General features: G+C 37.3%; 5 protein-coding genes, 1 long non-coding RNA gene and 3 other non-coding genes across 17 annotated transcripts; 4 read left to right on the forward strand and 5 right to left on the reverse strand.

The window, feature by feature from the left end:
- Positions 1-231,458: 231,458 nt before the first annotated feature.
- On the reverse strand, positions 231,459-511,757 carry LOC116759631. Of its 2 annotated transcripts, XR_004351518.1 has the most exons (8): positions 511,693-511,757; positions 510,192-510,358; positions 500,205-500,292; positions 436,565-436,639; positions 429,914-429,970; positions 349,764-349,793; positions 244,496-244,593; positions 231,459-232,130 (listed from the first exon to the last, which is right to left on the reverse strand). It is a non-coding gene; the product is annotated as an uncharacterized LOC116759631 (long non-coding RNA). The 2 variants fall into 2 exon arrangements; XR_004351517.1 differs by lacking the exon at positions 349,764-349,793.
- Positions 501,408-501,480, forward strand: TRNAG-UCC. Its single transcript has one exon. It is a non-coding gene; the product is annotated as a tRNA-Gly (tRNA).
- Positions 511,758-515,673: 3,916 nt separating the features above from the next.
- On the reverse strand, positions 515,674-936,812 carry DNAJB9 (DnaJ heat shock protein family (Hsp40) member B9). 8 transcript variants are annotated; one of them, XR_004351515.1, is made up of 9 exons: positions 936,457-936,746; positions 934,793-935,019; positions 933,597-933,863; positions 896,453-896,570; positions 753,285-753,395; positions 685,523-685,701; positions 613,025-613,118; positions 532,335-532,397; positions 515,674-515,910 (listed from the first exon to the last, which is right to left on the reverse strand). XR_004351515.1 is itself a non-coding variant. In XM_032643623.1 (5 exons), the coding sequence occupies exons 1-5, from the start codon at positions 936,510-936,512 to the stop codon at positions 838,515-838,517; spliced, it is 678 nt and encodes a 225-aa protein (XP_032499514.1). In that variant the 5' UTR covers positions 936,513-936,746; the 3' UTR covers positions 838,500-838,514. The 8 variants fall into 8 exon arrangements, 6 of the variants coding, with proteins under 6 accessions (XP_032499514.1, XP_032499518.1, XP_032499519.1 ...); XR_004351516.1 differs by lacking the exons at positions 515,674-515,910; positions 532,335-532,397; positions 613,025-613,118; positions 685,523-685,701; positions 753,285-753,395 and adding exons at positions 765,594-768,815; positions 768,931-769,094; positions 770,667-770,841 and having other exon boundaries at positions 936,526-936,745; XM_032643623.1 differs by lacking the exons at positions 515,674-515,910; positions 532,335-532,397; positions 613,025-613,118; positions 685,523-685,701; positions 753,285-753,395 and adding an exon at positions 838,500-838,524.
- Positions 674,564-675,118, forward strand: C9H7orf66 (chromosome 9 C7orf66 homolog). Its single transcript, XM_032642572.1, is given in 3 exon segments — positions 674,564-674,662; positions 674,821-674,955; positions 674,957-675,118. Coding segments are annotated over 3 exon segments (396 nt in total).
- On the forward strand, positions 681,375-681,481 carry LOC116759928. The gene has a single exon (XR_004351590.1). It is a non-coding gene; the product is annotated as a U6 spliceosomal RNA (small nuclear RNA).
- Positions 840,622-840,751, reverse strand: LOC116759900. Its single transcript, XR_004351570.1, has one exon. It is a non-coding gene; the product is annotated as a small nucleolar RNA SNORA20 (small nucleolar RNA).
- A 139-nt stretch (positions 936,813-936,951) lies between the features above and the next one.
- THAP5 (THAP domain containing 5) lies at positions 936,952-945,377 on the forward strand. Its single transcript, XM_032643620.1, has 3 exons — positions 936,952-937,143; positions 940,866-941,058; positions 941,808-945,377. Exons 1-3 carry the CDS (start codon positions 937,064-937,066, stop codon positions 942,720-942,722), a joined length of 1,188 nt encoding a protein of 395 aa, XP_032499511.1. The 5' UTR covers positions 936,952-937,063; the 3' UTR covers positions 942,723-945,377.
- Positions 945,378-975,091: 29,714 nt separating this feature from the next.
- GPR141 (G protein-coupled receptor 141) lies at positions 975,092-1,038,746 on the reverse strand. The gene is made up of 3 exons (XM_032643621.1): positions 1,038,322-1,038,746; positions 979,780-979,919; positions 975,092-977,866 (listed from the first exon to the last, which is right to left on the reverse strand). Exon 3 carries the CDS (start codon positions 977,850-977,852, stop codon positions 976,938-976,940), a length of 915 nt encoding a protein of 304 aa, XP_032499512.1. The 5' UTR covers positions 977,853-977,866; positions 979,780-979,919; positions 1,038,322-1,038,746; the 3' UTR covers positions 975,092-976,937.
- Positions 1,038,747-1,097,851: 59,105 nt separating this feature from the next.
- On the reverse strand, positions 1,097,852-1,149,752 carry LOC116759140. Its single transcript, XM_032642573.1, has 5 exons — positions 1,149,711-1,149,752; positions 1,138,656-1,138,982; positions 1,127,994-1,128,048; positions 1,101,453-1,101,513; positions 1,097,852-1,098,691 (listed from the first exon to the last, which is right to left on the reverse strand). Exons 1-5 carry the CDS (start codon positions 1,149,750-1,149,752, stop codon positions 1,098,538-1,098,540), a joined length of 639 nt encoding a protein of 212 aa, XP_032498464.1. The 3' UTR covers positions 1,097,852-1,098,537.
- Positions 1,149,753-1,153,433: the final 3,681 nt, after the last annotated feature.

The raw sequence follows: 1,153,433 nt of genomic DNA on the forward strand, positions 1-1,153,433 counted from the left end.
AAATCAAAATAAAAATTCTAACATACTATTTTGGAGAAATTGGCAAGCCCATTCTAAGTGCATATAAAATTTCAAACAACCTAGAATAGCCAAGGTTATTAAAACAAAAGCAGTAACAAAATTGAAGTGCTTACACTTCCTGATTTCAAGAATTGACACATATAGTATTCAAAACAGTGAAAGAGGAATTTAGATCAATGGAACAGAATAAGTGAGTTCAGAAAGGACCCATGAATATATGGATTTGTATTAAAAAAAAGTGAACATCAAACTTTACCTCATACCTTACACAAGGGTTTACCAGTCTTGTCGCTTGTTTAAGATCAGATAATTCTTTGCTGTAGGATTTTTTTCTGTGTATTTTAAAATGTTTGCCTGGCCTCTATCAGCTAGATACCTGTAACAAACTCTCCCCAGGCATCACAGCCAAAATGTCTACAGACCTGGCCAAACACCCCTAGGGGGCAAAATCATTCCCACTGAAAACCATTGCCATACACAAAAATTATTTTGAGAAGGATTTATATGTTAACATAAAATCCAAACCATAAAATCTTAGATAAATATTTAGAGAATATCTTCATAATAGAGATAGACAGAAACTCTTTAGATAGGAACTAATTAGTATGAACAATAAGAGAAAATATGAAAAACCAGATTTGATCAACATTAAAAACTTTTGCTCTTCTATCACAGCTTATTTTCAACATTTAACTGTCAAACCAATACCACATGATAAAGAGGGGAAAAAAAGCTAATTGTCTCAGCAAATTTTGTGCATTACTGTCTGTGAATTGGCATATGGTTATATTTATGTATAATATATATTCGTATATATAGAGAATTATATATATACACACACATATGTATATATGTATACATATGTGTGTGTATATATACATATATGAAAAGCCAAGAATAGCTTTATCTTTAAAAAGAACAGATTTACAGAATGTATACTACCAGATATCAAGTCTTATTAAGTGATTAAAATAAATTGGCATTGGCACAAGAATAGACCAAAGAACAGTGGAACAAAATAAAATCCAAACATATATAGTAACATTTTGACAAAGGTAAAAGATGTGAATTTGCAGATTCAAGAAGCTAAGCAAATCCCAAATGAGATTCATGTCTAGGTCATGACAACACAAATCCAAAGAAAGCTTGAAGACTATATTAATATCAGAGTAAGTAGTCTTCAGAACAAGGAAAATTACCAGGGCTAAAGAGGGACAATACATAATGGAAAACATATCAAGAGAAGGCCAGCATGGCTGAAGTGCAGTGAGCCCCAGAAGGAGGTAGGGGGTCATGTCAGAGAGAAGCAGAGGGGGAAGCCGGAGAAGACAGTGGGGAATGTGCATTTCAGCTCAGCCAGTTAGGCTCTATAGTCCCCATATTTATACTCTACCTGGTATTAACTCTCAGCTTGAAAATGGATGCCTTATATTCTGCAAAACATTTGTAGAAATTTGGACCTTCTGAACTCTTTGCAGAGTCTGCAATTTTTTTCATTGTAGTTGATTTACAATATTGTGTTAGTTTCAGATATACAGCAAAGTGATTCAGTTATATATTTTTTCAGATTATTTTCCATTATAAGTTATTACAAGATATTGAATATAGTTTCCTGTGCTATACAGCACATCCTTGTTGCTTATCTATTTTATATATAGGAGATTGTATCTGTTAATCCCATACTCCTTATTTATCCCTACTCCCCTCCTTTTCCCCTTTGGTATCTATACATTTGTTTTCTATGTCTGTGGGTCTATTTCTGTTTTGTATATAAGTTCATTTGTATCATTTTTTTTTTTAGATTTTACATACGAGCAATATCATATAATATTCATCTTTCTCTGTCTGGCTTCATTCACTTAGTGTGATGATTTCTGTTGCTGCAAATGGCATTATCTCATTCTTTTTTTATGGCTGAGTAGTATTCCATTATATATACACACCCTCTCCAGCATTTATTATTTGTAGACTTTTTGATGATGGACATTCTGACCAGTGTGAGGTGATACCTCATTGTAGTTTTGATTTGCATTTCTCTAATAATTAGTGATGTTGAGCATCTTCTCATGTGCCTATTGGCTATCTGTATGTCTTCTTTGGGGAAATAGCTATTTAGATCTTCTGCCCATTTTTTGATTGGGTGGTTTTCGTTTTTGATATTAAGCTATATGAGCTTTTTGTATATTTTGGATATTAACTCCTTGTCAGTTGCATCATTTGCAATATTTTCTCTCATTCTATAGGTTGTCCTTTCGTTTGCTGATGGTTTCCTTTGCTGTGAATTTATAGGTCAACAGAACTACCAGTTTGGCCCTGAGGGACACGTCAGGGCCAAACTGGTATTCTATCATGGACTGATAGAATTTAAGTTCTCAGTATAGGTTCTCTTAGACCATCAGCCTGGTCTTCGTTAGGAGCCAATGAAGAATTTTTGAAAAAACAAAATATTATTTAGGTAAGATTATACAAATATATAATTGGCTATTACTACTACTACTGCTATTACTGCTACTACAGATAATATAAATAATGATAATAATCATCTCGTAAGTTTCTTTTTTGTTGAATTATAATTGATATACAGTATTATACTAGTTTCAGGTATTTGACATAGTGATTCAATCTTTTTATATATTATGGAATAATCACCACAGTAAGTCTAGTTACCATCTGTCACCATACAGAGTTATTACAATATTATTGACTATATTCCCTATGCTATGCCTTACATTCCCATGACTCAGTTTCTTATGAGGGAAATGGCTATTAATTCTCTGCAACAAAGGCACATAAACCCTCACAAATTCACCCACAAATTATAAGGTAATAGGCTAGGAAAGATGGAGTGATTGTTGTTATATATTCATTAGATATAAGTATTTGGCCACCCAGGGGTAGGCCTCACCAAGAAAGCACCAAGTATCTCTTAGACAAGGTGATGATCTCATAATAAGTGAAGTTCAAATAAGCCCAAAGTCTAACATTAACGAAAGGTTTTTTTTTTTTTTTTTTTTTTTAGCGTTACGCGGGCCTCTCACTGTTGTGGCCTCTCCCATTGCGGAGCACAGGCTCCGGACGCACAGGCTCAGCGGCCATGGCTCACGGGCCCAGCCGCTCCGCGGCATGTGGGATCTTCCCGGACCGGGGCACGAACCCGTGTCCCCTGCATCGGCAGGCGGACTCTCAACCACTGTGTCACCAGGGAAGCCCTAACGAAAGGTTTTGATTTCAGTTTTATTAGGGAGACACACACCCACATTTACATACACACAAATCCTCCTTGTTATCTTTATTAAAAGACAAACAAAAACGTTGGAAAGGATTCAAGTTCATATTACCAACGAAAACCATTTGTACTACTTGTATCCACTGTTTCCAGTTGTCAGTTGTGCTCTTTTCTCCAATTCACAGAGGATAGCAGATGAAAATGACTAAATCCAAGTATAAGTTTCCCGCTTTCCCAAAGTAGAGCATGCCTATGAAACCTTTTCTAAGCTGAAATGGTGTGAAGCAAAAAAGCAATTACCTTAGGACACATCTTGATAATGGCTTCATAAAATAAATTGAGATCAAGCACGTAGGCTCACAAACACAGTTCAAAGTTAAGGAGGCTTAATGCTGAGATGCTGAGTGTAGTTTTGGAGGAGGGAGCTTAGGGATGCCAGTCTCACTGCCTCTTATAACACCTGCTACAAAACAAACACTGAACACTCTCATCACTTTTTGCCTTTTTTTGGAAAAGCAAAAATCCTCTTTAGATTTCTTTTGGTTAGTGAAAACATGTACTAATGTAGGTCTTTTGTAAAAGTGAAGTGACATAAAGTGAAATTTCAAAAAGTGGGGGTTCCATGTAATAACCAAAACCTCACTTGTGAAAACAGATCCCACTGCCAGCTTTTCCCAGGTGTTATTAGCCCTTAGCAGTGTCTCCTATTTAAAGAACAAAGGTGTTTGTGAAGTTTTTTTTTTTTTTTTTGCGGTACGCGGGCCTCTCACTGCTGTGGCCCCTCCCGTTGCGGAGCACAGGCTCCAGACACGCAGGCTCAGGGGCCATGGCTCACGGGCCCAGCTGCTCCGCGGTATGTGGGACCTTCCTGGACCGGGGCACGAACCCGCGTCCCCTGCATCAGCAGGTGGACTCTCAACCACTGCGCCACCAGGGAAGCCCTGTGAAGTTTTTACTTTACTCATTACATATATATCTTTAGCCAATTTCCACTTTTCTTTCTTTCCTCTCCTTAAAGTTTAATGATTCAGACTTATTCAGAACTTTATCTCTCAGTGCAATATTTTATCAGAAAGTTAATGCCAAAGAAGTCAAAAGCATTTCCCTACACACTTCAATCCTCCCTCTCGGATTCATCCGTCATTTTCATATGTATTCACAGCAAAACTGAGGCACAGGGCTTTAAGTTCTGTTTCTCATGGACAACTTAGAGGTATAACTCCATCCCTGAAACTTTTCAAAAACCATGAGAAAAAATGCCCCTGTTTCCTCCAAATTGGTTCCTCTTCTCTGCACACACTGTCATGAACAGAGGTGAAAAAATATTGAAGTTTTGATCTCATGCATTGGTAACATATAGTGATATGAGCAGTGTCACTTAGGAAGCAGAGAGGATCAGCTCTGAGAACTGCCAGAAGGGCTAGTAGCTTGGACCAACACAGTTAAGTTACTAAGTTGGCAACTATTTTGTTCAGTTATTTGCCATATTAATTATAGAACTTAGATAGATAGATGATAGACTACTTGGCAATTGCCTCCGATTAATAGATTACGTTGGAGAAGTGACATAAAAAAGGACACCATATCCTTTAGGTTTTTATGCATTTTGCAATTTGAAAATGGGAATGAACTCTTTTAATTTCAGTTTCACAATTTAAATTAACTCACTCAGACAACTAGACTTATTACAGTGAGCCTAAAGAGGTCAAGAATAGATTTCTCTAAAATGCTGATGCCCTAAGTAAAGGAGAAACAAATTTCCTGAATGCAAGAGTTTAATATCATAAAAAATCTATTATTCCCAAATGAATATATTAATACATGTTGGTAAGAATAACACTTTTTGTTCATTTTGGTCAATTTGAGAATTTAAATTTGACAATTTAAAATTGTCACAATTAACTTGTCAAAATTATTGTCAAAATTGTCAAATTTAACTTGTCAAAATTATTTTTCAATTCAAAGTATATACTTGAGAAATGACAAAAGATTTTTACAAAAGAATAGAGAGGAGCCTTTTTGCCATAACACATTCGAAGACAAATCTACTGTACATAAAATGTATAATACTTGTATATCATTAAACAAACAGATGAATGAATAAAAATATTGAGTCCAAGGATAGACCCAAGGATATGTGGAAACCGCATATGACCAAAAAGTGATGGACAATGAATGTTTAACAACCAGCTCTCTGGGGCTGAAATGAGGTGAGGGGAGCCTGATGTAGTGATTTCTAGTTTCTATGATATAAATACTCCTACCTTGGTCAATATTAACGTACCAAGTGTGATGACAATCAGATTCTCCTAAAAATTAAACAGTTGGTGTTTGCATCACACCACTAGCAAAGGTCAGTTGGAAATGATAATTTGCTCAGTAAGTGGAGCTGGAATAATTGCCTATCCAACTTAGAGAAAATACAGTTAAATGTCTAGCACAATTGCACAAAAATAAAATATCTATTGTTTAAGAATCCACATGTAAAATATTCGTATTTTATTACCTGAAAAATGTAAAACTTGGTAACCAAAAAGGTAAATATACACTAAGAAAGTTAAATTTCTTTAGTCTATTACTTAATAGACCAGGAAAGAACCTACAGCATTTATTGAAAATGAAAGTTAATATCCCTAACACATACATACAAAAAGCTCTATAAATTCAAAAGCAGAGAAAATTCAAAAGTGCCCTGAAAATTACAAGAAAAGAAGAAAAGAAAGAAAGGAAAAACATTCTTAACTTCATGGTAGATAAATCATAGTGAAATGCCATTTTTTTAAGCATATTAGATCAGCAAAGTTTTAAAAGACTAATAACACCAGTATTAAATGGAGAGATGTGTATACTGGGACATTTTGTGGGGAAATGTGATCTCCTCACTTATTCTATAGTTAAAAATGTAGATACTCTGACTTAATAATCCTATTTTGGTTTGTGTGAGGTGGAGGTGGGGACATCTCTAGCCTAGAGGAAAACCAAACAGACAAACACAAGTAGAAAAGGGGATGTCTACGTGGACATTTTTAAAACAGGAGTAAAAGATTTGGAAACAGAATGCGTATATACCAATAGCATAATGTTTGAATTAATTATGGAGGATTAACATTGTAAAATATTACCCAGCTACTAAACTGAGTTATATCTCTCACTGTTGATGTGTAAGGGACATAAATGATATACTAAAAAAAAATAATGGTGCACTGTATATTTGTAAAATCCTATTCTTCTAAGATAGCAGTAGGTAAAGTGCCTATATATACCTGTATATGTTGGCACACTTGCATTTAAACATGGAGAAAGATATGGGATACCTATATTAATAAAGGTAAATTCAAGGTAGTTATATTTGAAGAGGGAAGGGAGATTATTACCATTTTATTTTTGTCATCTCAACACTGGCTTATTAGAAAGTGCATATATGACTTTTATAATTTAAAATAGACTGAAAGTTTGAAATAATTAGCTAGATCAATTACATTAAATTGGAAGATTGCTATGACATAGTATTTTATAACTTAAACCAAGTGAATATAATAATGTATTATGAACAAATAGGCTCATTTCAAAAACAAAACCAAAAGAAACTGTGTATGTGTGTGTGTGTGTGTGTGTGTGTGTGTGTGAGAGAGAGAGAGAGAGAGAGAAAGAGAGAGAACACTAGTGTATGTTAATTTTAATTTATTATTGTTATTTTATTCCTCTGCTTTCTCGAGTGGTACAAAAAACATGATAGAAAGATTCAGAAAAAATGCAATCTTCTATATTTGTGAGAATGTAATTGGTACAAGCATTCTGGGGCTAATTAGGCAGATACATATGAAATGCTTAAAAATGTTTATACTTGTTTCCCAAAAATTTAACTTCTAGTCATTTATCCTGGGGAAATAATCAAACATTTATATGGCAAATACATTAAGCAAAGATTTAGGCATTAGTGTGTCACCACTTAGCAAATATTTATTTGCTAAGAGATTAATTGATTAAATGCACTGTTGAAACTGCCAGGACAGATACGCAGCTGGTACTCAGCAACAATACCAGTTGTTTATGTTGGCATCTGTTTCTGTTATTTGCTTTATGGTCATTTGTTGATGGTTGGCAACTACAACATACCAGTTGTTAAATGTTCTAAATATTACCCCCAAAAATAACCTTCTGAGAATATAGTATGCAACCTTTAAAAGTGATATAGTAGAGAATGGTGTTTCCCAACTTTAGTTATTTGCTATTCCACATTCAAGATTTTTGCCATATGCGTGTGCCAACTGAATTAATATTTTCTTAATATATCTTCCTAAATCTACTATCTTATCAAAAGTAGAAACCAATATTGCTTAATATGAATGAAGAGTAATGATAAAAAATAATCAAAACAAAAATTAATTTTGAGCTAATAAGCCTGTTAAGGCATTTTTTAAAAGGGTGATTAGCAAAAATTAGATAATTATTTAAGTCTAAGACACTCTTCTTTATATCATCTGAATGATCAGAATAATTAAAACAGAAAGTGGCATAAAGTTTTGCTATATGATTTAATATTATTTAATGCCTTGTCCTAAACAGCTTGAAATTCAATTTTGTAATTATAGCGTCAGCAATATGTATGCTATTTTTAAGGAAAATCTGAGGTAGATTAAAGATAGAAGGCATGTATTTGACTTCAAGTAACAGAAAACTCAATCACAATGGCTTTAATAATTTATATTTATTTTTCTCTTAATAAAGATAAAATAAAGGAACCTAGAGGTAGGCAGTGCTGGCTTAGGTTCAAGGATGATACCTCTGTGATCCTCTTTGCCTTTCTCTTATTCTCCCAGGATGGCTACCATAGCATCAGCCTTCACATCTATATGCAAGTCAGAAGAAGGTAAGGGAGGGGAAGGGAAAGAAGCGAGCCAGTTGCATCTATCTTATTTAATCAGAAAATCAAAAGTTTCCTAGAACCCCTCAACCCCCTTCTCTCAAACCTTATTAGTCTGAACTAGAGCATGTGCTCACCCCAGATGCTAAGGAAGCTGGAAAATTAGGTAAAAGGATCTCTGTGTGTGGTTTGCACCAATTCTCATCCAGCCTCTTGAATTTCACAAATACGCTGCTGCTTCATACTATGTCCTTTTCAGCAGAAAAAAAGGGATAAATGTTAGGTAACTAAGTTGTAGGTAACTAACGATTTCTACCATAACCTGCAAGGTATTCATGATATATTTTAAAGTTAAAAAAGTAGTTTGCAAATGATATGTAATGTATGATTTTGTTTTTCAAAAGGATTTTGTGTGTGTATATATACACACATGTGTCTTTATGAATGAAAATGTATGTGGTTCTCTATGTAAAATGAAATGATGGTTGACAATTTTTTAAAACGTAACTCTATTTTAAATACTAGATTTATAATATTTAAGCAAAATAAGATCGACATATTTTGTTGGATCAGATTTTGTTAGATTTTTAGAAAATAGTCCAGGTTTTCTGAAAGGTTTTGGTCTGCTCACCTCATATCTTAGTGTCCCCACCACCAGAATTTCTGTCTCCTGCATGCAGCCCTGAGAGTTTCTTAACTGGGGTAAGAGGTGTTATATGCTTCTTGCTCAACAAATGCGTTGTTTCATTTGGGAAAAATTAAACTGTAGATCAAGATCTGACTTCACCTTCTATTTATCCCTTCATAGCAGCATAAAGGGCTGTGAAGCTAGTACAGGGCTTACAGTTTTGACACAAGAGCTTTCTCTCTTATCTAAGTCTTCCAGAATCCAGATTTGGTGACCTTTAGACACAATGTAAGCTACATCTGTTTGATTTAACAATTGTATAAATTTTATTACTGTTGAGACAATGTATACTGCAAGAAAAATAATGGATTTCAGTGTCACATCTGTGTGTATTTATATGAATTGCACATCTCTGTTGTTTTGTTCAGTTATCTGAGGGGTTGTCTGGCTGATGGTACCCTGGGATTTTAGTGCTTTTTAAACATTCTGGGTAAGAATTTCTGAAAACCAAGTTGATATTAAAACAAGGTCACTGGTCCCTGTCAGTAGTTACAGCTCACTCCAGAGTCAATGAACGTAAAAGACCACTTGATCTAGCATTGGATCGCTACTTTTTATTTAATGCCACTTGGTTTTCTTATTAACTGGTGGAGGCAGGAACTTCTCAATCTTTTCTGAAATTTCAGACAGGTTTAAGGCCAACTTCAAAATAATGGCTATCTTGGCAACTCTGTTGATTAGACCTCATTTATTATATAACACAGAGGCACAAATGTATATCTATCTATCTATCTATATATTCATATATAACCACGCAGGTGGAGAGAAAAGGGTTGCCTAAACCAGTGCATTAAAAGCTTTAAGCATGGTCTAACTATAAGCCATAACTACAATTATTTCACATTCAAAATTCAAAATAAAACATACTTCATCCTTTCACACACCTGTTTTCTCTCTGCCCTGCTTATCCCAGGGGAACATCTGGACTCAGTATTTAGAAATCATTATGTTAGTGAAATGAGCGCCAAGGCAGCCAGCATGAGGGAGATAAGATCCAGTGAATCATTCATATCCAGGAGTTGAACTGATTCATTTTGGAGCCACTGAAGTGGACACAGGGCTTTTCATAGAAGATCAGCATAAAATACCTTCCAGTTGTCAAGCCAGATTGAGAAAAGAAGCAAATTATCTGAGCATCATTTCAGAACGTGTCAAAAGAAATGCCAACCGAGTGGCAGCAGAGGTTTTTGAGTTTCTAAACTGCATGATTTGTCATAACGGAATTTTAACCATTTTATTTTTTATAACTTATTGCAAGGATGGAACTATTACAAGTATTTCTTCCTTATGCTGACATTTGAATGATATTTATGTGTAAATATGTGCTTCACTTCTTTATGTGGAATAATGAACTCCATAGAATTTACTTTTGAATATGATCATTGAAGTATAAATTAAAGTTTTAATGAAAGGAAACTGTAGTGACAAGCAAGAATCTGCAAAAATGACCCCAGATTCTTATGTCAGGTTGCCTTGAAGGATTCAGGCTCTAGAGGGAAAGTCCACTTCCCACTTCCTTGGATGCTGGCTCTTGTGCAGTCTCCTTCCTCTGAGCATGGGCTGCACCTAGTGACTTGCTTCTAATCAAGAGAATAATGGCACAAGTAATGGGGTATCACTTCCAAGATTAGGTTACAAAAGGCTGTGACTCCTGTCCTTCTAGCTCTTGATCTCGCTTGCTTTCTGGTCTTTTGTTTTTTTGCTTTGCTGAAGCAAGCTGCCATGTTGAAGAAGCTCATGAGATGAAGACCTCGGAGGGGCTGCTGCCCAACAGCTAGTGAGGAAATAAACCTAACAGCCCACAGACGACTGAATCCTACCATCAACCGCTAAGGGAACATGGAAGTGGCTCCCACCCTAATTATAACTGGAGATGACTACAACCCTGCCTGTGCGGGTTCCTAAGACCCAGCTTAGTTGTGCCAGGATTGCTGGCACACGGGAACTGTGATATTACAAATGTGTATTATTTAAACTGTCAAGCTTTGGGGGAATTTGTTATCTAGCAATAGATAACTAATACACCCACCTAAGCTCCTGTGTTCCTCAGGTCTCCAAGTGCTCAGCAACTCCTGTCTCACAACTGGCAGCTGCTGACACTGTGTTCAGTTAGCCTGGTGACCAGTAAATCTGTCTGTATAAGGCAGCTTCTACACTTGCCCCATGCTTAGGTGAAGTTGTCTAGTAGCAGACTCTGACATGGGTTAAGGATTAGCCTGTGCAAGTGATTTACTAAAGAAGCCCTCCTGAAGAAGCATGTAAAGAATTGGGAAAAGCTAGTTAGGGAAGAAGACAAGCCAAGATGTGATTCCAGGCAAAGTCTGGAGGGGAGTAGCTTTAGCCTGGTCCCACAGAGGAACTCTGGAGTATGTTACTCCTCAGATTTGTCCTGCATGAAGGCAAGAGAGGTGGGCCTTCATATGCTCGCAGCTGTTAGTCATTAACTAAGGGCAGCTTGATTGGGGATGGAGATAGTGTGGTGGGATGTAAACTCCCAGGTACTTTTTGCTCTTTGTGCTTTTGGAGGGGCCTCAGGTACTAGCTGTTAGAGGCAAAAGCACACCGAAGCTGTAGAAGGGGAGTGCTAAAATGGTAAAACATGTTTGAGGAGATCTGGATGGAGTACCATCAGTGTTTACTGTCACGCCCTGTAGAAAGTTGTATTGAAGTGCAGTACATCTAGCCCTGCCCTGATGCAAGCGCACCTCCCCGCAGGACACTGAGAAATGGGGGACCTGTGCCATCACTGCTCTTCTCTGTGATTTCCAGCCTAGGTAGGTAAGACTGTGGTTTTTCAGACCTGAAAACTTGACAGAAACTTTACATGATGCCCTGAATTTATAATGAAGTTCTTTCGAGGCAGCAACTTGTGAACACTGGGGGCTTAGCACAGATGTGGGAGGAGAGCACATCTGCACTGTGCCTCTGTAATCTGAACATCCAGCATCCTTCACACAGAATTAGAACCAGCAGATTTTATTTAGTTTTTATAATTATATAACTAAATTATCATAGTCATAGCAATACACGTTATCCTCCTTATTTCAAGCATAGTGTGTTTGGTTATCAATCAGTGGGTCTTCCAGTTTCTAAAGGAATTTAGCAAAGTGAAAAATTCTCCAATAGATACACTCTGTAAACTGAGCTACACGCGTGAGTCTCCTGAATGCCTGTATGGCTGACTTTCCACAGACCCATATGCTCAGTTCCTGTAAGATTCCGGGACATCAAAGATGGGGCTCCTCCCTGAATTCTAGTCAGAGAATATAGAAATGAAAAACATGAAAGCAGGAGTGAAACAAAACAACAAATGAAACAAAAGAGCAGCGTGTGTAAGGACACTCTCACTCTAGCGGGTAATGTCTTCCACATTTGCCTTCATCTGATGTCAATCTACAGGTTGATGCTGACACACAATAGAATCTCAGGTGCTGTCAAGCTACCTTCAGTCCCTGCCAGTCCATCTGTCAAAAGAAGTCGCCTCTTGAGGGGATGGGATATCAGAGAGAGAGACCAGGGAGCTGACCACCACTCCACATTGACCCAGAATTGGCAATAAAATGAGCATTACAAAAAAAAAAAGTCACCTCTGAGTGCTAAGAATGGCTGCACAGTCTTGGCCAGAAAACTGATGTCACTGAGGGGAGGACAATCAAAATGTTTAATAGATCAAAACTGACAATCATCCCCCACTTATTTGCTGGCTATGAAGAAAGAACATTTAATACAACTTTGCCTGATTAAAGGGGGTTGCAAGTGCTCTCTGACAGAGGGTTAACCCCAGAGAACACAGTTTTCAGGCACTTTCCCAGACAAAATAGTCAGTGAAGTGTGGTTTTAGAACTGCTAGCCTGCCAATTTGACATTTGAAGTCTACAGATTGATCTGACAAATAATTTTAAACCATCACCTTTTAATACATTGGCAACTTTGAGTAATTTTATTGTCTTTCTCTTTTTCTGTATATCACTCTATTAAGATAAAAATTTTGAGTTTTACTTGCTGTCAGAAGAAAAAATTGGGGAACATTTCCAGAAGCCAGTAGGTGGTGGTTCAGGAATGATTCCAGTGAGAAAGAGAACAGGATAAAGGAGAGTATGTCAGTGCACTCATGAGAGCTACATTTACACTCTGAGTGTCAGCAGTGTAAACATTTCTGGGATGGCCCAAAGCAGTCCTAAAACTTTAGGTAGAAACTCTGCAAGAACTTTATTTTACTTAAAAAAATTTTTTCCTTTTACTTTTCTTGTTTGTAATCACAAACTGAAAGACCGTCAGATGTTTCTCAGGAGGCACCTTTTTGGCTAAAAAGCCAATATGCATTGATTTTTAACAGGGCTTCTCACAGCATTTTTGTACGTGGATAATGAATCAGATGATGATTAGCTTACTGCCATCATAGACATTTCACTTCCTCATTATCAGTATCTCTGGGCAGGTTAGACCTCTGGTTCCCATAGGCTTTCTGGAAAAGGCTTGAGTCATTATTTTGAAGCACCTGCTCAATTGTTATCTTACTGCAATCATTTGCCTGCCATCAGATTGTCACAAGCCTTTAGAACACACAACTGATATTGTGAATGTTAATACTGGCTCAGTAAAGTATTGTTCATTATCTATAGACATGCATTTTCACCATTTAATGGGCCCTACAGATTGTACATTTCTTTGTTGTAGATGCTATTTTATAAACATGTTCTTCAGAAAGTCTAGTCCTTGCACTAATGCACCAAATTGAAAGAATAGCTTGGTAAATATAATGAAAAGGGTTATTTTATTGTCACTATAATGACATACCCTTGGAGAAACAAGTATTGATTTTACCTACAACTAATTATCTGAGAGACCAAGAGGGAATAAATTGTAAAGCAATTCTGGGTTGTCTGGTATTAGTGTGTATCAACTGTGAGAGAATAAGTGACTCCAGGATTGGATCCTTCTCTCAAGGAAACAGCCACCAATGAGATCAGCCATACAGTTTTCCAAGGAAAGCTGTATCCCATAATTATTTTTCCTATTTTACTGCTTAGAAAATGATCCCAAAAGGGTATCTCAAAGACAAAGTCCATCAATATTTTAAAACTGAAAACTTTTCACTATTAAAAAACCTCATAAATTAATCATTTGTCTTGAAATTGTACACTGTACACTACAAGTTATCTGTATTAGTACCTTATATACAGAATATTTTCCAACACTTAATTATCCTTGTTTGATTTGGAAACTAAAATTCTGCATGTCACGTCAAAGGGAAAAATTAAACATACCCTTATATTCTTATTTTCTACCTATTAAAAACATTTTCCTGTTTATCACTGCAAAAAGACCTAAAAAATATACAGTTTACTTACATAGACTCTTGATATTTCATTTTTTCTATATCACTATACACAATTTTATGACAAAATTCAAGTTCTAATAATTTTTAGCTTGAAAAGATCTTTGTAACTCTTAATCCTCAGCCCTTTGTGTGAATAAAATTGTTAGTATCAATATATCAAGGACTGCTTGGTTAACATAGTTTTTAAAGTTTTGTTAAGATTCCATTTCAAATAAAGAGCATACTTTTATATACCAGGTATAAGGCACTGCCTAAGACAAAATTATAATAATAATAATTAGAATAATTTCTATCCTCATGGAGTTTAGGGCAGCCTTGCCAACAAAATTTGCAAGATAGTGTAAGTATAAGAGCGAAGGTATGTCTGGTGATCGTACAATAGAAGGAAACATCACCTCTATGTGGCTGGAGTCATTTATGGATGGCTTTGTGGAGAGGCACTTGGGCTGGATGTGAAACATGAGCAAATATCCTACAGTGAGTGAGGGTTCAAATGTATTCCAGAAAAAGGGAACCTGTAGGTTCAAAGACATGGCACAGGCGAGGTGACTTAGTAGGGCATTGCAGAGAGGGCCTGAGGATTAAATGGTGCCTTAAACTACTTGGACTGCTAAAGTGTCCACCAATCCCAAGATTTTTGGCTCATTGAATCTAATTTATCTCTAAGAAAACCAGGCTTTGGCGGGGTATGCAATACATCAGTGAAATCTACATAAGTACTCTTGTTAACACAACTTGGAGATGATGGTAATAGACAATATGATTCTGAATATGATAGTAATGTTGATGCAGAGGGAAATAATTTTTACTTGTTTCTGTGGTGAAGTTTATTCTGCTAAAAATATCACCTGAGGAGTTCTAAAAATGTATATTCTTCATACAATACCATAATTATTGAATAAAAGTTTGGTAGCATAAGAAATTACATTTTTAATAAACGTTTTAGTTTATTGATAATGTAATTTTGGTCATGTGGTCCTTGGAACACACTTTGAAAAACACTGATCTAAGGAAAATTAGCCAAAAAGACAAACCAAATAAAAAACTAAAATGAACACAAATCAAAACTACAATGAGATACCCCCTAATACCCATTAGGATGGCTACTATCAAATAAAAACAGAAAATAACAAGTGTTGACAAGGATATGGAAAAATTGGAACCATTGTGCACTCGGTGGGAATGTAAAATGGTACAACTGCTGTAGAAAACATTATGGCAGTTCCTCAAAAAATTAAACATAGAATTACCATATATATGATCCAGCAATTTTACTTCTGGATATATACTCAATAGAATTAAAAACAAGGTTTTGAGATATTGGTATACCCATGTTCACAGCAGTATTATTTTATGATAGCTCAAGCGTGGAAGCAACCCAATTGTCCATAGATGGATGAATGGATAAGCAAAATGTAGTATATACATCAAAGAAATATCATTCAGCCTTAAAAAGGAAGAAAATGTTGACATATGCTACAACCTGGAGAAATCCTGAGAACATTATACTAAGTGAAACAAACCAGTCACAAAAAGACAAATACGGTATGATCCCACTTATATGAGGTACTTCATATAGTCAAAAACATAGAGACAGACATTAGAATGATGATTATCAGGAGCTGGGGGGAGAATAGAATGAAGAATTATTATTTAATGGGAATAAACTTTCAGTTTCACAAGATGCAGAGTTATGGTGATTGGTGGTGGTGATCATTGCACAGCATTATGAATGTATTTAATATCATTGAACAGTACACTGAAAAATGGTTAAAATGGCAAATTTAATGTTATGTGTATTTTATCACAATAAAAAAATTTAAAAACAAACAATAAACAGGAGCAACAATCTGTTGTATACATGCCAAGAACATATTCAACATCATCTTCTCCATAAAGCTTTTTGAAACAGCTCTAGCCAGAGTAATTACTCAGTCCCTCTTTTTTGTCTTCCCATGTCATTCCATTCATAGTAATTATTGCTTTCATCACACTGTATTAAAATTACCTTTTACTTCCATATCTACCCAGCTATATAATTCCTGAATACAGGCTTATCTTTATAAATCCAGTCCCTAGATTAATGCATAATGCATAGTTGGTACACAATAAACATCTATTGAATTGATTGCCGATAATTATACATTATAATATAAAGACTGACAAGATAGAAAAAAAGAAAAAAAGAGTTGAATGAATAAAGAGAATGAGTTCATTAACAAGCCTCAGAGTGATGCAAATGGCTTTCCTCTCACTGACTGCAAAAATGCCAAAAATAATTTTTAGAACATCATTGCTATGTTCTTGTATGTAATGTAATACTGAATTTTAGTGTGGTCAAAGAGTTCAGAATCAAATTTTTTACTGTCTTTAGTAAATTAAATGTAAATATCAGAGCACCCACCAACTTTGCAAAATTACATCCTTGGAGCTTCATCAATATAGTTATGTATAAATGAAAGAGTGATTATCTACTTTTAGATAAGCTATTTGTTGGATTTACAGTGGATAATTTCCTGGAAAATTGTGGGAAAAAAATGCTTTGCAATAAAATAATACCTTAAATTCAGTGGCGTGGCAGACTATGCAAAGAAATTATGCAAATTAATTTCCAAAGGGCAAAGTAATTCTATACAGAGGATAAATAACCTTTTGATTACATGAAAAATTTTATGTATCTAATTTGCTTAATGATAAGATGCACCTCTACAAAAAGGTGTGGACTGATCCCAGCACTGAACGGACAAAGATCACCTTGATGTGGTTTCATTAGATCAGGGATATTTTAGGACTAAGGAAGGTTCAGAAGCTGAAGTATAAAACAGCTAAAATTAAAGATGATCTTTTAACATGAAACAATAAATTATTCTGTAAATGTTGGCAATAAATACATGAACAGCAGAAATTTAAAAATCTATTGTAATGTATAATACTGCTAGAATGATCCCAACTTTTCCGTGAATACAAAACAATCATTTCAAGAAACTATGTTAACACATAACTAAAACTTTTCTAACGTCAAATTCCTTAAGAACTAATTATGACCCTTGTTTTTCCCAGAAATTTTTTCTTTACATTTCCATAGACTGGTGGAGTCAATTATTTCTCTATATACAAGAAAAGAAATGCATGTCTAAAACAGATTGATCATGACTGATTATCATCTTTATCTGTGGCAAGATACTGATACTTAAAAATTACCACTATAGGGCTTCCCTGGTGGCGCAGTGGTTGAGAGTCCGCCTGCCGATGCAGGGGACACGGGTTCGTGCCCCGGTCTGGAGGATCCCACGTGCCGCGGAGCAGCTAGGCCCGTGGGCCATGGCCGCTGGGCCTGCGCGTCTGGAGCCTGTGCTCCACAACGTGAGAGGCCCGCGTACCGCAAAAAAAGAAACAACAAACAAACAAACAAAAAAATGCAGTTTCCCCACAATGCTGCACCAAATATGGTATATAACAGGCAAGATGCTGAGGCTCAGGATCCTGCTAAAGGCTTTGGTAACTAGCACATAAAGATAATGTACAATGAATAGTCAAGAAATGAAGAGTTGAACTTGAGAGGGTAATTTTTATCCTTTTTTTCTGTTATGGTAAAGTGTGGAATCTTTAAGAATGTCATCTTAATAGGAACAATTAAAAAATTGGATTTAAACGAATTCCATAGTAAGTTTTACCTCCTTCCAGATTCTGTCTTTCAACCATATTAGTGTGCCTATCTTTTTTTTCTTTATAGCTAATTATGATAATTATTTTGGATATTAATAAAATCATCTGTAAAGGATCTTTGTTCAGATTCTATTAAATGGGAGTTAGTTTCTTCAATTATTCACATAAATGTTTGTGTGGAGATTTCTTATAATCCATTATCAAATGCAGAGAAGCTTCCTGTATATATTTTTATATACACATACATATACACAAAAATCCAAACGCATAAGTAGGCACAATTATTTATACCCAAAAATTATTGTTTTCCATTGACATCAGATTTCTCTAAAATGTCCAGCTTTCTTTATGCATTTTAATTATACGAACAAATACTGTATTTGCCATTTTGCCGTTATGCACTCCTTTGGTAAACTGGTGTGAAATGATGCATTTTCCTTGTCATTCAGTTCAAAATAATTTTTAATTTCCTTTTTAATTTCATCATTGACCTATGAATTATTCAGGAGCACCTTATTCAAATTCCAGAAATTTGAGATTTTCTTACATGCCTTATTGCTCCTGATTATTAGTTTAATTACTTTGTTGTCAGAGAATACAATCTGTAGGATTTTAACCTTTTAAACTTATTGAGACTTATTTTAAGGTCCATCATGTGGTCGATTTGGGGAAATATGCTATGTGCTCTTTAAAAGAATGTGTGTCCTCTAGTTGTTAGATGGAGTTCTATAAATGTCATTTAGAGCTAGGAGGTTGTTAATGTTCAGAACTTCTTTATCTTTACTAATTTTTTTTTTTTGCGGTACGCGGGCCTCTCACTGTTGTGGCCGCTCCCGTTGTGGAGCACAGGCTCCGGACGCGCGGGCTCAGTGGCCATGGCTCACGGGCCCAGCTGCTCCGTGGCATGTGGGATCTTCCCGGACCGGGGCACAAACCTGTGTCCCCTGCATCGGCAGGCAGACTGTCAACCACTGCGCCACCAGGGAAGCCCTATCTTTACTAATTTTGTATCTAGCTCTATGATTCTGAGAGAAAGATGTTCAAATTTTCTACCATGATTATGAATTTTCTGTTTTGCTGTTCAATTCTACCAATGTTTGCTTCATTCATTTTGAAGCTTTGTTATCGGACACATACAAATTTATAATTGCTGTATCTTCCTGATGAAGTGTACTTTTTCATTATTATGAAATCCCCTATTTTTTGCTAATAATAATCTTTGTCTTGAAGTCTACTATTTTTGATATTAATATAGCCATTCCAACCTTCCTATGCTTGTTATTTATTTGAGTAGTGTATATGTTTCTACCCATTTCATTTCAATCTATCTATTGTTTTTAGCAAGCAGCCTATAGTTGGGTCTTGCTTTTTTATGTAAACTTTCATTCTCTATATTTTAATTATAGTGTTTAATCAATTAGTACATAATGTAATTCCTACTATGCTTTGATTTAGGTCTACTATTTTATTATTTGTTTTCTATTTATCCCTACTGCTTTTGAGCACTTGTATCCCCTTCTCTTCCCTCTCTTAGGTTACTTCATTTTTAGTGTTCATTTTAATCTACCTACTGTCCCCTTGGCTCTATTTTTGTGTTACTTGTAGGGGTTGCTAAAAATTCCATCTGATATATTTCATGAATCTCGCCTCTGCCATTCTGATTTTGAGATGTACTCTTCCTTTCGCACTTTAATTTCTATTGTGAGCATGTTCCACATTTGGAAAGAGAACTAATTTTCATAAAAATCTATGGTGTGACACAAAAAATAGTGAAGGTAAATAAGGAAACTAAGGCATTCTACAACCAAATATTTGCAAAGACTTGTCATGAGAAGGAAAAAAATATATGCATACATACTATATGACTGTTAAGGAAAAATATATTAATTCAATGCCACCAAACTGGTAGCATACTTTGGTATAATCTCGATAAGTATGAAAGAATTAAAGAAAGGACTAGCTAGAATAACTCTATATTCATTGCTAAGGAGTTTGGGCTTGATTCTGAGAAGATGAGTGACATGATAACATCTTTGTGTTTGAAAAGGTAATTTGTATCCAGTGTGATTAATCATTGATTGATAGTCTGAGTGGCTATAAACAGGAAGTCAATTGGAGGATATTGATAGAATTAAGATGAGTGATAATAAACAAGGATAGAGAAGAGTAGGTGAGAATGGAATAGAAGAGGGAATGATTGGGAGGAGTGGGAATCTATTTGAATATATTAATCTGGAGACTCTGTAGCAATAAATGTGTATAGCTCAAGAGAAAAGATGAGATACTAATATGAGGATTATTATATAAGGCCTTAGATATTAGAGTTATGGCATATACAGTGAGAAATAAAGGGAACAATGATATTTAATAGGTAGATAGAGTAAGGGGAACAGAAAACAGAAAAATACATAATTTCATTTAACATGTGTTTCCCTTTCATATTACATACACATATTTATTTCATTTTTTTTCAAATAACCTATGAGAAGCATAAATTGACCTTTTGAATCTCAAAATTTTTGTTTTTCACTAATATCTGAAGAAAGAATAATTCTTTCCTGTTAATATCTTGGTTAAATCAGGGAGTGGGAGAAAAGAAAGAGAGAGGGATGAATTTTGTATGTTTGCAGTATAAAACTGAGGTAAGTAGTTGCCACAATAATACTATATTTTCTCAAAGGTTTCCATGTACACAATATTTTTTTTTCAAGGACCCACCTGATTTTTGTCAGAGTCATCCATTTAGACTAAGTAATTACTTTCAAGAGGCTCTTGTGTATGCAGATGTCTTACCTCTTTAGTTTGTAAGTCATGATGAACAATTTTGTGTTAGTTAATAGAGAATTTTGAAAAAAATTGGAGGGAATGTGGCATATGACATATATTTAGAGGAGAAGGCAGGTAAAACAGATCCTAGCTCTGATATCCTTCTTGGAGATAAGCCTGTTGAGTTAGGCAGTTAATTGGTAAGGCCTAGACCACTGCAAAGCAGTATGCTCTGGGAAACAAAGCAGTGTAGTTGTTCAAGAACCTAATGACTTTCATTCAAAATTCTGATTTTATCACTTCTAGCTATGTGAAATTGGACAGGTAACCTCTCTGTGCCTAATCCATGAAACAGAGATAATAATGGCATCTACCTCTCAGGACTATTAGAAGAATAAAAGGAAATTTGGGGGGTACAGACTATTTAACAGAGTATCTCAGTAAATGATGAGTTATTATTAGAGAAGCTGAAAAAAGGGCTAAAGATAGTTCAAAACAAAATGGACACATATTGAAAAAAAATCACAGTATAAATTAAACTAAAATATTGAGGGATTATAAAGTGAGTGAATGAGAATGGATAAATCAGAGAGACTAACAAACAATACATGCAGAAAAATAGGACCTCCCAGTGCCTCCTCATACACAGTAAGTGATCAGTGCTAGTAAATGAATGACTAAAAAGGTAACATGTTTATGCCTGACCATACATTTGAAACTAACATAGTAAAGAAATGAAAAAACAAAAAAAATACATAATTAGTAAAACAGGGGAAAAGGCAGATATGTTTTTTTTAAATTACACTTACTCTTTTATGAACCATTGACAAACTATATGCATCTACTCCTAAACTATAGACTAGGTAAGATGATATTATCATTGAAAAAATTTGAGTAGTGTGACAATCTCTAGTAGCGTGACACAGCATCTTTTTAAACTGTCTTCCCATATAAGTTAATCATATCCAGTAATATTTGTGAGGTTTCTCATATGGCATTACCAGTGGTGGTCGTCTGTGTTAAAAATGTGAATTTAGACGTTAATGTCATTTCCATAGTGATCTGTTCTTCAATAAAAGAGCCAAGAAAAATTTTTTAAAAGGTGTCAAGTTCTTCATATTAACTTATCCAAAAAACTCAAGTATTTATCTAATGTCAGCAAACCAAACACCAAATACAATTTCCATGCTTGACTTTCAGTATAAATGGCATTCAGTCTAAACCAATTTTAGTTAAGAAGGGCTGTTAAGGACAGCCTGAGTTTTATGTATCTGAACATGTTTGTGTTTAAATTTATTACTATTCTGTAGTATGATATTAAAAATTCTGAAATTAGAATGCATTGAAAATCTTCTTTGACGCAAATCACTCCCACAGTCCTTGAGGCAGTTATTCATGAATTGCAGTAAACTGATGATTTTGCCCCACATTGCTAACATAAGATGACACAAACCAGATTATATTTAATTTGATTTTGTTGTGTTCATACAGCAGTTCTAATTAACAATCAAATAGCTGAGATTCACCTCTCAGGCGAAGCTACAAAACCTTTGAGAGAAGAGCAAGTTGTTAGCTGTCACTAAATTTCGCTTCTGATTCTTTCCTTTGCTCTGTCAGATGTCAGAGCTATAAATCAGGAATTCGAAACCCATATCAAAGAAAGGCAAGCACATGTTATGGCAAGGCTCGTGCCAACACTGCATCAGGACTCACACCAACACAAAGACTCCTTGACCCGAGGTGCCGTGCAACCTTCCATTGAGATGCGAGACATTGACCTGCTCTTTCTGTCATTTTCAGTCACTCCTTCGGGTTCAGCAGGGACCCATTAGGTATAAAGATCAAGTGACAAAATAAGCCTCCAATCATGAGTGACTACAGCACAGGCACATCAGTATGTCCACTGTATGTCATTTTGACGGGGCTTGTCACACAAGGGTAAAGACTGATATTAATAAACATTTCAATAAATGATTTTTTAAAAATGGTTCTTTTCTATATACCTTCACAGGAGAGTATCAAGGACAAACAAAGGTAAATACTTTAAACTGATACTAGAGGAAAAATATATTGAGTTGGAAAAGAAAATTTTTCTTAAAAAATATTTGTGAAAGTGATATTCACCCTCTCACTTACCTCCTTGAAAACTACTCATTGGTGAAAGCAAATGCAACATTTTACATGTATTTTGTTGGTAGGACCCCTCCAGAACTGAAGTCACACAGGCTTGTTTGTATGTCTGTCCTAACTGTTGTCTGTCACTCAGTCATGTGTTCTGTGTTGTTTCCTTTCCCCCTCCTGGGTATCTGTTAAGCTTCAAAGGGATAAAGGAAAGCAAAGCTGAATATCAGGTTGAGTGTCAGCAGCTCCTCTTCAAGCAGTGTAAGAGGCATAGTAATGAGTTTGTGAGCAAAAAGGGCGGTATCTTTGCATGGGATTTGACTCTCCTGAGAACGAGTCTTCCTGAAAATGAGTCTTCCTGAAAAGTGGCACATTACACTGGCATGCCTATCTCAGTGCTGTCTCACAATTTACCACCATTTATATCTGCAAGGCCAATTCGGAACTTCTGCAGGTTCTGGTCAGCCAGAACTTTCTTTGGAACATGCTGTAACTCCTGTATTGTATGAGAGAGCAACAAAAAATAGTCAACAGAGCCAAGAATAGAAAAATTTCAGTCATTAAAAATGACTTAGGCTTCAACAACATGATTCCCTAAAGTAACAAACATGATCATTTTAATATAATACCCATTGCTACAGAAAAAAGTAGCTTCAAGTAAAAACAAAAAAGGTATCATAAACTTAAAACAGTGTATCTAACGACACAATGATAAACAGATAAAACTACACAGTATTTGGGTGGTACTATATGAAATTGTTAATATCCAACTGGTTTTTTAAAAATGCCAATTTCATATGGTTTGATCTAATATGAAAATGTTATCTGTATGAATATCTTCAAAGATCATATGTGCATCTATCCGTTATGCTGTTAATAGATCATTTTCATCACTAAACATCAAGATAAATCATTATATTTCAAAATTCTTCCAAAGTAGGCATCTTCATCAAATTATTTATAAAACTGCTTCACTTTGTTTTATTTGTTTTGCTCTTTCTCACCTGTGTGTCTATGGAAACGCTTGATGGCATTTAGAAATTGCATCTAATTCATATCGTGTATCACTTGTAGGAAAGAAAAATCTATTTTATACGACCTGAGAAATATACCTCAGTTTGGCTGGGAATTCGAACATTGTTAGTGAAGGATTATTTACCAGAGAGCAGGTAAACTTCCCTCAGAAGTCAAAGCTTGAGCCAGTTATGCTGAAGACACAACCCTCTAATCAGAGCAGTTACAACTGGGAGATAATTAGGATTCTGGTCTCTGACATCCTGCACAACGGTTAGATGTGGGGCTTGAAAAAATGCGCTTCTGACACCCAAATCCTTTATTACTTCGTGAATAAATGTTAACCCCCTGACAAGAGTGCTAGGTGGGTGATATCTTCTATTTAATGTGGTCACTGCATAACTGACAGGAATAAAAATGTCCCCTTGTTTCATGTCACACTAATTCAGTTATCAGGTTACCACAACAAAATGTGAAATTATACAATAGATGTGTGAAGTACAGTTCACAAACAGCGTGACACACTGGTCTCATGGTACAAGCAGTGTGAAGAATAAGTTACTTGCTACATGCATACACATCTTTATATATAAATGTCATATTATAGAAGTGTTTAGGTACTTGTAAGATAGAAATGAATTAAAGTACCCCCCCATTCTTAACGTATTTTCAATCTCTTATGAAACTGCATCTGACTTTTGTAACCTTTTACAATATAGACTTGTTAATTACCCACCTAAATATTAATTACCCATCTACATATTTATTAAAAATAATATCCTTAAGTTTTTAATTTTCGTATTTGTTCTCTGAAAATAATAACGTGGATTTCTACTCATCAAGGCTCACCAATCTGTGGCTACTGCTGAATGTTCCATCTACCAAAGCAGAGATCGACACTGGGCCCCAGCTACCTGGCGTCAGGTTGATTACATTGGACCACTTCCACCATGGGAAGTGTTTCGTTTTTACTGGAATAGACGTTTACTCTGGATAGAGATTTGCCTTCTCTTCATGCAATATGTCTGGTAAAACTACCATCCATATCCACCATCATGGTATTCAATTATGCATCATGAATTCCACTTCCTTATATGTGTAATAAGTTTTTTATAGGATGCTGGTCACTGTTTTGTGTACTGATTTCATTGTTCTTCTTCAAAGGATATTGAACATTTGTTTGCTTCCTTGTATCATCTTGATGATGATGGTGATGACGGCAATGACAATGACAACTTTACCCTAAAGTAGCTTTCCTCTAGGGAGAGTTTTAATCCTCCTCTTAAAGAAAAGAAAAGGATGTTTGGGGATTCTCTACTAAATGTCTCAGGTGTTGAACAAGGTTTCTCTACTCTGTTTTGTCAGCTCTCTGACACCTCCCAATCCTGTGCAAGCTATAGGAAATATTCCATTCATAAATTATTGGTCATTGTTTTCTTCTCTGGTCATTTTTCTTTTCCTGACCACACAGAGTCTTGCCTTCAAATGCCCACATCAGGATTCTGCAACAAGTCAAAGGAACACCTACCTATGCAGATTTGGTAGTTACTTTTCAGTGTGTCTTCCCCTTGACAAATGCATTGCTGCTTTAATTCACCTAAACCCTAATCTCTATCTCTTTAGTTTAGCAAGACCACAATGTTCTGCATGAGTTCCCCTTCCAATCTGTGCTTTGGTAAAACCCTACTCTCAAAAAGTTAGTTGCAGGGCTTACTTCATTTATTCTCTACTCTGAGGGCTCATAGTCCTATGTTGCCTTTGTCCAGTGCTGGAAAACAGGATTTATTTTTCATTTATTTTGCTCAGTTTTCTATTTGTTTATGAGAGAGGGCTAGTTTAGTTCCCATAGTTAATATTTATGGTCAAAAGAGGGAGTCCTAGAGAATAATTTTTATTTTTATTTATTTATTTATTTATTTTTGCTGTACGCGGGCCTCTCACTGTTGTGGCCTTTCCCGTTGCGGAGCACAGGCTCCGGACGCGCAGGCTCAGCGGCCGTGGCTCACGGGCCCAGTTGCTCCACAGCATGTGGGATCTTCCCGGACCGGGGCAAGAACCTGTGTCCCCTGCATCGGCAGGTGGACTCTCAACCACTGCGCCACCAGGGAAGCCCTGCACAGATATTTCTTATTTTAAAACGTTTTAATAATGAAATATACAGAAAAATTGTATGAAGACTACATGTAGTATTTAAAGAAAGATACTAATGTGAACACTGCTGTAATCCTGCTGATTAAGGAACAGAACTTTTGTGTTCCTTAGATACCAACCACATCATCCAATTCCAAGCTACTGCATTCTCCCTCCAACCTATCACATCTCTTTTCTTCTCAAAGATAACCCCTACCTTAAATTTTATGATAATAATTTCCTTGATTTCTATAGATTTGTTACATAAATATGTAGACATAAGCAAAAATTAATGTTGCTTATACCTAATTTCTATTAATGGAATAATAATGTGTGTATTTTTCTGAGATTTTCCTTTTTGCTTAACTTATTTTTGAAATTTATTCTTTTTATCTCATGTAGCTGTAGTCATTCATTTTCAACACTATATAATATTCTATTGATTGTGTACATTGTCACTGATTATTTTAATACTGATGAAGATTTGGGTTGTTTTTGCTATTGTTTTTGTAATGAATATGCTCCTGTAGCTCCCCTGATGCATTTGAAATAATTCCTCTAGGATCATTTCATAGGTAGGAGTTGGATTGCGGGACACCAGTGATACACATGAATGCTGAATTGTCTCCAATATGGTTACCAGTCTGCACATTCACCAGCAGCATGTGAAATCCAATATATGAAAATCAAGTCTTTCTGAAACTCCAATCACATCTATGTTGAAACTTCTCTTTCTGTGTATGAGTGATTTTTATGTGTTCCATGACTGGCTTCAAGATGGATCAGTTATTCATATCTATCTTTGAATAAATTTATACTTTCTTCTCTTGAGTTTAACATGCTGAGTAAATCTATCCATTGAGTTACTATTACCAATTATATACATATATGAATATATTTCACTCTTTATGCTCTATTTGGTTTATTTGGTTCTATTTGAAATCTGCCTCTTTTACTTTTTACTATCAATATACCACAAGTTTATAATCAAGGGTCTTCTCCTGACCCTTTTATATACTTTGCTTGACTCTCTTTTTGCACAAAGTTGATTCTTAATTCCAAATAATTTGCTTTTTCTCTTGCCTTTTTTGTTTTTAATATGATTCCATGCAAGTAATTTTACACTATTTTCCTTATGCTAATAGTCTTCCTTAATTGCCTTGAGATATTTTGTCAAGTACCTCTGTTCCCACATTTTCTCATTAAAATTCCTCTTATTAAAATTTAATGTTCTATAAAATATTGCTCATTACATTCACTCTGAAATTTTAAAGACTTTTTAAAAGTCTTCATCTCCTTTAAGCTATCAGTTTCATTTGGTTAACATAAAAGTATAAAAATAGTCAGGTATCTATCTATATATCATTTTTATTTATTTTAATTTTTTTATACATCTTTATTGGAATATAATTTCTTCACAATGCTGTGTTAGTTTCTGTTGTACAACAAAGTGAATCAGCCATGTGCATACATATATCCCCTATCCCCTCCCTCTTGTACGTTCCTCCTACCCTCCCTATCCCACCCCTCTAGGTGGTCACAAAGCACCGAGCTGATCTCCCTGTGCTATGCTGCTGCTTTCCATTAGCTATCTATTTTACATTCAGTAGTGCATATATGTCGATGCTACTGTCACTTTGCCCCAGCTTCCCCCTCGTGCCCTGTGTCCTCAGGTCCATTCTCTATGTCTACATCTTTATTCCTGCCCTGCAAATGGTTCATCAGTACCATTTTTTTTTGATTCCATATATATGCATTAGCATACGGTATTTGTTTTTCTCTTAAGAATTAGAAAATATAAACAGACCTATCACAAGTAATGAAATTGAAACTGTAATTAAAAATCTTCCAACAAACAAAAGTCCAGGACCAGATGGCTTCACAGGCGAATTCTATCAAACATTTAGAGAAGAGCTAACAGCAATCCTTCTCAAACTCTTCCAAAAAACTGCAGAGGGAGGAACACTCCCAAATTTGTTCTATGAAGCCACCATCACCCTGATACCAAAACCAGAAAAAAGATACCACAAAAAAGAAAATTATAGATCAATATCACTGATGAACATAGATGCAAAAATCCTGAACAACATACTAGCAAACAGAATCCAACAACATATTAAAAGGATCATACACCATGATCAAGTGGGATTTATCCCAAGAATACAAGGATTCTTCAGTATACTCAAATCAATCAATGTGATAAACCATATTAACAAATTAAGGAATAAAAACCTTATGATCATCTCAATAGATGCAGGAAAAGCTTTTGACAAAATTCAACACCCATTTATGATAAAAACTCTCCAGATAATGGGCATAGAGGGAACCTACCTCAACATAATAAAGGCCATATATGACAAACCCACAGCAAACATCATACTCAATGATGAAAAACTGAAAGCATTACCAGTAAGATCAGGAACAAGACAAGGATGTCACTCTCACCAGTCTTATTCAACATAGTTTTGGAAGTCCTAGCCACAGCAATCAGAGAACAAGAAGAAATAAAAGGAATACAAATTGGAAAAGAAGAAGTAAAACTGTCACTGTTTTCAGATGACATGATACTATACATAGAAAATCCTAAAGATGCCACCAGAAAACTACTAGAATTAATCAATGAATTTGGTAAGGTTGCAGGATACAAAATCAACGCACAGAAACCTCTTGCATTCCTATACACTAACAATGAAAAATCAGAAAGAGAAATTAAAGAAACATTCCCATTTACCATCACAACAAAATGAATAAAATACCTAGGAATAAAACTACCTAAGGAGGTGAAAGACTTGTACTCATAAAACTATAAAACACTGATGAAAGAAATCAAAGATAACACAGATGGAGAAATACACCATGTTCTTGGATTGGAAGAGTCAATATTGTGAAAATGACTATACTACCCAAAGCGATGTATAGATTCAGTGCAATCCCTATCAAACTACCAATGGCATTCTTCACAGAATTAGAACAAAAAAATTTTACAAGTTGTATGGAAACACAAAAGACCCCAAATAGCCAAAACAATCTGGAGAAAGAAAAATGGAGCTGGAGGCATCAGGCTTCCCAACTTCAAACTATACTACAAAGCTACAGTAATCAAGGCAGTATGGTACTGGCACAAAAACAGAAATATAGATTAATGGAACAGGATAGAAAGCCCAGAGATAAACCCATGCACAGAAATGTCACCTAATTTATGACAAAGGAAGCAAGACCATACAATAGAGAAAAGACAGCCTCTTCAATAAGTGGTGCTGGGAAAACTGGACAGCTATATATCATTTTTAAATTAGAATGTAAACCATTTTCTTCACTCCTAATGTGGTTTATAGGCATTTTCACTTAAAAAATTGCCTTCCAAAATGTGTCACTTCCTTTCATATGGTTCATCTAGAAATAATACTACACTTTCTTAACAGTATCCAGAGCTGATAAGGCTTTGAAAGATTTGTCATATAATACTAAATAAATCTGACATATTGTTGGCAGGCATATGCCCTGTATATAATACTACTCTAAGTAACCAAATATGACATAAGGTGATACTTAATTGCATATGCTCCTTTTCTGAGATAAGGAAAATACTGCCAATGAAGGTGACTATGTTGTGTCTGTGCTATATATTTAATAAGAGACTAAACATCAGTGATGATTGAGGAAGAAAATTAGACATTAAAAATGACAGATTTCTAGGGTTAATAACATAGTTATTTGTTTTTGTCCCTTGGAAATAGTAAAACCTAGCATATCACTTCACATTTCATTGTTTTTTGGTCAATATAGTTCACAATTTTAAAACCTAAATATTAGTTAATCAATAAAAGCTGCATTAAAAATGAACCTCAAAATGCATAACTCAGCATATAATGTGTAAGCATGTTGTTAATTCAAAAGTTTACTGATTTGAGGCAAACTTTCATTTGAAATTGGATGACAGGCATTTGCTATGTAAAGTAACACCAGTTTTGGTGAGGGTGATTTGAATCTATGCTTGGTAGGAATCACTGTGTCCAAGGGTAATTACAGTAGACATGAAAACTGTAAAAGTAAGCAGAAGTTCAAAATGTTGTAATTTAATCAAGTTGTAAACTTATCTGTTTGCTAGTCTTGTTTCTTTACTCACTCACTCATTCATTCATTCATTCATCCTGTATTCCTTCTATACCTCAGTCAGGCAGAATAATGGAAGACATCCTGCATAAATATTCTAGTTTTTATAGGATCCTTTGCTATTGAGTCTGTTTGTTAAAGACTCACAGGGAATTCTTCCTTCCATACTTTCACTACATTTTCTTTAATTAGTGGGATATTAATATGACAAGTAATTTATAATATCAGTTATGCTCAAATGCATAACTTAATATCTTCATGGTGGAAATGATACACTTTTCTCCTAAGCTAAAAACTGTGTTAAAATTGCATATAATTACATTAATTTAAGTAAAGGCAGTAAGAAACAGTCAATCTTCTCTGGCATAATATGTCAGATTACTAAGAAGCAAACAAATTTCTTATTGAAATATATAAAATTACTCTTCATGATTCTCAAATGCATGTTCAGCACAAACATTACTATTTCTGTCAAGAAAGTTACCATGTATGGCCCTTTGAGCAAAGTACCTCTGACAATAAAGGAGAGTTACTCAGGCTTCCCTTGTGGCGCAGTGGTTAAGAATCCACTTGCCAATGCAGGGGACATGGGTTAGAGCCCTGGTCTGGAAAGATCCCACATGCTGTGGAGCAACTAAGCCCATGCACCACAACTACTGAACCTGCGAGCCACAGCTACTGAAGCCTGTGCGCATAGAGGCCACGCTCTGCAACAAAGAGAAGCCACTGCAATGAGAAGCCCATGCACCGCAACAAAGAGTAGCCCCCGCTTGCCTCAACTAGAGTATGTCCATGCGCAGCCATGGAGACCCAATGCAGCCAAAAATAAAATTAATTAATTAATTAATTAATTAAATTTATTAAGAAAGGTGAGTACTCATTAAAGCTCAAAATCTTTCAATAGGTTGATCAAATTTAATTTAGATAACAAATTCTAAGATGATTGTAAAATGCTACTTAAGTAAATATTTTACACATGGTAGCTAGTTGGTTTAAGAAAAGTCTGAGAATTAAAATTATTATGAGGATAAGTTCTATTTACATATTTAAACTCAAAATATTAGGCAATTTCTATGGAAAAGTCACATATTAGTAAATATATTTAGAGTTTTTATTTGCAAACTCTGCCTCATGTTTGGACAAGTTAGTATGAGATTGAGCTGCCAATCCCCATTAAGACATCAGGGGCTGAAATCGTAGACATTTTGTATGCCAGTGCTGGACTACTGTATCATGACCGTGGACATGTTTGTATATTGCCAGCCCATGCTGTCTATTCTTGGCACCATTGAATACAATAAATCTTCACCTCAGAGGCTCTAAAATGCATTATATAGCTTCTTTTTAAAAAATACTACCACAGCTTCCTATAAAATAGGCCTGCTTGTAAAACCTAAATGATGCCACAACAATAGACTTCCTGTCAAATAACGTGTGACCAAGAAAAGAGTAATTGACTTCACTAGCAATGCAGTGAGCTTTAGATGAATTGTATTTGTATATAAACATACGAACCTCCTTCTTATAAACACGTTTTATCAAGTAAAGTTTGTTGAATAAATGCCTTTATTCTGATAACTTTGAAAGGAATTTTTTAATATTCTAATAGAGTTATCTAATATTTAGAAAGTGAATTTTACTTCATTCTGAACTTTTAAAAATGCCTTCATTTTGGCACCCTATGACTGCATAATTATGTAAAGGTGTGATTGGATCTATTATGAATTCTTACTCCTCTAAAGCTTAGAAATGTCATGAGCATTACTCTGATTAATAAGTAGAGGAAAATCCCCTATACTTATTCTGAAGAATACTTTTCTCACTCGATGTTTTTTTTTTAACTGTTTTTTCTTATATAAATTTATTTATTTTATTTATTTATTTTTGGCTGTGTTGGTTCTTCACTGCTGTGCCTGGGATCTCTCTAGTTGCAGTGCACGGGCTTCTCATTGTGGTGGCTTCTCTTGTTGTGGAGTACAAGCTCTAGGCATGCAGGCTTCAGTAGCTGTGACACAGGGACTTAGTTGCTCTGCGGCATGTAGGATCTTCCCGGACCAGAGCTCGAACCCGTGTCCCCTTCATTGGCAGGCAGATTCTTAACCATTGCACCACCAGGGAAGTCCCATCCTCACTCAATCTTGTAATCCATGTGTGTCACAGCTTCACTAAGAAAGGGCAAGCTTTCATCTGTGTTCCTTCTTCAGTTCTTATCCATTTTTTTAATAAACATGGGCCATCATTACCATCATCCAGACCTTTTACGGATAACATGTAACTGACTTAATAACATATGTATAACTTTTAAAAATATTCTTCGGTATCTACAACCAGTACAGTGTTCTGTTTATTTATTTATTTATTTTTGCGGTACATGGGCCTCTCACTGTTGTGGCCTCTCCCATTGCGGAGCAACAGGCTCCGGACCCGCAGGCTCAGCGGCCATGGCTCACGGGCGCAGCAGCTCCGCAGCATGTGGGATCTTCCCGGACCGGGGCATGAACCGGTGTCCCCTGCGTCGGCAGGCGGACTCTCAACTACTGTGCCACTAGGGAAACCCCAGTGTTCTGTTTAAAAGAGGAGCCAGATAAAAAATGCATCCTTCAAAAACACAAGCTTCTGTCACTAATTATCTGTGATTTTAAATGTAGATGACATATCATTTACACTCAAGCCTCATTATGATGCTGTTCTTCAGGTGTGAGTGAGGGTTGCTCATCATAGATAAAATTATCTAGTATTGGGGAAATTAGTAATGATGTTTTAAAAATTCTATTCTCTGACAAGTAGACACCTGGCAAGCATATCTTTCTGGTAAGACAAGGTAGAATAAAGTTTCTTGAGGCATTTTCCCATTATATGGCATCTTGTACCACATATGTAAGTGTTGGAAATGGCTGGAAGTAAATTGAAGAACTGTTTTCCCCCTTAAGGGCTGAACTATAACCGTCCTGTGACCCACAGACATCTTTAGGTACTCAGAAAAGTACCTATATATATTGAGGCATTGAAACTAATGTGTTAGATTACATTAAATCAGCGAGTTCATGGAACTCACAGTAGGTTATATTTCTTTCCCCCCAAAATGCTAGTTGAACAGTTGATAATACCCTTTAATAGATGTTTGAAGGACACATGTTGGATGGTGGTTGGCACTTGCAATGCTCAAGATTTTCTTTTCAAGTCAGAATGATTGACATGGTTTTTGGTTGCGAATATTGATTTAAGCTTTGAGATTGCCTAGTTATTAAAATAAAGGCTGAGTCTAATACCTTTTAATAGAGGGAAAGACAGTTGCAATGTAACAAATATTCTTGGCAGCTCAGACACTCATTTTCTTCTGCATTATATTGCCAATGGCAACATTTTAGTCAAATTAAAAAATATTTTATCACTTTTCTTGGTTGAACTAATACAGACTTCATTTTTTTATAAAGGTGATTATAAGTGTTAATCTCCCTGATGAATTCAGAGTATTTTGCTACTGAGAATTATCAGTCACAAGTGATAATTTACCTTTAGTGGATTTGATGATACTGAATCCACTGGTGCTTCACTAATAATATTTTAATAAAAGATGGAAGAGTGACCTAAACTAATTACAGAAGAAGAACATTTCAAAATAGAAAGATATCAGAGTTCTAGGAAGGAAACATATGATATTACAATATAGTAATTGTTAAAGAATTATTAACTGGGAAAATTTTGATGAAACCTCAGCACAAAGATCTTCTACAAAGTTTTTCAGAGCCAGTGAAATATATATGTATAATGCAGATATACATGTATAGATGAACAAAATGTAGATGTATGAAATGCAGATGTATAGATCTTGCAGATGTGTACGAAATTGGTATGCTTCACCTTTCATATTATTTTCAATTCAAGCAAGTGACTTGCCTATGTTACCCAATGGCCAGTTTCCACATCGACAAATAGGAGATAATAATGCCTACTTTATTATATGAACATTTTAATTCAGTATATTTCAGAAGTGTTTTTAAAACTAGGTTATTAAGTTGTCATTATTTTAATTATTACTATTATTATTAGAGTTGTCAATTCTATACTTTATTCAATAATGGAACACAGCTGTTCAGGTATTATTACTCCAAAATGAATTGCTAAAAACCATTCTACGCACGAATTTTAAAGTGACATCTAAACGTTTTATCTTAGCATAGATAGTTGAAATTATGATATTATTTAAGTATTGACAGCAATGGAACATAAATACTATAATAAATTGATATCATCATCATTCATTTAAAAACACAGAAACAAGTTATTATTTAATGGTAGGAAATTTTATGCCATTGATTTTGTCTCCTTGAATTTTTACTCCCATTCTCATTCTGAAACACTAATTTATCCCAATGTATGATTTTAAACTTGAAGGTTTTCTACTGAACATCTTATCATACTTTTCTATAGATATTTATTTTAAAATTTTAATTTCCTGTAGCCATAAAGCTCTATATATTTTTTAAAGTGACTTTTTATTGCAGTTATTATTTGTACTTTATTTAAAACAGCAAAATACATTATGAATTCCAATAAATACTATTTTTATAAAGTAAAATTCATTTGAAAAACTATTTTATGAGATGACTGTGAATTACTTGCTTGAAACAATTGCGGAAATGTTCCTTTATTTGCCATTCTGGAGATTTTTCCACATCAGGCCAAGCACTGAAGGGAGTTTTGAGATTGCCTTTTTTTAAAAGGATCGCTGTTAAAGGGAGAAGGGAAAGGAGAACCCGCAGGGCAGACAATTTTTCAGGCTGATCAGTTTTATAATAGACTACAAATAAAATGTAAGGATATGATATCTGACTTCTTTTAAATTATTAATATTGATACTTTAATAACCCTTTTGTTAAAACTTTAGGAGCTGCCAAGGGTACAAATTAGAAAACCATTTTCGTAACACTCCGTTACTCCCTCAGAACATAAAACCTCTCACACTCTATTGATTCTGAACAGTCAATCATCTTTCCAGTCTGTTTTCATCAGTGACTGAAATTGTCTCAACTGTAATTGAAATGGAATAATATAATTCAAGAGAGGTCAGGTGGACCCAAGTAAGTCTAACGTATGTAGAACCTAGTCAGATCAGCTACGGAGAGAACATTTGTGTGTTTGATTATGCTCTCCAATTCTCTCTAGCTCAGAGAATTTAAAGTCTCTGAAATACAGAGATGGAAAGAGCCACCATTGTAATTAACAGAAGACAGTATTTATTGAATAACCTATCACATAGGTGGCTTGGCAGGAGGCTCTAAAAACCCTCAGGTTTTAAATCAACATAGAGTGGTAAGGAACTAGCTTTAAGTCCAAAGAGCAGCCTGAGGAGAAGAAATCTCCGACAACACTGTTATGAGGGCCTCAGCAATTATTTTATAATATGATAAAGAAAAAACTGAATTTAGAATCACATACCCATTGAAGTATATGTTTAGTTCTGTTTCTTTGATTGTATAGTTCAAGCAGAAACATTTTGAGCTCATGTATAGTCACCTTTGCAGAGGAAGCCAGGATGAAGGGAAGAGCTCCTCTGTAATTTAAAAAGTATTTTCAAACCTTTGTATTCTGTAAGACCTTTGAATCATCCTAATTAAAGGGCTTATATGCTCCTTCGTGGCTCTTGATTTATATTCGTAGATTTTGGGGTAAAACTCAAGGAAATAAGCAATCACCTGGGCCAACACTCTCATTTGCAAAAGATAAAACGGTAAACCTGCGATAGTAAATGCCATCTCCAAGATCACACAGTTAATGGCTAAACTAAGTTAAGAACTTGGCCTCAGTACAGTGCTTTTTCCCTTTGTCTTAATGCTAATGTAGTAGTTCTCAAAATGTGGTCTCTGGATGAGCAGCATAGAAATCAACTGGGAACTTGTTAGAAATGCAAATTTTATAGCTCCACCACAGACTGGGTGGATCCAAAACTCTGGGTCTGGTAACCAGCAATCTTTACTTTAAAAAGTCTTTAAGTGGGGTCTTTTCTGGTGGCGCAGTGGTTGAGAATCCACCTGCCGATGCAGGGGACATGGGTTCGTGGCCCCGTCCGGGAAGATCCCACATGACGCGGAGCAGCTGGGCCTGTGAGCCGTGGCCGCTGGGCCTTCTTCAAGTGATTCTGATGTAATATAACATTTGAGAACCACTGTTTAGAAAATAGAGATCAAAACTTTAAAACAATTCCTAACAGGGATGTCTTAGATGTCCTTGGTTTTGGTACACTGAGGCAATGTTTATGTCCTGTCTCTGGAAGGACATTGGTCACCATCTTGTCACAAAATAGAAGTTGCACCATGTAGTGTTAAAATTTTGACCTATAAATATGTTTCTATGTCCACCTCTCATGCATTTCAATTTCTATATTTTCTTTTTTTAGAATCTTTATTGGAGTATAATTGCTTTACAATGGTGTGTTAGTTTCTGCTTCATAACAAAGTGAATCAGCTATACATATATATATATCCCCATATCTCTTCCCTCTTGCATCTCCCTCCCTCCTACCCTCTCAATCCCACCCCTCTAGGTGGTCACAAAGCACCCAGCTGATCTCCCTGTGCTATGCAGCTGCTTCCCACTAGCTATCTTTATTCTTCTCTGTGGTAGTTATTTCCACTATTTTATCTTACAGGTCACTTATCCGTTCTTCTGCCTCAGTTTTTCTGTTATTGATTCCTTCTGGAGACTTTTTAATTTCATTTATTTTGTTGTTCATCCTTGTTTGTTTGCTGTTTAGTTCTTCTAGGTCCTTGTTAAACGTTTCTGGTATTTTCTCCATTTTATTTCCAAGATTTTGGATCATCTTTACTATCATTATTCTGAGTTCTTTTTCAGGTAGACTGCCTATTTCCTCTTCATTTTTTAGGTCTGGTGGCTTTTTGTCTTGCTCCTTTATCTGCTGTGTGTTTTTCTGTCTTCTCATATTGCTTCATTTATTGTGTTTGGGGTCTCCTTTTCACAGGCTACCGGTTCGTAGGTCCCATTGTTTTTGGTGTCTGCCCCAGTGGCTAAGGATGGTTCAGTGGATTGTGTAGGCTTCCTCGTGGAGGGGAATGGTGCCTGTGTTCTCGTGGATGAGGCTGGATCTTGTCCTTCTGAGGCCAGGACTGCATTCAGTGGTGTGTTTTGGGGTGTCTGTGACCTTATTATGATTTTAGGCAGCCTCGATGCTAATGAGTAGGGTTGTGTTCCTGTATTGCTAGTTGTTTGCTGCAGGGTTTCTAGCACTGTAGCTTGCTGGTCGTTGAGTGGAGCTGGGTCTTAGTGTTGAGATGGAGATCTCTGAGAGATTTTTCACCGTTTGATATTACATGGACCCAGGAGGTCTCTGAACTTGGGTCAGAGTCCTGAACTCGGCTCTCCCACCTCAGAGGCACAGGCTGGACACCCAGCCAGAGCACCAAACCCTGTCAGCCACACGGCTCTGAAGAAAAGGGAGAAAAAAAGAAAGAAAAAATAAAATGAAATGAAATTATTAAAATAAAAAATTATTAAAAATAAAAAAACTTAAAAGTAATAAAAAAAAGAAAGAAAGAAGGAAGAGAGCAACCAAACCAAAAAACAAATCCACTAATGATAACAAGCACTAAAAACTGTACTTAAATTAAAAAAAAAAAATTAACAGGCAGACTCCTCGGACAAATGGTAAAAGCAAAGCTATAGAGACAAAATCACACAAAGTCCACCACCTCAATTTTTGGATGATTTGTTGTCTATTCAAGTATTCCAGAGATGCAGGTTCATCAAGTTGATTGTGGAGATTTAATCCGCTGCTCCTGAGGCTGCTGGGAGAAATTTCCCTTTCTCTTCTTTGTTCGCACAGCTCCTTGGGTTCAGCTTTGGATTTGGCCCCGCCTCTGTGTTTAGGTCACCTGAGGACGTCTGTTCTTTGCTCAGGCAGGACGGGGTTAAAGTGCAGCAGAGGCCAACGTGACATTGCACCAGCCTGGGGCGCACAGTGTATTCTCCCAAGGAAGTTGTCCCTAGATCACGGGACCCTGGCAGTGTCGGGCTGCACAGGCTCCCAGGAAGGGAGGTGTGGATAGTGACTTGTGCTCGCACACAGGCTTCTTGGTGGCTACAGCAGCAGCCTTAGCATTTCATACCCGTCTCTGCGGTCCACGCTGATAGCTGCAGCTCGCACCCGTTTCTGGAGCTCGTTTAGGTGGTGCTCTGAATCTTCTCTCCTTGCACGCCCCGAAACAATGGTCTCTTGCCTCTTAGGCAGGTCCAGACTTTTTCCTGGACTCCCTCCCAGCTAGCTGTGGTGCAGTAGCCCCCTTCAGGCTGTGTTCACACAGCCAACCCCGGTCCTCTCCCTGGGGTCTGGCCTCTGAAGCCGGAGCCTCAGCTCCCAGCCCTGACCCACCCCGGCGTGTGAGCAGACAAGCCTGTGAGGCTGGTGAGTGCTGGCCGGCACTGATCCTCTGTGCGGGAATCTCTCTGCTTTGCCCTCTGCACTCCTGTTGCTGTGCTGTCCTCCATGACTCCGAAGCTTCCCCACCCTGCCAACCCCCGTCTCCGCCAGTGAGGGGCCTTCCTAGTGTGTGGAAACTTTTCCTCCTTCACAGCTCCCTCCCAGAGGTGCAGGTCCCATCCCTATTCTTTTGTCTCTGTTTTTGCTTTTTTCTTTTGCCCTACCCAGGTACATGGGGAGTTTCTTGCCTTTTGGGAAGTCTGAGGTCTTCTGCCAGCGTTCAGTAGGTGTTTTGTAGGAGCTGTTGCACATGTAGATGTATTTCTGATGTATTTGTGGGGAGGAAGGTGATCTCCACGTCTTACTCCTCTGCCATCTTTAAGGTCTTCCCCTTCTATATTATCTTGTTTAAAAAGATTTAAAACTTTGAATTTTAACAATGCTTTTTATAAAGGTCTATGTGAAGAAGAAATAATGGCAACAAACAGTAGCCAGAAGGCAAGGAAGACTGTACCTCAACTCTTAACACATAAATGTAACAGGGTATGTTTTTATATGTGATAGAAGCAGGGATTACCTCTACTACCAGTCCTTCACGAAGGGACAGCCTTATGCTCAAAAGTGAGAAATATTTCAAAAAGCTATTTGAAGGGAAAAATCTGATAACGTGTTTTAATATGTTTCAATACATCAAAATTACATTTTTTAAAGTTAAATGTATTTTGAAAAGAAGACAGTTATAGTAATTGTTCAAAAAAAAAGTGAGAATGATATTGAAGTTCTATGAAAGGATCCTGATTTTGGAATTAATTTTTTGTTTTTTAGAATTTGTGACATCAAGTAAGTTTGCTTATGGAGAGACTGATTTCCTCACCAATATCCAAGGAATATGTGTACAATATTGAGAGAACAGAATGAAATATTTTATGGTATTGGACAAGTGCTCATATAAAGTGCAATAATCTTTGATGCTCAGCTACTATAACTATAATCATATTTATAATCAAATAGAAATTTGAAATTCTTGTTTTCAAATCTTTACTTAATTTACTGAATTATTTATTACTGAAATATTATTATTTCAAATCTTTACTTAATTTACTGAATTATTCCTATTATACCATCATTTCATAAAATAAACATAACATTAGCATACAATACAAACGGATTCTTCATACATTAAAAAATGATATTTTTAAACTGTTAACATCTGACATTTTAATATTTTCTTTATAGCCCCAAATTTTTAAGCATGAAATGTGTTGTAATTGAATGAGTAAATTATCTAAAAATGCCTTTAAGAATTATCATTTTTTTCCTAAAAATGAACACATCCATACACCTTTCTCATTCCTATTTATTTTTACTGTTCAATAAATTTAAGGATACATAAAGAAAAAATGAATACAGGCTCTTTAGCTATCTTTCACATATGCTTCCAATATACAATTTGGAAGGCAAAAGAGTGGTTGGTAGCTAAATTACTGAATATATTTCCTTGCAGTAAAAAGAAAAGTGCCTTTGTAGAAATGCTGTGGAATTTTCCTATTAAACATAGTGGAATAATTTCTTACCATCTGTAGCATTCATTTAAAATATGTAAACAGTGGTATATTTGCCATCTGTTTGAAAGACTTTTTATGATACTTTTGAATCTGTCATTCAAGGATATCACCATTTTTATCATCTAAGGCTGATGCTTAAAACTAGGATCAATGACATTTCTGGTAGCCAGACTTGCATGCTGTGGAAGTGAAGCAGCAAAGGGCTATAAAGATGGCCAGTAACAGCCATCATAGTTCTGTTAACATCAATAAAACAGTACAGAATAGCTATTTAAAAGCATTTAATATCTTGCTGAAGGTGAAGAGAAGAATATCTGCAGAATGAGTCCTGCATATCAGCTTACTCCAGGTAGCTATTAAACAGGTAAATTACAATCCAAGACCTTCCCACATCCTTGGAAACATATTGAAAAATGATACTGCCCATAGAAGTTTTCACCAGGTTTTCTACCCAACCTAATTTTCCAAGATAATTAGTTTCTCTGCATATTTGAGGAAGCAAAATATGGACTAATTAAAAGTTTACTGAATAGATAAAGTCAAAGTGTATAGATATAGACATTTATCTTCAAGAAAATGCCAGTGGATCCATTATGATTTCCTGTGCTGAGGTGGCATAAACACTGAGATACTCATAGACTAAGTTTCCAAGGATAAGTTAATAGTTCTTATGGAATTAAGAGACCTACCAAGTTTTGAGGCTTGGAATAGTTAGACAAGAGCAAAACAAAATCACTCCCTTATGATAGGACATTATTTAAAAAGAAAAGTTATTTTAAGATGAGTTTTCTTCAAATTATAAAAATCTCAGTAATTCTTGGGTAATGGTTCACCACTTACTATTATTGGCCTGGCACAGGGTAGTGAGGCAAATACAGATTAAGGTCAGTAGAATTAAGAACAGAACAGAGAGGAGAGAAGGTCATATCCTTACTGAACTTCACTGAATTGTAAATAGAGCTTCAACCTATGTTGACTGGTCTTCAAATTAATGTCTAAAAAGTATTTTTTCTTTTTTTTTTTCCAGTTTTGGACTTCAGACATCTTTATAAAATTCTCTTTTAAAGATGAACTTTAGAGATTCCTGTTATATATGCTGGACTTTTCCTGAAGTTAAGGATTGGGGTTTCCTAAAGCATTTACTATTTCATGATGGTTGGGTATCAAAATAATACAGAATGACTTTGAAATGCAATTCACTACTATTAGAAATCAGATTCAAGAATGGTCTGTATACAAACACAGAGAAAAAATATAAACTTAGTAAAATACATATTAAGACTGTCTATAAAATAAAATGTTTATGTGATATTGTGGCTGTGTATTGTCAACTGAAAGAAAAATGCACAGCATAAGAGCTGTGAGTTGAGTTTTATTCAGGGTCTTACTGAGGACTATAGCTTGGGAAACAGCCTTTCAGTAAAGTAGCTCTGAGAGAACTGCTTCCAAGAAGTTGGGGGAGAAGTCAGTATATATACAATTTTGCTGAGGGAATACATGCAATCAAGCATACACTGTAAAAGGTTATTGCTAGTTACAAGGAACAGCGATCTCAGTTAATGATTTTTGTGCTTTTATGTGTACAGGAAGATTCAAGAATCTGGGTTCATTAAAGTTCTTCCTGAGATTTATCTATCTTAGAGGCCTGTTTTTCCAAAGCAAAGAGTGCCTCATGCTGTTTTTCTTCCTGAATTCCTTTCAGGGTGTCCTGTTGGTCAGCAACTGCAGTGGCTATGATTCAGTCTTTGCAGAACCAGATGGTGAGCAACATTCTTTGTTTTACAGTATTATTGTGTTACTAAAAATATATATATTTAAATAGCCATTTATATCTCCTCTTATGGACATGGGTTTTGTTTTCATTGTAATTTCCCCAAACCCAGTTAGACAGTATGTTTTCCAACAAGATGTCTCTAAAGTAAATTTGTCATCCCAGAGGAGGATGTGGTTAGGATAGGTTAGCTCTCATAATATACTGATACATTTATTTGAATGTAGTAGTTTATTTGGGAGAAGACACAAGGTAGATTTTCAGGCAATATCATTTTATTCCTAAAATATCAGGGAAAACATGATATAATAATGTAGTACAAAGGACTACAGTAAAATATCCTGACATAAGATAAATGCACAAAAATGAATCATTTTCCTGTATAATAGACAGTAGAAATTATAAGAAAAATGTGAATTCATTCAAAATGACAATGAAATATAATTAAAAAAAAAAAAGCAACTAGGAATCAGAGTAACAAGAAAAGATGAAAACTTTATCCAGAAACAAAAAGGCTGAATAAAAGGAAAGACATATCATAGATTTGGATGAGTGATAAACCATAATAGATTAAGTACACTTTAAAGTCTCTTTGGGAAAAACAGGAATGGTGATTCTAAAACTATTTGGAAGAATACTCATCATAGCTCAGGCATTATTGAATATGATGAATGCAATATTGTGACTTATAAGAAATACATACACTCACATGACCAAAATATATTTCTCATATGTATTTCATCTTCATCCACAGTTCCTGGCATACAACTCTCAAAACCCTTGGAATTTCCTAAGTGTTGACAGTGACAAATGTGTCTCTTGTTATGTTAATGAAGTGACTTTTAGACCCCACCTAAAGATGGGGCTGGTTGCCAGAAGAGCCAACCGTGAAATTAGAGTGGAACATTCAGTCCCACCCCCTGACCTCCAGGGAGGGGAAGGGGCTGGAGTTTGAATCAAATGCCAGTGGCCAGTAATTAACTGATCATGACTATGTAATGACGCTTCTATAAAAACCCAAAAGGATGGGGTTTGGAGAACACATAGAGTTTGGCGAGAGTGTTGCTGCTGGAGAGGTCATGGAAGCTCCTCACTCTCTCTCCCACACCTTGCCCTATGCATCTTTTATCTGGCTGTTCCTGAGTTTTATCTTTTTATAATAAACTGGTAATTTAGTAAGTGAAATGTTGCTCTGAGTTCTGTGAGCCATTATAGTTTGTGAGCCAAATTAATTGAACCTAAGGAAGAAGTGGGTTGTGGGAACCTCTGCTTTATAGCCAGACAGTCAGAAGCACAGGTAGCATCCTAGGCTTCTGACTAGCATCTGAAGTGGGGGGTGGGGGCAGTCTTGTAAGACTGAACCCTTAACCAGTGGAATCTGACGCTATCTCCAGATAGAGCGTGTGAGAATTGAGTTGAATTGAGTTAAACTCTTGGACACACTATTGGTGTCTGAGAATTGTTTGTTAGTGTGGGAAAACCCTCCCCCTGGTCCCCCCACGTGCACATTAGACTTAGCTCCAGAACTCTTTTAATGAGGTAGGAAGGGAATTTATTCGTTCTATTGGCTATTTAAACATACAGTGATTAAAACACTGCAGTATTCGCATAAGACTTGAAAAGTGGACAGAATAAAAGAAATTGCCTCTAACTGGATATTAATATATATAATAACTTAATATTTAAATAAAGAAAATATGTTTGACTAATAATGTTGGGGAAATTGTGCTATATTTAGGAAAGAAATAATTTAAATCTTCACCAGAAACCACACAAAATAAATCTTTGATAGATATATTAAAGAGCTAAAAATGAAAGTTGAAACCGTAAAACTCTAGAAGAAAGCTTTAAACAGTTAAATTACCATTGAGATAGAATTTTCTAAATATGCCAAAGAAGTTATTCAATAATATTAAAACTGTTTTAAATTATGGTACATTAAAAATATATCATAAAAGCTAATAGTAAACATATTTGCAATAAATAAGACTTTGCTTAATATAAACAGCTTTTAAAAAATCATTAAGAAAGCACTGTAAGAAGTAGTGTCACACTGACCAGCTGGCTGAAGGCAAAGGGAATGCAGAATGGGTGGTAGAAAAAGGGAATTTGTAAATATCATCTGTGGCTTTGTGACCAGTTCCAGAAATAAAGTAGCAGATGTGAATTGTTTCTTCAAAAAAAATAGTGTCAGTTAACATGAAAAATAATAATTCACAACAAAAATGGGAAACAAACAAGAAAAAGCATGTAATTTTATTGATAATTAAAGAAACGGAAAAAGGAATGAAATTGTGTCATTTGCAGAGACGTGGATGGAACTAGAGACTGTCATACAGAGTGAAGGAAGTCAGAAAGAGAAAAACAAATATTGTATATTAATGCATATATGTGGAATCTAGAAAAATGGTATAGATGATCTTCTTTGCAAAGCAGAAATAGAGACACAGACATAGAGAACAAATGTATGGATACCAAAGGGGAAAGGGAAGGGGGGGTAGGATGAATTGGGAGATTGGGATTGACATATATACACTACTATATATAAAATAGATAACTAATGAGAACTGACTGTATAGCACAGGGAACTCTACTCACTGCTCTGTGGTGACCTAAATGGAAAGGAAATCCAAAAAAAGAGGGCGTATATGTATATGTATGGCTGATTCACTTTTCTGTACAGCAGAAACTGACACGGCAGTGTAAAGCAACTATACTCTAATTTTAAAAAAAAAGGAGTTTATAACAATGAGAAAGGGCTTTTTTTTTCTTGTTATATTATAAAGGTTTAAGAATTTTACATGCTGAAATCTAGTAATTTCAATTTTAGCAATCTTCTCTAATAAGCTGAGGATCCAAAAATTATTACAGTATTAAAGAGAAAAATTCAAGATTTTTAAGACATCCAAGACTAGAAGAATGAATTTAAAACTGTGGCACAAACACAAAAAAGAATGCAGCCATTGAAAATTGTAATATTGTCTTTTCTTCATCTTTCCTTCCATTCCTGAACAATTTGGACTCAAAATCATTAGGTAAGGCAGAGAAAGGTAAGCATTTCAATATCTATATATTGAAAACCACAAGTTTGTTCCAATATCTTCAATTCTAATCCAATACCACATAGTTTGTTTTACTTTTTCCCTTTCCAAATTTTTCAATCCGTTTTCCTTCAGTGAAAAACCAGCTTTCACTATCCTTCACAGATATAATTTCTGTGTTTAAAACACGTCATATGGGGAGAATTTCAGATGCCCTGAGTGGGATATTGGTGGCCAAGTAGGGTAGGGAGGGCATCTTTGGTGTCAGAGCCTGGGCAGCATAAGGATGGTAGGGTTTTAGAGCTGGAGAGGGGTAAGGAGAGCGTATATGTATTGGGTCAGGGTGGTCATGTGTGAGGTGTCAGAGTCCAAGTGAAATGAGAAGGGAACCTGGCTCAGGGTGCTAGAGCCTGAGCAGGGTGAGCAAGGCATCCATGTAAGGGAAGTAGATACAACAGAAAGTATAGCTGTGAGGGATAGTGAAAACTGGTTTCTCACTGAAGGAGAAGGCATTACCAAATTTGGAAAGGGAGAAAAGCAGAATAAAAGCAGAATAAACTACTGGTATTGGATTAGATTGAAAGTATTGATATGAACTTGTGGTTTTCAATATATAGTTATAGACAAGTGTAGAAATAAGTGTGTGTGTGTGTGTTTGGAGGAAAGAAAGGAAAAGGGATGGTTACACTGCATTTGTGTGGAAGAACATTCTTTTTGGTAGAAAGTACATAAAGAAATTTGGAGGTGATAGGGTATAAGGTCAACACTGTACTTTTAAAAAATAAATTAAAATATTTTAAAAATTTCAGTTTTTATAACCTAAAGATTGTTTCAAAATTTTAAAAATATGATTTTAAAAACACTTAATAGCATAAGTAAAGTGTTATATACATATAAAACCCTCGTATATGTATGTGTGGGAACATTAGAAGTTTAAATGATGGAAATAGTTTTCCACGTAGATGGTCAGAGCTTCAGTTCTCTATAAACTTAGAGCAATAATGAATGTTAACCAGCAATGCCACATGCATTATTAATAAAACTGTTTAGTTTATGAGTATGCTCCACATTTCCCTTCAGCTGTGTTTTATTATGAACTATTACTCTACGAACCAAACATTAATGAGAGCTACAGTTTGAGATTTTCACAGTTTGGGTTGATGGATTTACCCAAGACTAAGCATATGATTTTTGTTTGTTTGGTACACCAAGCAATTAACTACAGGCATAATAGAAAACAGGTTAAGAGCACACATGGTGGGTTCAGTTAGAACTAGTTTGAAGTACTAACTCCCCCACTTAGCAGCCATGTGACAATTTTGAAGAGGAAGGTTAATCTCTCAGAGGGGGTTAATAAAACCTTTATCATAGGCTTGTGAAAGAATTAAATTTGCTAATATATGGTATCTATCATATGATAAGTACCCAATAAAATACAGTAATAAATTATTGTGATCTCTATATGAGTCAGGGAAGGCTAGTTGCTGTAACAAACATCTCAGAGGTTTAACAAGAAAAAAATATTTATCTCTTACTTTACAGTCTAACAAAAGTCAGAAGGGAAGCTTTGCTCTGTTCAGTCATTCAGGAACCTAGACTCTACTCATTGCACACCTTTGTCATTTTCTGATGTCTTGGATTCTTTGTAGTTAGCTGTCACACAAAAGCAAAAATGAATAACATGTGGAAGGTATATCCCCTCTTAATAACTCTGGTAAGTGTTAACACATAATTTCAGCCCATGGTCCATTGACAAGAACTAATCACAAAGCTCCACGTAGTTACAAGGGCCCTGAGAAATGAGGTCTAGTGGTAAATCCCGGATGAAGAGAAAGAATGGATATTATCGAGCATTTGTGGTCTTTGTTACAATCTGCCTTTCTGGTCTCCAAATATGTAACTCCTTTCTTTGCAGAGAGAGGTCATCCAGCCATCCTTAAAACAGACAACTCCAAATCCCACTAGGTTGCTACACCAGTTGGAAGTACAGGGTTGTTGAGAGACAGTTCTCCATGAGTTTCTCATGTTGCTGCACATTGTGTTTCAGCCTTTGTTCCAAACTGTCATGGATGTTTGTAGAGCACACAAGTTGGGAAGATAGAAACAGTGTCTCCCTCCAGGGCAGAGGTCAGAATTGTTTGCTGTCCAGAAGAAAATACAGGTAAATTATTATTATTTTTTTTACAAAATCTTGGCTAATATTTATTTCTGGGTAACCTTTGGGCTATTGATAGTTTTCTTTCACTTGTACTGGATAAAGTAAATAGGTGTTCATTTTATAAATATTATTTTGCACCATACCTACATATTTACTCACTTTTATGTAGGCATGTTATCTAATTTTTTAAATATAAAAAATGAAACAACTTGGAAAGACATGTATATTTTTCCACAAATACCTATCAGTATCCTGCACTATAATCTATTAGTTAAATGGAGAAAATCCACATGTCCCTTCAATAAACATAGAAAAATCTGTTGATAAAATTCAACCTTCATCCATGATAAAATAAAGCCTTTTCGTGAGCTAGGATTAAAAAGGATAATTCCTAAACCTATTAAGGTTATTGATCAAATACCTCCAGCAAACATTATACTTCAATAGTGAAATTTTTTAAGCCTTTCCTTTAAAATCAAGAACTGAGTGAGAGAAAGACATTGCCAGTCACTCCTCAAATAAATATTATACTAAAGGATCTAGTTAAGGAAATACAGTTAACAGATAGAAGATGAGTTTAAGTAAATTATACTAGCAGAACAGAAGTATAATTTTAAAAAGGAATTTATTTCACAATAATAGCTTAAAATAAAAATGTGTGCCTAGAGTTAAATTTAACAATAATGTTTGTGAATTCGTGGAGAAAATAATAGAATTTTAATGAAAGACATTAAAGAGATACAAATAAATTAAGAGATAAACTATTAAGTTGAACTATATGATACTGCTGTTTTGGCAGGTCAAAAATAGTCAGATATCAGCAATTTCGTATGGTTCAACTTAATATATCCATGAAGAAGACACAATGTTATGAATCTGACATTTCTCCCAATATTAATCTATATACACATTTCTTTTCCAATCAAAACCTAACATAAGGTAATTCTAAAGTCTGTAAAGTTTCAAGAAAATATTTTTCTTAGACTATAAAAGGACATTATTTGACTCTACCAAAAATTATTATAAAATTATAATAATAACTAAACAGTAGCATTGGTATATGGGTAGTCAAACAGCCAATGGTAGGATACTAAGATCCCAGAAGCAGACTCCCCAGTATTGCCAATCTTGGTATCAATCTCAATTGCCTCTGAAGATCAGCTGGAGGAAGAATGGACTGTTCAGTGAAGGATGGTTGCACAACTGGGTATCTATTTGGCAAAAGATTGGTTTGTATCCCACTTTAGACTGTACACAGAAATCAAATCCAGACAAAAAAAATCTGAAAATGTGAGAAACAGAACTTTAAAGCTTTTAGAAGTAAATACAGGAGACGATGTCACAAAATTAAGGTAAGAACTTATTAAACAAGATATAAAAAGTACAACTCATGCTAAAAAAAAGTTACACACTTAAAGCCTTCATTCATCAAAGAGACCATTTTAAAATTAAAATTAAAAGCCACAGATTTTTTTTTTTTTTTTTTGCGGTACGTGGGCCTCTCACTGTTGTGGCCTCTCCCATTGCAGAGCACAGGCTCCGGACGCGCAGGCTCAGCGGCCATAACTCACGGGCCCAGCCGCTCCACGGCATGTGGAATCTTCCCAGACCGGGGCACAAACCCATGTCCCCTGCATCAGCAGGTGGACTCTCAACCACTGCGCCACCAGGGAAGCCCCCAAGCCACAGATTTTTAACATATAAAACTGGTAAAGGCATTGTAGCAGAATAAATCATTTACTCTTACAAATGAGGGTGGAAAATTAACCAAATTAAAAGTTGGGCAAAAATCAAGGCCGTGCATTTTAAATGAGAGAGGCACACATAATATATAACAATACAAAAACGTGATGAAATTTATGGGAAAATTTGTGGGAAACACAAATCAAAACAATACTAAATTACAATTTCACATGAATCAGATTGACAGAACTTTAAACATTTTTCCCATTTTAGGGGTTATTTTTGGATGTGGTGCATTGAGAACTATCACACAGAGCTGGCAGGAATGTATATTGGGAAACATTGTAAATAAGCCTAAATTCAACCAGTGAAGTTGATGATGTGAGTCTTATGGCCCAGCCAGTTCATTCCTAGGCATATACCCTAGAGAAATTCTGCCCCAGATGCCCAAGGAGTCATATAAAAGAATATTCATAGCCGCATTATTTGTAATGTCCAAAAAACTAGGAACAATCCAAATGTTCATCGCCAATCATACTTTTCACATGAAGTTCAAAAACGTGCAAAACTACATCATATATATTTTAAGGATACATACATGTGAAACAGTTCTTTAAAAAAGCAGTTGTATGATAAATACAAAAGTGGGGATCATGGTTATCACAGAGAAGAGGAGTAATGGACCAGGGTCAGGGAGGAGTACACAGAGGGTTTCCCTAGTATTGATAATTCAATTACTTGGATTATATTATTATCTATACCTTATAAAGGTATTAAAACATTCCCATGTATTAATGAAATGTTTCACAATATATTCTGAGAGAATGAATTATTTCCCAGAAGCCCAAAGTGGGTTAGGAGACAATAGTTTCAAGTCACTTTAAAATCAATTCCACTTTCTTGGCTCTCATAAATCCAGCTGTCTTTAAGCATGATTTAAAATCCAGGCCAGCCCCATCCCTGACATGGCACACAGAAACACTCATATGTCTTTTGTTCTACAACTGTTTCACTTATAAGACACTTAAAGTATAATCTTAAAGTAATTTTGTCCCCCTTTGTCTTTTTTAAATTAACTCAATGGGTTATACAATATCTGAGATTTGCTTCAGTAAATCCAAAGCTGGCAGTATAGATGAAACAAGCTGAGCATAAGTTGATGACTGTTCTCATTGGTGATAGGCACATGTGAGCTCATTGTACTATGATCTCTACTTTTCTATATGTTTGAAATTTTCTGTAATAAAAAGTTTAAAAAATTAATTCAGTGGTCAAAATTTTTCCTTGAGTGTACATGAAAACTAAGTCCGCTGACTTTTCTGACTACTCATACGGAATAAAAATCATATGGCTGCTTTAAATCAGGAAATAATGTCTCAATTCAAAAATTCCAATTGCAAGACCTGTATGATAAAACTCTTATATTATAACCTTAAATCTTCCCCTCCCAAGTTATGATATTCTGCAGGCAAAAGGCCGGAAAATAGAGTAGGGTGGTATTGTGGTTCATTTTTCTTTTCCTATTCATTTGTCCATTTGCAAAAAGAGGATTTTTATCTCCCTCAGGTTTAGTTTAGAGAGGAGAGTAAAAGGGAACAGAAAAATTCTTACTTGACTGCTGCTGTTTTTCGATGGCTTTATAGTCTCTGGGTATTGCTGGTATTTAAAGCCCACTCTTGTAGGGCACTTTTGTATGGATTTTTCAGAGGTCCCACTGGGAATATCCACTGCATTGCCCATGAAGCATTTTCCTCTCACATTCACTCCTCTCCTCATCTTGTTTTTTGCTGGTCCACTGTACTCTACAGAGACCCCTTCAGATTAAAATACTAACAGGCCAACCCTCACCCCTTTGTAGCCCACCACTCATTCTGGGAAGCATTCATGTATTTTTTTCTCCAATGAACTCTGGAAATACATACACCTCTTGTTCAACTCTCTATCAGCTGCTGGCTACATCATATATATAACCCTTGTATTTTTCAGATAGAAGCCAGACAGAAACCCACCATTCAACATTGTAGGTCATGTTATTAAACTTTCTCAGAAGTTTTGTTGAAAAGTCTCCTCACCAGGCTTGAACAATTTCCGCTCTTACTCTACAGGTCTCAATTGCTGTCTCCAAAGAAATCCTCTTTATAAATCTCCCTTTCTTCATCTCAATAACATGAATGATGGCTTTTGATTTGCAAAACCCAGTTTCGATTTTTGATTTTGAAAATGTCCCTCTCAGGGAGACCCCACACTGATATCTAATCTCTTTCAATTTACTGTTCTGTAATGAAGAGATGCTGAAGCAATCTCGGGGCTGATTTGGATGGTCTTTGAAAGACGACAGTGAATGGAAATATAGTCAGCAGAATTAAGATTAGTAAATAACATGATATTTTAAAAAATAGAGCCTTCTGGAAACTAGAGCTAAATGGTAAGAGTTGCTTGTTTGAATTGCTGTCATGGATTAGCAAACATATTTTGATTAATATTTAGGCAATAAAAAATGAGGAAGAGGAGTGGGCTATTATTAATAAAAACAGATGTGTTCATACATATGGATCTAAATACAGATCATTGCCAGTAAAAGCAGTTATGTTTGCTTTACTAATCATGAGATTAGTAAAGCATTTCACAATTTCTTTGGTACCCTCAATTTTCAGATTAGGCTTAACATATGTGCTGAAAGGCAGTAGTATGAGATATTTCGTATAATATTGTTACAAAAAAATGTTAATTATGACAGTATAGAAGGAAGTCACACATGGAATACTTTAATACTCATCATTTTAATTGATGATTTAGGTAAAATATATCTAATGTGCAGATAATACATTAATATATTTTAATTTTTATGTAAAGTGTAACTTGCTGCATAACTAAATTACCAAACTTCATTTTTCACCATTTGTTGTTTTGTCCTTGACCTTTGAAACTTAACTGTTTAAAATAGCAAATTACCTCTAGGGCAACTGTTGACTAATTAGTTTCACACACATTATTTGATTAGTCTATACTATTAATAGATAGCCTGTATTTCTCAAACATTCTCGAAATCAAATTTTTAGCTCACTTACACAATAACAAATCCAAATGTGTGGTGATATAGCAAACAAGGCTAATAAAAATGAGACCTTGCAAATGAGCCAAGGTATTTTGATGAAATGTGTTCCTCCTGGAATTTGGAGCACATGGTACATTGGAATGCCTGCCATGTGATAGAGGTTCTGTGGAGGAAAACCTAACAGTAATAGATGATACCTCTCCTTTTTTGTTAGTAAGGTTTTTTCCAAAGGTGTTTGTACTCTAATAAGTTGTAGCCCATATGGCATTTACACTACCAAAGCTAGTTAAGTTACCTTTATTGCTCTGCTGTGAGCAAGACTAAGTGCTTCCTCCAAGTCTTTTCCAAATATAAGTTCAGACAAAACTTAGGCATTTTTGAAAACTGAGGTAACAGAACTCTATATTGAGTAGATTGTTAGGCAGAGGAAAAAGTCCCACCCTGATATCCTCTTATCTAATCAACACTGTTCCACAAACCCATCTATATTTTTGAATTTTATAGCATTTAAGAGAATAGATTAAAATAGAAAAAAAGAAGCAAGAAGAAGACAAAAATAATAGGAAAATAATTTTAAAAAGCAGAAGTGGCAGCAGTACAGCCAAGAAAAGCATGAAAAGAAAAATGCTCAATTTATTGATAAAAATCTTTAGAAGTACCAAAGTCAAAACAAGTAAAACATAAGTGTGTTTCTACTCTCCCTTCCTCTTCATACGGCTCCCAACTCACAGGCCTGAGACATTGCTTCTAGATGAACAGCATCACGAGAGACATGTCAGATTACCCAGTGACTTATGCTGTTCTTTCAAAGAGTGATAATTGTGCAATTGTGCTTTTTAAGTCAGCGGACTGTATATTCAATTTTGTTCTGATCTAAAATGCACTGTCCAAAAACACCTCATATTGCAGACTTTGTGAACATGGAAACTTATTATACAGTGAGAACACAGTCCAATTAACATTGAAAAGCGGTATCATTTTAATCAACATTTTCCATCTGTCTATCAAAGGCATGTGGCTCTGTGTGTGTGTGTGTGTGTGTGTGTGTGTATGTATGTATGTGTATGTCTGTGTGGTTGGCATCATCTCACTGCATTGCTTAAATAGCATAAAAAAGGCTAAATCATATACATTTCAAAAGTACACTTAGCTCAAGAATAAAAGTAATTAAATACTTATTATGTCAGAAAGTTAGAATATCTCTGGAAATCCTAGCCTTGTGACCATAATTCATAGGTATAACTCTGGGAAAAAGGAACAAATTAAATAATTAGATAAAAGCCAATACACCCTAAAGCACAGAAACATCATGACGTGCTATAATCAGGGTCAGGTTGGGAGACGGGTTAACAGGAGGAGTCATGAGGCAAAACAAGTGCTAAATATGTTTATAGGCTGATCAAAATAAAATATTTTTGTATTAATTAAATTCCACTTGATAATAAAATATATTATAGAAACTTTACCCCTATCTGGGTAAACCAAACAATAGAAAGAACATCTGCTGGATAGAAAAGAGAGGTTATTTTGATTTTCTGTTTTTGTGGATTCTAAAAGTTCAAAAGATCTACCCCAAATTGTGCAAAACAATAGATCAGAATGAAGTATCAAGTAAGATGCTATGAGAAAGATTAATATATGAGAGATTCAAGTATTTATGTGATCAGATTGTTCTGAAATCTGAACCTATGTTGGGACTGGAGCACAGGGTCTAGTTGTCAAGGTTAAATTAGATGAAATAACTTTAGTAATATAGTCCAGGTGATCCAAATGGCTTGGCAGTTAGTAACAGTGTTAATAAATGGACTTTAAATTTCCCAGTCCTTAAATTCCCTGGAATAAAAGAAAAGGGAGACAGTAAGAGCTTGAGTGAGACCATTAAAATTCATTTCTGCACTTAATCTGGTGATGAACTCAGGGGAAAATAGCCTCTGAATCTATGTTCTTTAAGTCAAGCTATAATTTAATGTAACCTGCTCAATAACTTTGAGGTTTCTGGCTTTCAAACTTTCTCGACCACAAACCAAAAATATATATTTTCAGAATCCAGTCCATATGCGTGAGCACACTACTATTGAAAACAGGTTTCATGAAGTGGCGCTGACTGTGGTAAAGAGCGTGACTCAGCATTGATATGTGGCCACTGACAGCCTGCATACCCCAACATTCTCCCTTTTTTTCTTCCCCCACATCCCTCCTTTTGAGCTAAGAGAGGTGTGGGATTTCAAATCACCCGAGGCCCTGTCTGCCTATGGGAATTTTTGCCACATCTCCCCTCCTTAACCACTATAAAAACCCTATGCCACTCCCCTTTCATGACTCTCCCAAGTCATTTTTTAGCTTGCTTAGAGCTCTACTCTCCCCAGAAAGCCTGTTATGTGTGTGATGTATTTTTTCGTACTTTCCCGTTGCATGTGTGGCATCATCAGTCACCACATCTGAACCAAATTTAGGGGCTGTTCCATGTCTTTAGAGTGACCACAGCACTTACCTAACGATGTGTAATGAATTTTCATATTTTCTATTCCATTCCATGGTATTTCATTTAAAATAATACTGATCATAAACTTCTACAGTGATTTTATAACCCATTAATTGTAGATTTCATTTGAAAATTCTAGTTCAAGATAAGGAAAGCATAAAAATTCTGACTCTAAATGATTTTCAGGTCTTCTGATTTTTAACATATTATATACTTGGATAACAATAAGACCTGGCATTCCAAACATATTCCAACGATGGCATATCTAAGCATAGCAAGACTCCAGCTTTTCCCACCTCACTGTTACTCCAGCCATACTATACCTGTCATGAAGGTGACAGAGCTGTGCTTCTCGGAAGTTCGTAATCACCTGATGACCTTATTAAAATGCAAATTTGCAAACAGTAATCTTGGGTAGGAGCAAAAGTTCTGCATGTCTAACAATTGTCCAGCTAGTGTCCATATTGCTTGTCCATGGAGCATACTTTGAGTAGAAGGTTAGAGAAGATCGCTATGGAAATCTCCCTCCGACTGTGTGTTGTCCCTATGCGTGTGCCTCCTCTGTGCTCTAGTGCTGAGTAGCTGTGTCCCAAACTCTTCATTTCTGATATGTAGACACTTGCGTTGTCATGTCCCTTATTTCTCTATCCGTGCATCCTTTATAGTATCTGAATCATTTAACAGTAAGTTGTACACATGATGCCCTTTTACCACTGAACACTTCAGCATATAGTTCTAAGAATCACAAGTCTCATATAATCGAATTCAGGAAATTGACATGAAAACAACACTGTTATCTAATTTACATTCCTTATTCAAATTCTAATTGTCCCTCTAATGTTCTTTATGGCAAAAGAAACAAATTTCTGGTCCAGGATCCAAGCCAGGATCCCATGTTGCATTTAGCTGTCATTCCTCTTTAGTCTTCTTTAATCTGGAACAGTTCTTTACTCTTTCCTTCTCTATCATGTCCTTGACATTTTTGAAGAGTGCAAGCTCTTTATTTGTAGAAGTTTGTCTGAAGTATCTTCATAATTCAATTCAAGTTATACATTTTTGGCAGGAACACCAGAAAAGAGACGTTGTACTTTTGGTTAATCATTCAGCAGGAGGCAAATGGTACCTATTTATTCCATTACCAGTAAAGTTAGCTGTGATCACCTGGTTACAGTGGTACCTGCCAGGTTTCTACACGGCAGAGATGCTGTTATTGCACTTGTAATTAATAAGTATTTTAGGGAAGGTACTGAGGATATTCTGTTTCTTATAATCCTCTCAATTTAGTAACTATTGATATCTCTTGTCTAAACAATTTTTATTGTGTTCCTTGCCAAATGGTAATTTTCTAACTTCATGTTTCATTCTGCCTAGGTTGATATTTTTACTTTTAATAGCATTTCAAGATGACAGTGCAAGAAAGTTGAAAACTGTCTTGAATGTTTCACTTTCAGCAATTATCATGCATCTAATCATGTAGCAACCACTTGAGGAATGTATAGAACCTAAAGAAGGTAAGTACTACCATTACTATGAAATCAATGTTATATGGAAAAGTTTAAATGGCTTTTGTGAAGTCATAGGGCAAAAGTACTTAAAAACAACAATAGCAATAAAAAACAAACTAAAATAAAAGTCTATGCATGGACTGATTTCACACCATCAGCCACCTGAGAAAACCTGACACTTTGTTGAAGAATCAGCTAGAGACTTGGGATCTATGAAATGGGTCATAATCAAGGGATTCAAGAGCCTGAATCCTTTTATCCAATTATATCCTGCACACAGAATAGTCATCCTTGTCTAAGGTGGAAAGGTCATTAGATATGCCCAGAGCAATACTTTCCCTCTTAGACACTAAACTAAGTGAGAATTGATTTTACCAAATGTGTGCAATTATTTGTGAAATGCTCAAACCTTCATATCACTGCCCCTGAAGTTTTTCAAAGATTACAAATCATATCCAGCTCCTTGTTGGATAAGAAATTGGTTTAACTTACAAGTAAGAAAATCTCCCTAACAGACACCCCCAAACAGCCATTGCCAATGGGGATATCACTTAAAAGTTAGCAGAATGGATGTTCTCTCCTCATGATTACTATCATATGTTTTATTGATTTAAAAGGCATCCTCAGAAATAAAGAAGAAAAAAAATCCTCAGTCTTTCCTCCAGCCGCTCATGTAAAATGCCCACAGAGCTGTAACATCTGCTTGGCAGTATTAGCATAATACATTCGAAAATCGAGTTATCAGAGGCATTTCAGTCCACGGTTGCATTGTTTTTCTTGTTAATGTCCTATAGCTAATGTAATATTTCATCTCTTAAAAAGCAAAGCTCAGGTTATCTGATTAAGTTTGGCACCAAGAAGAATAATGACCTGAATTTTCTGAAGACGTGAGTGATATATTTGTGCCTAGACAGAAACCACCAAATGATTATGTACTTATTAAGCAAAGCTGTACTAGATAAGAAACTCTATTTTTACTGTATATAAAAAGATTTTAGAGATCGGGAATATCAACTTATGGATAATGATCCCAGATCCCTACTAGCCAGAGGACCAGAAATGAGTACTATTTTGATGTATGTTAGAGTGAACACAATGACATATTTCAGGAGAAACTGATGTGAAGATATATATGATATTTCAATGTTAAAACTCAGGCACATCCACATAACATCCTAAGAAACAGATTGCCCCCTTGTGTGAAAGGTAAGCAAGTCCACACATTTCAGTACCCACTGAGGGCATTGCTGCAGGGTAGTAATTCATTCACGGTGATGATACAGACTTAGGAACAGAAGGTAAAACAACACTTTCTATTTCCGTTCAAGAAGATAAAGGGATTTACGGTATATCTAGAAGGATTTCCTTCAAAATATGTTTTGAAAATTAAAAGAGAATTTGCTGCTCAAAGGGTAAGCTAGAAACTGGACACAATCGTTTTGTCCAAAAAAGAGAATGATTAATTATAATGTTTTTCTAAAAAGAGTGAAAAGAATTACAGCAAGATATCAAAAAAAGGTTGTTTATGTATCTTTCTTCTTTGTCTTTCATTCTTTTTATTTTTTTCTATATTTTTCTCAATTTCTGTTATCACCTGACTAGAAATGTTATCCATAACTCTCACCTTTGACAATTTGGAAGGTTGATTTATTAGAAATGGGATATAACATAGTAGAAAAAACAAAGTCATTACACCTTAACTTCCAGAAAACCCTTCAGTGAAAACAGCTGGCATACTTCTTCTATGGAATTGCAGCATATTCCTTTGTTGAAATAATAAAATATTATAAAATAACTGTGAGCAGGTACAACATTTTAAAATCCACATAGCTAAAGATGTTAAACATAAATTAATTAATTAATTAAATAAAATCCACATAGCATTTATGTATTAAGCATTAATTATAAATATACCTGATCATATGCAATTAACTATGAAAACTATTTTTTAAAATATATGTGATTATGTTTGATTTACTTTGAAAACCATATGGAAATTGAGGTAAAACTGAGGTCTGTAATTCTGATTTTTTAACATCTCCTTACATCAACTACTGCCAACAGAAAAACAAAACAAACTGACCACAAGCCTCATTGTTTAATCACTAATAAGCAAATAAGCAATAGATAAGTAAACAAGTAAACAAACAGATAATGAAACTAGAGACAGAAAAGGCACAGAGCTACAGAGAGGTAGGTTGGCCAGACAGGAGCCCCCCAACCAGCCAGTACCAAGGCCATGCCTTTGAGCACAAGGAACAGCTCTCCTGGCTGAAGGACAAAGATTCTGAGTTCCACAAGGTCCTGCAGGAGAATGACCAGAGCCTGCTGAACTTTAGCGGGACAAGAGATGGAAGTAGGCAGCAGGCAAAGCAGCCCCTTACTCCAGAGCTGTGCCACCAAGTCGTGCAAGTGTTCCAAGCTGTCCTGGCCACCACCGAAGGAGACCAGGAAGGTACCGAGGCTGGCAAATTCCAGGTCATCGACAGTGCTGTGTTCAGTGCTCTGGTCACCTTCTCCATCAGAGCTCTCTTCGGCTGCCTCCAGAAACTGTTGTTTGGAAAAGCCCTGAAGGACAGCAGTTGAGTGCTGCAGCCATCCAGCAGTCCGTTGGGTGAGGGAGGGTGGTTCCATCTGGACCTCAGGGCTTACCAAAGCTCAGTCATGCAGTCGGTGGCCGTGGTGCCTCATGCTGCCCACAAGGACGGTGGTCCTGTGCAGCAGGAGTGAAAAGAGGCTGCGAGTGCTGGCCTTCCTGGTCCTCATAAGAGTCTGCGGCACAAGAAGGATGCCTTCCTCATCCAGTCCTCAGCAAATGTACATCACGTACTTGAGAGACTTCAAGTTCACCTCTTGGAGCGCTCTGCCCCTCCTCAGCTTCGTGCAACGGAACCAAGCTGCTGGCCCTGGGCCCCAGTGTCGGCTACCAACGTGCCTTCCTCTACACCCGCCAGCTTGCCGTCCACCTGGGCAACACTGTGACCACGTGCAAGAAGAAGACACACCAGTCAGTGTCTGACTGGCCCTTGGTGCACTGCCTCTACCTGTGCTGCTGCGCCCTCAGCACTGCCTGCCCCAGGAGGCTCTCCAGCTCTTGATTTAACCCCTCTCTACTAGTTTCTTAGAACTCTTGGGTTTATGTAATATTTACTCTCTACATAAATGCCAGTTATTTCTTTTGAGTGTGCTTTTTAAAAAAATTAATAAATTTGTTTTGTTTTAAAACCACAACCTAAGCATTATAGCATATGAAATAATGCATATGGAACAAAAAAGCCACGTGGCATTTCGCTTGCTGGGAAGGCAGGTAGCTAGGTTTACTCACTAGCTAAATGTGCCTCTCACAAATTATTGGGGAAAATGTTAAATCTGCAAATGTTGCAATTAGTACTAAGATCAGTGAGGTAATCATTTTTATTTCTTTTCACTGGATAATGAATTGGCTCTAGGCTATTATATTTCTGAGTGCACTGCCTTCTTTTTGAGTCTTGGCCTACATTTATGAAAACATTTGGTCAATGTACATCTATAATTTTCCCCAGCCTTTCACAGCTAGTAAGTATTCTGAATCAAACTTTCAATTCTCTTATTCAATTTATCACACATGTCAGACTTCCTTGAGAAAGCATTTCAACTTTCCTTAAACAGATTATCTTTATTTCAAACAAGGTTTTACTTATTTAAGTGATTATTGTTGATAAAATTTTATATGGAATACAAAAAACTTACTCTTATATAATTATTTTGCATTAAGAACTTTTTAATCCTACTCTACCCAGACTAGTAAAGATGCTGCCTTTCTTTTTTTTTTCTTCAAAAAACATCTCAAAAGCAATTAGCTACAAAAGTTGCCCTTGACAATTTGAAGGGATCTTTAAAATGTAAATATCTCTTGAAAAAGGAATAGTTGTAAGTCCCATTTTACAAATTAGGGAATTAGGAGAAGAGGGGGTAGGTAATTTGCCAGGCCTCTGTCTATTCACTTGCCATCTAACCAGCCTTTCAGGATACTGTTGGCCACACGTTTTATTTTTTAAGTTGAACCTGCTGCAAGTCCTGCTTTATTTACAAACTGCACTACAAAAGCAACATGTGACTAGGAAAAATTACCAGATGCAAACCACCACTTAGACAGTATCTCAGAATAAAGGAGAAAATAAGATAAGAAGCACATTTAACTTTCACATTATTTAAATAATGGTGTTAAGTATTCATTCCGCATTAATTGGCCTACCTATTAGGGGATGTTTGAAAACTATTAACATTAAAAGCCCAGGACATTTTAAATCTTCAATAAAATGTATTATTACATCTAATTTAGATATTTAAATGCTCATGCATTAGTGATCTTTTGCACCTTAAAATTCAATCCCACCTTTAAAAAACCTGATTTCATGCTATGAATCTAAATGTCAAATTCCTATACTTAATTTCATTTATCCTTTCAAAGACAAAGGAGATGTTGGGGGTGGGGGGAACACTGGCTAGAAGTCAGGACATTTGACTTTTGTTTTGAACCTGCTTCTAACTACAGTGTAAAAAAAAGGTCATAGAATCTCCAATGGTCTTTGTCTTCTTCTCACGTGTAAACAAGTAAACGAGTGCTAGAGAATTTCTAAGGTCTCTTTTGTCTAATCCATTATATAAAATTATTGTGCCTGCATAAATATACATCTTTCTGTCTTTGTTTTTTTTTTTTTTTGCGGTACGCGGGCCTCTCACTGTTGTGGCCTCTCCCGTTGCAGAGCACAGGCTCTGGGCACGGGCTCAGCGGCCATGGCTCACGGGCCCAGCCGCTCCGCGGCATGTGGGATCTTCGCGGACCAGGGCACGAACCCATGTCCCCTGCATCGGCAGGCGGACTCTCAACCACTGCACCACCAGGGAAGCCCAGGAATGCCTATTCTTGATACAACCCTTTGAAATGAATAGTAACCAAATACATGCAGGAGGACTAGACCAATTAAGCCTGGTAGTATTTTAGAATTTTATTCTCCCTTCTCTGATCCTTAGATCCTCCTAGTCACAAATTTTCCCAAGCACAGACCCATTTATTGTGGGTCTATAACTAGTAATGAGTATATCTAGACAAGTAAGTCACTTTAGGATTTAGGTCTTTATAAAAACAGAGATCTCAAATAAGACCTATTGCCTGTCTTGTTGTTTGTTTGTTTTGCTTTGTTTTCTATTCTATACAGGAAGACTAGCTACCTTGGTTCCTTCCTTACAACTACTCAAAAAGTCATTTAAGAGTCTCAGAGGAAGCATTAGAGATCCCTGCAAGACCAGGGCATATTTTCAGGGCATAAGAAGCTTATAAAAATGAAGATTCCAGTGCCCCAAAGGCTGATTTCTCCAGGACTCTGCATTTTAAAATGGACTATTCTCTGTTCTTTTACAGATAAATTCACTATCCCTGGCTTTATTCAAACCTGTGATTTTGCCTATTTATGAATTGACTGAATAGACTGGCCATGAACACCTTCTTTCATTCTCTGTTACCAGAAATTTACCTCACAGTGTGCATGCATTAGGGACTAATGTTCAGGGCAGTGTTTTCCATTGAGGTCCATGAACCACCTGCATGTACCTGGTATTCCTGTCAAAATTTCAGGTACCTTGGCCATACCCAACAAATGAGGATCACTGGATGGAATTGGCATTGTTTCTGTTTCCCCATGAACATCTAATACGCAACCAAGTCTGGAAACCACTTCTCTAGGGCATTACTTCTTAACCCTAGTTGCACATTAGAATGACCTGAGGACATTTTCAAGTATACTCTACTGTACTCCAAGCCCAGTGTTCCTGATTTATTTGGTCTGGGGAGTGGGGATGGGCTTCCATCAGTATTAAATGTCCTATAGTGCTTCTAACCAGTTTTCTGGCTAACATAGCCTGCAACTGGTGATCACAAAATGAGTCTCCCTATATGAAAATAATCAGGTCAACATTGGTGCTTTGCCATCCTGAGTAACAGCACTTTCTACACCTTAAACCTTTTTTCTCATGTTCACCTAATAACTCCCTCTCTGCTCATTGAAAGCCAAATAGATTCTGTCATTATAATTGCAGACCAGTGAAGAAATGTCCATCTTCAAAATCGAAAGAGAATAATTCCCAGCTATACTCTCACATATCTTGCTTTTGGATTCATTATCCTTAGCCACTGTTCCTTGCCTTCACAGGATTGTTACTATATTTCATTTTGGAGAAATGGAGCATATTCCAAGTGGAGGAAATGGTGCAGTAAGGGTAGTCTTCAGGAAAATGTCATAAGTGACTTCTTTTAATTCATGAAGCAGGTCATGAATAATAGTAGGAAGACGTGAGATTCTTATTCTATTTCTCTCTGTGTCATTTTAGCAATCATACCATGCAGCTTCTTTGTCAAAAGAAAACAGGCAGCATTATCATTATAACAGGTGCAATAACAGGTGCAGTTTGATGGATAGCCATCATATTAAAAAGCTCTGTCTAAATCACAAAGACTATAAATAAAGTAAGGGCCCTACCAGAGGTAGATGTAAGAAGGAACTCTGTAGTTTATAAAGTATAAAGGAAATTGGCTTCTATTTTTTTTAAGTACATGTTTTAGGATAGGGTTTATAAAGAAAGAAAAAAAAAAAGAATAGGCATTCCTAGGCTTTTTCACAAGGTCAAAGTCAATACCTCTAAACTTTAATATATGTGTGAATCACTTGGGCTTCTTTTTAAATTGCAGATTCAGTATGTGTGGGATGGGGCCTAAGATTCTGTATTTCTAACAAGCTGCCAATTATTGCTGATGCCGCTGATCCATGGACTGCTCTTTGTGTTGCAAGGATCTAGACAATTTCTGTGTTTCTGGCACTAGCCCACATGCTTAACCCTCCTCATTTTCTGATTAATCAGATTATTGAATTCATCTAAAACAAACAGACTGCCAGTTATTTCTCTAGCAAAGATGGATTTATTTCAGATCATTAGAGAATTGAAATGTGTGGTCGGCTGCCATGGTGAGCCACGTGCAAGTCCTTGCACAGCAAGGCAAGGAGAGTGCTTTTAGAGGGGGAAAGGAAGTTGGGAGGGATATAGTAAACAAAGAAACCATGGCTTTTAATGGGCTGAGTTCTTCCCAGGGAACAAGAGGAGTGTTTCTTCTTCCTGTTGCATTCTGATGTTGTCTCAGGACATGAGAGCTCCCTCTTTTGATTTCCTGACTTTATTTAAGTACGGTTTTTGTTTATTAATTTTTTACTGACCATAGAATAAATTCCCCTGAGGGTATATAGATGCATCCCTGACGACTCATCACACCATCCTCTCTTGGGTTGGACTTTAATATTCTTCACTTCTGGGAGCCCCTCAGTGTTTCAACATCTTAGTAGTCACTCAAAATAATTTATTTTACAAATGCTGTAACATTTGTGATTTACAAATGCTGTAACATTTGTGATTTACAGAAACCATGTGAAGTCAGTTCAACTTTATCAGGTTTAAAAAAGAAAAATCAAAGTTCCAGGTAAGTTTCAAAATTTGTCCAAGGAGTTTCCATGGCTCAACTCATAAAATCATAAGGACTCAATTCCAGGACGTCCAATTTCAGCTTCAAAATTATTTTCCCTAAAACCACAGTTTCCTGTGTGAAATATTGGGTGGACCAAAAGGTTCATATGGTTTTTTTCCATAGGACGGCTCTAGTAGCACTTAGTTGTCTTTAACTTTATTCGAAACAGTTTTGGTAGATTGTATGTAACAGCTGTCATACTGCATTTAAAAAAGGACATCAAGTCTTCCCTGGTGGCGCAGTGGTTGAGAGTCCGCCTGCCGATGCAGGGGACACGGGTTCATGCCCCGGTCCGGGAAGATCCCACATGCTGCGGCGCGGCTAGGCCCGTGAGCCATGGCCACTGAGCCTGCGCGTCCGGAGCCTGTGCTCCCCAACGGGAGAGGCCACAACAGTGAGAGGCCCAAGTACCGCAAAAAAAAAAAAAAAAAAAGGACATCAAAATTCGTGAATTTTTGTGTAGCCATTTTAATATTGAAGATGGAAGGAAAAAAAGCAACATTTTCGGCATATGCTTTATTATTTCAAGAAAGGTAAAAACACAGCTGAAACACAAAAAGATTTGTACAGTGTATGGAGAAGGTGCTGTGACTGATCAAACGTGTCAAAAGCGGTTCGCGAAATTCCCGTTGGAGATTTCTCACTGGACAATGCTCCATGGTCGGGGAGACCAGTTGGAAGTTGATAGCGATTAAATCGGAACAATAATTGAAAGCAATCAACATTATACCACGCAGGAGATAGCTGACATACTCAAAATATCCAAATCAAGCATTGAAAATCATTTGCACCAGCTTGGTTATGTGAATTGATTTGGTGTTTGGGTTCCACATAAGTTAAGTGGACAAAAACCTTCTTGACCATATTTCCACATGCAATTCTCTACTGAAATGTAATGAAAACGTTCCATTTTTAAAACAAATTGTGACGGGTGATGAAAAGTGGCTACTGTACAATAATATGTAATGGAAGAGATCGTGGGGCAAGCGAAATGAACCACCACCGACCACACCAAAGGCCGGTCTTCATCCAAAGAAGGTGATGTTGTGTATATGGTGGGATTGGAAGGGAATCCTCTATTATGAGCTTATTCTGGAAAACCAAATGATTAATTCCAACAAGTACTGCTCCCAATTAGACCAACTGAAAGCGGCACTCAACGAAAAATGTCTGGAATTAGGCAATGGAAAATGCATAATCTGATAACGCAAGACCGCATGTTTCTCTGACGATCAGGCAAAAACTGTTACAGCTTGGCTGGGAAGTTCTGATTCATCCGCCGTATTCACCAGACGTTGCACCTTTGGATTTCCATTTATTTCGGTCTTTACAAAATTCTCTTAATGGAAAAAATTTCAATTCCCTGGAAGACTGTAAAAAGCACCTAAAACAGTTCTTTGCTCAAAACGATAAAAAGTTTTGGGAAGGTGGAATTATGAAGTTACCTGAAAAATGGCAGAAGGTAGTGGAATAAAAGGGTGACTACGTTGTTCAATACAGTTCTTGGTGAAAATGAAAAATGTGTCTTTTTATTTTTGCTTAAAAAACCGAAGGCACTTTTTGGCCCACCCAATATAATGTTCTAATTCTCCTTACCTATTTGGACAACATATCAGCATTATAAACAAACAAGACTCCCATACATAACTTTATAGACTTGGATATAAAACTCTATATAGATTTTAACTAAACTTCACAATACCCACATGAAGTACCATTATTTTCACATTAGTATAAAAGAGGAATAAAACAGAATTGGAAGTCACCTAGTTTGCCTGACGCCAACAGAATGTGGAATATAATTTATGATAAATTCAACTCAGTCATCACCTTCCTTAGTCACACATTTTATAACAGAGAAGGTATAAATTGTTCATAGGGGGATACCTGTAAAGCTCATTCTGTGGGTTACACAGAGTGTTAACTTACCTAATGAGCCCCTTTTAGAGGGAGCTGGTTATTATACTCAGTGGGTAATAGTGTCTGTCACAATTTACTATGTAACACAAAAATTAAAGCAAAACTTAACATTTTTATAAAAAGTAACACCTATAATACAATGTAATATGATTCCTAGTGGCTTCAGAAGAAAATGTGTTTTACAAATATCAATATAAATTTAAAGAGAAATTATCCTTCACATTTTATTTATTGCTATATTTCTAAATTCAATGGAATTCCCATCATTAAACAGATGTTTCCACTAGAGGAAAAAACACAAAGAAAGAGGGAATTGAAGGCAGAGGTCTAGAATGAGCTCATTAACTCTGTACCAAATTATTATGGGAAAATGAGGCCTCATGAAACCTTTCTGGCCTCATGAAACCTTTCCACTAGATTTAGGTCTTTTCAATATATCATCAAGCCAGTGATTTGAAGCACAGTTAATACTAATATGTTTCATTGGTGGTTATTTTTACCCATTCTTGCACTGTCACTCTAGTGGCTCTGAGTGGATGAGATTTCGTATACTGTCTATAGAAAACCTTAATGCCAAATTTCTCAGACATTGTTCACATTATTTGAAGTTTATTGGCAAGGACTTCATCCTTTCAGGACAGTGAGGAATTAGCCATGTTCCATGCCTTGGTGCAGTAACCTCCAAGTACTTTCTTCCATATGTAGTGGTAATATTATCCTTAGTTATTTTTGTTTTTTCTTTATAGCAGACTTACTAAATTTGAAAACTGGAAACCATGAAAAATTATCTGAGACAACAAAACAAAGAAAGGATACATTACGTAGTGTTAGTAGCAGTTTTGGCTGTAGAAAAAAGATTGGAATAATGTGCATCCTCAAAAAGTTGAGAAGGGAAAATAGGTATGTGTGATATCTGGAAAACATTTTATACTGTATCTGATATTATCATCCTTTTTTCCCTTCGTCTTTTATTATTTTTGCTTTCATTTTGCTCATTTTACTTTTGTTTTATACTAAGAGTAGTTTCTCTATCATGTGAAAATGAACTTTTAGTTGAAATTTTAAAAAATATATGTCATCACAGTTACATTACATTGAATAATTCAAACAAATTGCTTAAGCAAATTTAAGCCGCTTTATTCCCGGAATCATTTAGTCAAGCATAATGAAGTTAACCCAGCAGAAGTGTACTTTACTTATGGTTTAAACACAACTGAGACACATTAACATTATCAAGCCCGTGGAAAAAATAATGAATTTTGCTTTGTTATGATGCATTTCACTTCCAACTTCCAAGGACAATTACTGTGCACTTTCGTTTATGATGTAGAGTGTTGTCTGTGACACTTGGCCATTTAGAACACTACATTAAATTGACTATTGTAAATTATTTCCTTTTATTTAGAAGAAAGAAAGAGACATTGAATATAAAATGTAGAGCTTTCTAAATAAAATGGGACTTTATGAGTTTGTTTCCTGTGTTCCAAATTTCTACATTTTTCTGCTATTTCATTTTAAAAGAACTCTTCATTTAAAAGAGTCAATTCCCTTTTGAAAATGGGTCTCTGGACCCATAAAAAGCAAAAAACATTTTCATTACCCGAACATTGGCCAAAAATGAAATAGCTGTAAAGTATAATTATATGCATGTACTATAAAACATATTTCTAGTTTGATACTAGTTTCGGGTAAATAAAATTCCCAAGACACATTTGCTTCTGTATTTCGTAGACTTCTTTATATGCTCCCAGCCAATTTTTTCTTTGAAGGATGTTTGTTAGTTTGAATATAAGGCATATAAACAAACTTAATTTCCAATGTCAGTAAATTGTATATCAATATGTATTAACACTAAGAGAATTCGGAAACATGACGTGGTATAAGAAATAAGTAAATGCCACATTACTGGATGTCTACAAAAGGCTACCTTTCTCCTAACACAATGGTGCGTGCATTACAAATAAAAATAATAGTTTGTGCTGAGATAATTGTCTAAAGAATTTCTGAAAATCTCAAATGACCTCAATATGGATCATGCCTCAAATACAAGGGTGTTTGCTACCAAATTCCTGGTTGAAAATGCAAATGCATAAAGAATACTAATAAGTTATTATATAGCAAAGGAAGATAGAGGCCTTCCTAGTTTCTTTGAACAATGTAGGCTGCCAGCTTTATCATGCCAGTCCCCAGAGCTATTTGGGGGAAATTTTTCTTTTTCTATAAAATTCCATATGATTCTTATTCTGTGAATACCAGCCAGGTCTAGATATGCAATTGCTAAAATGATTGCAGTGTCAGGCTTCTTTTTTTCTTTCAGGTGACACCAATCTCAGTTTTCTTGGGCAAGGAGATATAGACTAGATATAGCCTCTCTCAGCTTGCTAAAATACTATAAAACAAATATCATAAAAATCCAGTATGAAAGAATAGATATTGTATTGAATGTTGGAGGACTTTGCATTAAGGCATATGGATCTGGAATAAGAAAATAATCTTCAAAATACAACCACAATTTTTTTCTTGTTGTACCTGTTTCCACATTAAAAAAAAAAAACAGATGTTCAGGAAAAAAAATCAAAGTGAACACTACTCCTCCTCCTTTGTCTTTCTTTCTCCTCTGACTCACAGAACAAAGATATCTAACAACAAACTAAACAGGAGAACTCTTTCAATAATGTGTGGAAACTGATTCTGGGGGCAGCTAGAGCACATGTTCCAAAGAGATTTTTATCATCCAAGGTTTGAACCATATGAAATTGTCAGTATCTGAATGCTTTTTGCCAAAATGACAGAATAACTCACTTTAATCTATTATGCCCTTTCAGAGGCACCAATTCCCAAAAACCACAGGATATGAAAGAAGAGGAAGTGCTTAGAACTATTTCACCCAAAGTGAGGTAATGCCCTTGAGTTTTGTTGGGAGTAGGCGTTATTTGTTTTCTTAAGAAATTTTATCTTTCTGGAAGAAAGAAATTCATAAGGTCAGAAATAGAAAAGAATAAATATGAAAAATAAGTAAAAATCCTGTTCATTTTTAAGAAAAAATTACAAAGTTGGCAAACCATTTATCTAACCTAATCAATCAAAAACTGAGAAGTCAAAAATACACATGGTTGGTATAATTTTTAAAATATAAGAAATTAATTAAGATACTACTTTGCAGACGTGTCTGAAGTGAAATTGAAAATTGTATATATAATGGATAATTTCAAAGGAAGATATGCTGTTAGTCAAAATCTACCCCACTAGAGATAGAAAGTTCAAATAGACCATCTCCCACTGAAGAAAATTTTATTAATGAACCACCTAAAAATAAATCATCAGGCCCAAGTAGATTCAAAAGGAAATTCTGATTATTGCAATGCTACACAAGTTGTTCCAGAGAATAGAAAATGAAGGGAAATTTAGAAACTCTTTCTTTTTAATGAGTAAAATAAAATGAGATTATGATAGCACACACACAAAAATAAATTAATAGGCCAATATCATTTATAAATATTGGTTTTAAAAATTATATATACTATCAGAGCAAGAAAACAATGCACTATGATAATGTGAAATTTATTTCAGGAATTAAAGTTTTGTTTTTAATAGGAAATCCATTCATGCAATACATCAGAAATCAAGAATTAAGTATGCAGAAACAAACAGCAACAATAATATACATATTATATATGTATAATATATATACATATATAACAACTATATATATATATATATATAATTATAGCAAAACTATCACAGTATCACCAAAGAAGATGAAATATTTTGGAACAATTTTAATAAGTCATCAAACCTGTGAAAGGAAAATTTTTAGGCGTTCATGAAAAGCACAAAAGTAGACTTGAACAAATGGAAAAATATCCCTTCGTTCTTGGATAAGATGAATCTATATCATAAAAAGGTCAGTTCTCCCCAGTTTAACTTATACATTTTATACACTCTCAATAGAAATAGCACTTTTTGAAGAAGGCAGACAAATTGATGCTAAAGTTCATATAGAAAGAAAAACAGACAAGGATATCTGGGAAAAAAATGGAAAAAAAAAAAAGCTATGCAGAGGGACGGGGAGGACTAGTCCTGCCAGATATTAAGGGATTTGAAACCTCTGTAAATAATACAGTATTGTACTGATACGTGAATAGAGAGGCCAGTGAAACAGAAACCATAGTGACATACATACATACATATATATATATATATATATATATATATGCAAATTTAGTAAATGATAAGCCATTTCAAATCACAAGGGAAAAGGTGAGTGTTTTAATAAGTGGTACTGAGGCAACAGAATAGCCACTTGGAAAAGTGAGCAAATTAAATTCCCTATCACAACATATCCAAAAATATGCTCCAAATAGTTCACAGATCTAAATGTAAAAAATGAAACCATACAGGTCCTGAAGAAAATATAGGTGAATTCTTCTGTAACCTGGCACTGGGAAAGGTTTCTAACTATGACGTAAAATCCAGATGGACAAACAAACAAATATTTGACTAAATTGAGATAATAAAAAATATCTTTGCATTGGAAAGAAAAATAATTACAGACTAAGAGACAAACTTGCAAAAGTATTATATAACTCCACGAAAAAATATTTACAACATATCATAGGAATAGGATACTATGCACAATACACATTTTTTTAATTTAAGGGAAAAGTACAAAAATCCTATAGAAAAAATGAGCAAATGAAATTACCATAATTTTAAGAAAAAGATATTAACGCCATCCTTAAACATATGAAAATATATTCACCTTCACTCTTAATAAGAGAAATACAAATTAAAACCAAACTGAGACTTCAGTGTTTTCCCACCAAGATTAACAGGAAACAGAAACAAAATAAAAAAACAAACTTGAAAATATCTTCTGCTGGTGAGGCTGTCACACATTGCTGGTGGAAGTGTAACATGGTATAATTTATATGGAGGAGAATTTGAAAATTATCTCTTGATCCATCAATTTCTTTGACAGGGATTTGCTCTAAAGATTCAACCCTATCATAAGAAAATACAATTGCACAAGATAATTCATTGAAGCATTATTTACATTGGAAGAATATTGGAAATGACCTAAAAGCCCATACTTGGGATATTGGTTGAATATACTAAGGTACAATGGAGTCCTAGGCAGTTATTTTAAAGAATGAGGAAGATCTCTATGATCTGACGCAGAGAGATTTCCAGGTTATACTGTTAATTTTTTTAAGTGCAATACTGATTTCATATCATGCCAACTTTTGAGTAAGAAATAAAAGGGGGAAATAAGAAAATGTCCATCTATCTACTCATCTATTGTGAAAAAGAAATACAAGAGATAAACTGGAAAATGAAGTGAGTTAATGTCAAAAGTGGTGTGAATGTGGACTGGCTCGTGGGTGGAGTAGCTCTTTTTGTAGCGTTCATTTTGTAGTTTTGATGTTGGGAACCACAGTACATTCTACACACTTAAAAAACTATAAGCAAACTAACAAAATGAGGAAATAGCCCAAAAAATCCAGAATAGAATGCAAACAGAAACATATGAACCTAAACAAATTCCAGATTGATAGTTTAACTTTAGTAAAAGGAGAGAAAAGAGTACTAGCTCAAGTAACTTTTGAACTCACTGTTTTGAGTCCATATACTCAATCTAAAGATGGGGAACAATGTAAACATACATTGAACTCTAATTAGAGTTTTTTTCCTCAATGGTATGGGTTAGCAATTCTGAAAATACATTTTGTGTGTGGCTGGCGGAAATAAATGATAAATATATTGAGATTGGTGGGATCCAGATTCCTTACTACCGGATAAGAGAGTTACTAATATGGTTAGAGGATGTGCTGGATGAACTTTGGGTTGTTAAATTGGAATTGGAGAGATCAGTATTAGCTCACCGTTTATGGTTTTAAGAGAGATAGCTGAAGACGCAAGGCACAGGATATTAGCTCGGTGCTTTGTGACAGCCTGGAGGGGTGGGATAGGGAGAGTGGGAGGGAGGGAGACGCAAGAGGGAAGTCATATGGGAACATATGTATATGTATAACTGATTCACTTTGTTATAAAGCAGAAACTAACACACCATTGTAAAGCAATTATACCCCAATAAAGATGTTTAAAAAAAAAAAGAGAGATAGCTGATAGAAAATGAATAGATGTATATATCTTTTAGCTCTGTCTTCTACTCAGTCTAGAAAAAAAAATACCACAGTAGCATTGAGCACAGAAATTCTCAGATCTGTTTCTAAAAGGAACCGGGGCCCTTTGAAAAAATCGGTGATTCCAGAATCGATACAGGACAGTACAAACCATTAGAGGTAACCAGAGAAGAACAACAGTCACTTAAATACACTGAGTTGTCAAATAATGAATAAACAAACAAACAATAAAGCAGTCACCATAGGAGAATATTTGAATTCGTAACTTAGGAAAGTATACAACACTTATCCTAAAATAAATATATTTTCTTTTTTAGAAAAAAGGTCATCTACAAGAGAAAAAAGAACAACAAAAACATTTCACTTGTGATTTCTCCTTAACAACAATACAAAGAGGTAACGTAACAACACCTGCAGTATTTTGAATATAAGGTATGGTGCTCCAAAATAAGTCATCTTTCAGTTATAATGGAAAGAGAAAGAAATTCATATCAAATTCACCTGTTCTATTAAGTCATTCACCTGTTCTATTATGGACATCATAATAACCATATTTATGGCCAAAAGGAAGTGTCATTTGGCTATATCACTTTGGTTATATCGACCCATCATTATTTGGCTTAATTGAGTAGTTTACACACTGCATATTAACTCATAATATGTTAAAAGTTAAGGGAAAGTAAAACCCTGTAAAAACAATGGCAGTGTTTTATTTAAAATAAGTACTAAGTTATTTATTGAAAAAAAAAACCTGTTTCATCTAGATTTTTTCCTTACTTCCAATTAATACACCTCCACCTTCTCAAAGATTATATTATTCTCTTTCTGGAGGGCAAGGATAGCAATCCTGAACAGATCACTTAATAAAGATGCTTCTGTCAACTCAATAAAATAAAATTTTAAAAAATAGAAAAAAAGGAAAGATGGCAGTCAGTAAAAATATATGTGGCAGGTGCAGGTATAATTTCCTTAAAATATGATATAACATTTCTTATTACATACATTTTTAAATAATTTAAAACTTTAAAAATCAATAACATCCCTCTATTATTGCAGTAAAACATAATGTAGAAATAAATGGTGTGAAAAATAAGGAAATAAATGATGTAAAGAACAGGTGATTATCTACCCAGAGAAAAAAGATAATCATTTAGCCAATTGTGAGAAAGTTGCTGAATTCAAGAAGAACATCAGATCTCTAAAGCTTCCTACTCACCAAACATAATCAATAGAAAATATAATTTAAAATCTCACAGTAGCAACAAAAATATATAGTACATAGTTATGAAGTAAAGAGTAAACATTCAGCACGGTAATGGGAAAAAAATACAAAATATAAGCATGTATAGGACCCAAATAAATGTCGAAATATAGCATGTTCATGAATGGGGATACTTAATGTTATAAGTAATTATCCCCCAAATTAATCTCTGTGTTCAATGTTTCCCTGTCAAACCCTAAATTTTAATTTAAGGATGGTAACAAAGGGAAGATAAAATTCACATAGAAAAGTGTATGCAAAAATAGCAAACCTTTTTGAAAGAGAAAAATCATAGAACAAATGTAATATGAAACTTTAATAATTGAAATGCCATGGTATTTGTGTGTATTAGATAAATAGATCATATATGCATGTATAGAAATGTATTACATTAGAAGTGTTCTGCTTAGAAAGAACAAACTATTCAGTAAATTATATTGAGACATTTTGCTATGTATTTGCCAGGTAGATTCAGGTTCTAAATACAAAGAGCAACACTATAAAGTATTAGAGGAAAATATAAAATAATATCTATAAGACACAGGGTAGGAGAATTTTTTAAAAAGTAATATTTAAAAAGCAAAGCTCTAAGAATCTAGCTACATCAAAATTTCAAACAAATCCTGTGTATGAAAAACCACCATAACCAAAGTGAAAAGATTAGCTATAGACTTAGAAAAAAACAAACTTGAATCCAAAATTTATTTATTTATAGCTAAGTTAAAGATAAGCAAACAAATAAAAAATTGCTGAGGAATAAAAACAAATAAGTTGCCTATAAAAATTGCAAATATACATATGAAAAAGTTGCTCGATCCAACTAGGTAACATGAGCATTCAAATTAAAATACCTATGAAATGATATCTCTAACCCATTATGTTGGCAAAAATCAAAAAGCTTAAGAATATAAACTATAGGTAAGTATGTAGAGAAGGATACAGCCGTACAGTGCTGGTGGCTGTGGAACTTCATGCAGTCACTTTGAAGGGCAGTCTGGCAATATTTAAACATTCTGAATATACATATTGCATAACAACAATTCCTTTTAAATTTTCCTACACCAGAGAAACACTCATATATACACCGAATGAAGCATGTACAGGACACTAATTTTAAACAACCCAAATTACTATCACAAGAGAAAAGCCTAACTAAAATGTATTTTGTACAATGGAATAATATGCAGCAGTTAAAAGCAAGAGGTAGATCTACATGTATCTACATAAATAAAACTTCAAGATATTGCTACAAACGAAAAGCAGGTTGAAGGACATTTCATAAAGAATAATAATGCTTATGAAAAACAAAAACACACACACACAATCTTATGTTTTTGTTTTGTTTTGGCTGTACCACACGGTATGTGGAATCTTTGTTCCCTGACCAGAGATCGAACCTGTGCCCCCTGCATTGGAAGCACAGAGTCTTAACCACTGGACTGCCAGGGAAGTCCCCCAAACAACCTTATATTTTACATGTATGTGTATGTGTGTGTATGTGCATATATTAAAAGTTAGGTAATAAAAATCATAGGATTGAAGTTGGTGATCTGAGGGCATATATGCTTTATCTGTAGTATTTTATTTTTATAGTAGTAATTATTCATGTATTACTCACCTACGAAGGACAGAAAGAGATAGTATGAAATAGAAATATGCATGTTTTTAATCATATGTAATATATGCTAAGTCATGTATACTTGAGAAAGGCAAATTACATCAATCATACCTGTTTTATCTATTACCCTCATAAAGATTATAAACATTAATTATATACTGGGAAAAGTTCTGTTAAGAGGTACTTTCAAACCTTCTTGGTAGGAGTATATATTGCTGTATCTTCTTTAGACGATAGCCCTCAGGGTAACTTACTTTGCACCGTAAGCACATTTATAGTCTTAGAGTTTTTGTTTTTTTTCTTTTTACTGCATGCATGTGTCAATGTTAACAAAATATAAAAATAACAATTAACTATTAAATAATTAAAATTAAAAATTAAATAGAGCAAGAATAACCATGTATTGCATAGGTAGAGATAATACTTTTAATCTTGAACATATAAATAAATCTTAAAAACCCAGAGAATCCATTAGTATTGTGAATGATTAAGGATATCTCTAGAGTAATATTGTAACAAAGATACTTTACTTGAACCAAGCTGTAATCAAGCTCCTGAACCTTCCCCTAGGCCCATCTGTGCACTTCCTTGTAAAATCCAATCCCTGCTGAGTCAGTTTAACCAGAACCCTCACCCTGGATACCTGATCCTGGTAATATCTGATCAAATTCTTCATTTTCCACCATCTCCCAGGTGATGTCTGATCATCCTGGACTGGTAGGTAGGTTTAGCCAGAATCCCTCCTTACCGCTCAGGTTTCCTGTTAGTAGTTTTTCATCCACTGACCCACATCCTGCTCCTTGGTTCTAAATTCCCACTTGCCCATGTTGTGTTCATATGTGAGACCAGTTCTATACTGTCTCTTTTCCCCTATTGCAATAGTCTTGAATAAAATCTGTTTTTACTACTCTACTGCCCAGCTCTCCTTTTTCTTTTAGAAAAGGATGACCACACACACACACACACACACACACACACACACACACACACACACCACATAATCAAGTAGGAAAATACAAAAGGGAATCACCTCATTGAAAATGGCAACAGAAAGGTATTTAGGGATCATTTTAATTTATAAAAGATGTGTGAAACAAATTGGAAGAAAGCTTTAAAAGCTGACTAAAAGGAAGACATATTAAGTCATCACATACCAGGACAGGTTTCCCAAAGTTGGCTTGTGCCCAGTATCCATTCTGGTTCATTGTTGGTTCCATTCTGAGTAGTCAGTATCTATGCTACACTCTGTTAAACATATTTTAATATCATCCTGACTTAGAAATATATGAGAAAATATATGTAAATGGAGAGAGAGAACATGAAATATTTTCCTATATGTGATTTCTGAGTTTATTCAATACCCAGTGATGGAGGATGAGAGATTGACCTTTGCTGGTAAAAATATAAATCCTTTCCTCAAAGTGAAACTTCCTATACATTTGTATTTCATTTTAGAGCTAAATACTTTTTAAACACTTAGGGTCAAAATTTAGTATTTTAGGAGTTGAACATAGCATTTGTCTTATGGGGAAAGAATTGTCGTTTTTTAAAAGAAAATCTTGATAAATCATTCGGAAGAGGGTGGCTTTGTTGTTTGGCAGCCAAAGTGAAAAAGGCAGTGGCCAAACAGTGTTGCTTAGCAAGGAGCCAACATTTGGGGAAGATGGAGAAAACAAAGGACAGATGAGAAGAGAAAGCACAAGAGAGGAGGAGGTAAGATGGCATGAGGTTGGGGTACTGTGTAAGAAATCTGTAGTGGTTGGGGGCTACAGAGACTGAACATTGTTGGCCCAGGAAGGGCCCAAGATGTGGTGGGACTGACTCAAATGTAGTATGCAAACAGCAAAGGTCCAGAGTTGCCAGGAATTATGATGGAAAATTCATCTGAAATACCATTTCAGACTTCCAAACTTTCAGAGGTCTACTAGAGGGACCTCAAAGAAGACCTGCAGACCTTGGAAATAATGAGATATTAAGTTTCAGATCCAACTACTTGTGTGACGTCATTCTCAGCCACAAGGTCTGGGGTACTTTGGTTTCCATAAACCTTTGTATGTTGATGCTATTATTAATGATAATAACAACTTAGTTCATGAATTGCTGACAGTAAAAGATAGGTGAGATAAAAGCTAAACAAAGGTGGCAATTTTAACATCCTGAAATTCTCTGAACAGTGAACAAAGTCTACCTCAACTCAAATTGCACAGAGGAAAGTTAATCACCAGAAAATTAAAGTCAAGCCTACTCATCGGCTCTGTTTATGCCAGTGCTGCACAAGTGTCAGCTTTGTGGCAAGGAGGAGATGTAGCAATCAATACAAAAAGTAAACAAGTAAGTCTGAATGGAATCAGAGTGTATCCTAAACACCTGTCCTCTCTGGTCAACAATAGATCAGTGAGACAGTGAGCTGGGGGGAGGGGTGTGTATGCACGAACACCCATGTGTTCACGCACATGCATGTATGTAAGTGCAGAACAGGCTGGGGAAAATTCAAACATTAAGAGCCGTTAAGTGACAAGGTACTGCTAATTGTCAAGACTTATTTTTAAAAGTTGCATATGCTCTATTAGATGTAGGACATTTTTCTTTCTTCATTCAGTCCTGTATTCGGTCTTTTCTTCCTTTATTATGTGTTATTTCTAAAGTAAAAATTACAGTATGAATCTATTAGGTACTATTTCTAAAGTAAAAATTACAATATGAATCTATTAGCTGCTCTTTCAAAAAAATTAACAGTATGAAATTAATTAAGCCAATCAGAGGGCACAGGCAATGTTCCTACCCTCATGGGCCTTATCAGTGTGTTCAGTGCCTCAGAGAAACATAGCTGGGGTGTCTTGGGGATATGGGAGAAAGATCTCTGCTCTCACAGAGTCACACATTCATATCTACATACATTGTGGCTTTGTGGTTACATAAACAAAAACACACTTTTTAAAGATGAATTAAAAGGATGAGTACCTCTTTTGATATTAAGAATATATAAGCAAAAATAGCAATGAAACCTATACACTCTTTCTCACAGAGTAGGAAGGAAGCATGGTATAGCTCTCGTTAGTATAAGTTTAAGTGAAATATAATAAAAAACACTATTTACATTAAATAAACATCTTCAAGTAAATTCAAGTGTATACAATTTTCCACTTGTGTGTGTGTGTGTGTGTGTGTGAGAGAGAGAGAGAGAGAGACAGAGAGAGAGAGAGAGATAAGGGGCAAGAAGAGGATAGAACCACCAAAACATTGAGCAGTGCACCTATTCCAAGCACAGTAGGAGTGTTTAGAACAATTCTGTGAAATAAAATGCATTACCTGCATTTTACAGATGAAAGAACACTTAAGAGAGGTTGTAAAGACACTGGCGGATTTACATTTCTAAAATTTTCAGCTTGAAAGTGACTTTGAAAATATGCCGAGTATTTTCTTATTAGCTTAAAAAATCTGTTAATTGCAATACTAAAGTTATAGTGTGGCCTGAATTTGAAAGAAAATAACACATTTCTGCCTGACTCCATGTAGTGCTCTATTTCTTAAAACCTTCACAAGTGGAAAAGGCCTGACAAGACAAAATGAGTGCTAGAAGGAATAATTGTTGGAAGGATTAGTGAAAGTAGTGTCCCCATTTTCAAAAAGTATCTATGTCTAGCAAAACAGTCAGTCATATCCATAGTAATTTGGTGGTGATTTCAAGGTTTACCTAACGAAAACCGTGAGCTTCAAGGTCTTCAAGTATCCTAATACGATCACTCTAAAAGTTCTGAAAGAATATGCTTTTTAACTGACTTAATAGATCTGATTGCTTAAGTGAAGTAAATGTCAGACTAAGACATCAGGAGGACTTGGATTTTTCCTCTTACCCATGTTCACCCAGCAGAAAGGATTGGTTTTAAGAAATGGGTCACTGGTTTTGACCACGGATGGAGATGCAAAAATGTTGTCTCATTAAGCGCTATCCTGGCACCAGCTGAGACTAATGACAACAAGTCAGCAATGTGACAATGCAGAACACATAAGAGAGATAAAGAGAACAGAGCAGGAAAAAGAGGCCAAGGACTAAATGAGACATAAAAATTGTAAGTGGAGACTGACTATGGTAAAAACAAAAAGTTTTTAAATGGCATCTTTGAGGAGAAATTAATTGGATTAATAAATAAATAGATAATAACTGAGTGCTAAAATACTTGACTTTATTGTAAACGAAGTATCTGGAATCAGCTAAACCAAATCTTTCAGGGAATGTCTTGGAGAACATTTTAAAATGAAGATATAGGAACAATTTCCGACTAACATACGATTGCCTTTGCAAGAAAGTGGGTGATTACAAATTATTTGATGGTGAATGAACAGTTTCATCTGTAAAGTATTTTAAGAAAGCCCCCTAGCAACCTGTGTTTGCTGTTAATTTGCTTTCTAAATTTTTCTTTATAGATACTCTAAAGGAAATATTGTATAACCTCTTTCAAAATTATAAAGAGTATAAACCGTTGAAATAGAAATTAATGAGCTTTCACTATATTACATTTGTGACTCAGGATAAAAAGCTACTTAACTGCTAGAATAAGCAGAGAATTTAATAAATATAGTAAGGCTCTGGGTATTCTGCTGAGTGAGCCATGCTAAAAAAACATTTCCATCTCCACTGTCTGGGCCATCACTCTTGCATTGGCATTTGCCAATGAACTCTAGTGGCTGGATTAGTGAGTTGAGACATCCATGACGGTATTTGAATTCTTAGTAAGACACAGGGTCTGCTTAAATCACTTCACCTGTGTGTGTTGGTTTTGTGAGCTCCTTGCCCATAAGTATGCTCAGAGGGTTAATTAGACCCTTTTCTGTGAGGATTTTATATTTTCTCAGAAAAAGCTACTGCAAATTTTAGTAATATCACTTTATTATCTATTACCTATTATTCCCCCATTACCTATTTTTCTTTTCTCTAACACCTTGTGGAGGAAAAAAAATTGTGAAGTTTCCAGTTGAATCTCCATTGAGATAGTTACCAGTGCAAGGAAAATTCTTTATGGTGTCTACTTTGGTGATAGTACCATGTCGCCTGTCTTCTCTTTTTCCACTTGCCTATCAGCCTGATCCCTACGTTTTTCTTTGTTTGTTTGTTTGTTTTTGTTTTTGTTTTTTTTCCTTCAGAGAGACTTCAGATACATTGGAAAGTGTCTCTTCTTTGTAGTTATTGGGCATGCTCAGCCCTGAAGTCATTTTGAGTTCCTCCTGGAATCTTAAAATTTTAATAAAATATTTCAGATAACAGGTTTTTCTTTTCATTTGCATATCTCTTTTTTTCAAAGATTCCCCCTGGGAAATAGACATGAAAAAGTTTTTTTCAAAGATATGAAAAAATTTTCCTACTTTTAGTAAGAGATTTTTTCTTTTTTCCCAAAATCAAGTAAAGATTAAGACCTTCCCCCTTTGTAGAATTAAAATATCAGCCAAAGCAATGGCTGGGAGGAAAGGAAAAAGAACAGGATGTCGCTAAAGTAAAAACTAAGGACTTCATGAATCTAAGTAGAACATAGTAGTGAAATTTAGTTTACTTCCTCATGAAAAACTGAATTAGATTAGAACTCTAGATTTAACTTCAAATATTAACTGGTAAACTGGATTTCCTATCAAGATGTCACATGCATCAAAAGTCACATATGAAAACATGTAAGTGTATTACATTGATCAAATAGTTTTCTTAACATTTTTAGTGAGTCAACTTTTCCCTATAGAAGGGTAACTCACACAAGAGTTTGCAGGTAATTTATGTCCTTTGCAAATGGAACGATTTCAATATATAGATTTTAATTTATATCACATGACTTTAAATAACAAGGTTGTTTATCACATGTACTTTAGACAATGAGTTTCCTGAATATGAGTGAGATACAAATCTCTAAAAAAATCTTAACAAAGACAATAATTTTATAAATACCTGTGTAATGAACAGTTTAAAAATTTCTAGCATTTTATCCTTATTAGGTGAGAGAAAAGCAGAGAAATAATCAGGAAAGACATAGAACTGCATTGGAGGATGGAAAAAGCATGTGCTCTGGAAACAGAGATCTGTGGCAATTTGGATTTAACTTCTGTCTCTGCCACATGTGAGTTGAAGAAGCATGGCATCTGAACCTCAATTTCCTAATCTTGTATACAGGCATAGCCACTCCAGATCATGACATTGCTTCCTTTTAAAAAAAAATACTTTAAATGATTTAATATCATTTCAAGGTGCCTGTATCTCTCAACTTTGAGCTGTAGGTAGTAGTATGGAGAAAAAAGAAGGATCTTCTATTATGGTACATTTTAGAGACAACATTGGGGCTGCTATCCCGATCCTTTCAAGAGAGGAAAGCCTATTTTGGCAATGGATATAGCAAGAGAAATGTAATTAGATGGATTCAAATCATCTTTTGATGCCAAACTTGTCACTTTCTCTATGAAGTTTTCTCAGATCTTATTAGTTTGGTTTATTTGGTTCAAAGTAAATAATGTTTGTTAAATTGAGTTGAATTGAAATTGTTCCACTGACACTTGAAATTGTTCCAGCCATTGAAATGCAAGTCCAGGTCCAATCTTGTAATTCTCATTATTTTCCCCCTCTGATTTCTCTCCAAATTTATTGGTGAATATTTGTCACTAAAGTCCCAGAATGTATATGTGGGCATATCTTCATGTCTGTCAGTGGGACTTCAGGTGGCCCACGTGCTCTGTTCTGATGGCGTTTTCATAATTTAGATAAAGACATATGGGAAAGAGAATGGACATCGCTAGAGAGATGAGCATCGTTGAACTGCAGTTCTGTTTCACTCCTGAGGGGGAAAACTATTAATTACTATTATGGTACAGATTTTCCAGATTATAAACCCTCATCTGCTTTCCTTAGAGTTTTATTTACTGTGAAGTTAATAAAGCTTAAGCTTCAGGGCTCCTCAGTTAGCATGGCTTCTTCTAAGGCCCAGCACCTAATTTTGTTTTTTGTGATTTTTAGTTTTTTGAAAAAGAAAAACCCATAATTGTTTAAGATTCAAGTTCTGTAAAACCTGGATCTGCCCCAAATACCAGATAAATGGTGCTTCTTCTGAAAAAGATTTCAGAAGCTGCTGTTGCTGAAAATGACAATTATTCATAATCATAATTTTATTATTATTTCTCATTAACTGTCTACTGAGGCCCTTTCTTTTTGCTAATTACTGTGTATATATTTTATAAACATGATGCCCAAGCCTCAGACTAATTGTGCAGTATAGGAAAATAAGGGAAATGTACAGTGGTAAACAGGAGCTGGCAGGGATTCAATCCATGGTCTGCCTTACTCTAAAATGTTTTCTAAGTATCCACACCACATCATTCCTTGGTGTGGTAAAAGTGGCTACTTTAAAGCAATCCTTTTACATGTCACTAGGCACTAACTAAAAATCAACAGAATAGCACAGTGAGTTGGCATACGGCTTTTAAATTGTTTATTTAGTTATAGGTCATGTTATGTCAAATCACTTCTGACTTTAAAACACCAAATAATTCATTTACAAGTTGGGTAATAGTCTGTCAAGTCTGCATGCTGGAAACATTCATTAGTGGAAGATGAATTAACCAGTCAACAATGTAGTTAAATGCTAGTATCTGTAAGATCTGAAAGGGCGAGTGTTAATTCAAATAATGTTAAATGGTATTCATGGGATAAGTGAACTATACCTAACACTTTAAAAATGACACAGGTATGGAATGGTTCAAAAATGCTCCCTCAAGTATACTTATAGAGACACTACAGTTTTATTTCTCACTTGAGGTGGCTTTCCATTCAAGACATTACACTTAATGTGTATGTGAACATTTGTGAATCTGGCCAATGGAAAGGATTTTCCATAAATTTTTGAGTGATAAAAAACCCTGAGTGTACAGTAATCTCATTCTTTCAGACTCAGAGAGCTCAGTAGGCTGTTAGCTTACTCCAAGTGGCCCCATATATCTGGGATGAATTCACATTTTCCAAGCTGAGGACACTGATACATAAAGCTGGAATGCAAATTAATTATGTTGCAATGGACATCTAAATGCCAAAATGTCTCCTGCAAACTCATGTTCTTTGGATAGCCCATTTTTTCCCAGTAGGAAAGCTACATAAAATCCAAATTACGAATATAAAGAGAGTGAATAAGCATGGTATCAGAAAAAGGGTAGCATTAGATGATTCTAAAATCTACACTTAAACTTCCCAGCACTTGGTTCTTAATAAACATTTTTGTTGAGATAATATTTGTTCTGCCATTTGTTTTTGATTGTTTTGTTTTGCCATGTGGATTTCCCCACCAATCAGGTTATGACCAGAGAATGAGAATATGACTCATTTCCCTGGATAGTAATTGCAAAGCCATTGTCCACACATGCCTCTCTGATTCTTTTCTTGTGCTTTCAAGATTCACTGACTCCCTTTCTCCCATCCTTTCTTTCTATATACTTCTCCCAACTCAGCCACTGGTCCCGCTGCACATTCTACTTCTCAGTGAATGGTAGGTCTATTCATGTTCAGTTGCAAACCTGAGAGTCAGCTTTGCTCTTTCTCTCTCACCTCCTACATTAATTTATCCCGAAGTTGTCTATTTTTGCCTCATAAATACTTAAAGTATATTCACTCCTCTTCATCTCTACGGTCATCCAAACCAAGCTACTGTCTTACCTAAGTTAGCACAGCAGCCTCCTAATTAAACCCTCATCTACTCTATCCTTTTCTACTCAGTTCCCTCACTGCCCATGGAGTGTTTTACTTTTCCCCAAAGATAAATTAAACCATGTCACCTCCCACGTTTCTACTTGCCCAAACACTTGGATGGCTTCATTTGCTTTTGGATACATACAAATATTCATCATAGCCTATAACATTTTGCAATGGGCTGGTCCCTACTTGATACTCCCATTTTAGGTTACACTTCACTCCTCCTTTCTCTCGGGCCTCTAGCCTCACTGAACTTCTTTTCATTCAAAGGCCACACTCCCTTGTCATAGGGTACTTACATTCTGTAGGAATCACCCTGCCACTCACACACTCACCTGTAATTAGTTACCTATTAGAAAGACATTCCTGGAGTGTAAAATGGGCAAAAGGCTTTTTAACAGATTTATATCTCAAAGGGGCAGAGAAAGAAATTACAATTATAGATTTTCAAAGTGAGTACTCTAAGAAAAGGGAGGCCAGAGACCTAGAGGCAGGAAGAATTCTATCTAAAGTTTGGTCAAGTTGAGGGAAACGTTAAGGCCAGCTTGGTCAATGCACTACTCCCCTGATCAGATTGCCCCAAAGGTTTCTCATCATACTTTATTTATTTATTTATTCATTCATTTATTTATTTCCTGGGTTATTTTTTTTGGAAAATTTATATTACTATATATTTTTGAAGTATAGTTGATTTACAATGTGTTAGTTTCATGTGTACAGCACAGTGATTCATATATTTATATATATATATATATATACATACATATTTATATATAAATTCTTTTTCAGATCAGATTCTTTTCCCTTTATAGGTTATTACAAAATATTGAGTATAGTTCCCTGTGCTATACAGTAGGTCCTGGTTGGTTATCTATTTTACATATAGTAGTGTGTATATGTTAATCCCAACCTCCTAATTTATCCCTCCCCACCCCTTTCCCCTTTGGTAACCATAAGTTTGTTATCTATGTTTATGAGTCTATTTCTGTTTTGTAAATAAGTTCATTTGTATCTTTTTTTTTATGATCCACATATAAGTGATATCATATGATATTTGTCTTTGGCTTATTTCACTTAGTATGATAATCTCTAGGTCCATCCACGTTGCTGCAAATGGCATTATTTCATCCCTTTTTATGGCTGACTAATATTCCATTGTATATATATACCACATCTTCTTTATCCATTCATCTGTAGATGGACATTTAGGCTGCTTCCATGTCTTGGGCTATTGTAAATAATGCTGCTATGAACATTGAGGTGCATATATCTTTTCAAATTATAGCTTTATCATCATGCTATAAATTCAGTTCAAAATACTTACTATGTTTCTTAGTATGTTCAGGCTTCTGTAACAAAATAAGACAGACTGTATGGCTTAAAAGACAAATATTCATTTCTCACATTTCTAGAGGCTGGAAGTCTGAGATCAGGGCCCCAGCACAGTGGACTTCTGGGGAAAATGACTTTCTGGCTTGTAGATAGCCACCTTCTGGCTGTGTCCTCACAGGATGGAGAGCTGAGAGACAAGCCAGCTCTTTCCGGCCTCTTCTATAAGCACACTAATACAATCATAAGGGCTCCACCCTCATGAACTAATTACGTCCCAAAGGCCCATCTCCAAATACTGTCACATTTAGGATTAGGGTTTCAGCATATGAACTAGAGGGGAACACAAACATGCAGTCCATGACACTATACCCACAGGGCCCAGGAAGAGCTGAATCCTGTCTCTGTCACAGTCCTCATTACTACCATTTTCCCAAATTCTCACTTTCACTATATTCTCATTATACCGCCTTTCATTATGCTCCATAAACATGCCAAGTTCATTCTATTCCTAGACATCTTACACTGGCAATTTCTGTGGGCTCCATAAAGGCAAGGACTTTTGTATCATTTTCACTTTCATACCTTCATTGCTCTGAATAGTGCTGAACACATAGAAGTTGCTTAATAAGGTTTGCTGATTGAATAAATGAAATTGAGTGGCTGAATAAATTAATGAATAACTCAAAAGTATTATGATTAAATTTGCTGGTTTGGGGGCCTGACTGGCCCCCAAAGGGCCTTTGCCAACCTTTTTATCATAACTGAATTATTCTGGCAGTTTTGATTATGAGCAGATTTTATAGTTTAACCCTCACATGAAAATTGTATTTCTTTACACTCAAGTGTGTGGGTGAAATATTACTTGAGTCTTTAAGTACTTAATACCCTCCGATTAAGGACAGTTAAGTACCATTAAGGACTGTATGTAGGCAAAGTAAGCATATAAGCGTAAACAAATAATCATGTTCTGCAATATGTAACAAAAGAGCATCATGGGGTCTGCAGAGGATCAGAGTCAGAGCCTCAAGTAACCACCTTGGTTGGAGGCAGAACGTGCAGCGGGCGTCAGAGAAGAGAATGGGACGGCAGAGTGACCTGCACAGAACGTGGCTTCCAAGGTACCAAAAATGCCACTGACTATCCTCAATGGTACACTACCTTTGGGAAGGGGCAGCTAGATTCCATACTCTAAGAATCTTGCTGGGTATACTAGAAAATGAAAGCACAGCATCCCTAACATGCAGTGGTGTCTTCACCAAGGATAGCATCAAAGCACAGAAGTAAACATAGGTTCCAGCATTTAACAGCTGATATACTTCTTACTGATGACATAAGTGAAAGAGGTAATTTTTTCGTTAAAAAACATGCTGCATTTATCAACACACCTTGAAATTTGAAGTGAGAATAAAAGCTTAGGTAAGAGTAAACACTTAAAGAATTTGAAGTTGATTATTAACCCAATAAATAAAAGGCTGATTTAATGTATGCAATACTGATTTTTCTGACTTCTTTCCAAATATTATACCAAGGACTACAGATTGTATTAATTGCTCAAAGGGCCTATTAATTTACTGGTCATCTTTGGAGTGAACTGATATCAACAGCAAGTAGAGCCATGAATAGAATGAAGACTGATCACTAAGCATGCTGGGTCTCTGCTGTGGCTTTGATATTAATCACCCAGAGAAGACTTTTATATAGAGAGCTATTGCCTAAAAATGGAAGGTCCAGGTCAACTTAATAAACACCTAAACAGTGAAGACTCTGATTGAACTAGCTTGGTTCATATATCCTCATTGAAATAATCGGTGAGGATGGTAAGGTCCTTTTACTCATTCATCAGGGATCATATGCCTGCATTTGCAGCCAAGGACCTGGAGATAGGCCTGGCAAATTGACATCACCGTGGGTTTACCATAGGAAAGAATCAAATCAAAGAAAAACAAGAACAAGAACACGCACAGATGTGTAACGGTATCCATCAATCACTGTGATATTGAGATAAAAATCTACGAGGGGTGGTAGCTGAGGCAGGAAGGTTAGCAAGAAAAAAGATATATTTGGGGGGACTTCAAACCCAGCCTATAATATTATCCTACCATAGTTAAATAAAAACTAAAATGAAGCAAAACTGAACTAAACCTAGTCAAGATTGTTTTATATATACATAGTTTTCTATATATACACACATACATATATATAACATATATATGCATATATAACATATATTTGTATATATAATATAATCAAACATATGATATATTTACATATACATTTGTAATACCAAAAATATGTAACATCCATTCAGCCAATCTGTGTCTTTTGGTGGGAGCATTTAGTCCATTTACATTTGAGGTAATTATCGATATGTATGTTCCTATTCCCATTTCCTAAATTGTTTTGGGTTCGTTATTATAGGTCTTTTCCTTCTCTTGTGTTTCTTGTCTAGAGAAGTTCCTTTAGCATTTGTTGTAAAGCTGGTTTGGTGGTGCTGAACTCTCTCAGCTTTTGCTTGTCTGTAAAGGTTTTAATTTCTCCATCAAATCTGAATGAGATCCTTGCTGGGTAGAGTAATCTTGGTTGCAGGTTTTTCTCCTTCATCACTTTCAGTATGTCCTGCCACTCCCTTCTGGCTTGTAGGGTTTCTGCTGAGAGATCAGCTGTTAACCATATGGGGATTCCCTTGTGTGTTATTTGTTGTTTTTCCCTTGCTGCTCTTTATATGCTTTCTTTGTATTTAATTTTTGACAGTTTGATTAATATGTGTCTTGATTATTTCTCCTTGGATTTATCCTGTATGGGACTCTGTGCTTCCTGGACTTGATTAACTATTTCCTTTCCCATATTAGGGAAGTTTTCAACTATAATCTCTTCAAAGATTTTCTCAGTCCCTTTCTTTTTCTCTTCTTCTTCTGGAACCCCTATAATTTGAATGTTGGTGCGTTTCATGTTGTCCCAGAGGTCTCTGAGACTGTCCTCAGTTCTTTTCATTCTTTTTTCTTTATTCTGCTCTGCAGTAGTTATTTCCACTATTTTATCTTCCAGGTCACTTATCCGTTCTTCTGCCTCAGTTATTCTGCTATTGATCCCATCTAGAGTACTTTTAATTTCATTTATTGTGTTGTTCATCGTTGCTTTTTTCATCTTTAGTTCTTCTAGGTCCTTGTTAAATGTTTCTTGCATTTTGTCTATTCTATTTCCAAGATTTTGGATCGTCTTTACTATCATTATTCTGAATACTTTTTCAGGTAAACTGCCTATTTCCTCTTCATTCGTTAGGTCTGGTGGGTTTTTATCTTGCTCCTTCATCTGCAGTGTGTTTTTCTGTCTTGTCATTTTGCTTATCTTACTGTGTTTGGGGTCTCCTTTTTGCAGGCTGCAGGTTCGTAGTTCCCGTTGTTTTTGGTGTCTGTCCCCAGTGGCTAAGGTCGGTTCAGTGGGTTGTGTAGGCTTCCTGGTGGAGAGGACTATCCCTGTGTTCTGGTGGATGAGGCTGGATCTTGTCTTTCTGGTGGGCAGGTCCACGTCTGGTGGTGTGTTTTGGGGTGTCTGTGGACTTATTGTGATTTTAGGCAGCCTCTCTGCTAATGGGTGGGGTTGTGTTGTTTGGCATAGGATGTCCAGCACTGTAGCTTGCTGGTCGTTGAGTGAAGCTGGGTGCTGGTGCTGAGATGGAGATCTCTGGGAGATTTTCACTGTTTGATATTATGTGAAGCTGGGAGGTCTCTTGTGGACCAGTGTCCTGAAGTTGGCTCTCCCACCTCAGAGGCACAGCACTGACTCCTGACTGCAGCACCAAGAGCCTTTCATCCACACGGCTCAGAATAAAAGGCAGAAAAAGTAGAAAGAAAGAATTAGTAGAAGTAGAAAGAGAGAAAGAAAGAAAGGAGGGAGGGAGGAAGGAAGGAAGCAAGGAGGGAAGGAAGGAAAAAAAGAAAGAAGATAAAGTAAAATAAAATAGTTATTAAAATAAAAAATAAGAAAAAAATTTTTTAAATAAAAGGAAGGATAGAACCCTTGGACAAATGGTGGAAGCAAAGCTAAACAGACAAAATCTCACACAGAGGCATACATATACACACTCACAAAAAGAGGAAAAGGGGAAAAAATCATATATCTTGCTCTCAATGTCCACCTCTTCAATTTGGGACGATCCGTTGTCTATACATGTATTCCACAGATGCAGGGTACATCAAGTTGATTGTGGAGCTTTAATCCGCTGCTGGGAGAGATTTCCCTTTCTCTCCTTTGTTCTCACAGCTGCCAGTGGCTCAGCTTTGGATTTGGCCCCGTAGCCGGAGGGCGTCTGTTCTTCGCTCAGATAGGACGGAGTTAAAGGAGCCGCTGATTCGGGGGCTCTGACTCATTCAGGCCGGCAGGAGGGAGGGGCAGGGAGTGCTGGGCGAGCCTGCGCGGCAGAGGCCGGCGTGACGTTGCACCAGCGTAAGGCGCGCCGTGCGTGCTCCCGGGAGAGTTGTTTTTGGATCCCGGGACCTTGGCAGTGGCGGGCTGCACAGGCTCCCCGGAAAGGGGGTGTGGATAGTGACCTGTGCTCGCAAACAGGCTTCTTCGTGGCGGCAGCAACAGCTTTAGCGTCTCATGCCCGTCACTGGGGTCCGCACCTTTAGCCGCGGCTCGCGCCCGTCTCTGGAGCTCCTTGAAGCAGTGCTCTTAATCCCCTCTCCTCGTGCACCAGGAAACAAAGAGGGAAGAAAAAGTCTCTTGCCTCTTTGGCAGGTCCAGACTTTTCCCCGGACTCCCTCCCAGCTAGCCGTGGCGCACCAACCCCCTGCAGGCTGTGTTCACGCAGCCAACCCCAGGAAGCCCGAGCCTCAGCTCCCAGCCCCGCCCGCCCCGGCGGGTGAGCAGACAGGCCTCTCGAGCTGGTGAGTGCCGGTCGGCCTTGATCCTCTGTACGGGAATCTCTCCGTTTTGCCCCCCGCACCCCTGTTGCTGTGCTCTTCTCCGCGGCTCCGAAGCTTTCCCCCTCTGCCACCCGCAGTCTCCGCCCGCGAAGGGGCTTCCGCGTGTGTGGAAACTTTTCCTTCTTCACAGCTCCCTCCCACTGGTGCAGGTCCCGTCCCTATTCTTTTGTCTCTGTTTATTCTTTTTTCTTTTGCCCTACCTAGGTACGTGGGGGGTTTCTTGCCTTTGGGGAGGTCTGCCAGCCTTCAGTAGGTGTTCTGTAGGAGTTGTTCCACATGTAGATGTATTTCTGGTGTATCTGTGGGGAGGAAGGTGATCTTCGCGTCTTACTCTTCCGCCATCTTCCCGGAAGCCCATATATATTCTTTAGCAACTTAATATTGTTATTCATCTTCTAGCTATTTCCACTGCTATATAGCATTCCATTGTGTGGATATTCTATGCTTTAATTGGCCTTGTCTGTCCTTGTTCGTTTATTAATATTTAAGGTAAAATTTGCTTTTTTCAAAATTTTTATTGGAGTATAGTTGATTTACAATGTTGTGTTAGTTTCTGCTGTACAGTATAGTGAATCAGTTATACATATACATATATCCACTCTTTTTAAAATTCTTTTCCTATATAAGTCACTGCAGAGTATTGAGGAGAGTTCCCTGTGCCATACAATAGGTCTTTATTAGTTATCTATTTTATATTAGTAGTGTGTATATGTCAGTCCCAATCGCCTAATTTATCCCTCCTCTCGCCCCACCCCGCTTTCCCCTCTGGTAACCATAAGTTTGTTTTCTACCTCTATGACTCTATTTTTGTTTTGTAAATAACTTCATTTGTACCCTTTTTTAGATTACACATATAGTGATATCATATGATGTTTGTCTTTCTCTGTCTGACTTCACTCAGTATGACAATCTCTAGGTCCATCCATGTTGCTGAAAGTTGTGTTTGATATTAATAGAATTATACAAGGTTTATTTTGGTTATTGTATACCTAGTATATAATTTTTTCCATACTGTCAACTTGTATTTACCATTGCATTTTATGTGTGTATCTATAAACAACACATTCGTGGAAGATCTTCTTTTTCACAAATACATTCTGACAACCACTATCATTTAACAGGTGACTTTATTTAACTTTATTGCGAGCACCATATGTTTGGATTTGTTTCTACAACTTATATTTGTGATTTCTACTTACTCTGAATTTTTTTAGTTGTCCTTTTTCACATTTTATATATTGCTTTAGATTGGTAGAGGGTTTTTTGTTTTCTTTTTTCTCTTTCTGATTTTGAAATGATATAGAATGTCTCCAATCTTCTAGTAATTTATCCTGATTTCCACTTACCAATATTATATGTTACTTAAAATGTTCTCCTTCTTCAGAGATATCTGTGGAAGGTCCTTCAGTCTGATAATGTTAGCAATAATCTCTCTGAATTTTGATTATCTGAAAATGTCTATATTTCTACATCTTCCTTGAATAATATTTTACTTTGACAGAAAATCATGCATTTTCAGTTATTTTTCTTAGCTCTTTTAGAATATTTCTGTTTTGTTAAAATTCTGTCCTCAGTCTAAGAACACTCTTTGTCATGGCATTCTCCTTTTTTTTTTTCCTTTTCTGGTTTATTTTAAGATCTTTGCTTTGTCTTCAGTGTTCTGCAGGATCTCTGCAATGTGGTGTAATTTATATGTTAGAATCAAGCTTGGGATTTTGTATGCTTTTTAAATCGGATGATTCATTTATTTTATTTTCTAAGTGTCTTGTCCTATGTTGCTTTCTTTAATTTATGCTGACAATCCCCATAATATTTCCTCATATATCTTTGTAATTTTGAATTGCTCACTAAAGCTTAGTGGACCTTCATATGCCACAGTATCATAACGCATTAATTGAAGGTTAGTTTCTCAATATAAGATTTAATTTTATTTCTGCCAGATAGCACAGGAAAGTTACTATAAGAGATTCAGTTTTTATTTTCATTTACCAGCTTGAAGTTTCCCTAATAACGTAAATAGTATCAATTTAGTCACCCAATTGTGTGAGACAGCAAGCCAGTGGTTATGATTTTTTAAGAGACATTATTTTTTTCCTAGCCAGAGCTCAGTTGGAGGTGGAAAAAAAAAAAAAAAAAACACCTTCTTATCTCATCTTTATGATTTTTTTTCCTAATCTAGTCTCATTATTTGAGGATACCAACTATAAGCAGTTAGTTCAGATCCAGCTTTCCAGTTCATGCTACCCAAGGTTTTTACTGCTGTCCCTGTATTATTTATTTAGTTATTTATTTAGCTCTTCTAAGGAAAGCAGCCACGAAGATACTTTGTATGCCATGTGCTTCATTGCTTCCTCTTTTCCTAAGACAAATTGCTACAAGTGGGTCGGCTGGTTTACTTCTGTTTTGTATTTACTTACTTGGCAGTGCTGTGCAGTATGTGGAATCTTAGTTCCCCAGCCAAAGATGGAACCCGTGGTCCCCGCGCTGGGAGCTCAGAGTCTTAACCACTGGACTGCCAGGGAAGTCCCTATCCCTGTATTATTAATTAACAGTTAATAACTGTCAATATTGAAGCTTCATTATGACCAAGGTTGACAAATTCATTTGGTATAGTTAAAAACCATTCTGATTTTAAGCAACTTTTTTTTTTCAATCCCTGGAGATTTCCCTAATTCAATACAAGGTTAATAATGTATTTAAAAGGAAATTTGCTTTATTTTATCCAGAATTCCAGTTTTATTTCTGAATATCTAAGGTGCCACTGCCATAAACTAAATTCTGTTTTTATTTTTTCTTTCTCTAAGACTAATGCTTGTGACCTAAGAGGATTTCAAATTCTAATCATGAAAATGCTTCAGTTGGATTGCTTGAATTATGGAGACATGAAAATATTCTTAAAATAAACTTTTATATTTATAAAATATTTAAAGCCCTGTAGATTCATGAAACTAATTGTTTCATACATTAAATACAGGGACAGATTCTGATTTTCAATTTACGCTCTTTTTCTAAACATCAAAAAATGAGAGATTAGGGAAGGTTGAGTCAACCTGGTTTCTGTACATATTTTCACATCTCCCTTGTGCTGCTGTGTACTTATTCAGGTTCAGGAGAAATTAGTCAAAATCATAATTGTCATCAATCTAAATCACAAATAAAAAATTCACCATTAACTTCCAAAGGAATAATTTTTGGAATTTAAGAATAAACCTTGGATTTAAGAAATCGACTTCTGGAGTAATTAGAGTTGTAAAACATCTTCTACACTTAGGAACTTGGGATCTCTTTAGGGAGACCCTGTTAGGCTAAAAGTGTAAATAGCAAATAACAAAATGGAAAACTTTTTGAGAGTGACTATACCATTTTACATTTCCACCACTAGCATGTGAGTGTTGCAGTTGTTCTGTGTTCTTGCCAGGAATTAGCATTATAAGAATTTTAGCCATTTTTAATTTCAATTTTAATTTTTACATCCTAATAAGTATGTACCTAATAAGTATGTAGTGGTATCTCTTCATGGTTCTGATTTGAATTTTCCTAATGATTAATAATGAACATATTTTCATGCATTTATTTTTGATCCACATATTCTCATTTTTAAAAATATCTGTTCAAATCTTTTGCCTATTTTTTACTTGGACTGTTCGCTTTCTCATCGTTGAGTCTTGAGAGTTTTAAAATACACATACATATATATATTCTGGTTACAAGTCTTTTGTAAGACATGTAGATTGCATATGTTTTCTCCTGTCTATAGTCTGTCTTTTCACCCCATTAGCAGTGTGTTTGGCAGAGCAAAAGTTTTAATTTTAATGAAGTCCAATTTATCATTACTTTTTTTAGTGAAGTATAGTTGATTTACAATATTGTGTTAGTTTCATATGTACAGTAAAGTGATTCAGTTATATACATATATTTTTTTCATTATAGGTTATTACAAGATATTGACTATAGTTCCCTGTGCTATACAGTAAATCCTTGTTGTTTATCTATTTTATATATAGTAGTGTGTATCTGTTAATCCCATACTCTTAATTTATCGCTCCCCCCCTTTCCCCTTTGGTAACCATAAGTTTGTTTTCTATGTCTATGAGTCTGTTTCTGTTTCGTAAATAAATTCACTTGTATTTTTAGATTCCACTTATAAGGATGTCATATAATATTTGTCTTTCTGTCTGACTTACTTCACTTAATATGATGTTCTCTAGGTTTATCCATTTTGCTGCAAATGGCAATATTTCATTCTTTTTTATGGCTGAGTAATTTATACTATATATATGTATATATAGATAAACACATACATAAATATCTCTCTATATAAATTATGGATCATGCTTTTATTGTCATGTCTAAGAATTCTTTGCCTACCCTCAAGTTTCACCTATATTTTCTTCTAAAATTTTTATAGTTTGTTTTACATTTAGACCTATGCTCTGTTTTGAGTTAATATCACATAAGTTGTAAAGTTTAGGTCAGGTTGTTCCCACTCACCAGTTTTATGGAGATATAATAGAAAAATAACATTGTATAAGTTTAAGGTGTACAGTGTGTTGACTTGATACACTTATATGTTGAAATATGATTACCACTGTAGCATTAGCTCACAGCTCTATTATGTCACATAATTGCCATTTCTTTTTTCATTTTTTTGTTTGCTTTTAAGTTTTTATTGTATATTGGAGTATAGTTGATTAACAATGTTGTGTTAGTTTCAGGTGTACAGCAAAGTGATTCAGTTATACCTATACATGTATCTATTCTTTTTCAAATTCTTTTCCCATTTAGGTTGTTGCCATTTGCAATGGTTGTTACCATTTTTTGTGGTAAGAACATTTAAGATCTACTCTCTCAGCAACTTTCAAGTATATAATACAGTATTGTTAATTGTAATCACCATGCTGTGCATTAGGTTTCCCAGAACTTATTTACCTTATAATTGTAAGTCTGTACTCTCAGTAGGTAAGGTTCGTGCCCCCTTCCCCTGCCCCCACTTTTGCACCTTTGCCAAAAATTGGCCATATTTTTTATGTTTCTACTTCTGGATTCTCTCTTCTGTTCTAATGATCTATGTGTCCATCACTTTGCCCATACCACATTGCCTCAATTATCTTATTGCAACTTTAAAGTAAATCTTAAAATCAGACAGTATGCTTCCTCCAAGTTTATTTTTCTTTAATATTATAAATATGTCATTTCCTGTCTAAACTGATCAACAAAGTTAATATTAACTCCCCCAAAATATCATCAGATAGTTTTGCTCTTGTGGTTATTTGTTTGTTTTGTTTCTGTAGTTCCTGTGTTGGTGATAGGGGTGTTGATGGCAATATAATTTAAAATTATATAGAAGTTCTCATTAAAAAAAAACATGGGAAGAGAATAAGCAACATTTTGAGAAAGAAATGTAACAGGAGTAGAATGGAACTACAAGCTATTAAAATGTATTATAAAATTATATTAAGGAAAATAGTTTGTTACTGGAGAAGGAGGTATTGGCTGAACTGGTAACAAAATATAGTACAGAGCTATGCTATAAACATCAAAACCTGTGGGAATTAGAATGTAGTAGAGATTGTGTCTCAAATCAGTAGGAAACAAAGGGGTTGTTGAATAAATAGGCAACTGGCTAATCATTTGGAAAAACAATAATGTTATATTACCACTTTAATAGCATCACCAAAATAAATCCAGGTAGATCAATGTTTTGCATACAAAATACAAAACCATAGAGTTACTTGAAGTGCTTTTATTTGAGTATCACCATTGAGTACAACTTTTAAATTATATTGTGGCAAAACCAAAACAGAACAAAAACCCAGCATCAGAAACAAGTACTAAAGAATAGAATTAGAAAGGTAATTGCACATATTGAGTGGCATAGGACTAACTACCTTAATACTTTGTATTTGTTTTTCTTTGCTGTTGTAACAGAATGCCACAAACTTAGTGGCTTAAAAAGAACAAAAATGATTTATCTTACAAAGACAGAGACACACAGAGAGAATGACATGTGATGACGAAGGCAGAGATTGGAACTATGCAGCTGCAAGCCCAGGGATACCAAATATTACTTGGAAACCACCAGAAGCTGGGAATAGGCAAGGAAGGATTCCCCTTCAGGTTTCAGAGGGAGGATGGCCCTGAAGACACCTTGATTTGGGACTTTTAGCTTCCAGAACTGTGAGAGTAGAAATTTCTGTTGTTTTCAGCCACTCAGTTTGTGGTACTTTGTTACAGCAGCCCTAGGAAATGAATACACTCTTCATGTGGGTGGAAAGGGTTTCTTTATAGGGTCTTTTTCAAATGATTTGAGTGAAAAAAAGTCTAGTCCCTTTTATCTGTAGTGTAGTCAGACATATTGGTAAAATATAGCAAAAAAGAGTATAATATTTAAACATTTTTTTCAGGAAATTGCCTCTACCGTTGAATGTAGTTTTGACATTGAAGCTTATAAACGAACCCCACAGAGTGATTCTGTACTAGCATGTAGAAGCATACATTACTGATGCCTATTGCCATTTATTTCCTTGTGTTTACAGGAAAAAAAAAATTCTAAAGCAATTTATTTCATGGCATTTTTTTCACGTAAGTTGGTATTATGAGTAGATTAAATTTCTTTGGACTTGTGAGCAGGAATGATTAATTCTAGCCTTTCTATTTCTAGATGAACATTATTCCATTAGCAAAAAAAACACAAAAACATTGTGACACCTAGGTATAAAAAAAAATGATTTCACAGCTCTGTCTGCAGCTTGTGCTAATCTAAGTTGGGTCAGACAGGTAAATATTTAATGCAGTGTCATGGTCTTACTAATACTAATGATAAATCCTACATCTTATACTTTAAGCCTGTTTCTTGTTCTTTCTTTGATTATAGAGAAGAATATCCAGTCATCCCAGAGCAGGCTTTTTACGTAGTGGTCAAACAGTAAATATTTAGTAAACTGAAAATAGTGCATCCCATATTTGAATATCACATATACCTACTTCAATGTGTCGACACAATTCCAAATATTATACATCTTTTTAAAAATAAAATAAAACAAAGCAGCATTATTTAACAAAATAGATTCATAGCTATACCAGTGATTTATATTTTTCCTCTCACTTTTACAAAGAAAAAGCTACTCCTTATGCTGATTATATTCAATTTGGCACCAAAGATCTGCTCTCTACGTTGTTCTGCTCTGCTCTGGGTACGGGTTGCTGACCCCTGGCTGCATCACCCAGACCCCTTTGTGACTGATGTGCTATGTGATTTGACCAAGGAGAAGCAGTACCACAGGACATCAGAGAGCAGGAGGAAAGGGAGATTAGGAGTAGTACATGCTTGGGACTTCCCTCGTGGTCCAGTGGTAAAGAATCCGCCTTAAAATGCAGGGGACATAGGTTCGATCCTTAGGGAAGTAAGATCCCACATGCTGCAGGGCAACTAAGCCCGCGCGCCACAACTACTGGGCTCGCGTGCCTCAGCTAGAGAGCCTGCGTGACACAAACTGCAGAGCCCACGCACCCTGGAGATTGTGTGCCACAATTAGAGAAGATAAAAACCTGCACGCCACAACTAGAGAGAAGCCCACGTGCTGCAACAAAAGATCCTGCATGCCGCAACTAAGACCCCATGCAGCCAAAAAAAAAAAAAAAAAGAGTAGTACACGCTTTACTTCCTCCTTGCTTTGACACCTTCATTTGGTAGCTGTTGAATTCCTAAATGACTGTAACTCCCATAGTGAGACCCCTCCTCCAGGGTCTTCATGGTAACAATTTCTGATGGCTACTATTGACTAGAACTGATTAGAGACTGCCCCATTTCTACAGTCATGCACTCACGAGACCCCACAGGAGTCCCCACGAGTAACCACAATTAAGAAGTGACTTCTAGGGCTTCCTTGGTGGCGCAGTGCTTGAGAGTCCGCCTGCCGGTGCAGGGGACACGGGTTCTTGCCCCGGTCCGGGAAGATCCCACGTGCTCCGCTGGGCCCGTGGGCTATGGCTGCTGGGCCTGTGCTCCGCAACGGGAGAGGCCACAGCAGTGACAGGCCCGCGTACCGCAAAAAAAAAAAAGGAAATGACTTCTACTCATCTATTTAAGTAGTCAGTATAAAATAGCTACCTAATATATCAAACCTTTAAAATTTTTCATTTTATATATAACATTTTCATAATCAACCTGAGTAAAACTAGGATGTTTTGAAGGTGAAGAATTTTACTCGGCTTCCACAGAATCTTTTTTGTTAATATGCCAGTCTGGTGGGTCATAGTCAATGTTTCTACTGATATAAAATGTTCAAAGTTTACTGACTGGTTTTATTTTTTTAACTGGGATGTTAAATTGGCCTTGTTTATGGATTTTAGATCTAGAATATTCTTTCTACGATTGACTTAACATGCCCTTACTGACTCATCAGATCCAAGTATTTTATTTTTAGACCACCATAAGATAAAGCCATTCCCCAGAGAACATATTGCATCTCTCAGGTTTCCCAAGACTCTGCTGAAGGTATTGGTTTCTGCTCCTACTAAGATGATAATGGACAAGTCATCATTAGGATAAGAGAGTTAATCTTCCTTTGAGATCCACATTGTCTTGGAGGCATCCAGTAAACCTCTTGAATTGTGGTAGATTTGCTTCCCAACTTTTCAATAATGCAGAGAGTACAGATTGGCTGTTGTCTGCCTCTTTGTACTGAGGAACAAATAACCCCAAACCTTCACCAGTGTTGCTGGTAGGAACAACTTTCCTAAGATGTTGCCTTTCTTTTCTTCTCTCCAACAACATGTCTCCAGTCTCCTAGGGGGGTTTTGGCACAATTTCCTATCTTTAGTCCACTCTTACAATAAATGACCATGAAATCTTCCTGTTTCTGGTTTACTATTGAATTAAAATTCTTACCACAGTATTTTTATGTGATATTTATATTATATTCATAAATATTAGATAAATGGAATAATAATTAAATGAATATATGTAGTGCTGTATAATATTCATTTTAGTCCATTGCCCCTTAGGAAGTTTAAAAAAAAATCAAGTAATCAAACAGAATATGCCTCTTAACTATTAGAGGAGTCTATGTAATGCTTATACAAAAGTGTTTTGTTTTATGAGTCCCAAATTTCATAAACATGAAGGAAAGATAGTAAAGTAATATAAATAGCATTAAATATCTTCTTTCTAGGCCTTATTTTTTAAGGCACACGAATAACTTAAAATGCACTCATTTCAGAAAGCTACTTTACGTAATTTGATATAATTATTTTTAATGTAAGTTCCTTGAGGGCAGTAGTTATTTCTGATTCATTTTACTTATTCCCTCTTCATAAAATAGTGTCTTGTAAAGAGTAGGCAATTGTCAGTTGAATGAAATAAAATTAAGTATAATTGTTATTGTTGATACTCTTATTATTTATAAACAATACTTCACATTTATGGTCACTTTTTTTCAAAGCACTTTTGCATAGATTATCTCATATGATGCATCGATCAATTGATTCATTCAAAAAATAATTACAGAATTACAATTACACAGTTAAAACAAGCTTAGAGTGCAGAGTAGAAGATGGACACATAGATTTTTATAATACTGCATGGTGTAGGCTGGGGCAAATGACAAGAAGATAAAATCAAGTCTCAGGATAAAGGAATTCCTCCTGAGTGAAGGGACACCAAAAGATGAGTAGAAGTTAGCTTGAGAAAGAGGAATGGGAAAGTGGAGGTGAGCAAGTGAAAAAGAAGTAGCATATGTAAGGGCTTTTAACAAGATAAGCTACTGTGGGAACTGCAATAGGTTTTCTGTATATCAATGTCTTTATTTTTAAAGTGGGAGTAATAATAGTACTTTCTAATTATAGTAATAGTTTCTAATTATAGTAATAGTGAGGATTAAAAGAGTTTATATATGGAAGAGGGCTTCCTTTAAGTGTTTGTTAAAAATCAATCGATCAATCAATCAATGAATGTTTGCCTGGATTTTAGGATATGAAAGGAGACAGTTACAAGATAATCAGTTGGCAGATAATAATAGAGTGAGCCAGTAGAGCTATTATTGGTTAGAGCTATGAGTGAGGAAATGGGACAGGAAAACATCAATACATTTGATAGGTATTCTGGAGATAGAGATGATGGAGTTTGTTAATAGAATGCTTATATAGAGTGAGGAGTAGGGAGAAATGAAAATGACTTGCAGATTTTGACTTGGGCAACACAAAATAAAATGCTAATCACAGAGCCCTTCATGATCATTTCGTATTCATCTCTCCAGACTTTTTTGTATGCTAAATCAAAATTTGTTTGATTTTTTCCCCCTCCCTAGAACTTTTACACATGTGGTTTCCCATCCTTATATTCTCTCTTGCTCTTTATTTTTTTACCTAATTTCAGTTTACCTTTCATATCTCAGTCTATTTATTACTTCCTCAAAGAGAGCTGCCAAATTCATCTTTCTTTCAGTTACAGTCTCTTTTATAGGACATTGGATAACTATAATCATTTATATAGTGTTTATTATATTAGGAGTTGCCTTCCCTTCTAGATTGTAAATTACACGGGGGCAGAGGACATGTTGTTGAAATAGTATCATCACTGTATCATTGGTGTCTAGCACCATGCTTGGCAATAGCATGTACTAGTAAATATGCGTACTGACTGATTACCTGTGATAGAGAAGATAGCAAGAAGGGAGTATAGATGGAAGTTGAAAAATTCAGATTTGGATCTACAAATAGGATATATAATTAAGATAGGAAATCCTCACTTTGTATGATATTGTATCAACTGAAACTCATGCATATAAGAAACATGTCCTTAGTAACATGGACATGGTTCCATGGTAACCATGCAAAGTGCAGACATGGTTCTAATACATATGTGTTTCAGTTAATACGATACCATGAAAAGCAAAGACTGCCTGTAGTTTATTTTGTAATAAAAGACATGGGTGTGGATAAGATTGTCTGAGGAGAATGTGCAAAGTGAAAGCTATCTATCTATCATCTATTTATCTATCTGCCACCTTATTCAATAAGAAGATCAAAGGGGAGAGGGAGGTAGATCAAGGAGAAGAAGGAAAAGTAGAGAGATCAGAATTTTTTTTCATGAAAGTCAAAGGAAAAAAAGGTTTATTAGGTAATCCCAGTTTGGAAAGAAACTGGATATATGAGTGGCCATTAGATTTCAGCGTGTGGGTGGGAAGTAAATGGAAGAAGAGGAAATAAAGAGTGAGTAAATAACTCAAGAAGCTGGATTGGTAGGAAGAGGAGAAGAGAGGATGATCTCTGAAGGACAAAGTTTCTGTAGGAACATTTGTGCTTGGTTTATTTTTGTTAAAGATTAATGAGAATCAAAAGTATTTAAATGAGTATTCACTTCCTTAAGAAGGAAGGAGATGGTGAAATTAAGAGGATTGTCCTGAAAAGAAATGAGCTTTCAAGCCATTGTAAGACATGGAAGAAACTTAAATGCATATTACTAAGTGAAAGTAACCAATCTAGAAAGGCTACCTACTGTAAAATTCCAAATATATTTCATTCTGGAAAAGGCAAAATTATAGAAACAGTAAAAAGTTTGGTGCTTGCCAGGGATTGGGGGAAGGGAGAGATGAGTAAGCACAGCACGGAGGATTTTTAGGGCAGTGAAACTACTCTAAATAATAATATAATAGTGGACACATATCATTATACGTTTGTCAAAATGCATAGAATGTGCAACATCAAGAGTAAACCTTAATGTAAACTATGGACTTTGGATGATAATTATGTCATTGCTGGTTCCTCAGTGATAGCAAAGGTACCACTGTGGCGCAGGTGTTGATAGTGGGGTAGGCTGCCTGGGTGGGGGGGCAGAGGGCATATGGGAAATATACCTATACTTTGTACTTTCTGCTCAATTTTGCTGTGAACCCAAAATTTCTCTAAAAAATAAACTATTTTTAAAAATGAATAGAATGAAGCTATAAAATAGAAGAAGAAATTAGCAGTCTCAGGTCACTGAAGAAGTAGCCAATGAGGATATTCAAAGTGCAGGTAATTTTTCGTAAAACTAAGGTCATCTTTCCCACTATATCAGTTAAAAATGAGGGAACAGATGAGTTATGATGTAAGTAATTTTATAGTTGCAAAATGTTTATAAAAATAAAATATTGGGAATTCCCTGGCGGTCTAGCAGTTAAGACTCCATGCTTCCACTGCAGAGGGCACAGGTTCGATACCTGGTCAGGAAATTAAGACACCACAAGCCAAGCAGTGCACCCCCGCCCTCAAAAAAAAGACGAAACATTGGGGATTTCCACTTTTCTATTAAAGAAGAGACAAAAATGAGGAATGAAGGGGTTGAGTATTTAAGAAGAGTGGACGTATTTTGGAAATACCACTGTGGACAATTCCCTATCCAGGAAATTGAGGGATTATTAGACAGTCTTGGAGTCCAACTGAAGTTCGAGGACATGGATTTATAGTAGCACCAATGTATGAATGTATATAATTTTTTTCCATTAGGACTCCAGTCCCAGCTAAGGAAGAAAGAAAGGTAATAGCTGAATTAATCCCCAGCTGGGGATTTAACATTTAGTATGGACAGTGGATTCAGAGGACAAGGGAACTGAGGACAGTTTCAAAATATTGAAGAGATGGATCTTTGGGATGTCTAAAGAAGAGAATTAAAAGTAAAGACTGATAGGGAGAGAAGAGAGGAATCATGAAACTTACTTGTCTTGCTGCTGTGACATCCCCAAAAATCCAAATTTTTTTTTTCCTTGAAACAACCCTATGAGATAGGCAGAAATAACATAATGACTACCATACTGAGGAAGAAACGGAAGAACAAAGATATAATTTGCCACAAACCTCATATGATCTCTGCTGTAAGTGTTATACTCAGGACTGAGCCCCAAAGCTTCCACCTCCAGGCCTTAGACTTTCTGTTTCCCCAAATTGAATCTCTAGCAACAATTTATGAGCTTACACTCATCTGACATAAAGCAGGTATGTTTCTCACTGTTTTCTGGAGGCTTGTAAGTGTCACCGTCATCTTTCAGATAATTATCTGAGTGCTGATAGTGATAACTTACTCTTTGCAGGACATGACGCTGTGCATTCAATTCTAGCAACATTTCCTTCATTCTTTAGGTAATAGTACACATTCACAATGTCAAATTATTCTAAAGAATGGAATTTTCATGAAGAAGAGTTTAAAATGTTATAATTAGTTATATGCTAGATTCCTAATTTCAGGTGTGTCTCTGTAAAGCCTTTAAATAGAGAACTCAGTATATGAGAAAAATATACTTGAGGGCTGACTTCAAATCTACTAGGAAACCGTGAGGATGAAAGACAGGGAGCAGTGGGAGCTGACAGGAGGAAGGAATGAGGAACAGTAAGGGGTAGGTGGTGTCCATGAAACTAGATCTGCATTGTTTGGTTAGAGGAGGAAACCAAAAATATCTAGTAGGTGTAATGGTTCAGTAAGGAACACAGAGTACGTTCTATCACCTTAGGCTTCCGTGGAGATAGAATAATGAAGTTCTCTTTTTAATGTGGCAAAGTGGGTTGGTCATTGACCTTACTAGAGGATTTGAAGTCTGAGTTTGAAAGTTGAGTGGTACATGTAAAAGTAATATTTCAATTTATATCATTTTTGGCCAGACTTCTCAAACTTAAAAATTAATAATTTGCATTTAGGCATTATACTCTTGCTGTATTTACTTGTATATATTCAGGCCTACAGGCTTTAACTAATTTTGAGAATAATAATAACCAAAGAGTTCAAGTTGTATTACAAGGCAGCATTTGCCAAGACTCAGCCCAATAGGGGGAACTAACAGTATTGTAGATAAAAATCTACACTGCAAAAATTCTTTTAAAATATTTATTGAAGATTATATGTTACACAGTTTACTTTCATAAAATGCTAATTGATGTTGGACAATAGTCAAAAAAGTAAAAAAAAGGGGTGACTTTGATTTTAAGTGATTAATAATTTGGGAAAACTGAAATAAATGGAATTAAGCAAGATACTCTACTACAGGATTGCAAATTCTTCAGTAAGTTAAATATAATGTGTGAATTACCAAGAGAGGAATATAGTTTGACAGTATGCAATATTTCCTGTACTTACTTTCCCGATTAATACTTTTCCTCGAAGAACATCTCAGGGGATCAAGTCTCTGAAGAATATATTGTGAAAAATGCTGCCAGCGTCATTTTTTGCTTTCCTTGATAGAAACCTTTTCTTTGCTTTGTGTTCAAGTAAAGCTCAGTTGGATGTAATAGGAACATGAGACTGTACATGCCTTTAGAGGCAGCATGATCATAAATTTTGGCCAGTGTGCAGAGAGCTAGCAGCAGCAGCAGAAATTCAGGTCCCAAGAGGATCTTTCCAAATATTCTAGTCAAGTCCTGTTCCTGTCATTACTGGTCTGAGGAGTCCACACTTGTTTTAGCATGTTACTATCTCTTAATTCCTTTCTTCAGACTCCATTGAAAAATTATCACTCCTTTTCCATTCCAGTTTCATCTCCCACAATTCTTCCTAAGTTCCTTACATTTTAAAAGCGTTGGTGATAGGAGTGATAGAGGTAGAAGGAGCAGCTTAAGATTTCCCTGAGGTCCCAACAGGCTTTACAAAGTAACATTTAAACTGAATCCTGAAGGCAGAAAATCAGAAGGTAGTTCCCAAAACAGAAAGAACATGCAAAAACAATCAGAAGTACGAATGCATTGGACTACAAATATGGTCAGTATAGTTGCTGACCTGTCTTTGGGCTTCTGGAGACAGATGGGAGGAAATTGATGAGATGAGCCTGGAACAATATACGGAGATCAACTGATGAAGAGCTCTTTATACCAACACAAGGGTTTAGAATTTATTCTGTGGCCAATTGAGAGCCATTGGAGAGGAAGGGATCACCGTAAAATTAAGGAAGTGAATAAATATGGCCATACCTTGGAGATATTGTGGGTTCAGTTCCAGACCAACACAATAAAGCAAATATCACAATAAAGTGAGTCACTTGATTTTTTGGTTTCCCAGTGCATATTAAAGTTATGTTTACACTATGCTGTAGTCTGTTAACTGTGAAATAGCATTATGTCTAAAAAAAACAATGCACATACTTAATTTAAAAATACTTTATTATTAAAAATGCTAACCATCATCTGAGCCTACAGGGAATGGTCATAATAACATAAAAGTTCACTGATCAAAGATCACCATAACTGATATACTAATAACGAAAAAGTTTAAAGTATTTTGAGAATTAGTGTCAAAATGTCACACTAAGGCACAAAATGAGCAAATGCTATTGGAAAAATTGAGCTGATAGACTTGCTCGACACACATCTTCAATTCGTAAAAAATACAGTATCTGCAAAGTGCAATAAAATGAGTATGCCTTTAAACAAATTATGTACAAATGGATCTATATGGTAGTGACAGTAAAATTAGACTATTTCTCTTTTTGTGACATCTTCAACTAAATGATTTTCTGAACTAACCAAAAATTTTATTGAAACACTTTTCCTTTAGCAGCCATGAAATCATTTTGTTTACATCATCTGGCCACGTACACTTGATTTACACATACTCCTCATACAGTATATTCCCAATTCTTTCTCATTATACCGGAAAACTGTATCTCTGATTCTTTACCACTACGGTAAATACAATGTCATTAGTTTGTTAATAATTTAAGCTGAAATGTTTTTCAGGAGGATGTGCATTATTTTACATAAGTCTAGGTCTTATGAAATGAGGACCCCTAGAATTATAAAGTCTAAATGTTTTTAAAGAAGTACAAGGCTACTTTCTGATTTCAAATCAAATAATTTATTTTTCTGAAATTGTCTACTGTGTTTAGTAAGCTGCTTCAGTCATCTTGCTTTATTATTATTATTAGTAGTAGTATATGAAGCATTTAAACTCTAGCTGAAATAATCTAAGATAATTTCTGGTCTTTTTCCTTGAGTTTTCTGCAAAACTGCTACATGTGTTAAAAGTTAGGGGAATAGTAAATGCTGCTAATTGAAAACAGCATGCACATTTACATTAGAGTTATTACATTTTTTTATTTTTAGTTTTTTTTTTGACATCTTTATTGGAGTATAATTGATTTACAATGGTGTGTTTCTGCTTTATAACAGAGTGAATTAGCTATACATATACCTATATCCCCATATCTCTTCCCTCCTGCATCTCCCTTCCACCCTCCCTATCCACCCCTCTAGGTGGTCACAAAGCACCGAGCTGATCTCCCTGTGCTATGCGGCTGCTTCCCATTAGCAACCTATTTTACATTTGGTAGTGTATATATGTCCATGTCATTCTCTCACTTCGTCTCAGCTTACCCTTCCCCCTCCCCATGTCCTCAAGTGCATTCTCTATGTCTGCGTCTGTATTCCTGTCCTGCCCTTAGGTTCTTCAGAACCTTTTTTTTTTTTTTTTTTTAGATTCCATATATATGTGTTAGCATACAGTATTTGTTTTTTTCTTTCTGACTTACTTCACTCTGTATGACAGTCTCTAGGTCCATCCACCTTGCTACAAGTTAACTCAAGTTCATTTCCTGTTATGGCTGAGTAATATTCTATTGTATATATTTGCCACATCTTCTTTATCCATTCACCTGTCGATGATGTTTAGGTTGCTTCCATGTCCTGGTTATTGTAAATAGAGCTGCAGTGAATATTGTGGCACATGTCTCTTTTTGAATTATGATTTTCTAAGGGTATATGCACAGTAGTGGGATTGCTGGGTCGTATGGTAGTTCTATTTTTTTGAGGAACCTCCTCAAAAAAAGGAACCTCCATACTGTTCTCATAGTGACTGTATCAATTTACATTCCCACCAACACTGCAAGAGGGTTCCCTTTTGTCCACACCCTCTCCAGCACTTATTGTTTGTAGATTTTAGATGATGGATTCTGACCGGTGTGAGGTGATATCTCATTGTAGTTTTGACTTGCATTTCTCTAATGATTACTGATGCTGAGCATCCTTTCATGTGTTTGTTGGCAATCTGTATATTTTCTTTGGAGAAGTGTCTATTTAGGTCTTCTGCCCATTTTTGGATTGGGTTGTTAGTTTTTTTGATATTGAGCTGCATGAGCTGCTTGTATATTTTGGAGATTAATCCTTTGTCAGTTGCTTCATTTGCAAATATTTTCTCCCATTCTGAGAGTTGTCTTTTTGTCTTGTTTATGGTTTCCTTTGCTATGCAAAAGTAAGTTTCAGTAGATCCCATTTGTTTATTTTTATTTCCATTTCCCTAGGAGGTGGGTCATAAAGGATCTTGCTGTGATTTATGTCACAGAGTGTTCTGCCTATGTTCTCCTCTAAGAGTTTTATAGTGTCTGGCCTTACATTTAGGTCTTTAAGACATTTTGAGGGGTTTTTTGTGTATGGTGTTAGGGAGTGTTTTAATTTCATTCTTTTACATGTAGCTGTCCAGTTTTTCCAGCACTACTTTTTGAAGAGGCTTTCTTTTCTCCATTGAATATTCTTGCCTCCTTTATCCAAGATAAGGTGACCATATATGTGTGGGTTTATCCCTGGGCTTTCTATCCTGTTCCATTGATCTATATTTCTGTTTATGTTCCAATACCATACTGTCTTGTTTACTGTAGCTTTGTAATATAGTCTGAAGTCAGGGAGCCTGACTTCAGGCTCCTGTTTTCTTTCTCAAGATTGCTGTCACTATTTGGGGTCTTTTGTGTTTCCATACAAATTGTGAAGTTTTTTGTTCTAGTTCTGTGAAAATTGCCATTGGTAGTTTGACAGGGATTACCTTGAATCTGTAGATTGCTTTGGATAGTGGAGTCATTTTCACAATGTTGATTCTTCCAATCCAAGAACACAGTATATCTCTCCATCTCTTTGTACCATCTTTAATTTCTTTCATCACTGTCTTATAGTTTCTGCATACAGGTCTTTTCTCTTCTTAAGTAGGTTTATTGCTAGGTTTTTTGTTTTTTTTTTTTTAGGCTCTGGACACGCAGGCTCAGTGGCCATGGCTCACGGGCTCAGCTGCTCTGCGACATGTGGGATCTTCCCAGACCAGGGCACGAACCCGTGTCCCCTGCATCGACTGGCGGACTCTCAACCACTGCGCCACCAGGGAAGCCGCAATTACTAGGTATTTTATTCTTTTTGTTGCAGTGGTAAATAGGAGTGTTTCGTTTATTTCTCTTTCAGAATTTTCATCATTAGTGTATAGGAATGCAAGAGATTTCTGTGCATTAATTTTGTATCCTGCTACTTTCCCAAATTCACTGATGAGCTCCAGTAGTTTTCTGGTAGCATATTTAGGATTCTCTATGTATAGTATCATGTCATCAGCAAACAGTGACAGTTTTACTTCTTTTCCAATTTGGATTACTTTTATTTCTTTTCTTCTCTGATTGCTGTGGCTAAAAATTCCAAAAGTATGTTAAATAATAGTGGTGAGAGTCGCCAACCTTGTCTTGTTCCTGATCTTAGTGGAAATGGTTTCAGTTTTTCACCCTTAAGAATGATGTTGGCTGTGGGTTTGTCATATATGGCCTTTATTATGTTAAGGTAAGTTCCCTCTATGCTTACTTTCTGGAGAGTTTTTATCATAAATTGGTGTTGAATTTTGTCAAAAGCCTTTTCTGGATCTATTGAGATGATCATATGGTTTTTCTGCTTCAGTTTTTTAATATGGTTTATCACATTGATTGATTTGCGTATGTTGAAGAATCCTTGCATTCCTGGGATAGACCCCACTTGATCATGTTGTATGATCCTTTTAATGTGCTTTTGGATTCTGTTTGCTAGTATTTTGTTGAGGATTTTTGCATCTATGTTCATCAGTGATATTGGCCTGTAGTTTTCTTTTTTTTGACATCTTTGTCTGGTTTTGGTATCAGGGTGATGTTGGCCTCGTTGAATGAGTTTGGGAACGTTCCTCCCTCTGCTAAATTTTGGAAGAGTTTGAGAAGGTTAGGTGTTAGCTCTTCTCTAAATGTTTGATAGAATTTGCCTGTGAAGCCATCTGGTCCTGGGCTTTTGTTTGTTGGAAGATTTTTAATCACAGTTTCAATGTCAGTGCTTGTGATTGGTCTGTTTATACTTTCTGTTTCTTCCTGGTTCAGTCTTATAAGTTTGTGCTTTTCTAAGCATTTGTCTGTTTCTTCTCGGTTGTCCATTTTATTGGCATGTAGTTGCTTTTAGTAATTTTTCATGATCCTTTGTATTTCTGCAATGTCGGTTGTTATTTCTCCTTTTTCATTTCTAATTCTTTTGATTTGAGTGTTCTCCTTTTTTTCTTGATGAGTCTGGCTAATGGTTTATCAATTTTGTTTATCTTCTCAAAGAACTGGCTTTTAGTTTTATTGATCTTTGCTATCATTTCCTTCATTTGTTTTTTATTTATTTCTGGTCTGATCTTTATGATTTCTTTCCTTCTGCTAACTTTGGGGTTTTTTTGTTCTTCTTTCTCTAATTGCTTAAGGTATAGGGTTAAGTTGTTTGAGAGGTTTCTTGTTTCTTGAGGTAGGATTGTACTGCTATAAACTTCCCTCTTAGAACTGTTTTTGCTGCATCCCATAGGTTTTGGGTCATCATGTTTTTATTGTCATTTGTTTCTAGGCATTTTTTGATTTCCTGTTTGATTTCTTCAGTAATCTCTTGCTTCTTTAGTAGTGTATTGTTTAGCCTCCATGTGTGTGTATTTTTTACAGATTTTTTTCCTGTAATTGATATCTATTCTCATAGCGTTGTGGTCAGAAAAGATACTTGATATGATTTCAATTTTCCTAAATTTACCAAGGCTTCGTTTGTGACCCAAAATATGATCTATCCTGGAGAATGTTCCATGAGCACTTGAGAAGAAAGTGTAATCTGCTGTTTTGGGATAGAATGTCCTATAAATATCAATTAAGTCCATCTTGTTTAATGTATCATTTAAAGCTTGTGTTTCCTGATTTATTTTCATTTTGGATGATCTGTGCATTGGTGAAAGTGAGGTGTTAAAGTCCTCTATTTTTATTGTGTTACTGTTGATTTCCCCTTATATGGCTGTTAGCATTTGCCTTATGTATTGAGGTGCTCCTATGTTGGGTGTATAAATATTTACAATTGTAATATCTTCTTCTTGGATTGATCCCTTGATCATTATGTAGTGTCCTTCTTTGTCTCTTATAATAGTCTTTATTTTAAAGTCTATTTTGTCTGATATGAGAATTGCTACTCTAACTTTCTTTGATTTCCATTTGCATGGAGTATGTTTTTCCATCCCCTCACTTTCAGTCTGTATGTGTCCCTAAGTCTGAAGTTGGTATCTTGTAGACAGCATATGTACAGGTCTTATTTTTGTATCCATTCAGCCAGTCTGTGTCTTTTGGTTGGAGCATTTAATCCATTTATATTTAAGTTCGTTATCTACATGTATGTTCCTATTACCATTTTCTTAATTGTTTTGGGTTTGTTATTGTAGGTCTTTCCCTTCTCTTGTGTTTCCTGCCTAGAGAAGTTCCTTTAGCATTTGTTATAAACCAGGTTTGGTGGTGCTGAATTCTCCTAGCTTTTGCTTATCTGTAAAGGTTTTAATTTCTCCATTGAATCTGAATGAGATCCTTGCTGGGTAGAATAATCTTGGTTGTAGGTTTTTCCCTTTCATCACTTTAAATATGACCTGCCACTCCCTTCTGGCCTGCAGAGTTTCTGCTGAAAGATCAGCTGTTAACCTTATGGGGATTCCTTTGTATATTATTTGTTACTTTTCCCTTGCTGCTTTTAGTATTTTTTCTTTGTATTTAACTTTTTTTTTTTTTTTTTTTTTTTTTGCGGTACGTTGGCCTCTCACTGTTGTGGCCTCTCCCATTGTGGAGCACAGGCTCTGGACACGCAGGCTCAGTGGCCATGGCTTATGGGCCCAGCCGCTCTGTGGCATGTGGGATCTTCCCGGACTGGGGCACAAACACGTGTCCCCTGCATTGGCAGGCAGACTCAACCACTGCGCCACCAGGGAAGCCCTGTATTTAACTTTTGATAATTTGATTAATATGTGTCTTCACATGTTTCTCCTTGGATTTATCCTGTATGGGACTCCATGTGCTTCCTGAACTTGATTGACTATTTCCTTTCCCATATTAGGGAAGTTTTCCATTATAATCTCCTCAAATATTTTCTCAGTCCCTTTTTTGTTCTCTTCTTCTTCTGGGACCTCTATAATTCAAATGTTGGTGCATTTAATACTGTCCCAGAGTTCTCTGAGACTGTCCTCAGTGCTTTTCATTCTTTTTTCTTTATTCTGCTCTGTGGTAGTTATTTTCACATTTTTATCTTCCAGATCGCTTCTCTGTTGTTCTGCCTCGGTTATTCTGCTATTTATTCCTCCTAGAGAATTTTTAATTTCATTTATTGTGTTGTTCATCATTGTTTGTTTGCTCTTTATTTCTTCTATGTCCTTGTTAAACATTTCTTGTATTTTCTCCATTCTATTTCCAAGATTTTGGATCATCTTTACTGTCATTACTCTGAATTCTTTTTCAGGTAAACTGCGTGTTTTCTCTTCATTTGTTTCATCTGGTGGGTTTTTACCTTGCTCCTTCATCTGCTGTGTATTTCTCTGTTTTCTCATTTTGTTTCACTTACTGTGGTTGGGTTCTCCTTTTCACAGGCTGCAGGGTCGTAGTTCCTGTTGTTTTTGATGTCTGCTCCTTGTGGGTAAGGTTTGTTCAGTGTGTTGTGTAGGCTTCCTGGTGGAGGGGACTGGTGCCTGTGTTCTGGTGGATGAAGCTGGATCTTGTCTTTCTGGTGGGCAGGACCACGTCTGGTGGTATGTTTTGGGGTATCTGTGAACTTATGATTTTAGGCAGCGTCTGTGCTAATGGGTGGAGTTGTGTTCCTGTCTTGCTAGTTGTTTGGCATAGGGTGTCCAGCACTGTAGCTTGTTCATTGTTGAGTGGAGCGGGGTCTTATCATTGAGATGGAGGTCTCTGGGAGATTTTTCACTGTTTGATATTACATGGGGCCGGGAGGTCTCTGGTGGACAAGTGTTCTGAAATCGGCTCTCCCACCTAAGAGGCTCAGGCCTGACAGCTTACCAGAGCACCAAGACCCTTTTGGGAAGTCTGAGGACTTCTGCCAGCATTCAGTAGGTGTTCTGTAGGGGTTGTTCCACATGTAGATGTAGTTTTGATGTATTTGTGGGGAGGAAGGTGATCTCCACGTCTCATTCCTCTGCCACCTTGAAGGTGCCTCTCTATTATATTTTTAAAAATTTTCTTGCTCATTGGAGAATATTCCTGTTTGTTATTTTTTGCATACTCATACCTAATATCAGGATAAAATGTTTTACAAATCATTTTGCTTTCTGTGTGACATCCTTCAGGTCAAGGAAGTGTTTAAATCAGCCAACTACATATGTTCTTTCAAATATTCACAATATTCACAGATTTGATTTAGATTCAATGAAACTTGTTCATTTTTAGTTAAAGAGTTCCGATCTGACTTCCACTATGGTGTAGGAAGAGCCTCTGAAAATTCACCCTTCTGTAAAATCAATGATACTTGGCAAATCTGTCAAAATCAACTTTTTCAAACCTCTGGATATTAACTAAAAAGTTACAACAATGAGGAGTGTTTATTCAAGAAAAACAGCTGAACTCAGTATGAACAGTAAGCGTGTGGCATTTTAAGTTGCTTTGATGGGTTCTGGGTTTCTGAATCAAGATTCCAGTGATAATACCTCAGGGTGGGGGCTTACTATACCAATTCCTTCTTCTCTTTCTGTCTTTCTCTTAGCTCTGCTCCGTAAGCCAGGCATGCCTGTAACAGGAGTCTTTTGTATACTTCCTCTGGTCAATCCCCCCAAAAGGTATTTTTCATATGTCTTATAATCAGAAAGTTCCAGTCATTTTTTAGCACTTAGGGTCTCAATTTGGGTCTCAATTGGTGATCCTTAAAAATCTTGTTCTGTATCTTATTTCAATGAAAATCTGGAACAGCCTTGCTGAATGATGCCATTTTGATCTGATAGTCTTTTCTGAGTTATAAAAAAATGTGTAGTGAGCACTGAAGGGCATTCTAAGAGAAGTATAAGTAAAAAGGTTTTGTAGCATTAGAGACTATTGAATGTCCTTGTAACTCTGTGAAGAGGGATTTGACTTACTTCATCATGTAGATGTTGGTAAATGGGGAAAGATGTGACTGGAGGTAGGCAGGCCACCTGCTGATTTTTTGCAAATTTGTGAATGTATATTTTCCACTTGCAAATATAACACCAACTAGGTGAAAGTGCCAATCTTGCCCTATTGGAGAACCATATAGATTATTCCATAATTTCAGCCACATTAGTACTAAAGTAGCGCTACCTAATTTAAGCCATGATTGTTTGTTTTGGTTTGGGTAGATTAGAACTAAAACTGTTCTACCTGAACAAGTTCTGAGGATGTAGGATCCTCCTAGAGTCTATTAATTTGAACTGATTTGTAAATTGCTCTAACTGACCAAATTGCTCTAACTGACCAAATCGCTGAGGGAGTAGTTCATAAAATATTGTACTGTGCTCTGAAGTTTGCTTCTAAAGAGCCTAATCCTGAATTTTGGAGCTCAGTGAGAAATAGACATGATTATAGCCATGGAAACACTGAACTATTTCACCTCAGAACACACTAGACTACGTGCAAAGTCTACCAAGTTCACCCATTGCCACTGCCACTTGCTTTAGTCTGATTTCTTGGGGCATGAGAGGAATTGATTTCTCAAATTCTTCATTGGATCTCTAAATGTTGTACTGCCATGATACAGTGATTATACCTTTCCCAATTCATTCCTATCCAAAGGATCATTGTATAACCTTTTCTGAGTCCTTACTATGTATTGAGCATTGTGTATACCCAACCCTTCAATGACTATCTCTTCTGAAAATACAATTCTTTTTGCTTAAGAGCAACTAAAGTTAAGCCAGGTAAGCCTAGTTATTAAATGACTCAGACTCATGCTTCAGTAAATGTCATCTGAGTTGGAATGAAAAGAAGTACTGCTACAATAGCATTCTCAAGATCATAGATCTCTTATCAACCTGTCTAAAGTAACTTGAATAAGTAAAACATTTGACAGCAAAGATTGTGCCAGCTCTTTTTCTAGGTGATGTTTTAGGGAAACTCCTCCACTCCTAAGTAAACAACACATTAAATAAACAGACCTGATATATTTTTGCCATCATAATAGCTGCTTCAGATAAGAGAACCATAATATAATAATTTAATATATTTCCTTAATGTATAGTTTCTTTAAAGACATTTTTCAAATATTAATTCAAAAATCCTCTAAATATGACCGGAAATACCATAGCCTCAGCATTATCTACCAAGTAATTTGTTCAAAAGTTTATAATAGGGCAAAACTGAAGCTACTTTTAACTTCAAATTCACTACATTATACTATAAAACTTAATTACGATTTCATTCATGAATGAACTATCAATATATATCCTGCTCATAGGCTTTTTGTTTTTGCTGTCTTATAGACACACACAGATAGATAAAACCTGTCCCTGTCCTTAAAGAACTTTAGAATCTAGTGCTATAGAAACATGCATGGATAAATCAATAATTGGTTGATTATGATACTTTATATAGTGGAAGGGGAAACTAAGGGATCCAGGTGCAAAGGATGGAGTATTCATTCAGATGGAGAAAAAAAAAGGGCGGGGGGGTGGTTCTATTCCTAGAATAGATGGCACTAGAGCTAGGCTACCCCATGAAGAAAACAGAAAAATGAGAGGGAACAGCATGCCTTTCAGTTGGGGAAAACATAAGGCTTAAAGCAGAGAGACAAGCAGAAATACTCAAGAATACTAACACTTTGCATCAATTTATAGTGCATATAACAGTAATATGTCCTTTGAAAACACAGGATTTTTTTGTCAATATTGTACATTAAGAGACGCCAATAAACTGAGGCATATTTTCCTCAATAAAATATGCTTTCATTTCTTAAAATTTGCTTAACAAAAGGAGTTCAAAATGTTATATACTGTTTTGCTACAGCTCCTATGCTTTTCAAAATTATTTATTATTTGCAAAATATTTATAAAGGACTTTCTAGCCCTTTGAAATATAATTATTTGGACACAAGATGTCTCAAATTCAGAAGCATCAAAGTACATAATACCGTTTTTTTTTTTACATCTTTATTGGCGTATAATTGCTTTACAATGGTGTGTTAGTTTCTGCTTTATAACAAAGTGAATCAGTTATACATATACATATGTTCCCATATCTCTTCCCTCTTGCGTCTCCCTCCCTCCCACCCTCCCTATCCCACCCCTCCAGGCGGTCACAAAGCACCACGCTGATCTCCCTGTGCTATGCAGCTGCTTCCCACAAGCTATCTACCTTACGTTTGGTAGTGTATATATGTCCATGCCTCTCTCTCGCTTTGTCACAGCTTACCCTTCCCCCTCCCCATATCCTCAAGTCCATTCTCTAGTAGGTCTGTGCCTTTATTCCTGTCTTACCCCTAGGTTCTTCATGACATTTTTTTCCCTTAAATTCCTTATATATGTGTTAGCATACGGTATTTGTCTTTCTCTTTCTGACTTACTTCACTCAGAAATGCAAATCAAAACTACAATGAGATATCATCTCACATCAGAATGGCCATCATCAAAAAATCTAGAAACAATAAATGCTGGAGAGGGTGTGGAGAAAAGGGAACCCTCTTGAACTGTTGGGAATGTAAATTGATACAGCCACTGTGGAGAACAGTATGGAGGTTCCTTAAAAAACTACAAATAGAATTCCCATATAACCCAGCAATCCCACTACTGGGCATATACCCTGAGAAAACCATAATTCAAAGAGTCATGTACCAAAATGTTCATTACAGCTCTATTTACAATAGCCCGGAGATGGAAACAACCTAAGTGTCCATCATCGGATGAATGGATAATACCATTTTTTAAAATTTCAAGTTCCCAGTAGGAATTGTAGCTGTCTCCTATTTTGTGGCTTAGTGCCAAAAGTAATTTTATTAGTCAAATGAAGTTAACACATTTTCATTTTAACTAAGGGCAATTTACTTCCTGGCGGTCATTTACAGTTTCCTCTCTTAATGACTGATTTAGTAAAATCTAAAGATAGCCCAAGGCTGCTACTCAGCAGGTCATTAACAAGTTGTAAATGAGAGGGACATTTAGACCATCACTTCAATCATACGTGTGTATCTATATTTAAAAAAACAACAACACTGAATTATGTTAGATAATGAGAACTCTTACCTGAAATACCTATTTTATTCCCAGTGGCATGATGCCCTATAGTCCAGATAACCTAAAGGATATTTTGGTAAGGAGTAAGACTTAAGATTGTATATTTTTTTGTTTTGCTTTGTTTTATTTGGTTCTTTATCACAAAGTGAATCCCATGTAATTATTACCCATATCAAGAGAACGAATAGCAAATGGCACCCTCAGAAGCCCATTCTTCATGTTGTCCTGTCTAAACCACTTAACCCTCCTTTCCCATCCTAAGGTAACCACTATCCTGATTTTACTGAAGTGCTTCCTGACTTTTCTTCATAAAGTAGGTTGGTTCTTTAGATACCAACTAAGTATATATGCCTAAGCACTTAAAAACATAATTCAACAGACTAAATTTGAAGATCTAACTGCCTTTATTTAATGATTCATGAATCGGGCAGCATCCCATCTTAACAAATAGAAAGGATTGCCAAGGAGCTGCACAAAATGAAAGGCTTTTATTGTTGGAAGGAGGTGGGAAAAAGAAACTTCTAGCAAAGAGTGGATTATTTCAGGCAAGGTCACCTTCCTTTGGGGGACAACAGGGGTCTGTAAGGCAGATTACCTCACTAGTGCTGAGCAGGTTGTTCCAGACAGACTGGTTAAGATTACTTTCCAGCGAGAGGCTGAAACTGAAATTAGGTTAGGTATTAAGTCACCATTCCATTCGGTGACATGCACTTAGCACAAGTGACTCTCTTTGGACCTGTTACGTTTTTTTTTTTTTTTTTTTTTTTTTTTGCGGTACGCGGGCCTCTCATCGCTGCGGCCTCTCCCGCTGCGGAGCACGGGCTCCGGACGCGCAGGCCCAGCGGCCACGGCCCACGGGCCCAGCCGCTCCGCGGCACGCGGGAACCCCCCGGACCGGGGCACGAACCCGCGTCCCCCGCATCGGCAGGCGGACTCTCAACCACTGCGCCACCAGGGAAGCCCCTGTTACGTTTTTTTAACAACACTGTAGTTGAGTGTCTCTTCATTCTGAACATTAAATGTATAGAATCACACAGTTTATATTTTTTGTCTGGCTTCTTTTGTTCAACATTGGTTTTATAAGATTTAATTATGTTGCTGCATGTTCGTTTTCATTGCTGAATATTATTACATTTTATTAAAAAATCTCTATCCATTTTAATATTGATGGAAAATTCAGTTTATGCTGATTAAGCATATTGCTGCCATTGGACAGTTCTTCGAGCATGTGTGCATGAATTGCAATGGGTTACATATCTAGGTGTATAATTTTGGCTCTTAGAACATGTGCAGCTTCAACTATAGTGCTAAACTTTTGTCATATACCAGTAGTTTATGTGAGCTCCTAATGCTATATACATCCTTAACCAGTATTCGACTTCCATCAGACTTTTAAATTTTATCCATTCTGGTGAGGTATCTTATTGTAGTTTGGGCCTCTCACTGTTGTGGCCTCTCCCGTTGCGGAGCAGGCTCCAGACACGCAGGCTCAGTGGCCATGGCTCATGGGCCCAGCCGCTCCGCGGCATGTGGGATCTTCCCGGGGCTCGAACCCGCGTCCCCTACATAGGCAAGCGGACTCTCAACCACTGCGCCACCAGGGAAGCCCGATACTTACTTTATTGTATGTTTGTTTATGGTGTATAGAAATGTATATGAGTTTTGTATATTGATCTGGTACCTAGCAACTTTTTAGGCCTTTGTAATCCTATTCATAGATTTTATTTTTCTTTAATAAGTTTTATGAACATGATCATATTCTCTGAAAATAATGACTTTTTGTTTCTTGCATGAAAATCCTTACAAAATGTATTTCTGTATTTTGCATGCCTCAGTGGCAGGAAATAAAATGTTATAAAGCGGAACTAAGGGCAAAGTTTTATTTTTTCCCCAGAACGAATAACAAAATTTATATAATGCTTTTTATTCATCTATTGATATGATCTGACTGTTTTCTTCTCTATTTTGCTAAAATGTAAATTACTTTGGTTTTTAGAAAACATTAAGACAATCTTGTATACCTAGAGTCAAGAAAACTTTTCCACGGTATTTTATCCTATTCATGTATTGATTCAAAATACATGGTATTTCTATACTATTCATAAATATTTTGTTTAGGAATTTTGCATTTAGTTATTTAATGAGTTTGGTTGTAATTTTACTTTCTTATATAATCTTTAAAAATTTTTAGCATATAGATAATGCTGACCTCAAAATATAGAGATAAATTGTGGTTCGTGTATAAAATAAATATGTCTATGGCAGTTTTAAAGGAATAAGCTAAGATGTAGACAAATCTCCAAAATATACTGGAGTTAGAAAAAGGCTCAACACAGTATGATACAATTTTATAGTGTTTAGATACAAATAATCCAATTATGGAACATCTACTCGATATAAATACAAATATGTGATTAAAGTGTAAAATCATACATAGGAATGATAAACACAGAGATGGTTACAACTAGGTAGAGATAAACAGACATGAGATTGGAGAGAGAGACCTCAACTTTATCTGCTTAATTTATGTTTGTGTTTAAAAAATATTTGAAGCAAATATGGCATAAAACTGAACGGTAGATACAGGGTTTTTGGTATATTTTTATATCTACATTTGAAATATTTTAAAGTAAAATAAATTAAATAACAAAAAACAAAGTTAAAAAATAAAAATGAGCACTTCTTTGTATACAAGAGACTAAATTAAATGATATATGAAAAGCACCTCATTCAAAGCCCACCATATATTACCAAAGACATAATCACATGATGGTTCCCAATAATAATATTATTTTCACACGAATCCATAGGATAATGAAGAGCAGTAAATTAATATAAACATCTTTCCATATTTTCTCCTAAACTCCTAATGATATATTACTAAATTTATATGAATGATTGGTATAAAAGGTTTGAATACTTTGCTTCTTACTTAATCTAGGATTAATGAGGACTCATTCAATTGCAAGCTAATGGACTAAAATAGAACCTGCATATCAGTAAAATTACTGGATTATCTAATTGACTAATCCAGGGAAATTTTGGTTCTTAAACACAGCTTGGTCCAAGAGGTCAAATGACATCAGGAATCTGCTGTTTTCCTCTTCTTGGAGCCTCAAGGTGGCTCCAGGATGCTCCACACTCACATGCTCGCTGTCTTAGTTTGGGCTGCTATACCAAAGTACCATATACTGGGTAGCTTGTAAACAACAGACATTTATTTCTCACAGTTCTGGAGCCTGGGAATCTGAGATCAGGGTGCCAGCATGGTCAAGTTCCGGTAAGAACTGTTTTCTGGGATGCAGACTTCTGACTTCTCTTTGTATCTTCACATAGCAGAGCAGAGAAAGGAAGCAACCTTTTTCCTGACTCTTATAAGGGCACTAATCCCATTCATGAGGGCTCTACTCTCAACCTCATCTAATCCTAATTACCTCCCAAATGCTCCACTTCCTAATATAAATTGATTGATTTTTCTTGAAATAATAATCACTTGTAAATTTACTTATGTAATTTCTTAGGTAATCTGAATTTAAACATTTTAAAACGCTGTTTTAAAATACTCACTAATTCTATAATGAATTTCCTTTACTCAATCATTAATCTAATGGTTAATAACACAGATTTTTAAGGTCCATATACTAATAGGAGTTGTCCCTTTGGAAACGTGGCATATTTGCTTGCTATACACCTTTTCAAGTACTTTTTTATGCTCTGTGTCAAAATATTGAAAAATGTGTAACAGATGCATCATTGAAAATTCTTTAAATAAAAAACAAACAAATGCATTTAAATCACATCTAACTTTTTTATGATGCAACTGTGAATTAGGTCCTTCTTTTATTGGTAATTAAAGTGTGGAGCAAATGGTGTAGACTTTGGCAAAGAGTGATAATCTCTCCAAACTAACATGTTGTCAACTGTATTCATAAAATAAGGATCTATTCTCTTGATCAAGGGTACGTTTTAAAGGTTAGGAAGTAGACTTCCCTGGTGGTGCGGTGGTTGAGAGTCTGCCTGCCGATGCAGGGGACACGGGTTCATGCTCCGGTCCGTGAAGATCCCACATGCCGCGGAGCGGCTGGGCGCATGAGCCATGGCCGCTGAGGCTGCGTGTCCGGAGCCTGTGCTCCGCAACGGGAGAGGCCGCAACAGTGAGAGGCCTGCGTACAGCAAAAAGAAAAAAAAGAAAAAAAAAGTCTATAAAACATAGTTCATGTTAATGAAAAGAGTAAAAATAGAAAATTTAAAGTAGATGATAGACAACCAAAGTAACACTTATGACAACAATTAAAAATGGATTAAATTTCCCTATTAAAATTCAAAGACTGTCTGAATGGATCAAGAATACAATCAGACTTCGTGCTCTTTTAGAAGTGGTAAACCTAAAGCTGTGTGAACAAAATGGATTTAAAAATATATGTGTATGTCTCTGTGTGTGTGTATAATGCCAAATGTAGAGTGGTTTATTATATGTATATTTAATTTTATATCATACAAGCATCACAGTCTTTCAATTTCCTATTATATTTTTTTAAGAATCAAACAACATTCAGGGTATTATTACTAATAGTTTGCTTAGTGCACAAATCATTAGGTACAGGTACTACAGCAACAACAAAATAAAATTAGATATTATCCATAAATATTTATTGATAAAAGATCAAAATGTTGGATGTGGCTAACACCTAACATGTGTTTACATGTAATAACAAGAGAGCAGATAAAATCAGGGCACAATATCCGACATGAGGGATCTGACAGGAGGAGAACCAGCATCCATTTTACCACATTTCTGAAACAATTTTAGCAAAATGTTAAAGATAAAATATTCTATTTTTACCAGCATCCTGAATTTAGGAAGAGTATAAAACTTAATCATTTGTTTTCTTTTGTTCTTATAAGCTTTAAATAATATTTGAATAAAAGGAGCAAATTGTTATAAAAAGAAAGTGTTGATTGTATGGTGTTCACTGTAGATAGTGTTGGTGTTTTCAAATAATAAGGATAAATAAATTCATTAAATCAAGATCAATTATTTTTAGAAGGGTATATCATTTATTAGATTTACGTAAGTATTTTCCACTTAGAGTTAATTAATGTCATTAATATTATAAAAAGAATGTCAAAAATTAATACAATATCAAATATAAATTCATATTATTGTCAAGCTTAAATTAAAACATCTTATTGCTATTTTAATACCTTTTATATTTGAGTCATTTTTGATACTACTTTCCGAGTTAATAAATGAAAGTTTCTTAGTAACCTATTCTTGAACTGAGGTTGCTTGTCCATCCATATTTGAAGTAACCTTTCTTCAATAATGGGAGGAACGCCATTCATCTTCCTCCCCAATAAAGATTTACATAAAACCTTTTTTTTTTTTTTTTTTTGCATTTTTTTCCCCTGTAACAGCTGTGCCTTCTCCTCAAATACCCCATAGGAATAGTTTTAGCATGATAAGAACAAACATCCTGCTGTGTTGTATTACTTTCATATACTAATTACAACACAAGCTGCAAGATCTACTTGGTCTCACACTTTACAGGTGAAAAATAAAATAGGTTCAAAATAAACATTTTATATTCTTATTCTAAGGAAAAATGGTGGGGGCTGAGTCACTGGAGCTAAAATAAACAGAGTACTAGGAGAAGGGTCTTTTGAAGCTGTTATCCATTTCTAATACACTATGTTGCAGAGGAGTTTAGGAGAGAAAAGTTTTGTATAATAAATAGGCAAACAGAAACAGTTTTAGTTCTTAAAAGAGGTTTAAATGAAGAACAGAGATGATGATGATAAAGCATAGTTTGTAACTCTGTAAGTCCTCAGGTGTGGAACATTTACGAAGTAACTGCATATTAATTTGATAACGTTTTCAGAATATTTAAATTTCATGCAATATGATAAAGGAAATATTTTGCCTTCATAATAAAATGCCTTTACCTCCTTCAAATTACTACCATCATCTCATTTAAAGATATTTTTAAAGTTCTCCCACATTGTAATGCACAATAAATTATGTGATATTCATTCTACTAATTATCTGTTGTTTATGTCTAGGAAAATATGTTTATTACTTATGATTCATTATCTTCACTATACTTATTGGAATTATTAATTTTATATGTCTAGCTCTGTTTTGAAATTACCATTTATTTCCTGAGAAGAAATTTTTCCTGGGGTGGCATATAAAAATATTTTTCATTTTTATTATTAGGACACTTCTCATATACTCATTAAATTGTAACAGAGTAATTATGTTTCCATTATTTTCTTGAAATTAGATGGTGGAAGAGGATGTGTTGTTACATTATAACATTCTTGATGTAAATCATGAATTATCTTTTATTAAGGACCAGGTATAAAATAATATTTTCAGACTTTGATACAGATTTGGAAATGATACAAATTGTAATCAGTAGAAAGAGCAAGATAATATAGTAGTAAGCTTGCACATTTAGAGTATAAAACATTGTCCATTCTAGATAAACATGATTCACTAGTAGTATTTTTGCACATAATCACTAATACATTTATGCATTTTATGCATTAGTTTACACAGTAATTTGTAAAAAGTTCTGTTGTAGATTTCTAAAATAGTTAAAGAAAGCCTCTGAACGTGAGTTAAGTAATAATATACTATTGTCCATGACATCTTGAAAATAGTCAACTGTCTAAAAAACTTATATATTGGTCCACTCCAGGAGAATGTGTAGGGGAAAAAACGAGATGAATAGGAATAATTATTTACACATATGAAAAGAAAATTTTCTTGGCAAAGACCATGGAATTTTATAAGGAGGATGCATGAAACTCAGGTCTATGAATAACATTAACCCATTTATCATCAGAAAGCATTGTAGATTTATGTTTTATTTCATAATCTTTTTGTTAGCTCTGTTTTCTTTGTTTTATTTCTTCAGTAAAGTCTTTTTGATGATTTTTCATAAAATCGCCCTGCTTTCTCTAAACTAGTGGGGAAAAGGAGGGAGACATTTTTAATCATGGTTAAGTCTGGAAAGTAAAGGGAAGAATTAGCCCTAAAAATCAGAGATCAGAGTCATGAGGATGCTGAAGACCTGCTGGTGGGGACCACTGTTTCTCCACGAATTCTTTTTGCCAGTTCATTGAGAATATGTGAGGTGTGTGTGAGTGAGAATACTCATGATTTCTTCCCCTTCCTTCTTGAAGATTTGGTGACTGATCTGGACTCTAATCCTGGTCACAATATTTACTAAATTCAGGCACAATTTAAATTTTGCTTAAATTCACAATTTCATTCTTACCTCAGAACTACTTGAAACATATAATGTATATTATTCTAATTTTACATATTAAAAGCTTTAGATTTCAATGCATAAGTAATTTTTACAAAATAATAAAGCACTGAGATCTGATTGTCTTCAAGGCAATATGTTGGTCTATTTCTGGTCATTGCATTGATTGAAAAATATCCTACAGTTCATATTCCTTTAACTCCTACTGCTCTTTTAATCAAGCAATTTAAATAAGTACATTTTTATTATATCCAAGATGCTTAGAAAAGTAAATTTTAATATACGTGATTCAGAATAATTCTGTATGTAACCTTATAATTAATTGTGAAAATAATTTTAATTTAAGGATTCAATTTTAAATGAATGTCAAGTTAACTCAATCTATAACGTTATGTGCCAGAACTTCCAGAGTATTGATTTCCAACAGAATTTATTATGTTTTGTAATTTAACCCCAAAAGGGATTTGCCTCCTCAAAATTCTTCGCAACAACTCAGTGAGATTATTTTCGGAATAAATAGTAACTAGTCCTATTATTTATTCCAAATAAAGATTGCTTCTAGTGATTTGGCCAATGATTTTAGAAAAACCTAAAGATTACACTTCTAAAAGTAAATTAAGCTCCTGCATTAGATTATAAAACACTGAGGAGTTTGGCATTACCAATTTAACCATTTTTACACTACTAGAAATGTGTTTAATTTCTTATTTATTTTATAAACTAATTTCTATAAAAACGGCGAAATTTGGAGTTTTGAGGACTAAAATGGAATATTTTGACACGTGATCTGGGATCATAGTGTAAGTTGATGAATGAAAAATGAAGGGATAGAGGAGATTCATTTGTTCATCCAAGAATTATTTTTTTAGTATGGTCTATGAACAAGAATTTATACTAGTCTTTGGGGATGTATAGACTCCAGGCCTCAAGAAACTGGCAGTCTAATGAGTAGAAAGTAAACCAATAATTAAAAAGAGTCATGGCAATAAATTTAAAGTATTTAAATCTATCATTAAAATAGAAAAACAACACCAAAATTTAGACAGACACTGCTTCCACAAAAATTCAAATAATTAGGTAAATACAGGATAAAATATACACCCGCTACAGGCCTTTAAAGAAAACAAAGCAAAATATAAATATGAATCTGAGGACTTCCCTGGTGGTGCAGTGGTTAAGAATCCACCTGCCAGTGCAGGGCACACGGGTTCGATCCTTAGTCTGGGAAGTTCCTACATGCTGTGGAGCAACTAAGCCCGTGTGCCACAACTACTGAAGCCCACGTGCCTAGAATCCGTGCTCCACAACAAGAGAGGCCACCGCAATGAGAAACCTGTACACCACAACCAGAGTAGCCACCGCTCGCCACAACTAGAGAAAGTCTGCGCACAGCAACAAAGACCCAACACAGCCAAAAATAAATAAATAAGTAAATTAAGAAATATATACATGAATCTAGGTAGACTCTGAAGTAACTCTACTAAATGGAAGTTTTTATTATTTGAGAAACAAAATTTATAATAAGCCATAGTTGTATGTAATTAACATGTATAAATGAATCATTGAACTCTTAGGAAAGATTAACAATTTTAACATAGCTTTCTCGGTATTTCACTATTAAGTAGAAAAATAAATGAGATAGCTGAATTAAGTAATTATTAACGATTATATGGTAATTATATGTCCAAATTTTCACCTTCCAATGAAAAGATAAAGCTTTTTATAGTGTCCATTAAGCATTTACAGTAGATGGTTACATGAGTGACCTTAGAGAAATTCAGTAAACTAAAAATCAGAAACTCTGAAACAAAGCTTTTGGGAAACAAATGAAGATAAGCAATCAAATTAAACATTGAAAATCATGAGTTATAAAAGCAGTAAAACAATAAAATGAATAAGTCACTCCAAGGGCCAAGTCCTTGTAAAATAATGTAATTGTCAAATAATATTCAAAAGTCAAAGAAAAAGGAGATAACATGAGTACATATAATTTGAAGGTAAAATAGATATTATTATTGGAAAATACTGTGTGCAATTCTAAAACAAAACAAAAAATCAGGACATAATGTTTCCATGAGAAAAAAAAAGGTCAAAAGTTAAAAATAGAAAACATAAGTTACATAGTACAACTGAAAGAAAAATTTAAAGCTATCAAATTCAAACTATTATTCAAACTGAAATAATAGATTGATAATTTGAATTATCAAATTCAAACTATTCAGACTCTGAAAAAGACTATTTCAGAGTTTCATTCATGAGCACTTTTATTTTTTCAGCTCCTCAGAAATAGCTTCCTTACATGCTTAAAATATTATTACACTGAAAATAATCTTATTTTAAAAAACAGCATACAAAAACATTGGAATAAAATTAAAACAAAATGTACATTGATTTTGCAGAAAAAAGAATAAATAAAATTTTAATAAGAATTATAAAGGAGAATTAAAAAATGTAAAAAAAAGCCAATTCATGTGGTTTAATTCAATATTGATACAATTTTTTTCAAATTACTGCATATAATCAAAGCTATTCCAACTTTAATAATTTTGAAAAATATTTTAAAGCTTAGAAGAATTTCTTTTGAAAAATAAAAAAGTGCATTTGCATAGATGTAAGTAAATGCTATGTATGCCATAATAAATGTTAGCTAATCAGAAAGCTCAAAATAAAAAATATAGCCATTGAAGACATAGGAGTTTCACACTACTAATAGAAAGTGGTGACACTATATTTACAGTGAGGGAAATATTGATAAAATATTAAACAATATCAATTTGCATAACAAGGTGGATAGTATAGTAATATGCTATTGCACTTTGTATGCATGTGTGTGAATGTGTTTACATCTGTGCGATGTTGTACTGAGTGAGTCATTTCCTATTGGCCCTCAAATGATGGCTAGGGTCAGATACTTTCTTGGGCTTACTAAGAGGAAAGAGAAAAAAAGCAAACTCTGAAAATGCATCTCCGCTCAAAAATCTTCCCCTGCACCCTTCCCAGGAGAGGACCGGGAAGAAGAGAGAGCAGGAGGGACCAGGGCATTATGGGAAAGGTAGTGTTAGTGATGATAAGTGTTAGGGGCGAGAGGTAACTTCCTTCCCTCTCAGCAGGGGAGGGGGTTTGAGTCCCACTTCACTCAAAACCAAATGAATGGGTAGCTCTAAGAAACTGTCTGGTAGATACTGAGAGTGCTTTTCTAGAAGGAGATGAGCATCTTCTTTCCCACTGAAACTCAGGCTTCTCTATTGCAACTGAAACAGTGAAATGTGGTGACAAAGTTTCTGCAAAAACTGGGCCTGTGTTTCTGGAGTTTGGAAGAAAGTATGAATTTTGAGGCTGAAGACAGTATCTTGTGTGAGGTTCCTGAAGGTAGAGGCTTTTGAGAGTAGCCAGCAATAGGCTGGAAAAGATCTTTGGGATAGTATGCCTGAGATGAGGGCAGCAGACACCCATGCCAATCTCTGCAATTCTTGGAGAATAAAAAGGGCCTCATAAAGGAGTATAGAGCCCAGCGTAGGGGTAAGAGCTTTTGGTGCCCGAGGAAGTCATGCCCTGGACAGAGGCTAGGGTGCTGATCAGGGCCAAAAAGGGAGATGGGTTGTTCTCCCTCAGGTGTTTCTGTATGACTGGGAGCGAAGCTATTGATACAATCTACCTCAAGAAATCATACACATTGTGAACTCAGAAATCACACACCAGTGGAGACCACCAGAATTACATAAGATATTAAAATCTTAAAATGTACTGAATACTGAGTTCAATTTTAATAAACAAATGTAGGGAATTTAAGGGAAGAGATAGCTGAGAGAGAAGAATTAAACATACTGTTTCTGAAGATAGAAGCCGTAAAACTAAAAGTCATTATGTTGATTATTGAATGAATTGTGACTCCTCAATAAGCAGGTTATGTATAGGTAGCATAATCATATGTCTACATGTTCATGGAAAATATTCTGGTAAGTTACAAACTAAATTGTTAATGGTGGCTGGTTATCTCTAGGAAGCAAGATTAAAGAAGGTGGTATTGTAAAGGAAAATGTATTTTCAGATTGTAAGACTTTTTTTTTAGAAATTTTAATAACAAAATAAAATATATTAATTTTACAATTGCAGATTAATTGAAAACAACTTTACAAATTCAGTTGCATAACATTCAAAAAGAACATATGCCTATGAATGAAGTGGAATAAGTTCTGTCCTGCTTTTCAGAAATAGTTGGGTTTCTTTACATTTAAGTAAGCACTAATGTAGTAGAAAGGGAATAATTCCACTAATTAAAACTAGTAGAGTATTAGCTAATACTTAAAAAGCTAACAGCTTCTATTTGTTAAGGACAAGAATTTTTGCTTATTATTGCCTTGTCATGAACAGCTACTTCTCAATTACATGTGATAATGAGAGACAAAAATTGCATGGGTAATTTAAAGCCACAATAATACCCTAATGTAATTTTAGATAGTATTTTCCATCTTTCCCTCTTTATAAGCTCTTGACAGTACTACTAGCAATTGCAGGTACTAACTGGTTCAGGTTTTATAGCCTCTCTGTCATCTTCCTCCCACACTTTGATGAACCTATTGACTTGAAGTGAAATGATTGAAAAGTAGTCATAGACAGAAAAAAAAAAAGGAGAAGAAGCAGGGAGACTCTGTGAATCCAGTACCATATAGTCAGGCTATGAAACCCAAAAGTTAAATATAAAATATTAATTGTCCTGAATTTATGTGACTATTTCTCAAACATAATGTTATGCATATGTCAATAGCTCACATTTTATTACTAAGGCGGTTCTCTAATTACAGCTTCTCAGATCTCTGTTGTCAATTATGGTATTAAGCTGCATGGGGATGTTTTAATGATGGCAAATTTGATAAATGGACACTTTTTATTGTTGTCTATTTCTTCCATCAGTTCGGTTATATCAATTCCAACCCATATAAAATCAACCATGGGTAGTTAAAATGGCTTTTTGAGTGAGTAACATATTCAGTGAAATGAAACTGTGTCACCATAATTGTCTCAGCACTAGGACAGTCTTTTCTAGTGGTGGCAGCTTCTCTCTCCTTCTGTCTCTTATTCTGTTGACTAACTAGGCTTAAAGATAAAGACTACCTCACCTACCCGCACTGGCTCCTCTTCATAACCTCTCAGTGCTCGCTTTTATTCCCTGTCCTTTCTCATTCTCTTTCAATCGTGTATTAGAAACATGAGTTGTGCTAGTTTTCATTTTCTTCACTTCTCCATAGGAATATAGTTAGGTTTCCCCCTTTGGCTCTCCTTGGAGCATATAAAAAGGCTACTCTTCTCCATTTATTAAGCTTTAAAAAAATTCTAGCCAACTAATTCTTATTCAACTCTCCAGTAAGGTTTTGCTTCCCTTCACTGCAGCCAACTGCCATTTTCAAAGATTATACTCTTGTCAGGATTAACGCAAACATCTTACCTTTAGTTATTAATGGAACTAAAATTTAAAATATTGCTTTCCTCTTATTTCTTTTTCTGTTTTCAAAATCTCAACCCCGACCTGAATTCATTTCTTATCACTTCTGTCTGAATGATAGTATTACTTTGGTTCAAGGGTCCAATATATTACATTAAAATACCCTTCTTTACCCAACTACCTTGGGCTTATAAAAGAGCAAGTCACTTCAAAAAATTATTGATATTTAAGGAATACCTCTCACCAGTTCTATAAATCGCAAAATAAAATATTCTGATAAATTCTGGTTTCCAGGAAGAGTCATCATCCTAACACTACAGTCTTTGTAAAATTTGTTTTGTTTTACTTTTAATAACCTCTCCTGACCACCTGATGTATGAAACAAAAAAGAGATAACTCTCCAGCAGCATATTTTGGCTAAATAAAAATTGTTGTAGCCAATATGTTAAAATGTACAGCCTGCGGATGTAAATAAAACACAATTTTATTCAGTGAGGAAGCTTGTTTTTTCTCCCACTGGATGAAAATGTGTGCTGAATCTAGTGTGACAGACGGTTCTAGATTTATCTCAAGTTATAAAACATAGTCTCAATTTAGCAATTAGAAGCGTTTAGTGTAAGATATTAATCAATATTTCTAACTTCATTCAAAGCATGACAATAGCACTTTTACGCACACAGAAAAAAAAAATAACAGTCACACACAAAAAAACCTCTTAAAAAAATCTGTTGCCTCTCTAAACCTGATACATTTTTTATGCTCTTGCTTGAGGGGTTCCTGAGAATCTTGGCTCCGAATCTTTTTTCATTTTCTTTGTAATATTGACCTGCTGCCTTCTTTGGCAATTGTTGCTTCTTGGTGCCTAAGTTGAAATTCCAATTTTGACGTCCTCTTTCACTGACATTTGAATGGCTCAGAAGAATTCCTTCACCAGTGAGTGTGTACTGGTAATATCTCAAATATCAAGAGAAACTTTCTAAAATACATAAAGATATAACTCACGTCAACTTAGCAGAAGAGTTAAGTGGTTTGTGCAAGACAATGTAAACATTAATTCAGATATGCTAAATACTTCACAGGTTGTCCAAAGTTATATTAGCCTCAGATTCAAAAGATGAAAACTACATACTTGGCATGAGAATAGGCTGTCAAGAGGAACAAACCTATTCAGATGTTGGGAGAAATAAATCCAGATATATGGTTTCTGATATTTCAAATAGTCAATGAAAAAATCTTAGGGAAATTAGTAGAGAGCTTGAGTATCTAAATTGAGCAAAGTGTCCTCAAAACAGTCACAAATTCTATGTGAACTACACTGATTATAACGGTACAAAACTCAACCAGCCTTCTTAACTTGAAGTTCAGAAAAAATATAAACAAATAATACATCCCTAAGGTCAAAATAAAAAACAATGTAGATCTGTTGAAGATTAAACAAGGTTTGCCTTATAACAAAAATTTAGCAATCAAAAAGTCAAAACTTTACTAACAAAAGGCTTTTTACCAAAGAACTACATAGATAAGTCCAATTAGACCCAGGTATCTATTTTCAGACATAAAAATGAAGAGAGTAACAATTTTCCAATTGTTACTGAAGCTTCATAATGTTGACAGTTGATAATTTGGTATGTCAATATATCAATATGAGATTGAGAGATTTTTTTAATGAATGAGCTTGTTGTAGCTAGGATCTTTTGAGGTTGAAGAAAACAAAAGTTCTACTCAATAAGAGGTAGGACGGTGTGTGTTTTCAAATATAAAGAGAATCTCATGGAACCCAAGGGGAGAAAGTATGTTTAGGCTTTAAGTGAATTGGAATTGAAGGACAGCAATTCTGGCCTGACCAAAGAGCTATATAACCACTCTAATTTCTGATTTTCTTTTCATATGTATGCCATTCTCTTTGCTCATCTGTTTTCTTTTTCCTTCGCACATGGACTACTATAATTACTGGGACCAGCATTAAACTATTGTGCTTCTGCTGAGGGTTTATACATTGGTTATTCATCTCTCTTGTAAACTATCTGCTAGGTTCACCCCAGCCGATTTGGTCCAATCTGCTGTTGACAAGGAGACGCGGAGTTTTCTGATACTTACGGTTTCCCCTTCTAGAAATATGCCTATTATTGGTTTGATTTTGAATTGAGACATAGTAGTGTTCTGTCAGTTGTCATGCTGTTAGATTTGAAGGATCTTAAAATTTATTCACTTTATGCAACAGTCCAAGGATAACAGTTTCACAAATGCACATTAAGGAATGGAACTAAAAGACTACTACTGGTTTTTACCAATATCCCTCTCTGTTCTTCTCTGGAATAGCTCTGATTTTAAATAGTACGTTACCTCTCACTCAAGTAGAGTTGACAAAGAGAATTGCCTCAGTGCTGTGTGGACAAAAGAATTAGACTTTCTTTATTCTAAAAGTGTTGTTCATGTAAAATAGTTTTTCTAGAAGTAACTGAAGATATGAAAGAGCAGTCTTGATATGGTGTTATATTTTTGCCCAAATCTAACCCTTACGATTCTCCTCTTGGAGTTAAATTGATATGGAAATGAGAAACTGCATATTAGAGTCTTTACCACAATATCTGTCTCATAATAGGTATTCAGAAGATGTAATTTGAATTAATATGAATCTGTATAACCTTGGATATATTTCACCATCTTTTCAAACCTCAGTCTCTTAAATTATTTCTCCACGTGCCCAATGCCAAGCATGTTCTCTCTTCTTGCTGTCAATATCTGTGTTTTTCCCTATAGGGTATGCTGGAATTTGCACACACAATTTAATTTAGCTTCAAACAGTTCCTCTCTCTGGACTACATTGGAAAAAGCTGAACTACTGGGAGAATGACTAGGGAATTTATAAGTATTGGGTCACTGAGCCAAAACCTCTCCCATACTCTCTTGTGTCTACTTTCCTAGCACCATGAACTTTCACACAGTAGAGAACAACCTGTTTCCTGGGTTCATGGCTTTCTCCTCTGGCACTCCCCTTCACTCAGTTATTAATAATTGACACTTTAGGTTTTGCAACTCCCCAATAATATCCAAAGCATGGATTTGTGACATTCATAAAAATTATATTTAAGAGAATTTTATCCACTTAGGTTTCATTAGATTCATTTGTGCCAATATGAAGACTGAGTTGCTGCTTCTAGGAACATATCTCCTCTCAGTGTTGACATATTGTTATAAACAAAACAAATATACCAGACCATTAGGATTTTAGGCTTAACAGACCAGTATTAATTTATGATACTCTTGCCCTCTTCTGGGGGGAGTAAAGTTTCCATTATCCAGAAAGTCTTCAAGGAAATATATTTATTTACCTCTACACTCACTGATTCTGCCTGAGAATTCACACACACAGACACACACAAACAAAACTACATTAATTGGTTCATTAATTCAACAAATATTTGAGTTCCTTGGAAGACTGAGGAAAGAGAAGACATGTAAACAAATCATGGCAAGACAGAATCATATGTGCTAGAATAGAGTTTGTACTTGACAATAACTGGGAGTATGATGGATAAAGAGAAATGTTCTATCCAAAAGCTTCTGACTTGAATATATAACAAGCAAGTTAGGTTATTCACAAGTACATAAGGATCTGCTTTTTTAAAAAAATTATCTCTGCATGCTTTGGTAGCATTTGTATTTTTTTAAACTAGTTAATTAATTAATTAATTTATTTATTAATTTATTTATTTTTGGCTGCATTGGGTCTTTGTTGCTGTGCCCAGGCTTTCTCTAGTTGTGGCGAGTGGGGGCTACTCTTTCTTGCAGTGTGCGGCCTTCTTATTGCAGTGGCTTATCTTCTTGCGGAACACAGGCTCTAGGCACACAGGCTTCAGCAGTTGTGGCACACGGGCTCAGTAGTTGTGGCTCGTGGGCTCTAGAGCGCAGGCTCTTTAGTTGTGGTGCACGGGTTTAGTTGCTCCACGGCATGTGGGATCTTCCTGGACCAGGGATCAGACCCATGCCCCCTGCATTGGCAGGCAGATTCTCAACCACTGTGCCACCAGGGAAGTCCCAAGGATCTGCTTTAATTACTCCAAATCCCTGAGTAATAATCAATAATCAATTAAGTATTTATTATCTCCTGCATGCCTAGCATGGTTTTACAAACTACTGAAAATATAAAATAACTTTAAAGCATGATATTTGTTCAAAAAAGTGTTTATATAGTCCATCATATTTAGCAAATTACTCTATAGGTATATCAATTGAGAGCAAGTATTTCTCTAATTCAGCTGCCCTGGTTAAATTTCTTTGCTTAGGAGATGATTCCAGTAGGACCATAGTTTGACGTTTCCAATTTGAACATATCAGTTATCTTACTGTCAGATATCTTGGCCATGCTACCCTTGTGAAATTGTCCCTTTAACCTCACAAATGCTTTTAAGCCAAAGAAAAACTGAAAGAGGGCCAATAATCCAACTAAAAATACTCTGGGAACCCTGGAGCAACCACTTACTTTGCCTGGAAAGGGCACAAAGGGTCTTGATCTGCTGAAGTCAGTAACTTTAAAAGATATTCCAGAAATTAAAAAAAAATACCTAGAATTTAAAATTGAGATGAGATACTTTGTCTGTTCTTAACAATCTATAATGACATTTTTCTTTGTAATGATAACACATGTTATTAATGCTAATATGTCTAAGTGCTGACAGTGACCAAAAACTGTTATAAATATTTTACATTCTAATTCTAATCCTCATATCTACCCTGTGAGTTCCGTACAATTCATATTACTATACCCATTGTAAAGATGGGATTTCTGAATCATTGGGAAGTTAAGTAACTTATCATGTATCACACTATAGTAGGTGATGGAGCCAAAGGTTATGACCTCAGGCTGCCTGCAACATTGTCAACCCAGTACTAACCTGCAAAACTAGCCAAATTAATATGGGCCTTGTTATGGAAGGGCAATATAAGCACAAATTAGTAAGGACAGAGGAACAGAGTGGAATACACAGAAAGATATCAGTAGAATTTAGAGAAAGCTGAGTGAGAATTGCAGAACAAATGAGAGGAAAGACATTTCTGCCCCTTCACTAATCCTAGGGTATGGAGATTTGGAAATTTATATCAGAGACCCACAGTACTTTTTCTGTAGGAATAATGATAGCAGTCATAGCAATATTGCCTACTAACTTTTGAGGGCTTACTGTATTCCAGACTCTGGGAATTAGCAGGTGTCCAAATATTTCAGCATCATGCTTTTGAAAGAACTGGTGGAAACTAGATTATAGAAAGGCCAGAATGAAGCAAGAAACACATGAAGACATTTTCATTATTAAGAGCAGAATGAATGATAGCATGGAGTAGGAGATAACAGTTGAAGTAGAGGGAAGTGAACAGACTTGAGAAATGGCTAGGAGATAAAATGGAAAATACTTGAATGGATTAGATACAGTTCCCCGTGAGAAAGAAAGAGAAAAGACAACCTTCCATGATTATGTCTTGAGTAGCTGTGTAGATGATGGTGCTGCTTCATGTTTTGGATATGTTAGTGTGAGGTTTTATGAGAAAGCTAAATGAGGAATCAAAAGACAATTGGTATGTGGATCCCAAGCTCAGAATCCTCTTCTGGATTACACATTTAAAATTCATCATTATTTAAATGGTATTTGACACCAAAAGAGTAGATCAGACCACCAAAGGAGAAGATGTGAATAGAGTAAGAAGAGCACATATAATTTCACTTCATCTTTAAAGTAATCTACGAGGTAGGTTTATTAAACTCATTTTGCAGTTAATAAACTGAAGCTCAGAGTTCAATGAGATAGTAAGTGATTAATCTGGGACTCAACCCCATATGTGTTTGATTCTAAAGCTTATACTTGCATCCATAAACTAGATTATAATCAAGTAGTTATATTTATGATTGTTAACTTATATAGTGTAACATGTATCTAGTTCTTTTGTGCTAAATAGTGTATAGTCGGTTACACTTGAATAAAAAACTCAGGTTTTATTATAGTTAAATATTTGAGCTGAAAAGTTCTACCTATTTCAATCAAATTACTTTAAAAGGATATATTTCATCTCTGTGTGCTGCACTCTACGTATTGAGCACAAAATACAACCAATTCTCTGCTTAAATTAAAAAGAAAGAAAAACTCTTCATGGAGGTCATCACATAATTGGAAGAAATAGGTAACTTTTATAAAGTAATAGTGAACAAACTTGCTAACAAGTGACCAAGGTGGTCTTAATGTTCCCCTCAACATGACTAAACTTTAGCGAGGTTTCCTCCTGATTCTAGGCCCCTAACCCACCTTCTCTTAAAGGATTTACATTGGAAAACTTGCAATTGTGAATTCTTTCTCTGCCCTTTTGAAATATTTGTCAATGTTCTCCCAGTCTTCTGCAAGTGTTACAACCCAGGAAATGTCTTTTTCAGGAAACTGAGAACCTTCTCTTTGAAATGTAAACATTGACAGAGAGAACACCCCATTTCCTAGTCTCTGTGGAAGGGTAGGAGCCTAACTTCCATGACTACTGATTAGCTGACATAGATGACCTAATCACAGTTAATACATCTGCAAACTCAGGAATAACTCAATGCGCTTGCTGTACACATCCCAAATCCCATTGATCAACCTGCCTCCTCTCCCCAGTGCCTTCCAGTACTTTTCCATAGCTCTGGAAGATGTTCTGTGCCTTGTACTATGTTTAGCAGCATCCTTGATCTCTACCCACTAGATGCATGTAGTACTCCCTCAGTTATGAAAACCAAAACTGTGTCCAGACATCACCAAGAGTCCCTTGGGGGGCAAAATTACCCTGTTTGAAAACAACTGGAATAGACTGAAATAACGTCTTTGTATGTAGTTATGTTTCCTCCAACTGTTTTGATTTCCATATTGAACTTTTTGCATCCCCACAAAGCTTAACAGTCCTACAAATGATCTAATTTTATAAGTAATATACAGACCCATGGCACACATACATGTGAAATGAAACAATTACATACTGAAGTTTATTAACCAGCCAGCACAGTCAAGAAAGCTAGAGCCCCCAGTTATTCCATTCACACATCACTGTGCTCATGAAATCAGGTGACTGGGTCAATTGAATGTACTCACCAGCAGAGTATGAGTTGCTTTGGTTGTTGGGCCCACAGAGTCAGAAATAGTCTCAAACTTGAGAACTTACCTGAAAATATGTGTGTATGTTTGTAGAAATGAGTTTATAGTTGTCAAAACTCTTCAAATTTTTCTTTCATAGATATTTGCAATCACTTTTTTCTAGTCACTTAGTTTTACTTTTGAGGTATTCAGGCTCAGCTCTTATCAGGTGTGGGCTTATCTTATTCCCTAAGGATGCTTTCTTTTAAATTAGACAGCTTAGTGTAGAGAGCTTCCTAAAAATGATTTAACTTTGCCTACCATCTTTGTTTACCAGGATGGCTTAGAAAAATCTCAATACCTAAAAGCTTTTCTCTGCTATTATTTCATCTTCTTGCCCAGAAATATTGGTTTAAAATTCAGTTACTCTTTATCAGATAAACAAAACTTAAATATATCTACAAAAGAGTTTCTGTATTGCTTTAATAAACTTATGTAAATATGTCCAACTGATGACAACACTTCAGTCAAATTACAAATATAAAACATCAAATATTTGTAGTTAAAATTTTGCTAAAATGAGTTTTAAAAGATTCCTTTTGCTAAGTGTAGTTTACAGTAATGTTTCACTCTGAATAGTAGCCTAAACTTTGTTGGAATTTAATGTTGATGTCAGTAAATTGGTTGTACTGCTGACTGTGAAACAAAATTGTTAATTATTATAAAAAAGGGGATGCAAATGCAAATAATATGGAAATGCTTGGTCTCAGCTAGCAGAACTAAAAATCATCTAACAACAAATAATACCACATCAGCAGCTCTTAGGTGTGGAGATTTTTGGCTTCCATTCCAAACGCCTTTTGAAATTTTTCATATGTAATTCATGAGATTTCCACGATTCATTTCCAGGACCAATACGGTCCTTTGCACTTAGGAAAATGATAAGCTATTATATTTTATTTTTCTGCTGTTTTGAGATAAAAAACATATTTCCTGCTGGTTGTATATAAATGGTTTGTTATACTTTTTTGAAATAGAACAGTTAGAGATACATGAAAAGCATTTGGCAGAGTTGTGTGAGAGAGCCATACGTTATTTTTCAGGGCAAATGAAAATTTGTGTCTGCTGCACTGGACCCTTAAATCTCCATGTACCCAAGTAGGAACTATTTACTAGTCCTCTCCTACGTAATGGGAAATGAAGTATCCTTGAAACAAGATCATTTATAGAGAGCATGTTGTCTGTGCATGTTCTGAAATGATTGACCTTAAATCGTGTTCATTAAGATGGTAGTAAAGAGATAGCTATATTTTTTATTATTGGGGATATGGAGAATGAATAAAATGAACAGCACATTCATTTGTCAAGATTAGGTTGCTCAGCAATTCATGGAAGAAAAAATTTCATATGCCAAAAAAAATTAAAAACCATTCAACCTCTACGTAATCAAAGAAAGGCAAATTAAAATTTCTAACCTATCAAAGTTGAAAACATCATACTAAATGATGTGGAGAATGCGGAGAGATAGGCATTTTTGCTCCCTGTCAGCCTAGTAATCTATACAAACTTCCTGACCTAGGGACACTATTTCAAATAAATAAATGTAGGCAGCAATTTCTATAAAAAGATGATTGAGGTAACAATATTAGTCACAGAATACTGAAATACATTTTTGTTTATTTTTTGATAGCATATTATTCAGCCATTAAAGTCATGCATTCAAAGTATATTTAGTAACACATGAAAATGGTAATGTTTTAAGTGAAAAGACTATGATTCCAAATTTTAAAAAGGAAATTCACTAATATTATATGAACAATAACAACAAAAGGAATTTAAAAAAATAACATCTGAATGCTAGCAATGTTTATATTTGGTTAATATAGATAAGATAAGAGGTGGTTTTGGGTTCTTGTATATATTTTTTTAAATTTCCTAGAATTTAGAAAATGGATTTATTACTTTTAAAAGCTAGTAGATATTTGGTAAGGAAATTAATTGTATGTTTGAGTGAAAGTCTATTTTGTACCAAGGAAAGTTACACAATTTCCAGGAGAGGTTTACACCTGGACTTTATAGGAGCTGATTTCAAAGTCTTTTGAGGATTGAAGGCTGAACTTCAATAGGAGTAATCTGCATTCTTTCCAAAGATAAACAAAGTCAATAACTGCCTATTGGAATGTGTTCCAGTTTTCTTTTGTATTTTTAACGTCTCTTTAGGCATAAGGATGGGATCTTATGGTCTATTACATTTCCATGTCTAAAGTTGATATACTGTTTTTATTTGAGCACATGTAAGTGCTGAGGAGCACAGCTCAAGCAGTTGAAAGTAGATGTGTTCTTATAACATTGTCACTCAGTTATTCTGAACAATTTCTGGGTTGCATCTTCATGAAAAAATTGTTTAATGATCAATCAGCTGATAATTTGATTAGCTCTTTTCTCCATATTGTTAAACAAGGAATTGGAAACCAACTGAGATAATCCGAAGAACTGGATTGTCAAATCAAATTTACCTGAATCACAGGTCTTACCTAGTATCAAGTTTTCCTAATAATTTCAAGAATATTTCCCATGCACAAAGCAGAGGAGATGTCCTGAACCCCTGGAGTAGCTCCCCAGACTCCATCTGGATCTGACATTTTCTGGAACAGATTAATGTATAAAGTTTATAAGGAGGGTTTATAGTCACTCTGTTTACATACAAATAACTATTGGGTTCATGCAACATTTACATTTTACACCCGGATAGTACATATAGTTAATATGACATTTTTCCAGAGAGCCTCTGCCCCATAAATCCACGGATTGCTGGTTTATCATAAGCAATCCTAGACAACAAGGAATATTCTGCCAAAATTCCATAGTTTAGAGTTCTCCTGCTAATAACACATTTTTAATTTGTATGCCACAAGGTCTGTTATTAACAAAGAAAACAGACTGGGTTACCTGCTTTTCTCATTCCTAAGACCCAACCACCCCTACCTACCCTGTAAAGGAAGTGAATGGACTGCAGATTTTGCTGCAAAAGTGAAAAAAATGTCTACCATTACATAATGGGAAAGGCCAGTTTTCCTTCTCAAAAGAATCAAATTATCCTCCCAGTCAGAAAATAATTTTACTGTCTTTTTCAATCAAAGCAAATGTTAATAGCATTCACTTTGCTACCATCTCATTTCTAAATGCACATTATAAAGATGCAAGTTTAAAGTCCTATATTTAATCATATTTACTGTTTTAAGGAAATACCCAAAACTCATGTTAATCTGAATTCAATACGTTTTTGCAGCCAAACATTTCCCAAACTATAATTTAAAATGTGACTATCTTTTTTTTAATATTAATAGATGTTTTACTAAGTGCCTACGATGCCAGAAATGTACAGATGTATTATTATTATATTTTTATCTTAACAGCATCTCTAAGAGATAGGTATTACATCCTCATTTTTTTTTAACATCTTTATTGGAGTATAATTGCTTTACAATGGTGTGTTCGTTTCTGCTTTACAACAAAATGAATCAGTTATATATATACGTATCTTAATAAAGCTACTTTAGAGCCTAGTCATCACAGCATCCTCATGTTTAAAGATAATATCCAAAGTTTTGTAAATCCCCTTACCAATCATATTCTTAGGAGGTCTTGGAAAGCAAATAATGATTAGATTTGATGTTCTTTTTGCTGGAATAGTGTATGAAAATGACTAACTGACTGTGATAGGAAATACTCATGAACTGATCAAACTAAAAGACCTATATTTTATGTATCTCCGAATTTGCCACCATCTGTCATACAACTTCTAAATTTTTATGTGCTCCATGAAGTAGAATAGTGCCTTTAGGGAATGTGTAGTAAGATAAAAAAGACATAAAACTGTAACCTGGCTTTATGGTATCTTATTTATAAAAGGCTCAGCCGACATACGTATATCAAGTTATCTTTCTGTTGTGCACTATGGAATTTTATACAACTCTGGGAAATGCATCACAGTAATTTTAAAGACATATAAGAATAGGCCTTTTTTCGGTGAGATGAGAGAAAAGAGATTATGAAAGAGAAGGTAGGAAAAGGGAATGGTCAAGACCTCTCCAGCATAGGTGTTCCTTAGGTAGAGCAGTTTTAGAAAAGAATACATATGGAAGTTGATGTTAACCATCTGTCCACAACTGTGTACTCTGTGGTGTGACTTACCATAACTCCAATGATATAGTTTACAGACCACTGTGTTAAAGTACTAGATTATCTAACAAGGTATTTTAAAATGTATCTGATTAGATAATCCATGACTGTCAGCCTCTAAACAAACATCACTCTATTAGTTCTCCAGTAGGGACCAGAGCTTTGAGGGAGTTCTGATCTAACTCTGACGATCTACGATGAAGGGGAGAAAGACCAAAAAGTGTGGAAGAGTACCTGAAATGACAGTATATGGCCTAAATTACAAATTTACTCTCTATTCAGTCTTTTTTTTAGAAGACTAAAGCTAACTGATACTCCAAAAGATTTTTGAGTAAAAATCATGAAGTTAAATCTCACAGCTCTTAATCTCAGTGTCTGATATCATACAACATAAAAGTGCCAGTGTTGGAACCTTTGATTACGTCCAATGTTCAATTAAACAATACCCAACAGGAATGTATAACACATTTTCATATATTCTATGGGCCATTTCTAGACATTATGGTATTTTTTCTTTGTCAGTAAGACTATTTAGGAATTACTCTTTCAATGAAAATTTTTGTCCTGTTCCCTCTCTCTCCCAGAAAGAGCTTAAGTCATTGGATGCATAAAGATAATTAACATGTGCCATTTCCTACTTTACAGTATAAAGATATGCCAAGACTAAAATATGAGCTCTGATGCCTTTAGTTTGAGAAAAGATTACATATTAAATTAAGTGATCTAGATTGTTGCCCACTAAAAACAATTTATACTGTATGTTATAAAAAATAAATTAAAAATTGTCTAAAAGAGGCAAATTCCCACTTTTCTATTCTACCACTCATTATTTTGTTTCAGATAAAACTTTGAAAGAAAAAAATTGCTTTCCACAATTTGGAAGGATTCTGCTATTTTCTCTACCAATAAAAAAGGAAGGATGTTTGTGTTCAGAATGATAATCACTGAAAGCTCCTGGCTTCTGCTCTCTTCAGATTAATCTTACAATAGTTATTTCCTTGAGCAGCAATCAAATACATAATATTAGCATAAAATCATAACTTTGCTTTTCACTTTTGCCAATATTAAGATTATGCTGGAGTCATGGGCAGATTTATAGGCATCCATCCTAGTAAATACATTTTAGGTGCTAAAAATTACTCATCAGCTTTTTATTAACTTTTATGTCATAAATATTCAGACACATAGACACGTGGTCAAAATAGGCACTGCTTAATCTTACAGTAGCATGGGGAATTTAAATAGAATTTGTGTAATATTTGCAACTATTTAGAAATTGGCTTTAAGAGTAAAACATAATCTTCTAAAGAAAGGAAAAATATGGTCAGAGGATAAGAATTTAAATAAACATGACTTTGGGGGATAAAAAGTTGATATGTGATTGAATTTGAGGATAAACTAATTTATAGTGAGAAGGACCTATATATATATTTATTTTATGCACATAATGAAAACAGGTAGAAACATTTAGGAGCAGTCTTCTGAAATCTGAGAGTGTCTTAACTTTCCTAAAACTATGAAGTTGTTTTGTTTCCTTTCACATTTATACTTCAATAATAATAAAAGTATGATAGTAACTTCTTCCACGTTTGAATAACAGCATTATTGATATTAAATGCACTAGGTTATAATAAGAATTTTTACAAAGAGGTACTAATTTATTAAAAATCAATATTTTAAGTAAGTTGGAAAATATATCACATAGTCAGGAGATGTACTTGATTTAAACTATGCTGACTTTTTTCCTTCATCTGAGAAGACAAATGAAAATATATGAAGGAATTAATTCACTTTTAAATTCAATAACATGTGTCTGGTGTCCACCAGGCACTCTTCTAGATCCTGGAGATACACTGGAGTACAAAATAGATAATGTTCACACCACGAGGTACTTATATTCTACTGGACACAAGTGATAATAAACATACAAGCAAATAAATAGTGAAATTTCAAGTAATGATAAATGCTATAAAGAAAAATAATGCAAGGGAAAGGAGAATAAAAAGGAGTGAAATGTTAATAGGGTGGTCAAGAAACGCCTCTCTGAGAAGCAGGTGTTTGAGCAGAGATCTAGAAGATGTGTTGGAGAAAGTCAGGTTACTATTTGGGAAGATTTGCAAAAAAGAAAACAGCAGAGGCCCTGTGAGTAAAAGCATGTCTGAGGGGTAGAAAGGTCATTGTAATTGAAGCATACAGAAAAAAAGAGAAAGAGGAAGAAAATGGGTGAGAATGGTGCTGAGGGTAAAGTATGCAGAGTATTACAAACCATACAAAGGGCTTTAAATTTGGAAAGAGACCCTAGAAAGATCTTACATTTTAAACCACTAAGGTAATCCCCAAATTAAAAAAAAAATTACAAGATAAAGTGCCAATATCTGTTATAAAATAATTTTCACTTAATGTCCTACTCATTCATATGAGGTTGAATGGATTTTGTAGATTTTCGAACCAGATCCATAGATATTCAATATGTTCGGATACAATAAATAAATAAGACAAAATATAAAGAAAGTTCAGATAAAAATTAATTTAACTAAAACTGCTATGATTTCATAAAAATGAATCAGTTGTTTTAAACAGACTCAACTAAGCAGAAAAAACACAACTGAAAGAACTTTAGGCTAAAAAGTGAGGTAAAAGTTCCATGAGGAGAGGGACCCATTCCAAAACACTTGCCCAACCTATTGAAAATGAGCACGAAGTTTAGAGAGAAAAATCAAGTGGAATTAGGTATATGTAAATGTGATTCCCCATCAATTAAGAAATGGCAACTTATTGTGCTGAGTAAATGGTTGTTTTAAAAAGTGCCAAAATTTCTTAAGTAATAAATATTAGAAAATAAATGCACTTTGCAAACAATTAAAATGTAAATTTGATATAAAATTAATGGAGAGTTAGGAGGCGTTGAATGCAATACCAGATTGTGAGTGATAAATAGCAAATCTGTTGCTCCCAAAGCTATCGTCACTGAAAATGATTCCACTCAGTAAAAAAGTGAAAGAACAATTAATGATGTTTTTTTTTTTCTAGAATACAAAATGTAACTGCTATTGAATTTTCATAGCAAATCCAACTGTAATACATACAAATTGTTTAGCAAAATTGACTTTCAACTGCTAATAGAAACATGGACTGCAAAATATCACATTGAGGACACACCTGAAGGATTCATGAACTAGTTTGCTGTCTGTAGTACCTGTTACTGCAATGTGATTATATTTTAGCAGTTAGCTCAGATTACAGATTATTAACCCAATGAAATTTGAGAATATACTTTGCATAAAGGCTATTCTAGACTAAAATCTCTAACTACCATTTATTCATAATTATTTTATCAGAACATTGTTTAGTAATCAAGAAACAAAGTCAAGTTAATTGCCCTACTATGATAGTTTTTCTCACAGATGTCTTATGGAAGGAATTTTCTTACTTTCTATATTCCATTTTTAATCTCAGTTTGTTGCTTTTATACATTTTGTTTAGTCTGTTGAACACCCAAATCCTTTAGAAGATAACTGCAAACAGGTAATAATAATCGACATTTATTAAGAAACCGAATGTGTGCTAATGCACTGTCCTAAATACATTGCCCAGGATTCTTATTAAATCCTCATAGCTATCATGTGAGTTGTAGTACTATCATTGTCTCCATTTAACGCATAAGAAAACTGAGGTGAAGAGGACAAATAACTTGCTGATATCAGAAAAATCAGTGAGTATATGGCACAAAGTTTCAAACCTAGGTGTTCTGAGCTCCAGAGCCAAAACTTCTATTTGCTCTTCTAAGCCGCCTATCAGGGGAACAAGGCACAGAGACTGGGTGACAAGGCTGGTGGATGTTTGAGTCGCCATCATGCCAGTGCAGAGGTTACTCTCCATAGGCACATAGCAATTTATATGAGTAATGACCTAATTGCTTTGATGATGAATTAGCTAAGTCCTGAGCTCATTACAATATAATTATATTAAATTAATAAATTATAAAAATAAAAATGAGTGCTGTCATAGAAAACCACATATATTTTATTTGGGTCAAGGATATCAGGGATCTTATTCCTACACATGGAGATTAAGCAATGAAGATTAAATGATTATTAGAATAGGTAAGATTAAGGAATGAAGATTAGGCTTAATTTTTTTTACTGTTTAGGTGGATTGTTACCTAAATAATAAATATTTGGACCCTGGGCTATTAGAGACAATAGTTTTTTAGTGCTCACAAGTGCTCCTTTTACAAATCCATCCATGATTAAGGGTTAATACATTTCTTGATTTTGAAAAATCTTTCTTTAGAAGTATTCTATAGAAAACAAGAAAGAACATCTTCACAAAATTAATATCCTTGAGAAATCCAAAACAGAGGTAATTACATGTTTAACTTAGTTTCAATTGAAGTACTTATTATCACACAGCTGTTTACTATTAAGAAAGAGCTCTTATATCTGAGCCCATTCACTCTCTGGTATACAACTTTAATTCTATTATATTTAAACACCAGTTGTGTAGTGATTTTTGAAGAATGTTGAGTGTAAAGAACTACTTTACTATTAAATCTCATACCATAAGACTGTAATACTTATTTCAGAAATAATAAAGTGGTTCAAATAACTAGAAGCCTGTGTGGTAGGTATCATTTAGTAAGATTCATCCCTTCCATATCTAACCATGTTGTTTACTTCTAAGCAAAAGACCAAGTGGTATATTAAGGGATAATATAACTATCATCATAATGTAAAATTATGTGGTATAATTTTTATTTTTATCTTATTATTATAACTTTGAGTTTTCAACTCTCACTATGAAGATCAACCATTTTTAATATTCCCATTGTTCCACATAAAATAAAATATTTTAATGAATGCTATCTCTTAATGCAGTATAAATTATAGCACTACAGATCACAAGCAGGGCAGTAAAAAAACGTGTTGAGGAGCAGGTTCAGCTACAAATGTAAATGTACAGTTTTCAGAAAATTAAAGCACACTAATGTTAACGTTAGCAAATGCAAGAAAGTTTTAGGTCTTATGCAGGAAACTACCCTGATGTATAGACAACTTCACTGTGTCAAATAAAAACGATTGCTGCATCACATGCTATGAAATAATGAAAGCAGGAAAAACGTGGCCAGATTATAAAGCTTCTGAGCAAATTGAAATATATAGCAAAATTATATATTTGGCACATAGTAGGCACACAATAAATATTTGTTAAATGAATAAACATGGAAGGTGGAAACATATATAATTATTTTTCTCTCAGTCACTGCACACTCCAGGGAGTGAGGTCTACAGATTGACTCCCCAGAAACCTCAAAGGGGCCCTTTATTACGTTAGTGAATTTCTTGTGATACAGGATCTAATGGTCAACTTTGAAGACTCTTCAATCTAAATGTCTCAAGACACTGAGTGCATCATCTCTCAGAGACCAATTATCTTGATTAATGGGATTACTTGTAAACACCAGAACGCTGATGTACTCATTTTAAATGACACGTTTCATCACATAATCTTTGCATTCTTTCCCTGTAGGTAGATGTATACAGGAAACCAAATCATAAACTGAAGGCTGATGAGTGGTCCTTGAATTACAATAGGGAGAGCTGGAAGAAGCAACCGTTAAAGGCTTTGGTCTATGACAGTCTGATATGTCCATTTTCCAAGGAGAATTCTTCTTGCTTAGGGGACTGGCAGTTGAGAACTACATCAATTAAAGCCTCCTCTTGTGGATATTACCACTAGAGTTTGCCACTACAAAGTTTTTTAAAGATTCAAATCACCATTCCCTTTCTGATTAACACATTTTTCATTAAATCTAGTGAGTAATATCAGGCCTGTTTGCCTAATCACCCAGCAAGTGGTTTTGTTCTGCTCTATTATCTCTTGTACCTACAACTTGAATTTAAAATATATCTCCACTGACTAAAACACATCTTGAGGAAACGCTTCTTATCCTTCTCAGATTACCACATCTATCTGAAAATTAGTACATTTCTACCACTGTGCCATGTGGAATCATTTGCTATATTTGCGTATACCTGTACCTACAGGTTTCTGCTTTTACTTATAAGGACCTAAGTATTATGGGAGGGAGAGGAATACACAGTTTTTAAGATTCATTGACATCAAAAGTTCTTGCATCCCATCGACCTCTTTGGAATCCCAATAGCTAGCTATACAATACAAAGAAAATTCTCTCTCTGCCCAGCCAGTGAAGAAGAAAGAGGGAAGAAATAGATGGAATTTTGATCACTCTTTAACAGATTGATCGTTATGTCTACTATTCTCCTTGGCATAAGTATCATCAATGTAGTAGCAATCATATTTGGTTAGGGGTTAGATTATTCAGAATGAGGTGTTTCCTATCTCTGTCAATTTTAATTGTGTAACATTGGGTGCATTACTTACTCTCATTTGTAAATGGGGTTACACAGTTATCAGAAGTTCTTAATTCCTATGCTGTGGCATTGACATAATCCTATCAGTATTTATGACTAATTAAAGCAATGATTCTTTTTGTTTGTTTTGTTTTTGTTTGCTTTTTTCTCCCCTTCCAGTTTTACTGACATGCAGCACTATATGAGTTTAAGGTATACAGCATGATGATTTACCTTACATACATCATGAAATGATGACCATGATAAGTTTAGTGAACATCCACCATTTCAAATAAAGTTAAAGAAATAGAAAAAAAATGCTCTTCCTTGTGATGAGAACCCTTAGGCTTTACTCTCTTCACAACTTGCATACATAACATACAGCAGTGTTCATTATGTTAATCATGTGGTACATCACATCCTGGTACTTATTTATCATATAACTGGATGTTTGTACCTTTTGGTCATCTTCCTCCCCCCTCTCCTCCCAGGCCTCTGCCTCTGTTAAACATAAATCTGATCTCTTTTTCTATGGGTTTGTTTGTTTTTGAAATGTAATTGACCGACAATACTGTCGGTGTTAGTTCCTGGTATACAACATAATGATTCAATATTTCTCTACATTTCAAAATGATCACCATGTAAAGATTAGTACCATTGTCACCATATAAAGATGTTACATAATTATTGACTATATTCCCCACACTGTACATTTCATACCCATGACTCACTTATTTTGTAACTTAAAAGTTTGCACCACTTAATCTCCCTCACTTAGTTCTCTCCTCCAACCTCCTCCCCTCTGGCAATGATTTGTTTGTTCTCTGTATCTCTGAGTCTGTTTCTGTTTTGTTATGTTTGTTCTTTTTTTTTTTCAGATTCTACACATAAGTAAAATCATACAGTATTTGTCTTTCTCTGACTTATTTCACTTAACATTATACTCTCTAGGTCCAAATGGCAAGATATCATTCTTTTTAATGACCAAGTAATAGTCTATCATGTAAGTAATAGGCCATATATATATGTATATATATACATATATATATAAAATCTTCTTTATCCATTCATCTATTGATGGACACTTAAGTTGCTTCCACATCTTGGCTATTGTATATAATGCTGCAATGAACATAAGGGTATCTATTCTAATTAGTGTTTTAGTTTTCTTTAGATAAATACCCAGAAGTGGAATTGTTGGAACATACAGTAGCTCTATTTTTAAGTTTTTGAAGAATCTCCATACTGTTTTCCATAGTGGATGCACAAATTCACATTCTCACCAATAGTGCACAAAGATTCTCTTTTCTTCACATCCTCACCAAAACTTATTTGTTGTCTTTTTGATAATAGCCATTCTGACAAGTGTGAGGTGATAATGTCATTGTGGTTTTGATTTGCATTTCCCCGATGATTAGTGATGCTGAGCCTAACATCATGTGCCATCTGTATGTCTTTTTGGAAAAATGTCTATTTTTTAATCAGGTTGCTTGTTTTTTTGATGTTGAGTTGTACGAGTTCTTTGTATATTATGGATATTAACCCCTTACTGGATATATCATTTGCAAATATCTTCTCTCATTCAATAGGCAGCCTTTTTGATTTTGTTGAGAGTTTCCTTTGCTGTGCAAAAGCTTTTTAATTTGATGTAGTCCCATTTGTTTATTTTTGCTTTTGTTTCCCTTGCCTGAGAAGACATATTCAAAAAAAAAATTCTAAGACTGATATCAAAGTGTATATGGTCCATGTTTGCTTCCAGAAGTTTTATGGTTTCAACTCTTACATTTTATGTCTTCGATCCATTTTGAGTTTGTTTTTATATGGTGTGAGAAAGTAGTCCAGTTTGATTCTTTTGCATGTAGCTGTCCAATTTTCCCAACACCATTTACTGAAGAGGCTGTCTCTCCCACATTGTATATTCTTGCCTCTTTTGTGGTAGATTCATTGCCCATATAAGTGTAGGTTCACTTATGCCCTAGGAGTGCCCTCTATGTGGGCTGCTTAGGTCTTCTTGCAGGTGGCTTGCTACTGAGGACACTCTGGTAGGCATGACTGAACCCCAGTCTGGTTGGTTACCAGGACCTACCTCGTGTGGAGGCTGCCAGCCACTGGTGGGCAGGGCTGAGCCCTTGCATGGCTGACTATAGAACTCTGGGAGTTCCCAGGGGTAGTGTTGGCCCACTGTTGGGAGGAGTTTGGTCCTGGGGTGACTGGTTGCAGGATTGGGGGTCATGGAGTTAGTGTCAGCCTGCTGGTGGACAGGGCCAGTTCCTGACTAACATGGTTGGCTGCAGGGCCCAGGATGTCCCGGAACAGTTGACAGCCCACTGGTGGGTGAGGCCAGATCCCAGGGCAGCTGGCTGAGGAAACCAAGGTGTCCCAGAGTGGTTCCTGCTTGCTGGTTAGACCGGGTCTTTTTTTTTTTTTTAAGACATCATTTTATTTTATTTTATTTTATTTTATTTATTTTTTGTGTGGGGAGCAGCACCACGCGACATGTGGGATGTTAGTTCCTCAACCAGGAATCAAACCTGCGCCCCCTGCATTGGAAGCGCAGAGTCTTAACCACTGGACCGCCAGGGAAATCCCTGGGCCAGGCTTTGACACAACTGGTTGTGGAGCTACAGTGGTCCTGGGGCTGGTGCCCACCCACTGGTGGGTTAGGCTGGGTCCTCAGCCTGTTGCTGGCCCATTGATAGGCAGGGCTGCTTCCTGGGCAGCTGAGGGCTCAGGGGTTCCTATGGCAGCTGGCTTTCTGGTGGATAGGGCTGTATTCTCATGCAGCTTGCTGTTTGGCCTGGGGCATCCTAGGACTGGTGCAGACAGGCTGGTGGGCAGGGCTGTTTCCCAGCACTAATAAGCTAGACGGGGGATTCCAAAATGGCCCTTTGCCAGCACCAGTGTCCTTATGGTACAGTGAGCTCCCCAAAATAGCTATGCCACCATCTATGTCCCCAGGTTGAGTCTTAATTGTCTCGTGCCTCTCTGAAAGGCTCTGCGAGATCAAGTGAGTCTGACCCAAGCTTCTTGCAAATTAATGCTCTGCCCTGGGTCTCGGAGTGAGATTTTTTGCACACACTTTAAGAGTGGAGTCTTTCTTTCCCACAGCCCTCTGGTTCTCTCAAAAGTAAGCCCTGTCGACTTTCAAAGCCAAACGTTCTGGGGGCTTGTCTTCTCGGTGCAGAACTCCTGGGCTTGTGGGGTTGAACCCCTCGTTCTTTGGAGAGAACCTCTGCAGTTGTAATTATCCTCCTATGTGTGGGTCTCTCACCCGGGAGTATGTGTTTTGACTATACCTCATCTCTGTCCCCAGTGAGGTTCCTTCTTTTTATCTTTAGTTGTAGAAGATCTTTTCTGCTAGTCTTCAGGTCATTCTCATCAATAGTTGCTCTGTAAATAGTTGTAATTTTGGCGTGCCGTGGAAGGAGGTGAGCTCAGGGTCTTTCTACTTCTCCATCTTGGGCATGCCCTTAAAGCAGTGATTCTGGAAAAGGTAGTGAGTATGTAGAACACAAACCAGGGGAAGAGAAAAATGTGTTAGATTCACAGTGTAGAAGAAGGAAACACATATATTTTTGATAAACCCCTAACTGAGGAAGGCTGGGAAAGATTTCAGACTTTTTTCAAATGCTAGCACTTTCTAGAACTTTCTTAGGTCACAGAATTCACAATATCTTTTATATCTGAGAGCTAAAGAAAATGTATACAAGTGGATATCAGGAATTAGTATGAGACAGCAATTTGTGGTAGGCATTTGTCTCTTCATTTTTTTCCTATATTACACTTTTGCCTAAAGATTTTTGAATGAAGGAATGATTGCTTGATGTGAGATCATTTTATAACTCATGGGTTAAAATATGTGGTGGTATGATACAATCTATGAGTAATGATTTGAAATCAAATTAATTTGGTTTAAAATTCTATTGAAAAGATTAATATTTTCCTTAAGGTGTTCCCATTCTTATGACAAATAACTGAATTTATATACATAAACAATTGCTTGGGAAATAGATAGGCATTAAGTTATGTCTCTGGCCAGAAAGAATTAGAAATCTTTCCTTTGTTACACTTATGACTGATTTCAAACAAGGAAGAGAGAGTCACATGTGAGGCAATGGGGAGTTCAAGCCTCAGAGCAAATATTTTCCAGTTTTGTTATAGCAAAGGTTAGTCATTAACATCTTTTGACCTCAGTATATGCATTTATAAAATGTAGAAGAATTAATGAGTACACACAGAAATGTGATAATTTTTAAGTTGTAATAATATTAATAATGTGTAAAGTGATGCTTGGAGAATAGACAACCAACATAGGAGGATAATTCTTTCTCTTCTTCCCCTCCACCACTCCTCCACCTTCTTTTCTTCTTCATCCTCCTTATTATTATGAATGTCTGTATTCCAAACTGGGAGTTTTGGTGAAAGGAAGAAATTAGTTAGACTCTAATACATGCCATAACACCTCTATACATGTGTCAACTTAATAGAAAATAGTGGCTCTAATTAAACTGAGTAGTCCCATCTACAGAAATAATTTAAAAAAAAATAATGAAAAGTACATTGCATCATTGACCTATATGTATGAAAATATCATCTTTCTTCTCAAATTAGATCCTCTTTCTGACTGCCCACTTTCTGATAATGACATAAAAATCTTTCTATCACCCAGGATTAAAGTTTCAGGTTTATATATATATATATATATATATATATATATATTTTTTTTTTTTTTTCCCCCTTACTTTAACACATTCAGTCACATGCAAGCCTGCAAGAATTAATGTGAATTATAACTACTCTTTCATTTCAGATTCCACAGCTACTATTTAATTTCTGGCACTCATTTTCTCTCACTTAGACTTTTACAACAGCTTCCTAAATGTTGTGCTTTAGTGAGCACTGGCATCCTTACTTCATATCCTTGGAGGAACAAACCAGAGCTGCACAAAATTTCAAATGATAGATTGATAACTGATGAAAAGATCAGACATAAAGACTGCTAAATACTTAATTAGGGATTTCTGCATGCTAGAAATCGTCTTTTTTAATATTTGACAAAACTTGGAAGATATCTGATAGTTTAGATTTCACCCAGCTAATATTTCCCAATAAATGTTTGGTAATAAAGTATAATTTTATCAGTGTTCGGTGATGCCAAATATGTTAGTTTTATGATTGAGTGTCAAAGAGAAGTCGTAATAATGATCTATACAGACATTCATTTAGGTTTTTAATTTTTATATCCACTCTGTCCTTAGGCTCTTGTTTTCCCTTGTCATCATTCACAACATATTCCAAGTTCTATTTATTTTAATGGTGTCACAAAGGTAGAAAGTGAAAAGATGTTACATTGCTGGATGGCTGGATGAATAGATAATTGACAAATAAAGGTAAAACCACATGATATATTTTTCATTGCATGTCATAGATTTCAAAAGCAGCAAGTGTTAATAGCTAAAATAGTCACGTAATTCCAAAGAGTTTGAAATTATTCAGATATTTAGAATTTTAAATTTATATTCTATTTACTTCCAAAAATATTTGAGGTAGATGCAAAAAAATAACATCTACCATAAGTTTTCAAAAAAAATAAATTATGCACTGAATAGGAATAATTTGATTAGCATCACCAGAGTGGCTACTTCAGTCAAACTTGTGTACTAGACCCACAGTAAAAACATCTACTCTGTATTGAGTTCTTAGCTATAAAAATGAATAAGAAAAAGTCTTTGCCCTCTAATTTTTATGGTGTAGTTCAGGAGAGAGACAGATATAATAATTATAATGCAGTATATTAGCACATGTATTAGTGTTCACTATATAAGAAATAATTCAAAATCTCTGTGGCTTAACAAATAAGAAACTATTTCTTGCATCTAGCCTTGGATTGGTTTCGTGGCACTGCTTCAGGCTTTGGAGCATCTGGGCCTGTCTCCAAACTGTGGATTGGAATGAAATCTGTTTCATATTTCTCCCATTATTCTTTTACTAGTGGTCACTTGGGGCATATTCTTTTCATGGGGAATGACACTAGCAGAACAAGCCAACCTATGCAGGCACATTAAAAACCTTTGTTGGCTTCAAATCTGTCATATCCCATTGACCAGAGCAAATTGCATGGTTAAGCTCATGCAGCAGTGAATTCATACAAACCTCAAGAATGAAAGAGATTTGAGTAAATACCTGCCAAACAATAGCCCAATTCATCACAGCACTGTTTGGAAATGAAACTCTTAAGTTAGCTGACAGTCTGAGGCTGGACTTTTCTGTACAGTCAAATGGTAACTTTTGAATGCACCTGTCTTTCTTTCTCTCAAACCACCTCTCCTGCCTTGGTTTCTGCTTTAAATGACAAGAAGTAATAATAATCAGATGGGGCCCCTCTCTAGGACACTGATTAAGCTCCATTTATTGGTGTGCATTTTGGTAGACACTTGATGTGGCTCTCACTCACCTATACCTTACCCAGTCCAGCCCAGCTACCATGTTGCCTCTGATACTCATGTATTTCTTATTACCTTAGAAAAATGATTCAGAACAAGCTAGCTAATAATGAGATAGGTCACCTTATTCATCCTCTCTCTCATCATTCACTGAACTTGCTCATGGTTAAAGCTCAACAGATGGCTGATGTTAAGAATTTTGGGACTCCCCTGGTGATGCAGTGGTTAAGAATCTGCCTGTCAATGCAGGGGACATGGGTTCGAGCTTAGGTCTGGGAAGATCCCACAATGCCTCGGAGCAACTAAGCCCATGCACCAAAACTACTGAGCCTGCACTCTGCAGCCCGCAAGCCACAACTACTGAGCCTGTGTGCCACAACTACTGAAGCCCGCATGCCTAGAGCCTGTGCTCCACAACAAGAGAAGGCACCGCAATGAGAAGCCTGCACACTGCAATGAAGAGTAGCCCCTGCTCACCACAACTAGAGAAAGCCCACGTGCAGCAACCAGAAAATAAAATAAAAGTGTTCTCCTTAAAAAATAAAAAAAAGAATTTTGAATTTCATGTTAGAGGAGAAAGAGCCTTCACCCCTCCATTGGCAAATGCCTATATAAGTAAAACAACAAGACAAAAAAAAAACCCACCAAAGTTAAACAGGCAAGGAAGATTTTATTCAAGACTGTTGCAACAAGGGAGAGAGATTGACCTCAACTCCACTTAAAAAAAATGGCTGGGCTTCCCTGGTGGCGCAGTGGTTGAGAGTCCGCCTGCCGATGCAGGGGACACGGGTTCGTGTCCCAGTCCGGGAGGATCCCACATGCCGCGGAGCGGCTGGGCCCGTGAGCCGTGGCTGCTGAGCCTGCGCGTCCGGAGCCTGTGCTCCTCAACGGGAGAGGCCACAACAGTGAGAGGCCCACATACCGCAAAAAAAAAATGGCTGTAGAGTCTTTAAGATCTGGGGTCTTAGGCCTTATGTGTTTGCTTCCACAAAAGCAAACACAGAGGGCTTCCAGGTCCTTAAAAAAGACAGTCTCGGGAATTTCTGAGTCTTAAAATGAGAAAGAGACTTTTATATTCATTTCAAAGGGGCAGAAAAAAATTTGCAATTAGAAGTTTTCTAAAGTAAATGCTCTAAGGAAAGGAAGGTCAGGGGCCTATAGTCAGGGGTAAAAAAAAAACCCTAAAATTTAGTCAAACTGAGGGCAATGTTAAAGACATTCTGGGCAAACCACAAGTTTGGATTTAGGGACTCCAGTACTAGGGTCTCAGGCAGAAGCCCAGCTCTAAAGCAGTACCTTTTTGACATTTGCTGTTTTTGCTCTTGAATACATCTCCTTCAAGGAACTTATGAGAAACAAGGTGACTGTGACAAAATAAGATCTAGTTATGTCTGGGTGCTGGGGCTATATAAACATCTTCACACAAAAGCAAAACTAAACAAAACTCATACTTTCATGAATATTTTTCAAGTAGTTGAGAGACATGAGCTCACTTCTGTTTCCTATTATGTACAAAAATGATTACTGAGTAGTGTGGAGAACAGACACCCTGGAGGCAAGAAAATCCTTAGGAGGGAAAGAGAACTTTTACTAAAACAGTAAGAATTGTGGATGGAAAGAAAATAGCATTTTAAAAATGAAGAAACTAATAATATTAAGAAAGAGGCTGGTTTATTGCAATATGAAGGCTATCAAGTTTTTAATGTGGGTGGCTAGGAGAAAGGTTGTTAATTCCTTTATATTTAGTAGCAGTCAGTTATTTTGCAAAGATCCATTAATATTTGCTACCCAGAATGATATCTTAGGTGTGGCAGAGACTATTAGGGGTCACCAATTGAATAGGTCACTAAATGCAGAAATTTCTACCATAGCATAATAAAGATAGTTTTTCTTTCTCTGCTAAGTTTTTTTCAGATGATGGGAAGATTACTTCCTCTTATAATACTGCTTTCTGTTAATAGGTGGGTTTAATTTTTATATACTTAAATGTTATAATAAAATGAACTTTTCTATTCTTATGACAAAATTTCTATACCTCCTACTACCAGCCTAGATCTTCTTCTGTATATCCTCCACTTTTTAAAAAAAACGAGACTGCTAAAACCAAATACATTACTTTAGAACTAGCTGAGGTTTTCCCCCTCTAAATTAAACTGCTGGTCTTAGCTTTAAGTCAACTATAATTCTTATACAGTTTTTTACATATAACAGTTATGTCTTTTCTCCAGAAACCCATAATGGTTTTGTGTTTTGTTTTTGTTTGCTTGTTTGTTTGTTTTTACCTATTAGTGTCAGTGAATATTAGTTTTTTCTGGGTTTGAAATGACTTACCTGTGATTTCTTCTGAGGGTTTAGTTTAATGTTCTGTATATGGAACTTTATATTTGCTTTCATTTCAATGGTTGGTTTGTTCCCTCATCCTCCTTTGTGGTATTCTGTTGGCCTAACTGGCATCTTTGATTCCATAAAAACTGTTCAAAACATTTTTAATTCCAGATTTTATTGTTTGGTTCATCTTATTTACTAAATTTTCATCCTCTCTAGTAAGCCAAATGTAGATTGCCATTTCTCAGATTCCTTCACATTTTTCTTTAGGCAACTGATGGCTTGAACTTATGACACTCTGCTTACTTACTAACAAACACAGATCCCGCGAGCTGTTCATATATTTTCTGAGATTTTTAGATAACATGTATTTTTTCCTCCTCCTCCTGTAAATGATTATAGAGTTTTTCATTCTTTGGAGGTTTCTGAGAGAGCTGCCTTTTACTAACTTATACACCTTGTCATTCACTCATTGCTAATTTGGACTGAGCACAAAATGCTAGGCATTAGCACAGATAGGAACAGACTTTATAGGAGTTCATATCTTAATAGGACACAAGAAGTTAAACATATATTAGCAAGGACATGTGGTAAATGTTATTACAATAGAGACACACAGGGGTTGAACAAAGGGGTCAACAAAGACTTCTCACCAGAGGAGGGCCTTGCCTGTGAAAAACAGGGACTTTGTCAGTTACTGGAAGAAAGAACTTTTCTGGCAAGCTAATTTGCACTTGCTAAGTGTTACCTTTTTCATGTAGCACACTACAAACTTTTAAAACAATATTCTAAATATCTTGCTTTCTTGCTTCATACTTTGTCATAATGTCTCTGGCCCATTTCCCTGGTTGTCTCTCTTCTTACAGTTAAACAAATAGTCATATTTTATATATTTTGTTGAATTCATTCACCTTATTTTATATCACCTACCTCCAAATCTCATAAAAATTGCCTATTCTAACAAAGATACTCATGAAAGATGCTCAATTTGTTTTGAAGAAAGGAATCAACTTTAGTCTGATTATATTTTTGGACAGCATAATGGAAAGAAGGAAAGAAATTAGGAGAGTGACGTCAGCAAGATGGTGGAATAAGTATTTTCAGGGCTCGTGCCCCACAGAAACATTGATTTTGACAACCACCCACGGATGAGAGTACCATTTTGGGAACCAGGGACTCTGGCAGAGAGGCCATAGCACTCTGTTGGAGCAAAAAAATCGATAATAGATGCATTTAATAAGGTAAAAACAATTTCACTTTACCCATATTACTCCTCCTCTATAGGGTGGCACAGCTCAGTGTGAAGAGAGACTCCAACAAATCTCTCAAGAGAGATTTCTCCCACAGGGAAAAGTGAGGGTAGTGAGCAGTGGCTCCCCCAGCTATGCAGAGCACTGCCCTAGAGGCCCACTTCTTTCTTGCCCCACCCAGAACATTGAGATCAGCATGGCTGAATAGTTCAGGAGTAGCTGGGAGCAGGAAAAGGGGTGGGAGTTCACAGCAGCTGGGGTGCAGAACTCAACAAAGGGCCTTGGTTTCTACCAAATGCCTTGTGGACTCCACTAAGAGGCCTTCCTATTAATCTCTTAGGACCCATCACCTGCAGACCACCCCCACCTCAACTAGGCCACATGTGCCCCCAGCACTCCAAGGACCCCTCCCCTGGTAGCCAGTGCCCCAGCAGAAGGTACCTACAACCTCTATAGAATCATGCATGAGCACATACAGATAGCTAGTTGACTCTGCTGGATTGGGGGAAGGCACATACCCTTAAACACTTCATGGCGGTGTCCAAGGAAAATAAATGGGAGGCTCTCAGCAGTCAAACTGGCCTTGTGGGATTGAGAGAAGGCATATGATCTCATATACCCCATGGGTACTGGGTATATGTACAAAGGAAATGAAACAAGGATCTCAGAGGTGCATGAACTCCCATGTTCACTGCAGCATTGTTCAAAAGAGCCAAGATAGGAAAACAACCCAAGTGCCTAAAACAGATGAACACATTTTAAAATTGTGAGGTTATATGTATATAGAACACATATATACATATAACCTCACATTTTTTATTTGTTCATATATATAATATCTAAATATATTTGTGTGTATATATGTAAAATATTACACACACACATATATAAAATGGATGTTATTCAGCCTTTTTTTTTTACATCTTTATTGGCGTATAATTGCTTTACAATGGTGTGTTAGTTTCTGCTTTATAACAAAGTGAATCAGTTATACATATACATATGTTCCCATATCTTTTCCCTCTTGCGTCTCCCTCCCTCCCACCCTCCCTATCCCACCCCTCCAGGCGGTCACAAAGCACCGAGCTGATATCCCTGTGCTATGCAGCTGCTTCCCACTAGCTATCTACCTTACGCTGGTAGTGTATATATGTCCATGCCTCTCTCTCGCTTTGTCACAGCTTACCCTTCCCCCTTCCCATATCCTCAAGTCCATTCTCTAGTAGGTCTGTGTCTTTATTCCTGTCTTACCCCTAGGTTCTTCATGACTTTTTATTTTTTTCTTACATTCCATATATATGTGTTAGCATACGGTATTTGTCTTTCTCTTTCTGACTTACTTCACTCTGTATGACAGGCTCTAGGTTTATCCACCTCATTACAAATAGCTCAATTTCGTTTCTTTTTATGGCTGAGTAATATTCCATTGTATATATGTGCCACATCTTTATCCATTCATCCAATGATGGACACTTAGGTTGTTTCCATCTCCAGGTTATTGTAAATAGAGCTGCAATGAACATTTTGGTACATGACTCTTTTTGAATTATGGTTTTCTCAGGGTATATGTCCAGTAGTGGGACTGCTGGGTCATATGGTAGTTCTATTTGTAGTTTTTTAAGGAACCTCCATACTGTTCTCCATAGTGGCTGAACCAATTCACATTCCCACCAGCAGTGCAAGAGGGTTCCTTTTCTCCACACCCTCTCCAGCATTTATTGCTTCTAGATTTTTTGATGATGGCCATTCCGACTGGTGTGAGATGATATCTCATAGTAGTTTTGATTTGCATTTCTCTAATGATTAATGATGTTGAGCATTCTTTCATGTGTTTGTTGGCAGTCTGTATATCTTCTTTGGAGAAATGTCTATTTAGGTCTTCTGCCCATTTTTGGATTGGGTTGTTTGTTTTTTTGTTATTGAGCTGCATGAGCTGCTTATAAATTTTGGAGATTAATCCTTTGTCAGTTGCTTCATTTGCAAATATTTTCTCCCATAAAAATGAAGAAAGAAAAAAAAATTGCCTTTTGCAACAACGTGAATGAACTTGGAGAATATTTTGGTAAGTGAAATGAGGCAGCCACAGAAACACAAGTACTACATAATCTCATTACATGTGTAATCTGAAAACACTGAACTGATAAAAGAAGAGCATAGAATTGGTAGTTGCCAGCAGCTGAAGCGTGGGGGTATGGGAAGATGTTAACCGCAGGATACAGAGTTTCAGTTACAGTGAATGAGTAAGTTCTGGAGATCTAATGTACAGCATGGCAACAATAGTTAATAATACTGTATTGTATACTTTAATTTTCAAAGAAAGTAAATCTTAAGTGTTCTTCCCACACACACACAAAATGGTAACCATGAGGTGACCAATGTGTTAATTAGCTTGATTGTTGTAATCATTTCACAATGTATACGTATGTTAAAACATCATGTTGCACATCTTAAATGTATACATTTTTATTGTAAATTATACACCAATAAAGCTGGGGCAGGGGGACGAGGAAAGAGGGAAAGACATTTCAAGAAATGTATTATGTATTTTTTTTTTTTTTTCGGTATACGGGCCTGTCACTGTTGTGGCCTCTCCTGTTGTGGAGCACAGGCTCCGGACGCGCAGGCTCAGTGGCCATGGCTCACGGGCCCAGCCGCTCCGTGGCATGTGGGATCCTCCTGGACCGGGGCACGAACCCGTGTCCCCTGCATTGGCAGGCGGACTCTCAACCACTGTGCCACCAGGGAAGCCCGTATTATGTATTTTTTAAAATAAATATTTCCAAAGAACTTGATTCTCCTCTTGAAAGTCTACGCTGAGGTACACATTTCTTTTCAGTGTAGTCTTTTCTTTATGGATGAACTATGTCTGTGAAGCTGAGTCTACTTAACTGACTTGTTGACACACCACAATGAAAGAAAGGGATGCCAGTATATTAGAACTAAAAAATCTTGCCTTTGAATGTTCATGACAAAACAAAAGCCACAAGAAAGCAACATCAGCAGAACATACAAAAGAAGCAAAAAAGAATTGCCAATCATTCCATAACCTTAAGGAAATTTACTCATTGTAAATAAAATGAAAATTCATCCTTAGAGCTGGCAGAAAAGAACAGTGCTGAAATTTGGTCCCCCAATGGAATGACTGCTTCTTCGACAGAGTAACAAATGAAAATTGGATCAGGGACACATTTTCAATGAAAAAGACACACTGCCAGATGGCTTCTTGGCAAAGGAAAGGGAAGAGTTGATTAAACTGTCATGTGATGACTTCAAATTCAGCAAAGTGCAGCTTAACAACTTCTTGTTGAGAAGGATAAAGGAGGACCTTCAGGTACGGGGTATGGTTTTGATATTGTTAAGGTTTAAGATTACTTTGCAGTTTCATTGATTTTCTGCAGTGCTTTCAATAAGGAAAAACACAAAATGAATCTCAACCAAGAGCAAGATTTTCTGTTGAATAGAACTTGGGTTTCTCTAGAACTAATTCTTGGAAATCTTGATGCCAAACACTCCTTATAAAGCACAATTTTACTTTTCAAGAAAAAATATAGTGTGCATGTTCATTTACATACACTGCTATTTCAGCGTGAATTAGGATTTGCTCCCCTTATCATACCAGATAAAAAATGGCGATACTATAAAACTTGTACCAACATGCAAACGTCCCCTAAGGACTTATTATCCTTGCTTGTCTGTCCCCTCTCTCCTTTCTTTTAACAAATCACTAATTTGCTTTCATAACTGTACTGGCCTATGTGCAGGAGTTGTCAATTAAAAGGTTTCCAACCCACCTAGCTTAGGCATGCCAACAGCAATATGCTATATCCTTGGATTCAGTACTTGGTCCAGGGGTGGGCATATAACTCAAACAGAGCAGTCAACATCAAGTTTGGAACTGGTATGGATGCTGGGAGGGGATCTCTTTCCCCCTGATGCTCCTGGATACTAAAAAACATGTTAGCCAATTGCTGCCACATAGTGAGAGCTTGCCTGAGAATAAAGCAAAAGGCAAAAAGCAAAGACAAAAATGGGAGGAAAAGAGAGATATAGTTCTGAGGGGACTGTATCCATGCCAGGCTCCTGCCTTTCTTAAAAGCACCTCTCAGGCTTCCCTGGTGGCGCAGTGGTTGAGAGTCCGCCTGCCGATGCAGGGGACACGGGTTCGTGTCCCGGTCCGGGAGGATCCCGCAAGCCGTGGAGCGGCTGGGCCCGTGAGTCATGGCCGCCGAGCCTGCGCGTCCGGAGCTTGTGCTCCGCAACGGGAGAGGCCACAGCAGTGAGAGGCCCGTGTACCACAAAAAAAAAAAAAGCACCTCTCATCTTATAATTTTCAATTATACAAGTCACTAATATTTTTCTATTATCATTGGAATTTTGTCATTAAAAAAAAGAGTGTCTTGACTAATACACTAAGAATCTGTGTTTGGAAGGTGAATCACTTGCATATTTGTTTAAGAAAAAAGATATTTACATTGAACGAAGTAAACAGCCTTCCAGAACAATTTTTCTAAAAAAACAACATCCACATTTGTATGTGTGTATGTGTGTGGTCTGCAGAGTCTAAGATCTTTGAGGTAAGAGACTATATCACACAAATTTCTATCTCCCCATAGTCTAGGACTCATGACTCTTTTTTTGTAAAATAAATTTATTTTTGGCTGCGTCAGGTCTTTGTTGCTGCGGGCAGGCTTTCTCTAGTTGCGGCGAGCAGGGGATACTCTTTGTTGCGGTGCGTGGGCTTCTCATTGTGGTGGCATCTCTTGTTGCGGAGCATGGGCTTTAGGCATGCAGGCTTCAGCAGTTGTGGCACGTGGGCTCAGTAGTTGTGGCTCGCAGGCTGTAGAGCACAGGCTCAGTAGTTGTGATGCATGGGCTTAGTTGCTCCACGGCATGTGGAATCTTCCCTGACCAGGGATCGAACCCATGTCCCCTGCACTGGCAGGTGGATTCTTAACCACTGCGCCACCAAGGAAGTCCCTCATAAGACTTGTTGAATCTAATTGAATACTGGATTCCTTGCATAAAAAACTTTATATACAAACTTAGCAGGGAACACAGTTTGTATCTACTGAACTCATGAGTAAACTATTTATCACACTGCTGTTTTTTTGCCTTAAGTTTGTGGGGTTTTTTTTTAATGTTTTCACGTTCTTGTCTGACTCCATAATAATAGACGCTGAAAAAAAAATTAGATATTAGAGAGTATCCACAAAACTTAAATTCTTCTATTTACATTCTTCTAGAGAAAATCCCATAATAACACAAATGAGCATTTTCATTCATAATTGTGATAATTCATGAACATTATCATAATACTGTGCTTTTACTTAGCATCCTCTGTACTACTTAAAACACATTTATTCGTACTTTTTCACTTTTCCTCTGTACCTTCTTTTTCAATGAACCTTCTGCTCTGTGAATAATATAAATGGTAGAAAACAACTTGGCTACAAAGTAATCAGTAAACACCAATCAAATGAAAAATGCCCTTGCTGTTGTCGGGCTGGTATTCTCTGGAAGTATAAGCAATACATATTTTACTGAAGCTTTCATAGTGGAGATGGAGAGAAGATTTTCATTATTAACACTGAAATTTTCAATTAAGAAAGTCCAGGGCTTCCCTGGTGGCGCAGTGGTTGAGAGTCTGCCTGCCGATGCAGGGGACACGGGTTCGTGCCCCGGTCTGGGAGGATCCCACATGCCGCGGAGCGGCTGGGCCCGTGAGCCATGGCCGCTGGGCCTGCGCGTCCGGAGCCTGTCCTCCGCAACGGGAGGGGCCACAGCAGTGAGAGGCCCGCGTAACGCATAAAAAAAAAAAAAAAAAAAAAAAGTCCAGTTAAGCATCCTCGCTCAATTTTCAAGTCTCTGTTTTGAAGTCACAGAGCCTCTTCTCTCTCCTCTCCCTTTACAGGGCTTACTTACCCTAGTTTTTCAACTCACCTTTCTTGCCTCTTCTCTCTTTCTTATTTATACAGAACAGTTTATACCCACCACTGGCCACCATCACTCCACTCATCTAAAGGATCAACGTGCCTTAAAACATACTTCTCAAAGCTTAACGGGCATATGAATCACCTGGAAATCTTGTTAAAATGCAGATTCTGAATTAGTGGGTTTGGGGAGGAAAACAGATTTTCTAGTTCTAAAAGCTGAATGACACAGATGTTTTAAGCCTGGGAACCATCCCTTGAGTAGCAAGGGTTAGAAAATTGAGGATGATCACTGATTACCAAAAGTTGTTTCCTCCCTCTAACATAGGTCTGTGCAAGTATATTTTTATGAGACAAAATTTGCTCATCTGTAAAATGGGAATAAGTACCCTCTCCTGCTACACAGTAATTGTGTAGTTCAAATAAGCTTTTGTTCTGGAAGAGTTTTGGAAACCATAAACAGTTACATAAATATAAGGGGTCATGATTTTTGAATTCTGTATATGCCATCATTTAACAAATAATTATAGGTGATCTACTAGTGAAAGGTCCTGGGTTAGGTGATGAAGTTAAATCAGTGAACAAACAATGCAGTTTCTCTCTCTATAAAATTTATAATCGGTAAGAGAGCAAAATATTATGATATTACAAATTGAATTATTTAACTATAAATACCTTCTAATAAGAAAAAGTGTATGAGAACACTTGATGGTTGTTTTAGATCAATCTAGGAGTGACATTTCACCTGATTTTAGACACAGGAGTAGTAATTAACCTAAAAAAGAGAAGAATAGTGAATACCCAGGCAGAAGGAACTAAACACGCAAACACTCTGCAATAGGAATCACATGGCTTGTTCATGGAACTATTTTTTTTTTTTTAATATTCTGCCCTTTGTGATTTGTGTTTCTTTCGCATTTATTATGATGATGTATTTTATAATTGATTGAATGATTTTTTTTTTTATGGAAGAGTAACTGTGAAGTTAATCTACCTTCAAAATTGTAGAGTGGTTCTCAAATCTTAATTCACATGATCAGTTTATTGACTGTGTACAAGGGAACAACATGCAACCTACTTCCCCAGGTATCTTAACGGCAGATTCACTTTGTTGTGGTAATAACTCACTGTATTGGAAGAGTCTTTCTGAAACATCCTTTTATTTGGTTATAATTCTGAATTCTTAAATTCAAAGTTCTTAGAAGTTTATTTTAGGAACAATGGAAAGGAAACATGAGAAAGAGTTGGAAGAAAAGAAAAGTTTTATGGGGATAATTCATATGAAAGATAAAAGGGAGAGGAAGTAGGAGTGGGTAGGGAGCCTTCAGATCCAAGATGTGTTTGTAAGACCTGTGAAAGTAAAGATGAAAGGAAGGAGAATTTTGTAGTAAGGACAGCTCTGGGAAAGCCTCTGCTAGCCCAGTAGGAGGGATGATACAAATATTGCTCCTATACTGGGCAGAAATGGTGAGTCCTTGCAACATCACCTTGCTCAGAAAACAACCTGGCTACAAAGTAATCAATAAACACCAATCAAATCATTGTCTGGGACTGTGAGGGGGTGTGTGGTAGCAGAGGGGGGTCTAGAAGGCATCTTTAGCTACAGGTTTTCAGCTAAGTGACCAGTGCAGAAGTTCCCTCTTGAAAAGAGATCTGAATGATAATGCTTCAATGTCTACTTCACAATTTCAATCTCTCTCACCATTTGCTCTCTATTGTTTTTTTCTCATCAAATGTGTGACTCTGGGTACGTTTTGAACAGTGCCAAATTGTGTCTTTTTACTTATTACACTTTTTTTTCCCTCAATACCATTTGACTTCTCACTCTATTTATGATGCTTTCTCCCCCTGCCCCCCCCAAGGTATTTTGTTTTCATTTGGAGCTTTTGTGTTTCTAGTCTTGCTTAAGAAAAATCTTACTTGCCCCCAAATTATATCATTTTCTGCTAATATTATTATTTACTAATTATTGAATTTTAAATCTTTGATTTATTGAAATTTATTTTATGATGTAATTCATACTTGGTAGACAATATTTTGTTACTTCCAGATAGATAGCCAATTATACTACCACCATTTATTAAATAAACTACCTTCTCCCCATTCATTTAAAACAACACATTGTCACATAGTTTCTCCATGCTTCATTTAGATCCTTTTGTGAACTTTTATTTATAGACTTGTAAATTATTTCTACTCCAGGTTCATACTCTATTAATTAGTAACCTTATAGTAAGTTGTAAATACATTGTGTAGTAAGTTCCCACTCAATACTCATTTTAAAAAATGTGAGTATGAAAGAATAAAAGAATTGGTAAATTCTTTTCACCCCCTAAAAAAACTATAAAATTGGGCAAAATCAGCAAAAATCTTTCTGAAAACTACTAACAATAAATGGAAAAGGCTTTATTTACGAAAAGCTGCCAAAACATTGAATAAGATCCATGCGAGACAGTGGCTTTTTTCCATGGACCTGGTCTCATCCCACTCCCAGCTTGGTTAGTGTGGTGCTAACCATGTAAAGCAGAGGCTTCACTGCATGGGGAGTGCTGCCATGACCTGCAGGTTCAAAGCACAAGCTGTGAAGGGCGTTGTCAGTAAAGTAGCACATTCAATAGGAAACAAATGAGAAAAGCCTTCAATTCTGCTATCTTTGGATTGTAGTCCCATGTGAGGCTATCAATGGACCTGCCACTTATTTTACCGGGGAACCGCAGGAATGAAAGAACATTATAAAAGTGAGACCAACTCTTAATTCACACCTGGTGTACTAGCAGGCTGTGTGCACATGCAGGGGAGACCCAAGGGGACATGGTTAAAAGCAAATGCCAAAAGAGACTTGAAAGCTGTCTGAACTTTACATACGCTCCTTAACTAAACACACGTCTATCTGCAGAGGGTGGAATCTTATGGGCTCATGGTGTTCAGCACAACCTCTAACCAATCATTGGCTGACCAGTGAGATATGTGGATACAGGAGCAACCCCAGGAAGTCAGGGGAGTTGAAAAAATTAAAAATGAGAAGAAAAATAACTGAGCAAAGACATCAACTACTGCAGCATCCAGAGCAGGTACAATACATGACCTAATATGTCCAGTTTTCAATGACAAACTATGAGGCATACAAAGAAACAGAATATGTGAGTTACGCAAGGAATAAAGCAGTCAATAGAAAGTGTTCCTGAGAGAGTGCAGTTGTTGAATATAACAAAGACGTCAAAGAAGAAATTATAAATATGTTCAAGAATTAAAAGACATGCTTAAAGGTTAAAGAAACATGTGGTCAATTAATCAACACTTAAGGGAATCTCAATAAGGAAACAGAAACTGTCTAAAAGGAACCAAATCGATATTCTAAAATTGAAAAGCACTATAACCAATATGAAAATAGATTGGTCCCACATCATATTTTAGATAGCAGAAGAGAGAATGCTCAAACTTGAAGATGAATCTTTTTAATTTATCCAATCTAAAGACAGAAAGGAAAATATTTTTAAAAGAGGAATAGAGTTTCAAAAACCTATAGAACAACATGAAACATATCAACATATATGTTCACAGGAGTCGCAGAAGTAAAGGAGAGAAAACTATTTTAATAATAGGGGCTCAAAATTTCCCAGATTTGTTGATAAACAGTTTACAGAGCCAAGAAGATCAAAACACTTCTCATGGGACGAAGAGAGATTTACATCTGGGCACATCATATTCAAACTGCTAAAAGACAAATATAAAAAAAAAAATTGAAAGCAGCAAGAGAAAAATGACTAATTATGTACAAGGAAACAACAATATGATTCATGGCTAGCTTCTCTTCAGAAGTAATGGAATCCAAAAGTCAACGAGATGCCTTTTTCAAAGTGTTGAAAGAAAAAATGAAAACCTGTCAACCCAGAATGTATATGTGATAAAACTACCATCAAAAATAAAGGAGGGCTTCCCTGGTGGCGCAGTGGTTGAGAGTCCGCCTGCCGATGCAAGGGACACGGGTTTGTGCCCCGGTCCGGGAAGTTCCCACATGCCGCACAGCAGCTGGGCCCATGAGCCATGGCCGCTGGGCCTGCGTGTCCGGAGCCTGTGCTCCGCAACGGGAGAGGCCATAACAGTGAGAGGCCGGCGTACCGCAAAAAAAAAAAAGGAAAATAAAGACATTCGCAGATAAACAAAGATTAAGTGAATTCATTCCTAGCAGAAATGCCTTAAAATGTGTTAAAGGAAGTTTTTCAGTCTTAAAGTACATGACATCAGATGATATATCTACAGAAAAGCATAAAGAGCACTGTAGATGGCAAAAACATAGATAAATATAAATGACTGCAAATGTATTTTTTCCATTTCCTCTTAAATAGTTAAAGAAAATATTGTTGCAAAGGCCAATGACTATAACACTATATCATTGAACTTACATACATAAATGAAATATACATGAAAATATTAGTATCAAAGAAGGAAAAGAAATAGAATCATACTGGAGAAGTATTGCTATCTATGTCCAGAATTAACAAAGTATTAATCTGAAATTGACCATGATAAGTTAAAATTCATATTGTAATCTCTAGAGCAACCATTAAGAAAGTAACTTTTAAAAAGTTCTAAAAAACAACAGAGAGATTAAAATGGTACAATAAAAAATTTTAATAATCTCAAAACAAGGTAGAAAAGTAAAAACAGAAGAACAAAAAAAGACTTGACACATTAAAAAAATAGCGAAATGACAGAGGTTAATCCAATCAATTATAACATTGTATATAGATTAAACACTAATCCAAAGATATTGTTAGATTGGATTAAAGAACAATATCCAATTATAGCCTGTCTACAAATATACACTACAGATTCATAAACACAAATAGATTAAAAGTGAAAAGATGGGGGCTTCCCTGGTGGCGCAGTGGTTGAGAATCTGCCTGCCAACGCAGGGGACATGGATTCGACCCCTGGTCTGGGACTATCCCACATGCCGCAGAGCAACTAAGCCCATGTGCCATGACTACTGAGCCCACGTGCCACAACTGCTGAAGCCCGCATGCCTAGAGCCCGTGCTCCACAACAAGAGAAGCCACTGCAATGAGAAGCCCGCACACCACAATGAAGAGTAGTCCCCGCTTGCTGCAACTAGAGAAAGCCTGTGCACAGCAATGAAGACCCAACACAGACAAAAATAAATAAATAAATAAAATAAATTTATTTTTTAAAAAAAGTAAAAGGATGGAAGAAGTTGCATCATGCAATCAGTAACCATACATTAAAGAGCTGAAATGGATAGATTAATATCAGGACAGACTATAAGACAAAAGATATTATTAGAGACAAAGAGGGACATTTCAAAATAATAAATGGGTCAATATATCAGGAAAATATAATGCCACTAATATATATGAACCTAACAACATGGAGCAAAATCTAAGAAAATTAAAAGCATACATAGGCCACTTAAAAATTTTAGGTAGAAATGTCAATACCCTCTATCAAAAATAGGTTATTTTTGAAAACTAGATAGAAAATTAGTAAGATTATATAAGATTTGACCAAAACTATTGGTTAATTTGACCTAATTGATGTTTATAGACTATTCTACCAGACAAGAAAATAATACTCATTCTTTTCATATATACATGCATTCTTCAGGATAAATTTTAGGCTAGGCCTTAAACCAAAAGTCAATAATTTTAAGGGATTGACATTATTCAAATATTGAATTAGAAATTAATAATAGAAAAATATTGAGAAACTCCCAAATACTTATAATCTCAGATCATATCTCTAAATAACACATACATTAAAAAAGAAATAATAAGGGAACTTTAAAAGTATTTTTAACTGAATGAAAATAAAAACATACGAAAATTTATGGGGACAGATAAATCGATTCTTGGAGGGAAGTATATGGTTTTAAAAAAGTAAAAAGGTCTTGAACAAGTCATCTAACGTCCACCTTAAAATATTATGAAAAATAATTAAGCCAAAATTAGGCAGACGAAAATAAAAATCAGACAGAAGTCAATCAAATGGAAACAGGAAAAAAGCAGAGAAAAATCAAGAAAACCAAAAGCTGATTCTTTGATATGATCAACAAAATTGAAAAATTGTAGCTATACTGACCCCATCCCCTTAACTCTCTCCTTGTCCAAACAGGTTCCTCTAGGCCTGTCAAAGGCTCCAAACATCATCCCTCTCTGCCACTGATGCTTCAGGCACCATTAGATTTGCTAGATCTTACGGCCTAAGTGGCACAACAGCTTGTACAGCAGCCTGGACCTTTTGTAGAGCCTTCTGTTCTGGGCCCCACTCAAAACTAGCAGCTTTTCTGGTCACTCAGTAAAGGAGCCAGAATAACACACCCAAATAGTAATACGTTGCCTCCAGAATCCAAAGAGGACGACACTAGACATTCTGGTACTTTTTTTTTCTTTCCTATTTTTTTTTTTTTTTCAGTTGTAAGAGGGGTCAGATGTAACAACTTATTCTTCACTTTGGAAGGGTATCTCAACCTACCCTATACCACCCAACAACCCAGTGGTATCATTGAGTAAGAAGAATTCACAAAAGATGAACTGAGGGTACATATAAGACAAGAGAGGTGTATCAAATTTAATCAGCAGTAATGAGTTAAGTTCATATATTGAGGAGATATTTTTCAGGTCAGCTACTTGGTGGGAGGAGAAAAATCAAAGAGGTAAAAGGCAGTACTTTAGAATACTTGGTGTTCTTCTAACCACGGAAATGAGTGGAACCTCGAGTCTCAAAGGAATCAAAACAAGTTAAAGATTTGGGTCAAATCTGCAATGGGATTAAACTGCTTTTGCCTACCACAGAAATGGAAATGGCTCCTTATGGTATTAATGTAGTGAGAAAAATAAATGAAATACACAAAATATTTTGAGCAATATGACTTTTTAAGTAAGTCTTTTGTTGATGCTCAATATTTGATGTAGATGAATTCAAAGCTACTCTCACAAATGTAGAATAGAAGCTCAGACACCTCTTCTGCACACCTCCACCTTCCTACTGTGGAGCCGCTGATACACCTCCACAAAACTCCCCTTTTCCTCTTCCTTAGCTTTACCATTACTTTATGTCTTCTGATTATATTAGAATTTTTACCTTTTGTTAGATGAAAACACCAAACATCAGTAAAAACTAGAGTTTAATAAAAGCCTTCTTTTTTTTTTTTTTGCGGTACGTGGGCCTCCCACTGTTGTGGCCTCTCCCGTTGCAGAGCACAGGCTCCGGAAGTGCAGGCCCAGCGGCCATGGCTCATGGGCCCAGCCGCTCTGCGGCATGTGGGATCTTCCCGAGCTGGGGCACGAACCCGTGTCCCCTGCATCGGCAGGCAGACTCTCAACCAATGTGCCACCAGGGAAGCCCCCAGAAAAAGCCTTCTTTTTAACTAGAGTTAAAAAGTTGTTGACAATACCAAACATGTTTAATGAATTGAAGTGGTTCCTGAATTTAGAAGACATACGTTAATAAGAAAACCATTATAAATCTGTGAATTAGTATACTTTTCACCTCTTAGGACAATTACATTTAAAGGAATGATTACTTAGAGGAAGGAGTTGATATACTGCTTGATTCTCAGGTGTTGGATTGTCAGGTAACAGGTGTAGCTGGGAGAATGCTTACCTATACATTATTTATCACTAGAGGCTATACTATCTTATGCCTCATGTGAGCAATCCAGTATATAAATAATATGTATTTTTCCATTAATTTGATTCCTTCTCTGCAGTTTCCATACTTTAAGGTTAATTGTGACAGATTCAAATTATAAAATAATATTAGAGATAATTCACAATATAGTGTTAGCTATAGAAATTTTCTAACATTTGAATTCCCTAAGCGTGTGAGTTTTGGGGGAGCATTATTACTGCACATGAGTTTTACCTTTAGCTTCAAGTAAATTGGTTACATTGTGTATTTCACTGTAGCATTTTCTGTCTCCTTGCTTTCATTTAAGATGACACTTTGATCAAAGGTGACAAAACATGAAATTATGGCCAGCTGTAAAAATGTCACATGCTATTTCAAAGTCCTCCTGCAGTTGGAAAATTTTCTGATTATCTGGACCCACCAAGGGAATTAAAATTCAGTGCGCTTGACATTACAGCATGTTTTAACAAGAGCACAATTATATTCCTACCCTGTTCCAATATAGAGTTGCCTAGTCAGAACTGTCAGAGAAGCCCATGGGGGATAGGAACTGTCACCAAGCATCAGCTCACACAGGAGAGTAAAATGAAGTCAACGGTTTCTTCCTTTATAAAAATCAATAATTATATTTTATTTGAAAATATGTGCTCCTACGCCCAGAGCAAGCCCTGAGAATGTAAGAAAATCAGTCTATTTTCAAGCTTTATGGCGAAATCCTTTACATAATAAGAACTGTTAGCTGTTTTCTCCTCTGTAAAAAGAAAAAAAAATTCTAGGACATATGCAGCAACTGTCACAATCGTGAAAAATAAGACATTTTGAAAATATGTCTGCAAAATTACCAGCTTTATTTTTATGGAGAGAGAAAAAATGTACTTTGTGGGCTTTAATTTTATTGAAAAATATTGATTGAACACCTACTTCATACCCGGCTATTTGCTAGGCTCTGGAGTACAAGAAATGCATAAATACATTTTCTGCCCTTGTCAAACTCACAGGCTATCAGAGGAGACATAAATGCAAATAAAATTAATTCCCTAGTCAGAAGGAGAACAAAGATGAGAAATAATTATGACTCAAAGATGATAAGGCTGTCGCATAGCACGGGTTCAAAGTGCTTAGCCTAACACCAACTGCACAAAACTTAAGTCTACAAAAAATAGACTTGTGAAATACACAACGTAACCAATTTACTTGAAGCTAAAGGTAAAACTCATGTGCAGTAATAATGCTCCCCCAAAACTCACACGCTTAGGGAATTCAAATGTTAGAAAATTTCTATAGCTAACACTATATTGTGAATTATCTCTAATATTATTTTATAATTTGAATCTGTCACAATTAACTTTAAAGTATGGAACCTGCAGAGAAGGAATCAAATTAATGGAAAAATACATATTATTTATATACTGGATTGCTCACATGAGGCATAAGATAGTATAGCCTCTAGTGATAAATAATGTATAGGTAAGCATTCTCCCAGCTACACCTGTTACCTGACAATCCAACACCTGAGAATCAAATAGTATATCAACTCCTTCCTCTAAAGGTAATTCTCACTGGGAAACTATCAAGGGTTAGTTTAGGAGAATGAAATATTTAGGACCACCACAAATGTTTATAATACTATATAATGTAATGGTAGGGAAGGAAGTTATCTGCTCTCAAACCTCCTAGGTTTGGTACACATTTAGTTGTGAAGTGTTAAAATATTTGCAACCTAGTTTAGTCTGTTTGGGCTGCTATAATAAAACACCAAAGACTGGGTAGCTTATAAACAATAGAAATGTATTGCTCTCAGTTCTGGAGGCTAGAAGGCTGAGATCAGGTGCCAGCATGGTTGGGTTGACTTCTTGAATCCTCATATGGCAGAAGGGAGCTTTGTGGGGTCTCTTTTATAAGAGCACAAGAGGCTCCACCCTCATAACCTATGTACCTGCCAAAGCCCCTACCTCTTAATACCATCACATTGGGCATTAGGATTTCAACATATGGATTTCAGGGACACCCAAACAATCCAGACCATAGCAGAACCTAATGACTGGATTGTAAATTTTAAAGCTCCTTATTTTCCTGCGACCTCAACGTCTCCCTAACAGGCTATAAGCACCCCTCCCAGTTGACCAGGTACACTAGTATGATAAGGCTGACCCCTGCTACAGGTTCCCCTTCTTGCCCTTCCCTGACCATGACCTAGTGACATTCAAACACAACAATGAAATCCTCTGGCACCTTTTGCTGAGTACTCCACCCTGACCCTCACTTGCCCACGGGTCCTCACTCTCTCTCTCAGCTCCCCACCCACTTGGCTGAGCCAGCTCCCTTGGTGCTCCCTTCATGAGGTCCCTTCACGACCCTGTCTCTCTCGGACCTGGGGTATAAGAAACCTTGTTTTCTTGTGGCCACACCTGACTGACCATCTCATGAAAGAATATAGGACAATGACACAGCAGGGGCTTAGAGATTTTTCAAGGAGATGGAAGTAACCTCTGGATAGGCAATCTAATGAGTTAATGTTATAGATGAAGAATTTAAAACCCACGAAGATAGTGACTTGATCAAAGTCTCCAAGCTAATGAGTGACAGTGGCTCTTTTATCTCAGATCTTTTGATAGGTACCTAATTCTTCTCTGCAAATACAGTAAACTGCCTCTATAAATATCCGATTTTCCTGTGTCCTCTCTTGATTTTTACAACAGGTTACTTCTGTAAAGTAAAATAGTAAAGACCAATAATTATTGCAAAGATTATTCACACACACTAATAAAACTCTCGGTCAGTTAATCTGCTCAAACAAGTTTGGATACATTAGTGTAGAGTTACGATTTTAACACTTCATACATGTAAAACTAACCAGTTGTCTATGTAATTGCAAATGGCAAGAAATTCTTTTCCTTCACTTCTACTTTTTTGTTGTTGTTGTTATTGTTGTTATCTATTATAGTGTAACTAGCTACCCTATAATTTCGTGGTCTAAAACAAAAACATGTTAGTATATTTCATGATTTTACAGATGAGGAATTTGAGCAGGGCTCAGATTAGTGATTTTTCTGCTCTGCATGACATTCACTGGGGCCATTCTACAGTATTCAACTGGTGGATGGGTAAATCTAGAGGGTCCAAGATAACTTTAACTACATTTTTGTTTTATTGGCACAGATAGTGAGAAGGTTGGTCTCAACTGGGTCACTTTCTTTCTCCATGTAAACCTCAGAGCCTCTCCACGTGGGCTCTTCAACAGGGTCATCGGACTTCTTACATGGCACCCTAGGGCTCCAAGAGATGTAGGGGGAAATCTGTCTGTCCTCCTAAAGGCTAAGCCAGAGCTGTCATGGTGTCACTACTACCATGCTCTATTTGTTAAGGAAGTAGCGAGGTAACCCCAGATCCTTGATAGGAGAAGTGTCAATGTATTTGTACTCATCCTTAATCTTGCACAATACATTATCAGCAAAAAGGTTATATTTGAAACTTTAGCAGTTACATTCTTTTCATTATCCTTCTGATTTAGAATATCTAAGCTTTCTTAATCAATGTTTAATCAGAATTTATAGTAGTCTTAAGACATTCTAAATTACTCATGTTGAAATAACAAAAGCAGTCCTTTTTATTTTATGCTTGTAAACTATCAGATACACTTTAGTTTTATTTAAACTTCCTGCTTAACAAGGCTTACATTTTTTGTTGTACTGTGTATTGTTATGTTGTAGGTTTTTGATACCACTGAGACTCAAATTCAGGTAGATTTGAACTGAAAAGCCTTTTTCACTGCTTGAGATTAGAGTATTTTTTAAGTGATTTTGTGAAATAGATAATTTTTAATTTAATGGATGTGTAACAAAATATCTATCTAGATATTTTATTACTAAAACTCAAACTGAGAAGTAAAAGAGACTATGCAGATATTTGCAGATATGCAGATATTTCTCTGACAGAAGAGAACCTTGGAAGCAGCTGTAGCCAAAATCATATTTTCTCACATGAAAGGATGTGAAACCACCACAAATACTAATAGTATCTGAGAAAGAAGCCAGGTGATTACCAAGGCTAATCAGCATTTCTAAAAACTCAGATAAAGCTGAGACTGTAATAGGATTACATTTTCTGCTACTCAAGCCCTCAATGTTTGCATATGAAACTGGTAAGGTTTACAAATTGGGATAGCTCTAATGAGCCCAGATTTGTGCCAGTAACCTAGAAGCTAGAACTTTTCTTGACTTTTCTTTCTGCAAAGAAAAACTAGCAGAAAAAAAAAAAAGCCTCCTTCAAAGTATTTGCTTTGAAATCTCATGATTAGATGAGACTCAATCTGATATCAAATCAGAGAAAGAGAGAAAAATCATTTCAGGTGCTAATTATAGGAAATTCAAAATACAGGGAGAATAGTAGAATACTTTACTTTTATTAAATTTACCTTTAAAAAAAATTCCAGTGTTGACTAAAGTCACATGAGGCAGAACCTAGGTAAAAGAAAATGTTTTCTCCTAAAAAATAGAAAAGGATGTTACAAGATATTACATAAAAATATATACTATTGAATTAAGAATGCATACCTTGTAAAAGTATTAATATATTAACAGAATATTGGCAAAATAGAATAGCATGACATTCAATATTATGGAGCCATTTCCTCATAGTTGACCAATTAAATTTCAGTTGAGCAGAATCATTTACTATTTCTGAATGTTGAGCATCTAAATGCTAAGTCTGATTGCAAGAGAGTTGATTGATTTGACACGTCAAAATGGATCAACTTGACTGAGTGTGAGTCATTCTAACCAGTTCTTCAGTAACACATACGAATGGTTATTTGTGCAAAAATAACCATTTCAGTATATTTTAACTCTTAAGTTAAAAAACCACACTCTCCCCCTCCCCTGCCCAGAGAATCAATTCTAAGCACATGAAAGAACATTGGACTTTCCCTCTCCATTAAAGGAGCCACTAGCCACACGTGGCTATTTAAATTTAAACTTAAACGAATTAAAATGAAATAAAATTTGGTTTGTAATTCCTCAGCCATATTACTCCCATTTCAAGTGCTCAACAGTCCCATGTGGCTCATGGATCCCATATTGGACAGCATAGATACAGAATATTTCCATCACAGCAGAAAGTCCTATTGGACAGCATTGATCTAGAGAATTTCATTGGCTGAAATTAAGCTTTTGTGTATTATATTAGAGACTATCTAATTATTAAGTCTTGTAAGAGCCTTCAAAGATATAATAATATTGAACAAAAAGTTGTTGATATTACCATATTACCAGTTTTAACTTTCTACAAATGGACAAATAAAAGATAAAAATATAGATTTTCCCCTTAATTGGCTAAAAATAAAAACAGGCATAATTCTAAATAGTAGACTAGCATATGAAAATAAGCACCAAAAAAAAAAAAAAAATAAGCACAACATAATTAATAGTCCAATAAAATGGATGTATTCATGATGACTTTTTAAAAATCTGTAAGATTAACCAAACCTTAAAAATTGGCCCTCTTCATTCATAACTGGTGTGAATGTAAATTCAGCAAGAGATCAGATATTATCTTTTGTGGTTAAAAATATACATTTTTGACCCACCTGTATGAATCTATCCAATAGAAATTAAGGTCTTGTTATAGAAGGAAGCATATTCAGAATAATTTCTAGTGGCAAAAACTTGGAAACAACATGAATGGACATCAATAAAGGAATAGTTGAATAACTTACAGTATGTTCACCATATAAAATTATAAAGTGATTTTTAAAAATATGTTAGATCTTCTACCTTTCATGTGCAGAGATCACAAAGTACACAAACATGACATACTTTAAAAAAGTGAATGAAAAAACAAAGCCACAAGAATATGTATAAGTGAAGAATAATGAGGAAAAACAAGAATAATTATCAAACGTAAAACTAAACTGTATTAATATACAACTGACATGAACATGAACGAAGTTGTGGAACGTTATATACTGTGCTTTTAATATCACTTGTGTCTGAGAATTAAGAAAGGGGTTTACAGGAAAGTTATCAATTTTGTCTTTACATATTCTTGCATTGTTTCTCTTCTTCCAAGAAGCATCCATCATTTTACAATTTAAAAATATTTAATTAAAAACAGTGCATTGTGAATCTCCTATAAATAAGCCCACTTAGTAAATTGGGATACAGCAACAAATATTAATAGATTAGACTTAGATAGAACTTTGTAATTTATAAAGTACTTTCATATATATTTGATCCTTACAAGGACCTTGTCACGGTGCTTATTAACTGAAAGTATATCCAGTTAATAAATGGTGGAGCCAGGAGCAGCATCCAAGTCTTCTGAATCTCTGTTTCATCTTCTTTCCACAGTATCACAGCTCCTCCAAAAAATATCCCCAAAGAAAAAAATTTACAGATGGAGAAATTAAGTCCTAAAAAAGCCCATATGTCAGGTCTTTCCAATTCTATTATTTTAGTACTTGTCTCCGGCACCATCCTCTCTTCTCCAACCAAAATCCTTTTTCAACATTTCTAAATAAAGATGAGTTTGTAATTAGGATAAAAAGCATATGTGTGAAGAATTATAATATGTTTGTATCAGAGATGTATTTTTATGTATAAGATAATGTTTAAATGTTGGAAAAGTATTTTTAAGTGAAATACAGTGTTCCTTATTTTATTCATTTGCATCAAATAGTAGCACCCTTGCTATTTGCTTAGTATTAACTGACAATTCTATAGATACCAAACAGAATAGACTGGTATTGTTAAAGCCAGGAGTGTCCTTAGACATCAAGTATTAGAGTAAAAAACAGCATCTCTTTTAAATAATAAAAATTAAAAGGGAAGTGGTAAAGCCAGGAAGGCAAAGGTACAGAAGGAAGTGGGGTAGCAAACAGAGTAGCATCATTTTTCACCTTCATTTTTCAGATAAGGAAAACTTGTCTATGAAAAGTGGATTTAACTTACAAATAATGTGGTTTAAATGTATGAGGTCCTGTTTTGTTATAATAATGAGTAAACTGAGGTAGATATATGCAATATTTATCCAGAAGAAAAAAGTAACATTTTAAAATAGCAATGAGCAAACAGCAGTAGAAGCATATATAATCTCTCATACAGAATGAATCAATTCAAATGTCAGAAAGCTTTCATTGTGCATTACGCTAAGCTGTGAGGGTTATCTGATGTCTGTTTTCAGTATTGATAAATAATGTCATTTTTTAAGTTGGCCTCTTTGCAAAGAAAGGACACTGAACATGACCTGTTCTAAACTTCAGTTGGAAAGGACTGCAGAATAATGCCATGCACTTTCCATTCTTAAGCTGTCTTTTCGGGTCAGCCTTTGTCACTTTGTTTTCATTGCACGTTCCTATTTGCTTTTAGTCTCCACAGTAACTAGGCATATTAGGGAGCTCAAACACTTATAAATATCATAAGCCACATGCTCTCTTACCCACAGGATTTCTGAAAAACTTCCAATGGGAAAAATGGGCTGGAATCCAGGGCCAAAATCCCTGAGCCCAAGTTGATGCAAATAGCAGGAAATAAAAGAACAGGGGAAAAAAGAAACCGAGGACGTTTGATTAGCAACTCTCAATGATTACTAAACGTAACACCTTTTTTTCCAGGTGATTGGAACCATTCAACACCCATTACATGAGTTTTGGTATAAACTTTTCTTTGAGTTATTTTGTCCATACATCTATTTTCACAGATGAATATAAGTCATGATAAGGCATTTTTAAAGCAATACATCTGTTGAAGTTGAATGTATAATGCCTCTTGAAAAATAAAAAGGAAGGAGTGGTGACCTCATGAATAAGAGGGGAAAAATAATTTGTCAAAAGTAACATCTGATTAGGGCTCAAAGAGTGGGAAAATAATTGAGATTTTCAAATGTTTATAGACAAACCAGTATGGGCTCTTCAACTATAAGAAGGAAACTTTTGTAGAGGTGATTTACCTCCAGTTCCAAGGAACCCAATGTAATGTCCTGTGGAGCCATAATACTATCTACTATAGATTTCCAAATTCAGATGGGAACTCTGCAGACACCAGTAGACAAACGGAAAAGAAGTAGAAATATTCCTACAGATATTTAAATTATTTACAGATGTCATTTAAAAGGCAAGAGTGAAAGGTAAATTTTAATATCGCATGTGCTGCCCATTTATGATAAAAACCCTGAAGAAAGTAGGCATAGAGGGAACTTTCCTCAACATAATAAAGGCCATATATGACAAACCCACAGCCAACATCATTCTCAATGGTGAAAAACTGAAAGCATTTCCACTAAGAGCAGGAACAAGACAAGGTTGCCCACTCCCACCACTCTTATTCAACATAGTTTTGGAAGTTTTAGCCACAGCAATCAGAGAAGAAAAAGAAATAAAAGGAATCCAAATCGGAAAAGAGGAAGTAAAGCTGTCACTGTTTGCAGATGACATGATACTATACATAGAGAATCCCAAAGATGCTACCAGAAAACTACTTGAGCTAATCAATGAATTTGGTAAAGTAGCAGGATACAAAATTAATGCACAGAAATCTCTGACGTTCCTATATACTAATGATGAAAAATCTGAAAGTGAAATTAAGAAAACAATCCCATTTACCATTGCAACAAAAAGAATAAAATATCTAGGAATAAACCTACCTAAGGAGAAAAAAGACCTGTATGCAGAAAATTATAAGACACTGATGAAAGAAAATAAAGATGATACAAATAGATGGAGAGATATACCATGTTCTTGGATGGGAAGAATCAACATTGTGAAAATGACTCTACTGCCCAAAGCAATCTACAGATTCAATGCAATCCCTATCAAACTACCACTGGCATTTTTCACAGAACTAGAACAAAAAATTTCACAATTTGTATGGAAACACAAAAGACCCCGAATAGCCAAAGCAATCTTGAGAACAAAAAATGGAGCTGGAGGAATCAGGCTCCCTGACTTCAGACTATACTACAAAGCTACAGTAATCAAGACAGTATGGTACTGGCACAAAAACAGAAAGATCAATGGAGCAGGATAGAAAGCCCAGAGATAAACCCACGCACATATGGTCACCTTGTCTTTGATAAAGGAGGCAAGAATATACAGTGGAGAAAAGACAGCCTCTTTAATAAGTGGTGCTGGAAAAACCGGACACGTACATGTAAAAGTATGAGATTAGAACACTCCCTAACACCATACACAAAAATAAGCTCAAAATGGATATAAAGATCTAAATGTAAGGCCAGAAACTATCAAACCCTTAGAGGAAAACATAGGCAGAACACTCTATGACATAAATCACAGCAAGATCCGTTTTGACCCACCTCCTAGAGAAATGGAAATAAGAACAAAAATAAACAAATGGGACCTAGTGAAACTTCAAAGCTTTTGCACAGCAAAGAAAACCATAAACAAGACCAAAAGACAACCCTCAGAATGGGAGGAAATATTTGCAAATGAAGCAACTGACAAAGGATTAATCTCCAAAATTTACAAGCAGCTCATGCAGCTCAATAACAAAAAAAACAAACAACCCAATCCAAAAATGGGCAGAAGACCTAAATGGACATTTCTCCGAAAAAGATATACAGACTGCCAACAAACACATGAAAGAATGCTCAACATCATTAATCATTAGAGAAATGCCAATCAAAACTACAATGAGATATCATCTCACACCAGTCAGAATGGCCATCATCAAAAAATCTAGAAACCATAAATGCTGGAGAGGGTGTGGAGAAAAGGGGACACTCTTACACTGCTGGTGGGAATGTAAATTGTTACAGCCACTATGGAGAACAGCATGGAGGTTCCTTAAAAAACTACAAATAGAACTACCATACGACCCAGCAATCCCACTACTGGACATATACCCTGAGAAAACCATAATTCAAAAAGAGTCATGTACCAAAATGTTCATTGCCGCTCTATTTACAATAGCCAGCAGATGGAAGCAACCTAAGTGTCCATCGACAGATGAATGGATAAAGAAGATGTGGCACATATATACAATGGAATATTACTCAGCCATAAAAAGAAACGAAATTGAGTTATTTGTAGTGAGGTGTATGGACCTAGATAGAGTCTGTCATACAGAGTGAAGTAAGTCAGAAAGAGAAAGACAAATACTGTATGCTAACACATATATATGGAATCTAAGAAAAATGTCATGAAGAACCCAGGGGTAAGACAAGAATAAAGATACAGACCTACTAGAGAATGGACTTGAGGATATGGGGAGGGGGAAGGGTAAGCTGTGACAAAGTGAGAGAGTGGCATGGACATATATACACTACCAAACGTAAAATAGATAGCTAGTGGGAAGCAGCCGCATGGCACAGGGAGATCAGCTCTCGGTGCTTTGTGACCACCTAGAGAGGTGGGATAGGGAGGGTGGGAGGGAGCCGCAAGAGGGAGGAGATATGGGAATATATGTATATGTATAGCTTATTCACTTTGTTATAAAGCAGAAACTAACACACCATTGTAAAGCAATTATACTCCAATAAAGATGTTAAAAAAATATATATCTCATGTGCTGAATTCACTGCCAAATTTTTATTTCTAGAAGCATGAGAGAGAAGTTTTGATGTTTTATAAAATTATACAAATATTATGCTAAAAGTTTGGTATCTACAGAATCGTCAGTTAATACTAAGCAAATAGCAAGTACATTAGATACTTATTAAATCTGTGGAAAATGTTATCAACATCTTTGGTTTTAACAATAATAGGTGAAACAATCTACACTCTAATTTAAATATTCAGTGCAATTCTGCAATGACTTATTAGTGCTTATCAACATAGATGTGAGGGTCCTTATATTCATCGTTCATTAAGTCTGGGCAATAGATTGTCACTACCTGATAGATTTGTTCACTCCAGCTTAAATATTCTGAGCAGGTTCTGTGGCTACAGTATTAAGATTGTGGTATACAATCTTATACTTATTACTTATTGTGTGGTTGCAGTATTAAGCTTTGTCCAATTAGTGGCCCTGGAAAACACTGGGGACATAGGAATCTACTCTCTGCCCCTTTATTCCCTGAGACTGAGTTGCTGGCCAATTCTCTGGCAAGAGACAAGCATCATCTTCCCCTCCAATTCATGTCTTACTTATCCTCAAGGAGAACATAAGAATGCCCACTTCCCCTGCACAGGGTAGGGGAAACACAAGAATCAGCGTAGGTAACAGATACTTGTTTTATTGTGAGGCTTTAATGTATTTACATACCAGGTGATTGCAAGCCATCTTATGAGGGAATGAGCAAAGTCTGAATTGCTTTCTTATTTCTTAATGCACTGATAATTCTACTGCAGATATGAATTAATTCAGTTTCTTTGATTCTATGCTCTAATTATGGAGGCAAGCTATATACATATGAGTAAAATAACAATCCAATGCAATATTTGAACATGCTATAGATTGGAATTGACAGTTATTGATAAAGTCTGTTAATTTATTCCAATTATTCAAATTTCCCTTAGCATAATCATAATATTTAAAAATATATTTTATAGTTAGGTTTATTATTTGATTATTTCCTACACCCTTTATTGTTCCAAGATGACAGAGGCTTTTGTTTTTCTTATTTACTTGCCTGGTAATAATATATATTCAAGGAATATTTATTGAATGAATGAAAGAAGAGAAATATGAATGTGTTCTAGAGTAGCAAGAGAAGATGCAACACTTGAGAAAAAAAGGAGAAAATGAAATTTGTTTTAGCTGCAGTGATTTTTGAAGAGTAAAGGTGGGAATGCTCATGGTGTGTTCAGCAGACGGTGATGAGATCAACCTGACTTGAGCAAAGGTTTTTAGAAGAAAGCATGAGGAGAGAGGGTTGAAGAATTAATATGGAGCCAGATTACCAAGGGCTTTGAAAGTCAATTTAAATAACTGATTGTGCTCTGTAGAATTAAGAGTAGAAGTGACATAGGGACCAACAGATACTTATCTCCCAGTTTTGGTAAAATTATAACTGTATATTACTGCTCATGAAGCAGAAGGGGAAAATAACCTTTGTACATAATCTTCACCTTATATTAAGTCCTCCGGCTAACTGTGGAGTGAAAAATCCAGATTCATAAAAGGTCAAAACCTTGAACAGATTTCCAATATCTTGTAGCAGTAAAGGCAAAATGTCTGTTAAAGAAAAGAAAAAAGGAAAAGAAAGAGATGCATCATTAATATTCTCATATAGTATTCCATGGTTTACAAAATAATTATAGAAGTAGAATGAATCTCTAGGTGGAGTTCAGAAACCTCTATAGGCATTGAAAGTGGGTTAAGGAAGCTGGGGCAGACCAGGTTAGGGATGGTTGTGACCTGGAGACAAGGCATTCAGGGAGAGTCTCAGCAGCACAGGGGCAAAGGATAGAACCTGACATTTACTGAAGGACTGCTGTGTGCAAAGGACTTTAGATACACAGCCTCAGTTAACGTGTATTTGATGAGCTCTAGGCAAGTAGGAACTATGTTACAAGGGGATCTGGTAGAGTAATGGAGACTCAGACACTTCTATAAGGTCAAGATCTGAAAGATGGAAGTAGGTGTCAAGCAAATGGTGTGAGAGAGGACCACAATAAAGCACTCAATAGAAAATGGCAGGGCTTCCCTGGTGGTGCAGTGGTTGAGAGTCCGCCTGCCGATGCAGGGGACACGGGTTCGTGCCCCGGTCCGGGAAGATCCCACATGCCGCGGAGCAGCTGGGCCCGTGAGCCGTGGCCGCTGAGCCTGCGCGTCCGGAGCCTGTGCTCCGCAACGGGAGAGGCCACACCAGTGAGAGGCCCGCGTACCGCAAAAAAAAAAAAAAAAAAAAGATAGCCACTTATAACGGTTTAATACAGTTTGTAATGAGTTTCAAGACTGATTTTGTTTTCTTTTTATCTAGCAGGACTTTTGTTCCGTGAATTTTGTCCAATGTTCACAGCTCAGAACTAAAGTCCTTCAGTGCTCATTTTATATTCTAAAATGAACCATAAAGGAAATGCCACCATTTAGGGCTCAGTATTTTCCTTTAGGGCATACAGATTAAAACTTTAGGCATGGAAAGTTAAAGTGACTCACCCAGGACCACACTTAAACTAAATAGGATATGTCGATTTAAACCTAGACAATCTGGCTCCAGAGCTGTTCTGTTAACCACCATGACTGTTGTTTCCATGGAAGGTCCATGCATGTCTTCAGTGTTTATTCCTAATGGACTCATTTGAGAATATAACTTTATAGTATGTCCATATCTGTGTATACATTTTACTTCTAATTACCATGTAGTAACATGTGGTACTGAAGTACCATGGTTTATTCAGAAATTCCTTCATTAATGGAGTTTCGGATAGTTTCTAGTATTTTGCTATTGCAAACCATACACCAATGAACATCATTGCACACATAGCTTTGCTTTGGAATCCTAAGAAGTGCTAATATAGAAGTTAGAAGTATATTAAATCTTGATAGTTTCTGTAAAATGGACTTGTAAATATATGCATCAAATTGTACTCTTTTAATAGTGTATGAAAATACCAGATTTTGTACTCTTATCAGCATTGTTCATGATCATTTACTTTTTTCTTTAATATGATCAGTTAAAAATTGAATCTCATTAAAAAATTATTACCCATGCACTTTTTAATATTAAGGATAGATTTTAAGGATTTTTTTAAATATTTGCAATTTGTGTTTTTTCTTTTGTATATATATATTTCTAATCGAAACATTTTCCATTGGTAGCTTATATTTTCCTGATTAGTTTATGGAAATTTCTTACATATTAAGGATGTTGATCCTCTGTTATATATTGTAAATATTCTATTTGTATCATTTACGACCTTTATTTATGGTGCTTTTGGTTATACAGAACCTTTAAATTTTATGCAGTTACAGCCATCATTGATTATAGAAGCTGTGGGTAAAATTAAGACATACTAAACTGGAGAACTATATTCTTTTTTTTTTTTAATTTTTATTGGAGTATAGCTGATTTACAATGTTGTGTTAATTTCAGGTGTACAAGTGAATTAGTTATACATATATATACTCTTTTTTTTTTAAGAGTCTTTTCTCATATAGGCCATTACAAAGTATTGAGTAGAGGTCCCCGTGCTATACAGCAGAACTGTATTCTGAACAGCATTTTGTTTAAAGGGAGGCCATTGCTAGCCAGCTCTAGCAGAATTTTGATAGAGATGCAAAACTACTTGAAGTTGATACGATTAGAGCTTTATAAAATGAGTCTACTTTTGTCAGGATTTTACTGCACTTTTGTCCTCTCACACGTGCAGGTGAAGAATCTCTCTTAGGATTCTAATAGCAAGCAACTAGAGAACTCTGCAAAATTAAGATAACTGGTTCTTAATGGAGAACTTTGGAATGGAAAAGAATTAATGAATGAGGGAGTGGAGCAGATAAGCAGTATAAGAAAATAATGCCTGTGCTTTGGATGATATTAGACAAGGGCTTTTAAATTTAGACGCTGGTCAAAGTATCTACTTGGATTTGTTGGTAAGGCAACTGAGTCTTTAAGGCATAAGAGTGAAAACTAATGCTTTAAAACTAATGCTTTAAAACAGGGTCCCCAACCCCCCCGAAAAAAAGCGAAGCTTCATCTGCCGCTCCCCATTGCTCCCCATTGCTTGCATTACCGCCTGAACCATCGGCACCCCACCCGCGTCCGTGGAAAATTTGTCTTCCAACAAACCGGTCCCTGCTGCCAAAAAGGTTGGCAGCCGCTGCTTTAAAACATTATGCATGTGCAGGGTGCACAAAGATAAAGTTCACATATGCCTTTGATAATATCAACTTGTGTTAAATACTATATGTATGTTTTGGTATCTGACAGGAGAAGTTACTGCTTGCTGTCCTCCTCTTCAAAATGTACTAGGCTATTGCACATTTTCACTTCCAGATACATTTTAGATGGTTTGACAAGTTTCATAAAAGTCCTCTAGGGATTTATAGAGTAATTGAAGGAGAAATGACACTTTTACAATAGTGAGTTCTCCCTTATAGGAATGTGTTCTTTCAGTTCATTGAGGTCTTCTTTTACGACTTTCAGGAAAGCTCTACAGTTTTTCTTTTTCATTTAGACATGACCATTTTTTTGGTTATTTGTGAGTTCTAAAGTGGTTCTAGTGTGTGTGCTACACTTTTTAAATACTTCTTTCATTTTCTATTTGATAAAAATGGCACATAGGTAGAAAATTTTGTGTTAATTTTTAATTTGGCCACTTGTTTATTTTAGATGTCTAAAAATGGGAAATTAATTTTCTTGTTTTTTCATTATAATTAAAGTGTTTGAAAATAATTGCAATTTTGAATTCTGCATCCCAATATTCATATCTTATCTAGTAAAGTTCCATTTTATTTCTAGCTTGTCAATTTTTTTAATTATATAAGTGTTGAATTATCATTGTTAATGTATTGCATTCTATTCACTTATTTTCTTTCACTTGTATGCCTGGCAAGTTGATGCTGGTAGTTGATGGGAGGTTTCAAATCCTTTCAAGACTTTTTCCATGTTGGCTTCTCCACAGGACAGCTTGATTGCCCTCATGATATGGTGGCCAGCTTTCCCCAGATTACATGATCCAAGGTCATGGCAGAAGCCAAGATGGCCTCTTGCTCTAGCCCTGGAAATCATAAACTGTCACTTCTGCTACAGTCTGTTTGCTTGAATCAGTAAATCTGCTCACATTGAAGGGGAGGAAAATTAGGCTCCAACTTTCAAAGAGTGTCAGAGAATTTGTGGACATATTTTAAAGCCAGCATATTATACCCCTATAAAGTACAATATATATAGTTGCACAATTAATTTTTATGAATGGTATAGCCTGTGTATTTTTCTGCTACATTTTATTCAATGTTTTGTGATCCATCATCTATCTATCTCACTATATTTCTATCTACCCATCCATCCAACCAACCATCTATTGTTGTAGTATTTTTATATAAAATTTCTGTATACTTTCATTTTATGAATATATATTATTCATTTTCCTGCTGAGGAAATTTAGTTCAAGAATTTTATTTTTAACCTCAAACAATGGTGTTATAAATGCTTACATATATCTTCTTAGGCAACTATGTGAGATTTTTTTGATAGGATATATATCTAGGAGAGAGATTTCTGAGTAACTGTTTTAAAATTCCATCTTTACAGATATAGTCAAATTTCTCTCCTCAAGCAGCATATTAGAGGACTCATTGCTTTACATTGTCACACATTTGATATCTCGTCTTTCAATTTTGTCAATCTTAAAGTATGTTACTATAGTTTTCACTTGAGCATCTCTGATTGCTAAGGAGGTTGATCATATTTCAAATGTTAATTTACCAGTTTGGATTTTCTCTTCTGAGAGTTGACTTTTTTTCTTTTGCCCATTTTTCTAATGGTTTTTTACTTTTTATATTTATTTGAGGAAATTACTTATATTTTGTTATACAAACACTTTTCCCTTATGGAGTTGAAACTGATACTTTTAGTTCTGACTTTATGAGTAAATAGATCTCACAGTCAAAAGAGAAACAAACACTTTTCCCTCAAGATTAAAAAACAAAACAACAAACAGGGTTAATCTGTATAGTTCTGGTCCCAAAATAAATGAAACCTTTAACATTTACCCTAACCTACTGACTCGCTAGTAAAAGCAAGTTTATTCCCCATTTTTGCAATATTGCTATTTGAAGCTATGTCACGATTTTTGTGGTTAGGGTAATCATGAAAAAACCTTACTTTCCGGTTGGCCTTGCATACAACATCACTGCTGAATACACTTATAATTAATTAGATTACCTATAGTTTTTTTTAGACTATCTACACAGTCATATCATCTATGAGTAATCTTTGTATTCTCTCTTGTTTGTTTTATTTTTCATGACTTGCAGTACAATTTTGAATTATGATGGAAGTGGACATTGCTATCTAATTCTCAATTTTAGGAGGAAGGCTTTCAACATCTAACTATTAAGCTTGTTTTTGCTGCTTTATTTTTTTGTATATAAACTTTAATAACTTAGATTGCTATTGTAGTTTTAGCTGATTGAGAAATTTTCAATCATTAGATTCTTTTTGCATTCATATGATTTTTCTCATTTATTTTATTAATATTATAAATTACATGGTTTGATTTCTTTCATCAGTTTGGTAATTTTCTTATATATAGATCTTGTATATATTTTGTTAGATTTATACCTAAGTATTTCATTCTGTTTGGGTCCTAATATAAATGGTATTGTGCCCATTCTAATTTGTAGTATACTATTAAAAATTTTTGAAACAGTTTTTTTTTTCTTTTTCTTGGGGTTTTTTTTTTTGCGGTAGCGGGCCTCTCACTGTTGTGGCCTCTCCCGTTGCGGAGCACAGGCTCTGGACGCGCAGGCTTAGCGGCCATGGCTCATGGGCCCAGCCGCTCCGCAGCATGTGGGACCTTCCCGGACCGGGACACGAACCCGTGTCCCCTGCATCAGCAGGCGGACTCTCAACCACTGCGCCACCAGGGAAGCCCTGAAACAATTTTAAATCTACAGAAAAATTGTGAAGATACTACAGAGAATGCCCACATACCCTATACACAGTCTCCTCCATTGTTATTACTCTATATTATAGAATGGTAAGTGTGAAATAATCAATGAAACAATATCGATATATTATTATTGACTAAATCCATACTTAATTTGAATTCCCTTAATTTTTACCTATTTTCTTTCTGTAACAGGATATTGTATTACATTTAGATTCCTCTTGGTTGTGACAATTTCTCCGAATTTTCTTGTTTTTGATGACCTTTGCATTTTGGGGAGTACTGGTCAGTTATTCTGCAGAGTGTCCCTCAAGATTAGTTTGTTACTTTTTACATGATTAGACTCTGGTTGTGCATTTTGGGGAGAAAGTCCAGAAAGGAAAAGTGCCATTCTCATTACATCATATCAAGGATACATTATCAGCATGGCTTAAAACTGATGTTAACCTTGAGGTCGTTTGGCAGGTGTTTCTATTGTAAAGTTACTTCCCTCCACTTTTTCACAGTGCTGTCTTTGGAAGGGGGTCACTATGTACAGACCACACATAACGAGTGGGAAGTGACACTTCACCTCCTTGAGAGCAGAGTATTGACAAAAATTATTTAGAGTTTTTTGCATAGAAAATTTGTCTATTTGTCCTCATTTATTTAATTCAATCATTTGTATCAACATAAGACATAGATATTTATTTATACTGTGGCATATAATTCAACTCTGCTTTATTTATTTTGTTTCAAAGTGTTCCAGCTTTGGCAATTGGGAAATCTTTCAGTTAGCTCCTGTATTCCTTTGACATACCCCCATCAGTGTGTATGTACTACTTCGGGGGAGAGGAGGCATATCTATATCTTCTGGCACTATACGATACACCAGGCTCATCTTGTATACTTCCTGCCCCAGTCCTAGAATCAGCCTTTTTTTCCAGGAGGTGCTGGTTCCTTTTATTGGAGAATGGCATTAGAAACCACGAGCTGGGCAGTAGATGTGCCTGTTGCTTCTGGGCCCACTCAGCTGACAGAACAAGGAAATATATGCATGGATACTACTAACCCATGTATTTATACATGCTTATAACTATTTCTATATGTAACCATCTGTATTTATGTTAAGTCATGAGTTCATACTGATGTCACCAAACCTTATCCATTACCACATAGAACATTCCTTTGTTTATCTGTAACTGCTTACTTCAACACTGAGAAACCTGGCTCTCACTATCCACCATCCATTTTCTTAATTGTTCAGTTCCAGTATAAATATTATTGGTTTTAACCTTGTTAACCCATATCCCCGGGACACAAATTTATCAAGGAGAGTATAGCGCTATGCAAAGTTTCTTTGCCTTTAGTCTTACAGACTAATTTACAAAGTTACTAAGGTTAGCACCCTTTTCCCCCATTGGCAGTGATATTGTATGATGCATTTATAATGCATTTATATGATTTTTATGTATATATTTCCATTTCTGTACCAAAATTCTCCATCTGTGTTTTCATATTCTGACTGTATTAAACATAATCTTGTGTTTTGTAAGATAATCTCCTTTATGCTTCTCCTGTGGTCCTCCTTTTATTTTCTGTTTGTTGTTGTTGTTTTTACTCAAATTTTGTCCTGTTATATACTTGGCGACTTTTGTTTATAAGTTAAACATTACAAGTGAAATGTTTTAGAGATCATTTGAGCTTCTGGATAATGTTATCTTTCTCCAGAGAGGATTTACTTTTTCTCTGGCAGGCAGATGACAAACCGAATTAATATAATCAGCACTTGAAATTATAACAGCTGGTCTTTATTCTCTGGTTTATTTTCAGTTCAACTTTAATCGTTATTTTATAGCCCTTTAGGTTCCCAAACCTCAGTTATTTACAAGAACTTTTCCTCATTGGCAAGTCCTGATTTCCACACTCCCCTGCCACCCGCCCTTAACCGCATGAGACTATGGAAAGTTCTGCTCAAGTTTTCAACTACTTCTCGGTTACAGCTTTTAATATCACCAATCAACATGCTGGAAAAGCAGCACCCAATGTCATTTTTACCTCTTTTGACTTCCAGTTTCTCCTAAATAGTGGCTAAAAAAATTCATATTGCTTAAGCAGCTTTTGGATGGTCTCAAGAAGATGGTTTTTAAATATTTTTGAAGATTATTGCATATGACTGTCCCATCCATCATTCCTAGAATAGCAAGCACTCACTCCCACTCCTTCCTGTATCTCTACCCTAACATCTGGGATGAATTTTCTTCTTCCAGAATCTTTTAAAAACAATAAAACAGGGCTTCCCTGGTGGTGCAGTGGTTAAGAATATGCCTGCCAATGTAGGAGACATGGGTTCGAGCCCTGGTCCAGGAAGATCCCACATGCCGCGGAGCAACTAAGCCCGTGAGCCACAAGTACTGAGCCCACGTGCCGCAACTATTGAAGCCCACACACCTAGAGCCCGTGCTCCACAACAAGAGAAGCCACCACAATGAGAAGCCCGCACACCGCAATGAAGAGTAGCCACCGCTCGCCACAACTAGTAGTAGCCACCGCTCGCCACAACTAGAGAAAGCCCGAGCACAGCAACGAAGACCCAACGCAGCCAAAATAAATAAATTTATAAAAAGAACAATAAAACAGACCCAAAATGGAGTTGCTTAGGCTAAGCCCTATGTCACCAAACTGAGACTTAATTACAGTTTGGACTCTCCCAGAAATGGAATCTTAAACTAGACAATCAGGAATCGTCTGATCAGCACTAGTGAGGTAATCTGCTTGATAGATCCCTGCCATCCCCTACAGAAAAGTAACCTTACAATAACCAACCCACTTTTTTGTCCAGTATTAACTACCTTGTTCCTGCTTCCTCCTGCCTATAAAAGTCTTTCATTTTGTAGAGCTACTTAATTACTTTCCATCTGCTAGATCAGGTGCTGCTTAATTCATGAATCATTGAATAAAGCCAATAAGATCTTTAAAATTTACTCAGTTGAATTTTTCTTTAAACATACTTCTATACTGAATGTTTAGATCTTTGGGCTTCTAGGTTCATGGGTGGCTGCACCTACTATTGGATTCTCTGCCTTAGGTCTCTACCTAGGTTTATTTTCAAACTTCTTGCTCCATAAAGATGAGAAAATCTGAGATCCAGTTCACCAGGTTTAGCAAATGCCATCAGGAAAAAAATTGATTCATTTTTCTCCATACCTCTCTAACTCCAGTCTTTACTAGATTAAGTAGCTTGTCATTTCTTCAATGCTTTGAAGAAGATATTTTTCTTACTCCTTTACCAGTAGCCATATTACATTAATGAAAACAAAATGCTTCTCAAATCTTATCTTATTATTTTACATTGTTTTTCCTTTTCTTTTCATTATGGAAAAAGTCTTAAGTTTGTCTGCTATTTCACTGAATCATGTTTTAAAATTTTAAATCTGTATTCTCTGTTTCTCATTTTGGTTTTAACTTCTTTTTAAAATTCCACTCAATTTTTCCTTATTTAAATGGTTCCTAATCGGGACTTTTGATAAATTGTATAGATGCAGTTTCTTCTTAAATATTATTGAGAACAGATTTACACATTTTCTAAAATTCCTTTTGTTCTTCTAGTTCTATTTCATAAGATAATCTTAGAGAGTTTACACAAAGGTTTATTTCTATTTAAGTATGTTTTCTTATGTTTAGTGAAGCTTTTAAAATTATGTTTTAAAGAGAGTTTTCTTTTTCAGTAGAAAACTTAGATAATTTCTATCTGGTTGCTTCTATTCCTGTTTTGATATGTTCAAATAGTTCAGTCCTAACAAAACAAAATAGAAATGCTTAGCTTGGCCATAACATTACATTGCTAATTTAGAAACACAGAAGTTTGTTGGGAATAGAGTGGAAGCCAATATTAGCTTGCCTTCTGTGTCAATTAATTTTGCATTTTGTGTGGTAGCATGGAATTAGTGTTTCCATCCACGTCAGAATAAGCTTGTACAAGCACTGCCACAGAATCCAAATTCAGTGCAACTGCCTTTGTCTGGTGTGCTTCCCAAAAGTGACTGAGGGAAATGTTTGTATTGCACATGCCCCATAACTTGTCTCTGATTCTAGCATTTATTAATTGATAAGGTTTTTAAGTAAAGCTCTTCCAGGTTTTCTCCCATTTACTTTCATGTGGTATATTCCTTTGTATTACCAAGGAGCCAAAGTAGTGTGTCTCCTTTCACCCATTTGGTTATGTCCATACTGTTTGTGGGAGAAATTAATCAGAATCCCAAATCTGTGGGTATTACTTTGATATACTTTTGAATTTATTAAAATCTAATTTTAATGAGATTTTTTTTTCGAAGTAGGGGCAGTGAAATTAGATAAGTGTGTTCAGGTGTTATCTGCGAGTATACAAAATATTTTATTTTAAACATTGTTTTTATCTAAACTGATGACTTAACATATCAAAGTAACATAGGATATTGCTTTTTGAAGGAAATTAGATGTCATCAATTCCATCTTTATGAACATAGTTATTTTTAAAATTCTTATTGAAAGAACTCTTTTAAACATAAATGTATATGCACATATATACAATCATATAGTATTATTTACATACATTAAAATAAATATAGGGCTTCCCTGGTGGCACAGTGGTTGAGAGTCCGCCTGCCGATGCAGGGGACGCGGGTTCGTGCCCCAGTCCGGGAGGATCCTGCATGCTGAGGAGCGGCTGGGCCCGTGAGCCATGGCCGCTGAGCCTGCGAGTCCGGAGCCTGCGCTCCGCAACGGGAGAGGCCACAACAGTGAGAGGCCCGCGTACTGCAAATACATAAATAAATATAAGCAAAACAAATCGATAAGTTATTTATAATATTTTTAAACATTCTGAGATTTACTATTTTAAATATGTTTGCAATTCAGATGCCTGGTGACTTGTTTAAATACTTGATAGTCTCTACCTAAATCCACTGGAGCAGTTATTTGATTGGCTATCTGCCCCTGAATTTGTCTAATCTTCACAACTGATGCATTCAAGTTGTTCTTTTACTATTTTCCAGCAGACTCTGGAGTCTGTCTTGTATAATTGCCAAGGGAACTTGGAGAACTAATTTCCAATTTGCCTTCCTGCTGTCTACTGTTGATTGTGTGCCCCAAATAGTCTAACTGTGTTCCTTTTTTATGTTTCACCATCATCTAATAGAGAAGAATTTTAGTGAGGCATGCAAACCTCCTACTAAAAAATCAATTTAGATGTTTATTAACAATGTGTATTCCAGAGTCTATACTATACTTATTGAAACAGAATATCTTGGGAAATAGTGCAGAAAACTAAATATTTACCAAGTTCACTGGGTGATAATTGTGCACAGTGAAGTTGATATCCACTGCCACCATGATTGAGAGCAAGTGTTGGAATTAGACAGATGTGGGGTCCAAGGAAATTGCTATTTACTATATGTAGGATTGTGGAAATGGACTTAACATGTGTGGCTCATTTTACATATCTGAAGTACAGTATAGTATAGACTGTAGTACAGACTAGATATGAAAATATAGTAAAGTATTACTTATAAATCTTTTAGTACAATTCTTAGAACCAATTACATTTCATGAAATATAAGATGCCATCAATTTAAAGATGTAAGATTATTTTATGTATAGTAGGAAGAAGAGGAATTACACTATGACATGATACTCAGTAATCACTTAGACATTTTATTTTGTATTTATTGAAAGTTATTTTAAACATGTATGTACATATATCTAATCATATAGCATTATCTGCATACATTAAAATAAAACAAGCAAAATGAATTGATGGAGGCATGTCTAAAACTTCTAATTCATAAGTTTGAAATTCATAAGTCCATCTTCTGTTCTACCAGCATCATGATACAAACATTACTGAAAAGAATGGTCAACTGTTGGCTCAGGGGGTTTATTTTTCCAGCCAGTGACTTATTTTTCTAGTTTGGGTGCTAGAAATAAAATAATTTTACCAGAAGGTATCAACGAAAGATTTTCAAATTATACCATGACTAACATTCTTTCTCCAAATTGGTCCCAAGATGATTTTTGATTTAACAGTTAAGTGACTGCAATTGTCTGGTCAAACTTTCATGAGTAACAACCATGTTTACTCAGACAATTGACAAACGTGTCACAACTGACATGAGGCTGAGAGTGACTGAAAGATTTAGTAGTCAACCCAAATACAGAGATATGACAATATGGGGGAATTGTGCATTATTATTTGAAAAAAAGAATTAGGGAAGGACAGTAGTATGTGCTCAAGAAAAATGGTAAGCAGATAGTAGCTGCCATTGTTTTTTTTTTTTTTTTTTTTTTTTTTTTGCAGTACACGGGCCTCTCACTGTTGTGGCCTCTCCTGTTGCGGAGCACAGGCTCCGGACGCGCAGGCTCAGTAGCCATGGCTCATGGGCCCAGCCGTTACGCAGTATGTGGGATCTTCCCGGACCGGGGCACGAACCCATGTCCCCTGCATTGGCAGGCGGACTCTCAACCACTGCGCCACCAGGGAAGCCCATAAGTGGTTATCTCTTAAAAGAAGTGTCAGATTAGAAGTTGACATTCTGTTATTTTCTTTAATCTGTTGTCTTTGGACTTTATAAGTATATATAATCAAATAATATGAAATTTATATAGATTTTTTAATAAAGGTAGAAAACAAATCATAAACAATTAGCAGGAAGTACACAAGATGGACTCTATGACCGCAGCAAGATTTTGTTTTGTTTTGCCATACTACTTTTTTTTCGTCCATAGACTATGGTTTGGCTGTTAAGGGATGAAGTTTATAATGTACTATGTGGCTCCTGGATGCATTCAGATGCTTAGTTCATTCTGTTGCACAATGATTTTTAAAAGAAGGACCTCAAAGTCCATTTCAAGCTCATCTAATACGCCGAATAAATATTGGTTAACTTATCATTTCTCTAGTCTACAGAACTTAACATTTAGAGTTAAATTATTTTTTCTAAAGAAAAAGGGTTTATGACTTTGTATATGTTTGGAAAGTCCAATTAAAAAGATTGTTGGCTAGTTGCTTCTTATGTTTATAAAGGCTCAGCAATAAAATCTAATTTTTTTTTAAAGAAACTCTGAAGGACTAACGACTAGCTCTATTTGTGCTCATTTAAAAGACTTTTTTATTTTTAAAAATATAGACACTTCTATATTTTAAACACTCAATTCTCTGATAAAGCATGACCAATATGTGAATTATCAAATTGCACTCTATAGATATGTACTAGGGACTTATTTTATAGGACTAGTGGATCAGAAATATAAAACACTTCCTATTATAAACTGAATATTGTTACATGTTTAAGTTAAAATTTTAAGCTGCCTCATGAAAAATAATCTTTACCATTTTTATCCGCCTTGTAAACATGTATATGATCAACTTATGAGTTTTTATTAACATCTAGTAAGATATCACTACATTTAAAATTGCTTTTAGGGAATTCCTTGGTGGTGCAGTGGTTAGGACTCCATGCTATCACTGCCATGGATGGCCCCGGGTTCAATCCCTAATCCGGGAACTAAGATCCCAGAAGCCATGTGGCATGGCCCAAGATAAAATAAAAAAATTAAAATTGCTTTTAAACAAATTAAAGTTATAGCAGAGATTATCAATGTAAACACATATTTTATGTTGTACATATTAACACATTTTACAAAGCCTAATATAATGTGGTCTTTTTGGAGGAAAAAACATATGAAAATGTTTTGTTTCATGCAGTATTTTGGTAAGGAAAGTGGAGTAAAATCCTAAGATGTCAGAGCAGTTTCGTAAAAGCATTTGAAACTTGAAAATTGGAAATTAATGAAGGTTAAAAATTAATGACATAAAAAGATATACTAAGACATTATAATCTTAATGAAATATTTACCTAATTGATGATGGTTAGACATGATTAATAAAATTAAATTAAGCTAACCATATTAGAGTATTTTGTTTTCAATTAAAATAAATGAATATGAATGTCTACAGATGATGCTAAAATATTTAATCACTTTTCTTTTTATGTCAATGCATTGAATACTATGTTCTTTATACATCTTATCTTTCTGTCATGTAATGTATATTTGAGAATATATTATTCACATTCACTTCTAACTACCACTTTAACTCTGTTCACCCATAAGCTTCATGAAGGCAGAAGTTTTGTCTTAATAATTTTATACACTATAACATGATAACCACGATGAGTCTAGTTACCATCTAACTACCATATACAAAGTTACGACAATATTATTATTTTTTAACATCTTTATTGGAGTATAATTGCTTTACAATGGTGTGTTAGTTTCTGCTTTACAAGAAAATGAATCAGTTATATATATATACATATGTTCCCATATGTCTTCCCTCTTGCCTCTCCCTCCCTCCCAGCCTCCCTATCCCACCCCTCCAGGCGGTCACAAAGTACCGAGCTAATCTCCCTGTGCTATGCGGCTGCTTCCCATTAGCTATCTACCTTACGCTGGTAGTGTATATATGTCCATGCCTCTCTCTCGCTTTGTCACATCTTACCCTTCTGCCTCCCCATATCCTCAAGTCCATTCTACAGTAGGTCTGTGACTTTATTCCTGTCTTACCCCTAGTTTCTTCATGATACTTTTTTTTGCTTAAATTCCATATATATGTGTTAGCATACAGTATTTGTCTCTCTCTTTCTGACTTACTTCACTCTGTATGACAGACTCCAGGTCTATCCACCTCATTATAAATAGCTCAATTTCGTTTCTTTTTATGGCTGAGTAATATTCCATTTTATGTATGTGCCACATCTTTTTATCCATTCATCCGATGATGGGCACTTAGGTTGTTTCCATCTCCGGGCTATTGTAAATAGAGCTGCAATGAACATTTTGGTACATGACTCTTTTTGAATTATGGTTTTCTCAGGGTATATGCCCAGTAGTGGGATTGCTGGGTCATATGGTAGTTCTATTTGTAGTTTTTTAAGGAACCTCCATACTCTTCTCCACAGTGACTGTATCAATTTACATTCCCACCAACAGTGCAAGAGGGTTCCCTTTTCTCCACACCCTCTCCAGCATTTATTGTTTCTAGATTTTTTGATGATGGCCATTCTGACTGGTGTGAGATGATATCTCATTGTAGTTTCGATTTGCATTTCTCTAATGATTAGTGATGTTGAGCATTCTTTCATGTGTTTGTTGGCAATCTGTATATCTTCTTTGGAGAAATGTCTATTTAGGTCTTCTGCCCATTTTTGGATTGGGTTGTTTGTTTTTTTGTTATTAAGCTGCATGAGCTGCTTGTAAATTTTGGAGATTAATCCTTTGTCAGTTGCTTCACTTGCAAACATTTCCTCCCATTCTGAGGGTTGTCTTTTGGTCTTGTTTATGGTTTCCTTTGCTGTGCAAAAGCTTTGAAGTTTCATTAGGTCCCATTTGTTTATTTTTGTTTTTATTTCCATTTCTCTAGGAGGTGGTTCAAAAAGTATCTTGCTGTGATTTATGTCATAGAGTGTGGTGCCTATGTTTTCCTCTAAGAGTTTGATAGGTTCTGGCCTTACATTTAGGTCTTTAATCCATTTTGAGCTTATTTTTGTGTATGGTGTTAGGGAGTGATCTAATCTCATACTTTTACATGTACCTGTCCAGTTTTTCCAGCACCACTTATTGAAGAGGTTGTCCTTTCTCCACTGTACGATCCTGCCTCCTTTATCTCTGGGCTTTCTATCCTGTTCCATTGATCTTTCTGTTTTTGTGCCAGTACCATACTGTTTTGATTACTGTAGCTTTGTAGTATAGTCTGAAGTCATGGAGGCTGATTCCTCCAGCTCCATTTTTCGTTCTCAAGATTGCTTTGGCTATTTGGGGTCTTTTGTGTTCTCATACAAATTGCGAACTTTTTTATTCTAGTTCTGTGAAAAATGCCAGTGGTAGTTTGATAGGGATTGCATTGAATCTGAAGATTGCTTTGGGTAGTAGAGTCATTTTCACAATGTTGATTCTTCCAATCCAAGAACATGGTATATCTCTGCATCTATTTGTATCGTCTTTAATTTCTTTCATCAGTGTCTTATAATTTTCTGCATACAGGTCTTTCGTCTCCTTAGGTAGGTTTATTCCTAGATATTTTATTCTTTTTGTTGCAATGGTAAATGAGACAGTTTTCTTGATTTCACTTTCAGATTTTTCATCATTAATGTGTAGGAATGCCAGAGATTTCTGTGCATTAATTTTGTATCCTGCTACTTTACCAAATTCACTGATTAGCTCGAGTAGTTTTCTGGTAGCATCTTTAGGATTCTCTATGTATAGTATCATGTCATCTGCAAACAGTGACAGCTTTACTTCTTCTTTTCCGATTTGGATACCTTTGATTTCCTTTTTTTCTCTGATTGCTGTGGCTGAAACTTCCAAAATGATGTTGAATAAGAGTGGTGAGAGTGGGCAACCTTGTCTTGTTCCTGATCTTAGTGGAAATGCTTTCAGTTTTTCACCATTGAGGACGATGTTGGCTGTGGGTTTGTCATATATGGCCTTTATTATGTTGAGGAAAGTTCCCTCTATGCCTACTTTCTGCAGGGTTTTTATCAAAATGGGTGTTGAATTTTGTCGATAGCTTTCTCTGCATCTATTGAGATGATCATATGGTTTTTCTCCTTCGATTTGTTAGTATGGTGTATCACATTGATTGATTTGCGTATATTGAAGAATCCTTGCATTCCTGGAATAAACCCCACTTGATCATGGTGTATGATCCGTTTAATGTGCTGTTGGATTCTGTTTGCTAGTATTTTGTTGAGGATTTTTGCATCTATGTTCTTCAGTGATACTGGCCTGTAGTTTTCTTTCTTTGTGACATCCTTGTCAGGTTTTGGTATCAGTGTTCCTCCCTCTGCTATATTTTGGAAGAGTTTGAGAAGGATAGGTGTTAGCTCTTCTCTAAATGTTTGATAGAATTTGCCTGTGAAGCCATCTGGTCCTGGGCTTTTGTTTGTTGGAAGGTTTTTTTTTTTTTTTTTTTTTTAAATTTATTTATTTATTTTTGGCAGTGTTGGGTCGTCGTTTCTGTGCGAGGGCTTTCTCTAGTTGCGGCGAGCGGGGTCCACTCTTCATCGCGGTGCGCAGGCCTTTCACTGTCTCGGCCTCTCTTGTTGCGGAGCACAGGCTCCAGACGCGCAAGCTCAGTAGTTGTGGCTCACGGTCCCAGTTGCTCCGCGGCATGTGGGATCTTCCCAGACCAGGGCTCGAACCCGTGTTCCCTGCATTGGCAGGTAGGTTCTCAACCACGAGCGCCACCAGGGAAGCCCCCTGTTGGAAGGTTTTTAATCACAGTTTCAATTTCAGTGCTTGTGATTGGTCTGTTCATATTTTCTATTTCTTCCTGATTCAGTCTTGGCAGGTTGTGCATTTCTAAGAATTTGTCCATTTCTTCCAGGTTGTCCATTTTATTGGCATAGAGTTGCTTGTAGTAATCTCTCATGATCTTTTGTATTTCTGCAGTGTCAGTTGTTACTTCTCTTTTTTCATTTCTAATTCTATTGATTTGAGTCTTCTCCCTTTTTTTCTTGATGAGTCCGGCTAATGGTTTATCTATTTTGTTTATCTTCTCAAAGAACCAGCTTTTAGTTTTATTGATCTTTGCTATCGTTTCTTTCACTTCTTTTTCATTTATTTCTGATCTGATTTTTATGATTTCTTTCCTTCTATTAACTTTGGGGTTTTTTTGTTCTTTCCCTGATTGCTTTAGGTCCAAGGTTAGGTTGTTTATTCGAGATGTTTCCTGTTTCTTAAGGTGGGCTTGTATTGCTATAAACTACCCTCTTAGAACTGCTTTTGCTGCATCCCATAGGTTTTGGGTCATCGTGTTTCCATTGTCATTTGTTTGTAGGTATTTTCTGATTGCCTCTTTGATTTCTTCAGTGATCACTTCGTTATTAAGTAGGGTAGTGTTTAGCCTCCATGTGTTTGTATTTTTTACAGATCTTTTCCTGTAATTGATATCTAGTCTCATAGCATTGTGGTCAGAAAAGATACTTGATACAATTGCAATTTTCTTAAATTTACCAAGGCTTGATTTGTGACCAAGATATGATCTATCCTGGAGAATGTTCCATGAGCACATGAGAAAAATGTGTATTCTGTTGTTTTTGGATGGAATGTCCTATAAATATGAATTCAGTCCATCTTGTTTAATGTATCATTTAAAGCTTGTGTCTCCTTATTTCTTTTCATTTTGTATGATCTGTCCATTGGTGAAAGTGGGGTGTTACAATCCCCTACTATGAATGTGTTACTGTCAGTTTCCCCTTTTATGGCTGTTGGTATTTGCCTTATGTATTGAGGTGCTCCTATGTTGGGTGCATAAATATTTATAATTGTTATATCTTCTTCTTGGATCGATCCCTTGATCATTATGTAGTGTCCTTCTTTGTCTCTTCTAATAGTCTTTATTTTTAAGTCTATTTTGTCTGATATGAGAATTGCTACTCCAGCTTTCTTTTGGTTTCAATTTGCATGAATTATCTTTTTCCATCCCCTTACTTTCAGTCTGTATGTGTCTCTAGGTTTGAAGTGGGCCTCTTGTAGACAGCAAATATATGGGTCTTGTTTTTGTATCCATTCAGCCAATCTGTGTCTTTTGGTGGGAGCATTTATTCCATTTACATGTAAGGTAATTATCGATATGTATGTTCCTATTCCCATTTTCTAAATTGTTTTGGGTTCGTTATTGTAGGTCTTTTCCTTCTCTTGTGTTTCTTGCCTAGAGAAGTTCCACTAGCATTTGTTGTAAAGCTGGTTTGGTGGGCTGAACTCTCTCAGCTTTTGCTTGTCTGTAAAGGTTTTAATTTCTCCATCAAATCTGAGTGAGATCCTTGCTGGGTAGAGTAATCTTGGTTGCAGGTTTTTCTCCTTCATCACTTGAAATATGTCTTGCCACTGCTTTCTGGCTTGCAGAGTTTCTGCTGAAAGATCAGCTGTTAACCATATGGGGATTCCCTTATGTGTTATTTGTTGTTTTTCCCTTGCTGCTTTTAATGTTTTCTTTGTATTTAATTTTTGACAGTTTGATTAATATGTGTCTTGATTATTTCTCCTTGGATTTATCCTGTATGGGACTCTCTGTGCTTCGTGGACTTGATTAACTATTTCCTTTCCCATATTAGGGAAGTTTTCAACTATAATCTCTTCAAAGGTTTTCTCAGTCCCTTTCTTTTTCTCTTCTTCTGGAACCCCTCTAATTCGAATGTTGGTACGTTTCATGTTGTCCCAGACATCTCTGAGACTGTCCTCAGTTCTTTTCATTCTTTTTTCTTTATTCTGCTCTGCAGTAGTTATTTCCACTATTTTATCTTCCAGGTCACTTATCCCTTCTTCTGCCTCAGTTATTTTGCTATTGATCCCATCTAGAATATTTTTCATTTCATTTATTGTGTTGTTCATCATTGCTTGTTTCATCTTTAGTTCTTCTAAGTCCTTGTTAAATGTTTCTTGCATTTTATCTATTCTATTTCCAAGATTTTGGATCATCTTTACTATTATTATTCTGAATTCTTTTTCAGGTAGACTGCCTATTTCCTATTTGTTAGGTCTGGTGGGTTTTTATGTAGCTCCTTCATCTGCTGTGTGTTTTTCTGTCTTCTCATTTTGCTTATCTTACTGTGTTTGGGGTCTCCCTTTTGCAGGCTGCAGGTTCGTAGTTCCCGTTGTTTTTGGTGTCTGTCCCCAGTGGCTAAGGTTGCTTCAGTGGGTTGTGTAGGCTTCCTGGTGGAGGGGACTAGTGCCTGTGTTCTGGTGGATGAGGCTGGATCTTGTTTTTCTGGTGGGCAGGTCCACGTCTGGTGGTGTGTTTTGAGGTGTCTGTGGACTTATGATTTTAGGCAGCCTCTCTGCTAATGGGTGGGGTTGTGTTCCTGTCTTGCTAGTTGTTTGGCATAGGATGTCCAGCACTGTAGCTTGCTGGTCGTTGAGTGAAGCTGGGTGTTGGTGTTGAGATGGAGATTTCTGGGAGATTTTCGCCATTTGATATTATGTGGAGCTGGGAGGTCTCTTGTGGACCAGTGTCCTGAAGTTGGCTCTCCCACCTCAGAGGCACAGCACTGACTTCTGACTGCAGCACCTAGAGCCTTTCATCCACACGGCTCAGAATAAAAGGGAGAAAAAGTAGAAAGAAAGAACTAATAGAAGTAGAAAGAATGAAAGAAAGAAAGTAAAGGAGGGAGGGAGGGAGGAAGGAGGGAAGGAAGGAAAAAAGGAAGATAAAGTAAAATAAAATAAATTAAGGTAAAATATAGGTTATTAAAATAAAAAAAATAATTATTAAGAGAAAAAGAAAAAAAACGGATAGATAGAACCCTTGGACAAATGGTGGAAGCAAAGCTATACAGACGAAATCTCACACAGAAGCATACACATACACACTCACAAAAAGGGGAAAAAAACCAGACATCTTGCTCTCAAAGTCCACCTCCTTAATTTGGGATGATTTGTTGTCTATTCATGTATTCCACAGATGCAGGGTATATCAAGTTGATTGTGGAGCTTTAATGTGCTGCTTCTGAGGCTGCTTGGAGAAATTTTCCTTTCTCTTCTTTGTTCTCACAACTCCTAGGGGCTCAGCCTTGGATCTGGCCCCGCCTCTGCGTGTACGTTGCGGAGGGCATCTGTTTTTCGCTCCGACAGGACGGGGTTAAAGGAGGTGCTGATTTGGGGGCTCTGGCTCACTGAGGCCAGAGGGAGGGAGGGGCGCAGAGTGCGGGGCAAGCCTGCAGTGGCAGAGGCCGACGTGACATTGCACCAGCCTGAGGCCCGCCATGCGTTCTCCCAGCGAAGTTGTCCCTGGATCACGGGACCCTGGCAGTGGTGGGCTGCACAGGCTTCCCGAACGGGGGTGTGGATAGTGGCCTGTGCTCGCACACAGGCTTCTTGGTGGCAGCAGCAGCAGCCTCAGAGTACGACAGTATTATTGAGTGTTGAGTGTATTCCCAATGCTTTACATTACATCCCTGTGATTTCTTTATTTTGTATCTGTAAGTTTATATGCCATAATCCCTTCACCTATTTTGCCCATATCCTTACCTCCTCCCCTCTGGCAACCACCACTTTGTTCTCTGTGTCTATGATTATTTGTTTTATTATGTTAGTTTGTTTTGTTCTTCAGATTCCACATATATGTGAAATCATATGGTATTTGTCTTTATCTGACTTGTGTCACTTAATATAATGGCATCAAGGTTCATCCACGTTGTTACAAATGGCAATATTTCATTCTTTTTATGACTGAGTAGTATTCCATTGATTGATATACCATATCTTCTTTATCCATTCATCTATCAATGGGCAACTATGTTTCTTTCATAATTTGACTACTGTAAATTATGCTGCAGTGAACATCAGTGTGCATATGCACCTTTCATGTTTTCATTTTTTTCAGCTAAACACAGAAGCAGAATTACTGAATAGAATGGTGGTTCTATTTTTTTTTTGAAAAATCTCCATACTGTTTTCCATAGTTGCTGCATCAATTCACATTCTCACCAACAGTGCACAAGGGTTCCCTTTTCTCCATATCCTCACTAATGCTCGTTATTTGTTGTTTTTTTGATAACAGACATGCTGATAGGTATGAGTTGATATCTCATTGTGGTTTTGATTTGCATTTCCCTGATGATTCATGATGTTGAGCATCTTTCATGCTTCCGTTGGCCATCTGTATGACCAACCTTTTAATTTGGAAAAATGTCTATTCAGGTCCTTTGGCTATTTTTTTTTATTTGTTATTTTTAATAAAATACTGAAACTTGCAAATTAATTTTTTACAAAGTTGAAAGATTCATCAAGCTAAACAATTGGAGAGAAACACTATCAACATTATTCAGTTCTTTTAGCTTTAAGAACTGTTTTTTTTGCCATCAGTTTGACTAGAGAGATTAAGACTCATCTATTAAGACATACTATTATATTTACTGAAAATGTTGACAAATAATCACATATATCCTTTTTATGAGAACTCAGGGGCATAATTTCTTTAAGGCAATGATATCAAGAAAACATGTACTTCTAGTTTTCTGGTGTGCTCTAATAAGATTATAAATAATTATGTTGACTCTGTTCTGATTGAGTGGAAAATCTAAATTAAGGTTTTGGCCTCTTAATTAAGGAAAATTTGAAATACATGTAAGATTAACTGAATAGTCCATGATACTTCCACTTATCTATCATCAAACTTCAATAATACTCCAGTCTTTAGTTTTTGTTTCATCGAAATTACCTCCTTCTCCCCATAATTACCATTATAATCACAGTTATTTTATGTAAAATTTACGTACCTTAAACTGCACAAATATTAACTATACAATTTAAATTTTTTTTCAGCTTTGAGGTAAAATTGAAAACACTGTATATATTTAAGGTGTACAGTGTGATTGGTTTCCTATAAATATACATTGAGAAATGATCACCACAATCACACTAATTAGCATTCATTACCTCATAGTTTTTTTTTTTATTATGTTACCTTTTTTTTATCTCCCCCCCTCCTCCTCTCTGAAAAGCACCTGTTTGTTCTCTGGCTCTATGAGTCTGTTTCTATTTTGTTATGTTTGTTCATTTGTTTTTCAGATTCCACATATAAGAGAAAACATACAGTATTTGTCTTTCTCTGACTTATTTCACTTAGCATAATACTCTGTAGGTCTATCCATGTTGTCACAAATGGCAAGATTTCATTCATTTTTTTACTACTAATATTTCAAAGTGTGTATGTGTGATATATATATATATATATATATATATTATACATACACTACGCATACACTGTATCTTTTCATCTGTGGATGGACACAGGGTTTTTTTCCATATTTTGGCTATTATAACTAAAGCTGCAGTGAACATAGGGATACATGTACTTTTCAAATTAGTGATTTTGTTTTCTTCAGAAAAGTTCCCAGAAGTGGAATTGTTGGATCATGTGATAATTTTATTTTTAATTTTTTGAGGAATCTTCATACTGCTTTCCACAGTTGCTATACCAATTTACGTTCCCACCAACAGTGCATGAGGGTTCCCTGTTCTCCACATCCTTACCAATATTTGTCATTTTTTTTCTTTTTTTTTGTGGTATGTGGGCCTCTCACTGTTGTGGCCTCTCCCATTGCAGAGCACAGGCTCTGGACGCGCAGGCCCAGCGGCCATGGTTCACGGGCCCAGCCGCTCAGCGGCGTGTGGGATCTTCCCGGACCGGGGCATGAACCTGTGTCCCTTGCATCGGCAGGCAGACTCTCAACCACTGCGCCACCAGGGAAGCCCCGTTTTTTGTCTTTTTCATGTCAGCCATTCTATCAGGTAAAAGGTGATATCGCATTGTGGAGTTGATTTGCATTTCCATGATTATTAGTGATGTTGATCATCTCTTCATGTGTCTGTTGGCAATCTGTATGTCTTCTTTGAAAAAAATGTCTATTCAGGTCCTCTGTCCATTTTTTAATTGGGCTGTTTGTGTTTTTAATGTTGAGTTGTATGAGTTTGTATATTTTGGATATTAACCCCTTATTGGGCATATCATTTGCAAATATTTTCTCTCATTCAGTAGGTGGCCGTATTGTTTTATTTATAGTTTTTTCTTCACTGTGCAGAAGTATTTTAGTTTGATGTATTATTAGTTTATTTTTGCTTTTGATTCAATTGCCTGAGGGAACGTATCAAAAAAAAATACTGCTAAGACTGATGTCAAAGACCTTACTGCCTGTATTCTTCTAGGAGTTTTATGGTTTCAGGTCTTACATTTAGGTCTTTAAACCCATCTTGAGTTTATTTTGTATATGGTATGAGAAAGTAGTCCAGTTGGATTCCTTTACATGTAGCTACCCAGTTTTCCCTGCACCATTTATTGAACAGGCTATCTTTCCTCCATTGTGTATTCTTTCCTCCTTTGTAGTAGATTAATTGCCCTTATAAGTGTGGGTTCATTCCTGGGCTTTCTATTCTGTTCCATTGACCTTATGTCTGCTTTTGTGCCAGAATCATATCATTTTGATGACGGTAGCTTTGTATTATAGATTGAAATCTGGGAGCATGATACCTCCCACTTTGTTCTTCTTTCTCAAGATTATTTTGGCTATTTGAGTTTTTTTAATGTGTGTTTCCCCTCACTCTTTCTTTGGGGAGAACCTCTACAACTGTATCCTCCCACTTGTGGGTCACCCACCCTGGGATACAGGCCTTGACTATTCTGCATCTCTGCCCCTCCTACACAACTCATTGTAGTTTTGTCTTTATATCTTTAGTTGTGGAAAATCTTTTCTGCTAGTCTTTGGGTCATTCTCACAAATGTTCTGTAGATAGTTGTAATTTTGGTATGTGCATGGGAGGAAGGGAGCTCAGGGTCTTCCTACTCTACCATCTTGGCCATCCAGCTATTAATTATACAATTTCATCATAATCCTGTAACCCAGAGCTTATCATGATAAAGAACATTTTCATTTCCTTTCCCAGTACACTGCATTATGTCTTACATTTAATGACTGAACATGTCCTTATGGCATATAAACCTGTTTTACTTGCTTCTTCCCTCACCCACTTTCTTAGTTCTCCTTCACCCAGATGTCATCTACTTATTTTAACATATGTGTATGTGTATATATATATATATATATATATATATATATATATATACACATATATATATTTTTATTTTTTTGAGAAAAGTATATAAATAAATTAAAGGGGAATTTTAATGGGTTATTCCCAATTGGATTTAAGTTGATACATCTTTAAAGAAAAAAAATTTCTAAAACTACTGTAAAGGTTCTACAACATAAATGAATATGCAGGAGGAATGAGGGCACATATTTTTCCAGGAAAGCTGTTAAGAATTTATCAAATTATGATGTAAAAGCATATTATTACCTTCAAAATAAATTTAATCTTAATTGAAAAGTAGTCAGACCTAATTTAATGACATTTAAAAGAAAACAAATTATGTTCTTTATGTAACTAGCGTATGTTGGAACCATTTACTCTCATTTTTAGTTGTTTACACTTTGATCTCAAAATCTATACTTAGCATAATAGGCTACATCTTTTCATAACAAGGCTTGTTGCTTATGATTAGTTAATGTCTTCTAACTAAGGTAATGGATTACTTTGGTTCATTAATTTTAAAGACTTTATAAAATTTCAACATGTTCTCTTCATAACATAACTTTAAAATATCTATATCAGAATAAAAATTACTTCTTAAAATTTGTTTCTATAATATTTGCTTAATTAATAATAATAATGAAAACCAAAATAAAATTTACCTATATGTTAATTTCTATGTATCAAGCTCTATTCTAATTGCTTCAAATATATAACATTAAATCCTTGTAATAGCTTGGTCAGGTATATGCAACTATTATCACCATTTTGTGGTTGAGAAACTGACCTATCTAGCCTGGAAGTTAAACATTTAATCTCTGCAAACTAATGGCATGGTGTTGAGCCTCAGCACCAATACTTACTAGCCATGTGACCTTAGTCAAGCAATTTTATTGTCCATATAGTCAAAACTAGTACATGACCTCTCTCTCTCTCTCTCTTTGGTGTCGCTTTCTCAGGATTCTCCATATAGCTTGGTTTTTGTTCTATGACAGAGATATACATAAGCTTCACAATACAATCTGTCTTTGCTTGTTATCAATATTTGGCATCATTGATATGCATCTATCATTGCCTAACCTCCCTAATGAAGTTTTGTATTATTTTTATTTTTTAAATTTTTATTTATTTTAACATCCTTATTGGGGTATAATTGCTTTACAATGGTGTGTTAGTTTCTGATTTACAACAAAGTGAATCAGTTATACATATACATATGGTCCCATATCTCTTCCCTCTTGCGTTTCCCTCCCTCCCACCCTCCCTATCCCACCCCTCCAGGCAGTCACAAAGCACCGAGCTGATATCCCTGTGCTATGCAGCTGCTTCCCACTAGCTATCTAACTTATGTTTGGTAGTGTATATATGTCCATGCCTCTCTCTCGCTTTGTCACAGCTCCCCCTTCCCCCTCCCCATATCCTCAAGTCTGTTCTCCAGTAGGTCTGTGTCTTTATACCTGTCTTACCCCTAGATTCTTCATGATGTTTTCTTTAAGTTCCATATATATGTGTTAGCATACGGTATTTGTCTTTCTCTTTCTGAAATACTTCACTCTGTATAACAGATTCTAGGTCTATCCACCTCATTACAAATAGCTCAATTTCGTTTCTTTTTATGGCTGAGTAATATTCCATTGTATATATGTGCCACATCTTCTTTATCCATTCATCCGATGATGGGCACTTTGGTCATCTCCATCTCCGGGATTTCGTAAATAGAGCTGCAATGAACATTTTGGTACATGACTCTTTTTGAATTATGGCTTTCTCAGGATATATGCCCAGTAGTGGGACTGCTGGGTTATATGGTAATTCTATTTGTAGTTTTATAAGGAACCTCCATACTGCTCTCCACAGTGGCTGTATCAATTTACATTCCCACCAACAGTGCAGGAGTGTTCCCTTTTCTCCACACCCCCTACAGCATTTATTGTTTCTAGATTTTTTGATGATGGCCATTCTGACTGGTGTGTGATGATATCTCATTGTAGTTTTTTTTTTTTTTTTTCTCATTGTAGTGCATTTCTCTAATGATTAATGATGTTGAGCATTCCTTCATGTGTTTGTTGGCAGTCTGTTATATCTTCTTTGAAGAAATGTCTATTTAGGTCTTCTGCCCATTTTTGGATTGGGTTGTTTTTTTGTTTTGAGCTGCATAAGCTGCTTGTAAATTTTGGAGATTAATCCTTTGTCAGTTGCTTCACTTGCAAACATTTCCTCCCATTCTGAGGGTTGTCTTTTGGTCTTGTTTATGGTTTCCTTTGCTGTGCAAAAGCTTTGAAGTTTCATTAGGTCCCATTTGTTTATGTTTGTTTTTATTTCCATTTCTCTAGGAGGTGGGTCAAAAAGGATCTTGCTGTGATTTATGTCACAGAGTGTTCTGCCTATGTTTTCCTCTAAGAGTTTGATAGTTTCTGGCCTTACATTTAGGTCTTTAATCCATTTTGAGCTTATTTTTGTGTATGGTGTTAGGGAGTGATCTAATCTCATACTTTTACATGTATCTGTCCAGTTTTCCCAGCACCACTTATTGAAGAGGCTTTCCTTTCTCCACTGTACATTCCTGCCTCCTTTATCTCTGGGCTTTCTATCCTGTTCCATTGATCTTTCTGTTTCTGTGCCAGTACCATACTGTCTTGATTACTGTAGCTTTGTAGTATAGTCTGAAGTCAGGGAGCCTGATTCCTCCAGCTCCATTTTTCGTTCTCAAGATTGCTTTGGCTATTTGGGGTCTTTTGTGTTTTCATACAAATTGCGAACTTTTTTGTTCTAGTTCTGTGAAAAATGCCAGTGGTAGTTTGATAGGGATTGCATTGAATCTATAGATTGCTTTGGGTAGTAGAGTCATTTTCACAATGTTGATTCTTCCAATCCAAGAAAATGATATATCTCTGCATCTATTTGTATCATCTTTAATTTCTTTCATCAGTGTCTTATAATTTTCTGCATACAGGTCTTTTGTCTCCTTAGGTAGGTGTATTACTAGATATTTTATTCTTTTTGTTGCAATGGTAAATGAGAGTGTTTCCTTGATTTCACATTCAGATTTTTCATCATTAGTATATAGGAATGCAAGAGATTTCTGTGCATTGATTTTGTACCTGCAACTTTACCTAATTCATTGATTAGCTCGAGTAGTTTTCTGGTAGCATCTTTAGGATTCTCTATGTATAGTATCATGTCATCTGCAAACAGTGACAGCTTTACTTCTTCTTTCCTGATTTGGATTCCTTTTATTTCGTTTTCTTCTCTGATTGCTATGGCTAAAACTTCCAAAACTATATTGAATAAGCGTGGTGAGAGTGGGCAACCTTGTCTTGTTCCTGATCTTAGTGGAAATGCTTTCAGTTTTTCACCATTGAAGATGATGTTGGCTGTAGGTTTGTCATATATGGCCTTTATTATGTTGAGGAAAGTTCCCACTATGCCTACTTTCTGGAGGGTTTTTATCATAAATGGGTGTTGAATTTTGTCGAAAGCTTTCTCTGCATCTATTGAGATGATCATATGGTTTTTCTCCTTCAATTTTTTAATATGGTTTATCACATTGATTGATTTGCATATATTGAAGAATCCTTGCATTACTGGAATAAACCCCACTTCATCATGGTGTATGATTCTTTTAAGTGCTGTTGGATTCTGTTTGCTAGTATTTTGTTGAGAATTTTTGCATCTATTTTCATCAGTGATATTGGCCTGTAGTCTTCTTTCTTTGTGACATCCTTGTCTGGTTTGGTATCAGTGTTCCTCCCTCTGCTATATTTTGGAGGAGTTTGAGAAGGATAGGTGTTAGCTCTTCTCTAAATGTTAGACAGAATTCGCCTGTGAAGCCATCTGGTCCTGGGCTTTTGTTTGTTGGAAGATTTTTAATCACAGTTTCAATTTCAGTGCTTGTGATTGGTCTGTTCATATTTTCTATTTCTTCCTGATTCAGTCTTGGCAAGTTGTGCATTTCTAAGAATTTGTCCATTTCTTCCAGGTTGTCCATTTTATTGGCCTAGAGTTGCTTGTAGTAATCTCTCATGATCTTTTGTATTTCTGCAGTGTCAGTTGTTACTTCTCCTTTTTCACTTCTAATTCTATTGATTTGAGTCTTCTCCCTTTTTTTTCTTGATGAGTCTGGCTAATGGTTTATCAATTTTGTTTATCTTCTCAAAGAACCAGCTTTTAGTTTTATTGATCTTTGCTATTGTTTCCTTCATTTCTTTTTCATTTATTTCTGATCTGATTTTTATGATATCCTTTCTTCTGCTAACTTTGGGGTTTTTTTGTTCTTCTTTCTCTAATTGCTTTAGTTCCAAGGTTAGGTTGTTTATTCGAGATGTTTCCTGTTTCTTAAGGTGGGCTTGTATTGCTATAAACTACCCTCGTAGAACTGCTTTTGATGCATCCCATAGGTATTGGGTCTTCGTGTCTCCATTGTCATATGTTTGCAGGTATTTTTTGATTTCCTCTTTGATTTCTTCAGTTATTAAGTAGGGTATTGTTTAGCCTCCATGTGTTTGTATTTTTTACAGATCTTTTCCTGTATTTGATATCTAGTCTCATAGCATTGTGGTCGGAAAAGATACTTGATACAATTTGAATTTTCTTAAATTTACCAAGGCTTGATTTGTGACCCAAGATATGATCTATCCTGGAGAATGTTCCATGAGCACCTGAGAAAAATGTGTCTTCTGTTGTTTTTGGATGGAGTGTCCTATAAATATCAATTAAGTCCCTCTTCTTAATGTTTCATTTAAAGCTTGTGTTTCCTTATTTATTTCATTGTGGATGATCTGTCCATTGGTGAAAGTGGGATGTTAAAGTCTCCTACTATGAATGTGTTACCATCGATTTCCTCTTTTATGGCTGTTAGTATTTGCCTTATGTATTGAGGTGCTCCTATGTTGGGTGCATAAATATTTACAATTGTTATATCTCTTCTTGGATCGATCCCTTGATCATTATGTAGTGTTCTTCTTTGTCCCTTTTAATAGTCCTTATTTTAAAGTCTATTTTGTCTGATATGAGAATTGCTACTCCAGCTTTCTTTTGGTTTCCATTTGCATGGAATATCTTTTTCCATCCCCTTACTTTCAGTCTGTATGTGTCTCTAGGTCTGAAGTGGGTCTCTTGTAGCAGCAAATATATGGGTCTTGTTTTTGTATCCATTCAGCCAATCTGTGTCTTTTGGTGGGAGCATTTATTCCATTTACATTTAAGGTAATTATCGATATGTATGTTCCTATTCCCATTTTCTAAATTGTTTTGCGGTTCGTTATTGTAGGTCTTTTCCTTCTGTTGTGTTTCTTGCCTAGAGAAGTTCCTTTAGCATTTGTTTGTAAAGCTGGTTTGGTGGTGCTGAACTCTCTCAGCTTTTCCTTGTCTGGTAAAGGTTTAATTTCTCCATCAAATCTGAATGAGATCCTTGCTGGGTAGAGTAAATCTTGGTTGCAGGTTTTTCTCCTTCTCACTTTCTGTATATCCTGCCACTCCCTTCTGGCTTGTAGGGTTTCTGCTGAGAGATCAGCTGTTTAACCTTATGGGATTCACTTGTGTCTTAGTTGTTTTTTCCCTTGCTGCTTTTATATGCTTTCTTTGTATTTAATTTTTGACAGTTTTGATTAATATGTGTCTTGGCATATTTCTCCTTGGATTTATCCTGTATGGGGACTCTCTGTGCTTCCTGGATTTGATTAACTGTTTCCTCTCCCATATTAGGAAGTTTTCAACATAATCTCTTCAAAGATTTCTCAGTCCCTTTCTCCCTTTCTTCTTCTGGAACCCCTATAATTCGAATGTTGGTGCATTTAATGTTGTCCCAGAGGTCTCTGAGACTGTCCTCAGTTCTTTCCATTCTTTTTTCTTTATTCTGCTCTGCAGTAGTTATTTCCACTATTTTATTTTCCACTATTTATTTTCCACTATTTTATTTCCTTCCTCCCTCCCTCCCTCCTTTCTTTCCTTCTTGCCTTCCTTCCTTCTTTGCTTCTTTCTTCCTTTCTTTCTTCACACTTCTACTAATTCTCTCTACTTTTTCTCCCTTTTATTCTGAGCCGTGTGGATGAAAGGCTCTTAGTGCTCCAGCCAGGAGTCAGGGCTCTGCCTCTGAGGTAGGAGAGTCAACTTCAGGACACGGGACAACAAGAGACCTCCCAGCTCCACATAATATCAAACGGCATAAATCTCCCAGAGACCTCCATCTTAACACCAGCACCCAGCTTCACTCAACGACCAGCAAGCTACAGTGCTGGACAAGCTATGCCAAACAACTAGCAAAACAGGCACACAACCCCACCCATTAGCAGAGAGGCTGCCTAAAATCATAATAAGGCCACAGACACCGCAAAACACACCACCAGATATGGACTTGCCCACCAGAGAGACAAGATCCAGCCTCATCCACCAGAACACAGGCTAGTCCCCTCCACCAGGAAGCCTACACAACCCACTGAACCAACCTTAGCCACTGGAGACAGACATCAAAAACAGCGGGAACTACGAACGTGCAGCCTGCAAAAAGGAGACCCCAAACACAGTAAGATAAGCAAAATGAGAAGACAGAAAAACACACAGCAGATGAAGGAGCAAGATAAAAACCCACCAGACCTAACAAATGAAGAGGAAATAGGCAATCTACCTGAAAAAGAATTCAGAATAATGATACTAAGGATGATCAGAAATCTTGGAAATAGAATGGACAAAAATGCAAGAAACAGTTAACAAGGACCTACAAGAACTAAAGATGAAACAAGCAACGATGAACAACGCAATAAATGAAATTAAAAGTACTCTAGATAGGATCAATAGCAGAATAACTGAGGCAGAAGAACGGATAAGTAACCTGGAAGATAAAATAGTGGAACTAACTATTGCAGAGTAGAATAAAGAAAAAAGAATGAAAAGCACTGAGGACAGTCTCAGAGGCCTCTGCGACATGAAACGCACCAACATTCAATTATAGGGTTTCCAGAAGAAGAAGAGAAAAAGAAAGGGACTGAGAAAATCTTTGAAGAGATTATAGTTGAAAACTTCCCTAATATGGGAAAGGAAATAGTTAATCAAGTCCAGGAAGCACAGAGACTCCCATACAGGATAAATCCAAGGAGAAATATGCCAAGACACATATTAATCAAACTGTCAAAAATTAAATACAAAGAAAGCATATTAAAAGCAGCAAGGGAAAAACAACATCTAACACACAAGGGAATCCCCATAAGGTTAACATCTGATCTCTCAGCAGAAACCCTACAAGCCAGAAGGGAGTGGCAGGACATACTGAAAGTGATGAAGGAGAAAAACCTGCAACCAAGATTACCCAGCAAGGATCTCATTCAGATTTGATGGAGAAATTAAAACCTTTACAGACAAGCAAAAGCTAAGAGACCTTATATATGCTGTCTACAAGAGACCCACTTCAGACCTAGAGACACATACAGACTGAAAGTAAGGGGATGGAAAAAGATATTCCATGCAAATGGAAACCAAAAGAAAGCTGGAGTAGCAATTCTCATATCAGACAAAATAGACTTTAAAATAAGGACTATTAAAAGGGATAAAGAAGGACACTACATAATGATCAAGGGACCGATCCAAGAAGAAGATATAACAATTGTAAATATTTATGCACCCAACATAGGAGCACCTCAATACATAAGGCAAATACCAACAGCCATAAAAGGGGAGATCGACAGTAACACATTCATAGTAGGGGACTTTAACACCCCACTTTCACCCATGGACAGATCATCCAAAATGAAAATAAATAAGGAAACACAAGCTTTAAATAATACATTAAACAAGATGGACTGAATTGATATTTATAGGACACTCCATCCAAAAACAACAGAATACACATTTTTCTCAAGTGCTCATGGAACATTCTCCAGGATAGATCATATCTTGGGTCACAAATCAAGCCTTGGTAAATTTAAGAAAACTGAAATTGTATCAAGTATCTTTTCTGACCACAACGCCATGAGACTAGATATCAATTACAGGAAAAGATCTGTAAAATATACAAACACATGGAGGCTAAACAATACACTACTTAATAATGAAGTGATCACTGAAGAAATCAAAGAGGAAATAAAAAAATACCTAGAAACAAATGACAATGGAGACACAACGACCCAAAACCTATGGGATGCAGCAAAAGCAGTTCTAAGGGGGAAGTTTATAGCAATACAAGCCCACCTTAAGAAGCAGGAAACATCTCGAATAAACAACCTAACCTTTCACCTCAAGCAATTAGAGAAAGAAGAACAAAAAAAGCCCCAAAGCTAGCAGAAGGAAAGAAATCATAAAAAATCAGATCAGAAATAAATGATAAAGAAATGAAGGAAACAATAGCAAAGATCAAGAAAACTAAAAGCTGGTTCTTTGAGAAGATAAACAAAATAGATAAACCACTAGCCAGAATCATCAAGAAAAAAATGGAGAAGACTCAAATCAATAGAATTAGAAATGAAAAAGGAGAAGTAACAACTGACACTGCAGAAATAAAAAAAATCATGAGAGATTACTACAAGCAACTCTATGCCAATAAAATGGACAATCTGGAAGAAATGGACAAATTCCTAGAAATGCACAACCTGCCAAGACTTAATCAGGAAGAAATAGAAAATATGAACAGACCAATCACAAGCACTGATATTGAAACTGTGATTAAAAACCTTCCAACAAACAAAAGCCCAGGACCAGATGGCTTCACAGGTGAATTCTATCAAACGTTTAGAGAAGAGCTAACACCTATCCTTCTCAAACTCTTCCAAAATATAGCAGAGGGAGGAACACTCCCAAATTCCTTCTACGAGGCCACCATCACCTTGATACCAAAACCAGACAAGGATGTCACAAAGAAAGAAAACTACAGGCCAATATCACTGATGAACATAGATGCAAAAATCCTCAACAAAATACTAGCAAACAGAATCCAACAGCACATTAAAAGGATCATACACCATGATCAAGTGGGGTTTATTCCAGGAATGCAAGGATTCTTCAATATACGCAAATCTATCAATGTGATAAACCATATTAACAAAGTGAATGAGAAAAACCATATGATCGTCTCAGTAGATGCAGAGAAAGCTTTTGACAAAATTCAACACCCATTTATGATAAAAACCCTCCAGAAAGTAGGCATAGAGGGAACTTTCCTCAACATAATAAAGGCCATATATGACAAACCCACAGCCAACATCATCCTCAATGGTGAAAAACTGAAAGCATTTCCACTAAGATCAGGAACAAGACAAGGTTGCCCACTCTCACCACTCTTATTCAACATAGTTTTGGAAGTTTTAGCCACAGCAATCAGAGAAGAAAAGGAAATAAAAGGAATCCAAATCGGGAAAGAAGAAGTAAAGCTGTCACTGTTTGCAGATGACATGATACTATACATAGAGAATCCTAAAGATGCTACCAGAAAACTACTAGAGCTAATCAATGAATTTTGGTAAAGTAGCAGGATACAAAATTAATGCACAGAAATCTCTTGCATTCCTATATACTAATGATGAAAAATCTGAAAGTGAAATCAAGAAAACACTCCCATTTACCATTGCAACAAAAAGAATAAAATATCTAGGAATAAACCTACCTAAGGAGACAAAAGACCTGTATGCAGAAAATTATAAGACACTGATGAAAGAAATTAAAGATTATACAGATGGAGAGATATACCATGTTCTTGGATGGGAAGAATCAACATTGTGAAAATGACTCTACTACCCAAAGCAATCTACAGATTCAATGCAATCCCTATCAAACTACCACTGGCATTTTTCACAGAACTAGAACAAAAAATTTCGCAATTTGTATGGAAACACAAAAGACCCCGAATAGCCAAAGCAATCTTGAGAACGAAAAAAGGAGCTGGAGGAATCAGGCTCCCTGACTTCAGACTATACTACAAAGCAACAGTAATCAAGACAGTATGGTACTGGCACAAAAACAGAAAGATAGATCAGTTGAACAGGATAGAAAGCCCAGAGATAAACCCACGTACATATGGACACCTTATCTTTGATAAAGGAGGCAGGAATGTACAGTGGAGAAAGGACAGCCTCTTCAATAAATGGTGCTGGGAAAACTGGACAGGTACATGTAAAAGTATAAGATTAGATCACTCCCTAACACCATACACAAAAATAAGCTCAAAATGGATTAAAGACCTAAATGTAAGGCCAGAAACTATCAAACTCTTAGAGGAAAGCATAGGAAGAACACTCTATGACATAAATCACAGCAAGATCCTTTCTGACCCACCTCCTAGAGTAATGGAAATAAAAAACAAAAATAAACAAATGGGACCTAATGAAACTTCAAAGCTTTTGCACAGCAAAGGAAACCATAATCAAGACCAAAAGACAACCCTCAGAATGGGAGAAAACATTTGCAAATGAAGCAACTGACAAAGGATTAATCTCCAAAATTTACAAGCAGCTCAATAACGAAAAAACAAACAACCCAATCCAAAAATGGCCAGAAGACCTAAACAGACATTTCTCCAAGGAAGATATACAGAATGCCAACAAACACATGAAAGAATGCTCAACATCATTAATCATTAGAGAAATGCAAATCAAAACTACAATGAGATATCATCTCACACCAGTCAGAATGGCCATCATCAAAAAATCTAGAAACAATAAATGCTGGAGAGGGTGTGGAGAAAAGGGGACACTCTTGCACTGCTTGTGGGAATGTGAATTGGTTCAGCCACTATGGAGAACAGTATGGAGGTTCCTTAAAAAACTACAAATAGAATTACCATATGATGCAGCAATCCACTACTGGGCATATAACCTGAGAAAACCAAAATTCAAAAAGAGTCATGTACCAAAATGTTCACTGCAGCTCTATTTACAATAGCCCGGAGATGGAAACAACCTAAGCGCCCATCATCGGATGAATGGATAAAGAAGATGTGGCACATATACACAATGGAATATTACTCAGCCTTAAAAAGAAATGAAATTGAGCTCTTTGTAATGAGATGGATAGACATAGACTCTGTCATACAGAGTGAAGTAAGTCAGAAAGAAAAAGACAAATACCGTATACTAACACATATATATGGAATTTAAGGAAAAAAAATGTCATGAAGAACCTAGGGGTAAGACAGGAATAAAGACGCAGACCTACTGGAGAACGGACTTGAGGATATGGGGAGGGGAAGGGTGAGTTTTGACAGGGCAAGAGAGTCATGGACATATACACACTAACAAACGTAGTAAGGTAGATAGCTAGGGGAAAGCAGCCGCAAGGCACAGGGATATTAGCTCGGTGCTTTGTGACAGCCTGGAGGGGTGGATGGGGAGAGTGGGAGGGAGGGATATGCAAGAGGGAAGACATATGGGAACATATGTATATGTATAGCTGATTTACTATGTTATAAAGCAGAAAACTAACACACCATTGTAAAGCAATTATACCCCAATAAAGATGTTTAAAAAAAAAAAAAAAAGGCTAAGAGAATTGAGCACCACCAAACCAGCTTTACAACAAATGCTAAAGGAACTTCTCTAGACAAGAAACACAAGAGAAGGAAAAGACCTATAATAACGAACCCAAAACAATTTAGAAAATGGGAATAGGAGCATACATATCGATAATTACCTTAAATGTAAATGGACTTAATGCTCCCACCAAAAGACACAGTTTGGCTGAATGGATACAAAAACAAGACCCTGATATATGCTGTGTACAAGAGACCCACTTCAGACCTAGAGACACATATACACTGAAAGTAAGGGGATGGAAAAAGATATTCCATGCAAATGGAAACCAAAAGAAAGCTGGAGTAGCAATTCTCATATCAGACAAAATAGACTTTAAAATAAGGACTATTAGAAGAGACAAAGAAGGACACTACATAATGATCAAGGGATCGATCCAATAAGATATAACAATAGTAAATATTTATGCACCCAACATAGGAGCACCTCAATACATAAGGCAAATACTAACAGCCATAAAAGGGGAAATCCACAGTAGCACATTCATAGTAGGGGACTTTATCACCCCACTTTCACCAATGGACAGATCATCCACAATGAAAATAAATAAGGAAACACAAGCTTTAAATGAAACATTAAAGAAGAGGGACTTAATTGATATTTATAGGACACTCCATCCAAAAACAACAGAAGACACATTTTTCTCAAGTGCTCATGGAACGTTCTCCAGGATACATCATGTCTTGGGTCACAAATCAAGCCTTGGTAAATTTAAGAAAATTCAAATTGTATCAAGTATCTTTTCCGACCACAACACCATGAGACTAGATATCAATTAAAGGAAAAGATCTGTAAAAAATACAAACACATGGAGGCTAAACAATACACTACTTAATAATGAGGTAATCACTGAAGAAATCAAAGAGGAAATAAAAAAATACCTAGAAACAAATGACAATGGAGACACAACGACCCAAAACCTATGGGATGCAGCAAAAGCAGTTCTAAGGGGGAAGTTTATAGCAATACAAGCTCACCTTAAGAAGCAGGAAACATCTCGAATAAACAACCTAACCTTGCACCTCAAGCAATTAGAGAAAGAAGAACAAAAAAGCCCCAAAGCTAGCAGAAGGAAAGCAATCATAAAAATCAGATCAGAAATAAATGATAAAGAAATGAAGGAAATAGCAAAGATCAATAAAACTAAAAGCTGGTTCTTTGAGAAGATAAACAAAATAGATAAACCACTAGCCAGGCTCATCAAGAAAAAAGGGAGAAGACTCAAGTCAATAGAATTAGAAATGAAAAAGGAGAAGTAACAACTGACACTGCAGAAATACAAAAGATCATGAGAGATTACTACAAGCAACTCTATGCCAATAAAATGGACAATCTGGAAGTAATGGACAAATTCTTAGAAATGCACAACCTGCCAAGACTGAATCAGGAAGAAATAGAAAATATGAACAGACCAATCACAAGCACTGAAATTGAAACTGTGATTAAAAATCTTCCAACAGGGGCTTCCCTGGTGGCGCAGTGGTTGAGAGTCCGCCTGCCGATGCAGGGGACGCGGGTTCGTGCCCCAGTCCGGGAAGATCCCACATGCCACGGAGCGGCTGGGCCCGTGAGCCATGGCCGCTGGGCCTGCGCGTCCGGAGCCTGTGCTCCGCGACGGGAGAGGCCACAGCAGTGAGAGGCCTGCGTACCACAAAAAAAAAAAAAAAATCTTTCAACAAACAAAAGCCCAGGACCAGATGGCTTCACAGGCGAATTCCATCAAACGTTTAGAGAAGAGCTAACACCTATCCTTCTCAAACTCTGCCAAAATATAGCAGAGGGAGGAACACTCCCAAATTCCTTCTACGAGGCCACCATCACCTTGATACCAAAACCAGACAAGGATGTCACAAAGAAAGAAAACTACAGGCCAATATCACTGATGAACATAGATGCAAAAATCCTCAACAAAATACTAGCAAACAGAATCCAACAGCACATTAAAAGGATCATACACCATGATCAAGTGAGGTTTATTCCAGGAATGCAAGGATTCTTCAATATACACAAATCTATCAATGTGATAAACCATATTAACAAATTGAAGGAGAAAAACCATATGATCGTCTCAGTAGATGCAGAGAAAGCTTTTGACAAAATTCAACACCCATTTGTGATAAAAACCCTCCAGAAAGTAGGCATAGAGGGAACTTTCCTTAACATAATAAAGGCCATATATGACAAGCCCACAGCCAACATCATCCTCAATGGTGAAAAACTGAAAGCATTTCCACTAAGATCAGGAACAAGACAAGGTTACCCACTCTCACCACTGTTATTCAACGTAGTTTTGGAAGTTTTAGCCACAGCAATCAGACAAAAAAAGGAAATAAAAGGAATCCAAATCGGGAAAGAAGAAGTAAAGCTGTCACTGTTTGCAGATGACATGATACTATATGTAGAGAATTCTAAAGATGCTACCAGAAAACTACTCGAGCTAATCAATGAATTTGGTAAAGTAGCAGGATACAAAATTAATGCACAGAAATCTCTGGCATTCCTATATACTAATGATGAAAAATCTGAAAGTGAAATCAAGAAAACACTGCTATTTACCATTGCAACAAAAAGAATAAAATATCTAGGAATAAACCTACCTAAGGAGACAAAAGACCTGTATGCAGAAAATTATAAGACACTGATGAAAGAAATTAAAAATGATACAAATAGATGGAGAAATATACCATATTCTTGGATTGGAAGAATCAACATTGTGAAAATGACTCTACTACCCAAAGCAATCTACATATTCAATGCAATCCCTATCAAACTACCACTGGCATTTTTCACAGAACTAGAACAAAAAATTTCGCAATTTGTATGGAAACACAAAAGACCCCGAATAGCCAAAGCAATCTTGAGAACGAAAAAAGGAGCTGGAGGAATCAGGCTCCCTGACTTCAGACTATACTACAAAGCAACAGTAATCAAGACAGTATGGTACTGGCACAAAAACAGAAAGATAGATCAATGGAACAGGATCGAAAGCCCAGAGATAAACCCACGCACATATGGACACTTTGTCTTTGATAAAGGTGGCAGGAATGTACAGTGGAGAAAGGAAAGCCTCTTCAATAAGTGGTGCTGGAAAAACTGGACAGATACATGTAAAAGTATGAGATTAGATCACTCCCTAACACCATACACAGAAATAAGCTCAAAATGGATTAAAGACCTAAATGTAAGGCCAGAACCTATCAAACTCTTAGAGGAAAACATAGGCAGAACACTCTATGGTATAAATCACAGCAAGATCCTTTCTGACCCACCTCCTAGAGTAATGGAAATAAAAACAAAAATAAACAAATGGGACCTAATGAAACTTCAAAGCTTTTGCACAGCAAAGGAAACCATAAACAAGACCAAAAGACAACCCTCAGAATGGGAGGAAATATTTGCAAGTGAAGCAACTGACAAAGGATTAATCTCCAAAATTTACAAGCAGCTCATGCAGCTCAATATCAAAAAAAAAAACAACCCAATCCAAAAATGGGCAAAAGACCTAAATAGACATTTCTCCAAAGAAGATATACAGACTGCCAACAAACACATGAAAGAATGCTCAACATCATTAATCATTAGAGAAATGCAAATCAAAACTACAATGAGAAAAAAAAAAAAAAAACTACAATGAGATATCATCACACACCAGTCAGAATGGCCATCATTAAAAAATCTAGAAACAAATGCTGGAGAGGGTGTGGAGAAAAGGGAACCCTCTTGCACTGTTGGTGGGAATGTAAATTAATACAGCCACTGTGGAGAACAGTATGGAGGTTCCTTAAAAAACTACAAGTAGAACTACCATATGACCCAGCAATCCCACTACTGGGCATATACCCTGAGAAAACCATAATTCAAAAAGAGTCATGTACCATAATGTTCATTGCAGCTCTATTTACAATAGCCTGGAGATGGAAACACCCTAAGTGCCCATCATCGGATGAATGGATAAAGAAGATGTGGCACATATATACAATGGAATATTACTCAGCCATAAAAAGAAACGAAACTGAGCTATTTGTAATGAGGTCGACAGACCTAGAGTCTGTCATACAGAGTGAAGTCAGTCATAAAGAGAAAGACAAATACCGTATGCTAACACATATATATGGAATTTAAGAAGAAAAAAAGTGTCATGAAGAACCTAGAGGTAAGACAGGAATAAAGACACAGACCTACTGGAGAACGGACTTGAGGATATGGGGAGGGAGAAGGGTGAGCTGTGACAGGGCAAGAGAGAGTCATGGACATATACACAGTAACAAATGTAAGGTAGATAGCTAGTGGGAAGCAGCCGCATGGCACAGGGATATCAGCTCGGTGCTTTGTGACCGCCTGGAGGGGTGGGATAGGGAGGGTGTGAGGGAGGGAGACACAAGAGGGAAGAGATATGGGAACATATGTATATGTATAACTGATTCACTTTGTTATAAAGCAGAAACTAACACACCGTTGTAAAGCAATTATACCCCAATAAAGATGTTAAAAAAAATATCAAATGGCAATTGATAAGGACTCTGCAGAAAATTTCAGCTAGTTAATGCGGAAGGATAATTTAAAGGGAAGGTAGCGAGTCAGGGAATATCTCTCTAAATGAATCACAAGAATAATTAACCATATGAAAATCAACATAAAAAATTCCTAATAGATGAACAGTTGGCGCAAAAACCCTAAGGTGAGATCTAACTTTGAGAAACAGAAATAACAGCTATGTTGCTAAAGCAGGTAAGAGAAGAAATGGCATGCATGGCACCAGGGAGGTAGGCAAAGGTTACCGTCACATAAAACTTGATGTATCAAGAAAAATAATTTGCATTTTACTCTAAGTAACCCTTTGGAAACCCATTGGAAATTAATGGATCACCACTGTTCTTACGAGAAAGGAAAAATTTCTTAAAAATATTTGATATTTTATGCCTGTTAGAATGCACTGTATTATTCCATCCTTCTGCATCATACTCTTCCTTGCTTTGGGTTCTACAGCATAGCTGGCTATCTTTCAGTCCATTCAATTTCCATGATTCCTCAGACCAAAAGGCATTTGACCATGCTGCTTCTTTCACCTGAGATAACTGAAGTTATAAATAAATGAGTGGATTATTTTTAGACATTGTAAGAAACCAACTCATACCCAGACTTCTGAAATAATAAAACAACTGGAAAGGGGAAAACAGGAGACTTCCTCCCAACCTCACTTCTTACTTCAACATTAAAGTCAGTGCCTGTTCCACCAGAACCACTTTCCATCTCTTAGTCTCAATACTTATTATGTATTTGTAGATCCGACATTTCTCTGTAAAGCAACACAGCCTGAAACAGAAGGGAATCTGTGACGGTACATTTTATTCTGAGTTAAGTCATGTAAAGTAAAAACAAGATGAGCATACAGAGCTGTACACTCCAGAGAGAACTGTGTTTACATGCAAAAGAAGACATACAGATTGGTTTAAATTATGACAGGAACCAGGAATGAAAAATATATAATTCTCACCTTAGGCAAACAGAGCTGCATTCTATAAATGCCTAATATAAAGTAGGGCCTATGTAAGAGTTATCTAAATAATTTAACTTAAAAGTAGTGTAAAGATACATGCAAGTACAGAACATAGACATCCTGTCAGCAGCTTCTTGGTCAGAACAGATGTCTACTGCTTCAAGGCTACACAGACTTGGGAGGTGAAGGTGTGTGTAGGGCTGGGCGGCCTATAAAATATTCCACAACAAAGCATAGAGCCATTTTCTTAAAATAAGCAGAAGTAAACCTATAAAAATATTTATGACAGGAAACAATATGACGTGTAAAACTATATTAATTTTGAGTTTTCAGAATATTTTAAAAATTCATGAAATAAAATATTAAAAATGAAATTTAAAAGAGTATTATGATATATATGCAACAATGCTAAGAAATTAAAGATGAAAACAGAAAAAATATTTTCATGAGTTAAGAAAGAACAGAATGAACCAACACAAAGTCAAATCAGCAATTTGGGAAACAGACTGAAAATATCTTTAAAATATGATAACTATGAAAGACATAATGGATATCAAAAGCTGATAACATATAGAAAATGTACAGAGAATATAGTTTCACATCATGGGTAAACTACATTTCTGAAAAATAAGCTTGAATAAGTAAAATAGAAAAATAAAGAAAAAAACAAAAGAAATATTCAAAAATATTCCCACTGTGTGTGTGTCTGTGTTTAACCTACTGACTGTAAGAATTCACTACATTCTAGGCTCAAATAATGCAAAAATAACATGAGTTTGACATATTCTGGAAAAGTTCTACATTTTGATAATAAAGAAAATAAGATCATAAATTCTCATGCATAAAAACATAACCATTTTTAGGGAATATAAAGTAATTCTGGTTTATTACATTTTCATAACCTACCATCAATGTGTAAAGACAGTCTAAAGAGATTTTTTAATATGCAAAATAACACAAAATTTAAAAATGATCTTTGTTACCTGGTCCCAAAAATTCCCTAACTGAAAACATTAACTCTAAAACAGAGGAGTCTGGATTTATAGAATGGCATAAGCCTGATTCTCTCTCATATCATCATCTCTGTGATGGCTATTCGTTATATTTAAAATTAAGTTTAGATCACTCATTCATTCAATATATTTTCTGAGCACCCATTAGGCCAAGGACTATGCTAGGCAGCAGAATAATGACAAAAATAATGAGCAATATGGTAACAGAAGTGCAAAAGGAAAAGACCAATATTGAATCTTACAGGATGATTACATAAAGTTAATGATACAAGTGTAGAAACACAGATCTTACTGCAAAGAAAGAAACTGTGGAGCAAGAGAGTATTAAGCTAAATTTATCTTAGATTAAGAGGGAGTCATAAGTAATGAAATTGTTCTTGAATATGGAAATTTTGAAAATCGTAAATTTAATCATGTGTATTATTTAAAGCTATAGTATAAACTCAATCATTTAAGATAAGAGCAAAAAAGCAAAGATATACCTTTATAATAAATACTATAATTAAAATAATTTTAACTATCATGAAAAATAATACATAAAAGACACACTAGATATTAACATACATTAAAAAAATTACCCATTAAGAGAAAACATATATTTTATTTGCAGATAAAGCAATAAACTGTAAGAATATATTATTTTTTTGAGAAATAACTAAAGCACAAAATTAAATAAAAATGTAAAAATGGAATGTTATGTGAAATAATTTTGAATATGGAGAATTTTAAGAGTTTTTTTATATGATGCCTATGAGAATGGGTATAGGTAAATAATATCCCTAAATAGCTATCCTTGTTGGTACTATAGGTGATTTTACAATTTGTAATTTCTATATTTCCATTTTTTTCTTAAAAAGTATATACTTTAAGATTAGTTTAGGAGTCGAAATTTTTATGAAAAAGCAAACAAATATCTCTGGCTTATTTATTATTTTGTTTGAGCAGAATATTTCTCATCTGTCTTGCTTAATTAACTAGTCAAGTCAGTACTTTGTTATTTTAGCAAAGATGAATAAATCTAGGAATTAATGGCTATGCACAGGGAATATTCTTAGATATCATGACCTTGATTTTAATGTGTCTCTAGAAATGCTGGATATTAAATGAGCTGGAACTTGTTTATTTTTCATCATTTGAAGAAATATTTATTCTTACCTGATATACTTGCCCCCAAAGCTCTTGAGATTTTTTGTTCTACTTTCCTAGCAAATGACAACTTTGAAGTGTCTATTTCATTTGAAAAGTAGTGCATACATTTCAAATGTTTAAATACGACAGGAATAAACATCATTATGATTCCAGTTTGAGGTACAATTTAAATGTTAAAATGGTTATTTTAATCATTTTTTTATGAGGCCACTTTAACCAGTCATCAACTCCCCCATTATCCTCTAATTCCTGCGTTCAGACAGCAGAATTTTCCATTTTTGCAAAACGTTCTCTTGCCCCATGGCATTTCTGATAATTCATCACCCAGAACTAATTACTTAAAAATCCTTTACACATTTTCCATTTGCTAAGTTCCACCTTAAAGTCTGCATTACCAGAGAATTATTTTTGCTTCTCTTCCCCTCTCTGCACAAAGCCTTCCTGGCCCCTCTCCCCTCCATTTATTCCTGAGATCTTTTAATTCCTCTTCTCCTTTTAATGTTGAGAGGTTAAGTTTAGCACCCGTTTTTCTCCACAGACATGCATGTCCCAACTCATGCCAAAGCTCAGCAAAGCAAAGAGGGTTTCTAATGAACAGGACTCTCCTGAATTTTATGGCATTTTATTAAGCATGAATTTTGATTCCTCTCCCGAAACACAAGTATCTTCCTAAAATATAACATACTCCCCTGAAAGGGAGTTCAGTGAATTAAGATTTCTCTGTCCTCTTCCGCCACTGTAATAGAGCCCAGTAATGCTTAAAATGTGGTTCCTGGCCTAGTGTCAGCGTCACCTGTGACCATGATAAAAATTCAGATTCTTGGGCCCTAAACCAAACCTACTGAATCAGAAATTCTAGGAGTTTCCCCATTGATTCTGATGCCTGCAAAAGTTAACAAGCAATGAAAATAATCTGCAGCCACACAGAAAAATCGTAACATGTATGGACTCAAAATATACTTCTATGGGACTGGGTCATATTAAGAATGGCAGCACAGGGCTGGGAACAGAGGTGGAGAGGTACATTCAAAGTTGAGTTCTGGTCACGCTGCCCTGAACTTGCCTCATCCCCTGCTTCACTCTTTAATAGCCCTCTTGAGCCTGTTTGTCCTACTCCACTTTCTTCTTCCTCCATCACACAGTTCACTTTAACTCATTGCTGGATGCCTACATACCTGACCTGGATTCAAATCTACCTGAAACTTTTTCTGTGCTTTCCACAGGCAGGGCTCACCCTACTCCCAGGTGAGACTGACCAACTGGTCCAGTTCTCTATGTATCATTTTCCTAGTTTCCCACTTCTATAGCCTTAAACCACCTGGTAACAATTTTTATGGTGTTTCACTGAATGCCTGAGGTCATCAGCAATTCTCTCCACCCTGTCTGGATTGGAACGCCAACATCTTCTGGCACTGAGTAACCTGCTGCATCTCTGAGCTATTTCTAGCCCTACAGCAGCCAGTCTTTGTTAGATCTTGCTGAGTTTTTTGCTCTGTGCATGCACAGGCCAGCCTTTGGCCACATGCCTGAAGGTAAACCCCTGCCCCCCCGCACCAGACCTCTTATGCATTCCTCTGCTCAGCAGCCGTTCCTCGTGTACTCTGCTCCACAGTCACCTCGGAAGCTTCAAACTTTGATCTGTACCACCTCAGCTTAGCAACGCTGTTCTCTTCTTAGGCTCTATCTCCACACTGTCCTGTCAGAGTTCCCCCAGGGAGAAAGGCAACACAAACATGAGGCTTAAACTGTATGTCTCACTTCTCTTGAGGATTCATCATCCTTTGCTGTCTGTTGTCAAACGCCCAGTATGGGAACATAGTCAAGTGCCAGTTAACCCATCAAGGCTGAAAGAGAAGTTCTGAGTCTTGTTTTGAATTTTATTTTTTTTCAAGCTGTAATCTTTCATGTCTGTCTTTCATTTTGACTATATTTAGCAATCCATAACTTTCTAATTTGCTAATTGTAAACGTTTTGGAATTTTTTTGTAGACTAGACTCCCTAAGAAAAAGAGCCTGAGCTAGAAACTTGGTGAAAGTGATGTATGGAGGGGAGGGCTCTCAGGAGAAGGGGCGAGAGGGAAGCAGGATGCGGAAGGAGAGCAAGTCAGGAAAGGTGTGGTTTTGCCCGGAGCACTGCCTTTCGCCTGACCCCACAGGAAGCTCTGGAACACGAACTAAAGCAGAGTCATTCTCCACCGTGAGGCAAGCGGGCCAGATTTATGTACCCTCATTTCAATCAGTTGTTGACTGATGGCTGTCCTGGGAAGTGCTGGTGGGTGCTTTCGGGGTGGGAATGTATAACTTCCCAGATAGGTTTGCTCCTATTTAGCTGAGGGAAATCCTCTGATACAGGGGTTAACTTTGCGCCTTTGGCAGTGAACATTTGTCCTGCTGGTGAAGAGAACGTGAGCAGACAAAGAAAAAAAGAAAGAAGAGGAGAGGAGAGAAGAGAAGAGGAAAGGAAAGGAAAGAAAAAGAGAAGGGAAGGGAAGGGAAGAGAAGGAAAAAAGAAAAGAAAAAAAATCCACTAAATTCTTGTAAACCAAATAAATAATTTGGGGATATAGTGAGTATAAATAGCATTAGCTACTTTTGTTTTGTTTTTTTGCGTTATACGGGCTTCTCACTGTTGTGGCCTCTCCCGTTGCGGAGCACAGGCTCCGGACGCGCAGGCTCAGCGGCCATGGCTCACGGGCCCAGCCGCTCCGCGGCATGTGGGATCTTCCCGGACCAGGGCACGAACCCGTGTCCCCTGCATCGGCAGGCGGACTCTCAACCACTACGCCACCAGGGAAGCCCAGCATTAGCTACTTTTTAAAAGAAACCTTTTCAGGGCTTCCCTGCTGGCGCAGTGGTTAAGAATCCGCCTGCCAATGCAGGGGACACGGGTCCGAGCCCTGGTCCTGGAAGATCCCACATGCTGTGGAGCAACTAAGCCCGTGTGCCACAGCTACTGAGCCTGTGCTCTAGAGTCCTCAAGCCACAGCTACTGAGCCTGCATGCCACAACTACTGAAGCCCATGCAGCTAGAGCCTGTGCTCTGCAACAGGAGAAGCTACTGCAATGAAAAGCCCACGTACCACAGTGAAGACCCAACGCAGCCAAAAATAAATAAATAAATAAATTTATATTAAAAAAAAACCCAAATACTTTATTGAATGTCTAAAATAATATTTAATGTCAGTTTTATTAAATATTAGAGAAAGTTTTATATTTCTACTTAAACTGACTGAAAAAGTTTTGCTTTAATAATATCCATTTCTGAGGTAAAATCTCTCAGAAAAAAACTAACATTGATTCCTTAAAATTAGGAATTCAGATTTTTACAAGGAGAACAGACTAATCAATGTTTTTTTTATATGAAAACATGTATTCCCTTTGTAAAAAAAAAAAGACATGATCTCCAGAGAATTCCTAAAGTCACTGTTTGTCTTTCTACAAGCGGTATATAAATTCCTTCCTGTTGGGTTTGCCATTATGATTAGCATCATTGTTGGCGATATTTGCCGTCATCTGCTTACTTTTTTCTCATGTATTTGGAATGCTTATGAGTAAAAGTCTTCTTTTTAAATATAATTTGTAAAAGAATATTTTGAAAAATCCCCAAATCAAATTTTCATACTTAACACAATTATTGAAAATACTTATTCAATATGTTTATTCTAGCTGATGTTTACTATTTATTGAGCATCCACCAGGTTGCATGCAATGCCTTTTCTGTATTTTTTCCCCTTTCCCAAAGAAATGGAAGTCATTTAATTCAAGAATTCTTACCAAAGATGTATGAATTTATGCACACTTACGATCTTCTGAGGATGATCTATAACACCTGTTTTCAACTAAATTGAAGGAAATACCCTGTATAATGCATGTTCTGTCAGAAAAGCAATATGGGAAATGAAAGCTAACATTTCATGAGGCTGCTACGTCACTTCATATTGAAAGGTACGTCAATCAATCAATCTTTGAAAAAATTACTGGTAATCATTTTATGTGAAGTACTTTACTACATGTTTAAAGGGAAATACAATATGGAAACCTACTTCCCAAAGTTTTTGCATTATAATTGGTGGCAGCCTAGCATGATAGGAGCCAAAAAGAACAAAAAGAAATGCTTCCCCTGTATACCTGTGGTACTTGTCAGATAGTCTTAGGATATAGGTAGAGGGATGCTTCACAGAGGTAAAAAGACATCAATCTATTAAATGATGAGAGAAAAAAGCTGTAAAATAAGTTTCACAAATTAAGTAAATCTTCACACACCTACAACCTTGAAAATATAACTTTAGGAGTTTTCAGAGCAGAATGTTGCAAACCTTCTAAGAGGATTCATAATGTCAGCCCTGTAGCCTGAGACTTACATTAAAAGGCTTCTGTGAACATTAATCCACTTCTCAATGAGTAGTCTTGACAGATTCAAGAACAAAAATCAAGGATTGGTCAATTGTCATTCTCATTCCTTCCCTGGCAATTCATTTGGCATTGTGCAGACCTATCCAGAGAGCTTAGCATGAAACACTGTGAAGAGTGCTTGAAATTGAAACGTTTGAAATTTCAGAGGACTTAAATGAAGTTGAGTTAGCCTGGCCTCATTTTCCTGGTCAGTAAAGGCTTTTTAGACAGTAAAAACCTACATTTTAGCAGTGTATTCTACATAAATAAAAGAATCTTCACATAAGACATCTATTTTAATTAAAGCTGGAAAACCGAGTGCTTGAAAAACAAAACTATCTCTTTTCTCAGCTTTCTGGTCTGGAGGTACTTTCCTGAATTTAAAATCAGAAATGTTTAAGTGGTAACAGCAACACATTGGCAGACTTCTCCATCCTTCTGAAATACCAGAGTCATTTACATTTGATATGCTCTAGTATTTTTAGTGCTCAATCCACCTTCTGAGTAGCCGGAGTGTCTTTCTAAGAATTCTGCCAGAAATCAAAAATGTCACCATTTGTAATCTGTATTATGTTTTAGGCAGCTAACAACTGAGAACTTTGTCTTTGTCTTCACCTGATGATTTGGAGTAGACTCTGTCAGGGGGCCAATGACAAGTCAAGAGAATGAACTGGAACTGGAACTAAGAACTAAGAATCTGGGAAAGGAGAAAACAGGGATGGTGCTCAGTCAGCATCCTTATTAGAGAATATTAGTTAATCCTACTAGCCTAGAAAAGCAAAATCAATGTACAAATCCAAAGGCAAGGAGAGGGTACGAAAAATGCAGATACAGCCGGAGCCCAGATCTCTGAAATAGAAGGGCAGTGAGATGGTTGTGAAGCAAGGCTGACCCAGAAAAGCTACTGCAAGTGTGACTGGAGTGGCCTGCTTACTATTCTTTGCTGTTGAGACATGCAGCAAGTTTCAAAGGGTCAGGCTGCCTCAGAGGTATGAAGTCAGGATATAGAGCTAATAGGCAAGTTGGAAATCTGTGCAATTAGATAATGCAGTAAAGGCTTCAACTGTGATATATATATCCTAATGAGAAAAATTCACATTTATTGTAGTGCCTGGTATAGGACTAGATTCCAGAGCATTTTGTCATTGTTAAAATCCTTGCTTGTCAAACTTTCATTATATATTGACCTCATTTTGTTAGTTAAGAGTTAAGTTTTTCACTTAAAAATAAACAGAATTATTTAGTATGCCCTACACTAAAGCTACTTTCCATGATCTTCCATAATATCCATTATCATAGCAGTCATATCTGCTATGATGTGACTGACCACTTGGATATGGTACCTATATTGCCATCTACTGGAAACTATTTCAAATTACATACGGAAACACCAGACCACAGAGAATGCTGCTATAAAAGAGTTCAGTTCTTTATACAGTGACATAATGGTGAAATTTCTGGTAGACAACATGGTAAAAATAAGCACTATGTGATAACTCTGCTTTCAGTTCTTAATGAATACAAACAGCCTGTGTGAATTTCTTCACTCAATGTGCCGGACGTGATTTTGTACAATCAACACCTCATCACCTGATGGTTCTAAATGTTCTGTTTTTGACACACAGGGATGCTTCAAAGTTTTATTAATAAAGTAAAAGACTGGACTTCCCTGGTGGCGCAGTGGTTAAGAATCCGCCTGCCAATCCGCCAGCAGGTTCAATCCCTGGTCCAGAAGATCCCACATGCCGTGCAGCAGCTAAGGCCATGTGCCACAACCACTGAGCCTGTGCTCTAGAGCCCGTGAGCCACAACTACTGACCCCGCGTGCTACAACTACTGAAGCCTGTACACCTAGAGCCCGTGCTCCACAACAAGAGAAGCCACTGCACTGAGAAGCCCGCGCACTGCAATGAAGAGTAGCCCCTGCTCGCCACAACTAGAGAAAGCCTGTGCGCAGCAACGAAGACCCAACGCAGCCAAAAAATAAATAATAAATACATTTTTTTAAAAAAGTAAAAGACAGGGGCTTCCCTGGTGGCGCAGTGGTTGAGAGTCCGCCTGCTGATTCAGGGGACACGGGTTCGTTCCCCGGTCCGGGGAGATCCCACGTGCCGCGGAGCGGCTGGGCCCATGAACCATGGCCACTGAGCCTGCGCGTCCGGAGCCTGTGCTCCGCAACGGGAGAGGCCACAACAGTGAGAGGCCCGCGTACCGCAAAAAAAAAAAAAAAAGAAAAAAGAAAAGTAAAAGACAAGTTTGAATTTATTCCATCAGGAAAATTATGAATACTTTTTAAATTCATGTTTTATTCTAAACACTGGTATTCTGATGTTGTGTCTTCTCATAATGTTTATACTCAAAGGAAATAGAAAGGAAATGCCTTTCCTTTGTATAATTTAAGGTAAAAAACAGTGTAATTTAAAAGTAAATTTAAAAAGTATAATTTAAGGTAAATAGCATAAATATTTGAAAAACATGTAATATTATGCATAAGAATGTAGACTTTAAAATTCATTTTGTTGTATTTTAATAAATTGGGCCCAGAAAGACATAGTGATTAAAATCACAACTATGTTATGGTAACATTTAGGATGAGAATACCATGCCTGGAAAAGAATATGATTTAATTTAACCTTAACCACACAGTGACTTTTTACAGGGTTCAATTTTCATTAAATTTTTTAAATAAGATCTTGAGGATCTGGAAACTATTTAAGCAAATCAAATTAAATATTTTTTGGTACCAATAATGTATGATATACAATTTTCTACAAAAGAAGTATGATTTCTTGTTATTATAAAAATACGCTGATTCCACATAAAATGTATCAAAATTTACTCCAGTATTATATTAGACTTTGTTTTATATAATAAAGTACCATCATCAGAAAACTTAATATATTAAGTTTTCTGTACAAGAAAACTGTACAAGAAATTTTTCTGTACAAGAAATTTTGCATTCTTCTTCATGGAAATTGTTAAGAAAGCAAATTGCTCAATATCTACCATCTATCCATAACTGTAAATATTACAGAAATGATTTGTACTCACAACAATGCTACATATGTCTCTGTCTTCTGATCTTTGAATTATGCTTCTTAAAATATATTGCATCAGTCTTGAAGAATTATATGATGGCAAAGATCCTTGAAAGTGTATCTGATTCCTCCTGTTGGCTTCAGCTGGAAATGCATGAAAGTAATAGTAGATGGGTGAGTCTTATTATTCAACAACTACACAGTAGCAGAAACCACAAATTCCCTTCCAAATAAGTTCATTCTTAAATTCAAAGACCTTTTCTATCAAAACAGTCCTTAATATATGTGACTGGGTTCATGCTGCTGTAGGTTAAAATTATTTCCTCCATGGAAATAGAGAATGACATGACATTGTATATTTAGGATATTATCAGTGAGTTCCCCGGAATGACATCTAGTCACAAGAACCCTTGCTAAAAATCTCTTTCATGTCAAAATTAATGTTCAAATATTAATTATATAATTATATGCTAGTCTCAGCTTTCTCTTTTAAGGAATAAATCTGGTTACTTAGTCGCATAGATCCCATCTTGCATTACAAGATTGTTGTTTTGAAGCTTAAGGGAAGAGTTTCAGTATCCTGTTTTAGCTTCAACATTCTGAGGAACAAATTATGAGTTCTTCACCTGGATTTCAGTTATTGATTTTCCCTGGTATTTTGGATTCAATTCTTTCTACAGTGAGACAACAATAGACTCATTTCCCTACGATATTTACCCTTGGCCATGCATTGGTTAGTATTACAGAGAAATGCTAAAGAGTATAATATCCAGCCAAAAAGTTCAACTTGGAGAGAAAAAGGCTGGAATTCTAAAGACTCCATTTGCCTTCCCTAAAGTCATGAAGAAAGGCAATGACAGCATCTTATAAATATTTCCCACTGCCATAGAACACTGATCCTGCATAGAGGTCTGGGTTTATAACTGAAATATCTCTATTTTAGGATAGAGCATCAAGCTTAACGACATAGTTCAACTGAACTGGATCATCATCGGATTTGTGACATCTTCTAGAGATGTCCAATCAAATCTGTCACTGGTACTTGTGCCTGCACCATTTTTTTGTAGTCTTCTTGATTTCCTATTTAATTATTTCAGTCTAAGAAAAAACAATTTACCTTCCCTAACTAAATCAGCCCGGGCTGGCATTTAGAAACTCATTCCAAATGATCTCTTTAAAGAGACCAATGTCATACAGTTTGTAACAAGTTCTTTTTTGTTTCATTCTCTCCCCTTCTATTCCCTTTGGTTTCACTGTATCTACTCCAAAATGCAGTAGTGCTTAGAAAAAATACATCTGGATTATACAGCAGGTCATCCAATTAGAATAATAGATAGCTCACTCACTAAAACATTTACCCAACTGAAGGATGCATCTAATCAGCAGGTCTTTCAATAACACATGCTGCACTGTGCTAGGGGTTACAAGTTCACAGATAAAACGTGTTCTATTACAAGAAGTATATATTTTGGAGGACAGTTTTGCCTGAAACATATATATGTATTTGGTCCTTTGAATTAATATCTTCTTAAAATACAAAATGCCTTATTTTGTGTCTAGCATATTTTAATCAGCATGTTTATACACTCCATCTGTGTTGTATGTGTAGCTGAGGTTTGCTGATTTTCAGTGCAATAGATGGTTTCATGAAATAATTATATCACAATCATTTATCCATTTCATTCTTGATAGCCATTTATGCTACTTACAGGTTTTAGCAATTTTAAATAACACTGCTATGAATATTTTGTGACAAGTCTTGTTGCACATGTGTACCCACATATGTTGGAAGCAGAGAGGAATTTCAAAATCCTGGAAAATATCTACCTTTAAAGTTAACAGATTATATCAAATGGTTTTCCAAAGTGTTTATACAAAAATTTACTTCCATCAGCAGTGTATGAGAGATACTGTTGCTTTATTTAAATTTTTTTTTTCCATACTAAAGTTTCTTTTTAGTTTCTTATTTATTTTTTTGGTGAGGTATAGTTGTTTTACAATGTTGTGTTAGTTTCTACTGTACAGCAAAGTGAAGTCGAGTTCCCTGTGCCATACAGCAGGTTCTTATTAGTTATCTATTTTATACATATTAGTGTATATATGTCAATCTCAATCTCCCAGTCCATCCCACCACCAACCCCCCACTGCTTTCCACCCTTGGTGTCCATACATTTGTTCTCTACATCTGTTTCTCTATTTCTGCCTTGCAAACCAGTTCATCTGTACCAGTTTTCTAGATTCTACATATATGCATTAATATACGATATTTGCTTTTCTCTTTCTGACTTCATTCTGTATGAAAGTCTCTAGGTCCATCCACGTCTCTACAAATCACCCAATTTTGTTCCTTTTTATGGCTGAGTAATATTCCATTGTATATATATGTACCACATCTTCTTTATCCGTCTGTCAATGGGCATTTATGTTGCTTCCATGACCTGGCTATTGTAAATAGTGCTGCAATGAACATTGGGGTGCATACTGTTGCTTTAAATTCTTGTAAAAACTTGGTATTGCCAATCTTTATAGCCCTTCAGGAGGGTGTTTAGTGGTATGCTGTAGTAGTTTTGATTTGCATTCTCCAATGATTAATGAGATTGCACACTTCTTGTATTTTCATTGGCCATTTTGATATATCGTGTTTTGTGAAGTGCCTGTTCAAGTCTCTTGCCCATTTTCTTTTGGATTCTGTGTTTCTCTATATTCTGGATATGAGTCTTTTCTAGATTACGTGGATTGCAAATGTTTTCATTAATTTTCCTTTCTCTCTTTATGGTAACTTCCGATACATAATTTTAACTTAGTCCAATTTCTCAATCATTTTTATTATTAATGCTTTTAGGAGTCCTGTTTAAAAATATTTCTCTACCCAAGATCATAAAAGTGCTCTTTTATGTTTTCCAAAATCTTTCATGTTTGTGCCTCCCAAAGTCTGTAGTGCACCAGCAATTGAAGAAAGGTCAAGTTATTTTTTTCCCCATAGGGATATCCACTTGGCATTGTCCCATTTTTTTGAAATGAAAATCTTTCCCCACCGGTCTACAGCACCACCCTTGTACCATATAAAATTGTATATATATTCATGAGGCTGCTCTGATATAGCTGTTCTGTTTCATTGATTTATTTATCTTAGCCAGTACTTTCGTAATTATTCTTGCTTTATAATTAAGCATATATATCTGATAAGAGAATACCCTTTGCATTTCCAAACCAGTATCAGTTTACCAATGTTCACATAATAATAACCTGCTGGCATTTTTACTGGGATTACATTGAATATACAAATCAATTTGAGGGAATGTAAAAACATCTTTAAATTATTAAATCTCTTCATTCTTGGACATGGTATACTTAACAATATTTCTAATGCTGTGAGAACTTTTCACAGGATTTATTGCAATGTATTTAAAATACTTCGATGCTATTGCAAAGGCTATATATACATGCATATAATTTTACTTCTACTTTTTGACACAGTATCCAACAACCTTGTCAAATTTGCACATTAATTATAATAATGAATATGTGTATTCTCCTTTTCCATTCTTTTACCTTTTAAAAAATTGCCTTATTGCACTGGCTATGATTTCAGGTATAATGCATAATAGAAGTGTTAAGAGAGGATATCTTTGTTTTAGCCTTAATCTTGGAGAGAAAGTATTCAGTAGTTCACTATCAAATACAAAGTTTCCTTGATGTTTTCTGTGCCTACCCATGATCAAATTAAGGAAGTTTCTTCTGGTCCTAATTTTTTTTTTAATCATATATAGATGTTTAATTTTACCAAATATTTTCTGTACTAATTTAGTAGATTATATATTTGTCCTTTATTTTGTTAATATGAAAAATTAAATTGGTTATTAAAGGTTAAGCCCACCTTTCCTTCCTGGAATAAACCTAATTTGATCATGATATGTCATCCTTTTTATATAATACTGAATTGGATATGCTTTTATTTTGCTTATAATTTTTGAATCTATGTTTAAAGTAAAGTTGATCTACATTTTACCTTCCTTGTAATGTCATTGTTGGGTTTAGTTTCAAAGAGTATCCTTACCTCATAAAAAGATATGAAAAGATCTCTATGTCATGGGAGTGTTATTTCTTTCTTAACCATTTAGTAGAACTGGTGAAACCAAGAAGGACTGTACTTTTATTTGTTGAAAAAAATTATATATTCAATCACTTTAAAATTATAAGATTAGGTAGATTTACCATTTTTCTTTTTTTGCTGTGTCTGGTTTATATGCATTGTTTTCTTGCCTAATATCTCTCTCTTCTCCTTTGTTTCTGTTTTCGTATATGATAGACGACTCGACTATTGCCCTTAGGTTTTTAACTTTCTCTTCTGCGCAACCCATCATTTTGCGTCTCTGGGCTTTCTTCTAGCTATATTCTCCTGACACTTCTTCCAATTCATTAACCGTTCTTCAACTGTAATGAACATGAAATTACATTAATCTATTTAGAACGTAATTTTAATTGTTTTATTTTTTAGTTCAATAGCTTCAATTTGTTTTCTAATGTATTTTCTGTATGTATGTATATAACTCACACACCTAATTCTTATACATGCTCTGCTAAAGATCTAATTTTGTGCTTTATTTCCTTAAATATATTAAGAATAGTGATTGCATAGGTTGTGTCTGACAACTCCATTAAATGGTTTCCCTGTGGATCCTTTTTTATAGTCTGTTTCCTTCTTCTCCTCCTCCTTCTCCTCTTCCTCCCCTTTTCCCACCCATTCCTCCCCTTTCCCCACCCCTTCCTCCTACCTCTTCCTCCCCTACCTCTTCCTCCTCTGCTTCTTCTCCTTCTTCTTTTTCCGTCCTTTCTTCCTTCCTTCCTTTCTTTATGGCTGCATTGGGTCTTCATTGCTGTGCGCGGGTTTTCTCTAGTTGCAGCGAGCAGGGGCTACTCTTTGGTGTGGTGCGTGGGCTTCTCATTGTGGTGGGTTCTCTTGTTTCAGAGCAAGGGCTCTAGGTGCGCGGACTTCAGTAGTTGTGGCTCGTGGGCTCTAGAGTGGAGGTTCAGTAGTCGTGGGGCACAGGCTTAGCTGCTCCGCGGCATGTGGGATCTTCCTGGACCAGGGCTCGAACCCGTGTCCCCTGCATTGGCAGGCAGATTCTTAACCACTGCACCACCAGGGAAGTCCCTTTCCTCTTCTTCTAATTTTGTTTTTACTTTAAAATTTTTGTTCCTTCATGTGCCTGTATTGTTTTGATTTCATAAAATAAAGAAATAAATGGAAACCTAGGAAGATATTCTATTCCAGTAAAGAAAGTTTATACTTGCTCCTGGCAAGTGAGCAGGGACACAGCAATTCAAAGCACCTTGATCTAATGTCAGGATTGAGAAGGTATACTGAAATAGCTTTAAATGCCAATCTCTCCCACATTTACCCTTACTTAAAATATATGGGAATTCACCAGTATTATTCTTCTTTGATGCTCTGTGAATACCAAGTTCTGTCTCTGAGTCATAGGAGGTTGTAGAAACTCTTGTTCTTATTCTGGTTTTGAGATGTATCTTCAGAAATCAGCCCCCTCAAATATGAGGCTTACCTCCCTGGATTTCTTTCTTCTCCCAGACCTGGACTCCATGATTCTTCACTGCCTCGATAGCTCTGCAATGTCTTCCAGGTGAGTTTTAGTATATTTTTACCTAAGACTGAAAATGGTCTAATTTTCTAGACTGCCATTACCCTAAGGCTGAATATATTTTTAAATAGATAAAATTAATAGAGGTAGTAAGAAAGCAAATGCAAAACAAAAAATTCCCCATAAAATTATACTCTTAGAAAATAGAGTACCATTTTCTCTGTGACATGACTTACGCTTTCCTTAAAAAAAGTATTTTGTCAGTGTTCCTATACCTCAAAATTAACTTTAAAAAATGCTAATTGGAGCTATTTTCTAGAACTGGTTCCAGCTTGCATTTTCAGTAAATTCTTGTGGGAGAGAAGTTCATAGAGGAGCTCTCTGAATCCACTTCTATTTAATGGATTTGTCAGATTCACTGAGTCTTCACTGCTCCTTCTGGAAGATATTCTGACTGATACACCCAGTATGCTGATTACTCATGGTTAGTAGGCTCTTCTAAATGTGCTTCTGTATTTCTGCCCACATTTGTCAGGTTGCAAAGCTTGTTTGTATCATAAACTGCTGAAGTTTGAGGAACATAAAGGTTACTTTTTATTGTTTACTCAGAAGTGTTCCTAAGCATTTTTCTGTATCTGGGTTCACTGTCTTTGTTTCCTTACAAATAAGGAGAATGGAAGCAATCTTGAGCAAATGCTTGTTATGCCTCACCTTTTTTTTTAAAGTAAAGCAACTGCTCTGTCTCTAGCCACTGGTGTCCTGGATTTCTTTTTTAAAATTAATTAATTTATTTATTTTTTGGCTGTGTTGGGTCTTCGTTTCTGTGCGAGGGCTTTCTCTAGTTGCGGCAAGCGGGGGCCGCTCTTCATCACGTTGCGTGGGCCTCTCACTATTGCGGCCTCTCTCGTTGCGGAGCACAGGCTCCAGACGCACAGGCTCAGTAGTCGTGGCTCACGGGCCTAGCTGTTCCGTGGCATGTGGGATTTTCCCAGACCAGGGCTCGAACCCGTGTCCCCTGCATTGGCAGGCAGATTCTCAACCACTGCGCCACCAAGGAAGCCCTATGCCTCACCTTTAAGTAGTAATATGATTGATTTATTCCTTTTATAATCTGGGGGTAAACTGAAGAGCTAACATTACAAGCATGTGAGCACGTGCACGCACACACACGCTTTACTCTCTAGTGTCATCTGTTTTTTCTACTAACTTAAAAAAAAAAAGTTGATGCCACTTCTGTGTTCCTGACGTCCAAAGAACATATTTTTAGAACACATACTTTCTCTTTCTGTGTATTTTACTAACCTGCGTACATCTGTATGAACTTAAATATTTTTCCAAAACAACTAACATATGCAGCATTTAGAAAGACAATTTGAAAAATTTTATACATAGATATATGAACTTGTAACAATTCTTTAAAACCTGTCTTGCCAATTTTTTCTTTATATCACCTCACTAAAACAGTGTTTAAAGGTATGATTCAAAACAGGTGACTTGCAATTTTCCTGAAAACTCAAAGCCCACATGATAGTTAAAAAGCTTTCTACCTTATCCATTTAATCATTTAAGTTCTACTCTTGAGAAACCCACTGTGTAATTTTATGTAGTATAAAGTTAACATTTTTGGTGAGATTCAGTGAAGCTATATTAACGGTAAGTCAAACTTCAGAATCAGGTACCTCATTTTCATCAAGCATTATGTGGATGATGGTCTTCTTTCTCCCTGTAAAATGTGTGCTACATTTTCATTAACCATAAAAATACACTAAAAACTCATAATTATGGCAGTAATGATGACTTTTAAATAGTGCTAAGAAGTTTAAAAGTATAAAACCTCTCAAGACTTATATAATATGCAAAATAAATTATTATGCCACTTCACTTAGTGAATATTAAGTAAGCTTCTTTAGCTACTTGTGCCATCAGTTTATTTCACTCAGCTGAATAGTCTAATAATATTTTCATTAAATATTTATATGAACAATCAAACACTGTAAATGAAGAGCATATCCCTTGACATTCAAGATGGTTTCCAGGGTGATATCAGCAGTTTGTTATGTAGGTAGGGCTCATTTGCTATGGCTTAGAATTATGTTTTCCATTAGCTTTGAGTATCATATGTCTGACCTTAGAATAAAGGCTATTCATCATGTCTTCTAATTTCTAAATTTTATTTCTTCATTGAGAAAGTACTGACAATAGAAAATTAAGTGCATTTAAAAGTTGGGGTTATGTTTACTAATTCAGCCAAGGAAACTGATGAACACAGCTCATATTTTAAAGCATTGGAAAATATATTCTTTGCTGTTATATGTTTAATACCATCCTGTTCATCTCACTTATATTTCCATTAAGTAAAGGTGAATCTAATATTTGACTTCAGCTTTATATGTGATTTTTCAATTTATGAATGCATGATAGCATAGTGACTGAAATTTAATTGTCACATTTAATTTTAAATCCTGCAAGGGTAGTCACGTGCTAAGTCTGTACGTTTCTCCTCCTGAAATACTTGTATTACTTTCATGGCTATTTGAGATCACTGGAAGTTAATATCAAAATGATCCTGTACATTATCTAGATTATAAATCTAGAAATTAGATTCATATCACAAATTTCAAATAAATACAAAACTTCTTGGGTTGACACTTCAAATGCTTGGAAGAAGTTACAACTAAAACTTAAAAAGGTAAAAATTATTAGCTTCAACATCTTACGGAAAAACCTGAACAAATCTTTTGGCCACCCCAATACAAACAGGGACGTACAAAAAAAGTTCTATTTGAAGCAAATTAAATATGACTTATTTGCATCTTTTGTGATTAATGGGAAATTTAATTTAGATTATTATAGGGCTAATCCATACGCAGCTCGGGGCCATGTGAAGGCACTGAACGTCCTTCACATCAGTACTCTCTGTTTGCTGATATGGAACACCGTCCATAACTGCACAGCTTCTGTAGTCTGATTGTTCCACTATTTCTATGATATATTTGGGTGTAGGGCATATATTTGATAAGGACAAAAACCCTGATGTCTACCATCAAGCCTCTCAGTCACAGTAAATAGGCAATATCCTCCAACTTCTCCAGGATATTGCAAGAGCCCGACTTATTATCCCCACTTGTTCTGGAAACCATAGACCTTAGACCAAGCCCGCTCTTCCCTATAATAATGTTTCCAATTCCCACCCTTTAGTCACTAATTCATCATGTTCCATATATTTCTTGAGAACACAGCATAATGTCCTCCATCAGTTTTGTCTTATAATAGTTCGAGTGACCGCATAATTCGTCATCCAAACCAGAGCATTTTGGGGGTAAGAGGTATTAATAATCATGAGAAGGCAACAAATACAGCTGGCTGTCTTACATTAGGCTCCCCAGAAGCAGACTCTGGTTTATATTAAAGTGATTTTTTAGGATGTATTCCCAGGAAAACCTGGTAGAGGAGTGGGGAAGTAGAACTGTGATGGGAAAGAGGCCTAGCAAGCATGCTGCAGCAGTGAAGTCCCATGGTAGTACACTTACCAGATAAAGTACAAGATATCCAGTTACAATGGATTTTAAATTAAACAATAATTAATTTTTTATGGTATAAGTATGTTCCAAACACTGTGTGGGACATACTTATACCAAAAAACAATTCCTTGCTGGCTGTCCTGTTTTTTATTTGCTAAATTTGGCAAACCTACCCAAGAGGTCTTGGGAGAGTGAAAGAATATGGATCACACCTGGGAGGGCCACGGGACAAAGTATATTTAAACCTCCATATCCACCAGTCACTGGTGGAGCACAGCTCTGGATGAATATAAATTCCCAGGCAATTGCATCTTTCTGGGTACTCAGGCAAAAGAGATCGATCATAGGAGTCTGAGGGCAGAATTTCCACAGAGAGACACAAGTGCTAGCTGTTGGCACAGAAGCCACACTGGGAGCTTCCATTTGCAAAGATGGGAAAAAAGAGATCTGAGGGGGTATGGGCAGAGCACTGACAGCATCCTATTATCCCAGGAAAACTGACATGTGTGGTCGTCCTGACAATAGCTAGTGGTCTATGTTTAGGGCTTGAAAGCGCTCCTGAGACTAAGAAGAAGAAACACTTTTTTGGAATTGGATGGTAATGGGGCTCTTCCAGAACACTGGAAAAAATAGTATACCCTCCCAAACATCCACAATTTTACATCTCAATGAATTACCATGCCATCAAAATTAACTGGGACATATACTCTCCATTTTGTAGATAATGCAAGTGAATTTATTCCCTAAAGATTATTTTAACTTAACAGAAATTAAAAGGTCATGAAATGAAGTTTCTTGCTTTATTTTCGGACAAATTTAGCCATTTATGATAGATTATCATCCTGTAAGTAGGACTAACATGCACATTACTTAAACACTACCTGAAGATTAATTGGAGCTTCATGTGGTACAGAAGGCAATGGCTCTCCCAATTAAGAGTAAAAAAAACTCAGCGTATGAGACATAACTTGGAATAACCTTCCATTTCTTTTCAGGTTCTTCTGGTAATTCCATATCCTGAACTTAATGTATAGGCCTCCTAGGTAATTAGGTTGCTAATTACTATTGGAGTTTCCTCTGACCCTAAGGAATTGTACAGTTAAATTTATTCTAAAAGTTAACTACAGTTTTCTGACTCCTTGGGGGTGAGTAAGTAAGATAAGAAGTAAGATAATGAAAATTTGCTTCCAGGTTCAGAAGAAGGCCTTCTCCTATAATATATAATGCCTGATTATTCAACATAAAAACATCACTCACGGGCTTCCCTGATGGCACAGTGGTTGAGAGTCTGCCTGCTGATGCAGGGGACACGGGTTCGTGTCCCGGTCCGGGAAGATCCCACATGCTGCGGAGCGGCTGGGCCTGTGAGCCATGGCCGCTGAGCCTGCGCGTCCGGAGCCTGTGCTCCGCAACGGGAGAGGCCACAACAGTGAGAGGCCCGCGTACCGCAAAAAAAATAAAACATCACTCTTTTACATAGATAATTTACAGTTTCTATCCTACCACTGAACTTGGCTATCAATTAGCTTGTTGAATCTATTAATGCATGCATGTAAATATGCATGTAGTATATAATAGTAGATGGAATAGTAAGTGGTAAGATAATTAGATTGATATCCTTGAGACATTGCCTAATAGAACTACCTAACCCATCAGGATGCATCTTTCTTTTAGGAAATATGAAAGGTAACTTTCAGTCCAGAGCTCTAATTAGGGTATATACTTTCTGGGGAGCCAGAATGTATAGATCCTCCTCTCTTCATAGCCATGAGACCAAAGGTATGTTTGTCATTGCAGGATACTGAATGTTCTTACAGAGAAAAAGTATGTGATGAGTGGTTCCTTGAGGAGAAAAAAAAAACAAAATAAACCCTCCGCAACCCATGATTTATTTGATTATATCCACGTTTTTTAGCTTAGCCTGCAAGATCCATCTTGACCTGGCTCCCGCCTTTTCCTGACCTCACGTTCTAGTGGTCCATTTTTAAACACACACCATTACAGCATACCCCAAATTAACATTATATCTTCCCTTTGCTAAAACTGCTCCATCTCACTGGAATGTGCTCACTACATCCCTGCCTCACATCCCCTGGCTAACAGCTACTTATCCTTTAATACTCCATTCAGGAAACACACTTCAGGAAGTCTTCTCTGTTCTTTCCCAGACTTGGTTAGGTATTTCATCTATTCTCCCATAATGTATAGTGCATATACTATCTTCACAACCTGAGGCATTGGTGTACTTCACCTATGTATGCATCCCTTTCCCTGGAGAGGAAGATATTTGAGCAGAAGATGAGATCCAACTTTCTCTGCATTCTCTAAATTTAGCAGAATATCCAGGGCACATAGGAGGGTTTCAATAATAGTTTATGGAATGGACGAATGAATGAATTAATCGCATACTCTGGCTTGCTACTGAAGCTGAGAATAAATAACCATGAGCTGAGGATAAGAAAATGTCAAGCCTTCAGTTTAAATACAGCTCTATTTCATTCTAAGTTGATTCTTAAATAAGGCTATAATGCAGATAATTGTTAGCTGGTAGATTTACAGTATAAAGTATTAATACCATCGTTAAATTAAAACATGAAATTCACTATAGAGATTTTTTATCGGTCTACCATTAAAAAAGAATATTAGATACAACTTTTTACATCCTATTTTAATCATTTTTCATATTCATACATATTAAACATATGCATATACATACGAAAGCAAATGAATGATTACAGTAATATTACTATGAGAATAAAATAATCATTCGTGTCTACTTGTCTCCATCACCTTATGTCTTAAGAGCTAAAGGAGACAGGATTAACTTAACTTCTTTAATTTAAGATTTAAAGGAGACAACTGATTAGCTCTGTTAAAATCAATTAACAATGATATTTAGAATGTCAGAGTAAATTCAAACACTCTGATCTTACGTTTTTCAAATCCCATGAGAAGAAAATTTCATTTAGTCTAATCAGAAAAGTAGAGGTTGCCTAAGATCAATAAACTTAGATCTGGATTCTAGGAATCAAGGACTGCGCGCCTATCATAAAGCATTCGACTATTATTCTCTCTTACTATTTAATTAGAAACTGGTAATTGTCATTTTGCACATAAATTAAATTCTTTGAGGCACATTAGATGATACTCTAACATTTAAATAATGCTTTTTATCTTTAACATAATTTATAGACATGAATTAAGTAATCTTCCAAAGAGGCTACTTGAAAATTTTATCTCCCTTGAAAGTGATTATGGTTAAAATTTCCACTTAGTGGCATTTATATAATTGTGCAACCATTACACTTCACAGCTAAACTAATCCATCATTTTTTCCCCCAGTTACCATTTACTCTGATACTAAATGAGATAAGCATTAGATACTTACATAGTAATTTTATCAGGAACCTGGACCAGTGGACAGTTTTATCCTTCATATCTAGTTCTTGTGCTTCTGGGGGAATTCCCAGTGATGCCATTCTATTCCTTGAAAATAAAGTAGACAATGGTCTTTAATACCATTCTTTAACAGGAAAAAATGTTCACCGTTAACAATATCACATGGGTACCATATTATTAATGAAATGAAAGGAAGAACTGCGTTATATGTTATCTTTTCAGTTGCACTGGATGAACAGAGACACACTCAGGCAAAATGCAAATAATGGGGATTTATTATGAGGGTATACTGGAAAATAGGAAAGAAGAAGAAACATTTTTGTGAGTGTCACATTAAAAATTCCCTCAAAGAAAGATACAAGTGGCTTTTTTTGTACTCTTGTCTAATCCCTACACTAAGCCATAGGCTACTAGCTCTTTGATCAGTCAGCTGGTTATAGACCAATCAAATGTTGGCCAGAAAGGCAGGGTAGCATGGTACGAAGTATGGCAATCTTTGTATAAAGATTTTCTCACCAGAGAGCTGAATAACCATCAAATCTTTAGCAAATGTCCAAAGGGGACAAAATAAGTAGCAGGCATCTGAGGTTTATCAGAAGAAAGGCAATACAACTATCATTTAAGATGAAACTTCAGAGTTTTTCCAGTACAAAAATCATAATTTATGGAACACTATGTAAGATGTGCATTACATATATCAATTATTTTATTTAATCATCAACAACACTGGAAGGTAGATATTGCTAACCTCACATTACAGATAAGACCCCCAAATTAAAGGAACTTGATCAAGTTCACACAACTAGTATTAGAACTAGAATATCAACTGAGGTTTGGCCGATATTAAATCCAATTCTTTCCTCAATGGTACCACACTTTCACAGGAATTATTATAAAATCAATTAACGGTTATGGGTTGAACCTCATGGTAATTAGTCATATGCAACAATCTCTCATTCTTATTAACTTGGAGCATATTAGAGTGGGATATATTCTTCTGCTATTTGGGAGAGGGTGGAACAAAGTTTACACATTCATGGATATGAAAGAAATAATTATTTTTCTTTGGCTCAGAACTAATGGGAGGCAAGTCAGGTGCACTCAGCAAAGACAGGATCATTAGAAACAGAGCTGTCCTTTGTCCTCTGTCACCCAGGCTGGTGCTGCTTCTTTTTTTTTGCGGTACGCGGGCCTCTCACTGTTGTGGCCTCTCCCGTTGCGGAGCACAGAGTTCACCTGCCGATGCAGGTCCGTGCCCCGGCCCGGGAAGATCCCACATGCCGCACAGCGGCTGGGCCCGTGAGCCATGGCCGCTGAGCCTGCGCGTCCAGAGCCTGTGCTCCGCAACGGGAGAGGCCACAACAGTGTGAGGCCCACGTACTGCAAAAAAAAAAAAAAAAAAAAAAGAGGTTGCAGCAAATCTAGTCCTTTAAAGAAATCCTGCCTTTTCAGCCTATGGAATTCTGCTTAAAATGTGTTTTGCCGGGGAGGCTTCCGAGAAGATGGCGGAAGACTAAGACGCGGAGGTCACCTTCCTCCCCACAGATACACCTGAAATACATCTACACGTGGAACAACTCCTACAGAACACCTACTGAACGCTGGCAGAAGACCTCAGACCTCCCAAAAGGCAAGAAACCCCCCACGTACCTGGGTACAGCAAAATAAAAAAGAACAGAGACAAAAGAATAGGGACGGGACCTGCACCAGTGGGAGGGAGCTGTGAAGGAGGAAAAGTTTCCACACACAGCGGAAGCCCCTTCACGGGCGGAGACTGCGGGTGGCGGAGGGGGAAAGCTTCGGAGCCGCAGAGAAGAGCACAGCAACAGGGATGCGGAGGGCAAAGCGGAGAGATTCCCACACTGAGGATCAGGGCCGACCGGCACTCACCAGCCTGAGAGGCTTGTCTGCTCACCCGCCGGGGCGGGCGCGGCTGGGAGTTAAGGGTCGGGCTTCAGTCGGAGCGCCAGGAGAGGACTGCGGTTGGTGGCGTGAACACAGCCTTCAGGGGATTAGTGCGCCACGGCTAGCCGGGAGGGAGTCCGTGGAAAAGTCTGGACTTGCCAAAGAGGCAAGAGACTTTTTCTTACCTCTTTGTTTCCTGCTGCGCGAGGAGAGGGGATTAAGAGCGCTGCTTCAAGGAACTCCAGAGACGGGCGCGAGCCGCGGCTGAAAGCTTGGACCCCACAGACAGGCATGAGACGCTAAGGCTGCTGCTGCCGCCACCAAGAAGCCTGTGTGCGGGCACAGGTCACTATACACACCCCCTTTCCGGGGAGCCTGTGCAGCCCGCCACTGCCAGGTTCCCGGGATCCAGGGATAACTCCCCGGGAGAACGCACGGCGCGCCTTACGTTGGTGCAACGTCACGCCGGCCTCTGCCGCCGCAGGCCCGCCCCGCACTCCGTGCCCCGCCCTCCCCATAGCCTGAGTGAGCCAAAGCCCCCGAACCAGCGTCTCCTTTAACCCCGTCCTGTCTGAGCGAAGAACAGACGCCCTCCGGCGACCTACACGCAGAGGCGGGGCCAAATCCAAAGCTCAGCACCTGGGAGCTCTGAGAGCAAAGAAGAGAAAGGGAAATCTCTCCCAGCAGCCTCAGAAGCAGCGAATTAAAGCTCCACAATCAACTTGATGTACCCTGCATCTGTGGAATACCTGAATAGACAACGAATCATCCCAAATTGAGGAGGCGGACTTGCGAGCAAGATTTATGATTTTTTCCCCTTTTCCTCTTTTTGTGAGTGTGTATGTGTATGCTTCTGTGTGAGATTTTGTCTGTATAGCTTTGCTTCCACCATTTGTCCTAGGGTTCTATCCGTCCATTTATTAAAAAAAATTTTTTTTAAATAATTATTTTAACACTTTATTTTACTTTATTTTCTTTCTTTCTTTCTTTCGTTCCTTCCCTCCTTTAGAAAACAAATCATCCCAAATTGAGGAGGCAGACTTTGAGAGCAAGATTTATGATTTTTTTCCCCTTTTCCTCTTTTTGTGAGTGTGTATGTGTATGCTTCTGTGTGAGATTTTGTCTGTATAGCTATGCTTCCACCATTTGTCCTAGGGTTCTATCCGTCTGTTTCTTTGTTTAATTTTCTTTCTCTTAATTATTTTTTTTTTTAATAACTTTATTATATTTTATCTTACTTTATTTTATTTTACTTTATCACCTTTCTTTTCTTCCTTCCTTCCCTCCTTCCTTCCTTCCTCCCTCCCTCCCTTCTTTCTTTCTTTCTTCCTCTCTCTCTCTTTCTACTTCTACAATTCTTTCTTTCTACTTTTTCTCCCTTTTATTCTGAGCCGTGTGGATGAAAGGCTCTTGGTGCTGCAGCCATGGAGTCAGTGCTGTGCCTCTGAGGTGGGAGAGCCAACTTCAGGACACTGGTACACAAGAGACCTCCCAGCTCCACATAATATCAAATGGCGAAAATATCCCAGAGATCTCCATCTCAACACCAGCACCCAGCTTCACTCAACAACCAGCAAGCTACAGTGCTGGACATCCTATGCCAAACAACTAGCAAGACAGGAACACAACCCCACCCATTAGCAGAGAGGCTGCCTAAAATCATAATAAGTCCACAGACACTCCAAAACACACCACCAGATGTGGACCCGCCTGCCAGAAAGACAAGATCCAGCCTCATCCACCAGAACACAGGCACTAGTCCCCTCCACCAGGAAACCTACACAAACCACTGAACCGACCTTAGCCACTGGGGACAGACACCAAAAACAACAGGAACTACGAACCTGCAGCCTGCAAAAAGGAGATCCCAAACACAGTAAGATAAGCAAAATGACAAGACAGAAAAACACACAGCAGATGAAGGAGCAACATAAACACCCACCAGACCTAACAAATGAAGAGGAAATAGGCAGTCTACTTAAAAAAGAATTCAGAGTAATGATAGTAAAGACGATCCAAAATCTTGGAAATAGAATAGACAAAATGCAAGAAACATTTAACAAGGACATAGAAGAACTAAAGATGAAACAAACAACGATGAACAACACAATAAATGAAATGAAAAATACTCTAGATGGGATCAATAGCAGAATAACTGAGGCAGAAGAACGGATAAGTGACCTGGAAGATAAAATAGTGGAAATAACTACTGCAGAGCAGAATAAAGAAAAAAGAATGAAAAGAACTGAGGACAGTCTCAGAGACCTCTGGGACAACATGAAACGCACCAACATTCGAATTAGAGGGGTTCCAGAAGAAGAGAAAAAGAAAGGGACTGAGAAAATCTTTGAAGAGATTATAGTTGAAAACTTCCCTAATATGGGAAAGGAAATAGTTAATCAAGTCCAGGAAGCACAGAGAGTCCCATACAGGATAAATCCAAGGAGAAATATGCCAAGACACATATTAATCAAACTGTCAAAAATTAAATACAAAGAAAACATATTAAAAGCAGCAAGGGAGAAATAACACACAAGGGAATCCCCATAAGGTTAACAGCTGATCTTTCAGCAGAAACTCAGCAAGCCAGAAGGGACTGGCAGGACATATTTCAACTGATGAAGGAGAAAAACCTGCAACCAAGATTACTCTACCCAGCAAGGATCTCATTCAGATTTGATGGAGAAATTAAAACCTTTACAGACAAGCAAAAGCTGAGAGAGTTCAGCACCACCAAACCAGCTCTACAACAACTGCTAAAGGAACTTCTCTAGGCAAGAAACACAAGAGAAGGAAAAGACCTACAATAACGAACCCAAAACAATTAAGAAAATGGGAATAGGAACATCAATGAATTTGGTTAAGTAGCAGGATACAAAATCAATGCACAGAAATCTCTGGTATTCCCTCACACTAATGATCAAAAATCTGAAAATGAAATCAAGAAAACACTCCTATTTACCATTGCAACAAAAGGAATAAAATATCTAGGAATAAACCTACCGAAGGAGACAAAAGACCCATATGCAGAAAATTATAAGACACTGATGAAAGAAATTAAAGATGATACAAATAGATGCAGAGATATACCATGTTCTTGGATTGGAAGAATCAACATTGTGAAAATGACTCTACTACCCAAAGCAATCTACAGATTCAATGCAATCCCTATCAAACTACCACTGGCATTTTTCACAGAACTAGAACAAAAAATTTCACAATTTATATGGAAACACAAAGACCCCGAACAGCCAAAGCAATCTTGAGAACGAAAAATGGAGCTGGAGGAATCAGGCTCCCTGACTTCAGACTATACTACAAAGCTACAGTAATCAAGACAGTATGGTACTGGCACAGAAACAGAAAGATAGATCAATGGAACAGGATCGAAAGCCCAGAGATAAACCCACTCACATATGGTCACCTTATCTTTGATAAAGGAGGCAGGAATGTACAGTGGAGAAAGAACAGCCTCTTCAATAAGCGGTGCTGGGAAAACTGGACAGGTACATGTAATAGTATGAGATTATATCACTCCCTAACACCATACACAGCAATAAGCTCAAAATGGATTAAAGACCTAAATGTAAGGCCAGAAACTATCAAACTCTTAGAGGAAAACATAGGCAGAACACTCTATGACATAAATCACAGCAAGATCCGTTTTGACCCACCTCCTAGAGAAATGGAAATAAAAACAAAAATAAACAAATGGGACCTAATGAAACTTCAAAGCTTTTGCACAGCAAAGGAAACCATAAACAAGACCAAAAGACAACCCTCAGAATGGGAGGAAATATTTGCAGATGAAGCAACTGACAAAGGATTAATCTCCAAAATTTATAAGCAGCTCATGCAGCTCAATAACAAAAAACCAAACAACCCCATCCAACTATGGGCAGAAGACCTAAATAGACATTTCTCCAAAGAAGATATACAGACTGCCAATGAACACATGAAAGAATGCTCAACATCATTAATCATTAGAGAAATGCAAATCAAAACTACAATGAGATATCATCACACACCAGTCAGAATGGCCATCATCAAAAAATCTAGAAACAATAAATGCTGGAGAGGGTGTGGAGAAAAGGGAACCCTCTTGCACTGTTGGTGGGAATGTAAATTGATACAGCCACTGTGGAGAACAGTATGGAGGTTCCTTAAAAAACTACAAATAGAACTACCATATGACCCAGCAATCCCACTACTGGGCATATACCCTGAGAAAACCATAATTCAAATAGAGTCATGTACCAAAATGTTCATTGCAGCTCTATTTACAATAGCCTGGAGATGGAAATAACCTAAGTGTCCATCATCGGATGAATGGATAAAGAAGATGTGGCACATATATACAATGGAATATTACTCAGCCATAAAAAAAACGAAATTGAGCTGTTTATAATGAGGTGGATAGACCTAGAGTCTGTCATACAGAGTGAAGTAAGTCAGAAAGAGAAAGACAAATACCATATGCTAACACATATATATGGATTTTAAGAAAAAAAAAAATGTCATGAAGAACCTAGGGGTAAGACAGGAATAAAGACACAGACCTACTAGAGAATGGACTTGAGGATATGGGGAGGGGGAAGGGTAAGCTGTGACAAAGCGAGACAGAGGCATGGACATATATACACTACCAAATGTAAGGTAGATAGCTAGTGGGAAGCAGCCGCATAGCACAGGGAGATCAGCTCGGTGCTTTGTGACCGCCTGGAGGGGTGGGATAAGGAGGGTGGGAGGGAGGGAGACGCAAGAGGGAAGAGATATGGGAACATATGTATATGTATAACTGATTCACTTTGTTATAAAGCAGAAACTAACACACCATTGTAAAGCAATTATACTCCAATAAAAGATGTAAAAAAAAAAAAAATGTGTTTTGCTCGGCTTCACTGGTGGCGCAGTGGTTGAGGGTACGCCTGCCAATGCAGGGGACTCGGGTTCCTGTCCCGGTCCGAGAAGATCCCACATGCCACGGAGCAGCTGGGCCCGTGAGCCATGGCCGCTGAGCCTGCGCGTCCGGACCTGTGTTCCGCAACGGGAGAGGCCACAACAGTGAGAGGCCTGCGTACCACAAAAAAAAAAAAAAAAAAAAAAAAATGTGTTTTGCCTTACGAGTAATGTAATTTCAGCTACTGCTTACATTTATATAAGGCACTTTACTTCTATGATACTAAAAAGCAGTGTTAGTCACTCTAGACTTCCAAGCTATGACCTCTCTAAGATCCCTCTAGCTAATACCTATGAACATATTCCATACTCTGAATCTCTTTTCCTCCCTTCCTCCCCTAGAAAATATAATTGCTATTTTAAAAAACCACAAAGTGGTAAAAATAATTTATTCATTTCCAAAAAGGAACTTAAATGCAAATACGATCTCTTTTGCAAAAGTTAAGGGGTCAAATGAATAAGATATTCTATCAAAACCTCAACTATTAAACATTACAGAGGATAGTCTACTTATTCAATAACATTACATGACTAGATGGCCATCACAGGTATTTCTTCTGCTTCCATATCACACAGAAAAAGGGAAACTTTGAGATCATGATGTATTCTTGGTCCCAACATACAACAGTGGTATAAGTCCTCTTGTGATCTAGTTGCCACAGGGTTTCTTTCATCTCTCTCGAGAGCTCTAAGGCACACTAGCTTCTTTTAAAAATTGAGGTAAAATAGTATATAACATTGTATAAGTTTCAGGTGTACATTATAATTCAACATCTGTACACCTTATAAAGTGATCACCATTAAAGCTCTAAAGTTACCATGAATCCTCATATGCTTGACCACCTTCACTCTTTTTGCCAACCCCACGCCTCCTTGTCATCTGGTAAACACGAATTGTTCTCTGTAGCTAAGAGTTTGGTTTGGTTTGGTTTGGTCATTTTGGATTTTTTAATATTCTACATATGAGTGAAATCATAAGGTATATGTCTTTCTCTGTCCAACTTATTTCATTTAGCATAATACCCTCAAGGTCCATTCATGTTGTCAAAAATGGTAAGATTTTACTACTTTTTTATGGCTGAGTAGTATTCTGCTGTGTGTGTGTGTGTGTGCAGGCTTATCTCTCCTGCATGGGATCTAAGGGTTGGGGTGCCTGATGTGGGGCATAAATTCATCACTCTTAGGAAAAAGTTCTGTATTTTTGAGCTCCCTCCCAATTGTGGATTCCTCACCTGGGGTGGGAGTTTTTGGCAAGACTGTGTCTCTGCCTCTACTACCATCTCAATGCTCCCCTTTTATCCTTTGTTGTGGAGGCTTTGTTCATCAAGTTTTCAGGTCTTTTCAGAGGAAACTACTCCATATGTGGTTGTAGATCTGTTAGTCCATGGTAGGAGGTGAATTCAGGATCTCCCTAAACCACCATCTTAAACCACTGTCTAAGACCTACTAGCTTTTTATCTTAAACTTCCCTTTCATTCTCCTTTCTCTTTCATCCCAGACACGGCAGTAATTTTAACCTTAGGGGTAGAAAAACCTGATGCTGACTGTTCAAAAAAATCTAATCCTTTTGCCATATGGAATAGTTGAAAATATCAAGAAAAGAAGCTTCCATCTGTTTACATCTCAAAATATTATCCTCACATACTTATTCAAATTGATCTCTTTTCAGCAGATATCTTTGCCTGCTGGAGACAAAAATGCCAAAGAAATTGGGAACATTTGACATCTTATACAGTAGATCCTTTTTAAAATCATGGTTCAAATCTTTTAAAGCACTATAGAAAGTACATAGTGCAGTTCCTAAGACATAGTAAATATTCAATTAATATAATATTAATGAATATGTAATTAATATTTACATATTCTTTTTTATTATTATAAGTCTAGGTTTACAATTATTTTGAGTAGGATCTGCCATCAGGGGAATGTGACCCAACTTCAAACTCCACTTACTTCCCAAGGCACCCCAGCACCAATATTACCTGTTTCTCATTGTTTCCAGTCTCTTAAACTGAACTTTAAATTTCCTCACACATTTATTCATACAGTCATTCATCCAAGAAATATTCAGTGAGGTGGCAAACTCCGCAAAAATAGAAAGAATAAAATGTTACTGTGTTATTAATAATTAACACAACCCTACATTCATAAGATTACAGTCCATTGACAGAGAGAGGTGTTACCAAATAATTATCCAAGTGTGAAACTGCTATTATAATATGTGTTAGGAAGGAAAATTACAAGAGACTATATTTTTAAGGAAGTCAGGGAAGGCTGAGCTGTTTGACCTAAGACCCACCCCCCAAATGTCTCAGTCTCCTTCCTCAGATACCAACTAGATAAAAAGGGAGGAAATAACTCTCTAGGCAGTAAGCATGATATATACAAAGGCCCTGGGGTGGAAAAGAACATGCCCAGAACTATGGATTGTAAGGTAGAACAACGACAAGAGAGGAGCAATATAAGGCTGGGGAGTTAGATATGGGTGACAGCACCCAGGCTCTTGGGATTTAACATGGACTTTAGCTTGAGATCCACAGTACAACTGAAGATTGAAAACAAAATGCGGATCGAACAAATGAAAGTGGGATTACCTGGGAAATGGCACTTTTCACTTGCACTGCAGAGATACAAAGAGCTGAGATGTAAGCTTGCAAGAGAACAGAATGGCAGCAAGGAAAAATGGTAGAGTGTAGAAATATTTAGGAAATGAAGTCAAGAGCAGTGCTAATAGATTTCATATGAGAGAGTGCATGAGAAGGAGGTGTTAAGGATGATGAACAGATTTCTAGTCTGGGATCTGAGTTTCAGGGAATAGGTTGGGAAGAAGTGTTTTTAAACAAGAGAATGATGTAGGCAGTGCCTTTCCATTCTTAACTTGTTTTACTCATGTGTGTAAAATAGCTACTACTCTGATGGCAGGTGGCCCATAATTCTCTCTCTTTTTATAATTATTCCTCAACTAGAAAAAGTACAAAGCTTAGTTTGATTTTGCTTCCTCTCTATGCCCCATATGATTATTTTATTCTACAGGAGTAATCTAATCCACTTAACAAAATCATATAATGTTAGCAACTTAAAAAATCTTATGAGACTTCTCATGCCATTTTGAAAGAGGAAAAAAAGTGAAATAATTACACAAATATTAGTAAAGTCTATACCAGCTTTTTTTTTCTTTGGCTCACATCGAAAGCAAAATATCTGATCTATCAGTACTTTGGAACACATGGATTACTGGAACATGTGGCAACATTAGAAAATTCACCATTATCCCCAAGCCTTTAACGTATTTTTTTTTTTTTCGGTACGCGGGCCTCTCACTGTTGTGGCCTCGTCCCGTTGCGGAGCACAGGCTCCGGACGCGCAGGTTCAGCGGCCATGGCTCACGGGCCCAGCCACTCCGCGGCATGTGGGATCTTCCCGGACCGGGGCACGAACCCGTGTCCCCTGCATCAGCAGCGGACTCTCAACCACTGTGCCACCAGGGAAGCCCCTCTAATGGTATTTTTATGGACTGGATTTCTATCAGTATTTTATTCCAATTCAATCTCACACCCTGTAAAGGAGCGAACACGAATTTAAAGTCATTGCTTACATTCAGCGTCATAGCATGTCCAGAATAAAGTTTCATTATGGGCCCCACGTCCAATATCATAAACCCATATAAACATATGTCTCATTTCAGAGTAATAAAGATGTCTTTTACTAGAAAATGGTGAGCGTGATTCTTTCCGAAATATGTTAATAATTAAAGAGCGAGTCTGTTTTGAAGATCAGTAAATATGTATTCCATACAAAAATCATAACTTTACAAAAGTGTAATCCATGTTAAACCCCATCTCCAAGTTTCACCAAGCATACGTTCTTGCTTTATAAGTATATATATGACACTTAAATTACATGGTTATCATTTTCACTGAGGATATTTGACATTTATAGGTTGTGGTAAAAACAAATTAAGTAATTCTGCTGCCTTAAAAAAGACAAACCCGCTACAAAAGCCGGATGTTCTTTGCTTTCAAAGGAGAATAGTTTTTGGTTTCCGAATGTGAGGAGTTTTTACTTATTTTCTCTTACATACATAAAAATAAAGGAATTGTAGACATTGATAGGGCATTGTTTACTAAATTTTTGTAAATAGGCTACATTAGTTCTTGGCTGATAGGTAATTTAAGAGACAAGTCATTCAGTGACTTAAATGAAATAAAATAATTAAAGCAGGTCTTTTTACCGGCACAAGCCGTATTGTTATCCTCAGGTTGTTCTGCTGAAGCTAGATTTATTTTGTATTGTGGTTTATGACCAAAGGTTAGAGGTGTCTCTGAAAGAACAAATTTAACTACTCCTGTCACCCAACCTGGGTTCTTTTGTACCTTTTCAAGGGCATTACAATAGAGTTTTGTGTGAACATGATTGCCTTGGGAAAGCCTAGGTCTAGATTTTCTCTTTAAATGATAGACCAAAAAGGATAGCTTGAATTTCAGGTTTCCACATTCTCTTTAGGAAAGGAAGGTGTGAATTCGATCCCACAGAAACTTCTAAAAATCACATTTAACCTATGGTATGGCAGAATGCTTGCTACAGATTCAGGCTCTGAATTTTAAGATAAGTATCCTTGCAGAGTATCTGCAAGTTTTGTGCATTCCAGTAAATAATCCAAGCTTATATGGGAGAGGGGATTCCTCTGTTACAAATTATGTTTCTAATTTTGAATTTTTTAATAATCACTCTGTAAATCAGAGAAGCCCTAAGCGATACCCTGTCTTTAATACATCATTAGGACTATACATTGTGACAGTATTATTTTATATCCACCTATCAGACTCTATCCTATCATGATCTAAAGCCATTTAACTGGGGAAATAAAAACAAAATGGTAATTAGTCAAGAAGAGTCTCAGTTTTACTGCAGATGGCATGTTTGTGACTCAGGGCAAGAAATTTGAAAAAAGCATTGATGCATCCAATGCAGTGAGGGTGATGGGAACCTTGTCTCCTAATTCCCACCATTTCACACTGCCATCATTTCTTGTTCCTTTCAAGTTGTACATTTTACCAGAAGTGCGGTTCATGCTATTTTTGTGGGTACCAAAGGCCCTTTTTGTTTGTTTAACCACAAGCCCTTCATTTACTCAATAAACATATTAATTATTTTTATATGTACTACTGAAAAAAAGAAACATTTGACATCTAGAAGAGGTAGGCTTAACTTTAGCTTTCACTCTTATATCGCCATAATATGTCTTGCTACTTAAATACTGTAGGATCCCTTTGCCCTGGCACAGAATGTGAATAAAGATGTCTCAGGTTTAGTATAAGAATTAATGAGACAGACAGAATATATTATAAAACCTTATAAATCTAAAAAAAGGGAGAGGGCTTTTCCTATACTTAGCAAAACTTTTAAAATATGAAAAATATCTCAAATGGCTTTTCATTTAAAAACAACATAAACTGCCTAAAAATTAGCAATAATGAAAATATTACATTTAATAGCTTATATGACACAACTAAAGCAGTACTTGGAGAAATACTTAATAGCCTAACCATTTACATTACTAAACAGAAAAAAAATATAATGAATATCCAACCTAATAAGTTAAAAGAGCAATAAGAAAAGGAGAAAAAGTATATTGAAAGAAGTAATAAATGGCAAATATTGAACTGAAAAATAGAAATTAGTTATCTAAGAGATGAGTATATATGGAAAATAAAGAACAAAACAGATAATCATTATCTAATTTTAAAAAAGGAAAAAGACAAATACACCAAACATAAAGACACGAATTTTTCACAGAAGATGAACGTTAAAGAATTATAAATTACTTTGCTCCATCTCTGTAAAAATTAATTTGCAAATGTAGGTAAATAATCTAAGATAATCAAGATAGCATAAAAAATTGAAACCTACAGATTACCATAGAAGAAATAGAGAAACTTGTCAAAGAATAACTTCTCACCTCCCGTCTCCAGACACACAAACACATTCAAGTTAAAGCATTAATCATAAATAGATTCTTCAGGAAAGTCACGGAATTCTATCAATTATTTAAAGTAATGCGAAACTATGTTATTTGCATTGCTCAAGAGAATCTTTAACGAATGCAAACATAGGTAAAAGATAAGCAAAAAAGAGGCAATTTCCCCTAAATGCTAAATTAAATATTAGCAAACAGAATACAAGAACAAAATAATAATAATCCATTATTAATTAGAGTCTTACTAGATTCTGGTATAATTCAATACTGAAGGACTATAATAACATAATCTGCATAGTAATATAGATTCAAATATAAAATACTTATAATCACTTCTCAAATGTTAAAAGACATTTTAACATTTTTTAAAAGAAAAATTTAACATCCACATTTGCCTTAATAGTACATATAATAAGTTTAAAATCATGGATTATTATTTGACATTAGAAAATATAGATATGTTTATACACATATTTAGATATAAATCTAGAACTTTATAGTATTAATGTGGATATAGATTTTAATGTGCAAACCAGTGTTCCTGTTAGATTTAGAAACAGTGCAAGGATATTCACTACTACCACTCTTGTTTAACATTTTTGGACATAACAGCTTATGTGATTAGACAAAAGAGAGAAATGAGGTAAGAAACAGGTGAAACTATCATTATATACCCAAACAATATTGTGTGCCTGGAAAACTGAAGTAAATCGACTGAAAAACTGTTTTTAAAATATATTCATTTTCAGTGGAGGGATTAAGCATAGAGAGATATATTTTTAAAGTAATGTTCAAGATTCACATAGAATAAATTATAAAAAACTCTCTTGTGGGACATAAAAATAAAATTTGAATCGATTAAAAGCAATATGCTGTTTCTGGCTAGAAAGGCTCAAGAAGATAAAATGTTAAATTTCCTAAATTAATATTTAAAACATAATCCTGTTACCAATAAAAACAGCAATGTAATTTTTTTTGAACAAGTGAATTCTAAAGTTCCTACACATAAACTTTAAAATAACCCAAGAAAGAAAAAGAAGAAAAAGATCAGTAAACTTCTAGAAATCCTATTAGTCTGGTGCAAGATTAGACAGAGAAAACCACAAAAGAGGAGAAAATAAAGAGTCTTAAATTAGAATCTCATACATGTATGTAGGACTTTAACATAAAACATCAGTGATTTTTTATTATGGGTGAAAATAATGAATTGTTCAATGAATGGCATCGGGAAAAATCCATGCATCTTGAGAATATACAAAGCTACTATCTATAGCTTACACTAGAACTAATTCTTGATGGGTTCAAGATTTAAATATTAAAAATAAACTGCAACAGTATAAGAAGAAGGGACAATTTCAGCATGAGAAGACCATCCTAAATTTTATACAAAAAATGGAAGCCATGAAAAGTAAAGGTATGTAAATTACAATAAAGCAGTCTCCTTGACAATATATGTCATTACAGAATCAAAAGCAAACATCAAAGAGAAGCAAAGCAAAAAACAGCAAAAAGCAACATCACCTAACAATATCTGATAACAAAGGTATGGTTCCCCTCAGATTTCCTTCAAGTTCATTAAAAAAAATACCAGAAACTGGTAATTTGTAAAGGGCAATACAGTGGCAGTTCACACAAAAAAGAAAATATATATGAATAATAAAAAGTTAATCTTGTCTTTTATTCCAATATCATAGTGGTCTACTGCCCTTTGAAAACTCACAGATACTGAATAAATTACAATAAGCGTATTTTAAGATGCATTTCTAAGTTCATAGTAAGTTAAGGAAAATCCAAAGAACCTATTTAGATGAACAAAGATATCAAATTGAAGAAATAAGCAAATACTAAAGAAAGGACAGATATCCAAATCAGGAAACTAGAGCATTAAAAATTAAGATGCTAATTCTCAAAGCTCTAGTTAAAGGGCTATACATGTATGGAAAAAAGTAAACTAATCTTGGACAAGGAGAATTGAGAGAAAGCCCAGGTCCTCTAGCAGTACTGTCCAATAGGACTTTCTTTGTGGAAGTGTTCTATAGTTGTGCTAGCCAATATAGTAGCCACTAGCCATGTGAGGGTGAACTTGAAATATGCCTCGTGAAACCAAGGATATAATGTTTAATTTTATTTAAGTTTAATTAATTTAAATTTAAAATGCCACACATAGCTAGCACATAAGTTATTGGACAGCACAGCTAAGGAGCCTCAACATTAGCAAAAGATGGGGCTACAAAAACGTTTCTTCCTGTGTAAATAACTTATATTCTTAAAAAATATCAGACACATTTATTTATTTATTTATTATTTTTTTTTTAACATCTTTATTGGGGTATAATTGCTTTACAATGGTGTGTTAGTTTCTGATCTATAACAAAGTGAATCAGCCACACATATACATGTGCTCCCATGTGTCTTCCCTCTTGCGTCTCCCTCCCTCCCACTCTCCCCCTCCCACCCCTCCAGGCTGTCCCAAAGCCCCGAGCTAATATCCCTGTGCCTTGCGGCTGCTTCCCCCTAGCTATCTACCTTACTACGTTTGTTAGTGTGTATATGTCCATGACTCTCTCCTCGCCCTGTCAAAACTCACCCTTCCCCCTCCCCATATCCTCAAGTCCGTTCTCCAGTAGGTCTGCGCCTCTATTCCTGTCTTATCCCTAGGTTCTTCATGACATTTTTTCCCCTTAAATTCCATATATATGTGTTAGCATACGGTATTTGTCTTTGTCTTTCTCACTTACTTCACTCTGTATGATAGACTCTAGGTCTATCCATCTCATTACAAATATCTCAATTTCATTTCTTTTTAAGGCTGAGTAATATTCCATTGTGTATATGTGCCACATCTTCTTTATCCATTCGTCCGATGATGGGCGCTTAGGTTCTTTCCATCTCCGGGCTATTGTAAATAGAGCTGCAATGAACATTTTGGTACATGACTCTTTTTGAATTTTGGTTTTCTCAGGGTATATGCCCAGTAGTGGGATTGCTGGGTCATATGGTAATTCTATTTGTAGTTTTTTAAGGAACCTCCATACTGTTCTCCATAGTGGCTGAACAATTCACATTCCCACCAGCAGTGCAAGAGTGTCCCCTTTTCTCCACACCCTCTCCAGCATTTATTGTTTCTAGATTTTTTGATGATGGCCATTCTGACTGGTGTGAGATGATATCTCATTGTAGTTTTGATTTGCATTTCTCTAATGATTAATGATGTTGAGCATTCTTTCATGTGTTTGTTGGCATTCTGTATATCTTCTTTGGAGAAATGTCTGTTTAGGTCTTCTGCCCATTTTGGATGGGGTTGTTTGTTTTTTTGTTATTGAGCTGCATGAGCTGCTTGTAAATTTTGGAGATTAATCCTTTGTCAGTTGCCTTCATTTGCAAATGTTTTCTCCCATTCTGAGGGTTGTCTTTTGGTCTTGATTATGGTTTCCTTTGCTGTGCAAAAGCTTTGAAGTTTCATTAGGTCCCATTTGTTTATTTTGTTTTTATTTCCATTACTCTAGGAGGTGGGTCAGAAAGGATCTTGCTGTGATTTATGTCATAGAGTGTTCTTCCTATGTTTTCCTCTAAGAGTTTGATAGTTTCTGGCCTTACATTTAGGTCTTTAATCCATTTGAGCTTATTTTTGTGTATGGTGGTTAGGGAGTGATCTAATCTCATACTTTTACATGTACCTGTCCAGTTTTCCCAGCACCATTTATTGAAGAGGCTGTCCTTTCTCCACTGTACATTCCTGCCTCCTTTATCAAAGATAAGGTGTCCATATGTGCGTGGGTTTATCTCTGGGCTTTCTATCCTGTTCCACTGATCTATCTTTCTGTTTTTGTGCCAGTACCATACTGTCTTGATTACTGTTGCTTTGGAGTATAGTCTGAAGTCAGGGAGCCTGATTCCTCCAGCTCCTTTTTTCGTTCTCAAGATTGCTTTGGCTATTCGGGGTCTTTTGTGTTTCCATACAAATTGCGAAATTTTTTGTTCTAGTTCTGTGAAAAATGCCAGTGGTAGTTTGATAGGGATTGCATTGAATCTGTAGATTGCTTTGGGTAGTAGAGTCATTTTCACAATGTTGATTCTTCCCATCCAAGAACATGGTATATCTCTCCATCTATTTGTATCATCTTTAATTTCTTTCATCAGTGTCTTATAATTTTCTGCATACAGGTCTTTCGTATCCTTAGGTAGGTTTATTCCTAGATATTTTATTCTTTTTGTTGCAATGGTAAATGGGAGTGTTTTCTTGATTTCACTTTCAGATTTTTCATCATTAGTATATAGGAATGCCAGAGATTTCTGTGCATTAATTTTGTATCCTGCTACTTTACCAAATTCATTGATTAGCTCTAGTAGTTTTCTGGTAGCATCTTTAGGATTCTCTATGTATAGTATCATGTCATCTGCAAACAGTGACAGCTTTACTTCTTCTTTTCCGATGTGGATTCCTTTTATTTCCTTTTCTTCTCTGATTGCTGTGGCTAAAACTTCCAAACTATGTTGAATAAGAGTGGTGAGAGTGGGCAACCTTGTCTTGTTCCTGATCTTAGTGGAAATGCTTTCAGTTTTTCACCATTGAGGATGATGTTTGCTGTGGGCTTGTCATATATGGCCTTTATTATGTTGAGGAAAGTTCCCTCTATGCCCACTTTCTGGAGGGTTTTTATCATAAATGGGTGTTGAATTTTGTCAAAAGCTTTCTCTGCATCTATTGAGATGATCATATGGTTTTTCTCCTTCAATTTGTTAATATGGTTTATCACATTGATAGATTTGCGTATATTGAAGAATCCCTGCATTCCTGGAATAAACCCCACTTGATCATGGTGTATGATCCTTTTAATGTGCTGTTGGATTCTGTTTGCTAGTATTTTGTTGAGGATTTTTGCATCTATGTTCATCAGTGATATTGGCCTGTAGTTTTCTTTCTTTGTGACATCCTTGTCTGGTTTTGGTATCAAGGTGATGGTGGCCTCGTAGAAGGAATTTGGGAGTGTTCCTCCCTCTGCTATATTTTGGAAGAGTTCGAGAAGGATAGGTGTTAGCTCTTCTCTAAACGTTTGATAGAATTCACCTGTGAAGCCATCTGGTCCTGGGCTTTTGTTTGTTGGAAGATTTTTAATCACAGTTTCAATTTCAGTGCTTGTGATTGGTCTGTTCATATTTTCTATTTCTTCCTGATTCAGTCTTGGCAGGTTGTGCATTTCTAAGAATTTGTCCATTTCTTCCAGATTGTCCATTTTATTGGCATAGAGTTGCTTGTAGTAATCTCTCATGATTTTTTTTATTTCTGCAGTGTCAGTTGTTATTTCTCCTTTCTCATTTCTAATTCTATTGATTTGAGTCTTCTCCCTTTTTTTCTTGATGAGTCTGGCTAGTGGTTTATCTATTTTGTTTATCTTCTCAAAGAACCAGCTTTTAGTTTTATTGATCTTTGCTATCGTTTCCTTCATTTCTTTTTTCATTTATTTCTGATCTGATTTTTATGATTTCTTTCCTTCTGCTAGCTTTGGGGCTTTTTTGTTCTTCTTTCTCTAATTGCTTGAGGTGCAAGGTTAGGTTGTTTATTCGAGATGTTTCCTGCTTCTTAAGGTGGGCTTGTATTGCTATAAACTTCCCCCTTAGAACTGCTTTTGCTGCATCCCATAGGTTTTGGGTCGTTGTGTCTCCATTGTCATTTGTTTCTAGGTATTTTTTTATTTCCTCTTTGATTTCTTCAGTGATCACTTCATTATTAAGTAGTGTATTGTTTAGCCTCCATGTGTTTGTATATTTTACAGATCTTTTCCTGTAATTGATATCTAGTCTCATGGCGTTGTGGTCAGAAAAGATACTTGATACAATTTCAATTTTCTTAAATTTACCAAGGCTTGATTTGTGACCCAAGATATGATCTATCCTGGAGAATGTTCCATGAGCACTTGAGAAAAATGTGTATTCTGTTGTTTTTGGATGGAGTGTCCTATAAATATCAATTAAGTCCATCTTGTTTAATGTATCATTTAAAGCTTTTTTTTCCTTATTTATTTTCATTTTGGATGATCTGTCCATGGGTGAAAGTGGGGTGTTAAAGTCCCCTACTATGAATGTGTTACTGTCAATTTACCCTTTTATGGCTGTTAGTATTTGCCTTACGTATTGAGGTGCTCCTATGTTGGGTGCATAAATATTTACAATTGTTATATCTTCTTCTTGGATCAATCCCTTGATCATTATGTAGTGTCCTTCTTTATCCCTTTTAATAGTCCTTATTTTAAAGTCTATTTTGTCTGATATGAGAATTGCTACTCCAGCTTTCTTTTGGTTTCCATTTGCATGGAATATCTTTTTCCATCCCCTTACTTTCAGTCTGTATGTGTCTCTAGGTCTGAGGTGGGTCTCTTGTAGACAGCATATATGAGGGTCTTGTTTTTGTATCCATTCAGCCAATCTGTGTCTTTTGGTGGGAGCATTTAGTCCATTTACATTTAAGGTAATTATTGATATGTATGTTCCTATTCCCATTTTCTATATTGTTTTGGGTTCGTTATTATAGGTCGTTTCCTTCTTTTGCATTTCTTATCTAGAGAAGTTCCTTTAGCATTTGTTGTAAAGCTGGTTTGGTGGTGCTGAACTGTCTCAGCTTTTGCTTGTCTGTAAAGGTTTTAATTTCTCCATCAAATCTGAATGAGATCCTTGCTGGGTAGAGTAGTCTTGGTTGCAGGTTTTTCTCCTTCATCACTTTCAGTATGTCCTGCCACTCCCTTCTGGCTTGTAGGGTTTCTGCTGAGAGATCAGCTGTTAACCTTATGGGGATTCCCTTGTGTGTTATTTGTTGTTTTTCCCTTGCTGCTTTTAATATGCTTTCTTTGTATTTAATTTTTGATAGTTTGATTAATATGTGTCTTGGCGTATTTCTCCTTGTATTTATCCTGTATGGGACTCTCTGTGCTTCCTGGACTTGATTAACTATTTCCTTTCCCATTTTAGGGAAGTTTTCAACTATAATCTCTTCAAATATTTTCTCAGTCCCTTTCTTTTTTTCTTCTTCTTCTGGAACCCCTATAATTCGAATGTTGGTGCGTTTAATGTTGTCCCAGAGCTCTCTGAGACTGTCCTCAGTTCTTTTCATTCTTTTTTCTTTATTCTGCTCTGCAGTAGTTATTTCCACTACTTTATCTTCCAGGTCACTTATCCGTTCTTCTGCCTCAGTTATTCTGCTATTGATCCTATCTAGAGTACTTTTAATTTCATTTATTGCGTTGTTCATCGTTGCTTGTTTCATCTTTAGTTCTTGTAGGTCCTTGTTAACTGTTTCTTGCATTTTGTCCATTCTACTTCCAAGATTTCGGATCATCCTTACTATCATTATTCTGAATTCTTTTTCAGGTAGATTGCCTATTTCCTCTTCATTTGTTAGGTCTGGTGGGCTTTTATCTTGCTCCTTCATCTGCTGTGTGTTTTTCTGTCTTCTCATTTTGCTTATCTTACTGTGTTTGGGGTCTCCTTTTTGCAGGCTGCACGTTCGTAGTTCCCGTTGTTTTTGATGTCTGTCTCCAGTGGCTAAGGTTGTTTCAGCGGGTTGTGTAGGCTTCCTGGTGGAGGGGACTAGTGCCTGTGTTGTGCTGGATGAGGCTGGATCTTGTCTCTCTAGTGGGCAGGTTCACGTCTGGTGGTGTGTTTTGGGGTGTCTGTGGCCTTGTTATGATTTTAGGCAGCCTCTCTGCTAATGGGTGGGGTTGTGTTCCTGTTTTGCTAGTTGTTTGGCATAGGTTGTCCAGCACTGTGGCTTGCTGGTCGTTGAGTGAAGCTGGGTGCTGGTGTTAAGATGGAGGTCTCTGGGAGATTTCCACCGTTTAATATTATGTGGAGCTGGGAGGTCTCTTGTTGATCAGTGTCCTGAAGTTGGCTCTCCTACCTCAGAGGCAGAGCCCTGCCTCCTGGGCTGGAGCACCAAGAGCCTTTCATCCACACGGCTCAGAATAAAAGGGAGGAAAAGTAGAGAGAATTATTAGAAGTATGAGGAAAGAAAGAAGGAAAGGAGGAAAGGAAGGAAGGAAGAAAGAAGCAAAGAAGGAAAGAAAGGAGGGAGGGAGGGAGGAAGAAAGGAAGGAAGGAGGGAAAGAAGGAGAAAATGTAGAGAGAATTAGTAGAAGTATGAGGAAAGAAAGAGGGAAAGGAGGAAAGGAAGGAAGGAAGAAAGAAGCAAAGAAAGGAGGGAGGAGGGAGGGAGGGAGGAAGGAAGGAAAGAAGGAGGGAAAGAAGGAGAAAATGTAGAGAGAATTAGTAGAAGTTTGATGAAAGAGAGAAGGAAAGGAAGAAAGGAAGGAAGGAAGAAAGAAGCAAAGAAGGAAAGAAAGGAGGGAGGGAGGGAGGAAGGAAGGAAGGTAGGAGGGAAAGAAGGAGAAAATGTAGAGAGAATTAGTAGAAGTTTGAGGAAAGAAAGAAGGAAAGGAGGAAAGGAGGAAAGGAAGGAAGGAAGAAAGAAGCAAAGAAGGAAAGAAAGGAGGGAGGGAGGGAGGGAGGAAGGGAGGAAGGAAGGAGGGAAAGAAGGAAAAAAGACAGAAGAAAGAAGATACAGTAAAAATAAAATAAAGTATAATATAGCTATTGTACTAAAAAATATTTAGAAAGAAAGAAAAGAAAAAAAAAAAAAACAGATAGAACCCTAGGACAAATGTTGGAAACAAAGCTATACAGAGAAAATCTTACACAGAAGCATACACATACGTGTTCACAAAGAGAGGCAAAGGGGGAAAAATCATAAATCCTGCTCCCAGAGACCACCTCCTCAACCTGGGGTGATTCGCTGTCTAAAGGAGGGAAGGAAGGAAGGAAAGAAAGAAAGAACGAAGGTAAAGTACAATAAAGTTATTACAATTAAAATTAATTATTAAGAAAAAAAAATTTTTTTTTAAAAAAAAACCATGTACGGATAGAGCCCTAGGACAAATGTTGGAAGCAAAGCTATACAGAGAAAATCTTACACAGAAGCATACACATACACGTTCACAAAGAGAGGCAAAGGGGGAAAAATCATAAATCCTGCTCCCAGAGACCACCTCCTCAACCTGGGGTGATTCGCTGTCTAAAGGAGGGAAGGAAGGAAGGAAAGAAAGAAAGAAAGAACGAAGGTAAAGTACAATAAAGTTATTACAATTAAAATTAATTATTAAGAAAAAAAAAATTTTTTTTAAAAAACCATGGACGGATAGAGCCCTAGGACAACTGTTGGGAGCAAAGCTATACAGAGAAAATCTTACACAGAAGCATACACATACACGTTCACAAAGAGAGGCAAAGGGGGAAAAATCATAAATCCTGCTCCCAGAGACCACCCCCTCAACCTGGGGTGATTCGCTGTCTAAAGGAGGGAAGGAGGGAAGGAAAGAAAGAAAGAAAGAACGAAGGTAAAGTTCAATAAAGTTATTACAATTAAAATTAATTATTAAAAAAAAAATTTTTTTTTTTTTTAAAAAAAAAAACCATGGACGGATAGAGCCCTAGGACAAATGGTGGAAGCAAGAGTATACAGACAAGATCTCACACAGAAGCATACATGCACACATTCACAAAAAGAGGAAAAGGGAAAAAAATCACAGATCTCGCTCCTAAATTCCCCCTCTTCAATTTGGGCTCACTCCCTGTCTATTCAGGTATTCCACACTGCAGGGCACATCAAGTTGATTGTGGAGCTTCAATCCGCCGCCTCCGCGGCTGCCGGGAGAGACCTCCCCCTCTCCTCCCTGCTCTCACAGCTCACAGGAGCTCAGCTTTGTACCCGGCCCTGTCCCTGCGCGCAGATCGCTGGAGGGCGTCTGTTTTTTTGCTCGGACAGGACGGGGTTAAAAGAGCCGCTGATTCGGGAGCTCCGGCTCACTCAGGCCGGGGGTTGGGGGATGGGGGAAGGAGGGGCACTGCGTGCGGGGCGGGCCTGCGGCGGCAGAGGCGGCGTGACGCTGCGGCAGAGGCCGGCGTGACGCTGCACCAGCCTGAGACCCGCCGAGACACATTTATTTAGAAATAGGTAAATATTTCTTGAAATAGTCCCAAAATGTGTAAATAATTTTAAAATGTTGAAAAATCTGATTATATGAACTTCTGTTTATCAAAAACACCACAAAGAGTAAAAAAGAAAATATACATAATGAAAAAACAATTTTACCTAAATTACATAACTTTTATAAATAAATTTAAAATATGCAACCCAATAGAAAAAAAGTATATATATTAATAGGTGTTTCCTAGAAGGGACAACTAAAGGAACAATACATGAAAAAAGTTTAACAATGCCAGTTTTTGGTAAGGATGGAAATAAAGATCACTCTCACTAACTGCTGATCTGTTGATAATACGATATCTTTACATAGACACACACACATGCATGCAAGACGTTGCAAAACAACATAGTACATAATAACAGGCAAATAGACTGAAAAGGATTTCTTACTTATAAAAATAGTTGTAAATACATTGGAAATGTCCTGATTAAGCATTCTGTTCTCATATCCACAATTAAGTTCTATAATGTAAGTAGATTAAACATAAATCAAGAGCAAAGGTCACTAATGAAAATGATACTAACAAAAAAGAAACAAAATTGTATGCATGATATGATTAAGAGTTCAAACATAACATTTGTGTTTTACCATCCATAAAAACTGAACTATACTACCAGCTACTTGAATCCTATTTTATCAAATTATTAACAGACTTGGCCTCATTTGGTCAAAGACTAAATTATTAAGATAATAATTAAACATGAAATTGAATTATTTGTATATATCCTTTCTATAGTGAAAAAAGAGTGTGTTAATTTCTACTTTAGAAATTGAAGGTCCACTGAAGCTCAGTTCTTACAAAGAAAGTACTTTTTCATCAATAATTAAATCTGATAAAAATATTTGCAAATCTATGCAGAGAGACGGCAGGTTCATTAACAAAAGGTTATGAAGGTTCTTAAACTTACTCCCAAACGTAATTTCTTTTGAACATTGAACAAAAAAATAAACATATGAAAATCATGGAAAAATCGGTACTCCTGAAATGCTGAGTCCATAATTATTCCTGAATGACCAAGAACTTGTTCAAATAAAGTAATTTTTATACTGTTTTAGCATCCTTTTCAAATCTCTATTGCTATTGGAAACTTTAGGTTTACATCAATTCTCTAATACTTTTAAGTCTGAATAAATTAAATATACTGTTTTAGCATCCTTTTCAAATCTCTATTGCTATTGGAAACTTTAGGTTTACATCAATTCTCTAATACTTTTAAGTCTGAATAAATTAAATACCCAGGCATAAAAATATGACTATGAATATACTCACATATATACACATAGTTCTCAAAGAGCTTAGCATTTAATACATTTTAGAAATATTTCCAATGATATTTTGGTTTTTGCTCTAAATTTGCCTTTGTCTGTAGCATTTTAAAAACATTTCTCAAATATGACATTTCCAGCAGCAGTTAATTTTCTTTTTACTTATATAGTGCATATGTGCCAAACAGGTGTCCAACTTCCTGACATTCATCTCATGTACACTTCATAGATGTCCTTATTTGCAAATGGTCACTATGAGGTTTCTTTATTTAGCATTATATTTCATGAAAGATTAAATCCTTCTACTGAAGCTACTGCTCTACAGTTTGATTAGTGACCTCTTCACATTACAGCAGTAATTTCAGGTCACATAATGGTTAGAAAAAGCTCTTCCTTTATAGCCAACTCACTATTGTACATAGAGTTTTGGTGTCTACAGCAGGCAGATGAAGCCACTGACTTGCATTAAGAAAGTGTACCTTAATTAGAAGTATTCCAATGTATCTTTGTTTCACTTGCCATCTTAGAAAAATTCTATAATTTATACTCAGTTCTTCTAGAAACAACCTGGCTCACTGACAATTCTCCCCTCTTGTGGTATTGCTATTTCTGGCCCATCATTCCTTAATTTTCTATTTGACCTCCTCCTTCTCTACCTGACCTCTGAATTTTGCAGTTTCAGTGCTTAGTTTTAAGTCTTTTTCTGTTTTTAATCTGAAATGCTTCCCTACAAATTAATAAATTGATTTACAAATGTTGACTAAAGACCTTCTGTGAGCTATATATGATCTCATTGAGTCTTGCTGTTTATAACTAATTATGTTTATTTTCGTATTTTAGTTTAGCATTTCCCTTTGAATTTCATTCTTGTAGATCTCTGCCTAAATAATATCTCCACTTTAAAAACTGATAGATATCTTATTCTCAGTATATCAAGCTGACATTCAAATCAAACAAAATATATTGATAAAACAACCAAAAAATAGAGAATTTATAAGAGTAAGTTCAAGCTCACTCTTAATTGAGAATGCAAATTAAAATAACATCGAAATACCATTTCTCAACCAACAGACTGACAATAATTTTAAAACATGACAATATTTTCTCTTCATGAGGCTGAGGAGAAACAGGCACATTCATTCATTGCTACTGAAAATGGAAATCAATACGAACTTCAGAGAAAAATTTTGGCAATACACAACAAAACTTCATGTGTGCTTTCTTTTTGATCCAGTAATTACATTTCTACATATCTACTGTGAAGATTCACCTCTAACAATATAAAAATACATAAGCACAAAGTTATTCATTGCAGCACTGTTCATAACTGCAAAATATTGGAAACCTAACCTATGGTAAAGCCTCACAAGGCTGCAGCACATGGGGAAAGACCCAACCAGCGATCAGCAGACTCCCTGATTTGAGGAGATAAAGGTGAGAGTCTGGGGAGACCAAAGTAGGTAGGGTTGACAGCACAGAGTGCTAGTGAAAAAGGGCTGCCCAGAGAGAGAAATCTAGAGGTCCACAGATAAGCCCCCATAATACTCATCAACATGTGTGTGTGAGGAAACTCCCCAAAGCCAGGGAAAGAATCACCCAGAAGACTAGAAGTAAGCATGTTAGCACTCACATGGGGCCAAAAATAGTGCCTGTTCCCACTGACCTAACTGGAAGACCTCATGATTCATGGAGCACTTAGAAGTCTTGACTCAACTGTGGTGAATAATTAGTGATAAACTGAGCACTGATCTGTTTCCACCTAAGAAATCTTAAAAGGAAGATCTAAAAGGATCTATTCCCAGATAATTTATTTGCATCCCAGAATAGAGCTCAACGATATTTATAGGAGTTGTAGGAGAAGAAAAATCTCTTCTTCTACTCATCTAAGGTTCTCCAGCTGGGGCCCTGTAAATTAGACTGGCCAAAGACAGATTAGCAAAAGAAAAACAAACAGGCATATATTAACATGCATGGGATGCATGTTAACACATGGGAATACACAAGATGAGCAACTCAAAGGTTTGGTTAAAACTTGGGCTTATATAGCATCTTAGCAGAAGAACAATACATTTTTTAGAGAAGTGACAACAAAGGAAAAACAGAGGGAAAAGACCTTGGGTCTCTAAGGTTGGCAAATTGTGGGAAGGCGAATATCTAGGAAACTAATGATAGATAAATCCAGTTAGTAAAGTGTGTTATATAAATTCCTCTGGTGCTGTCACTAAGCTGATAAAGGTCTGAAGTTGTCTCCAGTGATTAACTTTTGTACTTCCTGGTAGAGAGGGGAAGAGAGCATCTTTGTAAATGTATGTTCTGCTATTAGGCAAATAGGGGAGGACAGAGAGATTTCTTGTATCTGTTTCTTCTCAACTGCTTTTGGCTTAAAATTATCCTTATGCCAAAATGAAATATTTCGGAGTGTCATACTCTGTCCCCCTACACAACACAAAAATATTCAGCACTGAATAAGTCGGGATGTTTCATATCAGAGGGTAGCAGCTCTGCCAAAAATTGGGGCTGGCCAACCATAGAGAAGAGTCTAGTTTCAAGGTTTCTTCTTAAGCCATTTGTCTCATTTTATGGATTGAATTGTGTCCATCAATAAGATATATTGAAATCCAGATCCCTCAATCTGTGAATGTGACCTTCTTTTGAAACAGGGTCTCTACAGATATAATCAAGTTAAAATGGAGGGTAATATTGGATTAAGGTGGGCTCAAATCCAATGACTGATGTTTTCATAAGAGGGAAATTTGGACACAGATTCATTGGGAAAAGGCCATGGTGAAGACAAAAGCAAAGATTGGAATGATGAGTCTCTAAGCCAAGAAACACCAAGGATCCCTGGCAACCATGAGAAGCTAGGAGAGAGGCATGGAATAGATTATCTCTCAGAAATTCTGGGAGGAATCAACACTGCTGACATCTAAATTTTGCACTTTTAGCATCCAGAACTGTGAAAGAATAAATCTCTGTTGTTTTAAGCCACATGGCTTTTGCTACCTAGTTAAGACAGCCCTAGGAAAGTAACAATTAGAAAGTGTAGAATTCTGGAAGCGTTCACTGGCCCTTTTTTTAATAGACCATGCTAGTAAATTTTGCCTAAACAGAGAAGATGTGCAGTTAATTTGTAGGGTACTGAATTGCTCTTCATTATGGAGAGTGGGGAGATTTTTGTTTTAGGGAGAGACAACCAAAAAGAATGGAAACAAGAAGCTTACAAAGCTGAGACTCTTCAAAGAGAGATGAATTGTGAAGTTGTCCAGTGATTAGATATGGCTACTGAGTAACTTTGAAGTTCTATGCTGTTCTGTGCTGTGCTATAATTGCTACCTATACTCATGACCCTTGGGGTTTTGGTCACAAATTGCATATTGTTACGCACTCATTCTCAACAGGGTGGTTCTATGGGAAGGTGGAGGAAGTTAACAAGGGTCTGGTAGGGATAAAGAATAATGGTAAAGGATCTGTTCAGCAGGAGACAAAATGGAGATTAAAAGTAAGAACTGAGTTACAGACGAATATATGAAATAGCACTTTTCCCTAAAAAAAAAAAAAAAAAAATCCCTGGAGGTCTGAGGAAGAAAACTGGGCTCCCATAGCATATTAAATAATGGTAGAATGAAATTTAATGAAACAGTAATTGGACTTAAAGGTCATGACTCCATCAACATGGAGTCAAATGGGAGTCTGCAGAGTTGATAATTGAATTTCTTAAGTGTCTTTTGCTGTCAACGCCCTTCCTGAATAAATTGGTTTTAACCTAGTTTTATTTTTTCAATTTTATTATACTATTTGGTTTCTATCATGTCTAATGGGGGTCATTCTGTATTTTGATAATTTTGCTTAGCTATGCTATGTTGATTTTGTATTTAGCTCTCAGAGTAAAATATCATCTAATTTGCCCAATTTCTAAATAATCAAGCCTACTTTATCTTACGTTTCTTTTTTCCATCCATTTGCCCCACTCTGGATAACCAATCTATTTTATGTTTCTATGAGTTTGTTTTGTTTGTTTTTCAGATTCAACATATAAGTGAGATCATACAGTATTTTTCTTTCTCTGTCTGACTTATTTCATGTAGTATAATGCCTTTGAAGTCCATCTATGGTGTTGCAAATGGCAGGATTCCCTTCTTTTTATGGTTGAATAATATTCCATTGTATGTGTGTACACACACACACATATACACACCACATTTTCTTTATCTAGGCATCCATTGGTAGGCACTTAGGTTATTTCCATGTCTTGTCTATTGTAATTAATGCTGCAATGAACATGGGGGTTCAGATATCTCTTCAAGATAGTGATTTCATTTCCTTCAGATATATACCTAAGAGTGGAATAGCTGGTTCATATGGTAGCTCTATTATTAATATTTTGAAGGACCTCCATCCTGTTTTCCACAGTGGCTGCACCAATTTACATTCCCAAAGACTGCTTTATCTTTTGTTCTATATATTAACATAGATGTTACAGCATTTTAGGGTTCATTAACATGTCAGTGTACATACGTTTACTTATTCCTTACAAAAATACTTGAGTTTTTAGTGAAGTTTTTGTCTTCCTCTTATACATTAAAAAAAAAAAAAGGGAGAGTCAGAGAATGATCTTCTGTTTTCACAACGCTGGAATGTGGCAAAATTAGAATTTAAACTCATGTTCATTGGCTCCAATTTCCATGGTCTTTCAACACACTATTTCTTGAAAAATTTACTCATGAGTTTCACTTACTAGGATATAGTTAATATTGTTAAGTTGGCTAGCCAGTGATGTTTTTGAACCATGAAATTCTTTCGCTCTGTAGATGAAAAAAAGAGCAAAGAAAAAATATGTGTTTTTCTAACTTGAAATAAGGTAATCCCTAAGCATATAAAAGAGTATTTCGGAGGAATTAGTAGTTATACTAATCAAAATAATTCCCCACAAAGACCATCTCAAATTTCCCAATGAAAGACAGTAAAAACCTAAATTTCAAGGATAAATTATCCTTGAATTTACAATTTTTATACGTCTGAGTTGTTATACATTTTGACAGACATTTCATTAGTGTTGAGAACATACATCAAGTGTGCAAATTTGACTTTAAAGAATAAACAGAAGGAAGAAATGTCTTTGTGTTGGAAAGTTATATTTACTTATAAGAAAACAAGGAAGTAAATGCAATGTTTCTCTAATTCTTGATCCATTTATTATTAAAACAGTAACTTACATGTCTGAATGTCTGATTTCACAGACATTACAATTATTTTGAATTATACAAGCCTACAGGGTGCCTTGATTAAATCAAGATGTCTTTCAGCATAGGACAATGTGCCACTGATTTTTGACCTTCTAATGTTCTGAACTGTCAGAAATTTAAAAAATGACCTTTATGCTGTAATTCATTTGCCATTTTGTGGCAATTTCATATTTTCTTAGCTTCTGAGGGTCATATACCCAATGTAAATTTCTATGAGAATAAGGGAGTCATTTAAAAAATCATATTTTTCAGGCTGAATGAAGGCAGCTTTATATATTGAACTAAATCTGAAATGTCAATTTAGTTGTTTTTTTTTAAATATTGGAGTATTTGAAATATGTGGAAACTTCAAAAACATTTAATAAGAAAGAGATGCATTTCAAAGTTTTGTGTCCACTGTATAAATGAACATATGAGGCTAAGTTATTTTTTCTCCAGCAAAATAATACTTTCATTAGTTTAAACAATATTACTACACACAACTTCTTAGAGAAAACCAGATGAAATAAAGTGAGGCTGTGTTCTAGATATTTTGATTGTTCTGTGGTACACAGAATTGGTTTAACTACCATTCTCTTCCACAAATAGTTCACAAAACAGAACACATGACTTAAAAATTCAGGCATTTCACTTATTTGGCAATAAATCTAATTGAAATGCAGTAGTAATTATTTTTATTTTATAAAATAATGTGCAAGATAATAATGTGTATTTGAAAAAGAAATTCCACATTGCCATAACAATGTAATGAAAGTGGTTAAAGTTGGGGGCAGCTACATGTAAAAGAATGAAATTAGAACACTCCTTAAAACCATACACAAAAATAAACTCAAAATGCATTAAAGACCTGAATGTAAGGCCAGACACTATATAACTCTTAGAGGAAAACAGGCAGAACACTCTTTGACATAAGTCGCAGCAAGATCTTTTTTGCCCCACCTCCCAGAGAAATGGAAATAAAAACAAAAATAAACAAATGGGACCTAATAAAACTTAAAATCTTTTGCACAGCAAAGGAAACCATAAACAAGATGAAAAGACAACCCTCAGAATGGGAGAAAATATTTGCAAATGAAGCAACTGACAGAGGATTAATCTCCAAAGTACACAAGCAGCTCATGCAGCTCAATATCAAAAAAACAAACAACCCAATCCAAAAATGGGCAGAAGACTTAAATAGACATTTCTCCAAAGAAGATATACAGCTTGCCAACAAACATGAAAGGATGCTCAACATCAGTAACCATTAGAGAAATGCAAATCAAAACTACAATGGGGTATCACCTCATACTGGCTTGTAGAAATCTACAAACAATAAATGCTGGAGAGGGTGTGGAGAAAAGGAAACCCTCTTGTACTGTTGGTGAGAATGTAAACTGATACAGCCACTATGGAGGACAGTATGGAGGTTCCTTAAAAAACTAAAAATAGAACTACCATATGACCCAGCCCTCCCACTACTGGGCATATACCCAGAGAAAAATCATAATTCAAAACGATACATGCACCCCAATGTTCATTGCAGCACTATATACAATAGCCAGGACATGGAAGCAACCTAAATGTCCATCAACTGAGGAATGGATAAAGAAGATGTGGTACATATATACGATGGAATATTACTCAGCCATAAAAAGGAATGAAATTGGGTCATTTACAGAGATGTGGATGGACCTAGAGAGTGTCCTACAGAGCGAAGTAAGTCAGAAAGAGAAAAACAAATATTGTACATTAACACATATTTTAGAATCTAGAAAAATGGTATAGATGATCTTATTGCAAAGCAGAAATAGAGACACGATGTAGAGAACAAACGTTATGGAGACCAAGGCAGGTAAGGGGGGGAGTGGACGAAGTGGGAGATTGGGATTGACAGATATACACTATTAATACTACGTATACAATAGATAACTAATGAGAACCTACTGTATAGCTCAGGGAACTCTACTCAGTGCTCTGTGGTGACCTAAATGGAAAGGAAATACAAAAAAGAGGGGATATATGTATACATATAGCTGATTTATTTTGCTGTACAGTAGAGACTAACACATCACTGGAAAGCAGCTATAATCCAATAAAAATTAATTTAAAAAAACCCAAAGTGGTTAAAGGTGGCCTTCTGGACAATTATGATGTTAAACACCCTTGATTAATTCTTCTTTAAATAAGGAAACATAAGCTCTGTAAAACTAGTCCCTTAAAATCATAACAAATATGAGCTCATTTCGGAAATAATAAAAACAAGAGAGAATGAGGAGTCAGGTATGCAAGCTGTGAAGCATTTTTTTCCCCAAATTGTGATTATATTCAAAATTGAGAAGAGAGAATGAAAACATATTACAAATTCAAACATGTGGCCTAATCCTAGGCATCATTTCTCCCCTCTCAATTCTTTGCTTTCTTCTGAAATCCACTTGTGTTCTAATTCTATCTGACAGATCAAAGAAGCAAACAAAAATTAAGAAGAAAGAAAAAAGGAAGGAAGGGATGAAGGGAGGGATAAAAAGAAGTAGAAAGGAAAGAAAAGAGAAGAAAAGGGGCAAAATGTATATTTTTTGTTTTTTGCTTTTATTTTTGTTTTTTTATTTATTTTTAAAATTTTTATTGGAGTATAGTTGCTTTATAATGTGTTAGTTTCTGCTGTACAGCAAAGTGAATCAGCTATATGTATACATATATTCCCACTTTTTTAGATTTCCTTCTCATTTAGGTCACCACAGAGCACTGAGTAGAGTTCCCTGTGCTATACAGTAGGTTCTCATTGGTTACCTATTTTATACATAGTAGTGTATATATGTCAATCCCGATATCCCAGTTCATCCTGCCCTCCCTTCCTGCCTTGGTGTCCATAAGTTTGTTCTCTACATCTGTGTCTCTATTTCTGCTTTGCAAAGAAGTACATCTGTACCCCCAAAAATGTACATTTCTAACTATTGGACAAACACAAATGCCCGTGGCATCTGGGACCTTTTGTATACACTTAGCTAACTTACAGAAGAGACCTTATAAAGAAATTTAATAGATTTTCATTTTATAGAAGTTTAATGAGTCTTAGCATTAAAACAGAGTTTGTTCTCCACCAGAAGGGTACTGAAATGGCTTCTCTCTGTTCATTTGTTCTCTATTTAGCAGGGGTTTTTTTTAGGGCTTCTTTTACCACATAGGGAGAGTTCAGTTAGGCAATGAGCTTTGGGACCCATGTCTTCTGATGGGCCTATTCCTATGTGCAAATGCAGACAGCACATGAGATTTCAAAAAGCTGCTCTAGCATAGGTACCAGAAAATACCATCTAATAAATTGCTGCCTTGCCCCATTTCAGCTCAACCTTAACTCCCTTAACCTCCCTGGCTCTTCATTTTCATTGGATTTGAATATAGAATTATATAGCACTTCCTGGTCTCTAATACGTTCCTCAATTGGAACTTAGTGTCCTTATTGCTCTATGGTAATATGCCAGCCCTTCTGAAAACATTTTTTAAAAAGGCTTCTATCTCTTGACAAGCCTTTGCTATCTCATCTGCACTCTTCTAGCTATATGTGCTCTCTGGTTTCATCACTCTTTTCAGGTCCAGTGTTGTTCAAATTGGCAAAGTTCTTTGAGAACAGAATACTCCAGAAAATTCACAGCTTAAGTTCAAGCAGTAAGAAAGGGATAGGCTAAGTAGAAATGTGAGAGTGCTGGTTTGTCACTTCTTTCTATTGACCCTCTGCTTCCCCATTGTCTTCATGTGCTGTCTGGCCTCGGAAGGATTTTCAAGACATTTTCTTTATCCTTCTTCTTTATGAAAGTTCGTCCTCAGCTGGTTCATTGTCATTTTAGAAGTTAACTGACAATTAATCCTCAAAAGTCTTACTTTGCTTAATTAAAATACTTCCTACCATCACCAACAATGTTAGCTGCATTATAGCAGTTGATCACCCTGGTACATAAAGATTTAATTATTTAAAATTTAACCATGAACTCAGGATGATGACTATTTAGAAGACCAGGACCTTCTTAGAAACACATATATCGCACCATGGAAGCACCTCCTCTACTTATCCTGAGGGCTGGACTTTCTACTTTTGCTTTAACAGACTTTTACCAATTTTTCAGACTTTCACAAATGTGGAGAAAGGTATACAGGTGTATGGACCTCTCAGACACTAAAAACATATTGGGAATTGGCTGGAAGTCAGAGTTATGCTCAGACACAAACTACTAAGGTTCAGTCTTATTTTGCATCTTTTAAAATCAGGAAGGAAGACAGTCATATTTTCTTCTTCAACTTTGAATTTCACATTCCTTTGAAAGGGAAAATGCTTGGTATCTTTGAGACTGGTAAAAGATATCCAGAGTATGTCTATAAACTCTCTTAGGTCAGGAACCATAACAACATAATTCAGTACTGGAGCCCCAAACGTACCTCGAGTACATGCATATGGTAGACGCCAACTATGTTTTTTGTTGAGTTAATTGTCAAATGTAACATCAAATGATGATGGACAATGTGGTTGAAAGTGGATTATTGATTTAGAATAACTAGGCTAAAAAAAAAGACTCCAGAATATACAGGATATTCCCTAACAAGAAGCACAGGTAGGGGGGTTGACAAGAACTTACCTCATTAATTATTAATTGAATAGCTGTAATAATTTAGACAGTATAGTACTAGCACAAGGTCAAACAAATTCAACAGTGGAACTGAATAGAAATCTCAGCAACAATCTACATATTTGGAAACTGTATTTATGTAGAAGTGGCATTGAATAACAATTCCCTTGGGATTTCCTGGTGTGACGAGCATTTTTTGTTCTAATAAGGCAATGCTTGGTGGACTTCCAGGATGGAGGCTGGTCACCAGAAAGATTAAGCTATGATTAGAAGCTTGGAAACTTTCAGGCTCCATCCCCTAACTTCCAGGGGCTAAAAAATTGAGTTAATGATGAATCATGCCAATATGAAGAAAACCTCCATAAACATCCCAAAGGTAGGAGTTTCAAGGAACTTCTGGGTTGGTGAGGTCATGGAGGTGCTGAGAGAGAAGCATGCTCAGATAGAGTGTGGAAATTTCATGCCCCTTCCCACATTCTTTGTCCTATGCATCTCTTTCAATCTGGCTATTCCTGAGTTACATATTTTTTCTAACAAAACTGGTAATCTAGTAAGTAAACTGTTTTCCTGAGTTCTGTGAGCTGCTCCAGCCAATCAGCTGAACCCAAGGAGGGAGTTGTGGGAACCTCTGATTTATATCCAGAAGCACAGGCAACAGGTACTTGCAATTAGAGCTGAGGTGGAGGGTGGAGCGCTTGTGGGACTGAGACTTTAAGCTATGGGGTCTTATGTTATCTCCAGGTAGACAGGGTCAGAATTGAGTTAGAATTGTTAAGGACACCCAGCTGGTATGGCAGAGGAATTGATTAGTGTAGGAAAAACCCACATACATTTGGTAATCAGAAGTGTCAAAGGTGAAGTGCTCTGTGGGAGTAGTAAAGGAGAAACACACAGGAAGAGTATAGTTTTTTCTTAACAGATCTGTTCTTTGAAATTTGTTTAGATAGCTCTATGATATATTATGTAAATAATCTGATGATCAGCATATACATTAAATGCTATAAATTTTCCTGTAAGCACTGCTCTTGCTGCATCCCACAAATTTTGATAATTTGAAATTGACAACTGATTAATAATTTGACAATTTTAAAAACATTGTATTTGCACTTTCATTAGTTCAAAGTTTTAAAAAACTTCTATTGAGATTTCTTCATTATCCCTGTATGCGTTGTTTAATATACAATATTTTGGAATTTTCCAGCTATCTTTCGTCACTAATGTTTTTAAATCTGTAATAAAGGTTTTTTTAAAAAAATTTTATGTGGAGTATACTTGATTTACAATGCTGTGTTCGTTTCAGGTACACAGCAAAATTAATCACTTATACATATTACATATATCCACTCTTTTTTTAGATTCTTTTTCCCATATAGGTCATTACAAGTATTGAGTAGAGTTCCCTGTGCTATAAAGTAGGTCCTTATTAGTTACCTATTTTATATATAGTAGTGTGTATATATCAATCACAATCTCCCAGTTTATCCTTCCCCCACTTCTACCCCTGTAACCATAAGTTTAGCTTCTATATCTGTGACTCTATTTCCGTTTTGTAAATAAGTTCATTTCATTTGCAGAACATGAATGGACCTAGAGATTGTCATACTGAGTAAAGTAAGTCAGACAGAGAAAGACAAGTATCCTATGATATCATTTATATGTGGAATCTGTTGTTGATTTTTAATTCCATGTTGATATGAGAACAAACCTTAAGTGATTTCTATTCTTTAAAATTTTTAAGGTGTGATTGTATGGCCCAGAACATGGTCTGTCTTGGTGAATGTTCCATGTGAGCTCAACATCATGTGTATTCTCTGTTGCTTGATGAAGGTCGTTGATAGATATCAATTATATCTAGTAATTGAGTGTATAGAGTTCAGCTATGTCCATACTGATGTTCTGCCTGTTGGATCTGTTCATTTCTGATAGAGGAATATTGAAGTCTTCAACTGTAACAGCGGATTCACCTATTTCTCCTTGTAGTTCCTATCAGTTTTTTGCTTCGTGTATTTTAATGTTCTATTGTCAGGTGCATACATATTAAGGATTGTTTATGTCTTCTTGTTGGTATTGACCTCTTTATCATTATGTAATCCTCTCTTTATCTCTGATAACTTTCTTTGCTCTGAGGTCTGCTTTGTCTGAAATTAATACAACCACTCACTCTTTTGATAGAGTTTGCATGACATACTTTTCATCATCCCTTTACCTTTAATCTAATGTGTCTTAATATTTAAAGTGGGTTTCTTGTAGACAAGATATATTGTGGTCTTGTTATTTTATCAACTTTGACTATCTGTCTAACTGGTGTATTTAGACCATTGACATTTAAGTGATTATTGATATGGTTGGATAGCTATCTACCATATTTGTTACTGTTTTCCACTTCTTGCCCTTGTTCTTCTACTTTTGTCTTCTACATTTTGTCTGCCTTTTGTAGTTTTAATTGAGCATTTCATATAATTCCATTTTCTCTCCTTTTGTTGAATACCAATTATACTTTAAAAACAAACTTTTTTAAAACAACTGACGTGCTTCTTCTTTATGCTGATGTTTACCCCTTGTGCCTGTTTCCTTCCTTCCTGATTATGAGCATGTCTTTTCTTGCTCTTACTCTGTGGAAATCCTAAGGGACTAAAAGTGAGACGCTTTAAACTACAGAAGATTCATGTTTGCTTCTGCTATGATTCAAGAGGTTTTGGTAATGACTTGAGGCTTCTTGAATCTCCTGCTAGGCTTCTGCACACTCTGATACACTCTCATATAGTAGCATTTAATCCCACGTTTGGCATGGGTATCTATACCTTGGACGAACTCAGCTTTCAGGTTAACTTATTCTTAACACAGCTTCCTACTCAAGCTTCAACTTATAGCTGTGTTGATTGCTTAGTTGGGCCCTTGAATATGTTCCTTATTTCTTGAAACCCAACAATGTATTTATATGCAAGATTTAATTGTTTTGTAGGAGGAGGACTCTTCGGAGTGTCTTATCTATCACCCTGCTGGTAACTGACATGTATCATTTTCTTTTTAATTCTATGAAATTTCAAATGTTAATTTGTTCAGTCAAAAGGATTACATACATCTCACTCAAATTTTCTTTAAACTTGATGAGAATATATTACCATCAGCATTTTAAATTTGTAACTCCTAAATTAGTTCAAATCCCTGTGACTGAGAATGTATTATTTAAAATGTGTCATACTGGTGACTTAGGTGATTGTTTAATCACAAAAAATAAGATAAGAAAATAGTAAAATAAGTACAACCTTCCTAATAATGACTTTTAACATGTAGCCAACCTACAAGAAAAAAAAAAGCAATTATCTTTCTATGTTGGGTGTTTGGCACCATGAATATACAACCTATTTTGCTACAATAATAGTATCTTCTTCAAAAAACAAGACTTCTTATAAACTTACATGATTTAATATTTGCTTAGTTATATTTCTATTCCTTTTTATTATGCACTTCCTGGATATTAACAGAATTTGCAAACACCAGAGTCTTGAGTATCACTATCAATTTGCATTAACAAAAAACTCTTCTTCATACTATCTATAATTATTTCATGCCTCATAAATCCAACCTGGCGTTTTGCTAACTAGAAAGTCCTAGACTACATCAAAGCTGTAGTGTCTTCAAATCTCCAGAGGTGGGGCTCAGGAATGAGCATTACTAAATCCAGGATTAAGCTCCTCAGATGATATGAGCCATATTATAAACTACTGTTCTTTGCAATATGAAGAAATTTGTTGTCATAATGATTAAATAACTAGATTTTACAAGACTAATCACTGAGCATTGTTTCAAAGAAACAGAACTAATGAATGATTTTTAAAAATCTTTGTACCTGAATTTCCTTTTATTCTCATTCTTTTTCCAGGCCAGGTCTTCCAAAAGTCTTGTTTTTAACTATGTAGGAATTAAATTTTCCTTAAGAAGAAGGACTATAAAATCAACCAGTCTAGAAAGGAAGTCTGTTTTAATCCCCAGCTGGAGTATAAAAATACGCAATTGCCTCTGTATTTATTAATGTTTTGTTTTTCTCACACAGAAATCCTGGTGTGTGACATGAAAGAATCAGGACCTTTCTGGCCCCTGATTGCTTACTGGACCTCTCAATACTCTGCTTAGGTACCTCCAGCCTCACACTTTATCCCTGTTCCTATCTTACTTTCCGTGGCAGAGCCTCTAGGTGCCTACCAGGTATCCATTTACATCTTCTTTGATAAAAGAATACTTTTATTCAGGAGAGTAAGTTCATCAAATTTCCAGCAAATGTTTCATCTTTTAACATTGGTTTTCACAGACTATTTTATGGTTGGGTAAAAAGTTATAGCTTATCCACAAATTCCCCATATCATATAGACAACAATGTATCCAATCACTATATATATATGTATATTGTACATGTACACATATATATGTGCATGTATACACATATATATATATACCCATAGATATTGAATTATTAAACGTTTTTATTATCTTCTTGTAGAAATTAGCAGTGCCATAAAATAGAAACCATAACATAATAATTCATTTGAAAAGTGAGTGATCTTTCTTTTCTTCAATCTTTCTTCAGATCCCACTGTATATTAATAGAGAATTTATTCTTCTGTATCCACAAACTATCTCTTCTTAATTTAAATAAAAACTGTATAAAAATAAATGCTATAATCATAGCACCACTATTAATGATTTATAGCAAAGGCTATATTAAATTATGCTCAGAAAGAATCTTTGGAAGGGTTCCTTCAATCACATATTGCTCATTAAAAGGAGCCAAATGCATCCAAGTGTGACTTTTGGCTAAGTTGTTAATGAGAAGGCAGTTCAATATGAGTTAATTACAGTTATGATATCTTTTATAAACAATTATGATAACTTTAGCACTCCATCATCATTAAGATGTAAACAGTTCTCGTAGACTGGTTTGAATTATATCAAGCCAATGAATTCAATTTTTAGCCGATCACACACACATCTGAGAGATTAAGGAAGTAGAGTTTCTTTCTGCCTTCCTTTCAGCTCTGTGCAGGCTACCCTTGGGAGATCACATAGGGATGGTCACAGTCACCCACCATTCCCCCCCTCTTCCCCACAGAAACAAAAAATGACAACATTAAAATAACAGCTTTATTTCCCCTATGAACTATCATAAAGAACAAAGGAAGAAGAATGTACTAACTTTCATATTTGGTGACTCAGCCTACCAGACGTACAGACCCCAAGCTTAAATATGAGGAACACAATAGTAGCATGCTGAACCAAGTCACTGAGTGGAACAGAGTTCTCCCACAACTTAAAGGTTTATGCATGCAGTAACAAACAGTAAATGCTTACTGAAAGAATGCATGATTGAAACAATATAAATCCGAAAACCACATTTAAGGAACCATACTATACTTGCAGTTAGAATTCTGGATTCAAAACAGGAATGTAAAGAGAAGCCTCAAAGAATCAAATCCAATATTCATGATATTGAACTGAGTTAATAAAATGTCTTAAGAATGCTAGACTTCATTTTTCAGTTTCTCATAGAAACTTCTTTTCAACTTTTTTTTTTTTTTTTTTTTTTTTTGCGGTACGCGGGCCTCTCACTGTGTGGCCTCTCCCGTTGCGGAGCACAGGCTCCGGACGCGCAGGCTCAGCGGCCATGGCTCACCGGCCCAGCCACTCCGCGGCATGTGGGATCCTCCCAGACCGGGGCACGAACCCATGTCCCCTGCATCAGCAGGCGGACTCCCAACCACTGCGCCACCAGGGAAGCCCCTTTTCAACTTTTTAAAGATATCTTTTCCATCAGTCTGACAAACCTTTGCAACTATGATACTGTTTTCTCTTTCCTGTCATTCAAGTTTGCCCCGAACACGTCAAATATTCATAACTAAGGGCAATCCTGATGGCTATTGCTTAAAAATCAGGGGTGATGTGATAAAAATTGTGACTTTTATATGTCCCTTCAGGATTGATCCAAAGAAGACACAGTATTATATATACATCTTTCAAGACTTAGTTGAAAGCTGACATCCTGTATTGTGGAAAAATTAAAACTTTTAGATAGAAAGTGAGCATATCTGATTTAAATAGCACAAAGCAATATACCAAAATAATGAGAAGATGTTTCTAGGCACTCTTAAATGTAGATACTTGATATTTGCCCCATCTGACATGAAGAGTTCTGCTGACTGGGCCATATTTGCTTACTCTGATCTTATTCAAAATCTGTTTGACATCTGACACATTTATAAGGAACAAAAGTTTGTAAGCATTGTATCTATTGGTACAGATGAGTGGAATACAGAAAACATAGAGATTATAAATTAAGAAAGAAAAATGAGTGCAAATGCTTTGGTATCTTTGTAGTAGCACAATCTTGAGGACAAACTTCCTTATAATCAAGCAGGATCAAGAAGAATGAACTGTTCTGCCAGAAATTGGATCCCAGATTACAAGGAAGTAATGCACTGATGATTACTAAACTGGCACTTTCCACATATTCAGCCGTGGTTCTTTGCAATGCCAATGCACATCTCTGCTCCCTCACACAATACCACTGATGACTCCATAATAGCAGCAACTTTTTGAATCAGCCATATGCATACACATGTCCCCATATCCCCTCCATCTTAAGCCTCCCTCCCACCCTCCCTATCCCACCTCTCTAGGTCAACACAAAGCACCAAGCTGATCTCCCTGTGCTATGCAGCTGCTTCCTACTAGCTAACTATTTTACATTCGGTAGTGTGTGTATGTTGATGCTACTCTCACTTCGCCCCAGCTTCCCCCTCCTACCCCGTGTCTTCAAGTCCATTCTCTATGTCTACATCTTTATTCCTGCCCTGCAACTAGGTTCATCAGTACCATTTTTTTTTTTTTTTTTGGATTCCATATATATGTGTTAGCATATGGTATTTGTTTTTCTCTTTCTGACTTACTTCACTCTGTATGACAGACTCTAGGTCCATCCACTTCACTACAAATAACTCAATTTCATTTCTTTTTATGGCTGAGTAACATTCCATTGTTTATATATACCTCATCTTCTTTATCCATTCATCTGTCGATGGACACTTAGGTTGGTTCCATGTCCTGGCTATTGTAAATAGTGCTGCAATGAACATTGTGGTACATGTCTCTTTTTGAATTATGGTTTTCTCAGGGTATATGCCCATTAGTGGGACTGCTGGGTCATATGGTAGTTCCTTTTTTTTATTTAATGAGAAGAGCTTGTTAACTCATTGAGCAATGAAACCAGAATTATTATGTCTACTTTACTTTTAGAAAGGCGAACTTTTACCTGTTTGCAGGCATGTCTTCTCTTGCTTCCTTCCTTTCTTCTTTCCTTTCTCTCATTCTTAATAATAATGGCTATTGAGCATCTTCTACATCCCAGATGATATGCTATACACTAAGTGGTTAAACAGGTCCCTGTCTGCATAGAGCTTAATTCTAGTGGAAGAAGGTTGATAACAAACTATTTATCATGTTTTGGATGATGGTGGGTGCTATGATGAAATTTAAAGCAGGGTGAAGGGATCAGACAGTATTCTTGGCTGGGGGAAAGCAGACACTATTTTATATATAGTGGTCAGGAAAGGCCTGACAGGATGATATCTGAGCAATGACCTGACAAAAAAGAAATGATGAGACACATGGTTCTCTGGAGGAAGAATATCCAAAGCAAAGAGAACAACAGATGCAAAGAGTCAAGAGAATGCTTAGCTTATTCAACTTTCAAGTATAACAAAGGTTTACAAGGGTGACACTGGGAGGGGAAAATTCAAAGAGATGATAGACAGAAATTTTCTTTGCTATTTCCCTGTGGCAGCTGGGGTGGAATTTTTCTAGGCTGCATTTCATAATATATGCCTTTGTGGCTCCTAGCTTTCTCATGGCAATTCAAATCCTGCTTCCTGTACTTCTCTAATCAGTGGTCAGGATTATTATCCATGTGGTTGTATAAAGAGCCTTATACTCCTTATCTAAAGTCCATACCTGGTTCCAATTTCCCTATGGGCATCCTGGCTTTACATCTAATCAGTGTTCTTTGTTGGCTTTTCTGCTCCATTTCAAACACTTGTGGATTTTCCCATTCTTGATTTCAAGCTTAGCTATGCATCTAATTTATTCAGCTATATTCTATATGTTTGAGGCATGAAGTTGAACTCCTTGTGATAATACATTCTACCATATTTACCTAAAAATAATTAATACCTTCATGTCAGCTGACCAGTGGATCTAACTGTTTGACAGAGTTTACTATCTTCATAAAAATATATTTTTAAAGAATCAAATTCTGATATCTAAACTTTATTCAGGAGTTTATAGAAAACACAGATACTTGGTAAATCCATAGTTTAAGCTTACAGAAGCTGTCTCTTGAGCACTGGTTCTTTTTTCTTGCCAAATTCCATAAAATGTGAAAATTTATATAATATAGACCAATATAGTATGAGCAAGATGGGAAATGTTTGACAGCCAGATGTCCCAACTTTTTAGCTAAGATGTAAGATATATTTGATCATGTCAATAAATATGTAAAATAGGTTACCATGTATCAATATAAGCAATTTTAAATATGAAATATAAGAATTAATTAAAAAGAAACTAACCCAAATTTGTGCCACCATTCCAGTACTGAAAATTCAATGTTTTATTTTCTGTTGGAAATATAATAGTTATAACTACATTTTCAAAGTCCACACTATAGGGAAAAAGGTGACTAAATCAATGAAGCTCAGCCTGTGTCCTCATAATTCATTGAATTAAATGCCTCCACCAGACTCTACAGAAAATGAAACCTAATTTCATCAGAAACATTTACAGATCCATCTAGCTAATTCACTTAATAGTGAAAACTGAATTGTACCTCATGGTATTGGAGGAATGTAAATTTGGGGATTACTAAAGAAACAAAAACGCTCAGAAGTAATAAGTATTGACTTGCTGTCAGGTAGCAATCACAGAAATGGCTGGTAAACAATATACTAAGTGGTTGTAGAAACACTGTGCTATTAACTGCCTTTTCAGGGTGACATGAGAAAGCGATAACAAGCTAAAATCATGCTTTTATTTGGCGACACAAAAGCTGATTTATCCAACATCCATCCATCCAAATTTCTAATTATTCGAGATGCAGTCTTCTTAATGACAAAATCCTGACCTGCCATTTAGCTACTAACCTTAGGAAAATTATTTAATGTGTCTCTCGGTTTCCTCAACTATTAAATACAGATAAGGATAGTGCTTCTTCATAAGTTATCTACAGGGAACACATAAGTATCAATAAATATATTTAAGGTGCTGAAACCAGTGTCTGATACATAGTAAGAGTTATAAAAGTGCTACCTATTACTATATTTATTGCTTTATGTGGTATGGACTGGATTGGGGGAGCATTATTACTACCTATATAGGCATTGTATGATAAAGATGATGGGGGACTTCTCAGGCCAGGCATCGTTACCTGAAAACTGTATACAAAGACAGACTTGAGAAGATCACAGACCAGAGATAGGAGCTCACTGAAAGACTGAGAGTTAATAATAAGATTACAGAATACCTCCTCTCTCCCATACCTTATCACCATATCAACAGGTTCTAGTATAATTACAGTGGATTACAGCTGAAAGAGCTGCAAAATGCAAACACTATCTGTGGAAAAGTATTTATAAAAACCCAAAGTTAAGAAGAGAGACAAAAACAAGCACACTAGAACAAGTTGGAATATCTGGCAACTATGACAATAGCAAATACTAAATACAGACAAACATCTAACCAGATTAACATAAATCTTCACACCAGAGGCTTATTTATCTCAGTTCTTTGTTACCCAAAACAAGTTGTGCAACTTTCAACAAAAAATTGCAAGAAATTTTTTTTGCCAAAAGACAAGAAAAAAGCATGGACTGTAGGAAAACAAATACCATGAGTAGATTCAGATATGACACAAATGTTGGGGTTATCAGATAAGGAATGTAGAATAACTATGATAAATATGTTAAGGGTTCTAAATGAAAAAAATAAATAATATGCAGTAATATATGGGTAATGTAAGTAGAAGTATGGAAATCTGAATTTAGAATCAAAAGAAAAACAAAACAATTTTGTTTACTGAAAACAAAACAACTTTAAAAACCATGACACAGAAATAAAGAATGTCTTTAGTGGGTTCATTAGTAGACTTGAAGTGGTTGAGGAAAGAATCAGTGAGTTGAAGATATAGCAATAGAAACTTGTAAAGTTGAAATGTAAGTAGAGAAAAGAATGAAGAAAAAAATCCAAGAACTTTGGGAGCAAGTTCAAAAGATGAATTAAACAAAAATTTGCAAAACCAGAAGGAAAAACAACATACAGAGCAGAAGAAATATTTGAAGTAGCAATGACTGAGACCTTTCTAAAATTAATCGTGGACAATAAACTACAGATAAAGGAAGACCAGACACAGCAAGAAGATAAATGGCAAAAAAAAAACAACCCAACCTAGACCTATCATATTAAAAGAGCAGAACACCAAAGAGTAAGAGATTACTTTGAAAGAAGTTGGGGGGGAGAGGGATTACCTATAGAGGAATAAGTTTAAGAATTACAGTAGGCTTCTCTGAAAAAAATGCAAGCATAAGAAGAGGGCGTGCGATATTTAAAGTGTTGAAAGAAAAATCATCAATTTATAATTCTCTATCGAGCAAAGCTATCCTTAAAGGTGAAGGAGAAATAAAGACTCTCAGACAAACAAAAGCGGAGAATTTATCACCAGCAGACCTTCCCTGAAAGAAATCTTCAAAGAAGTTATTCAGAGACAAGGAAAACACAGGTCAGAAACTCAGATCTACATAAAGAAAAGGAGAACATTGGGAAAGGAATAAATAGAAGTAAAACAATTTTTTTCTTGTTCTTTATTTCCAAGTTTTTTGAGGTATAATTAACATATAATGCTGTGTAAGTTTAAGGTGTACAATGCAATGACTTAATATGTATATATATTACAAAAGGATTACCACAATAAGGTTAGTTAATACATGAATCATCTCACACAGTTACCTTTGTGTGTGTGTGTGTGTGTGTGTGTGTGTGTGGTGCGTGTGTGTGTGTGTGTGTGGTAAGAACTTTTAAGATATACTCTCTTCTCTTAGCAACTTTCAAGTAGACAATACATTATTGTTAACTATAGTCATCATGCTGTACATTGTATCCCCATGACTTGGGGGATAACTGAAAGTTTGTATCCTTTGACCACCTTCATCCATTTCCCCATCTGGCATGCCCTGGAAACCACTAATATACTCTCCGTTTCTATGAGTTTGGTTTTGTTATATTCCACATATAAGTGAGAACATACAGTATTTGTCTTTCTCTGTCTGACTTATTTCACTTAATATAATGCCCTCAAGATACATCCATGTTGCTGCAAGTGGCAGGATTTCCTTCTTTTTTATGGCTGAATAATATTCCATTGTGTGTGTATGTATACCACATTTCCTTCATCCACTCATCCATCTATGGACATTTAAGTTGTTTCTACATCTTGGCTATTGTAAATAATGCTGAAATGAGCATAGAGGTGCAGATATCTCTTTGAGATAGTGATATACTTCCCTTCAAATATCTACCCAGAAGTGGAATTGCTGGATTATATGGAGTTCTAGTTTTAATTTTTTGAGGAATCTCCATACTGTTTTCCATAGTACCAATTTACATTCCCACCCACAGTACACAAAATTCCTTTATCTCAACATCTTCACCAGCACTTGTATCTCTTCTCTTTTTGATGACAGCCATCCTAACATGTTTGAGGTAGTATCTCACTGTGGTTTTAATTTGCATTTCCTTGATTGTTAGGGTTGTAGGGTATCTTTTCATGTCCCTGTTGGCCATTTGTATATCCTCTTTGGGAAAATGTCTGTTCAGGTTCCTTACCCAATTTTAAGTCAGATCATTATTATCTTCTGCTATTGATTATATGAGTTCCTTATATATTTTGGATACTTACTGCTTATCAGATATACAGTTTGCAAATATGTTCTGGAATTTTATAGGCTGCTTTTTCATTTTTCTGATCATTTCTTTTGCTGTACACTTTTTAGTTTGATGTATTCCTGCTTGTTGATTTTTGCTTTTGTTGCTTGTGCTTTTGGTGTCAGATCCGAAAAATCATTGCCAAGACCAATGTGTGACAAGGAGCTTTGCCCCTTATTTTTTTTCCTAGTAGTTTAACAGTCCCAGGTCTTACATTTAAGTCTTTATTCCGTTTCTAGTTAATTTCTGTGAGTAATGTTAAGACAGGAGTCCTATTTTTTTTATTCTTAATTGACCCAAAAGTTAACTTGTTTAAAGTAATAATGGTAACAAGGTATTGAGTGATTTTAGCACAGGTAAGTAAAATGAATGACAGTAAAGTCATAAGGGATAGGAGCAAGGAATTGAGAATATTTGGTTATAAGACACCTGAACCATAGGGTAAAGGATAATGTGCTTTGAAAGAAGACTTATGTTAATCAAAAAAGTATACTGTAAACTCTAGGGAAACCAATTAAATATTTGTAAAACATGTACATTTGATGAGCTAAGAGAAGAAACAAAATAGGAACACATAATATGCTTAATTAAAATGAGAGAAATTAGAAAAAGAAGCCTCTGACAAGAATTAATTTAAAAATTACATAGTTAATATTAACACAAACATACCAATATCAGTTTAAATGGAAATGTTCTAAATACACCAGTTAAAAGATAAAGAGTTTCAGAGTGGATAAAAAAACAAAACCCAACTATTTGCTATTTAAAATAAAACTATTTTGAATTAAACATTCTGATAAGCTAAATGTAAAGAAAGCTGTAAGGAGTTACCAAGCTAAGACCAATCAAAATAAAGCTGGAAGAGCAATATTAGTTTTAGACAAAATAAATTCAGAACAAATAGAGTTATCAGGGATAAAAAGGACATTACAAAATGATAAAGGGGTCAATTCTCCAAGAAGGCACAACATTCCTAAAAGGGTATGCACCTAACAATAGAGCATCAAAATAAGTGAGACAAACACTGATAGAACTAAAACAAGATATAGGTAAATGCACTATTATAGTTGGAAATTAAAATGCTCCCCTAGTCAGTAATTGATGGGTCAAGTAGGTAGAAAATCAATAAAGAGAAAGTCACTATCAATCATCTTGGTCTAATTGGTAATCTTAGAATATTCTCTGTTATTCTCTTCAATAACAGCTGAATATTCATTATTCTCAAGTTCATATGGAACACTCATGAAGAAAGACAACATTCTAGACCATAAAACATACCTTAACAAATAGAAGGAATAGAAAACATACAAAGTACATTCTCCAACCACGATGGAATTAAGAAATAGCAAAAACAGCTGGAAAATCACCAAATATTTGGAAGTTAAATGGTACATTTTTAGTAACACATGGATCAAATAAGATGCCTCAGGAGGAATTAAAACAAATTTTGAAGTAAATGAAAATAAAAATATAACATCAAAATTACTATCATACTTAAAAATAGTGCAGTGCCTAAAGGAAAATGTATAACATTTAGTGTATATAATATAAAAGAAAGATCTAAAATCAATACCCAGTCTTCTAATTTAAAAGACCAGAAAAAGATGATCAATTTAACTCTAAAGCAAGCAGAGGAAAAAAATAATTAAAATTAGAGCACTAAGCATGAAATTGAAAACAAGGAAACAATGGAGAAAAATCAACAAAACTAAAAGGTAGTTCTTTGAAAAGAACCACAAACTTTATAGAACTCTAGCAAGGTTAACAAATATAAAAAGAAATAAGACATAAATTATTAGTATCATAACTGAAAGAGGGTCATTACTGCTAATTCCCTGGATTTAAATGTTAATAAAAAATACATGAACAGCTTTATGTCCACAAATTTGATAATTTAGATAAAATGGATCAATTATTTAGAAGACACAAAGTACCAAAACACACACAAAAGTAAATTACTTGAATAATTCTATATATTGTAAAGAAGTTAAATCATAACCAATAGCTTTCCTAACCAATAAATCACCAGACTCAGATGATTTTACTGGTAAATTCTAGCAAATATTTAAGGAAAAAGTGGCACCAATTCTCTAAAATCTCTTCCAGAAAAAGGGGCAGTGAGACAACTTATCTCTTCCTACTGCATAACACAGGGACCTGTACTCAGTGCTCTGTGGTGACCTGAATGGGAAGGAAATCCAAAAAAGAGGGTGTATATGTATACGTATAGCTGGTTCACTTTGCTTACAGTAGAAACTAACACAACATTGTAAAGCAACTATACTCCAATAAAAAACTTTTAAAAAAAGAAAACTTTTCCCTTTCTCTGAGAAGAGCATTGCCCCAATACCAAAACAGATTAAGATACGGTAAGAAAGGAAAACTACAGAACAATGTCTCTTATGAACATTGACCAAAATATCCTAAAATATATCAACAAATTGAGTTCAAAATGTATAAAAAGTGCCATACACCGTGACCAAGTGAAAACTTATTCCAGATATGCAAGACTGGCTCGATATTTGAGAATTAATCAATGTAATCATATTATCATATCAGTGGAGTCATAAATGCATTTAGCAAAATCCAAAGTCCATTCATGATAAAAACTCACATCAAACTAGGAATCAAGGGGAAATTCTTCAATTTGACAAAGAACATCTACATGAAACCTACAGCTAATATATTAAATCATGCAAAACTGGACACTTTCTTCCTAAGATCAGGAACAAACAAGGATGTTCTTTCTCTCCAGTCCCATTAAACATTGTACTGGAAGTAAATAAAACACAATAAAAAATAAAGAAATCAGAAGACAAGAAAGATCAATAAAAGATGTACAGATAGAAAGGAAGAAATAAAACTGTCTCTATTTACAGATAATATGACCGTCTATATAGAAAATTTCACAGAATTGACCCCTTTACCCCCAAAGAAAACCCCTCAGAACTAAAACAGCAAGTATATCAAAGTTTCAGATTACAGGGTAATACATAGAAGTCAATGGTTTCCCTATACCAGTCATGAACTAGAATTCTGAATGTTAAAAAACACTCTTTCAATAGCATCTTATAAAATGAAATACTTAGGCATAAATCTCACAAAATATGTGTAGGGTTTATATGCAGAAAACTTCAAAACACTGAATAAAAAACAAAGAAGACATAGATAAATGAAGAGATATTCTGTGCTCATGGACTGAAGCTGCAGTATTTTTAATGTGTCAGTTCTTCTGAAATTGATCTCTACATTCAACACAATTTGGGAAGAGGGAAGGAGGGAAAGACAAACTAGGGGTATGGAATTAACAGACACAAACTACCATACACAAAACAGATAAGCAGCAAGGATTTACTAAATAGCACAAGGAATTATACACAATATCTTGTCATAACCTATAATGGAATATAATCTTCACAAAAACTGAATCACTATGCTATCTACCTGAAACTAACACAATATTGTAAATCAACTATACTTCAATTAAAAAATAGGAAAAAAAAGAAAAAAATAATGTGGAAAAGGGAGGGGGTCATTATGATCCCCTCCTGAAAGTAGTATGTATCACTCTGACCATATTTCTTAGGCCAGCCCTCAATCATATAGCCCTGGTTAACTGCAAAGGAGTCTGGAGAATGTAATCTATCTCTGTTCCCAGAAAGAAGAGGAGTACATGAAAAATGATGAACTCTAGGGATCTCTTCCACATATATGACCCATTGCTAAGAAATCACGATTGGATCAGATTACAAGGACAAAGACATTGTCTCTAAAAGGATTCTCTTAATACACAGAAATATTTGCTGTAAGTACTACTGGACCCTTGGAATTCACAAAGAACCAAACTGAAATGAAGGGGATATGAGGAAAAATAAATTTAATTAAAGGAAGGGGAAGGTAATCAAGGTAATCCTGGGGATTAGGATGACAGTGGACTAGCAGGCCTGGTTTCAAAAGATAGAACACTGGAGCAAAAAGAAGGTTGGCCAAGAAGGGAATCCTCATAGAGGACAAACATCACTTACTCCCATACTTTCCAGAGGCTCGCTGTAAACAAACATTTATTAATGCAGAAGCTCCTCTAGAGATGAGTGTCTTACTCTTTATTGACTGTAATTTCCTGTGTTCTGTTACATTCACACCACTCAAAAATGTTCTGAGTTATTTTCCAATATCAGGTATACTTCCCCCAAGCATTAAAATTCCAATAAATGCATAAATTTGTTTTTAAAAAAATCTGAGCAAGTTATTTTCTAGATATCAACAAATGGATTCTAAAGTTTATATGGAAAGATAACATACCTAGAATAGCCAATACAGTACTGTGGGAGATGCACAGAGCTGGACTCACTACACCCAATTTTAAGAGTTATTATAAGACCACAGTAATCAAGATAGCATAGTATTAGCAAAAGAAAATACCCATAGATTAACAGATTCTGGTAGGCAGGTAATAAAAGATGTGTAACTTGACCCCACTGAATTTCAGGAGGCTGAATCACACAAATTAAAGCAAATGCTCCGGGTGTGCCTTCCATTGTAAGTTGACCAAAATCCAGTTTTGAAGTAGGAAAATGTGAATAATAAAAAATAAATAATGAATAAATTGAAAGAAGAGTGGTTGGTGTTTATAGGTATTGTGCATCTATTAGCACCTGTCAATTTTTTTTCTTCTTCAAATTTATCTATAACTTTACCAATGCTTTTTTTTTTCCTACCACTGAGGAAGGTGTATCACCTTCGGACTAATAGTTGTACCTGATCCAGCCACCAGTCTTCTCTACAGTTGCTACTACAGTTTTCTTCTTTTCTCTCCCCTCACTCCTTTACCTATGGGCATGACAGGAGTTTGTGGAGGGTGGATTACCATGCAGTCCTTGCAGTCAAAGGAAAATAGTATTAAACCCCTGTTTCACATCCAGCTAAATATCAATTGTCAGGCAGGTGTTTAACATGTGTGGATCAATATTAATTTTTCTATCTTCTCCTTAGCCTACAAACACATTCAAGTACATTCTAACATAACCTTCCTTTTCTCTCTTTACCCCTCCTGAAGCTACCAGTGAGAACAATTTTCAAAGAGGTGGCAAACTGCCTGCATATATTGTATTTCCTCTCCACTTCTTCATCCTCAAATCCCTGTGGATACCATTCACTCCTGCTGGTCCCTCACATTATTTAAAAAAAAAAAAAAGTGATTAGTTACTTTCTATTTTCAAATACAAAGGCCTTCAGCTTAGTTGTATTTACTCTGAGATAGTTTTGCTAATTTTGTTTTAATAAACAAACAACTTCATTCCCTAAATCCCTGAGTGAAAGAATGTCATTAGTTCTCCCTGAATAAAACATATACTAAAACAAATTCAATCCATCCATCTGACCCCAGTTGATTAAAGTACCTTGACACAAACTATGATTCTTTAAGAAAAATACAAACATCTTGATTTAAAAGAATTTCCGGGTTATATATTCAATTAGTTATTCTAGTGGAATTAGGCTTAAGGCTTCTCTTCTTACTGACTCAGCATGTTGTTTCATTTTTAGATATAAACACAGTAATGCAAAGTACACCAGAACTGCTCTACTTGAGGATGAGGCTGATACTAAAATTATTTATTTCTTTTGAAGTAGAAGTGAACACCAATAAAAACTATTTTTAAATAATCTTAATGGTAATGTCACATTTATGAGAATCACTCTGTTTCAATGAACTACAAAAAGAGACAAAGGCAAGTGAAAGTCAATGGGGATAGAGGTAATTTTTTAATTTTCGAAGGTGATAATATTAAATCGTATCCAAAGTGAGATTTTAGCATTGATCATATTCAAGGGATTTTTGTCAACATAAGTGATGAAATAAGAGAAAACATCTCGTTAAAATATCCAGCTTCGGGCTTCCCTGGTGGCGCAGTGGTTGAGAGTCCGCCTGCCGATGCAGGGGACATGGGTTCGTGCCCCAGTCCGGGAAAATCCCACATGCCGCGGAGTGGCTGGGCCCGTGAACAATGGCCGCTGAGCTTGCGCATCCGGAGCCTGTGCTCCGCAGCAGGAGAGGCCACAGCGGTGGGAGGCCCGCGTACCGCAAAAAAAAATAAAAAATAAAAAAAGTTTCAGCTTCACGTATGGTAAGGAATTGTCAACAACCATGTTAAAATTTATTCTCTCCATGTTTCTTTTTCCTGGTATTCGAATATTAAGCCTTTTAAAATTAATTGCAGCATTTGCATTATACAAGTCAAGGTCAAATGTAAAAGTGACCAATCTCTTTGGACAAATTTTTGAACTTGTTTTGTATGCCCAACAAAAAAAGTGTTGAAATAAATCATAATTATTATGGTGCCAGTTATAATTGTTGTTACAAGCAGAGCAACTTGTGACAAAGGCAACTAGCTCTTGCTGCAAGCTACCTGTGTGCCATTCACAACAGAAACTTTCCTTATATTATCCATGGACCCCTCTCAACATCCCTGTGTGGAAGCCATTAACTCCACTGAGAGAAGAGAAAATTGCTTGACTTGCCCCAAGTCAAATATCCAGTATTGGCAGCTTTGAATTCGAACGAGGCTGGTGCAACTTCAGTCAATAGGTATACAATACATTCATTTGCTAAGGAAAGGGGAAATCTGGGGGTTACCTTGTGTGACAAGAAAATAAAGAATTCACACTTTTCCTCCTCCTCTGCTAAGGAGAATTCAGACTACCTGCTCAATTTCTGTCTCTTCATTGTTTAGAATCAGGGTGATGATCGGGAAAATTGAGAGGCAAAAAAATCAACGTTAGTTATTTTATATTTTAAAGTATGGAAAGCCACTGGTGGGTCTGGTGCCCAAAAGGGAACGGAGAGGAGGAGTGAAGAGAAGATTTCACTGGGGCTGAGTAGATAAAGAATTTTCTGGGATTTTAACAAAAGATGAGAAGGCTCGGGGTTCCCTGGTAGCGCAGTGGTTGAGAGTCTGCTTGCCGATGCAGGGGACGCAGGTTCGTGCCCCTGGTCTGGGAAGATCCCACATGCCTGAAGCGGCTGGGCCCGTGAGCCATGGCCGCTGAGCCTGCGCGTCCGGAGCCTGTGCTCCGCAATTGGAGAGGCCACAGCAGTGAGAGGCCCGCGTACCAAAAAAAAAAAAAAAAAAGATGAGAAGGCTCAGAAGAGTTACTGTAAGACTCCAAGAGAAAAGAAGGAAATAGGACCTTTAAGAACTTTTTCTTTGCATTAGAAAAATAATCCCCCTTTGTTGTTTTCTTGAGACTGCATTTAAGATCTAAATGTTTTAAGATTACTTTTAGACACAGGCAGGACATTTCTTAGCATACAACACTGGGTAAAGAATAGGTCATGTGGAGACTTAGCTTTATTTTGATTACAGTAGACATCTAACTAGCATTGAGATGGAACTTCACATGTGAAAATACCTTCCCCTCTCTTTGTATTACAACCAATGCCTCTGGCAACCAGTATAGGGCACTGAGCCTGAAATGACCTACTCTCCAATGGCTGCCTCCCCTAGCCCTTCTCCTGAAAGCTGGAGACCAACTGTTTTGGGGGTGGGGGGTTGGAGAGAGAATTTCTAGTCATCAAATTCTTCTCCAAGCATTAGAAATTTTATCTAAGAGGTCAGGTGTCTGGCAACAGATGACAGTAGTCTTAGAGAAAAATGTGAAAGTTTCATGTCAGCCAATCTGGAGATACAGAAGCAGCCCTTTGTGAGAACTTTTACAGTTCCACTTCTTATGTATCAGACAGGAAAATTGAGGGGAAGATGCTTTAACCTGGAGTCTTGAAGTATAATGGGACTCTACCCTCAGAAATTGTTGTTTATGGAGAAATTTCATTGATGCAATCTAGTTAAAAACCAACTGAGATGATCAAAGTGAGCAGCTGAGATTGCTGATAAGACTTGGTATATGAACGTGGGAGATAATTTATCTAGGCTGGGCAAGTACTGTACTACAATGCATTTGCCGTTGCAGCCTGTTCAGAGTAACACACAGGATCCTCAAGGACTCAGCATACGTGATATATCAATACTTGCTCCACCTGTGCTAAGCAACCTGAAGGACCACTGAACCTTCTTCTGAGCCCTGCACCTTCCGACATCAACTAACCTCTTACCAGAATCTGCTGTAGCAAGCTCACTGAGGGACATTATTCACTCTGCACTACAGAATCATGTTCAAGCTGGCCAAATGCCATGATACACTAACAAGCAAAGACAGATATCCTACTAGGTTTGGAAGGAATACTTCCACTGCTTTCTCCCTTTTTTCCTTTTTCTCCTTTCTCTCTTTTATTGCCAAACCTTTTGAACAAGTTGTCTGTTCACTATCAGTGCATTTAACCTCCTGCTTGCTCTTCAATGTTCTTCATCTTTCATCATAAATGCTTTGCTGAGTTAGCTCTTCCTAATTTCACACAAGAGTTCCAAGTTGCTAAGTTAAATATCATTTTCTATTTTCAACTCCTCTTTCTTATATTGATTTCTGAAGACAACATTTATTCATGTGTTCATTCAGTTTATTCTACTAATACTTTTAAACACCTACCTTCAAGAAACTGTATTCTAAGCAATGGGAGTAAAGAAATGATCAGTAAAGACAAGGCTGATGTTCTTGAGAAGCATATATTTTCATGTGGGAGACAGATATTAGACAAATCATAAAATTATGTTTAATTAAAATCCAAGTTACGTCCTGTAAGGAAATGAAATTCAGTTCTTTTACAAGAGGCTGGTCTATATTGAGAGTTGAGGTCAACTTTCCTGAAATAGTCTTGATCTGAGATCTGAAAAGTGAATAGAACTTTACCTAAAGAGGTAAGGGGATGGGCACACTGAGCAAAGGATTAGTGGCAAGGGCATATTTTCCTGTACACTTACCCTCAGGAAATGGGGGTGGGGGGTGGGATGTAAGTGAAATGATTAAGAGGGAAAATGAGAAACATAGTTATAATTTACGTTGGCATAGGTTTTAATTTTGTGCCCCCTAACATGAGCAGGTAAGTATTCTTACCCTCCATTTTAGAGATGAGGAAACTGAGTCACAGAAGTTTCATAAATTGAGTTCACAGAGGGTTCACAGGAGCAGTACCCTGATTAGAAGCCTCATTTCTGAAGCTCAATGAGATGTGTAAAGACAGAATAAACTGGTTAGTAAAATGAGCGGAGAGACAGAATCTCTTTAATGCCTTGGCAACTGCACTCCTAGTTAGCTGGAAAGGTGTTTCTCCACGGTCGAGTATCCAAAGGCAAATCTACAGCACCCACTAGGAAAACCTGAGGAAATCCATCCCCACCTTATTTGGGATTAGGGTTTTCTGAGAATGGTGTGAGTTTCAAGTTAGCTCATTGCCTTTAAGAACTTAGATTCTGCCAAAGGCAGAAAGCATACAAGCCTGTAAAGAGAATGAATCTCTGACCAAATTCCTCTGGCACAGAGATTCCTCCCTACTATCCGTTTGTTTCCTTGAGAGAGTCTGTGTTCTTCCTCTGTTCCTTTTGTTCTGCTTGGCATTCAATTTTGTTTTTTCAACAAGATACTATCTTCTATATCCTTCCTTTATTATCATGTACCCAGCCCATAGGTAAAACCTTTCTCTGCTGCTCTCACCCCAATCTAGGCTCCTGGAGCACCACATCTTTGTTAAGTACAGATCAGACAATGTTAATTTATATGCCACCTCTTTTCACAAAGATATTAAGGCTGGAATCATCCATGTTATGACTATTTTAATAGTGCTTGGTAAAATAGAACTAACATAGCTTTAAGTATAAGACTATGAGGAAAGGTAGAAGTGGAAAAAAACATTAAAATCCTGAAAAGATTGTTGGATGACCAGGGTTGAAATTAATCACTTGTCCAGTTAACAGTGATCTAACTGCTCTAGTTCTCACAAATGTGAGAGAACATGAACTGAAAATTCATGGGCCAGACTATGATGAGATGAAGGAGGAATTAGAGGCCACCTGTCACTTGATGAAATAGTTTGTCTGAAGAATCCATGGCACAGCAAAGAAGAGTTGCCTTAGGAATGGAGCACTAATTTGGAATGTGGCAGGTTTCACAAGAAATGTTCGGATTGATACTGAAGGTGTCCTCAGAGAACATACAGTTTATGAAAATGTTACAATCTGCAAGTGCCATCCGACCCCCATCCTCATTAATCACCCTAACCTTTCTGTCACCAAGTGGTTCACATCCGCCAATCCTACATCACACACATTCGTAAGAGGGTGTCACACGTCATCTCATCAGCATGATCCAAAAGAGTCTGAAAATCATGACGGTTCTATCAAGTTGACAGTATATTTTTTCAGAGTGTAGAGAGACAAAAGAATAGATTAACTCCCTTGGTAACTCTTACCTAATAATTTAGATTTTTTTCCTTAAAATTGAAAAAGCTCTAAATACTATTATACAATGTTCTATTGCTCTACAGTAATGTCGAAGCTATAGAAAGAAGATTTTACATTAGGGAGAGTAATGTTGTTTGTGCCCTAATGGGTATAGTGTACTAGGTACTTCTGTATTAATTCAGTTTTTATTCTATTATTTCTATATCCTAAAGGTGCACAACTTCCAGTGTTGTTTCAGATTATACATGCCTTAAGGGCAAAAGGAGTGCCAGTAAATATAAAATAAAAATGGTTGAAATGAATTTTAAAGGGGCTGTAGCCAATAACTTATTTATCAAGATAGATCCCCAAATGGTTTCTAATAACCAAATAAAAGAAATAAATACCACTTGACAAGTTTATTGCTTTCACTGACCACCCCACCACCACTCATTACCTCCTTGCCACACGTTGTTTTTCTCATAATTGGATTGGTTAGTTATATAAACTGACTTAAGAGGATTAAAAACTCACCTATCTACTGCTCAGGACTTGAGTTCAGCTGTAAATTCATCTATATTTGGACTTATTTTCACTTGAAGTCTTGTTCTTCAAAGAATTAAATCTGAGAGAACTGATAGTAAAATGCAGGTTTTACTCTTCTGGGTCCCATGGGATATGTGTGTGTGTGTGTGTGTGTGTGTGTGTGTGTGTTTGCATGTGTGTGCAGGTGGGGTAGGAGAAGAAAGTAAAAAACAAGTTTAAAATATTCTGTAACTGAATTTTGAAAATTAATTATTGAATATGAGAGAATTTTTTAGAAGATTTTGATAGCTTACTATACTAGACTATACTATACTATACCACACCTTGTCGCTCAGATTACAGGGAAGTTCCATGGCTTGTTGGTTGAATCACCCAATTTAGAGAACTCACTAATCCCAGGAGTTGAAAGTTTCTTTAAATGTGATCCCATAATATTTGAATCTATACCTATGCATTGCTTTGAAAGTGTAGAAATATGGTCATTTCTAGAGCATAAGCATTTCATGATTTAGATACCAAAGTCAAATTCCATAATCTAATCATAATATTCCTTTAGATGATCTGCATTTAAATGTGAATCAAAATAACTAAAACATAATTCTTGTGTTAAACTACTGTGTGGTAGACAAAAATTAATGAATAGACATGGTTATTTCTGAAGAATGTCTAAAGTGAGGGGGGGAAGTGTTATTTAATTGGTTCACTTTATTCACTTTGGGTTTTTCCCTCTATCATGAATGAATCTGAAATATCAACTAGCATTTCTCCCATAGTAGCAGGTGAGCCTCTAGAGTACTATTAAGTCAATAAGTATAGTTGTGTGATTCCAAACTTAGAACCGAGATAACTTCGTTCAGAATATTGGCTTTGAGACAGATTAAATTTTACTTAAATGCTTTAGCAGTGTTATCATTTTCAGAAACAACCATTAAAGATATTTTTTTAGTCCTTCATAATTTAAACCATCATTCTTAAATGACTCATTTTTGCTGTTGTCTTGAATGGATCCATGGCAATATCTGGTTGCATGGACATTTGCCATTGGTTCAGGGTACTCTGCATGTAAACAAAAGTCCTGTGTGTGGGAGGCTCCTTCAACCTAGGAGGCAAAACCTCTTCCCACACAGAAGTCAAATTGAGATACTTATATGCCTCAACTCACTGGAATTTTGGATTCAAGCACCTGCACTGGAGCTTTAATTTGAAGCCAGTGACATGAAGAAGTGAGAGTCACACAGCATCCATTCTGGGACAGATAGTGACAGTGGCAGTGGAATCCTCTTTGCTGTAAGAGTGGAGCAGTTCTAACGCAGAGGCAAATGGCTTTGGTGGTATCAACGGCATTGTTAGCATAGGCTGTGGTGTATGAATCCAGCTGCAAGATCAATCCTGGGGTCTAATCAAATTGGAAATTGTTCCTTGCTGATTAGCCTCAAATCCTAGCTCTCCAGCTCCCCAGAGATTCCTGTGACCATCTACAGAATTCTTTTCATAACTTTTTAAAAAACCATGGACTACAGTTGATTTCTGTTCTTGAAATTAAAAGTCCTGCCCAATATATCTGTGACTGAATAAGGGAGGGGGAGAGGGAGAAAGAGAGAGACAGAGAGAGAATGAATGAGAGAAGGAGAATAAAGGTACATTATTAGAGATATTACTAAGCTATTTGCTGCTTTTATTTTATTTTATTTTTTTGCAGTACGCGGGCCTCTCACTGTTGTGGCCTCTCCCGTTGCGGAGCACAGGCTCCGGACGTGCAGGCTCAGCGGCCATGGCTCACGGGCCCAGCCGCTGCGCGGCATGTGGGATCTTCCCTGACCGGGGCCCGAACCCATGTTCCCTGCATCGGCAGGAGGACTCTCAACCACTGCGCCACCAGGGAAGCCCTGCTGCTTTTATTTTTGGCATGACACCAAAAAATTTTTAAAAGTTGTATTGCAGACTGTGACTTTGGGCAAGGCTACTCATGTCTGTCAGTGACAGCCCTGGGGAATCCATACACATTATATAAGGGCCGAGGAGATAATTAACTCCGTGCCTCTGAAACATGTAACTGAGAAAACATTATTGCAATTTTATCCTTTTTTCTAGCTCTTATTTTTCTTGTTCAATAATGAAAACTAAACTCTGCAAAATACACTTACTTATACAAAATTTAAACAGACTTTACTTTGAAAGCATTGGAAAGAAAACTATAAAGAGCACCTGATTTAGAAAACAATGCACACAAACACACATGCGCATGGACACACGGGAACTCTAGGGAGGCCATTATACTGATACTTATGTAAATAAAGTGGTTAGCATTAAGCACTCCCTGTGACCTTTAACTACTTAAGGCTACTACCCCCATCAGAACTCCTAATCGAAAATATACAATATGAAGAATTCAGAAGACTCTAGATCCAGTTAAAATAATATAAACTAGCATAGTTTTACCAAGGGATTGTTAAAATCCATGAAATCTGGGAAATGTTCCAGAGTCCAAACTAGAGAGTCTGAGTTTGAAACATTTATTGAAAGTATAATATTCTCAGCTAGCGTGCAAATGGGACCTACGCAGACGATTCAGCTAAAGCGTTTGATCATGATATTCTTGGGATACAATCCCTGAAAACCTTTGTTCTTGGATTTTCTTTGTCATAAGCAGAAGACATTTCGGGGGATGACAGTAAGACATGGCTTCTCTTAAACAAGTGAGCGAGAGCAGGAGAACAAGAAAGAAGTCACAGTCTTATGGAACCTAGCCTTGGGACAAATATCCCACCATGTCCCCTGTATGCTATTGGTTATAATTGAGTCCCTAGGTCCAGCCTACTCTCAAGGGGTGGGATTATACAAGATAGTGAGTATCAGGAGATGAAGATGATTGGGGGTCATCTTAGAGACATCCTACCATATTGCCTTATAAAACTTGTTGGAAATTCAATGAGCTAATATATGTAAAGTGCTTACAATAGTACTTAGGAAAAGTAGTTCTAGGTATTGGTTTTATTATTTGTGATTAAAGCTGACCATAAGGCAATAGGGAAAGATAGATTCTGTTGGAACTGAAGAATGCATGTACCACTTAAAATACTTAGGTCCATATGTTATTTAAAAAACACTCTTTCCAGTGAAAGATACCAATATAATTTTTCAATACTGGAGGTGCCAGTTTATGACTCGCAGCCAAGGCAATGAAACCTTTTAGTGAAGCAAGGATAGTTCCTAAATTCTAAAAAAAATAACTTTGGTTATTTTAACCTTTTTATTTTGAAATGACTTTACATTTTTAGATACGTTGCAAAAATAGTAAAAGGATCCCAGATCATAATAATGGATATATGTTTTATACATTTGTCCAAATTCTTGGTGAATGAACACCAAGAGTGAACCCTAATGTAAACTCTGGACTTTTGGTGATTATGATGTATCAGCGTAGAGTCAACAGTTGCAACAAATGTACATTCTGGTGGAGGATGTTGATAATGGGGTGGAGGTGGGCTATTCATGTGTGGAGGCAGGGGTTATAGGAGAAGTTTCTGTACTGCCTTCTCCACAATTTTGCTGTGAACCTAAAACTGCTCTAGAAAATAAAGTCTTTCCAAAAAAAAGAACTTCAGCATGCCCTTCTTCCGCATGTCACCATTTGCTTTCTCTCTGTATGTTTGTGTATATAAAAATATACCTGTCTGTATAAATATATATGTGTACATATATATTATTTAATATCTTCTTCTCTACCTCTTAATAAATTTAAAACATGATCCCATTATTCCTTATTATCAATACTTCAGTGTGCATATCCCCAAAATACTTTTTCTCACACAAGAGCAGTATAGTATTCAAAATCACAAAATTAACACTGACATATTAGATTATCATCTAATTCATACAACTCACTCAGTTTTGTCAGTTATTCCAGTAAGGTCATTTATGTACCCAGAACCACATCGCATTTAGTTGTAATGTCTCTTTGATCTCCTTAAAATTGGAACAGCTTCTCAGTGTTTCCTTGTGTTTCATGACTTTGACATTTTTATTGAATACTGGACAGTAATTTTGTAGAAAGTTCCTCATTTGGAGTTTGCCTGATTTTCCCTGTGAATAGATTGTTCCTTTTTTAAAAAAATTTTTTTGGGGGAGAGGAAGACCAAAGATGTGTTATTTCCTCCTCAGGGCATCATAACAGAGGGCACGTGATGTTGCTATGTTTCATTATTAGTGATATTAAATTTTTATCACCTGGTTAATATCATATCTGCCAACAATCAAAAACATGCCTCTACTGGATTTCACTTCATCTCTGACTCCTTCTTTAGGGCTAAGCCCAGAGAACTGTTACCTTCTCACACTCAGAACCAACTTGATAATTATGATTCTGTGCTAGATAAATGCTGATAACCTAACCACCAGCATGATATTTTAGATAATGTAATTGAGGACTTCTATTTGGGGGTTCCCACAACCAAACACTGGTTCAGTGATTTTCTAGAATGATTCATAGGGCTTAAAAGCAGTTGTACTCATAGCTATACAGCTTATTACAGCAACCAGCAAGGGAAAAAGACATAAAAGACATATTAGGTGAAATCTAGAGGAATACATGTGCAGGCTTCCTAAGTTCTCCTTCCAGCAGCAAAGCATAGCAGTACTTATACAGCGTTTCTGCCCAGGTAAGGCCACTTAAAACTCCAAAATTATTATTGTGGTTTGGTAATAAAGCCACACTTTGCCTTTATGACCAGCCACAATCACTGAAATCCCAAACTTTCACATGGAAAGTAGATGCTTACCATTAATCGCATTGTTTATATATACAGTCTAGAGAGGTTAGACAACAGAATTCACTGACTCAGGCACACAAAGCAACCTATCACCCAGGGAAAATTTCAAAAGCCAGCCAAGGGTCAGCCCTGCAAGCAGGCTTTTCTAATAAACAGCACTTCCATGTTAACTCTTTCCTGCACACCTGCTAAGGTGCAAGATGTTTAAAAAAATGACCCTCCCATAACATTACGCTCCTACAGATCTGTAGTATACCAGATATGAAAAAGATAATAAAATAGTCTTCAGATTCTTAATATTTACATGATGTTGACCTTCAATTTTCTTAGGCAAAAGCCTTTAAAATTCATGTATTGAAGAGAACAATAAAACCAGATACTTCCTTCAGGAAAATGTATCATGGCCAAATGGAAGAACATAAAATGACTCTTGATCATACAACTCAATAGCTAAAAAAACAAACAATCTGATTAAAAAATGGGCAAAGGATCTGAACAGACATTTTTCCAAAGACATACTGTTGGCCAACATGTACATAAAAAGGTTCTCAACATCACGAATATTCAGGAAAATGCAAATCAAAACCACAATGAGATATCACCTCACAACTGTTAGAATGGCTATTATCAAAAAGACAAGAAATAACAAGTGTTAGCCTGGATGTTGGTGGGAATGTAAATTGGTGGAGCCACTATGGAAAACATTATGGAGGTTTCTCAAAAATTTAAAAATAGAACTACCATATGATCCAGTAATTCTACTTCTAGACGTTTCCAAAGAAAATGAAAACAGTGATTCGAAAAGATACATGCACCCCAATGTTCATGGCAGCATCATTTTCAATTGCCAAGATATGGAAACAACCTAAGTGTCCATGGATGGATGAATGGTTAAAGAAAATGTGAAATATATATATATATATATATATATATATATAAAATTATTCAGCCATAAAAAGGAAATCCTGACATCTGTGACAACACAGATGGGCCCTGAGGGTAGTATGTTAAGTGAAATACATCAGAGAAAGGTAAATAGCATATGATTGCACTTATATGTGGAATATAAACAAACAAACAAATCCATAGATACAGACAACAAATTGGTGGTTGCCAGAGGCAGGGGGGTGGGGTGTTGTTGAAATGGGTGAGGGTGGTTAAAAGGTACTTCCAGTCATAAAATAAGTCCTGGGGATTTAATGTACAGTATGGTGACTATACCTAAAAATATCATATTGTACATATGAAAGTTGCTAAGAGAGTAGATCTGAAAAGTTCTCACCACAAGAAAACAGAAAACTATGTGTTGTCATGGATGTTAACTAGATCTATCATGGTGATCATTTCCCAATATATACATATATTGAATCATTATGTTGTACACCTGAAACTAATACAATGTTATATTCAGTTATATCTCAATTAAAAATGACTTGATTATTTATAATAAAGCAAATGTTTACTAAGGTTTTACTTTGTGCCAGGCCCTGAATTAAGGCCGTTATATCATTTATTTTGTTTAATCCCTATACAATCCTATAATTCAGTTACTATAATGCTCCCTATTTTATAATTGGGAATCTGAGGCTTAAGGAAATTAACTCATAGGCCTATAGTAACCCAGCTGGAAAGGGTAGAGGAAGCGAGGCAGTATGACTCCAGATACCGAGCATATAACCTTTAGAGAACACTGCCTCATTTGTTCGAATTAATAACGCAAATATATTCTTTTTTTTTTTTTTTCTTTTTGAGGTACTCGGGCCTCTCACTGTTGTGGTCTCTCCCGTTGTGGAGCACAGGCTCCGGACGCGCAGGCTCAGCGGCCATGGCTCACGGGCCCAGCAGCTCCGCGGCATGTGGGATCTTCCCGGACCGGGGCACAAACCTGTGTCCCCTGCATCGGCAGGCGAACTCTCAACCACCGCACCACCAGGGAAGCCCGCAAATATATTCTTTTATAGCCCAATTCTTATTATCTTTTCTTCCCCATTTATATATATTTTTTCAATCTTTACTTGAATCTGGGAATATGAACTATTCCACATGACAAGTTCTGAGACTGAGAAACATTATGTGCCATCAGTTATATAGTTTTCAAAGAAAAATAAGTATTCACAATTTTATGAGCATCCTCATACCTATATTAAATACAGAAAAACATTTCATGAATACTAATTAAACACAAAGAATATTAAATTTAAACTTGAATTGCCATCTTTCAAGAGTTAGCCATTTCTTCCAGTGAGTATTTGTAACATAAGTAACTACTTATAAGTAATATGTTTTAAATTCATTTGGCAAATGTACAATCAAAAGTCATGATTTTAGTTTGCTTACCACATTTTTTCTAAAACACAATTTACCTCCTTTTAAATCCTTCCTAATTCCCAACATAATTTTGGAAATTGCAGTTTATGTCATGTTGCTTGAGTTAAAAATTATAATGCAGCAAAAAATGTCTGAAGTTGCCAAGCAGTGAATTAAAGTACTCTTCAGGAGGAGACAATAAGAAACTTAAAAGATAAGTTATGTCTGTAGGGGGTAAATTGTCCTTGAAAGAAATAAAGGAAGCATAAAGAGGAATTAATATATCTCTTGGGTTCAACAATATTAATTTGTCTTAACTGTCTTTGAAGTCCTGACCACAGTGATACTTTCCTAGGTGCATTTTAATTAGTGTGATACTGTCTCAATAAGCTACCCAGAATTCAGCAGAGAACAAACCATTATCTCAAAAGCATTTGTCATAGAATATATTACAACATGAATTAATAAACTGGGGCCCATATGAGAGCAGAAAGTCTAGTATTTGAAAAAAATTAGAAAATTATTTCCATTGTGGTTCACAATACCCTCAATAATTTTTAATATATACCATATTTGGGGAAAAAAAGCATTTTGTGAGAAGAGGTGGAGGAAGTATTTTCCTATTAGTGTCTTAACTGTCGAGATTTTATATAAATATAAGGTTTTCAACATCACAAGTGTCTTTCACCTCCAAAAGTCCCATCTTTTTCATCATTTTAAGTACTGAATCATCCGCACTTGTGGGTAAGCCATCTGCTAGAAGCAATAATTTTAGGAAAGATGTCCCAAAACAGCTTCCCATAGTTAGCTGCTGGCTGCTCTGGCATTTGGGAGCATAATCCTTTTAAATTGAAATCTGCCCTCATAGGTACAGGTTTCCAGATCCTCAGAGCGTCATGAGTTCTATATATTTGTGATGAAGGTCAAATTCGAGAAAAGGGACATTTAAGCTGAAATTTAGCTGACTTTCTTTCTCAATTGCGTCATTAAATTTCAAAGTCCAAATAATCAAGAATATGCTGAGATTCTTAATGAAAACCCAACATTCATCTTTTGGAAACTATTAACATCCATGATTCATGAGAAAATGAATGAGCATATACTCCCTAAATTATAGATGAGTAATCTATCTTCTCTGTGCTTACATTTTGCCTTTCAGCCTGATCTTCACACCTCCTCTCTTGCAGTGCACATTTAAAATACGTGATAAGTCCTTAACACTGAGTGCCTTGGTCAAAGGAGCATTGTACAGAGTGGGAAAAATATCCTAGACCGAAACACCTTAGCTTATTCAGAATATTTTAATTAAAAAATATCACTGAAGGAAAAAAAATCCACCACAAGCAAAGATAATACTCAAGGATGGTACAATTCTCATTGATCCTCTTAGTTTTTGACTCGTGGCTGAACCGTTTGCTTGAATCATGACACAAATCATGTAAAAGAAAAAGTTTTACATTGTTATAAACTAAACTTAATTATAATGGCTGTAGAGTTCTTCTACATATATGCAGTTCGTGTTTTGACATCCTTGTAGTAAGAACAAGTTAAACTGATAAGTAATATGAAAACTTGTATAGGAAAAAGGCTTAGAAAGCCCAAACATCACTACTTTGAATGCAATCATGGGAGAATTTTATCTAATTTTGATTTTTCAAATTATGAATTGACAATACATTTAAAGATGCTTTTTCAATTCTTTATACTACAGAAATATGAAAACAATCTGCACCTAATAAATTTATTGTTTTCTAGAATCAGAGACTTCCTGAATATTTATTTTCTTAGAATAGCATTAAAAATTTTAATTTATGTATTATACATATCAATTTCTCTTTTCATGAATAATCTTTAGCCTAATAAATTATGTATATACATACATATTTTATTTTTGCAGCTCTTTTCGGGTTTTTATTAACTACTCATAAATTATTTACAATTAAATACCTAGAAAATCTAAATAAATAATATGAAATGTTTAATATCATCTGGTAGAGGAAGTCATTCTCTTCTCCTAGCATTCCTATTCTGCCTATCATATTTGGGCATTTTACCCTTCTTCATGTACTGGGAAGAAAATCTTCTAGCTTCTCTCCACTTCCTCATTCATTCATAATCCTGGAAAATTAGTGACTTAGCTGTTGATTTTAAGGAAAAAACTGAGTATATGTGGGTCAGCCTTTTCTCTTTCTTTTAGATAATCTGTACTCAGGGTGAAGAACACTGGCATCCTTTGTTCCTCTATTTGGAAAGCTTCTAATGAAAGACTCTTCATCTGCAAGGTGAAAAGCATGTCATATTGGATGAGTAATTTCAATTTATATATGAAGAATAAAAAGAAACTGTGATCTAATAAAGCAGATATGTGGTGTTCCATTTACATTACTTCTGTAACTAATTTCTCAGTTAGTTTGGACCTCAGAAAAGAAAGGTTTGCAAATCACCAGGATTTCATCAAAAAAAAAAAAAAAAGTAAAGTAAAAATTTCTAAGAAGCTATGAATAAGATAAACCTGATACTATTAAGACTGGGATTACCTTTTCAGAAGGATGTATAATTGACTAAATTTAAGCACAATTAATCAGTTACCTCAAGAAAGTCAATTCTTTTTTAAAATAATCATTATACAATTATCATTATCATTTGATCACGTTTTTCTGACAATTTAAAAATGCCCGCCATATGCCTATTCATTAAGTTATTAATCTTTACAACATACTTATGAGGTAATAGTGAATGTTGAAGAAAAATAGGAAATGGGTTTAAAACATTTAGAAAGTGAAAAGAAGATCATTTACTCAAGCTAAAAATTATTCTTACTATGGCCCTAGCCATGTCACATGTTTTCATAGATGTTATTTGATTTTCATATTTTTAAAATTAAACAAGATATAACTATAAATATTATTTTAAAGAGACTCTGATACCAATAACACTTACCATGTTTAAGGTTACAGTTGAAAATAAAAAGGCAAAGTTGACACGAATTTCCAATTAAAGAAAATATCAGATATTCACGTGAAAATTTAAAAAAAAATTATGTTTTTATTTCTGAAAAATTTAAAACCACTCAATAATATTTATGCATCTATATCTGGAGAATTTTAAGGCACTCAGTGAAGCATATTTGTAATAAATAACATTTAGGATCCTAATAATTTTCATGTGGTAGCTCGTCTCCCAATACAGTCTTCCCATAGACCATACCTCCTGGTGTTCACATCCTTGTGTGGTATTCTTTACCATAATCTGAGCTGGCCCTGTGTTTGCATTTGACCAATAGATCAGAGTGAAGCTAGTTCATAAGGAGACTTGGGCCTCTTGGAACACTTGCTGTTGTGATGCAGCCTCACAGATACCAGCAACAATTCTGTGCAAAAAGCCCAGACCACGTAGAGAGGTCACATAGTCTAAAGTCCACCTAGTCACTTTAGCCGATAGCACAGGCTGAGATCAAAGCCAACAACAAATATTAGCTGCCAGGAATGTGAATGGTACATCTTGGACATTCATCTGAATTAAGCCCTTAATGTCTCCAACTGTTATCTAATGGCAACTGACTAAGAGAACCCAGTGCTCAACTGAACCCTGTCACGCTACACAATCATGACAGATAATGTTTTGCTTAATGTTATTTTTAGCTAGTAAGGTTTCAGACGATTTGTTATGGAGCAGAAATAACTGGAAGAAAAAATGGTACCTAGAGTGGGGTCATATAACTGAAAAAACCCACAAAACTTTAACTATATGACTTCAGTTTTAGGATTGGATGGTTAATGGAGGCCTGAAGGGCATCAAGAGGATTATTAATGGAAGCTGCAAGGACAGTATGAAATTTTTTCTTAGAAGCTGGAAGAAAGATTACCTCTACTATATAAGAAAGGAATTTAGAAAACTGTTGCTTGGGATAACATGGAAAATAGAAAATATATTAAATAAACTGGTACATTTGGCTAAGATTTCCACTCAATTGCAAGTGCCAACTGGTTTTCTTTTGCTGTATATGTTCTTTTTGCCAATTCTTTTGTTTTATTTCTTTCTCCTAGGTACTGAAATAATTAAAACTTCAGAACATTGTTTAATAGATGTGATAATTAAGAGCATATTTGTTTTGCTCCTGACTTCAACTGAGTAATTTTTCACTGTTGAGTATGATACAGATTTTTATTTTGAAGTAGATATTTTAATCACATCTTTATGTCTCGTTTAAAAGTGTGTGTTTAACTTTTTTCACATATAATCAAAAGGGATGTTGAAATTTACCTTATTCCCTATATATATGTATATATACATATATATATATACACATACATATATGTGTATATATATATATATGTATATATACATATATATATATATATATATTTTTTTTTTTTTTGTGGTACGCGGCCTCTCACTGCTGTGGCCTCTCCCGCTGCGGAGCGCAGGCTCCGGATGCGCAGGCTCAGTGGCCATGGCTCACGGGCCCAGCCGCTCCGCGGCACGTGGGATCTTCCTGGACCGGGGCACGAACCCGCGTCCCCTGCAACGGCAGGCGGACTCTCAACCACTGCACCACCAGGGAAGCCCTTCCCTATATATTTTGAGCATTAAAGTAATCACACAAATTTGATTAATTTGATTAAAATGAATAAAGTTATCTTAGTGAACTGTCCTTATGTGCTATTTATATTGTCATCACCATTCAGTAAAAACATAAAACACGTTAATAATAATAATGATAATCACTAGGAAATATTACATCCTTTCTTTAGCCCAAGCATTCTTCCAAGTATTTTCATACTCATTTTGTTTAACTTTTACAAGGTTCCTATGAATTGGGGAATATTCTAGTCTCTATTTCATAGCTAAGTAAGCCAAAGTGCAAGTGACTATGAATCTTGCCCAACTTTACTCACCTGGGAAATATCACATTCGGAATTTGAGCTAATCACATGATTCTAGAACTTGAGTGCTTTAATATTTCATTCTACTTAATTTTTATTTCCCAAGTAGCAATGAGCTAAGCCAGTCTTGGAATGGCCAGGTCTAAATCCTTTTGCAAAATGCTTCCCAGTTATATCTGTACCTCTGAGAACGACTCTCACACATATCCTTTAACGACTATGGCATTGTCAGTTACTATGCAATGTGTATTCTGTTCTTTCTTCTCTCTCTCATTCTGTCTCTTGTTACCAAAACCGTTAGGGAAAAAAACAAAAACAGATTTTGGTTAAACCCAACAGATTGAACCTGCATGTGTGCCTGAACTCTCTTTGCATGGAAGACGTCAACATATTTTTGGAGGCTGAAATGGAAAAGTGGTAACTGTTTAAACAAACCAGAAGGAAGTCAAAATCTAAGTAACTATAGTAGGTGTCAGTCAGGTGTGGAGTGTGTGTGTGTGTGTGTGTGTGTGTGTGTGTGTGTGTGGTGGGGAAGGAAGTGGAACTGGAGCTAGAAGCCAGAATTGATGCAGAAGACCCCAGCAAGGCTTCAAGGATAAGGACTGTAACACTTTCTAGGGTTTATGAGAATTCATACTTAATTCCTTAGATATTCTAGTCTATAACCAGGGTTAAGTATCATTGTTATATCGTTTAGGTGGTAGGCTTCAAGCTGGTGACTATATTCTCTAGTACAAAATGTATTAACCAATATTCAAACTGAAAACTTTACATATGCACATAAACACATATACATATACATGTGTATATCTTTGTGTGGGTGATGTGGACTATATGGTAATAAAAGAAGATGAAAAGAGGACTATGAGTTCATTATGCTCCAAAAAGTGAAGTAATCAAATGAGGTCATTTTGGTGAGAAAAGAAGGTCTTAGTAAAGCAGAATATCTCAATAAAATTAGAGTATTTCAATTATAATGTAGCCACTAGCAAATCTCTGTGAGCAAGAATATGACACTAAGAAATATCCAAAAGTAGTATAAGATAAAGTCATGCCTTCAAGAAGCTTATAACGTAGATTAAGATACAAATATAACATGGAGAAAATCATCACAAAATTAAATTCTAACTAAAAGATACTAAGTAAGGCTCAGAAATAATGCCACATAACAGGTAATCCAGAGTTACCTTATGGAAGAAGAGGCAGCATTAGTGTCCTTGATCATTAGGTTTTAAATAGGTTTTAAATAGATAAAGAAAAGAAGCACATTCCAAATAAGAGGGAAAGTAAGAGCTGTGTATATATTGAGGAACTGAAATCACCTCTGCTGTTTTAGATTTTGTATGCTATCAAGTGCAGAGGAAAATGAGGAATAGTGATAAAACAGGGAGACAAGATTAAACTAGAAATCTAACTATATCTAATATTTATCATGGTGATCTTTTATTCTTTTTTTAGAAGATCAGTGAAATTCAGATACTGTTTCATTTAGGACATTAGTAAAATTTTTAAAACCTCATATTGATACTAATGAGAAAAAAAGCAAAAGGCATGAAAAATCATTATCAGCAAGAAAAAGGGGACATGGACATAGATTACGTAGACCTGGGTCTACGTAATAGGGTAATAATGACAACTTTTTGCCAATTAGAATATGTTGAAGTAATGGAAATTTCTAACAGTATAACTTTCCAAAACTAAAACAAGAAGGAATTAAATCTTGAATAGTCCTATTTTCTTTTTTTTAATGTTTATTTTTTTCTTAATAGTCATCTATTTTATACACATCAGTGTATACATGTCAATCCCAATCTCCCAAATCATCCCACCACCACCCCACCACACACCGCTTTCCCCGCTTGGTGTCCATACCTTTGTTCTCTACACCTGTGTCTCTATTTCTGCCCTGCAAACCGGTTCATCTGTACCATTTTTCTAGGTTCCACATATATGCGTTAATATACGATATTTGTTTTTCGCTTTCTGACTTACTTCACTCTGTATGACAGTCTCTAGATTCATCCACGTCTCTACAAATGACCCAATTTTGTTTCTTTTTATGGCTGAGAAATATTCCATTGTATATATGGACCACATCTTCTTTATCCATTCGTCTGTTGATGGGCATTTAGGTTGCTTCCATGACCTGGCTATTGTAAATACTACTGCAATGAACACTGGGGTGCAAGTGTCTTTTTGAATTATGGTTTTCTAAGGGTATATGCCCAGTAGTGGGACTGCTGGGTCATACGGTAATTCTATTCCATACTGTTCTCCATAGTGGCTGTATCAATTTACGTTCCCACCAACAGTGCAAGAGGGTTCCCTTTTCTCCACACCCTCTCCAGCATTTGTTGTTTGTAGATTTTTTGATGATGCCCATTCTAACTGGTGTGAGGTGATACCTCATTGTAGTTTTCATTTGCATTTCTCTAATAATTAGGGATGTTGAGCAGCTTTTCATATGCTTCTTGGCCATCTGTATGTCTTCTTTGGAGAAATGTCTATTTAGGGCTTCTGCCCATTTTTGGATTAGGTTGTTTGTTTTTTCAATATTGAGCTACATAAACTGTTTATATACTTTTCAGATTAAGCCTTTGTCCGGATGATTCATTTGCAAATATTTTCTCCCATTCTAAGGGTTGTCATTTCGTCTTGTTTATGGTTTCCTTTGCTGTGCAAAAGCTTTGAAGTTTCATTAGATCCCATTTGTTTATTTTTGTTTTTATTTCCATTACTATAGGAGGTGGATCAAGAAAGATCTTGCTGTGATTTATGTCAAAGAGTGTTCTTCCTATGTTTTCCTCTAAGAGTTTTGTAGTGCCCAGTCTTATGTTTAGGTCTCTAATCCATTTTGAGTTTATTTTTGTGTATGATAGTAGGGAGTGTTCTAATTTCATTCTTTTACATGTAGCTGTCCAGTTTTCACAGCACCACTTACTGAAGAGGCTGTCTTTTCTCCATTGTATATTCTTGCCTCCTTTATCAAAGATAAGGTGACCATATGTATGTGGGTGTATCTCTGGGCTTTCTATCCTGTTCCATTGATCTATATCTCTGTTTTTGTGCCAGTACCATATTGTCTTGATTACCGTAGCTTTGTAGTATAGTCTGAAGTCAGGGAGTCTGATTCCTCCAGCTCCGTTTTTTTCCCTCAAGACTGCTTTGGCTATTCGGGGTCTTTTGTGCCTCCATACAAATGTCAAGACTTTTTGTTCTAGTTCTGTAAAAAATGCCATTGGTAACTTGATAGGGATTGCATTGAATCTGTAGATTGCTTTGGGCAGTACAGTCATTTTCACAATATTGATTCTTCCAACTCAAGAACATGGTATATCTCTCCATCTGCTGGTATCATCTTTAATCTTTTCCATCAGTGTCTTATAGTTTTCTGCATACAGGTCTTTTGTTTCCCTACGTAGATTTATTCCTAGATATTTCATTCTTTGTGTTGCAGTGGTAAATGTGAGTCTTTCCTTTAATTTCTCTTTCACATTTTTCATCATTAGTAAATAGCAATGCAAGAGATTTCTGTGCATTAATTTTGTATCCTGCAAATTTACCAAATTCATTGATTAGCTCTAGTAGTTTTTTGGTGGCATCTTTAGGATTCTCTATGTATAGTATCATGTCATCTGCAAACAGTGACAGTTTTACTTCTTCTTTTCCGATTTGGATTCCTTTTATTTCTTTTTGTTCTCTGAATGCCGTGGCTAGGGCTTCCAAAACTACGCCAAATAATAGTGGTGAGAGTGGACATCCTTGTCTTGTTCCTGATCTTACAGGAAACGCTTTCAGTTTTTCACCATTGAGAATGATGTTTGCTGTGCGTTTGTCACATACGGCCTTTATTATGTTGAAGTAGGTTCTCTCTATTCCCACTTTCTGGAAAGTTTTTATCAAAAATTGGTGTTGAATTTTGTCAAAAGCTTTTTCTGCATCTACTGAAATGATCATATGCTTTTTCTTCTTCAATTTGTTAATATGGTATCACATTGATTGATTTGTGTATATTGAAGAATCCTTGCATCCCTGGGATAAATCCCACTTGATCATGGTGTATGATCCTTTTAATGTGTTGTTGGATTCTGTTTGCTAGTATTTTGTTGAGGATTTTTGCACCTATATTCATCAGTGATATTGGTCTGTAATTTTCTTTTTTTGTAGTATCTTTGTCTGGTTTTGGTATCAGGGTGATGGTGGCCTCATAGAATGAGTTTGGGAGTGTTCCTTCCTCTGAAATTTTCTGGAAGAGCTTGAGAAGGATGGGTGCTAGCTCTTCTCTAAATGTTTGACAGAATTCACCTGTGAAGCCATCTGTCTTGGACTTTTGTTTGTTGGAAGAGTCTTAATCACAGTTTCAATTTCATTAATTGTGATTAGTCTGTTCATATTTTCTATTTCTTCCTGGTTCAGTCTTGGAAGGTTACACCTTTCTAAGAATTTGTCCATTTCTTCATGGTTGTCCATTTTGTTGGCATACAGTTGCCTGTAGTAGTCTCTTACGATGCTTTGTATTTCTGTGGTGTCATAACTTTTCCTTTTGCATTTCTAATTTTATTGATTTGAGTCCTCTCCCTCTTTTTCTTGATGAGTCTGGCTAATGTTCTATCAATTCTGTTTATCTTCTCAAAGAACCAGCTTTTAGTTTTATTGATCTTTGCTATTGTTTTCTTTGTTTCTATTTCATTTATTTCTGCTCTGATCTTTACGATTTCTTTCCTTCTGCTAACTTTGGGTTTTGTTGGTTCTTCTTTCTCTAGTTCCTTTAGGTGTAAGGTTAGATTGTGTATTTGAGATTTTTCTTGTTTCTTGAGGTAGGCTTGTATAGCTATAAACTTCCCTCTTAGAACTGCTTTTGCTGCATATCATAGGTTTTGGACCATCGTCTTTTCATTGTCATTTTTCTCTAGGTATTTTTTGATTTCCTCTTTGATTTCTTCAGTGATCTCTTGGCTATTTAGTAACGTATTGTTTAGCCACCATGTGTTTGTGTTTTTTACGTTTTTCCCCCTGTAACTGATTTCTAATCTCATAGCGTTGTGGTCAGAAAGGATGCTTCATTTGAGTTCAATTTTCCTAAATTTACGGAGGCTTGATTTGTGACCCAAGATGTGATCTGTCCTGGAGAATGTTCCATGCACACTTGAGAAGAAAGTGTAATCTGCTGTTTTTGGATGGAACGTCCTTTAAATATCAATTAAATCTATCTGGTCTATTATGTCATTTAAAGCTTCTGCTTCCTTATTAGTTTTCTGTTTGGATGATCTGTCCACTGGTGTAAGTGAGGTGTTAAAGTTCCCCACTATTATTGTATTACTGTCAATTTCCTCTTTTAGAGCAGTTAGCAGTTGCCTTATGTATTGAGGTGCTCCTATGTTGGGTGCAAATAGATTTATAATTGCTATATCTTCTTCTTGGATTTATCCCTTGATCATTATGTAGTGTCCTTCATTGTCTCTTGTAACATTCTTCATTTTAAAGTCTATTTTATCTGATATGAGTGTTGCTACTCCAGCTTTCTTCTGATTTCCATTTGCATGGAATATATTTTTCCATCCCCTCACTTTCAGTATGTATGTGTCCCTAGGCCTGAAGTGGGTCCCTTTTAGACAGCATATATATGGGTCTTGTTTTTGTATCCATTCAGCGAGCCTGTGTCTTTTGGTTGGAGCATTTAATCCATTCACGTTTAAGGTAATTATCAATATGTATGTTCCTATGACCATTTTCTTAATTGCTTTGGGTTTGTTCTTGTAGGTCCTTTTCTCCTCTTTTGCTTCCCACTTAGAGAAGTTCCTTTAGCATTTGTTGTAAAGCTGGTTTGATGGTGCTGATTTCTCGTAGCTTTTGCTTGTCAGTAAAGTTTTTGATTTCTCCATTGAATCTGAATGAGATCCTTGCCAGGTAGAGTAATCTTGGTTGTGTGTTCTTCCCTTTCATCACTTTAAGTATATCATGCCACTCCCTTCTGGCTTGTAGAGTTTCTGCTGAGAAATCAGCTATTAACCTTATGGGAGTTCACTTGTATGTTATTTCTCATTTTTCCCTTGCTGCTTTCAATAATTTTTCTTTGTCTTTAGTTTTTGCCAATTTGATTACTATGTGTCTCGGCATGTTTCTCCTTGGGTTTATCCTGTATGGGACTCTGCACTTCCTGGACTTGGGTGGCTATTTGCTTTCCCATGTTAGAGAAGTTTTCGACTATAATCTCTTCATATATTTTCTCAGATCCTTTCTCTTTCTCTTCTCCTTCTGGGACCCCTATAATGCGAATGTTGATGCATTTAATGTTGTCCCAGAGGTCTCTTAGGTTGCCTTCATTTCTTTTCATTCTTTTTAGTTTATTCTGTTCAGCAGCAGTGAATTCCACCATCCTGTCTTCCAGGTCACTTATCCATTCTTATGCCTCAGTTATTCTGCTACTGATTTCTTCTAGTGTAGTTTTCATTTCAGTTATTGTATTGTTCATCTCTGTTTGTTCTTTAATTCTTCTAGATCTTTGTTGAACACTTCTTGCATCTTCTCAATCTTTGCTCCATTCTTCTTCCGAGGTCCTGGATCACCTTCGCTATCATTATTCTGAATTCTTTTTGTGGAGGATTGCCTATCTCCATTTCATTTAGTTGTTTTTCTGGGGTTTATTTCTTATTCCTTCATCTGGTGCATAACCCTCTGCCTTTTCATCTTGTCTATCTTTCTGTGAATGTGGTTTTTGTTCCATAGGCTGCTGGAATGTAGTTCTTGCTTCTTCTGTCTGCTCTCCGTGGTGACCTTTTTTAATTTCTGTTTATTTAACATTACAACCCCTGAGTTACTCAAAAAATTTTACATAGTGGCAATAACATGTATCGTATGGGATGGTAATTCATTATATATAAATTGAAGTGGTGTTTAATAATAATAATAAACAATGCATTTAACACGTATATAGAATGATATATTATTTCACTTATATATTACAAATATATAACTTAATATATTGGTAAAATAATTACAGAAATTATAAATGAAAATAGAGAAAGAAATTATACTGCAGTGAAACTGATTTTCTCTCTGTAACTCCATAATTAAAATATTTCTGGCCTCAGAACTTTTGGGGTTTGTTTCCTTTTTGTTGGTTTGTTTGCTTGTTTTGTTTTTGTTTTTTCTTACTACACTTTTCCCTGCTATTGTCATGGCTAAATCCTTCTCATATTTCATTTCAAGTGTAACATCTCCTCTTGAAGGAGGACTTTGCTGACTTCTGTAGCAACTAATGTAGCATGCCCAGAAGTTGCTACCCCAGTCCCTCTCTGCTTCCTTTAGAGCAGTCAGCTTGATGGGTTTGTACTTGTTTCTACTCCTGTGTTTGTCCATTCTCCATACTAGAATGTAAATACTAGGAATAGAGCAACCAAGTTTGTTTTATACAGCAGTGAGTGCTTTGAGCACAGCACAATTTTTGGCTCAGAGAGATACCAAAAAAAATTCGTTAAGCAGATAAATGAGATCTGTAATCACTCATCTGTCTTGACTTTCAGAGGTGCTTTATCCATAATATTTCAACTTTTTTGCCCTGAATGAATTATTTAAGAATCTATATCAGGGATGACCTAAGTAAATTATCCATATTCCACATTATTCTATGACAGTAAAGAAATATATAATCTTTCTTCTCATGACCTAGGGCCCTATCTATTAAGTTAAGCTGCTTCCCTAGATCTATGTGAAGCTGTGGAGACAGACCCCAAAGCCAGGCTGACAGGATAACTAGTGAGTGAAGCCTCTTTCAATATGGAATAAAGCTCTCAGATCACCGCCCTTGTAACAACCCAATTTAAAGTTGAACATTATTGAATTAAAACCTTGAAACTATAATTGAAATATAAAAATCACAATTACTATTTTAACTGTGAATTCCCTCTGTTTTCAATAAAGTTATCACCATTTGAGACAAGAAGGGGACAGATGGTTGTGGCAAAGGAGAGTGATACATACAAATGTCTAAATACACAAGAATGTAGATTTTTAATGTGATTTCCTGCTTTAAAACAATGCTAATGTTTTATTGTTTTAGATTTTATTTGAAATGATCCTTGAAGTCTACAAGTGTCACATTAAGAACTTTATGCCTTGAGTGGCTGTTACAGAAGTTGAAATAAATTTCTTAAGATATTCCAGAAAACCCTCCAGCTTTTACTGTATTATTGTTACTAATATCCTGTGTAGAATAGTTTTGCCACTCAGCTGGGAGTATAAGGAAACTGAAAACAATATGCATGCCTAATGTGCTAAGTGAACTGCAATAAACCATGCTACATATCCTGACCACCCCAGTAAATCAGATGTTAATGGGTTTTCCTATTTATTAATGTTGTAAAATTGCCTGAAATGTTCCTCTCAATTTGAGGAATTGAAGATAACTTTTGCTCCCTTTTCTGTTACAGAAAAATGTAATTGAAAAAATATATTTTTTTCAAATACAAAAATTGAACATATCCAGAACAAGTGGGCTCTTTAAAAAAATCATATTGTCCCCAAATTATTCATCAAATGCAACTATATTAAGGGTTTTGGAATTTAGAGCTAGTTTGTAAGGATGTATTGGACAATTGTTCGCACTGATATTGAAGCACAGACATTTGTTGTTTTGTTCTGTTTTTTGCCAGTTGGTTGCTGCTTTTCATGAAGGCCTACTTAGGCTTAGGCAGAGAAAAGCAGGGATCAATGGCACAGATTTTAGCTATAGCTCCAGCTAGCTAGCTAACAGAATAATTCTGTTGATTAAAGTGGATAGACTGAAGAGAGATTTTTCTAAAATAAGTTACGGAAAAAATAATTCAAAACAAGTATTCCAATATCTAGTGGCCTGTAATTACACAGAGATAGCACTAATTAATTTTTTAAAATGATTACTAAGATTTTAATATCTAAACATCTAAGTTGTGAAATGTCAAAGTTTGCATATGCATATGCATGTTTTCATTAAATTGAGAGGCTGTTATTTTAAAAATAGAGATATTATTGTGCTTCTAAGGAGATAAGGTTTTAATAAAATTAAAACTTTCTTGATGTCAACTTTGGTGGGAAATTCAGAGAAGACACTTTTTATGGGTTTTAGACATTTACTTTTTATACCTTTTCTCCTTTGCACAATCTGACTACAACTTTCCATTGTTTCAATTCTTGGCATTTCTTACTCTATTCAAATTGTTTCTTGAACCTCTCGATTATTTCCATGTTTGGCTTCTGACTTTTCCCTCCTAATCAGATTTCCTCTTCATGACTTAGTTGTCCCCTTAAGTACTCTTTATACCAAGTCACTCTCTTCCCTCTACTTCCACTGTTCTTTTCCCTCTATTTAAGATCCCCTGATTCTCTTTCTTTTCTTGCTACTCTAACCCTGGGTCACTCCCACAATCATTTTCCCTCTTGCTGACCAAGCCCTGCTGGAGAAAAGGACATGACCCTAAAGATTAGTGAAGCTAAAGATCTATAGTCTCCAATATCAGTTAGACTCTCAAAACTGCAGCCAAAAGTATGCTCATTCATTCATTCCTTTATTCATTAACTCATCATTAACTTATCATTCAGTCTTTTAGTCCATAAATCTTTACTGAGCCACAACCATAGACTAGGCATTGGTCATACTACGGTAAATAAATTTAAGTCCCTGGGCTTCCCTGGTGGCGCAGTGGTTGAGAGTCCGCCTGCCGATGCAAGGGACATGGGTTCATGCCTCGGTCTGGGAAGATCCCACATGCCACGGAGAATTAGGCCCGTAAGCCATGGCCACTGAGCCTGCACGTCCGGAGCCTGTGCTCCGCAACGGGAGAGGCCACAACAATGAGAGGCCACAACAGTGAGAGGCCCGCGTACCGCAAAAAAAAATAATAATAATAAAAATAAATAAATTTAAGTCCTTGCTCTCAGATATATAGTTAGACAGATCTATATTTAGATAGATAGATAATCAGACAAATATAAAATTATTTCAGAAATCAACAAGTTCCAAGAAGAAAAATTAAGTGGGGCAAGGAGACAGAGTGATTGGATTGAATATTAGTTAGTGAAAAGATCTCTGATAAGGTGACATTGTACAGAGATCTAAGAAGACAGAGAGGGGGCTCCCCTGGTGGCGCAGTGGTTAAGAGTCCGCCTGCTGATGCAGGGACTGCATCCGGGATGATCCCACATGCTGCAGAGCGGCTGGGCCCGTGAGCCATGGCCGCTGAGCCTGCGCGTCCGGAGCTTGTGCTCCGCAACGGGAGACGTCACAACAGTGAGAGGCCCGCGTACCGCAAAAAAAAAAAAAAAAAAGAAAAAAGAAAAAAGAAGACAGAGAGAGGCATATGTAGAATTGAGGGAAGAGTTTCCTAGGAGAGAGAACAGTAAATTTCTTTGCTACACTTGCATAATTACTTTAAAAAATTCACCAGTGGGCATAGTTATTAGGAGCAGAGGCTCCTAAGTCCCCCTTCCTAAATTTGAATCCAACTACATCACTTACAAATCAGGTGCCCTTGAACAAGTTAATTGATTTCTACCCTTCTCTGTAAAATTTCTGTAGTATTCATCCCTATCTCTGGGAGAAGATAGCAATTGTGACTATTAAGTGAGTTAATATATGTGTAAAGCACTTAGGCAAGTTCCTGAAACATAGTAGATACTCAATATTATTTTAGCTCTTAATCCCACGGGAGATCATTCATCCTTACCAAACTTTGTTTTTCTGTAGGATTTATCTCCTTTATTCATTTCTATAATAATACTGTTTCTTGGCTTTCATCTTACCTCTTTTTATATTACTACACAGATTTTTTTCCTTCAATTTGCCAATAAATAATCCTTAAGCCAAACACTCTTTCAGAGGTCATTACTTTAGTTTACATATATATCCAAGAAGCTTCCTGTTCTCAGCAGTCTTCCTTCCCTACACAGGATAGGTAATTTTATATAGTCTTGATCCCATAGTTATACGAATATTTTTCATGTGCTCATGACCACTCAATTTGCCTCTGTAGCTCAGACTATTCACCCTGAGCCACAGACTCCTTAATCCAACTGCTAACTTGACATCACCATTTGGATGTATCCAAGATATATCTAAGTAACATTACAACCTTAAATAACTACAACTGTTACTCATTCCCTACTCCTTCCTTAAATCTGCTCTAGACTTGAAGCCTTTCTTATACCAGTAAATAATACTACCAGTTTTTACTTAGGACACAATTCTTAGAATCACCCTTGACTCCTCTGTTTCCTCACACCTCACATCTAACACATCAGCAGAGCTCCTTAGTTTTACCTCCAAAAATAGCAGAATTTATCTATTTTTTCCTTTGGTATGCTGCACGGCTTGCAGGATCTTAGCTCTCCAATGAGGGATTGAACTCGGGCCCTTGGCAGTGAAAGTGTGAAGTCCTAACCATGGGACTGCCAGGGAATTCCCAAAAAAACAGCAGAATTTAACTGAAATCTCTATTGCTATAATCAGAGGCCTGGAATACTGCAGGCTACTTTGGCTACTTTTGGCTACTTTTCCCCCATTGTTAACTCCCCAACCAAATACAACAAAACTTCTGCACACAATAAGAAAAATAATTCCTCTAAATCAAAAATGATGTCATTATAATTCTCTGCTTAAAAGAGCCTTCAAATGGTTTTCCATTGCCACTAGAATAAAATTCAAACTTCTTGCCATGGCCTTGAACGACTATAAGATTTAACCCTAATTTAAATGTCCAAGCTTATGTTCTTCCATCCACTGTGTCCAGCCACATGGTTTTTATTTGTGTCCTTTTAACACATCAAATGTCTTTTGATCTCAAGGTCTCTTGACGTATTGCTTCAACTACTTGGAATGTTCTTTCCCTGGAGCTTATATGGCTGGATCCTTCTCATCATATAAGTATCATATCAAATGAAGTCGTCTCCATGCCAAGCATACACTTAGCAGAATGATATATATGGAAGTATTTAAGGGCTCTGCCAACATTTCCTGGACTCAAATCTTAATTCTATTATTTACTTGTGTAAAGGCACATGCAAATTAAAAATAAGAGGCTTAATTCTTCCTGTTGAATATAAGGAAGATTCAGTATAAGCAACCTCTCCCTCCCTTTTCTTTGAGCATTAACTTTAGAAAACTTGCAACTGTAAGTTCTTTCTCTGTCTCTCTAAAATGTATGTAAAATTTTTGAAAAGCTAAGTAAGAATTTTGTCAGATTTATAACCTAGGTATGCCTTTCTCACAGACCTGGGAACCATCTCTTTGATACGTAATTATCACAGAAGATAGCATCCCTATTTCCCAGTTTCTTTGAAAGCTTAGGAGGCTAACTTTGGCAGGTGTCACACTCCAAGTTGCAAAACTACCTCCTGTCATAAAGATATAAGAAGTTTATTCTTCCTTTGGATAAGGCTAATTAGTTGACACAGAAGGTCACCCCAACTACCCGGTGAATTTAGGGTGAACTATGTGTGACAAAAGGTGCCTTCAAGTCCCCTTGCTCAAGGGCTAGTTAGTGTTTATCTTGAAGACATATCTGTAATGGGTTGTATCTACTTGACTACAGATACGGTGAGATTTCTTTCTGTCTTTGCAGTCTCTTAGCAGAATGCCTGTGATGTGCATCACATTCTGGTTTAATACTCTTTCAATAATTAAACTGTTTTCTTTCTCTTCTACTGTTGGAGAAAATGGAGAGGTTGTCTGGGTTAGCAGGAAATTTTGTTTTTAATTATTTTCTCAACACTTACTAGTTGTGAAGCAGCAAGTTACTTAACATTTCTGCATCATTTTCTTCATATGAAAAACCAGGAGTAATAAAACCTCTTTTCTATAATGAAACAAATTAATTAAACCATGCAATGAAGGGTATCTATTACAATAAATGTGTTTGATAATTATTAAGCATTGCTATTATTCTAACAGCATAATAAAATCTGTAGTAATACAAGAAATTATCTTTATGCGTTTTAATGTTCACCAGTTTATTATATGTCTCCTTCCTCAACAAAACTCTGCCAATTTCTCCTTCAATGTACTTCAAGTGCCTATCCATGAACAACAATAAATATTTATTTACTGATGTACTAAGTAAGTTTGAAGAAACAAACTAAAAGATGACAAACACTATTAAAAGGGAGGCATTTCCTCTACTTCCTTTTACACATCTTGTAAGTAAGAGCCTATAAAGATGTTTTAAATATTTTATAAATATTTATAAAAATATTATATACAAATATATGAAACTTAAAAAACATGCCTTAGTGGTCATTTATTTTTAGGAAGAGAATCTTAACAGTTTTAATAGCTTATGAAAATTATATCTTTGAATCATCAATAATAGAATAATATATTCAATGTCATTTGTTTTAACAGAAGAAAAATTGTAACATACTTCAAACAATAACAATTTTTTAAAAGTTTCAGTGCTTAAGGAATGCTTCATTTGCTTGGAAGTTTCACTTGTATGAGAAATATCTTATTTCAAATAAGAACAAATAAATTGGGTATTAAACGTTTTGTTTGCTTGCTTCCTCAATTACAGACATACATATACATGTGTATCTTAAATGTTCATGCAAGCATATATGTATTGATGCCTATTAGTAAACACTTTGAGTTTTAAACAAAAAAAAATTGGGTTTTGCATGTTCAAAGCAGAAAAAAGTTAAAATTCTACTTGCATAGCAGTGATATAGTCTTTACAGTTTAATGAAAATGCAAATGAGCTAACAGTTTAGATGAATAATACATGTCTTTATAGCTGTATGTACTAAAAAATATTCCTCAAATAAATGAGTTATAAATTTCAGCTCAATTTCATCATTTGGTGATACCGTATACACTTTACAGGATATAAAAATTGGTTATTGTCTCATACTAGTTTAAAGGCCCCATTTATAAAAAAAAATTAACATAAAATAATTATTGCTAGTAGCCATTTTAGAATGCCTTACATATTCACTGTATTATTCACATAAGAGAATCCTGACACAGTTATCACTACTAGAGTATAAACCCAAGTACTCCAAACTCCCATTTCTCATCAGATATGTATTTCTCCTCTGTCAAACTCATAGGTCATTTTCAATTTTTGAACTTTGAACTTGTACTTTTGCTATGGAAGAAAAAATGACAAAAGTAGGTAATCAGTAAGTAGATAAATAATATTTATTTATTTTTATTTATTTTTTTTTTTGCGGTACGCGGGCCTCTCACTGTTGTGGCCTCTCCTGTTGTGGAGCACAGGCTCCGGACGCGCAGGCTCAGCGGCCATGGCTCACAGGCCCAGCTGCTCCGCGGCATGTGGGATCTTCCCAGACCGGGGCACGAACCCGTGTCCCCTGCATCGGCAGGCAGACTCTCAACCACTGCACCACCAGGGAAGCCCAATAAATAATTTTTAAAAACAAAACTTTTTAATCTAAATATTACAATTGGCCTTTGCTTTCATGTAAGTCTTTGAGGTTTTATGCTATTACAATTGGCAGAGAGATGTAGGAACTTTAATTTCTTACACCTATTTCCTTTATAGTTGCTGCTTTAATTAATGGAAGTCAGTGTTCACTTTCCTTAGGATTGGAGACATATATTAAATCTCCTCAAACATTCCTTGCTCAGCGATGTGAATGCTTTATACAATGGTAACTACGGCCAACAGTAGCTCTTGTTGCTATTTGTTATCTTATGCCCAGACCATTGTGTGCTAAACATGTTTCATGTTACCTACATGGCCATACCTGCTTGAAGGGGAAGAATGAAACCCATGTACCTTGCTGAAGGGTGTAGGCTTGATGGTCGTATTTTTTGTTGCATGGACCTATGTACTAGCCCTACCACAGCTAACTGGGACAAGATTTGGTCCCTTCCAAAAAGCTTGGTTTGAAAAAAATGAGCTAGACTTATGAGATTCTCTCTCATTAATCTGAACTAAGAGGTAACAAAATATCTGATTAGCGATGGGTGTCAAAGATGAAAGAGTAATTTCTTGAAAGTAGATTAAGGGTCATGGTAAGCTGAAGCCATGTTTACACTGAAGGCATGAGAGAAGAGAAACAATAAGTAAGCAGAGGTAGAAAATAAATCAGGGAGGGCGGAGTCAAGATTGCAGTGTAGGAAGAGGCAGAGTTCACGTCTCCCCACAGCTAGGGTGTCTGCCGGATGCTGGTGGGGGACTCTGACATCCAAGGAGATGGGAAGAATCCCCAAGCGAATTGGTAGGACATGGGGGGACTGAGGAGGGAGAAGAAGTGGAGGCCAGACAGGACTGGTGCCCCTGAGGGGTAGCTGAGAAGGGGCGGGGTTCCCATGCCTGAAGGGACCCTCAGGGGCTCAGATCGGGGGTAGCAGGCCCAGCGTTTCCCTTACCCAATCAGCCAGGGAAGTCTGCCTGGCTCTCAGGCCAGGTCCTACTCCCTCAGAGGTCCCATCCAGGCTGGGTTGGTCCTGGGGACGTAGGAGGGAGGCCAGGAGAGGCAGGTGGGAGGGGCCCTCCAGGACCGGAGGACTGGGAGAGGAGCAGAGGACATTTGCTCCACTGACTGGGGCCCAGGGAGACTGCTAAGCTCCCAGGCTGATCTCCCACCCTCCAAAGTCCACTCCAGGCCATGTGGGTCCTGGGGACAAAGGAGGGAGGCCTGGGAGATCAGGAGAGGCAGGTGGGAGGAGCCCTCCAGGACAGGAGGAGCAGGAGAGGAGTGGAGGGTGTTTGCCCCAACCACTTGAACCCAGGAAGCCTGCTGGGCTCCAAGGTGGGGTCCCCGGCCCTCTGAGACCAGGGGCCTAGACCCCTTCTTTTCTGTTGAGCTTACCCATCCACACACCCCAGGGCCTTTTCCAGCCCTGTGGGTCCTAAGCATAGGCCCCACCCACCACCCAAACCTTGACCCTGCTTAGGCCCTGCCCTCCATAGCCAAGGCCTTTTCCACATTTTTTTTTTTCTCTTCCTCTTTTTTACTACTGTGGTTCTCTTTTACCTTCTCGTTGCTGTTTCATCTATATTTTTATTTTTTTTCTAACATATCTGTTAGTTTCCTAGTCTAATTTTATTTTTTACTTTGTTATTGTTTTTTTTTTTTGCTGCCCTGCGTAGCTTGTGGGATCTTGGTTCACAAGCTGGGGGTTGGGCTGAAGCTCCTGTGGTGGGAGCTCTGAGTCCAAACCACCGGACTCACAGAGAACCTCAGAACCCAGGGAATATTCATCACAGTGAGGTCTCCTGGAGGTGCTCATCTCAGCACAAAGACCCAGTTCTACTAAACAGTCTACAAACTCCAGTGTTGGAAACCTCAGGCCAAATGACCAGTAAGACAGGAACACAATCCCACTCAGAAAAAAAAAAGGAAAAAAAAATGAGATGGCAAAAAAAGATTTCACAGATAAAGAGGCAAGGTAAAAACCTACAAGACCCAATAAATGAAGAGGAAATAGGCAATCTACCTGAAAAAGAATTCAGAATAATGATAGTAAATATGATGCAGAATCTCATAAATAGAATGGAGGCACGGATTGAGAAAATACAAGAAATGTTTAACAAAGATCTAGATGAACAACACAATAACTGAAATGAAAAATACAATAGAAGGAATCTAACAGAAGAAAATAGTTGAAGAGATTATAGTGGAAAACTTCTCTAACATGGGAAAGGAAATAGTCACCCAAGTCCAGGAAACACAGAGAGTGCCATATAGGATAAACCCTAGGAGAAACACACCAAGACACATATTAATCAAACTAACAAAAATTAAATTCAAAGCAAAAATATTAAAAGCAGCAAGGAAAAAAAAATAACATACAAAGGAATCCCCATGAGGTTATTAGCTGATTTTTCAACAGAAACTCTGCAGGCCAGAAGGGAGTGGCAAGATATACTTAAAGTGCTGAGAGAGAAAAACACCACCAAGATTACTCTATCAAGCAAGGATCTCATTCAGATTTGATGGAGAAATCAAAAGCTCTTCAGACAAGCAAAAACTAAGAATTCAGCACCACCAAACCAGCTTTACAACAAATGCTAAAGAAATTTCTCTAAGCAGGAAACACAAGAGAAGAAAAAGACCCACAAAAACAAACCCAAAACAATTAAGGAAACTGTAATAGGAACATACATATTGATAACTACCTTAAATGTAAGTGGATTAAATGCCCAAACCAAAAGACACAGACTAGCTGAATGGATACAAAAACAAGACCCGTATATATGTTGTCTACAAGAGACCCACTTCAGACCTAGGGACACATATAGACTGAAAGTGAAGGGATGGAAAAAGATATTCTATGCAAATGGAAATCAAAAGAAAGCTGGAGTACCAACAAAATAGACTTTAAAGACTGTTACAACAGATAAGGAAGGACACTACATAATAATCAAGGACTCACTCCAAGAAGATGATATAACAATTATAAATGTTTATGCACCCAACACAGGAGCACCTCAATACATAAGGCAAATACTAACAACCACGAAAGGGGAAATTGACCGTAACACAATAATTGTAGGGGACTTTAACACCCCACTTACACCAATGGAAAGATCATCCAAACAGAAAATAAATAAGGAAACACATGCTTTAAATGACACAATAGACCAGATAGATTTAAATGATATTTATAGAACATTCCACCTGAAAGTGGCAGAATACACTTTCTTCTCAAGTGCACACAGAACATTCTCTAGGACAGATCACATCTTGGGTCAAAAATCAAGCCTCAAAAAATTTAAGAAAATTGAAATCCCATCCAGCATCTTTTCTGACCACAACACTATGAGATGGGAAATCAATTACAGGAAAAAAATTGTAAAAACCACAAATACATGGAGGCTAAACAGTGCACTATTAAATAACCCAGAGATCACTAAAGAAATCAAAGAAGAAATAAAAAAATACATAGAAAAAAATGACAATGAAAACACAATGACCCAAAACCTATGGGATGCATCAAAAGCAGTTCTAAGAGGGAAGTTTATAGCAATTCAATCTCACCTCAAGAAACAAGAAAAATCTCAAATAAACAATCTAACCCAACACCTAAAGCAACTAGAGAAAGAAGAACAAAGAAAACCCAATGTCAGTAGGAGGAAAGAAATCATAGAGATCAGAGCAGAAATAAATGAAATAGAAATGAAGAAAACAATAGCAAAGACCAATAAAACTAAAAGCTGGTTCTTTGAGAAGATAAACAAAATACATAAACCCTTAGCCAGATAGATCAAGAAAAAAAGGGAGAGGATGCAAATCAATAAATTAGAAAGGAAAAATCACAACTGACACCAGAGAAATACAAAGGATTATAGGAGACTCCTACAAACAACTATATGCCAATAAAATGGACAATCATGAAGAAATGGACACATTCTTGGAAAGGTACAATTTTCCCAGACTGAACCAGGAAGAATTAGAAAATATAAACAGACCTATCACAAGTAATGAAACTGAAAGTGTAATTTAAAATCTTCCAACAAACAGAAGTCCAGGACCAGATGGCTTCACAAGCAAATTCTGTCAAACATTTAGAGAAGAGCTAACACTGACCCTTCTCAAACTCTTCCAAAAACTTGCAGATTTTTGAATGAATCCCAGATTTGAGATTCATTCAAATAATGAATCCCAAAGTCATTCTATGAAGCCATTATCACCCTGATATCAAAACCAGAAAAAGATATCACAAAAAAAGAAAATTATAGACCAATATCAATGATGAACATGGATGCAAAAATCCTCAACAAAATACTAGCAAACAGAATCCAACAACATATTAAAATGATCATACACCATGATCAAGTGAGATTTAACCCAGGGATGCAAGGATTCTTCAATATATTCAAATCAATCAATGTGATACACCATATTAACAAATTAAGGAATAAAAATCATATGATCATCTCAATAGATGCAGGAAAAGCTTTTGACAAAATTCAACACTAATTTATGATAAAAACTCTCCAGAAGATGGGCATAGAGGGAACCTACCTCAACATAATATAGGCCATATATGACAAACCCACAGCAAACATTGTTCTCAATGGTGAAAGACTGAAACCATTTCCATTAAGATCAGGAACAAGACAAGGATATCCACTCTCACCACTATTATTCAACCTAGTTTTGGAAGTCCTAGCCATGGCAATCAGAGAAGAAAAAGAAATGAAAGGAATACAAATTGGAAAAGAAGTAGTAAAACTGTCACTGTTTGCAGATGACATGATACTATACATAGAGACTCCTAAAGATGTCACCAGAAAACTACTAGAGCTAATCAATGAATTTGGTAAAGTTGCAGGATACAAAATTAATGCACAGAAATCTCTTGCATTCCTATACACTAACAACGAAAAATCAGAAAGAGAAATTAAGGAAACAATTCCATTTACCATCGCAACAAAAAGAATAAAATAACTAGGAATAAACCTACCTAAAGAATCGAAAGACTTGTACTCAGAAAACTATGAAACACTGATGAATGAAAACAAAGGTGACATAAACAGATGGAGAAATATACCATGGGGATATATGGGGATATATGTATGCATATGGCTGATTCACTTTTTTGTACAACAGAAACTAACACAGTATTGTGAAGCAATCACACTCCAATAAAGATCTATTAAAAAAATAAAGAAAATAAATCACAAAGAAGAGTTCATGTAGAGTATGAGTCATGTCCCAAGTTATGTCCATGGTAGGGTGCCCAAGTTGCTATGATTGAGTCCTTAGCATAGCTGAGTCCAGCATTAATATGCAAGCTAAGCTTCATGAGAGTGGGCTTCATATAGTCTCTTCTTTGTGGATTTCTGTTATGTTCCATTTATATTCTCACAATAAATAACACTGGGCTAAACCTAGCTTCATTAGTCCTTTCTTCCCTGAAACAAAAAAATATCTAGGGAAGACACATGTTTAATGTGACATTTCAGCTCAAAGTAAAATTCACCTTTTCAAGCAAATGTAGAACTTTCAACAGCGTTCATTTGAAATTTATCATTGCCATGTTATACAACCCCAGGTGGTGTTTCATTATGTCTTTGAATCACAGAATTTTAAGTCGAAAAGTAATATTAGATATCTAGTTTTATGTTATCATTTTAAAGGACCAAAATTTAGAATCCCAATTACATTTTGTGATTTGCCCAAGGTTATACTTCTCTAAGTCAATTTAGCAGAGACTAGAATTCAAATATTCTAATACCTAATAGGGAGGTAGGAGGGAACAAGAGATGGAAAGAAAGAGAGGAGAGACAGACACAGAAACGGAGAAAGGAAGAGAGAGCAAGAGAGACCATAAATATGTGATATTAAAAAAACTCACTTGGAAAATTTATTTGTGTCTACCCAGAAGTATATTCCAATTTTGGTATTTCTTTGTCACCACAACCACTTATTTAGAGAGTGTATCTTTCTATTCTGATATATGAAACAACTAGGACTTTGACATAGGGTGTCAATATCATCATGGTAGAGGAGCAGCAGGTCTTATCAAAAGAAAAAAAATAGAATGAAAAGAATAGTGATTGTCTTAGATAAACTTGAAGGAAAGCAAGTGTTGAAAACTAGACATTAGTAAGATTATTAGAGTCTTTGTGAACCTTATGAGAAGCACAGGTACATATCACATATTTCTACACTGAATCATTCATATTATTGTGTATAAATATATATAGTTATATATATATATAACTATATACATAATTAGAGTACATGTCTATGATTATCAAATCAGTTTAAAGCACTTTTTATTGTCTCTAATGCAATGTAAAAGCTTGATACATGTAAAGTGATTTTTAAACATTACAGATATAGAGACAATAGATAGATATTAGATAGACAGATAAAATGTGATTGTATGTAACTTTACCCTTTATTGTGATACAATGATACAATAAGTTTCCTTTCTTTAGTTTGTTTTCTTTGTATAATTTCTCAGTTTAACTTCCAAATAGAATGATTTTTTTCCACTAAAGAGCTTCTGTTTTTAACCAAATATATAATATTTCACTTCTGATCATACTGGCCTATTGTTTTTTATAAGTTGATTTTCAGCTTATAAGTTTACTCAAGGCAATTTAAGGATAAAAGCTAAATTTATTGTCATGATAGAGAGGCATCACATGGAATCAAAGGCAGGAAGTACAACTAGATATCATAAAAATTGTAATCAAAATTAAATTCAGAATCCCAGAATATTTCTAGTTCCATATAAGTTAGCACTTGGCCTATCCCTGTGTCAATAACATCAACACAACTGATACACAAGCCAGGGAGATGGGTATAAAAAATGAACTAACAATGGAGCTCCAAAATATATGAAACAAACAAAAAACTGAAAGAATTAAATGGGGTAATGAATAGTTTTACAACAGCTGGAGGCTTCAATATCCCGCTTTCAGAAATGGAGTTAACAACTAGACAGAATACCAATAACAAAATAGAGGACTTGAACAACACTACAAACCACCTAGACCTAATAGACATATTCAGAATATTCTGCTCCAGAAAAGTAGAATACCTTTTTCTCAAGTGCACATGGGACATTCTCCAGCATAGGTCACATGTTAAATCACAAAACAAGTCTAGACATATTTTAAAAGAATGAAATTGAAATTATCCAACATATCTTCTCAAACTACAATGGAATGAAATTAGAAATTAATGACAAAAGAAAAGATGGAAAGTTACAAATATGTGGAAATTAGACAACACACTTTTAAACAACCAAGGGATCAAAGAAGAAATCAGAAGGGAAATGAGAAAATACTTTAACATGAATTAAAGAAAAAACATATACCCAACACATCAAAATTTACAGGATGAAGCAAAATGACTGCATAGAGGGAAATTTATAGCCCTAAATGCTATGTTAAAAAATGGAAAGATCTCAAATCAATAACCTAACTTACAACTTAATAGAAAAAGAATAAAATAAATCCAAAGCTAGCAGAAGGAAACAATAAAGTTTAGAGTGTAGATAAACAAAACAGAGAACAGAAAAACAAAGGGAAAATCAACAAAACCAAAAGTAATAAAGTTGGTGTCACATATGAGTAGAACATGATAGTATGCAATGAAATCTGAATTCAGTGATACATACTATAATAAATGATGCATTGGAGGAAGTGTACTTTTAAATTGAGTGCAAATTCTATAACAGCTTCAGAGAAGAGATTGCTATGATTTATGTAGGCCAAGAGACTATTAAAAGGAAATTTATAGCAATAATACCATGAGGAAATTTAAAAAAATCAACTAGTGATGTTCATAGGAGGAACAAGGAAGAGAGTAGTGTAACAATGTAACAAAAGGAAGTTCACACTGAAAGCAAAAAAAAAAAAAAGATTAGGTTATAGATCTTAGTTTATATATTAGTTATTCTGTGATTGATTTTCACTATATATAAAAATTATTGGCCAACAAAAGAGCCAATACAGACATAAAAAATAACGCAAATTTCAAATGTTGACACATTGAAATTTTTCATTTAAAATGTTTTATTATATATCTATTGTGTCATTTTCCGCTGGTTATGTCAATTTCAGAAACACACTTTTAAATATTGTTATGAATGTGTGTGAGACTAAATACATAGCTCTTCATTTACTCCCATAGAAGTGCTAGGGAGGATTTTCGTAAAATGTACCTAGGAGGTTGGAAGGGTGCACACCAGAGATGATTTTTAGCAGAATACATTTAATAAACTGTGCCTTTCTATTTATTACATTATTGTCAGAAAAGGATTTATACTTCAGGGGAAAGCCAAGGTACCATCACATAGAAGGCTAGGCAACAATAGGAAAGGATGTCAAAGCTCAAATTAAAGATAGCATTCATAAATTAAGGATGGGGCAGGAAAAGTTTTGATGATTCAACATGTAAATCTAGTTGTGAAGTCAACCTATCTAGCTTCTTGGTCTATTTGTATTTGTTATTTATGCTTTTAATTTTGGCTTAGACAGCAGCGGTAAGTTTACTAAAAGAAATAAATATAAGATTCTCTCTGGGTTTGCCTTAGGGAATCAAGCTGATTTCGTACATCTTTTCCTTGAACTGGATTAGACCTTTTGAAGATAAATATAACTGTGGAATGGAAAAGAGACTGTTGAAGACCTAATGTGATTAGTGTTATCTTCAAAGCAGTTATCTTTCCTTCTGAGGTAAAAATGACTTAGGTTTGAAGTTCAGCCCAAAAAAAACTTTTTTCTAAGTGCTACAAAAGAGAAATTTTAACAGTTCTTAAGGATTATATGGAAATCCTGGAGAGCAATAATGAGAAAGGAGTAAGTAGAACAATAGCTACTTCGATTTAGACTTAAAAAATAAACTGTAGAGCTTATTTTTCCCATTCTTGAATACATACACAGTTCCTGACTACATTTCTATAAGACTTATTTTTGTAGCCTGATCAGTCAGCGACTATAAACTTTTCTGATGGCAAAGACCCAGAACAGCCAAAATCATCTTGAAAATGAAGGAAAAATGTGGATGATTTACATGTCCTGATTTCAGGTCTTACTCTAAAGTCAGAAATCAAACACTGAAGTACTGACAAAAGGAAGGACCAAAAAAAACCAAACCAAAACAAAACAATAACACATAATAGAGAATTCATAAATGGAATATATACTGTCATATGATATTTTGATCAAGGCATCAAGTCAACTCAACTGGATAATAAAAGTCATTTTAAACAAATGGTGCTGGAAACACGGGATATATACTAGGAGAAAAAAGAGAAACTCATTTCTTCATACCCCTCCCCCCCAACACACAAAAAACCATTTGAGATGGATATCATAGACCCAAACAGAATATCCAGAATCATGCAGCTTCTGAAAGAAAGCAACCTTGTGAAAATTTCTTCAACTTAATACAGAAAAAGCACAAATGAAAAAAAAAAGGTAAATTAAACCTTATCAAAGAAATCTATGCTCATTAAAAAAAATCATTAAGGAAATAAAAAGCAAACCACAGACTAGATATAGTATTTGCAGCATATATAGTAAGAAAGGACTCATAGATTGTTAAAAACTACAAATAATGAAAAGATAAATAACAAAAAATGGGCAAAAGACTTTAACAGACAATTCTCAAAAAATATATGCCAATGACCACATGATAAAGGACTCAAAATCATTAGTTACCAGAGAAATGAAAATGAAAACCATGATCAGTTATAATTTAGCACCCACTAGAAATTGCTAATGTTATTTAAAAAATGACAACACTGAAGTTTGTGGAGCACCTGGAATTTTATATATTGTTGCTGAGAGTGCAAGATGGTAAACACTTTGGATAAGCATTTGGCAGTTTCTTTTAAAGTTAAATAGAGGAGGAGCTGAGTCCTGAGGTAGTTCAGTTTTTAGAGGTTGAATATTTAAGAGGGAACAAGTGAAGGAGAGGAAGGAGGAACAACCAATAACGGCAAAGGAGAATCAAAAGATGAATTGAAACACACAGGTGAAGAAAGTGTTTCATGAATTGTGTCAACCGCTGCTAATAATGAGTGGGTAAGTTATAATTTCTTGTAAGAGTCAGCCTTACTACTGCATGACAAGATCTCAGATACAAAGGTGACTTCAAAGACTATGTGAGCAGTTTTAAAGTACTCTTTATGATTCATTTGCCCAGTAATCAAACTCATGTACTCAAATAGGAAATTTTAACCCTGGATACACATTACAATGGTTGGGATCTTTTTTTAAAAAACACTGTCTCTCAAACAGAGATCTGATTTAATTTTCCTGAGATGGAATTGAGCTTTGGTATTTTTTTTCCAATCTTTCTATATTACTCTAATATGCAGCCAGGATTGAAACCACTGATTTTGATCAACTCAGTGACGAGAATTCATTAATTCTTGAGATAATTTATTTTATTCTTAGACTTCTGTGATATGCTACATCAAATCTTTCCAAAAGCTTCTCTCCTTTATAAAAATATTTCAAATTCTTGTAGACATTGATGACATGATATGGATCGGATTGTCCTCATGCTCCTGATTGCTCTTTTCTGAAACTACCTTAGATGATCAATGTCTGCCATGAAGTGGAATCAAATAGGAAGCTATTATAACATAGGAAAAACAGAGCAGTGTCCAGACTCAGACCATTGCCACAGGTATGGTCTAAGTAAGGTTCCCATCGTGAACACAGGGGTCCATTAAAACAACCTGTTTGTTTGTTTGCTTGCTTGTTTGTTTTAATTATGGAGGTAACATTACAATGGTGATTTTTGTTTTTATTGGAGTATAGTTACTTTACAGTGTTGTGTTAGCTTCTGCTGTACAGCAAAGTGAATCAGCCACACGTATACATATATCCCCTCTTCCTTGGATTTCTTTCCCGTTTAGGTCACCACAGAGCATTGAGTAGAGTTCCCTGTGCTATACAGTTGGTTCTCATTAGTTATCTATATTATACATAGTAGTGCATATATGTCAAACCCAATCTCCCAATCCATCCCACCCACCCCCAGTCCCCCCTTGGTATCCATACGTTTGTTCTCTACATCTGTGTCTCTATTTCTGCTACAATGGTGATATTTTTAACCTACTATCAATTATAACCTCTAGAAAGTTATCACACCTTATGAAGCACTGTGTCCTCTGTTTTATTCTTCTCTACCAACTAGGATTTTGGTACTAGTTATAGACCTTTCTATAGGACTCCCCTAAAATTCATCTTGTTGAAATTATCATTAGAAATAGAAATGAATATAAATTGCATTCCTTGTCTAGTAAGTGGTTTAACAGATATCCTCTCATTTGAACTTTATAACAACATACCTCAGGCTAATTGCTTATTTACTATTTATATTATTTCCTTTATCTTCATGATTATTTTGTTGATCACTTCTTTACAGCAGATTTGAATATTCTTTAACAATCCAGCAAATATATATTATAGCCACTGTAACCAATATCTAAGATATCATTCACAATGTATATGTCCATAATAGATTATTAATGGAAGGATCAACATAAAACAACAGGGCTCACAGGATGATCCCATAGAGTACAGTGTGTGCCTGTGTATGTGTACAGGCTAGTATAAGAAGAGTAAAACATAACCTGTAAGTATATGTATCACATTGTCAGCAATAGCTATCTGTAGAAATAAAAGGGATTTTACTTCCTATTTTCATATTTCTATAATGTTTTTAAATTTACTTTTTTAATTAAAAAAAACCCAAAAGTATAAAAAAGACTTCATAGCAAAAAGGAAAGGTACAGTAGGACCAACTTCTTCATTAGGTACAGTAGGCACAGTGCCTACCACCCACAATACCTTTAGGCATCCATGAAAATATTTTAACTTCTTTCTAAATTAGAGGAAAAAATGAACTTTTAGGTAAAATAAAATAGTTTAGTATAGAATGTTAATATATTCATTTTTATACCAATGCAGTTATAAAATATAAATTTAAAATTTTTTGTGGAAGAAGGGGCCCATGGAAAGTCATAATTCAGCCCTGGGTATGGGCTCCTCTTGGAGAGGAAAAGCACCCTGAAGCTGTTACCTGTCAAGTACACAATCAGGCATTCCATCCTAGAAGTCACAGGAGAAAAAGTCTCCAGATCAAGTTAAGATGTTCAAATCACAAGGTTTATTGAATCAATTTATAACATACGGGGACTTCCCTGGTGGCGCAGTAGTTAAGAATCCGCCTGCCAATGCGGAGGACAAAGGTTCGAGCCCTGGTCTGGGAAGATCCCTCATGCAGCAGGTCCAATAAGCCCATGCGCCACAACTACTGAGCCTGCGCTCTAGAGCCTGCGAGCCACACCTCTTGAAGCCCACGTGCCACAGCTACTGAAGCCCGTGTGCCTAGAGCCCGTGCTCCACAACAAGAGAAGCCACTGCAATAAGAAGCCCGTGCACTGTCCGCTTGCCACAACTGGAGAAAGCCTGGGTGCAGCAACGAAGACCTAACGCAGCCAAAACAAATTAATTAATTAAAAAAAAAACCATATGGCAAAGCAACATAGATTAATACGTTATGGTAGCTTGCAGGTGGGATAGAAGGACCATAATACCTCAGTCTCTCCCTCTCCCTCTCCTTTTTCCCTCTCTCCCTTCCTCCTCTCCCTTATCCACCACTTTTCTCTTGAATCAGCCTTCCCTGCTATAGTATGGTAATAAGGACTAGAGTTGAATTCAGTCAAGGTAGCTCAGTGGAAGGAAGGTGACTGGAACCAACACACAAGCTTATCTTATGGAAAAGATGCAGGGGCAAGTCTCCTGGCCAGTAGCTGTAGCTCCTATAACCTGCTATGCACCTGTGGCTTGTTTCTACATGTCTCAGTCAGAGGCTACATGGGGCCAGATGGGGAGCACCAATGAGTGCCCGATTTAAGGGTGATATAACTGTCATAAAAATGTGGTGCTCCTTGAATAGCTAATACTTGCTCATTGTATCTCTTCCTCTCTATGTCAGCACACAAATGAACTACTTACCTCATCTATGGCTAACATGTTTCAGGCACTTCTTGTTTGTCATCTATACTTCATTTTACTATCCTCTATTGCTCATTTCTCTTCCTCTCTATAATACAGTGGACTATTCTTAAACAAAATAAAAAACACACAATAAAGTCACCTGATCTGATCATAATAAAATTAAACAAGAACTCTGCAATAAAAATTTGAATTAAATGACAATAATTGCAACCATTTTAACAAGTTAAAAATATTTAAACCTATGAGTTTTTAATCATTAAAAACAACCATAACAAAAGTCCTGTCACCTTTGGAGGATATAAGTAAAACCAACTAAATATTTTGAAAAATTGTTAAATAAGAGTAAATAATCTCGTATGTTATCTTTATATAAAAACTGTTATTTTTATATAACTAAATTGTAACTAAATTGTTAATGAGGAAAGTTTCTCTTTGTGAAAGCATCACAGCTAATAATTAGGATTGTTAAATTGGATGTCATCTTTTCATAATCCCTAATGAAGTGAAAGATGTTGGCAATGATTATCAATGGCTAATAACAGAGAGATGGGGTGGGATGTGGAGAAAGAGAGAAGAGAGAGAGAGAGAGAGAGAGAGAGATTTTTTTTACCTCTGGAAAAAAGTATGAGACATTATCTCTGTAGTGGTTTTGCCAAAACCTTGAACTGGTTTCTGATCAAACTTGTAAGTCTACCTCACAGTTTATACAGAAAAAAACGGTAGGTAACAGAGAGAAACATGTTAATAGATATGTGGGAAGGTAATCAACAAAATCCGGATTTAAAATTTCTAAGGACATGTCACCTGGCTTCTTCAATTACAAACAAATGTGAAAGAAAAATAGGTACAGAGGAAGAACATTTTCCAAAAGAGAATTAAGAAACATACCAATCATTCTCAATTTGCAAATGAAATTATATAATTTCCAAAATTTGCTTCAAAGTAATTTTGGAGAAGTAGAGAGTTAGGTCATCAATAAAGTAAGATTGGCCATGAGGGGATAATTTTTGAAGTTGAGGACATGGGGATATTATATTATTTTCTTTACTTTGTATATCATTGGCCTTTTCTATAGTAAGAAGGGAAAAAATAAACGAGAACCACACTGGATTGTTTCTATGTCCTGAGTAACTGTCAGTTAAGAGGGAAATAAAAATAGACAATTTGGTTTCTCAGCAAATAATGATAAAATAATTATAGGAGAAATGCATGAGTTTAAGTCAGGCTGAAGTCATAAATTTATACTCTAATACGGTTTTCTTATATAACAGAAAGAAAAGGGATGAGTTATTTATTCATTTTCAGAATGTAAAAGGAGAAAAAATACTATTCAAAGAAAAACAAAAAAGGGAAAAGCAGAAACATTTAAACTAGATTATCGAAAGATATTGTAATCGATACTTACACTCAAGGAAAGAAAAAAATTAGATAGACCCTTGAGAAGTCTACCAAAAAGTAGAAATAATGATAATTAGAATGAGAAATCAAATATAGTGACATGAAATACAGGAATTAAAAATCATATTAACACAGTTGAAAATATTAACAAGGGAATCTTGTTAGTATTTCTGAAATAATCTATAATTGCATCTTTTAATGTATGCCAAGAATGAAAGTCCAGCTCAATTTTTTAAAAAAATTATTCATATTTTACATTAACACATCAATAAAAGCCACAAAGGAATTAGAGATTTCTTATAAGACATTCTTCTAAAAAGCAGGAAAAGAAGACTATTCCCTAAATACAATTCTGACTCTCTATTTCAAATTAACAACTACATTCTGCCTCCTTTACAGTTCTTGGTTGTGTATATTACTGCCAGCCCCTAATGTCATAGTGCTAGCTGTACTTATTTCTTCCCTGAAAAAATTTTACTTTAATACTTATTTCTTTCCAGCCTCATTCTCTCTATGTTTATTATTGACAGTATTCAACAAGGAAAATATACTAAATTTGCTTTTAGTTTCCTTCAGAATAAAGTCTATAGTCTTTAGAACGACTAAATTGATTTATTTTTAATTTACACATCAAATATTTGAATATCTATTATGTGTTTGGCCCTTCATTTATGTCTCTGGTTCTATTTCTCAATTCTTTGTTTATAATAGCATAAAAGAAGAACAGAAATATGGAAACCTTCTCAATGTCATAAGTGGGTGAATTGTGTATTCTACCCCTCCAACCTATATCCTATTTTATTGTTTTCTTTATGCCCTTATAATCACCTGATATATATTATATCATTATTAGTTTATTGACTGGCTTGCTTTATAGAAAGCAAGCTCTGTACGGTGAAAGCATTTATGGCCTTTACTGCTGAATTCCTAGGGCCCCGAAAAATGCCTGGCACATACAGGTGCTTAATTAATAGTTGTTGAAGAACTTCAATAGATAAATAATAAGTAAACCATGATATATCCAAAACCAATAGGATAGCATCATGGTAATAAAAATCATGGTTGCACACATGGCAAGAAATAGTTGTTTCTTATTTACTTCAAAAGTTTTAATTTAGTGTTTTCTTAGAAAATTGAAAAGGTTTTAAGTATTACTTAAAGGTTATAAGTATTACTATGTAAAAAATTTACAATTACACAACACAAAACTATGTATAGATAAAACAACTGAAAGGGGAAATGTCAGAGTAATGTCTGTTTAGTATTAACATATTAATGACACCCTTACATTAGTGATGAAATAATGAGCAACAGGTCCTCTACTTTTTCTAAAAATTTTAAAAATTTCCTTTCAGATTTATGAACTGTTTATAACATGAAATATCATGATGTATGTAATATATTTGAAATCATTATAATTAATCTTTTGTTTTCAACTACTGTACTAACTTTCTTTAGGTGAAACTCTCTGGTTCTTTGTTATCATCTAAGGTCTATAGATAAGGTAGGTTTTATAGAACATGTGCACAATAAAAGAAACCAAAGAACATAAATGTGGTAATATGAAGCCTAAACAACTTGTTTTCTCAGAGTAAACAGACATTACCCTGTAAAAATTGGGGAAATGTTTTATTCATTTTTATAATACAGACACTTGCTCTATTAAACATCATAAACAGAACTGCTTTAACATTAATTTAAATCATAGAGTTTATGATCCTTTTATAGCAAAACCTAAAGATAAAATGCTGTAAAAGTACCCAGTTACATGACAACACATCTATGCAAAAATTATTGTGTTGATTTTCATATAAATCCGAAAATTAAGATTGCTCAAAATCTGAATTAACTAAAAATTATCCATATTTGGTCTATTTTACAGATTTTCAGGGGCAGCATTATTGAAAATAAAATCCTAGCCATTCTAAATGTAACTCATTAAGTGAAAACAATAAGTTACAATTGCATAAAAATATACGCAACTATATATACCCCTCACAGTAGGTAATCTAGTTCTTTTTTATCCTTATTTGAGTATACTTTTATTGGCATACAAACATAAATCATAATAGTGACTTTTTGACTATTCATGTCTTTCTTTCTCAGACTTTTCTAAACAATGTCCTGCCTGGCATGTGGCCACTTTAGGATGGGGGGATGAAAGGAACCTCTTTGAGAAGGCTGCATCTGAGCAGAGACCTGAAGAGGCCCTAATAACATGCAGTTATTTTAAACAAATTACTTAATTTGCTTTCAATTTGCAATAATCATAAACTTTTAGAACTGTAATTGACCATAAATATAATCTAGTGGAATTTTTTTATCTAATACACTGAAATTAAAACCAAGATGCTATACAAATAAGCAAGATGGCTGAATGGTAATGAAAACAGTTGGCAACTTTAAAAATGCCAATAATTAAAAATTTTTTTTCAATAATTAAATTCTCAACTATACCGGATGTTCCTTAAAAGAATAGAGCAATTGTTATATTTCCTTGTACCCTATATACAACACAGAACTGTGCCCTATAGTACAGTAATTAAAGTTATAGATTTTATAGTCAAGGAAACTTGGGTTTAAATCCAATTTTTGCCCCTTACTAAACATACAACATTAGAAAGGTTATGTAACTAATTCTAATTCTCAGTTCCTTCATCTGAAAGAAAGGAATTAAAACAGTAGTTAGTTGTAAGTTTTAATTATAATAATATTCTCAAAAGTATTTACTATTCTTTAGTAAATAACTTCTATTATTAATTTAGTAAATATTCAATAAAAAGTTAACAAGATAGGGAGGGTGGGAGGGAGGGAGATGCAAGAGGGATGAGATATGGGGACATATGTATATGTATAACTGATTCACTTTGTTATAAAGCAGAAACTGACAAACCATTGTAAAGCAATTACACTCTAATAAAGATGTTAAAAAAATAAAATAAAATAAAAAAAGTTTTAAAAAGTTAATAGATTTTCACTAGCACTAAATTGACATTATATATCTTATGTAAATTATTTTAAGATATTTATAAATCTTATTTATATTTATAAATATTTACAATCTTATTTATGAGATTATAAATCTTATTCCAATAATATACTAGATTTTGCTTATGAGAATAGTACTAACATGTATTAAATGTTAATAGAATTAACATTTGTTGAAAAAATAAGCACAGGACATAAATATGTTATATATTTAAGGCCTTGTGAGTGCATTTCAACTTGAAATACAATACATACAAATGTGTTAGAGTTACAATCTATGGATTAAAAGCAAGAAACAGGCAATTTTCTGGTGTGATATATGGATGATAAGTGACAAAAGATATAAATTTTTAATATGATTTTTCTGCAAAACAGCCCAGTGCCCTTCTGAATACAGCCATCATCTGTACTGTTGCTTCTTATCTTGGCATCTGAAAATCCTTCCACAATGAAATTCAAAGATGAGCCTTAATGCATAGATCCCAAATAACACGAGCTATTTATTATTAGGAACAGCTCAGAACTACTATAATAAATTGTATTTCCATCACATGGCATTTAATGTCTACTTTTCTCTTTGGTAAAATGAGAAACCTTAAATATTTCTTTTCTGAATAATAAACACAACAGATATATGGCTTAAAACTGAGAAAATATATAAAGCTTAATTTTTTCTCTAACAGGAAATGACAATAGGTCAAGAATATTTATATGTTTTATAAACGACTATGACACTGAAATTTAAAGATGGAGCAATAGCAGTCATTCTTTTGGTCAAAGACTGGTTGAAGGGAATTTTCTTTCAGTGTGGGGATGCTTCCCACTGAGCATGAGACTTTACCCTACCCCGAAGTGTATATATATATATATGTACACTTTTTTCAGGTTTTATACCAGGAAGAAAATCTTGTGTTTTAGAAAAGAATTATAGAAAAGTCTCAATATTGAAGTAGAAATGTAAAGTTCTAGAGACATATTTACTCTAAGAAAGTATGTCCTTTTTTAGTTATGGATACCTAATTATAGCCACATATTCATTAATTTCATAAGCAGATTCAGCATGATTTTTATATACTATTTATCAAGGCATTTGAATCTAACCATCCAGTTAATCTGACCAACACCATTCTCCTCCACTCATATAATGACTCTAATGTTTATCTTTAGGATAACTAACACATTTAGCTGCAGAATAAATATAACAAGTGGATAGAGAGACAGACAGATAGAATGCAGAATAAATATCACAACCAGGACTTCCCTGGTGGCACAGTGGTTAAGAATCCGGCTGCCAATGCAGGGGACACGGATTCGAGCCCTGGTCCAAGAAGCTCCCACATGCCGCAGAGCAACTAAACCCGTGAGCCACAGCTACGGAGCCTGCACTATAGGGCCCACAAGCCACAACTACTGAAGCCCGAGTGCCTAGACCACGTGCTCTGCAACAAGAGAAGCCACCGCAATGAGAAGCCCGTGCACCGCAACGAAGAGTAGCCCCCGCTCGCCACAACTAGAGAAAGCCCGCGTGCAGCAATGAAGACCCAATACAGCCAAAAATAAAATAAAATACTAATAAATAAATAAATAATTAAAAAATATATCACAACCAGATAGGTAGATACTTACAAAATAATCCCTGCAAAACCTAAATATTTAAGCTAAATTTGTATTAACTTGAATGACTCCTCTTCCTTTTAATGCTAAATACACTCCTAAATATACTGCTTAAGTTAATTGTTATTTTTCCCAATTTCAACAACTTCTAGGCTTTGGAAGTCTTTCATCCTAGTCTTTGACATAAAGTTAACACACAGCCACTTATTTACTTTTTTGACTGAAAGCAAAAGCCTCTCCCCTCCGAAAAATAATAATGACAATAATGACCTTTGAATTTAAAACAAGTGCCCTAAATGTAAACTGATCCACCCTTATGCAAATGCAACAAAGTTATATATTCATAGACTCAAAAACTCATCTCATTAAGCTCTTTTTTTGGTACTACATGACTTTTTCCCCTGTGAGAAGGCACTCTGTTTTATGTAAGTAGCTTTGTAATGGCCTCTGACCAAAATTGTAAACATCTGAATTTCTGACCTGAATTACATATCTCTATTACTAACTGCTTTACATTGAATATAAGCCTGTTAGTAAAAATTTAAATAGATAGCATTTTTTTTTTTTTTTTTTTTTTTTAGCGGTATGCGGGCCTCTCACTGTTGTGGCCTCTCCCATCGCGGAGCACAGGCTCCGGACACGCAGGCTAAGTGGCCATGGCTCACAGGCCTAGCCGCTCCGCGGCATGTGGGATCTTCCCGGACCGGGGCACGAACCCGTGTCTCCTGCATCGGCAGGTGGACTCTCAACCACTGCGCCGCCATGGAAGCTCAAGAGATAGCATTTTATACAACTATTTAAAAATATTTTACCCAAACATGTATTCAGTACTTTCTAGGCAAAAATGAACATTTTCTCTTGAAACCAACTTCAACAGGGAAAGTGACTGCAGATCTTTTTCCCTACTGTTGCTTCATGACAATAATCACCTACTGATGAAGGTAAACAAACTCTCTGGAGGCGTAGGCAAAAACTATGCCTTCTATTTTCTATTTCAGTGAAGCTACAGCCCATATCTGCAAACAATCCCACTCACAAATAGGTTCTTATGATTCAGAACTTCTAATAAATTAAGGTCATTCAAAACCAACTGTACTAACATCTCTCCTTGAAAGTGAGTTAAGTTTACATAGAAGGCAAGTTCATGCTGAACTGAAATTATAAATCAAGCCATAAAAAAAAGTGTGTGATATTATGGACTGGTTTCAATGAGATGATTTGCTCATTCTTTTTGCTAAGGTCAAAACTAAAAATCAATAATTTTGAATGCACATATCTTCGAACATGAAGTAAGATCCAAAGACATGGTTATCTCAAAGCTGACAGTTATCACATAGATGCCTTACAAAAGTTATCATTCCATTAAATAAACGGTTGTTTTTTAATGTGGTATAAAAAAGCAAAAAATGAAGGGGAAAGAAAAATACAAAAACAGCACATGATAGCCTAAATATATAAGGAAATTAATATTTTATTCATAATAAAAGATTAAAAAGTATTATAAAATTTCTAGACTTCTCCAGTTATGGAGTCCTTATATCAATTGCCCATGAGCCAGATAATTTTGAACTCTTAAAAAATTTGTACTTAAAATTCACTTTTGATCATTCCACATCCATTTTCCAATAATGGGAATAAAACTATATTCACAGTGAGCCAAAGAAAGGAAATCTGGTTAAATATGAGACTACTGTGCTTTTCAAATAACCTCTTCTAATATCCCTAATCCAGGATACATTAATTCTCATTGTCTCTGCCATTCTCTTATTTTCAGAGGTTCAGAGAATAGCGATAAGAATATAACTGATTCTTTCCCAGGTTTATTTGGAAACCAACAAGTAGTTATATAAATAATATTTATATACATAAGTGATATTTATACATATAAATTCTTCATTAACTCTCCATATTATGACAACTCCTTCAGGGTTATTCAAGATAGAACTTTTCTTCTCTCTTGCCCATCTATGATTTTGATTCCGGTTTCCAAAAAGAACCTCTCTCTTCAAGCAAAATTTTGCCTTCCCATGGGGTGAGGGTTCAGGATACTCACATTAAATTCGGCATAGAAATCTAAATGTTCAAGACAAGGTTACCCACTCTCTCCACTACTATTCAACATAATTTTGGAAGTTTTAGCCAGAGCATTCAGAGAAGAAAATGAAATAAAAGGAATCCAAATCAGAAAAGAAGTAAAACTTTTACTGTTTGCAGATGACATGATACTATACACAGAGAATCCTAAAGATGCTACCAGAAAACTACTAGAGCTAATCAATGAATTTGGTAAAGTAGCAGGATACAAAATTAAGCACAGAAATCTCTTGCATTCCTATACACTAATGTTGAAAAATCTGAAAGAGAAATTAAGGAAACACTCCCATTTACCACTGCAACAAAAAGAATAAAATACCTAGGAATAAACCTACCTAAGGAGGTGAAACCCCTGTATGCAGAAAACTATAAGACACTGATGAAAAAATTAAAGATAATGCAAACAGATGGAGAGATATACTATGTTCCTGGATAGGAAGAATCAATACTGTGAAAATGACTATACTACTCAAAGCAATCTACAGATTCAATGCAATCCCTATCAAACTACCAGTGGCATTTTTCACAGAACTAGAACAAAAAACTTCGCAATTTGTATGGAAACATAGAAGACCCCGAATAGCCAAAGCAATCTTGAGAAAGAAAAACGGAGCTGGAGGAATCAGGCTCCCTGATTTCAGATTATACTACAAAGCTACAATAATCAAGACAGTATGGTACTGGCACAAAAAGAGAAATATACATCAATGCAACAGGATAGAAAGCCCATTCTTTTACAGCTACATGTAAAAGAATGAAATTAGAACACTCCTTAACACCATATACAAAAATAAACTCACAATGGATTAAAGGCCTAAATGTAAGGCCAGAAACTATAAAACTATTAGAGGAAAACATAGGCAGAACACTCTATGACATACATCACAGCAAGATCCTTTTGGACCCATCTCCTAGAAAAATGGAAATAAAAACAAAAATAAACAAATGGAACCTAATGAAACTTCAAAGCTTTTGCACAGCAAAGGAAACCATAAACAAGATGAAAAGACAACCCTCAGAATGGGAGAAAACATTTGCAAACAAAGCAACTCACAGAGGAACAATCTCCAAAATATACAGGCAGCTCATTCGCTCAATATCAAAATAACAAACAACCCAATCCAAAAATGGGCAGAAGACCTAAATAGATATTTCTCCAAAAAAGATATACAGATTGCCAACAAACACATGAAAGGACATTCAACATCATTAATCATTAGAGAAATGCAAATCAAAACTGCAATGAGGTATCACTTCAAACCAGTCAGAATGGTCATCATCAAAAAATCTACAAACAATAAATGCTGGAGAGGGTGTGGAGAAAAGGGAACACTCTTGCACTGTTGGTCGAAATGTGAATTGGTATAGCCATTATGGAGAACAGTATGGAGGTTCCTTAAGAAACTACAAATAGAACTACCATATGACCCAGCAATCCCACTACTGGGCATATACCCTGAGAAAACCATAATTCAAAAAGAGTCATGTACCAAAATGTTCACTGCAGCTCTATGTACTATAGCCAGGAGATGGAAGCAACCTAAGTGTCCATCGACAGATGAATGGATAAAGAAGATGTGGCACATATATACAATGGAATATTACTGAGCCATAAAAGGAAAAGATATTGGGTTATTTGTAGAGAGACAGATGGACGTAGAGACTGTCATACAGAGTGAAGTAAGTCAGAAAGAGAAAAACAAATACCGTATGCTAACACATACATTTGGAATCTTAAAAAAAAAAATGTTTCTGATGAACCTAGGGGTAGGACAGGAATAGAGACGCAGATGTAGAGAATGGACTTGAGGACACAGGGAGGAGGAAGGGTAAGCTGGGACGAAGTGACAGAGTGGCATTGACATATATACACTACCAAATGTAAAACAGATAGCTAGTGGGAAGCAGCCACATAGCACAGGGAGATCAGCTCGGTGCTTTGTGACCACCTAAAGGGGTGGGATAGGGAGGGTGGGAGGGAGATGCAAGAGGAAGGAGATACGGGGATATATGTTTATGCATAGCTGCTTCACTGTGTTATACAGCAGAAACTAACACACCATTGTAAAGCAATTAAACTCCAATAAAGATGTTAAAAAAAAAACAACAGTAGTCTTAATGAAATAATTTTCATTCTTGTCATATGGGAGAAAGATCCGATTATTAATCATGAAATCATGCTAGAATTAGAAATCAGAAAATAGCAACTCTATAGTTGAGATTGAATTAAGTTAAGTGAGAGAATAAACAGAAAGGGAAGATGAGACCTAGGTGTTTTGTCTGAGCAGAAGGGAGTAGGATGGGACAGGAGAGAAAAAGGCATTCAACTATAAAGAAGGTAAGAGAATGGGGAGTGAATTAGGGATACGGGAATCTAATCTTGCAAAATTCAGGTATTTATTTTGCTGTTCCTTATTATTGACTTTGGCAGTAATATCCAGGCTGCAGAGGACTATAAAAAGAAGAGGACTGAGATGTGCCTGAGAAGGACTACAAAGGGTGAAGGCTCGAGATACAGATTCATGATCCATTTGCATCAAGATCCAGGATAAATTTCTGAGCATTATTGATAATGGAAGAGGGTAGGGCCAAGAAGAGAAGTAACTAGTTACATAACAAGTGAGAGTAATGTATTTTTTTAAGTTAATTTATTCTTTCAATTTTAACTTTTACTACCTCTATTTTTAGAAAAGAGGCTTGTCCTTAGATCATCTTGCCATTTCAAACTTGCTGTACTATTTCTCTGTCATGTCACTTCATGTTGAATCTTTCAACATCCAAAATAATACTGACCCAAAACTATATATGTCAGATTTGTATGAAGTGTTCAAGACAATATAGAGGATTGGCATCATGGCCTGGAAAACTACTTAATATATAAATACCCTCTGTACAGATCTCTGGTTTTGAAATGTCTTTATCTGGGAATTGTTTATTCTTAATAACATAAAAGAAATGTAGGCATTCACTGAGTTTTGGGTAGGCTGAATTAGAAGCTTCTAAGATTCTATATGTTTATGAAATAAAGTTGAAAAAAAAGGATAAGATTTTGTTATCAATATGGGGTTTTTTGATTACCAATGTTGTAAACAGAAGGTTTGCTTTATTATTATTAATAAGCACTTTGGGGAACTAATATATTATAAGTGGTTATTGTGTGTCAAGTACTATCCTAGATGCTTTATGAACATCTCTTTTAATATTCAAACATTTTTTGGAGATTAGATATTATTAATTCCATTTCTAGAAGATTAAAGTGAGATTCAGAGAGGTTAAATACCCTTCCTGCAGTATTTCCTTTGTCCCCGTTAAAAGGTGGAGGCCTGCTCTTGTTTGCTCAACCCCGTTCCCTTTTCCTCTCTTGCACTTTACTGACCCTCCCAATCCCCAACTCCTGATACTATCTTACCTAAAACAGTTCAGCATTCTCTTCTTTTCTCTCCCAAACCATGCACTCAAGATCTCATTTTCTAGATCATAATTTCTTGATATCTTTTCTCTCATTATGTTCCCTGATTTTATCTATTGACATACCCTAGACTACCCATTTAGCTTATTTACCTTAATACTTATGAGATTGGTAAGTATAATTCAATATTTTTAAAAAATATTTAAGTTTGTCTCAATTAATTTAATCGTTCGTATTTGGAAAATTATGCCTATGTCTGTGTGTGTGTGTATGTTATGCCTTTTATTTCATTTATGCCTTAGCTTCAGGTATACCTTTAAAAATTATGTCTAACGATTACCAGTACTATGAAGATGACATGCTTAAGAAATGTAATTTAATTAGCTGATAAGATCAGTGAAGTGGTAAATTAGTCAGCCATAGATGAAATATTTGACACCTGTCCTCAAAAGAAGAAAAGTTATTTTCTGAAAGGCGTGTCAGCTTTAACACTGTCATTAAAATGGTCTCATGGAATAGAATTTTAAAACTCAAAAGTACCTTAGAGAGGATGAAGCTGAGACAAGTTCATGGGTTGCAGATCACTCTCGGGGCAGAGCTTAAGAGTATTATCAGGTACCACTTGGTATTGTTTCAATGTGTAGAAAATGTATACAAACTGGAACCCATGAGTTTTTCAGTTCTATGGGTCAAAGCGCAGTATTTCTCAACAATTGCTATGGAACAGTCAGTAATGCATTAAATACAAAATAATGAAATAAATTCAGTATTTTTTTACAATTTTATGATCAGAGCTATTTTAATATGCCTGGAGAAGTCTTAAAATCTATAGGGAAAAGAGAAAGGAAAGCTCAGACACATTCTCTCTGGGTGTGAGAAATCCATCTTAGTTTCTCCTCTTCTCATGCCTGGTCTCTCCTCTTTTACTCCCTTGCCCTTGCCTTCTGGTCTTTTTTTCTGTTTCCCTCATTCTCATTCTCTCTCTCTCTCATTGCAATCAACAAACACATTCCGTTAAAATTCAGCCAGTACTTTACTGAAGCCGTACCACTCAAAATTCATTTTAAAAAAGCTCTTGACTGAAGATGTCATTAATTGCCCTAATTAAATAAGCCTCTATTGAAATATTCCCACTTTGTGCAAGTATGCTAGGCACTGGAGAATAACATGGAAATAATATGGTGCAACTCAGCTACAAACAAGGGAAAGAAGATAATATATATCTTTCACTGTAAATACTGAAGTATGATAAATGATTTAAAAGTGATTCAAAGTACAATGGAAGCGAGTTGGGAAATTTATAGTATTGAGTTATTCAATTTGTATTTCATATGTTTCAATTTTAATGCACTTTTCTTACTATGTGCTGATAACTGAGGCAAAGCTTGAGTCTGTTTTATTTACTCCTCATTATTTTTAATGCCATATAAATGAACTCATTAAAAGTACTCAAAATATTTAATTTTAATCAATATTTAATTGTCAAGTTGTAGAATATTTCCCAACCAGAAGAGGAAGAAGAAACTGTCACCAACTGATGACAGATTTTGAGAGCCACAGAAATTTAAAAAATAGTAATAAAAGTAAATAATGTTTTAGCCTCCAAACACTAGGCATGGGCTTTTCCTATTGGTTTTGCCATTCTGAATGGGTAGCTGAATACACTGAAATAAGAATCTAAACACACCTTAACTTTGACAGGTTAGGCTTATGATACACTCTGACTTCTGTTTACCTTCTAACTCACTTGCAGGGCTCAAACAATCCTTTTGCCTATTTTATTGACAAAATCTTAACATCCCCAAAATGGTTTGTTTTACTTGTACAGAATTGAACTCCAAGCAAATAATCCAAATGTTTAATCTGGTCTAGTTCAGCTGAGATAACATAAAAATAACCCCAAATTGAAGTACTAACGAAAGTATCTACAGAAAATAGGCTTACTTTAAGCTAATTAAAAGCTCTCTTTTTTTTGCGGTACGCGGGCCTCTCACTGTTGTGGCCTCTCCCTTTGCGGAGCACAGGCTCCGGACGCGCAGGCTCAGCGGCCATGGCTCAGGGGCCCAGCCGCTCCGCGGCATGTGGGATCTTCCTGGACCGGGGCATGAACCCGTGTCCCCTGCATCGGCAGGCGGACTCTCAACCACTGCGCCACCAGGGAAGCCCCTAAAAGCTCATTTTAAGGGGAAAATTATAAATAAAAATCCATTGTGTTGTATGGACTTCAAAGGACATTAAGTTTTGGTTGGGATTTTTCTGTTTAAAATATGATTATGCAAAGTAAAGAGTCTTTAAGATCTCTCTTAAGCAAATTTGCTTTTGCTAAGTTTGAAAATATTTTACATGCTGCATGTCATGTTCCTGCTGATCAAAAAGCTAAAGATTAATACAGAATATCAATACTTCAATATCGAATCCATGATTCACTTGGTTTCCACATAGAAATTATTTTAAAATATAATAAATTGATATTTGACATGTGTACTTACTTTTCAATACTTAAAATCTGTTTACACTTATGGTGGGGTATTATAAGCTAAACATAAGAAATAAAGAGCTTGAGATAAAAATCCAGTGCTAAATTAAAGTAAATAAAAACCTCTATTATTTCATTTTAATGTTTTTAGGATTCTAAGAGACTCCAGGGCTTCCTACAGTAGTTTCTCTTTACAAGTGCATTACTTATTTTTACTTATGCAATGTGAAATTAGGTTACTCTAGTTTGTTTTATTAGTTCCATTAATTTTAGTGTAATTATTTTATATAGAAGACAGAGAAAACTGATTTCTACATAAAATAATAAAAGCAAAACATACATATGTTTTGTAAGATCTAAAGAAAATGAAATAATTAGACAAAGAACTATTATAGTACCATTAAAAAAACTAATTTCTAAGAAAAATGTACATTAATGACAATAAAAATGAGAGACATTTGCATGGGTTTTAATACATGTCAGAAATGAAAATATACTCAAAATTGTAGAAATATATTTCTTAACTGTAGACAATCCCTATACTGGTGATTTTTGTAAAACAAAAGAGAAGGAGAAGAATAAGCATAGTAGGATTAGAAAGGTTCTTACATTTTCTCTTAGTATTATATCTGGAGTTACTTGATGTTCTTAAATATTTATACTTAACATTCCTATGAAATGCTTTTTGAAATGCAGTAAACAATGTATTTCTTATTGTGAGGAATATATACCTGAACACAATAATGACTATACACACTGAAATTTAAATTATTCATTTGTTATACTACAAAAAAATATGGTTCAATATTTACGCAATGCTCTTGATTCATTATTAAAGCCCTTGCTTCAACATTTGATTGAAATTAATTCTGAGTCCAGTAACACTATAATAACATTTAGTGTCAATCATTTTAAAATTGTTCTATGTCATGAGGAAGAAAAGCAATTATCAGGCCTAAGAATTAGTAGAAGTGTCAAGCAAGTAAATAACCTGTCATACAGCTATTAATACTGATTAATCTCTGAAGCACCATCCCTTTCATAAATGAAGAGGAAATGTACAGGCCATTGAGACCAGCAAACATTCCCAAAAATATAAGGGCAGCTTGGTCCTAATCCAAATTTCTCTCATGTTGCTCTATGAACACATTTAAAATATCATTTCTAAAAATGTTTGTTTTATACTATTTTACTGTAAGTGGGACATCAAATTCATTGCAGAAAACTAAAGGTGTAGGTCATCAAATAAGAAGAAAGATGGAGGGAGGAAGAAGAGAGAAACGGGGGAAAAAATTATCCTACCAGCAAGGGTATTGGTTTTTTGTTATTTGAAACGGAGAAAGATTAAATAGAAAGATAAATTATAAAGAAAATAATCTGTTTTTCAATTGGTCATTCTACATGATTACCTTTTCATGTTGATAAAGTTTAGTCTGTAAAATCATTTTTAATTTATGAATAGTATTATATCACATGGCTATACCTTGAATTCTCCAACTATTATGATTTATATTTAGGAACTATATTTAAGTTTAATGTAGTTTTCTACAAGTATAAAAACTTTTCCTGCAGCTTTTATGATGTATGTGACTAATGGTTCCTGAAAATGAGTAAGAAGCATCAACCTAGTATAGTAATACAGTTCCCTGAGGGAAACATGGTAAACAAGGAAAGGTGAGTAAAATAGTAACTGCTGACAAGTTGTCTCTGAAGTGCTGGAGAAGCCCAAATGGTGTTTTTAAAATAACTTTTTCAAAATTGGTCTTTGGCTCCAGAATTTAAATGTAAAACCCTGGCATGTCATTACAATATAGCTAGCAAAAATAAAACCATATCTGAATCCTTGTGTTATAAGCCTTTCTGGGAAATATGAAATATATAAGAACATAAGTAAACAGGCAAGAAAGCTGCTATTTATTTCCAGTACTCAAGATGGTGACCGCTTAATGACTTCCAGATATTGCTGTTTTTGCTCTCAGAGTTGGACTTGGTCTTGGCACATGTTCTATGGATACTGTTAAGTAAGTTTTGAAACTCTCAGCAGCATGCTTTAGAGGAAAGGGCGTGGGTTCTAAGCTCAACTAGGCAATTGTAATTATAAAAAATATACTCTCCTAGTAAAAATATTACAAAGCATTCACTCAAAAATGGTTTTATGTAATGTTGGCAATATTCTTGAGAGGTATTAATTATATCATTTAGGTTGTAAGAGAGAATTTTTGAGGCATTTAAAACATAAACTATAAATTGAGAAATAATAACTTATCGAAGTTATCATTTACTTTACTTAACCTCATGCTACTATAAATAACATAAATGAACAGTGAGGGAAAAGGGGAGGGGGGATGTGTGACGGTTGTTCTTCATGAATTCTTTTCTAAGGGAAAAACTATTCATGTGCTTTAAAATGGCAAAGTGTCAAGCCAATCTATAAACAGTCCTGTAGACCAGTGTCTCATAAACCTTGTTCCAAAAGGTTCCCTTAGAGTTTCCTATATGTGTGTGAGTGAGTGGAACTCAGAGCCAGAGGACCAAATCGAACCAGGGCAGTTCAACCTTATCCTGGTTTCATGTTTACTTTGTTTATGCACTTTTGCTTTAGCAAAGATTTCTTAGACTTAAAGACTTTTAAAACTGCCATTTTTAACAGGGCATATTATAACTTTACTCCATGACAGTGGCTTTGAGAAAATTTAGGAAGTTGTTCCAAAGGTATTTAGATTTTCACCATGCTGTGTTATGAGTTCCTAAGTATGCAGATGTTGTAATTCATTCATTCCATTCTTCATTAGCAGGCTGCATAGGAATCTCATGTCAAAGGAAAAGGATATTCAGAAACACTCTTTAAATGGCGAATGTGTAAATTATCAAAAACATCCATTAAGATTACATGAATGTTTAGAGTTTTAAAGATAGTTTCTATTGCTTTCCTATTTTCAATCTAATATTTTCAAGTGACGAACTATCCTGTTTCTCACCAGAGACTTCTCAATCAAGAGGTAAACTTTATGCTTTGAAAACTACTTCCTCCACAAGCAATTTAGTACTGAAAATGTATTTCATTAATTTCTCTTTCCCAAATTGCTCCAGCAGCTTGAAAGCATGAACCAAGTTCTCCCAACTCCAGCCTTGGTGGATGAACCTCTCATATTTCTAAATGCTGATTCTCTGACATCTTGAATAAGAGAATTAGATAAGCCAATTTTTCAAAGGCATAGAAGAAAAAAATCATATTAGTATAATGTCACCTCTGAGAATTTAATTAAAAGCATAACAATTACTTTATTATATGATATTAATAAAAAATTTGCTAGAAGATTTCCAGCAGACTGAAGCTTTAAGTAATTACTTGAACCAACATTTTTATTAAATTAAGTCATTTATAATTATGAATTTGACTCCTAAGCAATTTTCATTACAATATTAACATACTCATAAATTTTATAAGGATAAAAAGCTCAACAGCAAATTTGTTATCTATGAAATTCTTCAATTTATATAGTTATAATTTATAACTATGAAGTTCCTTTTTGACAGGCAAAAAACAATCACAGATAAAAGCAACAATGCTTCCATATTCCTTAGAAACTTGAAGGACTAAGGCTAACTTTGAACATATTAAACATTCATAAGCCATTAGGTATTATATGCAATGTGATTTTTAAAAAAACAAACAAATAAAACTGTAGCACTAACCCAGTCCTGTAGACTAGTATAAACCAGTTGGCTCATGCTCTAAGTCATTTTCACCCATTAGTTTCCTGGCTGATTCTACTAACTGCAGTCCCAAGTTCTTGAATGGCTATATGTTCCCCTATCTAGGAGAAATGTGATTATTTGAACATATTTCACATAGGTCAAAGGATAATCCCTAAATCAAAGTGATTTGTATAACAACCAAATGATAAATAATTACCTAGGTGAGAAAATGCATACTGTCAAGTTATCGATATATGAGTAGTGTGTTGAATATTGGATGGTATATAAATGGCAGGAGGGAAGAAAAGAAGAAAGTGAAGGAAGAAAAATTAAGGAACAAAGGAATAAGATCATACTTATTGCAATTGTATGTGTATAGGAGGCCATCAGCATCTACGTAGTAAAAATTATCTATGAGAGTGAAGAAACAGAAGGTGGGATTAAGTAAACAAATCAAATTTACAAATCAAGTAAAGATAATTTAAATATATAAATACTTGCCTTACTCATCTCCTACTAGGAAATAAAGTATGTATTTAAAAAAATAGCTATTTGCTTTACTTCTCCCTCATTTTTTTCGTGTGTGTGTGTGTGTGTGTGTGTGTGTGAGAGAGAGAGAGACAGAGAGACAGAGAGAGATGGAGAAGGAGGTGTGTGGTGAGGGAGGGGAGGAGAGGAGGCATGGATGGGAAAGGAAATACTAAACAGAAATGGTAGACACAAAACAAACCTGGGAATAAAAGAAGGAAATGTGCGGGCTTCCCTGGTGGCGCAGTGGTTGAGAGTCCGCCTGCCGATGCAGGGGACATGGGTTCGTGCCCCAGTCAGGGAAGATCTCACATGCGGCGGAGCGGCTGGGCCCGTGAGCCATGGCCACTGAGGCTGCGCGTCTGGAGCCTGTGCTCCGCAACGGAAGAGGCCACGGCAGTGAGAGGGCCGCGTACCGCAAAAAAAAAAAAAAAAAAGGAATGAAATGTGCCAAAATTGACAGAACATTTCCATCATAGAAACAAAACCTGACATCCTAAATCCAACAGTAATTATGCCACACATTTTTCCCACTCAGGGTCATAACTTAGTTTATGCAAGTCCTTCAGACTCCTTTCCCTTGCTCATCCTCAAAGGCTTTCCATTAACAAGGTCATCAGATTCAACCTTCTTGCAAAGTGCACCTCATTCCAAAATTTCCATTCTTTCCAAATCTCCTTTCTAACAAAATAAAGAGAAAAGTGAAAAGAAGAAGAAACAAAATAACTTCCTGTCACTGAAGTCAATCTCCCTAAGTTACAAATAAATTTCAATAATCCCCAGGAGAAACACGTTAATACTAAAAATGGCTTGGTGTCTGATGTCGTGAGTCTTCCCTTTTCCACTCAAAGCTGTTTACATATTCAGAAAACCTCAACTACCACAGACTTATTTCCTCACCTAGATAGTATGGAAACAGAATCAGATCACCTGCAAATTACCTTCTGTGATTATGTATATTGAAAAAATTTGTATTTAGGTGTGTATGTAAATAATTGTCTCTTAAGAAATGACATTAAAATACAAAGAGAGTGAAGAAGGTATTATTTGTTGACTCTAAAGTGTTCTTGGGATGGTAATGGTCAAGTCAGAAGCATGCAGGAATTAGAGATCTGCAGTCAATAAAGAAAACAGAAAATGAGTAGTGAGAAAATCAGAGGAAATACCTATTTGATAGAGTATTACAAAGACAGCTGAAAAGTAATTTCTTTCTTCTACTAGCTGTTAATTTATCAGATGCTGTATAAATGTACCCAATTTTACCACTTTCACTTCTAACTAGAAAGTAAGAATTTTTCCAAAACATGAAGGTGAACATGTAAGGCTATTCCATATATATCCAGTGATGGTAGGTAGAATTTCATATTTCCCAAACTATTCATGTACCTTTCTATCTATACAGTTATCTTTTTCTTTCTTTCTATGTTATCTATCTATCCACCTCTATTTAACTATCTAGTCACATCACATTTGAATTGGGCATGACTTCATTCAGATTCCACAATGGAAGTTATTTTAAAATAATCACTCCAGCAAAGGATTGTGCTGATATCCAGAATCACCTCACAACAATTTCAGGACTTCCCCAAAGCCTACCCAGAAGTCTGGTAGACACACAATGGAAAGGCTAGCACCCAACAGGCTTTGACAAATGAACATTAAAGCCTAGGGTCAAATGATCATTTCCAACAATGATAACCATGGCTCTAAAAGACCAGAAATAGGATTGGTCTGCACACTGGGATGAGTCCTGCAAACAAAACGACAACAACAAAAAACACCCAGCATGCCTTGGTAGTTTCTTAAAAATAACTATCCCAGATGGGTTAACTGTTTTTATCTTACTCCTCAAAAGAGAATATGCATCTTAGAAACACACAACCTTAGAACAAGTAGCCCCTCTCTAATTTAAGGTTATCTATCAGCTTCATACTTGCTGCCTTCACAGGGAGTGAGTGGGACAGCTCAAAAAAATAAATAAACAATAAAAATAAATTTTAACTTAGGGAAAAAAGTGTTTATAAGAGTGTATGTACCAGAGTCAATCAGAAAGATAGCATTTGAGAAATCTCTTCTTCCTTTGGACACTAGTCTTTAGTTGGAAGAAAACTGTAAGTTGATTTACCAATAAATTGATTATTATACAAATTGTGTCACGTGTGAGATGAATAAAACCATTTATTTTCTTCAAAACAGAATATATATAAATGAACGTATTTAATATTTCATTACTAATCATTAAATGTTTCAAAGCAACACATACATACTTGGCACAGATTGTTCTCATTTTTGGTGCCCTATGTTTGCTCTCTTATTCTTTGGAGTTCCTTGCTCTTCCTTGTTACCTTCTTGGATGGTTGATATTTCCTTGTCTGCCTTTTAGGTGAGGAATGCCAGTAATTACAACTGAATTAGAGTTCTGCTTTAAAAATATAGATGATCTGATACACCAAGAAATAATTTCAAGTTTTGGCACTTCTTAATTAAAACATTTTTTTAAAGGATATACAGAGAGCATGACTGCACAATTCATGTTAAAATGCATTTTTCAATGCTATATGTTCTCATAAGCTTTCACTTTCATTATTGACAGTGACTTTTAAAACCATGCAAAAGTATATTTATATGTATCCTTATTTTGCATTACCACCATAACTTTACAATAAACATGTATACTTCAGCAGAGTTGGACCCCTAATACCTTAAAAAATAGATTGCTTTAAAAATGACAAATTATATATTGCACATTTAATAATAAATAAAACCTCAGAAATTATTCCTTAAGTAAATTTTTTCTAGCTTTAGTATTTTCAGCTTTAAGTCACGCTTTGCTTGAAAATTATGTCAAAGAAATATAAATATCACCACTTTTATACATGGGAGGAACGTAGAAGCCATTACATCTTTGTGATTTAGACCTACTTTCTGCAGAAATTCTGTATATAGGCTAGAGGGGGAAAAAGAAAGGTTTGTCATAGGTCTATCTGAAATACCCAAAGCTCTGCTGTACTTTCTCTCTGCACTTTGGAGGTATTTAGGGAGAAAAATGTGTCTTCCATGCAAAAGAATTTGGGAAGACTTTATTTTAAAAATGTCTTTCCATTCAGTGATTTAATGTATTTCCCCTATTTGAATAAACTCACTTGCAAAAGTTGGTAAGGGATTTTCTTAAGTACCAATAGTTAATCTGGAAAAATATTTTTAATTGTATTGCCTGTTTGCATAGGAATGAACAAGAGATTTCAAATAATCTATTGGAAATTCTTTAAAGGAAATTGATAATGTGCATGACCTAGGCACAGATTTATGCTCTTCTAATTTGATAAATGTTTCATCCAAATACCATAACAAAATTTTGTTTCTATTCAATTCTCACTTAATTGAATTTTTACTCCTTTGTAGAGCCCAGAATCACCACAAGCTCATTGACCAGCTACCATTTTCTCAGTATGCTTTGCTTCCAAATATTTCCTTTGTATCCTTGAATTTATCCATATCCAATGTAATTCCAAAATCAGGCAAAGGATAATATTTTATGCATCTGCATGACTTCTTATTGAGCCCCGCTTTGCTCCTCAGATGACCTAGATTAAAAAGTCAGTAAATATTCTGCCACTCTTGGCTGATAGATTAGACCATCCAGCAGTGAATGTTGTCAGTAACTATGAGCATATCCAAACTGTTGCATGTGTCCTCTAATAGTATTTTGGAAATTAGCTCTCAATAATGAAAGAAAGCACTCTTGGAAGATGAGACTATATATATATATATATATATATGACACTAAAAGTTGGGGGTTTTATTTGTTTAATAGACTTCTTAGAATAGACATAATTTGCTTACTGGAAACCAAGTTTTACAGAATGAGATCCACCTTTCAAAGTTTTCTTCTATTTATATATTTTGCCACTAGATAATTCTTACTCTTCCGCCATCTTCCCCCTCTCCTCCATAGATAATTCTTTAATGCTGATTTCTTAGTGATTTTCTAAGGCCCCAAAGAAGACTTCATTTATCAAAATATCAAAATCACTAATTAGCCCAGTGCTCAACCTTTGAAAAGATGTGTAAATTTTGTTTTTTAAAAAATTTAACGTTTCAAAGAGTTTGTCTAATGCCATTAATTCTCCATTCCTCTTCGGATTACAAAACTGCTGCTCTTCCTTGATATGACAGATGCTGTTCTTATTGCACCAATATCCCCTTTCTCATTCATCTACCATTTCCTTGCTCTCAGCATCATATCTCTATGCCTAAATAGTTCTCACTGACTGCTGATACCTGCTCATTGTTTGTATGATCAGGACAGAAGTGCAATAGAAGGAATGCTCCCCATAAATATAGCTCCACTGATAACTCACATGCGTTGGTGTATGTTCTACATCATTTTTCAGAGCCTTTCAATGACATTAAGCTCTATTTGCTTATAGAGGCAACTTATTTGATAAAATACTCTTTATTGGCCTCCTATATTTTGCTGTCACACTTCCTTACTTCTCTACTGGCATTTCCAGGGACTCTCTTCCAAATAAGTTTCTTGTACTCAAATGCTCTTCTCAGGGTTTGTCCCTGGGGAAACTAAGATACTTATCTTTAAGATGCTTGATTTTCCCCACATTTCTACATCACTCAAATTGGGATGTAACATTGTATGTTTCACGTATATTTGGATGGCTACTTGGTTCACATTAAATCCTTCAAAGGTCCTATCTGTGCTATTATGATTCTTCTCTCCCCACCATGGCTGGCTGGCCTAGTAATAGAAGCTTCTGACCCCAGCTGGATCAATCTTATTTCTTCCAGAAAATTAAAACTTGAATAAAGGACCCAGAGACTGGACTGGCTGAGGCATGTTAAAGGTCGTGTCCTAGAAAAAAGAATGAAAAACTCCTTTATTGAGGTCCGAAAGCTCAATAAAGGCTTCTTTACCAAGGCTTGCTGCCTCTTCTTCAGTACTATGAGGCTATCTCAAAACATTTCAATAACCCCCTCTCCCAGAGTTGTTTTCTGTTGCATGAAATGCCTCGCTCATCCCTTTCTTTACCCCCCAAAAAGAATATTTAATGCTCAAAAGCCACAAGTCATTGGTATGAAATTCCTGATCCATTCATCTCTCGTACCACCTAGAGTTCCCCTAACACTTTTCCATTTTTATTTTGTTCTTTTATTTTTTTTTTTCCCTGCGGTACGTGGGCCTCTCACTGCTGTGGTCTCTCCCGTCGCGGAGCACAGGCACCGGACGCGCAGGCCCAACGGCCATGGCTCATGGGCTCAGCTGCACCGCGGCATGTGGGATCTTCCCGGACCGGGGCACGAACCCGCGTCCCCTGCATCGGCAGGCGGACTCTCAACCACTGTGCCACCAGGGAAGCCCGATTTTGCTCTTAATTAATACACATGTTAATAATTCTAGCCACCTGGAATCCTTCTTGGAAATAGGGTACCCATTTTGGATAACCTATAATCATCAAAGAATGAAAATAAGGTTTGAAATCTGTCAAACACTATTTATTATCAGCTAAGAAACAGATGATTCATTTAAAAGATTTTTCCTGAGTGCTATTTTATGATGGCCACCATGCTGACTAAATGTGACAGAGATGAACGATCTGTCTGCCTCATTCTATTCTTGTTGTGCAAAATGATTTTTTTTTGGTTTCTGAATATTTACTTACAATGTTCAGTTAAATCTTCTCCTGTAAAGTTAACAGGCAGACTAAACTCTAAAGTTTTAGCTCCAATTCTAAATTCCTGGGTAAAGAACTCTGACAGGCCCAGCTTGGTTCAAGTGCTTACCCCTCCAGCACCCAGTGAAGGCTAGGACAGAAGAGTAATACTGTATTTTACAAAATGATTGCAGAGGCCTCATCACTGTTATGAGGAGGAAGCTGGGAGTCTGTAGGATGTAGCACTAGGAAGAACTTCCAATAGGTGTCTGATTATTGTAGACAGGGTTTCATACATCCTAGGTTTCCTGAGACATGGCTCGTTTGAGTCTGTGTTTTAGGTATAATTACTAATACTGCCCACTTTTGCTCTCAAAAGAGTTCTCCCTTGGATTATATATGTGACTCTAGTTATAGAGATCATTGAGGGCAACCCTATCCTTTTACTTGAGAGGACAAATGAGACCTAGAATGGTTATGAGACTTTTTCAAGGTCATCCAATTAGCAGTATATTTATCAGTAAAATTCAGGTGTGTAGTACACCATTTTAGTTATTAGTTTATAATTTTGAGTCCATTCTTTCAGTATTCTACCTTGTGATTGACAGCATGGTGTCATGATATGGTTGGTTAAAGTTCAGCTGAATTGAGTAGTCAAGGAGCAGAGCAACCCCAGCTCCATTCAGCAACATCAGGATCAGAATTAGCATCCTAAACAATGAGCCAGATAAAGATAACACTGTCCTGCAGAACTTTTCTTGGGATGTACATCACTAATATAAAATACAGTATAATTCAAAGTCACTGTTTTTGGTTTGTTTCCTTAACATTGTCTGAATGAAACCTAGCCTTGACTCTATCATTAAGCATTTGTGCTCTTCTTAAGAAAACATTCAGCCTAAAAGTTTAAGCACTAAGGGCAGCCACCCTTCCAACTGGCTAATGAAACCAGAGTATAGTATCTGAAAATGACTCTCAAAACAGACATCTTTACCATTTCAAAAAATATAAGACATGTAGCTTTTCGGAAGAACATATCCCACTTCTGGGGAAATGACCTTCTTCTGAGGTTAGTTAGTGTAAAGAAAATCTGTAAAGTAGGAAAAGTTGGTAATATTTCAATACTCTAAAACCGTCCCTACTCCATATCCTTTGTGACACCATTTTGCCATCCTATCCTCTTGTCTCTGAGTTTTTTGTTGTCATTTTTTACTTTGAAATTTTGTTCTCTGGAAATGAATTTTTACATTTCTATAAAGGATAGATGACTATTAGGCATTCTGTTATTTCTCCCAAGATTGTTGCTCTATAAGTCTTATCTATAAAGCCCACACATTTGGAACTCTAGGAATTAAATTTTAAGCATTAGCAAAATGCAGTATTGTTTGGGATAGGAGAGACTTTGAACTCCTCTAGCCATGCCAAGTGTGTGCCTCCCTAATCTATCCACTTTCCACCTATTAGAAAACTGATTCTGCCTTCCAGCTTAAGTTCTATGCATAGCTAGCAAAGCTGAATGAATACTCCTTTCAAAATATTCCAAATTGGAAAATTAACTTCACAGATTATCGGTTGCAAAACACCCTAAAAATATGGCAGAATGATCAGTAGCTACTATACATTTCAATGCCAGGAGCTGAGAAAAAAATCACAGGCAAAAGATGGAATTTAGATGAGTTCCCTAAGGGAAAGCTTTAGATTTTTGCATACTGATAGATGATTTTCAGAGGAAGCTGAATTATGACTTTTCCCAATCAACTCATCCTTAAAAACGTCAATAGCAGCACAATACTTTGAACATGCTCACTTAAACATATGCCAGCTGAAACTGTGAACAGAATGAGCTGGTGAGCAAGAACTTCAAGTTAAGAAGGAAATTTCTCACACTTCTTACGTGCCACTGAAAATAAGAAAAATAAAAGACATGTTAAGACCCTAGTCTCATTTCTTATTATTAATTGCTATGGTGGGAACGTAAACATTTTGATTTCTTATAACTATTGTTCTGTGGTTTGTTGCATTTTGAATAGCGGAATGTGCTATAGAATCAATGAAAATACCTTACTGAAATTTAAATGACTGTCAGATTTCAGGGCTAATTTTTTTAACTTTTTGGTCCTCATTTTTGAACAAGATAATGTGTGTAATTATAACCATAACCTACTTACTTCATGGGAAGATTATAAGGAATAACTTGATGTTACCGATATTCCCTTTAGCAATCTTAAGAAAAAGTAAGTATAAGATGGCAAGGTGTATTTCTTAAAGGGTGTCGAAATGTAGAAAATTCACAAAAGGAGTAGCTTCAGGGGTAACTAAATTAAGCATCCACAAATTAGTCTGGAATTTTCAGTAGTGCAATTCAGAAGAACAATACCAGTGACTAAATTGAAAGTTACTTTGGGACTCCTGGCTGAGTTTACTCTTCTATCACCTATATATTTAGCAGACCTAAATAAATATTTATTTATTTCTAATTAATGTGTCAAATTATAATCCAAAATATTAAGAGTTTGCTTTCTTACACCTTCCAAGCTATTTTTCAGCTCAAGTTATAATTGTCCCAAGCTATTTTGAGTTTACAATTACAAAAATAAAGACTGGCAGGGGCGTGGATACACAGGTGATTTCCTTTAATTCCTCTCTTCCTGAATCTTGTTGAAAGCATAATCGATAAGGGTATTCTATAACTGTAATACTTGAATTGCAATACTTGAATCAATTTTCAAATTAAAGATTTATTTCCTAGCTGTCTGAACCACTGAACTGGGAGTTGTCCACTCTGTGACACCTGGGTTATACTGTTTTTATGTCTAACTTGAGAACCATATTCTTGAGGAAATATAGACTTAATTAAGGAGCTTAGAAAAATATTCTCCACTTTTTAAATTATTTGCAAGTTATTTAGCTCTACTAAATCACAGGGGAACAGGCCAATTCCATATGATTTAAATGGTTTTAGATAATGACAGTGTGCTCCCATGAGGTGGTGAACAGTAGAGAAAAACATCTTTAGCTGGGAGCCTGAAGACTTCACTTCTAGTCTTAACTCTGGCATCGTGTAGCTGAAAACAAGTAATTTTTCCACTGAATGGACTTATATGTCATCAGTTATTAAAAAGAAACAGTCATTTGGGATTACTTCTACAGTCACTTCCATGTGAAAACAAACAAAAACTATGGTTCTGCTATGCAGAGCACAACTAAAATACCTAGTTGATGCTAAAGAGTCCTACAAGAGTAGCTCTAATCGGTGAATATTGATACTAAGATTTGCATCTAACTTATCAATTGTTCATGTGTAGTTTGGTTTGTAAACTCTGTTTCTTTCAATTTATTACATATTTTACTAGAAAATCCTTATTGATACTATTCCCTAAAAAGTTATATCTTCTCCTAGAAAGTTCCTCTTAAAGGCAAAACTTGAATCTCAGGATTGTTCAACATTCAGCATTCCTAGTCCTCAAATGATTGAAGTACCTTATTATCTTAGCTATTTTTCTCCACTTTCCCTTATTATGTTTCAATTTAAACTCAATGACTTAACTTTGGTTTCTTTCCTTCCCTTTGTTATATGCTTTTCCCCCTTTATTCAAAGTATCTAGAATTTGGGAAGTATTGAAGGAACAGAAGGAAAACACAATCTTGCTCATTGTGGAGGAAAAATACCACACTTTTTTTCTCTATGTGAAAAGTGTATTAAGACATCAGAAAAATATGGATAAGGAATTTATTAGTAAAAATTAGAAATTTTTGTCTACCGACTCAGTTATTCAGTTTGATTTTCTAAGTCACAAAGTTTCTTGCATACTTATTTCAAAGATTATAGTACTCTTTGACTACTACACCAAATTTTTCAAAATTTCTTTTGTATTTGTTCTAACAAACAATGTACCTCCTTTTGACCAAGTTTTGTGTTTTTCATGTATTAATGGGTCTGTTTACATAGGGACAATTTTCCAGAACGATGCATTTTTGAAGAAAAATATGTTGTTAACCAGTCTAGAATTTTGCTAGGATTTTAACATTAAACTCTAAGGTCCTGAGAACAAGAATTGTCAAATAAATAACTCATTATATAATTTGTTAAATGTTAACATATTTATTGAATATCTGCTACTTCCAGGAAATGTGTTAAACCTTTGCTTATAAAGAGCTGAAAAGGACACATAATATATTGGCTTATACAAAAATTACTTTATATCATCAGTATCTCTAGGCACAGTGCTTGATTGACATGTGGTAGTAATAAGGTTTCTTAAGTGAACTAACTAAAAACACATCATTCAGCTCTTTATGCTCTTCTATTAAAAATTTTTTTAAAACTACCATAAAAGTATAACAAACAACTCTATGCTCACAAATTTGATAATGTAGATGAAATAAAACAATTCTTTGAAATATACAAACTACCAAAACTCAGACATGGTAAAGTACACAATCTGAATATCCTTATATCTATTAAAAATTGAATCAATACTTAATATCCTTGTAAAAAATAAATCACCAGATCCAGATGGTTTCACCAGTGAATTCTACCAAACAAATAAAGGGGAAAAGGGATATCAATTCACAAAAATCTCTTCCAGAAAATAGAAGCAAAGAAAATACTTCCTAACCCATTCTATGAGACCAGCATTACCCAAACACCAAAACCAGAAAGTCAAATACAACAGTATATGAAAAGAATTATACACAATGACCAAGTATACAAAGCTGGTTCAACATTCGAAAGTCAATCAATGTAAGATATCACATCACTAAAGAAGGAAAATCATATAATCCCATTAACTGTCACAGGAAAAGCATTTGACAAAATCATATACCCAATCATGATGAAAATTCTCTGTAACTAGGAATAAAAATAAATTTCCTTAGTTTGATAAAGAACATCTAAAATCTACTGCTAATATCCTACCTAATAGTGAGAAGCTAGACACCTTCTGCCTTGTGAACAAGGCAAGGATGTCCCCTCTTACCACTCCTACTCAGTGTCATACAGGAAGTTCTGGCTAGTGCAATAAAACAAGAAAAAGAAGGAAAATTTACACAAATTGGGAGGGAAGAAATAAAATTGTCTCTATTCATAGATAGCATGATTGTCTATGTAGCAAATCTTAAAGAATTGTCCAAAAAAGCACTACAACTAATAAGTGAGCATAAATGAGGCTCAGGACACAAGATTAATATACAAAAGTCAATTGCTTTTCTATATACCAGCAATGAACAACAGGACTTTGAAAAGTATACAAAACAATAACATTTATAATAGCACTCAAACAATGAAATATGCATAAATCTAATGAAATATGTATAGGACCCATAAGAAGTATGAAACGCTGGTGAAAAAAAATCCAAAAAACATCTCAATAAATGGAGAGATGTTCTATGCTCATGGATGGAAGACAATATTATTAAGATGTCAATTCTTCCTAACTTGATCTATACAGTCAATGCAATCCAAAACAAGATCCCAGCAAGCTATTTTGCAGATACTGATTCTAAATTTTATATGGAAAAGAAAATGTCCTAGAAGAGTCAACACAATAATTAAGAAAAAAGTTGGAGAACTGGACGCTCATTTGCAAAAAATTAAAGCAAAAATAAAACAAAACAAGACAAAATTACACCTTACATAAAAAACTAACTCAAAATGGATCTTACATCTAAAATGCAAAACATAAAACTTATTGATAAAGACATAGAAGAAAGTCTACAACCCTGGTTTGGTGATGAGTTTTTAACAAAATACCAATAGCCCAATCCATGAAGAAAGGTAAATTGGGCTTCATTAAAATAAAAAAAAAAAATTCTGCTCTGTCAAAATCACTGTTAAGTGAATAGAAAGATAAGCCAAAGGCTGGCAAAATACACTTGTAAAACATATAACTGATAAACAACTTGAATCCAAAATATACTAAGAACTCTTAAAACTCAAATGAAAACAAAACACAATTTGAAAATGGGCAAGAGATCTGAACAGACACATCTTCAAAGAAAATACACAGATGGCAAATAAGAATATGAAAACATGCCAACAGTGTTTGTCATTAGTGAATCACAAATTAACGCAATAACGAGATAGTCCTTCACACCTATTATAATAGCTAAAATGAAAAAAAAAAACCAAAACCCAACAATATCAATGTCTGGTAAAGAGGTGGAGTAACAGGATATCTCACTCATTGCTGGTGAAATTGCAAAATGGTACAGCCACTTAAAATGACAAATTGTCAGCCTCCTCAAAGACTAAACATAATCTTAACATACAATCCAGGAACTGTGCTCCTAGGTATTTATTCAACCAATTTAAAAAATAATGTTCACACAAAACTTACACGTTTATAGGAGGCTTTAGTTTTTGGTGATTATGGTAAAGCTGTTATAAACATTCAAATGTAGCCTGTAGTGGCTGGAAAAAGGTAAGAAAATATATCTCTTGTAGAGCCTCCATAAAAAAATGCAGCAGCCCTGCTGACACCTTGATTTTAGCCAGTAAAATTATGACATATTCCTGACCTAAAGAAATATAATTAGTGTTCTTTAAGCCACTGTGTTTGTGGTAGTTTGTTATAGCAGCAATAGGATACTAATACAGTGGTGGCTGATGGGATCTAGGTTTTTGTGGGATCTAGGTTTTTTGCTGTTGGAATACAAAGTTACAGATAAATAGGAGAGATGGCTAAAATGATCCATGTGATAATGGGTTAGAGTTAGAGACATCAGTACAAACTCATATTTAGCTTAATATACAGATGGCTACATGTAGAAATATGTATATATATGTGAAAATACACATATTAGTACAGACATATATATCTTCAGTACTGTTAGCTTGAGAGGACTTAGAAACAATGACACACCAGTAATAATGAGCACATCTAGCACAAGATGTTGGCTTCTAATATCATTCTGCAATACAAGGAGTCAGAGCTCCTTGAGAAATGGCTGATACTAAGACTGGGACAGGAAATACAGAAGATGAGTCTGGAACATTTTAAGAGCCAACTAAAAGGACTCCCAATGGCCAAAGCTGGAAAAAAACGTGAGCAAAAAATTGAATTAAATAGTATTGGATTTATAAACCACAGTATAAAACAAATAGCCCTTACTGAGAAAAATAAATGGTTTATAAATAAGGGGGGGTGGAATAAACAAATGTATCACATTGTAAGAATCTCAAACAGTTAATGTAGGTATTTTGTCCTTAAGGAGATAGTATATAACTCTTGACTCCTTAAATGTGGGCTGCACATTGTGGCTTTCTTCCTAAAAGTATAGCAGAGAAAGGAGAAATATGACAAACACAACCTCAAGTCAGGTGACCAAATTAACATCAACGATAATAACTCATTTGATATTAATTGCCCTTGATATGATGTGATGAAAATTCCCCCCCCCAAATACATTATCCTGATATAATCATGAGAAAACCAGCAGGAAAATTCCAACTGAGGTACATTCTACAAATTACCTGACTAATATTCCTCAACAGTGTCAAGGTCCTCAAAGTAAGAAAAGTCTAAGAAACAGTCACAATCAAGAGGAATTAGGGAAAAACTAAAGAAATCTTAACAAGTTATATTCTTTAGTTAATAATAATGTATCCATATTGTTTCACTCATTTTATAAATATTCCAAACTAACATCAGATATTAACAATAGGGAAAATGATGTGGGTATATAGGCATTCTTTGTATTATCTTAATAGTAATTCTTTAAATCTCAAACAGTTCTAAAAAAAATCAGATGTTTGTCCATGAATGCACACACATGAAAGGTATTTTGCCTCTGGTCAATGAAAAACTGAACTGGTCTGTCTTTCTGGTCATCTCAAGAACCCTTGTGTCCTTTATAAACTGATTCATCTAGAAAAGCTAAGCCTAGAGATTTGATATTCTTCATTTCCTATTTGTAAAGCATATAGGTGGGAATAACAATGACAACCTCATTAAATATCATCAAAGGGCAGGAGACATTTTACCATATGATAAACATGCTTTCATCTACTATATAAGTGAATAGGTATTATTCCTATTTTACTGATAGGTGTTATTCTTATTTTATTGGTAAAACTAAAGTTCAAAAAATCTAAGAATCCATGGAGTTGCCTCAGTGACTTGGGATAAGGAGGCTTTTCAAAATAGCTAAAATTTCCCCTCCTTTACCAACAGGTTTTGTATGTAACATTTAGTGAGAAAGTATTCTCATGACCAAAAAAAAAAAATACTTGTTTACACTGTAAGACCTTTTAGAATGAAAATTACTGATGAAGGTAGGGAAAGATACAATACTGTTAACAAACCAAAAACAAACAGACAGAGCAAAACAACAAATTTATAAATCAAGCTCTTCCACAGAACTAAGGAATCAGAAAGCTAAGGCTGAGTGCCAGGCAATTTTGCATAACCCTAGAAAATAGAGTAAAACATGAGACTTCCCCTCAGGGACATATTTAAAACAGAATTATTTGGTAATATGTCAATAGTTATACTAAATTGCACTCACCAAGTATGATGTAACCTACTTAGTTTGGTTAATCTGAAGTGAACTTGAAAATCCTTTGGATCAAGACCATTAAATGAGAAATAATGATTTATAAACTATCCCAGATATTGTTCAATACTGAAGGGAAGTGTTAAAGTTCTCTTGTCAGTATCTGCAGAGCACGGGTCTCTAATGTTAGCAGGCGAAGTTGGAGATGCTATATATTCAACTCCAGAGCTGAGTCTCTGTAAGAGTTAAGGACTTGCCTATAGGACTTAACAAGGCTTTCCTCTCGCCTCTTCAGAAAAAAAAAAAAAAAAAAAAAGTTTTAACCTTTAAATAGCTCTTAATAGAAAAACAAAGTAATGAACATGAAAATAGTATTTTTGTTTCTCTATATTTTTAATGGTCAACTTTTTCACTTAGATCATTCTACAGGGAGGCTATATTTAAATACTCAAACAAGTATATTCCATATATCCCCTAATTCAGTATCTCTAGCAAGAGGTAAATCTCTGTTTGTACCGGTATGTATGTGTGTGTTTAAGTCATACAATCAGTGCTGAAGCATTAAAGAAACCCTATGCTACTTTCAAAACACAGCAGCTCTATCAGAGAATTTGTACACATATGTTTCATGGCTGAGCCAGAAGATCCAAAATAAACTTTTGTTTCTTAGGCAGTATGTATCTATATTTCAAATTACACACACACACACACACACACACACACACACACACACACACACACACACACCCCTATCAAACCATACACATTTTATTTTGGGAGATATCATTAAGCAACAAGTCACTCAGCTTCACTACTGACGGTGTTGTTTCTGATTAGTTTCCCTTGGCCAACTCCCTATTTATAATAGTACTTTATTTTTATTTTAGACATATGTATGAAAGCTGTTTTAAAGTCTTTGCCTTCTGATCCCATCATGTTTCATTTCTGAATCTGTTTCTATTAACTAAATTTCATTCTGATTATGAGTTATATTTTCCTGCTTATTTGCTTGTCGAGTAATTTTTTCTTGGTTGCAAGATATTAGTGAATATTATGTTCTTGAGTGTCTCTATTTTGCTGTCTCTTGTGGAAGAGTATTCAGCTCTCATCTAGGAGATGATTCACTTATTGGTGGTCCCACACTCTGGCAACACTGAGGCAGGATTAATTCATTGCAACAATATAAAGATTCCTAAAGGTGAGACTACTTAAATGAGGCATGTGTTCTTCAACTCACTAAGATGCTCACACAGTCCTAGGGGCATTTAAGCCTGTGAATCTCGATCTATATGATGCCCATAAGCTTATGTGGCAGACTTCCATCCCACACACCTCCCATTTACCCCTCTCTGCAGTCCCTACCCTTACTATATCTATAGGAATAGAGTCTATAGCATCCTGAATTTCTGTCTGCTCACAAACATAATTGTTAACGCTGACTGGGCTGGAGGACATTATTTTTACTCCTAGAGGGGATATAATAAGAATAAATAAAGAAATCTCAAAGAGAAAAACATTTCTGAAAACCTTTCATTCTAAGTTCTCGGCAACTCTTTCTTTCCTTTTATTTAGAAATTACTTCCAGTGTCAGTAAAAACATATCAGCAGCTGCAGGGCTGCTTTTCTTTTCTTACAAATGATGGTGAGACGAAATTCCCTATTGGGCTGGATTATTCAAATTAGCCATAACTCAAAGTCCTTCACAATGAGCTCAGGAATTTATTACATGATTTATTCTGCAACTGATGTATCATATTTCTAATTTAATTTTTATTAGACTAATGCTAAAATTCCTGAGAACTCCTACACATCAGCCAGTTCAACCATGCACAGGAGTGCAAAAAGAAAGGTGATATAAAACTAAAAATATCATCTTCCTTAACAATCAGATAGAACACTTACATAAAACTCATCAAAAATAGGTAAAATTCAATGTTTTAGAATACAATTCTTCTACTTTTATGCTCAAGAAATAAATACATTTGCAGGACAGTAGGTGAATAAGATTGAGTTATGATAATATCCATTTTAGAAAAGAAAGAAATCACCCTCCTGTGCATTGTTTACAGTTTTAGGGAAAATGCAGGTGAGCAAGAAGAACATCTCTCCTTCCTTTCTTTCTTGAATGGATAGAAGTGACCATATTTTTTCCCATGACTTTTTTTTTTTTTTTTTTTTTTTTTTGCGGTACGCGGGTGGCTCTCCCGTTGTGGAGCACAGGCTCCGGATGCACAGGCTCAGCGGCCATGGCTCACGGGCCCAGCCGCTCCGCGGCATGTGGGATCTTCCCAAACCGGGGCACGAACCCGTGTCCCCTCATCGGCAGGCGGACTCTCAACCACTGCGCCACCAGGGAAGCCCCATGACTTTTTTTTTTTTAACTCAAAAATAATCCTTTAATCTGATCTCAACAAACTGCTATAGAGAACCTTTCAACATTATGAAAATATCCCTGAGAAGTACACCATTGGCTGAGGTTGCGCAACTGGAGGTCCACAGTGCTAGGGGCCAACGTAGTTTCACAGAACATGAAATGCAGCATGCATTGCCCTCATTTGCATCGACCATGGCTTCTACCCGCAGCAAATTCTAATTAGGATCAGCAGGTAGAAAAATTCCTGATACTAGCAGCATTAAATCCTAAAATTCTATTTTAAAATTTATCTTCACCATGGAGTTTTCGTGTGTGTGTGTGTATCTGAAAAAGAAATGTTAACTCAAACAGTTGCTTCAAAATTTGTAGGGAACATTTTTCCCACTTACTTCAATAGCTGCTTCATCCACTTAGCATCTTAGAGGAAAAAAAGTCTCCAAGTGACAATTTTTCTAAGATAAAAAACAATACAAAGTTTCTTAATGAGGTAAGCCCCCAGAAATAATCTATTTCCATTTCTATGCTATTTTTTTTGCTATGAGACAGAAATTTTTTCAGAAAGTAACAAACTTCCAAGACACATTTCTTTGTAAAAAAAATGGCTATCAGTCAGTGTCAGCTTTTACTTCCCTATTCCCCTAAAATCAGCAGACGACAAACTTTGAGTTTTTCAATACCGTGCAAGAGAATTCACTCTACCTAAATACGTAAAGTGTAGGAGACACTTTCTATATTAGAAACAAAACTTTGCCAATGGGAACATTTAATATAATTAACCTATTTATTTGAAACAAGTCATAAAGTCCCTCTATATTGAAAACTATGGAGTCTGTTTGTGTGCTTGCGTTACCAGGAAAACACGACAAATTGAAATACAGATTTGGTTTAAAATATAAAACCGTCATAACCTTGAGAATCAGGACATTTCTTCTAGCTGAACAGAAAGCACAGAATTGGCCCATTTTCAAAACATACATCCCATCCTATCTTCCACCTGGATTATATACACATCAAAATTCTCTAAAGATAGGGCTATGTAAGCAAATAAGGCATCTGAGAAACCTAAACCATAACGATTTCAGTTCAACTTCTACCCAAGGAATAAAATCGTTCAAGATTTCCTCACCAACTTATTAAAAGGTTAAACAAATAAGTTCAACACACATTTATGAACACAATTCAAAAAAACTTGAAGAAGGAAAAGGTCAAAATATGACTTTGAGGATAGCCTTCTCTGAAAGCCATTATTTTCTCTCCTAAATGGTCACAACTTCATTCCCATTTCAGACATTTTGCAAAGCTGACCTAGTGAGCCTTGGTTCAGGATAACAGACTTCCAGGAAAGCTGGAGCTCCCACTGTTCTCCATCAGAGAGACTTCCAGAATGCCCCTGATTCACTTTATTTGCTTACAGACTAGATGACTTAATTAAAAAGAAACTTGTTTTCCTTTTACTCCAGTTTATAAGCCTTTCTAGTCACTAAATGCCAAAAGTGCCCAGTCTGGATAATGGCTTCCATGGCTTCATCACCAGGAACTACTAATCCAACTGAGCTTAGAAATACTCCCCAAACTACTCTTCTTCCCACCCACCACCATAGACAAAGGACAATTTAACTGCATGCCTGGAAAATCCCCTAGACAAGCTGATATGCCAATGCCTATTTGGACCCTGAACATTTGAACTAAATTCTCAATCAACACTGGAAAAATCTGTAAGCCATTCTTTGTACAACTCATTTTCAATAAAATGACTCAGAAACTGGCAGTATTACGAGTTCTATCAATTGACCAGGCTGTGACCAGGAAAAGACCACCTTCAATCGTATGATCGAGACAGGCTTTTCAGTAGACCATGAATTACAATCCAAACCCAATACACTATACCAATTATTATAGCTACTGGGCCCAGATCTCCCCTGCAATTTCAGTAGCTAGGCAGGTTTTGAGCATTTTAAAAGGAAGCCGATAAGCAAAAGCTACAAGAGGACTTAATGTAGTATAAGGAGCCAAAGTCTAATTTCCCCCGGAAAAGAGAAGTAAACTGCTATTGATAGAATAAGTAAGAGTTTTGCCAGGTTGGGGCAGAGAAAATTGGGACATAAAGATGCTGCCCAGAAATTACTCTTCTAACCTGAACTCCAACAGCTACCTTATATGAAATCAATAATCCAGTCAAGTTAGTTTTTTTAATATTGCTTGAATATACTTTCTGCCTCTACTCATGATACAGGCCAGACTTTACCTCAAACTACCAAATTTACGAGCACCTTTCAATATGCAGCACTAATGCCACCTTCTCTAGGAAGCATTAACTGATTTTTCCAGATGAATATGGCTTATTCCTTTCTGGTCATTTCTGATGATTTTAACTTTTCATCACAAGTTACCACTTATTAAGTCAAGCTTTAAAGAAAGGAAAAAAAGAAGTGCGCTTAGAATGATATTTCTTTACAGTATTATACTAAATAAATAACCAAATAAATAAAGGTAATAGTTCTCTACATGTAACAGGTTCTCAACTAATGTGTGTTGAGTGAATAAATAAAATTGACCTGTGAAAGACTGCTACCTAAAAGTAATGTCAAGATATTGATTGTTTAGACATTTCTTGCCTGCTATAACAAGAAAATACTGCAATTCTCCTTTCAGCCAATTAGTTAATTTCTAATTAGCTAAAATAGTTAATTTAGCCAATATTGTATGTCAGGGCACGCATCATATATTAATGAATCTAGAATACATAAGACAGAATCTCCTACCTTCAAGGACATGATAAATATAATTTTGCCTCTTAGCTATACTGGTATTTTTTCCTAATGTATCTTAAGCCTTGTAGGGTGACCCAGTTTTTAGAACCATCATCGTCTTACCATTGTTGGTAAGTAAGGCTATTCTATATCATGAGTGATATCCCTAGTGCCAGTTACACTGTCTTCTTACTTTAGAATCTGCAACGTTAAAAAAGACCTTGAGAGTTCATTTAATCCACACCCTGGCTTAGTCAATCAAGATCCGACGGGTAAGTCAGCTAGAAAAGCAAATTTCACAGTGTCCCATGAAAAGTTATTCTGTTTTAAGGCTTTCACTACCTAGAAAAGATGTCTTCCTTATACTTAATCAATGTAGAATACAGAGGAAATGAGGAGGGAAAGAAACTATTCTTTAATAATTACATTCAATATTCAAGGCAGAGCACTAACGGCTTTGCTTTACATGTGTATATTAAACAATCCTTGAAAAAGCCAATGTGCTTAAAATTGTCACTATTATGCCCATTTTATAAATGAGATAATTAAGGACTGAAGAATGTCTGCATCATGCTCAAAACTACACAGCTAACAAAGAACAAGTTAAATTCTCTAAAGAAAACTATTGGATTCAAAGAAAGGAGTAGGGCAGAAGCCTTCAATTCAGTTACATTTTTCAGAAACTCTCTGAGAGTTCTCTCTCCTGCAGCAAAGAGCAAGTTCAGTCACACACTTCTCCGCAGCATTATTCCCTCATATTCTCCACTTTCCCTTAGGAAACCTACAGCCTGCAAAGGGCATCTCTACATATTCATCAACTTATCTATATAGTAAACAAAATTTATTCAGTACTAATTACACATCTATAACTGCAAGAGCCTCTGATACACTGGTCAATAAGACGTGCATTCCTCTCCTCAGGAAGTTGAAGACAAGCACAGTAGACAGACATAAAAGAAGTAATCACACTAAGATAAAATTGTTAACTGTGTCATGCAACAGAAAGAACAAAAAATTATATAGGGTGTTCTCAAGTAATATAACAAGACAACCGTCTTAAGTTTGGGAGCGTAGAAAAGACCTCCTATGGAAGATGATGTTTAAAGTGTAGAATAAATGAGAGTTAACCTGGCAGGAGGGGGGTAATGTGAAGATAGCATTAAGAAGGGGAAAAGAAACAGTCCAAGTGTAGGAAATGAAATATATAAAAACCCTGGAGTAGGAAAAATCTAACATAATTGGGGAATAGAGAAGAGGTTAATATCTAAAGCACATTGATCAAGACAGAGTGGTACAAAACACAGCAAAGAGGCAGGCAGCAGGGGCCATACAGATAGAATTGTGCATTCCATTCCAACAGGACAGGAAGCCATTGATAAGTTTTGAGCAGACGTGTGACATGATATAATCTAAGTTTTTAAAGTGATTACTCTAAAAAATATGGCAGATATTTTCTCCAACCTCTACTAAAACAAAAATAAAACATATTTTTAAGTCCACAAACCTGTAAGGACAAAGAACAGGAGAAAAGATGATGTCAGCAAAATCTGAAATCTGGAAGGATAAGTGATGACGGATTTTGAACAATTAGAAAGCTAATTCTAAGTCATAAGAGGTGAAAAGTGCCGAGTAATTTGATTTGCACTTCAGAACTCCCCTAATACTCTGATACTTCTGAAAGAAGTATGAGAATGGTACCAGAAACAGGAAAACATGCTGGGGAAAAAACTGCCCACTCCCACCTCACCCTAGGCCCTTGCTACAGTATCCCTCCCCTACTTTTCACAACCAGGCCACTGGCCCACCTCATGCCTCATGCTTGGCAGAAATAGGAAGTATATTCTTTGGAGAAATTCAAACAGTCTCTGAACTAGGAGAAAACAGGCCAACATACTAATACAGAAAACACGGAGACTAATGGAAGTTTAAGTGTGGAGTATCAAGACTACATTTTCTTCATTTTATTCCTTGAGCACTGGCCAGGTAATTTGTTTGCCACAGTTGTAAGGGTAAGGCTTATAGTCTTCTAATCCAAGTGACTCTGTGGATTCAGAGAAAAGATTTATAGATTATGATACTGGAAGTTTTTCCAATGAAACAGCCCTGCTGGATCACCCTATAATGAAACCTTCAGATGACAATTTCTTCACATGCAATACCTTCCTGTAAGTATGTAGTGCTGTACTTTCATGTATGACAGAAAGCCAAAAAGCACTAGACATCATAAGAAATTGTCTAACATGAAAGACAGGGACTAACACCACAAACTGAAATAAGGAGGAGGAAAGACAAGCTTGTGAAGAATGTTGAAAACCACACACACACACACACACACACACACACACACACACACACACACACACACATTTTATCAATATCCTCTGAGAGTTAAGAGAAAAATATCCACAAAGTAGTAACTGAATGTTATACAAATTGAAAATCAGAAGGAAAAAAACAGCCCATGGAAATGAATAATGACAGCATAAACAAGAAACTCAATAGAAGAGTTAGCAAATGAAATTGATTAAATCAAGAAAGAAAAGAGCATTAAGAAAAGGAAACAAAAAATTGGAAAAAATATTAAAAAATTGGTTCATTAATCAAGTAGTTTCAACATATGAATAATGGTAGCTCTATGAAGATATTACAGGAAAAATAGGGAAAAAACAATAAGTGATTCAAGAAAGTTTTCCAGGGTCAAAAATTTTTCCACATTAAAAGAGCTCACCGTGTATCCAGAAAAAAGGATGAAATAGATTCTTGTTAAAATATATAATTCAGAAATTTCAAAACAGTAAGTCAAAAAGAAGAGCCTAATAATCTCCCTGAGGAGGATAAACTTAGGTATCATAATCCTTGGATTAGAACGGTTTCAGATTTCTCAGAAATCTATGAATAGAGAAAACTGGTGTATTCATTTTCTACTGCTGCATAACCAATTACCAAGACTAAGGATTTTAAAACACCACATGCTTATTACTTCACAGTTCTACGGGTCAGAAGTCTACCAGGCACGACTGGGCTCTCCGCTTAGGTTGAAATCAAGGTGCCAGCTGAGCTCAGTTTTCATTTAAAGGTAGCAGAGAAAATCTGCTTCCAGGCCCATTGCTGTTGGTGGCAGAATTCAGTTACTTTTGGTGGTGGGACTAAGGTCCTTTTTTCCTTGCTAGTTGTCATCCAGAGATTGCTCTCAACTCCTAGGGGCCACTCCATTCCTTACTACATGGCTTCCTCCAGTTTAAAAGCAACAACAGTGCACTGAAACCTGCTCATGCTTAAAATATTTGTCTTCCTCTTCTGTGACCATCCAAAGAAAACTGCTTTTAAAGGGTTCATTTGATTGGGTCAAGACCACCAAATAATCTCCCTGTTTAAAAGTCAACTGCTTTGTGACCTTAATTACAGCTGCAAAATTCTTTTATAGCTAAATTAGTGTTTGATTAAATAACAGGAGAGAGTGTTGCTGAAGAAAAAGTCTACTCATGACACTGTTAAAATAGTAACGCAGATTTTATTCAGGACTAACATGAAAGGTAGAGGATGAAAGAATACTGAGGAAAGCCTAGATTGCCTTGAAGAAATTGGAAGTAAAGGTGAGCTAAATAAATCTTCATGTTCTGTAGTTTAAGGCCAAAAGATAATTTCTGAAAAAGCAACAAGGAAAATGCAAAAGATAAAACTGGAAATGCAAAAAGTAGTCCCAGCATCATAATTATTAGGTAAAGAGAGATAACTAAAAACTGCAGGATAATTGATAAGTTTGAAAAGTGGTTGCCTCTGTGGAAAGGAGATTGAAACTGGGGGTGGGAAATTCCCTCAGTTCTGCTTTGTGTGTGCTTTGTTTTGCTCTCTTATAAACTTTGTAGAATAATTTGACCCTGTCAACTAAATACATGTATGGCTTTCATAAAAATTGTTTAAAATCTAAATGAAAAGATTACCATGGCTGCTCTATGGAAAATGGGTGTAAGAATAAGAGGCTATTATAGAGATGTGGCATGAAGTGATGGTAGCATGAAGTGGCATGATACTGATGATGGTGGAGAGGAGGGAATATCTAGATTAAATGTGAGAAGTTAGGCATTGTAAGATGTCAAAAGTGACTCCCAGTTTTGTGCATGAAGGACTGTATGAGAAAAGGTTTTTACCAAGATGGGGGTTATGCTCTAACTACAGGATTTGAGGTAAATAATTTTTTTTCTTGGGTATGCCACACTTGCAAGATTTCTGTGAAACTGTGGAGGGGAGATTTCACACAGACATTCATATATATGAGAAACTCAGAAGAGAATTCTTAACTGGAGGTATGTGTGGGATTTTTAGTAATTAAATATTATTCAAAGATGTGCAAATGGTTAATATCACTTTTATATAATACAGACAGATAAAAGATGAAAATTCAAGACTATATTGTCAGAAATAAAATATATGAAAGAAGAAAATAGACACAAATAAAGACTAACCAAGAGGGGCCAGAAAAGGAGGAAGAAAATGAGAAAAATACAGAACCATGGAAGCCAATATAAAACTGTGTTCAGATAACTGGAAATTGTCAGTGATGTCAAGTACTTGTTAAATGTCACATAGAGTTAATACTGCAAAGTGTTTATTATATTAAGCAACACGGATATGCATTTGTTTAGCCAGAGCTGTTTTGGTGGAGTAGGCGGACAAACCAGGTTAAAGTGGGTTGAGAGTGAAGGGAAAGAATGAATGGAACTTTTACAAGCGTAGGGAAACATGCAATGAGTTTGGCTGTAAAAGATGAGTATGTATGCAAGGCAACTTCTGGAGGGATTATGTGGTTGGAGGGGATCATTTTAAATCCAGATGACAACAGCATACATTAATGCTGATGAGGAGTATTCATCGGACAGGTGGCTGGGGAGTGAGGACCCTGGGAAAGCTGAAGGGGGTGAAGACCAGAGTATATGCAAGTGTACCGGAGCTGGAAAAGGAGAGTTTATTAGTCCTTTGTAACAAGAGAGAAGAATGGAAGAATGGATGCGGATGCAGGTGTCTTTATAGAGTGTTGTAAAGGCAGAGGAATTCCTGCTTGCTAATTTTTCTACAATGTACAAGAAATAGTCATTATTTCTTGTATAAAGAAATAATATGTATATAGAATAAAGAAAATAAATGTACCAAGGTAGGTTGCATGGCACTTTTGAAACCCCATTTGGGATTAATACAGCTTTATATAATGATAACAATATGGTAATAACTAATAATTAATAACAATGGGGGAGAGCGGTTTGGAAGAATATTTTACATCTTAAAAGATAAGGGCATATTTTCTTTTTTTTACAGGAAGAGAAATAAAGATTTAGAATATTGCCCCCACTTTGTGGGCCTAAAATATATGCAACTCAAGTCTTCTAGGCATACCAGATTTAACAAGAGGTAGGTATCTGATCCAAAATCAGCTGTTCAGTTTCTCTCTCCTGGCAATTTCCATTTGGGAAACAGAATGAATCACTCAATCATGGAGCTGAACTGAAAGCTCTGACAGTCTGGGAGCTGAAGGTGCCATGGAATAGCCACGATGAGTCAAGAATGCAATGATACGTAAGCAGGGAGAGCCGGGCCACAGAGAGAAGCAGGAGAATCAAGCTGACATGCAGAAAGAAGAGATAAGAAAGCATGTGTCCCAGAAAGGCTGAGTGAATAGTTTGGTAAAGAATTTCAAGTTCCCAGGAAACCCTCCTGAGCTTTCATGAGGTTGCTAACATTAAAATATAACTGATTTTAGATAAGTTAATTCTCACTGCTTTCTATTCTATGCAACAAAGCACCCCTGGATAAGAAAATTAGAGGAGATTTTCATCCTGGTTATGTTTATTTCAATGCTATGTTAAAATTTATATCTCACATAGGAGTTGATATAAAATTTATCTAGACCCGTAGTATATGTGAAATAAGGGAACATAGCTTTCCACATAGGAATGGAGGTAACTCATTTTCAGTGGACTAAAATAGGAGAGGATAAGGACATTTCCCTTTTTTCCTGTTTGTTTAATTGTTTTTAACCTTGTTCTGTCATTATTTCCCAAAACAATGTATAGATAATCTTGTTCTCTCTTTTGTTTACCAACGATGACTTTAACATTGCTGAAAAAAGATCTTTTAGATATGTGTTATATTTATCTAGAAAACAGTATCTTACCTGTCATTTAAAATAACTGAAAATTAACCCACATTTTTAATTAGAATTGTCACATGAATACATGCTATCCTCAATTCAGGCTGTTAGCAGTAATTTATTTGTGTAGCTGAACAATAAATTGAAAAGAAAATTGCAAAGCGTCCCAAAAAATAGATGTCGGTTGGATGTTTCATTCATAGTGCAATTACTGAGATTACATATACTGAGAGTTGCAAAAGGCTGATAATGGGCATATAAATATTAATGAAAAAGGTAAAATACTACTATTCATAAAATATTATCATAAACAATACTTCAGGGGAAAAGGGATATTGGGTTCTTTCATAAGGTTTTGTAAAGATTGAAATTCAAAATGATATCTGAGAGAGTGTACTGCAGAATACTTCTGAAACAGGGTAATTTTATGTCCATGTATTACTACTTCAATCATGAATTACCTAATTTACTCACAGAAAGCATTTTCGAATTGCTACATGTGCTTTTTCTAATATATGAAATAACTGCAAAGTTTTACACAAGAGTATCCTTGTCAAATTAATAGTTGGTGAAATTAAGAAGTGGAAATTCCTGCTAAATATAAAAGGATTATTTCAGATTTCAACAACAAAGAATATTGTGAGATAATTCTATTCTACTCAAGATTAAACATCATCTCTAAAATCCCTATAGATTTTATTTTTAACATTCAGATCTAAAAGTGATTTATACGTATGTAGCTGTGCTAGTAGTATCATCATCACACAATAACTTGTAGAAATTCAGATTCTCAGTCCCCAGCCCGTGGTCTGTTTTAACAGTGATTCTGATGCATGCTGAAGTTTTAGACTGAAAGTCAGGAACTTTAAAGCAGCAGGGATTTTAACAGGAAGACAGAGGAGTTGTAATGTGAAAGTATCAGTGATAGGAAGAGAAGCACGCTCCTGATCCCTCACCTGCCCGCAGATGCTAGGATGTTAGGAGAAGAGCAGCTTCAAAGAGAAGCTCAGGAAACAGCCAGTCCTTACGCAAAACTTGAAAGTGGAGGGAATGGTCAGTGAAAGAGTAGAGGCTGGCGGGTAGCTGTTAACTATAAGAGTTCCAGGGAAGAGAAGGGAAGAGTTTTCAGAGAGAGGAATATGGGAAATGGCTCTAAGGAAGAAAAATAGTATGTAATGGTAGTGTGGGAGACTAACGAAGAAATCCATACTGGGAAATGTATAAGAACAATCTGGATGCGCTGTCTACAGGCAGCACTGTACAGTACAACAGCACTTAAGCACTCAGATTTTAGCAATAACTCCCTTGATTGGGTTTTGGTTCTACCATGTGCTAGACTGGTGACTTTTGGTTAGTTTTGGGGTTTTTGTGTGGTTTTTTTGTTGTTGTTGGGGCAGGGTTAAATCTTCAAAATAGATGGGAAAAACAGTAGTTATCTCACAGAGTTGTTGTGGGTATTAATAAGAATGCTAATGTGTTAAGAAATGACACATATACATCATGACTTGGATGGGGAAAAATAAAAGGAGTAGAATTCTTTACTTTCTATAATTATATTCAAATTCTTCTGAAGTCCCAATTTATGTGGATGGTGGAAGGGATTACGGGGGCAGAAAATTGAACTAGCCAATTAAAATTAATTGTTTCTTTTGGATGAACTGGAATCTTTTCAGTAATGAGCCTTTCCAACTTATTTATCTTTTCTCCCCAATATGGCACAGGTGTGTCTCCATGGAAAGAGTTAAAGGAGCAGCTGATATAAATTCATAGTGCTCTTTTCAGTAATTCTTGGTCACTGGATACTCTGGTGGCAAATGTCCACACCAATCTAAGTCAACAGCGTGTTCAGCTTTCAGCCCATTCTCCAGGCACAGCCCCACTTTACTGACAAGGTCCCATCACAGCTCTCATGAACTCTGCAGATACTGGGTCTTAGTCACAACTTTCATCAAGATTAAAGATTCAGCAATCTACCTGATGGTCTCTGCTGGGGAGCCCCTTCAAACCTTTAACCTTGATAGCCCCAGAACAGCTCCACCAACTCTCAGCTCCCAGTTCCAATTCTGAGATCATACTAGAACATCCATGTTTTCAAAACCTAAGAGCCAACGGAAACTCAGGTACTCTTTATGACCCTGTAAACACGCTATTCTTCCATTTCTCTTCTGGTTCAAAGACACCTGCCTAGTGGTCACTTCTCACAGTTCTAGGCAGAAATCTAGGTCTAAGACCCCCAGCTTTTCACTTCCCACATAAACTATTTGGGATTTCTACCACCTCCAGCCCTTAAATGGGACCTCTTCCCCATCCCTTCCTTTATCCTCTCCACCATGAGAACTCTCCCTCCTTTCTCTCATGTATATTCTGAGGTCTCTCTGCCTTTAACTTATAGTAAAAGTTTGGTGATCTGAGCAATCCTGACCTGTCTCAACTAGTTTGAAAATGTATAAATCCCCTTCTTTCTCTCAATAAAGCCTGGTTTTATTGTTTCAAGGGAGAGTTTTGAAAGCCAAAGGTGGTCAAAACATTCCATGTTGAAAACTGACTTGGGTGATGTCTCATATTTTGACCGTAATGATAGAAAGGTCATAGGGAAATAAAATTTAAATGAGCATGGGAATTTAATTAACTTGGTTCACTGCTTTCAAAATACCATCCTTGTTATCTAAGTGATATCTACTGTTTATCACTTAGTAGCTATCAGGCACTATGCTAAGTTCTTTACAGATATTATCTCATTTTTTCATCACAATAGCTCTATAAAGCATTATACAGATGATAAAACTCAGGCATGTAGACGTTAAGTTGTTTGTACCAGGCAACAGTGATTAATTTAAAGAGCCAAGGTTGAATTTAAGCAGTTTGACAGTGCCTAAATTCTGAAAAGTAAGGCTCTATTCCCTCTGTGTATGGAACAGAGTATTTAATAAGTAAGAGCTATTATTACTAGTATTACTGTTCTTGTTTGGTGACTCTAATTGCTACAAGTTAGTATATGCGATTTTAAAATAATAATTTAGTATTTTGGTTTACAGATTACTCTTTCATGAATTTGGTTAGTTTGACTCCATCAGAGAGACTGATCATGTCTTGGAACACAAAATTATAAGGAGAATATGGGAAAAAAATGATTTATAGCTCCATCTTTAAATAAATTAAATTGCAATTACACTATTCCAATCCCACCAGTTGTCACTACAAAATAAGGTCACATTTCTATTAAATACCTAATTGTAATGGACTTTCAGCTATCTTTGCCCAAACTGGGACTTAATCACTCTCTTTAGATGTACAGGAGGAGTGTTCTAAAAGGTTCACAGATAACTGTGCTATAGAGAGGAGGGGTGAAAATGAATAACTTTCTAGGGACAATCCTAAATTATACAGAATTCAGAGGAGAGAATATTTTCACTACACTATTACCTTGAAAAAGAAAATGGCAAAAGAGGACCTTTTAATCTTCCTTCTAGTTCTCTGTGTGAAAGCTATAAAGAAACTACAAATCTTTATTTAAGGATATAACACTTTGAGAGAATAAATGAGCTGATATTTCATATTATTCAAACGCAACTGTACATATAGAAACATCAATTCTCCCTCATTTTATGCCATAATTTAACGCAATTCAAATGGGTTTCTTTGGGAGTCACTGAAAAAAGTGATTTGAAAAAAAAATCAATAGTGACTATATCAAATATAATTCAGAAAGAAAAGACTAATGTGAAGAATCTACTTATAAAAAAAAATCTCAGTACATTATGAACACATAACAGGTAATATAGAGTAACACTGTCCCCAGATAAGCAACTATACGAACAATACAGACTGGAAAAGATTACCCAGAAAGAGATTCAATTACCTATAAGAATTTATTATACAGTAATATAGACATCACAAATCAAATGATTTGGTAAATAGATCTGAAACAACTAACTTGCAATTTTAAGAAAATCAATTGGTATTTTATTTCATACACCAAATTCAATTTAAGATGAATTACTCTTTTGATATTTGAAACATTCTATTAGGGAGACTGTAGAGAAGGGACTGGGCAAAGCTATAGAAAACCACAAGTTGGGAGACTAGTAAGCAGACTAAATGAGACATGCCAAATGAGAAATAAGGGGTAAAAAGATGAGATGAAGTCCAGAAAAATAGAACTTGATGGTGAAATATATACCTGAAATATGCAGTTTTCAGACTTTAGAATGTAAATGAATAATGGTTCTTTTAATTGAAATAGGTCAGACTACATGGAGAAATGCTTATGGAACAAAGCCTTCGAGTTCAGCATATGATGTATATGATGCTCAGGACTGGAGTTGATAATAAAAGTCCAGAATTCACATAATATATCTGGGATGGAAATAAAGACTTCTGGATTCTGCTTCTACAGAGAATCTGAAGACAAAGAGTGGATAAAATGACTCAGGAAGAGGATATAAGTGATAAGAGAGCCAAGCGTAAAATCTCACAGTGGTGGCAAGATTACAAGCCAAGTATAGTGTACCAGAAAGCAGAATAGTGGGGGACTTTAACACCACACTTACACCAATGGACAGAGCATCCAACCAGAAAATTAATAAGGAAACACAAGCTTTAAATGACACAATAGACCAGATAGATTTAATTGATATTTATAGGACATTCCATCCTAAACAGCAGATTACACTTTCTTCTCAAGTGAGCATGGAAGAGTCTCCAGGATAGATCACATCTTGAGTCACAAATCAAGCCTTAGAAAATTTAAGAAAATTGAACTCTATGAAGCATCTTTTCTGACCACAACACTATGAGATTAGAAATCAATTACAGGGAAAAAATCGTAAAAAACACAAACACATGGAGGCTAAACAATACACTACTAAATAACCAAGAGATCACTGAAGAAATCAAAGAGGAAATCAAAAAATACCTAGAAACAAATGACAATGAAAACACGACAATCCAAAATCTATGGGATGCAGCAAAAGCATTTGTAGGAGGGAAGTTTATAGCAATACCAGCCTACCTCAAGAAAGAAGAAAAATCTCAAATAAATAATCTAACTTCACACCTAAAGGAACTAGAGAAAGAAGAACAAACAAAGCCCAAAGTTAGTAGAAGGAAAAAAATAATAAAGCTCAGAGCAGAAATAAATGAAATAGAAACAAAGAAACAATAGCAAAGATCAATAAAACCATAAGCTGGTTCTTTGAGAAGACAAACAAAATTGATAAAACATTAGCCAGACTCATCAAGAAAAAGAGGGAGAGGACTCAAATCAATAAAATTAGAAATGATAAAGGAGAAGTTACAAGAAACACCGCATTATGCTAAGCCAGTTATGCTGACTAAAGCCCTGTGCAAAGACCTCTTGTAAAGTGAAAAGAAAAATCCATGGAGAAGTTAAAAAATTCCATACATTAATACACAGAATTTGGCTGCAAGTTCTGAAATGAAATACTGAGAATGATTGTGTTGTAAGACAAGTTATAGCAAAGCTAGGATGGCTGAATAGTGGCATAAGATAACCTCAAATGGACACTTGCTGAAATACTTAATGAGATAACCCATGATAAAAGGAACAAATTTAGGGCTTCCCTGGTAGCGCAGTGGTTGAGAGTCCGCCTGCCGATGCAGGGGACGCGGGTTCGTGCCCCGGTCCGGGAAGATCCCACATGCCGCGGAGCGGCTGGACCCGTGAGCCATGGCCGCTGAGCCTGCGCGTCCGGAACCTGTGCTCTGCAACGGGAGAGGCCACAACAGTGAGAGGCCCGCGTACCGCAAAAAAAAAAAAAAAAAAGGAACAAATTTAATCAAACACTGTTGGACAAACTTTTCTTACTATCAGAGGATATATCCAGTTCATGCCCTATAGCCAACATAATCCTGGAAAAAGGTAAAGGTTGGACATAGACAAGAACTATGTTCTGACTCCATTGAATGAACATCTCCAAATATATTTTTGACAATTTTCTTCCCCTATGGAATATGAAAATATTCTAGTGATAGTATATATTTTTCTGGATGCATAGTCTTCAAGCCCCAAGTGCTACCACTATTACCTCATCTCCTATCACTTCTAAATTGTCTCAGACTTTTAGAATTTTCCATGACATACATCATACCTACCACAGTGGGAACCACAGCAGTTCTAAGACCCAAGTGTGACTCAATTACCTCCTTAAGCCCCAAAATTTCCTAGCACCCCTGGGGATGTATGTAACACAATCCAAACATGAAACATGAGCACCCTAAGAGAACTTTAACCAGGGAGAGACAGAAAAAGCTGGCAGATAGATTGCTTTCCCTCCCTGCCCTTGATGAAGTATTTTAAGGCTTACTTCCTCAAATGGACTATTACAAAATGCAGGGATTACAAATAGCCTCCCCAGATATATCATGTATGACCTAGCCACCAGCTATGCATTCTTTTGAAGTTGTGGTTCCATAATACATCATTTGTTTGATTTTCCTCCATTCCTGTTTTAGTTTCTTTCTCTTCACTTTTGATCACAAGGAAAGCCTTCACCTGCAATTATGATAGTGTGTAGATAGAATGCAAGGAATTGGATGATCAAGTGATGCTGTTCAATTAGTATGATGTAGTGATAATTATATGGAATTTGGCATTTGGCGGCTTCATTGAATAGCATGGGAAGTCTTGCAAAAAAGAAAATGATGGGCTCAAGGTAGCTATCTGCCAATATATGTCATGCTATGTAACCAGACTGTTTTAATAGTAGCTTTGAAGAAGATTTGTTTTTGCAGCCACAGGGCACACTGCCAAAAATTTATGTGATTATAAGGGATGCACTACTGCAAAGGAAAATGGTGTGTAATGATTGAGAGAGATTAATTCCAAATGGCACTGATGCCATTTTCCAGGGTAACTAGAAAAATAAATACCAAAGATATTTTAAGGAATTGATGTCACCATAAAAATTTATCATCATGGATATCAGTTCATAATGGGGACACATGGAGAACAGGTAATTAATTTATAGACCTACTCTGTGGTTATCTATTCAGGCTCCACCTTTATAACTGGGATGATATACTTAGCTGCTAACAAAAAGGCTCGCATTTGGTTCCGTGATCTGCAGTATAAGGGCCATTTTACGGAAAAGGCTATACTGTAACCCCTCACCACTGGCCAAGATAGTAAATTAGAAGACGTATCCTGAGAGGAATGATGGCGATCAACGCCACCACCAAAGACTTAAGTGTTACAGGTATAGTAAGTTCCATCCTATCTCCATTCAGTTCATCTGTGTTGCCCCAGCAAAACCAAGTAAATCATCAATGATAAAGGTTGACTTCAGTAAAATTAATCAGGTCATAGTCCAAACTGAGTTGCCATGCCATATGTTGTATCTTTATAGGAGCTTATCAACATAGACTCTGTCACATTGTATACAGTTATATTTTGAAAGGCATTTTTTTCTCAATCTTAAAAAGAAGAGAGAATCAAAAATCCCTGTCTTGCCTCAAACTATACTAACTCTTACAATCTTTGTCAGAATATAGTCCTCAAGAATTTTGGTCATCTTGACATTCCAGTAAAAAATCACCCTGGTCTACAATATTGCGTCATTATGCTAATGAAACCATGCAGAGCTTCATAAGCACTCTAAATACTCTAATAAAATATATGCATGACATGTTGTAGTATAAACCTTCTAGAATTCAGGGAACTGCTACAATGTTTACGTTTTTGCAATATATTCCACCTAGCAGTGGGCATTGATTTGTACTTTCTAGAATCATTTCATACTGCAAATACTGCTTTCCATACTCACAATGACTTTGATAGCATCAGTATCCAAAGGCTTAGAGACTATTAATTCATTGATATAGATCATATAGTATTTCCTTGCACTAGGAGACATATTTTATGGCAACAGAGATGCAAAAGATGACGCAGGATTCACCATTCTGACAACATACCCCATTCACCCAGAAACAGGCAGCCTGATAATATAGTTAAATGGCCTGTTGAAAGGTCATCCAGGGTGCCAGCTCAAGGACAACACTTTGAGGATTTGAATGCTTCCTGCTGGGTACAGTGCATGTATAGACTGAACCAATGTCCAGTATATAGGGTTGTGTCCCAGTAACTACAATCTATGGGTCTAGCAAGTATAGATGGAAATAAGATTGGCTCCTTTCCCTGTCACCACCAAGTGATGTACTTGATGAATTTTTCCTTTGTATTCCTAAAACCTTAAACCTCTCAACCTAGAGACCCTAGTTCCTAGGGGTAAACACTTCTGTCAGGGAACACAGCAAAGTTTCCACCAAAATAAAAGCTGCAGCAGACATGTGGCTACCTGTGCCTTCATGCCAGTGTACCAGTGGGCAAAGAAAAAAAAAATGCTGTAAAGATGAAACAATCATGAGGATCCAGGTTTGCTACTAAACCATAGGGGAAAGGAGGAGTATTTCTTGAACCCAGGTTATTCACTGGGTATCTCCAATGCTTCCATGCCAAGTGATAATGGTGAGTAGACGTTTAAAGTAAACATGGCTTCAAAAAGACAAGGAAATTAAGAGCTCAGGTATCTTGGAGAAGAAAGTCTGAGTGATACTATCAGTAAAATCACTCAGACCAGGCAAATGGTGGTGAGAGAAATCTAGAATGGGTGATTAAGGAAAGTGATTATAAATATCAATTATAGTTTTCTGTTACGGCACAACAATTTCCAAAACTTTGTAACTTAGAGACATCAATGTTACTAAGCCACATCATTTTGTGGGTCAGGAATTGGGAAGGGCTTGCTTGGGCAGCTCGTCTCTGCTCCCCACAGCAGCAACTAAAGATGGAGGGGATGGAGGATCTGTGTACAGGACAGACCACTCACAGTGCTGGCAAGTTATTGCTCGTTGTTGGCTGGGAGGAAGTTGGAGCTGGCTGTTTCCTGGGCACTCAGAAAGGCTTTTCAGCTGTGTGCTTCAGTTTTGCTCCACAGGGGCCTCTCCACTGGGCTTCTTGGGCTTCCTCACCACATGCAGTTTCAAGAGGGAGTGTTCCAAGAGATAAAGATGGAAGCTGCAAGTCTTTTTCTGACCTAGACTCAAAAGTCCCAGGAAGTCAATTCTCCTGCATTATATTAGTCAAAAGAATCACTAAGACAAGACCATATTCAACAAGAGGGCAATCGGACTCCACCTCTCAATGAGTGAAGGAACAAAGAATCTGGCTGTCTTCAATCTCAGCTCTCAAGATCAGTTACAACAATAGAAATTGTGGGTTGATGTGCTAATCCTCTTTAAGCCTTTTTTAGCTTCTTCCCAGATATTTTAGTCCGACCTATTCTTCTAGTTCTTGCCAAACTACTTGTTTCCTGATCAGAATGGTCCCTGTGGAAGATCAGACCATTTCTTAGGTTAATGTGCCACTGTGACAGGCACATTCACTTCATCTTCTCACACTTCAGTTGTCTCAGTTGTCCTGAAAGGTGGGAACTGGGTTTGAACTTAATCTGGGTTGCCACCTTTCATGGCAGAATCCCCAGTAACTCTAACTTCTAATCCCAACCTGATTGGACCCCAAAAGGTTCTAGCTTCTCATGGGTTTAATTTTTTAATAATAACTTAATTGAGATACAGTGCACATGCCATAAAACTCACCCATTTAATGTGTACAATTCAGTGGCTTTTAGTATATTCACAGAGTTGCACAACTATCACCTCTATCTAATTTTACAACATTCTCATCAGCCATGGTTTGAATTTTGAGCTGTGAAAAATAGACTAAGAAGCAGCCAGGAAATAAATTGCTCACCTTCCACACTGTGACGGACTGTCATGATATGCGGTGGTTCCATATGGTCTCTCTAGACATGTCTAGCTTGACAAAACAACCAGCTATGATTTCTTGCAACAACTTATAAAAACTCAGTAATAGGACATCTTATATTTAATTCTCATCCTATCTCCTTAACTTGTCCTTTCCAATGCTCTTAACCTTCTGGGCCCAAAATACCCAATAAAGTATGAACATGTAAGCTCTGTGCAGGCTCTGTTTTCTAGAGTATGGGTAAAATGCGTGGCATTCAAGGATCTCCACATTCTGACTTCCATTGTATCTCCCTCCAAATACATGACATGCTATTCTTTATACTCCAATTCCTTAAGACTGTTCTTTTTCCAAGAAGTCCACTCCTTTTCCTATACTATTCCTTCAGTCTACAATATACAATGTACTTTCCTAATTACTCACCCCTAAAAGTCTTGTTTTTCTTTTAAGGCCCAGAGAAAAATACCTATGGATGTTTTAATCACTCTTTCCTCTCACTGTCTTCCACTTACACTTCTCGTGAAATATTTACTGCATTTTGCCTTGAATCATAGTCAAATTTTCTCACCTCTCGTTACCACCAGCCAAATATTAAGATCATTTGGAAGTAGGTTCCTTGTTTATTCTCTTTTGACTTTGTATCCCCAAAATGCCCTGGCACAATGCCCTGCACATAGTAGGGGATCAACAAATGTTGAATTAAATATTAAGTTCCATAGCAGGAAAAACAGGATTGCAAATTGATACACTGGTATTAACTTCAAATGAGGTTAGCACAGCTATTAACCAGCTTATATGCCCTGAGGGTTTCATGACACAAAACCTTTTAAATTTTCAAAGCATATTTTCCAGAAGATCTGAATTATTTCATTGTATTTCTCTTAGCATGAAGAAAAATCACAATGAAATTGTAAAGAGCCATCTATACATTTAATTTTGTCCTAAGTAGAACTGCTTAGAAATTATCTATTTTTCAGGAAACGTTTTTGAATGTATCTCGAAGAGAAGTAAGGAACATGGGCATTTAATAAACCAGACAGAAATTCATGCTTCCAGGGAAATATTACAGTTTACCCAGAATATTTTACTATTCTCATAAAATTGAGAATCCTTTCCCATAAGAATATTGTTAGGTGTTAGCTAATAATGAATTTTAATCAAACCCTAACAAAAAATTCTGAAGCATTTATTGCCTTGTATGTTTCCTGCTTTCTAATATTAAACAGACACTTGAGATGGGTTGGTTCTGCAGCAAACTTGGGCTTGGCCATAAATAGCTGTGGACTAGTACCTTATTAAATAGTGTTGTGCTAACTGCATTACACCTGGAAACGAAAACATAATGTTTAGTGGAATTTACTAATGTGCTTCATTTTAATTTCCAGGACACCAAAGCAAGCTCAAGTTATTACATTATACTAATAATTAAATGGTGGCTCAGTTAAATGATAGCAAACAGTTGATGATGACACTGTGTCATCAGTCTCTGCTTCCTCCACATGACAAAATTCTACTAACCTGCTACTTAGGAAGCTCATGTTGAGATGGTAATAAATGGTTTTTGCTCTTAGCAATTAGAATCAAACCACCCAAGCAATTGATGTGGAGGCTCAAATAATTGCAAGAATAGAGAAGCTGAGATCAACTCCACATCTTTCAGATATTTCAGACACTGGTCAGGAGTCTACCTTAAGAATGTTTTACTTCTCATTCTTAATTTAAAACCAAAGATATCCAAGTGGGAACCAAAACAGTGTTTCAATATAGAGAAAATCAGAATATCAGATAAATTTACAACTGCAAGAGAGGCATTAACTGATCTCAAGATAGGTGGAAATGTAATTTTAGAGCACATCATGTGTCCATTAGTGTTATAAATGGTCAGTCTGTCTTTTGGGAAGGCTTGCAAACAGCAGATGAGTTCTCTTGAATCTGGGACATTTTCTATGGACTCAGCTTTCAGAATTTCAGACTGGATTCAACTTTTACATGTTATTTATGACAAAACACTGTGACGGGGCTTCCCTGGTGGTGCAGTGGTTGGGAGTCCACCTGCCGATGCAGGGGACACGGGTTCGTGCCCCAGTCCGGGAAGATCCCCCCTGCCGCGGAGCGGCTGGGCCCGTGAGCCATGGCCGCTGAGCCTGTGCGTCCAGAGCCTATGCTTCGCAAAGGGAGAGGCCACAACAGTGAGAGGCCCGCATACCGCAAAAAAAAAAAAAAACCACTACAATGTTGATGCAAAGATCGGGATCCTCACTAATAAAAATTGCTAAACATGTAATATTTATATCCATTTCCCATTCCTGGTACACTTCTTTTCCTTTTTTGAAATCTATATATCTATCTATCTTCACTCTACTCTGATGCCCAGGCCACCTCTACCTATGTCCAACAGATTTTATTCTGAGAAAAATATGAATGTGAGTTCCATGAGAGCAGGGATCTTTGTTTTATTCAGTGATAAATACCAAGTATATAATACAGTTCCTGGAACATAGTTGGTGATCAGTAAATATTTGCTGAAGGAAAGCTGGAAAAACAGAAGGATGAAAGGAAGAAATGCATAATGGAAAAAGTTTTATCATCCTATTAGTTACTTTTCTTCATGTACATGTAGTGTCTCTTTAACAGCAATATATCAGAAAGAGAAGTTAACATTAACTTATTTTAAATTTAGATATTAAAAGATAATTTTGACAACATGGCAGTTAAACAGAACTTAAGGCATGTTTAATATTTCTTAGTGTTATTTTCATCTCTTTCTTTCTGTTACCTGTAAAGATTCACATGGGAATTAAAACTATGTCTAACCAATATCAGTGAGAATATGAAGACATTCTTGCTTGGGTCTTCCTTTTGGAAAGGAACATGGAGCCAGGTTAGTATTCCAGCTAAATAAAGAAACTGCAGCAGATCAGGCTTTTACCATATACCATCACGTGGTGAAGCATGTCCAAGTAGACTCACTAGGTAAGAGGGTTTTAGTATATCTGGTGCATTAACCCAATGGGTGACTTTAATATCACTTTAAGACATAAGAAACAAGACTTCAGTTACATGCCAATTCTTCAGCTCTTTTTGGCAGAACACGTTTAAAAATGATGCCACACTTATTCCCTTGGAACACAAATTAATTTCTTATTAACATCACGTTCACAAGAATTTCAAGGTATATCTTATGGCGGAAAAAGCACAAATGAATGTTTAACTGGGATCAGCCAAAAGTGGAGAGAAAAGTAAAGAAATGGTGAATTTTAAATAAAGTTTTTAAATAAGACTGCCATAAAATTCATTTCTATTTATCAATTAAATAAAATATTAAAATTTTATCAAAAAGATTGCAGTGAACAAATGTTAAAATAAATGGCTCTAAATCACTGGCTTTAAATTTATTCTTTTTAGAGGTCAGCAACCCACAGTTCAAGGGTCAAAGCAGCATACAGTATAAAAGCAGTAGAAGGTTACAGTACATAACCTATAGTACACAAGGGCATGGTACCCCCATTCAGAGTATCTGGTCTAGAACCAGCTCCCCCATTTTCTGACTGCATGACATTGACCAACTTTTCTACCCTAATTTCCACATGTTGCACAGTAGAAAGAGGAATATGTTTCTCTCTCAGATTTGAATCTGTATCTCTCAGGACTAAATACATATAAAGCACTTAGAACAGTTCCTGGCACACAGTAGTAGTTCACAACCATCAGACCATGGCTCACAGACTGAAGGGAAGTCAAACTGGATGTAATGAGACCACATGGAAGTGCACTGCATAATCTTGGTACTGAATGACCATAACAATCGCCACGTGAATGGAGAAGAGAAGATTGGTTTAAGAGCTACTTAGGAGTTTGACTCTGTAGGACTGTTAGGAATGAGAGATGAGACAAAATGATAAAGATGACAAAATGATAAATGATTCTTAGATTCCTACCTTGGACAACTCGGCTGATGATTAGTACCAGTTGCATGTACCTGAATACTGTTAAGAGGGGCTGGAGAAAGATAGTAAATTTTGAGGTATGTTGAGTCTGTAATGCACATAAGACTTACAAGTAATGATGTCCAGAAGCAGCTGTTTTATACATAGATCTCAAAAGATAGTTCTGGGCCAGAGATATAAATTTGGAATCATTAACGTATAAGTAATAAGTTAACCCATGATGTGTGTGGGATTCCTGAGACCAAAAAAAGGAAATGGAAGATTTATTGGGTCATGATAAGAGCTTAGACAGGAACATAAAATAAGACATAATTTCAAGTAAAGATCTGAAAGAGGGTTTGATTATCAGTGCCAAAATATCAGTATGCTCAAGTAAAATAAGACCTTAAGTCCATTCCTATCCTCTTTCCTGGGCATATTTCCTCATTTCCAATTATAAGCTGTACCTTTCTACCTAGATGTCCCACTGGAACCACAAGCACTCATCTCTCTAAAGAAGGTCCATAAGTACAGTCTTCATACCACTGTTGTAACCCTTATCATACTTTATTCTTGATATTGTTTATATTTCTGTTGCCTCAGCTAGAATATAAACCCCTTAAGGGCAGCATCTTTTCTTTTAAAACATTTTTCTTTCTATCATTTTTAAAATCTTTATGCACTGAACCTAGCACAATGACAGGCATATAGTATGCATGCAATAAATGTCAACAGAACAAATGAATCCTAATCTTTACTTCCCAATCAATGACTTCCCCATGTCCATCAATGACTCTGGCATCATCTCAGACCTTTAGAGGTATTTTCATCTCTTTATGTATTCATTATTTCTCATATACAAATCTTTTGCTAAGCCACACTGATTTCATCTTTGCAATATGCTTCATGCCCATCTTTTCATCTGCAATTACACTATCACCATTTTATTTGAAGTCATCATTACCCCAAGCTTCTTAACTGTTTTTTCCCTCCTTTTCTACCTATACTCATATCAGTGCCATTAGTGACCTAAAGTAGTTTTGATCATGTCACTCCCTACACTTTCAAAATCTACACAGTACATCTTTTACAACTTCCAAAATGCTTAGAAAGTTCAAAACCTAACCCCATGTATGTCAATTTACCTTTCAAGGCTCTCCTCCCACTGATTCCCTAGAAAATTTTGTAGTCTTTCTTAATAGGTACTATTACCCAAATATGCCTTTGTAATTTCCAGTCCTTCCATGTTTGTTCATAAAATACACATGACCTAAAATATTTTCCATTTTTCTTAGTATTTCAACCAATTAAAATCTATACTAGTGTATTTTCAAGAACTATTTAAAATTTCACTTCCTTTTTGAGGCATGTTTGGATCACTCTACCAAACTTTCAAATAATCTCCCTCTAAAGTTTTATCCTTCTCCACATTAGTGCCTTCAGAATCTCTCTTTAACTACATGGTTTCTCAGCACCTAGACACATCATTTTCAGTATCTAAATCATTATTTTATCTTCTGTGCCACCCTCTACTTCCTTCTCTCTTCTCTTTCTTCATTATCAGCAAGCCAGAAATCTAGACTTCTCCCTTGCTCTCAACAACCAAATTGATCTAAAAGCCCTATGCATTATACCCTCCAAATAACTCAAATCTATGCTCTCTTGACTATCCCCACAACCACTCCCTTAGTGCAGGTTTAGTCATCCCCAACCTGGATTATCTAATTACACACTTTCAGTGACTGCTCACTGATCACAGAATGAAGTCCAAACATCTTTAAAATAGAAATTTTCCACCACCTGTCTTACCTCCACATGCATCCCATCTTCAGATCCTATATTCAGACAAGCTGAACTACATTCTATTCACCAAACATAACCAAGCTTCTTCGTGGCTCCGCGTTATTTCCTGTGTGACAAATATTCTTCCCTCTTCCGTATCTCCCACTTTCTTTATCCCTATTCATATTCCTTACACCCACCTTAAATGTCATCTACTTACAAAAGCCTTTCCCCTTTCCAGGCAGAAACATTTTACTTCTTTTTCTGCCACAGACTTTTATTCATGTCCCTAGTATTGTACTTTCTATGTTACAGTGCAATTGTGTATTTACACATCTATCTTCCGTACTAAAATGAATACTCTTTTGAGGTCAGACACATTCAAAATACCCTCACTGGCATTTCCCCATTATTAATACAATTCATGACATACAGTAAGCACTCAATGGGCATTTGTTAATTCAAAGGCTGGGAATAACCTGAGTTAATCTTGTAGCTTTCTGGACCATCCCCAAAAGATTATCAGTTCATTCATTAAAAGTTGAAGATAATTATATTATAAAGTCTATCATATATTTATTTATGTCAGGAAGGTTTTTCTCCTAAACAAACTCTAATAATCCTATCCTTCATAAAAAACAAACAAAAAAAACCAACTTTAATCCTACTCCTCTAGATTAAAAATACCAGTTCCTCTCCCTTCCTTAAAACTATTTTTCATTCCTACATGTGTTCCTTCTTTTCCCTACAGTCCTTCAGCTCACTCCTATTCCTGGAGTCAATACCAAGTTTAAAACAAACACTAGGGCTTTCCTGGTGGCACAGTGGTTAAAATCCGCCAACCAATGCAGGGGACAGAGGTTCGAGCCCTGGTCCAGGAAGATCCCACATGCTGTGGAGCAACTAAGCCGGTGCGCCACAACTACTGAGCCTGTGCTCTAGATCCCGCGAGCCACGACTACTGAGCTCGTGTGCCACAACTACTGAAGCCCGCGTGCCTAGAGCCTGTGCTCCGCAACAAGAGAAGCCACTGTAATGAGAAGCCCGCGCACCACAACCAAGAGTAGCTCCCACTCTCCGCAACTAGAGAAGGCCTGTGTGTATCAACAAAGACCCAATGCAGCCAAAAATAAATAAATTAATTAATAACATTTATTTAAAAACACAACAAAAAACAAATACTAGATATTGTTAAGTTTGCTGTGTACCGATTTTTACTTAGAGTTAATGAACACCAGATAAATTTAACATAACATATTATAGAAAACAAAAAATAATTCAGGCTAAATTTTTATTATACTTTTTAAAAGAATAAATTATAATTCATCATCATTTTGATTCTAACAGCATAGTATATTACAAGCTTCATTAAAATATGCAATTTAAAATTATTCTTCTCATAGATTTATTCATGAGGAACTATATAGAGAAATTTCCTATTAAATCCAGATTGAGGTTTACATATTTTAGTCCAAGGGACTACAATATATTCTGTAATTAATTAGACTGATTTGTGTAAAGTATCTTTTGGTGACTACATCTAAAAAATATAAAATCTCAAAGATCACTCAAGAAAATACAGAAGCTGAATTTCTCACTAGCAAATCATCTCAAGATTTCTTCACTAATTCATTTTTCCATTCATCAGACATTTGTTATGCAATTACTTTATGTCATTTCCTATATTTAAAACTGGTGATATAAATACAAATAAGATGCATAAAAATAAGCACATGATGGGATAATGATGAAGTTTATATGATATGACTGGAAACTGCAGAAAAGTTTACAGAAAGTAAACATTACAATCCATTTTAAAGAATGACTGGGAATTTGCCTTAGAAAATGAACTCTAAGTGTTTATTTAATGGTAAAATTGTATGACACAATTGCTCTCTGAATGAGAACAACATCCCTCAGAGCACTACATCTTGTCCTCTAGGCAAAGCAAGGAGAAGCATATTGCAGACTGACACTAGATTTCCCATTTTAGCTAATCTTCCTTCCACTATTATATCCATGTTGTTTAAAGCAATGTCCCATTGAACCCATCTATTTCATTAAGGCAACTGACAATTTCTGAAAGAAATTATTGTCCCCCCCATGTATGGTTACCCCAATCTACTATAGTTTCAAATGTATCATGTTAAGCATTAAAATAGAGCAGTTATGTTTTATGATATCAATTAATATGCTCAGTTACTATAATTAACATTTGATAAGAGCAAAACCCCTGAACACAAAAAACACAACTATACAAAATCTTCATACTGTTCTATCACCATTAATAGAGAATTTTGCTTTCCATTTTAAAATTATGTTTAATAAAGAAAATGACTGAATTCATCAACGGGTGCTGTGTCCACAAAAGGGCAAATGTAATCTAAGGGAAGGTAACAGTATTATTGTTAGTCTTTTCCAATAAATTCAAAATACATGCATGGAGTTTCAATGTTAATTCCCTCTTATTGAATCAAAACAATTAAAGAGTCATGAAATGGAGAAAGAGCTGAGCATTCAAATGTAAATAAGAAAATCAAGATTTTTTTCACCATTGTAGGTCTCAGATTTAATATTCTTGAGGACCACTTTGCTCAGTGTATGACGCCAACTTCTAAAGTTCAAATTCGTTATACAAATTAGACAGGCGTTTATCAATGATGCAGCTGAGATCTCAATTTCCAAGTAATGTATTAAATTGTTAAATTTTGAAATATAGAAAACTATAGAAAAATAACTTGGATAACTCAGAATGTTAGGAGATGAATTACTTCCCACAACCTAGTAAGTACAATAGAAGTGAGAGAAGGACATGGGATGGGGCCAGCTAAGTGAGTGTCAAAAAGGTATTAATTCAGGGCTTCCCTGGTGGCGCAATGGTTGAGAATCAGCCTGCTGATGCAGGCGACACGGGTTTGTGCCCCGGTCCGGGAAGATCCCACATGCCGTGGAGCAGCTGGGCCCGTGAGCCATGGCCACTGAGCCTGCGCATCCGGAGCCTGTGCTCCGCAAAGGGAGAGGCCACAACAGTGAGAGGCCCGCGTACCGCAAAAAAAAAAAAAAAAAGTATTAATTCAATGACTAAAAAGAATGACTTCTCTTCATCTGTTATCTTTTCTGCTTTTAAGGTTTGGTTCTTAAGAAATTGTCACCATTCATGGCTGATGCATAACAGAAAGAAAGAATAAGGCAGGAGAGAGTTTGCAGAATGAGGCTTTGTGATATGATCAGACCCCAAATTTTAACAAAATGACTGACAAGTCTGGTCTAAAAGAAGAACCAATCCCACATCTATAAGACAATAATTAACTTTTAAACTTCTAAAAGCCAGCAAACTATATGATTTGCTATATACATCACCTTAATAATTCTGCCAAAACTCTTCACACATCTCCCTTAAATATGAAAAAAAAGTTAATTGGCTGCAAACAGATGATCCTGTTTTTTCTTATTTATTGACTAATGATTTGGAAAAATAGGAAAAACACATGACAGTATGTTTACTTCTGCTTACCTTCCTTTTCTATTGCTGATCCTGTAACATGAAATCAGCATTCTTTTTTTTTTTTAAACATCTTTATTGGAGTATAATTGCTTTACGATGGTGTGTTAGTTTCTGCTTTATAACAAAGTGAATCAGTTATACATATACATATGTCCCCATATCTCTTCCCTCTTGCGTCTCCCTCCCTCCCACCCTCCCTACCCCACCCCTCTAGATGAAATCAGCATTCTTAAAGAGATGCATCTCTTTCAATCAGTGTAGAAGAATTTTTTAGTCATGCATACATATGTTGGCCACATCTAATTATGGAAAATGTTTGTCGCTTTATGCAAACAACTCCAAAAATTGTCACCCACACTTGGGATAATGACAATAATAATGGTTATAACATGTTAGTTCCTTGCTAATTCAATATACTAGTAATTTCTTAAAGAATTAAGTGCCCTATTTTCTAGGAGGTCTTTGCTCTGATGTAAGCATCAAATAAAATAAAATACTTATTTGCATTTTAACCACTTTAGGAACAAGACTGTAAAGAGCTACATTTGTGTAAATACTGTGAAGTCTTAAGAGACTTTTTTTAAAGGACAATTAATGTGCTTAAAGTTCTCTGGTAGCAAAATATAAATTTTTATAATAATATTTATTTTTATATTCCACTTAATTGGTTTATTATGCCAAACTATAACATTACACTGAAGTCCCAAGAACTGCCAATATTCCATGCTTAACTGACTCAGACAAAAAGTTCATGATTTTGCACACATTATTTTATTTTCTCTACTTCCTGAATTTATGTCTTTGTTTTGAAAAGACATCCAATCCATAGAAAAAATTAAGTTTAAACATTTTTCTGTAATGTGTAAAATAAAAAATGATACGTACTTTAGGCTGAGAAAAGGACATAATAAATCTCTGTGCCTGATTATGAGATTCTAATATGTACTACAACACTTCATTTCAGTGCTTCTTTGAAATCCAACAGCATTCTTCATCAACATATCATCAAAAAACTTAGTATTATTTAAAGCAAACAAACTAAGACTTTAAAGTTTTGAAATTGTGTTATGTCTACTTTAAAACTGTATTATGATGTTGATTTGATGAAAGCTAAGTTCTATTTGCTGTGGGGGTAATACTTACCCTGTAGTGACGGCAGTTTAAATTTCAATCAATTTTAACCTCTAGAAATGACTTATATTGACTGAGCTTAGACATCATCATACTTACAACCGATTCAGTTACATTTTGTCATATTGGAATCAACTGGATGATTCTAAACTGAATTAGGTCCATTCAGACTTATAGCTAAAATACAATTGTTTATACCACTTATATTTGTAATATGTGTCAAGTACACCATAACAGAATTTGCAAAAGGTAAACATTTTGAGACAAGAATTTTTAATCTAAAAAAGTAGGATTGATTCCAATAGTATTACTTTCAAAGGGTTTTTGTTACATCATTCATATAGAAAACTCATAAATTACCCTTTAGAATTTAACAGAAAACAAAGAGAATATACATTGTCTACTAGGATAGGGTTTTAATAGCTCAAAATAAATTCTGCAAATAATTTTTTAAATTCCCAAACATCAGAATCTGGATTGAATGTCATAATTATATGTCCCTTAAATTTAGTCTGCAAATTAAAAGTTTACCCAAAACTAAGGCAGAACAATAAAATCACATGTAACTGATGACAACTTACAAAGGTTAATTTTCCTAGATTCCTTTGGGAAATATGGGACATTCTGGGCTATCGTTAGAACAATCTGTGTCTGTGCTTTTGAGGTCTCTAGGAAAATATACGAGAAGTAATTTGGGGTTATGCTAAGTCCCAGAACATACTGAAGTTAGGATGTTTCCAAAGGAAAGGAAGACTTGAAGCTATAATGCAGTGTGACAGGTAAGGGTAGAATGAGAAGCGAAGAAAGGTGTCTTGGAGTTGAGGGTAGGAATAAGGTAGCCTTGAAAAGAATGTCAACCAGGAGCTAATAGAGACTTACACGATTAGAAACAGCAAAACTGACATACTAGAAACAGCAAAATGTTAGGCAGGGTTCAATCAGTGCAACACATACCTTAAAAGGGCTTTGAATTAGAGGGCGTCTCCAGAGCTGTCTCTGAAAGTGCCATGTGTCCCTACGATGAACATGTGTCCTGATTTGTCCTGGACCATTTCCATTTATACCCTTTTCTCAGCATAACTAATAAAAGCATTCCCATTTGCTCTTCAGTATGTTTCCTGGTCTGGATAATTAAATTATATGGTTAGTTTTGGGTGAAAAGCAAACCCTGAGAGAATGATTTGTATGCTAAGTGATTCATTAAGGAAAGGCTCCCAGGGGAAACGGGTAAGGGGATGAGAAAAGCAGAACAGGAAAGGGGAAGAAGCCAAGGAGAATATGCGTTCATGCAAAGTCCTACTGAAGGAGGCTTTAGCTTGACCCCTCAACAGACATTTGGAGCGTAAATTACACCTCAGAGTTAATCCCATCCTGAGGAGAGGGAGCTGGGTTTTCATTATCCTGTACCCTAGTCATCGGCAAAGGGTGTTCCTAGGCACTTCCAGCTCTGTGTAGGATTAGGGGAGGTGGCTCCAGCGGTTGAGGACAGTCCCCCAAGATAAAGCAATTGTGAGTGGCAGTCTTGGATATGCAAGGGCACAGAGAGATGAATTAGAGATAAAGGATCTGGTTAAAGGCACCAACAGCAATCACTACAGTCACCCTGTGTGGCAGGCTCTAGAGGGCTCAAGAAACTCACTGACCCACTCTGTATGGACTATTTATTAAATTGGGTTCCGTGGATGATTCAGGTGAGTCTGTCACATCTCAGGAAATTGTATGATTGATTTTTCATATCGGTATATATATGCATATTCCTAGAGAGAGAATAATAGCTTCCTTCGGATTATCAAAAAAAGTCCGTGATCCAAATGAGACTATGCAGACTTCACAGGTGAAACTTCAAGAAACCTAGTGTTTTGTGTAATCCATATTCAGGTTTTAGGTAAAGAGATAACTGGTCCAATTCCCCCAATAACCTCATGTGGATAAAATAGATTTAAAATTTTTTGTATATCCTCCTTCAGAAGTAAGAAATAAGCCCGGGAATCCAATGAGGTTGGTTGGAAACTCAGACTCACTAGGAGGCCTTAAGTCAGCTAGTGATGCTGAATTTTAATCCTTCTGAAGAAGGATTTATCTGGGCAAATAAGTGTTACCAAAATAAATGTCATTTTTTTCCCTTACCAACCTATCAGTGGATTCCAGATTTAATCAAAAATTGATCAATACACAGGGAGATCAGCTCGGTGCTTTGTGACCACCTGGAGGGGTGGGATAGGGAGGGTGGGAGGGACGGAGACGCAAGAGGGAAGAGATATGGGAACATATGTATATGTATAACTGATTCACTTTGTTATAAAGCAGAAACTAACACACCATTGTAAAGCAATTATACTCCAATAAAGATGTTAAAAAAATTGATCAATAAAAATGTCAGAAGAACCTTTGTGAGGTTGTAGGAAATATGGAATAAGCTACTTTCTCAAGTGAGCTCACAAACTTTTCCATTTTCCTTACTATCAGGACAACTACATGTTGGATCCTCTCTTGAACACAGTCCTGCAACACAGCTCCTAACTAGGCCAATAATGAATAATTTATTACTTTTCTTCTCACGTACTGATCATCACTTTCAGCACCAGTACTGCTGATACCTCCTAATTCTTACTTGCCTCACGACACCTTAAAAGTGTGACGTTAGTGTTTGTTCATTTATTTCTAAGACATTTAACAACTTCTTAGTATGAGAGATGCAAAAATGCAGTTGTTCTTTCAAACTGTCATCTTTCATTTTCCTCTCTCAAATGGTTTTCTTTCCACTTTGAACTGTGTAATGTATTCTTCTTAATTAAAAATTCTCAACATCTAATTTTAAAGGTATTTTCTATCTAGTCTTTCTTATCTCTGAGAGGTTTTCATTACATTACCATTTTTCCACACCACCTAACGAGAAACACAAGTCATTCAAATGAGAAAATTAACCATTAAATTGAAAAGAAACAATAAAAATTAAATAGTTATTTGTCTGTCAAAATAAATTTCCAGGACCACTTTGTAAGTTGAAATAATGATCAACACGAAAAGCTACATATCTTCTCTGACATTTACCCAACATTTTATTCATGTTATAATATGAAGAAATCATGCTTATATGCTTATAATCATGATATTTCTCTCTCATCAAATTCAAACTTTTTACAATTCTCAGTATCTTTCATAATTCATACTTTACTTCTACCATCATTTCCCAACATCCCCCATCTGTAAAAGCTTCTCTACATGGATTGATTTGATTAATACCCTATGTCTCATTATATTTCATATGGCTTCTTAGTCCTATACCCTAATTCTTTCATTCCATCTTTTCTCTTTGGAGCAATTTCTAGGAAACACTACTTAGGCTTCAAAGGTCCCGATCTAAAAATCAGCAGTAACCACAATGCCTAAGTGGTTAGATGAAAAAAGGTTAGTACAATATGAAAGTGTGTTCTTCTTTTCACCTTTTAGACCGAGAGTTGCATATACTAAACATTCTCCCACATTCACCAGCTCTAAATCCCCCTTCAATCTGAATCCAGAAACCATTATTAAAACTTAGTCTCTGACAACCAAAGCAGCATGGAAATTGCTGGAGAAACCGAGGGTGGGAACCTAAAAGGTACCCCAGGCTCTTGCAGAGTGCTTTGTTTATTAAGAGGTGATATGCACTTCCTAATGCTGGCTCTTAATGCTTCTCTACTCTCTTCCTCCAATCCCAGTGCAAAGTGTTTCTAATGCCTGCTCTGTGTCATGTTTGGCAAAGGGGAGAAAGAAGATGCCTGAGATACTTAAACCCAGGAATATTAAGTGATTGCGATATTCATTTCACATGCTGTTAGCTTTTCAATGAAATATTGAGAGTGGGTTCTATATACGTAGTAATTATTTTTCCTTATATCTATGATTACAAGACTGAGGATGAAATTAAGGAATCGTCTTGTAACATGTAGATAAAATGTTCTGAATAGAGAATTTGGTTACTAGTCTAAGCACTGATACACCAATAACAGTATCTTGACTCAGTCAAATCCAGTTCATCTTCAGCCACAAAGGCTAAATTTATATACAGCCAAACTGAATAGTTAAAAAAACTAATTTACTTTTCTTTTTACTTTGGCACTGTAAGAGTCCTGTCTGCTTATTTTCGTACTTAGCCAAGTATGTTTGGGAAATGTGTGCATACTTATCAGAAAATCCTTGCTGTCTAGTGGACAAAAAATATATATAATGAGCAAGGTGCCAGCCCCAAATTCCAGCATCTTAGACTGTGGATATCTTCAATTAAAGGAAGTGATGGATCATGAAATGCAAACCCATTCAAAGGTTTTGTTTTAGTACCTAGAAACAATCTTTTGCAACCATCTATGATTATGTTACTCAAACAGACTACAAATAAAAATAAGAAAGTAGATTTTCTGACATTTTTAGCTCTTTTAAGAAATAAGACTCTAAAAGACATTACAAGACAACACCAAACGCTGACTAGCATGTGGAGCAACAGGAACCCTCCCCTCATTCATAGCTGGTGGAAGTGAAAATGGTACAGCCACTTCGAAAGACAGTGTGGCAGTTTCTTACAAAACTAAACACACTCTTATTATATAATTTGGCACATGTACTCCTTGATATTTACCCAAAATAGCTGAAAAGTTAGGTCGGCACAAAAAACTGCACAGGGATGTTTACAGATGCTTTGTTCACAATTGCCAAAACTTGGAAGCAACTAAGCTGCCCTCCAGCAGGTGAATGGGTAAACAAACTGTGATACACACAGACAATGGAATATTATTCAGTGCTAAAAAGAAATGAGCTATTGAGCCATGAAAATACATGGAGGAACCTTAAATGCGTATTACTAAGTAAAAGAAGCCAATCTGAAACTATATGATTCCAAATATATGACATTCTGAGAAGGGCAAAACTATGGAGACAGTAAAGAAGACCAGTGGTTTCCAGGGCTTAAGGGGGAAGTATGGGATGAATAACCAGAGCACAAAGAATTCTTAGGGCAGTGAAACTACTCTGTATGATACTATAATGGTGAATACCTGTCATACATTTGTCAAGACATAGAATGTAAACCCCAACAGTGAACCCTGCTATAAACTATGGACTTTGGGTGATAATGATACATCTGCATAGGTTCGCTGATTATAACAAACGTACTACTCTGATGAAGGCTGTTGATGGTAGAAGAGGTTGTGCATGTTTGGGGCCAGAGGATGTATGGGAACTCCCTTGTACCTTCTGCTCCATTTCTTGCTGTGAACCAAAAAATGCTCTAAAAATAAATTCTATTTTAAAAAGACATTTTATATTCTTTTGAAAGTGTTTATTGAATAAAGGACATTTTTAGTAAGTTTTAAGCTGGTATGTCCAGTGGGTAGCATAGTGCCTAGCACTCGCAGTTATAAATAATTGTGAATGGAGATATAAAGTGGAGAAAGAAGAAATGCGCTATTCAAGATGATAACAGTGAATTAATTTTTTTTCAGGTGAGTTTGGGAAACAAGTGACCTCTTCATAGCAAGTACTTATCATGGCTTTTACTATGTTAATGCATCTTATAACTATCCATGAGGTTTATATCACACCATATTCTACAAACTTACTTGATAATAAACTCATTTTTTGTAAGCAATTCTTTTTTAAAAATATTTATTTATTTATTTTTGGCTGTGTTGGATCTTCGTTGCTGTGCACAGGTTTTCTCTAGTTGCGGCCAGCGGGGGCTACTCTTCGTTGCGGTGCACAGGCTTCTTATTGTGGTGGCTTATCTTGTTGCGGAGCATGGGCTCTAGGCGCGTGGGCTTAAGTAGTTACAGCATGTGGGGTCAGTAGTTGTGGCACACGGGCTTAGTTGCTCCGTGGCATGTCGGATCTTCCCGGACCAGGGATCGAACCCATGTCCCCTGTGTTGGCAGGCAGATTCTTAACCACTGCGCCACCAGTGAAGTCCCTGTAAGCATTTCTTGAAGTCAGGAACTGGCTCAACATGCTTTTGGAAATGCTCTTATTCACTGTGCTGTTTCCATTTGCTTGTGAGAACTGTCATATCTGATAGATAAAATTCATTCTGCCAATATTCTTGACCACATAAAAATAAATGAAGCAAGACTCCTACCCTTAAGACTTTATCCTCTGTGTGTGGATGGAGGAGAGGGCAAGCATTTACTGTACAGCTTAGCAAATGATACGATAAAAATATACACAAAGTACAGATTTATGAAATACGTAAGAAGTTATCATTGTTCTAAACCTGGGGTCATCAAACTACAGACTGTGAGCCAGATCTATTTTGCATTGCCTGTTTTTGTAAATAAAGTTTTACTGGAACACAGCCATGCACATTCATTTATGTATCATCTATGGCTGCTTTTCCACAGTTGAGTAGTTCTGACGGGCCATGTGGTCCATAAGGCCTAAAATATTTATTATCTAGCCCTTCACAGAAAAAGTTGGTCAACTAGGTAAATGTAAAACTAACTCACTCTTGGGCTTCCCTGGTGGCGCAGTGGTTGAGAGTCCGCCTGCCGATGCACGGGACACGGGCTCGTGCCCCAGTCCGGGAAGATCCCACATGCCGCGGAGCGGCTGGGCCCCTGAGCCATGGCCGCTGAGCCTGCACGTCCGGAGCCTGTGCTCCGCAACCGGAGAGGCCACAACAGTGAGAGGCCCGCGTACCGCCAAAAAAAAACTCACTCTTACCCATGGATGCTCTAACTGGAGGAATTAATGGAACCTTATGTAAAGTTTGCTAATTAATAGAGAATATTATTATTTCATCAGAAATTTTATACGTTCCATAAAATATGGCCAAATATTGACGCATTCTAATGTGGTAGGATGATCCCCTGTTCAGAAATCAGGAAAATCACGTCCTTGTTCTCCTCATGTAAAACTATCTTTGGATTACTGAATCTAATTTTTCTGCTGGTTCTAAAATATATTTATTTTCATTTAACAACTACCTTGGCTAAAACTTCTATGCATCTATATTATAGCCACTTGAACACTGAATTTCCATTTTACTGAGGGCAAATTATTAACAGGTGTGCTCTGCATGGAGTAGAATTCAAAAAATAGTAGAGAGGATACTACTAGACTAAAATCAAGAAAGATTTTAGACCCCACTACTTGTTTTTTGGGGTTTTTTTTTCACTTCATAGGAATAAACTGATTTTTTAAAAAAGTATTCTTAAGGTAAAGGGCCAAAGAGACTATTTTTGGAAACTTTTGAATGAGGGACTAGAAGAATCTTTAGCTATTTTTTAAAAAATAAGTTTTTTTTTCAAATAACAATGAGCGATTTTTCTTCCCCTACCTGAAATTACCAAATTCCTAATTTTTAATAATCAAAAATACCAGTAGAATAAAACAACTTGCTTTATTTATTGAATTTACTGGCCATTTCACTTAACTGTCCATTTGTTTAGATAAGTTATTTTCCCATCATAATACTAAATCTGTGTTCTTTTCTCCCTTGGTTGTTATGCTGTCAATTTTCATTTATATTCTTAGATTCGAAGAATCATTGTGAATGCATGAATAATGCAACTATAGTTATGAAGGCACTCAGTTTCTTTAATTAAATTTATTTGCCTGAAGCATATGACATGTTTTAAAATATCAGTAGTAACAGCATTCCACTCTTGGATAGCTGGTGCTTTAATGTTTCTTCTTTCTTAAACACCTCATGAAGAAGCCAGAGATTTTCTTCATATAATAAGCTCAAACTAATTTTAAGATACTATCTAAATAAAGAATTTTTAAACCTGCCTATCATGTCTTTCTAAACGATTTATTTCAACAAGCACTTTGCTTTAAAAACTTAAAACAAAGTTTAAGTACAGCATGTAATTCCTATTTTCATCTTGATTCCAATTATTACAAAAATCAGAGAATATTATTTTACCAATAGCAAAATCTTTACATAGACTGATAATCTGATTCCTATTTAATTCTAGTGCCTTCTTTATGAACTCCTACTCAAGGCCTAAACTATGCTCTTTTAAAAATAGCAGTAAGAGTGGTGTACTTAGAACACCCAAGACTGAAAATCCAGTCTTTCTTCAGCCCATGCATTCCTATCATGCTTTGGAAATCTGTGGAGGTGATGTGGTCTCTCTAAGTCATTTATGTCAACTGTTAATTAATTTGATAATATCATATACTTTAAAATTCATAAGCCTTTCAGTTTTTAGGAACTTTTTTTTACAGTTTATTACTTGAGGTTTTATGCTGACAGGATATTTATGATTATGAATGTAAAATTTTGTAATTACATATCTTTCACATCCATTTTTCTATTAATGTATCCTGAATTATTCAAGTTTTTACTTAATGTTTTATTGCAATAGCATCTATATGTTCCTCTTATATTGTGACTTTTTATCATAAATTTGAAATGCTTAAGCATAGCTTAAATTGGCTCTTATCTCTTTCTCTTATGTCAAGTTTCACTGCAAAAAGCATTATAAATCTACTTTCTGCATTATAAATCTACTTTCTAGTAGATTTTTTTTCTCGTAAATCGAGTATGAGTATCAATCATATTTCTTATTATTGTGTGAACCATTTTCTATGCTTGATAAATAATATAAATTCAGAAATCCAAGAGGTTCAATACATCCTAAACAAGATAAAAAGACAAAATCATACTTAGGCATGTACAACTACCAAATACCAAAGATACAAATGTAAGATATAAGAAAATTCTAATACCAGTCAGAGGAAAAAAGACACCAAATCCAGAAGAATAAACATAAGAATAAATGCTAACTTTTCACCAGAAACAACAGAAGCCAGAAGGCAATGAAATATATCTGTAAAGGAGAAGGAAAACTGTCAATTTAACATAATCTATCCAGCAAAAATATTCTCCAAAAGTAAAAATTTAAAAAAGAAACTTTCAGATTAACAAAGGCTGAGAGTGTGCTACCAGCTCTTCAGTTTGAAGAGAATGAAACCACTTATAAACATGTATGTACAAGAATTGAAGAGCAACTAAAATGATAAATATTTTAAACATAAAGGCCTTTCATTATTTTCACTAGTTTCTTTGAAAGACCTTTGAATTTTAGAGCAAAGTCACATTGTATTGAGGGATATATAGCATATGTATTCATAAAATAAAAGAAAAACATACCACATAGGATGCGAAGAGTTTAAATGAAAGTATACCATTGGTAAGTTACAATACAATACATCAAATGGCATATGATTAATATATAATAAAATGCTGAGTTAAAGATACATGTTATATTCTCTAGAAACTCCTCTAAATACACACACACACACACACACACTCACTCACTCACAAAGATGATTAGATACAGATACAAGAGAAAAGTTAGAACTGAATATTAAAACATATTTGATTAAAATAAGTAAGGAGTACCAAGGAAAAAAGAACAGAAGAAAGAAATAAAATAAACAAGATGATAAAGCCTTAACAATAGCCCAACCATATCAATAACTAAGTGGATTGAGAAAAATCTAATTAAAAATCAGATATTATCACAATGAATTAAAAAGAAACAAGGGGAGGGTGGGAGGGAGATGGAAGAGGGAGGGGATATGGAGATATATGTATACATACAGCTGATTCACTGCTGTGCAGCAGAAACTAACACAACATTATAAAAGCAATTACACTCCAATAAAGATGTTAAAAAAATAATAAAAAGAAACAAGATCTAATTACAGGTAGTTAAGAGAGTACACACTAAAGTAAATAAAGACACAGATTGTTTGCTAGTTAAAGAATGGAAACAATGTGTACAAAGTAAATACTTACCATGAGAAAGCTAGTGTGTCTAAAATACATATAAAATAGAGAATAAAAACTTCAATTCGGGGAGTATTATCAGAATAATGATTGATATTACATAATTACAAAAGGATGAATTCACAAAAAGTTCTAACCATTTTAAATGTGTATGTACTTAATAACAAAAGTTCAGAGAATGTGAAGCAAAAATTGATACAACTAATGGAAGAGATAGACAGAGCTGCCAACATGGTTGGAGAAATTAACACTTTTTTTTTTTCACTACCAAATGTAAGATAGTTGGCTGGTGGGAAGCAGCAGCATAGCACAGGGAGATCGGCTAGGGGCTGTGTGATGACCTAGAGGGGTGGGATAGGGAGGATGGGAGGGAGACACAAGAGGGAGGGAATATGGGGACATGTGTATGTATATGGCTGATTCGCTTTGTTGTGCAACAGAAACTAACACGGTTATTGTGAAGCAATTAAACTCCAATAAAGATCTATTAAAAAAATAAGTATCATTAGGTCCCATTTGTTTATTTTTGTTTTTATTTCCATTTCTCTAGGAGGTGGGTCAAAAGGATCTTGCTGTGATTTATGTCATAGAGTGTTCTGCCTATGTTTTCCTCTAAGAGTTTTATAGTGCTAAGTGTCCATCAGCAGATGAATGGTTAACGAAGATGTGGCACATATATCCAATGGAATATTACTCAGCCATAAAAAGAAGTGAAATTGAGTTATTTGTAGTGAGGTGGATGGACCTAGAGTCTGTCATACAGAGTGAAGTAAGTCAGAAAGAGAAAAACAAATACTGTATGCTAACACATATATATGGAGTCTAAAAAAAAAAAAATGGTGATGAAGAACCTAGTGGCAGGACAGGAATAAAGACATAGACATTGAGAATGGACTTGAGGACATGCAGAGGGGCAAGGGTCAGCTGGGACAAAGTGAGAGAGTGACATGGACTTATATATACTACCAAATGTAAAATAGATAGCTAGTGGGAAGCAGCCACATAGCACAGGGAGATCAGCTCAGTGCTTCGTGACCACCTAGAGGGGTGGGATAGAGAGGGTGGGAGGGAGACGCAAGCGGGAGGAGATATGGGGATATATGTATATATACAGCTGATTCACTTTGTTATAAAGCAGAAACTAATAGACCATTGTAAAGCAATTATACTCTAGTAAAGATGTTAAAAGCAAAAAGTAAATTAAAAAATAAAAGCAATTATCCATTTCTTTCTTATTAATTGTTAAGTTGACCAAAAATTGTTAATGATACATCAATAAGAAAATAATATTATCATCCACCACGGCCTAAAAGACATTTATAGAAAATCACATCCAGTATAGAATATACATTCTTTTTGACTGTACATAGAACATTGTCCAAGATAAACCACATTCCAAACCATAAAAAAGTCTTGATAAATTTAAAGTATTAAATAATATAGAATATATTGTCTGACTGAAACAGAATACATATAGTAATTAAAAACAATGAGATCTCTAAGAAAACCTCAAATAATTAGAAAAAGAAAAATAAATTCTAAATAATTCACGGATCAAAGAAAACTCACAAAGAAAAAATTTAAATATTTTGAACTAAATGACAATATAACACACTGCATCAAAATTTAGAAAATGCAATTTAACTGGTGCTTAAAAGAAAATTTATCCAAATTTAGATAGGTAGAGAGAGAGACAGATGACTACCAACGCTTTTTCAGGCCCTTTTGGGAATATAATAATAGACAAAAACCCCACAAAATTACCTGTCCTTCTAGAGCTTTTTGGGGAATATAGACCAAAAAAAAAAATTAAAATGTATATGATCATAAATTAGAAAGTAATAAATGCTACAATCAAAAATAATGAATAAAGAAGATGCAATATATATATTATTCAATGATATGAATATTATTCAGCCATGAGAGAAAAGGAAATCCTTCCATTTGTGACAACATGGATGGACCTTGAGAGCATTATGCTAAGTGAAATAAGTCAGGCAGAGAAAGACAAATGTTGTATGCTATCACTCATATGTGGACTTTTAAAAAGTTGAACTAAAAGAAACAGGGTAGAATGGTGGTTACCAGGGGCTGTGGGCTGGGGGAAATGGGGACATGTTGGGCAAAGGGTACAAACTTCCAATTATAAGATGAATCAGTTGTGGGAATCTAATGTAAAACATGGTAATTAGAGTTAACAATATTGTATTATATACTTGAGAGTTGCTAAGAGACTAGATCTTAAATATTTTCACCACAAAAAAGGAAATGGTAGTTATGTAGCAAAATGAAGATGTTAGCTAGAGCTATGGTGGTAATCATTTTGCCGCATGTAAATGTATCAAATCAACATTTACACCTTAAACTTACACAATGTTATATGTCAATTATATGTCAATAAAGCTGGAAAAATAATAACTCAAAAATAAACACACAAACCAACAAAAGAGCGTAAAGACGGAATCTGTAGAACATTGTTGTCCTTTAAGCTTTAAATACAGTGTCAAGCAAGGTCTCACCAAGAAGACCTAAAGGAGTAAGGAAGGGGGTTGTGGAAATACAGGAAAGATCTTTCCAGAAGGGTAAACAGCAAAAACTCTAAGGCAGGAGTGACTTCAGCTGTTCCAGGCCATAAAAGGGACCATTGTCAAGAGAGGTGAAACAAGGCGAAGAGAAGTTTAAAGTGCGATCAAGGGAACAAGGAGCCTAGAACTTGTAGGGTCTTATGGGCCATTCTGAACTTTGTGAGTGAAAGGCAGAATGATTGGAGGCTTTTAAGTGAAGTGACATGATATGAACTACATTTAGAACAAATTGTGTCTAGAATAAACTGTATCAGGCCAATTGTCCTAATAGGAAGAAGGTCATTCAGTAATCAAAGATAGAGATGACGAGGCACTGATGGTGGTGGAAGCGGGGAAAAGTGGCTTGATGTTGGACAAATTGTGAAGGTAGAGAAAACATGATTTACAAAGAGGCTCAACAGATGGTGTAAAAAAAAAAAAAAAGCTCATTTGCAGAAAGTGATTATACACAATTATCTTGAGGAGTGTCTCCCGTAAAATGGGCCAGTCATGTAAGCAGTAGCTGAGAGGGAAGGATTTTCTTTTTTAAGATGGGGGGAAAAACATGTTTGTAGGCCAGTAAAAAATACAGTAAAGAGTGAAATACTGATAATGCAGGAAAGAGAGAGAGGAGTAGGGAACTCTTTGAGGAAGTGAGAGCATTGGGATATAGAACACACTAAGGTGTCCTTAGAGAAGCATGGAAAACTCCTCCATAGTAACAGGAGAGGGGTTGCACATATGGGCACAGAAGGAGACTGATGTAGAACTGGGGGTGTCCGTTCTGATGGCTTTTTTTTCCCCAAAGGTGTTGGAGGTTGAAGAGTGAGGCTAATGCACGAAAACCTCATCTGAGAGGGCAGAAAGACTAAGGACATATTGGATGATGACTGGGCAGCACTCAGGGCCCACATAAGAACAATCGTTAGGAATGCAGACTGAGCACACTCAGGATGGTCTTCGTGTTTTTCTCTGTGGGTACAGAAACCAAATAGAAGGAGAGTGGAATTAACCAGAGGAATCTTTAAGTCTCTCATAAAAACTCCACAAGAGGAAACGATTTCAAATATCTGTTAAACCTGGAAAGCACTATGGTCATATCATGCTAGATCCATCCATTCTGCCCTAATTCTTTCTATTCCTTAGCCTGTCACCGTAGGAGTCACAAACAGCAGCCAGGAAGTTGAAGGGAAGTGATTATGGGATGCAAAAGAAACCAGATTTTCCCTACTGCCACCTCTAACATCAGGCTTCCATATCAAAATATACCTTATTCAGGGAGAAAAGAGCAAGACTAATTCTGGGATGTTAAGAATTATGCTATTACATTAAACTGCACTGAGTATTTAATTACTCAGTGAAAGCTTTTAGAATGGTTAACGGACCTGGCAAAAACTCTGAGACCCACCAGAGCAGATTTAAAAGGACATTGGATGAAAGCATAAAGCTATAAATCCCAGTTGCTTAAAACAATTGCACCACCCATTTCAAATATTCGGTTATTACAAAGAGACTATAGTGGGGAACATTCTAGAGATTCCCTACCCATAAGATTCCCTTCTCCTGGTTATTCAATTAAACATTAATCTATGTAGTTCTGTGGAAGGAGTTTATAGATGTAACTAAAATCCCAAGTAGGTTGACTTTCAGATACGGAGGTTGGGTCTGACCCAACCATGTAAGCCATTTAAAAGCATGGCATTTCCTCTCACTGGTAGCAGAAGAAAACGTAAGAGAGATTCACAATGTGAGAAGGACTCAATCTGTCATTGCTGGTTTGAAGACGGAGGGACCACACCAGAAGGAATGCTGACGACTTCTAGGAGGAGGGCCAGTCCCCAGCTCACAACAGACATGAAAATGGGGACCTCAGACCTAAAGACACAGGAAAGTAGGTGTGGTTTCAAGCTATTAAGTTTGTGGTAAGTTTGGAAGTTGGGAAAGTATGGTAAATTTGTTATGCAGCAATAGAAAACAAATACAAAGTTATTCACTTTTGCCCCCCCGATATGAGTTAATTTGAAGACTAGGGTATAATTTTTCTCTTCTTATAGTAGAAAGAGCAACAGAATGACTTTAAATTATTTAATGTATTTATCTATGTTTAGCTTATTGACTAAAATAGTAGTAAGATATCCTAGAAATACATCCCAGTGTACTGTTTTCCTACCCTGCCCCCCCCCAACCCCAGGCTCTGAGTTACAGGAAGAGAGAGGCCGTTCTTATCCATCTGACTGAAGTCATATAGACTGTGCTCGATATTCCTAACCAGGACCGTTCTAAGTTACTGTGGGATCACTTCTTTCTTGAGGTGAGCCATGATGCATAGTTCCAGAAGAACCCATTCTTGCCCCAATTAAATAACTGTTGCTTAAAAAGCAGCCTACGCTCTCCACCTGAAGGCACTGTATGTGAAGAATTGTAAAGGACCTGATATTTTATCCTCCTTGCAGGCTAACAAGTCAGCCTGCTATAGGATCGTAAACGTAAATGCTATCAGAAGACAAGTCAGAGACAAAGGACAGTTTACTACTTGGAGCAGTAGCAATATCCAGACTCTCAGCATTTCTCTGAGTTCCTGAGCCCCAATTCCCACATGACAATGCAAAGAAGGTCAAGTGACACTTGCACGCACAGTGGATTATATTATAGGGAGGAACTCTTGAGCTTATGGATATTGAATCTTTTATCGTGGGAAGTAACTACATGTGCTTTTTGCTCTGGAGGAAGATGGTATCTCTATCTTCCAAGGATCTTCACTATACAAATGTCCTTGAAAATATAGACCAGGACAATGATAGTCAATGTCTCTGCTCACAAGATAGGCAGAAACATGAGAGACCTATGGAGAACTGTCACCCAAAGTACACTGAGGTCAAAGCCAGGGCAAGGAATTGAGTCCACAATTTTAAGCTGTTTTTGCATATAAAATAACTCCTCCAAAGAGGTGATTTCTTTGGGGAAAATAATTAGATGTGCATCCAATATTTACATCTTTCTAATCAAATTTCATATTCTTTACACCACATCTCAACTTATTACAACTTAGCATGGTTTTACAAAACCGTCCAATTATTGATCTCTGGATGCCAAACAATGATTAAATATAAGTGATATATCTCAGATGTTTAGTCTTTATAATATAGACTACTAAGGTTTTTGGAAAATAAAATATCCAACTCACTGACTTAATTCTTCAGCATTTGTTTGACATTAAGCTAAGTTAGTCTTGACTCACTGAAATTGATAACAAAGTGATCCATATTGCATGCACCATGGTTAGAGACTACTAGAGAAAACTGATGTCTAAAAGATAATTTATGATGTCCACGTAGATAGGGAGTCAATATGGCACGAAAACATTAAGAAAAAGATGTATGTTTGAGGAAATGATGATTGATCTACATGTGAGAAATGAATGAGTATTAACCAGGTACATTAACAGTGATTCTTTCTTCAGTCATGTGGTTTATGCAGTCATGTGTGATTTATCTACCGAAATATCCATCAAAGCATTCTTTATTTCTGTTACAGTTTTCTTTTTAATTATTATTTCTAGCATTTCCTTTTGATTGTTTTTTGACTATACATCTCTCTGCTCAAATTACCCATCTGCTCTTACATGTTTCTTATAGGATATTAATCATACTTATTTTAAATTCCCTGTCTGATAATTATAATATCTTTGTCATATCTGAGTCTGGATCTGATGATTGTTTCACCTCTTCAGAATGAGGGGTATTTTGCCTTTTGTTTTGCCTTGTTATGTTTTGATGAAACCCAGGCATGATAGATTAGGTAACAGGAACTAAGATTGACAGGACTTTAGTGTGAGGTTTTATGTTAATCTGGCTGAGAGTTGGGCTGTGTTTAATGTTTGCTCCAGAGGCTTCAAATTCCTCTAATGCCTTTGTGCCTTGGGTTTCCCAAGAACTCCTCCTTAAACAGAGTCTGGTCCTTACAACTCTTCTAGCTGTAATTCAGTTATTATACTATAGTCTTGTTGATGTGCTGGTGAGAAATGGACATGGGGAGAATTCTGTAATTTTCTGATTAAATCTCAGTATTTAGTGGACCTGTAGCTTTCTTCAGTGATACAGCTTTTTCCTCTTTGCTTCCTATTCCATTCCCTAGCTGCAACATTCCCAATATATTATATTATAATATTATATATATTATATTATATATTACCTAACCCTTCCCTTATATTAGACAGGGAAGCTGGAGGGCCTGGAGTGGGATGATTCCCTTCTACTGGGATAAGGCTCTGGCAAAATCCTTTTCCCTGGTGTAGACTTTGTGAAGGAGAAGGTTCTTTGTTAAGGAGAATCATTCCTCAATGATTACTCCTCCATTCTCCTTGCCAGTGTCATAAAGCAATATTTTCAGGTCTTCCTTATGAAAAGCTGGTAGGGATCCTGGAGGTAAAGTCCAGAAAGTGTGCCCTGACTCCATGATTACAAACCTAGGAGTTTCTCACTGTCATGCTAGTCCACAATCAACCTCCAGAAGTTTGCCAAAATTATCATTTTATGGCTACCAGTTTATGGCTTCACTGGCTTTAGATGCAATAACCAAATTTCATCTGTATCTCTCTGAATATTACCTGTCTGTCTAGACTTGAGAGGCTATTTGCCTTTCAAACTTAAGTTCTCTGATGGCTCCAACAAAAGTCATTGATTTTCAGTATTTCCAACTATTTCTTGTTATAAGGATGGAAGTGACAGCTTCAAGTTCTTTACATGTCAGAGTTAAAACTAGATGTCCATTCTTTCTATTTTTTAATATTGTAGTATTTAACTTTTTGCTATAAAAATCCAAAACTAAAGAAAAGTCAAAAGAACAATATAATTACATGCCTATAGAGAGCACTTAAATTTAACAACTACTTACACACTGTCATATTGGTTTCAGTTATTTTTTCACACATTTTGTGTTTTTTTTTAATAAACTGAAACTATATTATGATATTTTACCCCAAATAAGTATATTTTCTTACATACTGGTAACACTACTACCTTACTTAACAAAACTGACAATAATCCCAAAATAACATCTAATTACCAGCCCATATTCAGATATTCCCAAGAGCCCCAATCAGTATAGCTTATTAGTTTAAACCAGTAATCAATCATGAGCTATGACTTCTGTTTGGCTGTTTTAGCTTTTAAATGCATTTTAATTTAGAACAGACTACCTTTTTTTTTTCATAGCATCCATTGTTGAACATAAAAGACCAGTTATCCTTTAGAATGTCTGATGCTCTAATTTCATTCTTTTATACGTAGCTGTCCAGTTTTCCCAGCACCACTTACTGAAGAGAGGCTGTCGTTTCTCCAATGTATATTCTTGCCTCCCTTATCAAAGATAAGGTGACCACAGCTGCGTGTTTTTAATCTCTGGGCATTCTATCCTGTTCCATTGATCTATATTTCTGTTTTTGTGCCAGTACCATACTGTCTTGATTACTGTGGCTCTGTAGTATAGTCTGAAGTCAGGGAGCCTGATTCCTCCAGCTCTGTTTTTCTTTCTCAGGATTGCTTTGGCTATTTAGGGTCTTTTGTGTTTCCATACAAATTGTGAAATTTTTGTTCTAGTTCTGTGAAAAATGCCACTGGTAGTTTGATAGGGATTGCATTGAATCTGTAGATTGCTTTGGGTAGTACAGTCATTTTCACAAAGTTGATTCTTCCAATCCAGGAACATGGTATATCTTTCCATCTGTTTCTATCATCTTTAATTTCTTTCATCAGTGTCTTATACTTTTCTGCATATAGGTCTTTGGTCTCCTCAGGTAGGTTTATTCCTAGGTATTTTATTCTTTTTGTTGCAATGGTAAATGGGAGTGTTCCCTTAATTTCTCTTTCAGATTTTTCATCATTAGTGTATAGGAATGCAAGAGATTTCTGTGCATTAATTTTGCATCCTGTTACTTTACCAACTTCATTGATTAACTCTAGTAGTTTTCTGGTAGCATCTTTAGGATTCTCTATGTATAGTATCATGTTATCTGCAAACAGTGACAGTTTTACTTCTTCTTTTCCAACTTGGATTTCTTTTATTTCTTTTTCTTCTCTGATTGCTGTGGCTAAAACTTCCAAAACTATGTTAAATAATAGTGGTGAGAGTGGGCAGCCTTGTCTTGTTCCTGATATTAAAGAAAATGGTTTCAGTTTTTCACCACTGAGAATGATGTTGGCTGTGGGTTTGTCATAAAAGACCTTTGTTATGTTGAGGTAAGTTCCCTCTATGCCTACTTTCTGGAGGGTTTTTATCATAAATGGGTGTTGAATTTTGTTGAAAGCTTTTTCTGCATCTATTGAGATGATCAAATGTTTTTTCTCCTTCAATTTCTTAATACTGTGTATCACAATGATTGATGTGAATATACTGAAAAATCTTTGCATTCCTGGGATAAACCTCACTTGATCATGGTGTATCATCCTTTTAATGTGATGTTGGATTCTATAACACTTCCTAATGCCATACACAAAAATAAACTCAAAATGGATTAAAGACCTAAATGTAAGGCCAGACACTATCAAACTCTTAGAGGAAAACATAGGCAGAACACTCTATGACATAAAATCACAGCAAGATCCTTTTTGACCCACCTCCTAGAGAAATGGAAATAAAAACAAAAATAAGCAAATGGTTGTTAAAAATAATAATAAAATAAAATAAACAAATGGACCTAAAGAAACTTTAAAGCTTTAGCACAGCAAAGGAAACCATAACAAGATGAAAAGACAACCCTCAGAATGGGAGAAAATATTTGAAAATAAAGCACCTAACAAAGGATTAATCTCCAAGACATATAAGCAGCTCATGCAGCTCAATATCAAAAAAATGAACAACCTAATCCAAAAAAGGGCAGAAGACCTAAATAGACATTTCTCCAAAGAATATATACAGATTGCCAACAAACACATGAAAGGATGCTCAACATCACTAATCATTAGAGAAATGCAAATCAAAACCACAGTGAAGTATCACCTGACACCAGTCCGAATGGCCATCAACAAAAAAATCTATGACCAATAAATGCTGGAAAGGCTGTGAGGAAAAGGGAACCCTCTTGCACTGTTGGTGGGAATGTAAATTGATACAGCCACTATGGAGAACAGTTTGGAGGTTCCTTATAAAACAAAAAATTGTACTACCATATAACCCAGCAATCTGACTACTGGGCATATACCCTGAGAAAACCATAATTCAAAAAGAGTCATGTACCACAATGTTCATTGCAGCACTATTTACAACAGTCAGGACATGGAAGCAACCTAAGTGTCCATCAACAGATCAATGGATAAAGAAGATATGGCACATATACACAATGGAATATTACTCAGCCATAAAAAGAAACAAAATTGAGTTATTTGTAGTGAGGTGGATGGACCTAGAGACTGTCATACAGAGTGAAGAAAGTCAGAAAGAGAAAAACAAATTCTGTATGCTAACACATACATATGGAATTGTTTTTTTAAAAAATGGTTCTGATGAACCTAGGGGTAGGACAGGAATAAAGACGCAGATGCAGAGAATGGACTTGAGGACACAGGGAGGGGAAAGGTAAGCTGGGACCAACTGAGAGTAGCATTGACATATATACACTACCAAATGTAAAATAGATAGCTAGTGGGAAGCAGCTGCATAGCACAGGGAGATCAGCTTGTTGCTCTGTGACCACCTAGAGGGGTGGGATAGGGAGGGTGGGAGGGAGATGCAAGAGGGAGGGATATGGGGATACATGTATACATATAGCTGATTCACTTTGTTATACAGCAGAAACTAACAGAACAATGTAAAGTAATTATACTCCAATAAAGATGTTAAAAAAATAAAAATAAATTACAAAAAGAGAAAAAATAATAAATAAAAATAAGGTCTTTGTAAAAAAAAAAAAAGAATGTCTGATGTTTTATATTTGTGCTCTTTGTGAGGCTGTTTAGTTTTTTCTCCATTGTCTGTCCTTTCTGTAAACTGGAAGTTAGACCTAAAAGTAAGTCTTAATTATAATCATTTCAGCAAGACTACTTCATGGATGAAACTGTGAACCTCACGTGCATGATGTCAGAAAGCATCTAAAGCCAGCAGTTCTGCTATTAGTGATGCTATAGTTGGCCAATGCATTAAGATGGGAACAGCCAGAACTCTCCAGGTGTCCCATGGCAACCAACAAGCTATCTGTTCCCTCCCTATCCTTTACCAGGAGGCCATGTCCTGCAAGGGAGAACTGCCCAAGCTCCCATTTCCCCAGATCAGCCCAAGTATAGTTGTGTAGATTGTGGTCTACTAACCTAAAGTCTATTTTACTTGAAGAAGAGGACCTTTATCTAATTCACATAAGTGTACCTTGTAGGGCAGTGATTGTCCGACCAGTTACATATGCTGATTTCCATTTTAGGAAGATCACCTTTTTGCAGTGTGGAAAACAGATTTGAGTATGTTTAGACAGATAGGACAGATTCAAGTAAAATATACTTAGCCCAAATGAAGATGATGCAGGCCTTGAGTACATGAGTAGTTGTAGAAATTGGACAGAGAGAATGCAAGAAATATTTAGATGGTAAATGGATAGAAATCCCAGATTTCTACAAGCAAAAATCTTTATATTTGAAGTTGACATCAAACATCTCCCTGCCTTTCTAATGAAACAAAAACAATCCAAATATTGCATGGAATAAACTAAAGCAGAATTTCTGAGTAGGTCTGCATCTTTATTCCCGTCTTGTCCCTTGGTTCTTCATGACCATTTTTTTAAATTTATTTTTTTAGTTTCCATATATATGTGTTAGCATACGGTATGCAGACCTACTAGAGAATGGACTTGAGGATATGGGGAGGGGGAAGGGTAAGCTGGGACAAAGTAAGAGAGTGGCATGGACATATATACACTACTAAACATAAAATAGATACCTAGTGGGAAGCAGCCACATAGCACAGGGAGATCAGCTTGGTGCTTTGTGACCACCTAGAGGGGTGGGATAGGGAGAGTGGGAGGGAGGTAGATGCAAGAGGGAAGAGATATGGGAACATATGTATATGTATAACTGATTCACTTTGTTATAAAGCAGAAACTAACACACCATTGTAAAGCAATTATACTCCAAAAAAGATGTTAAAAAAAAAAAAAGAATTTCTGAGTAGGTCATAGATATTATATTTGTGACACTAAATAATTTCAGGTTTATTCAAAACTTTAACATAAAAATGAATAGTAAGATTGCAGTTAATTTAAGTACAGAATATGTACAATTCAAGTACATAGTCATGTAGTTTCTATTATCCATAGAAGTACCCCCAAATGAAGGACCAGACGAAACTGTTAGGGAGAAAATTGCACCAGACACTTGTTATAATTGACAAGGAAGACTATTCAAGACTATTGCAATAGGGGAGAGAGACTGAACTCAACTTCCCTGAAACAAAAGACAGAAGGATTTGCTGGGATGAGTGAATGAAAAAGTACTGGAGGACTCTGAGAAGGGGGTGAGGAGTTTGCCCACAGTGATTGGACCATTTGTGTTTGCTACTTGTTAGGCTCCTACCCTTGCACAGAAACTAGGAAACAGAGGCCCTATCTTTGTTGATGACTGCATTGCAAAAAGATGGCTCCCAGGTCCTTGAGAAACACATTTCTGGGTTGCAAAAGACTTACACCTCAGAAGAGCAGAGAAAGAATTTACAACTGCAAGTTTTCTAAAGTAAAGGCTCTAAGAAAAGGGAGGTCATGAACCTATAGTCAGAGGTCATGAGAGGAAGAATAAGGCCATCTTAGTCAAAACACTCAAGAACTAGAGGCTAAAAGCAAAATAAGATGCCTGGAATAAGACCTTATGAATATAAATAATGTAACTGCCAATTTTGTGTTTAGCTGCAGTAGTAAAACAGCATAAGGTAAATAAAAACAAATTCCTTTTTATAGTAATGAGAAAGATGAATGCCAACAGGAAAAACAAATGATCTCCTGATTTTCAATTTATGAATTTTATAGCTGCTAATTCATCTTGAAAGACTTCAAACTGAAGCAAGCTTCAGAAATATGCAAAGCCTGGCACTCTGTTCTAATAAGGAGACAAGTTTTTCCCTGTGTCCCTGAGGCAGAAACAGTTATTTGACATAATCTTTTCTAATTATTGGAGTGGATTTTCTCCATCTAATCATATGTGTTCTGTCTCAGCTCTAAATGAGCATAAGTGATTTGGATAGTGAGGCTGTCAAAAGAAGCAAATAAACCAACTAGACAAAGGTAGTTATAGCTTTATGTGAGGGAACCATCTACTGCTATCAAAATTAGTGACAATGCTACTTCAAGCTAATAGCTAACTTCAAGACTTTTGTACTTTGTAACAGCAGACAATATTAATACTTTAATGTTTTATTTTCATTTCCCAAGACAGTTGTTATGGGTTGAATTGTGTGCCCTCAAAAAAAGGTATGCCGCAGTCCTAAACCCCAGTACCTCAGACCGTGACCTTATTTGGAGATAGAGTCTTTACAGAGGTAATCAAGTTAAAATGAGGTCATTAGGGTGGTCCCTAATACAATATGGCTGGTGAGGGAAACTTGGACATGGATACAGACAGGCATAGAGGGAAGATAGCCATCTACAAGCCAAGAAGAGGGGCCCGCAATAGATACTTTCCTCAGAACAAACAGGCTGCAGGAGGAACCAAGCCTGCTGACATCTTGATTCCAGACTTCTAGCCATCAGAACTGTGAGACAATAAATGTCTCTTGTTTAAGCCACTCAATGTGTAGTACTTTTTTAGTGGTAGCACTAGCAAACTAATACAAGAGTGCTAGGACTAAAAAAATTAGAAAGTATTTTTTAAAATTTGGGGGTTACTGTCTTCTTACTCAACTGTAGTTTTTAAAAAAATGTTATGTTTCTCACTTTTATTGAGCTTTGTGCCATGTTTTAATGTTCATTTAGTTTGATTCATTCAGCTGTTTTATCAAAGCAACTTTACTTGAATTTGGTTTCTAAAAATGAACCTGTGATGATTCTTGAATCTTTGTGTAAATAAATCTTTACTAAATCCAAGTGGCCTGTTGAGTCCGAATCTTAAATCCTTTTTAACTGGCTCAAGAAGAACTTGGTAACACACAAGGACACACACACAAACCTCTAAATCTTTGGTGAACAATAAATATGCCCAGGTCCATAGAAAATAATTAACTTTTCTACCATGTTATACAAAAAGCCGAACACAATTCCTCTTCCAAATGTGAAAACTATAGTCCTGGAGATTCATATTTGTACATTTAAATACTTATCATTATTGAGAACCAAAGTAAGCTTAGGTATGAAGTGTTGTCAGTTACTTTACCATGAATATATACAAATGTTCAATTCATTTGTGTACATGTTTAAACACACACCTGTATATTTAAAACTCAAAAAATAAAAATTATACTTAATATACAAAGGCATGGAAATTTATTGAAAAATACAGGTTTACCTTTAAAATAACTGTCAAATCAACCACTGCATTTTTCATGATGTAATCTAATTTTTATTCCATATTCTGAATTAGAAAGATTTACAAATAATTCCAGCTTGTTACCAAAAGAGGGGGAAAAAAATTCAACCTACTAGTACTGGATTATATTAATCAGCTACTAAGAAGAAATTTTCAATAATGAAAATGCCTGGTATATAAATTGTTTAATATTCAAAGTCTCAGTGTTATATTTCTTCTATAAATGATACTGCCTTCAGGTTTACCTTACTTCCTAATGTTCTTGATGGATCCTAAGGATACTGCAGAACACTGAATTTTGAAATCTTTAAATAGATGAAAGCCAATCATAAATAATGCATTTTTGCATTTAGATAAGATATTCTGTTTGGCTATTTTAACGTTTTTTAAAAAAAGAAGCAGCAGTAGCTATTCTGTGTAGGTGTTTTTGCAACAAATCAAACACTAATCATCATTTTGCTTGTACTTTGCTATTTGTCATCAGGACTGCCCTACCATAAAATAATCTCTGTCAGTGACAGATTAATTGGTTTTCTCTGTGTCTCGTTTCAGAATATTTAAAGTGCCACGCTGAGCTAGATATCCTAGTATGGGTTCTCCGGTAGTAACTCTCACGCATATTTTGTAGAAAAGTTCTGATAAGCCAAGGCTTATATTTGTATATCTGTGACTCCCTCTTCTTCCCAGCTCCCCCTGGGATGTAATAAAACCAGGCCAGGAATGCTGTCACAACCTGGATCTCCTGGGGAGCAGGGTCTGGACCTCATCCCTCGTGCCAGGGAACGGAGAAGGGCTCTTGTCTTGTCCTTGGAGCCTTAGCTCCTGCTGTTCCCTCTCCTGGAACGCTCTTCCCTAGAGAGTCTCTTGGCTCAATCTCTCATCTCCTTCAAGTCTTTTCTCAAATCTCTTCTTTATAAGAAGAAATCTAACTGCAAATTCAATACAGCAAACTGTCCCTCTCCTCCTAGCATTTGAGATCTCCCTTATTATACTCTCTAATTTTTCTTCTCAAAGTTGCATTTTCCACATTTTAAAATATTATATGGTTTTAATAATTTATTCTATTTCTATTTTTATCACCCTGATAAACTCTGTGAATGCAGATATCTCTTTCTGTTTGTTTCTTCCTGTATCCTATGTGTTAGGAATACTGTCTGACACATAGTTGACACTCACTAAATATTTGTGAATGACTGAATAAATGACCAGCTACAGAGAAAAGTGCTTGCTACTCCTTGTTGCCTGGATAAGCAAACAAACAAACAAGCCCCTCTATGGAGTCTTTGAGGAACTAGGAGTCTGCATCTGCCTGCCTGCTGTGGATTTCAAGCTACTCTGGTGAGCTGAATAGACAGAAGAGGAACTGGATTTCCTACTTACTGGCTGTTAGTCCAAAAAAGAAGCTGCTTTGCTTTCCACCATATGCTGGTTGGCTGCTATAGGAGATATGTCAGCAATCTGATCTTAGTGGCTTCTAAAGAATCACAAAATTATGAAAACAAATGAAAAATGCACCTCATTTAAAGGCACTCACTTACCTAAGAGAGGAAGACCAAACTGAATATCTAGTATGGGCAGCTCCCACTGAAAGAGAACTGAAGAAAAGGCAGAAAAGAATGTTACAAAGCAAGAGAAAATGAAAGATGTTACAAAGGATGTTACAAAGCAAAACAAAACAAATAGTACCAGAACTCTTTCAGAAAATAACAAAGGAGGGAAGATATCCCTCTCATTTTTTGAAGCCAGCATTATGTTTACATCAAAGCCAGCAAAAGACATTACATAAAAAGAAAGCTATAGGCGCGCTAGATTCTGGGGCCCGTGCGTCCCCGCCAGCCTTCCTCAAGGAGGGCTGGTGGCCGCCGAGACCCGTCCAGACCCTTGGTCTCCGGTGCGGCGCAGGGCGGGGCATGCCAGTTTGCCAGCTGTGTGGATGAAAGGCTCTTGGTGCTCCAGCCAGGAGTCAGGGCTCTGCCTCTGAGGTAGGAGAGCCAACTTCAGGACACTGGTCAACAAGAGACCTCCCAGCTCCACATAATATTAAACGGTGGAAATATCCCAGAGACCTCCATCTTAACACCAGCACCCAGCTTCACTCAACGACCAGCAAGCCATAGTGCTGGACAACCTATGCCAAACAACTAGCAAAACAGGAACACAACCCCACCCATTAGCAGAGAGGCTGCCTAAAATCATAATAAGGCCACAGACACCCCAAAACACACCACCAGACGTGAACCTGCCCACTAGAGAGACAAGATCCAGCCTCATCCAGCACAACACAGGCACTAGTCCCCTCCACCAGGAAGCCTACACAACCCACTGAAACAACCTTAGCCACTGGAGACAGACATCAAAAACAACGGGAACTACGAACCTGCAGCCTGCAAAAAGGAGACCCCAAACACAGTAAGATAAGCAAAATGAGAAGACAGAAAAACACACAGCAGATGAAGGAGCAAGATAAAAACCCACCAGACCTAACAAATGAAGAGGAAATAGGCAATCTACCTGAAAAAGAATTCAGAATAATGATAGTAAGGATGATCCGAAATCTTGGAAGTAGAATGGACAAAATGCAAGAAACAGTTAACAAGGACCTACAAGAACTAAAGATGAAACAAGCAACGATGAACAATGCAATAAATGAAATTAAAATCACTCTAGATAGGATCAATAGCAGAATAACTGAGGCAGAAGAACGGATAAGTGACCTGGAAGATAAAGTAGTGGAAATAACTACTGCAGAGCAGAATAAAGAAAAAAGAATGAAAAGAACTGAGGACAGTCTCAGAGACCTCTGGGACAACATGAAACGCACCAACATACGAATTATAGGGGTTCCAGAAGAAGAAGAAAGAAAGAAAGGGACTGAGAAAATATTTGAAGAGATTATAGTTGAAAACTTCCCTAATATGGGAAAGGAAATAGTTAATCAAGTCCAGGAAGCACAGAGGGTCCCATACAGGATAAATACAAGGAGAAACACGCCAAGACACATATTAATCAAACTGTCAAAAATTAAATACAAAGAAAGCATATTAAAAGCAGCAAGGGAAAAACAACAAATAACACACAAGGGAATCCCCATAAGGTTAACAGCTGATCTCTCAGCAGAAACCCTACAAGCCAGAAGGGAGTGGCAGGACATACTGAAAGTGATGAAGGAGAATAGCCTGAAACCAAGACTACTCTACCCAGCAAGGATCTCATTCACATTTGATGGAGAAATTAAAACCTTTACAGACAATCAAAAGCTGAGAGAGTTCAGCACCACCAAACCAGCTTTACAACAAATGCTAAAGGAACTTCTCTAGACACGAAACACAAGAGTAGGAAATGACCTATAGTAGCGAACCCAAAACAATATATAAAATGGAAATAGGAACATACATATCAATAATTACCTTAAATGTAAATGGACTAAATGCTCCCACCAAAAGACACAGATTGGCTGAATGGATACAAAAACAAGACCCTTATATATGCTGTCTACAAGAGACCCACTTCAGACCTAGAGACACATACAGACTGAAAGTAAGGGGATGGAAAAAGATATTCCATGCAAATGGAAACCAAAAGAAAGCTGGAGTAGCAATTCTCATATCAGACAAAATAGACTTTAAAATAAGGACTATTAAAAGGGACAAAGAAGGACACTACATAATGATCAAGGGATCGATCCAAGAAGAAGATATAACAATTGTAAATATTTATGCACCCAACATAGGAGCACCTCAATACATAAGGCAAATACTAACAACCATAAAAGGGGAGATCAACAGTAACACATTCATAGTAGGGGACTTTAACACCCCACTTTCACCCATGGACAGATCATCCAAAATGAAAATAAATAAGGAAACACAAGCTTTAAATGATACATTAAACAAGATGGACTTAATTGATATTTATAGGACACTCCATCCAAAAACAACAGAATACACATTTTTCTCAAGTGCTCATGGAACATTCTCCAGGATAGATCATATCTTGGGTCACAAATCAAGCCTTGGTAAATTTAAGAAAACTGAAATTGTATCAAGTATCTTTTCCGACCACAACGCCATGAGACTAGATATCAATTACAGGAAAAGATCTGTAAAAAATACAAACACATGGAGGCTAAACAATACACTACTTAATAATGAAGTGATCACTGAAGAAATCAAAGAGGAAATAAAAAAATACCTAGAAACAAATGACAATGGAGACACAACGACCCAAAACCTATGGGATGCAGCAAAAGCAGTTCTAAGGGGGAAGTTTATAGCAATACAAGCCCACCTTAAGAAGCAGGAAACATCTCGAATAAACAACCTAACCTTGCACCTCAAGCAATTAGAGAAAGAAGAACAAAAAAGCCCCAAAGCTAGCAGAAGGAAAGAAATCATAAAAATCAGATCAGAAATAAATGAAAAAGAAATGAAGGAAACAATAGCAAAGATCAATAAAACTAAAAGCTGGTTCTTTGAGAAGATAAACAAAATAGATAAACCACTAGCCAGACTCATCAAGAAAAAAAGGGAGAAGACTCAAATCAATAGAATTAGAAATGAAAAAGGAGAAGTAACAACTGACACTGCAGAAATAAAAAAAATCATGAGAGATTACTACAAGCAACTCTATGCCAATAAAATGGACAATCTGGAAGAAATGGACAAATTCTTAGAAATGCACAACCTGCCAAGACTGAATCAGGAAGAAATAGAAAATATGAACAGACCAATCACAAGCACTGAAATTGAAACTGTGATTAAAAACCTTCCAACAAACAAAAGCCCAGGACCAGATGGCTTCACAGGTGAATTCTATCAAACGTTTAGAGAAGAGCTAACACCTATCCTTCTCAAACTCTTCCAAAATATAGCAGAGGGAGGAACACTCCCAAATTCCTTCTACGAAGCCACCATCACCTTGATACCAAAACCAGACAAGGATGTCACAAAGAAAGAAAACTACAGGCCAATATCACTGATGAACATAGATGCAAAAATCCTCAACAAAATACTAGCAAACAGAATCCAACAGCACATTAAAAGGATCATACACCATGATCAAGTGGGGTTTATTCCAGGAATGCAAGGATTCTTCAATATACGCAAATCTATCAATGTGATAAACCATATTAACAAAGTGAAGGAGAAAAACCATATGATCATCTCAATAGATGCAGAGAAAGCTTTCGACAAAATTCAACACCCATTTATGATAAAAACCCTCCAGAAAGTAGGTATAGAGGGAACTTTCCTAAACATAATAAAAGCCATATATGACAAGCCCACAGCAAACATCATCCTCAATGGTGAAAAACTGAAAGCATTTCCACTAAGATCAGGAACAAGACAAGGTTGCCCACTCTCACCACTCTTATTCAACATAGTTTTGGAAGTTTTAGCCACAGCAATCAGAGAAGAAAAGGAAATAAAAGGAATCCAAATCGGAAAAGAAGAAGTAAAGCTGTCACTGTTTGCAGATGACATGATACTATACATAGAGAATCCTAAAGATGCTACCAGAAAACTACTAGAGCTAATCAATGAATTTGGTAAAGTAGCAGGATACAAAATTAATGCACAGAAATCTCTGGCATTCCTATATACTAATGATGAAAAATCTGAAAGTGAAATCAAGAAAACACTCCCATTTACCATTGCAACAAAAAGAATAAAATATCTAGGAATAAACCTACCTAAGGATACGAAAGACCTGTATGCAGAAAATTATAAGACACTGATGAAAGAAATTAAAGATGATACAAATAGATGGAGAGATATACCATGTTCTTGGATGGGAAGAATCAACATTGTGAAAATGACTCTACTACCCAAAGCAATCTACAGATTCAATGCAATCCCTATCAAACTACCACTGGCATTTTTCACAGAACTAGAACAAAAAATTTCGCAATTTGTATGGAAACACAAAAGACCCCGAATAGCCAAAGCAATCTTTAGAACGAAAAAAGGAGCTGGAGGAATCAGGCTCCCTGACTTCAGACTATATTACAAAGCAACAGTAATCAAGACAGTATGGTACTGGCACAAAAACAGAAAGATAGATCAGTGGAACAGGATAGAAAGCCCAGAGATAAACCCACGCACATATGGACACCTTATCTTTGATAAAGGAGGCAGGAATGTACAGTGGAGAAAGGACAGCCTCTTCAATAAATGGTGCTGGGAAAACTGGACAGGTACATGTAAAAGTATGAGATTAGATCACTCCCTAACACCATACACAAAAATAAGCTCAAAATGGATTAAAGACCTAAATGTAAGGCCAGAAACTATCAAACTCTTAGAAGAAAACATAGGAAGAACACTCTATGACATAAATCACAGCAAGATCCTTTCTGACCCACCTCCTAGAGTAATGGAAATAAAAACAAAAATAAACAAATGGGACCTAATGAAACTTCAAAGCTTTTGCACAGCAAAGGAAACCATAACCAAGACCAAAAGACAACCCTCAGAATGGGAGAAAACATTTGCAAATGAAGCAACTGACAAAGGATTAATCTCCAAAATTTACAAGCAGCTCATGCAGCTCAATAACAAAAAAACAAACAACCCCATCCAAAAATGGGCAGAAGACCTAAATAGACATTTCTCCAAAGAAGATATACAGAATGCCAACAAACACATGAAAGAATGCTCAACATCATTAATCATTAGAGAAATGCAAATCAAAACTACAATGAGATATCATCTCACACCAGTCAGAATGGCCATCATCAAAAAATCTAGAAACAATAAATGCTGGAGAGGGTGTGGAGAAAAGGGGACACTCTTGCACTGCTGGTGGGAATGTGAATTGGCTCAGCCACTGTGGAGAACAGTATGGAGGTTCCTTAAAAAACTACAAATAGAATTACCATATGACCCAGCAATCCCACTACTTGGAATATACCCTGAGAAAACCAAAATTCAAAGAGAGTCATGTACCAAAATGTTCATTGCAGCTCTATTTACAATAGCCAGGACATGGAAACAACCTAAGCGCCCATCATCGGATGAATGGATAAAGAAGATGTGGCACATATACACAATGGAATATTACTCAGCCTTAAAAAGAAATGAAATTGAGGTATTTGTAATGAGATGGATAGACCTAGAATCTGTCATACAGAGTGAAGTAAGTCAGAAAGAAAAAGACAAATACCGTATGCTAACACATATATATGGAATTTAAGGGAAAAAAATGTCATGAAGAACCTAGGGGTAAGATAGGAATAGAGACGCAGACCTACTGGAGAACGGACTTAAGGATATGGGGAGGGGGAAGGGTGAGTTTTGACAGGGCGAGAGAGAGTCATGGACATATACACACTAACAAACATAGTAAGGTAGATAGCTGGGGGGAAGCAGCCGCAAGGCACAGGGATATTAGCTCGGTGCTTTGTGACAGCCTGGAAGGGTGGGATGGGGAGAGTGGGAGGGAGGGAGACGCAAGAGTGAAGACATATGGGAACATATGTATATGTATAGCTGATTCACTTTGTTGTAAAGCAGAAACTAACACACCATTGTAAAGCAATTATACCCCAATAAAGATGTTTAAAAAAAAAAAAAAAAAAAAAAAAGAAAGCTATAGATAGATATCCCTCATGAACATAGGTAGAAAATTTCATAACCAAATGTTGGCAAATTAAATTTAACAACATATTAAAAATATTATGCGGGCTTCCCTGGTGGCGCAGTGGTTGAGAGTCCGCCTGCCGATGCAGGGGACACGGGTTCGTTCCCCGGTCCGGGAGGATCCCACATGCCGCGGAGCGGCTGGGCCCGTGAGCCATGGCCGCTGAGCCTGCGCGTCCAGAGCCTGTGCTCTGCAACGGGAGAGGCCACAACAGTGAGAGGCCCGCGTAAAGAAAAAAAAAAAAAAAAAAAAAAAAAAAAAAAAAATATTATGCAACATGACCATATCAGATTTATCTCAGAATACAGGTTAGTATAGCATTCAAATAGCAATGAATATGATCCACTGTATTTTCAGACTAAAAAAGAAAAAAACACAATGTTTTCAATAACTGTAGAAAAAGCATTTACCAAAACCCAACATCCATTCCTGATTATAAAATCTCTCACCAATCTAATAATAGAAGGGAACTTTCCCAAACCAAGCAAGAACATCTATGAAAACCCAATGCTAACATTATATTTAATGTTGAAACACTGAATGCTTACCTATAACTTCATGAACAAGGCAGGGATATCTGCTCTCACCACTTGTATTCATCTTAATAATAGAGGTCCTAGACCCTGCAATAAGGGAAAAAAGGGAAGGGGAAGAAAAATCATAAATATCAGAAAGGAAAAAATGAAACTGTCTTAATTCAGAGATAAATATGATCTTACATGAAATAAATTATAAGGGATGTGCAAAAAAACTATAAAGTAATAAGTTTAGGGACATCAAATATTCAAGGTCAGTATGAACATTTATTTCTAAATACTAACAACAAAATTGGGAATTGAAAACAAAAATACTATTTTACTAATTACATCAAAATTATATACTACTTAGAGATAACTTTAACAAAATACGGGGAAGGACTGTACACTGAAAACTATAGAACATTGTTGAAAGAAATTTTAAAAGACCAACATAGAGATACAGTATATCCCCTGATCAGAAGAATAAATTAAAATGGCAATTCTCCCCAAATTGATATACAAATTTATTGCAAACCCTTTCAAAATTACAGCAGGCTTCTGTGCAGAAACTGGCAAGCTGATTCTAAAATATACATGAAAAGATGAGTAATCCAGAATAGCCAAAATAATATTGAAATAAACTGTAGCACTTATACTGCCCAGTTTCAAAATTATTATAAAGCTATTACAATCAAGAATTGTGGTTCTAGCAAGAGAAGAAACACATAGATCAATGGAATAGAACTGAGAATCCAGAAATTAATTCTTACATTCATGGTAAATTCAGTTTTAACAAAGATGCCCAAGAACCCAATGAATAAAGAATAGTCTTTTCAACAAATGATACTCATACCAGTGTATAACTACATATGAAAAGATAAATCTAGCCTCTTAACTCACAACATATGCAAAGATTAACTCAAATTGGATCACAGACAAATATAAGAACTAAAACTATTTCAAAAATTGGACAAAATATGTGAATAGACACTTCAGCAAAGTAAAAGCATATACTTATATGTGGCAAATAAGCACATGAAACTGTGCTCCACATCATTTATCATTAGAGAAATGAAAATTAAAATCACAATGAGATACCATTACAAACAATTTAAAATACTTAAAAGAATAAAAAGACGAAGTTTTAGAAAGAATGTACAGCAAGTGGAACTCTTATACATTGCTGGCAGGAATGCAAACTGGTATAGCCATGTTGGAAAGCAGTTTGGCAGTGTCTTATAAACATGCACTCAACATACAACCCAGCTTTTGCACTCCTGGGAGAAACAGAAACATCTCCCTACACAAAAAAGTTATATTTGAATGGTCGTAGCAGCTTTATTCATAATAGGATAAAACTGAAAAAAAATCCAATCCTTATGAACTGGTGAGTGGGTAAACAATGGGTGACAGACCAAATATAATAGGATAAGCAATCAAAAGTAACAAACTACTGATATTCACATAAATACATGATTTTTTGCATAGATGAATCTTAAAAGCATTATACTAAATGAAAAGTCAGAATCACCAAAAAGTAGATACTGTATGATACCAATTTATGTAAAATTCTACACAACGCAAAACTATAAAGATGGAAAGGTCAGTGGTTGACTGTTCCGTGGATGGAGGAGAGGATGAACTGTAAATGGGGACATGGAACTGGGTGATGCAAATGTTCTTAGGCTTTTGCCAATTTTTGAATTATATTGTGTCTAAATTATATCTCACATAGTGGAGAATTTTGAAAAATGCTATGCAAGTACTGCTACCTATCCAAACTCACACTACACAAACTCTCCTTATCTGAACTTAGGGACCTGAATTCCAGACAGCTACCTTCTGAAACACAAGGAGAGCAAGAGTACTGGCAACACAGAGAAGAGAAGCATCCTTGCATGGCCTTCACTGCTGGACTTTATAATGCAGGCCCCCTGCTGTAGTTTCCTCCACAGCGTGCATGTGTGGCCTTCACCCAAATATCTTCAAAACCTCTGGCAGCCTTTGCACCCCACTCACACCCCATCACCAAAACCAAAACAAAAAACAACAAAAACAAAACCCAGATCAAAAGACAGATTAGCCTTCCGGGAAGATGGCGGAAGAGAAAGACGCTGAGATCACCCTCCTCCCCACAGATACACCAGAAATACATCTACACGTGGAACAACTCCTACAGAACACCTACTGAACGCTGGCAGAAGACCTCAGACCTCCCAAAAGGCAAGAACCCCCCACCCCATACCTGGGTAGGGCAAAAGAAAAAAGAATAAACAGAGACAAAAGGATAGGGACAGGACCTGCACCGGTGGGAGGGAGCTGTGAAGGAGGAAACGTTTCCACACACTAGAAGCCCCTTCGCAGGCGGAGACTGCCGGTGGCGGAGGGGGAAAGCTTCGGAGCCCCGGAAGAGAACACAGCAACAGGGGTGCGGAGGGCGAAGTGGAGAGATTGCCGCACAGAGGATCAGGGCCGACCGGCACTCACCAGCCTGAGAGGCTTGTCTGCTCACCCGCCGGGGCGGGCGCGGCAGGGAGCTGAGTTCGGTTGGAGCACAGGGAAAGGACTGGGGTTGGCGGCGTGAACACAGCCTGCAGGAGGTTGGTGCGCCACGGCTAGCCGGGAGGGAGTCCGGGGAAAAGCCTGGACCTGCCAAACAGGCAAGAGACTTTTTCTTCCCTCTTTGTTTCCTGGTGCGCGAGGAGAGGGGATTAAGAGCGCTGCTTAAAAGGAGCTCCAGAGACGGGCGCGAGCCGCGGCTAAAAGCACGGACCCCAGAGACGGGCATGAGACGGTAAGGCTGTTGTTGCCGCCACCAAGAAGCCTGTGTGCGAGCATAGGTCACTATCCACACCCCCTTTCCGGGGAGCCTGTGCAGCCCGCCACTGCCAGGGTCCCGGGATGCTGGAATAACTCCCCTGGGAGAACGCACAGCGCGCCTTACGCTGGTGCAACGTCACGCCGGCCTCTGCTGCCGCAGGCCCGCCCCGCACTCCGTGCCCCTCCCTCCCCACGGCCTGAGTGAGCCAGAGCCTCCGAATCAGCGGCTCCTTTAACCCTGTACTGTCTGAGCGATGAAGAGACGCCCTCTGGGGACGTACACGCAGAGGCGGGGCCAAATCCAAAGCTGAACCCCAGCAGCTGTGCGAACAAAGAAGAGAAAGGGAAATCTCTTCCAGCAGCCTCAGGTGCAGCGGATTAAATCTCCACAATCAACTTGATTTACCCTGCATCTGTGGAATACCTGAATAGAAAACGAATCATCCCAAATTGAGGAGGTGGGCTTTGAGAGCAAGATTTATGATTTTTTCCCCTTTTCCTCTTTTTGTGAGTGTGTGTGTGCTTCTGTGTGAGATTTTGTCTGTATAGCTTTGCTTCCAACATTTGTCCTAGGGTTCTATCCTTCCTTTATTTTTTTAAATTTTTTTCTTAATAATTATTTTTTTATTTTAATAACTTTATTATATTTTATCTTACTTTATTTTATTTTACTTTATCTTCTTTCTTTCTTTCTTTTATTCCTTCCTTCCCTCCTTCCTTCCTCCCTCCCTTCTTTTTTTCTTTCTTTCTACTTCTACTAATTCTTTCTTTCTACTTTTTCTCTCTTTTATTCTGAGCCGTGTAGATGAAAGGCTCTTGGGGCTGCAGCCAGGAGTCAGTGCTGTGCCTCTGAGGTGGGAGAGCCAACTTCAGGACACTGGTACACAAGAGACCTCCCAGCTCCACATAATATCAAATGGCGAAAATATCCCAGAGATCTCCATCTCAACACCAGCACCCAGCTTCACTCAACGACCAGCAAGCTACAGTGCTGGACATCCTATGCCAAACAACTAGCAAGACAGGAACACAACCCCACCCATTAGCAGAGAGGCTGCCTAAAATCATAATAAGGCCACAGACACCCCAAAACACACCACCAGACGTGGACCAGCCCACCAGAAAGACAAGATCCAGCCTCATCCACCAGAACACAGGCACTAGTCCCCTCCACCAGGAAGCCTACACAACCCACTGAACCAACCTTAGCCACTGGGGACAGACACCAAAAACAACGGGGACTATGAACCTGCAGCCTGCAAAAAGGAGACCCCAAACACAGTAAGATAAGCAAAATGAGAAGACAGAAAAACACACAGCAGATGAAGGAGTAAGATAAAAACCCACCAGACCTAACAAACGAAGAGTAAATAGGCAGTCTACCTGAAAAAGAATTCAGAATAATGATAGTAAAGATGATCCAAAATCTTGGAAATAGAATGGACAAAATGCAAGAAACATTTAACAAGGACCTAGAAGAACTAAAGATGAAACAAACAACGATGAACAACACAATAAATGAAATGAAAAATACTCTAGATGGGATCAACAGCAAAATAACTGAGGCAGAAGAACGGATAAGTGACCTGGAAGATAATGTAATGGAATAACTGAGGACATGGAAAGGAGACGTGACCCATGAGCCCCCCTCTGCCCAGCAAACTGGGGGCTGGCAAATAAGCCAGAACTGCAAACAGTCCTGATGGCTTTGAGCCCCCCCGGGAAACCAGGGACATGCGAATAAGCCAGAACTGTAAACAGTCCTGAATGCTTTGAGCCCCCCCCCCCCAACCCCGCGCCACGGCAAACCGGGGGCCTGCGAATAAGCATTGACTGCTTTGGGCACTGATCCATGACATGTCCTCAGTATAATCAGAATGGTGGGAATGCAAGGAAATGTCCTTGTGCTACTTCAGTATAATCAAAATAATGGTGGGAACTTTGCGCTGCTTTTGCGCTCAAGGACGAAGCACGGCACGTTTTCAAGAAAGCCCATTATTGCTTGTATAATCAATAGAAGCATATGTTGCTACTTTGGCATTTCTGGAATGTTAAGAAAATAAGTCTTAAAATGTAAACATAGATAATGCTTTAATAAAAGCTACCACAGCAGGACAGACGGTGCTGTTTTGCCTGAGCTAGTGGCAGCCCTCTACTGCTGTGTTTCGGCACAATTCATCTCCTGTGATGAGCTTACTTTCGGCCCTGTCATAAGATAAACTACAGCATTTGGCGCCCGAACAGGGACCTGAAGGTAAGTAATCGCGTGATCGCGGGACCGAAGGGGAAACTGGTCCGCTCAAGAGTAAGCGAAACCTTCGGGAGCAGTAGAGTAACTGTAATGGGGAATTCCCATTCAGTAGAATTTCAATACATTAGATTCCTGAAACAGTTATTATGGAGTTCAGGAGTGAAAGTGAAACCAGAATCTTTTGATGGATTGTTTGCGCTGGTTCATAAACATTGTTACTGGTTTCAACCTACTGGTCATAACCAGTTGAATTTAAAAGTTTGGAAACAGGTTATGCGAGCCTTAAGAAGAGCTCATCAGCATGGAGACCCTATATCTGTCCGAGTTTGGTCTCTTTGTAAATTAATTTCCCTTGCCCTGGAACCATTACAATCTGAAACGGAAAGTGAAAATGGGGCATGCCCTCAGCGTCCGAATTCTGCTCCCGATCATTCTGCTGCTTTTCGTACTCTGTTTCGTGAGTCTCCTATAGAGGACCTTCCTCCGCCTCCTCCTCCCCTTGTGTCTGAGACAGGAGAGGATTTTTCAGGTTCCAGTGATGAAGGGGCTTTTTCTGATGATGATAAAGGTTAGGAGCAGACTAGCAAACAAAAAGAGATGCCACTTTCTCAACAGAATGAGATTTCTGATATACTTTCAAAGTTAAAAAATTTGATGGTTAAATTGGAAGAAAATAAAAACAATGGTACCACTCCTTTATATCAGGAGCCATGTCCTACTATTCCTTTGGCTCCTCCTTTAGAATTAGCAGCTTATCCTGTTGGAGCCTCTTGTCAGTTTCGCTTTCCTCTAAAACCTGAATCTAATAGACTATTGTTGGAAGAAGAGATGAATAAGGAAGAAAAGCAATATTCTGAATCATTTTTTGCTTTCCCTATTGTTAGACAAGCTATGCCTGCTAATGATCAATTTCCGCATGGATATGTAAAAGTTGAGTATAACCCTCATGATGTAAAAATGTTTTAAATGCTAAAAGAAGCCATTAATGCATATGGGATGCATTCTAATTATGTTCAAGGTCTTTTGTCTAGGTATGCTTCCGAAAACATATTAATTCCTCAGGACTGGGAGGCGCTTGCCAAGACTGTTCTTGAACCTGGACAATATATGCAGTTTAAGACTTGGTGGAAAAGAAGAAGGCGCCTCCACTGACCTGGGGGCAAATGAAAAAGTTTAAAGGCACTGCTAAAAATTTTGTCATTTCACAGGGTAAACCCCTCACTAGCACCAATCTTTTTGTAGCCATGTTGGCAGTGTTGTCTGCAAAGGTAATAAGCATATCAGCCAATGAGATAAATTGTACTAACCATACTTACTGGACTTATATTCCTAACCCTCCTCTTAATATGTTACCTGGTGGGATGCCCCAATTCTTGTATATGTAAATGAGTCTGGATTGTTGCCTGGTCCTTTTGATGATAGAGGCCCTTTGAAGCTGGAAGAAGGAAGGATAATAGAGAATTACACGGTGGGTGTTAATGGACCTCCTATTTGTATGGGAAACGGAGATCATTGCCTTAAAATGAATTATCAGGCATGGTTAAGTGTTGTCAAAAATGAAAGCAGATATCATGGGTTATATCTTTTGAGTGCTTATAGTTTTAAAAGTTCTAATTCCACTCTTGATGAGAATGTTTCCGCACCTTACTTGCCTCCATGCCAGGTGCCTCTTGTGGATCGATTATCGGATTGGGTCCATTGGACTCAATGCTGAGGAGAAATGGCTCGGGTTCTTGTTAATACTTCTTGGGGAAGCGTCATTGATTGGAGCCCTTTTGGCTCCGCCCGAGGAAAAAGGGGTCTGAAGAATTTACACTGGCGTAGAGAGGATAACACTATTTATAGCAATACTATTAACGATACCATAGTATGGCATGCTGGAGGGTTTTCTCCTCCAGGTCCTCATGTAAATGGATATCCTATCCAAAAGGACTTGTGGAAGCTTATGGCAACTTTGAAAAAGATTAATGCTTGGGTAGGACATATGGTTAACAAATCTGGAAATCATAGTTTGACTTTTCATAAAAATGTTACTCAGTATACTCGTAATTGTGTGAAATTCCCTTATATATTGTTAAAGGGACCAGCTGTATGGAATGACACTCAAGGTATTAAAATGTGTAAAAATTGCTCTCTGTATACCTGCATTAACTCTACTATATCTTTTAACATATCTACTGAAAGTCTGTATATCTTACGAGCTCGGACAGGTCTTTGGCTTCCTGTCAATCTTGGAAGGGAATGGCAAGAATCTCTTCCTATGGCTGTTTTGCAATATTTAGCTGATGCATTAAAAAGAAGTAAAAGATTTGTAGGAATGTTGATTGCAGGTGTCATGGGTATTATAGCCATAACAGCTACTGCTGCAGTAGCTGGAGTTGCTTTAGAACAATCTATTCAGACCATTGATTATATAACTGATTGGCATAAAAATTCTGAAATGCTTTGGTCCTGTCAACGACAAATTGATTCGGAAATACATTCGGAAATAGCAGACTTACAACAAGCTGTGATTATGTTGGGGGACCAACTTGTATATTTACAAAGACAAATGAAGTTACGTTGTGACTGGAAGCAAAGTGCCTTTTGTGTCACTTCGGTTCCATATAATCAGTCTGCATTCCCCTGGGCAAAAATAAAAAAGCATTTATTACATCACAAAAATTTGACAGAAGAAATTGTGAATTTACAAGGGAAAATTCAACAAACTTTTCAGAAGAAATTACAACGACTTAATTCACAAAAAGTATGGACTGGAATTATTCAAGGACTTAATAATCTAAATCCCATGTCTAAACTACGTGCTTTATTTGGTTCTACTGCAGGATTGCTAATGCCCATTATAATAATAATATGTTTAACTGTAGTCCGACGACGAGTGAAAGCTACCCGCCATGCAACACTGCAACAAGCTGCCGTGTTCTCCTTGTTGCTGCACAAGCTGCAAAAAAAAAGGGGGGAAATGTAGTGGAATAACTGAGGACATGAAAGGGGACGTGACCCATGAGCAACCCCCCCCCCCAGCAAACTGGGGGCTGGCGAATAAGCCAGAACTGCAAACAGTCCTGATTGCTTTGAGCCCCCCCCCCCCCGCAAATTGGGGGCATGTGAATAAGCCAGAATTGTAAACAGTCCTGAATGCTTTGAGCCCCCCGCCCCCGGCAAACTGGGGGCCTGCGAATAAGCATTGAGTGCTTTGGGCACTGATCCATGAGATGTCCTCAGTATAATCAGAATGGTGGGAACGCAAGGAAATGTCCTTGTGCTACTTCAGTATAATCAAAATAATGGTGGGAACTTTGCGCTGCTTTTGCGCTCAAGGACGAAGCACAGCATGTTTTCAAGAAAGCCCATTATTGCTTGTATAATCAATAGAAGCATATGTTGCTACTTTGGCATTTCTGGAATGTTAAGAAAATAAGTCTTAAAATGTAAACATAGATAATGCTTTAATAAAAGCTACCACAGCAGGACAGACGGCGCTGTTTTGCCTGAGCTAGTGGCAGCCCTCTACTGCTGTGTTTCGGCACAATTCATCTCCTGTGATGAGCTTACTTTCGGCCCTGTCATAAGATAAACTACAACAGATAAGATAGTGGAAATAACTACTGCAGAGCAGAATAAAGAAAAAAGAATGAAAAGAACTGAGGACAGTCTCAGAGACCTCTGGGACAACACTAAACGCACCAACATTCGAATTATAGGGGTTCCAGAAGAGGAAGAGAAAAAGAAAGGGACTGAGAAAATCTTTGAAGAGATTATAGTTGAAAACTTCCCTAATATGGGAAAGGAAATAGTTAAGCAAGTCCAGGAAGCACATAGAGTCCCATACAGGATAAATCCAAGGAGAAATATGCCAAGACACATATTAATCACACTGTCAAAAATTAAATAAAAAGAAAACATATTGAAAGCAGCAAGGGAAAAACAACAAATAACACACAAGGGAATCCCCATAAGGTTAACAGCTGATCTTTCAGCAGAAACTTTGCAAGCCAAAAGGGACTGGCAGGACATATTTAAAGTGATGAAGGAGAAAAACCTGCAACCAAGATTACTCTACCCAGAAAGGATCTCATTCAGACTTGATGGAGAAATCAAAACCTTTACAGACAAGCAAAAGCTGAGAGTTCAGCACCACCAAACCAGCTTTACAACAACTGCTAAACAAACTTCTCTAGGCAAGAAACACAAGAGAAGGAAAAGACCTACAATAACGGACCCAAAATAATTAAGAAAATGGGAATAGGAACATACATATCGATAATTACTTTAAATGTAAATGGACAAAATGATCCCACCAAAAGACACAGATTGGCTGAATGGATACAAAAATAAGACCCATATATTTGCTGTCTACAAGAGACCCACTTCAGACCTAGAGACACATATACACTGAAAGTAAGGGGATGGAAAAAGATATTTCATGCAAATGGAAACCAAAAGAAAGCTGGAGTAGCAATTCTCATATCAGACAAAATAGACTTTAAAATAAAGACTATTAGAAGAGACAAAGAAGGACACTACAGAATGATCAAGGGATCGATCCAAGAAGAAGATATAACAACTGTAAATATTTATGCACCCAACATAGGAGCACCTCAATACATAAGGCAAATACTAACAGCCATAAAAGGGGAAATCGACAGTAACACATTCATAGTATGGGACTTTAATACCCCACTTTCACCAATGGACAGACCATCCAAAATGAAAATAAATAAGGAGATACAAGCTTTAAATGATACATTAAACAAGATGGACTTAATTGATATTTATAGGACATTCCATCCAAGAACAACACAATACACGTTTTTCTCAAGTGCTCATGGAACATTCTCCAGGATAGATCATATCTTGGGTCACAAGTCAAGCCTTGGAAAATTTAAGAAAACTGAAATTGTTTCAAGTATCTTTTCTGACCACAACGCTATGAGACTAGATATTAATTACAGGAAAAGATCTGTAACAAATACAAACACATGGAGACTAAACAATACACTACTTAATAACAAAGTGATCACTGAAGAAATCAAAGAGGAAATTTAAAAAATACCTAGAAACAAATGACAATGGAGACACAACGACCCAAAATCTATGGGATGGAGCAAAAGCAGTTCTAAGAGGGAAGTTTATAGCAATACAATCCTATCTTAAGAAACAGGAAACATCTCGAATAAAGAACCTAACCTTGCACCTAAAGCAATTACAGAAAGAAGAACAGAAAGCCCCAAAGTTAGCAGAAAGAAAGAAATCATAAAAATCAGATCAGAAATAAATGAAAAAGAAACGAAGGAAATGATAGCAAAGATCAATAAAACTAAAAGCTGGTTCTTTGAGAAGATAAACAAAACTGATAAACCATTAGCCAGACTCATCAAGAAAAAAAGGGAGAAGACTCAAATCAATAGAATTAAAAATGAAAAAGGAGAAGTAACAACTGACACTGCAGAAATACAGAAGATCATGAGATTACTACAAGCAACTCTATGCCAATAAAATAGACAACCTGGAAGAAATGGACAAATTCTTAGAAATGCACAATATGCCAAGACCGAATAAGGAAGAAATAGAAAATCTGAACAATCACAAGAACTGAAATTGAAACTGTGATTAAAAATCTTCCAACAAACAAAAGCCCAGGACCAGACGGCTTCACAGGCAAATTCTATCAAACATTTAGAGAAGAGCTAACACCTATCCTTCTCAAACTCTTCCAAAATATAGCAGAGGGAGGAACACTCCCAAATTCCTTCTACGAGGCCACCATCACCTTGATACCAAAACCAGACAAGGATGTCACAAAGAAAGAAAACTACAGGCCAATATCACTGATGAACATAGATGCAAAAATCCTCAACAAAATACTAGGAAACAGAATCCAAAAGCACATTAAAAGGATCATATACCATGATCAAGTGGGGTTTATTCCAGGAATGCAAGGATTCTTCAATATACACAAAACAATCAACGTGATAAACCATATTAACAAATTGAAGGAGAAAAACCATAAGATCATCTCAATAGATGCAGAGAAAGCTTTCGACAAAATTCAACACCCATTTATGATAAAAACCCTGCAGAAAGTAGGCATAGAGGGAACTTTCCTCAACATAATAAAGGCCATATATGACAAACCCACAGCCAACATCGTCCTCAATGGTGAAAAACTGAAAGCATTTCCACTAAGATCAGGAACAAGACAAGGTTGCCCACTCTCACCAATCTTATTCAACATAGTTTTGGAAGTTTTAGCCACAGCAGTCAGAGAAGAAAAGGAAATAAAATGAATCCAAATCGGGAAAGAAGAAGTAAAGCTGTCACTGTTTGCAGATAACATGATACTATACATAGGGAATCCTAAAGATGCTACCAGAAAACGACTAGAGCTAATCAATGAATTTGGAAACGTAGCAGGATACAAAATTAATGCACAGAAATCTTGCATTCCTATACACTAATGATGAAAAATCTGAAAGTGAAATCATAAAACACTCCCATTTACCACTGCAACAAAAAGAATAAAATATCTAGGAATAAACCTACCTAAGGAGACAAAAGACCTGTATGCAGAAAATTATAAGACACTGATGAAAGAAATTAAAAATGATACAAATAGATGGAGAGATATACCATGTTCTTGGATTGGAAGAATCAACATTGTGAAAATGACTCTGCCACCCAAAGCAATCTACTTATTGAATGCAATCCCTATCAAACTACCACTGGTATTTTTCACAAAACCATACCAAAAAATTTCACAATTTCTATGGAAACACAAAAGACCCCAAATAGCCAAATCAATCTTGAGAACGAAAAACGGAGCGGGAGGAATCAGGCTCCCTGACTTCAGACTATACTACAAAGCTACAGTAATCAAGACAGTATGGTACTGGCACAAAAACAGAAAGATAGATCAATGGAACAGGATAAAAAACCCAGAGATAAACCCACGCACATATGGTCACCTTATCTTCGATAAAGGAGGCAGGAATGTACAGTGGAGAAAGGACAGCCTCTTCAATAAGTGGCGCTGAGAAAACTGGACAGGTACATGTAAAAGTATGAGATTAGATCACTCCCTAATACCATACACAAAAGTAAGGTCAAAATGGATTAAAGACCTAAATGTAAGGCCAGAACCTATCAAACTCTTAGAGGAAAACATAGGCAGAACACTCTATGACATAAATCACAACAAGATCCTTTTTGACCCACCTCCTAGAGAAATGGAAATAAAAACAAAAATAAACAAATGGGACCTAATGAAAGTTCAGGTCTTTTGCACAGCAAAGGAAACCATAAACAAGACCAAAAGACAACCCTCAGAATGGGAGAAAATATTTGCAAATGAAGCAACTGACAAAGGCTTAATCTCCAAAATTTATAAGCAGCTCATGCAGCTCAATAACAAAAAAACAAACACCCCAATCCAAAAATGGGCAGAAGACCCAAATAGACATTTCTCCAAAGAAGATATACAGACTGCCAACAAACACATGAAAGAATGCTCAACTTCATTAATCATTAGAGAAATGCAAATCAAAACTACTATGAGATATCCTCTCACACCGGTCAGAATGGCCATCATCAAAAAATCTAGAAACAATAAATGCTGGAGAGGGTGTGGAGAAAAGGGAACTCTCTTGCACTGATTGGTGGGTATGTAAATTGATACAGCCACTGTGGAGAACAGTATGGAGGTTCCTTAAAAAACTACAAATAGGGCTTCCGTGGTGGTGCAGTGTTTTAGAGTCCGCCTGCCGATGCAGGGGACACGGGTTCGTGCCCAAGTTCGGGAAGATCCCACATGCTGCAGAGCGGTTGCTCCCGTGAGCCATAGCCGCTGAGCATGCGCGTCCAGAGCCTGTTGCTCCGCAACGGGAGAGGCCACAACAGTGTGAGGCCCGCGTACCACAAAAAAACAAAACAGAACAAAACAAAACTACAAATCAAACTACCATATGACCCAGCAATCCCACTACTGGGCATATACCCTGAGAAAACCATAATTCAAAAAGAGACATGTACCAAAATGTTCATTTCAGCTCTATTTACAATAGCCCGGAGGTGGAAACAACCTGGAAAAATAAACGAAATTGAGCTATTTGTAATGAGGTGGATAGACCTAGAGTCTGTCATACAGAGTGAAGTAAGTCAGAAAGAGAAAGACAAATACCGTATGCTAACACATATATATGGAATTTAAGAAAAAAAAATGTCATGAAGAACCTAGGGGTAAGACAGGAATAAAGACACAGACCTACTAGAGAATGGACTTGAGGATATGGGTAGGGGGAAGCGTAAGCTGTGACAAAGCGAGAGAGAGGCATGGACATATATACACTACCAAAAGTAAGGTAGATAGCTAGTGGGAAGCAGCCGCATAGCACAGGGAGATCAGCTCGGTGCTTTGTGACCTCCTGGAGGGGTGGGATAGGGAGTGTTGGAGGGAGGGAGACACAAGAGGGAAGAGATGTGGGAACATATGTATAACTGATTCACTTTGTTATAAAGCAGAAACACAACACTGTAAAGCAATTATACTCCAATAAAGACGTAAAAAAAAAAACAAAACCCAAATCTCATACAGATTTTTTTTTTTTTTTTTTGCGGTACGCGGGCCTCTCACCGTTGTGGCCTCTCCCGTTGCGGAGTACAGGCTCCGGACGTGCAGGCTCAGGGGCCATGGCTGACGGTCCCAGCTGCTCCACAGCATGTGGGATCTTCCCAGACCGGGGCACGAACCCGTGTCCCCTGCATCGGCAGGCGGACTCTCAACCACTGCGCCACCAGGGAAGCCCCTCATACAGATTTAAAGTTTGTATGATCTTCCACAGAGGAAATAATATTTTCCTTCCAGGAGCTCCTCTGAGACTTTACTTGCCTCTAACTTAAAACTTTTCAAATTCAATGTGTATTATTATATTTTATTTACAGTTATCTACTCTATTGGATTGCTCCTTATTATGAAAGCTATTTCTGGTAATTAGTTTTTGTGGCCTTACAATGCTTTGGTACAGTGGCACTGACCCAGAAAAGCATACTTCAATGTTTTTTCATGTGTGTGATTGGTCTAATTGTCTTCAGGAACTTCTTCCTACAATCCAAGCTATTAGATATAACCATCTTTTCTTACAAGCTAATATTTCTTATAGTTAAAGTCTGAGAATTTAATGCCATTTTGAACATTTATTTGTTTACATTAAACAAATTTTATATTAAATTAAAATGTATTTTAATTCTCATATTGAACAGTTGTTTCTGTTTATATTAAATTCAAATTCTATTATAGATTAGAAAAGAGAAAAGTGTATGTGTGAGTGTGTGTATGTGTGTCCCTTTTATAAATTATACCATATGCCTATCAGATTATCAGTTACTTGAATATTTATTATAAGGTGTCCACTTAATATGAAAAATATGAGTGCATTTCTGTAATTTTTTCTTCCATCTTTTCCTCCTCTCTCCAGCTTCCTGTTTTGTTAAAGAAAGAAGATAATTTAAAAACTCACAAACCTATCCTTTAAAACCATATACTGAGAACATAACGCTTGTAGAATTCATAAGCACTAGAAATATATACATATAAATTTTAAAAACAATTATTTATTTAAAGTTCTGGGTGATGGAATCTTTTCTTTCACATCACTTATTTTTCACTATTTTTATTTGCTATTTGAAGTGGTATCTACTCAAAAAATATTAATCAGTGATAATTCAACTTATGCATATATTCAGACAATATAATTATTTATACTAATTGAAAAGCAATTAGAATTTAAAATATGTTAAAATGTTTTATATAATCAAATTAGTACTTCTGAAAATATAACACATTTCTTCCTGCAAGTATAAATTATAGTTGAAAATTTATCAATAATGTTACCCAGAAATAAATAATAAATAAATGTCTCTCTCTGGCTTATAAAGAATGTATTCTCTTCAAACATCTCCCAGATTTTAACATTTTGTAGACACATTTTTTTTAGTTTCCTTTAAATGTGAAAGACAAATAGTTGATATTAATGAAAAATGCTCTTCTAAGAAAGTGTAAAGCAGTTTTATTTTAGTTCATTCTGAATGAAAGGAAAAATTTTATTCAAATGCAAATGCCAAAATGTGAACTAACAGCATTCGTCTGTCCAAGTTAGTAATCTGTCGCTTCAGTTATCAGAAAATGAAGTGAGTCATTTACAGTCTTGCATTTATAATGTTGATCCTGTGAATATAGTTGATCTCATAGATCAGAAATTCATAAGTTCAACTCTGACACCTCTCATTTTTTTAATCTATTTTGGTACTATTTATGCGTAGACTGTTGAGAGTTTTCAAGTAAAAGAAACTGTGCATTTGATCCTTATTTATGAAAAGAGCAAAAAATTATAATTAATAAAAATATAAAGCTTGAGTTAAATTCTTTCTTTATCTTAAAACACTGGCCTGGAATTTTAGGGACCATTGTAGCCACAGACAAGCACTGCACCAAACATCAAGTAAGCCATTGAGAATCACCAGTTTATCTCATATAGATCATCACAGGACCGGAATGTTGAACGTGTGCCCTCTATTTCATGGAGGAATCTATGTATAAAAGCCCCTGTATATAATAAAAGTTCCCAGCAGCCGGGGTCGGGGGGACAGAAAGATACATACTCAAAAGCATTTCTATTGAATAATTTACTGTTATGATTAGCACCTTCAGCCTATTTAATAATGTTCAAACAATGTTAAATATACTGTCCAAGAAAAGACCTATTTTTAACCAATCTAATAGTACTCATTTTGAAACTGACCCTTCACAATTCTTCTGGATCTCAAGGGAACCTCAGCTCCTGTTATCTCTACTCACTAGTGTGGAGCAATTAACACATACCCCAGCAGCTTAGTTTCTGTTTGACTGTGATTATTTTTGAAGTGTCAGGGAACTGAAACCATAGTCTTATAAGACAGGCCATGACATGATGAAACAGTCTCTCTAAAACCATGGTATAGTCACAGTTCCACAGGTTTAAACTGAGAGGCAGTTCTCCAAATGTATTTACCCTAGTTAATGCCTAGCAAGGATTTAGTTATCTATTCTGTATTGTATTACTTTGACATGGACATTTTGCAGATTTAGGAAAGATGCTTCAAAAGTGGAAAGAATAAGCTGGAATAAATCTTTAGCCTTAAGAATTAGATGGTTAGGATAAAGATAATGTAGTTCAAACCCTTTTTATTTCACAGATAAATAGAACTCTAACAGTATTTTATCTATCTATCTATCATCTATCTATCTCATCTACCTGTTATCTATCTGCCTGTCTACTATCTATTGCTCTGTAAAAACCTACTCCAAAATTTAGGAGTTTAACAAGCTTTTTGTATTGCATTGATTTGTGGGTCAGGAAATCAGTAGGGCTCCTTTGTGCATTTCTTCTATTATACATGGAGCTGACTGGATCACTTTGTGGTATCAAGTTGGTCCCTGAACTGTTCTGAAGAATCTAAGAGGGCTCCAAGCATATGCCTGATAACAGAGCAGAAGAGGGTAAGGCAGGAGACAGCTGTACTTCTCCTCTTTATGTTGTCTGAAGGACTCTTCCTGGATTTTCTCTAGCAGGGTAGCCAGATTTAATATATGGAGGCTTATAATATATATTATTCCAGAGATCCAGACAGGAGCTGACTGTTCTTTTAAAGACGATGCTTTACTCCACTTGTCAAGGTAGTCATACACCAGCCTAGATTCAAGTGGTAGGGAAGCAGACCTCATCACTCACTGTAATGAGTGCCAAAGAATTTTTGCTGTTTTAAATATGCCATAGTTCTGCCTATGGCCACTAATTATTTCCATTTCTCCCACATGCAAAATACACTCGGCTCTTCCCAAGATTCCCCGAAAGTCTTATCCTATTTCAACACTGACTTCACGTTTAATATCTTAGTATCTAAATTAAGTCCAGGTGTGAATAACATGCCCTGGGTAAAATTCCTTTTAATCAAAGATTTGTGAATTAAAGAAATAAGTTATATGCTTCCCTCCATATTTACCCATAACATAGAATGAAAAGTTTCTCGCATAGTAAATCTATGCGAGGCCACTAGAACCCAGTTGGCCCTTTGCAAATTATGCCTGGAAAGCTCCTTAGTTTAAACCATTGTGTATATTTCTGATCTTCCCTATTACTGTTGGTGACAGTGTTGCTGAATTTTCCACCACTACATAAAAAGGACCACTTTTAATCCAGCCATCAAATACAACTTCCTTACTGTCCTTCAAGCCCTCATCTACTTTCAAGCTTTTACTATCAGTCTCCTTGAGGTCCCCTGTCTATCCACTGCTGGCCCAAAGCCAATGCCACATGTTTCAGGTTTTAGTTATGGTAGCATCCCACTTCCAGGTGACAAATTCAGTTCCAGTTATCTATTGCTGCATCATAAACTATCGGGTACTTAATGGCTTCAAACTTTATTTTTTATATCTCATGATTTTGTGAGTCAGCAAAAGCCAGTCTGAGCAGAAGTAGAACTCTGAAAAAGATTTCTATTAAATAAATTGCTAGTTTGACTAGCAATTCCAGCCTGTTTAAAGAATAATGTTCAGACAGCATAAAAAATGTTCACTATGAAAAGAGCTATGTGTAAGCAATAGTCCAAGTTGCCTAGCTGGCTAGGCAATTCTGCTTCATGTGTCATTCACTGAGATTATTCAGTGGTATTTAGGGAGTGGCTGAGCTGAACTGGAGGGTTCAACAGAGCTTCAATCACATCCCTACACCTTTACAGTGACAGTTAGCTGGGCTCATAGTAGCCCTTCACCCTCTCCCTTTACTCTCAGGGACATGCCATGAGTTCTTGCTCTCTAGGTAGCGGGGCTTCCGATACTACAGTCCAGGGATCCCAGAGACCAAGGTGAAGCCATTAGTCCTCTTAAAGGCTAGGGTAGTAACTTGCTGAGTGTCAATTCTGCTATCTTCCAAATCGGTCACAAGCCAGCCCAGAAGCAAGGGTGGATAAAAGGATCCCACTTCTGAGTAGGAAGACTGTCCCAAAATGTGTGATAATTTTTAATCCATCACAAGCAGCATGCCCAAGATCACTCAGAGTTAGTAGAGTAGCTCGGGTTTGGATTCAGGTCTCCTAAACCTCAACTTTTCTTTTTCAATGTTTACATTGTCTTTAGATATGGGTTTCTCCTTCATCTTCACCTTTTCTTTTTCTCTTTAAGACAAATTTGTCTTTATTTTTTTTGAATAAAGTATTTAGGGAGTGGCTGAGCTGAACTGGAGGGTTCAACAGAGCTTCAATCACATCCTTTCACAGTCTCAGATGAACAAATTATCTGAGTGACTTTTCATACCAGAGTCTGGAGATATAAAGGTTACCCTCCCTGTGGTCAAGGGAATCACTCAACATTTTTAACATGCAATATCCTTTGTCCATATTTTTTAAAGTTTATAACAAAATATTTCAGTTAAATGAAATATATCTGCAAATAATATAATAAATGCCGTGCACCCAGCAATCACTTAAAAATAAAATATTACTTATCTATATAATAGTCTGTGTTCCTCCTTTTGATCTCATTCCTCTCCATCTCCTCCCGAGTAACCACTATAATGTGGAAAGTGTTTGTACGTCTGCATAGATCTATATCTATATCTATGTCTATAGCTATATTTAGTATTTTTTTCTTCTGACCATTGCCATTCTATATCTTTTGCCCATTTTTACATGCAAATCTTGTTTGAAAGTTTTTTTTTAATTTATGTATTTCAGTTATTAATGTTAGGCATTTATGTATCTTGCAGTTACCCTCTCCTGGACCATGGACCACAGGATCATCATGTCACTTAATGTTGTCTTTTAGAAAATAGATGTTGCTCATTTTAACATTTCACTTTTCCTGATTTTCATTTCTCCTATAACTAGTTTCTGGGCATGATAGGAGGTAAGCATATATTTTATTTGTTTCATATGAATATTTCCACCATCATTATAAATGTAGGAGTTAATTCTTTCCCTCACTGGTCTGTGGTGCCACATATGTCCTAAAGCAGGGTTTAAAATGTATTTTTTTCTCTGTTTTGTGCCATTATTCCATTTATCTAACTCTTAACACAAATACTACCACATTATTTTTGAGATCTATGTGGCAAATACCCTCAGCTTATTCTTTTTCAAATCTTCTCTTAATAATTTTTGGCCCTCTCAATCACCTTGTAAGTGATATAATCAACTTGTCCATTCCATAAAAACCATGAAGGGATCATAATTGCTAATGCATTAAATTGATGTATCAATTAGGACTGAATTACCCTATATGTATTGTTAAGACTTTTCAGGCATAGATATGAATACCTCTATGTTCAATTCTTTAATGCTTTTCAAGAAAATGTTATAATTTTCCCCTAAACGTTTTACGCACTTTCTTTATATTTATTACATAGTGCTTTACAGTTTTTATTGCTTTTATAGTGTTATCTTATTTGTTGCTGCTGTGTATAAGAACATAATGCACTTATGATCTTATATATGGCTACCCTGCTAAACTCACATTAATCCCAAATATTTCTCTCAAATTTTCAAGGTACAAATACAAATATATTGTGTGGGGATACTGACAATTTTTTCTTACTTTCAAAATCATACAACTTTTATTATATTTTTGTGTTCCAGCCCTACTTAGGGCCTCAAGCACAATGTTGGATAAAAATGGCCACAGCAGGCATTCTTGTCGTTTTCCTGATTTAAAAGAAAACACTTTTACCTTTCACAAAATAAGACTGATATTTGCCGAGATTTTAGGAGACATTTCCCCAGTTACTCCAAATTTACTTAGTTTTGTTTTTTTTCTTTTGTTTTTAACATCTTTATTGGCGTATAATTGCTTTACAATGGTATGTTAGTTTATGCTTTACAACAAAGTGAATCAGTTATACATAGACATATGTTCCCATATCTCTTCCCTCTTGTGTCTCCCTCCCTCCCACCCTCCCTATCCCAACCCTCTAGCTGGTCACAAACCACCTAGCTGATCTCCCTGTGCTATGCGGCTGCTTCCCACTAGCTATCTATTTTACGTTTGGCAGTGTACATATGTCCATGCCACTCTCTCACTTTGTCCCAGCTTACCCTTCCCCTCCACATATCCTCAATTCCATGCTCTAGTAGGTCTGTGTCTTTATTCCCGTCTTACCCCTAGGTACTTCATGACCTTTTTTTTTTCTTCTTAGATTCCATATATATGTGTTAGCATATGGTATTTGTTCTTTACTTTCTGACTTACTTCACTCTGTATGACAGTCTCTAGGTCTATCCAACTCACTACAGATAACTCAATTTTGTTTCTTTTTATGCTGAGTAATATTCCATTGGAGATATATGCCACATCTTCGTTATCCATTCATCTGTCGATGGACACTTAGGTTGCCTCCAAGTCCTGCCTATTGTAAATAGAGCTGCAATGAACATTGTGGTACGTGACTCTTTTTGAATTATGGTTTTCTCAAGGTATATGCCCGGTAGTGGGATTGCTGGGTCGTATTATAGTTCTATTTTTAGTTTTTTAATCAACCTCCATACTGGTCTCCATAGTGGCTGTATCAATTTACATTCCCACCAACAGTGCAAGAGGGTTCCCTTTTCTCCACACCCTCTCCAGCATTTATTGGTTGTAGATTTTTTGATGATGGCCATTCTGACTGGTGTGGGGTGATACCTCATTACAGTTTTGATTTGCATTTCTCTAATGATTAGTGATGTTGAGCATCCTTTCATGTGTTCTTGGCAATCTGTATATCTTCTTTGGAGAAATGTCTATTTCGGTCTTCTGCCCATTTTTGGATTGCGTTGTTTGCTTTTTTAATACTGAGCTGCAGGAGCCGCTTGCAAATTTTGGAGATTATTCCTTTGTCAGTTGCAAATATCTTCTCCCATTCTGAGGGTTGTCTTTTCGTCTTGTTTATGTTTTCCTGTGCTGTGGCCAAGCTTTTAAGTTTCATTAGATCCCATTTGTTTATTTTTTTTATTTCCATTTCTCTAGGAGGTGGGTCAAAAAGGATCTTGCTGTGATTTATGTCATAGACTGTTCTGCCTATGTTGTCCTATAAGAGTTTCACAGTGTCTGGTCTTACATTTAGGTCTTTAATCCATTTTGAGTTTATTTTTGTATATGGTGTTAGGGAGTGTTCTAATTTCATTCTTTTACATGGAGCTCTCCAGTTTTCCCAGCACCACTTATTGAAGAGGCTATCTTTTCTCCATTGTATATTCTTGCCTCCTTTATCAAAAATAAGGTGAACATAGGTGCATGGGTTTATCTCTGGGCTTTTTATCCTGTTCCATTGATCTATATTTCTGTTTTTGTGCCAGTATCATGCTGTCTTGATTGCTGTAGCTTTGTAGTATAGTCTGAATTCAGGGAGCCTGATTCCTCCAGCTCTGTTTTTCTTTCTCAAGATTGCTTTGGCTATTCGGGGTCTTTTGTGTTTCCATACAAGTTGTGAAATTTTTTGTTCTAGTTCTGTGAAAAATGACATTGGTAGTTTGATAGGGATTGCACTGAATCTGTAGATTGTTTTGGATAGTATAGTCATTTTCACACTGTTGATTCTTCCATTCCAAGAACATGGTATATATCTCCATCTGTTTGTATCATCTTTATTTTCTTTCACCAGTGTCTTATAGTCTTCTGCATGCAGGTCTTTTATTTCCTTAGGTAGGTTTATTCCTAGGTATTTTATTATTTTTTTTGCAATGGTAAATGAGAGTGTTTCCTTAAATTCTCTTTCAGATTTTATCATTAGTTTATAGGAATGCAAGAGATTTCTGTGCATTAATTTTGTATCCTGCTACTTTACCAAATTCATTGATTAGCTCAAGTAGTATTCTGGTAGCATCTTTAGGATTCTCTATGTGTAGTATCATGTCATCTGCAAACAGCGACAGCTTTACTTCTTTTTTTTCTGATTTGGATTCCTTTTATTTCTTTTTCTTCTCTGATTGCTGTGGCTAAAAGTTCCAAAACTATGTTGAATAATAGTTGTGAGAGTGGACTACCTTGTCTTGTTTCTGATCTTAGTGGAAATGGTTTCAGTTTTTCACCATTGAGAATGATGTTGGCTATGTGTTTATCATATATGGCCTTTATTATGTTGAAGTAAGTTCCCTCTATGCCTACCTTCTGGAGGGTATTTATCATAAATCAGTGTTGAATTTTTTTGAAAGCTTTTTCTGCATCTATTGAGATGATCATACGGTTTTTCCCCTTCAATTTGTTAATATGGTTTATCACATTGATTGATTTGTGTATATTGAAGAATCCTTGCATTCCTGGGATAAACCCCACTTGATCATGGTGTATGATCCTTTTAATGTGCTGTTGGATTCTGTTTCTTGCATTCTTTTTGATAGTACAAGACAATACGCACAAATTCTCCCAACTTTGCATTTTTGTGACAAGGAGACAAAGAATTCAGACCCCAAGAATAAATAACACTAGGTATGGGATAAAGGGAAATGAAATCATAATGTTATTTTATATTAACTGCAGAGAGAAGTCCTCTTTGACTAAATGCTGTTGTTAGTTTCCTGTGGCTATTGTAACGAAGTACCACAAACTGGATGGCTTTGAAACAACAGAAATGTACAGTTCTAGAGGCTAGCCATCTGAAATCAAGGGATCAGCAGGTTGGTTCCTTCTGAGAGGGAAGGATCTGTTCTAGGCCTCTCTCTTTGGTACATAGAGGACCATCTATGTATCTATAAGTTCATAAGGTAATCTTCCTGTATGTATGTCTGTGTCCAAAATGTACTTTTTTATAAGGATAAATATATTGGATTAAGACCCACCTTAATGACCTCATCTTAATATAACTAATTACTTCTGCAACAACCCAATTTCCAAGTAAGATCACATTCTGAGATACTGGGTGTTAGGACTTCAACATATGAATTTGGTGGGGGGAGGTGGCGGGGCGGTGGGAGAACAATTCAACCAATAACAGATGCTAATTGAGAAGAGCTCTGAATAAGGAGGGAAAGATAAACACAAGACTTTCTTGGGCAAGAGTGTTCCAGGCAGAGGGAGTAGCCAAAGGTATGAGATGGGAGTTTGCCTGCATTTACCAAGAAGAGCATCCAGTGTGTGTGATGCAGAGTGAAGGGGGGTGGTGGTGGTGGAAGGAGATAGGATCAGAAAATCAGTAGGGGACCAGATCAGGAGAAGCATGGCACAAGATGCCTGGTAAAGCATGGTAAGGACTTGTAGTTTACTCCATGTGATATAGGAAATCACTGAGAGTTTTGAGCAGATGAGTGGCAAGATCTGACTTTGTAAATAAATAGAGATGTCAAGTATAGAAGCAAAGAAACTGGTTATGCAGTTATCACAACAATGCACAGGTAAGATAATGGTGGTTGCTAAGATAGTATGGTAAGGAGAAACCATGAGAATTATTTGATACTAGATGCATTTTGAAGAAAGATGCACATATTTTGCTAACAGGTTGGAGTATTACTTAGGAATGCTTACATTAATATCTCAGGCTGTAATTTTTCAGACCATGTGGGTAATATAAATTTGAACTTTAAACTTGCAGTAAGAGTCAGAAAGATGGCAGAATAGGAGGTCTCCATCTCTTGTCCCCTATGCAAACTTGCAGTGGGGAAGGTCTGTGATTAGATATTCTGAGGGGAAACCTTTTTTAAAAAATTAAATTCGCAGAATGCAGGCTGAATTAAATCACTTTCCAGCTTCCTTTCCTTTGATAGGTTGGTAGATTTCTTCTACTCCTATTTTACTTAAAAGTGTAGAGCAGAGCTCTGGGAACACAATTCTCCATATTGAGAAGATACAGAGTCTTAACTGCCCCTTCACCATCTATTCCATGCCCACCCTTACTTAGGGGCTGTTAAGATTTCAGTCTCTAGGTCAAGAAGATAACAAACATATTGAGGGAGCCATGCTTTAGATATAGCTTATCTACTACAGGTCATTCTTTGCATTTGGAGTCAAGAGATTTTTCTTTATGTTATTTAAACTTAGCCTGCATTTAATGTAAAATTGTATTCAACACTCCTGGTAGCTTGAAGCTGGGAGAGTTGCTACAGGTATATGTTCCAATAAAGGGACAGAAACATGTATACGACATTCATGATAAAGTGAAATGACATCCTCTAACTGAATTTACAATACAACTCCATCAGCTGAAAATGAAAGGATGTTAAATGAACATGACTGCTTTTCTTACAAAACTGCAACATTCATCTTGGTAACATGTACATATTATTGTTTCTTAGCACCTATGCTTATGATTCTTTTATTCAAGAGACTGTGTTTCCTTTTGTTTTGAAACTCTTGTTTTGATATATCAGGCTTTCACATTGTTTGAGTTATTACTGTTCAGTGTTAATATTAATGTTGAAAATTAAGTGTAAATTGGTGCAACACCATCATTTTAATGCTTAAGGTGTTTTGTTTTTGTTTGTTTAGTATCAGTACAAGAAATTGAAAAGAAAATAAAGCTGCTACTAAAACAAGAAGAGAAGAAACTTTTGATAATTCCATTCCTTATAGGACACATAATCATAAGCATTAACCATAATGGTAATACTGACATTTAGACTACAAAGGTATTTAATGTATAATTAAACATTTTTAGTATTCTTATAAAGTTTAACATCAAAAGAAAAGTATACAATTCATAAATATAAAGCCCTATAAATTCACAAAGTAAGCATATCATTTTAACCAAAACTCCAAGAAACAAAATTTCACCAGCACCCCTGGAAACCTCCCTTTGCACACCTGTCTAGTCCACACTGCTTCTTCTCGCCATGAGTAATCACGATCTGGGCTTAAGACAGCATAGACAAGATTTGAGTATTTTTGAGCTTCATAGAAATGTCAGTCATTCAGTATGCAGTTTAAATAATGTTTGTGAAATTATTCATTATTTTGTATGTAGTTTTAGTTTGTTTATTCTCAAAGCATTTTAGTATTATTTATTGTGCTACTGATGAGAATTTGGGTTGTTTTCAGTTTGGGACTATAACAAATATCCCTTATATCAACTTTATCATGCATGCCTTTTGATGGTCATATATGTATCTATGCATTTCTTTTGAGCATACACTTAGGAATGGCACTGCTGCCACTCTTCTGTCAACTACAATCCCTTTTCGCTACTTTTCACATTACTTTTCTCTATTCTTTACTTTGTATCTTTTTTACCCTTTCAGGGCTTCATTGTGGATATTATCTATTAGCCTGCCTTCTAGTTCCTTGATCTTGTATTCTGCTAAATTCTTAATATCAAATAATGCATTTTTCATGCATACAATTTTTATTTGATATTTTAATAAATTCAAAATTTCTGTTGAAATTCTTTATCTATTAATCCAATTTCTTAACACTTCCTTCCTTCCTTCTTGAACATATAAATTATACTTCTTCCAAAGTTCTGGATAGGTAATTCCAAAATCTAGGTCAATTATGGCTTTGTTTTTATTTTCTATTTTTTCTCTTGGCTTCTATATAATCAAATCCCTTGTATACTTGAGGTTTTTTTGGGAGGGTTGTTGTTGTTTGAAATAAATACTGGAAATAGTAAAAATAATTAAAGATTATCCAGTTAATATTATTAATTAATAATATTAATTATAATATATAATCTAATGTAATTTATTAAAATAATTTTTAATTAATAAAAATTCACTCATTTTTTTCTTTAGGCAGATGTATTAGATATTATGTTATTTAATGTTCCCAATGACAGTACATAGTAGGTAATATTATTACTCCCATTTTATAGGTAAAAGCATTGAGGTTTGATTAACAGTAGTTGAGCCACTACTGCTCCTACTTATAGAAATATTCTCACTGGTTAAGTCTAGTTCCCTCTTATTGAAGTAACAGTCCATCCATGTTCCTCTTGCCCCACAATGTACAGGGGGACATATAAGTATCCAGAAATGCTGAAAGGCAGGATGCACATGAGTTGTGATAAGGGACATTCATACTTAAGATCAGTTCATCCTGAATCTCTTCCAATTTTCCAACCTGGTCTTCTGCAATGAAAAAAATAATACTACTACTACTAATTAATCAGTAAAAATTCTCTCTTCCCCTTCTACTATATTCCCTCTCCAATTTAAATTTCATTGCTACTCAGCATTCTCTCTCCCCTTACCTCAGGCCACTCCTGTGTAGCATCCAAATACCAACTCTGCAAGAAAGTGTCTAAGAAGAGAATCATCACTTCATACTTAATTTGGTAATTTCCTTTAATCTTTGCTTCTACTTCAATGTGGGTTGTGGTGGGTGGGATTGGGAAAGGAAAATTATATGAGAAAGAAAAGTTTGAGAGAAATGTTCAAATTAACCTGTTAAACTACCTTGCCACAAAGAAGTTAAGCAAATTGCCTAGAACAGTATTATGCAGAAGAAACTGAAGCTGCACCCACCAGGTGGCCCTTTCTGAAGCCGGTGCTTATCTGAAGGCTTTACTCGACCAATAAGTCTTCTCCTTCAGGATGATTAAGTGCTCTTCCTCTGTGTTCTTAAAAGACTCTATGGATACATTTATTGCACTGCGTTCACAATATCTATGTTTCTCCCTCTTATACACTGTAAGTCACTAGGGGTCATTGCTCACAACTTTTTATTTATTTACTATCTTGCCTCTATTCTTCCCTTCACAAAAACTTATTGAAAGAGAAGTTGACAGTTGCTCTGTACCTTCCCATAACCCATTCACTCTTTACCCAATGCAGTCTACCTATGCTGTCTCATTGTACCAAAAGTCCTCTTATTAACAACACTAGTTATTATCTTACGTTGTGCCAAAAATCACCCTTATTACCAAGTTCCACAGACAGACTTCAGGCTATCATATTTAAGATCTCTGGAACAAATAACTAATCACTTTCTCTTGAATTCCTCTCTTGCTTCTGTTTCCATGACACTTTTCTCCTTTGATTAACTTCCTATGCCTCTGGACAGTCCTTTTCAATTCCTTCTGTGTGCTGCAATTTCTCTATGGTGCCCCTATGTGCCCCTACTCATTTACATTCCTCCTTCCATTCTGCACACTTCACCTAACATACATCTGCTGGGACCATATGCTCCTAAAGAGATTTATCAGGTTACACAGGTCGACCACATGGCCAATTGATCCACTGACTTCAATGATAACATCTTCTTTTATCTCTTTTCTACAGAACAGGTGTCCTTATCTTTCTCAGAAAAAACAAAACAAAACTGTAGTTGATGAGGTCAACTGACTTCCTGGCAAAGTGTTATCAGGAAATCCATTTGTCTGAGAAAGGAAGCAACTCCATCTGAGTGGTAACGATGTCTGCCACAAACACAGGGAGACAGTCAAGGGAATGCCAATCTCTGAGGTTTCACACTCCCACAGAATATTTACTTTTGTTCTTTTATTGTCACCTATACCTGGATTATATATATCAAATTGGTTCCATGACTAAAATGAGTCGTATCCATATCCTACTGCAGATAAACAAAGAAAATCCATTCTTGCACATCTTTAGACACCAATTATAGCATTTGGTGGAATTCCAAACTGGCAAAACACATGCTTCTGCTTGCCAGAAACCCCTCATGCCACTTTGAATTTATAGAGAATCATATTTCAAAACTCCCTAATGGTCCTCAAGGCAGGAAAAAAAATTACTATATTCTTATTCTGAAAAGAACACCAAGGAGTACTTAAGAGTTAAGGATAGGAAAAGTGCTAACAAGAGACTCAGAATGAATTCCTCAATTCCCCATGAGGGTGCTATTCAGCAAATTAGCTTAAACCCAGGAGCTATCTTTTTTTTTTTTTTTGCAGTACGCGGACCTCTCACTGTTGTGGCTTCTCCTGTTGCAGAGCACAGGCTCCGGACGCGCAGGCTCAGTGGCCGTGGCTCACGGGCCTAGCTGCTCCGCGGCATGTGGGATCCTCCTGGACCAGGGCACGAACCCATGTCCCCTGCATCGGCAGGCAGACTCTCAACCGCTGCGCCACCAGGGAAGCCCCAGGAGCTATCTTTTGCCTCAGGTTTGATGTGCCAAAAATCTTTACTTCTTAATAAATATTCTTGGAAAGCAAAAATATTTTCATATCATAATCATTCAACCCGTAAGCATCCTCTATTCTAAAATAATATAAATATTTCTTTCATTCTCTGTGAATATTCTGACCAATTTAGTATATGGATTATTTTCCCTATTTTTTAAAAGATAGAAGTATTTTAAGAGCTTAGGATAGAGACTGTGTTTAATATGAAATCGTCTTCAGAACAGTAGAAACAAGGAATGTGAACTCTCAAGGGAAGTGTTAGAGGTAAAGCAACCTTCTCAGCTGCATCATATGAATAGTCAGAAAGGAAATGAAGGAGGTAATATGGATGTAGGGGGCAGGTATGAGGGACCTTGAGAGCAATGATAGGAGTGAGTCAGAATTAACCTTTTCCAAATTGTTCTCACTGAGAATACATCCCTTCACCATCAGCGTTGCCAGTCTGATCAAAAGGACAGATGACACCTTTCTACAAGCAGTCCTCACACTTAGTAAGGATTACATTAGGGGGACTAGAACCATGAGTTGCAATGAGACCACCTGATTTGATTTTCCCCTAAAAAAACAATGGGAATAAATCATGCTTATGAACCAAAAGCCCAGTGCCCAACTTTTATAGAAATGATCATATTTTTTGAACTTGAAATTCTGAACCTCTAGAAAATAAACCTATTAATTGAAAGTAAATTACCACAAACTGGGTGGCTTCAAACAACAGAAGTTTATTCTCTTACAGCTCTGAAGGCTGAAATTCTGAAATCATGGTGTCGCCTTGCTCTCTCTGAAGGCTCTAGGGAAGAATCTTGCCTCGCCTCTTCCTAGTCTCTGGCAGTTGACAGCAATCCTTGGTGTTCTTGGCTTGTTCCTGCATAACTCTGATCTGGCTCTGTCTTCACATAACCTTCTTCTCTATTTCTTTGTGTCCTCTCCTCTCTTCTTCGTATATGAATTTGGGGTCCATCCTAATCCAGTATGACCTCATCTTAACTAATTACATCTGCAAAGACCCTGTTCCCATAAAAGGTCATATTCTGAGATTCCAGGTGGGTGTGAATTTAGGGAGAATTTTATGCATGTACAACAGGTTTTTCTTTTTAAGAGAGTTCAAGTTGGGCTATATTTGTGTTTTTTCTGCATTTTAATGCATGAGGGGATGAGGGTCTTATCATAATGTTAGTGGAAAAAGACACCAGGCTTCAATATAACCATTTGTGACTTCTTGGTTTTCTTCTCCTCCAGTCTCAGTCATATATCAACATTGTGAATCATATTAATAAAAGAGATATAGCTTTGTTGACATCCACCTTGCCTATCAGTTCACTCTGTGGGATGAACTGCTCTGAATATGAAGCTCTACATTGTACTTGGCCACCAACTTTCCAAACGACAGCCATGTTCACAGATTGTCATCTAAACCTAGAGCACAGCAATCAACCTGGGATTTCCTTTTCATGAACATCCTAAAGGCTCTTTTTCTTTTTCTTGTATTGGATCTCTTGTCTCCTACCCCCATCCCACCTTTGTATTCATCTTTACTGGTTAATGTTTCCATTTTTATGGAACACATTTTTCAGTACCTTCTAAAGAAAGGGGAATGGGAAATTAAATTTCCCTTTTCTTACATGTCTAAGATAAAACCTGATAGCAGGCCAGGTATAGAATGGTCAGTTGGAAACCATTTTTCTTCAGATATTTGAAGGCATTGTACATTGTTTCTTGCTTCCAATTTTGCTCTTGAAAAAAAATGGTCCTCTAGTTTTGTTATCTTTTTTTTTTTTGCTCTTTTTGTTTTAATCTCTGAGAGATTTCTACAACTTTATATCACAACACTTTCATAAGTATTCTTTTCCTGTGATCATTTTTCTAATTTTATGGTATTCTCTGAATGTTTCTCTTCATACTGTCCAGTCTTTCTTTTATGAATACAGTAGTCTCTATGATCACTGTTAGGATATTAATGTTAATTGTTTTCTTTCTGCATAATACTTGTCCTCTCCAAGTTACTTTTCTTTTTCTATTTGCTTATTTTTTTCTACCTTCCTTGTTAAAGTCTTCCCCAAGTATCTGATCATCTATTTGCCTGCTCATGATGAAGAATAGCAGGAGGTGGGCTCAAAACCAGACTGAACACTCTGAGCATCCAAGTGAGGACTGGCAAACTGGAACTTCACTGGAGGGAGATCTGGACAGGTATTAGGAAAACTTGCATGTCAATATCTTTGCTTTCTTATTTTATGGGAAGATCAATTTCCCAAAGGCAGATCTTTTAGTCGTCTATCAGGCAACAGAAGTTTGGTTGCCCATGCCCTGAGAGCTAATTTAAGTATGGGACAAAAATCTTGGCATATATATATATATATATATATATCCTTTTGTGTATATATATATATATATATATATGCTTTTATACGTATATATATATATATATACACACGCTTTTATATGTATATATATATATACACGCTTTTATATGTATATATATATATATATACACACTTTTATATACATATAGGTGCATATATATATATATATATATTCTATTCATTCTTCTCTTTATGGTACTATACATTTATTCTCCACAGTCTAGCCCAGGAACAGTTTAACCTTCATTAGCATACAAATCTCCAGAGCACTACTTGAGTAATGGAGGGGAAGGCAAATGAAATGGGAGAGGTTATCTAGGAATTTGCTTTTTATATCATCTTTAACAGCAAACTGCTTCACTGCAAGTTCCATAAGTACTGCCAGTTCCTAAGTTTTTTGAAAATTTTACAGTTTAATTTTGGTTCTTTCTCAGTTTTTTCTATTTCCAGGTTAGCATTTGCTAAGTGGGTAGTCCTTGCCCATCTGCTTCCTGACTTCCAAAATGCTATTCCAATTGTTTTTCTCTCCTGTCTTTATGGTTCTATGTCTTTAAAAAAAATTATTCCTTTATTATAGCTTTAGTGAAGTTTGAAAGGATCAATATTAGATACATGTATTTAATCTGTCCTCTTAAAGCATAAAACCTCCAAGAGAAATTTTATTTTATAAAAGAATAAAAATTAACAAAGTAGTTTTCAACCCAGAAAGGTGGGTTCTCTGTTATTGTGATCAGAATAATACAAAATGTGGACTAAGATCTATGACAATGGAAGATCTTCGGCTGATTATGATTTTCCCTGAAGGATGCCAAGAGTCTGGGGTAATAGAGGCTAAGATAAAAATCTAGTTATAATCAGCATCACTTGTAATAAATATACTAAAATTATACAGGCAAGAATGGCATGGGGCGGAAAAGAAATTATGAAAATTATGGAGTAATTCAAATGCACTATTTTATTAAAATTAGGCAATGATAATCAGTGGCTACTAACATCATGACAAGAGACCATCAGATTTTATATACCTCCTTATGTAAGTGCACAATAAAATTATATAGCAGTTTTGGCAAAACATTAAACATAAATACATCAAGGCTCTAGATATATTTATCAATTTACAAGAAATACAGAGGCCAGACCATTTAAAATGACATATAAGGGTATAATCAGAAAAAAAACCCGAAAAACAAAAAACCTTTCTGTGGGAAACCCTACAAAAGAACATTCTGATAGAACTTTCAACAACAGTGGAACTGTTCTGTATCTGCATTATTCAATACATACCTACATAGGCCTAACGAACATTTGAAATATGTTTAATGTAATATTTTAAATTTTATCTATGCTAAATTTTTCTTTAATTTTAATTAACTAAAATATAAATAACTACATGTGTCTAGGGGCTACCATATCAAGTCATATATTAAGACATTTCTTCAATAAATAACAAAGAAAACAAGAGAGAAAAGGACACCTTACAAAAAAGACTCAAAAATACATTTTCCAATACAGGGACCTTCAAGATGGCAGAGAAGTAAGATGTGGAGATCACCTTCCTCACCACAAATACATCAGAAATACATCTACATGTAGAACAACTCCTAAAGAACACCTACGGAATGCAGGCAGAAGACGTCAGACTTCCCAAAAGGCAAGAAATCCCCCACGTATTTGGGTACGGCAAAAGAAAAAACAGAGATAAAAGAAGAGGGATAGGACCTGCACCTCTGGGAGGGAACTGTGAAGGAGGAAAAATTTCCACACACTGGGAAGCCGCTTCACTGGCAGAGATGGGGGTGGGAGGAGGGGAAGCTCCGGAGCCACGGAGGAGAGCACAGCAACCGGGGTGCAGAGGGCAGAGCTGAGAGATTCCTGCACAGAGGATCGGTGCCGACCAGCACTCACCAGCCCGAGAGTGGCTTGTCTGCTCACGCGCCGGGGCTGGTGGAGACTGGGAGTTGAGGCTCGAGCTTCGGAGGTCAGATGCCAGGGAGAGGAGTGGGGTTGGCTGCGTGAACACAGCCTGAAGAGCGCTGGTGTGCCACAGCTAGCTGGGAGTCCGGGAAAAAGCCTGGAACTGCCTAAGAAGCAAGAGACTGTTGTTTCGGAGTGCATGAGGAGAGGGGATTCAGAGCACCACCTAAACGAGTGCCAGAGATGAGTGCAAGCCATGGATATCAGCACGGACCCCAGAGACAGACATGAAACACTAACGCTGCTGCTACAGCCACCAAGAAACCTGTGTGCAAGCACAGGTCACTATCCACACCTCCCCTCCCGGGAGCCTGTGCAGCCCACCACTGTCAGTGTCCCGTGATCCAGGGACAACTTCCCCAGGAGAACACAGAGCGTACCTCAGGCTGTTGCAACATCACACTGGCCTCTGCACCCGCAGGTTCGCCCTGAATCCTGTACCACTCCCTCCCCTCAGCCTGAGTGAGCCACAGCCCCTTAATCAGCTGCTACTTTAACCCCATCCTCTCTGGGAGGGGAACAGATGCCTTCCGGTGAAGTACACACAGAGGCAGGGCCAAATCCAAAGCTGAACCCCGGGAGCTGTGCGAACAAAGAAGAGAAAGGGAAATCTCTCCCAGCAGCCTCAGGAGCAGTGGATTAAATCTCCACAATCAACCTGATGTACCCTGCATCTGTGGAATACCTGAATACACAACGAATCATCCCAAAATTGAGGCGGTGGCCTTTGGAAGCAAATGTAGACTTGGGGGTTGCTTTCTGCATCTAATTTGTTTCTGGTTTTATGTTTATCTTACTTTAGTATTTAGAGCTTATTATCATTGGTAGATTTGTTTATTGATTTGGTTGCTCTATTCTTTTTATATATATATATTTTTTACTTTTTTATTTTTGTGAGTGTATATGTGTATGCTTCTTTGTGGGATTTTGTCTGTATAGCAATGGTTTTACCATTTGTCCTAGGGTTCTGTGTGTCCATTTTGTTTTCTTTTTCTTGTATAGTTTTTAGTGCTTGTTATCATTGCTGCATTTTTTTTTTTAGGTTTGGTTGCTCTCTTCTTTCTTTCTTTTTTTAATTACTTTTTAATTTTTTTATTCTTAATAATTTTCTTTGTTTTATTTTAATAACTTTATTTTATTCTTTTCTTTCTTTCTTTTTATTTTTTCTCCCTTTTCTTCTGAGCCCCGTGGCTGACAGGTTCTTGGTGCTCCAGCCAGGTGTCAGGCCTCAGCCTCTGAGGTCGGAGAGCCGAGTTCATGACATTGTTCCACCAGAGACCTCCCAGCTCCACTCAGTATCAAATTATGAAAGCCCTCCAAGAAATCTCCATCTCAATGCTAAGACACACTCAATGACCAGCAAGCTACAGTGCTGGACACCCTATGCCAAACAACTAACAAAACAGGAACACAACCCCACCCATTAGCAGAGAGGCTGTCTAGAATCATAATAAGGTCACAGACACCCCAAAACACACCACTGGATGTAGACCTGCCCATCAGAAAGAAAAGATCCAGCTGCATCCACCAGAACACAGGCACAAGTCCCCTCCACCAGGAAGCCTACACAACCACTGGAACCACCTTAGCCACTGGGGGCAGACACCAAAAACAATGGGAACTATGAATCTGCAGCCTATGAAAAGAAGGCCCCAAACACAGTAAGTTAAGCAAAATTACTAGACAGAGAAACACACAGCAGATGAAGGAGCAAGGCAAAAACCAACCAGACCAAACAAATGAAGAAGAAATATGCAGTCTACCTGAAAAAGAATTCAAAGTAATGACAGTAAAGATGATCCAAAATCTTGGAAAGAGAATGGAGAAAATACAAGAAATGTTTAACAAGGACCTAGAAGAACTAAAGAGCAAACAAACAGTGATAAACAACACAAAAAATGAAATTAAAAATTCTCCAGAAGGAATCAATAGCAAAATACTGAGGCAGAAGAATGGATAAGTGGCCTCAAAGATAAAATAGTGGAAATAACTACCACAGAGCAGAATAAAGAAAAAACAAGGAAAAGAATTGAGGACAGTCTCAGAGACCTCTGGGGCAACATTAAACGAACCAACATTTGAAATATAGCGGTCCAGGAGAAAAAAAAAAAAAAAACACTGAGAAAATCTCTGAAGAGATTATAGTTGAAAACTTCCCTAATATGTGAAAGCAAATTGTCAGTCAACTCCAGGAAGAACAGAGAGTCCCATATAAGATAAAACCAATGAGAAACACACCAAGACACATATTAATCAAACTATCAAAAATTAAATACAAAGAATAACAATTAAAAGCAGCAAGGGAAAAGCAACAAATAATATATAAGGGAATCCCCATAAGGTTAACAGCTGATCTTTCAGCAGCAACTCTGCAAGCCAGAAGGGAGTGGCAAAACATATTTAAAGTGATGAAAGGGAAAAACCTACAACCAAGATTACTCTACCCAGCAAGGATCTAATTCAGATTCAACAGGAAAATTAAAAACTTTACAGACAAGCAAAAGCTAAGAGAATTGAGCACCACCAAACCAGCTTTACAGCATATGCTAAAGGAACTTCTCTAGGCAGGAAACACAAGAGAAGGAAAAGACCTACAATAACAAACCGAAAACAATTAAGAAAATGGGAATAGGAACATACATAATGATAATCACCTTAAATGTAAATGGATTAAATGCTCCCACCAAAAGACACAGACTGGCTGAATGGATACAAAAACAAGACCCATCTATATGCTGTCTACAACAGACCCACTTCAGACCTAGGGACACATACAGACTGAAAATGAGGGGACGGAAAAAGATATTCTATGCAAATGGAAATGAAAGAAAGCTAGAGTAGCAATTCTCATATCAGACAAAATAGACTTTAAAATAAAGACTATTACAAGAAACAGAGAAGGGCACTACATAATGATCAAGGGATCAATTCAAGAAGAAGATATAACAATTGTAAATATTTATGACCCAACATAGGAGCACCTCAGTACATAAGGCAAATGCCAACAGCCATAAAAGGGGAAATTGACAGTAACACATTCATAGTAGGCGACTTTTAACACCCCACTTTCATCAATGGACAGATCATCCAAAATGAAAATAAATAAGGAACACAAACTTTAAATGATACATTAAACAAGATAGCCTTAATTGATATTTATAGGACATTCCATCCAAAAACAACAGAATACACTTTATTCTCCACAGCTCATAGAATATTCTCCAAGATAGATCATATCTTGGGTCACAAATCAAGCCTTGGTAAATTTAAGAAAATTGAAATCATATCAAGTTTCTTTTCTGACCACAATGCTATGAGATGAGATATCAATTACAGGGAAAAATCTGTAGAAAACACAAACACAAAGAAGCTAAACAATACACTACTAAACCAACAGATCAAGGAAAAAAATCAAAGAGGAAATCAAGAAATACCTTGAAACAAATGACAAAGAAAACACAATGACCCAAAACCTATGGGATGCAGCAAAAGCAGTTCTAAGAGGGAAGTTTATAGCAACACAATCCTATGTCAAGAAACAAGAAACATTTCAAACTAACAACCTAATCTTACACCTAAAGCAATTAGAGAAAGAAGAAGAACAACACACAAAAAAAAGTTAACAGAAGAAAAGAAATCATAAAGATCAGACCAGAAATAATTGAAGAAGAAATGAAGGAAATGATAGCAAATATCAATAAAACTAAAAGCTGGTTCTTTGAGAAGATAAACAAAATTGATAAACCATTAGCCAGACTCATCAAGAAAAAATGGGAGAAGACTCAAGTCAATAGAATTAAAAATGAAAAAGGAGAAGTAACAACTGACACTGCAGAAATACAAAGGATCATGAGAGATTACTACAAGCAACTATATGCCAATAAAATGGACAACCTGGAAGAAATGGACAAATTCTTAGAAATGCACAACCTTCCAAGACTGAACCAGGAAGAAATAGAAAATATGAATAGACCAATCACAAGCACTGAAATTGAAACTGTGATTAAAAATCTTCCAGCAAACAAAAGCCCAGGACCAGATGGCTTCACAGGCGAATTCTATCAAACATTTAGTGAAGAGCTAACACCTATCCTTCTCACTCTTCCAAAATATAGCAGAGGGAGGAACACTCCCAAACTCAGTCTACAAGGTCACCATCACTCTGATACCAAAACCAGACAAAGATGTCACGAAAAAAAGAAACAGGCCAATATCAATGATAAATATAGATGCAAAACTCCTCAACAAAATACTAGGAAACAGAATCCAACAGCACATTAAAAGGATTGTACACCATGATCAAGTGGGGTTTATTCCAGGAATGCAAGGATTCTTCAGTATACATATATCAATCAATGTGATAAACCAAATTAACAAATTGAAGGAGAAAAAGCATATGATCATCTCAATAGACGCAGAGAAAGCTTTCAACAAAATTCAACACCCATTTATGATAAAAATTCTCCAGAAAGTAGGCATAGAGGGAACTTACCTCAACATAATAAAGGTCAGATATGGCAAACCCACAGCCAACATCATTCTCAATGTTGAAAATCTGAAACCATTTCCACTAAGATCACAAACCAGACAAGGTTGTCCACTCTCACCACTGTTATTCAACATAGTTTTGGAAGTTTTAGCCATAGCAATCAGAGAAGAACAAGAAATAAAAGGAATACAAATTGGAAAAGAAGAAGTAAAACTGTCATTGTTTGCAGATGACATGATACTATACAGAGAATCCTAAAGATGCTACCAGAAAACTACTTGAGCTAATCAATGAATCTGGTAAAGTAGTAGGATGCAAAATTAATGCACAAAAATCTCTTGCATTCCTATACAATAATGATAAAAAATCTGAAACAGAAATTAAGGGAACACTCCCATTTACCACTGCAACAAAAAGAATAAAATATCTAGGAATAAAGCTACCTAAGGAGGCAAAAGACCTGTATGCAGAAAACTAAAAGACACTGATGAAAGAAATTAAAGATGATACAAACAGATGGAGAGATATATCATGTTCTTGGATTGGAAGAATCAACATTGTGAAAATGACTCTACTACCCAAAGCAATCTACAGATTCAATGCAATCCCTATAAAACTACCAATGTCATTTTTCACAGAACTAGAACAACAAATTTCACAATTTGTATGGACATACAAAAGACCCCAAATAGCCAAAGAAATCTTGAGAAAGAAAAATGGAGCTGGAGGAATCAGGCTCCTGGACTTCGGACTATACTATAAAGCTACAGTAATTAAGACGGTATGGTACTGGCACAAAAACTGAAATATAGATCAATGGAACAGGATAGAAAGCCCAGAGATAAACCCATGCACCTGTGGTCACCTTATTTTTGATAAAGGAGGCAAGAATATACAATGGAGAAAAGATAGCCTCTTCAATAAGTGGTGCTGGGAAAACTGGAGAGCTCCATGTAAAAGAATGAAATTAGAACACTCCCTAACACCATACACAAAAATAAACTCAAAATGGATTAAAGACCTAAATGTAAGGCCAGGCACTATAAAACTCTTATAGAAAAACATATGCAGAACACTCTATGATATAAATCACAGGACAATCCTTTATTACCCACCTCCTAGAGAAATAGAAATTAAAAAAAATAAAGAAATGGGACCTAATGAAACTTCAAAGCTTTTGCACAGCAAAGGAAACCATAAACAAGATGAAAAGACAACCCTCAGAGTGGGAGAAAATATTTGCAAACAAAGCAACTGACAAAGGATTAATCTCCAAACTTTAGAAACAGCTATGCAGATCAATCTCAAAAATATAAACAACCCAATCCAAAAATGGGCAGAAGACCTAAATAGACATTTCTCCAAAGAAGATATACAGATTGCCAACAAACACATGAAAGGATGCTTAACATCACTAATCAATAGAGCAATGCAAATCAAAACTGCAATGAGGTATCACCTCACTCCCGTTAGAATGGCCATCATCAAAAAATCTACAAACAATAAATGCTGAAGAGGGTGTGGTGAAAAGGGAACCCTTTGCACTGCTGGTGGGAATGTAAATTGATACAGCCATTATGGAGAACAGTATGGAGGTTCCTTAAAAATCTAAAATTAGGGGCTTCCCTGGTGGCGCAGTGGTTGGGAGTCTGCCTGCCGATGCAGGGGACACGGGTTTGTGCCCCAGTACGGGAGGATCCCACATGCCGCGGAGCAGCTGGGCCAGTGAGTCATGGCCGCTGAGCCTGAGCGTCCGGAGCCTGTGCTCTGCGACAGGAAAGGCCACAGCAGTGGGAGGCCCACATACCGCCAAAAAAAAAAAATCTACAATTAGAACTACCATACAACCCAGAAATCCCACTACTGGGCATATACCCTGAGAAAACCATAATTCAAAAAGAGTCATGTATTGCAGTGTTCGCTGCAGCTCTATTTACAATAGCCAGGACATGGAAGCAACCTAAGTGTCCATCGACAGATGAATGGATAACGAAGATGTGGCACATATATACAATGGAATATTACTCAGCCATAAAAAGAAATGAAATTGAGTTATTTGTAGTGAGGTGGATGGACCTAGAGACTGTCATACAGAGTGAACTAAGTCAGAAAGAGAAAAACAAATACCGTATGCTAACACATATATATGGAATCTAAAAAAAAAAGAATGGTTCTGAAGAACCTAGGGGCAGGACAGGTATAAAGAACAGACTCAGAGAATGGACTTTAGGATATGGGGAGGGGGAAGGGTAAGCTGGGTTGAAGTGAGAGAGTGGCATTGATATATATGCACTACCAAATGTAAAATTGGTAGCTAGTGGGAAGCAGCTGCAGAGCACAGGGAGATCAGCTTGGTACTTTGTGTCCACCTAGAAGGGTGGGATAGGGATGGTGGGAGGGAGACACAAGAGGGAGGAGAGATGGGGATATACATATATATGTATAGCTGACTCACTTTGTTATAAAGCAGAAACTAACACACCATTGTAAAGCAATTTTACTCCCACAAAGATGTTAAAAAACAATAAAACACCATGCAGTTGGCAAATATTAAATGTTGCTGTGAAGAATTGATGATTGATGATTACTTTTCAGGTATGGATGGTAAGGCAGTCTAATTTGATTAATGATTAATTGTCTCAGTTGTAGAGTTATACTTCTTATATCTAACAGAGTGACACGACCTTCCTAGGACCTCAAAATATACATTAGATAATGGAATATTTTATAAATTTCTATACCTTACCCTCCTGCATTAAACACGTTATGTGAGCCTATCTTATTTTGAAACCTGTCATTTCTTTTATACCTCCTGCTGCCAGTACAGCCAAAGGTAGTCTACATTATGATGCTTCATATTTCAGCTATCAGAGTGAACAATCTATGTTCAGTCCTAGATCTGTCTTATCAATATGCAACCTGAGAAAATTCTGGGCTTATATTTGTTTCTTCTGTAAAATCGAGACAATTGTGTATCATATCAATCAACCTCATAATTTTGTTATGATTTTTAAATAAACATTCATATGTATTAACATATCTAGATGTATAGATAGATACATGCCAGATGCTATGAAAAATTGCTCTATTGTGTTTTACTTTACTTCAAAAATAAAATGTATTATTAGTTTTAAATATATATATATCTTCCAATTATAATATATACATGTTATTTGGATTTTTATTAAAAGAAATTGTATGCAATTATATTACAAAACATTGGGGGAAATGTGAGCATTTATATTTGATGATATTAAGGAGTGTTATTTAGTATATGATAAGGATGTTACAGTTATGTTTAAATATAGTTTCCATCAGAAATACTTGTGAAGATATTTACAGATGACATTTACTGTAATGATGGTTTAGATTTGGTTCAGCGTGATCCAAGGCTGGGTGAGAGTACAGGTAAAACAAGGAATAGATGCAACAAGGCTGATAATAAGTTCACTGTTGAAGCTGGTGATAGACATGTGGGAACACATCATACTATTCTCTTTACTCTTGAACATGCTAGAAAATTTCCACATGCTCACATATTTTTTTAAACAACAATGTTCCAACTCCAGACATTCCAATTCTAATGTACATCTAGAGTTGAGGTCCTTGAGGATGAGGAAAAATATAGAGTCAACTTTTTAGGAAGAGCTCTAAGTGAGAACAGAAATATTTAAAAGACATTGTATAAAGTGGGAGAGGCCTCTTCCTTCCCCTTCAGGAAATTTTACTGCACAATTACTTCAAATTTATTTGAGGTTTTATTATAAATGTAACTTTGAGGAATCAATTTTTCAATTTCAGAATTTTGGTACATGCTCAAGATAAGAACATAAAAGTTGGAGAAGCAATCGATACAAATAGATACAACTTTTCAAAGCATTCTTATCATGCTTCCTGTGAGGCTAATGAGGACTTAACTCAGGAGAGATGAAAACTTCTGCATGTGTCTTCTGCAAGTGTCTTCAAACATGAAACCTCAAATGTGAGCAGAGGGTATAAATACAGATATTTATCCACCATTAAGATCACTTTGGGAATCTATGAGCTTGTCAGTATGTTTTAATAATGAGGATCAGATATAGCAGATAGAATAACGTAACAGAAAACTCAGACTACAGCCTTTCTTTTACCACTGATTGAGTTATTTCTTTTCCTCTGACTGTGTAACATTTTTTTTGTACACATAAGTTTAACAAGTAGTCATGCAAAAAATATTCTTAAATGAATTCCCTGGGGCCATAAAGATATACATCTATGTAAAAGCAGGTTTTACAATGACTGCAAAAGATCTAACTTTCTGATCAGTCTTTCTAAATTGCCACATGGATTAAAATCATTCTAGATGTTCAAAATTTGCAAGCATTAAATTCATGACTACAGGGTAACCTCCTCCTATTGCTTATTCATAATATTCCTACTGGGATACAGGGAAGGGAGAAAACTAGCATACACTGTGCCTGCCAAATTAAACATATTTTCTACTTTAATTCTCTTGTTAACTTTACTGTTATTATCTCCATCTTATAGTTAAAGTAAGTAGATTCAGAGACGTTAATTCATTTGTTCAATGTCACATAGTTAGTGGAGGAGTAGACCTTAAACTTAGTTTGACTCAAATCCTAATATGATTTCCATTACTCCATTCTGTCTTCTCATCTACTTTGCTTTTGTCTAGCTTTTACGTGTACATAAAAAAAGGTTTAAAAGAGAGAGTAAAAAAAAAAAAAAATCCAGACACATCTGTTGGGGAAGATGGTTTATTACCTAAAATAGAATGCAAATGATACCAGCAAATTTCAGAAAATGTGAATGTATTTGTTTCCTAGGCTGCCATACAAATTACTACAAACGTGGAAGCCTTAAACAACAGAAATGTGTTCTCTCACAGAGGCTCTGGCAATATCAGTGTCTCCATCTTACTCTGCCCCCACCTCTCTGGCTTGTGCTTCTACATTTGCAGCTCTGCACTTGGAGCCATCCTCCTTTTTCTTGAAGGGCTGCATATTTTTTAAGTCAATGAGCTCTATCAGCTCATTTCCCTCGCGTAGAATCCCAGAAGCCCAACGACCATCCTTTATTTCATCTTATCTGTATTCTTCTGTCCACGTTGGCATTGTTTCTGCTGGTACAGGAGTCTCAAAAACATTCTCTGTCTCCCATGTATGTCATAAGGATCTATACCATTAGACAAGAGGGTTCTCCATAGACCATTCCTGGATAACCCCTATCTATTCCTGGCTTCTGCTGAGATGATAGTTGATTGGATCCATGAGTCATATATCCAGCAAAAGTGGAGTCATATACATCAGCAAAAGTTTTCCAGCCACACCGTTGAACCTCTCTCCAGCGGGTGCTTTCCCATTAGTAAAGAACCCAACTTTAGCATCATTTGCAATCTGGTTACACTAGGTACTCCCAAAATAATCAAGTTCTGGTTCCATATTGCTTAACAGTTCTTTCCTTAATTTATCTCTTTCCTCTCACACCTTTAGCACTTTGTTTGGAAATCTCTTCAGCTAAATATCCAAGATCTGCTTTCCATTCTAAAATAGAAAACAATTTAGTCATGTTCTCTGTCACTTTATGACATGGAACAGTTTTCCTCCAGTTTCCTTATAACATGTTCCTTATTTCTTTCTGAGACCTCACCAGAAGCACCTTTAAGGTCCTTATTTCTATCAAAAGTCTCTTCAAGGAAATCTAGGCATTTTACTGTTAAGTATGTCAAAATTCTTCCAGTCTCTAGCTATTATCCAATTCTAGAGCCACTTCCGTAATTTTAGGTATTTTTACAGCAATACCCCACTCTCAGTACCAAAATCTATATTGGTTTCTTAGTGTTGCCATAATGAACAGCCCACACACTTAGTGGCTTTTATTTTTTTATCCGGTACGCGGCCCTCTCACTGTGTGGCCTCTCCCGTTGCGGAGCATAGGCTATGGACGTGCAGGCTCAGCGGCCATGGCTCACGGACCCAGCCACTCTGCGGCATGCGGGATCTTCAAGGACCGGGGCACAAACCCATGTCCCCTGCATCGGCAGGCGGGCTCTCAACCACTGCGCCACCAGGGAAGCCCACTTAGTGGTTTTAAACAAAAATGTATTCTCTCACAATTATGGAGGCAAGAAGTCTTAAATCAAGGTACTAACAGTGCCACAGTCTCTCCAAAGTCTCTAGGGACCAATACTTTCTAGTTTCTTCCAGCTTCTGGTGGCTACTGGCAATCCTTGGCCTTCCTTGGCTAGTAGATGCATTACTGCAATCTCTGCCTCTTTCTTTATATCATCTTCTCTGTATCTTCTCCTCTTCTGTCATATAATCTACTTCTGACTCACTCTTGTAATGACACCTATGCTTGGATTTCAGGCCCACTCAGGCAATCCAGGATGATCTCATCTCCAGATCCTTAAGTGTATGTGTGTACTCTGTATCTCTATGTGTGTATGTGTGTGTGTGTGTGTGTGTGTGTGTGTGTATATACATATATATATGACTACATAATACATAATACATAAGTCTATAAAAGTCTATAGCTACATAAATCTAATTACAATTTCATAGGATTGAAAAGTGTGAAGCAAAATTTATCTTATTAATGGTGCTAAAATTCAGTACATATATAACTTTTTTTTTTTTTTTTCCTGCGGTACGCAGGCCTCTCACTGTTGTTGGCCTCTCCCGTTGCAGAGCACAGGCTCTGGATGCACAGGCTCAGCGGCCATGGCTTACGGGCCCAGCCACTCCACGGCATGTGGGATCTTCCCAGACCAGGGCACGAACCCATGACCCCTGCATCGGCAGGCAGACTCTCAACCACTGCGCCACCAGGGAAGCCCTATGATATAATATTTTAAATCTGATGAAAACAGTCTATCAATAAAATAAGTTTAATAAGAGTAAAGAAGTCTTCCACCAAAATTGTTGGGGAGTGGCTGTCAAACTGAATGCAGATATAAAACCTACTGGGAACAGCTGATCCTTAACGGAGTAGTGAGTTTATATTTGCATTCACTGCTCTGTCACTGTCTATAAAAGCTATCAGATATTTGTTCTTTAGGTACTGTCGTCAGACCAGTTTTGAGAGACAGACAATGTTAAAGTAAAGTCAGAACATGTCAAAAAGAACTTTTTTTTTTTAATATCACAGGGATAAGGATGGACCTAAATATATTCTGAAACTAGAGGGAATGTCTTGATGGTAAAAAAAAAAAAAAGTCCACCGATGCTGCCGCCTTGAATCATAAAGTCAACATGTTTTTTTAGTTTGTTTTTATTATTTATCCTGGTTGAAAGTCAATGCACAAGTAGTATACATTTTCAATTCACTCCTGTTTTCAGTAATCTAGGTATCCAATATTTCACACTTGGCCTAATTCTACCATGTGACTGAAGACTTCTAGACAATTATTGTGTAATAGAACTACTCTCCCACAGAGAGGACTTATCTGTAGTATAGACCTTGTGAGGATTATATCTGGCACACCTGTATCAGGTTCTTAATGCTCTCAGGACAAGTTACCTTATTTATTTTATTATTTAAAACCCTCAAACAACTATTGCACCCCATTTTGCTAGAAATAACTATTTTACAATAGAACTTACCATTCTGTGTAATGTTTTAAAAGAAAATAATCATTTTTCTGCATATAAAACTTATTCCTGAAAAATATATGGAGTACACTTTATTTTCTTAGCTGCTGGTATGAAATGTCTCTTTGTGGAGACCTGTCTTTGTTAAGAGAATAGACCATCTCTAATGAAGCCTGAGGCCCCAGGGCCTGATTGTACTGAGATTCGTGCCTGAGTTAGAGAGAATCTACAGAAGAACTCCTCATCTGCACATGAGAAAGGGACATATTTACTCCTGAGAGACAGTAGGGGAAGAAGATATTGGAGGCAAAGTAACAAGGAAAAGATCAAAGGAAACTATCAAGATTGGGAAAAGACAACACACAGAATGGGGGAAAATATTCACAAACTATATATCCAATAAGGATCTAGTATAATACATAAAAAGTACTTATACTTCAACAACATAAAACCAAACAACCCAATTGAAAAATGTGCAAAGAACTGAATAGACATCTTTCCAAGGATTATATACAAATGGATAATAAGCTCAACATAATTCACCATTTGGAAAATGCAAATCAAAGCCAAAATGAAATACAGCCTCACAGTAGGATGGCTTTAACTAAAAAACAAAAACCAAAACAGAAAATAGCAAGTGTTCGTAAGGAAATGGAGAAATTGGAACCCTTGTACATTGCTGATGGGAATGTAAAATGGTACAGATGCTGTGGAAAACAGTTGGCAGTTCCTCAATAAGTTAAACATAGAATTACCATATGATCCAGAAATTCCTCTCCTGGTTATGTATCCAGAAGATTTTAAATCAGGTGTTCAAACAAACTTGCACACAAATGTTCATAGCAGTATTTATAATTTCCAGAAGGTGAAAACAACCTAAATGTTCATCAACTGACAAACAGATAAATAAAATGTAGTATATATAAACAATGGAATATTATTCAGACATAAAAGAACAAAGTATTTATACATGCTACAGCATGGATAAATCTTGAAAACAATAAGCTACATGAAAGAAGCCAGAAACAAAAGGCTGTATATTGTATGGTTCCATTGTGAAAAACCCAGAGTAGGCAATTTTGCAGAGAGAAAAAAATTATTGGTTGCCAGAAGTTAAGGAAAATGGGAAGTGGGGAGCGATTGTTTAATGGGCTTCTTTTGGGGGTGACGAAAATGTTCTGGAATTAGACAGTGATGATGGTTGTACAACATTGTACTAAATGCCACTAATGGTAAATTGTATATTATGTGTATTTTACCACCATTAAAAAGAAATAATTGTAAAATTAAAGTACTAGGGAAGAAGAAGGACCAGGGAAAGAGAAATTAGGAAATTGCCGCATGACCCATGCAATATCTTCTTTTACCATGACCTTATAATACTTTTGTCTTTTCTAAAGACTGTAAAAAAATCACAAGTTTCCTGGTAAATTTGGATTCCTTTTGAAAACTGGTGTCAAGGCTGAATTCTGTGCCCTGGCTCATATTATGTCAATAAGATCAGTCTATGTTATTAGGGGAAGCAGATATTTGATATCCATATTTAATTAAAAAAATATTGATCACCTGTTCTTTATCACTGTTCTAGACCTTGGGAGCTATAAAGCAATATAACAAGGTTAGTGTTAGAACCGCCCTCACAGTTATGCTTTTCTTAAAATTATGATCAATGTTCTTACTCCATGTGACACACATGGAGTTCAGATGCCCCCATCTGAAACTCAGGGTCTTTCCTTGACCAATTCAAGGTATTCCAGGACATCAAGAGACTCACTATGTCAACCCTACCAAAGCAGCCCCTTTAGTAACTGGGTATCTTCCACATTAATGATTACCAGACTGAGGTTAGCAAATGCCCCCAGGTTATGGCTGGTTGCACATAGAGTTTGAAATTCAATTTACCTAAACCTTCACAAAGACTCCAAAGGGGTTTTAAGGAATGTGCACTGTGGGACATTGTGGATTACAATTGTAGACTATTGTATTGTAGACTCATCTAGAAGAATCATTAGGACTCATGAAAAGTCTGTTTGTGTCAGGTCTTCAAGCACATGCTCAGAACACATGGAATAGGACTACCTCTAAGAGTGCCTTTGTCATAAGGACATTTCAGATATAGGATTTATACAGGTGGCTAATTCTTATTAGTAAGACTGTTCTCAAACAAGAAAGAGATTTCCCAAGTAGTATATCCAAATAACTTAAGTCATACTGTATTTTTGTTCTAATCCAAACTATTTATTTCAACTTTTTGTAAATGTTCATAGCATTTGGGGGAAATGTTCTAATTCATCTTTCATTACACACTGGTAATCTGCTAAATTCCCAAAGTACTGATAACTCAAATAAAGCTACGCCTAGCCTCAAAATAAAATATAATTCTCTGAAGAATTACTTGGTTACAGAAGGATTTTACTATCAGTGTCTCTGTAGAAGAATTCATTAGTTGGTAATATCACTAAGGCTGCACAAATCCGGAAGAAAGTTTGAGATGAGTTGTGGTCACATTTGATTAGGTTTGGACCTGGGGGAATAATTCCATGCACCAAGGTAACAAGGGAATGAGCTCACCTGCAGGGTTTTGTCCCTGATGAATTTCAGTCTCTGCTAAACATGAATAGTTAATTTTCAAGGGGGATACAAGAAGCATATGCATACCACATTTAGAGGTGAAACTAATCTCATACTTTGCTATAAAATATATTTCAGGTCTAATCACTGAATACCAGAAAATAGCCCTTGCTTCTAAAGTCAGTCAGTAATTTATATGACTGACGATTTTAAATTGCCTAGCTTGCGCCTCTAAAGTGAAATTCAAAAATTAGCAATAGGAGATATACTCCTGTGAGGAAAAAATACTGTAATTCTAAATTACACATGAAATATTTATGATGATGTTGGGGTTTTTTCTTGTCTTTTTTTTCCTTCTTCAGATTTTCAAAGGAATTTATTGGTCCTTTTACTCTTTTTCTTTGCTCAAAAATTTCCAAGGAAATGTAATTATGGGCTAGGATTCTACCTATCATTTTAGTAGGAACAGCAAGAAGTGAAGGGAGGAATATCGAGAAAAAATAAACATTTGCTTTACGGTAAGCATTTTGTTAAATGATTGATTCATTTTATCTCATTACACATTTACAACAGCTTTTCAAGGCAGATGTAACAGGATTCTAAAACTGAACTCCCCTTGTCTCAAATTTGACTGAGGCTCTGATGGCACAAGCAAAGCAACAGGTCTGAAGCAAATTGCAAATTGCTTGAGCACACCTACACAGGACCAGCAAAGGAGGCATCTGCCATTCTGTTTTCCAAATCTTACTTCAACATCTAATATGTAAGTGATTAAAGGGAGAAAGGAGAGAGGAGGGGAGAGGTGAAGAGAGAAAAGAGAGGAGTTTCAGAGAGAATTTCTTTGAAGAAGGGTGGTGAAGAGCCATGAGAAGGGAGATAAACCCTCCACATTTTAAGCCAGTGAGAAGGCACTTCAAGACTCAGAGAACTTGAATTTGTACCTTATGTGATATAGGAACTGGTGCCAGACTGATATCGTAACAGGTCCAAATATGTGAGTTTGTGGTTATCTAGTTGCCCCAAGAGTATAGAGGGCTGAGTTGAGAAGTAGAAGCACTTTCAGTTGTCAAACGTTAGTGTTTAAAGGAATTAATTTTGTATATTTTGATAGAAGCCATCGAGGGCTTGTTTTGGATCACACCAAATAGGGCTGTGTAGAGAAACAATGGGACCCCAATATAGGGGCTCTTCCTCCAAGATTCATTCCTCCATTTATTCATTCATCTTTTCAACAATATTTACTGAACACCTACTGCAAGCCAGGCATTATTCTTGGCACAGGAGATACAGTAATGAATAAAATACATAATCTTTGCCTTTTAAAACCTTATATTCTATTGAGGAAAGACAGATAATAAACAAATATGTCAAATTGTGAAAAGTGCTTTGGATAAAAAAAGCCATGAAGGGCGGGGGGGGGGGGGGGATGGGGCGGGGTTGGAGAAAAGTCCAGTAGAAGAGAATAAACAAGGACTCAAGGAGAGATCTGAAGTGACCAGTTAGAAAAGATGCTTTGGCTGCATTATCCTGAGTACAGTGAGAGGTTCACAGGGAGGGAATCACTGAGAAGCCAAAAATGCCCAAGGCGAGAGTCAACTTTCAAAGTCCACCAAGCCTAGAAAATGCAAATACCATTTCATAAGTAGGTATTTCCTCACATCTCCCCTCTCTCCCTTGACCCACCCCAATACTGGAGGAGCCAGAAGCAAACTAATGAATGAGGCGATGGAATGTGGGGGAAAAGGAAGAAGAGAAGGTTTAGCAGAAGGAAGAGAATCAAAAAGCTGCCCATACCTGCCTTCCCTTTGTTGGTTTCCACACTGCAGTATACTCAAGGCATGGGAGGAGAGAAAGTGTCTTAAGCTCACATGAAGGTTGGAATTCTGATTGTTCAACTGCAATAATATTTTAATAAAATGAAAATGACTAGAAGTGCTTAGAAGACTATTTTTTAAAATCCAAGAGTGACTGGAAAAGTCATGGGAATTCTCTGAGATTTCATGCTAGGAGAGACCAACAACTAATTCACCAAGGTGATCTCAATGGAAGTGGGAGAAAAATAATGTTTAATATTTGTACCCTATTGAGTTCTGCTCTTTCAACTTGAAGGTAGCAGTCGGTAGCACTCCATAGCAGAGAAACTGAAGCTTACAGAGTGAATTAACCTATTCAAATTCATACAAAACTATGAAGTAGTGAAGCCCAGAAGCAAATATGAGACAATCAAAGGGATAATTGACTTGTCTGGAAGAGGCATTCTTTGGCTCCAATGCCTCAAAGAGAAAGAACATTCAAGAATAAGTATTTCTTTGTGAAAGACTCTTTTTCTTTAAGGTCCTTTATGGACCAAACAAGCTGAGGTTCAACCAAAAGTTCCATGTTGAGGAGAGGAATATTTCTTCACCAAATGTATGATCCTGAATGTGGTAACATCATTCTCCCCACTTCCACAACATGATTGGTCCATCTTATCTTTTGCCCACTCCTTTGTCCCATATGCTCAACTTGATATTTGCTCATTAGAATTGTAGGGTATAGTTCTAAACTGATAGTGATATTGACATAGTCCTTAGATTTATAATGCACTCTCATGCAAATAATTATTTGATCTCATAATAAATTATGAGATAATTTATCATAATAATAGAAAATTAAATTTAAGCTAAAAGAGAAAAAAACTAAAGCTAAAAGAGTTTGAGTGAATTGCTCAGAGTCACAATGTTACTGTTAGAGACAGACCTTGAGCACTACTCTTCTAGCTCATCGTTTAATGTGCTTTTTCTTTTTTTTTTTTTTATAACTCGTAGTTTAATGTTTGGGTTTTTTTTCTTATAAATTATTTTATTTATTTATTTATTTATTTTGGCTGCGTTGGGTCTTCATTGCTGCACACAGGCTTTCTCTAGTTGCGGTGAGCAGGGGCTACTCTTCGCTGCAGTGCACGGCCTTCTCATTGTGGTGGCTTCTCTTGTTGCGGAGCATAGGCTCTAGGTGCGCGGGCTTCAGTAGTTGTGGCATGAGGCTCGGTTAGTTGTGGCACACGGGCTTAGTTGCTCTGCAGCAGGTGGGATCTTCCCAGACCAGGGCTTGAACCTGTGTCTCCTGCATTGGCAGAGGGATTCTTAACCACTGTGCCACCAGAAACCCTAGTTAATGTTCTTAAGGGAGACTTAAGAAGACTAAAGAAAGCACTTTTACTGTAATTGATAAAAATAATTTAGATAACCATTTGTGTCAAAAATAGAGATGCCAAATAATTCACAGTTTTCACCACTTTTAAATTTAATATTTTCTATAATTTAGTCTCTTTTCCTTTATCTATACCAATTCCTGCTAGGACTTTCTACTGAGAAGAGTTGTTTGAAAGTCTTTATTAAATTGCCTTTGGGCTCTCTTAATTTCTAAGAAAAAAACTAAGCATTTCTCTAAGTAACTTTTACAGCCTATTCCCAATGCTTCATATGTGGAGAGAAAATTCAGTTGCCTACTTTTGTTTCTTGAAGGAAAACAACTAAGGCTTTATCTACAAAATTCTAACAATCAGCAAATATTGAAAATAACTCAGTCAATGGATTTCAAACTACAAGGTTGAAATTTTTTTTATGAAATTAACATGTAACATCCCATACATGAGGGCTCTGCCTTCAAGACCTAATCACATCTCAAAGGCCCCACCTCATGATACCGTCACATTGGGCATTAGGATATCAGCATATGAATTCTGCTGGTACACATTGAAATCATAGCACTTCTACTCACAGTTTCTTTTCTCTTGTTTTTTCCTTAATTTCTTACTGTTAGTCCTTAGAACCTTTATTTTCGTTCTTTCTTCAGAGCCTATAAATTTGTATCTAAATATAGTGCTCATCCTGTGTATAGGTATAACTGTATCCCCTTTAATTTCTATGTGGTTTTTAATCTTCCTTTCATTTTATTATACCTTTTGATATAATATTAATTTCAAGAAGTTAAAATTTTGTCAGCATTTTATAGTTTTTAATTTTGCAGAAAAATGTGAAATATTAAAGCTCATTTTAAAATGTTTTTCTTAATGCCCAAGGGCAGGACCAATTTTTCAAAATCTTCAATAATATTCAAAACAAACATATATCCTTTATTTGATGAAGACAAAGTTCTCGCTGTCTCTCTATATATAGCTCTAAAAAATCTTGTAATAATGATACACTACACTAGCCATACTTAATATGTGTTTCATGTACAATTCTATTCATCCAAGTCTTTTTCCCTATTATAACAGTCTAGTTCTGACAGTAACATGAAATCTATTATTATACTTTGTGATTTATTTTTAATCACCTTCTCTTTGCTCTTCAAAGAGATTTTTTGCATGTATTTAGTTGCTGGTTTCTGATTTGTTGTTGGTTTGTGTGTGTGTGTGTGTGTGTGTGTGTGTGTGTGCACTACTCTGTTTCATCCTTATATTATTGTACCTTTTTTGTCTTTTTTTCATTATGCAATTTCACTCTGTATTATGTTTAGTGCTTTGACTCCTCTTTAACATAATATTGCGGTACCTATTTTCCTGTTGCTTGAATTTTTCTAGTATTTCTCTACCCATGCCTTATTTTCAACTCTAATAAAACGTGTTTTTTGCAGAAATATAACTGTTTTTAATTAAATCTATTATCAGTTCATTTGCATGTAACATAATAACTGACATATATAATTTCTTTATGCCCATCTTACTTATACCTATCACATATTTTGTGTTATTCTTTCTTCATTTTCATTTTCCAAATTTTTGTTGATTTGGCAGAGTTATTACTAATTATTTATTAACTTGGAAGTTTTGCCCCCCCTTTTTTGATAAATCAGTAATTACCTTTCTTTTATTGCTGGTATAGGCAAGCACATATTTCTCTATAAGTATTTAAAAATAATATACCAAATACTTCTCCTACCAAGATTCACTCTTTTCTATGTCAAGAACTCCTAGACCTCATCTGAAACTGCTTCACTCAGTAAGATGGGATCTTTAAAACATTTTCACATTATTCCCCTTTTCCTCTTACTTATTCCTCCATTTCTATCATTAGTAAGACACACACTTTGAATGTTTTTACTTTTTTACTTCTCCCTCGTCCCTCACCATTCTGAACGCTGGTGATTTTGCTAATATGGTTTAAACTTTTAGTTGTACACTCTATATATTTCCTTAAACTATGCTTTTCTCCAAGAATCCTAGAGAAGCACTACATTTACACTGGCAAAAGATCTACCCTGACTCTTCCTTATTATCTCACATTTAATTATGTTGTAGAAATTGTGTGTAAGAGGTGTGTGAGTGGAGAGAGAGAGAGAGAGAGATGATGAGAGAGAGAGAGAGAGAGAGAGAGAGAGAGAGAGAGAGAGATCTACTATGGATTATTTGTTACTTGATATGTTTTATGGGCATTTTCCTCAGAAGGGAGCAAATGTTAAATACTCTGAGTTCTTGCATCTCCTCCTCATTCATTCACTGTGATGGCTGAATGACATCTAGGTTGAGCATGGTAATCCTGAGTTCTAGTTCTTTCCTCCCAGTAGTCTGTAGATGATTTTTTATTGTCTTCTGGCTTCAAATCTTAGATAAGTCCAATATCACTGTAACCTCTTTCTGAGCCAATTGTAGGTAACTTGTTTTTTCTCCCTGGAAATTTATGAAACTATAAGATTTTCTCTTTCTCAGCAATTTTACCAGAATGTTTCTCGATCTTTTTTTTTTGCTTATCATTCCATACTAGAGTTCAGTACAAGCAATTAAGCTGTAAACTTGCTCTCACCTTAAGAAAAATTTTTCTATTGTTTGTTGTTGTACTTCTTCTCCTCCAAGTGTCACTTTCTCTTTTTTGAAGGCCTATTGTTTTGTACATTAGCGCTCCCAGAGTTATCCTTCAAGACTCTTAACTTTTCCATTATGATTTCTATTTTCTTGTCTTTCTACTTTGTAGTTTGATATGTATTATTCTTGATCCCCTAGTGCAAAATATTTTAGTCTCAACATCCTTTAATTCATCTAATACATTGTTTAGTTGATATATCATGAGATTTTGTTGCTTAATTTCTTTTTTCTGTTTGTTTTGTAGGTGCCATTGTACCTATATCAAGTTATTTTAATTGCTGTCTAGTTCCAGTGTTTCTTTTTCAGAAGCTCTGTACCTCTGTGTATGTCTATATTTCTGGGTATCTCTGTCTGTGCCAACTCATCTTCTTCTCTCTGGCTGATGGGTTCAAGTTATTTGGGTTATGCTCTTCTTTGCCGGCTCTTTGAGGTTCAAGTCTTATTGCTGGAGTATATTCAGAGGTGGCAGGCCCACAAGTGGTGGAAGGCAAGGTGCTTTTTTCCCTTAAGGATTTTGATAAAATTAAAGACTCCCAGCTCCCTGCAGAGGCATCTAAAAGAAGTTGCCCCACTTTCTGGTCCCTCTGTCCTCTCCCCACCTTAAGAAATTGGAAGACTCCATTCACACACAAATTTCTTTCATGGCTTCTTAGGAATCAGGAATGCCAGGTGCAATAATGCGGCATTACTATCAGCCATTCCTCAGATTATTTTTGAAGACAAAGATCTACTGCTTTCTGGTCCTCACCCCAGATGCTCACAAGATGCTCACTTAGCTAAGAAGGGAGAAATTCCAATACGAGTTGACTTTACTAAGACCCAGAAGAATCCAAGATCTCCCTTTTACCTTTTGACTCAGAAGATGCTCAGAATCTTTTTCCCAAAGAAAACCTCCATAAAATAAAATCAATCCTTGCTTTTTCTCTATCATAGCTTCCACACATGTTTGAATAACAATATTCTAGTTTTGAATAGGCTTTGAGATTATTTTATTTCACACATGAGAAAACCCAGGAGCTAAAAATATAAGTGTTATGAAGACAGTTAAAAAACCAGACTTTTAGGCAATTATGCCATGACATCACGTGATGCCATTTAATATGCCATTGCTCTGAGCTGGTTATAATTGAGCAGCAGTTACAAATCAACAGAGTCTTAACTAGACGACTGAAGATCCCTTGTGGAGAATGGACTTTAATGTAACATTTCAAATCTTTTTTTTGGAGTAACGCAAGGTAGATAAAATGTTCTAATTTCTAAAGTACGGTAATTAATTAGTAATTAAATTATGATTTATTATTGTAGGTGTGGGTTGGTGTAGGTTTAGAAAAATCATGTAGGTTTTTCCAAGTTTCATGTTAGATTCACATTATAAAAGTAACGGAGGAGTAGAGTCAATAACTTGATGGTCATGGAGAAACCCAAAATATTACCCCTAGGAAGCTTGTATTTTGCAACCCTCTTTAAGCAAATATGTGTATATGTGTTTGGGTGTATAGGTATGTGTGTGTGTGTGTGTGTGTGTGTGTGTGTGTGCGTGCGCATATATGTGGTTTAGAATTCCCTGTTAGCCATTTAATTGGCTAATGCTAATGGTGGAATTTACCATCAGGTAAGGAAACTATTATTTTTTAAAAATTCATGAATATGCAAAAAACTTGTTAAAGTTTGAGGAACTATAATCAAATTAGAGAAGGTGAGGCTGCTTTGCTAATCCCTACAAAGTATATGGAATCTACTCAATAGTAATAATCACACAGGGATCTATCAACATGAATACAATTTAATTCTCAAATATTTTTGCTGCCATGTTAGATAAATTTACAATTAACGTATGAAGCAAAAATGCCATTCATTCATCATGTCTACGAGTTATTTATTCCTGAATTAAATAAAGTTGATAAATTATTATTTCCAAAAAACAAATAAGAAAAAGGGTCATCACACTTTGCTAAAATACACTTCATATTCTTCTGGAAATAACATTTTTATGATATAAGTAAAATTATGTTACTCTCTTTGAATGGCTCAGAACAACAAAAGATAAAGAACAGCAAAGTTTTCATTTATGTGGAAGATATCTAAATTTCACAAAGATATGAAAAACAATTTAATGTATTATTCATTTTCATCACATATATATTCTGATCACCTCCTATTCACCCCACTGATGAAGGAGTGCCCTACACTAAACAGTACTAGATAGCCAAACACATAATACCCAACATTGGTCAGATGAACTTGATAGCAGACTGTTAGTCACATATACTCACAGTCTAGGGGAGAAGGACACTGCATGCTATTCAAGGCCACATAGGGTTTGCACTTGAGGACAGCATGAACAGGACTGTGGAAGCAGATTCTATAGTAACAAGAGGATGAGGTGTCCTGTGGGAGGATGTGATTGATTTAATTCCACAGGCTGGAAAAGTTAGGTTGATGACCAGTTGGAGTATAGTTCATCTGGCTCATAGCAGGCTAGCCAGGTGGAGAACCTTTCCTGCTGGGGAGATTGGAGAAGGAATGCATATTTGGCAAGAGCAGTGGAGCTCACGGTTAGGCTTTTTGGGGTCCTGTGAGGCTCAAGATATCAAGATAGCACTTAGAATTTTAGACTGTACAATACAGTGTGTTTAATAACAATTTAAAGGTATTGGTTTCTCCAATGCTGGATCACTGAAAACCAGACATTAAAATGATAAGGAGGCTTATGATAGTCACAATAATAATAGTCATATTTTTTTTACTGCAATGATCTTTAATGGGGAATTCTTAAAACTAGATCCGTTAGATAATTCTAAAAGAAAATCCAAGTGTTAGCAACTTTGGCAACAACATATCAAATACAGATTTACATGTGAATTTAGAAACTTGGCTGATATAGAGAACTGCATTTGTTGATATGACAGTAAATCTTCTAACACTATTATATATTATTTTCTTAAATCTTTGTTTATTCTAATGAAAATGTCTTTCTATCTGCATACCTCCAAGAATCATGCCAAAAGACAAGATGTTACCAAAAAAGTAGGTAATATGCATAATGGATGCAATTATCTAGCTTTGCTAATTGTAATCACACAAGGAAAAACAAAGCCATTTGGGAAAATCTTTTTTCAAAACTATATGTAAAAGCAACTTAAATTAAAATTATGCAAGATCAGTATCCAGAGAGAATGATATTAGTACACTTAGTGGAACATTAAAGTTTTTACAGTTATTTGTTTTTATAAATATATGGAAACTTTAATATCCTTGCTGATATACCACACACAGGTCAAATATATATTAATATTTTAAATAAATGTATGTGTTTACCTGTGTACAGATGTGTAGATAAGGATTATACTTAAATATAGTAAAATAAAAATAATATATTGTAACTCATGTGATGTGGTTTATATAAAAGTGGGCACAGATGACATAGAGCTAAGTCTAAACTCAAGTGATAGAATTAGCTTCATTAAGTTTTGCTCTATTTTTCTGTGAGATGATCTCTTAGAAAGACTCATGAAACCATGCTAAATCAGACTAGGAGCAATGTGGAAGGGGTAAGTTAAGTGAAACACTGATATGATGAAATCTGATTACAGAGCGCACACCTGCCATCCAAGCAGAAAATGTTAATAGTCCTCTATGTTGAAAAAGGGAGAAGATTTCAATCCCCTATTCCCTGCAGGAATTAATTTTCATTTTTATTATTCTTTGGATTAACATTCAGATTTGAGTTGTTCTATGTTTGCTTTGATATACTCCAAACATTGTCTAATAAATAAATGTATCATATTGTGGTGATATATAGTTAGTAATATGTATGTATTATATTTGTTTTTCTAATCATTTTGCACAAGCTTTAAATTTTATCATATTCTCTGTATAGCAATAAAGCCATTCCATTGCAACCTTGTAAACAATAATGGATAGCAACCTTCAGGGGATACACTTCTGAGAAATTTATTTTCCCTCATCTTGCTCAGCCACCCAAAGAATGAATTGCTTCCATGACAGATAAAGACTACACTGATCGGGCTTCCCTGGTGGCGCAGTGGTTGAGAGTCTGCCTGCCGATGCAGGGGACGCGGGTTCGTGCCCCGGTCTGGGAGGATCCCGCATGCCGCGGAGCGGCTGGGCCCGTGAGCCATGGCCGCTGGGCCTGCGCGTCCGGAGCCTGTCCTCCGCAACGGGAGGGGCCACAGCAGTGAGAGGCCCGCGTAACGCATAAAAAAAAAAAAAAAAAAAAAAAAAAACAAAAGACTACACTGATCAATTTAAAAATGGTCTTGGGGCATCACAAGTCAATAACAGAAAAGGAAAATGCAAGATAATAGTATTTCTTTTCATTAGGTTGGTAGATGGCATTCCAGATTTATGCATCAAAATTGTCTCTTTAACAGTTATTAAATAACCGTAAGCATACATCTTGGTTGTGTGGGTACTGTTTTATACTGAATAATCAAGACAAAGATAAATTCTATTTGACTGCAATGTGTTTACTTTACAGAAATATGATTACCAAAAAGTATGTGAAATTTAAAAGACAGAATATACTTACTACAAAGCATAATATTCTGCACTGAAATCTAAAACTGCCATATGATATAATTTTAAATTATTTTTTTAGTATAAGAGTTCTGCAATAATAAGACATTTCATAGGAATGATTTGTTGTTCTTGTTTTGTTTTTTTTAACTCACTTGAGCAATAAGTAATGAGTGGTGTTCTACAAAACTGTCATGGGAGGAAGACATACATTTCATAGGCTATTTTAAATTCAGCGATGGTGAAAATTTTTTGTTGCAAAAAGTGTGCTTTTCAAAGTAATTTGAGATAAACTAAAATTATAGCATTTTCAAGGGATTTTACCCTGATTGCTCTCATTTTTTTTCTGAGAGTGTTATATATGCCTGAATTACATACAATAAATGGAAAAGTGTTCTTTTTAGAGAAAGTTCCAAAACATTTCTTTAGAAATGTGATTTCAATGTTTTCCGCATTTGAGAACTTGTTATACTCCTTCCTATTACTCAAATATCAAATTGAAATATATTTCGAAGTGTTACTTTTGTGAAAATTACCAATGACTTTCTTGAAAACTGAAAAATTTAGGTAATTTAGTGAAGAAAAAAAAAACCTATCTGATGTAAACTCCATTTGATTGACTGAATTTTTCACCCTTCATTGGTTTTGGTAGATGCATGCAAACATATGTCTACACTCTTTTGAAGCGTTTGACATAGTACCCATGAAATATGTCAAGTCAACATCATTTGTACAATTTGGCTATAAAAGATGATTTTAGATGTATTCCCCATTCCACTCCTCAAAACATCCCAGTTAAGGTGACAAGTTCTAACCGTGTTTGATAAAATGCTCCCATGATCTTAAAAGTATGTTATCATCCATATGCCAGAGTACTGGAAAATGTCTATTAATTTGAGTTCTAACAATCATGTGTATTTCTACGTACTGAAAATTACAATCCAAGAGGAAATTAAGGAAAAAATTAAGGAAAAATTAATTAAGGACATTAAGGAAAAAATTAAGGAAAAATTAAGGAAAAAATTAAGAAGCAAATATTAGAAATAAATTAACAAAAGAGGTTCAAGACTTGCATACTGTACTACACTAATATTTTGAAAACTATAAAACATTATTGAAAGAAATTAAAGAGGACCTAAATAAATGGAAAGACAATCCGTGTTAATGAATCAGAAGCCTTAATTTTAAGGTGGCAGTAATACTCAAAATGTTCAAGAAATTTAATGCATTCCTTATTAAATTTCCATCTGCCATTTTGCAGAAACGTAAAGGCTAATCCTAAAGACCATATGGAATTGCAAAAGACCCTGAATATGAAAAACAATATTGAAGAGGAAGAACAAAGTTGAAGGACTTACACTTCTTGATTTCAAAACTTATTATACAGCTACTAAAATCAAAACAATGCCATACTAGCATAATGATAGACATACAGATTAATGGAATAAAACTGAGAACCCAAAAATAAATACATAATATATGGTCAATTGATCTTCTCAAGATGCCAAGAACATTCAATGAGGGAAAGCATTTAACAAATGCTGGGAATACAGGATATCCACATGAAAATGTAGGACGTTGGACACTTACCTCATATCATAACACAAAAGATAACTCAAAATGGATAAAAACATCTATATATAAGTTAAAATTGTACAAATCATAAAAGAGAATATAAGAATAAATCTTCATGACTATGGATACTTATACATGACACCAAAACACAAGCAAAAAGAGAAAAAAAAATTGAACTTCATTAAATCAAAATTAAATTTTTTTGTACTTCAAAGGACACTAACAACAGTGTGAAAAGAAAATTCACAAAACGGGAGAAAATATTTACAAATCTTAAATCTAATAAGGGTCTAGTATCCAGAATATATAAAGAACTGAAAACTCAACAGCTAAAAGACAAACAATGCAATTTTAAAACGGGCAAAGGATTTGAATAGACATTTCTTCAAAGAGGATAGACACATGACCATGAGCAATGAGATGCTCAATGTCATTAGCCATTTATTCCAAATCAAAACCCATGAGACAATTTCAGACCCACTATAGTATGGCCATAATTTTAAAAAAATGATGATGATGATGCAGAGAAACGAGTCCTCATACATTGCTGGTAGGAATTTAAAATGGTACAGCTACTTTAGAAAACAGTCTGGCATTTCTTCAAAAAGCTAAATATAGAATTACCATACGACCAAGCAATTTTACTCTTAAGTATTCACCCAAGGAAATTAAAGACATGTTCAAGTAAAAATATTAAACACAAATATTCATAACAGCATTATTCATAATAGCCAAAAAGTGAAAACAATCCAATGTCTGTCAACTAGTAAATGGATAAACAAAATGTGGTATATTCGTACAATGGAATATTATTCAGTTATAAAAAGAAATGAAGTACTAAAACAGCTACAACTTGGATGAATATAGAAAACATTATACTAACCGAAAGAAGCCGGACACAAAGGTCACATATTGTGTGATTCCTTTTATATGAAACATACAGAATGAGCAAACTCATATAGGTAGAAAGTAGATTAGTGGTTTTCAGGGGCTAGGAGAAAGGGGGAAGGGAATAGGGAGTAACTGTTAATGGGCAGGATATCTTTTGGGGGAGACAAAAATATTCTGAAATGAGACAATGGTGATGATTGTACAACATTGTGTAGTAAAAAAAAACCCCACTGAACTGTATAATTTTAAATGGTTAAAATGGTGAAATTTATTTTACATAAATTTTACCTCAATTTAAAATAATGGAGTGAAGTAGTGATGTATACAACAGCATGGATGAACCTAACATGATACTATATAAAGGAAGCCTGATACATAAGAGTACCTATTGTATAATCCCATTTACATGAAGTTCTAGAATAGGCAAAACAAACATGATGACAGAAATCAGAGCAATGGTTGGTTGGGAAGAATAACTGGTATGAAGCACAAAGGGAACATTCTGGAGTGATGAAAATGTCTGACATCTTGAGAAAGGCACAGTTTATGCATTTTTCAAAGCTGAACAAACAATGTGATTAAGAATTATGTATTTCATTGTATAATCAGATCTATAACACTTGTTTTGATAGCATGAATTTGTTCCAACATGACTGATGTATTAGGGAATAATAGGAAAGGAACTTCATGTTAGCTTATGCATGAAAAACACTAGCTGAACATCGAAAACAGCACCCAATTTAACTGAGCCAAATAATGCAAAAAATGAACATACATCAAACACCTACCAGCTGTCTCAGTTCACCACGTGTGTTATAAGCCATTCCCATCCACATCTAGTGTTACAGCTTTCTAATTTCATATGATCATTGTACTGGATTAAATAATGACCTTCAAAAATCCATGTCCATTTGGAACCTATAAATGTGACCTTACTTGTAAATAGGGTCTTTGTAGATGTAAGCAAGTCAAACTGAGGTCATACTAGATTGGGTGAACCCTAACTCCAGTATGACCGATGTCCTCATAAGAGGGAGATTTGGACACAAAGAAACAGATACACAGGGGAGAAGGCTATGTGAAGACAGTGGCAGAGACTAAAGTGATGGACCTATGCAATCCTAAGGATTCTGCCATCAACCAACAGAAGCTAGAAGAGGCAAGGGAGAATTCTTCCCCAGAACCATCAGAGAAAGCACAGACCTGCCTACACCTTGATTTCAAACTTCTAGCCACCAGAACTGTGAGAGAATAAACTTCCCTTGCTTTAAGCCACCCAGTTTGTGGTAATTTGTTACAGCAGCCCTACAAAACTAATACACCCATCTTCTACCACTTCACAGTAACTCATAAGCTGAAACCCTTCTGAAGCCCATTTCCAGAAGCAAACATGGGTATTTTTCAAATTAAAGTGTTTTATTTATTGTATTATTTTTTCATATCCATTTAACATGTGTAAAACTGTACTATTATTTTTACTAGGTTTCTATTGTTCCTTATGTCGCTGATATTTGACATTATATATTGTGCTCTAAATCCATCTTTCCCATAAGCACTGCACTTCTTTGTTGAGCAAATTTCCATAGCACACTGCTGTGAGGTATTCTTTTTTTTTTTCTTTCCATTAGCACATAAGTTAGATTAGGTTATAAAATAAGGCAGGGCATATTACAGCTTCTTAGTAGCATTCCCGTTATAAAGAAATGCATTAGTTGCCTTGAATGATCATGTATATTTCCTAGGTTTTCATCTATACAAACAAGTGCATGGGTTAGGTTCCTCTACAAATAGTTAATTTTATATTTTTGGTTTCACTGTCAGAAATTAACACTATTTCCAAATTCTATAAGTTATCTTCTTAGTTCAAAACTTCCTCTCGCTATTACTTACCTCTACCTTTTTTGCAGTCAAACTAATTAAAATCTAGGTTATCTACACTCTGTCTCCTCACTTCTCAAACTATCACAATCTAGATTCCATCTCTTCTACTCAACTGAATCTCAAACTCAGCATGATTGACAAATAGCTCCTGTTTTCACAAATTAGTGAGCACTATTCAGTCTTCATCTCATTCGATGGCTTGGAAGCTATTTATACCATTGACTTCTTGCTTCTTTTCTTGACTCTTTCAATGCTACGAAAACCAATTTCATAACATATACTCTCATAGTCTTCCTCCTCTCTCTCTTTAGTTACTTTCCAGCGTTATTGCTTGTGGCATATTTTTCTCTGCCTGTCATTTAAATGAGGATGTTTGTTCTCAAGCTACTGATTTTTTAATGCAAATCTGTGTCATCCTAGCTAACAAGATAAACAGAGGAGCTAACTTGAGCAGAGTTCTGAGATAGGCTTTTACTGCGGCTCAAGAGGAGTGATATGAAAATCATTTTTATGAGAAGAGTTATACAGCATGCTAGTACCAATTTATTCAGTGACACTGAACATACTACTTAATCTATTTTTGGTTATGGTTTTTCTATCTTCCAAATTAGTATATATTTGCTTTTTACCTTACTGAAATGCTAGAACATTTCCAAGATGTCTGCAGATTGTTTTTTAAAGCCTCTGAGAATGTGTTATGTAAGCACCAATAAATGAAAATGTTATTATTGTAGCCATAGCTCGCAAATATTTTTTTAACCTCTAATGTCATTATATGACATTATAATTTGGCAATGCTCACAGTTGTAAAGTGAGTTTTTAGTTTTAAATTTATAGGCATTTACCCTAAAGTATTTCTTTCATTTTATGGTTGTTTTGATTCACATCAAATACTAACAAACATGTAAATACTCTCTTAGCAAAGGTTGTCCTGGCCTGTGATAATGAATCATTATTTTCGGTTATTAAAAACCAACACATCTGGGCTTCCCTGGTAGCGCAGTGGTTGAGAGTCCGCCTGCAGATGCAGGGGACACGGGTTCGTGCCCCGGTCCGGGAAGATCCCACATGCCACGGAGCGGCTAGGCCCATGAGCCACGGCCGCTGAGCCTGCGCGTCCGGAGCCTGTGCTCCGCAACGGGAGAGGCCACAACAGTGAGAGGCCCGCGTACCGCAAAAAAAAAACCCAAAAACCAACACATCTTACTAAAGTAATTCACTAAAAATAAGTTGTAATGTCATCTCTTTTCTACTATTCAAACCATAATCATTAGCTAGATATATTTCCAGGCCTTCATACATAAAGATATATTCCCAAGGAATATGTTGTTGACTGATATCTCCTTACTGAGTTCTTGAAGGAGAAGACATAAATCACAATTTTATAATCTCAGAGATAAAAGGAGCCTAGAGCTCACCTGTGGTGGTAGAATACCATCATTGCTAGCAGTATGGGCTCTGCAGCCAGATGGCCTGAATTTGAATTCAGTCTGCTATTTTCTGCTATTTAGTATTTACTTAATGTTACTAAACTTGGATTTCTCACCTGTAGAGTTAGTAATAATACCTACACTGTAAGAATTGTTTACATTAAATAAGAATATATAAATATGCATATATATATATCTTATAACAGTCAGTAGTATATTTAATACATATTAAATACCCAGTAAATGTTAGCTACTACTACTACTATTATTTACTCCAACTCTCAGCTCCTATGTGAGCCCATGCCATTCAGCTCACATGTGGCCATTTCATTAGGGAGATCCCACCAGCTCATGTAGAACCATGGATGGTCACTTACGTTTAGGAGATCCAATTCTCTTTAGAGGATCCCGTTGGTACAGTTTTCCTAGTATGTTGTTGTTCCACATCTGTTTCAGTGTCATCAGCTATTTTATACCAGGTATAAAATGAAAACAGTTAAAGAGAGGGGAGCTTATAGGAAGAAGAGAAAAATATTGCTCAATATATATATAATATGATATATATATTATACCTATACTATAGATATAATTATATATTACATATATTATTATAGCAGCTAAAGAAGCAAAAGGGAAAGATTATATTGGCTAACTTCAGGCAAATTTTGGTTTTTACTGGAATTTGTATTTTCTTTGTTGAAATAATAGGGACAGTAAACATATATTAAATGATAAGCATGGTTGCTCTAAAATAGGTTTCTTTTCCTTCATGACTCACTCCACTTAGCAATTTTTCAAGATTCACTCATTCAGTAGGGACCATATTCAATTCAATGTTCAACACAATACATTCTTGTTTTTCAAGAAAGCCTAAATAATCACATGCCATAATTTAAAAAATAGAACTCAGGTTCTTTCTAGAAAAAAATAAAGATAAAATACACTGAATTCTATAATTCTCACCATTGAAGTATGAATCTAAATAAACAACAAAAAAATGTATATTTTTTAATCCCTTGGAACTAGACAATCTCTGTAAATTTATTTTTCCTTTTTATGTTTCCTTTAATAAGAATACTTGCTGCTCCTAAAGGAGAGTTTTATTTCACTTTGGTTTGGGCAATATCAAAAAAATATATGTATATAATACTTGATAATATAAAAAAATATATAAACTATCTGTATTATATCCTCTTGTTCCTTGTCACTATTACTCTATGGGCTTAACGTTCTCTTCAGTAATGTATGCTTTTATAAAGTCAAGAATCATAATAAGCTGTTTTTTGTTAACCAGAACAGTTTTCCCAGTTGACTCGCACTTGGTAAAATCAATAAACATTTACTTTTGGCTTAGAATAAAGGAAATTTTGAAATGTTTTCTAAAATAGCAATTAATACTTCTATTTCCAAAATATTAACATAACATTATTATATGTTTTCTTTTCATCAGACTATAATTCTTTTGTTTAAATTGTACCAATATACAGTTTTTCATTTTTCTTTAAAAAGAACAGAATAAGTACCTGATTATATGTGTTCCTTTCAAATAAGAAAACAAAAATAAAATCTATGATGGGAATTCCCTGCCAGTCCAGTGGTTAGGACTCTGCATTTCCACTGCAGTGGGCCCAGGTTCAATCCCTGGTCAGGGAACTAAGACCCCGCCAGCTGAGTGGCTCCACTAAAAAAATAAAATTAAATTAAAAATCTGTGAAAGGCTTACAGAATGAGAAGTATTCATCCAGATATGGAAAAAACTGACCTACTTGTCACTCCATTCCCTACTATAGACTACAACAAGAAGCCACTATTAAAAAAAAGTAATTTATGCCAGATTAAAAGTGTGCCACCAAACATACTCACCAGAGCACAATTTTAAATATGTACTCTGTTTGTGTTTTGCAACTATACCTGAATAATTGTGCCCCAAGCTAAAACCTTTTTTTAACTTCTTTTAATAGTGTAACTACATAGACTATTTCTTTTAAAAGAACTTATAGAATCCAAATGAGTAACAAGAAAAGAAAAACAAAGATAAGCCATTACTGTCAGTACCCATATATTTTGACAAAGAAACACAACACTCAATGTTTCTCTCTTCTCTCGACGTCCAGCTTGCTGCAACCTGTTGATGTTATACGCATTTACTTTGTCACGAATTAAGAATAAAAGGGTTAATCAGATGCTTCCATCATTCTCTGTCTAGAAATCCAGGTATAGGCTTTATATATATTTTAGTTCTAAAGAGCTTCCCCAAAACACCTGAGACTCAATCTTTCCATCCATAACTGTCTACTATAGGATTACGCATATTCTTTTCCCTAAAATTTAAGCTGTAGGGGCCAAGAGTTTTATTATTCTGATGGCTCTTTGGTCATGCATCTTTGTCATTCTTTCCTGGAAGAACAATGTGGATCCTTCAGAATCCACTTAAATTGCTACGACTTCTTAAAAAGTCTGCCAAACTCTCTTACTATCACCCTCGGACTCCTCTGAATTACTATGACCCCTTATAGCAATGCTTTGTAACAGCCAATTTACAAAATTATATGTACCGCTATCTTTTATAAGTATATATGTAGTTCCCCTAAGGCCTTATGTCCCACAAGGTACCTAATATGTTTGCCCATGACGAATGCTTAAAAATACTGATGCACTGACTGAATCCCTGCTTTTGACTGGTGTTTGTCTCTCATCGTTGAATTTGTTCTTCTTTCAAGCTGTGCCTCATAAAACATATGCTAGCTTGCTCAAAACATGGCAGGATGGCCAAATATTATATGATGAAACTCAAAGGAATTCAATTTAAACTCTTCTCCCCAAAAAAATCATCGTCTTTGATTACCCTTCAGAAAAAAGAATCTAGTGCTTCATCATGTGTGAAGTTGAATATCCAAAAGTAGGCTTCTTGAAAAAGCCACATGTGTTTATCACATGGGAGAATTAGATTATTAAACTAAGATGCAAATGCTGGAGAGTGCAACAATATTTGTCAACAAACATTTTCTCGGTAGCTAAAATGTAGTGCTGTAATAGAGAGGATACAGAAAAATCCAATACGGTAGTCCCTGCAAATCAACGGATCAAGAACATGCAATGCTATATTTTTTTACGTTTTCCTCTGTGTCTGTCTTGCCCTTCTAACCAAGCAGTTTTTTTCTGGTGAAGAGAATCTTCCATGATACATAAGAAATGTTATTTTAACCAAGCAAGACCTCGTGTGGCCTTTCAGGAGCAGATGTTTCCCACCACCCCCCCTGCCCATGTCCTCTGCCTGTCTTTTGTCTGTAGAAAAACTTTAGTCCAAGAATAAATTTAATCAGAGAAGTGAGAAAATGGAGAAAAAAAGGAATTCAGTCAAGCAAGACAAAAAAAATAATAGTTTAGCCATTAAACAATGTTAAGGACCTTAGTTCCTCCTTAAGGGCTGTAGAAAATATTCTGAGCCTTGTCCCTTGACTTGCTTTGCAGATACTGAAACCCCCACCAGGTAGAAGTTAACTGTATGATGCCCACAAGCACGTAAACCCCAGAATGATTGGAACCAGAAGGTTGATGATGTTGACTCCCAATTACCTTACCACCAAACAATCAGGAGAACGTCTGGTTGACATTCTTCTGAGCTGGTCACACACCCCACAACCCTCCTCCCTCACCCTGTCTTTAAAAAGCTTTCCCTGAAAGCCTTCAGGGAGTTCGGGTCTTTTAAGTACAACCTGCCCCAGAATCCTTGCTTGGCTCCAAATGCTGCACTTTCCTTCACCACAGTCCAGTGTCAGTAGATCAGTTTTACTGCAGGCAGGCAAGCAGACCCAAGTTTGGCTGGGTAACATTATGATTATTGAATTTGCTTTTAATGTCTGAATATAGCATCTTTCAGAAAAGTACTTGCATTTGGAAAGAGAGAATTTAGTCCAAGCAATAAATGACTCATGATAGATTTTGTTTTATTACTTGCAGTCTACAAGGGGAAGAGGAAAATACTCATTGAACATAACTGTGAGCATTGAAACCAAATCCTGGAGGTAAACACCTGCTTGGCCTACAAGTGGCAGAGGCCAACTCAAGGCTACTCCACCTGGTTCAGTTTTATCTCATGCTACCTTCTCTGTTATCATATTGCCCTCGAATCCTTCAGGCACATCCGACCTATCTCCCTGCATCTAGTCTTGCCCTTCTTCTATCCATCTTTAAAGAAAAAAATTCAGAATATGTCACACCCTTGATTAAGCTAAGTACCACCTCCACAATAGTAACAAAGCATGGCCTCTCTCTGCACTTAAAATTCAAGTCCTGATGGCCTATGAGCACTTCCATGATCTGGCTCCTGCCTATCTTCCTGGCATCACTGCAGCTTTACTAACCCTTTTGTTCAACTCTGTCGGCCTTCCTTCTGTCCTTGATCATACCCAGCTTATTCTACCTTTGGGCCGTTTCACTTGCTGTTTGGGGTACCTGGAAAACTTGGCTCAAATTTCATTTCTTCAGAGAAAAGTTTGTTTCTCAGTCTAGAGTCTTTGTATCCCCCAGTGTCAGTCACTCTTTCACATCACCCTGCTTTCCTGTCTCCACAGTAGAGAGCAATATTTAAAACTCACTTAGTGTTTATTTTTGGCTTCTCCTCTTTAGAACAGAATCTCCCTGGTCTATTCTCTCCCTAGAGCCCAGAACAGCTCCTGGTGCAGCGCAGGTGCTTAGTGTACATTGCTAAGTAAAGTCCTAGGAGCAGAAGCAACACCGTTTTTCAGTTCTCAGCCACCGAAGTCCCAAGACAAGAACAAGGGGCTGAATTTAAAACAAGGACAGGAGGAGAAAGTTAATTTCTCCTGGAAAGCTATAGAGGCTGTTGACACTCTTCCAAGATTCAGAAGCTATTGTTATTATTTGTCCCCTACACGTTGAAACAGAAAATGTCAGTGAAAATCCAAGATAGTGGGATAATTATGTAAATAAATAAAACATGGTGAATGTATCAATCCTAAGATACTTTCAGTTATCACTCATTGATGTAAAAGGAAGAATCCCTGGAAATAACAGGTGATTCCTTTTATTTTAACATTAAAAAACCTGTGATATAAATGAGTATGTACATGTTATTCCAATTAAATACAAACTACTTATAATATGCATTAATGGATCATAAAATTTCACCTCCAACTAGGAATAACCCACCTTCAAATATGCACACTTGAAGGAAGCTTAACAAGTGTGTCAGTAACCTTTAGTATTAAAGTGTCATTCGCGCTATATTTTCTTGCCTATAATAAATTTATTTCCCTCGTTTCCCGATAAGCCGACTGAATTTCTGGCTACGTTTCTTCCTCTGTCCTGAATAAGCTCCTACTGTTAGGCCCGAACCAGGCCATCCCATCTATTTGCCCGTGACCTAACCCACGTAATCTCACTGGGCTCCTAAAACCCTCTCATCTGAGCTCATCAATGACAGCCTTCTCCTCCTTTAAAGGCACCCTCAGTTTAATCTTCAGGTTAGCTGAGTAATCAATGGTTCAGGTAAAGCTTATTTCGTTTTCATTTTTTTCCTATGTATGAGGATTTTTCAGCTTCTGTGTTAAAGTTGACAAGGAAAGTACTTTCATTTTAGTGCTACATTTTCATCTTTGGCTTAATCTAGAAACAATTTCACTCCTGCAAACAAACCTGGCATATTTATGAACATGAGCAGGTTATATGGTCACCTTTTATAATTCTGTCATGGAGTCAAATTGTATTTTCAAGAAAACAGAAATCTTCCATAGAGCATATGTACACAACTCTAAGCATCCTGAAAATGTGTAGTGTAAGTGAAGCTATTTCTGTTGCATATTTTATCCTTTCTGCAAAAGGAGTTTATGTTTTGTTTTGTTTTTTTGCGGTACGCGGGCCTCTCACTGCTGCGGCCTCTCCCGCTGCGGAGCACAGGCTCCGGACGTGCAGGCCCAGCGGCCACGGCCCCAGCCGCTTCGCGGCACGCGGGATCCTCCCGGACCGGGGCACGAACCCGCGTCCCCTGCATCGGCAGGCGGACTCCCAACCACTGCGCCACCAGGGAAGCCCAGGAGTTTATGTTTTTAGTGGCTGGGGAGATTCTAAATTTAATTAATGCAAGAGCAAGAGCATCATTTGAGTTGGCCATAAAAATGTCCACTCCAGTGACCTTTCCATCTTCTGTCACAAGTGGGAGTGATGGATTGACAAAGTGGTCCTGCACTAAATATTGCCAAAAACAATACCAGATCCTTTTGTGCATATTTACAATACAGTGAATTGAGTTGTTTAAGAAACAACCCTAGAAAGTAAAGGCTTTGAACTTTCCATCTGAAACTATTTTTTTAAAAGGGAAAGTTGAGTCATTGATATGTTGATATGATTTTAACACAGTAATATTCTACAATCAATTCACAGAGATTATATTCTCAATACCAAAAAAAAGACAGAAACAGTCACATATCAGTCCGTTTGGAACGAACAGTCACACTGTTCGTTCCAAAGAGTGTTTTACCCAAATACTAATCAAAATGCTAGGAACAATTACTATATTTTATGTGGAGCATTCCCTCGAAGGAGCATTTTAAAACATAACGGACTCTAGTATTCACATCATCCCCTCAAGAATGTAAACAATGCCAACATTCATTATTATTGTTTTGATTGTTAACAATCACTACTATTGGTATTACTCTAACAACTGTAATAATGGTCATTTCTTTTCACCCTTCAGAAAACACTATTAAAAATGAGCCACACAAGAGAAAGTGGAATACATCAAAACCTTTCAGAGCACTTCATGAGGATGCCATGTCGGAGAGGGTGAGAGAAGGAGTAGGAAAGAAAGAGGCAAAGACATAGAAGTGTGAAAAGAGAGAGAAAAATATTATTAAATACTATTAAAAATTTGGATACTGGTAGAGAAAGAGACAAATCATATGTGTGTCAAGAAAAAGGAGAAATACCATTTTCAGCTTAGGGGGAAAAGGCACAAGAAAGATATAATCCTAGCACTTTTTCCTTCTACAACAATTTTCTCCTCTAGGATAAAGGCTGGAAGCCTAGAGTTTGTCATGTCCAATAACAGAGAGACCTTGGCTAACCCAAAGATCACATGCTACTAGTTTCATGCAACTCTTAAGTTCCTAAAAATGATATCAACAATACCTTCCAAAACACAGCAATTCTCAGCCTAATCAGGCATCACGCTTCCTATGTATCAAGCCTAAAATCCTACCATTATGTTTTATTAAGCTACCATGGTTTTTAAAAAGAGCATGAGGTTTCACATAAGAGTGGAAAGGACTGTGCATAATGTGATAGACAAGAACGAGGAGAAAAAAAGAGTAACGCCTGGGGAGAGGAGATACAGAAGGCAGGCATCTTTCGATATGGTGAAAGGTTACTCAGAACCAGAGACCACTGAGAGTGAGCACTCGCTGTGAGAAAGAACAGAACCTCTAAGAAGGAGACCACAGGTAAGTTCTATCTTCCATGTTCACCAACAGAGTAGTTCTGAAGCACAAGAAGAAAGTGTATGGGAGAATAAAGCCGAGTTCATGAAAGTTATCCTCTTACTTTCCATAATATTCACACATGAGCCTCTCCTCCAGAAGTTTCTTATATGGTCCCATTTCCTCAAACTTGCAAATAATAGCAATGTAAAATGTCAAAACGTTGATTTTTACATATAATAACTTAGCAAAAATGTAATAAGCACCTGAGTATCTACTCTAGGCTTGATACTGAAGATAGAAAGGTGACCACAAGTGTGGTCTCTCTCCTTACAGAATTTTAAACCTAGTGAGGAGAGTAAGAAAAAAGGTGAGAGTAAAACACAGCCCCTTACATGAGAGGCGAGTGCAGGGTCCCATGAGAACACAGAAGAGCATCATCAACTCACACCAGGGAACCAGTGAAGACTTCCTGGAGAAGAGTATGCATAAGCTGACTGTTAAAGAATCAGTAAAAGTTATCCCTGTAGAGAAAGAGGGACAGGGACCCTAGATTGCAGGAGTGTGATGCACTCGGAAAGTATAAGTGATTATGGTTTAGATGGAGGAGTGCCAGCAGTTAAGGCAAGAGCAATTACCCATGGGGCGGAATAAAGAAAGAATTTTCAGGCTAACCAGCAAATCTGTTCTTTATCCTGGGTATACTGAAAATCACTGTAGATTTTTTAAAATCAACTTTGAGGTATAATTTATGTACAAGAAAGTACACTCATCTGAAGCATATAATTCAATGAGTTTTGACAGACATTTAAAGATGTATAAATACAACCATAATTAAGGTCAGAACATTTCTACTACCCACCCAAATTTCCTCAAGTCCCTTTGTAACTTATCCCTCCCTCCCAACCCAGCCCCAGGCAACCGTTAAGCTACTCTTCTCTACAGATGAGTTGGATTTGCAGGTGTGGAATAAGAGGTTGTTCCCAGTTTGAGGCTCACATGAATAAAGCTGTTATAAAAATACCTACGAGTGGAATATCTGGCTCATATGGTAGGCATATATTTAACATTTTAAGAAACTTCACGTTTTCCAAAGTGGCCATATGATTTTATATTTGCGCCAAACATGTATGAGAATTCCAGTTGCTCTACATCATCTCCAACGATTGGTAACTTTCTCTACAGGGGTAACTTTCCATTTACTACCTGGTCTCCATAGCTTCCTACTCTAACATGGCTCAATGATGTCTTTTCCAGTCTTCCGTTATTAATGTCAACTTAAGACTTCTGTCTAATAATCCTCAAAATGTCTGGGTATTCCTCTTTCCCCAGGGGACATTTACCCAAGTAAATGGATATAGGTTCTTTCGGGGAAGGACTGAAGGCATCATTAAAATATTGATATATTTTTTGCCATGGTTATATAGAATCCTTCCTCCTGTGGACACTGTCACTTCATTAGTCAGTGGTCTCTGGGTCTAAAACATGTCTCAGGCACCTGGGAAAAAGTTCATGGCTTTCTGTTGGGGAAATCATCCTCAGCTTATCTATCCTTGCTACGTTTAGAATTATGTACCAGTATTGTACGAGAGTATTTAGTTGCCTACCTATTTTGTCCCTAGGGATGCCATGTTCATTCAAGAAACTTTGGGAAGTTTGAGCCAATATTTCTTTAAGTATTTTTTTTTCTGATCTGTTCTCTTCTTTCATTCCACATTCTGATTGACTATATTTTAAATTTGTTGAAAATTTTTCCACAAGTCTCTAAGATTTTTTCTATTTTGATATAGTTTTCTGTCTCATTTTTAGATTTTTCCCCAAATCCAATGATTCTCTCTGTCAAATTTATTATGCTACTAACTAGTGCAATATTTTTAAATTTCAGATATTATACTTTTCAGTTGTAGAATTTTTGTTTTGATCTTTTTATATTTTCCATTCATCTTCTGAGACAATCTTTCCCTTCATTACTTACTTGAACATACTTATAAAAGCTACTTTAAAGTTCTTTTCCGAAAAATAAAAATATGGATCATCCAAGGGTTCACTTCAGCTGATTGTTTTTCCCCCTGAAAATGGTCACATTTTCCTGTCTCTTCATATTTCAAGTAAAAATAGATTTTATCCTGAACATCACAAAATTTATGTTGTGGAGTCTCTAGATTTTGTTACATTGTTCTGAAGAATTTTGTTTTAGCAGAAAATATAGGCAATTAACTTGGTTAGAAACAAACTTTAACAACTGTTTCAACTGCAGTGGATGGCAATTCAAATCTCAATTAAGTTCTTTCATTTTTAGCATCACTGAATCTATCCTTACAGGTGTGATCTAAGCTAGCTAGACATTGGGCAGAGTTTACACATTACTATGGGTACCCATGCTTTTTGACAAATAAATGAAATGCTCCGAATTTCTCTCTCTCCTTTGGCCTTATCTTGACATTCTTCCAGCTTGCAGCAACCTGTTAATGTTACATGCACTTACTTTATCACTAATTAAGGAAGAGAGAGTTAATCAGATGCTTCTATCATTCTCCATCTAGAAGTCCAGGTATAGGCTTCATATATATTTTAGTTCTAAAGAGCTTCCCTAAATCACTTGGGACTCAAATTTTCCCTGCAGGAATATCTATAGGATTACCCATATTCCTTTCCCTAAGATTTAAACTATAGAGGCCAAGAATTTTATTGATCCTGATGGCTCATTGGTCATGAATCTTTGTCATCCTTCCTTGGAAGAACAAAGTGGATCCTTCAGGATCTAGTTAAAGTGGTACAATTTCTAGGAAAGTCTACCTGACTCTCTTATAATCACCCTCAGGCTTCCATGAATTTCTCTGAACCTTTCTGAAAACGTTTCATATCAACCAATGTACAAAATCATATGTACCATTATCTTTTATAATTTTATGAGTTTACACATACCTGGGGTTTCCATTTTCAGGCTCTCTCCTTTCTGGGATGGTCCCCTCACTTTCCTTCAGCTATAGCTGCCATAAGTTCTGTCCTCTGATTCCTCTGGTCATGAAGCTAGTAGGTGTTCTATGGATGTTTCAGCTGCCTTATATCAAGACATAATTTTCATCCCCAGGCTAAAACCACAAAAACAGAGAACTCACCATTTGCCATTCCTTTTTTCTAATTTTTGCCCCACTCCAAAAAATCTGTAGACTGAGTTTAAGGTATCTGTGGAATATGCAGTTGGAGATGTCAAGTTTGAAAATAGATGGGCCAAAGCTGGATTGGGTACCTCAAACTATGGAGGAATTTTTCATAACTAAATTCTCCCTTGCCTTTATCCATTATTTTTTTTTATTTTTATTTTTTTTTTTTGTGGTACATGGGCCTCTCACTGTTGTGGCCTCTCCCGTTGCGGAGCAAGGCTCCGGACGCGCAGGCTCAGTGGCCATGGCTCACGGGCTCAGCCGCTCTGCAGCATGTGGGATCTTCCCGGACTGGGGCACGAACCTGTGTCCCCTGCATCGGCAGGCAGACTCTCAACCACTGCACCACCAGGGAAGCCCTATCCATTATTGAAGAAGAAAGTTTAATAATCAACTTTATAGTCCACCTTAAAATTATGGACAGCCAAGTGAAACTTTATCAGAGATGCATCTGAGCATATGTTGGGTGGGCTTTCTAGTGAATATTTTGCTTTCTAATTAAAAAAAAAATAGACTCAGCTGTTTATTCCTTCCTCCATGTTCCCTTTCTGGATGTCATGCCAGGAGATGTAGCATCCATTGCATGACTAGGAAGCAATAAGCATGAAGACAAAAGCCAATATGCTAACAATGCTGGAGCAAAAAGGCAGGTGGAATTTGGATCATTACTGACTAGAAGGTCTTCTGCAAAAGCCACAGATGGACTATCTCTGGATTTATTATTCAGTAAGTGGGAAAAAATACGCACTATTTTTTCAGCTGTTTGTCAGATTTTGTGTAATAACTGATACTTTCCTAATTGATGCCATAAATACATAGAAAACAACTCAAGAAAGATCTAGGCAGGAAAGAAGTCAACAGGGTAGACATAGCAGTTGAAGCCATGGTTTGAATGAGATCACCAAGTGAGAATATTATACAGTAAAAGGAAAACAGGGCTGAGAACAAGCGTTGGAGAACACTGGCACTTAAGAACAACTGCTAGAGGAAAGAAGCTGCTGGAAAAAGATATATGACTATAAGGAGAAAGAATAAAAAAGAGAAAAGGATGACCTAGAAACCAAAAGAGGAAAAAGTAGGTGTCAGTGTTCAAATGCTACAAAGTAGAGCTAACCAAAGCACAGGAAAGGGTCCATTAAGTTTGGTGATATCAAAGTAGAGCATATTAGTAAAACAGAAAACAGGTTCTAATAAACCTGGCTTGTGGATAATCTGTTTCTCAGCTACAAACTGGACTGCACCAATCACCCCAGTAAACGTACCTGTCACGGTAGGCTGCTGGTCGCAGAGCCGATCCTGAAACGGGATGTGGATGGATCATTGCTCCAACTGGAAATACAATTCAAAGTGCAGGCTCTATGGAAATGAGGACAATAGGGTCTTTCTTAATATGAAAGGCAGCATATTTTATATCCCTTAAAAACAAAAGTAACTGCTTAAGTTTAGAATGATCTACCAAGTGGGCAACAGGGTGGATTTTCTTGACCCTTTCACTTTTAAAACAACAGCAAGATGCTAAGGTTTAATACCTGCCTGGTTCCCTGCAGCTGAGACACAGGCCTCAAGCATGCTTTGAAGATGACAGGCACTTGAGTCAGTGATGATATAGGTACAGAAAGGGAGAAGAGGAGGGGATAAAATGGAATCAGTGAAATATAGTGAAGAAAGGAACTTATTAAGCGCTCTTTTCTTCTTCTTGTCAGTAATCAATAATATGAAAATATTAGCACAAGGCAAATAAGAAAAGTTATAAAAAGGAACAACAGATGTAAAGAGTGATTAAAAGCGAGGCAGACCAACTTTCAATGTCTAACTTAGCACTTAGGGGTCTTCAGAGCTGCAGGGAACATTCTTTTTTTCTTTTTATTACTATGGAATTGGTAAGAAGGACTTGAAAATGCATGTGAGAATTTAAAAGTCTTTCTTTCTTTCTTTCTTTCTTTTTGAGAATTCTTTTAACCTAAAGAAGATGTATGGAAAATCCAAAAAGCAATTAGTAAAAGTAAAAAGATGGTTACGAACAATTAAAATCCTTTCTGCTTCATTAACTTTTCATTGTTAAATGTTCTCACTGATGAATGCCAGGATGAGACATTGAATAATCTCTCAAATAGCATATATATCAAGAAATGAATTGAAGACAAAACTAAAGCAAGAGAACCCACAGAATAAGCTTATTAACAACATGACATGGGTAAAAGGCTCAGGTTAAAAGTGTATGTCTCGGTCACCAGGGGATGGGGGCGGGGCAGGGATGAACTGGGAGACTAGGATTGACATATACACACTACTATATATAAAATAGATAACTAATAAGACCTGCTATATAGTACAGGGAACTCTACTCAATATTCTATAATGGCCTATATGGGAAAAGAATCTAAAAAAAAAAAGAGTGGATACATGTATATATATAACCAATTCACTTTGCTGTAAACCTGAAACTAACACAACATTGTAAATCAGCTAGACTCCAATAAATTTTTTTTAAAAAGTGTACATCTCTATTTTAGCGTCCCACTGGGAACTTTGTGCTCACAAAGCTATATATGTGGGGTTACATGCATTCTTTACATTTTCCAAATACATTCCTCACCAATGTAAATACAGTACAGATGAACAGGGCAAGATACATAATTTGCAGGGTCTAATACAAAATGAAAATCTGGGGTCCCTCGTTTAAAAAGCAAGAAAAAAACAATGCCTCTAATAGTACTAAAATATAATTTTTTCCTTTCTTCTTGTAGTCTTTCTCTCAACTTGTCATATTGTTTAATATTTGCTATTTAACATAATTGAAACTTTTTTAAATTAAAACTTTAAATGGAAGAAATTTTATCATTCACTTTATATTATGCAATGTCATTTTAAATGAAAACATGAGAGAATTTAACTCAGTTGCAGTATCACAAAATTATGTAATTCGTATGTCTTGGTTAGTACATGTATATTTCATTCTTACCAGAACAGCAGAAACATTCCATAAAATTAATTTAACTGGTTTTATTTTACTTCTTTTTAAAATTAATTTTTAATATTTTTAATTGTGGTAAAATAAGCATAACATAAAATTTACCACCTTAACCATTTTTAAGTGGATGGTTCAGTGGTATTAGGTACATCTATATTGTACAACCATCACCACCATCTTTATTTCCTTTCTTGATAAGCATACATTCTACTGACACTCTACACTGGCTGACTGATGTGTAAGGAAGAACTAAAAGGAGAAGGAACTGGAAGCCCTATTTTTCCTTTTCCTGTCATTAATTTCAGTGTAAGTGGTTGGCTAATGCAAGGAAGTAACACAAGTAAGAAAGGGCCTGGTAGAGCTCTGTGGCTGTTTCTATTTTTCAGAATGCCATCATGGCCTTCTTTCTGCATTAGAGACAAGTCTTGGTTCAACCGGGAAAGTGTGGTCTCTAGGGGCAGTCAGTAAATGCCTCCCACCCCTTACTCAGTCATAGTCTTAACATCTTACCTCCTAGTGGCTTTGAGCAATACTTAACCCCCAAATATCTTGGAATTCCGCGTCTTATTCAAATAAGGCAGCAAGGAGCAGAGGAGGTGCATATTATGCTTATTTCCAAGTATCTCCTCCTGTGCTCCATTTTCCCTCAGCCTTGACTTATAAACCACAAGTGAAAAGACAAAGTGGTTAAGAATTTCAGCGGGCGACAGCAGGACATTTAACCAGGTGCCAGGCTTTCCCAGAGCAAGGCCCTGCGCAGTGGCACAGGTCAGATGCCCAGGAAGCGGTCGCGGCCGACCAGAGAGACTGAACAGGATGCAGAGTCACCACGTTCACAGAGCACTTTACAGTTTACAAAGCACATCTCATTTACCTCACCTGTCACATCAGTTCTGCCTGCAGGTGAGCAGCTGATATCTGCTGTTCAATTAATTAAACAAGGAAACCATTAGACTGAGGCAGCTCTACTGCCAGCACGGCAAACATAAACCAAAATCTAAGCCTGTAAACATGCCAAAGTTATGAAATTGAAGCGCTAAGAAACAATCAATCACAAAGAGCAAACTAGGCTTTAAGCTATAGCCAGGCAAACTCCTCCACTTTCTCTGAACTTGCTTAACCCTGGCTCCCATCCTTCCCCTGGCCACCTAGCCACTTCCTGATTGGCACTGCCCGTTTCAAATCTATTTTTGCTCAAATAAATTCTTCACATGTTTAATATGTTTCAGGTTATCTTTTAACACCTCTTACAGACTAGAGAGATGCCTGATGAGCCCAAGTTCCGTGGCTAACTGGGGGTGGAATGTGGACTAGAAGTGAGCATCCTGGACTCTAGTTAGATCCTTTCTCAATGACCTTTCTCCTCTGAGAAGAGCTGTCAGACTGCAAAGGGAGAGGCTACACTTGTCCTGTCTTTTGGGTGCGCTTTCTGTGCAATCCCAGAGACAGAAAAAGCCACGGGTTATGGTACATGGGATATGTTAGCGGCAGAAGGGTTAAAGGAAAGTGATGATCAGAGTCAGGAGAAGCCACTCTGAAGTCTCCCAAGAGGACAGAGGCTTTGAGGGAGGATTCAAAGTGAATACTGAGTAGAGGCAAAACCTGTGTGAAAAAATGTCATCTCCAAGAAAAGCAAGTGAGAACGAACGGAGAAATCGGAGTAGTATGGGAAGGTCACGATTTGCATGCCTACATGAAGTGTCAGCTGAAGATGCCGTCTTTGGCATAAATTTCTTTAATTTAATTTTACAACCAATCTGCTTAAAGCCATTTCCCTCCATCATTTATCTAATTAAATCAGTGGTCTCCTTCTACACTCCTTTGTTCTAAAAAACAAACATCCCAAATCTAGGGGAAGATGGCGGAAGAGTAAGATGCGGAGACCACCTTCCTCCCCACAGATACATCAGAAATACAGCTACACGTGTTAACAACTCCTACAGAACACCTACTGAACACTGGCAGAAGACCTCAGACCTCCCAAAAGGCAAGAAACTCCCCACGGGACTTGCCTGGTGGCGCAGTGGTTGAGAGTCCACCTGCCGATGCAGGTGACGCGGGTTCATGCCCCGGTCCGGGAGGATTCCAGGTGCCGCGGAGCGGCTGGGCCCGTGAGCGATGGCCGCTGAGCCTGCGCGTCCGGAGCCTGTTGCTCCACAGCGGGAGGGGCCGCACCAGTGAGAGGCCAGTGTGAAGCCCCTTCGCGGGCGGAGACTGAGGGTGGCAGAGGGGGAAAGCTTCGGAGCCGCGGAGGAGAGCACAGCAACAGGGGTGCAGAGGGAAAAGCGGAGAGATTCCCACGCAGAAGATTCCCGCGCAGAGGATCAGGGCCGACCGGCACTCACCGGTCTGAGAGGCTTGTCTGCTCACCCGCCGGGGTGGGCGGGGCTGGGAGCTGAGGCTCGGGCTTCGCTCGGAGCGCAGGGAGATGACTGGCGGCGAGAACACAGCCCGAAGGGGGGTACTGCGCCACGGCTGGCCGGGAGGGAGTCCGGGAAAATGTCTGGACCTGCCGAAGAAGCAAAAGACTTTTTCTTCCCTCTTTGTTTCCTGGTGCACTATGAGAGAGGATTAAGAGCCCTTTTTAAAAGGAGCTCCAGAGCGCCAGCCGCAGCTAACAGCACAGACCCCACAGACGGGAATGAGACGCTAAGGCTGCTGCTACCGCCACCAAGAAGCCTGTGTGTGAGCACAGGGCACTCTCCACACCTCCCTTCCGGGGAACCTGTGCAGCCCGCCACTGCAGGGTCCCAGGATCCAAGGACAACTTCCCCGGGAGAACGCACGACGCGTCCCAGGCTGGTGCAACGTCATGCCAGCCTCTGACGCCGCGGGCTTGCCCCGCACTCTGTGCCCCTCCCTCCCTCCGGCCTGAGTGAGGCGGGCCCCCCGAATCAGCGGCTCCTTTAACCCCGTCCTGTCTGAGCGATGAACAGATGCCCTCCGGCGACCTACACGCAGAGGCGGGGCCAAATCCAAAGCTGAACCCCGGGAGCTGTGTGAACAAAGAAGAGAAAGGGAAATCTCTCCCAGCAGCCTCAGGAGCAGCGGATTAAATCTCCACAATCAACATGATGTACCCTGCATCTGTGGAATACCTGAATAGAAAACGAATCATCCCAAATTGAGGAGGTGGACTTTGAGAGCAAGATTTATTACTTTTCCCCCTTTTCCTCTTTTTGTGAGTGTGTATGTGTATGCTTCTGTGTGAGATTTTGCCTGTATAGCTTTGCTTTCACCATTTCTCCTAGGGTTCTTTCCGTCCGTTTTTGCTTTTTTTTACTTAAAAAAATTTTTTTTTGTTCTTAATAATTATTTTTTATTTTAATAATTTTATTTTACCTTACTTTATTTTCTTTTATCCTCTTTCTTTCTTTCTTTATACTTTTTCTCCCCTATATTCTGAGCCGTGTGGATGAAAGGCTCTTGGTACTGCAGCCAGGAGTCAGTGCTGCGCCTCTGAGGAGGGAGAGCCAACTTCAGGACACTGGTCCACAAGAGACTTCCCAACTCCACATAATATCAAATGGCGAAAATCTCCCAGAGATCTCCATCTCAACACCAACACCCAGCTTCACTCAACGACCAGCAAGCTACAGTGCTGGACACCCTATGCCAAACAGCTAGCAAGACAGGAACACAACCCCACCCATTAGCAGAGAGGCTGCCTAAAATCATAATAAGGCCACAGACACCCCAAAACACACCACCAGACGTGGACCTGCCCACCAGAAAGACAAAATCCAGCCTCATGCACCAGAACACAGGCATTAGTCCCCTCCACCAAGAACCCTACACAACCCACTGAACCAACTTTAACCACTGGGGACAGACACCAAAAACAATGGGGACTACGAACCTGCAGGCTGCAAAAGGGAGACCCCAAACACAGTAAGATAAGCAAAATGAGAAGACAGAAAAACACACAGCAGATGAAGGAGCAAGATAAAAACCCAACAGACCTAACAAATGAAAAGAAAATAGGCACTCTACCTGAAAAGGAATTCAGAATAATGATAGTAAAGATGATCAAAATCTTGGAAACAGAATAGAGAAAATGCAAGAAACAATTAACAAGGACCTAGAAGAACTAAAGATGAAACAAGCAACGATGAACAACACAATAAATGCAATTAAAAATACTCTAGAAGGGATCAATAGCAGAATAACTGAGGAAGAAGAACGGATAAGTGACATGCAAGATAAAATAGCGGAAATAACTACTGCAGAGCTGAAAAAAGAATGAAAAGAACTGAGGACAGTGTCAGAGACCTCTGGGACAACATTAAATGCACCAACATTCGAATTAGAGGGGTTCCAGAAGAAGAAGAGAAAAAGAAAGGGACTGAGAAAATCTTTGAAGAGATTATAGTTGAAAACTTCTCTAATATGGGAAAGGAAATAGTTAATCAAGTCCAGGAAGCACACAGAGTCCCATACAGGATAAATCCAAGGAGAAATATGCCAAGACACATATTAATCACACTGTCAAAAATTAAATACAAAGAAAACATATTGAAAGCAGCAAGGGAAAAACAACAAATAACACACAAGGGAATCCCCATAAGGTTAACAGCTGATCTTTCAGCAGAAACTCTACAAGCCAGAAGGAACTGGCAGGACATATTTAAAGTGATGAAGGAGAAAAACCTGCAACCAAGATTACTCTACCCAGCAAGGATCTCATTCAGATTTGATGGAGAAATTAAAACCTTTACAGACAAGCAAAAGCTGAGAGAGTTCAGCACCACCAAACCAGCTTTACAACAAATGCTAAAGGATCTTCTCTAGGCAAGAAACACAAGAGAAGGAAAATACCTAAATGGGAATAGGAACATACATATCGATAATTACCTTAAATGTAAATGGACTAAATGCTCCCACCAAAAGACACAGACTGGCTAAATGGATACAAAAATAAGAACCATATATATGCTGTCTACAAGAGACCCACTTCAGACCTAGAGACACATACAGACTGAAAGTGAGGAGATGGGAAAAGGTATTCCATGCAAATGGAAACCAAAAGAAAGCTGGAGTAGCAATTCACATATCAGACAAAATAGATGTTAAAATAAAGACTACTAGAAGAAACAAAGAGGGACACTACATAATGATCAAGGGATCGATCCAAGAAGAAGATATAACAATTGTAAATATTTATGCACCTAACATAGGAGCACCTCAATACATAAGGCAAATACTAACAGCCATATAAAGGGAAAATCGACAGTAACACATTCATAGTAGGGGACTTTAAGACCCCACTTTCACCAATGGACAGACCATCCAAAATGAAAATAAATAAATACAAGCTTTAAATAAAACATTAAACAAGATGGACTTAATTGATATTTATAGGACATTCCATCCAAAAACAACAGAATACACATTTTTATCAAGTGCTAATGGAACATTCTCAAGGATAGATCATATCTTGGGTCACAAATCAAGCCTTGGTCAATTTAAGAAAATTTAAATTGTATCAAGTATCTTTTCCGACCACAACACTATGAGACTAGATATCAATTACAAGAAAAGATCTGTAAAAAATACAAACACATGGAGGCTAAACAGTACACTACTTAATAACAAAGTGATCACTAAAGAAATCAAAGAGAAAATCAAAAAATACCTAGAAACAAATGACAATGGAGTCACGACGACCCAATACCTATGGAATGCAGCAAAAGCAGCTCTAAGAAAGAACTTTATACCAATACAATCCTACCTTAAGAAACAGGAAACACCTCGAATAAACAACCTAACCTTGCACCTAAAGCAATTAGAGAAAGAAGAACAGAAAACCCCAAAGTTAGCAAAAGGAAAGAAATCATAAAGATGAGATTAGAAATAAATGAAGAAGAAATGAAGGAAACGATAGCAAAGATCAATAAAACTAAAAGCTGGTTCTTTGAGAAGATAAACAAAATTGATAAACCATTAGCCAGACTCATCAAGAAAAAAAGGGAGAAGACTCAAATCAATAGAATTAGAAACGAAAAAGGAGAAGTAACAACTGACACTGCAGAAATACAAAAGATCATGAGAGATTACTACAAGCAACTATATGCCAATAAAATGGACAATCTGGAAGAAATGGACAAATTCTTAGAAATGCACAACCTGCCATGACTGAATCAGGAAGAAATAGAAAATATGAACAGACCAATCTCAAGCACTGAAATTGAAACTGTGATTAAAAATCTTCCAACAAACAAAAGTCCAGGACCAGATGTCTTCACAGGCGAATTCTATCAAACATTTAGAGAAGAGCTAACACCTATCCCTCTCAAACTCTTCCAAAATATAGCAGAAGGACGAACCCTCCCAAACTCATTCTACGATGCCACCATCACCCTGATACCAAAACCAGACAAGGATGTCACAAAGAAAGAAAACTACAGGCCAATATCACTGTTGAACATAGATGCAAAAATCCTCAACAAAATACTAGCAAACAGAATCCAACAGCATGTTAAAAGGATCATACATCATGATCAAGTGGGGTTTATCCCAGGAATGCAAGGAATCTTCAATATGCGCAAATCAATCAGTGTGATACATCATATTAACAAATTGAAGGAGAAAAACCATATGGTCATCTCAGTAGATGCAGAGAAAGCTTTCAACAAAATTCAACACCCATTTATGATAAAAACCCTGCAGAAAGTAGGCATAGAGGGAACTTTCCTCAACATAATAAAGGCCATATATGACAAACCGACAGCCAACATCGTCCTCAATGGAGAAAAACTGAAAGCATTTTCACTAAGATCAGGAAGAAGACAAGGTTGCCCACTCTCACCACTCTTATTCAACATAGTTTTGGAAGTTTTAGCCACAGCAATCAGAGAAGAAAAGGAAATAAAAGGAATCCAAATTGGAAAAGAAGAAGTAAAGCTGTCACTGTTTGCGGATGACATGATACTATACAAAGAGAATCCTAAAGATGCTACCACAAAACTACTAGAGCTAATCAATGAATTTGGTAAAAGAGCAGGATACAAAATTAATGCACAGAAATCTCTGGCATTCCTATACACTAATGATCAAAAATCTGAAAGTGAAATCAAGAAAACACTCCCATTTACCATTGCAACAAAAAGAATAAAATATCTAGGAATAAACCTACCTAAGGAGACAAAAGACCTCTATGCAGAAAATTATAAGACACTGATGAAAGAAATTGAAGATGATACAAACAGATGGAGAGATATACCATGTTCTTGGATGGGAAGAATCAACATTGTGAAAATGACTCTACTACCCAAAGCAATCTACAGATTCAATGCAATCCCTAACAAACTACCACTGGCACTTTTCACAGAACTAGAGCAAAAAATTTCACAATTTGTATGGAAACACAAAAGACCCCGAATAGCCAAAGCAATCTTGAAAACGAAAAACGGAGCTGGAGGAATCAGGCTCCCTGGCTTCCAACTATAGTACAAAGCTACAGTAATCAAGAGAGTATGGTACTGGCACAAAAACAGAAATATAGATCAATGGAACAGGATAGAAAGCCCAGAGATAAACCCACGCACATATGGTCACCTTATCTTCGATAAAGGAGGCAGGAATGTACAGTGGAGAAAGGACAGCCTCTTCAATAAGTGGTGCTGGGAAAACTGGACAGGTACATGTAAAACTATGAGATTAGATCAATCCCTAACACCATACACTAAATAAGCTCAAAATGGTTTAAAGACTTAAATGTAAGGCCAGAAACTATCAAACTCTTAGAGGAAAACATAGGGAGAACACTCTATTACATACATCCCAGCAAGATCCTTTTTGACCCACCTCCTAGAGAAATGGAAATAAAAACAAAAATAAACAAATAGAACCTAATGAAACTTCAAAGCTTTTGCACAGCAAAGGAAACCATAAACAAGACCAACAGACAACCCTCAGAATGGGAGAAAATATTTGCAAATGAAGCAACTGACAAAGGATTAATCTCCAAAATTTACAAGCAGCTTATGCAGCTCAATAATAAAAAACAAACAACCCAGTCCAAAAATGGGCAGAAGACCTAAACAGACATTTCTCCAAAGTAGATATACAGACTGCCAACAAACACATGAAAGAATGCTCAACATCATTAATCATTAGAGAAATGCAAATCAAAACTACAATGAGATATCATCTCACACCAGTCAGAATGGCCATCATCAAAAAATCTAGAAACAATAAATGCTGGAGAGGGTGTGGAGAAAAGGGAACACTCTTGCACTGTTGGTCGAAATGTGAATTGGTATAGCCATTATGGAGAACAGTATGGAGGTTCCTTAAGAAACTACAAATAGAACTACCATATGACCCAGCAATCCCACTACTGGGCATATACACTGAGAAAACCATAATTCAAAAAGAGTCATGTACCAAAATGTTCATTGCAGCTCTATTTACAATAGCCAGGAGATGGAAACAACCTAAGTGTCCATCATCGGATGAATGGATAAAGAAGATGTGGCACATATATACAATGGAATATTACTCAGCCATAAAAAGAAACGAAATTGAACTATTTGTAATGAGGTGGATGGACATAGACTCTGTCATACAGAGTGAAGTAAGTCAGAAAGAGAAAGACAAATACCGTACGCTAACACATATATATGGAATTTAAGGGAAAAAAATGTCATGAAGAACGTAGGAATAAGAAAGGAATAAAGACACAGACCTACTAGCAAATGGACTTGAGGATATGGGGAGGGGGAAGTGTAAGTGTGACAAAGTGAGAGAGTGGCACGGATATATATACACTACCAAACTTAAAATAGATAGCTAGTGGGAAGCAGCCGCATAGCACAGGGAGATCAGCTCCGTGCTTTGTGACCACCTAGAGGGGTGGGATAGGGAGGGTGGGAGGGAGGGAGATGCAAGAGGGAAGAGATATGGGAACATATGTATATGTATAACTGATTCACTTTGTTATAAAGCAGAAACTAACACACCATTGTAAAGCAATTATACTCCAATAAAGATGTAAAAAATAAAAAACAAATTACAGGGATATCACATGGATATAATATTTAGGATTAGAGCTTTACCTGCCAATTTATAATTTCTTATAATTATATTCAACAGCATTGGTCGCTGTTGGAGGTTCTAATTTTTTCTTGTTGCTTACTATGTGTTTTCTGGACTAGTTACATCAGTAAAACATAGAAGAATCATGTTAATGTCATTAACATTAATATTAGTATATTTCTAACCTTGTCTATGAATTATTCTCAAGTTTGTTACTATTAACCTCCACAAGTTATGTTAGTTTAAATCATTTATTCTGCTAAAATACTATATTACATAACCAATTTCAGCAAATCTGTTAGTGATTTGAACTAATTTGTTCTTTAGAAACTATGCTAGAATAATTATGCTGTGATCTTATAAATTAGCCAAATGCAATGTTTATAATTTAAATGAAAACTGCCATTAAAAATAAATAAATAACCAAACATCCCATAGATGGAATTAATACAGGCATATATATATATATATATATATATATATATATATATATATATATATATGGCATGTTTCAAAACTCAGGGTTCTGTTTGTTTGGTTGGCTTTTGATGAAAGAATTTCATCAAAAGAACAGAAAACATCAAAAACAGAAAAAAAATTATACCAAAAAATCACTGAAAATACTAAAGTACATGATACACAAATTAGAAAAAAAAGATTTAAATACTCTGAGGATACACATCTAATTTTCTCACTAATACTACCTGTTGAAATCATTTATTAGTTACTACTTGGCCTAACTTAACTTCCTGCCACTCAGCTAGAATAGAAAACCCCTTTTAACTCATCAAATATCTTCTTGATTGCTCAGTGTTTCTTAAACTTGGCTTTTCTACAGAAGCTGTAACCAAGTTTGCATCTAAAGCCATTTCAGGGGCTTTTATTTGAGGGCATTCTTTCAAGCAAGGAAGATTGCCCATTCACTAAGGAAAGAAATCCTTTCATTCAATATTCTCAGAATTTCTTATCATCTGTATATAACTGCTAGCATCTCACTCACGTTGAAAGAAAGCATAGCACGTCAATATAAGCAGCATAAAACCCCTGTGATTACGTTTTCCCTAGATGAAAAGAAAATCAGAAATCACAGCCACTTCATTACCTACTCTATGTTTCTCCTTTTTTCCCTCCTGATACTTAAAAACAAAAAGCAAAAAACTGATTTCATTTGTTACTTCTACTCTCTAAGCTTAGAAACACAATAACACTTTATTGTCAAAACATAATATTTTAAAATCCCTGATAACAGAAAATAACCTGGTGAAGTGATTTCTTCACCTAGTGACCTGTCTCACAGGGAGAAATTCCCCTGGTGGATCAAGGGTGAGGTACAGCAGTGAAGAGCCCAAAAAGGAGGTGAGGGGATTCAATGTGAACTCCTTGGGGATATCATCTGTCCTATTCGTTCCCTTTTTCCCATAACCTAACACAGTGCCTGACAAATAGTAGAAAGAACACATGTCAGCTTTGTTGCTTTAGTCAAAGAGCTTTACATTCTTCAGTGTTTGACTCTGAAAATGCTGAAAGTGATTAGGTAAATGAAGCCCGAGTTTAAGACAAAGAGAACTTCATTCTCTGTCATTGCTCTTAGTGTGAATTTAAGCATGACATTGTTTTTAGCAGCTCTGTTTTTAAGAAGGCAAATAACCAGATTGTACAAGAGCTGAAATATGCAAATTTTTCACCTGAGCTACTCAAGCAGGTAGCCAGATAATTCATTTTTCACCATCACATACAGGAAGACAAGTGGATTACCAGAAGCAAAACTGCCTCTTCCATCCTGCTATGCCCCGTATACTTAGTGACACAGATTGTGTCTCTCAATGTGTTTATAACCACACAACTATAAATAACATGGTCTCCCTCAGGCATCCTGTGAACAATAAAAAGAAGTTTCCAAGAATAATAATACTAAAAGTCGATGAACTATATTAATACAGTATAAAAACAAAGTTGTTACTTGGCAACTTGGTGGTACAGTGTAGAGGTTCAATGAAAATTCTTAACCAGAAGAGATTTTTATATTAACTCTGGAAATCTCCTTTATCTTTCTCTGAAGCTGGAACTTTTTTTTTTTTTTTTTTTTTTTGGCTGCATTGGGTCTTCGTTGCTGCACACAGGCTTTCTCTAGTTGCAGCGAGTCGGGGCTACTCCTTGTTGCGGTGCGCAGGCTTCTCAATTTGGTGGCTTGTCCCATTGCGGAGCACTGGCTCAAGGCGTGTGGGCTTCAGTAGTTGTGGCATGTGGGCTCAGTAGTTGTGGCTCACGGGCTCTAGAGCACAGGCTCAGTAGTTGTGGCGCACAGGCTTAGTTGCTCTGCGGCATGTGGGATCTTCCCAGACCAGGGCTCAAACCCATGTCCCCTGAATTGCCAGGCGGATTCTTAACCACTGTGCCCCCAGGGAAGTCCCTGGAACTTTAAATCAATGAAGGCAGTCTTATAGAAATCTTGTGAAAAAAGAGACATAATCTTCCAACTCCAAAGGGGGAAAATTAAATGAAACAAAATTTGTGAATAATGACCTACTGATAATTTTGGCTAACTCTATAGTAATCTCAGCCCCAGAGTAGAGATTTACCAGGTCTAGAGCAATGTTTTGCAAAATGTGTCCACATCACATGCAAAATGCAGATTCCTGTATTCCACACAGAATATTTGGCTGTGGGGAGATCTGCATGTCTGACAAGGTTCCCAAGTGATTCTTCAATATACTAAAGTTTGAGAACCACTAGTCTAGAGTTTACTGGTTAGTTTCCAGATGGCATTTCAGGATTGCGTAGTGAACTCGGGAATTACACACCCACCTGCCGTGCATAAATGTAAACTCATTCAAGGAGAATTATCTACATAGCTGCTTGTCTTCATTAGGTTACTTTTATTTTAAAATGACATCAACTCTCTGTTACTCAGTTCATTGTCAAAGTATTTGAACATGTCTTTAAGAAACCACTTAAAAATTCTGTACTTCTGAATCATGCCAAAGAATATAACATTTTATTTTCTGTTATGCTATTCATATAAAAAGTTCAATTATGGAATTTTTGTAGATGTTCAAATGATCTCTTCCCATTTATATTCCAAATTATCCTTGAGTCAAACCAGACTACTAGGCCATAGGTCTCGGATAGCGCAACAGAACTACTTTTACAAAACCACACTTGGATTGCTGTGTAGCATGTTATCAGCAAGCTTCCTCTGAAATATATATTGGGAAGATATGGTTGAGGACTTTGTTCAGTACATCCCTGTATATATCCGTTATGAAGACCCACGGTTTGCCTACCAAGGAAAACAATAGCTCTGCCTTAACCATAAATTATCTTGTATCTCTCTTTGCTTTGGCTGCTTAGACTAGTAAGTATGAAGTATTTAATATCACAAATTTTATGATAAACCGTAATTTTAGCTGATGTCATTTCCCTTTCTTAATTTTTTTTGGGCCTGTTTTCTTCACCTACTTTAATCTTTATCTTGCTTGTCATGCTTTTTGTCTGAGGCTTCTTGAACCATTTTTGGAATAATGGAGGTCATAAATAAAACTTTATTATACTAAATGATCAGAGTTTCATAGTCATAACTATTCAAAATCACACTGGATATAACTCGTATTGTACAAATTTTATCTTTCAACCCTCTATGGAAAATCTCTACTACAGAAATTCAATATTTAACATTACACTTATAATAAGAAACAAATTTTCTAGTCAATAGGACATGACTGAGAATGGCCTGGGCAATCATGGGATATAGTGAATTATCCATTATAGGAAGTAATCAAGCAAAAGCTAAGTGACTATTTAGCAAGAATACTGTAGAAGGGTTTTGATATCAGGTAACACATTGGATATCTTGAGTCTCTTCTACCTCTGAAATCCTTAAATCTATTACTTAAAAAAAGTACATCTTTAATATTATCAGAAAAAAAATAAAGTCAGCAAAAGAATTAAAAGAAACACGCATTTCTCAGTCAGGAGTATGCAGAAGAATACAGAGCCAGGAAAAAATTACATTTTTAGGAATAGACTGATAAAAACTTTCTATATTGTATCCTTTTTGTCAACGTTAGTAGGCATGCACTGCTTGCCTGGGTCCCCAGTTTCTAACTCAAATTGTATGAATAACCAAGCTACATTGAAGCCTGAGAGCGATTTAGAGACTTAACTTAAGCATTTGCTTCATATTTCTTCTGATAACACTGTTTTTAAATGTGTAATCTTTAGTGCCAGGAAATCAATTGACTTAAAAAATTGCCAACTCTGCCAATAACCAGTAATATGAATGTAACCCTTCTGCACTGAAGGCGTGAAGAAATTAAATGATCAAACACATTCTGCTAAATCCAGCCCTGAGAGAAGGTTGTTCCTCTGCAGTGAGGTTCTTCTGAAATGAGACATGGAAACAGCAATGAAGGAAAAAGCATCTGAGTAATCGTACAAAGTCTTCTAAGTGGCACTCAGCCCAGAAGACACTTTTGTTCTGTCCAACGGCACAAAAATCTGTGGAGACCCATCTGACCCCAGCATTTCAGGGCATGATGGGGCTCTCTCCACAAGAGAGCCCTTCTTCTGAAAAGCCAAGGTTCGTGTGCATTAGTGATAACTATTAGAAATAAAAATGATCCAAGATATGTTGTTGCTGGATTCTAAAACAGAATTGTAATTATATTATCTTGTAATATAAAATCTAAAGAAAGAAATGTTGCAAATACAGGGATTAAGAACTTTATGTCATTTCTATACTAATTCTGATACTGAATAGGACCAGACCAGATGCGGCACAGAGAGAGATAATTACATTTTTTAATTTTTTTGAGTCTCTCTTTGTGATCTAGAGTAGTGGTCTGCAAACTGCAGTCTGTGAGCCATAGATGCTCTGCCACCTGTTTTTGTAAAAAGAAAAAAATAGTTTTATTGGAACTCAGCCACACCATCCTTTACATCCCGTCCATGGCTGCTTTCACAATGCGACAGCCTCACTGAGTAGTTGCCACAGAGATGACGTAGTTCGTAAAGCCTAAAATATTTTCTATACAACCCTTCAAAGAAAAAGTTTGATGACACCTGATCTAAAGTGTGGTCAAGGTTTTATGACTGTGCTTCCTTTTGAACTACGTTTTTAATAATTCTTTCTGAGAAGTATTTGCAGGAGGAAAGACTCCTTGCTTTTTGTATCCCTGGCAATACCTTAATTTACCCCTCTTCTTTGAGTGACAGTTTTCAGTGTTAAACAGCATTTCCTCATCTTTTTTAAACAGCATTTTTAAATAGCATTTCCTCATCTTCTAGTATTTAGCACTGCTGATGAGAAGTCGACTATGATTATAGTTGCTGTGTAAATAACTTGTTTTCTCCAACCTACTTGCACTTAAAGTTTCATTTTTATCCTTGATATTTTCTAGTTCGAGGATAATATTTTGGTGTGGTTTTATTATTATCTATCACGATGCACAATGAGTGTGTGTTTTCATTTCTAGTTTATGGAAATATCTTTCTTTGGAGCACTGATATATCTTTTTAAATTTAATTTTCAATGCTTAATCTATTACTCCATGTTTTTGTTGCAAAAAAAAATGGAGAGATTCAAACCATAAACTTTACTATGCCATTTTGAAAAGATGGAAGAGTGAACATTGAAATTAGAGAGATAATCAGACTGATGAAAGTAGAGGGTCTACAGTTATGACCCAGAAATTTCACTACTAGATTTATACAACAGAAATGCCAAAATATATTTACCAAAAGGCATGTACTGAAACATTCATAGACATACTATTTACAATAGCTCCAAACTAGAAGCTATCTAAATACCCATCAGCAGTAAATAGATAAGTAAATCATGGCAGTGTCACACAGTGGGACATTATTTAGTAATGAGAATGAACAATCTACACCTAGTCATAATAACATGAATAAACTTCACAAGTAAAATGTCAAGAGAAAGAAGACAGACGAATAAAGCACTTTCTATAGAATTCCACTTAGATCAATACTAGAATAAACCTATGGGGTTAGAAGTCAGGACAGCAACTACCTTTGTTACAGGATTAGTGAATGGAAGGGATACTGGCCTTCAGGGATGCTGACAATGTTTCTTGTTCCAGGCACTGATTTCAGAGATGTGTTTACTTTGAGAAAATTCATCAAGTTGTATACCTATATGATACGTTATAAAATATTTTATACTACAATGAAAATTAAAATATATATATATGATAGAGCTTCACCAGTTTAGTGGTTTTTCAAACTCCACTCGTAAACCCTAAGGATCCATGGACCTCAGGGAAAGTTCTTGCTTTCAATTAATTGTACATTTGGTTTGGTTTGGTTTTATTTATTTTTTATTTTTTGGCCACTCCTCACAGCTTGCGGGATCTTAGTTCGCCAACCAGGGATTGAACCCGGGCCACAGCAGTGAAAGGGCCAAGTACTAACCACTAGACTGCAAGGAATTCCCTGGTTTGGTTCTATTGTCTCAAAAGGACACCATTTTCCACACTCACAGCTATAGAGTAGGAAGAATTTTATCTCCAGGAGAGCAATCAATTATTATATATAACTATAAAATTATTTTTAACTCCCTTAATCAATAGAATAGACCTACAAAGAGACTGTAAAATTACATCCACAGAGAACTTCAAAAATTGGATAAAACTTGAAGTACCTGACAAATTCTTTTCTTCATATCCAGAATTGTAGCCCTTGATTCTAAGCCTGGTCATAGCTTCCTTCCATAGGTTTTAACTAGCCTTATAACTAGGCCCTGGTAGAGAAGTAGACGGAATCTCATGATATTGCTTTATCAGTCCAATGCCACCAATCCACTGATCAGAGTTCACTGATAACTTGGTCACTACCTCATTCACAATTACCCTGCTTGGTTTCCTAGCTTTTTAATAGCAAAGTCAATGTCTGTATGTTAGAATTTCTGTCAGTTACCTGTTCCAGCAGATAGCTAGGATCTTGGACTCTGACTGACATTGCTAAGAGTAATGTTGCATTAATCATTCTTCTCACTGATGTGTCTTTTGGTTTTCTAAATCCATTATAGCCTCAGAGACAGAAGTTCCTATTGAATCACTGAATTTGGTCTACATATACTCAAAATGCATCCAACTTTTTCCAATATTCTTAAGCATTCTATTACTGTGCCTGTTTTTCCTACAAGTCTATCTTTTAAAAAGCAAACAAACCATTACAGGAATTGTTATCTCCCCAAGAACTGCCAACCAGTTCTCTTAAGGCTGGGATGTACTATATTATCAGAACTCAAGTGAACATATTCAGTGATATACCCTAAGCATATGGAATCCTTATGGATTATATTCCAAAGTCCAAGAAAGATGTAAAAGCACTATCCATAAACCAGGGATCACCCAAGAAAACAAAACCTTGTATCAGCCAATCTCAGCCTTCCTTAACCAAGAACATTCTGAAGTCTATTGGCTGAATCTTTCTCCTCAAATCTTTGATTCCAAGCCAAGAATCATGTGATGTAATGTGAGTCCAGCTTCTTCTTCATGTCTGGGTTTAAACTGTCTTTTATATTTAGGCTCTAGGCGGTCTCTAGAACATACAGTCACTGGTCATCTATTCCTCATCAAACTCCATATCTGCTTGACGTTAGAAGTCTGACAAATTTTCAATCCTAGTCTGATTTGAGCCCTGGTTTACATAAGAGCCATCCGTTTTGAAAGGTCTCATTCAGGGTAAGAAGTCATAATCACTGCAGACATTCTCATGATCACTGTAGACATAAGTAATTGATTATGACACTCTCACAGAACTTGAATATGGCTTCACAATACAACCCCATAGAGCAATTCAAGTAGCCGCTACTAATTGATTGGAGTTTTTAATGAGAGATAAAATGTTTTGTAAGTCAATCTTAAACCCTATACAAGTTTCAGTTTAATTAACTATAGCCTACTTTAACTCAAAAACACAGGGAAATGTTTGGCTTATACAGAAATCAGTAAATTAATAAGATATATAGACAGATTTTCCTTTTTTCTCTCTAACCTTCCACATTTCTAATTCCTCACATGACCCTAGTTCTTATCACATATACATCCTTTAACATCTATTTTACTAATTTATTAAGCTTCCATAGTTTATGATTTGCTTTCTTGACTGTTTGGCCTCCTGTTGCATTTGGTGGGACCATGAGGGTATTAGTATTCTAGGAGATAGGAGATGAAGCCTACCTGGTCAGTTATCTTCTGAAGACATTTGGCTATATTGGCATCGGACAGCATATCATTAGTGATCCATTCCATCTGGTATTTTTTTTTAATCATTATACTTCCTACATTTTTTGGTAACTTTCTGGCTCACTGCTATCTGCTCTCTCTATACACTGATTTCTGCTAATACGATACTTAAAAAATGAAAACGACTATGCCTATTGACAGAAATAAACTTAATAGAAGAAACAGAATATCCACACAAGTCCACACCTCCCTACTTATTTTTCAAATTAATAAACAATTACTCATGTCCTTTCATCTTCACTTCTCTTTTACAAGGCCACTTAATAGAATGTACTGTAATATTATTTCTCATTTTTTATATTCCATAAACTTAATTATTAATACTTTACTAGCCATAAATATTTTACTTGCACTATTTTCCTTCTCAACAAAATTCCTTTCCCATCACTGGTTTAGGTATTCAGCAGATAGTTCCTGAATTAAGTAATTGCCTGAGGGTAATTCCAAATCTTATCATAGAAAAAATAATTCTCTTAGATTAAAAAATTAAGTGGAATTCTGTTCTAAAAACCAAAACGTAAAACAAAACAGGATACCAGCAGGAAATTCATTCTTTGAATATACTAATCTCTACCTGTGATTTTACACTCTCCTTTGGGATTTTATACTCTCCCTTCTGGGACCCAGTAAAGGTGACAGTGAGGAAGCAGTACATAATAGAAGTACATAATGTACATAATAGCAGTACATAATGAAGGAAGAGTTTCCTTCATTTTCCTCTCATCACCTAACAGGCTTAAATGGGTCAGAAGGAAATAAAGATCCTCCATAAAAGCTGGCAGTGAACACAAGCACCATTCAAGCACTGCAGTGTCCAGAAACTATCTCCAACAAGGTAGAATGGGTTCTGGAAGGGGCTCTGGCTTCTCCCACCTACAAACTAGTACTCTGAAATACAAATTAAAACTAAGAAGTCTTAACTTCCAATATAGAGCCTGTCACTCAAAGACAATGCTGATAGCCTTTAGGAGACTGAACTAATCTCATGCCAAGATAGAAGAATGAATTTCTAAGTAACTTGTAAAGTAAAATGCAAAACATAACTTTAAGGGACCCAGAATGATGTCCTTTATTAATTTGCCATATGAACTCAGAATGTGTCATGAAATTCTGCAATACGGTTCTCCAGAATGAGCTTTGCTTTTGCAGGCCCAGAATAATTTTCAGTGCAAAGCCACTGATAAAACTAAAGTATGTATTTCTTAAAGTTTTGGGCATCACAGATAGACTTTCCAATTATCTTTTAGTTTCAAATACATTGGTAAATTTCCCTGTAGCTCATCTGAGTCTAATCATATAATTATGTTCCATTTAATTAAAAATGAGTAGCTAAAAATGTTTGGATTAAAAAAAACAGTAAGCCTCAGATGGCAAAAGTTTTCTCAAATATTCCAAACAAGACTTCCAATGTCATTATTCTCTGGATCATAGACCTTGGACCAAAGATTATACAAAATGTTGAGATGAAGTAACAAGATGCAAAGAGAAATTGAGTGTAACTTATTAAGTACAGCTTAGTGGTTAGAAACATAAAATTTAGTGTTCAATTTTCAGCCTTAACAACAAACTAAATAGCATTTCTAAGACTCGGTATTTGCAAAATGTAAATAATAATGGTACCTACCTCTGTTGGGTACTAGGTCTCCAACTAGGTATCCTTCTAGTGGGCCTTTCTCCTCTGTAGATACTGAAATATGAAAACACATTCTGGAATTGGGAGGGTTTTTTTAGCCTTGTTGCCCAATACAGCATTGAACAGACATAGTGAGAGTGGGTGTATTTATTCTCAATCTTAGGGGGAAAGTATTCATTATTTCATCAGTCAGTATAATGTTAATGCTAGGTTTGTTGCAAATACCCTTTGTCATAGTAAGAAAATTTTTTTCTACTCCTAATTTGCTAGGACATTTTATCATAAAGGGATATTGACTTTTGTCAAAAGCATTGTCTGAATTTTATTAAGATGCCAGTTTATCTGCTTTTTTCTATTAATATAAAAACTAAAATTGTTTTTGGATTTGTTTTAATTTACATAGAGCAAAAGTCACATTTTTTGGTGTAAAGTTCAGTAAGTTTTTACATGTGCATGTATTCTCATAACTACAACCAGAGTAGGATACAGAAATATTCCTATATCCCAAAGAATTATCTCACTCATTTCATTTGTATTCACAACATATTCCCAATCAAACTCCTGGAACCCACTCATCTGTTCTGTCCTCCTATATTATCGCCTTTTCCAAAATGCCAAATGAATGAAATTATGTGGTATATAACATTTTAATATTGGGTTCCTTAATTTAGCACAATGAATTTGTGATTCATCCATGCTGCTGTACATAGCAATAGTTTGTTCTTTTTCAATTATTTAGTATTCCATTAGATTGACTTAGTTTTGCATAATAAATTAACCTTAATTTCTTGAGATAAAACTGAATTTGTCATAGTATAAATTCGTTATCTTTTGTTATATATTGCTAGATTGATTTGATATTCTTAGTTAACAAATGTGTCTTTGTTTATAAGGTATATTGCTCTCTAAATTTCCTTTCTTATAATGGCATTGCTAAGTTTGATATCACTAATATCTTTTTTTATTTTATTTATTTATTTTTGGCTGCATTGGGTCTTCCTTGCTGCACGTGAGCTTTCTCTAGTTGCGGCAAGTGGGAGCTACCCTTTGTTGCGGTGCACAGGCTTCTTACTGTGGTGGCTTCTCTTGTTGCGGAGCACAGGCTCTAGATGCGCAGGCTTCAGTAGTTGTGGCACACAGGCTCAGCAGTTGTGGCTCGCGGGCTCTAGAGCACAGGCTCAGGAGTTGTGGCACACGGGCTTAGTTGCTCCGCGGCATGTGGGATCTTCCCGGACCAGGGGTCAAACCCTGGTCCCCTGCATTGGCAGGCAGGTTCTTAACTACTGTGCCACCAGGGAAGCCCCCAGATGTTGGTTTTTAAATGTCACTTCCAACTAAAAGATATGAGGTTTGGGACTGGGAAAGTAAAAGGTGAGCCCGAAATATTTTGTTGCATCAGAAATCAAAGATGTGTTCATATACTAAAAGGGATACATTAAAAGGGTACAGAGATTACCTGAAAGGACTTTCCTGGTGATATTCAGGACAAATTAAAAATAATAATCATAATGGCTTATAATACATTGACCAAAAAAATGAATCAATACAACCAGAAAGATACTTTTTATGAAAGACAAGAGGCTATGTGTGAGAGAGAGAACTTCCTTACAGAATAAAAGAAATGGACAAATTCACCATTTTGCAATTAACAATATAATAAATAATTTTTTTAATTTTATGAACAAATATTAAAATCAGAACTAGGAAAGAAACAGTCATATTTGGAGACTTCAACACCTATATCTCATAAATTGATAAAACAAGCAGAAAAAAGTCAGTAAAGAGATAAAAGATATGAACAACACTGTCAATCAACTTGACTAATTGCAAATTATAGAACACAATAGCAAACAATACACATCTATTTCAAGTGCACAAGGAATATTCACAAAGATACCATATGCTCAACCAGAAGGTAAGTCTTCATTAATTATGAAATGATATTAAATTATCTTCATTTGCAATGATATACCCAAAAAACCCTCAAATATTTGCATATTAAATAATCACTTCTAAATAACATGTGGATCAAAAAATGTATTACAGCAGAAACTAGAAAATATTTTGAACTCAATAATAATTAAAATACAACATATCTAAATTTGTGGAGCACAGAAAGAGTACTGATTAAAGGGAAACATATAACTTTAAATGCTTATATGCTTGTATTAAAAAAGGAAGGTGTAAATAGAACTAAACTTTCATTTAAGAAAATGAAAACAAATGAAAATGAATAAATTAAGCGCAAAGGATGTAGAATGAAGAAATGATAAAGATAAGAACTGAAATACAAATAGATATTAAATATTTCCAGCTGACACCCCCCTTCAAATTGGCTGGAATTTCTATCTTCTCATTCATTCATTTGTTCACACAACCTACATTTATTTTGCAACACTCTGACCTTGGCACTGAGTGAGATGCTTTGGAAAAGCAGTGATTACAGTTCCTTCCCTCATTGTACATAGGAAAATAATTATTCAAATAATTAAATCTTTGCTTTTGATCAATTCTATATGAGAACATCAGGATGCAGTGAGATTTTAAAAGGAGGACTGAAGCATCTCTGAAAGATTACAGATTACACAGAAAAAAAAAGAGCACACAGGTAACCCAAAATGCTCAGTTGAATTCATCTAGTACTGCTCAAAGGTTATAGAATTTTAGCTGGAGTGATGTGACCATACAGAGCAAGAACTACAACAGAGTTTCTTGAGACTTGCTCCATTTCTTGCTCCCTCCACTTAAGTCCTTAGTGGTGGTGTGTGATAGTCATTATTGCTGGACATGAATATTCTGGTCCTGTTTCTTTGGGGCACGTGGTAAGATTGTAATTCTGGGGAAAATATAAGTGTGTAATTCACTATGTGCTCTTCCCCCTACCCTGATGGTTATGGAAATTAAGATGAAGCCTCTGTCAGCCTTAGCCCCTAACAGAGAGGATGTAAGACTGAGCTAACTCACAGGGGACATGTGGCATAAGCAAGAAATAAATCTTTGTTGTCAATGAGATAATGGGAATGTATCTTAGTGCAACATAATCTAGCCTACCCTGACTACTACACATTTACATCAGCAAACTACATTAACCTGCCAGAGAAAATGGACATTCAGCTGTTAAGTGACACTGCACCATTTCTCTGCCTCAAATCATCCAGAATTCCTTAAAGCACATTTCTACACAGATTCTTAATCTGCTCTGTTCTGGTCAGGGACAGTGGCAAAGGAGGCCATTAAAGCTCCCCTAAGAAACTAAATACCATTCTAATGTGTTAGGAAATTCACTTATTTTACCATGAAAAGAACAATTTCCCTTTATACCTATGCACAATCCCCTATATAGTAAAAGTTTAATAAATAACTGTTAGTGTTTTTTTTTTTAAGAAATAGTCATGCCCTGTACTGTTAGTGTTTTATTAGATCATCTCTGTTAGCTCATAGGAAGTAATTAAGATGAAGCATAACGATAAGTTAAGAATGTGACATACCATTTTTTTTCAAAGAGCCAAAAATATAAGTAACAGAATACTAAACAGTGGTCAATGGGCTTAAGTAATTAACCACATCAGTAATTAAATAGGCTTAGTGAGGTGAAACTAATGACTAAATTTCAGAATCTATTATATCAAAATGGAGGATAATTCTTGTTTATGTGGTGTTACTCTGGTATCACTGAAATAATTTAACTCTCTAATGACCTTTTCATTTAGGTTTGATTAATTCTATATCATGGCATTAGCTCATGCAGTGAGCCTTACTGCCATGGTAGATTCTATAATTACCTAGCAGAATCAAGGCCTGTAAACACTCAGAACTGCAATAGAAAATGTCATCACCTGGAAGTGCTTTGGCATTGGGAGACAGATACAGGGCAAAATTATCTATTATCCATACCTCAATCTAATACTGAGGTATCAGAGGGTATTAAAATGTACTTACATTCTCCAATAACTTTAAATTAGCCAAGGTTATAAGTAACAATACTCTAATGCAAACAACTTGATTGCTTTTCAAAGAAATAATTTGTTTTCCTTTCTTTTCACTTATGCATTGGTTTTAGCTTTTGGCTGCTTTTCCAGATCCTCTGGTCACACATTACCCTCAGGGATGCTCTAGGCTGATAAAAACGTGGGCATACAGAGCTGCCAAACACTTTAAGAAACCATCAATCTATTACTGTAAAAGATGAACAGTGCTTAAATTTACAGAAAAGATGTTGGAGACTTGCAAAGAAGCCCAGAACAGGAAAATATCTAGAAATTTATAACAGAAAGTATTTCCAAAAGAAAATGAAGTGCATATTCTGTTTTTCAGGTAGTATATGGAAAAGTTAATTTTCAAGGAGCCTGAGTCAGACTCGAAATAGTAAAGCTCTGCAAGCAAAATGCTATCTTAAATGTCTAGCTCTTAAGTAAATAATTAGGTAATATTTTAACACCTTAAGTTTACAAATTATTTTCACATTTGATCCTCACAACAATTCTGAGGAGGAATGAATAGTGTCATTCTCCTTTCATGGAAGAGGATGCTGAGGCCAGAATGTAGCACAAGTGACAACTGAGGTCTTTAACTAGTAAATGTCAGTGTCAGAGTGGTGTCAGTACAAAAGCCCAGGCCCTGGCCAGAATATACCTGAGACCCCAACCCAACTATATTCTCTAACAGCTATGTGACATTGGTACTATTTCCAAACTCTTCTGGGCCTCATTTTCCATAGCTACAAATGTGGATAATACCTACTTCAAGGAATTGTTACAGAATTAAATAAGGGAATAAGAGAAAATTTTAATAATTATCAGTAGTATGCTGACAAATAAACAACAGGCTCTCTGAAGAAAAAAGTACGTATATAAGTTTATTATAAATGTTATTGACATGAATGTGTAGCACACAATTAGCAATTAATGGTAAAATACACAATACTTATTATTGTAAATTCTACATAACCAATTGGTTCTACCAATGCTTCCACTGATATTTTCCAAACTCTTGTAGTGATAGACAAATTATGGCTTCAATTCAACCAGGATTTGGCAAAAAGAGTCAGATCCCAATCTACCATCTCTTTCCCCAATAAGTGCCTCATCATTAAATCTGATATGCGACATCAAAGCTGGTTGATACTTTTGTTTACTATAACAAGTTAGGAGGAAAGTGAAACAACTAAGATGTGTGTCAGAATCTTATTTGCTCATGAATGACGTGCATCACATCTTTGCTGAATCAGATAATAGTTTTCAAAAGATAAATATTTCCTTAATTTTATATTCTTCATAATGTAACTGCATGACACACTTTCCATTTTAATTTTCATCATTAACATTTCTCAACATTAGACAATCAACAAAACAATAAATCAATACCTGATTTGTAGCATTTGCCAGCCATGGGTAATTTGAGCTGCCAATATGATGTCACTGAATACAGAGCTGAAAAGATATGTCTAGTAGTGCACTGTTATACAGGATTTCCGCCACAGATACAATAGGTATGGATAACCTCGAGAACATAATAGTAAAATGAAAAATAATTTGGAAGTGATTGAGCTTTGAGTGTTTTAATTTTGCTTTTAATTTTTAGCTAAGTGAAGGTTTATACAATTTAATTTTTAATAATGGATGTTTCTAACAACTGCTCTGAAAAATTCTTGAAAATTTAACAATGAGCTCTTTCAGGTGAGCCAGTACTAGCTGGCTACAGCACAACACTGGAACCCACTGCATATTATGCTCAGTGAATATATATTTTCTTCCCTTTTTTTTCTTTTGTCTTCTTAGCTTTCTACCCATTCTCCTTTTATCAATCAAAGATGCCATCCAGCTCAATTCAGCATTGCTTTTGGGGGAAGAAGAGTTTAAAACTTCCTCTTAATTTTTTTCTTGTTATTATTCTCTATCTCTACGATTGACCCAGCCTGTGTCTTTAAAGAGAAAAAGGCCAAAATGAGGAGAGAGGATTTTTGATGTCCAGATCAGCACCAATTTCCTGAGCTATGTGCTGCCTTTCTGTCTGTCTGAGCAGGAGTTCCAGCGGCCTCATCTTTGGAGGTAGGTCATAAAACCCAGTAAGGAGACACATGATAAAAGATTTAGGCCTCTCTTATTAACACATAACTGTTAGAAAGTAATGGCAAATTAGGAAACATTAACAATAGATGATACTTAACTATAAATGCCTTGACAAGTGTGAGTTTGAACTTTTATTCTTAATGTGTTCCAGGGTTTAAAATGCGCTTTTAGAGTTACAATAAAACCTGGGGTGGTTTTTTTTTGTAGTTTCAATATCAATTCAATTCTCATCTGCAGTCTCATCCTTAGGTCTTTAAAATAAGAGCATTTGGAAAAAAGTAAATCACAGAGAAGGGCAATCTCGATATGCAATAAGCAACAAAGATAAAAACGGATGGGTAATCCTTAAGTGGAAAAGCATCATTGTAAGAAATGCTCAAAGAGGATTTCTTTCACTCATAAATAGGTCATATTCATGGGGATTTGCACCAACATAAGCACTTTAAAAAGATTGTATATAATCCCTTCTTGGAACTGACATTTAGAATCAAGTCCTCTACCCAACTCTTAGGCCTCCAAAGATATAAAAAGTGGTCACATTTTCTACCAACACGTGGAAACTCATTTCTGATTTGTGTATCTGTCTGTTGAGGCAGTAGGTACTTGTGACTGATATAAGTGGAGTAAAGTAGCTCTGTAACCTTGGTCTTTGAACTTCTGATTTCAATTCAATCCAATCAAATAGAGCAGAAACTCATCAGCAATATAGCACCAAAATTTCATTCTATGTAATATGTATAATATATTACAGTGGTATTATATATCTTATTTTCTTTAAAATGTACCCAGAGATATGAAATTTGTATAGGGCCTAGCCCTATAAACTACGCAAATGAGAACATAATCATTGACCCCTTGTAGAACACATAGAATACAGTCATCACAGCATGCAGCACACAGTAGTGGTCTATTGGCATTTGTGACTTTATACTCCACATTGTTAACTTATTGGAAGCACAGATTTTGTTTGTTTTGAATTTGTAACATTAAGGCTTATCAGAACTGTTGGCAAGTACTAGGTGCCTAATAGACATATGATGACTGAGAGAAAAAAAACGTTATTGTAAAGATACGGGGAATATCTTTGGATGTGCAAAATGAGACGTTACCCACAAGAGGATTATTTCGTTAAAAAAAATTTAGTAATGGTAGTTGGTAGTGGGGGAGCATGAACCAGATGGAAAATAACTATCTTAAAAGATTGTGCAGTAAACAGTGAATGTGTTCCAGTGAGTGGGCATGTGTGAATGTGTACAGTCCGCTTAGAACAGATCGTCCATCCCTGGCTCCAATAAACTCAGAGTATCAAATCATCTAGGTAACATGAATTGATAAAAAATTATGACATTAGTTAAGTTTATTTTGGTACAGAGAAGAACTTGCTTTCAAAATGTAACAAAGTAAAAAGTCAAGAAAGAGGTTTACTTCTCTGAAATAAAAATGAAACACTTTGAACACTGATTATTCAGAATATCCATATTAATTAAATGACAGATTAAAGCACTTTAAACTCTTCTCAGAAGTCTGATCTAGCAACCTTGGGAGTTACCTTGTCATTGACAATGCAAACTTTGGGTTGTTTTGAGGGAAAAATAAATAAAGCAAATTAAAAAAAAAAAAAACCTCTAGTGATCCATGTGTTAGTACATAAGAATTTTTGAGGGATGGGAGTCCCAGCAGGGGAAACAAGCAGTTCAACCTCCCACAAGGAAAGAGGTGAGACACCCCCCTTTTGCACTGCCTTAAACCCTACAAAGAACTATTCTCTACACACATTACAGCACTTATTTGTACATTTCCGCAGCAGTCTCGGTACCTGGGAACAAATGGCAGAACATTTTTTCACTCCTCTGAACAGAACTCAACAATTTTAACAGCAGGAGTTCAAGTGTTTTATCAACAGCATGCTACTATCTACTCTGAAGAAAAATAAAGAGAAGAAAAAAAGAAAGCCCTCAAAAACAAAACCCCTTAAGGAATGTAGTATGAATGTTTAGTGAACTATGTGTTTAGAATAGAAAATTGTCACAGCATGCAAGAAGATGGCAGTCATTCAGAATGGCAGAGAAATTATCTTTGTGCCTTTCTGAGCTTCCAAATACACCCTATACTTTATTCTACCTGTGTGTAAGGTATAAGAATACACTGGAAAACAACTGCTTCATTTGGGTTGCCTAGTCTGAGCCTTGTTGACTTCACCACTGGTCATCATCCAGAAAAATCATAATGACTCATCTCTCAATGTCACCAAGCCATAACAATCTGTGACCCTAGTAAATTGTCACAGATCAATAGATTGACCCTTTGCTCAATGTAAACCCTAATGTCACTGCTGAATTCAGATAGGATTCTTGCCTAAGTTTCTTCACTCCAGAAAAAACTCAGAGTCACATAGCCATCCCAAATTTTACAAAGAGATGGAATGGAATAACAAAATATAAGGAAAAACTGGCGACTTCTGTTCAAGACCCAAGTAAGTGCTCGGTACATAGAAATCTTAAGTATTGCGACAATTGTAAATATTGGGTTGGCCAAAAAGTTCGTTTGGGTTTTTCCATAAGATGTCACGGAAAAACCCAAATGACCTTTTTGGCCAACACAGTACTTCAGAATTTCCAGTGAACTTATGATATTGTGTTAAAATCTGCTTTGGCCTCTCAGTCTTAGTTAATACTTTTATTTCATCATATAAATTGATTTATTATTTTATAAATGTTTATGCCTTAAATAAATGCACCAGAATGCAAATATTAGGAGTTCTAGACAAGACTCATCTCCTCACTTTTAGGAACTCATTGTTTACCTGAAAGCCAAGATCTTGGTACTAAATATATTAAGAAGGTACATGACATAACAAGCAATATGAGAATCACCAGTAGAGAGAACAAAGTCAAGATCTAGATGAACAGTTAAGTAAATAAATGCCATGAATTCACCGTTACGAAAATGTCATGATCAGGTATAATAAAGAATGGATCTTGAAAGATAATATTTGGATGAATAGAGGTTAAAGAAGAAGGCATTTTTAATGTGGGCCTAATGAAAATGAACCTGGTTTGTATAGAGACATGGAGGTGACAAAGCTGATTACAACTAGTGGTATATAAAGATGTTCTTAGAGGTAACATTTGAAAAGTAAATTGGATTTAGATTGCAAAGTGACTTGAATTTCATCTTGAGCTATAAATTTTAGTATTATTAAGTTGCATCCTACCTTGGTCTGAAATGATTTGAGGTAGTTTACAAAGATGCAGCAAAACCAAGAAAAATAACCTAATTTACACTTCAGGAAAAAAATGAGTCAAAATAAAAATTAAGATTTAAATTAGTGCAGTGTACCTAGGAAAGAAGTTAAGTTTTTAAGAAGCATGCTATAACAAGTTATACATTTGTTAAAAGCGATAGACAAGATTGTTTTCCCACACGAATAGGGAAAATCAGATGAAAGATTTAGTATTATATGGCACAAGTAAACCAAATGCTCAGGAAAATCACAACTGAAACTAAGACCAAAGACCTCAAAAAGAAGTCAGTGAATAATATGATAAACAAATAACATCCTCAACAACACAGCAGAAAATTTGACAGAACAATTTTCCAGAAATTCCCCTAACATAGGTCAATGACAGATTCTAAAGCACAGTGGAGTAATGTCTTTGAGGGATGATTCTGCCCAGATATGTTTTACATTGATTGCCTGACTCACAAGAATATGAGGTTAAAAGTCATGAGAGACTTTGAAACAGGACAGCTACATATTTAAAGGCAGACATCTGCTGTAAGACTTCCTCCAGACGCCCTCTTGGTAGACAAAATACAGGACCTTTGGAATAGTTTCATATATCAGCTTGTGGACATTGCCCTTACAATTTCTTTTAACCCTAGCTCTGTAAAAGACACAATTCATTCTCAAGAAAAGTATGTTTCTCTTCCATGAGTTGCTAACCAAGTCTTGGAGAAACATGGGTTTTAAGGTAAATGCAGGGTTGCGGAAACCATCCATCAGAACTTGGAAAGTTTTAACCTGGGAAGATAAGCACTGGATTGTCAAGAGCGCTCTTTGCTTTTAAATTTGTGATGCAGATTTGCATTTACTTCATACCCTATGCATGATTTGAAGGTCTGCCTGTTGGAAATGGCTGTCCTTTCTGAAAAAGGTGCTACTGTAATGGCAATAAGGAAAATAGGTCATGAATTAATAATCTTGCTTGGTGGAAGTTTCATGACACCTGCCAACACTACACACAAAGAAAGCTTTTCTCAGTCCTTCGCTGTCATGCCTGGCGGATTAACTCATATATTTTACAAAAGAAGTGCTCCATACTGTAATCATTTCCATCTTCTGACATCTGCTTCATGCATATCTTTGTCAATCTAAGATATGCCACTTGTCAGTTATAAGTGAATCAGGGTGTATAAAAATGCAAAAATACCACTTTACATTAGGGAGGTGTAGAGGGCCTTAGCAGAACTTGACAAAAGTCACCAAATATAAATTGTAACCTTTACTCTGAAGCTGACAACTTAAAATTTCTCACCACAGGGCTTGTTGGACAGTCTAAAAATGAATAAGAAATCTAATTTACCTGAATTGTGATATAAATTTTGTTAATCTTGTGTGGTTTTTTTGAACAGTATAAAATTTTATTTTAACTATTAACTATTTTACAGGGATATATGTTACATTTTATTTCTTTCTATTATTTATTTTATATATAAAGGCCTTTATATTGTGACCTAAATATCATGAAAAGATATAACTCCTTTCAATATGATGAATAATACTCCCTGTTAAATGTGGTTACCTTTTTCAAAAACCATAGAAAATTGAAATAAAATTATTTAGTAAAATTGATAACAATTCTTTAAGATAATAATATGCTATGTTAGTTAGGGCAAAGTTATGTAAGGTCCAAAATGGAATATGGTACTATAGTTCAAAGAGTTAAATCATTTCATAAGCAACAATATCTTTGTTAAACTTACAGCATTGCTATAATAGAATGTCTTTGAAATAGCTCTCCTAAAAAAAGTCAAATAAAGCTATGATTATGAAAATGGGCTATGAATAATGTTATTGAGGAATCTATCAAATTAATAAGTGGTTTGTTATTTCTTAGTTACAATTTTGCTAGACATACTAGGATTATCCACACTTGCTATATATATCCTTATAGTTCTGATAATCATCTAATAGAAACTACAAATATAAATAAATATATTTGACTCAGAGAGATTTTTCTTTTGCTCCTTTTGCACATAAATACAAATCATAGTGTATAATCTCTCCCACATGCGTACTAAAGAAACCTTTATTTTCTTTAAGTGTGTGTTAGTGTGTGTGTATGTATCTGTGTGTAAAATCAAACTGTGATATACCAGGTAGGTGATTTTTTTTAAATGGACAAAGTAATAAATTTTATTCTCCTAGTGCCATCAAAATGTGCACAGAAAAAAAACTTACCTTGTCCTTAGCCCACTGTTCCCTAAACATTTGGAAAGAAAAAAGATAAAGGGATCATAAAATCAAAAAGTTTTAGACTAAAAAGAAAGTTTCAAAGTAATTAAGACAATGATAACATACTAGTGTCCAAAAGAAAACTGTTTTGACATCTCTTATTAGACTGTCCGTATAATATTTATCTATTCATTTTTAACAACCTGACATATACACCTGTGTGAAGAATACTCTGTAAGGAACTGCAGGTTCTAGAAAGTATAAACTTTGTGGAAGAAAATTTAGAAACTGTGGGTGTATTATAAAGTTAATATACTTCCACATAGTGGAATATTGTGCAGCTATTAAACTTTTACAATACAAAACTGATTATAATGTATAATAAAATGAAAAGAACTTATGAATACGGTACTATTTTATTTTCTATAAGCAGATGCACACATACATGTATTGTAAAGGTAAAAGGAAAAATTAAACAATCTATTATTATCACTGACTGGTTGGAGTAGTTTCTAATCAAACTTACACCTTTCTATATTTCCAAATTTTCTGCAATCAACATGTGCTAATTCTCAAAGAAAAATTTAATGTAGAGTGTTAATATATAATAGAAAAAGCAAGAATTATTCCAGATAACTAACACCCAGGAGGAACATGTATGTACCCCTTAACTCATATCCCTGTACTTGATAAATTTAAACAAATCCATATCAATAATTATGCTAAAAATAAATGAACAGGAATTCTTGTTCTGCATAAGATGGCAAAGCACACGCCACTCTATCTCTCACACTAACTGCAACTATAAAAATGGACAGAATGTGTGAAGCAACTATTCAAAGACACTGAAAAGCATATGGTAGCAGGTACAATAGGTAAGAAGATGAGCATTTGAGTAACCACCAGATCTGTACTGAGGTGACCATTTTTTCCCCTTTGGACTCTCACCATTTGGCCCTGAATGCTGCACAGTTGTAAAAGTGAGTGGCAGAGAGGAGTAATTAAAGCCTCAGCTTTCTGGGCGAAGACTGAAAAAGGAAGTCCCAGGGAACCTAAAAGTACCAGGGAGACCAGACGGAGGGCAGGGTTTGGAAAAGAAACCCTATAAAGTTGGTTATGAGTTCCTGGGCTCACCACCAAGCTGTGCACACGTAGATCCACCCCTGATCAGTGTATCAAAGCTATTGAGAACGGAGCTAACACATAAACTACCAACTAGGTCCCAAACTACTACTGGGTGGTACACACAAGGGACAGATTCAAATACCACTACAAAGGCTTTGAAAACTAAACTGAAATTGGAACCACAGCCCACAAAAAGTATGTTGGAACTCTCAGCATAAACCTAACCAAGTTGACTGCTTACTAGAACAAAAATGTCAGTGTTTTCCTTGGGATTTAAAGTGAATCAGGAAGGTTATAGCATAACATTCAAAATTTGCAAGATACAGGCCCAAATGGTTTTCCATGTGGAAAACTAGGACAATTTCAACTTGCAGGAGAAAAGACAATCAACAGTTTCCAACAACAAAATGACACAGCTGTTGAAAATATCTGAAAAGACTTTAAAGTAGTTAGTAGATAAATGCTCCAGCAATCAGGGACACTCCAGAAATGATGATAAAATATAAATTTTCAGCAAAGAAATAGAAGACATAAAGGAAAAACAAACGGAAGTTTTGTAACTGAAATATACAACACACAAGACAGAAAATTCACTGGGAACGTCAATAACAGAATGAAGATGACAGAGAAGACAGTGTTGAAAATAGATCAATAGAAATGATCCCATCTAAACAACAATCTGCAACTTAAAATAAATAGATTTATTATCTTAGTTTCAGAGTGTTGAGAATCTGGGAGAGGCCAAGCCACATGACGGTCTCAGGTCACTCTTGAAGTTTCAGTTAAAATGGCTGAGGCTGCAGTCATCTGAATGCCTCTCTGAGCCAGCCAGCAAGAGAGCAAGGAGGGCATGCAAGACAGAAAACATAGTCTTTTCGTAACCTAATCAGGGAAGTAATATTCAACAATATTGCCGAATCCCATCCACTAGAAACGAGTCACAAGATCCAGCCCACACTCAAAGAAAGGAAATTGTATAAACATGAATATTACGAGCTGGAATCTTACAGGTTTACCACAGCTTTGCACAGAATTAGGTTGTATGAAGAATATAATAGAAAACATATTTTCTACTGCCAAGAAGGTATCTCTTTGCATTGATATCATTGGTATAACAATTGGAATTAGAGAATTTCATCGAATTGGAACCACTTTATATTTTTAATGCCAGTTCATCTATATGATGTTCCCAAATCGGTCACTCCATTTAAAGATAAGGGTATTAAAACAGCAATTAATGGAAAAAGTGTGTTTGTACCATTACTTCCACCTGTAGTTGTATGTAAGATTTTTAAATGGGGATATTGTATATACATTTTATTTATGGAGACAAAAATCATCTCACCACTTTCCTTTAAAAAGAATGATAAATCTGGAAAGGGAATAAGAAAATAACTAGTCCAACCTCTTGATTTTGTAAGTGAGGAAACTCAGGGTTATTTAAACTGTCACAGCTATTTGATACTAATAAGTCTAGGAAGTGACATGCTGAAACTGACTCGCATGGGCTTGCAAGGCTTAACTGTGAGAAGTCTTCCTAACACCACTTTCAGTGACATCAGGATGGTAGCTTGAAATTGGCCACAATAGGAGTATTTACATCATGGAAGTCTGCAAGCATTACAAACCAGTGTTGTTGTTTTTTTTTCCAGTGTGCTAATTATTAAACATTCACCAGCACAACACTAGTCTTTCTGATCTCTTGTTCCCTATCTGCTATGCACTGGTTGTACATCTTTATCATGAAGATCAAAGCTGCTGAACTAATTTTCTTATATAATGTTTTATCCTCCTCAATCTGACCTGGACTTTGTACATAATGTTTCTTCAGAAGTTATATTCACTCATATGCACTGTTAATGAAAAGCAGGTTTATATACCCATAGTAATTATGGGTCCTGGTGATCTTTGAAAAAGATGGATGCCTAGTTTCTCTATCTCAAATTGTTTGTCACAAGAAAGCAATTACCCTTATTTAATGTCTAGACACTGTGACTATATTTTTAACACTGCTACACAGTATTAGCCATACTCATGGCTCTTTGTGTGATCTATATGACAATTAAATTTTAAAACCTCATTTCTTCATGTTATGCATATTATTACAAACTCTCTTAATTTAACAAACTCTATCTCCTCTGGGGTCAAACAATACAAAACAATACAAAACATAAAGGAGCCCCAAAGTTAATTTTAAAGTAATTTTTTAAAGAATTCATATTATTTGCTTTATCCTACCCTAATTTTTATATTCTTATTTCTTGACCTTTATTATTATTTTTAGTTGCTACATAATATTATAGGGTCATTTCTAATTAGTAACAGCAACAAAGAAAACAAATCTGTCATTCCTGGAATCAGTCAAAATTGTAAGCTATAAAGTTCCAGCTCTTTGAGTTTATTTAAGGAGTTTCAATAAAATTGTTTCTATATGAAGTATATTTATAGTAGAGATTTGGTAGCATAATTATTCTCTAAAAACTTGCATTACTGTAATTAACTACCACATGCTGGTTATCACCAGGATCCCTTCTTATAGCCATAGTGATTTCCTTATTAAATGAAGCAAACCTGCTCTGTGTGTGCACGTGTGTGTTTGTGTGTGTGCGTGCGCGTGTGTGTGTATGTGTGTGTGTTTGTGTGTGTTTTCAAAAGTTATCCAGAAACTCTCACCAACCCCACAGCTACAGATCTGGTCCAGCCAACATCTCTTATTTAGATCGCGGTAATTATCCTTGTCTTAGTCCATTCAGGCTGCTATAACAAAATAAAACAGACGGGGTAGCTTATAAACAACAGAAGTTTATTTCTCACAGTGCTGGAGGCTGGAAGTCCAAGACTGAGGGGTAACATGACTGCATTCTGGTGAGGGTGCTCTTCCTGGTTCATAGCTGGTTACTTCTCACTGTGTCCTCACATGGTGGAAAGGATAGGGATTTCTGGGGTGTTTCAATTATAAGGCACTAATGCTATTCTCATGAAGACTCCACCCTCATGACTTAAGCACCACCCAAAGCCCCCCGCTCCTAACACTATCATTTTGGTGGTTAGGATTTCAACATTTGAACTTTGTGGACACAAACAGTCAGACCATAGCAGTCTTCTAACTACTTTCCCTGTTTTTATTCTTGCCTTCCTACAAGTCAATTCTCCACACAACAGCCAGAGTCAACATTTAAAAGGTATATGAGATCTGCTGAATCCCACAATGACTTCCCATCTCACTCACAGCAAAAGCCCACAGTCCATATAATGGCTTACAAAGCCTACGTGATTTGACCTGTGTCTTCTCTGACCTCATCTCCTTCTCTCTCCTTGACTCGATCTGCTCCAGCCACACTACCCACCATGTTTTGTTTTGTATTGTTTTTGCAAATACTGCAGTCATGTTTGCATCTTGGATATTTCCATTAGCTATAATCCCTCTGCCTGGAATGTTTTTCTTTCTAATATTTGCATAGCTCACTCTCTCACTTCTTTAAGGTTTTTGCTTAAACATGTTCTTAGTGAATCATGGCTGATGGCTGATTACCATGTCTAAAAATGTAACTTGCCCAAATCTCTCTCCTTCTGCTCTCACTTTTCCAGAATATTTATAATTTACTAACTTACTATAATTTAGCTGTTATGTTAATGTTTATTGTCTGTCACCCAGACCACAGTATAATATATATATGTATTTATATACTGCCTTAAGTTAATATTTTTGAAGAAAAGAAGAAAGAAAAAAGAAGGAAGGTAACCACAAAAGTAAAATACAAGAAAAAGTAGTGAATATAGACATTGGTAAACATGTTGGTGAATCTATTTAATTATAGACTCTAAAAACAAATTAATAATGAGGATTAATAGGAGAGGATAGAGCTAACAGACCTGGTAACATAACAATAGCATGAAAATAATAGAAAGAGATTAGTGTTTCCATATTTTTAGTCCCTTGCATTATTATGCAAGATCATATAGACGTTAACTAGCTTTAGGTATCTTTAAGACTAGAATGTGGTTTAAAATATAAGGCTCTCCAGTTTCTAAAATGGATTTTAGGCAAAAATTAACATAAGCAAAAAGAGAAATTGACAAATCTGTAAATACAGTTAGGGATTTTACAGATATATTCCTCAGAAACTGAACATCAAACAGACAAAACAATAATGAGATTGTTGAAAATATAAAAGGTGAAATTATTAAGCTGTACCTTATAAACATGTAGACCACCTTCATGGAAAAAAAAAGAGAAAATAAATCCTTTTAGTCACAAAGTATGCCTATGTACGAAAGAATATCTTATATAAACTATTTTCTCTCACCACAATGTTATAAAGAGTCAAAATAGGACACAGACACACACACACACACACACACACACACACACACACACACACAAAATACTGAAAATACACTTCTGAATAATCCACTGCCCAAAGGCTAAATTAGAATGAAACTTATGAATTGGATCTACATAAAAATGAAAGCAATAGAGATTAAAATGTGTAAATGTGTCTAAAGCAGTACAAAGAAAAAAATGTTTAACTTTGATACACATATAATAAAGACTAAAAATTAATGAACTAAGTGGCCAAATCAAGAAGCTAGAGACAGAACAAGAGAGAAAACCCTGAGAATGAAGAGATTATAATAGTAAGAGTAGAAACTATTTTTTTAATGGGAAGGCTAGAGAAGATCCAAAAAATAAAAAAGCTTTAAAAATAATAAAAAGTAAAAGAGGCAAGACTGATCAACAGTATTAACAATTTTTTTAGGTTTTGGAAAGTTGAAGGAGACATACGTATAAATAGAGCAGAGATTTAAAAGCATCAAAAGAAAATATATGGAAAAATTATGCAAATAAGATTGAAACTTATATTGAAAGAACAATTTTCAAAATTATTAGCAAATTGACTTGAGCAAATAGAAGGCCAAAATTAAACTATAAACATTAAAAAATTGAGGAAGCGGCAAAATTCTATTAATTACAAAAGGATGAGGCCCTGGTAGATTTAAAGAATTTTACCAACCTTATATGATTCATATGATTTTTATTATATTCACTATGTCGTACATCATCACCACTACCTAGTTCTAGAACATTTTCATCACCCCAAAAGAAATCGTGTACCTATTTGTACTCAGTCCCAATTTCCCTCTCTCCTCATCCCTTGACAATCACTACTTAACACTTGTTTTTAAATTATGATTATTAACATAAGTGAGAGTGTTCACATAGATAGACTTGAACAAATCCAATTTGGAAGGCAAAAGAAGTGTTTTCTTCACTGCTCTCTACTTCAGGTTAACTTTAAGTAGTAATCAACATGAAAAGTTTTCCATTAAAAAGAATGGTTTATTTATCAAGTGAATTTCTCTCCTGGTAATAGTATAATTAAAAATTTTAATAGGCACATTTCGAAGTTCAGTTCTTGAAGAGTCAGTTAAATATAAATTCATAATGCCACCTTGTACTGTGCTGCATTTTTGAGATTGTAGAAATGTGAATGCACTAGTATATCATAAGTTATTGAATTCAGTCAACATAATATAGGTGTACTGAGTAATTATGACAGTATGCAAATCTCTTGAAATGGGCTAATGTATAAGCAGCATTCATCCTACTTCAGCATAACCTAGTTTACTGTTTCTGTTAGGCAAGGAAGAAATTTGAACCTTCTTCTGAGGAGTATCCCAGTCTATATCTGAACTCCAACTCTACTGGGTCTGCAGACAAGCATCACCTCCCCCAAGAAACCTCATCTGATTATCCCACACACTGACCTTTCTTTTTTGTAATTCCTCTTCAGCACTTATTCATTTTAGACACCTAATGGAACACTGTGCTACAGCTGAATTGTGCTAACAAAAGCAATGAGAGTGATGGGATATTTTTTAACCTAACAGATCTTTTACACCCAAATATTTTAGCACTAGAGTCTCTGCAGAAACAATGCCCTCATTTCAGTGATGCTGCCGTGACCCCAGTCACTCTGTTAACTCCTGTTACACACCATCAAGGGCATTTTCATATGATGCACTGACATTTTCTCTGGTGAAGATTCATGTCCTCCCACAAAATAGCTTTCCTTCCTCATCTTGTTTTTAATCTCATCTATCTACACTGACAATAGTGCTTACTTCAGAGTCTAACCTATAATTTACTCAATAATTTGGGGGGAAAATTTTTTTCCTCCAAGAAGAAGTTGAGTTTATAAACTTTTTTACAAATTGAGCTATAATTCCTCAATGAAAATGCCTCAAAATCACTACACATTGAAGGATTCCTAAGGCATGGGTCTCTCCTTCTAGGAGTTCCTAAACTAATTGGAAAAGCAAGCTATATAAGACCCATTTGAAATGACATGCTTTATTTTTTAGTAAATATATCATTTATATGTACCTATTAATACAACTGACAGTTGCCTGGCATTGGTACTGGAAAATCAGAAATAAAAGATACAGTCAATGACTTATTATCTGGTATGGAATGTAGAAAGGTGCTTTATTGAAGTAAAATTTCAGAAACCAGAGACACAGGCTAAAAACTGAAGTCAGGAGAAATGAAAGATTAAGGAAAATATTAGGTTGGTTTGTCTCCCATATTGTTTAAGGAAACTGGGAAGAAACTGTTATACCTAATAGGAGTAAGAGGAAATGAACAGTCTCAAAGTTCCCAATTTCTGATGATTAGAAAAAATATAACCTCTATTAAAAAAAAACCCTACAGCATGATACTACCTAAACATATATGCTAAATGACTCTTCAAGTAATTGAATGACTCTTTATATCCCTTCTCAAAATTTTAAATCCCATGAGGTCAAAGAGTATATTTTGTTGACTCACAAGTAGTATATGCTCAACAAAATTTGATGAATAACTTTTGGGAATGAGTGATTAGATTCATTGATACTAATTCTTAACTCAATACTTGGTCAAGGCAAGTAATACTGCAGACTAAATGTGAAAGACAGAGAGCAGTTAGGCCAATAGAAAAGCAAGACATTGAAGATGGATCGTCTAAAAGTTGACACTAATGTAGAGATTTTAATTACTGTCTCAGAAAAAATGATAGATGTTCCCCTTGCCCAAGAGTTAGGGATAGGCAAAGCAATCTACAGATTCAATGCAATCCCTATCAAACTACCACTGGCATCCTTCACAGAACTAGAACAAAAAATTTCATAATTTGTATGGAAACACAAAGGACCCCGAATAGTCAAAGCAATCTTGAGAAAGAAAAATGGAGCTGGAGGAATCAGGCTCCCTGACTTCAGACTATACTACAAAGCTACAGTAATCAAGACAGTATGGTGCTGGAACAAAAACAGAAAGATAGATCAATGGAACAGGATAGAAAGCCCAGAGATAAACCCACGCACATATGGTCACCTTATCTTTGATAAAGGAGGCAAGAATATACAATGGAGAAAAGACAGCCTCTTCAATTAGTGGTGCTGGGAAAACTGGACAGGTACATGTAAAAGAATGAAATTAGAACACTCCCTAACACCATACACAAAAATAAACTCAAAATGGTTAAAGACCTAAATGTAAGGCCAGACACCATCAAACTCTTAGAGGAAAACACAGGCAGAACACTCTATGACATAAATCACAGCAAGATCCTTTTTGACCCACCTCCTAGAGAAATGGAAATAAAAACAAAAATAAACAAATAGGACCTAATGAAACTTCAAAGCTTTTGCACAGCAAAGGAAACCATAAACCAGACTAAAAGACAACCCTCAGGATGGGAGAAAGTATTTGCAAATTAAGCAACTGACAAAGGATTAATCTCCAAAACATACAAGCAACTCATGCAGCTCAATATCAAAAAAACAAACAACCCAATCCAAAAATGGGCAGAAGACCTAAACAGACATTTCCCCAAAGAAGACATACAGATAGCCAACAAATACATGAAAGAATGCTCAACATGATTAATCATTACAGAAATGCAAATCAAAACTACAATGAGGTATCATCTCACACCGATCAGAATGGCCATCATCAAAAAATCTACAAACAATAAATGCTGGAGAGGGTGTGGAGAAAAGGGAACCCTTTTGCACTGTTGGTGGGAATGTAAATTGATACAGCCACTATGGAGAACAGCATGGAGGTTCCTTAAAAACTAAAAAGAGAACTACCATTCGACCCAGCAATCCCACTACTGGGCATATACACTGAGAAAACCATAATTCAAAAAGAGTCATGTACCAAAATGTTCATTGCAGCTCTATGTACATTAGCCAGGACATGGAAGCAACCTAAGTGTCCATCGACAGATGAATGGATAAAGAAGATGTGGCACATATATACAGTGGAATATTACTCAGCCATAAAAAGGAATGAAACTGAGTTATTTGTAGTGACGTGGATGGATCTAGAGACTGTCATACAGAGTGAAGTAAGTCAGAAAGAGAAAAACAAATACTGTATGCTAACACATATATATGGAATCTAAAAAAAAAAAAACCGTGGTCATGAAGAACCTAGAGGCAAGATGGGAATAAAGACACAGACCTATTAGAGAATGGACTTGAGGATATGGGGAAGGGGAAGGGTAAGCTGGGACAAAGTGATAGAGTGGCATGGACATATAAACACTACCAAACATAAAATAGATAGCTAGTGGGAAGCAGCCGCATAGCACAGGGAGATGAGCTCAGTGCTTTGTGACCACCTAGAGGGGTGGAATAGGGAGGGTGGGAGGGAGGGAGATGCACGAGGGAAGAGATATGGGGACATATGTATATGTATAACTGATTCACTTTGTTATAAAGCAGAAACTGACACACCATTGTAAAGCAATTATACTCTAATAAAGATGTTTAAAAAAGTCAATTAACACTTATTGTGTATGTTGTTTGTGCTATATACATATTCTTACAACAAAGTAAGTTAGAGAAAAGAAAATATTATTAAGAAAAATCATAAGGAAGAGAAAATATATTTTAAGTACGGTACTGTATTTATTGATACTGAGAGTTTGCATTGTCTGTTTACAGGATGAATTATCTGTCAGTACTTACATCAATATTTTCTTATATGATACAAAACACTGTAGATGTCATACATGTTACTAACACTAGACATCAAAAATACAAGATAATGAGGAAAAAAAGATTAAAAAAAGAAGAGTCAGGGATAGGAACTGAACAACTAGTGGGGACTTTTATTTCTTCAGAGACTCAAGAGATCTGGGCTTGGAGACTACTCTATGTGAATGGCATGGGACCATAGAGAATACTAGTGACAACTAATAGAGAAGCAGTGTTTCACTGTGTTTGAGTTCATGGGGTATTAATTTAATGTGCTTAATACAGAGCAAAGTGAAGATGGGCAATTTATGAATCTGGAGATATAGCCTAAAGCAATGCTTAAAATTTCTTTAAAAACAATTTCTTTTTTAAAACTCAAGCAAATTTAGCAGTGTAGTTCATTTTATATTTCTGTTTGTTTTCATGACCATGAAGGCAAAGACCATTTGTTTCCAGCTAGATCTTGAATGGTTATCAGAAAGCCTAGCACCTTGCTAAGCAACCAGTAAATATCTGTGGAATGAATGCAAAATCATTTTAATTATTTTCCAATTGGCTAAGCAATAGACCTCAAAACATTTTTCATATCTTATTGATTATGAACAATTCAATTGCACTGAATCTGTCTACTTTGGCAAATTAGCTTGAACTGAAACAGAGCTGACATCTTTTATACAATTTCCCGTTAGTCTCAGGGTCTAATGTTGTAAGACTTCATTCTTACCTATTAAGAGAATGCAATTGGTACCTTTTTTTCTCTTTTTTATGGACTTTGTTAATTATCAAAGTGGCTTCAGAAAGCCACTGAAGAAGTGGGAAAGTGCAAAGTTTTGGGAGTGTCGTCAATGGAAATCTCATTAACTGCATCTTCTTACTGAAATGTCAAGATAATGATATTGACAAGATATCAAGATAATGATCGTCAGGTGCTGGGCTGAAAATGTCTCCAATCAACCAATCAGATTCTATTAATATCTCAAGGAAAAATTTGCAGAAAGGTCTTTTTCAGTAAAGAAAGATTGTTGTTGTTGTTCTTTGCTGGCTGATGTTCTCATATTCATTCCGTGCAAATGGACTAAAAAGACTCATTTTCTCAACAATTAACTTCTCATCCAAATCTCAAGCCTCATTTTCATGGCAGCCATTTTGTTGTAGGCAGTTAAATCATTAGATTTTTGCCTTGCAGTTATTGATTGTAAGTATTTAGCCTTGAAAAAAATTGCTATATAAGCAAACATTGTGATACACTCTTTTCAATAAATTTAACAATGAATTAATTCATGTAGACAGATTCTTACCCTTTATTATAGTGCCTTTCCCTCAGTGAAGGAAAATAGATAAGACATGAATTTAAAAACTGATAAACAGCTCCATTCAGTATATTTATCTGTAAACGGATTGAGAAAGTTACTTTCTATTTTATAAAAAAGTCATTTTAATGCAATTCACCATTTGCCCCCAAAATAAGCAAACTGCTACAAAAAGATTGCCTTATGATTTCCTTAGTAATTTGTCATGGATAATGAAGTGGCTGCAGGTACATGTGCAGGGTACAATGTTTTGTCTGTCATGATTTGACTCCACCTGTGCACATATCTCTCTAGATATATTTTTTTCCTAGATGGTATGATGCTTTATAAAAATCACACATTTGTTAATAAAATATGTTCACAAGTTTTTTGGGTTTTTTATCATTTAGCATGGTGAAATTAACATGTCTTCACAGACATATTTAAAAAGCAAGCTATTTAACTGACTTGAGGAAACTAATTTTTTCAACAAACAAGTTGTATGCATTTTGATATATTTCATTCTTTCCATGAGCTTTCTTCCTGGGCTTCATATACTTTGTTCTTCCTTGTATTTCCTTCTGGTACATCAATCTAAAGACTCGTGACTTTAGTATATTTTGTTTTGCATGCATTATTTACATTGCTCTGGTCCTAAGAGCACTAGGTCTTTCCAGAACACAAAACTACCATACTTTTCCAGTCACTGCCTACACATTAAGTCTCTAACACTCCAGACTTTTGAGACAAAATGGAAGTTCACCAAAAGGGAAAAGTGATATTCTTATAATTTGCTTGTGAAGGTACAATGTGACCAAAAAAATTAAGAGGATAAAAATGTGATATTTTCCAAATCACTGAGAAAAACTCACAGCACAGAAAGATGATTTTCCTGCGGCTGTACACATCTTTACTCACCAGTATGTCCACATTCTCCAATTTGAAGAGCACTATAGAAAAGAAATGCTCCAGGACATGGAGGAGGTAGCCCTGAGGCAGTCAAGTTGTATTTAACTAAAAGGCACATCTTCTATCTCCTAACTTGAGGACAGTGAATTTCTGTGTATATTGTACATTTCTATCCACAGTTGACTACCTGGATATAGTTATGCCATAAAAACACTTTAAAACTATAGCACAATAGGATTTGCTTTCTTCAGGGTAGCTTGCCGTAGCATTCCCCACTGCTGTAGATGAGAGTTTACAGGAAAGAGGAACAGAATATATTCTCAAGTCTTAACTTCTGGAAAAAAAAATTTTAGACTTCATGTGACAACAGGGAAACGCTATTGTTTAATAAAAGTATTCCAGCTCTCTCTGCAACCCCTAATTTTAGAGTGAATCTCCATTCACTCCTGGAGGAGTGAAAAAACTCCTCCACCCTGCCATTCATTTTTGCTCCTTAAATGGCATAAATCTATTATCTTGAAACTTGATCGCTAAGGGGTGAAAGAAACAACCATTTGAGAAACCAAATACAGGGCCTGTGCTCACCTATGTGAAACATGGTATCTGAAGAGATTTAAATCCAGTTTGTGTTCTCCAACTTTGTCAATTAATATCTATTAAGGGTAGTCTTACATGAAAATCTGTGTGGAAGGGGAGGAAAGAAAGCAATATTGGGCAGATGGGAAAGATGGGATGAAATGCAGTCTCAACAATGGTCAAAACTAAATGCCACAAACAGCTCTGAAGGTGGAATGATCCTTCAGATTTGTTCCACATTGTTGTGAGAAAGTCAAGTCTTTATACTCTGAATCAACCAGTCACAGGATGTAGACTACCTCGAGAAAGAGATGTGACTTTGGGAGAAGCAGCTCCTCCAACCAAGGTCAACTTCCAGAGAAGGATGACAACTGAGGGTTTCCAGCAATTAGGGTAACGAGCTCTTCAGTACTGAACAGGAATCTGGACGGCATATCACAGCATCCATTCCTGATTATTATTTTTCTCTCCAAGTCATGAAGCATACATTGATCCTTTCGAACAAACACATCACAAAGTAGTTCCTCAGGGCAGAAAGAAATGAATAGCTGCTCAAATAGGAAGAGTAGATATTTCAAATTCAAGTCTGGAATTTTTTTTAATATTACATATTGGAATATATAGCCTTGCTTGATTTTTATCTCCATTTTACGTTTAAAAGCTTAATTATTAAAATAATTGATACAAGTTATTAAAACTCTTCCATGTTAGAGGCTTTCATATAATCTTGCAAAAAATCTAAGGGTTAGGTACTACACATTGCACAGATAAAGAAAGTAGGCTGGGGGAAGTTAAGTATATTGTTCTTGGTCACACAGCTAGTAGATGGCTGACTTGTGTCTAACTCCCAATCTGTATCCTTTCTACTACTCTGCACTGTTACTTGGGTTAAATAGAAATATATACTAAATATAATTTTATAATTTATCAACCCTAGAATTGGAGCCTTTGTCTATCTCATTTATCACAGCGGACACTGCTCTTCATCTTAGTAACTCAGAAACTAATCTAGATTCTTTGATCAGTTTCCTCAAGTACAAAATGGGTATAAAAAATAGTTTCCTTACCTATGCAAATAGCTTGTAATGAACAAATGAGATGATGAGTACTCAAGTGACTTGAAAACTATAAAGTGCTAAGAAATACATATAATAATTATTATGATGATTACTTCTTTTGCATTGATTCATGCTTGTATTTGCCAAATAGACTCAATATGGTACAGTTTTGAAAAGGCATATACCCTCACATGCATGTTTATTTTATAATATTTAGCTATGACCTTCACCTTCAGGCTTAAAAGAATCAGATAATATTAATATTCAGTAAAAAGAAAAGGCCATATTTTTATTTTAATAAAACAAAATCATTTTTTAAAATAATAATGTTATTAATTGTAATTATATACAGGTACAACTTGTTCTGTGAAAATTTTAGCATTGATGTTGAAGAACAGTTTAGTTCTTGAATTCTACCTTTACGCCCTGGACTTCCATATTCTTATGACTAATAGCCAATTGGAGAGGAGAGTACTGGAAGCAACACTGGCTGAGCAAGGTTGCTATAACCCTAAAAATACAAGGTTGCTTGGCAAAAGCTGATTTGGAGAATGTGACTTAAGCCCAGACTCAATTGAGTCTTCTTGTTCTTATGGGCCAGCAGAGGAGTAGATCCAGAATCTGTTTACCCAATAAATTGCATAGAAATGGGGCTGAATTCAGAAATATAATGGCAACTGGATTCATCAGAAACTAGAAGGATGTGGTCAGGAGACCATGATTCACATGAGCATTGGCCTTTAAGACAGAACCATCTCCACTAGTGAAACACAACCTAATAATAATTAGCACCTCTACTAAAATGAAGAACTATTATGTGGTGAAGACAGAGGTCAACAGCAAGACAGTCGATGTTTTTCTATTCTCTGAGGCCAGATGGAAAGACTCACTAGAAAGATTTCACCACACACACACATATACACACACTTCCTACCACAGATTCTCTGATGAGTACTTAGTAAATGGAGACTTAATTTCTTACAACAAAGAAAAAGTGCTTAAAGGTGACATAAAACAAATGGACTGTGTGGCAGAAGAAGAAAATTTCCTCTACCCTTTTAGGTTCTTCTGGCTGATCTAAGAATTAAATTGACATGAGACAGATTAACAGGAGAAAATCATCCAAAAGTTTTGTAACATGTATACATGGGAGAGACTCAGGAAAACTGAGTAACTCACCAAAATGGCTGAATCCCTCACCTTAAATAACACCCTCAGCTGTAGACAAAAGAGGATGTTGAGGGTAGTGGTTTGGGACCTCAAAGGGGAAGAAGGCAATTGATGTGGAGATGGAAAAACAAATGTTTGGTAAACAAATATTTGCTGGGCCATGCAGAGACAATAGGACACAGAGGAGAATTTTACAAATAGTCTTGCTAGGTTCCTCCCTGTCTGCACGCCTAGTCCATACTATAGTTATTTATGGTGATAGCTCACTTCCTGAAACAAGTCCTCTGTCTACATTCTTTAGACAGGGAGAAAGTTAAAGTTTTTTCCTGAATCTTTTGGGCTTTGATTGTTTTCAGCTTGAAATAATCTACATGCCAAAGAGACATTTTGGGGTGGCAAATTTTGCTCCCCGAAAATTGCAAAATTCAGTGTGATAAAGATGCCAAATATTCCCAAATTGATCTATAGATTCAATGGAGTAAGGATTTTTCTCAACTCTGAAAATTGTACCCAAAAAAAACCCATCAGGACTTCCCTGGTGGTACAGTGGTTGAGAATCTGCCTGCCAATGCAGGGGACACAGGTTCGAGCCCTGGTCTGGGAAGATCCCACGTGCCGCGGAGCAACTAGGCCCGTGAGCCACAACTACTGAGCCTGTACGTCTGGAGCCTGTGCTCTGCAACAAGAGAGGCCGCGACACTGAGAGGCCGGCGCACCGCGATGAAGAGTGGCCCCTGCTTGCCGCAACTAGAGAAAGCCCTCTCACAGAAACGAAGACCCAACCCAGCTAAAAATAAAAATACATAAACTTATTTTAAAAAAAATAAACCATCAAAATAGCAAAAATACATTTAAAAAAATTAAAAAAAAATAAGGAATACTTGTTCTATTAGCCACACTATTAAGACAGTTTGGCTACTGGCACAGCAATAAGAAAATAAATCAATGCAACAAAATAGAGAGTCCAGAAATAAACCCATGCATATGTAAATATTTGTTAAATGTAGCATTGCAGATTAGCAAGGAAAGAACAGATTTTTTTTTTCAGGAAATGCTACTAGGTTATTTTTGTATACATATGGAAAAAAGTAATTTGATTTCTACCTTACTCCATCCACAAAAAATTAATTTTAGATAAATTATAGAACTAAATGCAAATGACAAAACTATAAAGCTTTTAGAAGATAATACAAGTGAATAGTTTCATTACTTTGTGGCAGGGAAGGAACTCTTTAAGATCAAAGAAAGCTAAATTTACCACTTTAAAAGGAATTTCTGTTCATCAAAATACATCATCTAGAGAAATAAGAGAAATTGCAAAACAGGAGAATATATTTGCATGATATTTAACTGATGTAAGGAAGAAAAATTTGTCACCCCAAAATATCTCTTCAGCATGTAGATTATTTCAGGCTGAAAACAATCGAGGCCCAAAAAACTCTGAAGAAACCCTGATCTTCTCCCTAACTACCTAAAGAATGTAGACAGAGGACGTGTTCCAGGAAGGAAGCTGTCACCGTAAGTAACTATAGAATGAACTAGGTGTGCAGACAGGGAAGAACCTAGCAAGTCTACGTGTAAAATTCTCCTCTGTGTCCTATTGTCTCTGCATGGCCCAGCAAGTATTTGTTTACTAAACATTTGGTTTTTTTTTTTTAAACATCTTTATTAGAGTATAATTGCTTTACAATGGTGTGGCAGTTTCTGCTGTATAACAAAGTGAACCAGTTATACATATACATATATCCCCATATCTCTTCCCTCTTGCATCTCCCTCCCTCCCACCCTCCCTATCCCACCCCTCTAGGTGTTTTTCCATCTCCATGTCAATTGCCTTCTTCCCCTTTGAGGTCCCAAACCACTACCCTCAACATCCTCTTTTGTCTATAGCTGAGGATGTTATTTAAGGTGAGGGATTCAGCCATTTTGGTGAGTTATTCAGTTTTCCTGAGTCTCTCCCATGTATACATGTTACAAAACTTTTGTTTAATTTTCTCCTGTTAATCTGTCCCATGTCAATTTAATGCTTAGCCCAGCAAGAAGAACCTAAAAGAGTAGAGGAAAAATTCTTCCTCCCCAACACTGACAATGGACTGGTATCCAAGATATACATAATGTCTAGAATCAAAGGAGATACTGTCTAGAGACCCAGTAGAAAATGGGAAAAATATCTTAATAGATACTTCAAAAAGAGGAAATTTATAAAAAGATGTTTTATCTCACAAGTTATTAGAAAAAATGAAAATCAACCAATTTCACACTCATCTGATTGAATTAATCCAGAGGCCTAACAATTCCAACTCATATGAGCTGCAACTATGAGTGCCATTTGGTACAATCCCTGTGGAAAATCATACGACATTATCCAGTAAAATTGAAAATGTGTATAGCCTATGATCCTGTAGTTCTCATCCTAGGTATAATCACAAAGAAACTCATACACTTGTGTACCAAAAGACACATAAAAGAGTTTTTATTGCTCATTGCTTGTAATAGTTCCATACAGGAAATAACCCAAATATCCATGAGAATTAGAATGGGAAAATAAATAATGACATAAAATGGAATGCTATGCAACACTGAAAATGAATAAACTACTGCTAAACACAGTGAACACAATATGTTGAATGAATGAAACAAGTCACAGAAGTATGTAGACAGTATGACTTCATTTAGATGATGTTTAAAAATAGACAAAACCAAATTATTATGTTTAGGGATGCAAACATAGGTGGTTAACTATAAAAAAACAAGAAAATGATTATTGAAAATGACAGATGACTTTCCCCCTAGAAGAAAGGAAATGTGTTCAGGAAAGGATACATGAGAGATGGCTGTTATGTTCTGTGGCTTATGGTATTTCTGCACTAATTCATTCACCAGATAGTTGAAAATCTTTTAAAATTTCGTTTATTCTCCCAAGAAATTAAAGCTGAGAATTTTGACACTAGCTTACATATTTAAGACAATTGATCTCATTTTTACCATATATAACACTATATATACATATTATTCTAAGTTAACTTCTTTTTTTCTTTCAAGTTTGATCTCTTGAGTTCTGTTTTCTAATAAAAGATTCAAATTGCCAAAACTGAGGTGAGAAAAAAAGAGGTCAATTTCAGCTGGGATAATTGCTTCACAGAAAAGATAGCACTTGAACTATACTTGGAAAGGCACATGGCAATTTGATATTAGGGAAAGAGAGTTATGTAGCAAGCACGAGCAGAGATATGTTCAATGATTTGACAAATAGACTAGTTTGACTGGATCATGCAGTTCATGTATGGGAATAATTGGAGTTAAGTCCAAAAAACAATTCTGGAAAGTTTTGCTCTCAATCTCTCTCAATCAATCTCTCTCTCTCTCCCTCTCCCTCCCTTCTCCCTCCCTCCCTCTCCCCCCACCAATTAAGACAATTCTTACTCATTCTTCAAATCTCTGCTTACTGTCACCTCCTTAGAAAGTCCTTCTTTGCTCTCTGAGTTAGGGTAAGCTCACCACTGCAACATATAGACATATAACTTTAACAGAATAAAATTTCATTTTTTGCTTTTTGTAACACCACAGGGGGGTGAAGAGTTTGCTAGACAGCCTTCCTCCACAGTTATTCAGGAAGTCAGAACTATCCAGGCCCTGTGATCTTTATCATGTGCCTTCCATGGTTATTCTTCAGTTCATCTCTACCCCAACAGCCAGAATAAAAAAGATCCTGGAGAGATGCTGCATGGTGGAAGAATTTTATGGGCCTGGAAACAGATCACTTCTACTGACATTCTAATGGCCAGAACTTACTCAGTAGATTTCATTTTAATGAAATGAACTCACTCAAACAACATACTCTTTAGGGGTCCTGGTAACAACTCTAGTATATAGGGATCTAATAATTCCCATCTTCCTCACTAACTAGAGTACCAGGTATCCACTGGCAAAAAAAGTCCTATACAAGTGCTATGTTGTCCTGGTCCAAACCCAGAGGTGTGAGGAATTTATGTGTGGTTTAAGTTTAAACCCACAAAAATAATTTTAATAATTTATTTTAGGCCGTCTCACTATCTGTTCTGTTATATATTAGAAGACAAAATATCAAATTTGTAAAAAAAAAAATTAAATTTGTGTGTAAAATCAACAGAACACATTCATATTTGAGTCCCTCCCCTCCCCTAAATAGTTCTATTCTAAATCTAAATATTACCAAACACTTTTGATTCTATAAACAAGAATACATTTATAATATTGTACTATGCATTTCTTTAGTGTCAACTATAAGATTAGGGGAAATAATCAAAGCGAATATAGGAGACAACTGTGGAAGAATGCCTTTTCTACCACATCCCTTCCCTGAGGCATGACATAAAAAGTTTCACTTTGAAGCAACTTAAAGCAGGGAAAAAAAAAAAAAGAGAGAGAGACAGGGATACTGTTAGCATAGTAACACGCTGGAGATTGACTTGGAGGTGATAATACTTGTCCACATAAGTGTGCTGGATTTTTGTATATGATTGATCTTGATGACTGCCCAGTGATGTGCATTCCCCTCTCTCTACTCACAACAAAGCCAAACGCGCTCTACATCAATTAGAAGAAAGTTATATGTCACAGTAAGACTAAAACTGCAAGTCTAGAGAAGAGGTTTAAACCCTTGAGGTGGCTGAGGAGATCAGAAGGAGTCCCAGGGGAGAGGAGACAACTCCAGCAGCAGCCTCAAATGCTGCATCTACCCTGCCTGACAAAGAGTGAATTAGGAGGAACACGGCAGGTAAGTCACCCCAGATCAGTTCTGGTGGCTCATGCATGAATAAAGAACACTGCAGCACAGTCTTTTCATTCCATGTGTGTGTTTCCATTTAATGGACAGTATCACTCTGCTTTGCAACACTGAGAGATTATACAACATCTTCCTCTGTTCATAAATTGGGCAAATACTTTTTCTATATAAATTCCACAATGCCATTTGTTTAGTCTTAGCTATTGTTAAAATGCAATTGAATTTCTGAATATGATGTTTTCTTTTCCAGAAAATCAGGCAGTTTACTTCAATTACTTGTATTTTGAGTTTCAAGTAGACTGATCTGTGGAAATATTTTGGGCCGTGCACTACAGTGACAAAATCATTAGATGAGGAGTCATAAGACTCAGCTTCATTCTAAGCTCTCACTTAGTTGGTCAAGTGACCTTTAACTTCACTTCCTTCTCCTGAAAACTGAGAAAACAGCAAAATATCACATGCACTGTCTAGAACTTTATGTTAATGTGAGGTCAAATGAGGTAATGTATACCAAATGGATTTTAAAGTATAAAATTATACACTAATGGAAAGGATTAAACTGCTCTACATGGAATTTTTTGAACATAATTTTTCATTTAATGAATATTTAGAATGTCTCCCACATGCATGGCTTTTGTGAGCCCTGAAAAAGGGTTAGAGTGTATGAGGGAAGGGGTTGGATAAATTGTATAAAAAGCATCATGTTCCTTACCTCAAAGAGCTTGTAATAATATGGGAATCAGGACACACACAAAAAAATTAAAAGCAAAATAACAATTTAAAGAAGCATAGGATTAGATGGTAAGAAACATGGAGAGATAATTTGTGCTAAAAATACATCTTTGGAGAGAGGTCGTTAAGTAAGTGCTAGAAACACCAGGCCCCTCTAGGCCTTGAATCCCTTAATTAGCATTCTCTGATACATTAATACATCTTCAACTTTTAAAATATATATATATATATATATATTTTTTTTTTTTTTTTTTTTTTTTTTTTTTCGGTACGCGGGCCTCTCACTGTTGTGGCCTCTCCCGTTGCGGAGCACAGGCTCCGGATGCACAGGCTCAGCGGCCATGGCTCAGGGGCCCAGCTGCTCCGCGGCACGTGGGACCTTCCCGGACCGGGGCACGAACCTGTGTTGCCTGCATCAGCAGGCGGACTCTCAACCACTGCACCACCAGGGAAGCCCCTAAAGTCTATATGTTTTACAGAAGAAATACTTGAATATATTTTCATGATGCAACAATCTACAGAATACAAAGTTAAAATCCCACACTGTCTCTCCCCTTTCTGCCTGATAAACTCCATTCCCAATCTCATTTCTATCCTCATTAAATACCACTGTTAATAGTTTGGTGGTATATATCCTAGAACTTTTTGTGTATTGATACACACATGTGTGCACGCACAAATTTGTAACACCAAGGGTATCATAATGTATATGCTATTCTGAAACTTGCTGTTTTTTACTTAATAGTATGTCTTAGCAACACTTTTACGGCAATACATGTAACTTTATCTTGTTCTTTGAAAGTGATACTTTATATCAATAAACCAGACTATTTTGCCTCCTATTAATAGTCATTTAGATGTTTCTAATTTTCCAGTCTTACCAACCATGCAATACCACTATCTGAGGGCTCACAGGATGACTTATCTGTCAGCATGGGATGTCACAGGACTTCTCATCAGACCAGGGGACCCACTCTACATAAAGGAGGTACAGGAGTGGGCCTATGCCCAGGGGGTACACAGGTTGTATTACATACTGTACCACCCAGAAGCAGCTGGCATGAGAGAGCATTGAAACAGCCTCTATACACACTATTTAAGGACTGTCTTGGAGGCAATACTCTGTGAGAATAGAGTATGGTTTTTCTGGATGCAGTATGCACATTGAGTCAAAGACATTTATATACACTAAATCTTCAGTAGGAAGAATACATGGGTCTGGGAACCAAATGGTTACCACCAGGGGAATCCAGCTTCCTGTCTCTGCAACAACTTTGAGTTTTGCAGAGTTAGATGTCCTGGTTTCTAAAGGGGGCATACTTATGCTAAAGGACATAGTGAGGGTACCATTGAACTATAAAGTAGCGCTGCCCCTGAGTCCTTTGAGCTCCTCCTGATAAAGCAAGCTACTCTCTATTTCTAGCTCTTTTTTTTTTAATATTCCACATATAAGTGAGATCATAAGTATCTGTCTTTTTCTCTTTGACTTATTTCGACATCCTCAAGTTTCATACATGTTGTGGCAAGTGGAAAGATTTCCTTCTTTCTCGTGGCTGAATAATATTCCATTTTGTGTGTATGTTTGTTATACATATAACATCTTCTTTATCCATATATCCACTGATGAACACTTAGGTTGTTTCCATGTCTTGGCTATTTTGAATAATGCTTGGATTGGAATAGGAACATTCCAGGGATGAATCCCACTTGATCATAGTGTATGACCCTTGTAACGTGTTGTTGAATTTAGTTTGCTAGTATTTTGTTGAGAACTTTTGTATACATATTCATTGGGGATATCGGCTTGTACATTGTTTTCTTTTTTTCTTCTGGTGTCCTTATCTGGCTTTGGTATTAGGGTAATATTGAATGAATTTGGAAAAGTTTGAGAAGAATTGGGGTTAATTCTTTTTACATTTTTGGTGGAATTCACCAGTGAAACCATTTGGTCCAGAGCTTTTCGTCCTTGATTACTGATTCAATCTCCTACTAGTTATTGGTCTGTTCAGATTTTCTATTTCTTCATGATTCAGTTTTGGTAGGTTTTACATTTCTAGGCATTTATTCATTTCTTTTAGGTTGTCAACTTTGTTGACAACTAATTGTTCATAGTTGCCCCTTATGATCTCTTGGATATTTATTTTCTTAATGCTGTTTTTCAATGAGCAGAAGTTTTCAATTTGATGAAGTATAATTCATCATACTTTATGTTTATTTATTTCTGTATCCTAAGAAATCTTTGCTTACCCATAGGGAGAAAATATATTTTCCTATGGTTTATTTTAGAAGATGTATAGTTTGGGATTTTACACTTAGGTCTATAATCTACCGTGAATTAATTTTTCTATATTCATATAGATATTCAGCTGTTCTCATATCATTTACTGGAAATGCTTTCCTTTCCATCTTTATCAAATTTACTTTGCTACCTTTAGCAAAATCAATGTTCATGTTGGTGTGGATCTGTTTCTAAATGTTATGTCTGGCTCTCTTATTCTATTTTCTGTCTCTATGCCAACACCATACTGTCTTTAATATCATAGTTGTCGTAATTTTTAAAATCAGTGTAAATCTTCCAGCTTTGTTCTTCTTTTTCAAGATCTTTTTGGCCTTGTAGTCCTTTTATTTTTCAGTGTAGATTTTAGAATTATATTGTCAATTTATAAATACTAAGAAAAGTCTGTTGAAAATTGTGTTGCATTGAATCCAGATTATTGAGGGTATTTGGGAGGGAGTTATAATATGCATCCTTAACATTTCACAGTCCACGTAAAATTATTATATTATATTGTATCATTTCATATTGCAACAATATATGTCCATTTAGCAGCCCACCATCCTTTGTGCTATTATAGTCATGTATATATATAGTCCACATACATTATAAACTCCATAATACACTTAGAATTTTTGGTTTAAACAGCCATATGTCTTTTGGAAAAATTAGGATAGGAAAAATATATATATATGAATTTTTATATTGCTTACATATTTCAGCGTTTCCAATTCTTTTTCTTTCTGTAGAATCCAAGTTTCCATCTGGAGTCATTTTACTTCAACCTGAACAACTTTCTCTGACATTTCTTATAATGCAGTCTGCTGGCAGCAAAATGTCTGCTTTAGGGCTTCCCTGGTGGCTCAGTGGTTGAGAGTCCGCCTGCCAGTGCACGGGACACAGGTTCGTGCCCCGGTCTGGGAAGGTCCCACATGCCGTGGAGCGGCTGGGCCCGTGAGCCATGGCCGCTGAGCCTGTGGGTCCGGAGCCTGTGCTCCGCAATGGGAGAGGCCACAGCAGTGAGAGGCCCGCGTACCGCAAAAAAAAAAAAAAAAAAAAATGTCTGGTTTATTTTTCTGCTAATGTTTGTCTTTTTCCATCAGTTTCAGAGGACATTTTTGCTGGGTATGGAATTCTGACTTTACAGGTTTTTAACTTTCTTTTTATATTAATTAATTAATTAATTAATTTCTGGCTGCGTTGGGTCTTCGTTGCTGCATGCGGGCTTTCTCTAGTTGAGGTGAGTGGGGGCTTCGTTGAGGTGGCTTGTTTCAGAGCACAAGCCCTAGCGCCCGGGCTTCAATAGTTGTGATACTCAGGCTCAGTAGTTGTGGTGCACAGGCTTAGCTGCTCCGCAGCATGTGGGACCTTCCCAGACCAAGAATCAAACCCATGTCCCCTGCATTGGCAGGTGGATTTGAAATCACTGTGCCACATGGAAAGTCCTAATTTTCTTCCATCCTTTTGAAATTGTCATTCTGATGTCTTCTGGCTCGTTTTTTCTAAAGAGAGACCATTCATCAGTTCTATTACTGTTCCTCTGCATGTACTATATTGCTGCTTCTGGATGCTTTTGAGAATTTTTTCTTTCTCCTTGGTGTTCTGAGGTTTGTTTATGATGTGCCTGGGTGTAGTTTTCTTTATATTTTTTCTGCTTAACATCTACTTAGATACTTTGCTCTATGGGTGTATCATTTTATTAAATTTGGCAAATTTGTGGACATTTGTTGTTTAAATATTCATTGTCCCTATTTTATACTCCTTTCTATCCTCACTTTGCAGTTGCTCTTGCTTTCTTCCTCTTTGTCCTATGACTCTAGTAGCATTGTGATCTTTGCTTCAATTATAACTGCCTTAGCACCAAGCATCCTGGGGAGGGCTCTCAACTGAAAATATTACCCAGTTTAGTTCCCTTCTTTCAAGTTTTTTCTTCTTTTGGGTTGCTTTATAAAGGCTTCAAGTTGTTGTGTGGGGTCTCTCCAGAATTTATAGTAGTTATCTATAGGGAAAGATTGGTAGAAGCTCTTCTACCATTATCTGAAGGGGATCTCTTCACCTAAACTTGTAAGTATCTCTTCACTTTCTTAGGCACTCAACCAAAACAGCCAAAACAGCCTGCATTTAGTTTTTCAAGTATGCTGTTTTCTCCTTCCTGCCTCAGAGCCCTTGCAATTACTCCAGCCCTTTGGAATGTTTACTCTTCATACCAACACACACACACACACACACACACACACACACACACTGGAGTTTAAACCCATGTATTCTTTAGACCTCAGGTAATGATTTTTTATACTGTGATGAAGCTTTTCCTTACCTCTTGGACTAGACAATTTCTTCCCGGTGTTTTTTCTTAATCCCTCGTGTATTTTCCCCTCATGACCCTTATCACGGTTTGTGGTTTAGGCTTTTTTCTGTCATTAGTTAATATCTATCTTCACTATTGGAACTTAAATTCCAATGATTTGTGCTCACAAATTTGTACATAGATGAATCTTGTTTGTTATACTCGCCAGTATATGGGTAATGCTGAACAAGTATCTGATAAAGTGTGTGTTCTCAAAATATTACTTTAATGAATTAATAATTCATTACTTAATGGCTCCTCACCTATATTGCTTCTTGACTGTTTCTAATTAAATACCTCATGGGTGCCTTAAACATGCCTCACACAGAATACATTTTCTTCCTATCAAACCCCATCTGTCCTCTTTCATTTGCAATATAAATTAGTTATAACCCTATATATCTAGGTGCTCATAATAAAAAACTCAAACCAGGGCTTCCCTGGTGGCGCAGTGGTTGAGAGTCCGCCTGCCGATGCAGGGGACACGGGTTCGTGCCCCGGTCTGGGAAGATCCCACATGCCGCGGAGCGGCTGGGCCCGTGAGCCATGGCCGCTGAGCCTGCGCGTCCGGAGCCTGTCCTCCGCAACGGGAGAGGCCACAACAGTGAGAGGCCCGCGTAACGCATAAAAAAAAAAAAAAAAAAAAAAACTCAAACCATTTTTAGGACTTTTCTCCTTTCTCATGAACACTTCCCACAAATGTACTTCCTTGGGATATCTCATTAGTCAAAAATTCTATCACTTTCTTTCCATTATCTAACTGCCTTATCTAAGGGCCTTATTTTATTGTTTCTACAGGTTTCTATCATGTTTCACTGAGTTTAGTCTTTCCTCTAGCTGCTTTGCCTTTAATATTCATCCCTATTCTCCCAATAGATGGATAGTCTAGAAACAAAGCTTGCCAGGTCTTCAGTTAAAATCTTTCCAAACGTTTCATTTTCAATTGGAGAAAGTTCAAGAACCCTGACATAGGACTTCCCTGGTGGCGCAGTGGTTAAGAATCTGCTGGTTAAGGCAGGGAACACAGGTTCAATCCCTGGTCTGGGAAGATCCCACATGCCACGGAGCAACAAAGCCTGTGAGCCACAACTACTGAGCCTGCATGTCGCAACTACTGAAGCCCGGGTGCTGCAACAAAGAGTAACCCCCACTTACCGCAACTAGAGAAAGACCGCATGCAGCAACAAAGACCCAATGCAGCCAAATAATTAATTAATTAATTTTAAAAAAGAAACTTAACATAGCCTACCTTTTTTTTCACCTGGCCCCATAGTTATATGGTACATTCATTTAGACACTACAACTCAAGGAAGACCTCAGCTGCTTTATCTTATATAAGTGATCAGATCTTTCCCACACACCCCCAGCCTGATGAACAGCCAGAGCTCCGTGCTCTGTGTTCTAGCTCTAGGTGTCCGTTCATCCACAGGTATTCTCAGACCCTCCATTCTCTGTCACCAGGACACTAGGAACTTTTGGTCTTCTCTGCACTAGGTACAGAATATGAGGAGCCTAGACATCTCCCTAAGGGCTATCTATCTTGCTGCCACCTACTGACACAATTTCTCTACTGCTCTGACATGATGTTGGAAGCGGCCCCATGCCAAAGACCAGACTTCTCCCAGCACCAGAGGCTGAAGGCTATGTCTTCCAAGTAGGACATGAACCTGATGTTTTCAGCAGATTCCATACCAGTCTGCGTGGTTTTAGCCCTCCAACCCTGTAGATCAACTCAGAACTTGGAGTGGATTAGATCTGGTGTCTGATCTCCTTGCCTTCCTGTTTCCCTTAGAAGTGGGTAGGAGCAGGCTTTTTACTTTCTTTCACTTCTTCCCTAGCTGATGTTCATATTGCCCACTTACCAGTCAGACATAGTGAAGGTAGGTAAAATGTCTTTGTTAGAATAGAAGGTCTAAATATATTATCCCTATTACACAAAATTTACAGAATTTTCAATTTCATTTCAAGCCATGTCCTCTTCTCATCACCTCTAGGCAGTATTAATTGCTATCACATCTCCCACAGCACCCTATTCACATTTTTATTTTATCATTTAGGACATTGTCATTATAACTAGCTGAATGTTTGCCTTCCCTACTAGACTGTGACATCCTCAAGGCCAGGGACTGAATCTTACTCATCTCTTTACTTTCCCAAAACCTACCCCACGGCCTGACACAGAGTAGGTACTCAGTGAGTGTCTGTTCTACCCATGAGCTGACCTGCTTGGAGCTGAGGCTTCATGCAGTGGAAAAATGAATGGAAGATAAAGTTGGAAAGAGAAGTTGTAATCGGTTTATGGAGTGCCCTAATTTGGACCTTAATCCTCTAACATGTATCAATTTCATTTCAGAAAATGAATGTTTTTGAAGATTTTCAGTGAGTGATGAATATATTCTGAATAATAAAACTATCACTAGAGATCTACTATACAACAATGTATCTGTAGTTAACAATATTGTGCTGTTCACTTACAGATTTAAGAGGGAGGTCCATGTGAAGTGTTCTTACCACAATTTAATAGAGAGAGAAAGAGTTCAGAAGGAGAACACATTTTGTAATGAACCCAGATCTGTTACCAAAATAAATTAATTAATAAAATTAACTTTCAGCACTGAAAAAAAATATCACCAAAGATATTAAAGCACCTTGATAGTTTAACAGCATGTTTGGATAATTATTTAAAACATCCTCATAAATTCTTTTTGATAAAGACTGTGTCTTTATAATTTATTTTTTCACATGTCAGGGAGCATCAATCTCAGAATATGAGGGAAAAAAGTACAAAATCACCTGGTTTCTGCCCCACCTGGCTGTCCATTATCACAAGTAGATGTTTTAGATAATTGCCTTAATTCTTAATTTCTTCATGAGCTTTTTTAAACATATTTATTATAAATTATTTTTGTCTTCTCTAGAATATTTTTTTAGATAAGAGAGCATGCAAATTTATCAAGATAACCAGGTAGGACATAGCTCAACAGCACTACTACATATAAGTAACATCATAAGTGCATTTATCATGCAGCCATGACATGCCTTTATGTTAGAGGTAACTCTATGAAAATTTATAAGGAATATTCCAAGCTATACTGGTATTACTGACGTTATTGCTTACATGAAAGTGACTGCACAGAATACTATTTAGATGTGAACTTTTATTAATTAGAACTTTCGGTAAAAGTACTCATTTGTTTTATAAAACAGATATACCAAAGATATCAAAGGACAAAGTAAAACAAAAATATCATTTGCCAAGCAGAAGTCATTGTTGTTAACATAATCCTTTATATCTCTTGGGTCCATGCATATATATATAGGCTAAATGATACAAAGGTTTAAAATGTAGAAAAAATGGTTTATGTCACACATGCTATTTTAAAGAAAAAATGTTAAATATAATTTTATTGAATTTAAAGATAAAAAATATAAAAATAGAATTTAATTGCTGAACTTCAGATAAATTTTTTTACCATAGGAGGTAATAAATTCTCAAAACTTTTTCTAAAGAAACATGAAAACCATTAAGAGTTTGGAGTCAACATAGTTTGCTTTTAATTACAGTGTCTATTGACTCCCTGATTTTAAAAATTAGAAAACTTATATGTTTGTCTCCTCCATCTCCCATTTCTCATGGTTCTGAAATCATTGACAGTTATCTTATTATCAACTTTTAAATTTCATCATCAGTCCCAACAATATTGCTTTTCCAGTCCTGCATACTTTATTCTGATTTGTCATTTGTAGAGCTGTATTGTACTGTCAGTTAGTTTAGATTTTTTTGTTTTGTTTTATTTCAAGCAAAGTTTTTTCATGTTTAAGAATGTGGTCTTTCATTTAAAGAAATATGTTCTTATATTAAGAGATTTTAATTTTGCTTCCTGTTCCACTTGTTTTGTTCTTTCCTTAGGGAAGTACAATTAAGTCTATATTAAATATACTTTGACTTTCTCCCCTTTTTCTCTAAATCTATTTTATATCTTTCTTATTTTTCCATTTGTGGTTTTAACTGCTTTCCTCAAGCTTGCCTGCCATGTTCCCACCATGTTTTCATCATGTTTATTCTTTTGTAATGTTTGCTGTTTCTATTTTGACCTTTATTTTATTAAAATTTTTAACTGTTCCTAATTTCTTTGATTTTCATCTCTTTCTGGCATCCTCTTATCTCTTTTTTAAACTTTGAATCTTTTCTATAAATTCACAGGTTGACTATAATTTTGTTGATAATATAGGGAGGCATTTAGCTGAATTATGTCTCGATTTTTTGAATACTCTGATGTACATTCCACAGATTGTTAATGTGCTTTGCTTTCTTTTCCTTCACTTGCCTGTTTATTTATTGTATTAGTGTGTTAGACAGGTGCTGGTTCCTTGTTTATTATTATTCATTTTAGAATGAACTAAACTAATTTATGAAGCATATGTAAGAGAGGAACAGTGGGAAGAACTAGAACATTTGGCAGCCTTGTTGCAATTTTTGCTACAAGAATTTTCTCCCCAATTCTTTCCTCCTTGAACCAGCTCCCCGTCTCAGTTTTCACATGGCAGGAATTAGTGGGATAAAGCCCTTCGATCCCAGGTCATTTGTGTTGCACTCTGGTGATCGCTGCTTCTCACCCTCCCATCCAGCCTTCAGACTTCACTTCTCCAAATTTCTTAGATTAGAAAGAAAACCAGACTACAGAAAATTATGATGGCATGTCAGTGTGGTTTCTCTTTACCTCTATATCCTTAACACACGGTGATATCCAAATTGGTTACTAAAGGAATATTTTTCATTTATCCCACTACTTACTTTTAATCCTAATTTAGGTGTTGTTAATTTTATTTATTTATTTTTAACATCTTTACTGGAGCATAATTGCTTAACAATGGTGTGTTAGTTTCTGCTGCTTAGGTGTTTTTTAATCATTATTTCATTTATTTATTCAGAATCATTTAATTGTCAGGCAATTATCTAAGTTTGGAGGACACTCAAGTTCCTAACTGCTTCAGACTTAACTTCTGGCAGAAAGCAAGGACTAAAACCATGGGAACAAATAAATTAAGAAGGTACTTTTAGAAATGATAAATGCCAAGAAGAAAACAAAATAGGATTGGGGGCTAGAGAATGATGAAGGTGGGATGCTGTGCTACTGTATGGCAAGTGGCAGTAACTTAAAGGAGATAACGTCTAAGTGAAAAAATTAAGAGAAGGGTCTGTGGAAAGCGGCCTTGCAGACATGATGAACAGGTCGCACAAAGGCTTGAATGGGGGGAAGTCGTTGTTTCAGGTACACCTTTTGGTTTGGACCACCAGCTTTTAGGGACAGCTGCTTTGGGCTTAAGGTTTGAAGATGTTTGCGTCAGCTCTCAGATTCGGATTCGTTCATTTTGGCCCCCAATTTTCATAATTTGGATGTCAGGTTAATAGATTTTGATCCAGAGTTGTGTCTGTTTGCTTATTTCATTGAACATATAATCTCCCTTTTCTTCATTTTGCTCTGCTATTGTTTATTTATCAGTTTTATACTGCTTTGATGGATTTTTGAATACAGGAATTGACTAAAACTGCCTTTATTATGGAAACTTTATATTCAGGTTCTAATCAGTTTTTTTGTTTGTTTGTTTTTGTGGTACGAGGGCCTCTCACTGTTGTGGCCTCTCCCGTTGCGGAGCACAGGCTCCGGACGCGCAGGCTCAGCGGCCATGGCTCACGGGCCAAGCCGCTCCGCGGCATGTAGGATCTTTCTGGACCGGGGCACGAACCCGTGTCCCCTGCATCGGCAGGCGGACTCTCAACCACTGCGCCACCAGGGAAGCCCTCTAATCAGTTTTAAACTAAGGGTATCTAACTAAAGGTATGGCTACACAGAGCCACACTGATGATGACCCACTGAATGTCATTTTGATGAAAATTCATAATGGAAACACTGTTTTTCCAAAAAGCACATTGAAGTAATGTGAATCCTTCAAAATTCCTCTGAGATAGTCTGACACATGTCATTATTCTTTCTGGTAGGTGTTGGACCAAATGCATATTTTATATAGAAGATACACTGAAAGTCTCACTTATTTTATGTTTGTTAAACACACAATTTTTATGAAATACAAAAAAAATCTAATATCCTGGTACTACATGTTATAAATAAATTATCCTTCAACTCATTAAGCACATATATAAATCTTTAAGGGCTGAAAGTTGGTTTGATAAAAAACTTGGTTTATGGTGTCAATAAATTCTAGAGATATAGTTTGTCTAGAATTTCAAGAAAAACAAAATTTCATTTGCTTTTAGGTAGATTCTATTTTCCCCTGAGGAGAAAATAGAGTAAAATATACCACTTGTTTGAAGCAATCATGGATCTTGAAATATTTTAGTTTCCCAAGTTGCATATCATTTTGTATCTTTTTATCTGAAGGAATAAATTTGGAAATCTTTGCACACACTGAGATTATCACTGTGTAATATCAAATCTTATCAAGGCCCCTTTAATTGCAGAACTTTAACTCTCTAAGGTATCAACTTTATCAAGAATATTCTGCCTTTTCCCACTGGGCTGCTGTTTCTTCAGAGCACTGATTCTGGAAGCAAGTTATCCAAACTAGATAAGCTGCCTACATTTGTTTTTCTTCCAAACAAACAAACCACAAGGACAACAACAGAAAAATATCAGTAAGTATCCCAAGGCCAATTTCTCTTGTCACTGTACATATAAAAATGTACAATATATCTATTTAAAATAAATAGAATATATAATACATAGGATGGCTTGGTGTTGTTTGTTTTAAAAGTTTATATAGGGCTACCATATATGAAGTATCTATTTTCAACTGGCTGTTTTCATTCATCATTAGGTTTTGGGATTAAACTACATCAGTATTCATCTATTTCATTCATGTTAATGGCTGTATATTATTAATTATATAAATATACAATGTTTTTTAACCTATTTCTTAGTGAAGGGCTAATTCTACTTTTTAAGTATTACAAACAGAGATTAAACAAATTTATTTCACCTCAAAAGCAATTACAGGAATTTAAGATGCTTTTGCTTCAATCTCTCCTATGTCACTTCTTAAACTATTTCAGTTTGATTTCCTGATTCCTCTATAACGTCCCTCAAATTAGCTTTTTAATAATGCTAACATGTATTTAATCCTAACAATATAATACACTTATCAATTTATTTGTCAGCATTGTTTTTGCATCCCACTCATCTTTCTGAGTTCAGTTTTATTTTGCTGTATTATATCTTTAAATAGTTTTTTTTTCTTGGAAAATAGGTGAGTTGTAAACTCAATATTTTTCTATCTGGAAAAGTCTTTATTCCCTTCCTTACTCTTTATAATTACTTGTTTGAATGCAAAAATGGCGCACAGGTTTTGTTTTGTTTTCAGCTTATTGGAAGTGTCATTCCATTGTCTTCTAATAAAAGTAGACCGAGATAAAAGTCTGCGAAGAATCTGATTGCTGTTCCTTTGTAGGTTAAATACCCCCTCCCAGTTGAAAGCTTTAAAATCTGAATTGGTCTTTACTGCAATTTCACTATGATGTTTCTAGGAGCAAATTTTTTTTTCCTATCCTATTCTGGAATTAACAGTTTTTTAAAATTTTGATAATTATTTCCCTTTTTTTATCTTCATATAAAGTCCCCTTCCCACTGTCTCTATCCTCTCCTCCTGAAATTTGTATTATAATTATGTTGGATCTTCTCTTTTCATTGTCCACAACTCAAACTTCAGTTTCATGTTTCATATCTTTAACTCTGTACTACATTTTGAGTGATTTCCTTGGATCTGAGTTTTAATTCATTAACTCTTTCTTCAGCTGAATCTAGTTTTATATAACCCCTCCATTGAGGTTTTATGTCAAGGCTTACATTTTTAATTTCTTTAACTTCCATGTGGTTCTTTTGCATCCCCTTTATTCTCAAAATAATTTAGTCTATCCTTCTCTTTTCTATTTTGTCTTTTTAATTTACATTAAAGTCTCTTGAGTGTGCTCTGCAATCTCCAGTCCATGAGGTATAAGTTCACCCATGTGTTGTTATCTGTTGACTCTTCTCTTGGTGGTTTGTTTTCTCATGAGGTTTGTTATTTTACTGTAAACTTATCCTCATCAAGGGTTACTCCTGTGGGAGTCCTACATGCCCTGGAGTGTGGGAGTATCCCTGCAGCATAGTTTGAGGATTGCCTCTGCTTTAGTACCCCAGTATAAAGGGTTCCAGTGGGTATCCTCATTCCCAGGAATTACCACAAATCCAGACAACTCTGCTCAGGGCTCCTGCAGCTTCTTATCTCTTAGTAGTAGTAGTATCTACTTAGAAGTACTAAGTAGTACTACTAAGTAGTACTACTACTACTTAGAAGTAGTACTTAGTACTAGTACTTAGAAGTACTTAGTACTACTTAGAAGTAGTACTAGTACTTAGAAGTACTAAGTAGTACTACTAAGTAGTACTACTACTTAGAAGTAGTAGTATCTCTTTCCTTCACTTCTGCAGTTGACAAGCTTCCTTGCTGATTTCCTGGCCTGAATGGAGGTCAAGCTTTTCTTGCCTTAATTTCATATATAACCTGATCACTTATGACTTTTAAAAAGGAAGTTCTGTCCCAGGTTCCCCATGTGCACAGTGCCTAAAGCTGAGACTTTCCTTCCTGTATCAACAAAATAGCCCCTAAACACACACACACACACACACACACACACACACATGAAAGGAATTCACTGACTAAATCCATAAAAAGAACCACTTTTGAACTCTTCTGATTTTGAGTTCTCTCTTCAGTCCTGACACTGAGGATACTCTTCTTCTCATTCTTCTCCTTCTTCTTCTCTTCCTCCTCCTCCTTCTTCTTTCTCTTTCTTCTTCGATTTCAAGCCCAGTTTTGTATTTAACTTTTTTGTATATGTTTATATTTCATCCAAAATGTATTTGATGGGGGAAGGTTTCCCATACCAGTTTAGTCTAATATATTAACATGAGGGACCCTTTCAGTTTCATTTTTGAATTCATGAATATATAAACCTAGTGATTTTCTTAGATGACTGCCTTCGTTAGAAAAAATATTTTTAATTTAAGAGTACAGTCTAATCTTTTAGCAATTTTAAGTATTTAGGGCTCCTATTACTAAGGACCAATCTTTCTGACTCTGGGAAGAACTATAGCTCTTTAAAGAAATCCGAGAGAGTTTTATTTTATAATATCATCTTCAATATCAAAGGTTTTCTTAAATGAATAAATTGATATATGAATAAACATTTCATTTGCTTCCCAAACATCAAGGCCAGAAATTGATTTCTTAGAAATTCAGTTCCTCATTTAACAAAGGATAAGGTTTGGACTCTGTTTTACTTGCCAGTTTCCTGTTTTTCTTCTACCCTCTAAAATGCCTTGTTATTTTTTTCTTGGCATTGACATTTTTTCAATTCTTATAAATTTGTTATAGAATGCAGCCTGCATACCCTAATATCTGATGTTTAAATTATTTGTCATGAGTTCTCAGCCTTACACTTTTGCCTCCATCTAAAATTATAACCTTTGTTTCCCTATTCCACAGTATTTAGAGAGAGAAGAAAGAAAAAGAAAATGAGGACACAGAATCTTCTAATTTTAACTGAATTGTTCCATCAGTGCAGGCAAAAACTGCAAAAAACGTAAGACATTTCAGAACTTTTTGTTTTAGTTTTAAACCAGTAGTACATGAAGAACAAGTTGCTCAGAACCATATATTTTATTGCTAGGAATATTTTTTATTTCATCTTTCATATAATTAATTCCATTTATTTATTCAACCGTTAAAAAAGAATGATAATTCCCAGCGTTTCCCCTTTTATAAGGCTATTTAAATTGGAATCTACTTCTTTTTACCAAAAATTTTTACAATTTATAACTAAGGCTTTTAAACTTTTTTCAGGCATTTTATTTTAATTTTTTGAATTTTATTTATTTTTTTATACAGCAGGTTCTTATTAGTAATCTATTTTATACATATTAGTGTATATATGTCAATCCCAATCTCCCAATTCATCCCACCACCACCACCCCACCTCCCCGCTTCCCCCCTTGGTGTCCATATGTTAGTTCTCTACGTCTGTGTCTCTATTTCTGCCTTGCAAACTGGTGCACCTGTACCATTTTTCTAGATTCCACATATATGTGATAATATACAATATTTGTTTTTCTCTTTCTGACTTACTTCACTCTGTATGACAGTCTCTAGGTCCATCCACATCTCTACAAATGACCCAATTTCGTTCCTTTTTATGGCTGAGTAATATTCCATTGTGTATATGTACCACATCTTATTTATCCATTCGTCTGTCGATGGGTATTTAGGTTGCTTCCAGGACGTAGCTATTGTAAATAGTGCTGCAATGAACATTGGGGTGCATGTGTCTTTTTGAATTATGGTTTTCTCTGGGTATATACCCAGTAGTGGGATTGCTGGGTCATATGGTAATTCTATTTTTAGTTTTTTAAGGAACCTCCATACTGTTCTCCATAGTGGCTGTATTAATTGACATTCCCACCAACAGAGCAAGAGGGTTCCCTTTTCTCCACACCCTCTCCAGCATTTGTTGTTTGTAGATTTTCTGATGATGCCCATTCTAACTGGTGTGAGGTGATACCTCATTGTAGTTTTGATTTGCATTTCTCTAATGATTAGCGATGTTGAGCACCTTTTCATGTGCTTCTTGGCCATCTGTATGTCTTCTTTGGAGAAATGTCTATTTAGGTCTTCTGCCCATTTTTGGATTGGGTTGTTTGTTTTTTTAAATATGGAGCTGCATGAGCTGTTTATATATTTTGGAGATTAATCCTTTGTCAGTTGATTCGTTTGCAAATATTTTCTCCCATTCAGAGGGTTGTTTTTTCGTCTTGTTTATAGTTTCCTTTGCTGTGCAAAAGCTTTTAAGTTTCATTAGGCCCCATTTGTTTATTTTTACTGTAGGAAGTGGGTCGAAAAACATCTTGCTGTGACTTATGTCAAAGAGTGTTCTTCCTATGTTTTCCTCTAAGAGTTTTATAGTGTTCAGGCATTTTATAATGGCATATCTCAGAGCCACATGCTCTGGAGCCTAAAAGACAACAGAATGTGTAAGAATGTTCACTGATTATTAGTTGATGAGAAGTGTTATAATTTAAACAATTGTCAATTAGCAAATCCTAATAAAGTTTTCAGAGGACTCATGAAAGTTAACCATGCTTAAATTCTTGCCACAGGGTCACCTCCCTTCAGTCAACATATGTTCCTAAAAATCACATGTCAGTTGATTATAAGTTACAGCATAAGTTTTCACGGACATGAATTATCATTGCAGATACACTTTACCATCATTCCTCATTGGTTTGCTATTGGCAATGGTGCAACTGAAGTTTGGACTTTTCTGCTTCCTGCTTCTTTGTTGAATAACAAACTATTCAAGGCCCCAAGGGAGATTATAACGTAAGTGTACACTTTAAATTGTTTTGTAAAGTGAATTATTGATTAGGAAAGACAGGCACACTTGCAACATGGAAACAATTATCACTAAAATGTTATAAGAAATTCCTCTGGAAAATGGGAGGTGAAGATAGTAGAAAGAATCTACTAAGGGCAAGTTCTTTCATAATTATCTCAATGAACCTCACAGTGCTTCTCAACGTAAGGATTCTTGTTCCCATTTTAAAAATTCGGATTAGAAGCCTCAGAGAAGTTAAGTGGCAGAGGTAGCATTTGAATCCTTCTCTCTGAATCCCAAGTCCAACTACTTCCTACTCTACAATAGGTCTTAGTTTGACCCATATCTGGAAGCTCATTTTTAGAATTTCAGGAAGAGCTCTTTGAAAATATACAGGTGTGTTACCTCATGGCATAATACAGATAGGTATGGATTAAGGCAGGCACCAAAGTCCCCAAATAGATAAAAAAATTGTTCTGTGCACTTTCTATCTATTATCATCATTTTTACTCAGAATTCTACTATATTTTACTTTAAACTGAGTCATTGCAGTCATTTCAAATAGCGAAGGAAGAAATGCCTCTTTGCTAGTGCCGAATCATGAAAACTCCATTGCACTACTCGTTCTCTGCTCAGTGTAGCTACCTCATGAGCCCTGCAACTCCCAGTATAGCTGCTTTTTATTGCTAATTAACCACAGTAAACAAAATACCAAGTGGTAGGGTCTCCAGTTGCTCTGCATCTTGTCCTTGCCCCAACCCTAAGCCCTAAAATGAGAAGGAATCCCTGGACTGTGCAAAGGTCTCCTGCACAGACATCCTACTGTTTTTTATTTCCTCAATATAGAAGGTCATATCTGGTCCTTTTGGTCAATTGAACTAAATAGCAACAATTCCTTTAATTTTTTCTGATATCTAATGGTACCCTTGGCAAGTTTTTGGATCAAATTCCGGCTTTCCCTGACTTTATATTCCAAACAGTTTTCTAGTGTTGATGTGTGTGGGTAAGGATTTGGGGGGTAGGGGTGGGGCAAAAAGTTAAATCTCCAAATAAACTTCAAGTATCAATTAAGATTTCTGTGAGTACATGCACAAAGTTGGGTTTGTTTTGTTTTGCAAGGTGTAAAATAAAAAAGAAAGGAGATGGAATGGAATCTTAGAGGTAATTTAGGCAATACTTAAATTTTGGACTAAGGTAGAAATGAAGAAATTAGAGGAAATAATTTGATTAGGAAAGCATAACATAGGACTAAACTTGGGTACTGAATGTGTGGGCTGAGGATGAAGGAAGAGCAAGGATTATCTGGAATTTCATCCCTGAGAGTTAAACAAGGAAAAATAACAATGACAGAGAAAGGAAACTAGAGGGAAAATTCCACTGGGGTACTAGGGAAGAATGAGCAGGTAACTGTGCTGGATTTCAACATCTCTTAGGGAGGTCAGACTTGAGTTCAGGAGGTGACTACAGCTGAGAGTGAAGTGATGGCCACTGCATCTGTGAGTTGAGAAGAACTCTGACCTGAGCATGCTGGGCGAGAAACAGAGGACTAAGAGATAAGCCTTGGGGCTTCAGAAGGAAGTAGAAAAAGGAAAAAAAGGATAGCCAGAGGAGTAGAAGAAGCAGTGAGGTGAAGCCTCATAAAAGGCAGAAGTGGGGAGAATTTCCCAAAAAATACATCATGTAAGGAACTGAGTATTGCAGAAGCTTTAAAAATGTTTTCTAGGAGATTACTTTTGAATTTAAAGTTTAGATTTTGTTCAGAGTTACAAGTGTTATGATTATCCAAATAATCACACCAATAAGTGGACGATAGGAAGATTTCTCAAAATTCATTAATTCAACATTTTTGAAAATGGGAGACTGGGCAGACTATATACATTTTATTAAGACAGCCTTGGAGAAATACAAGAACTTTAGCTAATGAAAAATATGCAAATTCACTTCATTACATTTTAGTGTTAAGTGAACACCCTGAGTAATGTTCCATAAATGTGCTCTGCAAATTTGGAAAAGGTTTACAATTTGTTCCTAATAGTGATATAGAAAAATTAATTCTTAATCATAATACCTAAGGCTCTAAGGACAAGAATTGGCTTCTCCATGTAGTTTTTTATTGATGCATAAATAATCTTAATTTTGTGCACTTCTAACCTGTGAAATGGAATTCATTTATGTAAATAATCTATGTAATTTTTAAACAATATTTCCAGTAATATTAGCAGAATACATGGATATTAATGCTGGTAAAATGATCTGTTACCCTATCTTGACCCAATATTATACTGTGCTTCTCAACATAAACTACTCAGTGCACATAAAATTAAATTAAATTTACGAATAACATCTAATTGAAGACAAAGCTCAGGGACCCCATCACAGAAACTCTTCCCTAAGCCCCAAATTCACTCAAACAAGCAAGTCAGCTTTTCTTCTCTTCTTCTTCTTTTTCCCTTTCCCCCCTTAGCCTCCATCCCAAAGAGTGTAGAAAGATGTCCACACAGCAACAGAAATTATAATTTTATATTGTTATGAAAATTATGCAGCACTGAGCTTGTGATCACAGGAGGTCATTTACATTCAAAAACTTGAATATAGTTGAGTTTTTATAAAAACTCTCTAATAAAATACAAGAGAACTAGGGAGGACTTAGGAGAGTCAACTTGATTCACCACAGACTGTTTACCTAGTCCAGGAGCAGGGGAGATACCTGCCCACAATATTTATAAAGTAATTTTAAAGAAGTGTAATCAATCTGATACAAAACTCTTATGATTACAACATTTTTGGCTACTGTTGATTCCATCAAAATATTTAAGGCAATAGAGCTATTTTCATATTTGAAAAGATATCTGTCTGGTAAAATCTATTTTAATGAGATTTATAACAACCGCAAACTAAGTTTATAACATCCCATTGTAAATAAGTAGTTGCTATATATATATACATATATAGATTTTTTTAATATATATATTTTTGACTGGATGCACTTAGAAGTTCTTTGCTGAATTTTACATTTCAACAGGGAATTTTAATTTTTCATTTATATGTTATACACAAAAGGTAGTTTGTAACATCTGACTTGTCATAAAAAGAAAGCTAAACCATTTTTTTTTTTTTTTTTTTTTTTTTTTTTTTTGGTACGCGGGCCTCTCACTGTTGTGGCCTCTCCCGTTGCGGAGTGCAGGCTCTGGATGCGCAGGCTCACCAGCCATGGCTCATGGGCCTAGCCGCTCCGCGGCATGTGGGATCTTCCCGGACCGGGGCACGAACCCATGTCCCCTGCATCGGCAGACGGACTCTCAACCACTGCGCCACCAGGGAAGCCCTAAACCATTTTTAAAGTGAAAAATCAGGATGTCCCCAAAAGGCAACTAGAAATAATTAATGCAGTTTCTAAAACATGAATTTTCTATTTTATTTCATTTACATCAAATCTGTGAAAGAGAATATTTGAGAAAAGAATGTGTTATTTAAATATTTTTCCTCAAATCTATAAGGTACACCTTGCATTTACTCTAAAATTTTTAGGAAGTTGGAGTCAGTAACATAAAGATTATGTATTATCTAATTACACACAAAAAACAATTCATAAGATATTCTCCCTCTTAGAAAATATTTCAGGTATTTTACAAGGAACAATATAGCTGGAGTACCAAAAATATATACAACTGCAGAAGCAATTAAAATCAGTAATAAAAATCAAACAAAATCAGTGTACCATGGCCAAGGCCTTTTGAAATAAAAGAGCTTTAAACCTATAGAACATAAAAGGAGGCTAACAGTGGTTGTCTTCAGTTGAAAAGAGAGGACGTTCTATAGCCCTAGGCTAGCAGACAGAAATTCTTGAGCATGTGCTGGTAAGTTTCAGAATGAAAATTATCTTGCCCTGAAAGTTCACAAGTTCTTTAACATTTCTCTTTTTAAGATGCTCTGCTTAGAGCATAGTGTCACCAAAGGGATCTTAACAATGAGGGTCAATTATAAACATACAAGTATACTGTTTTTCTACTACCATGTTGACCTTTTAACTTTCTGGAGAGAAAAGAAATTTTAAAAAATTTATTCACTGTTTGCACTTCTAACATCAGTCAAGGTCCTTGAGAATGTAAAAAACTGGGCACTTGTGGATAAAATGAACCAACAGAAGATAGTTTTGAGCAAACCAAAACTACCTCTTTCTAGGAAAAACAAAAGCAAATGAAAAACTTTTCAATATGTATGACTTTCTGACAGGGTAGGAAATGCACTCATTTGTCAAGAATGAAGTGAAAGAAGATCTAAGAATATTTGTTGCCAAAATTTTACAATGCTGCTTTAAAACAGAGTAGACAGAGTCTACTTAATCTTTGTAAAAACCAAACTGCCGGCTTCTTTATATGAATGGCCGAATGTCACTCTAGGACTCTGTTCCCAGTGTCAATTCATTGGATCAAGTATAAAATTCTTACTCCCCTACAATTATGAACTCCAAGCCATAATGATTTTAAATGGCTTGGCATATGGTTGAGATATGAAAAATGGAAGACAGACACTTCTGCCACCAACAGCATACATTCAAATGAATTTCAAACAGATATATTTTGATGAGTATATTTTTAGTTTTTATAGCACCAGTGTGTTTGAAGAAAAAACTTCACACCTCTTTTCCACCTAATCAGAGGAGGCTTTGTGAAATTCCCAAGGATGAGAGAAAGAAAAAGAACACTCACAGATCAAAGTTTTTTTTTTTCTTTTCCTTTCGCATTAGCAGAGAAGTTGAAAAAGATAAAATGTGAGACGCTATAAAGGATAGAGGAGGCAAACAAGTTTACCTGAAAAAAATAGTTAAGGTCAGAGAACAACTCCTCTGCTTGCTAACTACTCTCGATCTAACTCTATGTCCACACCAGACTTTTTGACAACAGCCTAATCCTTACAGCTACTGGGCCCAAACAAGATGCAGAGCTTATGCTGTGCCAGCACCATAGGACCAAAGAAAAACATTATTCAATATGTTTGATCTGAAATATATGTTTTATCTGAACTATTCTCTATCTCTATTTTAATTCTAAAGGTAGAGTAAATATGTGATATCAATATCATCTTTAAAATCCAATACTGTCAACTTGGCATGTACTGAGTGGCCGTCATGTTGGCCTGACAGATTTTCCTCACATCCTAGTCCCTTCCATATTTCAATAAGGAAAAAGAAACTACAACAAAGTGCTTACATAATATTTTTTATTGTCATCCCAGCCTTAACTCTTTTTACCTTCAAATTTTGTCACAAATAATAAATTGATTTTATATTCCAATAAGCCCTTCAGTTCATTCTGGAACCTTTTGGTACATCAATATGTTGAGAGAGCTAGCTTATGATCTTTAATCCTTTATACATTTAAAATTTCATAAAGGGTTTTTATAATTACTAAAGTTAAGCTCTGAAAGCCCAAAAGATCACAAACCCACATTCAAGCATGTGTACATATATCTCATTGTGTATCAGTGTCACAATGAAATGAAAAGAGCATTGAGCTAAGGGTGGGGACACATGGCTTCTGCCATTGACTCCTGACTGCTGAGAAGATCCATACAGCACTGAACAAGGCCGTGGGTGCTATTTTTGTAGCCTACAAAGGTGAGAGGCCCCTCCTAGAATTTGCTGTGCACACCTGCAAAACTACATTCAGTAGTCCTGCCTAATTAGCCTGTAACTTTAAGACACTGCTAACTATGCTGTGAGTCAATTTCTTCAGTAAAGGGGCTAGAGCAGCGGTCCCCAATATTTTTGGCTCCAGGGACTCGTTTCGAGGAAGATAAGTTTTCTACAGACTGGTGGCGTGTTCAGGTGGTAATGCGAGAGATGGGGGGAGCGGCAGATGAAGCTTCACTCTGCTCGCTGCTCACCTCCTGCTGTGCAGCCTGGTTTCTAACAGGCCACGTACTGGTACTGGTCCGCGGCCCGGGGGTTGGGGACCCCTGGGTTAGAGAATATTGAAAGCTCCTGCTAGCCTCCAAATCCTATGATTTTTATCATACTAGATGGTCCCCTCTAAAGGCTTAGAAGCCACTAGAAATGCTTCATGTTTCCTTCCAGTTCTATGATGAGTTGGAAGTAATCAGTACTAAGCTTAGATGTGGCTTTAAGAATTGTCACTTCTGGGCTTCCCTGGTGGCGCAGTGGTTGAGAGTCCGCCTACCGATGCAGGGGACGCGGGTTCGTGCCCCGGACCGGGAAGATCCCACATGCCGCGGAGCGGCTGGGCCCGTGAGCCATGGCCGCTGGGCCTGCGTGTCCGGAGCCTGTGCCCCGCAACGGGAGAGGCCACAACAGTGAGAGGCCCGCATACCGCAAAAAAAAAAAAAAAAAAAAAAAAAAAAGAATTGTCACTTCTAAGGCAGGACTTGGCCAACTGAGTAACCGAAGCTGACAAAGAGTCAGAGTCAAGAAACAGTTTTTAGCTAGGGAAGTTCTCAAACAGTGAAACACTACTGTAAAAGAACATAGAACATTTTAAGGGTAAAATACATTAATTGACTTCTTTGGTACTTACTAGCTCAGGCATATACACTTTTTGATTAGGGTAATTTTATTCTTACGGAGTGTTTCTTGCCATTATCAGAATCAGCTTCAGAGTTAGCTAACATTAACAAACTCAGAGTGGTTCCACAGAAAACATCTCATGATAAAGTATCAAGTCCAAAAAAAGGAAATGCTTTAAATTATTTGGATTGCTTTGGGTATATAACTGTATTTCTTAAAGACACTGAGAATCTTCCATGTTGTGACACATGACTGTGAGATCTCAAGAAAGGCTTTTGGAAATTGCCTGATTCTAACTTAAGCTCCTTTCTGAAAAACAGAAAAGGTGAATTATTATTTAGCCTTTTCTTTGAGAGAGAATGTAAATCTGATTCTTAAAGTTCTACAGATGTGTTCCCTCTCACCAATATGTAACACACTAGATGGTACAACTTAAGGGAAATCTAAAGCAAAAGTTAGCACTGAGGAATTCAATCATTAATTGGCAGAGCCCACTGAACACTAGATGACAATCAAGACAATGAAGGAATGCTTTCAACATTTTGAGCCAAAATTACTGAAACCTAGATTTTCACACATAGCTCAAACAAATTTGAAGGCAAATTAAGACTTTGTAGATAAGCAAGAGACAAAACGTTATTGCCCAGGCTCATTTCCAAAAAAGAAGGAGGAGAATGCCAACAAACTGAAAAGGGGATCTAAGAAAAAGGAAGTATTGGGAATCAAAATAACTACCAGAATACATTAAAAAGAAGTCTCAGTGTGACAGTGGAGCAAGTGTTTTAGAGGCAATTTTTCTTTGTTAGAACAGAAAGCCGAGAGATCAAAGATTGTCTTCAAGAAGAAAGTGGATATGATTGGAATTACATAAACTGTATGTAGGATCTTAATGGTAAGATGAAGGGATGTACTGTATGTGACAAAGCAAAAGAAAGACAACTAGAAATTCAAAGGAAAACAAAAAGTTGTGCATTCAACTCATGGTTCAACAATGAACGAATGTAAAATATGGCATAATTTTGGCAACTGGTAGGATGTAAGGAAAGAGAGTGAATTTTATCATGACACTTGGAATAATCTCTTCCAGCAGCACTGGTTTAGTGCATAGGAAAATATTTTGTTGGCAATGTACAAGTAATGCCATAACAACAGAAATGGAGTTTAGAGCAGAGTTTGACAGATGAGTAGAAATTCCAAATTCCTCACTTTGTGATGTTGAGATTCAAGAGACACTCCAATATGAATTGATATTAAAGAATCAAGGGTTAGTCTTTTTTTTAATTGAAGTATAGTTGTGAATATAGAAAATATTCACAATTTTAGAGGGTTAGTTTTTCTAATTATGCGGCTGAAATAAAAACTGGTAATTAACAAACATTGGGAGAAGATTAAAAGAGGGGATAGTATATCTCCTCTGTCATAGTGAGAAGATATTAGACTTTATCAAAATTATTGAGTGAATAAATAGCTCTATGAGAATAGCATTTAGTATTTTGAGGCTAACTGCCATACGTGGAAACCAAAAGGGTTAAATACATTACTTATGTGATATACAACTGAGGGTTGGGAAAAAAAGAGAAGGGAGAATTTCACTTTAATTTCATGTTATTTATTATTTAAATTTATTTCAAAGACATGTAATATTTTATGATATAATTTTTTAATTGAAAAATGTCTCTGTATTATATGATCTCAATTCCTGATATAAATCTTTCTTTAGTTCAAGCAGTGTTCTTAGTCTCACAGATAGTTATAACCTAGAATCATTTCTGTGGACTTACTTTTCCTGCTGTTTGTAAGACTGTAGTTGATTTTATTAGCCAGTATGATATTCACTCTACTGAGGCCTTTGAGATATATTCCTATTTGAGTGCCCTGTCATAAAAATATCTTTGTAGATAAACTGTGTCTTTTCTTTGTCAGAAAATAAAAACTGTGAGGGCTTTAGGTCTCAGGAAACTTAAAAGTTAAAGCCATTGCTCATCAATTACCTAAGTGAACTAGGTAGTTATCAGTTCACCTAGGTGTCTTAACTTTTAGGTCACCTTTATTCTGCTTTTATTCCTTTTACTCCTATTGACAAATTAGGCATTTTGAAAGCTTCCTTAAACATTTGAATCTGTAGGAATTTTACTGATGCTAAATACATGAAAAGTTATTAGCCCTACTATCATAGCAGAAGTTTATTCCAATCATAGTTTGCCCACATTTTTCTCTAATACATTTTAAATTCTTTAATCATACCAATTAGATATAATGTATTATAACCCCACATCTCTATCAGAGTGCTGTGTATGTAGCAGGTGCCCAAAAAACATTTCTATGTTAGACTGACTTAATCATGGCTATCACAGTTTTTCAATTTATGGTCAGCAGTAAAAATGTTTCCCAAGTTACATGTAAACAAAAGGAAAGTGTTTTACCTCTTAGCTACTTTTACATGTGCTAATAAAATTCTCCTAAAAGAAACAAAGCAAATATAAGACAAACTTGTGATTCATAAACATATAATATTGCAGTTACCTTTCACTATATCACTTTAAATGCAATTTTAATTTCTAGAAGTGAGTATATAATACAGACAATAAAAAATCATTCTCATATCTATCATGAATGATATACAATAGTGAGATGTGTTTTCTTCTACAAACTCCTGCATTTAATAAGTATCTGAAGCTAAATAGAGATGGGAGGGAAAAAACACAAAACTATAAAATCCTTTTGAGAAAAATCAATTCCTACATCTTTAATTTAGAGCCCAATCTGCTAAAACACTCAGTAGCCTCACAAATGGAAGTTTGCATTCAAGGGTCATTGAGCAGAAATGTTTCCCTGTTGCACCACAGTCATAAAAGTACTTTGAAAAATGACATTGTACCATTAATTCACAGTGAAGCATCAGTGTTTCACTATCACTCAGCTGCTTTATTTTTCTCAGAGGTAGGCACACTAATGTCCCTTAACACACTGTAAAGGTGACACTACCAACAGAGCAGGGTTTACAGAGGTACAAGGGAACTCTAGTCCATGGTATGATATGGAGGCCACAGACTGGCATACCTGTCCTCAAATTTTTCTCCCACCAGCTTGAAACAGAAACAGGAATTTCCCACTATAAAGTTAGTTCTAGAAAACAAATTTATGGTTTCCAAAGGGGAAAGTGGGAGGGGGGGATAAATTAGGAGTTTGGGATTAGCAGATACAAACTACTATATATAAATAGATAAATAAAAAGGTCCTACTGTATAGCATAGGGTACTATATTCAATATCTTGTAAAAAACTATAATGGAAAAGAATCTGAAAAAGATATATATACTTATAACTGAGTCACTTGGCTGTACACAAGAAACTAACACAACATTGTAAATCAACTATACTTCAATGAAAAGTAAATAAAATGTATTATTAAAAAAATAAAGTTAGTTCTTTAGGTCATGGCATCACCCGCGAAAGGCTGAGATTAACATAATAGTAGCTTGCCTGAGATACCATATTCAAATATTGGCAGCCACTGACGTAAATACATGTATTTGAAAAGATATCTAGCAACCAGTGGACATAAAAAATAGGAGAGAGGATAGGGGTATTTTCCTGGAGTGAAGGAGTCAGGATAAGTCAGAGAGCAGAGAGGGAAGACCCAGGGATGGGGCAGAATAGAGGGCTAGGAGCCACTTTGAAGACACAGTAGTAAGACACGGTAGTGACTCCCAGTGGAGACACTGAAGAGAGAGATCAGAGGCATGAGGGAGCGCGGCAACTAAACATGCCAGATTTTCCTGTGGCCTCTCGTGCATATTGAAACAGAAAACGGTAAAGGAAAGGTAAAATTGATCACAGAACACAGCAGAATTGGATTAGAATTTGTAGATTATTATAAGGCAGGAAGATAAATCAAAATCGTGGCTAAACAACAACCATTTACTTTTTTTTTTAATAAATACTTTTAATATCTTTCTTTTTTTTCTGTGTCACATTTACTGTTCCTTGAGGAAACGCTTCTTGACCAGAGTAAGACAACCTCCTAAGAGAAAACGGTAATACAGAATGATCAATTCTGGGTGAACTCCTTAAGAAAATTAAACCTGAAACCGGTTCTAGAAAAAGAACACTTAATTATTAGTAAAACACCAGCAATGATTCTCAGCTTTCACTGCATATCAGAGTCACCTGGGAAGTTTTAAATACTGTTTATGAATCCCAAGACTCAGTCCCTACCAGAGATTCTGATTTAACTAATTAAAGCTCCCTTAGCGATTTTAATGTGCAGCTAGAGTTGCAAACACCAGTTGAAACCATGATGCAAGCTTTACGGTCTTAAGAAGGTTCAGAAGCTGTTGCTTCAGGTCTCTGCTTGCATATAATTCTTGTTTCTTCTCATTTCTTTTCATCACTAAACTACTGAAGTCACCATTCACAATACAGATCTGACCATTCACAGTGGTGCTCTAGAATAGCCCTCCTGTTGCGGGGCAGACTCAGATTAACCCAATTTGTCAAGGACAAATAATTGAACCCTAAATGGTACACTTGTGGTTGGGAATTCTCATGATTTGATTAAGTGTGTTGACCACAAAGCATAGTCTGGTATGAAAAAGTCTTAGCTTTTCAAACCAGTGAATGTTTGGTTGTAGGTGGGGGATGGAGCAGATGATAGGGTAGTGTAAGAGAGTTTTATTACCAAAGGGCATGAGAAAACATTAGTAGGTAGTGGATATGTTCACTATCTTGATGGTAGTGATGGTTTCATGGGTATATAGATATGTCAGAACTTATCAAATTGTACATTTTAAATATATGCCTTTTATTGAATGTCAATTACAACTCAGTAAAGTTTAATATATAAAAACTTATACTTTTTATATATCTTTAAAGTCTGTTATGACTTACATAAAAGGTTTTCAAAAAACATTAAATTATTTTATATCTTCAAATTAGTTACTCTAAGTGCCTTTAAATATCCGGAAATTTGAAATAAAAAATGATAAGAGTGGTTGAGAGTCCGCCTGCCGATGCAGGGGTGACGGGTTCGTGCCCTGGTCCGGGAAGATCCCACATGCCGCGGAGCAGCTGGGCCCGTGAGCCATGGCCGCTGAGCCTACGTGTCTGGAGCCTGTGCTCCGCAACGGGAGAGGCCACAACAGTGAGATGCCCGCAACGCAAAAAAAAAAAAAAAAAAAGTGATAAGAAAGATCCCAAGCCCGAAACATCTCTCCTACTAACCTATGATGATACCTGAAACTCCTTTCAGTAGTTGAAGCCAAAGCCGTAAATGTTAGGTGAGAATTGTGATGTCCTTATATTAGTTGTTGTATAAGCACCACAAATTAATACCCATCTCCCACAGAGAGAAAGACTCACACAAAAAAAGCAAATCTGGGATAGAAGGAAAGTGAGAAAATCAGGAGCACGGAGGCCACCCCGTTTATACCAGGAAGCTCTGGGAATCTGAGTGGTTGGCATGATGAAGGTGCTGTGATGGCAGAGGTATGCAAACAAAAGTTGTAGTCATCAGAGAACTATAAATGCCATAAATAGCATCATCTGCAAACTAACCCCTGCTGGTTTTGCTGGCAATGCTAAAACATTTGTTCTTTATATGAATAATCCTTAAATAATCAATACTCTTGTGATTGTTCAGGAAGGCTCTTTACTTATTGATGTTCTGCAAATGCATTATTCTCCTTAAAATATAGAAAGCAGAAAATAAGATTGTTGTTTTGGTAAGGATTGACTAGGTTCTATTAAATTTCATATGCACATAGTCAAGGAGGCAGATGCTAGCATATGTAGTCTCAAAATCCCCACATAAATATCAGAGTAAGAACCCCACATAACAAAGAATTTCTAACTTAGTAAAATCCCACTGGTGAATCTATGGTGAAATAGTATGAACAGAAGGCAAGTTTAAAATGAAGAAAACACTATGAAGCTGATAGTTTTCAGTTAATACCATAAAATAAAGAGTTTCTGTTACTACGGCTCTTTAATTTTTTTTAAATCCATAAGTGTTTTTTACAACATCTTTGAAGACTACCAAATTCCAGATCATACTATGAAAATACTAATGTTTTATTAGAAATGACAGGGGCTAAATTTATATCATTTTTCATTGATAAGCAAAAATCACCTTTTGTGTTAGCCTAGTAAATCATTTATATTACAAAGTAGTTTATGGTCCATCCAGAGATATTTAGTAGGATATCAAAGAATATTTATTTATAATCATGCACTAGAGTAAAAGGAAACACTTGAACTTGGAAGAAAAACTGCTGTCCCTCTAGTAGTTTCCTAATGGCTTTCTCAGAGTAAAGGCTTTAATGGAGATTTTTATTATTGTTCTTAATTAGACTAAGCACCTCCAGGGAGCTGATCTCTTGTGACTCAGATTCATTTACCAAGAACTATGAGAGAATTCAGGAAAAACAAACAAACAAACAAAAAACAAACAGCAGTGGGAATATATACTCTGCAAAGAAACTCTTGTTTTCAAAACGCTAAGCTTATCCAGTCGAGAGAATTTGTTTACAATATTTGTTTTGTGTCTTTTTTTTTTTTTTTTTTTTTTTTTGCGGTACGCGGGCCTCTCACTGTTGTGGCCTCTCCCGTTGCGGAGCACAGGCTCCGGACGCACAGGCCCAGCAGCCATGGCCCATGGGCCCAGCCGCTCCGCGGCATGCGGGATCTTCCCGGACCGGGGCATGAACCCACGTCCCCTGCATCGGCAGGCGGACTCTCAACCACTGCGCCACCAGGGAAGCCCTGTTTTGTGTCTTTTTAATTAGGCATTTCCAAGGCCAGCCAAGGGGCAAACCACTTGTTTACCTTTCTAGGGAGCACCTCCCATTACCCAATATTCTCTCACCTTTCTCCCTTACCTCATTAGAATATAACTGTCCTGTATTTCATGCCTCTGGATCTATGTTCTGTTAGATAATTTGACCATCTGGTTTTTTCTATTTTGACCAAAGACCTGGCTGACAATGTATGAGGCCTATTGGAGAATATTTTTTGCATTTCAACAAGGATCATAAATTCCTCAGCCAAAAGCAGTAAAGAGGGATGGAAATTTCACACATAATGAAAGGTCCTAGAAGTCTCTCAAGATTTCTTGGAACAAAATGGTTTTCCATTGTCCTCAAACAGGACCACAGTGGTACCCCAAGGCATCCTTAGACTCAAAGGAGTTACAGATAATATGTGATCAATAAGCATTCATTTAACTAAATGAAACATTGTTTAACTAAATGAAAGAGAAGAAAAAAGAGCCAGAGAACTGATCCCATTGAAAATGTGTATGAGACTGGAGAACAAAGTCTAAGAGTCATGAACAGAGAAGTAGAAAGGGAGCCAAGATAGAACTGACTTGTAGAATCCAGTGGGGAGAGAATTTCAGAATTAGGATTATTAGTAGTGTCAAATCCTACCATTTTAGAGAAAAAGGAAACAAGGACTAAGAAATGATATTGATTGGTTATAAGGAGCTCATTATAATCTCCAAAAGAGCATTTGTTTACATATTTGTTTGTTTCCTTATTTTTTTACATATTTAGGTAATGTGATGGGAGCACAAAACAAGACTGTAAAAACTTGAGGAATTAGAGAAAAGTAGGAAAATGGTAACAGTGAAGCCAGACTACTTATACGGTGTTTGGCTTAAAGAAAGAAAAGTGGATGAGTGTGCAAAGTGTTGACAGCATCAAGAGAAAGGATATTTCTGCAGATGGGAGAGAACTGAGAATGTTTATATACTAAAAAAGAATCCAGTTGAGTGCGAGAGATGGAAGCAGTGAAAATAAGGAGGTTGAAGCCAATCTAAAGAAGGTTAGAGGGGGCTTCCCTGGTGGCGCAGTGGTTGAGAACCTGCCTGCTAATGCAGGGGACTCGGGTTCGAGCCCTGGTCTGGGAGGATCCCACATGCCGTGGGGCAACTAGGCCCGTGAGCCACAACTACTGAGCCTGCGCGTCTGGAGCCTGTGCTTCACAACAAGAGAGGCTGCGATAGTGAGAGGCCCACGCACCACGATGAAGAGTGGCCCCCGCTTGCCACAACTAGAGAAAGCCCTCACACAGAAATGAAGACCCAACACAGCAAAAATAAATAAATAAATTATTAAACTCCTACCTCCAACATCTTAAAAAAAAAAAAAGGGTTAGAAATAGAAGGTAAGATTTAGAAATAAGGGCATGAAGTATATAATTTAAATAAATAAATATGGGGAAAAAATCATGAATTTAAACTTAAGGATGTGAGAGAAGGAAGAAGCAAACCTCAAATCCATAAAGCAAAAGTTGAGATCATTCTCATGGTTTGGAATGATAGTAGGAGATTGAGCAAAATTTTAAATCTTTAGGAGATATCAATAAACACAAAAGAAGCATATTTTCTTTGAAGAAGACCTATAAAGTGTAACATAAATGCAAACAAAAATCTTAAAACCTAAAGAAATGAAATGTAAAAGTAAAGAAATGAAGCGTGAAGGTGAAAATGCAATGAATCTATGTACCAGATTTGTGCATGTTGAAATTTTATTTATTCTCCTTAATACTTTTAACTTTAAAACTTAAATTCAGTGGCCTCAGGCCATGGGTTTCAGAGATAAATGTAGTCTAAGTCCTTCCTTTGGTGAATGGGCAGGGGGCATGGAACCACTATTTTTCTCCGTGGACTTTATATATTGAAATAACACCAGTAAGTCTAGCCATTTCAGCTGGAACTCTGTGTGTGTGTGTGTGTGTGTGTGTGTGTGTGTCATCTTATGCCATACTTTTAGCAGAAGACTGAGCGGGAAATACAAATTTTAAGCCAAATGTATTAATCAAACATTGAGAAGTTGGCCAGCAAGAAGAAAAGATGGTTTACAGTATGGTTTGGGATTGGAACATTTAGGAAAAGCTCTGTACTGATAATAATTGTTGAAAGGGGGAAGGAAAAGAAGAAAGATGTAAATTCTTGGCTCTGAGCTCACTCAGGACAAGGAGAAAGAGAAAAATGCTAAAGAATAAGAAATTCCTTCAAAGGAATAAGGAAATTAAATCATCCCTGCTGCTCAAACACAATAATAGCCATCTGCCACCAAAACAACAGTGAGGACACAATGCATTGTGAAGTCTTCAGACAGTAGAAAGACAGAAGCATTCCATCTCGGCACATGGACTATTTAGTACAGGCATGGCATGCCTGCTGCCTGACCCTGCTTACCAAAAATGTCGTTAAGTCAGGAGGAATTTAGAAACCTATGAAGATCTGTAACTAGCAATTGAATGAGCATGGCACAGAAATGTTTGTTTCTAAGGCACGCCCAGGAAAAATGAATTTATCTATTATACACACTCAGGATTGTGGACTGGTGAAATATATTGATTTCACTTAGAATGTTGTGATATGTTCTTGTGGGCTTCACCAGAGACAATCTGACCTCCTTTCTACACTCTCCTTGATTTGGATTCCAGCCAAGAAGTGTCATCTTTTGGGTGATGACTCCCATTTCCCTTCCTTACTTCTCGTCTTTTCACTAGAGCTTCAGCTGCATTACAAGACAAATTTTCTTGCTTATCATCTCATATGTAACATAATTAGGTTCATGCATACCTTTTGCCTTTTTTCCCCTGTCCAAATTTCCCAGGCTTCAGAAGCCTTTGGGTACAAACTTGCATATTTGTTAACATCCAAATTTCATTTTGTACCTGCAAAGATAGGACTTCACTTTGATTGAGAGTTTCTCCGATTCCCCTATACACTTCTAGGACTCTCCAGAAAGTGTCCCATGTCTCTGAGGCTCTCACAGTGCCACAGGGATGTGCACAGCTTGAAAGAATGATTCTTTTCCCTACTCTACACCATACCCTTCCTCCAGGAGAAATAGATAACATTTCATGGGGCCCTTCAGTGAAAAAGAAATCTTCCCAAATCAGTCTCTAGCCTCTCTACTTTGATGGCTCAGACTTAATCCTTGAACTGGACCAAGGAACATTTGCCACACCATCCTCTAGTTGCCCCAGTATCACGTGCCTCTCCTAGTCACCCAGGCAGAAAACTTTCTCCTCCAAGCAAGTAAAACCCTCAGATACTTGCCTGAAGAAGCTACTAGAGCTGTCTCTACGTGACTCTTGTCCAGCTGAGGCACAGCTAGACTTGCCCTCCTAGAAGGCAGTGACCCCCAGGCTGTCATTCCTTGAAGCTATAAAACTGGATGCCACTTTTGACAGAGTCTCTTCTATTCCACATAGCCAAACCATCCAACTCTCATTCATTCTTCAGTTTCTCTATGTCTGAGATTAATTTGATGGTGTGCACAGCCAGCTCATACTGACTGACAAAAGCCAACTGTTGCTGTCAGGAGTTTGGTGAGCCAGTTGACCTCGAATTGGCAGCTTGAATTCAGTCATTGTGAAAGTATTTACATCACAGAAAGTGGCAAGTTATCAAATCAGGGCTTTTCCCCCTGGAGAGTCAACTGTTAAATATTTACCAGAACACCACTGGATAAATCCACTATTTTCATGCAGAATGGTACAATTCATTAACACTCAGATTTTCAGAGTAATCTCTCAGCTCTTCTTCTTGCCTTTTTTCCATCTCACATCCACTCATCCAAATCAAATCACTGAATATTTTAAGATTTACATTAGTTCCTATTGCCAAGGGACTCAAGTACAAAAGTGAAGTCTTCCAATATGTTGCTGTCAATCTTAAAAAAATGGGTTACAAGAGATAATCCGTGTAATGCACTTAGCTCAATGCTTTGGGCCATAGAAACCATTCAGTAAATATTGGTTGTTTGTCAGTATTATTTTTATTAGCATTAATTTGCTATGCATTAAGTTCATCTTCATTTGCATTTTAAAAAAACCCTCCGGGCTTCCCTGGTGGCACAGTGGTTGAGAGTCCGCCTGCCGATGCAGGGGACACGGGTTCGTGCCCCGGTCTGGGAAGATCCCACATGCCGCGGAGCGGCTGGGCCCGTGAGCCATGGCCGCTGAGCCTGCGCGTCCAGAGCCTGTGCTCCACAGCGGCAGAGGCCACAACAATGAGAGGCCCGCGTACCCCAAAAAAAAAATAAAAAAAAAAAAAAAAACCAACCCTCCATATTATACTTTGATATAGCAAAGTCTTCATCTCTACAAGTTTATTCTCCAGCTGAAATGTCCTCCTATTCTCCTTTCCCTTAACAAATATTTTCAGATGCAGAGCAAACCACACCGTTCTCCAAAAGCATATTCTGAATGACCCCAGACCACACCTATCTCTCCAGTTTCTGACTCCCTTTAGTACTTTTTTTTTTTAACCAAACCATTAGCACTTGTAAATACAGTACCACTAATATTGCTCTGGGTCTTTATTTTTTGTATGTATATTGTTTTGCACGATAAAGGATGAGTTTCTTAAGAATAAGAAGCTTATTATCAACTTTTGATATTACACACATACTTTCATGCCTGTGGCCTTCATCTAATCTCACCCACTCTCAATAGAATATTGTTCATGAGCGTGGATGTTGTGTACAGTGAGTCCTCTCAATGAAGACAATATTAACCAAACATAGTCCATGACTGGTGACCCCCATATGATCCATTCTACTTTTCACCTGCGGGAAAATAGCACTGTAAGGCAGAAACTGGTACCTCCTTCCAAGCTGTGACCCTTTCGGTACCTCCTTATTTTCTTTTATCTCTAAGAACAAATTAAAAATAATTAAAATATGAAGCAGTTTTCATTTATTTTTATTCTTCATAATTCTAGCCATTTACAACTCATTTAAATGTTGCCCATAAATTTCAAAATTATGTGGCAATAAAAATAATTAAAAAACAGAAGTAAAAACAATGGCAAATCCTTTCTAAACTTAATATGAACACTGTCAGCAGAAAGGAGGCCCAAACTCAGAAGGGATGAGATGCATCTTACATTAGAATTTCAATGTCATGAATATGCAGACAGAGTCCATCCCCAATAAAGACAGTGAAGGAATTTGCTTTCCATGGCTAAAAACCTCCATGTGACCAAACAGGCCCTGATACATCTTAGGAGGAAAGCTAAGCACTGATTGCTACATGTCTATTCTGACTACATTTGTTCCCCTGGGGTCTTTTCAGGATTGAATATTGAATCCATCAATATGTTCTCTACTCAAACCCAGAAGAGAAGAGGATTATGGAAATTTCAAGGTCCAAGATGAAGGTGATGGCACAACCCATTCAATTCTAAAAATAAAAGCGTCAATTTAGCCCTTTGTTAGCTTAGAGGAAAGAAAAAATTATTTTTTTCCAAAAGATATGTCATATCCACTGTGTTTGTATGTAAGATTGAGCAGGGATGTGAGCATAATTTTATGTATGTGCATGCATTTATTTCATTGATGGACGGTTTGATGTGCCATTAATGTAGTCTTTGAGCTATAAGCAACTAGACATAAAGATTGAATAAGTTAGCATGAGCTGTGTGAAAAACGCAATGACTTCATCAGCTTCAAATCATTCTCTTTGGACCAGAATTACTCTTAGGGGTTAAAGTATTATTTTCAAAAAGCATTTGCTAATATTCAGAGCTAAACCAAAATGAGGGTGAGCATTGAGAAAGCCACACTCTCCTAATACATTAATCAAACAATAATTGCAACAATGGTTTTTACCACATCAAGGAAATCATAATGTATTTTTGCAGTCTTGACATTCTCATGATTCTAATAATGCCTACAATCTTAGCTAATAACTACGCATGTATTTGTAGAAATAATATACACATATATATGTGTATATATATATTTTTTTGGCCACAGTGCACGGCATGCAGGATCTTAGTTCCCCGACCATGCCCCCTGCACTGGAAGCATGGTGCCTTAACCACTGGACCGCCAGGGAAGTCCTAGAAATAATATTTTTATAGGAAATTTTCCATAATCATTATTAACGAAGAGAAGCCTTTTGCTGAGTAACGAAGTAGTTATTAATCACCAGCATGTGCCATTGACTTCAATGAAATTGATACCCGTAACACCATCTGAAGCAAGGCCCGTGCAGAGGTGAAATCAGCAGTTAATTGCAGCAGCTAAACTTAACAAAAATGGTTAATTTCAAAAAGCTTAGTGGAAAGTGAAAGATGTCAGCTGACTTGCATTTATGTCTGGTGATGTAGCAGGAGAACATTAATAAGCACAATTTTTTAGTTAATTTATTGAATTCTATTACCTGAATTCCTAAGATGAAGATTCTTCCTTCTAAGAAAGAAGTCAAAAGTATTCTTTCAGGCAATCTACATTGCAAAGTCTGCAGTTCCCTGCTTTCAGTCACAAAATTTGTGGACAGGGCAATTGAATTTTCATGGATTGGATTAGTGCTGATTCTAAAGAAGGGAGAGTTTACTACCAACACTGCAATCTATGATAATGAAATGAAATATTTAAATTAAATTTCAGGTTCAGCACAGCTTCCCTGCAAGATGGCCCTGGCAGCTGTCTCTGAATTTCTCAATACAGTACATCCACCCCTACATAAATTGCACATTTATGCAAACGAAGCTGTAAAAACACAAGAAGATGGAGTACAAAGTTCTTCCTTGCCAATCTGAAGCATTGAGTCAAACCACCGTAAGAAGAGAAGTATAGTATTTACTTCAAGACATCAACTTTTGGAAAAGATTGCCTATATTATTTTTTTTAAAAAAGGAAAGAAGAAATGAAGAAAAAGAAAAAAGAAACAATCACAGTGTAGCCTTCTCTTAAAAGTAGCTCAGTTTTCCATGTACCTCATTCAAATGTAGAAAGAAACCAAAGGCAGAGCCTGTTATCAGAGAAAAAGCTAAAATTGCATTTTAACATCCTTAGATTCAATCTATATCTTTTTCTTCTCTTCTGCTCTTTTTATTCATGGACTCTTTACAACTTCACTCGAAATATGTTACCCAATCACCAACTCTACAAACAGAACTTTTCAAAGCCTTACAACTGCACTGAGGAAGCAATTCTAAAAATTCAATACAATGATGAGGAGATATATCCTGTACGTAAAACTCTATTAGCGTCTGATGGTGCTGGAGGGTGAGGTAGAATTAGGGTTTTACTTCCTCTACTGAGCCAGAGTTTGCAGGAAAAAACTTTTATTGCCAAAAAGAATGGAAGACAAAACAATTTAAGTTTGGGTACAGATAAAAGTTATACAAGATCCAATTTTCAAAAGCCAGCGAAAGGTGAGGATCTTTTGAATTTGTCTACACCACCACACAAAGTTTGGGTCCACGATACTGCTACTATCATTCCCATTGCCCCTACTTTTCAGTATCTGTACCACTGTTTCCCACTAAACCCAGACAATCATGAGTTCGTTCAATGAGCATTTATTAACTTCCTATCCTGTGCTGGTATCATGTTCCATGATCTAGAGGGGAGATAGGGTTGAACACAAATATATATAAACCCAAAAAGTATGATATATTTGCCTTATGCACAGGGCACCTTGAAAATCCCCTCTGTTATCCATCTTAGACATTAGTCAAGTAGAGTGACTGATGCTAACACTATCTATAAGATAATTTTATATCTTTACCAAAAAGCCAGAAATTTCTTGGCTTGGAGGAAAAAATCAGTAATTTTTTCAATACCATTTGTCCATTTGTATAGATTTTGTAACTTGTTCAACTATAGAAGTGAGTGTGTTTGCTTTTTAATTTTTTAATGCCATAATTTCCAATAACTTCTACCACTGGTGTGGCTCAATTTTAATAATTTTAGCTAATATTAATACAAATAATATTGAGTGCTGACATTCAACCACTGTTATTTTTTTCCAACTATTAATTTTTTAAGTCACCTCTATTGATTTCATTTGAATTCCACTAGTTACATTCAACTAATCTGAATACAATCACCTAAGAATTATTTTATTTACATCCAAGTATATGACTTTGCATCTATATGTGCACGTACATAATTTTCAAATGATATATATTTTTCAAAAGTGATTTACAAATAAATATAATTTATGCAAATAAGACATTTATTTATCTTTCCTAAATCATAAACATTTTTCTATAACAATACATACTGGTATAAACCATCCTAATGACTAAAATACTTTATTGCAAAAACTGCCATGATGAATTAGATACTGCATTTTTTTTTTTTTTCCGTATGCGAGCCTCTCACTGTTGTGGCCTCTCCCGCTGCGGAGCACAGGCTCCAGATGCGCAGGCTCAGTGGCCATGGCTCACGGGCCCAGCCACTCCGCGGCACGTGGGATCTTCCCAGACCGGGGCACGAACCCGTGTCCCCTGAATTGGCAGGTGGACTCTCAACCACTGTGCCAACCAGGGAAGCCCAGATAATGCATTTGACTAATTTAACTAATTTGTGGCTAAATACACAAGTTCATTCAAGAACAAATATTCAGTTCTTTTATATTTTTGGTTCTTTTTTTTTAAATTTTATTTATTATATTTATACAACAGGTTATTATTAGTTATCTATTTTATACATATTAGTGTATATATGTCAATCCAAATCTCCAAATTCATCCCACCACCACCACCCCCCTCTCCCGCTTTCCCCCCTTGGTAAAGAACATTAGTTCTCTACATCTGTGTACCTATTTCTGCCTTGCAAACCGGTCCATCTGCACCATTTTTCTAGGTTCTATATATATGCGAAAATAAACGATATTTGTTTTTCTCTTTCTGACCTACTCCACTCTGTATGACAGTCTCTAGGTCCACCCACATCTCTACAAATGACCCGACTTCATTCCTTTTTATGGCTGAGTAATATTCCACTGTGTATATGTACCACATTTTCTTTATCCATTTGTCTGTCGATGGGCACTTAGGTTGCTTCCAGGACATGGCTATTGTAAATAGTGCTGCAATGAACATTGGGTTGCATGTGCCTTGTTTAATTATGGTTTTCTCTGGGTATATGCCCAGTAGCGGGACTGCTGGGTCATATGGTAATTCTAATTTTAGTTTTTTAAGGCACCTCCATAATGTTCTCCCTAGTAGCTGTATCAATTAACATTCCCACCAACAATGCAAGAGGGTTCCCTTTTCTCCACACGCTCCCCAGCATTTGTAGTTTGTAGATTTTTTTTTTTTTTTTTTTTGTAGTACGTGGGCCTCTCACTGTTGTGGCCTCTCCCGTTGCAGAGCACAGGCTCTGGACATGCTGGTTCAGCGGCCATGGCTAACGGGCCCAGCCACTCTGCAGCATGTGGGATCTTACTGGACTGGGCATGAACCCGTGTCCCCTGCATCAGCAGGCGGTCTCTCAACCACTGCACCTCCAGGGAAGCCAGTTTGTAGATTTTTTTTATGATGCCCATTCTAACTGGTGTGAGGTGGTACCTCACTGTAGTTTTGATTTGCATTTCTCTAATAATTAGTGATGTTGAGCAGCTTTTCATGTGCTTCTTGGCCATCTGTATGTCTTCTTTGGAGAAATGTCTATTTAGATCTTCTGCCCATTTTTGGATTGGGTTGTTTTAATATTGAGCTGCATGAGCTGTTTACATATTTGGGAGATTAATCCGTTGTCCGTTGATTCGTTTGCAAATATTTTCTCCCATTCTGAGGGTTGTCTTTTCGTCTTGTTTATAGTTTCCTTTGCTGTGCGAAAGATTTTAAGTTTCATTAGGTCCCACCTGTTTATTTTTGTTTTTAGTTCCATTACTCTAGGAGGTGGGGCAAAAAAAGATCTTGCTGTGATTTATGTCAGAGTGTTCTTCCTATGTTTTCTTCTAAGAGTTTTACAGTGCCTGAACTTACATTTAAGTCTTTAATCCATTTTGAGTTTATTTTTGTGTATGGTGTTAGGGAGTGTTCTAAGTTCACTGTTTTACATGTAGCTGTCCAGTTTTCCCAGCACTACTTATTGAAGAGACTGTCTTTTCTCCATTGTATATCCTTGCCTCCTTTGTCATAGATTAGTTCACCATAGGTGTGTGGGTTTATCTCTGTGCTTTCTATCCTGTTCCATTGATCTATATTTGTTTTTGTGCCAGTACAATATTGTCTTGATTACTGTAGCTTTTAATATAGTCTGAAGTAAGGGAGTTTGATTTCTCCAACTCCATTTTGTTCCCTCAAGATTGCATTGGCTCTTCAGGGTCTTTTATTCCCCATATAAATTTTAAGATATTTTTCCTTCTACTTCTGTAAAAAATGGCATTGGTAATTTGATAGGGATTGCATTGAATCTGCAGATTGCTTTGGGTAGTATAGTCATTTTCACAATATTGATTCTTCCCATCCAAGAACATGGTATATCTCTCCATCTGTTGGTATCATCTTTAATTTCCTTCATCAGTGTCTTACACTTTTCTGAAAACAGGTCTTTTGCCTCCTTAGGTAGGTTTATTCCTAGGTATTTTATTCTTTTTGTTGCAATGGTAAGTGGTAGTGTTTCCTTAATTTCTCTTTCAGATTTTTCATCATTAGTGTATAGGAATGCAAGAGATTTCTGTGCATTAATTTTGTATCCTGCGACTTTACCAAATTCATTGATTAGCTCTAGTAGTTTTCTGGTGGCATCTTTAGGATTCTCTATGTATAGTATCATGTCATCTGCAGGTAGTGACAGTTTTACTTCTCTTTTCCAATTTGTATTCCTTTTATTTCTTTTTCTTCTCTGATTACCGAGGCTAGGACTTCCAAAACTATGTTGAATGATAGTGGCAAGAGTGGATATCCTTGTCTTGTTCCTGATCTTAGAGGAAATGCTTTCAGTTTTTCACCATTGAGAATGATGTTTGCTGTGGATCTGTCGTATATGACCTTTATTATGTTGAGGTAGGTTGCCTCTATGCCCACTTTCTGGAGAGTTTTTATTGTAAATCGGTGTTGAATTTTGTCAAAAGCTTTTTCTGCATCTATTGAGATGATCATATGGTTTTTATTCTTTAATTTGTTAATAAGGTGTATCACATTGACTGATTTGCATATATTGAAGAATCCTTGCATCCCTGGGATAAATCTCACCTGATCATGGTGTATGATCCTTTTAATGTGCTGTTGGATTCTGGCTGCAAGTATTTTGTTGAGGATTTTTGCATCTATATTCATCAGTGATATTGGTCTGTACTTTTCTTTTTTTGTAGTATCTTTGTCTGGTTTTGGTATCAGGGTGATGGTATCCTTGTAGAATAAGTTTGGGAGTGTTTCTTCCACTGCAATTTTTTTGGAAGAGCTTGAAAAAGATGAGTCTTAGCTCTTCACTAAATGTTTGCTAGAATTCACATGTGAAGCCATCTGGTCCTGGACTTTTGTTTGTTGGAAGATTTTTAATCACAGTTTCAATTTCATTACTTGTGATTGGTCTGTTCATATTTTCTATTTCTTCCTGGTTCAGTCTTGGAACGTTATAACTTTCTAAGATTTTGTCCATTTCTTCCAGGTTGTCCACTTTATTGGCATACAGTTGCTTGTAGTAGTCTCTTACGATACTTTGTATTTCTGTGGTGTCCACTGTAACTTTTCCTTTTTCATTTCTAATTTTATTGATCTGAGTCCTCTCTCTCTTTTTCTTGATGAGTATGGCTAAAGGTTTATCAATTTTGTTTATCTTCTGAAAGAACCAGCTTTTAATTTTATTGAGCTTTGCTATTGTTTTCTTTGTTTCTATTCCATTTATTTCTGCTCTGATCATTATTTCTTTCCCTCTATTAGCTTTGGGTTTTGTTTGCTCTTGTTTCTCTAGTTCCTTTAGGTGTAAGGTTAGATTGTTTATTTGAGATTTTTCTTTTTTCTTGAGTTAGGATTGTATTGCTATAAACTTCCCTCTTAGAACTACTTTTGCTGCATGCCATAAATTTTGTATCGTTGTGTTTTCATTGTCATTTTTCTGTAGGTATTTTTTGATTTCCTCTTTGATTTCTTCAGTGGTCTCTTCATTATTTAGCAACGTATTGTTTCGCCTCCAACTGTTTGTGTTTTTTACGGTTTTTTTCCCCTGTAATTTATTTCTAATCTCATAGCATTGTGGTCAGAAAATATTCTTGATACAGTTTCAATTTTCTTAAATTTACCAAGGCTTGCTTTGTGACTCAAGCTGTGATCTATCCTGGAGAATGTTCTGTGTGCAATTGATAAGAAAGTGTAATCTGCTGTTTTCGGATGGAATGTCTTATAAATATCAATTAAATCTATCTGGTCTATTGTGTCATTTAAAACTTGTGTTTCCTTATTAATTTTCTGTCTGGATGATCTGTCCATTGGTGTAAGTGAGGTGTTAAAGTCCCCTACTATGATTGTGCTACTGTCGATTTCCTCTTTTACAGCTGTTAGCAGTTGCCTTATGTATTGAGGTGCTCCTATATTGGATGCATATATATTTATAATTGTTATATCTTCTTCTTGGATTGATCCCTTGATCATTATGTAGTGTACTTTCTTGTCTCTTGTAACATTCTTTATTTTAGAGTCTATTTTATCTGATATGAGTATTACTACCCAGATTTCTTTTGATTTCCATTTGCATGGAATATCCTTTTCCATACCCTCACTAGCAGTCTGTACGTGTCCCTAGGTCTGAAGTGGGTCTCTTGTAGACACCATATGGATGGGTGTTGTTTTTGTATCCATTCAGTAAGCCTGTGTCTTTTGGTTGGAGTATTTAATCCATTCACATTTAAGGTGATTATCAATATGTATGTTTCTATTACCATTTTCCTAATTGTTTTGGGTTTGTTTTTGTAGGTCCTTTTCTTCTCTTGTGTTTCCCACTTAGAGAAGTTCCTTTAGCACTTGTTGTAGAGCTGGTTTGGTGGTGCTGAATTCTCTTAGCTTTTGCTTGCCTGCAAAGCTTTTTATTTCTCTGTTGAATCCAAATAAGATCCTTGCCAGGTAGAGTAATCTTGGCTGTAGGTTCTTCCCTTTCATCACTTTAAATATATTGTGCCACTCCATTCTGGCTTGCAGAGTTTCTGCTGAGAAATTGGTTGCTAACCTTATGAGAGTTCCCTTGTATGTTATTTGTCATTTTTTCCTTGTTGCTTTTAATAATTTTTCTTTGTCTTTAATTTTTGTCAGTTTGATTACTATATGTCTCTGCATGTTTCTCCTTGGGTTTATCCTGCTTAGGACTCTCTGTGACTCCTGCACTTGGGTGGTCTTTCCTTTCCCATGTTAGGGAAATTTTCAACTATAATCTCTTCAAATATTTTCTCAGGTCCTTTCTCTCTCTCTTCTCCTTCTTGGATCCCTGAAATGCAAATGTTGGTGTGTTTAATGTTGTCCCAGAGGTCTCTTAGGCAGTCCTCCTTTCTTTTCATTCTTTTTTCTTTATTCTGTTGTGTGGCAGTGAATTCCACCATTCTGTCTTCCAGGTTACTTACCCATTCTTCTGCCTCAGTTATTCTGCTATTGATTCCTTCTAGTGTATTTTTCATTTTGGTTATTGTATTGTTCATCTCTGTTGGTTTGTTCTTTAATTCCTCTAGGTGTTTTTCCTTTAATTCTTCTACATCTTTGTTAAACCTTTCTTGTATCTTCTCAATCTTTGCCTCCATTCTTTTTCCAAGGTCTTGGATCATCTTCACTATCATTATTATGAATTCTTTTTCTGGAAGGTTGCCTACTCCCCTTCATTTAATTGTTTTTCTGGGGTTTTATCTTGTTCCTTCATCTGGTACATAGCCCTCTGTCTTTTCATTTTGTCTGTCTTTCTGAGAATGTGATTTTCGTTCCACAGGCTGCAGGATTTTAGTTCTTCTTGCTTCTGCTGTCTGCCCTCTGGTGGATGAAGCTATCTAAGAGGCTTGTGCAAGTTTCCTGATGGGAGGGACTGGTGGAGGGTAGAGCTGGGTGTTGCTCTGGTGGGCAGAGATCTGTAAAACTTTAATCCATTTGTCTGCTGATGGGTGGGGCTGATTTCCCTCCCTGTTGGTTGTTTGGCCTGAGGCAATCTAGCACTGGAGCCTACAGGCCCTTTGCTGGGGCCAGTGGTGGACTCCAGGAGGGCACACACAAATAAGTGCTTCTCAGAACTTCTGCTGCCAGTGTCCTTGTCCGCGCAGTGACTCACAGCCACCCCCTGCCTCTGCAGGAGATCCTCCAACACTAGGTCTGGTTCAGTCTCCTAAGGGGTCACTGCTCCTTCCCCTTGGGTCCTGATGTGCACACTACTTTGTGTGTGCCCTCCAAGAGTGGAGTCTCTGTTTCCCCCAGTCTTGTCAAAGTCCTGCAATCAAATCTCGCTAGCCTTCAAAGTCAGATTCTCTGGGAATTCCTCTTCCCATTGCTGGACCCCCAGGTTGGGAAGCCTGATGTGGGGCTCAGAACCTTCACTCCAGTGGGTGGACTTCTGTGGTATAAGTGTTCTCCAGTTTGTGAGTCACCCACCCAGCAGTTATGGGATTTAATTTTATTGTGATTGCACCCCTCCTACCGTCTCATTGTGGCTTCTCCTTTTTCTTTGAATGTGGGGTATTTTTTGGTGAGTTCCAGTGTCTTCCTGTCAATGATTATTCAGCAGTTAGTTGTGATTCCAGAGCTCTCACAAGAGGGAGTGAGCTCACATCCTTCTACTCCACCATCTTGAACCAATCCCCCCAATAGTCAGTTCTTATTATTCAGTTCTTACTATGGATCATGCACTGTTCTAGGAATTCGAAACAGAGCTAACTAACTAACACAAAATTTCTGGCCTCTTGGAGCTAACATCCTAGTTTTGTTTCTACTCCAAAAAAATTTCATACTTAATTGCAAAAAGCCTTTGAGCTGCAGAGAAATTCAACAATAACTTCTGTGTGTAAAGTAAGCACAGAGATTGCATTGTGGTTTGGGATTACCAAGAAGTTCCTTGAGGGGCAGGGTCTTTCTGCCTCCATATAATCTAATCCTTCAGTATCTATTCCCAAACCACCTCCAAATAAAGAGAATCAAAGAAGGAGGTGGAGGAGGATGCTCTGTAAATGCAGCTTCAAGATATCTCTCCTCCAACACCTCCCTCCATTCCAGTAAGACTGTTTTCTTTGGTTCTTCCTATGTAGAAAATCTGGAACACTGACTGAACAATGATGACCTGAAGAACTTGTCCTGTTTCAAGATTTGCTCCTTCCCTCTAAGTGGTTGCAGGACACCTTTATTTTAAATGAACTCTCGCATACTGGGTTGTCAGCACAACCCACTCACAAGTGAGTATCCTACATTTTTTATAGTATCCCTCCAGCTCTCTGTACTTGTATGTGTTTGTGTGTGTATAAATATCTATATCTATCTATCTATATAGATAGATATTTTAACCCAAAGAGGTTAAAACTCATCATTAAAAAGATGAACACGTCTGAAAACTCCAATTCAAAAATATACATGCATCCCAATGTTCATAGCAGTACTATTTACAATAGCCAAGACGTGAAAGCAACTAAATGTCCATTGACAGATGAATTGATAAAGAAGATGTATGTGTGTGTGTGTGTATATATATATATATATATATATATATATACATACATACACACACAATGGAATATTACTCAGCCATAAAAAGGAATGAAATAATGCCATTTGCAACAACATGGATGGACCTGGAGATTATCATACTAAATGAGGTAATTCCAACAGAGGAAGACAAATATCATATGATATCACTTACATGTGGAATGTATATATCTAAAAAAATGATACAAATGAACTTATTTACAAAACAGAAACAGACTCACAGACATAGAAAACAAACTTATGGGCACCAAAGGGGAAAGTGGGGAAAGTGGGGGAGGGATAAATTAGGAGTTTGGGAATAACAGATACACACAACTATATATAAAATAGACAAACAACGAGGACCTGCTATATATCACAGGGAACTATATTCAATATCTTATAATAACTATCGTGGAGAAGAATCTGAAAAAGTATATATATATATATATATGTATATATATATATATACACACACACACAGACACACTTTTCTGTATACCTGAAACTAACACAACATTATAAATCAACTGTACTTCAATAAAAATAAATATTTTTTTTAAAAGATGAACATGTCTGACAAGCCTGGATAGCTTTTCTACTGAATAGACCACATTTTTGTAATACATGGGCCCTATCCTTGATTCTGAAACTCCTTTTAATGTGTCTAGCCTTGTTATGCCACTCTTCTGGTATGAGCACAGCAAAGGTAATGGTACCAGAAACTCAACTGAAGGTTAGTAGGGTGAGCACAGTGAACATAACATGGTGAGGAAAGACTTTCTTCTCTCCAGCTCAGCAACCCCCTCCACACATGCAAACACTGACCTCAAGAAAAGACGGTACTATCAGTGAACACTAAGTAGACAGGGACATCAGCAGACATTATGAAACCACCTGACGTAAAGGTGGCACTATGTGGCACTGGTTTGAGTCCTCTAGTTCTCCTTCTGCAAGGTCCTAGGAACCAGATGTGGTACTTTAGATGATGCCTCAGGAACAGAGAAACTGCTCCCTTGGCTGTGAATGCTGCAGCTTTCAGGAGTGGTATAAGAGGATGTGGAGAGAGTCCCCAGCTTGACAGGGAGGTGATCCAATCCAAAGCATTGGCTTAAGATTATACCTGGGCATGCTTCAGATTCAAGGAGCCACACCTGGGCTTTAGACACCAATGAGAGTGAGGTCAGATTGGGGCTGAACTATGGGTGAGCCTCCTCAGGATTTGGAATGCTCTATGAGGGCTGTCCCTGGGGCAGAGAGAGGACATACTTTGAGTGGTAAAGTGGGAGAACAGTCACATTAATTTTTATTTTAAAAAGAATTATTGTGACCTTTGTTCTCCAAGCTGATGAAGTGCATTTATGCTACATGAAATAGCTCTTATTGAAAAATACGTATTTTTTTATGTGCTCTCAGTAAAGCATTCAACAATGCTGCAGAGAATTACACACACAAGCATGTATATACAGACTATATATATATATATATATATAATATACAGTCTACATATATATACAGACTATATATATAATTATATTGTATATATAAATTATATATATAAATAATGTTTTCAGAAACTTAAGTTAGGAACATAGAATATATACAAGTATTTACATGCAGAATTTGACTACTACTACTCTGAAATTTACTTTAAGCTATTTAAAGGAGTAAATTTATACCACACAATTAATAAAATTTCCTTCTAATTTAAGCCAAAGAGGTCATAGAGCAATTATCCTAATTCCATTTCTGTAAAAATTCTTCTAAATTATAAATCCAAAAACCACTCCCAAAGGAGTCTTATTTTAGATTTAAACTGCTCAAGACAGGTCATTGCAAACAAAGAACAAAACAGCAATGTGCAGAAAAAATTTTTTTCTTTCAAAAATATTTTTTAAATATTTAAATCATCTAGAGTTTAATTCATAATTTTAGCAAAGCATACTCTAATAATTTGAAAGATTTCTAAGAAAATATATAATTTTTCTCTTAAAGTTCCCAAATGTTGGGGATTTTTCTGTTCTTTCATTATTATTCAACTCAAAGGAATAAATCCTGTTTGAAATATGACTCTGATCAAGAAAGACAAGGAAAGACTGAGGAAATTTTTACACAACGCGAGAGACTAAGTAGATTTGAAGACGGAAGGCTATGTGGGATTCTCGATTGGATTCTGTGACCAAAAAAAAGGACATGAATGGGAAAATTGTTGGGATTCAAATACCATCTATAGTTTAGTTAATAGCATTTTGCCAATATTAATTTCTTGGTTTTGATCATTGTACTATGTTTATGTAATATGTTAACATTAGGGGAAGCTGGGTGAAGGGTGTATAGGAATTCTCTATATTATTTTTGCAAATTTTCTGTAAGTCTAAAATGATTCCAAATTAACTGTGTAAACCAAATCCTTGGGCAGAAATGTCCTTTGTTTCCTTATGCAATTGGGTGGATTTTAGCTGTAAGTGAAATATCTCTCTGCAGCATGCCTGAGGAAAGATCTTGTGATAATGAGAAAACTAACTCCTCACCACCTTTGGAACACTGATTCGATGGCATCTTTTGCATAAATAAAAATCTATTTTTTATCTTAATAAACAAAACATTTTAAAATTCAGCAACTAATGACTACTAAAAACTGTGCTAATAATAATGGTGATTGAAACTACTACATTGCAGGCTGTATCCTCTGCATTGTTATGTTAAGCTATAATTACCATGTTTTTTCTCCAGTCATTTTTGATTTTAAAATTTTAAGTAAAAAGTGATTTTACAGATTGCATTCCACAGTGTTCTTTGGGACCTAGTCATAACACCATAAAGTACAGCAGAATCAGGAAATGTAGGCTAAAGGGGCCCTACCTAAGAGGGTTTGCTAAAGAAATGACTAATGGATTTCAGTATGAAACAGTTTCATTTTAAATTTATCCCAAGAGCATTAGCCCCGAGGGTTACGTTATTGGGAAGTTTAAATTCAATCTGCTTTCATTGTGAATTGAATGCAAAGGCTATAATTAAGGACTGTTTTCAGATTCCTGAATTTTAGCTTCTCTAAATTATCTTTGGTTGGCCAACACACCCTTAAAAGGATGAGATATACTATCTAAGAATTAGGATTGCCTTTATGGTAGAAAGTAAGCAACTTTGTTATTTTAAGGTCACAATATATCTACCACTCCTTACCCAAGTCAACTCTCCTTCTGGCCTTCCTCATGACATATTTCTACGTTTCTGACTCTCACTTGGCTTAAATTTTCTCATAGCGGCAGGCTCCAAGAAAAAGCAAACATAGTACTTAGAAGTGCACCTATGTGTATAGTCATCCACCAGTAGACAAACTAGTAACACTCAGTTCAGCAGATTGGCTAGTTTTTAACTCAAGAGAGAAAGAGGACTACTGCAAGAGAAGGAAAACTTGAAAGTCTAAAAGTATAAGCTTCTGTTCACAGATGAGGGTAGGAGTAGGAGACTCAGAACCTGGGGAAGAGGGAGAGAAGGCAGCAGAAGCCCTAATGCAAACTTACCTGCTTACAACTGGTTGGAAGAAGCCTTCTAAGACTCCATCTCAAAGGTGATGATGGTGCTTCTCTGAGGCAGTCAGGATGCCACCAAGTTGTGCTGTGTAGAGAGGAAAAAACAAATTCACAGCTGTGAATTGTCTTGTTCCAGATCTCAGCCAATGCAAATCACAAGATGCTACCTAAAATATTAACACAATTTACTTGGACCTCTGAGCTCAAATAAAAATGAATGCCAAGGAACACTGTCATAAAGTCAATCAATGCTGACTAATGCCTATTGTTGAAAGGAAAAAAAAGTTTTGAACTTGTTTTGAAACCACAAATATCCCATCAAAGGTTACAATACAGTGTATACATTGCCAAGGTAATCTCCCCACTAGAATAACAGAATCAGACAAAAATAAAATGTTAGAAAAAAACACGAAGAAATTATACAGTTGATCTATTACAAACTTTATTTTAAAGCTTTGGGTAGTAGAGGTAAACTAATGCCTCTAGCCTTTTGAAAGCATCTTTTCCCTATACTTCGCCAGTCCCTCCAGGAAACTTCTTGTCAGTCTTTGTGCCACTGTTTGCATCTCCATCTGGCTTTCCAATTTCTTGAAACTACTTGGAAGAAACCATTACACCTTCTCAGAATGAAAATTTTAATTAGTATAAACAAAATGATCATATGATTTCAACACCTTCCCTTTCCACAGTGCTTTTTCCGAAACTATTTAAATGATTATCCTTCTAAGGATTTGGCCAAAACATAATCAGAGCTTCTTTGTTGGAACCATTTGTCACCTTTAAAAAAATAAGTTGGCAGGAGTGGCTTGCTTTTATGTTACCTTATTTGTATTGGATTTTTTTTTTCATGGATAATGCTTTTGGAGTCAAACTCAGTCCTATGCACCAGTGAGACTGAACCCAGGGTTCCCACCACTCCAGGCACGAATGGCTGCCTGGGTATGTGACCTGTGTAGTCACATACTATGACATAACGGCCCCACGTTCATAAGTTCCCTTGGCTTGGTTTAATGGTCTGCAGTCACCATCTGAAAATTCTTAATAATTTTTTGAGCAGGGACCCTGCATTTTCATTCTGCACTGGGTCCTGCAAATTATGTACTTGGCTCGAGGTAACACCTTAATTAAACAAATCCCTACCAGAAGACCCTGCTCTATAGCCTGCTTAAGTCCCCAGAATTCCTACCAGGTTAGGCCTGATCCTGAGATACTGAGAGTCATTTTCAGAATATTAGTGCAGATTTGCTTCTTAGCTGGAGCCAACTGTAAAAGGACCAGGTAAGCAATGGAAGGAGGAGGAAGGGTATATAAGAAGGAAGGTGTAGGAAAACTCTTGGAAAATGTATTTAAGATAGACACAGCATTCGGGGGTGGGTAGGGGTTCTAAATGACAGAAGTGAATTCTAAATATCACTCTCTATGAACATACATGATAATCAGAGTCAGTTCGTACTGAAAAAGCAATAAACAATTTTAACTTGATGATCATACTTAAAAATTAGAAGGGACTTTAGAAATCACTTAGTTCAACCTTTTCATATTCTGTTTTCATCAGGAAAGGTGAAGACGATAAAGCCCACAGGCTCACATATAGTTAGGATTTCAGCAGTGATGAAAATCTAGGTGTTCTGGTTCCCAATCCAGGGGTGCTATCAAGCACACCACCTCAGCCTCTGAAAAAGTAAATGCCCTTCATAAAGCTGGTCCAACACAGAAACAGCTGTGATGTTGCTAAGAATGGGCCCAAGATATCACCCACGCCTTTACAAGTCTCCTCCCGTATAAATTACTCAAGAGCTTGTGTGAATTCTGTGAACACCAAAGCCAGATTCTGCCTGGCTGGCCTTGAGAGTGGTGTCATTTTGGATTTACACTATTATAATGGGGGTGAGGTGTGACAGTGTGGAGAGTTTTAAAGTATATTTTTCAAAGTATTTTTCATACAAAGTGTATACTGTGGCTCTAACTATATATATTGTATTTTTTTTTTCAACATCTTTATTGAGGTATAATTGCTTTACAATAGTGTGTCAGCTTCTGCTTTATAACAAAGTGAATCAGCTATACATATACATATGCTCCATGTGTCCTTCCCTCTTGCGTCTCCCTCCCTCCCACTCTCCCCATCCCACCCCTCCAGGCTGTCCCAAAGCCCCGAGCTAATTTCCCTGTGCCTTGCGGCTGCTTCCCCCTAGCTATCTACCTTACTACGTTTGTTAGTGTGTATATGTCCATGACTCTCTCTCGCTCTGTCAAAACTCACCCTTCCCCCTCCCCATATCCTCAAGTCCGTTCTCCAGTAGGTCTGCGCCTCTATTCCTGTCTTATCCTAGGTTCTTCATGACATTTTTCCTTAAATTCCATATATATGTGTTAGCATACGGTATTTGTCTTTTTCTTTCTGACTTAGTTCACTCTGTATGACAGACTCTAGGTCTATCCATCTCATTACAAATAACTCAATTTCATTTCTTTTTAAGGCTGAGTAATATTCCATTGTGTACATGTGCCACATCTTCTTTATCCATTCGTCCGATGATGGGCGCTTAGGTTCTTTCCATCTCCGGGCTATTGTAAATAGAGCTGCAATGAACATTTTGGTACATGACTCTTTTTGAATTTTGGTTTTCTCAGGGTATATGCCCAGTAGTGGGATTGCTGGGTCATATGGTAATTCTATTTGTAGTTTTTTAAGGAACCTCCATACTGTTCTCCATAGTGGCTGAACCAATTCACATTCCCACCAGCAGTGCAAGAGTGTCCCCCTTTTCTCCACACCCTCTCCAGCATTTATTGTTTCTAGATTTTTGATGATGGCCATTCTGACTGGTGTGAGATGATATCTCATTGTAGTTTTGATTTGCATTTCTCTAATGATTAATGATGTTGAGCATTCTTTCATGTGTTTGTTGGCATTCTGTATATCTTCTTTGGAGAAATGTCTGTTTAGGTCTTCTGCCCATTTTTGGATGGGGTTGTTTGTTTTTTTGTTATTGAGCTGCATGAGCTGCTTGTAAATTTTGGAGATTAATCCTTTGTCAGTTGCTTCATTTGCAAATGTTTTCTCCCCATTCTGAGGGTTGTCTTTTGGTCTTGATTATGGTTTCCTTTGCTGTGCAAAAGCTTTGAAGTTTCATTAGGTCCCATTTGTTTACTTTTGTTTTTATTTCCATTACTCTAGGAGGTGGGTCAGAAAGGATCTTGCTGTGATTTATGTCATAGAGTGTTCTTCCTATGTTTTCCTCTAAGAGTTTGATAGTTTCTGGCCTTACATTTAGGTCTTTAATCCATTTTGAGCTTATTTTTGTGTATGGTGTTAGGGAGTGATCTAACCTCATACTTTTACATGTACCTGTCCAGTTTTCCCAGCACCATTTATTGAAGAGGCTGTCCTTTCTCCACTGTACATTCCTGCCTCCTTTATCAAAGATAAGGTGTCCATATGTGCGTGGGTTTATCTCTGGCTTTCTATCCTGTTCCACTGATCTTTCTGTTTTTGTGCCAGTACCATACTGTCTTGATTACTGTTGCTTTGTAGTATAGTCTGAAGTCAGGGAGCCTGATTCCTCCAGCTCCTTTTTTCGTTCTCAAGATTGCTTTGGCTATTCGGGGTCTTTTGTGTTTCCATACAAATTGCGAAATTTTTTGTTCTAGTTCTGTGAAAAATGCCAGTGGTAGGTTGATAGGGATTGCATTGAATCTGTAGATTGCTTTGGGTAGTAGAGTCATTTTCACAATGTTGATTCTTCCCATCCAAGAACATGGTATATCTCTCCATCTATTTGTATCATCTTTAATTTCTTTCATCAGTGTCTTATAATTTTCTGCATACAGGTCTTTCGTATCCTTAGGTAGGTTTATTCCTAGATATTTTATTCTTTTTGTTGCAATGGTAAATGGGAGTGTTTCTTGATTTCACTTTCAGATTTTCATCATTAGTATATAGGAATGCCAGAGATTTCTGTGCATTAATTTTGTATCCTGCTACTTTACCAAATTCATTGATTAGCTCTAGTAGTTTTCTGGTAGCATCTTTAGGATTCTCTATGTATAGTATCATGTCATCTGCAAACAGTGACAGCTTTACTTCTTCTTTTCCGATTTGGATTCCTTTTATTTCCTTTTCTTCTCTGATTGCTGTGGCTAAAACTTCCAAAACTATGTTGAATAAGAGTGGTGAGAGTGGGCAACCTTGTCTTGTTCCTGATCTTAGTGGAAATGCTTTCAGTTTTTCACCATTGAGGATGATGTTTGCTGTGGGCTTGTCATATATGGCCTTTATTATGTTGAGGAAAGTTCCCTCTATGCCTACTTTCTGGAGGGTTTTTATCATAAATGGGTGTTGAATTTTGTCGAAAGCTTTCTCTGCATCTATTGAAATGATCATATGGTTTTTCTCCTTCAATTTGTTAATATGGTTTATCACATTGATAGATTTGCGTATATTGAAGAATCCTTGCATTCCTGGAATAAACCCCACTTGATCATGGTGTATGATCCTTTTAATGTGCTGTTGGATTCTGTTGCTAGTATTTTGTTGAGGATTTTTGCATCTATGTTCATCAGTGATATTGGCCTGTAGTTTTCTTTCTTTGTGACATCCTTGTCTGGTTTTGGTATCAAGGTGATGGTGGCCTCGTAGAAGGAATTTGGGAGTGTTCCTCCCTCTGCTATATTTTGGAAGAGTTTGAGAAGGATAGGTGTTAGCTCTTCTCTACACGTTTGATAGAATTCACCTGTGAAGCCATCTGGTCCTGGGCTTTTGTTTGTTGGAAGATTTTTAATCACAGTTTTCAATTTCAGTGCTTGTGATTGGTCTGTTCATATTTTCTATTTCTTCCTGATTCAGTCTTGGCAGGTTGTGCATTTCTAAGAATTTGTCCATTTCTTCCAGATTGTCCATTTTATTGGCATAGAGTTGCTTGTAGTAATCTCTCATGATTTTTTTTATTTCTGCAGTGTCAGTTGTTATTTCTCCTTCTCATTTCTAATTCTATTGATTTGAGTCTTCTCCCTTTTTTTCTTGATGAGTCTGGCTAGTGGTTTATCTATTTTGTTTATCTTCTCAAAGAACCAGCTTTTAGTTTATTGATCTTTGCTATCGTTTCCTTCATTTCTTTTTCATTTATTTCTGATCTGATTTTTTATGATTTCTTTCCTTCTGCTAGCTTTGGGGCTTTTTTGTTCTTCTTTCTCTAATTGCTTTGAGGTGCAAGGTTAGGTTGTTTATTCGAGATGTTTCCTGCTTCTTAAGGTGGGCTTGTATTGTTATAAACTTCCCCCTTAGAACTGCTTTTGCTGCATCCCATAGTTTTGGGTCGTTGTGTCCTCACTGTCATTTGTTTCTAGTATTTTTTATTTCCTCTTTGATTTCTTCAGTGATCACTTCATTATTAAGTAGTGTATTGTTTAGCTCCATGTGTTTGTATATTTTACAGATTCTTTTCCTGTAATTGATATCTAGTCTCATGGCGTTGTGGTCAGAAAAGATACTTGATACAATTTCAATTTTTCTTAAATTTACCAAGGCTTGATTTGTGACCCAAGATATGATCTATCCTGGAGAATGTTCCATGAGCACTTGAGAAAAATGTGTATTCTGTTGTTTTTGGATGGAGTGTCCTATAAATATCAATTAAGTCCATCTTGTTTAATGTATCATTTAAAGCTTGTGTTTCCTTATTTATTTTCATTTTGGATGATCTGTCCATGGGTGAAAGTGGGGTGTTAAAGTCCCCTACTATGAATGTGTTACTGTCAATTTCGCCTTTTATGGCTGTTAGTATTTGCCTTACGTATTGAGGTGCTCCTATGTTGGGTGCATAAATATTTACAATTGTTATATCTTCTTCTTGGATTGATCCCTTGATCATTATGTAGTGTCCTTCTTTATCCCTTTTAATAGTCCTTATTTTAAAGTCTATTTTGTCTGATATGAGAATTGCTACTCCACCTTTCTTTTGGTTTCCATTTGCATGGAATATCTTTTTCCATCCCCTTACTTTCAGTCTGTATGTGTCTCTAGGTCTGAGGTGGGTCTCTTGTAGACAGCATATATAAGGGTCTTGTTTTTGTATCCATTCAGTCAATCTGTGTCTTTTGGTGGGAGCATTTAGTCCATTTACATTTAAGGTAATTATCAATATGTATGTTCCTATTCCCATTTTCTATATTGTTTTGGGTTCGTTATTATAGGTCATTTCCTTCTTTTGCATTTCTTATCTAGAGAAGTTCCTTTAGCATTTGTTGTAAAGCTGGTTTGGTGGTGCTGAACTCTCTCAGCTTTTGCTTGTCTGTAAAAGTTTTAATTTCTCCATCAAATCTGAATGAGATCCTTGCTGGGTAGAGTAGTCTTGGTTGCAGGTTTTTCTCCTTCATCACTTTCAGTATGTCCTGCCACTCCCTTCTGGCTTGTAGGGTTTCTGCTGAGAGATCAGCTGTTAACCTTATGGGGATTCCCTTGTGTGTTATTTGTTGTTTTTCCCTTGCTGCTTTTAATATGCTTTCTTTGTATTTAATTTTGATAGTTTGATTAATATGTGTCTTGGCGTATTTCTCCTTGTATTTATCCTGTATGGGACTCTCTGTGCTTCCTGGACCTTGATTAACTATTTCCTTTCCCATATTAGGGAAGTTTTCAACTATACTCTCTTCAAATATTTTCTCAGTCCCTTTCTTTTTTTCTTCTTCTTCTGGAACCCCTATAATTCGAATGTTGGTGCGTTTAATGTTGTCCCAGAGCTCTCTGAGACTGTCCTCAGTTCTTTTCATTCTTTTTTCTTATTCTGCTCTGCAGTAGTTATTTCCACTACTTTATCTTCCAGGTCACTTATCCGTTCTTCTGCCTCAGTTTATTCTGCTATTGATCCTATCTAGAGTACTTTTAATTTCATTTATTGCGTTGTTCATCGTTGCTTGTTTCATCTTTAGTTCTTGTAGTCCTTGTTAACTGTTTCTTGCATTTTGTCCATTCTACTTCCAAGATTTCGGATCATCCTTACTATCATTATTCTGAATTCTTTTTCAGGTAGATTGCCTATTTCCTCTTCATTTGTTAGGTCTGGTGGGTTTTTATCTTGCTCCTTCATCTGCTGTGTGTTTTTCTGTCTTCTCATTTTGCTTATCTTACTGTGTTTGGGGTCTCCTTTTTGCAGGCTGCACGTTCGTAGTTCCCGTTGTTTTTGATGTCTGTCTCCAGTGGCTAAGGTTGTTTCAGCGGGGTTGTGTAGGCTTCCTGGTGGAGGGGACTAGTGCCTGTGTTGTGCTGGATGAGGCTGGATCTTGTCTCTCTAGTGGCAGGTTCACGTCTGGTGGTGTGTTTTGGGGTGTCTTGTGGCCTTGTTATGATTTTAGGCAGCCTCTCTGCTAATGGGTGGGGTTGTGTTCCTGTTTTGCTAGTTGTTTGGCATAGGTTGTCCAGCACTGTGGCTTGCTGGTCGTTGAGGGAAGCTGGGTGCTGGTGTTAAGATGGAGGTCTCTGGGAGATTTCCACCGTTTAATATTATGTGGAGCTGGGAGGTCTCTTGTTGACCGGTGTCCTGAAGTTGGCTCTCCTACCTCAGAGGCAGAGCCCTGTCTCCTGGGCTGGAGCACCAAGAGCCTTTCATCTTTTGGGGGCTCTGAGGTCTTCTGCCAGCCTTCAGTAGGTGTTCTGCAGGAGTCGTTCCACGTGTAGATGTATTTCTGGTGTATCCGTGAGGAGGAAGGCGATCTCCACGTCTTACTCTTCCGCCATCTTCCCCCGTCCCTCTGTATTTTTGAATTGTTTAAATATTGCCAATTCTGAATAGTGGTTCTGTCTTTATTTGTAAGCAAATGTGGCATGTGATGCCCCCAAAACCACATTTTTCCTTTCCAGACACTTTTCGTATTTATTATTGATTTTATTGGGGGGGGGGGGCGGGTGGGCATTGGCTGTATGTGAAATTTAAGAACAAAGAAAGAGCTCAGTTCTGGTTTTGTGGTGAAGTTAGAGCTCCCTCCAGTGATCTGTCCGGCTGACTGAACTTCAAAACACCCTTCCTTTCCAACTGTTCCTCAGTGCATACAAATAAATCTAAGCTTTAGCCTTTTTAATGCAGACTTTTTCCCTTTTAAAAATTAAACTCAGCTGCTAAATACATTAATATTGATTTCTCCTAAAATCTTGTTAAATATCCGTATTCATTCTTCCTCTAGTAGAACATTTAGAGGGTAGAATCAATAAAATAAGACATGGTCAAGGAATTTTGGCAGAGAGGCTGTTCATGTATTGTTATTATTTGTAAACTTTTATGACTCTGCAGGTGAGAGTGAACTTTTGCAGTCATTAGCGAACAAAGGAACTGGATAGGCTAAGTGCCCTACCATTCACACTGGGGTTATTTATATTTCAGAAGCTTTTTAAATGAATGGAAATAACATTTTAGATCTATCACAGCCACCTTTAGCATTCCTCTCATAAACTGTCTTCTATTTACTGGCTTCTACAAGCCAAGCGTAACAGTGTCCAAATCAGTGATGCCATATAACTCGATCAACTACAGGTAGTATCCAAAGGGATACAAGAATAATTCATGAAACTAACTAAGGGCCAAGTGGCTATTAAATCAACCTTGTCTGAGAAAATTATGATTATGATATGATTATCATATATGATATGATATGATATGATTATGTTATGATTTTTGTGATTTATTTAGTTACTCACTTGTTTATTGAATTCCTCTGAATACCAGATAAGGTCTCCCTTGCTCAGCATCAAGGAATCACAGCCAAGGTAATTGGTGGGACGCTCTCTCAACCACTTCCCTATTCCCTCTCTCCTCTTCTCCTCCTTTTGTTACTTCCTCTTTCTGTCTATTCTCTTTATATATATATATATATTTATCTCTTTCTCTCCTTTCCCCCTTCGACTAGATTTCATTGAGACTCACAGTGTTAGAGCTGGTAACTACATTAAAGATAATCTGGGCTTCCCTGGTGGCGCAGTGGTTGAGAGTCCGCCTGCCGATGCAGGGGATACCGGTTCGTGCCCCGGTCCGGGAGGATCCCGCATGCCACGGAGTGGCTGGGCCCGTGAACCATGGCCGCTGGGCCTGCGCGTCCGGAGCCTGTGCTCCGCAATGGGAGAGGCCACAACAGTGAGAGGCCCGCATACCGCAAAAAAAAAAAAAAAAAAAAAAAAATTGTAAAAAAAAAAGATAATCTAATACAAGCCTTTGCTTTTTTTTTTTTTTTATTGGAGTACAGTGGCTTCAAAATGTTGTGTTAGTTTCTGCTGCACAGCAAAGTGAATCAGCTATACATATACATATATCCACTCCTTTTTGGATTTCCTTCCCACAGAGCATTGAGTAGAATTCCCTGGTGCTATACAGTACGTTCTCGTTAGTGATCTATTTTTTACATAGTAGTGTATATATGTCAATCCCAATCTCCCAACTCATCCCACTCCCCCTTTCCCACCTCTGTGTCCATACAATTGTTCTCTACATCTGTGTCTCTATTTCTGCTTTGCAAATAGGTTCATCTGTACCATTTTTCTAGATTCCATATATATGCTTTTTTTTCTGAAAAAAATTTTAACATGTTTATTAGAGTATAATTGCTTTACAACGGTGTGTTAGTTTCTGCTACATAACAAAGTGAATCAGCTACACATATACATATATCCCCATATCTCCTCCCTCTTGTATCTCCCTCCCACCCTCCCCAACCCACCCCTCTAGGTGGTCACAAAGCACTGAGTTGATCTCCCTGTGCTAAGTGGCTGCTTCCCACTAGCTATCTATTTTGGTAGCATATATAAGTCCATGCCACTCTCTCACTTCGACCCAGATTACCCTTCCCAGTCCCCGTGTCCTCAAGTCCATTCTCTACATCTGCGTCTTTACTCCTGTCCAGCCACTAGATTCTGCATAACCATTTTTTTTTCTTTAGATTCCATATATATGTGTTAACATACAGTACTTATTTTTCTCGTTCTGACTTACTTCAGTCTGTATGAAAGTCTCTAGGTCCATACACAGATTACAAATAACTCAATTTCATTTCTTTTTATGGCTGAGTAATATTCCACTGTATATATGTGCCACATCTTCCTTATCCATTCATCTGTCAATGGACACTTAGGTTGCCTCCAAGTCCCGCCTATTGTAAATAGAGCTGCAATGAACATTGTGGTACAAGACCCTTTTAAAATTATGATTTTCTTAGGGTATATGCCCAGTAGTGGGATTACTGGGTCGTATGGTATTTCTATTTTTTGTTTTTTAAGCAACCTCCATACTGTTCTCCATAGTGGCTATATCAATTTACATTCCCAGCAACAGTGCAAGAGGGTTCCCTTTTCTCCACACCCTCTCCAGCATTTATTGTTTGTAGATTTTTTGATGATGGCCATTCTGACAGGTGCGAGGTGATATCTCATTGTAGTTTTCATTTGCATTTCTCTAATGCTTAGTGATGTTGAGCATTCTTTCATGTGTTTGTTGGCAATCTGTATATCTTCTTTGGAGAAAAGTCTATTTAGGTCTTCTGCCCATTTTTGGATTGGGTTGTTTTGTTGATATTGAACTGCATGAGCTGCTTGTAATTTTGGAGATCAGTCCTTTGCTAGTTGCTTCATTTGCAAATATTTGCTCCCATTCTAAGGGTTGTCTTTTTGTCTTGTTTATGGTTTCCTTTGCTGTGCAAAAGCTTTTAAGTTTCATTAGGTCACATTTGTTTATTTTTGTTTTTATTTCCATGTCTCTAGGAGGGGGGTCAAAAAGGATCTTGCTGTGATGTATGTCATAGAGCGTTCTGCCTATGTTTTCCTCTAATAGTTTTATAGTGTCTGGCTTTACATTTAGGGCTTTAATCCATTTTGAGTTTATTTTTGTATATGGTGTTAAGGAGTGTTCTAATTTCATTCTTTTACATGTAGCTGTAAAAGAGTGGGCTTTCTAACCTGTTCCATTGATCTATATTTCTGATTTTGTGCCAGTACCATACTGTCTTGATTACTGTAGCTTCACAGTAGAGTCTGAAGTCAGGGAGCCTGATTCCTCCAGCTCCATTTTTCTTTCTCAAGATTGCTTTGGCTATTTGGGGTCTTCTATGTTTCCATACAAATTGTGAAATTTTTTGTTCTAGGTCTGTGAAAAATGCCATTGGTAGTTTAATAGGGATTGCACTGAATCTGTAGACTGCTTTGGGTAGTACAGTCGTTTTCACAATTTTGATTCTTCCAATCCAAGAACATGGTATATCTCTCCATCTATTTGTATCATCTTTACTTTCTTTCATCAGTGACTTATAGTTTTCTGCATAGAGGTCTTTTGTCTCCTTAGGTAGGTTTATTCCTAGATATTTTATTCTTTTTGTTGCAATGGTAAATGGGAGTGTTTCCTTAATTTCTCTTTCAGATTTTTCATCATTAGTGTATAGGAATGCCAGAAATTTCTGTGCATTAATTTGTATCCTGCTACTTTACCAAATTCATTGATTAGCTCTAGTAGTTTTCTGGTAGCATCTTTAGGATTCTCTATGTATAGTATCATGTCATCTGCAAACAGTGACAGCTTTACTTCTTCTTTTCCAATCTGGATTCCTTTTCTTTTTCTTTTCTGATTTCTGTGGTTAAAACTTCCAAAAATATGTTGAATAATAGTGGTGAGAGTGGACAACCTTCTCTTGTTGCTGATCTTAGTGGAATTGGTTTCAGTTGTTCACCACTGAGAACGATATTGGCTGTGGGTTTCTCATATATGGCCTTTATTATGTTGAGGAAAGTTCCCTCTGTGCCTACTTTCTGGAGGGTTTTTATCATAAATGGGTGTTGAATTTTGTCAAAAGCTTTTTCTGCATCTATTGAGATGATCATATGGTTTTTCTCCTTCAGTTTGTTAATATGTTGTGTCACATTGACTGATTTGCATATATTGAGAGTCCTTGCATTCCTGGGATAAACCCCACTTGATCATGGTGTATGATCCTTTTAATGTGCTACTGGATTCTGTTTGCTAGTACGCTATTGAGGATTTTTGCAACTATGTTCATCAGTGATACTGGTCTGTAGTTTTCTTTCTTTGTGACATCTTTGTCTGGTTTTGGTATCAGGGTGATGGTGGCCTCGTAGAATGAGTTGAGAAGTGTTCCTCCCTCTGCTATATTTTGGAAGAGTTTGAGAAGGATAGGTGTTAGCTCTTCTCTAAATGTTTGATAGAATACGCCTGTGAAGCCATCTGGCCCTGGCCTTTTGTTTGTTGGAAGATTTTTAATCACAGTTTCAATTTCAGTTCTTGTGATTGGTCTGTTCATATTTTATATTTCTTTCTGGTTCAGTCTCAGAAGGTTGTGCTTTCCTAAGAATTTGTCCATTTCTTCAGGGTTGCCCGTTTTATTGGCATAGTTGCTTGTAGTAATCTCTCATGATCGTTTGTATTTCTGCAGTGTCAGTTGTTACTTCTCCTTTTTCATTTCTACTTCTATTGATTTGAGTCTTCTCCCTTTTTTTCTTGATGAGTCTGGCTAATGGTTTATCAATTTTGTTTATCTTCTCAAAGAACCAGCTTTTAGTTTTATTGATCTTTGCTATTGTTTCCTTCATTTCTTTTTCCTTTATTTCTGATCTGATCTTTATGATTTCTTTCCTTCTGCTAACTTTGGGTTTTTTTTGTTCTTTTTTCTCTAATTGCTTCAGGTGTAAGGTTAAGCTTGTTTATTTGAGATATTTCTTGTTTCTTGAGGCAGGACTGTATTCCTATAAATTTCCCTCTTAGAACTGCTTTTGCTGCAGCCCACAGGTTTTGGGTCGTAATGTTTTTATTGTCATTTGTTTCTAGGTATTTTTTGATTTCCTTTTTGATTTCTTCAGTGATCTGTTGTTTATTTAGTATTGTTTAGCCTCCATGTATCTGTTTTTTTACAGATTTTTTTCCTGTAATTGATATCTAGTCTCATAGTGCTGTAGTCAGAAATGATACTTGATATGATTTCAGTTTTCTTAAATTTACCAAGGCTTGATTTGTGACCCAAGATGTGATCTATCCTGGAGAATGGTCCATGAGCACTTAAGAAGAAAGTGTATTCTGTCATTTTTGGATGGAATATCCTATAAATATCAATTAAGTCCATCTTGTTTAATGTATCATTTAAAGCTTGTTTTCTTATTTATTTTCATTTTCGATGATCTGTCCATTGGTGAAAGTGGGGTGTTAAAGTTCCCTACCATGATTGTGTTACTGTTGATTTCCCCTTTTATGGCTGTTAGCATTTGCCTTATGTATTGAGGTGCTGCTGTTGGGTGCATAAATATTTACAATTGTTATATCTTCTTCTTAGGTGGATCCCTTGATCATTATGTAGTGTACTTCTTTGTCTCTTGTAATAGTCTTTATTTTAAAGTCTAAATTCTCTGATATGAGAATTGCTACTCCAGCTTTCTTTTGATTGCCATTTGCATGGAATATCTTTTTCCATCCCCTCACTTTCAGTCTGTACGTGTCCCTAGGTCTAAAGTGGGTCTCTTGTAGACAGCATATATATGGGTCTTGTTTTTGTATCCATTCAGCCAGTCTATGTCTTTTGGTTGGAGCATTTAATCCATTTACATTTAAGGTAATTATCGATATGTATGTTCCTATTACCATTTTCTTAATTGTTTTGGGTTTGTTACTGTAGGTCTTCTCCTTCTCTTGTGTTTCCTACCTTGAGAACTTCCTTCAGCATGTGTTGTAAAGCTGGTTTTGTGGTGCTGAATTCTCTTAGCTTTTCCTTGTCTGTAAAGGTTTTAATTTCTCTGTCAAATCTGAATGAGATCCTTGCTGGGTAAAGTAATCTTGATTGTAGGTTTTTCCCTTTCATCACTTTAAATATGTCCTGCCACTCCCTTCTGGCTTGCAGAGTTTCTGCTGAAAGATCAGCTGTTAACCTTATGGGGATTCCCTTGTATGTTATTTGTTGTTTTTCCCTTGCTGCTTATAATATTTTTTCTTTGTATTTAATTTTTGATAGTTTGATTAATATGTGTCTTGGTACATTTCTCCTTGGATTTATCCTGTATGGGACTCTCTGCACTTCCTGGACTTGATTGAGTATTTCCTTTCTCATATTAGGGAAGTTTTCAACTATAATCTCTTCAAATATTTTCTCAGTCTCTTTATTTTTCTCTTCATTTTTTGGGACCCCTATAATTCGAATGTTGGTGTGTTTAATGTTGTCCCAGATGTTTCTGAGACTGTTCTCAATTCTTTTCATTCTTTTTTCTTTATTCTGCTCTGTGGTAGTTACTTCCACTATTTTATCTTCCAGGTCACTTATCCATTCTTCTGCCTCAGTTACTCTGCTATTGATTCCTTCTAGAGAATTTTTAATTACATTTACTGTGTTGTTCATCATTGTTTGTTTGCTCTTTAGTTCTTCTAGGTCCTTGTTAAATGTTTCTTGTATTTTCTCCATTCTATTTCCAAGAATTTGGATCATCTTTACTATTATTACTCTGAATTCTTTTTCAGGTAGACTGCTTATTTCCTCTTCATTTGTTTGGTTTGTTTGGTTTTTACCTTGCTCCTTCAACTGCTGTGTGTTTCTCTGTCTTCTCATTTTGCTTAACTTAGTGTGTTTGGGGTCTCCTTTTCACAGGCTGCAGGATCGTAGTTCCCATTGTTTTTGGTGTCTGCCCCCAGTGGCTAAGGTTGGTTCAGTGGATTGTGTAGGCTTCCTTGTGGAGGGGACTAGTGCCTGTGTTCTGGTGGATGAGGCTGGATCTTTTCTTTCTGGTGGGCAGGACCGTGTCCGGTGTTGTGTTTTGGGTTGTCTGTGACCTTATTGTGATTTTAGCCAGCCTCTCTGCTAATGGGTGGGGTTATGTTCCCAGAAACAATGGTCTCTTGCCTCTTAAGTACAGACTTTTTCCCCGACCCCCTCCGGCTAGCTGTGGAGCACTAGCCCCCTTCAGGCTGTGTTCATGCAGCCAACCCCAGCCCTCTCCCTGGGATCTGACCTCCGAAGCCCGAGCCTCAGCTCCCTGCCCCAACACGCCCCAGCGGGTGAGCAGACAAGCCTCTTGGGTTGGTGAGTGCCGGTCGACACTGATCCTCTGTGTGGAAATCTCTCCGCTTTGCCCTCTGCACCCCCGTTGCTGTGCTCTCCTCCGTGGCTCTGAAGCTTCCCCCCTCCGCCACCTGCAGTCTCCGCCCACAAAGGGGCGTCCTAGTGTGTGGAAACCTTTCCTCCTTCACAGCTCCCTCCCAGAGGTGCAGGTCCCATCCCTGTTCTTACGTCTCTGTTTTTTTTTTTTCTTTTGCCCTACCCAGGTACGTGGGGAGTTTCTTGCCTTTTGGGAAGTCTGAGGTCTTCTACCAGCGTTCAGTAGGTGTTCTGTAGGAGTTGTTCCACATGTAGATGTATTTCGGATGTATTTGTGGGGAGGAAGGTGATCTCCACATCTTACCTTTCCGCCATCCCCCACATATATGCTTTTATAGAAGAAAAATTCAAGAAGCTTGAGAAGCTTGGCCCAAATCACACCAAAGTTTACTCTTCTTTCCTCCTTTCTTTCTGCCAAGGTCTTAAGCACCCATTAGGTTCAGCGTACCCCTGGGCATTTTCTGGACCCTAATTCACCCTGGTCCATTGTCTAAAATTTGAGTTAATGCCCAAGAATATGTAAGCAGTAATGGAAACAGAGATGATAGAAAGAGTTTTCTGTATGAAGGGATCTTAGAAAATTTTAAAATGGGAAATTACATGAGCATACAATATGTCAAAACTATGGAATCTGGATTTTAGAAAAAATTTTTGAAAAGTGCCTTGCTTTTGCTCCTTTAAATAAACAAGAGAACTTTATTTGATGCCATTTCTCTTGATAATGATGTTAATAATGTCACATTATATTTATCTAGCACATTAAACCTTACAATATTTCTTCACTTAGTGTACTATTCCAGGTAACTAGAACATGCTCTCTTTGAAGATCAAGTACTAGTACTACATATAGTAGAATAAGAGGAAGTAATAGAGAACTCAGAGTGGCCCTTTACATTTTATGCCTCCCTTAGTTCTGGGTTATTGTATGGCTGAGCTCTAGATTCAGTAAAATGTTTATGCACTTTAAAGGAGATATCAAATTTAGCACTCGAGATAAGAAGGTAATAAAAATGTAGACAGTTAAAGCAAATTGCCCAGCTAAGAAAAACTTGCTGTACCCTCTACAGTAAGCACAGGTCACCATTAGCCACTCCCAGAAAGTCCAGTAGGAGGAGTAAATCTAACTATAGGCCCAGGTATTTAGCCTGAGCAGCAAGGTTTCCTTGGTAGGAGTCCACCCACCTAGGTGAAAACGTTATGTGAGAAGGTTTCAGGAACATTCAACCATCTTGTTAACCTGGATTGCTTGCAATGTTTAAACAGTTTTGCTAGATGTAGGCCAGTTCAGTAAGTGAAGATTACACTGGGAAAAAAGTGCACTCTGTATTGAAACAAAGCAATCCAGTTACTCACAGATCTCAAACAGCTTCCATGAGCAGAATAGCTTCTATGATAGATGTGGATCAAGCCCCTTACTCTTATGCCATGGATCTCAGATTTTAGTAAGCATGAAAATCACTTGGAGACCTTGTTAAAGAGCAGATTCCAAGATTTCCCCCCAATCCTCTTTCTGTAGCTGCCAGGAACACTAAAGGTATCTTTCTTTTAGTCAGTCTTTGATTCTGATGTCGACTGCCTGGGTACCACACTTAGAAAAACAACTGTGTAAACTAAATCAGTAAAATATATATTGAGTCCAGGAGTGGGGATGATGATCACTGTATTACTTTCAATTATCAATACTTCCTTTGCCATAGAAAGGGAACTGAAGCAAAAGCTATAATAAATGGGCTCTATTCTTGCCTCTGAACAAGAGTCTCTTCAGCTTTCTGAGGGAGCATCAATGACCTCATCTTTTAAGATCTGCTTTACAGAATCACACAGTTATAGCAAAGAGTTTTGTTTTTTTTAATCTGTATGTAAAAATACTTCTCCAAACGTAAAACACCAAGGCAAAGTGTATATTTAATTAAAGAACAAAATGTTCAGGGAATTGGGTAGTATAGTCCACAATGTACAGATACATACTTCAATTAGAATTGCAATGTCTTCTCTCCTTTACTTGATTGTTGAAAATGACTGAGGTAAACTCCTCTAAGATAGTAGTCCTATGGTATGATTTGGAGAAGATGTACAAATGCTAATATTCATAGCAATTACAAAATAAAAATAGTGCTGCAAAACTGAAAACCTTAGTGTATCAACCTGAGAAAGCAATGCTGCTATATTTACCCCTATTTTTCTAAGTGGTTTAAGTTGACTTTTGGAAATTGATCCTGTGTTCTTTATCAAGATAAACCAAAATAATAAGGGCAGGCATCCTGGCCTAAGTAAAGACGAGAGCTTTGGACTGAGACTAAAAAATGCAATGTTGGCTAAATCAAAGCTTTGAATCCTCTTAATACATCAATACTATCATCCATAAAATGGGGATTAATAATGTATTCCTCCCCTCAAGGGTTGCTTAAAAGGGATAACTAACAAAGCAAATTGTTGTAAATTATTTTGTAGGACTGCTGTGTTACTGCCAAACAGGAAAATTTCGATTTAAAAGCTGGGATTTTCAGAAGCTCTGAAATATTACAAAGCAAGTCACATTTCATGGCTAATTTAAAACATCAAGGGTTCATACAAGTTGCTTATAATGATATTTTCCAATTCCCATGTTATTTGATGATTTATACAGCTTCAGCTTTTACAGTTGAACCCAGCCATACGTCTCTGGCCATGATTCTCTTTTATCAATACGACCAGCTCACGTAACTGTCTATATCTTCAGGGGATTAAGCACCATTTTTTATCTGGACCTAAGAAGAGTAAATTCAGAGATGATAAAAAATTTCTGGTTGCAAGTCCAATGTGTTATTTACTTAGATCAGAAAAAGAGCTGTTATATACAGGTTTAGGAAGACTTTTTAAAGCACTGATAAAATCCCTGCATGTCAAATGGAATGGTACTGAAATTATTTTAATACCTTAAAGCTCTTACGAGTTGAACTAAACTTTCAGCAAGAGAGTTCAATTCTACTTTGGGATTTTTGGTCCTCAAGAGATGAAAGCCAAGCTAAGCAAAATAAAACAATGAAAAAAGCCAAAAAAGAAAGAAAAAAAACACTGATTGCACCAAATCTCTGAGCCACAATATTAAGGTAAACAATATGTGTATATTTAAAAGGAGCTGGAAGAATCAGAAACTCTGGATGGAGGTGATATAAATGATATTTAGTGTTTGACAAAAGTAATTTATCCTAAGAATTGGCTAGGATATTAGATAAAAATACGAAGTCCTAGACTTCACTCTAGCTTTCTTAAACCAGAATGTTGGGAAGAAGGCACTAGAAATCAGAACTTTTAGCAAGTGTTGAGATTCTTGCAACATAAGGTGTTGGTGGTGGATCAGCAGCATCACCTAGAAACTTGCTAGAAACGCAGAATATCAAGCTGCACTCCAGTACTGTTGAATCCAAATCTGTAAGTTAACAGGATCCCCAGGTATTTGTACACACACTTAAGTGTGAGAATCACCACCTCAGTGATGCTTATAGTCTAACAAGGTTGGGAAACAAGTACTATAGCAGAAGGAGTCAGACGATTTGATTTGGTGTCAAGCCCTGGCTCTGCCACTAAACAGCCCTGAGCTCCTTCTATGAGATGCCTGGGAGTAGCATAAGAAATTAAGTGTGAGTTTTGTATCACTGAACAAATCCATCATTTTCACTGTGATAAGCCATCAAAGCCTAAGAGTTCCCAGAGGTTCCTATTTGAAGAAAAGGAGAAGAAATACTAGCTAGGCAAATATTGTTATTAAACAATTGTTGAGAACCTACCACAAGGTAGGCAGGTATCAGGCAATTAAAAAACTGCCAGCCTTCACAGAAAAAGATAACACACACATACATCAACCTGGTGAACTCTGAATGAGGTCAGTGGATTGGACCAAGGTCAATTTCCTTGCTGTGATACTGCACTACAGTTATGCAACGTGTTGCAACTGGAAGAAACTTGGTAAAGGATATATAGGATCACTCTGTATTATTTCTTACAACTACCTATGAACCTACAATTATATTAAAAAGTTAGGGAAAAACAAAACAAAACAAAACTTCAAGCCCAACAAAGATCCACATTTTGTGTCTGAGAAATCTAAGGTCAGGAAGATTAAGTAACTTTCCGAAATGTCCTTACTAACAAAATAGGTAAATTTAGAAAACAGCAGCCTATGGTGGATGGTACATCAAAGAAGAAATTCACAGGCTGGACTGTATCTCTGTGTCTTCTATGTTATACTATGGAGTATAAATGTCATTGTTTTTAGCCTATTCATTAATGCAGGCACAATTGAATCCAGGTACTACATTAATTCAGCATAAATCAAAGCAGGCAGAAAAGAAAGGGAAAAAATAAATCTTTCCATCATAAGAACTATTAGATTTAATAACAGGGAACAGGAAACCAGGTGTTTTAAAAGAAAAAAATAAGTCACTGTTAAGTTTCATTCTTTTTCTTTCTTTTACACGTTGAAGAGGAAATTGTTTGTTCCTTAAGAGGAACAAGCACTATAAACCTACTCCAAATTATAAATCAAAGTCAACAGAAAATCTTTCATCTTGGAAGCACAATTTTGTAAATGTTATTTTAAGAAGTATTTCCAGTGAAATCTGTTTATCTTAGAGAAGGAGAGAGAGAGGCAGGAAGGACAAAAGAAAAGAACGAATAAAAAAAGCTAAGTAAAGCATATAGTAAGAGGTAAAAAATACACTTGATTCTATTTTTTTAAATGAGCACAGAACAAAAACAGGAAATTCATAGAGCAAACAGTCAATAGATTTTTTTTTAATGTTCTCCCCTCAAAATGAAGACACACGTTCTTTATCAAATTGGAAAAATATATATTTAAAAGTAGCAAGTTCTTCTAAAGATATGGCAGTACCGACTTATCATATACTTATTAGTAGAAATGGAATTAGTATAACCTGCCTGGAATACACTTAGGTAATATGCCTCCAAAAGTGCAAAGACCTCTATTCACAAACATTTATCATGTCACCATCTTTAATAGTGAAAAATTAGAAATAATATTAATATCCAACAATTGTACATTAAATTATAAAACTTCAGCATAATAGAATGAAAAGTCATTTAAATAATGTATTTTAATAATGTTCATTGACTGGGAACGTGATCATCATATTACAAATAGTTTTCTAAAATGTTAACAATGATTGTTTTCAATGTAAATTGTTATTTTCTTTATACAACTGATTTTCTAAATTCCCTTCAATAAATATGCATCACTTTTAAAATTAAGAATGGATAGCTCTAAGTTCTTCACTGGAAGAGAAAGAAGCATCTTTCTGGGAAGGTATCCATGTCTGTGGTTTTCATTTTCCCCATTAAGTTAGGTGACTGTGGTAGAAGGAAAATAAAGAAGGTAAAGAAAGGGGCAAGGATGAAAGGAAGGGCTGGCGGTACAGCTCCAGCCAGGATTTCCCAAGATGATGTGGTAAGTCTGGTAAAGAGACCAGGACTGCCAGTTGCCTGAGCTCTGCCTGCCTAGCCCCTTCGTGGTCATCTTTGGTTAAGATTAGAAACACCAAGTTTTTTAGACTCATCCATTTCAGTGCTTTTCTGTTTTGTTTTTTCCCTTAAGTTTCCTATTAAAAGTTTGTTTGAAAAGTTTCACCTTTTACAGAATATAATATACAGTATTATACATGCAGTAGGCCAGTGAGATGGTGCTTTCAATCGACATCCCTGCTTGGACCCAGGAGGGGGCTTTAGAGGAGGAAATACCGGAAGAGGTTAGCTAGCTGCAACTGCAGATTTTTGAGCATGGTTTCTCTTTTTGAACTTGGTTTCTATTTTACATACATAATGAGCTATGCTCTGTGGCAGTAATTTGCATTTTCATAATACTGCAACAAGCCATGTTTTTAAATATGAAGTCAAAGGAATTCCTGAACATAAATGAAGTATGAGCACCAAAAGTCTCTTTACATACTACATTTTTACAAGGCAAGTGTTTGGGGTCTGTGTATGTGCATGAATGCATGCGTGTAAGTGTATCTGTGTGTGCTCAGCAGTGAGAGTTCTTCCCTCTGAATGAGCATAAAATAGGACTCTATCTCTAATAAAACCTTGCCCCTCTTTTTGAACATAAAAATCCTTTATTAGCAAATAGACTGTCAGCTCGGGGAGAAGAAAAGCAGAAATACAGGCAGTTGTTTAAAAATTAGCCAAACCAAGGATAACAATCAGGGCTCTTGCCTTCCTCCCCCGACAACAAAAGGCAATGTCTGACACTGTTCTTATTCTGAGTCCTGCGGGGAAAGGGCGCACACATGAACTTCCACAGATGATACATGAGCACAATAGATAATCAATAGCTACTGAATAAAACCCCAAAGTAGTGGAAAATTTGGAGGGAATAAAACAGGGAGGGGAGGCATCTCATAGCCATAATCACTTTTGTTTCTATACAAATATCCATTATACAGGTGTTCTATTTTCAGTTTTGATGAAAACCCAGGAAGTAAATAAAGCAAAGTCATGCAATAATAGCCAAATCTCATCTGAGAACATAAAATATTTTTCAAAGGTTCAGCCCATTTGGGTGTAACTCAAATTGTTTTTTCTATCTTTACTCTTTAAGATATCCACAATCATATAAAACTTACACAGATTTCATATACACGTGGCCTCCCTTTGCTATGAAGGCCAATGGCTGTGTATTTCTAGACTTATATAGTCTTAGAGTTTATGTGACAGAACACACTTAGATGTGTCTATTACTTAAGTAAAAAACCTCTATATTAACATGAGTTGGCTGTTGCTTCTTAGGAAGGGATTTTTTTTCAGCTTTAAAATATAGCTTACATCCTCTTTGATTTAGGGGAGCAATCACCCGTTGAGTCCTAAGTCGACGTTCAAAGTCAGTAAGGTTGGACTTCCCTGGTGGCACAGTGGTTAAAGAATCTGTCTGCCAATGCAGGGGAAATAGGTTCTAGCCCTGGTCGGGGAAGATCCCACATGTCGCGGAGCAACTAAGTCCAAGCACCGCAACTACTGAGCCTGTGCTCTAGAGCCCGCGAGCCACAACTGCTGAAGCCCGCGTGCACCTAGAGCCTGTGCTTCGCAACAAGAGAAGCCACCGCAATGAGAAGCCCACGCACCGCAAGGGAAGAGTAGTCCCTGCTCGCCACAACTAGAGAAAGTCTGCACGCAGCAACGAAGACCCAATGCAGCCAAAAATAAAAGAAAGAAAGAAATTTATTTATTTTAAAAAAAGTCAATAAGGTTGATCTAAGATGACCATGTAATATATTGGACAAACTGGGACACTTTTGATAGTGAATGGGACTACTAACAGACAGGCAAGCCTGGATGCGAGCATCTTTAGCCATGACCCAAACTAAATAGCTGCTTCTTGGTACATTTATCATATTGTAATCATTGTAGATATCATATAAAATATAATGTATTTTTCTCAGAATATAAGAAAAAAAAGGTCCAAAGATACAACAAAGGCAGAATGACAGTACTATAAATTATTATAAGGTGATAGCAGAAAAAGTCTTCATTTGCTACCCACTCTCTCTGCCTCTGCTCATTCCAGCTCAGAGACCCCTTCTGCCTGTGCTTTCTGCCCCTGTCATGTTTCTGCCAGCCTGCAGGCTACACACAAAACAGCATTAAACAAGTTACCACACCAGCAAAGTCCTCACTAGGTGATTATTTCAAATAGAAATTGGATGCAAGATCTGTTACAGAGCCACGGTAGAGAACATGATTCACCTAGAGAAAATGAAAATTTGTCCTTACATCTGTTTGCAGTTTCAGTGCTGGCGAAACCAAATCTCAGAATACTTTGTCATGCTTTACTTCTTTTCCCTTGATGTCTGCTCACTCTACCTATACATACGCTTGAATGTCTTAGAGCACTGGCATTCCTGCTCTTATTATTTTTCCCCTTTGCTATTCCTAGAAGATTTTACCTCTAAAACTTGCTGATTCATATTTACATTCTTAAAACTCACAACGTGGGGCTTCCCTGGTGGCGCAGTGGTTTTGAGTCTGCCTGCCGATGCAGGGGACACGGATTCGTGCCCCGGTCCGGAAGGATCCCACATGCCGCGGGGCAGCTGGGCCCGTGAGCCATGGCCGCTGAGCCTGCGCGTCCGGAGCCTTGCTTCGCAACGGAAGAGGCCACAACAGTGAGAGGCCCGCATACCACAAAAAACAAACAAACAAAAACTCACAACGTGAAAAGAAGCTCGTTTGTTTTATGCCTTTTTCATTTTGATATCTAATTTTTCCATGGACATTCCAAATACATCCAGAGGCATCAATCTGGGTGATTTTCAGAAAGATAAATTAATATAGAGAAAAGAAGCTACCAACTATTCTGAACTTGCCACACTTCTGGTAATGGAGGGGGAAAATAAATAAGCTTCTACTTCCAGAGCAAAAGAAAGGAATAAAATGAGAAAGGGAATCAGAATCACATTCTACACATGGCCCTCTCTCTATTTGTCACCAAGTAGCTCTTAAAAAGATGTTGCTCCAAGCCAAAACACTGATTTTTTTAGGTAAGATTTCATCTAGGTATGACATAAACAAGTATACTGCTCAATGAATTTTAACAAAGTTAACATCACTGTGCAACCAATTCACAGATCAAGAAATAGGACAATAATAGCACCCCAAGCTATCTCCTGACTCCACCTGATTAGTATACTTTCTTCCCCAAAGATAAAAATTACCCTAACTTCCATCACAATTAGATAGTTCTTTCTGCTACCAAATTGTTTTAGTTAATATTCGGTTGGTAAGATTTATCCCTATTGTTGCGTAGTCATTCATTTTCATCGATCCATGGTATTTCCTTGTATGATTTATATCACAATTTATTTATCCATTCTACAGTTGACCAACATTTAGTTTGTTTTAAACTTAGGGTTATTACAAATAATCCTGCTCCAAATCTTGAATAAGTCTTTTGGTTTCTATATATACATATTTCTGTTGGACGTAAGAACAGAATTGCTGGTCAAATGGTGTATAAAATCTGCCAAGCAAACTTTCAAGTAAGCTGTATTACTTTATATCCCAACTAGCAATGTGGAAGAGTACCCATTTCTGTTCATTTTCATCAAATGTGGTACTGTCCATCTTTTAAATTTCAACCATTCTGTGGGGTGTGTAGTACTATCGTATTTTAGTTTTAATTTGAATTTTCTTGATTACTAATGAGATTAAGCATCTTTTCATATGTTTATGACAACCTGAGTATCCTCTTTGTGAAATGTTTGTTGAACATTTTGCCAATTTTTCCACGTGGTTGTTTTCTTATTGATTTGTAGGAATTCTTTGTATATTCTATATATAGGGAGAAAATATATTCTCCAACTCTGTGACTTGCCTTTTTATTCTTAAGTGTCTTTTGATTTTCTTTATTAAAACTAAAGTCGTCCAAATTATCAATCTTTCCTTTTGGTTTGTGCCTTTCGGATGCTAATCGTATTAGAAAATATTCTTTTAGGCTCTCCTCTAGAAGTCTTATTGTTTTTATTGTACAGTTAACTGAAATTTGACTGTATCTATATGTGGGGTAGAGAATATTTATTTTTTCATATAGATATCCAATTTATTGAGTTTATCAATTTCTAGAATAATTTGTACTTTTCTCCCTGCATTCTGTGTCATCTTTATACAAAATAAATGACTGCATGTATGTACCTCTCTAAGATACGAATATAAGGCTTTCTTATTTTGATAGTCTTGCATCTGAAAGTTTGTATATGTCTTTTGTTTTTATAAGTTAATAAAACATACCTTTTCATTCCCTTGTAGTTTATTTTTTAACTCATAATTTTGTTCTTTTTTAAAATTTTGTTGCTTGTTCCCAAATTTTTGAGAATTTTCTAGTTATGGTGTAATTGAATCCTAGATTTATCAATATCTTTTTTTTTTTTTTTTTGTGGTACGTGGGCCTCTCACTGTTGTGGCCTCTCCCGCTGCGGAGCACAGGCTCCTGACATGCAGCCGCTCCATGGCATGTGGGATCCTCCCAGACCGGGACACGAACCCATGTTCCCTGCATCAGCAGGCGGACTCTCAACCACTGCGCCACCAGGGAAGCCCTGAATCCTAGATTTAATTCTAATATGATCAAAGGAAATAATCTCTGATTTAGTAGTTTGAAATGTATGGAAACTTTCTTAATAACTCACCATAAGTCTGATACTAATTTAGTTATAAAGCACTTTTATGGCTTGTTTACATGTTATAATTTTTCCTAACATTTGATTTTCAACATTTCTGTTGAAATGTCAACATTTCTGTTTCAACATTTCCTTTAATTTAAGGTGTATTTCTTTCAAATAGCTTAGAGATGTGTGTTGTTTTTCAACTCTTAATGGGACATTTTATTTTGCTTACATTTAATGTAATAATTTCTATACTTAGATTTGAATCTATCGTCTTGCTCTTCATTTCTAATTTTTTCCACATATTCTATCTTTCTGTCTTTCTTCTTGCAAAAATGCATAACAGATTATACTTCTTTTACTTGTAGGGATAACATTAGAGAGTGCAATAAGCATCCTTAATTTATTAAAATTTAATATAAATTAGGATTTTATCTCTTCTCAGACAATGGTAGGTCCTTAGAACACTTGCACTTTATCTTCCTCTCTCCTACTTTCTGTGTAATTATTGTCATCAATTTTAATTCTACGTATGGTTAAGCACATTATTTGTATTATTATTTTCACTGTCAATTTTCACTTAGGCTTACTCACATATCCACCTTCTCCACTTTTCTTCTTATTTTTCCCTATTTTTTGGTCTTGTATCATTTTTCTTCTGCCTAAAGGGATTTCTTTCATGTATATTTTAATTCAAGTCCACTGGCAACAAATTCTCAGTTTTTGCTTGTATAGAAATGCCTTTATCTTTTAAAGGGTATTTTTACTTAGTTCAGAAATCAAAATAAGCAGCTATTTTTCTCCATACTTTAAATATGTTATTTAATTTTCTTTTTGCTTCCGTTGTTTCTATTAAAAACTCAGTTCTGCTTATCTTTTTAGTGTTTATCTTCTTGGCTTCTAAGCCTCTTGCTCTATGCAGTTTAAGACTCAGCAAATGACCCAAGGGAAAAACTGTTGCAGATTGTGGGCTCTCTTCTTTACATCTCCCTCCTAACCAGAACCTTGGGCTCTCAAGTCTTAGATGCTTTGGCACTCTAGATCTCCACTTTCTGTATTCTTAGTCCCATGAGATTGTTTTAAACTCTGCTTGCTTCTCAGCCGCCTCATCTCACCTACCCTTGGCTTCTTAGCCTCTTACTGTGTGCCTCTTAAGAGTCAACAAATGCCCTCTAGCAGAAAGCAATGCATAGAATGCTGACCCAAGTCGATAAGCTTCTCTTCGCTCCAGGATCTTGGACTGTCAAGGCCCAGTGGCTTGAGAGACACTCTGATATCTTTTAAAAGATTTTTTTTTAATTCAGCTGTTCTAGTTATTCTCATCAAAAGCACTGGTTTATAACAAGCCATTCCATCATATCTGGAAGCAAAAGTCAAAATGTTGTTTCTTAAAACTCGGTAAAAGCCATTGTCCCATTTCATAATGACCTTTTCAAGATTATGGTAGATTTTAATATGGACAATTATTAGCTTCCACTCCCAGCGGCAGCATAATACATCCTTGTATTCATTGGCATCAGCCTGGCCATGTGACTTCTTTTCAACAGTGAAATGCAGTCAATTTTAACTAGAACTTTTAAAAGGAAGACTGTAGATTACCATGTCTGTAGTATTCCCTCTGCTTGAGACAAACCATATTCTAGATAGAGGCTGTTACATTAAATGGATGGCAGAGTGAAGGAGAAAAGGAAGCAGAGCCAGAGCTGACTTGACATGGACACAGAGCATTTATTATCATTAGGGCCTAAAATTGGGGGTTGATTTTACTTCAGTATAACCCAGTCTATCCTGACTGATACATAGGTGCACAAAGGAAATTGATGCATACAATTAATGTGTCTCCGTCTTCATGTATCACTATAGTAATAACAGTTCCTCTTTGGTCCAAAGATTGCCTTAATAGAAGAGAGCTGGTCACTAACAGTCAACTTCTCATATACCCAGAAGAGTCTTTTGTTAAGATTTTCAAAGGTAAAGAAGACAGAAAAAGCCCCAAGGTGTTTTTGACTTTGACCTTTTCCTAAAAACTCTCCTTATTAGAATTCAAGCCATTATGTAAATTCAATCATTGAAGAACTAGGTTCTTTTACCAGAAAAAGTCATTCAAAAGATTTCTCAGCTTTTTTCCTTTCCAATGGTAATAAAAACTTTCTCCTTGACCTATTTATTTCATATAATTGCCAGAAGACTTATATGAGACGAGTACTTTGAAGTAGAAGAAAACTTCATACAAATGCAGGGTACTACAGAAATATGTATCTTCTATTTATGATGAAATTAACCCCCACAGGATACTTCATTTTCTAAAATATATTCATTCATGGAACACTGGAGCATTTAATAAAATAAATTCAAACTATTAGTATTCAAATCTGTTAACTAAACAGCTTCATCCTGCCCTTACCCAAGACAGCAGCATCTCCTCCTTTACAACTAATAGAAGTCACAAAGTTAAAAATCCAACGAATTATTTGATGTCTTATCTGGCAGTATCTTGGTTGAAGTCTTCTGCTGTCTCACAAGGAAACCTGGTCTTGCCCTAAAATGAAGCTCTGATATGACAGGTAGATTTTATAACCTAAGAAAGTGACTTCTATTAAAATAAACCTGTGACAGAAATCATATCACAGAAAATAGGAAGGAAGAAAATTCTAACTTGTATGACATGGTACAATATGAGTGAGACTACAGTTATATTAAGAATACTTTAGTGGCTGTGAAAATACTTTGTTTTTTAACTTTGAAATGACCTGTTAAATTGATCTGTGAAGGTCATGAATGCCCCTGGAAAGTGGTGCTTAAATTCTTTTCAGTAGCAGAAAGTCCTGGTTGAATTAGTGCAGACCCCATGGAGACTTCTGAAGCTGTTGATAAATCATGTTTAAGAGCTTTTCAGCCCAAAGCTCAGCTGTAAACTCAGGCAAAGCCATGAATAAATTTGCAGGTGGCAATGCCCCATAATTATTCCCTTCTAATCCAAAGTGATCCCTTCTGAGCTACTTCAGCATCAAGCACCCCATTCAACAAATTAGGCTGAGTCATGCATATCTTCACTTATACTCAGATCCTTGGTGCAGTCAGGTCTGGACCAGGTGACCAGCGGGCAGAGTGAACAACTGGTTCTTCAGTTAAAAAGAAAAAAATGTAAATCTGGAGATCTAAAACAAACACATAGGGCTTCAGTGGGAGCCCAATCTTGTAAGTGCTAGACAAGGGCAAAAATAATAGTTTCTCATTTTGTTTGGATACCTTGTTACTGAAAAATATATAGTAGTGTCACCAGTTTGATGAAGGTACAAGACTAAAGAAAATATTTTAAGTCATCTCTAGCTTTATTCTTATAATGAGCCCTTTAACTTTCCCCAATATATATATTTTTTTCCTCCAATGCTGAGGAAATAGATACGGAAGAACCCCGGGTCAATAAAGAGTATAACTTTAGTACATTTAGCTATCCAGTCAGATTCCAGTCCCAATTCTAATTTAGAGCATAAGGCAATAAGATAAATGGGGGTTGACTCCCTGCAGCAAACTTAGCTGAGGCTAGTTTTTGAGTACCCTGGATGAGTAGTTTAGAATGTAAGCTTATGGGAGGCAATGATATTATAAAAATTTTAATGCATCCAAATAATGGAATATTAAGGAGCCTTAATAAATAATGACTTTAAATAATTTTTATTGGTATGGGGAAATGTTCATGATATACAGCTAAGAGAAAAGCAGGATATCAAACTGCATTTACATCATGAACATAAATGTAAAATATGAACATATGTAGCGTATGTGCATGAAAAGATACTAGACAGAAATAAATAACTAAAATGTTAACAAAGGCTCACTACATGTATGGAACATGAATAACCAAAATGTTTCTTTATATTTTACTTTACTTTTCATTGTTTTGACAACAAATATGTACTCATTTATGATAGGGAAAATTAACAAACAGGAAATATATAAATAAAACAAAGTAAGTCTTCTGATGGCTTCAACTGCCTTTAGGAAAATGTTGGCTCTCTTCTTCACTAGCCTTATGGAAACTTCTTCCCATATTGCCCTCTATACTTTCCTGTAATAATCTCCTATTACAACAATTTGTCAAGGGAGGGTGATGAGGATGGTGAGCTCTAGGTGCAAGCAGTAAGTGGGTACTTTTTCCTGCAGAAAATTAAATTGCATGATAAAATTTACTGAGTCATTCAGCTTAATATTATCACCATTATTATTTTAAAAGTCAACAGACAGCTAATGGGAACCTGCTGTATAGCGCAGGGGAGCTCAGCTCGGTGCTCTGTGGTGACCTAGATGGGTAGGATGTGGGGAGGGGTGGCACGGAGGGACGAGGGAGGGGATACAGGTATACATATAGCTGATTCACTTCATTGTACAGCAGAAACTAATATAACACTGTAAAGCAACTACACCCTAATTAAAAAAACAAACCTAGAATTTTTGAACTTTAGTAGATTTTTAAAGCTTTTCTAGCACAAAGTCTTATTCAATAAGGCAGTTTAAAAAAACAGCCCAAAATTTTAAACACATTTTTGTTTTCATTTTTCCATTTACCAGGATCATATTGATATAAATTGTGGAAGTGAGCATCTGAAAATGTACATAATTTTCCTATGTATTATAAATCTTATTCTATGTGTATTAGAGGAAACAGTGTCATAAAACTGTAGAGCTGGCAGAGACCCAAAAAAAAGTAAATAAATAAAAGTCAATGGTAGGGAATTCCCTGGCAGTCCAGTGGTTAGGATGCCATGCTTCCACTGCAGGGGACCCAGGTTCCATCCCTGGTTGGGAAACTAAGATCCCACAAGCCGCGTGGCACAGCCAAAAAAAAAAAAAAAATCAGTGGTGAATACTGTTTTCTAAAAAAAAAATAAAAGATATATATATATATATATATGGTCTTAAGTTCTAAACAACTGCCTGTGCCCAGTGTGAGACACTTCCAAGGTCCAGCCGTCACTGGCTTACTGCTACCCTCTCATTCCATTAATTGTCCTACCTTACCTCTAGGTCTGCATATACTAACTCAGAAATTCTCTTCTCCCTCTTCCTCCTCTGGAGAAATGTCTCACAACCCTTAGACTCAATTAGTATGTTTTCCATGAAAACTCTGCCAACAACCCCAGGCAGAGTTCTTTGGTTGTTTGTATGTACTACTTTTTCTCCTTCTACATATCTCTACTAAAGCACTTAATACATTATGTCGCATTTACTGACCACATTTCGTTTTCTTTCACCATGCCCTTTCTCCATCTTCACCCTCATTACCACCCTTCACACTTCTCAAGTTGAAGCTCCACTATGGGATAAGAACAACATGGGCACAAGTGATGAAGCCAGTATGCCTGGGTGTGGAATTCTTGGAGACATATTAGCCATGGAGAAGAATCTAAAAGACCCAGAGAGACCACATCTTCTTCTACTAGAGTAGTGACCTCCTTCTTAGAAGCAGTTTTTGAGGTTTTGATATTACAAAACTTGAGGAAATCATTTGGAGAAGAATTGTTTTGCCTTAGCACTGTTTTCCAACTGCCCATCCACATGCCTTTAAAAAACAGAGAGGGACTTCCCTGGTGGCGCAGTGGTTAAAATCTGCCTGCCAATGCAGGGGACACAGGTTCGATCCCTGGTCCGGGAAGATCCCACATGCCGTGGAGCGCCTAAGCCCGTGTGCCACAACTACTGAGTCCATGCGCCACAACTACTAAAGCCCGCACACCTAGAGCCCGTGCTCTGCAACAAAAGAAGCCACTGCAATGAGAAGCCCATGCACTGTAATGAAGAGTAGCCCCCGCTCGCCAAAACTAGAGAAAGCCCACAGGCAGCAGCGGAGACCCAATGCAGTCAAAATAAATAAATAACTTAAAAAAAAAAAAAAAAACCCAGGGAGGAAAATATGCCTACCAAAAGGAAAAAAAGAACTCTATATTTGTACAGAATCCCTAGCCAGGAGTAAAAAGTATGCACTTCCAGAGATTATTCTCTATTTGGGGGGACTTAGCCCTGCTATAAGTAATGATGGCTACGGAATATAAAAAGATCCATTCTAACATGATATATCCAGGAAGACAGAAGAAATGAAATTGGTAACAAAGAAAAACAAATACCACTGGACTGTTGGACCTGGTTCTATTTCTATCCCAAGTGGAACTTGCTCTTGACCATATTAACCCTCCACTTTAAACCTTCAGCTTTTGTCACTCACTTGTTAAGAAGGAATATTGGCATAGATGTTTGCTAATACCCAAGCCAATATCTTAGCTACCACTGGATCTTCAAGGAAGAGACAGGGGTACTCTTCCTGGTAATGAGAAAAACAGGATGGAAGCTAGTAACACAGCTTGATTTTTTTTCACACAGTGGATTCCAGGATGCCTGGGTTGAAAAATGCTCATCACCTTACAAAACTTTTGGCTCTGCTCTGCTTTATGAGGTAGCACTGAAATCAGATAGACTGTGACTTTAGATGAGCCTTTAATTTCTCTTTCTCTTATTTATATTAAAAGGGTATTAATAATACTTACCAGACAGTGTTAATGTGAGGAGTGAGTGAAGTAATGCATGCAAGAGCTCACTGTAACCCTTGGCACATGGTAAGAGCTCACCAAAAATTAACTATTAGAATCATTCCTGAATCTATTAAATTCCTAGGGCTGCAGTAACAAAGGAACACAGAGTGGGTGGCTTAAAACAATAGAAATTTATTGTCTCACAGTTCTGGAGTCTAGAAGTCTGAAATTAAGGCATTGGCAGGGCCCTGCTCCATCTGAAACCTGTAAGGGAGAATCCTTCCTTGCCTTTTCTAGCTTCTGGTGTTTGTTAGAAATCCTTGGTGTTCCCTGGTTTGTAGATGCTCACTGAAATCTCTGCCTCTGTTGTCACATGTCCATCTTCTCCTTGTGTGTCTCTATCTTTGTATCTCTTCTCCTCTTCTGATAAGGACACTGTTCACATTGGACTACAGTTCACAGTAATGAGATCATCTTAACATGGTTACCTCTGCAAAGAGCCTATTTCCAAGTAAGTTCACATTAATAGATACAAGCAGTTAAAATTTCAATACATCTTTGAAGGGGGGGAACACAATTCAACCCATAGCAATGGTACTGGACCTAAGAGTTGTCACTTACCTAAGTGCACAGAATGTGAACCATCTCTTCAGGAATTCTCTGAACAAAACTAATTAAATGTACTCACAATGCCCCAAAGTTAGGTAAGAACTATGAGTACAAATGAAAAGGTAATTTACTGAGGGTTTCTGTTGACCACAAAGCAAAGAATAAAAGGGCCGGTGTTTTTATTTTATCAGAGACTCTTCTTGGTCTATTGTCCAAGGCACCCTCTCCATCTACTTTGATGTTTTGGATTAGCTGTTTTCCAAGTTACAAATAACATATCTGGATCATGGGAAGATTTACTAATTTGTCTCTTCCTTTCCCGAATCTTCCTCATCCAAACCAGTCTTCTTGGTGCAGAGATTGGTCTTCTCAAAACAAGTCATTTTCCTTATCAAAAAGATGAGTGACTCATTGGCCCGGTTCTTGCCTGTCACTCAAGGCCTCCTCTACACTGGTCCTGGTTGACTTGTTAGCTTTGAGTCTTACTCTCAGATACCTTCATGGGTCTCATCAATTAGGCCTCATTTTTGTCAACTGCACTGAACTTTATTCACTTTTAGGCCTGTTCCCTCTTGTGTTTTTACACATCTATTCATATGATTTCTCTATGCCTAACAACTACCAAACCATCAGTCTAAATCCTTTCATTCTTCAAGGATTTTAACAATGCATTCTTCAAGGTTTTTAACAATGTCCTCTTCATTGGAGAAGATATCACTTCAAATGCAAATTATTTATTCTTCCTCCATGTTCCTGTAATTCTTAATGTCTTTTCCACTGATGTGTTAGCTGTCCATTTGTTGCCTGGTAATGGTAAATGCTTTTAAGGTGCATGCCTTATTCCCAAAATTATAAAATAAAGTGCTTAAAGAGAGTAAAAATGCCTTATGTTTTTACCTAGTGCAATGCTTGTACATGGCAGATGCGTAATAATTCCTGTTTTGTTGGGCAGACTATGAACACTGAGAATCAGGGTCTTAGAGAAGGAATACCACAATTGGAATCACCTGGAAGAAATGTTTATTGCTCCAAACTTCTACATAGCTAACCAAGCTAAGTGTGAACTTGAGCTTGGACTCAACACACATTGTGTGCACTACAAACTCTTTCATATCTTAGTAAAGTTCAGTCCCTGAGACACCCTAGAGAAAATAATCTGCTAGAGAAAAAGAGAAAAGTTTGTCCTAATTCTTCTCTATGCTTCATCTTTGAGTTTGGGACATGAGGTCAATTTCAGAACTGAGATAAAAGAACAGGAGACCTGAATCAGACATGTTCCAGTTGCTCCAATAAGCCGGCCATAGATCTGCCTACTCTGCTCTGTATCTGAGGGGTTTTTTAGGGTAAAAAGCACCTGCAATGAGTGACTAATTCGCGGAGTGTTTCCAGTGTTCCCTGTGTGGTGTATTTTAATCAGCAGTACAATTTAGCAGCTGCATTAATTAATTAGCACATTAATCAGGAGAGCATTTTAGTAGCTAATCTCTAGCAAACTAGCAGTTTGTGATAAAATCTTAGCAATAGGAGAACATGCAGCATACCAAGTTATTTTTCAATGTTATCATTACTGTGGGCCTAGCAAGGGCTGAAATTATGTAACCAAATTGAAACCTTTCTTAAAATATAACAATGCAGGGCACATTTGAGAAATTGTATGCTTCATGGGGAAAGGTTTAACAATTACTACTTTCTCTACAAAGCAGCCATTCCGAAGAAAACTGTCAGGCACGCCAGGAAACAAACTCTGTAAGTGTTCTTAAAATAGTCCTCGTGTAATTTCATAAGAATTCAAGTTTCCTCTTCTAATATCAAGATTATTTATGTAATAATGAGAAGTTTCAAGATATTATTTTATTACATATGTTACAGTGATTAAAAAGAAGGAATACTTGCCTTAGCAATGAAAATGTTACAAGTCTGATTTTTAGCTATATAAAACCTTTACAGTAAAACTTATACTTGGACAGGGAATAGAAAATATACTTCTTCCAATACAATGTTTAGAGATAAATGCATGTAGTACCACAGCCAAATGTAATACAACTTTGATGAAATATAAATTGGAAGACTTCTGCATATGGAAACATCACTCCTCTTTTGCTTCATTATATCCAAAATGCAGCGACGTGCTTTTATTGAATCCATGCATATTGAATTCCACATGTTCCAAAATTTAAAATTTGACTGAAAAATCCCATAGGCTGATATTAAAACTTCCTTTCATTTACAAACCCTGGGGATATTGAATTCTTATACACAGCAATGTATTCGTTTGAACTGTTAAGCAGTTCTTTATCCTCACAGCATTTTCCTGGGAGAAATCAGTGTTCTTTCATGACTCCACACCACTTTTTCAACCTCAGAAAGGAGAGGGTCAAGATAACCGAGGGCTGGGTAAGCATTTCCTTACATTTCAGACTCTTGTTATATTGATTTTTTCCTCTGGCTCATGGAAATTGCACTCTATTTAAATCATATAATACAAGTTGGAAGAATTTTAATTTCCACTCTACCTTTTGTCTCCTTTTATAAATTACATCTATATCACTCAATCATATGCCCTCTCTTTTCTAAATTTTCAACTCTTCACAACCTAGTTTATCAGCAGTTCCACTCCAAGTCCAAAGAAATTCCAAAACCTTCTGGAGAAGGGCAAATGAAAATTAGATGTTTCTCTACAGAAAAAAAAATTTATAAAATACAGCACTTAGTAAGGATATATTCAAGTGTGATGTTAGTGGGATATTTTCTTATAAACACTTTATAAATAAAAAGCCTGCAAGTGCAATAACTACCCATGCTACTCCATCAACCGTTCTTTTGAGACAATATCATGTTTTGTAGATTTTTATGTGCTTAGGTTGAAATTTATGCATACCTTTTGTCACACCTAAAATCATTATAATTATGTTGTTAGTGCATTCGTTGGCTTCGTTTGTAAGTACAGCATTTTTTATCGATAAATGCCTTATGGATGGAAAACCTCATTTAACTATGAGTCACCCTCTATTGATGTAATCCTTCGTACTTTATGGACTTTTATAATTAACATAAAGCCTGCAACCTCAGAGATCTTAGCAACCTCAGAGTACAACTTTTTTTCTTTTCTTTTAAGAACATTTACATTTTCACTTAAAGGAAGTGCTTTACACTTCTCTTTGGCATATCTGAATTGACAGCATCACTACTCTTGCACTTTGGGGCTATTATGAAGCAAAATAAGGGTCACTAGATCACAAGCACCGTGATACTGCAACAGTCAGTATGATAACTGAGATGGCTACTAAGTAACTAATAGGCAGGATACTCTGGACAAAAGAACGATTCATGTCCCAGGTGGGACAGAGTAAGACGGTGCAAGATTTCATCATGCTACTCAGATGGGTACACAATTTAAAACTTATAAATTATTTATCTCTGCAATTTTCCATTTAATATTTTTGGACCACAGTTGACCTCAGGTAACTGAAACCATGGAAAGCAAAACCATGGATAAGAGGGGACTACTATATATATATATCTCCAAAACTATTTAGCATGGAACACATATTCTCATGGACATTTTAGGTAGCACCAAATTTCAAGGGCATTTTCATATGGACCAAATGTCTTATAGGTGTTTCGGACAGGACCACATTTCAAGGATCTTTTGGCATGGACCAAATGTCTTATGGGTGTTTTGGAGAGAACCAAATTTCAAGGATGTTTTGGGGTGGAACAAATGTTTTATGAATGCTTTGGACAGCATCAAATAACAATGACCTTTTGGACAGGATCAAATGTCCTTCAAGTATAGAGTTTGATATTATCCACAAATTCAGGCATCAGATGGGGATTTTGGAACATATCCCTTGCAGATAAGGGGGTGGGCGCTATTGGTTCTGTGTTTCTGGAGCATCCTAGTAACACTTCTAGTAACTTCCCTGCACAAATACTCCGTTCTAGCATATTCCATTTGTTGTTTCCCAAACAGACTATGCTCTCTTGCTTCTGTGCCTTTGTGGATGCTTTTCTCTAATATGGAGTGTCATCTCTTCTCTCCTTGCCCTGTGTAACACATGGTTATTTAGGACTCACATCTGATACTGCTTATTTTCCCCACCACATTCTGTCCTGAATTAAACCTATTTTATTTGCTACCTATGTGGCAAACCTGTGTTAGTTGTTTTCTTGCACTAGTTGAATCCTATGTTTATCTCTCTTCTTAGAAATTACTACATTTAATTTTAGTGATTTTCCTGTCAAATTTACTCACCACACCACAAGTCCCTTGATATCAGGGACTGTCTTTCATCCTTTTTTCCCCAATACTTTGCAAAAAACAGAGGATATTAAGTTTCGATGGTGTTAGTTGAATAAGGGTAATTTATTCAACTAAGTAAAGGAAAAGGCTTTGGGATCCAGGACGGAAGTAATGGTGCTAGAAAGAAGGAGATGTGTTTTTAAAACATGACTTAAAAGCCTCAAAGTGATGCTATGGACTTTTACAAAACCTGGACTTTTGCAAAGCTATGAAATCCATGAGTAGAATTAGAGTAAAACCCTCAGGCTGTTATGGATTTGTTTTATAGCTTCCAGACAAATCAACTTACTTCTAAACTCATTAAGGGATGACACGCTTTCACCATGCCCAAGCAATGGCAATTTGGGAACACTGGAATTTGCAACACCTTAGTGGTCAAATCTTTCAGAATAAGCCATGAAATTCATGAGATGCTAGCACGTGAAGCCTCATCTAAGAGACAGAGAGCAGTCCTATAACATAGGTAAAACACCAACAACCACTATTTTAATGAGGAAATTAAAGCTGGGAATCATTTAAGGACTTGCCCGAAGTTGTCCTGCTAAGTAACAGATGTAGGTGCCACACTTAATTTCTGAAACTAAATCCATCATGCTCTTGCTCTATGTTACGAACAATACGAACATCTCAAAAACTCACAAAAATAACCAGTAGTCATAACCGCTGCTGGATACGTATCTGTGTCTGTCTGAGTGGGGCAGGAAGCGGTAGGGATGTGGGAGACAATTAATGAATATCATTCTGAATTTGAAGCATTATTATTATTTTCATATATTAAGTAAAGTGAACTACTTTTGATGTTAATTTTCAAATATCACATTAATAGGAATAGCTATAGTTATGTCTTTTTAGCAGAAGTGTCAAACAAGCTAAGTCTGCTGCTCTTACGTCTTCTGAAATTCATCTTTTCTGAAAATTGAAGCCTACTCATTGGTCCAGAGGGAAAAATGATGGAGACTTTACACTGGGGAACTACACTGATTAGTTAATGAAACAAAGTTACACTCAGCAATAAATGTTGATTGTATATGGTTCCCTTAATACCCAATCACCAAATACTTTGTAGAGAAAATCTCTAAGAACAACAAGAAAACATGGAGAGGTCCAGTAACCCAGGAGGAAAGGGAGGAAGCTATAATAGGTACTACAAAATAACAAAAGGCCACAAACAAAGACAAAAATTCTCCCAACTCAGAAGGAAAGGGGATCCAATTATTTATAATAGAGCCCATGTTAGGAATTAGGGTTAAATGGTGGGAAAGAAGATGTCATCTTGAACAATTATACTTATTGGGTGCTTTGAAGACGTAGGCTAGCTCCCTAAAAAAAGAGAAACGTGCACCCTGGCTTTATTGCTTTCATGTCAGTGCAGGAAGAACCCTGAGAAGTCAACACAGTTCAAAATTCTCAGGAGGACCTGAAATTACTTGCGAACTTAGTTGACTGACATGTTAGGAGAAACTATTCTTTTGATGTACAGGTATTTTATGTCTAGAGATTTAGAACAGGAGCAGTTATTTGGGGTACCAACATGAGATTAAGGAATCATTCTTCAATATTTAGTTAACATTCTTAAGAGACTGGTGTGCACAGAATGCTAATGTAGGTGTAGTGGGAATAATCATCATCAACACAGCTCTTCCTTAGTTGAATTTCCTGAAATAGTGATCTGGGGAAGGGTTTTCAGAGTGAGGAGCATGACAGTCCTGTTGCTTGTCATTGACACACATGGTGGACCCTCCAATGGGTCTAATCTTCACAACCAGCCTCTGTACCTAAGAAGTGGAAGGGAGAATGTCCCCACAGCCTCGATGTAGAGAGAGAATTCCAACAAGCAAGAATACCCCTCCTCAGTAGAAGGCAGAGAAGTACCGTGCAGTTCTGAGTTATCATGGAGTCAATAAACTTCGGTGTTTTCCCCTTATAAGGACAGCTTGGCAGTTATTATCCTAGTGAATCTAAATTTGTTAGCAACAGTAATTCTACAGGGTGTTGGTACTATCTCGTAGGCATAAACTTGTATGATCTCTGATCAACGATCTCTCACTGAAAAGCAAGATCACCTTGCAACCCACAGCAAGAATTGTACAGTGAAATAATTGAGCAGTTAACCTGGTTGGAAAACATTTTTCCCACCAAGCAAGTTTTATAAGTCAATCAACTTTATTAAGTTGAGAATAAACAGCAAATAAGAGAGCACTGACTTCAACAGGCTCACTCTGTTGTAGCGTACACTCATCATCACCTATCACTCCTTAATAAGTGGAGGCAGTGAAAGTATCACTATAAATTAGCTTCAAAGTCCTTAAGAGACTTCGATGGGACAGAGGAAGGAGACTGTAATTTAAAAAGCAGAAAGGATGAAGTACAAATTAAGGCAAGCCTTGCCAGCAATTCCACTGTTAAGACCAAAGTACAAAGAACCTTGAAGAGGAAAGAAAGGAGTAGGTTGTTAAAGTCAGAGCAGAAAATTCTGATAAAGTAAAGCAGTGGCAGGTAAATAAAAGATAGGTTGAAGACATGTAATTAGCAACAATCACGAGTTTCAATTAATATCATAGCAATTAACATCAAAATAATGTAGTTTTATTAGTTAAAACAATAAATTATTTCTCTTCTTCACATATAGGTTCAAAATACATTATTAATGCTATCTCTCTTTTCTTTTTTTTTTTTTTTGCTTTTTGCTAGATGTTGTCCCATTATTCCAACTACCAGTTGCATTTGCCATTCCATTTTCTTGACCCATATTAAAATTAGGCAAGTATGAAATTAAGACTCCAAACATTTTCAAGAGCTATTTCAAATTCAGAGATTTATATCCCTTGCAAAATGGGACTCTGACTTTGACGCTGGTCTGGGACACATAAGATCCCTAAGCATATTTCAATAGAGATATGAAATAGTTAGGGCAGTGTTGGGGGAGAGTAATTTTTTTTTTTTTTTTTTTTTTTTTGGGAGAGTAATTTTTTAAAGTATCTGAAAGTCCTTTGTGACTAACTTCTCCAGGTTATTTGTGTATGGAGCATTTGACAAATTCTAAATAGGTTCTGTCTAAGTAAAGCAAAATGGACTCATTTTCTTGGTAGCATTTAACTTATATAATGACATGGGTACTGGAAAAAAAGATACCCCTGCGGTTCTTTCTATACTCAGAATCTAATGTAAGTCCCACCCAAGGTCATAAAATGGCCTCTAAACTCAATGACAACAAGAAAAGGACAGAAAGAGACAGTCAATATGCAGGTGTGGGCTATCTCCAACTTGCTCTGAAATCCATAGTAGAGGGAGTGTTTCTTTATTACTTAGAATATAAAATGCCACCTTGATTAATATTTTGTGAAAACAAATGCCTAGAAATACCTTTTGTAAAGAACTACAAAAAAAGAGCTGCTATAAAAAATGAAATAAAAATGTTCCACTTCATACAAATGAGGGCAGGGTCCCTATACACAAGGAACTTTTAATTAAGTGGAAAAGAAAATTCACACATGATAAATCAAAGAATCCCTTTTTCATTCTCTCTTTCTCTCTCTCTCTCTCTCTCTCTCTCTCTCACACACACACACACACACACACACACACACCGAATTAAGTCAGAAAGGTATCTGCCTTAATCCTATAGAGTATATTTAAGAGGTGAGAGTTCCCCGGCAGACAAACCTGGTTTGGATCCCAACTGTGACGCTCACTAGCTGTATAACCACCTCCAACTTACTTAACCTTCCTGAGCCTTGCTTTCCTCAACATGAATTTGAGAGAATGTTAGTGTTTCCTGCAAAGGGTTGTGAGATTTAAATGAGAAAATGTTGAGTACCTGTTATACAGGAAACAGTCAATAGATATGAGTAAGAAGAGGAGTCTGTCTTTAGCCCAGTACACATATGATTAAACGCTGGAGCTCCACGGATACTTTCAGCACTTACTCCTTCTTAATTCCTTTAAGAAGTCAATCTACAAGCAAAACTGTGAATTAAAATTTATCTCCTCTACTGACATTCCTTGTCACCATTGCCATCATCTCAAATCCTTCTTTCTCCTTTTCAGATGGATGGTAGCCTATAATTTATCAAACTATGCTCAGGAGGGACTTCCCTGGCAGTCTAGTGGTTAAGACTCCACACTCCCACTGCAGGGGGCGCGGGTTCAGTCGCTGGTCGGGGAGCTAAGATCCCACATGCCGTGTGGTGTGGCAAAAAAATCCCTGCTTAGGAAAGAAGGAATCTCAGTGGCACTCCGAAATTTTCCCTTTTGTCTTCTTAACGCTCATTCTCTCCACTGATCCTTCCTCTCAATCTACCAACATTTCCATTAACTCCCCATCTAGAAACAAACAAACCAAAATCACTGCCTTCATTCTGCAAACAATTAGTGACTATTATCTTTTCTTTTACCCCACCACCAGTCTTCAGTGGAAGATCTCTATATCAACCCTCTTCCTCTGTAATGAATTCCAGTCCCAACTGTCCACACCATTTCTACACGCACATCATTCACTTCTCTATATCAGGGTCTGCTAAAAGGATTTTCACCTTCCCATTGCTCTCTTCCACCTGATCTCCACATGTGTAACTACATCATCATCAACCCCGTCGCTCCTCCTCATGCATATGAATATACCGTCTGAACAGAATACCAGATAGAGACGTTTAATTATATTCAGTCCATCCTGCTAGTTCCTGCAGCAAAGTTTTCTAGCCCCTGGCACACTCTCCTTTTGAGCTCTCCCATTATGTTTGCTTCAGCTGTTTTATCCTTGGCGCCTGTGAGCATTTTCATCAGTGTCAGTTGGGGCTTCCCTGGGTGGTGTCTCTGCTCCATTTACTCAGTGAGGAAAGCGCCTCTGAGCCATTCGTCATCACCAGTAGACTTTCTTCAGGCTACATGAGTAAATGCCTGATCAGATATCCTTTACATGTTCAAATGAACTATAACCCTGTGTGAATTTTCTTGTCATTTTTAACAAATTTCAATGATATTGTAAGAGCCATAAAAAATCTGCATATAATCAAACTCTACCTACACATTTTTGAAGTTATTGAAAATGTTGACCAGGTGATATTGTCTGCTATTGAGTATAAATCAGCTGTTCCCTGCTTTACAATGTTTTCAAATCTGCAACATCACAGAATACTTTCATGCAAAAATAAAAATAAAGGTGATACAGGTCCACTAGTGACGTAATAAATGCTTCAATTTTGTTATTAAAAGGAGCCTGTATTCTCTGCACAGACATAGCTGGGTAATCTAGGAGTTGATCTCCTTTGCTGCAAGGGGTTATCCTTATAAAAGAAAATATATTTGAAGTCCAATTAGAGATATGGTGTTTTGGTCTATAACACAAATTAGACACAATCCCGGCCCTTTTGGAAATTCACAAAATGATGTGTTCATAAATGTCTGTTTAGATAATATTACTCACAAATGATTTTGCTAAGTTTCACTAAAAATTAGTGATTTTATTTACAGAGCATGTCTTAAAAATTAATGTTTTGTTTTGCAGAGTATGTCCTCTGACTCTTAGGTGTAATAAAGAAATATAAATACCAAATGATTTTCAAATCTTATCATTTCTTCTTTTTAGTTATTTTTATTGTTTTATTGAGATATAATTGACATATAGCTCTGTATAAATTTAAGGTGTACAGCATAAAGATTAGACTTACATATAGCATGTAATGGTTACCACAGTAAGTTTAGTGACTATTATCATCTTGTATAGATACAAAATAAAAGAAAAAGAAAATAGTTTTTCTTGTGATGAGAACTCTTAGGCTTTACTCTCTTAACAACTTTTAGGTATAACATACAGCAGTGTTCATTATATTTACCATGTTGTACATTACATCCTTAGTATTTATTTATCTTATACTGGAAGTTTAAATCTGATCTCCTTTTTTATGAGTTTGCTTGTTTGTTTTTGAAGTATAATTGACCAACAACACTCTGTTAGTTCCTATTACACAACATAGTGATTCGCTATTTCTATGTATTTCAAATATATTACCTTTTATTCTTAAAAAGAATTGTGAAGCCCAATTTTTTTACAGCTCTATTTATTCTACTATTATAAAGAGATTTATATTTTTTATTTTATAAAGAAAACCCTATTCAATCAGTGTCAATAAAGTTCAGTGTAGAGGCATTTTTAAGTGTAAACATTATACAAAAATAATTTTTGATAAATATATGCTTTGTACACTTAATGACCTATTTACACAAAACTCTATAGTATTACCAACTCACACTTTCTTCGCATCACATATTAAGACATCTAGAAATATAAATAGTTTGATACAAACTTGAGCATACTTTTAAATAATTTTCTTTAAATTGGGATGAAAATGGCTATCGCCCAGTATTGTACACTGATATAGTTGTCAAACTTAATTATATGTGATTTGTTAGACAAAGTATTTTGAAATTTTTCCTTTCAACTTTAAAAATTTGAGCCTACCGGAACTTCCCTGGTGGTCCAGCGGTTAAGACTCTGCGCTCCCAAGGCAAAGGGCCCAGGTTTGATCCCTGGTCAGGGAACTAGATCCCACATGCTGCAACTAAAGATCCTGTGTGCTGCAACTAAGACCCGGCACAGCCAAATAAATAAATAGTAAAAAAAAAAAAAATTGGGGCCTACCAGTTTGAAAAGAAAAAGGCAAATATCATGTGATTTCACTTATCTAATGTATCTAATGTTGTGAAATTCACAGAAACATAAAGTAGAATGGTGGTTACCAGTGGCTGAGGGAAGAAGAAAAGGGAAAAGGGGAGATGTTGTTTAATGAGTAGAAAGTTTCAGTTTTACAAGATGAAAAAGTTCTGGAAAGCTTTTGGAAAACATTGTGATACTTGACACCACTATGCTATACACTTAAAAATGGTTAAGATGGTAAATTTTAAGTGTTTTTTTACAACAATTAAAATTTGTATAAAAGATACAAAGAAAACAAAACAGAATAAACTAAAAACATCTCACAGCTAAAAATTTATATATATATAGGCCTAAATACCTTTAATTCCACATTGTAATTATATTTAATTTTCCACTCTGTAATACTACTCATAATCATGTTACTAAAAATACATAAGCTACAGTATGCTAAAACAAACTATGGAATAAGGTTATTTTCTGGTCAGTTTGAAGAGGGACATTTTATTTTTTATTAGTTGTGAAGTAGATCTCTAGTTGTGCTGAAATGTGAGGTCACTTTATTGACTCTCTCTGCAACAGGAAATAAATGAGGTGTCTTCAACAAGATGGAAAATCTAGCTTTTAAAATAAATTAAGTCTGAACCTCATAAACAGTAAAAGTGCTTTCCCTTGATGTAACAGGAAGAAAGATGGTCTAAACAAGCACATTAGCTTTACAGACATCATCCACGTCATCCAAAGCTCTATTAAACTATGTCTATCTCTTTTACTTACTTAAAGCTAAAATAAAAATACAAAAAGAGCAAACCAAAATAAAGATTCTAATTTGCAAAAATAAAATATATATTTTAATGATTTTAGAAAGAGCCTATATCAGCAACTCTATTTCTATATTTTCCTAATAATGACTTGTGATGGCACAGGTTTCCACATGGGGGGTAAAATACTGTGGTCAACTTCATCTATCCCACCCTGCATGACTGGATCCTTCCAGGTGGCATTTTCCAAACAATCAGAGAAAATATATGAACCAGCTAAACCACTGAGCCATAAAATCCACTTAGGAGAAGCAAGTCATTTCACAGTATGAAGGCAATATGGGTAAGCAATGGCACTTATCGAGCATCTTTATGTGCTTGAGGCTGTACAATGTACTTTGCATATATTATATGTTATTAAATATTAAAAATTCCACGAATTAAGTAATAATATTCTTCATTTTAAAAGAGGAAACCAAGGTTGAGTGAGGGGAATTAGTGAATAGCAGAGCTTGAACTCAAACACACGCTCCAAAATCTATGTGCTTGCCATAGCATTCAATATGTTCAAGCGTTTTCTTTTTTCCTCCCTCTGATTTCATTATATTCCAATCCCATTCTTTTATTTGCTTAATCTCTCCCCAAAATATACCTCCATGGGACTATATGTTATTCATACACAGGCTTATTCATTCTTAGATAAAAAAATATATAATTTATAAAAACCACTCTTAGAAATATATATATTCAATAAATCCATTAAAAATGACTTTTTTTTTCCTTTGGAATAAAGCTACTTGTCAACAGTCATCACATGAAACAAGGCTCTAAATGAATCACTCACAAAAACAAAACAAAAAGCCTTTCACGGCCACCACATCCTCAACTTCACAGCACACTGCATTCCTTTCTGCTAAATCATTTTTCATAGCAGCTGTACAAAATCATAGTTCTTCCTCTTTATGACCTGAAGTAATACAATTCCATTCTGTTAGCTGAAATTTAGGAGCTTTTAATTTATACTCTAAAACTTGTGAATAAGCATTGACTCTATCTCTACAATTAAGAGAGACAAGCCTAATTTCTAATACTAATTAGCGTGGCTGCTTCTGCCATCTTTGAAGACAACTGCACAGCCATTTCACCCAATTGTCTATTACTGTTAGCGTCTAGGTCACTAATTCTTTTTATTTAATACTCCCCAAGACTTGATTTGACATTTACCCATTATCCTATATTAAATGTTGGTAATTCAAACGCCTACATTTTCTATCTTACTGCAAAACTAATTTTCATGGTCCCCCATTGCTAAGTGGTTCTTATTAGTGATTAAGATGCAGAATTGCACAAATCATATAAAACCATCTAGCTACTTCTCACCATATTAGGTAAACTCAATAGAGTTTCCAACGGTAAAAGGGCACTGTTGCTGTTGTTTTGCTTCTCGCTAATCTAAAGGACATAAAATTTGAGACTAGTTCTCATGTCAAAAGTTTGACCATAATTTCCTAGAAGTTTGGAATACTTAAAATGATGGCAAAATTATGAGTGTGGGAAGTGAAGTATGTCTTATAAGGTTAGCACATCTTTTTGTCTAATTTCCAGCAGACTTTGTCCCATGTTTTCAGGCAACATTCAGTTGGCTCTTGACTGTTGCTATATGCTTCCTTCACCCATTCATGGCTAGCTCAAACCTCTCACATTGAAGAGAAGTAAAACCAGCTGTGTTAAAAGCACAACCTAATTTTTTTGACGGCCATAATTTCCCCCAGACCAGTATACTGGGGAAACTATAAGCTGAGCACTGGCTTGGGGAGTTGACCAGTATGGCAGAAGGTGCAGAAGGAGGAATTAACTAACGTTGGCAGTATGACTCAATTAATGTTGGCAGTATGATTCTCCAACTCTCATAAATATACTCCACAGACTATAAAGATGACTCAGCTTTAGTTTTCAAGATGCCTTGACTTAATTTTAAACTTATTCATTTGTTGAATAATGTTTGGGTGGAGAAAGGATCAATAAAAGAGCTCTGGGCAGTGAAACTAAATACTTCTGCTTACCATTGCAATATCAACTTATCTTTTCCACCTTTCTCCACTTCCTACTCAAAAACAGGTTAAATGACCAAAAAACCCAACCAGAGAGACAAAACTAGCTTCAGGAGGGATTTAAGCGTAAGATGATTCATCAAACCAAGTAACATAATTAGTCACTCAGTTTTTTTCAGTCAGTCGATCAACCTGTTAGTCAAATTCAAACAAGCATGATTTGACTATCTACAAAGACCCAAATGACAGAAACACACATAGAAATATTAGAGGCTTATTGGTCCAAAGAAGGCAAAGGTGGTTGGAAATGGCTCATATTTATGGAACAACTCAATTTATCCTTATAACTGTTATAAATTATGCTTAATACTCTAAACTTATATAATTGATTCCTGAAATATAAGATAATGCTTGAAATGAAATGGGAAAATATACCTCTTTATTTGTCAAATTAAAATACTCTCCTTCCCAGTAATTTATTTAAAATTTTTCATAAATACAGATGCCTCTAAAACAGTAGTTGGTCCTTAAAATTTTTTACATAGATTACTTTAAGAATTTGAAAGTAATGGATCTTCTTTCACAGAAAAAATGTGCCTATAAAATGTGTATATATACCCAAAATTATTGATACAATTTCAGGGGATTCATGAACCCCTAAATATCCTTGTACTTACTGCAATATCTGGTACACACACACACACACACACACACACACACACATCAAATCCCCGAAGACTGCAGCGTCTTTCTTTCTCTGAGTCCTTACACCATTACCTAATACTTGATATCTCATTTTTTAAAAATTTCCCCATTAATTTATTGAACATAATCCTTGCCTTTTCAACCACAAAATAATATCTTCAGAGAAATGTGCCTTTTATATTCCAACTGACACACAGAAGACATTTAATAATCGTGTGGGGTGTTGATGGAAAGAAAAATGCAAGTAAATAAAAGCTGAGATTACATGAGACCTTACATCTTGCCCCTTGGAATGTGGAATGTTCCCAATTGCAGAATGCTTAGATCGTCTCTAATCGTTGCTTCTCCTCCATCTTTTCTCCACTAAATCAAGGATTACTGCATGACCCTGTGATCATTTACACAATCACTGTCAAGCTCTGCCCTACAGCTAACTGAATTTCAGCTTCAGTGAGCCAAATCCACACACTTACAGGGCACAAAGTTTGATTCCAAGTTTGGGAGCTTTAGGGTAAAGACATCCTTACTTCTTTCTCGATTTCTGTTCAGCATGATACTCCCTCACTTGATGTCTTCACACTGCTGGGTCAAATCTCTTTGCCTTTGTGTCTGACCTAAGGCCATTTAAAACTACCAGACAAGAACTAGGACTGCCATGGGGCTTCCTTTAGTGCAGCAATGTAATAGAGAAAACATGCTTCTCCTGGAGAGAAGTTTTGTCATGCTTTGGTTATAGCTAGGTAGGTCACTTGCATGATCAGTCGATCACCTTCTGGAGTCCCCTGAAAACAAAGCAGAGCTGGGTATCTGACGCTAAGTATCACAGAAATCTCAGAAAATGTTTTCATCTTTTGATCAGGGCTTTCTTTACACTTACTTCTCCTTTACTAAAAAGAAAAACAAAAAATTACAGGTAGCACATGCAACGTCACATATTATTTTACCTTCCTTAAACTGTCATCATCCTGAACAAAAATAAATGAAAAAAGTCTTCTAGAAAAAGTCTACTACTAAAGATTGCTTCCTAAGAAGTGGATTTAAAACAAAGAGTTTAGGATACACATATCTAGTTTTTTGCTTCCGTTCTCTGGTTTTATTGCAGTTGTATTACATGAAAAATTAGAGAGAGACAAAAATGTTTCCTAAATTATTATTGACCATTTACTCATTTTTATAGATTCTATTCCTCCTCATATTACTTTCTCAATGAAGTTATCACTTTTTCATGTAGATAGCACTGAATATACAATTAAGAAATCAATTATTCAATTTGCTATTAAGAAAATGTAGTATAGATGTGTGTGAGAGGTTTGTATTAACCTCAGAAATACCAAAGTGGGCCTTGAGTTGTGACCTAAAGAAAGCCACCTAGGAAATCATGGATGGGAAGAATGGGTGGCCCCAGGGACACAGATTGTCAGAACAAAGTCTCAGACTAAATTATTGTTCAGCAGCTATCATATAATGAATGACCACTTTTGAATTTTGAAGTTGCTAACTTTGGGAAGAACTCACAATCCTAGATTTAGAAGCAATTTCTGAGTAAACTGGGGCAAGTGCTCTACTTGCTGACCCACCCACCACATGCCATAGAAAACCTGTCAAGTGGAAACCAAAGGGAATGAGCAAAAAGGGTGGGGCCGTGAGTGCAAATGAGAAGGAAGACTGTGAGTTCAAACAGCTGCACTATGTAAAGAGCAGGTGGAAACCATGAAAAATCGTAAGAACATGGGGACTATTATATTAATACAATATTACAGCTAATGTTGGGAGCTCTTAGAGAACAAATGTCTCAAAGGCTGTCTCTGATGCTCGCTAAGGCCCAAATGATTAATCATCAGAGGAAATGTTGCCTTTTTATTTGGTGATGATTGAAGTGTCCAACCACTTACACAGAATGAAGCAGCCAGAAGTTTGAGAAAAGGCTCTGTTCCACCAGTCCAAGGATTAGACATTGTTCAGTAATCTATTATTACTCACTTTCTTTATTGCCCATATATCTGAATGGAATCCTACACTTAGATGGGGGAGAACATGAGATAAAAAATCTAAACTTTTTTCCCATGAGGGGAAACACACAATGTTCTTTCCACTTTGTATTATGAGCCCCCTTTGTAGACAGAGTATAGCTATATGTCATGTAAAATCTGATTTCTGAATTTTGCTTAAGGACTTTAGCATTGCCATCTGGGGTAAATACATTTCATCAGTTTACTATATGATGTTTCTTAGGGATATATAATGCAATTACATGAAAAAAAATAGTTCTGACCTCAGAGCAAATATGGCTTCACTAAATTGAACCAATTATTCAGAAGGAAAACTGGTCTTAATAATTGCACCACATTTTAATTCAGTGTCCAAAATATCTCTTCTCTCCACTAAACACTATTAGTACCTCTGCAGTGCTTACCATGTCCAATGCAAGTAAATAAAAGCTGAGATTACATGAGACCTTACATCTTGCCCCTTGGAATGTGGAATGTTCCCACATTTTTTTGTTTGTTTTTTTGTGAAACAATTGTTTTCTTTTGGCCTTGTAGTCTGAAATTTCTCCAAAGTAAAAACTGAGCAATGATGAATTTTGGAAAAATTACTTTTCCTTCCAGAATATTCACATCTGATCTTTGTTTAAATTTCTAGCTGCCATTTTCGTCAACAGAAGTAAACAAAAAATGATGAAAACAGGCATCGTTGGGTATTGTTTCAGTTCCTAAAGACTTGCCATTTTCACACTGGCTTCCTCACAAGGCAAAAACCACCCAAATACCAGAGAAATCACTATTGCTTCCTGAAGTGATCATTGAGTGAAATAATAAATCACTTTCAATCCTGCAGCTGCTGTTTCTTGCTGTCTTCCTTTTATTTGCTTTCAGCTTGAGTAAGATATTTACTTTTGACAGTTTGTTATTATATGAGGAGCTAGTCATGTTGAATTGTAAAACACTGAAATATTTTCTCGTATAGTTACGGAGCACTTCCTTTTCCATCAAAATATAGGCTAAATATTAACAGAATTCCCATTAAATATCTTTCATAGTAGTATCATCATCAAATGATATTGAAATGTGGTAAAAGCAGATGATCCAAACTGCCGAGTATGTAGTGGCTTCATATACAAAGGAACCTGGATTTAGACTTCTGCTTTGTAGAGGAGAAAAACCAGTCATATTAGAACTCCCTTGATTTTTCCCAACTTTACTCATTTAAGAAGGGCTTAATATTTCCCTTGGCTTGCCTAAACTTTAGACAGACTTCTTCCAGATACTGGGCCCTGACAGCTCTTTTCTAAGAGCACTTACTTTAGAAAACTTATCAATTCTTTCTCTGCCTCTTTTAGGTGTAAAAATTTTTAAAGATCCTTGATAGCAAAGATCAATAAAACTAAAAGCTGGTTCTCTGAGAAGATAAATAAAATTGATGAACCATTAGCCAGACTCATCATGAAAAAAAGGAAGACGACTCAAATCAATAGAATAAGAAATGAAAAAGGAGAAGTAACAACTGACACTGCAGAAATACAAAGCATCATGAGAGATTACGACAAGCAACTATATGCCAATAAAATAGACCACCTGGAAGAAATGGACAAATTCTTAGAAAAGCCCAACCTTCCGAGACTGAACCAGGAAGAAATAGAAAATATAAACAGACCAATTGCAAGCACTAAACTTGAGACTGTGATTAAAAATCTTCCAACAAACAAAAGTCCAGGACCAGATGGTTTCACAGGCAAATTCCATCAAATATTTAGAGAAGAGTTAACACCTATCCTTCTCAAACTCTTCCAAAATATACCAGAGGGAGGAACACTCCTCAACTCATTCTATGAGTCCACCATCACCCTGACACCAAAACCAGACAAAGATGTCACAAAGAAAGAAAACTACAGGCCAATATCACTGATGAACATAGACGCAAAAATCCTCAACAAAATACTAGCAAACAGAACCCAACAACATATTAAAAGGATCATACACCATGATCAAGTGGGGTTTATCCCAGGAGTGTAAGGATTCTTCAATATATGGAAATCAATCAATGTGATAAACCATATTAACAAACTGAAGGAGAAAAAACATATGATTATCTCAATAGATGCAAAAAAAGCTTTTGACAAAATTCAACACCCATTTATGATAAAAACCCTCCAGAAAGTAGGCACAGTGGGAACTAACCTCAACATAATAAAGGCCATATATGACAAACCCACAGCTAACATCGTTCTCAATGGTGAAAAACTGAAACCATTTCCTCTAAGATTAGGAACAAGAAAGGTTGCCCACTTTCACCACTATTATTCAACATAGTTTTGGGAGTTTTAGCCACAGCAATCAGAGAAGAAAAAGAAATAAAAGGAATCCAAGTTGGAAAAGAAGAAGTAAAGCTGTCACTGCAGATGACATGATACTATACACAGAGAATCCTAAGGATGCTACCAGAAAACTACTAGAGCTAATCAATGAATTTGATAAAGTAGCAGGATAAAAAATTAATGCACAGAAATCTCTTGCATTCCTATACACTAATGATGAAAAATCTGAAAGAGAAATTAAGGAAACACTCCTATTTACCACTGCAACAAAAAGAATAAAATGCCTAGGAATAAATCTACCTAAGGAGAAAAAAGACCTGTATGCAGAAAACTCTAAGACACTGATGAAAGAAATTAAAGATGATACAAACAGATGGAGAGATATACCACGTTCTTGGATTGGAAGAATCAACATTCTGAAAATAACTATACTACCCAAAGCAATCTACAGATTCAGTGCAATCCCTATCAAACTACCAATGGCATTTTTCACAGAACTAGAACAAAAAATTTCACAATTTGTATGGAAACACAACAGACCCTGAATAGCCAAAGCAATCTTGAGAAAGAAAAATGAAGCTGGAGGAATCAGCCTCCCTGACTTCAGACTATACTACAAAGCTACAGTAATCAAGACAGTATGGTACTGGAACAGAAACAGAAATATAGATCAATGGAACAGGATAGAAAGCCCAGAGATAAACCCACTCACATATGGTCACCTTAATGTTGATAAAGGAGGCAAGAATATACAATGGAGAAAAGACAGCCTCTTCAATAAGTGGTGCTGGGAAAACTGGACAGCTACATGTAAAAGAATGAAATTAGAACACTCCCTAACACCATACACAAAAATAACTCAAAATGGATTAAAGACCTAAATGTAAGGCCAGACACTATAAAACTATTAGAGGAAAACATAGGCAGAACACTCTATGACATAAATCACAGCAAGATCCTTTATGACCCACCTCCTAGAGGAATGGAAATAAAAACAAAAATAAACAAATGGGACCTAATGAAACTTAAAAACTTTTGCACAGCAAAGGAAAACATGACTAAGACGAAAAGACAACTCTCAGAATGGGAGAAAATATTTGCAAATGAAGCAACTGACAAAGGATTAATCTCCAAAATTTATAAGCAGCTCATGCAGCTCAATATCAAAAAAACAAACAACCCAATCTAAAAATGGGCAGAAGACCTAAATAAACATTTCTCCAAAGAAGATATACAGACTGCCAACAAACACATGAAAGGATTCTCAACATCACTAATCATTAGAGAAATGCAAATCAAAACTGCAACGAGGTTATCACCTCACACCAGTCAGAATGGCCATCATGAAAAAATCTAGAAACAATAAATGCTGGAGAGGGTGTGGAGAAAAGGGAACCCTCTTGCACTGTTGGTGGGAATGTAAATTGATACAGCCACTATGGAGAACAGCATGGAGGTTCCTTAAAAAACTAAAAGTAGAACTACCATATGACCCAGCAATCCCACTACTGGGCATATACCCTGAGAAAACCATAATTCAAGAAGAGTCATGTACCAAAATGTTCATTGCAGCTCTATTTACAGTAGCCAGGAGATGGAAACAACCTAAGTGTCCATCATCAGATGAATGGATAAAGAAGATGTGGCACATATATACAATGGAATATTACTCAGCCATAAAAAGAAACGAAATTGAGCTATTTGTAATGAGGTGGATGGTCCTAGAGTCTGTCATACAGAGTGAAGTAAGTCAGAAAGAGAAAAACAAATACCGTATGCTAACACACACATATGGAATCTAAAAAATTTTAAAAAGGGTTCTGAAGAACCTAGGGGCAGGGCAGAAATACAGACACAGACATAGAGAATGGACTTGAGGACATGGGGATGGGGAAGGGTAATCTGCAATGAAGCGAGAGAGTGGCATGGACATATATACACTACCAAATGTAAAACAGATTGCTAGTGGGAAGCAGCCGCATAGCACAGGGAGATCAGCTCGGTGCTTTGTGTCCACCTAGAGGGGTGGGATAGGGAGGGTGTGAGGAAGACACAAGAAGGAGGAGATATGGGGATGTATGTATATCTATAGCTGATTCACTTTGTTATATAGCAGAAACTAACACACCATTGTAAAGTAATTATACTCTAATAAAGATGTTAAAAAAAAAAACAAATGTACGTGGGTATGTGTATGTCTACATCAGTACATATGGGGCCAGATGAAGCCCTGCTCTTTTCGTTTGTGATAGTTTGAACTTGAAATGTGGAAGCTCTGATTGTCAAATCCTGTCACTTACCTTTTTATTGGCCTGTTTCAGCTTCAAGACTGAAAGAAATTGAAAGCTAATTCACTGCTTTCTCTAAAAATACTGTTATTGGAATGACTGTAAAATAGAACAATCAAGCTCAGCCATTAAAGTTGATCAATACACGTTGTCATTGCTTCTCAGTGGGGATGAAATGCAATTCACTTAAAAACAGCAAGTATTTGCAAGAGTTAAAGAGAAATAGAAAAGATATTGTTTGTAAGTGCAATCTTATAACTACATATCAAATTTGATGTAAATAATTACAATGCAGAATTACTCATCTCCCCAGCCTTTAACCTTTTGCCTAAAAAATTACTTTCTTTGTGGTGAAAGATCATTGGATTTGTTACACTCCAGAGTCCCTGCAGAAAAAAATTATTCTTTTGAAAGTCGTTATTGTATTCTGTTAGGTCCATCAGTTGCAATTCTTAAAAAAACCCAAGTCCTATTTAAGGAGAAAACTAGGTTTATAACTTATTGGTTGCTCAATTGTCCTTATTTTCATTACAAAGAGGAACACTTTACATGAGATTTCAATCAGGAGAAGAAAACGGAGCACTGACGTAACTACCTGTAGCTCTCCATGGTGCTAAGAGCAGCAAGGACAGCACAAGAATATACCAAAATCACTCACTGGAAATGAAATCTTGATACAGAAATAAAGGACCTGATTATATTTACCACTTAGAGCATACGTTTCCCTCCTTACAACTAATGACAATCAAGAAATTAAGTATTTCAGTGTGTTTCATGATTAGAAATAAATTCTAATGTATGTGTGTGCATTGTGTCACATTTAGCCCTACAAATTTTTTTCCAAAACAAAGACAAAGTAGACATTCAAAAGGTTTGTTTTGCTTAATTGGGCTGTAAATCAGAAAACATCCTAGGTGCTGTGAAAAGTATACAACCCACTCCAAAGACCCAGGCTATTATAAATTCCACAGATCTTAGCCAGGGTTCTCTAGAAAGTGCAGCCTGAGACAAGAATTAAAGTGCTGATGCTTTACTTGGGAGGTGCGAAACAAGGCAGGAATGATGGTAAAAGGGAAGTCAGCAAAAAAGGCTATAAACCAATGTGAAGTGAGGTTTTAGATGCTGCCTATCACTTCTCCAAAAGCTGCAGAGAAAGACGGTGCAGCGTGATTAGCAGGTCTGGCTACTTAAACATGAGTCTTCTTTGGACCAAATGCAAAGAGAAGCCGTGCCTTGAAATAGCTGATACCAGGTAGGGAGGTAAAGGAATCTATCTGCCTGCTCCCTCCTCACTTGTTTCCCAATGGCTATCCCTTGGGGACTTAACTCCCATGTACTCTGGACTTATCATCTGGCTGGCAGCTGCTCAGAATGGCAGAGTCTACCCCTGCAGCGTGCTGTTTCACCAAGTCCTGAAGTGGCAGGAGGCCCGGAAACCCAGCATGTGGCTGGTTGGCCATCCTGAACAGCCTGGTTGCTCCGTGTGGCCAAGTGGAAGGGCCTAGCCCTCCCAGAATAAATGACTAACCAAAAGACTGACTCTTTTGTCTTAGGGGACAGAACTGAGTGGACTTTATCTCTGTCCAAAGCGGAAGTGACTGAAGTGAAAGAGCAGCTGAAGTTTCAGTTAGGGGCTGTGCCTAGAAAATCTGAGGAAGAGCATAATGTATCTATGTGTGGTGGATAAAGTAATAGGTTGGGTTAGAAGTAAAAAACATATAAGGGAACATGCCCAAATGCAGGAATCAGTTTGTGGCAACAGGATGGGTTTCTCAGACTGACAAGATACCAGATTGTTCCAGGTCACCCCAATTCTCAGGCAGTTTCTGTTTGGCATCATAGAGTTAAAAGTTGCCTCACAGTCTATGACAGATTGTCAAAGCAATGAAAAAGAAGTCAAAGCTACTAGCATCTGTGTTTCAGAAGATAAACGTTGTGAGATTCATATACCATTGATTCCACATCAAACAAAAGGCAAACAGGGTAATGGTTGATGTATCCAGAGTCCTTTTTCCCATGATGCTGAGTCAATGATGGACATCAACACTGGCATTACGAACAATTACATCTGCAAAACTTACCTGTCACAGCTAATATTAAACAAGACAGAAACATCAATGAGATCTGAGAGTAAAGTCAGAAAAGAAGATAAATGATTTTCCAAAGCTTAGGTTCCTTTTCCAATTGCCCAAGGAGGATACTTTAAAGTGGTGTTTTCTGCAGGAATACTTTCCTGGGGTCGGTTTCTGCCTCATGGCTCTAACACTGAAAAAAGAAAAGGGCATTTTCAGTGGCAAATAACCCTCTGGATCTAGTTATATTGACCAAGTGGAGGATAGTTTTCAGTCAATCTCACGTAGTTGTGACAGGGGATATGGGAAGTGGCTTGTCTGCCCCTTTAGGTCCATGGACTTTTCATGAAAGAAGAATTCTAAGTCAAAGTGTGTCCCTTAGATCAGCTTCAGTACTAATTTAAAATGCTGACCCCTGGGGCCCATCAGAGTTTTACGGATTCATATCTATGTGGAGTGGGGACTAGAAATCTTCACGTTTAATTTAAAAAAACTAAGGAGATTCTGAAGTAAATATTATTAAACACTGACAAAGTCATCTTCAAGGGAAAAAATATCTACTTGGTGACCATAAATGCTTTTGAAAATGGAAAGAAATCACCTGATACCTCAGGGTTCCTTTCTAATAGTAAAGCTGCTAAGGCTTCAAGCCAAGATTTCCATTACAGACCTAAGGAAACAGGAGTACTCCTGTGCTGTTAATTAACCACTAAGACCTATGATCCCTCCCACCAATGAAAGGTCCTTAAGTAGCTCTAACTTGGTCTCCCAGTACTAATAACTTAATAGGAAACATAAAAGACCATGCTAATGGAACATTAGGAAAAAGTCTTATTCAAGCACTGCTAAGTAGAGCTGCTAATTTGCTCAATGTTCCTTAATATTAACTGTAGTTCTCACTGGGATGTCTACCCAGTTTATGTAGCTATTGACAGATGTTTACAATATCCCGAGTCCTTTAACTCAGATCTTTACTGTTGTAAGCATCTCCAATGAAGAGAAAGTTTTGTGCATGGAGCAGAACACTCACTAAAATGTGTACTTTATATTACTACATATTAAAATGGAAGTCTGGCAGAAACAAAATCATATAATAGGTATTGTATTCCAAAGGAGGCATTAGACCATACACAGAATTCAAAAGGTTGTTTCAAGAAACTATTCACATGTCCGTTAACCACAAACTCACTAGAAGGACTTAAATAGATCAGGAGTGGCATATTCCAAAAGAATTTGGAGGGGAAGATTTCTTCGGGGAGAACTGTGCCACAAGTCCCACCCATCACTCCCAAGGGGACGTGAGAATGTAATGAGTGGTTTCAAGACCACTTGGAGGGCTTTATATGCGTCATATGCATTCTGGAGACACAATGGACAAGTTTCTGAGTCACAGGTAAGAAATCTAAAGCATGAGAGAGAAGGTAGCTTGCCGTTTTGACAATGGAGCAAAAGAGTTGGTGCTGGCTTATAAATTTAGATTCAGAGTAAATAATGCATAAACGCTTTTCCATGGACCAGATGTGAGGGGCACACACATAGGAAACCTAGTGTGAGGTCGTCTTAAGTCTCACCCAAGAAAACCACATGGTAGTTGACAATAACACAGAGAATTTGAAGATATCGAGAAATGTTAAAGGGCTGAGAAAGCAAAATAGAGATGCACTTGGTAGGGTCAAAAGAACTTCAGGTAATATGTTCCCATAATTGGGGTAGGGGAGGGTTTCTAAAGTACTCTTAAAAGAGAAGGAGCCTACTTTAATCTCCTAATGGTCCAAGACAGCATGGACCAGTTAATGATAGCATCAGTCGGTTGAGACTCTCCTACCTTCGTCCTTCTCTTCCCTTCCAATACCCTGACTACAAAGTGGTCAGAAGTGCAGTTAGTTAGCCAGATCAAGGGAAGGGGATGAAGGTGAAAAATGGAAGTGCTAGGGAGGCAACCAACCACATCTTTTCCCAATTGTAGGATTCCAACCTCGTTCAAGTTAGGAATAGGGAGAAATCTCAAATTTAAGTTTAGAATTTTGATTAGTACATGAGAATGGACATTTTAATTATTAACTGAAGACTGTGTCTGAACTTAAGGCAACCATGACTAGAAACCACAGATCTGGCCCTTATTTTCAACAGACACAGGAGAAGAACTAGCCTTATAGAACAGATTTAAAGAAACAGCAAAAGACAAGAACAAAATTATTTTATAATTACATCTCAGGAGTTATTTTAGTTCAACTGTAACGGTTCCTTTCACTCAATGCTTAATTCATTAAATCCACATATCTAAAAAACAAAACTTGGAAAATCCATTTTTGTGGACATTTAATTATTTTAAGGTTGATTGATTAAATTCCTTTAAACAATTTGAACTGCAATTAGCAACTTAGTGTGACTGATTCTTCTGGATACTTTAAATACCCTAAACAGCAAGAAAAATATACAGAAACACAATACTCATAATGCCCAATACCTTAAAATAATACTAGTAGCAAAAGCACTAATACCATTAATGAAATGTGCTTTAATTCTTATTTTTACATCTTTTCAGGGTTCTAATTTATACCTTCCTAAGTTTCTGAAGCTTTACCAGAACCAATGTTTACAATCTTTCCAGGGATTTAAAAAAATTTTTCCCAGATCTAAAAGAAAAGCAATGCTAATTTAGAATACGAGAATCCAGGTTTTTGGCTGTTCATTTACATTTGTGGTGTGACACTTAGTTGTATGGTCCAAGATAAAGCAAACTTCTGTCTCTGCAACAGGCTGATTGCCTTTTTATATCAAACTTTCTTTCACTCATTACATCCTGATACCCATGTATCCCTGTCTTTAATATAAATTTTAATTTTTGAAGACTTTTCTTTCCCTAAGTTTCTCATAGCCAGAAGTCCCTATGCCATTGCCTTGATATTATGATACATTGACCTGGTTTGTTTCAAGTACTGAAATATACATATTTCTTATTACTATTTTATTAAAGTTCATAAGGATTTATTCATAATAAGTAGATACTTCATCTCCTAGGAGATGAGGGATTGAATTTTTGTGCTTTTCCTCTCAGAACATTTGGATCATTTATAATTTTGAAACACCCCATTTTGTAATGGCCATGGTGTATGCCTGTATGCCATACTTGTAATCAATGTTAATAACCTTGTAAGTCATTATTATATAAGACCATTAATTCTGGTCCTCCTTTAGTATTTAGTATGCCCTCTTTTCCCAGTCATTTCTACCTCAAGAAAAACGTCTACCTTATTGTGCAGAAATCCTGTGTCTTATTGGTTCACTTATATACCTTTGTTCCTTTTCTTTTTTACACAAACGAGTATATGTGCTAAACATATGGAAATATATGCTAAACAGAGAATAAAATGTTACATGTCAACAATTTCCTACTTGTTTAAATTAATAAAGATGCAAAGATCCTGCTGGAATTATTCTTTTTTTATATTACAAGTACCTCTTTGCACATTTTGTGTTTCCTCTTTTGAGTATTACTGTAAACTCATGGCTTTTTTCAGGCTTAACTTGTTCCAATTTAACCACTAGCATTATTACTTCTGTCCTTATTTGCTGGCTCTTTTGTCATTGAAGCTCTACCATGATGTTTCAAGAAGCAGCTTTGATTTCTGCTTAATAACAGGTTGTTTTGAATCCATCTCATTTTGTCTTTGCACCAAACATAGAGTCATCTACCCTCCAGGGATCAAAATTTGTGTGCTAGAGGTGTACATGAGGGTTGATAATAGATTAGAGTAGTGCCCCTGCTGTTGGGCCATTTATAATAATGATAGAGCTGGAAAATAAGTCTTTTAAGGACATGAATTCACACTGATTTTCCAATGTAACATATTACTGAACCCAGCTTTTCTTGTAGACTTGCTTTTCCACTTATAATAAATATGTAATAAGATAGAGAAAATGCATTATCTTCACAGTTGGTAGCAGAATTTCTCCTCAAGAGAGATCAACCTCCCTTGGGAAAAATGTTTTAATTTTTTAGTGTAGAAGGTGAGCTCCTCTCCCTTCCCAATTTCTACCATCAGGGCCTAAAGGGCTGACCCTGAAGTTACAGTGAAGAATTTAGCTGTCTGAGGGCTGCCAGGAAGAAGGGATTTGAGTACAGAAGATGAAAGAAGGGGAGGAAAGGAGGACTTTATGGTGTTACTATTGCCTCTCATGCTGATCCATCCACCAAATAAACAATCAAAACACCAAATTCTTGGAGTCCTGGTATGCGTGTGTGGCAATGTGTGCAGGGGCTGTCCATGAAAACTAAAGAAAGGGCTGAGCATCACGACAGATTGAGGAGGTGTAGGATAGGTATAGTATGCAAGGATGCAAAAACCCAAAGACGTGGAGAGCTCTGAGAATATGAGTTCCCTGTAAATTTGCCAAAAATTTGGAAGATCCCTTGAGACTTCAACATAGTAGAATCAGTGAGGTGATTTCATTTAGATCTAAGAAGCAGGAAAGTTCTCTGTCTTAAAAATAAGACACAAACAACTTCTTAGAATAGGGTTGCCAGATTTAGCAAATACAAACACAAAACGCCCAGTTAAATTTGAATTTCATATAAATAGTTTTTAAAAATTAGTGGAAGTACAATATGTCCTATGCAATATTTGAGACATATTTATACTATATAAAAGCCCAACAAAAAGGACTGAACCCACATCATGAAATGGAATAGAAATTGTAAACAGTTTACCAAATACATATATATTTTTTTTGCTAAACTTCTGTGATTTTATTTTGAATCTTTTCCTTTTATGCTAAAAATCTTAGTTCTAATGACAATAGCATAATTGCTTATTTGCTTTACCCCATTTTTAATACACCCATATATTCATATAAGATCAATATCAAATATATGATTAGTGAAAATATTATTATTGTTATTGCAGCTCTTAGGTATATCCTACCAGAGACATACAGGTGAATTACTGTATTTTCAAACCATTTAAAATAACACACCTCTGCATAATTAAGCTATCAACTCAGTGTGCAATTAGGGTCATTTATTTTATTTTCCCCTTGATTTTATGAACTGCCTTTTCATTCTTTTTTTTTTTCTTTTATATCTTTATTGGAGTATAATTGCTTTACAGTGTTGTGTTAAGTTTCTGCCGTACAACAAAGTGAATCAGCTATATGTATACATATGTCCCCATATCCCCTCCCTCTTGAGCCTCCCTCCCACCCTCCCTATCCCACCCCTCTAGATCATCACAAAGCATCAAGTTGATCTCCCTGTGCTATGCAGCAGCTTCCCACTAGCCATCCATCTTACATTTAGTAGTGTACATATGTCAATGCCACTCTCTCCCTTCACCCCAGCTTCCCCTTCCCCTCCTGTGTCCTCAAGTCTGTTCTCTACATCTGCATCTTTATTCTTGCCCTGCCACTGGGTTCATCAGTACCGTTTTTCTTAGATTCCATATATGTGCATTAGCATACAGTATTTGTTTTTCTCTTTCTGACTTATTTCACTCTGTATGACAGACTCTACGTCCATGCACCTCATTACAAACAACTCAATTTCATTCCTTTTTATGGCTGAGTAATATTCCATTGTATATATGTGCCACACCAAATTTTTTTATATATATATCAAAAACTACAAATATACCCAGTGTGGTTATGGTATCATCTGTGCCCTTCTTCATTATAAATATATAAAACCACTTAGTTGTGATAAATAGGAAAAGCTCCACCCCATTTGTTTTTGTGTTTATTTCTGTATTGATCATCCGGGTCTGCATCATTTCTTCATACCTTGCTTTCCACATTCCCCATGCCAATACGTAACAATCATGGTTTTTTAAACCTACTGTTGAAAATTCTCACAATATCTGTGTGATTGCTAAAGAGTCAAGTAGAAGGTCTTTGTAAACTATTTCTTCAGCTTCAGCTAACTCTGTTCTCCAATGCACAAGACATATCTTGAGCTGAAACCCTGGAAGACATCCATATAAGCTTTGCAAGGTGATGGCTGTGATGTTACCTAAAAATGGTCCTTCTCATGCCTCTGCACCTCATCTAGCTCTTCAGAACCTTTTCAGCCTCAGTTGTCTTGTGATACTGTTTTGAGGAAGGTGGAAAATTCTTTTTTGGTAGGAATAAAGAAGCAACCAGGTTGGGGGAAAATGTATACCTCATTCTACAGGAATCCTGTGGCATATTGTGTGACATGGAACCTTAATTGTAGCTGCTCAGCACTTTTTTCCTTCTTCCCTGATTTCACACAGGGCGCACTCATTCTTTCTGCACCCCTAATGCCCTGCCTTCTCAAGCATTTTTCCATCCTGGGCTTTTTGCATGCAGTGATGTGAAGGGAATTCTCAGCTTGGTTTAGTCATATGATGAATCAGAGACACAGAATTAAGAATTTATCAGGGATACATACTTCCAGTGAAAGATGCATATCTAGGCATCTACAGCAAGAAACTCGTGGGTTATGCAAAATTCTTTCCAAAGGAGACAGGAAAAAAAGTTAATAAAACTTTACAAAAGTGGTTGTGTGGTAGCAAAATGCATTTGTGAAAAGCGAAAATATGCCATTATCAATGTCCTGCTGAGAGAAGAGTTGACTGAACTATACCCAACTGTGATAAAGAACTCACAACGATCCCAGGCCTTCCAAGGGAGAAATTAAGAAAGGGGTATAAAGTTGCCTGACTTTGCTTAGCTTGTCAAAAGGTGGGGGGCACTCTTCAAGCCTCACTCTTCTCATCTGTACAGAAAGGGGTCTGGGCTAAATCAGTGGTGCTCCAGCTGTGCTCCAGCAGGCCTTGTGTCTCTGTGGTGACACAGAGATGGGGCAGGTGGGGCAGGACATCCTATCCAAGAGCCAGAACAGTTCTGACTAACTCTTTTACATATTGGAATTCACAGAAAAATTCCACTGAAATAAAGGTTTAGTATCTGTATTAATTTCCTTGGGCTGCTATAACAAATTACCACAAACTTAGTGGCTTAAAACAACAGAAATGTATTTTCTCACAATTATAGAGGCCAGAAGGCCAAAATCAAGTGTCAGTAGGGCTGGACTCCCTCCAGCAGCTTTAGGGAGATTCTGTTCCTTGCCTCTTTCAGCGTCTGGTGGCTCTTGGAATTCCTTGGCTTGTGGCTCTCAGTCCAATTCCTGCGTCAGCTTTCATATGGCCTTCTCTTCTTCACATCTTCTACCTTTCTCTTCTTTTATGAAAACACTTGTCATGAATTTAGGGTCCACCCTAATCCAGATGAGAACATCTGGAGAGCTTTAAATTAATTACATCTGCAATGATGGTTTTTCCAAATAAGATCACATTCACATGGTCTGAGTAGACATATCTTTAGTGGGGCCACCATTCAACTAACTACAATATCAAAGAGAATTTAATCTAAACAATATTTTAAAGGTTCCTTTTATATATTTTTTTTCAAACTATGGATTAACACATGCTTGCTGCAATAAATAAAACTTACGAAGATGTATAAAGAAAAAGCTAATTATCTACCCCCCCATTTCTGCTTCCCTCCAATTTCACCTCTTTCCAACAATTCTCTCCAACTCATCCAGATTTACTGACCTTTCTTCCAGTCGATCTGGTAACCCATGTTAACAACCCTGTGTTTGTACCTCCATGCTTTATTTCAGGCTCATGTAATTACACACACAAAACACACACACACATACATACAAGCATATACACATATATCTGCATTGATAAGGAGTTTGAAATTGATTATAAAATTTGTATCATACTATACACACTCCTATGTATCTTACTTTTCTCTTTAAAAAATGCCTTGAGTGCATTGCTCTAAATTAACTAGTATAGTTCTAGTTTTTATTATTTTTAATGGATGCATAGTAGCATTATATTCCACAATGTGGACAAACCAATATTTATTTCAAGCTTTCCCTATTAGTGGGCATTTATTATATTTCCAACTTTCTGTATTTTTACCCAACTGAAAAATTCTGTAGTACATAATCCTTGTACATGCAATTTTATAAGCTGGTGATTTTATTACTATATACAACTATATAGTAATTTGTATTACTATAAATTCCCAGCAGTAGGACTATGTATTTTTCATTTAAGACTGCAAAATTCCATTTGTCTACCAATATATGAAAGTACCCACTTCCTCATATTACAACCAGCAATAACTGTTATCATTCTTTCCACATTTTTGCCATTCTGATGGGTGTAAATAACACTAATTTTTATTTAATTTGCATTTCTCTCACTACCAGTAATTTTGAGCACCTTCTCAAATGTTCATTGGCCATTTGGATTTTATCTTCTATGAAATATTTATCTCTATTCTTTGTTCCTTCATCTCCTAGGTTGATTATTCATCCTTTACTCACTGAATTGAAATACTACTAACTTTATCATATATTGAACTCTCATATACACTGGAATCATTTAACCAATTTTTATCTAGTTTCCTAGTTTTAGCACAACGTCACATTGATCTTTATTACAATGGCTATTGTATTTCTAACGATGATAAGGTAGGTAGTTTATCCCAGCTCTTCTTTATATTTTTCATGAATATTCTCAGGCATTTACTATTTCATATTGGATTATTTTATGAAATCCCTCTCAAAATAAAATTCTCTAGAGTCTAATTAAAACTGCAATGAATTCTTATTTTAATTTTAACAGAACTGAGATTTTTATTGTATCTCACCCTCCAAGAATATTGTGCCTTTTCCATTTTTTTAAATATTATTTTGTATAACTCAAAGATTTTATAAGTGTTTTTGTAAAATTCTACTCTTGGTAAATGTATTTCTAAACATTTTATGCTTGTACTGTTATTTTAATGGATTTTCCCCTATTTTTACTTTTAGGTTTTGTTAACTGAGAGAAAATCTATTCCTTTACTCTATTTCATCCTCTACTTGTTTATCTACACAATTATTTTCTTCACACCATTCTTGTGTTAGAATTCTTGGCATTTTTAAATATATAATCATATTCATCAGTAAAGAAGAGATGATTTAATCTCTTCCTTTCCAGCACTTTATCAAATGATCCATGTTATAACATTTGTTATAACTGCAAAACTGTTGAGTATTAAGAGCAATAATGAGCATTTCCATCTAGTTCCTGATTTCAATTGGCATGATTTCAAGGTCTTAAAAGTAATTTCACTCTATTCATATTTTACCCTAGGGTATCCTTCGAAATTTTATCTAATATGCTTTCAGCTTCTCTTAAAATGATACGTTTCTTTTCCTCTTTTAGTTTGTTGATTAGACAAATTACAATAAGGTTTTTCTGATATTGAACCACCTTTGCATTTCTGGATAAATTCTAGTTGGTCTTAATAAAGATATAAAGTAAAAATATAGATATAAAAATAAAAGGTCTTCTTTTAATACAAAGCCAGATTTTATGTGAAATTTTTTAATGTTAGTGTATCTAAATTCATATGCGTAATTGGTTTATAGTTTTTGATTTTGAAATACTGTTGCCAAATTTGGGTATTAAAGTTGTGCTGTCTTCAAAAATGATTTGATGAAATTTCCATCTTTTTATTGTGTAAATTAAGTAATACGAGAAACAGCTGTTCTTTTTTTGTTTTTGCTGTACGCGGGCCTCTCACTGTTGTGGCCTTCTCCCGTTGCAGAACACAGGCTCCGGACGCGCAGGCTCAGCGGCCATGGCTCACGGGCCCAGCCGCTCCGCGGCATGTGGGATCTTCCCGGATTGGGGCATGAACCCGTGTCCCCTGCATCGGCAGGCGGACTCTCAACCACTGCGCCACCAGGGAAGCCCTAGCTGTTCTTTTAAGATTAGTTAAAACTCAGGAAAATAACTGGTCATGATACATTTTTCTTAATGTGATAAAAATATACATAACAAAATTTATCATTTTGACCACTTTTAAATGTACAATTCAGTGGCGCTAAGTACATCGACAATGTTAGTCAACCACCACCACTATCCATTTCCAGAAACTTATCATCACAAACAGAAACTCTGTACCCATTAAACAATAACTCCATATCCTACCCTTTCTCCAACCCCTGATAACCTCTATTTTACTTTCTGTCCCTATGAATTTGCCTACTCTAGGTACTTCATATAAGTGGAATCATACAATATACATCTTTTATGTTTGGCTTATTTAACTTAGCATAATGTTTTCAGGGTTCATCCATGTTGAAGCATGAATCAGAACTTCATTCCTTTTCAAGGCTGAATAATATTCCATTGTATATATACCAAGTTAGTTTATTCATTGATCTGTTGATGGATTTGGGGTTGTTTTCACCTTTTGGCTATTATGAATAATGCTGCTATGAACATTGGTATGTAACTATCTTTTTGAGCTCCTGCTTTCATTCCTTGGGGGTATATACCTAGAAGTGAGATTGCTGAATCATTTGGTTTATGTCTAATTATTTGAGGAACCATCACTCCTTTCCTTAGTGCCTGCATCATTTCGTATCTCCACCAGCAATGTGCAAGGGTTCACAATGCTTTTTTTTAATGACATAACTTTAATCACCTTTTTCACTTCTTCACTCGTAATTGTTTTACTCTAGGTCTGTACTTCTTTATCAATTTTGGTATGTTTACTTTGTTTGGAAATCAATAATTTTCTTTGGAGTTTCAAATATCTTCCATCCTCTTCCCCTTTTATTTTACCACTTATCAAAGGAATTTAGGCTATAAATTTTCTCTCTGAGTTTTTGCTGTCCTGTAGGTTTTGATATTCATCATTTTTTTACTGTTTTTAAGATAAGTTTGTAATTTCAGTTTTCATATGGTCTTTGGTCCATGGGCTAACCAGGAGTGCATTCTTAATTTCCAAGTAGGTTGGGGGTTGGAGGAAAAAAGAAAATCACTATTTCATTATCTCTTATTTTAACATGGTCAGAGAGAGTAGTCTGTAAAAATCTTGCTTTTAAAATTTTGTCAAGATTTGCTTTGTGGTCAATCACACATCTATTTTTGTGAAGTTTCCATAGACATAGAAAAAAATGTTATATTCTCCATTCAAGAGATATATGTTTCTTTTTGTCTTGCTCTCTCTATACAAGAAAATGTGTTGATATCATTATTCAATTCCCTTATAATCTCGTATAATTCTAAAAATGGGTATTTTGAGGTATCCCATTATAACTGTAGTTTTGTAATTTATCCTTGCACATCTAATAGATATATCTTTTTATATTTAGCTATTATGTGGTCTTTGGGTGTTTTCATTGTGTGGTTTTCAGATTCTTCATAAACTGTTTGTTCAATTTATCACTTTATTATTGCAAGATTCCCCTATATTGATTACTACTTTCAACTTTACATACCTCTTTTCCTATTATTAACATAGTTCCTACTATTGCCACGCCTGCTTTCTTTTTTCTTTTTCTTTTTTCTTTTTGTGATTTCCTTCACGTTGGTCTTATTTTCATCCCCAAGGTAGACACATCCTTCTTCCTCTTGCTCTAACAGATGATAAGCTCTAGAAAGTAGCTGACTGAGAACTGTGTCTCCTTTAAGCCACAGTATTTCCAGAATCCTCTCACCCTCCATTGCTTTACTACTAGATTATTTCTCTTATTTCTCTATACTTCTATATCATCTTACCTAAGTAGAGGGGGAAAAATCTTTACAGAGAATTAGGAGAACTGAGTTTTGAATATAGCTCTGCCAATAGCTGTGTGACCTTAAGCAAGTCAATTAATGTTTTGAGAACTATGGTCTCAGTTGTAAAATATCCAAATTGATAAGATGGCCTCTAGGGTCCTTTCCAGTTCTGCAATTCAAATTCTACCATTCTAGAGAGGAAAACTCAAGGAGGGAGAGGAAAGATATGAAGGTAGCACAGGTTAGGTACAAAAGGTCAATTGCAAATTTTGAGGGCTAAGCACAAAGATAATCTTTTGTCTTAATTATGTACTAAAATATTATATGCAAGGCTACTATATAGCATTGCTAACTTTTAAAATTATGAGTATGAATTGGGCTATATGTCTCAGAGATAATTCTATGGTTCATTTAGATATCTATTAACGTAAATTGAATACCTTAAAATTACATATTGGTCTCCATAATTTTCTAATTCAACCCGTAAGTGATGAACAACCATGCATTTGAGATGTACCTATGTCTGAGAGAATTATTCTGTGTCCATATTCATTTCAAGTCACAGTACACTTCTTATTAATCACTGCAGCAAAAATCAGAAACAAATTCCATTGTATAATAATCCTCCTCCCTCCAAAGTTTAATGAGGAGAGCCAGTTAAATTGTGCAGGGTAAGTTTTCACATCCACTCACAAGAATTGCAATATTTCTCTTCCTTATCAGAGGGAAGGAGAGTGTGGCCGGAGCAATCCCACAGATTTTCGGTAAATCTTAAAACTTAACTTACTGTCCCAAAGCCTGTCTACAGTCCAACAGTGAGAATTCTGGAAAACAAGTTACATTCTAATGCTTCGGTCTACATTGTCTCTTATGTAGTCTGAATGAATGTTCGTAGAATCCAAAGTCAAAGCTAAGATTGTTTCTCCTGGAACATATGTAGACCAGACCCATGTCTCCATTCTAAAGACTGTGTGATTCAAGAGTATTTAAATCAGTAGGCTTTACTGAGTGCCTATTATGAGCATTGTTTTACTTTAAACACACAATATAATGAAGTAGTAAACATATAAAAACATGGAAGATTTGATATCTATCCTTGAGGAACTTACAACCTGACCCAGGAAATTAAAAAGAATACTGTACACAGAAACAAGAAAAATAGCTACAAGGCAAAATGAAATAATCAAAATGTCACTGTGGTGCTCGCTTCGGCAGCACATATGCTAAAATTGGAACGATACAGAGAAGATTAGCATGGTCCCTGCTCAAGGATGACACGCAAATTCGTGAAGCGTTCCATATTTTGGGGACGAAGTGAGAGAGTGGCATTGACATATATACACTACCAAATATAAAATAGATAGCTAGTGGGAAGCAGCTGCATAGCACAGGGAGATCAGCTCTGTGCTTTGTGATCACCTAGAGGGTTGGGATAGGGAGGGTGGGAGGGAGATGCAAGAGGGAGGATGTATGTGTACGTATATCTGATTCACTTTGTTATACAGCAGAAACTAACACAACATTGTAAAGCAATTATACTCCAATAATGATGTTTAAAAACAATGTCATTGTGATAGGCTGAATACTGACTCTCCCAAAATTGTTAACATCCTAATCCCTGAAACCTTTGACTTTATTACTTAACATGGCAGAAGGGAGTTTGCCCATGTGATTGTTAATTCTGAAATAGGAGATTATCCTGGATTATATGGGTAGGTACAAGAGAGTATAGTAAGAGATATGAGGACAGAAGCAAGAGGTTGGAATGATGCAAAGAAAGAACCACAAGCAGGTGTCCTGTACAAGCTGAAAAAAGCAAAGAAATGATTCTCCCCTCAGAGTCTCCAGAAAAATCAGCCATGCCAATACCCTGACTTTAGTTTATGGACTTCTGACCTCCGGACTGTATGAGAAAAAATTTACATTGTCTTAGCTACTAAGTTTGTGGTTGGAAACTAATACAGCTATGGTATGATTTGAAAACATAAAGTTAGGAGGTAATATTGAATTAAATGAAGTATAATGGAAATGAATCATTGATGATGTTGATAACATTTTTATGTTAGACAGGAACATCTTCTCCTCAGTCTTTGTTTTCATGGAGAAGACTTTTATCTAACACATCCCCTCACTTCTGACCTTTTAATCACTCAGGCCCTGGTGATATAGAACGATGTCTCTGTTTACTTTGAAAAGAATATCTGGACATGCTCAATCCAGTTCTGCTCAAGCTCTTGAAAAAGAGCTTCCTGTAGGGACAAGCATGTTCTGCTCTTCTTTCTCTTTCCTTGGGAAGGCTGGCCCAGGTGGTAATGCTATAACAGGTAGGGTGAGTCTACTAATTCTGGGGTACATTTAGCAGACCAATTTATCTTTCAAACTAAACTGCATTCTCCAACCTTTCTCTATAACTAATAAGGTGATATTTTCTTGTTTCTTTTCTTTTTCTAAAATTCCCAATTATTCACAACCTGGGTAGGAAAAGAGAGGTGCAATTTTGGGGGGAGTCTCAAATTCTCCACTGCTAATATTTACAGAGTACATACCATGTGCCAGGCACTGTAGAGAGCATTTTACATATCTCATTTCATCCTCACAAAGACTTTATGAAGCAAGTACTGATCTTAGCTGCATTTTATAGCTAATAAAACCAAGGCACACGGCTTCCCTGGTGGCGCAGTGGTTGAGAGTCCGCCTGCCAATGCAGGGAACACGGGTTCGTGCCCCGGTCCGGGAAGATCCCACATGCCGCAGAGCGGCTGGGCCCGTGAGCCATGGCCGCTGAGCCTGCGTGTCCGGAGCCTGTGCTCCATAACGGGAGAGGCCACAACAGTGAGAGGCCCGCGTACCGCAAAACAAAACAAAACAAAACAAAAAAAAAAAACCAAGGCACAGAGAGGTAAGTAACTCACTCAAGGTCTCACAACTTCGAAGTGACAATGTTGTGATTCATGTCCAGGTCTTTCTCACTTCAAAGCCCATGCTTTTGAACACTCTGCATATTGCCCTTCCTCCTGGAGGACATGAGGTTGGAACTGAACACTAATGACAATTCCTAAAGAAAGCTGTCTTCTTGGTATCAGTCTTGGTTTGATTTCTTTCTAAGAAGTTTCTAAGAAACTTCTTTCTAGATATAAAGCTCAAATTGAGGGACTTCCCTGGTGGTCCAGTGGTAAAGAATCCACCTTACAATGCAGACGACCCAAGTTCGATCTCTGGTCAGGGAACTAAGATCTCACATGCTGCAGGGCAACTAAGTCTGTGCGCCACAACTACTGAGCTCACATGCCTCAACTTGAGAGCCTGCGTGCCGCAAACTACAGAGCCCACGCGCTCTGGAGCCCGCGTGCCGCAACTAGAGAAGAGAAAACCCACATGCCACAACTAGAGAGAAGCCCATGCACCACAATGAAGAGCCTGAGTGCCGCAACAGAAGATCCTGCATGCCTCAACGAAGATCCCGTGTGCCGCAGCTAAGACCCGACGCAGCCAAAAAATTAAATAAAACAAATAAATAAATAATAAGTCTTAAAAAAAAAAAAGAACTTCATTAAAAAAAGCCCAAATTAAAAAAAAAATAGAAACTATAGATCACAGTAGCTTTATTCTATATACTTATTTAAATGCTATTAATCATCTGGGTCACTTATAACTTGCTTTCACATGAACACAGCCTAGACTTGATTACAAAAGTAAAATCTCTTTGAAAAGATTTCATCATTTAAAATACAGTCACCCAGAAAACCTTTAATCTTCCATGTCATGGAACTATCCCCACTCAATCAGAAGCTGCTTAAGGGGTAATCTCAAACACTGATGCCTATGGCTGAAAATTAAGAAAGCAGACTTTCATCTCATTTGACCAGTTTTATTTCACTTTTGATTCCACCTCCTTCCCCTTCTCTTATCCTGCAGGCAGTGGACCATATATTTCTTACTTTATAGAGGATTTAATAGGTAGTCACAATTCTATAGCTGGATATCCCACAAAGCAATATTCTCCATGATAAATTCCAGCCATTTTTGACCCTCATCTTTCCTTTGAGAGCCATATCAACCATACTGATAAGACCTCGTATTACCATCTCAAGAGTATAATAAGGTTAAGACAATTGCTGTCTCAGCAAGATGCTGAGCTTTTGATTCATGTTTTTATAACAACAAGGCTGGATTACTACAATTTGTTGTTGGTATTCCTCCCAGAATGCTCACTGCTTTGACTTGACTTTGTATAGAGGATTCGGCAGTCAGGGTGTTCAACAACAAATACAGAAATGCCTGCACGTACCCTATCAGTACCACAAACACTATGTTGAAATAAAAAACTAGTTTGAAAAAGTGTAGGTACAGGTCCTTGCTTTTAACATGATGAAACAGTGAACCTTTTCCTCCCAGAAACAAGGCTTTCATGTATAACCATGGTGTAGAACTGACTGTGGCTCAAGAGGTCTAAGCTACTTTATAAGAATGTCATACTTCACTTGACTTGAGGCTCTGATCAGAAATCTGGGGACAATCTCTCTTTTCAAGAGCCAATTCCCACTTGCTAGCACACTTAGTTATATCTCACCAGAAGATACTTTCATTTAAAAAAAGTAATGTGGAGAATACAACACTCTATAATCTGCATTAATACCTTAGAGAAACTCAAATCACACAATGTACCAGTATATAAGTCTGACTGAGGAGTATTTCTTATTTATACTTGTAATTTCTGGATGAAGTCTCCACCTACTAGACCAGTACTTATCAAAGTATGCTCCTGGAACCACCTACCTCAAGATCACCTGGCGTGTTCATTAAGAACACAAATTCCAGGGTTTTACTCTTAGAGTTATAATCTCTAGGGAATTTTTTAAACAAGCTTCCCAAGTGATCTTAATATATGCTAAAATTTGAGAACCTCTGTACTAGACACTGTAAACCCTGGGAGTGAACATTCACAAGTCTCATTCAGAACCTAGCATGCTGCCTGACCCTGGTAGGTAGTCATGGTTCTGTCAATGATGTATGAATAAATGAACAGTTGATGAATCTGTATGGGGACTCACAAAGTCTAAGGCAGTGTCCCTCTCTGCTCTTGTGATCTGCTCAGCACTTTTTTTTTTTTTGGCTCAGCACTTCTGACAGGGGTTTAGATGCCACAGGTAGAGTTGCGAGATTGAGCAAAAAACAGAACACCCACCCAGTTAAATCTGAGTTTCAAAAAACAACAAATAATTTTCAATATAAGTATTTCCCATGCAATACTTGGCAACTCTAGCCTTAGACTACATAGCCCTAGACTGACCCAGTGTCTTCCCTTGGCTGATGTCCCCTCCCAACCACAAAGGGAACACACATATACCTTGTACAGAGGATCTCCGCATGGAAGCCAGAATGCCTTCCTGTATACCTCCAGGAGAGCTGTCAGCTTTACCTCTGAGGAGCAGGGTGAGATTTTCCCTCCCAGTCTCGCTGCCACTGCCTGGACAAGGCCTTATCCAAGGGTGAGGCTCTTGTTTCTCTGATCATCTGATAGCTCATCTATTAAAAAAGAAGTGAAAATGTTCCCTTGTACAAGTTGCTATGCTGATAATGTAACATGCATAAAGCTTAACAATGGTGCTTATTTTCTCACCTTCTCTCTCTTCAGAGCTGTATCACCTTCACTTTCAACATAAACAGAGTACTATCACCATTACAACTCATATACACATGTGCACACATGCACAAGCAAGTGTGCATACGCCCTCCCTTGCATGCACACACACACACACGAGCATGCACATACACTTTTTTGGAGTTCTACTTATGCTCCAGGTAGGAGATTGGCACAATATACCATGGGGGTCAAGAAAGAGAGGACTCTGAATCCACGCATTCAGATTCCATCTTTGCCATATATGTTTTCTGTGTGACTTTGGCTAGTTATCTAACCTCTTCAAACTTGAGTTTTTTCATTCATAATATGGAAATAATAATACCTGATTTACAGGGTTGTTGTAAAGATCAAGTACATTCATACAAGCAATCACTTAGAACAGTGCCTGTACATGGTGAGCTTCAATAAGTATCAGCTATTAGATATTGTTGTTTTATTATCATCAGCATCACTGTATCCAATCCCGATATGTTCTTAAAACTCAGTGACCTCACAGGACCAACAATTACTTCCCCAAGTAATCCCTCTGACTTAGGACTAGAAAGACCCCCAAACGCCCATGTTTTATTCTCATTAGGAGCTGGGAAAATAGTTAAGTTATACTTCAGTAAACTGATTTCCATTCTCTGGAAATTTTTAAAGCATTCATGCTATTGAGACCGTTTTTTTTTTTGAATTTTTGAATTTTATTTATTCATTTTTACAGCAGGTTCTTATCAGTTATCTATTTTATACATATTAGTGTATATACGTCAATCCCAATCTCCCAATTCATCCCACCACCACCACCCCCCGCCACTTCCCCCCTTGGTGTCTATACATTTGAGACGATTTTTTAATTGACCTAAATAACCACAAATAGAGAAATAGCTTAGAGTTCTTGTGATTCTACATTTATTTTGATAACTAGTTGTTTGGATGAAAAAGGTTGTCCTTAGAAATTGTCTAAAGATCAAAATATGTAACCCATTACATTTCAAACATCTAAACACAGAAGATCATAACATGTCCATACTTAGAAAATTGTGACTCTCGCTGTCATTACTAATCAAAAATTTTGTAAGAAATATGTCTGACTCTTCCTCATTGCCCAACACTATCTCACCCAATGCCTTTTAGTTAGAATATTAACATGATAGGCATTTATTTACAAATTGATCCATCTATTTAATAGGTATTCATCAACTGCCTCTATGTGTGAGGTGCTTTGCTATAGCAGTGAACAAAACAAATAACCCTGCTCTCATGGAGCTTACATTCTATGGGAGAAAGGGGGAAAAAAAGGAAAACATACAGTATGTCATTTGGTGAAAAATTTGTGGGGAAAAAATTAAGCAAGGATGGGGCTAGGAATTGCAGTGAGTGCTGTCCTTCTTACTTAGAGTTGTCTGGAAAGACCTCACTGATATTTGCACAGAAACCCGGGAGAGGTAATGGAATGAGTTCTACATATACCTAGGCAGAAGGGACAGCAATGCAAAGACTTCAAGGCAGGACAGCACCTGATGTGTTTCGTTAAGATAAACAGACCAGTGTGGCTGAGGTGGAGAGAACATGGGAGGGGGTAGTAAATGGTGTCAGAAAGAAGCAAGATGATGAAGGGCATTGTAAGCAATTATATGGACTTTTGCATTTACTCAACTGAAATGGAACACCATTGGAGGATTGTGAGCAGAGGAATAACGGGATCTGGTTTATCTTTTAGAAGGTTCATATTGCCTGCTGTAGAGAGAATGACAGTGATGGGGCAGGTATCATAAAAGTCAGGGGACCTATTAACGGTAATTGCAATTATCCATGAGAAAGATGATGGCGGCTAGGATGATAGCAATGAAGGTAGTGAGAGCTGGTTGGATTCTGGATATATTTTGAAGGTACAAAAGAACATGGTTTGTGCCTTCCAAAAATCTAAGCATGCCCATCAGAGGAGTAACCCAAACAAATGGAAATGTATTAGAACTTTCTTTAAAAAATTTAAATTTTGAATCAACAATGATGTTCAAAGGTAGGGAGTTGAGAAGCTGCCTCTGGGGTAATGGAAGAGAGATTAGAAAGACAGAAAATGATATGAAGAAAGAGGAAGACATTGTAGGTTTCTGAGGAGGTAAAATGAAAACAGTAGATAAGAAAAAGTGTAGAATTTACTGTTAAATACATCATCCACCTTGACTATTCTCAAATTAAGCCTGAAAAATACTGCATACCTTTGAGTACCTTGTGAGAACAAAATACTAGTTTATGTGTACTATCTTAAGCTGTATTTATAAAAGTAAAATGGTCCCTTTTCCCCTAACAAAGGTGAAATTCTTTGTAGAATGGAGTACCCAGCTCTGGATCAGTACTGTAAATCAGCAGACCAGGTGTGTTTCCTGAGAAACCCCACAGGTGAACAACCACCACTCTCCTCATGCCTGCTGCATCCCCTTGAATGTTCAAGAAACCTGAGTTATCTATGAATTTAGCCTTATCTGGTAATACCTTGACTCAAACATAATGCTCTCCAAGAACCAAAAAAACCACAAACCTGTACAGGAAATGGATTTAGAAGTGAAAGGCAAAAGGGCCAGAGGAACCCAAAACAAGCCTTGAGAAGACAGATAGGCAGAGAGCAAAGATTAGGTTCAGGGACTTTTAAATTTCCTCAGAGTAGACGTTCTCTGGGTCAAAAATCATGAAAGGTCCAGAGAAACACAAAGCTAATTAAAGGCTTAGAAATTGAGTTTTAAAATATTGTAAGAATACTGAAAAAAATTAACCTGAAGAAAAGGTAAAAAATATTTGATAGGAATGGGCTTTTTAAATAAACATACCAAAATTTGGATTCACTACTAACACCACGTCCACTGAGAACTCATCAGACAAAAGTTACAACCCAAGCAAAGCTGGCATCACCTTGCCTGAGTTTAACTGAGTTTAACACTCTGTGTCCCAGAGTGATAATTCCAAAAGTCTCTGCAGGAAATATAAATAGTTATGGGCAAATTCATGTAGTCATTATGATGGTACCCTCATGGTGGCTATCCCACTGACTTCTGATACAGAACTGCTCTCTGTAGCAGGTGTGGTGGGTAGGGTGTTCTATGAACTCATCTGGAAGGGAATGCACTGACAGCCAATCAAAATTCTTATTAAAGGGGACTTCCTTGGCAGTCCAGTGGTAAAGACTGCGCTTCCACTGCAGGGGCACAGGTTCAATCTCTGGCTGGGGAACTAAGATCCTGCATTCCACACCACGCAGCCAGAAAAAAAAAAAACAAAACAGAAACAATTCTTATTAAAAAGAAATTATCTTCAAAAGTGGAAAAAATTTGGCTAAAAATAGTTATTAAAAGCAATCAACTCAAACTACCAAAAAATACTGATTTGTCTTGAATGTCTATTTATATTAACATGAATGAAGGAGTATCCTACAGGGAAGGTCATGCCTGCCACGGGACCTATCGTGGAAATAGACTGAGTTTCTCTATAAAAATTCACTTGTGACAAAGACTGCGACAGATCACGAAAATGTGTGTAATTATATTTTGTCGACTTCTTAACTTCTACTAAGTATTTTGCTGTTAGTATGCTCATATGCTCTTATTCTTTAGTGTAATAAATCTTCATTCTATTGATATGTTTCTATTCTTTGTATTGTTATAAATATATTTATGGGCAAGGGTGTTATGAATTCACTTGATGATATATGTAACAGGGTTAATTAACACAATTTCAGTCACAAGGTAAAACCATGAAATGAAAGTATTAAAAATCATTGTAATAATAACAATTACATTTTTTCAGTCCTTAGATGTGTCACACATTTTACACATATTCTTAATCTCATGACAACCTCGCTGATATGTATCATCATCTTCATTTTTCATATAGGAAATCTTATTCACATAAATTTAATTTCTGGGAGGAAACAGGGCCAGGAAGTAATAATGCTGATATTTGAAAGGACATCGATTTGAGTTCAAAACTGCTGGGCTTTCTACTATACCACATCATGTTTTTAGTAGCATTTATTCAGTTTGCTTGTTAAATTTGTTCTTAAATCATTTTTGTTTAGTTGATGACATTTAAGAATATGAAAAACTGAAATTTTAGTTTGTTTTATTGCCTATTTTAATTTATTCTTACAAAATCAATGTGTATGGGCAGCATTTTAAAATGATACTTTGGAACTTTTACATCTATGGCATTTCACTACAAATACCATTTTAAAACCTGTTCGAATTTGAGTATAAGGGCTGTATCGGTTGTGAATTCTATTCTACAAAATAAATGAACATAGGGTTCATTTTGCAGTGAGACTTGAAAGAATGAGAATTAAGAACATCAGCTCCAACAAAAAACCATGACTTGCCAGGCTTTTAGAGAAGACTGCTTGGGTAGCCAAAGCAGGAAGATCACTTGCACAAGGGAGGTCATGGAGGACAACAGTGCTACTCAAAATCTGACCTCCTCCTGTTACCTATGGACATTCCTAGAGTCAATTTAAGCTTATGAAAATATCAGAATTGATTTAAAATCCAAAAACACATGTTAACTTCTTGATTAATAGAGTAAAACCTCTATCAAACAAAATATTTCTCTTTGACGATTAGGCTGCAAATTCCCGTCCCTCTGAGAACAAATAAAGCAAAACAAACTCAATAAACTTCAGAGAGGCTGGTTTACTTCTGAATTACTTAGATTAATCAAGCCATATAGACCTCATGCTGAGGGCAATTTTTAGCCAAAACCCTAGGGTTATCTACCAGGCTACCACTGTATTGATTCAGCCTTTCTGCTGTAATGAGTAGAGTGAGAAATTCTGTATGTGAGCTAAAATGTTTAGGAATCAAAAGGCTTTCCTTATGAATCTTACTACCATTTTGCTGGGACTCTTACCCATATCCTCTCCAGCTGTTCAGGGAGACACAAATGGGCCACTAGGAATATTGTCAGTTACAATGAGGGAGAAAAAGGCAGGAACTGGCTTGTATTGCTTGTTCCTGAAAGCCTTAATTTCAGTGGTGATCAGTATGTGTTTTTAAAAAAAGTATTTTTTAATATGCCTAAGGCATTATATTTATATTCAACTTCTTAAGCTGGTTTTAAAAACAAAACAAAACAAAGCACTCAAGAAAAATATGAATGCAGCAACACTTTAAAAAGAACACTTTCATTTCATGGTTGATTCTTTTCTGTCGCAAAGACAATGAAATACATGACAATGCTTCTGTCTTTTCCTCTTCTACACTAAGCACACCGACATATCCATTCAGACACTTTATAAACCACACTTGTGAATACTGACCAACCACAAAATCAAAACCTATAAAGGCTACATCTGATCAGAATATTTTTGTTGCAATTTTCTCCTCAGCAAACAGAAATGTGACTTAAAGTACCTCCTGAAAAAATACTGGCTATTATAACTGAGGTATTCCTAGTTAATGTTAATTTAGATACTACTTTTCCAGGATTCAGATGATGTCATCAGGATCTGGTTTCTCTGAGTTGAGAAGTATACAGGATTTTAAATCAAGCCAGCATTCTATGCCCAACTCTACTGTATCTTGGAAATATTAGGGAAATCGTAAGTTCTGTGAATTTCAATTTGCTTATTTAAAAAAGGGAATAAGGGGCTTCCCTGGTGGCGCAGTGGTTGAGAGTCCGCCTGCCGATGCAAGGGACACGGGTTCGTGCCCCGGTCCGGGAAGATCCCACATGCCACAGAGGGGCTGGGCCCGTGAGCCATGGCCGCTGAGCCTGCGTGTCTGGAGCCCGTGCTCCGCAACGGAAGAGGCCGCAACAGTGAGAGGCCCGCGTACCGAAAAAAAAAAAAAAAAAAGGGGAGGGGGGGGGAATAATAATAGCCCTTTGAAGTAGGATCAAATGAGAGTGTAGAGGAAAGTGCTGCTGCTAAAACTCTAAGGTATCATACAATCATTAGCGAGAAAAGCAAATGACTTTCCTCCTAATAGAGTGTGTTAAAGAAATTCCAGTTTGGGGAGTTAAGAGAGTTCGTGAAGGAGATGAAAGTGGGGACACAGGGAGAAATGTTTAGAAGAGTAGTTAAGGAGCATGTCAGTAAAGGACAGAAAACACTAGGAATCTGGAGCATAGCATGGCAAGGGAAGTGGGAGCACCAGAAAGAGCCATCATGGGAGAGCTTACAATATGTCCTTCCCTTTGCATAGCTGCTTGTCATGAACTAAACTATCTAGTGATGGTATAGTTAACATGACCATCTCAACAAGCAGCTGCTAAAACATTCTCTGAAACTCAAAGGCCCTTTTCTATAGTCTAAGCCTTGGACAATGCTCTCTTTTCAGTCAACAAAGGAAATCAATTGAAGTTAAAATGTCTATTTTTGTATAAAATAGAAAATAGCATCCTAGAACTAGCACCTAGCTGGCAAGGAAAGAAATAAGGTGCTGGCAGATTTGTATGCCTTCTTTCTTTGAGTAAATGGGTTTTGAAAACTAGCTAGTATGTGGTTAGCAATGAGCATATAAAGATAAATAAAACATTGGTATTCTTCCCTCAAGCCCAAGACTTTAGTCTAATCATGAAAAAACATCAGACAAACCCAAATTGAGGGATAGTCTACACAAAATAATTGAGCAGTACCCCTCAAAACTGTCCAAAACAAAACAAAAAGACTGAGAAACTGTCACATCTCGGGGATAACTAAGGAAACACCATACAACTAAATGCAATGTCATATCCTAGATGGGATCCTGGAACAAAAAAGGGTGGTAGTGTAAAAACTAGGGAAATCCAAATAAAGACTACAGTTTAGTTAATAGTAATATACCTGTGCTCATTTCTTAGTTTTGACAAATATGTCATGGTAATTTAAGACATGAATATTAGAGGAAACTGGGTGAGGAGTTGAATTGGTTTCCTAGGGCTGCCATAACAAATTACTCTTATAAGGACACTTGTTGTTGGATTTAGGGCCCACCTACATCCAGGACAGTCTCTCAAGATCTGTAGCTTATTTATATATGCAAAGATCTTATTTCCAAGTAAGGCCCCATTCATAAGTACCAAGGCTAGGACCTGGATATATTTTTGAGGCTACGGTGCAACCCACTACAGGGGTATATGGGAAATCTCTGTGCAGCCTGTGCAACTTTTCTGTAAATATAAAATTATTCCAGCATAAAAGGTTTATTCACAAAGGGGAGGGGGCAGTGGTTAAGTGGAATCAGTATAATGGAGGTGAAATCTTACATACTAAAAAATATACTTCCTCAGAGACAAAAGGAAAGATGGGAAGAAGAGGACTGAAAACATGTTTATAGGCATTTAGGCAAGATGTTAAGATGGTTCATGGCAGAAGAATCCCATTCCCTCTAAATATGAGGTAGGAGCTTTATAAGTAAAAAAAAGGGGGGAGAGACAGAGAGTGAACAAGTTTGGAGATACAGAGTAAGGCCTCTGAGGAGAGCTATGCAGTTTCCAAAAGTAGAAAAGAGTGATGCTCAGAACCAGAGCACTAATCAGTCCTGGGATCCAGCTGAAGTCATAAACCATGACTAAGCAAAGGTGTCAGGCCAGTTAGTTCATTTGCTCTAGCAGCCCTCAGCAGTTTGGGCACAGTAGCCGATAAAGAGGGTGGAGTGATTGATCCACAGAGGGCACTGGCCAATGGGTACAGTGACAGGTATGTTGGTGAGGAACAAACTGAAATATTTGACCTTGAGATCCAGGCTAAGTGGGAAAGGGAGTAAAGACTGTGAGAATCTTTTTCCCAATGTTTTCTTCTACGAGTTTTACAGTTTCAGGTCTGATTTTTAAATCTCTGATCCATTTCGAGTTAATTTTTGTGAATGGTATAAGGTAGGGGTTCAGTTTCATTCTTCTGCATGTGGTCTTCCAACTTTCCCAACACCACATATTAAAGAGACCATCCTTTACCCATTGTGTGTTTTGGGAACCCTTTCAAAAATTAGTTGACTATGTATGTGAGGGTTTCTATCTAGGCTTTCGATTCTGTTCGACTGATCTATGTGCCTGTTTTTATGCCAGTACCATACTGTTCTGAGGAAAATCTGTAAGTGGTAGAGCAGGTCTTTTTAAACTGGTATGTGCATATGAAGCACCTGGGGACCTTGTTAAATTGTGGAGTAAACTTGGGGAGGGGCTCCCAAGTGAAGCCAATGCCACTGCTGTTCTACCAAACTCATTACGAGTAGCCAGAGAACCTAGAGATCTTGAGGATGTCAAAATGCAGATACGAAAGGCACAGAACCGTGGCAAGAAACAAAGCTGTGGGAATTCAAGGATTCAATTTTCTGAAATAGATCAGTGTTAGAGGATGACGGGGCCCAGGGAGTTGTCCTGGTCATGAGTGGTGGAAATCAAGTGGCAGTAAATGTTGTTTGAAGAGTGTTTGGAGTGTTTGGTGGGTCCTCCCTATAGACATTTAAATCACATAGAATGAGGACAGTTTGAGTCCAGAGGAGCACTGACAGCCAAGTATTAAATTCTTTAATGCCTTTGAAGAGGCAAGACCTAGAGACTACTGAAAGGTGATATAACCCAGGGAATGTGAAGGGCAGATAGGCTTCTGTTCACGTTTTGGAAGTAAAACTCTGGAAAATACTGACCCTAGTTTCTGAGACACAGGGAAGTGAAAGAATGAGCAGTCCCAATCAAAGTTTTGGAGGTAAGCTTTTCAAATAAGCTTCACTAACGACCGAGACTTACTAATACATTCCAGTTAAATAAGAAGATGGTAGACAAAATCAATGAAAAGGCTCAAGGTTATCAGGAAAACTGAGGGTGCAGCGTATAAAATTTGGAGGGAGGTCAATGGGGGAAGGTAGGGGTGAGATGGAGAGAAAGAGAAGAAACCTTGTCTTGTGTCACTTGCCCTTCTGATGAGGACTTGGAAAAGTCAGGATGAGAGAGGTAGAGTCAAGAGCTAGATAGGAGGGCCATAAATAAAGTCAGTATATTCTCAGGACTCAGGAGAAATCCCTAATAAAAAAAACTACTTCTCTCCAAAACACACAATCCCTAGTTCTGCACTTTATGTAGACAAGAAACAGTAAGAGTGCTTCTCTGACAATCTTTCGGTTCTAAGGAAGATAGTTATCTGTTCAGCAGCAATGGATTGAGGACTTTACAGGAGTAAGATTATCAGATTTACTTTAAATTCTGAAATACAAAAAGGTGGCTTTTTTACCTCCTACTGTTGACTCTCATGGAAATCATGCTTATCATAGGTTTTGGGGCCCTGTGGCGACTGACAGGAGTGCTAACAGTGGATGTAATCCAGAATGGCAGATTAGAGATGAGACCTTTAAAGCTGTCCTGCATTCTAATTAGCTGATAGTCAGGAAAGATGTAAGCTTCAGACATTGACACTGTCACTTCAGGCAAGGACAAAAGTCATCTAATTTATATTAACATGAGAAAAGTTTAAATCTGTCCATTTAATATGGGAGAGTTTAGGCAAACTTTCATTAGCTTCTTGGGCGGATAAATGAAAGTCTGAAAGACTGTAAAAGTCATATCATTTATTCTATAAATTAACAAAGACTGAAAATCATCTCATGGTAAATCACCCCTTTTATCAGCAAAAATACCTCTGTACTGGAGCAAACGTGAGAATATTTTATTACCATCTTTAAAATCTTGTTATTTTTAAAGCCATTTACATTTTGTCTCCATAAATTAACATTAGGAGAAAATACTTCAGTGAGGAGTTGTGAAATCTGGAGATAATATGGAAAATATTTGTATCCTTAAATATACTCAAAAATACATACTTGTTTTTAGTAGTTTATTCTCCCTAAGTCTTTGGGTTAAAGTTTATAGCTTTAAACTCTTCAATCTAGTCCCCTTTAACTTTATTATACTCTTGCCTACAGTGATTTGAAGACGTAAGATCAAGACTTTGATTTAATTATTAAGATAATTCTTATAGTGTGTTTTCTTTTTAAATTACAGTGCTTTCACCCTGTTTATGGGTTAGAGTACAGAAGGCTTCTACAGAATGAAGGATACATTTACGTTCTATAGAATTTCAGTGATGGGTCTGGGAAAAAGGCAAATCAACAATTGCTATACCTGTTGAAAAGGACTAAGTGACAACTTGTTTGCTAACCAGATATATGTCCAGAGCTTGGACTTGTTTACTTAAAGCAGATGTTGACCTTTACTGCATCCCAGAAAGTGTACCACGTATCTTTTTTTACAAAGTATATAACACGATTCTTATTGTTAAGGAGTCTACAGCTTAACTGAACAGAGCATATAGGGATTATAAAGATAATCATCAAAGCAGCATATGATTAAATGTCGACACTAATATCATTTCCTTTACTAAACATTTAGACTAGGTTTTCTTAAAATAACTTATCTCTAGAATATTACTAAATACTTTGCCATTTAGAAAATCCCAATTCATTCTAGAGTAAGTTCTTTAGGCTTACTACTGTCTTGTCAATGTCTTAGTCTTGAGTCATTTCTTTCAGTGTCTGGCACATAATAGGGACACAACAAATGACTGAATGAATGGATGAGTGACTAAATCAAAGAATATTGAGAGAAAATGCAAAATATATAACATTTCTCAGATATTTCTTCTTTATCTGAAAACATGAGACAATTTTGTTGAAATATACATTAAGTTAAACCTAAGTTTTCATCACTGTTTCTCAAAACAAAGTCAGGCATTAAGTCCAACTAAAGTATCTTGGAAATTTTCCTTCAGAAGCAGTAACATCTGCTCCATCTATTGATATTATTTGTTCTACCTAAACAAATATCTATAGAGTGATGTCAGAATGATCTTTCTCATTAATGTCATCTTGGATGTATGCCTTCCTCACATTTATCATTTATTATCTAATTTTTTACAGTAACTATTTTCAAGAAACCTGAAGCACACTTGTAGTGTCCTACATCAACTGATGAGTGACATTAGTCCCTAATATTTCCCTCCTCTGTGCCAAGCTTGCTCTTTAATCTCCCCTTGTTCTCGAAGGATGTTGCTCTCTTCCTTGACAATCTCCTTCAAATAACAATGCCATGTTCTGAGTCAATCTTCACTATAAAGATCTGTTTCTCTTAATGTTATTTCTGATAATTTAGGATTATCTTTAAATCTTTTTTTCACTTTAACATGGCTTTTAATAGTCTTGACATTGTAGAGTAATAGGAATAAATTATGAAAACATGTAATGATCCTATCTAGTAATATTTTTATTGCTGTTTTTCTCCCATCCACTTGTCCCCACTTTAAAGCCTGGGTAACTATGCCATCTCTTTCTATGCCTGCTAGAAGGCAGCTACAAAAGTAAATTCTAAGGAACAACTAAAAAAAGTGGTAACAAAAGGCATAATAAATATTAATAAGCCTGAAAAATATTCAACCGACAGCCTATTATTATTCTTTACATCAAAAGAAAACACAGGAACTAAGCCTCAGAAGCAAATATGAAGGGAAGAAAATAATAATATAACAGAACTTGGAAATTAGATGAAACATCAGAAGGCTGAAAGGGGTTCAAGGAGAAAAGTCAGAATATCCAGAAGGAAATAAAAGAAATAAGTATGACAAGAGTAATAAATGCTACAGTATGAGGCAACTGGTAGCTATACTCACACAGAATTAACATTATCTAATAATATGTTCTTTTGTTTAAAAAGTAATTCCTTCTGGCTTCACTTTTTCAATTAAATGCATGAAGTAGTTCCAATGTGAATGAACTTAATAACTAGTTACTCATGCGGTCATTCATCAGAAATAAAACATCCTTAGTGGTCAAAGAATGCAACTGACTCTTCTAGAAAATGTCATTCCTTGATGACCCCAATAGATGATGCACTCCATGAGGATTTCATAAAGTTCTAGTTTCCTTCCCATTACAGGTTTCAATATTTCATATTTTTCATCATTACTTAAGATTTCAGGCAAGATCTAAAAAAGTAAGTCATACATAAAATGTTTTCAGAAAGAATGAGAAAGATACTACACAATTTGTTATTGGTGTATTGTCTACTTCACTCCGAAAGGTACACAGAGTAAGCTCTACAAGGCAAAAACTTTCTTCTTTGATTCACTCCTGTATTCCTATTACCAGAAACAGTGCTTGGTACACCGGCGTTGAAAGCATGCAAATTAAAGTTGGATGCCTTCACAAAGATATTCATAAAACTGGTTCACTAATTAGGTATGTCTTTAGCAACATTTTTCGTATTTCCTAGCACTCATTAATCAGTATTTAAGGAATAGCACAGTCATAAAATGAACAGTAAATTCATATAAGGAATATTATATTCAAGTATATTCACATAACATATATTAACATGAAGAAAACAATTTCTCTGAAAACTGAGAATTAGTGACAAAAATTAATTTGACAGGTTATAGATTAGAAATTTTTAAATGTGGCAAATTTGCCAATTCATAGATCATATTATAGAGTTCACAGCCTGAAAACATGGAGAAATGCAGGGAGTTTTCTACCTAATAAGCAATGAAAAAATTTTACAGAATCAGACAAAAAATTACAATAAATGAACTGATATTCTACAAAATAAAAATGAAAAAGACAACTTTAACAGACAAAGTAAATCTAATATACAGTATTTAATTGGGCATAATTTGAAAGCGTTCCTAGATCTAGGAAACCTGCATAAAAATGAAAGGACTACCTGAAAATGGAGTACCAGTTACACAAAGGAAGGCAGTAAAGCTGCAGGACTGTGAAACAACCAGGACATGCAAAGCTCCCTTAGGACAAGAGATGTTTCAAAAGAAAACAACAACAACAACAAAGAATGTGGGATAAAGGTCAAGTTATAGAAGAAGCCTAATGAAGAGTAGTGGATGATCAGTTCCTGTCCGATGAGCGGACAAATAAGGGACAAATAAGTAACTGAACACATGTATGTTTTAGCTGTTTTAAATAACTATATATTTAACAAAAAATATGTTTTGCTCTACAGAAATGGTTCTCAAAGTGAGGTAGTATAAGAAGTGTAAGGTCCAAGAAATCCACAAATCTGGGTGATTTTCTCTGAGAAGATAGTTTTGTAATACATCCACATCTATAAAGTTTGTCCATGATAAGAAATAACTATTTTCTTAAAACATGACATGAAAATTATTATTGTGATGAACAAGCAAGCTGAGGATGTGTAAAATATTTTTCACACTTCTTTTGCACTGTTAATGTAATACACAAACAACTTTGAAAAGTCACAAGGTAAAGATAGGAGAAAGTTAAAATAAAATAAACTTATCATTAAATGTTAAATAAATACCCCCTTGGGGGGAAAAAAAGGAGGTAAAAGACAAGGGCTAAGAACAGAAAAAGAAAAAACAGAAAAGAGGAAGGAAAGAAGGAAAGGGAGCAGAGGGAAGGAGAGGAGAGGGCGGGTGGGAGAGGGGAGGGAAGGAAGCCAACTAGACTACCTTAGTGGTCTCCTCAGCTCGACTAAACTTTAGATAGGTTTCTTCCTGACCTCCTTTTCTTAGAGCATTTACTTTAGAAAACTTTTCATTGTAAATTCTTTCCCTGCCCCACTGAAATGTATGTAAATATTTTGAAAAGGCTCTTAATGGTTTTAAATGCAGGGATCTCTTTCCCAAGGGCCTGGGAGCCATCTCTTTGAAGTGTAAACATCAGGGGGGAAACAGTGCCCCATCTTCCTGTTTCTGTGGGAAAGTAGGAGACTAACCACAGTGTGCCAAACTTGCTCCAAGTTTTAAAACTGCCTCCTGTCACAAAGACACAGAAAGTTTACTTTTCCTTTGGGTAAAGCCCAATTAACAAACACAGATGGCCTGTGTTCTCCCACTCACCTCAGTGTTTAAAAACCCTCACACCCTTTGCTTTTAGTGGAGCTGAGCTAAGACTGAGTTCTGGTCTCTCTCCCCTATTGCAACAGCCTTGAATAAAGTCTTCCTTCCCTGTTTAAATATGCCACTTTTTAAAAAAATGGAAAGAAAGCAAAATCTCTTGACAGAAGAGAAGAGAGATCAATAATTATTCGTTTTAAAACATGACAAATGAGAGTTTTTTCAGTTTCAGTAGATACTGAAACACTAACCCATCAAGGATGTTAAACCACCGCAAAATGGATGCATCTCCAAGCATGAATCATTTATCAAGAACTCAGGCGGCTACAGGGTAGGCTCAGCTAAGAGGCATTTGGGGACCAAAGAGGTGCTAGCTGATTGTGAGGAGGAAGAAACCAGGACAGAAAAGAATAGGTAGTGGATTTGAAAGCCACCAACCCAGGTGTAGCACTGGATACTGAAGATGACTCTTGGTCTGATGTTCAACATGCCAGTGCTAGGTAGACTCACACTTGATTCAGACAGGCAGTGCAGTCCAAGCCAACAAATGGAGTATTGCAACAGAAATTCAGAGCACATGTTGGTTGAAGTTGAGCAGATTCCAAGAGTACCTTCAGTAGTCAGGGGACAGAGAGCTGAGTGGATTCTTCCTGTCAGAAGGACATGGCAAGGACTCAGGGAAGACCTAGCCAGAGAAACAGAAGCCAAAGACGAATCAGGTGACCTGAACAATTCCATGGGGGAAAAACTGCAGCTCACTGGACATATATGTACCCATGGCTTGCAGCAGGCATCCTTGGTATTTGATTCTGTCAACAAGACTAATTCTGCATTCCAAAGGTTACTGGGCAGAGACTGTAAACACATCTAATAATCATCATGGTCTTAGATGTTGGGAAGTAGTGATGGGAAATGATGACTGGTCAATGAAATGGACTAAGCCTTCAGGTGGAGAGAACAGAGGTTAGCATATGAAAGGAATGGGCAAGACTGGACAACTAAACTGTCTTCATCCTTGTTCCAAGGTGCTGGGCATTGTATTTTTAAGCTTCTTAAGAACTTCTGAAAACTCCTGCTACTTTTCTCTCCAGGGGCAAGCATAGATATTTATTTAAGGGTGTGATACAGAGAACGTTTTCATCAACTCACAAAATGTGAACCTTTCCCAGAGAGCAAAACAGCATACTCCTATTGTCTTTCTTTTCTAAGTGCCAGAGGGGAATAGCTTTTAATAAATACTTTTACACTGCACTTCAGTCGAATTGCTATCGTGTGAAAACAGGCCTGAGGAGAATAACACATTGCCAAATTCCCTCCAGCGAGTGCAAAATAATACTGTAGGTTCTGGCAGGGAAATAAAATGGAAATCTGATTACTTTGTTTTATTCTATATGGAGATAATGTGTGAGCACATTTAAATACATATTCAACATATTTCTGCTGTGGCCCTAGATGATGATTTAATGTCAGCCTAGCACTAACCTTGTAACATGAGAGTTGCATTTAGAGCTGACAACTAAAAAAGAAAGTTGATAAAATTACACTTTATTTTATTTTCTGCAGAGCTAAGCAGACCTGTTTATTCCATTCCTAATGCCAGCTACTGCCATAAGTTTGAAGAAACTAAAGCTACCCAGAGAAGGCCATACATATTAATACAGCTGAAAGAATTGTCTGCTTACCATATTGGAATAGATTCAATGAAGAAATAAAAAATAAATAAAATGTGGAGATCATTTTCATGGGTCAAATTATAGTAAGCGATTTAAAGTCCAAATAGATTTCTAATAAATTACCTTTTAATTATATGAAATCCACCATTGTATTAGGGATAAGTAAACGGCTACTTTTGAAAGAATACAGAATGGAATATTCAGTGTAGAAGATAATTTGCAAAAATGGTTAAGAGTGTAGAGGCCACTAGTAAGATATTAAGTAGAGAATATTAATATTCTTCAGTAATATTGTGGAAGAGTTGAAATATATTACGGTGGGAAATAGTTGTAATGATAATAATTTTAAGATGATTATTTTAAAAATTGCGTTTCTTCCATTTTATGTATTTTACTTATCTCTGTGGCAACAAGCATAGGGTAGCCAGAAAGTTAAGACATCGACTGTTTTTAATTCTAACACTAATTTTCAGGCCACACATATAGCAGATGATGCATTATTAGGAGATGTCCAGAACGCTGTGAACATGGTGAGATGAAATGTTTCATAATGCCCATGTAAAGTTCAGGTTACACTGCAATATTCACATCTGAAAAGCAGTACCCTTTCAAAGGTCAGTTTATAACTCCTGCTTTTGTGACTTAAGGCCTAGAAGACAATTGTATCTCCTCGCACAATGGAAGGAAATAAAAAATAGAAATTTTAAGGGTTCCACGTAATGTTCTTACTTCCTAACTTGAATGATTTTTTGCAGAGAAGTTTTTGTAAAGAAATAAATGAATTAAGAACTAATATAATGAATGATATGGGAAAAGAAACCCGTTTTACTAGATGCTTAGTGAGTTATGAATGACAAGGGTATATTCTCATTTATTGCCAAATTTCTGCTATCTTCTAACCACAAATAAAACAGAGGGTCAGTCTTAAAGTAAGTTATCTTTGACATAATCAACTTTTGATTTCCAAAACACTTCTTTTGCTGATTACATTATTTCAATTGGCTTACAGTGTAGATTTTAGCAGTGTTTGTCTATTTATGTTTAGTTAATAAATTATAGCCTATCTCATTTTTTTTTAATGGTATTTAGGGGCTTCCCTGGTGGCGCAGCGGTTGAGAGTCCGCCTGCCGACGCAGGGGACACGGGTTCGTGCCCCGGTCCAGGAAGATCCCACATGCCGTGGAGCGGCTGGGCCCGTGAGCCATGGCCGCTGAGCCTGCGCGTCCGGAGCCTGTGCTCCGCAACAGGAGAGGCCACAACGGTGAGAGGCCCGCGTACCGCAAAAAAAAAAAAAAAATGGTATCCGAAGCAACTGTCTCCAGCTTTGTTGGGGCTGTAGGTTTTTATTTGAATTCCTTTAATTCCAACTTGTAATATATAAAAGTATCTGCCTTAATTGCTACTGTTGCTACTTCTGTGTCTACAACTCTGCTACCACTGTTTTCCATGTTGCTTCTACCTTTGCTTCTTTATAATTACACAGATTGCATTGAATTGTACAAGGGTTCTGGAAATGCCTGTGTCTACTTGGGACATTCTAGGATTATTTCATCTGCTATATTTGGTGCAGAGTGATTTGCCTCTAAGAGCAGGGGACTTCATGGTGCCCACATGGTGAGGCTACACTGATCTCTTACGTTACTTTGGGTTCTCTTTTCAAGGTCAAGGCCTCTTCTCAGTCCCCTCAGACTGATAGGTATGTCCTCTAAGGGTCCTCACCACTCACACTTTATAAATGAATATCATTGTTTTCACTAGTCACTTCTACCCTTCTCCAAAGGACTCTAGCTTTATCATTCGTGATTTCAGCTGTCACCCTTTCTTGATGGCCACTCTGGCTCTGGAGAAAATTTCCACACTAAACACTCTGTACCCACCTTGTGGTCTCTTATGATCCTCAGGTCTCATTAGGGTCCCTTTAGCTTCTTACTTCTCCCAATGAGAGACACATTTTGAAGTTTGGAGCCTATAAGTGCCTAATATACAAAAACTGCTATTCACATGCAAACAGCTGCCATATTGTTCCAGAACTCTTCTCGGTGTTTTCAACCTGCTCTTCTTTTATATGGGTTTGCTCTCAGAATGAGCCTAGATGATGATGAACAATATGCCTAACCCAGTGGTCTCATTTGCCACAGCTTTGAAGATTGCCATTGTATCTCTACATGGCATCTCTGCATTGCCTGCCATTCCCTGAATTCTGTGTACCAGCTGTGGGAGAACTGATCCAGTGGCCTGTTTAATACCACTGGAGTCTATCTGGACTCACATGTACCCAACACCTCCAAGCGTCTAAGATTCTGAAAGAGTTAAAAATAAGGCCAGTTACAATTCACAAAGTATAGCTAGCCAATAAACATAGGCCCAACATCTCTTATAAAAAGAAATGTAAATTAAAATGCTTTAACTCTCAGATTTCTTTAAAAATTAAAATATTTAATAATATTCAGTCACTTTCATTTATACTTGTTAGAAGAATTGGTGAAAACTTTTAAGAAGGCAATGTGGAAATATCTGTCTCTGTAAATTGTGACAATGCTGTCAGTTTCTTCAACTAAAAATGGAAATAACATTTATAATGTAAGTATATTGTATACTTAGCGTTAGACAAATATATGTATACAAGCATATGCATAAGCATATACAAAGTAATTAGAATTGTCTGACACAAAAAAACTCTACACAGTGTTAGCCATCATTATTATTATTATCAACATTTAAAATAAGCAGACCTATGACTGAGCAACTTCACTTAAGGAATTTATCCCAGAAAGAGGCAGATTCTGGCCTCTTTGTAAGGCCAGAAGCTTATGCAATTTGGAAAGCCCTCTTTATGAAAAAGCACAGCAGTATGAATTAAAAATTAGTTACAAAAGTGATTATCTATAATGAGAAAAGAAATTAAACCAAATTATAGGTGTCTTAGAAATCAGGTCCCTTCTTTTTTTAAAAAACCTTCCTTAGGCAAATTACCAGAAATGCTCATATAGAAATGCTTTCTGTTTGCATCCTGATGTCCCCTTGCACCAAAAATCCTCCACAACTCTCAGCAGTCAAAGAGCCATGCAAGTGAGGTGTCCTGAAGCTTCTGCTTCATTATATTCACAGGAAATCCACCTCTGCCAAGAAAAATGCTCATGTGTGTATAAGGTTATCATTAAAAGTTGTACTACTTAAAGACATATATGTTTATACACCCTTTAAATTTTGTAGAAGTATAGATACAAATAAAAAGTTGTTTACTACAGCATAGCTTATACTAGCATACAAAGAAAAAATTAATGTCTACCAGTAGGAAGCAAAGCATGATGGCTAAAAGAGTGAATTCTGAAGTCAGAGGGACTCAGGTTAAATCAAGGCTCCACTACTCATTGTTGTTTGACCTTAGGTAAGTTACTTAACCTCTCTATTCTTATGTTTCATTATCTGTAAAACAGGGATAACAAGAGTCTCTATGTTATTATGGAAAGTCAATGAATTGATATTTATAAAGTGCTTGGAACAGTGCTTGGCACATGGTAAGTGCTATTTAAATATGAAATAAATATAAATCTACTTGGAAACTAATTAAATAAGTCCAGGGCTTCCCTGGTGGTGCAGTGGTTGAGAGTCCGCCTGCTGATGCAGGGGACACGGGTTTGTGCCCTGGTCCGGGAGGATCGCACATGCCGTGGAGCAGCTGGGCCCGTGAGCCATGGCCGCTGAGCCTGTGCATCCGGAGCCTGTGCTCCGCAACGGGAGAGGCCACAATAGTGAGAGGCCCACGTACCGCCAAAAAAAAAAAAAAAAAGTTAAAAGAAAAAACAATAAGTCCATACATCTATACAATAGAATGCTATACAGAAAAGTAAAGATAAATTTATATTAAAATTAAAAAATGATATTGAAAGCTGTTGCATAAAAAAGGGAAACTGTGAAACAACAAAATTCAATGTGACATCAAGGATGTGGGGAGAGAAAGTGAGGCTTGCCTTTACACTACTTATAGGCAGGGTAGTTCAGTATCATACTATTTAGAGATATTATTTGTGTTTAACTGAGGAAAACTATGTAAACAATTCATTACAGTACACTGTTCATACTCATGGAAGTTTAAAAGCAAACAGTCCCACAATTTTTTGACCTTCCTCCCATAGAGAAATGAGGTCTATTTCCTCCTCTTTGAATCTGGGCTCTGTCTCTGTTCCATCAATAGAACAGGGTGAGAGTGACACTACCCAGTTTCCAGATGCAAGTTATGAGAAACTGGCAGTTTCTACTTTCTGGTGTTGGGATACTCATTCTTGAACCCAGCTTCTGCTCTGAGGAAGCCGAAGCCACATGAAGAGTCCATCTACAGGTGTTCCGGCTGATAGTCCAGCTGAGGCCCACACAACAACCAGCATCAACTACCTAACGTGTGAGCTAATATGCCTCTTGTTGATATCAGCCCCAGCCTTCCAGTCTGGTCAGCTGAGGTCCTAGACCTCATGCAGCAAACATAAGCCACCAATACTTTCTTTGCTCTGTCCAAATTCCTGTCCCCAGAGGTTTTGAACATTAGAAACTGGCTCTTTGATGACATTAAGATCTGTGCTGACTGTTACACTATAGACAGAAAACAGGCAATAGGTAACTAGAATAATGTGTTTACATTTTTTTCTCATGATCTATTTTGTATGCTCTCAGCCAGTGACAGTATCCTCTTAGCCAACTACACTATATACTTCCAACTAGTGAGTACCCAGAGTACAAATGGAGTCAGTGAGGTCTATGGCATAAATTGGGTGACGTCTGTATCTTCCACTATTTGCTGTGTGATGGTCTATCTTGCTGCCATTTGTCCATGGATTAGCAAATAAATTAAATCCACCTTCACTGAAGGTTTGTTAGTGACAGCACTAGACCTGCCGCAAAGGGAAAAGTTCTCACTGCTGCTTAAAATGCAAGTTTTGGGGATGCACATAGGGCTTTTGAGAGAATAGTAAAAGAAATCAAGGGAAATTTCACATAGTAATTGAGAACTAATGGAAATGGTCTGATTTCATGAAGGACATGTTAAACATCACTGTAATCTGGAAACGATTGGGCAACAGCTGCATGAAATCACTGGAAAGCTGAAAGAAACCTTGGCCAAAGGCATGACCTGAGTCTAGGAAATTAAATGAACATGGAAAAGTCATTGCCTCTGCATGGTGCATAAAGTGTGCCTCCATGTGGAAGGTGCCCCACACTGTGTTTGTGTTGATTCTTTCCAGGAACCCTACCCCACTATCAAACGGTGCATGGTTCTGAGAGCACTAGCGTGTGTGTGTGTGTGTGTGTGTGTGTGTGTGTGTGTGTGTTTCCTCACATGCACTTCTAGATGAATCAAAAATGCTTACATGTATTAGAAATTCGTAATAATGGTTAATAACTGTTCCTTTTGGAGAGTCTAGGGACAGGATTTGGGGAAGCAGATGGTCTGTGGGATGAGTGAGGAGACTTTACTTTTTAATTTCTTTTTTTTTACAAGACTGCATTGCTTACATAATTTAAATTTAAAATCAATTTTAAATAAATGAGTCTAATTAGAAGCATCGGGTTTATAACTTCACTTCTTGGTTTTCTCGCAGATAACATGGCAGAGTTTTTTCCTGGCAGGTTTTCCTCTACTCTCTTTTTGAAAATGACAGTACTAGGTAGTGGGTTGTAAGTATTCATTTTCAACATGGAATGGTTATAAAATGTCAGACCCTTCCACTTTTTTTTATTATTATTATTTAGCGCTTAAGATTTCCAGGTTCTAAAAATAAGATAAACTTCTCTCCTGCGTTTATGCACCTTGGACAATGTTTTAAGTATATAGTAGTCATTTATAAAGTGTGTATCTAAAGGTGGACAACAAAACTGTGTTTGCAATAATCATTTTTCTTTTCAAGCTATCTCAGAGCAATCCCAGGAAATGTTCTTTCATGATCAAAGCAAATCATGGCCTGGAAAGATGCACTATTTTCAGTTAACTCTGCTACCAGCAAGTGCCAAATGCATTTGAAGACAGAATGTTTCACACTAGAGAAAGTTAAGTACAGCACTAAAAAGCAGCCATGAGATCACCACGAGAACCTACAGAGAAAACACGCGGGCAGACTGTATGTATTTATTCAGGGCAAAACCACCATCAGCTTTATATAGCTCACAACGTGCCCCAGAGAATAACCGAGACTTGAAAAAGACAGAAGGAAAATATGCATGGCTCCCAACTGTCAAAGCAGGCAGTTGGGCAACTATACTCATCATGATTTAAAAGCCTGTAACATATTCTATTTCAAAGGTATTACATTTCTTTCCCAACCCCGTGGAAAGGAATATAGTCCCTCTAAGAAAATGGGCAATTTGTACTTGAGCTAACTTTAAAGCCCTGGCTAAGGACAGATATCATAATGTTTCTGTGTCAGTGGATAAATAATTCCTGGTTAAGAAGACCACAAAACATAGAAGAAGCCACAGATGCAGACTCATAAAGCAGCTTATGGTTAGGGAAAGCCAGTCATGACAAACACATTCTTTCTTTTGGTTCTTCCCACCTAATTTAATATCGACTTCATCATTACTAAGAAGGTGCATGCCTAAGTACTGGGAGCATGAGGGAGGGAAGGGGAAACATACTTTATCTACCCTACAGTAGTTATATCCTTGCTACTAATTATGACTCAGAAAGTCACCTCTCATTTGCTATGCAGCTTGTCCCCAATACTCTGCCGCAAAGCAGTACTTTTTTGAAGTGGGATGTGGGAAGAAAATATTGAAATTCCACTTATCCTGTTCTAGAAACAGAACAGGAAATTAAGCTTTACTAATATTTACTGTTGAATGATCCTGGGTTTCCACCCTCAGTCCATATGTCAGAGAGTCACATGTGACATATGCTCCACACAGGAGACGGAGGGAAGGGCGGGACTTCCCCCCAATTTGACATTTTCACTGGTTCCTTAGATTTCAACATATTGCAATGAATTACAGATTGTGTATGCCTAATTAGATAGATCTACAGGCTATATTTATAAGGTTTTCAACTAAACTAAATCTTCTCAACATGGTCAAAGGGCTTTTTAAAAAATCTCTGCCAAGAAACCCAGATTGAAGATAAAACTAATGATGCAAGTTAGAGCAGATACAAAATAAAGTGGCAATGGCAGAGTTAACACATCTATTCTTAACATGAATTCTCTGCCATGTTATAAATCAAAAATGACAATGATTCAATCATATGTGGACCTATGTCAGCCCCCCCTCCAATTTTAAATTATCTAAAGGCTTCCATCTATTTTCTCTAATGATGAATTTCTTTTAATTGCACATCATTTCTTGAGATAGTAACTAGAGATGGTTTATATATATATATATATATATATATGTGTGTGTGTATGTATAGATATAGCTTATAAATACATATATAAATAGATATCTGGGGAGTACATGCTCAGTTTTTCTGATAGATGTGTATATTCAAAAATATTGAGGCCAGTCTTCAGAAAAACAGAACAAGGGGCAAGAAGAGATCAGTAGAGAATAAAGGGCATGTCAATTCTTAATTTCTCATTGATTTTTTCTGAAATGCTGACTAAACTCATTTCATAAGGAACCACTAACTTAAGCACGTACACATTAAAGGGACTGGTTTTTTTTGAATTTTTATTTATTTTTTATACAGCGGGTTCTTATTAGTTATCCATTTTATACATATTAGTGTATATATGTCAGTCCCAATCTCCCAGTTCATCCCACCACCAGGGATTGTTTTTTTTAAAGTACCTTGTTTTGCTAACTTTGGCCCACCCTCCTCCAGAGCCATTTTCTTGAAGTGATTAACTTAAGAAATGCATGATGACACAATGGATTCCAAGAGAAAATGTTGATTCACCTAAATAAGTGAGTAATTTCCATCTTACTTAAGCAACTTAAATGCAAATGATCCATTTTATGTTTTCTTTCTGTGCCTTCTCCCTTACTGAGAAATGTGCATATTATTTCACAGTGAAAGTAGAAAAGATTCCTTAGAAATTAACATTTACCAGGGAAACCACCTGCAAAGACTGCCTCTGCTCCTTTCCCACTGTACAGTTGGAAGGGGCATCAGAAATCAGCCACTGCAGCCTCCTTATTATACAGATGGCAAAATTGGGGCATGGCAAGATGTAGCTACGTCAGCAAGACTGCACAGTTCATTAGCCTACAAAGCCAGGACCAAACTCTTCCTGACTCATGGACCAATTACTCTCCAACGAAAGGAGACTAAAGCATAAACATTGTGGTATTCTTAGAAAGGAGTTTGCTCAAAAAGTTAATTCATGTACAATTGCTTTTCCTAAAAGGACTACCTTCCATAGAAATAAAAAATAGGAAAGGAGAGAAAGAGCATAAAAAAGAAGAAAAATAATAACTTTAGGATATAAAACGGCCTTGAAATGAGGTTTTAAAGTGATTGCACAACTATTTTGACAACTAGGAGCACATTTTCATTCTTCGTATAGAATCTCTGTTATTCTATGGAAATGTTAGAAGATAAGCGCATTTATGATAGTTTTAACTAGCATAAAGAGTGTAGTGTACTCCGCTTGTATTTAACATACTCCAGAAAATTGTGCAGATTCTCTTTGACTTTGGTGATGCAGTGACCCAGTGACCTTTTTTTGGTATTATATCTTTCTGTAGTGTGAATACTTTTGTCTTCAAATGCATTTGGCACTTGTGAGCAGCTGAATTAACTGAAAACACTGCATTGTTTTCAGGAAGCGATTTGCCTTAATTACAAAAGATCTCCCAAGAGCTCCTCACCAATCTAAGGTAAGACTCTTTTTAAAAAAATATATAGTATCTTAGAGGTTCTGATTCATTGGGTCTGGGAACTAGCATTTTTAGGAAGTACCTCTGTGATTCTGATGTAGGACCATACTTTCAAAAATACTGCTTTGTAAGAACCTTTCCAAGCGCTTATTTTAGACAATTCCCTTAGAATGGGGCAAAGAGAATGTTCCCACGATGTGTTCAGTGCAATAACTGCTTGATATTGTGTAGGCAGATGATATGCTTATTTAAATGAATTTCTCAGTTTGACAATGTGGAATCACATACTACCTGTTACAAAGAAGAATGTTTTCAAAGATCAAAGAAGTTATAATACATAACTTGAAATAGACTACTTTAGGACTTCCCTAACTAAATCTATATTTTGAAACACTTTTTTGTTTGGTTTCAGGTAGTCCCCATTTGTTAAAGAATAAATAACATAAATGAGAATGTAATAACGAAAGCATTTTACCTTTCAGTTAAGTCTATCACAGAACTGGTCTTGAGATGGAAATGAAGAACTCCTAATCAAGAATCCCCCCCTTTATGCCTCCTACCATATCCAAAATTCCTAACAATATCTGTCAGCTTCTAAATGTAATCTAGAAGAACGCCATTAATCCATCAATGACCATTAATGTGTAAATACAGATTGACTTATAAAACGGTAATGAAACAAAGAACTGATGTCTTTTTTTTTTTAAACATCTTTTCCCCATATCTCCTCCCTCTTGAGTCTCCCTCCCGCCCTCCCTATCCCACCCCTCTAGGTGGACACAAAGCACCAAGCTGATCTCCCTGTGCTATGCGGCTGCTTCCCACTAGCTATCTATTCTACATTTGGTAGTATATGTAAGTCCACGCCACTCTCTCACTTCGTCCCAGTTTACCCTTCCCCCTCCCTGTGCCCTCAAGTCCATTCTCTACGTCTGTGTCTTTATTCCTGTCCTGACCCTAGTCTTAATAAGAATGCAACCAAGTAAAGATTTAGATAGATTCTAGGTCAGGTGCTCTGGCCTGGGGAGGTCTAAAAGAGCAGAGTGTGGATTATTAAAGCCAAGAGAAGCATGAGGGAACTGAAGTCAGTGGGTGCAAGGAAGAGAAATGAAGAGAAGAGAGGAAGGACCTGCTAAAGATAAACTAAAACAACTTCACAATTTTGACACTCTGCTGACCTTGTCCCAGAGCCGTTTCTTCCTGAATATCTATAAAGACCTGCCTTCTTCTAGTAGGCAAGGTAGAAGGTGCTTGGCTGAAGAGAGGTAGCCCCACATGTGCAAGAACAGACCAGAATTAAAATCCAAGCTCTAACAGCAGCTGTGTGATCTTGTACATTACCTCTGTACCTCTCAGTTCCCCATCTGTAAAAGGGGATAATAATTCCTATTCATGGACCTTTGAAAAATAAAGAGATGGATATATAAAGTTCCTGATATGGTGCTTCTTCTCTTCATCTGCTCATCTGTTCTCCTCCATCTGATCACCCTGCAGCACAGGAAAAAGGAAAGGGGGAGGCATTTTCCCCGGTAGCACATCTGAGGCATTTGTGAGTTGTTTTCTGATTTTCCTTACAAGTATTTGTGTCTTTTTACAAATTCTGCAGCCATTTCCAAGGAGAAATAAATATCACTCCATGAACATGAACTGATTATATCTCATTTTCTGTCATTTCAGTACTCTTACTCTTACTCAAAGGTGAGAGTGAATATAGATTACAAAAAAGGTGAATATAGATTTGGAATATTATGCATCTTTATGAAATAAAACAAAACTAACACTAATTTCTTGAGGGTTCATTGTATTTGGCAGTAGAGGAAATGCAAAGAAATATAAGACACACATCTTCTGCACTAAAGAAGTTAATTGATTAACGGTTCAAGGCAAGTGAAAAGTTTCAGAACCATTAAAAATTAAACAACAGCTCAGACATAATAGGAAAGATGTCATGAGGCAGTTCATGATGAATTTCAAAATGAATTGCGCAGACAATAATTTTTAAATGATTTTAAAAGAGACAGCGATCACTTCCGTTTACATACTGAGGAGAGTTTGAAGCAGAAATTGGTGGAAATTGGTGGCCTGTGGGTTGAAATCAAGCTGCAGGCCTATTTAATTTGAAACTTTTAGTGTTGTTCTGTTTTGTTTTTGTGGCTTTTTTTAGTAAGTTGCCAACATGAAAATTGTGGAGAATAACGCCTATTGTACAGGGAAGGCCTTTCCAGACTAAATTGGTTATCCTGGGATTTTAAAGGAAGAGGAACAAGAGAGAAATCCAATTATAGTCCTACTCTCCATTAGTTCATTCATTTGTGAACAGCATCTCTCTTCTATCTGGGCATTTCTAACATTGAAATATATTCCCTGTCTTTCCTGCTGTCAAAAATTCTTGTTAACAACAACCTTAAAGAGACTTACTATTTCTTGAGCTACCAGCAATAATTAAAATCATCAGGGTAAAAACCAGCGGTTCCTCCTCCTAGGTGCTTATCAGCTTAGAGCTGGCTTCATGGGCTGACCACTTCATAAAGTGAACAAGCAGGTAATTAAATCCTCAAATCTGTAGGAATCCACAGGGTCTAAACGGCAACAAGCAATTTTACATTTAAGACATTTTGAGAATCAGGCCGATGAATAAACAGATATCTTAGATTTGATTCCAGCATATACCCTGACTGCAAAGAAGCAAAATAAAAATGAAAAAGCTTTGCACATAGTCGCTGTCTTTTTATTTAACGCCACTATATTGGTAGAACATTGAAATGCTCTCATTTAAATATTCAGAAGCCCAGGATGGTTTGTTCTCCAAAAACTTTTCTTTATCATATAAACGTATGTCTAACCTTATAGGATTTAATTGACATTTACTTCTTCAAGTTGCTTGCAAGACTTATTTTATTCATTGAAAACACCAAATATTCTCTGAACCAATCTGTATATCCAAAGATTTTTTTCATGAAATATTTCAAAGATGGTTCTACTCACACTCTAACTCCTGAAGAGTACAGCAGCGTATTTTAATATCTTAACACTTTAGTGTCTAGATGCACCTTCCGAATTTTCACTGATCATCAGGAGAATCGCTCATATCCATATGCAACGTTAGAAGCAATCATGTGAAATAGGAGGAGGGAAGACAAATATTTTCTAGCAGGGTAGAGCCACTAAACCATATGTAGTATTCCCATACCCACGTAAAACACCTCAACACATGAAAATTTGACTTTCAAAATATGAGACTTTTTACTTCATAAAACATTTTGAGTTGCTACGCAGCGCCCCTTTAAACACACATCACCTTAGTGTCTTGCACATAGTAGATGCTTGATTCAGCCATTGAATATGAATTAAATGACTAAATGAGATGTTTATCAACATCCAAGTTTTATTTTCAACACAATTTCTTAGAAATATATGTATATTTTTATTAGTTGAATACACTTATTCTGTGGGCTTAAGATCATCTTCACTCACTAATCTTTTTAAGAGAAGATAAAAACAATTCATTTTGGTCAAGCCTGGGGAATCTGCAACCTAGTCATGTTACAAGTTAGCCCTGAGGATATCCAAGAATCTGCTATAAATGCTTTCAATTTATAGCATTTCAGAGGCTGAATGGCATTAGCCCACTAACCTGGCAGTTCAACCACTTGGAGTTATAATTAAACACATCGCAACCTTTCATTGAAACGTCTGTTTTTGTAGACACAGAAGGAAAATTGTGGGGAGCAAAATGACCTTGGTTACTGCACAATACTAATATGTTTTTCACCAAAACTAATACAGGGAAATAAATAAATAATAATAATGAAGCTGCTTTGAACTTAAAGCAGACCAGACTGTGCTGTAAGCACTGCTAGACAGAGGACCAAATACTTCTCTTAAGGCATGTAGTTCTAAAACTAAGAGTGTTTAAATTAGATCCCTCTGCTGGGCAAATTCAAACCTTTCAAAGAAACAATACCTCTTCCCAGACCCCCATGTAAGAATAAAACAATATACAGCCACAGGGCCCACAAAGATAAACAAAAGCTGGCAAATCGACAAAGTTCCTCTAGAGTATAGGTACTCATTTAGGCAGCAGGAGGATAAACAGGACTCAAGGTCCAGCTTTGTTCCAGTCTCTATGGCACCAGTCTCTGGACACCATCCAGCTGAAATCAGGGCGAATATTAGCTGAGTGTTAAAGGGGTGAGTTTGAACTGTACCAGATGAGGAAAGTGGGGATTTCACTGTGTGGCTCTCTCCCTTGCTGGGAAACCTCTTCTATTTCTTCAGTTACTATTCACTCTTCAGCTCTGGCTTCTAATCTCCTTACTCTATCCAAATGGCTCTTACCGACATTACCCATGACTTCCTAATTACAAAACAGTGTTGACATTTTTAGGCTTTACTTTAATACATCTTTCTGCAACACTTGGCTTGGTAACTATTCCATCCCCTAAATCCCCTTTCCTCTTGAGTCTCATGGACGTGTATGCTACCAGTTCTCGCGTTCTACCACCTGTTGATCTTTCTCCATCTCCTTTGTGGAACTCTCTTTCTCTGCCTCCTTCTAAAATACCATTATTCCTACAGTATTATATCCTCTCTGGGTAGGGTTGTGTTCTCTCTTACAACTTATTAAAAAAAAATCCACAGTGGATGTCAGGAGCTAGGGGAAGAAGGAAGAGGGAGTAATTATTTAATAAGTATAAAGTCTCAGATTTGCAAGATGGCAATTTCTGTTGTGAGATTTTTCACAACATTGTGAATATACTTAACACCGCTAAACTGTACACTTAAAAATGTTTTTTACCATGATAGATGTTAGATAGATGAGAAAGAGAGAGGGAGAGAGGTTCCAAATCCCAAATTTAGGATAATTTTGGTTACAAATAGCACCTTGGCTAGCTCACTACATGGCTTCAAAATGGTTGCGCCTGCTCCACGCTTCATATTCTCACACATCTCACCTTATAAGCATTAAGGAACTCTCCCAGCAGGGCCCAGGAGACACCCTTATATTTCTAAACCAGAACTGAATCACCAGCCACTTCCTAAGCAAATCACTGTGATATCACTATGACCAGAAAAGATGGTTCAAGCTGAGAGGCTTCTCAGAAACCTTTGCTGAGGATGAGGTTAGTCTCTCCTTCCCAGAGCACATGGCTGCACAGAGAAGGGTGAAGGCACAAAGTCAGAGCTCTACCAGTAAGGAAGAAGGGACATGGAGATTTAGTTGGACAACTATATCTGTTACACTGATCTCTCCTATGTGCAGTAGACACACGGATACAACTGTTTCTAAAACATCTGCTCTCATATCTAACTTAACATGTACAAAACCAGTCATTATCTGCACTTTTCATATTTCCAATTGCATTTGAGAACACTTCCACGTAATCAAAAGTCTAGTCAGAAACCTGGGAGAGGTCTTCCACTCCTTCTTTTCCTATATGAACAACAATCCCCAATTCTGATAATCTTGACTCTCCATCTCATTTCTATTGCCACTACCTCCTAACTCATCTCCCTGCCTCTAGGCTGGCTTTTCCCAACCCACTCCAACTAGAGCAATTATTCTAAAGCACAGACCTGACCATGTAACTCTCTTTACGAACTGTCTACAACAGTGATTCTTTTGACCATGACTCCCTTGAAATCAGATGCAAAATTTTTTGAATGACTAAGTATGTGAAATTTTCTGGTAGACTATCCCAGAAAAAAATCCATGACCCAGAAAAGGTTAAAAAAACCACTGATAAAATGGATTTTTAGAAAACTAAGATATTTAGTATGGAATATAAGACCTTTTATAATCTGTTTCCTACCTACCTCTCCAGACTCATCCCTTACATTTCTTTCCCTTATATATTATGTTCCACTTAAACTATGTGCAGTTACTCAAGTAGTATAACTTGTGCCTATGCATAAACTAGTACTTCTTTCTAGACTATTTTTTTCTGCCCGCATCCATTTAGCACATACCAATACACTCTTCAAAATCCAGTTTGTATATCACTTCCTCAGTAAAGCCTTCATTTATGGCCCCAGAATATATCATTTCCTTCTACGTACCTTCACTGTACAGATATTTTTCTATTTATAACACATTTGTCTCTGTAATGTATATTTTGTCCACCAAACTGAGCTGTCTGAGGAAATGACGGTGTCTTATCCTTTTTGTGTGTCCCCATCTCCCAGAATAAATCCCAGTACAAAGTAAATGTTCACGAGGTATTTATTGAAAGGAACAACTTGAAAATATATACGCTCATAGTTAGTATATAATCATGGAATTGTGGATTAAGCAGATATTGGGTATTAACCTGACAACTGCTTCCTTTCTCTTACCTAGGTTTAACAGCAATTGTTCTCTAACTTTAGTGTACACCAAACTTACCACTGAAGCCTCTTAAAAATACATGGGGAAGCCTTGGGCCCTATCCCAGACGTACTGAGCCAGAATCTCCAGGGCTACAGCTCTGACATCTGTTTTAACAATAAGCTGCCCAGATGATCATCACGCACATCAAAACCTAACTCCTGCTCTCAAGAACTGACAGAAACCACTTTCCATTCCAGGACAAGGACCAAAGAAATATTCTCAATCTCTCTGCAGTGTGACCTTAGGCAAAAGGGTCTGTCACTACTTGTGACATCAGAGGATAATCCATTTTAATCACTGCCAACCTCCTTTCATTGACGTTCAAGAAGAAATGTAAAAGGAACTTCAATCCTGTAAGTCATTTGGACAGTTCCAGCTGAAGAGCCAAAGCAGAAAATTAATATTCCAGCTCCCAGAAACTTTATTTCCATCTTTCTTCTGGGTATAAATAATTTGTAAGTCAAATAGAATTGTTCTGGACATAGTGATTTTGCATAATGACTCATAGCATGATATTCAGGCTCACATTCAGTCATATTTTTCTTACATTTCCATAGAAGACTGACCACCCTATTCCCTAAGCATCCCAACAGAGCCCCCCGCCAACACCCAGCCCCTGCCCAGACCAATCAGCCACTGAAAGAAAAAAATATTTTTAAATTTTTATTTATACAATAAATCAGAAACGGCACAGAAGATGAACCTGGACAAAGACCTGAGTGCTTGCAACCAGACTACAGCTGCACTCTCTTTGTTCAGGGAGGGAGCAAGCATGACTCCTCAGACACCCTCAAAGCCAGTAGACAATGGTTCCTCTCTGATCATTCACTCTTTATGAAGTGAATCAGATATTGGTGTTTACTTATTCATATAAGCCTAATTACTCATCTTATTAACCATACTTCATCTTCCCAGTTTTATTTATGCATTGCCAACCTAGGTAAATATGGTGGTCATGGAGGTACCTTACTTCACAGATGCTTCCTCTCAATAAATCTCTTGCATATCTAATCCCATGTTGTCTTTTTAAAGGACCCAAACCGACACAGTGCTGGCTGTATTAAAGACTGTTGCAAACTCTTTGCAGCTACTCCCATTAAAAGATGGAGACCCAGGGAGTCCAGTTTTCCAACCATCCATACCAGGATGCCAAGAGAAGACATCTGGGAACCTGCAGGCCAGTTCATCTGCCAGCTGAGTACCACTAAGTTATCTCCAACAACATCATGAGCAGCAGAAAAATCACCCAGCCAAACTCTGCCTGAATTCTAGACCCATACAGTTTTGAGATGAAATAAAATAGCTTCTGTTTTAGCCGTTAAGTTTTGGGGTACTTTGCAGCAATAGATTGCTCTTTCTTATTTAGTTGAGTTTAAAATCAATAACCTATGTACATAATTCCTCACAAAAGAAAACGTTTTAAGAGTCTATATGAGAGAGTATTTTTCCATAGTCTCTCAGGCTATAATTTTTGATGTAAGATGAGGTTTTATTCAAATCTAACCAGTTGAGTTCAATAGAAAATTCTTGTAATTTCAGATGCTAAGAAAGCACCTTTCAAAAGCTCCTCTACCTACAAGTTTTTAATTCATTGGCTCGCTTTCTGTCTTAACTTTACAGAAAGCAACTCAATAGTCTTCCAGTTAGCATGCAATTCTGCAATATTTTTTTTTATGCTCAAAAGAGGTAGGTAGGGATCACAGGGAGTACAGTGGGAAGCTTTTCAAAAAACTGGGGCTGTTGAAAAGAGCACGCTGCTGCAGGCAGATTTGAAATGGAAGACTGATTTTATTTTGATCAATAAATCCAGATAACACAAGGCATTACCATTCTCAGACACTGCAGTTTTTGCTTCATTTTAACTGAATGTGTCTTGAGGAAACTTGTTTTATTCCATAAAACAGAATGACATTTTTTTTCCCCAGTCAGACAGGCTAGACCTATCTAAAAATCAATCTTTCAGCATGGCAAATACATTGTAAATTATAAGGCAATGTGTGTACTAAAGCAAGTGTCATAGTTAATTTTAACGATTTATTAAAAGCATGTTAGGATTTTGATAATACCAGGGAGATGAAAATTTCTTACACAGCATGCCAGATCAGCCCAGTTTTCAATTTGAAATTATAGGCCATTGACTAACATGTCATCAGGTTCACATAGTATTTATGGTCGATATGCTCAAGAAATTAAAAGCACTCAATCTTAGGCAAGACATAGATGTGAATGACTAAAACAGAAGATCTGAAAATATTATAGTTGTAATATATACCTTTAATAGATGTTTTGATTTATTTTCCAAGGAACCCAATACCTGCTTTAAAATCACAGCTCCATGGAAATCTTCCAATGCCCAGGTGTCACCACGCCCCTTAGAGTCATCTACAATTCAGGCCATTCCAGTACCTTTGTTTTTATATTAATTGATCCCAGAGAATCAGACTGCATAATCCTAGCTTTTCACTGTATCTTTAGAAACCATTCTTTTTTTCTTTAACATCCTTCAAGAACCCCACATTTTTGAAGTATGTCATTTATTCATACATACATATACTTTCTACATATACCTTCTGTTGGAAAAGATTTTAAAAAGGAGAAAATTGTTTAGTAAAACATAAGTTGTTTTGTTTTGCAGGGGGAGGGGGGCTGTTTGTTTTGTCTTGTTAGTAGCTTGGCTGGTGAGCAAGCTCTGGAATTGATCAAGAAAGCCGATTCAAAATGCACAGGTTCGGGGATCTGCATTCCTATCCTTTTCGTGTTACCTCTTCTGTCTCTTCTCTTTCTTTTCTGGTGATCCTATGCACCCTCTTAGCTACAACTGCCCCCTCTTGGCTGATGACCCACCGTCTAGCTTTGACTTCTCTCCTTAGCTCAGCTTTGAAATTCCACCTGTGTATGGCACATCTCCACATAGGTGTTCTCTTCACAACTCAAAAATCAACATTTTACTGAAGTTCAATTTATTCAAGTTCAATAAATACTCATTTAAGCTAAAACCTGCATTTCAAGATGTGAAAACTGAATCCTAGACTGGTTTACTAGATTACCTATAGCTGCCCAGTGGAAACAAATCCATTTCTCTAGAAAGAACGCATAAAACCTAAAATTTGTTCTTTGAGATAACCAGTAAAATTGAAAAACTTCTGATTTATCAAGAAAAATAGAGAAGACGTTAAAAAAATTATCACCATCAGGAAAGGATGATTCTCAGTTCTTGAATTTCCACTTACTCTTTATTACAGATGTCAGCTTTCCAGTGAAACTCCCCATTTTGTCGTCAATTTTTCAGAGTTATTTAAAATTCCAGTATCTGAATCACCTGTGAGTATTTTTATTCTCTACTCTTTCCCAAGGTCCTGTCTAGTAATAAATCAGGACATTGGACAGAAAAATTGTAGAGGGACTGAAAGGGTGATTCTTCCTCCAAAGGGCTTTTCTCAAGTTTCTAGAAGGCAGTTTTGAATAGGAGCAGAAACATTGACCCAATCAGAGCTTAAGCTGATTGGGATAAAGGTTTCAATCTTCCTCAAGCTGATCTATTTCTGGTTTCCCCTTATTTCTTGCATGTTGTCGTTTAGAGCTCTCAGCTGAGAGTCTGGGCCCATTCACCTGGCAGACCTTGTACTCCAGTTTTTATCTCCCAGCACCACCAGATTTCTGATAACTGCTCTCTGCTCAGCTTCTCTAATTCCTGGCCAGCACTGCCTCATGGGCAAACATGGCTTAGAAGGTAAATATCACTTCTCTGCCATTCTCTTTATTCTAGGATTATGACTCTTCAAATCCTGGCTGCTTTGGAAACCATACAAAGCCTTCAAGCAGATGTTTTTCTGTATTTCATCCAGATTTTCTAGTTGCTCTCAGGGAGAGGATTGGTTAGGTCCAATCCAGTCCATCATAGTTGGAAGCCAAGATATATTTTTGAAGACACAGTGAATGGGATTTGCTGACAAAATTAGATGTGAGAATTGAGTGAAAGAAACCAGTTGAGAATGACTCCAAGGGTCTTGTTTTTGTTGTTGTTGTTCCCAAGAAATCATAAGAATGGAGTTGTAAGTAATTAAAATGGGAAAGGCTGGGTGGGGGAGACAGGTTTGGAGGGAAAAATGATAAGCTCAGTTATGAATACATTAAAAATGAGATGCCTGCTACACATATAAGTGGTGATGCTGAGTAGGCAGTTGGCTATACAAATCTAGAGTTCAGAGGAGTCCAAGATGGAGACATGAATTTGTGAATCTTCAGCCTGTGCTTTTGGAGTTTACAGGGTCGAGGTTAAGATACATACAACATTGGAAGGAAAAACAGTGAGTGGCACTCTTTAAAAGACTGAAGATTTTTTTTAAATCTAAAAAATCTAAATGAATTTTTCAATTTTTATAGCAGAACTTTCAGATCAGAATATCTGAAGTAGAGCAGAACAAGGCAGATAGAGGCAGGATTCTGTGCTTTCAAATAAATCCTACCACACTGTTTCTCTAAAGACAAACAATCATGATTACTTTGTCTTTTCACTCAGGTAGGAGGTTTGGCACCATTAATTTCCCTTTCCATCCTTCCTCCCAAAGGACTCCATCTGTAGAGAGAAGCCTGAGTAAGGACAGAGTGGTATGTATTAAAAGAGAAACTAGACAGTACAAAAGGACTTGGGAAAGAGAATGAAAAATGAGGAGAAGAAAAAAAGGTAAAATAAAAATACAAGCATACTTGAAAGTGAATAATCCTTGCGTCTGTAACATTTACTTATTTCTAAATGCTTATATATTAGGAAGTCGGGGGGGTGTTGAGTCTAACCTTAGTTATCTATAGGGAATACATACCCTCATCATTAATTAGTAGTGGTCTTTACTTATTTAACTAATTAAATAACTTTTCAAGGAAGAAGAATAAACATGTTTTTATAAATCTTAGAATCTCTACATCTGCTTTTTAAAGAGTCAGTTTTGTCTATTGCCCCCCTAAAACACTCTCATTTATCCTTTCATATACACTATCACCTATAGAGCAAGGATCCAAAGTTTGAGGCCAAAATCAGAATCACAAAGTTTGAGGCTTGGGTAGTTGCATTTTTTTAATTTCCATAGATTTCAAAGTCTTGGTTAGCAACCATGATAAATAATTTTTTGTCTTTCCTCATTATTGATGTTATTCAGTCACTAATTGTCATAGACAATGTTTGTGTCCCTTCAAAATTCATATGTTGAAACCTAACCTCCCATGTGATGGTATTTGGAGGTGGAGCCTATGGGAGATGATGAGGTTATGAGGTCAGAGCCCTCATGACGGGGATTAGTGCCCTTATAAGAGAGACCCCAGAGAGCTTCCTTTCCCTTTCTGCCATGTGAAGACAGCAAGAAGATGACTGTTTATGAACCAGGAAGCGGGCTCTCAGCAGACACAGTATCTGCTAATGCCTTAATCTTGGACTTCCTAGCCTCCAGAACTGTGAGAAATAAATGTTTACTGTCTAAGCCACTCAGTCTATGGTACCATGTTATAGCAGCCTGAAAGGACGCAGATACTAAATGAAGAGTGGTCAGAGCTGCCACTGTCACTGAAAGGTTCACATTCATGTCAGTTCTGGATCACCTCAGAAGCCTCTGCTATCATTCTCCTTCTCTTGGTTTCAATCTGACTTTTTGCCAATATCCATATAACTGACAGAATAATCTTCCTAGAACACCACATTGATCACATTACTCCCAGGTGAAGAATCTACCATGGCTTACTATGATATCAAGTTCCTTTTTTTTTTTATTTAAACTCAAGTCTCCCTAACATAATCCCATAATTCTTTATCCTTGCCTCTAATGTCAATCTCCCTAGTGTGTCATATAACAAAAATTCAATTCTGTTTATATTTTATTTAGTTTAATAAGGTCTTCTTATGATTTATAATGCAACATTCTGTTTGTGTGTAATGTATTATATAATTAGTACCAGACACTTATGGGGTTGACTTCCAAGTGTTGCTATAAAGGCCACCTTGGAGAATATTAGGAAAACAAGCACTTCATGACCTAAGTGTCAGGAGATCAGAATTCTAGCTTCAGCTTCAATGCTAACTAATTACATGACCTTGGGAAGATCATTCTATTTCTTTAAGTCTCTGCTTTGTCCTTTGCAAATGCAAGGCTTGAATTCAATTACCTCTTAGGTCCTTGTAACTCTAATGCTTTATGATGCTCTTACCTCTCATAGAGAAGGGTGAACTAATGACTAAAAATAAATAGCATTAGCTTACAAGTTCATAATTTTATAGAAAATAGGCATTTGAAGCAATCTAATAAGTTAAATGATACTGTATTTAACAGATACATAAATTACATTTATTCTTATAGGGATTTTTATTTGTTTCTTCTTTTTGTCATTTGTGCAAAAAGTGTTTTGGCTTTTGCTTGTAATTTAAAGCAGTCCACCTCTGACTACTGTGTCTGTTTTACACGAACTCTACTATTTCCAAACAATTCCAATTGCTTTGAATATGCTCACATCTGGTCACAATAAAGATAAAGCGGTGATAATATTTCTAAAAATAAGTTTAAATTATCTGAGAAGCCAAAAAGCAATAACCGTAATAGAGATGGCTTCATCTGGCGAAAAATGAAGGGAACTGATGCAGATTTCCTGCTTCTTGGTCATTTTTACCTCCAAACTTTGCTCATACCCTCACCCACCCTGTATCGTGCTATCAGTCCAAATCCATTAGTTCTTTCAAGGTCAGACTCAAAATTTACTTCACTAGCCCTTCCCTCCTATCATACCTTTATTCCTCACGAGACAGGGGCCAGGTTTAGCTTCACTTTACTCCCTACCCATTTATGAACTCTCTCTCCCACTTTAAACATCTACATCAAGGTACCATCATCTTTGCTCTCCTAGTTGCTCAGGAAGCACATCGAGATGTGCCCACTGCAACTTTTCATCCTCCACCCTAATATTCTACACCAAATTTTAGCTATATCTTGGCCTGTTCTTTTGGATTACCAATATACTAAAGCAAAAAATATTGATGATTAAATGCTAGCATATATAGATGGGAATAAAAATATATTTATTAAATTCCAAAGTTAACCCACGTTATGGAAACATTTGATAACATGAAAAAAGGAAAAAAATAGACTTCTGCATACTAGAGATAACTTTATCATATATCAGTCTGACTGGAGGTTAAGCCTTCCATCAAAATAGAGAATGATCTATATAATTCTTCTGATTGCTAGGTAGAAGACAGAGAAACCATTCCAGATAATGCTAATAGCCAAGTTGCATAGGAAGAAGAAGGAAGCTTTTTGAGAGACAGTAAATGGTAGTAGTTAAGGGCACCAGTTCTGGATTCATGCTGCCCAAGCTCAAACCCCTCTGCCAATTACCAGTAGGAAGACCTTGAACAAATTACTTCCCATCTCTGTGCCCACGTCTCCCAACAATACAATAGAGATAGCACTAGCCCCTACCTCATGGAGTTTTTGTGAAGATTAAACTGTTCACACATATATAAAGTGTACAGAATAGATTAGTCTTTCCAATGATTGTTGCTATTGTTAAGAGGTCCCTCAGTTAAACATGTAAAGCAGCAAATTAAGAACAGGAAGAGCTGGTAACAAAACCTGCACTCAAAGTGTGAGTTTTACAAACTGCAAATAAAACCACTGAGAATTTTCAGCCATCAGTCAAGCAATCCTGTTTCGAGCAGGGAAAACGCATTATGAAGAACCTTGTGGAACACAGACAAGGATCATCGCATACACAAAGATTTCAAAGAAAGAAGGCCCAGAATAGATCCAGAAGAGAACATTCCCTTAGCATCCAATTCTTTAGTTGCCATTAATACTGGAGCAATACTGTGCGTCATAGTGGAGTTTTCCACATGGACATATAAAATATAATGTTTAAGTTTATTAAGTAGTTTTATATTAATTAAATACAGGTCATCTATGTGGGTTCAGCTCCTCCCCTAGTTATATTTAATGTTGTTTTTATAGAACAACAAAAGAATACCTAAGTAGATATTTGTATCTTGTGATCCAAGTGTCTGGAGCAGCTACAATGCTGGATCAGGGGATGGACAGGCCGGGCAAGAAGCTCTTCTTCCACAAAGGTACCTTAAGGAGGCCTATTCCTTGCTGTGCTGCAAATTCAAGTATGCAGTTCGTCTGAAGTGTCCTGTTAATTATTACAGAGGCATCTGAAGGCTCACCTTAAAGGAATGGGTTCAGTCACTTCACATAGTCCACCTCCCTCCTTTCCAGACTCCTGTATATGTACATCTCCAGTATATGGAGACAGCCAGCTTCTTCTTGCCTCTTTCCCTTGTTCTTCCCCAAGGCTGTTCCTCATGCGTCTCTCCTCCTAGTGAACTAATACTATGTCTTCTTCCCAAGGGCTGCCTTTCTTTCATCTAGCCAACATGTCATGTGACCCCTTGCCTTTTGTTTCCCCTACCCATTACACAGTAATTCTCTGTAACTTCCATTCTCTAAGCTTTTTGCACATTATTTTCCTTTCTATATCATTGCTCCCTTTATTTTTAACAAGTTCTGTGCCAGATCACTAGTGTCAGTTATTAACCTCAAGAAAAATGTGTTCACAAGAATCCCCTGGCGGTCCAGTGGTTAGGACTCTGAGCTCTCACTGCCGAGGGCCCAGGTTTGATCCCTGGTCAGGGAACTGAAATCCCACAAGTTGAGTGGCATGGCCAAAAAGAAAAAAGAAAGAAAGAAAAATGTGTTCCCTCTCTTCATTCTATTTCTGACTTAAAAACTTAGCATAATCTTGATGATTTAACAATAGTGCTGACAACATACATGTGTTAATTAAATGACAAACCTCAATTTTTGTCAGATGTAGGGTATAATGTTCTTATTTTTATCTTTGCTTCTTTACAGCAAGTATTTTGAGCTGATACTAGGAAAGTCTATCCTCAACACACTCATCCCTCCAACTGACTTAAGAAAGGATAGTGATGATGTAACTTGCCAACAATACCCCTGGAAATTTGACTATTCTTGTCTGATGACAATAAGAATGATGAGACATTAGTCCTTAGGAAAGAGATTTTTCCTTTCCTGAGGCTGGTCAGGGCTGTCAACTACCATATCTGAGCACAGTATCAAAGTTTCATGACCTTCAGTGGTCAAGGAAATGTTTATCTGAAAAGAAGTAACAGAGGCACAATTCCAGGTTAGTAACTAGGAAGTAAGCATGTTTACTCTGTAAACAGGATATAACTCAAGAGGAAAATTCCAATACCTTATTATAAAAGCCATGGACATATGTTTTTATTATAGGCAAAATTATATATGGAGAACTCCCAGGTTCTCCACATTTTACCTGCCTCAATAGCCAGGAGACACAGGAAATGCTGGGATTGCCCTTGGTGAAGATATCTATCTGACCAGGAAAGACAGCACAAACAAAACCACAGGGTGGGCAGCAAGCCCAACAAGCCAAGGTACCCACCCCAGTAAAAAGCAATGATCTGACTAGATCAGCAGGCAGAACACAACCATAGTCAATCTCTGTTCTAATTTTTATCACCATGGATTGGTTTCACCTGTTCTTGAATTTCTTATTAATGGAATTATCAAAATGCATTCTTGTGTCTGGGTAGCAACATAAAATTTTTGAGCTGTGTGCATCAGTAATATTCTTTTTTGTTGCTGAGTAGTATTCCACCGTATGGATGTCGTATAATGTATCTATTCAAGAAGCAAGTTGTTGGATGTGGCTAATGTACAGAATTTATGTGGGGATGGTTGAGAAATGGAGAGTACATCTCAAAATAAACCTGAAAAGAAAGACAGGACCAAAATCACGACACGTGGCTTACTGAGGAGTTTGGACTTTACCTTAAGGGCAATAGGACTTGGATTTTACCTTAAGGAGTTTTAAGGGGTAGGGATAATCAGACACCAAAATCCAGATTATCACTAATGGGAAATCTCAATCTCTAATCAATAATTACTTAGAATTCACCTCAAGGTCTGAGTCTTATAACTGTCAACCAGAGTACATGCACTCCCTCTAATATCCTTCATTTTCATATTCAGCTAAGATATTTTGAGCATCTACTATGTCAGGCTCTCTGTTAGGAAATGTCACGTACGTGACAGTTCTTAAGATTCCTGCCATCCTCATTGCCCCATGAGGGTATTCTTACATCTGCAGGATCCACCTCTGCCACACAGCTTGGCCACTTGAGTCTGCTCTGCATTTTCCAGTTACCTTGTGATAATGGGAGGATTTGATCCTGCTCATTCTTTTTGGAGGAAAACATAAATTGGTGATTGGAATTACAGCTAAAATCAGGTCTCCCCACAGTACAGACCATTGTTTCAGCAGCTCAGAGGTATTAGTGTTTAAGCATTTCACGCTCAATCTCGTATGAGCTGGTGCCAGTTGGACAACCAGTTGGCAACTGTCGGTTGGACGGCCAGTTGTGGCAGTTTTCTGGAATATCTCATGGAAAGATTTTTCTGAGTCTTTTGATGGGACTAGAGCCAAGAATACATTCACACAACATACCCTGGACCCTATTTGTTACAGGTAGCTCCAACATAAAAAATAGAAAAAGAACAAGGGACATCAATTTCTAAAGGTTTTGAAAAGATCCAAAATCATTTGCTTGTTTTAACTTCCTCCATTTAAAACTGATTTTCTTGAGTACAACTATTTAAGAAAATAAAATTTTAGTGAATATAACTGTTTCAATACAGGAAAAAAAACTGCCTACTTATAGAGCACTACATCCTTCATTAAATGCTTTGTGAGTCGAGTTTTATGTCAGGAAATTTTGGAATGCAGGTTGGCAAGTGATGCCTGACATCATAGAGAGAAAAGAAAGAGAGATAGTAATGCCTGAGGAAAACAACTGAAAGGACACCTCTGTCCCATGGTCCGAGATGAGAAAGGTAAGTTATCTGCCAGCAGTGGGCCTCCTGGAATTCAGGCAACAAAGAATACAATGAAGGTGGGCTAAGCTCAGGGATCCCAGAAGAAACTAAATGCAGATTTCTTGGCAAGAAGGAGAAGCTCAGACTATGAATGCTGACAGACTGGAAGTGACCCCCATGGCAAAGGCTTCTGATGGGCAACTGAGGACAGAAAGACTCACCAGCCAAGCCTTCGACGGTCATGAAGCAAATGAACATTTGGAAGACTGACTGTTTTGCTGGATTCTCAGTTGTTTATTCTTAGTCTTCAGATAAAATATGTGTATGTGTGATATGTGTGGAGCAGGATAATTTCAAGATATAATCTATGGTTTGCCTTACATTCCCTTTCCCTTCCTTTGCTTTTAAAGGCTCCATGTTTGGTTGCTTCAGGAGAAGTTCACGGCAGGGCAATCTGTTCTTTCTTTTCATAAGCTTTGGACTGTGGGAGGAATGAGGTTTGAAAAGAAAAAGATGGCCCCAGGCTGAATTATGAGCCTTTGGACTGGGAGTGGTACTATAATCCATGGTCACACAAAACGTCAAGGAAACTGGGTGCTACGTGGGTCTTCTGGGTTGACCAGAGCCCCATAATCCAAGAATGGCATGGGGAAGGCAGAGCCACCTAACTGAAAGAGTAAGGCATGTTGGCAGGAGAGGTACTTCTCTGGTTCCACTTTCTTTCATTCTCCAAGCAGTCCAAATTTTCAGGCCAATAGTAAGGGACAGAAAGAGTATCCATACAACAGACTATTACTGTCCCCAGCCAAGCTGACAGGTGAGGAAGTACAACTGGGTTTTCAGCGCAGGTGGATGAGAAGTTCAGGCAGGACCATGTGAATTCTCAGTTGCTTGGTTGATTATCACTGAACATCACGTATGTTCTTCGGCCAACAGCTTTTAGACTTCAAAGATAAATTTAGTCCTTTTATAGTTAAAAAAGTATTTCCCTCATCATTTTATATATTATTTGCAGCATGAAACTATCAGACCTGACCTTCTCCCCAAAATGAAATTGTAAAACAATATAAACCTCTAGCTTCGTTCACTGATCCAACAGTGATCAACCTCTAGCTTTGGATCCAACCTCTGGTTTTGTTCACTGATCCAACTCTACTCTTCAACAGTCTAACAATCTCCTTTAACTTGGAAGAAGTTTCTCTCACCTCAAATCCCAATGGACTTCAGCTTTGAAAACAGAACCCATAAAGTCCTCCCACAAACTTCTCTAGACAAAGGAGCAGGAGCTCTTGCTATTTTCTTGAATGGAGAAGAAAAAGGAGGGGGGCTTATTTTTCATTATAAAATTATCGTAAGATAAAGGCTCAATGTCAAGGCAACTGGGAGCCAGATAGGTACAGTTTCATCACTCCTTAAATGTTAATTCTTTTGGGTCTGACAACTGTATCCGAGGCTTCTCTCCTTTTTTGGGCTGAAAATATGTAGAGCCACCTGTGTTCTAGCTAACATTTTTAAAAATTTGCTCTCTTAATCATGGCCGTTTCAGTTATATCCATGGTAGAACGATGATGAGTGACCACCAAGTCCTATCTGAAACTTTGGTAGTGTATATGAAGCTTGGGGAGGGGACACTCAAAGATGGCTACAGTCACATTTCCCTCCAGCCCAGCAGGAAAAGAGCTGAAACAGTATTAATTCCGTTTCCCTCAGAGGAGAGGCAGCAGTTACACACGTAATCTCCTCAACAGCCACACTTTTTGAGTGGGAAACCTGGCTCTCAGGATTATATGACTTTGGATAAGGTTCCTGACCCCTCTGTGCCTCAGATTCCTCACCAGCAGAGTGAGGATACTAATAGTATATGTTTCAAGTGTTGTTGGGATGATTAAGTTAAAATGTATAGACATCCATACGACAGACAGCAAGAAAGGGGAAATTGAGAGGACAGGACACTCCTTCCCAGAAGTTTCGCACACAACTTGTGTTTATGTTCCATTCGCCAGAATGTAGTCACAGGGACACATTCTGTAGTCAAGGAAATATGATCTTTATTCTGAGGATCCATGAACTAAAATGTGCAGGGTTCCATCTCTGAGAGAAAAGGAGAATAAATATTGGAGAAATATTTGGAAATATTAGCACTTTCTACCAGAGGCATCTATTAAAAGACTGAATTTGTGGATGGAGATTCATACCTGCTACATAAGATTATTTTCTCTTTCAACAGCCTATACTGAGGTCTTGCAAGATGTGTGAGGTGAAGAATGTTGTTCTTCTCCAGGACGTAAGTAGCCCCACATGGTTGGGAGAAGATAAGCTAAGGAAGAAGATATTCCTAAATTTAGAAATCTTGCCTCCTACAAAAGAGTCTGAGCAAAGTAAGAGTTACCCAAGAATAATTTCATTTGATTAGCCAGCTTATAAATTGGACAGGGCAAGATTATAATCCTAAGTTTATACATGAAGAAAATTGAAGCTGACTGAGGTTTCTGTGTTCACACAACTGTTCAACGACAAAACCTGGTCTCTTATCCATGACTTCTGACCACAAAAACAAGCAATCTTTTCATTAAACCAAGTTTAGTTTTATTACGTAACTAAATATTGAATCACTATTCACAGTACTTTTCACAAGAAGAAATGGCTCTGAGTGTTCTTGATAAAGTTTTATTTTAGGAGGTGGGCATCTGAATTCTGTTTTCAACCTTACTATTACTTAGTTTGTGACTTGGACAAGTAAGTAATATTCGTGTGCTTGACTTACCAGATTGAAAAATGTGAAAACTTTGCAACTTTACTCTTAGTTCTATGTTATGTGTCAGCAACTACAGTATAAGCTATTCCCAGGCAAGAATCTAGCCTCCATGCAACAGACAGAGAAGCACCTGTCACTGAGCATACAAAAATAACTCTATAATAGGTGACCTGTTGGACTAGATGACCTCTAAGGTTTTACGGAAAAATGTTGGGATACCCCTGAGGCATCCAGAAGCACTCAGTGACTGACTGGTAAATAAGGAAAAGCACCTCTGATTTACACTGCTTGGTGAATAAATCATTTGATACTTGTGGCAAGTGAACCAAAAGGAAATTGAGATATTCTAAGAAGCAAGGTGAATCAGAAAAGGGTCTGGAAAAAAAATATTTTTTAATGAATTTAACCACTGGTAATTAGGATTGGCAGTAGAAATTAGCATAAACACACTGTCCAAATGGTAATGCAACTAGAACATTGTTATAAATTCTTAACGCCCCTTTTAAGAATAGAAAATGACAACTCATTAAAGAACAATTCATCAGGGTTTACCCAGCACTGACCTGAGCATTTCATTGCTCTGATCTGTGGAGCCCATTTCAATATACTAGGCAAAATGCTTCAAGTGGAAAAAAGAGAATTTTCATATAGTAGTAGTCTAGATTAGTAGGTTTCAAAATTTCTTGGTGGAAGAAAATTGTCCCATTTTTCAAAGGGATTAGTAGGCAGCAATCCAATATAAGAACAGTAAAAATAGCAATAACTAATACTGAATAATACCATGTGGCAGGTGCTGAGTTAAATATATGTGTTAATTTATTTAAACCTCACAGCAGCACCCAGATATTGGTAATATTACCCCCAGTTGGCACCAGATGAAGAAAGTTTGTAATAGGGAGGTTAAGTAAATTGTGAAGATCTCCCAAGTTGTAATGGAAGAAGCCAGGTTTCTATGAATAAGTCTGCCCCTGAGCCCAGTTACACCCTTTGCTTTTGTATGTAAAAAAAACAAATGTATCAGAGCTGTTCTGGTTAGAAGTGAATGGGTATGATGGACCACTCCCCAAGGGCTGCCTACTGGTCTAAATGAAACCTACCTTCAGAACATCTCATATATGGATATCTGGAAAAGTACGTGTGATGCTGTCCTTGGATTTACTAGACAGAAGTGTCTCCCTTTATAACTTAATATTTTTAAGTACATTTGAACCCTTTGTATTTGATTTTCCAGAGTCAGATCCAAGATACAGTCATGTCTGAATGAGACAACAATCAATTTTTTGAAGTCTCCAATCTAGAGCAGAGATAAAGAAGTAGACAGTAGATTCACCATAATGACAATAAATGTTCAGGGCAACTACATGTAACTACAATAGGTGTCATATGCTTGTAATGACCTCATAGAACTCTAGCCTTTATATACCCAAGAGGTGACCAACAGCCATGGTGGTTAGAGAAATGTGTTAAAGAAGCAAAAGCTATGGTTTTCATTTCTATGTGGTAGGTAACTCAACCTTAGTCTGTTTCTAGGCCAGTACTTGCCTCTTTAATCAGAGTGAACTTCCTTGCAAGTGCAAGGTCCTTTTCTATTTCTGAGGTCCTTTGTCTGTCACACAAAGTAGAATGTATCCCCCAATCACAGTTTTGCGATAAATGCAAGTGACCAAGATAGACAAGACGAGAGTATGACCAACAAACTTATCACCAAAATCCAACTACCCTGGGAGACACACACCCAAGCATATCACCCTGACTATATACATCAGGGTATGTATATCATTGTATATTTTTTATTCAAAAGACAGCATAATTTTGTATCTACAGGAACACAGACCTCATACAGTAGTAAAGAAACTTCCATGTACTTTTAAAATTCCTTTTTATAATTCAACTCAGTAAATGTTAATCTAGCCCCCTCTCTGTTCTTAGCACCAGTGATAGTAAGATGACAGTGACATGGTATCACCATGTCAGTATAATCTTAATCATCTTTGCTCATTTGTAAACCTTTATCCATCAACCGTTCATCTCTTATTATGGGTGAAAATTTTCATCCTTAAATATGTTACCCTCAGCAGTGAACAACTCCAGTGCCTCTCCTGACCTGGCAACAGTAGGGAGGAAGTACTACTCATTTCAGCATCACAGAAGCAGCCTCAGAGGGCAACGAGTTCCCAGGATAGGCTTAGGCAGGGTTTACCCAGTGGAAGTTTAATCAACTTCACTAGTGGTTGTGAAGAATTATTGAGCCATATCCACACATAATAATCCTCATCTTGCTTTGGTCCGTGTATTATAGAGGTTTCACCAGCAGGATGAATTGGCTGTTCCAGAAAAAATAAAATAAAAAAATCCTCTACTCTGACAATGGTGTATAAATGGGACAGATCTGATAGGTCAATGGTAGGAAGGAAGATCCTTTCCATATTTAAATCTGAAATTTTCTAGTTTCTACTAGAGAAATGGGCAGAAAGAGGAATATATGCACTGGATAGAAAATGAGATTTCTAGTTCTAGGCATCAGTCCTTCAGAATAAGTTCCAATTATTAATAATCTTTTCAAAAAACATAAACAAAGAACATACATCAATTCATAATAGCACCAAATTTGGCTTGAGATTTTGAAAGCCTATTATTTAGATATCCAACTGGAATAACTACTTTTCCTGCTGTGATCAGAGATTATAAAATATGCAAGTGTGAGATTGCTATGCTTCACCAATTACCTTGTCTTATATTCAATCTTACTTTGCTTTTGTTTTTTTTGTTTTTTGTTGTTGCTGTTTGTTTTTTTACACAGATGCACGTACAGCTCTTTGGTGAAGTATGACTAGCACAATATCAAGAGTTCATACTGGAAAGTATAATTGGTAACAATAATTTAGTAGCACTTTTACAAAAAAATTGATAAAACTGCTGTACAACTCTAGAATGCACAGAAGTTATGCAATTTAGTAGTCATTTACGAAGGAACATAAAAAATAAAGTCCCCATTTTCCCCAAGAGAAATGGAAATGCAATTTCCCAAGCAAAATCTATTCATGTTGGAATTTTTATTAGCTTTCTGTAATGGAAAGGCTATTAAATATATATCGTTTTGTGCTTCTGAATAGTTTTCACATCTTCTTAAGTGAAGACAAGATCAGTATTGCATTATGAAAAGTACCATTCACGCATTGTAAGCACCAGTTCACAATGCAACAGACTGGGAAAAGGCAAAATAAATTCCAAAATCTAAACAGGGCAAATGTGTTAAAATGAATGATAGCTTTATTACTTACTCCACAGATACCATGTAAAAGAACAAAAATCTGAGATTTGAAGCTAGCTTTTACTGAAAAGATCTTTAAAGCCATTTGTTTGAAAATGCAATGACACCTAGTGGCAGATTCAGCTCATCACTACTCTGTACTCACCAAGAGGCCTTTGGGCCCACTGCCATTTTAAGACATTCTCGTAACAGGAAAATAAATCTGGCATTCAGGGTCAACATGAAAGATGGAAAGATAGTTTACTGCAACTAAAAGGACGAGCTTTCATTTAATAGTCAAGGTTGACAAAATGAGAATAAGACAGCATTTTGAGAGAGGGAGGGTACTGCTCTCTGTCCTTCATATTCCTGTGTTGATACTCCACATGGACCCGAACAGAAATGTTTTAGAGTCAATTCCATCATTTCAAAGAGGACAATTTAATGAATCAAATCTTGTTTAGTGTCTATTCTGGTAACATACAAAAATGTCTGCTTATACAAAATGATGGGCAAAAGTTTGGTCTTGATCCAGCCCTACCCTAGTGAACCAAGGAGCTTCAGCTCCAAGTTCCCAATAAATTGTTCCTCTCTTCTCTAAGGAGCTAATCCAGATCAGAGTCTCTGAAAACATTTATTGAGAACTTACAGTCAGGTTAAGGATCCTTTCTTCATAGGTGCCTTTTAGACACCATGGCTTAAATGGACAATTTCTCTCCTCAAAAGTATAATACATGAAATATTTAGGCCAACTTAAACTTGCAAGGACTTCTCCACAGGGTGTGTCACAAACTAAAAAGTTCTGGGCTATTCACGGAAGAATGGTTGAGAAAGTTAGCGATTTCATTAAAAGCAACATTCCCACTGAGCTGTACTTTGTTCTTAATTTTAGTCAACAAAGATACATTAAATACCTGCTAAGCCCCAGGCACTGTATTAGACCTAGGTGAGCAAAGTCAAATAAGTCAGAACTTTTGACCTTGGGACTTCTCCTGTCTGGTGGATCCTGAGATCAGAGAGCACATCAATGCTAGGGCAAAGGTAAGCACTGGGTTCTTTTTATGAGAGTGGCCTGTGAGAAGGGGAGATGTTACCTAACCCAGATTGGGCAGGAAGGGGGGCAGGAAGTAATAATAATGAGAAAAGTCTTCCCTGACCAGACAGCATTAGCGCTGACTTTTTTTTAAATTTTTATTGGAGTATAGTTGATTTACAATGTTGTGTTGGTTTCAGGTGTACAGCAAAGTGAATCAGTTATACATATACATATATCCACTCTTTTTTAGATCCTATTCCTATATCGGTCATTACAGAGTACTGAGCAGAGTTCCCTGTGCTATACAGTAGGTCCTTATTATCTACTTTAGTAGTGTGTATATATCAATCCCAATCTCCCAATTTATCCCTGCCCCTCTTTTTTTTTTTTTTTTTTTTTTTTTTGCGGTACGTGGGCCTCTCACTGCTGTGGCCTCTCCCGTTGCAGAGCACAGGCTCGGGACGCACAGGCTCAGCGGCCATGGCTCACGCGCCCAGCCACTCCACGGCATGTGGGATCCTCCCGGACCGGGGCACGAACCCGTGTCCCCTGCATCGGCAGGTGGACTCTCAACCACTGCGCCACCAGGGAAGCCCATATCCCTGCCCTTCTTATCCCCTGGTAACTGTAGGTTTTTTAATAGTGCAGAAATAGATGAAGAAATGCAGGGTGGTGGAGAGAGGGCAGAACTTAGGGGGAAGGAATGGAAGGTAGAAAATAAGCGGGGGAGATCATGGCACATTACCTAAAAAGCAAATCATTCAACATAAATTTTACACTAAAGGTAATCAGTTACCTTCGAAGGATTTTAAGAAAGAAAGTGATAATATTTCATTGGAATTTTAGAAATATCACTCCCCGTAGAGAGTGACTCAGGGGCTCTATGAGACCTGCTAAAGTCGTGGAAGACTGTGTGGGAAGCAAAGTTCACTGGATTCTGTGGGGAAACTCAATTCCACCTAATTTAATCAAAGTTGGCTAATCAGACTCAGGATCTATACAGCTTGGATGGAGAATCTCACAAATTAGCAGAGTAGCCATTTTTAGCAATCAAGCAAGCAGTCATTTTGCGAATGTTGAAAACTATTAAGCTTACTTCCTCCTACCTAACAAGAAGAAAATTTAAGAAGGAAAACAAGAAAATAATAAAACTGACAGTGGCAAGAGTTCTTCTGAAAGTTTTCCTTTTGCTTCACTTGCTCCCAAACAGGTTGGCTATCAGTCCTATTAGAACTAGCTTCTCTAAGGAGTACAAGCAGAGCAGTAAAATGCAGATCGAGAGAGGAAGTGCACAGCTTGGGGAATGTTTTTAAAACTATCATGCAGTCTAATCTCTCCATGGATAGAATAGTGGGTTTTGTCGCTTTAGGAAAATGGCAGAACAAGCTCTTGGAACCCTTACTCTCTTCCAGATTCCATTCAGAGTTGGGATGCCCTAACCTTCCCTTGAAGCACAGTCCAAACAGCCTCACAGAGCAAAATCAAAGCAATGAGTACAGAGCTGATTCAACCACTGAAAGGTTTGCAGAAGGAGAATTATGATTTCATTCCTTATATGTTTTGTATACAAAGGAGTAAAGGAGGGAAGGAGGGACCACTACATAATATGTAGGCAAGGAAATAGATACCAGGATGACTGAGGCTGCTACAGTTTTCAAGACAAGAAATGATGTGGGTCTGAACAAAGGTAGTGGGAATACAGTAGGAAAATGTGATCAGTTTAGAAATACTAAGGAAACTGAATAAGACTTGCCGACCGGTTGGATGCAGAATACAGGGGAATGGAAAAATCTGGGATAATCCCCACATTTCTGGCTTAGAAGGCTAAGTCGCGATGCCATCCATCAAGCTTGAAAATGTAGGAGGAGCAAAGATAGGTGGAGGGAGTAAGAAAGTGAGGGAATTAAGTTTTATTCAAGTAAGTCTACATTTTCTGTGGAACATCAGTGAACTGTCCATCAGGCTTTTGTTTGTTTGTTTTCTGCTACTGAGTTGTCTTTATATATTTTTTTATTAATGTCTTACCAGATACATGATTTGAAAATATTTTCTCTCATTCTATAGGCTGCTTTTTAATTATGTTGATGGTTTCCCTTACTGTGCAAAATTTTTTGGTTTGATATAGTCCCATTTGTTGATTTTTGCTTTTGTTGCCTTTGCTTTTCCTGTCAAAAAAAGATTTTTTTAATAAACAAACTACCCCAGTTACGCCCCTACGTTATTCCCTCTTTCCAAATTTATTTTCTTTACTTCATACTTACCTCTTAATGGGGACTTAACTTTTCAGGATGGCATCTCCTTAGCACTGGACTATACACATTCACTCATGCATGCACACAGCTCCTCTCTGGAATGCCATTCAAAGGAGCTGTTTTGTTCTACTGTGGCCTGGGGTTTGCATAAAACAATCTGAGAAACAGAATCAGGCGCAATCAACATTCCTTCCATTTATGGTCCAAGGAGTGCATCCAAACCCTTCTTAATACACTTGGATTGCCATGAAACAGATGGCAAAAAATTAGGAAGGGCCTTAAAACCATGCTAATTAATTTAATGTTCTTGGCAATGAGGAGTCATTTGTTGTTTTAAGAAGAAAATAGACATGATAAGAGAAAGATATCGGAGAAAATTTGGGACAAGTGTGGAGAGGTACTGAGATGGCTGAAGACAAGGTAATATTAGGAGGCTATCTAACTAAACTAGCTGAGAAATGAGGAAAGTCAAATGAGGGGAAGGGCAGAGTAAATGGAGGAAGAAGAAAGAAATCTCAAAGTTAGTTTTGACATACTATAAGCTAGACTTATTGATTGGCTCCTGGGGCTGTGAGAAATAACAGTCAAAGATGGCAAAGTTTCCAGGAGGATGACTTCAAAGTAATTCTATTAAGAGGGTGAAAGTGCAGAAGAGGGGAGAAAGTTTACCAGAGAATAGTAGTTAGTTATGTGACCTTTGAGAGGCATTAGGGCCAACTAGATGAAGGCAATAATTGGCAGCTCAGACAAGGTCTGGGCTGGAGATACAGGTTTGTGGAAATCAGCATAGTTGAGGCCATGGCAATAAATAAGAGGATGAGAAAAGTAAAAAACCAAGAACTTATCCTGTTCTTGTAAAAAAACAATATTTACAAGCTCCTGAAAGGAAAAGAAACCTAAAAGGAGACTGATTTAAAAAAAAAAAAATAGTAAAAAAAAAAAATCAAGAGGAAAATGGGAAAATGTAGTGATTCAGAAGCCAAAGGATGCTTTGTCATGGTAAATGCCACAGAAGTCCTAGAGGATAACAGCTGAAAAGAAGCCATCAGATAGGGCAGGTAGGAGGTTGTCAGTAACCTTTGAGAAGCTAGCTTCTGTAGAGTGATGGATGGGAATAAGAATCCCCGGCAAGCTGAGGAAGACTGAAGAAGTGAGTATTGAGTTTTCTTTCAAATTTAGGGACAAAGAATAGGGACAATATTGAGCAACAAAGGGACTCAAGATCCAGGAAAGCTGTAATAATTCTTAGTATGTAGACATTTTTATACATGGACAAGCTGGTTAAGGCCAGTGAAGAGGAAAATTCTGAAGATATGAGAGAGCTGGGAAATAAGCTCCTAAGAAGAGTTGATATTGGTCGACTCTGTTACCCTTACCCTGTTAAGGGTAACAGAACTCTCACTTTATATCCTGGTTTTCCGCTTAGTCTCTTGCCAGTCTCCCAATATTTTCAGAGGAACAAGCTCAGCTTGCTGATGTTAGGAGCCCAAGATAAATACTTTTAAAAGAACAATAGTTGGCCTTTCTCAGGCAGTCATTTTTTTATAATCTCTTCGGACACACAACCTACTATTTTTGCAATGCCCAGCGATCTAGGTCCCCAAAGCAAGGTGTTTAGTGGCAGATACTTGCTGTTTCAGAGGAGGGCACCTCTCCAGTGCCCTCCCTCCTCTGTTTCTCACCAAGCCTTTTATTTACAGCTCTGTCTCTCTCTCAGATGCTTTACGAATAAAGCACTCTCTCATTAAGTCTCTCTCCACTTACTGCAGGATTTATCCCACCTACTACTAATAAACTGGTGTGATTTATGACAAGTGGTTTACTTTCACCCATTACAGGCATCTAAGGCTAACTGAAAACTCTCCAAACACTGATTCAAATGTTACCGAAGCTGAGCCCCTCTCTGTTCCCAGGATACCTTAGAGAGAAGAAAGTTTTGAAGGCAGTTGAAGGTTCCCTTCACACAGAGCACAAAGCTTCCCTCTAACAGACACTTAACACTACCCCACTCTTGGAATAGGCTTCAACTGTTTTGTCTTTCTTTTAATATATACATATCTCAAATTCATGTTCAACCTTCTATGCATCTGTTTACAAGCAAGTCATGATATCTACTCTAGAATGTTTTCTAAATGCCTTAAGCAGATTAGTTCTCACATCAATGAGATTTTAGGTGTAGCCACCACCTCAAGGTAGATGGATGGCCTGGCTGACTTGTAAATTCTTTTTCCATCTTGCATAACTAACTGTACTCTTGAGAGACCTTGAGATGAGCTTCTAGGTGCTTAGTTCAGGTCTCTGTATTTCATCTTTAGTCACTCCCATCACCCAAACTTGGGCCAATTTTCAATGCTACTGAAGTGGGGGAAACTGCTGGAAGAGCAAGATGGGGGAGGAAGGGTCAAGTGAGGTTCAGGATGGAGTCAGATAATCTTACTCTGAAACTTACGGTAAAATTTAGGGTTAGAGGTAACACTTCCTATGCTGGAAGTGAACCCCTTTCTTATTTCAGCAGAGATCCCTGATGCTTGCCAGATGGGGGAAATGGCTCAGATAACACTATATCTATTTTCTCCAAATTGGCACTCAGCAGTCCTAATGTCAGGACCTGTCATAAATGACAAAGATTAGTACCGGTTTTTTTAAGGATTAACATCAAAAAATAACTCCAAGCCTTAAAGATTCTCACTCGCAGCCAGAAACATAGAGGAGATGGAAACAAATGGTGATGAGATTTTAGGTGATAAGTTCTCATCCATGATATGAGAATAAATGGGTTCCATTTAATCAAGTGAACAGTTGTTTCTTAGTTCATTTTTCCTTTTATTCAGCTTTCAAGCTAATACAAATGATTACGGAGGAAGCTAGGAACAGGGCAAAAATATTAACAGTAAATCTGAGCCATGTAAACATAGGGAGGTAAGATTCAGTGTGATCAGCAAAAGAGAAGAAGTGGAATTCCCATTAAAAGTTACAATTATAAAAAATACTTTAGAAAAAAAATGGTTCTCCTTGTTTATGAAAATAGAAAATAAGCAGAACTATTTTTCCCAGAACAACACAGACACCACTTTGGCTTTCCTTTGATAAGCCATTAATGAAAGAAAATAATTAGTGATGGCATCTTATAACCATTCACCCACAAAACCTCGTTAGCAGAGAGATTTTCTAGTTCTGTAGTTTATAAATGGATCTGGGCTTCCATATTCTGTATGAAAGCTCATGTTAAATGAATCCCTGTGCTCTGTAATAAGGTCCTTGACTCTCCAGGAATCGCAGTCCCCCCACATCAAATGCCATGGGGGGTTGACTGCCTAATTTCAGATGATGTCTTACTCCATTAGTGCCTAGCATTAGGGAGACAGCATGATGTAGTATAAGAAATTTAGGTTTGGAAATCCACAAACAAGGGTTCTATCTCTGCATCTAAATACAAAGTGATTTCCATAAGTTACAACCTCTTTGAAGATCAGTTTCCTCATCTGTTAAAAAAGGGGGGGGAGGGGAAGATTATGTCTCCTTCAAACTCTTTTTTTTTTTTTTTTTTTGTTTATTTATTTTTGGCTGCGTTGGGTCTTCGTTGCTGTGCACAGGCTTTCTCTAGTTGGGGCGAGCGGGGGCTACTCTTCATTGTGGTGTGCGCGCTTCTGCTCTAGGCGTGCGGGCTATAGAGCGCAGGCTCTAGAGTGCAGGCTCAGTAGTTGCGGCACACGGGCTTCGTCGCTCTGTGGCATAGTGGTATTTTCCCGGTCCAGGGCTCAAACCCGTGTCCCCTGCATTGGCAGGAGGATTCTTAACCACTGCGCCACCAGGGAAGCCCCTCCTTCAAACTCTCAAAAACGATCTTCTTGTTACAAAAGAAGTTGGGGTGATCATAATTATCACAACAAGCTAACACTACTTTTTCAATGAGTGCTTCATTAAAAAAGGCCAAGAGACAGAATTACATTAACTCCTTATATTATTTTCTAAATTATCTTTAATTACAATCATAGTCATGGTGATTAACATAAGGAGTAGATCATGTAATTTCTATTTTATATTTAGCAGATCAAAAGGACTTTGCTCTTTCTGAAGTCCTAATTTCCATTTGAATTATAAACACCTTTGTTAGCAGCTGTTCTACTATAATATCTTTCTTGGAGCACATAGGTGTGATAGTATTAAGACCCACAAAATGCACAGAGAGATAAATATCCGCTTAGCCTATTCCAGTCATACAGTATTTCTTCCTGTGGTGAACATTTTCTGAAGAGTCATTAAAATGCTATTTCCCTGAATAACTAATAGCAGCATGGGGTTAAATCAAGTGAATAAATGACTAAATGGAGATCATTTTCTTACAGAAATTGTTTTCTCAAATTTGGCTCAAGCTTGTGAATTGTCTTGTATTTGTCTGACCCATCATCATTTTTAAAAATTATGAGGTAAACAGCACACGTGCACACTTGCATTCATTTACATATCACACAAAAGAAAAATAGGCATCATGTCTTAACAGAAAAGCCTGAATTACAGCCCAAATCTAGAGTTCTACAAAGTGAAGTAGATAAACAGCTTCAAACAGTTATGATTCCCATTTTAGAGGGCACAGACCTTACCGTGACATTGACATTCACTCATTCATTCATTCATCCAAGCACATGTTAAAGTACCTGGGTCCCTGGCTAAATGCTAAGAAAATATAAAGGTAGTCTGTATGACCAAAAACTTCTCAATTTATGACAAAAGTGGATATGTATTCAATACAATGTGTTAAGTTTTATAATAAAGGTATGTTCTGGAGACTAGGTATTGCAGAAGGGAGCACCTCTGCTGAATGGTTTTCAATTGTCCTTGCAGATCTCCTTTCCACCCTTCCTCTGTGATGCTGCCAGGAGGCAGACCTTATGGCTCTTTCAACAGCCTTACCTTCTGGCTTCAAGTTGGGTTCAGATAATGAGAGACAATGAAAGCAGGACAGAGGGCACAAGAACACTAAGGACAGGTGTTCATCTCCCAATTCCTCCTTGAGAGGTAGCTGCAGGTTGTACAACAGACTACATCTCCTGTTAGGTGGTCCGTTCTGGGGTAAACCACTACCTCCTCTTGCCCTGTCAGGCCTAGCAGTTATAATGACCCCCAGCTGTTGCTAGTCCTGGGATCCTGCACTATCTTTTGTGGGTTTCCCTTAATCATATCTACACTTTTGTAAATAATCCCTATATTAAACCCTCCTCAAATTACCTACTTTGCATATGCTGTCTGTTTGTTTTCTTGATACATCACCCAACCCAGACTGGGCTGGGAAGAACCATATTTAGGAAGACAAAGTATATCACCTGGTCATGAAAAAGAAGGGGAGATTGGATAAGAGAAGAAAAGGGATTAAAGAATGGACTTTAAAAGTGGAAACAAATTTCATCTGTAAAAATGTAAAGAACAAGGAATATATGATATGTCTGAAGCATCTGGAGTTGTTCAGAAAACGGTGTAATAGACAGCCAAAGAGGCAATCAGGGGCCAGATCATGTAGAGCCTGGTGTGATTCAAGGGAATTTGGGTCTCATCATGAATTCAATTCACTTTTCTTGAAGCATCTTTGTTCAGTGCAGTTTCAAAAGGTGACAATAGTGGCATTTTGGAAAGTAGAGGGGAGAGAATTGAAATTGGAGATAGGAGGAGCATTTATCAGTTTAGTACAATTATCTCAACAATACGGTTGAGAAGTAATGCACATCTGGACTAAGGCCATGCCAGAGGGGATTGAGAGAAGGAAATGGAGAAGCATATATTTGATGGCACTTTGTGACCAATTAAATACTGGGAGAAAAGTAGTGAAACATACTGGCTTAGATAACTGAATATATATATATATATATATATTTGTAGGGGCTTTATTATGTGCTAAACACTGTTCTTACAGTTTTACATATTTTGGCTGTTTCTGTCCTCCCAGAAACTCCTGAAAATAACAATAACTTTATCTCTATTTTTTCACATGTAGCTAGCAAGGTACAAAAAGCTTAAGCAACCTGTGCAAAGTCATTCAAGTAAAAAGTAGAGAAGATAAGATTATAGGAGGAGAAGGAGTTTGGAGAGAGGGTTGAGTGAGATTAGGAAAATCAGGTTGGAATCCATTAGTCTCCCTAAAAGTTGGAGATATTTAAGTAGAGAAGTCTGATAAGCAATTGGATATACTAGCTTGGAGTCCAGCAACATAGAAACACAATGGCTAGAGATATAAGCTTGAAAATTTTCAACACATATTCTTCATAACTGAAGTCTTAGGACAGGATGTGAGTCCCTAGGGAGATTATGCAAAGTGAAAGTGGGTTTCTGGTTGGAGACCAAGGCAGCATGAACATTTAAGGAATAGAGTAAGAGGGGCGTAAGCAGTAGACCCCACAATGCATTCCTGTCCCCAAACTCCTCACTAATCTTCCATCTTTCCCCACTGAGAATCATCTGCTCCAGACAAATTTATCTCCTTCTCTTGTATTGTGCTTCTTCTGATTAACTCCCTTTGAAAGATGGCCCCTGCATTCCACTCATCCAAACCTTTCTCAGTCTTCAGGAACCATTTCAAATCCTACTTCCTCATTGGAATTTGGTCCCAATTATCTCTTTCTAGGAATTGTAAATCGCACTTTGCTATAAAACTCGATGGGCATGCTCAGTTCTTTTTGTGGATATTTATCTTTTCTACTGCCTCTCTGCTTTTCTGTATCTCCATGTCTGTATCTCCAAATAGATCAGAGACTCCATAAAGGAGAAAGTGTTCTTATTTTTATATCCCATTGTTCCCAAAGCAGTGCCTCATACATGGTGGACATTTGGTAGTGTGCACTCTCTGATTTGGTATTGACAAGGACTAGACACTATCCATATGAGCAAGTACATTCTCTATCAAATCTCTGAGTGAAACTATCAGAGTTGAAATCTTTACTCCACTACCATTCTCTTCTCTCATATGCCCAGTGTCTTCATGTTTATTGCCGTTACTCTCTCTGAGGAATGTCATAAGCTCTACACCCTTTCTGATGTGTCTCCTATACAAACTCATCTGACCACAATCCATTCTCTAATTGCAATCCTTTCTGCAAGCTGAGTACTAGCTAACCTGACTTTTTCTTTTCCTCTACCAGATAAAAGGTGAAACTTCCAGGTTCCATCTAGAAGAAATACACTAAACCTATAAACCTATTTCAATGGCAAGAATTTAGGCACTCTAGAATATATTTTGAGACAAATAGGGTTTGTGGGGTTTGTGATTTTCTTCAAATCTTACTACATGTTTCTAGTTCCTAATTATTTCTAGGATCTGGACCTGAAACCTATTAAAATATAAAGGTATTTGGGGTAGAATTTTCCCATGTTATAAATTCAGTACTTTACCATTTCTTTTCATGTGACTTTGGACCAATTTTTAGAAACAGAATGTATTTCACTTAAAAGATATACTAGGAAGAACATCCTATTCATTCACATTTGTGCCATTCCATATGTTTGATATGAGGGAACCATCCACTTGCCACAACTTTAAATCCTATAAATCTTAGTGTCTGAAATATCTATATTTTCACAAGTAATGTCTGCCTTGTCTTTAGGCTGAATTTTGTATGCCTTTTTTTTTGTTTTCCAGTATAATTGTACATGGGTTATTAAAAATGGCATGTGTAAATGATAATATTAATAAAATACTAATTTGTACTTTAATAATGGTCTCCCACTGATAGAAAAATGCTGGGAAAGATATGTTGACATTATTTCTGAAGCAGTTTTAGCTCATTACAAGAACAGCAAAATCTTCTATCCTTTTTTTTCTAAAATAAGAGCACAGTTTCAAAGCTCATCATCCAGTTGACTTTCACCTAAAGAAAGGAATGATATCAATGGCTGAAAGAGGCTCAAGAGTTAATGAACTTTGGATTAAGTGCCATTTGTCACTAATCAGTTTCCCTTTTCAGGTACTAAACTTCTAATTCATTTTTTTTTTTTTTTTTTTTCTCCTGCTGTACGGGCCTCTCACGGCTGTGGCCTATCCCATTGCGGAGCACAGGCTCCAGACGCACAGGCTCATCGGCCATGGCTCACGGGCCCAGCCGCTCCGCGGCACGTGGGATCCTCCCGGACCGGGGCACGAACCCCTGTCCCCTGCATCGGCAGGTGGACTCTCAACCACTGCGCCACCAGGGAAGCCCTCTAATTCATTTTTTATCATTTAGGGAGTAAACTCAACATTTAAAGAATCTATATGGCTGTATCCATATTAAATATCCATGTTGATATGGAATTGTGGAAAGCTCTGTGTGCTTAGAAGCAGGTTTGAGTCTTATTACTTACTGGCTTAAGTTATTAAATTGTGATTTTTCTCACCTATAAACTAAGGACCTTAATGTGTAAATAACAAGACTACAAAGATCCAATTAGCTACTAAGTGTAAAAACTGAAGTGTTCTTAGCTGGAAAAACCCTATATAAATATAACTTACTAACACTATCCCAGGTCTTTAAAGAGCTTAATAATTCAATGTGCTATAATGGAGGGAAAGTGGGTTTTGGAGTTCAACACCCAAAGTTTCCATATGTTTCTTCTTATTTACTTATTATCTAAATCCCAAAACTTTCAGTCATTGAATTCTGTTTCCACAGAAGAAAAAGCTGGACAATATATAAAATTGTAACATTTTGTGAGCCATCAGAGAACAAAGCCTCCAGGCAACTAAATGAACTGAATTCCAAAGAGTAATAAACTCCCTTAAAGAAGAAGAATGTTAATCTGATTCCAGGACATAGGTTAGCCATACTTACTAGTGAACAGGGTCATGGCATTTAAATGAATGAATAAATGAAGTGGCCCATAAATGTGGTCATTTCTTCATTCTAGTACATTCTTTTTTCCATGTTTTACCTTTCCCTGTAGGAGCATAGTAAGCCCTCAAGTCTGGACTAGGAGGCAAGGAAAAGGTCCAGGTCATAAGAACTCTGTTGGAATTTCAGGCACAATTTCAGCCAGTAATAAAGTGTTTCTTTGTTTCCATGGTTATGTTCCTTGTGTGTATGTCTTTCTCAGCACCACAGGGAGGGTCAGCTCTAATTTAGCACAGAATTTGATTATTCCTGAGTACTTATGGCATAATAATGCCGTATAATCACCTTTATACAATCAAAACCTCACTAATATTTCCAATAAGTATCATAATAAAATTAAGATGAAATGTTTTTACTGCTGATATAGCATATTTATTACCAGATCTAGGCATATAACTATCCACAAAATGATTAAAAGTTTTAAGAGAACTAATATTTATAAGAAACCTACAAAGTGCCAAGAAATTTCTACCAATAACAACAGTTTGCTGATGTCCCACAGTGTATCAAGGACTACAGTAGGTGCTTAATGTGCTGTATTGAATTTAAATTTCACAATAGCTCTATGGAGTAAACTTGATTACTCCCATTTCACAGAATGAACTGATGGTTAGGGAACTGAGGTTAAAGTTACTCAATCAGTAAATTTTATTTGCAACTAAAGGCCTGATTTTCTTACTATACCACATTGCTTTGTTAAGCCATTTGAAGTTCTTAAGTAATATTAATAACTTAATAACATACAATTGTATAATATTTTTTACTTTAAAAACTTCAAAACAGCCCTTGAAATTGCACAGCCTAGCAAAGTGCATCTAGCTCAGCACAGCTCTCTATTTACATTTTGAGGTACCCACATTAGATGTATCTCCCATCTCCCAACACAGAAACTCTATATTGCTACAACGTACATTATTTCCAAGCATAAGTCCCCATACCTATATGCCCACTCAACCAGAGAAAACCATACCAGCTATTAAAAAAGATACACTATCTGTTTACCCACCATCCCCAGACCCAACTAAAGGATCTTATCACTGCAGTATACAGAAAACCATATCCAACACACAATCCAAAACACTGGAATAGACAGAACAAAAGGAATTTGATCCCAAGGTTAATTCCAAGTTCACCTGGACAGATTATGCAAATCTTTAAGCCCATACCTGGCTGGAAAATCAGAGCAGAGAAGTAATGGGAATGCAGAGTTACCTCTACAGATCTGAACAAAACTCTTCGGCAAAAAGAGAAGGAAAAAAGGGAATATATGATGAAGTGTGGTAAGGATTTCTCTGACAGTATAGCCTGGATGAGTTCATCACTTTAATTGTATTAGGCACGAAGGAGAAAATGCAGGACAGGTCTATGTATGTATTTTATTAATGTGTAACACCCCTGCCTACTAGCAAATATTGCCCAATTAATCTCTGAAACTTAACCAATTAAATGATCATCCCTATACTTTGGGGTGGATTTAAGAGAAAGGGTAGATGCAAGGAACCTACAGTTTCCACACCAACATTATATATTTAGTAAATAATTTATAAGGAACAGCAACCACTAAATCTTTAGAAAACAGTGTATTTTCTTTCATGTCCTTTCTACCATTGTAATGACCTCTAGGTCTCCCAGTCTTTTTCTAAAATATTTGATCTATCAAGTTCCTCCTTATTAACAGTCATTTGTATTCAGGTTTTTTCTTTCCCAAAAGATGGTAAATCATTAGACAAAGGTACTATGCCTTATTCCTCTTTGTGTCCGCTATTGTACATTCCATGCAGTAGTAGTTCTATGGATATTACTCAATAAAATTAATTTCCCTGCTGCTCTTCTGAAACAGGTAACCAAGTCAGGAGAGAACTCAGTTTTGTTGTGCTTCACAGTCCAACTCAGTTAATATATTATTGACTCTGGGGTGGAAGGTAAATTTTAGCCAAGGTTTTATTACTTCTGAGCAAGGTACTTCATTATGACTTTATTTGTACTTTCCAAGTTTTCACTAGAGAATAATGTTCAGCCTCAGATCTACTGGACTGGATGACAGAAATTCCATTTGGCATCATTTATTATATCAAAACATTATTATACAGTCTCATTAATTCTGTCATTTCAGCTGTGAGAAATCTAATCTTACAAAATGATTTAGAAGAAAAAGCTGAAATATAACTGGTGGCCCTTATGGTTTCCTTGTGGAAAGACAAATCAGTTGATAATCTAAAATAACTCATCATCACCAGTCAGATCACTCATCACACCAGAAAATATCATGGAGCTGATACTTTCTTCTCCCCACTGTGTATCTGGAGGGGTAGGAAGATTAGATTTATAGCTGATTTTAAAGCCACTAGCTTTTATAAACATTGCATAATGTGAAAATAATTTTTCACATTGAACAATTAATATTTGCAATTTTCTATGATATTTAAAAAGTTTGGGCCAAACCAACTCTCAGGACTGAAACAGTGAACTGTCCAAGGTTTCTTTAGCACTCTGTTCTATGAAGAGCTGTTACTTAACATTTCTTTTGTAGCTGCTCTCCTGCCTTTCCTCCCAAGAGAGTATAACTTGGTTTTGACATCCACTTGAAATAAACTCTATTGTCCTGGAATATTGAGGTTTGTTTGCATGTTTGTGGGGAAATACCTGCTAAGTACAGCAATGTTCTGTCATTAAGTTGGAGACCCCAATCAATTACTCTGGGCCATCCAAGACCATGAAATGCTTCTCAATTGAGCCATTCCCTGGCCCACTAACCCAGGACTCCTTGTGTCACTAACCACAGGTTTGATTATTTCTTTCTTCCTCAGCCACTGTTAGTAGCTACTAATCTATAATCTCTGTCAATCTTACAGATACACACTCAGAGAGTTTTTATAGCTCTGCCACAGCCAAATTTCAGCTACAGCCTATATCTGCTATTAGAACAACCTGAGCTGCCATGCAGCCCACATCCTGATCTTATCCAGAGTTGGGTTAAACACTGACCTGGAGGGCTTCCCTGGTGGCACAGTGGTTGAGAGTCCGCCTGCCGATGCAGGGGACACGGGTTCGTGCCCCGGTCTGCTGAGCCTGCGCGTCCGGAGCCTGTGCTCCGCAACGGGAGAGGCCACAACAATGAGAGGCCCGCGTAATGCAAAAAAAAAAAAAAAAAAAAAAGAAAAACTGACCTGGACCCTGAGTGTGTGTGTCTCGTAATAACCAAACTCCTCCCAACCTAAGTTTGCAGTTCTCTGTACAGTAAGCCAGTGTTAAAATAAGGGATTCAGATCAGTACATTTATTATTTAAAAGAGGAAGAAACATGCCAGCAAGGAATAAAATCATATTTTAAAGCAACTCCTTTCTCCCCATAAAAATTATATATATTTTTTTTTCTTTTTTTTTTGTGGTACACGGGCCTCTCACTGTTGTGGCCTCTCCCGTGGCAGAGCACAGGCTCCGGACGCGCAGGCTCAGCAGCCATGGCTCACAGGCCTAGCTGCTCCGCCGCACGTGGCATCTTCCCGAACCGGGGCACAAACTCGTGTCCCCTGCATCGGCAGGCGGACTCTCAACCACTGAGCCACCAGGGAAGCCCTATATATATTATATTTTAATCTTTTTAATTCAAGTCAATAATCAGAAATCTTTGGCAGTCTGCATTCCCCAAGGTACCCCACATCCCATCACGTCATTCACATATTCTTTGCTGAAGATGTGTTCTTTTGCAGCTACTCTAAAAGTCAACTTATTAGCTTTTTTTTTTTCTTGGCTGCATCACTGCATGGCTCATGGGATCTTAGTTAATTCCCTAACCAGGGATTGAGCCCGGGGCAATGGCAGTGAAAATGCCGAGTCCTAACCACTGGACCACCAGGGAAGTCCCAACTTATTGGTTTTATTTAATTTTATTTTATAAAATTGGATTATGGTTCTCATGGAAACATGTAATTAAATCTCTGCTGCTGCTCGAGAGGTTCATTGTTTAAATAAAAATTGTTGCTACATTTTGCAATGACAATTTAAAAACAAAGTTTATTTTGACACACCACAACTTTTGGTAGAAATTGTGGAGAAATCAGTCAGTACAAAAAGGACTGTGATCTGACTCTTTTTGTATTTAAGAAATCTTTTTCTTTCTGCTAGATTTAATTAATTTTAGCTAAGAGCACTAAGAATTCATTTAGCAAACTAAACTTGTAAACTTCTTTAGAAATATAATTTAAATTCTTCAGTAAACATGCTTGTATAATCCATTATTCATATTTTCTGCCAAATGATATGACCTTCCACTTAATGAGCATTATTGACAAACAGCTTAATTATTTTTTAAACATAAAATATTTTATTAAGGTTAAAAGGTCTAATATCTCTGAAGGAATCATAAGAACTTGAAAGTAGATATCTGAAAAATAGTAACCATCCCTGAAGTTTCAAGTTATCACTGCCATACCACCTGCTCCATCTTAAATGTCAGGTTCACATGGGTTAAATGCTAGAAGTCCATAAAGTTGTAAGATAAAGGTCTTGGATACATAAATATGTTAAGCAACTAGTAAAGAAAATCTTTATATTTTTAATAACTTAAGACAAAAAAAAGAATGATTTCAAAAGAAAACTATGCCCATCTTTCTTTTATTAATATGGAAATAATAATTACTTAGTAAATCTCTTTTTTTATTCCATGATTGTGACTGAAATAGATCCGGTAGAAAAAAAAATTGGCATTATTCTTATTGAGTATCTCTTACATTGCAAAGAGAATTCTTAGATTTGAAGATGAAAATATGGTATCACTCCTTATAGAATGCTCACACTGTACTTGGTACAATACCAGGGACTTACTATCTTAAGAAATACAGACAGAGCCATTTGCATATAACGAGAAAGCCAGGTCTTTGGTTAAATGTCAGTTTCAGAGGCACAGGCTTTCAAGCATCTTTTAGGTTTTTTTCCCCTTTTTTCCTCCTATACTTTCCTCTTTTTTTCTCCTCTTCCTTGGGTTTCTGTTCGCTAGGTACTTTCACGGAAAGGGTAAATGAAAAACGTGCATTTTGAGGACAAAGGAGTAAAGAAATGGACAGTTTCAAGTGCATAGGGCTGCTTCAGGAACTAGAGAATATAAGAGAGAAAAATCTCACCACGACATAAGAGACTTAGAAAGGAACACAGCTGAGAGAAGGAACCAATTTCTACAACTGTTACTGTGTTCTCTAATACTGGAAACTGAAATAAATGGTGGGTCTTATGTGGTTTTCTTTGACACCACTGGGACTGCAGAGGAAGAGGCAGCTGTTAAAAACTGGCTTCACACCCCTCTGCCTCTATTCCACTTTGAGTTACATTAACTAATCCCGCAGATGTTGACTGAAACCGGCAGAAAAAACACCCTCAGGGTCAATTTGACATCCCATTTGGCTCTAAAATATTATAATTTAGGGACCCAGAAAAGTTAAGGTCAAACGATTGTAATTACTTAACTTGTATTAGAATAATCATGAAAGCATACCCTGCATGGATTCCACTTTACCTTTGTTTTCATCAATTTCATAATGGGATAACTTTGAATGAAGCAAATGTTGATCATCTTTTCATGATATGGAGCACAAAAGGAGAGCTAGACTAGTTAGAAAACATTGAGTCCTGCATGCATCATCATTATCCTAATAACACCTCACAAGTTTTCAGGTAGGAACTATTATTATCCCCTTTTTACAAAAGAGGTTAAATAACATGGCCAAGGTCACACAATTAGTGAGTGGCAGGTCAGGATTTGGACCCACTCATCTAACTCCAGAGCCAGCACCACAACTCCCTACATGACTTACACTAATGCATAAACTTATCCTAAGGATGAGCTGGAGCTGAGCAGATAGACTTGGGAAGGTGGGTTACCAAAGTCTTCCACAAAGTGTGGCATATACATCATTGGTGGTGTTCAAGATGAATTTTTGGTGATATGTAGATAGGCCTTTAAAAAATTTAATGGTAACGTATTTATTAAGATGTGTGGAGAATTAATATGATCAACTTATTAAACCCATTATTTCATGGATTTTTTTGTTGTTGTTTAGAATGAGGCTAAATTTTAAACAGTGAACTGTTTAATATGTATGCAAAGAAAAAAAATCATAGGAAACTAATAGTAGAGATGGGAAGTTAATGAAGGAAAAGGCACAAACAGAAGAAATGAAATTTGGGAACCATGGAATTAAAGCACTCCATGCTGAAGAAATCACTAACACAAAGTCATAGGGACTTGAAATCAAACAGTAAGTATAGAGAAGAGCAAATATGTCATTATGACTAGATTATAGGGTGGATAGAAATTAGACCTGAGAGGTTAGCATGTTAAGAACCTTAGAATTTAAAAAAAAAGAAATTGAGAGTCATCAATAGATTTGACATGGTCAGATTTACAGGTAAATAAAAAACACTAAAGAAAACTCCTGGAGACAGAGGCCATGATAGCATACCCATATGATGGCTACTACCAAAAATACAGGAAATAATAATTATTAGCAAGTATGTGGAGAAACTGTAACCCTTTGGCACTATTGGTAGGAATGTAAAATGGTGCAGCTCCTATGGAAAACTGTGTGGTGATTCCTCAAAATTTTACAAACAGGGCTTCCCTGGTGGCACAGTGGTTGAGAGTCTGCCTGCCGATGCAGGGAACACGGGTTCGTGCCTCGGTCCGGGAAGATCCCACATGCCGCGGAGCGGCTGGGCCCGTGAGCCATGGCCGCTGAGCCTGCACGTCCAGAGCCTGTGCTCCGCAACGGGAGAGGCCGCAGCGGTGAGAGGCCCGCGTACCACAAAAAAAAAAAAAAAAAAAAATTTTACAAATAAAATTACCATATAATCCAATAATTCTACTTTGGGATATAGACCCAAAAGAAGAGAAAGTAGGTACTTAATGAGATATTTGTAAAGTCATGTTCATAACAGCATTACTTGTGATAACCAAAAGGTGGAAGCAATTAAAGTATCTATCAACAGATGAATGGATAAACAAAATGTGATATATATATATATTATTCAGCCTTAAAAAGAAAGGAACTTCTGAAACATGCTACAATATGGATGAACCTTGAGAATATTATACTAAGTGAAATACATCAGACACAAAGAACAAATACTGTATGATTCCACTTTTATCAAGTACATAGAGTAGTCAAATTCACAGAGACAGAAAGTAGAATGATGGTCACCGGGGCTGGGAAAGGAGGAAATGGAGAAGTTATTGTCGAGTGGGTACAGAGTTTCAGTCTTGCAAGATGAAAAGTGTTCTGTGGATGGATGGTAGTGATGGTAGCACAACAGTGTGAATATATTGGATGCCATTGAACTGTACACTTAAAAATGGTTAAGATGGTAAATCTTATGTGTATTTTAACAATGAAAAAAAAGAAACCATTATAATAATCCACACACAAAAAACACTGAATCCTTAGCTAAAACTTTAACCAAGTAAAGGGCAAGAAGCAATAACTGATGGAGTTACTGATTCCTTGTCATGGAAAGGGCTGGATAATCAGCAGAGCACAACTAACTCAACCATTCACCAGGTTGGGTCACTTCAGATGTTTTCAGCACATGATTTATTCATGGAACTTCTGAATTTATTTAAATAACAAATTATTGAATACTAACTGTGTACTAGGCTGTATACATCCTAGGGACAAAGTAGTGAACAAAAAAAGACACTGTTCGTCTCATTTTCCAGAATGGATAGGGAAAGGTGATGGATCTTTCTACAACTCATAGGTTTGAGCCCTTTGATCATTCTTACCCTGTGAGTCCAGATAGCACCTTCCATCCACAGCCTGTTTTCTTAGTCAATGTTTGCCAGACTTGGGGCATGCCAACTTCTTATTTTGATAAGGAAAGTTCTTTTCAATTACTGTCAATTCAGAAAAGAAAGAAAATTCTAAGATACAAACAATAGCCTAACGCTAGATATAATCTTAAAATAAAGATCAATCAATAAATGCTGGAGAGGGTGTGGAAGAAAGGGAACCCTCCTACACTGTTGGTGGGAATGTAAATTGGTACAGCCACTATGGAGAACAGTATGGAGGTTCCTTAAAAAACTGATAATGGAACTATCATATGACACAGCAATCCCACTCCTAGGCATATACCCTGAGAAAACCATAATTCAAAAAGACACACGCACCCCAATGTTCACTGCAGCACTATTTACAATAACCAGGACATGGAAGCAACCTAAATGCCCATCAACACAGGAATGGATAAAGAAGAGGTGGTACATATATACAATGGAATATTACTCATCCATAAAAAAGAACAAAATAATGCCATTTGCAACAATATGGATGGACCTGGAGATTGTCATACTGAGTGAAGTAAGTCAGACACAGAAAGACAAATATCATATGATACTGCTTACATGTGGAATCTAAAAAAAGGGTACAGATGAACTTACAAAACAGAAGCAGAGTCACAGATGTAGAAAACAAACATATAGTTACCAGGGGGTAAGGGGGTTGGGGGAGAGAGATAAATTGGGAGATTGGGATTGACACATACACACTACTATATATAAAACAGATAACTAATAAAGACCTACTGTATAGCACAGGGAACTCTACTCAATACACTGTAATGGCCTCTATGGGAAAAGAATCTTTAAAAAGTGGTTTATGTATATGTATAACTGATTCACTTTGCTGTACACATGAAACTAACACAACATTGTAAATCAACTATACACCAATAAAAATTTAAAAAGAAAGATCAATCCAATAAATACATTTAGTTTTAACTCACTACCTGGACCTTATCTTTTCTCTTTTTTGCCATGAAACAATAAAAGTATCTTCAAGGGTATTTACTGTCCTGTGGACATTCCTCTGGATCAGCATTTAGAAACCACTGGACTAGGGTTCAGCCGATTCCTCAAAAGCTTGGTCCAGGTTACCTCTACCTTCTTCCAAGTAACTAATGGCTTCAGGGGATCCTACTTTGGCTGTCTTTGAACATTAATACTTATAAATAATAGATACAAATAATAACTATAAAATACACAAAGGCTTCTGCCAAGCCTCTAACAGTCCTTCCAGCCATTAAATGATTAATTCAATTCAAACTCATTGACAAACTGATTGAATAACCTCCATGTACCAGATAACAGGCGAAGTACTAGAGATGAAAAGTTCTTCACTATAGGATGGACATCTCATCTATTACCCAAACAGGGACACTTCAGAGAGTGAAAGGGGGCTCTTTTAATACTTATGCCAGGAAAATTGACCCAAGAAATTTAAGACACATACTCACCCTGCTTAAGGAGATCACAAATTGGTAAGTAGCATGATCAAACTGTTACGAAAACTCAAATGAAAAAGCAATTAAATTGGGGGATGGGGAGGCAAAAGGATGGTGATCAGGGGACACTTCCAAAGAAAGTAAGGTTTTAATTAAATCTCAAAGAACTACTAGGATTTCACCCCAGGAAGAAAATGAGAAATACACTTCAAGCAAAGGAACAGCAGAAAGCTCATTAAAATACTGGTTGCAGGGACTTCCCCGGTGGCGCAGTGGTTAAGAGTCCGCCTGCCAATGCAGGGGACACGGGTTCGACCCCTGGTCCGGGAAGATCCCACATGCCGCGGAGCAACTAGGCCCGTGCTCCACAACTACTAAGCCTGCGCTCTAGAGCCTTCGAGCCACACTACTGAGCCCGTGTGCCACGGCTGCTGAAGCCCGCGCGCCTGGAGCCTGTGCTCTGCGACAGGAGAGGCCACCGCAGTGAGAGGCCCTCACGCCGCAGCAAAGAGTGGCCCCTGCTCCCCGCAGCTAGAGGAGGCCCGCGCGCAGCAACAGAAGACCCAACGGAGCCAAAAATATATAAATAAAATACTGGTTGCAATTCTAATATTACCAATTACAGTAGAAAATATTAAGGGTTTCTAAAATAAGCATTTGTCATAATTCTTTACCTTTGTGGAGCTTATAATTTTTTAAAAATGATAAAATATTTATTTTTTAAAGACAAAATAAGGGACAAGGCTTTCCCCTGACTATACAATACATATATTAGATTCAGATATTTTTAAAAAACTGCCAGGAAAAAAAAAAAAAAAGGAAAGAGAGAGAGAGAGAAAGAGAAAAAAAAAAGGAGGGAGGGAATAAAGGGAAGGAGGGAGGGAGAAAGAAAGGAAATTTAACAGTATAATTCAATGGGCTTCTTAATTTCCAACATGACAGTTTTCTGGATTCAAGATAGATTTCAAGGATGGATGTATAGAACTATATATGTTACATTTTGTTACAGATTCAAGGACCATATTTTCAATTCTACATATTAACCAGGGCTGTGTTCCAAAGCGTGTTTCATTAGCTACCCACCTCAGAACTACTTGAGTGCTTACTAAAGTGCAGATTTCCAAGCCCAGTTTCAAAGTCCTGGAAATCTGCATTTTTAACAAGTTTAAGGATAATTTTGCCTCCAGACTCCTGCCATTTAGAAACATATGAGGTTTGAAATAAGTCCCCCAATTCACTTGGAGCTACCTCAACAACTTGAAGTAAAATGGCAGGATCATCTCAAAAGGAACTAAGGAAATGCTGTATCAGAGGAAAGAACCAGAGAAGACATATATAAAATGTATTCATTTTGCCAGAATAGTCAGTCTCCTGCCAGTTGAGAGAGTGTAAGTATAGCGGGCCTGACTTATTTTGCTGCAATTTAATCCAATTATCTAAAGCTCCAAATGTGTGTGTGTGGGGGGGGGGGGGGGAAACTCACGTGAATAACTGGCTCTGTCTCAGTTACTAAGCAGGTTAGGATGTGTCAATCATCCCATGCCCTGAGAAGGCGATGAAGACACAATTTCAAATGTCATGCTTTTGCTTGCAGTGAGCCACACAAAGGTTAGTGAATTTTAAACATATTTGTATGCTTAATAAATACAGATTCTTCTGCACACATGCCATAGAAGCCCAAGTACATTTTGCTTATTTCTGTGTTATGTTTACAGAATCATCTAACATGACTCAAATCACAGAACACCATAAAAAATGAGATTTTTTTTGTATGAAAGGTGGCCCGTAGAAGTAAACATCTGACCAAAAGCTAAACAGATTTAACCAAGACTGCCCACCAAAAATACACAAAATTCAATCCTCAGTAAAAGAGGGAAAGTAGTTTCTTTTTTTAGAGCACATAGCTAATAAAATTTGTTTTGATTGGGAAAATAAGGTTGTTAATCACACACTGTTATAATCACTCCAACACTTGCATCTCTCTCCTTGCTCTCAGTGCAAATTCACCTTTCACTGAGCAATTAGAAACAATCCTAAAAGAATGCCCACAAGCTCTGACCACAGCACAAGCACATCTGTGCTTATCAATCCTGGCTTCTCTCTAATATGGATGTGTATCCATTCCTCTCACAGGGCCAAGCCCTCCACTCTTATCATCCTCTTATCTTCTCAAGAGCAATCACTCCAGTGACTATTTCCCTTACATTCTCAATGGTTTTTCCTCTCTACTAGATTATAAAAATCTATAATATTGCACATCAAAGAAAAGGAAGGAAAGAAGGAAGGAAGGGAATGAGGGAAGGAAGGAGGAGGGGGAAGCGAGGGAAGGGAACAAGAGAGCAGTAAAGAAAAACCCTCGCATTCCCCTCTCATACTTCTCTTGTTACTGAGAGATCAGGCTTACCTCATCAGGACTAAATCTCCTTTAGGCTGGGCTCCCAGAAAAGAATTCGGTGTCCTATAGCCCTCCTATCGAAACTGGGGAGCTAGTACTTACTATATTCAATCCTCATCAACCAGAAACTTGAACCTCAGCCCTGTGAGCAGTTGAGGCAGGGGTTGAAGGAACTGGGCTGAAATGAAAATATCACGGCAGCCCTACTCACATCAAGAGAGGAGCTCGTACAGCTTTAAAGCCCTACAGCCTGATGTCAAAGTTCCTCTCTTGGAGTCTGACACTCAGCCCTGCTAGATATGTGTGTACTGCCCTAAATGCAATGGGCAGTGTGGGTTCATGTCCTGATACTGGTCCTGCCCCTAGGAGTTCTCCCCCAATAAACGCTGCTCCAGCAAGCCTGGCACGTATGCTGTCTGGCCATCTGTTCAACATGGCTGGGACAACAGTACCATTCTCCTGTTTAGAGCAAATTCCTCAATAGTTACCCATACTGTTGCTTCTGTTTTTTATCTTCTTATTCTCTTTTGGACCCTCTCCAGAAAGTCTTTTCTATTCTTCTGAACAACTCACAAGATGGTCAACAATGATACCCAGTTGCCAACTTCTGTCCTTATTTAATAGACCTATCAATGGCTTTTGATTCCACTCACCCCTCCCTCCTCCCTGAAGCAGTTAATTTAATTTACCCCTGAAAGACCACTCTTTAGGTTCCCCTGTACCTCACTATCTCACTCCTCCTCAGCATTCACTGCAGATTCCTCCAACCTCTAACTCTGGAAACACCCCAGGCCTCAGCTCTCAGAACTTCTCTATCTAAATTACCCCCAAATGATCTCTTCCAGTTTCCTGTCTGTAATGGTATTAAAGACCAATTTCATGTTGACAACTCCCAAATCTACATGTCCAGCTATGACCTTTTGTCTTGGAACTAAATACTAATCTCTAATGTCCAAACCGGATTTATCCCAAAACAAACTGCCAAGTTCCCTACCAAACTCTCTTTTCTGCAGCCTTACCCTTCTGAGTTGCTCAGGCCAAAAACCCTGAAAACATCTTTACTTGCTTTATTTCATACCCAACATCCAATACATCAGGATATTCTGTCACCCCTGTCTCTAAAACATGGTAAAAATCGAATCACTTTCCACATCCTCTATTGCTATTACCCTGATCCAAACCATCATCGCCCATTGCCTGGATATGATCTAGCTTATTACTACAGTGCTCCTCCATTTCGGCACCTTGACAATTATTCTTATAGCATCCAGACTAATTCCTTCACAAGAAAATAAGATCAGGTCACTTTTATTTTTACGACTTTCTACTGACTTCCATCCCACTCAGAGTAAAAGCCAAAGGCATATAATGGCCCCCAAGGCCCTGTAAGACCTACGTCTTCCCACTTCCTTGCTCGTATCTGCTAATCTCCTGGACACAGAGGCCTCCTTGCTGTCTCTGGAGCACACTCCTGCCGCAGGACACTTGCCTTTGCTCTTCCTTCTGCCTGAAACATTCTTTCAACAAATGCGGATATGGCTCACTCACCCCTTCTTTAGGTCTCCAGGTTGGCTTCCCCAACTGCAATACGTAAAATGGCTACTACCATCCACACTCCCCATCCTGTTCTGTTTTTTTCTTCACAGTACTTATTGCCACTTGACATACTACATCATTTTTAATTGTTATCTATTCCTCCTCTAGAAAACAAACTCCATTAAAGCAAGGACTTTGCTTTGCTCTCTAGTGTGACCCCAGGACCTAGGACAACAACAGCCTTAATGTAGGTGATCACTGTATATTTGCTGAATGAATAGCTACATAAATATTAAAATGGTTAACAAATTAAGCCATGTTTCTTTATATTTCAATGGCAGTGTGACTAAAAATGCAATTATTTAATATTCCAAAGAAAGGCTTCATTTTGTCATGTAAGAGATTACTCTGAGATGGCTGATTAAACATTTCATTTCTGAAACTAAATCTCTATCCTTGGGTCACTATTTTCAAACAACCTTTCAGCTCTTTTGAAAGAACCTCACATAGTTTACTATTTACTCTTTTCATTTTCTCATGACATTCTCAAAGATCAAGTAAAAAACACATGTCAAAGCAATTTCTCCCTGCTCTTTCTGATTAAAATCAATATTCACCCTGCTCTTAACAGCAGTAAAAATCAACACAACAGTTTCTGTTAACTCAATAGAATGTCAAGTGATATCTTAGTGTATTGTTACTAGCTGGGATATCAGCAGAGGACTATCAACAGCCTATAATCGTTGCTGTTTTATTATCTACAAAATGTCATATGTGCATATGGCATTTTACAAAACAACACAGTGAAAACAAAGCTCATGTCTCAAGCAGCTTAGAGCTTATTTAGACAAAGAACTAAAGAAAAGGGAGGCAAGGGCTTCCCTGGTAGCGCAGTGGTTGAGAGTCCGCCTGCCAATGCAGGGGTGCAGGGGACGCGGGTTCGTGCCCCAGTCCGGGAAGATCCCACATGCCGCGGAGCAACTGGGCCCACGAGCCATGGCCGCTGAGCCTGCGCGTCTGGAGCCTGTGCTCTGCAACCGGAGAGGCCACAACAGTGAGAGGCCCACGTACCGCAAAAAAAAAAAAAAAAAAAAAAAAAAAGAAAAGGGAGGCAAAACTCAAAAGGAGGGCCTGCTGTTGCTGAGAAAAGAATACAATTGATCCAAGTGGTTAGGGCAGGGTGGTGATTTTCATTCCTAGTCTGTGAATGTGTAGCTTGATTCTGCTCTTTGGATCACAAACAACAGCTATAACCTTAACTGGTTTTCTCAAAACACTCGTCCTGTCAGTCATGGAGAAGAGAGCTCAGGACATACCCATCAGAAAATACAGTTAGAAATGTCCAACAACAATATAAAGCCACATCCCACCAATAGTTGCTAGCAATATCTTGTAATATTTTATTATTTAAAGAAAACTGACCTTTCCCAAGAAATCTTATAAAAACTGTATTGAGCTTAGCCTAATAGTGAATTTCTAAGTTTACATAATTTAGAACATCTAATTAAAGATATTTACAATCGGGTTATTAGTAACAGTTAATAGTAACATTTCAGTTACTAAGAAATGATTGTACAAATATGTAAAAATGTGCACTTAAAAGGACTAAATATGGTAACAAAAAAATTTGGAAACAAATGTCCAAAAGAAATTGTTCGAAAGGATTGGATAAATAAATTAAATCTAGCCCACACTACACTCTAGAATACCATTCAGTCATCAAAAATGGAGCTTTGTATCTATATTTATTGTTATAGAAAAGTTTTTTTTTTTAATTACAAGGCAGCATGTATCTAATGGTGCTATTTTGACATACATATACACATACATTTACCCATATATAGAGACTCACTCACACACTTCATATGTATGAATCCACATACAGAGAATGTGAAAGACAATGAGAATGTGTGTGACAGAGAAAAGATGAGGGGCCAGAAGCTAAAATAAAAGACAGGTAGGGAACCCCTTACAGACAGAGTGGAGAAAAGCAGACACCCACAGAATGGTCTGAGATATACAGATTGAGTTACACCCAAAGAGATTCATACAGACAGGAAAAAGTATGAAAGGATATATACTAAAAGGTTAAATAGTGGTTCAGTCTGAGTGGAGAGGTTATAAGTAATTTTCACTCTACCTTTCTATATTACTTGATTTTTTTTACTATGAAAATTTATAACTTTAATAATCAGAAATAATAATCAAAAATAATAAAATATAAAGCTACTTATAAAAAAGAACACTGGAACTCAAGAATGAAATAGACACACTTCAAACACAGAAATAAACAAAATCCTCAAATTTTTAAGTGCTAAAATTTAATGAAAATATCAATTACTCTTTAAAATCCTAGAAGTTTCGGTGCCTACTAATTTAATAATGTATCTTAGTGAAGTTACAAGAAAAAGCATGGAGCCTGCCCTCCAAGTGCTTTTTAATTTAGTCTGTAAGACCCAGTGCATGCCAACAAAGAAGTTACTTCTCATTCAGAATATTATTTCCATATGAAAATAGCACATACATATTTGTATTTCATCTTTTCTTTAAATCTCAGAACTTCAAAGCCTTGAGGCAATTTCAACATATCTAAGTAGGAACAAAGATAATCACCATCATGTCATCCAAATCAGATATAGAAGGAAGTTTTTCAGGGAGAAACAGAATTCTTGATCAGAATTATATAGTTCTTAAAAGTAGCTTTAGACAGATCCAAATATAAGGAAAAGTTTGCAAAGGTGGCACACAATTTTTGCTTTAGAAAAGATCAGAAAACGTCTACAACTTTAGCAAATCATAAAATAAGTCACTCTATATGCCCAAGAGAAATGAAAAAATACACTATTTTTAATTCATCAAATTATGATTTTTAATTCTTTTACCAAACTACAAGGAATTCATTAGTCTGAAAGGCAAAACTAAAGATAATCATTTTTTTAGTAGAAAAAACACTGATATATGAGGTTTTATTTCTGAGTTTAAAAATCAGTAACTTTTAATTCACTAAAGAAACTAGAAATCAATAATACAGCAAAGCCTAATGATTTTCCACTTAAATTTCTTATTCATATAAATATAGCCATGTACATTAAAATAAGAACGTCTGATTTCTCAATATCAGACAAACATAATGCTCAGAGGATTATAGATTAGATGTTTCATTTTTAACAAAACTTGGGCTAGGGGCTTCCCCGGTGGCGCAGTGGTTGAGAGTCCGCCTGCCGATGCAGGGGACGCGGGTTCGTGCCCTGGTCTGGGAGGATACCACATGCCGCGGAGCGGCTGGTCCCGTGAGCCATGGCCGCTGGGCCTGCGCGTCCGGAGCCTGTGCTCCGCGATGGGAGAGGCCACAGCGGTGAGAGGCCCGCGTACACCAAAAAAAAAAAAAAAAAAAAAAAAAAAAACTTGGGCTAAACTTCATTTAAAATCTTGTTATTCTGTTTTTATTTTTTTTTTGGCTGTGCCACAAGGCATGCTGGATCTTAGTTCCCCAACCAGGAATTGAACCTGTGCCCCCTGCAGTGGAAGCACAGAGTCCTAACCACTGGACCGCCAGGGAATTCCCTTGTTATTCTAAATATATTTTCAAATACATGAGTAGAATAATTCTGAGCCACTGGAAGTTTATTAGTAAATGTTATTTACAGAAACCACAATAATTCTCTTAAAATTCACAGTATCACTACTTGCTCAAAATAATTTACTGGTATTTCATTGCCTTCAAATTGAAATTCTGAAATTAAACAACTTTTATGATTTTCCAACCAACTGTTCACTATTTGTTAATTTCATTCATGAGATTTATTCATTCATTGTGATCTTTTAAATTTTTTACCATTCACATACATGTTTATTGTCATCTAAGTTGAACTATAATATCAATACTCAAGTAGGTGTATAATACTAAAGTATATATCAGAAGTGAGAGCTGTAAAAAAAGACAAAAGAGATCCCCTGGGCTCAGTATCAGGGAGCCTGATCTAGTAAACTGAGTGTAGGGCCCAGGCATCCAAAATTTCAAAAGCACCTCAGAAGATCCTGATGCAAGTTTATTAAAAGACTTTGGAAACTTCTAGATCATTGCCCTGGCTATACCTCCTCATAGTTTTTCGGGGTTTTTTTTTTAACATCTTTATTGGAGTATAATTGCTTTACAGTGGTGTGTTAGTTTCTGCTTTATAACAAAGTGAATCAGTTATACATATACATATGTTGCCATAATTCTTCCCTCTTGCGTCTCCCCACCTCAGTTTTATATTACACTTTGCAGTTTTCAGGGTGCTTCATATAAATTAACCTAATTGATTCATGCCCCACTCCATTCAATGATCTTTCCACTGCCACTTCTCAGCACATTCTGGTCCTCCTTTGAACTCTACTTATTTTATACACAAAATACTTTGGCACAATTCCATATATGGTCTTGAAAAACATGTAAATATCTTGGTGTACAAAGGTGTTGTCTCTCTAACTCCACAGGCGGAGATATTATCTAGCACCCCTCTGGTAATCTTTCCTCTCCTGCATGCTCATCACCTGTGTCCATACCCCAGAACCGCCCCCACCCCCTTCCCTTAACCATTTCTCTATCTCTCATTACCTCACAGCTAACCTCCCTCTCAATTCTTTCCAATACTGGAGCTCCCAATTCCATCACACTCTTCTGCATCCTCAGTGGCTTTACTGGATGTTCTTCCCATTCTTGTGCTTAAATAAAAACAGAAGTCTTCTCTTAGGATAGGGCTTTTCTTCCAACTCTTCTGGATGGAAGATGCCCACATGCTGATGACCCACATACACCAGGAAAAGGAGATGGCATACACATTTTTTTGGCATCCCACTGGCACTTCCATATTAATTCACTCCACTCAAGTGTGAAAAGAAAATATTCCTCCTTTTATTTTCATACCGTCAAACAACTCTAACTTCTCCCCTATCTAGTGGTGCCACTTCAATTCACGGCACATACGTTGCAGATGTTACCATCTAGATCATTTAAATTACATCCAGCTTTTATCCAGAGGGACACTAATATAAATGGACAGCCTCTTAATCTCTTGACCTGGGCAACTGTTGTTGCCTTTACCTTCACTCCTCTTTGATATTCCTCTTTTAAGATCATGTAATGAGCCTTATCAACCTGTCAGAAGTCTTCTATCTCTGAAGAAAGGAATTCAACAGCCAGCTTCCTGGTCACATGATCCTGTTAGCAATGGTCCCTGGGTCTTGACTCCACCCCAGGCTTTCTCTCCTGATACATTTTCTCTTTGGGAAATCTCAGTCATGCCAATAGATTCAACTTCCTCTTATATTCTGATAACCACTAAATCTATCTTTCTAACCCAGATTGCTCCACCAAACTACAAGTCTATATGGTTATCTCTACTGCAAAAAAAATTTTAAGTTGCCTCATAAACACTTTAAACTCATAATCAAAGCCCAAAGTTTCTCATCCACCTTCTCAAACCTAGTCCTTTTTTCTAGGTTCCAGTTAATCAGAGTAATGATACAATCATCTACCAGGTAACCAAACACCCGTGAGAATCATCCTAGATTCACCTCTCTTCACGCTGCCACACAATTTTCAAGTTCTGTATATTTTACCAACCAAATATTTCTTTTATCCTCTCTTGATCTATGGCCTCAACTCTCACCTTCACAATTATATTAACTTCCAAACTCAATGATTCTAAAACTTTTTTATATAAGGACCACTTGATGTGCATGTTAAAAAAATGCAGATTTTTGGGAATTCCCTGGTGGCGCAGTGGTTGAGAGTCCGCCTGCCGATGCAGGGGACACGGGTTCGTGCCCCGGTGCGGGAAGATCCCACGTGCCGCGGAGCGGCTGGGCCCGTGAGCCACGGCCGTTGAGCCTGCGCGTCCGGAGCCTGTACTCCGCAACGGGAGAGGCCACAACAGTGAGAGGCCCGCGTACCGCAAAAAAAAAAAAAAAAAAAAAAAAAAAAAAAAAAAAAAAAATGCAGATTTTTATGCCCCTTACTCAGAAATACTGTTTGGTTGCCTGGAATCTTTTTTTTTTTTTTATAAATTTATTTATTTTATTTATTTATTTTTGGCTGTGCTGGGTCTTCGTTGCTGCACGGGGACTACTCTTAGTTGTGCTGCGCAGGCTTCTCATTGCGGTAGCTTCTCTTGTTGCGAAGCACAGGCTCTAGGTGCGTGTGCTCAGTAGTTGTGGCATGCGGGCTCAGTAGCTATGGCATGCAGGCTCAGTAGTTGTGGCCAACGGGCTTAGTTGCTCTGTGGCATGTAGGATCTTCCCGGACCAGGGCTCGAACCTGTGTCCCCTGCGTTGGCGGGCAGATTCTTAACCACTGCACCACCAGGGAAGCCCTAGAATCTTCATTATTAACAAATTACTTCATCCTTTGCAGATGCTTCAAATTCTGGTGACCCATTTAATCACACTTTGGGAAGCAATGAACTATTTGGTCTCCCGTTTCTTATTATCCCTCTTCATTCCATCTCTCTCCTACTCACACCCTCACACTCTCCCTTAAGCCTGACCATCATGAAGAGCAGAGAATTTTATTTTCTTCTAAGGTGTTCTCCCACATACACGGTGTAGTGATACACCATCTTGTAGGCAATATTCCCCATAAACACACACTCCCGCGGGAATATACAACACTGTCCACGAGGTTCAAGGACAAATGGTGAAAACTGTCTCAGACGTCTGCTTCAGTGTCTCTCTCTGAGCCTCTCTCTTTGTCTAGAAGTGAAGCAAGTCTGTACGTGCACCATGAAGCATGCAGCAAGAGGTCCACACTGCAGGGACAGCATGCAGGTAGAAATGTGAAAAGGACTATTCCAGAAAGAGATTTATTTTCTTTCTTTCTTTCTTTCTTTTTTTTTTGGCTGCGTTGGGTCTTAGTTGCGGCACGCGGGATCTTTCGTTGTAGTGTGGGCTCTTCATTGTGGTGCGCAGGCTTCTCTCTAGTTGTGGCGTGCGGGTTTTCTCTCTCTAGTTGTGGCGCGCAGGCTCCAGGGTGGGTGGGCTCTGTAATTGTGGCACGTGGGCTCTGTAGTTTGCGGCATGCGGGCTCTCTCCTTGAGGAGCGCGAGCTCGGTAGATGTGGCATGTGGGCTTAGTTGTCCAACGGCATGTGGGATCTTAGTTCCCCGAACAGGGACTGAACCCACGTCCCCTGCATTGGAAGGTGGCTTCTTTACCACTGGACCACCAGGGAAGTCCCTAGAAAGAGATTTAAACCTTGACCAAGAAATGTGGGTTTTAAGATATAAAAAGCCAGGAATTGAAGTCCCAGATACTGAAAAAGGTTTGTTGTTTCGCTCCACCTCTCTTTCTATAATATCTTAGTTTGGAAAGCAAACTTGGTCTGTAGATAAGCTTTGGTTCAATCATAAAGGAGCCCTCAGAGAATCTCTTTGCCCAACCCACTCACCCTATTATAGAGAATATCCATTGTTTTCCCTCTCAGAATCAATTTTCACCTCATCCTAAGAACAGCCCCTAGATTTCCTTTTAGGCAGCAACTTCTCACAGCTTAGAAATATCTGAGAAAATAAAACCAGTGCTCAGCTGGTGACTAAAAAGAAGGCATGTATGAACTGCTTTAAGGCATGATGTGAGTTTAAGTGTCAGTATACCACTGGAGAAAGATGTTATTACAGGCTATCTTCCCCTTGCACTAACTGGTTACTAATCTTGCTTTTATCCCCCAGACTTTTATTGACTGTTATTAATAGGAGAGCCCTTTAAAAATAATTCTGAGTAGCTAAAATGATTTGCCCTCCAAGAAGAAACAAGGAACTGCTTTCTCCTCTCTTTAATATGAGTGTTGTTCAGGTTAAGATGGAGACATATCCACCTACAAGGGACACATCCCTCAGCCGTTCCTCAGGCTGTTGCTCTGAAGATAATTTCACATGCCATATTTCGGACACCGTGACTCTGACCCCAGAATGACTGCTATCATATTTTGACAAGATTTCTTGTTAAAGTATTCACTCTTCAACTCCAGATAATGGCTTTTTTAAGGTACATCTCCTTGTCTGTAATAATGGTTGAAGAGAGAGAAAAAGAAAGAGCATTTTCTTCTTAGCTATTCTACTCTCATTTTCCACATTTATGAGGTAAGAGAACAGACAAGGTAATTTATAAAGTTTCTTTGGCTCTAATAACCCCAAATTTGAAAACACACTAAGCATTTCAGTTGGCAGCACAGCCAGGTAGAATGACCTCTCATCCTGCTACCATTCAGAGACAGCAAAGCTGTCATTCAATGTGTAGATGAATTGGCACAAGACAAGCTGACATTGTCTCACCAGGACTTGCAGATAGAACACCAAATTCTGAGATCACAGTGCATTAAAGAAATGAGTATCTGTGGAGCAAAAGTGCCAGGATTCATAGGCACTTTGAATGGAGCTGAGAGGTTAAGTCTCAGATGGGAGGGGGCTGTCATCTTCTCTATAAATGTGAAGCAGTTCTTACAAATCGCATTTAGCAAAAAGACATAATCGTAATGACATTTCCTATGAATCCTATAAAAGACACAAAGCACAGCCAGCCCCTCAGTGTCTTCTATTATGAGTGATTTAATGAAATTTGAAGCTGACAGTAATAGTCTCATAATATGACATATTTTAGATCAATAAAACAAAGGTGAAATGAAATAAAATCTAACCATATACCTGGTATTTTAAAGTTACATACTTGCAGCCTATCACAGGAGTCAATTATTCTGAAAATTGTATTCATGTATAATAGTACATGTAAAATATGCACAAAATTAAAGGTTTCGACTTGAACCATGTGATAGGGACTGAATATGAGCCAGTCACCTGAGACAATACAGCAAAGACAGACACTTCATACCACTGATTACTTACATTTTCCAGGGGACACAAAATATGGACTGGATTTTCCTTCAAAATGTATATAGAATTCAACCACTTTTTCTCCATTTCTATTGTTAATATCCTAGATAAAGCTTCTACCTTCTCTCATCTGATTATATTGTATAAAAGCCACCTTTTGGACACCATGTCCACCCTGGTGCCCTGCATCTATTTATCACAGCCAGACTCGTTTAATGGTAACATAATTGAAAAGAAAATGAGGATTTTAGTTGACTGAGAAGCTCAGTAATATTGTACAAGCACTAGAAAAGTTTCTGAGAACTTATTATTTTATTATTTTTGAGAATAGTTATTACTTGTAAAATATAATGATCATAAAAAGGGAAGAAATAATTGCCCCCTTTACTATGCTGGTAAAAGTAGGGTAGCACACCCTGAGAGGGTCACTAACCGACAAGAATTGGTCAAGATAAAACTGAACAGAATATTGAGAAGGAACAAAAAGCTGTGTCACGTGGGGCACACTCAACTCTCACGAGTTGAAGAAATTTGGGACATTCAGGCACAAGAAAAAACTCCCACATGATGGAAAGAAATATGGAAAAAGGAGACACTAATGGTTGCCTTCAAAAATATGAAGGACTGCCATGTAGAAACAGAATTAAATTTGTCCTGTGTGACAAGAGAAAAATCTAAGATAAATTGGTGGATGTTCCAAGATGGTGGATTGACTCTGTATAGGCAAGACCTATTCAACAATCACAGTTTTCCAAAATTAATAGCGGCTCCAAGAAATGTTCACACAAAGTCTGACCATAATCCATCCCTTCACCTGAGCTACTTCTGCACCTTCCTCCTACCTGATCTCCCATCTCCAGTTCCTCTCCAACAGCCAAAGAAAACCATTCAAAATACAGAACTGCTCTGATATTCCCCTACCTAAAAGTCTTCAAAGTCTTCAAAACAGTCCATTATCTTTAGGATAAAATCAAAACTCCTCCCTCACCACTATACATTTTCAATCTCCTCTTTCACAGTCCTGCCTTTGTACTCTGGACTTCAGCCCAAATGAACATTTCCCAGATCCTTGAACAGGACATGCTTCACTCACCTTCAGACTTCAGCTCTCATCAGACTTCAGCTCTCAATGTCTGGGTAAGTTCTTCTTGTCCTTCAGATCACAGCTTTGGTATCCAGCTCAAATATCCTTCTCAGATGAACCAAGCTAAAGTCACCCTCAAGCTCACATAAACTAACAAAAGGAACAAAATCACAGTGATCTTTTTAAAACATAAACCAGACCACCTCACTCCCTGCTCAAATCCTCCAGTGGCTTCTGATCACATTTAAAACAAAATCCTCCTCACCATGATCTACAAAGCTTCGTGGTCTGACCTCTGGCTCCCTCCATCCTCAGCTGCTCTCTATCAGTGCTTCTCTCTGCTCCAGCCATACCAGATTTCTTGCTGTTCCTTGAACATATTTTGCATGTTCTTGGCCTCACAATCTTTTCACTTGCAGCTTTCTCTACCTGGAACAAAATTTTCCCAGATATTTACATGAGTTGGTCCCTCACTTCATTCAAAATTCTGCTCAATTCTCACTGCCTTGGGATATTTCCCTCACCAGCATCTATCAAAAATAGACCTCTCACTCAGCCATAAAAAGAAACGAAACTGGGTTATTTGTAGTGAGGTGGATGGACCTAGAGACTGTCATACAGAGTGAAGTAAGTCAGAAACAGAAAAATAAATACTGTATGCTAACACATATATACGGAATCTGAAAAAAAAAATGGTTCTGAAGAACCTAGGGGCAGGACAGGAATAAAGACGTATATGTAGAGAATGGACTTGAGGACACAGGGAGTGGGAAGGGCAAGCTGGGATGAAGTGAGAGAGTGGCATGGACTTATATATACTACCAAATGTAAAATAGATAGCTAGTGGGAAGCAGCCACCATAGCACAGGGAGATCAGCTCGGTGCTTTGTGACCACCTAGAGGGGTGGGATAGGGACGGTGGGAGGGAGACACAAGAGGGAGGAGATATGGGGAGATATGTATATGTATAGCTGATTCACTTTGTTATACAGCAGAAACTAACACACCATTGTAAAGCAATTATACTCCAATAAAGATGTTAAAAAAAAAACAGACCTCTCCACATACTTTCCCTTTCTCTTTTATCATTTCAGTTTATAATCCTTATCACTATCTGGCCTCCTACTACACATTTTTGCTTGCGTATTATTTCTCTCCCCTAATAAAAATAAATGTAAACTCCATGAGAAGAGACTGTATGCTCAGCACTTACAGCAGTGCCAAGAAAATACTAGGCATTCATTAAATTTTAATATAACGAATGAATGAATCACCCTGCTTTTCTACATAGCATTCATCATTATCTGCAACGTATCCTATTCATTTCCTCTATTGTCTGTTTTCTCTGTCTCTACCTTTTCAATAGAATGTAGGTTCTATGAGCCCTGCAAGTTTATCTGTCTTGATCCTCAATAGAACAGGGCTGGGCAAGAAAGAACAAAATGACAAAATAGTGAGTGAACTTAAATGACACATTCTTAGAAACATTCACTGATAAAATAACATGTTTCTTATCTGTTCTTACCATAATATCCTGTGCTTCCTTGGTTACAGCCCTTGAACTTTACAGAAATGCTTATTCTATTGGCTGTATTTCCCACGGCTCAGAGAGGTCAGGAACTTGTCATTTTCTTCACCAGTTATATCCGCAGCACTTATCATAAATCCTTAGTATAAAAATTTTCATTTTTTACTGTGTTCATGCAAAGAAGGAAGGGGGTGAAGGAAAGGACAGATGAAGAGACAGAAGGAAAGATGAAATAACTTTTTCAGATGACTGAAAAGATTATTCAGGATCTAAAGTGATTGAACAAGATGACCATTGAGGCCCCTGAGTTTTTCCCAAGGGGAGCCCTAAAGGAGCTACGAAAGAATAAATTTATAAATTAAGGCTCTATATTAGATTCTAAGAAGCCAGTTGGAGTCTAAGAATCTAAACACTTAGCTTCCTGTAAGACATTTGTCACTGGGACACTGCTCACATTAATGTCAAAGACATACCAATAGCTTGCATCAATAACGTTCAAGAAGTACAAATATTTTTGTTTGTAGGTCCTGAGAATTCTGTGTTTCTTTTTCTCCTCAAATCTGTATTTCTCTTCCTGTGTCTCCACAGCATGTGATCTTTATATATATTTTTATACTTGAAAGTTGTTCATTATCTCATTATAGCCCTCTGCAACAAAATATAGGAATTTATTTTTAATATTCTATTAACACAAGGCTATACATTTTCTTTGAATTAATAATTCATTAAATTAGTACTGATATAAAATTAACAAAAATAATCTATATAATAATATAAATTTAAAAGGTGAATACAAATATAGAAAGTATAGAGAGAGAAAGTAAAATAAATACAAAAAGGAAAACTTTATTGGGTCTATACATCTTAATGAGAAGACGAAATTTATCATGTCTCGATTAGAGGAATCATTGAACAGTCCCTCTGCCTGCTGCTCTGCAGGCTTTGAAGTCCCAAGGTCAAGTCTCAAAATAAGATTCCTAATGGGTGAAGGTAGGCTTTTCTTTTGCAACATGGGCAAAGAGGTTTTGTGGAAGGGCAGGTGGCAAAGGGAATATCTACCTCAGATAACTGCTCAGGTAAATCAGCTTTAGAAAACAGCACACATGAAGGCAATTCTCTGGAAGATGGTTCCTGTAAAATGAACCACCAGTATACCCCGTGGAAAGTCTCTTTGTATCCTGGTCTGAGGATCACTGGCTGGCGTCACAATGATGCTCCTCTGACGCTCTCCTTCTCTTATAATCATTTCCTCCCTCAGCAGTGTCTCCCTCACTCTCTTCACTGCAACTTATAGCCTCTCTACTGAATTTCAGACCAGCATTCCCAGCCCCTGGCAAGGCATGCCCACATGCACACCTATCTGATAACTCACACTCCACTTGCCCCAAGATAAAATTATCCCTGTCTCAGCCCCCAAAACAAGTTACACTATCTCTTATATTTTCTATTTCACACAAATGGCATCACAAATCTTCCGGAAACTCAAGCTAAAAACATTCATTAACTCTGAATACTGAATCTAATGAGAACTGAGGAGACAGTTAGCTAATTTTTGGATAGCCAGACTAATGAAGCTCAGCCAAGTCACCCTTTGAGTGGTCTTGGAAGCTGGAAGTAAAGAAGGTGTATCTCCTTCCCTTGAAGACGAATCCTAACAGATGAGATCTCAGCAGGTAGAGATAAGCTGGTTCCTCTAATCATGGTCAGGGAGCCCTCTAAAGTTAAGCCTGGGGACCTTGGTTAAGATGCAGCTTCTTAATTTGGTTCTAGTAACTTAGAGCAGGTCATAAGTGGGAAGGATATAGTTACCCCATCATCCTCTCCCAGAGGATTGCAGATCCAGTGTGATTGGAATATATTCCAAAGGAAGCCTTTGTTTCTTGCTTTATTGTGTCAAAGAGGGCTTTCCCATGTTCCTTTTTCATCTCCAGAGTTAAAATACTGGTCATGAGGAGAGGGGATTAAATACCAAGAATGCCAGTTTGCTCTCTGAGAAGTTAACCATCCCCTAGTCCCAAGGTCTTGAAGAAGGTACTGCAATGAACTAAGGTGGGGTTTACTTCATAGCACCTACAGAGGAACCTGAGAGGTATTATATACAATCTCAACATAGGAAAAGGGAGAGGAGACACTGAACTGTAAACAGAGCCCTACTAACTAAGCAAGTAGGATGGGAACTTGAGATACGAAAATATTTAGGTGCTCTGGACTAATATTTTGGTACCCCCTATAAGGACTAACCCACAGGAAGTATGACTGGACAACGATTACTAATATGTGACTATTCCCACAAATACTGCTATAAATGTACATTAGACAGAGCTCTTTTCATTTCAAGAGGGAAAAAATCAACTTAAATTAAGTGAAAAGAAAAAAAGATGGGACTTATTAGTTCATGTAAGTGGAAAATTCAGGGGTACATCAGCCTCAGACACTGTTAAACCTAGAGGCTCAGGCTGCCAGTGGTTTATTTTTCTTCCCATTTTCCAGTTCTGCCCTCCCCCTTAGTAACCTTCATTCTTCGGGCAGCCTATTGAATCCAACCAAGGGAAGAAGGGGAAACAAATGCTGGCAATTCCACACTATGATCTTTACAGCTTGTGATACACAAAGGAAGAAAAGAGTCTACAACCAATCCCCTGGAGGGCATCTGACTGACACAGTTTTGGACATGTGTATGTCCTTGAACCATTCATTTTGGTCAGGGGAACGAGGGAGTCTGATGGCCAATCCTGGAGCCCGTCTACCTCTGTGGCTAGTTTGTGATGGTGTTAGTCCCACAAACTACCCAATACACGTTTTCCACAGGAAGAAGTTCTGTACCAAAGAGAAAGGGAAGGGAAGGGGAGGAAAGCAAGCTAGAAAAACCAGGCTGTAACTATCAGAGACCCTTGTAGGCATGCTCTCCATTTGCTGGCTTGGTCTTTTCCTTCTCTGCTTTCAGAGATGGGTTTTCTCCTGCCAGATTGGCTCCTCTGGATTTTGTCTTTCAAAATCAGTACATAAGAGAGAATGGGGAGAAAGAAGAGAGAAAGACACAAGATGTGCAGGGGTGTAATGTGGCAAAACTTTGAGAAGAAAGAGGCACAGAGTTGGGATTGTGTGAGGAAAATGGATGAGTGACAAAAGAAGTATTTAAAGTATTGCTTTAGGTTATGTAATGCTTTTCATGTGGTTGAAGCAAATATTAAGTAAAGAGAGAGCTCTTCTGAATTACTGTTGGGTTTCTAAATCATTTCTTCAGTAGTCTTACTGACTACTTCAGTAAGATTAGATCCTATTGTACAGTAGTGTACAAATACTATATTCTGCTAGTGTTTACACAGCTATCTCCCCCACTAGATTCAAGTCTCCTTGAAGGTAGTAGTTATATCTTATACATTTCCATAATGTTTCGCACACAGAAAGCACTCAAAAGTCTATTTGTTGATGAGTGATTTTTTTTCATTCTCAAGGCACTCCAATAAAGTGGTCCTTCAAATTCTTAAAAATCCTAAAGATGGTGTTTCCATGGCCTCTGATTATAACCTTTCCTTTAAGTAAACAAGAATTCCCTTTGTACCTTTCATAAATTCATTCTAAGGCATCTTCTCTCTTCACCTAAAATCGAGATAGTTAAGGCAGTAATCTTTCAACATCACAGAATCAAACTAAGTAAGGCACAGAAGAGAACTTAAAATATTGAAACCAACTCCTTCATTTTACATAGAAGGAAATGTGATCTTTTTTTAGTTAAATTATTCGTTCACCCATATAGTTATTTAGTGCCTAAATCAAGGATGAGTTCCAAAACTTCAGTTTCAGGACTATTTCCACACATCATCTTGCCTCCTAAACATTACATCTTCTTAAAGACATGTTCAATCCTCTTCTCCTCATACTAAATAGATATAATTATCCTTGCCTTTCTCATAGTTCCCAATATAAAAAATATGTGTGAATAATATGACGTAGTACAAAAACATAGCTTTAGATTCTGACCAGTCTTGACTCTTCTTTCTTGAAGTTATATGATTTGGTGAACGTTTACCTATAAAATAAATGTAGGGCTTCCCTGGTGGCGCAGCAGTTAAGAATCCGCCTGTCCATGCAGGGGACACGGGTTCAAGCCCTGGTCCAGGAAGATCCCACATGCCGCAGAGCAACTAAGCCCATCACCACAACTACTGAGCCTGTGCTATAGAGCCCACGAGCCACAACTACTGAGTCCACATGCCACAACTACTGAAGCCCGCATGCCTAGAGCCTGTGCTCTGCAACAAGAGAAGCCACTGCAATGAGAAGCCCATGCACTGCAACGAAGAGTAGCCCCCACGCACCGCAACTGGAGAAAGCCTGGACATAGCAACGAAGACCCAACGCAGCCAAAAATAAATTAATTAATTAAAAATAAATAAAAAATAAAATAAATGTAATAATACCTATAGTTACCAGATATCCATAAGGTACAGAATCATAAGCATTGGTCAAGATAAAATACCTAATACGTCATAGACCCTAAATATGTATTAGGGTTTGCTTTTTTTTTTTCTGCCAAACCACAACCCCATCCATATCTGAATAACATTTATGAAAAACACTGCAACATACAGAAGCCTATGCCGGAGGTTACAATTTTAGCTCAATGAAGAAATTGCAGTTGGAACTTGGAATATCAAGAGATTTAAGTACTATATGTTAAATTAACCATTCTTCAAGTTCATAATACCTCTTGGCTAACTCATAGCCCCGTAATACTAATGAAATAAAATATTCCTTTAAATTTATTTTTATCATGAGAATGTATTAGCACCAAACAAGCACGGTAGTCCAGACCACAAAGTACTCAGTGGGGTCTTACAGGATTTACTTAAAAGACAAAGTTATTCTGTCACCGATAGCAGTAGAGATTAGAAACTAAGTAACAACTCTCTTTTTCAAACACTGCCACTTAATTTACAATACCATGGCAGCAAGGAGAGCAGTCTTGTAGATAAAAAGTAATTTGATAAAATAATGGCTGCCATTTTTCTACTGCAATAGCTCTGCAACGTAATTTATAGGGACCATACTTCTCCACTTCCTGATGACAGGTAATGGAAAAAAATTCAGCAGCAAACCTTGATAGCAGGCTAAGACCATTTGGATCAGTATAACTAAGTCATTTTTAACTGTTTTTTCAATTATCTTTTTTCAGCTTTTACCCCATTTCATCAAAAAGAAGGATAAAGCTTGATGATAAAAAAATCTCTGTTCAAAATTGAGATTTTTAGATTAAAAATAGCTGTAAAATGATTTTGACTCTATATTGTATGGATATTGGTTCATTTTCTACATTGAGATGATCATAAATTAGTCTACACTTTATCACCATGAATACTAAAAGATGCAATAGAGTTACATATACAGCTCTTCTGAAAATGAAGATCACGGCTTTTTTTTTAAATTGACTCTGTGCCCTATGCATTTCAAATAAGTTCTGAAGTAATTTAAAGATTATCATGGAATGTAAAATGTAATATTTAAGAATAAAAGTGAAACAGACTACCTGAAAGATGCAAGTGGAATATTACTTCTTAGCACCTGAATTGAGTTGATTAAAATTCTTGAATTCTAAATTTAGCTGTTGAGTTTCTGGAATCAAAGAATATGAATAATGGACAATTGCAGCAACTTTGACTTTTAGCCACTCACACCATCCTTTCCCTCACATTTTGTATGAATCCTAATTTCTTCTTTATTATTTCAGCTATTCTTTGTATGGATCTTACCTTGATTTTGGAATTATGTGGGGTAAAATGATAAATGGATAAGTTAGATCTTTGATCTTTAATCTTCCATACTAGTGATAGGTCAGGATACCACATGTCCATACAAGATAATAGAAAAAAAAAAAAAGACCATTTAAACACCAAAAGATGAAATTTTAAACTACTGAATAAGTTAAAAAGTGACCGATTATATTTTATACATTTGTGGTAAATATGACAACTAAGATTATGCTATTGATGTTCAGCTGTTCTTTCTAATAATTGCTAAGCATAAAATCGAACTTCTTAGAAACTTCTCCTAGAACAAGGCAATATACTCTGTATTTAACATAGTCAAAGAAGCTACCATTATTTTTGGTATAGTTGAAGGACAACTATACAATCCATCTAAAGAAACTATTTCAAAATACTTAGATAAAAGTCCACATGTTCATGCTTTCAACAAACAGGAACTTCGGTGTTCTGGGCACCATTCTAGAAGCAAGAGATTCAATAGTGAAGCTGCCTTCGCTAAGCTTCCTTCCATTCTAGTAAAGGATATAAATAAAAATATATCTGGAATACAATGGGCAAGTGCTCTGAAGAAAAATAAAACAGCATGAAGAAGAGAAAAATGTTGGTAACATTTTAGATAACTAAATTTTAGGTAATATAGATTAATACCTTTCAGTGTAATTAGAGAAAACATCTTTAAGGAGAAAATTTTGGAGCAAACCCCTGAATGTGAATATCTAGGGAAAGAACATTCTAGCGGGCAGAACAATATGTCCTAAGATCCTGAAGCAGGATACTAGAAAGGAGTCCTAAGGTATAAGCCAGGATAACACTAATTAAAAATAGAATCCATATAGTTTTACATCTCTCCTCTCTCTAATTGGGTTTTGACAGCAATGTTTTAAAACTGAATAAAAAAATAATGATAGTCTGAGATCAATTTCCTGGCCATAATTAGGCCAATATATAGCCCCTGAATGCTGAGAAAAAGGATTCTGATAGGTCAATTAATTATCAAATAGACTTTAATCATCCTTGGCAATTTTCCTAGCAATATGAAATTGCTTTGCATAGTGACTAATAATAAAACACGTGCTCTTGAATTATGCTTCTCATAAAAAATACAGTTTGAGGAAATGATAATTCAGCTGTTTCTAAGCTAACAGAGTTTGAAATGTGTGTCAAAAACTTTGTTCATAATTTTGAAGTAATAAAGTGACTGCGTCCTAAAAGAAGCATAAAAATAGAATTTAAGAGTTTGACTATTAGAGATCAGCTTAGATGGTTTTTCTGCCATGTGATCTTCTCTTGGGGTTATTTTCAACTGGAGCTGTGAGAAATTCTGAGGGAAATGAGGCTGAACTAGCTTAACTATGGTGAAGGCACTGATGGATGGCATGTGAAGAAAGAAACATGTCATGTGTATACCTTACAAGAACTCTCAATTGAGAGAATTTATCAGCAACTAAAATTGTTTTCTTCGATACCCTAGTTGGCCGTCTCAAAAACAAAACCAAAACAGCAACAACAAAAACCCTCCAGCCTGACTTCTGTACTACTTGTCAGATAATTATTTTACCGAAAAAATGTACAGTCAAGATATTTTGTTCTCAGATTAACCATAGTTGTTGTTGTTGTTTTAAACTACCCTCACCCCTCTCTCTTTTTTTCTCTCTCTCTTTTAATCCTCATTTTTCCTTCGTCTCTTGACTCATTCTACCAACTCTTCCTAACATCTGAGTGTACAATTTTCATTCCATATAACTTTGAGAATATAAAAATACCCAGCTAAATGTCTCTGAGTTATTCCTTGGTTAATCTGGGCATTGAAAGACTGTTCCTAATCTTCACTGATCCTTCAAGAATCTGATGAAAGTTATTGAATCCCCACCCCCTAAAATGCAACACATCCATTCACATAAAATTTTACACAGATTCATAGGCTTCCTGAAGCATCTCCTTGTGTCCGCATAAACTAAGGTAAGAGCTCCTGCTGATTTGGAGTTATAGACTTCTCTCAGGCTACCTACAAAAAGCTTTAGATCCATTTACAAGTCAGACAGACACAAACTTAACCTTGAAATCATTTATAAATATTAGCCTTTCTCATTCTGCTCTAACATGAAGCCATACAATGAGCACAATGTCTCCTCTGTCATGCACTTGTCCTGAATATGTGATAAGACCTGCCTCCTTAGAGAATGCAATGTGTTTAAATTGTTAAATAAGCCAACTAAGCTTTTGAGTGGCTTCTATTGACTTGCTTATGACATTGTCAAGATAGTTTTGCCTAATAGTTCTAGTTTCCTATGGGATTTTACCAAATAATAAAGTCAATGTAGGGACGTCCCTGGTGGCGCAGTGGTTAAGAATCTGCCTGCCAATGCAGGTGACACTGGTTCTATCCCTGGTCCGGGAAGATCTCACATGCTGCGGAGCAACTAAGCTCATGTGCCCCAACTACTGAGCCTGCACTCTAGAGCCCGTGAGCCATAACTACTGAGCCCACGTGCCACAACTACTGAAGCCCACGCACCTAGAGCCCGTGCTCCACAACAAGAGAAGCCATCACAATGAGAAGTCTGCACACCACAGTGAAGAGTAGCCCCCTCTCACCACAACTAGAGACAGCCCGCGCAGCAACGAAGAGCCAATGCAGCCAAAAATAAATAAATTAAATAGGTAATTTTTTTTTAAAAAGTCAGTATTATCAGCTCTGTTTCTTTAATCAAGTCTAATTGTGCCATATCTACTCTCTGTTTCTCATAATTAGAATCTTTCAGACAGTATCACATGAAAAGTATTATCAAAGACCAAGAAATTCTCCAAAGAAAGAAAAAGATCCTCACTGCACCTAGAAGATTTATCTCTCACAGCTTCACCTTTCCAGTTTGGCAAATAACCAGCTTGATGATGAGACATATAAATTTTAAATTGGAAATGATCCTTTTACATGCTCAACAATATTATTATACCTTGTTGAAGAAGTTCAACAAGTTGGCATTGAATGTACATTGTGAATATGTGCCCACCTTAAAGTTGAGATCAGATATCAACTCTAAAAATGCCGAAACCTTGCTTGGTAATTTTCCTTGAAAAGGTGAGTAACTTTTGTGCTAATGCTTAGAAAGAATCCAATTTGTTGAAATTAAGTACATGCTAAATAATCAATGTGTGTGTCCTAAGAGCTATTCATTGCCAAACTAGTCTGGCCCTTATTTAAGTCATCCTTCATAGGTATTCTGCATCGTTCAATACCTAACAAAAAATAACTGAGATACCAAAAGCACACAGTACCAAAAGCACTCAGCCAGGTGACTTAGCAAAGTTCAATGTTGAGGAGCTACTCTCCACAGTTTCAACATGTGTTGTGACAACTTTTATCTGACTATATTTCTAAGAATGACTGTATAGCAAACAATCTTGGAAGAAAAAGATAGTGTCTCCCACTCGGCAGAGAACATGTCTTTAGTGACGAGAATAAGTTTTAAAATCTCTCCCTCTGGAACAAATTTTGGCAAATTGGCTAGCGTCTTCTTTATAATACTGAGACTCAGCATTCCTCAGCTATGACACAGACCCACTCTGTGCACACTGTTTATCTAGATCCTTCCACATCACTCCACAGGATGTAGGGGACAAGGGGAACCAATAAGAACAGGAAGCTCAAGCTTCTTGCTGTGCCTTGAATAATAAGTCCTTTGTCTCTGATCCCAGAGTCTCAATTCTTCTGCTAGCATTTTAAAACGGTGGCCGACTAACTTGTTATTTTGCAAGCAGGGTAAAATCTCAGACTCTTCATAGTTCTTGACACTAAGCTAAATAAGCAAAGCCAATTGGGATAGAAACTAATATCCAGGGACTTCTTCATGTGGCCAAGATAGAGTAGAGAGCCAAATTTATCATCAGACCAAAATAACTATAAGCTAAGAAAAATATCCGAAAACAATGCTGTTAAGACATTTGGACATCAGTCAGTGTGCAACAGTGATCTCTGAGAGAGGGGAAACAAAGTGCCTGCATGAATTTCCAGTCTGCAAGAGAAGAACACAGGAAGAGCCCATCGGTCTCTCTAAGTTAAAGAGATAGAGTTGAGAAACCTAGGCAATTAGAATTTGCAAGGCAGAGGACAAGATAGGAGGGAGTTGGACAGAGAAAGAACTCCAGAGATGGGGAGAGAATTCTCTTCCTGTCATCAACTGAGTACTGATAAGTGCACGTGTATGAAGAAACTACCAAAGGCAGAGAAAAGAACCCCCCAGAGCTCACACAGGGCAAGGAATCATTTGTGTTCCCAATAACCAGAGTGAAAAAGTGATGGAGAACTCAGAAGAGTACTGCCTCAGTAGTGGGGTAAAATTCTCCCCAGACTAAAGACTTCTCTGGATCCACCAACACCTCAAAAGGATCAAACTATTTCCAAGTAACTTAGCTGCATCCCAGAACAAAGTTCAAGAATATTTATAAGAACATGAAAATATCCAGCATGCAACAAGGTAACATTCATCATGTCTGGCATCCAATCAGAAGTCACCATACGCCCAGACGTTCTTTTTCTCTTCCAAGTCTTCTGCCTCCTGCTGCTCCCTCTTCCTCAGCAAAGGCAGATGAAAAGAAATCAGAAGTATTATAGCTCTCTTTAAGAAGAACCTATTACAGGGAGAGGTGAACCGTCCTCGGTGCTTACTTTACACACCCTGGACCTGAGCAGAACTTACAGCCTTGGCTAAGGAATTTCCCGACCTGAATGAGCATCCACTGGGATTTCCTAAGGAATCTGAGTTAAACATCCAGACCTATGAGCCTCGATATCAATCAGTATTTACTTAATTGGAAATTAAAGGAAATCTCACCCCCCCCAAAATAAAGTCACCATACATGCAAAGAAGCAGGAAAATATAACTCATAAATGGGGGGTGGGGAGATATCCAGGGATATTCTTCCTATTCAGACCAGCAGCGTCTGTGTCACCTGGGAGCTTGCTAGAAATGCCAAAAATCTTAGTCCCCACCTCAGCTCTACTGAATCAGAATCTACATTTTAACAGGATCCCTTAGGAGATTAAATTCACATTAATAGTCACAGAACTAAAACTCAGAAGTCAGGGGAGTCACTCTGAGGAGTAACTTAGAAAAAATGCTTGCTCAGAGACTTCTATGAAGAATATGTATGTGGAAAGGAATATTTATTAAGCATATCCTAGATTCTGGATATTTTATTTCCTAAAAATATAATAAAGTAATATATGCACTTGTTAAAAAAATAAAATTCTATAATAGGTGTTTTAAATGAAAAGTAATGTCCCCCAACCCACTTTTTCCAATCTGAACTCTAGCTTTCAAGAAGCGAACACTTTTTTTTTTTTTTTGTGGTACGCGGGCCTCTCACTGCTGTGGCCTCTCCTGTTGCGGAGCACAGGCTCCGGACGCGCAGGCTCAGGGGCCATGGCCCACGGGGCCTAGCTGCTCCGTGGCATGTAGGATCTTCCCGGACCGGGGCACGAACCCATGTCCCCTGCATCGGCAGGCGGACTCTCAACCACTGCGCCACGAGGGAAGCCCAAGAAGTGATCACTTTTGACTTTTTTGTTGTAGCTCTTCTAGTAGTTTAGTTCTTTAATATTTAAAAATATGCTTACATTAAAATCTCTTGATCTGTCAAATGTGACTCTCTGGTATGAAATATAAAGATAGCTTATTAATTCTATTTCTTCTCTCTAGCCTCTCCTAATTTTTGATAGTTATTATCAATTTTTACTATAACTTTACTATACATTTCTACTGGACACCTATATAATTTTAAATTATTAGTATGTATTTATTTTTTTCTTAAAAAACACTGCATCCTTTGATGGCAGTAATACAATTATTGGATTAAGAGACCACAGGAGAAAGGACAGGTGACATTTCTGGAAGACAGATATGGAATACAGAAAGGGGGGGAATAGGGTCATGTGACAGTCACTGTAAAAATACAGTACATTCTATAGATACCTGCACCATCAACTTTCAACTGTGAAATAGCATTTACACTTTTGTTACAATCCTGGTTAGAGAACAATGTTTCTTTAAAACCTCAGCCTGACAGCAAATGAAAATCTCAGGTGAATTCGTGGCCCTGTGAGGTGCTTAGGCTGAAGATTCCAAGAGGCTGGTTCCAGCTTCATCCACAGATTTCTGTTTTTAAAAGGTATTGAGTTTTGCTTTTACAAAACAAAATTCCCAAAGGAGGGGAAAAAAAACCAACCATAGCCACAGCATGTATTCTTTCTTATCTTACAAACACCAAGGGCTACAACCCTCTGCTTCAAGGCCAACACTCAGTGGCTGAAGAAAAATCTCACTAATCATTGTTTAAAAAAAAAAAAAAGACACAAAGACAAACCAAACCAACCTGATCATGGCACACTGACCTTGGGGGGCTGCCCCTCCCGCCCTTGCTTCTGGCTGCAAACTCGATGACTATTTCTTTTCTGGGGGAAGGGGGTTTGGTATAGGAGCCTCGTTCACCTGCCACCCCAAGGAGTTGGCAGGGGGAACCCTGTGGCTGGCACACCAGGTTTCCTCATAATTAGCAAGGAAGAGTCAGGGGCCTTAGTAAGGTGGCTGAGGAGGTGGGATGAGGAGGAAAAGGCAGGAGACCGCCGGCAAGTACCGACACACAGGCGGGAGGGACCCCCGGCCACACAGGCCTTGCCCACTCCCCTTGGGCCTGTCTCCCCAGGCCACAGCCACGGGGTGGGCTTCCTCTGGGGCTCTGTGGACAGCACTGGACCTCAGCCAGGTCCCGGGGGAGTCCACTGCAGGCATCTCTGCTCCCTTCCCAGTTCCAAGCTCCCCACTCACACCAGGAACACCAGTCCCTCTCCTGGAGAGGGCCCAGCAGCCCCCACTAGTCTCCCACCCTTTCCTCAGGCCTCTTTCCCAGAAATATCCACAAATTCAACACCGTACACACCTCTGAACCCATACACCTGTCAGCCTGACAGAACACCAAACACACCAAAACCACAGGCCCTAAAGATATGGTGCAAAGAGGTGCAGAAAAAGCAGAAACACTCTACCTAGAACCACACCCAGGGTTCCCACCGTCGGGAGCCTGGCGAAGCGGCCACGCCACCCATCCTTAGTTGCCCCCAGAGGGGCCGGGGCTGGCACACAGGGCGCTCTGGCTTCTGAGGACCAGGATAGACACCGGCATGAGGGGTGAAAGGCACGGCCGGCCAGGCCAGGACAGGACAGGGGTTAATACTGTTTCCTGGAGGCAGCTCTTGGGGGGACGCTGTCCCACACCAGCCCTGCCACCTCCAGGTCCATCTCTCACCCTGGAGTCTTCTGATGCAGGCTGGAGGGTGCGGGTTTAAGGATGAACTCTGGAAGGAGGATGGCAGGAAGGCCCATGTGTGAATGCAGACGAGACAAGCAGTGGCAAAGGACTCCATTTCTCCCATCCCAGGCTCTTTTCCTTTTCTTTCTTTCTTTGATATTTTTTCACTTCCACTGGCCCCCGAAGCGGGGTCCTCATGGCCCACGCACTGCAGAGGAGACAGGGTTCCAGAAATGCCTGGACCTGCTTCCATGCGGGTCTTGCCTGCCATCTTGGCTCCATTTCATCTTGCTCATGCAACACGGGGTGAGCAGCGTTCGGTGCCTTCTAGAAGCTTGCTGTTCCCTTTTTCCTGGGGTAGGATGCAGCAGAGGAGGAGGAGAAGGAGGGCATATGCTTTGACCAGAAAACCCACCAGACCCCCAGCCACCAGATTGCGACCCCAGGCTTTAGGGAGTCTCTAAAATCAGGCCCGTTCAGGCGGAGTGCCAGCTGGCGCTGAGGCCCAGGGGACTCACAGCTGTTCACATGCACAAATAGGTTTTCTCAGGCAGGAGCCTAGGAGCCCCGCAGCAGAACAGAAGTGAAGATGGTTATATACAATTTATATGTTTCGAAGAAAGTACTACTTGGGAAAAAAAAAAAAAAAGGAGAGAGAGAAAAGAGAATAAGAAAACAGAAAAGAAAAACCACCCAATGCCCCTCCCCCCAAGTTTCCAACTCTGGGTGCTTCCCTTAAATATTGCCCTGGGAAGGGTGGGGTGCAGGGAGCTCTAGACTCCGGCTTAACGCTACTGGCAAAAGGGGTAGACAGTGGAGTCAAAGCCTTTAAAAGCATCGTTCAGGGACCCAGCGTCCTGCTCACCGTCGCGGGCCGGTGTATTTCCAGCAAATGTGCTTCCGGCGCGGGTCTTGGGCGCCTGTTTCAGGAAAAGAGAGTTGGCATGAGGAGGTTGTGCACCCCGGGCTGGGACGGGGCGCCCTCTGGTGGCGGGTCGCCCGTGGCGGTGGCGGGGACCGCAGTGGCGTCGGGTAGTTCCGATTGTAATTGGTCCCTCTGTCTGTGAACTTGACCCCGCCCCCTTTCGCACTGGACCTCCGGAGTTCAGGCTGTTCCAGGCCCGACTTGCAGGCACATGGGGGCTCCTTGGCCTTGGCGGCTGAGCTCTTGCTGTCGCCCTCGAGGCCCTTGGGTTGGCGTTGGCATCGGCAGTCGGCTCCGTGGCTTTGCCACCCACGTTGGGAGTTCTGGGGTCCTAGAGGCTGATGCGGCTCAGCACGCTGCTTCTCCTGCTCCCGCTGCCCTGGCCAGCACGCGAGGGTCAAAGGAGGAGGTGACTGGGGTGGGGGTGGGGGGCAAGGACTCCTCGGTGGGCCTGGCGGCTGGAGAGGGGTGCTTAGGGGCTGCCAGGCTTAGCAGCCTGGGAGGAAGCAGCAGTCGGCTGGTTTCTGCAGCGGAGGGTCTGTGCGTGTCTTGTTTTCACAAAGTTGTTGGTAATATTTCTGGACTCTATGGGATAAAGATATTGGCACCTTTTCTCATCTGTTAGCGATATCTTTACCTTTATATTGTTAAGGTCGATAATCTTTACATTTTATTCTGTTTGCTTTGTCTATAAATTGATTATTGAAATTAAAAATCCACAGCAGAACTTAACGTTATTATGACTATGCATCATTTACTGAAAGCCAAGAACTGTGCCAGAATTCAGTATTTGTTGTCCTAGTACCCAAGTCAAATGGTTTTTTATACCCCACTGATTTCTCAGAACCTGCCAATTTGTTCATTTGCTTCATATTTGAACTGTGGCTTTCTTACAGAGGTTCGTGTGTGCATGTGTGTGGTTGCTGTTGTTTTTCCTTGAGTTCAAATTTGCCTTTATTTTCTCATGTAATTTTCTCTACTATGTCACTAATGTCTTATAGTTACTTATTCTACTCTTGAAATTCTCATCTACTTCTTGGATTCTACTCCATTCTTCTCAGCAGATTCCTTATGGTACTTCATTTCTAGGCATGCTGTATAGCTGATTTCCTGAATTTCTTTCCAGTGGACTTTGGAATTAATTCTACACTTTTTGAGTATCTCATCTTTCCTTCTATTGGTTTTCAAATTTGTAGCACTTGAGAAAATTCTCAAGTAACTTCCTTTAAAAAATATGTATGGGGGGTTGATTTTCTTCATCTTTGCATGTTGAAAGGTATTTACCATGATAACTGAGTGGGTATGGAAGTCTAGATTCAAAATGTTGAATAATTTCCATCAGAGCTTTAAAGGCATCATTCCATGGTTTTCTAGTATTAAGGATTATCAAAAAGAAGTTTAATGTCAGCCTGATTCTTATTCCTTTCAGGGTGATTTTTTTTCCTTTTCTGTTTGTAGGATACATATTTTTATCTTTGGTGTTCTATTGATAAAATGATATGATAATGACTATAAGGAGGTGTGTGTGTGTGTGTGTGTGTGTGTGTGTGTGTGTGTGTGTGTGCTTTCATTCATTATATTTATACATGGTGGGTCCTTTCAATCTAAAGACTGGGTATTTCACTATGGAGAACAGTATGGAGAATCCTTCAAAAACTAAAAATAGAGTTACCATATGTTCCAGCAATTTCACACCTGGGCATATATCTGGAGAAGACTAATTTGAAAAGATACATGCACTCCAGTGTTCATAGCAGCACTGTCTACAATTGCTAAGACATGGAAGCAACCTAAATGTCCCTCAACAGATGAATGGATAAAGAAGATGTGGTATATATATACAATGGAATATTACTCAGCCATAAAAAAAGAATGAAATAATGCCATTTGCAGGAACATGGATGGACCTAGAGATTATCATACTAAGTGAAGTAAGTCAGACAGAGAAAGACAAATATATGGTATTATTATATGTGGAGTCTAAAAAAATTTGATACAAATGAACTTGTTTACAAACAGAAATAGACTCACAGACATAGAAAACAAATATATGGTTACCAGAGGGGAAAGGCAGGGGAGGGCTAAATTAGGAGTTTGGGATTAACATATACACACTACTGTACATTAAATAGGTAAATAACAAGGACCTACTGTATAGCACAGGGAACTATATTCAATATCTTGTAATAATAAAAGTATATGTATAGAAATATATATACATAAAACTGAATCACTTTGCTGTATATCTGAAACGTAAATCAACTATACTTCAATTAAAAAAAAACTTTGAGAAAAACACTGTTAAAAAAATAAAATAAGGTAAGTATTTTTTTTAAAAGACTGGGCCATTTATTTTTCCTATTAATGGTTTGACAGATTCCTCATTTTATCTTTTCTCTATCTGAAATTCTTATTAAGTGGATGTTATGCTGACCTTTCTACAGTCTCTCTCTGTCTGTCTCATACATTCTACATCTGTCTCTTTCTACTCTGGGAAATTTTCTACTTGACTCTGACTTTAATTTCTGACTTATTTACTATGTTCTTGTTAGTTTTGCATTAATTTCAAGAGTTCTTTCTTGTTCTTGGTTTTGTTTTCATGAGATGTTGACCTGGTTTTATCAGTCCTTATATATTATTCTTTCTGAATATACAAATTGGAAGTTTGGAATTTATTGTTGGTATTCGTTTTAAGCTATATTTTATCCTCTGAATTAGATCTTTTTCTTCTCTGATATTTTCCTGCTGTTATGTATATATATATATATATATATATATATATATATATATATATGTCTTTTTTCCCTTACTAGGTCTCTTCTGAATAGGAAATTTGACCAGGAGCCCTGTAGTAGAGAGGACTTGTCATCCGATAGACTTCACTTTAGGGTAAAGGGCAAGGAACCAGGCTGTAATAGGAAGAGAACCCAAATGCCAGAATAGCAGCCCAAATTCTTCCCAGGCAGTTTGTTTAGTTTCTGTGGAAAAGAATCTTCTGGATTTTCTTGTCAAGGGTTAAATACTGAGTCGTCCACAGTCTGCCTGCCAGAGAACAGGAAAGGGCAAAAGAAAGGGAAGTGGGAAACCAAAGTATTTTTGTTCCAGTGGGCACACCTTTCATTCCCTTATGCTTATTATTTGCATACTTTCCCATTCCCACCCTCTGTACTAGCCCACTAAGTTCTGGGGTCTTTTGAGGGGTTCCGCCTGACTTATTCTGGCCTCTACCCCAACTCTGCTGGATGCACCAGCATGCTCCTATCTACTTCATCCTCCAGAGAAAGAGTGAAATATCCTCTCAGCTGTTGCTCCCCTCTTCACCACTAAGTAAACTCCATTTCTTAGTCTTTAACATTTTATTTGAGTCTTGAAAGGAAAAGGAGATGAATACATGTGCTCAATTAGCCATCTTGAATGTGAAGCCAAAACAAGCATTTCACATACATTATTTCATTTAGTCCGAATATAGCCTCTAACCACAAAATAAGGACTTGCTTATCATCAGCTTCTGACCGCAAAACAAGGTCACATTTCCTTTGTGTGTGCAAAGTTTGGATGGTATGATTTTCACCCCACACAGTGGTTTGACTGCTCTGCTCATTCCTGGGAGAACCCAAAGAGGAGGTCTCAGCTGCCCCCAACAGCAGTCTGCCTGCCACGGCCATCTTCTTGCATGAGTTCACTTCTTCCATCTTCTTCCATCTTCTTACGTGAGTTAACTCCTAACTCCTATGAGAACTAAACGGTACTATTACCAGAGTTATATAGATATTATTTAAAACACAACTGTGAATAATACGTCTATATGTTTTATATATATAAACATAAAAGTATACATATAAAACAAACATATGAGATCATCTCAGATTATTTTTAAGTTAACTTGAAAATGAGCATTCATTATGTTCTTTCCGTTTTTCCCTGTAATGGTATGTGGTTCCTCAACATAGCTTTTGGTATTTGCTTCAAATTGCTGATAAATACTTAACTTCATTTTTATATTGAAAGAAAACTTTGGTAGTGTAGATTTCTTAAAGTTTCTTAGTTTGAGACTTAAAATTCTATCCTAAGACCCAAATTACACTCCTCAGCAGACCTCAGAATTCCTGAGAAGCATGTCACACTCACCAATGACAGCAGTAAAACAGAGGAAGCCTGTCATGCCAAGACAGCCCAACAAGCCCTTCTAGAATCTGCCATAATGTTCGGAAAGGGAGACTAATACATCATATGATAAAATGGAAATGTTACCCGACTCCTTTTTAAGTCTGAACGGACTCAATCTTTAAACAACCATCTATTCTGTTTCTACAATGAAAGAGCGGACCATGCTGTCGGTACTATATGATATTACCATAAAGAGAGAGAAATGTGTGGTAATGATCACCCTGAATTTGGCAGATAAAAAAGTGGTAGCTCCCCTTCCCCCAGAAAATAACAACCTTAAATTCTTTTTTATGCTAGAAGAAAAACTCATGTGTTGTTTTTTTTTGGGGCGGGGGTTGGCGGTTAATGCCTAGTCAGTTTTCTATGTCAACTTGACTTGCAAGGGTAAACTTACTTCATTGCTTGAACTAGTTCTCATCCCCAGTATTGAATCTCTGCTCTAAAAAGTGTTTTTCTGTGTTAGGCTATAATTGTAACCATTTCTGTGCTCCTGGATTATCAGCCTTGACATGAAATTTGTGCTTGATAGAGATAATGCTCTGCATTTTTTTTCACATGGGCAGTTCGGTTCCTTCCCTAAGCAGAAGGATAATTAAAGGAAGGAAGACATGAAAGAAACGTGTCCAGGGCAAGGACCTCATCAAATAGATTAGACCATATTAAGAACACATCAGCTAAATGTAATTTAGAATCACGTTTTAAAGGAGGCACATAAGTGCAAAGCCTCTTTCAAATAGCTACAGACTGCATGTAGACTCTGTCTAGATAATTTGGAAATGCAAGTGATCTGTCTAAAAGGAGTTAACTGCTCAGCACAATCCAGTACCACTCCTGGAAACGTATTCAAGGTGTATGCCATCGTTTGCACCAAAAAGCTAGGGAATGCACTTGGGGGTCATTCTTATCTCATATGCACATACAGACCACAGAAGTCTACAAGCCCATAACACTACCCCAAGGAATAAGTATTAACCACGCTTGGACAAAAATATTGTTTATGGTAGTCAAATGGCTGACTCACTCATTCTCCACCTACATCTGCAGACTCAAGAAGAATGTTCATTTCTCTTATCATTTGAATAGAAAACCAAACTCATATTTCAGTAGCCAACACACAGGTCCCCTTTGGGTCTCAAGAGCCATCATTAAAATTGACACTAATTGGTGTCATCGCCGACGGCACAGTGATAGGTCAGGCTCTGCAGAAGAAGCACAATTTATCTCTAGGAGAGCATGCCAGCTTACTCATGGATGGGGAAAATCAGGTAACCCCACGGTGAGCCTGCCCTTGTCATTCATGCTCCGTGAAGACAAAAGATGACAGGACTTTTGATCCAGCATTTCTTCCAAACACTGTTTTCTCTCTTTGCCTCTGTGCACAATGCCTCCCTTCCCAAGCTGAACTGATGAGTGGGAATTCAAAGGCAATGAAAGCTTGGCTCTGATCAGTGATGCATGCACGGCAGATGCTGAGGCCCACAGCAGTACTCAGCCTCATGTAGGTGTTATGACAGGAGCTCAAGACTGTGATGCTAATGAAGCCTGTACGACAGAATGCATTTTTCAACCCAAAGAAGCACCACCACCTGAGTGATAGGAATATTCTTGGGTTCCACTGTTGCTCACTCATGGTGTACATGGAAAACTCATCCCACTGCTAATTGTTTTATTTACATCCTTCCTATCTGTTCTTAAATAGCATCTGGCTTCTTCCCAGCATAGTCCTCATATTCCATACCTATATAACTGCTGTTGAACTGTAATAGTGTGTCAGAAAATTTGCTTTATAAATCCAAAAGTACATAAACTTGTATAGTTCCTATTCGCAAGAAGAAAAGAACCTGTTCCTATTAGGACATGATCCAGAATGTTCATCTTGAGACATTTATATATAGATATAATCACTAAGATAACCAAAGAAATAGCCTTTAAAAAAAAAACTTCCACGTACAAAATGGAGATTTTTTGAAGTAGGGAAAGGAAAGGAGAATAATTTCAAAAGCAAGTATTGAGCAGTCACTGAAAAAAAAAAAAAACAGAGATGCATGAAGGGATCCATAATAAATGCATAAATATAGGGTAGTACCTTGAAGAGAAAAAGTGTAATAAATCTGTATATATACCTTTTTTACTTTATCTTGAGCCATAGACTAGCAGAGATTTCACAGGTCATTTTAGAAGTCATCCTATTCATCCCAGTGTCTCTCTATATAAGATAGCAGATGAGGGGAATGAGACTCTATTACTAGTACTAGGGTTTACTATATGTTTCCAGTCTACTGCACAAGCTTTGGGAAGTTGGAAGTTATGTCCTCATTATCAAAATCATGACATTAATGGGTGGGGGGGGGGAAATAAACAGAACAAGTTCTACTTCTCCAAAAACGATAGCCAGCTAATCAAATTTGGAAGAGGATTTCACTTTCAGATTGTCAGGTATAGGATCATGCTAAATCCAAAGATGGAGAGAGAAGGTCATATTGAATCTGTGTGTCTTGGACTCACCTACTCAGAGACCATTCAGAGTAGAAGTTATACCAACATGTAAAACCATCATCCAAATAAAGTAACTACAACAGTCAGGAATGTCTAAAAGCACGAAACTCATGATAAGACACACAGTGGAAATTTATATTGAAAATATCCATTAAAAAAAAAAAAACAAAAAACTATTGCCGGCTTCCCCGGTGGCGCAGTGTTTGAGAGTCTGCCTGCCGATGCAGGGGACACGGGTTCGTGCCCCGGTCCGGGAAGATCCCACATGCCACGGAGAGGCTGTGCCCATGAGCCATGGCCTGAGCCTGCGCGTCCGGAGCCTGTGCTCCATAGGGGGAGAGACCACAACAGTGAGAGGCCCGCGTACCGCAAAAAAAAAAAAAAAACTATTGGAGAGAAACATATCTGACATTCTACATATGTGAAGAATAAAAGTGACTTTTCAAATATGGTTATCAGCATAGCTGGGTTAGAAATTTCACATTACTCAGTAATAGATGAAAATAGTATTATGAAATAGTATTATGTTACTTTAGTAGCAGAATCTAAAACAAAGAGAGCTGGCATTCTCTATGAACTTCTTAGACAAAAACGAGGAAGATGTAGGAAGTGAGATGTTAAATGCCTTTTTCTAAACTCTTCTTTGGCATCCCAAACAGCCCCTTAAACATCATTTAGTAGATCCTTGCTGACTAATGATAAAGTCCTTAGAAGGGCATTAAAAGCTCTACCAAGCAAGCTAAAATGATTTCCCTCAGGCAAGGAAAATTATAGATTCTAAGGTTAAGGTCAAATCTTAGTGATCAGAATTCAACCTCTCATTTTTCTGATGGAAAAATTTAGGCCTAAAGTGGTAAAGGATTTTCCCCCAAGGAAAATTCAGTTAGTCAACTAGAAATGTCCAGTCTTTTCAAGGATTCAAGGTTTCCTTTGCTCTCACTGTCTGTCAGGACCCTGCAAGATACTGCCAAATACAAAGGTAGTATCCTTGCCTTCATGTGGCTGATAATCTTTGCAGAAGGCAGAATATTTAAAATAGCTACTATGGACTGAATTGTGTCCCTTCAAATTTCATATGTTGAGGCCCTAACTCCCAATGTAATGTATCTGGACATAAAATCTTCAGGGGCAATTAAGGTTAAATGAGGTCATAAGGGTGGGACCTTAGGAAAAGAAGACGGATACCTCTCTCTCTCTCTTGCTTTCTCACTCTCTCTCTCTTTCTGCTGTGTGAGAATACAGCAAGAAGTCTGCAAGCCTGAAAGAGAGTGTTTGCCAGAAATTGAATCCTGCCAGAACCTTGATCTTGGACTTCCCAGACTTCAGAACTCTGAGGGGGGAAAAAATGCTGTTGTTTAAGCTACCTAGTCTATGGCATTTTGTTGTGGCAGCCCAAGCTGACAAACACAACAGCTATAACAATGTGTAGTGAGAGAGAGGGGACAGCACTCCCAAAGGCTTCAGTCTAGACCCCAAAGGGAGCAAGCACCATGGCCACAGGAATCCAGACCAAGGCTCTCCCTGATGGTGCAGAGAGCTGAGTAGAAAGGGCAGGACTTCAAGGGAGCAAGAAAGAACAGATAAGACAAATTGCCCAGTCTCAAAAGCAGACCCAAATGAAGCACTAATGACAATGCCTCCAGTTGAAGTCTGCAGATTAGACATCCATTGGTGGCATGAATTTTTATTGACTTCTTTAGGCAGACACCCTGCTAATACAGCAGTGATAACTCAGACGTTGTCCCTGCCCACAGGAAATTGGCTGGACAGGGGAAGACAATCTGGGCAGGTTGCCGTTGACCTGAGTGTTCCCTGAGAACCCAGTGAATTCTACAGATTGGCCATATAATGTCTCTGTCCATTTTCTTCCATGCTTTGCACCCTAACGATAAGAACTTCTGGTAGTTTTATAGACTTTTGCTACAAGCTTCCTGACAATGTCACCGTTGAGGAAGAGGCACTAACTAGGCCACAGTCTATAAGAATCCATCACTGTGGATGAGATCTGAGGTCATGAAAAAAGTCTTTGTGTGTGGATCTGGCTAACCAGGCTGGCCACTTTGCTCATGACCAGGCAATCAGTGTGTTTAACTCAAGAATGGATGGCTAATCTGTCTACCTCTCAGCCAAAGAAGTCCAAGATGATATTGTCCTCCAGATCTCAAAAGGAGAGCCTTCAGAAAATCACCGGTGAAGTGGAGTATTTGGTGACTGCCAGCCAGAAATCACCATTAAATGAATATATAAAAGGCTATCTAGCTGTCTAGCATCTACAAAACCCATTCTGATTGGGCCCTAGTGTTTGGGAAACAGGGTCTAGATATGATCTGTGTCCACTATGTCTCTAATGAATGCAGCCATCCAGGAGGTGGATATCAAGAGCAAGTTTCAATATTGCAATATGCAGCCATGGCATTTTCAATGCTTGAAGTCAACACTGTGAATGTTAAGCCCTTAGTCACTCATCTGTTTCCTCTAGAGAGAGCCCTGGAGACCTTTAATAAATCCATAAAGGAACTGAGGTTGAAATCCAGGCTCAAGTGCAAACCACAATAGCCAGAATCACTGATCCTCTGCCCTCATCCTCACCCTCTCAGCATTTCAGAGATTAAATGTCAGATCAAGGTTGCCTCTGATGAAGAAACTTCTAATTAATGGTAAAGAATAAATTGATGTAGTGCATTATAACTTAGAGAGCCTTATACAGAAGAGGTGGTGTGCCTTAAAAACATAAGTAGGGACAGCTTTGAGAAACTTGTAGGCAGGATGAGGTATTCTTGCAAAGTTGAGCAAAGAAGATCAAAGAAAGCACATGCTGGAAAGTCCCCTTCCTCCTAGGCTGCCTTATTTGGGCAAGGAGGGGAATCTGTTATTCGGATTCCTGGTTCTACCATGTCTGTGGCCAAGGCGGGATACTGGAGGAGAGATCAGTGAGTTGTAAAGAGACAAGTTCATTAAGTTTTATCTGACCTGGAAGCCAATTTTAATAGAAACCTACACCCCAAGGTTAGAGGGTTGTCAGTAGTTTTGAGTCCTTTTTTATTTCATGATAAAAGGAGAGCAAGAGAAGGGACAGGGCTCTATGGAAAAATTTAAATAGAATTGTATGTGTTTAGCCAGACTTTTCTTTCCCTGAATGTAGAAATAAATTACTTTCTACAAATGTAGAATGAGGATTATGATTAGCACAGTATAGTGATCCCTGAAATATGTCACAGGGGGTCTTCTAGGACAGAGTCCTCCTTGAGGAGCTAACACTTAAGCCAAAAAATGATTAGGAGTTAGCCCTTTGAAAGGAGAGTGTGGAGTGATACGAATGTCTCAGTCAGAGGACATTCTACCAGTGTGCACTGTTTGGGCACATGTGCAAAGTTCCTGAGATAAGACAAAACATGGTGTATTAAGGCCAAAAAAAATTCATAGTGATACATATGAAAGAGGGTAGGGAAAAGAGATGAGGCTGACAATCTGGAAAAGGTCCAGGTGGCAGATCTTACAAATTGGATTAAGAGATCTTGACTTTATATCAGGACAATGGGAAATCATGAAAGCATTTTAAGTATGAAACTTAAATTATTAAGTTTTATAATATTTCTTGAAACAAGGAATGTAAAAAGGATTTAAGAGGAACATGATTACAACTGGGAAGCCAAGTTAGGAGCTATTACAGAACTCCAGATGAGAGAGGATGGCCAGGATAAGGGAGGTTGCAGTGGTGATCTGAGGAAGGAAACAACTCCTGTATTAACAACATACTTGACATTTCCTGCCTGAGCAGGCAAGTCGTGGAGTCTTCTAAAGCAAAACATATTCAAAACCCTGCTAATGATCTTCGGTCTTTCCAAGCTCAATAAGAGGCACATTCTCCTAGACGTGGAGGTCAGAAACCTTGGAGATATAACAGATTCTTCTATTTTTTTCTTATTTTGTCCCCCATATTCACTCCTCTCTGCTCTGTTCATAAATCTCACTAATTCTGCCTTCAAAATTTATCTCTGATTTTCTTGGTTCAGGTTGGAAATAGACTCAGAGAGGATTTGCATGCAAGAAGTCAACTGGGGATGACTCAGGACAAATTTGTAGGAGCACAGGGAAGCAGAATGGGCAAAAGGAGAGGTTGAACTGAAATGCGGCCACACCAGAGGCCTCAGATAATTCCACAGAAAACTCTGAAGCTAGAATGGCCTTTCAGAGTTGTCCCAATTTAAAGCAAGGACCTTATTCTGCCTCCCCCCGCCCCCTTCATTGACCAGTTACAGGATGTGTGGGCTAACCCAGAGGCATGATCTTGAATAAGGCACTTCTGTTGGGCAAAGGACAAGTCCTGGAGATGGACTAAGCTCTAAGCTGTTAGTGGCCAACACTCCTAGCACTGGGAGAATGAGTGTCTCACTCCTGAAGGGGGCATCTAGGTGGCACAGCACAGAGTCTACCATATCAAAGCTACTTAGTGCCTTCTTTACTGCTTCCAAAATTATTATGTTACTGTCATCTATCACCTTGACAGTGTGTTAGCTCTGAACTGGATTTCTCTGCCCTCACTCTTGATGCCTTCAAATCCACTCTCTACCAAATAACCAGAAGTATCTTTTTGAAATGTGAAATTGATCATGTCACTCCCCAATTTTCAACGACTTCCCACTGCAATGAAAATAAAATGCTAACTCCTAATCCTGCCTGGGTCTACTACTCCCTGAGCCTTTCTGTTGCAATCCATTCAGGCTGCTATAACAGAACTCCTAGACTGGATGGCTTATAAACAACAGAAGTTTATTTCTCACAGTTCTGGAGGATGGGAAGTTTAAAAATCAAGGTGCTGGCAGACTTAAGTCTACTGAGAGCCCACTTCCTGGTTCACAGATTGTCATCTTTACACTGTGTCCTCACATGGCAGAAGCAGCAAGGGAGCTCTCTGAGGTTTCTTCTATAAGGGCACTAATCCCATTCATGAGAACTAATCATCTCCCCAAAACCTCACTTCCAAATACCAGCACATTGGGGGTTAGGATTTCAACATATGAATTCTGTGGAACACAAATGTTCAACCTATAGCACTTCATCTTTAACAACTGATTTCCAGTCAACTCTTCAAATTATGTTTTTTTCTCTTCATAACCTTCACACAGCTCTCTACCACCACCTTAGCCACCCTCCTATACACCAATTCTTGAATGACTGGATCTTTCTCACTTTCCATGCCTCCTCTTGAATATCACCTTCTCAGGGAGGTCTCAACTAACTACCCTTTTTAAATTAGATCCCTCCTCCCTTATGCTCTAACATAACACCTTATGATATAGCAAGTTACAAATGTGCATTTGTGTATGTATTTATCTTTCTTTCGCACTACATTATCAGCACTGTGAGGTCAAGACCATGATGACTTATTCATCTTTGGATCCAGAATCTAGCACAGTGCTTGACGCTTAAATACTTGTTGAGTGAATGAACAGCACTATGAATGAACAATACATCAGGAGATACTTGGGAAATGCAATCAGCAGAAATCTGCCAGGTGTCATGGTCGATCGGGTGTGATGATTTAGGGAGAATGGCTCCTACAATTCTATATTATGCATTTGGGTGCCACCTATTGAGATGCTACAGGAGGAGAAGTGGTTTGGGGGGAGTAGAAGGAAGGTCATCTAAGCCTGACTCTTAGTGATTAATAAATATATACTTTATTCCCTATAATTCTGAGAACAAAGAAACACACCAGACATGCCTCTTTATACCTTAAAGCCAACTTCTCTCTTAATAGGCAACTCCCATAACTTTCGGTATCAGCAAACACTTTGATTCCCCTTGCTTTCTTCCACTGTACTTTGACAGCTCCTAAGAACCTCTCAACCTCTACTATATGCCAAACTATGGCTGCTTTTAGGAAAAAAGCATGAGAATAAGACAAAAATATAGAATTTGAAAGAGGAAGAAGAAAGCTGAATATGGAAAGAAACAAATAAAGAGAAGTGCTATCTAGGAGGAAAATAAATCCTTTCCCCATGAAAAGCAAGAGACAAGACTCAAATCTGGTTTGAGAGTATAGACCACATGGAAAACAGTCAATGGCTTTACCGTTGGTATCTTTGACCTTCTGTGGAGCTTATTTGCAAGCATGTGTTATAAGCGAAGCATAAAAACACAGTCATCTCTGCAGTATTGGAATTCCAGCAATCTCTCATGCTTCAGATTTTCATTCGTTCCAAATATTTGCATTTAATTTCATATTACAAAGCTATAGTAGACTGTTTGTACAAAAGACATCTGTGTTTATGTCAACTTCCAACTAACCTTGCTGTGATAGTATGGATAATTGCAAGCAGGGATAAAACTAAAATCACATATACATACCTTTCATTATTACATAAATTTTGGGCTGTGCATTTGCCTTTCCTAAGTACATATTACGGAAGTTATCTTTGATTCAGTAGTGATTACAATGATCTTCACAGGTTAGAACAATAAAGAATCTTCCTAATATTACATGAGGAAGAGTCACGGAGAGTTGCTTATTTGGTGGTGTAGCCAGAACCCCCAAGTCCCAGCCCCCTCTTCATCATGCTCAGCAGCACAGCCAAAAGTGCATGCATGGACTACTCTTCATGACCCAGCGATTTCCAGACTTAGAGTTGCAATGCTATTGTTAGCCTTTTTGACATGAACCTACAAGATGACCTTAAACATTGTTTAGAAAAATTTTTAAACCCCCTCAGATAACTGGAGCACATTTCAGGATACAGTAGTACAGCTGAGAATTAGAAATGATGTGGTTATTGTTCATTTAGACCCACAAATTTGTTCATAGCTCTTCTTCTCCCTGCTCTGTCACTGGTCCAATGGTCCAGGGCACCTGAACTTCCTTGTGGCCGAGCTTAGGTAGGGCTCGGCCAGTGGGCATCATCAGAAGGAAACCAGAGGTTGGAAGGAGAGAGATGTCACCATTTTTTTCCCCTTATACTCTATGCTTCGGACTATATTTCTTCAAGCTACATTCCTCCAGGACTACAATTAATATTAATTGATCCCTTCTCCAAAGCTCCAACTCTCACTAGGCTCAAATAATACTATTTCTCTTCAAGCCTAGGGCCTCGAATGGCAGCCCTCGTTGCTATTTTCTGGGTGCTTCAACATCCCTCATTTATTTCCTTAAAACTGCTCATCCTCTGTGAGTGGGCCTGTGAACCAACTGCCTTACATTTTTTTTGTTGTTCTGGAGCTTGACTAACACATACATATATTTATGTTAAGGTTACTCAGTTAACTGTACACCCTCTAAGCTGCAAAGGTGTATAGATAACTATAATTAGCTGATTCTTTATTAAAAGCACCAACTGGAAATAGTTTTAAGTTTACATGGTGGTATTGCTTGTGCTTTTTACCATAAAGAGCAGCAGTAGTAGGGCTATGAAGACCAGTTTAGGAAAGGAGGAAAAAACAGAGAAAAACAAATGCAGATACTTGAGAAAATATCACCTCTCTCTCCAATCCTGGACTTCTGAAGTAGTCGAAGTTCACATCTCAGAAATACCACTCAAATAACAGTAGTATTAATTAGATATAACACAGTGACGTTATCAGAAAATACAAGGACCTTGTCTGAAAAATTGCTACATTACCAGCAAATCCCTGACAGCTCAATTTGATGTTAAGGTGTTTTCGCCAAAAAATGGCTTAATCACTCCATTACAAGCAAAACTGCTATATTAACTGATAAGGCTTATGGTGCACTATCCCTTACCCCTGGCAGCAGCATACAGGTCAGCCCATGAGAGAGTGACTCCCAGGAATGTATATCATAAATCCATGCTTAGAAGAACTTCTAGCGTCAGCAGTTCCTGCATTTCCCGGTGATCACACTCACTTGGAGATTGGGAGAAACAACATTAACATTTTATGTAAGAGTGCAGGTGAATTAGTTCCACCACCACTATATCATCTTCCAGAACACACAACTTATGGGGCTGCCTATATTTTGAACATTTTTTTGAGAATGCCAACAAATGACCATACTTAAGAAATTTAAGCCTTACCCATGCAAACTATTTGTATTTTACATGAATTTCTTTCACATTTAATCTTCTGAAAAATTACAACTTTGGTGTCATTCCCTATCTATTTAGTTATTCAATCATTCAGCCATTCATTTGTTTATTTGTTTATTGGAATTATGGACATTAAGGTTCAGAATAGTTAAGAAGTTGCCCTCAGTCAAGGGCAACTTAAGAAGCAAAGCCTGGATAAAGAACGATCTCCTGACCCCAAGTCCCAACCTCTTTCCCCTCCACCACAATGTGTGTTTGCTTGGACTATTCAAAGCACACGGTCTCTTTTAACAGAAAGGTTAATGAACCCTACTTCAATTATACTTCCAAAATATGTTCCGTTTTAGATTTCTCCCCGTTTCTTTTCCATTGCCTATTGCCAATTACCGCTGTCTCTCTCCTGGGCTTCTCCAAAAGTTCCCTAATTCATTTGCCTGCTTCCACCCTTGCCCACCCTTACTCCCATAATCCTTAATCCACACAGCAGCAAGAAAGATTGTTTTAAATATAGATTAGACTGTCACTATTCTGCCTTGAAAGTCTAATGTTCTCCCATTGCACTAAGCATGAACCCCAAACTCCCAACTGAGCTACAAGTTCCTGTCTGATCTGACTCCTGTCTACCATGCCGAACTCCTGTCTACTCACCATTAGTCACCACGCCTCAGCTATATTGCCCATCTTTTCACCGTTGAGCAGGCCAAGCTCATTTACACCCCAGGGCCTTTGCGCCTATTATTGCCTATGCCTGGATTCCCTTTTCTCCAACTCTTTCCATGACGTGCTCTTGCTCATCATTTAGATTTCATCTAAAGTCATCTCTTCTCTGGCCACTTTATCTAAGAGTATCTTGCTGTTCCACAGATAACATAGCCCATTACCTGATTTTATTTTCTTTATGATACACATTACTTTCTAAGATCTTACTCATGTTCACTTTATCTGTTGAGGTAGATTGGATTATTTTCAGCAAATAGTCACTCTTTCCCACAGTATCCTCCGTGAGAGATGTGTACTTCCCCAGTCCATTGACCTGAGACTTGCTTTGGCCACTGAAATGTGGTCGGGAGTGACAGTGAGCATTAGGAGGTACGGTAAGTCTCACCAGCCTGCTTATGCTCCTAAGACCCTTTTCCCATGATGAGCAGAGCTTGTCTGAGGCAGCCACTGCCCCTTCAACTTTGGTCCTAGGATGAAAGACACATGGACAGACCAGAACCCACTCACAGCAGGAAACAGAGTCACTGTAGTTGACCCCTGATCTGAGAAATAAATGTTTTTTTTTAAGCCACTGAGAATGTACTGCTCTTTGCTTTGTTGTCACAGCAAAAGCTCTGAGAATGGATCACTCTATGAGGTTTCTTGTTTGTTTTTTTTACTTATTTTGGGGGTGGGGGGTTTGTTTTGTTTTGTTTTGTTTTTCCGCCTCACAGCATGTGGGAACTTTCCCAGACCAGGGACTGAACCCACACCCCCTGCAGTGGAAGCTGTGGAGTTTTAACCACTGGACCACCAGGGAAGTCCTATCTTTTTACTTGTTTAATATCTGTCTCCCTGAGTAGAATGTAAGCTCCATTAAAGCAAAGACTTTGTCTCATTTACAGCACCAAGAATGCCATCTGGAATATAGTTGATACTCGATAATTACTTGTTAAAATTCATTAGCAGGGTCTGATACAATCTAGAACTATAGAAAATTTAAAACTCATTGGACAACATGAGGTTTTAAAACATAGTATTTAAATATCAAAATGTGAAACAATTTCCTAAATTTTCCTATTAGTCGATATGAAAGGAGTTTTTATTTCCCCTAAAATCAAACCAGTTGAAGATGAACAACTGAATTGTAAATATGTTCTGTAGCAAAAAGAGCAACCTTGAATTACTTTTCCAAAGATAACAAAGGAGTTGCCATGTGCCGAGTGCTTCTCAGTCAAAACCTAAAGTAGGGCTTCCCTGGTGGTGCAGTGGTTGAGAGTCCACCTGCCGATGCGGGGGGCGTGGGTTCGTGCCCCGGTCTGGGAGGGTCCCGCGTGCCACGGAGCGGCTGGGTCCGTGAGCCATAGCCGCTGAGCCTGCGCATCCAGAGCCTGTGCTCCGCAACGGGAGAGGCCACAACAGTGAGAGGCCCGCATACCACCAAAAAAAAAACCTAAAGTAGTACACAAGGTGTCTAACTCTCTGCCACTCAAACCCTTCCCCCTCCTCCCGACTTCCTGCCTTTGTATTTTGGCTCATACTCCTCCCTTTATCTGGAACACCCTTGTCCAGTATCTCTACATTTTGAGATTACAGCTATTCTCCAGATGCCATCCGCTTGCAAAATATTTTCCATCTTTGCCAAACAGAGTTAATCTTCTCCTGTAAACTTAGGGAGGCTATTTGTACCTCCTGTACAACTTTTATCACATCCTGCCTTCTATCCAGGCATGAGGACCTCTAATAAGCTCTGTGAGGACAGGAATCACGTCTTATTCATTGCACACTGCCCTGAAAATGGTATATTCCTGACAAATTTTTGTCACTTTGGAAAATGTACTAAAGTTTTCAAACATCCCTTACCACCATGGTATGCATTAGGACTGAAGAAAAGAGAAACTACATTACTAACCAAGCTTTCTCATAGTATAAGATTGTTGTAGAAATGGAAAGGGAGGTCAAAAACTAAGCCTGTTTCTTGTAAGTTTAACAATGCCTAAAGAGGCTAAAATTTTGCTCTTATGGCTGACATCCACAGATAATAATCACCCAAGTTGATTTTGAAATGCTCTGTACATCTGTTTGACTTTGCCGCTAAATAATATGTATAAAGCTTTCTTTTATGAAAGGATCAATTTGAGGAGTTTTACATCCAAGCAAGGCTGATTTGTGGGAAAAGGAATAGGCACGTGCATTATTTGGTATGATTAGAAAACTATAAAGATGCACTCACTACCCACTAAATACGATGCATCATTCAGGCTTCTTTACCTTAAGGTAAAGATACTTGAGAAAGTCCACAGATGAAGTTAAGTAACAGTTATTCATATACTAAATGAATTAATTTAATGAGATTGCCTCCCTCCTGACAGCCAGTTAAAAATGGTGGCCCCGCTCCCATTGCTGTACTTTGTACCAGACCACCCATGTGGATACGCATATTTCATTGCAAGCCTTCCTGGAGATTGGAGACAAGCCACAGTCACATCAAAAGTACTAAAAGCTAAGAAGCCACAGCCACACCAAAAAGCACTAAAAACTAAGTACTACTGACTCCTCTCCAAATCACAGGTACCATTTAGGACTACGAAAGCCTGAAAGGGAACTCCTAAGTTTTCACTGCTCTGTAGTGGCTTTCACCTGGAAAGAGAAGAGACATCCATAACTCACTAAGAGATACCCACCGTGAAGTATTCTTGGAGAACTGTGTGGATATGCAGCACAAATAACCCTAGGACTAGCTGTGTGAACTGGGAAACCTCAGAGTGAATCCTGCCTATAGGATTCCTTGCAGTCTTTACCTTACTTGTGATGGTGGTTTGCTGCTGCCTACATGGAAGATCTTCCTTCCCCCTGACTCACCTTCCCCAGCACACAGTGATGATGAACAGCAATTATCCCTAGAAAGGCATATCCATGGCCCAACGAATGCATAGGTATGTATTTGTGGATTGGTCTATCCCAACAGGGGAGAAAACGATGAGGAAAGCAGCCCCTTCCCAATGAAACACTGGAAAATATCATGCAGGCAAAACTCAGTTATCAAAAATATCTCTAATGTTTTGGGACTTCCCTGGTGGTTCAGTGGGTAAGACTCTGCCCTCCCAATGCAGGCGGCCCGGGCTTGATCCCTGGTCGTGGAATTAGATCCTGCATGCATGCTGCAACTAAGAAGCCCACATGCTGCAACTAAGAAGCCCACATGCTGCAACTAAGAAGCCTGCATGCCGCAGCTAAATAGCCCACACACCGCAATGAAGATCCCACGTGCCACAACTAAGACCTGGTGCAGCCTAAATAAATAAATATTTGAAAAAATTTAAAATAAATAAATAAATGGTGGCCCTGGAAGAAGAGCAGGTTTGAAGACAGAGAGTATGGAGAGAAAACTGCAACAAATGAAATTGCTCTGGGAGCACAGAGCTGATGGGAGCCTCAGCTGACCCTGAACAGCAGGGTAGGAATCAGGAAGGGGAAGAGGGGTGTGCCAGAGATCAAAGAAGGAAACAAAAGGGAAGATACATGGGTGCTAAGGAAACTTCTAAAACCTCACCCAAGATTGCCCTGGGACAACAGTCATGTAAGCTATGTTTACATGATACCAAGCAAATCCTCTGGGTTCACTCATTTAACTATGTTGGAGTGGAGGGAAAAATCAACACTACTGTCTGACTCTTAAGTGTCAGAGTCCCTGATTCACATTAAGAAATTTCCTTAAGGTAACTCAGAGGCCATGTTTATATGATGGCAAAGAATTAGAAAATGTACATTGAAAGGCATCCATAACAAATGTCTAGATGACCAGTTGAACTGAAAACAAAAATTTAGAATAAAGGTTTGGTGTCACCCAAAAAAATATTAAGATAAACTTCCTTCTTAATCATTTTGATTCAAATATTTGAAAACCTGCAATGACCCCAAAACTGGATTAGAAATAAAAAATAAATGAGATATATATGTTGTCTTCAAATAAGTGTCTAGGAATGGAGACAGACTCAGAGAGATAACTTCAATAAAATTGGAAAGGATTGACTGGACAAAGCAGAAGGAAGCAGTGCTTCATGCAGAGCAAACAGTGGAATGAGCTATTTGAGGAACCACCTTAGTTCTGCCTAAACCATGAAATGGCAAAAGATGGGGCTTTTGCCCCATAGGGGATAGAACTTGAACATCTTTCTCTGCCATGCTGAGCAACTTAGAGGTTCTTCTCTAAGGAATGGAAATCTATAGAAGAGTTTTAAGCAGGAGAGTGAAAAAGTTAAATGTGTGGTGGTGTGGTACATGGATGGATCTGGGCATACTGGGGAGTTGAAATCTAACTAGGTGGCTTTAGCAATAGTTTAAGTGTTTGTTGGCCATCTGTATGTCTTCTTTGGTGAAATGTCTATTTAGGTCTTCTGCCCATTTTTTGATTGGGTTGTTTTTTTTTTTGATATTGAGCTACATGAGCTATTTGTATATTTTGGAGATTAATCCCTTGTCAGTTGCTTCATTTGCAAATATTTTCTTCCATTCTGAGGGTTGTCTTTTCGTTTTGTTTATGGTTTCCTTTGCTATGCAAAAGCTTTTAAGTTTAATTAGGTCCCATTTGATTATTTTTGGTTTTATTTTCATTAATCTGGGTGGTGGATTGAAAAAGATCTTGCAAACACATGAAAAGATGCTCAACATCACTAATCATTAGAGAAATGCAAATCAAAACTACAATAAGGTATCACCTCATACCAGTCAGAATGACCATCATCAAAAAATCTACAAATAATAAATGCTGGAGAGGGTGTGGAGTAAAGGGGACCCTCCTACACTGTTGGTGGGAATGTAAATTGGTACAGCCACTATGGAGAACAGTATGGAGGTTCCTTACAAAACTAAAAATACAGCTACCATATGACCCAGCAATCCCACTCCTAGGCACATATCCAGAGAAAACTATAATTCGAAAGGATGCATGCACCCTGATGTTCGTTGCAGCCCTATTTACAATAGCCAGTACATGGAAACAACCTAAATGTCCATCGACAGAGGAATGGATAAAAAAGATGTGGTGCATATATACAATGGAATATTACTCAGCCATAAAAGGGAACGAAATAATGCCATTTGCAGAGACATAGATGGACCTAGAGATTGTCATACAGAGTAAAGTAAGTCAGAAAGAGAAAAACAAATATATAATAACGCTTATATGTGGAATCTAGAAAAATGGTAGAGGTGACCTTATTTGCAAAGCAGAAATAGAGCCACAGATGTAGAGAACAAACTTACGGTTACCAAGGTGGGAAGAGGGGGTGTGGGATGGACTGGGAGATTGGGGTTGGGAAGAGGGGGTGTGGGATGGACTGGGAGATTGGGGTTGACACATATACACTACTATGTACTGTAAAATAGATACCTAATGAGAACCTACTATATAGCACAGGGAACTCTACTCAGTGATCTGTGGTGACCTAAATGGGAAGGAAATCTAAAAAAGAGTGGATATATGTATATGTATAACTAATTTACTTTGCTGTAAAGCAGAAACTAACACAACATTGTAAGCAACTATACTCCAATAAAAAAAAAAAAAGAAGTTTAAGTGATAAGTAAGAAACAAAAAGCACAGGGCAAAATACCAATAATGTTCTGGTTCTTGGGAAGGTGGTAGGTTCACTGGTGTTATCTATATTATTATAGTACACATACATGCATAACATACAGTTTTTTGTATTAAATATTAAGTTTAATAGACAATGAAGCAGAAAAGAAAAAGGAGTTGTAGATCACAGGATATTTAGGTGTTGAAAATTGATCAGATATGTAGGTTAAGAGGTAAAAGAGGGACTTCTCTGGTGGTGCAGTGGTTGGGGGTCCGCCTGCCAGTGCAGGGGACATGGGTTCAATCCCTGGTCCTGGAAGATCCCACATGCTGCAGAGCAAATAGGCCTGTGTGCCACAACTACTGAGCCTGCGCTCTACAGCCCACGAGCCACAACTACTGAGCCCGTGTGCCACAGCTGTTGAGGCCCACGCGCCTAGAGCTCGTGCTCCGCAACAAGAGAAGCCACCACAGTGAGAAGCGCGCGCACCACGACGAGGAGTGGGCCCTGCTCGTGGCAAACTAGAGAGGGCCCATGTGCAGCAACAAACACCCAATGCAGCCAAAAATAAAATAATAAAAATTTTTTAAAATTTAAAAAGTAGAAGAATCTAGAATGAAGATTGTCTCATATATTTATGTATGCCATGTTCTGAACTGAGGGGGGAAATGGGAAATGGAATCCCACCTGAGCTTTGCTTATCAAGTAGAGTCTATATATGCACAGAGGAATGTCAACACTTTCTGATTTTCACAAAAGCACCTCAAACAGCAGCCCTGTCCAGGGTAACTCCCAGTTTTCTGTCTTCAGCAACGGGATGAATGGTGATATCATTAACACTTGAAGAGGTGCCATTGCTGGGTAGCACTGGGGAAAAGGAAGAAGACTGTGATATTAATTTCAGGCTACATGTGACATCCAAGTGAAGATGTCCACCAGGAATGTGTATCTATGAATCGCAAGGTGGTTGGAAATGTCAATGCTGGATACAGAGGTCAATGGCACATGTACAAGAGAGAAGTGAGTAATTATAAAACTGAGTATCACTTAATCTGTAGGGACAGTAAAGAGGAGCCAGGGAGAAACAATATTTAAGCCTATTGATCTAACCAGAGATTTAATGTTCCATAATACTTTGTTTCGGTGACATTTTATTGTACTTAAAATTTCCCTGAAAACTGAAAGCTCTTTTCCTACTAACAGCCCATTTTGTCCCCTAAAGCACCAGCAAGCCCATTTCTCATCAACCTTAAGGCTTTTAACTATGTTCTTATCTCTTGTTGAAAAAGAACTGATTGCCTGTCATTGGCTTATACTTTTCAAGCCAGATTCTATGAAAGGTATTTCAGCTTACATATTACCTTAGTCAGACAAAGAGATATTGCCTCATGTTTCAAGATACATTCAATTCAAAACTGAAATTTAAGCCTCAGTCTTTAATGCTTTGTCCTTTTGCCCCTGTAGAAAATAGAATTTTTATATGATAATTTTGGTGACATTCTTGCTGTTCAAATGGTCCAAATAGTTATTAAAGCAACAATGCACTGTAACATCTCATTAGTGAAAAGGAGGAAGTCTGAGGTGATTTGTGAAGAAGTCTGATGCTTTCACTCATAAGCTGTCCACAAAGGCCTTAATGGGTGGGTTCTCAGCCAAGTTCACAGGATTATCTGATTAGCATAGCATTTACTATTATCAGATCCACTTCCCTTTTTGAGGGAGAGAGGCCAGACTTTATGTTAGGCCTTAGGAATTCAAAGAAGAATAGGACATTATTCCTACACTTTAGCAATTCAACCTAGCAGACTATCAAGAGCAAGATATCCCAAATTATCAACTGACATTTTCTCCAGTTCTAGTTATATGAGAAAATATGAGAAATATGTAGTTATATGAGAAACTATTCTCTAGTTATATGAGAAAATATAATTAAAATTTTATTTTCATTTTACTAAAAAATGTTGTTACATAGCCGAATTCATTACACTATTGCATCCTTTCTTCCCTAAGTTTTCGATTTTAAAATTCCAAAATAAAACAGGCTTCTGTGACATTATTTATGATATTTTTAATATACTCATCACTATTCAAGGCAAATGCCATATGAAAAGAGATAAATTATGTCTCCAGGAAGGCTGCAGTTCATAATTCTTTCTCCCTTTAATGTCAATCAATGAGTGGGACAAGTTTTCAGGGACGAACTAGCAGTTAATGTAGATTATGTAGATTCAACCTTAACCATCATTTTATGACCCAGAAAATCCTAGATTTCCAAGCCTGAATTACAAATCAATTTGATATCACATTTATTTTTATTTTATTCACCTGATTAGACCCTGCAAAATAAAATGAAACGTCTAAGACAGTATATCATGTCATTTATTCTCTTTGGAACCAATAGAACATGTACATTGTCCACTCATCCAACAAATAGTAATTAAGCACATATTTTGTGCCAGGAACTACATTAGTTAAGAGTGGTACCTACATTGGTGAATAATACAGTCCCTGACTTCTTAGAAACGTACTACATTTCTATCACTTTTCTTTATGAGAGTGCGTAAGCTCTCAAAAAGACACTTGTTGATTATCTCCAGAAATGATACCTGGGGGGAAAATCCTGAAAATCAGAGCCATTTCCCAGGATGTAAACTATCCTAAGCTTATTTTACCAGAGTTATATTATATAACATCACATAAACAACCGAAAAAAGTTATACAGAAAAACCCCATCTGTAGCAATTCAAAATGGGTTTATTGTATATTTTGATGTCATCACAATGTGGTTCAAGGACTAGAGAATTGATCAATCAATTGATTTGATTGAAAAACACAAAATCAGCAACTACTGGGAGCTTGGACACTATTAGTGGGTAGATAGAGTATCTTTGCAACAAAAACTGCATCAAATTTAAACTGTTCCATTTATTTCTTTTCCAATTCTCTACAATGCTCTTACCATTCCCATCAGAAACAAAAAGAGAAAGATCCATCCCAGGTTTTCTTCTCCCTTCTCCAACCTTGTTTAGATGTATTATTGATCTTAGACTTTCAAAATAGCTTCTAAATTTACAACTTATTTTGTATTCCTTACGTTACATTGTATTTACATTAAAAATGTATATTCTCTCCAGAAGGCAGACAGTAGAAGCAAGAACTACAATCCTGTAGCCTGTAGAACAAAAACCACATTCACAGAAAGATAGACAAGATGAAAAGGCAGAGGGCTATGTACCAGATGAAGGAACAAGATAAAACCCCAGAAAAACAACTAAATGAAGTGGAGATAGGCAACCTTCCAGAAAAAGAATTCAGATTAATGATAGTGAAGATGATGCAGGACCTCAGAAAAAGAATGGAGGCAAAGATCGAGAAGATGCAAGAAATGTTTAACAAAGACCTAGAAGAATTAAAGAACGAACAAACAGAGATGAACAATACAATAATTGAAATGAAAACTAAACTAGAAGTAATCAATAGCAGAATAACTGAGGCAGAAGAACAGATAAGTGACCTGGAAGACAGAATGGTGGAAATCACTGCTGTGGAACAGAATAAAGGAAAAAGAATGAAAAGAAATGAAGACAGCCTAAGAGACGTCTAGGACAACATTAAACGCAACAACATTTGCATTATAGGGGTCCCAGAAGGAGAAGAGAGAGAGAAAGGATGCGACAAAATATTTGAAGAGATTATACTCGAAAATTTCCCTGACGTGGGAAATGAAATAGCTACCCAAGTCCAGGAATCACACAGAGTCCCATACAGGATAAACCCAAGGAGAAACACGCTGAGACACATAGTAATCAAACTGGCAAAAATTAAAGACAAAGAAAAATTATTGAAAGCAGCAAGAGAAAAATGACAAATAACATACAGGTAACTCCCATAAGGTTAAGAGCTGATTTCTCATCAGAAACTCTACCAGCCAGAAGTGAGTGGCATCATATACTTAAAGTGATGAAAGGGAAGAACCTACAACCAACATTACTCTACCCAGCAAGGATTTCATTCAGATTCGTTGGAGAAATCAACAGCTTTACAGACAAGCAAAAGCTAAGAGAATTCAGCACCACCAAACCAGCTCTACAACAAATGCTAAAGGAACTTCTCTAAGTGGGAAACACAAGAGAAGAAAAGGACCTACAAAAAAAAAAAAAAAACCCACAACAATTAAGAAAATGGTCATAAGAACATACATATTGATAATTACCTTAAACATGAGTAGATTAAGTGCTCCAACCAAAAGACACAGGCTTGCTGAATGGATACAAAAACAAGACCCATATATATGCTGTCTACAAGAGACCCACTTCAGACCTACAGACACATTCAGACTGAAAGTGAGGGGATGGAAAAGGATATTCCATGCAAATGGAAATCAAAAGAAAGCGGGAGTACCAATACTCATATCAAATAAAATAGACTTCAAAATAAAGAATGTTACAATGACAAGGAAGGACACTACATAAGGATTAAGGGATCAATCCAAGAAGAAGATATAACAATTATAAATGTATATGCACCCAACACAGGAGCACCTCAATACGTAAGGCAACTGCTAACAGCTATAAAAGAGGAAATCGGGGATTCCCTGGTGGCACAGGGGTTGAGAGTCCACCTGCTGATGCAGGGGACACGGGATCGTGCCTGGTCTGGGAAGATCCCACATGCCACGGAGCAGCTGGGCCCGTGATCCATGGCCGCTGAGCCTGCACGTCCGGAGCCTGTGCGCCACAACGGGAGAGGCCACAACAGTGAGAGGCCCCCGTACCGCAATAAATAAATAAATAAAAAGAGGAAATCGACAGTAACACAATAATAGTGGGGGACTTTAACACCTCACTTACACCAATGGACAGATCATCCAAAATGAAAATAAATAAGGAAACAGAAGCTTTAAATGACATAATAGACCAGATAGATTTAATTGGTATTTATAGGACATTCCATCCAAAAACAGCAGATTACACTTTCTTCTCAAGGGCGCACGGAACATTCTCGAGGATAGAGCAGATCTTGGGTCACAAATCAAGCCTCAGTAAAGTTAAGAAATTGGAAATCATATCAAGCATCTCTTCTGACCACAATGATAGGAGATTAGAAGTGAATTACAGGGGAAAAAAACATAAAAAACTCAAACATATGGAGGCTAAACAATATGTTACTAAATAACCAAGAGATCACTGAAGAAATCAAAGAGTAAATCAAAAAATACCTAGAGACAAATGACAATGAAAACATGACAATACAAAACCTCTGGGATGCAGCAAAAGCAGTTCTAAGAGGGAAGTTTATAGCTATACAAGCCTACCTCAAGAAACAAGAAAAATCTCAAATAAACAATCTAACCTTACACCTAAAGGAACTAGAGAAAGAAGAATAAAGAAAACCCAAAGTTAGCAGAAGGAAAGAAATCATAAAGATTAGAGAAGAAATAAATAAAATAGAAACAAAAAAAACAATAGCAAAGATGAATAAAACTAAAAGCTGTTTCTTTGAGAAGATAAACAAAATTGAAAAGCCATTAGCCAGAATCATCAAAAAAAGAGGGAGAGGACTCAAATCAATAAAATTAGAAATGAAAAAGGAGAAGTTACAACAGACACCGCAGAAATACAAAGCATCCTAAGAGACTACTATGCCTATGCCAATAAAATGGACAACCTGGAAGAAATGGACAAATTCTTAGAAAGGTATAACCTTCCAAGACTGAACCAAGAAGAAATAGAAAATATGAACAGACCAATAATAAGTAATGAAATTGAAACTGTGATTAAAAATCTTCCAACAAACAAAAGTCCAGGACCAGATGACTTCACAGGTGAATTCTATCAAACATTTAGAAAAGAGCTAACACCCATCCATCTCAAACTCTTCCAAAAAATTGCAGAGGAAGGAACACTCCCAAACTCATTCTATGAGGCCACCATTACCCTGATACAAAGACCTGCCAAAGATACTACAAAAAAAGAAAATTACAGACCAATATCACTGATGAATATAGATGCAAAAATCCTCAACAAAATACTAGCAAACAGAATCCAACAGCACACTAAAAGGATCATACACCATGATCAAGTGGGATTTATCCCAGGGATGCAAGGATTCTTCAATATACACAAATCAATCAATGTGATACATCATATTAACAAATTGAAGAATAAAAACCATATGATCATCTCAATAGATGTAGAAAAAGCTTTTGACAAAATTCAACACCGATTTATGATAAAAACTCTCCAGAAAGTGGGCATAGAGGGAACCTACCTCAACATAATAAAGGCCATATATGACAAACCCACAGCAAACATCATTCTCAATGGTGAAAAACTGAAAGCATTTCCTCTAAGATCAGGAGCAAGACAAGGATGTCCACTCTCACAACTATTATTTAACATTGTTTTGGAAGTCCTAGCCACAGCAATCAGAGAAGAAAAAGACATAAAAGGAGTACAAATTGGAAAAGAAGAAATAAAAGTGTCATTGTTTGCAGATGATATGATACTATACACAGAGAATCCTAAAGATGCCACCAGAAAACTACTAGAGCTAATCAATAAATTTGGTAAAGTTGGAGGAAATTAATTAATGCACAGAAATCTCTTGCACTCCTATACACTAATGAAAAATCTGAAAGATTTTCAGATGAAAAATCTGAAAGAAAAATTAAGGAAACACTCTCATTTACCATTGCAACAAAAAGAACAAAATACCTTGGAATAAATCTACCTAGGGAGACAAAGGACCTGTATGCAGAAAACTCTAAGACACTGATGAAAGAAATTAAAGATGATACCAACAGATGGACAGATATACCATGTTCTTGGATTGGAAGAATCAATACTGTGAAAATGACAATACTACCCAAAGCAATCTACAGATTCAAGCAATCCCTATCAAATTACCAATGGCATTTTTTACAGAACTAGAACAAAAAATCTTAAAATTCATATGGAGACACAAAAGACTCCAAATAGCCAAAGCAGTATTGAGGGAAAAAAATGGAGCTGGAGGAATCAGACTCCCTGACTTCAGACTATACTATAAAGCTACAGTAATCAAGACAATATAGTACTGGCACAAAAACAGAAACATAGATCAATGGAACAAGATAGAAAGCCCAGAGATAAACCCATGCACCTATGGTCAACTATTATATGACAAAGGAGGCAAGGATATACAATGGAGAAAAGACAGTCTCTTCAATAAGTGGTGCTGGGGAAACTGGACAGCTACATGTAAAAGAATGAAATTAGAACACCCCCTAGCACCATACACAAAAATAAAGTCAAAATGGATTCGAGACCTAAATGTAAGACTGGACACTATAAAACTCTTAGAGGAAAACATAGGAAGAACACTCTTTGACATAAATCACAGCAAGATCTTTTTTGTACCTCCTCCTAGATTAATGGAAATAAAAACTAAAATAAAACAATTGGAACCTAATGAAACTTAAAAGCTTTTGCACAGCAAAGGAAACCATAAACAAGACGAAAAGGCAACCCTCAGAATGCGAGAAAATATTTTCAAATGAATCAACGGACGAAGGATTAATCTACAAAATATATAAACAGGTCATGCAGGTCAATATTAAAAAAAAAACAAACAACCCAATACAAAAACGGGCAGAAGACCTAAGTAGACATTTCACCAAAGAAGACATACAGATGACCAAGAAGCACATGAAAAGCTGCTCAACATCACTAATTATTAGAGAAATGCAAATCAAAACTACAATGAGGCATCACCTCACACCAGTTAGAATGGGCATCATCAGAAAATCTACAAACAAGAAATGCTGGAGAGGGTGTGGAGAAAAGGGAGCCCTCTTGCACTGTTGGTGCTAATGTAAATTGATACAGCCACTATGGAGAACAGTATGGAGGTTCCTTAAAAACTAAAAAGAGAACTACCATTCGACCCAGCAATCCCACTACTGGGCATATACCCTGAGAAAACCATAATTCAAAAAGAGTCATGTACCAAAATGTTCATTGCAGCTCTATGTACATTAGCCAGGACATGGAAGCAACCTAAGTGTCCATCGACAGATGAATGGATAAAGAAGATGTGGCACATATATACAGTGGAATATTACTCAGCCATAAAAAGGAATGAAACTGAGTTATTTGTAGTGAGGTGGATGGATCTAGAGACTGTCATATAAAGTGAAGTAAGTCCAAAAGAGAAAAACAAATATCGTATATTAATGAATATATGTGGAACCTAGAAAAATGGTACAGATGAACTGGTTTGCAAGGCAGAAATTGAGACACAGATGTAGAGAACAAACGTATGGACACCAAGACGGGTAAGTGGCGGGGGGTGGTGTGATGAACTGGGCAATTGGGATTGACATGTATACACTGATGTGTATAAAACTGTATTTAAAAAAGAACCTGCTGTATAAAAAAATGAATACAATTAAATTTTTAAAAAATTTTAATGTATATTCTCAAAACATCTCCTGACGATCTAGTTTTCTAATGCTTAGAAGATATTTCCCTTAATTGTTTAAAATAATTCTCCGTCCTACACAAACACATACACACACACACGAACAATTTGCAATTATCTTCTTTTTCTCTACCCAGTATTCAAAAGAGTCTGTATTTCACATCTGGGAATGACTGCAAGAAATTAAATAAACCAAGAAAAGAACTGATTCTATGAACTCTTAGGTAAATAAAGCATCTGAGATAGGCTCACAATCAGTAGGAATTTCAAGTAGATCTTGTCCTATTCATGATGGATTGTTCCATTCATTAAATCTACCTGTAAGCTGACTACTTCTTGGCAACCATCTCTACAAGGAGTCAAGCTCAAAAAGGTCATTCTTTTGCATCCTATATTTGGCACGCGCTGGCTGGAATAATGCATTAAACCATGTTTAATGACTTTCGGACTGACCTTGGAAAGGAAATAAATGTCACTCAAACAAGCATATTACATGAACAAAGCGTAAGTATGAAGACAAAGATTTTTTGTCTTATTTATATTTGACAAAAGGGGAAACAATTCGTCCCATTATTTTAGGTGCCCAAGTTATTGGCATGTCCCAAAATTCCACAGTAAAAAATTTGTTTCTTTGTTTTCCTAGTGGTACTAGAGATGGGTATATATTCTTTTTAATCATTTCCTCCTTATTCTCTCTCTTTAAATAATATGTCCATACCCGAGTCTCATAAAGTCTGCTGTCATACCCCAAGATGACACTCTGGCCAAAGCTAATTGGAAGAAAACATCCAAGCTGAACGAGTTACATCATCTCATTCTGATCATCATTTTGAAGTTAGAACCGGGAGACCCCAGTCAGTCTCTGATGAATATTTTAGTTGTGAGATAACCTAAAAGGGATGAGAATGGTTATTTTTCACCTTATGCTAAATGAAGTACAAAAAGTCAGTCAACAGAAAAAATGAGAGAATGAAGTGGGTGCAAGAGAATTGTAGAGACAGGAGACCCTGTAGGTGGGAGAGACAGAGAGAATGACTGCCTTGAATTTGGATCATTTTTCACATCCAATGCCAACCTTTCCTGAGGTCACACTGTACATCCTAACTTTGGGCTCTCTAAGACCACCCAAATGTTCCTTTTGGTTTAGCATATTTTTTTAAAATTAATTTATCTATTTATTTGCTTGTGTCGGGTCTTAGTTGTGGCAGGAGTGCTCCTTAGTTGTGGCTTGTCGGCTTCTTAGTTGTGGCACATGTGCTCCTTAGTTGCGGCAGGTGAGCTCCTTAGTTGCAGCTCACGGGCTCCTTATTTGCAGCTCACCAGCTCCTTAGTTGTGGCATGCAAACTCTTACTTGCAGCATGCATGTGGGCTCAAGTTCCCGGACCAGGGATCAAACCCGGGCCCCCTACATTGGGAGCACAGAGTCTTAACCACTGCACCACCAGGGAAGTCCCTGGTTTAGCATATTTTTAATAGGTTCTATGTTGTATAGTCAAATCGGCTTTGAAGGGCTTCCCTGGTGGCGCAGTGGTTGAGAGTCCGCCTGCTGATGCAGGGGACACGCGTTCGTGCCCCGGTCCGGGAAGATCCCACGTGCTGCGGAGCAGCTGGGCCCGTGGGCCACGGCCGCTGAGCCTGCGCGTCCGGAGCCTGTGCTCCGCAATGGGAGAGGCCACAACAGTGAGAGGCCCGCGTATCGCAAAAAAAAAAAAAATCAGCTTTGATTAAGACATTGATCTTTTAAGTACAGAGGTAAAAACAAGGTTCCAGGCATTCTCAGAAAGTTAGATTTTGGTCTCCGCCCCCCCCCCCCCCCCGGTACGCGGGCCTCTCACTGTTGTGGCCTCTCCCATTGCGGAGCACAAGCACCGAACGCGCAGGCTCAACGGCCATGGCTCACGGGCCCAGCCGCTCCGCGGCATGTGGGATCTTCCCGGACCGGGGCACGAACTCGCGTCCCCTACACTAGCAGGCGGACTCTCAACCACTGCGCCACCAGGGAAGCCCCAGTCTTGTCTTAAAATTAGTATCTAACAGTGCATATGTGGTTGTTCAAAAGAGCTATATGATCTTAGGAAAGTCATGGCAACTCTGAATCTATGTTTCTTTACCTTTGAAATAAAGGTAGAAGGACTTCTACATTTGACAGTATGGCAGACTAGATACCCTGAACAAACTGTTTGAATAAGATAAAATATCATATAAAATGTTTTAATTATTTTTTAAATGCATCACTGAGAGAACAAAAAAGTATAAAGATGTCAAGCCTCAACAGTAACCAGGAGCTCTAGGAAATAAAAGAGAGCCAAGGCTGACTTTTGACCTGAAGATTTTTATTGAAGTTGTGAAACCTTGAGCTTCTACTTGGCACCAGATCAGGAAATAGGGGGTGTAACATAAAGCCCAGGGTCCCTCAAGGTGGGTTATTTGATAAGTGGTCCCTGCTGCACCCACCATGTAATGGTGAGTGAGACATAAACCCCACTGCACAGAATGGAGCAGAAAAGAAACTCATCTGTGCCAACTAAGCTCTCTTGGAAGGGAAAAAATATGTATTTACCCTAGTAATTCACAAACATAAGCCATTCCTAAACCACGTTTGCAATCTGAGTTCACTCTATCTCAGTGATCTGAAAATCCTCAGGAGAAAATTTGAACTTATGGTGGTTCCAGATTGGTATCAGCTACAGGGGACTGGCAGAGTAAATGCAAATCTTATTTTGAGGTATACTGATCATCAACTAACTAAACAGAGAATAATTCATATAGCAAATTAAATACAGCCCTACTTTCTAAATGCAAAGCTGATCATCTCACCCCAGTTCCTAAAAATGTCATTGCCTTTTAAAAGTCAAACTCTTCGAAAAGTTTTCTCCCAATCACACATAATGACCCACCCACAATGTGTTTTGTTCCTAGCCCCACATATCTGAGTAGTTTAGAGGCTTTCACCACATAAAAGAGCAAATTGCTATACAAGGAAGGAATTTCTACAACAGGCATCCAACAACAATTCACCGTAATGGAAATTAAGACTGCTACTTGACCATGCAGGGATCCTCATGCCACTGGGAAAATAGGCAAAAGCAGGTGTTACAGTGTTAACCAAGATCCTGAAGTGTCTACTACTATTAAATGCATTCAAGGATAACACCTGGAACCTAGGTAATTCCCTGGGACACGTTCTTTTATAACCATGGTTAGTGATAAAAACTAGGAACTTGATTTAATGAATGGGCAAAGGACCTGAATAGACATTTTTCCAAAGAAGACACTTAAATGGTCACAAAGTGTAGAAAAGGTGCTCAACATCACTAATGATCAGGGAAATGCAAGTCCAAAATTACAATAAAACCTCATACCTGTTGGGATGGCAATTATCAAAAAAAAAAAAAAAAAAGATAAATGTTACAGGGGATGTGGAGAAATTAGGACACCTGTACTCTGTTGTGGGGAAAGTAACATGGTATAGCCACTATGGAAAACAATGTGGATGCTCCTCAAAAAATTAAAGATTGAACTACTATATGATCCAGCAATCCCACTTCTGGGTAAATTAAATTAGTATTTTGAAGAGATATCTTCACCCCCATGTTCAATGCAGCATTATTCACAATAACCAAAATACAGAAACAAACCAAATGTCCATAGACAAATGAATGGATAAAAAAAGATAATATATACATACAGTGGAATATTATTCAACCTTTAAAAAGAAAGAAATCCTATCATTTGCAACAGTATAGATGAACTTGGAGAACATTATGTTAAGTGAAATAAGCCAAATACTGTATGATCCCACTTATAAGAGGTATTTAAAGTAGTCAAACTTGTGGCAGCAGAGAATAGAATGGTGGTTGCCAGGGGATGAGGCGAAGAAGAAATGGGAAGTTGTTCAATGGGCATAAAGTTTCAGTTATGTGAGATGAATAAGTTTCTAGGGATCTACTGTACAACCTAATGACTATGGTTGACAACAGGGTATTGTGCACTTAAAAAATTTATTCAGAGTAGATCTCACGTTACACCCTCTTACCACCCACATAAAATAGAGACAGAAGGAAACTTTTGGAGTCATGCTGGATATGTTTATTACCTTGATTGTGGTGACAGTTTCAAGGGTGTGTCCATATGTCCAAACTCATATGCATTAAACATGTGTAATTATTTTTAATATTTCAATTATACCTTGATAAAGCTGTTTTAAAAAATTAATGAAGGGGCTTCCGTGGTGGCACAGTGGTTGAGAGTCCACCTGCCGATGCAGGGGACACGGGTTCGTGCCCCGGTCTGGGAAGATCCCACATGCCACGGAGCGGCTGGGCCCGTGAGCCGTGGCTGCTGAGCCTGCGCATCCGGAGCCTGTGCTCTGCATCGGGAGAGGCCACAACAGTGAGAGGCCCACGTACCGCAAAAACAACCCCAAAAAACAAAAAAAAATTAATGAAGGATCACCAGGGTTTCAGATATTTAAAGAATGAATGTTTGGAGCATATCGCTGGGCAAACAACCAATGGCAAAAGGAACTAGAATGGGTAGTACAGAAGAAATAATAAATGTAAGAAATAAAAATTTTAATCCTCACTCATATCCCTTTCATTGCTGAGTCACTTTTCTTTTAATCATTTCCTTTCGCTTTCCTAGTGGCTTCCTACACTTACAATATTGTAAATGGAGTTTAGTGATGATGATTAGCCTTGCCATTTTGTCCATAGTGTGTAATATCAGCATGGATTGATCATAGGAAAACCACGAGGAATAAAACATCATCCAGATGTCTCATACATGGAGTGAGACACAGGAGCTGACCACAACTATAGGCTATGTTCCTTTGGGAAAGGGATGAATAGAGTTTAGGCTGCAAATAATGTAAAAGGAGGATTCTTGAAACTCTATTATCAGAGTTTCTCAACCTTTTATTATTACCTCTCCCAAAGAGAAAAATTAAATTTAAATTCTCCTTAATGAGAAAAATTAAATAGTAAGGAATAAGACTTTGTTACGTGGGGTTGAGCTATGGAGAACCACAAACTATTGAAGTACTGTATTTGTTTCCTACTCATGCATAAACTACCACAACTTAACAGCTTATAGTACAACTTTTTTCTCTTACAGTTCTGGAAGTCAACTGAAATCAGTTTCACTGGACTAAAGTCAAGATGTTAGCGGGCCTGCATTTGTTCTGAAGACTCTAAGGGGAGAAGCCATTTCCTTGTCTTTTCCAGATTCTTAAAGGCTGCCTGCATTTCTTGGCTCATGGCCTCCTTCCTCCATCTTCAAAATCAGCAACATCACATCTTCAAATCTCTTGCTTCTGTCATTACATCTCCTACTGCTGACTCTGATCCTCTTGCTTCCCTCTTATAAGGACTCTGTGATTACACCAGGCCCACTCAGATAATGCAAGATAATCTCCCCCACCTCAAAATCCTTAACTTAGTCATATTCGCAAAGTCTCTTTTACCATGTAAGGTAACAGTCACATGTTCTAGGGACCAGGACGTGCACATCTTTGCCGAACTGTTATTCAGCCTACCATAAATATCTAACATTTCTTCCGCCAAAAAACAAATTTTACCCCCTTGGGAGGAATATCATCCCTGTTGAGAATGTATGCATTATATATAGGAAAGACATATGTGGATATTAAGTAGCCAAAGGTTGGACTGTATTGAACAACTCTGGGGGTTAAGAGTATTTCCATCCATGCCACCTTTTCTTGGTACTAGAAAACCAGATTTCCTTTGGAGAATGACACTTTTCACTGTGTGTAGCCTTAATGGACCCATATATCAAGGTACCATACTTTCCCCTAGTCAAGGTACAGGCATCTGGTAATACATTGGACCTTCTCTGTGAGCAACAAGAAAAGAAGAGGCTCAGCTTTCATTCAGCATCTAATGAGAGTCTAGAAGTTCATGTTTCCTTAACTCCTGGATTTTCTGCATTCTTGGTTCTTCAGTCTCCCTTCACCTTCTATTCCCCTTCTGGAACTCCACTAGATCCTTTCAATATATTCTTTTTTCCCTTGAGCTGGCCAGAGCTGAATTTTTTTTTTTCTTTTGCATGCACCCAAATAACTCTAACTCACTCAGAATAAGATATTTTAATATCTGTCAGTAATACTACTATGGGGGTCTAGGAGTTTAGGAACAATGAATAATTCCAAAAGTCATTTCACTTTCATTTTTAGTTGGAACAAAGGAAAGAAATTGGGCAATGAGGAATGAATTAACTACAGCAGTGCTATCCAACCAAGCTTTCAGCAATGGTGGAAATGCCCTCTGTCTGTACTGTCCTGTACAGTAGCCGCCAGCCACATGAAATGAAGCTAGTGTAACTGAGGAACTGAATTTATAACTTTATCTAATTTCAACTAAACTTAATTTAAATAGCCACGTGGGGCTGCTTGCTATCATATTGGACAGAGAACCAGAGTCTTTATATTTTTATAGCCTTTATATTTTTATTTTTTATAAGAATACTCTTCTATAAGATAGAACACCCTAAATAAATGATTAGTTCTTTAACCATGAGCACTAATTACTCTAATATTTACAAATACTCTTGAATTTCACAACAAAGACCCATGGTCAGTGGGCTGGATACTGTATTTACCCTTCCAAATCAAGTCTCTACCTTTCTCTTCACTATTCTAGACCCCATAGCCTGACAGGCATGGATTATGTAAATAGACTCCTTTGCCCTCTGGCTTCCATTTGAGGTTGGTTACTCAGAATTCCCTGAAGATGGAACAGAGGGAGCAGAGAGAAATTGGGTTACTTCTCTCCCTATTCCCTTCCTGCTGGGTAGCTGTGGGTTAGAAATATCCCTCAATCACAGGTCACAGCTCCTTTCAGACAGCCTTCTTCAGATGCCTTTCTATCTCTAGGCTCTAGTAACTACTTCCTCCTTTTGGTTCCTCAGGCCTACAGATAGTGATGACACCCCACTGTTACTGTCTCTCAGGTAGTTATTGGGCCATGTCTTGCTCCACATACCTGCCTTTATTTATTACTCCCTTTAAATAACCCATCTATTTCCTGCTGGGATGCTCACTGATAAAAAAAAGTCAACATTTTTGTTTAATAATACTTTAAGATAGGCTTAAAACCATAAGCTAACAAATAAATAGATTTCACCATAGAGCTGAAAGAAGACCCTCATCAAATGTGTTATTGACCATTTCTATAGATATTAGTCATTTTACACACACACATACACATGTACTTACAGAGCACAAATGCACACATGCAGAGTTAAGAATAAAATTCAACTCAAACCTCTAAGGGACAGTAACAATAGTTCTATCATTAAAAGCAGATAGATATCAAAGATTCTTCCACAAAAGTAATTACAAGTGTGTTTGACACAGATCCTAGACTGCAATTTGGTCAGACTCCTGGGAACTTGATGTTTTCAAATGCAGATCTCTTGGAAAAGAAAATAAAATATCATTGGATTCCCATCAGTTTAGTCTAGTTAGGTTACTATTAACCAAAACAGAAAGTGGAAGCAGAATTTAGTGTTATTTGTCAACTAAACACAGAAACAAAAAATGGAAAAACTTGTGTTTTCCCAAGAGGATGTTATATCCAAAAGAAACTTTAAAAGTTCATCTAATTGAAGATGTTCAGATTCTGCTCTGAGTGGTCCCAGGGCCACTAGGAAGCTTCTGCAGAGAATTCCTTAATCTGATGGGATTCAGCCCTTCACCCACCACCCTCATTACAAAAAAAGCAATTCTGAAGTTAATTTCTGCCAAATTTTAATTTGAACAAACAAGTCACTGCTAAAAAAAGAAAAGGAAAATATGAAAGCCACTTCTGATTCAAAGCCATCCCTTTACTTTCCATTAATTAATGGAGTCCTATCCAAGTTAAGTAAGGGCTTTCCCCAGTGTCAAATATCTTGCACCTCAAATCAGATCCCCGGAGTATTTATCCATTGTTCTTACCATTATATTCATCATTCTAATTAAAACATCATCAGTAATTTCCTTTTACATATAGATGTGTATGTGTGTGTGTATTATATGTGTGTAAAGATCTTATGTGTATAATATATACTGCAAATATATATACATAAATATTTATGTTTACTTATTTATAAACTTCATAAGGATGTTTAGTTTAGGAGGAGCGTATGGTCCAAAGTTTAGTTAATAGCTATATTGGTTAGAGTAATACTAGTTGCCAAAATGTACTTTGCTTCAAACTCAATAGGACTTTATTTCTTGCTGGGCAGCTGATCAGATCAATGGGGCTGCCCTCACAGTCACTTAGGGCAACAAAGTGACAGAAGCTTTGCCATCTTCAATTGTAGCTTCCAAGGCCATCATGGTCATCTCCCTCCCAGCCAGCCAAAAAGGGAAAATAGGAAGGAAGATCACACTTAGATGATTTTTCAAAGCCAGAAAAATGTGGCATATATCACTTTGAGCTAGAACTCAGTCACATAGCTACGCCGAATGCGAAAGAGGCTAGGAATTGAGTCCAGCTGTTTGTTCATAAAGAAAAGGAGAAGAGGGACTTGGGGAACATCTCGCAGTCTCTGCTACAGTGGCACTGAACCTTTCTTTCAACCCTCAAAACATATACCTAGGAAATAGGAAGAAAGAGAATCGTCATTTTCTAAATGGGAAAGCTAAAGTGCAGAGAGTATGCTGCCCCACCCCCCACACACACACACTAGGCCTGAGGTTGGTATTAATCCTCCTGCCAGGATAAAACACACTGAGCTGAAAACATGGCTTGTACTAGAGGAGAGAGGAGTCAGGAAAGGAAAAAAAGTAACTGACTAGTTCTACCATTGCTTTCGAGAGCAAAATCAGCTTCATTCATTGCTTTGCTTCCTAGTACATCATCTATGAAATTCACTGCCCACAACAGGGGAAATCGAACCTCTTGACCAGTGCCAGAAGACTATACACTTGCTGCTTATTTCCCAAGTAGTGTTCTGGGGCTCAACCCTATACATAGTTCCAAAAACTGACAGTGGTTAGTTAAAATAACACTAGCACCTCTAAAAACAAGAAAGCCTGAAATCTCAGTGGTTGAACACGTAAATGTATCTCTCCTGCATGTAGGGAGAAAAATGGATGTTCCTGATCAGCTGCCAGCTCTCCTCTGAGCAGTGTTTCAAGACCCAGCCTCCATCCAATTTACTGCTCTTCTATTGTCAACATGTGGTTTCCAAGGTTACCCCAGGGGTGTTCTTCCAGCCAGCAGGTGAGAAAAAGAAGAGATGGAAAGGGTGTGCCTCATTCTTGACCCTCTTTTCCTGCAAGTGACACACGTCACCTCTGCTCCTATTTCATTGGCAAGGCCATCGGCATGGCCACACCTAGATGTGAGGGAGGCTGGGAGAGATGTAGTCGTTTCCCAGCAACAGTTTTACACTATAATAGGAAGGACACAAGTTTTTGATGAAAAGCCAGCTCTCTCCATCACAGCCCACTAGGAACCAGTGGAAGGAATTCTTTTATTTGACTAGTTGTTATCTGTGCCACAGAGTTCTGTTTCTATAACTAATTACTTACAGTGGGTTTTCTTTAGCCTGGTGTGGCTGAGCTTCAGAGGTAAGTGAACACTTTGAAATGTATGCAGAATTTTATGAGTCGGTATGGGCTGCATTTTTAAAGCATCTTTATGTCAGATTTTCAGAGGGCTTCAAAGCCTCCCAAATATTTTTAAAAATCATTGCCATATAGAGATTTTCTAAACTATCTTATCCTTCTAAGCCTCATTTCCTAACCCAGTGGTTCCTGGACTAAGTAACCAGACCCACTGAGGATCACTTTGAATGTACAGATTTCATGATCCTACCCCAGCCCTATTCAATTACATTTAAGTTGGGGAGGGAGAAGGATGTTAGGCACCTAGGAATATGTATATTTTTTAATTTTCCATGTAGTCACTGTCCTTAGTCCTTGAACTAAACTAAACAGGTTAAAGAGAAGTGAGAACGCCCACTCCTCACTAATGTTGCCAGAGATTAGCTTCCCCCACTCAGAGCGCACCTGCGGTTCCTTCAGTCTATCCACAGTTCTCCACCTGTTTCTAACAAACAACTCTGGGTATATTCATCAGACCCATCTTCCATTTCATACATCCCTTAGGTATCCCTTTTAAATTACGATGCTGACATTTATTAAGCATCTCCCATGTGCCAGGCATCATGCTTACACTTCACATTTCATTTAAAACTCACAGCAACCCATTTACAGCTGGGTAAACTGGGGCTTATACACTCGTATAATTCGTCCAGCATCACAGGGCTAGTAAGTGCCTAAACCGAGATTCAAACCTCACTGCCTGATTCCAATCTGTTTGTTTGATTCAAGAACCTATTTTTAATCCCTCTTCCTCTTCAGAACATTGAAGAATAATTTCATGGCTTTATTATTTGCCTCTCCTACTCTCAGCAGTTTTTGCTCCCTCTCAGATATTACTTTAGGTTTTTATCTTTCCCCAGTTTAAAATTTTAATTCTCAGTAGTCCGTGTATTAAAAAAGAGGAACTCTATAAAGTTTCCCGGTGGTAGCAATGCATATGTTATTTGTCATCAATTTTTCAAGTCACTGGTACCAAATGAAGTAGATGAAAAACATTCCGGGTCTTACCAGGGTGTCAGGTTGAGCTACAGAGTTCTTTTTCTCTGCTTGAACAGAAAGGGATGTTGGCTGCTACAAGTCTACAGAAATCCTTAGAGCTTTGATCACAACATGAATAGCTGAGTGGGGCTGTTAATGACAAACACTTCAAAAAATAATTAACTGTTATATCTGACTTCACATATCAAGGAATTCAAGGTGCAATATCAGGAATTTGTGTTGAGACTGTAAATTATTTTGTGGCAGATGGCACATAGTTACACTTCCTTAATTCATTCTGTATAAATGTCCCATGCTATGTCTGTCTGAGTCCCTGTCTCTGTTTTCTTTCCCTGCTGACATGAGTGACTGAGCTCCACTGGCAGCGGAAAGGCAAGTCTGGAATCACCAATACCATGAGGAAATGGTTACAACTCTTTAAATGGCAGAAAGCTCTTGATCACAAAAACTCTTTCTTGAATTTTCCAGTTGCATAGGCCATTTCAATCATCTGGTTGGAGGTGGGAAGAGTTGGACAGTATTTTATTAAATATTTTTGCTGAGGGAAATGTTAGAATTTTTTTCATTAATATTTTTTCCTGGGGGTAAGTTGAAAAGGAAATGGAGAAAAAACATGTCAGTCAATGACACTATATTTTGAATTTTACTAAAATATTAGGCAGAGTCAAATGGTTGAAAGTAGCTCTAAAATAGTTCATAATGAATTATCGGGGGACTTTAACTGTTCCTGCCATCATTGTACCAAGAGCAAGGATGTTGTTCAAACTCCATTACAAACAAGAAAAAAGCAAAGAAAATGAAATGATCTCTCACCTATAATGAGAGAGCTGAGACAGAAAGTCTTGGCACAGATATCAGCGGTTTAATAAACCAATTTAAGAGTTAACTGGACACTATACCTTATATACAAATATTTTCATAGTTACTTACTGGTATCTAACTCACAGAACTGCCAGTCTATTACTGGCAACTACCTATCATGGTGAAATCTTCTTCCATATTACTTTCCCCTAGCTTCATTAGCACCATAATTTTTTTTCAACCTTTTACTCCTATTGCAACCTCCAGTCTCTTACCCGTAGCTAATAAACATGTTCAAATTTTTTCTACCCTGAAAAAGTATGTCTTCTTGGCCCAGGCCTTACCTCTAACTATGTGCTCGCTTTATTCTTCCCTGTTCGGCTGCTTCTGAAGAATACTCTGTTCCAACGACCTCTACATCTTCGCTTCCTATTCCTGTTTTCTCTCAACCATGAAAAGCTGATTTTCACCTCCTATGTACCACACACTTGCCTCAACTCTGCAAAATCTCTTCTGGAAATGGCAACCAATGATCTCCATCATGTCAAATCTGTCAATTCTCTATTCTTATTTTTTGGTACTTTCTGTCCTATTTGAGAATAGTAGAGACTCAGTCCTTTCTAAAATTGTATATCCTCGGTTTCCATGATATTATTCTCTCCTAGGTTTAACCCTATTCTGTTACTATCTCCCATATGAGTATATTTGCTTCTCCTCTGCTTGTTCCTTAAATGCCAGTGTTCCACAGGGTTTTTTCGTCTCCTCATTTTTTCTGCACACTGCCTTTCTCTCCATATGCTCTTTTCAGGTACCCTCATTTGAGCTAATGATTTAAACTCTCACCTATGTGCTAATGACAACCAAGGCTAGTTCTAGAGCTCTGCCCTCTGCCCTGAGCTTCAGATTCAACCAACCAAATCACTTCTACATATATGCACTTGGGTATCTACAGTCACCTCTCGTTCAACACAGGCAAACCTGAATTTGACATCTTCTCCCGACAACACTTCTTCTCTGGATTCTTTCCTCCTTTGCTCCCAATAACATTTTTGGTAACAATGTATTTTGGGATAATATCTCATCCGTATTATCAAGGGACCATTTCTTACCCGTTGACCCTGCTGAGTGGACAGTAGGCCATTGATTCCCCCTTCTCCACAGCTGATTGGACAAGGGGACAGAAAGATGCAGTCATTCAGAGTGCAGCTGAGTCCCAGAAATGGTTTAGCACAAAGGAAAAATGCATGAGCTCCTGCCACTAAGGTTCATGGGCAGCCTTGAATCCAGAACAACCACACCAGTGAAACTCAGACTGCTTGTTACTCCTTCTTAGAGGAGGGTCTCCTTTCTTCAGCACACTTGAGAAGGGTCTTTCTTTACTGCAACCAGAATAATCCAGACAAATAACAACAACAACAACAACAAAAATAAACAAAAAAACCCCACTTATATCTTTAAATCAAACTGACCTCAACACATGGAAAGGATGATGATGCAATCACTATTAGCATACAGCGTCTCTACTGCTCAGAGTTCCTCATTGCCATGAAACCCCTAGAACTGACTCTAACGTGGCTATCTAGATGCATCTAGCTAAGCGAAACTTTAGGCAACATACTATCTCTATTCCAATTCTCTTCTCACTCAGGAGCTGCTCAGAATCTAAAATATCAAATATAAATTACTAAATAATGCATTTAAGAAGTCATGTCTGTAGGTTTCCAGAACTTCTGGTGCTGCATTTTTGCTAGCTGTTTTAATAATCCTCTTTTAAATTCCATTTGTCAAATTACCTCTGATCAACAAGAGTGCTGTTGCATTAGGTATACAAATGGGAAAGAACACACTGTTCCTCAAGGTGCCTCCTCTTGGAATGAGCCAGGGAAGTGATTCCTGAGGACTTGATTTTAAGAAAAGGTATATATTCAGTTCTAGCATGAAATGTCAAACTTTATCACAAAGGGAATCCAGATGCAGTAGGTACTGCCTGACATCAGATGATAATATTCATAATTGTTAAGTTTAAAAGCATTTCACACATAACCACTTCCTTCAGGAATAAAATGGAGTCCTTTCTGAAAGCAACCTGGGTTTGGCTATTCTTTAGTGAGTCAGAAGTAACACAGAGCAGCTAAAGGTTAAAGCGATTTGTCACAGTGTGACATGTGAGCAATTCAAAGTTCTTTAACCCCTTCATTCTGAAAGGATGTTTTTCTTAAAAGCAGGCTCTGACATTATTTTACAGCTACTAAGTAGCTCACAGTAGATAGAAGAATGAGAATCAGTGCCAGCTTTCCAGACAAAATTTTACAAGGAAAAAAACAGTAGATTCTTCCAGTTAATTAATTTTGAAAAGTCTTAATTGGACATTTTGTTAGGGTTCCCATCTCAGAAAAATGATTAATATCTCAATTAATAACAATTAATATTGTATAATTAATACAAATCATAAATAGTTAATCCTATAGTTTTTTAAACAACTATGATTCACCATGAATCATGGTAAAGAAGAAAAAAAAAAGAAAAGAAAAGAAAACAAAGGGGGAGGGCTTCCCTGGTGGCGCAGTGGTTAAGAATCCGCCTGCCAATGCAGGGGACACGGGTTCGAGCCCTGGTCTGCGAAGATCCCACACACCACGGAGCAACTAAGCCTGTGCGCCACAACTACTGAGCCTGTGCTGTAGAGCCCGCGAGCCACAACTACTGAAGCCCGTGCGCCTACAGCCCGTGCTCCTCAACAAGAAAAGCCACCACAACAAAGAGTAACCCCTATTCGCTGCAACCAGAGAAAACCCGCGTGCAGCAACGAAGACCCAACGCAGCCAAAAATAAATAAATAAATTTATTTTTAAAAAAAGAAAACAAAGGGGGTTAAAAACCCACTAGGTTGAGCTGCATGTACTCACTCAATGCCCTGGTTAATTGTTAAGATTTTTAAATGTCCTTGTAGTCATACCCTTAAAAGCTTGATTTTGTATTCAGAGCAAAACGTGAAAGTGGGAAATTCTTCCAAAAAGGTTTGTCAAACTTTTCCTTTTACACTAATCAAGACACAGGTAGGTCACATCACCATTTAAACTCATTTTAGCTCAGCTGAAATCTAGAGACAGATATTTTCATTAAAAGTCTACAGTTTTGGGCTTCCCTGGTGGCATAGTGGTTGAGAGTCCGCTTGCCGATGCAGGGGACGCGGGTTCGTGCCCCAATCCGGGAGGATCCCACATGCCACGGAGCGGCTGGGCCCGTGAGCCATGGCCGCTGAGCTTGCGCGTCCGGAGCCTGTGCTCCGCAGCGGGAGGGGCCACAACAGTGAGAGGCCAGAGTACCGAAAAAAAAAAAAAAAAAAAAAAAGTCTACAGTTTTATTTGGTCCACATATGAACTATGAATGTCATAATCTTCGTTTTCAAATGTGGGATATAATAGCATATTATCATATAGTTAAATCACCAGCTTAGCTCATCTAAGATTATCCTAGGAACTAAATGATATACTGATGATTCATATTAATAAATTTTAATAAAAACGTAAGCTTCTGATTGTACTGAGTGGGAAAAAAATAAGATCGTGAAAAGTGGCTGTCAGTAATACAAGATAATTAAACCAACTTTCCTTCTACTATTTAATATGCTGCTTTGGAATTTCAGCAGAATTCCATTTATGTGTATATTTGTTTACACACACACACACACAGATTCACATTCTCCCATACACTCTGTGCCAAAGATGACAGATTAGGGTTACCAAATTATAAGGAATGTGGATTGTATCGTAACAACTTTGAAATATGTTTAAGCAATCTAGAAGGAGAAGTGTGGTTCATTATTAAGTATGATAGACTACAAGCCCAGTAATTATCCAAAGTATTTATGTATATCAGAGGTGGTTTAACTAATTATACATAAAATTAATTTAAGACACACTTAATGACTACAGGCAGTATATTTTTCAAATTAGAAAAACAAAATATACAAAGGCATGTGAAAATAGGTTAAATGCAGAAGGAATTCAAGGAAGGGAGAATTCCAGTGGGCTGTTTAACAGAGACTCTCTAAGCAGTGGTTCTCAGCTTTGGCTGCACATTGGAATGACCTTGGTTTCCATCAATTTAGGTTCTGATTTAACTGGTCTGAGGTGTGGGCTTGACATGGAGATTTTTTAACTTCCCAGGTAATTCTAATGGGCAGTAGATAAAAAATAAGTAATCTTAAAACTACCCCCTCTTTTTCCAACACCTGCTATTTCTATCTCCTCAGATTATATGGATTCCCCAAAGAAGAGATCAATTTTTTCTCTAAATTTTTAACTATATATCAGTATAATAAACACTAGTGGTTCCAGAAGGTTTCCAGAATTCTTCACCATTTTTTAAAGAATTGTGTAAGATAAAATCAGATGTATCTATTGAAACACTTTCTCAAGCTATTACTTCAGGGAAAGTAGATAGTTAAATTTCTATCAATTATTTAGGAAGTTTGGGAAGTTTAAGTGGATATTTCCTTCATTATAAAGCAATCTTTCTCATCCATAGTTATTTTCAAATCCTATATGAATTTTTATCTGAATGGATATAAATAACTATTAGAATATTAACAATAACTAATGATATTCTGTTTTAGTCTTTTTTCTTCGTGTTTTTTTTTTTTTTTTACTAATCCAATTCTAATATAGTCACGCCTGGAGAATTCTAGCCATGTTATAGTCAAGAAAACAAAGTCATTATAAAATAGGAGAGAGAGAGAGATGTTAAAATGAAGTACAACGTGTTTCTGAGGCCAGAACATCAGAGCAAATTTATACATCTTAGTCAACTTCTTTCACACCCAAAATTGTCTATAGCCTTTCCCAACATGTCAAAAACAAAACAACAAAAAAATCAATGTTCTTGCATCTTACTACTTCTGCACAACTCTAGGGTAACGTTTCTTGCTCATACTTTTACAGACAAATTATTGTTCAACTTCCTTCTCCCCGAGAAAGTTGGTGAAGTTAAAAACCTGCTGGGCTGTTGATTTGAAACAAGAGGTACGACCATTATTCAAAAAGCAAGACTTGATTTATGAAGCTTCAGCCACATTTGTAAGAAGTCAGCTGTTCTGTCCATTTCCCCATCAGTAAAACACAGGCAAAAATAGCACCTACTGTGGTTATTGCGAGCACAAATGATAATGCCTGGTGCACAGAAGGTAGTTTTTGAGAGTTGTGACTTCTGGGTGATACTTTTCTATGTGAGAATTGAGGGAAACTTATGTCTCTACTGCTGCCTTGAGCAAACAACGGCTTTGCCAAACAATGACTCCAACCAAAATTTACACTCTCTATATATGGCGAGGTTGAAAAAAGCCTATGAATACTCTACTTCAGGAGGGGTGATGGCTTTTTTGTATACATGTTCTTTATTTTATGCCATAAATTTGTATGATGATCTATTGCTTTAAATTAAATATTATTTTGAATCATTAATGGTATCCACTATTTATTGCTCTGTAACATAATCACCTCTAGTGTATATATTAGAGTTCAGCTTTATATGTACTGGATTTCCTTAAGGGACATCTCTGTGTATTGCCACAAACAATTATGTCCTATAGATGGCAGGCAAAGATATCTCACAAGCAAGCAATGTTTAGTCCAAAAGACTGTGTGCCTGAAAACTGAGTCCAAGGCTCACTCTTGAAAATCTGATTACAAAATGTCACATTTCTCCATTGTTCCAGGGACAGAAAATTTGGAGAATACTTTAAAGAAATGTAAAGGTATAACTGTGGAAAGGAGTATAGCAGTCTTCCTCAGAGAGGAAGATGCAGAGGGAGCATGAAAAACATGGCTGAGGCAGGTCCCAAGGGAGTCTTGAACTCTATAAACAGCATTACAATTCCTTAAACAAACCTAGATCAGCCACATTAAATACAGGCTCTGCCTCCATAGGAAATGGCCTCAGGAATCCATACTCCAAATCTAGAATTCATCTAGACCACTCTCCCTGGGCCACCCCACTCTATTGGTTTCTTGAGCTTTGCTTCCCACCAGCCAAAATCCCAATGCCCAGTTTTGCTGCATGTTTTAGATATGTGTTCTTGACGAACCCAACTGATTTCCACAGCTCTTCAAACCTGTCTTTGACACCAACACTCTTCAAACACCAGACTGTCACCATTTACAAGAACTCAGACTATGGACAGGAGGCACCCAGGCTCAAATCCTACCTCAAATCCTGAAAGAACAAGAGGCCAGACACACTTGCCACCAGGAACTCCTCTCCAGGTAATGGTGATGGGATGTTCCTCAGAGGCAAGTGTGAGAAATTATGGAGCAAAACATCTGAGCAGGTGGAAGTGGCCAGAAGTGCTTTCTGAAGGGGAGAAGTAGTTTCTGGATGGATATCTGTTTATTCGGCTTAACAAACAGATATTTATTGAGTCTTTTGTGTGCTAGGCAGTGCTCTATATACTGAGGATAAAGGGGTGAACAAGACAGGGAATGTCTCTTTCTCTTGGAACTAACATACTAGTTGGGGGAGACAGACACCAAACAAATAAAAAATAAATACACACATAAATGCATAACTAAAACACTGATAGTGCAATAGCAAAAGACTAGGGGAATGGAGACACCACTTTAGGTCAGGTATTCAGGAAAGGCCTCCCTGTAGACATGGCATTTGAGCTTAATCTAAATGAAGGAAGAAAAGATGGTCATGAGAGGATATGGGGTAAGAGGATTCTAGGCAAAGGAAATGGCACGTGTAAAGATCCTGAGGAATGTATTAACTTGGTTAGGTTAAAGAACAGAAAGACATTCAGTGTGGCTAGAGCACAGCAAATGTAAGTAGTGGATGATGGCAGAAACATTAGTGGGGCCCATATATATAGGACTTTGTAAAAGCATGATGCAGTGTTTGGATTTTATGCTAAGAGCAATGGGAAGCAGAGGATTTTATGTAGTATAATGCATGGAGTGATTTATGTTTTAAGATCTCTCTGGCTGGGCTTCCCTGGTGGCACAGTGGTTGGGAATCCACCTGCCAATGCAGGGGACACAGGTTCGAGCCCCGGCCCGGAAAGATCCCACGTGCCGCAGAGCAACTAAGCCCATGCACCACAACTACCGAGAATGCTCTCTAGAGCCCACGAGCCACAACTACTGAGCCCACATGCCACAACTACTGAAGCCTGCATGCCTAGAGCCTGTACTCTGCAACAAGACAAGCCACTGCAATGAGAAGACCACACACCACAACGAAGAGTAGCCCCCGTTTGCCACAACTAGAGAAATCCCGTGTGCAGCAACGAAGACCCAATGCAGCCAAAAATAAAAAATAAAATAAATTTTAAAAAAAGATCTCTCTGGCTGCAAAATGTAGTATACATTATAGAGTTCAAAAGCGGTAGCAGAAACAGCAATAAGGAGACTCCTGTCCAGGAGAGACATGATGGTGGCTTGAATTGGGGTTTGCAGCAGTAGCAAAGAGGCTATTGTTAAGGGAGTCAGAGTATATTTTGAATGAGGCTCTGAGAGGCTGATGCATCGGATGCTCCCAAATTATGCTCTGAAAGGCTTATCCCTTACAATGCTAGCAACATTTCAGCCCATGCTACCCTGAAATGAAAGGCATTGCTAGTTCCAATGGGTAAAGCCCCTGTCTAGGGTCACAGGGAGATGGTAGAAATGGTGACAATAATGACTAGCCAGCAAGGAGAGGTTTTTTGTGACAATGACTGTGGCTCTGGCTCAGGCTCAGAGCACATAGCTTATCAAAACGTCTGCAACATTGATCTCATCTGTCACAGGTAAGGGGGAGGGGGAGGAAGAAAGAAGAGGAGAGGGAAAAGGGGAAGAAAGAGAAAACCTACTTGTACTACTGCCACTAGTCTTTTTGTTTTGTTTTGGATTTTGGGGAGCTACCATTTATGGTATACACTCAATAAGATGAGTGATGCTGAAAAGTGTTATACCAAGCTAGGCACCATGCTAGGTGTTTCCTATTGTCTCTAATTCACATAGAAATCCTGAAAGTTGGGTGTTACTGTCTCATATTTACAGAAAAGGAAACTGAAACTCAAAGAGGGCAAATGATTTGTCCATGGTCATGGAGCCATTAGCAAAGCCAGGATTCAAACCAAGTCTGTTTGACTCCAAGGCCTGTGGGTATATGGTGATTGGGAGAGAGGCCTGTGGAGAGAGGGTATAAGAGCCTGCAAGACAGTACTTGACCATGAAATCCACCAGCCCTGGCCAGCAGAGGAACATCGAACACAGTCAAGAGCCATAACATGGAGGATGGGGCCAGCACCTGGGACTCTGCCCAAAAGGGAAGCAACATGGGGGGAGTGGGGGATAGAGCATTTTCCTGGTGGGTGGAGATTAGGAGGATCTTTTTTGATGTTGCTACTGTTACTGTTACTCTGATGCCTGCTCCTTTAGGTTGGGGGACCTCGGGGGAAATACTGATTCATAGCTGCATAATTCTGTAGCTAAGTAAGCACAGTGTAACTTCCCACTCTGCTTCCAAGTTGCAGCAGCTACAAAGAAAAACAAGCTTATCTCCCTCCACGTGTACAACTAAATCTCTACAGAGAGCCGTGTTGGTCCTACTCAAAGACGTCCGTGTTCCCCTCATTTTATGAAAGAATTATGAAAGTGTTCCTTGCTGAGTTGAGTTATGTCCTGAAACTTTTGAAGAAAAGTTAAGTCTCTCTGGACTTGCCCAACTCTCTTGAAGTCTATAAAACCGGAAGGAAAATATAGATAAGGTTGCATAAGCTTCAGTTAGTTTCTTTTCAAACATCCACAATTTTATGCACATAAGAGGAGTAAGCTCTCATTACTTGCTTGCAATATAAACATTGATAACATTTTCAAATGTATTTTTCACAGAAGTAACATATTTTTATACTTTAAAAGTTTCATATTTGGAAAGTTGGAAAATAGGTTCTCTGGCTTCTGACTGTGCCTCCCTTTTTTTTTTTTTTTTTAACCAAACTCTAAGGCACCAGTTTTTCAGCCCTGATACTCCCTTCCCCTCCACCAGTCACCCCAAAAGGTATGAATTAAGAGCCACTAGGGTTACCATACACAAAAATCAACTCAAAATGGATCATAGATCTAAATGGAAAAGCTAAAACTTTACAATTTCTAAAAGAAAACATAGACGATATTTGTCATGATCTTCAGTTGACCAAGAGTTCTGAGAAGCAACGCCAAAAACATAATCTATAAAAAAGAAAAATGATAAACTGGACTTAATCAAAATTAGTCTTTCGCATTTCAAAAGACATTGTTAAGAAAATGAAGAGGGCTTCCCTGGTGGCGCAGTGGTTAAGAGAGTCTGCCTGCCAGTGCAGGGGACACGGGTTCGAGCTCTGGTCCGGGAGGATCCCACATGCCATGGAGCAGCTAAGCCCATGTGCTGAGCCCACAACTGCTGAGCCTGCGCTCTGGAGCCCACGAGCCACAACTACTGAGCCCATGTGCCACAACTACTGAAGCCCTCGTGCCTGGGGCCCGTCCTCCACAGCAGGAGAAGCCCGCGCACTGCAGCAAAGAGTAGCCCCTGCTCGCCTCAGCTGGAGGAAGCCCGCGTGCAGCAATGAAGACCCAACACAATCAAAAATAAATAAATAAAATAAATTAAAAAAAAAAAAAGAAAATGAAGAGACATACCACAGGCTGGGAGAAATTATTTGAAATCATATATCTAACAAATGACTTATATCCAGAATACATATAAAGAACTCTTTCAATTAAATAATAAGAAGAAAACACAACCCAATTTTAAAATGGGCAAAATATTTGAATAAATTCATAAACAAGATACGTGAGGGCTTCCCTGCTGGCGCAGTGGTTGAGAGTACGCCTGCCGATGCGGGGGACGCGGGTTCGTGCCCCGGTCCGGGAGGATCCCACGTGCCACGGAGCAGCTGGGCCCGTGGGCCATGGCCGCTGAGCCTGTGCGTCCGGAGCCTGTGCTCCGCGGCGGGAGAGGCCGCGACAGTGAGAGGCCCGCGTACCGCAAAAACAAAAAACAAAAAACAAGATACGTGAATGTTTAATAATCACCTGAAAAATTGCTCAACATCATTAGTATCTAGTGAAATGAAAATTAAAATCACAATGAAATACTACTGTGTACCTGCGAGATGGCAATAATCAAAAAGACACAACATCAAATGTTGGTGAGGGTGTGGAAAAACTGGAACTCTCTCATACATTGCTGGTGTAAAGGTAAAATGGAAAACAGTTCGGCAGTTTCTTTTAAGAGTGAAACATAAACCTAACCATCTTATGCAACAGGACCACTCCCAGAAATTTACCCATTTAAAACATATGTCTATATAAAGACTTGTATGCAAGTGTGTATAGCAGCATTGATAATAGCCAAAGTAGAAACAAAACAAATTTCCATCAGCTTGTGGACGGATAAATAAAATGTGGGATTTCAGCAATAAAGAGGAACAAACTATTGATTTGTGCTAAAACAAGGATGAATCTCAAAAATATTATGCTAAGGGAAGGAAGACAAATGCAAAAGATTACATGATTCCATTTAGACTTACATGGTTCCAAAAGTATGAAATGTCCAGAAATGAAAAATTCATAGACAGGAGGCAGATTAGTGGTTGTCTGAGGCTAGGGATGGGAATGAGGATTGACTGAAAAAGGGCCCAAGGGAACTTTTTGGGATAATGAAATTGCTCTAAAACTGGGTTATAGTGATGATTGCACACTCTGTATATTTAATAAAAATTATGGAATTTTATGGGTGAATTTCATTGTATGTAATTATACCTCAATAAAGTTGATTTTTAAAAACTTTAAAAATAAAGAGCCATTAGGGTCATCAAGATATGTGTGTGGCTTTCAAAAAGGAATTATTGGGACTTCCCTGGTGGTTCAGTGGTTGGGAGTCCTCCTGCCAACACAGGGGACACGGGTTCGAGCCCTGGTCCGGGAAGACCAGGGTCACGGAACAACTAAGCTCACCACAACTACTGAGCCTGCGTTCTAGAGCCCACAAGCCACAACTACTGAGCCCTCATGCCACAACTACTGAAGCCCACGCGCCTAGAGCCCGTGCTCTGCAACAAGAGAAGCCACTGCAAGGAGAAGCCCGCACACCACAACAAAGAGTAGCCCCCCCTCGCCACAACTAAAGAAAGCCCGTGTGCAGCAAGAAGACCCAATGCAGCCAAAAATAAATAAATAAAATAAATTAATTTTTTTAAAAAAAGGAATTATTTACTTACCTGGTAAAAAATATTTCAAGACACCCATCAGATTGGTAAGAAGCTTATAGTCAGATAATACCACATGGTGGTGAGCATATCAGTCAAAATGTGCTATGATCTACGACAGTAACAAACAATCCCAAAAGATCAGTGGCTTAAAACAGGGGTCAGCAAACTTTTTCTACAAAGGGCCAAATAATAAATATCTTCAACTTTGTACACCACCTGGTTTCTGTCTCAACGACTCAACTCTGCCTAGACAAGACATACAAAAACTGGCATGGCTGTGTTCCAATAAAGCTTTATGGAAACAGGCAGTGGGTCAGATTTGGCCAACAGGATAGTTTTCCAAGCTGTAAGATAAAACATCAATGATTTATTTATAACTCATAGTTAATGTTTACTGTCCAGTCAGCTTGAGGCTTTATACTCCATGTTATCCTCACTGCAACCCAATACAATGAAGAATTCAGCATAGAGATCATTAAAGTTCACTGAGGCAAAGTCCAGACAATGTGATGAATGCCTCACTCGCCCTTAAGACTGCTCACATTTCATTGTCTAAAATGATCTCATGGCTATGCCTAACTTCAAAGGGAATGGGAGACTGCAAGGCCTCCACATGCCTAGAAGGCAGAGAGCTGGAAGTCACTGGTGAACAGTACTCAAGTTACTGCAACAGAGGACATAGGGAAATGTGAACTCTCATGCACTGCTGGGAAGAGTGTCAGCTGGAAAGCCACTTTGGGGAATAATTAGCACATTTAGCAAAATTAAATATAAGTTACAAACCTCAAATTTCACTCTTAGGTGGGTACCCTACAGCATCTCTCACATAAATCCACTAAAAAATATAGACAAAGATGTTCACTGCAGCATTGTTTATAACAGAAAAAATTAAATGCAACTGTAATGTCTATCAATAGTGGAAGAGATAGATAAATTATGATGTTTTTCATAAAATACTATCATACATACCAGGATCAATGAAAATGAATTACTGTATCAGTATGAATATATCTAAAGAAAGTAGTTTTGAGTAAATAAGGAAAGTTGCAAAAAAGAACATACACAATGATTCCATTTATGTAAATTATTTAAAACACATTGTTTTTGGAGACATAATATAAAGAAGGGGGCACAAATTAACAATACTTATCCCTGGGGAGATTTGGAGGTTAAGGGAGTTTCCAATGGATCTGCAATGTTATATTTCATTAAAACTATCTGAAAAAGTTATGGCACAATGTTAATATGTACTAAATCTGGATAGTGGAAAATACGGGTTTCTGTTATTAACTCTTGTATGCTTGAAATATTTTTAAAATAAAAAGAAAAATAATTATGCAGCTAATGTATAATTTTCAACCAAGATAAGTGTCACGGTAATATTAAATGACACGAGAGAGCGGGTTGAACTAAGAACAAGACAATGAGTTGCCCTTACAAGAGCATCAGCTACAAAAAATGAGCCACAAAGGAAGACAAAACAACATCAGTGGCTGAGCAGTCTGAAAGCAAAACAGTCAGGACTCAATTCTCTGATTTAGAGAAAGTTAACAGTGAATAAAACCCCCAAAAAGTAAACTCCATCTTTTTGTGCCTTTGAATAATACCTTGTGGTCATTTAAGAATTGTTTGTTAGGACTTTTATGATATAAAAATTATACCAAATAATTGTGTAACATATCAAATTATTATGTCTTCTATGCTGTGAAAGTGTTCTCATATGACAGAAATAAAATAGAAGGGAGAAGGGAAGAAGGAATGGAAGAAAGAGAGAGAATGAGAGAAGCAGGGAATGGAGTGAGGGAGGAAATGTCTGTGCTGGAAATCAGGTAACTGAGCTCCCAGCCTCGCTCTCTCACTAAACCCATCTTGAGCAAGGAACTTCATGTCTGTGAGCCTGTTTCTTCCTCCCTAATAAAAGGACAATGACCTAGATTCCAGCTCAGTATTCTATGATCCTTGAAGTAGCCATTGAGATTCACGATTGGAAAAGTGGTATTGCCCTGGGATAAAAACTCTCAGCCTATGTCTGATCCAGTGAACAAAGTACTAGATTAAAAAGTCATGGTCACAATTCAGCATGAAGGTCAAAGCCTCACATCATTCATCGGGGCAGTTGCTCTACTATGGGTAGGTGGGGTGGGAAGTGAGTGAAGATAACTCAGGGAGACCGCTGGGTTTCAGACTTCCATTTATAACAAGCAGGATCCAATGGCCACGCCCTCTGTCAGGAATGCCTAAAAGAGAATTGTGAGGAGAATCAAAGATTTATGCCTACCTCCAATTTTTCAGGATCTCAGAACAACATAAGAAAACCTAGGAAACTCTGGTACATTCAAACCTCTAACTTGCCCCGACGTTGGTATGAAAAAGTTTACATTAGGGCTTCCCTGGTGGCACAGTGGTTGAGAGTCCGCCTGCCGATGCAGGGGACACGGGTTCGTGCCCCAGTCCGGGAAGATCCCACATGCCACGGAGCGGCTGGGCCCGTGAGCCATGGCCGCTGAGCCTGTGCGTCCGGAGCCTGTGCTCCGCAACGGGAGAGGCCACAACAGTGAGAGGCCCGCGTCCGCAAAAAAAAAAAAAAAAAAGTTTACATTATAGGATGTGGAACAAAGTCTCACCAGAGTGGTTTCTTGAATACCTACTATACGCCAAACACTACACTAATAATAGTAATAATAATAACAACAACAGAATGAGCTACATCTGGTCCCTTCCCATGGCCTGTTTCTTCTCATCCCCATCCCTGCAACATATCAGCCCTTTCCTATAGAAGCCATAATGAGTTATTGCATTTCTCTCCAGCCTGAGCCCTTTGCCTTTTAACTGGGACTGGGCCATATCAAGCCATTTTCTCTATAGCTGCCCACAATAAATCATGCGGGGATATAGTTTGGAGGGGTGAAGGTAGCATGTAGAACCTATGAACTGGAAGAGGCTCCCTTGAGAATCAGAGTGTCACTGGCTTAAAATAATTTTTCTTCAGGATTACAGACAAACATTCTCAGATGAAAGTTTTCCAAACAATGCAACCATCTCTATTTTACATTTGATATGATGTCATCACAAACCAAGATCTTTCCATTAAAGTGTCAAGACTCAGATTTATACTACAGACATAAAAATAAAAGCTAAATACCGAGGCAAGGAACATTAATGGAAGTTATATACATGAATTAAGGGGAAAGTGCACCTCTGAGTGTTGTTTATGTAAAAGGCTATTTGTAAATTTGAGCTTGCATTTCCTCAGACATTATTTGAAAGTGTTTACATTACTGATGTGCAAGAAACATTTCTCACATTTTAATTATACTGTGGAACATACTGATTCCAATCAACACATTGAGGACAGTTTTACAGTCCGTGAGCAACAAAGCACTCCCATTCATATAGAGCCCAGATTTTATTCATACAAATATTAACATGTATTTAGTACCTACTATGTGCTAGGATCTTGACTAAAACAGGTATTTAGATACTAATCCCTCTCTGCTGCACGTATAATGAGGTTTCCTCCTTTGTGTCCCCAAATCAAAATAAGAACATTTTCTTTTCTTTTTGTTTTTTGACAGCTTAATTTGCACTTTAATGTGTAATACTCAAGGTACAAGAAAATTGCATCTAAGATTGTTGTAAATAAAAGAAATCAGGTCATCAAGGGCTCCAGAGTGAACAGCATCTTCATAACCTCCATGCTTATCGTCTTTGCATTCTGGGGGTAATTTAATAAGATCATCAATTCGAAGAACGGTAATTGCAGCTTCAGTTGCAAATTTCAAACTCTTAACTTTAACTATGGTTGGTTCAAACATCCCTGCCTGTTTGTTGTCTCAGGGTTTACCATTGACCAGGTCAAGACCAATCCTTTTTAGATTTTTGTGTTCTGGGTTAACCTGAGCCTCATGATGAAAAGTTCTTAATTTTGCAACCAGATCTGTGGAGTCTTGGGCAGCATTAACTGCCAGAGTCTTAGGAATAACAGGAAGAGATCTTGTAAATTCCACAATAGCAAGCTGTTCCCGGGAGCCCACGCTGGTTGCGTGGTTTTCAAGGTATATGGAAAGGGCTGCTTCTACAGCGCCTCCACCCGGAATCACAGATTTTGACTCCAAAACTCTCCACCACACGAAGAGCATCATGTAAAGAGTACGCCATCTGGTCACACATGAAATCATTTGCCCCACGTAAGATGACTGAGGCAGAGGTATGAGCCTTAGTGCTACTTAAAAAATACTGAAATTCTTAAATCAATGCTTTAATAAGTCCACGTAGAAATTCACTCTAAGTGCCTCGATTAAATCCTGCTTACACAGGACATTTAGACACGGAAGCAATGTCTAGACCATGGAGAAGAGATGAAATGGTTACTTCAGCTCAATTCACAGTGGCCCAACATTATTTTATCCCATGTGTATAACTGCTCGTATCACTGAAAGATTATAGCAGCAAATAAATGGGAAAGAGAACAACATTTTCTATGTGGCAAAGAGAAGCAATAGGTCAGCACAGTGAGGCAAGCAAGGGCCAGGTCATGAAGGATCTTCTGTGTCATACTATATATAACATTGAAAGCTATGAAAAATACAGAACTTTTTAATCTGAGGAGGTATGGGATCAGATTTTCATTTGTAAAATATCGTTCTGGACAAAGTGGACAGAACGAGGTACAAGTAAGGGCAAGAAGAGGGTTCAAGCTCCCTGTAGTAATAAAGGGCTTGAGTGTGGATGAAGTTTGAATAGGTGCATTGACATAATTTGGTAATCAAATGAGTTTGAGGTAAAGGATTGAAGGCAAGGATAACTCTTTGTTTCCTGGCTTCAGCTCCTAGACAAGAAATGATGCCATTGGCTAAAAGAGGGAATAGAAAAAGAAGCAGGTTACCAGGAGTGGAGACTGATAGATAATGCGTTCAGTTCTAAATATGTTGAGTCTGAGGTACCCTGTTGGCAGCCCATGTGAAAATGTCTAGAAAGCTCTAGGAAATGTGTCTAGAGCTCAGAAAAGATATAAAGGGAATACATGAGACTTATGGTGTAGCTGAGCTCCTGCAAGGAGAGTCTCTGGTGGAAGAGACTTTTCCACTTTTCCACTTTTAAAGGTGGCCAACCTTTAAGTGTGCTTCCTATTTGCCAGACCCTGTTCTAAGCCCTTTACATATACTAACTGATCTCATCCTCACATAAATCCAATCATTATCCCCATTTTGTGGTTTGTAAGACTAAGGCTTAGATAACTGAAGCAACTTGCACAAAGTCACACACAGTTATTCAGTGCTGGAGCTGGGATATGAACCCAGAACAGACTGTCTCCAGTCTGTGCTCTTAGCCTTTACACAACACAGCCTTCCTAAGAGAGGCTGACCACAGAGGTCACCCTGGACTGCAATGATGTGGGAAGAAGGAAATGATCACTCAAAGAATACTGAGAATAGGACACTATAAAAGGGAATGGGAAGACCAAGGAAGGAATAGTTTTAAGAATTAGGAAGTCTTGGGCCTCCCTGGTGGCCCAGTGGTTGGGAGTCCACCTGCCGATGCAGGGGACACGGGTTCGTGCCCCGGTCTGGGAGGATCCCACATGCTGCGGAGCGGCTGGGCCCGTGAGCCATGGCTGCTAAAAAAAAGAATTAGGAAGTCTTCAGGAAAGGCAAACACTAAAGGTATCATTAGTACATATCATTTCTTCGTATCGGAAGAGAAAAAAATATTTTTTTCTGAAAAGAAAGCAAATAAAGCTTGTAAGTAATCTAGAAATAACGTTGCAAACATTTCTTCTGAAATTATAAAGGGTTTCTGCCCTGCTGACCACATAAACATGAGGAGGTCAGGCAAGGAGTATGAATTTCAAAGTACAAATATATGCTATTTAAAATAAAGGTTCCTGGGGCTTCCCTGGTGGCGCAGTGGTTGGGAGTCCGCCTGCCGATGCAGGGGACGCGGGTTCGTGCCCCGGTCCGGGAAGATCTCACATGCCACGGAGCGGCTGGGCCCGTGAGCCATGGCCGCTGAGCCTGCACGTCCGGAGCCTGTGCTCCGCAACAGGAGAGGCCACAACAGTGAGAGGCCCGCGTACCTCAAAAATAAAATAAAATAAAATAAAAAATAAAGGTTCCTTTTCTATAGTTACTTAGAATTCAGCTCTGCCTTTTAGTAGGTAAAGGCCACTGAAAACCAAGACGATTCGTCCTGCTGAGACATCTTGCCCAAAGGAGACAGTGAGATTAGCGAGGGCACTTCCCAGTAAGAATACAAGACCCAATCTGGCCAGCACGGACTCCCCACTGCAACTGCCAAAGAAATGAAAAGAGGAAGCAGAGAAAAGACAGCTTTGCAATCTGTCCTTGAAAGAGTCACAATCAGATCAATAACAAACAAAAATCCCTAAAGCCTTTAGATGTGCTCATTGAAGCTTTTGATGCATCATAAACCTTGACATATCATGCATATTCCAAGACTCTGCAAATAACTGAGCATTCCTAAATCTAATCTCCCATCCCAAAAGAAAACTGAAAAGTCAAACTTGAGAAAGCCTATCCGTTCCTTATTTTCAGCTGGGGAAATGCAGGAAAATATTCTGCTCTGAAAAGTTAGGAATTGGTATTTCATTAGCACCATTCTACTTCAATAGCAATATATCTCCCTCTTGTGGATTTTTAAGATATTTCCACCCAGCAGAGTCCCTTCCAACTTACAACTCTCACTTAATCACTAAGTTGCATTGTATAACTATAAGCATAAATAAAAGATAGGATACTCTGCCATATCCCCCTACTAACTGAAGTACTAAGTAGAATACATACCCTGGCAACTCACATTCATTCTTCTTCTGGAAATGAAGTAGCTGTTAACAAACATCATGAATCAAATATTTATTAAGCTATTATCAAAAGCATGGACACAGGGCACTTGAAAATGCAGAGCTTGTTTCTGGAAAAATTTACAACCTAAAAATAAGACCAAACAGCTGGCTGGAAACTGCGTGTCAGTTGCTCTGATAGACTTGTCCTAGGACAGCTACTGAGGTAGAAATTCCCACCTGCGACCAGGACTGCCAAATGCCTAGATTCTAGAAGACTATTGTCCTGGGTGAAGTGTGCTGAAGTACTGTGACTATAAAACTGATATTTTCTCCTATATGCACAAAAAGTCAATATAAGAATTAAATTTCATCTCTCTTTACAGATATAACACCACCACACAGTTCTTTCCCAAAATTTTGCAGTATCTAAGCCTACTTTTTCTAACCTTCCTTCCTTCCTCTTTCTTTCTTCCTTCCTTCCTTTCCCTTCTTTCCTTCCTCCCTCCCTCCCTCTCTCTCTTTTCCCTTTCTTTCTTTCCTTTCTTTTTCTTTCTTTCTTTCTTCCTTCCTTTCTTTCCCTCTTTCTTTCCTCTTTCTTTTCTTTCTTTCTTTTTTCTCTTTCTTCCTTCCTTCCTTCCTTTCTTTCTTTCTCTTTCTTCCTTCCTTCCTTCCTCCCACTCTCTCTCTCTCTCTTTCTTTCTTTCTTTCCTTTCTTTCCTGTTTCAGAAAAGGAAGTATCATTTCTTCCCAAGAGAAACCCTTTTACCATTTTTCTCAGCTCCATGCTCAGGTCTCTTTCATCTCCCTCAGCCCCACCCCCACCCCCTGGTGATCCTTCTTTGAACTATGAAGTCTACCAGAATTGTTCACATTAGAATTAAGTACCACTCTCTATTTCTCCATTCACTAATGAATCACCAGCACCAACAACGCCTCGTATATAGCAAATATCAACATTTTTTTCATTTTTGTACGTAAATTTTTTACTTGAAATATACTTTGCATGCCATAAAATTCACCCTTTTAAAGTGCACAATGAGGTTTTTAGTATATTCAGAGTTGAATGATAGTGGTACAATCATCACCACTATCAATACATTTTTCACTTTTTTCTGCTTTATTGAGGTATAATTGACAAAACTGTAATATATTTAAAGTGTATAATGATGATGCTTTGATACATATACCTTGTAAAATGATCCCCACCGATGAGTTAAATCTATCACCTCACATATTTATCTTTTTTTTTTCATGAGAACACTTAAGTTCCACTCATCAAATTTCAATCGTACAATACAGTATTATCAACTATAGTCATCATTATATATTAGATCCTCAGATCTTATTTCTCTTCTAACTGAAAGTTTATACCCTTTTATTAACCTCTTTCTCTTTCCCTCACCCCTGTCTCCTGACAGCTGCCATTCTACTCTTTGTTTCTATGAGTTCAACTTTCATTTTTAAAAAATTCCACATATAAATAATGTCTTCCTCTATCTGGCTATTTCATTTAGCATAATTCCCTCCAGATTTATCCATGTTGTTGCAACTGGCAAGATTTCCTTCTTTTAAGCCTGAATAATACTCCATTCTATATTTATACTACATATTCTTTATTCATTCTTTCATCGACAGACATGTTGTTTCCGCACCTTGGCCATTGTGAATAATGCTGCAATGAACATGGGAGTATAGATATCTCTTCAAGAAAATGATTTTGTTTCCTTTGGATATACAATTGACCCTTGAACATCACAGGTTTGAACTGCTAGGGTGCACTTATTCAAGGATTTTTTCTCAATAGTAAATACCACAGTACTACATGATCCAAATTTGATTGAATCCATGGATGAAGAATCATGGATACAGAAGGACCAACTATAAGTTATACTTGGATTTTCAACTGGGCAGAGGGTCAGTGCCACCAACCTCTATGTTGTTCAAGGGTCAACTGTATACCCAGAAGTGGGATTGCTGGATCATATGGTAATTCTATCTTAAATTTTTTGAAGAACTTCCATACTGTTTTTCTTAGTGGTTGTACCAGTTTACATTCCCACCAACACCAGTTCCCCATCCAGGATTTCCTTTTCTTCACATCCTCATCAGCATTTGTTATTTGTATCTTTTTGATAGTAGACATCCTAACAGGTGTGAGATGATATCTCATGGTTTTGATTTGCATTTCCTTGATGATTAGTGATGTTGACTACCTTTTCATCTACCTGTTGCCATTTGTATGTCTTTTCTAGGAAAATATCTGTTCAGGTCCTTTGCCTTTTTTTTAAATTGGGTTATTTGATTTTTTGCTATTGCGTTGTATGAGTACCTTGTATATTTTGGACATTAACCCCTTATTTTTTTTTTTTTTTTTTTTTTTTTTTTTTTTTTTTTTTTTGCGTTATGCGGGCCTCTCACTGTCGTGGCCTCTCCCGCTGCGGAGCACAGGCTCCGGACGCGCAGGCCCAGCGGCCATGGCTCACGGGCCCAGCCGCTCCGCGGCATGTGGGATCCCCCCGGATCGGGACACGAACCCGTGTCCCCCGCATCGGCAGGCGGACTCCCAACCACTGCGCCACCAGGGAAGCCCAACCCCTTATTTTTTTAAATTTAATTTAATTTATTTTTCACATAGCAGGTTCTTATTAGTTATCCATTTTATACATATTAGTGTATATATGTCAATCCCAATCTCCCAGTTCATCCTACCACGACCCCCGCTACTTTCCCCCTAACCACTTATTGTATATGTGGTTTGCAAATGTTTTTCCCATTCCATTGCTTACCTTTTCATTTTGTTGATGGTTTCCTTTGCTGTACAGAAGTTTTTAATTGCATGTAGTCCTACTTGTTTATTTTTCCTTTTGCTGCCTTTGCTTTTGGTGTCAAATCCAAAAACTCACTGCAAGACCCAGATCCAGGAGATTACACCTTACATTATTTCTAGGAGTTTTATGGTTACAGATCTTACATTCAAGCCTTTAATCCATTTTGAGTTGATTTTTGTGTATGGTGTAAGATAGGGGTCCAGTTTCATTCATTTGTGTGTGGATATCCAGTTTTCCCAACACCACTTAATGAACAGAATATTCTTTACCAACAGTATATTCTTGGCTCCTTTGTCATAAATTAATTGACCAAATATGAGTGGGTTTATTCTGGGTTCTCTATTCTGTTTCATTGATCTGTGTGTCTGTTTTTATGTCACTACTATACTGTCTTGATACAATAGCTTTGTAATATAGTTTGGGAGTGGGAAGTGTGATGCCTCCAACTTTGCCTTCTTTCTCAAAATTGCTTGACTATTCAGGCTCTTTTGTGGTTTCATATAAATTTTAGGGTTGTTTTTTCTATTTCTGTGAAAAATGTCATTGGTATTTTTTTTGTTCTCCATCTCTATAACTTTGTTATTTCAAGAATATTATATATATAGAATCATTCAGAGTGATTATCTATTGGAATTTTAATAGGAATTGTATTGCGTCTGTAGATTGCTTTGGGTAGTATGGCATTTTAACAATATTAATTCTCTCATTCCATAAGCATGGAATGTCTGTTCATTTATTTGTGTCTTCTTCAATGTCTTTTATCAGTATTTTATAATTTTTAGTGAATAGATCTTTCATCCCCTTGCTTAAATTTATTCCTAAGTATTTTATTCTTTTTGATTCTGTTGTAAATGGGATTGTTTTTTTTAATTTCTCTTTCCTATAGTTCATTGTTAGTGTATAGAAAAGCAACTGATTTTTATACGCTGATTTTGTATCTTGCAAATTTACTGAATTTGTTTATTAGTTCTACTAGTTTTTGGTGGCATCTCTAGGGTTTTCTATATATAATATTATGTCATCTGCAAACACAGAAAATTTTACTTCTTTTGTTCTGAGTTGGATGCCTATTATTTTATTTTCTTGCCTAATTGCTCTGGCTAGGACTTCCAGTGCTATGTTGAATAAAAGTGGCAAGAGTGGGCATTCTTGTCTTGTACCTGCTCTTAGAGGAAATGCTTTCAGCTTTCCATCATTGACTATGATGTTTGCTATGGGTTTCTTATATACATCCTTTAATATGTTAAGCTATGCTAGCACTATACCCATTTTGTTGAGAGTTTTATCATAAATGAATACTGAATTTTGTCAAAATCTTTTTCTGCATCTACTGAGATGATCATATAATTTTTATACTTCATTTTGTTAATGTGGTGTATTGCATTAATTGATTTGCAGATGTTGAACCATCCTTGAAACCAGGAATACAGCTCATTTGGTCAGGGTATATGATCCTTTTAACATACTATTGAATTCTGTTTGCAAATTTTTTTCAAGTATTTTTGTTCATCAGGGATATTGGTCTGTAATTTTCTTTTCTTGTAATGTCATTGTCTGATTTTTGTACCAGGGTAATGCTGGCTTTATAAAATGAGTTTATAAGTGTCCCTTCCTAGTCTTTGGAAGAGTCTGAGAAAGGCATATTAATTCTTCTTTAAGTGTTTCATAGAATTCACAGGTAAAAACATCTAGTCCTAGACTATTCAATCTCCTCACTAGCAATTAGTCTGTTCAGATTTTCTTTTTCTTCCTGGTTATTAGTAGGTTGTATATTTCTAAGAATTTATCCATTTCTTCTAGGTTGTCCAATTTGTTAGCATATAATTAATTGTTCATAGTAGTCTCTCATGATCCTTTGTATTTGTGTGGTATCGGATGTGATGTCTCCTCTTTTCTTTCTAATTTTATTTATTTGAGGCTTCTCTCTTTTTTTCTTGGTAAGTCTACCTAAAGATCTGTTCATTTCATCTTTTAAAGGAACCAGCTCTTAGCTTTATTGATCTTTTCTAGTCTCTATTTCATTTATTTCAACTCTGATATTTGTTATTTCCTTCCTACTACCAACTTTGGGCTTAGTCTGCTCTTCTTTTTCAAGTTTCTTGAGGATTAAAGTTCAGTTGTTTATTTGAGATTTTTCTTTTTCTTTATGTAGGCATTTATCCCTATAAACTTTCCTCTTAGAAATGTTTTTTCCTGCATCACATAAGTTTTGATATGTTATGTTTTCATTTTCATTTGTCTCAAGATATTTTTTGGTTTCTTTTTTGATTTCTTCTTTGACCCATTGACTTTCAGAGCTAGGTGATTTGGCAGTCTGCTCTTTGGGTGGCAGCCTTAAAAGCTGGGGTGCTAGATGTGTGGTCCAAACCCTTCACTCCTTGGGGAGAAGCTGGGAGTTAGGAATTCACTCCTGATTGTGTGGCACTGTCCCAGTGGTGGGATTTATGGCAAGAGTGTGTATCAGCTTTTCCTACCCATTTCTATGTGGGCATTTTCTCAGTCATCCAATATGAAGAAGTCACTCCCCTAGTTTCTGGATTTCTCTCAGAGGGAATTGCTCCTTATGTCACTGTGTATTCAGTAGGTCCATGGGAGAAGTAAAATTCAGGAAGCATATTAGGAAGGAAGAAGAAATCAAAATTAGATCTTGAATGAAAAAGGAGAGAGTGGAGTCAAGGGCAAACTATAATAACTCTGTTATTCTAAGCCACAAAGTTTTGTGGTAATATGTTACAACAGTAAGAAACTAATACATCACTTTTCATTATTTAATGTGACTTTTTAATGTGTATGGTCTTCTTGGCAATTTGAAATAATCCAGTGGTCATTTCCAATGCTGGATGAGAAGCAATTTAAGCAACTTAGAGTTAGAAAACAAATGACAAATAAATTAATAAAAATTTTTGACAGTATTTTATTTTAAATCGCCCCAAAAGTATTTACATAGTATAATGGCTAATTTTATGTGTCAGTTTGACTGGGTCACAGGGTACCCAGATTAAAATTATTCCTGGGTGTGTTTGTGAGGGTGTTTCTGGATTACATGAGCATTTGTATTGGTGGTGGACTCAATAAAGTGGATTGCCTTCCCCAGTGTGGGTACACATGGTGCAGTGGTTGACGGCCTGAATAGGACAAAAATCAGACAACTGGAATCACATTATTGCTTTCCTGGGTGTCCAGCTTACAGATAGCAGATAATGGAACATAGCCTACATAATTGCATAAGCAAGCAAATTCCTCATAATCAATCTCTCTCTCTCTCTCTCTCTCTCTCTCTCTCTCTCTCACACACACACACACACACACACCACACATATATACAAACTTTAGGCAAAACTAGATAATCTCAGTGATAACCTTCCTATGCACTTTGACCCTTCTATCTTATTCAACTAGATGTTGTCTTTTGACTGTGTAACAGTCAAAACACAATGTACACTACTAAATTAGAAAATTCTATAGGTTTTATGATGGTAACGTCATTCACTTAATCAAGCATATAAAGACAAACTATGTGAATTACCACACAAGATACATTTTAATTTGCTAGTTCTAAAAATATGTGTGAGCTCTCAGTGGTAATTTGAAAAATTTGCTAGTTCTAAAAATATGTGTGAACCTAATTTATATCAAGTAAAGCTATGACAAAATTTTACTACTTAATAGAAACTATATTATGTACTATAATGAACTAATGTTTTCACCTGAAAAATAAAATTACACAAAACAACGTATGCCCATTACAACACAGTTTGTTATTGCTGTGATCTAAATGTTTGTGTCCTCCCACGTTGAAATCCCAATGCCCGTGGTGGTGTTGTTGGGAGGTGGGAACTTTAGGAGGTGCTTAGGTCATGACAGTGGAGGAGCATTCGTGAATGGAATTAATGCTCTTATGAGTGACCCCAGAGAGGTACCTCTCCCCTTCCACCACATGAAGGTACAATGAGAAGTCTACAACCCAAAAGAGGGCCCTTGCCTGATGATATTGGCACCTTAACACTGAACTTCCAGTTTCCAGAACTGTAAGCAATAAATTTGTGTTGTTTATATTCTACCCAGTCTGCAGGATTTTGTTATAGCAGCCTAAAGGGACTAAGACTAAGTTCTATTCTCTTGTTAGTGGTCATTTTGTCTCCATTTGATATCCAGAAGAAATCAAAATGTGATGTGGTTTCCCTCAGGAAAAGCAAAGGAACAAATGAATGAGGTATTTACAACCTCTACCCCAAGACTCCAAACTAAAGGATGCTGTTGATGAACTGAAATGTATTTCATTTTTAAATACAGTAGAGTGGTGCTCTCAACGTGTGGAGGTATAATTATTCGAGAATCTCAACGTAGAGGGGCACAAGGGCCAAGGAGCTATGGTTTATTATCTTTCCACACTTTGTTTGTCTAAAATGTGGGATTCCCGAAAAGATTTATACTATTTCCCGACAGCCCCTAAGCATAAAATTAATAAAGAATGTAAAAGAAAATTTGCCACAGAGATTCAGAGCTGATTAATATAAGCCATGCCCGTCCATCATTCTCTGGAAGCCAATTAAGCAAAGTACTAAAATGTAAAATTTTAACACCATAAATAAAAGTTGGTGAAAAGTTTAAATTCTATCATAAAATTACCCAGTGAAAGTAAAGTAGCTGTAAAAGCATACCTTATAAAAATAAGGTATATTTATGCCCTGATTGCTAAACAAAATAAAGGGAATTTTTATTGTGAAACAGCCAAAATGACCTCATCAATCTTTTCTAGCTTTCCACTGGGGGAAAGAGGATTTTGCACCATGAGGTATGTAAAATTAATCTTCAAGCCTATTATTCTGCAGGACCTTATGAAAAACCCCATGAAGAGCATCTTAAAAATAAAGATGGACAACTCACCAGATTACAGAAACAGAAGGAAGGGGATAGATGGCCTGAATTTGTTCTTTTCATATTAAATAGTTTGGGCACATTTTCTATCCTCTATGAAATTTGAATTCAAACAGTGTCACACCCAACCATCTTCCCACACAGCAAATAAAGAAATGGATAGATTGATAGTTAAATTAGATAAACTAGTCCTATAACTCTGTCTTGTATGCATGTTCTCAATACCTGCTTTTTGTTGTTTTTTTTAAAAAACTCAGCTATCAAACGCCTGGCTACTGAGCCATGGGTTTTACGACATAATCAGGAAAAAATTAATTATGATGAGAGAAAAAGAGTCCCATGTTCTAAACCTAAAGACCCTGAAAACCGAGCCCTAGTCAACTGATTATGCCAGGTGATTCTAACATTAGATGCTACCTCAGCCACACACACCACTTCACCCTAATTCTATGCCCTGGAGCCCTACAAGCATCAGATAAAACCACTTTTCCTCCACTTCTATACTATCCTTGACATGAAGAGGAAGATCTCCAAATTAATGTGCTATGCGTAAAAATCAACGCTCATCCTTCATTACACCAACTCTCATCATCTATCTGCCTTGTGACTCAGACATCCCTTTATTCCTGATTTGTTGATCACCTCATAAAGCCTAGACCCTCTCCTTACCTAGAAATGCCTTCATCCCTGGGCTCTTCTTATTAGATAGCTGTGTACTTACCCTTTTATGAACTTATCTCCAACCCATCCCCAAATCCCCCTGGAACCCAAAATCAATCACCAGCAAAATCCCTTGTATCCAAAAATCAATCACCAGCAAAATCCCTTGTATCACTAATATCCTGAACTTGACCTGGCTCTCCCCCCAAGCTATGGCTACTCTTCAACTCCTCAGAATATCAACCCACTACCCCTCCTTGTTGCAATTATACACAGACCTGGGTCCTTCCCCACTCCTTGAAGAATTAAGCTTCTAACTCACTGTCATTCCAGCACTCTACTTGTCATTATTCTTGGTGATTTCAATATTCCCCTGATGATCCTTCTAATCCATTTGAGCTCATCTTCAATGATCTTGTCTCCCACCTAACCCAGTCACCTTCTCATTACCAGTAACAGCAATTCCCCCATAAGTTCAACATCAAGCATCCCACTCTCCCACAACCATCTCTTGTCCTTCCAGATCTTTCCTCTAATATCCCATTCCCAACAAGGACCTATCACTTTTTCCCCACATCCTATTGATATATTTAATATTCTCCTTATGTACTGATAGTTTAGAATCCACAGTCCATTATTCCTCTCTTGCATAAAACCTCAACTCTCTTGTCGTCTTCTTACCTCATAGGTCTCGCATGGCAAAACTCTAATCATACTTAAAGCCAACTCACCACCTGCTCTGTCCTGGCACCCATGAAGCTGAATGTGGCTGGAGAAAAACAATCTGCTGTATCCTTAAGTCATGATCACTGATCTCAAAGAGACCGTTAGTGCCGTCCAGTGAATGGACTCCAGTGAATGGACTACATATCTCTACTCCACTCAGTTACCTCTACTTTCACCTCAAAACTCAAGCACCTCCTCACCTTCACTCTCAGCTTTGCTTCCTATATCTCTGAGAGAAGAACAGCTCTAGAAACTACTGCCACCACCTTCACCCATGCAGCTACACTTATTCCACCTTCCTTTCTGTTACCATAGGTGTATTTTCCATGCCTTCATCTAGAGCCAGCTCCACTACAGTACCCAAGCTCAGCCAAGCCCAGCAGAGCCCACAAGTCAAATCTGACCTACAAGCCCATTAGAAAGAAATATATGCTTGTTGTTGAAAGCCACTAGATTTTGGGGTTTTGTATGCAGAATTATTGTGGCAAAAACCTGAAGGTAATTTCATATACAGCACCAATATCATGTAGAAAGATTTCTACAACCCTTTATCCATGATTTATTTTGCCATATCTCATAAAGGGTTTTTATCCTTTCTTTAGTATCCAACTAACACTATCACTCTTTCTTCTTTAGTTATAACTTCTTGAAGCAACAGTCTATCTGTATTTGTCTCCTTTTGTTCATTCCCACATGCTGTAACCCCTGCAATTAGGTTTACATCTTGACATTATAGAGACCATTTTCTCAAGTGTCACTCATTTCTTTACCAAAGGGGCAGATACGATGCAGAGTTGGGTCAGCAGCAGTCATGAGGACTGAATCCATCGGTAAGTGACAAGTAAAGAATTGGGTTGATATGAGGCAGAGAATGTAAAGCAATTTGAAAAGCTATTTGTTCAATCTACTGAGGCTTTTATTTTTTAAAAAATAAAACCCCTCCCTTTTAATTTTTATTTAAAAAGTCAAGATACTTCATCCACTGGATGAGTAATCAATCTCAGTTTTCTCAGAAACTAGTTTGGCAATTTTTTGTAATGCCACTTAACTTCTATGATATTTTCACTCATAAATTTAGAAAGCTAAGCAGCATGGTTTTTAAGCAGGAATCTGGCAATTTTTCAAAATTCACATAACCAATGGACCCCCTACTCTTCCATTCAATTTTGATACAACCCTTTAGAGTAGAGTAGGATTTGGGCAGCCTGAAAATACTCTAGAATTGATTTCTTATCTTCTCAAGCCACGTTGCCCATCCCTTGACATGCGTGCACACTGATCATTCAAGACCATGAGGCAGATGTTCCCCAACATCCCCTCAAATATGTAATAGGTATATTTATCGCTTATAGATTGTGGTCTGAACACATTAATTGAAATGATGTTTTGTGTCTCTGATGCAATCTGTCTATGCCATCTAATGAATGTAAGCTTTCTTTTTCTTCTTTCACAATACCCATAAAAGGGCTAGATGTTAATAGTTTTTATATTAATTTACCTTCCCACACCCCCAAAACACCATATATGCAAGGATTTATGGGCCAAGAAAGCAACTTTGTAGTGACATATATTAATTTCTTCATATAACCTGGAGCATAGAGGCTAAGAAAGAATTTAAAAACTAGTGTGAGTTTGGGAGTTGTGTATTTTAGATACGAATTTTTCCCACCATGTAAACATTTGAAATAATACATCCAATAATTGGATGTTCCCTCTTTTCATCATCTCTCTATTCTGAAAAATATGGTTATATGTTTTAATTTAATTTGAATTTTTAGGATATTAATGCATTTCTTTTATTCATTTTATCTTTAGCCATTTCAATATGAATTCACATACACACACATGTACCCAACTTCTAAAAATCTAATACTCCTGCTACACAGACAGACATCAAGCAGTTTCCAAGGGAACACTGCTTCAAGGCAATGATCCTATTAAAAAGATCCTTCTGAGAACAAATATCCATTCCCTGCAATTGCATTCAGAAGAATTAAATTAGAGCCACTCCTCTTGAAATGAAGAGAACAATCCCATGCTTAACCATCACAGGGTAACAGAGAATGTTCCTCTTAAAAGCATAATTATTCTATAGGGTGGCAGTACCGGTATGGACCATTAGCTCTGACAGTGAAAAGCTCCCAATTCCTCTCCAATTGAAAAGTTGCTTGAGATGACAAGAGATCTACAAATCATGATTATCTTAAAATCAGAGAATTAGGCCATGTTACTGAAAGGGCCCTCCAGAGATCTGATGCCCAAGACCTCTGGCTCAGGCAGGGAGCATAGCCAGAAACTAGACTAGTTGAGTAGTCTTCAAAGGGTGCTACTTGCCTAGAATTAACCGTCAGAGCACTAGAATACCTCTTAAAATAGATATTTTTAGCATTGCTCTCATTACAAAACAATAAAATTTAGAAAACATAGAAAAGCACATAGAAGAAACAAAAATCAACCATACTCCTACCCCCCAGAGAACGAATGCTAACAGTCTGGGACATTTTTCTAAACTTATTCTGTGGCTTTATTTTTCCTTTTATAAAGACTCTAATGGGACCATAACATACACATTATTTTATGATGTACTTTTTTCACAGAATACTTAGTTGTAAATATTGTCTCCATATTACTAACTAGTCTAATAGTGATTTTGAATGGCTGCAGTGAATTCCAAATTACCAAACTAGAATTTACTTAACAAATACTCATTTGGGGACACTTAGATTGTTTCTGATTTTTCAGTCTTCACTAATAGGGTACTAGACACCCTCAAAAAAATGTTTTAATGTACAAGATATATAATTTCCACATGACAAATTCCTAGGACAATTGCTAGATTCTAGAATATAAGTGTGTTAAGATTTTTGATACACTTTCCAAAGGATTCCTCAGAAAGGTAATAACAATTGAAAGTCTACCATCAGCGTGAGAATGGACACCAGAAATGGCACTGGAATCCTCAGGCAAGATCCACTCAGGACAGTTACAAGCATTGATAGTAATGACAAGTGGGATTCTGCCACCTATTTAAGGCCAGAAATCGATTCACTGAGAACTACTAGATTCACACGAAAAAGTAAGAATTAAGTAAGTTTACTAATAATGTTAATTTATGAATACTTCTAAGCATCTGTGGATGTTTCACAGAGAAAAATGAGCAGCAAGTTCTAGTTCCTCCTCAAAAATAGAAATACTGAGCCATAGCTAAAGGAGTGGTCTCTCTTTGGCTTGGTCTGGAAAGTTCTTCCTGATTTAGCAGAGCATTCTGTTAGTACTTAGCATCATTCTTTTCTTATACATCTCTGTGACAGGATAAAAGTACCCTTAAAGTACCCTTGATTCTCAGAGAGCATAACTCAATCAGCTACAAATCCCATACAGGTATATAAAGATAGAAACCTTGCCAATTTCTAAACACTGGGGAGTAGTGGAGTGTGTAAGAAACTGGAGTAAAGTAGTTCAAATTCATTTTTTTATCATGGAAGATAGATTATATTTCTATTACGGAGGTACTTACTTTTTGAAAACTTTTAGGTCAGTTTTAGGTTTATATCAAATTCTTTTGGATTTTTTACTTAGACAGTCATACCATTTGTAAACAACGTCTTCCTTCCCAGTCTGTATACCTTTCTTGCTTTATTGTTGTAGCCAGGACTTCCAGTATGGTGTTGAAAAGGAGTGGTGAGAGGGGACATCCTTACCTTGTACCTGACCTTAGTGGGAAAACTTTGAGTTTCTCACCACTAAATATGATGTTGGCTGAAGGTTTTTGTAGATAGTCTTTACCAAGTGGAGAAAGTTCCTCCTTACTCGTAGTTTACTGAGTGTTTTTTGTCATGAATGGGTGTTGGATTTTGTCAAATGCTTTTCTTGCAACTATTAATATGATCATGTGATTTTTTGTTTTTAGTCTGTTGAGGTGATGGATTACATTGATTTTTGAATATTGAACCAGGCTTGCATACATGGGATAAATCCCAATTTGTCATCATGTATAATTATTTGCGTACATTGTTAGATTCAGTTGCTAATATTTTGTTAAGGATTATTGCATCTATGTTCACGAGAGATACTGCTCTGCAGTTTGTTTGTTTGCTTATTCTGCTTTCCTATAATGAGCTAGGAAGTAGTCCCTCTGCTTCTGTGTTCTGAAAGAGATTATAGAGAATTGGTATAATTTCTTCCTTAAATGTCTGGTAGAATTTGCCAGTTAACCCATCTGGGCCTGGTGCTTTCTGTTTTGGAAGGTTATTAATTATTGATTTATTTCTTTAATAGATGTAGGCCTATTTAGATCATCTATTTCTTCTTGTGTAAGTTTTAGCAGATTGTGTCTTTTAAGGAAGGAATTGGTTCATTTAATCTAGATTATCAAATTTGTGAGCGAAGAGTTGTTCATAGTAATTTTTATTATCTTTTTTATTATCATTTTAATTTCCATGAGATCTGTAGTCATGTCCCCTCTTTCATTTCTGGTATTAGTAATGCGTGTCCTTTTTTTTCATAGACTGGCTAGAGGTTTATCAATTTTATTCATCTTTTCTAAGAACCAGCTTTTGGTTTGATTTTCTTTATTGATTTCTCATTTTCAAATTTATTTATGCTTTAACTCTTTTTATTTTTTTTTTCTTCTGCTTATTTCGGGTTTAATTTGGTCTTCTTTTTCCAGTTTCCTGAGGTGAAAACTTAGATTAATGATTTAAAATTTTTCTTCTTTTCTAATATAAGTATTCACTGCTATAAATTTTGCTCTAAGCATTGCTTTCGCAGCATCCCACATGTTTTGATAAATTCATTTTCATTTCAAACTCATTTTTAAAACCATCCTGACAGTCAAGCAAAATAAATTGAGGGGAAAATTTCACTCATGGACCTCCAGATTGAAACACTGCTTAAAAAAAAAAAAAAAAACTATTCTAGATTATTCTCAGTCTCTCTTTAATGATTTTTCAAAGTATGCTTTGGGCAGCAAACATTTATTGAAGGATTTTTTTTTTTTTTTTGCGGTACGTGGGCCTCTCCCGTTGTGGAGCACAGGCTCCGGACGCGCAGGTTCAGCAGCCATGGCTCACAGGCCCAGCTGCTGCGCGGCATGTGGGATCTTCCCGGACCGGGGCACGAACCCGTGTCCTCTGCATCGGCAGGCGGATTCTCTACCACTGCGCCACCAGGGAAGCCATTTGAAGGATTTTTTAATGAATGTTTGATTTAGTGTGCTCTTTAAAAAGAAATATTCAGACTAAACCTGTGATATTTCATTTATTAACACTGAAATAGGGTTGCTTTCTATTTATGTGCCTCTGTCTTGTGTTGCCTGTGTTCTGCCTTGCTATGGCAGTTTTGTGCTCTCCATATCCTAGCAATGGAAAATTGTTGCAAATTTATTTTAATAATAATAATATTATTAGTTAATATTTACTGAGTACTTAATGGATTCAGGTCAACTGACCCAATTTCAGCTGAAAAGGCATTTCCCCATTACCCACCTCCCCATAGTGGTTCTGAAGATGTTCCTTTTAACCATTTTACCCACAAAAATATATAAAATCTACCCTATTGTAAGAATGAGGTCACTCAGAATGAGGTTACACTTGTCTCCTTAGTCACAAAGTCTCCCAAAACAAGTAAGAGCGTGGACAAGGAAGGAAGGGAAGCATGGGAAAGGAAATGCGATGGGTGACCCTTACAAAGTTTAATTTTGTGTTGGTGAGGCTGATGTCCCAAGAGAGGAGAACTCCATTTAAGCCTAATGCTTTTGTGGGGTTGGTAAATGTATTGAACTCACAGGCTGAAACAGTCTCAAGAGGGCTGTTTATTCAGAGGAGACATATTAATCTATTAGGCTAATGCTTTAACATAAAAGCCTGGACTTATTACATCAGCTTCAGTGACCCAAGTGATTTTACGCATTTGAATAAAATAAATTTTGGTGTATAATATAAAAACAAACAAACAAAAAAAACAAATGAGCATCAAATGCCGTGTGTGTGTGTGTGTGTGTGTGTGTGTGTGTGTGTGTTCCATCTATTGGGTTAAATTCCTAACCTTGGCCTTTGTATTAATTTGAAAATCATAAAATCTTCCATACTCTGAAACATGTATTTGATCTGAAAAAGAAATTGCAACCGAAAGCCTGTGCTTATCTGGATAAAATGGAAGTTTTCTGAATGTGTTTAGGGGGGAAATGGTGCATAAAAGAAAAGATAAATTGTGAGAGCTTGGGTCTCCAAAAATAAGGAAATAAAATTATATCTTAATTATAATTAGAAAGACTTGAAGAGTACTGACATGTGAGTAAACCATTTGTGTTTTCAGTGAAGTTTGCTCCTTAAATATGTTGAAATATAATTTTCACTAAATCTTAATAAATCATTTATGGCAGATGTTAAGTGTATCAGTATAACAGGATCATGCAAAGAAGTTAGTAAATTCGATCCTACTAATAGCATAAGGCAAAACAAATGTGCGTGATTAACAGTGACAGTTTGAGAGAATAGCTCTAAGCAATTTAAAGACCCAGGAACCAAAAGGATCAAAATAAACAAGTTACTTTCATTGGGTGAATAGAAGTAACTTTAAAATTAGGATTGTTATAAGATGCTACTTCAAATGAGCTACAGGAAAGGAATGAATGAGAACCTATTTTATTCTCAAAAAGCCTATTCTGTCTAGGTTGTTGGAGAACCAATTATTCTCAGGAGTTCGTCAAATAAATGCCTCTGAGCCTGTCTCAAGCTAAAAAATTACATACAAGCATTTAGCATGTATTAGTTTGACCCTGTGAACTGACCTCATTCATGAGATTTCAACAGAGTTGTTGAAAAATACTTCAACATACTAGCATACCTTAATTGAACATGGCACGTTTTATAGCAAAGGGTATAATGTGGGAAATTGCATGAAAACGAGAGTGAAAAAAGAAATTAATCTAATGCCGCTCCATATGCCAGTACCATTCCAGAATTTAACAAGAAACACAAACCATATAACCACTAAATTCTGGTTTCATTGATCCAAATCCCCTCCAAGTTATCCAACCAACCCAACCACTTGTCTTGTTTTAAATATTTACGAACACAGCTTTTATCTGAATTATCAATTGCTAATTATTAATAACGGAAAATTAAAATTCAACACTAAAACAGACGGCCTCCCTTGCACTTCACTCCAACCTTTATCTTATTGAAAAGGCTCCTAAAAGCCAAAAACTATTAATCAGTTGGATGGGTTTTACAATATGTTTGTTACGTCTCAAGATGAGGTGTCAGTGAAAGCTTTTCTTAGTGAGAGGCAATTATTTCGGTATGGAAAAAGTTCACAACGTATTTCATAATCAACATTTGCCTAAACATTTGGCAATCTGCCTAAAATATTTTCTCTCTTTTTCCATGAAAAAATGGAATCTCTTACTCTTTGATGTTTTATTAACTGTTAATCTGGTGAATATTTATTCAATACTCAATGAAAATGTAAATCATACATTTAAAACAAATATTTGAGAACATCTCTTTATGGCCTAAGATTTGGATCTGCATGACTATTGCCTTCTCTTTCCATTCTGAGACCCCCTTCTGATCTCCATGTCTCCCTGACAAAATGGGCACTATGATTCTGTCTGGGGTTCAGACACTTTCCCAATTAATTCATCCTCATCTATTCATACACTGTATGACTGAAGGCCAATAAAAGCCTTTCCAACCTAAAAACGTTACATACCATAATTCTAAAAAACTGTAACAAAGATATAAATACAAGTTTGATTCTTGTAAGGCCTATTTATAAATTTTACAGCACTGCTTTATTTTAATATATATATTCATCTTCCACGCACATAAAATTTAATAGTCATTATTTCCATGCAAAAGGTAATCAAAAATAAAGTAATTGTCAGCAAAGCCCTTTAGACTCAATAGGTAAATTATAAATATTTTAGTCATATTATTTAGGTAAATAACAGTAATGTCAATTTTTCTTTTCTTTTCTTTTTTTTTTTTTTTTTTTGCAGTACGCGGGCCTCTCACTGTTGCGGCCTCTCCCGTTGCGGAGCACAGGCTCCGGACGTGCAGGCTCAGCGGCCATGGCTCACGGGCCCAGCCGCTCCGAGGCATGTGGGATCTTCCCGGACCAGGGCACGAACCCGTGTCCCCTGCATCGGCAGGCGGACTCTCAACCACTGCGCCACCAGGGAAGCCCTCAATTTTTATTTTCTTAAAATAAATTTATTCTGTGTATTTTCTTTAACCAGAAACAATAAGAAGTATTTTAATAAGATAAATATGTGTCTATGCTATTTATATGAGCAAGGTTTTGTTTCCTTTCATTAACCAATTACATTTCATCAGGGAAAACATTAAAATTAGGATAACCAGCTCAATTCAGCTGTCACCTTATTATTTATTGGTATACGAAGATTCAGTCAGGATAAAGTGCTTTTCTGCTTTTTCAAATCGTAAAACATTTCTCATTTGCAAAATAGTTTAGCAAATAGAAACCATTCTTTCTATACCTGTAGAAGGAATTCTGTTAAAAGCTTCATTCTGTCTACAGCACTCCTATGATAGCTTTCTTGGAAAAACCACAAATGAGACAGAACTTTGAGATGGAATTTTGCCTCTAAGAACCAAGGCAGGCCTTAGTTTTGGTGCTAGAGATCCTTAATCCTGAAACTCAAGCAGATGAACCCCTTCTGGCAAGTTTTGCCCCTCCCCAGGCTGTGGGCCACCTCTGGACAGAGTTTTGCTCTGAACTGATGCACTGATCCTAGTAGAACTCTGGATATATTTTTTCCACAGTAGCAACCAGGAGAAAGGGAGATTCTCAATAATAGGCAGGGCAGGATACAAGAGGTCAAAACCAGAGACACAGTGCTGAGCACGAGGTGGGGAGGTGAATGAGAATCTGTGCCTAGGAAGGTAAGTCATACACCAAAAGCGTGAAGGATAAGGCCCAAGTCAGAATATGGCACCTCAAATGGATGAAGGCAAGAGGTTCAGGATGAAAACCATGACCAGCACATGGGTGACACAAGCTATGTGACATAACAATGGGCTTTATGGTGAATAGGACCCTGTAAGACTGAACAGAAGTTTTAGTTTCTATTATGTAGGCAATAGGAATCTATCTAAAATCCTGAGCAGGAACCTGACATGATCTGACATGTAGTTTAGAAGTTCCACTCTAGTGTCAGTGTGATAGACTGGAGAAATATAAGGCTGAAGGTAGCAAGAACATTAGGAAACAAGAAATGACAAAGGTGTAAATGAGGGCACTAGAAGAGGGGTATGTTTGGAAGATATTCAGAGAATAGAATGATAGCAATTGGTAACCAATTGCCTGCTGGATCTGGGTGGGGTTTAAAATGGTATTTTTTACATTATTCCCAGGTCTGGCTTGGTGAAATGTGGGGATGGTAGTTCTAGGAAAGACAGGAAAATTCAGAAAGAAGGGGAGATTTTTGAGTAAAAATAATGAGATCATTTTTAAAGGTTATGTTAAGCGAAGTAAAAGTATCCAGACCAAAACAAAGAGACACCACTCCTTTAGTACCACTCTGGCTTGGTATTCCCATTCTTGAGGAGGAATGAGAATTTATAGCCAGAATCTCACTGTAGAGTGTTCACAGATGCTTGGCAATATTCATTAATCAACATTCTTAGTCTACCTTGCTTATTTTTAAATTTTTACTGTAAATCTAGTATTTCTCAGTGAATCAACTTCTGGCCTTTTAAGCAGAATCCCTTCATGACTATGTAGAAGTATAACAGGTATAACTGTCCTAGGTGGAGCTTGCCAAAAGAAATGGAACTTTCCATTTCTGGTATCTATTCTCATACACTGATGGTGGACTTTTCATTGTTATTACCTTTCTGAGGAATACTCTGACAGAGTGTACCAAAAGTCTTAACATACTTATATTCTATGATCTAGCATTTCTATAAATTTGCCCTAAGGAAACTACCACAAATGTGCACAAAGATTTATGTATGAGACTATCTAGCACACTATTAGTTCTAAGAGTCAAGAATCTAAGGACTATCCAATGGAATTGTTTTGTAACCAACTGGAAATAGCTTATCCCCTACTAGTCCACTTTCCCCCATTCGAATGGGCATACTTGATCTGCAGATCCTAGTCTCTTCCATCCTCCCCTAACCTAGATCCTATTCTTGCCCTCATGTTGCCTTCTGTCTGTTTCATGTTTGATCCACTCTGACTCTAAATCTGCACTCTAAAGTTTACCTGTCGTCCATTCAATCCTCACAACTCTCTTCTTCTCTAGGTAATAGACAGTTAATCTGATACTCGAGTGCAGGTAACGATACAGGTAGAACACCAAAACCACTGTATGCTTCTCCAAGATGATATGTTTATTTTAGCACTAATCTCTTGAACCCATGCCCTGTGTTTCTTGTGTTCGTGAAGGAGCAATTACAAGGATGGGAATTCCAAACAAAGCAGAAGACAGAAATGCTATGGCGACTGAGTCAGATAAATAGTCTAGGAAATGGGGAGTGCTGGTATCCCTCTTTCATCTGGTCATTTATTCCGTTCTACAACTGGGTCCATCCTGGTCTCTGATCCACTGGAAGGCTGCTTATATACTGCTTTTCTGGAAAGTTAAAATAAGTCAATATTTCCAACAGATACTTATCATGCAAAACGTTGTGTCATTCCTGAAATAGATAGAAGTCATTATTCCAGATCGATACTTATTGAGTATATGAATACAGCCAATACCTTCTTTAGCAGTTAATGACTAATGGTCAGTTCAAGAACTGAGAACACTAATAAGAAATTTAGCTTTAGGTAGTTAAACTATTAAGATGTATTAAAATTTTCTAAACTATACTGTCCTAAATGCTGTACTTCTCAAACTCACAGAGCCACCCAGGGAGCTGCAGCAAATTCACAAGGGTGCCACGGGATATTTTAATTTTCAAAGGAAGCACAGCAACATCTGTCAGACACCACACAAAAAACAGCTCTGAGATAGTTCAGTTTCAACATGTACATTCCTTTTGATGTCATTTTTCCCCCAGTTTTATTGAGATATAATTAACATATAACTGTATTATTTTTAGGTGTACAACATAATGATCTGGTATATGTATATATTGCAATGATGTCATATCTTTATGAAACATTTTCATCAGTTGTTGTGATAAGAATCGAGAACTAAACAAAAATCAATGCAGAACAAGAAATGAGAGCAGTAGGTCCATTCTACTCCACGGTTTGAGAATTCGTGCAGTGGCACAATCATACACAAACTAATAGTAAATAACTATGGGTGTTGAAGAATGAAAATATTATTTTTCTTTCCAGTCTATGTGTATTATTTTTCCAACTGTCTTCTATAATGCTACAATATAAATACTTAAGTTATTTGAGCCTAAATACTCAAAAATAGGTCTATTAAGTTAGTCCGCTGGCCTAAAGATGCAGTGAAAAAGTTACCAGACACTGAAAGCGCTGTTTACAGGAGAAGTTCAGAAACCTCTGCTTAAATGATATGAAACTCTAGACATAAACTATACATTATTATTACATCTTGGTTTTTTCACAAAATTGAGTGAAACACTTTTTGTAGAATTTTATTTGATTATCACAAAAAGTAACTTTTGAACATAAAGAAATTCTTAATTTGTATCCATTTTTATCATTAAATATTGTTAGCACTTCTTTAGGATTTAAAAAAGGTAAACATTAAATCCTCAGTTTCAGAAGAATTAATTTGTCCTTTGGTTTCATATTTCTGTAATTTTAGGCAGTACCGACTTTTAGGCAAAGTGCCTAGCAATTAGTTGCCAAAGAATTTATTTGTATGGAAATTTTTCTTCAGCCTTCTCCACTGATGCATAAACATAGTAAGGAAACTTTAACCTCATTGTTATAAGAAGAAACACCTGAGGCAATGCCAATCAAGCCAAAATCTTTTATAAAATTGCACGTCTGTGTTTTGTTTTCAGTATCAAAACTAGCACCAGTTATTCAAATCAGCTTACTTTATGTAAATTAGTCTCTTCAAAAACCTCCTTAATCCAGGCAGTTATTAAGTGAAATGGGATTTACCTCAACTAATGACTATACAAAGAGGAAAAAACACACAAGGGAAATCCTATTATAGCTTCAAAGCACTGGGCTCTCCTTTGTTTGCTTACAATCCCCCCTCTGGCAAGAACAATAAGCAGCGTGTAATTATTTTCTTGACTATAATTTTTAAGTTTTAATTTGAACCAGCATTTAAAGGAAAAGAGAAGAGGCATACAGTGCAGGAGCCCTTTTGTCTATACCAGTCTGGCTTAGCGATCAAGAAAGGGAGACATCAATTTTGCCACTGATTCCAAAAGGGATATATTTAAGAAAAACTGTACTTTTCTGCTTGGAATATATGGTAGATTGATCTTCCAACTGACATGACTGTTTCACTGCTCAAAATCAAAATCATTTTCATTAGGAAATAGACTTCCAATTTGGAATTTTTTACCCCATTAAAATAGCAATGTATTTTTAAAAAATTAAGTGCTCTCAAGATGATTTAGTCTTAACATGAATCAAGCACAAATTTTACAGTATCAAACTGAAGGATTTTAATCAGGAGGTGAAGGTGAGTTTTGATGTCTCTTTCAAAAAAGTTTCAATTGCTACTTATCATAATCAAAGAATAGACAAAGAAAAAAAAACATTAATGTTTGGTCTCAAATCCACAGTCATTGGTGACAGACTTACATTCTTTTCTTTATTTTCAGACCATGCATGTGCAAATTTAAAACTGACAAACAAAAGCCTTATCACCTAGAAGCCTGGGAAAATGAGTTCTTCTAACGGTGTTCCTTTGAAGGTAGCGGTTCACATACCATACTCAATAGAAAGTGACAATTAATTTGACAGATCCTGGTTTTAGGAATCCAAGAGAGTAAAATTTCCTGGTACCATAAGATACACAACTGTGGTTGAATCGGGGTAGAATTCATTTCCTAAAAGTGTTAGCAGCCTAAGCTGGGAGCCAGGGTAGAGTTGCTGCAGGGAGAATTTTGAGGGAAATTATGGGATGGATGTTTTTATTTTTTGCAATTTTAATTTTTCTTAGACTTTCATTTCACCAAATGACTTTTTGTATTACTTTAATACACTGACACCTTCATTTCAGATTCTACGTAAAAATTTAAAAATGTTAAAGACATACTACTCATCACACATATATGCCAGATTATCACTATATTCCCAGTCTCAGATGAACCCTGCTAAACGGAAGACAAGATGGTATTTTTGGTCCCCTTGCATTTTTTAATAATCAGTGCATAATAAACTCCAAGACCTAAGTGAAAGTCACTCACAAAAAATAGGAATAAAATCAGAAAAGTCATCCTCTGCAATTGAAGTTTATATTAATTAATATGGAATGGATATGATTAGCCTTCTGCAGGAGTGACCTTTGAGAGGCACTTTGCAATGAGTTGTGCCTCTAAATCCCCTTAAGGTCCCCAGTCCAAATATTACTTACTGTAGCCTGAGCTTTGACTTTAGATAACCTGGATAACCACATGCACGTAATAAATGCAAACAAAATGATGTGGCACTCTGCATGATGTTTAGAAAATGGAGAGTTGACAAATAATAATCTGTTGGGGTTTATTCAGAGAGACGTGGAATACGAGTCATTAGAAATATGTAGTCAGCAGTAAAGCAGGAGTGATTTCTCTAGTTTTTGCCACAATCTGAAAGACATATCCTTCAAGATTACTCAATTTATTTTACCATTATCTCATACGTATATCTTTGCCTCACAATTTCTTGATTAGCAACTTGCATTCCAGGGAAGTTTGATAATAAACAGGGCTATTTTAGATAAGGGTTTTCTAGTGACAAGGAAGGTAAATCCCCACTGAATGTTAATAAGTTAGCACTTGTTTATAAATAAATCCATGAGACCATATAGCCTGAAGTCAGTCCCCACAGAAGCTCATCATTCCTCAGTGAACTGATAGTATCATTTCTTGAAGCTGAATGATAGACCCACAGGGACTTCATCAGTTGAAAGAACCCTGCCTGAGCAAATGTGTGAAATGGTTCAAAAGCAAAACCAAAAAGTAATGAAGCATGTCATTATATATGTGTCAAAACTCATAAAGTGAACAACACCAAGAGTGAACCCTAATGAAAACTTTGTACTTTGGGTGGTAATGAAGTGTCAATATAGATTCATTGATTGCAACAAATGTACCACTCTAGTGCAGGATGTCAATGGCGGGGAAGATGCCCTTGTGGGGGCAGGGGATATATGGCAAGTGTCTACACTTTCCATTCAGTTTTGCTGTGAACATAAAACTGCTCAAAAAAATAGTCAAGAAAGAGAGAGAGAGAAAGGAAGAAAGGAAAGAAGGAAGGAAAGAAGTAAGGAAGGAAGGAAGGAAGGAAGAAAGAAACAAAGAAAGAAAAAAAAGGCAGAAAAGAAAGAAAGAAGAAAGAAAGAGAAAGAAAGGGAGAAAAAAAGAAAGAAAGAGAGAAAGAAAGAAAGGGGGGGGGAGGGAGGGAGGGGCGGAAATGTAATGCATGGAACCAGAAGGAGTTAAAAATAACCCATGGAATCAAAAAGACCTGAGTTAAAATCCTGACAGTGCCCCTGACTGGGTGACATTTAACCTCTCTGAGCTTCAGCTTCTTTTTCTGTAAAATGTAGATAATAAATATGCAGCTTTGGGGTTATGAGAGTTAAATGAAATAATACATGAAAAGCATGTAGGACAGTGCCTGGCACATAGTGTGATTTCATAATTTCCATACTCCACCCAAAGTAATCCTCCTATAATGTTTGACCTGATTTAGAAGCTATTGTTTTTTTGGTTGTTTTTTTTTTTGCGGCACGTGGACCTCTCACTGCTGTGGCCTCTCCCGTTGCGGAGCACAGGCTCCGGATGCGCAGGCCCAGCGGCCATGGCTCACGGGCCCAGCCGCGCCGCAGCATGTGGGATCTTCCCGGACCGGGGCACGAACCCCTGTCCCCTACATCGGCAGGCAGACTCTCAACCACTGCGCCACCAGGGAAGCCCTAGAAACTATTCTTTACGCCAAAAAGTATAAATTTCTCTCTAACTACTCAGGGAGCCTAAGACACACAGAAATAAGAGCAAGAGATGGCAAGTTGCAGGATCAGTCTCCTGGAGGAAAAAGCATTCCCAGGTAATAATTTGTTAGGGTTAAAAATTTTTGCAAAGCATATTGGCCACATCAAACTTTTTATTAAAACAATTGATATAAACTTTATTATACTGAGGCTAAACTTTAACAAAATTGCAGACCCAGAGACAGAATTTTTTGCAATTAATAATAAAGGTCTTAATATAAGAAAATGATTGTTACAACAAATACCAAAGTAGGACACAAATAACTGAATACAAAGAAGAGGATTAAGCAGAATCAAGATGATGAAAGAAAAACCTGACAGAGGTAACACCTATAACCAAGTCTAACTAAAGGGTTTGACAATTGATTAATGATGAAACAATAGAAATTAATATCAGCTTTCATTGAGCCATGATATGAAAGAGCACAGTGAAACTGAATGCTTTATTAACTGCAGGGTGTTGTTGAGGACATCACTCACTACATCAAATAGTGTCCTATTGTCACAGTACCAGGAATAGTGAATACTTTTCCTAAACAACCTGTTTGTGTGTGCTTTAAGAATCCTTCAAATATAATGTCTGCATTTTTGTCTTCATGTTGGCTGCTAGAGAAAACGTGGACTACCTGCCTCTAGAAAGGATATAGGATACTATGACTAGCATTTGTATACTCACAGTTTCCTCCCCTTTTATTGTTATTATTCCTCCCCCAATATTACTCATATTCCCTTTGTCTAAATACTTTCATTTATTTTTAATTTATTCTAACATGATATATATATTTGTATATATCTATATAGATATAGATTTTTGTAAACCATCTTCTTGTAACAATACGTAGTAAAAACAAATTTTAAAAATTTAGTCAGCAAGCAACTTTTAGAACCTGATCCAAAAATGAAGTGGGTGCTATGTGTATGGCTAGGTCCCATTACCATAACTTTCAAAATTGTTGGGTTAATGTCTCATTTTCCTTTCTTTTTGTTGCTGACCTTGTGTCCCACCTTACAAGCACCAGAATTCAGGACAAATTGCACAGTGTTACATGGCATGGCTCCCAGTATTTCGCAGAAATACATACTGAGGCCAGGGCTCTGCTGGGTGGGGAGTTGTGCGGTTGTGTTTCAGTGCAGGGCCTTGGACTGTGTTATTCTGCCATTTCCATAGGACCAATAAGAGAAAGCAGTGGGGGAGCACACAGGTTGCTGGCCCCACGCTGTCTATTTTGGGATATCAGACCTGTATAGTATATATCTGCAAACACCAAGCTGCCCAGCTCTAGAGACTTTGGTGCATATGAGTTGTTGTCTTCTACCTGCTGGAGAGAGGAAGCCCAAGGTCCCATGGAAGTTGAGTCTGGTACACTCCTCACTCCCCATTCCCCTTGAGAAAAGCACTTCTCCAGATCCCAGCTGGTTCATTTTCCAGGCCACCCTGAGTGAGCCTGAGGGTCACTTGCAGTCACTTCTGCTTGTTGTCCCCAATTGTCTGCCGTTTAACCACCGGGTCTTCAGGGGAGGGGGTGGGAAAGCTGAGGTTCCTAGCATTTGCCAATGTCCATAGTATAAGTACGCCTACATAGCCGATTTCAAGCTACCAATGTGACATCTCTGAATTCAGAGTTGGAAAGAGATGTTGAAAATATAAGAATGGGAGAGGGCAGACAGCAGAAGCAAGAAGAACTACAATCCTGCAGCCTGTGGAACAAAAACCACATTCACAGAAAGACAGACAAAATGAAAAGGCAGAGGGCTATGTACCAGATGAAGGAAAAAGATAAAACCCCAGAGAAACAACTAAATGAAGTGGACATAGGCAACCTTCCAGAAAAAGGATTCAGAATAATGATAGTCAAGATGATCCAGGACCTCAGAAAAAGAATGGAGGCAAAGATTGAAAAGATGCAAGAAAGGTTTAACAAAGACCTAGAATATTTAAAGAACAAACAAACAGAGCTGAACGATACAATAACTCAAATGAAAACTACACTAGAAGGAATCAATAGCAGAATAACTGAGGCAGAAGAATGAATAAGTGACCTGCAAGACAGAATGGTGGAATTCACTGCTGCGGAACAGAATAAAGAAAAAAGAATGAAAAGAAATGAAGACAGCTTAAGAGACCTCTGGGACACCATTAAACACAAAAACATTCGCATTATAGGGGTCCCAGAAGGAGAAGAGAGAGAGAAAGGACAAGAGAAAATATTTGAAGAGGTTATAGTCGAAAACTTCCCTAACATGGGAAAGGAAATAGCCACCCAAGTCCAGGAAGCACAGAGAGTCCCATACAGGATAAACCCAAGGAGAAACACACTGAGGCACATAGTAATCAAATTGGAAAAATTAAAGACAAAGAAAAATTATTGAAAGCAGCAAGGGAAAAACGACAAATAAAATACAAAGGAACTCCCATAAGGATAAGAGCTGATTTCTCATCAGAAACTCTACAAGCCAGAAGGAAGTGGCACGATATACTTAAAGTGATGAAAGGGAAGAACCTACAACCAAGATTACTCTACCTGGCAAGGATCTCATTCAGATTCGATGGAGAAATCAAAAGCTTTACAGACAAGCAAAAGCTAAGAGAATTCAGCACCACCAAATCAGCTCTACAACAAATGCTAAAGAAACTTCTCTAAGTGGGAAACACAAGAGAAGAAAAGGACCTACAAAAACAAACCCAAAACAATTAAGAAAAGGGTCATAGGGACATACATATCGATAATTACCCTAAATGTGAATGGATTGAATGCTCCAACTAAAAGACACAGACTTACTGAATGGATACAAAAACAAGAGCCAAATATATGCTGTCTATAAGAGACCCACCTCAGACCTAGGGACACATTCAGACTGAAAGTGATGGGATGGAAAAAGATATTCCACGCAAATGGAAATCAAAAGAAAGCTGGAGTAGCAATACTCATATCAGATAAAATAGACTTTAAAATAAAGAATTTTACAAGAGACAAGGAAGGACACTACATAATGATCAAGGGATCAATCCAGGAAGAAGATATAACAATTATAAATATATATGCACCCAACATAGGAGCACCTCAATACATAAGGCAACTGGTAACAGCTATAAAAGAAGAAATCGATAGTAACACAAAAACAGTGGGGGACTTTAACACCTCACTTACACCAATGAACAGATCATCCAAAATGAAAATAAATAAGGAAACAGAAGCTTTAAATGACACAATAGACCAGATAGATTTAATTGATATTTATAGGACATTCCATCCAAAAACAGCAGATTACACTTTCTTCTCAAGTGCACACAGAACATTCTCCAAGATAGATCACATCTTGGGTCACAAATCAAGCCTCAGTAAAGTTAAGAAAATTGAATTCATATCAAGTATCTTTTCTGACCACACTGCTATGAGATTAGAAATTAATTACAGGGAAAAAAACGTAAAAAAACACAAACACATGGAGGCTAAACAATACATTACTAAATAACCAAGAGATCACTGAAGAAACCAAAGAGGAAATCCAAAAATACCTAGAGAAAATGAGAATGAAAACATGACAGTCCGAAACCTCTGGGATGCAGCAAAAGCAGTTCTAAGAGGGAAGTTTATAGCTATACAAGCCTACCTCAAGAAACAAGAAAAATCTCAAGTAAACAATCTAACCTTACACCTAAAGGAACTAGAGAAAGAAGAGCAAACAAAACCCAAAGTTAGCAGAAGGAAAGAAATCATAAAGATCAGAGCAGAAATAAATGAAATAGAAACAAAAAAAAATAGCAAAGATCAATAAAACTGAAAGGTGGTTCTTTGAGAAGATAAACAAAATTGATAAACCATTAGCCAGACTCATCAAGAAAAAGAGGGAGAGGACTCAAATCAATAGGATTAGAAATGAAAAAGGAGAAGTTACAACAGACACCGCAGAAATACAAAGCATCCTAAGAGGCTACTACAAGCAACTCTATGCTAATAAAATGGACAACCTGGAAGAAATGGACAAATTCTTAGAAAGCTATAACCTTCCAAGACTGAACCAGGAAGAAATAGAAAATATGAACAGACCAATCACAAGCAATGAAATTGAAACTGTGATTTAAAATCTTCCAACAAACAAAAGTCCAGGACCAGATGGTTTCACAGGTGAATTCTATCCAACATTTATAGAAGAGCTAAAACCCATCTTTCTCAAACTCTTCCAAAAAATTACAGAGGAAGGAACACTCCCAAACTCATTCTATGAGGCCACCATCACCCTGCTACGAAAACCAGACGAAGTACTCCAAAAACAAGAAAATTACAGACCAACATCACTCATGAATATAGATGCAAAAATCCTTAACAAAATACTAGCAAACAGAATCCAACAGCACATTAAAAGGATCATACACCATGACCAAGTGGGATTTATCCCAGGGATGCAAGGATTCTTCAATATATGCAAATCAATCAATGTGATACAGCATATTAACAAATTGAAGAATAAAAAGCATATGATCATCTCAATAGATGTAGAAAAAGCTTTTGACAAATTTCAACATCCATTTATGATAAAAACTCTCCAGAAAGTGGGCATAGAGGGAACCTACCTCAACATAATAAAGGCCATATATGACAAACCCACAGCAAACATCATTCTCAATGGTGAAAAACTGAAAGCATTTCCTCTAAGATCAGGAGCAAGACAACGATGTCCACTCTTGCCACTATTATTCAACATAGTTTTGGAAGTCCTAGCCACGGCAATCAGAGAATAAAAAGAAATAAAAGGAATACAAATTGGAAAAGAAGAAGTAAAACTGTCACTGTTTGCAGATGACATAATACTATACACAGAGAATCCTAGAGATGCCACCAGAAAACTACTAGAGCTAATCAATGAATTTGGTAAAGTTGCAGGATATAAAATTAGTGCACAGAAATCTCTTGCATTCCTATACACTATTGATGAAAAATCTGAAAGAGAAATTAAGGAAACACTCCCATTTACCACTGCAACAAAAAGAACAAAATACCTAGGAATAAACCTACCTACGGAGACAAAAGACCTGTATGCAGAAAACTCTAAGACACTGATGAAAGAAATTAAAGATGATACCAACCGATGGACAGATATACCATGTTCTTGGATTGGAAGAATCAATATTGTGAAAATGACTATACTACCCAAAGCAATCTACGGATTCAAGTAATCCCTATCAAATTACCAATGGCATTTTTTACGGAGCTAGAACAAAAAATCTTAAAATTTGTACGGAGACACAAAAGACCCCTGAAAAGCCGAAGCAGTCTTGAGGGGAAAAAACGGAGTTGGAGGAATCAGACTCCCTGACTTCAGACTATACTATAAAGCTACAGTAATCAAGAAAATATGGTACCGGCACAAAAACAGAAACCTAGATCAATGGAATAAGATAGAAAGCCCAGAGATAAACCCAGGCACCTATGGTCAACTAATCTATGACAAAGGAGGCAAGGATACACAATGGAGAAAAGACAGTCTCTTCAATAAGTGGTGCTGGGAAAACTGGACAGCTACATGTAAAAGAATGAAATTAGAACACTCCCTAACACCATACACAAAAATAAACTCAAAATCGATTCGAGGCCTAAATGTAAGCCCGGACACTAAATTCGACATCATCAAAATAAAAAACTTTTGTAAAAAAAAAAAAAGTCATTGAGGGACTTCTCTAGTGGCACAATGGATAAGACTCTGTGCTCCCAATGCGGGGGACCCAGGTTCGATCCCTGGTCAGGGAAAGAGACCCCACATGCATGCTGCAACTAAGAGTTCGCATGGCACGACTAAGGAGCTGGCGAGCCGCAACTAAGGAGCCCGCTTGTTGCAACTAAGACCTGGCACAACCAAATAAGTAAATATTAAAAAAAAAAAAAAAAAGTCATTGAGTTAGTCCTTTTGACGAAGTGACTAATATTTGGGGTAAAATATTTTCTTAAACAAGAGCAACTAGTACTTGAATAATATCATGTAGTTTACATATACTCTCTTACTTACTCCTCCACACAACCCTAAAATATGGACCTTGTTTTCATCTATATTTTATCTATTAGGAAATAGAAGCTCAAATAGAGACATTTGTAATGATTCACCAAAGACCATACAATCTAGTCAATAGAAAAGTCAGATTTCTTCTGCTACCTGCCTTTTTTCCTTCCTCTCCTTTCCAAAAATACTTTTTGGGCAGTAAATATGTCCACTCAGGCTGCCATAGCAAAAACCACAGACAGGATGGCTGAAACCACAGAACTGCATTTTCTCACAGTTCCGGAGGTTCAAATAAGTCCAAGATTAAGGTGCCTTCAAGGGTGGGTTTCTAGTGAGACCTCTTTTCCTGGCTTGCAGATGACTGCTTTCTCATTGTGTCTTCACATGGCCTTTCCTCTGTGCTAGAGACAGACCTCTGGTCTCTCTTCCTCTTCCATAAGGCCACAGTCCTGTAAGATTATGGCTCTACCCTTATGACCTCATTTTATCTTAATTACTTCTGTAAAGGCCCTATCTCCAAATATTGTCACATTGAGGGTTAGGTTCCAACATATGAATTTCGGGAGGACATAATTCATTCCATAAAAGGTAGCAGACATTATACCAGAGATGGAAATACAGTGATGGACAAAAAAGACTTGGTCCCTGACTTTGTGGAACTTATGATGTATTGAGCTCAGAGCTTAAGAACAGACACTGAATAGGTCCACATTTTCCCCCCCACAACACTACTTACAGAAGGCATACTGTTTACCCCAATCTTCATACCATTTCCCAAGAAAATTATTTTTATGTATGTATACAGGATAAACTTCAGACTGCTTTGTGTCTTATTCACTTGTCTTTAAATTTGTGGAGACAGAATTAATAAAATTTGCTTGGAAGTCCCCTCAGATGAAGTTTAGTGGGGTCCTTCCTGAAAGCAGAACAAAGGTTAGACCAGGATGTGTCAACAAAAATGCTTATTGCAGGGCTTCCCTGGTGGCGCAGTGGTTGGGAGTCCGCCTGCCGATGCAGGGGACACGGGTTCGTGCCCCGGTCTGGGAGGATCCCACATGCCGCGGAGCTGCTGGGCCCGTGAGCCATGGCCGTTGAGCCTGCGTGTCCGGAGCCTGTGCTCCGCAACCTGAGAGGCCCGCGTACCGCAAAAAAGGAAAAAAAAAAAAAAATGCTTATTGCAGTGGTGGAGGGCAAGGAATGTTTTTGTGAATTCTGTGGGGGTGAGTGCTGTGCTTCCATCTTCCATTTAGACTGGTGAGCAGCAGGAAAGCTTTCTCTTTTCATCACTACCAAAAATCAAGAGTTATTATATTTAAGAAGTCTCTGCTGTTAAGCTGAAGCAAATTCACAAGTGTTTCAGAAACTTTATAAAAAGAACCGGACTCCACAGCATCACAGCCCTTTGATTCTGTGATTCTGTGTCACCTTCCCACAGCACAAATGGAGATTAAGAAAAAATGTGGGCGAAGAGGAAAGGAAACATTCTAAGACCTTTTGTTTAATGATATGCAAATGAAACAGTTACTAGGTCGCCAAGCACCAAGGATGCTAATTCTGCAGTGTTTTTTTGAATCCATTCTCTGCTTCCCAGCTGGCAGAAGCTTTGTATTGAATTAGATATAATATCTGCTCTGAGTCAGACAAATCTGGCTTCTGCTTCTGACACCAGTGATTCCTAGTTTTATGAACTTGAGCAAAATACCTAGTCTCTTTTTGCCTCAGTTTCCTTACTGTAAAAACCAAAATAATAATGCTGTGCTGGGCTTTCTCAGGTTTAAGGAAAAGAGATATGTTCCAGTTACCTCAAGATATTATAAAGACAAAAAGGAAACTGTCTCAGTCAACATCCTGATAATCAGCACGTTGTTCATCATTACTCAGAACAGGGCAGGTGCTGCTCTGACGGCCCATCAAGACTCAAATTCACCTGAAGATGAGAGTTCGTTTCTCCTAACACTAGCAACCTCTGCCAAAATGGTAACTCTCTCTCTCTCTCTCTCTTTCTCTCTCCTTTTTTTCCCCACCTGCTTCCTTCTATTCTACTACTAACTAATTTCTCTCTACTCCCCATGTTACCACTCCCATTAACTTCCTACTTCTACTATTGCCTTCTTTTTAAGGCCATTTCTTTGTGTATTTCTCTTCTGCTGCTTCCACGACTCACTGCATCCTTTTTTGTGTGTTTCATTTTTAAGCTGCCTAAGAGACAAGGTCTGATCAACTTACTAATCAGAATAAAACTCTGCTTTGGCACAGAATTTGTTGCCTATCCCTTATAGACTACTGTTCAGCCTGTGGGTGGCTGCCTTGGAGACTGATGCTCATCTTGATACACTCGAGTGTGGCTAACATGTGTCACATGGACAAAGCATGGGTACATATGCAGAGAGAACTGTTGACAGGCTTGCCCTCGGAGGTTTCTCAGGAGAGAGTAGTGTAATTGAGCACTCGTTTGAATAACCTGCACAGAACAGGTGTTGGTGAGGCTCAGATAAGATGTGCAAACAGCTTGTCTAGTGACTGGAATATAACAGACGCTCAGTAAATCTTAGCCCCACTCTTTCATCCCCCTGCTATGACTCTAGTTCAGGCCTAAGTTCTCTCTCACAACTGCAGTGGGTTCCCACAAGGCTCTTTGTCTTCACGTTCTTTTCTCTTCAGATTCATCTCCCACACCTCTGCCAGAACAATTTGTAGAGACCAGGTGGAATTATTCATTTATTTAACATAAACTGAGTCTTTGCTATGTGCCAGACACTATCCTAGATGATAGAAATTAATAAGGTATGTATTCTATTCTCAAGGGACTCAAAGAACAGTAGAGAAAACAAATAATGGTAAATATATACCATAAAAGGTGCAGTGGAGCACCCTCAAAAAGATCAATTCTTCCCTGGTCAGCAAACAAAGAAGTTTCTAAAGAGGAAATAGGGGAGTCTTGAGAAATATAGTATCTCAAAAAGTGCTGAAGGAAAAGAAGTTCATTGCACAAAGAGGACCAGATCATGAAAAGTTTGCAGTTTTCATATAAGGAATTAGAGAATAAGTCAAAGAGAAAAAACACTACTCTTAGAGGATGTTAAAAAAAAAAGGGGGGAGGAGTGATGTTTAAAAAAAAAAGCATTCCAGAATCAAACAGGTCCAGGAAATGCTGGGTTAAAAGAGTAGACAATAACCAACAGATTTCTTTACCGTAGGATTTCTCAGAGCTTTTAATATGCAAATGTGTATTATGACTCTCCAAGAGGAGAATTTGATCTAAGACATTTTCCAAATTTATTTGACCTGGAAACTCTTTTTCCTGGCAGGACATGTTATTAAACCCATTCTAGGATATGAAGTTGTTGTCTAAGAAGGAGTTTCAGCAGGAGAGTGAGGTGAACAAAATCCATCTGCAGATCCCAACGCCCCACACTCACAGCCTGGCCCCACCCCTACCTTTTCAGCCACCTTGTCAACTCCTTCTGCCCATGTTCTCTACACCCTGGACAAACTGAACATTTCATTTTTCACTAAGCATGCTTCATACCCCCTTGCTTTGGAGCTCTTGAACAGTCTCCTTCTGAAAGTCTTTTTTTTTTTCAATTTAATTTTATTTATTTTTATTATACAAGAGGTTCTTATTAGTTATCTATTTTATACATATTAGTATATGTATGTCAATCCCAATCTCCCAATTCATCCCACCACCATCACCACCCCGCCTCCCGTTTTCCCCCCTTGGTGTCCATACGTTTGTTCTTTACATCTGTGTCTCTATTTCTGCCTTGCAAACTGGTTCATCTGTACCATTCTTCTAGATTCCACATATATGCGTTAATATACGATATTTCTTTTTCTCTTTCTGACTTACTTCACTCTCTATGACAGCCTTTAGGTTCCTTCTGAAATTCTACTCATCTTTCAGGATACACCTCTTCGATAAAGTCATTCATGATTCCCCAAGTTGTGTCGATAATATTCTCTTTGGCTGAGTATTAGTATTACTAATAATACTAAATACTAAATTACTAATACTACTAAAGACTAATAATATTAGTAATGCTCTCTTTGCTTTTATTTCTGTTAGCCCTTATTCTATTCTCTTTTGGGAATGGTCATGTATAACGGTGGGGCATGCCGGTCACTCCTTGCCAGAACCACCCAAGAACCAGTTCTAAATTTTTCCTGCTATATCACTACTTCCTCTCTGGGTTTTGAGATGGGACCTTCCCTGACTAATACACACACACACACACACACACACACACACACACACACACACACACAGCAGAGGGTTCCAAAATTCCCCTCAATTCACACAAATGTGTAGAGAAAATTTAACTTCTTTATTTCATCTGTAACCAATCTAATCTTCCTCATTAGCACCCACCTGCTGAGTGGTGATAAAACTGAGTTTATTCCTCTCTTATAAATTAATCTAATTCTTTCTAGAGAACTCAGTATTTTGGGGATAAATGTCTAGTCTTTCAGATGTGCTCTCTCTCCCTTCTCTTCTCCAGGGAAACATCTGGTTATATGAGGCGTGTTTCCTGTGTCCTCCTGACAGTAGGGGGAAGAGGTCTGGCATTTATATTCTCTGTCCTTATGCTTTTTTTCTGGACTAGCAATCATAGAAGTACCACTGAGCCTGTCCTGGGATGTTCTGCTGGCATCTGCTGTTAAATTTGGCAGCCAGTGGGATTTATGGCCTGACCTCTTTTGCTTTCCTTAAAGCCTCATCCTCTTTAAGCCCCTCTTATCTCTCCTTGAACATCTGGTCCTGGCCCAGTGGTTTATCTTATGACACTCAGCTGCAAGGTCACCTCCACTCTGCCACAGCACCCTTGGCATGCCAGAATCTCAGCTAATTTACTCTTCTCCCCAGTCCCCTCTGGGTCCTGCAAGAAAATCTGGGATTCCATCCAAGTAGGATTGGAATAAAAAGACTGCTTGGGGTTGCTAGGTCAGTATGAAGTATAAAGTAGTTGCTCAATAAAAATTTGAATAGAAGGTTCCAAGAAGAAAAAACAATGTTTATAAATGTTGACTTTATCAGCGTCTTTAAATGTTTTCAAGACACTCTGCTCTACATCATAATGTAAGTTTTATCCAAAGATTTCAATGTTTCTTATAACCATTTTAGCATATAGAAATTTGATTTCTTATTTTAGTTTATCATCATCACCATCTGAGAGCATCATTTTAGCAGGAGCAAGGCTCCTACCCATAGATACTTTAAATTTTAAGAAAAATAATCATGGTATAGATATACAAATAAGGAACAAGAAAAACTGAACAAAATATTACCTTTAAATTGAAAAGAAAACTGAGGATGCCACAGACTAATCAGTGGGAAGGTCAAGACACAGAAAGAGTCTGAAAGTGAGAGGAGGGAAGTCAAGGCATGAGAGACGTGGACTTTGGAATTTAGGCAATGTAGGATTCGGGAATGTCTCTGTGTGGCTGAACCACACTGACTCCATTTTGTTGGCTCCATCTTAGTCCTGCTGCCCCTCCCCTTTCTGCGTGGCTGAGCTTTAGCGTACTCATAAGGAATGCACCCAATCCAATTAAGTTCCCTGTCAACTTTTACCCTTGCCTTCATCTGATATGAAAACTGGAAGGTTAATGGTCATGAGACCCACGGTGGAAGGAAAAACCCCTGGTTCCTTTTGTGCAGATGTGCTTCTCCCTCAGTTGTCAGATTCTATTTTTAGCTTTGGCCCCTTTAAATCCCTCTGTACCCTTTTTAGTGTATGTCTCTGGATCACCCTTGGCCCAATCCTGCCTGTATGTAAGTCACCCACAATAAACTTCACAATTGCACTTCATGGAGTTGCCTGCTTCATTGTTTTTCAGCCTTAAAGTTCCTTCTCAGTTCGGAGGATATTATTCAACATCTCTACCTTCCAACTGTCTCTCATTAGATATTCTCCATAAAGGTGATAGTACAATGTTTTTCAAATGAAATGAAGCATCTCTTAGAGTAACCTTAAACTCTTCTCCAAATATGAGACTATCTAAATGGATTCCAAACTGAATCTCTTAAATAGTTTTCTAAAAATTAGGTTCAGAATAAAGAAAACTAAAGAATGAGGAAACCTTTTCTAACATACTAATCATATCTGTTCTCATTCTTCTGTATTAGTTCACTGGTCAGAGACTGGCTTCTGGCTTCCTGTTAATTGTGACCTTAGCAGAATTTATGTAACACTTGCTACTGAAGGAACGAGAGAAATCAGACAGCTTTTAGCATATGAGTGATCAATTACTTAACAGGTTGTAGTTGATATTGGGTGTGGGGGGAGGATTAGATACCTTTTTAATAGTGGGTCAGAAGACAGAAGAAGCTTTAAATATCATTTTTCTTTCTGAGAATATCCTGGAAGCTATGATTTAAAAATAATAATATTTTATATCTGATACAAAGTCAGGGGTTGATTGATTTATTTCTTCTTATTTTTTTGTTTTAAGTAAAGTGTTCCCTGATGACCATTGCATCACCTAAGTGTGAAGCCAAGCATTGACTATTTTATCACACCAAATACAATCTCTTTTCCTCTGAAAGGTGTTGAAATGTTCATTTAATCCAATGACTCAATTGGAACCTTTTATAATGCATTTTGTCTAGGTTTTATAACACAATTTGTCTAGGTTTTAAAAATGCATTGGAAGAATACCTTTGTTCATTTCAATGACCCTGAGGGAGCCCCAGTTACTTTAGATTATACAGATACTGTGTTACGACCTGCCTGCTTAACTGTAAACTTTTATCTCCAATTAACTTCTGCCTATGATCTATTTAAATCTTCAGATAAGGTGAGAGAGGTAGGAAGTCAGAGGGAGGCAAAGGGCTCCTCTTGGAATAAGGCAGCTCTCAATCAACTTACAGGTATCAAAGGACAAGGAGGCCAACAAAAGCTGCAGAAAGCAGGGGATTTTGCCTTCACTCCACCTATGTTGAGCCTAGGTGGGCACGAGCTGGTAAATTGAGCTGAAAAATAGAAACATTCCAGGTGGGCAAAGCAACAAAGAGAAGAGCCTGGCCAGACCTCCACGGCTCAGCAAGTGCTGGTTCCACGCGACCACCGGGATATGGTGCTAATGATACCATAGAGGGCATTCATTAGCACGAATGAGGACAGAAGCAAAAATAAAATCCTAGAGCCTGTACAAGTGTATACATTTCAGCTGGAGGTAGGCAGTATCAAACAGATAATGAATAACTGATCCAATAGTAAGAGAGCTGAGATCTGTTACAAGTGAAGCCAAACGAACAGTAGGAGACAAGATGTCACTTCCCGAAGTGCTTGTAGACTGGTATCACCCTTTTGCAAAAGTGGTGAACTTCCTTTAGTACACCTACTAAGAGATGGATCCCTTCCTTTCTTAAAGAGACTACATCCTCTTGACGACGTGGACACTTGTAACAAGCTTAATTCTGCAGACATTCAACTGGCACCTACAGCCTTGAATTCCCTTCCAGAAAGATGATGTCAGACCCCACTGAGTGCTTGTTCTAGGTTGGCTAATACCACTTAGAAGTATGGCATGGGGTGGGGTGGTGGTGGTGGGATGAACTGGGAGATTGGGATTGACATATATACACTAATATGTATAAAATAGATAACTAATAAGAACCTGCTGTATAGAAATAAATAGATAAAATAAATTTTTTAAAAAAAGAAGTATGGCATAATAGTCTCCTCTAAGCCATGTCAGCCATTCTTGGTCATGGTGCTGCATGGCTCTCTGTGTTCTGGGCTCCTACTTACAACAAAAAGGATATTCAGCAATTTCAGGTCATAGTCCCTCATTAAGAAGTTAAAGATCTGGTTCAGGGCCAAACTGCTGGCTTCACATTTGAATCACCTGGGGAATTTTTGAAAAACAACCAGAGTCTAGCTAGGGTCTGGATATGGATATTTTTTAGAGCTCCCAGAAGAATCTAATGTGCAGCCAGGGTTATGAATGCTTGTCCAACTGAAGCATTACACACAAACAGCAAAGAAATACAGGCAAAATAGAGTAAAAGCACAGCGTGCTATATATAACATTGCCAATGCAAGTCAAACCATGAAAAAGCATGCTAAGTCAACTCATTCTTTGTTTAACAAAACTGAAAACCTAACTGAAGCCAAAAATGAACTTAAGTTTACAATATAACTGTAACTGTATTAAGTCAGTCAGTTTGGGCCTGACTGCAGTTCTCCACAATTGGCAGAGTTCAGGAATTATCAGTCCCTTCCTTAGTGTACAGGCTAGTTAGCGCTGTGCTAACACACCCAAAACTCCTCAGCGGCTTAAAGCAATGAAGTTTATTTCTTACTCCTGCTTCATGTCTGTCACAGGTCAATGGGAGCTTTGCTCTTCTTGGTCCTTAGTTCAGGACCCTGAGTGACAGAGTAGCCACTGTTTGGAACCTTCCTGGGAGAGAGAGCATCGTGTTCCATGTGACAGTTTTAAAGCTTCCACTGGGATGTTACACAGATCACTTCTCCTATTTCTTTGACCAAAGCAAGTCATATGGCCACCCACACCTGACATCAATCCTACCACACGCCTAAACAAAAAACTAGAAATATTTGGTGAGCAACAAAACTAACTACAGCACATTGCTAGAGTTGGCTTAATGCACTAGGGAGGTTTAGACAAACCTCTGTCCTTTGTGGAATTTTTCTATTTCTTTATAATAGCTAAAAGTTATTGAGCACTTATTATGTGCAAGAGGCTGCAATAAGGATAAGACAGGTACATTGTGTATGAATATTCATAGTAACCATACAGATAGGTACTCTCACCATTACCATCTTACAAGTAAGTAAACTGAGGCTAAAAGCAGTGAAGTAATTTTCCCAAGGTCACAGAGCTTGGAATGAGCTGTTGAGTTAGAATTGAGTGGCTCCAGAGCCAGCCTACTTGTAGAGTAGCCAACTGTCCAGTTTGCTCAGGACTAAGTGGTTTTCTGGGATGTGGAACTTTCAATGCTAAATTAAAGAGAGTTGTGGGCAAACCTACTAGTAACAGTTACATTACCCTCTTATTGATCAGGCTTATAATAAATGACAAAGCTTACTATTTTCCAAATCAGGGAAAAACTCTGAAACCTGCTAATCCCTGGGTAACATAGCACAACACAGAACAGTTCCTACCTTTTAGAAAAATGATTCCAAATTTGTTTTTAATTTTTGTTTTTTGGGTTGTGGTTGTATTAACATATTGGCATCCCATCATGGATAAACCTATGAATCTCCATGCCAAGAAACCTTCAATTGTATGTACTCATTTAACCCAGGCTTCCATGGACCACCTAGACCTACAGACAAATGCTACCACAACCTTGGGGACAATCACAAAGTGATTGATTCTACCCTAATCTCCCTATCCTGACCTCTGCTGTCCTGGAAGCCCTGAGTGGTTCATATCCCTTCTTAGCCACAGCTTCCACTTTTCTGCAGCCATTGTCATTGTTGTCAGTTCTCCTACAGTTGCCATTATTGAAGGCTAATGACAAACTTCTGCTCATTAACCAACCAGCATACGTCAAGCAGACGGCTAGACCCTTCACATAGTATCTCATGCCCTCCCTGACCAAGCAGGTTGGGTTAATTAATTTTCCAACATACTCAAAGGGCTCACTCTACCTACTTTCTGAAAAGGGTTTCTCTTCTTTTCCAGACCTGTGACAGCCTGTTTGCTTGCCTATATATCCCACATATGCAGCAGGAGAGTGGGACTAGGCTTTTCTCCATTATTCTCTCCCCAAACATCTCTTTCTCCATCTATTACAAAGCAGGACACTCTTAGAGGCAGTCCACTTAGAGGCAGACTGACACTGAACCAGACTGCCTGATTTCAAATCCTGATTCTGTCACTTATTGGCTGTAGAACCCTAGGCAAATTTCTTAGCCTCTCTATGCAAGCATTTCCTCACCTGTAAAATAGGAATAGGGACTTCCCTGTTGGTCCAGCAGTTAAGACTCCAAACTCCCAAAGCAGGGAGCCCGGGTTTGATCCCTGGTCAGGGAACTAGATCCTGCATGCCACAACTAAAGACCTAGAGCAGCCAAATAAATAATTTTTAACTAATTAATTAGGGATAATAATAGTACCTCCCTCAGAGAGCTGTTGTGAAGATTAAATGTGTTACTAAATATAAAATGTTTAGAACAGAACCCGGCATCAATGACCAGTCATCCTGTTTTTTCTGAGATTGAGCAGGTCCTAGGATGCAGAATTTTCAATGCTAAAACTGAGAAAGTCCCAGGCAAACCAGGATGATTTAGTTACCCTACCTGGCACACAATAAGTAGTGTAAACATGTTAGATTTTTTCGGTTGATATAGTTGGTGACACTGGTTCCTTTGGACTTATAACTGGATTGTTACATATCTCCCATTTCTGTCTTTTCAAAAGTCAAGTCATTTAAGCAAGCAGGATGCATACCACCGAAACTGCTCAGCCTGGAACCAGGACTTACTATGGATTCTTTTGTCTTCAAACTTATCATTTGAAATAGAGGCCTGAATCATGTCTGTATCATCTTCCCCAGGCTTTTCACATTACCATCACAAACTCACTTCTCATCGGTTTACTTTCTCTTAAAGCCTGCTTGTTCCAAATGGGGCTCCCTTCTTATTGGCGCATCTGTTTCATCTTGTTTAATGAGGCAAATTTTTGTAACACTAGGAGGTAAAACATCACTGCTGTCAAGAGTGCCCAACATTATTTGGCTTCCCATCACAGTGCTTGCTATGCATAAACAAAAAGCATTTCTTCCCCTTTCCTCATCGCTCAAAGCTACGTAATCACAAACAGAATATTAAAAATATCTCTTATGCACTGGCCCAAGCTTATATAGATAACGCACGTGTGACACAATTAAAAAGTAATGTGAACTTTCACAAATACAACAGAACTTATCATTCCACAGTGAGGTTGTCACCACTGAAGGAGATAATAGGGAGTATAAGAAAGAGTAGAACTGTAGTGCCAGATAAATCCCAATTCTACACTAGTTCGAAGGGAATTTTTTTTTTTTTTTTTTTTTTTTTTTTTTGCGGTACGCGGGCCTCTCACTGTTCTGGCCTCTCCCGTTGGGGAGCACAGGCTCCGGACGCGCAGTCTCAGCGACCATGGCTCACGGGCCCAGCCGCTCTGCGGCATGTGAGATCCTCCCGGACCCTTCCAGACCGGGGCACGAACCCGCGTCCCCTGCATCGGCAGACGGACTCCCAACCACTGCACCACCAGGGAAGCCCGGGATTTAAATCACTTAAACATTTTGATTCTGCTTCCTCATCTGGATGACAGGGATATTACCTGCTTCATAGGACTTTGGTGAAGATTAAATAAAAGTGATTTATGTTAAAAACTGAGCTTGCTTCTTCCCGTTTCTAAATCTAAGTTATCCTGGGGTGGAAGAGGAGGCACACAGCCATTCCACAGAGGATGCTGCTACACAGAATACTTTGGAATTGCTTACGCCACATCTCTGTAAATTTCTCAACTAACAAAAATTCACTCCGAGTCAAGTTTGATGAATAAAGTGAGTGAGCCAAGCAGGGCAACACCATCAGTAGTGATGCCAAAAGCTCAGCCTCTCTGTACACTGGTGCTGAATTGAATCTCAGAGACAGGAGACAGAGTTTTGGGTGAAGTAGAAAAGAATAACTTTATTGCTTTGCCAGGCAAAGGGGAACACAGAGGGCTCCTGCCCTAGAAAACTACGTCCCAACCCAGGAGGATTTGATGAAGAGTTTTATAGCAATAATTCAAGAGTGGGGTTGCTGATGAGATTAGGGTGTGTGTAGGGCCTGTCCTCCTTTAATCTGGCCTCAGGTAATCTTTTTTTTTTTAAATTTATATATATATTTTTGGTCGCATTGGGTCGTTGACTTTACGCGGGCTTTCTCTAGTTGCGACGATCAGGGGCTAGTCTTCATTGCGGTGCATGGGCTTCTCATTGCGGTGGCTTCTCTTGTTGCGGAGAACGAGCTCTAGGAGTGCGGGCTTCAGTAGTTGTGGCACGTGGGCTCAGTAGTTATGGCTCATGGGCTTAGTTGCTCTGTGGCATGTGGGATCTTCCCGGACCAGGGATCAAACCCGTGTCCCCTGCATTGGCAGGCAGACTCTTAACCACTGCACCATCAGGGAAGTCTCTCAGGCAATATTCTTGATGAACTTCTCTGGTTCCTTTATCCGGCCTCAGGTGGTCTTCTCTGGCATGGAGAATGCTGAATATTCCATTTGTTGGCTTTTAGTTCTATAAAACGGCTTAAAGATATTGTTATGTGTGTCCCTTGAGGTGGAACCAGGATGCTGCCCCAAGGCTGTACTATTGTTTCTTGGCTGTTCTTCCCTTGATTCTGTATCCCTTACCTTCCGGAATTAGCAACTGTTTGAATCTGCCCTTTGGAACTCAGGAAAGGTCATGGAGGCTGAACAGAAAGGCTCCCCATGCCCAGGAGCCCCTACAGGGTCCTGCTCTTTAAGTAGTAAAAATGTAACTACAGTAATATGGAGTACCCCTAACCACTTCCGGTTTGGTGCTACTCAACTGGAATCAATTTTTGCACAATCTCTTATATTTTTAAATATGCCTCAGTTTATCTTTTAACACCCTGGTGTCCAAAGAGGGAACCAAAGGAGACCCCCAATGGCCCCCAAGAGCAATGAGCAGCCAGGTGTAGGACCTCATGAGCCCCTTGATCTCACTGTCTCTGGAGATGATAGGTAAGTCCCTCCAGGATCCTGGATCCGAGCTCCACAGCTTTTGCATTATGCTCAGACTTTGTTTGAGCATTTCTTTTTCTGGACTAGGTCCAGAACCTCGCCAGAGTTAGACTGGGTCTGGGGTTGGACTAAGTTCAACTTGGAAACTGGACATGATCTGGACTGGATCCAGCTTAAACCTGGACTAGGTACAGCATACGGCCTCAGGTGAAAAAAATTATTTTGAGGCTAAACAAGTAGGTTAACTTTACCAAAGATAATCTTGAATTATAGTGTCTACAGTAGAGAACTTTTAACCATCTTAGGTAGGCTTATCCATTTACACAGGTGCCCTCGAGACAAAGGAGTTTCACTCAGGCACTTGCTAAAAAGAATAGAGGTGAAATTGTTTTTCCTCCTTTACAGTTTCTGGTGACCAGGATGCGACCTGCAGATGGGATCCTGGGAAAATTGCAGAAGCTGGCAAAGGGTGAGAATCCTCACCAAAGTCAGCTCCCCCAGATCTCTCTGTGGTGCCTGGTCAAAAGAGGAAGCTAAAATTTTACGTAGTTCCTTCTTTTCCAAATTTAGATTGGCAGGGGAAATCATTGATTATTGATCCTTTCTCTCCCAGGGGCAGCTATTGTCTTCCTGTCTCATTTTGTGTCCTGAGAGGTTGGCTTGGCAACCATCAGGTTGCCGGACCCCAAAATATGGCCAGACAGAAATGTGAGTTGCACTCCATTTGCAGCTAGGGTCCTACCGCCGTTCCCAGCTCTCAGGGGAATTGTCAGTCTTTCATTCTTTTGGTTATCTTTGGGAGTGGCTCTAGATCTTGGAAGGGTAGTATCTTTTGCACCCTCGTTGGGGACCCCTCTTGTGTCCATGGGGTTGTTCAATACTTCGGAATATTTACTGCTATTCAAGAGGTGTGTGTTTTTTTTTGTTTTTTTTTTTTAAGTAGCTCTATGGTCAGAAGTTGATCTAATTGGAAGCTGACATTCAGAGCCTGATAGGAACTGTTTTGTAGACCTTCTCGCCTAATCTAAAATGAAACTATGTACCCAGAGGGAAAGAAAAACATTCTGAAGCCACTGTGGAAGGATTACTAAAACATTCCAAAGAATCACAGCTCTAAATCTAGAACATAGGAATCTTTTGATTTCCATCTTAGTTGGAAAATCTTCTCCCCAATATAAAAGAGGAAATTGAGGGTAATGTGGCTGGACGGTGGGGTCAGCATCTTGAAATTATTTAGGTTGCAACCCAATTCTTTAAGGAATTTTTAAAAATTGTACTTGTCTTACAACTGAGTCTTTACAAGAACAGAAATGCAGTTGTAGCAACAATTCAAAACCTACCTATCTTTTTACCAAACACCCAAACTTCCCTATTTATCTCAAAAGGCTTGCAGATGTTGTAAAAGATCTGAATTTAGGAAACAAAAGCCCTTTTTTGGAGAAACTTACAGCCTTTCCCTGTGCCTTTGAGATGTAAATGTTCTTCCTGGTCTTTAGGAACCCAGAGCCAGCTCTTGAAATGCAATATGAGAGATAATTCTTATCAGAGAAAAAAAATTAAGCTATTTGGAAATGAAGTGAATAAAAAGTCTCAAGTTTTTTTCACAAATATTGGTAGTAAAAACTTTAGCCATCTGAGCAGGTAACCTTAACTTATTCTATCTGCCAGAAATACAGCCAACCATTCTTTTATAAACTAGAGAGTTTTGCATTGTTGCACCTGTCTCATGGGTAAGATTTTAAAACAAAAACTATAAAATCAATGCATCTGTATATCTTTGTATGTATGTTATAGTTGTGTGAAATTTTTCTACCTCTGGATGATATTGCCAAAATTAATTTGTCAAGAGCTCTATTTCATTTACTTAAAGACAAACAAAAACTTACATAAATCAAGTATACTCTCAGAAATATAGAAACTAACCCAAATGTTTTTCAAGTTCACATGATCTAGGATAAAAGCTAAAGTTTATTGGTTTAATTACAACGGGCTTGTCTTTAGAGTTATAAGCATTAAATATAATTCTTTTATTCTACCTAGGTTTACTAAAAGTCAGATAAGCTCACGTTTTTTCTGTTACAGAATTTGCACCCAAGAAAGATGACTTAGATGATGGTTAGCTGTCTAATGTCTCATGAAATTTTCATGAATGGTCTAAACATTATTATTAAGAACAAGTAAATTAAATAGATGTAAGTAAGTTTATAAATAAACTTTTCAACAATAATTATGCTTTATGTCTACTTAAAAATAATTTCCAAAATCTTTTTGGTAATTTAAAACCTTAAAGTTATACTGAGATAAGTTGAATGATATATATTCATTGACTATCTAGATTATTTCCAAGTAAGATAAAATACTGAAATGTTAATTGCTGAACATAGGTTTATCTACTTTTGGCTTCCTTTTACAGATGAAGTAAAGATATATTGGTCTATTAGTAAACACGTTTTGCGCCACATTGAAAAATTTACTATGAGGAAGAATATACTTCTAGAAGTTGTAAAATATATTTATGAACTTGCCAATCTACAGAATGCTAGTGTAACAAACAGTTCACAATTACTTACTTCTTAGTTTCCACTAGAAATAAAGGATTCTACGATTTAAGAAATCTAATCAATGTGTTTAATTAAAACTACTCAGAAATAATAATGGTGAAAGGAAACAACTATGTATGAAAAGTAGGTAAGGAAAGTAACATGACTGGTTGTTCCAAAATGACAAAGAGAAGAACCATAGGAAAAAACCTGAATGGATATCTCAGTGAGAAGGCCGCACACCACAACAAAGAGTAGCTCCAACTCCCCACAAACTACAGAGAGCCCACACGCAGCAACGAAGACTCAACGCAGCCAAAAATAAATAAATTTATTTAAAACAATTTGTTGTAGGAGTATGAAAAAGGAGTATTGGAAAAGGAGTACTGGAAAAGGAATTTTATGAGTGATCAAACGAACTAAAATTGGAATGGATTTATTTAAGTTTTTAAAGAATAAGTTTTAATAGCAAAAGTACACTGGTGTAAAATTTGGATTTGGTTTTCTCTGTCAAAAGGACAAAGTTTTATTGGACTATTGGTCTGATCTTGATAAGAGATTGTGAAATTTGTGTTTTTTTCCACGTAATCTACTTGGAAAGCAAAGGTTTTGTGTCTTACCAAAATAATTTATTGTGCTTCATGCTGTCTTTATCAGCCCAGTCTTCTGAATATTAAAAGAATTAAGTTTTGTTCACAAATATGTAACCTTCTGTATTTGCCTTCGAAGTCTTTTATTACCACTTTGGTTAAATAAATAATTTAGTACTATTTTATAATCTTACATCCAATATAGTCAAATGTCCAAACCTTTTGACATTTGACAACTTCCCAAAATCAAATTCTAAATGGAGTCTTTTTTACCTCAGAGCAACTTTGAGATTTTCCAGAAGACCTCTGAAAAACCTCAAAGAATTTGTCTCTCACCTTGTAAAAGAGAGATGTTAAGCTAATGAGATTGATTTTGTATGTTAAATTACATGGGAGCACTGTCAAGTAAGAAGTGATGATAATCCTCCTTATGTTATCTGTATAGGGATATATGTTGTTGACATAGCTATTTCAGAAATTGTCTAAAGTCTTTAGAAATTTGTCAATACTGTCATTGTCCAATTATTATCTAAAATTATTATATGCCACAAAAATAACTAAATTTCCTTGTCAAATGAACTCTCATCAGATCTTCAACCATGGCCATTTTTTAGCCTTTTTTCATTTACAGATAGTTACTGTTTTACTCTGATGTATTTTGAGGTACCTAATCTTCAGAGAGATTCATAGAACGGACTTTGACAAATATTCTAGAACTGGGTAAGAATTGGGTAAAACTGGGTAAAACTGAACTGGGTAAGAATTTCCATTAGGAAAAACTGGCTTCAAGCAGAATAATATTAATAATATGGGACTGAATAAACTGATGAGGATGATTATGAATTTTTTACAACTTTTGCTTTGAAACATTACTGGTTCCATAATGTTTTGTTTTTCCAGATTTAAGGAAAACTTTTTCTTTTTTCCCTTAAGATATCTACGACTTACAGTAATTTTATAAAGTACACCTCTTTAAACAGAACTGAAATATTTAATTTTTCTCCCTACCTAATCCCTCCAGAATACAGAAATTTATTGAGTATTTTTCTTTTCATAGCAATATAGTTGTTTGCATAACTTCAATAAGGATCTGGTCTCCTTGTAACAAGACATGATTGGAAACATTGGTTATATTACCAAGGCTTTGACTGGAATATCATATTTGAGAATTCCATAAAATCAGATATGACCAAACAGTTTTAAGGAACTAAGGTTGACTTTAAGGAGCCAATAAAACTTACGAAAAATTCCAGCAAAGCAGATTTAAAATGAGTATACATGGTCAATCACTATTCTTGCTACATTTACATAAATAAGCAGGCCAAATTTAATGAGACTAGACTTATTTTGCAAACAAATTAGTCTTGCTGTGATTACCTTTGATAGAAATAAGGGTGTTTGTAAAAGACAAAAATTATGTTTCAGTAGAAAATTATAACACAACCTTGTGGATATCAGATTCTAGTTCCATTTATTGTCTTTGAGGTTTTGTTATATATCTATAAACCAAACTAGATCCTGAATTCTTCTAGTATCCTCAATTAACTGGCTACAACTCTCCAGACTAACATTTCCAATTTTCTCCCACCCTTTTTGAATTGGAATCACTAAGAACAAAGACTGCCCTTTAACCTCCCTGGCAGGGACCATACCAGGTACCCCTCACTGTCCAGAAGGCAGCCAAACTTCAGGGACTTGAACCTTGGGTCCACATCCCCTAATTAAAATGGGCTCCTCTAGACTCTTGGAACTACACACTAGCTGGAGATCTAAAATTAAAATCATCTAGGGAGGTTCCTCCCCAGAAGCAGATGGCATTCTCAGGTAGACAGCTCTCCCAAACTCAGAGATCAAGATCTTCATCTCCAATATAAAACTTTATTCCTTTGCCTTTTCACTACTTGGTTTTTCTCTCTGTTAGTGCACGGGAAGACAGAGCTCCTTAACTTTGGCAAATGTTGCTTAATTTACTGCTAAGCCCATAGCTGAACAACAAAAGTGCCTATATTTTCTTGCTAAGGTGGTTTTAGATAATAGGATTGCTTTAGATTACTTCTTGGCTGAACAAAGAGGAGTCTGTGCCATAGCAAATACTTTCTGCTCTACCTGGATCAACACCTGTGGTATTGTAGCAAAGAGAGGAAATAAACAAATAAACCGCTTGGCTAAATCAGACTGTTGCCCCTTCAGGTATATTCTTTGATTTATTTGATACCAACTGGTTTGGTTCACGGGGGCCCTGGCTAAGGAGTATACATCATTCTCTTGGTATTATCTTCCTAATAGCTATCATTGTAGTCTCCCCGGTGCACTATCCTCTCTCAAAAGTCTTAAATGCATGTCCACAGCCACCAGCAGTACACTAGATGGTCTCACAATGCTTGGAGAAACAGAAACAAGATGAACAACAGAAACAATCTCTTCCACAGATCTGACATCGTAACCTATGAGTTTCACAATGAGACGAGAACAACTTAACTCTGATGGTGACTGAGAGTAGCGCTAATACTAAATTTTTGGTCAATATCTCATGTATCAGAGGATGACCAAAATGGGGAAATTGTTAAATTAATTCAACACGGAGGCCATTTCTCCCTCTTCCCTAGAAAAGTATCTCCCTGAGCTCCTAACCACTTTTGGTTTGGCACTGCCCAATTCCAATTGACTTTTTTGCTCAAATAAACTCTTAAAATTTTGAAAAATAAATGAAGTAATAAGGCAAAACAGGTCATAAACTAACTTTGAAGCAATTCTGATAGAGGGGTTTTAAAAACATTTTGAAAAATAGATTTTTTTCAAATTTGTTTACAGCTTCCCAAGGTAATCCCTTAAAATAGCAACCCTAAACTGAATGATTGCTTCTATATTCAGTAAAAAAAAATCACATTTATTCTCATCTGTTTTATATAATTAAAATTAATTCTAGTTTCGGACACCAATTTAGATATTCTAATCACCATTGATGCTTGATATGTCATAAACCAAATCTGAAAATTATTGCTTGTATCTGCTAATCCCAAGAAATAATTTTCAGCTTTGGTTTATTTAGCAGATGCAAACTGGTATACATAGAATGGATAAACAACAAGGTGGTACTTATAGCACAGGGAACTATGTTCAATATCCTGTGATAAACCATAATGGAAAAGAATATGACAAAGAGTGTATATACATGTATAACTGAGTCACTCTGCTGTACAGCAGTAATTAACACAACATTGTAATTCAATTATACTTCAATAAAAAATAAATTTAAAAAAAATCTACAAAAAAAGAAAGTCATTTCTTGTTATGTACATTCTTCAGGGTTTATATAACAAGGAATAAGGTTGTATATATTACACATATGATACTCTTGATGATGGTTACATAAAGGGCAGATTTCCATAGTCAGAATGAAGAACAGATTTGAGTTTCACATCTTGACATTAAGGATAAAATACATAAACTTGTTAAAAATCTTTTGGTTTCAGTGTGACTAAATAATATGCTTGCATCAACATTTATTCACTTTGTTGTGAATTCTTGGCCTCAGTGTACATTATCAGAAACATGAGACATGCTCCCCAGTTTTCTTATTTCTCAAAGTAAGAGGTTTTACTCCCAGTACTGACTGCCATAACTGTCTCAAAGAAAACAATATGCCCTTAGCCACAAAGATAAATTATAGAAGAACTAAAAAAAAAAAAAAAAAGTTAGGTTTACTGATTTAAGAGGCACTTGGTGAGCTTTCAGACCTCAATTAACGCTGTGATTTGAGAAAAAGAAAATGAATTTTCCAAGCAATTAGGTGGTAATAGATCTAATTGGGGGGAAAGAAACGGGTATATTTAACTTTGACAAGTGGCTGCTGTGCATGTGTTATATAACCTCTTTTGATAAGTATTTTTGCTCCAAATACCTTTTTTAATTATCTGAAAATGCCTTTTGCAGGGAATTATAAAGAGTAACAACCACAAAGGAGACAGGCATTCTGCCCTACTGAGTCAACAGCATTCACTTTTCTAAAAACATCTCACATTAATTTCATAATACTCACTTTAAAAGGTCTAAAAATATGTGCTTACCAATAAACCATATGGTCTCAGAAGGATATTTTATAAGAAAATGTGTCAGCTTTCATAAACTTCCACAGGGGACCCTTTTCCTTTTGAAAGAAGAAAATCTGACATTGAAAACACAGTGGAATTTGAGCATGAAAGAGACTTTTTAGCAGCATGAGAATGCAACAGAATCCAACAAAATCAGTACATTTTATATTAAAGTAAGGCCCTGTGTTCAGCTCATTCGTGGGACAGAAGAACAAACCATTGGTTACAGTGATGTAGTACAGGTATTCAAATTAATGGAGATTGAAGTTCCTCATTTACTTATTGTTAAAGGACAAGCTAAAATCGATTCATCTGAAAACAGAGCCACATTGCTACACCTTATTCCTTAGGTAAAAATCTTTCTTTAAGCTCTTTTTTTCACAGTGTGCAATGTTCTTCATTATTTAACCCTACTTTTTTCCCTGCCAATTCTCTAGAGTGCCAAAATGTGTCCTACAAAGCTTCACAAGGAGGAAATCCTCCATCTACTAGTTTTGTATGAGCAGAAAAATTCTCTGAGCTTTGTTGCCTGCCTCTTCCAGATGCCAGAAGCCTGACCTCTCTAATCTACAGAATAGCAAAATGAGTTGGCTTTAGGGTACAGAAAATATTTCAAGCTAATCAACTGAATGAGGTTTCTCTAAAAGAAGGCATAAAATTAAAACACATAATGGTTACACCTAAAACTTGGCTGGAGACAAAAGAAGTTTAATGTCTTCTTTGCTGGGGTTGGAATAATTGTTCACAAAATAGGAATGCTGAGGTCATACAACCAATTAATCAATGAGTAATCAGTGGGACAATAGCCAACCCATTCAGTCACTTTAACCACATTGATAATGAATATTGATTTCTAAAATCAAATCTTTCAGGAGTTGATCATCTGTTTACTCAGATGACAAAACCAATGGGTCAGTTCCACTGCCTATCTGGCCCCTTATGTGGTAAAATCTGAAGAGTGCTTGCTGTTGTCTGAGACTGAAGCAAAATGATTTTGGTGCTAACAGAAAAGCAGAAGCTCTCCTAACCCCAGGAGCCTTAACCCCAAGAGAGGAAGCAAGGGGACTATAAGAGAAGCAGAGGATACACCCAGCTCAAGAAAAGCTGGGACAGGACATCAGTGCCACAGAATTGGGCAGGAGAAAGCAGCACAAGTCATGTGACCAAAGTAACACAGGGTCGAGCTAAAAGCACTAACACCTAATTAGTCATAACTACAACTGCCATATGTTGAGCACAGATATTTGCCAGGAATTGTGTTTATCTCAGCAAATCTTGACAGCATGTTTTGATAGTTTCTCTCACCCTGTTAGGGAGAGGGAAACTGAGACTCAGAAAGCCAGTGGTGGAATCGGAAACAAATCCAGGCAATATAACTTCACGGCCCATGCTTCTGCCAGAAGCCCTCAGGAGCACTGGCTGAAGTGAGGAAATGGCAAACATGAGCAGGGAAACCGAAATGAATCAGCCAAACATCAAGAGAGGGGCAAAGGGAGTCAGTGGACAAATGTTTAAGAGGTTGAGCCGCACAACCAGGACCAGCAGGTAGGTGTGTGATGCTGCTTTGGAAGCCTGTGCTCAGCCTCATCCAGCAGCTGTGACCTGTCCCTCTTTAATCACTTGTAATTAAACCACCATCAGACAGGGATGACTAGAAATAGCCATCTTGGTAAGCGTGGATCATTCAAGAACACATTCTGCAGGTCAAATAGAACTCTTTCATTTCTCCTCATTAAAAAAAAAAATTATCGAAAATCTTGCTTTGACAAGAGCGTACCAACATGTGGAATATCATGCCTTCATCTGAGGTCTCAAAACATTTCATAAACACTCTTACGGTGGCCCTCACAGAAGAATCCTTTTTATTCAGTGCCCTGAAGCTAGGGTTGGAATATTAGAGAAGAATCCAGTATCTTCCTACGACCCTTCAGGGTATCTTGTACTTTCACCTAGGCTAGAGAGAAGACAGTGATGATTTCGAAATTGGAATCCCACAGCTTGTTTTGCAGGGATTACACATACTTCTAGAACCTCCGAAGGATGTGTTGCTTACTGTGAATCAAGGAATCAGTGGCAGAGTGTATGGGGCCTACCAGATTAATCGCATTGCCTGCACTGATTTATTAAGCAACTAGAACATGTGCCTTATAAAGTCCTATACCCATTACGCCATGCTGGTAAATAGCCAGCTTTAATCTTCAGTATATTTAAATTGTTGCCATTGTATTATATTGTCCTCAGTGGATCCATGCATTTCTGCTTATAATTCTTCTATTTCTAGAAGTGTGGTTTGTAAAGAAATAGATCTGACCAGTAAAACCCATAATATGGAATTGATTCTCTTTACTAAATATATTTATGGCACTTTATATTTACAAAGGATTTTGTTGTTGCTGCTGCTGGTTGCATTTTCAATGGATCTATTTAGGTAAGTGTGGCTATTTTCATCTTACTCTGGAAGGCTAAAGATCACGTTGCTACAATTTACCCACTAAACCGGAGACCAAAACAATAGAAGTCTGCTGATACCCAACACAATGTTAGGCTCATTTTTTCTTTCACTGAGGCAAAAGGTAAAGAAATATAGACAATTAACAATTTCCATTTAACTAATGACTATAGATATATAGGCTGAATGATTCAGACCAAACACTTCCCTAATTCTCATTTTATATCAGTACTAGTATTTCTGGCAAGAATTACTCATTAAATAGCATATGTAATGATATTTTAATTTGTCTTCAGTCATGAAGGTTTGGGTACACACATGGTATAGAACAAGCACTGCAATTAGCTCTAGGGGGCTCTAAGGGCAAGCACAGAACAAAAGGCCCAGCCCACTTCAAGTGACTTCAAGTGTGCCCAGAAAGACACAACATACACACACAAAGTGTCGTGAGAAACCAATATACCCAAAGATGTGGGGCAATATTCACGTCAAAACCTAATAAATATATCCAACTGCAGGGCTGAGAAAATTTACTGAGCCACAGTCAACAGCCACCTGGTTTCAAACAATACTGAGCCAAACCAAATTCCAGCTTAACAAACAAATAGGTAACATTCTTTACTTTGCTGCAATAGTATGTGATAGCATAAACTGAGTGAATACATGATAAAACAATGGTTCTCAAAGAGTGGTCCCAGACCCACAGCATCAGCACTACCTGGCACTTGTTAGAAGTACATATCCTCAGGCCCTTTCCCAGACTTACCAAACCAGGAAGTCTGGGGGAAGAAGCCTACAATCTGTTTGCAGAACTTTTCCAGGGGATTCTGATGCACACGAAAGAAAAGTCATCCGCTTCAGGTCCAATGAGATCAGGAATGTTTCTTGAAGGAAAAGAACATTTAATCAGACTTGACAAGAATTAGAAGGTTTGCCTGAACTACAAGCAAGACCAGAAAAACAGATTAAATATTTACCTTTTCAAAGAAGTTTAGGCTCTGTTTAAATGCTAAACCTTATCATGCAACTACTTTGGCGGATCTATTGAATATTTTCCACTGATGTTGCAGCCTCAAAAATATATACTTCCCACCCAGCTATCTTAAAAAAAAATTGATAATCACCCCAAAATACTTGAGAATATACATGCTATCGTTTAAGATGAAATGTGAAGTATTTCCCTTCACTGATAATTGTTATTTCTTTTCTTTGTCCATTTCATAAACCGTATGTTTAGCTCAAAGATGAAATCTGTAGAAAATTTACAAACTATAAAGAGGCTGAAATTAATGTGAATACGAATCCACAAAGTTTACTAAATTCTGGTCAAGATTTTTTTTTAAAGTTCTTTTTTTTTTGCTACAGATTACAGTTTTTCTTAATACAAATACGCTATATTTTTCATTAGGCTCCATTGCATAACAATCTTAGTGCTCTACTTCCTCCTTGTGGTGAAAATTAGAATTTTACTATTTTTGAAATCTAAAGGATGACAGTGAACAACAGCAAAGGCTTATTTATACCCAGTATCAAGTTTAAACAGAAATTGACAGATTCAATCATTTCATTGTTTCTGAGTATCATCCAAATGCCTATCTTTTTGAAAAACCTAATCGTTGGTAGGATTTGTTCTTTTCCTTATCTAGATGCAGACAAAAACAACTGATGGGAGTAGCCAGTCAATAAATTTTTTCAAACAACATTCAACTGTTAGTTTTTTTAGAGTGCCCGAAAAAAGAAATTCAATACATCAGAATAATGTGATTGTTACTGCTAAAAATAAAGTCGCTAAAACTACACAGAGAATTTGTGGTGGGCTTCTCACCATTTATTTTGTAAATACTGCGCTACTTAATGGATAACTATCACTAGAAGAAGAAAAAAAAAAGCCCAGTTTGATCAAAATTTCATTGTAAAATCTAAAATTTGCAGCTCTAGAGTTGACTGCTCAGTGGTGCCAGATTGTGTCACCACGGCAACACATTTCAGTCACCCATGAGGATGTACTTGGGTTGAATTACTGGGGTTATGAGTGTGGTATCAAGACTGACAACTTAAAAATACAAAACCCCTGGGCTTCCCTGGTGGCACAGTGGTTGAGAGTCCACCTGCCGATGCAGGGGACACGGGTTCGTGCCCCGGTCCGGGAAGATCCCACATGCTGTGGAGCGGCTGGGCCCGTGAGCCATGGCTGCTGAGCCTGCGCGTCCGGAGCCTGTGCTCCGCAACGGGAGAGGCCACAACAGTGAGAGGCCCACGTACAGCAAAAAAAAAAAAAAAAAAAAAAAAAAAAAATACAAAACCCCTCGAAAGTAAAAAAAAAAAGGAGAAATGACAATTTCAACACCTAACTACGTTTGCATCCATAATAGGTCAAGTTCTCAACTCCTATACGGTGTCTGTGTGATAATCTCAGGAACATTGATTATGTGGCCGAATGATGCCGTGCTAGAACCATGCAGGGGTTTCATTAATGAGATGAACTAATTCAACCTCAGTCCAGACGAAACCTGAGAGAAACAACAATGGACTCCACTTTCAAGGAATTCTAGTTGCCTCCATCTTTTTCTATGTTCAGGATGCTGAGCTAATGAGATACTGAGAAATCTTCTTGTCCTTCAAGGACCAGCTCAAATGCCAGAGTGTCTCTAAAGCTAGACAGAATTAGTTCTTCCTCTTCAATGATACAATAGCAATTTATTCCTATAGTAAGAATGCACTTCACACATTGTTTTAAAACTATCGCGTGCCCATCTGTCTTCCTCACTAGACTGTGCACTCTCTAAGGAGAGAAACCACAACTTAATCATGTAGAATCACTAACATCTAGCATAGTGTCTGGCAAATAGTAGACACTCAATAAATGTTTGCTAAATGAATTGAATAAATAAGGGTGGATGGTGTTATACAAAGGAGTTGAAAGTATAATCATCGCCCTCGATTAGTTTATGGTTTATCTGCGTAGGCTCTCTCAGTGTATATTGACCGGTTTGGTCTTTGTATGATGGTAAAAAGTGTGATCTATCCTGGGGTTAAGGAGAGCTAAGAGAGGAGAGAATTTTGTTAGCTAAATGCCATTCAAACCAGCTTTTCCAGCTTTTCTTCCACTAGCCCTTCCCTTAAAGCACAGAACTTGTTTGCAGCCAAAGGAAACTGGGCCCCTTTTCTTGATCAGTGTTATTTCCCTCTCTCCACAATAGCTGTATGGCCCCACACTAAGGTTGCACATGTTCAGAATCAGGAAATGGTCAATAAAGTACACTTTCAAAGATATGAAGAAGACCCCCATTGTCCAATAATATTTTCCCCCCTACTATGTTAACTAAATCCCACCAAAAGAGTTGATTCCATTGTGCTACAAATTGCTCTACCATTTAAAAATGCACTTTCCCCTTGGAAGAGCAGTCCACCCAGTTCTTAGCACCTTGGTGTGTGTTGGTGTTTATTAAACTACCTTTTGTCTGCTCTGACAAGACCTGAGAAAGAGAAGCAGGATTATGGGTACTTAATAAGGGAAGTGAAGTGCTGAGGGGTGAGAATGAACATAAATGCTCTGACAGTGAAGTGAGGAAGCCCTACCATTCTAGACCCCTGCATTCCTGGGGCTGCTCAGGGACCCATGAAGGTGGTCTTCCTGTATACTTGTTATTATTACCTATCCACCTACAGTTTATGACTACTATGCTTCCCCTTCAAAGTGACAGCTAATTAATTTGAGAAAAATCATTCCTGGGAGTACTATGAACCCTCAGAATCTTCTTCCTTCCCAAGTAACATATGCTAGCCTACATGATGTAGACAGGCTGTGCCTAAACCAAAACTAAATGTCATTCCCAGCAAGATGAGTTGAAAGCCCTCATCACCTAGCCTTGGGACAGAGTAGCCTGACAACAAGAGAGCAGCCAGCTAAAAGCACACAGACACAGAGTAAGGTGCAGAGGGGCAGCTTCACACCACCCTGCTTCCTCCATGAACTAGCAAAGCAGGCATCCAGCAGAGCCGGGAAGACAGTGATAAGACACCATGCCCTGAACATCAGCAGATGATAATTCAGTCCTTAAAACTATGCTCTGGGCCAGAGCTTAAATAATGCTAACAACTTTTTATGATCAGTTACATAGATTTTTAAAGCAAGAGGTAGACATCCTCTTTCAGACAGGGTGCCAAGAACAGCCTGAAACACACTGAAAAGGAGTCACCCTGGGCGGATCACCAGATCCAAAACAAGAAGGTCTTAGAATCTAGTGGACATTTGTTGTCATTATTGTTGTCGTTGTTATTATCATTGTTTGGCTAAACAAGATTCATTCCCTCTTTCTACTGTTATCCTAATTGCCTTTAGAGGAATGACTTCTTCACCTCTCTGTGAAGTCTTAGTGGAACTGTACCTTACCCTAAGCAGAGATTGGGCACAAAGTCATGGAGTGTGACCCTCTCTCTCTGGACTTTGCACTTTGAGAAGAGTGATTTTTTTTTTTAGTTTAAAAAAAAAAAGTTTGGGTCACATTCATTCCAGAAGCAGGGCCTGTAAAAGATGGTCAGATAGTTTCCACTGTCTAGAGACCTACCAGACTGCCCTGGTTTCCGTTTTCACTCTGGGATTGTGTAGAAGCCATCACATGTCTAAGCCTATACATTCTGTGATGAATCCCTCCAATAAATTCTCTCATTCTCTCTCTTTCTCTCTCTCCCCCTCTCTCTCTCTGTATACATATATATATATATATATATATATATATGCATATATATAATAAACCTTTATATATGCTGCATAATATATACGTATATAACTAAATAATGAATCTAGGTATTCTTTTTTTTAAATACATCTTTATTGGAGCATAATTGCTTCACAATGCTGTATTAGTTTCTGTTGTACAACAAAGTGAATCAGCCATATGCATACATATATCCCCGTATCCCCTCCCTCTTGCGTCTCCCTACCACCCTCCCTATCCCACCCCTCTAGGTCGTTGCAAAGCACCGAGCTGATCTCCCTGTGCTGTGCTGCTGCTAATCTAGGTATTCTTACACTAGAAAACCTATGCCAGGTATCTCATTTGACTGATTAAAGACACCTGTAGTAGGCAGACTCAGGCACACAATTCTGTCTTAGAGCTTATTTTTCTCTGGATATGCCACACGCTACATTTTAATTCTATCAGCTTATTTCCAGCCTCTCATTCTGGATGATCTCTGAGTGAGCCAGGAGACATGAAACAAGCATAAAATGTTGAGCATAATCCTTTTGATCTCATCACTTGAACCTACTGAACTGAGAATTCAATCTCAGTCTCTTAAAAGGTGAAAGGTATTTCTCAGATGAAGTAAAAGAATCAATAAGTGGTACCAAACCTGTAGTCTATCTAATCTCCAACTCTCCCAGTCCCATGGAAAATTATCCTTGGGATTGCGACACTCTGGCTCAGGGTGGATGTGGCTGGCAGCAGATTCACACTAAAACAAGTCTTTTTGGACCATCACTGGGCTGGGTCACCACTAAGGCTCCCATGCTAGAGTTAAAGAGGCAAGTCCAGTCAGTTCCTACACACCTTGGTCAGTGTGGATTGCCGTAACAAAGTACCACAGACTGTGTGGCTTGACTTATAAACAACAGAAACGTATTTCTCACAGTTCTGGAGGTTGGAAGCCCCAGATCAGGGTGCCAGTATGGATGGGTTCTAGTGAGAGCTCTTGTCCAGGCTGCAGACTGCCAACTACTCATTGTATCCTCACGTGGCTAAAAGAGAACAAGAGCCTCTCTTATAAGGACACTCACCCCATTTATGAGGGCTCATGACCTAATTACCTCCCCAAGACGACACCTCATTATGCTACTACACTGAGGCTTAGGATTTCAACATACGAACTTGGGAGAACACAAACATTCAGTCCACTGCAATGACCCAAACACAGCAGTTCCCAGTTGGAGCTCAGACTCTGTTTTCTGGTCCATCTGCTCCATCCTTCTCAAAAGCAGGGTTCATTTCCATTGACTTGTTTACTCCTAAGCCCCACTCAGAGGAATGAGAGCTTAGTAATTATGAGCAAAAATTAATTTTCTCACAGTTCTTGAGGCTAGAATTTCAAGATCAAGGTGCCATCAGGATTGTTTTCTGGTTGGGCCTGTCTTCCTGGCTTTGGGGGGCACAATTCAGTCCATAACAGATGGACCTAACAAAGTACCACAGATTGGAAGGCTTAAACCACAGAAATTTATTTTGTCACAATTCAGATTGGTTTCTTCTTACTTGACTTATAAATGGCCATCTTCTCTCTGTGACTTCACATGGTCTTTCTTCTGTACATGTTTGTGTCTAAATTTCCTCTTATGAGGAAACCAATCATATTGGACTAGGGCCCACCCTAATTACCTCATTTTAACTTAATCACCTCTTTAAAGATTCTGTCTCCAAACATAGTCATAGTCTGAGGTACTGGGGGTTAGGATGTCAACGTACCAATTTTCATGGGGCACAATTCAGCCCATAACAGTAAAATAATAAGTCAAGAGACTGGGTAAATGTTAAGAATAGGAAAGATGGTGAGAGATTAAAGAGCAACACTTATCAAGGCTGTGTCACAACTCTGACTCTGAGGTTCACAGGTGCCAATGCAGGGAAGGGAACTTGGTCAGTTACAAGACACTCACCATGCTTTGCACATGGATTTGAGTGATGCTATTTCAGAGGCAGTGTGCTTTTGTTGCCCAGTAAAAAGTCATGACTCTAATGCTGGGAGACTCAAGACAGGGAGGAAAACAGAACAGCATCATGGCAGCCCAGTGAGAAATGTATTCTTTGATAGTCACAATTTTATTGATTCCTTCAAAACACTGTCATGGGGGCAGCTATCTGTACTTCATGGTTCTGTGGGGACAAAGAGTGTTTGCAAAGAAACCAACGTTTCATAAATAACATATACTAATGTATGTTTTCAATGGAGTATGTTTCAAAAATTATATTACTTCAGTTGTTTTTAGTAACCTCCCAGAATTAACTAGTTTTAATTTCTCAACTGAATGACAAAATTCATGAGGGATACTTAGATCTATAAAAGCTTTTCATAGTCTCTGGCATGTCCATGTCTCTCAAAGACCATCGCAGCTCAATGGGCCAAAGATGAAAAAGGTCCCGGTACTGGAGCCACAGACTTTAACGTTTGACTCCGTGTCTTGGCAGACCACTTGGATCACCTTTGGGAGGGAACTGGATATTTGGGAGTGAGGAGACATGTAGGCATACAGGAGGATGAATGGTATAGCCTGGCCATAGATCATCAGCCTTTCCAGTCCTATTCAGAGTTAAAGTTTATCTGACAAATTGAAGGGAATTATGGAGTAAGCCTCTTTTTCTACCCACACACGGAAGTTCTGTGTAGTGCTGAAAGGTCATGAACAGTCTGCCTGGGTTTGAATCCCAGAATCACCGTTTATTAAATGTATGATTTAGGGATGTTTCATTAAGCTCTGCATCCTGGTTTCCACATCTGATGAGGAGGAAAACAACTGCACCTACTTGGGGGGGTTATAAGGATTTCGTTAAATATGTAAAGTGCTTACAACAATGCCTGGTATTTAGTAAATGCTATTATCCTTAAATAGTTTCTTAGGCTCTGAAAATTATAGGTTGGTATAATCAAATTTCTGTTAAATTGTTTAACTAGAAATGATAGAATCAGAACAGTTTCAGCCACACGTGCATATTTACACGACCCCAAATGTACTCAACACCGTGATCAAGGTTCATTTAGTCAGCTATGTAATGAAGATCTCATTATGTTAGTAAAGAGGGACATGAGTTCCTTTGTCAGTGCTTCATAAAGACACACCTCTGCAAAACTTCCCTGGTGGCATAGTGGTTAAGAATCTGCCTGCCAATGCAGGGGACACGGGTTCGAGTCCTGGTCCAGGAAGATCCCACATGCCGCGGAGCAACTAAGCCTGTGCACCACAACTACTGAGACCATGTGCCACAACTACTGAAGCCCGTGCGCCTAGAGCCTGAGCTCCGAAACAAGAGAAGCCACCACAATGAGAATCTCATGCACCACAACAAAGAGAAGCCCCTGCTTGCCACAACTAGAGAAAGCCCAAGCGCAGCAACGAAGACCCAACAACGAAGACCCAACACAGCCAAAAATAAGTAAATTTATTAAAAAAAAAAAAAGACACCTCTTCATTAAAAACCCCGAGAGAACTCTCACCGTTTGGAGCTGTTGAAATACTACCTTGCAATTCTGATAGGATTTGCAATCAGCTTTCACTCCACATCCAGGCTTTACACAGTTCTTCTCCAACTAGGTATCCTTATTTAAGATTTTTTTTTCCCGGGTGGTGTGTTTGCATTCACTTTTCTCAGTTGTATCCTATACTTCCTTTTTTTTTTCCCTCAAATCTCTAAGCTCCCTTAAGTCTTTGTAAACTATCTCAGTCTGTGGTGTTCTCAGCACCATCATTTGGTGCTAGATTGTAAGCCTCATTGGAACATCTTCTCTCTGCCGGATCATTAATGATGCTTTTAAAATTTACATCGAAGATTCTTCTCAGTCTTTTTCTTGCAAAATGTCTTTCTCTACAAAATGGCACTGGTTGACTTGGTTCTCTTCTTTGGTTGCCTCTCATTCATTCTCATTCTCCCCTTTCCTTTGTCCTTTTAAAAATGAAGGGAGGGCTTCCCTGGTGGCGCAGTGGTTGAGAGTCCGCCTGCCGATGCAGGGGACGCGGGTTCGTGCCCCGGTGTGGGAGGATCCCACATGCCGCGGAGCGGCTGGGCCCGTGAGCCATGGCCGCTGAGCCTGCGCGTCCGGAGCCTGTTGCTCCGCGGCGGGAGAGGCCACAACAGTGAGAGGCCCGCGTACCGAAAAAAAAAAAAAAAAAAAAAAAAAAAAAAAAAAAAAATGAAGGGAAACTTTGTTACCCAAATAGGCTGTTATTTCAGGATGGCTTGTCTCTCAGTATATTCAGTGCAGATACATAATTAGTGCAGAACATATTTGAATGGGATCATTTGTTTTATAAATTACAGCCACGGGCTCATCCGTTTTTGTGGACTTCCTCTTTTTTCTTCCCTAGTACCTAAGGTAATCAGATTTATGCTGCTGCTTATGTTGACTCCCTATTGTTCTTGTGATGTGTGACATCTGTTATTTTACAGTATTTAACTCAGGTGCACTGGCAGCCAGACACCTACTGGAAATAACAATTAAGGGCATAAATAACACACATCTGCATGAGTTTTGGCACTTGCTCAGGTATTAATTCTGCTTGCCGCCTTCCAGATTTTTTCTCTTCTGCATTGTGATAAACATTTGATTTTGAAGAGTTTAGCTTTCCTCCCTGTGGAGATTTTGGCATACACTTTATGTAATTGTCTGTTTTTGTGGGTTGGGACGCGTGTGTATTGTGTGCTCTCTGATAATTGAACATTCAGGAAAGAGAGACACTCCCCACCGTATTCTCTTATTGCAGTGCTAGGCTTCCCACCTGAATGGTTTATACAACAACATCAAGCATGACTCACTGGTAATCCCTGCTGATATAAAATTCATAGGCCTGTGTGCTTTCTTCTGAAGGCAGCAATTTGCATTTCTGTAGAGGTTTGAAAGGATAGGAGAGGGTTATTATCAGTTATTATCTGCCGACCACCCACAGCACTCACAATGGGGTACAAGAGACAGAAAGGGGAAAGGGCAGCTCTTTCAAATGTATGTGTAACCAGCTCAGAGCCGATGGAAGCATCTTGGTGACACTTTAATTAGCAGCTTCCAGGGTCAGAGGACGCTAAAAATTTTCCTAACATCTACTTCGAGCCCATGGAAACTGTCACTTCACAGACTCATGAGATAAGAAGGCTAGCAGGGAACAGCTGTGAATTCTCTCTGCTTCACCGCTAAGCAAGATGGCCAGCACCACCTCACTCCTACTTTGTACAGCTTGGGGCTGGGATCCATGGATGCCATTGACACCTGCTGGGGGCCACACAAAAGCTTTAAATGTTTATTTCCCCTCCAACAACAACAAAAAGAACAGGAATGAAGGAGGAAGGATCATTTGAGCTCAGATTGAAGGGATGGCAGGGATGGCATTCAGTGGATGGCATTATGATGGCAGAACAAGCCAGATCCATTGGGAAAGAATGGCGCTGAGCAAGGAGCTACTCTGATGGTCAAGTCAGACTAGAATCCTAAGCCCATGCTTCCTAAACTAGCCGTTAGAAAGAACACAAAGTGGCTTTTTATTTTTTCAAAACAAAGCATAGCTTGTAACACCAACAGTACTCTTCCTTAGAACATTCTAATTTTTTTCCCTAAAAGCCTTCCAAATATTTCTAAGCGACAGAGCATGAGGTCACAGAGGTTTTTCTTGTTTATTTTTGGAGGATGACAGATGAATGAGAAGGATGAAATAGGTCATGTATAAACTATGCTTTTCAAAGTATACGCGGAAGTCTAGCATCAGAGATGAGTGCAAAACTTTAGGTCTAAAATATGTCACAATATGATAATGTTAAAACAAAAAACCTAGATATGTAAATATCCGATGACAGGGAAATGGTTTAGCTATGGTCCATCTATAAGGTGGAATTTTTAGACAATTACAGAATTATGCTTTCAAGTCATCTTAATGATCTGCAGAAATGTTCACTATATAATGCTAAGTGAAAGAAGCATAACACAAAACTATGATTTTACAGTATGATTTTATTTGTAAGTATGTACAGATGTACACACACACACACACTCACACTGGAAGGAAACACACCAAACTGTCAATAACACAGTTATATCCAAATGAGAGGATTAGGGATGATTTTTACTTTCTTCTGGATTTTTTTTCAATCCTTCCATGACTAATGTATTTTACTACTAAAATCAGGAAATAAGTAAATATGTTAAAATGCCTAGCCTGCCTCAAGAGATAACTCATCAGCAGGACAAATATTCACTTATGTGATAGAAATTTAAGAAGATTTTCATCTTACCCAAAAATCTCTTCCACCAATATTCTGCAGGTACACAAAATTCCTATAATTAGAAATTTATTCAACAACGTATCTTGAGCAGACAGTATATATTTATAATCCTATTTCTTTTTTTGTTTTAAATGAGTATATATTTTAATATCTGTTTACTTATTATTTATTTATATTAGCTATACACACGTTGGGAACTTGACCCAACTCAACTTGTTCACAATCATCAGGTTCTTTTTCATAGAGCTGTAGGCTCTAAAGGTTAGAAGTAGGTGATAGTAATGGACTCTTCTCCCACAACTACCCCGCCGGTGGGTATTTGGTACGATGAAAGCAGGTCTCACATCGACTTTTGCTCAGGACACAAAAATTTATTAGTTGGCAGGCACAAACACAGTTACACTCAATTCTCTTAGCTCAAAGAAGTGCCCACAAGACAGAATAAAATCCTCAACCTAGAGTGCCAGGCAAATGGTATAGGATTGCACTTAAATTCTTATTCCCTATTCATCAAGGGCAGGAGGGCCTATATAATATTTCTAATCAATTCACATGTCTTGAACACTAACAGTCTTACTAAGGAAATATTATTTCTAATATCCATTGTACTAAAAATAAATAACTGGAGAGCTAGTTCCTCCAGAGTGGGGCCTTCTGATTAGTCTTTCAGTTGTAACTGACCATTCCTTGAAAGTTTACCTTGATTAGGGTATGTCAAAGATTAACTAATCAGCCCTAAGGTACTGATTAAAGCTAAAACACAGGCACACTTAACTAATTTATAATAAATTACAGATCATATAATGATATGCATTTACCAAAAAAGAAAAAAAAATCAGAAAACAATAACCAGCAAATTATTATTAGTGATTTTCTCCAAAAAGAATGGAATTAAGAATAGGGGAGGGGCTTCCCTGGTGGCACAGTGTTTGAGAGTCCGCCTGCCGATTCAGGGGACACGGGTTCATGCCCCGGTCCGGGAAGATCCCACATGCCGCGGAGCGGCTGGGCCCGTGAGCCATGGCCACTGAGCCTGCGCGTCCGGAGCCTGTGCTCCGCAACGGGAGAGGCCACAACAGCGAGAGGCCCGCGTACCGCAAAAAAAAAAAAAAAAAAAGAATAGGGGGCATTTTTCTTGATACTCCTCTGTATTCCTTGAAGTTTACAAAAGCAAATATTACTTTTATAATATATTAATACTAATAACAAGTTTTAAAGGATGGGATAAAGGATAACAGATTTATTCATCTGAATTAAAGATTTACCTCTGTTTACCTTCAAAAGTGCACAGCAGTGTGCTGGAAGTTTGCAAAAGCACAGGATGAACAAGGCATGTAGAAAGTGTATTCTGCTGGGAATTTCAGATGGGCTAGAGCATTAAGTAACCTAAACGATAACTAATTTAAAATAGACCTTTTAAGCACTTCCCCTCCAGCCTTTCTTCCCCCAACCTTACACCCCTGCCTCCCACCTGTCCCTCAGCCCCATTAGAGATACTTATTCACTTTAGTGAATTTAGGATCTTAGTGGAAACATTTGAGAAATTATACACTTCGTTATTATCATCCCTTAGTACTTGGTGTGAATTAATATATCAGGTTATCATGATCAAACAGTTACCCGCAAGGGCCGTGGAATAACTGAGCAAAGGATGTAACTGGTGGCAGGTGGCGGCTGAGGAAGTTGAGGAGGAAATGGGTGAAATGGGACTAGAGCTCTGAAAAGGTGTACTTTCAGGGCTGAATCGGAGGAGTGAAGCAGAAAGGTCAGGGAGCATTAGCACCAAAAAATTTTATATCACAATTTATCCCTCCCCAGGAAAAATATAGACATAAATTTGGCAGCTATGTCAGCCATAAGATTTGCTGCCAATGGATATACATCTGTCAGCTTATTTGCATCAAGCAAAAGAGCCGAAACTATAATCTGTGTTCATGATAAATGGAGATTTGGAAGACATTTACTTTATCCTGCCTGTTGCTTACTTAGGCATATACAGACACAAAAGACACTACCAGAATTTGCTTAGACAACACTGAACATGGGGGAGCAGTGAGAAGGAAGGGAGAAAACCACTCACTTTGAAATACTGCCACTTCCACTGCTATTGCGGAACCATCATTTTACAATGTGAACGCTTGCTGCTGTATGTGAGGAGCAGAAGCCCTTTCTGACCCAAAGGCCTAGGCAGGAGGCTTCATTTATCAGGGAAGGAAAATGCATAATTCAAAATGAAAGTCACCTGGTACTGATAAAGGAAGCAAACTTCATTCTTTGGCTCCGCACCAGGAAACCACCCCTGCCCCTCCAGACAGGGAGCTCCCCAACCTTTTCTCAGTTACTATTAGACCCTATAACCATAGTAAAAGAAGAGAGTTAGAGGAGGTTGGGAGCATCATCGGGCTAATAAGATTTAACTGCTTTCTGTGTATTTGACTTCAGTGGTCTTAGGAAAGTAGCACACATAATCTCTCCCACTCACTCTTAATCTCTCTCCCTCTGTCACTGCAGAAGGACAGCTTTCATTCTGTACCCCTGTATCTGAAAGATTACAAACCACTCCAGAATGTCTGCTTCCTTCTCTCTCCTGACATCCCCCTTTCCCCTTCCCTTTCTTCTGTATCGCAACTTCTTTTCCCAACCTCCCTCCCCATAAACCCAAAGTTTAACTCAGGCAGCGGGTGCATGAAAATGAGTCATCCATTCATCCATCCCCCATCTTTTTGACAAATATTTATTTACGGCCTGTTACGGATGAGATGTTTGAGAAGGGAGAAAAGGCATTCTCCTATGCCCCCTTCTGTCGTTTATATTCCTGAGAGATTCTGAAAACTCTGTCCCTAAAGTGACTGTAAACAATTTGCAGCTGTTATCTGTGTAGATCTATAAAGAGAAGGTGTTACATAAAAATTACAAATCTATTCTAACAATGCTCAGTGATTCCTGGCTGAAAGCTACCCTCCTCCAGCAGCTAAGTCAAATGAACCAGCAGAGCAAATACAATCTGGTGGCCATGGCAACATACATTCCTGCTTTGAACTTGTCAATCCACCATAAGGAAATTACATTAATGGGAATTTTTGGCTACAAATAGCTTTTGTTTTCACATTTTAATTACAGAAATAGATTTTTCATGATTTCTAAAGTCTTCAAAGACCTCAGCAAAAAGGAAAAAATAATAATAATGTTGTTTCAAAAATGTTTTTGAAATTCCAAGCAGCCTTTTAGTTGGGGGAGGGAAGGTGGAGAAGGAGAAACCATCTATCCGTCCTGTTTTTTCCCCACCACATGACTGAAAAGTCAAAGGCTTAGGCAGATACTCTCTAAGCAATTTGCTTCTTAGTCATTTTAAGATCATTTCCTCATCTGTAAAAACAGAGAAAACAATATCTGCTTCACAAGATGTTGTGAGGTTTAGTTAATGCTTGTGAAGTGCTAAGGATAAGTGCTAGGATTATCAATTAATGTTGCTGATTAATGCTGGGTAGGGGACCCTTGGTTTCACCTGAGGCCCTTAGCTACTTCATTCAGCTTTTATCAGCCAGAAAATGCTCATTTTATCCAACTTTAATTGCGTAACTGTGGACCATGGCTGTAGAAGTTTATGAACACATTTTATGAAGAAATTAGTAAGTTCATAAAATGGGCTAAATTAGGAATAATTTCCACCATTGATAAAGCTGAGGAAATAGGAGATGGCACCCAGGTACCACTGTGTATTCGACAGGAAGCTCCAAGGAAGACAAAGTTGGACAATGAGAGGAAAAGAAACCATGACCATTAATGTTGCAGGTTTTAGTAGTCTTCATTCTGACCTCAAAACTAGCCATATGATAAAAGAGGAAGACAAAAATAAACAGTCTGCAAAAGTGGGTTGATAATCTCTGAGTCATGAGCGTCTAGCTCTGTAACTCTTCCTATGTTTTTGAAAAGAATGGAAAGGACGAATCTGTACAAAATAAAGAACCAATTTGCATGCCTTGGTTTTACTCACTTTGCCCACTTGTAGGCACGGAAGATACAAAGAGGTAGACTATGATCCAGAGCTCTGGGCCTTCCTCGTTCTCAGATCTTAAGAAGCAAAGCCTACTGCCTCAGGATTTTGTTGACAGAGGAAACTGCACCAGCCTCAGCCACTTCCTAACAGTCACTACCATCTGACTGCTTCCAAACTGGACCCCATAGGATGTAGAGAGCAAGCAAAAGGTAGCTATCGTCATGTTACCAAACCAAAACTTGGGTCCACTAGGTGCGCTCAGTAAAGCCAATCTACTGACACTGAGTTGTGGTGAAGGAAAGTGCAGCATTTATTGTAAGGTGCCAGACAAGGAGTCCAGGACAACTCATGCTCAAAAAACCCAAATTCCCCATGGGTTTCAGGGAAGCATATTTAAAGGCCAGGTGAGGGAGGGGATTTCCAGGGTATGTGATCAGCTTGTGCACAATTCCCTGACTGGCTGATGGTGAGGTAACAGGGCAGTGTCACAGGGGTTAACATTATCAATCCTTAGGCTCCTTAGGTCTGGGGGCTATGTGCTCACAGTCATCAAGCAGTTAATGTCTTCCATTTGGTGGGGGTTTTAGCCTCTGTAAATCAACTTGGGAAATGTGCATCCGATACTGCTATCTAGGTACTTGGAGAAGAGATATAGCAGAGGACATGCGGGGAGGGGTCTGTCCTCGGAAGGTCCCATAGGGTCCTGCTCAGTTACACTCACTCCACTCAACCCTTTACACTGGCTCTCACAGCTTGCTCTTCTGAGCCCTTGAAGGAAATCATGGGCTGGTCCAGCAGATATTCAGCTCAGTATATGTAATAAAAAGTCTTCTAAAATGTTGGTGAGGATGTGGAGAAATTGGAAACCCTAGTGCGTTTTTGCTGGTGGCAATGCAAAGTGGTGCAGCTGCTGAGAAAAAAGGTTTGGCAATTACACAAGAAGTTAAACAGAATTATCATATGACTCAGCAATACCACTCTTAGGTGTATGCCCAAAAAGAATTGAAAACAGGAACTCAACAGATACTAGTAGGCCAATGTTCATAGCAGCATTATTCACAACAGCCAAAAGGTGGAAGCAACCCAACTGTTCATCAACAGACGAATGGATAAACAACATGTGGTATATACATACAAGGAATATTATTCAGCCTTAAAAAGGAAGGACATTCTGACACAAGCTACAACATGCATAAAAATTAAGGACATTATACTCAGTGAAATAAGTCACTCACAAAAGGACAAATACTGTATGAATCCAGTTATACAGAGCATACCCAAACAGTCAAATTCACAGAGACAGAATAGTAGCACAGTGGTTAATAGGGGTTGGAGGAAGGGGGAGTGGGGAGTTATTGTTTTATGGGTATAGAATTTCAGTGTAGATGAGGAAAAAGTTCTGGAGATGGACAGTGGTGACAGCTGCACGACAGTGTGAATGTACTTTATGCCACTGAACTGTACACTTTACAATGGTTAAAATGGTAAATTTTATATTATGTATATTTCATCATAAAAAAATTTTAAGCCCCCTAAGCATTTTGGGCAATAGAATATCTTGGCAAATTTAATACTAAACCTTTACTCTCTATGCAGTTTTACTCCCTCCAAAGCCACCCCACCCCCCACTTCCTCCATCTGCAAGATAGATGGTCCTGAGGCCAGAAAGCTTGCAGTGAGAAGCCCAGGACATGGTGAGCCTCTTCATCTTCCTTTCTCTAGTTGCTACGACCCTCTGGGGCCCCTCAGCAGGGACCAGAGTGAGAGGAGAAGGACAAGGAGGACGGGCAGGTAAGCCTGGGTACAGTTGTCTTATTGCTTTGGTGCTCACTGAGTTGAGCAGATGGTCAAAGAGAACTGTTTTGTGGAGGACTTTGGTAGACTCTTCTGAGACCACTCCTCATGAGAAACACACACATACATGTACACACGCACTCACACACAGGACCTCTTCTCTGTAGTTCCCTTGATGTTGGGGGCCTCCTCCAACGGGTGCTATTCAACTTCCTGCTCAGCCCCTTGGTTCCCAGTTCCCGTTCCAGAGGTGGGCATTGGAAAATGGGGGCAGAACCAGACTTCACAACATCTTAGCACATCTGCCCTTTGCTAGTAGTACTTAATATCTACTGCATTGCTCCCAGCCTTTGAAGCCTCTGCTCTCCTCTGAAGCAAAAGCAAGAGTTGCATTTAGTGATCTGTTATAAGAGGTGTTTGTTTGCTTGTTTGGGGCTTTTGATGATAAGATGTCCAATGATGCAGAACTGTAATAAGTAATATACATGTGTATTACGGGGGTTGTGGCAAACACAGCAAGAGAAACTCCTGAAGGATGCTGGAGGGTATGAACAAATTTGTGTAAGTAGCATGGAGGCCTTCTAAGGAAAGAAGAAATCAAGATCCCAACCTTCTGTCTCAAGATTTAGCCATTGAGATCTGTGGACTACACTGGCACTGACCAAAGGTCAGGGCCAGAGAAGGCCAAGAGGCCCCTGTGATTAAAAAATATCACCGAGAGAGAGAAAAAGAGCCAGGGAGCTGGGCCAGCACCAATTCAGGTAATTAGTGGGGTAGTGATATCAGGTCTCATCTGAGGCTGTCTCCAGCATTTCTGCTGGCAGACCCTTATCCCGCAGAGCTCTAAAGATCCCTGTCCTTGGAGAACTGTGAAACTTGCGGCTTAATTTTCCCCAGGTCTATGAGCCCCACTGTGACACGGAATATTTAATTTACTGAAACATTTTTATCCATTAGTATCTTATACAAGTTAGCCTTTAAATAAAAAAGTATGTGTTAATATCCATGATCTCCAGTAAATATGAACCATTAGATTGGGACAACTTGGACCAACTGAAAGTCATAATCTATAATCCAGTAATTAGTGATAGAGGAGAAGAACTTTACAGGTAATGCCTGTAAACCAGTGGCAGGTTTAGGAGGTACTCACCTTTTAACACACATGCAATGAAAGGTGACACAAAAGAGATGCTATAGCTGGATGCTTCCATCCTACTCATTGCCAGGAAGGCAAAGGTTCATCTGCTGTCCTGGAGATTTAGCTCCCTCCTAATCCCTTTCTTCCCTATAATTCTGTGGAGGTGATAGCTAGAGCTACAGTTGTCCTAAGTAGTGTTTTTAATGAGAACAGCTGATCTTCAAGAATGCTTGTTCTATACCAGGAGATCCTTATACACCAAACACATAAGAAAGCGTAGCACCCTCGGGTAGCAGAAATATCATTGATGGGTGATGGAGTGAGGACTTCTCACAGCCAGAAGTCACTGTTAAAGACTTAGGGAAATCCTGCAATAAGTACATGTTTTCTAATAGTGTCTATTACAATGTACTCCAAATTTACTGAACCACAATACTGAAATATTGTGGAAATACCCACAACACATCAGTTTGGAAAACCTTTTAGCAAATTACCTTGCCAGAATAGCTAACGGCTATTTTTTTTGGTGAGAATGAGATGAGATGGTTGATGTGAAAGCTCCTAGTACCGTGCCTCAATGAGTACAGTATTAGAAGAACCAAAACACAAATCTAAATCCTTACGAAGAAACAGGACACTGAAAAGGTGTATCTTGATAATAAATATATAAGGAATGCCCAAGGAAGTGAGGCCCCGTGTATCCTGTGTGTCCAAGAGCAGGGTCAGCGATACTGATGACTAAAATGGGAGGAAATAAAGGAAAACCTCAGCCTTCCTCACAGTGCAGCTTGTGTTAGCACCAGTTTTAACCTCTGATTTCCCTGCTCTCCCCGCTTCTAACTTGATCCTCTCTTTCTTTTACAGCCCCTCCAAAGGACAAAAGCATGCGCAAGGCACAGATGTTAGCTAACAATAAAAGCAATGGAACAAAGAAGGAAAAAGAAAAACTCTGTAGAATTTTATTCATTTTATACCACACTGCAGCACCCAAGCGGTCCACGGCTTTAAGGCAAAGCAAGGCCTCCATCTAGTGGAAAAACAGAGGTGTCCAATATTGCAAAATGCTATTTGCAAATGATATGAAACCCTCCTCCACCCCCCCATATTAAATTTGGCAGCTGTTCTAAAGCTATACGCCAACTAAATCACGCTTGACAATCATATTTGTTTCTGGCTACTTAATTCATTCATTTAGTCCAGTAATAGATATTAACAACATTTAATTCCCTACAGCAATGCAAACAATTGCGGACATTTGTAATGTTCCAGCTTCTGCTGTATCACAAATACTAATGCATCAGTGAAACTAAATGAAAAAAATCTGTCCTTCAGGCAGTAAGCTAAACAGCATAAAGGTAGTTTCTTCTTCTTTCCTAATAATACTGGGAAAAAATGAAAAATATCATTTTGAAGAAAGTCTTTTCACCTCTGGGCAATACGTTTTTTAATCCATCTAATTAAAACAAAGACTACGTCTTAAACTACAATTCAACCAATATATACCAAGCGATTTTTATGAGAAATAACAGCAGCACTAAAGACTGTAAAGTCCCTCTTTATGTTACAGTTTAATGTGGAAAATACTTTAAGATATACGAAAAATAGCACCTGACTACCCAAGACACAGTCAACAAGTGAAATTAAACGTCTGAGAGTTCCTATCATTACTGAGAATAGGTGGGAAAAGAAAAAAGATGTGACCAGGTACCACCAATATAAGAGCTTATCAGCCTAATTCGTAGTATGATTCCATTTGAAATGACACTGAGTTGTTTTTGCATCTTTATTATATAGCAGAAACTGTTTCACATCAACTTCAAATTTGGGAAGTTGATAGACAAATGATAATTATTTTTAATAATGTGGTGCACAGAATTCAGTGGAGAGGTAACAAGAAAATATATGTAAAGGGCAAAGAATGCAATAAGAGAAAGCTTTTAACAAACTGTAATGGGTGGTGTTTAAAGAGTATGAAGACTAGTTAGAATCCTAACAGAGGATAAATTCATGATCTTTCATGACGATCAGCGCCTTTAAGATAACAAGACAACAGGATGTCTTCAGATGAGGATGGAAGGGAGAAGAGAAGGGTTTGGGCCCTACAGCGTTCACTGAGGTGGGAGGGATGGTCAAGAACAGAAGAGACGAGATTCATAGTGAGCTGGCTACTGCTCAAAGCGGGTGCAAGTTGAAAAAGCTCACAAAAGTTTAGTGACGGTTATAAACAACGATGGAGTAGTGCTACTGCTGGTGAGAATAACGTCAAAAGGGAGAAATGTATCAACTTCATACAATAGAAATCCTCCAGGAAAAGGTCAGTTGGGGGTTTTATAGACAGTTGTAAAGACTTGACGCTGGTAATTGGTTCAAAAAGAGTATAAATGAACAAAATTCAAAATTGATGCTACACAATTGATAAACACTTTCATTGTTCCATGGTATTCTGATACAAGCACCTCATTTTCCAAATAAAATTAAATCTGGTTTGGATCTCCCACCTACCTGCTGATGGGATGGTAAATACCATTACTGGTACACCCTGCCACCCTCTGAGAAATGTATGAGAATCCTGAGACTAAGATGGTGACAGCAAAATGGGGCAGGCCTGGCCCTTAGTCCACACCTGTCATAATCATCCACCTTCTGCTGCCTGGTTTTTCCATCAAGCACTGAACCTCTGTCCTCTACAGGACCCTGTATTATTTTCCTATTGTAGCTGCAACAAATTATCACAAACTTAGCAGATAAAAAACAACACAAATTTATTATCTCATACTTCTAGAGGTTAGAAGTCTGAAATGGACTCTACTGGGCTAAAATCAAGGCATTGCCAGGCCTGTGGAGGCTTTCTGAAGGCTCTAAGGGAGAACCCATTTTCTTGCCTTTCTGGAGGCTCTAAGGGAGAAACCATTTTCTTGCCTTTTTCAAACGTTATGGAAGCTGCCTTCATTCCTTGATTAGTAGCCCTTTCCTGAACCTTCAAAGCCAGCAATGACAAATCAAGTCCTTCTCGGGACACCATCTCTCATATTCTGACTCTTACGCTTCTCTCTGACCCATTTAAAGACCCTTGTGATTATATTAGCCCCTCCTAAATAATCCAGGATAACCTCCTTATGTAAAAGATGGTTAACACACACAGTTCAATCTGCAACCTAATTCTCCCTTGTCACGCACCTAATATTCATGGGTTCCGGGAATTAACATGGACATCTTGGGAAGGCCACTATTTTACCTACTACAGACACTGCGATAGAAGCTCCACAATGCAATCCTCTCTAGTGCTTTCCAACCTCTTTTTTACATTAGGGAATTCAGTGAAAATGAAAATATTTATAGCATACTGGGGCAACTGGATAACCCTGTCAGGCCTCAGCACAACTTTGGGTCATTTGTATAATGACCACAGGACTGGTCACAGGGACTTAACAAAAATGCTATTAAGACTGAGATACTCAGGGATCAAACCATAGACCTGCAAGTACTTACTGTCTCTGTGGGGCCTTTAGGGACTTTCCACCCCCTCACTTGTTCCCGTAAACCAACCTCTTGCGCCACTCCTTCCCCCTATCGAAACCAATTCTTCTCCCTATCGAAACCAATTCTTGGAGTTTTTCAGTTGACGGGGACTTTCCAGACAGCGGGTAATTTTCCAGTTGCCCGTAACAGGTATACGCCCTAACCGCCACAATGAACAAACAACTGTAACGGCCAGAAGGTGGGGCAAAAGTTCCTAGGCCAATGAATTCAAAAGTCACCACATTTACCCAATCATTGTGAGAATATACCCGCCCTATGAGTAAATAAACCTATAAAAAGTATGTGATTCCGCTTTTAGGGGTTCCCCATCGGCCTCCTGCGTGAGGTTCAGGGAACCCCGGTGCATCGGCTCCTAATAAACCTCTTGCGTGTTGCAGCGGCTCTCGACTCTTGGCGGTTCTTGGGCGAGTTGGAATCCCTCGTAGACCGTTTGGGTCTAACATCTCCATGGAGTCTTCCAGAGCAGCTGGGTGGGAAGGGAAGCTCTGCCATCTTTAATCTGCCATCACTGCTTCCTCCCAGTCTCAGAGGATCCCTCTCTTCACAAGGCCAGCACATATCTATCTTCTTATCTAAGCATAATCTTCCTTTGTCCTCCTGCCCTCCCCCTTCCTTCTCTGGGACAACCCAATGTGATTCCTTACTGCTCCTAACACTTGATGAAGGATTTAATTGAGTGGCAGTTGCTAGAATTCAACTACATCAGTCTAACTAATGTAAAAAGACGACTTTTTTTTTTGGTCTCACATAACCGAGGAGTCCAAGGCAAGTATTGGCTACAGGCATAGCTGGATCCTGGGCTAAATGGCTCTGAAGTCCTCCACGGAAGCCCTTTCTCTGTTGCCATAATGTAACCCTTGGCAGCATCAAGTTCACATCATTCTTTCTGTTAGCAGTCTTGGCTGAAAGGACATTCTATAAATTGTCCAAACATGAATTCATTGAGATTTTCTTTTACCTACTTTGATCAATTTAAAAATATTCCAGAAATGTTGGAAAAAACAGAATTCTTTTGTTTATTTGTAATTACCAAATAGGGGACATTTTCAGTACACCATTATTTAGTTTTAAAGTAAAATTTAAATTGCATGTTTAGGTCCTCGTGCACACAGCTCAAAGGGGTTGGGAGAAGGAAGATTTATTATTTTCAAAGTTTGTAAAAAATAAGCTCACACATTCCCATGAAGTAAAGAGTGTCTCTATAAAGAGAGTTAACAGCTGATTTTAACTTCTTAACTCAATAAAAGTTCTTTTAAAGTTCCCCTTTGATCTTCTTACAAGTGAGGAGCCATATCCTAGTATTCTGAGTATCTGAAGATCCACCAGTATCAATATATAAACTGCATTTTTGTCTCCTTTCAAAAATAATTTCTTATGAGATACTATCTCTGAGAGCTTGGACTATGGTATTTGAACAGAATATTATTTTCTAACACTATAATGTCTGAAAGAAAAACAATGAGAAAAAACTTATAGCAAAAGAGATGTTATCTGGGAGGAAAAAAAATCTGCTAGATGACTATATTAGATTCTCAATATCTTTATGAACAGATGTCGTTTATCTGGTATAATTAAAATGTCCCTATTCAGATTAACCCCTTTCTATGAGATAAATGAAAATACTGTAATGTTTCCAAAAATCAAATTGCTGAGATATGCACATCTCATTGAGATGTCTAATTCATTCATTCAGTAAATACTGAGTATCCACTCTATGCCAGTCACAGACCTAGGCACTTAAGACACATCAGTGAACAAAATAAAGATTCCTAGCCTCATGGAACTTACAGTCTATCAAGAAGAAACACATAACAGCATAATAAGCAAGCAAATACGACTGTGTGTAAAAAAAAAATGGAGATGAAAGGGATGGGGAGGGTGGAGGAGGAGGGACACCATGTAGTATTAAATAGGGTGGGCCAGGAGGTTCCACTGAAAAGGTGACATTTGAGCTAAGACTAGAAGGTGAATGGGTTGGTCGTATGGTAGAAGAGTGGTCCAAAGAGAGGAAATAGGTAGTGCAAAAGCCCTAAGGAGGAAGCATGCCTGGTATGTTCCTGAAAGATTAAGGAGCCTAGTCTGGCAGGAACAGAATGAACAAGGGGAAAAGGAGTAGAAGATAAAATTAGTGAGCTAAGGGGGAGGGTGGGCTGATTATATAATACTTTGTGGAATACTATGGAGGATTTAGCTTCTACTGTGAATGAGAATAGAGTAAATGGAAAGCTTTGGGCAGAGAAATGACAAGTTCTGACTTACCTTTTAAAAGGATAATCTTAGTTGCTGGTTTGATAACACAATATAAGGAATAAAGGATGGAAATTTACCTTTACCCACTAATCCATATAAGGGATGATGGTGGTATTGGTATTGGGATGATAAGAAGTTGTGAGATTCTGAAAATATTCTGAAGGTATAGCCAGTAGAATTGGCTATGGGGTGGAAGTACAAGAGCAAGAAAGAAATCAAGAATCAGTCCAAGGCAAAGTGAGAGAATGGTAGTGTATATATGGACATATATACACTACCAAACGTAAGGTAGATAGCTAGTGGGAAGCAGTCGCATAGCACAGGGAGATCAGCTCGGTGCTTTGTGACCAGCTAGAAGGGTGGGATAGGGAGGGTGGGAGGGAGGGAGATGCAAGAGGGAAGAGATATGGGGGTATATGTATAACTGATTCGCTTTGTTATAAAGCAGAAACTAACACACTACTGTAAAACAATTATACCCCAATAAAAATGTTAAGGAAAAAAAAGAATCAGTCCAAGGTTTCAACCCGAGCACCTGGCAGGATGGACTGACAATCAGCTGAGATGGAGCAGATATGAGTTGGAATATCAAGAATTCTATTTTAGATATGTTGAGTAGAACTGTACTTTACATAGTTGAATGTATGAATCTGAGTTTAGGAGAGAGATCCAGCCCAGAGACAGAAATTTGGAAGTGGCAGGTATACTGATGACTTTAAAACCATGAAAGGAGGACATGAAAGGAATAAGTGTAATAGGAATAGAAGAGAGATAATAGATGAAAGGGGAAGGGAAGAAGAGGAAAGAGAAGAGAAAGGAAGGGAAGAGAGAAGAGGGGAGAAGAAAGAAAAGAGGGAGGAACCAGGACTGAGAAGATGCAAAGAAGAGAAGGAAAAATCAGCAAAGGAAAATGAGAAGCAACAACCAATGAGGGACAAGAAAAACCAAGAGTTTGGTGTTCTGGGAACTAAGCAAAGAAAGAATATTAAGGAGGAGAATATTGAATTGTGTGTAAAGTGAGGCCTGAGAAATGGCCAATTTATCTTGTTATTTGACACTGATTTTGCAGTGTGGAGCTCATCAATAACCCTGACGAGAGTAGTTCTGGTACAGTGGTGGGAATGGAAACTCTTTGGAGAAGTCTTGCTACAAAGATGAGCAAAGAAATGAGAGCAATTGGTTGGAAAAGTGGAGTCAAGACAAGAATTTGTTTTTAATGTGGAGAAAGAGCAACAGTTTGTTCTCTGGTAGGAATTATTGAATGAAAAGCAAAAAATTGGTAACAGGAGCAGGAAGGAAGAATTTTTGGGAAAGTATTTTTGAATGCTCTGAGTGATGTGATCCAGTGTATGGTGGAGGGGTTGGCTTTAGGAGGGAACTTGAGGAGCTTATTGATGGTAGCTGGGCTCATGGAAAGGCAGAGAAAGTGGAGCTGCTGCTATAGGAAGATGATGGGAAACTTGGGAAGTTCTTTTCAGACTGCCATTTTCTCAATGAAGAAAGAAGATTGCCAGCTATGAATGAGTATGGATGCATTTATCTTTGCACTTTTTTCCATTTAGGTGAATTTTCTGATTTCCCCAATACTAGTTTACGATATTCATAATTTTTATGTCATTTTCCAGGTGGCAAACAAACACTGAGATTTCAGTGAGCATTCTGAGAATACAAAAAGGAGGACTTTTAGGCTCTTACCGCTTAAGATGCATTACCATGCATAATGTATCTCTTAATCATAGGTATTCTGTCTTTATGACCAACATCTAACTGTAATCCAGAGCTTTGTAACATTTATAACAAAGAAAGGAAAGGTAATACTATATACATGTGCTTTACACTTTTAATGTCATGACTCTCTTCAAATCACTCTTGTAATAAATTTTCTCTACTGCCCATAGTAGCGCTGTAAGGGACATTAGTCCTAACACTTATTCATGGAAAGCTTTTACAGTAGAGTTTTTAAAAGCTTGCCTTTTCCACAAAAGTTTGTTCTTTAATTAGATTTAAAGGTACTTCTAGCCCAGAGTTTCCAGAGTGTTACACGGAATTCTTCTCTTATTTAATTGGTCCAAAGAGATGTTCCTAGAAAAAACAGCTTTTGATCATAGATTTTAGAAATGCCTCAAACTATATTTGCTTCTTAGAGCTATCCAATGTAAAAATTAGCATATTAAAGACTTTGAGAAGTCTTAGGAGAATGAGGAAACCTACTCTTTCCCATGCGTGACTATAGAATTCTTATTTTCATTGAACACACACATAACACACTTTGGGAAAAGCTGGTTTACAGCTATTCCTTTTTCAAAAATATAGCATTACATAATATAGTCACTAGGCATATTTATTTTGATACTATTCCAATATTTAAGAAAATGAATGTGACTAATATATTACTGCAGCATAGACCAGCCTATGCCAACTAACATTAACATCTCTGCCTACACAGGGAAAGGAACCGAGATGAAAGGATCAAAACCCTCCCTGAAAAGCAAAGTAAAATGTTTTTTTCCATATCTTATATCTCAGATCTATGTGGGCCTATATTCCTTATCTATGCATCAGGGAGTGAGAATCGGTATTATCTAAATGGTAAGAATGAATACAAATAAATAACCAAATATATGCATTAGCAAACACCAGTTCATTCCATTTCTAATTATGAAACATGTAATATAATGTAGAAAATGCTAAGAAAACTCATTTAAAACAAGAAAACGTTATTGCTCTTTTACATAATACATACATATTCATATATTTAGTTGTAACTAAAAGTAAACTAAAATATCAGCATTTTAGTGACTTTTCCCTAATATGTGTAATGAATCATGTAATTCAAGTGATTATTATGTGAAATTAATTTGAATATGAAATCAAGTTTAAAAAAATTTAAGTGGAAAGTCTTTAAGTTGCTAATTTAGTGAGTGATAATTACATAATGTGTTGTAACCCAAAAAAAAGACTACCATGAGGCATCTCTGGGATGTCAGCAGCATAGCTTGGTGGGGGAAAGATGAAAACAATGAGTTGGCAGGGCCAAGGCTAAGGGAAATGATCCAGGTGTAGATTTGACTCCCTACAGGCCAGTAGTTAAAATTCAAAGCCAATATTCAAATAAATGAGGAAAATTGAGGTTTGACAGAGGCAGAATGGGGCAGAACAGAAAGGGGTGGGTGCAAAAGATTTGATCAGGTAAATGGGTGAGGGTAGCAAACAATCTTCACACGAAAAAGAATGTAATAGCCTTGACTTTGATGAAAGAGACTTATATCTCAAATTTAGTGAACACCATTTAGCAAATAATTTCCCTCTTAAAATGCCTACCTAATGATAAATACAAACTATTCAAAGATATTTTGATAATGTAGATGCTGAATAGGTGACTAGGCCTACTTACTACCTAAATGACTATATCCTGAATGATAGACTAGCAAGGTATGGAATTCAATTTTATATCCCAGAAAAATCACAAATTCTTATATTATGGAACTTTGGGGTCTGTCCCAAATAGTTGAAACCATAAACATTAAACCTACCAATGCCAAGATTCTACAATATTTAAGGTGGGGTTGGTTCCTAACTGAAACAAAAACTCAGCTATCATTTGGGGGGTACAAAGAGAAAAGCCCAATCCTCTTTAAAAACATCTAATGGTGAAGAATAAATTATAAAGGAAGTAAAAACATTCAAGACCACTGAAGACTTTTTTTAAAATTTAAATATTCAATTGCTTGTAATATATACATCCTTCCCATCCATCCTCTTAAGTCCTCTCTAATAAAGCACCTTTTTCTCCAGGTATCAGTACTTTTGCAGGAGACCATTGTAGGGGAGAATATCCGCAGCCCCAGCAGGTGGTCTTGACTAGCCCAAACCAAGCATGGTGGTCATATTCTCCTTGTTAACGACTGGTTTAGGTGTGAACATGTAACAGTATGGAACATTTCTGGCCAGTTAAGTTGGGAGGGAAAATTTTTTTTAGAGCATTCAAGAGAAGGTTTCATGGCTCCTAACAGCCATCAGGATGAAGCCAACACAGAGATCAGAGCCCAGACAGCTATGAAAAAGCAAAACCAGATTCCTGGCAAATACCACTCCTGCAGCTGCCTGACCTCTGGACTCCTTGTTAAAGCGAGAATAAGCTTTGTATTGCTTGAGTAAATTTAATTTAGGGGTTTTCTGTTAGTTGCAGGCATCCTAACTGATACACCAGGCTTTTTTTTTTCCTTTAAAAATATACTAATGTAGAAAAAAATGCATTCACAAACAATTCGAACACAACAGGTTGACATAAAATGCAAAGTCAGTCTTCCCTGACCTCCCAGTACTACTCCTCAGAAATTATCATGTAACCAGTGTCTATTAGCAGATCTTTTGGTGGTTGTCATTTAAAATTGAAAATAATATACCTAATCACGGTCTTTATCAACTTTAGACAGAATCAACCACCTACCGTGAAAGATTATAGAATTGGTACACTAAGCCTTTTCCTCTCCTTTTTTCTTCTATTTCCCAATGTGAGGTACATTTTACATCATTAACCAATAAATGTAATTAAATCTTTGGTGTACTGTTTATAGATTAATTGAAAAACATTTATAATATTATATAAACAAATTCGTTGTAAATTGAGTAATAAAACAATATCAGTTTTCCAAATGAGAAATTCCCAAGTGTCAAATTCTAATGTATGCTCTCAATTTCTTTCTAGCTTTCTTTATTTCTTCATGAGGGTATATACTCAGCCACAGTCTAGTTTCCCATGTTGTAACCCTTCTTGTACACTGTAATTCAGAGTAAAAAACCAGTAGTCTTTTTCATAAAGGGTATGTGGATGGTAATCTTTGAGTTCTTGCATTTCTAAAATGTCTTTATTTTGGGTTCACCTTCTATTAATATTTATTTGGTTACAAAGTTCAAAAGCATTTTTCCCTCAGATATTTGGAGACACTACTCCATTCCACTTCAGCATCTGCTATTATTTTCCCCATGTCTGTGAAGCGAATTCTTGCTACTTTGTAGGAAACTTCTTTTCACTCCACTTTCCCCACCAAATACTGCCCATTTCTCTGCAACTCTTCCCCAAAAAACTCTACACACTGCTTTTCCAGACTTGGTATCTTCGGCTCCTCCCCTTCCATTCTCCTTCTCTCTCTCCCTCCCTGTCACCATTTTGTAATAATTTATTTTTTGGTGTCGGGGTTGGGTGAGAAAAGGATGTTTTATGTCCCCCCCACAAGATGAGACCATCTCACCAGAAGTTTACCGTAAAAGTTTACATTAGGAATAAGACCAGTAATTTTTAAAATTTAGGCATATTTGCAGAGTAAAAAAGAACAGATGATTCTTGAAAGACTGTAACAAACTACTCACTTATATTAGTATTTTGATGTTTCCATGTACCCCATTATTTTGCAGACATAGCCAAAGAATATTTCAAGAAGCAAAATATGTATGCGGGTGTGTGTGTGCCTGTAATTATTTCACTCCTCACTGTCAGAACCTGTTTGATAGCACCAGTTCCTAATACTAGTCCAAAAGTAAACAGATAAGACTATAAGAATCATTCTCGCTCTTTATCCACTTTGACTCTTCTGTCCTCAAATACCGTCTTATTTTTAAAATACAATATAGAAACAATAATGACTAGTGTTTATTTTCTTGGAAGAATAATAAAGGAGCTTTTCATTTACATAAATTGTACTGTCATAATTTGCTTCATGATGGCTTTTATAGGTATAAAATAGTTCTGAAAAAACAATGTTATTCAGAGTGGTGATCAAAAGAAGAAAAGCATGTTGATAAAATGTAAGCTACACTAAATAAAATCATAATGTGTTTGATGGATAATCTTTTTCAGGTCATATTTAATTCAAACAGATGAGAGGGAAAGAGAAAGGGAGGGGGAGAATGGGAGCACAAGCATAATATATGCTATCATCCTTGCTCTACTTGAAGTACCATTTAATACGTGTTCATGCACATGTTCTAAAAATTCATTATGATTTGTTATTCAGTTTTATTTAGGCCAGTATTCACCAAACTTTTGCTGTGGCACACCTGGATTTGGTACTCAATAAAAATGATCCTACGGTCCAAACAATACTTAGTATCTCTACTGGAGATGCACAATATAGGTTAGCTTATTAAAAACTCTGAGAAGCTCAATAAATGGGTATTCAAGGACCCAAATTTCCAACATGTTTTGGGGAGGTTCCCCCCCCACACCACCAAGTAATGCTCCTAACACCAGCTGGGTGTGCTACAATTCAACTCAATTTTGACACTATCTGGAGACAGGGTCAGATCCCACAGGTTAAGGGCTTAGTCCTACAAGACTATTTTTCACTTCAGATGCCAACCGCAAGCCCAGACTGTCACCTGTGCTTCTGACCAACTGGCCACAGACTGGAGGTTCCCTGGACTCCTTCCTCAGGTTCTATTAATTTGCTAGAGAGGCTCACAGAACTCAGAGAAACACTTTACTTACTGATTTATTATAAAAGGATATGACTAAGAACAGCCAAATGGAAGGGGTGCATAGAGCATGATATGTGGAAAGGACACCAAGTTTCCACACCCTCTCCAGGTGCACCTCTCCCTGATTTCCATGTGTTCACCCATTTGGAAGCTCTCCAAACCCTCTCCTTTTTTTTTTGTTTTTTTATAGAGGCTTCATTACAGAGGCAGGATTGACTAAATCATTGGTTACCAATTCAATCTTCAGCTCCTCTCCCTTCCCAAAAGCCTAGGGGTGGGACTTAAAGTTCTAACCCTCTAACCACTTCTAGCAACCAGCCCCCATCCTTAGGTATGGTCCAAAAGTCACATGCTTAGCATAACAAGAGACACTGCTTTGCTGTCATCACAGGAAATTCCAAAGGTTTTAGGAACTGGGAACTGAATGAAAGCCAAGTTGCTAACCCTTCAACAACATGGGTGTTAGGGGCACTGACCTCATGCAGTGGAAAATCTGAGTATAACTTTAGAGTCAGCTTGTTTTATCCACAGTTCCAAAACCACAGATTCAACCAACAACAGATTGTGTAGTACTTAAAATAAATTTTAAGTATTTATTGAAAAAAATCTGTGTATAAGTGGACCTGGATAGCTCAAACTTGTATTGTTTGAGGCTCAATGTATACATGAAAAATGTATTCTGATCATCTAAATGACCAAGCATATATTTCTTATAAATCACAATACTGAACGCCCTTATAAAGAAACACTTAACAAGATTCAAATCTTAATCTATATTTCACAAATCTATTTGAACATGATTTTTTTTTCACAGCATATTTATTATCATCCTGTAGAACCTCATTCTGAAGAGCAAGCTATTTGCTACTTACGTATGGAGTCATAATTGAAACTCCAGTAAAATATCCATGTTAATTCTGTCCAAAAATGTATTCAGTATAAATTCTTTTCCACATTTCTTTAAAAGCACTTGGTTTTGCTGCCATTCTCTCTATACCTGCTCCAATGGGGCACACCCCAACCACTTGATAAAAAGTAGTCTTGTCAAGTTCATTTCTGAGCTCTAAATTGCTAGAAAGAACAATGGCTACTTCTCAGGCATCTTCTTACTGGACTCAGTGGCAGCATTTTACAAAGTTGACCACTTTCTACTTCTTGATAAACTTTGTTTCACTTTCTCTCAAGACACAAAACTCCTAACTCATTGGCTGTTTCTTCTCAGATACCTCTGTGGGTTCCTCATTTTCTCCTTGTAATTTTAATTTTAGAGCACCTGAGGGTTCAGTTCTTGGATTGTTTCTTTTTATATCTATAAATATTCCCTTGGTGATTTCATTTACACTCATGGTTTAAAATATTCCCTATATTTTGACAATTCCAAAATACACATCTTCAGCTCCACACTCTCTCTAAATTCAGGCCTATCTCCAACCCTCTACACATTGTCGCTAAGTTGGTATGTCCAAACTGAATTTCCCATCTTCCCTCTTAAATGTCTTCTTGCAACTTTCCCCATCTTAGTTAATGGCAACTATCCTTCTGGTTCTCTATAAACACTAAACTTGGAATCATCCTTTTCTCCTCTTTGATGTCTATATCCAATCGGTAAGCAATTCCTACTGGCAACCACTTCCCACCACTGCCACCGCTACGCTCCTGGTGTAGTGTGTGAGCTGCATCAATTTCTCATCCTGGAATATGGAAATAGACTAACTGGCCTCTCTGTTCCACTGTTGCCCCTCTATAGTCTATTAACAACACAGCAGCCAGTATGATCCTTTTTAAACGTATAGAAGATAAAGTCATTTATTTGCTCAGCTAACACATCGCATTCCAATGCCAAACCCTTTACAAAAGCTGACAAAGCCCTCCATGATCTGTCCTGCCCCCTACCCCACTATCTTTATAAACTCATCTCCAACTACTCCCCCGTGTCACTGACTTCCAGCTACACTGGCTTCTTGGCTTTTCCTAGAACTTGTCACACATTTCCATCTTCCATACAAATAACTCAAGCCTGCAAATTCACCTCTCAATGAAGCCTACACAGACCATCCGGTTGAAAATTGCAACACGTTTTTGACCTGCCTGCCCTGCCAATATCCTTCCCCTGTATTACACTTCCTTTCTTTTGTAGAGTGTATCACCTTACATAGTAAAGTAAAAAATTAATAAACAGAAATCTCAATTATTTAAATAGAATGGGTAGACCAGAATGGGAGCTCTCACACCTTAACACCATAGCAGAGCCCAACAGGAAGAAGAAAGACTTCCTTTCTTTCCTGACAAGAAGTCGGCTGAGACTGTCACAACTCAGCCAATGAAAAGCCATGGACTCTTTACTATAACCCCCTTGGCTTCCTTTTCCCCTCTATGAAATAATTCTCTTCTCCATTTTTGCTGGGGAATTGGATGTGGTTTGCCCTGGTTACAGACCCTGAATGGCAACTCTTTGTTGATCCCAAATAAACCCATTTTTGCTGGAGAAATTACTGGCAGTCTATTTAAGTCAACAGTAATTATTTTATTATGGTTATTACCGATCTCCTTTCAAGACAATGTAAGCACCTGCACCCCATACTCCTTACAATACATTATCAATGACAATAAATAAAATTGTATAGCAAATTATCTAGTGTAGAGGAGCAAAAATTATATTTCCTCTACCCTCCTAGAGAGTCCTCCTCTTTGCTGAGGAACGTCCCCGCCCAGGTAATAAAAGACAGATTAGCAAGAGAAAAACAAAAAGAAGTTTAATACCATGTACCTCCTGTATATATGGGAGATAGACAGGAAAACTGAGTAACACTCAGGAATGGACCAAGCCATCACCTACGGAAAGACACAAAAAGATGAAAAAGATGTCTGGAGTGGGGGGCAGTTATGGGAGATTTTCAGGCAAAGCACAGTAAGCAAGGATATGGTTGTTGTGTCGATTTAAGCCTGTGCCTTCCCCACTGCTAAGAGTTCCTAGAGATTTTGTCATCCTTCTCTTCCTTGTCCAGAGAGGGAGACACTTAAAAATGAAGATTTGCTTATAAATGTAAACGTCTCTTATAGAAGGGTACCTTTTACTTGGTTTTCTGAGCTTCTCCTATGATTTTGTTTGTTTACAATAATCAGTATAAGATAATCCTTATGCCAAAGAGGCATATTTTTGGGGTGGCAAATTCTGCTCCCCTTCACTGGGTAGTTCAACCGCAGGGCAAGCAATGAAGAGAAGTTGGAGAGTGGTTTGAGTAGCAAAGTTTGGCTAAGAGGAAGAATCTGAATTTCACAGAAGACAGTCAAAATAAGGCCTGTATGGTAGCGTTAAAAGTAAGACAAGAGGCCCAAAACGAAGTTGTTTATGCTAAGCCCCACAACACCTAACCAAAGCTTAAGTACTGTTTCAACTCTCCCAGAAATGGAATCTTAACCCAATCAGGAACTACCTGATGGGCACTAGTGATGTAATCTGCCTGACAGACCCCTGCCATCCCCTAAAGGAAAGTGACCTTGCGACAACTTTTTGCTGGTGTAACTTCCTTGTCCTGCTTCTTCCTGCAAGTCTTTCATGTTGTTTAGTTCCTCAGAGCGCCTTTCTATCAGCTAGGTGGAAAGCTGCCTAACACATGAATCGTTGAATAAAGCCAGTAAGATTTTTAAAATTCACTCATGTGAATTTTGTTTTTTAACAATAGGGAACATACACGTTGCACATCTGCTGTATCTTCCACTGACTTTGGCTGTGGTTGATGTAAATGTAAACTAAATGTGGATTCATACTGTTTCATCTAATACTGTCTGACACCATCACCACATGGAAGGAAACCTTGGTGTAAGCAGGTTAGGTAAGATAAGGACCTATGCCTGATTCATTGATGCATGTCAGTAAATAGAGGGTTGGATGTTAGGGTTTCTCTTCCTTACTGTTGGTTTTCCTTAAATGTCTGAATTCCTTGGGCATCTGTTATGTGTTTATGAAGGACTTACATCAACTTGCACAGAGAGATGAGAAAAGCAGTTTTTTCAGCAGTTACGTATGCCTGTGTTAAAGCTCCTTTTTGAATAGGAGCTATGGTTTCTTGTAAGTTGTCAGGGTATTTCAACCTGCAGGCAACGGCAGGTGAGTATGTCATCAGCACGCAGAAGTTATTGTTCCCTACACATGCCAAAGTAAGACGGCTTTATTTACTTTGGGAATGGAGGGCTGCTATTACTCACCAGCACCCACTCCATCACCAAGTGAAAATTCACTTCACCTCTGCTCTTTTTTTGGCATCTCAATACCCTCAAATGGGGAGCCTGCCCAGGGATAATCTCTTTCTTCGAAGTTATCCTAAGTCCCTGACCTGCAGAAAAAGCTGTCAACAGTTTACCTGAAGGGGAGAGAAAAGGGCAAGGGTTCCCCATGAAGTTCTACTCTGGCCCATTCTTTCACTTTGCTTCCCCTTCCCCATCCCCCTTAAAAATCTGAGACTTAGGGCTTCTCTGGTGGCGCAGTGGTTGAGAGTCTGCCTGCTGATGCAGGGGACACGGGTTCGTGCCCTGGTCCGGGAGGATCCCACATGCCGTGGAGGCTGCAGAGCCTGTGCTCCGCAACGGGAGAGGCCACAAAAGTGAGAGGCCCGTGTACCGCAAAAAAAAAAAAAAAAAAAAAAATCTGAGACTTAGAAGCTTCTCCAGGACACCTTGACTGTGGTTCTCTGATTTCCCTCTCAATTCAATTTCTTCTGCTTTATACCTTTTCCTGTATATCGTGCCTCAAAACTTCTGTATGTTGTTTTACAGCATGTTTACAACTTCATTATTATATTTTCTGTCATTGGGACCAAGAGGGGAAACAATCATGACTGGTGTTATTCAACCTGTCACCTGGGACTAAAGATGCCAGCATTAACATGAAAAATATAAAACCTTAGAGACCTACTGCTGATACCAATCTCTTCTTTATTCTGTTTGGCAATGGTCTCATTTTCCTCTAGTGTGTTTTTTTTTTTTTCCTAGTGTGTTTTTATTTGCTTTTACTTCAAAAAAAATTAGAATAACTACCCCAGGATTGTACAAATTCTTTTTTTTTTTTTTTTTTTGTGGTACACGGGCCTCTCACTGCTGTGGCCTCTCCTGTTGCAGAGCATAGTCTCCGGACGCGCAGGCTCAGCAGCCATGGCTCACAGGCCCAGCCGCTCCGCGGCATGTGGGATCTTCCCAGACCGGGGCATGAACCCGTGTCCCCTGCATCGGCAGGCGGACTCTCAACCACTGCGCCACCAGGGAAGCCCTGTACAAATTCTTAATTGATCTTGGGCAACCTAAATTTTCATGGAACTGATCTCAGAATTGGACCTGAAATTTAGAGCACAAAACTACCTACCAATCTGGAGCACCAAAAGAATTTCACGCCTACCACATGCACTATAGCATACAATGCAAGACATCCTCAATCCAGAAAACTTGAAGAATTAGAGAAATTAGTTCAAGAAAAAGATTAAGTCATGTTATGAATATTACTATTTTACGCCAAAGAAAAAAAAAGTGATAGATTTCACATGTTGACTTGTGTAGGGAGTGTAGATTAAGCTACTGTCTTGGTCATTTCATAACTACAGGAGTTTACCATTCTCCTTGTGCATTCAACCTGTATAAACTATAAAGAAGAAAAATTTTAAATTACTGAGGAAGCTTTCATGTTGATTACTGGTCTAATTTCTAGTTGCTTATATAACTAACTACTCACACACACATACCTGTAGATTACCTAAGCGTCTTTATATTTAGTTTGTATCATAAGAGTTATGATTCATGGTACATTTTTCCTTGTAAAAAGTATGCCAAAGAGCCAAATGGGAGGTTAAAAAAAAAGAAGGGGTTCAAATAAATGTTTAAAATGGGAAAAACAAGAAAGATAATCAAGGGTACAGATGCTAACAATATTAAAATAATCCTTAAAGTTCATCGTCATTTGAAAAAAAAATTATTTTTTTTTGCCTCATTTGTTCTGTTTAATAGGCCACAGATAATCCTCAGACCAAAATACAATGTATGGCTATTTTCTTATTATCAAACAAAAGTAGTAGGTATAACTTTCAGGAAATAATTAAGGTGCATAAACATAATAGAATAAATTCATTTTCTTCACAGATGTCAAATTAAAGATGATCACTAACAAATAAAGCTTCATGCAAAGTCTGCTTTTTCCCAACCAGGCCTAAAGAGGAAAGCAGCAGGGGCAAGAATACTTGTTCCTAGCAAACAAATACACCAAAATTATAATTAACAAAATCTTCAAGCTACCAAAATCTGTGAGGGAAGGAGGATGGAGGACGGTAAGAAAGCAAGAGAAATTACTAAACGGCAATCTAACAAGGTCACCTCAGGGTTTCAGGTTAGTGAAAAGCAACTTCTAGAATATGGTCTGTGATCAGTATAAGCAGCCCAATTGCTTATATACCCTTCCTATCTCCAGAATTGCTGACTAAACTTTTAACAATAAAATGACAACAGAGAACATCATATTGTAAATATTATATTTCTCTCACTCACAAAGGTGTATGAGATATTTACTAGTTTTAATATGTATCCATAGGATTAATACTCATGTGGAGTATAACACGGAAAAGTGCGGAACTAAAGAAATGTCTATCTGAAAACAAAAGCACACATTTCTTAGGATTTAAAAATATTGCACATAATAAGGTTGCACAGAAATTACTGGCTGTTTTTATAAACAGAATGAGGTATTAGTCAATCTCTAAAGATGAGGGCAAAGAAGAAAAACCACACACACACAAAAATACATAAATCCATACTAAAACCTAGCGTCAACAATTAAGGAAGAAATGTGAAAAGATGTGTAAAATAGCTATGATTTCAACACTACAAAATCATTAGCCAGGGACCAAACACGTAACAAACTCTGGACAATGTTAAGTTTTCAACTTTCTTTGAGTCTAAATGACTATGAGCAATACAATCATTTCCTTTCCTTTACTCAAATTCTTCCGCATGGTTCTCTGGTAAATATTAAACCATACCTTTCTGAAGCTTTCAGTGGAAATTAACCAAGATACTGCTTGCTATCCTTTGCTGAACGACTCAATTATACAGTTTCACATATTTTGTGACCCAAGTCAGAGATGCTACAGAGCATGCAATTTTAAATTAGCAAAGGTTTCACTGCAAAAAAGATCATTCAAGTTCACACAATTTAAATCTACAATAACTTTTAAAATTTAACCTTTAAATATTTATCAGGCAAACTCATTTTTTCCTTGGTAATAAAACTGGTCATGTTAATAAGCCCAAGGGCAGGTAGAGAAAAAAGACCAGGCAGAATTATACTATCTTTTTTTAAAGAACCTTGCCTAATCAGCGAAATTAATAATTAGCTATTTCTCTACTAACTGAATGTTGCTGAATTTCTCAAAAACAATTTAAATATATTTGATAGCTATATCAAGTTAAGTGAAATCATGCACTTGTCAAAATAGTTCACAAAAAATTGGTTCTGCGTCAAAGATATTGAAGAAGAGTCAACTAGTTGGGTTTAAAGAGAACAGAAAAAGGACAAACTACTGCCCTGAACAGTCAGTGTATGTAGTAACCATATTTCCTTTTCGTTGAGTGACAGTCCTACAGTGCTTGCTAGATCCATGGAAGCTATTTTCAGTCTGTACTGTATGTCGATTGGTGGTGGTGTCAAAACCACTAAAAGAAAACATTTTCTCCATATCTTCAAACATGTCATCAAACAACCCACCTCCAAAAGAAAACTCCTGGAAATGGTGCCTTTGTCTACTGGAACCATCCTGGCGTGCCTGGAAGTGATTTTCAAAATGCTTCTTGGACCGAGTGTTTTGGTTTTGACCAAAAAAACCAAAGTCTTTAAAAAAGTCATCAAAATTGAAGTTAAATGACTGCTCAAAAGGACTTCCACTAGCTCTTTGTCCTTTACCATTAGTAAAAGCACTATGTCCAAGTGTATCATATTCTTTTCGCCTATTAGCATCTGAGAGTGTTTCATATGCTGAAAGAAATAAAAATACTTTAGTAATTCAAAGTAATCAAAATTACATATACCCAAACCTCTTAAATTTATTTTATGAAAGTATTTCACATCACAAATAAAACCAAATGCTACTAACATAAAAGTCAGAAGTCACAAAAGGCAAATACTTTGTCTTATTCACTACACACTATCAGCAGTTAGCACAATGCCTGCCTCTAGTAAATAACCAATAAATATTTGTTAAATGCTACTATTAATACAAATAAATATGGGAGCAACAATTTCAGAGTTATTCTTATTATTTGTGCAAAATCATCACTTGTGTGAAAGAATTTAGTGAGCAAATTCAGAGGAATTCATTTTTCACTTACTAGTTGAAGTAAATGTTTAACTCCAACTCCCTACTCAGTTACCTCCACCCACCATTAATTACTAAATGCTCAGGAGATGCAATTTGTTTTAGAATTAGTCTTAAGTCAAAACTTGTTTCATACTTTTCCTTTAAAGACAATTGTGGCTTTGAGATGTAGACCAAGTGAGGAAGAAAAAAAACCAAAGCATTTTAGAGTCTATTTAATTTTTTTATGCTTAATAGTTTTATATTTAATCTCCATAATTCATAAAAACTTTCTTAATTCATAAGTTTTGGGTATCTAAAATTCCTTTTGACATAGAAACAATAAGCAACTTTATAAATAACAAAAGAAAAGAAATAATACATTTTCAACATTTTCAGATCTGAATGCCAATAAAAGTATATACTTCCACATATCCAGGATCAAAATATGTTATAATAGCCTTGAGAATCTCACTCTCACTATATTCATGTATAGATCCCACTCTCCCTCCCGCCTCCACAAAACCTTCAAATACATACAAACTTCTTAGGTATCATTCACCTTTACTAGTTAAAACCTGTGAGACCTTGAAGGTAGTCATTTACGCACCTTCTGCAATCTCTCTGAATTTTGCTTCAGCATCAGGACTTTTATTTTTATCAGGATGGTACTTCATGGCCAACTTGTGAAAGGCCTTCTTGATTTGGCGCTCTGATGCTGACTTTGGCACACCTAAGATATCATAGTAACTTTTTGAGGCCAAAATTAATTCGGTTATCATTAAAATGCAGATTGCAAAGATGAAAACTGACTGGGGAGTAGCCATTTCTAATATCCTAAAAAAGAAAAGAAAAGAAAATATTATCCATGGAACTAATCTTAAGATTTTTCTTTTAAAAGAAACTGAATGAGCTTTTAGGATTCAAAGTATACTAATGCAGTATCAAAATGTCAAGCATATGTAGTGTATCTTGTATCTATTTCCATGTTATTTCACTTATACAGGCTGCACTACCCCTAAATTGGTTGTAATCTTGAGAGCAAATATAATTCAACCAAATTAAGAAAAATCTTTCTTGGTTTTGCCTTTCCACTAACACTCTGGCCATAAACACAGTAGTTACAGAAATATAGCTTAAAATGATCTCAATATCTCAATCTTCCCTTCTAGAATTCATATTCTAAAGGGATTTTTAAAAACTTTAACTTAATGGTAAAAAAGTATATTACCAAGGTAATCAGCCCAGTATGTCTAAATTAGCAGTAATCTTCCCTCCCTAAGAAACTTTCAGTTTTCATTTCAGCAAGGTGAGCCAAGGATTGCACACAGAGAATCTCAATATTACATAATATTGACAATGCAACACAATAGAATGTAATCTCTCTTTTTTTTTTTAACTGTAAGATCCCAAATATTTAACAAAAAAGCATGGATAAGTGAGTTTTGTTAAAAACTCATAATTAATAGAATTTAAGATTTCTGCGAAGGCTGCCAGAAAAATGAACTTTCATAGTTTGTACTTTAGATAAGGTAAATTCTTTCTAACTTCTCAGGAGTCGTTAAAATGTTTCTCTAACCTTAAAGAAGTTGGAACCTAGAATTCAACTGAGAATTCTTGAGAGTACAGATTAAATGACTTGGGATTCAAACGACCCTGTTTGTTGAACACCGTACCACAGGAGTCCTTAAGAACCTAGGATGACATAACACAGCGGACGAAAGACGCTCTGGTTTGTGCAAACTGCCTGCGTTCCTCTCCTGTTGGCCTGTTCAGAGCGTAATTAGCAGATGGATTACTTCTTCCCAGAGAGTCACGCGAACCAAGGATCAAGTACGAACTCCTGGTTTAAAGAACACAAACCAAGCGCGTACTGTGACTGATCCCTAGTCAAAGGGCGGGTTTAAAACTGACAGGGAGGCATCTTCCCAGTTTCACAAACCTTACTCCACAGTTTCAAGTTGAATATACCATACTCTCCTAAAAGACGGACCGTTGCGTTATACTGACTCCTCATTCCCGAAAGCCGGGGGACGGCAAGCCTGGGCCTTACTCCCCAGAGCCAGTGGCTGGTTGGGCTGGACTCGCCCTGTCAGACCTTGCGCCGCCGTCCGGTTGTCCACGGCTCGGGGTCCGGCCCTGGGAGGAGCTGCCCGACACCCGAGAAGGCCAGCGGCACAACCCCCCCCCGAAAAAACCGCACTACACTGTGCTTAGGCCATCTCCTTTCTCCTATTCTCTTCCTCAAGAACACCAGGCAACCCGAAGCCCTACCGGCGACCGTGGCGGACACCGAGGCCTAAACCCCCTCGCGGAGACCCCGGCCTCATCCCTCATTCGCACCCTCCAGCTGCAGCTGCTCCTTCAGAGAGCGGAGGCGCCGGCGGTGCTGACCAGCTACTCCACAAGGCTGCGCGGCTTGGCCTCCCCAACCCCGGCCTCCGTGGCCTCCGGGAGCTGGTGCGCACCCACTGCTGCCTGTCCACCGACCTCACACTCCTGCCGTCGCCGCCGCGTCCCCTCACAGCCAGCTCCCCACAGGCGGGCCGGCCGCCGCTCGCGCCGCCACCTCAGGAGGAAACCTACACGAAACGCTTTCCTATTGGCTCCCGCCTCCCCACCTGACCCTGGAGCCCTACGCGCACGTGGAAAACTGTTGTTGCCGCTCGGCCTGTGCGTCACTTCCGGCCCCAACCCCTGAAAGGGCCGTACTGAAGCCGGCAGAAGCGGAAGTGAGTCAAGGGTTGCACCGTCTTTGCGTTCCGCCCAGCCTGGCGCAGGCGCAGTGGCTCCGGCGGCCTGCATCTGCGGCTCCGCCTCAGCGAGGAAGGTACGCCTGTGCCCGTCGGCGGCCCAGGTCTCCTGTGGCCTCGCCGCAGCGATGCCCCGCTATTGCGCAGCGATTTGCTGTAAGAACCGCCGGGGACGAAACAGTAAAGACCGGAAGCTGAGTTTTTACCCGTAAGTTGTCCCTAACGCAGAAGCGTCAGCTTGCCTCTGGGTCGCAGTTCTGTGGCGTTTGGGGTTGGGGTTTGGCGTATCTCCTGTCAGCTCTATAAATTCGGCCTTGGTTCTGCGGTCGTGTTCGGTCCCTCCGCGGGAGGAGGGCGCGAAGGCTCGACTTCAGTTTACCTGGAAATGTTCTGACATTTCTAGGGAAGTCGCTGGGCGTGTGGCGAGGCGTTGGGGCCTGTTGGAGTGTTCATAGGGCGCCTAAAGCAGTCACGTTTGCGCGATGCTCCGTGGTTTTCAGAGCGTTTCCCCACCTCCCCGGAACTCATCTATCTCATTGACGACCTTAACCACCACTTCAGGTGCATCAAACGTGCTAAGTGGGAAGGTGCTCTTAAAGTTAACTTACACTTCCAGTGAGTTAGGTCGCATAGTTGTAACTTAATTCCACTTTCTCCTGACGAAACTGAGGCCTTTGAGAAAGGTTAGGTAAGTGACCTTGAAAGTTTTGTGGCCGACCCAGAATTATAACCTACCTCCTGCTCAGGGCTCTAGATACTCTCCATTCGTTCAGAGAACAGGGTAAGTCAGGGCTAACAGGTTTTTCCCGCCCTTCCAACGTAGAGCGTTACTCTGAAACCTTTCCTAAGCGAGGAAGCAACTGCTTTTTTTTTTTTTTTTTTGGTAAAAGCAAAAATCTTGTTCGGGCATCAGTACCTGTTAGACCTAACTTTCCTAAAAGTGAAGTGGCAGAAAGCGAACTTTGGAGAAGTGGGGAATACCTGTATTCCAAATTACTGCGGCCACGAAATATTTTCGTGGAACCCGAGAAGTACCCATTTTTATTTGGAAGAATAGTGAAGCAGTATTGTGTAATAAGTAAGAGGCCAGACTCCAAAGCCAGACTTAGGTTCAAATACTGGCTCCACTACTTTGTAGCTGAATAACTGTCCGTAAATTATTTAACCCTTCTAGCTAAGACCTCCCATCTGTAAAGTGGAGACACTAGTAATACCTAATTCACACGTAGTGTGTAAAGACATAAAATGGCGTTTGGCACTCATAACGTGCTTAGTGTTTATGAAAGTCAACGTATTTATGTTATTCTATTTCCTTTATTTCTTGTATTTAAAAATAATTAATTTAGCCCTAACCTGGTTGTCTTTAACTTTCTTTGAATTTTCACTAGCTATTTTGTGAAGCTTATTTGACTTTAGACCTAAAGCTTTCTGTTCACTAATGACTCAGCTGCTTTCCATTATCTTAACTACTGAAAAAAACTGATAACTCCAAATAATTCACACCATGTGGCAATATTTCCAGGATTATCTTCCTCGAAGCCCTTCCACAAGTTGCAAAGAGATATTTTAGGGGGAGAAATATATGCTAGTATGTTAATGGCTCTGGCTCTGAGGAGGTTTGTAGCAAAGGATCATGTTGAGCTTGATTTAACCCCATATTTCCTTGGCCTTGGATTTGGGGGCGTCATAACCTCAGACTAAAAATTCTTTTAATCTTTGTGGACTGCGTAGTTACTATTTTTAATGAGTAAAATAATAATGCCAGAGGAAGACAATTATAAGGAATTTTTTCCTCAAAATGAATTTACTGAAAGTGGAGTTTTTAAGTGAGTTTTTGAAATTTCATGTGTAATCAGCAAACTAAACATTGAATTAGTTTTATTCCCCTAATAGCACCAAACTTGAAGAATTGAATTTTCTCATGCTAACACTATAGCAAGCTGCAAAATAAATTTATACTAATTTGAGAATTCAGTGAATATATACATATGGTGACCAGTTTATACCAGTGATTATTTTATGTTTTGGGGAGAATTAATAAGAGAGAAACAAAATTACCAGTCAAACAAACTGAACCAATGTAGTGATACTAAGTTGTTCCAGAAACATATTCTAGGAGAGTTCTTAGAGATTTACCTGTTAAGAAAGCATTGCAATACAATTACCAATAAAGACATTCACAAAGTGTATTTTTTTAATTGTTTGATAACATATAGGTACAATAGAAATAATTTACAAATGGCATCCATATACATAAAATTACATTTAAAAAAATTTTTTGTAAAAGGCATATTCTCATTTTAGCTATAACAGAAAAGGTATAAACTTATCTCTGGATAACAGAGTTCCAAGTCCTCTGAAAAGAAAATTATTTTTGCCATTAAATGCCTTTTCTCGTTAGGCCTATCATACTTATAACCTTAAGTCATTGATATATGTAAGGTTAAAAAATTTTCAAGCCATGTATGAATATTATACTATGGTAAAAACTTCCAAAGGCAGATCATCTGAGTTTTCACGGAAGGATATCAGGGTTAAAAATTATTTCCTACAAAATACCCAGACTCTTTTTGTCTAGCATCTTACAAAGTTATCAATATTTATTTTAGAAAATCGTGCTACTACGAAGCATAAATGGTTGTGATTGGGAGGAATGTATAACAGCTGCTTTTTGTATGAAACCTTTTATGTTACTGTTTTTTTTTTTGTGTGTGTGTGTGTGTTTTTTTTTTTTTTTTGCGGTACGCGGGCCTCTCACTGTTGTGTCCTCTCCCGCTGCGGAGCACAGGCTCCGGACGCGCAGGCTCAGCGGCCATGGCTCACGGGCCTAACCTATCTGCGGCACGTGGGATCTTCCCGGACCAGGGCACAAACCCGTGTCTCCTGCATCGGCAGGATGACTCTCAACCACTGCGCCACCAGGGAAGCCCTATGTAACTTTTTTATAAGTAGGAAATTATTATGTAGTATGTGTCTTGGACTGTGTTCTTGTAAAATCTTCAAATAAATCACTGTTGTTTAATTCAGTTTAACTCAAACCTGATTAGACTGGTAGAATAAAGTTTTCTGTCAAATTCTGCCATTAGTCCAGTTTTACCCATAAAACACATTGTAGTACGTTAAAACCAACTCTAAAAATCCAGGTTACTCAGTACAGGAAGAACACGTATAAAGAGCTGTTTTACTTTTCTCTATCTTTTCTGTTTGTTTCATATTATAAAATACCTGAGTCTGTCCTTTAACACGTTTAGTTCTTGTGTCAATTTCTCTTTCAGAACTTGAATACTTGAATTTTAGAGTTCCCAATCTACCAGCTGTAGAAGACTAGAAATATTGGACTAAATTACAAATCGGTAGAATTGAGGCTGATTCCAGTAAAGAGAATGGAGGATTAGAAGTTTTATAAGATTGAGTATTCATTTATGTCAGCTAAACCATTTGTTTGAATTAACATCTCTGTGTTTTAAAAATATTAACGTAAGAGCCTGAAGTTTAATACTTCTTGAATTATAGACCAGAAACCGTTTGACTTGTTATGTTACTATGAAATATATTTGAATAGGACTTTGTAGTTACAAAGCTCTTCACTAGTTCTAGGCAAACTGCACAACAGAATGAAAAAGAAATGTAATCCATAGCAAATATGAATAGATTTTATCCTTTGTAGTAACATAGGTTTTACTTGAAGGGACTCTGAGTTATGTATTACAAGCCACTCTTCTCAGACAAAAGCTTTGGCTACACATCTCATATCTTAGTCCTCTTTGCTGCAGAGATGATATGGTAGTAGTTGTCATGAAGATGCTATTGTGTGGTAGGAGTGGTTGTCTTGCTTTTATGGCACTTGATTGATAGGTAACCTATATGTGCAGGCCTGGAATCTGGCAAAATTGTTAAAATATAGCAAAGTTTTCCTTTTTTTACTTTCAGGTTTCCTCTACATGACAAAGAAAGACTTGAAAAATGGTTAAAGAACATGAAGCGAGATTCATGGGTTCCCAGTAAATACCAGTTCCTGTGTAGTGACCATTTTACTCCTGACTCTCTTGACATCAGATGGGGTATTCGCTATTTGAAACAAACTGCAATTCCAACAATATTTTCTTTGCCTGAAGAGAATCAGGTATTGGAGGCAGGGAGTAGGGGAGAAGGGGATAATGCTGAGCATGGTGGCAGATTGCAGGGTGGCAGGTAATCAGTTAGAGGGGATGAGAGGGAAAGGTAATTGCTGGGAAAACACATATTTGAGAAAAAGAAAGACTAATTTGTGCTTTTACTGAAAGTGTAATAATTTTTTAAAGATTTAAACCATTTTGAAGCATAGCTTCAGAGGAGCCAAGGATAACACATACATAAATTATCAGGTTAAGTTATTAATGTAAATTAATGATCTAGATATTTTACTGGTCTTGTGAGTGATCTGAGATTTTTTCCATTATATTGATTATGCATAATTTTTTTTTTTTTTTTTTTTTTTTTTTTATGCGTTACGCGGGCCTCTCACTGTTGTGGCCTCTCCCGTTGCGGAGGACAGGCTCCGGACGCGCAGGCTCAGCGGCCATGGCTCACGGGCCCAGCCGCTCCGCGGCATGTGGGATCTTCCCAGACCGGGGCACGAACCCGTGTCCCCTGCATCGGCAGGCGGACTCTCAACCACTGCGCCACCAGGGAAGCCCTGATTATGCATAATTTTTTAAAAAATGTTTTCTAGTATATTTTGAGCTGTTATATACTGAAAACATTTTTTTAACTGAATAAATTTGCTTGGCCAGTATACTGCTCATAGTTGTACTGAAATAGTCAGCACTAACTAATAAGGGAATAAGCCTAGTAAGGACATCTTTATTAGAATTTGAAAATATTATTTTATAGGAGAAAGACCCTTCCAAAAAAAAATCTCAGAAGAAAAAATTGAAAGATGAGAAAGAAGTATGCCTAAAAGCCAAGTCAGAAGAGTCATTTTCATCAAATGAGCCAAAGAAGAATACAGTTGACACAGATGTCCCCCCTGAACATGCAGAATTACTTGATTCATTTGCCTTGGTAAAGCTACCAGATCCAAAAACAGAAAGTTTACAAAATAATGTATTAACTCTTAATCTGCTTAAACAAGATACCAGAAAATCAGAACCTACCTTGGAAACATCAGTTAGTCAAGACATAGGTATAGGTGGTTTTCACACATCTTTTGAGAATATAAATTCTACAACTATTACTTTGACAACTTCAAATTCAGAAGGTATTCAGCAGTCTTTGGAAGCCCAAGAAGTGCTTGAAATAACTACCAATCATCTTGCTAACCCACACTTCACAAATAATTCTGTGGAAATTAAGTCAGCACAGGAAAATCCATTCTTGTTCAGCACAATTACTCAAAGAGTTGGAGAATTAAACACAAATAAAGAATCTGTTATTGCCATTTTTGTACCTACAGAAAATTCCAAACCTACAATTAATTCTTTTATACCTGCCCCCAAAGAAAAGGTGGAAATGGAAGAAGACATAGATGTTGAAGACTCATATAAGGATGTAGACAATGAGATGGAAGTTTTACAGATTGAGCATTCTTACTGCAGACAAGATGTAAGTAAGGAACATCTTTGGCAGAAAGTCTCTAAACTACATTCAAAGATAACTCTCCTTGAGTTACAAGAACAACAAACTCTAGGAAGATTGAAGTCTTTGGAAGCTCTTATAAGGCAGCTAAAACAGGAAAACCGGCTATCTGAAGAAAATGTCAAGATTATAGAAAACCATTTCACAACGTATGAAGTTACTATGATATAGGTTAAAGAGGTTTTAAAGCTGTGACTTTTATGTAAGCTTTTTGTTTGCCAAACCAAATTATATGTAAAGTGAACTTTTTCCTGTGTAAAGTTCTTATCTTAATGAAGCTAAGCAAGTGCTCTAATGTTATGAACTGCATCCTGTTCTTGTAATGCTCATTTTTGAGAAAAACTAGAGTTGTTGGGTAGAAGAAGTGTCATTACTTGTTAATTTTCCAAATTTGAAATTAAAATATAGTGAATAAATAATATGGTTAAGTCGTAAAATGAGAGAACACGGATATGGTAAACAAGAGCCCAGAATAGAAATCAGGCTCAGGAATCAGTCTTGGTTCTACCATTGACATGTGACTTGGACAAGTTACTTATCAAGATTCTCAGTCTCTAATCTGTAAAAAGAGGGCACTTAACTAGACCTCTAACATAGTCTGTTTCTTTATAGTTTCTTGCCTTTCTAATTAGATACTTTTTTTTGTTTGTTTGTTTGTTTTGTTTTTTGGGTTTTTTTTTGCGGTATGCGGGCTTCTCACTGTTGTGGCCTCTCCCGTTGGGGAGCACAGGCTCCGGACACACGGGCTCAGCGGCCATGGCTCTCAGGCCCAGCCGCTCCACGGCATGTGGGATCTTCCTGGACTGGGGCACGAACCTGTGTCCCCTGCATCGGCAGGCGGACTCTCAACCACTGCGCCACCAGGGAAGCCCCTCTAATTAGATACTTTTAATAGAACAAGTTTTCTATATGATAATCTTATACTCACATAAAACTAGATGCTGGCTAGCATTTGATATTATTAACTGTTGGATTCTTCTCAATATTTATTAAATTATGTGTTGCTTGGCCTTTGGGCTATAGTTTTCTGTGTTATAAAGGAAAATACTCCAGTTACAATTTTATTCCAATTGAACTAAAATAAGGAATCAACCATTAGCCCAGTTCTTAGGAGAGGTACTTTAAACTTGAAAGAATATGTACCTTATATGTGGCAGACCATCATAATACACAGTCATTTAAGCTTCTTGACACCTTGTATTTAAGGTTATATTTATAAACCAAAAATTTCAATGAGGTTAAATTTTTTAATACTTTTTAAAAATTATGGTTTTTATCTATTTAATATGTGTAACTTTTAAAAATGTGTGCATATGTTGTTTTAAAATTCCAGAATGATAGAGTAATACTTAATGTTACACCTTCCCACTTACATGTATTTTAGTAAAAGAAGTTATAGATAGGTGGTGATAACCTTGGAGAGACAAGTAGGAAAGAGAAATAATGGTGATAGAAATAAAATGAAACGTAAAAGCGGAGACATAGTCGTAGCAACACAAATGTGAAAAATAGATGATCCCTTAGAATTGGCAGTTAATATAATTAAATATGTTACTCTTTATGGTATTAAGCAAATTCCTGTCAGCCTGATTCTTAGTTTTCTCATCTGTTAGATAAAAAATACTGTTACCTATTTTGAAGGATGGTTTTTTGAATTCTGTAAGGTAGTAAATGTGTTTTTGGTGCCAGAAAATAGGAGGTGCTCAATAAATATTAGTTGACTACACAGCAAATAGTATACTAATTGTTTCGTAAATGGATGATTATTTGGGGCCATATGTCACTTAGTTTTTTTAGGCTAATAAAATTAATTAGTATATGAATGTGTGTCAGCTAATTATAAAAAGTTGATTAGTGGTGTCCTTATTGTGTGGCTATGGATAGGGCAAAATTCCTTAAAATTTTTGCATAAATTATGTGTATATAATTGGTAAAGTTGATGTGATGTTATTTTTAAGTTGCATTTTGCTGGTATTTAAAATAAATAATATAGATGTAAATAGCCTTTTTAAGTCATTATAAAATATGTTGTACATTGTAGTTATTTTCTATTTAAAGTTATAGTTTACTCAGGAATAATTTAAACTAGTTGTGTTTCTTTAAACTACTAAATTATAAGTATTTAAGGTACTTTCTTGGCTTTTCTATATTCAGTTCAGAATGTTCCCTCTAACTCAGTTAACCAATAAATTTTATTTGGGGGTTCTGACCAACTTTATTTCTTACTTACATTCTTATAGCAGCCTCTTAACTAGTAGTACCTATATTTTCAATCTCCTGCTTCCATATTTTCCTGGACTCTGCTATCAGCTTTTTACCTAAACTATAGATGTAGCTGTATCACCTGCACACCACCTAACTTTCCTAGCTCAGAAATCTGTAATCACTCTTTAATACCTACAGAATTAAGCAAAACTTGTTACTATCATGTATATGATCCTCTGTGATTCTGTTCATCCTGTGTTCTAGCCACACTGGACTTCTTAGCGTTTCTCAAACATGCTAGACAGGTACTTGTTTTTGTGTCTTCTTATTTTATTCTCTAAATTTAACCAGTCTGTTAAAATTGTATTTCGATTTTGTTGGAATGTCATCCCTTCTTACCAGTCAAAATTGTTTTTTCTCTGTTCCTACAGGGCTTTGTCTTATAACACTGAGCTTTGTTTTATAACACCGTAACAGTGTTTGCACTGTTTGTATATCATGATGTTATCCATAGCTTTCTCTTCGACTGGACTGTATGCTTTTTGAAAGCAGAATTTTTATTCACTTTCATTTCTTTGACAATGTAATATTAACTCAATAAATGTTTGGATGAATATTTTGGATTTGCCTACTTAGAATTTCTTGGTTCTCCCACCTAAAATCAAGAACCTTCTTAACAAATATATCCTTGATACCTTGAGAATGATTAGGGAAGCATATAGATCTTCATATAATCTTTAAAACATTCCATGTTTCCAATGGACAGTACCATTTACCAGTTATCTGCTATGCCACCTATTAACTGATTTTTGTTGTAGAAGGCTATCCGCACCACAGACTATTTCCTACTTTCTATCTGATAGTTAAAAAGGAAATAAGTCTAAGGAAGCTGTTTATGCCTACATGTCAGGGAGTTTGGTAAGTCAAATTTAGAAAGACTTCATCATATAAATAATATGTGACGTTGATCTAAACATCATGTAGGTTTTGGCAAGGGGCAGTGGTGGTTTTTTTGTTTTCTGGCTATGCATTTCAAAAATTTTGATGTTTTAAGGATGCTTATACATAAGGCATGCATACTACTTTGTTCTTGGTTTGTAAATTAAGTTTTATAAACTTCCTTTTTTATACATAAACAAAACCAATTTTCTTAAAGCTACCTTTGTATTCTCTCCTGTACCTCTTGAGCCTTGAACTTTGACCTCTGCAGCAATAAAGCATCACTTCTGTGACACACACAAGGTCATTTTTTTTAAGAAAAAGAATGCACAGAGTTCTTACTTTTTCTTTTTGTTTTTTTTTTTTTTCCCGGTACACAGGCCTCTCACTGTTGTGGCCTCTCCCGTTGCGGAGCACAGGCTCAGGACGCGCAGGCTTAGCAGCCATGGCTCACGGGCCCAGCCGCTCCGCGGCATGTGGGATCTTCCCAGACTGGGGCACAAACCCATGTCCCCTGCATCGGCAGGCGGACTCTCAACCACTGCGCCAGTGGGGAAGCCCCAGAGTTGTTACATTTTTAAGTGCTGCATTCAAAAGATACAGTTACTCAGAATTCTCTAGTTTGAATAAATTCTTGCAAAGTATCCTAACTGTAATTTGTGATATGATGCTGTGCCCTAAAGTGTATTTCTTTACTAATAGACAATTTATTATGGCACATCAGCACGATTTGTTTAGATAGTACACCACTACATTCTGTTAATCATTAGGTGTGACTGAATTTCTTTTGCAGTTATTAAAAAAAAATCTCAACTTTATAAATATGCAGAATAAAACTTTTTAAAATAAAAACATCAAGCAGGGAACTTTTGTGCATATTTTCGATCTTGAAAAATAATCAGCCATATATTAATAGTTGGAATATTAATGTGCAGATACATTTTTCTGTTTCTAGCTAAATTGAACAGTTCTGCCAACTAATTTGGTGTTCAAGTACATCTCTCTTTTTTAGATTATGCTGTTTTGTATTTTTGTGGGTGAGGTGGGTGGGCAGAAATACTCATTCACAATTGTCAGGGAAAAAGCTACAGAGAAGGTTGGGGGGTGGGGATGGGAGACAAGATGTGTCTGTATAAGAGATAAGTTCCTTCAAGGAAGGGTCTTTGTTTCATTTATCATTTTAACCTATTCTCCACCCTCTGGCTTTTTGGTTACTTGACCACCTCATCTCCAGTGAACTTTTCCTCCATTCCTCTTCAGCCACCTCATTTCTGTGGTCAATGGTAGACCTTTGTCATCACCAGTACTTGCATCCCATTGAAAAACGTCACCTTCAAGCTCCTCATTCTGACCACCACCTTCTATTGTTTAGTTTAGCACAGTTATTAGAACAACTCACACTGCAACCAGCCACTCTTCCACAGTCTATCATCCCTGTCGTAGGTTCTATTTTGCAAATAATGGCCACAAAATATATCTTATCCTGTATTCTCTTCTGCAGTATATGACCTTGCCACTCCCTTATCAAGGGATGGAGTTTATTTCTCTACCTTGTTTTTTTTTAATAAATCTGTTTTATTTATTTTTGGCTGTGTTGAGTCTCTGTTGCTGCACGTGGGCTTTCTCTAGTTGCGGCAAGCGGGGCTACTCTTCATTGTGATGTGCGGGCTTCTCACTGTGGTGGCTTCTCTTGTTGCAGAGCATGAGCTCTAGGCACACAAGCTTCAGTAGTTGCAGCATGCAGGCTTAGTAGTTGTGGCTCTCGGGCTCTAGAGCACAGTCTCAGTAGTTGTGGTGCACAGGCTTAGCTGCTCCGTGGCATGTGAGATCTCCCTGGGCCAGGGCTCGAACCCATGTCCCCTGCATTGGCAGGCAGATTCTTAACCACTGCTCCACCAGGGAAGCTCTCTCTACCTTTTTTTAATCTGGAAGAGCGTGTGACTGCTTTGATCAGTAGAGTACAGTGAAAGTGACACTGCCAGTTCCAGACTCAGCCCTTAATGGGCCTGGCAGCTTTCACATTCTCTTTGGAGCTTTTGCTTCCTCTTGGAATGCCAGGTGCCATGTAATGTGTGATTACCCTGAGATCATGCTGGAAAAGCAAAATCACATGGAGAAACTCTGGAGAATGAGATATCAGACGTGTGAAGAAGCCACCTTGGAAAATGATTCTCCAGCCCCAGCGACTCGAGACTCAAAATGCAGCAAATGCAGCCACCTTAGCTAAGCTCTTCCTGAATTCCTTAACCACAAAATTGTAAGCAAAATGTTTCTTTTGGGGTGGATTGTTAGGCAGTGTTTTAGGCTGTGTTTTCCAGAGGAACACGCTGTTCTTCAGGCTGAGATATTCCAAGGTGTGCAGTTGGCAAGCTAGGGACCCAGGAGAGCCATTGGTGTAGTTCTAGTCCAAGTCTGAAGGCCTAAGAACCAGGAGAGCTGATTGTGTAGTTCTAGTTCTATCTCCAGTTCAATTCTCCCTCACACTGCTCCCTTCCCCTCCTACTACCCCTTCCTCCTCCCCCAAGCTGAGGATCTCATCACATAATTCACTGAAAAAAAAAAAATTATAAACACCTCTATAAACCAAAACAATAGAGTATTATACAGTAGTTAACATGAATGAACTAGATTTACATGCATCAACATGAATAAATACCCAAACTATGTGAAAAGTAAGTTGCAAAAGGTTTGGTAACAGTCTACTACTTAATTAAAATTTTAAAATACACAAAACAGTAATACGTGTTGCTTATATTTACATTCCTATGTAAAGGATGAAAAAGCACACCAACTTCAGGATAATGATTACCTCTGAGGAGGCAAGAAGGGGTGACGGTGGAGAGATTTTATGTGTCACTTCTTTAAAAAAATAAGTGAGCTAAATAAAGATGACAAAAATATTATCTATTGAAATAATAGATACAGGTTTGCTTTATTACTCTTTTTAAAATGTTTCAGAATTTAAAATTACATATTTTAGTTGAAATGACAAAAGAGTGTTAGGCTTATTAAAGTAACTCTAAAGGTCAACTCTGATTAGACGTCATTCTTACAGTTTTGTTATGATTGCTCTTTGTTTTAAGAACATTTGAGGGGGAGTGGGGATTTACAGTGAAAGACTTGATGATTTGGATTCAGTAAACTTGGGATTGAAGTTAGGCACTATGGTAGGCAGAAGAATGCTCCTCTAACTCACTAAAACTCTGAAAAGGGGCAATTTCCCTTTTAATAAGTGGTTGAAGTGGCATGGAGTGGGGTGGGTGCAGGCGGAACAGCTAACTGACTTGTTAGTTCTCTGCAGCAGTAAAATGTGAGCCAAATGAGGATGACATTTTTGCATATCATTTTCCCACTTGCTAGCAAATTCTAGTTTCATGTCTCTCCTCTGAGCTTGTAATGACGCACTGGCCCACTTCTCTATTCCCAGAGAAAATAAGAACCAGGCAGTACTGGAGAGGATAACATAAAACCTTTACAGGCGTGAGAGTAGGTTTAACTCTAATATGAACTAATCAGCTAAATTGTTTTAATATAAATTTAGAGCTATTTCCATCCCCAATTTTGAAATAAATAACCTAGGTTTAATTAATATGATATATATTTAATAGTTTAATAAAAGAAGCTTTAACATAATAATCTCACTTTACTCACAATCTCAGAGAAACCTAAAGACAGCCCATCATTAATCATTAATCTGTCACAAACACCTCAGTGGTTTTGTTCCAAGGTTCAGGTTTTTAATAGTCTTCTCTATGGCATGTATATAAATAGTATGCATTGTGTAATTAAATATGGTGACCTATTGTTCTGCATCATTAGTGAACTTAATCACCTCTTCCCTCTCTGTAAATTTTACACCTTCTTGATAATGGATAAGAAACATTTTCTTATATTTTATACTAGAGAGAATTCATTCCCTCAAATGGACATTCCTTTTCAGACTCTCCTTCTATGTCTCCCACACTCTAATATGAACTAATCAACTAAATTGTTTTAATATAAATTTAAAGCTATTTCCATCCCCAATTTTGAAATAAATAATGTAGGTTATTAATTTATATGACATTATACATATTTAATACTTTAATAAAAGAAGCTTTAAAATAATAATCTCACTTTACTCCCAATCTCAGAGAAACCCTAAGGACAGCCCATCATTAATCATCATTAATCTGTCACAAACACCTCAGTAGTTTTGTTCCAAGGTTCAGATTTTTAATAGTCTTCTCTATGGCATGTATATAAATAGTATGCAGTGTATAATTATATATGGTGACCTATTGTTCTGCATCACTAGTAAACTTAATCACCTGTTCCCTCTCTGTAAATTCTACACCTTCTAGATAATGTAAGAGAAACATTTTCTTATATTTTCATACTAGAGATAATTCATTCCCTCAAATGGACATTCCTTTTCAGACTCCACCTCTATGTCCCCCACACTTATGCCAAGGGCTCTAGATTGCCCTGGATCCCAGAGTCTTGGGCCACAGTATTGACTATCTCATGTATATGTGCTGTTTTATTAGTGTTAGCTTTTCCATTCACGACTATCTGTGTTTTGTCTTCTCTTCAGGCATTGTAATATAGTGTTGTATTTTTGTCAAGTGTAAGGTCATTGAATGACCCTATGTTTTAGAAGGGCTTGATTACATACATTCAGGTAATGGAAATGTGATGAATATTCACTATTGGAACTGGAACCTACAGATTCTAAAATATATGAGATTTATTTTTTTATTTTATTTATTTTTGGGCCACGCCATGTGGCATGCGGGATCTTAGTTCCCCAACCAGGGATCGAACCCATGCCTCCTGCAGTGGAAGCGTGGAGTCCTAACCGCTGGACTGCCAGGGAATTCCCAGAAATGTATTTTAAATGTTCTTATAGATGTCTTTTAAATTAAGAAATTTTAGCTTAAATAGCCTAACAAATTAGCAAAATATCTTATGTTGGGTGAACTATTAACATATTCTTCTCTTACTTCAGTTATTTGTAGTAAAATATATTACCTAAGGGGATAAAAATATTAAAACTACTTTAATTCTCTGATAATCACACAGGGATGCTATATTAATAAACACATATTCAGATTTTTCTGTATATTTGAAATGTATGCTTTATTTGATATTTAAGAGAAAATATATGATAAATATATTGATTATTATATATTATATATTGATTACAAAGTGGATTTTTCACAATGTGCTGGGTTAAGAGTGATGTGGATTTTGCCCCCAAAACAATATTCTGCCCTTAAAAATGACTTAAATGTGATTATTTTCATCTTAGGCATTAAAATGTATGCCACTTTTTCCTTTGAAAGAAGATGTTAAAGAATCTGTTGTTCCTAAATAATCAATAAATTTGACTGTTTTTAATGGTCACTGATTAGCGTCTTGGTACTATAACTCAGGTAGTCATGCTTTAACAATGCCAGTATTATATGTACCAACAATCCAATAAAATCTATAGTGAAAATTTCTAAATGATGAATGAATGTATATGTGGATTAAAGGTAAAAATAAAGCCTGGAGAAGTTATGGAGTAAAAATGAAATGGAATTTCATCATGTATTAAGTATTAAGTTCAAAGCAATTTATTCTTTTTGAATCTTTCTATTCCACTTTGTCTTGATAAATATAGCTAAAGAGTAAAAGGGAAGTTCTGAAAGGGAGGATATATACTAGGAACAGACAAGGATGGTCAAGAATGAGGAGGTTGTATGGAAATAAAGAGAAAAAGAAGTTGATTTCTGTGAATCACAAATGAAAAAGTGACAGTAAACTTCAAATAAACAAGTCCAGTGTTATGGGCTAAATTGTGTCCCCTACCCCTGAATTCAGATGTTGAAGCATTAAAAAAACGTACCTTAGACTGGGACTGTATTTGGATATAGGGCCTTTAAAGAGGTGATTTAGTTAAATAAAATGAGGCCATTAGAGTGGGCCCTAATCCAATCTGACTGGAGTCTTTATAAGAAGAGGAAATTTCAACACACAGAAACACCAGGAATTTCAGAGCACAGAAAGACCATGTGAGTTACACAGTGAAAAGGCAATCTGCTGCAAACGAAGAGGAGAAGCCTCAGGAGAAACCAAACCTGCTGATACCTTGGTCATGCCTCCAAAACTGTGAGAAAATAAATTTCTGTTGTTTAAGCCACACAGTCTCTGGTATTTTATCATGGCAGTCCTAAAAAACTAATACATATAGGAAGTTGGTTATCCAAATAGTAGTCATTTAAAAAATTCATAACAAAGGAAATAGTAAAAGAAATAGTACAAGAAAATCTTCTAGAATTGAACATGTATTTCCAGATAGAAAGACCCATCATGTGCTGAAAACAGTGGATGAAAATAGATACACCAAGGCAGATTGTTTGTAAAGGTCAGAACTTTAGACACAAAATGAGGACTTTCAGCAAGAAAGCACATGCAACACAAAAGTTCAAGAATAGAACAGCTTCAAACCCCTGAATGGCTATCCTGGAAGCAAGAAGACAAGAGATCAATGATTTGAAAATTATGAAGGAAAAAAAGAGTTCTAAGATCAAATTCTATGTCCAAATTCTCAAAATATTGCCTCCTCTGTACCCTTTCCAAGGACGCTATTGGAAAATATGTCCTAGGGAAATAAGGCCATAAAAGAAAATCAAGAGAATGATTAGTCTAGAATGATTTAATTTATCATTAAACTGATCAAGAGATTAAAAGTAGGAAAAAGGAAATTCAAATCAAGAAAGAAGCAAAGGAAATCTGGTGGTGAAAGGCAGTCCCAACATGACAGCTGGACCACAGATCTAGAGAGCCAGCAGTCCAAATTGTAGTAGATCAGATGGCTCAGGGATAGAGTTCTTCAAGAAGATGAACATTGATAGAATGACTAATGTGTTGAACATCTTCAAAGGAAACTTACATATCTAGGGTAGAATTTAGAGTTGAGTTAATATTAAGTACAGAGAAAACTATCCAGACAGACAAATATTGATGCAAAATGTACAGGAAAGTTCAAGGCATCATATCTTAGTACATAACTGCATTTACATGGTCAAAATATTGTAAATACAACGTAAACACTGACAGAATGGGAAGATGAGGTATGGCATGGGAGGGATGTGTGTATGTGTGCCTATATTTATGCTAAGTCCAGGGACAAGGGGTTGGAAAATGAGGTAATTAAAGAGAGCAAAATCCTCATCGACCATAGTAGGATATCAAAAGATAATGCCTAAATGCAAAAACTTTTAAATGCAAATTAAGTGTGTTATTTTGAGGTAATACACAAAGAATCTGCATGTATCATTGGAAGGGGTTGACTCCAGGGAGCAGGTAATGAAGGACAGCAGTTTTTGTAACAAGACACAAAGAATGCTGACATTTTAAGCACATGTGTAAGAGATATGGGCTACCTCCTATTCATCCTTTAGGACTGACCTGTTCATTATTTTATTTAGAGAGCCTTCATTTGCCCTTCCAGATGCCCTTCTTATTTACTCTATTTGTCGCCTTTACTTACCCTGTCATAATACCTATCATCTAGTATCATTATTGCTCTTTACTTGTTTTCATACCCCCAATGTAAGTTTTCATACCCTTAAAGTGTGTTTATTTTACAGGCTTTTTACCTTCATTGCCTAGCACAATTCCTAGTACATTATAGGAGCCCCATAAATATTTGTCAAGTGAATAACAGCACCTACTAAACCATGTTTCAGGAACTATTTGCTGGGTCTAATTCTGGCTCCACGTTGAGACAGCCACCAAATAAATTAACCAATTTGCAGCTCCATGAATATATTATTGCCCCATTATTCAGGTAGGCTCTGTTAAATTATTGACGTGAATTGTAATGTAAATAATGCTACTTTAAATCTTTTATGGCATGCCATAAACAATACCTAGTAAAGGTGAAGTAGCATTCCTTCTAGACTAGTGTTTTATAACTTGGAGGTCTTTGGGAAGCCTCTAGGAAGGTCACTGGATGCCCTAAAATTTAATGCGAAACTTTGTGTGCAGGAATTTTTCTGGAAAGAGAACCCATAATTTCTGTTAAATTAGGAAAGAGACAAATGGTTCCAAAAAATTTAAACAGCACTGGTCAGGGCAGTATTGCCTTACATTCCACATTGTGCCATTTTTTAGAGAGGCATAGAGCTCTTTACCTATTTTATTCTCTAAAACCCTTGAAACATAGAGATGGGAAAGCTACTATCCTAGATTTGAGTACACAAAAACCACCAATTCAGTTTTGTGATTTTTATTCATCGGGAGTAAAACTAGGACTGAAAAAAAAATTGACCCATATCCAAAAGCAGGCTGGGTAAGTTCTACACAAGAATTCTTATGAGTTTTAGACCAGTGTTGTTTCACATTTTATGGAAAATAAATTTTAATCTTCAAATTACTATATAGAATGTCAAAATTTATTTCAGATATTAAATAAGTATTATTTTTAATTATTAGAAAATACTGTGTAAGTTCAATTCGTTTGTTTCTTAGTTGCTGGAATATAATTCAAAATGAGAAGCAATGGAGCAGGAGCCAAATTCAGAGCAGGCCTAATCTTTTTTTTTTTTTTTTTCAGTGCATGGTTTAGGATTTCCATTAGTAAAAAGGCATGGTGTTTAAATATGCACAGTGGACTAGAACATCATAAATGTGAAATGAGGTTAATTTTATTGAGCTTTCAACCTTGCTTAGTCTAGGTAAAAATGAATTCACTGTTATGAGACTAGAACATATCTAAACCACAGATGAAAAAGAAGTCAGTTCAATGATATGGTATTAAACTATGAGAAGAAACTTTTGAGAGAGTGAGGAGGGAAGGGCAAAAAGACACCATTCCGATTATTCAAATAATCCCCAGCAAGTCATTAAATAAGAAAGCATGCATCTATTTCTCTTTGGAACATCAAGTAATATGTTAAAGAGATATTTATTTTGCCTTGTTAAAATTTGGTGATTTGGAGGTTTGAAACATCCTTCAGCATATCAACTTTCAGTTCACCTGTTTAGTTTCATTAATTTGGGAAATGATAAAATGCAAAGGGAAATAATGTAGTGGGATATAGGGGAGGCATAGAGGTAAGACTCAGAAGACCTGAAAAATCCAGTTTCCTGAGTAATAAAATTCTAGTCTTCTTTGTCAGTAGGCAGAAGCACATTAGTGGAAAAAACCACGGAAATACATTTCTGAAAAAAAATGTACTGTAAACAAAGCCTTTTAATGAGGGGAAAAAAGACAAAAAGCTAGTCCAAGGCACAATGAGGTAAACCGCTCCTTTGTTAGCAACAGCAAAATACTGAAGGTGAAGAGACGCCGCTGCTAATACTAGCGAATGGAGGACCCTGATTTTAACACATAGTGTTTGTCATGGGAGAAATTGCTTCCAACTTAGACAAAATGGTCCTACACATCTCATCTGTCTTTCGTCTTCATTTTGTTAATCTGGAAAGAACTGAACCAGAACTTCCTGGGAGGTTGGTTGGTCCTGTGTATCACTGAGGAACAGGTTTAAATGTTACCTCTTCCAAGAGGTAACAACACACACAGACACACACACACACACTGATGCACACACACACAGATATTCGTACTAGTCAGTTGTTCACTCTGTCTTTGCAGACTCTATTCATATCATTAATATAACTAAATCATTCTTTGTCACAGTTACCTCCTTATGTATCAGTCTCTGTTTAGACTGCAAGTTCCTAAGAGGTGGGGACCAAAACTTACCTTTGTCAGTGTAGGGGAGAAGAAATCCCTATACCCTCTACCATCTGACATACACATGGGAGAACTCACTGTGATGGGTAACTCAAAGGTATGGACAGAACTTGGGGCTTATATGGTTTCTTAAAAAGGAAAACTGCCAAGACAAAGGAAAAGGGGTTTAGGTCTTTAGAGGCAGCAAACTGTGGGTAGGTGAATATATGGGGCTGGGGGAGGGGACGAATGGCAGATAAAGGCTCTTTAAGTAAGTTTTGTTATTTAGATTCCTCTGGTGCTGATAAGAGTCTGAGGTTGTCTCTGGTGGTTAAGAATCCTCCTGTCCTTCCTAGCAGAAAGAAAGAGGACAGAGAGTTTTTTATGTATCTGCATCCTCTCAATTGCCTGCAGCTCAAAACAGTCCTTAGTCAAAGTGGTATATTTTGGGGTATCATGCTTTGAATGCCTTAAGCACCTAGTAAGCCCTCAATTAAGTTGTGGAAAAACCTAATAATATGCTATCTCTAGTGGCGGTATTTGAATGATAGATGATTTTTTTTTTCTTTTTTATAACAGGATCTTATTAGTCATCCACTTTATACACATCAGTGTATACATGTCAATCCCAATCTCCCAATTCATCCCACCACCACCCCACCCCTGCTTTCACCCCTTGGTGTCCATATGTTTGTTCTCTACATCTGTGTCTCGATTTCTACCCTGAAAACCGGTTCATCTGTACCATTTGTCTAGGTTCCACATAAATGCGTTAATATACGATATTTGTTTTTCTCTTTCTGACTTACTTCACTCTGTATGACAGTCTCTAGATCATCCATGTCTCTACAAATGACCCAATTTCGTTCCTTTTTATGGCTGAGCAATATCCCATTGTATATATATACCACATCTTCTTTATCCATTCGTCTGTTGATGGGCATTTAGGTTGCTTCCATGACCTGGCTATTCTAAATAGTGCTGCAATGAACATTGAGGTGCATGTGTCTTTTTGAATTATGGTTTTCTCTGGGTATATGCCCAGTACTGGGATTGCTGGGTCATATGTTAATTCGGATTTTAGTTTTTTAAGGAACCTCCATACTGTTCTCCATAGTGGCTGTATCAATTTACATTCCCACCAGCAGTGCAAGAGAGTTCCCTTTTCTCCACACCCTCTCCAGCATTTGTTGTTTGTAGATTTTCTGATGATGCCCATTCTAACTGGTGTGAGGTGATACCTCATTGTAGTTTTGATTTGCATTTCTCTAATAATTAAGGATTATTAATTTTTAATAATTGAGCAGCTTTTCATGTGCTTCTTGGCCATCTGTATGTCCTCTTTGGAGAAATGTCTATTTAGGTCTTCTGCCCATTTTTGGATTGGGTTGTTTGTTTTCTTAATATCGAGCTGCATGAGCTGTTTATATATTTTGCAGATTAATCCTTTGTCTGATAATTCATTTGCAAATATTTTCTCCCATTTGAGGATTGTCTTTTCCTCTTGTTTGTAGTTCCCTTTGCTGTGCAAAAGCTTTGAAATTTCATTAGATCTCATCTGTTTATTTTTGTTTTCATTTCCATTACTCTAGGAGGTGGATCAAAAAAGATCTTGCTGTGATTTATGTCACAGAGAGTTCTTCCTATGTTTTCCTCTAAGAGTTTTACAGTGCCCGGTCTTACATTTAGGTGTCTGATCCATTTAGAGTTTATTTTTGTGTATGGTGTTAGGGAATGTTGTAATTTCATTTTTTTACATGTTGCTGTCAACTTTTTGCAGCACCACTTACTGAAGAAACTGTCTTTTCTCCATTGTATATCCTTGCCTCCTTTGTCATAGATTAGTTGGCCATAGGTGTGTGTGTTTATCTCTGAGCTTTCTATCTTGTTCCATTGATCTATATTTCTGTTTCTGTGCCAGTACCATATTGTCTTGATTACTGTAGCTTTACAGTATAGTTTGAAGTCAGGGAGTCTGATTCCTCCAGCTCCATTTTTTTCCCTCAAGACTGCTTTGAATATTCGGGGTCTTTTGTGTCTCCATACAAATTTTAACATTTTTTGTTCTAATTCTGTAAAAAATGCCATTGGTAATTTGATAGGGATTGCACTGAATCTGTAGATTGCTTTGGGTAGTATAGTCATTTTCACAATATTGATTCTTCCAATCCAAGAGCATGGTATATCTCTCCATCTGTTGGTATCATCTTTAATTTCTTTCTTCAGTGTCTTATACTTTTCTGCATACAGGTCTTTTGTCTCCCTAGGTAGGTTTATTCCTAGGTATTTTATTCTTTTTGTTGCAATGGTAAATGGGAGTGTTTCCTTAATTTCTCTTTCAGATTTTTCATCATTAGTGTATAGGAATGCAAGAGAATTCTGTGCATTAATTTTTATCCTGAAACTTTACCAAATTCATTGATTAGCTCTAGTAGTTTTTTGGTGGCATCTTTAGGATTCTCTATGTATAGTATCATGTCATCTGCAAACAGTGACAGTTTTACTTCTTTTCCAGTTTGTATTCTTTTTTTTCTTTTACTTCTCTGATTGCCGTGGTTAGGACTTCCAAAACTATGTTGAATAATAGTGGTGAGAGTGGACATCCTTGTCTTGTTCCTGATCTTAGAGGAAATGTTTTCAGTTTTTCACCATTGAGAATGATGTTTGCTGTGGGTTTGTCGTATATAGTCTTTATTATATTGAGGTAGGTTCCCTCTATGCCCACTTTCTGGAGAGTTTTTATCATAAATGGGTGTTGAATTTTGTCAAAAGCTTTTTCTGCATCTGTTGAGATGATCATATGGTTTTTATTCTTCAATTTGTTAATATGTATCACATTGATTGATTTGCGTATATTGAAGAATCCTTGCATCCCTGGGATAAATCCCACTTGATCATGGTGTATGATCCTTTTAATGTGTTGTTGCATTCTGTTTGCTAGTGTTTTGTTGAGGATTTTTGCATCTATATTCATCAGTGATATTGGTCTGTAATTTTCTGTTTTTGTAGTATCTTTGTCTGGTTTTGGTATCAGGGTGATGGTGGCCTCATAGAATGAGCTTGGCAGTGTTCCTTGCTCCGCAATTTTTTGGAAGAGTTTGAGAAGGATGGGTGTTAGCTCTTTTCTAAATGTTGGATAGAATTCACCTGTGAAGCCATCTGGTCCTGAACTTTTGTTTGTTGGAAGAGTTTTAATCACAGTTTCAATTTCATTGCTTGTGATTGGTCTGTTCATATTTTCTATTTCTTCCTGGTTCAGTCTTGGAAGGGTATACCTTTCTAAGACTTTGTTCATTTCTTCCAGGTTGTCCATTTTATTAGCATAGAGTTGCTTGTAGTAGTCTCTTAGGATGCTTTGTATTTCTGTGGTGTCTGTTGTAACTTCTCCTTTTTCATTTCTAATTGAGTCCTCTCCCTCTTTTTCTTGATGAGTCTGGCTAATGGTTTATCCATTTTGTTTATCTTCTCGAAGAATCAGCTTTTAGTTTTATTCATCTTTGCTATTGTTTTTTTGTTTCTATTTCATTTATTTCTGCTCTGATCTTTTTGACTTCTTTCCTTCTGCTAACTTTGGGTTTTGTTTGCTCTTCTTTCTCTTGTTCCTTTAGGTGTAAGGTTAGATTGTTTACTTGAGATTATTCTTGTTTCTTGAGGTAGGCTTGTATAGCTATAAACTTCCCTCTTAGAACTGCTTTTGCTGCATCCCATAGGTTTTGGAATGTTGTGTTTTCATTGTCATTTGTTTCTAGGTATTTTTTGGTTTCCTCTTTGATGTCTTCAGTGATCTCTTGGTTGTTTAGTAATGTATTGTTTAGCCTCCATGTGTTTGTGTTTTTTACATTTTTTTCCCTGTATTTCATATCTAATCTCATAGCTTTGTGGTCAGAAAAGATGCTTGATATGATTTCAGTTTTCTTAACTTTACTGAGGCTTGATTTGTGACCCAAGATATGATCTGTCCTGGAGAATGTTCCGTGCACACTGGCGAAGAAAGTGTAATCTGCTGTTTTTGGATGGAATGTCCTATAAATATCAAATCTATCTGGTTGTTGTGTCATTTAAAGCTTCTGTTTCCTTATTTATTTTCATTTTGGTTGATCTGTCCATTGGTGTAAATGAGGTGTTAAAGTCCCCCACTGTTATTGTGTTACTGTCGATTTCCTCTTTTATAGCTGTTAGCAGTTGCCTTATGTATTGAGGTGCTCCTGTGTTGGGTGCATATATATTTATAATTGTTATATCCTCTTCTTGGATTGATCCCTTGATCTTTATGTAGTGTCCTTCCTTGTCTCTTGTAACATTCTTTAAAGTCTATTTTATCTGATATGAGTATTGCTACTCCAGCTTTCTTTTGATTTCCATTTGCATGGAATATCTTTTTCCATCCCCTCACTTTCAGTCTGAACGTGTCCCTGGGTCTGAAGTGGGTCTCTTGTAGACAGCATATATATGGGTCTTGTTTTTGTATCCATTCAGCAAGCCTGTGTCTTTTGGTTGGAGCATTTAATCCATTCTTGTTTAAGGTAATTATTGATATGTATGTTCCTATGACATTTTCTTAATTGTTTTGGCCTTGTTTTTGTAAGTCCTTTTCTTCTCTTGTGTTTCCCACTTAGAGAAGTTCCTTTAGCATTTGTTGTAGAGCTGGTTTGGTGGTGCTGAATTCTCTTAGCTTTTGCTCATCTGTAAAGCTTTTGATTTCTCTATCGAATCTGAATGAGATCCTTTCCAGGTACAGTAATCTTGGTTGTGCATTATTCCCTTTCATCACTTTAAGTATATCATGCCACTCCCTTGTGGTTTGTAGAGTTTCTGCTGAGAAAGCAGCTCTTAACCTTATGGGAGTTCCCTTGTATGTTATGTTTCGTTTTTCCCTTGTTGTTTTCAATAATTTGTCTTTAAATTTTGCCAATTTGATTACTGTGTGTCTCGGCATGTTTCTCCTTGGGTTTATCCTGTATTCGACTCTCTGAGCTTCCTCGACTTGGGTGGCTATTTCCTTTCCCATCTTAGGGAAGTTTTAGATTATAAGCTCTTCAAATATTTTCTCCTGTCCTTTCTCTCTCTCTTCTTCTTCTGGGACCCCTATAATGTGAATGTTTTTGCGTTTAATGTTGTCCCAGAGGTCTCTTAGGCTGTCTTCATTTCTTTTCATTCTTTTTTCTTTAGTCTGTACTTTATGGCAGCAGTGAATTCCACCATTCTGTCTTCCAGGTCACTTATCCGTTCTTCTGCCTCAGTTTTTCTGCTATCGATTCCTTCTAGTGTAGTTTTCATTTCAGTTATTGTATTGTTCATCTCTGTTTCTTTGTTCTTTAATTCTTCTAGGTCTTTGTTAAACATTTCTTGCATCTTCTCGATCTTTGCCTCCATTCTTTTTCCAAGGTTCTTGATCATCTTCACTATCATTAATCTGAATTCTTTTTCTGGAAGGTTGCCTATCTCCACTTCATTTAGTTGTTTTTCTGGGGTTTTATCTTGTTCCTTCATCTGGTACATAGCCCTCTGCCTTTTCATCTTGTCTATCTTTCTGTGAATGTGCTTTTTGTTCCACAGGCTGCAGGATTGTAGTTCTTTTTATTTCTGCTCTCTGCCCTCTGGTGAATGATAGATGATTGATAAAGTATATTGCATTATGCTTAGATCTAGTTAGTTTTAAATGCTGTAGAACTTAATAGAAATTTTATGTTGTTCAGTCTCAAAGCCTGTTAGGTAACTGTGCTGGCTTTATTTTTTGCTGTAATGTATATCTCCAATTTACCTATTAACAGCAAATAGAGAAGAAGCCATAGAAGTTATAACATTAAAAGAGATGAAAACCTTAGCAAAGATTTAAATGGGGGCAAAGAAGTTTAAGATAGTTAAAAATATACATATAACTGCTTTCAATTTGAGGCACCCCTCAGAAAGTCACAAAATATTTACTCCAAGACTTCTGTTTTCAATTGCAATATATATAATATTTACAAAATAAATAAAATTTAAAAAACCTAAAACCCAGTAATACTATAGGTGACTTATTGGCTACTCCTAAATCTTCCTTATGTTGGACTTATCTAAATTCTAAATTGAAATATTTTTTTTTGGCCTTAACCACACAGCTTGTGGAATCCTAGTTCCCTGACTAGGGATTGAACCTGGGCCACGGCAGTGAAAGCACCGTGTCCTAATCACTGGACTGCCAGGGAACTCCCTAAAGTGAAATTTTTAAGGGAAGCCTTTGATATTTTTCTAGACAATTATCTTCATCTTGAGTGATTTATCTCTTGATTTGGATTTTATTTTATGAAGTTTATACTCCACCTACATTTTATTCTATATCTTCACAGATATCTTATTCCTAGAAGTGTTTGTAAATATTTCAGTTAGTCACAATTTTCATGATTGAACTGGAAGCAAAATAAGTATACTCTGAGACTTAGAAACTGTCCTTCAATCTTATTGCCATAAGATGTTTGCTGCTAACTCCTTTGAAGTGACACATATTTACTGTTTATGATTGTTCTGGTTACCATACTCATGTATTTAGACATGAAAAGTCATTTTCACTACACTTTAATACAATATGGATTTTCTTAATGCCACATCATAACATGAATAATGCTATGCTTCATTTACTGATCTTCCTAAATCTTATATCAATTCATTTTATAGAGTAATTGAATTCAATTTTGTCTTTCTTAGCAATATGCCTGTTTTTTAACATAGCATCAAATTCCACATAAACTATGGCAATTTATATTTTTTAAAGTAAGACAAAATGAAACAAAATATACTTTGGAACTGTTTTTTCTGAAACATGTTTCTAGCAGTTTTTTTTGATTATCTCTTCCTCCTCAAATTGTTTTACTGCATTTAAAATGTGGGATTTAAAGAGAACCTATGGAAAGTTTGTTTCACACTCATTTCTAAGCCCTCTTTTTTATTTTGTTTTAACCCATTCTATGTCAATGTCCTTTATTTAGAAGATTGTTGATCATTTTGAACATGGATTATCTCATTTTCTTCCTTAAATGTTTAGTAAACTTTACCAGCAAAATAACCTGAGCCTGGAGTTTTCTTCGTGGAAAAGTTTTTGAAAACAAATTCAAATTTTTAAATAGAAACAGGACTATTCAGATTTTCTTTGTGATCTTGTACTAGTCTTGGTAAATTGTGTTTTTCAAAGACTTCATTAATTTCACCTAAGTTGTCAAATTTATCGGCATTTAGGTGTTCATTACAATTATTATCTTTTTAAAGTCTGTAGGATCTGTAATCATATCTATCCCCTCTTTTGTTCCTGTTATTAAGTGACCCCTGAGTTAAATACCATCTTTAATCCCCTTTTCATATGGGAAAATAAGGCCCCAGTGATAAAGTGTATATCTTGCTGGCTCAAGATGGCATGATTTACTGTTAACTTCTGATTTGCAATGTACTATGTTTTCCCATGTGTACATTTACCTGGAATAGCTTACAAAATTTTATTTGGCGAAGGATCAAAACTATCACTGGGATAAAAAATACTACTAATGAAAATCCAGGTCATATAGGTCTTAGATATTTTGGGCTGGAATAATTCAGTATCAAAATTACTAAGTATCAAAAATACTAGGAGATATTTCAGGCCTAGAATTGAAAAGTATAGATCATAGCTGCTACAGATTGCAGTAGTTTAAAGATACTTCTTTTTTGTAAAGTAATCATTTGGAGATGGACTGCTTGGTGTTGCCCCACAGTCATCATGATTCCAGTACCATCGTGATGGTGGAGGGCTACTATCAATTTCTTCCTTCCCTGTACAAGCATGCCATACTCCCATCAGGAGACAGAAGAAAGAGCCCGTTCCTTTTCTTCTGTGAATCTGGGCTAGCTTTAGTGACTTGCTTGATGAATAAAATGCAACAGAAGTGATGTTCTGGAACTTCCAAAACTAGATCATAAAAAGCCCTGCTTCTGCCTGGGCCTTTTGAAACACTCATTCTTGGGGAAACAAGTTGCCATGTAGGAAGGCAGATTTCTCTGAGCTCATCATGCTCTAGAAGCCATGTGAAGGTGCTCCAGTCAATAGTCTGAGCCTATGTTCTAGCCATACCCATCAAGGCATCAGATGTGAGGTCAAGTCATCTTGAACCCTCCAGATCAGCCCATCTACCAGCTGAATGCCACTAAGTGACTTAAGTCAATTCCATATGGAACAGAAGAAGTTAAGCCATGCCCAAATATCTGACCAATGAAATTGTGAAATATAATAAAGTGCTTGTTGTTTTAAACCACTAAGTTCTGGATTGTGACACAGAAGAAGATAACCAGAACAATGACTATTATGTAAATGGAGGCAAACATCCCTATTATCTGGCCTTTTAAATACAGCTGTAATATTTCAGATTAGTTGAGAGAGGATCTGGAAAAATGCCACCACCAAATCTGTCATGCTAAGTAGTATATCCTAGGCAACTTCGTGCCTCTCCACTGTGCGAGAATGGGATTATAATTTCTAAAAATTATAAAAGGTCTTGCCAACACAGTTATTTCAGCTTAAGATGATTGACTCTTTATGGTCTTCAGCCAATTCTGACTTATTTTTATGTTCAAGGTGCTATAATGAACAGGACTTTTAGATTATTCAGTATTATCTTAAAGAGAAAATAAAAACATCTTCATGTATAAGGAAATGTTTGAGTAGTGATGCAAAGGTAGGGCTGTGAGGTTTTGGCTGGTAAACTTACTGGGCTAGTTCAGATTTCAGACTGCTTTGAAACAAATCTTTGTGATTGAATGAATCTGTGATAGGGGATTTGCTTCCTGAGAGAATTCTCTCACTGGCGTGTTAAAAGGCTTTGTGATGGGTACATGTGGAGCCCTCTGTAACTTAAAAGTTACTCTGAGCTTTGCAAGCTGCTTTAGCCAAGAGGATCATAAGCAATACAACAAAGGTGAACATATAAATGAAAATGACTGTTAGGTCTTCCCTGGTGGCGCAGTGGTTGAGAGTCTGCCTGCCGATGCAGGGGACACGGGTTCGTGCCCCTGTCTGGAAAGATCCCACTTGCCGCAGAGCGGCTAGGCCCGTGAGCCATGGCCGCTGAGCCTACGTGTCCGAAAAAAAAAAAAGGACTGCTAAATTTAATCAAATCTCTAGAGCTTTAAAAAGAACATCCTGGATCATAAATTACTTTTAGTAAAAGCCTAATACCTAATTTGGCTTGGTGAGAACTTAATTGGAAAGTGTATGTAAAATAATTGAATATGTTTATTGTGAGTCTTTAATATTCCTTTTTATTCTTTAATGAAGAATAATTGTATAGCAACAGAAAACACAGTCAATATCTAAAGTCCTTGATTCCTGCTCAAGCAAGGATCATTCTCCTTAAACAGAAATAATGTAGAGGGCTTCTCTGGTGGCGCAGTAGTTGAGAGTCCGCCTGCCAATGCAGGGGATACGGGTTCGTGCCCCGGTCCGGGAAGATCCCACATGCCGTGGAGCGGCTAGGCCCGTAAAGCCATGGCTGCTGAGCCTGCACATCCGGAGCCTGTGCTCCACAACGGGAGAGGCCACAACAGTGACAGGCCTGCGCACCACAAAAAATAATAATAATAATAATAATAATAATGTAGAGAAATAGTTGCCATTAAAGAATCATCTCCTTGGGGCATATTAAAAATTATTGTAAGCCTCATATGGATACCATGCTTCTATAAAGTGAGCTCTTTTTATTTAGCTTTAAAGCAGTACTATCGGGCTTCCCTGGTGGCGCAGTGGTTGAGGGTCCGCCTGCCGATGCAGGGGACATGGGTTCGTGCCCCGGTCTGGGAAGATCCTACATGCCGCGGGGTGGCTGGGCCCGTGATCTATGGCCGCTGAGCCTGCGCATCGGGAGCCTGTGCTCCACAACAAGAGAGGCCACAGCAGTGAGAGGCCCGTGTACCGCAAAAAAAAAAAAAGCAGTACTATCAAAATTGTTCAGATTACCGAAGAAAATAAAGAGAAGGTGAACTGGCTCATATGCCCACTGAAGGAAACTGAGTTGAATGACTTAAACTTCCAGCCTTGTTTTTAGCTCAGAAGGGCAATTTTTCAAGTCTTTTTCTGTGGTCTTAACAAAAGCCATTAACTACTGAGCAGACTTTTTAAAGAAAATGGCTTATAAACACTAAATTATACCTATCCCAAAGCTCGATAGCTAGATAAATTCATAAATTAGTTAATAATAATGACCATTTTAGAAAGTGTTGATTTCTCTAGATATACAAAGTCCTATGTCAGTAGTAGAGTGGCTTGTATTTGGCAACCATTGTTAGGAAATGAATAGAAAATCTATCTTATCTCCTGAGGTTACTAAAATATAAAAAAATATTTTACTCATTGAGCAGACCAAATTGTTTTGTGACGTGATTACATTGTAATTCAATAAAAACCATAATTTAAAAGCTGTTATTTTTGGTTATTTATGTATATATCAAAAGGTGTATTGTGGATTATTCGTATACATTGCAAAAGCTCTTGCTTCCTCCTATATTCTGGAGGGTTCATTAATTCATTCATTCCTTTATTAACAGGTACTTAATGAGCATCTATTGCTAAGAACTATTCTGTATTCTGAGTTTGCAGTGGTAAACAAACCAGGAAAAAAAATTCCTTCCCTCTTGAGGCTTACATTCAATTTGAAGAGAGAAGAATAAGATAGTGGTTACCAGTGGGGGACCAGGGAAGGGGAGGGGAGGGGGAGGTACAAACTACTGGGTGTAGGATAGGCTCAAGGATGTACAACATGGGTAATATAGCCAATATTTTGTAATAACTGTAAATGGAAAGTAACCTTTAAAACTGTATAAAAATTTAGAAACATTTTTAAGTAAAAAACTCTTTTTAATTAAAAAAATTTTAAAAAGCAATTTGAAGAGAGAAAGTTGATTTTAAAATTTCAAATAAGCATATAATATAATGTCAGAGGGTAAAAATTAACATGAAGAAAAATAAAACAAAGTATGGAATAGAGTATAATAAGTATATTTTTGAGGGGATGATCAGGGAAGTTCTCTCTGAGGAGGTGACATTTTCATCTCTGCAATGAAATGCAAATGAAACAGAGGGAAAAACCATGGGAATATCTGGGGAGAGAACGTTCCAGGCAGGAACAGCAAGTGACCTTGAGAAGAATGGTTGGCAGTGACGATGGAGAGATGGCCAGTAGCTTTGGATTTTATTGTGTGATGAGAAGCCTTTAAAGAATTTTGAGCAGAGAAATAAGGGAACCCTTTAACTCCTTCTTAAGTGATAATAGAGGCAAGAGAGAAAGCTCTGAGAACAATTTGAAGCAGTTAGGAGGCTCTCGCAAGAGAAGATAGCGCCTTGGACTAGGGTGTGTGCTGGATATTTTCTGTTTGCCTCTCCAGTTCCCTTTCTATCCTTCACGGGTGTTTTGTACCCAGAAGGCTAGTTTGATTCAGCCAATAGGAGATACTGGCAGAAACTGGAGAACAGGAGGAGAGTTAGGAGGATACTTATTCTCCAGGCTCACTCCCTGCAGGGTCACAGGAGTTGGTCCATTCCTCTACCATAGCTTCTCCTGAGCAGCCCCTGTCCAAACATCTGTTCTCTCCTGGTTCTATAACATCTCCCATCAATTGCCCCTTTAAACCTATAATGATAAGGCTTTGTGCTTTGGTAACCCCAAGGTTTTATACTATCCCTTGTTGAGTTTCCTAAACTCTACTCATACCTTTAAACAATCCCTTCAATATATCCTCAAATTAGCTGGTTTTAATGAGCCACCTGTTTCTTGCTGGGCCTTGAATGGCAAAGGATGATAATAGTGAAGATGATAAGAAGTAGTTGGATTCAGGATATATTTTGACAACATCTGGTGAAAGACTGGATGTTTGCATATAGCATAAGATATGGAGAAGGGATACAACTCACTTTTTTTCTCCCTTAATAATATGGAAGTCTTCTAAGTTAAAACATGTACCTCTATTTATTTTCAACTAACTCAAAAGAATTCCAGAACATGGATATACCATAGCTTATTAATTAATCACCCCACCTGAAGTGATTTAGGTCATTTCTGACTTTTTGCTAATACAAATAATGCTGCAGTGTACACTCTTTTTTTTTTTTTTTTTTTTTTTTTTTTTTGTGGTACGCAGGCCTCTCACTGTTGTGGCCTCTCCCGTTGCGGAGCACAGGCTCCAGACGCACAGTCTCAGCGGCCATGGCTCACGGACCCAGCCGCTCCAGGGCATGTGGGATCTTCCCAGACCGGGGCACGAACCCGCGTCCCCTGCATTGGCAGGCGGACTCTTAACCACTGCGCCACCAGGGAAGCCCTGCAGTGTACACTCTTGAACATACGTCTTTGTGCATGTGTGGATTTCTTTTTTCTTTTCTCCTTTTTTTTTTTTTTTTGGCCTCGCCACTTGGCTTGTAGGATCTTAGTTCCCCTACTAGGGATCGAACCTGGGCCCATGGCAGTGAAAACACCAAGTCTTAACCACTGGACTGCCAGGGAATTCCCAACAGTCCATTTCTGTGGATTTCTTAAAGACCGACATATAGAAATAGAATTACTATACCAAGAAATATATACCTTTAAAACTTATTTTATTATTTCCAAATTGCACTCCAAAAAGCAGTACTAATATCACTTCTAACAATATTGCCTTTCACCCTTACCATTAAGAGATTTTTCTCAAACTTTAAAAAAATCTTACGATAAAAATGTTTGTTACCTTCTTTGCTTTTACTTGAATGCTAGTGATAGTAAGCATATTTTCATGATAGCTGGCCAATGTTTGTTGAGGAATAGGATTAAACATAGCTTCAAAATAGCTTTCCACAAAATACTTAATTACAAAGAGAAAAAAAACCCTCACAGTGGGAAATCTGCTACCACCTTAATTAAGTGACCAAAGTGAATGTCATCAGTAATGAGACAAGTTAAAATTGTGGACCACCTCATGGCAATGAGATATAATGAGAAAACAGCATCACCTCTGTGATATTACTACCAAAGATAGATAATCTGACTCTAATCATGAAGCAAACCAAACTGAGGGACAAACTACAAAAAAATCTAGTTTGTGTTAAATTCATGGAAGGCAAGGAAAAGACTTAAGAACTGTTCCAGAGTGAAAGAGACTGAAGAAATGTGACAATTAAATGGCGTCTGTGGATTAGATGGTAGTCTTGTATCAACATTAATTTTCCAATTTGAAGGTTGTATAATGACTTGTAGGAGACACGGGTCTTGTTTATGGGAAATTCACACTAAAATATTAGGAAGTGATGGGGCATCAGGTCAACAACTACCCTGAAATGGTTCAGAAAAAGAAGTTATTTGTGTTCTATGTGTAATTGTTATGAAAGCTTGAGATTATTAAAGCAACAGCAACCAAATTTTTCACATTGGTAATCTTCTGAACACTTCACTCTGCTTGGCACGCAATGGACACCACATATTCAACCTTGTGACAGAGAGGATAAATTTCAACTTGCTTTCTCTTTCTTAGTTTTCTTTTTTTTTTGGCTGATATAGATTTCAGCAGTCATAAATCATATAGCATAATAGTTGGAGAAATATTTCATCACACTATCTACATGTCAGAAGAATAAAAGTTTCCCTGAGCTAATCAAAGGCTGTCTGTCATTGAAGGGGAAACCTCAGTAAGGTACTGGCTTGTTCCTCATATACTCCAGCCTTTTCAGGATTTAAGATGTAGAGAAGTCTCCTGAAATCCTGTGTTAAGGTAATTCAAATGTTATGCAAATTTCAGACATTAAAAAATAATAATAATAGGTCACCTAAATCTCAATTCTCTACAAAAACAACTGTGTTCTCTACAAATTATTTGCAAGAATCAACATAATTTGGGTTCAAAAATTGGTTGCAGATACTGTTATTGAAATAAAGCATGAAAATCTCTAAATATGACCTAAGCCAAAATATTTGCTTTCAGAATTATTTTTGCCCTTATAACTAAAGAGTTATATTTTAACAATATCTTCTCAATCTACTTCACACAGGAAGAGTTACTATGAAATATCCCTTTTAAGGAAAAAAAAACCCTGAGAATCTATTGCAGAGTTTCAAAAACAATATGATTGTTATTATTTCATTTTCTTTTTTTCTCTATCCCACCCCCTTTTTTAAATAAATTAAGCTGAAAACTCAAGTAACAAGCTTTGAAAACAGATACAATTGTTACTTTGGGCTGCCATCTAGTGTTAAAATAAAGAACACATTTGCTATTTCCTTTTGAAAACTTGTATTGATAGTATTTTCAATATGACAGAAGTTAGAAGTTAATACTATAGTTAAAATATTTTTAAAATAAAAGTTAAATATATTTAAGGTATATAACATGAAATTTGATATATTGGGTTCGCCAAAAAGTGCCTTCGTTTTTTAAGTAAAAATAAAGACACATTTTTCATTTTCACTGAGAATTTTATTGAATAACGTATTCACCCTTTTGTTTCACTACTTTCTGCCATTTTTCAGGCAACTTCATAATTCCATCTTCCCAAAATTTTTTATCTTTTTGAGCAAAGAACTGTTCCAGGTGCCTTTTACAGTCTTCCGGGGAATTGAAATTTTTTTCCATTAAGAGAATTCTGTAAAGACTGAAATAAATAGAAATCCGAAGGTGCAATGTCTGGTGAATATGGTGAATGAATCAGAACTTCCCAGCCAAGCTGTAACAGATCTTGCCTAGTCGTCAAAGAAATATGCAAGTCTGAGTTATCCTGATGGAAGATTATGCATTTTCTGTTGACTAATTCTGGATGCTTTTCACCAAGTGCAGCTTTCAGTTGGTCTAATTGGGAGCAGTACTTGTTGGAATTAATCGTTCGGTTTTCCAGAAGGAGCTCATAATAGAGGACTCCCTTCCAATCCCACCATATACACAACATCACCTTTGCATGAAGACAGGCCTTTGGTGTGGTTGGTGGTGTTCATTCGCTTGCCCCACAATCTCTTCCATTCCACATTGTTGTAGAGTATCTACTTTTCATCACCCGTCACAATTTGTTTTAAAAATGGAACGTTTTCATTACATTTCAGTAGAGAATTGCATGTGGAAATATGGTCAAGAAGGTTTTGTCTGCTTAACTTATGTGGAACCCAAACATCAAATCAATTCATATAACCAAGCTGGTGCAAATGATTTTCAACGCTTGATTTGGATATTTTGAGTATGTCAGCTATCTCCTGTGTGGTATATTGTTGATTGTTCTCAATTATTGTTTTGATTTAATCGCTATCAACTTTAACTGGTCTACCCGACCATGGAGCATTGTCCAGTGAGAAATCTCCATCCAGCACAGGAATTTCACAAGCCACTTTTGACACATTTGATCAGTCACAGCACTTTTTCCGTACACTGCACAAATCTTTTTTTTACGTTTCAGTTGTGTTTTTACCTTTCTGGAAATAGTAAAGCATAATATGCTGAAAATGTTGCTTTTTTTCTTCCATCTTCAATATTAAAATGCCTACACAAAAATTCACCAATTTTAGTAAGTCTTTTTTTAAATGCACACAGATATGACAGCTGTCACATATAATCTAGCAAAAATGTTTCAAATGAAGTTAAAGACAACTAAGAGCTACTAGAACCATCTTATGGAAAAAAACAAATGAACCTTATGGCCAACCCAATACATATACATCGTGAAATGATTACTACGGTCAAGTCAGTTAATATATTCTTTCTTTACATAGTTACCATGTTTTGTTTGTGACAAGTGCACCTGAAATTTATACTCAGCATATTTCCTTGGTTCAATACAGTATATTTTTTTTAGTTTAATTTATTTTTGGCTGCGTTGGGTCTTCATTGCTGTGCACAGGTTTTCTCTAGTTGCGGCGAGCGGGGGCTACTCTTTGTTGCAGTGCGCGGGCTTCTTATTGTGGTGGCTTCTTGTTGCGGAGCACAGGCTCTAGGCGCGCAGGCTTCAGTAGTTGTGGCACATGGGCTCAGTAGTTGTGGCTCCGTGGGCTTTAGAACGCAGGCTCAGTAGTTGTGGCGCACGGGCTTAGTTGCTCTGCGGTATGTAGAATCTTCCTGGACCAGGGCTTGAAACCGTGTACCCTGCATTGACAGGCGGATTCTTACCCACTGCACTACCAGGGAAGTCCCCAGTATAGTATAAGTATAGTCATCATGCCTGTACATTGGGTCTTTAAACTTATTCATACTCACATAACTATAAATGTGTACCCTTTGACCAACATCTCTCCAATTCCCCCACCATCCCAGCCCCTGGTAACTGTCCTTCTACTCTCTACAACTATAACTCTGATTTTTTTTTTTTAGATTCCACATACCATATATGGAATTTTATATATATATATATATATATATATGATACATCTTTATCCATTCATATGTTGGTGGACACTTAGGTTGTTTCATATCTTGGCTATTGTTGAACAATGCTGAAATAAACATGGGAGTATAGATATCTCTTTGATATCTTGTTTTCAATTTCTTTAGCTTTTTTTTTTTTTTTTTTTTTTTGCGGTACACGGGCCTCCAGACGCACAGGCTCAGCGGACATGGCTCACAGGCCCAGCTGCTCCGTGGCACGTAGGATCTTCCCGGACCGGGGCACGAACCAACCCGTGTCCCCTGCATCGGCAGGTGGACTCTCAACCACTGCACCGCCAGGGAAGCCCCTCTTTAGCTATTGACATCCAGAAATTGGATTGCTGCATAATATGATAGTTCTATTTTTAATTTTGAAGGAAACTTCATACTGTTTTCCATAGTGGATGTACCACTTTACATTCCCATCGACAGTGCACAAGGTTCTATTTTCTCCACATCCTTAACAACATTTGTTATTATTTTTTTGATGATAGCCATTCTAACAGTGTGAGCTAATATTTCATTGTGGTTTTGGTTGCATTTCCCTGATAATTAATGATGCTGAGAATTCTTTCATGGACCTGATAGCCATTTTTATGTCTCCTTTGGAAAAATGTCTATTCAGTTCCTCTGCTCATTTTTTAATTGAATCATGGTGGGCTCTGCTATTGACCTGTGTGAGTACTTTGTATATTTTAACCCCTTATTAGATATATGATTTGCAAATATTTTCTCCATTCTGTAAGTTTTCATTTTGTTGCTGGTTTCCTTCTCGGTACAGAAGCTTTTATGTTTTGATGAAGTCTCACTTGTTTATTTTTGCTTTTGTTGCCTTTGCCTTTGGTGTCAAATCCAAAAAGCTTTGCCAAGACAACTGTCAAGGATCTTGCTCCCTATATTTTCCTCTAGGAGTTTTACAGTTTCAGATCTTGAATCTGTTTTTAATTCATTTTGTGTTGGTTTTTACATATGGTACAAGATAGGGGTCCCAACTCATTCTTTTTTTTTTTTTTTTTTTTTTTTTTTTTTTTTTTGGTACACGGGCCTCTCCTGTTAAGGAGCACAGGCTCCGGAGGCGCAGGCTCAGCGGCCATGGCTCACGGGCCCAGCCGCTCTGCGGCATGTGGGATCCTCCCGGACCGGGGCACGAACCTGTGTCCCCTGCGATGGCAAGCGGACTCTCAACCACTGTGCCACCAGGGAAGCCCCCAACTCATTCTTTTGCATGTTTTCCCAGCACCATTTATTGAGGAGACTATTCTTTCCCCATTGTATATTCTTGGCACGTAGTCATAAACTAATTTATATGCATTTGTTTATTTGGGGGCTCTTTATTCTCTTCCATTGATCTATGTGTCTGTTTTTTTTTTGTTTGTTTGTTTTTGTTTTTTTGCGGTACGTGGGCCTCTCACTGTTGTGGCCTCTCCTGCTGCGGAGCACAGGCTCCGGACGCGCAGGCTCAGCGGCCACGGTTCATGGGCCTAGCCGCTCTGCGGCATGTGGGATCCTCCTGGACTGGGGCACGAACCCGCATCCCCTGCATTGGCAGGCGGACTCTCAACCACTGCGCCACCAGGGAAGCCCTATGTGTCTGTTTTTATGCTGACATTATGCTGTTTTGATTACTATAGCTTTTACAATATGTCTCATATTGAAGCCTCCATCAGGTACATTTTGACATTGGGGCCCAGCTCCTGTCTCTGGAAGTTCCAGTCCACGTGTGTATCCCTTCAGGAAATAGAACTTGCTCATTTTTCTGAGTTTTGTCTTGGTAAATGCCTAGCATTCTCGTTCTATCACAGAAATAGGGCTCAGCCATGCCCAAGACCAAAATCAGGTTCCCTGGCTGATGCCTGGTTTCTGATACCTATAGATGCCCTTTGGCCTCCTGAGATTTCTCAGCATTATTCAAGTAAATCCACCGTTACCATGCCCCTTTACCATAGGGTTTTTGTTACCAACTATTTTCAAAATGTTTTAGTCAGCCCCTATTACAAGGAGAGTTTCCTTGTTCTTATCAGCCCCAATAGGTATGAGAGTCCTTGGTCTATGCCTTATCTTATTAGAGGTTAAGTGGGCAAAATCTACCAAATCTAAGAAACCGCAGTTTTACAAAGGTTCACCTCATTGTCTTCATGCTCAAGAGCTGATGACTGGAGGGGATTGGACTGCTGCTGTCCTTCAGAAGAAGTGCCATATTAACCTAGGAATGCAGTTTTAATGGCAGTCCCATTAAGAAGGATTTGGGAAGATTTGGGGATTTTCAGCACTTCTTGAATCATTTCATACAAAGCTCATTTCATTAAAAAAAAAATTGCCATTATCTGTGGGTTCAAAATCTGGTAGATATTGACTAATAGCCAACCTGGGAGTTGTGAGGCTCAGGGAAATAAATACCTTTGTCTTATCAAAAAGGAAAAATACATACATATTCTTTTTGTATTTTCCTAAAAGTTGCATTTATTCTTCTAATCACTACAGTAATGAAAGAAATAATTTATAATTGAATCACACTGAGGTTAAGTATTCCCAAAATATAGGAATATTTTTCCAGTCCATAATGTCATAACTGGCAATTCTCCCTTTTAGGTTCTCAATCCTTGCAGACCCAATGCCTTATTTTTTATTGCAAATATTTGGCAACATTTTTACCATTCTAAAATAAAATTCATAGATAATACAACCCTTCCATACATGTAATGTTCTAACTGTAATATAAATGAGTAGTGAAAGAGAAAGTTATTTAAAATAAAATATATGTATTTCTGTGTAAATGCTCAGACACGATCACAAAAGGAGACAAAATGAGGCAGTGTGATGTTGGCACCTATATCTAATATCAACCTGAATACTACAACTACAAATATTGTTTACAGGTGTGTTATGTTGTTTGTTAATGTCACAGATGATATTGCCATTGACAATGTGATTTTCCAAAGGAATTCTTGTTAAAGTTCTGAGGAAAACAGAGTAAAATCTTTCCTCAATATCTATGGTAGCTACATTTCTGGAAATTTCAGAAAATTAAAACCATACCAAGAAAATACTATGTGTTTATGAAAACTGAATAAAACCTAACTAACTGCTCTGATTATTATGAGCATATGTTTCAATTCACAAATGTCTGGAAGAACATTCAAAAACACAGCAAGACCTGATAATTTTGAATTGTGTGCAAGGCAGGGTGTCTAGCCTCTGACCCCAGCCATCAAATGCCAGTGGTACTCTCTTATAATAGTGATATCCAAAGTGGCCTGAGAGGCCAGTGTCACCCCCACTCCTGCATGAGATTCACTTGTAAAGCAAATAGAGACAAAAAACTGGCAAATTGAAATGTTTTGTTTATTCTGTAAATATTAATGAATAAGATATTTTATATATTGCATTTCTATATTTGGGATAGTATTTCTTATAGGTCCACAAAAATAGGCCCTTTATTATATCTGATAATACAGAGAAAAGCATAATTGCCAGACCTCAACATAATTTAAAGTCTGGAAGAGCAATACAATCTACAAGCTAACAGATATTATGACAGTAAGATATGGATATATAAGAAGAGAAATGATGTAATTTTCATAAATAATTTTTAAATTTTTAAAATATTTTACTATAATTATTTTCTTACACATTTTATGGGTGTAACAAATTTTCTCACAACGTTTTTGGGTCTTAGAAATTTTCTTACAAATATTATGGGTCAAATGAGAAGGAAAAAACTAAGAAAAGGTGGGAAAAGAAGACAAATAAGAAATTTTAAAACTATATCTATAACTTAGAAATAAAGATGAATAAGTGAAAGTTTAAAGCAGGAAAAAATTTGGATAAGTCATGTATGTATGTTGTTGCTTTTTCTTCCTCAAAATTAATTTCTATGACTCAGCAATTTTAGTGATCATAAAACCTCCAGGGGTATTTCTTATTCATCTGATAAATTTGTGGATGCATAGAGTATAACAAATAAAGAAAAGTCTTTAAATCCTGAACATTTATCTTGCTGGGGAAAGAAAAACGTTACCTTAATTCATTCCGTTCTTCTCTTCCTACCATGAATTGCTTCAGGTTCTGAAGGCTCAAATATGAAACTGGATCAGTTCTTTGGAAAGTTTCAAGATTGTGAAACTTTGAGGGAAATAGTAGAAATATGGGCACAAGGCAAAAAAATCCATAAGCCTGTGTTTCAATTTAGCAGCCCAATCTCATAGCCTAAATTAATGGTTTTCCTATATATTTCTCAAGAGTTCTTTTTTTTTTTACAATATTGTTTTTAATTAATTGAAGACACAACTTTAAGGGTGAGAGGGAACTCTAAGATTTCAGTATAACTTTGTCTGCAAGGGAAATCTAAATTGTGGCCCAGGATATCTAGAAATCCTCCAAAAAACAGAAAGGGGGAAAATTAAATCACTTCCCTTGGGAACTCATTTTAATGCCTAGCAGCATATTGGTCAGGAATATTGTCTAAGTTACAGTTTCACCATTATTTAGATATACTCAGTAAGCTTTTAAATGATTTTTGGAGATATTGAGGGAGTTGATCCCATGTCCTTAAACCAGGCCTTTCAAAGGACAAATCTAGAAAATTATTATAGCAGAAGGCCACAAAGAGATCTGTTTCTCTTGATGTCTAGATAAGTGACTTCCCACCAAAGTTATGGTAATCTAAAAGTTTTTTACTACTCTCTCCCCTTATCTGTTTTTTGTGAGGGTGTGAGTTGAATAGTCATCTCATCTGGTTAGCCAAATAGAGTTTGTGTCTTTGAAATGACCATGATCAGGATTAATTTACCTAAGGTTAAGTGGAATGAAAAGAACTAGAGGGCTGAGTCCAGTCCAAAGCCTAAGAAAAGACCATGTTTCAAACTGAGGAAACTAAAATAAGCTAGTAAAACTCAGAAACCATTAGACCATGGTACCTGGATGGGCCAAGTAGATATTTTATATTGGAAAATAGTGCAGTATTGCAACACCAGGTAAATTGAACATCACTAGTCTTTGTATATGTATCATTCAGAGATGGTAGGAATTAAATAAGGGCTGAAATGAAGGCTCTGACATTTTATAATCCTTTTATTTGGCTGTATTAAGGCATGGTTTTAATCAGGTAATGAAATAACCACTCCTGTTTTCACTCTCAATATTAAGGAAGTAATTCTGAATACTATACTTTGTGGTTAACGGCACAAAAGGCAATTCCATAGGTCAATTATCTTTTGCTTAAACCAATGGCTTCCCCCAAGAACAAAGAGCAGCAAATCAAAGCAGCTAATTGCTGTTACACTCAAGAAGATTTCATTATAAAATGCAACATTGTCATTACAGTCACTTGAATGTGCCACAGTGTACAAGTAATAGATCCTAAAGAGCTGGTAGGGAAGGAAGCAAATAAGAATGACCCCTATAAAAAGCAGGTTTTTCAACTGGGCCCAGAACTCCTGATGGGATAGTAAGGAGTGGTGTAGCTTCCGCGCCATCAACACAATGATGATGCTCTGGAGGACCAAGAGAATCACTGCAATAACTATGACAATAATGACTATCAAATAGTTGATGACTTGCACATATGCATAAGCAAGTTCTTTGTGGAATTTAAAACAGTGGTATTTGTCATAACCCTCATGAATTCCATACTGAGAAACAACCAGGGGCACCACAATGATAATCACAAGTAGCCACAGGGCAGTACTGGCAGCCACAGCATGCAGTTTTCTGTAGAATTCCACTTTGTCCTTGTGCTTGAAGAAGATGAGGTACCTGATGGCTAGGATCACAACGTAGAACAGGAATGTGAGGTACATGTGGATGTGCAGCATGGCGCTCACAAATTTGCAGAAGGGCAACCCAAATGTCCAAGTGTGCTTGATGAGGTAGGTCAGGCGAAAAGGCACTGTCAGGAGAAACACACTGTGGACCACCACCAGGTTAATGACTGCTGTGGTGGTCACAGACCGGGTGTTCATTTTCACCAGCAGGAACAAAATGGAGATGATGCCCACCAGCCCTCCAAAGAGCACTATGAAGTAGAGCCTGGTTAAATGGGGGGTTATTGCAGGAGGGTTATTGCAGGAGGAACTATTGTGGTCAGCCATACTTCAGGAGTCACCTGGAAGAGATAAAGCACCAGTGTAACTAACTTCCAGAATTTTGTTCATATTTTGTTCACATTGCACTGGCAATGTGACTTTGTCATGTATCTGTTTACATGACATAAGCTTTATGTGCCTTAAGAATGAAGATTATTGTCATATGCATTTCTGTGTACTCTACACTGAAAACACAGTTAAGTCATTGATTCTTGACCTTTAATGGTTAAAGACCTCATCAAGAGGTCTGTATATCTACACAGTAAAAACTATTTGCATAAAACTGATTGCAGACCATTTGAAGCTGATACATGGACACTATTACTGTAGCAACCACTGGGGGAAAACAAATCTTAAGATGGACAGAAAGATGAGTGGGTGCATTAAATATGTGGAATATTTTTTTCTTTTATGTATCATTATAATTCTCTAATTCCTTCCAGCTCATCAGCAAATGATCCAAGAATATTTATACTTAATTCCTTTAGGATACTGATGAGTTTGGCTAAAAAACTGGCTAAATCAAGGCAGCAGCAAGCAATAGGAGGGTATATCTGAATTTCTCATCACAGTTATATTATCATCTAAAAGTGAGACCTTGGCTAAGTTTTTATCATGGGCCCCACTAAGAATATAGCATGTCTCCTAATTCTCCCATTCCCCCACCTTTAAATTCATAAAAGAACCACTATCATTTTTCCTCTGGACTCCTGAAAGATCCTTTCCCTATATAGTCTTGGTCCCTTCTAATTATTATCCACATTCTAATTTATTATTTACTAATTAATAAATATAGTAAATAATAAAGACATTAATCTAAATACTTATTAATCTTTACTTTAATCAGGTCACCTCACTTTCTTATTTAAATTCCTTCAATGGCCTCCCATTTCTTCTAAGGTAAAAATCAAAATTCTTGCATGTTTAGAATGTTCTGAGTTGTAGCAAAATCTGATCCCTTGGGACCAGATTCAAGAAATAATCTAGAGATGAAATTGACAGGATTTGACATGAGTTGTATATTGGGAAATGAAGGGAGAGGAAGTGTCTCAGTCACTCTCAGATTTCTTACTTGAACAACGGGGTGATAAGAGGTCTGTTTACTGATACCAGGGAAACTGAGGCTCAGATTTAAGGAAGAGCAGTAGTTGAATTATGCACTTCATAATTATGCACTTTGTAACATGTTTGCAATTATTCTTATTCATTTTTTTAATATCTCTTCATACAATCAAACTTACCTAGCAATAAAAATGAACCAACTACTGATAAAATACTGATGAATCGAAAAAGCATTATACTAAATCATGTATTCTCAATAGGGTAATGTTGCCCCCAAGGGGGCAAACGTTTGTTCTGGAGGTGTGAAAAATCTTACTTTTACTGTATAAAATGCAGATATACATATAGTACATAAACAGACAAACAGTATATCTGTGGCATTAAAATTTCATAAGAGGGAGAGAGATAATTAGGGAAATAGGTTTAAAAAGGCTCTTTATAAGGGCAATAATAAAGTTGAGAACACCATACTAAATAAAAGATTCCAGCCACAAAAGACTACATGCTGAATGATTTCTTTTTCTAAACAATCACAACTAATGTGACAGATCAGTGTAGCTCAGGGCCCAGGTTGCAGGGGAAGGGATTAACTTCAAAGGGGCATGGGGTAACTTATGGGATGATGGGATGTTTTATATTGTGTTGGTTACAATTGTAGTTATTTGTCAAAGCTCATTGAATTGTACACTTAAAATTGGTGAATTTTCTTGCATAGAACTTATACCTCAATAAGACTAATTAAAAAATAATAATAACCTGGCCCCAGAGAGCCTCTACTTTCCTGGGTATGGAATAGAATTTCCTTGCAGCCGACCTTAAAACTTGCCCCATGTTATACTGGTTCTGTGTGATGTGTAATCTCTGTACTTGCCTTTTATTTTTCTCTGTAGAAAAGTAGTTCCATCAGGTAAATGTGAAATTATACTGTGTTCAGATCTGAATCAAGGATGAACGTGCCACCATAAGTTCTGCTCATCATTTTTTCAGCTATTTACCTAGAAGGACCAGCTTCTAAAAGAAGAAAATATGATCAGTTGCATATCATCTATCTCAAGTCCTCCTTCCTTATCACCAACTGCCATGGTCTCTCTCTTTCAGATATAAGAAGCTCATGTTAAATCTCTTCTATGTACCAGGTACTACATGAGATGCTTGCCTGAACATAGTCTCATTTGACCCTCAAAGCAGTCCTGTGTATTGTATATGTATCACTATACTGATTTTCAAATGAAGAAACTGAGCCCCAGTCTGGATATCATTTGCCAAGTTTTCCAAAGTCTCTCTCTCTCACACACACACACATGCACGCACACACACTCATTATTGTAAGTCATGGAGAAGCACGTGTGCACGTGTGCATCTCCTAAGCCCAAGCTTCTAAATCTTAACATAAGAAGGGGGGAGGCCATGAAGAAATTTGGTTCTACTCACATAGCTGTTGCTAGTATATCTTAAAAGCTGCTTTTCCTTTTTTTTTTTTTTTGGCCGTGCCATGTGGCATGTGGGATCCCAGTTTCCCCAACCAGGGATCAAACCTGCGCCCCCTGCACTGGAATCACTGGACCACCAGGGAAGTCCCTGTTCTTCCTTCCTTTTGGATGTCTTATTTTCTTATTCCCTTTACTTAGTTTACAGCAGATCCCATAAGTTAGCTCATTCAACATCCATTCTAACCTTTTCTGGTCTGCCAGAAAATTTCTGTACAGATTTTTTGCAGTTATAGTGGTTGTATGTGAACTAGTTTCTGCCAGTTTGTTGCACTACTGCAAAACTTGGAGGCAAAGTGAAGGATATCAATGTGTAGAGAGTTTAGATCATTTGGCAAGACAGTAATGGAAATGTCTGGTTGCTCTGGGACAGCAATGGCACAGGTCTCCAGTACTATACATCCTGGATTTCAGGAAGCAATAGTTAGTGATGTTTCTGCTATTAATCCCATGGTAGTATTGAATATTTTTCTCTACATGGAGCATGTCTTTGTAGCAGCCAAGCCTGGTTCCCAGACATTCTATTATATTCTGTAAACTGTTACCTTCTAATAAACACCTTCTGCTTAAACCAGCTAAAGTGGGTTCTGTTGTCTGCAATTAACAACCCTGATATACCCGGTTAATTCCTATGATCTTTTAAGAATCAACTGAGGCATCATTTCTCCCAGGAAGCCTTTCCTAATATGCATTCTCAATTCAGATTGGATGTCATTCCTCTTTTGTCCCATGGAATACACCAACCATGCTTACCTCTATTATGGCACTTATCACACCATAATTCAGTTCTGCCTTCCAAACAAGACTGAGCAAGGAAGAATCCAGTTTTCTTTTGTATTCATAGAATCTAATGAAGTTAGTTAAATTAATGTAAATATTATCATTGAAAACTAACATACCTATAGTAGAGTGCCCTAATATGAGTATACAGTTCAATGAATTTTAACATAATAAACATACCCTCACTGAAGGTAATCACTATCCTGACAACTAAAACCACATAGTAGGTTTGTCTACTTTGAATTTTATATAAACTCAGTGTTGTTTTTTTGTGTGTATCTAGTTTAATTCACTCAGCAATATGCTTTAAGATTCATTCATGTGTATGGTTTTATCTTATTTAGTATATTGTGTCATTGTATGACTATTTCACAATTTATCCAATCTATTGTTGATGGACAGTAGTGTTATTTCCACTTATAGGGCTATTATAAATAACACTATAAACCATAAGCAAAACAAAAAGACAACCCACAGAATGGGAGAAAATATTTGTAAACAGTGTGACCCACAAGGGATTAATCTCCAAAATATACAAACAGCTCATGCAACTCAATATCAAAAAGACAAACAACCCAATCAAAAAACGGGCAGAAGATCTAAATAGACATTTCTCCAAAGAAGACATACAGTTGGCCAAAAAGCACATGAAAAGATGCTCAGCATCACTAATTATTAGAGGAATGCAAATTAAAGCTACAATGAGCTATCACCTCACACCAGTCAGAATGTCCATCATGAAAAAGTCTACAATCATACTAAATACTGGAGAAGGTGTGGAGAAAAGGGAACCCTCCTACACTGTTGGTGGGAATGTAAATTGGTACAGCCACTATGGAGAACAATATGGAGGTTCTTTAAAAAACTAAAAATAGGGGCTTCCCTGGTGGTCAGTGGTTGAGAATCTGCCTGCTAATGCAGTGGACACGGGTTCGAGCCCTGGTCTGGGAAGATCCCACATGCCACGGAGCAACTAAGCCCGTGCACCACAGCTACTGAGCCTGTGCGTCTGGAGCCTGTGCTCTGCAACAAGAGAAGGCCGCGACAGTGAGAGGCCCGCGCACCGCGATGAAGAGTGGCCCCCACTCGCCGCAACTAGAAAAAGCCCTCGCACAGAAACGAAGACCCAATACAGCCAAAAATAAATAAATAAATTTATTTATTTTTAAAAACCCTAAAAATAGAACTACCATACAACCCAGCAATCCCACTCCTGGGCATAGATCCAGAGAAAACCATACTTCAAAAAGACATATGCACCCCAATGTTCATTGCAGCACTATTTACAATAGCCAAGACATGGAAGTGACCTAAATGTTCATCGACAGATGAATGGATAAAGAAGATGTGGTACATATATACAATGGAATATTATCAGCCATAAAAAAGAGTGAATTAATGCCATTTGCAGCAACATGGATGGACCTAGAGATTATCATACTAAGTGAAGTAAGTCAGACAAAGAAGGACAAATGTCATATGATTTCACTTATATGCGAAATCTAAAAAACGAACTTATTTACAAAACAGAAACAGACTCACAGACTTAGAAAACAAACTTATGGTTACCAAAGGGGAAAGGATAAATTAGTAGTTTGGGATTAACATATACACACTACTATATAAAAAATAGATAATCAACAAAGACCTACTCTGTAGCACAGGGATTTCTACTCAATACTCTGTAATAACCTATATGGGAAAAGAATCTGAAAAAAGAGCAACTATATGTATATGTATAACTAAATCACTTTGCTGTGCACCCAAAACTAACACACCATTGTAAATCAACTATACTCCAATATAAAATAAAAATGAAAAAAAATAATGCTACTCTGAACATCCTTTTTTTTTAAATTAATTTATTTATTTATCTTTGGCTGCATTGGGTCTTCGTTGCTGTGCTCGGGCTTTCTCTAGTTGCGGCAAGTGGAGGCTACTCTTTTATGTGGTGTGCAGGCTTCTCACTGTGGTGGCTTCTCTTGTTGCAGATCATGGGCTCTAGGTGCCTGGGCTTCAGTAGTTGCAGCACGTGGGCTCAGTAGTTGTAGCTCTCAGGCTTTAGAGCACAGCCTCAGTAGTTGTGGCACACGGGCTTAGTTGCTCCTCGGCATGTGGGATCTTCCTGGCCCAGGGATTGAACCCATGTCCCCTGCACTGGCAGGCGGATTCTTAACCACTGCGCCACCAGAGAAGCCCTGAACATTCTTTTTTTTTTTTTTAAATATTACACGGACCTCTCACTGTTGTGGCCTCTCCCTTTGTGGAGCACAGGATCCGGACACAAAGGCTTAGCGGCCATGGCTCACGGGCCCAGCCGCTCCGCGGCATGTGGGATCTTCCTGGACCGGGGCACGAACCCGCGTCCCCTGCATCAGCAGGCGGACTTTCAACCACTGCGCCACCAGGGAAGCCCTCCTGAACATTCTTATAAATATCTTTTGTGAAAATAAGCATTTCTGTTGGGAATTTACATAAATGTGAAATTGATGGATTGTTTGGTATGCATATGTTCAGTTTCAGTGAAAACTGCAGTTTCTGAAATAAATTCCCACTAACAGTAGATGAGAGTTTCGGTTGTTCCACAATCTCGAGAACATTCAGAATTTTCTGTCCTTTTTGTTTTTGCCATTGTAGTTGATATAGTTGTATTGCATTGTGGTTTTAATCTGCATTTACCTAATGAATAGTAAATATGAGCACATTCATAGGTATCTGTTGGACACTTGCATATCCTGTTTTGTGAAGTGCCTTTTGAAAGTCTTTCACATTTCTATTTGGTTGTCTGCCTTTTTCTTATTGATCAGTAGTAGTTCTTTATGTAGCCTAGATATTACTCCTTTGTTTTAGATATGTATTGTAAATATCTTCTTCCACTTTCCTTTCATTCCTTAATTGGTATCTTTTGATGAACAGAGCATCTAATTTTTGGTATTACCAATTTGTCAAATTTTCCTTCAGTCAGCACTTCCATGTTCTTTTAAGGAATCTGCCTACTCAAAAGTATTAAAGATAGTATACTGTGTTTTCTTCTATTTAACTTTCTTTTTTTAATTTTTAGATATACAATTCATGTAGAATTGATTTTTTTTAATATAAAGTAAGGTAGGAGACCATGATTATTTTTTCCCATATAGATAACCAATTGACATGGAATTGGAAATACCATCCTCACCCACACTAAACTGTGTCATAAATCAGGTGACCACATATGAGTCAATTTAGCCCATTTTTAGGTCTCCAGTATGTTCCACTGGTTTATTGATCTATACATGTGTGAATACCACACTGTCTAAATCACTATTGCAGTATAGTAAGTTTTCATAGCAGGTAGTGCAATTTTTTTAGCTTTCTTTTCCTTAAGATCACCTGAGCTATACTTGACCTTCTGCATTTCCATATAAGTTCTGGAATCTGCTTTAAAAAAGTCTAGTGTTTTTAATGGATTTTCATTAAAATTGTAGATACCGATAACTTCAGACAGATAGTAATAGCTTTTCAATATGTCTTCTAATCACTGAACATAATATATCCCTCCATGTTCTTTTTTTTCTAATTTTTTAATTATATTTTTTTGAATTTTATTTATTTTTTCATTCAGCAGGTTCTTATTAGTTATCCATTTTATACATATTAGTGTATATATGTCAACCCCAATCTCCCAGTTCATCCCACCACCACCCCACTGCCATTTCCCCCCCTTGGTGTCCATACACTTGTTCTCTACATCTGTGTCTCAGTTTCTGCCCTGCAAACCGGTTCATCTGTACCATTTTTCTAGGTTCCACATATATGCATTAATACACGATATTTGTTTTTCTCTTTCTGACTTACTTCACTCTGTATGACAGTCTCTAGATCCATCCACATCTCTGCAAATGACCCAATTTCATTCCTTTTTATGGCTGAGTAATATTCCATTGTATATATGTACCACATCTTCTTTATCCATTCGTCTGTCAATGGGCATTTAGGTTGCTTCCATGACCTGGCTATTGTAAATAGTGGCTGTATCAGTTTACATTCCCACCAACAGAGCAAGAGGGTTCCCTTTTCTCCACACCCTCTCTAGCATTTGTTGTTTGTAGATTTTCTGATGATGCCCATTCTAACTGGTATGAGGTGATAACTCATTGTAGTTTTGATTTGCATTTTTCTAATAATTAGGAATGTTGAGCAGCTTTTCATGTGCTTCTTGGCCATCTGTATGTCTTCTTTGGAGAAATGTCAATTTAGGTCATCTGCCCGTTTTGGATTGGGTTGTTTGTTTTTTTTAATATTGAGCTGCATGAGCTGTTTATATATATTTGGAGACTAATCCTTTGTCCATTGATTTGTTTGCAAATATTTTCTCCCATTCTGAGGGTTGTCCTTTCGTCTTGTTTATGGTTTCCTTTGCGGTGCAAAAGCTTTTAGGTTTCATTAGGTCCCATTTGTTTATTTTTGTTTTTATTTCCATTACTCTAGAAGGTGGATCAAAAAAGATCTTGCTGTGATTTATGTCACAGAGTGTTCTTCCTATGTTTTCCACTATGAGTTTTACGGTGTCCAGTCTTACATTTAGGTCTCGAATCCATTTTGCGTTTATTTTTGTGTATGGTGTTAGGGAATGTTGTAATTTCATTTTTTTACATGTAGCTGTCCAGTTTTCCCAGCACCACTTATTGAAGAGACTGTCTTTTCTCCATTGTATATCCTTGCCTCCTTTGTCATAGATTAGTTGACCATAGGTGCGTGGGTTTATCTCTGGGCTTTCTATCCTGTTCCAATGATCTATATTTCTGATGGTCTCCTTTCCTCTGCAGAAGCTTTTTAGTGTAATATAATCACACTTGTCTGTTTTTGCTTTTGTTGCCTATGCTTTTGATGTCACATCCAAGAATTCATTTCCAAGGCCAATGTCAAGAGGTTTTTCCCCTATGTTTTCTTCTAGGAGTTTTGTGGTTTAAGCTTTACAATTAAGTCTTTAATCCATTTTGAGTTAACTTTTGTGCGTAGTATAAGATGAGACTCCAATTTCATTCTTTTCCCTCCAGTTTTCTGAAGACCATTTATTAAAGAGACTACCCTTTCCTCATTGTGTATCCTTGTCAAAGATCAGTTGACATATATGCATGAGTTTATTTCTAGGTTCTCTATTCTGTTCCACTGGTCTATGTGTCTGTTTATATGCCAATGCCATACAATTTGTATTACTTTGTAATGTATTTTGTATTACAGCTTTTTATGGTAGCTTTGTGATATGTTTTGAAATCAGAAAATGTGATGGCTCCAGCTTTGTTCTTCTTGCTCAAAATTGCTTGGGTACTCAGAGTCTTTTGTTGTTCCACATGAGTTTTAGGATTTTTTTCTCTTTCTGTAAAAAATGTCATTGAGATTTTTACAGGGATTATACTAGATCTGCAGATCACTTATGCCAGTATGGATTACTATGAGTAGTAATTATAACAATATTAATTCTTTCAATCCATGAATGCAGAGTATTTCCACTTATTTCTGTGTCTTAATTTCTTTCATCAGTGTTTTATAGTTTTCAGTGTACAAGTCTTTTACCTCCTTGGTTAAGTTTATTCCTGAGTGTTTTATTCTATTTTATTCTCCTATTGTTAATGGGTTTGTTTCCTTAACTTCTGTTTCAGATAGTTTATTGTTAGCTTATAGAAATGCAACTGATTTTTGTATGTTGATTTTGTATAGTGCAACTTTAATGAATTCATTGATTAGTTCTAACAGGTTTTTTTGTAGAGTCTTTAAGGTTTTCTACATGTTAGATAACATTATCTGCAAATAGACATAATTTTACTTCTTTCTTTCCAATTTGGATGCTTTTTATTTCTTTTTCTTGCTCTTTTTACTTCTTTTTAATTGCTGTTTTAATTTCTTTTTAATTTCAGTACCGTGGCGAATAGAAACAGCAAGAATGGGCATCCTTGCCTTGTTCCAGATCTTAGAGGAAAAGATTTCAGTATTTCACCATTGATCCTGATGTTAACTATGGATTTTTCACATATGGCATTTATTGTGTTGAGGTAAGTTCCCTCTACACATAATTTTTTGAGAGCTTTTATCATGAAACGGTGTTGAATTTTATCAAATGCCTTTTCTGCACCTATTTACATGATTGTGTGACTTCTATCATTCATTCTGTTAATGAGGTGTATCACATTGATTGGTTTATGTATATTGAACCATTCTTGCGTACAGGGATAAATTTCACTTGGTCATGATGTTTGATTTTCTTTAATGTGCCATTGAATTTGGTTTATTAATATTTTGTCAAGGATTTTTGCATACATGTTCATCAGTGTTATTGTGCAGACTCCCAGATGGTCTGCCTTAAATCCCAGCTGCTGCATTCTGCCTTATCTTTTGGCTAAGCCGTGCTGTGCACTCTCTCAGCCTGCCTGCAGGGGGCACACTCTCACTCACATCACTCCCAAGTAAACCATCTCCACTGTGGCCTAGGTAACACAATGAGAAAAGAGAGGTTAAAAGGGTCTTTCTTCCTAGAGGGTGTTCCTTTTTTTAAAACTCTCTTCTTCTTTGCCTCCTTCTACATGGCACTTTCTCTTTTTTGTTCTCTTGAAGACTGCTCCATTCCACACAATTGTCCTCCTCCACCAAGATGGCTCATCAGCTCTTGAAAGCCAAACAGAACTAGAATGGAAGAAGACAATGAAGCAGTAAAGGCTTTTGAGAGTCATAGGTAGTAAAGGAGATCAGATAGGGATTTGGGCCCAATTTCTTCCCGGGTGGGGGGGGGGGCGGGAAAAAAATGTGTGTCCAAGAAGTATTCCTCTGCATGTGGGGTATGACTCCAGTGATTAATAGAAATTTTTAACTAGTTGGCATAAAAATTTTATTTCTTCTTTCCTTCATTCTTTCTCAGAGAAGCACTTAATTCTCCTACATACATGACTTGCTTGTAGCCGTGACTGTGTATGTCCACACTATCAGTCACTTTCCCACCTGTGTAGGGACATTGTGAGCAATGTCATATTTTTCTTACTGTCAAATTTCTTTATACAGTGGTTTACTTCAGTGACAATAGCAACATCAGTTCAACCAAAGTAAACAGATTTGTTTGAACCTAGATGGTTAAATGGTTCCTAACCTATTACTTTATGTGTTAGAGTTGGACACCCACAAAGAATAGGGGATAGCTCAAGTTTTTGCACAAAATTGGAATTTCAAAGCTTAAAAATCTTGGAAAGAAATGCCTTAATTTCAAAAACTTTGAACCACACAAAAATAGTAAATGCCATTCAGAAATGCTTCCAGTGCATCACTGTAGAATAATAGCTTGCTAATGAGAACAGTCCTACACTGGAAAAACCGAGAGGATGTCTGAGAGAAGCAGTAAGCTGTGTGACAGACAGGCCTGGGAGACAAACACCACAGGCAGGACCTGGGGACCTGAAACAATTGAGCCACCACCCACAGTCATAGCGCTCAAGGGCAAGCTCAGTTGAGGGCTTTGACATGTGTTATATATAGAACTTGACAAGTGAGGTTCAGTAAACACTTGCAGATAATATATACTCTCTTATTAAACGAGAAGTTCTCTTTCTTCCCCTGGATGTCAAGTTTAGATGCTGTGTGTTTGGATTTTTTAATATTCAGGCTCAGGTTTCGAAATTTGCCCTGTGCTTTGGGACAGACATTTAGAAGAGGAAAAAGCCTGAAACTTAGAAGACACCTGGATCGAATGTTTGAGACACACTAGTTATTATTATTTAAAGACTCCACCTCACACCCAATTTTTGTAGAAAAAAATAATGTGAGCACTAGCCCAATATTTACTGCATGGTAAGTGGCCAGTATATCTGTAGTGATTGAATGAGTTAGTGAAAGAAAAAGAGAGAGATCAAGAAAAAGGGGGATGGAAAGATAGAGAAGGGAGAGGAAAAAAGAAAAGAATAAGGAGAAGGAGGAAGAGGGGGAGAAGAAGAAGGAAGAAGAGGAAGACAGGCTCTAAGGTTCCCAGCCAGCCATACTGTCATCACTTGCAGGCCTTGAGCTGACTAATATCTTCCTGGCATCAAAGTCTTTCTACCTGGAAATAATACAAATATATTTATTTACCCACTTGATTGTCTACTATAATATGAACTTTTTGCAAAAGAGTGCAGCTGACCTCTGTAAGACCTGAAAGTAAGGGCTATAGTTTCTGCTTCCAGGGAGATGATCCATTATGAATACAAGGAGCCAGGGAATTATTTATTTTATTTATTTATTTATTTTAATTTTTAAATTTTATTTTATTTTTTTATACAGGTGCTTATTAGTCATCAATTTGATACACATCAGTGTATACATGTCAATCCCAATAGCCCAATTCATCCCACCACCCCCCGCTGCTTTCCCCACTTGGTGTCCATCCATTTGTTCTCTACATCTGTGTCTCACTTTCTGCCCTGCAAACTGGTTCATCTGTACCATTTTTCTAGGTTCCACATAAATGCGTTAACGTACGATATTTGTTTTTCTCTTTCTGATTTACTTCACTCTGTATGACAGTCTCTAGATCCATCCACGTCTCTGCAAATGACCCAATTTCATTCCTTTTTATGGCTGAGTAATATTCCATTGTATACATGTACCACATCTTCTTTATCCATTCGTCTGTTAATGGGCATTTAGGTTGCTTCCATGACCTGGCTATTGTAAATAGTGCTGCAATGAACATTGGGGTGCATGTGTCTTTTTGAATTATGGTTTTCTCTGGGTATATGCCCAGTAGTGGGATTGCTGGGTCATACGTTAATTCTGTTTTTAGTTTTTTAAGGAACCTCCATACTGTTCTCCATAGTAGCTGTATAAATTTACATTCCCACCAGCAGTGCAAGAGGGTTCCCTTTTCTCCACACCCTCTCTAGCATTTGTTGTTTGTAGATTTTCTGATGATGCCCATTCTAACTAGTGTAAGGTGATACCTCATTGTAGTTTTGATTTGCATTTCTCTAATAATTAGGGATGTTGAGCAGCTTTTCATGTGCTTCTTGGCCATCTGTATGTCTTCTTTGGAGAAATGCCTATTTAGGTCTTCTGCCCATTTTTGGATTGGGTTGTTTGTTTCTTTAATATTGAGCTGCATGAGCTGTTTATATATTTTGCAGATTAATCCTTTGATGATTCATTTGCAAATATTTTCTCCCATTCTGAGGGTTGTCTTTTCATCTTGTTTATGGTTTCCTTTGCTGTGAAAAAGCTTTTAAGTTTCATTAGGTCCCATTTGTTTATTTTTGTTTCTATTTCCATTACTCTAGAAGGTGGATCAAAAAATAGCTTGCTGTGATTAATGTCAAAGAGTGTTCTTCCTATGTTTTCCTCTAACAGTTTTATAGTGTCCGGTCTTACATTTAGGTCTCGAATCCATTTTGAGTTTATTTTTGTGTTTGCTGTTAGGGAGTGTTCTAATTTCATTCTTTTGCATGTAGCTGTCCAGTTTTCCCAGCACCACTTATTGAAGAGGCTGTCTTTTCTCCATTGTATATCCTTGCCTCCTTTGTCATAGATTAGTTGACCATAGGTGTGTGGGTTTATCTCTGGGCTTTCTATCTTGTTCCATTGATCTAGGTTTCTGTTTTTGTGCCAGTACCATATTGTCTTGATTACTGTAGCTTTATAGTATAATTTGAAGTCTGGGAGTCTGATTCCTCCACCTCTGTTTTTTTCCCTCAAGACTGCTTTGGCTCTTCAGGGTCTTTTGTGTCTCCATACAAATTTTAACATTTTTTGTCTAATTCGGTAAAAAATGCCATTGGTAATTTGACAGGGATTGCACTGAATCTGTAGATTGCTTTGGGTAGTATAGTCATTTTCACAATATTGATTCTTCCAATCCAAGAGCATGGTATATCTCTCCATCTGTTGGTATCATCTTTAATTTCTTTCTTCAGTGTCTTATACTTTTCTGCATACAGGTCTTTTGTCTCCCTAGGTAGGTTTATTCCTAGGTATTTTATTCTTTTTGTTGCAACGGTAAATGGGAGTGTTTCCTTAATTTCTCTTTCAGATTTTCCATCATTAGTGTATAGGAATGCAAGAGATTTCTGTGCATTAATTTTGTATCCTGCTACTTTACCAAATTCATTGATTAGCTCTAGTAGTTTTCTGGTGGCATCTTTAGGATTCTCTATGTATAGTATCATGTCATCTGCAAACAGTGACAGTTTTACTTCTTCTTTTCCAATTTGTATTCCTTTTATTTCCTTTTCTTCTCTGATTGCCATGGCTAGGACTTCCAAAACTAAGTTGAATAATAGTGGTGAGAGTGGACATCCTTGTCTTGTTCCTGTTCTTCGAGGAAATGCTTTCAGTTTTTCACCATTGAGAATGATGTTTGCTGTGGGTTTGTCATATATGGCCTTTATTATGTTGAGGTAGGTTCCTACTGTGCCCACTTTTTGGAGAGTTTTTATCATAAATGGGTGTTGAATTTTGTCAAAACCTTTTTCTGCATCTGTTGAGATGATCATATGGTTTTTATTCTTCAATTTGTTAATATGGTGTATCACATTGATTGATTTGCATGTAATGAAGAATCCTTGCATCCCTGGGATAAATCCCACTTGATCATGGTGTATGATCCTTTTAATGTGTTGTTGCATTCTGTTTGCTAGTATTTTGTTGAGGATTTTTACATCTATATTCATCAGTGATATTGGTCTGTAATTTTCTTTTTTCATAGTATTTTTGTCTGGTTTTGGTATCAGGGTGATGGTGGCCTCATAGAATGAGTTTGGGAGTGTTCCTCCGTCTGCTGTATTTTGGAAGAGTTTGAAAAGGATAGGTGTTAGCTTTTCTCTAAATGTTTGATAGAATTCACCTGTGAAGCCATCAGGTCCTGGACTTCTGTTTGTTGGAAGATTTTTAATCACAGTTTCAATTTCATTCCTTGTGATTGGTCTGTTCATATTTTCTGTTTCTTCCTGGTTCAGCCTTGGAACGTTATACCTTTCTAAGAATTTGTCCATTTCTTCCAGGTTGTCCATTTTATTGGCATAGAGTTGCTTATAGTAGTCTCTTAGGATGCTTTGTATTTCTGCGGTGTCTGTTGTAACTTCTCCTTTTTCATTTCTAATTTTATTGATTTGAGTCCTCTCCCTCTTTTCCTTGGTGAGTCTGGCTAATGGTTTATCAGTTTTGTTTATCTTCTCAAAGAACCAGCTCTCAGTTTTATTGATCTTTGCTATTGCTTTCTTTGTTTCTATTTCATTTATTTCTGCTCTGATCTTTTTGACTTCTTTCCTTCTGCTAACTTTGGGTTTTATTTGTTCTTCTTTCTCTAGTTCCTTTAGGTGTAAGGTTAGATTGTTCACTTGAGATTTTTCTTGGTTTTTGAGGTAGGCTTGTATAGTTATAAACTTGCCTCTTAGAACTGCTTTTACTGAATCCCAAAGGTTTTGGATCATCGTGTTTTCATTGTCATTTGTTTCTAGGTATTTTTTGATTTCCTCTGTGATTTCTTCAGTGATCCCCTGGTTATTTAGTAATGTATTGTTTAGCCTCCGTGTGTTTCTGTTTTTTACGTTATTTTCCCTGTAATTCATTTCTAATCTCATAGCATTGTGGTCAGAAAAGATGCTTGATATGAGTTCAATTTTCTTAAATTTACTAAGGCTTGATTTGTGACCCAAGATGTGATCTATCCTGGAGAATGTTCTGTGCACACTTGAGAAGAAAGTGTAATCTACTATTTTTGAATGGAATGTCCTATAAATGTCAATTAAATCTATCTGGTCTATTGTATCATTTAAAGCTTCTGTTTCCTTATTTATTTTCATTTTAGATGATCTGTCCATTGGTGTAAGTGAGGCATTAAAGTCCCCCACTGTTATTGTGTTACTGTCGATTTCTTCTTTTATAGCTGTTAGCAGTTGCCTTATGTATTGAGGTGCTCCTATGTTGGGTGCATATATATTTATAATTGTTATATCTTCTTCTTGGATTGATCCCTTGATCATTATGTAGTGTTCTTCCTTGTCTCTTGTAACATTCTTTATTTTAGAGTCTATTTTATCTGATATGAGTATTGCTACTCCAGCTTTCTTTTAATTTCCATTTGCACGGAATATCTTTTTCCATCCCCACTTTCCGTCTGAATGTGTCCCTAGGTCTGAAGTGGGTCTCTTGTAGACAGCATATATATGGGTTTTGTTTCTGTATCCATTCAGCAAGTCTGTGTCTTTTGGTTGGGGCATTTAATCCATTCTCGTTTAAGGTAATTATTGTTATGTGTATTCCTATGACATTTTCTTAATTGTTTTGGGCTTGTTTTTGTAAGTCCTTTTCTTCTCTTGTGTTTCCCACTTAGAGAAGTTCCATTAGCATTTGTTGTAGAGCTGGTTTGGTGGTGCTGAATTCTCTTAGCTTTTGCTCATCTGTAAAGCTTTTGATTTCTCCATCGAATCTGAATGAGATCCTTGCCGGCTAGAGTAATGTTCGTCATAGGTTCTTCCCTTTCATCACTTTAAGTATATCATGCCACTCCCTTCTGGCTTGTAGAGTTTCTGCTGAGAAAGCAGCTTATGGAAGTTCCTTTGTATGTTATTTGTTGTTTTTCTCTTACTGCTTTCAATAACTTTTCTTTGTCTTTAAATTTTGCCAGTTTGATTACTGTGTGTCTCGGCGTGTTTCTCCTTGGGTTTATCCTGTATGGGACTCTCTGCGCTTCCTGGACTTGGCTGGCTATTTCCTTTCCCATCTTAGGGAAGTTTTCGACTATAGTCTCGTCAAATATTTTGTCAAGTCCTTTCTTTCTTCTCCTTCTGGGACCCCTATAATGCAAATGTGTGTTTAATGTTGTCCCAGAGGTCTCTTAGGCTGTCTTCATTTCTTTTCATTCTTTTTTCTTTATTCTGTTCCACAGCAGTGAATTCCACCCATTCTGTCTTCCAGGTCACTTATCCTTTCTTCTCCCTCAGTTATTCTGCTATTGATTCCTTCTAGTGTAGTTTTCATTTCAGTTATTGTATTGTTCATCTCTGTTTCTTTGTTTTTAATTCTTCTAGATCTTTGTTAAACATTTCTTGCATCTTCTCGATCTTTGCCTCCATTCTTTTTCTGAGGTCCTGCATCATCTTCACTATCATTATTCTGAATTCTTTTTCTGGAAGGTTGTCTATCTCCACTTCATTTAGTTGTTTTTCTGGGGTTTTATCTTGTTCCTTCATCTGGTACATAGCCCTCTGCCTTTTCTTCTTGTCTTTCTGTGAGTGTGGTTTTTTTTTGCACAGGAACAGGAACTTGCTTCTGCTGTCTGCTTTCTGGTGGATGAGGCTACCTAAGAGTCTTGTGCACAGGGAATTCTTTAAAAACAGCATCTATAGTATTTATTGCTGATGTTACTTAGATATGTCTCCCAAATATCTTATTGTGTTTCCCCTTCCCAAAGTATTATACCCTATTCATTCCTTTCTGCACACTCCTGAGGTCGAAACTCAAATTCCTTTTCTTTCAGGAGCCCTCTCTGGCCCCCTTATACATTCTCAGCTGCTGTCTCAAAATGCTTCACCTAAGTGTCTCATTCCTTCTTTCATTGCTTCATTAATTCCCATTTTAATTCTTTATTTTAGTCATTTGTGTATCTGTTTTTAATGTTGAATTTCTTCCAGAACTAACATGAGTGTTTTTTTATATTAGGCATGAATTTTTAACTGAATGTGTGAAATAATGGTTAAAAACCACCTTTACCTTATTAAACATATCCCTTAAAGGGCTGCGTTTGGATCTAATTCAGTAACTGATGTCGCGATTTTAGAATAAACTGTGGGCCCAGGGCACCCTCTCCTAAGGAGCAGGGCTGCCTCCCTGGCTCTCTGTGAGCCACCTTGCCTTGGGCAGCAAGCTCTTCTTTATCTCTGTCATTGACCCCTGAAGCACAGCAAGAAGCCTGGCCTCAAACCCCAGTTTCCCTCTGCCTTCTCTCATTCTCCTACTTTTGGGGAATCCCCTGGTAGTCCAGGGGTTAGGACTCTGAGATTTCATTGCTGAGGGCCCAGGTCCCAGGTTCAATCCCTGGTTGGGGAACTAAGATCCCTCAAGCTCCCACAAGCCAAGTGGCAAAGAACAAACAAACAAACAACCACTCTTTCTTGGTCCCTTTTAGTGAAAAGAATGAAGTCTGACGCTTACCACACCACACACCATACACACCATATAAGCCATTTGTAATCTGACCCCAACTTATATTTCAAAGCATACTTTTTGTCATGACCGCTCTTTCCTCACCCCACCCTCAGCTGATGCTCCAGACCTACAGGCCTTCTTGCTATTCCTGGAATGTTTTTTTTCATACCTACAAGTTGTTTCTTCTCTCTATAGACCCCAAATGTACAGTTTGACACAGGAGACTGAGGTCTAAATTATATCCTAAATGATTTTATTTCTGTTAAAAACTCCCGCTTGTTCTCCCATTGCCTCTCAGAGATGTATAAATGTCTTAGCATGACATACTAAATCTCTCCTGCCAGCCTTTATAATTCTATATCCAGCCTCTCCGCCACTGGAGCACCAGGATTCCCCCATCTTCCCTGAAGAATTTCTTCATTGTTCTGCTCTGACCTCAACCCACACAGGAGAACTCTTCAGCTTTGCTGAGGCTTGGCAGGGGCTATTTCCTTGAGTCTCACCAGTTCCCTTCCCCATGCTTTGCTCACAACCCTGCTTGGGCCCCAGTGGTCATTACCCATGGCCTGAGGCCTACCTCCATATCATAAGTAAGACATAAAGTGGCTTCTGTGGCTGTTTTATAAGGAATCCATGATAGAACCAACATTAGAGGCCAGTCTACGGGTTGAGAATACTAAAAAAAAATTGTACAGTCCTACAAAATAGCATTAGGCAATCCATATCCTCATGAGTGCCTAGACTTCAGGTCCCAGGACCACCTCTCCTTTCTAGAAGTGCATCTATAATCTACTTCGGGATTTCTCACTTCGTTCAATAAAGAAATCATATTATTTTAAGTATCTTTCATCTAGTAGGTAGTTAATATTCTGAGATTAATAAAACATATCCCTCCCTGCATTTAAATCTCCTGTCTAGTAGGGGAGAAAGAGGTACATAAGTTATTTACAACAACACCTACACCTACAGGAAAATGCCACAAGAATTCAGAAAGGGGAGTAATTTATTTAATGCAGTGGAGAGTGAAGGCATCAAAATGTAGCAGCAATGAAGTAATGCTTGGGCACAGATTTGTAACAGGTGCTGGATCTTGAAGGATGCATTAAAGTTCTAGATGCAGACAAAAAGAGGTAGAGCACTCCAGGTAAAAACAAGAGTCTGAGAAAAGGCATGGATGCATGTTCAGGGAATTACCGATAGTCTGATGTGCCAGGAATATTAGGTAAATGAGTAGAAAAATAGGTGAATATCTGTAGATGAAGCTTGTCTACTGAAAATTATAAAGATGCAAATTGTAAAATATCAAATGACGTTTTAATATTTCAATTCCAAAAGCTTACTTTGGGCAACAGAATGGAGAAAGGATTGGAGGAAGGCAGGACAAAAAGATTAATACTGTTAGCAGGCTATTATGCTGATCATGTTTAAATATTATAAGGATTGGTGCAAGTTGACACCACATAGGAGAATTCACCCCCAACTAACAAAAATTGAAGACTCAGGTTGGAGAGGACATTGCGTGCTTCACGTACATCAGTTAGCAAGTGATGACATTTATATATTAAATCAACAATAAAAAGACAGGAATAATCACTGGACATTTAAAGAAAGCAAATGCCACATTAAAAAAAAAATCAAACTCCGCAGGCAAATGAACTAACAGACTAGCTAGTTTGCTAAGAGGACAAAGGATAAAAAGTAAATTTAAATGTAATTAATACCATCAAAGAGAAGAGAATGATGTGAAAGAAATTCAGCTATAGTTGTTACTGAATAATAGATGTACCAAAAACCCAATTGGTGAGCTTGTAAGAATGTTCAGTAAGATTCTCACAGATGAAACAAAGAAATGGCCAAGAGAGAATATTGAAAATGAATGCTACAAGACACTTAGGGCAAATCTAGAAGTTCCAACATCATCTGGAGAGAGCAAAATGGAATGGAGTACTCATAATCGAAGACCATCTCCTACACACAAAAAAGATGACATCTTTATGTTAGTGGATCTCACCCAGTGCTGAGCTGAATCAATAGAAGAGATTCATGTTTAGAATCAGGATGGAATTTCAAATCACAAAGAACACACTCACATATCCACTTGGATGTCTAATAAACATCTCAAATTTAGTACATCCAAAACTGAACTCCTGTACCTTTCTCCCCCCATGTCCCAGACATACACATAAACTTGTTACTTTCAAAGTTTTTCCAGTCTCAGGTGATAGTAACTCCACTTTCTAGTTGCTTGAGTGAAAAACCTTAGAGTCATCCTTGATTCCTCTTTTTCTCCCCAAATTAAGCTCCACTCCGTAAGCAACTTCTATCCTCTTTTCTTCAAAATAATCAACATAGGATACCTGGACCAGATCTTTTTTCTATAAAGTACATTCCTGAGACAATTGACACAGAGTCTACAGATGATGTAACAGAATTGCATCAGTGTTGCTTTCCTGACTGTGATTATTGTATGTGGTTATGTAAGAGAATGTACTGTTCTTAGGAAACATATACTGCATGTCATAGAGATAAAAGCATCATGTCTTCAACTTATTCCCAAATGGATCAAAATATTATAATATGTATATATAAAAAGTGAAAGGTAAATGTGGTAAACGTTACAACTGGGGAATTGGGTTAAGGATATATTGGAGTCCTTTGTACCATTCATATAATGTTTTTGTAAATATAAAATTTTTCTAAGTTAAAAATTACAAAAAAATAAAATAAATCTAAGGTGTGTCTTCTCTTCACCACTTACATTGCTACAGCTGTAATTCAAGCCACAACATGTTTCACTGGGATTATAACAAATTCATGAATTCTCCCTTTTTTTACTCTTGCCTCCCCTATGGTCTATTCCCAGTTCAGCAACCAGAGTGATCTTTCAAAATGTAAGTCAGATTGTAAGTCAGAATTCCTCTCTTCACAACCCTCTAATGGCCTCTCATTTTACTCAGAATCTAGTCAAAATTTAGAAAATAGCCTATTAGGCCCTACAGAATTTAAGCCCTCTTCCCTCACACTCTCTTTCTTTGATCTTATCTCCTATAACTTTCCCTTCCACTGGTATATTCCAACTAAACATAATAACTCCTTGCTTTCCCTCAAACATCCCTGGCATGTTCCCACCTCAGGGCCCTTGCTCATGAAGTTTCTTCTTCAGGATGTTCTTTCCCCACCTATCTGCACAACTTGCACCTTCACCCCCTTCACATCTCTGACCAAAGGTACTTCACTGATTCCTTTCCTCCATATTTGAAATGTCAACACTTGACCACTTGCACCCAGCACACCTTTTCCCCTTTTTCTACTTTATTATTCTCCACAGCATTTATCACCAACATACCATGTCTTCGTTGTTTGTCTTCTTGCTCCCTCCACTATGATTCAAACTCCTTGAGGACAAGAAATTCTGTTTTGTTCACTTTTTTACCTCCAGCACTGGGGACACAGCTTTGCACATAATACCTTCTTAATAAATAACTGTTGAATGGATGAAACCAAACGTACTAAAAGTTCTCATGGGGTGGTGGAGGGGGGGAGTCCAAATACTCTATAAAAGAACTTAAGAAAAATCAGCATCAGACTTCTGACATAGTGAATGCTGAAGAAAAATATCTGAATGGTTCTGATGATTTTGAATTTAGAAGTCTGCTTTCAACCAAACCACCATTTGAGATGGAGAGAAAAGGAAAGGTATATACATGAACCCTCAGAAAGTTTACCTCTCTCAGATCTTCCTTGAACTATTAATGTATGTTCTAGTAACATGAAAAAGTTACATGGGATACCAAAATAAAGTAGTCGGGGAATGACATCAGCATCACACTGATGTGAGAAGCTCTCTTTGTTCTTCCCCTTCAATCTGCAAACAGTAAAACATCCACAACTCAACAAAGGTGCCCCTGCCCAACACACCAGGGTGCTGGGGAATTCCACATATCTGTACATCTAAAAGTGGATGCATTGGAACAAATAGAGGAGGTAGAACCAGAAAAACAGTACAGGTGACACCTGCAATCCCAGGTCACCAGTCACAGCAGCTGAGCCCAGAGTCCCAGAGAACTCAGCAGCAGCAGAGGAGGAGGTACGAACAACTCTGGCCTCCCAGCCACCTCCCAGCCACAGCCATGGTTAAATGGGCAGCAGTGTGGTGGGTGGCCTGTGACCCTGTCCTGCCAACTGCAGAGGACCCCACAACTCCAGCCCCTCTGCCCTCTGCGTGCAGCAGCAGAGCCTGTGAACCTGACAGCACCAGACATGGCAGAGGTGCCTGCACCACCCCAGTTCCCCATCACCTTCCCTCCCCCATGGTGAGGGTAGTGTGCACATCAGGAGATCCTGAGCTTAGTGGAAGAGCCTACCATTCTGGTGCCCCAGGCAGTGATGTCAGTGACATGGGCAGCAGCAAGGTACCAGTGATCCTGGAGGCACAAGCAGTGATAATGAGGGCTGTGGGCCACATCTCTGACAGGCAGTGAAGGGTAGAAAGTGCCAATTCTCAAATATAACCAGAGGCAGCTCAGGTAAGCGAAACCAGAAACTCATGCTATAGTGCCAACTACTGGAAAGCAAAAGAAAGGCCTTTAATTTCTAACCTGTTGAATTCTTAGAGACAAGTAAAAAAACAAAACAAAAAACAACTTTACCTAAAGAAGAAAGGCGTGCAATACTTCAGATGCACCAGCAAAGGAAGAAGTCATCAAGCACCACAGTAACATGGTACTACAAAAAGAAAATGACAGTTCTCCGGAAACCAAACTTAAAGTCACAAAATATTGTGATCTAACTGATAGGAGAATTCCAAAAAGCTATCATGAGGAAACTCAACGTGCTACAAGGAAAATCAGAAAGGCAGTTCAGTGAGCTCAGGAATAAAACTAATAAACAGAAGCAATACTTTACCAAGGAGATTGAAACTCTAAAAAAATAACCAAACAGAAATTCTGGGGATAAGGCCTCAATAAATGAGATAAAGAATGCATTAGAAAGCATTCTAAACAGAGCAGACCATACAGAAGAGGGAATCAGTGAGCTCAAAGATAGAAATCTAGAAATGATACAGATAGAAGAGGAAAGAAAATCAAGATCCCCCAAAATGAAGAAACTCTATAAGAAGTATCCGACTCTTTTAGGAAGGGCAACATTAAGGTGATGGGTATCTCAGAAGAGGGAGAAGGGAACAGAGAGTTTATTTAAAGAAACAATAGCTGAGAACTTTCCAAACCTGGGGAAGGAACTGGATATACACAACTGTGAAGCTAAGAGAACATCTAATTACCTCAATGCAAAAAGACCTTCTCCAAGACACAATATATTAAAACTATCAAAAGTCAATGACAGGGCTTCCCTGGTGGCGCAGTGGTTGAGAGTCCGCCTGCCGATGCAGGGGACATGGGTTCGTGCCCCGGTCTGGGAAGATCCCATGTGCCGCGGAGTGGCGGGGCCCGTGAGCCATGGCCGCCGAGCCTGTGCGTCCGGAGCCTGTGCTCCGCAACGGGAGAGACCACAACAGTGAGAGGCCCGCGTACCACAAAAAAAAAAAAAAAAAAAGTCAATGACAAAGAATTTTAAAGGCAACCAGGAGAAAAAGGATTGTATCCTACAAAGAAACCCCTTTTAGGCAATCAGCAGATTTTTCAGCAGAAACTCTACAGGCTGGGAGGGAATGGGATGACATTCTCAAAATGCTGAAAGATAAAACTGTCCTCCAAGAATACTCTATTCAGCAAAGTTGTCATTCAGGTACAAAGGAGAAATAAAGACTTTCCCAGACGAACAAAAGCTAAGGGAGTTGATCAGTAAAGACACAGTTTGTAAAAAACGTTGAAAGGAACTTCTCTACCAGAAACAAAAGGTAAAAATACACAGAACTTTGAGTAAGGTGATAAATAGACAGACAGAATAAAAAAATTGCAACTCTATATCAGCATATGTTTTTGAACACTTTATTAAAGCATAAAGGTTAAAAGGAAGAGAAGCAGAAAATAATAACTATAGCTACTTCAATTTGGTAAAAAAAGCGAAAACTCATAAAAAGGGATAATTTGAGACAACAAAAACACAAAAGGGGAAGAGGAAAAGGATGTATCTCATGTAGGTAAATGAAGATAAGATACTATCAGCAGAAATGGACTATTTTATCCATGAGACGTTTTATATAAACTTATGGCGACTATAAAACATAAGTCTAGAGCAGAGACACAAAACAGAAAAAAGAGGAAACCAAGAAAAACATTATAAAAAAACACCAAACCAAAATGGCAGACAGAAGCACAAGGAAAAGAAACAATGGAGATATAGAGCAACCAGAAATGAAAGATAAAATTGAAGAGACTGAAAACATGCTACTGAACAATTATTGGGTCAAAGAGGAAATCAAAAGAGAAATCAAATAATATCTGAAGACAAATGTAAGTGAAAATATGACATATCAAAATCTATGGGATACAGCAAAAGTGGTACCAACAGGAAGTTTGTGTAGCAATACAGGCCTACCTCCAGAAACAAGAAAATCTCAAATAAACAATGTAACCTAAACTTACACCTAAAGGAACCAGAAAAGAAGAACAAACCAGGCCCAAAGGCAGTTAGAAGGAAGGAAATATTAAAGATCAGAGTGGAAATAAATAAAATAGAGACTAGAAAGACAGTAGAAATGATCAATCAAACTAAGAGCTGGTTCTTTGAAAACATAGACAAAATTAACAAACCTTTCACTAGACAAATCTTTAGCTATGAAAAAAAGAGAGAAGTCTCTGATAAATAAAATCAGAAATGAAAGAGGAGAAATAACAACAAATACCACAGAAATACAAAGAATTATAAGAGAAAATTATAAACTGCTGTATGCCAACAAATTGGACAACCTAGAAGAAATGGACAAATTCTTAGAATTATACAACCTTGCAAGACTGAATCATGAAGAAATAGAAAACCTGAATAAACTGATCACAAATAAAGTGATTGAAATAATAATCAAAAACCTCCCAAAAAACAAAATCCAGGACCAGATGCCTTCACAGGTAAATTCTACCAAACATTTAAAGAAGACTTAATACCTACCCTTCTCAAACCCTTCCAAAAAAATTGAAGAGGAGGGAATGCTTCCTAACTTATTTTACGAGGTCAACATTACCCTGATACCAAAACCAGACAAAGCAACCCCATAAAAGAAAGTTACAAGCCCATATCTCTGGTGAACATAAATGCAAAAATCCTCAACAAAATATCAGCTAACTGAATACAACAATACATGAAAAGGATCATATACCATGATCAAATGGGATTTATTCCAGGGATGTAAGAATGTTTCAGCATCTACAAATCCATCAGTGTGATACACCACATTAACAAAATAAAGGATAAAAACCATATGATCATCTCACTAGTGGTAAAAACCTGAAAGCTATTCCTCTAAAATCAAGAACAAGACAAGGATACCCACTCTTGCACTCTTATTCAACATAGTATTGGAAGTCCTAGCCAGAGCAATTAGGCAAGGAGAACATATAACACTCATCCAGATTGGAAAAGAAGAAGTAAAACTGTCACTATTTGCAGATGACATGATTTTACGTATAGAAAACCCTAAAAACTCAACCAAAAAAACTATTAGAAATAATAAATGGACACAGTAAAGTTACAGGGTACAAAATCAACATACAAAAATCTGTTTCATTTCTATACACTAACAATGAGCTAGCAGAAAGAGAAATTAAGAAAACAATCCCTTTTACAATTGCAACAAAAAGAATAAAATGCCTAGAAATAAATCTATCCAATAAGGTGAAACACCTGTACACTGAAAATTATGACATTGTTGAAAGAAATTTAATAAGACACAAATAAATGGAAAGATTTCTGTGTTCATGGATTGGAAGAATTACCATTGTTAAAATGTCTATATTCCCTAAAACAATCTATATATTCAGTGCAATCCTTATTAAAATCCCAAGGACATTTTTCACAGAAATAGAACCAAAAATTCAAAAATTTATATGGAACCACAAAAGACCCAGAAAGCCAGAGAAACCTTGAGATAAAAGAACAAAACTGGAGGTAACACACTCCCTGATTTCATGCCATATTATAAAGCTATATTGATCAGAACAGCTACTAGGAGAAAAAACAGATACATAGATCAATGGAACAGAATTGAGAGCCCAGAAATATACCCACACATACATGGACAATTAATTACGAATAGATTATACATATGGATAAAGGACAGTTTCTTCAATAAATGGTGCTGGGAAAACTGGGCAGCTACATGCAAAAGAATGGAACTAGACCACTATCTCACACCACACACAAAAATCAACTCAAAATCGATAGAAGACTTGAAGGTAAGACCTGAAATCTTAAAACTCCTAGAAGAAAATATAGGCAGTACACTCTTTGACATTGGTCTTATCAATATCTTTCCAGATATATCTCCTCAGGCAAAGAAAACAAAAGCAAAAATAAACAAATGGGACTACATCAAACTGAAAAACTTCTGCACAGCAAAGGATGAAAAATGAAGACAACCCACCAAATGGGAGAAGATATTTATTGACAAAGGCAAAGAATTAATACAGAGGATCAATGGCTAAGTGGCTGCCTTAAGGTCGGGAGCAGAGTAATGAAGTATGACTCACAGTGGCTGCTGTGCCAGTAACTGGGAGCTTTGGGTGACCTGATCAGGCTCGTGATAAAAGGCCTGGTCCCTCGGACCTTATTCTTCATTCCTCTTTGCTTCCCATTCCATCCCTGGATCACTTCTCCTGCTGCACACTGAACAAAAGGGACTGTGGGTGACAGCTTCCTGATCATTCAATATCAGAAAACAAGTCCTACCCCAGTTATTTCTTCATAGTGCTTATCACTGTCATCTGACTTTCTCCTTGTCATCCTCCACACCCACATTTGGACCCTTCTGGAAAGAAAGGATCCATGAAAGCTGTATACTTTACCACTGTGTCTGCAGGGCCAGAGGAACACCTATGCCAGGGATCAGAAGACAAAAATCACAAAAATCTTAGCATTAGGGTAAAACCTAGAGCTTCTTGTGTCCATTTAAACTGAGGAAGACACTGCGGCCCACACAGGGACCTTCCTTACCTAACACAGCAATCACTAGCTTAATCTCAGCAATTCTGCTCCCGTCCAGAACTGTTCCCATGACACAGCACCATTATAGGAGGACATCAGAGGCCTAGAGAGGTAAAAGGCAGCTTCTACATGGCAGAGCCATGCTCTAAGCCCACCCTCATATATCCCTCTTCAAGAACACCAGATAGGAGCCACAATGAATATCCAGCCCCAGCTAAAAGAGGCAAAAACATGAGAAAGGTTGTTTGTGGACAAATGGCTTCCTTGACTTTGAGATACCTTTAGAACAAATTACATTTTGTTATTTTTGTTGGAAACAAATAGGGGCATTCACTTTAATCACTCTGGGAAAATCAAACAGCGTTTTATCCAAAATATTTTGAGAAAAGACTCTGGAATGACAGCTCCATGTTAAGAACCACCTCAGGGTAGCTAAAAAAGAATCTGTCTGAAAATATCAGAAGCAGGGTGGAAAACACAAAACAGAAATATCGGCTCTAAAGAAATCCATTTGAGGGACTTCCCTGGTGGTGCAGTGGTTAAGAATCTGCCTGCCAATGCAGGGGACACAGGTTCATGCCCTGGTCCAGGAAAATCCCACATGCCATGGAGCAACTAGGCCCGTGCACCACAACTACTGAGCCTGTGCTCTAGAGCCCGTGAGCTACAACTACTGAGCCCACATGCCACAACTACTGAAGCCTGTGTGCCTAGAGCCCGAGCTCCGCAACAAGAGAAGTAACCTCAATGAGAAGCCCATGCACCATAACGAAGAGTAGCCCCCCTCTCCACAACTAGAGAAAGTCCACGCACAGCAATAAACACTCAACACATCCATAAATAAATAAATGAATAATTAAAAAAAAAGAAATCCATTTGAAAGACTTATATGCCTAAGTAACATATTAAACAGTCACCCCTCGCCTGTTTTTTCCTTGTGTTTGTACTCTTTCATGGTCATTTTCCTTTGCTTATACTATTTCTGAAGTTTGAAAGGAATCTCCTGGTTCTTCAACTCAAATAACAACAACAAAAAAAAAACCTTGCTTGGGCAATTTTAAGTACAGTTATAGATCTGCAGCCTCACGAATGAAAAAATTCAGTTTCAACAAACAACAGCATTCTGGGTTTGAGCTATTATTTTTGCAATCACTTGAGGAGTTAAACCTTGTTCCCGACTTGATAATTTCTGGTGACCCATAAGGAAGTGAAAGCTGGGGTCAGATCCCCATGAGGGTGAAACTCAGAGCCTTTGTGTTTGTACAGAGTAAGAGCCACACTGCCCTGCAAGCCACCTCAGCACACTGTTTCACCACCTACTTTCTCCAAAATAAGGAGCAATCTGTGAGTTCTTTCCATTCCCAGGGGCAGCTTTTTTCAGATATCGAGGTCTGTTGGTATTAAAATGTGCTGTGAATTCTGACACTCGCATATGTCCCTCACCTCTTTACTGGAAATCTTGCTCCAAAGAAATACCTAGTTGCCCAAGGATTGTGTGTTCTCAGAAAATGTTAAACCTGTGGGAGTGTGTTCCTGGAAATCCCCTATGCCCAAGGCTATAATGGTCTTCTTGCCACCTTCATCACAGGACCTGGCCTCCTTAATCCACCCCAGCCCCAAAGACAGAAACAACCTGTCAGGTAACCAGTAAGGGAGGAGGGCTTCCGAGAGACAAAACGTGGTAGTCAGCCATACTAGTAACTTCCTCGCCTCTAAGCTTGCATATAGCCCAATGAAGAATTGAAACATAACGAAGTAAGGATAGGATATCACTAAAGAGGCTGCTTTTCACATTTTCATTTCACATGATTCACGCTGAGTATGTTTCATCAGGAGTAGGCTTTCTTCTTTTCAGCACCACTCTGACCATTTTTGGTGCTTAACTATCTACTTGTTCATCTTCTCCATTTTTTTTCTTCATAATAACTACAATGGTTTTGTCTCCTTTACTTTTCTCGGTGTTTCTGTGTTTTATTTTATTACAGAAAGAGGCAACGAAACTAAAGAAAAATTAGATGAACAGAATTTTTCCACTCTCTTGAATATTTTAGTATATTTTCTGCTAGTATCTTTCTATTCATCTATGTTAGTGAGATAGATATAATTACATTGTACCTCAATTTTCAACCCATATTTTTCACTAGTGATATATTGAAGGACTTAGCCTTGAAGCTTCTGTACTTTTTTCTTTTTTTTTTTTGAACGGGGGAAGTTGGAGTGGGGAGCTCAGAAAGGGGCTACAGGCAGTGTCTGTGGGGAAGGTCAGGGGCCCCTGCTCACCCTTCCTTGGTGACAGTGACTCTCAGAGGGTGGCCGGCTCTCCACTTCTTTTTTTTTTTTTTAAAGAAGATGTTGGGAGTAGGAGTTTATTAATTAATTTATTTATTTTTGGCTGTGTTGCGTCTTCGTTTCTGTGCGAGGGCTTTCTCTAGTTGTGGCGAGTGGGGGCCACTCTTCATCACGGTGCGCGGGCCTCTCACTCTCGCGGCCTCTCTTGTGGCGGAGCACAGGCTCAGTAGTTGTGGCTCACGGGCCTAGTTGCTCCGCGGCATGTGGGATCTTCCCAGACCAGGGCTCGAACCCGTGTCCCCTGCATTAGCAGGCAGATTCTCAACCACTGCGCCACCAGGGAAGCCCCAAGCTTCTGTACTTTTAAATGACTACATAACATCCCATCAAGTGGTCATCTTCAAATGCTATTTAACCAAATATTCAGCAATGGGACATTTCCAACTTACTGTTGTTATAAATAACTCTATGATAAACATTTTTGTGAATTAAGCATTTTACATATTTTGGATTATTTCCAGAAGCTGGCATCCAAGAAAAGAGTGGTTGTATGACATGAAAATGTTTATGGATCTAGATTTACAGTGCCAAATTGTTTTACATTGACGGATACAAAATATTCATTTAAAGTAAAAAGTTTCTTCCTGCTTTCTAATTTAAGCTGTTACTATCAAGCAGGTTTTTAAAAATACTTTATCCAAACGACTCCAATCAGCCAGCAATCTTTATTAGTTGTTCTTATGGGCAGAATTCCGAAATGAGCAAAGCGAGGAACTATGGGTAAAATGCTGTCCTCAAGTAACTCATTGCCCCTTGAAACCATACCCTCAGCCTTCAGCAAGCTAAGCCAACAACGAAAGAAAAGTATTCCAGAAGTTCTACAGGTATTCTCCTGTTCAAATCCTGTCTTTGCTTCACATCTAAATAGAGCTCTGGAAAAATCATTGACCTCTGTCTTGGAGCTCAATTTAATCTGCCAACAAGTCAAGATGCCACTGCCAACAGAACATCTAGGGAGGACTGGGAATGGGAAATTACTTTAGAGAATGTTGAGTCTCTTTATTAAGGGAAAGATGACTTTTCATTTGAGAACTCACCAACATCTATGGTTGGAAGGCACCATACCTCCAAGGCGAATGTGAAATATCTTAGAGCAGTAAGGCTTTCCACAAGTCAAAGCTACTGAGCAGTTAGCAAGGCAAATCTGCTGAGGCTCCCCCTTCTCTCATCTTCAGTCCCAGGTGCCTCTGGGTCTGCGCTTTCTCATCAACAATGGACGTGTCGATTCTAGCACAATTTGTTGATAATAGAACTGCCATGTTCTCAGTTCTTCCTCGTTTTAGAAATGTCACATACGTTACTTATAATCCTCCCAAGAAGTCTAGGATCTGGGTATTTTTCTCCTTAATGAAGAAACTGAGGCTCTGAAAAGCTCAGAAACTTTCCCAGGTTCACTCAGCTAACTAGTGGCAGCACTGAATCCCAAATGCTGAGTGCCAGTTCACAGAGTTGCAGCAGTACAGAAGTCTTCCTCCTGTGAAAAAAAGTGGACATTCCATCCTGCTGCAGCCCTGCTTTCCTCTGAGGTGGGGATTCTCCTAGATAGTTGGTCCTTGTTTCTCCATTGCACTTGTTTACACATCTATGACCAGTTACCAGGGTATTTAAAGGCAGTTAATTTGAATACTAGCAGAAGACTTGGAGAAGTAATTAAATAGGCCCACTTGATATTCTCTAAAGCCAATAAATGTTTGAGAAGTGGTTCATCAGGTTGCACGATAATAGAAAAACAAAACCACATTAAAGTTTAATTACCAAAATTTGATTTGTCCTGAAGATAGAGTCCTGAGCCCCTTTCTTAATTCCTTTTCACTTCTTGAACTGTAAGTCCATAATTCCCCCTTTTTGTGATTGGAAATCACACTCAGAGATGGTTAAAGTGAGCCTGACTAGCTGCTCAACCCCAGATGAATCTAGCCCAGGGAGAGCCATGTCTAGTTATCAATGGACACGAGGGGCTGCTCTGTGTAAGTGCCTGCTGCCCGGTGCCCAGGGATCCCTGATGAGCATCTGGGACACAGTCTTCTCCTAAGAATGTCAGGCTGGAGTCATACCACACCTCTCCTCTGACTGCTTTTTGCCTAGTTCCTGGTTTTACTTTCCAGCCCCCTCTTGGTCTTGAGTTTCTCTGAACCCAAAAAACATCTTCACATTCTGCTGCTTCTGTCTTTCACTCCATGCCCTCTTTCATTCACTCCATGCCCTCGCATTAATTTAGATGCGTCCCTCCCAGGACCAGCCAGCTCCTCAAATATTGACTCCAGCCTGGCTCTAAAGTTCTTTAGGGACTCCTTCCTCTGTTATTCATTTTGGCCCCTATTTCCAAGGGCTGCTCCTGCTTCCCTTCATTGTTGCATTATTTCTAATGGAATCTCTGGAAGAATGCAAGCTTTGCCTTATGCTCTTATTCCCTCACCTCTTTCCTTCAAAGTTTATCCCCTATCCCATCCCACAGGGGCTAAAGTAAGTTCTTGCAGAAATCCCAAGAAATCCCAGGAGGAGGTGCCACTTATCTCCTCAGTTTCCCATCTAATTCTCAGCTCTCCCCACTCCTTTGTTTTTGATTTGCTACCCAGCTGCCTCTGAACTGCATATTCTAACCACAGTCAAGGTGAATTCTAAGATTGGATAATTTAGACCCTTCTTACAAAAATGACTCATGACTCTCAGATACGTGTGGCAAAGGGTACGTTTCAATATTTTCAAAGAGAGGAAACTAAGTTGCTAGGAGCATTTTGGTCCTCTGTACAGGAAAAGAGGACCATTTTGTCCATTATTAAACACAGGGTGAGATCCATGTTAGAAGTTAAAATGGGTAGAAGAAGTAACGAACCATTAATGCCCGATGAAAGAAGAGGTGCCAGATATTCAAACATGGATTGGAAAACTTCTTGGCAGATTGTTGTACAGAAAACTCATCACTGAATCTGATGGTAAGATAAGATGGCCAATCGTGAGATTCCATAATTTAACAGAGACAGGGCTTTTGCAGTCCTATCTTAACTCCATCTCTTAGCTCACCCAGACTTCCGCTTTAGGCTCAGACAACAGAACTGCCTTGTGATGGTCTGATTACCAAACAGCCAAAGGCATTTCTTTCTTGGCTCTGATTCACCCTCAGCTTCTTAAAGCTACCAAATACCAGTATCAGTAGCTTCTCTGGATTCTGGCCACAGAATTATTCTTAAGATAGAATACTCAAAAAGGACTTGGACTTTCAAGTTCCAAGAATGGCCAACAGTGAAAAGCATTCACTGGAGATCAAAAACCTGTGTCATTGACTTGTCCTCAATATTTTTCCCCTGGATGATGTTTTTTCATCTCAGGTGACATGCTAGTATTGTGGCTAATATTTCTGTATTCATTTATTTAAGCTACAGCTATGTACAATGAAAGTAGAAATGCCTTGCCTTTCCCATGTTTTCTGAGTAAGATGGTGTAGTGGGGTTGAATGGTGGCCAGCACCCAGAAAGATATGTTCAGTTATTAATCCCAGAAACCTATGAATGTGACCTTATTTGGAAAAAGAATCCTCGTGGATGTAATTAAATTAGGGATCTCAAGATGAGATCATCCTGGATTATCCATGTGGACCCTAAATCCAATGACAAGTGTCCTTTAAAGAGACACACAGAGACTTCCCTGGTGGCGCAGTGATTAAGAATCTGCCTGCCACAGGGATATCAGCTTGGTGCTTTGTAACCGCCTGGAGGGGTGGGATAGGGAGGGTGGGAGGGCGGGAGACGCAAGAGGGAAGAGATATGGGAACATATGTATATGTATAACTGATTCACTTTGTTGTAAAGCAGAAACTAACACACCATTGTAAAGCAATTATACCCCAATAAAGATGTTTAAAAAAAAAAAAAAAAGAATCTGCCTGCCAATTCAGGGGACACAGGTTTGAGCCGTGGTCGGGGAAGATCCCACATGCCATGGAGCAGCTAAGTCCGTGCACCACAACTACTGAGCCTGTGTTCTAGAGCCTACAAGCCACAACTACTGAGCCTGTGTACCACAACTTCTGAAGCCTGCGTTCCTAGAGCCCATGCTCTGCAACAAAGAGAAGCCACCACAATGAGAAGCCCGTGCACCACAACAAAGAGTAGCCCCTGCTTGCCGCAACTAGAGAAAGCCCGCGCACAGCAATGAAGACCCAAAGCAGCCAAAAGTAAATTAATTAATTAATTAAAAAAGACACACAGAAGAGAGATACAGAGAGAGAAGAGAAGGTCATGTGAAGACAGGCAGAGATTGGACTTTATGCAGCCACAGGCTAAGGGATGCCTGGAGCCTCTAAGAAGCTGGAAGAGGCAAGGAATGATTTTCCCATAGACCCTTCAAGAGGAGTGCGGCCCTGTGAGCCTTTGATTTTAGACTTCTAGCTTCCAACCTGTGTTAGAATAAATTTCTATTGTTTTAAGCCACTAAGATTGTGATGATTTGCTATGTTACCCCCAGGAAACTAATACAGGTGCATATTTGTTTGGTGTTTACATTAACACCAGTAGAAGAAAGTCTGAATTGTGGCAGAACCTCTGAGTCTGTAATGTCAGAACCCCCCAGATTTGTGTGAACATTTTCAAGTACAAATTGGCTGTGTTCCATACCACTGGCTTTGCAGATTGCAGAAGGAAGTTAAGAACATCTGATGAAACTCCTCATTTACAAATAGTAAAACAGACTCTTCATGCCTCTATATTGCACCCCCTCAAAACACACACACACACACACACACACACACACACACACACACACACACCCCACGTATCAGGGAAGTCTAAAATAAAAGAGTATGAATCTGAGCTCTGCTTGAGTTATGTATCTTCAAATTCCATGCTGTGGGTGGACATCCAAAACTTTAAAAAATTCCCTAAGGTCCTATGAGTCAGAGATATCTTCATATTCTCTACCAGCCTTGAGACCTGAGAAGAGCCAAGATTTACGTGGATGAGGTGCCAGTTGGCAAATGTCCTGTTTCCTTTGCCTACTGGTGGCTCTTTCAAGAAGTTCCCTGAACGGGTGTCACTCTTCTTGCCTCAAATCAGACTCACCAGCAGAAAAGCCTTTCTAGCCCACATTTTCCCTAAAGTTTCTATTTTATCCAGAATTATCATTCACTTTCTTCATATCATTTAATACAATGTCTGTTAATGTATCTGTTAATCTGTATATTGATTGACCATTTTCCTCACTAGGCAAGAATCTTCATAAAGACAGTGACCATGACTATTTAGTCCATCATTATTATGATGCAAGGTCCATAGTAAACACTAAATATTTTGTTGATTATTTGTTGAATTTAAGACTTCTAATCTCCCTCACTAGGTATAAACTTTTTAATGGTGGAAACTTTCAATATAATTGATGTATTTTATCCCTGAGAGAAAAAAGGAATACAATGCAAAGCTATGAGACCAGGGAATCCATTTCCTGGTGTATTTATTGTCTTTGAATAATTATATTTAAGATGCATATATTTTCCCAAGAGATATGTAAAGATTATATAGTAATGAATGAGGGACACAAAGTAAAAGGAGACACAGGCCTGCCCTCAAGCAGCTTATAATCTAGTGTAGGGGGCAGATGCATGTAGTAGAAATACATGCAGGTGGAATGCGATATTGCTTTGAGGGCACAGTGGTGGGGGGAGAACAAGCTACACTGGGAGAAGGGAGAATCCAGGAGGGCCTCACAGGAGAGGCTGCTTTTGAAATGGAACTGAAGGATGGAAAGGATTTTGCAGGCAGCAGGAGAGTAGATGAAAGGAGGAGGAGACTGGAAATGTCAAGGGATGGAACAGCATGAACCACAAAGAACAGACAACAAACTTTGAAGGGTTTGTTAAGGAGCAACATGGTCCTCTCCATTACGGCCTGAATGTGTCAACCAGCAAACACACAACCTCCATAGATCTTGATGATCTAGTCCTGGTTGTTCAGAGATGTCCTTAATGCATTTAACTTTTGGAGAGAAGGGTGGTGACAGTAAGAGATATGTTTGTATTTCTCTTTTCTTGTTTTGTTTTAGACCATATGCTTTAGACTAGAGGAGAGAAGTGTAGCTTTTCCCTTTCGTAGATTTGGAAGCAGCTTCTCATTCTTCTCACAAAGCCTCAGTCCACATTTTCTGTGGCCACATTCCTTGCTGACAGTTATTATGTGTTATAAAAATGATGTAAATTTTAATCTTAGTCAGAGACACACACAATTAGGAAGACCTGTCTGTAATCAGAAATAGCCATGGTTTACACATGGCCTTGCTCCATTGTGATAATATCTATCATGGAAAATTGAGGGTCTTTGGCTAGGGAACCTTCCACATATCTTCCTGGGCACCTTATATAGAGCTGGGTCCTAATAAATGCTCACAACACCCTTAGCCCTGTGGGAGACACTTTATGCAGTCTGTAAGGGAAAATAATGCTCAGATACAAAGAGTTTGAGTTGAAAACCTAGCTGAAAGTTCAGCAATGTTATGTCCTCTTTTATAACAAATGAGATACAAGTAAATAAAGTTGAAACTTCATTCAGAAATAGAAATTCTTAAGGGAATCATGTAAACTGAAAGAAAAACATGCTTTGCATTACACAGATTCCTGAGCAACAGAACTAACTCACCTGAGAATACAGAAGTTACCACTTTCAGCCAACAAGAAATGATACTTTTGATCACACGCTAATTTTTTTTTACCATTCTTATTGAAAAAACAGATCCAAGTAAAACAGTGAAATAGGATAATTTTTGTTCTTTAGGGTGCTACATTTTATACTAAAGCCCTGGATATTACTTCCTCCAATCTCTGTCATCCTATTCCCTAACAAATCTTATTTTTTTCCTGGGTCCTAATTTCTCTCAGCAACATATTATACATGGCCAAAAAAAAAAAAAAAAAAAAGTAGTTCTTTATGCTCTAAGTCATCTTTCATTTCCTTTAAGAATTTTCCATTATTCCTCTCCAAGGAATCTTTCCCACCCTAATACTTAGTTGTACCAGTTTTGTTTCACATCATTTCAAGGTGTCATTATAGTCATTAATTTAGCTTCTCCCTCTCTATAATGAAATATAGACACCCACGGCAGGAACTGTGTCTAATTCTTTTCAGTTTCCCCCATAGTTCTTAGCAAGACTGTTGTCTACATGGTTAATTGAAAGAATGAATGATTTGTAGACAGATGTGTTTGCCTGCCTCCTCAGGCTCCGTTTCTGCCTTCCTCAAAGCCCATCATTTCCATTTCAGGATCTATGTCATTCTCAAGAAGTTGACTCCATGCCTCAGCTTCAAAGATGGGATTCTATACTTGGGTTAAGGTAAACTGAGTAGTACATTTCATCCCCCATCTTATACATAATTGCAATTATTGGTTCAAGATGGACATACGACCTCAGATGGTCCAGTCAGAAAGAATTTCAGGACTCTTTCTGGGAATGCTGGGCAAAGGCAAATCCTCTTGTTTTGTTGATTTTGGCTGTGCCACGTGGCTTGCAGGATCTTAGTTCCCCGACCAGGGATCGAACCTGTGCCCCTGCAGTGGAATCTCCGAGTCCTCACCACTGGACTATCAGGGAATTCCCCAAATTCTCTTGTTTTTACTAAGTAGAGTGAGTACATTTAGCCTTAGAAGTGCTGCAGTCATTTCACTACCGTAGCAGAAATCAACATACATCAGGCTCAAGATGCTGGTTAGTGGTAGCTTGCCAGTAGACATTTAGGTATCTGGTATATGAAATACGTTCTGATAGGAAAAAAAAACACAAAAAAACAGGAGACAAAATCCCCTATCAAGTTTTGAACCACTAAAATCGGATAATTAAAGAAGTTAAAGTTTTATCCAGTTTGCATTCGTAAAATGCTATTACAGTATTTCCTCATCTGTAATATGGAACCAATAATGAGGTAAATTATGTAAAGCACTCAGCGTGGGCCTGGACACTGAGCAGCCACTCCATAAATCTCAATCGTTTCCCTTTCTTTTCTTCCCTATCTAGAGGTCTTTGTCAAAAAACAAAAAACAAAAAAACCAGTAAAACCCTGAAATATATCAATAACCTGAAATTCTTATAATAGCATGTTCTGAAGAATTCAGAAAAAAGATAAATAATACTCAGGAACGAAACTTCATCTTCCAACTTTCATGAGGATACAACTAACCCATACCAGGACTCATATTTTTGAGACTCCTAGTGCTTGAGACACTGATTAATGGGAAGCCATTGCAAAGAACTTACATCCTGTTTCTACACAACATAGTAACAAACCATGGTGTAATAGTACTTGCTACACAAATGGCAGGTTAAAACACAAAGAAAAATAAACTCTCGATTTCTCAAATTAGACCTTTACAGTAAAAAGTATTCATTGGAAAATAAGGATAATGTAAAGGTATAAACTTCAGTTTGATTTATTCAAGGTTATTTGGATAAATTCGAGTTTGCTTCTTTTTTGATTGTTCTTTACCTTGAATTGCCTAAGAAGTTGGGTAACCAGCAGTTAGTTACCAAGAGTTATAAGTTATTTAAAAAAATCCTATTACAAACATAATGCTCTAGAATCTAGTAGACTGTAAGCCTGCATAGTAATTATCTTCTACCAACTTACCTTTTATTTTGTTGTAATGTGAGGAAAACCCACTCTATTACTATTCCTGAAATCTTTTAGAGCCTTATAGGAAAATACAGTCCTTTGGAGTCAAGTTAACCTATTAGTTCCATTAGCAAAACTGTAGACTATCACTCTTGATTACCATGATTAAATGTAGTAATTTAAAGAATATATATAGGAGAAAAATAGCCTGAGCCTGGGTCCTAGCTCTGCCACTTATTGGCTGTGTACATCTCTTCACTTTAAAATATTACCACCTCAGCTTTATAGAAGATAATAATACATGCCCTGCCAAACCCATAGGCTCTCAAGAGACTAAAAAAGGATCCCACCAACATTTGCCACCAAAATATCTGGCATAAAACCTATCCTTCACTGTATCTCAGAGGAAAATCTAGAAACCCAGGTCCAGGAGGGAAGAAGAGAATGAAACAAAAAGACATGCAGAAAATAATAGAAAAGCCATTGACTTTGCAGACAAAAATGACCATATTTGAATTTTGATACTATTATCAATTTGAACTTAAGCAGTTTATTTACTCGCCCTGGGTTCAGTTCCCTTATTTATAAATGGAGATTACACTAACAACTGCAGAATTGTTAAATGAGAGAACAAAGAGATGTAAAAGGTCCAGTTTAGAGGCTTGCATTAAGAACTTCTTAATAAATGTTTGCTGCAATTACACAGAATAGTCAAGTAGAGAAATAAGGTTTCAATCATGTAAATATGTAACTAATGGGTATTTTGTGCAGTGAACTGGAGGTTCTTTAGCAACAAGGCAGCATATATTGAAGACGACATATATTTAAAGTGATGGAACAATTGCAGATATAGAGTCTGTGAACTTTCATTAAGTAATAAGGCTCAACGCAGACAAGTGTAACCCTGGAACCATGTGGAACCCAGAAAAGCACTTAGAATCTAGGCAGCAAAAAGGAAGAGAAATCTAAACAAGACCTAAGAGATATCCTGGGAGACATTAGCTAAGGTTTCTGTTTTTTTTTTTTTTAACAGTTTATCCATAAGAAAGCATTTTTAATTAGCATCAGAATCTAATGATATTTTATCTGAATTTTCTTATATGTAAATTGTTTGACTTGATTGGTATCACAGTGTATATTTGTAGCAGGACATTGTTTGCCCAATTCTTCACCCTTCCCTTTATGCACACCCTCCGACCTGTGGCTTTGAAGTCCCTAATTTATTTCCAGCTCCCTTGACTGTGTTTGGCCAAGTGACTTGCTTTAGCCAAAAGATTAAGGTAGAAATGACAGTATGAGAGTTTCACACTTAGACCTTAAGAGGCGGTATTTCTGCCCATTCCCCGTGCCTCTGCCATTACCCTGAGAACAGAATCCTGGGCTAGCCCCTGGTCCCAGAAGGAGGATGAAAGACACACGGAATCATCCAGCTAAATCATCCAGGAGAGCCCAGCCTCAGTCAGCAGACACAGGATGTTAGAGCAAGACTAGCTGAGATTTGCAGAGCTGACCATCTGGGGCTAGACCAATTGGCTGACGCTCATTTTGCTATCGAGTCTTGGGATGACATATCACATAGCATTTTGCTGGCAGTAACTAACTGAATACAATGTCCTTAATAGGGGTTTTGTTTTTTAAAATAATGTCCCCATCTAGCTCATGCATTGCCACCAGAAATGTAACCACTCTTTGCCATCTTTCAGGCATCAGGTTTATGGTTTTTTTAAAAAAATGGCCTTTGACTCGTAACCTGATATGTTATCCAGAGACACGGAGAAAGGTTGTGTGAAAAAAAATTTTAACAGCAACTGGCTATTTGACGATATTAAAAAAATATTTTGGGCAAGATAATAATATTAGAGTTATTTTTTAAACAGAATCCTTGTCTTTTATAGATACATATCAAAATATTTATGGATAAGATGATATTACATCTGGGATTTTCTGGGGTTTTCTTCAAAATGATCCAGTTTCAGGGTAGGTGTAATAAATCAAACCAGAGCAGCTGGGAGTTGCATCATTGTAGCTGGCCGTACCTGGGTAATGAGTACATGGGGTTCACTACTCCCTACTGTGCTGTATATCTCAAATTTTCCATAATAACAGTTCTAATTAGTAATCTGAAAAAAAAAAAGAGTAAGGGCAGAAAACATTTTCTTTAAAAAAGACAAATAATGGTGAAAGATAGATATACTTCCATTTTCTGTTATGAGGAGTAAATATGATAAAAGTCAATGCCTCGAAAGGAGATATTGCCAGTGGGGCTCCCTCCAGATCACCAAGTACTCTCAGCTTCTCTACTAGGAATCCATCCTCATTTTACCCTCTGCAGAGGGGGCTTTGTGAACAGAGAATCCACACTGTGAGACAAATGCAGAGGGGAAATTTAGTGCAGGTGTGCTGGGCACACACAGGCATTCTATGACTGTTCACTCAATAAAAAACTCCTGGTGGAGGGAAGAGAGGCCAGCTCACACACAACAGACACACTGTAGTCCCTGCTACTGGGCTCCCAGCTTTTACACTCAACTCCCAAGCCTCCCTCTCCCTTAAGTACTTACCACACCCACTGGGGGTTACTTGTGGTTGTCTGAACTTCACCCTTGGCAGGAAACATCTAGTTCAAGACATCCCTTTACAGATACTTCTTTCATCTGTGCCTTAAATGAGTTGTGTTGGCAAGGTATTTGAAAACCATTGCCATCAGTGAAAATCAAAACAACAATAAGATCTTTTTCATCTAGTGAAGTAAAATATTGTGACAATCTTCAATGCTGGCAAAGATAAGGTAACACTGCTCATTAGAGTTGAAATTGAGACCACATTTCTAGAAATCAATTTGGCAGTGTATGGCAAATTCATGAAAAGCAGTCATGCTCTTTGAGTCAGTAATCCTTCTTCTACTAATTACTAAGAGCAATTTTAGCAATGTGTACAAAATGTACACACTAGACGCAAAGAGATTTGTTAACGGTAAGTTAATTCTGCTACACCCATATGACCTACTATGCCACTAAAATAATGCTTATAAAGAAATATTAAATAAAATAGAAAATTCCTGTGATAAAGAAGACAAGACTGTTTATACACCGTATTTATTGAAAGTGACTTTATCAAATAATTGAGTAGTTGCTTTGGGCAGGTGGATCATGAATAATTTTGATTTCTTTCTGCAGACTTTTTCAGTGTTTTCCAAATTTTCTTCAATAATAAGAATAAATTTTCATTATTATAAAAATATTTTAAAACAATTAAAACTATTAGTTCTTCTAATATTTCCTCCATCATGCAAAATTGCCCTATATTTCTTTTTTTTTTCCTTTCTCATTTCAGTGTTCTTTTTTAAAGTAAAAAAAAAAAATTGTTGGGCTTCCCTGGTGGCACAGTGGTTGAGGGTCCGCCTGCCAATGCAGGGGACACGGGTTCGTGCCCTGGTCCGGGAAGATCCCACATGCCACGGAGCGGCTGGGCCCCTGAGCCATGGCCGCTGAGCCTGCGCATCCGGAGCCTGTGCTCTGCGGCGGGAGAGGCCACAACAGTGAGAGGCCCGTGTACGGCAAAAAAAAAAAAAAAAAAAAAAAAAAAAAAAAAAAAATTGTTGAGGTATAGTTGATTTACAAAGTTGTGTTAATTTTTGCTGTACAGCGAAGTGATTCAGATAGATATGTGTGTATATATATATGTATATATATACATATATATGTATATATACATTCTTTTTCATGTTCTTTTCTATTATGGTTTACCACAGGATATTGTGTATAGTTCCCTGACCTATACAGTAGGAACTTATTGTTTGCCCTGTATTTCTTAACTGCCTGATAATAATGACTTTGATGACAGACACAAACAACAGCCTTAGATATACTCAGAATAGGGGCTATGGCTTGTGCATCTATATATAGTTTTCCTTGGCTCAGTTAAAAATATAACTTAATAACACCTTCATCTCAAGGTCATTTTGAAGATTAAAGAGACACAATGTATAAAAAGGTTTTATAAGCCTTTAAGTTCACAGTTTCCTTTGTATGTAAAATGTTGAGAAGACGTGGGTAATATACCGTACCTGAACATGCATTGTAAACTATGTAAAATTGCCATTATTATTACTTATTTGAATGAGTACTTTAAGCAAGGCATTTGGACCTTGATATTTTGTTGCTGTTCAAACCCTCTTGCCTAATACAGCCAAGGGTTATACATAATAAACCCTGGCTATCTGGGGTCAGTCCCTGCACATGACTCCCTCTTCCCCCTCATCAGTTTCGTGAAGTCATCTGCCCTTTCCCGCGAGGGACACGTGCCTTTCCTGCAAGCACAGCGCTCCTCTGAGACATGACATTATTACTTCCAGGTCTTACAAGGGCAGTTTTAGCTTTCACTACTCCCTGCAAATGACACCTTCTTTTGTCACCACCCTGTTAGAACTCCCATTAAACTGTGGAAGAAGAAATGTGCCTCTTAGCACAAAAATAAATTCAGGAAGAATAACAACTCCCTGCGTAATTGGAACACAGACTGCTTTTGGCCGGCTTTTTTGCCAAGTAATTATTTAGGAGACAATTTGAAAAAAAATGCTGACAGAATGAAAGACCAGATTCAGATCTCAGTTCATTGACTAATTAGTTCTTTACCCAGGTTTAGCCATTTTTCCTCATCATGCTTCAGTAGGGCCACTTATAAAATTATAACCTTAAATCCACTGGGCTGCTGTGATGGTCTAAATGAGCTAACTTCTAGATTCAAAGCATCTTAGAGGTCACATATTATCTGAGAGGTCATTCACATTCCAAGGTTCTTTTCAATTTAGGAAATTTCTTTCATACCCAGGCAGACACTTTCAGCTTAACAGAATTCACATTTTTAGTTTTTGAGACAGTCTGTGGTATTGTTAGACAAAAATAATAGCCGGAAGGTGCTTTATTGTACGTACAGAAGGCTACCCTCCTCTAACAACCCCACCACAGTTAGAGTTCTGTTCTTGGGGTCTTTACAATGTAACTGTTTTTCCTTTTTAAATGATATTCCTTCATCAACTGAATATTCCTACCTTCTCTCTTTTCTCTCAGTACCCTGCCATCTTTTCTTATTCAGGCAAGTAACTAAGGTTTTCAGCATAGTGTAGGATTATAAGCTTTGGCACTGGAGTCTTGCCTTTATTATTTACTAGCTGGGCCATCTTGGGCAAGTTAATTACTATCCCCATATTTCATTTTCCTTGTCTGTCAGTTGTATGACTATAATGGTACATATTTCATAAAGTTGTTGTACTAAATGTTTTACTTGCATGCAGATAGTCTACATAAAACACATCACATAGAACTTGGTATAGAGGTTGCATTCCATAAATGTTCATCATTGATGATGGTGATAAAGATGGTGTAGTTTCCAGCACCTTCGTCATATGACTAGATTATTTGAACATTCTAGTTTGCCAGTGTCCTTCTTAAATTATAATGGCAGGGGGACTTCCCTTGTGGCACAGTAGTTAAGAATCTGCCTGCCAATTCAGGGGACATGGGTTCGATCCCTGGTCCAGGAATATCCCACGTGCTGTGAAGCAACTAAGCCTGTGCTCCACAACTACTGAGCCCGCATGCTGCAACTACTGAAGCCCGTGCACCACAACTACTGAGCCCACATGCTGCAACTACTGAAGCCCGTGCGCCTAGAGCCCCTGCTCCACAGCAAGAGAAGCCACCACAATGAGAAGCCCGTGCACCACAACGAAGAGTAGCCCCCGCTTGCTGCAACTAGAGAAAGCCCTCACGCAGCAACGAAGACCCAATGCAGCAAATAAATAAATAAATATTATAATGACAGAACTGGAGGCATAAACATGTTATAATCAGGAAAACTCAGAACACAGTGGAGTGCTCACCACTTATCTGGGTGTTAGCTATTTGAAATTGAGCAAGTTATTCAGTCTCTTGAAAGTCTACAGATTCCTCATGTATAAAATGGGAATAATAAGATTATTCACTTTGTAAGGCTATTGTGAACATTTTAGTAATGGTGCTCTACTAAGGTACTAAATATGTACAAATCATGGTTCTAAGCACTACATTTAGGACCATCTTGACAAACAGTTAACATTCAGTATTATTATGACAGGAGAAGGTCTAGGAGGTTTAGGGTACAGCTGTCTGAATCTAGGGTGATATTTTTTCCCTAGGCACAGGGTCTGAGGTTACCTCACCCCTGAGAAACCCCACACAGATCTGACCACATCTCTGCCCAGCTCCACTATCAGACACTTTAACAGGAAGGAGGTAAAGGGAAGAAGAGAAGAAGGTTGGGGATAGAAAGAGGAAGAGGCCATAGCAGTGACAGAGAACTAAGGAACACACCAGGTGGGTGGTCACTCTCAGAAGGAGGAAAGAGGAGAAGAGCTACCAACAAGAGAAGGGCTTTCTCTTATTTTCCTTCATCCATGCCCTACTCTTTGCAAGAGTCTACAGTCTATAAGACTTCTGTAGGGCTTCCCTGGTGGCACAGCGGTTGAGAGTCCGCCTGCCGATGCAGGGGACACAGGTTCGTGCCCCGGTCTGGGAAGATCCCACATGCCACGGAGTGGCTGGGCCCGTGAGCCATGGCCGCTGAGCCTGCGCATCCGGAGCCTGTGCTCCGCAACGGGAGAGGCCACAACACTGAGAGGCCCGCATACCGCAAAAAAAAAAAAAAAAAAAAAAGTTATAAGACTTCTGTAAAAAAAAAAAGAAAAAGAAAGAAAGAAAGAAAAGAGCCTTACAATATTCAAACTGTCACTTGCTTATAAAGAGGCAATGGCATGAAGAACAAAGAACATAAGCTTTGGCGTCAGATGCATTTTCCTTTTTTTGTAGTTGCATTTTCATGGCACCCATCATTAAACCTCTCCTTTTGAATACCAGATTCAGCTGTCTCTGCAAAGTACAGCTTTTGATTCATATGACTAAGATTCTTCTTATAGATTCTTTTTGCAATTCATTTGTGAATTCTTATCACTGCTGGAAAAGTTAAAGGCACTGTAGGATGATAAAAGATATTTCCACTTCCTCTTGGTACTTACAGAAATCTGGAGTATTGAGAAAAGTTCTGTCCACTGGGAAAGTTTAACCTCAAGCCTCTTTCTTGGATCTTTTACAAGCATGTTGATGTTCCGAATTACTGATAGGCCTGAGTCCCTCTGTGCTCTGAATTTTGGAAGTTTACCCATCCCAAACCAGTGATTCTCAATCTTTTGACAGATTTGCACCATTTCCCCCCTTCTCTGCAACCCCTAGAATCCCTGCCCAGAGGGTTTAGTGTTAGATGCCACCAATAATAAATATCCCCGTCACAATCTGAAGGTGAAACTGAAGAGAAGCCGTGACTCTTCCTGTGTCAACAGCATCCAGGCCCGAGGGCTTAGGAGACAGCAGACAACCCCTTCTAGTGGAGGGTCTCAGTCTTCCTCTGAATCACCCTCCTTGGAGCATACATGGCTGTCGTCTTCAGTGGTGGTTTTCTGAGATTCCTGTACCTCCTGATTTCCAGAAAAAATGTAGCAGACGCCCCAAATCTTTATTCTAATAGCCCTTCCAATAGAATCTCTATTCTTATAGCCCTCCAAGTGACATAGAGGTTAAATTTGTTCTAGAATAGACGATAGAGAGAGCAAAGTAAAGGCAATTTTCTGAGAGATACTTGCTGAGAATTTTCCAGATTTGATGAAAAACATCGATTGTCAGATTCAGTAAGGTCAAAAAATCTTAAGCAGGGTGAATAAGAAGAAATCCATACCTAGACATAGCATAGTGAAACTGCAGAATACTAAGGAAAAACAGATGCTGGCGCTAAAGCCAGCCTATTAGAAAAGACGGATCACCTGAAAAGAAAAGCCTTTACAGATACAGGTGGGTTTTTAAAAGCAGCAGTGGAGGCCAGAATATAGTAAGATATTACTTTAAACAATGAGTGAAAATGACCATCAACCTACAAAGGATACACAGCAAAATTGTCTTTCAAGAATGTAGGCAAGAAAAAGACCTTTCGTACAACAAAAATTGAAAGAGAGTGACACCAACTTATTCTTTCTAAAGGAACATGTACAGGATATATTTAAGGAAGAAGGAAAGTTATACAAGAAGGAAAGTCTAAGTTACAAAGGAAAAAAATGTTAATCAAGGAAACTAAATATATGGTAAATCTAACCAGATTTTGTATAAAACAACAATAATAAGGGTCCCTAATTTATTGGGTTAAAATACAAGATAATACTAAAATATTGGGCAATAATATCATATATAAATTTTGGAAGGGAGTTCTCTGTCAATGTATTCTAAGATCTGTATATTGCTTAGGAAAAAAGTAAGACATTGTTTAACTTCAGGGTTTTTAAATTGTATGGAAGTTCGTAATTCTTTAATAGCACTAAAAGAATTAAACTTGAATGTATATCTTCCAAACTAGTAAAGGGAGAAAGATGAAGTGAAGAATAAACAAGTTCAATTAGTCCAAAAGAAAAGAATACAAAGATGGAAGGAAGGGGGCTTCCCTGGTGGCGCAGTGGTTGAGAGTCCGCCTGCCGATGCAGGGGACGCGGGTTCTCGCCCCGGTCCGGGAAGATCCCGCATGCCGCGGAGCGGCTGGGCCCGTGAGCCATGGCCGCTGGGCCTGCACGTCCGGAGCCTGTGCTCCGCAATGGGAGAGGCCCAGGTACAGAAAAAAAAAAAAAAATAGATGGAAGGAAGGAAAGGAGGAAGGAAGGAAGGGAGGGGAAAAAAATGAAACCTACAAAAATGTATACAAATAGAAAGCAAAAAATTAAAAGGTAGAAATTAGATGCACCTTTCATTAATAATTCATTTAAGTGGACCATACTCTACTGTTAAAAAAGATTATCAGATTTATGCCGCATAGCACAGGGAGATCAGCTCGGTGCTTTGTGACCACCTAGAGGGGTGGGATAGGGAGGGTGGGAGAGAGGGAGAGGCAAGAGGGAAGAGATATGGGGATATATGTATATGTATAACTGATTCACTTTGTTATAAAGCAGAAACTAACACACCATTGTAAAGCAATTTTACTCCAATAAAGATGTAAAAAAAAAATCCATTAGAAGTCCATTATTTAGATACATCTTAAATAAAAGAAACTGGAAAGTTTGAAAGAAAAAAATTTAAATGCTATGCAAGGTAAACTCTAATTTCAAAAAAAGGAAGGGAGGAAGGGAGGGAGGAAAGAAGAAATTAATGTATCTATTATCATTACAAAACAGGCCTTAAGTTGTGTATAATAAATGCCATATGAAATAGGTACAGCCTATTGTGAGGGAAAAGGGAGTAGCACCTAATTCTTCCCCAAAAGATTAGGGGAAGAATTGAAAGAATTTGAAGGAAGAAAAGGAAATAAACATTTGGGCAATGTTTGCTGAGCAGCTGCCTATTCCTGGCCCTAACCCAGGCGATTTATTTGCATTCTCTCCTTGCAATCCTTATGACAAGTCTCTACAATATGAATTATTACCTCCAGGTTAAATAGGTTGCCTAAGGGCTCATATGTGGCTGAACAGGAAATTGTATCAAATTCTGTGTTTTTTTTTTTTTTACATCTTTATTGGAGTATAATTTCTTTACAATGGTGTGTTAGTTTCTGCTTTATAACAAAGTGAATCAGTTATATATATATATATATATATATATATATATATATATATATATATATATATATACATATGTTCCCATATCTCTTCCCTCTTGTGTCTCCCTCCTTCCCACCCTCCCTATCCCACCCCTCTAGGTGGTCACAAAGCACCGAGCTGATCTCCCTGTTCTATGCGGCTGCTTCCCACTAGCTATCTATTTTACATTTGGTAGTGTATATATGTCCATGCCACTCTCTCACTTTGTCACAGCTTACCCTTCCCCCTCCCCATATCATTAAGTCCATTCTCTAGTAGGTCTGTGTCTTTATTCCTGTCTTGCCCCTAGGTTCTTCATGACCTTTTTTTTTTTTTTTCTTAGATTCCATATATATGTGTTAGCATACGGTATTTGTTTTTCTCTTTCTGACTTACTTCACTCTGTATGACAGACGTAGGTCCATCCACCTCACTACAAATAACTCAATTTCATTTCTTTTTATAGCTGAGTAGTATTCCATTGTATATATATGCCACATCTTCTTTATCCATTCATCTGTCGATGGACACTTAGGTTGCTTCCATGTCCTGGCTATTGTAAATAGAGCTGCAATGAACATTTTGGTACATGACTCTTTTTGAATTATGGTTTTCTCAGGGTATATGCCCAGTAGTGGGATTGCTGGGTCATATGGTAGTTCTCTTTTAGTTTTTTAAGGAACCTCCATACTGTTCTCCATAGTGGCTGTATCAATTTACATTCCCACCAGCAGTGCAAGAGGGTTCCCTTTTCTCCACACCCTCTCCAGCATTTATTGTTTCTAGATTTTTTGATGATGGCCATTCTGACTGGTGTGAGATGATATCTCATTGTAGTTTTGATTTGAAATTCTCTAATGATTAATGATGTTTAGCATTCTTTCATGTGTTTGTTGGCAATCTGTATATCTGCTTTGGAGAAATGTCTATTTAGGTCTTCTGCCCATTTTTGGATTGGGCTGTTAGTTTTTTTGATATTGAGCTGTATGAGCTGCTTGTAAATTTTGGAGATTAATCCTTTGTCAGTTGCTTCATTTGCAAATACTTTCTCCCATTCTGAGGGTTGTCTTTTGGTCTTGTTTATGGTTTCCTTTGCTGTGTAAAAACTTTTAAGTTTCATTAGGTCCCATTTGTTTATTTTTGTTTTTATTTCCATTCTCTAGGAGGTGGGTCAAAAAGGATCTTGCTGTGATTTATGTCATAGAGTGTTCTGCCTATGTTTTCCTCTAAGAGTTTTATAGTGTCGGGCCTTATATTTAGGTCTTTAATCCATTTTAAATTTATTTTTGTGTACGGTGTTAGGGAGTGTTCTAATTTCATACTTTTACATGTACCTGTCCAGTTTTCCCAGCACCAGTTATTGAAGAGGCTGTCTTTTCTCCACTGTATATTCTTGCTTCCTTTATCAAAGATATGGTGACCATATGTGTGTGGGTTTATCTCTGGGCTTTCTATCCTGTTCCATCGATCTATATTTCTGTTTTTGTGCCAGTACCATACTGTCTTGATTACTGTAGCTTTGTAGTATAGTCTGAAATCAGGGAGTCTGATTCCTCCAGTTCAGTTTTTCTCCCTCAAGACTGCTTTGGCTATTCAGGGTCTTTTGTGTTTCCATACAAATTGTGAAATTTTTTGTTCTAGTTCTGTGAAAAATGCCAGTAGTAGTTTGATAGAGATTGCATTGAATCTGTAGATTGCTTTGGGTAGTAGAGTCATTTTCACAATGTTGATTCTTCCAATACAAGAGCATGGTATATCTGTCCATCTATTTGTATCATCTTTAATTTCTTTCATCAGTGTCTTATAATTTTCTGCATGCAGGTCTTTTGTCTCCTTAGGTAGGTTTATTCCTAGAATTTTATTCTTTTTGTTGCAGTGGTAAATGGGAGTGTTTTCTTAATTTCTCTTTCAGATTTTTCATCATTATTTTATAGAAATGCCAGAGATTTCTGTGCATTAATTTTGTATCCTGCTACTTTACCAAATTCATTGATTAGCTCTGGTAGTTTTCTGGTAGCATCTTTAGGATACTCTATGTATAGTATCATGTCATCTGCAGACAGTGACAGCTTTACTTCTTCTCTTCCGATTTGGATTCCTTTTATTTCCTTTTCTTCTCTGATTGCTGTGGCTAAAACTGCCAAAACTATGTTGAATAAGAGTGGTGAGAGTGGGCAACCTTGTCTTGTTCCTGACCTTAGTGGAAATGGTTTCAGTTTTTCACCATTGAGGATGATGTTGGCTGTGGGTTTGTCATATATGGCGTTTATTATGTTGAGGAAAGTTCACTCTATGCCTACTTTCTGCAGGGTTTTTATCATAAATGGGTGTTGAATTTTGTCGAAATCCTTCTCTGCATCTACTGAGATGATCATATTGTTTTTATCCTTCAATTTGTTAATATGGTGTATCACGTTGATTGATTTGCATATATTGAAGAATCCTTGCATTCCTGGGATAAACCCCACTTGATCATGGTGTATTATCCTTTTAATGTGCTGTTGGATTCTGTTTGCTGGTATTTTGTTGAGGATTTTTGCATCTATGTTCATCAGTGATATTGGCCTGTAGTTTTCTTTCTTTGTGACATCTTTGTCTGGTTTTGGTATCAGGATGATGGTGGCCTCGTAGAATGAGTTTGACAGTGTTCCTCCCTCTGCTATATTTTGGAAGAGTTGAGAAAGATAGGTGTTAGCTCTTCTCTAAATGTTTGATAGAATTCACCTGTGAAGCCATCTGGTCCTGGGCTTTTGTTTGTTGGAAGATTTTTTCAATTTCAGGGCTTGTGATTGGTCTGTCAAATTCTTTCAAACCAGAAAACTCACTATGTGAAAACTGATGCTCAAAGTTTTGTGTGTAGAGTTGACAGATAAAACACAGAATACTCAGATTTGAAATCCAGATAAACGATTATTTTTGTATAAGTATCTCATGTAATATTTGGGACATATTTATACTAAAAGAAAATTATTTACAGTTTATCTGAAATTCAGATTTAATTGGGAGCCCTGTATTTTTGTTTTCTAACTTTGGCAACTCTAGGTAGGGATGAAATAAAAGGGAGGGAGTTGCATTGAGTGACAGTGCTTAGACTCCCCTCCATTCCTCTGGCGACAACCCATTGAAACATACAAAGAAATATATGGACTATCATTTTCTTAATTGTTATTTATTTATATTTATTATTACTATATAATACTATATAATAATTACATTATTATTATTATGTCACAAAGCAATATAAGAGGTTGGAGGAAGAAACTCAGGAAAAATATTAATACATTCTCTTTTTTGCCATATTCCATTTTGAGCCCTTGGAGGACCTATTTGTAAATTGCTAAATCACAAGTGAATTGTGAGATTTATTGTCCCTAAGTTTTCAAATGGAATTTACTATAAAAATGTTTCATCACAGCTACATAGTTTCATGCATCACTGGGGTCCACATTTGCTTCATAGTCTAAGCTGAGGGTACAATCCTGGTTGGACTGGAAGAATGAAGCACCCAGGCTGGGTTATTCATAGATTTCCTGGGGCAGATGGGTTTTAAATTAAGCTTTATGGGAGGAAAAGAACATAGGTTAGACTCTTCTATAAAAAAGAATATTGCCTAGTAGGCTGTATCATAGAAATATGTAGGAGCTGGGTAAATGGTATAAATAAATGTCTAAATTATAGGACTTCTAATTTACATGAAAAATATCAGTGTGATATTCAATTTTAAGTATGAAATCATATAAATACATATGTCAATTACCCATACACACTTGCATTTTTTCTACACATTTGAAGAATGGGAGATTCTAATTAAAAATCCCTTTTCATCAGAGCAGTGGCATCACATGTGCTTGGGAAGATTCAGAGTAGAACATCTCCTGTGATATGCCTCACCCCATCTTTCTACCCTCAAGTCACAGATGAAGACAATCTGACACGCTGATGGTAGGTGATCTTTTTTTTTTTTTAGCTCAGACACTATGTTATGCCTTGCTGAAAGAGAAATCTATAAAAATGGAATTGGGTGTTGAGGCTAGACATGCAATGCCCTTTCGATGCTGTGCTACAGAATTTCAGTTTCCACATTCACCCCCTAACCCAAATTTTTCAAAGAGTTAAACTGTAACAAAATACACGTTGCACTAAGTTTATTCTGATCATATAATTTTTCTCTGATGATTCAGAAAGCAACCCAAGCATCTTAGTATGCTTCCAAGCCATCAATTCCATAATTTATTAAAATTGAGGCATAGGGTATAATGAAAAGACTGTGGGGCTTAACACCAGCTCTACCATAATATGGATAACTGAGGACAAGTGTTCAACTCCCTGAGCTTCATTTTAGCTAACAAGAGTTATCCTTTAAGAAATAATGAGGGGCTTCCCTGGTGGCGCAGTGGTTGAGAGTCCGCCTGCCGATGCAGGGGACACGGGTTCGTGCCCCGGTCTGGGAAGATCCCACATGCCGCGGAGCGGCTGGGCCCGTGAGCCATGGCCGCTGAGCGTGCGCGTCCGGAGCCTGTCCTCCGCAACGGGAGAGGCCACAACAGTGAGAGGCCCGCGTAACGCATAAAAAAAAAAAAAAAAAAAAAAAAGAAATAATGAAAGGAGGCACGGACTACCTGTTAGGCCCTTTGGCCTCTCAAGCTCCAGTTCTCACTATACAGGATCAGAGAAGCAAATGGTATGAGGCACCATCCTGATTCTTTATCATGCCTAGAAATTGGCAGTTTATTTAAATAAATAAACAAACCCCGGATTAAATAAACCCATTTATATCTATAAATATTTAACTATTACACATAGTTACAATTTTTAAAATTAACAATTTACACATATTTAATTATTCAAAACGTAAAATACAATTTTAAAAAGTCAAATTGATTTGGGATTTCTGGCTACTTGTAATGTAGAGCATAGGTTTGCAAACTACAGCCCAAGGGCCAAATCCCACCTGCCAACCAATTTTATAAGTAAAGTTTCATTAGAACACAGCCATGCTCATCTGTTCAAGTATGATCTGTGGCTGCTTTCCTGCTACAGTGGCAGTTGAGTAGTCATGATAGGGATGGTATAGCCTACAAAGCTCAAAATATTTACTATCTGTTATTTTATAACAACAACAAAAAATGTTGCCAGACTTTGATTATAGATCAAAGGATTTTTTTCTGTTGTAAGTAAACTTGAGTGTGATCCATTTAGAGTGATGGGCAGGAATTTATTCATGGTCTCCAGTGGTGACCAAAGCACAGCTCAACAAGGTGGTAGCACACCAGACTGGCAGCTTCTATAGTTAGAAGTCAGATCTGGCTTCAAATCCTCCCTTATGTAGATAATATAAATGTGAAATTGTTGGGAGGATTAAAGCTAAACATGATTTAATAAGTGCCCCCAAAATGTTCAATCTTTCTATTTAAATAAGTTTAAATAGAAATTTAAATTTCTATTCTGTTTCATCTCAGAAGAAAGAAAGAGAAAGGGGGGTCTCTCAGGTACAGTCACTCTGATAAAATGAAACAAAACAAGGTCCCCTTGCAGCACCATTTACAATAGCCAGGTCACAGAAGCAACCTAAATGCCCATCGACAGACAAATGGATAAAGAAGATGTGGTACATATATACAATGGAATATTACTCAGCCATAAAAAGGAACAAAATTGGGTCATTTGTAGAGACGTGGATGGATCTAGAGACTGTCATACAGAGTGAAGTAAGTCAGAAAGAGAAAAACAAATATCGTATATTAACACATATATAGAGAATCTAGAAAAATGGTACAGATGAACTGGTTTGCAAGGCAGAAATAGAGACACAGATGTAGAGAACAAACATATGGACACGAAGGGGGGAAAGCGGGGTAGTGGTGGTGGTGGTGGTCGTGGTCGTGGTGGGATGAATTGGGAGGTTGGGATTGACATGTATACACTAATATGTATAAAATGGATGACTAATAAGAACCTGCTGTATCAAAAAAAAAAAAAACAAAGCAAGGTCCCTGTGTAATTTTATCTAAGCATAGACAAAAACAAGGTCATGGGGCCATCCATAAAATAACAAATACTCCCTTTCCTGATTAAAATTAATGACTTCTTTTTCTTCATTGAGTGTAAAATTGTTTCTGCCTTATGACAGCATCCAGTACAGAATGAAGCCCCACATCCTTAGACACTCCCCTGAATCACCCCATGAAAGCTCAAACCCTGTAATAGATTGTTTCTAACACTGCCTCACTGAGGTGCCCATGGTTCCCCATGGTGTGTGCTTTCCCTCCTTGCAATGAATCATAAACCCAAGTTGTCCAACTACAGGTGTCCCTGTGGTCTTTGGCTGAAAGTCGTTGACAGTGAGATATGAATAGTTTCAGTTTGTTTTATTTGTATTATAAAAACTATAAATTGTACAACGGTGGTAGCAGGGAAGAAGAGTAATAATTATTGAATAATACTATGTCCTAGGCATTTTTCAAACGTTATTTCTTTCGATTCTTATAATTCTCATTTGAGTTAGATATTGTGATCTACCTTTTACTGACAGAAGCAGCTAAGGATTGTTGAAGCTGACCAAGGTCTGGGGCATGGAAGATGTGTGTGTCACTTAGAAGTGTGTAACGGCTGAGAGAATCACAACTTTTTATAAAGAAAGCCAATCTAGTAAGGAATAAAGCCTTTGTCTCCCCCTGTGACAGCCTCTCTTGTATATATCACACAGTGCTGGGCACTGGGGCCAGGATGCATAGATTGTCTTTCTGAACATCTTAGAAACTTCTCCATTCCTCCTTCTCTTAGACTTAAGCCCTCAGAGCAGCTGTTAGTTATGTCCCTGCTGTTAGCACTTACAATACAAGGTTAGGAATATGGGATGAGAAAGAACCAACCACCCAACCACAAGCCTTCAGAATCACCCTGGGAGATCAGTCAAACCACTGATGTCCAGAGCCCCACCTCAGACCCCTGGATCAGAATCTATGGGGAGACCTTGATATTGGTGCTCTTAACAAGCTGTTCAGGTGATTCCAGTACAGACTCACCTTGAGAATCACTACTTTAATGTAAGTGAGTGTCATATTCCTTGTTGTTTCTCCAAATTTCATCCACACATCAAGTCTCATTTAAGAGTCTCAACCTTCAGACCTCTCTGTCTTCAGGGACGTTCCTCCTCACTGAATTACCCCAGCACTCAGAGTCTGCATCACACAACTCATGCCTGAGTATGGAGGCTGATGGGGAAGATTCAGGACTTGAAGACAAAATTCACTCTCCTGATCTGCCAGGGTATCCAGGTGACCTTAAGGCTTGATTTCATCATTTGCAGTATAAAGGAAAAATAGTCTCAAACCTGGCCTAGGACAGAGTTTTCTGTGTAATCCAGTTCACATGTTCTTCTGGAAAGCAATTCGCTTTCCTGATAAAACACTTTAATTTTTTTCTAATAAGACTTAATAGTATTAAAGACCTGTTTTAGAAAACTAGTTACCCATCCAATCATTTGACTAATGATTTGCACTTATTCTTTTTCCTTTTATGTGATCTAATACAGGTTATCTAACCACTTTTTTTTTTTTTCTGTAGTTGCCTCTGCCAAGAGAAAAGTCTTAGAATTGGTCTGTTCCAGATCTTTTCCCTTAAAGAAAATTCGACATTAAACTTTCACGTTCTCTTAATTAAATTTTCTGAAAAAATTAATAGTAAAATAAAGATTAATATACCTACCTCCTCCTTATAAGCTACAAAGCATTTGACAAATATAGAGTCTCATAATGACTTATGACTTTGCATTTGTTTTACATGGATAAATTGTGTCTCTCCAACTACATCATTGTCTCCTGGAAAGCAGGGATCATAAACATCTTTGAATATTTCTGTATGTCTTTCTCTCTATAATATTATAAAGAGTGAAGTAGATATAATAATTCCTATATTCCTATCAAAATTTTTTTCTGAAAATTAAGAGAAATTAAGAGAAACTGAAGTGTTTTATGTCAAATTTTCTTCATGGGAAGAGATCTGAAACAGACCAGTTTAACAATTTTGCTCTTGGTAGAGATGTCTGTAGGTTAGATTATGTTTAATGGAGTATGGACAGAAAGAGAGAGGGAGAAAGGGGGGGAGGGAATTGATGAATGTGACGATTTTTTTCTTAATTCCTGAATCTCATGTTCAAATACCAACTAAAGGTTCTCTAAATTAAGCCCTTGCATAGAATACAGCCTGTGCTTGATAGGGTCATGACTTTGCAAAGAGATTACAGTTTAGGAAAAGATAAGACCTGCACTAAAATAATCTTATGCCGTCTATGCTGAGTTAGTGACATGAGTGGCACTGCATCTGCTGTGAAATAATAAGAAATAAACATATTGCTCTGCCCCTGGTTCACAGAGCTCCTAAAACCATTGTAATTTGGTGGCATTAAAGGTGTGGATCACAATATTCCAAAGAAAATAATGTGTGATGTGCATTTGAGGAAAGAGGAGATGTCCTAATAGTTGATGCAGAGGAAACAGACTGGAGAATAGTGGGATATAATTTATGAAAAGTATACAATCAGGTGTTCTCAGACTAGTCCCCAATATTTCTAGACCAGAGATAGCTGGAAGCCAGAATAGATAGGCAGTTTATTTTTTCATGTGATTCTAAGAATAGAAGCAAGAATTTGCTTTTTACACAAGAGAACAGATATTATGGTTCCATTTATGTGAATAACTTAAAATAGTCAAACTCAAAGAGACACAAAGTAAAATGGTTGTTACCAGAGGCTGGGGTAGGGGGAATGGGGAGTTATTGTTTAAGAGGTACAGAGTTTCAGTTCAGGATGAGGAAAAAGTTCTGGAGATGGACGGTGGCGATGGTTGTACAACAATGTGAATGTCCTTAATGCCACTGAACTGTCCACGTAAAAATGGTTAAAATGGTAAATTTTCTGTTATGTATACTTTACCAAAATTTTAAGAAGAAACAGGAAGAGAGTTTTTTAGGGTGGACTCTCCATTTAGTCAAGAAAGCATAATTTTGGTGAGCCTTTAGCTGTACAAATGGAAGGTAAGTGACACTCTGAGTACTGAAGATGCTTCAGACCTAGATGGGCCACGGTTCTGTTCAATGGGTCTTGCTCTTCAGAGATAATTATGATATGAACTTATTTTTGACACCCTCTAACTGGGGATTAATGTAGGAAGGAAGAGACTTGAATTTGTGGATGTAAAGATAAGGAGGGGAGAAGACCTCAGCCCAGGATGATAAGTAGGCCCCAGCAGCATGGCCTCACACCAGGGCTAATGAGAATGGCTGCTGGGAAGAAGTGCTGATGCCTCTAGCAGGTGATCTCTAACTTTGAGTTTTTCATTTCTGTCTAAAACATTGTAATTTCTTAAGCTTGTTATCAAGCCTTCATATAATTCATGGGCCAAAAAACTATAGCCCATGGGCCAGCCACATGTTTTTGTAAAGTTTTTATCTGATCACAGCAATGCCTATTTATTTATGTGTCATCTCTGGCTGTTTTCATACTACAACTGGAGAACTAAGTAGTTGCAACAGATATTATATGGCCCTCAAAACCTAAAATATTGATTATCTGGTCCTCTAAGAAAGAGTTTGCCCCAAAAAGGCGTGTCACAGGTTCAAGTTAGTTGTGTTTGAGAGGAAACCGAAGGGACCTTGTCCACCTGTTGGAATAAAGTGGACCAGAGAGGTGGAGAGATGCTATTCAGATAGACCTGAGGGCAGCAGTTAGACTGAGGGGCACCCCCTGTCGTGGATTTGTAGAACGTGTGAGCCAGGTCTCTAGAAATCTTCGGGAGGGGACTGAGCTCCTCATCATCACTTAAGCGAGACCTTGGACCAAGAACAGAAATGAGCTATATATTTGAGATTCCATGTATGAAGCTTCCGGTTTTGGGACTCTGTCTGACTAGTCTTAATCTCTAAGGAGATCCAGTGATATGCAAAACCTCCAAATATTGATAATTGAGCAAATGATATCACTTAATGTACAGATACTGCACAGGCACACTCTATAATTATACCCCAAAGTGAACAGCAAGTTGCTATTTCCCTCACAGTTTCTGAGGCAGAGGGAGAGTGAAGGGAGGGGAGGAAGTAGGACACACCCTTTAGAATAAGCATGTTCAGGCATAGCACCAGATTATACAAAGCTCTGTAGTCTTTTCTTTAAACGTTTCTTAAATGTGTTTCAATCTTAGGATTTACATTTCCCTAAAGAATTGAATGAACCATGAACCAGCTATTGTAGATTGAATTTCTCTTTCAGAAAATGAAATTATTCCTAGAGAGAGAAGAGAGGTATGTTTGGATCTCAAGTCATTTCCCACCCCCTGTAGCTGTGGGGACTCCCCAGCCAACAGTGCTCAGATTTTGGCATCGTCAATTAACCATGCACTGGAGGTCAGGCTGAACTTCTTTATCAGGGAGCAGAGTGATATCCTAAGCTCTATTAGATCTGACTTTTGGATTGCCCAGGAAAACCTTCCATTTATGTGTAATGCTCAGCTGGTACAACTTCTACCTGATGCTGAGAATGCTGCTATTCATTAACAAAACTTCACTCTCCAGCCCCTCCATCCCAGAGGCTAAGTTACTGGAAAATCTGTAACATGTGAATTAAATTCAACAGACTTCACGCTTTTTAAAAAATGGCTTAATCTCCAGGAACTACAATCTTTAGTTGACCAAGTATTTTGAAATCCCAGTTACGTCCAAAGTTGAAAAGAAAAGCAATCTTTGGACTTAGTAACTACTGTTTTTAGAGCATTTGGGGTTCAAAGCCTTTGGTATTTATTGTACATAATCTTAATGACAGTGTCTTTATCTTTTCATTCATTCATATATTCATTCCAGAGATGTTGAGTACTCAGTGACAAACACCATTCTAGAATACAAAGATTAAAAAAAAGCATAGTTCCTGCCTTTAAGGAAATCATATTTTTAGGAAAGAGACTCTGCTTAGATTAAGTTTGATGATGATTGTCATGAATAATGCCATTGTCATCAAAAACAAGATAGGACAATGAAAATATTTGATGAATATTTTTACATAACTCATAATAGATTTGAAGACATTTTGCAAAGCAATATTTTCAGAAATGTTTGACCAATTACAGAATTTTTCTCAGGGTTATTACTTGGAAGGATATCACTGATGTGTGCATATTAAAATATTCTTTAAAATATTTTTGATGTGTTATTTTAGTCATAATATGCTAACATCTCTTATGGTGCCAGCACAGAGGCTTAGACATGGTAGACACCCAATAAGCATTCCCTTGAATTTTAGATTTGGAATTTTTAGGAATCAGCTAGTCCTATGGTCCTTAATCTTAACTGGGTTTTAGAGCACTTTGAAAATCTAATGAAATCTTTGGAACTTTTTTCCCATTAAAAAAGCACATATTTACAAACACTTAGATTTTTGTATACAATGTTAGGGGATTGGTGGATTACCTTAAGTATCATCCATAAACTCCTTTGGGGTCACATAATCTAGTCTATATCTTCCATTTTATAACTGTTAAAAATCGTTGCCAAGAACCGGGATTGGAAAATTATGGCCCTGAGGCCAAATCCAGCCTTCTTCTTTTCTTCTTCTTGTGCAGCCTGAGCTAAGAATGGCGTTTACATTTTCAAATAGTTACATTTTAAACAGTTATGTAAGAGCCTGTATATTATCTTCAACTTTGCCTTTTGGCTTGCAGAACCTAAACTATTCACTATCTAGGCCTTATAGAAAAAAGTTGCCAATCCTTGCCCTAGAATGGTCAGAAAATACCTTCTAAATCACTCGGTCAATTACTAGAAAACAGAGGACTAGAATTCATACCTCCTGATTTCTCATCCATTGGTCTCTCATTACTCCTATTGATCAGTTAAACTGTTGACTGATTGATTTAAACCCAATTAAAAAGAAAACAAGGAGTTGTAAATCTGGAGTACTTGATAAACAATTTCTTAGATAAATAATTGGACACTTTTGCAGGAAGTTGAAATCCAGAGAACTAAATGACCTATCCAAAATCATATTACAAATTTGTTAAAGAAGCAAGACTAAGCTGTGAAACTCAGGCTGCACATTACTGACTACTTTTTTAAACTTTGCATTATTTTCCATTGCACATGTTTGAAATGCAATACTTCTTGTGAAAGGAAATAATGGTATGGAAGGAACTTACTTAAGGAAAATATTTGAACAGATGCTGCTGTTAACTTCTAATTAAGTGATTTTTAAAGTTATTTTCAGATTCCTCCTGTCATGTCATACTGTAAAAATGGAATGCAAAGAATTATGATAACCATTATCACAAAATCACACATGCTATCTTGAATATATTCTTTTAGAAATTTCAAAGTACCTGATTGCTATTGATTGTTTTCTTCTATCGATTAGGGCTGCCAAAATGGTTTCAAACTATATATGACAATATTAGCAATAATAGTTTAAAGAGTTTCATAATAAAAAATAATAAAACTACTTAAAAGATAAACATATGGGGCTTCCCTGGTGGCACAGTGGTTGAGAGTCTGCCTGCCGATGCGGGGGACAGGGGTTCGTGTCCCGGTCCGGGAGGATCCCATATGCCACGGAGCGGCTGGGCCCGTGAGCCATGGCCGCTGAGCCTGCGCGTCCGGAGCCTGTGCTCCGCAACGAGAGAGGCCACAACAGTGAAAGGCCCACGTACCGCAAAAAAAAAAAGATAAACATATGAATAATATGTGAAAGCAATACCAGATCCCCTAAAGACTTCTATGAGGTTTTTAGCCACAGTCCTTTTTTTAATTTTCTGATCGATTTTGAAAACATTTTTGTCCATATTCAACCACTAATAAAAATTAGGTGTCAAACTCAGAGTAGTGTGTACTACACAGGAAGAACAAAACAATTGTTTCTATAAAGGAGGAGTTGTGGTCAGAGTAGATAAGCTTGGGGTTTTTTTCAATATATTTTTTAACATCTTTATGGGAGTATAATTGCTTTACAATGGTGTGTTAGTTTCTGCTGTATAACAAAGTGAGTCGGCTATATGTATACATATATCCCCATATCTCCTCCCTCTTGCGTCTCCCTCCCACCCTCCCTATCCCACCCCTCTAGTTGGACACAAAGCATAGAGCCGATCTCCCTGTGCTATGTGGCTGCTTCCCCCTAGCTATCTATTTTACGTTTGGTAGTGTATATATGTCCATGCCACTCTCTCACTTCGTCCCATAAGCTTGTTTTTCACAGTAAGACTGTCTGGAGATTCTGAACTAGGACTACGTTGGTAAGTCTGGCATGCTCTCTTTATGCATAACCTCTATTCACATGCCCCCCAGCCCAAGTCTTTTGCACTTACCTGAAAAAGCTAGATTTCTCAGGGAAATGTGCAGAGTTAGGCCGTCTGTCTGAATTCCAAATCTGATTCTTTTTTAATGACAAGGCTGCTTGGGCACTTCCACAGTCTGCATGCACTCACAGGGCCTGGCCGGTTCACCCAACAAAAGGAAGCTAGTGTTTTAAGTTAAGTTCTGCAAAGAATCAACAGCAACCACAAAACCTCAAGACCATTTCAAACACACTGACACTGAAAAACCAAGCTCTTAAAGATGAACAGTCCAAGTTGCAAAATTATAGGAAGGCCAACTGTCAAGAAATTCTTTTTTAAGGTTTTAGGACTACTGTGAGAATCCATTTTAAAAAAATTATTCAAACTGAATTTTGTAGAGAATGGGGGGAAAAGGCAGTGATATTATCAAAATGTGTGCTGAACTGTGTGCTGTGTTTAGGGTGGAAGAATGTATATATATATATATATATAATTTCCTTTCAGAAAATTTACGGAGTTGTTCTATACCCCATTGGGGACCTAGGACTCCTACTCTTATAATGTATTTTGGTGATTAGCTCTGTCATTGATATATAATATTGACTAAAACATGACACTAACATCAGCTCATTTAATTAGAGTTAAGAAAGAGGATATTTGAACCAGAGTCTATTATAGTGCCAGAGGAGGGGAGTATGTTAGTCCACAGCCTCGTTTTTTAGACCACGAACATTATCTTCAAAAGAAGTCCTGCACACAGTCATAAAGATATACTGCAAATGTTGAAAGAAAACTAAGTTCCTCAAACTGCTCTAACTTGCCTGCCATTTTATGCAACACTATAAATTAACATTTTATCAATATTGTAATTATCTTGTAAATCACCTAATAACATATAGAAATCTGTGACTTTAGATTGCTAATTTATTAAATATCAACATTTTAAACACCACTCGAATTTTTAAACTCTAATTTGACATTTCTTTATTTAAAAAAAATTACGGGAGCATCAAACTTGTACCGTCCCTGAGTTCTCTCTACTTTAAAGGCCCGAATTAGAATTATGATTTTGGTAACTTCAGATGATTTGTGGTCTCCTTTGCAATGCTGGAATACTAATATTCTAGGCAAACATTTTGCGGCTCTTGTTACTCATTGTTCACATTTCTCATTTCAAACATAATGTTATAAATGCACCTGATTTTGTTTTCTCAGTTGCAAGGGAAGTATTCTACATCTGGAAAGTCTTCAATTTCGGCAGGTGTGCACCATTTGTGTTATAGGAATAAAAATGTTTTATGCTTCAAAATAACTCATGCTGGAGGAATTTCAATTTTTAGTTATGGTAGAGAAGACCATTATAGACAAACCCACCCTCTGAGAAGAACTTAAAAAATTGGATAGCATGTAAATTCTATTGGCTTTAGAAAGCTGGCCAGGCAGTGAGAACCTGAAGAAACCAAATCCCCAGGAGAAGAGAAGTACAAAAAGTGAACCTGATTTTTTGACTCTTTTTTACTCAAGGTACTCCTGTTTATAACTGGCCACTGAGAAGCAGAGAAATCAAGCAGAAAAGGGTAGCATTATTGGCAATAAACAATGGGAATTTCATTATGATAAATGCCACAATCTTTCTAAAATATTACAATTCTAAATTTCTTGCACTTAATAATGTAGTTTCAAAATATATAAAGCAAAATGATGACACAATTAAAAGGAAAATGGACAAATCCATTATCATAGGGAGATTTTTAACAGACGTCTCTTAGTAACTGATAGACCAAGCAGACAAAAATTCCATATGGATATGGTAGATTTTTAACAATGCCATCAATACATTTGACCTAATATACATACCCTATATCCAGCAAGAGCAAAATTCACATCAAATGTCAAAGCCAGTTAACTAAGTGATGGGTATAAAGGAAATCTCAACAAAGATCTAAAAACTAAAATTATACACAGTATATTTTCTGACAATAGTACAGTTAGGCTAGAAATCAATAACAAAAAAGATAATATTAAAACTTTCTTATGTTAGAGAAGTTCTTGATATAAGTACTTTTAAATAATTCAAAGGCTAAAAAAAAGAATACAAATGAAAATTAGGAAACTTTTTCTTTGAATGATAATGAAACTTCAACTTGTCAAATCTTTCATAACACAATTAACACCATACTTAAATGCTTATATTAGGAGTGAAGCTGAAAATAAATTCTCCAAGCATCCATGTCCATAAGTTAAAAGAAAGATAAACCTAGGGAGAACAAATAGAAACAAATAATAAAAATAAAAGCAAAAGTCAATAAAATATTAAACAAACATGCACTGGAGAAAATCAATATAAAAGTTGTTTTTTTTTTAAAAAGTTGGTTTTAAAATTTGATAAATCTCTGAGAAACAGGTCAAGAAAAAAAGAGGGCACAAAACACGAATATCAAGAATGATTTTATTCAAAGGAGGGATTTCAGTACAGATCCCACAGTTAAGAAAATGAAAACAAGAGGATATCATAACAGCTTTAGAGTAATAATTTCAATGAAACAATTAAATGGTTTAAAAAGCCATAATTTTCCAAAACTGCCAAAATACCACAAGAAGAAATATAAAATACAAATAGTTTAATATGTAGTAAAGAAATTGGATCTGTAACTAACATCCTTTGAAAACAAATTTCCAAGCCTGGCAGTTTTACTAGTGAATTCCTCCAAACATTTAGAAATAAAAATCAATCTTACATATACTATTCCAGAGACAGAGAAAGAGGAAAAATTACCCAAGTCGTATTCTGAGGTCATTGTAACTTTGGTAGCAAATACTGGTAAGAACATTACATTAAAGGACCTAAGGGAGCCCACTCTCTTATTTATATAGATACAAAGCTCTTACAAAATGATAGCAAAGCAAATCCAGTGATATATAAAAATGATAATACAATTATTCCAGGAGGGCAAGCTGGTGTAACATGTGAAAATCGATGAATGCAATTCACCACATCAACAGAATAGAGGAGAAGAATCATAATCATCTCAAATAGAGGCAGAAAAAGATCACCAGTGAAATTCAGCATCCATCTGTGACTTTAGAAAAGAAAACCTACAAACTAAGAGTAGAAGGATGTTTACAACATTTTATAGCAAACATCATGCTTCAATGGAAAATATTGAAAGCTTTTCTTTTGATATCAGGTATGTGTAAAGGATGACTTCTGACTATTAGAATACTATTCAACATTGCATTCTAATCTAGGATCTCTCTTAACCCAGTGTGATGAGGAAAGACAGTCAATAGAAGGTATAAGTATTGGAAGAGTAGAAATGAAACTATCTTTATTTGCAAGAGCCCTGATTTTATACATAAAAATTCCAGATTTTTGTAGTTCATATAACTGACAAAGGACTCATATCAAATATATGTCAATAAGAAAAAGATAATACAACAAAGTTAGTATACACAAAATACATGAACAGACAATTTGCAAAAAATTTCCCAATAAACCCACAAAATGTTGGTCACTCTTATTAGTGATTTGGGAAATGCAAATAAAAACTGCAGTGGAATATCACTACACACCAGATAGCTGAAATTTTTGTATACGGCAGGTTCTTATTAGTTATCTATTTAAACATATTAGTATATATATGTCAATAAACACACCACCAAGGGTTGCAGAGGGTGTGGAGTGAATAGAATATTCATATACTACTAGAAGGAGTGGAAACATGGCACAACTAAAGCTTTACTTCTAAAGCTGAGTATACACATACCTCATGAACTGGCGATTGCATTTCTAGATACACACCCAACAAATAATGCGTATGTATGTGTTCCAAAAAATGTTACAAGAATGTTTGAGACAGCAGTACGTATAACAGCCCAAGTCTAAAATCTTCCAGATGTCAATCAAAAATAAAACGTATTATCAGAAAAAAGTGGGATGTATAGAATTGCTCTTACCATGAACATGAATAAAGTACTGCTACATGAAAAACCATAGATGAGTTTTGCAAACAATGTATTAGTAAAAAGAAGCCAGACACAAGAGAAGTCGCCGTGTGATTATGTTCATACAAAATTTAAATACTGGCAAAACTGATATGATATTATAAATCAGGTAGTTGTTACCTCTGGGATAAATGAGAGGAGTAACTGAAAGAAGGGGGACTTCTGTGCTATCTCCTGGTCTGGGTGGTTGCTCCCGGTAATTCTGTGGTTGTACTACTATAATTGGTGCACTTTTCTGTCTGTACATTATACTGAAACAATAAAAGTTTATTTGAAAAAATGACCCTCACTGGAAATTCGGTGCTGTACTTGATTTAGCACTAATTATTTTCAGAGTTCTATTATTTCCACATAAGGATTCAGCCAACAGTCTCTTTCTTCCTTGAGGCTTGAGATGGAAGGTCCTCCTCTTCCAAATTCCTTGCGTGCTCTTGCTCATTTTCCTGGATATGATGCTAATACATCCTCTTCCTCACTCTGAAATATGTTTGGTCAGTGCTTCATCCCCACTGAAATAGCGCCAGAACAATTCGCTCCAAATCCATATTTAGAGCTCATTAAGAGAAAATTTGCATGTGGCATTTGTGAGCTTCCAGCTCTTACCTATTAAATCAATGTGCAAAGTACACTTTGGTTGAACTCTGCTGCAGATCTTCAGAATCATCTTAATCACATAAAAAGAATGATTTCCAATATTGGCACCCCATATAAAAATGAGGCTGGTGATGAAAAAATGTCAAATATTTAAAGAGCAGGAGAGGGATCTATGAAGCACAGAATCTCAGTGTTTGAAGATAGGCACTGATACTAGAAACACCTTCCACGTAATCATCCAGTCTCTACCTGTTCATTGACAGCTCTGATGTTTAAAGCTATTCATTACTTACAAGCTGAAATGTCTCACTATACCATCTACCCACATGTTCATGTTCAATTCCCCCTCTACCACAGAGAAAAACTCAATCCCTTTTCTATACGACAGCACCGTAAGTGCTGATAGTACTTGTCTTGTCCGGTCTTCTCTTCTCCATGCCTGGAGCTTTGTTCTGTTAAAACAATACATGTGTGGTGTGGCTTTGCGTTCCTCCACCCTCCTGGCCGCTCTGCTTTCAATACTCATCAGTTTAGTTAACTTCCTCCTTCTTCACGGTTTATCCAGAATGGCACCTAATGCCTTCAGTGTACTCTGACCTGTGAAATGATGTCTCTTTGTTATATGGTGCTTTCTTTAAGAGCTTCCCACAAGCACATTTTCCACCATCCTGTGGTTTAGACCCAAGAGAAGACCTTTGCATTGATCTTTGCTAAACTTTACTTTGCTCCAGGCTTTTCCATAACTTTTTGGATCCTAAAGCTGATCACCACGTCGCCATTCAAGGTGTCCAATAGACCATAACTGAAGTTCAAGGCCTCTCCCAGCCACCTGAAAGCTTCCAGTTGGGCAACAGTCCATTCATGTGTGTCCTTCAGCTAGAGCCATTCTCCAGATATCATACAGCCTAGGATTCCAGAATGTCAATATGGCCAGCAGCTACCTTGCTGAATACCTGGATGAAAACCACATAACCTGTGTCTAATGAATATTGTTCATCTTCGTTCCGGTGACATGTCCAAGATATCCCTGTCACAATTTAACTTTCCAGCCACGTGAATTAGCATGTGGACTCTGTACTCACAGCAGAACACAAGGATTTGGAAATCATCTGCGTTCAAGTTCCTCCCTTTCACCCGGTTAACTGAATATCCTCAGAAAAACTGCATAGACTCTCTGAGCCTCATTTTGCTAATTAAGACAATAGGCTAATTGCCTCGGCCTCTGCTGGAGAATTTTGCTTTGATTTGTTTTATGATGTGCATGAACTTTGTCTAAAGCAGCATTTTCCCTGTAAGTTATTCCATGAATTGCAAACTCCACATACAGAATGTTCTGAAACAGACTATCAAACATCCCCATGAGTGCAAAGGCCCAAAGTTTTTACTATTTAATGCATTCAGACACTATATTTAGTTATTTAAAAAAAGTTGCCACCTGTAAAGAAGTACTGTTATACAGGAAGGTAATGATGATGAGAACAACATAGGATGACGATGATGATGATGGTGATGATGCCTTTATATTCAAACTGTGGCTCCCACCCTGAAGTCTACACCATAAAACTTCTGTTTGTTGGAATAACTAATAACACTCACCTGGCTTCTCATCGTATGAGGAGTTCTATTTATATGCATGTCAGGATATTATAAGGTATTTCAGGGCAGTTGCTAGGGTGACAAATGAATTATATGAGGAAACATAAATGTACCTCAAATCTATACTTGCTCTCAGCAAGGGACTAGATTCAAGGTCTATGTAATTCCTAGGAAACAAGCTTCATGGTGCCATTTTTAAAACAGAACTTGGTTTTCTAGAAGCAGAGCCTCAACCCTTGCACTGTAGGAGACTGCCCTCCTATAAATAGATAAGAAATCTAATGGTATTTTGACTTAGGCAGGAAGTCTTAGAACATTGGGGAAGACTTTCAGTTTTCAATGTATTTATTCACCAATAAATTTCACACACACACACACACACAAACACACACACACACACACACACACACACACACACACACACACACCTCAAATAGATCTAGTAACTGGATCACCAGAAACCTTTATTCTAGGCTAAGCCAGGCCAGCACCTAATCTGAGCTTCACACATCCCCACCCCGTTTTCAGAAATAGTCTTGGGCTTTTTCTCTTGATCTTAACCTTAACTTTTTGCCTCATCATCCATTTCTATGTACACCCAGCTCCCAACTGTTTGGCTTTGTCTTCCCCTTAGTGGGTCTGTGCTTGCTCCTTGTAGCTTAAGGTAGATTTGGCTTTTTCAGTTCCAGGAAGCCTCCCTACCTGATTGAGCCCTACCCTGGAACTCATCAATGATGGTTTCCTTGGTTACCTAACACTTACTCCTCAAGTGAGAGGTTGAGAGAGTTTACTTGAGAATGGGCAGCTCTTGCCAGAGAAGTTTAAGAGACAATTGCAATAGACCTTCCCTTTAGCAGCCCCCAAAGTTTCATTCTCGTTGAAAAAAGATCTCCCCAGGTTTTCTGTTTACTTAACATTTTTGTCTCAGTTCTCTATTTTGGTCACTGTGTTTCCAGAGTACATTTTTTTCTTGAACGATAAATGTATTACTTTATTCAATGAATACTTATTGTACCAGGCATTGTACTTAACGGCATAGCTCCAGAAGCTGCATGTTAGTTTGATTCCTGCCTTTGCTGGGGACCCTGTCATCTGCTTGTGCAACATCACTCACGGGCCTCGTCACATGGGCCAGCACTCTGCTAGAGAGTGTCTCTTTGTCTTTGAATTCCTTCACCTGGGAGTACAAGTCTTCCCATTCACACTCTCTCTCTCATTTGCTATCATCCCCAACTTGTTCACCAAAAGCTTAATTTCTCTACCATAGTAAACTCATTTGTTTAATCCAACGTCCATATGTCATGCACAGTTCAACAGAAGATGAGATCCATGAAATTAGGGACTGTGATTTATCTACATCCAATTGACCAAAACTTAGCAAACAGCACAAAACACATTTTATACATTCAATAAATGATTGCTTAGTGAGTGGTTGGGTTGATGGATGGATGGATGGTTGCTTAGTATGTGCCAAGCAGATACTAAGAATTTTATATAAAATAAATAAACCCTGGGGATGTAATGTTCATCATGGTGGAAATAGTTAATACTGTATTGTATATTTGAAAGTTGCTGAGAGTAAATCTTAAAAGTTCTCTTCTCAAGAAAAAAAAAACTTGTAACTATGTGTAGGGTTGGATGTTAACTAGACTTTTTATGGTGATCATTTCACAATATGCACAAATATCAAATCATTATGTGGTATACCTGAAACTAATATATGTCAATTATATCTCAATTAAAACTAATCAATAATTATATTATCCCCTCAGCAATTGTAGGGAGTAGGAATCATTAGTCTCATTTTACAGATGGAGAAAAACTCAGAAATATTTGGATAACTTTCCCAAGATTATTGTTAACAGTAATACTGTTATTTTGTTTATTAAGGTATAGTTGATTTTCACTATTAGTATTAGTTGTACAATATAGTGATTCAAAATTTTTATAAATTATACTCCATTTGTAGTTATTATAAAATATTGGCTGTACAATATACCCTAGTAGATTATTTATTTTATACATAGTAGTTTGCATCTCTTAACCCTCTACCTTTCCCCTCCCCCTTCCCTCTGCCCACTGGTTTGTTCTCTATATCTGTTAATCTTTTTTGTTATATTCACTCATTTCTTTTATTTTTTGTATTCCACATATAGGTGATATTATACAGTATTTGTCTTTGTCTGACTTATTTCACTAAGTATAATATCCTCCAGGTCCATCTGCATTGTTGCAAATGGCAAATTTTCATTCTTTTTTATGACTGAGTAATATTCCATTGTATATATAAACCACGTCTTCTTTATCCATTCATCTGCTGATGGACACTTAGGTTGCTTCCATATTTTGGCTATTGTAAATAATGCTTGTATGAACACTGGGATGAATATATCTTTTTGAGTTGTTGTTTTCATTTTCTTTGGGTATATACCCAGGACAGCAATATTGTTATTACTTGGTATCATGTTAGTCAGAGTTGCATTAATGATTAATAATGATTAGTAACCCTGTTAGCTAGCATCCATTGGCTATTTATGCCTTCAATGAGTATTTTCTTCACATTATCTTATACAGTCCTCAGATAACTGTAGAATAGTGCTATTATTATGTCTATTATATGTATTTTTTAATGCCACATCCAAAAGTGTCCTATAGGTGCATGACACTCTGAATGAAAGATGTGAAAGCTACCTTTTCACTTATTCACAGTTCTTTCTCTATGGTCAACACAGGAGGTAGAGCATACAAAGAACCCCTGCTTCTGCTTTTCTAGGAACAGTATTGCCCAAAGCAAATAAAATCAGTAGATATCTACAGTTGCTCCTTCAGTTCTTCAATACTAGAAAGATAGTCATCTGGACCACTAAATTGTCATCACTAAATTAGTTTGAATTTATCTCCCAGTAGGGATAGCAGTCAGGATAGGACCACAAGGTTTTGACAAGCTATGATAGTATTAAAAAATACATATATTTCTCTTACACGCCATCTCAGACAATTAAATAGCTAGTTAAATGTGGTGTTTTTGTGATGAGGACACAACTATGAATCAAGTTCATCTAATGTCGTCATTCCTAATTTTATTTATTTTTATTAAAAATGTTTACTGTGGTATAGATGACATATAACTAATTGTTATATTAGTGGCAGATATACAACATAATGTTTTGTTATTTATATATACTGAAAAATGGTTACCACAATAAGTCTAGTGAACATCTGTCCCCTTAAATAGATACATTTTTTCCCTTGTGATGAGGTCTTTAAAGATTTACTCTTAGACACTTCCAAATATGCAATACAGTATTATTAACCATAGTGATACATTATTCTTATATCGACTTTCCCAATAGAGACTGATAGCTCTCACAGGATTTCTTCACTTTTTAAAAATCTTTATTCTCTCTTCTCTTCCACCTGAATCATTTTTAAATTTCTCTGGGTCACTTATTCTCTCTTGCGTCAGATCAACGGATGCTTTCTAATGCATTCTTCATCCCATTCATTGAGTTCTTCAGCTCCAGAATTTCTGTTTGGTTCTTTTTAATAATTCCAATCTCTTTGGTAAAGTACTCCCTCTGTTTATTAATTTTATTCCTGAGTTCATTAACTTGTCTTTCCGAGTTTTCCTGTAGCTTGTTGAATTTCTTCACAACAGCTATTTTGAACTTTTATCAGTTTAAGTTGCAATACTTCATGCATTTGAATTTTACCGCTGGAGAATTGCCATTCTCTTTTCGTGATACCGTATTAACATGATTTTTCATAGTGGTTGATGAAATGTGCCTCTTCTGTTGCATGTGAAATATCAGATACCCTTCTTATTTACAGAAGGCAGGCTTTGTTTACTTTGATCCTGACAGTTCAACAATCTAGCAATTGGAAACTTTTCTTTTGCTTTCCAGAAGATGGTGCTATAACACAGGGTTTTGGTTTGTTTTACTGAACAGACTCTCCATGCTACACAGTTTCACTTTCCACCTCCTCTGCCAGAGAGGTCGCCCCTGCCACCACCACAATCCCAGCAAGTGGCAGTGTCGGTCTGGGTTGTGAGGCTCCCCTGGGCTGTTCCTCCTTTTCCTCTGCCTCCAAACTCATCTCCATCCTGTTCTGATGGCTTGCTGAGTTCTCCCGTCAGGTGGGCTGCACCTCTACAATTTCTCTATCTCCCATGAGTGCCCAGTTTTGCACTCTCCAGATTACCTTCTTCCTTTTGGTAGCAAGTGGGGGTGCGCAGGCTAGTGGGTGTGGATCCACATCTTCCTCTGAGGTCCTATCCACTTCCTATGTACTTCTCACAGGTGGAAAGGTGGCTTTCCCGGGTGTCTTGGTGTACTGTGCAGAGGCACTTTTGATGGGTTATGGATGTCTGGTTAGTTGTGAATCAAAAAGAAGAGAAAAAGGGAATGACTCTTGCCACCACTATGTCCACATCACTCTCCTCAAAAACTTTGCTTTAAATAAGAGTGGCCCGGGGCTTCCCTGGCAGTGCAGTGGTTGAGAGTCCGCCTGCCGATGCAGCGGACACGGGTTCGTGCCCCGGTCCGGGAAGATCCCACATGCCGCGGAGCGGCTAGGCCTGTGAGCCATGGCTGCTGAGCCTGCGCGTCCGGAGCCTGTGCTCTTCAACGGGAGAGGCCATAAGCAGCCCGCGTACCGCAAAAAAAAAAAAAAGAGTGGCCCTAGGATAACTATAGAAAAGTATATTTCTTTTCTATTTATTAAATATTTCACCTTTTTGAAAATATAAATCTAAATGATATATCTTGGTCCTGGTCAGCCTTTATCTTGATGTGGTAATGCTGCAAGGATGGCTGTTTGCCACCTCTAGTGAGACTTGTGAAAACTGATGCTCATCATGTCATGTCTCTGACTGCAGCCCAGGACACAGCTCTTCAGTGGCAGAGGCTTGTCTCCAACCAGCTGATGCTGCATCACAACCATGTAGATATACAGAGAATTAAACCTCCTGTAGCTATGGTGACAATAGACTGGAATATCTGTGGGTACATCCTGTAACAGGGCCAATGTCACAATAGTGACCCCAGCAGGTTTTAGGTTCTCCACTGGACAGGCTCACAACAAAGTTTAATTTGAGTTGAGTTTTATCTATAGTGATGCACTCATTATCTTTTGTAACACATTGTTATTCACCACTCTGTGTCCTAGTTTGAATAAGCATCTTCAGGAATCATATATCATTTTTTTTTTTTTTTAATTTTTGGCTGCATTGGGTCTTCATTGCTGCGCGTGGGCTTTCTCTAGTTGCAGTGAGTAGGGACTACTCTTCATTGTGGTGCGCGGTCTTCTCATTGCGGTGGCTTCTGTTGTTGCGGAGCACAGGCTCTAGGTGCACCAGCTTCAGCAATTGTGGCTCGTGGGTTCTAGAGCGCAGGCTCAGTAGTTGTGGCGCATGGGTTTAGTTGCTCCGCAGCATGCGGGATCTTCCTGGACCAGGGTTCAAACCCGTGTTCCCTGCATTGGCAGGAGGATTCTTAACCACTGCACCATCAGGGAAGCCCACATATATCATTTTATGGGATGCTTTAGGCAGGGGTCAGCAAACTTTTTCAGTAGATGGCCAGATAGTACATATTTTAGGCTGTGCAGGCCATATGAGCTCTGCCACAACTACTCAAATGTGCCCTTATAAGTCAAAAGCAGTCATAGACAATAAACCAATGACTGTGGTCCAATAAAACTGAATTTATAAAAAGAGACAGCAGGTCAGATTTGGCATGTGGGCCATATTTTGTGGCCTTCTGCTATTAACAGAAACAATTGTAGTTAGATGCAGGGTTCTAGAGCAAACTTGAAGCAGTTCTGAAGAGTATTATATAAAATAATAATATTATATCAAATATATATATTATATTATATAAAATCCAGTTTGATCCATCTTCAGACTGCTAAAGGTTTCAAATCGTTGGAATCTTGATCCAATTGTTAAACATTCTGAGCCACCTCAGACATTTCACTAAAGCACTGCCATTCTTACTTCTTGCCCAGGAAAATTGTGTGAGAATAGGTGTAGACCTTCTGAAATTTATCTGGTACCTTTTTTCTTTCCTCTGCATTATTTTTGAGCGTAGAAAATGGGCAGAACCTCTAGTTTAAAAATTTTGCCAGAATAAACATCTGATCTGGATGCTGCTCCTAACACTTTTCAAATTTCTCTTTCAACTCAAGGGCTCTCATCTGTTCAGTTGGTACATGGTGGGCTTCATGACTATTCTCTTGCCAGCCATGGTGCAAAAAATCTCCCAGGCCTCTCAGGAATTAGCCTGAGTGATGGCGAATTGCAGTATGAGTGCCTGTAACCAGTTATAATCTTGAAGGACATTTTGCTCTGAAATGAGTTCTAAGCTGTAAACTCACCCGTTTTAAATTTTAGGGTCTTGTTAAATCAGTCAACAATTCCTACCGTAACTGAGTCATCACAAACAAAATTGTCTCATTATATATAGGATTTTAGAAACTCACACATTAAGAGATTTTGAAATTTATTCCCTGATCAATTTCCCATCCCTTTCCTTAAAATGTTCCAAAATAAAACTGACACCCATTTTGGCTGCTCATTCCCCGCCTCCTCAAAATAGTAAATCTCTTTTTAAAACTGCCTGTGCCACGGTAATTTTAGAGAACTTTGTCATTAAAAAAAAAAAAAATCACCTTTATTCACATAAGCAGTCTCGGCAGAAAGTATGTATTTATCACATCAAAGAAAGTTCTTTCCGATAAGACCTATCTTGAGGCATAGGTTCGGACAAGTATCTAACTTTTGGCAGGCGGCTCATTGGGAACACACACGCTGACCCAGCCCTGCGTTAACGACCTTACAGCACACTCCCATATCATTTGCAGAAGCATCCTACTGCAGCGTAAAACTGTGGTGGCAAACTCCTGTACGAGTTTTTTATAATATAAACAGTTCAGAGTTTCTGTCATAAAATTAACAGTTTCCCTAATAAAACACAACATCTGCATTTTATATCCACCGTGGGTTATGAGCCCCAGCAGATCAGAGAGTTTGAGTTTGCCTTTTCCTCCTCACTAGGTACCAGGTACAGGAAAGCTATTCTGAGTTCCAGATTATATCGATTATAAAGCTATCCAACAGAAGACATTTAGAAATAACTCTCCCTAGGAGACCTTCACATCAATTGCCTGGCTGATCTTAGGAAAGAATTGTGAGCAACAGATGGTGGAGGCTGATGGTCCATTCTCATTGGCAAACACATCCAGGCTCTCATTTTCTTGGTCAGCCATAAAGCCTTAACATGGAGAAGGAAATAACATGAAGTAAAATGAATTCTATGTAATACAAAGTCCATCCAGTTAATACTAAAACCCAGCTGGACTGGAGTTTCAAACCTCTTCTTGGTCTTTAGCTTCTGAAATACAGAGCAAACACCAGCTTTGTTGATAGTGACAGTGCCCCAGAGAATAATTTTTTTTGCATAGCGTCAGAGCCAACCTCTGCAAACCATGTCAACCTACTTTTCCCTCTGTGGTGAATTCTGGGAGACTCTTCTTTCAGTCTCTTAGACCACTAATCTGTTCTTTACTCATATCAGCTTTGCAATTCAATTCATCTACTGTTTTCTTTTTAATTTCCAAGGATTCTGTCTCAATTTATAACATCTATGAATTCTCTTTTGTTAATGTTTTGTTTGTTTGTTTCCCCCATTAACTCTGCTTCCTTGAATATTTCCTTTGTCTTCATCTTACCAGTGCCTCTGTTTCACACTATTAGCCTTCTTGAAAATTTGAAGATTTAGAACTCTATGCTCGTATCTTGAGTTGAGGGTTTAGACGTAAAACACTGTTGGTCACGAGTCTATTTTCATTCCCCAAAGAGAGTTCTCATTCTCCTGCTGTGGCTAGAAGTCCTGATCATGGACTAGTGGTGTTTGTTGACGGGAGGGCCTGGGGATGAGTTTGGGCAGAGTGGGCAGGAGGTCAAGTGAGTAGAGTGGCACTCTCCATTCTTCCTGTCAACCAAATGCTTCTCTGGGAATCTCTATGTCAGAACTTTCTCTACAGCAGTTCCTGCCTTGGCTTTAACCTAGGGGTAAAGCCTGGTGTCTACTGCTCCTTTTCCATTTTTAATTCCCAGCTGTCACCCAAAGGTAGAGCCTAATCTCCACCTCTGCTCTGCCTCTTGGTCCAGTCCAGTCTCCCCAGAGACTTCACTGGCAGGCAGTGCAAGTGGAGAAGCAGCAGCTCCCAACTAGCTCAGCTATTTTGAAGGAAGACCTTTAATGAATTACCCCAATGGTTGCCTTGTTTGCATTTGTTGACTCTGACTTTAAAATTTCTCTGGATCTCTTTGGAGAGGAAAGAATCCCATCTGAGATACTTTTCTCCAGCCTGTATTTTGGGTTGTATTCTTTTAGCTCTGATTCATAATTGCAATGCCTCAAGACTTCTGCTCTACTGATAGCAGACTTTCATTTTTTTTCCCATCACTGTTGGAAATTATATCTTTTAAAATGCATGTTTCAGATCTGTCAATGAACTTTGGGACAGAAGAGGAAAGAGGTGCAAGTGCTGAATCCTTCAACTTACAGCAGTAGTTTGAAGAGGTTATTTAACCTTGTTAACAAGAGGCAAATCTTGGTAAAGATGTATGGGTTTGCTTTATCATTTACTCTCTGTCTCTTTCTGTGTGTGTGTGTGTGTTTGTATGTGTATGTATGTGTATACATATATTTATATTTTTCCAAGCCTTAAATGATCTTTTAAAGTATTATGATCAATTTTATGGATGAAAAATTCAGTTGAGGCTTAAGAACAATTAACTTGATATAATTTCAAACAATAGGTATCTTCGTACTACACCTGATCTAGTACATCATTTTATCTAATTTTTTATACTTTTAAGTGATTTGCCCCATCTAGACTTTGAACTGTATCATTTCAGGATAATCGTTTATTCATCTCTGTCACTAGTGCCTAGTAGTGGCTGACATATACAGTAGGCACTCAATGCATGTTTGCTAAAATCAGTTGAAGTGAAAGAACCAGGACTCTAATCCAAGTTTGTCTGACTTCAGAGTATACGTTGTTTTCACCACATTCTCCATCAGAGCTGACAACTGCTCTAATTCTTTAGAGTTAAGACATCACTCCCTCCCAATGCAATGTAAGGAAACTGCATACTCTTGCAATCCCCTTCCTCTAGCTTGACACATTTCCCCAAGTGATCATTTGCATATTCAGTAACTATTCTCCACAGAAGTCTCTAGCAATGAGTTTTAGAGACTAGAACCCTAGAGAAGACAAGCAACATGTCTCCGTTTTGCTTTTTCGAGTTGCTTCCCTGGTGGTCCACAAACTTAGGATAACATACAAGTTGGAAAATTAACCAGATGTGAAAATAAAATATAATGTCAGGAGTAACAGCTTTGGAGACAAACAGAAGCAATCAATTAAAGCTGAGGCTGCACCAGTGCTGGAATTCAACAGTGTCTGATCATGATTAGCAAACAGCACTTAAAGGGTATCAGTTCACATAGAATCATTCGGGCTAGTGCTTTTGCTTTGGTTTAAGAAGAGAAAGGAGGCTGTACATGCAGGTTTACATGAATATATAAAGGTTCAAAAAGGGCTAATGGAAGCGACTTCAAGTATCTTCCCAAGACTGAGTCCATGGGCTCAGTTCTAAGTCTCACAGAGGCTAAAAGATCTCCTTTTACGAGGAACACTTTCAGACTTTCAGGCATGAGTAGGGTAACTTGGATTTCCAGACCATAGATGAAGTGCAACACAGAGTGAGTACGATGAGCATGGTCCTCGTTTCTGCTCAGAACCCATTAACTATCATGATTCTAGTCCTGTGAATTAGTGCATTGATGATGGCGGCCACAGAGTAGTGACAGGACACCCATGGAGACCAGGAGGTCCAGCAGGAGGTGCTGTAAGCCCACTGGAAGCTTGTGAAGAAAAACAGCAGTACCTAGACCACAATTGTAATATTTGTGAGACAAATGACATACCTTGTAGGAATCCCTCAGAACTTTTGTGGGAGGCGGGGGCTGCAGAAATCGACTTCACAGGGGACCAAGAAATAAATTAATAAGCCAAAATAATTTGAGAATTAATATGAACATGACCTCACTTTTACCCACAGCTCTTGGGATCTACAAAGATTCTGATTTTATTTCCTTTATTTTTAACCATTTCCTTAATTCCTAATATCATGTATGTTTAGGCATACTATCATAGCTTATTTAATAAAATAGTCTCTGAAATCTCACTGCCCAGTCTGGATACCCAGTTTTGTCATTTGCTAGTTGTGTTACTGCCCTACATTTACTCCTGAGCCTTTGTGTGCTCACTATACACATCTGCAAAACGGTACCTCCTTCAAAGCATCATTGTGAGTATTAAATGAAATAACGGAGTCAAACATAGCATAGGGCTCAGCCTCCTATAAGCATTAGTTCATGTTAGCTGTGTAGCTATTGTCATTAGTATCATCATCGTTATTATTGAGTTCATCTTCATTTGGGGCATTAGACCTACTCATCTCACTGTAATTTTCATTTTCTCAACATGTTTTTTTTTCATCATAGACTTCTTGGCTTTCTGAATAGTCATCAGCATGCAACGACTTAACTCTAGCTGCGAATTTTCCCTTTTCCTTTCAGCGGATAGTGGTGTTTGTTGACTTATTTATTCCTTCATTATTCACTAAATCACTTAGTCAACCACTGTTTAGTATGCCTACCGTATGGCAAGCAGAATTCTAGGAACTAGGCATATGGCACGGGAATCATGCATACAGCATTAAACTGCCCTCAGGGAGCTTATATTATCGTGGAGGAGATAGACAATAAGATAAATAAATATGTAATGTAATGTCAGGTCAAGGCAAGGGCCATGAAGAAAAATAAAGTAGGGCAAATGAAGAGAGAGTGACAGGTACTGTAAGTTAAAATAGAGAAATCAGGAAAGGTACCTCTTTATTTGTAACAGAGCATGAGGATGTTCAAGCTCAAGAACACTGATGAAAGCAAGAGAGTTCTTGGAGGTAAGCAATTAAGAGGAGTCTCCTTGATAGCAACAGGGAAAATGGTAAAGCAGCTAGAAGTACAACAGAGAGAACCAGAGAACAAGATAGCTAAGAAGAGTTCTGCTGGGGTAAGTCAAGCCTCAAAGACTACCTCTGCAAAGGGGCCCAACTCTAATTGAATCAGACTGTGGAGCAATTTATGACCCAAGGTGTTGTCAAAAACAATAGAGAAATCAGCCGGCAAATAGTGGAGGCTAAGAGCTTGGTGTGATAATCTGCCTAAAGCTTAACAGGGTGTTCAGGGAAAGAAACAGTCAAAGAGAACCAGCTAAAGCCATATTCATCCCTGGGGAAGGAGGTCAGTGAAACTATGCACTTTAGGGAGTGACATCTGAGCATGCGTACTACATGGGAAATAGACTTCACTGAACTAGCCCAGCCATGTCACTAAATTAATAAGCAAGCAAACAATAAGAATACCAAAGAAAATAGGGAGAAGACAGATTTGTATTCCTGTTTGCAACAATATATTATTGAAAATGTCTGGTTTTCAACAAAAAAAGGATAAGACAAAAATAAACAGGAAAATGTTGCCCGGAGACAGAAGAAAAGAGTAGACAACAGAAATTGCCTTTGAGAGCGTCAAAGCAGCCATTATAAACATCAGAGCTAAAAGAATCATGTTATAGAAGTAAAAAAAAAAAAATGATGTCTCACCAAATAGAAAATATCAATGGAAATTCTGGAGTTGAAAAGTACAATAACTGAAATTAAAATTCACTGAATTGGTTCAAGAGATTTGAGCTGGCAGAAGAAAGAATTAGCAAACACAAAGATAAATTGATAGAGGCTGTGTAATCTGAAGAATGGAAGGAAAGAAGACAAAAACTATAGTCAGCCCTTTGTATCTTCCGGTTCCACATCCTCAGATTTAACAACCACATATCATATTTCAAAGCTGGTTGAATCTGCATATGCGGAACCGCCAGATACGGAGGGCTGACTCTATTCCACCATTCTATATAAGAGATTTGAACATTACTGGATTTTGGTATCTGCAGGGGTTCTGGAACCAACCCCCTGCAGCTACCATGATAATCTCAATACATACAGAAAAAGCATTTAACAATATTCAACATGCTTTCATGAAAAAAAATTTAACTAGAAATAGAAGGTATTTCCTCTCTCTGATAAAAGGCATCTACAAAAGTCTCACAGCTAATATACTTAATGGTGAAGCTGAAGACTTTCCCTTTAAGGTCAGGAACAAAACATGGATGACCACTCTCATCACCTGTATTCAACATTGTACTGGAGGTTCTAGACTGAGCAATTAGACAAGAAAGAGAACTAAAAGACATACAGATTACAAAGAAAAAAGTAAAACCATCTCTAGTTTCAAGTGGCATTATAGTTTATGTAGAAAACCCTAAGGAATCACTAATTAATAAGTTAAGCAAGGTTACAGAATATAAGATCAACCTATAAAAATCAGGTGTATTTCAATAGCAGCAATGAATAATCTGAGAATGAAATTTTTTTTAAAAATTGTACTTAATAGCATCAAAAAGAATAAAATACTTAGATGTAAAATTAACAAAAGAATTGCAAAACTTGTACTGCCAAAACTACAAAACATCATTGAAAGAAATTAGAAGAAAACTAATAAAATGTAAATATGTTCATGGATCAGAGACCTAGTATTGTTAAGATGATAATACTCCCCAAATCGACCTATGAAGTCAATGTCATCTTTATCAAAATCCCAGCTGGCTTCTTTGCAGAAAAGTCATCACGGGACTGTGGAGCAGAGAACAGATGGAGAAGGCAAGAGTGGAGGTGGGAAACCCAGTTTACACGTAATGCCACTCATCTAAGTGAAAGACGGTGATAGTCTGTATTAAGCTTAGGGTGGTGAGGGACTTCCCTGGTGGTCCAGTGGTTAAGACTCCACGCTTAAAATGGAGTCTGCAGGGGGCGCAGTTTCGATCGCTAGTCAGGGAACCAAGGTCCCACATGCCGCAGGGCACAGCCAAAAAAAAAAAGAAAGCTTACGGTGGTGGAGATAGAGAAATGTGACTAGATTCAAGACATGTTTGTGGGTTAAATATGAAAAAATATGAAAGTAAACATAGGGATAAATAACATGTCTGTAAATGTATATGATCTTGGAATAATTTCCTCTAATGAGCCCTTCAGAGAATAACTGCCAGATAAATCTAAATAAATAATGAGAATCTGCTCATTGACTAAGATGCAATGTTATTCTTCAGTGAGTGTTCTGCAGAAAAAGCAACATCTTTCTTGATTGTTCTTGGCAACTTCTCAGAAATTCTCATTTAATTGTTTTATTGTGGAGCAGGAAATCTTGCTGTGTCTTTTAAAACCTGAAATCTTGCTGTATCTTTTACAACCTCCTTCCCCAACTCAAAGCCTCTGGCAGAGAATTAGGGGGTGGGAAACAGCACAGGTTCTCAGGATTCCTAATAAAAATAGAAAGCCATTAATTTCAGAATAGATGTTTAAAGCTATTACATTATTAACATAAATGAAAGTCTGAACTTTTTTCTAATTTCCATTTTATTGAGGCATAATTGACGTATAAAGTTGTAAGATAAACTGTACATCATAGTGATTTGATATATATATACACTGTGAAAGGATTCTCCTCATCTAGTTAATTAACACATCTGTATCCATCACCTCACATATTTATCTTTTCTTTTTTGGGGGGTGAACATTTAAGTTCTACTCTCTTAACAAATTTCAATTATACAATACAGTTTTATCCACTATAGTCTGAACTTTTAAGCAAATTTTTTCTATCTCTCATCTTCAAGATACTACAACAGATAGCAAGCAAGAGACAAATACAAAAGTTGTGGTTTTCTTGTAAATATGAGTTCATTCTCAGGTTGCTAAATCAAAGGGATTAAACCTACTGATGTCTATTTAATCATTAAACTAAGTAACGGGATATTTTACTTTTAGCCTTATAGTCCGTACTTCAGGTATCAGCTTTAGCTCCATCAGCCAAATTCATCCTTTTAATTTATGACTTTCATTCTAATTACTAATTTCTTTACACAATGTGTTTAACTGCATTTTTGTACCTGGGATTATCTCATTTGAAACTCATTTTATCAAATATTTTAACATCTCATTTTATGTGTGCTTTCAGAATTAGATAGCCTAGAGGGAAAATGCTTTGCTGAGCCAATGATAAAAATACTATTTTAAAAATTCTATACTAGCAGATGCAGTTGACATGGCTTTTTAGAATTTTTAATTGACTATGGTTACCCTAGGACTTTATATTCATTGAAGTCAAAGCCCATGTTTAGTTACCTTGTTATTAGGAGGTAGTGCATTGTTATGTTTTGTACACATAGTTCTTCTAAATCGGTGCTGAATTCAATACTAATATCAAAACGAATGTATTTTTATATTTAGCATTTATGCTGTAACAGTATTAAAATGTAAGAGTTTTTAATGTGATAAACTCTGCAAAGTATTTGTAGAAATTTCAGGATCTGAAAATCAGATATCTTTAGGACAGATAAATTTTTTGTTCTAATAAGAGTTTAATTTAATTCTAGGTAAGTAAAAATCAGGGAAAGGGCTGATTAATAAAGTTAAGGAAAGAAAAGATCAAGTACTTACAGGATACCATCTGTGGAAATGTTTTAAAATCAAGTACATTATATATAATGGCAATATATACCCATTTACGCAGACTCCAGATATGACCAAGCAAGTATGACAGGCCATTATGCTGGCTGTAATGAGACTCCACCTATTCAGATAATCATCCTTTTGCTTAAATCACACTACATATCTTTCCTTGACAACGAAATTAGGTTAGAGGGGAAAGAGAACATTAACAGTTACTATGTGCTGACCATGGGGCTTGGTCCCAGTTTCATAAATTGATTTCAGACATTAGAGCACCAAAAACTCCAGTGTTTTTTCTCAGTGATACTATCTGTAATTAAGTAATAGCAAAACAGAGAACTCCAAAGATGCCAGGCCAAATTATTACCACAAATAAAAAATAAAACATCCAGATTTATAGCAGAAAACTGAGATAGTGGTACAAAGAAACAGAGATGATAAATGTTAATAATTACCCACAAATACTGCAACTACTACTGTTTGTGCACTCCATAGCACAGTGTGTGCACAGAGCCCTTAATCTTCCAACCTGGTAGTATTTCAAGGAGGTATTTTTGTTGCATGTTCTCATCTTAATATTCCCCTGTGCAAAATGGTTAAGCTTTGGAGGCAGCTTTGCGAATTCAGTGAGTCAACATTTCCAATGTGATTTGGTCTCAGAGAAGCAGGTATTGCAGAATATGATAAGCTGCACTGTAGACATAGACACATAATGGACGGGTGCATGAATATTTAGACAGAAGCCACCATTTCTTGAGCACTTCCTATGCATCAGACACTGCACTAAGTACTTTATATAATTACTCCTCACAATAGAACTATTTCCCCATTTACTTTGTTATAAAGCAGAAACTAACACACCATTGTAAAGCAATTATGCTCCAATAAAGATGTTAAAAAAAAACTATTTCCCCATTTAAAAAGTGTTCAAACAGCAAGGTTTATTATTGTACTAAGGTTAAATGAGGGCAGACTAGGAATCCAACCCAGGCTTGTCTGTTTCTAAACCACGTGGTTTATAAAAATCATTACATCATGCTCTGTCTTATAATTAACAATTGTGTAGGAAATGTTTACTGGGTGCCAGTGCGTTTACCCTTTGATTACATGGTATGTGTTTCAAATACACGAGCTCATCTCAGCTGAGGATTATTTTACACATGAGGCTCAGAAAAGCCAAATATTAAATCGTCTAATGACTACTATACTCTTGGAGTCCTTTGTTTAGTGTCCAAATTCAATCACTTGGAAAATATGTCTTTCCTCTTAAGCGTTTCTATAATCAATGTTTAGGAAGGAAGAAGCAATATCTTTGTTTTTAACTTTTAGATGAGGCAACTGAATCACAAAAAATTCAGTGATTTGCAAAGTCTCCTTGGCCAGTCAGTGGTAAGGTCAAAATAATAGCTCCTATATCTGAATCACGCTGTTTCTCTGGACTGCTCCTCACCTGAAAAGGCTACAATCAGCCTTTGTTATTCCACTGCCCATGAAGCTCCTATGACTTTCACGTTGCTTTTGTCCTCTTGATGGTCTCCAGGGAGACCAGGAGGATGCTGCCTGGAGAAATAGTGCCTCTCTTCTAATATACAATAAGACCTTGATGGGTCTTTTGGCAGTGTGAGTTTTTTCTATGTGTGGGGCATGTGTGTGTCTTTTGTTTTTAATAAAAGACACTTTGGAGGGATAATATGCTGGCTGGACTTCAGTTTTAAAAATAAGTTTTTCAGCTTGTAATCTAAAGGACTCACCAAAGATATGAAAAACCTAATAAAAGATTGATGATAAAGGACTCAAAAGCAGCGCCTGTCCTGTATATACATGTGAGGCCCCAAGGGGAGAACCAAAGCTTTGCAAAGCAAGATCTACCAAAAATTCAGCCTCTTCTGCAAACAGAAGTGCCTATACTGTAAGAACACAAAGACCTGCTTCCTGACTGGCCTTGGCAGAGGAGGACATGCATTCTTATTACCATGACACTGGTTAATGTGGGCTGTTAGCTCTTACAGGGGGCAAGGTAAGGGCCAAGCTCTGTACTGAGCCAAATAGCCAGTATGGACAAGAAAGACAGAACAGCTAAGGAAACTTACACAATCCTTGTTCCTAGGAGGTTTAGTAAAAATAGCACATATTTAAGCAGGTAACCTGAATTAGTCACCTTTCTTGATCAGTAAAATTTTGGTAAAAATAATAACAACTACAATGATGACCTTACTGGGCTGTTGGGAAAATTTAAAGAAACTATATGTGCATGTGGTATGTATTTTATATACATAAATATTTTACAAATACTATATACATATAAAGCATTTAACAGTATTTATGCATTCATTCATTCATTCAAACACACAATAAATGCTGGACACCTAGGTTCTTTTTGTTCTGCTCTCTTGTTATCTCAACCTGAGTTTTGGCACAATGCTTGAGATGCCTCTGAAATCCATTTTTCTATTTTGATTTGGATTTAAAATACATTTTGATGGTTTAATGGTTCTGAAGAACCTAGGGGCAGGACAGGAATAAAGACACAGATGTAGAGAATGGACTTGAGGACATAGGGAGGGGGAAGGGTAAGCTGCGACAAAGTGAGAGAGTGGCATGGACATATATACACTACCAAATGTAAAATAGATAGCTAGTGGGAAGCAGCCACATAGCACAGGGAGATCAGCTCGGTGTTTTGTGACCACCTAGAGGGGTGGAATAGGGAGGGTGGGAGGGAGATGCAAGAGGGAGGAGATATGGGGATATATGTATATTTATAGCTGATTCACTTTGTTATAAAGCAGAAACTAACACACCATTGTAAAGAAATTATACTCCAATAAAGATGTTAAAAAAAAATAAATTAAAAGCCAACATGCTCCTCCCTACCCATTGCTGCAAAAGTGCCAGTACAGGCTGATTCAGCCCAAGTAGAGATAACCCTGGAATATTACCTCAGCACCAGAGGGAAGCCTGTGAGATCAGCATTCTGGCCTGATCACGAATGGATTTTTCAGGAGGGTGTGGAGATAAAGGAACCCTCCTACACTGTTGGTGGGAATGTGAATTGGTGCAGCCACTATGGAGAACAGTATGGAGGTTCCTTAAAAAACTAAAAACAGAGCTACCATATGATCCTGCAATCCCACTCCTGGGCATATACCCTGAGAAAACTCTAATTCAAAAAGGTACATGCACTCCAATGTTCATAGCAGCACTATTTAAAATAAAGACATGGAAGCAACCTAACTATCCATCAACAGATGAATGGATAAAGAAGATGTGGTATATATATGTAATGGAACATTACTCAGCCATAATAAAAAATGAAATAATGATATTTGCAGCAACATGAATGGACCTAGAGATTGTCATATTCAGTGAAGTAAGTCAGACAGAGAAAGACAAATATCATGTGATATCACATATGTGGAATCTAAAAAAATGATACAAGTGAACTGATTTACAAAGCAGAAAAAGACTCACAGACATAGAAAACAAACTTATGATTACCAAAGGGGTTAGCAGGGGCGGGGGAAGATAAATTAGGAGTTTGGTCAATAAATGGTGCTGGGAAAACTGGACAGGTACATGTAAAAGTATGAGATTAGATCACTCCCTAACACCATACACAAAAATAAGCTCAAAATGAATTAAAGACCTAAATGTAAGGCCAGAAACTATCAAACTCTTAGAGGAAAACATAGGAAGAACACTCTATGACATAAATCACAGCAAGATCCTTTCTGACCCACCTCCTAGAGTAATGGAAATAAAAACAAAAATAAACAAATGGGACCTAATGAAACTTCAAAGCTTTTGCACAGCAAAGGAAACCATAATCAAGACCAAAAGACAACCCTCAGAATGGGAGAAAACATTTGCAAATGAAGCAACTGACAAAGGATTAATCTCCAAAATTTACAAGCAGCTCATGCAGCTCAATAACAAAAAAAACAAACAACCCCATCCAAAAATGGGCAGAAGACCTAAACAGACATTTCTCCAAAGAAGATATACAGAATGCCAACAAACACATGAAAGAATGCTCAACATCATTAATCATTAGAGAAATGCAAATCAAAACTACAATGAGATATCATCTCACACCAGTCAGAATGGCCATCATCAAAAAATCTAGAAACAGGGCTTCCCTGGTGGCGCAGAGGTTGAGAGTCTGCCTGCCGATGTAGGGGACACGGGTTCGTGCCCCGGTCTGGGAGGATCCCACATGCCGCAGAGTGGCTGGGCCCGTGAGCCAAGGCCACTGGGCCTGTGCGTCCGGAACCTGTGCTCCGCAACGGGAGAGGCCACAACAGTGAGAGGCCCATGTACCGCAAAAAAAAAAAAAAAAAAAAAAAAAAAAATCTAGAAACAATAAATGCTGGAGAGGGTGTGGAGAAAAGGGGACACTCTTGCACTGCTGGTGGGAATGTGAATTGGTTCAGCCACTATGGAGAACAGTATGGAGGTTCCTTAAAAAACTACAAATAGAATTACCATATGACCCAGCAATCCCACTACTGGGCATATACCCTGAGAAAACCAAAATTCAAAAAGAGTCATGTACCAAAATGTTCATTGCAGCTCTATTTACAATAGCCCGGAGATGGAAAGAACCTAAGCGCCCATCATCGGACGAATGGATAAAGAAGATGTGGCACATATACACAATGGAATATTACTCAGCCTTAAAAAGAAATGAAATTGAGTTATTTGTAATGAGATGGATAGACCTAGAGTCTGTCATACAGAGTGAAGTAAGTCAGAAAGACAAAGACAAATACCGTATGCTAACACATATATATGGAATTTAAGGGGAAAAAATGTCATGAAGAACCTAGGGATAAGACAGGAATAGAGGCGCAGACCTACTGGAGAACGGACTTGAGGATATGGGGAGGGGGAAGGGTGAGTTTTGACAGGGCGAGAGAGAGTCATGGACATATACACACTAACAAACGTAGTAAGGTAGATAGCTAGGGGGAAGCAGCCGCAAGGCACAGGGATATTAGCTCGGGGCTTTGGGACAGCCTGGAGGGGTGGGGGGGGGAGAGTGGGAGGGAGGGAGATGCAAGAGGGAAGACACATGGGAGCACATGTATATGTATGGCTGATTCACTTTGTTATAAATCAGAAACTAACACACCATTGTAAAGCAATTATACCCCAATAAAGATGTTAAAAAAAAAAAAAAATACCTTTAAGAAACTGGAAAAAAAAAAAAAAAAATTAGGAGTTTGGGATTAACATATACATACTACTATATATAAAAATGGTAAACAACAAGGACCTACTGTACAGCACAGGGAATTATATCCAATATCTTGTAATAACCTATAATGGAAAATAATCTGAAAAAGAATATATATATGTGTAACTGAATCACTTTGTACACTTGAAACTAACAGAACATTGTAAATTAATTATACTCCAATTTAAAAAAGAATGGACTTTTCCAAAGGTAAATAAATAAATAATAAAATACATTTTGATTGTTTAAAGAAATTATCATTTCTCTCTTCTGCTAGAACAACAATGACTTAGATGTTTCTATTAAATCTAAGTAACTGGCTTCTCAAAACTGTAATCAGGGGCTTCCCTGGTGGCTCAGTAGTTGAGAGTCCGCCTGCCGATGCAGGGGACACGGGTTTGTGCCTCGGTCCGGGAAGATCCCACACGCCGCGGAGCGGCTGGGCCCCTGAGCCATGGCCGCTGAGCCTGCACGTCCGGAGCCTGTGCTCCGCAACGGGAGAGGCCACAACAGTGAGAGGGCCGCGTACCGCAAAAAAAAAAACAAACCTGTAATCAGTTGGAATCAGAGGGTTTCAGGGGAATGAAAAAGAGATGAGTGAAAAAGCATTCCCCTGAATGCATGCTACTCTCTTAAAACTCAATTTTTTTCTCCTGCGACCCTCTCTGTTCATCAGCCCACAACATTCCCTCATCTCAGTGGATATTTAACAGCCGAGCTGAGTTGGTTATCTTTATGTTAGGGTCTGCTGTACTTCCCAGATTAGAGTTATCTATAATTTGCATCTCACAATGCCTGAAATGGTACCTCGGGGCACTCTCCCCCTTGTTCTCTGCCTCAGTGTCTTTTGTCCTCTCTGTCTCAAGCTCTTGAATACACACCCTGCAACACTGCCAGGTACCTCCTAGGAACCACCCCTTCCTTCCCCAGCCTCTGCACAATCCCACCTCTTAGTTAAATCCTGGGCAGTCTTCAGATTTCAGCCAGCTGCTTAGGAGAGTTGGGTCCCCTTGTTATACATTCTAAAAACAAAAACTGTACATTTTCTTTAACCTGTCAGGTTGCAATTATATGTGTGTGTATTTATTTGATAAACATCTGTCTTGTCCTCAGCACCATAAGCTACAGAATAATAAAGACTTTGTTTTCTTCTCCTTATATCACTGTACTAAGTGCAGTGCCAGGCACATGGTAAGCGTGCATGCATTTGTTGAGTGAATAAAGTATCGGTAATGACCCACCAAAAAAAATCGTTCTCATAAATATTCCTAAGCCTCAATTCCACATAGGGTGATGCTAAAATGTCCCTATAAAAGGGGTATTCACTGGAATAGTGAGTAGAACAGCCAGGGTCTTGGGAAAAATCAAGGATGCTTTTTCAGATACCTTATAGTCAATCCTTAGGTTAAACCTAATTCACATACTATGTATGGTGGCAGCATGAATACAACACCCAGGATAATACGAGTTGTGCTTTCTGTTCCACGACTGTGTACCCTGCCCTTCTGAACAACACCAGGAACACAGGAAGGGAAGGGCATCAACCTCTGTAGCTCTCCTGTGGTGTGCCAGTTATTTTACCTATGCCATTTCCTTGAAGAGAAGGATGTAATTCTGTTTATTCCGTGTTGCCTAAGGCACCTATGTCAGTCTAGAACATATAGCAAGCATTGTATTAACTATTAATGCTTGTTTAAAAAATTGTATGAATGAAAAGGGGGATCCTATGACATGCAGGCAACCATAGATAAGCAAAAACAATGGTTACTTATGGGGACATGTTTTATATACATGTGATTTAGAAGAGAGAACTATAGCTGGAATAAAATTCTGAAAATTAAAAAAAAATACATTTGGTTAGTGCTATAGTAGAAAGTGTTGAAGTAAAAGGCAATTAAGAGTGTGTTAATCACTGAGATAAGTTCTTAGCTAACTGTGAAAAGATAACCAAATTTGAATAGGTAAGAATAAGGAGATGCTTGTTATGTGGTACCCACCTCCAAAGACATTGCCTAAGAAATCTGCTTGGCTTCAGCATAGGTAAACCCTCTAGATTTTGTTTGTGTGTTCACGATGGAAAATTCCAAATAAGTGCAAAAGTAGAAAGAATAATACAATAAATCCATGCACCCATGGTTCAAACTTCAATTATTTTTTTAAAGATTTTTTTGATGTGAACCATTTTTAAAGTCTCTACTGAATTTGTTACAATATTGCTTCTGTTTTATGTTTTGTTATTTTGGCCGTGAGGCACGTGGGATCTTAGCTCCCCAACCAGGGATCAAACACGCAACCCCTGCACTGGAAGGCAAATTCTTAACCACTGGACTGCCAAGGAAGCCCCTCAATTATTTTAAACACATGAAAAATCTTTCATTTATACCCCCACCATTTCTCCCATAACACTAGATTATTTTGAAGCAAATCACTGGTATTATAATATTTCCTCAATGAATGTGCCAATCCTAAAATATAATGACTCTTCTTTTTAACATAACCACAATACCATTGTTATACTTAAATATTATAATTCCTTAGTATCTTAGTATCACAATATATCACATAAATGTTTTTATTGTTTATTGGTTGGTTGGTTGTTTTTGTGTTGTTGTTACTTGTTTGTTTTTACAGCCGGCTTGTTAGAATCAGAAGCCAAACAGAATCCATATCTTGTATTGGTTGATATATCCCTTATGTCTCTTTTAATCAATAGTTCCCCCCTCCTTTGTAATTTTATTTGTATTTGTATTTTGTTTATCTTTTGAAGAAAGTGGGTCATTTGTAGAGCCTTCCACGTACTGGATTTCACTGATATGTCACCAGAGTGTTGTTTAACATGCTCTTCTGTCCCTTGTGTTTCCTGTACAGCTGTACTTAGAGGCTTGATAGATTCATTTTCAATGTTTGGCAAGAATACTTCATAGCTGGTATTTTGTACTTCCTTTTGCATCACTTTAGGCGTCACACAGTATCTGATTGTATTTCTGTTTTTTGTTGTGTTAAAATTGATCAGTAGATTCAAGTGTTGCCAACCTGAGCAGTCCACTATAAAGTTTTTTATTAGTTTTAACCAAATAATTTTAATAGCCTTTGATACTCTTTGCCTAGATGCAGTTTTCATTAGGGGTTGTGAAATGTTGGTATTCTAATTCTCTCATTTTTTCTGCATTTATCATTTAGAATTCTTTTATAAAGAACATTTTCTTATCAATGGAATATGAATATGTATGTATATTTAGTCTTCATTATAGTTTGTATACAAATCACAGGATAAATGCTTTCCCTTTGTTTACCAGTTTTCAGAATGAATTGGTTCCCTAGCATCTAATAGTGATCACAAGTTTGTTTGTTTTTCTTCAAAGCATATGAACTCATGGATTAAACATGTTCAATACACTTCAATTCACTGTAGTTATTATCCCTATTGATGGTTCAATTACCCATTTTTGAGACAAGTAGAAGCCAATTCAAGTTGCCTCTTGAGTCCTTTTGATATGGCTCCAGTGATTTTCAATAATCTCCTTACTTTCAATATTGAGATTTCAGGCTAATTTTGTACATTTGCTGCCACAGACCTGGAATCAGCTATCTCTTCAAAGAGCTCTTGTTCTTTTTATGGAAATAAGTGTTCAGGGACTACAGTCTGGATGCTTGGGATGATCTTTGCTCTGGGTTAGTCATTTTTTCTAGTCCTTTTCAGTGGACAAACTTAGAAAATATGTAACTTTTGAAGAGAAAACTCATCAGGTTTTTATAAAGTTCGTATTTACAATTCAAATTTAGGCCTATGGGTTTTTACACAATTTCTTTGATTTTATATTTGCATCTTTTTCCTCTTATACTGAAAATATTGACTCAACAGCATTAACATAATTACTTATTTGCTTTATCCATATATATATACACACACACATATGTGTGCATGTGTACACACCCTTATTATACACACATTGGTTTAGAAAAAAAATTTCCATAACATTAACACTATGATTATTAAAAACAGCTAAATTTTGTTGTTCTTTTTGTCCATAGGATCTATTCCACAAAGGATATACTGTCAAATTACTGTGTTTTACAATCAATGAAATAATTTTTCTCTCACTGATAAAACCACCAACTCAATACAGAGTTAGTTTCATTTGTGTCATTTTGCCTTTTATTACTTAGACTTAATTTTGTTCATAATAATGTGAAGAATATACATGATTCCAAATCAAATCTACTAAATAAGATACATGCAAAGAAGTCTAGCTTCCGTCTTTACCCCTTCCAATCTATTTTCTCCCTCCCCCTAGAGATAACTATTCTTAGGTTTATCCTTCCACTGGTTTTTAAATATAAGCAAATGTAGGTATATATTTGTATCCTCTCCTTTCTTAGGTAGAAGTTAGTATAGTTTGCAAGCTTGTCTCCAGAGTGCTTTTTTCATTAAATAAAAAATCCTAGAGATCCCTTTATAGTGATATACGGAGAGCTTTTTCATCTTCTTTATGCAGCATGGTCCTCCAGTGTCCTGACCTACTAGGGCTTATTCCTCTACTAGTCTACATTTGTCTGGTCTCTAGGCTTTTACTTATCAGAAACAGTGCTGCAATAAATAGTCTAGAACGTGTATCTTTTCATATTTTTACCATTGTATTTTCTGGATAGATTATTAAAAATGAGATGGCTGAGTTAAAGGGTAAATGCATATGTAATTTTGCTAAATATCACCAATAGTGAATGAGAGTTTTTCCTTTCTCTCAGCCTTGCTGACAATGCATGCTGTCATACTTTTGGATTTTTGCCAATCTGGTATGTGAGAAATGATATCTCAGTGAAATTTTAATTTACATATCTCATATTCTGAGTGAGGTTGATCATCTTTTCTCACACTTCAGGACCATTTGCATTACTTTTATTTTTTTCTAAAGATTTGTTGAAATTCTTCCTCTCTATTTCTAGAAGTCCTTTATGCATGAGGTGATATAAGTTGAAGTATTTTTCCAAGTCAGCCATTTGCCTTTTTACTTGCCTTATCATGTAAAAGTTTTTTTCTGGAATTTGAGTCGTAAGAGGAAAGTATTCCACACTCCTAATCCATAGAGGAATTTGTCCATGTTTTCTTTTAGTATTTATATAATCTTTTACATTTAAATTTCTAATAAATTTGAATTTATTCTAGTACACAGTAGAGGGATAGATTGATTTGTCTCTTTCCAAATGGGTATCTAGTTATGCCAATATCATTTATTAAAGAGTCCACCTTGCTCTTCCTCTTTCTTCCTCTTCCCTTCCTTTCTCTCCATTTTTGGAATAATACATTTTCAAAGCTATTAGTGGAGTGTCCCCATGTGACACAGAGTGGCAGTGCCTGCGTAGAGTGAGAAGGCTCAAAGAGGAAAGGTCTTAAATAGGATATCAGAGTTCGGGTTGTGCCTGAAGGGTGTGTGTGTGTGTGTGTGTGTGTGTGTGTGTGTGTGTGTTGGTTAGGAGGACCCAGTGTTAGGCGTGAGAACTCAACAAAGGAAGGTGGACATTTACATGTTTGGGAATCAAAGTATGAAACATCAGGGCCAAAGCAGAATGAGGAGGTCATACGCACACAAGGTTGGCCTGGCACACAGTGTTGAAGCCCAAGCAGGGAGAGGAGGATGTCCACACTGGGGGGAACCCCAGCATAGGGTGTCAGAGGCCAAGTAACATGTTGTAGAAAAGCATCTGCATGGAGGAGGATATGTGGCAGTAGTGACAGGAGATTGGTTATATCCAGAGGAATTGAAACAGGTAAATATGTGAAGGATTTTGAGAGATGATTATCTCATTGTTAAAGAGTTACAACATAAAATGAAACAAAATGAAATTGGATCCCCTTAAAATAGTGCAGAGAGAAATTAAAGAAAAACTAAGTAACTGCAAAGAAATACAATGTTAATGTATTGAGAAACTCAATTAAGAAGTGAATCTTTCCCAAAGTGATTAATAGAGTCAATGTCATCTCTTTCAAAATTCCAGTGACATTTTGGTAGAAATTAGTAAGTTGATTTTAATGTTTATAATGAAATACAAAGGACCTAGAATAGCTAAAATAATTTTGAAAAAGAAGAAAAAAGTTAGAAGACTACAAGTATATGATTTTAAATCTTATTACAAAATTATACTGATTAATAAAGTATGCTATTGGCATAAGGATAGATATATATCCACGGTATAGATCTTGTTTAATTTCTCTCTGCAATATTTTATTGTTTTCAGCATAGAAGTTGTACATGTCATTTGTAAGTATATTGAATTTTTGACTCTATTTTAAATGGTGTTGGCTTTTAAATTTGATTTTTTAATTGGCTGTTGCTAGTGTATGTAAATAAAATTAACTTTGCATCTTGACTTCTATCCTGTGAGCTTGTTATATTCCCTTTTTAATTTCAGTTGTTCTTGTGGATTCGTTTAGAATTTTCTACATATATAATCATGTCATCTATGAACAAAAATAGTTTTTTATTATTCCTTTCCTTTGTATACTTTTTATTTCATCTTCATGCCTCATTGCACTAGCTAGGACTTCCAGTACAATATTAAATAGAAGTGATGAGAGTGGGAAATTTTGCCATATTTCTAAACTTAGGGAGAAAAGAAGTCTTTTACCATTAAGTATATTAGCTGTAGTTTTTTTTGCAGTTGTCCTTGATCAGGTTAAAAAAAGCTTCCCTTTATTTCTAATTTGCTGAGAGGTGTTGTCATAAATAGATATTTAATATTTTTCTGTATATATAGAAATGATCATATGGTTTTATTCCTTTATGCTGTTAAGATAATGAATTACATTGACTGATTTTCAAAAGTTAAACTAACCTTGCATTGCTGGAATAAAACTCAGTTGGTTATAATGTATTATCTTTTTTATATATTTCTGGATTTTATATCCCAATATTTTGTTAAGAATTTTCTAGCTAAGTTAATGACACTATAAGTTTGTAATTTTCCTTTCTTATAATATCTTTTAATATGTTTGTCTTATCATCAAAGGCAATATGTTATGTTGGCCTCATAAAACAAGTTTTGATATATTTCCTCATCCTATGTTTATTGAAATCACTTGGGTAATATTAGTTTTATTTCTTCTTTAAATGTTTGTTAGAATTCATCACTGAAGCCACAATAGCCTAGACATTTCTCTGAAAGAAAGCATTTACTTATGAATTCAATTTCTCTAATAGAGATGAGACTATTCACTTTTTCTATTTAATTTTATGCTATTTTATGTAAATTGTGGGGTTTTTTTTTCGAGGAAGTTTTCCATTTCATCTAAGTTGTTAAATTTTTTGGTGTAAACTTGTTCATTGTTTTTTCTTATCACCTTTCAATACCTATAGATCTTGTATTGATGTTCCTTTATCCTTCCTAATGTTAGTAATTTCTGTCTTCTTTTTTCTTTGTCTTTATCAGTCTTGCCAAAGTTATCAATATTAGTCATGATAGTCTTTATTAATTAATTTCTGCCTTTATTTTGGTCATTGCTGGGTATCTCTAAATATATGACACATTTCAATGCTCAGATATGTGGAAGTGACCTGTTTATGCACAGAGGCCAGTCAGGAAATGAACTTCTATTTGTCAGAAGTTACTGACTGACTTTCAATAGAAGCTATTTAACTAACCGTTAGACATAATTCAGTTAAGGAAAAAAAGCAAAACAACCCCTTTAATAGAATAGGAAATGCAGATAAAAACCCTAGTGTTATTTGATAAGACTTATATTTTATTGTTAAACCTAAATCTTCTAAATTATTCAAGTTCAGTCACCTGGGTTGTAAAAAAAAGTATTATTTTCATGGTATAGTACATAGTCGATTGCTCATAGCCAAAATTTTTCAGAAAAACCTTTGACTTTTAATGAGAAAAAAATCATAGACCTAAACTTTGATTGAGAAACTAAAGAGAGTGGTTTGCATTTAAAGGTATGCCATTGTTAATTGGTAAATCAGTTTTTTAGTTTATTTAATAGGATTTTTTTTATTGGTGATGAATTTGTCATTGATATCTCTGAATTCAAGAAATAATATACATAAGTATTTTTCAAAGAAATGGTACTCGGTGTCTGTGTAATGGGTACAGTGTTTTAAAAACATTTTCTGATTTGTTTTTTCTAACTGTGAATCATTGTGTCTCCCTGTATCTTGGCCAATACGAAAGGCTTGGTTTGAGAAGGGAGAGGCCTGATGTAAAGAAGCCTCAGTGGAAGATGAGAGTGTGAAAAGAAAATGCACTCTGGTCCCTAAAATAGACAGAAGAAAGTGACTGAAGGTTAGAAAAGTAGTGAGGCACTTGGATCCCGATCTCCTCTTCTGGTCTAAAGTCCCAGAGTAGGCTAGGGGAAAGCCAAGGGCAGAGGGGCTTTCCTCCCACTTCCTGCCTGGACTCTGGGAGGAGACCACCTTGCAGGTTGCTCTGCCTCCAAACAGTGGTGGCTTCATCAGAGTAAAGGGCAGTACAGCAAATTTGGAGAGGGGACGAACCATGTGTAAGCCCGTGAGCTGCATTGTCCTCCTGCACCTTCAGTAGCTTATTCTGCTATTAGGTGTGGCAGAGCTGAAATGCCAGCCTGGGCAGTCTAAATTCAGAAACTGAACATTTAATTACCCAGCTGTGCATGGAGAGGGGGGGCATGGAAGAGAACCTCTGCTGTTTCCAAAATGCAGTGAGCCTTCCTAAGATCACTAGTGCTATTGTTTTCCCACCTGAGCTTAAAGGTCCTCCAAGCATGACCAGACTCGTGGAAAGGCTTATGCCCTGCCATCCAGCAAGGGATAGCTACACCTGTATTAAGAGAAAGATGTATAGCCTTGAATGTACTTGCCATTAAATAAGAATGAAAATATATAGCCTAATATTCAAAAGAAGAAGTTAGAAAAGCAATGAAAAATAACCATTAAAAAAGCAGGTGAGAAGAATTAATGAAGATAAAAGCAGAAATTAACTAATTGGAAAATAAAAATTTTGCAAGAAATAAATACATATTGATTCTTTGAATATACCAGTCATCAAAACAAATCTCTGAAAATTAAATCAGTATAAAAATAAAGAAAATATGAATATGAAACACCTGGAATTAGAAAGAGAATATAACTAAAAATACAAAGGGATATTTTTTTGTTTTAAGTTCTAGGGAATGTTATGTATAATTACATGCTGAAACTCTGAAAATTTCATTGATACTTATGACCTTTTAGGAAAATAAGAAACCAAATTAAAACAAGAAAAGGAGATAAACCTGAACTGAGCAATATTCATGAAAGAAAAAGATGAAGCTGTCAAAGTGCAAAAGCTGCTGCCCCTGGGGAACCATTTCTCAGACAAGTTTGTTCAGATCCTAAAATGTATGTCCTTGCTGTTTAGATTCTTTTTGAGCTTATAAAATTTCCTTATTAATATTAAAAAGCTAACATTTCGGCTTCCCTGGTGGCACAGTGGTTGAGAGTCTGCCTGCCGATGCAGGGGACACGGGTTTGTGCCCCGGTCCGGGAAGATCCCACATGCCGCGGAGCGGCTAGGCCTGTGAGCCATGGCCACTGAGCCTGTGTTCCGCAACGGGAAAGGCCACAACAGTGAGAGGCCCGCGTACCGCAAAAAAAAAAAAAAAAGCTAACATAATCCTGATTCCTAACCCTAATAGAAATAACACACAGAGGGTAAAAACAAAACGTATTGCATCTTCATGTATAAATGTTAATGCACAAACCCTAAATAAGATAGAAAATCTAACTTTTTCATGAAAAAGCTGAATTGAAAAAAGTCAAAGAAATTTCCTGGCTTCAAGTCTTCTCAGTGCCTTTAATTTGTTCATATACAAGAAGGAGCAATTGTCTTCAGTCTTTCCAAATTTAGTTGATTATAAAATCTTTTTTAGCAGCTTGATAACTGTTTGAGAAATATTCAGCAATGTCAATAGATGAAAGCAAGGGAAAGCAGGTGATCATTTTGATAGATGGTAAAACAGGGAATGACAAAATTCATTTTGCTGACACACTTTGGAAAACCGGAACGGGAGTGTACTTCAAAACTAAGAGCCAACATAAAATTTCACAATGATGGATTAGAGGCATTTTTGCTAAAGTCAGAAAAAGAAAAAAAGACTCAGCACACTTATGTAAGAATGCTTATATATTCCCACTGGGGTACTGATGAAAGAAAAGAAATAACAGACACAAATACAGGGAGGGGAAAATATAGTGTTAGTTTACAATGACTGGTTATCAGGAAAAGAACTCAAAAGAGCCACCCAGTAAAAGTTGAAATCATAAGAATGTTCAACAAGGTAATCAGTTAGCAAAGAAAAGCTCAAAAGTACATTAATAAAAAATAAACTATTAGGAAATGGAAAAATTTTCCTATTTTCCATAACCACAAAATATAGGAAGTAAATAGGAAAAAAGTAAAAGAAGTATCCTGGACTTGAACAAAATGCTTCAACTCCAATGAGGGACATAAATGAAGACTTGGATAGCTAGAGAGACAACATGACTCTGACAAAGCAAATATCAAGTTATCTAAAGAAATGCAGTACAAGAAAAGCAAGTAGGCTGATGAGGGGGAGCCAGCAGGGCCGGGATGTTTCCTTACAGAGCTGACATGACCCGACCAGAATTGCTGGTTATTGGGCAGCTAGTTCATCGCCCTGAAAGAGCATGATGTGATGGTCGAACAAAATCCACCCCAAGGAAAGGTTCTGCGGAGGGCTTTGGGCCCTGGGACAAGTATCTGTTAAGACTCCTGGTGGGAGAAAGCAGATCAGTACTGTGGTGAGCTCCAAAGAAGTTTCAGATGGCGAATTCAAACCTGCTGAGAACAAACGTGGGTAGGCTGAAAACGAGGGACACAGAAAGCAAGAGCAAGAAAAGCAGAGCAATCCAGTGGGAGGCACAGAATTTCCTGCTTTCATTTTACTTTTGGCTACAAAGCCAGATTCCTGGTTCCCCCACAGTAACTGTTTTCGTGTGAGATTACAGTCATTTTGGAGGAAAGAAAGTTGTAATGTTTACAGGGCAGTTGTGGTAAGAAGCCAGGTTACTTTAGATCTGGCTAATTGGTCTGGGTTGTATGCTTGTGTATGCCTGGATTATAGTTTAGAGCCTCTGCAGCCATCTGTGTGAAGAGCAATGTTCACCATTAAGAAAACAAAACAAAGGAAAAGAAAAAAAGTTACTTTTTGAAGAAAAACAATCAGGGATAGAGTAGGGAAGACTTGGAATCCTAGATGTAAAGCCACATTATTTAACACACTGTACTATCAGAATAATGTAGGGTATACAAATCAATGACACGTATTAGAAGGCCTTGAAACACCCTCTAGTATGTATAAAAATACATTCATTATGAAAGTGATTTATCAGTTAAGATAAATTTGGCTGCATGAAACAGAAATCCAGTTATGCAGAATTCACTAAAGAGGAGTTTCGGTTTCTCACAAGCAAGACGTCTAGAGCTAGCATGATTATTCCAGAGAATCACCTGGGGTCAGAGTTCTCTGACCTCCTGTCCCACCATCCTCAGCAGGTGGATTTGCCTCAGGGTGGGAAGATGGTTACCTCACTGACTAACAGCATCCACCTCATATTTCAGGAACAAGGAAGGAAAAAGGTGAAATGACACTTAACAGTGAGACCACCACTTCATAAGATGTGAGCTGTTCTGCTCTCTGGCACACACAGTCAGCTGCAAGGAAATATGTGCCCGTTGCTCCTGACAATTGCGTTCTATTAGTCTAAAAAACAATGAGAAATGATTATGATTAGTAATGAGTCAGCTATGAGTGGCATTTTAAATGAAGGATGAAAGGTTGGATTGATCAACACATAGAGTGATGCTGGCTAAGCATGGCACGGCAGGGGTGGGGGGGAAGAAAACTAAATTAGAGTTCTCCCTCACTTACTGCATAAATATAAATTCCACGTGGATAAAAATGTAATTGCCAGGATAAATCATGGGTAATACTCCTGCAGTCATGTGGTGGGGGGGATGCTTTTCTAAGCCCAATGCCACAAGCGTAAAGGAGCATAAAGAAAAAGATTGATGAATTCAGTTATTAAAATGTTGAAAATTATTTTGCTATAGCTTCCAAGCAACAAAATATCCATGAACATAATTCAACAAAAAACTATTTACTAACAAAAATCTTTTCAATATATACTACAAAGGGTAAATCTCCTTAATGTAAGATTTAATTAGAGAATAATTAATACAATAAATGGCAAAGGTTCATTAACACAGTTTGGAAGAGAAGAGAAAATTAACCACCTGATACATGAAAATATGCTTAACTTCATTATTAAGCAAAGGAATGCAAATTGACAATAATGAGTTACCATGTCTTACCTATAAAACTATCTATTAAAAAACCTGATGACATCAGTGACTGGGGTACAGACATATATGCCTACTAGGAGAAAAACTCGAACTGTTTTTCAGTGGGCAATATAACAGTATATAATACACAATATATTATAAATAGTATATAATATATTAAATACCTTAAATTCCATTGCTAATGTTTATTCTATGAAAATTTTTAGAGATCTGTGAAAGGCTTAGCTATGAAATTTTTGTCATGATATTGTTATTCAGAGTGAAAACTTGGAGAAGCATAAATGTTCACAATGGGAAATTGGTTAAATAATTTTGTTATACAAAAATAGTTTATTCTCTCATTATTAATTATACTATACATGAAATTTTGTGATATGGAAATACTCTCCTGATATATTAAAAATAACATACAGGGTAAGAAACATTAAAGAGATTGACAAACATAGACTAAGAACAAGATCAACACGCAGAGAAGATTCAAATGAATCTTTGAATTTATGTTTCAATTATCTGTAATTTCCTTTTATAATTAATATGCAACATTTATAACAACATCAAAAAGCAATAAAATTTATCGTGAATAATGTTACAGCAAAATATCAATGATGGTTATCCCAGGATCAGAGGACTGTGGAGGCTTTCTATTTATGTTTTCATTTATAAACTTTTCTGTGTTTCTCTTTAATGAACAAGTAAACTGCAATGTGAAGAAACAGATACTGTTTTTTAAAAAATAACACTGAGATGCTCTCTGTTGCTCTCATAACAGAGTCCAAAGCTCATTAGAAGCTGTGTAAGTTTCTTCATGATCTGGCCTTTACTTGCCATGAGACATCTCTCTTACTATCTGTTCTACCACAGTCCAAGGCTGGCCAGAACTACTTTCAGTTCTCTAAAAATAGCAAAGCTCCCCCTCCTGCTCTGGGCCTTTGCTCCTGCCCACACGCCCCTTCCTGACTTCTCACAGCTCCTTCTACTGGAACTCTCCCACCCCCTCACCTTCACCACCCAGCTTGGCGGGTCAGGTGCCCTGTGCATGCCTACATCATTGCATTAATCGCACACCATTTTCTGTTTGCTTGTCTTTCTCACACGCTGGATTCTACATTCCTATAGGGAAGCATTTAATGAGTGATCAACAATTATTGTTGTCAAAGGAGGTAATGAATAAGAGAACAAATGGAATCAGCCTCTGTGTATCAGATCCTGCTGTGGACATCTCATTTACTTTATCTCATTGAATACTAACCAAGATTTATGAGGCAGGTGTTATGCGCCCCTTTCCAGCTAAGGAGACCAAAAATTTAGGAATTTGGATCACACTCAGCAGCCCCTGGCGCGTAGTAAGTGATAAAAATTACAGAATAAAAGTGCACTCACAGTCTGTGGCCATTTCTATAAAGTCAAAACTAAGTGAAGAAATGAGATAATTAATACAAAAAGCACTTTGCTATGATGAGGTTGAGAGTGGAAATAGAAACAGGTTATTTTACTTTTTTCTTTTCGTCTTGAATTATTTTAGATGTCTACATAGAGTGCCTGGATTCATCTGCATTGAAACCCCTTGAGAATTTTGATAGGTTGAACCAAAACAGAATAATGAAATGCACCCTTCTAGGCAGGAAGGCAGAAGCAGACATAAAAGATTATTTCTCTGTATTATTTGGCCTTTATGGAAAGGACCATGATGAGCTTCTAGAAAATGCATTATTGATGTGATGTAATAAAGTGAGCTATCTTTCTTCTTTTCCAATAATGACTTATTTTATATTAACTGTGGTATGAAACATTGCCACTAAAGTTGTTTTTCAGCACAAGTGAATTGTATTTGATCTCATACCCTGCCTTTTCCATCTGTTTCAATAACTCTCATGTTTCATCAGTGAAGCTTTATTCATGTCATTATTCCATTTCTAGTTCAGCATGGATGCAATGGATTCGAGAAATTTTTCTTGCCTGAATCATACCCTTTGTTCCCTACATTTAGTTTTCTTTGGTTTCTGAGTGATTCTTGGTCAATTCACGCTTACCTTCATATTTCATTTCCTTCTATAAAAAACCTTTAACTGCACTACAGTTGAGAAGACAGATGTTTGCCAATAATTAAATATTTTGTTTTTTAAAAGGGCAGCTGCCTCTGCTTAATGTCTTGAAAAATATTAAAATCCACAGCCCTGTTCTTTTACTGTATGTGTGTATCTTAATTGCATGCAAGACTGTTACTGGAGCACCAGGGCAAACAAACTCAAAATCCAAATAAAGGGAGTTTTATTTAGAATATCAATTTGGAGGAGAAAAGCTAATTAGGGCTTGATATAACATTTAAAAATCCAAATTATACAAACATTAATGTTCTTCCCCAACTACATTTGATAATGATGTATTTGTTGTCTACTTAGCATTCAGTTAGCACGAACTCATAAATATATACATAGTGAGCGAATATCCATTTTCTTCCTTCCCATGATGGAAAGTCTTTTGTGTGCCAGGCACTCTGCTAGATAGCGTCTCTGTTCTCTCGGAGCTCACGGTCTCGGAGGAAGATGAAATCACACTGATGAGTGTATAATTACAAGCCAAGGTGAGTGCCCTGAAGACAAGGAGCAGGGTCACAGGAGCTTCTCTGGGGTGAGACAGTCTACACCTTCCAAACCTCTACACTGTGGTCCCTGGGAAATCTGTGAAATGCCTGCCCTGCCTGTGCTCACACTGAAACATTTTCCCCGCCAAATGCTTGAGGCAAAAAATTTGATAGACCTGACCTGGCCAGAATTTTAAGATTCAGTTAGAAAGTCCTCTGCTTCTGCGGTTGATACTGCAATGCATCTTATTTTCAGATTTTTAAAATTTTTTAATTTTTAAAAAAATAAATTTATTTATTTTTGACTGCGTTGGGTCTTTTGTTGCTGCATGTGGGCTTTTTCTAGCTGCAGCGAGCGGGGGCTACTCTTCGTTGCAGTGCACGGGCTTCTCAATGCGGTGGCTTCCCTTGTTGGGGAGCACGGGCTCTAGGTGCACGGGCTCAGTAGTTGTGGCGCACGGGCTTACTTGCTCTGCAGCGTGTGGCATCTTCCCGGAGCAGGGCTCAAACCTGTGTCCCCCGCATTGACAGGCAGATTCTTAACCACTGCACCACCAGGGAAGTCCCTTATTTTCAGATTTGAAATGAGAAATTTCATCCAGGTGGCTGCCCACCTACCAAGGCTTTATTTAGAATGTTTGGTTTAAAGAGTATCTGCAGCAAAGAAGGGCCTGGAACAAGCAGAGTTAAATCCACCGTGGCAATGGCCAGGCAATGTGGTAGTGCTCGGCGGCATGCACAGTGTTGCCTGGACAACTCTGTCTCGCTTCACCATTGCTCACAAACTCCCTTTGCACCCATGTACACACACACACACACACACACACACACACACACATAACCCTCACATCAAATGCGTACTATTAATTAGAATCATTAGGAAAAGATTGATAAAGCAAGAGGTGCTTGAGTCCATCCAGGATAACTGAAACCCAGGGAAGGAACTGAATGAGAAGAATGAAAATTTGGCCTTTTGACAAATACACACGGTCAAGGTAAACACTGTATCTGGGAATGATTGACTGGGCTCCCGGTTAAGTGAGTTCATGTTAGACCTTGATGACTTCACATGGGGTAAGTATTATCTGACCAAGCTGCAGAAAAACACAACTCAGAAAGTTAAGTCTGTTAGCAGATAAGGGAGGGGAGGAGGGAGGGAAGGACAGCCCAGTCCTCAGGGTTATTTCATTTCTCTTTGAATGTTCAGTTTCAGATTTGAACCCAAGTCTCTCTGACCTCAAAGCTCTACATTTTCTGCTAAAGTGTAAGCATACAACAAAATCCCCATTTTCAAAAGTCAGCCCTCCACATAAACTCAGTTCATGCTGATTTCAAAAAGCAGAGGAAGTTTTAATGGTTTCCCATGACACAATGAAAACACCAAAACTCCCAGAAAGGCTTTCACAGCCTCCCACCCAACAGCTCGACTGTTGATCTGATCTTACTTTCCACTTCCAGGAACAGCTCTAGTCTGCAGCATTTCATGTTGTTGGCTGTCTCCCTCTGGACGTCCCTTTCCCACCCACCAAAGTCCTTTGTGTTCTTTGTGTCCCCGCTTCTACCATCCCACCTGCTGTAGGAGGGCTTCCCAATTCCCTTCCCAATTCTTGTCACTCTCCCTGGATTTCTGTCACCTGTCTCATGTCTGAGGTTATCTTCAGCCATCTGAGCATCTCTCTACAGACCCAGCACAATGCAGGGCACAGAACTGGCTTCGAATAATTATCAGTTACGTTGAATTTAAAGATGATGGGTCTTTAACTTTATTTGCAGCTAATCTTAATATCCTCTGGAGGTTTCTCCTGGAAAATGGGAAAATCACATTTCAATGATTAACACAAGATTCAGAGGGAGCAAACCCAGCATGGCTGTCTTGTAAGTGGCTCCTGTTACTTCTGGTACCTGATTAAGAACTTGCCTGCCCAACCAGATTATGTGTTTATGTTAGACCCAATTTGAAGGATGAAATGATGCTGGATAGAAAAAAATCTCATTGATTTTCTTTCATGTGTCTCAGCTCAGCAGCTATGCCCGGGTGCCAGCCATGTCCAGTGTAACAATAACCAGAGGCCTGGGTGTTCTGAGGTGAGCTATGGGCTTGAAAGGCACGTTACAGGGTCCTCGGTGTTTGCGCTGGGAGATGCACCTGCTTAGATGCCATTTGAACTACCAGTTTCTCGATACATTGTCCTTGTACAGCTCCAGCAGCCCCCTCAGGTTGATGGCTAGCAGACCTGCTCTGCAGGACTCTAGAAATGCAGCTCCTTTGTCTTCCTTAATTCCTTAATTGGCGCAGAGGAGATTCCATCCTCCTGGGAAGGCCGCAGAGAGACAAAGAGCAGCATGGTAAAAAAAGCATCCCGCCCATTGAAATGACACCTATTTATTCCATGAGCACTTACACCCAAAAGGAAACAAACGTAAAATTACAAAGTAGTTTATGCCTTTCTCCTTATTCATTATTTCCAACATTATTCTTCACAGCCACATGCTGCCTTCCTTTAAAAGGCATCAAAACACTTCTCAGATGTTGTCTGGACACAAACATCCTGAACAAAAGAGCAGAGGCTGCTGAGGGTCATATCCTGTCCCTGCTTCAACAGCCTTCTCCAAGTTCAGCATCATTTGAACATGAGGAAGGAAAAAAATGGTAAAGAGAGGAGGTAGACTGGACAGACAGGCAGATATAAGGACCTGACAGAGACAGCCAGAAAGAAAGACAGAGAAGAGAGAGACACGGGGAGAGAAAGGGTGTGTCCAAGACAGCCTTCACCCAAGTGAGTGCCAGGGGCTGTGCTGGGCTCAATGGCATCCAAGACCTTTTTTTTCCTCCCAAGCACCACCCCCTCTGCTCCCCTGCTACACTTCCCTCACTCTTCCCTCCCCCAAAACACATCGGCCCTCTAAGATTCGGGATGCCCAAGTTGGACCCAGCCTGGGATGGCAGTGACAAGGAGACGTTCCAGAGTAACAGAGTAAGAAACAGACTCAAGAAAAGAGAACATGAGAAAATAGACATGGGGAGAAGAAAAGGAAGAGAGAGAGAGGGTGATGCTGAGACAAGGATGAATCTCTCTGGGAAGCCATTTTCACATTACAAAGTAAACCTGCTGGGAGCGGGCATGGGGAAGGTGTGGGAGGGTTGTCTCCCCACGTTGCTTCACCTACGCTGGGGCCAGGCTCCCTGAGAGGTGCAGTGAGGGCCTTTTCTCTGTCCCTTACTTTGTAACTAAGATGCCAACCACCCGTGATTTCCAAGTTCCTCAGCTTTTAGGGCTGACCCTGCCTTTTAATATTTAAGTGACAGTGGCTTATATTTAGGAAATATATGCTTCAGTCTACAGAGTTCAGCTGTCATGATGCCCTGCAACTTATATGCCAATGGCTCCTCCAAAAATAAGGTGAATAATAAAAATTTAAAACATACATAGAGAAAGAGAAATACAGCAATTGTGGCTAAATGTTAATAATCCTTGACTCCATGTAGTGGGCTTAAGGAAGTCAGAGTGCTATTCTTTCAACATTTCAGGATGTTGAAACTTTTCAATTAATATAAAAGGTTGAAATATCTTTTAAAAATAATAAAAAGCAAGAAAAAAGTTCATGAAGGCCCTTGCCCAGTGAGTGGGTAATTGCCGCACTTCCACATTTCTCCCAGGCGTTGCTTGCTGTGACTTTCTGCACCTGCCAGATCCTCTCGTCATTTTCTCCTCAGGTTTGCTGATGCTCCCTTCTCTACACCTGACACAGACCAAACATGGAATATGACCCCTTCTTCCTTGATTCCCACAAAACTCCCTACACAGGGCAAGTGTGTGCTATCACTTTGACCAAAGATCCTGGGGCAATGGTTGGGGGCAGGGCTTACGTTACAGAGCATCAAAAGAATACATGAAAATGGAATCTTTTTCTTTTTAAAATTAATTTTTATTGGAGTGTAGTTGCTTTACAATGTTTTGTTAGTTTCTTGCTGTACAGCAAAGTGAATCAGTCATATATATACATATATCCACTATTTCTTGGATTTCCTTCCCATTTAGGTCACACAGAGCATTGAGTAGAGTTCCCTGTGCTATACAGCAAGTTCTCATTGGTTATCTATTTTATACACAGTAGTGTATATATGTCAGTCCCAATCTCCCAATTCATTCCACCTCCTTCCCCCCTTGGAACCATAAGTTTGTTCTCTACATCTGTGACTCTGTTTCTGCCTTGCAAATAAGTTAATCTCTGTCATTTTTCTAGATTTCACATATAAGCGATATTATACAATATTTGTTTTTCTCTTTCTGACTTACTTCCCTCTGTATGACAATCTCTAGGTCCATCCACGTCTCTGCGAATGGCACTATTTCGTTCCTTTTTTAATGCCTGAGTAATATTCCATTTATATATGTACCACATCTTCTTTATCCATTCCTCTGTCGATGGACATTTAGGTTGCTTCTGTGTCTTGGCTATTGTAAATAGTGCTGCAGTGAACATCAGGGTGCATGCATCCTTTCAAATTAAGGTTTTCTCTGGATATATGCCAAGGAGTGGGATTGCTGGGTGATATGGTAGCTCTATTTTAAGTTTTGTAAGGAACCTCCATACTGTTCTCCATAGTGGCTGTACCAATTTACATTCCCACCAACAGTGCAAGAGGGTTCCCTTTTCTCCACACCCTCTCCAGCATTTATTGTTTGTAGATTTTTTGATGATGGCCATTCTGACCAGTGTGAGGTGATACCTCATTGTAGTTTTGATTTGCATTTCTCTAATAATTAGTGATGTTGAACATCTTTTCATGTGTTTGTTGGCCAACTGTATGTCTTCTTTGGAGAAATGTCTATTTAGGTCTTCCACCCAAAAAATGGAATATTTTTCAATCAAACTTATAAACACCATTTTCCTTTATGGTTTTAAAATGAGTAATGCACTTTAACATCCTATTCTTGAAGTCATATTTTCAATAAAGTAAGACAACTGAAAGGTGGCCATTGCTGTTTCTAGAAGTCCCCTGGCCAGTCCTACTACCAGGAGGGCCAACCTAAGGTTTTTTGCTGCTTTTCTTTTCTCCTCAAGGCCCAGCCTCCCATCACGCACTCAGCTGATTCCCTTTCCTCCTCCACCCCCTCCCTCTCTCTGTCCACACAAACTCTGAATTCAACTCAATTTCTCATGCAAAGCCACTCATTCTCTCTATATTCTGTCCCCTGCCTTCAAACCCTGTGTCTATCTGAGTGGTAGGAGGGAGAGCTACACTCAATAGAGCCACAGATCTATTAATTCATTTGGTTAAGCAAAAAATCATTTGCCCCCGAGAGCAATCACGTTAGCAGAGGGCAAAAGCATAGATGCAGTGTTTGTTTAAATAGCAATTAGAAAAGTTGTTGCTACCCTGAACCGTGGCTTCACCAAAGAACCCTATTTTTTTTTTTTTTTAAGAACCCTATTTAAAATGTGGCAAATACTCAGTAGCAATTTGTATGGGAACTTTGTCTATTTGGCCTGCTGCAGAAAGGCAGTCCTCTTTAAAATGAGCTCTAGGAATGCTACTGTCATCGTATCTTCCTGGGTCACTAGCCAGTGACAGGACAATTGAGACAATGTAAAGAAGACTACCCCCACCCCCTTTTCCCAGCCCAGTGATCTGCCCAACCATCATTGGTATTCTTGACTCAGCCCTCCCACAACAGCTCTATTCAGTCTCTTCAATTCTGTTCAGACTTTTTGACCCGGATCTCAAATCCTTTTGGGGGCCTTACTTTGTACTTCCTATGCCAGGGCCCTGGACCTGTTCTGAATCCACCCTGATCCTGGAAAATCTGCTTTCTGTGCATTGTCCCCACTCCACCTAATCTGTTTGGCTCCATATGAGCAGGATTCAGTGACCTCTGCCTTCGTATCATTTCTGCCAGTCCCAATTTCCAAAGGTCACATGAAAACCTTGAGGAACATCATCCTTTCCCTGTCATTTCTTCCTCCAATATCCCAACTCCCACTGGGAGTTGACGTTTCTTCCCAGAGGCTTATTCCAATCCTCCACCTTTGAGTGGAGTGCACTCTCTGCCTTGCTTCTGGAACTTTGAACCATCAGAAAGAACCATGGAAATATTACTGGTCTAAGACCACCCAAATGCCTCTTTGTTCTGAACAAGAGGATGTTGGTGTCGTTTGCTTGCATTAAAATGGAAATCTCAGGACAATAAGAAATAGAAACTTGCTCAAAGTCTCACTCTCCAATCACCTATTAAATGAAGTACCAGGTGATATTTAAATAGCTCCTGCACTCCTGGATAAAGGAGGGCTTCTTCAGCTGCAGACCTGCAGGGAGCCCCAAGCAGTGGGTGATGGCCCTCGAAGCAACCAAAACGCTGTGAGCAACCAGCATGACCCTTTCCAGGGCAGGGCAGCCATCTCTACCCTCTTGCTATTGCATCCAGGCCCAAAGGTATGATCATTACTTATCTTACCAGATTTGGGACAATATGGGGTAAATGTCATCCTAATTTTGGTAGAAACATAAAAGCAAGTAAGCATGATTTCTAAAAGGATGGAATTTTAGTCTAGGGTTTGCAAAAGTTATATTCGCCTTCATTGTAATTGTAATTGCCTATAGAGTGGCAAGTAGAGCTCCTTGTTCCTTTCCTAAAAATCTGCAACTAATAGCCTCAGCCTGTTAATCCTGTTTCTCATAATTGGGAAACACTATCTGATGGACTCAGGGGTCTCCTGTAACCACCACATGCCAGCGAGTGGTACTGTTCTGAGAAGAACATCTGCCTTCCTTGAGGACCACACGCCCTGGTCCTCTTACAGGTGGACACACATACTCTGCCTCAGGGACTAGTCTGGGGTTGGCAACATCTTCATCCTGGGCAATCAGAGCCCTTCCCATGGAACTGTGTAACTTGAGCTCGCCAGAGACAGCCCTTTCCACTCTGGAGGTAAGATTGGGAATATGTGAGTCCACAGCCATCAGCTGCTCCTGGGCCTACTGCCTGTCCCAAGCCCACCTGCAGGAGGAGAAAAGGAACCTGACACACACAAGAGAAGCAGAGGTGAGGGACACCGAGGGGGCCCGAGGTTCCAGTGACAAAAGTCCTTAGAAAAGTCGTGGGTACAGCCTTCCTGAGGCTCTGTTTTTAGGTTGTGGTTTTTTTTCTGATATTGGTTTTGACTTTCTGAACTACCCTGATCCCTCCAATGTATCTTTTTTTTTTCTAAGAAGATGTTGGGGGTAGGAGTTTATTAATTTATTTATTTTTGCTGTGTTGGGTCTTCATTTCTGTGCGAGGGCTTTCTCTAGTTGTGGCAAGCGGGGGCCACTCTTCATCGCGGTGCGGAGGCCTCTCACTATCATGGCCTCTCTTGTGGCGGAGCACAGGCTCCAGACGCGCAGGCTCAGTAGTTGTGGCTCACGGGCCTAGTTGCTCCGTGGCATGTGGGATCCTCCCAGACCAGGGCTCGAACCTGTGTCCCCTGCATTAGCAGGCAGATTCTCAACCACTGCGCCACCAGGGAAGCCCACCTCCAATGTATCTTTTTATGCTTAGATGAATCTATTTGGTTTTCTAATACCTGGAACTCAAAGAATCCTAATTACCAAATGGCCCATTATTTATCTTGATAATTGATATCATTACTATGTTCCAGGAATTGTGTGAGGCCTTGAGGAAATGCACGTAAGTAGAATGGCTTCTCCTCCTACAGTACTCACCCTCCGGGGGAAGCCGCAGCTGGATAGCACTTCTTTCTCTGAGTTCCTGGATTTATCTGGGTGTCAACGACCCTCTCTTGAGGATACTTTAGCACGCTCTCTCCACAGGACCAGCAATGGCCCTTTTTCCATTTTATATTCCTATTATCTAGTGCAATCATAAAGACCCTCTGAATATTTGTTATGGGAATAAGTGAAATGCAATAATAATAACAACGGAGATGTTTTATAGTTTTCAAAGCCCTTTCAGATAAATTATATCAAATACCTAGACTATCCATGGGATCTTTATAGTAGAAAGTTGATGTTTATCAGCATCACAGCCAAATAAAAACATCCTGAAAGACCTTCAGCTTCCTTCCCTTTTCTTATCTAATCTTAATCTGGCTTTCTAAGGAGGCCTTCTTACTGGGAAAAGAATGAGCTAATGACCAAGAGCAGGGGAGGAAGGGTGATAAAAGCATCTGGTTAACTTGGTTGCATTTCCTGAAAATAAAATTAATTGGTTTCTGTCGAAGATGAATCTCAGGGCCTCAGGTACCTAACAACCTGATCCTCCAGTGGTGACCTAGGAAGCAAAGTTCAGGATCTGCAAAGCTGAGGCCCTGACACCTCATTCACTCTTTCATTCAACAAGTTCTATTGAGTGCCAGTTATGTATCAAGCATTACGGTAATTGTTGTTACTCTCCCCACTCTCCGTAGTTTACAGCCTAGTACAGTGGTTCTCAAACTGACTTGTACCTTGGAATCACCAGGAGAGCTGATACCTGAATCCCATCCCCAGAGACTGAAATTTCATTAGTCTGGGGTGTGATCTGGATATCTGGAGTTTTCAAATGTCCCCAGGTGATTCTAAGTGTGTCACCAAGGCTGAGAACCACTGATGTAGGGAAAGAGAAAGATGCATAAGCAGGGAATTACGAGCAAGATTTAAGCACATGATGCAATGGGGCCACGTGAGACCCTCTCTGCCCAGGCTTGGAAGACCCTGAGAGGCTTCCCGGAGGAGGCAACAGAGACCTAAGGGGCCATGAGGACTGGCCAGGTGATGATGCTGGGAAGATGGGAGAAGAGTATTCTGAGCAAAAAGAACAGTAAATGTCATAAGAAAGTGCCCTGAAGAGAGAGAGCATTCCTGGTGTGTTAGATGAGAATAGAAAATGGCTTTACAGCAAAAGGAGGGATAGGCAGTGATAAAAATTGAGCTTGAAAAGGTGAGCAAAGGTCAAAACACAAAAATGGAAGTTTTGGGAAGTAACTCGGAAGGCAATGGGGACACGTGACAAGGTGCGCCCCAGGAGAATGAAAGCATCAGCTGTGTTAGAGCCAGAACCCTCATTCATCGGAATAACTGACGGCCACACCTGTAAATAGGACCAGCTTGGTGGCATGTTAATGTGGCTTTGTAATTGTGTTAATGATTTATCCTCCCTTTTAAAAATCTCGTCTATACCTAGTCATGTGTGTGATAAATTTATAGGCTTCTTTTTCTCCCCACGAGATCAAAGCCACTGCATCATCTCATTAACCTTCACCACTGGAGAAGATGGTGAGGTAAATGATATCATATGAGGGAAAATTTTAAACACTTAAAGTTTAAAAGACTTGCCAAAAACTCAGTGTGGTAAACTGAGAAAATGCCAAGTTCTGGGGCTGCTTTTTCTGCTGATTCTTAGGCTCTGATTTATCTGTGAGATGACATTGTGGAGAGAGGGGAACAGGTCAGCTTAGAGCATTTCTGAAGAGCAGGGTAGCACCGAGCTTCAAGCTAACCCGCATTTAGAAAGATATCAGAGGGGAACGAAATTGCTTTCTGCTCAGAGAAACTCTTCCGGTTTCAGTTCCAGGGGAAATAGTTAATTCATGAACTGAGCTGTGAGAGAAATGAATGCACTGGTTCCCAGAGGAAAAGGGATCTGGTCATCTCGCCAACTGCTAATACAAATTTTAGGCTATTTTACATTTGCCCTGAATGCTAGATGAGCTAGCTAGATATTGCTTATCTAAAGGTAAAACACTTTGGACTGGATTTGACGGGTAGATTTTTGCTAACTCAGCCACAACACGATGAGGTTGGCCCATTTATTTGGTTTTGAAGCGGTCGACTGTGTTTCCCAACAAACTGGCAGCTCTCGTAGGCCCCCATCTGATTTTCTGCTGCTCATGCCTGAAGTTCCCTCTCAGCCTGATCACCTGGAAAAGGTGGTTCAAGTTCATCTTTCGGTTCCAGCGCTGAACTCAGTCCATTGCCTGAGTTCAGACAAAGAGGTCAGAGTGTGGATTAGACCAGTACTTCTCAAACTGTAATGCATGTACTCCCACATCACCTGGAGATCTTGTGAAAGCGCAGACCCCACATGCTGCATTTCTGACAAGCTCCCAAGTGGTGTCGATGCTGCATGTCCGTGAGCCACACCTTTTTCTCTACCTGTTCTGAAGCTCTGAGATCTCTCCTCTGAAAAGCATCTTCCCCAGATCTCTCCTCTCAAAAGCATCTTCCCCGTCAGCCTGCTTCAGTTTCTGTTAGTAGAGCGTCTGAGTCTTAAAGGCCTTTTGCCCTTCCAGAGTCTCCTTTTTAAAACACTTTCCCTGGAGGATTAATATTTGATGCTCTGTCTCAGCTAAGAGTATCAGGGATTAGGTTTCAGTTGGTTGAAATACAAACCAAACTGGAATGAGTCAGGACAGTAGATATTAAAGGGACAAAAGCAGCAGGGAACAAAGAAAGGGACTCATTGATGATACATTCTTCCCCAATTAAAGGGAAACTAACAAATGAAAACCAAGCCACTCTCCTTGCCTTCAGCAGAGTTTCAAACCAGAGAATGTTACCTAGAACACACTGGAAAGTCATAACCTTGGAGGTAAATCCCACTCTGCCCTAGGATTGGGATTTAGGGCAAACTATGTAACCTTCTGCATTGGTTTCCTAATCTGTAGAATGGAAATGACAGTACCTACTCCATCCACCCCAAGTTATTGTGAGGGTTAAATGAGATATCTAATCTTAGCTATTGCCAAGCACCTAGTATGGTGGCCCTAATAGTCACTCAAAATATAATCAAAATGTAACAAACAATGCTGTTGAGGTCTGCAAAATTCAGATTAGCAAAAGAGCTCGAGAAGGACTTCAGGAATTCAATAAGCTCCAGTCTGGGATGTACAAAGGAAATACACATCATCATGTAATTTGTCCTCTTGTACCTTGTACTCCATCTCAGCTCTCCGCCTGCGATGACGCCTTCCTCGACTCCTCCTTTTAATGAGTGTGCCTATCTCATTTACTCCTAGATTCTTTTTCTAGGGAAATGCATATTCAAGAAAGAAAACAGCCGGAGGAATTATTACAGATTCTTCTTGGTATACCTTACTTAATTAGAAGAAAACACTGAAAATCCATTACTTCACTTTCCATTTGCTAACTGATGTTGAGCAAATAACAAACTTTCCCACCCTTGGTTTCCTGCTCCAGGAAACCAAGTGGAAGCAACAGCAGCTATCCCAGAGGGTTGCTGTGCAGCTAATATGGAATATTATTGTACATGGCCCTTCAGTCATTGAAAACTGCAGTCCCTTCTACCCCAAGCCCCCTTCAGTGTCCCTTCATCCCATGTGTCAAATGGACTAGTCCCTTAGAAGCAAATCAACCAACCTAAACGTTGATTCTAACCTTATTGCTTCCTTTTTTTTCCAAACACGATGTGTTCACTCCTGTTCTCTTAACCCTTCCCAAGCTGATGCTGCCCATTTCCCCCCAAACTGTAGCAGCCCAAAGAACTATTTGGAGAAGCTGAGTTGAATGTGATGTTTTAGGGCTGTTGTTTTCTAACAATAGGTCTAAACAGGGCCAGTTTGAATTTCTAAGGAGGTCAGCATCTCAGCCACTCAGCCTCACAGTGGGAACTGCTCATGCGAAAAGGAGGTGTCAGGGACAATACTGCAGGGGACAATGGGGATCCCCCAAGAGGGGCTCTCTTTCTCCTCCCTAGGACTCAAATGGCCCCAAGCCAAGAATCCAAAACAAAATTGTCAACATATGCTTTGTTTCCCGACAAATGATGTTCAGTTTAGGCCATGATAATTTTTCTAAAATACTATTTAATATAAATTTTGTTTTTTATATGGGTTAGCAGATGGGGCCTGAAAGGTGCAGAGCAGAATGGCTGTGTGGTATGTCATAAGTCAAGTTGGTAGAGTGACAGATTCCATGTGTCTGCATGGGGTAGGGAGCTGTTAAAAAAATAAAAAAGAAGTCAAGTCAACACTTAGGTGTTGTGAAGATGGAAAAAAATCATAATTTAAGAATCTAGGGGTTGTTAATCTGATTTTTTTTTTAAGATGGGAAATGAAGTGTTGAAATACCCCTTGGGTAGAGCACCACTTTTATCAATTCTCACCTCCTCTTTGGGTCTCAGTTTCCTTATCCAGAAAAGGAGGCTAGTTTTGGGTCAGAGATCAATCACAAAGAGATTTCCCTTCATGTGCTAACTCTGACCTGTGGCAATGGCTGCTCTGAGGACTGGCCTGAGAAGTCTGAGGCTCCAGCTGGCCTGGTGTCACGATAAGTGATTATCTGCCGTGAGTCTAGGGTAGAGCCGGTTACAGTTGTGCTAAACACTTGACCCCATGTGAATTAGATAGTTTCTGAAGTCCCTTGCATTCTTTTTTAAAAATATTTATTTCTTTTCCTCTTTTTTTGGCTGCGTCGGGTCTTAGTTGTGACACATGGGATCTTCGTTGAGGCATGCGGGATCTTCTTGTTATGCATGCGGCCTCTGTTGTGGTGCTCGGGCCTCTCTCTAGTTGTGGCACACAGGCTCCAGGGCACATGGGCTCTGTAGTTTGCGACACGTGGGCTCTCTCGTTGAGGCTCATAAGCTCAGTAGTTGTGGTGCATGGGCTTAGTTATGGCGTGTGGGATCTTAGTTCCCCGACCAGGGATCGAACTTGCGTCCCCTGCATTGGAAGGTGGATTCTTTACCACTGGACCACCAGGGAAGTCCCATCCCTTGCATTCTTAATAGTTATTGAGCCTAATGTGCCCACCATGGGATGAAGGGCACAGGAAGAGGTGGAGCTGCAGAGTATTAGATTGGGAGGCTCCAGAGAGAGGAGAGTCACCTACAGGTCACCTAGGAGCATAGCTTTGGTTAAAAGACACCCTGAAGTTTGGCTCCCTTTGCAACTAAATGCCACCCACAAAAATTCAAGCCCAGGCAATACGTGTGACACAGAGACCAAGAAACATTTTTTTTAAAAAACAACAAAGGGCTTCCCTGGTGGCACAGTGGTTGAGAGTCTGCCTGCCGATGCAGGGGACACGGGTTCATGCCCCGGTCCGGGAAGATCCCACATGCCACGGAGCGGCTGGGCCCGTGAGCCATGGCCGCTGAGCCTGTGCGTCCGGAGCCTGTGCTCCGCAACGGGAGAGGCCACAACAGTGAGAGGCCCGCGTACCACTAAAAAATAAAATATAAAAGAACAACAAAAATATAGGTCCTCACAGTTCCCTCGTTTGGCACGTAGGATGGGTTGAATGGTGGTTCCCAAAAAGATTTTTCCATTTCTTCATGTCTAGAATCTGTGAATGTTCCCTTATTTCATAAAAGGGTGTTTGCAGAAGTAATTAAGTTAAAGATCTTGAGATGAAATCATCCGGGATTACTCAGGTGGGTCCTAAATCCAGTGATGAGTGTCCTTATAAGAGACAGGAGAGGTGACACAGGAAGAGGAGGAGGGATTGTGGCCATCGAGGCAGAGGTTGGAGTGATGCAGGCCAAGGAGGGCTGGCAGCCACCCGCAGCTGGAAGAGGCAGGGGAGGATCCTCCCCTGGCCCCCAGAAAATAAACATGAGAAAATAAACGTCTGTTGTTATAAGCCACCAAGTTTCAGGTCAATTTTACAACAGCCTCAGGAAACAAATATAGCAGCCTGTTGGACTAACGGTGGGCACAGAATGGCTCAGGCTGGCCAGAGGAAGAGTCAGCGTCGTGGGTTCTGCAGAGGACACTGGCCCGGGTCCCCACCATTCCTTCCAGCCTCCCCTGCCCTTCAGGCTCTCTGCCTGACACAGGATCATTTCCGCAGCCCAAGCAAGGGGCCCATGCCCGGATTCCTCTGGGCCTCCACTCAACTGCACCACTTTAGCCTTCAGATGGCCTCGTGCAGGCCACCCTCAAGCCCACCTTGACCTCAGCCAAGTTCTATAGTCTAACTTAGCTATAAGCTTAATAATTCAGGTAATTCTAGTTGCACAGAACGCTCCTGGCTCTGTTGGAGAACATACTCTCAAGATAGACTCCCTCCCCTTTATTACCCAAATGACAGCTTGTGACTGCGTGACAAATACCACCGAAGCTCGGCCGGCATTTGCCAGCTGAAAATGGAGCAGCAGAGGAACTCAAATGTGATCAACCTCCCTGAAACAGTGTTTGATCAGGAAACGCTACTCTCCAATTTGCAATACATAATGGGCAAAGCGACCATGTCTGAAATTTCATCTTGATAACCGCAGAATTTCAATCTATAGGAAGGGACAGCAATTCACAGTAATAACAAGTAGACCGAACCATGAATTTCTTTTGCTGTTATTGCCCCTGCCTTACCTTTCTCTAATGATGGGTATTGCTGGGCATACTGAGGAAATCTGAATTTCACTATATAGCAAGCCCCTCTCCCTCCCCTGAAACTTACACACACTACGCCCACTTGTCATTTCATTCCACAGCCACTTACTAGACCTCTCTAGGAAAAACAGAGCCAGCTGTCCTGTGAGCTCTCCCTCCCCACCCCTGTCACAGCTTGTGGCAAGGGACTAATGTGGCTCAAACCTCTCGTTTTATTATGAGAGTTGTGGTGAGGAAAACCCAGGCCACGGATTCTATTTACTATATATTGCTATAATACCATATATTATTATAGCTTACTATTTACCACCTGTGTGACATAGAGCATTGATTTGACGTCCGGGAAGCACTGGCTTCTCATCTATGGGGAAGGAATAATAAGTTTTCTTGCATGATTACAGTGAGAATCAACGTACTTAATTCTGGGTCTGGCACATCTAAAGTCCTCAGGAAATATTCGTTACTGTGATTCCCATTGCTATTATTGTGATTGTTGTCCTCACTACCCTCCCCCAAAGATACATAATCCCCTACCTGCCCCCTACCAGGTCTGCTTGCCTCCATGTTTGCTCATATGATGACTGAGGGAGGGATGCATGGAAGAAATGGAAGCACAGACTTGGAGCCCACTGGATCAGAAGGGGTCCGAGCCATTCCAAGACTAGGAGATGCATCTGTGTACCAACCTCTTTGATGAACTCTCTTTCATATTCTGTACACAGAGTCCTCATTAGACACTTCTGCTTCAGAAATCACAGCAGCCTAACTGACACTTGGTTTTATCTCCCAAATCACCAACCTGTGTATGAAATATGCATCACCCCAAGAAGCCCATTACAAATTTTGCTTTGTGAATGATTAGACACGTTACTCCAAAATTGCCCAGTGCAGACAGCCCAGGCTGCTTTGGCCCCTCCCTTCCACCTGGGATGGCCCTGCCAGTCACCTTTGGCCACGCACAGAGGGAAGGGCTTCTGTTTCTGTCCCCACCAACCTGGTCTTTGTCCACCAAAAACTCCAGCCTCATCCCCCTTGGGGTGCCGGCTCTATGCAGCACTTTAAACTGTGGTGCATCCCACTGCACCCCCTTCAGCGCCTCAGCTCTGACTCTTCCCCTCAACCTGCCCACCGCTGCCCTCACCTCTCCATTTAGCCATGCTCTTCTGTACCTGTACACATCTGGCTCTTGACCAAAATGCAGGTTATTGACATTGCCTCGGACCTCCTTAGGCAAAGTTCAACCTTCCTGATTGTTCCCACCAACGTACTCCAGCTCTGTTGTAAGTGGGAGCTGGGAAGTGCGCCTGGTCATCCAGGCGATGCTCCAAATCGCCCTGCAGTGTCCTCACCCGAATCAAAGGTCTCCCTTTTGCTGTACAATCAATCAGCCTCGAAGTTTACCTGATAAACTTATGTAAATGGCTGTGAGAAAGCAAAGGCTCTCCCTTTGGGACTGGTAACCTAACAGGTAGGCATTCCTCAGGGTCCTCTGTTGGCCAAAACATTGGGAACCTTTGTACCCTTTTCAAAAATGAGTTATTTAAACAAAAGTCAGTCAGTGCGTTAGTTTGCTAGGGCTGCCATAACGAAGTATCACAAACTGAGTAGCTTAAACAACAGAAATTTATTATCTCAGTGTTCTGGAGGCCAGAAGTCTGAAATCAAGATGTGAGCAGGGTTGCTGCCTTCTGAGGGCTGTGAGGGACAATCTGTCCCACGCCTCTCCTCCAGCTTGTGCTACCCTCAGGAGCTCTTCGCCTTGTAGACGGCTTTCTACCTGTGTCTTCACATCATCTTCCTTCTGTACATATCTGTCTGTGCATCCACATTTCCACATTTTATAAGGACACCAGTCCTATTGGATTATGGACCGCCCTAATGACCTCATCTTAATTTGATCATCTGCAAAGACCCTATTTCCAAATAAGGTCACATTCACAGGCCCTGGGGGCTAGGACTCCAACACATTTTGGAGGGGACGCAGCTTAACCCATAACTTAGGTACACTGTATCCTTATTTATATCAAGGATTCATTCCCCAAAACATCATATGATATAAAGCTATCATAATTAATTTTTCTAAAGGAAAAACAATAGTTGAGGGCAAGGTGGAGGGACAATTATCTCAAGATGTATTTATCATGCTGTTCTTTAATATCTCTTTTTTTCTTTTCTCAGTCTCTTCTCTAATATTTTCCTTTGGGGACTCATTGAATTTATTGCCTGGCCTATCCCAGTGGTCACTTGGCTCGTGTAATGGCATTTTATGTAAATTTCACTGCAAAGTTACTGATTTTCAGACCTGATTTTCAGCACTTGCACAAGCAATATGACAGTGACATCTTGGATGATACAGTTATGTGATACAGAAATTTTTAAATGTTTAAGTAGCAGTGAATATTAAAATAACAGCACAAAAGGGATCAAAACCCCTTGCAGAAATTCTGGTGCATGCAGACCTGAGGGTGACCCACAACCCTCTGACAGGGAAAGCAGGGTATTTCCATTAAGCAGCTGAAGTGACACTGTCGGCTGGCAATAGTGTGAACACAGGATGCAATTCATACAGGCCCCCTGCTTTGAAATTGTGAGAATTTTTATTTTATTGAAGTATAGTTGGTTTACAATGCTGTGCCGATCTCTGCTGTACAAAAACGTGACTCAGTTTTACACGTATAGACATTCTTTTTAAATATTCTTTTCCATTATGGTTTATCCCAAGAGATTGGATATAGTTCCGTGCTGTACAGTAGGGCCTTGTTGTTGATCCATTCCAAAGGTAATCAGTTGTGTGAATTTGTTTTTAATTTGAGGAATTTATAGCTTTTTTTAATTTCAAATTTGAGTAACCAGTTGAGACCTTGTTATTACTTCCAGGTCACGCTGTTTCAAATTCACATAGTTCAGATTTGCATTAAGTGCCACTGAACTGTGTACTAAGCATCTTTCCTTTAGCAGGAAGAATCGTAGACTAAAACTACCCAGAGGAAACCAGACAGATGGAAGCCTCATGTCTAGTCACAGACGCCAGCTTCGTGTAGATCAGTGGGTTTAGACATGTCTCATGGTTTTAAATGATTTATTCCCCAGTCCCTTCTGCCTAGCTCTGAAGTCTACTAACAAAAGAAATATTACCTTTATTATATGTTCTTTTGTCCTCCCCGTCTCCAGCTGCCGAAATAAGCTTTCGTTTCTTGGTATAAATGCTAAGCTCCTACAGCAAAATGACCTAAAGGTGACACGAGGCAGTTAGCACTCAGCAGCGTCCTGCTGTGGGTGCCCTCATATCGGGAGTCCTGAGACTCAGCTTTTAATTAAGACTTGGCTCTGCCATCAACAAGTGATACTTCTTGGGACAATTTGTCTGGGTTTCCATGTCTTCATAGTAATTGGTTTTGTGCATTTTTGTTAAAGTGATGGAATGACAAAGGCAACACAGCAGATGCATGACTGTGCTCTTTTAAGGAGAAATGTGGCTCGTGAGAAGGGGCTCTCACTTCATGAGCCCTCTCTTCTCCCCACTACAACCATAGTTCTCCCGAGTCCCCAGGTGGTGCTGAGGTTTCATGGGCCACGGAGAGCCCTTTGGGCCCTTCCCACCGCTTTTGCTAACGTTCTCATTACGAATGGCTACACACCACCGACTCCCAAGCTTCAGTCTGCACCTTCACCCAGCCCTTATGGGAAAGAAGAGGCTGTCTCGGAAGTGTTGTGCTCACCCTGACCTTAACTGCCCCACAGGTCTTGGACCAGCCCGTCCTTGGGCTCTTGGATAGAAGGGCCTCAGGTAGGCACAGTATACATTTTTCTGACTAAAAGCACATGATTTGTTTCACAAGAGATTTGTGAATTTTCAAATAATCTGAAAAATATGACAAATCATATTTAGTTAAGCCTCTAATTAATTGCCTTGACCAAAAAAGAACAAAATTACGTTAAATTCATCTACCCAAGGAAATCAGAGTGGGACCCATGACCACTCACTTCTCCCTTATTAGTGAGAAACAAGAATCCTCTCCCCTGCCCCAACCAATCTCTATTTGTGATTTCACAGTCCAGCCCCATTTTTTTTTTTTTTCCCCCCGGTACGTGGGCCTCTCACTGTTGTGGCCTCTCCCGTTGCGGAGCACAGGCTCCGGACGCGCAGGCTCAGCGGCCATGGCTCACGGGCCCAGCTGCTTCGCAGCATGTGGGATCTTCCCGGACCAGGGCACGAACCCGCATCCCCTGCATCAGCAGGCGGACTCTCAACCACTGCGCCACCAGGGAAGCCCCAGCCCCATTTCTTCTTTCCAAAATCCTTTCATCTCTATGTAAAGGAAGACATTAATTTTCAGCCTCATGGAAAGATAAACAAAAGGAAGAATGCATCTTGTCCCAGTCTTTAGGAATTTCAATGTAAAAATGCGTTCCATTTGTAGAACAAAGGCTTGTTATTTTCACCCCATCTTCAGGAATGGTGATTCCCAGAAAGGTCTGGAATTTAAACTTTTGGTTTCATGCTTGACATCTGGATGGGTTTGTTTATGTGTGACTGTTTCTCATCTGGGGAAGGTGGGAGTGGCGAGGGAAAGGCATTAAATACTCAACTCTTGCCTGCCCATCAGCACTGGCAGCAACTGGTGTCCATAAAGACAGTGGAAGATGAACTGTGACTCCAGCATCTGTGAACCAGGTCTCCCTGGAGCTGACGTGCAAGTGGGAGACAGGTAGATGGCGCCTTGCCTCTTCAGGCTGCAGTGGGGCAGAACAACTTCTTAGGGAAGGTAAACAGGCTTCCCAGGCATGAATATCATTCTACTCATTTTCTTCTGGAAACAGTGCTCCGAAAAAGGTTGATGAAGACGTCAGGATACCCAGTTATTTTAAAGCCATTTGGCAATTTTTTCTGTAGTCGTCCAAAAGGTCATTAGACTTGCCGACAGCCGATGTTGCATGCCAACTTGTTTGCAGAAGAACCCAGTTATCACACACAAAAACCCTCCGGTTGCAGATCAGTTTACTCGCCTGGCAGCTTTCAGAAAAGAGAAAGAAACAGATGTTCCTCATGCTCTGACTTCAACAGGCCTCCAACCAACCCTTCCAGCAGCAGAGACCTGATCTCAGCCCAGTGGGCACCTTTGAACCAAAGTCCTGCGTCCCCTCTGGCATCTGGTCCACCCCACCCCCTCTGCCCCCAGCCTCCCAGGCCCAGTCAGTGCTCAGAGGAGCCAGGTCTCTTCTAACTTGTTTTCCTTTTTTAAAACAGAGAAGTTATTTTTTTTCTGGTTTTGAAAATAACCAAGAGCTGCAGTGCTAACTCTCAAGGTGAACTTGGCCTAAGGGAGGCGTAGTTGTGGACTCTGTGACCTGCCAGCTTGAGTGACAGGATGTTTACAGTCATCGGGAGACTCTGAGAATTGAAGGCCTCTGTAGATTTCTTGGTTTTTATGAATGTTTAAAAATACAGTGATTTTAAAAAGGGCCTCATTTAGGAATCATCTATCTCATGTTTTCTAATCTGTATATTTAAACTTCTATGTCATTTATCAATACAGTAGAGGCACTAATGATGAATAATTATGAGTGTGGAACTGTAAAAGTTCAGAATATGTAGTCATTTACAGAGGCAGCACGGCACAGTGGTCAAGGCACAGACTCTGGAGCCAGACTGCATTTGAACCCTGGCTGTGTGACCTTGGACGACTGACAACCTCTCTGAGCCTCTTTTCCCTTTTGTAAAAAGCACATGAGAAAGATCCTTCTTCATGTGATTTTTGTGAGGATTAGAACAGTGGTGAATAGGTGAAAGCTAATGGTATTTACAGTGTTTTGGAAGCACAAATTTGAATCATGTGTGCCGTGGGATTGACATGCAATAGCTTATCCCCTGACCTGAGAGACAGGCTATTGCAGATCAGTGAGGAAAGAATGAATACATTAATAATGATGCTGGGACAGTTGGTGACCCCCATGGGAAGGCAATGAAAAGAGCCCTGCTTCCCTACTTTCGTACACAAAAATCAATTATAGACAGAAATAAATTAAGGACTTAAACATGCAAGGTAAAACTTTAAATTTTTTAGAAGAAAACATAAGAGAATATCATTTTGTCCTTAGAGTAGGAGACTTTTTTTTAAAGACAGAAACAGGTGAAACTATTTTTGAAAGCTATTAATAAATTCAACTACATTAAAATTAAGCACTTCTGCTCATTAAGATACCATAAAATATTGAAAAGATAGGCACAACCTGGGAAAAGAGACTTGTAACATATTTAACTGACAAAAGATTCATGTCCAGAATAAAAGGGTGCCCATAAATCAAGAAGAAAAAAGCAAACAACCTAACAGAAAATTATCAAAAGATCTGAACAGGTATTTCACAGAAGAGAAGACAGGAAAGTTAATGAACATATGAAAGCACACTCAATACTGTTAGAAGACAAGACAATGCAAGTTAAAATCACAGTAAAATGCTATTTCACACCTACCAAGTTGATAAAATACCAAGCATGGCTAGAGGGCAATGATCGGGGACTCAGATGCACTGGTAGTGGGAAGTGCGTGGGTGTAACCATTTTGTAACACAACTAGGTATTGGCAAGTAGAGTTGAAAACCCACAACCCTACAGCCTAAGCCCACTCCTAAGAGTGGATCCCCAAATTTGCTGCATGTCACAATCACCTGACATGCTTTTAGAAATCCTGTGCCCAGGCCGCACCCAGATTAATTTAATTAAGAATTTCTGGGGGTGAGACCAAGGCATGAGTATTTTTTAAAACAGCCAGATGATTCCCATGTGCAGCCAAGCTCTCCAGCCAAGGGTACCTTCTGCCTGTGACCTTCGGCTGCTCCTCAGAGGATGCGGAAGAGGAAGAGGCCCAGGTTTGATGAGACACCTGGAAGGCTACAAGCATGGTGAGCAAAGTCCCACACAAGCTTCCCTTCCACAGGCACTGCCTGCAGGAGAGGAGTCCTGTCCACTCTGGATTTCTACCTCTTGTGCCACATAAAGAGCCAAGTCCTCCAGCAGCCCATCTGGCCCAAGGCACAGCCGTGACCTCTTCCCCTACACCAATCGGGTAGCTGTGCTCAAACTGTACAGCTGAGGATGGGGCTTTCTGTGCTGTGGAGCTGAAGGCTGGGCAGGAGTGGTGGGACTCCCAGGAGGTGGACTTTAGTCAGAGGTCTCTCAATTGGGGGCTGCCAGTGGACTGTCGCTGATGTTCCCTTTTATGACATCCATATAGCTGTAGGGTGACTGCTCGAACGAGGCAGGCCTCCTCAGCAAATGAGAGCTTCCTCATGATTTTGTAGTAGTTGATATAAAAAATTGCGATTGAATTTGAAATCCAGTTGCATTATCAAGGGATTTTTCAACCTAACATTTGTCAATGAAAGAAAAGGAAGAGCTGTTTGATTCTTTAAGTATCCTTCTTCAATTGTTATTACATGGTTTTAACATTTTTATTCATAACCTTGAGAGTAATGGCTTTTGTCCATGAAGACTATCAAAAATTTAAAGAGATCATCACTTAAAATCTTGATCAAAATTGCACGTAACTCTTTCATGCATAAAACCTGATTTTTTAGAAAAGTATGTTCAAGGAGGAAATCTCAAGTTTCTTTTTTTAAAAAAATGTGAAAAGAGTCTATATAGAAGTGTTATACTTTTTCCTAACATAATTATGTAATATTAAAAAAATCACTTTCTTAACATAATTATGAAACATAAAAATAGTTCTTTTTTCACCCGTACCTATAGAGATGCCCCCAAATCCCCTGCAGCTTACCCCAATAGGCAGAACAAATACCATCTTTTTCGATGCACCATGACGGCTCGGGAAGCATAGCCTTAAAGAGAAATTTTGCATGAAAAGTATGTAAGAATGTATTTTATAGCAGCATTCTTTATAATAGTAAACAAACAGAAAACCACCCAAAAGATCGACAACAGAATGGATAAATGGTGGCGTGCTCATTCAATGGAATAGGACACAGTAGGGGTATCAGTGAACTACAGCAACATGTCACCATGAAGCAATCTCAAAAGCTTTATATTAAGCAAGGAGAAAAAAGCAAGTCATAGAAGAAAATGTACAAAGCTCAAAAATAGGCAAATCCAAACAAAAAATTTGGGTGAGAGAGGATTAGTGATTTTTTTAAGGGAAAATACAGCCATTCACTCATTCAAGTCCACACAAACCTTGACACTTGCTGTTTTTTCTGCCTGGAATACTTTCCCCAGAGAGTGATTTGTTTTTTCCAAAATAAGGCACTACCTTATCTGTGAGGTCTTCCCAGATCAGCTGATAGAAAATTGTACAAGAGAAGGTGCAGCGCGGGGGCGTGCGCACACACAAACACACACACACATCCATCCAGACATACCCCTGCTCACACCACACAAGGATACGCATCGTGTGCACACTCCATGCCCACCTTACTTGACTTCATAGGATTCAACACCTGGCATATAGATTTATTTGTTTACTGTCTGTCCTTCCCACCCAAGGGAGCAGAAACTTATTTTGTTCACTACTATCTCTCCAGCACCTAGAACAGTGGTTAGCACATACTAGGAATTCAATAAAAATCATTGGATACAAGTGGGGATTTACTTAGCAGTTACTTTATTCAGACTACCAAATTCTAGTGCAGGTACAAGATTTAAAGTCACCAACTTGGGTATGTAAAAATGAAACTATTTCGCAATAATTGCATTTTATTTGTTCTCAGCCCCCACTTTTCACTGGTTGAGAGAATCTAGAGCTTTCCATTTCAAGGTAAACCTTTCTTTTCTAGATTTTTCCTCTGGCTGTCCTTTGGATAAATGGTCAGTATAACATTTTACCCCACTCCGCATCCCTCTGCCTGGAGGTGAGCTTAGTTCCTGGGGCATGGAAGTTTACAGTGCAGTGTGAGGGGCCGGTCTTCTCCTCCATATGGGCCCATCACAGGCTGACATCTATGACAGTGTTCTTGTCCTGCTGGGTCTTTGTTCACAGGCATATCTGACCCCACTGCAGCCAAACTGCTGAAATAACAGAGTCGAAGCTTTCCTGTCTGCCTTGAGCATCCTCCTCTACCAATGAATCTCACTTGACTGAATATCCCTGAAGATGTGAAACAAGCTCTTCCATCATACTCAGTTCTTCCCCAATCTCTAAAAACTCAAAAAAAAATTTCTACCCAAATCTTGGCTCTGGCTCTATTACCAGAAGTTTTCAAAAATGGTTTTGCAAGTTTAAATAATGCTTTATTTACGTAATCCTTTGGGAAATCTGCAGAGGTATTTTTTTCTTCCCAACAGATGTTCACTACCTGCAACTCCCCCCTTTTTTTTTTCTTAAAGCACATTCTCTGCATTCAAAGACCTTATTCTTTTTTTATTATTATTAATTAATTTATTTTTTTTTTGCTGTGTTGTGTCTTCATTTCTGTGTGAGGGCTTTCTCTAGTTGTGGCAAGCAGGGGCCACTCTTCATTGCGGTGCGCAGGCCTCCCACTATCGCGGCCTCTCTTGTTGCGGAGCACAGGCTCCAGACGCGCAGGCTCAGTACTTGTGGCTCACGGGCCTAGTTGCTCCACGGCAAGTGGGATCCTCCCAGACCAGGGCTCGAACCCGTGTCCCCTGCATTAGCAGGCAGATTCTCAACCACTGCGCCACCAGGGAAGCCCGCCCCTTTTTGTTTTTAATGTAGCATTTTTGATGGAAATATTTTTACCAGATATTTCACACCTTCCAAATTTATTCAGTGTACAATCCAGAAGATAATGACCTGATTTTCAAAAGAAGGTCATGTCTTCAAGAATATTAATTATTATCCCATGCTATTCAGTAGCTCTGGGAGCTGTCATGGGTGAGAGAAATGGGCAGGGTAGCTTGGCTTTCACTACATCCTGGCGCATCTGCTCTTCTTTCTTCCATCAGCTACTCTCAAGGGCGCTAGCCTGTCAGTCAGAAGTGATGCTCATCACTCTTTCTGTCTATAGCAGGTTGGCCTTGCTTCTCCAGGTGTGGTCCTTGGACCAGCAGCATTAGCATCACCTAGGAGCTTTTAGAATCTTGGGCCCCTTCCAAGACCCACTGAAGCAGAGTCTGCATTTTATCAGGATCCCAAGGTGATTCGTGAGTTCGTTAAAGTTGGGGAAGCACTGCTCCAAATTCAGCCCTGCCCTCACTCCCAGGACATGTCAATTCTCAGGCTGAGGCCTGAGCTGCCTCTCCCTGCCACACACATGCAATCATGATTTAGATGACCTGTGGACTCACACTGGATCAACATTACTAGACAGAGAACAATTTCCAGTATAAGATGAGCTAGGACAATTGTCCCTAACCCAGAGTTTGGACTGACCTTGGGACAATAACTCAGGGAAGCAGCTAATAGGAAAAAGAACGTGGTGCAAAAAGCAGTCTGAGACACTTTTATGTACAAAAACCCCAGCAGCTGTATTGCGATGGCAAATCATTGCAATCGTGGTTACAAACACACACACACACTTTGTCCAGCACATCCCCCAGGTTGTACTTTTGTGACTTATTTTTATCTACAAACATCTATTATGAGTTGATTTCACCTGAACTACAATTTTCCCTGGGTTAGTAAGATGAGTGTGGACTGGAAAAGATGGGGGCAGATAGCGTGAGATTAGTTGAGCTCTTCTCACCCCTGTGTGGATCCTATAACTACAGGTCAGGAGAAAGTATTCTGGAGCTAGACTGCCTGGGTTCAAGACCTTGCCCTGCTTGTGTCACTGAATAGTACAGTACAAGTTATTTCAACTCTCTGCCTCAGTTTCCTCATTTAAAATATAGAGATGATCATAATTGCTCACCTCTCTGGGTGAGTGTAAGAATTATATAAATTAACACACAGAAAGTGTTCAGAACCATAACTGATACATAGGAAGTACTCAATAAATCATTGTTGTTATCTCTAAACCCAAATAGAAGGCGTTAAGCTACTTTTATTTCCTCCTTAAGCCATTTTTAGCTGTGAGACCTTGATTCAATTTACTTACCGTCTCTGAGCCTCAGTTTCCTCATCAGTAAAAAGAGGATAAGCATAGTACTTACCTCACAGTGGAGCAAAAGTAAAATGAGAAGACTTGTAAAGAAGCACTAGCAGAGTACCTGGCACATTCAGGCTCTGAGCAAATCTTAGCTGCTTTCTCTCCTTTGCCATGAAAACAAATAGTCAATACAACTAAATAAGATGTGTTTTTGTTGCGGTACGCAGGCCTCTCACTGCTGTGGCCTCTCCCATTGCAGAGCACAGGCTCTGGACGCGCAGGCTCAGTGGCCATGGCTCACGGGCCCAGCCACTCCGCGGCATGTGGGATCTTCCTGGATCGGGGCACGAACCCGTGTCCCCTGCATCGGCAGGCGGACTCTCAACCACTGCGCCACCAGGGAAGCCCCAAGATGTGTTATTTTACATGCAATTCACATTCAAGATACCAGTGCCAGGAAAATTCTATCTACCCAGCTCAAATTCTCCTTCAATGATGCGCTCCCTCACCCACTCCCTCAGGGACCCCGTGACTCTCTATTCTGACCTGTCCTAAAGCACTTAGCCCACTGGGTCATGGCACATCTGCTTGTACGTACATGTCCTGAACTAGGCTGTGCACTGCTTAGGGGTAGGTATCATATTTTATTCATATCCACATCCCAATACCCCAGGCAGGGCCATCCACAGAGCAGACAACATTTGTGGCATGGATGGGGGCATGCATTGGTGGGTGGGTGGGAAGGTAAGTGGATGGAGGAAAGCCTAGGGCAGCTCCAAGGCTCTTTTGCAACAGAAAGATGTAGAGGCCCGTGTGGCCCCTGTTGTTTCACAGCTGTGTTGGATGACTTGAGCCGTACGTGACTTGGTAAAGAGTGCATGACTCTATTACATTGTGAATAATGAACTCTTTCCAGCTAGGTGCATACACGGACAGAAAATAGCAACAAGTTCTTACAGTTCAGGTAGTTTCAGCTCTGTAGCTGAAGAGTACATATGTATTAGGGTTGTTCAGAGTTTATGCAGACCCTTTAGGATGGCGTCCTAAGTCCTCTCTCATCTGGCCCCAACCTCCCTTCCCAGGCTTCCTTCTCCCCTATCTCTTCACTGCCTGCTGAGAACTGGTCAGTCCAAGAACACTTTACGGATATCCCATCATAATCAACTGCCCCCTCTCTGCACACCCTCGGAAAACTACCGTGTTTTTTGTCTTTGCAATGTTATTTGTCCATTTTATAGATAAGGAAACTGAGGATTAGAGCGATTAATTTGCCCAAGCTCACAGAGTTAGTAAGTAGAAGCATCAGGATGTGAACCTGGGCTATCTAACTCCAGAGGAAATGTTCTTGAACACCATGCAAAGAGCAGGGATGTTTACTTATTTTAGCAAATATGTCAATAGTACTCTGAAAAAAGGTGCTGATGTGCTGAACTGGCATCAGCCATTATAAAAAAGAATGAGTAATTGACACAAATCATAGCTCTTGGTTACTTCAGTGACTAATCTCTTTATTCAGATTACTATCGTGACATATACATAAATATATATACATCAACATATTAACTGTCAATTTCAAATTTATAATCTGTGTTTCCCTGGGCCAGAATAAAGGCTGGAGTTCAGAGCAGGGTCAAATTAACAGTAATTATTATTCTTTTATGATCTTTATTTGCCTCTTGCTCTTATAGGACTTACAACCTACTGCCAAGCTTCCCCAGAATCTGTTTATTGTAGGGAACTCCTTGGAATATCACATACATTAAGGCCCTGCTGGTTACTAACATATGGTATGGACCTTCTCTCCATCTGTGTTCTGACACCTTGGATGAGGCTCGCTAATGCCACCTCTGCTATTGTGAGTAAGACAGCACTATATTTTCCCCATTTCACCAAAACCATCTTACAGTCCAAGTATAAAGCAAGAGAACGCCTGTCTCCTTTTATATTTCCCTTAGGACCCTAAACTCAAAACTAGTCTTCGATCGCCCTGGTATCCACAAGATTTTAACAAAACCATCTCTTTCTATTTTGACAAGACACACCTCTATCCTATGCAACCATTCCTTTGGCCCTGCCAAGGACCAACAGGGCACCCTCCCCTAGGGAAACCTTTTGAGGAGGTGGTAGAGTCTGCCCTTGGGTTTGCTACAGCAGAATGCCCAGGAATCCAACTGGCCCTAAGGTCCATGCTCAAGCTGCCAGTGCCTGGCCTTCACAGCCTCCAGGCTCTGTGTTCATTTTTCTAGTCAGGCCATGGTATAAACTGAATTGGTGACCCTACCCACCCACCCCAATTCATACATCGACGCCCTAGCCCCCAGTGTGACTGGCCTTTACAGAGATAATTAAGGTTAAATGAGGTCATAAGGGTGGGGCCCTAATCCCATAGTACTGGTGTTCTTAAAAGAAGAGGAAGAGACAGACGCCAGGGAGCTCCCTCTCTCTCTGCACGTGCACAGGGGGAAGGCTAAGTGAGGACACAGTGAGAAGGTGGGAAGAGAGGTTTCACCACAAACCAACCAACAGCACCTTGATCTTGGACACCCAGCCTCCAGAACTTCAAGAAAATAGATTTCTGTTGTTTAAGCCACCCGGTCTGTGGTATTTTGTGATGACAGCCCTAGCAGACTAATATAGACCATAATGGTCCAAACAGGTCCACTCAACAACTAATAGGAATCGCAATGCAGTAAAATTCCCCACACGCTTTTTCAGGGAAAGACATTTCTGGGACACCTTTTGCCCCAATGATTATTCCTCACCCACTGCTTTCTGTGTTTCAAGGAGAAGCTTCCCTTCCTGCTGACTTTAAGCACCCTGTGGAATAAAGATCATCTACAGGAAAGGCATCATCTAATCTCAGCCACAGAGACTCCCTGAGGGATCAAGGGACACAGCCAGAGAGAATTTCACTCTCTGGGCATCTCTGCTCCTATGCAAAGAGGGGCTTATGCAGAAAGGATTTACCCACATAACAAAATTGCCATAAGGTAACTGCTAATGACATGGCTGCCGCTCCATGCAGAGCACCTGCCGCCACCTGACACAGCATAAAGCTCCACATTTTGGCAGCACTTCTTTGTCTAACACAAATGATCTTATTTTCACAAGCAGCTGGAACTGCCAAAAGCCCCAGTGAACAAACACAGTCTGGCAGATGCCACGATGGGGCTGAGAATATGAGTTCCTGGGATGGGAACTGGCAGGTTTACACACTTCCCCAGGTCCCAGCAGGCAGAGCACAGGCGACAGACACACACTGACCTGCATGTTAACGTCCCCAAAGTGCAGAGAACAGGACATGGGAGACGCAGGGGTGAAATTGGTATGAAAGTGCTTTAAGGTGAAACGAAATGCTTCTCACCGCTTTAACCACTGAGGACATTTTCAGATTATTCAAAGGCAAAGGCAGCCTATAACAAGGTACAGGCACATAAAATATGTTTTTAACTGGAAAAGCAATCCAGGGCTGTCTAAATGCTTCATATGACAGAAATATTTACATTTACATAGAAGGAAGAAAAATGGTTAATTGGATTCTTTTGAATGAAGGACCATTAAAGTGTATTTTCACAATAATTGGTAGCTTCTTGCCCAGGGACACTTGCAGCTATAGGAGTCCCTCAGGAATGTGGAAAATCACCCCTTCTCCGGTGGCAGCCTCTTGGATACATCCTCTACACTGCCACCGTGCCCCCCAGAGAGCTTTATAAAATGCACAACTCTTCACATCCTCCCGAGGGTTGCTCTTTTTTGCCCTCAAAGTTATAGCTACAGTCGGGCTTCCCTGGTGGCGCAGTGGTTGAGAGTCCGCCTGCCGATGCGGGGGACGCGGGTTCGTGCCCCGGTCCGGGAAGATCCCACATGCCGCGGAGCGGCTGGGCCCATGAGCCATGGCTGCTGAGCCTGCGCGTCTGGAGCCTGTGCTCCGCAACGGGAGACGCCACAACAGTGAGAGGCCCGCGTACCGCAAAAAAAAAAGTTATAGCTACAGTCATCAGCATGGCCCAGGCATGAGTCCCTTCATGATGGCCTTTGCCTACCCCTCTGCCATCATCTCCTGCCCTCAGACATCACCCCACACAATAAAGATCCCAAACTACTCACTCTCACGCTGTCTTCATCTCCATAACTTTGCATATACTCTTTCATCCTCTACTCTGCTGAGTGAATTATGACCCATTCTTCAACATATGGGTCAAATTTACCCTTCTTTTCAAAGCTTCCCTGATGCTTCTAGGCAGTATTACTTGCTCCTTCCCTTACATCCCCAGAATACTCGAGGAGTCCCTTTGACATGAGGTTTAATATTCCATTTTGTTAGGATGTCTTGATACATATTGAGATGATGGGCCCAGGTGGTAGGTACCATTGTTATTTCTCTTTGAGTCTCTTTAATATCTCTAGGGCCAAGCATATTTAGCTGTTTGCCTAGAAAAATCTTTTGCCATTAAAATATGTGGAAACAGACAAACAAATGAAAAACACAAGGTGATTCATAAAATATCTTGAAGCATATGGAAAAGGTAATGTTCTCTAAAAATGTAGAAAAGTATACAACAAAACAACAAAAGAGGAAGGAAGGGAGGAAGGAAGGGAAGGAGGGAGGGAGGAAGGAAGGGAAGAAGGAAAAAAAGAAGAGCAAAGAAAATTATAGAGGACATTAGCTTGATGTCTTCAAAAAGACGTGGAGGGCATGACCTCCAGGAAACAGGATCAGGGAACCACAAGAACGGAAGAGGTTGTGATGAAAGAGACGTGACAGGAACTTGTGGAACTGGGGAAAAGAAAAAGCAAAAAGCAAGGAATTACAAAAGCAAAACCAAGACTAAATTAGAGCCATAAAAACCTCTTTCTTATTGTTCAGCTGTGTTTCTCTAGCTGGCACATTGGCCCTGGCTTCTTCCTCCTGCCCAGTCTAAGCTACAGGAGTCCCAGCAGATCTCCTGACTTAGCCCCACCCCTGCTAGGAATCTCTGTTATCTGGAAGAATCGCAGCTGAGGTAGAGCGTGATAAGAGCATTTAATTAGCCTTCTTGGGTAGGTAATCAGCTGCATCTTGGTCACTGGATGCTGAAAAGTTGAAGAAGATAAGTTATCAAAGAGAGAGAAAAGAAAAACAAAAATTAAAAGAGTAGTAAAAATAAGAACAGAGACAAAGATTTGTTATCTTTACAAAATATGCATTTTGTTTTTTAAAGATAAGTTATGAGTCTGACTCCAAAAGTATAGGCCACAAAAGCAAAAGTAAACAAACTGCACCATATCAAACCAAAAATCTTCTGTACAGTAAAGGAAATCATCAACAAAATGAAGGGGCAACCTACTGAATGGGAGAAAATATTTGCAAATCATAGATGTGATAAGGAGTTAATATCAGAAATATATAAAGAACTCTCATAATTCAATAGCAAAACAAAATCAATTAAGAAATAGGCAGAGGATCTAAATAGACATTTTTCCAAAGGAGACATACAAATGGCCAACAAGTACTGAGAAGATGCTCAGTACCACTAACCATCAGGGAAATGCAAATCAAAACCATAGTGAGATATCACCTGACACCTGTTAGAATGGCTATCATCAAAAGGACAAGAAATAACAAGGGTAGGCAAGGATGTGGGGCAAAGGGAACACTTGTGCACTGTTGTTGGGAATGTAAATTGATGCAGCAACTATGGAAAACAGCATGGAGGTTCCTCAAAAAATTAAAAATGGAACTACCGTATGATCTCACAATTCCACTTCTGGCTATTTATTGAAAGAAAATCAAAACACTAATTCAGAAAGGTACCTGGACTCCCATGTTCTCTGCAGCATTATTTATAATAGCCAAGATATGGAAACAATCTAAGTGTCCATCAATGGATATATGGATAAAGAAGATATGGCGCATAGATAGATAGATAGATAGATAGATAGATGGATAGATATAGATAGATAGATAGATAGATATAAATAGATACTACTCAGCCATAAAAAGGAATGAAATCTTAGGAAATCTTGCCTCTTGAGAAAACATGGATGGACATTGAGGGTAAAATGCTAAGTGAAATATGGAACACGGAGAAAGACAAATATTGTATGATCTCACTTATATGTGAAATACTTTTAAAAAAACAAACAAGCTCATAGATAAAGAGAACAGATTGGTGGTTACCAGAGGTAGAGGATGAGTGAAATGGGTGAAGAAGGTCAAAAAGTGTAAACTTCCAGTTATAAAATAAAGAAGTCCCAGAGAATGTAATGTATAGCACAGTGAGTACAGACAATAATACTGTATTGCATATTTGCAAGTTGCTAAGAGAGTAGATCTTAAAAGTTCCCATCACAGGAAAAAAATTTTTTGTAACTATGTATGAGGATGGAAGTTAACTATACTTGTTATTGCGATCATTTCGTAATCTATAAATATATCATATCGTTATGTCATACACATGAAACTAATATAATGCTATATGTCAATTATGCCTCAATACATTTTTTTAAATAAAGGTAGGTTATATTTTTATGACAAACATCAGAAAATACCCCAAAAACAAATATTCAAAAGAAGTAAAAACTATCCTCAGATTATCACTAACATTGTAATCTATATTTTTCCAAAAATTACAGTGTTCATACTCTCATACACATACCCTACATCAATTCTGTAAGTTCCTGTTGAAGATATTCTGTTAGACCAAATAAATCTAGGTGCTATTGAAAGATAAACCCAGAAATCTGCATGTTAAAATGATAAAAGTGTATTGCTTTCTCAGATCACAGACCATCGCTGACAACAGAGAGATTCTGCTTTTCACTCCAGGGCTCCTTCCAGCTTGTGATGCCAGGATCTCGGAGGCAACATCTGTGATATGTCTCCAAAGTCACTATGGAAGGGGAAGAGGGCAAAGTGAGCTTCTGTGGGGACAGGCCTGCAGAAGGTGTGCATCACTTCTGCTCACATTCCATTGACTCCATTGACTGAAAGGGATGAGGATCTAAGATTTAGCTTTGTGCCCAACATAACAGGAGACACACAGAGGTTGGGGAGCATTAGCAGTCTTTGGGTCGTGTAGTGGTTTTAAAAGAAGCCCACAAGTTGTCTGATGCTCCTCCCTTCAAAAGGTAGAGCCTAATTCCCCTACCCCTGAGTGTGGGCTCAAGTTCTAACGAATGCATATGATGATGTGTGACTTCTAAGACTGGGTCATAAAAGGCATTGTAGGGCTTCCCTGGTGGCGCAGTGGTTGAGAGTCCGCCTGCCGATGCAGGGGACGCGGGTTCGTGCCCCGGTCCAGGAAGATCCCACATGCCGCAGAGCGGCTGGGCCCGTGAGCCATGGCCGCTGAGCCTGCGCGTCCAGAGCCTGTGCTCCGCAACGGGAGAGGCCATAACAGTGAGAGGTCCACGTACCACAAAAAAAAAAAAAAAAAAAAAAAAAAAAAAAGGCATTGTAGCTTCTTCCTTGCTTACTTGGTCTTTTCTCTTGAATCATTTACTCTGAGCAAATGCCAGCTGCCATGTCAGGAGGACACTCAAATGGTCCTATAGAGAGGTTAGGGTGATACAGAATTTAAGACTCCTGCCCATAGCCAGCAATAAATCGAGCCAGACTTCCTCCTAACAGCCACAGAGAGGGCCATGTTGGAATTCATCTTCTAGCCCCAGTCCAGCCTTCAGACGACGGCAGCCCCAGCCCACAACATGACTGCAACCTCATGAGAGGGCCCCACCAGAAACACCCAGTAAAGCTGCTTGGATTCTGACCCCAAAAAACTGTGAGACAAACAATATTTACTGTTTTAAGTCATTACGTTTTGGGTAATTTATTATGTAGCAATAGATAATCAGTGCAGCATGGATCCACACACATAGCATAAGACAAAGCAAAGTTATCTCTTTTTCACTAAGTGAGACTTTGGAACCAGACCCAATATGGAACCTTTAATGGAGACTCCGTGACTCTCTTGCTTACACTTGGCAGCTATGAGACTTAGGGACGATGCTGAGAGAGACACTTCCTCTATGCATTTCCTTGAGGCCCAAACTCATAGTCTAGCCCTCTGATTATTGCCATTCAAATGGCCAGGTAAGGCCATTCCAAGGAAAACCGTGCCAAGTAAAAGCAAGGAAGAGGGAGGTGGAATCTGAATCTGATCAACAGGCCCATGGAGGTGGAAGGAGGGGACAAGGAAACAGCTTGTAAGAGGACACAGCCCCTCACCCTCTTCACAGAAGCAATCCCAGAAGAAAAGAGCAAATTTGCAGAAAAGGGAAAACTTTCCATTCTGACCTGGAATCCAAACTTCTTTCCTTGTCCCTCAAAATTCTCCACCTCCAAGTGCTCAGAGTTATTAAATATCTGTAATCAGATCCATTCATATTAGATTCCTCTGACCTGGGATGCAGTGGGGTTAATGCAAAGGAGCTTTATGCCTTCCCTGGAGGACAAATGGTGTTATCTCCTGGCCTCCTAGGGCTATTGTTCTCTGCTTTTTACTAATAAAGGCTGGGGTCTGATTAATTCTATGACAGAATAACAGTTTCTAATAATAGCCTATCTTCTCAAGTTCATTTTCACTTAATAACATCATACTCTAGTACATAGAGTCACTCAAATGAATAATCAACCGAGTTTTTCACACTTACACCTTGCTAAAGTGGCTTTAATGGGCAGGGTATTTAGCACAATAATTGTTTACATACAGCAACAAAAAATTGCATGAATTCGTTAATGTTTGTAATTTTTTTTCTAAATTAAAACTGTCCCCTTTTATTGAATGCTCACTAATTACTTTCATCTTGACAGATAGCTCATATTATGCTTTTGAATTATCAGCAAATTGATGAATTTGTGTAGCTTAAATGAAAGAAGTATTTCACCAGCAATAGCTATTTGACTATTGCCCAGCAGTCAATTTCATTCCTTGTTTAAAAGACTAACTTGCATGTTGGGCCCTTTTTTACATGTATGGATGGATGGATAGTAGAACAGGAGATAGATGGGTAGACAGACAGGGAGAGAGAGAAAAAGAGAAAGGGAGAGAGAGCCACCCGGGTATACAGAAATGGAAGGCAATGCTGAACCACACAGGAGACAAAAAGTCATTACCACTTGATAGAAAGCACAACACACTGGAATCTGAGTCCTGGTTCTGAGCCCTGCTCCGGCACTTACAACTTTTTTGCCCAAAGCAAGTAACTGCAACCATTCTCAGGTCCATTTCCTTGTCTGTGGTAGGGGATACCACTGCCCCCTGTCCTGCCTGTGGTGTTGAAATATTTGAGTAGGTGACAGTGCTCTAGAATGACAATCAACAGTGTAAGAGATCATAAAGATGGGGAGAAAACGCCTCATGTGACTGCCACCTTAATTCCTACCCCTCTATTTCCAAAATTGCTTATGCTGTTCTAATGGGCACAGCGGAGGCTTCTTGTAAGGATTCCAGTGTTTGGTTCCTTTGAAACACCGCCTCTCAGGGACTATGGCCAAGTACCTAGAGGAGCAGCCAGGGAGTATTTGTATCAGCACCTTATCATACTCCAAACACTTTGTTCTTGCCTACCCCAAACCTTCACTTCCAGAATGGACCCAAACTCCTGCTAAAATAAAAATTAGGATAAAAGTGAGTTTAATATCACTGAGCACACAATAACCAAGACCCAAACTGTGATTAGATGTTCTGCTCTGCTTGGCCCTAAACTAAAACCACCAAACAAACAAAACTGTTCCCTCTCTCTCTTCCCTCCTTGCTCCTGGAGGGTTGGAGTGACCTTTGATGACCTCTGCCCTCCCTCTAGGACTAAGAATTTTAATCACGGCATCCCGAAGCCTCACTCAAAGCCATCAAGTTCTCCTCATTTTACAAAGCCCGCCTTGAGCTGTCGAGACAAGCACACAGTTATACGGCCCCTGGGATGCCCCCACTCCCACCTCCCCAAACACAGGATTGTGCAAAAGAGCATGCTTTTTGCCCATCTTTTTCCCTCATATCCTCTCTTAACCTGTGACACAGTATTTTGGTCAAAGCGTCAATGAATGAATCACAAATGGTGAGAGAGAGTTTCCACTTCACAAATAGTTTTCAGTGTGGGTGGTACCTTACCTTAGTAGATTTGTCAACTGCTTTTTCAAGCTCGGGAATCATGGAAACCTTTGCAGCACTGCATAGAGCTCAAGAAAAATTAGCCGAGAAACCATTAATGTGATATAAAAATGCACATGTGCCCTGGGCCAATGGAGGCGAAGGCAGACGTGTAATGCTAATAAGATGATTCACAGGCACTTCTGGGTCCTCTAAGGATGCCCAGGACCCAGAAATAGTTGTATCATCTTTGCAGCCGTTTGTATCAACAAAATACATTTTTCATTGGCCATGAAACAACAACAAAAATGCTCAGAGATAATCTCCAACATCTATTAATCCAGTCTGAATTTTAGGGGAGCCAGGGAAGGATTCGATGGAAACGTGGGTTTTTATCACCTCTAGGCAACTGAATGAACACGCTCATCACTTTAAGACTCTTTTCCACAAGCCCACAAGTGCCATCCTCTCTGCCAGGAAAACCTAAGCATCCATGCTCACTCGTCCCCTCTAGATCTTCACTCTTATGCCTCCCTCAGTGGCCACCAGAAAATACATTTATTGGAAGCCACATCAAAACCAGATGGCTCGTCATGGATTTGGGGAGCCTGGCTTCAGCCCACTGTTGCCGTGACTTTCATGACTTTTTATCAGCATTGCCACCACTGCTACCCCAGATGATTAATTAAGAGAAACCAGATCTATTACTATCGCACCAAGTGGTGGATCCAAATAATTCTGAGAGTCCTAGATGGGTGAGTATGTCATAGTTTAGAATCAGGATAGGAGTGGGGTTTTGCTTATTTTCTTATTCTAAGGAAAAGCAAGCTCTCAGTTGCCGGCCTCCAGCCCAGATTCATGGTCAAAGACCTGGGCTTTGTGGCCTTAAGCTTTCTCCACCTCCACTCCTCCCTTCCAAACTACATGATGCAGACTCTGCTGATGTCCGTGGAAGATGCTGTGATGTACAGCCCAGATCTCCCTTCAGGAATGAAGGGCTCATTTTCCTTGGCTGTTCAGTGGGCAGCTGGCCAACAGCGCTTAGCTCTGAGCCCTCTCGGGGAATTCCCTTGGCTGAAGGGAGCCACCTTGCCCAGGGCAGCCCTCATCCAATGACTGGTCCACAGGGGGATATAAAGACCCTTCCCCTTTGTCCCAACTCAGGACAACTCTGAAGAGCCATCCTTCCTTCAAAGCTCCCTGAGGGGTCAGCTGCACCTTCCTTAGAACTGCATCACAGCCAAACTTCTCCCTCTGCCCACGCCTGCTTTCTTCCATCCCCTGCAGGTGTTGATCCCAAGAAAACTTCCTATAATATTTCTTGCATACTAATCTCTTATCCCAGAGTCTACTTCCTGGAATCCAACCTGTGGCTATCCCCATGTCCCTTGGCCCACCTCCATTTTGACTTAAGCTGAGGCTGAGAATCTGGTGACTGACAGCGTCCAACGTCGAGCACCTGCATTTCTTGGCATCTCTGCCTGGGGCTTTCTTAGCAAAATGGTACAACTGGGGAGTGTGGAAGTTAACACCCCTGGAAGGACCCAGGATAAACGCCCACCTTCCCATATTTGGGTGTCACAGTTCTGAGGCATATTCCACAGTTTCTCCAGAGTCCCTGGGATCTGAGTCTCCACTCAGATGGCCCCCAGCCACCTCACCTGTGGACACATTGTTGGCTTTCTCCTTCTTTGTCTCACTGCTTCACTCCCTGCTTCTCTTCCCGGGATCACCTCCCAATAAGCCACTAGCACCCAGGTTCCTGCCTCAGAGTCCACCTCTGGGTGAGATGTGCTTATTTCTTTCCCTTTCTAAGCTGGAAACTCATCTTCCTGGGGGCAGAACCAAGGGGGCACTTGCAGGAAGGGGGCCATGAGTCACGATGAGTGTGAGTGTCAGGACAGCTGTGGAAGATGCTAAGAACACAAGCTAGATCCTCCACAATGCCTGGCTAGTGTCGACGTATTTTATGATAAAATTTATTAAGAGAAGGTAGGCTTAGATGTCACCCTTCCCCCATCTTCCTGTGTGGGAACTCCCCAGGTGCTCCAGAGACTGGATGACAACAATGACTGTCGCTTACCAAGCCCTGTGCCGATTCAGGGAGGAGCATTGGGCAGGATCTCACTCATCCTTCGAGGTCGATAAAATCATTGACTCAGTTATGAGACTGAGAATGGTGAGTGATTTCCATGGTCTCACCATTAATCAACTAAGAGCCAGGATTCAAATCCAGAGCAGATCACTTCAAACTGCTAATTCCTAATCAGGGTGTAAGAGGTCACTGAAATATGCATGTGCCCAGTCAGGCGAATGCTGGGCAGCTTGGGGTCAGTGATTTGAAGAGGAGAAATGAAATGGTCTTTGTGTATTTCAGGGATACCTACGAGAGCATGCAGGAAAAGGGCTAACAGGGTCCGGAAAGCTCTAAAAGCAAAAATATACTGAGGAGGGTAGAGAATGAGAAAAGAGATAAAATAACCACATCATCTTCCAGGTCAGCAGGGAACCCTTGAGAAATGAGCTTGGTGACAGTCCGAGCAGGCTGAATATGATCTGTCCTGAGGAGGGCCTCTGGTTTCGATAGTGTGCCCCCAGATGTCACTTTTCAACCAATATTTATTGAGCACTCTTGAACTGGAGACGTGGAAATAAGCAGAAAAGGCAAGTGCCCGGCCCCCAGAAAGCGAATCTACTAGTCAGGGGAAACTGACGAGAAATAAATAAATTGATATATTATAGATGTCCGAGAGTAATAAGAGCTATGAACAAATTAAAGTCGGGGTGTGTTCACAGTTGATAATGGCAGGTGCAATCTTAGATGAGGCAGCAGAGAGGCCTCTGGGGAAGGTCACATTGAGGGAGATAGATGAACGGGAGGCAAAGCATCCAGGGGAGGGAACAGCAGGTACCAGGGCCCTGTGCAGGGCTGGGGAGCAGCAAGCAGGCCAGCGTTGGGGTGCAGAGGAAGCAAGGGAGACGTCAGTGAGAGAGGAGGCGAACCGAACGGAGACATTTTCTTGTGGCCAATGACATCCAGGCCTGGGAAAGTTTAAAGCTCTCCCCCAAGTTCCTGTGGGCCTAGCACTCCCCACGTCCTGCTGCTCCAGCCCCTTCATCATCCTCGTTTACTGTGTTGGGTTCATCTGGTGACAACCAAGAGTTAACCTATCACAGCTTTTTTTTTTTTTTTTTTTTTTTTTGTGGTACGCGGGCCTCTCACTGTTGTGGCCTCTCCCGTTGCGGAGCACAGGCTCCGGACGCGCAGGCTCAGCGGCCATGGCTCACGGGCCTAGCCGCTCCTCGGCATGTGGGACCTTCCCAGACCGGGGCACGAACCCGTGTCCCCTGCATCGGCAGGCGGACTCTCAACCACTGCGCCACCAGGGAAGCCCTATCACAGTTGTTTTATAAGAAACTAACCACAACAAGCAGTTTCTGGCTGTTCCATGTATTAAGATCCAGGGTATGCGAGGGAAGGCTCGCTTAACCCAGCCCAGTCCTTCGGTCCTCTCTCTCCCCCTATTTCTGCTCCAAGTGGAAATCTTAAAAGCATTTCTTCACCAAGGTAGATCTTCCCTAAGAGGAATCCTCCAACAACCACTGAGAGAATAAAATGTTCTCGATCTCGTTAGAACCCCGCCCCCCGCCCGGTCAGGTGTGTGGTAACAGCGCTGGAACCCAGGGGCTGGGCAGCAGGACGGAAGTGGCATCGGTGTGCAACCAACAGAGTCGGCTTGCACGCAGAGCCACGTGGCGTGTGCATTTTTCCGTCTAGAGAAAAATTAGGTCAGCTATAAATGGAGAGGACATGAGCACCGTGAAGCCTGCAGATCTCTGCTGGGTTTCCTAGGGGATGATCTACGGTACGGAGCTGTGGAGGTGTGCTTGGAATACGGGGCTCAAGTCGGGCATTAAACAGAAAGCTCAGCTTGCTTTCGGATAAATACACACACCGCTTTAATGTTAAGCCTGGGGAAGGTGCGTATTTAGTGGGGTGTTTTATTTTTCTTTCGTGATAATCTAGATTAGGTAGTAAGATGAAAGATGGATTTCAGAAAATAGATAGGCCGCGCATAAATAGTCCCCAGCCTATGATATCTTTGTGACACAACTCTTTTTCCCTCCCTCTCCACCCCTTCACCCTTCCACCTTGGGGGTGCAGATATAATTACAGTTGCCATTTATTGCACTCCTAATATATGTGCAGGCATTATCTTTAATTCTTCTAAAACAAGATAGTTAATACTACTTCTGTTTTACAGATGCAGAAACCAAGGCTCACGGGGGGTTGCTCCAGGCCACATGACTAAAACAGAGAAGTGCCTAAGTCCTTCTGAACTGATTTCCCATTGCCTCCAAAAGAAAAAGTCTTTGGCCTTTTCTTGATTCTGAGAGGAACCGATCTCTCTGTTCTCTGAGAGTGGCTTTTGCAAGATCAATCCTGGGACGAAGCCCTCGACTGAGCTTATTCCTTGGCAAAGCCAAGGTGGTTCAGGTCACCAACGGGTACTGAACATTTGCCATGGGAGGCTCAGAACAGGAAGAGCAGAGGGTGCAGGGCAAATGGGAGCATGGAGGCGTCCAAAAAACAAGGGATGGAGTCCCTCCTTCCCAAATTTCCAACGAAATTTTAAACATGCCTACTTGGTGACTTTACCAAGCTGTCAGAAGAACCCAGGAGCAGGAAAGATGCATGTCTCTCCCTGTATACCTCCTTACTCCTCTCTTTCCCATCTTCATGGCTTACCCTGTGGCTGGTTGAATATTATTCTGTCCCATATCTTCCTCGTTTTGCTGTCAGGAGGATCCAATACGATAAGGTGTATGCCAGTACTTTGTAAACTCCACTAAATTACTAGAAAAGCACCGTTCTCGGTGTGGTATTAAGCCTGGTGGAGGCCATCCACGTGCTTGTTTCAGTGTCCTCACAGGGTGTTGCACCTCAGTTACAGCCATTATCCTCACCAGCACCAGCAGCAAGAAATATTCATCGACCTCTTCTGTTATGCCAAACTCTACGCTGAGTGCAAATGTAATTCTATCTAACCTTTCAAAACATTCTGCGAGGTAGGTATTATCACCTCCATTTTACAGAAGAGGATGTTAGGAATTTCGTCCCTAAATAAGATGCTTTGGGTGAATTAGGTATATTGCTTTCTGGAACCATGTATTTGAACGTTGCATGAAGTAACTTTCTTGGTTAAACTATATACTTCAAGGAGTTAGAAGAAAAGCAGTAAGGACAAGTGCTCTTAGGGAAAACAAGTGTTTAACAGGGACCCCTTAACTCAGTCCACAAACCCGTAAGTCACAGAAATATCTTACAAGCATCTCACGTCCTCTCATCACCATGAGCATAGACAATTCCAAGACAAGTTGCTCTGGGAAGGTCATTTGCAGCCAAGTCAGCCTTTGAGAGAAGGAGACAAGCTGTGACTTATGAATGCATCAGACCCAGACTGGGGATGACATGTCACCCCTGTTGTGTCAGACTCTACTTGGTCCCTCCCTGGGGCCTCATTTGCCTCTACTCTTTCCCTGTTTTCTACCCCTACTTCCTTCTGTGTCCTCCACAAATCTCATTACCAATCAACCCAATATTGGAACTTTGTGTTTAGAAAAGGCAATAACAATGATGGTCCCGTTTAATCACAGAGCCAGGTACTGTTCTAAGCGATTTACATGTACCTGGTTGTCAGATCCTCACGGGTACCTGTGAATCACTGTTAGTCCCCGTTTTACAGATGAGTGAACTAAGGCACACAGAAGAGAAGAGACTTTCTTAAACTCATCCTGACTTTAAAAGGCAGAGCTGGAGTGGGGACCCAAGCAGTCCAATGTTGCTGCTTTAGAGACTGTTTCAGTCATTTTAAAAGATCATTTTATTCTGGAAAGTCCCAAGTATCCAGGAAGATGATAACTGAAAATGTGGTAATCAGTGAATATATCTCTGGAAAGTCAAGCCATTGTTCAGCCTAGAATTGGATTACAAAGGAAAAGAGTGGCAGGGCCTCACTCATAACAAGAGTGGTTTTAAAAAGAAAGATGAAAATAAGAATGAGGGATGGAGCCCAAAGCAAGAGCCCCAACCTGGAAACCCAGACACCTTTCAGAAGTCCAATGAGGGCTGCTATGCACAGAGTGAGCAGCTGGTATGGAAACTGAGCCAGGGCTTTAGAGCATCACCTCGTTGGGTGTTCCCAGCCCCCCTGAGAGGGAAGTCGTTTGCCAAAGGTCTTTGAGCCAGTGAGAGGGCGAGTTGGGGTCTGAATGCCTTTCTGTGGGAGGCCAGAGCTGGAGCTCTGAACCACTTGCTATGCTTTTCAGAAGGTTGAGATAGAAAGTCAGTTGCAGCTGGCTAGGTGCTGTGCTGATGAAGCCAAGTGTCGTGCTGATGGAGCTAAAGATACAGGCACTGTTCCCGAGGTGGGCAGCTTCATCAACAGAGTAGAAATAAGTGGGGCGTTCACTTGACCAGCTCGGTATGGACCAATGAAAACCAATGTCCATCCAAGAAAGACCACTCCAGGAGGTCCTACCAAGACCAAATAAAGACACTTCTCAGCTTATATTAGAGGTAGTTCCCTATTACATATTAATTATAATGTACTCTCTGGTCTTAGTAAATCAGAGTGGGAAGATAAACGTTATGCCTACAAATCTAATTTAAAATAAAAATGTTCTCTGTAACTCATCTTTGATTCTTATGAGCCAGTTTATTGTCATGTAAATGGGTGAGAGTTGATCATGTTCTGAGAAATATTGCTTTAAATATTTTAACTAAAGTCCTCTCTAATGGTTTATTCAACCGCTAACCATTTATTAAGAAACTACAACTCACTTGTAAATGTCATCAGTAAGCATAAAATTGTTAAACACCAAAATAGACTCTGGTAGGAGCAGCAAAGGACAGTCCTGAATCTAGTTGCTATGCTATTCTCTAGACCTGAATCTAGTGGCACTGACAGTCCTGCCTGGGAAGCCACCACAGAGTAAGGGCCCACCAGGGAGCAGTGTCTGGGAAATACTCTTCCAGATCAGAACTCTTCTCTTTCCACCAAAATCTGGTAGAACTAGAAATTTCCCCCGACACTGCCAGCACCAACAATGAGAAGGATAGTCTATTTGCTTGTTTTTTTTTTTGTTTGTTTGTTTTTTTTTTTGCGGTACGCGGGCCTCTCACTGCTATGGCCTCTCCCGTTGCGGAACACAGGCTCCGGAAGCGCAGGCTCAGAGGCCATGGCTCACGGGCCCAGCCACTCCGCGGCATGTGGGATCTTCCCAGACCGGGGCACGAACCCGTGTACCCTGCATCGGCAGGCGGACTCGCAACCACTGCGCCACCAGGGAAGCCCTATTTGCTTGTTTTTAAACAGCTAGTAGATTTACAGGATGAGAACATCACCTCTCCAGCAATTGCACAGACTTATCAAGAGCAAACAGGAACACCAACAACTAGAGTGTTAGAAATGCAGTGGATAATAAAGACTGTGACATTAAGTGGGAACTCAAGCCCCTGCAGGGAGGAAACCCAATGCACAGGATCTAGACGTCTAGAGTCCCATTCTGAGGGCCTCTGAGCTGAGCGAGGAAGTGGCAGCAGCAGAATCTATGCAACATTTCCTGTGCTCCAACGTGCTGGCGACAAGGTGTGTGCTGCTCGTCAACCCTGGAAGCACAGTGAAATTAGTTTTCTTTTTGTTGTTTAGTCATTGGCTATACCTGTGTTTAATAAAAGGAACCTCCTGGGGCTTTCCTGGTGGCGCAGTGGTTGAGAGTCCACCTGCCAATGAGCCATGGCCGCTGAGCCTGCGCGTCCAGAGCCTGTGCTCCACAACAGTAGGCAAAAAAAATAATAATAATAAATAAAAAAATAAAAGGAACCTCCTGTAGATTCAGTTTGTCTCAACTAATTCTTTTGTCAGTTCTACAGATCTCCAGTTTAGAAACCGCTCGGGCACCTTTAAAGAATCTTTCCAAAAATGGGGTCGACCCACATGACAATGACTGTCAAGATCCTGGGGACTCGAGTGAGCCCACACTCTAAGTCAGCAGCCACCCTTCCATTATAGTGTTTCAGACAAAAAGTGAGATAATGAGAGATACTTGGGATTCAAGGTCTCGAGGTCAAACATATTAAATGAACTGTTAGGTGACTGCACCCTTGAGAGGACAGTGAGGAAAAAGCATGTTCTTTACCCCTGGGGAATTTCTTAGTGTCGTAAAAGGTGAGGAACTGCACTGGAGGACATGGGTTGATTAAAAATATCAATGCAGTGAAACTCTGGAATCTGGAAATCCTAGACTCAAACCAAGCCCTGCCACCTATTAGCTGTGGTCCTTTGTGCAGTTTCGCTATCTGGGCTTTATTTTGAGCCACAGGGTGGTAACAGTGAAGCACCTGCCAGGAGTTGCTACACTGCTCTTCTATCTATTTGCCACTTTGTTTATGTTGACTGCCTGTCTCCTTCCCTTGCTCGTCAAATATGTACTAATTATATACTCTGTTTCATCTCCCCTCATTGTTACTTATATATGCTTTTACTATTTCTTTGTAAGTAATAAAAATTAACACCTGATTACAAATGGACAAACAGTATATGAGGTACTTAGAGTAATCAAATTCATAGAGCCAGAATGTATTTAAAATAGTGGTTGCTGGGCTTCCCTCGTGGCGTAGTGGTTGAGAGTCCGCCTGCCAATGCAGGGGATGCAGGTTCGAGCCCTGGTCCGGGAAGATCCCACATGCCACGAAGCCGCTGGGCCCATGCGCCACAGCTTCTGGGCTTGCGCTCTAGAGCTCGTGCTCTGCAACCCCCCGCTCACAGCAACTGGAGAGGGCCCAAGCACAGCAACGAAGACCCAATGCAGCCAAAATTAAATACATAAAAAAAAAAAAAGTATTAAAAATATAAAAAGTAAAATAAAATAGTGGTTGCCAGGGGTTCCGGGCAGGGGGTGGTGGTGGTGGTGGTGGTGGTAGGGAAATGGGGAGTTAGTGTTTAATGGGTATAGAATTTCAGTTTTGCAAGATGAAAAAAGTTCTGGTGATGGATGGTGGTGATGGTTTCAAAATGATGGGAATGTACTTAGTGCCACTGAACTGTATACTGGTTAAAATGGTAAATTTTGTGTTATGTATATTTTATCATAAATTAAAAAATAGAAACAGAAAATAAACACCTGACTCACTTTCGAGACACTTACCTACAAGATCCACCAGAATAGAAATATTTGTCACATCCAGACCCACCTCAACACTGTCTTTTGGGAAGAACTGAGGTGGGAAAATACACACGCTCCCCGCTCCCCCCTACCCCCCAATCCCAACAAAGAGGATATACACAGTACCCAGCAGAGGGCAGAAGAGAGTCAAGGAGGCATTTCGCCTGGAATTTTGGTTATGTGATCATTCTTTCTTTTTTAATTTGCTGTCTTAATTAAATGTTATTGCCTTTAAAAGTGAAAGTCTTTCTAAGACAACCACATTAGAGGACAGAGGATAAACAACTCTTCCACTGAGTTAAATGATCACATCATTTAAACTATCACATGGAAATAACTGCTCTGTGCTGGGTTTCCTGGTAGTACCAAGTTCCAACTTAACTAGTCATTTTTGTTTTGTGTGTATATCCTGTACCTGGATTATTTTACAAAGTACTCTATGAATAACTGTGTTCCCAGAAAGGACAGTAAGAACTGCACTAAGTCTCAGTGGAAACACTATTGTAAAATTAATGGGATTCAGGGATTTAGGTGTTTTCTTTCCTCCCAGCTGAGCTACACTGCCATAACCAAATACCGTAAAGGCGCTGCCATTCACATTCACTTTAACTGAGATAATAGCTTTCTCCTTCCCTTGATTTTCTCCCTACCTTGATTTCCTACAAAATAGTTACAGTTATCCTTGATGGGCAGTAATTACTTTGGTGAGATTGCTTTCTGGCTTAAAAGGATATTGCCGTTTTATTATGTTAAAACACCAAGGGAATAATTTTCAAGGAAGAGAGCAGCGTTTTTACGACAGGGGTTTTCTCACTTCTCTCTTAAAGGAAGCCGCATTTAAGGTTGAGGATTATTTTTTGACGTCTGGTTTCAAACAGCCTGGGAGTCGCAGGGCTGGCATGTGGATTCGAAAGGAAGGTATGTTTAATGACGATAAGCATTAGCTCTTGCCTTCTCCCTTGGCAGCTGCTAGGCATCGTGTTAAAACTGGTGGCAGCAGCAGTAACTGCCCAGGCAATAATGGTTCTTCCTTTTCTTCGGGTAATTTGGATGCACATAGCTTTCTCTTTCCTGCATTGAATATGATTCAAGTCCCAAATATCCGTTATTATTTCACCTGCCTTGCAACGGGAATTGTAAGCGCTCTGATAAATGATTTGAAAGACTGTCTAATTTCCGTAAATACCTCTGCCAGCTGTTAACTTGCAATTTTATAACGTCTAAAACATTCTGAAATTCCTATGTGCATACCCTGAGTGAGCTGACAGCCACGTGTCCCCTGCATCAATTATGCCCCCCCCCAAAAAAAATTAGAGAGAAAAGAAAACTATTTTTCTCTTTCTCTGGCAGTGGAAGAATACTGCTCACAAAATCCCGCTTGTGTGAACAATGAGCCTTTTTCTATAGAATAGAAATGATGGGGGAGTCCATCCCTACGCATGCTAGGATGGGCTTAAGTCATTTAATTTCTGTCTTCAGAACATTCCCTTCTCCTTTCTCGGAGTCAAGCTGAAGGGAGAGTGGGAGGGCACAGAGATGGGAAGCTAGGAGATCAAAAAAGAACTAGACAACTGAACAGCCCTGAGTTCTTTCAGAGGCTGAAAACCCTCTGCGTTGAGCTACCTTGTGTTGTGTGCTATGTGAATATTTGTGGCAACGTAAAGATGGGTCGATGTCATCTCTAAGCTCATTTGCCCTTCAGTACACGGTAATCGCTTGGTTTACAATAAGCTTCAGGAAAACCCACTTTCATGTGGAGTTGACCACATGAAAGCTCTGTAAGAGTTATTTTCATAACCTTAAATCCCGAATTTCCATGAGGAGAATCTAAACAAATTGTACAGACTAAATAAACATCATTGTGGTGAAGGAAAGGCTCCAATATGGAAATCATGGTGACACATGCGTTGGCAGGAGATGCATGCTACAGTAAAGTAAAATGTAAACGGCTTTCCTTGATAGAGAATCCCATATGGAAAATGTAACCTGGCTGTAGAATGCAGACCACATAAAACACCATGTCTCTGTACTGAGTGGTAAAGCTAAAGAAGACAGTGTTCATGCTTGTGTTCATCCAGGCTGCACCAGGAGGGTGAACTTGTCTGTTGAACTCCATTGTGGAAGGTGGGTGCCCAGCTCCCCAGGGCACACTCCACTACAGCTCAGGCTCACAGAAGGGTTTGTTTCCTTGGGTCACAACTAAATTCATCACAATAGAGACTCCATCCTTCTGACAAGGGCTGTGGAAAAGGATCTGAATCCATATTTAGTGTGCCCTATATGCCAGACGCTATAAAATTTAAATAAAAATTTAAAATAAAAGTACAGAAAATAATTTAACAAGCACTGTCTCCAGATTAACAAATGCCAATATTGTATTCTCCTTGGCTCAGATCTTTGTGCGTTTGTATAAAAGATGCCAAATATTCCCGCTAAAACAGAAGCTCCCTTTGCTCCCCTCCTGAGTCCTTTTCCTCTCCCTCCCTCCTTCCCTGAAAAGGTGCCGCCCTGAATTTGGTGAGTACCATCCTCCTGTGGATATGTTAACCACGTTACCTCATTTATTCCTTCTAGCAACTCTCTGAAAAGGGTATTATCCCCATGTTACAGATGAGGAAACTGAGACTCAAGGAGATCAGTATTTGCCTAGGGTCACACAGCAAGTTGGTAAAAGAGTTGAGGTTCAAAGTCATTTTGATCTTATTCGAAACCTGTGCCCTTTTTACTGCATCCTACATCCAGAAGAGCTGGTCCTATTCCTCACGGCACCTGAGGACCACATGGATCCTTCCCAGCTGAATTATTTCACCTCTCCAGATCTTGATTCATGAGCTTTACTTTACGATTCCTTAATGGAACTATTTTCAAGGTTTTGCTTCTTGGGTTTGTAAAGCCCAAACACAAACCCAACTGGGGAGGGGTAAAATGGGAGAATTACACTATCTTATTATATGCATGTGGACCTCCTATCTAATATTAAATACACCGCTGGTGCATGGTTGCCTCCCTGAGGGCTAACTGTGCATCCCATATTTCATTGGTTCCATGCCATTAGGGAGCTAACATCTACCTTAAAGATTTGGGAAAACTGAATGGGCTAAAATATGAAACAACTTATCCCACTTACTGGCACCGGGTAGTGCTCAATGAATTGTAACTAAAGGAATGATTACATATATCTAAAAAGTTACAGATCTACTGCAAATTCTAGAAAAATGTCAAGACTGGATTTAAATATATAAAAAGATAAGAATCCGATTTATGTTATGTGCTTTTTACTACAGTAAAAAAAAAAAAAGAACAATCTGATTTGAGCTAATGGTGTAGGGGTGGAAATATTTTCCTCTACCCTCTTAGGTTTTGTACTGGGGGTCTGCAAATTAAACAAACTTATAGCTTAACAAGGAATGCACCAAAAAGTGGCTCTCTAAGCAGCTAAAAATGGGAGTTTATATACCTAACTTAATGGCAGGGGAAGAGGGGAAGGAGAGAAGAATATTCTATGAAATGAACAAATGGTTTTCTAGGGGAACAAATGGGAGATAAGAAAGTTTGTGATAATGTCTGCTTATGCAAATGGGAGTGGTCTTTTCAGATTTTTTCTTCATAGCCATAAAGCTCCCAGGGTAGGGGATTCTTGGCAGCCTCACTCCCAGAAGTTTCTGCTTTTCGTGGTAAAGGAAGGCTTCTTTCTGCATCTGTTAGATCTAAAATGTCTTTACTAAAATAATCGTCATATCAATTGTGGGCATCTGAGTGGGTCTCCACATTGGCATTAAAACCCTTCCCCACCCCTATATATTAAATAAACGTGCTATAATGTTGTTAGGAAGATTTTATAAAGTTTTAAAATAAAGTGATATCTTCTAAGCTGTTACTGTGTAAACTAAGACAAAGGAAGCCTTTCCAATCCAGGAGAAAAAAGTCCTAGCAGAGTGTAGATTCAGAGACCATTGCAATGGTGAAAAGAGCCCTGGATTAGTAAGCCAAGACCTTTGTCACAGGAACAGTGTTTACCTCCTGTGTTCCACCGCCCAAGGGTCTGGGACCTGCTGGTCCTCAGTTTTTTCACCTATAAAATGAGGATGATAATAATGTCTAAGTTACAGATGTCTTTGAATAAGATCTATGTAGGCTGAAAAATCATTTGGCTTATAAAGGCTCATTTATGTTAGATTAAAACATTTTAAAACAGTATGATCCTATAAATAAGATGTCATTTTATTCATTTAAATCAACAGAGATGGGACGGTGATTAAACTTGAAAACTTAAAAAAAATACATACATATATATATATAAATATTCACCTCCAGGGAATGCCAAGCTGACATTCACCCTTAGGCGCTCTGGTGGCTATAGTTTAGCACAATGACAGTCAATGCTGTTGTTTTGGAGACAAAACTGTTTTTAAAAAACTGGAGTCAAGTAAGAGCCAGAGACCTTACTGAAATAAAGCAATAGCTACTTAAGGACGTCCTTGAGCACGGTGACCTTGTAGAATGCTATTGTTCTTACAGAACGTTGTATCCTCAATACTTCAGCCTTTTTATTTTCCTGGCTCAAGCCAGAAGTGCCAACCTCTCCATCCATCCTAGAATCTCTGGCATGTTTATGGATGGAAAATGGCCGACCATAGGTTCATTTTTGGTTAGGTGATCTTCAGTTAGAACTGAAATTTATCTGCTATTTTAAGCAAGATTTTATAAGCTAGCCACCTACCCTCCCCACCCCAAACACACACGCACACTACCTTTCATAAAGAGTCCTCCCCAACCTCACAGGGTTATCTGAAAAAAAGTGAGGCACTCGTCAGCGTAGCTATTAACACTGACTTCACAATTGCAAGGTCCAAGTGGATATAAACATCAGTATAAAGTAATGTATGTGCAGTGATTTTTTTAAAATAATATGCTTCTAAAAATTAAGCTTTTCATGTGGAAATTGTCAAATAAATAGCTGTGCTCATTTCTAAAGGGATAAATAGCTCCAGGGTTTCATTATGTGCTCCAAATTTTCAAAAGAATTGATTAAAACTCACATCTGGCTAGCAGTCCCTGAGAGACTCTCCTATTTTCCACTAAAATACATACAAAGTTGCTTTTTGTTTGTTTGTTTTTAAATGTCATAAAAAAAAAAAAAAGAACCACTGTGTTCAAACTCCTTTCATGGTCTGGCCTTTCCCTACTTGCACTTTCATCTTACCCTTTTCCTTCTTAATGAAACAAACTTCCCACCTATTATACCAGGTGATCTTCTATGCCTCAGGCTCACGTGCCCCACCTGACTCCAGTTCTTTGAATTACTGTTTATTCTTCAATACTCAGCTCAAACACTGTCTCCTCCAAGACCCATTGTCCATTGAATGACTTAAAAACCCAGTCTTACGGAGTTCCAGAGCATTCTGTAGCAGTAGTTCAAAAACCTCTTCACATTACATTGAAGCTATCTCTTCCCCTGTCTATTTCTGCTCTGTTAACCTAAAACATTATAAAATATCCAGTTTTTTTAACCAGCAAAACAGGGTTTACTTGGGAGCAGCAAAGAATTGCAATCCTAGACACGCATTTACGGCGAACCACATGCACGTCAGGTTTAGCAAGGGAGAGGAGAAGGGGAAGTGGGAGAGGCTGCTATAAACAAAAAGTTCATTGGAGGGAACTGGGAGTTCAAAGTATAGTGGTTTTTTATTGGCTGAGCTGTTGCCAGGCAAGGAGAAAACCTTTCTTCTTCCTGCTGCCGATAGTAATGTCACTTTCTGCCAGAGATCTAAGAAGGTGTATCTCTCCCTATTGGGATCTGTACTGATACAAGTGGTAGGTGCATGAGAGCTCCCCCTTCTGCCTCCCAGCTCCATTTTCGTGAAATTTCCCTTTTAATTTTCACAGCTCCCACTCCGCCGAGGTCTTCAGGACAGAGCTGATGTGCTGTTTAGCAATTCCTAACTCAAGGTTTCACCATGAAATGATTATTTCCATTTTATAATGGGTAGTTAAAATGTCATTATTCTCAAATTAACAGTAAACTATGTAGTTAATTACAGAGCACAGGGAACAATGGTTCAGTTGTTCCAAATTCATGTTTAACATATGCATGCACATCGTACGTGTGTATGTGCACAAAATACCTCTGAGTTAAAATAACCCATGAAACCAACATTTTCTAAAGCAAATTTCTAGAAACAGTTGTTTCATGAACTACTCAATGAAAAAAGGAAAAGTGAAATTAAATATTCTGAGATATCCTACACTAAGAACATCGTTGAACACAATGGTTCCAATAGTTATCTGACCATGACACCAGTTTTGTCAAGTACACTTCTGAACATTCAGAGGAAGTAGAGTCAGGTGGACATCCATTTTGAGAAATGCTGCATGACTTATTCTAACCAGCCAGTTGCTAATGTGGCAGACAGGTCAGACCTAGATGTCCCAGCACAGGTGGAAGATATTTGCTGGTGTGGATTAAGCTCTTACCATAGCACAACCAGAAGGAACAGACACATTCCAAGTGGTACTCTGTTGGAGGACTCTCCATCTTATCTTTTCCAATACTAAAAATTCTGCTCTGCTTTCACAGGCAGTCCTTCTAATTCAATGAATAATGTTTTCTCCTTTTGGGGCATGTGTAAATGGATTGTTATCTATTTTGAAAAGTACCCATCTGTGATAACAGTCATGCTTATGGGTGGCAGTTAATTGAGACAATTTGGGAGATGATGATGACTCACAAACAGGAGGGAAGAAAGGGCAGAGAGGCGCCCCCTTTCTTTATAACATCATATTTATTTTTAATATCATATTTTCATATTTATTTTGTATTTGTGTATAGTATCATATTTGTAATATATTTTCCATTTAGGTGTTTTTTAAATTAAAGCATAGTTTGGGGAGTAGGTACCAAAATGCACTTCTAATTGACAATTTTGGGTGGAATAAGGACAATTTAGCTTCTCCTACTTTATTCATGAAATCAGCACAGGAAATGCTACACTATCATTTGTTTGTGGCTTCATCTTCAGCACAAAATTAAGTTTTCTGCCTGGTGTCATTTGTCAAACAGTCTTTTAAAGCAGTAATTTCCCTGCATCCCTTACAAAGGCAGCCCATCTTTAAAACCACTGCATGCCTACGTCACGCAACAAATTGTCACTAAGGAGAAGGAACATGCTGAGAGTTATAACGCTGACCAAGTGCAGAGCAGACAATCTCTCTGACCATCATCTTATCACAAATGCAGACTCAACTGTTAGCTTTGGTAATAGTTCAGAAGGTTAACACTCTGCCCTATGTCCCACAAAGTAGGCATAACTACATTATACACAAAATCGTACATGTGTTGAACATACCAACTACACAGAGGAGCCCAGTGTGCCATAAAATATACATGTATCATATACAAAATGATGAAATGCCAGTCTAAATATTAAAGAAATTTTACTCTAAACTGAATGTTCCAGCAATAATAAATAATTTACAATATTTGATTAAATACACATTTGCTAAATGCTTAGGATTTAAAGATGCTGTAAGGAAATTATAGGGAGTCCATATCTTTTTGAAATGTTGGACAGAAAAGTCCGGTTTTCAAATCCCTACCTAAAGTAGCATTCAAATCATTTTGCATTTTCAGGAGAACCTGTAATTACCACCTTTCACGCTAGGTGGTGTACTCAAGAACAGAAGAAGCTATCAAATGGCTGAATACATTTGATTTAGTAAGGTCAAAAGAAACAGAGAGAATAATTTTAACCTTGGAAAGAGGTAACCATCTTATAAAGAATTCCAATGCGTTTGATAAAGAAAACAGACAGAGACAGTCAGAGAGGTATGGAAAAGTGGTTCAAATAGTCTTGGGGATACCTCTCAACAGGGATTCTCCAAGAGTAGGCCACCTACCACCAGGAGAGCTGGCTAAAACACACATTCCTAGGGCACACTGGCACACCCCCAAATTACTGCATCACACTGATGAGGATGAATTAGAGACCTGAATCTGTCTAGTAGTAAGAAACCCCAGTTGGTTGACAAGTTCTTGATGTTCAGAAACTTTGTTTTCAGCTTCCTATAGCTCAGAGGTCCCCAACCTTTTCGGCACCAGGGACCAGTTTCGTAGAAGGCATTTTTTCCACGGCTGGGATGGGGGGGAATGGTTCAGGGCGTAATGCGAGCGATGGGTAGCGGCATTTCGCTCGCCCGCCACTCACCTCCCGCTGTGCGGCCCGTGGGGTGTGTGGGAGGTTGGGAGACCCCTGCTATAGCTTGTATCTTGAAGATCAGCTGTTGTAGGTTTCACTCTAAAATCTCCAGATGAACTTTTGCTAAGTTACTATCACTCCAAGAAAATTCAGACTGGCAGGTTCAACCCTGTATGTAATAAAATATTTGGAAAGCACTTTGAGCTTTGTAGAATGGGAAAAATGTGTCTTATGAAATGCAGTGAAAATGAATCTCTTCTGGGAGGAATGGGTGGTATTTATATTAGGTATTCAAAAGTCGAACCACATTGATCTGCCTTTCGAAGTAATTACATTGATCTCTGGAGTGTACAGAAATGTATTGCTTATTCCCTGTGGATATTTTCAAAACCTCTTTTAAAAAACCAAAGCAGTTTTCTTCCTCTAGTCTGAGTCACAAAGGAAAACATCTTCCTGAATTGCAGCTAATTATCGTGAGTAATGTGTGTGTGTGCACACGCGCGTGCGTGTGTGCTCTCTAGGACCTCCTGAAGTGAATTTTCTGGGTTTAATTTAATTTAATTAATTAATTTATTTTACATCTTTATTAGAGTATAATTGCTTTACAATGGTGTGTTAGTTTCTGCTCTATAACAAAGTGAATCAGTTATACATATACATATGTTCCCGTATCTCTTCCCTCTTGCGTCTCCCTCCCTCCCACCCTCCCTATCCCACCCCTGTAGGTGGTCACAAAGCACTGAGCTGATCTCCCTGTGCTATGCGGCTGCTTCCCACTAGCTATCTATTTTACGTTTGGTAGTGTTTATATGTCCATGCCACTCTCTCACTTTGTCCCAGCTTACCCTTCCCCCTCCCTATGTCCTCAAGTCCATTCTCTAGTAAGTCTGTGTCTTTATTCCTGTCTTACCCCTAGGTTCTTCAAGACTTTTTTTTTTTCTTAAATTCCATATATATATATGTGTTAGCTGGGTTTTATTTTAAATGAGAATTTCTTGGTATAGTCAAAAGTTTGCTCTTTTAAACTCACCTGTTTTAAAATATTTTAAAATGGATAATATACTAAGATAACCACTCCAACTTCAACTGAGTATACAGAATAAAATATAACCATTGCTTTAAGACTTAGCACAATCCGTGTGAAAATATATTCTGTACAGAGTTTGAAGTAGTGGCTTCTTCAGGCCCCACTGAGGACAATTGGCCCCTACAGTACATGAACCCAGGCATCTTTGCTCTTTGAATATTTGTACCTACATTGTATGGTTTTCTTATTTTTTCCTTACTTTCAATTGTTATTTCATGTCACCATCAATACACCAAAGCAGTAGGGAGGACTCTTTCTATTTCTAATCTGCGGGAGTCTTGGAAGTTGATAACCACATTTAGTTTGTTAGAAATGTGTATAGAACAAGGAGAGTAGGGGTCCTGTGGAGTTAAGGAATGCTGCATTAGTGAAGTAGCAGATACTTCGCAATATCTACTCTGCCAATGCTTTCTAATGATTTTCTCATTCTTGATTGTTTTTCCAAAAGGTGAAACTGCAGGTAGTTGAATTGTGGGTAGTTGAACTATTAGTTCAAGCAAATCTTCCTAATCTACTTTACTTGTGATTATAATCATAATATTTCTAGAAAAGATTTGTGGCCCCCTCCAATTATATGTCTTCTTAATAATAGTAGAACGTATTTTCTTTCTTAAATAAATCTAAATGTGCTTCAGAGTTTTCACTGATAAGAAAGCGTATCTGTATTATTTTCTAGGCATATATGTATATGTACATACACACATATAAATGCACATATGTGAGTGTGTATTTAATATGGGGCAGAGTGAAAAAGAAGCTCATTCTTCCACTTTGGGAAATGACTTCACATGCATCTGCTTTCTTTGAGTTACTTTCATTGCTTAATTATCTTTATCAAGGTCATGAAAAGGTAGAAATGCCAACAGAAGCAGGAATAAGGGTACTTTACAAAGGATCAGTACACCAGGACTGGAACTGTTTGTCTGCTCTCTCTGGGGCAGGATAGGGGAGTTGCTGAACAAAAGTAGCCATTTCCCAGAACAAACAATGGCATTCTCTGTGACCTGGAGCACAGCTGGCAACCCTGGATGCTCAGACATAACTCCCTCCCCTGCTGACTTTTCCTCCAGCCACGTCTACAGTGCCAGCAACTCAGACACGTTGAGCATCTTACTGTTTCTTTTTGATTTTAAAAAAACATTTCTTCTAGTGGAAAAAAATAAGCATTTTCTTATGATTTTTCTTTTAACTAAAGAACAACTTTGGTAAATTTATAAATCTCTAAATACATGGAGTTTGTTTGTTGGGACTTTTATCTGGAATTACTAAATACCCACGTGACCAGGTGCTCCAGGAGGGTGAAGACAGGATTTGCTTTGCTCAACATGGTCTGTCTAGCATGGCCCAGTGCCTGGCACACAGTAGGCCCATGCTAAACATTGTTCATCAACTGACTGATGATAGTTACAAACAGAAGCTCATCTGTGGGTGGAGATTAAGGTTAGCCATTACAGGGATCAGTTGGATCACAACATAAATGTGATTTTTTGTTTGTCTCTTACTGGTTTATTTCCTCTTGTTCCCCTTACATAGCTTTGAAAACATATTTTAAATTTCATGAGGAGCAAATGACATGTTCCACTATGCCATCTAAAATCTCCTTCTCTGAATTCAGGTTTCATCTTAAGTGTAGGAAAAGTGATACAGGCTCACTGTAGAAAAAGTAAATACAGAAAAGTATATTTTTGAAAATACCCATAATCTCACTGCCCAGAAATAACAACCACTAAAATGTTTGTTGTTTCCTTATATTTTTCTGTATTTACATCTTTAATTTACATCTACATTCACATAATTGGATATTGTAAATATAATTTCATATTCTGCTTTTAAAGTTAATGTTGTTTCTTAAGCATATGCAATATCATTAAAACCTCTTTAAAAAAGCATAATTTTGATAGCCATGTTGTATTCTATCATAGAGAGATGCCCCATAATCAAGTAAAATTCATTTTTCTATTGTTGAGTATTTAGGTCATATGGAATATTTTATCTTTATGACCATCTTTGCACATAATGTTTGTGAACATCAGAGTACTTTCTTGGAACACTTTCCTAAAAATATACTTGATTATTTTTAAGGCTTTGTTTGATTAAGTATTGCCATATTGCTTTCTGGTTTTATTACAATTAGTAGATTAAACTTCTATCAACAGTGAATGAGACTCTAATAGTAGCTGATAGCAGCTACCTTTTTTGTTGAAGTCTTATTATCTGCCAGATACCATGCTAAATGCTTTACGTGTATTATCTCATTTAACTTTATCCATAACAATATAAAGTAGGTATTATTTTATACCCATTTACAGATGACAAACTGAGGCACAAAGAGGTTACATAAGTTTCCCAAAGTCATACAACCAGATTTTTGGACCCAATGATCTGACACCAGAGCCCTGGCCCTCACTATACTGAAGGAATCTATGGCAGCATTGAAAGGTACACCTTATATCCAGTATTTTAATTCTTTGCTAATTTCATAGAAGAAAAAACAGTATCTCATTGTTGTTTCTAAGTTTCATTATTTTAATATTAGCAACTTTATGTGCTTTGCTGATATAGTTATTCAGCCAGTTGTTTTTCTTCCAGTGTGAATTGTGTGTTTCCATCATTTGCTACTTAGTGACTTTTTTTTTGAATATAAACTTACTAAGTATTAAAAATATTCTCATTTGTCTGTGCCTGGACTGTTGTGGCTCAATACGGTTCCTGTTTGGCATTTAATTGTATTTACGATATTTTGGATATATGAAACTTCTTCATTTTTAAGCAGCTGAATATACTGTGATTCCTTCCATCTCTTTTATGCCCAGAAAGTAGTTCCATATCCAGATACCAGATCGATGTTAACTTAAATTTTCTTTAAAAACTACGTGCTTTCCTGGAAAAGGAAAGTCTTACTGATAGCCTCGGGTTTCTTCTATTTGTCTGAGACTGCATTGTTAGAATCAAAGTGAAACAAATATTTTCTAATATTTTTGGTACACTGAAAACACAATTCATAGAAGTTTCAAGGTAGCAATTTTGTCTGTCCCTCCCACCCCTCCCCGCCAAGAAGGGGAAAACAAAGAAAGCATAGGTACACATTGCCGATAACAATCTGATACAAAGGACTGGGTTTTGGTTCCGGGCATTCTGTTTTGGTATCACCAACGTAGGTTCCCCCTTCCTGGCACTGTAATACACTTGGACTGGTTCTCGGTATAAGACGCCAAAAGACTACAGTTACTCATGAGGTGTTACTTTTAAAATTTAAGCCCTAACAGGATGTAGTTCTAATCGGAAATATCTGCTTTCTGAGCTAGATCACTGTAGAGTAGTCTTTGTTCACAAAGCATCTCATTAAATGGCAACAAAGCCTCCTAATGCTGCAATTAGGGCTCCTTTCATTTTGCCAACACTATTTGCTGATAATTCTTCCCGTAAAAGCTTTGACATAAACCACTTTTTCTTCATTCTACTAACTTGTATCAACCTATTTGGGAGTATAATATTCTGTTTGAAAAGAACATATTTGGGGGAGACAGTGCAAAGCTTCTTCATCCACTCTAAAATCTAAGCCTAAAATTATTTACATGCAATTTTCAGTGATTTATTAATAAATTATCAACTAAAGTAGGGCTGATGTTGAAAAGGGTAGATTTGCTATTGGTTACTGATGTGCCAGGAAAAGAAAACCTATAATTATAAACAAGACACAGGCAACCATGGTAACAGAAAGATCTACTTTTCAGAACAAAAAAAAAATTTTCAAAAACAACTAACGTTCCTTAATGTTTGACTAGTTGTCACAAGCAATTCCAATGGCCTCTGTTACATTTTTTAAGAAGTTAATGTCTAGATAACTATAGCTCTAGACCCATTAACTTTAGACTAGCTATATGGACCTGGGTTTTACTGACTTTAGATTTTAAAATCCTGCAACTGTTTTTTGATCCAATTTTAGACTATTCTATAATGTAAGTAACTTATCAACAAACAGTCAATAATGTGGAAGTTACATAGTGATTTATAATGCATTATAGGATAGTGAGCAATTACTCTTTTAAAATAATAACTGTAATGGGAATCAAAATGGTTTTCCAAATATAATGAACAGTCACTCTCATCCAGCTACTTTTCATACCACAAGACTAGAAGATATTTCACAAATTATCTGGACCAGCTTTGAAACTAAATCCAAGAAACTGAAGGGAATAAAAATCACTTCCCAGAATACCCTAATCAGAGATAATTATTCAGAGCAACAGCTAAAATTTATTGAGCACCTACTAGATGCCTGAGAGTTTCCAATCAACTGACATTGATTTCTCAGGTGCTGTGTTGTCCTCATTTCATGCGTAAGAAAAATGAGGCTTAGGGAGTCAAGTAACTTGTTTAAAGTTAACCTTCTGGTAAGGGGCAAGCCTGGGACTTAAACTTGACCTGTCTGAGTTCAGGATTCAAGCTCCTAACTCCTATGTAATAAATAAGTGTCAACCACATTTTGCTAACCCATCCTAGGTACATGACTATTAATAAGGCTGACTCTTCCACCCTTCCCTAAGCTTCATTCAGCCAACATAGTGTTCAAGATATCTGGGAAATTGGGATCCCACAAAAGACGCCAGGAGTGACCCAATTAGCCAAGATCACTTACCTTTAAAGATAACTAAGACTGTTTGAAGGTCTCTTATTTTTGGAATAAAGGACCCCGCCTCCCTCAGAGTAATGCACTACCTTTTACATAGAATTTTTTCTGTGTGGGAATAGAGTTCAAGGTGGCCCGGAATAGCTTTTAATGGGATTTTTTTTTTTTTCATGACACATGGAATGTCCGTGTGTGACTAATTTATAGCCATTCTTTAAGCAAATAGTGGACCAGAACTCCAAATACTAAGTGTACCTCTCAGGCTCTTTGATGCCCATTCTCTCTTGCCATAAAAACATTGCCAATTTCTTGATGGTGTTAATGTACTGTATTACATAAGATGGTATCATTGGGGAAAGCTGAGTGATGAGAACATGGGACCTCTCTGTACTGGTTTTGCAACTTCTTATCAGTCTATAATTATTTCAAAGTAAAAAAGTTTTAAACTATTGCCAAGTCTCCATTTTGCCTGGGAAATGAACTTCTGATTTTTGCAGCTGGTAACTTTCAAGGTTCCTCTTGGGGAACTGGCCGTGGGTTTGAAGAATCACTGATGTGTGAGACGGGCACGATTTGTTAGCATACAAGGAACAACAGAGCGTGTCCATAAACCTGCATCAGAGGGTCAACTGCATGCCCTTCTCCAGGAATCCAGCTGAGGGCCAGGCTGCCTCTGAAAAGCCTCATTAGAAATGAAAGTCAGCCTGTTGTGGAAGAATCCCAGCTACCTCTGGTGCCACTAACACCCCTGAACGAGAAGAACTCACCAGGTGACAGGATGAGCCGGAGATCCCTTCCTGCAGGGGAGGAATTTGCCGAACTCCTCGCCTGACTGCTGCCTCTGCATGTTTACTGAAATGTATCCGTTTCAAACCCTGACAAGGACAGATCACAGGACTGCTGGGTTCCAGGAACAGAGTGTGCAATAGAGAGAAAAGCAAAGCAATCTTGCACGGGAGATCAAGGCCAGCCTTGAGCAGAGCCTCAGGAGGGTGCAGGTCCCTTGTCACTGGGGGACGGTATGCCCCGTCACCCAGGAAGTTTACTCTCTGTACAACGCCTTGAGCAACGCCTTGAGCAACTAGGAACAGTTGCTGAAATAAGACACTGATGTGAAGAACTGAAGGACGCTAAAGGAAAACATTGAAAGATTTGTTCTGGAGGCATCTGTCTGAAACATGATCATTGCCTTTTTTTTTTTTTAAGAGGGAGAGGAGGGAAATAAAGGACTCAGTAGCTTCATCCAGTTAATGAGGCTGATCCTGGAAGTTCCTGGACTCACTTTGGCTCATCCTGCCCAGAAATGCTGTGCCAATAAAGGTTTGTCTCCGGTCGGTAGTAGAGGAACCTGTCGAAGGTAGTATTCGGAAAAAAGGCTGCAACTTTGAAAAGATAGTTTCGTGCTGCACACAGCATGAATTCAGAGACGGAAGAAGATCTGCTAACAGAATCTCGGAAGACAAATGACAGGGCAAGGAATACAAGGAGCTCTCGCATGAGCCATTTCACAGGCTGCCTCGAAACTGCCCGTTCGTCCTCTGCCGTCAACCAACTAAAAGCCCTGTTGGCCTCTCTGGAAATAGATTGCTAAATAAACCTAAGCTTTTTTGGTTTGTCGGACTGGGGAATCAAAGGGGCAGCAGATTTATTTCATGCCGCTAAATATCATTTATAACATGGCTAAGTGGCCCAGAGTGAAACCACAATAAAGGTGATTCATGCAACCCATTCTGTTGAGGCAGAAAAGAAAATCCACATTAAACCACAGTCCATTCTGTGCACGGGGGGAGTTAGATCAAGCCAAGCTCAGTGGATTCCCAGGCACACTGAAGGCTGAATGCAATTGCTCTTGTAAAATGGGTATATGAGACTCCTTTATAGTGAGAATGCAGCCTCCAGCTCTGGGAGCAGGGGCACCCCTGACCACGGTGAGTTACCCAGTGGCCCTGCCATGTGGGTATCTGGGACCATATTCCCAGATGGCAGCCAGCCTGAGGATCTATTCAATTACCACAAGCTCCTTGCCAGGAAGTTTTCATCAGCTCCACTATCTACCAAGACAACTGGACCAAGTACAGAAACCCACCTTTGCAAATTGCCCTTAAAGGGGCATCTGTGTGACTGAGTCAGGGATGTCCACTGCCTCTTGGCACTTGGACTCAACCGTAAAGTTGATCACCTGAAAAAGTTGTTGATCCTCACCTTCACCTTCCTTTCTTGCCCTGAGGGTCTAAAGTATTAAAGAATGATGTAAGTGCAAGAACGGGACATAGACATAGAGAACAAAGGTATGGATACCAAGGGGGAAAGGGGTGGGGTGGGAGGAACTGGGAGCCTGGGATTGATACATATACATTATTGATACTATGTATAAAATAGACAACTGATGGGAACATACTGTATAGCACAGGAAACTCTACCTAATGTACTGTGGTAACCTAAATAGGAGGGAAGTTCAAAAGGGAGGGGATATCTGTATGTGTATGGCTGATTCATTTTGTTATGCAGTGGAGGCTAATACGACATTGTAAAGCAACTATACTCCAATAAAAATTAATAAAAAAAGAAAAATATAACCAAAATAAATAAATAAATAAAATTTCAGTAAGCTAAAAAAAATAGAACAGGTCATAGAGCATGTGTGACGGCCCACTATTCTCCACGTGACTTTTTTTTTGTGACATTAAATTCCTCCTAGCTTTTTTTCCTTCCTTCAGCTGGCACCACATTTCTTCCCTTTTTCCTTCTGATATCTATCAGTTCTCACACCTGGGCATTGGTAATGGTCAAGTGAAATGCTTTCTGTGCCCAAATCCTCACTTTTCAGTGAGAAGTTGACTGGGGCTCCATCATAAGGCCTCCAATTACATTGTAAATTAATCAAAAATGTAAAATCTTTTTAGTACATCTGATTTGGGGTTTTCCTTCTTCATTGGTTCTTTCCTTTGCGTTAGTAATGTTGCAACTTCACATATAGCTATTCAATCATAGTGAACGATATCTAATGCAAGCTGGTTGACAGCAAGGGAGTCTGAAATGGAGACAGTCTGTAACTACACACAGATCAGAGTGGTATTGGCCATAAGTCATTGGTCCTCATCTGTTGTCTTTACTGAAAGCTGACTGTGGTCATTGTGACACATTCTAAAGGGTGGTCTAAGCAGCATGTCCAGAGCTGTGATAAAGGTAGTGTTCCATCCACGATGAATTTAGCAAAGACAAAACCTCATCAAAGCAAAGCTCTTTCCCTGAAAAAAAGGAAAATCTATTAACTTGTTACACTTTTATCAAAAGTGCTGATGTCCTTAGAGGTAATAGTAAGCTATCTTGTCTATTGACAAAACACTTGAAAACTGGATTTAGATGGGAATCGTTGGCTTTCTTCAAAAATAATTCATGTCTATTACTATGCCTGGAAGGGATGCACTGCAAACACCAGCAATAAAGAAGGCTTATTTTATGGGAAAAGCAATCTGGTAGACTGAAGACAGAACACTAAATTTGTGTGGTCATGCAAACCTCATAAGCATGAACTAAAACATACTGAGCGCATCAATTAACCAGAGCTCTTATTGGATTTTTTTTCCTACAAAAATGGTTTCTCATCTCAAAACAGTCAGTATTTTAATTTGTTTCCTTTTCAGAGACTAAGGATGTGCTCCTGCTAACAAGCTGCTGCTCATCAAACTATAAGGAGAGAATTAATTTAATGAAGAGTTTCTATGTAGGAAGAAGCAGTAGGAGGAAAGGGCAACAGTTGGAGCTTCCACCAGGCTGGCTAGGGTTTTACATGCTGGAGAAGCAGCTGGAAATTTGGATGACAGTTTTCAAAGATGGATGATAAGGAAAAGGTCACTGAAATTGAAATGGTGGGTGGGAAAATGGAGCAGACCAGGATAACGTGGCAAAACTGAATCATCTCATGCGTGTTAAAGCTTTTAAGGAACTCTTTCCTTTTTGTTCCAAACAGTTTGCTATTCTCCCTGGTGACTAACTGTCCCACGAATGGCATAGATCATTGGCCCTTTTCTTCCACCCAAATCAATTCTGAAAGCAATTTTTAAAGTTCAGTTTATATGATAGAGGATGTTCCCTTCAGACCCAAGAGAAATTGTGAATGTGTGTCTTTTGCTTAAGTATGATTTTTTTTAAGCGAATGTTTGTTTCCAAACTACCTTAAAAACAGTGTGTGTATTTACAAAACTAACAAACACTATAGCTTGGAAAATTCCTTTGGCACAGACTGGAGCGATCAGCCACAAATGCTCCTGACTTAAAAGCCGCACCAAATAAAACTTGACAGCAAGGCAAAGTATTTTATAGGCAAAGTGACATTTTATAGTAATGGAATAATAAATGCAGAAGGGAAGATGAAGCAAGGCTGAAATATCATCTCAGATCCATTGGATGCTAAAGAGGGGTGAATCTCAATTAGACTTTTCCTGTTTTTATTGTGCTAATTATTATGGCTAAGACTGAAGCACTCAAACTTGGAGAACTCCAGTATTTCTAATCATGGTGTCACATGTCTCCAATCACTTGTCTATATGAGAATGTGATGATACAGTGCAAAAGCCTTGGCAGCATGCTGAAGTGGATGGAAGAAAGCGATGGGCAAATCACAGGACCACTTTATCAAGCACTTCAATTTGGAACCAAATCAAGCAATGTTTTAATCATCCTGATGAACACAATCCAACCCCAAACATCTAGAACTTGACAGAAATCAGATTACAAATGGAATTAATAAAGACCAAGTAAGTTTACTTGCCTGTCTCCATCTTCCTCCCCTCGATGAAACTCAACTACCAGAGGTGATTTGGGCCAGTTTAGGAAAATCAGCAAGAGTCTATCAATCACTCTTCTACTCCATAGCACAACAATTGTAAAGAGGGTTAAAAAACAAAAAAACCCCAAAAAACCCTGATGTTTAACTCTGAGAAAAGAGAAACAGTCAAGGCTGGTCTTAACACAGTGGTTTTTTAGATTAGGATGAAAAGACAGCCAGGGTAACAAGGAGAGGAAAGTTGGGGTGTGTTTTCACTCAGTTCTAGAGATACGCATCTGCCTTTCTCTAAGTCCTGGTCAAATGTACTTTGGGAGAGATGGTAGCTAGACTTATTGTGATGACCATGTCGAAATGTATATAAATATCGAATCACTATGATGTACACCTGAAACTAATATGATACCGTATGTCTATTGTATTTCAATTTTTAAAAATGTATTTTGCGTTCACAATGGACTCCAGACTGGAAAAACCCTGTAGGTCCTCATTTTCATCACTCAGAAACAGATGTTTCCACAAAAGAATGACCATGGTGTAACACGGAAGAAATAAACCAAGGCAACAAGGAACTCAAAATCATCACATTAGTAGGTAAAACAGTGATTTAGCTAAGGCATTAATTATTCAATCATTTGATAGCCATTTATTGATGCCCACTTTATCCAAGGTACTTATGAGGTGATGGAGTACAACTGGAGAAGACTCAAGCATCTTATCTCTGGATAGTTGGTTTCATTAGGTCTGGAGGGGGGTTTAGAAACAGGTCACTGCTTTTTTTTTTTTTCTTTTTAACTACTAAAATAATTCTAAGGATCAGCAAATTGGGAACTCATGACCTGAAACAGTGATTATCAATCTCTTTGTTGTCTGGTAGGTCAGAGAGAGAGCGGTAGGGAGGAATTAGAGCTGATCCAGAGACCATTGATCATAACTCCAGTCTCTGTGGTTGTAGGACAGCAGCTACAAGGTGTGTTGCTGGGGAAGACTCAGGACTCTTGATTCAAACACCATGTTACTGCTTAGAAGCTGTGTGACCAGGATCAAGTCATTAAACTCGAAGAGGAAATTACACCCACTTTCATAATTGTTCAGCATTCCAAGTGAGATCATAACAAGGTTCTGCCCAGTGCCTGGTCCAGCGTAAGGCTGAGTTTCTGTCCTTTTCTTGCATGTGGCGTACCCTCTCTTTTTTCCCTTTTGCTTTTAAAAATTGTTTTCATTTTTCATAACCCAATCCCAACCCACATTCTCCATGAAAGCTACTCGACACCCCACTACTCCCACCTCTAAGGCTCACTGACCTCCCTCTTCTGTACTCCTTCAGCCCTCATATTCAGGATCACAAAATCTGATGCTGAATTGTCCTCCAATTACTTCATGAGTATTGCTTTAGTTTTCCTGGCTGGGTTCTTGTTGAGCACTTGGACAATGTTTTCCTCCATAGAGATACAAAAGAATTACTTGTTGGTTGGTCAAAAGTACCTGTTGGGCTGCTGCCATAAGAGACATCTAGGGCTTCCCTGGTGGCGCAGTGGTTGAGAATCTGCCTGCTAATGCAGGGGACACGGGTTCGAGCCCTGGTCTGGGAGGATCCCACATGCCACGGAGCAACTAGGCCCGTGAGCCACAACTACTGAGGCTGCGCGTCTGAAGCCTGTGCTCCACAAGAGAGGCCACGATAGTGAGAGGCCCACGTACCGCGATGAAGAGTGGCCCCCCGCTTGCCACAACTAGAGAAAGCTGTCACACAGAAACGAAGACCCAACACAGCAAAAATAAAGAAATTAATTAATAAACTCCTACCCCCAACATCTTCTAAAAAAAAAAAGAGAGACATCTAAAGAGGGAGGTGATACCCTCACTCTTCTGTCGGCATAATACAGTCGAGACCTGCCAACCCTGCCACCGCCTCTGGTAGGCATTAGTATTCTGAAAAAATCATCAGAATGCCAGTCTCCTTCCACCCCCACTCATTTATTTTGTTGGGAAAATGCAGGTTTTGCATTTTTCCATGAACCAGATTTTACTCTATGCACAGAGTGAATGCAGCGCCTGTGTTTAGCATCCCAATGTGACAATTACGCATTATGCTTACTCCGTGGTTAAATCCTACATTTCTACACTAAAACACAAAGGAGTGACTAAATACTCTAGTGTGTTATCTTGCCCTTCCTTTCCATTGTGATTTTTTTTCTTATCATCCAGATTGCCCCCATGCTGAACCGTGACTGTAAAAATTACAGAGAAACCTCAGATGCGTATATAACTTGAAAGATGAGTGACAAGAAGAGGGGAATTGCAGGGACATCTGTGCCAGGAAACACATGAGCATATTGGGAAGAGGTAGCAGTGTGTGTATATCTGTGTGTGTGTGTGTGTGTGTGTGTGTGTGTGTGTGTGAAACAGTATGCCTATGGAGAAAAGAGATTTTTTGTTTTTAATGAGAAACAAAAGCTGGGTTATGTAAGCGGCATGGTTCAAAATGGCTTGTATAGCAAGAATGGAAACAGGGTATGAATATTAATAAGTAAAATGGAAGAAGTGTTCATTTGCAAGGAGGAAGTGAAGATGAAATTCTGAATATCATTTGACCACAATTTTATCCAGGAAGCTTTAGATGTGTAGATCACATAATATATCATACAAATTCAAACCCAACTAACCCCATTGCCTAAATTTCCCCCTTCAACACACTAATAACCAGTTTATTAGTACTTCCACATATTACTCAGCCAATCTGCCTTAAACAAATTAGAATTTTGCATCTCTGAAGACCTGAAAGTGAAAGAAGAAAGAAATAACAAAACAAGAACCATATACAAAAATTAACTCCAAATGGATCAAAGGATTAAATGTAAGAGCCAAAACTATAAAACTCACACAAGGAAACATAAGGGTAAATCTTTGTGACCTTGGGTTGGACAATGGATTCTTAGATATGACCCCAAAACATAAGCAAGGTAAGAAGAAAAAATAGATATGTTGGGCTTCTTTGAAATTAATTAGGTACTTTCAAAAGACACTACCAAGAAAGTGAAAAGACAACCCACAGAATGGGAGGAAATATTTGCAAATCATGTATCTGATAAGGGCCTTGCATCTAGAATATACAAAGAACCCTTATAACTCAGTAATAACAAGTAACCCAATTAAAAATTGGCAAAGCATCTGGGGTTTCCCTGGTGGTGCAGTGGTTGAGAATCTGCCTACTAATGCAGGGGACATGGGTTCGAGACCTGGTCTGGGAGAATCCCACATGCCGCGGAGCAACTAGGCCCGTGAGCCACAACTACTGAGCCTGCGCGTCTGGAGCCTGTGCTCCACAACAAGAGAGGCCGCAATAGCGAGAGGCCCGTGCACTGCGATGAAGAGTGGCCCCTGCTTGCCACGGCTAGAGAAAGCCCTCGCACGGAAACGAAGACCCAACACAGCAAAAATAAATTAATAAACTCCTACCCCCAACATCTTCTAAAAAATAATAATAATAATAAAAATTGGCAAAGCATCTGAATAGACATTTCTCCAGAGAAGATAAACAAATGGCCAGTACACACATGAAAAGATGCCCAACATCACTAGTCATTAGGGAAATGCAAATCAAAACCACAGTGAGATACCACTTCACATTCACTAGAATGGCGATAAAGGCATACCTTGGAGATATTGCAGGTTTGACTCCAGACCACTGAGATAAAGTGATTAGCTCAATAAAGGGAGTCACACAATTTTTTTGATTTCCCAGTACATGTAAAAGTTATGTTTACACTACACTGTAGTCTAGTAAGTGTGCAATAGCGTTATGTCTAAAAGGCAATGTACATACCTTAATTTAAAAATACTTCATTGCTAAACATCTGACAACTCAGGGTTGCCACAAACTTTCAATAGTTAAAAATGCACTCTCTGTAAAGCACAATAAAATGAGATATGCCTGTAACTCAAAAGTCAGGTAATAATAAGTGTGGGTGAGGATACGGAGAAAATGCAACCCTCGTACACTGCTAGTGGGAATGTAAAATGGTGCAGCTGCTTTGGAAAACAGTTTAGCAGTTCCCCAGACAGTTAAACATAGAATTGACATTTGACTCAGTAATTCCACTCCAGATATATACTCGAGATAAATGAAAACACATGTCCACACAATAATTTGTACACAAATATTAATAGTAGCATTACTGATAATAGCCAAAATGTAGAAACAACCCAAATATTCATCAACTGATGAATGGACAAACAAAATGTGGTTATCCATACAATGGGATATTAATCAGCCATAAAAAGGAATGAAGTACTGATTTCATGCTATATCGTGGATAAACCTTGAAAACATTGTGCTAAGTAAAAGCAGCCAGTCACAAAAGACCACATGTCATATGATTCCATTTATATAAAATGTCTACATAGGCAAATTCCTAGAGATAGAGAGTTGAGTAGTGTTTGCTTAGGTCTGTGGAGAATATAATCGTGACAGCTAAAAAGATGTGGGGTTCCCTTTTGAAGTGATGAAAAATGTTCTACAATTGACTATTATGGTGGTTGCACAGCTCTGTGAATATACCGAAACCCACTGAATTGCGTACCTTAAATGGGTAATGCAAAAGAAAAAAAAAGAAAGAGAGAAGAAAAAGGAAAAATGAAGCAATCAGCATGATCTTGGACTCTGTTAGAAGCTCAAACTACCAAATAAAACCGTATCAATGAAATTGTTAGTGAATTAAATGATAGAACAAAATGAGAAGAAAATGCTCACATGAAACCCCATCCCAACCTCTAATCCATCCCCTAAAGCTCATGCACCATGATGTGAATTTCAATGTTGGGCTCTTACATACGTGAGATTTTCTTCCTCAAGCAGAACTTTGATCCTCCATACATTTGTCTTGAAAATTGGAAGCCTCAAAGCGAAGTTGGTGTCAAATGGCCGACTACCAGGTGGCATTCGTCACAGTGTTCAACCTCTGGAGCCTAAACCTGATAGTATTTTTGTTGAGTAATCTCCCAGAATTTGATTAGGAAATCAGTGAATCTCGAGAATGAGATCAAATGACCAAATCTTAACTCCTGAATCAGGGATAGTAAGGGCAAAGATTAAATATACTTCAACCTGTTCAGGGAATCTAATTAGCCCAGAATGGATCTCTAGGCCAGTATTTTCAAACTGTGCCCTGTGGAGGTTACTGTGGGGAGAGAGCCCAGGAGGATATGCTTCAGGGCCTCCCCCAGAGAATCTCTGCTTCTACCTGTTCTAAATACAGAGTTTCCGCTTAAAGAAGAGATTTAGCAGATTTTTGGCTAAAACAAGTATTGAAACCTAGGGATCTAGACCATATTAATTCACAGAAGCATCCTCACAAGGTTTTTGGCAAAAAATAGATCGCATTCAGGTCCTGATATCACTCACAGAGGAAACCTCACCAGCTCACAGAAGACCTGCTTCCTACGAAGGAGCCTCACCCAAAATATTCCTGGGAGGGTCCTGGAGGCATTTTGCATACTCTCAAGAACAAGTCAACATTTATTCACTCGCAAAGCATCACCTCTGTGCCTGGCACAATGCAAGTATCTGCCATGCTTCAGGTCAGGAGTTCCTGCCCTTCCCTCATCCTTGACTTAGTTTTTTTGGCTAGACAATACTAACACTTCCAACCATGAGAGACAGCCTATCTTTCTAGTCACTTTTGACCAGCTACTAATAAAAACAAAACGCCCTAACACCTTGATGTTTCCTTGAGGAAACAGGATTCTCCCTAATCCTTCCAGCACAAATACATACCAAGAAGATTTTCTGGCTCTTAAAAAACGATTGTCTTAGGTCAGAGATAAAGCTAGATTTTCATCATGTAGCTTTAGACTATGGGGTTTCTAATATTAATGGACTGCCTGCTGTTTGCAGAATAAACAGGCTTTTGAAAATCTAACTACCAAAACCAGCCATTGCTGGTTTCATGTGGAATCTAACTAGCAGTTTCTGACTTGGCCTCACCCAGCTTCCCACTAAAATATCCATGGGGACTCAGAACAATGAACCCTCAGACAGACAACCCACCCATTACCAGAGTATGTATGGCAACTGCACTAACTCATTAGTGGTGTTCAATATTTGTAGGGAAGAAACTAGCTTTGGCAGAACCAATGAAAAAACCTTATGCCTTCCACCCTGACTCAGGGATCTGAGTCTCTCCCAGCCATAACTTGGACAAGTGCTCTTTTGCCGTACTCCATCTGGGAGGTCAAAGCATTAGAATAAGTCAATATTTTCAGAGCAACCTAGGTAGAAAAAAATTGGATATTTAGATTTTTATCTCTATATTTTTGGCAATATTGCTTCTATGTGCCAATACTATGGTGAAATTATCTTAAATTTTAATGATGATAGAAAGAATTCTATTTTGTTCACTGATGTGCACCCAGTACCTAGAACAGTACCTGGCCATAGAGTAAACACTCAATTAATATTCACTGTTTAAATGTTTGTATGTAATTAGTTTTAAAAAGATCAGTAGGACCTCAATTGGCTTCTAATCACACTTGCACTTTAGTTTTTGAAGAGAATTTAGGCATGGGCTTCTTTAATAATCGATGGATAAATAATTTCATAAAGAATTTAATCATGAAATTCACCAAGAACTTAGAGGAATAAAAGCAGAAGCTTGATGAAAGAAAGAATAGTCCATTTAACAGCAAAGGAATTAAAATAAAAAGGAACTTTGTTTATTCGTGACCTTCAAGGAATCAGCCCCGCATCCTCTCCCTGCCCACCGGAAGCCAGTGCTAGCAAGTCTGCTCATTTGCCAGAGCAGAGCTGGGTTCCCTGTCAGTGCTGCTGACAGCAAAAACAAAATAATTACTTCTTAAAGCCATGTATTAATTGAAGCCCTTGGGAGAATTCAATTTGTAAAAAAATAAAGAATTCAGTGGGAACAAAAGAAATACTGTGTTTAAAGTCAGAATAGAAAGGTTAGAGACTAAAGAGAGGTGAACTGAACGAAGTGTGGGGGAAACATGGTGAGCGGAAAGCACTAGGGAGACCAACCTTTGCACACACCTCTCCACCTGCCAGTGTGGGCACCGCCATCTGCACGCTTACACCACCTGCCTCCCGCTATCCAGACAAGGTGGGGAAGACTCACTAACCTCCTGGTGTTGATTCTAGAACCTACTTATTTTAGGAAAGGGCACCAATGTCATGAGTACTGATTGGAGATTGAAGTCCACATGGCGTTAAAGGTAGCTCTGGGGCCTTCTTTCTTTCTCTCTTTTCTCCCTGTCCCAACTCCTATGACTCTTATCTCTAAATTATTCCTTGACTTCCTCAGCTTTGAGGAATAAACATAAAGTAGGAGGCTAAAATGGTTTTGTTTTTTTTTTTCTTTTTGCGGTACGCGGGCCTCTCACTGTTGTGGCCTCTCCCGTTGCGGAGCACAGGCTCCGGACGCGCAGGCTCAGCGGCCATGGATCACGGGCCCAGCCACTCCGCGGCATGTGGGGTCCTCCCGGACCGGGGCACCAACCCGTGTCCCCTGCATCGGCAGGCGGACTCTCAACCACTGCGCCACCAGGGAAGCCCCTAAAATAGTTTTAATTCTGTCATTTAAAGGTGCTTTCAAATATAGGTTTTATTATGCTTTAAGTATGGTAAGGCCTCCAGATCAGAAGACAACCGCCACTGTAAAGATAGTTTGTTATACTCACAGATGCCAAGAAGAGGGGCATACTACATCATGGAGGGCTACATAGGGAAGCACCAGAGTTGGTCAGGAGGCAGAGGGAGAGGGGAAAATTGTGAGCAAGAGCCTTTATTATGATTTCTGAAGGAAGGAATGGGTCTGGCATGGTACATGGACTTAGGATTGGCTAATTTGGACAATTTCAATGGGCTCTGGGGCACAGAGTCTGTTCCTAGTCTGTCAGTTTTCTAGTACCTGACCCTGTGGAGATTAGGGCAAGTGGACAGTGGCCCAGAATGTGAAAGCTGGATAAAGGCAGTGACTGGGGATAAGGGCTCTGGATTGGTTGCTTTGCATTTGAAAGGCGTGCTAACTGTCCAGTTGTTCACTATCTCTAGGAATCGGCTAGCCCCGGGAGGGGTAGTCCCTCCAAGGTCAGCAAGGCCCTAGAAATGAAAGCATCAGAACACAGAAAATAAAAGACATGGTTCATACAAGAGGCACTTGCATAGATTGAGTTTACTAGACTAGTAAAGCATTTTACTTGGTGACTTCCATCATAGCACAGAACTCCAGTTTTTGGAAGGTCAGGCTCCCTATAAATTCGAAACCAAAAAGGGTCCCACAGTGAACGCGAATAAACTGCTTCTATTCCTTGGGAACCATCCTCATCCTTACCCTGGGGATTTGCCCTCTCTGAATACTAAGAAAAATGCTTCAGGAGAAGGGTGCTTTATATTTCATTATTGACGGTTAACTTATCACAATATGAAGGAAAAGGATGGTTTAGGAACTGTTGATGAGAACAGGGAGATTTTCTCTCCATCACAAGGTGAAAATCCAGCCTAGTACATCAATAGTAGAAGCTCAATAGAAGTTCAGAGCCTTGGAGAAACGGGTCTGCAGGAAATTACTTTGCTGGAGTGAAAAAAAAATGACATCAGGTTATTGGCCCCAAGTGGCTCTTAACTTCCAAAAATAAAATACAGATGAAGATGTCAAAAGAAGGGGGAATGTTCAACTACACTAAAATTAAGATTTCCTACCAGCATATTACTGGAGTTTGGAAAGAATTCTCTCTAGCACTAAGGCTGATGGAGTTGAATTGAAAAATATAATCAGTGGCTCATTCAATGAATACCAGTTTGCCGAACGGTAAGAAGAGCTTGCTTTCTTCTTGCACTGTTTACACCCTGGTTGCTGGAACCCAAGAGGGGAGGTATATAGATTTATCATTCTCTGGGATGGATAGACAAGCAAAGCAAAAACAGAAGCAAAATATGCCCATGGAGAAAATGTATTAACAATGAATAAAGGATGTCAGACCTGATGCTGAAAAATAAGCCTCTGAAATGGCTTTATTTCAGAAACGAAAGGAAATTGTTAAAAACTGTCAACCTTAACAGGATGAAAGATATAACTTTTGTGGAAATGAAGCAGGAAAAAAAATAGGAATAGAAGAGTCTGAGATGAAAAGGGGACTGGGTGAGATAAAGAAGGTATTCAAGAAAACTAAAAATGTAATAATAGCAGAAACCTGAACCACAACAATTACTGAGAAAAAAACCGAAACTGTCAGAAAATCAAATCAACGTAGAGGAGGCAAGATTTAGAAACTCTTCAGGAAAACAGAAAGAAAATAAAGAAATAAAAAATGATAAGAAAGAGGATGATAAATGTCTAGGACAGAGAACAGAGAGTCAGCCGAGAAATTGTGTGGTGGACCTGAGGAAGGAAACACAATGACAGAGCGTGAGCAAGAATCAGACAGAAATGTGTGCCACTTCCCCAGACCAAAAAAACTGGGGAATTTGACTCGGTAGCCTTCATCACATTCCTAGAAAATTTAGTACATCTGGACAAAATACTTGATATACAAGAACTATAAGAAAGGAAAAAAAAAAAAGCCTATAAGCCAAAAAGTGGGTTACGTGCAAAGGATAAAAATCAGGTTAGCCTCCATGACACTAATCTGTGACTAGATTTTATGGTGTGAAAAGTCAGCTGATAATGACAGGAACCACTTAGTGCAAATAACTGTTGAGAATTTAGTTCCAATATCAAAGACAAGTCCAAAAAAGCTTTTTGAAAAAGAAGGTATATATAATACAAGAATAACTTAATTCTTAAAATTTAAGTCAAAAACTTAAAATTGTGTTATAAAACCCAAGAATTAAAAAAAAAAACCCAAGAATTAGGGTAATTAAAGTAGGAAAAAGGTTTTAAATCCCACATATCATATGAGGACTCAGAAGATTGCTATCCATTCTTGATTTGATGTAAGAAGATTACAGTTTTTAATGTTATTTTAAAAAAAAAAAGCTTAAAGACAACCAACAGCAACATGAAATGCACAATACATGACCTGCAAATCAGGGAAGATAAATGCAAACATATCACAATATGATCCTGGTTTTAGTTTTTAAAATGCCTATTAAAAAACTCAAAATGGATTAAAGACCTAAATGTAAGGCCAGACACTATAAAACTCTTAGAGGAAAATATAGGCAGAACACTCTGTAACATAAATCTCAGGAAGATCCTTTTTGACCCACCTCCTAGAGAAATGGAAATTAAAAAAAAATAAACAAATGGGATCTAATGAAACTTAAAAGCTTTTGCACAGAAAAGGGAACCATAAACAAGACGAGAAAACAACCCTCCGAATGGGAGAAAATATTTGCGAACGAAGCACCTGACAAAGGATTAATTTCCAAAATATACAAGCAGCTCATGCAGCTCAATATCAAAAAAATAAACAACCCAATCCAAAAATGGGTGGAAGACCTAAATAGACATTTCTCCAAAGAAGATATACAGACTGCCAACAAACACATGAAAGGATGCTCAACATCACTAATCATTGGAGAAATGCAAATCAAAACTACAATGACGTATTACCTCTCACCGGTCAGAATGGCCATCATCAAAAAATCTACAAACAATAAATGCTGGAGAGGGTGTGGAGAAAAGGGAACCCTCTTGCACTGTTGGTGGGAATGTAAGTTGGTACAGCCACTATGGAGAACAGTATGGAGGTTCCTTTAAAAAACTAAAATAGAATGACCATATGACCCAGCAATCCCACT

The sequence above is a fragment of the Phocoena sinus genome, chromosome 9 (assembly GCF_008692025.1).
Source record: "Phocoena sinus isolate mPhoSin1 chromosome 9, mPhoSin1.pri, whole genome shotgun sequence".
Taxonomy (NCBI): Eukaryota; Metazoa; Chordata; class Mammalia; order Artiodactyla; family Phocoenidae; genus Phocoena; species Phocoena sinus.

What these genes read in the sequence shown, in the direction of transcription:
- LOC116759140 (XM_032642573.1), bottom strand. Translation starts at nt 1,149,752, where the DNA reads ATGGCGGTGCCCACACTGGCAGGTGGAGAGGTGTGTGCAAAG. An exon ending in GTGGAGAGGTGTGTGCAAAG is followed by an intron (nt 1,138,983 to 1,149,710) that starts GTTGGTCTCCCT and finishes GTCTTATTTCAG; the next exon opens with CAACTGTTCCTAGTTGCTCA. An exon ending in CCGGCTCATCCTGTCACCTG is followed by an intron (nt 1,128,049 to 1,138,655) that starts GTGAGTTCTTCT and finishes CTCATTTTATAG; the next exon opens with GTGAAAAAACTGAGGACCAG.
- DNAJB9 (XM_032643622.1), bottom strand. Translation starts at nt 936,512, where the DNA reads ATGAGGCCGGGGTCTCCGCGAGGGGGTTTAGGCCTCGGTGTCCGCCAC. An exon ending in GGTGTCCGCCACGGTCGCCG is followed by an intron (nt 935,020 to 936,456) that starts GTAGGGCTTCGG and finishes TTTCTTTTTTAG; the next exon opens with GATATTAGAAATGGCTACTC. An exon ending in ATTCAGAGAGATTGCAGAAG is followed by an intron (nt 933,864 to 934,792) that starts GTGCGTAAATGA and finishes TATTTCTTTCAG; the next exon opens with CATATGAAACACTCTCAGAT.
- GPR141 (XM_032643621.1), bottom strand. Translation starts at nt 977,852, where the DNA reads ATGGCTGACCACAATAGTTCCTCCTGCAATAACCCTCCTGCAATAACC.
- THAP5 (XM_032643620.1), top strand. Translation starts at nt 937,064, where the DNA reads ATGCCCCGCTATTGCGCAGCGATTTGCTGTAAGAACCGCCGGGGACGA. An exon ending in CGGAAGCTGAGTTTTTACCC is followed by an intron (nt 937,144 to 940,865) that starts GTAAGTTGTCCC and finishes TTTTACTTTCAG; the next exon opens with GTTTCCTCTACATGACAAAG. An exon ending in CTTTGCCTGAAGAGAATCAG is followed by an intron (nt 941,059 to 941,807) that starts GTATTGGAGGCA and finishes ATTATTTTATAG; the next exon opens with GAGAAAGACCCTTCCAAAAA.